The following is a 999,181-nucleotide window of genomic DNA, read 5'->3' on the forward strand; positions in this document are numbered from 1 at the left end:
CTTTCACTCATCCATTTATCCTTTCACTCCTTCTCTCATCTATTCATCCTTCTGTCCACCTACCCTCCCTTTCACTCACTCATCCATCCTTACATCCACCCTTTCACTCATCCGTCCATCCATTTACCCTTGCACTTATCAATCCATCCATCATTTCACTCATCCATCCACTCACTCATCATCCACCTTTTTATTCATCCATCCTTTCACTCATCCATCCACCCTTTTACCCATCCAGCTACCCTTCCACCCATACATCCAGCTATTTACCTTTTGACTCATCCATCCTTCCACTCACTCATCAATCCATCCATCCTCTCTCATTATCCATCTATTCAATCTTTCATTCATCCATTCACCCTTTCACTAATTCATCCAGCCATCCCTTCACTTACTCACTCGCTCACCTTTTCATATTATTTTTGAGCTGAGCCTTTTTGAGAAGAGGCCCATCAAGAACTTCACCCTCGCTGCCGGAGCCATGCCAGGACTGGGACAGAAGCCACCCAGGGCGGAGACAGGATCCACCATAGGGGGAAGGGGGGCCAGGAGCCATCACAGGCGGGGGGAAGGGGGGCACAGGAGCCACCACATGGGGGGACAGAAGCCATCACCTGGGGGGGGAGGGGGCAGGAGCCATCACATGAGGGGGAACAGGATCCACCAGGGTGGGCATGCAGTATTCTAGTATCATTTTGGTCTCTTCCAGGGTGGGGGAGGGCTCCTCACCCCCTCCTGGACAAGACAAGGAGAGGACAGGCCCTCTTTCTAAAATGTTAGTTTTGCCATCCCCCACTGTTATGTAGAGTATTTAAAGGAGATTCTCCAAGAGAACTGATTTAACTGATTGGCCTCCATACTTTGTTAATCAGCGTGGGTGTGATTGTGCCATTTCTTTATTTTTATTACATTATAGACTGCATGTTTGAAGAACCAAGGTTTGTTTACAAGTTTAGTGACAGTAATTAAGCTCTGTGAAGAGAACCAGGTGCTGCCTCGGGGTAATCAGGGCCGGTTCTAGGATGTTTGGGGCCCTGGGCAGAAAAAGAATGTGTGAGGCCCCTCTAAATTGCAGACATGACGCATTCAGGGCTGTTTGCATCTGAATAGATGCCCCCCTCCCCCCCCCTCCTGACGCTGCAGCCCCTCCCTCTCAGTCACCTTCAAGCACCTCTTAACAGCTCATCAAGCGCTGAAGGTGGGAGGGTTGCCATCCCGCTGTGCCTCTCCAATGCTGCTGGGTATCTGAGCTTTGGTACTGCATCGGAGTCTGTTACACCCAACCTCAACAGCATCAGAGTCAAGCAGGCAGGTGGGTGGAAGCTGTGCCGGCTTTAGGGTGATGCGACCGGTGCCTGGTTAAAATTACGGACAAATGGCGTCCGTTAAAGAATCCTTCACGGACAAAGGACAGACGGCCGAAATTACGGACTGTCCGTGAAATTTACGGACGGTTGGTCACCCTAAGTACCGCTGAATTGGTTAGCAATAAATATCTGTTATTTAGCACCAGGGTACCCTTCTGGGTGAATAAATCCTTTACAAATACTCGTTGTGTTATATTTTCTATCGTCCTCACACTCTCCTTGATGTAATGTAAGTGCAGCAAACATCCATACTACTCTCAGCATCCCTGTGGGCCTCACCTGCAACGTTGCATTCCTCCTATCTAGTCTACTCTTCAGCCACTCTGTCTGCAACTGAATCAGACAAGACAGTCTCCAGGATGGGAGTCAGCGTTTAGTAATTAACGGCGCTGCACCCTTATGACCACCCGTAAGTGAACCCTACCTGTGTACTGCATAGCAGAATATGAATAAACTTGTGACCGTTTTCTCACAACAAAAGAAAAGGTGTTGGTCGGTTTTGTTGATGATGCAACTGTATTTTGTTACAAAAGTATGTGCATTGACATGTCAGATAGCAGAGGGCCAGGGGTGGAATTGCTAAGACAAGATAGTCTCCATCCTTCATTCATTCGGTGATGGCAGGAAGGCTCCGGCCTGCAACCGACCACACAAGGAAAGAGGGATGTGAGACCACACTGTGGTAGAAGCGCGCTACGCCAGAGAGATAACAAAACATGATATAGTATGTAGAAGTGCGCTACGTAAGTAAGATAAGAAAACATACCATAACATAACATGTCATCGTGTGTAAATGGAGGCGTGCTATCAAACAGATTGGGCTTTGATGGTAGCAGAGCTGTGCTCTTGAGTTTGCGTGTCAAGCGAAAACCAGTCAGTGAACTGTGACAGAAACGACCTAAACGCATTGCAAGTTCCATGATCAATTGCTGGGCCTAGTATTATAAACACCGAATGTGAAACATGCTCTTTCGGAGCTTTTTGTTTTGTTTAACCCTTCCAAACGACTGTCATTCTCTTCCCCTTCGGAGGTTACTGTTGCCCTGTTATGTCTGGCTGCGTCGGTATCCGTGGCCTAAAAACAGCCGGAGCAGACTCGCAGTGGTTTGTGGCGCCCTACAAATCAGCAGATAACAATAAGAGAGGCACCAGCCGTGCCCTCTATCACTAAATCACCGTCGTCGTGTGCCCCCTGCAGCGCTGCCAGTATTCTTTTCATTGTGCGCTCGCTCCACAGCATCTTCACTTATCTGCAGCTCATCTCCGCAGATGAACCTCGCGGGGATGTCTCTGGTAGAAGTGACATTCCTAGACTAGATTCCAGTGACACGGAGACATAACTTATGTACAGAGGAACGTTTGTAAGGCTTCATGTTTTGTTTCAAACACCCCAGAGCTACCTTACAGGCAACCATTTACTCTTCAGCTCTAGACTTTAACATAAACTAATTACGTCACTGAGTGAGCATTTATTAGAAACATTTACTTTCGAGTGACTCATTTCACTGCTGGGCTCTACGTTCCGCCTGCCGGTACAGTTTCTCTCTGGGTCGATCAGGCATGGTGCGCTTTGCCATCCAGTACATGTCAGGTCCACAGTTCTTCATTGCCTTCGCCTGCCTGTAATGGACTGCTCCATCAAATGCTGTGTACTCAGGGGTGGCCGGCCTTGGCCCCAGAGAATCACTGCACAGCAGCTGTCTTTTATTGTTGTGGCAGCAGGTGTCCCAGATTGAATTCAGACTGCCTTCTAACTTGCATGTGACATCCAACATATTGCATAACAAGCTATTGCAATGCAATAGGTCTCGCATTTGTGAGACTTAGAGCTATTGGCGTAGTAAATGACAATGGCTTTTACCCATGTGTTTTGGTTTGGAGTGGATGTGTGTGGTGTGGAATTATGTGGGTTGGCTTGGGATTGTTAGTTGTGGAATTGTGTGGGGTTGGAATTGTGTGGTGTGTAATGGAATTATGTTCTATGGTGAATAGATGGGGAGCTGTACAGGATAGAAAGGAAGATAGAGAAGGATAGGTAGTCTGTGCACAAAGTGTTGAATGAACTCCATACATAGAAGCAGAAAGAGTGTATGAGAAAGAAGGGGAGAGCAGGCCACAGACGCATAAAGAGGGAGTGTCTGTGTACGCAGGAGACACCCTAAGAAGAGGAGGAGAGCGTGGCTCTGAGGGACGGAAACTTTGAAAAAGCACGGGAAAGAAACTGTGCTCAAAGACTTGAAGTGAACCACATGAGAGAGGCGAGAAGAATGTGTGAGAGGGGTGAGAGAGTACGAGAGGGATGAGCAGGAGGGCTCCCCAGAGGTGGACCACTGCACAGTGCGGGGAGGTAAAGGAAGGTAGCATGTGTGAGCTGGCAGTATTAAGAGAGGAGACAGGGAGTGTGAGGCAGGAATGAGAGGGGGCAGTGGGACTGTAAATTGAGAAGTGGCAGTGGCAGTGCTGTGTTAGGGAGAGATGATATGGCTGGGGGAAATGTGACGGAGAGATGGGTTGTATTGGAATTGTTTGTTGTGGAATTGTGTGGTGTAGAGTTGTGTAGTGGAAATGTGGTACGGTGTGCTGTGGAATTATGTGGATAGTAATTAAATGGTATTAAGTGCACTGGAATTATGTAGAGTGAGATTGTGTGTTATGGAGCTCTGTCTAGTGGCATGTTGTGGAGTTGAATTATGTGGTGCATGGTTAAATGTTTTGGCATGATGTGGAATTATGTGGTGTGCTGTGGAATTATGTTGTGTAGTTGAAATATGTTGTTTGATGTGGAATTTTGTGGAGTGTATCGGAAATGTGTGGATTTGAATTGTGTGGCCTGGACTTGTGTGGCATTGTGTGTAATTATGCTTATTGGAATTATGTGTCATGGTGTGGAGGGCATTTATATGGGTTGCTCGTATGTGGCATAGAGTGCATTTATGCGGATGTATTAGATTGTATGGAGTAGAATGTAATTATGTGGAGTGTAATTATGTGGCGCTGAGTGGTAATATGTGGAGTGTAATTATGTTGTGTGGTGCAGAATTGAGTGGCATTCAAACGTGTGGTGTGTGAAATTATGTGGGATGGTTTGGAGTAGTATTATGTGGTATGTGTGAAGTAGTATTATATGGTGTGGAATTATGTGGCATGTTGCGGAAACTGAATTTATTTTGTTCACTGCTAATAGGTTTTGCATTTGGGAGAGTTAGAGCTATTGGCGTTGTAAATGACAATGCAATTTACCTATGTGTTATAGAGTGAAGTGGATGTATGTGGTGTGGAGTGGAATTATGTGGTTTGGATTAGAATTGTTAGTTGTGGAATTGTGTGGCATGGAAATGTGTGGGGTGGAATTATGTGGCATGGTGTGCAGTGAAATTATGTGGATAGTAATTGTGTGCTTTGAGTGTACTGGAATTATGTGGTGTGGGATTGTGTGTTGGAAAGACTGGAAGAGCTGGGGCAGTGTTAGTGAAATGGCTAACCCTGCTTGATGTACAACTCACTGCCACTGTAAAAGGCGAAAGCTATGGTGCGTTTTAGCAAAAGTAAAAAATTCCATGTTACTGCGTTGGGTATACTGTAAAGGCTGGGACTGCATCAGTGGCACTGGAAGTCCTGCTTAAATTGTACGCTGTAAGGTCAAAAACAAGCTTAGTATTTGTACAGCTGACATCATGCAGTCACATATTTGAAGGTGCTCCCTTCTGTGACAGTGAACAAAAAGACGGCTCGGTAAACTAAAGGATCATCCCCTCCTAGAGACTTTTGTGACTTTACTTGCTCTTTCTCCTGTTTGTGTTTGCGAGCTCAGATGCCAGCTGCCCAGGCCTCCTAAGCCTCTGAGCAAATATCTCAGTGTACAATAGCACCGTGTTATGTCTGCCTGTGTTGGTGTGTGCATGAGATGCAGTGGCTCCTCTCTGATCTCACTCGCTCTCACAAGGATTGCGGCATTTCCCCTAGAAGGCAAACAAAGCCCTGCCGTGTCAGTGTCACTGGGTTCTACATGGTAAGGACTATAGAGATCCTCCCTGGCCACCTATGGTCAGGGTTGACCTGGCATTCCATGGACGAGGGGGGCTGGATACACTGCATGTATCTGTCCAGCACACGAGTTTACATTCCATCTGTCCATGGGGCTGTGTGCTTCATTCAGCCCGTGTGGAGCCCTTCACCTCCATATGGGTCCTCGTTTAACCTCGCCTTCGGTCTGCCCTCCCACTCACCAATCCTATTTAAAGTGCAGTTTTAGCACATTGCACCGGCGACGCACGCACAGGTGTCTCAGTCCCACATGCCACTCTGACTGTCAACGCGCCCTGAAGCGTGTGAAAGGGGGCATTTCGGCACAATGCAAAGCACGTGACGTACAAAAATAAATAACCATAAAACACTAAGTCAAAAAGAGGCTATTTACGCACAGAGAGAACATACAACTTGTAAATAACATGGACTAACACAAAGTGCAAACAGGTGACAACATGCGTCTCGAGACAAAACACAAAATGTAAATAGAGTTTCTAACCTTATGTGCAGTTGAGCACAAACGCCCAGTGTAATAAAGAATGTAAATAGACGAAAAGTATACATAAAACCAAAAAGGTGTCATTGTACATACAGCCATAAAGCACACTATATAGAGTCAGCGTCTGTGCTAAAGTATTTTGGTAACTAAAACGAGAAAGGTGAAGATTTAAAAAATGTGGGTGTGCTCAATGCAGAATCAAAACCCAATGTGTTAAGGTAATAACAAAAATATGTCCAGTGTACCCAAAGAAAGGCAGGAACGCGAATCTGAAGAAAGAAGGTAAAACGTGCGATCCTGCGGTTGAAAAACAAACACAAAACGAAGACAAGTTTGAAATAAGTACAAAAAGTGAAACAGGGCTAAAGGGAGCAAAAGTTGAGACAACAAAGGCTGTCAGTTACATGTGGACTGGAGGGGTTTATTCTGAAAGCTGTGACCGGTCATTGGACTTACCCTTCATGCTGGTGTCCTGCAGCAGGGGGTGCCCTCTTTGGTACCTGGCGGGCAGACGCCCTCGCTCCTGCGCCCTCTGCTGAGGCGGCAGCCTCATGAGCAGGCTGTGCACCTGGGAGAAGGTGGGCTTTAGGGGGACCCTCCTCCAACTCTCCTCCCGTCTCCTCCTCCTCCAGCGCCGCTTCCATGTCCTCAGCCTTCGGCCAGCCCCCGGTGTCCGCGCTGCGGAGAGGCTCAGCTGCCCCGGGGCGAGGGGCTTTAGCTAGTCTCCTGTGGAGGCGCTGTCCTGCGCTCTTCAGGGCTCTGCGTCTCGGTTCCCTTCTTTTCACTTTGTGCCGCAGATGCTCACGAAGGAGAGTAGAGGGTGTCCTGCGTGAAACCAGTCAACGCAATATCGCCGAAGCCCCTCTCAGCACATGTTTCATGTATGCGTACAGTGTGCGCGTGCAGAAGTGACAAGCAGCCGTCCCGAGAGGTGCGTGTGGTGCCTTGGGCCTTAGGCCCACATACTGCACAAATGACAACACAGACACGCAGTAGTTAGGTGCTGGAACTGGCCCAGGGCACGTGCGCCCGGCCCCTTTTATTAACAGGGTCACCTGACTGGTGACGCCTGTGGTGGGTGGGTGTACAGTGTCTTACATCAGCAGTGGAACACTAGAATGTGTCCAGCTGGATGCTACATCCCTCCCAAACTTTAATGAAAAACCAAACAGGAGTCCAACCTGTAATAAAACACAGAAATAACACAAAAGCACCAAGTGAGTCTATACAGGCCGTCAGCCAGTCAGCGCTTGAGCCTCAGACCGCACGGTCGGGATGCCTTCAGTCGCTTTGGCGATGTTCTTTAGACCGGCCTGGTCTCGCGGTGTTGAAGTCTATATATAAAAGTTCAGTGTTGATGCATCTGGAGCTGTGGTGAAATCCACTTTGGTGTTGGAGCCGATCTCTGTGAGTGAGGCCTTCCTGTTGGGATTACGTGCTCGGTGACCCTCCTTACTCCTGACTGCTGAGCGACGCTCGATTTGCCTCCCTCGCCTGGACTCCTCTGCCACTGGAGCCTCTTGGATGGCTTTTCTTGCTGGCTGTCATGGGACCGTGTGGACCGTGCGGGGCTTCGTGTGAGCCGCGCAAAGGCGTCGCTGAGGAACTGCCGACGGATTCACAGCCAAGTCGCTCATGTAGTCTCCGAGGGTGGTGTCGTTGTCTGGGCATCCTCGCAGTCTGGACGAGGGTCCTGCGCCCTCCTCTGGCGATCTTGTGGGTGACCAGTCTTCAGCCGTGACCTTCGTGTTTCCTGCACCTGACGTGGAGCTGTGGCCGACACATCTCTCCTACTCGGACTCCCTTCGCACGGGAACTCCGTCGAGGCCCTTGTCCCCTGGACTGCCACTTGACCGCGTGGGCTGTGCGGGCCGTTGCGTAGGCCACACTTAGGGGATGCTGCAGAACTCCCAACAGGGCCACGGCCAGGTCTTGTGTAGTCCACAAGGGCGGATCTTCCAATGGCCGGGTGTGCTCGACTTCGGCAGGCTGTAGGTTGACTGGGGTGCACAGACTGTTCCTGGATGATTCGCCTCGTTGCGCTCCGGTTGTTTGGGGCGTGTGTGGATTCACACGGGTGGTGCGATGCTCCTTGTTGATGATGCACCTGGGAGGTGGTAACAGGATGTTAGTTTTCTTCAGTGGGCAGACAGGTGGTGATTTTCCGTCGGGGTGACCTTAGGGAGTGAGAAGGACTTGATGGACTTCGTGGCACCTCTCCGTTGACTTCAGGCAGGTGCATTGCGAGGTGTGGTGCTATCGATACCAAGCAGTCGGTGACAGGTGAGAGGACGGTTGAACTGCGAAGCGTGGGGCCAGGACGCAGATTGCGCTTGCTAGCGGCTTACGGTAGGTCCTCCAGCGAAGCTGTCTCCAGTGACGTCTCTGCACCCCGGTGGCTGGCTTGTGTGGATGAGAACCTTCCTCAGTGCTGGTGCGAGTCCTTGGTCCTGTTGCCCTTCTCTGTTCCATCTTGCGTGCCTGTGGTGGTTGTCTGCCCTGTGGCGTCATGACAGTATTCTGCCTCCTTTGCGGAGTGGCGTCGTGCAACTCTCTTCTTCTTCCGACCAGGCTTTCACGTGGCTGTGGCGACCTGTCTCATGTTTGCTTCACATGGACATCTCACTGGACGCGTTGTTCTTGTGACGGTCTTTCCTTTTCTTTTGCGGATCTTTTGCAGGCCTGTCCTCTCAGTAGGACTTGCATGTACCTCTTGGGGACTTCCAGTGGCACCATCCCCTCCTCAGGGGTTTCACGGTGTCTGTAGGAGAGTAGGGTCTGCAATCCTATGATCACCCAGATTTTTGCTTTTGCTTCATTGGTTTACGACTTTCCCTGGCTGTGGGCCTGCCAATCAGACCCACAGCCTAGTTGTTCTCTCTCGAAATTAACACACATGTACGTTAGGTGCATCCACTAATTGGAACTGGGCCGCCTTGTCAGTCCCTGTCTCAGCATACCACAGGTATCCAGGGCATCGGTGTACCCAGGGCCTACCAGGGGCTGCAGCATGTATTATGCCACCCTTGGATGGCCGTCCAAATCTGACACAACTGGCTGCACGACAGCTGGGGCAAAGTGGTGTAATCACCCGTTGCTGTAGGTGTAGTATTCCTACACCTAACCCTAAAATGGGCACATGGATTCCTATCAGTCACTCCTATGGCAGGCCTTATCAATCCTGAAGGCAGAGTGCTGGGAATCATGTGGGACGGTGCTCTGGCGCGAGCTGAGCCCGTCGACGGCTTGCGGAACCAAGTCCTAATAGCCGTTCCATGGTGACGCGGGCCAACTACTTTAACATGCATTATAATCCTTGCGGTTATTTGCTAACTTTGGCATCGCATCACCCACACATGTCGAGTAAGGTGTCATACGAATTGGGATACGAACCCCTCGCCAATTCTGGCGACGAGGTTAGCATTCCCCCCTTTTAGAGGGGCACGACATGGAAGTAACCTTGAACCCCGGTTAGAAGTTGACTCAAGCCTCAGCATCACAAAATGGATGCTGCCACCAGACACAAGTCTGACCTCCTGCTGCTGGGGGACCTTCCAGCGGAGGGAGTTTGGACAAAGGGTTTCTGTTATATCCTACTTAATTGATTATCATTTTAGTCCAGCCCTGCTGCCACTAGCTGCTCAGCCAGAGCGTGAGATGGTCATAGAATGTTGGTGTGCCTGTGATGCATGGAATGCCTGGGTGTCTGAGTGGATGAGTGTTGGCAGTTGAAGATGGGCTGAGCAGCTAGGGAGGCTGCTCCTGGTGGGGCTGGTACCACACTAGGCTGGCTGGAGTAGAGACAGATGTAACCTGAACTGGAGACTGAATAAAGATGGCTTAAGAATACCTCCTGGCTCCAGGTGTCTTTCTACAGAGATCACAACATTTATTTTGGCGACGAGGATGGGATTGGACCCTAGAGACTCTTGGTACAGCACAGAAACAAAGGAACTACAAAGAAACTTAAAGAGAGACCAAGAGATCTAACAAGCAACTACATCTACAAAGAAAGAATTCCCAGGGAAGCCAGCGCCAGCCCCACCAGTGTCCTTTCCATTGGACAGCCCAAAGAGAAGTGTCATCAAAAGGACACTACAGCTTGGGAAATACTACAAACATTTAAAGAAATTACAGTGAGTTGGAGGAGTAGCTAAGCTACAGCCGCATCTGGTGTTCCAGCCACAACGTTTGCCACAAAAGGATTATAGTGAGTTGGAGGAGTTGTCAAACTACTACTGAATATGGTGTTCCAGCCACAGAAAGAAGAAAAAGACATTTTAGGATCTGTCATCATAAAGACATAAGAACGTGAAGTGTGCAGTGGTTGCACAGATGAATAACTTTGGTGTTTTGGTACAGTGGCAAGTTTTTTTTTTGAGATTTAAAGCAACGTTTGGACCTTGGGCGTAAAGGTTCTATTTCACAACGATTTCTGTGCAGCAGTACCAAAGATGGACAATGTTTGATTCCTGACAAGTATTTAATACCAAAGAGCTACGATGCAACTCTCTGCTAAAAAGAAACTACGGTCTTGCCCTGAATTTGCAAATCTTTGGATGTATACTCTAGAGGCGAGGTGCGTGATCGGTGTCTTGGGCACGACTTTGCAGGTTCGGTATTGCCAGCGTGTTGAAGTTGCCGCACAGTTGTGGCAGAATATGGAGTGTGCACACTGCCCAGCGGTGACATATCACGATAACCACAGTGAGCAGTGCAGGTGCGCTGCTCGTTGAGTTGTGTCCTGGAGTTATGGTGTCGATTGTGTGGATTCCTGTTTGCACTGCAGAAGATATTTTTGTGTCATGCGAGAGAAGGGCGATTTCGGTGAGTTCCAGGCACAGGGTGAAGTGGTGACATTTTCTACGTTTTTCATTTGGAGCCGTGTGGTAACGCAACATTCTCTGGTCACCCCCTGTATATGTGTGAACATTGTGGTAAGCCAATTTTTATTGTTTTTAAGTTTTGGGCTGCCCCTTGGACACTTGGCAGTTCAACCGCAGCTCTCACTTTTGAATCTAGCCATGTCACGAGACAAGCTATGCACGCGCTTACCTTTGTCCCGCAACTGGGTCGCGTGCAGCCCTCTGGCGAAGTTCTCTTTGTTCCTCCACCTTCGGTGTGACGTACACGGCTGCCTCGACTCCGTCTTCTGTCTCTTGTGGCTGTTGTCTTTTCTCCTTGTGGTGTTCCTGTTTGCGGCAGACTTGCAGACTTTGTGCCTTCGTTAGTGCCAACCACGACGTTAACGTTTCTTTTCAATAAAGTTTTCTGCAAGTCGGCATGAGGGTCAGGGTCTACGCGGTGTCTGCATGACTTTTACTTCTCCATCCTCCTTCCAGGTGTCTTTCTACAGAGATCACAACATTTTCCTGTCGAGGGCGGTGTTAGCACCATCCCAGACAGGGTTTGTGTATCCCAGGTAGGCAGGGCTGAAAGGAAGGTGATTGCAAGTGGCACCCCGGTGCTCACTGTGCATAGCCCGGCTCAAACCAGTTTCGGGGGCAACCCTGCCCCTGAGCTGGGGCGAAGCCGGACAAAGGATAGGGGTGTAACCACCCCCCTCCTGGCCCCACCCATAGGTAGGACCTAGTCACGGGCCAGCCCCTTTTCTTAGAATAAAGGTAGGAGCGAGTCCCCTTCCCAAATTGGATAATTCTGAATCTTGAACTACTTTCCACGAAAGGAACTCTTGACTATTTCTGAAGACTCTCCCTTGTGGCTAAGGAGTAGCCACCCTGCACCAGCAGGCACCACCTAAGCGCTTGCGGTTTGCTGTACGTCTCTCCTACGGATCAAGACTGCCCAGCTCGACGAGACCCGAGTCCCTGCCATCTCTGACCTCTACCTACATCATCAGCCCAGCTGAGATTCGTAGGTGTGACGAGACCTGCGGGACCGGCCATCTTCAGAACCTGCACGACGCTTATCTAGCACGCCCACCGAGGGACCCTCGAGTGAGTGCACCTAGGGTTTGAGAAGCCCTAACCCTGAGCAGCTCCAGCACCGAAGTCTGTCTCCCCAGCATCCACAGGATCTGCGTGGGGGCCCTTCTGCTCCTTACTGCTCACCGCGTTGTCCGACCACCCGCCGACCGGCTTGTGGCCCTCTTCACGACGCACCACGACAGACTTTCATCGCTGGTCTGGTTGCTCCAGACTGGCTCTTGCTCCCCCTTCAACAGAGGAGTACCCCGGACCCTCCTGGTCCACTCCAGACGTCATCTTGACTCCCCCACGTGGGCTTGCCACTGCCAAGACCTGCTGCCCCATTCCTGGGCCCAGCATCATCGACAGCAGACACCTTCGTGGGACAGCTCGCCCTCCCTCCGGGTCGCCGCCGCGCCTCCTGGTCCAAGGAACAGCCGAGTCCGACGTCATCCACCCACCTGGTCGAGGTGACTTCAGCCGGTAGCTTCCTGGTACCCACACGATCGCTGGCTAGCGGTTGAGAACTGAGTCCCCTCTGCTTTCAGGTTTTCCTTCATCCCCGATCCAGGCTTGGATCTCGCTGAACATCGACACTGGTCGCCTGCCAGCAACTTCTTCTTTCAGGCTCCTGAGACTACAACGAGGACTCCCGACATCTTGCCGAACTTCACGCAGCCGCAGCCTCTGGGCTAGGTAACTCGAGCATTTCGGTGCTCCATCGCAGGTTCGCTCAACAAGTGTCCAGTTCCTTTTTCGTTTAGTCCCACTGATCGGATTCCTCCGGAATCAGTAACTTTAAACTATCCAACCTTTCCCATTCCACTTGCAGTGTAAATGGTTTCGTGCCCTTCGGGCCCTTGTGTGAATTGTGCAACCAGAAGTATTTTCATAAGAGTTTTGTAGTGTGCTTAGCTCCCTGACTCATAAAGAGCCAGGGTAGTCTTGTTATAAATAAATATCCTTTATTTTCATAACAACTTGTGTGGTGTCCTTTCACTTGGTATTCAAGGGGTATATGTGATGGTAAACAGCTGGCTTAACACGCCCTCTAGAGTTTAGCCTAAAGACTGCTCGTATCCACGCTACTAGGATAGCTGGTCTATAAGGTTGACTTACAACCAATCATCAATAGGGGTCGTTTGGAATGATACACAGTGATCACTAGAATAGTGAGCACTACATATCAGGCCAACTTCTCACATTGGTGAGCAGCGGGTGGGATTTGAGCTTGCTGTTGTTTTACCACACACGTATCCTAAGAATATCGAAGTGAAAGATCACATAAGTACCCAGGTACATATAACTTAACTTAGAATACTCTGAGTTCTACTGAACCAGCTGTTGTAGTGTAACAGGGCTTAGCACACCCTGACTACAACTCTTAGCAAGGGATCAGTAGGTAAACAACTAGTGTAGGTAGGTGCGTCACTTACACCTCACTAGAAGCATGTCGGTCCACGGAGAGTCTGCGGAGACTCCCTTAGTGGTCAGTGACCCTCCACAGGTCGTGTCACGATATGCAGCTCTTAGCTTCAAGGAGATGAGACAACTGTGTGCCTCCAGGAAGCTAAACCAGGGTTCTAACCCTACCATCGCATTTCTGATAGGTCTCTTAGAGACGTACGATGCTAGGAGGTCCTCTAACACAGGTCCCCCCAATGCTGATGGGAACATGCATCCCTTAGAGGGAACCCTTGGTGACCCAGACCTCGACCTCCATACAGAGGAGGAAGACGAGGAGGAGTTATCAGGAGACGAGGCAAACAAAGGTCCAGTGGTAGTCGGCAGGCTTACGAGGACCAACTTAAGCAGGCATGAGAATGGAACCGGGGGAGCCCCGGCCCCACGCTCAAGCAGGCCTAACATTGGGAACGGACGAGCTAGGTCTCTCTCCAGAGGCTCTAACAGATCTGTTCGTACACATGTCTCTCAGGCATCTTCTCAGAGAGGAATGACGTCCCCTCAGAGAAGGGAGCATGAAGCGAAGATGAGGGAAGTCAATCTAAGGATCGAGCGGGAAGAACTTGCCCTCGCCAAAGAAAGACTTGCCTTAGCCCGAGAGCAGAAATTAAGTGGGTTAGATCCCACTGGTGGCAGCATTCTCATTAGAGAGAAAGACAGGGGTATAGATACTAGACACCTGAGTAAAATAGTGCCCCCCTTTAAACAAGGGGACGACATCCACAAGTGGATAACTGCCTTGGAGAGGGCCTGCACTGTCCAGTGCGTCCCCCCAAGTCAGTGGGCAGATATACTGTGGCTCTCCTTTGAAGGTAAAGGGCGAGACAAGCTCCTCACTACTAGAGCTGAGGATGCGAACAACTACCAAGTCCTGAAGAACACACTGATTGATGGGTTCGGCTTAACCACGGAACAGTACAGGTTGCTGTTCCGGGACACCCAGAAAATTCAGTCTCAGGATTGGACTGACTTTGTCGATTGTGCCACTAAGGCTTTGGAAGGCTGGTTGCTGGGTAGCAAGGTTACTGATTACACAGGATTGTACAATCTTATCATGAGAGAACAGATTTTAAACAACTGTCAGAACCAATTGTTGCATCAGCACCTTGTCGACTCGGATCTGACCTCTCCCCAAGTATTGGGAAAGAAGGCAGACAGATGGGTCAGAACAAGGGTCAAGCAGAACCAGAATCAGAACCAGGGTGGTCAGAAGAAAGCAGACCAAAAGGGTAGTAACAAGAACGAACAAAATGACCAGAAGTCTTCGACAGGTCCCCAACAAACCAAAGAGGGTGGGGGTCAGGCTTCACAGAAGAAGAAGACTCAAGAAGGCCAGTCAAAAAGGTGGTGCCAATACTGTAAAAGTAAGACTCACTGGTTTAGTGAGTGCACCAAGAAAGGAGGGCAAACTCCTGCCACTGCAGCCCCTAAGGCACCTGCACCCCCTAGTACAGTCAGCAGTGGTAGTGCGCCTCCCAAGGCTTTAGTTGGGTTAACCTTGGGAACCGAGGGGAGTGACGACTTAGTCAGCGCGCTCACTCAGGCCGTCCTTGTCTGTACAGGGGATATGGATATGTCCCCTGATGCCAGTCCCAATACTTTGGGCAAATACAGACAGACACCTTTGATCAATGGAAAAGTGGCTCAGGCCTACAGGGACACTTGTGCCAGTGTCACCATGGTGACGCCTAACTTTGTGGACCCTGGACAGATCATGCTAGGTACCGATTACCTAGTGACCAATGCCAGCAACGTCACTACCAATCACAGTATGGCAGTTGTTGATTTCTCCTGGGGAGGGGTAAGTGGCCCGAAAAAGGTTGTGGTTAGTTCAGACCTCCCCGTAGAATGTCTGTTGGGCAATGATTTGGAAACGTCACAATGGTCTGAAGTGGAGCAGAGGACTCACATGGAAATGTTAGGCTTGCCAGCACATGTCCTTGCTGTGACTAGGTCACAGGCCAAAAGATGCCCCACTGAACAGGTGCTGGATCCTGGAAGAACGGACCAGACACCTTCCAAGAAAAGGAGCAGTAAGGTTAAGGCTTCGCATTCCCCCTTGCCCCAGGTCGTGGATCAAGTCTCTGAGGAGGCTGACCTTAAAAAACTGAGGGAAACTGAGCCGAAAGAGCTTGAACCTGGTCAGGTTGAGTTTCTGGGCTCAGAGGGACCCTCCAGGGAAGACCTGGGGAAGGCACAGTTAGACTGCCCCTCACTTGAACCCCTCAGACAGCAGGCTGCTGCTGAGGCTGCAGGGAATGCCACAGGTACCCACAAAGTGTACTGGGACGATGGACTCCTGTACTCCGAGGCAAGAGACCCCAAACCTGGCGCGACCAGGAGGCTGGTCATCCCCTTGTCTCTGAGAGGTTTCCTTCTTACCTTGGCCCACGAGAGTCCCCTTGCAGGTCACTTAGGCCAGAATAAGACTTGGGACAGAATTGTTCCACACTTTCACTGGCCCCACATGTCCGAAGATACGAAGGAGTTTTGCCGCTCCTGTGTCACTTGCCAAGCCAGTGGTAAGTCAGGTGGCACGACAAAGGCCCCCCTCATACCACTACCGGTGGTGGGGGTACCCTTTGAACGGGTGGGGATCGACATTGTCGGACCAATGGAACCCCAGACAGCATCAGGGCACAAGTTTATACTGGTGGTGGTGGACCACGCCACCAGGTATCCTGAAGCTATTCCCCTTAGGACCACTACAGCACCTGTGGTGGCTCGGGCCCTAGTTGGAGTGTTCTCCAGAGTGGGCTTCCCTAAGGAGGTCGTCTCAGACAGAGGTGCAAACTTTATGTCGGGATATCTGACTGCAATGTGGAAGGAGTGTGGTGTCAACTACAAGTTCACCACACCCTATCACCCACAATGCAATGGGCTTGTTGAGAGATTCAACAGGACCCTAAAAGGGATGATTCACGGACTACCTGAAAAGCTTCGGCGGAGATGGGATGTCCTGATACCCTGCCTCTTGTTCGCCTACAGAGAAGTCCCGCAGAAGGGGGTTGGCTACAGCCCTTTTGAGCTTCTGTTCGGACATCCTGTAAGGGGACCCCTTTGTTTGGTAAAGGAAGGATGGGAGAGACCTCTCAGAAAGCCGGCATCAAACATTGTGGACTATGTGCTCGGTCTCCGCTCGCGGATGGCGGAGTACATGGAAAAGGCATCTAAAAACCTTGAGGCGAGCCAAGAATTACAAAAAGCTTGGCACGACCAAAAGGCTGTCCTGACTGTGTACCAGCCTGGACAGAAGGTGTGGGTGCTGGAGCCAGTGGCCCCAGCAGCACTCAAAGACAAATGGTCTGGGCCCCACACGATCATTGAGCAAAAGGGAGAGGTCACCTACCTGGTAGACCTGGGAACTCCCCGGAGCCCCCACCGGGTGCTCCATGTAAACAGGCTCAAGGCATATGTCGACAGGGAGGGCATGGGCTTGCTCATGGCCACAGATGAGGGACAGGAGGAGGAGAGTGACCCTCTCCCAGACCTGCTCTCTCAGAACCCTGACGATGGGTCAGTAGATGGTGTTGTCTTTTGTGGCAGCCTCTCTGGACATCAGCAAAAGGATTGTAAACAGGTTCTTCAATCCTTTCGACATATGTTCTCTCTGACACCCAGTCAGACCAATTGGTGTACCCATGAGGTCGACACTGGGGACAGTCTGCCCGTAAAGAGTAAAATCTATCGACAGCCTGATCATGTCAGAGACTGCATCAAGACAGAGGTGCAGAAAATGTTGGAGCTGGGAGTCATTGAACCCTCGGACAGCCCCTGGGCTAGTCCCGTAGTTCTCGTGCCGAAACCTCACACCCAGGGCGGTAAGAAAGAGATGAGGTTTTGCGTGGACTACAGAGGTCTCAATGCAGTCACTAAGACTGACGCCCACCCGATACCAAGAGCAGACGAACTTATCGACCGGTTGGCTTCGGCCAACTACTTAAGTACGTTTGACCTGACAGCTGGTTATTGGCTGCTCCTTCCTGTTTTTCCGGTGTGCTCGTCCGGACTGTTCACTCTGCATGAAGGGCTCCTTGCTTGCTGTGCGCTGTGACGTCTGGTCACGTGTCGCTGTGCTGTAGGAGTGTCCGTTGCCGTGGCGGCCTGCCACGTGTGGTGTGCGACTCCTCTCTTGCCGTCTTGGCTCTCTGCCGACTCCGTGTTGAGGCAGTGCGAGGGAGGACACTGTGTTTCCTTCGGCCCACTGTGGGGCTTCACTGGGCGGTGGAGATGTAGGGGATCTCCCTACAGCAGTGCTTCTTCCTTGTGGCCGCCTGGCGGGTCAGCTTCTTCGTTGCAACCGTTTGGCCGGTCGGCTTCACTTTTGGCGCGTATCCGACTGCGCTCTTCATTTGCTTCACAGGACGCGCTGGCTGTGCATTCTCTTCGGTCTGTCCTTCCTGGAACAGTAGCAGATGTCCCTGTGCTGCTGTGCACTTGCTTAGTGCTGTGTTCTCTTCTTCAACCTCGGTGCAGTAGAGATGTGGTCGCTCTCTGTACTGCGTTCAGCAGTGCTTCTCTGTGGAGAGGTCTCTCTCTCCTGGGCACCTGCCCGTGCTGTCAAATTCGCCAGTGCAGCCTTCTGGGGGTTAACAATCTCTCCCCTCAATGACAGGCAGCCAATAGGGTGTGTGGCACTCACTTCGAACAGTCTTTTGCGGTGGCTGCTTAGAGCGCAGTCTCTAGAGTACTTTTAGTCTCTCTTGCTGGAATATACAGTCTGCTGCTATTTCCTCCTCACAGGACGTGCACACTGTCTCTTGTTAATTCAGTAGGCCCCTCTCACCTCATTTCCTTGCAGCACACACTTCTCACTCTGAAGCTGCGACAGCCCTGCTAATACCACTGCAAGCTTTTCGGGGTGTTTAGCTGGAACCTGATGTGGCAGCCCGGCCAAGACTTTGATGGGCCTGATCTACAGACCAATCTCGCTTTCGGACTCCCTGCCAACAGGTGGTTGTACATTTGCTCACCACTGTAGGGGGGCAGCAGCAAGTCTCTTTTACATATGCTAGCCTTGTAAGAGGGGCTGCTCCGGCAGGTCACTACTGCTGGGTGTGCTGTGGCACTGGGGCCACCAGGTGACACCGTGCGTGGTTGCAGAGAGGCCACTATAGCTTTCCTCGTGCTGCAGGGCAGTTAGGCACTCTCTCTTGTGCTGCTAGGCTGTTTGTTTGCTGGATGGGGCAGTGTTCAGGTAAGTGGAGGGCTCTTTACTGGCATTTGGTGCTCTTTGGCTATCAGAGTATACAAAAAAGACATAAAGAGCGCACAATCTTTATATTACGCACACAAAATTGCAGAGGCCAGCTCCAGCTCTAAGGAGATCTATAAGATTGTAAAAAGTCTTATTAACCTCCCAACGCCTCCACTCAAAGACGAAAATCCTCGGCTCCGCTGTGAAGATTTGGCCAATTTCTTCTTCCAGAAAATAAATCTCATTTACTCTTCCTTTCCATCCTCAGAGCAGACTACTTTGAAGGAGTCACCTTTATGTCCCCTACAAGAAAACATATCCAACTGCCTTCCAGTATTGGCGGAATTTCCCCAGATGGATGCAGACCATCTCACCTCCCTCATGCCTCAGGTGAAATCAGGGTCCCCTAGGGACTCAGCACCCCCACACATTCTACTCTCTGCCACTCAGACCATTCTTCCTACACTGCTAGCTGTATTAAACACCTCGATCTCTACCAGCACAGTCCCAGTGGCCTGGAAACAGGCCATTGTGAGGGCCCTTGTTAAAAAACCCAATCTGGACACCAAGAATCTTAACAACTTTCGTCCGATCTCCTTGCTGCCTTGGGCAGCTAAAATCTTGGAGAAATATATAAACGGCCTATTAACAACTTTTCTCGAACAAAACCAGCTGCTCAATCCCTCCCAGACAGGCTTCCGCCCCAAGCATGGGACCGAGACTGCACTATTGGCCGTGACAGAGGAGTCCAGGAGGATCTTAGATCGGGGAGGATCGGTGGCAGTCATCCTCCTCGATCTGAGCGCTGCATTTGATACCGTCAATCACGATATCCTCGTGCAGCGTCTCCTGGACACCGGAATATCTGACAGGGCCTTGGAGTGGCTCAGGTCCTACCTGAATGACAGATCTTTCCAGGTATATGAGGGCAATGTCACCTCCATCAGTAAGACTCTGGGTTGTGGAGTCCCGCAGGGATCATCGTTGAGCCCGACGTTATTTAACGTCTACATGAGGCCACTAGCTGAGATCATCCATCCGTATGGTATTAAGATCGTTACCTACGCGGACGATACTCAGCTGGTGGTTTCTCTGGCACAGGAAGGGGGATCCTCAGCATGCGCGGATCTAGCAGGCTGTCTGGAGATGGTTAAGAGCTGGATGACCAAGTCTTGTCTCAAACTCAACGGAGACAAGACTGAGCTTATGCTCTTAGGTCGTCTCGTACCTTCTTCCATCGATACTCTCTGGCCATCCAGTTTGGGACCTGCCCCGGTGCCTAAAGATACCATTAAGAGCCTTGGTGTCTGGCTGGACAGGTCCCTGTCATTTGACCAGCAGGCAATAAGACTATCTGCTATCTGTTTCGGCATCCTCAGAGTCATCAGGAAGGTCCTTCCCCTACTCCCCTTCGAAGCAAGAAAGACCGTGGTTCTGGGCCTGATCCAATCACGGTTGGATTTCGGGAATGCTTTATACCTGGGAGCTCCCGACTCCACTCTACGCAAACTGCAGTTGATACAGAACTGCGCCGCACAGACTCTCTTACAAATCCCCCGCAGATCATCAGTAAAGTCCGGCCTAAGGAGACTGCACTGGCTTCCCGTTAGGGAAAGAGTCCATTTCAAATCACTTTGTATTGCACATCAAGCCTTTTGGTCCTCAGGCCCAGCAATTAATTTCCCCCTTATTACACCCTATCAGCCCGTTAGACATCTGCGTTCAACCTTTGCCAATTTGGCCATTGTGCCGAAAATAAAGAAGTCAAGATCGGGAGGCCGCTCCTTTTCCTTTAATGTGGCCAAGCTGTGGAATGCTCTTCCCCAACATCTAAGGTCCAACCCCGACCTCAGTTCCTTCCGCAAACAGCTGAAAACGCTTTTGTTCATTAATCAGTAGTAGGTTAGATATTCTTCCTAAGCAACCTTAGCCCAGTCGGTTTTCTCAGCGCTTGGACGCCCCAGGGCAGCTACGTGCGCTTTATAAAACCCAATTCATCATTTGGCAGTTCCCTCCTCCGGTCGGGGTGCCGATTTTCACCACTGGGTGAGCAGCTCCTTTTCACCATACGGTAGTTTTTTTTGTTGTTTTTTTTTGCTGAGAAAGGTCGGTTCAGAGCAGTCTCTCCATGCAGGCACTGAGCTTGTGTCATTCATTCATTGTGAGCCACTGCGTGGGGCCGACTTGTGTGCCAAGTAACTTCCTTTTCTTTTTGATCATGCCCAAGGTGCAGTGTGGTGAAACGGCCACTGGGTGGCACTGCGGAAGAAAACAGAGCGGCTAGGCAGCTCTTCCCGATTGCTGCAGGCCTCGCTCGTCTCTCTCCGGCGCTGCAGGCATTGCGGGAGGCCGTGACAACTTGCATCACGCTGCGGGCCTCAGGGTGTACTGGAAATGCTGGTGTTCCTCACTGTGGGTGCCTCTAGCCAGCTCAAACCTCTCCGTGACAGATGGCAGCAGGTAGGGCAGAGAGGATGGACGGTGGGTGCGGCCAGTCAGCTTTCCAGGGCATCGCGGGCCTCACTTTTCAGGGCGGTAAATACTTGGGCGGGGAAAAGTATTCCGCGATGGCATGGTTCATTGGTTGTAGTCAAGTGACGCTGCGGCAGTTTCCTATTCTAAGCCGTTTTCATTGCCTCTCTGCGAGGCGCAGCTTCTGGTGGGGGACGCACAGCAAGCTGTCTCTTCTGGCCGGCTTAACATTGCTTCACCGTCTGGCCACCCCGTAACTACCACTCCTGGGTGCGGTACGAGAATGCTCGGTCGCGCGGCAGCCCTCACGCGCCACAGCAGCCTAACCTAACGCTGCGGGCTTTACGACCTTGTGCTTGTAGCGGTGCTCTCAGGCGGGGGTCCACATGTGGTCGGCCGCATCTCACCTACGGACATGGCAGCAACAGTTGCGGACTTCCGGCGCAGGAGGTGCGGCTCCAGGCCGAGGTCGCTGTCAATGGCCGGACCAGCTTGCCTCTTTCTTGCCTCGCAGGTGGGTGGGACGGCGCACAGTCACCAACACCAGTGGAGGCTAGGTCGCAGGGTAACGTTTTATTGAGCACAGTAACCTGATGGGTTCGCTGAGTGGCCGTAGACGTACTCTGCCCAGGCTGGTTTGCCTTTGTGTCGTCAGGAGATGCGGGGATGCATTACGATCTGCTCACTCTTCCCCTCTGACCAACCATGAAACGGTCGGCGGCATGTACGCGGGAATCGACCCGCTCGTCGCCATTGTGGTGCCTTGGGCCTTAGGCCCACATACTGCACAAATGACAACACAGACACGTAGTAGTTAAGTGCTGGAACTGGCCCAGGGCACGTGCGCCCGGCCCCTTTTATTAACAGGGTCACCTGACTGGTGACGCCTGTGGTGGGTGGGTGTACAGTGTCTTACATCAGCAGTGGAACACTAGAATGTGTCCAGCTGGATGTACAGTGCGCAGTATGCACGATTATTTTTGTATAAAGCGGGTGCCAAGCTAAAATATAAAGCACGGCTCTTATGCACATTTAAGTCGTTAGCATGGCGTGATAACGAAACAAAACAAGCTGTTGCCATTGCGCGAATAAAAAAAAGTGCTTACACACTAATTGAAGGAGACAGTATAACGCCGCAAGTAAACTATCCAGTCCTGATCGGCGGTCCCAAAAGAAGACAGGGCGGTAACAAGGAGGGACTAAGAAGCCTCATTTTCAATCGGAAGCCAGCGTTTACCATGAACGATGACACCAGCTAATGAAAAATAGGGGCGGGGCTTCCACCCCACTTCTAAAATATACTCTAATACAGCATGCCTCGCAACGCTACCCGAGACCTAAAAAACAACACCAGGAAACAACATCTGGAATTGAGGGTTGGGACTGCGTCAGCCATAAAGCTTGGTGTGAAAAGAAGGGCCCAGTTCCCGCACGTTAGGGTTAAAAAAAGTGTCACATGTCACCAACATTTCATACCACTACTCCTGGGGAGGAAGTAATGTGAAGACCGTCCCTTTCCCCAAAGAACCATAGATAGAGAACAGTATTGGTCACCACCACAATGGTTGCTGACCCCAAGCTGAGAGGTTGGGGGTCACACAATTCCCCAGGATAAGCTAGAACTTTCCACACAAATACTAATGTAGATATTGTACATTTCACTGCTACATGAGCTCGGAAGGTTTCACTTACTCTAGTACACAACTACAATCATTTAACAACTCTTGTGTAAAAAGATGTGATAACTGTCGAACCTCCGCCCTAATACATAAAAGTGCAAGAGGTTTCTCTGGTTTGCTCCTCGGAAATGTCTGGCCGGTGGAACATTCTATAATATTTAGAAGCAACTCCAAATCTGGCCAATAATCGACATCTCATTCTCTTGTCTAGCACAATGGAATAAAGATATGCTCACCCATGAAAAGAGATTTTTCACAATGCAGTGACTGACTATGCACAGGCCAGATCCTTATTTTTCTGTAGGCCGTATTTTCTCAGGTCTACCGTTTCATGTTTGGATTATTTTCATATTAATAATCAATCGCCTATTTCTTCCAATTTTTCATGTTCATTCGCTGTTTTGCATTATCGATCACTGTGCACCTTTGCAGCTCTCGATCTGACATTTCTCTTATATCAAGCATAGTACCACTATGCACACTTGTAGCTCTAGATCAGTTCCTTCCCGTGCTGCAGACAGGCGTGCAGTCTTTATCCCGCAGGAAGTTACCACTTGGGTTCCTTAGGTGCAATTTCTAAAAGGGCCTGATGTAATGAATATGTATCAAAAAAGGCACCACGAAGAGGTAGAGGAAATGTAATGAGTGATAATTTCATAGAGAACGGAGTTACCAACGTTCATAGACACCTCCAATGCAAGTTGTACCCAACAATAACAATTAGCCAGTAGCTCCATTCTAGTACAGGCATTTGTAAAATATTTAACTTCTTGATAAATGTATGGAAACAAGGAATCAGAACATAATAGGCCATATAAATAAGCAACGTATTTCAAATAAAAGTTGAAATATTGAGGCCATAGAAATACAAATATAAACATAGACACGACTGCACATCACAATCCATAAAGAACAGCCAGTACACCATCACTAATTGCAGAAGTGTAAACTGGTTGTATTCCTCTAGTGTTTTATCTCTTCATAATTGGCCTTCACCTCTGACATTATTTGAGTTTTTCGCTACATTTTGCTTCTGCCTTTGCAGCGTCTTACACTTCTATTTATTCATGGGCTAAAGAAATATTTTTGGGGAATGTATGGAATGGCAGGTTTTCTGTTGTAGGCACATGCTGCGTATGCACCTAAAGCCTGTAAAAATAATCATTGCATTCACGTTAATATGATTCACTCTGCGTCTTCAGTTTCTACCATACACAGCTATTATAATGTGTCCAGATGGTTTCAGATCCAGCACTGCAGATCTTTTTCTATAAACCTTTTGATCTTTTGTGAGCCTTATAAATTCAAACACTTTTCTCACATAGCCGGTACGTTTCAATAGCTGTTCCTCTCCCAGGTTTGTTTCATTCTGGAAGAATTTTATTTATGCAGATCTTGCAGTTCATTCGTGCTCCAATACCAAATTTGAGTATCCTTGAAATGACATTATCTCGCAGCTCTCGGACCACTCTTGCTTCAGCCACAGATTGCTGTACGGTCTGCACTGATATCATGCATATCGTAGAACATTTTGTTCTTGAGTTTTCACTTTCATCATCATCATCCATAATTGCATGTATTTCCTGAGCCTTTAACCTTAGTTTATCTAATTCCTCCTCAGTGCAAAATAACATTTCCTTTTGCATTTAATAGAGATCAGTTTTATTGTGGGCCTGTTGAGTTTTACTCCAGTATTGGAGCTTTCATGGATTCACATGCTTGAATCAGTCGAAGTGGGAGTCCAGAGGTGCCATTAGAAAGCAGTGTAATGTTAAACATAGCCTGGGAAGGCCATAAAACCTTCACTTTCATAACACAACTTTGTCATTTTAAAAAAGAGACTAAAGGTTTAAGCGTCGACCAATCAGGTTGACCACTCCTCTCAGAGGCTTCTGTCTCTCAGATTTTCTACTGCACGTCATTTGAGCAAGTGTTCCCTGAGCTCTGCTCATGTCAACTATTTCCAGTATTCATAGAAGAACAGGTGGGGTGTGGTGCAGCGGCCAGGGCACCCGACTCCAGACCACAGGGTCTCACGGTTCAATCCCAGGCGCCGGCGGCAGGTAAGCCCAGCACCATGTGACTCTGGGCAATAGCTTGCTTAATCTTCCCAACGGCCCCCAGCGCCGGGACACCTCTGCGGAGGTAGCTGAGCACTTTACAAATGCTGGATTTCATTTCTTTTCATAGAGAGTTATTTCCATCTACCTTATACTACTAATTACCAACTGCTTCAGATCTGACTCTACTATGTCAGAGTAAGCAAAGAAAGGTCTTTTAGACCACGTGGGACTTGTAGCAAGGAAAGGCTTCATTCAGAAGATCAGCACAAAGATTGCATTTACTGCCTCTACTTATCCCACAAAGTGGAGGATTGTATGGTATGTTGAACTTTCTCTTCCAAAACCCTGAGGGACAGAGAGGGGAAGTTACTGGCTCCAAAAGCTTAAGGATAACAAGGACGTTGACAGTGAGATATTACTCCAAGTATTGGATCTTTCATAGATTCACATGCTTGAATCATTCCCCATCGTCTGATCCCATGGTACCATCAGAAAGCAGTGAAATGTTACACGTAGCCTGGGAAGGCCATAAAACCTTCACTTTAGTAACACATCTTTGTCATTTTAAAAAATGTTGCCAAGATTCAGAACGGGTCTAATTGTGTTGGCCAATATCACCATGGGTCTAACGTGAATACACAGAATAGGTATGAAGTGCTATCCGGGCTAGAGATGTGCGATTGACATAAAGCACCTAAGGTCCAGGTTTCTGAAGTTATAGGCGACTCAGCACCCGCCACAAACCTACAGGGTAAAGCATCGACCAGTAACGTTGTCTCGTGGAATATCACAGGACTGGCCGCTAAGATGGCGGATGCTAACTGGGTTAATTACATTAAACAATTCAAGATAATCTGCCTACAAGAGACCTGGTCGGTAGAGTGCGACCTCTTCTTAGAAGGTTATAAGGCCTTTTTTGTGCCAGCTACACCATCATTTAGAGGCAGAGCAAAGGGGGGACTGGTGACCTTTGTCTCTATTACACTCCCGTGCAATACTCGTAGAATTGCATCACATCATTCTGGAATAATGGGGCTTGTTTTAACTGGTGAAAACTGCTCGGCGGGTTTGGTGAATTTTTATAACACCCCAAATGCTAGCTCAATGTCAAGTTCAATAACTGCACTACACGTCTTTATTATTACCTCTATGAAGGACTTCACTCATAACCTTATGATCATGGGTGATTTTAATGTGCACTCGTGTGGTGACCCTCTGAGCAAATGTTTAACAGATCTGCAGTGTGAGCGCCTGGGTGGTTTACATCTGGAACATACGTTAGATGGGGAATTTTGTAACGATTTATTAAACAACGTAGATCTTGTCTTGGCAATGACACTTAGGGATCCTTCAAAATGTTTTGACATCCCTACTTTTAAAGGGCATGGCAGGGGCACCTTCATTGATTATATACTTCTGTCAGTACCTATGCAGACCTTTTTGGATTCGTTCAAAATAGTTCACAGTGAATTCAGTGATCATAACCCACTGACAATCCGCCTTAAGGGCCCCTGGATTAATACGGAAAAACAGAATTATAGTTCAGGTAGGCTGGTTACAACGGACGGGAGGAGGCGACTCAAGTGGTTAATGGTCACACAATATAAAAATATCATAGATAAATGCACTGAGGACATTAAGATCTGTACATACGAGGGGGGAGACCCAAGACAGGTTCTTAATGCATATCATAACCTGACGGAGAAGGTGTCTAAGATGCTGTTGGTCCCCGCTAATAATATGGAGAAAGGTGGCCCAAGATGGTTTAACCATGATTGCTCCAAAGCTGCTCGCAATCTTAGGAGCGCCCTGGCAGTCAAACCGAGAAACCAGGAGGATGTAAAACTATGCAGGAAAGAATACAAATCTGTTATTGGATCTCATAAAGAGACCTTAAGAGATGAGGCTTGGAGCGAGATTTTAGACCCCGCCATCCTAAAAAGTAGTTCCAGATTCTGGGCCCTAGTTAAAAAACCTTTTTTGGTAGAAGACCCAGGCGATGGTTTAGTTTGCTGCATAACCAAAGAGGAGTGGGAACATCATTTTAAACAATTGTATTATTCAGCTCTCCCTGTAATAAATAATTCACAATTGAGTGTAAGGGGAGATACCATCAAGTTCAATAGAAGTGAGGTCATGGAGGCCATAGAGGGATTGACAGCTAGGAAAGCTCCAGGACCTGACGGGATCCCTCCAGACCTGTATAAGTCTGATCCGAGTTTCTGGGGCCAAATCCTGGCTGTAGTCTTTAATGCAGCCTCTAAACTGGGCTGTCCTCTGGCATGGGGGTTATCAACGATTGTCCCTGTGTTTAAGAAAGGAGATAAGGGCAGCCCTCTTTGCTATCGACCAATCTCATTGATCGACTCCATGGTTAAAATCATGGGGAGAGTCTTGTTACAGAGATTGTCATGTTGGGCGGAGGATAACGATATTATATCAATCTCTCAATACGGTTTCTGCAGTGGACGCTCTACCATAACCCAGTGCCTCAATCTCTTTCTGGTACTGAGTAAATATACGGCGGTTCAGAAGGGGACTGTTCACCTCGCCTTCATGGATCTGTCATCAGCCTTCGACTGTGTTAACAGGGGAAGGCTGTGGCAGACCATGAGGGAGAAGGGGGTGGATAGGGGGATTGTTGATTTTCTGGTGGATTTGCATAGTAATACCAGTGCAAATGTTAGGTATTCTGCAAATGGGGACACCACTGGTAATTTCGACATTAAGAAGGGAGTACGGCAGGGCTGCATTCTCGCCCCATTTCTTTTTAACTTTTATATTAACGATTTAGATGTTGTCCTGCAGGAGGTACAGGCTGACTGCCCTAGAGTTGGCAGGCGGAGTATTCCAGTTCTTTTATATGCAGATGATGCGGTTTTAATCTCCAGAACGGAGAAGGGACTCCAGGCTCTCCTAAACGCTTTTAACAATTTTATGCCTGTTAGAGACTTAATGGTCAATAATGCCAAATCATACATTATGCATGTTGGCCGTCAACCAAAAAAGAAGTTTGTTTCTAAATTAGATGACGTTTTAATCGCCACTTCACAATCATTCACGTATCTTGGTGTTTTATTTGACTCCAAGCTTAGCTGGGGTCCCCATCTGGCCAAAAAAAAGGGGGAAATGTTAAGGGCAAATGCCTCTATTTTTAATTTCGCAACAAAACTGGGGAAGAAGCCAACTAATGCAATGATTAAACTTTATAATGCTAAATCAGTAGCTAGCGCTGTTTATGGCAGCGAACTATGGGGCTATGTAAAGGGAGAACATTTACAGGTCGCGGAAAATAATTTTCTTAAACGTCTACTCTGTGTTCCCGGTAGTACACCGACTATGGCAGTTCATGAAGAACTGGGGACAAAATATTTATGTGATATATTTGCCCTAAGGCCACTGCTCTGCTGGGTAAAGCTGTGGCTAAATAAAGATATACCGCTCACCCATCTAATTGTGAAAGATCTTGTATCCCAGGACAACTCAATGTGCGTCCCCTGGTTGAAATATTTGAAAGCTTGCTTCTTCAGGCTGGGTCGTTTGAATCTGTTTGAACACCCAGACATGATTGTAAAGGGGGACGTGGTAGCAATTAAACAAGCTTTTCTTTTGGATAGGGTGACCCAAAGAGAAGGGGTGGAGCTTATGAAACCTAGTATCGGAAAATACGTGATCCTTAAAACTTGCGATACAATGGAGCCGTATTTAACGGGCAGTTTTACTTCGCACGAAAAATTTTTACTGACAAGGTTTAGGCTCAATATTTTTCATCACCTTTTAATCAGACCCAAACTAGACAATTTTAATAAAACTGCTGCTCCCTGTGGCTGCGACGGAATGTCTCCACAGGATATGCTGCATTTTATTTTTTTATGTAAATTTTATGAATATCCACGCAGACGTTACCTGGTTGCCCTGTTGAAAAAACTTAATTTTAATCAAATTAGACCAGCCCTTGTGTATCTTCAGCTCCTGTATAGTGATAGTGTTTTACATGTACTAGAATTTTTAAAATTAACTGTTAAAATGAGGAACTGCCTGGATCAATGATGCTGCATTGTTTAACTCATGATTAGTTTAACCAATGGAATACCTTTTAACACTTACTAAACCTGATATTATTTGCACTTTATTTTAAACTTGCTATCTGCCTCATGTACTATGGATGTTTTTAACTATGATTAATGTAAATAATATGTGTTGTACATGTGTACTTTTATGGTGTGAAATAATACCGAAATAAAGTCTGGGAAAAAAAAAAAAAAAAAAGAGACTAAACTTTTATGCTTCAACCAATCAGATTGCACCACCCTCTGGAACACTCCTCTCAGAGGCTTCTGTCTCTCAGATTTTCTACTGCACGTCGTTTGAAAAAGTCTTCCCTGAGCTCTGCTTATGTCAACTATTTCCAGTATTCAGAGAGTTATTTTCATCTATCTATTACTGCTAATTGCCAGCTGCTTCAGATCTGACTTTACAATGTCAGAGTAAACAAATAAAGATCTTTTAGGCTTTGTGGGACCTGTGGCATGAAAAGAATTCATTCAGAAGATCAGCACAAAGATTGCATATACTGTCTCTACCCATCTCACAAAGTGAAGGATTATAAGGGATGTCTTACCTTTTCTTCTAAAACCCTAAAGGACAGAGAGGGGAGATGACTGCTGTGGGCCATAAAGCTTAAGGCTATGAAGAACCCTGTTTCAGAGGATGACAGTGAGGATTTGTCCTCATCCTCCAGGAAAGTTCATAAAAGGGAGAGAGAGAGAGGTCAAAAGGTCGTTCTCTTCACGAGACTCCCAGTAAATCAATAAAAAAGATCCACCGAGGTTCACTCAAGGAGCGTAGTACTTCAGAAAAATCTCATAGGGAACATAGCCCCTCAGAAAAAAACATTCTACAACACATAAAGAGCAGCTTTTCTTTTAAAAAAAGCATAAGAAACCAACGTCTAAGCCTCCTACACAGCCAGCTCAGATTTTCCAAAAATGCAGAAAACCGCTGTCAGCAACATCTACAGAGAGATCGTCGGTGAGCCCATCACGGTTGATGAGGATGTCGTCTACTATGCCGTCGAGAAGAAAACAACTACTGCGGCATCTACATTGAACACGACGAAGGTGGCAACAGTGATTGTGATCGGATTACCGTCAAGGGCAAACACACCGCTGATGGTACAATCCACAGCGCCCATCCCATTGACGGTCAAACAAATCTTTGCCTCATCGGCGACGACATCATCGACGTCAAAATCAATCCCATCGGCAGTGCCAGGAAAACTGCACAAAGGGGCCTACTTGTTCCTTGGAGTATTCACTCTCAGGATTGACAAGGATTGACCAAACACATTCATGAACAAAGGAGCCGTGAATTATAAAAGTCAGTATTCTGAAGGGCATGAGACAATGGAGCACAATATTCATACAGTGAATTCAAACTTTTAAGAGGAGAACGGGAACTAATGCATTTCCTAGTAAGCCCTAATTACCAAATGTCAAGCTGATAAAGATACAGACTTAACTAAGCTAAAAAAAAATTTAAAAAAATTCAAATATGTCTTCTCATCAACCTATTCGGATAGCTTGACCTATTTCCTGATGGGGTAGGTCATATCACTGATTTGTCTCATCTGTGGTAGTAAAGTAGTCCTGAACATCAAAGCTTTTCAATGTCAACCTTTCCTGCAAAGATACCATGATAATTTTAAGTATGTTCTAAATTTCACAACTTATGCTCACCATTAGTTTGTCAAGGCTACATTCTGGTAATATGGTGCTTGCTGGATTCTTGAAAGCATCACTGACCTCTCTCAAGGCAGAGCCACAGGGTGCGTATCATGTAGACGCTAATGTTGGTTGGTATGACTACACCGCCCAGATCATCAAGGGTCTCTTTTAACTTCTGATTGAAACTAAAAATCCTTGTAAAATTGATTCCCTGGACACACCAATATAATTGATACAGAAACGAAATATATTTGTTTGGTTATCTAGAACTAGGCATGCCTCCCACTTGAGTCTAGAGACTGCCACATCTATGTTTTCAAGCTGGAAAGTGATATATTATTGGTGGCTCCAATTCGAATAAATATGGTTTATGTGTGTTTCCAGATTGGTACTAAGCCAACTATTGTGCTGAAGAAAATCACATGAAATAAAGGTACAATCCCCTGGACAAGAGGTGCACATGGGTCTTTCGAAGTACTGCCCATCAAAGGACTATCTGTCCCCTCAGCTCTTCACACGGGGGAGCCTGAGGCCTTGGCTTAGAAGCAAGTGGTATCTCTACGGAGCACGAGCCTCCAAAACACCGGGAGACAGGATTCAAAGCATGCTGTGGAGGTTTGCTGCAGTGATTATGCAGAGAAACCGCACAAAGACAGTGATGCTCCCTACCCCTGCAGAGGATTCGTGCTGTATAGTAAGAGATTTTGTTTCACATTAGGTGTTTATACTACTTGGAAGTGGAGAGGTACTGATTCGTCAGTCTGTTTCTGCAGCGTCGAGAGAGTGTTCTCCGGGTCAGAAATAGTTGATGCAAGAACTGAAAAAATACACAGAAGGTATATTTTTGGTGAATGTATGAAATGGCGACCTCACTCTTCTAGGCAAATGCTGCGTATGCACCTAAGGCCCGTGAAAACACTGAGTTCATGCTTAATAGGATTCACACTGCGTCGTCGCTTTCTACCATCCACAGCTATTATACTCTGTCCAGATGGTTTCAGACCCACCACTGCAGATTATTTTATCTCTGTTTTTATAAACCGTTTGATCTCTGTTGTGAGCGCCATCATTTTTCGCATTGCACCTTCGTTTCAGTAGCTCCCAGATTTCTTTCGTTCAGGAAGAATTTACATTAGACATTTCTTGCAGTTCGGTCGTGCTTCGTCTCCCAACTCCCTGCCAGAGAGAAAACAAAGTGATGAGTAGCTCAACAAAACTCGCGTTTTCCTGGCAAACAGAAAAGTGTTAATGAATAAAATATATATTTTCTACCCAGCAGATTACATGTTACCTTATAGGAGACAGAATACTTCCATAATGGCCCCAACAGCAATTTGCCTTAGGAAGCTGCACTGATACTCAGAATTATTTTTAAACATTTTGTGAACAGTGTGGCGCCCCTAGAAGATTTCATAGTCAAAGGGTAATTTATTTAAGTGAAAACGATAGTGACTGACCCAGGTTTATGAATAATTGTGCATAATACTAATAGGCAAGGCCTGAGGAAATAGAAAGTAAATGTAAATAAACTAGCCGGGAGGATAGCTACATTGACTCAAAACCAACTGAAAACTGAAGAAGGGGCGGCAAGGAGTAGACTGGTTTGATGGGGATGTAGGAAATATGAGGAAGGATGTTGTAGGAAGGATAACAGCACTAGGAGATGGTGGGTTTGGTAATTGTTCAGAAGCTTTCTTGCTATTGTAAACAAGCATTGGCATAGCCAATAGGTCTCGCCTTTGGGACCTTATAAGTGTTTAGCCATGCAACAGTTGCATAACTAAATACTTATAAGGTCACAAAAGTGAGACCTATTGGCTATGCCGATGCTTGTTTCTGTTTATTACTGCTCTGTAGTAATGGCGGCACCCGTGCTTTAGCTTAAACATCTTAAGCTAAAGTCGGGTGCCGAGATTGCTTCAAAAGTAAAGAATTGTCTATTTCTTTACTTTTGAAGCAATCTCAGCACCCGACTTTAGCCTAAGATGTTTAAGCTGAAGCACGGGTGCCACCATTGCTACATAGAAGTAATAAACAGAAAAAAACAAGCATTGGCTCACGGAGAACATCAAAGCGGCCGTGCGGCCACGAAAGTGAAAGTGATCGCGATCAAGCGCGGTGCGCGTGCCCGCACACATGCACTGTAGCTCTAGGCTGGCCATGATAGCACTTTTTTGAGCCCTCACAAAAAGTCTTGCCAAACCAGCGCATGCGCTGGGTCAGGCGAGACCTAAAAAGAGGAATAGACGTTTAAAAATTAGGTAATCATGACAAGAGGAGCTAAGAAACCGTGTCAAGGGTAGTCTCTCTCTGGTGTGGGAATTTGAAAGATTTTGCTAAAACGGAGTTTGATATGAATAACGAAGATGCCGTAAAATGATGCATGTTAGCAAAGGATCCGAAGTACTATAATGTGTTTGACATAAAAGCTTTTTGTAAAAATTACACCAAGAACATTCTGTCATAAAAATGAGGTGTTCCTTTTATAAATGTCTGCTTTCTAGAGTCTAAGCCTGATGGTATTCGCAAAATTGAAAATCAACAAATTTTCGCCTGTACCTGAATAACATATGACCGTTTTGTGGGAAATGGTTTTGAGCAGACTCTCATACTAATGGTTCAGGAGGTGTGTTAGATACATGGAAGAAAGAAAGGCGTTTTCGGCATTTTTGCAAAGTTAAAATCAGGTGCATATACTTTGCTGTATGTTACTGCCCTGTTGTGGATCTCCAAGGACTTTGAACCCCAAAGAGCATGTCATCAATATCTGGAGCCCCTAAATAGGTGTGGGTTTTAACCAGGAAACGTAGCTGATGCTGCTACTGTATGTAGACCCATTGGTATAGTGGAGGTCTTCCGCTTATTCACAAGAATGCAATATGAATAAATCTAAGACCCAGACTCCAAGTGGGTAGTTGAATGTACCATAAATTGATCCTTGGTCTTTAACAAGATTTGAAGAGAAGTCCGATGAACAGCAGAGACTCTGGGCCATGATTACTAAATTATTATTGGAAGGAAGGACAGCGAATGTCCCAAAATGATAAGGAATCTTTTGCTGTACATGCTGTGGAAGAGAGTATGTAGAGGTTGCCGCCATCTAAACTCATCCTCAGTGTCCTGGGAAACTCACTTTTTTGTCTGAAGATTCATTATTTGCCATACCTTCTTAACATATTACAAGTGCAATCTTGTATTGCATTTCATGAAGCAGATCACTTCTTCAGAAGATTTGACTTGCCCAGCCTAAGCAGCTGTACACAACCAGTATGCCTTGTGCTAAGATGGAGCTCTTTTTAATCAAGTTTCCAGTTGGACTTTCTAGAGATGAGCAACCCACCTTATCATATGTAGTGAGTGACTGCTATTTACATATAGGAAGTTTTCCTTACCTCTCTGAAGTAAAGTGATGTATCTCCCAGAAATATAGTGAAGAGTCCTTGTACTGTCTTATGCATTTAATTTGGAACAATTTAAAAGCAAATCCTCAGCTGCACCAACATCTCTTTATCACCTATACACTGACGGCAGCTAGCTGTAATTGAAAGCATCTCCCCCTGAGGACAATGTACTCCTGACCAAGATTTAGTGGATATGCAAATCTGGAGGACAGGACACATCTCAATCTGAACCCTCTTTAAACAGGATGTCTCCTAATTGTATTCCCCCGTGCTCTATTCCTGTTCAACCTTGGCTGGACTCACTGAGTACCTAAGACTACAAATCCTGCTTTCATTGAGTGTACAAATTCCCTAGGCATTACAGTGAACACAAATCTCAGCTTGCAAGTCCACAGTAGCACCTAGCCAAAAAAGTGTGCAACATCAGCCAAATTTATGAAAGGTGTTAAATCCTACATCAATAATCTGACTTCAAATCTGTAGTCCCCTGGGATTTCCTTACTATCCGAAATTCCATAGACCTACCTTGTTTAAAATGGCCTAGATGCTGTAGATCGGCTACTCTCGTGCACCAAGTACTTTGTAACTTTCAGATCTGTTTTCATTGCTTTTAACTGTTTACCCAGTGATGCAATGATCACCTTCAGTTTAAGTTGTACTGTACATGAAACCCTTCATGCAGACATACCCTAATACCAAGCTAGAATCCAACACCCTCTGGAGCTTTCTCCTCACTCCTAAGAACTGAATCCTTACTTCTAGAAATATCACCCTACAAGGAGTGCTGCGAAGTCCATTCCACCTGAAATTCTATCATCCTGCGATACATTTAAGAAAGTCATGAAAAGCCTTCTATTCCAGTGGCATTTCCAAATCTGAACCATCAAGGTCTTGTTCATCCCCATTTGGTTAAGTGTTCTCCAAATCTCAGATGTATTTTTTAGAATGCCAAGCGTCTGTTCTTTTGTTTAATTTGAATACTTTATTGTGGTCTGGGAATGTATGCTTTACTCTTATCATTTTAAAACTGAAACTCATTTACTCTGTGAAGTGCCCGGACACACTTTTGGCGTCGTCCATGCAATATAAAGCTGCTATTAAAGTAAAAAAAAACAACAATTGGGGCTATTCCTAAAACGTCTTCTTTCTGTCCAATGATTTCATTTACATATTGTTGGAAATTGTTGCAGAATGATAACAATGCCCAGTGCTCGGGTTAATAAATATTTTAGTGTTCTAAACCATTAACAAAATATACATAGTATTATAGGGCGTTAATGCAGTAGTTCTGCATGGTGTGCTGTGTTACAATGGTATCTCCTAGTAATCCAGGACATTGTATTGTATTATATTACAGTTGTATTTCTATTTTCCCTCCTTTCCATTGCGAGGTTCTGAATTGAATTTATGGATGGGTAGTATCCTACTCTGTGAGGGTACTATGGATGGGAGAATATATTTGTCATGTAGCCCATATGAGTAGTATTTTAATGTCATAAATGTGGACCGGAACTGTGCTAACATGGTATTTTGTCTCTGGGCTTGTGTATAAATTTGATGTGAAAAGAGTGAGCGATAGCACATTTAAGCATTAAGAAACAAATGCATGATGGATTGAATTTATAAATGTGCTGTGGAACGAGGAAAAAGTATTTTGGTGTCATGATGTATAGCATATAGCAGTGATTCCCAAACTTTTTAGAACCACAACCCACTTTTTTAGAGCAATACACTTTCACGACCCACCTACCTTCAATGGACATGAGGCAGGATGATTTTTTAATGTAACTAAGGCACTGTGTGGTAGCACATTGTTATTTACAGGCAGCACAATTTCCATTTAAATGGCCACTAAAGTTTGACAGATATATAGTTTTACTGATAAAACTATACAGCACACAAATGTTAGTGTATGTAAATTGATTTTTTATGTATATATTTATCATTTGTGCATCAGCAAGTGTCTTGATCTGTTTTGATCCTATTAAAATGTCAGTTTTCAGCACACTGCAGAATTACAAAAAAGTGCTTAATTTTTGCTTTCCTAACTCCTGGATGCATGCAGTTCATTTACAGGTATTTACATTTTGCTGTATATTGCAAAAACGAACATCCTACGTTGTCACATAATTCACTTTAAAACTCCTCTCACTTTTCAGTCAGAAAAAAAAGTAAATACCAATCCACATGTTAAAAGAATAAAGCATCTTGACATTTGAACTCTTGTCTTTGAATCATTGTAAAGCCGGGTCTGTGGCGCAGTGGACAAATGCATCCACTGTAGGGGCCTGTGTTTGATCTCATGGTCACAGGTTCTAATCCCAGCGGGTCCATTCAGCCTTTCATCCATCTGAGGTCGATAAAATGAGTACCATTGAGTTGGGTAACAATATACATCTGTTATTCAGCGCCTTGAGACTTTTGGGTGATACGTGCGCTATACAAAAGTACATGTTATGTGAAAAGTTAAGACCAGAATGTTAAGGCACCTTTATTTATTGCTCTGACTTTCGCGACCCACCTGATCCACAGTTTGAGATCACTGGTTTAAAGTGAAGGACAGTATCAACCCTATCAATTTCCACCCATAAGAAGTTATGCTAATGCATTTTAATGCTGGTGTCCGCTTCACCGCACTAAAATGCATTAATCACGCATTATGGTGCCACTGAGACCATACGGCACAATATGGTCAGGATGCGTGACTGCATTTCACAAAAGCAGCCATTGTGCTTTTGGCTTGTAGTGCTGAGTGAGTTTCTGGCTGCAGTGCCGTGAGACACTGGCCTACAGCCGAGCCTCTCTGACAAATTTTGTCACATTTGAGCCCGGCCCAGCTGGGAGAGGTGAGTGCTGGTGTGTTCTTGTTTTTTTTTGTTACAGGGCAATGTAAATTCCTGATAAGCGTAAGCCCACAGCCTAGCCTTTGAAGCTCTCGGGCACCACGTGGTCAGTGATATGTGATGATAACACCCAGATTTGGATGTGGCGTATTGTCTGTATTGTGCAGCCCCCACGTAGATCCAGCTGTACCTTGACTTCCGTTACGGCAAGGCACGTTGACCAGCACTGGCCCCAAGACATTTGTTACCATGCAGAGAGAAGCAGATGAATTCAGGCAGCTTTGTTTTGTTGCAGTGTGGTGGCCCTCTCCAGACAAGTGGTGCTGCCTGCACACAACCCTTACTGAATTCTTTGTGTGTAAAGGAGGCTCATGATGGCTTACAGCGGGCATGGCATTTAGGATGTTTTCTCATCTCCGTCTTGAGTCCAGCCAGTCCCCCAGACGTAATTTTGGCCACCCAGACCATATACACATACATTTGTTGTAAAAGTCAACAACTAGCCCTCACCCGCTCTCTCTGGTCATGTGTGTTGTTGGAAGGAGGAGAATACATAGGGTGTCTGTATTTTGAAGGTGGTGGCTAGGTTTACTCATTAAAAGCAGAAGCCAACTAGCCTCTGCTCTGTCAACATAAGTTAGCTGCTAGGAGAAGGACTCTTGTTTTCAGATACAAGAAGCCTGAGAGCCTGCCTGCCAGCGCGATGACGCCAGCAGCAGCCAGCACCAGCAAGCAGGAAGCCATTCAAATAATAGAGCTAACATATGAGAGAATTAGATTAGTTCTTGACAGTGCTGCTAGAGTGACAATCCAAGGTCAAGAGGAAGTTTGCCTGGCATAATTTGGAGCTTGTCATCAGGGCAGGACTGGCCGTAGCGGGCACCAGGTATTTCCCCAGTGGGCCGCCAGGGTTGGTCCTGTTATGGGCCCCTGGGGGGCCATTTTTGTTACAGGGCTGTTTTTGCAGCATAAGTACACAAAAACTATGAATGTGTTACAGATAAGCAATCTAAAAACCTGGCTGTTATATAGTATGTGATACTGTTCAAACTATGTCACAGTAAGCGTGTTGCCGAGCATGCACTTTGGTGTGAGTGAAAAGTTTGAGAATAGTCTTGGTGACACATGCAGCTATTTTTATTCTTTGCAGCAGTCTGTATCATACAGTGTAAACTACATTGAATATAGAGTCTAAGCAAACAAATTCCCCAGCAATAAGTGTGCTCCTCCTAGGGCACAATCTTCCATCAGCAATAATGTATGATCTTCAGAGGAGCAACCCATTGGAATGGCCATAATGCACACAGCCACTGTATATGTGCTGAGGATCCACCAAGGGGCGGCAGGGAGCAGCCTATGGGAATCGTAAATTATACACCCAGCCATACTGTAGTTTACACAGGGGCAATAGGGTGTAACCTTTAGTCATAATAAGGACTTTGATGAGTCCACTGCGGCGCAATAATGGCACGACTGTATGACTGGGCATGGTATATATATATATATATATATATATATATATATATATATATATATATATATATATATATATATATATATATATATATATATAGATATATATGGTTGAGCTCACCACGGTTTGGCAAGTAGCAACCAATAGTATTGGTCATTATACTCCCAGCAATAGTATATGCTCTGGGACTTCATCCAGCAGTGGAAGAGAGCAACCCATAGGAATGGCCAATATACAGCTAGTCATTGTAAATGCTCTTTTGAGTCCTCCAAGAAACAACCCTTACATGAGCAGTCATAATTAATGCTCGAATGAGTGAGTCTTCCATGGGTGCCAGTTTGGCAATCCTGAAAAGATCGTAATACCTGTAGGCGACTTGGTGGATTCTTTGTCTCATGAAAGAGTATAAGAATAAAGGGATTTCCTGCGAACTCGTATTTCTTCAAGGGACGGTGCAGCTGCATCTGTCTGTTCCCGCTGAGTAAATCAGGTATGTTGGGAACAGGCACCCATGGAAGACTTACTGATTTGTTTTTAACTCGCCAAGTATGCTTGAGCCAACGACTGATTCTTACTGAATTAGTATCCCATGCAGTTCACTGACATGGAAGGAACAGAGTGTAAATGACACTCAGACAGACCAATGGTAGATCAGAGCTGATCCAAATGTTCCCTATGCATCTCTAAGGATGTATATTTATCCTAATAGGTGTATGTATTATTTAATTTTGTTTATTACAATATCCAGGCAGACAGCTAAGAAGCTATATTAGCAATAATTATTACAGTGCAAATCTTCTCCAATGGTTTGTCAGAGGCGGCAGCAATCAACAGCAGAATCCTTCTCCATAAATGTGATCTCTGACATTTCATGTAACAAAATACCTATCTGTAGGCATTAATACAGAGAAATAAGAATCACCCCAAAGAAAATTCCTATTGACATTAACATATGCTTTTTACAATCACTATGTCTTACCTACTGCGTTTATGTTAAAATACTTGTAAAGGTTATGTATACCCTAGGGTGTCTTGGCGCTAGATGAACAGAGAGCAGAGGGGGACAGATGGAGGGCTAAAGAGTGAAAAGCCAGGTTTTCAGTAGCCTGTATAGAGGGTGCCGATCGTATGTGCATTGGCAGAAGATTCCATTCCTTGGTTGCTCCCACCAGGATGCTGCTTCCACCCCATTTGGTTTTCTCAAATCTAAAGGTGGTAACTTTGATGGATCCGCTTGATCTCAGGTCCCTGTTGGGAACGTACCAAGAAATTGACTTTCTCAGAAAGTCTGGTCCTGGGGCATGCAGAGCTTTGAAAGTGAGGCAGGGTGCCTTAAATTTTATATGAGTCTTAGCCATTAGCCAATGGAGATCTTTGATTTCTTGATAAACAGAGTGTTTATGATGGTCAATAAGTAATCTAGCTGCACCGTTTTGTAATACCTGGAGCTTCTTGAGATATTTTGCCTGAAGATTAATGTAAAGTCCATTACAATATTTTAGATAGGATTAGAGAGGATATAACTGTTTTTCTAGAATTGTTGGGAAAAAAGTGTATAATTTTTCTTATGATTCTAAGAGTGTTATAGGAGGAGGATAGAACTGAGTTGACTTGTTCACAAAAGTTAAGCTTATCATGAAGCATTACCCTGCCGCTTTTAGCCCTTGTGGTGGGTTGGGGTAGAGCACCCAGTTGCAATGGCCAGCAAGCGGTAGACCAGAGATGAGGGTTGTTTCCCAGAAGAAACACACGTTTTTATCTGAACTAAGTTTGAGACAGTGCTTACTCATCCATCTGCCAATCTCTCCTATGCAATTATGAAGCTGATAACTGGTGGAACTGATGTCATTGACTGCAGATAGAACGATCTGTGCTCCATCTGCGTATAAAGTAAGAGAGAAGCCAAAGGATTGGACCGAGGGGACAAGCTCTCTTACATAGAGATTAAATAGAATGGGACTAAGTGATGATCCTTGTGGCACCCGGCAAGGTAGAAAGACGGTACTGGAGCTAAAATTGTCCAGTTTCACTCTGTTTTCCCTGTTCTTTAGAAAGGATTTAAGTGATTCTAAAGTTATGTCTTTTATGCCTAGATCCTCCAAGCGGGAGAGCAGGATTGGATGTTCTACGGTATCAAAGGTCGCAGATCCAATAGTATCAGCGCAGCTGTTCCTCCTTCATCTAGGATGGATTTTATTTCATCCTTTGCTTAAATAAGGGCTGTCTCCGTGCTATTTTCTGATCTAAATCCAAATTGTGTGGTATCTAGTTGATTGTTCTCTAAAATGAATTGATTTAGTTGATTGTTCATGATTTTTCCAATTATTTTTGCTGGAAATGGAAGTTTGGAAATAGTCTGGTAGTTAGATGGATCTTCCAGATCGAAAATATATATATTTTTTTAAAGAGGGAGGATGGAAGCCCTTTTCCAGGGAGTAGGAAAGATCCTTGTGCTAAACATAGAATTAACATTATTTGTAAGTACTTTGGCTATGATATCTGGAATTAATTTTAGCACAGGTGGATGACCGGGATCTTCTGGAGACCATGGTTTAGTGGTCTGAATGAGATTCAAAGTTTGTGTCACTGTGTTGGGGAAAAATTAGTTAGAGCAGGCTCATAACCTTTCTTAATAAACAGACCAGACCAATGGCATCAGAAATATTTTTTCCTAGTGAACTGATCAGACCTCTAGCTGTTATCATTCGCTTGTCACCACAACCAGCTTAGGTCTTTTGTACTGAGCTTAACTTTATCCACAAGAGCAACGATCAAGCATAATCATAAAATTACATAGTGTACAAAATTACAGTTTGAAAATCAAAATACTGTCTCTCTTAAGAGGGCGTAATGAGAATTCTGACAGCAAATCTTCTACATCCACGGTTTGACACACGGAATAATCAGAACCAAAACCTTTGCTTGGTACGGTAATCTGTGAGATTCAATGTAACAAAATACTCATCTCTAGGCTTTCGTGTAGAGCAATAACAATTCACACTTGAGTACCTATTGACTTTAACATATGCTTTTTACAATAAATACGCCAGGCCTAATGCCTTTATCATAACATCTTAATAAACAGATGAGGTTTGCAGCCATGATCATTGGCATGCCACCATAACCAACTCATTCCTGTGAGATCGAGTATAAACTTTCTCACAACCCGCAAAGTGCAATACAAGCAGTATAATTCATCCCAATCAAATGCTATAGTCAGGGGAACCACCATGCACAGAAACAGCCATCCTACACATAGTCGATGATGCCCTTCAAGCTCTTGACCGCAACAAAACCTGACTGTTAGTCCTACTCGACCTCTCCTCAGCCTTCGATACGGTCAATCAGGACAAATTACTAAGAAGACTAGAAAACAGGATGGGTTTATCGGGTAAAGTCCTTCAATGGTTCAAATCCTTCCTGGAAAACAGAACGCAATCGTACATGATCAACAACAATCTCTCCGTTTCCTCCCCTAACCTTCTGGGAGTTCCTCAGGGCTCCCATGTAATTCAACCTATACGTCGAACCACTCACCGAGCTACTACAGCAGGAGAACATCTCCTTCCACATGTACACGGATGACACCCAACTGTACATCAAGATCTCCTCTATCGAAGAGATAAAGACAATGAACCTAGCTCTCGAAAAGACAGTCCAATGGCTATCGACCAACTTCCTCAAGCTTAACTCTCAAAAAACAGAGTTTCTCCTAATCTTCCCCCCTAAGAACTCCACTGAGACAAAGGAATGGATCAAAATTATCACTTCGTTGAATTGCACGCCAACTGTAGTAGACTCCTCCTTATCACTAGGTATCACTCTGGATAAGAACCTCAACATGCAACATCACATCAACTTATTGACTAAAAATGCCCGCTTCCACCTCAGTTATCTCAGGAAAACGAAACCTTTTCTCGAAAATCTCAACCGCCCCTCTAAAAGCCTGTCTCAATGCCACAGCAAGACTCATAACAGGGTCTAGGAAATTTGACCACATATCACTACATCTGAAAGCACTCAACTGGCTACCCTACGAAGCCCGAATCCACCTAAAAATGGCTTGCATCACACACAAGGCGTTACACCACAACACCCCTCAGTACCTAGCCTAAAAACTCACCTTATCTGGAGGAAACAGAAATTCAAGGAGCTCAAACAATCTACTTCTGAAACCCTCACGTTTCAAAAAGTCTAAAACTTCCAACAGAGCATTCTCCGGGGCAGCGCCAAGGATATGGAACTCTCTTCCACCATGCATCAGAAAAATCTCAGCTACGCCTCTTTTAAAAAAACGAAGCAAAATTATACCTGATGAGCAAATTCTTACTTTAAATCCGCACAACCACGACCTCTGAACTTCAACCCCTAACTACCTCTACTCTTGGGTTACCTGACCGTGAATTGAAGACCTACACAAACTTGAACTGTCTTGCAATGCTCAGAGCATTTCTTCCCAATGCTGCCACGTGAAGTGAAAACCGACACGAACTTTGAATGGTTTTACTGCTTAGAACTAGTCCTCTCAATGCTGTTACTCCTTGTTACTTTCAGAGTATGTCTGTTTATATGCAATGTTCCCCTTTTAAATGTGTTCACCGTATGCCTTGTCTAAAGCGCTCTGATACCCTAGCTTGGGTCTGGTTCGCGCTCTATAAAACTCTAAAAATAAATATGTGTGGAGCCTAAACACCTCTCTTAGTAGGACTCTGAAAGCTCTTTTTTGTTGATCACATAACGTCAGCTAACAGTTGCACTGCCCAGCCAGACCTAAAAATCCATGTAGGTTAGGGTAGCTCTGGGTTCTCAAACGCAAAACTGCACTCTGAAGTCTAAAAGTAATGACTGCCCTCCTCCCATCTGTGCTGGTGCCAGAGAAAAACAAATACCATAAATTATCTGGTTATATTAGATACTTTAAAAGCATTGTAATGGTGTTTGTGCCCATGAAAGTTGAAGCTTAGGCTGCTGGATAAATAAACAAAATGATCAAGACTTCAGGATATATAAACAAAATGATCACAGCTGCCTAGATGGCAAGCACTTATTTTTGCGGAAGCACACAACTTCTGGTTTGTGTAGGTGTGTGGTCAATACAGTGAGTATGTCATTTTTATTTATTTACATATTTCCTCACATGTTATGAGTTGCTGCAACAGTCACAAAGCCCTTGCATTGCAATGTTAAAGAGTGATAGGCGCAATTTGTATGCATATCTTATTCGCTTGGTCTTGAGTCTTGTAAAAATAGCTGTCTTCAGAATCATGACTAAGGATGATGTTTAATATCTAGTTGTTTCAGTAATTTCTTTGTCTTGTGAAGCTATAGACTGTAACAAAGCTTCTTTATTGCACTGCAGATATAGACGGAGATGTATGACACAACATTGTGTCATAAAATATTATCCTATCATAACTATTGGTCTAAAATATTGACCACCACTAAATTGTGAAGGCGAAAAGGTAAATATATATAGGTAAATATAGGTACTATTAACTCTACATCTACATTTCTGAAAGAAATACTAGGATATATATATATTTGCAAACAAAAGGTTGCCCCTCGTGGGATTCATGCCTTCAGGTAAGTATCAGCTCATGTTGGAGGCAGTAAACACAGGCATTATTTCGTTTTTCCATTCAATTAAGATCACCAGTCCTACGCGTTTCAGGCCACCGCCCTTCATCATGGACTGCATAGAAGAAAGACACGACAAGCACACTTACTGGCGTTTTCCCTTTATATTTTCAAATGGTCACGTGTCATTCAAAGACCATTGCATTCTGTAGTAGTGTTAATATTCAATCCCATGTGGGACGCTGTAGTGAATTTCAATAAAACATATATTTTCCAGGAAACTGAATGTCTCTAATTATTGCTCACCCGTGAAAGAGCTCTTCCTGCTCCATACAAAATCCGCTACTGTGAGCAGACTCGGACCAGCACTTGATGCGGTGGCGATCATCCCGTGGCCAGGGCCGGCTACTAAACATCCAAACAAAAGGTTGCCCCTCGTGGGATTCATGCCTTCAGGTAAGTTTCAGCTCATGTTGGAGGCAGTAAACACAGGCATTATTTCGTTTTTCCATTCAATTAATATTATATATATATAAACTACTGTGGATGCCCAACACTACAACGTGTCACATCTAACAGTGGGAGCGGTGCCTAGTGTAAGCAAAGTCCCTGAACAGGTGTTCTAAGGAACCACGGGCACTCAGGACCAACAGTGCAAATGGTGGAAGTTTATTTTTAAACTTTGACTGTTTGCACCATTAATCCTGAGTGTTCGTGGTTCCTTTGAACACTGTTTGTAGACTTTTATTTATATATATATACATATATGAAAGTAACGTTCTAGTTTGGTGAAAATATCAGTTTAAATGTATTATTTTTTTTTAAATCAAAGAAACACTGAAATTCAACAATTACATTTCTGCTTCAATGTAAAGTCACACAGAACAGGTCTCACAACTATTTGTTTCCATGTATAAAATATTTGTAATTTATAATGTGTGAGGCAGTAAACAGTGTTTTTCTTATGTCACTGTACTGTGGTAATAAACTGGAATTTTTACCTTCGCACTGTAGTAATAAGTGTGTGAAAGGGCAATTATTAGTAGAATTGCTCTAAAGAACGTTTTTTAGCTATATATATATATATATATATATATATATATATATATATATATATATATATATATATATATATATATATATTACCTACTGGCGGTCGCCAGTCTGTAGTTATAGTTAGGACCACGTTTCCATAGGAAATCCGCAACATTCTATTTTGAATAACTTTGGCGCCGGTCGACGAATCCTCGCGAATTTTTCAAAATAGGTGGGGCGCTACGCTCCGCTCCTACCCTGAAAGTCTCGGGGGGATTCGTCAAGCAGGGGCTGAGATAAAAGGGGGGTCCCAAAACACGTTTTTCCCATGCATTTTTCCATAGGACCTTTAGACAGGGCTACAGCCCGAACGGCTGAACAGAATTACTAGAAATTTGGCAGAGAGGTAGTCCTCAGGTCAAGGAAGTGCCTTTTGTAGGTTTGGTGTAAATCTGTTCAGTACATTCTGAGAAAATAGCCTTTAAATCAATATATATATCTGAGCCAGCTTACGGTGCGCTTACGGTACGCTTACCGTATGCGTACGGTGGCGTGCGCGAGCGCGATTCTGATTGGCTCTTAGATCTAAGTAAACATTCGAATCGGCCGAAACCAGGAAGCGGCGGCCGCCATTTTCTCTCTCGCACTGAGAGTGATTTTTAAAATATAAAGCCCAAAAACATGTAAAGGGGCTGTTTAGACAGCTCCCACACACATAGCCATGTTGAGGGAGTCCCCAAAGATCCCCCAAGGCCAAAAACGGAATTTTTATTTTTTCGGTAATTTCGCCGATTACGCTTACCGTACGCGTACGGTAAAAAATAAAAAAAAAATAAAAATGATCCACACTCTCTCCACCCCGTGTGCAAATGGTGCCAGAAGTGCACCATTTGTGCATGGCTTATAAAATATACGAAAAATTAAAATATTACCTTTCAAAACGAAGTGCATCATATGTCCTCCATGTGCGCACGGTGCGCGAAGCGCATCGTGCGTACATTGCCCATCTAGCGTAACGTGGGCACGCGGTGCGCGTAGCGCACCGCGTGCCCACCGTGCGTGCACGGCACTAAATGCGTAAAGTGGGCGCGCGGTGCGCAAAGCGCACCGCGTGCTCACTGTGCGCGCACGGTGCGCGAAGCGCACCGTGCGCGCACGGAACGAACTGCTTTAAGTGGGCGCGCACGCCACGAATGGCGTAAAGTAACTTAGCATTTAAAAAAACGTACAAATTCACTGAAAAAACCATAGGTTTCACACACGTTATAGTTAGGAATTAGCATTTAAAAAACCTTGCAAATTCACTGAAAAAACCATAGGTTTCACACATGTTATAGTTAGCGGAAATTTTACTGATAAAAAACCAATGAAATTCCCCCGTTATAGTTAGTGCAGGCAACTATAACTCACGCGACCGCAATCTTCTGCTGATGACATATGTGTCTTTATGGAAAAAAAATATTTGTAATATATGTATAGCTAAAAATGTATGGAAGAAGACATGGGCAAATAAGTGTCTAAATACAGTATTAGCATCAGCAGAGGATTGCGGTCGCGTGAGTTATAGTTGCCTGCACTAACTATAACGGGGGAATTTCATTGGTTTTTTATCAGTAAAATTTCCGCTAACTATAACATGTGTGAAACCTATGGTTTTTTCAGTGAATATATATATATGGTTTTTTCAGTGAATATATATATATATATATATTCACTGAAAAAACCATAGGTTTCACACATGTTATAGTTAGCGGAAATTTTACTGATAAAAAACCAATGAAATTCCCCCGTTATAGTTAGTGCAGGCAACTATAACTCACGCGACCGCAATCCTCTGCTGATGCTAATACTGTATTTAGACACTTATTTGCCCATGTCTTCTTCCATACATTTTTAGCTATACATATATTACAAATATTTTTTTTCCATAAAGACACATATGTCATCAGCAGAAGATTGCGGTCGCGTGAGTTATAGTTGCCTGCACTAACTATAACGGGGGAATTTCATTGGTTTTTTTATCAGTAAAATTTCCGCTAACTATAACATGTGTGAAACCTATGGTTTTTTCAGTGAATTTGCAAGGTTTTTTAAATGCTAATTCCTAACTATAACGTGTGTGAAACCTATGGTTTTTTCAGTGAATTTGTACGTTTTTTTAAATGCTAAGTTACTTTACGCCATTCTTGGCGTGCGCGCCCACTTAACGCAGTTCGTTCGTTCGTTTTTTTTTAATTATTTTTTTTTAAAATATTTTAGTTTAACTCATCTGTAATAAGCCATGCTCAATTGGTGCCCTTCGGGCACCAATTGCACACGGGGTGGGGAGAGTGTGGATAATTTCTTTTTTTTTTATAATTTTTTACCGTACGGTAAGCGTAATCGGCGAAATTAGCGAAAAAATTAAAATTCCGTTTTTGGCCTTGGGGGATCTTTGGGGACTCCCTCAACATTGCTATGTGTGTGGGAGCTGTCTAAACAGCCCCTTTACATGTTTTTGTGCTTTATATTTTAAACATCACTCTCAGTGCGAGAGAGAAAATGGTGGCCGCCGCTTCCTGGTTTCGGCCGATTCGAATGTTTACTAAGATCTAAGAGCCAATCAGAATCGCGCTCGCGCACGCCACCGTACGCGTACAGTAAGCGTACCGTAAGCGCACCGTAAGCTGGCTCAGATATATATATTGATTTAAAGGCTATTTTCTCAGAATCTACTGAACAGATTTACACCAAACCTACAAAAGGCACTTCCTTGACCTGAGGACTACCTCTCTGCCAAATTTCTAGTAATTCTGTTCAGCCGTTCGGGCTGTAGCCCTGTCTAAAGGTCCTATGGAAAAATGCATGGGAAAAACGCGTTTTGGGACCCCCCTTTTATCTCAGCCCCCGCTTGACGAATCCCCCCGAGACTTTCAGGGTAGGAGCGGAGCGTAGCGCCCCACCTATTTTGAAAAATTCGCGAGGATTCGTCGACCGGCGCCAAAGTAATTCAAAATAGAATGCTGCGGATTTCCTATGGAAACGTGGTCCTAACTATAACTACCTACTGGCGACCGCCAGTAGGTAATATATATATATATATATATATATTTGATGCCCTGCAATGAGGACGCACTGCAACAAAGGACGGTAAACAAAACCATTTATTTTAAGAACTGCCAGTTTTCTCCCGAACATTTCATCTGCCTGACGCATTTCGGAGCTACAAGCTCCTTATTCAGAGGCCATTTACTGAGTCCACAGCAGTATCAGCTCCAAGCATACTCAGCATGATTTCCATATTTATGGGCTTCCGGTGTGCCCGCTCGGGTAAGTATTTTATTCCGATGCATGCTGGAACATGTTGTTGATTTACGAATGATTTCTATCCTCTAGTGGATTCCGTGCAACTTCAGTGTAATTTTCAAATGTTCATGGTTGCTTTAAACAACAGCCCTCCAGTGGGCTTCTGGAGATGAAACGAACAGTTTCCAATTAATTTGTCCTCTGTGCCAACCGGGTCAGAACAGTTCAGTGACCCTGCGGACCCGTATACAATTCTCCAGGCGGTGCAAATCCTCCACGGCTGGACCTGCAGCGTATTTATGTTTCCATTTGATGCCCTGCAATGAGGACGCACTCCAACAAAGGACGGTTAACAAAACCATTTATTTTAAGAACTGGCAGTTTCCTCCCGAACATTTCATCTGCCTGACGCGTTTCGGAGCTACAAGCTCCTTATTCATAGTCCATTTACTGAGTCCACAGCAGTATCAGCTCCCAGCATACTCTGCATGATTTCCATATTTATGGGCTTCTGGTGTGCCCGCTCGGGTGAGTATTTTATTCCGATGCATGCTGGAACATGTTGTTGATTTACGAATGATTTCTATCCTCTAGTGGAATCCATGCAACTTCAGTGGAATTTTCAAATGTTCATGGTTGCTTTAAACAACAGCCCTCCAGTGGGCTTCGGGAGATGAAACAAACAGTTTCCAATTAATTTATCCTCTGTGCCGACCGGGTCAGAACAGTTCAGTGACCCTGCGGACCCGTATACAATTCTCCAGGCGGTGCGAATCCTCCACGGCTGGACCTGCCGTGTATTTATGTTTCCATTTGATGCCCTGCAATGAGGACGCACTCCAACAAAGGACGGTTAACAAAACCATTTATTTTAAGAACTGGCAGTTTCCTCCCGAACATTTCATCAGCCTGACGCGTTTCGGAGTTACAGTTCCTTATTCATAGGCCATTTACTGAGTCCACAGCAGTATCAGCTCCCAGCATACTCTCCATGATTTCCATATTTATGGGCTTCCGGTGTGCCCGCTCGGGTGAGTATTTTATTCCGATGCATGCTGGAACATGTTGTTGATTTACGAATGATTTCTATCCTCTAGTGGATTCCGTGCAACTTCAGTGTAATTTTCAAATGTTCATGGTTAATTTAAACAACAGCCCTCCAGTGGGCTTCGGGAGATGAAACGAACAGTTTCCAATTAATTTGTCCTCTGTGCCGACCGGGTCAGAACAGTTCAGTGACCCTGCGGACCCGTATACAATTCTCCAGGCGGTGCGAATCCTCCACGGCTGGACCTTCTGTGTATTTATGTTTCCATTTGATGCCCTGCAATGAGGACGCACTCCAACAAAGGACGGTTAACAAAACCATTTATTTTAAGAACTGGCAATTTCCTCCCGAACATTTCATCTGCCTGACGCGTTTCGGAGCTACAAGCTCCTAATTCATAGGCCATTTACTGAGTCCACAGCAGTATCAGCTCCCAGCATACTCTGCATGATTTCCATATTTATGGGCTTCCGGTGTGCAGGGCATCAAATGGAAATATATATATATATATGTATATATATATATGTGTGTGTGTGTGTGTGGATAAAAAACGTTCTTTAGAGCAATTCTATAGATATATATATCTATAGAATATATATGTATGTAGAATATATATATATATGTGATCAAGGGCACTCTGCTGCCCGAAACGCGTCATTGCGGTGGTGCAGGGCGTTTAATTACAAATAAACCACAAGATTGCACCGAATTCGGGTCTGCGATCGCCATTTGGTACAACAGTGATACTAGACGAAGAAACAAGCATATATATATGTATATATATATATCTCGAAGCAAAACAGTCCCCTGTGCAGTCCCGCACAAATGTGGACACGGACAACGTATATAGCTGGTGCCAAAATGCAAAGATTTATTTCATAGCTGGTACTGTCTCTGACGCGTTTCGACCACAGACGGTGGCCTTGATCACATAACTTGCGCTAGTCAGGAACAGGAATTTAAAGGGAAAGGGGAGCTTCAGATGATGTAAGTCGGCACTAACAACCATAGTAAAAATACTTATGCACATCTGTAATGAGACCTTAGTACGAGCGTATATGTACACAATATTAATATTGCAAATCTACAAATACCATTTTGCATGCCATAATGGTTGCCTATATATATTTACAGTATAGTGTCACTACAGCGCTCCTTAATAATCGTCACAGTGTGCAAAATTATAACATATCTATCACTTAACCCCTTCCCTGCTCATGACGGAACCACTCCGTCATGAGCCACGGTCGCGCTGTGCTCATGACGGAGTGGTTCCGTCATGCCGCGGCCGTTGGCTGTCGCTCCGCCCACGCGGCGCCTTTTCCCCGCCTGTGCGGGCGTCTAACGTAAGTGGGCGGCGCCGTGACGGAACCACTCCGTCATGAGCACAGCTCACCCGTGACTCATGACGGCGTGGTTCCGTCATGAGCATGGCGGCGCCGCGCACACTTAAAACACCCCCAGCGCTGCGGCGGAATTTGCGCCGCAGCGAAGGGGTTAAAGTGAATAGTGCTGTACCATGAATGCCGAGGCATACACCTATATCATTAGTGGCATAGAACAAATATATATAATTCATTTCTGTGAAACATATACTTGAAAAACATTACAAAAGGCATACTTTTTATATATCTGAAAGACGACACATCGTGGGATACTAAAATGCGTAATACACCCTAATGTCAATTATTGTGACACGTGTTCATATATAAAGTGCATAATGCATACAGTACTGTCAAATATTAAAATCATATAAAATAGAACAAAAATACTTCTGTGTATGAAATATTACTACACTATCCCAACATTTAAGCGATGTGTAGTAATTCATGCAAAGGTGCTATCAGAAGCTAATGTCGAGCATATACTACATAAAGTGCATAGTGCAATTTGATGTTCAACATCACATCAAAAATAGAAAAAGTTAAATGCTTACTACTATTTCAATATTAAAAGTCATACTAACACATCTTCATTTGTAGAAACCTGTGCAAACTTAGCTATATATCTGTTAAACATGTTCATACACCACAATACCTAATTTTCATTGGTTCCTATGTATACAGTTCTATGAAACATAAAAACTAGCGGGTGCTGCAAAACTATATACCCTACATACTGATGTTAATGATATGTCAAAGTGCCAGTGCCTATATACTGAAGCGTGTAAATTGCAAAGGGAAGATATATTGTGCAAAAGTACAAAAAAAGGATTTATTAAAAATGAATTCCTTTAAATAGATAAGCTAGCGGCCTCTAGTAGTGGGCCAAATTGGCTCTTAGGTTAATCTAGATGTAATGCATGAACTGCAAAGTACAAATACTGGTATGCATATGCTCATCCCCTAAATCAATACCTGTACCCAGGGAGCCCCCTGGAACTAGCCATTAATTATGTCCTTATTTTAAAATGTGGTAATAACACAGAAGTTACGAGAACATCTGGATAGCAGATAGGGTCAAACAGAAACCCCCTATCTTTACAGAGATCTTCACACTGCCTAACTCAAAATGGAAACTGTGTCAGTAGCAGAGCCAAACTAGTAATCCTGGCACCTTGTTTATAAGAAATTGTGCAGATCGTCCCCGATATTAAGACCTGATAGGGACTTCGTATCCAACTCGACTAAATAGCTATTTTCGAGTTGGCGTAACCTCTTTTCATGGTTATCATCCCGTTTATTTGGCTGCACTGCATCTATGACAAAATATGGTAAACAGTTGAGGTTGTTGCCATGGATTGCTTTAAAATGTCTTGCAATAGGATAAGCAAGAGCATTATTAACAATCGCACGTACATGTTGCAAAATGCGAACCGATATACAACAGACCACAGCTGCATCGTAAAACTTAACCGCGTGGTCTGTTCTGCATGTGTAATGATCTCGTAATTCAATGAGTTTTTCTGAAAAGCGGTCTTGTATGTGGTGGCATTTATGCCAAATTTGCAGGCTCTGCACGAGCAGCATTTTTCGGAGTAAGCTAGCTGCCTTTACTGATGGTTTCTGGACTATTCCTCACCAATTCATTTCTCATGGCATGAGCTTTACGGAAAGAAATGGTCGGCTTATTGGGAAGAACATTTTTAAGCGTGGCATTCGTAAGGATAATGGGCCACTGCTTATTCACTATGGCTCTTGTCTGCTTACTAAATGTAGTGATCAGTCTGATCTCTGCACTTTCGTCTATCAGACTGCTGGCTGTAGCCACAACTTCCCTCATTTCATGCCGTTTGAGACTGAGTAGATCTACTGATTTTTCTTGTTGGCTTTCTTCGTAGCTATGTCATATTTCCTGATGCTATACCCCCTGGCTATGAGTCTCTTCTTTGCTTCCCCTTGGTGGTGTTAACAGGCCTCTGGTGTACTACATGCCTTATGAATGCAAAGAAACTCATCATATGGAATGCTGGTGATTGTGTGTTGCGGATGGAAACTACCGGCATGCAGAACTGTGTTCCCTGACGTAGGTTTTCTAAACAGGCATGTCTCCAATTTGCCCTGTTGCACATACACTGTAATATCCAAGAAATTAGCAATTGTTGCATCAACATGGGCCGTGAATTGTAATTTAAGATTATTGACATTAATCTTAACAAATTTTTCGACTTGCTCTTTGGTCGCCTCTCCATTTGACAAAAATATCGTCAATATAGCGCCACCATTTGATTATATGTGACGACCATTCATGGGAATACTGCATCCTGAGGATATGCTCCTCCCACCAGCCCACGTGAAGGCAGGCGTCGCTGGGTGAGAAGCATGCCCCCATCGCAACTCCACGCAGCTGCTGGAATAGATATTCTTCAGACCACGTTTGTTGACTTAGTTTAAATAAAAAGTCTGTGGTGTCCTTAATATACGTTGGAAGATTGACCACAAAATCTTGGAGGTAAAAATAAACTTATTTTGACGTGTTCTCAAAGGTACTTTTAAGGCAGAAATTATAGGTCTGCCAGGCACTGGTAGTTAATTCTTATGTACCTTGGAAATAAAGTATATATTGGGTAACACAGGATGATCATTATTTAGGAACATAAATTCATTTTTTGAAATTAATCCTTCCCTTCTCCACATTGTCAGTTCATCTTTATAATTCTAGAACAAGATATCGTTCCCGAGCACAGACAAATGAATATTCAAATCAGTAATATCAGTCTCTCAAAAGAAAGTTCAGTCCATATAATCAGAGAACAGTCTTCTTTATTTTCTTATTTCCCAAAGTCTCTCCTTGAGGCCATTGCATGAAAATTCACAATACCAGGTGAGCACAAAGGTTGCAGCTAACACGTGTTTCGTCTTGGGTTAAAGGCCCAACGACTTCCTCAGGGCTACAAAAATGATAAAAGTTCTATTCAGACAATATATCGTTATAACACATACAACAATATATATATCCAGCATAAAGAATTTTTTTAGGGAAAAATCCAGAAAAATACCGAATAAAACGAAATACACCCAGTGAACAGTGCTAGCAAAAGTAAAAAGGATCAGATAATAAAGAAACAAAATAGACGTGAAGCAGAAGACCAATGAAAGATTAATGAGATAGGGCCAAAATCAAGCTCTACATCTGAGATGTCTGATATAAATATTCAGACCCAGTTAGACCATCCTATGTAACAGATATGTAAACACCAAAGACGCAAGCAACTATTGTTAAGTAGTAAAGAACCGAAAGGTCAAGAAATGCACCTGTGTTCATCAGGTAGTAATAGTCATATAGTGGAACTACAGACTTATAAATATAAAGAGTCTGTATTTTATCTATCTGAACGATATTAATATCACTCACCAAATCTCATATTATACAGGTAATTCAGTAGGTAAGACCTATACTCGATTCCATATGGTTTATGTCTGGGATCACTCGTGTTCGTCCAAATTTCAACGATAAAGCATATGTAACTATTTAGAAAAGACACAAATAGGCATATAGCCAATATTATAAAATCAAGATGTCACAAAGCCACACTAAGAACAATGTACAAAACATATTATAAGGCTAGGTAACATCGCACTCAACCCAGTAAAAGGTACTTTTGTCAACAGGGATAACTAAACGCTAACCGCGTACTAAATGAACACTCACAAAGTGGGATGATAACAGTCTTCATTTCAAAACAGTGTGTCTCAAGTATCTACTAACATGCATGGTTCTGTGCATCACGAATACAGATGTTACATTGATCAAAATATATTATAAAGTTACCTGGTTAAGAACTATCGGTCAATTGTTTCAAAAACCATCTCAAGAATAAAAGGATTGTGTATCTATAGCCGAAAAAGAAGAAAAAGGGAAATAGATTTGAGATACAGTAGAGCATTAACTAATTTGTATTATGTCATAAAGCATAAATCCGACTTTTAGATCAGAACCTCACTCCAATTATAGTGAGTATAAATCCAAAACCAATACGTATTAACCATCTCTCGGTTATACTAGCTACGTACTAGCTAAATTTTCAAGAACAGGAGAAACGGTATTTTAAACCGGAAAAAAGTCAGGCAGCATCCTTGTTAAAATACTCGCCACCGAACGGCTATATGTAAAGTATCAAAGCCATATTAAAAAACATAATCTTACCGAAAATGAGAGTACTCCATTCATTATCGTATGGGATTCGTGTAAACCCCGGCACCATACATTTCCACTATTTATACAAATCGCGCGTGAGGTGCCATTCACGTCGCTTAATAGTAATAGAAAAGGGACTAACAAGCCCGATGTACAAGTTTTTTGGCCGCCATCTTTGAACAATAGAATTGTATTAAGTATATATATATAACAAAATTAAGCAAAAAGAAAAAGGTAAAAAAGGATCCCTTTTTTTCCCTGCCAACCACAGTTATACTTAGGAACAGATGTAGTACCGATCAGTCCCAAATAAGTGTCTATAAGAATATACACTAGGCAATTAAAACAACCGCGAAGAAAGAAAACATTAATTGTCGACGTTCAGAAGAGACATAAATATTTCAGTGAATAGATAAAATAGCAGAACTATTCCATTAATTCTTTCGTATAAACGAGCATCACCTTCTCAAGACGACACACTAGAGATTTAGAAATTGTGATAAGCAGAAAAAGAAAGAGTGGTCATTTCATCAAAGAGTGTCATAGTAGAAGAACCAAGTCACCCAAAGAGTGTTGGGAGGTTAACCTTAGATTAGTAAGGTGATTAACTTGGATTTTTAGTAAACAGATATCAAAATTGAGACAAAACAAAACAAATACCCCAAATAGCAGGCATTAGTATAGAAACCAGATCATAAAAGGCACAGCACATAGAATCACGGCAAGCAAGTTTTCATCATGGAGCTAAAACAAAAGGAGCATTAGTTCTGCTCCAGAATATACAAAATAGCTTTGCAGATTAATTTCCATAATATTCAACACATTGAGTCAGTCCAGTTGTGTATTGGAATTATATATACTTCACAGATAAATCTCACACCTATATGAAAAGATAGAGAACATAAGTACAATCAGAAAAGCATGATACTTATTTAACATCCAGAAAGTAATGTAATTCATGATCAACATTGATTCCAAATTCCATAGCCCGTAATTTAGAAATCCATCGTGCCTCACACTGACGTAGTCTTAGCTCTCCATCCCCACCCCTGGGATCAATTTTAACAACTTCAATACCGTGGAAATGGAAACCAAGTGGAGTTCCCTGGTTCGGACAGATTGTAGCATGATTGCCTATTGGATATCTAATATCCAGATTCTTCAGGGCACGAAAGTGTTCAGCTATTCGTTCTTTGAGTGGGCGAATCGTCCTGCCCACATAGATTTTCTTGCATTTGCACTGAATCACATAAACTATAAATTTCGTCAAGCAATCCATGTGGTCGTGGATCTGGAATCTGCGTGAACCATTGTACTCAAAGTCTTTGATCCCTTTCCTCGCTAGCCTACACATACTACAATTGCCACATGCATAAAATCCAATGTTCAGTTGTCGAAGACACATTGTTTTAGTTTGTAACTGTTGTGGATAGCTTGGGCTGATAATACTCTGGATTGTTTTCCCCCTCCTGTATGTGATACTCGGGGACTTAGAAATAGAATGTTCTAATGCTTTGTCCACAGTTAATAGTGACCAATTGTCTTTGAGTATCCCATAAAGTTTATGGGACCAAGGATGGTAATTTATCACCAATCTTATCTGATTACTTTTTACTTTATGCTTAGGGGTATTTTTCAAAGTATCACAACGTTTTAGTCGCATGGCTCTCTCTTTTGCCTTACTGATCATTTCTTGTGAGTAACCCCTAGTAAGGAACCTGATTTCAATATCTCTCAGATTTTTAGTGAAATCATCATCTCTACTACAGTTCCTACGGGCCCTCAACATTTCACCAAATGGTATAGCATTTATCTGACTTTTCGGGTGTGCACTGCTTGCATGCAATAAGGAATTGCACGCCATAGTTTTACGGTATATTTTACTCTGTATCTTCCCTCCATGATGAAACAGTTCAAGATCAAGGAAGATAATACTCTCCAAGTCCGATGTCATAGTGAATGTCATATTATAAAGATTGGTACTCATATGTTCAAAAAAATCTACCAGATCTTCATGGCTGCCTGTCCATATAAGCAAGCAGTCGTCAATATATCGACCATAATACAAAATATATTCATGCCACTTAGCCCCCGACGGGCCCCAGATGTGCTCCGCCTTGAACCATCCCATAAAAAGACATGCCAGAGACGGAGCAAATCTGGAACTCATCGCAACACCACTAATCTGTAAATACCATTCATCGTTAAAGATAAAGAGGATTATTGGACGTCGGTGGCCGTTTCCCTTTCTGTTCCCTTGAGCAATCTTTTTCTACGTTTCATATACAAGCATTGGTTGTGCGCAAGAATAACCCAGCCACTTTTCTATGTTTGTCATCTTTATAATTCTTCTGCACCTTCTTAGCTTGTGCCATGTTGGATTTACAATAACAAGCTGGATCATTTAAATGTCTATATGCCTCTTTGATGTAATCCTGTTTGTTTCACGTAACGACATTCCCCCCCTTGTCTGATTTGTTGACAACAATAGCGTTGTTATTGCTTAATTTATTCATCAGATCAAGGTATTTTCTTGTATGATACTTGGGGGGAGTCCATAACGCTTGTGTTTTATTTTGTCATTTTTTCAGTTCCTCAGTGATGCGATCGCGAAAAATATCTATTGCATCACAAGGCATAGTGGGAACAAATGTAGAGACTGGCTTGAAGGGACTATTCCCTGACTTGACAATGTTGATGCCTTCTGCATCTGCAACCTCCTGTGTACTTGCAGACATATCGTTGATGTTGTCAGTGGCATCACTGAATGTGTGCAGAGTTTGAGTGAGGGACTTATCGGTTACTTGGAGTCCCATGCTGGAAGTTAGGCTCTTAGTGCATCCTTCTTTTTCTTTTTTTGCTTCTTCAAGGTGTTTTTTGATAGTGAAATATTTCCTTAGCTTGATCTTCCTGATAAATGTATACACACCAATACGTGTATTGCAATATTCAAAGTTACTTTCCGGGCAAAAGGAAAGGCCTAAGGCAAGGAGTTGTTTTTCTGCCTGGTTTAATTGGATGTCAGTAAGGTTTATAACGGTGTTCTAATCGGCTACTGGCGTTTCTTCCAGCGATGATTCTTTTGCTGATTCTGTTGCCCCCGTCCTCTTGTTCCTGAGGCATTTTCTCCGTTGTCGCCTTCTTGCGTTCCTCCTTTGTTTGTTGAGGCGTTTCGATTGCGGGGTCGTAACGACTGCATACTTTCTTTTATTTAAAAAATCCATTTCTTTTGCTGGGGTTAGTTGACCCATATCGCCCTGTTCTGCTCCTGACCATCCGCAGATTATATATATATATATATATATATATATATATATATATATATATATATATATATATATATATATATATATATATATATATATATATATATATATATATATATATATATATATATATTATCTACTGGCAGTCGCCAGTAGATAGGTATAGTTAGGACCGTGTTTCCATAGGAAATCTGAAAATTCTATTTTGAATAACTTTGGCGCCGGTTGACGAATCCTCGCGAAATTTTCAAAACTAATGGGGCGCTCCGCTCAGCTCCTACCCTGAAAGTCTCGGGGTGATTCGTCAAGGGGGGCCGAGAAAAAAGGGGGGTCCCAAAACACGTTTTCCCCATGCATTTTTCCATAGGACCTTTAGTCGAAGGTACAGCCCGAACGGCTGAACAGAATTAGTTGAAATTTGGCAGAGAGGTAGTCCTCAGGTCAGGGAAGTGCCTTTTGCAGGTCTGGTGTCAATCTGTTCAGTTTTTCCTGAGAAAATAGCATTTAAAAGCATATAAATATCTAGCGTTTGTCAGGGGGTCACAGAAGGTACCCCAAGGGTGATTTTTTTTTTTATTATTTATGACAAAAATTGCGGGGTGCGCGCAGGCTGCGCGCACGGTGAAAAACCTTGAAAAAAATAATAATCATAAATACATAACTTAGCATTTAAAAAACCGTACAAATTCACTTAAAAAACCATAGGTTTCACACACGTTATAGTTAGGAATTAGCATTTAAAAAACCTTGCAAATTCACTTAAAAAACCATAGGTTTCACACAGGTTATAGTTAGATGGACATTTCACTCGTAAAAAAACAATGAAATTCCCCCGTTATAGTTAGTTCAGATAACTATAACTCGCGCGACCGCCACTCTATCACAAGGATGATGTCATCAGTGATGTCATGAGTGATGCCATTGACCATGTCATGAGTGATGTAATGTGTGACGTCATGAGCAGTGGATTGCGGGCGTGCGAGTTATAGTTATCTGAACTAACTATAACTGGGGAATTTCATTGGTTTTTTACGAGTGAAATGTCCACCTAACTATAACCTCTGTGAAACCTATGGTTTTTTAAGTGAATATATATATATATATCTATATATATCTATATATATCTCTCTATATATATATATATATATATTTTTTTTTTCTTTCAAACACCAGTTTTCTTCACAAAACTGGACACCGACACCGCAAATCCAGTTGATTTTAGATTTGTATTCGAAAAATAATTGTGCTATATATATATATATTCACGGCACATAGATGTTGAATGAAGAAGAGTAAATCTATACTCATCAATCTATACTTATAATATTGTGGTCGTCACTTTTCTGGAAACACTATTATGGCAAGACAATATTTAATACAAAATATTGTGCTACAACACTATAGAAAATGGAAAGAAAAATGTGGCCCACTTAATCTCGTGGTTTGATTACCTTTTATGCAACGATAATTTTGTGGATTTAGACAAAAGACAAATACAGTGTCAGAAAACCCTTATTGTTTTGTATTTAGTATCAGCATTGCAAGCTGCAGACGCTTGCATCATGATTCTGAATGCAAATGTGGAGCTTTTGGCTAAATCCTGGCTGTGAAAATTCCCTTGTTTTGTCATCAATTTTAAGAATCAAAGCTTTATGCTTTGCAGTTACAAATCGTATGTAGATCAGGCTGGCCTCGCAGGGACTCACTAATTCTTCACAAGGTCAAACATTTCATGGTCACATTTTTCATCCCATCTAATCTCTGATTGCTCGCTAAAAATGGGGACTCCCAACCCCTGCTATAAAAAGGCAAAACATTGAAAAACATACTTAAAAATGCTGATAGAAGAGTCATTTCCATTAATCCATATTTCATCTTTAAAAGCGGATTAGGGCAGCTAACAGTTACAAATAAAAAGCCTCCTGTAACACCCTTTGGTCAGGCCTCGGGTTGTCACGAAAGCTGCTGTAGGATGTTTGAATAAAGTGGAGGCTTACCTCTGCTCAAGCAGCTAGCAATGGGAGAAATCTTTTTGGGGGTGGGGGCCTGCCATGAATACGAGGAATAGAGGCCTAAAAAAGAGAAATTAGGTGCCTACCATAGTCTCTACTTTGGGATTCCTGCTTCACCTGTGCAGTTCTGAACTGGGGCAAAAGAGTTGCATTAAGGCCGGATTCTTGCCTACCTGTTTATCTCCAAGAATCCTCACAGGTCGCCAGGATCTTTTTATTTGCCAGATAGCGTGGATGGGATGAACACAATTATCAATATATATCTACCACAATTGGAAAGGACCACTGACTCCGAATCTAAAATATGTAAGATTTTATTACAACCAAATATAACTGAACATACAAACACCTCAAAACCAGGTGTAAAAGATAAATGGGCACTAATACAAAAGCTAGCCTACGTAAGATTCTCATCTGACTCAAAACGAAAAGAATGACAGATTCTAAAATCATCAAAAAGGCGATGGTAAGACCAATGTCTAAATTGGGAATCATTAGTCAAAAAGAAGAACGTTAGTCTGTCCCTACTCTACCTCTAAGGTGACATCCCTACTTAGCATTCTCATCCCAGGCAAGAGAATCGCGGAAAAGGTGTCAGAAGTGAAGACTCCTTTAAGAAGTACCTTCACTTAGTCAGAGCTCGTTCTAAGATGCTCCTTCTAGCTTCCCGTCTAAACCTCATCTGCTCAACCCACGGGGCACTGTCCCTAATACAAATCCCCAAAATCATAGAACACGCCTTTCGGCACACCTCTTCGGCCAGGTCTTCTCTCTGTAGTTTTCCACAAAGTTGTCTTGCATCCAACGACGGTTAGCTTGACCTTGGTTCCCAGGCACCTTGCGCAGTAAATGTATCTATCTCACATTCCAAAGCACTCCCCTGTTGGCTTCTCACAGCATCCTAACTCCTGAAATAAAGATCTATTCTCTCTAACGAGCTAAATGTCCTTGCACCTGCAACAGAAACATGGGAACAAGAAAAGCCATTTCACATCTTTAAGATTTTACATTTTCCCTGCAACCCAAAGCCTTTTCCAAGGGAATCATTTTCGGCCTACAACAATTGCTAACATAAGGAATGAACAGGCCTTCTCTTTAGCATATAGGTGATCAGGCCTTTACACATTAAGCACTATTAAACCACACTCTAAGCATTAGTTCACTATTTTCATATACGTGAATAAGCAACCTATGCGTAAACTTTAACATGGCACACGTTTAGCCTAATACATTGCATCATATGAAAACTAATGATTATTCATTTTGTTGAATACATTCACAATAACTTGCAACATTGATCCTCACAAAAGCATTATTACATTTATAATTACCTCTTAAGATAAACGATTGCACCAATACATTTCTATGACACTTCTAAACATTCATTGATTAATATGCGGGTGCTGACTAACGGGGAATATGATGCACCCCTACAAATTTCAGAATCTTGTGATGCTCTATCAGTTGCATGCCACTAACATTGAAGTGCGCCAACATTCCTTTGTAAATTCTGTTATGCTGCAACTGTAGTATCACTGTCCTGGTAATCCAACAGCGCCTATGTAAAGGACCTTGGACACTTGAAAGAAGCGACTTCGCCATTTAATACCTCTTCCTCGCCCCAGTTCTCATTAATAAAACGAATTTCGTTGCTTGTACTGCATCGCATTTGGGGATGCAGTGCGCGCAACGATATTCATTTTATTAATTTATATGTTTACTTACCTGTAAACCTCCGTAATCCATAGTCTACTACCCCCCACCCTGCCCCTCCCCCTCCGCACGTCACCGCCCAGCGGCTACTCCCACTACCGACCGCGGCTGGCTAAGAGATGGTCCAGGCAGAGGGTGGGAACTCGTTGCATACAGATGACTTAGGGAAGGTTAGTGAGATCCATTATGCCATATTTTCCCCCCTCAGGAATCTGTTCTTGGTTGAATGTTGGGCATTGCCCAAGAGAGAGAAAATACCCCCCCTGATATTCTAAATCTTGCAGATCTGCAGAGCGAGCCCTCACCGCTGTTATTAAATGTTGGAATAGGAGCCAGATACAAGCAGCTAGGTCCTGCTATAAAACTGTTATAAAGCAAGCCAAGAGAAACTGGGTGCTTGCCAACTGGAGGCCATGTTGAATGCTGTCAGAGTTCCTTTTGGAGAATACTAGCAAACAGTCCCCCCAGTACTAACACACTTACTAATACCACTATATCTGCATCTGCACGGGTAGACCATTTTTCCAAACTTTAGTCTACTGACACTAGTATGGATTCGCCTTTGTGTGAAGATGGCGGTACACTTTTGGCCAGTGGGCGCATCTGTACTGCTAGTGGTTGTTCAGTCATTACTACTGATGCTTCTGGAGCCTAGGCAATTACAGTCAACAAAGTTAACAAAGCAGTCAATTGGATTTCACCGAATTAAGCTCCCGGGGATATTTTGAAGACCGAAAAGTTTTTCTGGAGCCCATATCTTGTCTTGCTTTTAAATTCCATAATGAGTGGTTCCCCCACGCCTCCATCATGGGCTGGGCAGAGATTATTACAGTTTTTAATTAGGGGTTAAGAGATCTTCCCTCCAACTACAGGCCCATCAGCCTGATTGACAGCTCACAGAAAGTTTTTAGTCGGATTAAACTCGAGAGGCTACAGAACTTGATGGTAGATGTGGATTTGCTGAACTCATTGCAAGCTGGGTTTAGGGATGGCATTAGAACCATAGATCAGGTGTTTTGCCTTCAGCTGATTTACTGGAAACAGGTAATCTTGGGGAGAGGGTGACTTTATGTGGTTTTCGCGGATCTGCTTTTGACCTGGTACCTAGGGCTTCCCTTTGGAGAGTCTTGGCAGATTTGGGCGTCCCGAAATACTTCCTTGATATCATCATCAGGTTACACTCTAATAACTTTACCCAGGTTAGATGTGGATCTCGGGGCGCACTAGCATCACCTATATCAGTTACGAAGGATGTGAGGCAAGGGTGTGTGCTTGCTCTCACCCTATTTCCTTTATACATCAATGATTTAGTATGCCAACTGGAGTTGTGTGAAAATGACACCCTGCATCTTGCCGGTAGGAAGGTCCCGGCCCTTTAATTTGCAGATGACAAATATCCAATGGGGATCCAGAGGCTGTTGAGACAATTTGGAACATTCTTCAAACAGAGAGGCCTGGAGGTCAATCTCAGTAAGACTAAGTATAGGGTCTTTAGCCCGTGCCCATCTGTTCACTCCCTTCAATCTTTTAAAGATGCCCCAAGATGAGTGAGTTTACATATTCGAATATTTAGAGATCACGATCACTGAACATTTTGACTGGATACAACACATACACAAGTGTAGACTCAAGATGGAGCAAAGCATAGGGATTATCTGAAGGTCCCAACAAGGTTCTCCTTTTTGTCCAAAATCCCCCCCACTCCCAATTTTTAACCTTCAAACACTATTGTCTAGTCTTTATGGTGGGGAACTGTGGGGTAACACGGACATTGGAAGCTTGGAAAAAGTAGTAAATAGGTTCCTGCGACTCCTCTCCAGTCTCCTGGCTCGCACCCCCTTATTACCTTTGCAGTTTGATGTGGGTCTCAGACCTCTCTCTAATAAAGTGGGCCTATGACTAATACTAAATTGGCGCACAATGTGGGCTTCCACAGCACTGATGCTATATCAACAGGGCCTAGAGGATGTTTTGAGGCTGCCCGGGGCTTCCAGGATTTCCTGGTTTAGATATGTCTTACTGCAGTTGAGTGAGATGGGGTGTGGGAACCTGCGGCTTACCCACAAGGAAGCTCTAGGGATATCGAAAAAAAAAGCGTAAGCACCTATATTGGCAGTACGTTGACAATTTAACATTGGGCTCTGATAGCATGGGTTCCCTCAGCACTGCCTTCCTAGAGCATAAAGATAGCTACTGTGCAAAGGGATATACTGACGAGATCAAGCCCCCTCAAGCCAAGACACTTTACGTGAAATTTCTGTTTGGGACCCTGCCTCTAGGGTTAGTCATGGCCAAATGGATGCATGCATCCAATATAACAGACAGGAACTGTCCCTTTTGGCTTGAGGTATCAGAAACCATTGTTAATGTTCTTATATGTTGCCCGTCTTATGTTAGGTTTAGAAGGAGATGGATTTTACCACTCTGTCATAATCCAGAGATTAGAAGCTGTGGTACAGTAATCCGGGGCCTTGGAAGTGATGTAAGACAATCTATCGTCTTTGCCGTCGCTCGATTTTGACTGAATATGTGGTGTCTCTGGAGCAAAAGGCTTGCCTCATGAATGCTTTATTATTATAATTTTTTTTTTTACAAATCTCTTTATTTTGTATATGCTAAGTACATACAGATGTCAAAACTGTAACTTCAGTCACATAAAACAGAGCCACCACCGACCGAATCCCAACTTTCCCGGTGTACCATGTTGAAGATAATAAATACTGTTGACGTTCCCTGTAACCTGCCCTCCCCTCAGAGTCCAGAAACAAGGATAACATGATATATTCTCTACTGGGTAGATCCCTGCACTCAACAGTGTTGACGTCACCTGCAGAGAGTGGTGTGAGGTCATGTGCAGCGTTCCAGAGATCTATTCTATAGTGCCGTCTCCATGGGCCCCAGAATTTATGGAATGTTCTGGGACAGCACCTGCTCAGGTACGTAGTACGTTCAGTAGCCATATAGAGGTCCAGCCCTTTTGTCCATTCCTGTATCATAGGATTCTCCACCACACCCCATCGTCTGATCACGTCATGCTTGGCTACCGCCAGACCCAGAGAGGCAAAGAGTAATTGGGCCCTGTTAATGTCAACCTCGCTCGGTATGCTCAGGAGGACAAATCCAGGGGCGAACAGCAGTATCGTCCCCAACACACTTATAGTAGGTATGAATAGCAGGACAAGCCAATATTGTGTGAAAAAAATTACCCTTAACATCTCTGCAAGTAAGGCAGTATGGTGTCTCCAACCTGCCCATCTTAATGTAGTTTCTCCCTTTCATAGTACATTCTGTGTAGTATTTTATGTTGGACAATGCACAGCCTTGATTTTATGTCAATCTCTCTGGAGTGCCTTAGGACCCCTTCCCAGTCTGTATCCTCTAAGGGCCCAACGTCTTTCTTCCAGCTCGATCGTAGCCCCCCTAATCTGTCTGGCATGTTATTTTTTATGGTTTTGTACGTGAGGGAGACTGTCTTCTCTACTAATTTTCCCTGTAGAAGTCTCCCTCCTAGTGGAGTATATTTGGGTAGGTCCATGCACTGTATGTCTTCTGCCTGCAACTCATGACGCAACTGTGCATACTTAATAAATTGGGATCCGTGTAAGTCACATTTCCGACTAATTTTGGGCCAAGGTTTAAGTGCACCCCTTTCCAGGATATCTCCAATCATAGAGATGCCCAAGAAATCCAAGGCTTTGAAGCCCTTTAAATTGCGCATTTCCTTGAGCCTCCCCCTTCCTAGAGCAGCGTGACCTTTGTAGCCCGATTTGTCCTTCCTATTGCTTTCGTTGTGTTCTCACCCATGCCTTCAGGGTAGCTTGTGTTGCTGGCAACAGTTGGAATGTTCCTCTCCCACCATAGAGGTAGTATAGATGCGTATAGGGCACCTCTCATGCCCGGTGTAACCATTCAATTATAGGAACAAGATGTGCGGCCCAGTAATTGGCCTCCACATCTGATAATGCAATCCCACCATTGTAGGGATTAAACTGTAGCGTTTTTATGGCAATTCTGGGGTGGCCTTCCTGCCACAGTAGGCATCTTAGTTCGCTCTCCAACCCGGTGAACACTGTACGGGGAGTGGGTGATATGTATTTTGGACAGCGTATAGCAGTTGGGGCAGGGTGATTATTTTAAACATGGTCACTGTCCCGAGCAAAGAGAGGGTGAAGATCTCTACACCTTTCTGCATCTTGTTTAAAGTGTTGTAAGACTTGATAGCTTTATTATTGAGTATGGATGAGCCTTAAATCTACTATTGGCCTCATAACTACGGAATTAACATCACAGGGTGCAGATTTTTTTTTTTAATGAAGGGCCCCTATATTATTTTATGCTTTTTATGTGGTTCATGGACGGATTGATTTTAATGGTTATTTATCTTGTTATTTTATTCGTGTTTTTCGTTTCTATTTTTATAATGGTGATGCTGCTGGAATATTTTTGTGATCACATTTTGTATGGTCATGCTTTGATAATCTCAGGATGCTGATTTATGCATCTTAATTGTTTTGCGATTTTTGCACGCACATCACGAACTGTACAGGCCACTCTGTACTGTCAAACTGATCATTGGATTGTTTATATCAGGTATATTTTAATTTCCTGTCTACTAGTACTGTATTTATATGTGTTGTGTTCTTTATGGATTTTGATTCCGTATAAAGACTTTGGATGATTAGGAGTAAAGAACATGTCACTTTTCACAAATGCAAAGTCAAAAAAGCACTCAGCATTAATTATTCAGTGACTTATTATTGCACTTGTGCATTGATTTCCATGAGAGACTTTTGTCTTTATATATCTATAAGAGAAAAAATTGACAAGCCTTTGTAACCTAAAAAAACAAGAACTCTTAAATTACGAGTTTCTGAAAGTATTGACTTATTGTTTGTGAGATTGTTCGGAAATATTATTGTTGAGTAAGCGTCAACAGCACTTTAGACCAATGACAGTTTGGTCAAAGTAATAAATACATCAGCTGCATTGTAAAGCCACTCTATGTACAGATCACTAACGATGGGAGGGTTGATAGATATGTGTGTAGAGATATGTTAAGATCTCTAAGAGATGACAAATCGATAAGGTGCAAATATGCATCCAAGTCGCAATTCCAACTGACAATAGATTGTGCTGTACTTTTGGTACTTATTAGCTGTATAAACAGCAGTGACATAACAAAAGCCCCAGCAGCCCCTGTGGTGCAGGGGAGCCCCCCCTCCCCCTAGTTCCAGGGGCCCCCTCCGGCACTGGCAGATCCCTGGCCTGAGAGCTCCGGACTGGGTCCGGAGCGTGTGGGGGCCCCTGCTTGTACTTTGCAGTGGGGACCCCTCAAGTTTCGTTTCGCCCCCAACAGTAGCCTAAGTATTTGGTGAAGCTAAGCAAATAAATGCACAAGATTTCAATGAGTGGCCTAGTTTATTATTTTCCCTGGCAAGACTCAGTTGATGCCCTGCAAGGCCTTGCTGCAATCTACGAAAGCGCATTGACGTGTTAAAGTATTGCTCTGCAAAGGGTCACGACATATGAAGATACTGAATAGCAAGGCCAATCCTATCCTTTCCCCTTAAAGGTTAACCCACCTTTTGTTTACAGAGTGCAGGAGAGGGACATGAACCTACAGCCAGGGGTAAAGAGAGTGGAGAAAAGAGAGAGAGACAGGAGAGAGAGAGAGAGAGAGAATTTATATCCAGTGTCACACATACTATACCAAATTATCTGAATTACCTTGAATGGAAGGTGAAAAGTATGACATCAGATTAAAAGGATATTCATAACTATACTGATACAAGACGCAAATGCTTATAGGGTGGCCTGCAGGTTGTGACTGTAATTTCCCCCCCTGGCATAGTGAGAAACTTGCCCAACAACCGAAGAACAAACTCCACAGAAGCTGGCCAGCTGAACTACGCAGGATTAAAAAACGGGATAACAAGAGCGAAGACAAAGGTAAAACAGGCACTGGAGATAACACTGGAAGAACCACAAAATCACAGTGAATGAACACAAAGTAACAGAAAAGTAGGCCTGGGCGGTGAACTTCGCTCCGTTCATGGAGTGAGCAGAGTTTTCTGCACTTTGCACTCCGCGGAGTTTGCCGAGTGCAGAAAACTCTGCTTCGCAATGTGCAACTGAGTTTTTTCCCTGCTCGCGGTCGTGAACAGTAAGTTCGCAAGCGCGAGCTGCTGCTCGGGTAGAATTTCTACCCGAGCGGTCGGAATACCAGCACAAACCGCAGTTCGCACTGCACTCCGCCACTCGCGGACTTCGCTGAGGTTTTTGTAACTACGCGGAGTTTCGTGTAGCAAAACTACGCAAACTACGCCCAGGCCTGCAGAAAAGACTGCAGAAACCGACAAGGTAAAAACAATAAATGTGTGTGAACGATGTTGTCAGACACCACCTCCCAGTTCAAACAGATTCCTTACAGGGCTCTACCCATTCTGCCTTGAAAGTGCCTCTTATCTCTATCGGCCCTGTAGCCACTTGTCAACGTGCATTTAGTAACGACCCGGAAGTGCCTGTCCTGCATGACTGTGGTTTCCATCTTCCATCTTCTTTCATCTCCTCCATATGTGAAGCTTGTTGGGCCTCTTTTGCAATCTTTCTCTGAGAGATCTTATGCAAAGCTAAATGGCCTGCAATACCTACGCCATACAGTTACCTGCCCTAAAACAGTGTGTGTCAAAGTCAGAAAGTAATCTTTCAAATATTTTGGCAGGAGTGCAAATCATGGGCGATAATCTATAGGATCCAAGTTAGCCATTTTTTAGCACAAGAACAATTGTTTCTTCTTGCCAGAATTATTTTATCTTGCCCTTTGCCAAAATATTTTGGAACCAGTTTGACAATAATGAAGCTCACCCCTCATTAGATTTCTTTAGAAGGTTAGTGGACTCTGCGGCTGAAGGTTTACTTTGTTCAATAAAGTCAGCTATCATATGTTTTAAGGAAACATTTATTAAAGAAAATTAAAACATAACTGGTTGCTCAAAGAATGACTGGAAGTTTATAGTATTTCCAAGAAATTAATATAACCTATGATATTCAAAATGTGACTTTTTTTGTTTACAACTTCCAGATATGAATATATTTTTATTAAGTAGAGCATGTCATTTGCGCTGTTTCAATCGGCTGTACTTGCCAAACTTGGACTACTATCTTGGACTTTGACAAGAGCACTATTACTACCATAATAATTTTAAACGGTTCTAGACATATCTAACAATAAATCATCTATAACATTGCTGTAAATGGTGTAGGATATTCCACATATACAGCATAATTTCACTGGTTTTGATGTTCTGCGATAGAAAAAAATCCTAACCAAAGTTGTAGCTTCTCTGGTTGATGTCCAGATGATATGTTGTTGAGGAGGCCCAACAATTGTTCAAAGATTTGTCGGAGACAAAAGTTAGGTGAAGTAGTAAGTGACAACGACCAGTAATATGAGGGAAACAAATTGCTCTGTCTTGTGCAATGGGGCTGTTAAAAAGTTGCATATTTAGATATTCGCTGAAATTAGGTAAATGTACTCCTCTTTTGTCACTTTGACCCACCAGTAATAAGAACTCATGCCCATTGTGCAGCATTGCAAAGTATACATGGGTTGTTGTTGCTACCATAAATCTTTCCGGATCAAACTGGGCAGGTTTTGCAATATGCAAATATTGTTTTTTCTTTTTCAGAGATCCCACTTGAATTTCTGATCCAGGGAATTATTCAGTTATTCATTTGAAGGTTTCCTGGTCTTTTCCAATAGAAGTTAAACTTTTACTTACAACATGATAGGTGAAAAAACAATGATTTATACAACACAATATTAGGCTTCAGGAGCTCTGTTAATGTGGCAGTAGAGAAACCATTGTATGCAGCAGATTCAATTGTCCTGGTGAAAATAATGTGAAATTGTAGAATTTGGGACGTATCTAGTATATCTAACCCGCTAACACAAGAGGTACAGAGGAAATATTAATGGCGTTAATTAGAAACATGCCACATGATAGGGAATTCTGATCGCTAACCCTTGATGCTCTGGAAGGATGAGCAGGAGTCTAGTAGTGACTTCATTTTTTTGCCTATTGACCTGTGATGTTCAGGAAAGCCTGCAAGCATGTTGTTTCATGCTGACTGCCAGTGGCAAGACTGTGGATTTTTTTCCTGAGGCAATTAAGTAATCTGACTAAAATAGATACATAGTGCAAGGAAAGAGGATGTTAGATGCTTGTCTGCAGAGGGCAGTGGCTATTGAAAGGACATCAGTGCACGTGGATTGGCAGTCATATGGTCTAAATTAAAAAATATGTTTCAATTATTGTAGCCAACTGATTTCATATTCTGGTTGATGAGAAGCGTATATTGTATATGTCTTTCTGAAAACAAAATAAGAAGAAAGGCTGTAGAAGCACGGATGTTGCCATGCCTGTGCATTCTCAGTACATTTGTTATTCTACTGCCCCTGTAATCAAGCAGCAGTGATGCTATATCGCTCTAACCCAGCAACACCTGGCAGCGGTATAGAACACTAGCCTTTACCTGCTGTATCTGTAAATGTGGCATATTTAAGCCTCTGGCTCTGTCTTAAATTATGCGTTTACATGTCTTTGTGTGTAGATGAATGTTTCTAGATTTGTGTTTATTGGTATGCGTGTGTCTATTTACCTGCCCCTGTAGATAGTATGTATGTAGGTAAATATAGCTGTGTATCTTCTTGAGCGTACATTTTTGGAAGTTCTGTGTTAGGCTATGGACCTTGTGAAAACTGTGGGGCCCCCACCTGCAATAAAGAAGCAAGCACGCAAAACTACTTCAGAAGTGTTTGGGTCATGTTAATTAACAATGGCTGTGATTACTTCAAGTATTCCAGCTGTTACTTTTGGTTTTCATTTTGCTAAGAAATCAAGGAAATCGTGAGTCGTGACACAGTACACACACCCACGCAATCTTATATGAAAAAAGTTAGAAAATCAAATGCATTCAATACAAATTTTAAAGTAAGTGTAGCACAGACATTGAAACCATATGAGATAATAACATTCCAGTAGACACCTAGGGGCCTATTAGGATGGCGGGCGGTCTTTCGTCCGCCCGCCAACCTAGCGGTGCTGGGACCGGCCGCCAGTGGTGCGGCGGTCCCGCGGCAATTAGGATGCCACCGCCACGGTGCTCTACTCGTAGCACTGTGGTGGGCGGTGCTGTGAGCACCGCCCGCCACAATGCTGGGAATGCACGTCATGCCTTGGCATGCAGAAGGTGACATGCACCACGCGGTGCCTGCCACTTTGTCCATGCCAAGGCAGGGGGTACATGTGCCCCCCCCCCAACCCCCACAACATCCTGGGGCCCCCAACTGAAGAAACCACATGCCTTTCCGTGGCGGCAACGCCGCCACGGAAAGGCTACTTCCTGCTGCCATCATAATATGGATGGCGGTGTTTAGCAGATACCACCCCCATATCAGGCCCCTTGTCTGCCTGGTCACCTGTGTGACCTGTGGAAAACCGGCGGATGGTCTTTCCGTCCGCCGGGGTCGCCCCGCCATACTAATATGGCGGGGGAAATGGCATGCGGGCAACATTCTAATAGACTCCCTAGTCAATTTTAAACTTGCAAGAAAGGAAAATTCATTTTTATTCTTGTGCCCACACCTACCTCAGGTACCCATATTCGGATAACTGTATATTAGTAGTCCCTGCCAGGATGACCACCCACAATCTACAGACCTCCAGTTTCATTTACAGATGGTCAGGGGCATATGCTCCATGCCAAAAATAGGCAACAACATCCCTTGTCCACAGTCACACCTGGGATAATAGTTCTCATACAAATTATGAATTGTATGATATTGCAAGATGCAAGGGACTGAAGGCAATATTAAATGGCACAGCCAATTTCCACACCACAATGGCGAACGTGGCCGCCATTATTTAAAAAAATGACAATATGTAGAAAATGAAAAACGTCTGTGCTCTGTCCAGGTTGGTGAGCCTTGTCAAGCAGCAGCATCGCTTTACCCCTAATCGTCAAGATTTGCTAACTGCACAAACATTCTTCTTACAAACATATTTAATGACTTCCTGCAAAGTCAGCCATCTCAACACCATCTTGGTATCATGTGAAACCACACAACCAAATCACGAGGGAACAAACTAGCAAACCAGGCATATTTAGTAACAATGGATTACAACAGTGCCCTTCTGAAGCAACCTACCATGCCGTTGCTACCTTGGTGAAGTGTGATCAAAATAGGAGGGACTTCCTAAGCCTTTCATGATGCAACTCCTTGAAGAAACCTTGGATGCCAATACAATGTACACACATGTATACCCACTATATGCCTTCAGCACACGCTAGGATTTCCCAGCCATGCTGCTGCACAACCACCATGCACAAACCACCTCTATATTCTTCACCCTCATACCTAACTGAGAAATGCCATACGAATCTGGAACTCACTCCCTCAGAGACTCGCATGAGCTCATGTTACTTCGCCTTCAAAAGGACCCACTAAGCTCTCCTATTTGAACGACACTTGTGTTAACTTTCAAAATGTCCACGCCACCTTCAGATGGACCTCAGCCTTCCCAGCACTGTTCATTGATGACCCTTACTTGATACAGTGTCCCATTGGTTGATAATAACTGTTCTTCATTCTATGTTGGTGCTAAGTGTATGTTCATTTCTTCCACGTGACGGGTGCCGCGTCGCTCTCTCTTCTAAGGGTAATCATTTGTTTTATCAATTGGTTACTGATCTTTGTTGAATCTATTGTGAAGTGCTCTGATGCCTCCGGGCCGACTCTGTGCTATAAAAACACAAATGAATAAATACATAAACATCCAAAGGATCTGCATATCTGTGGTACTAACAAACATTTGCAAAGCCAATAGGGCTAACCTTAGCAAAGTGGCACAATAGTCACAATTCTTTTTTGTTCTATTGGAAGCATATGCCACAAAAATATGTGAAAAAACGAAATTATGCTGTTGCTTAATATGGTGGACATACTCTTGCAATAAAAATGTGCATATAAAGGTAAATTAACCCTTGCTCATAATTTTAATAGAACAATATGAGTACTTCCTAGCAGGTAGGAGTATGTAGAACTGATATAGAAACCCTTTAAAAGTTGAATACACATCACAGGAAAATATGATTTGCATAGGTGAAAGGAAAAGCTGCTATCGGCTTGCTTTACTGTAACCTTAAAACGTAGCTTTTACAAAAATAAGATAACCAAAACAATTAAAAAGAGATTATTTAGATTATTTATTGAACAGTTTTATTTAGTACCAGCCATCGAGAGGCATGAGAGCGCGATACAAGAAACGGCACTAGTCTTACATGTAACCCAATTTAAGAGATGAAAGTTACACGGATAACATAACGGAGGCAAGAGTTGATTCCGGAGTATGAAATAGTTACGATCCGATGAGCAGCTGATGGTGAGGAGTGGGGCAGGCAGGGAGCATGGAAATGGTAAGTATATCAGTTTGTATTATTTTACTCAGTGCAGAACCAAAAGTGTTGTACTGCATTTCGTGAGGTGGAGAGAGCACAGTGCCACTGCTGCTCCCATCCCAAGCGCTGTGGCACAATTTGGTTGCCTTGTGCCACGCTCCCAGTCTAGCACAGGTTTTGTACTGCAACAGTACCCTTTCCGTAACTAAATTCTATGGCTAGAATTACTTTAAAGTCTTTCACTCTTTGTAAGTTTCCAGTCCAGTACATCACACATGCAAAGTTAGAAACGTTTGAAGAAAATAACGCGTTTTTACTACTTTGGGCATGCCATAAGGAGGTATATTTGTGGCGCAAGCTCTGAATAGAGCTTTGTATCAAAAAACAATGGGTAGTTGCATGACAACATCCATGTAACACCTATGGGCTTGCCCCTTGAAGCAAAGTAGCGCATAGTGGTTCCTTGTGTTACTTTTAGACAGCTTTCCAGTGCACAGGTATTGCGCTGGAAAGCAAATCTCAGATCTACATTTTGTACTGGTTTGCACCACCTTTGGTGACTTTGCACTGGTGTAAATGCTGATAAATCTGGTTCCAAGACAGGGTAATTGGGGGAGGAAGAAGTGCGAGTGGGAAGGATTGAATTGTAGAAGAGGGAGGGGCGTTAGAGCTGTAGAAAAGTAGAGTAAAAAAGGGTTGGTTAGAAGGAGGTAAAAGGAAGAAGGGAAGAAAGATGGGAGGAGAGAGAGAGATTGGATGGAGAGGGAGAGCTAAAAAGAACGTAATGAAGAAGAGGACGTAAAAGAATTAGCATAGGGGAAGGAGAGAAAGAGGGAGGGAGAGATGGTGAGTGGCAAGTGGAAGCGAGGAAGATGCGAGTATGTGGGAGAAGACAGGAGGGCAAGAAAGGAGGTCAAGAAGCATACAGTCGGGGGAGTGGTAAGAGGTGGAGGAAGAAAGCTGATCAGAGGAGAGAGAGATAGAGAAAGTAGAAAGAAACAGAAAGGAAAGGAAAGGAGGAGAGGCTGAGAGAGCAGTAGAAAAATGGGGCAGTGAGAGGAGATGATGGGAGCAAACAGACTGAAGGGAGAATCAGAACGTTTCTGAAGGGACAGAAGGGGATCAGCAAGGAGCAAGAAGCAATTCGGAGGAGTGGGAGGAGATGAAAGGAGGGGTCAAATGAGAGAAAGAGGGAATGCAGCATGGAAAACGAGCCAATGGACAGAGGGATGATCCACGTGTAAAAGCTACCAGGTACCAAAAGTGCAGAAGTGGCACTGAAGTCGAAGTCTAACACAGCAAGTATCGTTTTGAAAAGAGTTTTAGGTGCTTCCGAAGTACATCAGAGTAGGTTTCTTACGTCTGCCGGGAGAGAGTTCTACGTAAGGAAAGTAGCTTCTGAGAAGGAATAATGTTGAGCCTGACTTGAAGGACGGTTGTTTGAGAAGATTATTTAGCTATTTGAAGCAACAAAGCATTGGCAAAGTAAAGTATTGACACACAACCGTGGCGCTGAAATATATTTCTTTGTATATGGATATACATATATATTCAGAAAAATTTCCATCACTCACAAAACAAAAGAGCCCGTGGCTGAAGTGGGTTGTAACATTGCACCGTGGTATGCTGCCGTAGGCAGAACCAAAACGTAAATATTTGTTGAACATAGTAATGGACAAAAAAGGCAGACCGAAAGTCCCTCTGTGTATCTATGTATTTTTTATTTATGAATTTTTATAATTGCACAAAGCTGGCAAGACAGCGAGAGCCATCTCTAGGCCAGAGCTCAAACTGAGGAACTCATAAAAGTTAGAAAATATTCCTAAACTTTCATAGATCAAAGAAATGCAGGACACTCCCATCACTTGTAACATTAAGGTGCCTATCACCCTAATTCATCAGGCCTTACTTGGCACTAGAACCCTGCTACTGAAGCTTCATCTTGTATACTTAATCATTGGGGAACAAACTGTATTGCATTAAACAAGAAAAAAGTTTGTATTTGGTAGGGACGTGTGATGATTCCTCTCGCTGTGGTCTTCAAAGGGTAATAGACCAATGGCCCTCTTTTGTTTTGCATCTTGTAGCGCTCTTGACACCTCTGCTTGCCAGGTATTGTATGTAAAGTGATGTTACAGTGGGCATTTGGTGCATGAATCACTAATAATATCCTATGTTGCAACATTGCCTAGTAGTGAGTCTTCTGCGAGCATCTGATCACTTAGACAGGCAGGCCAGATTTGGAGATAGCCACCATTCCCAGCATAGCCACGCTGCTCTGCGTACTTGATGATAAATTCATCTCTATGTGTTTATCTGTATTTGTACATTTTTTTATTTTTTTTACGGAGTTTTATATAGCGCAAACTTGACCCGGTATCAAGTATCAGAGTGCTTTACATAGCACCAGTTGCGTTACATGACGACACATTCATTTTTGTTAAGCACAAGGAGATTAAGTGATTTGTCCAGAATCACAGGATGTTCAGCGTCATCACGGAGACTCGAACCCAGTTCCCCAGATTCGAGGTTGATGCTCTAGCCATCAGGCCAACTCCTCTTCCCACTCTCTCTTTCTACACTAGTGCTTCTTGTAAGCTGAATAATGTCCCAACACTTGGGATAGTTTAGGTGGAAGATTCTATGGCTGTGAGAAGTAATTGTTGGTTTCATTTATGAGAATGCCATTAGGACTGGTGGCTCTATTGGAACTCATGAGCCCTGGAAGGAGTTTGCAGCAACCAGAGGACAGCCTTTATAGCAAGAAGCAGTGATACCTTTTTATGAAAGCTAAAACTGTTCAGCTTTGGTGTAGCTATAAGCTATGCCTGTACATGTGGGTTCATGTATTTGGCTATCATGTTCTAAATGACATGGTATCTGCGGATGCACAGTCAGTGGCATAGCAAGGGTGTCAAGGACCTTAATGCAAGCCAAGAACATGGACCTCCCTGGCCCATCTTTGGATACTAAAAAGATAACCATAATTGGGTGGAGTGGGCCACTCACATCCCTGAGTCCTGTTTCCACAGCATCTGCAGCACCACTTATATGTACAGCCTTGTGGAGTTGTCTGTCTTTGGGCTTATATCTACATACTATGTGTGTTTTTCTGTATGCGTTTGTTAGGGTGAAAGCCTCTCACTTTTTTGTGACATTCTATCCTGGGCATTTTCCTTTTGTCCTTACTTCCCATGCAGGTGATCCTCTTTTGACAGAGTTTGTGAGCCCCCTAATCACATGGACCCCTAAGAAGTGCAGAGCTGGTGCTCTTTGTGGACACACTTATTGCTCCGTAAGGTTATGGACATCCTCAATTCGTTTTCCAGTTTAGTCGAGGGTGGAAAAGTTCCTCTAGATCCTGACTGTGAAGTTACCGTCACTTGTGACAGGTGGGCCACTTTGTGCGTGTTTTGTATGATTTATGACAATATATGCAAACACGTGTTATTTGTATGTGGTTTACAATAAATACCTCATAAACTAAAACATAGGAGATTAGAGCTTGGGCATAATACTGTTGGCGCATGTCATTTAGGGTGTCCTCAGATGATAGCAAACATATGTTAATGTAAAAGGTTGGGTACAAGATGGAGTATGTAAGCTGCCTACAGAGAAGCAACAAGGACAGGGCCATCCTCAACTTCTTCCCTTTTCTGTCTTGCCTGAGGTTGGTACATATGGATTCTTAACAGCACATGGCCCCAGAGATTGTATCTGGTAGGTGTTGCATAGACATAAAATTGCAAATTCTGAGAAAAAGCCAGGAAACTCCCATCATGAAAAACCCTCAGAGTTTTAAAACTGTGCCCCAATGTGGTGGGTTGTGATTTCAAAGCAAAATCATGCACAGAACTTTAAGTGAAAAGGGCCGGCTGCAACTCAAATGACAGGGACTGGACATACAAGCTGGATTTCTGCTCCAGCTGGAAAAAACACAGACCTGTGAAGACGCTTCTGTGATTCTTCCAGAACGTAAAGTTAAGTTATACCATTTCCTAAATGCTAGGAACAACCCTGCAGCCCCTGTCAGAGCTCTGCGGGCCACCCCTTCTGTTGCTGCTGACCTTCAGACTTTGTGGAATCCCTAGCCAACCCACTTAGTGCAGAGAGGTGGGTGCAGTGTCTATAAGCCTTCTCTTCCCCGCACAAGAAACCACAAGAGATTTTACATCAAAATATAAGTACAGATGAGCTGAATAGGGACTCTAGTGAGAGCACACTTTCCCTTAGACTAAATGTAGTATTTCTGTTACTCTGAACCTGTCCTAGCGTTTTAGTCAGAGACTGGCTTGCCTGTCAGTTCTGTCTAGAGACTGAGAAGAAACTGAGTGGTCTCAGTCTGTGTACTTATGCCTATGAACTTGCATACCCCTGGTTCAGACAATTGTTGTTTGTTCCGTGCCCTCCCCCAGCCCCACTAATAAGGTTGGCTTTTCCGGAGTGTGCAGGCCCTGCCCCACTAATAGGGTTGGCCTTTCTGGAGTGTGCCGGCGTTTTCGCAGAGGCCAGAATTTGGTGAATAAGTGGAGCGGCAGCCCAATTCTAGGGCGACACGATCCAGCGGACACAGCAGGAAGCACAGGGCATTTGGTCCAGGCCCTCGCAGAGCAGAAAGAAGGCCAGAAGCGCTTCATGGAACTCCGCAAGGGGCTGGGGATAGCCCGATCTGAGGTTGACATGATCCTGCAGCAGAAAAACACAAAGCACAAGCCCTCACAGTCGGTTGGCACAGCCACTGCAGAGCAGAAGCATGTCGAACCAGAACACAGGTGACCAACCAGGGGAACTGGGAGAGCTGTTGCAACAGATTAGGGCGGCATCCGAGATGCATGGCATGAGTTGGCTGCAGCTACATCTGGGCGAGGATGCAGGCGAAGGGCCAAGCGGTCAGCATAAGTGTGGCGCAACGAGTACCAACAGTCTACCAGCGACCAGGAAGCAACAGAGACCTCCAGGAAAAGCACCAAAGAGGGCGGAGGTGAAAAAGGGCACAAGATGATGGACCCGCTGCCTGTAGCCACCCCGGCGATGGTGGGTTCCAGCGGCGCAACCAGCAGCACAACAGCAAGTGGTGAGCATATCGGCGCAATAGTACACGAATGTTTAAAGTTAATCGCCCTCTTATTGTTCAATGGCTTAAGCACACGGGGTCAGCGCATAGCGGACACGCGGGACCACAGGGGGAGGTATCTGGGCTTCCGTGGCACCTGGTGGATCTAGGGTGCTCACGGCTGAGCAATTGCAAGTCGGCAGATCAAGGCAGTTAAAAGGACAGACTACAGGGCAGGGCACACGTAGTGGACTAGTGCCCCACCCCCTCCCCCCGTGGCGGCTTGGAGCAACACAAGCAGGGCAGGCAACCCGGCACGGGTGGGACAAGCTGCAGAGGCATATGCAAGGCTATCACCAGGACACCCATCAATGATCACTAGAGAGACCGGTGTGGCACGCCTCATCCCGCTAGCAGTATAGGAAAGGATATGGAGGAAAGAATTGATTGAGATTTTTTTCACTATTGGAAATACAGTCAGATGGGTTGGACTTAACTGTGTGCGATAAAAAAGAAGAAGACAGGAGGTAGAGGCGAAGGGAGATAAAGGAAAGAAATTTTAACAATTGGTTGGATGCATTCAGAATTATGGCATGCATTATTGTAGACAAGTTTCCACACTGTGCAGCGGACCTCTGGTTGTATGAAACCAACACCCACGAGGCACATAGGCAATTCCCAGGGGATGCCTGGTTAGAATACTATAAAGGTTTTGGAATGAAAATACTAACAAGATTTGGATTGAAAATGCAAACACACCCTGAAATGGAGTGGAATGAGGAGGATGTGTCAGGGTTCATTTACAAAATGCTGGTAGAAAAGGAGTTTCAGGATTTGGGCAGGGAAGGGTGAACAGTACTTTCGGAACACCACCCATAAGGGGAGGCACAAGTCATCCCATAGACCTAAATCGCACAACAACTGGAAACCCCCACCCCCCTGCGGGTCAGCAGCTATCTGTTGGAAATATGAAACCAATAAATGCACTTGGGGCATTTACACGGAGCTGCTATTAACACTGGTTGTAGGAAGTTAGGATCCTTCTGCATGGCTACCCCCACATTTTGCCTGGTGTTGCTATGTTTTTCTGACTTGTCTGACTGGGATTCTGCTAATCAGGATCCCAGTCTGGGTGCTTCTTCTCTATATTGGACATGGTGAGTACTTAGGTGCACCCCAAATTGGCTACTGATGTAACTTTGTAAGTCCCTAGTATATGGTAATAAGATACAGATGGCATAGGTACACAAGGGGTCCCTAATGGCCTGAAGAATGTGTTCTGCCACCCATGGGAGACCACTCAAATTGTGACTACAGGCCTGCCATTCCAGCCTGTGGAAGCTGGTGCTAGGGCCACTTACAACACATATAAGTTTCCTTATATCCGAGGTCACTACATTTAAAACTGATGTCACCCTTAAGGCAGGCCTTTCAACCCTGAAGGCAGAGTGCTTGATTATGAATGGGAGAGTGCCCCTGCAGGAGCAGGATATCCCTACACCCTTGGAAGTACATTATCCCGGGTTGTAAGTACATCAGCCATTACGATATATAGAGTGCCCATGTGTCATTATGCAATGGTTATCTCTAAACTGGCTGTAACAAACCCAGTCGTGTTTGATATCAAATATATTGGAATCATACCCCAACACCATAAGCGGTGTTGGAGGTATGATTCCATGTACTGTAAAGCTCCTCTGGGAGGCCCTCAGTGCTCCCAGTACCAGTCTTCTAGACCCAGAGAGCAAACTATCGCTGCTGCGGACCAGAGGCTCGATTCTGCACGCCTCGAGCTGCTGAGGCAAGCTCGAGCAGGGGAAGGCAGGACAATAGGTTTCCTGTCACAGGGAGATCTGACCACCTCCCAGACAGGACTCAGTGCAATGGGACAGGGTGAGGGCGCTTGCTAGTGCCACTAGACTGCTTTGAAGGGCAGATTTGGTGCCCTCCTTGCATACTCTACCCGTTCAGGGAGCCGTTGGCTCCCACTCTGGTGTTAAACTGGACAAAGGACATAGGAGTAAACTCCCACTGTCCAGCCCCTCCTCTGGGAGGGACCCTTGAATCCTCCCAACCATTTCCTTATGGTACTTAAGGGATTACCTGCGGGTGGGTCCCTAGATTCATCGTGGGAAAAGACTTAGATCCAAAACCCCTTCAACTTCAAATGTCTGGGCACTTTGGGCTTCGCTGGGCTTCACTTTGGAAACCGAGCCTGCAACTGGGAAGAATCCTGCTGCTCCTTGTCTCATCGTCCTGCCAATCTTCAGCAATGTCTGTGCCTGTGCTACATACAGGCTGTTCACAAGGCCTGTGTACATACAAGACACTCGAAGGAATCTCCCTTAGAGTGAAGGAGTCACTCCCATGCATCTGCAGGCATCGCAATGAAGCTGACTGGTCTGCTGTTCCTGAGTTCCGACGGACTCTGAAAGGTTCAGCAACACAGGTGGTGGTTCTGCAACCCACTCGAGGCCTGCATTGTCTTCACAGCAAGTTTAAAGCCGGTATCCCTCGTCAGAACTGCTGGTGCAGTACCCCTGTGCACTGCGTCGACTTACTGTTGGCATGGCTTGGTGACTGGCTCCTCCAGAGATCTTATGGCTCCCTGAAGTTCCAGCCATAAGCATCTCCGGCAGCCAAGATCTTTGCTTGGACCGCATCCATTGCACCGTTGGCCTTCATCCTTTGGTGAGCTGCTCAAGGACCTTTTGCAATTCCTTTGCGTTAAGCCTGTGGGTCCTCTCAAGGGTTTTCTTTAGCTCCAGTGGGCTCCCCTGCTTGCTTGGGGCCTGCTCTGACTTACCTGCTCGTGGTGAGTCACTTGGACCTTGCTAGTCCCAAGACTGCACTTTCTCCAACGACTATGTTATTTGCCATTGCCAAGGCTTGTTGGTGCCCCAGCCAGACACTGACCCCTTGGCTCTTGACATCCGACGTGGAACAGCTTGTAAACGGCTCCTGGTCTCCTGCAACGTCATCTGGTCCGCACAGCTGCAACTTCAAGGCCACTGTCAACTCTCCTGGATCTCCGACATCGGTGGGCATTTGTCTTCTTTGCCGCTGGGTCACTCCAGAGTGGCAGAGACTCTGTCCCCACAGTTTGCAGGTACCTCTCATCTTGAATCCACCTTTGGGTTCCACCGGACTCTATCACCTTCTTCGCCAGTGGCATCTTTTCAGAATTCCTCCATTGTGGTCTACCGAGCTTTCCGATGTCAATTCGCAGCTATGCATCCGGCTACCCTGGTGTAGGTATCCTGGTTCCTGGGTTATCCACCTGTGGGGTGACTCTCCAATCTTCAACCTTCCATGGGGTTTCTACAGGGAGGGGTCCTTTTTCTTTAAAACGGCAACCGCGACTTACCCATTGACTTATATTAAGCACGCGTTGTGTTCCCACTATGCACACGACCTCCTTGGGGTTCCTAGATACTCACCTTGGGTGGTTCTTTGGGTCCCCGGCTCTTCTACGTCTTCTGGGTCCATTATCGACTTAGGTCGTGGTTTGCATTCCACTATTTTAGTATATGGTTTGGTCTTCCACTGGAGACCACTCTGTATTTGTGCTACTTACGTGTTCTATTTCCAAAGTATTTGTGCGTATTGTGTTTATATCTCCAGGTAGGAGATGTGTTAGTGAGTGTTTATAATAAATACATATTTTTATAACTACACTGTGTGGTTCTTTTTCACCTAACCTATACTATAAGATGAAGTACTGTTAAAACAAGCTGGACTAAGCCTGAATGCTGCTCTCCACAGCTAAGACTTAGAGAGCTTTCTAAGGTTGGCTAAGACCACTAAAATCACCATAAGGGTTGTCTGGGTTAGTGCAGGGTGCTACACTTACATAAGTGAACACTATATACTAAGCCAGCCACCTACACTGGTCACAAGATTTGAAGGAGCCGACAACCACTGCACCTCAACTAGGAGATATGCAATCATTGAACTCCAAGACACTTGGGGCCAGATTTAGATTTCGTCTGATGGGTTACTCCATTACAAGGCTGACGGATATCCCATCCACCGAAATCCTAATTCCATTCTTTTCTATGTGATTTAGATTTCGATGGACGGGACATCCCCGTTGTGACGGAGTAACCCGTCCGCTGAAATCAAAATAAGACCATTTGTTTTCATTATTATGAGATACAATATTGCGACTTCCTAGTTGCCCACTGTATTGCTATTGCTTCTGTAAAACTCTGTTGTTGATAAAAAGTTTCTAACCTGCTATACAAAGTAATTTAGAGCACGATGTTCACATTCAGTTAGTGATTGCGACTATTATGCTTATGAACCTTTTTTATTGTGTTAAAGTACCTGCCATTCTGAAAGCGTAGCTCCATGGGGAATCTTTGTATATATTTTTAGAACACAGTGTTTCCGATCATATAGTGATTATGAATAGTATTTTGATTGTGTTGTTTCTTCTGACCATTTTTCTATACATATATGTATCTGTCCTAAACAAACTAAAGTTGAAACAGGATCTAAGATGATGAATATGTTTGGAGTGACTTCTCCTTAAAAACAGAAATTCCCCAATTTAGGTCCCATCTTAATTTCTGGGCCCAGCTGCACTGTGCTAAGGTAATTTTTGTTTTGTTTTGTTTTTCAAATGATATTTTATAAAAAAAAGTACTCTCACATTAAGCCACTACTAAGGGCAGGCGATTTTGTTTTTATTATCACAGTAAGCGGTTGCTTAACTCTGGGTAGTTTTTCCCCATATTAAAAAAAATGCAGAAGTGTATCGCCTTGCAGCACTAGTACTACTCATTCTTTGCAGTGAGGATTGTGAGGAGCGAAGAATACTTGTGTGCTCCAGCACTATTTGGAGCCAGGCAATATAATTACATTAATGGTAGTTGCACTAACTTGATTACACTGCCTATCACATGCCAGTGCATGAAGCAAGTTCCATAGCGGGAGATGCCGTGTTTGGCACCTGGCTGCTGAAGTACCAGGAGGACCCTGCTGGCAGACGCCACACACAGGCTTCTCTGTCCCCCCCAAAAAAGCCAAAAGCCTTACACAGTTGCTTTCAAGAGCACTCTCTGTCAGGGGTCCGGCAATGTATTTACTTTCATGCAATTAGCATTAGGTAATTACATTGCCTGTCCTTCACAGTACTCGTAAAAGCAAGTGTTTTGAAATTCATCCAAAACTTTCACTCACCCCAGTCACAATCCCACTGTACTAAGTCAACCTTAACTCCCACTACTGTTATTACTTGAGAAAATTTTAAATGAGATGTGCTAGAGGTCTCATTGATTATGTTGTTAAGACCAAATAATGAAACATTATGGTGTACTAAATTCTCGAAGCAACATGGCAGAGCTGCTTGTGTGGGTACATGATGGTCAGTAAGCTTGCATATGATGGGATTGTGTGGGTATATAATGCTGGATGTCTGTGTGTGTGCGCACACATTTGGTGGTTATTTGGATGCACTATTGCTGGAATACTGTCGTATGAATGTGACTGTGTGATTGTCTGTTGGTGTTGTGAGAGTGTATACTTTTGGTCTGGCATAGTGTAGTGCAGTGTGTGCAGTGGTTGAGGTTGCTATAGACTTGTGTATAAGCATGTGGCTGTGTGACTCTCTGATGGCCTTGTGTGAGATGTACATTTTTGATAATGTGGATGTATAAAAGTGGGTATGCAGTACATGTAATAGTGGGTGTGTGATTTGTATATGATATTGGTTGGGTAGTCGTATGATGGTAGCTGTGTTTTGCCATATGATGGCAATGTATTGGCATATGATCGTTGGTGTTGGGCTATGACGTTGATTGTGTGGATGTATGATAGTGGGTGTGTTAGCATATGGTATGATGTTGGTTATGTGTGATGGTTGGTGTCTTGGCATATGATCACTTGGACACATGATGGATTTGTTGGTGAAGGATGGTGGGTGTGTTGAGATATAATGGGTTGTGTTGATCGATGATGTTGGTTGTGTTGGAGTATGATGGTTTGTTGACATGTGATATCGCTTATATGAATGTATGAAGGAGGGTGCTTTGGCATGTAATGGTAAGTGTATTGGTATATGAGGCTGAATATACTAGCATTTGAGTGGACATTTGATAGTTGGTATCTTGCCATTTCGTGGTGGCTGTGTTGGCATACACTGTTGTTTTTATGGACATATGATGTTGGATGTGTTTTGTGTATGTTGTTGTTTGTGTTTGAGATGTGGTGTGGTTTGATGATCTCTATATTGGAGTATGATATCGGGTATGTTGGTGTAGGATGATGGCATCGTTGGCATATATTGTTGGTTGTGTGTGAATATGGTTGTTGGTGTTGGTGTATGATATTGGTTTTGTGGACGAATGGTGGTGGAAGCTTTGATGTATGACAATGCATTTGTTGGCATATGACAGTTGTGTGATAATAAAGTACAAGGTCCAGATGATAGAACACACGTCCTTTATTCAAAGCATCTTAGTCACAGCCTGCAAGACACCTCTGCGTATGTCCATCTGACAACTGGTGGAATGTACAGCCAGATGAACACAAGGATGGAACCTCGTACAGACAACAATCCACTTAGAGCATAAGGTAGAAAGAAATGCCACACATTTCCCCCCAAACATTTTGAACTACAATAATTAAAACAGAAAAGACAAACAAAGGAACGATAAACAGTAGATTCAATGAGAAAAAAGTAGTAGCTGGAAATGAAAGATACAGGAGTTCAACGAAAATTACCCATTAAAGGCACCACTAAGTTGAGATTCCATATTCTCCAACCCTCAACCTTCCCTGCATTGAAAAGCAATTTTAGAACTTTGTATGGTCCTGAAAGCTTGGAAAATCCTTGTGAACCTGTAAGAACAGTGATCAGAACTGCATCTCTAACTTCTATATCATGATATTCAGCAGCCTTTGCGAAAGTCTAAATTCTTCTTGCAATTAGACAATCATTTTCCTCCATAACATTTCCATTGTCTGTTTCCCAACAAACACTGCTTTCTTTTCCCCACCACACAGTCAACCAAGAGAAATCTTTCTATATTTCCTTTCCTCCCTCTGAACAATTAAAAAGACACCTTCCCAGTTATGGAATGCAGAGTAAAGCTGTATACATTCAGAGATTTCATCCAATTGTATGCATTCTTTTATTGTCCTGTTGAATCTCTTCACAGTGCTATTTCCCTCTGGATGATAAAAAGTGAATTTCCTGAGTTTAACACCTTTTAGAATTAAAATCTGTTCCATCTTGATTGATACCAATTGAGACTCATTGTCGTAAGAATAAAGTTGAGAATTCCTTCTCTACTAAAGTTTATACTTACAAAATATGTGATTTATTTGATTTTGATGCTACCTACAATCCTAACCCCAACCCAATGACAAAAGTAATCAAACAAAAATAAAAGTTGGTGGCAAAAGACCTACTATATCCAATGAAACATTTCCCATGGTTTACCTGGCATATTCCTATACTCCTTGGGTCGGGTTCTCACTTTGTAGACTTCTTCACTATTCATGTAGTCAAAACACCATCTTACCACTCTCTATTTGGACATTTATTCCAAGCCATCAGTAATTAACTTTGATTCTCTCCTTGGTTTTACTCATGTCACAGTCTCCTTCGTGAGTGAAGCTGGACCATCTAACCTGGTTCCTCTTAATAACCCCCCTGTCTCTAGATGGTCCATGTCTCACTTTCAAAAACACTTCAAACTCCTGAAATTTCTGCTCTTGTCCCCATCCTTTGTGTATGCCTTCTCTTACTTTTTGTAGTAGTGCATCAATCTGTTCTTAAAGCCATTCTTCTTGTGAAACAGCTCCTTTGGTTATACTGCACACCTTCACTTGTTCATCAGCATCAGCTTCATCCTCCTTCAACTTCACAGAATGTGGTCAAAAAAACAATCTGCAATGGTGTTTCTATACCCAGGTATGTAGTGGATATTATAACTATACTCTCACAGTCCACTATCCATCTGCTAATTCTTATATCAACACAGCATCCAGCCCCTTCTTAGTTAACATGCCTAATAAAGACTTATGGTCAGTCCAAACTGTGAACTTCTTCCCCATACACAAAGTTTTTCAACTTCCTAATAGCCCAGAAGACATTCAAGGCTCCTCTTTTATTAGTCAAGTAAATAGGTTCTGCGCCACACAAGGACCTCGAAATATGAGTTATAACTCTACACTCTTCGTCACCTTAACCTTTCTGCAACATACTACACCCTACCCCACTGTGCTGGCATACATCATAATGTAACAGTCCTGGGCTCGGTCAAAGTACTACAGGTTCTCCGCATCTTTCAAATCTTTTTTCACAATGATGCATTTATTCTCACATTTATCTAACCACACAAATTCCTTCCCTTTCTTGTGTAAGCCTCTCATATTAACAGTTGTCAAAGCTAAATTGGGAGTAAACATTTCATGGAACTCCAACAGAGTCAAAAAAGATAACAACTCTTCTTTATTTGATGGACTCCGTAGATACCCAATGTTAGAAACTCGATCTATGTTAGGGCTAATTCCCTTATTTCTGATACAGTGTCCCAAATACTCAATTTCTCAATTTCTTCTCTTGCAAACTTACAACTTGCTGAGCTTAAAAGTCAACCTCTTCTTGCTTAATATCTCCAGAATCTGCCTGACTTTCATATCATGAATTTTCGGCGTCCCACAGAATCAAAGAATATTAAGATGTCATCTTGAAAGTACCTTTTATCCTCAATTTCTAAGACATTTCATATGTCATTCTCTGGAAGACAGCCGCAACTGAAACAGACCAAATAGCATTCTCTCAAAACGGTAAGTGTCAAATGGTGCTATGCTGGACTTGCCCTTTCTGTAGGTTCCTCCCCAAACTTTTTGGCTTCACTCCTTCATTTACGCTTAATCCGTTTTTGTTGGCCTTAGGACCCTGTACACTTTACCACTGTTAACCAGTGGTAAAATGCTTGGCTCTCCCCTGCAAACATGGTAAAATTGGCTTCTAACCAATTGGCATATTTAATTTACTTGTACGTTTCTAATACAGTGGCACTACATGTGCCCACGGCCTGTAAGTTAAACGCGACTAGTTGGCCTGCAGAACTGATTGTGTCACCTACTTAAGTAGCCCTTTTGACATGTCTCAGTCCTGCCACTGCAGCCTCTGTGTGCAATTTGAACTCCTATCTCGACCTGGTAAAATAAACCTTTTGCCAGACCCAAATCTTCCTTATTAATACATATAAGTCACCCCAAGGATAGGTCCTATACAGTCCCGAGGGCAGGGTGCAGTATATTAAAAAAAGTTGGACATTTACATTTAAGGTTTGCATGTCCCGGTAGTGAAAAACTCTTAAACTCATTTTTCACTACTGCAAGGCCTACCTCTCTCATAGGATAACATTGGAGTTACCTTATTACAGTTAATGAGCTGTAAATTCCAATAGAGACCAGGTAGACAGTTCGAGATTGGTATCTAAAGGATTGTAATTAAAAGCCCTATTTATAGTAAAATCTGATTTTTAATATCAGTTCTGAAAATGCCACCTTTAGAAAGGTGGCATTTCTTTTGTCCTATTTGTTGCCTACAGTCTGAGTCTGGGTCACTTGACTAGATGTAGCTGGCAGCTGCTTTTGTATATTGCGCCCAGAAAGTGAGACAAAGGGCAGAGAGGTGTTGGCCGGGTTGGCCACTGAGTAAGCAAGGGGGAAGAGCTGTCATCATCTACCACACTTGCTCATCACAAAGGCTCTGCCTGAGCACTTTCACAAAGAGCTGGTCAACCCAGTCTATTGTGACCCCAGACAAGCTGGGGCCAGGACAGGGAGGAAATGGATGTTTGACACCTCAGGGGGGTGGAAACCCCTTAAAGCTTCTCTAACTTCAAAGTATGCACTGTGTATAACTATTAGACCTCAGGCCCCAACTCTTCAGTGCACTTCTGAAACTGTGGATACTCTTCCAGGAAGACGGACTGCTGTGCTGCTGAAAGAACTGCCACTCTGCTGGACTGCTGCTCTGAAAAAGTGCTGCCCTGCTGTGTTGATCTGCCGCCTGCTTTCCTCTTGCCTGTGTGAGAAGGACTGAACTTGAATCTGTTGAACCCAGGGCTAGTTAGTACCTGGTCTTCTGACTTGAGCCTTAGAGACAGAAGGCTCCAACAACCTCTACCCCAGCACCTGGACTCTGCCATCTGTGAGTCTACCCTGTCAAGTGGTGCCATCCCAGTCCTGGACCCTTGAAGTGGGCCTAAGGTGGTATGCCAGCCTCTGTGGATCCAGCGAAACCAACACGTCTTTACTGCTGCGCAGCGCATCCCCGAGCAGAACTGACACATTGTCACCGCTGCGTAGTTCTACCCCTGTCTCAAAGATCCGCAGTGCAGCCTGCCACCTCACTGGAACCACCACTGTGCGAAGCATCCTCAGTGCAGGCCCTCGCATCCCTTGTCAGCGGCAGCCTCAACAATGACGTCGGACTCAGTATTGCATCCTCGCAGCTCCTCAGAATTGATGCATCGCCCTGACTGTGACGCATCCACGACACCAGACTAAGCATCGCAAGCCCTCATTGAAGGGATCCTTGACGATGATGCAGGATCTTGCATCGCAGCCTCACCGCATCTCGGAACCGACACATCGTTTTGGCTGTGTGATGGATCTCAGACTATCGCAATGCTCTGCAAACCAGGATTTGAGGAACTTTGTTCAACGGGCCTAACTGGGCCACTGTAGCCGTCCTGTGCTCCATCGCGTTTGTCCTGAACTAGTGACTTTGTCTCAGTCTAGTGCAACAAGATTTCCATAGTTGGCTCTTTGAGCTTTTTGGAGCTATTTTTACTGAAATCTTTAATCTTGCAGATCTACGGTTCTACTGATTGAATTTTTGTCATTTTTGTCTTGTTTTATTTATTAAAAACACCTCTATTTTTCTAACCCGGTATGGGATCCTTTTTGTGTGGGTGTTTTTCACTTTATTACTGTTTGAAGTGTTGCCTAAATACTTTACATATTGCCTTCAAGTTAAGCCGGACTGCTCTGTGTCAAGCTAGCAGAGGGTTGAGCTCTGGTCAATTTAGTGTTGTCTTGTGCCTCACCTCAAGAAGGATTGTGGTAGCTGTCTGACTAGGGCTCAAACCACAGTCAACCAACAGTGCAATTTCTTACACATTATGAATGTGGTATGGTCTTTAGAATCAGGATGTAGTTTTACCTGATGGCAGGGGCGTAGCAAAGCACCCGCTATTCAAGCTCCGGCAGGGCTGCTGTGAACAGATTAAATTGCTTTCTAGCCTCTTTTAACTTTGATTAGTGACTTTGTCGTCCCAAGACAGAAACAGAAGTTAATAAATAACACTTTAAGTAAAAAGATAGCATTTGGCATGTAGGTTGAGGCCATGTAGTGACATAAAATCAACAAACATATTAATATAGATTAAGGAAAATCATAACAATTACATAGAAAAATGAGCAAGAGACAAATGAAATGTGAACTTGAAAGTAAGAAAAATGTGAAAAAAGAAAAAAATATGTAGAAAAATAGAAAACTGGAAGGAAAGAAAGCAAGATGAAAAGAAGGATGGGAAGAGCAAAAACAGAATTCAAAGGAACAGAAAGATGCAATGGAGAGAAACAAAAGATGGAAGAAGGAAAGAAACTTTGCTTTTGAGACCTTCCTATAAAGGACTGTGATTGCCTCTTTGTACACTCACCTACTCCCATAGTGTTAAAAATGGGTGTATTTGTTTATAGCCACTTCCTTGCCTGATGGTATGCTACTGTGAGTTTTAAAGTGGAAAACAGTTTGGCTTCACACAGCATCACTACAATTTCTGTTATATTTGGCATTAAAACATGGTCAACCACCACACATTTGTTAAGTGCCATAATATCTAGCTGCAGCCAGATTTTACTGGACTGCATCATGACCACAACTATTACAGCTAACAATTCTGCACACTCAATAGGCTCAATTATACCCTCCTGACACATTAGTTCCAATTCTTTCTCCACTCTCATTGAAACAGGAACACTCTTGGTCTTACTAACTACAGGTTTTGAGAGACCTTCTTTAACCTTTTTTGATGCACATACCCTTTGAGACAAACATTTTGACAACAAACTCTTTAGGGAATTCAGTAAATTCTGTACAACAGCATCTTGGAAGTCTTTGATATTGTCTGATCCAAGTCTGACTGGAGGATCAGCATTAGGATCTCATGGAAGTCTGAGAACCTTTTAATGTGGTTAGCATAAAACCTTATCTCCTTTTAGAGAGATATAAATTTTGCCTGATGTGGTCATCGAAAGTAGCTCCAAACTTATAGGATGATGCCAACTTCCTTAAAGGAGTGACATATTTTTCTACTCTTTCATCATACCTTTTATCCCTCATATCACAAAGGTATCTTTCAAGTACTGTGCTAACCTCAGGAAATAGTGTGGCTCGAGTTTTTTAGAATAGATCTCAAAATCGTAATCTTTCTCTTCTTCATTTGGAAAATTCTCAAATATTACTTCACATTTACTTCATACAAAATGCATTGTAGTGATGTATTTATTTCTTCAGTCAGGTTTGGATCCACACACTTTGCATAGTGTCCAAACATCTCTTTTCCATTTGGACAATTTAATGGGTGGTGCGCCTGGTGATGTCAGAAAGAATGTTGGAGCTAATATGTCTGAATGTCTGTTGTAGAATAATATCTTATGCAGTAAAAGAAATGTTATTGTAACTGAATGTACCTTTATTAATAGTAAGTCTAACAGTGTGCAAAAACACTTGCATGTCGATAATAGTGGATAAGTACATGTTTGATAATCAGAACGTTCCAGAATTGTAAAAACAGCGGGTCCCAGTAGACAGCAGTTAGCAGTCTAGTTTCCTCAGCAGCTTGCGGTGACGATGCTCCGGTATAAGCGTGAAGATCACATGGAGATGCAATCAGTATTCGTGTGAGATTCCAGAAGGAGATGAAGCTAGCAGTCTAGTGTTACCTGTAATGTGTAATGCATGCAACATGCATAGGGAATTCCTCATGTGACCAAGAAGCAGCGCTGTCATGCTGGAGATCTCACACTGGAACTCCTGCTGTGTAAACACAGACCCTGATGAGCACCAAGCACAAGCGTGCAATATGCTCCGACAGTAAGAGTTCAACCAGATGTGAGAGGGTAAATAAAGTTGTCCAAATAAATTAGATGTTATGTGTTGTGGATAATGAGATGGCATGCTGCTTCTAAGTAAGTCTATGCAGTTGTTGTTGACAAAGTCACATTTGAAATAGAGCCACTCACCTCAAATGTTGACGGTTGGTGAGAGTAATGACATACAGGATTTGTCAAATCAATACAGCGTGTTGAGGTGTACATTGCTCACTCTTTGCCTGTATGTTTGATGGTGATTGTGTAAATGTATGATGGAAGTGTTGTGTGATGTTTGTGTGGAAATATTTTAGAGGGTAAGTTGGTGTATGATGTGGTGTTTGGGTGGAGAATGGTGCATATCACGTCCCCAACGTCCTATAGTGTTGCTGTGTGGTGCCTTGCGATACTTCTGCAGCCTCTGTATATGGTCCCCACATCTTCAGCACTTTTTAGTGTGCTTTCCCTACCTTACATGACCTTTATGTGCCCATGACTCTCTGAAGATCTGCTGTATACCCCTGCCCTATTGCATTTCTTGTGACCCACCCCTGGTTACCCTCTGTAGTCTCACTTAAACCTCACTTTACTTTACTTTAGAAGCAATCCTGGCACCCGCACTTTACCTTAAGGTGTTTAAATCTAAAGCGTGGAGCTGATATTGTAACAAAAGTAAATAAATAGAAAAAAGTGCGCAACCACCATTTTTTCCTATCTGCTTACTTTTCTTACAATCGCAGCACTCATGCTTTAGCTTTAAATATCTTAAGGTAAAGCGCGAGTGCCACGATTGCTTCAAAAGTTAAGAGATATATCTCTTTACTTTTGAAGCAATCGCGGCACCTACACTTTAGCTTAAGATGTTTAAAGCTAAAAAGCGGGTGCAGCGATTCATTTGCAATGTAATAGCTCTCACATTAATGAAAGTTTGAGCTATTGGCTTTGCATTATTATTAGCAACTCCAACAACTAAAACTTTCAGTAATGCTAGACCTATTGCATTGCAAATGCTTGTTTTCTTTTCTTTTTTAAATCTCCCTCTGTCTCCTTAAACAGGCCAGGTAAAGTAATTCACACATGTGTAGTGGAGGCAGAGCTACAGGTACATCCATTGCTATGTTAGCATAAGCGTCTTAGACTTAAAACGCCATCTTGCCACTTTTGCTGCCTTTGCACACGACACTGCAGGTAGATGTTATTATAAGAAAACTGCTTGCTTGGTTTTTTCACATGAGAACGGTCTGTTGTTCACATCCCTATACGCGCACCTCAACCTTGGTCTGTACACTGTGTGCAGAAGCAGTCAGGGCTAAAAAACAATGTATGCTTTTGAATTCATGTTGATCGGCCCACGCTCTAGCCATAACACGCACACAGCTGCAAATATCTGAAACTCGAGTGCCTTTAATATTGCATTTTGCATGCATGATTCAGACACTTTGGTGAAGACCTTTTCCAGACACAGTGGAAAGCTGATCCTGTGATGTGATTCACCTAAGCTGATCTTTACGGTATGGGGTTCTCCATTCAAACCTAGAGACCTTCTAATAGTTTAATAATACTATCTTTCTTATGAAGGGATGGTGACTATAATACACTATCATTTATAACATGATTTCTCCCTTCATTTTATATGGTATTGTAACAATGCTGATGGTTTTATTTTTAATCATTTGTCTGCTTATGTTAGCCAAAGTACTGCACCTTAGGGCACGTAGTTAAAAATAAACGTTTTAAACTATATTGTGTCTCTGATTACTCTTGTTGCGGACTGATATGAGAATAATAATGAAAAGGTGTTTCTAATTCCCACCATTCCTGAGAGTACTCTAAGTCGCTTGTTCTGGGTTGTCTAATCATTGGTAGCTTCGAGATGATACGGAGAACGAATGAGACACTGATGCTAGTCGTATAGGGGTTCTGGGTACTGAGGTGAGTTTTTTGGTACACCCCAATTCACTGAGGTCCTGGTTTCCTTTGCATAGTTCTGTGCATGAGCAGAATGCCTGCAACACATGGGTGGGATTACCTGCCCACTAATGAATATTGCAGCATTGGATCTCCCGCACTGCTGCTTTTTTTCTTTTTGTTTCTTCCATTTTCTTCCGGGTGTCTGCATACATTGGAGAAAAACATGTGAGTATCCAGTCACATGTTCAAAGTGTTGTGCATGAGTACTGGGGTTCTATTATCCGTACATGCGTAGTTCAGCGTTCTCAAACATACATACACCCATACATAGATAAATTCCTTATCACGCACATTTAGCTTCATATCTCCACAATATCTGAACACGTATCACGAAACCAAAGAAAATCCTCAAATTACTGTAAGGCTGCTGTCCCATAGACATGTGGTGGCCATCTGTTCAGTGCTTTTGAAGTTGTGCAAGGAGAAAAATCTATCGGAAATCCCATTTTAAAGGCAAGTGAAAGCAGTTTTAGAAACTTAGAACTTTTATATTGTTGATTGATCTGCATCAAATTTGCAATGTTGTAAGTTATCTTTAAATCCATTATTTTCTTCAGATTTGGTTCATTTTATTCAAAGGTTGAATAAGTTATTAAGGATGCAAAAATCAGATTTCCTAAGGAGTGAGGCATTTATGCCTCTCCACCTCTGTATTATTACTAAGGTTGTGTTAAGTCGTCCATGTGACTGCAGTGTTGAGGAAAAATCCTTACAGTGCCTCTGAAAGAGCCTAGAGGTGAGTCCAGTAATACATTTTCATTATATAAATCTTCTGGCTCAGTATTTAAATGTATCAATGTGACCTTTGTATTTCTCTGAATTTAACTGCCTATTGTCCTCCATGTTTCTATCCATTACAACTGTAGCTAATTTGGGCTATCCTGTTTTGTACTTGAGTGAGGGTGTGCTAAATAGTACTAACAGAAGCCTTGGATTGTTGTGATCAAATAATTGCCCTCCACTCTCACACCCAAGAAAACAAGCAATCCAATTGGCTCATATGTTAATGAAACATTTCATTATATTTCTGGCGGAGATAGCAGTGTGTTCTGCAATGTAAGTAACAGAACATCAGGTCTTTGTTTCCATTTGAAAACCCTTAGTAGATCCAACCATTTTGCCCAATCTCAGGCCTATCTCTCTGCTGCCCCTACTGACCAAAATATTAGAGATATATGTGAACCAGCAACTCACTACTTTTTGGGAAAGCTTCAACTCCCTCCATGTCTGCCAATTGGGCTTTAGGCCTTCACATTCGTCGAGTCAGCCATACTTGAGATCACAGAGACCATTAAAAAGATCCTGGATGCTGAGAATGATGCGGTACTAATACTGTTGGACCTTTCAGCAGCATTCAATACCATTTCACATGACATACTTCTCCAGCGAATTTAAGATGTACGGATCTCACCCAAAGACCTATCCTGGCTTAGATCATTTCTAACCGATAGGAGACAAACAGTTGTCCTAGGGGAATTTTCCTACGAAGAAAAACTGATTACTATGGGGTACCAAAAGGTTCATCCATTAGCCCTGCTCTTTTTAATATGTATATTTCCCCTCTTATTTCTCTAATTGACTCATATGGAATTGCAACTACATCCTACACGGATGACACCCAGTTGATCCTTTCTTTAGATAAGGGGTCAACTGGCCCAGAATTTAATTTAAAAAAATACCACTCTCATGTGATTTCACGGATGCAAAACAATCATCTAAATGCAATTTTGAGAACACTAAAATTCTCCTCTTTGGAATATCTCATCTCTTTTCTCCTACTTACTGGTGGCCAAACTCAGTCCCCCCTCCACCAGATACGGTTAAAGTAGCCAAGAATTTGGGGGTCAAATTCAACATAGAACTATCCTTTCAACCTCAAGCGGCTGCAGTAGCTGGGATGTGTTTCAACCTGATTAAATACCTTAAGAAATGTCTTCACTTTCTTTCCCTTAATGCCAGGAAGACTGTAGCATTTGCACTTATTACGTCGAGATTAGAATAATGTAACAGCTTGTATGTGGGGTGTGCAAACAGCTAAATACATAAACTTCAGATGGTCCAACACGCCCCAGCCAGAATGGTGCTACAGCTTCCTAAATGGCATTTGGCATTAGCCACATTAAAAAGACTTCACTGGGTACCTATACATAAAAGAATTTTGTTTAGAACACTGCTGCTAGTCTTTAGGGCCTTTAAGGCCACAGACCCGAAATACCTCAGTGCCAGATTCAGCCACTATAGGACCCTGAGAACACTGAGATCCTCAAATACAAGTATGCTGTAGTCCCCCCTCTGTGAGATTAGAAACTCGAGGCGGAAAATCCCTCATGGTAATAGGCACCAAGGCATGGAATCAATTGCCAATGCATCTCCGATTTATAAATATGGAAGATGCTTTTAAAAAGACCCTGAAGATGTGGCTGTTTCAAGCCTCTAACATACTTTGTCATTCCGTCATTTAAACCGCCCCTTTAAGGCTATTGAAAAGGTTTACACTGCTGTTTAGTATCAGCGCCAGGATGCTAATTTGTTTTGCGTGACAGTGCGCTTTATAAATACCCATTCATTCATTCAGACAAGAGAGTCCATCTCTGTGGCTGTTGTGACTTTGCACTTCTGTTTTTAAGACTTATAGTGAGAGGTTTCTAAACAAAGAGGATCAAGGATGTGATTAATTTTTGGAGAGGTGGTATAGTTGCAACTATCCTATTTTATCCACAGGCATGCACAGGAGATTGGCACTTTTCCCCAGGCATGTTGTGTGCTGGTGTATTTGCTGAAGATCTTTTACATGCCTTCTGGTTTGAAGGTATTCAGCTCAGACCTCACAGTGGACGTTTAATCATTCTCTCGTTGGGATCAAAGCAACAGTTCATCATATCAATAGAAGTGCCACACAAATATCACCTAATAGTGTAGCAAATCTAAAGCAGTGCCACACCAACATCACACAGTAGTGTACCAAGTCCACAGTGGTGCAATGCTAATATCACTCATTATAAATTAGATAGCTGTACACTATCTCAATCTTGCACATGAATTGACTCTTAGCCAGTCATTATCAACGCAGGAGGTTTATATATCATATCTCAGCAAGCCTCATTACAGTATCAACCTACATTTCACTACACCGTCCTTCCATAACAGCAGCCGGTGAAGATGTGTCCCTGAGAACGGTTCTCATTACTGCTGCTACCAGTTCTGAAATAAATGAGTGCCTGAAACATTAATTTCCATGTACTTGCATTACATATTTAAGTGCTGTACTGAAAATTGTGCATTCCATGAGAGTTATCACTGTATTTTAAAATAGTTTCCTCATTATTCTGTCTGATTTGCAGTGTTGCTTATTTTAAGACATGTTTTACTTAATTACCTTTGACTTTAGTCATGTATAACTTGTACCGAAATACTTTTTATACATAATAAATATATATTTTTTAATGTGCTTACTATTACCTTACATTTAACTCGTACTAAAAGCGATTTTGAAGCCACAGCACATTCATGCAGGGATTTGCAACTGCGAGTAAAAAGGAAGTGGGATAAGTAATAAAAAAAAAACAAGTGTCCAAATAACAACTCTGTTGGAAGGTCCCTCTACCAATAGGATCAAAAATGTGTTCATTTTATGTGATATTTTTACAGAAAGCTTTCTGCACTACTAAACAATCTACTCCTATGTATTTAAAGGGAATATTTTAAAAATAAACATTCAGTGTCTACCAAATTGTTACTGTTTAAGGTTAAGGTGGTATTAAGCAACTAAGAGGATGAATAGTTTGAGGAAACAGACGTGGAACTAGGCTGCTGTACTTTCCTCCCAGTTAAAGATTTGTATCACTTTAAAAAATATATAAAGCATAAATGACTAAACACTACGGATGGCTTAAGTGCTGGTGGCGCCTGGTGCAGCAGCCTTTTTTGGTGCCACATACCCATGACCTCCTTCTCCATGAATTCCCTCACTACCACTCTCCAATAGTGCACCTCATCTCTCCATAGCTTCTCTCTGACATACATTTAATTTTTTTGTAGCGCTACTCATAGGTCACGCAAACTCAGTTCTGTGATCTGCATGGTGCACGTTCTTTACAGCAGGCACATTAACCCTCCACGCATGAGTCAAAACTGCCACTAGGCAAAATTCCAATCTTTCACCAGTAGGAATATTAATCACCAGAGTTATCTTGCCATTTTTATTGTTGCCTGAAAACTGCTTGATGCACAAGGAAGTTCACAAGTTTTTAAGCCAATAATTGTTTTTTCACAAACCGTCGCCCACCAAAGTCACCGCCAGGTGCAGCTGCACTGGTTGCCACACCCTAAATCCAGCCCTGCAAAACACTAATAGTTTCCTACACACTTTTATTGAACAGTTAGTTTCATTTCTGTATTAACCCCTCAATGCTCGTTTACTTCATCTGCGCCATAGAAGTCAATCATTTCAACAGCTTGTATTCCAGCAACAAGTTGTTCCTCAAGTGCTCTCATTTTGCCATGAATATAAAATGTAAGCACTCTAGTTGTTCATTAGAACTCTGAGGTAAAGTTACAGTAGAAAACTGATAAATCAGCTGACAGACTGCTGCTAATGTTGAAAGTACATTTCACTCGGCATGCCAGACTTTTATTTTACTTGGACCAGGAAAATATTGGATAATTTGCAGAAAATGTGTCCACAATTTTGCTTTCTGATGCAATAACCATAATTGCAATGCAAGGTTAACCCCCTCATTTTGTTTATTTGCTGCAGTCTCCTCAATACTAAAGGCTTTCAATTCTACAGCTTCTTTTCAGCAACAGGGGGTTCCCATGATGCTCAGGTTTGTTCCATAAATACATTGTTAGAATATTTGTTCATCAGAACTCTGGTGAAGCTGCAGTAGAACAATGAGGAATCCCCTGACAGATTCCTGCTGTTATTGGAAGTGCTTGTTTTACTCAGCATGCTAGTACTTTTTCTCCCATGGTTAAAGAAGATATTTGTGAATGTACAGAAAATGTATCCTCATTTTAGCATTCGCAGCACTACACATAAATTTCATGAGAAAAAATCATGAGGGAGAAAGGGTTTTCTCTCGAAGATAGTTAATCAAATCCCAGCATAGGAAGGGCTCTTTTCACACAGTGAAATAATCTTACAACTTATAAAAGGTCCTAAAATGAGTATGGCACCACTAGTAAATGCATTATAATTATGGCTCCCTGTGAGAAGTTGGCCTGGTATATGATGTTCACTAGTTAAAGTGACCACCTTGTACCATGCCAAGCAACCCTTATGGTGTGGTTGTAAGTCAACCTTTTCGGACTAGCTGCCCTAGTGGTAGCGTAGGCTAAGCAGTCTTTGAGGCTAAACTCGTGAAGCGTGTTAAGCAGGCTGTTTTACCAAATGTAACCCCCCCTTTCTACCAATGAAAGGACACCACACTGATATATATTGAAAATATATACGTATTTATTTCTCAAAGTATCCCCTAGACTCTTCATGAGCACAGGAGCACAAATCGTTAAACAAGAATACGTTAGAATACACAGAAGTTACACTTTATATGGATAGGCCCTGGTGGCCACTCGAACCATATACTAAAATAGTGGTATAAGTACCACGAACAGAAAAGGGGAAAGGCCTAGGGCCTCTAGAATCGCTGGGCCTACAAGGAGCTAACTTTGGTTAGTGACCAGGAGGTCCACGGGTTGCGTGTGCAGAGCAAACAGTCACACGTGGGCTCCCATAGGTTTTCAATGGGTGCGTAAAAGTTATAAAGTTACTGCAAAAAGATTCTTCCGGATGGACTATGAACTCAAGATTGGAAACACAGACACTAGAGATGATACTCTACACTTGGGCACCGGAGTGCCAGCTTTACCTCACCCACAGGAAGCGGGTGCATAGGCCTCGAAGTGCGTCGGGTTTCTTCTATCTGTTAAATGGAGCCTGAAGACAAAGATGCTGCAGGTGGTCGGTCCGGAAAAGATGCGGTGGATCCAAGAGTGGATCGGAGTTGTAGAAGACCTGTAAGCAGAGGGGACAGTGTTCACAGTCACTAGCCAGTGACCAGCGTGGCACCAGGTGGGTACCAGGCGATGTCGGGTGCAAACAGGAGGAAAGGTGCAGCTTGTCTCTGCAGCCACGTGGTCCCTGAAGGTCGACGACGTCCAGGAGTCTGTTCACGAGCTGTCCCACGCAGGCTCTCGCTGTCGGCGGTGTCGGCGACTTGATCGAAGCAAACAAGCCTTGGCAACAGCAATTGTTGTGGAAAACGAAATAAGCTGATGGTTCTGACCAGCAAGGTCAGAGGGACTGCTCCTTTGGAGGGGAGCAAGGGCCAGTCTGGAGCAACCAGGCCAGCGGTGTAGTTCTTGAAGGTCGTCGTCAAGATGGCCACTAGCCAGCGGGCCAGCAACCGGTTAGGCACGTCGAGTGGCAAAATGCAGAGGGGCCCCACGCAGATCGTGGAGATGCTGGAGGGCTCACCTTTGGTGCAGATGCTGCTCGGGGGCTGGGCTTCTCAGGACCCAAAGCACAACTTGGAGGGAGCCTCGGTTGTCGCGCTTGCAGCTTGTCGTGGTCTTTTCAAGATGGCTGGCTCCACGTGTCTCGGTGCCTCCACGGGTTCCTTCTTTTCAGGGACTGTGGATCGGGCGGTGAGAGGTCTGGAGGTCCAGGTCTTGTCAGTCTCTGGGCTCGGGCTCTGGCGGGAGGCGGCGGCAAAGCAGACGTTGATTCGCTGGATGGTGCTTGCGTTAGCAAGGTGGTCACTCCCTGACCACAAGGGAGATTTGCTTCAGTCCTCTGTGCAGCAGAGCGTCGAAGTTCCCGTCTTCTTCTTGTAGTTAAGTTGATTCCAGGATGTCTAAAGTCTTAGGACACAGCTCCTACCTTTATTCGGATTCTAGGGGCCGGACTACCTGCTAGGTCCCTCCCTAAGGGTGGGACCAGGAAGGGGGGTGGTTACACCCCCAATCCTTTGTCCAGCTTGCCCCAGGTCCAGGGCTGGTGTGCCCCAGGACCGGTTTGAACTGGCATATGCACCGAGGCTCCTTGTGAGCCTCAGGCATGTCTGGTTTCTTTCAAGCCCTACCTGACCAATACACAAAATCCTGTCTGGGGTGGTGCACGCACCTCCCCTGGCAGGAAACCCTTTGTCCACACCTCCCAAGCTGGAAGGACTCCCAGCAGCAGGAGGGCAGACTTGTGTCTGTGGTGGCAGCATCCATTTTTTGGAGCTGAGGCTATGTCTGATTTTACCCGGGTTTCAGGTACTGTACATGTCGTGGCCCTCTAGAAGGGTGGAATGCTAACCCCGTCGCCAGAATTGGCGAGGGGTTAGTATTCCAATTCGTATGACACCTTACTCGACATGTTTTGATAAAGCCAAACCAAAGATAGCATTTAACCGCGAGGTTCATAATGCACTTAAGAGTATATGGTATGACGATACCTGGAAACAGTAGAAGGAAGTGGTTCCGACCACTGCAGACAGGCTCAGCTCATGCCAGAGCACCATCTCACATGGAACCAAGCACTCTGCCTTCAGGATTGTCAAGGCCTGCCATAGGAGTGACTTATAGGTTAACATGTGTCCCTTTTAAGGTTAGGTGTAGGTATACTACACCTAAGTAAGAGGTGGTTACACCAACTTACCCCTGCTGAGTGATCAGCCAGTTGTGTCAAATTTGTTAGGCCAGGCCAGGGGTGGCACAATACATGCTTCAGCCCCTGGTAGGCCTTAGATACACCAATGCCCTGGGTACCTAGTGTACACTGGTACAGGGGCTCACAGGGTGATCCACTTCCAATTGGTTATGCACCTAGGGTGCATAGTGTAAATTTAGTAGAGAGAACAGCAGGCTGGGGGTCTGATTGGCAGGCCCACAGCCTCAATATGTCAAAAACCAGTGAAGCAAAAAGCAAAAATTTGGGGTGACCATAGGATAGCAGACCCTACTCTCCTACATAACCCCCCCCCAAACGCAGGGACATTAAACTAGCCTTGACCAGTCTCGTCTTCATGTCCTAAGTGGAAGTACCTGGAGAGACCATCTGCATTCCCATGGTCTGTACCTGGCCGGTGCTCCACTGTAAAGTCCATACCCTGTAGGGAAATGGACCACCTAAGCAGTTTGGGGTTTTCACCCTTCATCTGATTTAGCCACAAGAGGGGCTTATGGTCGGTCTGAATCTTGAAGTGAGTGCCAAACAAGTATGGCCTCAGCTTCTTCAGGGCCCACACCACAGCAAAGGCCTCCCTCTCAATAGCTGACCAATTCTTCTCTCTGGGGGTCAACCTTCTGCTAATAAAAGCAATGGGTTGGTCTTGACCATCTACATTAAGTTGTGACAGCACAGCTCCCACACCCAACTCAGAAGCATCTGTTTGGACAATAAGCTCTTTGGAGTAGTCAGGACTTTTCAGGATAGGTGCAGAGCACATGGCCTTCTTCAGGTCATCAAATGCCTTTTGACAGCTTACTGTCCACTGAACCTTTTTGGGCATCTTCTTGGATGTCAGATCATTAAGAGGAGTCACAATGGACCCATAGTTCTTAACAAACTTCCTGTAGTACCCAGTCAAGCCCAAGAAAGCTCGAACTTGAGTCTGGGTGGTTGGAGGAGACCAGTCCTTGATGGATTGTATCTTACTCTCCAGTGGTTGAACTGTGGAAATGTGGATTTTCCTGATCAGTTATGTCCCCTATCTTGGACCCCAACGGTTCTATATGCATGTTACAAGTACATGTATGTTCCCTCCAGTTCCAGTTTCTAAGACGCAAACATATGTGTGTCTACCGTCAACATGTTCTCTGTCAGATCCGCCATCTATGGGCTGGATATTCGATTCCTAAGTATGAAAGGCCACCGACTTTATATGGCTAAGTTACTCCATTTTTACAGTTCAGGCAAGTAGGCCCGATTCTGTCCTCAAGCCTTTCCCTGCTCTCTGCCTCTGACAGCTTCAGCTTGAGCTCGCATCTGTATCCATGAACTTTGTCCTACTCCCTGTGCAGCTAACGGTGCCTGCCTCGGCCAGTTTTCGCCTGCCTGCCAAGAAGCTGTATTTCACCTTCGAATTATCTATTTTGCTCTTCAGCCGATGCATTCCTGTCTAGTGATTTAGGTAAACATTTCCTCTAGCTCACAAGCAAAGGACTCAGCCTTTCCGTCCTCCTGCAAGTGATTCATAGCCCTGCTGCCATGGAAAGTTTTCTGCCCCTCGCATCTCATATAGACACTTAGACGCTTGTACACGCACACACAGTTAGTATAGAATAGATTCTGTCCGAGAGTCCTTCCTTGTGGATAACATAGTTCTCTAAACATAGGATGTTAGATATGATTTGGGATTAGGTTGACTTGACCCCTCAGACTTTTCGTCTCCATATGTAGAGTTAATGTCAAGTCCCCTTCACCCCCTAGTTGCACGTCAATTACACGTCATACTGCTGCGCGCGCATCTATGCCAAGTATTATCTTATAGATCCACCTATGTCTGATAATCCTAACCAATCATGTTTCTTTTATTCCTTATTACGCCTAGTTTCGATTACGCACCTGTCATGTCACTTTTCTTATCAAATGTTACGCCTTCTACATTCGTTTCATTGTAATGTGCTTATTATAAAAATGCATGTCTGTCAATAAAGTATTGTACTTCACTTCCTGAACCCTCGTGGTGACGGAACCTGAAGGCCGTGACTCGAGTCGGCCATTTTGAATGGAATAAAGCCCATTTAGAAAACCTCTTATACCACGGATTCTGCCTCTTGTTATTTTGAGCTATTTTACTTTATTTTAAGATTCCGTATGAAATTCAGTCCGGTATTTTATTTACCACATAATGGCGCCCGAACAGGGACACTTTCTCATCTCACGCGCCGGCGGTGCGTTGCAGGCCCGGTCTCCTGCCACAGCTGGACGGACCATAAACGCGTACCAGCAGGATTTCCTGTAAGCTCCTTCCGGTCAAGCGGGGGCGACTGAGGCTGCGATCAACCCAGACGAGGCGGTGAGAAGTGCGAAGTATCCCGACCAGAGCCTAGCTGAGAGAGCAAGATCCGAGGTATACAGAGGCCCACCAGGTTTTCGAAATCCCGATGTCCAGAGGGTCCGATGTCCGCAGTCATCGAGTCCTGTCCATTCTCTGAGGCCTTCCGTTTCAAGGAGCTACTCGGTGAGTACCATCGCCGGGGAGGCGTGTTGACGCGCACATAGGGTGTGCCGGTCAAGACGGATTTGGGTACACAAATCCGGTCTGCACTGTTTAGCAGTGTATATGTACTGTTTAGCAGTATATCAAGTATTCCGAAGTATTTCAGTTATTGTCAAGAATTCAGCGTGGTGATTAGTTAGGCAGACTATCATCATTGTCGGTCGTTGTTAAAATGTTTAATGTTTAATGTTTAAAGTATTTAGAAATGTCTTGCATATTGTGGTATGAATGATTGTTCATTGTTCACTGTTCATTATTGTGGTTTTTCGTATTAAGTAAGTTCAAGAGTAAGTATCAGATCAGTTGTCAATATGCCGCTCTTCTCGAAGTTAAGACAGATTACTACCAGAAAAGGGGTGCTTGAAGAAGCAGTTCCTATTCCTCCTAGGGACACTCCAGGACATTTTATGTACCATAAGCATGGCTTAGATGCCATATTGTTTCTTGATCTATGGGTAGATTATACCAAAGGATTACCAGAAAGTCAAAAGTGGCCCGCAGCGGGAACCTGGGATGCAGAGTGCATCATGAAAGTGGAGGAAGAGTTATGGAAAAGAAAGGTCAGACAGTCACAGAAAGACGCTGTTGAGTTATGGCGTAAAGAATCTCATAGACGAACAGAAAAAGCACGTAGACAAGAAGAGAGGAGTAAAGAAAGTTCAAATAAAGTTCAAGAAAATCTATTAATTGAGGAAGGTATCCGAGTGAAATCAGAACAAGTAAATAGACAAAGAAATGCTCTTATGAATGGTATGTATCCCCTTCTAGCCGAAGGACTACCTAAGGCTGCTCCAGAGATGCCAAAAGACTTGCCACCCCCATTATTTCCAATTAAGGTACATCCAAAAGGGCATCCCAGAACCGCAGAAGATGTCTTTCTTTCCTCATATCTAGACGACGCAGCTCCCGAGTATGCTAACGCCGCACCACATAGACCGTCTGGCGGAAGGGTTCAACGTCAGGATCAGGTATCTGTTCCCGTGCAACAGCAAGTCCCGACACAAGCTTCGGCAAGCACATCTGTTTCCGCATCTGTCTCCACAGTCGACTCTACGGAGGTATCGACACCCATAGTTGCTGTGTCACGTTCAACGAACCCATTCACACCCGACGCCCCAGATGGGGCCACGGGAGGTGCTAGCAGTACCTTTACACCACCTAGAATAAATAAACTTGTCTTTCAAGAGTCAGCACATTCACGTACACCAAAATTCGTAAGTGAACGTACGCTTAAGGAACTCCTTGTTAATTGTAGATATGACCCGGTGGTTGGTAAAGAGGACGAGATGGTCCTGGCATCATTACGTATCAGGCGAGCCGCAGAGTATTTAGCAAGGTTACCAGGAATGACTACGCATCTAGATAACATATATCATTTTGTTCAAACAGGACGAGATCCAGGATGTATTAACAGAGCTATGGAATTCCAGAAAGTAGAAATACAGGGGGAACTGTTACGTTTCCTCATAAACTGTGTAATCAGAAATCAAGATCGTCCGGGGGTAGACCCGAATGCAATGCTTATTCTTACAAGATGGAGTCAGAATATATCAGAAGGGAGACACGATAAACAAAATTGTATAATAGCCATGTGCCGAAAAATCCGTAAAGAAATAGAGCGTATTCATGAAGAAAGATTGGGAACAGACGAGTTTGAGCAAGACGAAGTGTCCGAATCAGGGAATTCCGCAAGACAGTCAGAGACCATAGCCTATGTAGGCAGAGGAAGATCCTGTGAAAATACTAGATGTTTTTCTGATCCAATACACTCTGTATGCCCAAATAATAGTAGAACGTATCCGACGCCTATAATAAATCTGAAGTCTCCTGAACATTTGTTTCAAGCCGCAGATAAATTATTACGAGAACGAAGGGGTTACCACCTCCTCGATTCCATGGATGAGCAAGAATTAGCCAGATCAGCCGTTCACTGGATTGACAGTCCTGAAAAATACGGTGATGAGACCGTAGCACACACATTTTTTAATCTCAGTACAGATGAACAACGTTTAGCTGGAATCTATATGATTCAGCAACTCCTTATATTATATAAAAGCCAACATGCTGACCCTGGTCCTTTACCTGATATATTAACGGAACTGCTCACGAACAGATGGAGAGGTTCTAGTAACAAGCTAATTAAAGAGATATTAGTGTCACGTAAGCAGTATGTCCTTTTTGTAAGTCCGGATTCTCTCTCGCTGCCCCGCAGAGAAAGAGCGCCGTACTATATGGATAGACAAAATCCTTTACGAGAAGTGCACCCAATAAAAGGCGAAGACAATGAGTTTCACCGTGTATTTGTTTACACACCCATATCAAAAATGGAATTATTAGAAATGAAGAAAGTAGTACCTAGTCATGACAAAGACCCAGCGGGTTTCCACCGAGAAATTAAAGATATGTTACTGATGGGAGAGTACACCTTTCCTGATATTATGACGATATTAAAGGTGCTTTTGCCTGCTGGCATTTATGAAAAACTGAAAGAAAAAGAGTGGGAAGTGGGAGACCAAAAGATAGACTGGACAGCATTAGCAGAGGAAGAAAGGGGCCGAACTGCAGGTTCAGGGCTCGGGGATAAAGTTAAACTGTTACCAGGTTTACTAGTACAGGTACTGCCACGTTTATTAACTACAAAAAAGGAAGATTGGGGTGCAATCACAGCCTGCAAACAAAAGCAAGATGAAGATACAAGCGATTATTATGCTCGATTTGAAAAATGTTTTGGTATAAATAGTGGTATAAAAGCAAGTAGTGACTCATATCCACATTTATTTGTGACAAAATTAGTGGAAAATGCATTGCCTCCAGTAAAGAATAGAATATTGAAATTCGAGAGTACCTGGCAAAGTAACACTCCGTCGCAAATGCTACAAATGTTACAGTATCATCACAATAGAATTAGGGATGAACAAGAACACGAGCATAGACGCATGAAGGATACAAAAATGAAAATGCTAGTTTCTCAGACAGTACCAGCAGATGGTCACAAAAAGGGTGTGACACATTCTGGTGATTCTGCAGCTCCTGTAAAGGGAACTTGCAATTACTGTAAACAACTGGGCCATTATGTACACGATTGTCCTGTCCTGAAACGTAATATAGCTACAGGTATTGCAAAAGAGAGACCACGATTAGTTAGACAAGATCAGAATGAACAAGGAGCTATGCAGCATGGACAGTCCATGCCAGTTCAGCAACAGTCCATGCCAGCCTCACAGCAACCCATACAGTTTGTGCCAGCTGCACCACCGTTGCCTGCTACTGCCACACAAACCACAACACGACAAATGTATCAGACTGCACAGTATGAATACCCTGAGTATCAGCGTTACGCATGAACCAGCCTAGAGAGGGAAGTTGACTTACCGCTTATCGAGATTCCTGTAGATCAAGAAGGACCTTATGTGCATAGTGAATTATTAGGTCAAGATAGAAAATTCTTACTCGATACAGGGGCAAGTCGAACAACCATAAAACGTAGTGAAGTTCCAGGGGCACCCCTCTCAGGCTCTCAAAATGTTTCCCTTGGTTTTTCAGGAAAACCTATTGTTAATGAAGTATCACAGCCTCTACCACTTACGATAGGACCTTTGACACGAACTACAGATTTATTGCTTACTAAATCATGCCCAGAAAATCTGTTAGGAATTAAAACTCTGAAAGCACTAGGAGCCATAATATGTTGTTCTCCGGAAGGCGTAAGGTTGTTTTTACGTGATTTTAAAGGTCACTATGTGTCTAGAGACATGGATCCCCGACTACAGACTTTACCAGTACATCTATGGGCACAAGGCCCTACGGATGTTGGCTGCATGAACATTACACCCTATCGAGTCACACTGAAAGCAGGAGTGGTACTACCACGAATGCGACAATACAAGTTACCGCATGATGCTGTAGTGGCTTTGCTGAAAATCATTGATGAGCTGATTGTCCAGGGAGTAGTTGTAGAAACAGACTCCAATGTATGTAATTCACCGATAATTCCGATTCTTAAACGAACTGATCCTACTGCCCCACCAGTGTACCGATTGGTTATTGATTTGCGTGAACTAAATAAGTGCATTGTACCACAATTTCCTGTGGTCCCTGATATATCATCATTGTTGACAGCAATTGATCCCGAAGCAACATTCTTTACTGTAATCGATCTCAAGAATGCCTTTTTCAGCGTCCCAATAGATCCGGAAAGCCAATACTTGTTCGGATTCAGTTTAAATGGGCGCAGCTTTAAATTCTCACGCGCTCCCCAAGGATTCACAGAAAGCCCCAGCATCTACAGCCAAGCACTGAAACGAGAACTTGACAGTATCCACATGCCAGTCAATACTGCACTGCTTCAATATGTCGATGATCTGCTGATCACCGCGAGAAGCGAGCCAGAATGTGAAAAAGCTTCTCTGACAGTTTTACATTTCCTAGCCGACAAGGGGCACAAGGTGTCCCCTTCTAAGCTGCAATTCTGTGTTCAGCGAGTTATTTATCTTGGTCACTCGCTGTCCAAGGAGGGAAGGCAGCTTACACCAGATCGCATCCAGTTAATTGCTAACATGTCAATACCCCAGACACAAAAGGAGGTGCGAGCTTTCATAGGCCTCACTTCATATTGTAGGCAGTGGATCCCTCAGTACGCATTTCTAGCAAAATCACTCATTCAGTTAACCACACAGGAGGCAGCCACATCGACTGTTCTCCCTTGGACTCAGGAACATACACAAGCTTTTGAAAGCTTAAAGAAAGCTTTATGTCAAGCACCTGTTTTAGCAACACCATGTTATAGCAAACATTTTACACTCTTTGTTACAGAACGCGAAGGTACTGCCTTGTCAGTACTCACTCAGGATCAAGCAGGATCACGCAAGCCATGTGCTTATTTTTCCAGTACATTAGATCCCGTAGCTCAGGCTTTGCCTGCATGTCTGAAATCAGTGGCAGCGACAGCTTTAGCAATCAGACAAAGCGATGCCATAGTATTAGGACACCCATTGACAGTACAAGTACCACATGCAGTAGAGGTTCTTGTGAACCGAACACAAACACAACACTTGACCATAGCAAGACTTACCGGTTATGAACTGACATTGTTTCAACCACACATAGAGATCCGACGGTGTAATACATTGAATCCTGCTACACTATTACCTGTAATTGGAACAGACCCACTAGCTCATGATTGTGTTGAAATCATTGAAATAAAGACGAAACCTAGACAAGACTTGACAGACGTTCCATTGTTAGATCCAGACCTGACGTTGTATGTAGACGGATCGTGCATGAGAACAAGTACAGGAGATTTAGTGGCCGCGTATGCAGTCACAACAGACACTGAAGTTATTGAGACAAATTGTATAGATACTTTGTCAGCCCAAGCAGCAGAACTTATTGCTCTAACACAAGCCTGTATTCAAGCCACTAATAAGAAAGTTAATGTATACACTGACTCACGTTATGCATTCGGAGTTGTACACGACTTCGGCGTGCTGTGGCGAGAGAGAGGTTATTTAACCTCCCATGGTGCCCACATTCAGCACGGACCCCTCATTCATGCTTTGTTAGACGCAATACATCTACCCACTGCTATATCGATTATGAAATGTAAAGCACACACGAAGGTTACTGATACCATTTCTCAAGGCAATGATTTAGCTGACAGAACAGCTAAACAGACTGCTCAGAATCGCACATTAGACATGACAAAGCCAATAGTTCAGACACCAACACAGTGTATGACAATTAAGGATCCCGCACTTGACGTAATTGACATACAGACACATGCCACAGCAGAAGAAATGAAGAAGTGGACTGAACTAGGAGGGATCCAGACAGATCAAGGGTGGATGACGAAGGAGAAATCTGTATGGTTTCTCCCTGATTCCATGGTTCAAGCCATTATAGCTACAGTTCACAGTCCAGCACATTTAGGAGAGAAGGCTATGCTAGACAGCATTCAGCACATTTGGTTCAACAAACATTTACGAGCAGCAGCTAAACAAAAAGTTCGTACCTGTATGATATGTTGTCAGTTTAATCCAGGAAAGAGTGTTCCCGTAGAGCAGGGTGGATTTCAGCCTCCTGACCATCCTTTTGAAGTCCTCCAGATGGATTATATTCAGATGGAACGTTGTCGAGGATTCAAATATGTTCTCGTAGTTGTCTGCGCTCTCTCCCGTTGGACAGAGGCGTATCCCGTATCAGATTACACTGCCCCGACTACTGCCAAGCAGCTAGTTCGAGAATTCTTCCCACGGTACGGTTTACCACGTGTTGTATATTCAGATAACGGCCAGCCTTTCTCATCCGAATTAATGAAACATGTCTCACTTTTGTTGGGATATCAGTGGAAATTCCACTGTGTCCGACACCCCGAGGCAGCAGGTCTCGTGGAACGACATAATCAACTTTTAAAAATCAGATTGTCTAAAATATGTCAGGAAAAAGGTGTGGACTGGATAGTAGCTTTACCAGTTGCGCTATTTTACATGAGGATGGTAGCACACTCTCGAACAGGGCTATCACCTTATGAGGTGATCTTTGGTAGACCACCGAATATGTGGGGGACGCCTATACCCCGTAAAATAACTGATGTTGACTGTAATATGCTGACAGATTACCTGGCTTCTTTGATGTCTGCACTACAATCTTGTCGTTCACAGGTAGTCGCAGCTTTTCCCGACAACACCGAAGTGAAACCTCATGACGTAATTCCCGGTGATTATGTTCTCGTCAGGAATTTTGATCGGAAAACCCAACTGGAGCCAAGGTGGAGGCTTCCTAAGTTGGTCCTGCTAACGACCAGAACAGCTGTGAAGATCGAAGGGAGGAAAGGCTGGGTGCATTCCAGCCATATCAAGAAATTTCATGGACTTCCTCCTGACACAGACAATACTCCCCGTGTGTTTTCCCCCATTGACTCAAAGCTAACCTTGGCTGAGGCCAGTAGCACCGAACTCTATAAGCAGAAACTCAGGTCCAGATCCAAGCTGTCGGACGATTTGATTGTTTAAGTCCTCTCCAAGGTGAAGCGGTTGAATCTGTCCCGACATGTACCCCTTAGGTCTGAATCACGTAGAGTCCAGAATCATAATGAAACGACATGCTTATTGTAAATTACTGTGTAACCACTGTATTGTGACTTTATTAATTTTGTTTTCCTTGAGTTTTTTAATAGTTACTGCAAGTATATTGTTGCATATGTACTATCCTGTTTCCAAACATGTTTTCAATATAACTGGTGAACATTCTTTTAGTGACCTACCCCCACATGAGTTGTCCTATAGACTTGCGCTGCGCAATAACACCTTCATTAGTATGTTACATCATTCCCATCAGACTAGTAATGCCACCAATTGTTGGGTGTGTGGCCGACTTCCTCCCTATCAGAATACCAAAGGAGTTCTGCCTTTCTTTCCACATCCGTTCACACACAATGGCTCCTGTGGAGCATGGTTTAGTTTATTAAATTCCATAGACCCAGACACAGCAGTTTATCAACAACATTGGATATGGGGAAATCTGAATCTAGTTTTATTCAAAGTCTGTCACCCTAATAAGGAGGGTCACCCCAGTAGAACAGGAACTGATTTAGAAAATGAAGTGTATAAATTAGGTAATTTTACGCCTAATCTTATGATTTTGAATGTCAAATCCGAAGTTGAACTAATTCTGCCCACTATGTCAGTATTTCCAGTCAAGGGTGAATTATGTGTAAGAAAAGTTGGTTCCATACATATGGGCCATAGCCAATGCGTTACTACAGTAGAACATAGTGATCAAGGCAAATCTTCATTTAGAGCTTTTCGCCATTCTTACTTTATATGTGGTCAGACGGCATATATGCGTCTGCCTCTAGATTGGGATGGTACCTGTTACATAGCATTCCTTTTGCCACCTGTTTTCCTAGCTCCCCCTGATTATTATCGAAATGTTCATTTAGTACACAAAAAAGAGCGTAGAGATCTCCCGGTTGTCGATTATACTGAAACGGCATGGGACAAGTATGTAGATTTCAATAAAGGTATCTTTCCCTATATAGGTACAATATCAAATAGTAAGCTGATACGCAGACTAACCAAGACTCTTGAAGCTGTAGTAAACGAGACTATAGCCGCCCTAGGCAATCTGACAGAGGAACAATCAGTGATGAGAATTGTTGTTCTCCAGAATCGTCTTGTCCTTGACGTCATCCTGGCCGATAGGGGCGGAGCTTGCAGGATCATCGGATCCAGCTGCTGCATATTCATACCAGAAAATTCGCCATCTGTATATAAAGCTATAACACGCCTTCATAAGATTGTAAGCCAGATACACGAGAATCCAGGCACTTGGACGTGGTCCGGGTGGTTTTGGAGTGTGATATCAGCCTGGGGATGGAGAGTTCTATCCTTCCTAGGTATTGGCCTTCTTATGCTCTTCAGTTGTTGTTTATGCCTGCAATGTGGACCAGCGATTTGTGGTCTGTGTGCCACATCATGCATTCCATATCAAAGTTCTCGTTCAAAATGCCGGAAGAAGAAGGAAAAAGAAATGATGCTCCATGAGCAAATCGATGGAATGATGAAGATTGATATCTCTTGAAGGGCAAGTAGGGGACAAGGAGGGAATGTGGAAATGTGGATTTTCCTGATCAGTTATGTCCCCTATCTTGGACCCCAACGGTTCTATATGCATGTTACAAGTACATGTATGTTCCCTCCAGTTCCAGTTTCTAAGACGCAAACATATGTGTGTCTACCGTCAACATGTTCTCTGTCAGATCCGCCATCTATGGGCTGGATATTCGATTCCTAAGTATGAAAGGCCACCGACTTTATATGGCTAAGTTACTCCATTTTTACAGTTCAGGCAAGTAGGCCCGATTCTGTCCTCAAGCCTTTCCCTGCTCTCTGCCTCTGACAGCTTCAGCTTGAGCTCGCATCTGTATCCATGAACTTTGTCCTACTCCCTGTGCAGCTAACGGTGCCTGCCTCGGCCAGTTTTCGCCTGCCTGCCAAGAAGCTGTATTTCACCTTCGAATTATCTATTTTGCTCTTCAGCCGATGCATTCCTGTCTAGTGATTTAGGTAAACATTTCCTCTAGCTCACAAGCAAAGGACTCAGCCTTTCCGTCCTCCTGCAAGTGATTCATAGCCCTGCTGCCATGGAAAGTTTTCTGCCCCTCGCATCTCATATAGACACTTAGACGCTTGTACACGCACACACAGTTAGTATAGAATAGATTCTGTCCGAGAGTCCTTCCTTGTGGATAACATAGTTCTCTAAACATAGGATGTTAGATATGATTTGGGATTAGGTTGACTTGACCCCTCAGACTTTTCGTCTCCATATGTAGAGTTAATGTCAAGTCCCCTTCACCCCCTAGTTGCACGTCAATTACACGTCATACTGCTGCGCGCGCATCTATGCCAAGTATTATCTTATAGATCCACCTATGTCTGATAATCCTAACCAATCATGTTTCTTTTATTCCTTATTACGCCTAGTTTCGATTACGCACCTGTCATGTCACTTTTCTTATCAAATGTTACGCCTTCTACATTCGTTTCATTGTAATGTGCTTATTATAAAAATGCATGTCTGTCAATAAAGTATTGTACTTCACTTCCTGAACCCTCGTGGTGACGGAACCTGAAGGCCGTGACTCGAGTCGGCCATTTTGAATGGAATAAAGCCCATTTAGAAAACCTCTTATACCACGGATTCTGCCTCTTGTTATTTTGAGCTATTTTACTTTATTTTAAGATTCCGTATGAAATTCAGTCCGGTATTTTATTTACCACATAATGGCGCCCGAACAGGGACACTTTCTCATCTCACGCGCCGGCGGTGCGTTGCAGGCCCGGTCTCCTGCCACAGCTGGACGGACCATAAACGCGTACCAGCAGGATTTCCTGTAAGCTCCTTCCGGTCAAGCGGGGGCGACTGAGGCTGCGATCAACCCAGACGAGGCGGTGAGAAGTGCGAAGTATCCCGACCAGAGCCTAGCTGAGAGAGCAAGATCCGAGGTATACAGAGGCCCACCAGGTTTTCGAAATCCCGATGTCCAGAGGGTCCGATGTCCGCAGTCATCGAGTCCTGTCCATTCTCTGAGGCCTTCCGTTTCAAGGAGCTACTCGGTGAGTACCATCGCCGGGGAGGCGTGTTGACGCGCACATAGGGTGTGCCGGTCAAGACGGATTTGGGTACACAAATCCGGTCTGCACTGTTTAGCAGTGTATATGTACTGTTTAGCAGTATATCAAGTATTCCGAAGTATTTCAGTTATTGTCAAGAATTCAGTCCGGTATTTTATTTACCACAGAACTTGGCCTCCACCTACAAGGTGGCCCAAATACACAACCTTACTCTGCCCTATCTGGCACTTAGTAGCCTTGATAGTGAGGCCTGCCCTTTGCAGGGCCTCAAGAGCCTTCTTCAGGTGGATCAGGTGATCCTCCCAGGTGGAGCTAAAGACAGCAATGTCATCAAGATATGCTGCACAAAAGTCATCCAACCCAGTAAGGACTTGATTCACCAACCTTTGGAAGGTGGCAGGTGCATTCTTCAGACCAAAGGGCATCACCACAAATTGGTAGTGCCCACCTGGGGTTGAGAATGCTGTTTTGGCCTTAGACTCCTATGCTAATCTGATTTGCCAATAGCCAGCTGTCAAGTCAAATGTGCTCAAAAACTTAGCAGAAGCTAGTTTGTCTATGAGCTCATCTGCCCTTGGAATAGGATGTGCATCTGTCCTGGTGACAGCATTGAGTCCTCTGTAATCCACACAGAACCTCATCTCTCTCTTGCCATCTTTGGTGTGAGGTTTGCGGACCAGAACCACTGGGCTAGCCCAGGGGCTCTCTGAGGGTTCAATGACACCTAATTCCAGCATTTTGTGTACCTCAGCCTTCATACAGTCCCTGACGTGGTCAGGTTGTCTGTAAAGCTTGTTCTTCACGGGCAGACTGTCACCAGTGTCCACCACATGGGTACACCAGTCAGTTTGGCTAGGTATCAAGGAAAACATGTGTTGAAATGATTGTAGAACCTGTCTACACTCAATCTGTTGATGATCAGTGAGGTTGCCTCCAAGGGTCACTCCTTCAACTGAGCCATCCTCAGGGTTCTGAGACAACAGGTCTGGGAGAGGGTCACTCTCTTCCTCCTGTCCCTCATCTGTAGCCATGAGCAAGCCCATGTCTGCCCTGTCAACATATGCTTTTAACCTGTTAACATGGAGTACCCTGTGGGGACTCCTGGGAGTTCCTAGGTCCACCAAGTAGGTGACCTCTCCCTTCTTTTCCAGGATTGTATGGGGTCCAGACCATTTGTCTTGGAGTGCTGCTGGGGCCACTGGCTCCAACACCCATACCTTCTGTCCTGGCTGAAACTCAACCAAGACAGGCTTTTGGTCATGCCAAGCTTTCTGTAAGGCCTGGCTTGCCTCAAGGTTTTTGGATGCCTTCTCCATATACTCAGCCATCCTGGAGCGGAGACCAAGTACATAGTCCACTATGTCTTGTTTAGGCTTTTTGAGAGGTAACTCCCATCCTTCCTTCACTAAACACAGTGGGCCTCTTACAGGGTTCCCAAACAACAATTCAAAGGGGCTGTAGCCAACCCCCTTTTGTGGGACCTCTCTGTAAGCAAACAGAAGGCAGGGTAGAAGGATGTCCCATCTTCGCCTGAGCTTTTCAGGTAATCTTTTGATCATACCCTTTAGGGTCTTGTTGAATCTCTCAACAAGCCCATTGCATTGTGGGTGATAAGGGGTGGTGAACTTGTAGTTGACACCACATTCCTTCCACATAGCTGTCAAGTATCCTGACATGAAGTTAGTACCTCTGGCAGAAACCACCTCCTTAGGAAACCCCACTCTGGAGAATACTCCCAGCAGGGCCCTGGCCACAACAGGAGCTGTAGTGGTCCTAAGGGGAATTGCCTCTGGATACCTGGTGGCATGATCCACTACCACCAGTATAAATCTGTGCCCAGATGCAGTGGGAGGATCCATGGGACCCACTATATCTATTCCCACTCTTTCAAAGGGGACCCCCACCACAGGTAGTGGTATCAGGGGGGCCTTTGTTGTGCCACCTGATTTGCCACTGGCTTGGCAGGTCACACAGGAGCGACAAAACTCCTTGGTATCTTCATTCATGTGAGGCCAGTGAAAGTGAGGGACAAGCCTGTCCCAAGTCTTGTTCTGGCCTAAGTGTCCTGCTAAAGGAATATCATGGGCCAAGGTAAGAAGGAAGCCCCTAAATTGCAGAGGTATAACCAACCTCCTGGTTGCACCAGGCTTGGGGTCTCTAGCCTCTGAATAAAGGAGCCCTTCATCCCAATACACTTTATGGGTACCTTGAGCATTCCCAGCAGCCTCAGCAGCAGCCAGCTGTCTGAGGGGTTCAAGAGAGGGACAGGATAACTGAGCCTGCCTCAAGTCAGCCCTTGAAGGTCCCCCTGTCCCCAGAAACTCAACCTGATCAGGTTCAAGCTCTTCAGGGACAGTTCCTTCAGGGTTCTCTAGATCAGCTTCCTGGGAAGGTTGATCATCACTCTGAGGCAGGGGGGAAGGCACAGCCTTGACCCTCCTGTTCTTCTTCTTGGTAGGTGCTTGGTCCATTGTTCCAGGATCCAATACCTGAGGTTCAGTAAGGCACTTTTTGGCCTGTGACCTGGTCACAGCAAGGACATGTGGTGATATACCTAACATCTCTGCGTGTGTCCTGTACTCCACTTCAGACCATAGACAACTCTCTAGGTCATTGCCCAACAAACATTCTACTGGGAGGTCTGCACTAACCACAACCCTTTTGAGGCCAGTTACCCCTCCCCATGAGAAGTTAACAACTGCCACACTATGTGAAGTAGTGGCATTGCTGGCATTGGTCACCAGGTAGTTCTCACCTGGTATGTACTGTCCAGGGTCCACAAAGCCTGGTGTCACCATGGTGACACTGGCACATGTGTCCCTGTAGGCTTGAGCCACTTTTTCATTAATTAAAGGAGTCTGTCTGTACTTGTCCAGGTTACTGGGGCTCACAGTCAGGGACAAATCTATGTCCCCATCACAGATCAGGACTGCCTGTGTCAGGGTTCTGTCTAAGTCAGAATCTCCTTCAGTTCCCATAGTGATTCCCACTACACCCTTTGTCTGGGGACTAACACTGCTAACAGTAGTACTGGGAGCAGGTGCCTTAGGGGCAACAGTGTTGGGGGCTCCACCCTTTTTACAATCACTAGTCCAGTGAGTTGTATTCTTGCAAGAGTTGCACCAGGGTTTCTTTTGACCTTCTTTCTTCTTCCCTTTAGGCTGGGACTCACCCCCATTAGTACTAGTTTGGGGCCCTGTTGAAGACTTCTGGTCTTTAGATTTCTGATCTCCACCCTTTTGGTCTGTTTTCTTCTGATCACCCCCTTGGCCCTGGTTCTGGTTCTTTTGCTTAACCCTGGTTCTGACCCATTTGTCTGCCTTCTTTCCCAATTCTTGGGGAGAGGTCAGATCTGAGTCAACCAAGTGTTGATGCAGTTGCTGGTTCTGACAGGTATTTAAAATCTGTTCTCTCATCATCAAATGGTACAATCCTGTATAATCAGATACCTTACTTCCCAGCAACCAACCCTCCAAAGCCTTAGTGGCACATTCAATGCATTCAGACCAGTCCTGAGTCTGTGTCTTCTGGGTGTCTCTGAACATTAACCTGTACTGTTCAGTGGTTAAGCCTAACCCATCAACTAGGACACTCTTCAGGACTCTGTAATTTCTGACATCCTCCTCTCTAACAGTGAGGAGTCTATCTCTGCCTCTTCCTTCAAAGGAGAGCCATAATATTGCTGCCCACTGGTCTTCAGGAACCTGCTGCACTTTGCAGGCTCTCTCAAGAGCAGTCATCCATTTGTGGATGTCATCCCCACTTTTGTAGGGGGGCACAACCTTGGACAGGTTCCTATTATCAAAGACCCTATCTTTGTCCTTAGGGACAATGCTGCCACCAGTGGGTATAGACCCACTCTCTTTAGGTCGCCTAGCCTTACTCAGTTTCTCTTCCATCAGAGCTACTTCTAGCTCCTGTTTCCTGATTCTCAGCTGAGCTTCCTGCATTTTGGCCTCATGTTCCCTCCTCTGAGGGGTGGTCATCCTTCTCCTGGAGTGACCTTGAGAGCCTCTAGAGGCATGAGAAGCATTAGATTCACCTGAGTGATTCCTTTGCCTCCCAAGCCCCTGGTTAAGTCCACTAGGGCGATCCAATGGGGTGATCCCATTGTCAGTCCCCATTAGCCTTAAGTTAGCTGGCCCACAAATAACACTTGGCACTGGGCTAGTTCTCCCTTCATCCTCACTACCTTCTGTATCAGTACCCTTCTCACTTTCATCCTCTGTAGTATGAATCTCATCTAAGGGGTGACTATTGGAAAGGGGTACCTCAGTAGCATCTTCAGAAGGGGGGCCTCCTGTTCCAGTCCCTAAGGGGCCTAACTGGGAGGCTTTCCTGAGAGCTTTCTGATCTTCATCAGCCTGTAAAAGCTCTCTGAGTTCAGCAGAAGTAGGATTCTTGGGCTGTTTAAGGCCCCTGATATTTGCCAACTGCCTGAGCTCATTTTGGTTTAGGGTAGCAAAGATGGATGGTGCCCTCTGGGGGTCACTCTCAACAGAGATGGGTACATTGGACCCCTCTGCCCCAGCCATTGCTCTTAAGTGTGGGTGGATGTGTTGCAATCTACCTACACTTGGGTTTTCCTACTAAACCTATCTAGTAGTTGTAGTCAGGGTGTGCTACTCCATTTGCTCTACAACAACTAAGTTCAGTAGAACTTAAGTATATCTATTCTTGTTTTATATGTACCTAAAGGTACCTATGTGATCTTTCAATTGGTAACCAAGAGATTACAATGGTAAAACACAGCAAGCTCAAATCCAACCGCTGCTCACCAATGTGAGAAGGTGGCCTGGTATATGATGTTCACTAGTTAAATTGACCACCTTGTACCATGCCAAGCAACCCTTATGGTGTGGTTGTAAGTCAACCTTTTCGGACTAGCTGCCCTAGTGGTAGCGTAGGCTAAGCAGTCTTTGAGGCTAAACTCGTGAAGCGTGTTAAGCAGGCTGTTTTACCAAATGTAACCCCCCCTTTCTACCAATGAAAGGACACCACACAGATATATATTGAAATTATATATGTATTTATTTCTCAAAGTATCCCCTAGACTCTTTATGAGCACAGGAGCACAAATCGTTAAACAAGAATACGTTAGAATACACAGAAGTTACACTTTATATGGATAGGCCCTGGTGGCCACTCGAACCATATACTAAAATAGTGGTATAAGTACCACGAACAGAAAAGGGGAAAGGCCTAGGGCCTCTAGAATCGCTGGGCCTACAAGGAGCTAACTTTGGTTAGTGACCAGGAGGTCCACGGGTTGCGTGTGCAGAGCAAACAGTCACACACGGGCTCCCATAGGTTTTCAATGGGTGCGTAAAAGTTATAAAGTTACTGCAAAAAGGATCTTCCGGATGGACTATGAACTCAAGATTGGAAACACAGACACTAGAGATGATACTCTACACTTGGGCACCGGAGTGCCAGCTTTACCTCACCCACAGGAAGCGGGTGCATAGGCCTCGAAGTGCGTCGGGTTTCTTCTATCTGTTCAATGGAGCCTGAAGACAAAGATGCTGCAGGTGGTCGGTCCGGAAGAGATGCGGTGGATCCAAGAGTGGATCGAAGTTGTAGAAGACCTGTAAGCAGAGGGGACAGTGTTCACAGTCACTAGCCAGTGACCAGCGTGGCACCAGGTGGGTACCAGGCGATGTCGGGTGCAAACAGGAGGAAAGGTGCAGCTTGTCTCTGCAGCCACGTGGTCCCTGAAGGTCGACGACGTCCAGGAGTCGGTTCACGAGCTGTCCCACGCAGGCTCTCACTGTCGGCGGTGTCGGCGACTTGATCGAAGCAAACAAGCCTTGGCAAAAGCAATTGTTGTGGAAAACGAAATAAGCTGATGGTTCTGACCAGCAAGGTCAGAGGGACTGCTCCTTTGGAGGGGAGCAAGGGCCAGTCTGGAGCCACCAGGCCAGCGGTGTAGTTCTTGAAGGTCGTCGCCAAGATGGCCACTAGCCAGCGGGCCAGCAACCGGTTAGGCGCGTCGAGTGGCAAAATGCAGAGGGGCCCCACGCAGATCGTGGAGATGCTGGAGGGCTCACCTTTGGTGCAGATGCTGCTCGGGGGTTGGGCTTCTCAGGACCCAAAGCACAACTTGGAGGGAGCCTCGGTTGTGGCGCTTGCAGCTTGTCGTGGTCTTTTCAAGATGGCTGACTCCACGTGTCTCGGTGCCTCCACGGGTTCCTTCTTTTTAGGGACTGTGGATCGGGCGGTGAGAGGTCTGGAGGTCCAGGTCTTGTCAGTCTCTGGGCTCGGGCTCTGGCGGGAGGCGGCGGCAAAGCAGACGTTGATTCGCTGGATGGTGCTTGCGTTAGCAAGGTGGTCACTCCCTGACCACAGGGGAGATTTGCTTCAGTCCTCTGTGCAGCAGAGCGTCGAAGTTCCCGTCTTCTTCTTGTAGTTAAGTTGATTCCAGGATGTCTAAAGTCTTAGGACACAGCTCCTACCTTTATTCGGATTCTAGGGGCCGGACTACCTGCTAGGTCCCTCCCTAAGGGTGGGACCAGGAAGGGGGGTGGTTACACCCCCAATCCTTTGTCCAGCTTGCCCCAGGTCCAGGGCTGGTGTGCCCCAGGACCGGTTTGAACTGGCATATGCACCGAGGCTCCTTGTGAGCCTCAGGCATGTCTGGTTTCTTTCAAGCCCTACCTGACCAATACACAAAATCCTGTCTGGGGTGGTGCACGCACCTCCCCTGGCAGGAAACCCTTTGTCCACACCTCCCAAGCTGGAAGGACTCCCAGCAGCAGACTTGTGTCTGTGGTGGCAGCATCCATTTTGTGGAGCTGAGGCTATGTCTGATTTTACCCGGGTTTCAGGTACTGTACATGTCGTGTCCCTCTAGAAGGGTGGAACGCTAACCCCGTCGCCAGAATTGGCGAGGGGTTAGTATTCCAATTCGTATGACACCTTACTCGACATGTTTTGATAAAGCCAAACCAAAGATAGCGTTTAACCGCGAGGTTCATAATGCACTTAAGAGTATATGGTATTACGATACCTGGAAACAGTAGAAGGAAGTGGTTCCGACCACTGCAGACAGGCTCAGCTCATGCCAGAGCACCATCTCACATGGAACCAAGCACTCTGCCTTCAGGATTGTCAAGGCCTGCCATAGGAGTGACTTATAGGTTAACATGTGTCCCTGTTAAGGTTAGGTGTAGGTATACTACACCTAAGTAAGAGGTGGTTACACCAACTTACCCCAGCTGAGTGATCAGCCAGTTGTGTCAAATTTGTTAGGCCAGGCCAGGGGTGGCACAATACATGCTTCAGCCCCTGGTAGGCCTTAGATACACCAATGCCCTGGGTACCTAGTGTACACTGGTACAGGGGCTCACAGGGTGATCCACTTCCAATTGGTTATGCACCTAGGGTGCATAGTGTAAATTTAGTAGAGAGAACAGCAGGCTGGGGGTCTGATTGGCAGGCCCACAGCCTCAATATGTCAAAAACCAGTGAAGCAAAAAGCAAAAATTTGGGGTGACCATAGGATAGCAGACCCTACTCTCCTACACTCCCTGTTCTCCGTTTTTACGTATTTTTACAGATAAATACAGACAGAAAACAATGTGTTTTCTGTCTGCATTCATTTTTCAAAGTGGATAAATACAGAAAATTCTGCTTCTTTTAAGTGACGCCGTGCTGTCTTTCATGAATTATAACCCAACAGCTGAGCAGATGGACAGCATGGGAAATTAAACTAGCATTTACAATGCAATCGGTCTCGCCTTTGGGACCTTATATGTATTTAGCTGTGCAGCACATTAGCCTGGGTGGTGAAACATCTACTGCTCTTTAACATGGAGGGAAACCAAACTGCATGACACGCTAGGTATGGGAACACATGGAGAGAAATATTGCCTTTCAGCGGGAAAGGATATAGTCCCAAGCTCTTTTTAATATAAAATCAGGGTCTTCGGTGGTCATATCACCGAAAATACAAGATTTGATAAAAATATTGCCTATGGGTGCTCATGGAAGACAATTTCTATGGACTTGAATCTGGAGAATGCTACAGTGATTCTGGTATTTTACTAACCTCTGCTGGTCGTTTTCTACCAAGAAAGTTAAATAGAGGCAGATGCCAGAAAAATTAAAAACAAAGTCCCTCAGCAGAAAGCAATTATTGTATTTTACTGACCTCTACTGGTCGTTTTCTATCAAGACAGTTCAATAGAGGCAGTTGAACAAACAGAAAGCAATTTTGGTATTTTATTGACCTCTACTGGTCGTTTTCTATCAAGACAGTTAAATAGAGGCAGTTGAACAGAAAAAAAAGTCCCTAAGCGGAAGCAGACAAGTCCTAGGGCTGATCTCCAGAGCCCACAAAGTACATACACATATAACTATATACTAAAGTATATACAAGAAGTCTTGAATGCTCAAACTAAAAACAGGATGACATTTCTTTAAATAATGGCATGTGTCAATATGCATTTGTGGTATAATGCTGGTATTAACCAGTGGATGTATTGTTATGTCATATTTGGTAGCTTAAATATCTAAAACATGACAGACACCATAGTATGAGTGAGCGTCTATCAGTTAAATAAATATGGAAATGTACTGTTTTACAACTTCATTTATATGCAAAACACAATAAATAAACATGGTTAAATACAGATAAAATGGCAAAAAAATATGGATAAATATAGACAGAAATGCTTACAAAATAAATCCCATAAAACCGGGAGCCCTAATTATGATGTTACTAAAATTTCATATCACCGTTTCTAAATATCTTTTTTTATGGCCTTCAGAACCAGCTATTCACAGAGTGTTTCAGTAGGACAAACATAGCAGAGCCTTTGCACCAAAAATGTATGTTTTTTGAAACTTTCTGCCTAAATAGTGCCCTGGAAAATATACCATCCAACAAACATTTTTTGAAATTTCACCTCAGATTTTAGTCTTCTGATTTACCATAGCAATTTTATTCACGCTTTGGGGGACATACAGTAAATTATCAACCGAGCTGGAGTAGGCCTCTAGCCCTCTGACTACACCCGTCCGTAACTACCTGGCAATGTCCAATACCTTGGATAAATTGCTTCATAGAGTACCAGAGTAACAGCAGTGACACACCGGTATGTCACAGTAGTGTGGCACATCCAGAGCACTATCACAACAGTACCACACAATAGTGTATCAAATCCTCGGCCCCTCCAATATCACACAAAAATGTACTATATCTACAGCAGTGTCAGTCCAATATAACACATTGGTGGACCACATTCAATGCAGTGCCACACCAATACCACACGATGGTGTAGCAAATCCAAAGCGCTGGTGCACTGATAATACACGAGAATGTACTAAACTCAGATCAGCATCCTACCAATGCCACTCACTATTGAACCAAATACATAGGGGTGGCCCAATAATATCACACTAACGTATCCGAAATACACAGGAGTGTTAAAATAACGAAGCCTTTCACACATAAAAACGTATCTTTTTTGTACCAAATCCTCAAAATTGTGTGTGCCATTTGAACAGCAGTACCTCACAGCTGTGTCACTGCAGTTCCTGTCGTATCGTGGCCTAAGGCCTAGGAATAACAGGGGACGCCACACGTGTACTCTTGTAGTGGCTAGTACAATGCTTGCCACGCCCAGCACTCCGGGCCCTTTATTCACTTTATCACGTGCATCCGGTGTGGACGTCAGGCATGTCCACGGAGTGCACGCACACAGGGGGAAACTCCTTTCGCTACTGCCAGGGACCCCCGTGACAGTGGTCGGGTCCACTTGGCAAGCACTACATTCCTCCTTTACCCACAAATGCAAGAACTAAACAAACGTAAAACCTAACGGCAACACATCATTAAAGTCTCAAACTCAGTCTCTGCAGGTTTCCTGAACAAACAAAAAGAACAGTCGTACTTGGTCTTAGCAGAGGTGTCGCTCACTTCCACATCGGGAGTTGACAGCGGGCCACAAAGTCTCGGTACCTCTGGGACGGCTGCGGACATGGGCGTAGGTGGTACCTGCTCTGGCTGCGCGCTTCTGGAGGGGTTGGAAACATGTCCTCCGAACAGTCCGTACCCGCCGCGCTGGGGCGGCTCTGTGTCCCTTGCGACTCCCGGTCTCCTTGGGCTTTTGTGGTTGCGGCGTTCTCCGCGTTTTCAGTTCTGCGTGAAGTCTCTCCTTCCGCGGCTGTCTCTTCTTCCGTGCCTCTCGGGGACCCGGGGTTGCTGCTGGCCGGTAGCCTTCTGGCTCGGGAAACTCCTCCTCTCCTTCATCTGGGACTTTCTTAAAGAAGGACACATTTCTTGTGACCTCTTCTCCATTCCTGACTGCCGTGATCAGTGTTCCATTGATCGTCGTGACCGTCCAGGGGTCTAGCTCGAAGGGCAGGCGGAACTTTCCCCCTGGGTGGCGGTCTTTCACAAGCACTCGGTCTCCCACTTGGATGGGGCTGTCAGCAGCTCTCCTCTTCCGGGATGCTTCGCGGTTGGTTTTTGTCCTGTGTTCCATGGACCGGTTGGGCGGGGTCGGTGCTGACGCCCACCTGGGATGGTGTGGGATAGTGTCGGTGACTGTTCTGCCAAAACAGAGGCGGCTTGGGGGGACCCCCGTGGTGCAGTGGGGCGTCAACCTGTACTCACGTAGAAATTGATAGAGGGCTAACTCTATGCCCTGGCCGTCCGCCAGTGTGATCTGAATGTCTTGTTTAGGGTTCTCATTAGCCTCTCGACTTCCCCGTTAGCTTGAGGCCACCTCGGGGTTATGCGTCGGTGCTTGATACGGTGGGACTGCAGGTACTCTGCTAGCTCGGCGCCATTGAACGGGGGACCATTGTCCGTGCGCTGCTCCCCAATGAAGCCGTGGGTGGTGATTATCTTTTCCAACTTGGGAACTACCTCAGATGCTGCTGTCGAGGACAGGAATTCCACTTCGGGGTATCGCGAGAAGTCGTCCACTACTACCAGCATGTACTTTCCCCCGGGGAGACTGCCGAAGTCTGCGCTGGCTCGCACCCATGGAGACGTTGGTCCTTCCTCGGTGACTATTGGCGCTGGAGGGTTGGGTAGGCTGGTCGCTAAACACACTGGACATCGCTGGACAATTGTTTCCACCATTTTGTCGAGGGCAGGGAACCAGAGCTTGCTCCAAAGGCGGCTTTTTGACTTTACGATGCCTTGGTGCGCGCCATGTGCCAGGAGGGCTGCCTGTTGGGTGAGGCAGTCAGGTAGTACCAGACGGGGCACTCTCAGGAGGCATCCTTCCGGAGATACGGACAGTTCGTTCCGGACTTGATGGAGTGCCTTAAGCGTTGCCTGGGCACCAGGTGTGTGGAATGACGATGAGCTTTGGAGTGGTTTCCAGTTGCCTGACGTGACGGCTTGGATGGCGATCTGTAGGCAGTCGTCATCTTTGGTGGCTCGCGCCACTTCCTCCAAAGAGATCGGTAGCGGCCGTGACCTTTCCACGATCATCCTGACATACTCCTCTGTGGCCGTGGCTTCTGCGGCTTCCGAGTCAGTGGCAGGAAGTGCGTGCCTCGACAAAAAGTCGGCAGGGTTCCGGGTACCCGGCCGATACTCCACCGTGAGCTGGAATTCCTGGAGCTGGAGCACCCATTTTTCGATCTGAGGAGGAGGACGTGTGGAGGAACCCTGGAACAATGGGACTAGAGGTTTGTGATCTGTGATGACCACAAAAGGGTTTCCGTACAGGTAAATGTGGAAGTGCCGGCACCCCCACAGGATGGCGATGGCCTCTCGTTCAATCTGCGAGTACCGCAGTTCCGTTGGTGTGAGGGTTCTGCTCGCATATGCGATGGGGGCCCATTCTCCGCACGTTTGTTGTTGGGTTAGCACGGCCCCAAGGCCTGTCGGGCTGGCATCCACCACAAGTTGTGATTTGTTGCGGGGATCGAAGTAAGCCAAAGTTGTGTCAGCGGAGAGTGCCGCTTTGGTCCTTTGGAATGCCTCTTGCTGTGCCGGACCCCACTCCCAGGTGGCAGCCGCTTTTGTGAGGTCCCGGAGGGGGCCGGTGAGGTCAGACAGATCTTTGATGAACCTCCCGCAGTAGGTGACCATCCTGAGGAAGCTGCGGACTACTATCACCGATGTGGGGGCGGGGGCCGCGTGAATATCCTTGACCTTTTCTGGGTCCGGGCCGACTCCTTGGTCCGAAAACCTGTAGCAAAAAAAAATGATGTCCCTGCGTAGGAAATCGCATTTTTCTCGGTGGAGGGTCTGCCCTTGCTCTTGAAGCCGGGTGAACTCTGCCTGGAGGCGTTGAATGTGCTCGTCCAAGGTTGGTGCGTGGACCAAAATGTCATCACTGACATTTAGAACTCCCTCGAGCCCTTGTAGTACGTTCTGGATGATATTTTGAAACACCTCCGCAGCACTCGATATTCCGAAATTGAGCCGGGTGTAACGCCAGAGGCCCGCATGCGTGGAGAAAGTGGTAATCGGGCGCGAATCAGGGTGTAGGGGAATCTGGTGGTATCCAGACCTCATGTCCATCTTTGAGAACCACTTTGAGCCAGACATCTCTCCGACAATTTCGTCTATGGTTGGTGTCAGGTGGCGCTCGCGCTTGATAGCGAGGTTGGGAATGCGCATGTCCACACAGATTCGCACGGCATTCGGCTGTTTCGGCTTCTTGGCCACCACGATGGGTGACACCCACGGGGTAGGCCCGCTTACTCTCTCGATGATTCCAGCTTGCTTGAGTACCCTCAGCTCTGCTTCAACTTTGGGTCGGAGGTGGAACGCAATACGTCGGTGACGGAGGGCTACCGGGGCGACCGACTTGTCTATGTGGAGGTGGATGGCGGGTCCCTTCAAGCAGCCGATCCATTCGAACAGAGATGTGTGTTTTAGAACCAGATGGTCGAGGCTGCGGGCTTGGACTGTGAGCGCGAAATGGATCAGCCCGAGGTCTTGGGCTGTTCGGCAACCAAGCAGGAATCCCAATCCCTCTTGCGACACATAGACCTTGGTTTGCAGGCGAGTGGTGTCGTGGGACAGATCCGTCCGGAACATCCCGCACAGGCGGAGTGGGCGGCTGGTGCCGTAGGCGTATACTTGTACCCTCGTGGGATGGAGTGCCGGGGCATTTTCTAGCGTCCGGTACACGCTGGCGGCCATCAGGTTGATTGACGCGCCTGCATCGATCAAGGCCACCACTGCTTGGTCTCGCACGTTGACCGTGCACATTGGTTCTGCGGATGGCGTAGCTGCCAGGGTGTGAAGCACTCTCACGACATGGACGGAGGCCACATCCGCTTCATCATCATCCATGTCGCTGCTGGTGGCTGTACTGGGTAGCGGCTCTACCTGTCTTACCCTCCTGGGTGGGCCACTCTGTTTCTTCCTGGGTGCCGACAGACATACACTTGCGAAGTGGTTGGCTTTTCCACACGCGCTGCATATTTTGCCTTGTGCCGGGCACGCTCCTCTGTGGGGTGTCACTCCTCCACACCACGCGCAGGTGCGGCTGGGGGGGGCTTGCGCCTGTCTCGGGTTTCTCCGCCGGGGTTGCTTCGTGAGGTTCTTGGCGGCGGCGGTCTTGAGGGCGCACACTCGCTCTGTCTTGATTGCGACCACCGGCTTTGGCTCCATGTGCGCGGCTCTGGCCTTAGACAACTCCTTTGACCGCCCCAGTACGAGGATGTTGCGCATGGGCATGTTGTCGCTTCCAACACTCTCTCTCGCAACTTCGAAGACGCACAGCCCTGGATGAATTGGGCACGGATTTCGTCGTCCACGTCGGGGAGGGTGCACGTGCTGGCTAGCTTCTTTAGCCTTGCGTAAAAGACATCTACTGACTCCTCCGGGATTGGCGGGCTTGGCGGAGTAGGAATCTCTCATAGTCGGCGCTAGTAAAAGGTTCAAAGTACGCTGTGATGGGGTCGCGCAGCGTGGCATACGTCCTGGGCGGGCCAGCCTCGGTTACGTCCTTCGATATGTCGTGGACGGCTTCTCCTCCCAAGTGTAGAAGCATGGCACGCCGCCGCTCGGCCGCGATTTCTGCTGCCACAAAATAGTTCTCGAGCCGTTCCACCCACTTCTTCCACCGTGCAGCTTGCGACGGGGGGGTGCCGGTGACCACAAACGGCTCCAAAGGGGGTACGTTGGCAATGGCCGTTGGGAATGGGCGCAGCAGCAGGGGGTGGGCTCACCTTCACCCTTCCGGGGGCGGTGCACTAGTCCTCCTGGCGTTGAGCGCTGGTCTCTAGGGTCGCTTCGGTGTCCAGGGGCATCCAGGGAAGCCGGACGGGCGACCTGGGGCCTCAGAAAGGTCGAATTCGGATCTCACGCGAGATGCGTGAGAAACGGCAGGTCCGGACCTCGTGTTGCACGCAAGATGCGTGAGAGATGGCAGGCGGGTCACGTTGTTCCGCGGGTGCAGGCTCCGCAGGCACAGAAGCTTCCCGGGCAGGACGGAGGCAGTCGCTGGGGGCCGGGGGGCTGCAGTGGGCCTGGCCAGGTGGGGGATGTCAGCAGCACGGCTGGGCAAGAGGCAGGCAGCCTGGAGACGGCTGGGGGCCACACAGGGGCGGTGCACGGCCTCTGGAGGAGGGGAATCGATCCGCTCCTTGGGCAAGAGCGGGAGGCGGCAGTGCACGCGATGGGGTGGCTAGACCACCTCGTCGCCAGTGTTGTATCGTGGCCTAAGGCCTAGGAATAACAGGGGACGCCACACGTGTACTCTTGTAGTGGCTAGTACAATGCTTGCCACGCCCAGCACTCCGGTCCCTTTATTCACTTTATCACGTGCCTCCGGTGTGGACGTCAGGCACGTCCACGGAGTGCACGCACACAGGGGGAAACTCCTTTCGCTATTGCCAGGGACCCCCGTGACAGTGGTCGGGTCCACTTGGCAAACACTACAGTTCCCAAATCAAACTGCATTATATTAATAATATCACATTGCTCTACCGTTAGCTTCCTGGTGACACCACTTAAAAGTTGAGAATAACGTTTATTACTTTGTAGGTAAGCGTGCTGAAATCATTTCTGTGATATGGAAAAAAGAACAGAAATGTTTTACTTAATGTCACTTGAAATTATGTTTGTCACAATAAAGTATGTGTTGCAATTCGATAGCTTTCATCCCCATGAGGCAGTACCACGCTGAAGCTAAACAAGCAACTGGATGAAGCTAATGGAGGCCGGCAGAGTTGGACTGTTTATTATATTTCTAGTTCAGAGCTCCTGAAGGGCACATGTGGGTGTCAGTGAAGTGTGGGTTGGGTCTTACATAGCACTGCGTGTCTCATAAAGCCTTCTGGGTTTAGACAGCCTTACCTTTCGGAAGAGAAATAAAGATTTTATGTCGAGAGAGGAGGATAGCATTATGCATTAATTTGTATTTACTCCTTCAGAGCAGCAAACTATTAAACGCTTCCAAATATAACTTTAAAACCATTGAAATGAACAATAAAATGTTCAGTCCCATATTTGCTAGTTGACCTCCATCTAGCTCCTCTTTTGTTTGCTGCTTCCGAGCAGATAAGTACATCAACATTTTATTTTTGATTTGTTGAACATGAAGATCGACTTTATCGGAAGGTTTTGTTGTAAGGGTAGACTGTTTACATTACCAAATTTATGGGTATAATATTTAACCCCTTGAGTGCCCCGCCCTTTCCACGCCCTGTGCCGGGCGTTTCATTAGCGGGCGGGGTTCATGACGAGATAGTCTCGTCATGGGCACAGCGCAACCGCGCTCCATGACGAGACTATCTCGTCATGGGCACTGAAGGGGTTAATAAAATCTTTTCCCCCAATTTTAATTTGGTTAGAGCCTATTTGTTACGTTTCACATATAGAGTATCAAATGTTTATGTTATTCTATTGTTTGCTAAAGTACTGAGAATACATCTGAGCTATATGTTTTTTAACCGGATTAAGTAGGCTTTTAGGAAGAAAAACAGATGTTTTACATTTGGTTGCGAGAGCGAGGAAATGTTTTTTCCCATCATTGTGCTCGAGGCCATTGAGGAGAGGCTGTTTTTGCAGACGTGTGAAGTGTCTGACGCATTTAAGCCTCTCAAGCAGAGGGGACGTGCAGACAGTGAGCGCGAGCATTCTCAGGCGCAGGCGCGCGACTTCCTATTTCATCAGGAGATTGGGCGCATTACTAAAGCATTGGCCCAGGTTGCCTTGTTAAACAACTTTCGGGCAGATTTTTAGAGGAATTAGGTGTGCGAGTTCCATCGCCTAGCAACGGTAGGCTCGAGACCTTTAGGATCGTCAAAAATCAGCAGTTCTTGCTGTGTTTGGTACCATTTTAGGCAACACTGAGTTTAAGAAGGTGGTTTTTGACAGAAATAATATTTAAATTACAAAGTTATAAATTTGAAAAGGTTATTTGAAATTTTTATAACTTCTGTGGGCCAAGATGTGAGAAGTAGGCATGGAGTCACAAGATAGTGAGGTAAATCAGGACAGCATTTTAGGAAAGTCAATTGCTCAGGTTTTGGGCAGTGCTCTGCAGCAAACATTTAAAAAACCATTACAAAAAAAGAAAAATACAGTCCATGTGGAGGATGATGAGTATTTTTCAGTCTCAGAGGAGGATGAGATGCATAGAGGGCCAGGAGGTAAATGCACCAGTTAGAATAAGGCGTAGTTCATCATGAACTGAGTTTTTAATGAGGGTAGTTTTTCTGGGTGGGCTTGAAGGAAAAGGCAACCTTTCAGCTGCGCCAATTATAAGACCCACTACTATGATTAGCAAGTGAATGGTGGTTATGGATCCGAGGAAGTCAAGGAAGTTTCTATCCCCAAAGGGGAAGAGGATGAAGATATAGATCATCTAGAGGTCGAAGGCAAACCTTTAATATAGGACAAGGTGAGTATGAATATTTGTATTAGTTCTATCCCCATGAAGGTGGGAGGAAGACTAAGGTTGTTCCACAATCAGTGGAGTCAAATAACAAAAGATGTGTGGGTGTTTAAGTCTATTACAGGATATGAATAGAGTTTGTAATTCAGCTTTATCAGGTAAGAGAGCCAAACAAGTTAGTAATCAACAAAGAGTTGGAGGATATAGTGATGGGGGAGAGTAAACAGATGTTAGCAAAGAAAGTAATAGCAGAGGTAGCAGAAGAAGAAAAAGGTTTTGAAAAGTATGCTTTTTCTTGTGAAGAAAAAGGACAAGGGCTGGAGGTTATAAATCTAAGAAATTTAAATCAGTATGTAATGTAAAGGCATTTCAAAATGGAAGGGGTGCACATGTTGCAAGACATGTTGCAGGAGCATGACTAGATGGTGAAGTTTGATCTCAAGGACGCCTACTTCACAATTCCAGTAGGAAAGGAGAGCAGGAAATGTCTGCAATTCAGGGAGAAAGGTGTTTTATACCAATTTCAATGCCTGTTGTTTGGTTTATTGGCAGCCCCATGGTGGTTTACGAAAGTGTTGAAGCCAGTAGTTAGATATTGGGATTTGTAGTGGACACAGTGTCTTTTCAACTACAGTTACCGGAAACGAAAGTCAGGGAAATTACACAGGAAGTGAAAACTTTGTTGAAGAAAGACGAGGTAATATTCATGCAATTTTTCCAGGTCCATTGCATTATCAAGCTTTACAACGATTGAAGACGTCCGGTTTATCCAGAGGTCTGTGGGATGGAGACAGAATGGTTTTGAGTCAGGATGCAAAGATAGAGTTCCAGTGATGGAAATATATATATATATATATTTTATAGTATTTTTATTATTTTGTGATAAAACATTAAACAACTCAGGAGGTATATCACAATGAATGTCCATTAGTTACAACTGACAAGCTTTGCAGTTAATAAGGAAACAGAGTTTACGGCATTATGAATTTCGTCCATGACCCCTATGATGCCGCCCACCCCTCGTGTTAGACACCCTGCAGGTCCCTTAGCTAGGTGTGGGCCTAGAGTGGCGAATACTGCGCGCCATTAGGTGCCTTCCAATACGTCTGTCTCCTCATCTTCCATCTCAATGTTGTAGCAGCTCAGCCATGGCTGCCATACTTTCCTAAACTTTCTCAGGCAACCCCTCGCTCTATAGACTGCCTTCTCGGCTCCCATGTACATGTCCATGCCCTTCTGCCACTCTTTCAGGGTGGGAAGTTCTGGTCTCCCCCAGTATTTGGCTATGTCACATTTTGCAACTAAGAGGCCTAGGTTGCACAACAGAAGCTGATACCTGGGAATGTCGATGTCTGTGTGTATGCCCAATAAGACGTACTTAGGGTCCATCGGGATTTGGGTCTGCAGTATGTTACTAAGTTCCTACACTATCCGTGTCCAGTAACTATGTATTGAACCTCATTCCCATAGGGTGTGGACGAAGGATCTACATTCTGTTCTTCTAGTATACCCTATGTAAGATTATAAACTGAACCAGCCGTAGCCGAAGCTTGATCGCCACCTCCCTAGGGTGCATTACGTCCCCAATCTATGTCCTCTAGCGTACCTACGAGGTCCTCCCATTTTCCCCAGAGTGCCAATAGGTTATCAGGTATATTGTTTATTAGGGTTTTGTATGTCCAGGAGACTGCTTTCTTCAGTATCTCTTCTAGTAGCAGCCGGCCTTCTAATGGGGCATACTCCGGGAGATCTGCGATGTCAGGTTTTTGCGCCTGCCACGCATGTCGGAGTTGATTATATTTATAATACTGCTGGTCTGTCAGACTATATTCCGTTTGTAGCTCTGCAAACGTTAACAGGGCGCCTTGTCGTGTTATGTCCCCAAGAGTAGTAATCCCAATGGCGTCTCATCCTTTGAACCCCTGTAATTTTCCCAGTTCAAGCAGCCGTTTGCCTTCCAACAGTGGCGTGGACCTAGTTAGTCTTTTTTTCCCGTTTCATCACACGTTCGGTGTCCCTCCATGCCTCAATGCCCTCTGCGTTGCTGGCAGCAGACTTGTCCCACCCTGGCCCCCGTATATGTAGTGGAGGTGAGGACGTTTTTGAAATTGGAGTCTCTCAAGGCCCTACGAGGGGTGGTCTTGCGGGGCGTGCCCCCATTCATTAATAACTACAAGGTGTGCTGCTCTATAATATGCCTGAACATCCGGTAGGGCTATTCCCCCATTACATTGGCTGTGCTCCAGTGTTTGCAGTGCAACTCGGAGGTGGCCCCCATCCCACAGCAAGGTTCGTAGTTCATTATTGATTGCCCTAGAGAGTACCCCCGGTATTCTACAAGGCGTGTTTTGGAAAATGTATAACAGCTTAGGTAACATGAGCATTTTGAACATGGCAGCCCTTCCCATGAGTTTCAGGGGGAGACGCTGCCACCTAGCCGCATCTTCCCAGAAATCCGCTAGAACGCAATGTATATTATGAGTGAGGCAGTTTGTCATGTTTTCAGAAATGAAGAGTCCTAGATATTTGAAGCCTTCTTTAGCTATGGGAAAGCGCACCGGGATGGAGCACATGTCTGTCAATGCATCCCCCTATTGGGTATATAGTTCACTTCCCCCAGTTGATCTCGTACCCTGCCTGTTTACCATAATTTTCGACTTCTTCAAAAATTATCGGAAGTGTCCTATCCGGGTTAGTTATAGATAATAAGATGTCATCTGCGTAAAGCGAGATTCGCTCATCCAACAGGTGTCCCTTGGAATCTTGGAACCCTGTTAAATCAGGGTGCGCTCTAATCAGACATGCTAGGGGTTCCAGAACAAGTGCAAAGAGCAAGGGGGACAGTGGACAGCCCTGTCTGGTCCCCCGCTGGATGGGAAACTCAGCTGATTTAACACCATTCACTCTTACTCTAGCCCTGGGATTCGTGTATAAAATATCGACCCACGTCTGGATGTTATGTCCAAAGCCCAATTTTACAAGGACCCGCCTCATAAAAGGCCAATGTACCATATCAAATGCCTTTTTGGCGTTGAGCGAGAGAAGCAGATGGGGACTCTCCCTCACTTAGGCCGTGTCCAGCCAGTTTGCCAGCCTATGACGGTGGAGGCGTGTGGCCTGCTTGGGCATAAAGCCTGACTGGTCTTTGTGTACCAAGGACGTAATAACTGTCAGTAATCGTGTGGCAAGTACGGAGTCCAGGATCTTGGTTTCGACATTGAGGAGCGAAATTGGGCGATAGGAGCCACAGTTTTCTGGGGACTTGCCCAATTTCGGTATGACCACCACTGTGGCCTGACAGAGGTCCCGGGGAGCGTGCCTTCTATTTTTGATGCTAAAACATATTTAATAAACGTGCAGCTAAAAAATTACTGTTCAATTTGAAAAATTCCCCTGGCAGTCCATTAGGTCCTGGGGTTTTCCCCGACTTCTGCTTGGCAATGGCCGCAGAGACTTCTTCTAAAGTGATCTCAGCTTCTAAGGTCACTGCGTCATCCACGTGCAAGACGGGCATGTCTATTGCTTTAAGATAGTCATCTATACTATCATCGTCAGTCATCCGCTGTACCGCTTATAAGTTAGTGTAGTAATCAGCGAATGCCATCGCGGGTGCCGTTATATGTCGTGTCCCCGCCTCTTTCTTACTGGCTTAGCCAGGCTAGCAACTTCCCCATGACTCGTATAGTCTGTGTTGAGTGGTCTGAATTTGGATGCGAGTCTTGCCCTCCACTAAGGCTCGGAGTTCCCTCCGTGTGACCTCTAATAGCCGAAGCACCCGTTCCTCTGTATTTGGGGACAATTTCTTTTCAAGTTCTAGCAATTTGTCTTCCAGGTCTTGTATGTGTAACGTTTCTTCTCTACGTTTTTAGCCGATTATGTCTTGGAGTTGCCCTCTAAGGACCGCTTTGTACGCCGCCCAAAGGGTAGCCTCCGAGGTTACGGAGACCCTCGTTATCTTGGAAAAATAGTTTGGTCTCAATGGCGATGGTGTCCGCTACTGTCTTGTCATGTAGCTTCCAGGCATTAAGCCTCCAGTCCGCCCTGGGCTTACGGTCCCTGCCCCCTACCTTTAACTTCAGTGGCAAATGATCCGAGATGCCCCAGGCCAGATATTCTATGTCCTCAATAACTTGGATCTCTCCTTCCGGGGCAAAGAGGTAGTCCATTCGGGAAAGGGTCTTATGTGCCCCTGAAAAAAAGGGGTAGCTATGGGTGAGTGGGTGGTGTTGGCGCCAGAGGTCAGTCAGTTCTAGCGATCTCGCAAATTCCGCCAGTGGGGTGGGTGTCTGAGTGCCCGTTGCCGCACGGGATCTATCCAAGCGTGGGTTTATCACATCATTGAAGCCGCCCCCTATTATATGGCTTGGAGAGTCAGAGTCTAAGAATATCTAGGTCACTCGCGGCGGGGCATAAACTCTGGCCAGGGTAAGCTCCCTCCGTCCCCATCGTGCCCCCAGCGTCAACCCAGGACTAGGTTACCTGTAAGGGTTACGTTTGTTTTAATGAGTACGGCCACTCTACGGGCTCCAGGGGAAAATCCGGCGTGAGTCAGTGTGTCATAGGCCCCTCTTCCAATAAATGCGCATCTTTTACCCCGAAGGTGGGTCTCTTGCAGGAGGACAACATCAGGCTTAGTCTGTTTAATATATCTGTTCACTAGGACCCTCTTAATCTTGCTGCCCAATCTATTGACATTCCACGTCAACACGGTATATGGTGTGTCATGCATTATGTTTGTGTTTCATGCGATTCGTACGAGGAGTGTTCCTTAACCTGCCAACCCCTATCATGCTGTACCCAACTCTCCAATGTAGGCCATCCTGCTGAAACTAAGAACAAAAACCTGTTAAAACAAAAAAAACTCCCTCCCCTTCCCTTGCCCGGACCCCCACCCCGCACTCTCTCTCACCCTACGACTAAGCCTTCAACTGTCAACATGACAACAGGCGTATCTGTCCACTAAGGAGTCTGTAGAACCCTCCCCTTCCCACCCCATTATCCCCAAAGAAAGACTAAAGCTACAAAGGATATGATCCCAGTTCAGGAGAGTAGGGCACACAGTCTCTCCCTGGCGTGAACAAGTCTAGGAGGGGGGTCTCCTTGCAATCACTGTTTTGCCGACCTGTTCTTTGCTCGTGCCCTTTGTTCACGTTTCTTCGCCACTTTTGTTCATTAGCCGTTGGTGTTCGGTGCCATTCCTGGAGCCGTCGCCCCAGATCCTTACACATTGTGAATGGCTTTGAGCAGGGGATGGTCACCGTCAGAGTCCTCCCGGGACTCTTGATCAGAAAGATCATCATGAGTGCTGTCCCCTTGAGTCGAGTCTCCCCTCTCCGCCGATATGGATTCCCAGGCTGCGTGGTCCCCGGGCGCTTTGGATTCCTTGAAGTGAGACGCCTCTTCGGCCTTGTTCTTTGCGGTCTAGGTTTGAATCATGGTTGCGAGTCCCCAGAACGTGACGCGTTGCTACCCATCTCTAGTCTGGGCCTCGGGCGTTCCTCTATCCATGCCCAGGCTTCTTCGGGTGTTTGAAAAAACTGGGTTGAGTCTTGAAAAATGACCTTGAGTATGGCTGGAAAGTGAAGCATATATTGGATGTGGAGAGCCCGGAGTTTAACTTTTACGCAGTTGAAGGACCTCCGCATCTTCTGCACTTCCCTAGAATAATTGGGAAAGATCATAATTCTGGTATTAGCCAATTTGAGTTCTCCCAGTTTTCGCGATTCTCTTAGAATTACGTCCAGATCTTGATAGTTCAGAAATCGCGCAATTATGGGGCGTGGAGGGGCATCGTCGACCTTCCGCATCACCTCTCGTATGCTGGCCTGGAGCTCCTTGATGTCTCCCTTGGATGTATTTGTCGTGTCCTTTACCTCTGATATGCGAGCCTCTGTTTGCGTAACGCGATCTGTGATGTTGCGTACGTCCTGCCGAAGGCGGGACACCTCCGTTCGTATCCCCTCCATTTTGCCTTCAATTGCCTCTCACAAGGCATGGATTGCTTGAAGGATTGCTGCATTGTCTCGTGCACTGGCGTTCTCCCCTTCTGATTCTGTGGGCGCGGGAAGCACCTTAGTGTACGTATCCATTTTACCCTGCTTTTGCGTCTTGAGCTCCTTATCTTTGGCCATTGTCAGATATAGCAGTTGCGAACTGTCGTCTGCGCATCCAGAGGCCGGCAATACCAGTGCAAAGCACACAAGCTCGCTGCGGGGAGGCTAGTATGTTGAGCAGTATCTGTGAGGTGTGACCTTCACACATCCCCTGCTTGCGGTTTTAACTGAAGGGCTATTAGCAGACGACCTTTTCCTTCACCACAGCGCCGTGACGCCCTTCAATAGCTAGGCCAGTATATGATGGTTCCCCTGATGCGTGCTACATGTCCGTCCATAGGGGCCTCTCACTAGAATTCACCAGTTACTCATTCCCCTGTGGTGTTTCTCCTGGGCCTTCGCTGCAGTTCTCCTCAGATATTCTGGCCCGTGTAGTCTCGCAGGGCCAGCCAGTACCATAGGCCCCGTCTCAGGCGTGCATCTACAGCGTCCCAGCCCACGTCGACGTCTGGCGCAGTGAAACCCCAGAGTCATCTCTTACTTGGAGAGAGAGGGACCAATTATATATACGTATGGCCGGGTCATTCACCCCAGAGAGTCCACAGGTGGGTGGTCCGTGAACGGTCATGCAGCAGACCCAGCGGGCACTGAAGAACCCCACCGCTATATGGCTTCAAGTAAGTGTCTCTGTGTCAGGGGGGCGGGAGGGCTCAGGCAACACACGTTGCCCCCAGGACATCCCTCACATCCGGTGCCACTCCCCCCTGGCCCTCGGGGTCCCGCTGTCTCCTAGCAGCCTCTCCGGACCGTCCGGGTAGTGGCTGCAGCCCGTCTTTCAAAGAGGCCGGATGCGTGGTTGGGCACCGGGAAGATCGCAGCACCAGGGCCAGCCCAGCCACAGCTTATTACTCCACTGAGTCTCTGCGGGCGGCGTCTTTCACAGCGGGCCGGGGGGAAAGAAGAAGCGGAAACGCCAAACTCACCGCGCAGGAGGCCGGCTGCCCCGTGGCTTTGCTGTCCAGAAAACGGCCACACTCGCGTCAGCGCCGCTCCCTCCCCTTCTTTTACCACCAGCAGCTATTTACTGCCTCCAGGCGTGTCTGCAACTCACTCGCAGCCCTCACCACGTCCGGGTCATGGGCCCGAGTTCACACGGAACCGCTGCGCCGAGACGAGCCCACTTCCAGCTCGCTTCACGGCAGGATCGTGGCACAGCTCCTCGTCCTGTGACGGGTCGAAGGGGGAGGGAAAGGGTACCCCCTCTCATCAGGCAGCAAGAGATCTCACCACGGCTGCCCAGATGGGGGAAGCCCTCTGCTCCAGCACCGTGGGGTCTGCAGGACTCTGTCTCGTCAGTATCCAGCTCTCCGCTAGCTGATAAAGTAGGTGTTTCGCCGGTGGGCAAGCACTGCAGGTGTCACAATACGGCATGTGAGGACTCCCTCTAACGGTGCCGTGAGGAGTCACGGGGCACTACCATGTAGTTATCGGGTCCGGTCGGCCATCTTGGTAGCCGAGTCTCGTCGTCATGCAGAGCGCGTTTCTGCCCCAGATTGTGCCACAGCAACCCCGGAGGCGACTTCCTCTGCAGGGCTGGGACTCGACGCACACTCGGCTTGAAGGTGAGTGTGTAATTCGTGGCTGAAAGACAGGATTTCGGCCAGGATTAGTGTCAGCCGACCGGAGCCTCAGCAAAAGCGGCTACTCAGCCATGCCTCTGGCCACGCCCCCCGGAAATAGATTTTTGACTCATGGAATGGAAATGCGATATTTGGAGTAAAACCGGATTTCATTTTGGAATTAGATGCAAGCAAATTAAGATGGGGAACTTGTTGCTCAGGTCAGAAAACAGGAGGTATTTGGAATGTGTTGTCTAAGGAGATTTATATAAATTGTTTGGAGATGAAGAAAGATTTTTGCCTTACAGAGTTTCAAAAAGGCAGTTAGAGGTCTATTCTGTTCTTTTGAGGATGGACAACATATCAGCTTCGATGTTTATCAACAAATTGGGAGGAACAAGGTCAAAGAGTTTGGCGGATTTGACATAGGAGATGTAGGAATTTTGTTTGGAGCGCATAATAGCTTTGAAGGCTGGGTATTTACCTGGTGTATACAATGTTATAGCAGATTGAAATTCAATGAATGTGACAGATTTCAGCACTTGGAGGCTAAGGAGGGATTTGTTTCTGAAAATTCAGGAGTGTTTAGGACCTTTTCGGATGGATCTTTTTGTGTCCAAGTTCACAGCTCAGTTACAGGATTATGTGAGTTGGAGATCGAATCCAGAAGCGATGGTGGTGGATGCAATCAATCAGAATTGGAAGGGGATGGAATGCTATACTTTTCCTCCATTCGCAATAATACAGAGGGTGTTGGTTCAGATGAGGAAACAGAGGTGTCAGGTGGTGTTATTGACCCTATTTTGGAAAACAGAGGTTTGGTTTCCAATTTTGCTGGAAATGTCAGTTGAGATTCAATTTTTGATTCAGTCATATAAAGGGCTTTCGCATTAGAGCAAGAGGAACATCCTTTGGTATCAGCAGGTTTGCTCAGACTTCTAGTTTGGAAGGTGTCAGGAATTCATGAAGATTCTCTGGCTTTTTGGAAGCAGCTTTTGAATTGATCCATGAGTCATGGGCACCTGATACAAAGAAAAAATACAGAGGAGGTTGGAGAGTTTGGTTTTGTTGGTGCTTAGAAAGGGATATGGATCCTGTACAAGTGGATGAGGTCGAAGAGCATTATTTGGTGCAAGCTATTTCTATTGGTAGAAGACCCTTGGTGTGCAGAGTGATGAAAGAGGTTCAGTTAAAAAGACTGCAGAGAGCCAAGTATCAGACATTATGGGATGTGGATTTAGTACTCAAATTATTTGAGAATTGGCCAGGAATCAATTATTTGGGAGTGCGTGAATTGTCGTGGAAGTAGGCAACTTTATTATGTTTGATTTCTTTCAGGATTGTGTCTGACATTAGGTCTTTGGACCTATCTAGTAGATTTTACCAGCCCAATGGTGTGTTTTTTGAAGTGTAGAGGAGAACTAAGACTATGTCTTGTTCAATTCTTTTACCCAGGTTTTGATTATGTTACAAATTTGTGTGTGGTGGGATGCTAAAGGGAATATGAATGTTGAGTGATGGAGAAAAGATGTGATGGGGAAGATCAGTTGTTTATTATGTGAAACCATTCAAGGCTGCATCAAATGCTACCATTGCAAGATGGGTGTAAGCGGATTGAAATTAAGCAGGTGTGGATTTATCAAAGTTTACAGTTCATTCGGAAAGAGAGGCTATGGCGAGCAAGGTGTGTATGTCAGGACGGTTGAAAGATGTTTTAAAACTGGTAGAATGGACTAACGCAGATATGTTAGGAAGTATTACTCTAAAGCTGTGGAGCTGTTTCAGTTTATGCCATGAAAAGCTTAAAACATGCATAATGCTAGCCTCCTGTCTTGACATAAAATGACAATACTTATACGTTGACTGAACAAAGAATCACAATTTCTTTAAAGACTAAGGAGGCTAGCATTATCCCACCCACCCCTCCCTATGTGGGGGGGATTTGGGGTGAGGAGTGATACGTGTAATGGTGATCTTTGTAACTACAAAGCTGAATTAGTTACAGGCTAATGTTATTTTCTGAAGTTTATATCAGTAGGTTTAATTTTGTGATTTTTCCACAAATAACCAGACATGGGTAGGTTCTTGGCTGGAGTTTGATTCAGGAGTGGTTAAGAAGAAAATGAAACAAAAGAGGAGGAAGATGGAGGTCAACCAGCATATATGGGACTGAACTTTCTATTATTCATTGTGTTGTTTATAAAGTTCTATTTGGAAGCTTTTAATGATTTGCTGCTCAGAAGGAGTAAATAAAAGTTAATGCCTAATGCTAGCCTCTTTAGTCTTTAATAAAATTGAGATTTTTTTATTCAGTCAACCTATAAGAATCGTCTTTGAACGCTATTGCAGAAAAATGCACAATAGGCCTGGTGTACAAAGAATGCATTTGGTAAAAGGGGTGGTAATTTACACTCTGACTTTAGCAAAATGCATTCGTATTTTGCGTACTGAGCTATGAAAATTAATGAGGTGTTTGCAAATTGTGACCCATTATGATTCACTGTCATCACAGGTATGGTGGCCTCTTTGGGGTCAGCAGTCCACCATGTCTGTGATAGATTTTAAATAATGAAATCAAACGGGATGTGTTTTAAAAAAAAATAAGTTACAGAAACTTTTTGGGGAGTAACCAGTGGTCCAAGGTACCACTGCCTGTTCCTGAGAATATTGTTATTCAAATTCACAAAATTCCCGATTGGAAATTGGGTTCCACGTCCCAATAGGTCATCAACAGAATACCATAGTGGGTCACTATTCCACCTACAGCTTCAATATTCATGTGGTAGTTCATAAATTGTGATTCGTTAATCTTTTCCAAATCATTAAATGAGCCTAGTACATTTGAAAAATAATTTTAGAGTTTGCAAACCTTCTGATTTACTGAATCAGAGGGTTTGAGAATGTGAAAACCCTTTGTACATCTGGTCCAATGTTATTCTGCTTTGTAGTGTGTGCTCTGATCTTTGAAGAGTTTTGGGTATCTGTTTTGGTATGATAGGTGTACAGTGGGTATGAAACAGAGAGAACGAATGGTCTGCGTCAGGCCTTAACCATCATGCTGTCAATAAGGTTCACATCTAATGTTACTGATGTTCATTTTTTTCACCTACCTCAAACGCTATCCTCTTCTTATGAACAATACTTCCTTGTGTCTCATCTTTAGTTCCATGATCCTTTGTCATAGAACTGTGTTAACCATTCATTATGCTGCTTTTGTGTTTCTATTGTTGATGGTTTCACTGTCACTTCCTCAGATAGATATTGTAGCCTACCCTGTGCATATTCTGTCAGTAACTCTTGCACAATACTCTCTAATACACTAAAATGGTTTGGCAGATTATGATTCAAATGTCTAATCCGGGCATATTGATAAAAGTCCCATATTCTCCACCTAGAGGGTATGTGCGTGCACCGACAGAACTAGATTGCACATGGTTTTGCTTTTTTCCCTAACTAGCTTCAGGAAGATGGCCGCAGCATTGTTGTTATGTTGTCTCACATACTTGATCTCTGTCGGGTTGGAGATTTGCTGTAACAACCACTTGGGTATTGAGGCATGCTCCGCTCCACAGGGCATCCCCCGTTTATGTTCTGCTCTGTTGTTCACTATCCTGCCGATTTGCTGGTTTTGACTTGAGCCGAGGGCTGCTCACACAACCCTGCAATGCGGAACTGGGTGCTATTTCCAGATAGCGCACTGATTGGTGTAGACCTGCTAAGCCTACAGCGTTCATATCCGTCAATAAACCAAAGGTACTGCACACCTCTTCAGCCAGGTACGAGCTCTATTCGGTCAGTAGGCGTCTTATTGGCAGGCCACACCACTGGGTGCCTACAACATTCTGTATAGTAGAGCCCCTTTATTAACAAGATGCTGTGCGCTCCACTGCAGGCCAGCTTGTCTACACACTAGAAAGGACAGCCAACTCCATACATCCAACGGATTCCTTGCACTCTCTTGAGCCCCAGAGCCTCCCCAGGCAGCCACAGGTCATCTTTAAACTCCTGCATGAGATCTTGAGGATAAACAGAGGATGGGATTGCTGGAGAGCTGCAGGTAGACATGTTTTAGTCGGTTCTAGTTGGAACAGTCTCAAAGCATCCGAATTTCAAATAGGCTGAGCTGCAGTGTTTTCAAATGTAGAGCACAAATCCAATAATACCAGGATTGTGACAACAGCATCTGGAGGGGTCAGAACAAACTCTCCATGAGCCCGTCAGCGCGTTTCTGTTGTCCTTCCTAGGGTACAGCCCAGACTGGAATGTACCGTTATGTTGTTCAGATGGGAGGGTATCCTGGTGCTCAGCAGGTGTGAGTCTATCCAAACCTATTGCCTATGGGACTTCTCGAAAGCCCAGGTCTTCAGGAATATACCTGCTCTCGCCATCTCATCCACTAGGGACCGGGAAGTTCTTTTTAATAGTATTTTTCTTTAAAATGGTACATTAGAAATGGGCCTATCAAGACATGCGTCTTGACAGGCGTAGGGTTGGTTGGCTCATTATCTTTAGAGTGTTTTGAATGAGACAGTTACCCATAAGGTGAGTTAAACGATAAAGGTGGGTTCCATGAAGAGCCGCTGTGACATGATCCCCAGCGTGTCCTTGCAGAATGCTGCCCACCCTTACTGGCCGGGGGGTTGTGATTGCATGGGCTTTAAACCAGCAAAGCCTGCCTCTGCCGTGCTCAGACCTTGGTGCCCTCAGCGCTGGCTGCAGTCGTCTGTCCATAATGAGTGTATTGTTCACTTTGCCATTTATGTCTGGGTCGAGGCTGCTGGAAACGATTTTTAGATTGGAGATGCGCTCTGTTCCAGGGTTTATCAGGTGGCCCAGATAGGCTAAGAGCTGACGGCAGCGCTAAAAGCCTGGCCTCTGCCCTGTGGTTGGAATTCCCCTGCACAAAACAAAGTGTCAAAAGACAACAAACGGAACTCGGAGATAATGGGGAACCGATACCTTATTAGGAGCGGCGTCCAGCAGCCTGCACACATTTGGCACTTTATGAAAATCAGAATGAAGAGCAGGAGCGTCCAGCGCTGGATTGTCCTTCCCTGCGCACTGCATTCTGGCACCCGTAGTCTTGTTGCTTTAATGGGCAGTGCAGGAGCGCAAACAATGGTGTGAATTAGATCAAAGCTTTGAAACGCCTAAGCTTTTCGAGACTATTCGCAATTGTCTAAACCACAAGAACAGAGCAAGGTCCTAATTTAGAGGTGGGAGGCAACAGGACAGCTGCCAAAAATTGACTGTGGTCCTATCAATCTATTATTGTATCTTTTGCGTCATTTAGAGTGCGAGGATGATAGGTTTCCTGAGGGCAGCACCGCTGCTGGGTCCACTGTTCGGAAACCACCTCATCTTACTCAATGCCTTCGAGAGAGCAGCACTTCTGAAACCATTCTCGCCCATGTACTTCCTTTCTGGGCCCAGCCTGTCAACCATGGCGGTGCAAGATGGTAGAAGTTCGTAAATGTCTTCCGGTGCTGAGAGGAAACCTCCTCTGCCTGGGAGGGCTTTAGTTATTAATTACTGTGTTAGGAAAAAGAATAAGTGTCAGCCGGCAGGCCATACCATCCCATCACAGACCTTCCTTCTTAGTGCTTTGTTTCAAAGCTGCTCCTGCCATGAAGGTGGGAGCTGCTTTTGGGGAAAGAGGCCTCTGAGATGATGGGCAACTCAAAATAACGTAGCCTCACCCAGGGCTTTTAAGTGGGATGAAAAATCTGGGGGGTCTCTCAAAGAGGCGTGGGCGACGTAATTAAGGACGTGGCTTAAAAACACGTAGGCTAAAAGTCTTTGCCTATATCAGGAATATTGGCTTTGTCAATGGCTGTTATTTGCATAAGATAAATAAGCAGCAACTATGGCTTGTATATTATTGAAAAAGCTCCCAATTAATGCCCTGGTGACACCACGACAATGTTGCTGCTCCCGAGTTTCAAAAAGAGAAGGGCACTCCAGAGAGAAAATTACTTTCTTTAAAAGATTTCCCTTCCCCTACAATTCTCACCTGGCATGACGTCATGCCGTAACTTCTCCACTACTGAGAACTGTGAGCACGTGTACATCGATCTGCCTGCTGTCACTGCAGTCCAGAAATAATCGGACCGCCTGTGCCAGGGCACACAACAGAGCCCGATAGAGACCCGTTTCGAGGCCTCCTTTAAAAAACTGCTGGTGCTCAGCACCGGTGAGACCTGGCCCACTTAAAGCCCTGCATTCACCTCACCATTCACACAGCAGGTGGCTGGCTCACTTGGGGCTAAATGGTGGTGTAAAGGCCTAATCGATAGGTGACCACCAACGGCACATCTGCCAAAAATTGGCAGAGGTTCCGCCACCCACCACTCGGTTTCCCTTCCTCATTTAGAGATTTACACAGTGGCCCAGCTGTCATGATCCCATGGGATAAACCCCTGGGTGGACCTTTTTCCAGTGATAATACCATCAGAGAGGCTGCCCTGAGACCCATTTTAAAACAAACCTTCCTTTCCATTGTCAATCCCACTGGCATTGCTCCTATCCAGGGCAGCTCTTTCAACAATGGCGGTCCTGGACAGGTAAAATCTTAAATGCCTCACACTCTGGGAGAAATGTATAGAATGTGGAGGAAATTAGACTCCACATTGAGGGTGCGTGCCTGGTGACAAATAAAATTTGGCTAGGCAGTCGTGACTTAGGTGACGGAGAGAGAACCTGCATCACTTGAGCCGTACTGCAACGACGTGTAGAATATTAAATGAGATTACAATCCAGCAAGACTTGGGTATGACTCGAAACCTAAAACTGCCTGAGACAAAAGCTGACCGACACCCAGAGAGATTTTTTATCTATTCAGTGTGTGAGACATGGAACGACTGGGACAAGATTTATTTGTTTTGCTGTTTAATCCATGAAACAGAGAAACACTAAAGTATACAAAAACGTGATGAATGTAATACTTGAATTAATCTCAGCCACTGCCTGGTAATTACTCAGCTGCATCACAGTCCATTGTTATTTTACGCCCCATGCCACCTCAATTTAGACCCAAACATATGCAAATCAGTCTCCACCGACCTCTAAAAGGGACAGTCCCACCAAAACTACCAGGCCAGGTCCTCCCGAGCCGTAACACAAGCAACACACAGCCTGCGTAGGGCTCTACAGTCAGCTGGGTTTAATTTGAGATGGCATGGTGGGCAAAAGTACTATGGCCCCGATTACGATGCCGGTCGGACGGGCGTCTGACCAACATCGTTTTGGAAATGAAATCAACCGACTAGTAGTCATCTGACAAATTAGGATGCAACCGCCCCTGAGGCGGTCGGAAACATTCATTTTCCTTTTGCAACTTTTGCAGTGGCCGGAAAAAGGCCGCAACACAACCCGCATTGGATGAACGGATGTTTGCAAACATCCATACACCGCATGCCAGGCACCATGTGGCGCCTGGCACAGGGGGTGTGGATGTTTGGGGGAGCACTTCAGGTGTCATCCAGGCTTCATAGTGGAGGCCATGAAGGGACGGGTTCCATTCTACGGGCCCCCAAAATCCATTTCCGAAAGCCTTACAATGTCAGTCAGACCGCCACTGAAAGGCTGTATGAAAGGGACATTATAATCCCTATGGCGGTGCCTGAGTAGGCACCGTCCTATTGTAGGGGATTATATTGCAACTGACGGTTGGACAGGCTTCTTGATCCAGTTAGAAGCGTCAGTCGATCTCTCTGCCTGCTGCCTCTGACCGCCGTGCATCATAATGTAGCAGTCGGCCTGTGGCCCCAGATGTGGGTCAGACCTCAACCAACAGCCTGTCGGTTGCGATCCGACCAACTTCATAATGAGGCCCTATATGTTGTAGTGCTCCCCTAGGGATGAGCAGTGGTTAGACTTATTGAAGGCAGTTCTCCTGTCATCTTGTGTGTGTTTAAAACAGAGAAACTGACTTGTCTCAAGGCAGGCGTTTGTGTCTCATGGTTCCTGAGACTGCAACACAGTCAGGGCAGGTCACTTCATTGTCTAACACAGGGGCAAACTAAGCCCTAAACAGACATGTAAGTACATGAAAAAAGGAGTGGCTGATGGCATGAATGCCTTGGAATCTCAGTGTCTGAAACAGGAACAGACCTATGCCAGTCAGATTTCAGACACTTTCTGAGTGTCTGGAACACTAATGCTGGTGCAGATTCAGGGGTTTTTCATTTTGTAAAACAGGAGTAGTTTGTCACCACATATATTTAGAATTTTTTTCTTGTCTGAGAGAGGGTTAAACTGACCTTAGACAAATTTAGGACGCCTTAATGTTGGAAATTATAATCAATACATAACCTAGTTATGGGCTTGAAACAGAGTCAGATTGCTGCCAGGGAGACGTGAAAATCTCTCTTAGTCTGAGAACGAAAAAGGCAGACCCACCCAGAAACTTGTGAAACTCTGTCTCAGGCAAAGAAGCAGACTGAGCCCAAAACATATTTTTGAAAATGTTTGTGTGTGGGTCTGGAATAGGCTGACCCACGGAAAGGCATGTGAACCTTTCAGTGCCCGACGCAGAAGCTTACTTATGATGGACATGTGAAGCACATAACGAGTGAGGCAGGAACCCAGACTGATATCCAAACAATCTTTTTAGCCTTGTAATCTTCGAGACAGAGGCACTGAAAGTCCTAAGAAAATTATGTTTCAACCTCTCATGATAAGACAGAGGAACAGGCTGACCTAAGACAGACAGACAGTACCTTTCGCTACTTCTAAAAGGGCAACAGGCTAAGTAAGAGCTGATAAACACTGACGTCTTTATCTGAGAAAGAGACAAAGTGACCTAGCAGACGTGCAGGTCCATCACGTTAATGCAAAGAAAAATCTGAGCTCCTAGAAATGTGAATCCACTCATACCTGAGGCAGCGAGATGGGCTATACTCTCAGAAATACGAAGATGTCTTGCTGCACGTGATCACGATTCAGGCGTGTGAACCGTGTGCTCCTTAAGGAGGGCAGAACAACCTGACTTCAGGCCCTGAAATAGAAAGAGACTAGCACCAGAAGACATGTAAAATGATAGCTACCTGAGGTTCAGAGTCACTGCACGATTTAATAATTGCCCGGATGAATAGACCAGAGGGAATCCTGCTATCCGCGAATAGTAATCATTCATGCTTCAATTTGCACAATCTTAAATGGGATGTCAGAGCTTCATGGTGCTATTGATACACCCCCCACTTAGAACTGGTCTTCGTTTTATATACTGCCGAATGTAAGAATGAGAGCTGAATTCCTTCTGGAGTATGACATCCTTTTATTTCTCTTTAAAGCAATTGGATATTAGGCATTGACTTGTGTCAGTCTCCATTTCAAGAAATGAAAGGTTGATCATTTACCTTTCTGTTGTATCTTTAATTCCAGAATAAGTGTGTGGTGTTAATGCCTCATTGTTTCCACCTATACATGATGAAATTCTGTGTCAGCCATTCGTGGTTCGGGCATGGGTCCATGGGTTGTACTAACTGTAGTTCATGCATTCCAGTTGGCTAAGCTTGTGTTCAAATTTCTGTAATGCCAAACAGTGAACCTGCAAGTAAAGCGGTCACTGCATCGAGGATAAACCAAAACTGTTCAGAAGTGGCCTTGAAGTCCTGACGTTAATGGGAACTCTAGGCTACACCCATGATAGCATGGGCCACAGACAATAGAGCAACAGCTCACATTACACAAACCTTATAGATTCATGCTTTAGACCTTCAACCAAAGGCTCGGTTTACACAGATGCAAGAAGATTATTTTCCAGAGAGCCAGCCATTCCCTTGGCTTACATACCTTTTGTTCTGTATGTTCATGAAAAGCAGTTATGGGTTCATGCTTTAGACACTTTAAGACACCTACGCCAACCGCTGACTTACTGAGAAATTACAAAGGTATGCCTCACACAGCAGAGCCATCCTTCATCTAACAGATCCACTATAGGTCTTTACTATAACTCTAACTTTAGTCTAGAATCATCGACCAACAGCTATCAGAAACTAGATGGCTCTCCGCTGCTAATGCTCAACCCCCTCCACGAATCTACTCCCAATCATCCATCGCCCCACAATTCGGACTTCGTGTCTTTTCCTCCAGGCATGCTCACACTATGAAGATTTTGCCTGTTTCATTTTTATTTGTGTTTATCTGTTGAATAGTTAATTGATGATGTGTTGTAAGTAATAAAATACCTCAAAACGAACTTTAGGGGGCTATTGCAAGTCCCTTTAGAGTTCCATGACCTTAGAAGACCACTCAGTTAGATGGACATGGAACTCTTTAATGGTTAGCAATATTTTGATAATGTAAATTTGAGAAGAATTGAAACCATATTGATTTCTGAAAGTATCTGTCATGTTATATGTAATATAGTGTTGTTGCGCTGTCTTATTTATCATTATTCACCTCCGCCATTATATTGATTTGTTACTAGATACAATATCTCAGAAAAAATACTGTACTAAAAAAATGAGTACAATAAATGAAGACAGCAGATCTTCAAGATGTAGAGCCTTTAACAAACCAAAGTCTTCAGCAGCAGCACTGTTTCACAGGTTTCAGATCCATTACAGGTTTATGGGTTGGAAAGTAAAGCTATCTCTGACGTACAAGTGCCTTTCCAGAGCTGTGTCTCAAGCAGCAGAGATTTCCCTCATTTTGCGGATCCTTCGCAGAAACGCGTATGTTTGAAATACGTAAGTTGTCCATTGCTTTTGACAGCAGAGCTATACCTCAGGGTACAGTACCTTTTGTAGATTAAGCGTCTGACACCAGACTATCTCTGAGGTTAGAGAGTCTCTGTAGACCTTTAGCTCTGACAGCAGCACTAACCTTAGATATTCAACTCTATTGCCGGTCTGAAATATTACAGTGCCTTTACAATCCTGGTCTCAGACTGTTACAGAGTCTACAGGTCTAACAACCAACAGTAGCCCTAGCCCACATGCTTTAGTTATAGGGAAGATTTATGGCTTTGTAATCAGAGCTGTCCCCGAGGTCACATTTCATTTATTGTGTTTGTCTGAAGTAGCAGGGCTACTGCTTAGGTTGCAGTGCATTTGCAGACCTAGGACTTGCACAGCAGAGTCAGCCTTTTGGTTTCAGAGCATTTTCCGGTCCATGACTTACAGAGGGGGGCTATCCCTAAGGCCGCAGTGCTTTCTTATAAGGCTGCAGAGGTGACCCTCTAGTTTTAGAACTAGTACTAGCTCATACCATAGACAACAGAGTAACTGGTTTGTTTGAATTGATACCTCCGAATAGGTTGTTAAAATAATTATGTGTGACTGTGCGCTTGTAGGAAGGTTTTGGACAACAGGGGTATCCTTCAGGATTCAGACGCATACTATTGGCATCAGAGTTCCACTCGTGCCCCCGTTATTCTCACTGCACAGGAAGGTTAGAATTTTTTTGACATTTATATGCCCAATCGCACTGTAGTGTTACTGCTCCCATTGGCTGGTTGTTGACATGCATGGTCTCTATTGTGCTGCCTCCAGCCTGCACCTTGAATAAGAGCTGGCTGTAATGGGACTCCGCTATCAGTCGTGTTATCATTCCGGTGACTGTCCAGAGAGCCATCCCAAATGCTGACACCTCCTCGCTAATGCCACATCCATGCTCTATCTGCACCAGAGACACGATGTGTCCCGCTTGGAGGCCGAGCGACTGAGTCATGCACCTCTGCTCAGCCTCATCTCGCACCAACAGGCTCTTGCCACACCCACCTGTCATGGCAGAAGCTATAATAAGCTATGGGAGAAAATCGGAAACTTACCATTGATGAAGTTTAAACTTCCTGCGCCCTCCCGGACACCCAGAGCTCTTATGATATATATATATATATATATATTTGTTTTACCTTTATCTGCTTTTGGTAAGAACGGTAGGCATCTAAGTCTGACGTGGTTTCCTTTACACTTGAAATAATATTATAGAGGCCTTCCAGCAAAAGGAAAAACCTTATTCTTTTAACTGACGTTACATCATCAATAATCACCAACAATAAAGGTTCTAGAAGGACACTTTGTTTGATGTTATCTAGTTGGGTTTTAAAACTAATTGTGAAATCATTAAGTATATCACCTCTTTAAAGGACCAGGCCAAAAACCATGCACCATAATGTCAACATCAGTTTGTAAAGGTTCGAAGACTTATGCTAAGGCGGTACAATTCTGGGCAGCCGCCCACGGCACTTCTAGGAAAGGGGCACAATAAAGTCACTTGAAGCACCATAGCTGGCTCCATTCCCAGAGAATGTCACTTCTCAAAGGGCACCAAAAATCCCTCCCCTGAGGTGAGCGGTAGTAAGATTCACCCTATGAAACTGCTGACACTGTGTCACCAAGGCTTGGAATAAAACACCCAGGTGCTTCCTAGAGAGAGATGAGACCCATTAAGTGCTAAAGATTGTAGACTCTGCAGAGTGTGACACACATGAACACAATGTTGAGAAAAAGTGAGGCTTGTGGAGTGGCAATGTTTGGAGGCTGTGGCACCAAGAATAGAGTGTGGCATACATGGACTATGTTGTTGAGGCTTATGGAATGCCAATGAGTGCAGTCTGTGCCACTAAGGGTGGAGTGAGACACACACATGCACTATAGAGAGTGAATAAACATATGGTGTGTCCATGCAAGGAAGAGAGTTTCCTTGCATGAAGGAACAAGATTAATAATGTGCCACTGGAGGAAGGAGCTAGGCCCATTGTTTTCACCTTGAAAGGAGGATTTGTGAGAACCATAAAGTGTCTCTGACAGGAGAAGTGGGACTGCAAAAAAAGCACATCGCCGTGGAGTAGGGTGGAAGTAGGTGAGAAAAATAGTATACCATTGCAGTGAAGAATGAGACCCATGGGGCCCATGACTTACAAGTGAAGTAAGACGTTAGGCCCAAGTTAAGTTGTTGTAGCAAGGAGGAAGATCTGGTCACTGCCATTGTAGAGAAAGAGTGGCCTACAATGAAGAAGCGGGGCATACAATATGTCAGTGAAGGGAAGAGCAAGGCCCACAAGATACCACCGTGGGAGGAGTGGGATGCTTGATGTGCTTCTGCAGAGAAGCGAGCATCCGTGGTATGCCTCTGTGGGGAGCATTGGGATCCAAGGTGTTGTCAGTGCAGATTGATTTAAGTCTATCAAAGTGCTATCAATGCTAAGCCCACAACATGGCACTGGAAGGAGCAGTACAATCCACAAAAATGCCATGACAGAGAGGAGTGAAGCTTATAATACACTACTACACGGTGCGTGAAGTCCACTTTGTGCCAATGCAGTGAGCTCTAAAAGCTATATAATCTCACTAAAAGGAGTGAAATCTATGATGTGCTACTACAGAGGAGTGATAACCATTGTGTGCTACTGAAGATACATATGAAAATCAGAGAATACCATAGCAGGGGGAATGAGAACTCTAATGTGCCAGCAGAGCTGATGTAGATCTGCTCCACGTGAAGAACCAGACTCCCTGAGCAACTAAACTGACTTCCTGATGTGAATTAAGGCATTCTGGGCCTCACGTACAAAAAGTAAATTTTCCTGCTTTACCTTTGTGAATGGCTTACAATCTTCTTTGATTTGGTGTTTAAATATTAATATTTTACAACCGGTTTTCGGTCCCAAAATATTAATACATATGATGAGGAATCGATATTTGGAAGGGGGCTCTTAGACACGCCCTTTCCAAATACCGATTCCTTATTATTTCCTCAACCCAAAATCTATTCTGAATCATTAATTGGATTAAGAGAATTCATTGTATAAATTCTCTTGGAAAATTATTTGGGACCCTCAACAGCTATTTTTGGTCAATGGTATGTTTTGCTACAGACATACCATTAGCGTCATCATCTGGTCTTTACCGCCACCAGGATGTTGTTTTACAAGACAAAGAGACAATATGGGATCCGTCTCAAGTGAATGTGATCTAAAATTACCTCCTAACCCAAGACCACTGGAAGTTATTTAAAATGTGGTTAGGGGTAAGATTAAGAACAATGTAAAGATGTGTCCAAGTAAATATAAGGTGTTTCTCACATCAGATTTTTTTTTTCATCTCATTGCTTAACAGGTCAACATATTTCAGCCATACTTATCACTGACCGAAAATAGCTGTTGAGGTTCACAAAGGGTTTTCCAAGAGAATATACACAGTGAATTTTCCAGAGAGACCCTTGCATGACAACATCTGATCCCACTTTTTTTGGGGGGTGAGGGGTTACCTTTGGGAAGCGGAGTGGTAGACAGATATTCCTGCTTCCCTCTCCTCCCTTGATATTTCTTGAGCAGAGCGATGGGTCAGTAATTCTTCGGTTCAACTGGGTCAGTGGATTTATTTTTCAGTAGGGCCTTACTTCAGCGTGTTAAGGAGCCTGCAGTGATGGAGGGGTTCAGGACCTTCCTATGCTCTATGCCGATCATCTTGCTTCAGTTGCATTTGCTGGAGTGTAGTTCCTCGGTGAACCAGCTTGCTCTTTTGTTTGGTCCTTTGAACTTGGCTGTCTTGGTGGGGTCAATGGTGCCAGCGCATTTTGTGATCCACAGGGAGAAGCTTTTGGATGATTGCTCAGGGTTGTGTTTGGCAAGAGTGCGGAACATTATTCCATTGGTCTTCTGATACCTTTTTCCAGTCTCTGCGCATGGATGTGGGGGGCATGTTACTGGTGTGGGTGCATCTTGAGATGTTGAAGTGGATGCTGTAGTGAACTGACCAGCTAAGTTTGTGTGGTTGTACCTGGCTCTGTCGCTGGATGTGAAGATTAGGTCGAGTGTGTGTCTTTTGATGTCGATGGGAACAGTGACAAGCTGCTCAAGGCCAATGTTACTCATGCTCTCCAGGAGGTCTGAGGTGTTGGGGTTGTTGAAGTGGTAGTTGAGGTCCCCTAGAAAGCTGTAGTGCTCGGAGTTGATTGTGAACGGGGTGATAAAGTCTGGGATGGTGTTGCAAAAGCTGGGGTGTGGTTCTGGTAGTCTGTAGGCAAGGGTGCCTCTGTTTGTGCTTTTCCCGTCTTTGTGGAGTTGGAAGTTGAAGTGTTCAATTATCAAGGTTGGGTCATCTAGGGAAGCCATGCAGTGGATGGTGTTCCTGTAGATGATGAGGATTCCACCTCCGTGTTTGTTGTTTTGGTCCCGGTGTGTTATTTTTTAGCCTTCGGGGAAGGCGATGTCTGGTGCAGATGCGAGGATTAGCCATGTTTATGTCACAGAGGCCAAGCAGTGACATCCATAAATAGTCCTGGGAGGTGAGTGGGGCAGGCAGGGAGGCGGAAGGGCGGGGAGCGGAAACTGGCGTGAGAATCGGCAGCAACTACCAACACTCGGGAAGACTCCCGACACTGAGCTACTAAAAGTAAATACAAGCCACTAACAGGTACAATAGCAGTAATTTAAATGGGTAAAAAAATGAGTAAAAAGCTAAGGTGGAAAAAGCATGTAATGCAAGGTCCCTAAAATGGGCGCAAACCGGAGGGCTTGGGGCTGCAGAGCGATGAAAGAAGCTAACGGAAATTGAGGACTGTTCCCAGGGGTCGAATGTTATCAGTTGATAAGATACATGCTATTAACAGTAGCGGCTGGCTTTAGGACAGAGTTGTGTAGCAGGGGCAGGGGGGGCGAGAAAGAAAGAAGAAAAGAAAAAGAACTTGCTCGCAACCCACTGCATTGCCAGTCTTCTGCTCTTCTCGTGGCTCCTCTGCAGACAGAGGCTCCCAGCCTCCCCTGCGGCTGAGTGCAGTAGATTTGCACTTCCAGGAGACTGAGAGACTCTGCCTGCTGTCTCCAACCCAAAAATGAAGCTGGGTTGGAGAAAGCTCAGTGCGCATGTGGGTTTGGCTGGCCGTCTCAGGCTGGCCACACTCACATGTGCACTGATAGCAGTGATGTCCACCACTCTCTCTCCTGACTGCCTCTGCGATGGCCCCACCCCCAGGACGCAGCATGTAGAAGTTTAAAAATAAAACAATAATAAACACGTTTTATTATCGTTTTATTTTTCAACTTTTGAAGCTGGTGGCAGGGGTTGAGGCAACGCTCCTCCGCCATAGCTGAGCCGTCTCTGGCTATTAAAAATGTCATTTAAACCTCTATACCTCCTCTTCATGAATCTACAAAACTATTTTTAAATATTTTGAACTGTGCATTTTCTCTAAAAGGCCGGTGTGGATAGTTTTATCTGACATGTAGATAACAGGGAGTTAAGACACATTATGCTCTTTATAAGTATTGAGCTTTAGTTATTAATTTGCTTATAAAATAAATTGTTAATTCACACGATTGACTTTTGTTTGTTTTGCTCTGTAAAAAGCAAGTTCTCCTGTAGATTTTGCACAGAATGACACTATGTGGGGAAACATTGGTCAGGAGCCAAATTAGTCTAAATTTTGAAGTTTATTTGTATTCATTATGATAAAAGCTCCCAGCTTTCTATTTTCAATGATTTTTTACACACAAATACAGACACAAAAAATGGTCTTGGCTGTATTTATTTGTAAATTCACATAAATTGAAATTATTTCAACTTTTGATTCACCCTCATACTCTCTCTCTACTGATTGTAACTGCCAACGCAATAGCTGTTCTCATTGGCAACTCTGGGAGTGATAACAAGGCGTGAATTTGCCTAATGAAGGTCTATGCCTAGGTTTCTGTGTACCGCAATGCTGAAGTTTCCGTTGAGTGCATTGCCTTTATATGACTAATTGCAATATTAAAACAGGTGTCCAGGTGTGATTGCACCTTGATCGAGTGCATACATGTGAAAATATACCGCACAACAGAACAAACACTAAGGTGTCGATTCCGATCCTGTAAAACCTGGGTACGAACCGTCGGACGGAGCGTTTTCTCCGTCCGACTCGTACCCGGGAAAAACACCTTACAAACCCGCAAGTACGATTTGTACAGAAACACCATTTCCGTACGAATCGTAAAAAACACCGACCGGCTAAAACATACCCACAATTCCGATCCGGGACACCGTGTACGCGACATTTGCACGGAGTCAGGCAGCGTTTTACGGACCAGCAAGTACGATTCGTACCCACAGGACTTCGCACGGCAATATTTTTATGGGACCCAAAAAGTGCCGGAAAAGCTAAGTATGCCACGATGCACGGCGAAAAGGGGGCCCGGTACGCACTGTACCCCCATCCCTACATGTCCGTGCCGTACCCCAGCACCCCCTCATGTCCGCGCCATACCCCAGCACCCCCCCATGTCTGCGCCGTACCCCAGCACCCCCCCATGTCGGCGCCGTACGCCCACCCCCGTAGGTACGGAGCGTACCCCCACCCCACCCCCGTAGGTACAGAGCATACCCACCCCCATAGGTATGGAGCGTACCCCCACCCCACCCCCGTAGGTACGGAGCGTACCCACCCCTCCGTAGGTACGGAGCGTACCCACACCCCCATAGGTACGGAGCGTACCCCCACCCCCGTAGGTACGGAGCATACCCCCACCCCCGTAGGTACGGTGTGGACCCCCACCCCACCCCCGTAGGTACGGAGCGTACCTCCACCCCCATAGGTACGGTGCGGACCCCCACCCCACCCCCATAGGTACGGAGCGTACCCCTACCCCGTAGGTACAGAGCGTACCCCCAACCCCATAGGGTACCTACGCGGGTGGGGGTACGCTCCGTACCTACGGGGGGGGGTACGCTCTGTACCTACGGGGGTGGGTTACGCTCCGTACCTACGGGGGTGGGGGTACGCTCCGTACCTACGGGGGTGTTGGTACGCTCTGTACTTACGGGGGTGGGGGTACGCTCCGTACCTACGGGGGTGGGGGTACGCTCCGTACCTACGGGGGTGTGGGTACGCTCCTTACCTACGGGGGTGGGGGTACGCTCCGTACCTACGGGGGTGTGGGTACGCTCCGTACCTACGGGGGTGGGGGTACGCTCCGTACCTACGGGGGTGTGGGTAGGCTCCGTACCTACGGTGTGTGGGTACGCTCCGTACCTACGGGGGTGTGGGTATGCTCCATACCTACGGGGGTGGGGGTACACTCCATACCTACAGGGGTGGGGGTACGCTCCGTACCTACGGGGATGGGGTGGGGGTACGCTCCGTACCTACGGGGGTAGGCTGGGGGTACGGCGCGTACATGGGGGGGCTGGGGGTACGGCGCGTACTTGGGCGTGGGGCTGGGGATACGGCGCGTACGTGGGGGGGTGGGCTGGGGGAGTGTTCAGCGCGTATGCGGGCACGTGTTTGGACATCTCCATGGTTGCCATGGGAGTTCGCTCCGTACGGTGTTTTTTCCATACGGTTGTGCATTCGGTTGGACGGGACGGATCGTACTTGCGCGCTTGGACTTCAGTTCAACGATTCGTACGTAAAACTGTCCGGGGACGTGTCGGACACTGTTTCCGACCCGAGGACGTGTCGGGGAATTTTCCCAGTGCGACTCGTATGGATTTTTTAACATACAAATCGTACTTGCCAGTTTGTACGGGACTTGTACGATTCGTACGGAAAAAAATCCGGATACGATTCGTACGGGGAATATTTTTAACGGATCGGAATCGGCCCCTAAATATGGATAAACACTAATAAGTTCGGCAAAAATAAATCTGGATTAATACTTATGGAAATGTCCAAAAAGGAAATACCATAAAGCCCAGGGCTGTAAATATACATTGTTTTGGGGTTTGAATAAGGGCACTGATTAAAAGACAGTAAATCTTTTAACTAGTGAGGGTGCATGTGCTCTCGTGCCTGAGCAAGAAGCTGCACAAAAGGGATTGATTTCCCGCCAGGTGTTGGTGTCCGGGAATCGGGACACCACCGAATAATTACAAACAGATGAGTCACAAACGTGGATCGAGGAACACGGGCACATTTTTCTAAGAATAAAAATAAAAGCTAGGTAGCGGTGCACTGTTGATGAAAAGGGTTCAGCTCGGCGCCAACAAGGCAAGTGGCCACGAGCGGGGATTTTGCAGACAGCCTCGCGCAGCTGCTGTCAGCCTCGCTCTGCCAGTTTCACAGAACGCAGGGCTGCCCCTTGTTCTCTGCCAGGCTTTAAAATGGCATGGCTGTCAGGTTTCCAGGAAAGGGAAGCATGAATGAATATAGTCCGTTTTTTCACCAAATTTTGTTTTGTCCCTCTAGATGTCAACCACAATTTGCTTAAGTACAGCAAAGATCGCAGGACAGGTCATTGCTTCTGAAAGATTATTTTTGGCTGTGGCAGAATTGATCATATGGTAGAGGGGCAAATTTCCCTTTGCCCCACATCTGTTGACATTTCGGGAAATCCCTCTAATGGCATATATGTCTCTGCACAGCAAAAAGCCCTGCTGTGTCAAAGCCCCAGGCACTGGCAGCACCTTCTTAGCATTCCCTGGTACAATCACAGTCTTCATAACAAACGATATTTCTAGTCTGCCTTTGACACATGGATGTAGATTCACCAAAATGCCTGCCATAGTTGAAGTGACAAGAAGCACACTTTCACCCAGAAGCCATCACAGGGTTAAACTCTTAACCCATCCTTCACCCCTCAATGGTTTCAAGTTTGCCTCTTTGGGGCTAGAGTCAGGTCGGTGAATGAAAACTACAAGAAATACACATGGCTCTTGTAACCTGCCTTGCTTTTAGTTCCTGCATTGTCCCCATGATGCCTGAGACCAGGGGTAGCAAGGGCCATGCCAGGTGTACCAAACAGCAAGCTAAGGATCGCGGCTACTACCATGTGATGCCACTAAATGAAGCTGATGACAAGAAGGATGGCTGCAAATCTGAAATTAGACTTTAGTGGAGGTTCACATTTCAGAATTGCTATTTTTTTTGGAATACCATGCTGCGTTCTTACAGATGTGTGCCTTTAGATTATGAATTCTTATGTCCTGGAGATCTTTTCTGTGTGACACTTACATGCACGTGCTTCGTAATTTTGAGGTGGATCATCTATTAACCAGGGCACAAGTCCTAAAAAAAAAAGTGGGCGGACTAACCTAGTTAATCAGAATGCAAGTGGCATCACGGCGCGTGACATCATGGTGCGTGACATCATGGCACGTGACATCACGGTGTTTGACATCACGGCACGTGACATCACAGCACGTGACATCTTGGCACGTAACATCGCAGGAAGTGGCATCTCAAGAAGTGACATCAGATCTTAAGCCCTCACATATATGTTTAACATGTCTATCATGAGTACATTGGAGCATATTTCGAGTATACAGAGAAACCCTCCTGATTTAGGCAGAAGATTTACACTTTTGTAAGCTACACATAAAACAGTGTTGCTTTTTGTCAGCGTAAACTTTCTCTACCCATAGTGCTTTACAAAAAAAAATAGTGGTACTTTAATTATTTCAACGCCTCTTCCGGTGTAGTAAGCTCTATATAAATGCTATTTATTTTGTGTAAATACAGGGAAAGATCAACGCATTTGACATTCTTTCACTGCATGCAAATCTTGTAAACAGGGACTGAACAAACTGAAAAGCTGCCTCTCTTGTATGGGTAAAGTGCTAACAAGGTGTGAGCCTTTGTTTCCACTCTGCTGCTTCTGCATCAGGTGTGAGTCTCCTGACTGCTCCCAGCCAGAAGACTCATACAAAAGGAGGCCTGATGACCCTCAAATTGGGCCCTTGGTATAGGCCCAGCAGGAGTCTAAAATAAAGAAGCTCCATCCCGTCCCCGCCTGCACGTTGTTGTGGATCTGAAGCAGACGACATGCAGGCACTGCTGAAAGTGTCCCGGTGTTCGCAAATTACACGGGGACCAGTTCAGCACATTTTTCAGTGGGGCCCAACTTCTTGGCCCTGTGAAAATAGTGGGCGGACGCCGTCCACCTGCGTGTACCCCCGACTCCTTTCCTATTCTTAACACCTTAATTCAGTGCTGGAGTTGGCATCTCCAGCCGTGCTACCTGTATATTGCATGTCACTGGAGGGGCTCTGATTTTTGGTCACATAGTCACTACAAACGTCTTCCTGCGGGTTAAGTGTCCGTGTGTTCCTGGACAATGGAGAAACCCTCTTCAGCTATTCATATAAAATATATGGTAGGAACCCTCTGCGAGCAGATCATGTTATTTCAGAAAGGGGGAGGGAGAAATGCCTTGAAAAAAAGCGAGGTCACGGAAAGACCTAACTCTTCCAAAGAGAAACACCTTTGATTAATGTTCTGAGAGGTTCTCACTTGATAACTGGGTGCAAATCCGAGGCTGAATATTCCTCCTGCTGATGGGCATTTTTAGAATTAGGCAGTGGCGTAACGAAACTTGAGGAGGCCCCCCTGCAAAGTACATAGATTGGCCCCTCTCCAGACTCACTTAGGAACTCTCAGGCCAGGGACCTGTGCGGAGTCGGCCCCCTGGTGCTCAGGGGCCCCCTGCAATGCGGGGGCTGTGGGTGCCTTTGTTACGCCACTGAAATTAGGATACATGAGATCTGATCCTTCCTTTTACATCATGTGCTGCACTTCATGTCCAATGAACCTCGTCAGTCTTCTCCGGTTACATAGGTGTGCTTCCCCATGCTGTGAGGTATGTAAGCAGTCATAATTTCGATGCTGTTGCCCCTGGATTTTGCTGTTACCTCATGAAAAATCGGTCAACTCGTCTAGTTCAGGGACACCTCTTCTGATGCCGGGTGTCATCCTGATTATATTATCTCGCATATCATGTCACCTTTTCATGACTACTGAGTAATCTGGCATACGCTGTAATCACCTAATAGTTACTGAGTCTTCTACAGTAGCTTATGGACTCACTCCATATTGAGTATGGTGTCATATGGAGTATGACTTTACCTCAGTGGAAATCTGCTTCTCAGTTTGGTTATGGTATAACCCATCAAGAAAATTGTGTCATCTGGAGTGAGGTGTCACCTCCTCATGGCTACTTTGTCATCTAGCAGATGATGTTAACCCATCGCGAGTATCTTAGCATCCGGACTATGCTGTCACCTGATGATGATTACTCATTTTTATCTAGCGTTTGTTGTAACTCCATTATTTCATCTCATCAAGAACACTGAGCCATCTTGTCTACAATTATGAGTACTGTGTTATGGAGCGTATGGAGTTTTTGTGAAACTTTGTGAGGTAGCTCCTCACTCTGATGATTTAGTTCTTTATGCTATCTCTATCATGACTAGTGCTATCTAGAGTATGCTGTGTTGACAAAAATACTCATGATGAGTATGTTTCCCTTTAGAGTATGATATTATCCTATCACTGGGATTGTGTCATCTAGATTACAGAATCATGCCATCACGAGGATTGTGCCATCTAGATTACAGAGTCATGCTATCATGAGGATTGTGCCATCTAGATTACAGTCATGCCATTACAGAATCATGCCATCACAAGGATTGTGCCATCAAAATTACCGAGTCATGCTAATATAGAATCATGCCATCACGAGGATTGTGTCATCTAGATTACAGAATCATGCCATCACGAGGATTGTACCATCTAGATTACAAGGTCATGTCATTACAGAATCATGCCATCACAAGGATTGTGCCATCTAGATTACAGAGGCATGCCATTACAGAATCATGCCATCACGAGGATTGTGTCGTCTAGATTACAGAGTCATGCCATCAGGAGGATTGTGTCATAGAGATTACAGAATCATGCCATCACGAGGATTGTACCATCTAGATTACAAGGTCATGCCATTACAGAATCATGCCATCACAAGGATTGTACCATCTAGATTACAGAGTCATACCATCAGGAGGATTGTGTCATCTAGATTACAGAATCATGCCATCACGAGGATTGTGCCATCTACATTACAGAGTCATGCCATCATGAGGATTGTGCCATCTAGATTACAGTCATGCCATTACAGAATCATGCCATCACAAGGATTGTGCCATCAAAATTACCGAGTCATGCTAATATAGAATCATGCCATCACGAGGATTGTGTCATCTAGATTACAGAATCATGCCATCACGAGGATTGTACCATCTAGATTACAAGGTCATGTCATTACAGAATCATGCCATCACAAGGATTGTGCCATCTAGATTACAGAGGCATGCCATTACAGAATCATGCCATCACGAGGATTGTGTCATCTAGATTACAGAGTCATGCCATCAGGAGGATTGTGTCATAGAGATTACAGAATCATGCCATCACGAGGATTGTACCATCTAGATTACAAGGTCATGCCATTACAGAATCATGCCATCACAAGGATTGTACCATCTAGATTACAGAGTCATACCATCAGGAGGATTGTGTCATAGAGATTACAGAATCATGCCATCACGAGGATTGTGTCATCTAGATTACAGAATCATGCCATCACGAGGATTGTACCATCTAGATTACAAGGTCATGCCATTACAGAATCATGCCATCACAAGGATTGTGCCATCTAGATTACAGAGGCATGCCATTACAGAATCATGCCATCACGATTATTGTGTCATCTAGATTACAGAGTCATGCCATCAGGAGGATTGTGTCATAGAGATTACAAAATCATGCCATCACGAGGATTGTACCATCTAGATTACAGAGGCATGCCATTACAGAATCATGCCATCACGAGGATTGTACCATCTAGATTACAGAGTCATGCCATCAGGAGGATTGTGTCATAGAGATTACAGAATCATGCCATCACGAGGATTGTGTCATCTAGATTACAGAATCATGCCATCACGTATTGTGTCATCTATTGTATCATCTAGATTACAGAATCATACCATCACCAGTATTGTGTAGATTACAGAATCATACCATCACGAGTATTGTGTAATCTAGATTACAGAATCATGCTGTCACGAGGATTGTATCATCTATATTACAGAGTCATGCCATTACAGAATCATGCCATTACAAGGATTGCACCATCTAGATTACAGTCTTGCCATTACAGAATCATGCCATCACGAGGATTGTGCCATATCGATTACAGAGTCAGGGCATTACAGAATCATGCCATCATGAGGATTGTGCCAACTAGATTACAGAGTCATTCCATTACAGAATCATGCCATCACAAGGATTGTGTCATCTAGATTACAGAATCATGCCATCACGATCTAGATTACAGAATCATGCCATCACATGTATTGTGTAATCTAGATCACAGAATCATGCCATCACGAGGATTGTGCCATCTAGATCACAGAATCATGCCGTCACGAGGATTGTGTCATCTAGATTACTGAATCATGCCGTCATGAGGATTGTGTCATCTAGATTATAGAATCATGCCGTAATGAGGATTGTGTAATCTAGATTACAGAATCATGCCGTCACGAGTATTGTGTTATCTAGATTATAGAATCATGTCGTAATGAGGATTGTGTCATCTAGATTACCAAATCATGCCATCACGAGAATTGTGTCATTTAAAATCACAGAATCATGCCGTAATGGGGATTGTATCATCTAGATTACAGAATCATGCCGTCACGAGGATTGTATCATCTAGATTACAGAATCATGCAGTAATGAGGATTGTGTCATCTAGATTACAGAATCATGCAGTAATGAGGATTGTATCATTAAGATTACAGAATCATGCCGTCACGAGGATTGTATCATCTAGATTACAGAATCATGCAGTAATGAGGATTGTGTCATCTAGATTACAGAATCATGCAGTAATGAGGATTGTGCCATCTAGATCACAGAATCATGCCGTCACGAGGATTGTGTCATCTAGATTACTGAATCATGCCGTCACGAGGATTGTGTCATCTAGATTATAGAATCATGCCGTAATGAGGATTGTGTAATCTAGATTACAGAATCATGCCGTCACGAGTATTGTGTTATCTAGATTATAGAATCATGCCGTAATGAGGATTGTGTCATCTAGATTACAAAATCATGCCATCACGAGAATTGTGTCATTTAAAATCACAGAATCATGCCGTAATGGGGATTGTATCATCTAGATTACAGAATCATGCCGTCACGAGGATTGTATCATCTAGATTACAGAATCATGCAGTAATGAGGATTGTGTCATCTAGATTACAGAATCATGCAGTAATGAGGATTGTGTCATCTAGATTACAGAATCATGCAGTAATGAGGATTGTGTCATCTAGATTACAGAATCATGCCGTCATGAGGATTGTGTCATCTAGATTACAGAATCATGCATTCACGAGGATTGTGTCATCTAGATCACAGAAGCATGCCATTATGAGAATTGTGTCATTTAGATCACAGAATCATGCCATCACGAGGATTGTGTAATCTAGATTACAGAATCATGCCGTCATGAGGATTGTGTTATCTAGATTACAGAATCATGCATTCACGAGGATTGTGTCCTCTAGATCACAGAAGCATGCCATCACGAGAATTGTCATCTAGATTACTGAATCATGCCGTCACGAGGATTGTGTCATCTAGATTACAGAATCATGCCGTCATGAGGATTGTGTCATCTAGATTACAGAATCATGCCATAATGAGGATTGTGTCATCTAGATTACAAAATCATGCCATCACGAGAATTGTGTCATTTAAGATCACAGACCCATGCCGTAATGAGGATTGTGTCATCTAGATTACAGAACCATGCCGTCACGAGGATTGTATCATCTAGATTACAGAATCATGCAGTAATGAGGATTGTGTCATCTAGATTACAGAATCATGCAGTAATGAGGATTGTGTCATCTAGATTACAGAATCATGCCGTCATGAGGATTGTGTCATCTAGATTACAGAATCATGCCGTCACGAGGATTGTATCATCTAGATTACAGAATCATGCAGTAATGAGGATTGTGTCATCTAGATTACAGAATCATGCAGTAATGAGAATTGTGTCATCTAGATTACAGAATCATGCCGTCATGAGGATTGTGTCATCTAGATTACAGAATCATGCATTCACGAGGATTGTGTCATCTAGATCACAGAAGCATGCCATCATGAGAATTGTGTCATTTAGATCACAGAATCATGCCATCACGAGGATTGTGTAATCTAGATTACAGAATCATGCCGTCATGAGGATTGTGTTATCTAGATTACAGAATCATGCATTCACGAGGATTGTGTCCTCTAGATCACAGAAGCATGCCATCACGAGAATTGTCATCTAGATTACTGAATCATGCCGTCACGAGGATTGTGTCATCTAGATTACAGAATCATGCCGTCATGAGGATTGTGTCATCTAGATTACAGAATCATGCCATAATGAGGATTGTGTCATCTAGATTACAAAATCATGCCATCACGAGAATTGTGTCATTTAAGATCACAGACCCATGCCGTAATGAGGATTGTGTCATCTAGATTACAGAACCATGCCGTCACGAGGATTGTATCATCTAGATTACAGAATCATGCAGTAATGAGGATTGTGTCATCTAGATTACAGAATCATGCAGTAATGAGGATTGTGTCATCTAGATTACAGAATCATGCCGTCATGAGGATTGTGTCATCTAGATTACAGAATCATGCATTCACGAGGATTGTGTCATCTAGAGCACAGAAGCATGCCATCATGAGAATTGTGTCATTTAGATCACAGAATCATGCCATCACGAGGATTGTGTCATCTAGATTACAGAATCATGCCATCACAAGGATTGTGTCATCTAGATCACAGAATCATGCCATCACGAGGATTGTGCCATATAGATCACAGAAAAATGCCTGCATCTGGGACAAGACACTTTCAAGTGCCCAAGGAGAAAGCTTACAAATAATTGTTCTCCTGTGACTAACTCTTAAAATTATAGGTCCCAGAGCTGCACACATAGGCAGAAGACATCCTACATTTAAGGTCTGCACACTTCAGACATTCTCCGCCCCAGTGTGATTGCTTAGCTTTTAGTGTAGGACTGGTGTCTTACGCTTTGTTTATCAATGTGTACTTATTATTTTCTGTATCACTCATGGATGTTTAATGTATGTATTTATGTAACAAACCGTTCAAAATTTGTTGGAATTGTGGTTTGTTCTTTTTGATGACATGACTTAAATGCATCTAAAATATTTTCTCTAAAAGTTAAAAAGAAAAGTGAAATAAATCACACGAGCTTGTGGATTAGCAACATTGGCTCGTCATTTGTTTAACTGTTTAATGGATTTATGCAACTAGATATTTGTTTGTATATAAAATATTAGTGGTCCTATCTAGTGTGCGCATGGACCCAAGCCTTCCGTAGGTTTCAATCATGAGGATTGTGTCATCTGGGCCCTGATATCCCTTGATGAGAGTTATGCTAACTGCTCTAAAGTATAGCCTCGTGTCATTGGGAGGATTGTACAGTATTAATTAAAGCATGGTGTCGCCCCACTATGAGCTCTGTGCTATCTCACCTGGATTATGTTGTCGCCACACCGTGGTTTAGAATCATCTAATCATGATATCACCCTCATGTGTAATATGGTGTCACTTCAACTCTCTATAATAGACAACTGTATTATTAAGGCTATTTATTCTCGGTTATATGTTTATGAAAGCAATTTGTAAACCATCACATTTGGAGCAAAAGCTTTAGTACCTCTTTCAGGGCTTCGAAGCAGCTTCTGGTAAAGTGTATTTTTTTATCATAAACAAATAAATAAATGCATACATATTTTTTTAAGGTATCCGCGATAATGGCTTTTAAGTAAAAATCAAGACATTAACTTGAGGTGACTAGTCTAGTGATGACCTACCCTACATTCTTAATTTCAGAATCACATGCACTGAATACTGTCAATTCTGCTAGGGGCTACTCGAAAGCATTTTCCCTCCAGAATGTATCCTTAGAATTAATGGCGATGACCCCACTCTACTCATTCTCTAATACTTGAGCATTGTTTACCTGCCCTCAGTGTGAGCTTTGTCAAATCCTCAGATGAGTTCCTCAGCAGTAACAAAGCAGAGAGGCTTTGGAACTGAGAAGAGCCTACACAATCACACCTTCCTGGCATCACTTAAAACTATTCAAGGGTCCACTTAGTTGACGTTTTATCGTATTAATGGAGGAGTGTACGAATAATAGATTCTTTTTGAAGGTCTTGGATTTAAAAGCATCCACTAAATGCACATATTTATTACAATTTAGTCTATACAGTTACTGACAAATGCTTAACATTAACTCGTTTTTGTTCAGCGGTCCCTAAAGGACTTCGACCTTTTCTAAGTGCTGTAAATAACAACTGTCACTCTTACCCAATATAGTGCTCGCCCTCAGGGAAGGGTTGGATGTTCAAGCTGGGCAGCTTGAACATCACGTTTGCCAACTCTGAGCATTCACATCACTGAGCCTTTTTCCCAGCTACTTAGATTGGTTACAGAATCTCACTACTGAGGAACAAATCTAGGGAAAGGTGGGCTGGTGAATTCCAGAGCAGAAAGCACCTCACAGATCTCGGTGCATTGGTTATAACATAGTCCTTACACCATGCATCCAGGCCAGGCGCTACATAGATATGCAGCCGTAACTCTTGCTGTAGAATCCCAGGATATCATGGCTCACTTATATAAATAATTACTAATACTCCAACTGGCTGTGTAATGGCTGCGAATAGAGTGCATTTCCTTCCCTCCCTATTCTTCACTCTTGTCGGGGTGTTGGTTTCAGTGCCCGAGCAGTTCAGACTTCACTCTCACTGAACATAGATTATTAAAGCAAAGTGCTTAAAGAGCCATCGCCTTTTACATGGGTAGATATTTAGCAGCAGCGCGTGGCTCTCTGTTATGCATGCTTAACTTTGTTAGCACAACCTGGATCGTTCGACAACAGGACAAAAAAATGCAGAATGCAGGGCAGCTTCTTGACAGACTATACAAGATGGAGAACAAACAGTGCTGAAATACCACGACCTTCAATGGATCAGGCAATAGTATTTGGACAGCATCCTCTGACGGTCAATGGCCGTGCATGCATGTTCTGATGGAAGAGGCTCTCATTCCTAGAATGGGAGTGGGAAGAGAGTAACAGGCTCCACCTGGTAATGTTAAAATACCAAATGGAGTTCGAATGCTCCCCATTTCCTCGTTGTAATTATGGTCTGTAAGACTCGGGGGGGGCTACTCAAATGCTGATTGCCATATGCCACCCTCGAGAGCCTGTTGCAAGTGGTATGCTGGCTTCTTTTCTTTTGTGACACCAAGCACTACAGGCTAATGGACCTCCAGAGAAATTTGGTGTACATCCTACCCACATACTCAAGCCATTTACTGTGCATTGTGGTCAGTCTGGCTTGCAAGCTTAATTCCAGAGAGGAAGTACTGGTTTGTGCAGAACCCAAATCAGGTCCAAGCACTCTTTATAGATGGTTTCTCTCTCAAGTTCTCTTTGCAGTGATTTGTTGGTAATAGGATATTCATCATTCTAGGCCTACCTACATTATTACGACTCATATGTTTTGATCAGTGACATATCAACATATGATGTACAAGTGCTCTTTTTTGGTACTCCATAAGTTAGTGACAGCATGTTTGCGTCACACAACTAAAGCAACTGTTTGTTTATTTTCTCCATCTTGTCTGTTCAGGTACTTGCCACGTTCATCCTGGGCAAACATGTTTTTGCCTGGTCTTCTCTAGAAACTTCTCCACTGGCTCAGTCATCCTTCCGTAGCCTCCACTTTGGTTCCTGTCGGCCTCCACTGGCCTCCACTTATAATATCTGAAACCATCTCAAGTACTCGGCGTCATCTGGCACGAATTGATTTTCTTTTGCCCTGCCTGCCGGACAGAGGTCTGGATTTTGACCAGCACATCGCTCAGATGCTTTCGTATCCAGTATTATCCGCATTCATACCTCGCTGGTAATATCGTGAAAACCTCTTGTGCCCCAACATAAGAGCAAGCCCAGCCATTCTGTTCAATCCTTACAAAGGAGATAAACTGGTCAAATGACAGTGGCCTTTTACAATTGTGCATTTGCCTTTTTCAAGGTAGCCACATCCATAACACTGGTTCGGATAACACTGGTTCTTTGAGTCTCAAATCAATGAAATAAAATTAAATAGAATGTAGGGCAGCCCTCTAAAACTAACATCTACACGCGTTTGCTCAGCCCAGCCCTCCAGACAGTATTTTCGCAACACTCCATAGTGTTCTTCCATTGCACACAGTGGCAATCATGCACACAGGTAAACATATCTGCCACCCGCCCTTATATTCCAAACCGATCAGTCTGTCAGACCTCCATATTCAGGAAGGGTGGAGAAAGAATGACAGGCCTGACTTATTAGGGTTAATTAAAATAATGTAAAAAGCAGATGGGATTCTAAGCACCCTATCTTTACTACTTTTTCAAAGATCGCTGTCAGGTAGATTGGATGAGACTAGCCAGCTAAAGCTAATTTTCTTGTCTTTGTTGTCTTCCTAGCTGGTTAAGGGATCGATCTCGAGCATATTACTAATTTATTACCTTTAATTTAATTACTAGAAGGCGTTGCTCGTGTTGATTATCTTACATAGGATGATATGTTTTCTTTAAAAAAGCAGAGCGGCTGCCATTATTTGGCAGTATAGAATATTTAAGAAGGGACAGTGCTCACACAGAGAACTGCAGTGAGTATTTCGCCTTCCATTGAAACACGACTCCGCCATTTTTGATGTTGTCCTTGGCATGTCCTCTCCGCCTTTCAGAGTAAATTAGTTTTAGTTCATTCAATTAGTTCAATTTGTCTTCCTTTGCCTCGTTGTTTTTCCGCAGAGAAAATTGTATGGTCCGTTGTAGTTTATTGTCATTGTATTCCAATGAACCTGCCTTGCTTTGTGTGCAATTTACACAGCAGATGGTTTTCAATTGTCCCAGCACACAGCCACAAATGAAAATTTTAAATAAAGACTGGAGACGAAATGCGATGGTGGGGGAAGGCAGAGAAATGAAAGCATTGAAAATTAAAATTCAACCAGAGAGAAATGCAGCAGCGAGAGGAGCGCATGATTGCAAAGGCCTGTGTTTTGAAGTGGCAGTGGGGGTTGATGCTGCTGCCTTCTCTGTACTGCATCCCCGATGCTCACTTAATTATTATGTTTAGAGCTTTCTTTAAGCACCGGCTTCCCTCAACACCACATGCTAGCTCCTAGTTTCTTTTGACTAGCAAACATTTCTATGCTTGGACGGAGATTATGTGATTAGATGTCAGAAAGGAGATTATGGGGTGAATGTGGCAAAAGGAGATTATATGTCGGAAAGACGAATCTGCATTCAATGTGTTAAAGCACAAATTATGCCGTCAGGACCAAGAAATATTTAACTTCCAGTGGCCATAATGGTATGTATTTTTTGTTTTAACCTAAAAGGTAATTTAAATCCGCCCCTCCCACAGCAGCCCAGGCCATGACCATTCTGCATCTGGATGGTCATTTTGACTCTGCATGCGAGGGCTCTAAAATGTCTTCCTTTTGAGTTCCGAAGGGCAGATAATGCCTCAGAGGGTCCCAAATGTCCTTCGAACGAAAATTGGCTTACATGTCCATGTTATCTTTGCAGAATGCCAGGTCTGCCAGTCCCTGTTTAATCGCTGGGGCACCTCTGCTCCCCACACTAAAGAAACTCTCATTTTATCTACTAGCGGTGCTAGATAAGTATCTATTTTTTTATTGGCCACCATCTCCCAAACTCACCCCAGCCGCACCTTTAGCAGTGATGGTATCAGAGTGAGAGCTACCATTTCACTAAGCTGCTTGAATACTTACCCCATTAGCTCCCAATATTCGGGAAGTACCACATCAGATGCACAGAGTGTGTCCATTTCGTCCACATCTGCAGCACTTACTTCGTCTCCGATCTCCAGCCTGTGCAGTAGTGCAGTTGTATGATGTATCTGATGCAGATATATAATGTGCAAGAACCGATGGTTGCTGTTAGCGTACACGTTTGGCCTGTGAGCAACAGAACAGTTACTGCCTGTCAGTTTTATCACAGTTTATATCTCTCTCCCATGTGCTGCGTGGATGATACGGAATGGGGTTCACAGCTATAAAAATATCTCTATACAGAAAGAGACCAATTTCTTCCAGTCCTCGCTTCACTGTTGGGCAGCTCGTTGAATGGCTTGCGTACAGCAGGCTACCATTTCACTTCTGGTTTAAGAGCCTCTAGCATCCGTAAATATAGAAAACATATCATGGCAGGGACCTCACCAGTGTTGTTCATTTCACGAATGCCAGAAAATGCCCCCCCTTGAAATAACTGTCCCATTGATGTAAGGCCCAGTTTGGCCAATTGAGCTTGAGCCTTAGTTTCAAATGTTGTAAGTATCAGGGCCGCCAGCAGTCTAGTTGGGACAGTTTTGTGTCTTGCGCACAGCAAGTGTCTTCCAGGTCCAGGCCAGACACTCTCCTCTAAGCCATGTCTGTCCTGTTGGTTTTCTTATCAACCCTCGCCTTTGGATGGTCCATTCTGAGGGAGAACATGTCACTTGTGTTGTCTATAGCAGCCAATAAGCTCTCCATTGAACAGCAAATGTTTCATGTCGCCGTCAGAGCCTCCCTCTTGGGAGGCGGTATGGCCTGAGCTGTCTATTGTTTGTTCTTCTTTCCAGGTTTTACTTGTTTTCTTGGACTCGAAGGCCAACTTGCTTTGTTGATATCCCTTTTGCCTATTTCGCTCTTTAGCCATGCTAGTCGTCGCAATAGGACACAGCCAAAAAACTGTTAAACACCCAGCAGTTTACAGACCAGTGGTGCTTCCTCCACTGGGATGTATGCTAGGCGCTAATTCCCACTCAGGTATCACTCACATTCTAGCACATACCCAGAGTTGCATTACCCAGGTTGCCTTGTGTGGAACAGTCCATGTATGTACACTGTTACAATCCCTAATGCAGTGGACCAATGTCTTCTCTCTTCCCGATGAAGAAACACAATATGCCATCCACTGATTGTGTCTGATGTCAGCGCTCAACCCCCTGCTTATTTCTACAGGTTTCAGTGTGATCAGGCATGTACATGCACATCAAACAATATCTGACCCATCTACTTATCGTGGCAACAACAGTCATCCCTGTGCCCTAGTACTCTTTACAGTCACGTCTGTTTCACAAGGAGACAAAATGGCACTGTAATGATGGTTTCTCTGCTGGGGTAGCATGTTGTCAGTTCCTGGATGATCCAGAGGGTGTCGGATGGGTAGAGTAGTGCAGTAGCCTTGCCGAGACGTGGCAGAAGCACAAGCCTACCCTTAGGGCCCTTTGGCTGGCCAGCAGCCCTTGTTGGTTCTGAGTGCGGCACTGTCACTTTCAGCCTTACCCTACCCCCCACCACGGTTGCAGTAACCTTCCCTCGGTGCATTCTTTGCGGTCCGCCCCTGGGCATTCCTGTTCCGATAGATATGGTTTTAACTTTCACACAATCCCAGGACCACATCATTTGGCATCAAGTTAGCCACAGGGCACACAGCTCCGTACTCAGGCAGCCATGGTATGGATGTGCAGGCCACCCTCAGACGTTCACCACTTCCTCACGGAGTAGAATTGATTTCTCTAAGCCGAGGTCAGTAATTAAAAGGTTATTACACTACACTACACTTCTTTGTCACTCCCTTCATAGAATAGAGCTAAATAATAAGAGGACATTGGGCTTGAATTTCCCATCTTCTCAGAGAAATTCCTATCTGCCAGTTCCTTATACTCTTGACCAGGACCTGCCCTAGGGTTTGTGGGACCCCGAGCAGAACAGGAACATGCAAGTCCCCTATAAGATGTGACATCATAGGAAGGGGCATCAATTAAACATTAATGTTCTGGAATTGTTGAAGCAGCTTTGCAAGAAACTATATTACCTAGTGTGGATATTACTAAAATGGCTACAAATATAAATAATAATCCTAATAAAATAAGTATATATATTTTAAATTTGTATTACGCGGAAATACATCACATTAATCAACCTGGCTAAGAAAGCTAGTCTAGGTCTCTCTGAAACTGATATAACTGCTACAATGTTCACTAATGGTTTCCAAATTAGGACATGATTCAAATCCCAAGTTAGATTGTCCCAGAACCATACAGAGGGACTTCAAGTAACTTCCCAGCCCTCGCTTTACACTAGTAAAGTTCAAGATAAGTCCTTTAGTTTTCAGCAGCCATGGGGATCAACACAAACAGATACATACTAGACCCGGTGAATGACATAAAAGAGCTACAACAAACAACAGAAAGCACAGGTTCCAAAAAACAAGATGAGGAGACCGCACAAATGTCATACACAGTTTGGTTGGCTAATATATTGGCAGACAGAAGCACCAAAGGTTGGCTCACACCTACACACTGAGCACTTACACATAACAATTAATCTAAAACTCCGTTTTTAAAAGATGCAAAGAGATGACCGTTCAAAGATATACAGAAGAGATTGCTAAAAGGGAAAACAGTTTGTGGCCAGACTGTCAATCAATCAATCAATCAATCATGGTATTTGTAAAGCGCACTACATACCCGCGAGGGTCTCAAGGCACTAGGGGGAGCGGGGGGAGCTGCTACTATTCGAAGTGCCAGGTCTTGAGAAGTCTTCTGAAGGTCAGAAGGTCTTCGGTCTGCCGTAGGCGGATGGCGAGATTGATCCATGTCTTGGCGGCGAGGTGGGAGAATGATCTGCCGCCGGCGGTCACTCTTCGGATGCAGGGGACGGTGGCGAGGGGGTGGTCTGCCGAGCGGAGCTGGCGGGTGGGGGTGTAGAGGCTGAGTCGGCTGTTGAGGAACGTTGGTCCGGTGTTGTGGAGTGCTTTGTGTGCGTGGGTGAGGAGTTTGAAGGTTATCCTCTTGTTGACAGGGAGCCAGTGCAGGTCTCTCAGGTGGGGGGGGGGGGGGGGGTGATGTGGCTGCGGCGAGGGATGTCGAGGATCTGGCGTGCAGAGGCGTTCTGGATGCGTTGAAGCCTTTTCAGGAGTTTGGCCGGGGCTCCTGCGTAGAGTGCGTTTCTGTAGTCTATAACTATACTAGGAGCTGGGCCGGCCTTTAGCCAGGCCACTAATTTCCTGAGGGCCACATGGAGCTGTGTGCATTAAGGTCATGCCAGCGGCAGTACCCATCTCATCTTGCTCCAGCCTTGTTCTTGTCCCTGCCTTTTCGTTTCTGTCTGATTTGCCAGTTTAAAGTGGTTTTAGTCCTTCATTATCATATGGCGGGTGATGTTTTTAACACAACTTTAGCCCTCTTCATTGCCCTCCCTTCACTCTCTGGGGTGCTATCTGAGCCAAGGCTGGCTCTGACTCAGAGTCAGCCACTAAAGATATACATTAAAGCAACACAGTCGGACTTATTATAGTAGATTGTGTGCAGATTAAAGCTAAATGGAAAGTAAATATAGCAATGTGGAATAGGTAGGTTGGGGGAGGTGTTGCATGACTTGCAAAATAATGTGAAAGTAATACCAGAGGCTTATAGTTTAAAACAAATTAAGTCACACGGCCTTAATATCTGAGAAGACACTTGCCAAATTGTCAAGGAACCAGAACAGTGCGTCTCAACTCATTTAGTTTAAAGTAGAAATAACCAAATTGGGCCTGCCCTCAGGTAAATCATTTGGATCTTGGTTAAAGAAATAATTGGATGCAAGACGATTTCTGTCATCCACAACTCACTCCAGTCACTCCCCAGTATCTAACCAAATGCTTTGTGTCTTCCAACTTCCAATGCAAGATCTTCTTCCCTTAACATACTGGCTACCTACTTGCACAGGCTCAAAGTTTGGCAGATCACTTCATGTGCAATGAAGTACTCTATGGAATGCCCGCTTGCTTTTCAGCTGCCATTCTCTCCCACAGCCCCCATCTCCTATACACTCCCCCTTCTTCTCACCTCCCACAGGAGGTCAATGATAACCAGGATTCTGAAAAGCAGCCATTTCCCCAGGACTTGCTGTCACTCCCTGAGGTTTGGGATTATTTGTTGTGGTAGGAGGCGACATCATTCTGTGCTTGCCCAGTCCGGTCCATTGTTATTCTACACATGATAATGAGCAGGTTGGCTTTGTGAGCACGGTCAGATTGACTCTGTGCACACCAACACTAACTATGGAGTATTCTTTTGGGTTGTACACCAGCGGCCAAGCCACCCAAGCAAGGACCTCAGTTTATCTACAGTGAAAAAACATAATTTCACCAAGTGGCACGACCATATACCTGTCAGTTAAATGCAAATTCTCAGTGTTTCCTACTTGAATCTAGCCCCTTCCTTGAGCCTCGCAGCAGTTAAGTCTTGCAAGGTGTACTACTGTCCATTATCACTTTGCAGGACACTTTGCACACACAGAAATATTGTAAGTTTTGTGTTGGGTACTGGGAGACTAGTTCTCACAGAACATGTTGTTTCATTCCATTACCACCTGATCTAAATCAGTCTCTTTTAAAAGAATTAGCTAGGCTGGCTGGATAAGGTGCTTATTGGTTATGATTAAAGTGGCATACTGTATTTGACTTCCAATACCTTTATCATCTCTGAGAGTCAGCTTTGACTGCTCGTTATTGCCACTGTTAGAGAGACAAGATTCTGAAAGGAATATCTCTTAAACAAATTAAATGAAATAGTCAGTTCTCAAACAGCAATCATAAACAAAGGTATCCTCCACCAATGCTGCCAATTAATCACCTGTTGCCCCTGACCCAAATAAAATATCTCACAATATAATTCGGCTTGTTTCCTTTTACAGAAAAATGTTGTTGGATAATTGAGAAAAAGGCAGCAAAGAGATGTAACAAGATGTGGAGGCGTTTTGAGCCTGCTGGAGGTTTTTGTTTAGCAGAGAAACAACCTCAGCTTGTTTATTTTTTTACATTTGTAGGAACGTATAAGGAGGTAAGCAAGCTATTGCAAAGGGAGACCAGGAGAGGAGCTATGAAATCCAGTCAGTACATGGGCAGTAAAGGGTCCCACTGGGAGTGAGATTTAATAGAAAGGTCAAAAGGCGTAATAGAGTACACAGAGAGTAGGCTGAAATTCAGTAGAAAAGAGGACTGTTCAAGAGTAGAAAAGAGGACTGTTCAAGATCACAACCCTTTGTGAAGGATGACACATGCATCTCAAAACTAAGACAATATTTATTTACATTTTTTAATAGGAAAATAAAGAGATAGGGAATTGCAAACTTTGGCAGTTTGCTTAACAGACTTAGCAGCACATACTGGTTCAACAACATTTTTATCTCTTCTCCAGCCTCTTACTTTTTTATGCTGATTCTGCCCTCTTATATTCACCTCTCCCCTCATGCTCTGCTTTTCGCATTATCTCTTTTCCAGCCTATTACCTACTTTTGCTGGTTCGGCATCCTAATATCCACTTTACCCTGCATTATCTTCTGTTCACTTATCTCTCCTCAAGCATCTCACCTTCTCTCTTTGAGTCTGCCACTCTTAAATCCATCTTTCCCCTCAATGCTCTACTCCTTTCCTCTCATTATTCCACACAGCCTCTCACCTTCCCTTACCTAAATAACCTTTTTGCTGGTTCTGCCCCCTTTACGTCACCCCCCCCCCTTTCCCCAGCATCATCATGCTGGTTCTCCCCTTCTTACATCCACATCTCCTCTCCATATGCTGCACTTTACCACTCTTCTATGCCTAGCCTCTAGCCTTATTTCAGCTGTTCTCTTCCTTTACATCCATCTCTGCCCTTCCAGACTTACACTCTCAGACCATTCTGCCCCAACTAACATTATTCTTTTTTTATGCTATTGTATGTGAGCAAGCCACCGAAACTTGAGCCGGAGGCCTGGCTCTGCTGAGCTGAAGATCTTCTTGGAACCTCAAGCCCAAAATGCGCTGAGCTTTCACAGCAGGTGACATTGTCTAGTGGCTATAGCTGCCCTCCATGCATCAAGGATAGCCAGGCTTCAATACAGATCTTTGCTCAGCATCCTGTGAATCAAGACAAATCTCCATGCTGGGAAAAAATGACTATAGTTAGTGTCTGTTGTGAAACTCTATATGTCCATGGTCAACGTTTGTGCTGCGTAAAACTGCCAAAAATAAAATGTGGACACTGTCGTCCAGACTCTAGTCTCATGCTCCAAGAATTAAAGATGAAGCATTAAACTTTAAGCCATAATGAGACACCCATGTAGTGGCCATATTGCACAGTGATAAACTGGAAAATCTAGGATCAATCCCGGCTTCCCTGCTTCATCAAATTGTGCGATCCAAGGCAAATGCTTTATTTGACCAACCTCCATTTTGTTCATTATCACACATCAGAGCACATTCAAATATGTGCAATCAGGGTGTGTGCTGTACAACACCTCTACGTTTGACGTAGTAGACTATAAGGGCCCTGCCCTCCCCTGTTTACCTGAACCTGCTTTTGTGCTCTCAGACTGTACGTGTGTGTGGGCTCTGACTTTGTGTGTGTGATAGAGTAGGAATGTGTATGGTGGGCTGTAAGTGCATCTGAATGTGTGTATGAACCTATGAGTGTTAGTTTGTGTGCTTGGGTACCTGTATGTCTGGTGGTTTGTGCTCATTGATTGTGGCTTTTATATAGGAGTGGCTTCAGCTTTGTGTGCATATATTACAGTATTTCTGTGGGTGCAGCTAGGTATGGTGGGCTGTCTTCAGCTTTGTTGGTTTTATTTGTGTATGGATGCCCGTTAGTGTGTTGCTTTTCCACATATGCACATGTATGTGTACATTGCTGTTGCGGGCTCTGTATCCATGCACTGCACGGCATGCAATATGTTGCTGTCTGTAGGCATGTGGTAGGTAAATCTGCAGCAGCTGGAAAGTCCTGCAGTCAGATGTGCGTATCTCTGCTTTGGGCCATCCATCTCCCCTACTACTGCTCGTTTGACTGCGTACTTAATCTGTTCTCATCTGAGCAGTTCAAGATGTACATGTTCACTCTAGGTAGAACAACTATAATTTCCTGTTTCTGTGATAGAGGATGGAGCCTTGTAATATAACCTTGATGGAGACTTCTAGCAAAAAAAGATGTCCTTGTACAGGGGTACAACTAGACCGAACCTTTTGGGGGGGGGCTGATACACCACGCAATGGAGGCGGAGCTCATACTTCAAACAATTGGGAGCGGACATATCCTCAGAGCCAAGACAATAAAACACTGACAAACTGTGAACTTTAAACATATTGGACAAACCCAATACTATTGGAACAAACATGATAGTGTGGATTTGACGTTTATAGTAGGATGACACACGCATCTCTAAACGAAGACAATTCTTTTTACATTTTTTAGCAGGAAAATAAAGAGATAGGGAATTGCAAACTTTTGCAGAAGGCTCAGCAGACTTCGCAGCACATACTGGTTCAACAACATTTTTATCTCTTCTCCAGCCTTTTACTTTTTTGCTGATTCTGCCCACTTACATCCACCTCTCCCCTCCATGCTCTACTTTTCACCTAGTTTTTATAGACTACATACGCAGAACTTTAAAGAAGGTGTTGAGAGAAATTAAGTAACAAGCAGGTTGAACAGAATTCAGTACAAAGCACATTAAACAAGTTTTTGTAGTTATTTTAAGGTTGGCCCTTTTTGCCAATTCTTGGACTATTTCTTCCTGGAAGGTTCACGTGCTCATTATGTATTTAATATTGCATATATAGAAAGGTGCTCTTTCCCTATTGTTGGCCGAAGGTATGTTTACAGTCTGCTCATCAGGATGTTGCAACATATGCTTGTTAGAGGCTGCACTCATGGACTGAGCTTAGTGGGTTACCACACCTGGTTGGGTGTATGACTAGCAAGTGACCGGTTTGATTCCTGATTCATCGGTCATTCCTCCTGAAATAAACTGAATACCACTCACTTAGCAATATTATAACGTTATTTGCCCTGCCATTAATCTGCACTATCCTAAACATTACATAATTGTTGTTAGTACCCCACATTGGGCAGTTATCATATGTAATGCATGATTGAGCTTCATCTGTGCAGTAAGCCACCAAGCTGGTACTTTGCCCTGTGTCTACATCACTTACAAAAGTAGTGCCTCGTAATAACATATATTATAACAACCAGCTTTCAATTCTCTTTTAAGACCCACTGTACATACGGTATCAAAACCACTAAAATATATTAGTGGTAAATCTTGAAAGGGAATTTTGCTTGATAAAATGCGTAATTTGTTACTAAGTTCTTCAGAACTCCTTCTGGAAGAATGAATACAGTCTCTGTAAAGATGTTTTTTAATTGTCTTGTAGTAATTACAGGAATAAGTGTGATGTACACATTAAAACATTGAAACGCGCTGCGCACAAAGAAGTGTGTTTTCCTTGTGTAATGCTTTTGTATTGGTGACCTATTATGCTCAAAGTTATGCTGCATTTGACAGCCTGGTTTAATTTGACAGCAGAGTTCACAAGTATTTTGCTGCCACACTACAGTCGTTAGAAAGGCACAACACAGTGATTCAATACCTATACAAGGTAAGTGTTGCTGTTACACTGTCCTGCCTCTTGATAGACACCCATCCAGCAATTTCTACATCTGTTCGCATTATGAGAAACTGATCATAGTGGTTATTGCTTTAGGCAGCAGAAGTGTGCTTCAGGTTGCACATAAATTGGATATATATAATTCACATAGCCAAGTTATCTCTCAGTATAGCCAGAGGTTCTGCTAAAAAAAACCTGAGCTATCCCTTATAGGACAATGCTTCTTCATTAAAAGACAAGAGCCACAAAACACTATTAATGCTTGATTTATTCCAAAATTCCCAACTGCTCTGTATTTAGCGCCTGTAGGCAACCACTAAACTCAATGAAAACATATGCATGCCACGTATCACCACAAAGGACCATAGCACAGAAAAAGCTTCATTACCGCCACAGATGACATACGTATGACAGAGGAGACATGGTGGGCCTCATTCTCCTGGATGCCTCTGCAGGATTTGCTATGATTTGCCATCCCATCCTTATTTGATGCGTGCAGGAAATTGGCATCCTAGGACCCGCTCTCCACTAAATCTGCCCCTTCCTGGTAGGCAGAACATAAGTTATCAGCCTGGCTCCATACTCGTCAGAAACTTACAAACTTGCCTGTGGGGTGCCACAAGTCTTATCCCTCAGCCCTACCCTCTTCAATGCTTACATGCTCCCTCTAGCCAGGGTCATCCACGACCAAAACATCAACATCCTCTCCTATGCCGATGACATGCAACTCAAAAACTCAAAATCTCCCACAATGCATGGAAAAAGGTCCCAGCCTTAATGACAAAAGTCACCAACTGGTTGCTAAACACCGAAAAGACAAAAGTAGTGATTTTCAGCAAGAATACTTTACCATGGGACTCCACTTGGTGGCTGGCCAACCTTAGAGCAACACCCACGCCAGGTAACTCAGAATCATCATTGACATTACACTGGACATAACTGCATAAGTCACGCCACCACTGCATCCTACTTCCATACCCTCAACATACTAAGTAAAATCTTCAAATGGCTCCCAAGCAACAACCGAAAGACCATCACACATGCCATAATCACCATCAAACTGGACAACAAGAACACCCTCTATGCAGGAACTAGCAAGCAACTCACCTGAGGACTTCAAAATAACCAGAACTTGGCAGATAGATTCACCCTAAACCTCCCAGGCAGCACCCACATCACACCACACTTCTTAGACCTCCACTGGCTCCTGATACCGTAGTCCTTACTTACTCTTTCAAGGCACTACACATCACCTGCCCCACCTACCTAGACAGACGCATCTCCTTCCACAAACCATCCAGACACCTCTGCTCAGCTGTACACCCACTCGCATACATCCCATCTAGAGGTCAGGCATTCTCCTAGAGCCTCAGTGTGTTTTTGAGTTTCTCAAGAAGCTGAAGACCTGGCTCTTCAAATAGCCCTGACCACCATAAGTGGGGCTATACTCTTACACTGTTGATAATGTGCTCTAAAAATCCACATAATATAAAACAACAAAGGAGAAACAGGAGAACACAGATGTGTGTTGGCCTTTACTACAGATATACTGTAGTGTTAGGGGGGACTATAGGGTAGTGTCATCATTTTAACAATCTTCAAAACATCCATTTCTGCACAGTCTTCAAGGCACTAAATCAGGGCTAGGGGCATCTGTTACTTTCCAATCAACTTCTCAGAGTTTGCCAAATATAACATGTATGGTTTGGTAATATTTCCTCAGAGTCTAGGAACTCCAGTATTCTGCTGCCAACCTATACTAGTGCATATCCCAGAGATATCGTCAACAACATATAGGAACTTCAAGGCTGCACTAGTGCTCAATTTTCATCTGAAGTGATCCCCCTATGCTGCATACAGTGGGTGCCAATGGACGCCATAAAACCAGTGAAAAATAATAAATTCCAATTATTGCCACAATTAGGAAGTGTAAGAGAATCAACCACCTCCATTGACCTGTTCTCTTTTGAGAGACCTAGAACATACATGCCACCTTTTTCTAAATCAACATTTCATAGAGTTTGAATATGACAATTACATTAACTGATGCACTAAATCCGCCCAACCACACTATTTGTGAAGTAACATGTTCGCACATAGTAGCAATGCAGAGTCTGATCAAATAGAGGTCTAGATTAACATCCTTACCTCCATTTTCTCCACCCCTAATGCACACTCACAGTTTGGTCCATTTATGTCATACATGAAGTGACAGTCTGTTCCTCTCCAACACACAGGGTTCAATGTAGTAATAGCCTATGCCTTTTCTTAAAACAAATAAACTGAGTGCTCTGTGAGGGTGGGCATCTAAGTGCTCCATCCTAGATAGGTATTGAACCAATGGATTCTAATCTTACAAAATTACCTATTTGTCTATGCCTAGGTGTGTGTAATGTTCTCTAAACATCTTCTGTCATAGTTTGTGAAACTAGTACATAATGTTAGCATATTTATGTGTGTTAAAAAAACCCGTAAACAAGGGGTTACATTTGCGCTGTAAGGTAAAATCACAATGAAGAAGTTGCTTGACCATAGGAAAGTTGTTTCCAAGTGTAAAGTGTTTGTAGTATGAAATCTGCTCCAGCGCTCATGAGTTTTTAATTTTTAAAAGAAAAACCTCTATCTGTTGGTGTTTGACATGGCACGTTTCATGCTGGTTCGTCAACTGAGGATAAAACAAATGGGGCGGGGTCCCAAAAAAATGATGTTTCTTATTTTAATTCTTACAGGAAGCTGTTGACGGAGATAAAAACAGCTGAATGGAATTACACCAAACTTGATATGAAAGTAGAACTTTACTTAAGGAAGTACCTTTGCTTAGTTTGGTGTAAATCTTTCTAGACGTTTTTGAGAAATTAGAATTAGAGAAGTGGTTTTATAGGCCTCAAATTGACCCAGCATGTCATGCATGCTTTTGAAGGTAGACTTATCTGGACCATTGATTCATGAATGATCTATGAACCTGTTGTCGCAAAACATCTGAAAGATCCAAATTAAAAAATAATAATAATCAAATCCAATTAAACAAACAGCTTTTTCTCCCATTGTCCATTTTGATTTCGTATCATATCGTAAATCTTTATTCGGCTACAAAAAACAGCCTTAATAGTACACAGGTAATAGCACATATAAGTATAATATATTAAAATACATTATACCATCTCAATATCTGGTTCCAAAAAGCTCCATATTGTACAATACATAAAAACATAATATTATGGTACAATTCCTACACTGTTGCGTAATGCTTACCCTCGCATTAATCTCATATTCAGAATAAAAAGGGGAAACACAAAACATACAGAAGGTTCACATAATGTCACCGTAAATTTCAGAACTGCTTTATATAATCTACTCTTCTGTGCTGTGGTAAATATTTAATTACCTGTACTATTTTTTATGCGGTAAAGTCTAGTAAGAATAACTCAGTAAAAATAAGAGGCAGAATCCGTGGTATTAGAGGTTCTGAAAGGCTTTATTCCTTACAAGGAATTATGGTTCGAACCATAGGCATCTTATTCCATCACCACGAAGGTTCAGGAAGGGAAGGCTTACATTATTGACAAGTAAAGATATTTATAAGAAAAGCATTATATTAAGACAGATGCAGGAGGCGTAACAGCTGATAATACAGATAAGAATACACATACGTAATGAAAATAGGCGTAAATACAGGCATATACTAGAAACGTCATTTAAAATGATGTCACAAGTGGGTGGATCCATAAGAGAATCCTGCAGTGTCAGCAGAAATATTTGGCAGAGATGCGCGCGCAGCCGCATGACGTGTGATTGACGTGCAACTAGAGGGTGAAGGGGAATTGACATTTAGCTCTACATGTGGAGACAAAAGTCTGGGGGGTCAGGTCAACCTAATCCCAAATCATATCTAATGTCTTATGTTTAAAGAACTGTATTATCCAAAAGGAAAGGTCTCTCGGACGGAATCTATTCTATACTGACTGTTAGTGCGTGTACAAGCGTCTAAGTGTCTACATGAGATGCGAGGGGGCAGGAATCTTCCATGGTAACAGGGGCTATGAATTACTTGCATGAGGACAGTGAGGCCTGGCCCTTTGCTCGGTAGCTGGAAGAATGTTTACCTAAACTATTAGACAGGAATGCATTGGATGAGGAGCGGAGCAGATAATCTTGAAGGTGAAATACAGTTTTTGGCAGGCAACAGGCCGAATCAGGCACCGTTAGCCGCGCAGGGAGTAGGACAAAGTTCATGGATACAGATACGGGCTCAGACTGGAGCTTTCAGAGGCAGAAGGCAGGAAAAGGCTTGATGGCAGAATTCAGGGCCTACTCGCCTGAACTGTAAAACGTGGAAAGTGAACCACATAAAGTCGGTGGCCTTTCATACTTAGGAATGGAATATCCGACCCATTCATGGCGGATCTGAAAGAGGGCATGTTGACGTTGGACGCACATGTATTTGCGTCTTCATAGCTGGAACTGGAGGGAACATACATGTACTTATAGCATGTACATGGAGCCGTTGGGGTCTAAGATAGGGGACATAACTGATCATAAAAATTCATATTTCCTCAGTGCAACCAACATAGTTTTAAATAAAAACACCTGAGATGCAGATAAAATTTTCAGAACAGTAAAAGTACATTGTGCTTTTACTTACTTTAGCTATTACTTAATGCTTTTCCCCACATTAATGGCATTCAGAATAAAAAGGGCAAAATTATAAGTATTATAACGCACAGAAGGTTCACTTAATGCCATCAAGAATTTCATAGCTGCTTTATATGATCTGATATTTTGAGCAATAAACACAGGTTTCAGATAAAACGACCTAGAGTTCTGGTAAAAGTTACAAAACTTTAAATAGTGCAATGTGCTTTGCTTACTTTGGCCATCACAGGGACAAAAAACCTTGTTTGAAGGTCAAGACTTCAGGTGGAAAGCATCTAGGTGGTGCACAATGCCACAACTCAATCGTACCAGCACAAAACAATGCAACATATTTGTCACATATAGTAAGTATTTATTTCTCCTCTCCTCCAGTTCCAGGGACTTATACAAGACTACTGATGATTTTTTACTATAGTCTACTGCTCGCTTCTCTAATCTATACTGTAATAAGGTGTCCTTAATCCTCCTTTTAGTTAGTGATATTACCTGGGCGGAGTATGACCATATAGATAGATTAAACAGCCTCCCAAGAGAAATATTTCTATAGGAAAGCCAAGGAATAATTAGGGCATTATCAAAAGCTAAACAATCTAAAACTATAGTTCTGGTGAAACTGGTTTCTTCTTTTGCCCATAAAGAAGCCCATAATAACAAAGATCTCACCAGAAGGAGATCATCAAGAAACTGCAGGCCGTAATCGTATTTAGAACAGAAGAAGTTAAACAGAAAAACTATTTTCTTCTATTTGCAGTGCAGTACTATTTGCATAACCACAAAGGCCTGCCCCATATGAAGCTGTAGGATGATTTGCATATTTCAACTATTTCCATAATAGGTTGATTACCCAATTTGGAGGAAAACTTAAAAATCCCCTGTGAGACCCTTCTCATTTTGGCTCTAATATTTGTTATAGGTTGTCTGCATTAACCATTACCCGCAAATAAAATACCCAAATAACAAAAAGAATTCACTAACATATTTGGCGTATTATAAATAAAAAAGGTTCTACAGGGCTTCCGCTTGATGCCACAGACCATGGTAAATGTTTTAGATTTGTTAATTACCATTTTCTTAGACGTCATAAATTCACCAAAAGCACTCATCAATCTCTGCAGGCCAACCAGTGTTCTCAGTATGATACAGTGTCATCAGCATATAGTAATCCTGGAATAGGGTGCCCCGACCTTGGGACGTCTGCCTGCAGAGTCTGTAGGTAGCTATCCACCCCATTGATAAAAAGGGAAAATAACAGTGGTGATAGCACACAGCCTTGTCGGATTCCACGCCCCACTTTAAATTTGATCTTACATTGCCCTTGGGGCCCAAATGGACTTGGATAGATACATTTTCGTAGAGGTGGGAAAGGAGCCCAATGATTGGCCTTGGTGCACCTAGGGAGATCAATTTTGACCAAAGTAAATTATGGTCAACCAAATCGAAGGCACTAGTGAAATCGGCGAAACATAAATATAGGGCGCCCATCTAAGCCCTAGTATATTTTCTGAATATTAACTCCTAATTAACACATTGTCCGGCAGTCCCCAGCTTCTTCCTAAAACCAAACTGTACCTGAGACAAAATAGATTTCTCTTGTGCCCAATCCTCCAACCTTATCAATAGAACTCAACACATTACTTTCATTGAAGAGTCCAGCAGAGAGATAGGACGATCGTTTTTAGGATTGATCTCCTTTTGTCTATATGGGTACAATAGTAGATATTCCCCAGGAGGGTGGAATTGCATCGACCATAGCTACATTAAATACCCTAGTCAGGATGGGCCCCAAGAGTACTGAAGCCAATTTAAAAACATCTACCGGTACCCCATCTGTTCCAGGGGCCCGACCCCCAGCACTAGCCTTTATACCCAGCATGATTTCTTCATTAGTAATATCCAGCGTAAAGAGCCCCCAGTCACGCATGGACCCCCAAGAACCCCCTGAGATATCCCCTCTACTCTGTTTAAAAATTCCAGAAAATGTGTCACCCAGCTATTACAGCAAATAAGAGAGCACAGCACAAGAATATCGTCATTTAAAAAAAAGGTGCGTTCACTGTATCCTAGTACAACTTGGTGTTCTTGTTCTCAGCAGCAAAGGCTAGATTTTCCCATGCTTCAACCTGGAGTGTTTTTTTCCATGTGACCAGGCTCTGTTTATATTGAATGCGCAGGGACTTAATAACCAAAGTGTACCATGGGGAAGTACACAGAGCATATTTAAGGGACCAAAAAGCTTTGGTTCAAGCATTATCAAACCATCCCCTTCTGTTGGTCCGTGGTGTAGTTTGGTAATGGGTCAGGAGTGATTTATGGCTGTGATAATATGATTACAATTATTAACCACCATATTTGGTGTGACAACTTCGTAGAGACAATAATTAATTTCCGTGAAATTAGTCACTACTATTTTCCTTAACATATTACTAACATCAAAACCCGTCCACTTAATTCTTACACTATTTGTCCTATTTGGGGTAATGCTGTTCACTATAGAAAATGAATTGCACCTCTTACCCCAGAAACAAAATGGTAATGAGATTAACTTATGGTCACTTAAAACTGAGGGTACAATACTGGGACTGCCACACATAGCATTAGCTGAGATGGATACTAGTATATGGTCAATAGTTGTGCACACATTTCTCCCAGTAAATGATGGACTGATCACCCCATTAGTATCACAACTACACCTCGGTAGCTGTAAATTATATTTAGAAATAATCAAGTTCTGAGCTTCTCCATACTTGTTGTGCAAAAAGTGATCATTTCCCACCCCATCCTGATCAATGTGGCCGCATGCCTGGGTAGCAGATAGTGTACAAGCCTGGATATTGAAATGACCTGCTGATAATAATACAAAATTTGTGTAGATAGAACCTAGAAAGACTTCCAAAGAATGATCGAGTGCCGGTGCCAGCCGGCTATGTGTGAAATCAAAAACATTATTATAAAAGTTCACTATAAACAGATCTTTCACTCCCTTTTTCTTCAGCCACAGTAATTGGGAGTGTGGGCCCACTGATGAGGTCTTCTTAATTTTCTATAGAGATAAGAGGTGTGGTGCAGCGGCCCGGGTGCCTGACTCCAGAGTATGGGGTTCACGGTTTGATCCCCTGTGCCAGCGGCAGGTTATCCCAGCACCATGTGACTCTGGGCTAACCTTGGTTGGTTCCGCGCCCTCTTGTATCTCCTATTTAGGATTCTCTCGGGGTATCCTCGATTCTTCAATCTGGATGTAAGATCTGCTGATTGACCACGGAAATCCGCAAGTTTACTGCAATTCCTCCTGAGTCGTAGGTATTGCCCGTATGGTAAGTTCTCTCGGAGGGGCCTGGGGTGGAAGCTGGAAAATTCCAATAGGTTGTTCTTCACAGTTGGTTTATAATGCGTCTTAGTGGTAAGGACCCCTTCTCCTTTGGAGATGACCACGTCCAGGAAGACCACCTCCTGGTGGCTACGGGTGTGGGTCAACTTCAGATTTTGGTCCAGAGTATTGATCCAAAGGAGAAAAGTGGTCAAGCTGTCTTCGGGTCCTTTCCATATCATGAGGACGTCGTCCGTATACCTCTTCCAAAGAGCTATGGAGGAGGTATATGGGTTGCTCGCAGACAGAATGTGTCTGCGTTCGAAATCATGGACGTAGAGGCCTACCACACTCGGGGCAAAAGTGCTGCCCATCGAAGTTCCAGTTGTTTGGAGGAAAAGGGTGCCTTTGTATTCAAAATAATTACGTTTGAGTGCCAAGGTAGCGCACTTCAAATTGAAATCTTTGGAAGTCTGGTATTCCCAGACCGTCTCATCCAGTGCCTCACCCAGGACCTTGATGTATCGACCTGGGGAATGCTGGTGTAAAGGCTCTCTATATCAAGGGTTACCAATATAGTAGGGGTCTCATCGATGGTCACTTCTTGTAAAAGGTGAAAAAGAGACTTGGTATCCTTGAGGTACGTTGATGTTTGCTGTATGAGTGGTTTCAGAAAGAAGTCGCAGAAACGTGACAGTGGCTCAAGAATGGAAACGATCCCCGAGACGATCGGGCATCCTGGTGGGGGTGTCCTGCCCTTATGTGTTTTTGGCAAAGTGTAAAAGTATGGTGTCACATCATCTCCTTCACTGAGAAAGGCTGCCTCATTCCTGGTAATCAAGCCGTCCTCTTCTGCCTCTTTGACCATGTTTTTAATTTCAGTCCTCAATTCTGGTGAGGGGTCACTTGTAAGAGGGGTGTAGTTTTTTCTGTCGTCAAGAAGACGTTGGCATTCCAAATCATAGTCCTTGGTATTTTGGATCACCACTCCTCCACCTTTATCAGCTGGTTTAATGGTGATTGCAGTATTAGACTGAAGTCCTTGGAGTGCTAGGAATTCTTGTTTGGTCAGATTCTTGTATGTGTTACCCTCTTCAAATGTTCGAATCGCATGAAAGACAGCCTGTTCGAAAGCTGTTATTTCTGCTGGAACCCATTAAGGGGGAGGGGTGAAAGGCGACTTCAACCTGTGTCCTGTGTTGGCTGGACCATCAAGTGATTCACTAGTCTCTTTTCCCTCAAAGTAAGCTTCAGTTTGAGCTTCCTAAAAAAATCCGCTGGCTCGCAGTGCAGTTTAAACTTATCTAGGCGTGCAGAGGGAACACAACCTAGGCCGTTCTCAAGTACCTGTTTCTCTACAGGAGACAAGGTTACATCAGAGAGATTGATTATTAAACTCTCCTGGTGCTCGTGCCTGCCTGTTGGTCCTGAGACTTGCTGCGTGTATGGTTGCCCACTGGGTCCTCTTGTTCCCACCAAACCTGGTTCTGCCCTCTCTTCCTTCCTCTGCCTCTGCGGCCTTTCTCTGAAAAAGGAGGGCGGTAGGAGTTCTGATGGGGGGGCTGTGCTGGCATAAAGGGCGGGTTCCAGAATGGAAAAGTAGGTTGTTGAAAATGCATAGGGTGCAAATTGAGTCCTGGTGTAGGGAAATGTGGCCACATTGGTTGGGCATAGTTATGTCTCGGTGTACCCCTAGACCCACCCCTTTGTCTATTTCTGAAGCTCCCATTACTGGACCCACTGTTAGTAGACCCACTATCGTCAGAGAGGTCAGAGTTAGGGTTGTTTTTAATAGGAGGTGTGTAAGCGGGGTCGGCGTGGGGATAGACTTTGTTGAAGGCAAATCTCTTCAAGTCTTTCTGGAATTTAGTCACTTGGATTGGGTGAGGCCGTCTTTGTATTCCCCTATGTCTTTAATTATTTCTTCTAGTTTCTTCTTATAACCTGTCATGGTGGTCTTGAAATGGTTTTCAGTTTGTTGGATCTCGACCATCAAGGCTTCGGATAGTCTCATGGCCGTCTTAATGATTAGAACGAGCCAATCGCGTGTGCAATGCCATGCGATCATGGCCCACTCTTTTCTGAATACTGCGTCCTCTAAAAAAATATGAGGCGCATTTGTTACCAAGAGCCCTCTGGGTGCTGTATTTGTGCGTAGGTACTCAGTAAGAATGGTCCCATGCAAAATCGTTCTGATTCTGTTACGTTTCTGATCTGATAATTTTTCCCATTCACTGGTGTGTGTGATATGCAAAAATGGATGGACCGGCTAGGATGGCGTCTACCTCTGAATCTGTATAGGAGAGACCCAGGTTTTCCATTGTTGGAGTCTTACATCCAGATTGAAGAATCGAGGATACCCTGAGAGAATCCTGAATAGGAGCTACAAGAGGGCACGGAACCAACCAAGGGAGGCCCTCCTCGAAGAAAACCTCAAAGAAAAGAAGAAAATCCCCCTCACCTGTGTCACGACATATAGCACTGCATCCACCACGGTGAAGAAAGTGATAAATAAGCACTGGAGAATCCTGACCAGCAGCAACAGGGCGTGGGAAAAAACACTTTTTTCATTTAGAAAGGGCCGGAGTCTCAGAGACTCCCTTGTTCACACACGACCAAGAGTCTGGGAATCCTTGGGGGCCCTGTCCGTGACTGCAGCATGGTGTCTACCGAGAGTAGTAGGCCACTACCCTTGCACTAACTGCAGCGTATGCCACATGACAACACACGCAAAAACCCTTGAACTGGAACCTGGAAAAACCTGGGCGCAACTTTCCCACACTAATTGCAACTCGATAAACGTGGTTTACCTGATCACGTGTCCTTGCGGGTTGCACTATGTAGGGATGACTACACGAAAGGTGAAACAACACGTGTGCGAACACAGGAGTAACATTAGGTGCAGGAGAATCACAACCAAACTAAGTGAGCACTATATACAACTGAACGACACCACAGACGACTTAAAATGGACCATCATAGAACAGGTGAACACAGGCCGTAACATCCAACAGTCCCTGTTTGAGAAAGAACAGAGGTGGGTTTATCGCCTGGGTACAGACAAGGTTGGGCTTAATGATAATATCCCATGGAGCACTGTACTAAAAAGATAGCCACACGCCCTTGCCCCTATCTTAACACATGAATGTACACTGAGATTGCCCAGGGCCATCTTAAATACAACCTTGAGTTACCCACATGCAATCTGCTATACAACGTCATTACCAGCAGTATCTAGACTTCAGCAGTATCTCGAGGACCTCGACTTTATTGTCACTGTATAAACACAGATATCTTCCTGGTCTGTGCGATATTTCTTTTTCTTTTTCCCATTCACTGTAGAATATTTTTCTCTGTGTGTCGCCCCCATTTTTCTTTCCCCCTCCGTATGCATCCCTTAACCGCGATACTCAGCTAAGCAAAAGTTGTTAATAAAGTTTCATTGAATGAGGGATAAAAAGACAACGACAATCAGCGCTATAGTGTTACGCTGACTCCCGCAGTCACATGAGCATAGTACCTCGCGGGGATTGACCATTTTGATGACGCACACATAATGACGTAGACAAGGGACGCTGACGCCCTCGCCTCGATGCCCTGCCCGGACGCTAGAGAGCTCCTGAATGGCTGGTACAGCCTTTTTAAAACCCTTGAGACACAGGCTACCGCATCGATGGGGTCCGGTTATTGAGGGTCCGACCAGGTACTCAGCGGATGCCTGGCTTTGCTGGCGTGAGTAGAATCAAACGAACCACGCAACGAAAGAGATAAGTAATTTACCGGATGGGGGAATTGTTCCTTTGACTCACCGCGTTTCTTTCCCTTTCCTTACATGGTGTGCCTATTAGCCATCACCCCCCCTTCCGAGACCCATGGTGTGATTAGTGATCACGCTATATGAAAGCATTTGTGTCAGTATTATAATCTCAGTGATTCTAGCCACCCGCCACATTGCAACAGACGGGTTGGTGAGAGTCACGTTAGATTGTGTGTGTTACTGACTCACCCAGACCACTCGACGCCCGAGTAGGCATGCAGGTGTAATAGCGCTATAATCATAAGGTACCTTCACATTAAGTGTGGACCCCATCACCACCACTCACGTTACTGTGAACATTAGATGCACGTCCATATCTCACTATACTGCACCATAGCTCCGTGAGATATCCCTACAATGCACATTGAGAGGAGCACAAAAGCATGATCATTTTTGGAATAGCAGACGCTCCTTGATTTTATCTAAATTGATCGTTTTTATCTATATATGTTTGTTTGTGTCTGCTTTTCCTTTCAGGTAACTGCTGGGTTCCGAAAAGGTTCAGGTACTCCTCCAACAGCATTTTTTTCCTGTTTTTTCACACTTGACCTCCAGGTTAGGGTGATTCTTAGCGCGCTCATACCACCGGGGTCTTCACATTGGTCCTGATGAATGCCTAGCTAATTGCATCCAGACAGGCAGAAACATGTTGACCGCTCACAGTGCGACATAGCTGAACCATCTATCCAGCTTTCACACCGCTCACTTCGTCTTTTAACCGTGCTGGGTTGGCCGACGAATAAAATTATTTTCGGCCACAACCTTGACACTTTTAACCAACTTCACATTTCACTTGCACTAGTTTATCAAACAAACAAGAAATAACCAGCTCCGCCTTAATTCTGGTGTTGAAGCACACTGAGGGGGTATTAGACCTTCCTGGTGAGGCCCGATGATGAAGCATGTCACCAACTAGGTTGGTGAGTGAGGGCTTTCTAAAGAATCTAGCGTGATTCTTCTTGCTTGCTCTTCTTGTAAGAAAAGTGCACTCTTTTGTTGTATTGACTATATTTTTCAGGGGGACCAAGAGTGCTCCTTCACGTAAAAAAAACCCTCTCTCTCCTGTTGTTTAAAGACGTTTTTAAATAAACCATTTTTTTTTTAAAAGCAGTCAATTTTCCTTAAAAGAAAAGAAAACAGGATGCGTTTAAAAAGAAAAAAAGAAAACTTTGAAGTTTTATTTTTTAAGAGTAGGGAGGGGTCAGTGGGACCACTGTCTGCTCTTGAAAATATATTTTCATTACTCTCAAACCAGAAGGGGACCCATAGGACCCATTCCCATTTGCGAATGGGTTACCACTACTTTTAAAAGGGTGATAAAGTGTTACTGTTTTGTGTCTGGAATTTGGTCACATAACAATAATACATACTGTTGCAAAGTCATCCTGTGACCTGGGCACCCCTCAACTTTTTGCTGAATGGTACTGGTGGTAACAGACTCTGACTGACCCTGGGCTCTGCCTAACCAGGCCCAAGGCCAGTGCTATGCTGAAAGAGACAGATTTAGAATACAGTGAAAACACCTACCTACACTAGGATACACTAGGGTATGGGGTACCCCTGTGATTGGCATGACCTACCCTATCAGACCCCATTAAATAATAGGGCATGGGGATTACAACTATCTAGAAGTCCCTAGTCCACACAAGGGAATGGCAGTTTAGAGGCCAGTAGCTTTTTCTGCACTTGAATGTGTGCACTGCTGAAGCCAAAGGTCAGTTTAAAAGTAGCCCTGGGTGGCAGGACTGCTTTAAAAAAGTAAATTGTGCCCAAACTCCACTTTGGTGTTTGGGGCACTTAAAATGGGATAACCTACAATGTTTTGGCATATTAGGAACCCCCAGGGTCTCTCCTGGGTGTCCCAGGGGTGGGGGGGGGGGAGGTGGGGGGGGGGGGAGGTGGGGGTCAGGTATTTATAAGGTAGACCCTTATAGAATGAGTTTTATATGCCCTGGGTTAAGTAAAATTTCACATTTCACTCCCCACATTGTGATAAAGTGCTGCCCAAATTCGACTTTCATGCTAGGAGCACTGTGGCGGGAGGATCTGCAATATGTCTACAGATTCAGAGCCCCTAAAGTCTCCCCTAGTTGTCCCATGGGGTGGGGATCCTGTAGATATAAGAAAAGTACTTATAAAATATGTTTTTATAAGCCCTAGTGCTGGAAAAATGGCCCAAGTCATTTTTCCAATTATAAATCCCATGCCACATAGGTTAGCGTGGCAAGAAGTTATTAACTAATAACTCCTGATAGGAGAATGATAGAACTTCCATTCAAAGACTTCCCAGAATGGTAGTGATGAATCCAACAATATCATATTGTTGAATTTCTCCTAAAATGTACAGACAAGAAGTTATAGGACTTTCTTGTTTGTAAGTCCAGATTCAGCCTTCCAGTGGTCTGTCCTAATTGGTCAGAGTTAAGTGGATTAGCCAGGTTGCATTGAAAAGGCGATAAAGAGCCCCTGGGGTTAACCAGCTCTGCTTTGAGGGCAGTGTGCTGCTACACAGGAATGCCAGAGCAGGGGGAGGAGTCGTAAACCAAGGTCTTCAAAGGGAAGGGGGCCTCAGTGTCATTTACAACTCTGTTCTCTTGACCCAAAGCCAGAGCTAGGATTAAAGAAAGAATGAGCAGATGCAAGGGGGAGAGGCTATGGAAAGTAGCCATCCTAGGGGTGTGTTTAGACAGCTCTTACCTCCCTGCTGGAAAATCACCCATTATGAATCTGGAAGATTTGGTGCACTCTGGGACAAAATAATGCCACACTCTACAGGATGTGGTCATATCCTTGTGGAGTTGCCCTGCTCTCATTGGTCAGGAGTGACCTCCTGCTTGACCCAGTGAAATTGGAATAAGTATCTGAGAGGGGTAGAGTCTCTCAGATCTGCTGCTTGCAGTGTAAGAAAGCAAGACGTTGCCATGCTGAGAAGTTGGGGTGCAAGCTCTAAGGTCTGCCCTCTGAAGTCTGCACCAGCTGAAACTACAGCCCTGTGGATTACCTGGCTGTACAAGAATTAAAGAGTGGACTCCCTGCAAGCTACAGGTTAACAGAGCTCACCTCGACCATCACCACCAAGGATCCTCAACCTGGAGAACTTCCAGTGGATTTGTAAGTGTTTTGTCCAAGTGGTTTGTGGGAACTGAATTCCTCGACTTTCAAGGACATCTTGGAGCTTCCAGACCCTTGGAGTGAGTTTGAGACACTTTGGGACCCTTTGGGGAACTTCAGGAAGAAGTTCCAGAACTTTGGAAAACTTTGGAGCAGCTTTGGAAAAAAGCTCCACAGGGGGACCGACTCAACCTGGCCAGCCAAGCCCCCTGCCTTCAACCGCGAGCCGGCCAAGCCATCCAGTCTCGTCCCGCTGAAAGCACCGTAGGTCCGACTTCCAGAGTTCAACCAGGAGTAGAAGATATCTGAGTTCGGCGAACCCTCACCGAATCCGGCCTGGTGAAGAGCATCGAGGGACCCCGCGAGAAAAAGCTCCATAACAGTTTCTAAGTCCGAAGCTAAAAACTGTGACCGGGACCCACCGCGAGGGGTAGCCGCTCAGACCTCCATCGCAGTCAGCCTGAAATTTTTACTTTGAGCCGGTCTTACACAACCAGATATCCCAATAGGGTGCTATAGGTTTCTAAGTGCTATACGGTGATACATCTTTAAACATTCATATCTCCAGTTCCCTACATTGGATTTTTTTCTTGTTTTGGTGTCATTTTAAAGATAAAAATATTTCCTGTTTTTATAATTTGGTGTTGGATTTTTATTATGTGTTGTGTCTTAATTATTTACTGAATTGGTGTTTTTAAATGCTTTATGTACCTGTCTTTGAAGTTAAGCCTGCCTGCTCGCAGCCAAGCTACCAAGGGTTGAGCATGAGAATAATTTTCTAAGACCTATTCTGAGCCCTATACTGTGTTAATGGCCTTATTGCCAGTGGCAGACCTACATTTGCCCCTACCAATAATCCACTTTCCAACATTTGGTGCTCAGCGGTGTTTAAAAATTACACCTGTAAGTAAAGTAAATTTTAGATGATAAAAATCCTCTAAATTGCCTTAGAACAAAACTTTTGAGTTTGATTTTTAGAATTTGGCCTAAACTGTTTTTAATCCATTGTTTTGATTTTTCCAAATTGTTCTAAGTCTGTTGTGCCTAGTTGTTGTGACCCTAAACTAGGGAACCATGGAGCTGGGCCTGGCTAAATTCTCCCAGTTCAGGATGGCTGATCTTAGGGTACAGTGTAGGCTTAGGGGGCTGCCTGCTTCCAACAAAATTAGGAAGGCAGGGTTGCTTAAGTCCCTACAGGCCTGGGCTGGGGTAGCTGAGGAGATTCAAGGGGGGATGGAGGGTGTTCCCCCCAACCTCACCCAAGAGGATGGTGAGGATGGTGTCTCTTCCATTATCTCTAATGTTAGCTCTATGATTCCAGATGGGAGTGGGGAAGGGTCCCTTACTCAGGAACCACAACTGTCCCTTTCAGAGAGACAGCTTGAGGCTCAATTAGCTTTGATTGCCCTGGAGAAGGAAAAAATTGAATTGGCTAAGAAGAGATGGGAGAGGGAGGAGGCATTCAAAAGAAATGGTGTCAGTGAAAGTGATGAAGATTGTGAAATGTCCATGGGTGGTGCATTTGATCCTAAACTTCCCAGGGGTATAGTGCCCAAGTACACAGAGGGGGATGACATTGAAAGGTGGCTAGCAGCTTTTGAGAGGGCCCTTGGAATGAGGAAGATCCACTCTCGGTATTGGGGTGCACTCCTGTGTGGGAGTTGATTCCAGTAGCTGGGAGGGCTAGGCTCCTGACCCTGAAGGGAGAGGATGCAGAATCATAACAGCAGAGGAAGGCATGCTTAGTCAAGAGATTTGGTCTGACTCCAGAGCAGTACAGGGTGAAGTTTAGAGGCACCCAGAAATTGAGTTCAAAGTCGTGGCTAGACTTTGTGCACATTTCAGTGAAGGCACTGGAAGGCTGGATTTTTGGTAACAAAGTTGACACATATGGATTGTATAGTTTGTTTTTGAAAGAACGTATTTTGATTCATTGTGCAGAAGAGAAGTTACGCCTGTATCTAGTGGACTCTAAGCTGACAGACATCAGAGAGCTGTAGGAAGCAGCTGATGAGTGGGTAAGAACCTGGGTTTCCATTTAGCACCAGGGGAGTGACCAGAGGAAAGTAGGACAGGTCCCTCCCCAAGGGAAAGCCCAAGTGAAAGAAGGTCAAAACCAGAAGGAGTCCTCCAAAGACCCACAAAAACCTGCACAAGGAGGGGGGGCCCCAAGCCAACCCAAATTCAAAGGGAGGTGGAATCGGGGAAAGAATGGTAGGTTCTTTGATCCCCCAAAAGTGGGTAACTACTTTGACTGTAACCAGCCAGGGCACAAACAGAGAGATGCTGTCTGCGCCAAGAAGCTCCCCCCTAAGGGGCCATCCACAGGGATTGCCAGTGTAAGTGTAGGGGTGGAGAGTGGTACCCCAGAGAGGGGTAGTCAGGTGGTGGAAACAACCTTAGTGTCCCTGGTTGGGGTGAATATTGCAATCCTTGCAGCCTTACCTGCAAGCATAAACAAGTACAGGCAGAGGCCTAACGTGAATGGGACTAGGGTTGAAGCTATCAGAGACACTTGGGCCAGTGTAACTATGGTCCTGGATGAGCTGGTGCCTCAAGGAAGTTTGCTACCTGGTGAGTTTCACCAGGTGACTTATGCAGACAGCAATACCAAACTCCATCCTATGGCTGTGGTGGATGTGGAATGGGGAGGTATGACAGGCCCTATGAAGGTAGCTGTGTCTAATGTGCTCCCAGTCCAGTGTTTACTGGGCAATGATCTTGCAGCCTCTGTGTGGTCAGAGGTGGAAAGAGGGCTCCATATGAAAATATTGGAGCTCCCTGAGTTGGTATGTGCTGTGACTAGGTCACAGACTAGCCAGAAGGGAGGAGCTGGACACTTGGACCCTGGAATAAACGGCCAAGCATCCAAGGACAAGGGTACTGGGCCTGGTGGGCCAGCCCAGGGAACTCCAGAGCAGCAGGAAGAATCTAACCCTGATGGGGAAGAGCTGGCCTCTGAGGGAGGTACTCCATCCCTGCCAGAGCTGTCACCACCCCCTATCACCCACAAGCAAATGGTCTTGTTGAGAGATTCAACAAAACCCTGAAGGGCATGATAAATGGGTTGTCAGAGAAACTCATGGGGAGATGGGATGTTCTCCTCCCATGCTTACTGTTTGCCTACTGGGAGGTGCTACATAAAGGGGTTGGATACAGTCCCTTTGAGTTGTTGTTTGGACACCCTGTGAGGGGGCCATTGAGCCTGCTGAGAGAGTCTTTGAAGAAGCCTCTTAAAGAAGCAAAGGACAATGTGCTTGACTATGTGCTAGGCCTGAGAACTAGAATGGCAGAGTACATGTACAAGGCAAACAGGAAACTGGAGGCAAGCCAGGAGCTCATGAAGCACTGGTATGATCAAAAGGCTACTATGCCTGAGTATACTCCAGGTCAATTGGTGTGGGTGTTGGAGCCTGTGGCTCTCAGGGCTCTCCATGACAAGGGGAGTGGGCCCTATCCAATCTTATAAACGAAGGGTGAGGTTACCTATTTGGTTGACCTAGGCACCCCAGGAACCCTCATAGGGTCCTGCATGAGAATAGATTAAAACCCCACCATGATAGGGCAGACATGACCATGTTACTGGTCACTGATAAGAGTGTGGAGGAGGAAACTGAGCCTGTGCCCGACCACCTACTTTCCACCAATGTGCAAGATGGGTCAGTGGAGGGATTTGTACTCTCTCCCAAGTTGACAGACCAGCAGCACGGAGACTGTAATCTAGTGCTGGAGCAGTTTGCCGGCCTGTTCTCTTCGACTCCAGGCATCACTGAGTGGTGTGTGCACCACATTGACACTGTTGCCAGCCTACCTGTCAAAAATAAACTGTACAGGTTGTCTGACCATGTCAGAGCCAGCCTTAAAGCTGAGGTTGCTAATATGTTGAAATTGCGGGTAATTGAACTGTTTGAGAGTCCATGGGCCAGTACAGTGGTGCTGGTACCTAAACGTACTCCTCAGGGGTGACCCAAGAAGTTATGGTTCTTTGTGGACTACAGAGGATTGAATGCAGTCACAAAGACTGACGCTCACCCTGTACCTAGAGCTGATGATCTCATTGATAGTTTAGGGGCTTTCAAGTACCTGAGTACTTTTGATTTGACTTCAGGTTACTGGCAGATTGCCCTCACTGATGGAGCAAAGGAGAGGTCCGCATTCTCCACACCAGAGGGACATTATCAGTTCAAGGTAATGCCCTTTGGCTTAAAGAATGCACCTGCCACCTTCCAAATGTTGGTGAACAGGGTCTTGTCTGGGTCGGAACAGTTCAGTGCAGCTTACCTGGATGATATAGCTGTATACAGTTCTACCTGTGGGGATCACTTAAGCCACCTAACGGAAGTGCTTCAGGCCATGCCGTAGGCAAGCCTGACTATTAAGGCAAGTAAGTGTCAAATAGAGCAGAGTTCAGTGGTGTACGTGGGCCACCTGGTAGGTGGGGGCATGTACAGCCTCTTCAAGCTAAAATCCAAAGTAACCCACAATGTTTTGGCATATTAGGAACCCCCAGGGTCTCCCCTAGGTGTCCCGGGGTGGGGGGGTCAGGTATTTATAAGGTAGACCCTTATAAAATGAGTTTCATAAGCCCCGGGTTAAGTGAAATTTCACATGTCACTCCCCACATTGTGATAAAGTGCTGCCCAAATTTAACTTTGATGCTAGGAGCACTGTGGAGGGAGGATCTGCAATATTTCTACAGGTTCAGAGCTCCTAAAATCTCCCCTAGTTGTCCCATGGGGTGGGGGTCCTGTAGATATAAGCAAAGTACTTATAAAATGTGTTTTTATAAGCACTAGTGCTGGAAAAATGGCCCAAGTCACTTTTCCGATTGCAAATCCAATGTGGATAGGTTAACATGGCATGAAGTTATTAACTAATAACTCCTGATAGGAGAATGATAGAACTTCCATTCAAAGACTTCCCAGAGTGGTAGTGATGAATCCAACAATATCATATTGTTAAATGTCTCCTAAAATGTAAAGAATTAACAAATTAATCAGCATTGAGCATGGAAAGTCAGCAGAAACACAGGGCATGGGCCCACAGAGTGATGCCTCTGAAGAAAAAGAAATAGTGTTTCCTTTGTGGATTCTCATTTCCACATGAAGGTAAATGTCCCAACATCAGACAAATTATGTAGTACCCATGCGTCTTATAGTTATGGACGGTTGCCTCTCTGATTTGTTCCAACGACGCAGGATGGGAGAAACGCTCAGTTTTCCAAAAGTACTCATAGCTGCAAGAGCGGAGGAACGTGCTGATCGACAAGCTGCTGATATGGAAGCTGTAACAACTCAAAATTAATCAGCATTGAGCATGGAAAGTCAGCAGAAACACAGGGCATGGGCCCACAGAGTGATGCCTCTGAAGAAAAAGAAATAGTGTTTCCTTTGTGAATTCTCCTTTCCACATGAAGGTAAATGTCCCAATATCAGACAAATATGCAAAAGCTGTGGCAAGGAAAACCATTTCATAACGGTATGAAAAGCGAAAGAGAAACTCAGTGTATCACGGAGAGACGAGAATACGGATGCCAGAAGGTTCCAGAAACACTCTAGCGTCCCCCACAAGCCCAAAAGGCAACATTGAATAAGGCAAGAGGAAATGAAACAAAGTTTATTGTTATCAGATTCATCTTCCAAAGGCTTGTTAATGGCACCATCGAGTGACCGTGAGGAAGATGGATGTGCGATGGTGATGTCAATCACAGACCGTTTTGCGCATGTAGGATTGGCTGCTTGCAAAGAAGAACACAAATCTAAAAAAAAATTAACAGCAGTCATTTGGACATTCTGCCAAAATCACTCTCAAGGTGAATGGTTGCCCTACAACTTTTATTAGATACAGCGATGTGCTGATAAACATCATGCTGTCAGAAAAGTACAAAGAACTGTCCCCGATACCATGTCTCATCCCGTCGAGAACAAAGGTGTACACCTGGGCAGCTTCTTTACCCTTATAGAGTAAAGGGTCCTTTGTAGCAACCATTTGGCTCATGAAAACAACGAGCGCTAATTCATGTCCTCCCAGGTATGTTGTCAAGTGCATGCTTACTACGTTTCCATACTGCTGCTGACCGATCTCTATTAACTACAACTTGAATGCCCATTCTGAAATAGTGAGTCAATTCCCGACTTTGTTTCATGGACTTGGGAAACTTAAGACAATGAAGGTGTAGCTTCACATAAAAGAAGATATGTGCCCTCTTGCACAGCAATACCATCAAATTGCTTTTCACTTACAGGACATAGTTGAGAAAAAATTAGAAACACTGTTAAAGCATGACACCTTTGAGCTCTGTAATGGTCCGACACAGTCGGTTTCACCCATTGATTTGGTGCCAAAAAAGGACAGTGAAGGTTCAGTGCGCATTTGTGTTGGTGTGCGAAAGGCCAGCAAAGCAGTTGAAAGAGAAAGACATCCAGGTACATACTGCGGTCATGATCATGCAGCTGAATGGTGCCAAAGTGTTCTTCCGCCTTGATTGGAATAAAGGCTGCCATAAACTTGAACTGGAAGAAAACTGTAGGTATGTTACTACTTTTTCAACTTATGCTGGTTTATTCAGATATAAAAAGCTCAGTTTTGGTGTGTTGTCAGCTGCAGAAATCTTTCAAGATGTAATTCGTTGAATAATTCATCCTGCCTCATATGCATTTATCTACAGCGATGATATACTGGTGTTTGGGGCTACACAAAAGGAACATAATAAAGCACTCACACAAGTATGCCATCTGCTTGCTGATGCAGGTCTCACACTAAATGCAGAGTAGTGTGAGTTTCACAAACATAGACTTAAATTCTTTGGGCATATTTTCTCTGAAAAGGGAATGACTCTTAACCCCCCAAAGTACAATCTTTGTTGTTTGCTTGCCCCCCAGAAGATGCAACCAAGCTGTGATCCTTCTTAGACATGACTGGCTACTGCTCCAGGTACATCCAGGATTTTGCCACTATGAGTGCCCCTCTAAGAGAACTAAAAAGGCGAGATGTTCAGTTTGAATGCTCATCTGAGTGTGACCGAAGTTTTTAGAAAATAAAACACGCAATTGAAAATGTAACTGAAATGGCTTAATATGATCCAAAGTCGAATACATAGATTGTGGTGGATGCCAGCACAGTGGGATTGGGCTCGATCCTTGCCCAACACAATGGACAGCCCAATGCTCAGAGAAACATTGTAGCCAATGCTGGCCGGTGCCTATCTTAGACTGTATATGGTTATTCTCACTCTAAGAAAGCTTAACTGAGCTTGTGAACACTACTTTGTGTTTCTGTACGGAAAGCATTTCAACCTTGTCACCAATCATCAAGTGTTGCTCACCATCTTTGGAAACCCAAAAGCTATGATGACCCCTAGCATTGAGAGGTGGGGGTTGCGTCTGTTGAAGTATGATTACACTATCGTGCATAAACCGGGGTAGGATCAAAACCCCGCAGACTACTTTTCACGAGTGCTGCTACAGTGTCATAGTTCATGGTCCAAATCGGCTGGGGCCTACATCAATTTCATAGTAAAGTCAAGTGTGCCTGCAGCTCCTTTTTATTGAACGGAGTCTGACAGCTGCTAATAGTGACAAAGATATGCTTCAGCTCAAATAAATCATTACAACGCTATCATCAAAGAAACATACACAACCTCTTACAGATAATGTTAAGTACCAGAAATTCAAGAATGAGTGGGAAGAACTTTTTGTCACACATAATGGCTTCATACTAAGAGAGGCAAGAATAGTTACCCTGAAAGCCTGAGGCAACAAGTAATTGTACTGGCACATGAAGGACATCGTGGCATTGCAGCAACTGAAAGAGCCCACAGGGATTAAAGTGTGGGTCCTGCGCCTTGATGAATGAGTTGAAAGGGAGCTTAAAGCTTGTCATCTGTACAACTTCCTGCTGAACATGTCTGTTCTTCCCAAGCGTAGGAGAGGATTGTAGTTAACTACTTTGGACCCCTCAATAATGTACATCATCTCATGGTAGATGTCGATGAGTAGTCACGTTTTCCTCTAGTGGAATACTTATCATCAACCACACATGACAGTCATCGAGAGGCTGGATGACATTTTCACAACATGGGGTGTTCCATCCATTCTCAAATCTGACAAGGACCCCCACCCCCCCTTCAATAGAAGCAAGTTCAGAGTCTTTCTTAATTTCTTGAACATCAAACATCATAAAAATACACCTCTGGCCACAGGCAAATGGCATTGTTGAATTGATTTAGGAGTACTTTGAAAAGAGTGGTTATGCGTGCTGCGCTGAAAGGCATCAAACTCGTCACCTTTATGCCCAGCCCTCCATGCCTACCATTTCACTCCTCATTTCAGGACAAGAGAAAGTCTTGCCACCTTGCTGTTCAGGAGAGCTCTTGGAATGAAGATACCACAATGGACCACCAATCGGTCAGCAGACCCTGACGGGATTTATGTTACCGACACCTCTCACAAATGCAAAATAAAGTCTTAGGCCGACAAGCGCCACTGTGCTCAAGATATGATCTTCGAAAAAGGAGAATGAGTTCTTATCAAGCAAAAGTGGACACGCAAGACTTACACTCTGTTTGATGCTTAACCGTTAAGAGTTGTGGCGAGTAAAGGATATATACTAACTCCCAAGCGACATGGAAAATCCGTAAATAGAGACACATCACACTTTAAGCCTTTGCTTCGATGTTCGTCAGCTCCAGACCTCATGAGTGAGGTAAATCCACCTGAGTGCCCAAGTCAAACATCCAACTCTTCTCCAGAGATGACAGATGAAGGCGCCCCTCCTCTATCTCGAGCAACTTAATTCTGGAAGACTGGTGTAGTGAAAGCACCTCGATGGCTCTTTGAGGAGTTATAATGTGCATCTGTGTGTATATATATAAATTTTTTTTTTTATTTAACAAAGGGGGAGATGTTGTTTCCTGTGTTTGTGTGTATAAGGCTTCTAGTGGTCCGCGGCAGACTCTTTACAAGCATTACGTAATCTGGTGGGTGTGATTGAGTGTGGTTAATTAAGTTTGTGATGCAGCGCATTCAGTTAACGGTTGCATGGTGAAGAATATAGACATGCAAACCAGAGCTGTGTGTGATGTGGTCTGTTACATGCCCCCGGGCTGGGGAGGACACTGCAGTGCCTAGCCCTAGATGGAGTAGAGGACTTGACCATTCCTGCAGTGCCTTTCATTGGTTTTTGCTATGATCAATGTTTAGGCTGACACCCAGGCCCACCAGTGGTGGGAGTATGTGGGAGGTTAGTACACAGGGTAATGAACAGTGGTGAGCAGGTTAGATCTGGCATGTCTTGCAGGGTCAGCAAGGTGAACCTGGTGATTGCTGTGGGGACTACATGGAGCCAAGAAAACATGCTGCGAAGCCCAGGCAGCTGAGCTCTATTGAAGATCAGGTCTTGCCATAGAGGCAGACGGAATGGTATGAAAAGACGTCAGCTGGGGCTTAGGATAGTGCCTGGGAACAGGCAGGTTCTCTGATGCAAGCCTCAGCATTTTGGCAAGGGGTGCGCCCGCCATCTATGTGCCCATAGTTTCTTCTACTATATAACCCAAGCACCAGACGTACTGAGGATATGCAAAATGTGGCTGTGAAGAGACGCTTGGGCTTCTTGCCCCAAGCTGGACCCTTACCTGCTGGAGTTCATCTAAGCAGGTTCCCAAAAGTGCTTCCCACCCCAAAGTGGCAGAGTATAAACTGCAACCTTTGGCATGGGCCAAGGCCTCTGCAGCATACCGAAGGGTCCTCCCAAACTTGGGATTTAGTAATTAGTTGACTCAACAGGCGCAAGAATTCGGTGAACGAGCTAAGCATCCCTGAGATACCACATCCACGCTGCCACCTATCTCTCCCTCTCCTGGAGTGGAGAAATTTGTCCGAGACCAGCTTCGCAGAAGGAAATTTAGAGAGACCCCACACATGATGCTGCCTAAGGTCTCTCAAAGGGTCGAGTCAAGCCTAAGCGCACCCCTCCCCACTAACCCCCATCCCCCCGTGTGCCTACTAGCAATAGACCCACCCTCAGCCCCACCCCAACTACATCCATGGGTCAGCCTGCTCTAAACCCAGGCTTCACAGGAGGAAGCTTCTTCTTTAGGTGTAAGCAAGTAAACGCTAATAAAAACGGACAGCATTTCAAGAAAACAGTTCTGGTTTGTATCACACAGTACAAGCCTCCCTCAGGCAATTGACCTAGCTTCCAATCCTCAAAAGCACACGTCTGGTTTTAACTCCAATAACTTGCTTTCAAAACTTACTTTTATCTTCAAGAAGAACATGAAAAATGTACGCTTTATACACGTAGAATTTTAAAAAGTTATTCCATAAGGACACATTTGTTGCAGAAAAAAAGAGTATTTTCGTGTGCTCCCTCTGATATCTGGCTTGTTCATAGAAGAAAAACTAGAAATATCATGTGGCTACATAACGCTTGAATTACAAGTTGTGTTTCAAGCCTACTGTTCATCTGTAGGAAGCACCGAGAACCTCGGGGTGAAATCTAATGGGAAACTGAGAGAATACATGGAATCCAGACAGGAGCGGGAAACGTTGTGCTACTCGAGCCCAACAGTGTATTAGAATCAGAAAGCGGTTACATAAAAATATCTGGGGCTACCAGAGACCTGGAGCAAAGGCAGCACCTGTCTGTCGCTCCCACAGCAGTTTGCCGGACAGCCTGTTCATCTACCCATATTTTCATTCATCCCCACTTCAAATACCCGATGTCTTCTGCCATCTTCTTTTGCTGCTGTCAAGAAGGCTGGTCTTTGCTGCCCTGCATGCCCCTACAAAATCCATGTAGAAGTTAATAGGCTGAAGTGCCCTCACCTTGTGCTGTTACATCTCTTACTGCCGCCTTTTTCCACAATTCCAACACTGATGCAACACCCAGGGTCGGCGCTGGGCATGGGCAGTATGGGCCACTGCCCAGGGCCCCGCAGTCAGCCCTTCAACTTGGGGCCTCGCACCAATGCGACACAGTAAGGCCACAGCATGAAAGGTGCCAACTTGCAAGTGTGCCAACTTAGGGGGCCCCCCTCCCCTGGCCTCACTGCTATGGTGTAGTGAGGTGAACCCAGGAGTGGGGGGCAGTTCCAGGTGCAAGTAGACACATTCCTCAGTTTTGACCTGCAATCAGGCCTCCTTCCCCCACCCATGCAGAGGCACAGCGGAAGGACTATTGCCTGGCTGTTTAGCTCCCTGGCAGTCTTAACCCTCTCTGGTGATAAGCAACCCTCACACCTTCAGCCCTTTATGAGCTGTTAAGAGGTGCTTGGTGTGGCTGAGATGAAGGGGCTGCAGCCTCAGGAGCAGGGGCATCTTTTGAGATGCAGATGGCCCTGAATAGGTCGTCTATGCAAATGAGAGGGGCCTCACACATTCCCCTTCTGCCCAGGGCCCTAAAAATCCTAGAACCGTCCCTGGTAACACCCACAATACCCTCCTTGTTCATCCGTACAATTAAAGTTATTTTCCCTCCTGGTACTTTTCTGCTCAAACACCCTTCACCTCAACATAAGATGTTACATTTTTTTAGTACTATAAATTGTCCTCCAACACTACCTTTTTTGCACCCGCATGTCCCTAGCTTGCTCTGGACAGCTTCCTTCAGTCTTGTCTCTTTATGAGAAAAAAGTTCCTACTTCAACTCAGATCCCTCTCACTAACACCTCATTGTCTTATCGGCATTTGACCTTGCTCTCATAGTGCATTACCCGTGTCACTAATTTTTCTATAGCTGAACAGAGACATCAGTGTGACACTGTTATAAGCTCCATATTTGAATATTTTGGAGTGATGTTGGCTAGCAAGAAGCTCTGCTGGTTACCATTGCCACTAAATACCTACCTGTGGTGCATATAGAAAAATTCTAACCCTGATTTGAAGATCACCAGTGTGCTGACATTACTGAATCACTGAGCGCTACTTAATCAATTCCTGAAATATAATGTATACGTTTTCCCATAACTGCAGTAATCATGCTATAATGACTCGCTCACCACCTTCTTTCCTTAATACTGTTTTCTATGTTTGAGTTCACCTGCGACTTCGTAAATACCTTTATGTGTAACTAGTGTATGGCATCTTTTTGGGAAGCTCAGCTGATTAATGTCTAAATACACAAATAAAAATACCTAATCGTTCAAATAAATTAAGTGAGTATAAAATTAAGATCACAGTAACAGAGCATCAGCTCCTTGGAATACTAAAGAGATCTAGTAGTCGTTTTCCATGTAGGTGTACCTCCCTACCTACTGAATTGGCGGATGGTTGTTTATCACTAGGGCACAGGAGTGAAGGGTATTTTTAATAAATTGAAAGTATTTTGCATGCATATCTCTTTTGGTAGTAGTATTGCACATGGCCTTATGAGACCTGCATGGCACCACAGTCTTTTGATCCCAGAGCAGGTTGCTGGATGACATGTTGATGATTTGCTCTTGAAAGTCTTGGAACAGTTCACAATGGGAACTGTTTGGGAAGGGGACCCCTTCACAACACGGGTCACTCCTGGCTTTGCTCTGGAAAGTCTTGGTGCAGGTAATGATGGGGGCCGCTCAAGAGACAGCGGGACACCTTGCAACATGGGTCGCTCTGGACAGTATCTCCTTCTGCTCAGCCAGGACTCTCCCTCCATTACTCAGCAGGCATGTATACAGACCCTCAGTTCCTCTAGTAAGAAGTGCAGGTTTCAGGTGAAGTCCTCACCTCTGGGAGATGGATGGCATGCAGAAATCAGCTCTGATCACACTGCAGTCCTTCGAGTACCCTGCGGAGCCCCTCCTTCCTTCATCAGGAAGAACTTGAAACTGTAACAGAGAAGGGTAGATTTGTACCAACTTGTACAGTCATTTTCCAGAAATGGGATGTCAGTATGCTGTGTATGGTTCTGGTACTGGTTTGGGTTGGTTTTCTTTCAAAAGTCCTTTTCAGGCTGTTTCTCAGACATGCATTTTGTAAGCCAATGCCTCTCACAGCAGGTAACAATGATGCTGACTCAAGTAGAGTATCCATAGCAAGGGCACAATGAAGTGTGACATCTCTGCACCTGGCTGTCATCAGCCTTTCTGAAGCAGTAGTCAGGGCGGACAAAAGGGCTTAGTAGCTTCCTCACCTTGAAGAACAGATACTGCAGTTATACCCTTCAGCCCTACCATCCACCAAATGGCAGAACTCAGGAAGAACAAATCAGCAACCTTACAAAGACCTCTTTGAATTTCTAAGGAAAGCATTGTCTCCATTGGGTCTCTACCCTCCAACCACAGGAATGCAATCAATACACATCCACTGTCTGGGGAGGCTGTATCCACCCTCTTTCTTGTGCCATCTAAAATTGATCTCACTTGGCCCAGTACTCAGACTGTTACTACACACATAGTCCTCTTGCCACACATGTCTTCCATCTGTATAGCATCTATGCACTCTGATCAAACAGAACGTCAGTGCAAGGGTCTGGGGTTTACATTAAAATTAGACCTCTTGATGACAGATGTCCATAGACCACATTCTTCTTTGACACAGGAAAAAGCTTGTGTCGGACTAATGAATCACAGTGCCTCCAACACTTTGGAGCCGATTCCGATCCTGGTCGGAAAGCACTCCGTAGTGTTTTCCGACCGAGCCGGAGTCCTGCAGTCCAACCCAGCGAGTAAGATGCGGCCGTATGCTGCCTGACTCGGTTTGGTCGGACTCCCATAGAAGTCAATGGGAGCCGGTCGTACGGCGCGTACATGGGCTCCCATTGACTGAATGGCGTTGTCGCGGACAAGTGTGCCCCATAAAGTGGGTACGCGTCGGTGCCATCCGCACCGTACATGCCTGTGTTGGGGAGACGCATGGGTCTCCTCCTGTGTCCGAGTCGTAGGGCTGTGGGTGACAGGGGGTCCAATGCAAACCTCCAAAGGCAACCACCCGGACAATTTGCGAGCCGGACATTCCGGCTCGCACAGGCCGTCCGACACGTGCATCGTACTGGCTCGGTCATAAATCGCATCCATTGCACGCCACGGTTAGCTTACGACCGAGACGTACGGAGCGGTTCAGACCCGGAAACGACTCGGTCGGTGAATTTCATGTAGCTCGCATTGTACTTGCTCGCTCGTACAGCTGTACGAGTCGGCTGGAAAACACGCGTACGGCTCGTAGTTTTTCCGGCTGGATCGCGTTCGGTGCCCTTCCGACCTGGATCGGAATCGGCCCCTTTCTGTGAAGGTTGTCCTATGCCTGTTATCAAGGCATGCTAAGTATATTCTTCCAGGTCACAAAGTGGTTCTGGACCTTGTGTTACTGTGGACAGGCCTAGATCTGTGCACACATGCTAGATGACCATGTTGATAGGACCAAGCAAAGTCAGAATACCTGTATCGCAAGGAGTTCGGTACTCAGGGAAGGGCATACACCTGTTTACATACCTCATATGGCTTCAGATCACTGTTCTCTACACATTGTTATGTATTGGCCAGTAGTTTTTCAGCTGAACCATGAGCAGGCTGTAATTCCAGGGCAAAAGATATCCCATGAGGTCATCTTCCTTTACAGGGAGTGGGACAGAGCTTTGCTTTCTGAAAGCTCAGTAATGAGAGGTCCTCCAGTAAATGTTGGAAGATAACCCCACCCATAACATAATCCACATAGTTCTGCCTTCGACATAATACAACCCAACATTCAGGCATCAAGATTGTGGCTACAAAGATCACTGTGAAAATAAGATCTCTAAGATCAATGTCCTTCCATAATGCACTGTATTCAACATTCCTGCTCTTAGATTTACATTGTGATGGTCAGAAAATTAGGCCTATTGGTGCTGCTATCCTTCACACAGAAGGACAAAGACCATATTATGAACATATTCAGTAATCATTTACTAGTCCAGAAGGGGTCTACGTGCTGGGAATGCTGAAAATGTGCTACCAGCAGTGCATACATTAACTCTGAAACTCTGCAAGTTAGTAACGGAACTGCAAATAGTGGTGTGCATACTTAATATCGAAGTCAGAATATCAATGGCAAAAATGATTGAAACCAGAATATTGTGAGTATAATTATATCAAGATAAGTATTATAAATGGTAAGTATATAATTTTTATATTTTATTCAATAATACTGACATTTTAAATATCTAAAACATAAATATTGTTGTAGAATAATATTGTTTTTAAGTGGTTTTCAATGTGTTATTTAATTGTCCTTTTTTATAATATTTATTTGAATGTTAAATATGTTTGTATATTTTTAAATGTGTTTGTTATAGTTTAAGTATTGGTATACACATATCTATGCATACATACATATACATATACATGTATACAAACACATACTATATATGTTAAGGGTGGACGTAGCAGGCGTAGTGCCTCTACGCGTATTTCCACTGAGTTTGGAGAAAAAAAACTCAGTGGAAATACGCTACACTCTCCCCCCCAACCCAAATTTATTTTTAAAAAAAGGCACTTACCTGCATGGCTGCCTCCTCCTCTGCTGGCCTCTCTCCTTCCTTCTCCTCGCCGTCCTTGCCGTCCTTCTCCTATCAAAAAACACTACGTTGTGCGTTGTGCTTTCTGTTGTTTACATACATTATGAATATTTATTTTGATAAGAAATGTATTTTTTATTTTAGGGTGTTGGGTATTTTAGGTGATTAGGGAGCATAGTATATTAAATTGTATTACCTTTATTGCTATTTTTTTTAAAATATTAGATTTTTTTAGTGCAACAAGGTAGCATTGGTGATAGCTGCACGGCTTGCACATCCACAATACAGGGCAAGTAGGAACACAAAGCAAGTAACGTGTGCTCAAATGGATTTAAAAAAAAATATTTTCTGTTTTTTTTCATTATACAAATTAAGTTATTTATTTGTTTGGGTTTTTCAGTCTTATAAGGGGCTATGGGTTGGTAGTATATTAAACTGTATTAATTTTTTTATATTTTTTACAGAAATGTGAATTTTTTCTAGTTAAATTAATTGTATCATAATTACGGTTCTTAATTTTTGGGGTTGTTGGTTATGTTGGGTGTGTAATTAATTAAATTATCTTTTTTAAATAATATATATATTTTTAAAATGTCATATTTTTTAAATTGTTAAAATAAATTATGCGGTTTTATAAGTCAGGGTACTGGGTTTTCTAAGAGTATGGGTGGATATTGTATTAAAAGTTTTATATAATTTATATTTTTTATTTTTGTTTCTGTAGTTCTACATTGTTAACATGTTAGTTATGTTTTTTTTCTGCTTTGGGTGGTTGGGTTTAGAGGGTTTTTGATGGGTATTGTTTTAATTGTATTTTGTTTTAGTTAGAACCCCTATTTTTATTTGTTTCCGTTGTTTGATATTTTGAGGTTTTATTTGGTTGGGTAATTAAATTGTGTTCATTTAATTTGAATTTAGGAGATTTAATTTGTTTATTTTTATAACATTATATATTGTTATAATTTTTGGGTTTTATAGTGGTTGTTTGGGTAGTTACTAAAGTACATTACTTAAAAATGTAAATCTTTTTTATTTTTAAAATGTAAATATGTTATTTATTGTTCTGTTTATTAGGTTTCATTGGAAATTAGGCATGTTTATAATTCGTTTTTGGGGGGCAATAATGGGTTTTGCCCCAGGTTAATGATTTGCTTTTAGGCTTGTACCAATTACTAATTATTTTTCAGGGTGCAGTTATGGGTGTTGCCCTGAGTTAGCGATTCGTTTTTAGGACACGGAGGTGGGTATTGCACCAGATTACTAACTAGTTTTTAGGGCGCGTGGATGGTTGTTGTACCAGGATGATGATTTTTTTGTAGGGTGAAGGGTTGGGTATTGTATGGTGGTAGCAAGGAGTTAGAAGATAGTGGTAGCAAGGGGTTTTTAGGGTTCAGGGATGAGTATTATTTTAGAGTTCAGTGATATCTGTGGGGTGAAAATCACTGAAATAGAAAAAGATCTCTCTCTCTCTCTCTCTCTCTCTCTCTCTCTCTCTCTATATATATATATATATATATATATATATATGTATATATATATATATATATATTACCTACTGGCGGTCGCCAGTAGGTAGTTATAGTTAGGACCCTGTTTCCATAGGAAATCCGAAACATTCTATTTTGAATAACTTTGGCGCCGGTTGACGAATCCTCGCGGAATTTTCAAAACTAATGGGGCGCTACGCTCTGCTCCTACCCTGAAAGTCTCGGGGTGATTCGTCAAGCGGGGGCTGAGAAAAAAGGGGGGTCCCAAAACGCGTTTTCCCCATGCATTTTTCCATAGGACCTTTAGACACAGCTACAGCCCGAACGGCTGAACAGAATTACTTGTAATTTGGCAGAGAGGTAGCCATAAGGTCAAGGAAGTGCCTTTTGTAGGTCTGGTGTAAATCTGTTCAGTAGTTCCTGAGAAAATAGCATTTAAATCAATATATATATATCTGTGGCAGCGCTCCGTGCGCTTACCGTGCGCTTACAGTAAGCTTACCGTACGCGTACGGTGCCGTGCGCGAGCGCGTTTCTGATTGGTTGTTAGATCAAAGTAAACATTCGAATCGGTCGAAACCAGGAAGTGTCGGCCGCCATTTTCTCTCTCGCACTCTGAGGGGGGGAGGAAAAACAAAGTTGGATAACATGAAAAGGGGCAGGCTAGACAGCTCCTAACCACCTAGCCTTGGTTAGGGTGTCCCAGAAGGACCCCCAAGGCCAAAAATTATTATTTTTTTTTTTTTTTAAAAACGCCGAATGCGCTTACCGTATGCGTACGGCAAAAATATTAATTAAAAAAAAAATCCACATATTCCCCCCCCCATGTGCACAAGGTGCCTGCAGGGCACCTTTTGTGCATTGCATATTTAATATGTGAACATTTAATAGATAACCTTTCACAACGAAGCGCATAATATGTCCTCCGTGTGCGGACGGTGCGCGAAGCGCATCGTGCGTACATGGCCCATCCAGCGTAACGTGGGCACGCGGTGCGCGTAGCCCACGTGGGCACGCCCACCGTGCGTGCCCACCGTGCGTGCCTACCGTGCGTGGGCACTGCGTAAAGTGGGCGCACCTCGCGATTTTTAACAAAAAATAAATGGTTTTTTCTCCCTTGGGGGTCCTTCTGTGACCCCCTGACCAAGGCTAGGGGGTCAGGAACTGTCCACTCTGCCCCCTTTTCAAGTTCACCACCTTTTTTTTCACCCCCTCAGACTGCGAGAGACAAAATGGCGGACGACACTTCCTGGTTTCGACCGATTCGAATGTTTACCGACATCTAACAACCAATCAGAATTGCGCTCGCGCACGGCAGGGTGCGCGCACGGTGCACGCGTATAGATATTGATATGCTTTTAAATGCTATTTTCTCAGGAAATACTGAACAGATTTACACCAGACCTGCAAAAGGCACTTCCTTGACCTTATGGCTACCTCTCTGCCAAATTTCACGTAATTCTGTTCAGCCGTTCGGGCTGTAGCTGCGACTAAAGGTCCTATGGAAAAATGCATGGGGAAAACGTGTTTTGGGACCCCCCCTTTTTCTCGGCCCCCGCTTGACGAATCACCCCGAGAATTCCAGGGTAGGAGCTGAACAAAGCGCCCCATTAGTTTTGAAATTTTCGCGGAGATTCGTCAACCGGCGCCAAAGTTATTCAAAATAGAATTTTGAGATTTCCTATGAAAACACGGTCCTAACTATAACTATCTACTGGCGACCGCCAGTAGATAATATCTATATATATATATATAGAGAGAGAGAGAGACTGACAATACCACCTAATGTACTGCATATCTAAACATTTCTCAAGACTGCATTGATTCCACATTGTAAATGTACTCTTCACTAATGATGCTTTTTGAAAATACAGCAGGGTCAGCTGTGCAGCCACTTAACAAACACTCTTGTACTAACTGAGAAAGGTGGGAATCTAAACATTGTGGTAGAAATATATGTATGTTCTTTGGTGAGTCCAACTGTTTGAGTCACTTCTTTCTTAGATATTTCACTTCTTTGTGACTCATTGCATCCTAAACAGATTTTGCCATGGTTGGCTATTGTTTATTGTTTTCTTGTGATCCTTCATCTTCTAATATATATATATAAATATATATATGAACGTCATGTGATCAAGGCCTTCCGGGGTGAAAATGCGTTATGCTTGCTGTTTGAGAAGAGCGCAATAAAATTACTTATCTGCTTCTACTTAAAGCAACGAGTGCAAAGCGGAGTATTTCGATATATATATACATATATATATATATATATATTACCTACTGGCAGTCGCCAGTAGGTAGTTATAGTTAGGACCCTCTTTCCATAGGAAAACCGTAACATTCTATTTGGAATAACTTTGGCGCCGGTCGACGAATCCTCGCGAAATTTTCAAAACTAATGGGGCGCTACGCTGTGCTCCTACCCTGAAAGTCTCGGGGGGATTCGTCAAGAGGGGGCTGAGATAAAAGGGGGGTCCCAAAACGCGTTTTTCCCATGCATTTTTCCATAGGACCTTTAGTCCGAGCTGCAGCCGGAACGGCTGAACTGAATTACTTGAAATTTGGCAGAGAGGTAGTCCTCAGGTCAAGGAAGTGCCTTTTGTAGGTTTGGTGTAAATCTGTTCAGTAGATTCTGAGAAAATAGTCTTTAAATCAATATATATATCTGAGCCAGCGTACGGTGCGCTTACGGTGCGCTTACCGTACGCGTACGGTGGCATGCGCGAGCGCGATTCTGATTGGCCCTTAGATCTTAGTAAACATTCGAATCGGTCGAAACCAGGAAGCGGCGGCCGCCATTTTCTCTCTCGCACTCTGACAGGGGGTTGAAAAACAAAGTGCAAATCATGTAAAGGGGCTGTTTACACAGCTCCCAAGCACCTAGCCATGTCGAGGGAGTCCCCAACGATCCCCCAAGTGAAAAAAGGCAATTTTAATTTTTTCGAAAATTTCGCCGATTACGCTTACCGTACGCGTACGGTAAGAAATAATAAAAAAATAAAAAAAATATCCACATTCTCCCCACCCCGTGTGCAAAAGGTGCCCCAAGGGCACCTTTTGTGCATGGCTCATCAGATATAAACAAAACATATATTTTACCTGTCACAACGATGCTCATCATATGACCTCCATGTGCGCACGGTGCGCAAAGCGCATCGTGCGTCCATGGCCCATCTAGCGTAACGTGGGCACGCGGTGCGCGAAGCGCACCGTGCGCGCACGGAACGAACTGCGTTAAGTGGGCGCGCACGCCACAAATGGCGTAAAGTAACTTAGCATTTAAAAAAACGTACAAATTCACTGAAAAAACCATAGGTTTCACACACGTTATAGTTAGGAATTAGCATTTAAAAAACCTTGCAAATTCACTGAAAAAACCATAGGTTTCACACATGTTATAGTTAGCTGTACATTTCACTCGTAAAAAACCAATGAAATTCCCCCGTTATAGTTAGTGCAGGCAACTATAACTCACGCGACCGCAATCCTCTGCTGATGCTAATACTGTATTTAGACACTTATTTGCCCATGTCTTCTTCCATTAAATTTTAGCTATACATATATTACAAATATTTTTTTTTCATAAAGACACATATGTCATCAGCAGAAGATTGCGGTCGCGTGAGTTATAGTTGCCTGCACTAACTATAACGGGGGAATTTCATTGGTTTTTTACGAGTGAAATGTACAGCTAACTATAACATGTGTGAAACCTATGGTTTTTTCAGTGAATATATATATATATATATATATATATATATATATATATATATATATATATATATATATATATAGACAGAAAAAGTTACCCTCGTGGCCGGCACTCTCAGGTAGGAAAGTTCATATGCCCTGCAAGGCTGTGGAGATCACCAGCTGTGCCCCCACCACCACGCTGATCCGACGCATTTCGGGTGTTAACCCTTCATCGTGGATCTTTCAGGGAACAAACCGGCATACAAATGGTCTACTCAAAATGCTCTCTTTTATTTCAGTGGTACAGGAAGTGAACCCCACTGCATCATGCGGCAGGTAGTCCGAAAAATTAAATCCCAAGTGGGACGCACGCCGATAATGCGCCTTGAGGAAAAGTTGTTTTTGGGAAGGAGGAGCCTGCAAACACCACCCCGCCATCAACAAGGCAGCCTCAAAGCCACCCGCACCGCCATGCTGCCACGTGGAAAACAGGGGCGGATCTTCAAGGATATTGAAGCGGTGCCATGCCGTGGCCGGGTCAGCCACATATTTGTAAGGTACTTTGCGGCAGGCATCCCACTTGGGAGGAATTTTCTGAACTACAGGTCCCATGATGCAACAGGGCTTATTCAAGCTCAGCAGACTTCCTGTTTTATCAAAATAAAAGATGGACTGTATGTAGCCCAGTTGTCTGCCGCATTGCTTTCCTGTGATCCATGATTAAGGGATTTCCATCCTAAAACGCGTCGGATCAACGCTGTGAAGGGGGCGCATATGCTGATCTCTGCTTACCTGGCAAGGCCCTAAATCCTATCTGCCCGGGAGTGCCGGCCACGTGGGTGTTTCCTTTTTTGAGTAAATATGTGGCTTTAACCCGGCCACGGCAGGCACCGCTGCTGGACCCTTGCGGATCCGCCCCTGTTTCCACATGACAGGATCGCGGCACGGATGGCCTGGAGGCTGCCTTGCAGATGGTGAAATAGTGGCGATCATGGGCTCCTTTCATCCCTTTTTTAAGAACTTTGTTTGTAAGGTACTTTGCTGCAGGCATCCCACTTGGGAGGAATTTTCTGAACTACAGGTCCCATGATGCAACGGGGCTTATTCAAGCTCAGCAGACTTCCTGTTTTATCAAAATAAAAGATGGACTGTATGTAACCCAGTTGTCTGCCGCATTGCTTTCCTGTGATCCATGATTAAGGGATTTCTATCCTGAAACGCGTCGGATCAACGCTGTGAAGGGGGCGCATATGCTGATCTCTGCTTACCTGGCAAGGCCCTAAATCCTATCTGCCCGGGAGTGCCGGCCACGTGGGTGTTTCCTTTTTTGAGTAAATATGTGGCTTTAACCCGGCCACGGCAGGCACCGCTGCTGGACCCTTGCGGATCCGCCCCTGTTTCCACATGACAGGATCGCGGCACGGGTGGCCTGGAGGCTGCCTTGCAGATGGTGAAATAGTGGCGATCATGGGCTCCTTTCATCCCTTTTTTAAGAACTTTGTTTGTAAGGTACTTTGCTGCAGGCATCCCACTTGGGAGGAATTTTCTGAACTACAGGTCCCATGATGCAACGGGGCTTATTCAAGCTCAGCAGACTTCCTGTTTTATCAAAATAAAAGATGGACTGTATGTAACCCAGTTGTCTGCCGCATTGCTTTCCTGTGATCCATGATTAAGGGATTTCTATCCTGAAACGCGTCGGATCAACGCTGTGAAGGGAGCGAATATGCTGATCTCTGCTTACCTGGCAAGGCCCTAAATCCTATCTGCCTGGGAGTGCCGGCCTTGTGGGTGTTTCCTTTTTTGAGTAAATATGTGACTTTAACCCGGCCACGGCAGGCACCGCTGCTGTACCATTGCGGATCCGCCCCTCTTTCCACATGGCAGGATCGTGGAACGGGTGGCCTGGAGGCTACCTTGCAGATGGTGAAATAGCGGCGATCATGGGCTCCTTTCATCCCTTTTTTAAGAACTTTGTTTGTAAGGTACTTTGCGGCAGGCATCCCACTTGGGAGGAATTTTCTGAACTACAGGTCCCATGATGCAACGGGACTTATTCAAGCTCAGCAGACTTCCTGTTTTATCAAAATAAAAGATGGACTGTATGTAGCCCAGTTGTCTGCTGCATTGCTTTCCTGTGATCCATGATTAATGGATTTCTAGCCCAAAACGCGTCGGATCAACGCTGTGAAGGGGGCGCATATGCTGATCTCTGCTTACCTGGCAAGGCCCTAAATCCTATCTGCCCGGGAGTGCCGACCACGTGGGTGTTTCCTTTTTTGAGTAAATATGTGGCTTTAACCCGGCCACGGCAGGCATTGCTGCTGGACCCTTGCGGATCCGCCCCTGTTTCCACATGGCAGGATCGCGGAACGGGTGGCCTGGAGGCTGCCTTGCAGATGGTGAAATAGCGGCGATGATGGGCTCCTTTCATCCCTTTTTTAAGAACTTTGTAAGATACTTTGTGGCAGGCATCCCACTTGGGAGGAATTTTCTGAACTACAGGTCCCATGATGCAACGGGGCTTAGTCAAGCTCAGCAGACTTCCTGTTTTATCAAAATAAAAGATGGACTGTAGGTAGCCCAGTTGTCTGCCGCATTGCTTTGCTGTGATCCATGATTAAGGGATTTCTATCTCGAAACGCGTCGGATCAACGCTGTGAAGGGGAGGCATATGCTGATCTCTGCTTACCTGGCAAGGCCCTAAATCCTATCTGCCCGGGAGTGCCGGCCATGTGGGTGTTTCCTTTTTTGAATGTATATATATATATATATACTTTGTATAATTATATCATGTCGGCCGACAACATGAACGAACGCGAGGAAGCTGCATCAAAAATGTTTTTGGACAGTCCCCAATCACTATCAAACACACGGGACAAGAGCAGCAGCGAACCTGTGACAAGAAACAGCACAATCAAAGACAAAATTAAAATACTTGAAAAAAAGTTACGCAATGAACAAAGCAAGTGGTGGGAAGCGAAATCCCTACAAAGTTACCTGGATGTAAATCGGATACCTAGAGGATTACGCATTTTGACAGCACCGAATTACGAGAGCCCCAACCCAGAGATGATGAAGGAATGGGCGGATAGTAATCTTGAAGCGTCACGGCGTCTGGTACAGATTTTGGTTAAGTACGCGGAAATCGACAGGGCACAATTATTAAAAGACATTGCCATATTACAAGATGAGTTGGAAACCATGGAGGAAAACGATGAAAAAAAGAAACTAATGGAGGAGATGAGAGAAAGGCTGAGAAAAGAACAATTGAAGATAATGGACAGAAAAGCCTATAAACTCCAAAGAGACCGGAAAGATTATGAACTGGGTCAAATATTTACCTTCTCTAAGAAGTATGATTCCTATCGGGGATCAAAGAACAAAACTCAAAACATACCAAAGGCTACAATAAGTAGCAAGGAACAAGTTGACTCAACCAGTTCGGACATTAGCACTTACACCAGCAGTGAATCGGAATCGGAACAACGTACGGAGGTTCCAAATATCGCAGCTAAACCACATCCGGGGGAAGAGATACATTTTTTATGCCAAGAGAGGATACAATCTCTACGACCCCGTGCTCAAAAGAATTACGGAGAAAACGCGCCAACTACAAGCGCAGGCAGAGGTACAGGACGAGGAGGCGGCACCTATTACAGGAAGAGGGGCAGAGGCCAGTGGAAAACAAAGAACTAAGAAATTCAATTGCAGACGATACCACCATTACCAACTTAACAAACATCATACTTACGCAAGATGAGGAAGATATTCTCAAACTTGGCCTCTCCTACGCTGCACAATCTGACTTCAATTATATCGAACCAGATTTGATACCTACAAAGCCATCCGCAAATTGAAGCTTCGTAAATTCCATGCGATAAGAAATATACGAATCAGCAAAATCCTGCAACAACTGAGACAACTGACATAGGGTCGGTATTGGAATCCCAATTACCTAGAGAAATTCTCGATTTGTGGTGCAATGATGGAAATGGTTCCTTGGACAGTACACTGGAACAAGGTGATGGTAACACTGACCAGCCATCAACCAGGAAACAAATCTCTCCAGTCACACCATTCAAACCAATCTCTACGTTTGTTCCCATATTGTTACGGGACTCCATAGACATCTATAATGAAAATGTAACAACTCAGATCAAAGATCTACACAGAAAAATAAGCAATAAGAAACACCGTTTTGATGCTAAGAACGCCAAATACTATGCACTTACCCGCAAACTGAACAAAGACAAAAATATTATCATACGTGGCAGTGACAAAGGTGGTAACATTGTGCTCATGACCAGATCTATTTATGACAAAGAGGCACACTCCCAGCTCAATAATAGACAACACTATGAACGCAGCAATATGTCTGCACTAAAAACTCTGCAAGCTGAATATCATAAGAAATAGCTCAAATGGAAAAATAAATCTATGCTGACTAATGACGAATATTCATTTCTGAAAACGGATTATCCCAAAGTTCCATTCATCTATTTTATCCCGAAAGTCCACAAGGATATGGCAAATCCTCCTGGCAGGCTGATTATTTCTGCCAGAGGGGGCCTTCTGGAGAAGACGTCTGTCTATATTGATTATTTTTTGCAGGGATCTGTGAAAGCACGAGAATCATATATTCAAGACACTGGTGATTTCCTATTGAAACTACAAAGGATTGAATGGAAGGCAGGTTATTGGATGCTTGCACTTGATGTATCTTCATTATACACCAGTATAGTACACAAAGATGGCATGGCAGCGGTAGAATATTATCTATCGAAAAGAGAAGATCAATTTAAAGATCACACAACCATGCTTATGGAAATGCTAAGAATATGCCTCTACAATAATGTATTTATGTACAACAATTTGGTGTATCGTCAGTTGCAGGGAGTGGCCATGGGGGCCAGCTTCTCTCCAAGCTATGCATGCATGCACATGGGAGCTTGGGAGGAGCTGGTCCTCAGAACTGAGTATAGGGATACAATGGATTTGCATGTAATTGCATGGTACCGTTATATAGATGATTTTTTTGTAGTATGGGGTGGCAGCAGAGAGGCTGCTGAGGATTTTGTCAGGTCCATCAATACGAACAATCTCAATCTTAGCTTTACAGTTAACATGACTCAGACCAATGTTACATTTTTGCACACGGAGGTATATATCTCTAATGGGGCCATGGAAACCAAACTATTTAGAAAGGAGACAGCTGGGAACGCTATTCTACATGCGGCAAGTGCCCATCCTCAGCATCTTTTCACTAGTATACCTTATGGTGAGATGGTGAGGCTGCGCAGAGTATGCAGCAATGAGATTGAATTGGATGTGGCCCAAGCAACCAGTAAAAGCAGATTTTTACAACGGGGCTACTCCGAAAAGATTATTGACAGGGCCATCAGCAAATCTCGAACTAAATCCAGACAGGATTTACTTAAAAAGTACGATAACATGATGAATAGCAACACAGTAACCCAAACAATCTCTGAACCACAGAAAGTATTCAGAATTATTACGGGGTACAACAAACAACACTCTGAAATTTATCGTATTTTTAATCGCAACTGGCCCATTCTCCTAAGTGACCCCATTTTAGGTCCAACACTGCCACGCAGAGCAACTGTAACGTTCAGTCGAGCTCTTACTATGAAAGATCATATAGTTGACACTAATCCTGAAATCATGGAAAAGACCAGTTGGCTCCAAATGAATGGGGTTTTTTTTAAGTGCAAAACATGCAAGGCATGCACTCATGGGGTCAATACTAAACATTACAAAGATGGCTTCAGTGATAGAAAACATAAAATTGAGAAGGTCTTAACATGCAAAACGTAATATGCTGTGTATGTGCTCCAATGTCCATGTGCACTCAGGTATGTAGGCAGTACCAAATTAGAAGTACATAAACGTATCCTACAGCACCTGAGGGCAATAGCAAACCAAGACAACACCTACCCAGTGGCCCGACATTTTAAGGACAACCATCGCAGCAATAACAAGGATTTGTCTTTCTTTGTCATTGATTCAGTACCATCTAGTAGACGCGGGGGCAATAGGGAAGCCAGGCTAAGACAGTTGGAAACAAAATACATACTCCAACTTGATTCTAAATCTCCGGGTGGGCTCAACGTCACGGAGGACCTTCATACTATTCTGCATTAGGGACATACCTCTTAATTCACATATGTATACTATTGAACTCAGTACGTGAGATTTATTCATATCTAGTACTGATGTACTTATTACTTTCTAGCCTTTTATATAATGGATTTTATCAACGGTATTTTATTATTGTGGGAGAATAATTTTTAACCAAAATGCACTCTATTTATTGTTTTAACATCAACAATATTTATGAATCACCAAGGAAGATGGCACCATCTTGATGATTTGTAAAAGAGCTAGATTTTTATTTGTCATATCCATACTAGTACTGATAGAAGAGGTCATCTAATTGTAAATTTTGACAGTACCTTACGGTTACGTAATATGAAAGTAGTTGGACCAAATAATCTCACGTGGTACCCAAATAACCCTTTGAGAGCAATGATTCTGAGTATTTAGAAACTCTTAGTATGCCTTATCCTATTACTTCTATTTTCTTGTAAGTCACAGTCAAACTTGGTACAACGTCAAAAGTAATCTATAAAGTTTTATCAGTGCAGTTGTTAGGACGGAAGAGTTTAATGTCAAAACAATTGTTATTTATGACTGGGATCAGTCAGAGGTTCTTCATGGTAACTTGCACATATCTTGCACTTTCAAAGTTTAACTTCGTTTTTGCTGTTTACATATTTATATATTTTTATAATTGTTTTATGGGAATAGCTATTTATGTAAATGAATTATTGTTAAATTACATGATAAAATGTTAATTTATTAGCACATTTTGCACTTAGTACATTTCCTCGCACACGTGTACAATTGCAGGGATCTGCAGCCTATAATGGGTTAAGAGTAACGAAACATGGATTTGATGGGGATTTATCCCGTTATTTTTAAAAAAATGTGCAGACATCAGAAGGGTGCTACATAGTCACAGGAATGTCTTGGCCACACAAATCTCCTGTTGAAAGTTGTTCATGAACTGAAATATTCCTTTATATACAATGTATCGCGAGTAGGATGCAGCGTAAATGGAGACGGCTATTTCTGACTATAATATTTATATAAGCACTAAGTTCATTAGTATTTTTGTGCTTGAATTCCTGTTTGAATTATATTAATATGCTTGGTATAACATTGAATGTCAAAAGTAAGGGATCAAACAAGACATTTGAATGTACAAAAACGATGTCTTGGATCTTGATATGCATCTCTTCAAGTCAGCTTTCCATGACTATGTGTAACCTTATCACGTGCAGAGTATCTGTCTTCCTATTTAAGGAAGTGTTTGTGATCTACATGTTGTCATGTGAACAAGGCTCTAGGGGAGCCGAAACGTTATGGCGACAATCGTGCAAATTAGCGAATAAATTATTGCACAAAAAACACGGTCCGTGTTTGTGTTTTCTGGAGCGGAGGCTACGCGGAGGCAGCCTTACCTGGGGAGCCACATAGTTTGATATATATATATATTCACTGAAAAAACCATAGGTTTCACACACGTTATAGTTAGGAATTAGCATTTAAAAAACCTTGCAAATTCACTGAAAAAACCATAGGTTTCACACATGTTATAGTTAGCGGAAATTTTACTGATAAAAAACCAATGAAATTCCCCCGTTATAGTTAGTGCAGGCAACTACAACTCACGCGACCGCAATCCTCTGCTGATGCTAATACTGTATTTAGACACTTATTTGCCCATGTCTTCTTCCATACATTTTTAGCTATACATATATTACAAATATTTTTTTTTCATAAAGACACATATGTCATCAGCAGAAGATTGCGGTCGCGTGAGTTATAGTTGCCTGCACTAACTATAACGGGGGAATTTCATTGGTTTTTTATCAGTAAAATTTCCGCTAACTATAACATGTGTGAAACCTATGGTTTTTTCAGTGAATTTGCAAGGTTTTTTAAATGCTAATTCCTAACTATAACGTGTGTGAAACCTATGGTTTTTTCAGTGAATTTGTACGGTTTTTTAAATGCTAAGTTACTTTACGCCATTCGTGGCGTGCGCGCCCACTTAACGCAGTTCGTTCCGTGCGCGCACGGTGCGCGAGCACGCGGTGCGCTTCGCGCACCGCGCGCCCACTTTACGCAGTTAGTGCCGTGCACGCACGGTGGGCACGCGGTGCGCTACGCGCACCGCGTGCCCACGTTACGCTAGATGGGCCATGTACGCACGATGCGCTTCGCGCACCGTGCGCACATGGAGGACATATGATGCACTTCGTTTTGAAAGGTAATATTTTAATTTTTCGTATATGTTATAAGCCATGCACAAATGGTGCCCTTCGGGCACCATTTGCACACGGGGTGGAGAGAGTGTGGATAATTTTTTTTTTTTTTATAATTTTTTACCGTACGCGTACGGTAAGCGTAATCGGCGAAATTAGCGAAAAAATAAAAATTCCGTTTTTGGCCTTGGGGGATCTTTGGGGACTCCCTCAACATTGCTATGTGTGTGGGAGCTGTCTAAACAGCCCCTTTACATGTTTTTGTGCTTTAGATTTTAAACATCACTCTCAGTGCGAGAGAGAAAATGGCGGCCGCCGCTTCCTGGTTTCGGCCGATTCGAATGTTTACTAAGATCTAAGAGCCAATCAGAATCGCGCTCGCGCACGCCACCGTACGCGTACGGTAAGCGTACCGTAAGCGCACCGTAAGCTGGCTCAGATATATATATTGATTTAAAGGCTATTTTCTCAGAATCTACTGAACAGATTTACACCAAACCTACAAAAGGCACTTCCTTGACCTGAGGACTACCTCTCTGCCAAATTTCTAGTAATTCTGTTCAGCCGTTCGGGCTGTAGCCCTGTCTAAAGGTCCTATGGAAAAATGCATGGGAAAAACGCGTTTTGGGACCCCCCTTTTATCTCAGCCCCCGCTTGACGAATCCCCCTGAGACTTTCAGGGAAGGAGCGGAGCGTAGCGCCCCACCTATTTTGAAAAATTCGCGAGGATTCGTCGACCGGCGCCAAAGTTATTCAAAATAGAATGTTGCGGATTTCCTATGGAAACGTGGTCCTAACTATAACTACCTACTGGCGACCGCCAGTAGGTAATATATATATATATATATATTCACTCTCCAAAATCTCCTTGTACTGAGAAAATACTCGGACTCCAAAGTCGAATGCAAAGAAGATTTAATCACAAGTGCAGAACGACGCGTTTCGCCATTACGGCTTGTTCACGCTCAAACTCGTAATACACTACTCCATGTTTAAATTACATAAATTAGAAGATGGACTTAACACACCGAAGTACAGAATGTGTATGTGAAGGTGGCGGCCATATTGTAACAGTGAAATACCGATAAACAATAAGAAAATCAGTTCAGCCTGCACATTATACATGAATATGTGGTATAGAGCAGCTCGTCGTTTGGTTATAATGATGCGCAGGATGTCTTATAGCACATATAAACCCCAAAATCGGTAAACCTGTAATGGAATAAACAAATAATTGACATTATAGCCCAAGTGGGCCGAGGTTAAAATAAACCATATGGTGACCAGGTTGTGCGTGTTCAGGGTATAATAAAGTTATCAATTACCCGTGAAAATGAGGAATAACTCAATTTATCAAATCGGCAACGCACGAGAGAGCCTACGTTCATAATCTCGTGTGAGGTGCACAAGATTCGTAAAATAAATTAATCACACTCCTCAACAACCATCTAGCCCAAGTGGGCTTAGGTACATAAACACACCTGGAAAACCCAACTCTACATGGGTTCTGTCCTGCTTGCAATAACCAACAGTAACATATGCTGTCACAAATGCAGGTATTCGATGTATAATAAAGTTACCGGTTTCCATGATGCAAAAACAATGTTCATGCCAAAATTCTCAACATCAATATAGGATGAAAACATATATTCATAGTCACGTATGAATTACACATCAATCTGGAAATTCTGTCCTGATTAAAATACCTACAGGTAACGTCTGATAACACGTGTATGCACGTATAAGCACTGTATATGCTCAGAATGAAATAAAATTAGTGGAGGTGCAGCCCCAGTGGGCAGAGTACAATAGCAACCACAGATAGAAAACATTGCATCCTCTGCAGCCAAACATGCAAACATTATTTACATTTTTTACAGTAAAAATCAGCAACAGAACCATATCCAAATGGAAAATTCATTTGTTGACAATGATGGCAATACATATCTAATCAAATGCTTCCTTCTTCATATGTGAAATTCGTATGACACCCGGTGTGACTCCATCTAGAATAAAATACAATACAAAATTTTAAAATCTACTAAACAACACTGCTGACAAACCCTTCTGTTAACATCAATGCAGATGCACTGCAAGTTCCTCACTCATATTTAGACCCTTAGGGGCTACACTTTCGAAATCCACTATATACCGGGATTCTAGTTTCCTCAGGGAAAGTTCCCTATTGCCCCCTCGTAGTCCCAAATCTACTGAATCAATCACAACCATCCTGCGCTTAGTCTCATCCTGGAGGTGTTGATCAAAAAAGTGCCTCGCAATGGGATATGTTCTGTTGTTGTTTTTGATGGCACGGAGATGTTCCATCACCCTTTTCTTGGCTGTGTGTTTAGTGCTGCCAACGTACCATTTCTCACAAGGACAAATAAGGACATAAACGCAGTATGTGGTGTTACACGTGAGTTTCTTCCTTATGGTGAATTCTCTTTTGGAATTCGGTACTTCCAGCTTGTCACAATCTTTGCTGTGTCTACAAGCTTTACATTTGTGGCAACATCTAAATCCCCCATTGTCTGTAGGCATAAGGGCCCCCATCTCTGTGATGTAATTATGACTGAGTTCGTCTTTCAGGGAACGTCCTTTTCTGAATGTTATCTGGGGGTTGCTCCCAAGAGCATCTTTAAGATGTTCATCGGTAAGGAGTACATGCCAGTGTTTCTTAAATATACTGCGTATCTCCTGAGCTTGTTCTGAGAAGGTAGTGATGAATCTAATATTGTCTTGTTTCTCCTCTTTGGGTTTAGGGAAGATAAGATCACTCCGGGATTTAGTCCCAACTCTCAATTTGGCTTCATTTACAATTTTGGCACTATATCCTCTCTCTTTAAACCTCCCACACATGATTGCCTCCTCTTTTTCGTATGCTTCTGTTGTGCTACAGTTTCTTTTGGCACGGAGCAACTCCCCATAAGGGATGCTCCGCACCAAATTCCGTGGGTGTCCGCTGTTTGCATTTAAAATGCTGTTACCCGCAGTTTCTTTGCGGAATAACTTAGTGGTTAGTTGATTGTTTATGACTTCCACACGAACATCCAAAAAATCGATTGAGTTTTTACTGATATTTTCAGAAAACTGTAGGTTATACTTGTTCATGTTCAATTTCTCAATGAACATTCTAACTGATTCTTCATCTCCACACCAAATGAAGAAAATATCATCGATATACCTCAGCCACAGGGCAACATTGTTAAATTCCAGCATGTTAGTGGCCACCTGCTCCTCCCACCAGCCCATGAACAAGTTTGCGTAGCTGGGGGCGAAGCAGGTTCCCATGGCAGTGCCCTGTGACTGACGGTATATGATGTCATTGAAGATGAAGAAATTATTTTTGAGACAAATCTCAATCATCTCATGTATCATTTGGGAATGATGTAAGAGTGAGATGGATCTACTCTTGAGGAAATGAAGAACAGAGTTAAGTCCCAGATCGTGCTGGATGCTGCTGGTATACAGACTACTGACGTCTAGGGAAACCAAGATGAAATCAGTCTCCCAATGTATACCATCAATTATCGTGAGAAAATGGGTCGTGTCTCTTAGATAAGAGGGCAATGCCACTACATAGGGCCTCAGGAAGTAGTCTATAAATCTAGATGTATTCTCATAAAGAGACCCTATGGATGATACTATGGGTCGACCTGGCGGGTTTTGCATGCTTTTGTGTACTTTTGGGAGTAAATACAGAATAGGCAGCCTGGGATGTGCGCAGTATAGGTAATTAAATTCTTCCTGTTCCAGTAGGCCTTTATCCATCCACCCAATCAGTTTCTCTCTATACATGATTTTGGATTTACATACCTCTGCCATATCTGTTATCTCGTAACAGGTTCGGTGACTCAGTTGTCTCAGTCCTTCTGATAAATATTTACGTTTATCAAGAACGACAACATTCCCCCCCTTGTCTGATTGCCGTATGACGATGTTATGGTCTGATTTGAGATTCTCTATAGCTATAATTTGTTCCATGGTGAGGTTTTTCTTATTCCACGGTGTCTTATTATATCTCATTTTCTTTAAGTCATATAGGCCACCTTTTTCAAAGATCTCAATGGCTTCACTCTGGACATTAGGGAGAAACACAGATTTGGGTTTAAACTTGCTCCCTGGATTGATATCAACCTCAATATAAGACACCGTGGAATAAGAAAAACCTCACCATGGAACAAATTATAGCTATAGAGAATCTCAAATCAGACCATAACATCGTCATACGGCAATCAGACAAGGGGGGGAATGTTGTCGTTCTTGATAAACGTAAATATTTATCAGAAGGACTGAGACAACTGAGTCACCGAACCTGTTACGAGATAACAGATATGGCAGAGGTATGTAAATCCAAAATCATGTATAGAGAGAAACTGATTGGGTGGATGGATAAAGGCCTACTGGAACAGGAAGAATTTAATTACCTATACTGCGCACATCCCAGGCTGCCTATTCTGTATTTACTCCCAAAAGTACACAAAAGCATGCAAAACCCGCCAGGTCGACCCATAGTATCATCCATAGGGTCTCTTTATGAGAATACATCTAGATTTATAGACTACTTCCTGAGGCCCTATGTAGTGGCATTGCCCTCTTATCTAAGAGACACGACCCATTTTCTCACGATAATTGATGGTATACATTGGGAGACTGATTTCATCTTGGTTTCCCTAGACGTCAGTAGTCTGTATACCAGCATCCAGCACGATCTGGGACTTAACTCTGTTCTTCATTTCCTCAAGAGTAGATCCATCTCACTCTTACATCATTCCCAAATGATACATGAGATGATTGAGATTTGTCTCAAAAATAATTTCTTCATCTTCAATGACATCATATACCGTCAGTCACAGGGCACTGCCATGGGAACCTGCTTCGCCCCCAGCTACGCAAACTTGTTCATGGGCTGGTGGGAGGAGCAGGTGGCCACTAACATGCTGGAATTTAACAATGTTGCCCTGTGGCTGAGGTATATCGATGATATTTTCTTCATTTGGTGTGGAGATGAAGAATCAGTTAGAATGTTCATTGAGAAATTGAACATGAACAAGTATAACCTACAGTTTTCTGAAAATATCAGTAAAAACTCAATCGATTTTTTGGATGTTCGTGTGGAAGTCATAAACAATCAACTAACCACTAAGTTATTCCGCAAAGAAACTGCGGGTAACAGCATTTTAAATGCAAACAGCGGACACCCACGGAATTTGGTGCGGAGCATCCCTTATGGGGAGTTGCTCCGTGCCAAAAGAAACTGTAGCACAACAGAAGCATACGAAAAAGAGGAGGCAATCATGTGTGGGAGGTTTAAAGAGAGAGGATATAGTGCCAAAATTGTAAATGAAGCCAAATTGAGAGTTGGGACTAAATCCCGGAGTGATCTTATCTTCCCTAAACCCAAAGAGGAGAAACAAGACAATATTAGATTCATCACTACCTTCTCAGAACAAGCTCAGGAGATACGCAGTATATTTAAGAAACACTGGCATGTACTCCTTACCGATGAACATCTTAAAGATGCTCTTGGGAGCAACCCCCAGATAACATTCAGAAAAGGACGTTCCCTGAAAGATGAACTCAGTCATAATTACATCACAGAGATGGGGGCCCTTATGCCTACAGACAATGGGGGATTTAGATGTTGCCACAAATGTAAAGCTTGTAGACACAGTAAAGATTGTGACAAGCTGGAAGTACCGAATTCCAAAAGAGAATTCCCCATAAGGAAGAAACTCACGTGTAACACCACATACTGCGTTTATGTCCTTATTTGTCCTTGTGAGAAATGGTACGTTGGCAGCACTAAACACACAGCCAAGAAAAGGGTGATGGAACATCTCCGTGCCATCAAAAACAACAACAGAACATATCCCATTGCGAGGCACTTTTTTGATCAACACCTCGAGGATGAGACTAAGGCCAGGATGGTTGTGATTGATTCAGTAGATTTGGGACTAAGAGGGGGCAATAGGGAACTTTCCCTGAGGAAACTAGAATCCCGGTATATAGTGGATTTCGAAAGTGTAGCCCCTAAGGGTCTAAATATGAGTGAGGAACTTGCAGTACATCTGCATTGATGTTAACAGAAGGGTTTGTCAGCAGTGTTGTTTAGTAGATTTTAAAATTTTGTATTGTATTTTATTCTAGATGGAGTCACACCGGGTGTCATACGAATTTCACATATGAAGAAGGAAGCATTTGATTAGATATGTATTGCCATCATTGTCAACAAATGAATTTTCCATTTGGATATGGTTCTGTTGCTGATTTTTACTGTAAAAAATGTAAATAATGTTTACATGTTTGGCTGCAGAGGATGCAATGTTTTCTATCTGTGGTTGCTATTGTACTCTGCCCACTGGGGCTGCACCTCCACTAATTTTATTTCATTCTGAGCATATACAGTGCTTATACGTGCATACACGTGTTATCAGACGTTACCTGTAGGTATTTTAATCAGGACAGAATTTCCAGATTGATGTGTAATTCATACGTGACTATGAATATATGTTTTCATCCTATATTGATGTTGAGAATTTTGGCATGAACATTGTTTTTGCATCATTGAAACCGGTAACTTTATTATACATCGAATACCTGCATTTGTGACAGCATATGTTACTGTTGGTTATTGCAAGCAGGACAGAACCCATGTAGAGTTGGGTTTTCCAGGTGTGTTTATGTACCTAAGCCCACTTGGGCTAGATGGTTGTTGAGGAGTGTGATTAATTTATTTTACGAATCTTGTGCACCTCACACGAGACTATGAACGTAGGCTCTCTCGTGCGTTGCCGATTTGATAAATTGAGTTATTCCTCATTTTCACGGGTAATTGATAACTTTATTATACCCTGAACACGCACAACCTGGTCACCATATGGTTTATTTTAACCTCGGCCCACTTGGGCTATAATGTCAATTATTTGTTTATTCCATTACAGGTTTACCGATTTGGGGTTTATATGTGCTATAAGACATCCTGCGCATCATTATAACCAAACGACGAGCTGCTCTATACCACATATTCATGTATAATGTGCAGGCTTAACTGATTTTCTTATTGTTTATCGGTATTTCACTGTTACAATATGGCCGCCACCTTCACATACACTTTCTGTACTTCGGTGTGTTAAGTCCATCTTCTAATTTATGTAATTTAAACATGGAGTAGTGTATTACGAGTTTGAGCGTGAGCAAGACGTAATGGCGAAACGCGTCGTTCTGCACTTGTGATTAAATCTTCTTTGCATTCGACTTTGGAGTCCGAGTATTTTCTCAGTACAAGGAGATTTTGGGGAGTGAATTAATTACGGAATTCCGGTTCCGGACTCGGACCGCCGCTGACAGACCGTAACTCGTTGGACCGGTACTTGTGGACTTTATATATATATATATATATATATATATATATATATATATATATATATATATATATATATATATATATAAAGATTCATCAAAAGCGGACAAAGTTATTAGCAACACAAAAATCACATTTTCCGGCGGAAACACAAACCTAACTACTGCCCCCTAAGCCACATGGGTGGGACCCAGAGGGACCCGGGCCAAAATGAAAAGAAATGGCCAAATTGTGCCGCGTTCTCGCTGTAGTCCCACAGGATCATGGCGGGGGAAAAAAGGGCAGCCACCATCATTTATTAGGAATTACTAAATTATTAATAATAATAACAGGTTGAGAGGGAGAAACAAATGCGTTTTGTATGTCTAAGCATGCATGTGTGTTTTTGAATGTATTACACAATGGCATCACTTATCGTGACCAAGGCTTTTGGAGGAAGCCAAAACGCGCTGATTGTTCTACCATTGTTCCTGTAATGAATGTGGAACATTAGAGGATGACAGTGCCAGCTCTTTCTTGTATGAGGAACCAGAGACTTGGACAATTGGACTTGGACAATTGCAGTCAGGCATGGTGGCCGCACCAGCAGCCAGGCACCGATGACGTTTAGGAGCCTGCCAGCAACTGCCAATAACAAGGAGGAATGGATATATAACCAAACAATGATGGTCATCAGGTCGGCCTGCCAGAACAAGTAAATGCAGCTACTATGTGCACCTCCACCCCTTCCATTTAAATATACATCAAGCCGTCTCCCTTAAAGGAAGCATAGGCGCATTTTCCAAGCTGGATTAGAAAACGCAGCTTTTTAAAGACTAGTCTAGTCTCGTGCCTGCTTATTTATATTGTGCACAGTGGGAGATGGCTACTTGCAGTGATCAAGGCCAGTAGTAGCCGAAATACATAGAGGAACATGTGCCACAATAAAGCCAAAGTTTTGAATTCATTGAATGCACCCTTGCTTCCCGTATTGGGGTTCATTATATGTATAGTCTGTTTTATCACACAGCATTTGTTGCCTGTTCAAAGACAAAGGTCAAAAGTCAGGCCAAATCGCCTCACAAACAGGTTCTTATTGTCGCACCGCTGCCCTGACGGGCTGTCGGAAAAACAGCTGTCGGTCCGACCACCCGATGCCTCCAACCGCCGGATACTGGCAGTCGGACCTCTTCTGTTGATGGTGGGCCGGCCACTTCCGGCCTGTTTGTAGCAGACCCACTGTCATTAGAATAAGGCCCATAGCCTCGAGGTGCCTAAAAATGAATGTGAACTTTTGTAGTATAACTTGAGTTCATGTAGATCACTCCAATACTTTCGGGTCAGGTTTGCGCTATATAAAACTGTAAAAAAAATACTTGCGGTATGCCATAGAAGTAAACACCTTTGAGAATATTTTGTTATTTGGCCATGGGGTCCCATGGCCAAATAACAAACATGACTGTTTATCAATTTTCCAAAAATGTTTGTTCTTGCTTTTTTGATATTTTTCAAGCTTCAAATAGCTGCGCAGAGACGTGAAGCACACAGACTATAAAAAATAGACAGTGGAGGACAGCAAAGCAAACACAAGCTGAGGCTGAGTAGCCCCTCTTAAGATTATGAGGCGCGGGACCCCCTCCCCCATCCTGCACTGCCTGCGGGGGAGTCGTTATGCTCCTGATGGCAGCACCTGTTGTGTGGTCCCACACTTAGCTAAAGGCCTATCACTGAAAGCTTAATAATTGCACATCCACACGGTAAGCTGGTGTGGGCCGGAAAGTATACAAAGTATGGAAGCCCTTCCGGGCTCACGTTCGGGTCCAGCTTGCGCAGTATCTAGACCGCTACATCCCTTTCCAAGTTAGTGTTCAATCAAAAGAAACATTTTAAGACACAAAGTCTTTGAGTCTTTGGCTGGGTCTGGGGTTGGGTCTCAAGTTGTACTTCTGCTGGCGGTACCCTTGACTCTCTGCTGGGTTGCGAGGTGGCGAAGCACTTCCAGTAGTGTTCATCTCAGATTCATCGGTCGGGGATTGCGATGAATTTGCAGCAGTCGGCTCTCCGTCAGTGTGTTTGGAATGTTTGCAGCCGCCGTCCCCTCGCGCTCTGCATGTCTGGGACCACTCCGATGAGGACCTGAGCATTGTATTTCCTTGAACCAGGATATGTTCCTGCTGATTAACTCCTCTCTTTGTCGGGCTGTTTGGGCGGTACCATTGTGTTTAAAAACGGTCCACGGCCCAGGCTAATATGCTGTTCTGAACTTCCCTCTGCTGCGACCGTTCCGGACCAGGACATTGCTCCCTGGGGTAATGACGCGGGTCTAGCTCTCCTTTTCCCACTGGCTCGCTCGTTATTTTCTGTTCACCGTGTTTGAGTGACGGCAGGGTCATATGGCCTGGGACCCAATTGTCAGCTACTGGGATTGTGTCTTGGCGATGTCCGGATAGAATCAGGGACCAGGGTGGTCTCTGTGTCGTACAGTGCGGGGTGCTGCGATACTCTCGTCAGAATCTTTGAAGCGTTGTCTCAGGGTAGGACTGCTCGGCCACCGCTATTCAGAGAATCTTATTGAGCGTCTGCATGAAACATTCTGCTTCACCATTGTGGGGTGATTCGACAATGGTGAATTCTGAGTAGAGCAAGTAGGTTTTTGAACTCTCCTCCTTGGAATGGGAGACCATTGTCTGTCTTTATTTCATGGTGCAGCCCAAAGAGCGCAAACACCTTCTCGAGGACTGGCTGGAGGTGTGCGAATGAAGTGGACACAATCACTTTGACTGCGGGGTATTTTGAATAGCTGTCTTCCAGCACAGCTGTCACCCGTCCGTCTGGAAAACTCCAAAGTGACCATGGGGATGTCGCCGTTTTCATTGGTGCGGATGGTTCTTGGCTACTGATGAGCTGGCAGGGCCTGCAACTTCTTACTAGGGTATCCACGGCGGCCTCAAGTCCGGTGAACCCCACTTTTTCCCTCATTCGTGATTTCATCCGCACGGTCCCTTGGTGTCCTTCGTGAGCCAAGGTGGTAGCTCGTTCCTGGAGGCTCACGGGGATGACAATCTAGGATCCTCTCAATGTTACCCCATTTACTGCAGCACTGAATTCGTCCCGTACCTTCCAGAATTTTCCCAGCCGGTCTTGGTCAGATACGTTCCACCCATTGGCACCGCAAAGGAATTCTTCCCATAAGCCTTTTTGTAGGGAGTTCATCACCCTCATGAGCACAGAGTCTTTGCCGGTCTCTGCTTTGATCTCATCACTGGTGAGGGCTCGTGGACATGCCCATTGAGATATCATGTCTACGTATTCTTCTGTTCTTTGCTCTTGATCGCAACTTTCCTTCGCCAGATCCGTGGCTTGAGACTTTCGCAGGTCTACCCTAACCCCTTCCTGGCTGAAGACATAGCCAAATAATTCAATTGACGTTTGAAAGAACGAGCACTTTTCTCGGTGGAGGGTCACCCCATGCTTGGCAAGACGTCAGAGGGTAGCCCTGAGATGGCGCTGGTGGTCTTTTATGGTTGCTGAGTGTATTAAGATGTCGTCACCGACATTTAATACTCCTTGAAGTCCTGAGAGTATTTCTCAGACGGCATTCTGAAATATCCCTGCCACTGAAGAAATCCCAAAGTTCAGCCACTTGTAGCCGCGTAGGCCTATATGGGTTGAAAAGGTTGTGATATACCGGCTAAAGGTTGTGATATACCAGCTCTCTTCTGCTAGCCTCAACTGATGATACCCTTCGTTGAGGTCCAGCTTGGAGAACCAGCGGGACCCGTTTAGGTCGGCTAGGATGTCGTCAACAGTTGGTTTCAAATGCTTTTCGCGTTTGATTGCCTGATTGGGCAGGGGCATGTCTATGCACAGTCTGATTTTGTCTGGTTGCTTTGGCTTTTCAGCTATTACCATTGTTGATACCCATGGGGTTCGTCCCATGACCCTCTCAATCACCCCTTGTTGTTCCAGGTCGTGGAGTTGTTGCTCAACTAGTGGCCGAAGGTGAAAGGGTATGCGTCTGTGTCGCAAGGCAACTGGTTTCACTGCCTTTTCTATGTGCAGCTTGATCGGTGGACGTTTCATGCTGCCAAGTCCTTTGAAATGTTGCGGGAATAGTTCCAGAACATCCTCTGTCTGTAGGGCCTTGATTGCATTGGCAAATGTGACGAGGCCGAGGTCTTCGGCTGTGTGACTCCCTACAAAGATGTCGGTCTCCCTGTCCACCACGTGGAACGTTGTGGTGATCTTGTGGTTTTCTGACTTCACCTGCACCGTCATCTTGCCTTTGAAGGGTAAAGGTGTTTGACTGCCATATGTGAGGATTCTAACATGCGACTGGGCCAACGTGGGTCTTAGATTCTATCCCTTGTATTGTTGACAGCCCATCACATTTACTGACGCTCCTGTGTCGATTAGCACGGTGACCTGGGATCCAGCAATTTCGAAATCACATGTAGGCTGTGGACGCCGCTTCCGTTTGAGGCCGCTAGCGAATGAAATTAGGTAGCATTCACCCTCATCGTCCGTGGATGAGTCCTCTAGGTACTTCCTCTGTCATACTGATGTCCTAGACACCTTCAAGTTTTTGGGCTCTTCGATCGATAGATGCTTTACCACCTTGGAGAGTGGTCTTTTTCCGAGGGCTCCTCTATTCCTTGGGCCTCCTCTGCATGCAACAGCAAAATGGTTGGGGATGCCACATTTCGTGCATGTCCGTCTTTGCGTGGGGCATTCTTCCTGGGGCTGTTCTTCTCCTCCGCAATATCCACAGTGCGACCCCTGTGCACTCTTATTTGGCCAATGTCCTCGGGTCCCTCTGTTTTGCGTGCACACTGCCTTCGCCCATTCGGTCTTGATCGTCGCGGGTCTCTCTGCTTGTTGGGTGATGGCGATTTCCATCGCTGTCTCCCGGGCATCTGATAGGTCGTGCGATCGTGCAATAATAAGAATGTCTTCGAGGGTGACCACTGGCTGTCGCAAGATGAGGGTCCGGAGACTTTTGTTTTGGCATCCTGGATAACTTGTGCTCTGACCTCTTTGTTTTGGTCATCGGCCGTGCATGTGCTGGCCAGTTCTCTTAGCCGCGCGTGGAATGCATCCATTGATTCCCCTTCCCTCTGGCGTGCTTGGCGGAGTTTGAATCTTTCATAATCGGGGTTCAGTTAAAGGTCGAAGTGCACATTCAGAGCCCTGACCGCTGCATAATAATCATTGGGTGCTCCCGTGTTTGATTGCAAACAACTTGCAAATCTCTTCTCCCGCAAAGTGTAATAGTAAAGATCTTTTGACTGCACCATCCATTTCTTGTGTCGCCGTGAAGTAGTTGTCTAGGCGGCTGATCCAGATTGTCCATCTTTGGGATACTATCAGCTCACTGAACCGAGGTAGTGCATTGATTTGGGCATGCTGCGTGGTGGGCTGAATGGCTTGGTGCCCTGCCTGCTGTGCTGGAGGTAGGTGTTGTGGTGCTGCTTGCGCTGCTTGATCCGTCATGGCTTTCGGTGCTGTAGCTAGTTTGTGGTACAAGCTTTGTGTCCAGCTGCACCTCCAGATGGGTGTGTAAGGTCTTTATGTCTCCTTTGGTAGTCTCCTGATGTGTTTTGTGTTATTCTTTTTTTTCCTCTCTTTATTTATTGTTTTGTTTGTTTTATTTGGCCTTTATCTCAATCAGGCTTTTCACCCTCTCCTCTAATGGTGCTGTGTCCCTGCTCTTCCTTTCAACTGGCAGCTTGCTGCAGGCTCGCCCAGCTAAATTTGAGTGAGTGAGCAGATCCGTAGGGAAGCGCGTGGAGGTGTTGCTGTATTGGAGCCTCTTCCTTGAGCTTTTGTTTGGGTGGCTCCATAGGGCCGGATCAGCGGGGGGCGATCTGCGCATGCGCGCAACGCAGCAGCGCGCTAGGGGTCATGCCGGTCAGGCCGCCGGAATACTGCGGAGTCTATGCTGCGTCGATCTGAAGCAGCGAAGGAACGGGACCCAGGTAGGAGGTGGGAAGCAGATGAAGCGTCAGTACCTCCCACGTTGCAGACCGAGCTGGCTGCGTTCTGCAGGCATGTCTGTCTGTACTGATCTCGTGCTGTGGCCAGATACTCCTTCTTGCTGCAAGCTACCTCCGGTGCTTGGTGTCGGTCGGGAGGTGAGGGCATAATCGTGCAGGGTGCCGTGCTGTGATTGACGCCCACCCTCGTCTCCAGAGTCGTGTGGTTCCACACTTCGCTAAAGGCCAATCATTGGGAGCTTATTTATTGCACATCCACACAGTGAGCTGGTGGGGGCCGGAAGACCCGTGAGACCTCCGCCCATTTATTTAAGCTCTCTGGCCATGCCTTGTCAGAGAGTGATACAAAGTATGGAAGCCCTTCCGGGCTCACGTTCAGGTCCAGCTTGTTCAGTATCAAGACCGCTACAGCACCCTAACTCTGAAAAGTGTTTCAACTCCAGTATATTGAGCTACAACATCACCCATCATTGCACATTCTGGAAAAGGGGGTAAGACTGCCAAGAGGAGTTTTTATGATGGGAAGTGAGAGCGGCAGGGAGGTGAGGGAAATAGAGAAGTAATAAAAAGTTAACTGCAAGAGCAAATTCAAGGGAAATGGACTGAGAAGGGAATAATAAAGAGAAAGGGAAGGAAGATTTGATAACAGGAATGAATGAGGAAAGGAAGGAACTAAAGATCATGTCCATGCCTTTTTTCCCCAGAGCAAAACATTATAAACAGTGATAACCACTGATTTTTAAATGTTTTAATACATTGGTAAACACAAAACAACACTGGAAATCACAACCAATAGAAACTGAAGTTAGTTCAGTTATTGTCAGGTTTGGTGCCAGAAGAGGTGACCCTCTACTACTTTCATGAGGTTCTGAGGGAGCGCAGGGCAGTATGTTTTAACATAATCTGAGTCTGGTACAGTCACATTTCGCAGATGGATGTAGGTATTACTTCTGCTTCAGTGAATTCTCTGCGTGGTCTGCTTGCTGGAATGTCATCCTGGTTACATACTAGCTCCTGATGTCGAGTTCATCAACTGTTGATCATTATTGGCTGATGCTGTTCACAGATTCCTGCTTTTGTCAACATATTGTGGAGAAACAGGGACGTGGCCTTTATGGCTAAATGATGATTGAAGGATAGCAGTAGGCTCATTAATTATCGGTACTTTTTATTAATCTATGCCACATCAGTTTCAATTTGAAAATCACACTCAAGCTACTGGAATTAGGCTAGAATGGCTAACCAAATTATGAGATGAGGCTGAGTACATTGTGCTGGAAAGAATATTTTTACTTACCAACTTTTAGAATTTCGCTCTTTCTCTGTGTTTACATGTTGTAGCAGTACTGGTACTTTATATGTAAATTATATTTGGCATTGATTCTCAGTTTTGCAGAGAAGCAGTTTAAACTGCAGTATTGCACTCAGGAGGCGCTACAATATTCTACGCTGATCTCTTTGTTTGTAATGGATTACTGCTCTTGATTTTATGGGTTTATTAATTAAGTCATTATTTTAGATGCTCTGCTATCATTTAATTGAATCTTTTTTCATTTTAAGGACATCTGCGGTGTCAATGCCTTCTTTTTTTTTACTCTTCGGATATGTTTTTTTGTCTTGCTTCGCCAACCCTGCTGCTTATTTACTTCCATCCACAACAAACGTGGAGACAGCAAACCTTTGTGAGGGCAGGAGGGGAGGAGCTTGGGCGTCCTGCAAGCAGGCTGATTGGTTGACAAAGTTAAAACAACATGGCACAGCGCGGATAGTCCGACGTGAAACTGAACAGTGCCAATGTGTATAAGAAACAAGGAGTGAGTCTGCTGTTTTGAACCCTTGGCACTGCCCTTGCTGGTCCTGGTATCTGTGGTTTGAAGGCAGCGTTAGGAAGAGAAAGTAAACCCTTTCTGCAGTTTTCATTCATTACCGTAGCTCTCAGCAGATACGCAAATAGGAGGTCCAGGCTGGTGGGGAGCTACAGTTTGGACAGTGGGTCATTCCTGTGATGTTAAGAGGAGTTAAAGTGTGTGCAAGATCACTTCAGCCAGGCAATAGCTTCACACATGTGCCTCATTCCCACCCACCAACCCTCTAATTTGGCTGCCTTTTCATTAACAATTGCAATTGGTTATAGCTATCTCAACAGCAGTAATTTTTGATGATGCAAACCGTCACCTGGATACACTAAGTTAGCTCAGTGTGGGTGTAGCCTGTAAGTGACTTCAAAGTGAGAAAAGGGTGGTGTGGGAGCAAATAGTGGCTCGTGCTAGTGCACATTGAGGTATAACAGTGATTTTAGCAGAATGTTCTCATTTAGTTAAGCACTGAAGTGGTAGCACACATATTCCAGCCCTATGTAACTCCACCTAATAAGTTGTATCTTTATTTTGCGATTGTTTGGGAAGCGGTTTGCCAATGTCTGCCCTCCAAAGCCTGCTTTTGCTCGCATATTAGGAAATCAAGGCTGATACTATGGGGAGTGTCTGTAAAAATAATTTTAAAGATTTGGGTGGCACGTCTGTTGCATCGCCACTTACTAGTGCCCGTGCTATCTAGGTAAGATTGCAAGATCCATCTTTGATCTGAGTTATATTTTTCTTGTAACCAGTGCTGTAAGCAGGATGGAAAAGGTGTGTGGGTTCTTCAAAATGGGCATGGCCATTGCAACAGGACTAAGAATCCTTCCCAGGAGGCATTGTCTATGCCGTCAAGATCGTGGCTTAAACCATGAGCACTAAAATCCCCAGCTTCACAAAGTGTGCCACCTGACCAGCATCTAAGTGCTTCTCTGTGAGTTTTGTGTTATTGCACCCAGATGTGTAATATACCAACGCACATATATCTACTAGGAACCAGACCTATTGGCTATGTCGATACTTGTTGGAAGTATCGGAAAAATGAGCAACCACACTAATCATATTGTGAATAATTAAAACTTAAAATGTTTCCATTCTGAAAATATGAGATTGAAAATTAAACATTGCTAAGGTCTGTGGAAGGGGTAGCGGTTTTAGGAGTGTCGCAATCACTCCTGTTCTCCCATTACAACATTCTGCTCTGCAGTCACTAAGGGCCAGATGTACGATGGGATTTGGCATGCGCAAACAGGTTTGTGACCTGTTTGTGCATGCACATATCCTGTGGGCCATGTACCAACACTATTTTGCAAGTCGCAAATAAATCGCGACCCGCAAAATAGTGTTTATCAACTCGCTATTAGAAAGGGGTGTTCCCTTCCCAATAGCAACCCCACAAGTCATGTAGGAATGTTTTGCAACCGCAACCAAGGCAGGAACACTGGTGCCACATTTCTACTACTTCACGGAATTCTGCTGGGGGAGACTACAGTCTACGGACCTTGTGACGGCCAGGCGGGACTGTGAGGACCAGCCTGCCTAGCGCATTGCTGATCCCGAGCGCAGCTGGTGCCTCTTCCCTCCCACCACTTCCAGCACTGCAATTACGTCTCGCGGCCCCCGCTTCACGGGCGCCGCTCGCCGCATTTAAAAACCGGACCAAGGCAGGAACACTGGTGCCACATTTCTACTACTTCACGGAATTCTGCTGGGGGAGACTACAGTCTACGGACCTTGTGACGGCCGGGCGGGACTGCGAGGACCAGCCTGCCTAGCGCATTGCTGATCCCGAGCGCAGCTGGTGCCTCTTCCCTCCCACTCACTTGTATTTAAGGGACGCACGCTCCTTCCGCGTCAGCGGAACGCGAGCGGGACGAAAACCCGGGGCGAAGACCGGGCAGCGAGCGGGCCCTCTGTGGCCCTCAGAGGCACGAGGAGACCGGAGCGGGGCAATCCATTAACTTTACCAATCATTGGAGGCCATCGTGAGTACTGATACATTCTACTGCTTTGTTAATTATGGCCGAGACTTTGTTTAAAAATCCACCCACAACTGTAGGAGGTATAAACAAGGGTACATTGGGTGACTACTTCTCCAGGGCTGCTGTGGCTAATGGGAAGGAGACAGTACTAGCTGAACGTAGGGCTGAGCGACGTTGTTCCATAGAATGTATGAAAAATAGATTGCCCACGGACATTTTGCTTTATACTACTCCTTCCGAGCCAAGTCCTCTCACTATTACTCAGGAGTCATTAGCCATTGATAATGTTCCCATATTGCTTCGAGACACCCCCTCTTCACCCGATAAACCTAATAATTCGCATGTCTCCATCAATTTATCTTCCTCTAGTACTTCTATCAAGGAAACTGATATGATCACGGTTTCCTTTCAACCAGAGGTTAAGGCTACTAAAAAGAAGGTTGGGAGGGTAGTTGTGTCCAAGTCCAAAGACCCCCTCCTACTAAAAGAAGAAAGAGGCTAGGTGACCTTCAAAGGAATAAGATTAATCACTCTGACTTTGGCAAGGGACCAAGGTCTACTCTAGATATTGTATCTATGCCAAAGTCTAGTGCACCACCTATTTCATCTACAGCGGCCCTCATGGACACAAGCTCTAACACTCCAATGGCATCCCCCTCCCCTGACCTAATTAGCTCCCCATATTGTTCGACAAATGAAGGTTTGCACGTTGCCCCTCTTGAGAGTATCGAACGACTATTAAGGTCATTCGTTCTACCTATAATGGAAAGATTAAAAAAGATGGAGCAACGCCTGGGGGACCTAGAATTGGCTATCACTGAACACGTGGGGGCATTTAAAGATCTTGCACATTTAGTGTTGCCTCCCCCTGTTGTATCAGTGTCATCCTCCATTCCCATTAGGAAAAATGGTAAGGTTATCCCCGGCAGTCAACCTATGGTTATATCTCCCAATACTGCCCAACACCAACCAGTACAAAATGATTTGGGTGAAGCAACAAGGGGAGCGTTAGAATCTACTTCAGGAAATATCCAAAATGTGAGGGGAGGTACTCTTTTAGCCAAGGCAGTGGACCACTTAAGGCATCAAGTTGATTTACCCCCAGAAGCGGTCCCTTACGTGGTAGTGCTTACGAGAGTTCCGTTACTGGAAAAGAGCAAAAAGGAAGGGTTTTTTTAGCTCAAAAATAAAACTATGCACTGGCTTACCCTAAATAGGCCTCTTCCCTTTAATGTTAATGGGGAGATATTGCACGTTCGGCGACTCCCCTGGTTGGGACGTAGAGCTAAGGATATTGAGGGGGATCTAATTATTATTAACTTTAGAGATCCCAGAGCTGTTACTCATATCCTTAGCTATACTTTGGGCAAAAGTAGCGGGTCCATTATGCCTCGCGAATTGACATATTTCTATCCAAGATCCTCAGTCTCCCATAGGACTTACCCCAGGGGTCCGGCTCGAATGCAGACACATCAATCAGTATTATCCATACCCTCTGATAACCAGCACTTTATTTATGCGCCCATCCCTGTGGCTTGTGAAAGTGTATCCGATTGGGCCACTGTGCCTTTTGGGAGCCACCGAAATGGTTTTAGGAGGATAGACTATTGGCCACCATTTACCCCGCTGGAAGTCGCAAATAGATTCGATGCCCTCTCAGGCTTCGATGATTGCGATTGACAGGGGGGATCTCTAACTAGTAGGCCTATTATTATGGAGCAACAGGCTGAGAACATCGAGCCAACTTCCCTACCGCAGACCTTCTCCCTGCAACAACCTACTCTCTCTGGAACAGTTTCACCTTCTCCCGACCAATATGCATTGCCTCATGAGCATGTCTCTGCACCAGAAGAGGGATCTGATATGATTAATGACCCTTGTGGTTCTCTGCCCCATGACCAAGTTAACCAAGATCTATTGACTGGCCATGTAAAAATTCTTTCTTGGAACGTGGCGGGCCTTAAGAGCAAATTGCCCATTCCTGAATGGGGCTCTTTTATGGCCCTCCATGATATTTGTATGCTACAAGAAACCTGGGCATTAAAAAGTAGTCAAGCTCAGGGATTTGCTACATTTGATATCGTGGCCAGCAAGGGTGAGAGGGGTAGACCTGCAGGGGGTCTGTCTATATGGGTTGGTACGCACTTGGGAGTAACTGCATCACAAATAAGTACTAATTCGCAGGACGTTCAGTGTGTACTGTTGACCACACTAAATGGGCCAAATATCGCCCTGTTTAATGTATACTCAAGGCCAGTTAGGCGGGGTCTTGTTTCAGAGGACATTGATATTCTGTTGACCCTTACCCAGACAATGGACCCCTCTACTGTGTTAATCGTGGGCGGTGATTTCAACTGTCATTTTGAGCCACTCATGGACTCGACCATGGGTGGCCCAGATGACGTTGATTCACTGTGGGCGATTCCCCATCCATTGACCCCTTGGGTCAAGGTTTGGACCCCGTTAGTTCTACAACTGCAGTCATTTGTGCTCACAACCTCACTACGAGCCTGCAACGGGAGGGTGGAACCTGACAGACCGGGTAATGCAACATTTAATCGGCATAACCAGTCCTCGATAATTGACTACATCTTTTTAGAGGCTAGGCACTGGGACAAGGCGCATGAATTTAGAGTTATTGAAAGAACTGATAGTGACCATAATGCCCTGGTACTCTCACTTAGGATAGGGAGCTTTGGGCTCAAATGCCAAACTTTGGCTGAACACTCTGCCACTGTGCCTTTAATTATATCAAACTGTAGACGAAGAGTTAAATGGCTAGACTTCCAGATGTCCGATCCTAAGCTAGCTGCCTTATATAAGATCATTATCCCTTTTATTGAAGAAATGGGAAAAGTTGGACATTTAGGCAGGGCATCAGAAATCCATGTCAACTTGGTAGCAGCAATTAAGGATATTCTTTGCCCTGAGAGAAGGACCAATCGCCCACGGACTTCGTCCCCTCAGTGGTACAATGCTTTCTGTCGGGCCACCAGGAAGGCTCTCTTTAGAGCCTTAAAAACTAGTAATAGGGAAGCCATTAAGCTACATCGTTCTGCGTATAAGAAGGCGCTTAGTGACGCCAAAAAGGATTGGGAAGTTGCTAAGTGGGAGAATCTGGGCTCTGCACTTGGTAACAATAACTCTAAACTATTTTGGACTATAGTAGCTTCTGGACTTAGTGGCCATAGTCTGGCCCCTGCCCCTAACATTGCCCCCTCCGTTTGGGAAAGCCATTTCTGTGCCCTTTATGGCACTTCTGAATGTGGTGATATGGTTATCAATGCCACTGAACCTCAGCAACTCCATAGTGCTAATGTACTTGAAGAATCTGCCCGGTCAACTGTTGTTAGCCAACGCCCCTTACTAGATGAATTAATCACTTTGCGTGAGGTTGAGATCGCTTTAGGAAATCTGCTCCCAGAAAAAGCTCCCGGTCTGGATAAACTGCCTGGGGACCTCTTTGGGACACAACCAAAAATCTGGGCTCCTTATCTAGTCACCCTATTTAACGGCATTTTGCTGGGCGACGACCTGCCGCCTACTTGGTTAGGAGCCGAAATTGTGCCGATTCTTAAAAAGGGTTGCCCTTTAATCCCCTCAAATTACAGACCCATCAGCCTAATTGATACATCACAAAAACTGATGGGGAGGGTTATTTTGGATAGGATCCTCGGGTGGATCGAGGAAAAGGGGATACTATCTACGCTCCAGGCAGGATTCAGGTCTGGTATTTCTACCTTAGACCAGATATTCCACCTGCAGGTCCTGTACTGGAAAACAGCTAAGGTGGAGGGTGGCAGCCTCTACCTTGTATTTGTGGACCTGCGGGCGGCTTTTGACCTGGTCCCACGTGGGAAACTCTGGAAAGTCCTTGCGGAGATGGGTCTGCCGCCCTATTTGTTAGCCATTCTCTCGAGGCTACACCTAAACAATTTTGCACAGGTTAGGTCTGGAAGGAACGGAGAACTCACAGACCAATTTCCAGTTTTGAAAGGAGTTCGCCAAGGGTGCGTCTTGGCACCTACCCTTTTTAGCCTTTATATTAATGGCCTTATTGAATATTTGAATGGTGTACCAAACATTGATGCCCCTAGATTGGCCACAGGTAGAGTGCCCGCTCTGATGTTCGCGGACGACACACTCTTGTTGTCTAGAACATCATCGGGCATTCAAAAAACCCTTGATGGTTTTGTAGAGTTTTGCCATCTCCGGGGGTTGGAAATCAATATAGGAAAAACAAAGTTTATGATTTTCAACCCCCCAAAGGGTGGAGCAGTCTTTTGTCAGAAACTTAATTGGTCTACCGCCTAGTACACCGCTGATCCCTCTTAGATTCGATCTTGAGTTAACCCCAATAGAGGAGATAATAGGCGCTAGACCAATTATGTACTGGAAGAGGCTGTGGTCTGTCCCTGAATTGGCCGACTATAGAGCTGAATTCTTTGAGATTTGGCCTATCCTTAGATCCAAAGTGATCCCTTGGCTTAGGCATATTAGTGCAGTTTGTACTCGGCTTGGTTTCCCTGGATTATGGGACACGCCGGAGACCAATTGTGCTGGGATATCTAGGAAGATACTCCTCTCTCACATCCACACGTTAAACCATCAGACGTTAATGAGTTCATCTTCCTTGGGTAGGTTATCATCTGAGTTCCTTCAAATAAAAACAGACCCTAGGGCTGAGGATTTCATGGACTTAATTGAACCCCCAGCTGCCCGTAAGCTGTATATTCAGCTGCGCTATGGCACTCTTCCCATAAGATCTTTTACCTCTAAGTGGACTAAATCAAACACTCTAGTTTGCCCTGCATGCACCTACCATACTGAGAATATTTCTCATGTTTTGTTTTTTTGTCCTGCCTATTCTGTATCCAGAAAACGCTGGTTGATTCCTATTTGTTGGAATCTGGGATTTTTGCACTACACACAGGCTTGCAGGATATTGACATATGACACTCATCCTCCCATTGTGTTTGCTGTTTCTCGCTATTTGTTGTATATGTGGCGCATTAGGCAGAACTTTTTAACCTAATTATTTTAAATGTCTGTTTGTTGTTTCTTTTTATTCTTCTGTACTTTTTATGGTCTGTTGACCGAAATAAAGTTACTACAACAACAACAGCAACCGCAATTGTAGTCGCAAAACACTCTCATTTTACCACCCTCAATTTACTAACCTCTGACACTGTTGTATATGTCATTTGGCGAGTCGCAAATTGCGACTCGCAATTGAGCGCAATTTGCTACTCGCAAAATGACATGGTCTTACATCTGGGCCTAACTCTGTTAGACACTTGCACTCTTTTTCTCCCCACAACATCCTAAAATCTTCCATCTGGATATCTGACATGGCATCTCTTTCCCTCTTCCACATGGCCTTCTCACTCTCTTCGTCTGCATGTAATGCCAGTAATCTACACAGTGGTCGAAATGGGGAAAAAAGGGAGGGGAACTGTGAGCAGGAAATCAGAGTGCGGTAACATCCCAATTTTTTATTTTTTGGCATTTCATTGACCAGTTACAGCTTATTATGATATTTAACTGAACCAATGCATACACTTAATTATTTAAGGTTTAATATGAGTTATTGACCTTAAAATACATTCACAAAGTGGGATATGTTTCCAATCACAAAATGTCCCAAATATGCTTAAAGTGGAAGCACAAACCATTTGTTTCCGAGCCATGCAGTTTCTTTCATCAGCACTTCTCCTCCCTTTTTCCACAAGAGCACTTCAAACATGCACGGCAAAATATCTGAGTTTGCAAATGTTTTCTATATAATTATGGCATATTTGCCACATACTACAACATCTGCTGCATAATCTGACAATTTTAACTAATAAATTGTTTATAGCTCAAATGGATCAAAAGTTACTACAAAATGTGACTTGTTTTGCTGCGAAGTGTACGGCCCTTTGCAAACATTGACTGATCACCTTTATCACTGCTGCATTTGTTTGATAAACTGGTACTAATAAGGCAAAATCTTTCCAGAGACTGTTAGCATGTGTACAAATTTCAAAATAATAAAGTATCAGAAAATATACTACATTGCACCGGACCCTTTTTCGGTGCATAATTTAGTCAACACTGCAGAATAATTTTGTCCTCATTTGTTGCATAATTTCATTGGCCACAAAAACATGCAGCACATGTTAAAAGTGATTATGCATGAAGCAGAGAGATTGTCAAGTTTGCGAACTTAGTTTGGTGTGCGTGTAAATCCTGCATTGCCGTTTACTGGTGAGTTGCAGCTCCTATTGTTGAGGCAAGGCCAATGAAGGTACCAATGGGTGAGGCAGACTGGCTTCAAGGACAGGTAGCGCCTTGTGCAATAATGTTTGTTGGTGCCTCACAATTACCACCTCTACCACAGATTCCCTCACTACCAACCTTTAACAGTGCCCCTCAAGTCTCCATAACCACACTCTTTCATAGATGCATTTAATTTGATTTACGTTACAACAAACAAATGATGGACGGAATGCTGACAATGCAGACATTCAAACAACTGGGGTGGCGTAGTGGGCAAAAGAACGATGGATTTAACCCAGATCTCTTGACTGGGGGAGAATGTCTGCATTGTCAGCATTCTGTCCGCATTGTCAGCATTCTGTCCATCATTTGTTTGTTGTAACGCTTTTCGCCCTAAGTGGGATGGGTATTCCCAGACGTGGGACCCGTGCTCACTACGCCACTGGAGTCAAGCTATCCTGGCTGATGACGGCTGATAGCCAGAAACCGGTCCTAGGATGCTTGATTCCGGTCCAGGGAAGACATGGCTTGGCAGTTCGGGCTGGACTGTTCCCATGAGGCACAGGGTCAAGACTGATTTGCATATGGCCATGTCTGAACTGGGGTGGCGTAGTGGGCAAAAGAACGATGGATTTAACCCAGATCTCTTGACTGGGGGAGAATGTCTGCATTGTCAGGATTCCGTCCATCATTTGTTTGTTGTAACGCTTTTCGCCCTAAGTGGGATGGGTATTCCCAGACGTGGGACCCGTGCTCACTACGCCACTGGAGTCAAGCTATCCTGGCTGATGACGGCTGATAGCCAGAAACCGGTCCTAGGATGCTTGATTCCGGTCCAGGGAAGACATGGCTTGGCAGTTCGGGCTGGACTGTTCCCATGAGGCACAGGGTCAAGACTGATTTGCATATGGCCATGTCTGAACTGGGGTGGCGTAGTGGGCAAAAGAACGATGGATTTAACCCAGATCTCTTGACTGGGGGAGAATGTCTGCATTGTCAGCATTCCGTCCATCATTTGTTTGTTGTAACGCTTTTCGCCCTAAGTGGGATGGGTATTCCCAGACGTGGGACCCGTGCTCACTACGCCACTGGAGTCAAGCTATCCTGGCTGATGACGGCTGATAGCCAGAAACCGGTCCTAGGATGCTTGATTCCGGTCCAGGGAAGACATGGCTTGGCAGTTCGGGCTGGACTGTTCCCATGAGGCACAGGATCAAGACTGATTTGCATATGGCCATGTCTGAACTGGGGTGGCGTAGTGGGCAAAAGAACGATGGATTTAACCCAGATCTCTTGACTGGGGGAGAATGTCTGCATTGTCAGCATTCCGTCCATCATTTGTTTGTTGTAACGCTTTAATTTGATTTACAGCGCCACTCATATCAGTGTAGGGTGTCAGACCACTTTACATCACACACATTACACAGAGTCAATCAATTATACATGTGTAAATCATTGTATAGGAAATGTTACATAAGACAAAGGACTACAAGGTGTAGGAGTCACATGACAACCATACTAGTAGGCAGTATAGTTTAATAGTGATTGGTCTGGAGAAACACAAACTCAGAATTTAAAACAGAATACGATGGTTGAGGGTTCTCTTTAATAATCAGAATTGATTTCTATCCAAATGGACACTTTTTGCAACATCAGGATAAACAAAGACTGGGGGGGGAAACAATAACACTCTAATTTATACCTTGCAGTTTGCTTGCAGCTCATTGATAACAGCTAATTGCTCACTGTTCTATATTAGGATTTTAACTTAGAAACTCTGCCCCTACCCAAAGTTAGCATCCAGTGTGAGCCAGCCCTTCTTAAGGGTCTTGTGACCTCAGTGACAGAGTCACTGTTGCTCTAAATTGTGCTGCTTCATAGGCCTGCCGGCAAGACTGGAGGTGAACTTCAGTATGGATTATGGTGGACAGGCCTTTAAGGTTAATTCACACTTGCCATCGGTAGGGTCCACCTGCTGGTGCTAAGACACCAGGACTTCTGAGGTCTTGCAGGGCCTTCTAAAGTCTAGCATGGAAATGTTCCCTCAAGAGAGTAGTCTGAGGGACTGGTCAAGCAGGCTGCACCACATTCCCCAGATCCTAATTCGGCAGCTCTGATCGTAGTGCCACATCTTCTCTCCCACTGAAACCCATACTGTTCCACTGAGAGAAACTCGCACTGCCTACAACTACAACCCAATTGTGCCCCTCTATAAACATGTGGATGCGACCCAATTCAAATTATGCACTAGACAAGAGCAACATGCTGCCAAAAAAAAGGTACCAACATCCTGGAAAAAGCAAACACTCATAGGGAATGCAAGATTAAGTAAAGCATGTGAGATGTATGCAGGAACAACATGGTTACCATAACGATTTTACACTCACTATTAAAAAATCAGTGAGTGCTTTTGCCTGAAAAGTCAAGGACCTGACTACAGGGCCCGAAAGGGACCCATTTCAATGTCCATTACTTATATCCTTACAAAACGTAAGCAGTATGGTTTAAAAAGACCATATCCGTGAACACAGAGACGCGGTACTCAGTTTGTTTTCCAGTCTACCCATCAATCAGGCCGTGCAGTACCTCCAGGATTGGTGCACTTCCCCACCTGGGGAAAACAATGCTGTTCAAAGAAAGACAAAATAGCATGGAAGAGCCGTGTTTTGCAGAAAAAAGTAATATATATATATATGGGTTAATTCAGGGGTATTTCTAGTCAATTTTCACAATTCAAGCATCCTTTTTTCCTACAAAGTTAAGGAAAGGAATATAGGGCCCGATAGGGACCATTTCAAAGTTCGTTTTTAATTATTGCGGGGTTAGAGTCACAGCCGAAGCCTACCCACTTAAACCCCTGATTTTACCCAAAACGCTGCAAAAGTTACCGAATCTTCAATACATTTCAAGCCCATTTGAAATGTACATAATTATTAGGTCCTCGTTATGAGTTAGGGGCTAATTCAGATCCACGTGGGAGCACATGTTTGCGCAGTTATCAAAATTACGAGTTTTGTGATAAATATCACTCTCTTGTAATTAATCAAGGGAAATTGCCTTGAAAAAAGGCAAACGATGCAAATTCAGTGTTTTAAATTCCGATTCTGCATGTTATGTCACATTTTCCTTTTAACAATGTGATAAAGACCCCCAATCATGTTCCGACAAACTCTTAATGAGGATCTTAGTGTATGCAAAATGTGCTACACATTGGTTGCCTTGTAGTATGTATAGTAGTACTGCAATAGTACTACTCATGTACTACAAAATGTTATCCAGAAAAATATATATGGAGACCCCTGCCGCTTATCTTTTCTATGCAGAGCTCTCACATAAGCCTATGATTTAGGTGTCATTGCGGAAGGAACTAGGGAGAAAGACTGGAATATGTGGGATACTTCCTACTAAATGGTAGGGATTTAGTGAGGACCAACAAGGGTTTTAGTGAGGGCTTAGAGGGGGCTTGGAGAGGGCTATGCTACTACAAGCACCCACCCACAAAAGAATAAGACCATTAATAATCACAGTTTACACTTATCAAGTTATTATAGCCCAAGAAGTGAGAAAACAGTAGTAAATTGACTGCAGCCCAGCCTTGGAGTAAGTCTTGCCACTGATTAAATAATTTTAAACATATTAAATTATTTCAACTTTTAAATCAAATATATACATCATTGTTTTTACTGTTTACAAGTTAGCTTAAATTAAAAGTTATACATGTTATCATTTTAAAAATTAATAACTAACTTATTTAAAAAAACTAATGGAATTAAATATTTAATTACAAAAATATATTTATTAAGATTAATACAAACCACACAACCTATTTTTAATTTAAAGCAAAGTTGCTGTCTTTATTAATAATGTAATTACATGACCATACAGATAGGTGGTACCAGATGCCATAGCTGCCATGTTTCCACTTTCTGCAAGGGTGTTTTTTATACTTAAAATCATGTATTTATGGCCTCTACCAAAACAAATGAAGTGTCCAGTGAGTCCTGCAGCAAGTGGTTTTGCTTGAGCCCCTCTAAAATGCCTTACCAGACCATAAACAATGTTCCTGGACCTGAACCCAAGGCAAAAAACTCAGGCCTTCATGCTTGTCTCTTCCCCAGCCACACCGTGTGGCTAAGATGAAATAATTGACAAGCATTGGCATAGCCAATAGGTCTCGCCTTTGGGACCTTATAAGTATTTAATTATGCAGCACAATATCATTGATGCAACATCAACTGTTGCATGGCTAAACACTTATAAATTCACAAAGGCGAGACCTATTGGCTATGCCGATGCTTGTTGCTGCCTGCTGCTGTTAAAGTGATACTAACGAGGTGCAGGCCCTGCACAGGCAGCGTTAATATTGTAAAAACAACAAAATAAAACATTGATACAACAACAATGTGCTGCATTATGAGGCACAGTTTCCCTTTTCTTCCTTCATAATTTTTTCCTCTCCTGCCATTCTGCCACATAATTCCAGCAGACCCTTTCTATAATCACTAGCCTCAAAGACAAGGTCCCACGTCATCATCAAGTATCTGACGAATAGCAAATAGCTTTAATGAGCCCTCTTAACATGCCCTGGTGCCTTTCCACACCAAAGGTACAATGAATAGAAGAGATGGTTAGAGTACCAGGCATTGTGGTGGGACTGAGACCAGATACTGAGAAGTTCATGGCCGCAAAACAAGTCACTACCTGCACTGTACAACTATGTGACTCTGCGAACAGCAATAGCATCATGTGCAGGCTAGGCAGTGCGAGTTTCTACAGCACCAGTCTGCTCATTTTTGGGCTGTGTGGCTCGACAGTAAAACGGGACAGTGCAAGTGACCTGCTGCATGCCACAGGCATTACAATTGAACAGTATCTGCTGTCAAGAAAAAGTATTGCTGGAATCGGATAGTAAAATGTCACGATGGTTCATGTATTTGTTGCGGCAAAGTTCACATAACCTGCAGGTTACACATTCCAATCCTCATAATAGCCCAGTAACTTATGTGCCCGTTGCAACAAGTACATTTATCCAGAAGGGGGAAAGTGTGAACCCTTGCCGGTTATAACTTCTACATCTATAAAGCATTTACCCAAACAAAAATGACTCAGCAGTCAATATGAAAAGTATTACAAAATAATCCAAATAGGTCAAGTCAAGAAGTTAATTAAACAGGTCACATTATGCACAGACTCAAAAGGTTTCTTCTTCAAAAGATCATTTATTTATTCATGATCTTCTTTTACTTTGAAAGCATCTTAAGATAATGTAGCCAACGCAATTCGTCCAATCCGGGACTACTTCAGGCCTTATGTCAATGTTCCTACTGTGTATCCAAATGGCAGCACATATCATTCAAAACAGACAGAGTGCCTCGAGATTTCAATCAATCAAGTTCATTTCTTGAGAAGCTCCTATTTCAAAGTCTTCCTTCCATGCGGGTTAAACCTTTAAAGGTCCAGCGAGTAAGACCGCTCCCGTTGGGCACCTCATACCAAGAACACTTGGTATGAGGTGCCACGTGGGAGTTATCTTACTCTCTGGACCTTAAAAGGTTTGCATTTACTTCTTGACTTGACCTCACTGTTCAGTGGAGTATTTTGGAATACTTTTCACATTGAGTGCAGTGCCATTTGTTTGGATAATAGTTATGTAATTTCTCCTATGAGGAGGATTAAGAGACTGGTCTTCCAGACTCTTGCACCTCAAAGTATAATTGTAAGGTTTATCCACTCAGGTGATAGATGAGATATTTCTATAAAGTGGTACGTTGAGTGAAATAAAAGTGATTTACCTTAAGAGTGTGCACAGACCTGTTAATTATGAGTGCCGATATGAATGTGATCCGGATAGTCCTTAAGCCAGAAGTTCGATCCTCTAAGCATTTCTGCCACCAAATGTCCTGTGTAGGATTTAGGAAGTATAATTTCAAAATTAAAGACATGCTTTGATAAGTAACAGGTCTCTGCTCTAAAAAGTCGAGCTAATGGCTTTGCCAACGCTTGTTACCAATCGCATGCATGCCCTTCAAGACACATCTGCACACATGGCCAGCAACCTACCAATTAGTTCGATTTAAGGCAAGTCCATTCCAACATAACTAGAAGTGCTTTCATTTGTTGTGAGACGTGCGTGCATCACTCACAGTGGCCATTTTTTATTTCCTATTCTTAAATAGCTGACAGCTGAGTAACAATGCTAAATTAAAATCTAAAAGAAAAATAACTCAAAAAGAAGTGATTACAATAAAAGAGGGGAAACTGCCTAGCATCGCTTTACCACTGACCTGCCAACATAAAATGTAAAAAAAAAAGAACATTTACATTTGGGGTGAAGAGTGCAGAGGTGAGGATTAAGAGTTAAAGAGGAAGAAAACAAGGACGCACATGCACTCCTATAGAGTAGTTAACGCCAACAAAAAAGAAATATGCCTGGGAGGAACAAGCACAAAATTAGGGAAGAAATACACTGAATCAAGAGTAGACTACTGAGATGGACAAAAAAGTAATCCTTTCATGAGCCAAGTGCTGGCCCAAAGTCCAACTCAAGTATATATTGTGGACTGAAAACATCAGGTCTACGTGCAAACAACTAAAGCTTTCTCTAGCTGAGCCCTTTAAAAAATCCACACCTCCCAACCCAGGCAGGGAAGTTTATAGGTCCCATGGAGAGGTATGCTACCAACTCCAGAGCACTGCTTTAAATGGGCCGGCACTCACTGGTACTGGGTACAAGCACGTCTCAATTGGTTCCACTGGAGTCCTGGAACATCTCTTTCGGCAAAAAGAGTACTGGTACTCTTAGGGGAAGACAGGCAGGCGTAGGGGTATTGATATGTTCAGCGCAAGTGCTGACGACAAGCTTTACAGAATGCTGGGTATGTGTGCCCCGTGATGATAGTGAATAGCCAGGGTACCCCCAGCGCTGGGTAGCAGCTGCACTGTTCATTCCGACTGACAGCACAGGTGCCAACTAGCCACTGCACACAGGACACAGACTGACCCTGCCGTGTCTCACGAGGTGCACAAAATCCAAATAGACCTGTTGCTAGTGGGTGCACTGTATCCAGGCTGAGTCAGGAGGCAAAAAGCTAACTGCAGCTTGAGTTGAGGAGGAGCGGATAGATGCCAGACCCTGCACATGTGTATAAAAAAAAAGATATATATATATTTATATATATATATTCACTTAAAAAACCATAGGTTTCACACATCTTATAGTTAACTGGACATTTCACTCGTAAAAAAACAATGAAATTCCCCCGTTATAGTTAGTTCAGATAACTATAACTCGCACGCCCGCAATCCACTGCTCATGACGTCACATATTACATCACTCATGACATGGTCAGTGGCATCACTCATGACATCACTGATGACATCATCCTTGTGATAGAGTGGCGGTCACGCGAGTTATAGTTATCTGAACTAACTATAACGGGGGAATTTCATTGGTTTTTTACGAGTGAAATGTCCAGCTAACTATAACATGTGTGAAACCTATGGTTTTTTAAGTGAATTTGCAAGGTTTTTTAAATGCTAATTCCTAACTATAACGTGTGTGAAACCTATGGTTTTTTAAGTGAATTTGTAAGGTTTTTTAAATGCTAAGTTATGTATGTTTTATTATATTTTTATACATTTTTTTTACAATAAGCTACCTATGTATATAGTTATAGATTGACTGTATCCTGTAATATGGAATGGCTCGTTTAAAATGTTTTATTTTTTTTAAGGTTTTTCACCGTATGCGCACCCCGCGAATATTTAAAAAAAAAATGTTTTTTTCACCCTTCGGGGTCCTTCAGGGACCCCCTGACAAAGGCTAGGGGGTCAGGAACTCTCTACCCTGCCCCCTTTTCACGTTCTCCACCTTTCTTTTTCACTGTCACACACCAAACACACAAAATGGCGGCCGACACTTCCTGATTTCGACCGATTCGAATGTGGACTGACATGTAACCACCAATCAGAATTGCGCTCGCGCACGTTAGGGTGCGCGCACGGTGCGCGACTATAGATATTTATGTACTTTTAAATGCAATTTTCTCAGGAACTACTGAACAGATTGACACCATATATGCAAAAGGCACATCCCTGACCTGAGGACTACCTCTTTGCCAAATTTCAAGTAATTCTGTTCAGCCGTTCGGGCTGTACCTTCGACTAAAGGTCCTATGGGAAAATGCATAGGGAAAACGTGTTTTGGGACCCCCCTTTTTTCTCAGCCCCCGCTTGACGAATCACACCGAGACTTTCAGGGTAGGAGCTGAGCGGAGCGCCCCATTAGTTTTTTAAATTTCGCGAGGATTCGTCAACCGGCGCCAAAGTTATTCAAAATAGAATTTTCAGATTTCCTATGGAAACACGGTCCTAACTATAACTATCTACTGGCGACCGCCAGTAGATAATATATATATATATATATATATATATATATATATATGTTGCAAATGTCGATCCGAATGTTGAATGTGTGCAGTAGCACACCTGGAGGAACAAGGTGTCGGAATCCCTTTGGCGCACTTTCACAAACCCTGGACGCCCTTGCTTTGCTGCCATGGTGTGCTTACAGTGACCTCAAGCCCCAGCTCAAACTTCCATTGTGATTGATACCGCGGATGTAATTTCTTCACAGTCAATCCCACCATTAGACTTCACAGACCTCAGAGTCTCCTTACCCTCTTTGCTCTAGTCTAGGTGGACACACCTTTGCTGGCAGGTGTGAAGGACTAAGGCAGGATCGCAATGAGGTTCCAAAGTCTATTTACGTACATGCTCAGGAAAATCACTTTCCAATATTAGGGGGAAGGAAGGGCAGATAATTCGTACATCTGCTGCAGAAATCTATTTTCATCCAAGGATTTGGTATCCTGGTAGGGTAGAGTCAGCCTTTAATTTATCCGATTCCGATAAAAACCTTACCATTGAGATTGCTTTTAGTGAACTTTAGCTCTCACTAGCACAGCTACGAAACTGGAAGAACTTTGCAAAAAGTGCTACATTAAAAACGAGTGTGTTTAATACCCTGGGTGACTCAGATAATCTACATAGTGTAGATTGCTTCAACTAAGGAACATGATTTTTCTTAAGAATAAATCTATAATATGCAAATAAAAATTGGCAGTGTCTGACTAATCACATTGGCGTACGAGCGGCTCTGCACAGCATATACAGCATTTTGTATAAAATTAGATATTTTAAGCCCTTTGATAAACAGATAGTTACCAATATACACAGCCCATGTACTGTCCCATCCGATAGTGCCAGAATGCCAGGCCGCCGCCGAAATATTAGTCCAGCATTGAAGACCATTAAAGAGCAATAGTTCATATACCTTTTAACCCATCATTTACCAGGCTCTATTCCTAGTGTGGTGGTACTGGCAAACTGCACTTGAGTGTAGTAAAATCAGACTGATATGCGCTATTGACCACATGGCACTTATTAGTATAGTCAGGCTATTGCCTTCCACTGTCAGTAGAGGTAGAATAGAAACTGGAAAAGTGCGAGATAAGCTAATTTGGCTAAAAAAACCACACGATTGGAGTAGTTATGCAATCAAGATTAGTGGGGCTCCTGGTACATAGTTTTCATTTTATCCTCTAGACTATATTCCCACCGCAATACTACATCTTTAATATGCTGTTGTGCTATAAGATCTCTGCATGATGCCCTTTCAAAATCTACAGCAATTTTTGTAAATTTACAGAAACATTGTGCTGTAACATGTAGGTTTTTGGTCAGAGCTCAACTGCAACTGATGGACGTCAAGACAATGCACCTCACTTAATCTGGGGGGTACCAGCACTACTAATTTTCCATTTAAAGCACTGCCCCAGAGGTCTGCACAGTCCTGTCCTAAGATTTTGGTTTATCTGTGAGGATACAGCGTACTTGAAAGCTTAGGTGCCCCTCAATTAATCTTAAAAGAACGAGAATTATACCACTGAAGATGGATTATCAGCAAACATGGAGAGAGGAGATAAACACTATGCCCCATGCCTGAGCACCCATGCCAGGAACGTGCACTCAGTGTGATGCATAAGTAGTAGACCGGAAGCAATCACCCCCAAGAACGAAACAACTGTTCTTTCCATCAATGAGAGTAATTCCACCTGAAGTCTTCAATTATTAGAATAGACAGCCTCCCTTTGGTTTACCTATTTGAGTGAACACTAAACATGTTAAGGAGTCCTTTATTCTTTTGCAGGATTTTGTCTTACACAAAGCGAGTCCTTATGCAAATACATTACCTGGGGATGACAAATCGTTTGCTTATATGACTTTTCTGTGGAATTCTGTTAAATAGCTAAGCTAAACTCAGAAGACTTGCATAAACAGCCGGGACAGGCTCAGAGATTGTTATCAGCAAATGCCTAACACATACGCATTCTTGTAGAGCCTGGCAGGAGCTTTCTTACAAAGTCATTAGAAACGGTATTAAAACAGAAACAAAATAGATAAATACAAACCTCTCCAGTAGACAACGAAATGGGTGAGGAAAACTTAAAATAAATAAAACAGTCGGTTCTGGGTAATATGAGAATAGCAAGCAAGGGCAGATTTGTGTCTGCTCTGCTCCCCACGTCCCGCAGGAGGGTACTACAGAAGCTAAAAAGCAAACGCCCTAGCACTCCAAGCGCTGCTGGCTCAAGTAAACTTCCACACCCGTAGCAAAACCAGTAGAACGAATGTCTACAGCGCTTCTACGACTAATCCAGAAATAAACTCTCTGGAAATCAGCTATCACGTGGGTTGCGTGGCGTCTTTCAAAGCAACAGCACCAGACTAGAGGAAATGGAGAGGGTGAAGGGGCCTTTCCGGACACCAATATAAACATGTAATGGTTCAAAAGAATATCTCAAGGTACACTGGCAGACTATGGCAAATAGTTACTGCAGTACAATGAAAAACTGAATAATATCGGTCAGGTCTACGAGAACGATAATGGCGTGAGTGCCAAGTCAACAAGCATTGGCCGTGCACGCGCCTCGCGCTCAGTATAGAGAGGCGGGGGGAGTGGAGGCCAGCAGAGTGACGCGATCTGTGGTGGGGGAGGGAATTGAAGCACGGAGAGAGGCACGCAAGGCTTAATGAGCCTTGACAGAAACCCACATGGCGGCTGCGTGCGTGCACGCGCACGTGCACGCAAGCTTGAGGCCAGGAAAAGCCTCTGGTAGCACTTTTAAAAGCCTGTTTACTAAATTTCTCACAGAGCAGCGCTTGCGCTGGCTCAGCGAGACCTAAAAAATGGCATGGGCTTTAAGTCCCTCTGATTCGGCAGGGGTCAGGGTGGTTTAAAGAAAAATGCTTGCAGGCCGGCTACAGCTTATTTTCTCCTGCTCTGGTCCTGTGACCTTAGACCAATGTCATAGGGTCTGCGCCTCACACACTTACACTGACATACAGTATACACTGTCATACATTATATACTGACATACAGTATGCACTTTTTTTACACACACTAGCATACACTAAAACTATGCACTACTACTGAGACACACGCATATGCTCACATTCAGAAACGTATGCTCAATGTGAACGCGAATGAGCCCAGCAAACAGTGAGAGAATGTATAGACGTACTCAGCAATGCATGATGCTTCTGGGAAATGTTCTAAAATCTTGACATATTGCAATATTGCACAAGTTTCTCTTAAAAATTTCAGCGAAACCTACGGCGTTTTAAACAATATATTTAAAAATTGTGCTATAAATTAAAACAAATTGTTTGGTCCTAGTTTATAAAGAAATGTTTTGGGGGTGACAGTGCCCCGTTAATCTTCCACGAGAGGCTCGGGCTTCTTCGGTGCAGAGAAGCGGGTGGTAGTAAAGCACTTGCCAGATGACAAAGTTCAGCCGACCCACACTTGCTCCTTCGGCGAGGAGTCTTTACAGGACTCGAATAACGTGAACGTGCGACCTGTTTATATCGGGTTAGGTCAGGTGTCACCACGTGAATAATTTATCGCGGAATCCTCACCTGTGTGAAAGAAAAGGAAAGGTGAGATAGGCGGACGTCTCCTGATACATGAGAAACGAGCTATTTAGCTATTTGGCAGGCATCCCTCCACAGAGAACTGTTGATTGCTTGGATAGGCAGTGGGCGTGCCCTGCCAGGGAGGTAGAATGTCAGACAACTGCACACAACAAAACCTATTAGGAAGTCAAGTCATGGCTAAGCCTGAGAGGGATAAGAAGCAGCACTGGAGACTACATGTGATGTAACCAGAGCCACAGTCTTTGTATCAGAAGGAATTCCCTTCTGACAGGGGCAGCTCCTCTGTTGGGGCGAAGGAGCGTCGCTGCACATAAACTACCCCTAGTGATGAAAAATAAAATGGTACTTCATTACCATTGTATTTTTCATCCTCCTGTCCTGGACTGAGCATCAGGACGGAGGCGGGGCCGCTGCTGAATGACAGCAGCAGGGAGGAGGGCGGGCTGTTTGAGCACCTTTCAAAGTGCACATGTCCCTTTGGCCGGCCACCGTGCGAACATGTACAGACCTGCCAACCCTGTCATACAATATCGACTTCCTTCACACGATCACCCGGTGAGGAGCCGATATCACATGCTGGGAGAGAAAACAGCTGCACCGAGTGGGCTTCTAGTTGTTTTTGGAAAAACTAAAACTGAGCTGCTGATGTCAATTAGGGGGGGGGGGGTGAAAACAACCCAGGACAACAGGTCCAACAGCCTCAACAAGCAATTGCTCTTTTTTTGTTTGTTTTTGTGAAAGGGGGAACTTGTGGGGTAGTGGGCAGAAGTAAACGTCTCTGCATGCAGCCCCACCCCCTTCCGAGGGGTCTGCATGTAGACTGAAAAATGTATCTGGATCTCTGGAATATATAGGGTATCTGTACATTTGTGTGACGGAAACAGCCAACACATGATATCAACCTGTCAGCAAGCACACACATTCTCTCCCTCAGTTCATCACTGTGCTGGGTGACCAAGGCTCAAGAGTCCCTTATGGGGAAACCACATGCTTATATTCAGGGCACAAGTTAGGTACATGCTGGTGGACGGCGTACACCCTCTGTTTTCACAGTGCGGGCTCCGTTCCCCTTTGCCAAGAAGTTAGGCCCCAATGAAATGCTAAATTTGTCCTAGTGTGATTTGCATTCACTGGAACTCATTCAGCAGCACTTGCACGTTGTCTTCTTTCTATTCGAGCAGCAACGTGCAGGGTGTGAAGGGGATTTCCTGTTTAAGATTTTAGTTGAGCCCAATACAAAGGCTGAATTTAAGGGGCCTTCACTCCTCCTTTTGTTCCAGTATGATCTTAGCTGGCAGACATCTAGATGGCAATGCAATGGGCGGGAAACAAAGACACACAGCTTGTTATCACTCCATGAGTACTAAAGAGAAACTGTGATTTGGAGGCAATCATTGACTTTGTTCAGTCCCTGTATGTAAGACATAGGCTTGCCCTGTGAGAATGTCATATGTATACAAATAACGATTTAAATAACACACATTTTTGTTAATTATTTTATAGCGGTACTCATCCCCATTTAGGGTGTCAGAGCACTTTACATCATACGCACACATTATAAATTGACAATAAATCATAAACGTATGTTAATAAATTTACAGAATGTGTTACATAAGATAATGCAGGTTACGAGGTGTAGGAGTCACTTAACTTTTTTCATTGATCACTGTGCTATATTAGGAGGATTGCAATTTATGAACTACAAGTAACAACAAAATCTCTGTGTTAAAATCAGTAACCCACTTACATATGCATATAAAGTGAAAATCTATTATCTGCATGTTACAAGTTGTGCTTTGCAGGAGGCACATTAACATTAACAATGCGACTTTGAGTCTAAACTATGAATAGACAAAACACAGATCTCTTCGGCAAGTGCATCAAGCATCAGAGTTATGTTACTATTATTATTCCCTGAGATTTTGTGGGCACACAAAGATCTCAGCAGCAGGTGCCTTGACCACCCCATAAGATATTTTAAAATGCAGCCTATGTGGCCAGTTAAGCCAGAACAGGTTGACAACAACATTGCTCCTTGTTGCCAATTTCATTGTGACACAGTTGTAAATAAATTATTGTGTAAGTCGACTGCCAGACTGCTTTTCATGACTCTGCCTCCTGTGACTCCAATTCTTTTTCATTGCAACACCTTCACCCCCCATCTATGGGTTCCAAAAGTAAATTATTTCCAATTCTAGGAACTGTTGTAAGGATTGCCCACAGGTTAATAGCAAGGCTGGAAACGCGTGTCAAGCTGGCCTCTCATTCGCCCTAAGGGATGTGGCTCTAGGGTGGATCGGCCATCTGCAGCAGTTGTGGTATCAAATTACTGTTGCTGCAGACTGGTTAGTGATGAGCATGCCACTATATTAACTGGAAGAGGTGGACCAAGGGTTCGGCTTGGCTCTAAGAGCCCCAAACAAGCAGAGGTATGAGAATATAAGCCATATAAATAAAGCATGCAACAAACATGTAAAAATATGATAAAGTCACTTCAGAATTTTAAACAAGTGTGTTTCTGAACATGTGAAAGCATTTTAACTTAGCGCTCCACATTATATCACTACATTTATTAAAAGTGATACCTGCCCCATCCTGATGACAATGCCACTAGCAGTGGCGGCTGGTAGGGAACAGGGGTGGCGGGGCAGGGGGATGGGGATGTGGGTGGTAGAAAATATTAAAAAGGAAAACGTACCTTTTCTGCCGCCTCTCCGTCTCCGTTTCTGTTCTCCAGGACCTGGCTTGGCAGTTCGGGCTGGACTGTTTTCACAAGGAACAGGATCAAGACTGATTTGCATATGGCTGGGTCCAAACTGGGGTGGTGTGGTGAGCAAAAGAATGGTGGATTTAACACAGATTCTTGTGACTGGGGGTGAATGTTTGCATTGTCCAGCATTACATCCATCAATTGTTTCTTTTGCATATGTCGCCCTAAGTGGTAAGGGTATGCCCAGACCTGGGTCCCGTGCTCACTACACCACTGGACTCAAGCTAGCCTGGCTGATGAAAGGTGATGCCCTGAAACCGGTCCCAGGATGCATGTTTCCGGTCTAGGGAGGCCCTGGCTTGGCAGTTTGGGCTGGACTGTTCCCACAAGGAACAGAGTCAAGACTGATTTGCATATGGCGGGGTCCAAACTGGGATGGTGTGGTGAGCAAAAGAATGATGGATTTAACCCAGATCCTTGTGACTGGGGGTGAATGTTTGCTTTGTCCAGCATTCCATCCATCTATTATTTCCTTTGCATATGTCGCCCTAAGTGGGAAGGGTATGCCCAGACATGCGTCCCGTGCTCACTACACCACTGAACTCAAGATAGTCCGCTGATGAAGGGTGATGCCCTGAGACCATTCCCAGGATGCTGGTTTCTGGTCCAAGGAGGACCTGGTTTGGCAGTTTGGGCTGACTAATTGTCAGTGAAATTGCTGTCCCACCCTCGCAGCTCCACCATTGAGTGATGCCCTTCCCAAGCCCCGGCACTCTTGAGTGTTGCTGGTGTTCGAGGCCCTCCTTCACCCGTAGGATCACTTGTGCCTCCTCCCTGGTGGTCCAGTGGACCCCTGTTCTCCTTTGCCTCGCTCCGCTCTCCTCTCCATTTTTTTCACTTGTTGTTTGCTTCTCCCTCTGTCTTTTCTGTTCTGCACTTTTTCTGCCTTTTCTCATTTTTCCACTTATTTCCTTATTTCCTTAGCCTCCCTGGTGGCCCAGCGGACCTCTATTCTCCTTTGTCTCGCTCCGCTGTCCGCTCTGTTTTTCACTTGTTTTTCACCCTTTTTTAGATCGGTTCTGCACTTTTCTGCTTTCTGTGCTTTTCCTGCTTTCTGCCTTAGTTCACTCTTTTTCTCCTTTTTTCCCCCCTTATTCCTCCTTTCCCGCCCATTTTTCCCCGCCGCTGCTGCCCTCGCGGCCCCTCCCCCCAACACGACCAGCGCGACCAATTCTGCCCCCCTCCCTGCTCCCGCCTCCCAGCTGTCCAGTCCTCCCCGACCCCTACTTAATGGCGGCCGCTGCGGGGACAGGCGAGCAAGACCACTGAATAATTGTCAGTGAAATTGCTCTCCTACCCTCGTAGCTCCACCATTGAGTGATACCCTCCCCAAGCCCCGGCACTCTTGAGTGTTGCTGGTGTTCGAGGCCCTCCTTCACCTGCAGGATCACCTGTGCCTCATACCTGGTGGTCCAGTGGACCCCTCTTCTCCTTTGCCTCGCTCCGCTCTCCTCCCCGTTTTTTTCACTCGTTGTTTGCTTCTCCCTCTGTCTTTTCTGTTCTGCACTTTTTCTGCCTTTTCTCATTTTTCCACTTATTTCCTTAGACTCCCTGGTGGTCCAGTGGACCTCTATTCTCCTTTGTCTCGCTCCGCTGTCCGCTCTGTTTTTCACTCGTTTTTCACCCTTTTTTAGATCGGTTCTGCACTTTTCTGCTTTCTGTGCTTTTCCTGCTTTCTGCCTTATTTCACTCTTTTTCTCCTTTTTTCCCCCCTTATTCCTCCTTTCCCGCCCATTTTGCACCGCCGCTGCTGCCCCGCGGCCCCTTCCCCCCAGCACGACCATCGCGACCAATCCTGTTCCCCTCCCGCCTCCCAGCTGTCCAGCCTTCCCGACCCCACCTTAATGGCTGTCGCTGTGCGCCCACGCCGCTGGCGCGACAAAGGCAAGCCCGTCTGCGCCCGACCGCGACCAGCGCCATGAACCATGGATCTCCGCACCGCCAACGCTACGACCCGGTGACACTCCACGCACTCAACCCAGGCCACAACAACAGCTGCAAGCTAGCGTCACCGGCCGACACCCACGGACCTTTCAGCTGTCACCGCTGCGGGCACACCAGCAGCACCACCAAGGCCACAGACCCAGCGCAACACACCCGCAAGAACACAACCGAATGGAAGACCCTGCAATGCATCCTCCTCAATGTCCGATCCCTTCATAAACATGCCACCGAAATCTGAGACCTCCTCGACAGCATCACCCCGGACGTAGCGTTCCTCACCGAAACATGGACCAACACCTCCTCGGGACCGGACATCGCCATCGCCATCCCCCAAGAATACAAGATATCCAGGAAGGACCGCACCACCCACCCGGGAGGAGGAATCGCCATCATCCACAAAACCACCCCTCCGCCTGAGCACACTCCCCGACGAGCCCACAGACCTAATGGAACACCTTCACTTCAAGATACTGGCCAGCCCCACCACCACTTTCCGAGGAACCGTCATCTACCGACCCCATGGACTCCACGGACCTTTTGCCGAAACCATCACGGACAGCATCTCCCCCAGGCCATCGCATCCACCAACTACACCCTGCTGGGAGACCTCGGCAACCAACTGGACCCCAGCAACACATCTCTCCTGGACAACCGCCACAACATTGGACTCCGCCAGATCGTGACCGAACCCATGCACTCAGCATGACACACCCTAGACCCCCTCTTCACAACAGGAAACTCCATCACCTTCAGCCACACCACCGAACTCCCATGGACCGACCATCGATGTGTCCACTTCACCTTCAGAACTCCCACCATCCACAGACACCAGCACCTACTCCCACGAAGAAACTGGACCAGAATCACCAACGACCAGCTAACCTCATCACTCAGCAACTCCACCCCTACCATCACGGATAAGGACGACCCCAACACTATAGCCCGAACCCTGCACAGATGGATTACCGACAGTGCCAACACCTTAGCCCCCCTCAAGAAAAACAACAACACCAACGCCAAGAAAGCTAGATGGTTTACCACCGAACCTCGAGAGTCCAGACGCACTGGCCGCCGCCTCGAAAAGGACTGGAGGAACACCAGATCCACAGAAGCCCACAACAACTTCAGAGCCACCACCAAAGTCCACCACCAACTCATCAGAAAAACGAGGAAAAAAGCAATCGAAGACAGAATCTCCACCCACGCACACAACAGCAAAGAACTCTTCAACATCATCAAGGAGTTCGCCCAACCTACCAGCGAGTCACCGACATCCCCCTCACAATACCTCTGCGACGAACTCAGCACCTTTTTCCACCACAAAATCAAGAGCATCTATGACAACTTCGACGAAGACAACCAACACACTGAACCCTCACCAACCACCCGACACCATGAAGCCAGCGATCGACAACTGGACAGCCCTCACCACCGAAGCCACACTGAAGATTATGAATTTAATCCACTCCGGGGCCCCCCACAGACCCCTGCCCCCACCACATTTTCAACAAAGCCGACAAAACCATCGCATCCATGCTCCACCACACCATCAACCGCTCCCTTGCAACCGCATCGTTCCCCGACGACTGGAAACACGGAGAGATCAACCCCCTCCTCAAGAAACCCTCGGCGGACCCCACCGACCTAAAAAACTACCGACCCATCTCCCTGCTCCCCTTCCCTGCGAAAGTCATCGAGAAAGCCATCAACAGCCAACTCGCCACATTCATCGAAGAGCACAACATCCTCGACTCCTCCCAATTCGGCTTCACAAAAAACCACAGCATGGAAACCGCCCTCCTCGCCGCAACAGGCGACATCCGCACCCTACTGAACAAATAAGAAATTGCAGCCCTCATGCTCCTCGACCACTCAGCGGCGTTCAACACAGTCTCTCACATCTCACCATACCCTAAGACTCCACGATGCAGGAATTCAAGACAAGGCCCTCGACTGGAACTGCTCCTTCCTCTCCGGCAGAACGCAGGTGGTCAGACTCCCCCCTTTCCTCTCGGACCCTACACCAACCACCTGCAGAGTCCCCCAGCGGTCATCCCTCAGCCCTACTCTCTTCAACGTCTACTTGGCTCCGCTCACCCCCATCGTCAGAACCTATGGACTCAACATTGTGTCATACGCAGACGACACCCAACTCATCCTCTCCCTATCCAACAAACCCAACACCGCCGGACACAGCTTTCGAGAAGGCATGGAAGCCGTCACCAAATGGATGAAAAATAGCTGCCTCCAACTAAACACCAACAAACCAGAAGTAGTCATCATGGGCTCACACTCCGACGCCTGGAACGACACCTGGTGGCCCCCCACTCCCGGAAGTCCACCCACCCCCATGGACCACGCACGCAACCTGGAAATCATCCTGGACTCCGAACTCAAAATGGACCGCCAGATCAATGCCGTCTCGTCCTCCTGCTTCGACACCCTCTGCCTCCTATGTAAGACCTTCAAATGGATCCCCCTCGAACACAGAAAGACCGTCACTCACGCCCTGGTTACCAGAAGACTCGACTACGGCAACGCACTCTACGCCGTAATAAACAAAAACCTCACACGCAAGCTACAGAACATCCAGAACGCCACCACAAGACTGGTCCTCAACCTGCCAAGACACTGCCACATCTCCCAGCACCTGCGCACACTCCACTGGCTCCCCATCGAAGCTAGAGTCACCTTCAAGATGCTCACCCACGCTCACAAGGCCCTCCACGACACCTGAGCAGCATACCTGAACAGCCGACTCAAATTCCACGCACCCGAAAGGACCCTACGATCAGCCCAGCTCTCCTACGCCATGGTGCCCCGCACCAGAAAGACCAGATCAGGCTCCTTCTCCTTCCTCCCGGCCAGAGCCTGGAACACCCTCCTGCTCCACCTCAGACAGACAACATCTCTCCCCATCTTCACAAGAAACCTCAAAACCTGGTTCTTCGACAGACCTCCTCCTTGATGGACTGGAACCTTAAAACCCCCCTCCCCCAGAGCCTAGAGACCCTTACGGGTGAGTAGTAGCGCTTAACAAACGCGTGATTGATTGATTGATTGACAAGGAACAGTATCAAGACTGATTTGCATATGGCTGGGTCCAGACTGGGGTGCTGTGGTGATCAAAAGAATGATAGATTTAACCCAAACCCTTGTGACTGGGTGTGAATGTTTGCATTGTCCAGGATTCCGTCCATCAATTGTTTCTTTTGCATATGTCGCCCTAAGTGTGAAGGGTATGCCCAGATGTGGGTTCCGTGTTCACTACACCACTGGACTCAAGCTAGCCTGGCTGATGAAGGGTGATGCCCTGAAACCGGTCCCAGGATGGATGTTTCCCATCCAGGGAGGACCTGGCTTGGCAGTTCGGGATGAACTGTTTTCACAAGGAAGAGGGTCAAGACTGATTTGCATATGGCTGGGTCCAAACTAGGGTGGTGTGGTGAGCAAAAGAGTGATGGATTTAACCCAGCCAGATACTTGTGACTGGGGGTGAATGTTTGCTTTCTCCAGCATTCCGTCCATCAATTGTTTCTTTTGCATATGTCGCCCTAAGTGGGAAGGGTATGCCCAGACGTGGGTCCCATGCTCACTATACCACTGCACTGAAGCTAGCCTGGCTGATGAAGGGTGATGGCCTGAAATCGTTCCCAGGATGTTTGTTTCTAGTCCAGGGAGGACCTGGTTTGGCAGTTTGGGCTGGACTGTTTTCACAAGGAAGAGGGTCAAGACTGATTTGCATATGGCTGGGTCCAAACTAGGGTGGCGTGGTGAGCAAAAGAATGAAGGATTTAACCCAGCTCCTTGTGACTGGGGGTGAATGTTTGCATTGTCCAGCTGTCAGAACCTGCTGTCATTCAGTCATGGACAAGAACTCAGTGAATGTATTTATTCATAAAATCCCTCGAAGTGTAAGACAAATGGGGCTAGGTAGTGCAAGGAGAAATTCCAAGATGGCTGCACTCAGGAAAGGTCAGCAGTCTAGTGCATCTCCCTGCCCCCAGGTGCATCCATCGGAATGTCCCAGAACGTTGCATCTGGAATCTCGCACTTCACCTGAGAATCCAGAGGATTAGGCAGCATATCTTGAAGCGGCGTGAAAGTTAGACAGGGTAGAGGCGTGAATGAATGAATGAATGAAATGAATCTTATCGTGCGCAAACTTTGCCCAATGGGCGTCAAGGTGCCTAATTCAAATAATACAGCTCGGCAATCGAAACCAGCATTCTCTTATTGGTAGGCTTTGGTAAAGTACCAAGTTTTAAGGGCCTTTTTAAACAAATCCAAAGAAGGAAGGGTTTTGACCTCAATTGGAAGAGAGTTCCAAAGCTTAGGAGCGGCAACAGAAAAAGCTCTCGCTCCCCATCTAGCTAGTCTTGTACGGGGGACTACCAATTGAAATAATCCAGCAGATCGAAGAGATCTGGATGGGATGTAGCGGGTAAGCAAGGACCCAAGTGCATTGTCCGTGCTGGGCACAAGAGCTCTGTAAGTAAGGCATAGAATCTTAAAAAAGACTCTATGTTGAACAGGGAGCCAATGAAGATCTCTCCTAGCAATCGTAGCTGAAGATGACAAGGGAAGAGCCAGAACACAACGTGCAGCAGCATTCTGCACGATTTGCAGTCTATGGATAAGGCCCTTGTTGGACTCAGCATATAGGGAGTTACAATAATCGAGCCTGGAGCCAACAAGAGCGACTGCAATCTGCTTGCGAGCCTGGAGAGAGAGATAGTTACGAATCCTATTTAGGATCCTAATAACACCCCAACATGTAGCCACGGTCCTATTTGCTTGGAGCGTCATAGAAAGTGAGGTGTCAAAAACCACGCCGAGATTTCTGGCTGATAGGGAGGGGGTGGGGCAGATGCCAAGAGATATAGGCCACCACTCGCTCGACCAAACATCTTGGTCTTTCCCAAAGACCAAGACCTCTGTCTTATCGCCATTTAACTTTAGGGAGTTGATGATCATCCAATCTGCAACATGCTGCATGCATGACCTAAAGCTAATGGCAGATGTATGGACAGAGGAATGATATATATATACTGCAATTCAACAAGGGTACCCCTAATTTAGTTTCCTATCTCAGGGTTTTAAAGCAAATATTTGTGAACAAAAATATAGGAAACAGTTTATAAAAGACCAGGTAATGTACAAGTGATTATTATGCCTGCCCCCATTGATCAAACAGGACTATTGAAAAGACCACATTTTCATTGAACTTCTTTATTTCTTACTATTTAAATATTTTTTGATTTATACAATAGAGAATCATTTCATTTTTCTCATTTCTTTGGGTCTTTCTATATAGACATTTCTTATCCTCAATGCTGTATCATTTCATATTCAGTTGGACAATCGTATTTACATTCCATATATACATACAACAGAGATAGAGAGCAAATATCAATTATGGCTTTTGTTAAATCTACGCGCGTTTCGGCGTTCAGCCTTCCTCAGGTGGCCATAATTTCTTAAATCCTATGGTAAAAGAAACATAAACTATAATCATTTGCACATACCAGATAGATCAAGTGCACATTTATGATTATTAACAAACTTTTTTGGACATATACTCATATACATGTGTAACTTCTATTCATCTATACATTTCTATTTACATCTATATATCTATACATATTATTTACAAAAACAAACAAACATAATCCATCTCCAATCTGTTCTATATACATAGACCTATGTGCCTCATTATGAAATCTGTAGGGGAAAACTTTAGAGAGCATGATTTGAGTCTAGGGAAATGATATCAATTGAGTTCACAGATGTAGACAATAATGTCATCTCCTATCTGCCATATCGCTTTTATTTACACATAATTTAGGTTGTAACTAAAGTAATGTTGCATACATAGGTAATAACTCATCATTGTTATTTCCAGCATGTGGAGAAATCAGCCCGTTATGTTGACTAAACCTAAATTTGGTATTAAATCAAGTCAAGCAACTATCTACACAAATGGGATAATTTTGTTATCTATTTCCTCGTTTTCTATGTAGCCATATTAACGTGCTACTAATGTTACCTTGATTTTCAGATTCCAAATTCCAAGAAGGGATGAATTAAAACCTTCCCTATTTCTTTTCTTTACGATATCTAGTCATCTATTTTCATGGGTGGCTATCTCCGTAATGGGCTGTACTCCGACTCGGCTTACTGGAGAACACGGACAATTTTGGTGAATCTAAGGCAAACAACAATTAAAGGCGGAAATTATAGAGACTACCTGCCAGTATTGAAGAGCTGTCATGCTTACTGATTAGGTTGCTTATCTAGCTGAGGTGCTTGTATACTTACTCGTGGGCTCCTGCGTCTTTATCATACGCCCTTTACCAGCTTGACTGTTGAGAGACTTCTAAAAGCGTAGGTCAGTATGATTCTAAAGCAATAGAAAAATAAACATAGCCAATGTTTTTTCTTTCACCCTTTCTAGGTTTGAGGCCCATGATAAATCTCTGGGTGGATACAATGTTATTCTCAACTTACTCGCAAGTGTGTGCGTGATTCGTAAAATCGTGGGTTCCGAATTCCCCCAGACTACGGGTGTGCAGTCTCGAGCTCACTTTTTTCACAGTGCAGCTTGACTTTTGAGGAATCTTTTTCCCGGTTGGTCAGTACATTTCTGAATTAATGGGAAATGAAGCAGCAATGATTTTTTGATCTTCCTCCTTTGTAAGTTTATATCCCATAATATCTCTCTAAGTCGATGTAATATTTTTAAACATATTCTAACTTATTCATAAATACTCGCATGGTTCAGATCACCATGGGTTCACAATTACTTCAAACTGCGGGTGCGCAGATGTGAACTCACTTTTTTCAGAAATGCAGACAACACATCTAAAGGCCTATCCTTTATGACATTCTCAGCCTAACTAGGCTTTAGTGACTCTCACTTTATGTACTACTTTTTTACTCACTGAAAAATGCTAGCGCAGTTCGAACGTCCGTTGGTTGACCTTTCTCGCCAGTATTAAAGCATGTGACCGAAGCGCTTGTTTCCCCAGAATGTCGTCATGCTATCTGAAAGAGAGTGTGTGTAGTTGCTACTTTTAGCTGCAGCAGAGTCAAGAGAGATTTCCTACTGTATTAGCTTAATCATATAATGCGCCCCTACTCACCCGGTCCTGTTCATTTTTCTTCCTTCTAGGTTAGAATTCTGGCATCGAAGAACAAACAAGGCTGGCCATTGGAGAGCCTAATATATCCTCTAAGCCCTTCCTTTATTGGTCAGATTTTGTCCACCTGATTTTACCAGAGGGTTGAGGGGCTAGTTCTCTTGTGTTTTAAAGGTATATACACTGCCCTACCTGTTGTCTAACCTTTTCGTATTTAAAGGTGTACTTGATATTTGCATCCAAAGAGGCAAAGGACAGAAACACTGCCACTAGTGTCCTGGTGGTTGGAAAGATATTGTTAAAATTCCAACCCTGCACATGAATGCCAAATGCTCATCCATGTTGCACTAATGTGTGCGTAAAAAAAAAAAGAAGGGAACACGTGTGTCCAGCAATACCTTATGACACATCATTTCAAAGTTTATGTGCTTGACAGTACATGCCCTTTTTGTGAATCCTAGTTTAGCTATTTAATATTAGATTCAATTTACCGATTTTAAGGGGGGTAATGGAACCCTGACATAAAGCAAGGTAAGAAGATTATACTTTTTACTTTTCAGTGTCAAGAGAAAATGTCAAGTGTTATAGCGAATGGCTTGGCTCCACGGAATCTCGTTGTTCAAACCCTTCTTGTATGTGTCCAGAGAGAATATCCAATACACCTCTCTCCTCTTGCGGATCTCCATTCCTTGAGGTCCGCAAATATTGACTTTCTCTAAGATCAACCATCGGATATCCTCAATGGTATGATTGAAATCAATAAAGTGTTGCACTAGGGGCGCTTGTACTTTTCTTGTTTTGATTGCAGATCTGTGTTCTGTTAGGCGAGTTGCCATGGACCTGGACGTCCCGCCCACATAACTTTTGTTGCAGGGACATAGCACTGCGTAAACTATATTGGTGGTTTTGCAGTTCGTCAAACTTTGCAGTTCTATCTTGACTCCATTTATGGAGTATTGTTTTACCTCTAATGCAGAATTACAAGCAAGGCACGACATACATCTAAAGTTCCCTTTGATGGCAGATGGACAGAGGAATGAGCCAGTGACACCATGATCTGGGTGTCGTCGGCGTAGGACACCACCTCCATCCCCTGCGATCTTACTAGTCTAGCAAGGGGAGCCACATAGATGTTAAACAGGGTTGGACTAAGGGCCGACCCCTGTGGCACCCCACATTGTAATGACTTGGCAGGGGAGAGGAAATTTCCAAGCTTTACTCTCTGTTCTCTACCAAGGAGAAAGGAGTTAAGAAGATTCAGGGCCGGTCCAGTAACCCCTGCCTCACTAAGCCGGGATGTTAGAATGGCAGGAGACAGGGTGTCGAACGCGGCTGTGAGGTCTAATAGGACCAGTATTGTAGTTTGGCCACTATCTACTTTGCGTCGGATGTTATCAACTACAACAGTGAGTGCGGATTCAGTACTGTGATGTTTTCTGAATCCGTGCTGTGTGTTATCAAGATACTCACTGGTCTCAAGAAAAGTGGAGAGATGAGAGTTGAGGTGTGCCTCCAATATTTTTGCAGGAGCAGGAAGCAGAGAAATTGGTCTGAAGTTTTTAAGAAGGCCAGGGTCCAAAGATGGTTTCTTAAGGAGAGGCTTTACAATAGCCTTCTTCCATACTGATGGAAAAGAACCCTGGACAATAGACTTGTTCATGACTTCCAACATAGGCGGCAGAATGCTGTTTCTGCACTCCTTCAAGGTTTTTAGAGGTAGAGGATCCATAGGAGAGGAAGATTTAGTCCTATCAAGTAGGAGATTCAGTCCTTCCAAAGACAATAAGGGAAATTCCCTCAGTAGCTAGGAAGGCTCTTTACCCAAAGTGTCTAACCTGGCTATAGCAGATGGAATATCCTTATCCAGGGATTGGCAATGGGCTTCTAGGGCTAGGTGAATATCCAAGATTTTATTGTGGAAGAAGTCCGAGATGTTATCACAAAGGTCCTGGGAGCTCACTACAGGATCAGGAAGTTGAAGAGAGCATAGTGAATCAGCAATTTTGAAAAGCTCCCTAGATGAAGTTAGGGAACCTGTGAGATTGGAGAAATACTCCTGCTTTTCCACTACAACTCTCTGTTTATAGTCCCGTAAAGCGGACTTGTGAGCCACTCGATCTTTCGGATCCCAGGCTTTCCTCCATCTTCTCTCGCTATTCCTGCACCCCTGCCTTAGAAGTCTCAGATGCTCAGAAAACCAGGGGGCAGTGGGTTTCTGACGAGCTACATATCGCAAGGAAGCGGGGGCAAGCTCTTCCACAGCACTGGTAATAGAGTGCATAAGTTCTTGAGCTGCATCATCCGCAGTCTTCAAGGAGAAAGATTCCGAGATCCGGATATGAGAGGCAATAGTATCATCGGTAATGTTTCTAAAATTTCTCCTAAGAGTAAATGAAGTGGCGACATGATTAACTAAGGGCAGGGCGGGAAGGGCAAATTCAAGAGGTATTGCAAAATGATCTGTCCAGACCAACGGCAAAGGCGAGCCCGTAGATAACCTGGAATCACTAGAGAATACCCCATCAAGGATATGGCCAGCCTTGTGTGTTGGGCTGCTCACCAACTGAACCAGGTCACAGGCTCCGAGTGACTCAATTAATGTCAGGGTATCCTTTGAGTTGATATCATCAAGGTGAAAATTAAAATCACCCAAGATGGAAAGATAAGGCGTCGAGGCTTCGTCGTTTCTGAAATGTAGTATGTCGTGTGAAATTCCTGAATTCAAGTCCCTGAGAGTCTTCTGACTAAAGTAAGACTGTTCCTTGATTTATTGTTAGCGCTTGCGAGTTTAGAGGTTTGATTACGCACAAGGGAAGTCTTGTGAGGAACCTTATATTGTGAGCACGAGAGAATTGGCACATTTTGTTTAAAAACACATGTTATTTTATGGAGCTTCTGAGTGAAGTTAAAAGCGCAGGGTTTATTATTTAGTTTTTACAAGGTGAAAATTCTGTGTATGCATCCGAAGAGTGGTATCGAGTTACCAGCAGTTGCTTTAGCTTTCCTTTGACTGAACAGGTATATTTAGAGGTTTAATTACGCACACAATGTATTAGCAAGTTCGACAGACAAGAGGTCAAAGTTATTGCTTGAATTATTAGTTAACGTTACTGGATCACAAGAATACTTATCCACAACTTAGTTTATTTCTGAAGTTGTAGTGAAGCCCGAGTTTCATTAGTGTTGTACAAGAAAACAAATTCAAACGTCAGAGAAAAGAATTACAATTAGAGGTTTATATAAATACAAGGAAAAAAGGAGAGTTGCTTGAGGTAAGAATAGGAGCCAAAAAGTTAAAAGAATTCGAAACAAGGGATTAACAGAGATAATAATGGGCTCATTTTTTTTTCTAATTGCAGAGAAAATTAAAATACGTAGCAGTTTTAATAGAAGAAAAGCAAACTCCTTTTAGAAGAGAAGCTGTAGCCAAGTGAAAGCGAAGTGTGTAGTACTAATATAAAGAACTAGAGCTTAATAATTAGGAATGGTAAGAGTAATGTATATTTAACACCTGTATTACAGCTTCACCCAAAAAATCAAAAAGAAGACTGAGAGAGCAGGACGAGAGTCCGAAGAGGGAGAAAAACCTGGTGAAGGCTTGGCAGTCTCTTCTCTGTCCCATACCCCTTTCCCCCCTGAGGGTTTCTTGCTGAGCAAGTATATAATTTGGCGGCGGGAAAGTCTTGGAGAGGCATTGGGATCCTACGTCATTCTATTCCCTTGCAAGTGTCCTAAAGGTGCTCTGACACCAGCATTCCGTCCATCAATTGTTTCTTTTTCTTGCAAAGAATCTCACAATCACTGCAATACATATACCATGACTGCAAAACGAACAGGCAGATGCACTAAGTCATAAAATACTAGAGAAACTTAATTGCATTCTAAACCACGATATCCTGCAAGAGGTATTCGACGAATGGCGATATCCAGAATAGACCTTTAAGCCGACAAACACAACATATAAATGCCCAAACTTCACCTCCAGATTTTATCAGCAAGGATCCATGGGTAATGCCCTTTTAATCAACTGGTCAGGGAGACTTCTATCTTTTTTTCCTCACATCTCACTGATTCCCACAGTGTTGATAAAACTGCAACTTTCCAAGACCAGAATGTCCGTAATAGCTCTGGAATGGCCTCGACAAGGTGGTTCACTGATCTTCTTCACCTATCAGAGAGACCATACAGGAAATTGCTGTGCAGTTCAGATGAAATGAAATGAAAAGAGGAATTTAATAAAGCGCACTGCGGCCAAAGCGGCTTCCTGGCGCTGGGGGCTCATACATACTCACAGAAAAAACCCAGAAGGACTAGCCAGGAAAAGCCTGAGAAAAAAGAAAAGTTTTAAGGGCCTTGCGGAAGTGAAGGTAGATGGGGATGGAGCGGATAGCAAGAGGGAGGCTGTTCCAAAGCCGAGGGGCCAAAACCGAGAAGCGGGTGCCCCCGGGTACGAGATTTACGAAAGCGGGGAATGTGAAGCAAAGACAGTGATGAAGAACGAAGAGTGCGAGCAGGGGCATGAGAAGTGATAAGGGAATTAATGAACTGTGGGGCGGAACGATGGTGAGCCAGGAAGGCCAGGCAGGCGAGTTTAAAAAAGATCTGAAATGTACAGGGAGCCAGTGAAGAGACCTGAGAGCAGGAGTGATGTGAGAACATTTGGGTAAACAAAGAATAAGTCGGGCCGCCTGATTTTGGATGGCCTGAAGACGGCGGGTTTCTTAGATCTTCTCTATGAATTCCGGGGTCAGATCCTACACCCCAACTTAACGGTTTGGGGCCTGAATGTTTGCATATAGGCACCTAAATCTTCCACAAGATTGCAGGAAAGAAGTAAAGAGACCATCCACTAGAACATCACATTTTCTTAAGTGGAAGAGATTTTGCATATGGTTCATTCAGAATAACCATAATCCCATTTCATCCCAAGAGGAGACAAGGAAAATCTGGTCTTTCATTTTCTTCTATAAAAGTTCATCTGGCAGCTAGGAAATCTCATTCTGAAACCTCTTTCTTTAAATTTCCAGTAATAAAGGGTTTCTGACAAGGGATTGGAATTGTTTTCCCTCCTACTAGGTCCCATGGAGTCTCCTCCCCTCCATGGGAGCTTATATAGTCCTTTCAAAATTCATGGGCCATCCAATTCTACCCATTCACTGGCCTGCTTTACAGTATTTGTCAACGATAACGGCTTTCCTTATGATTATTACTTCTTTTGGCAGAGTAAGCGTGATCAAGCTCTATGCGCAAAGAGCCTTATACTGTGTTTCACAGAAATAAGGTTGTAATGAGAACCCTTTACCACTTTCTTCCAAAAGTGGTTTCAGATTTCCACGTCAATCAGACAATTTCCCTACCAACATTCTTCCCAAATGCCTCCTGTCCAGCAAAAAGATACCTTCACTCATTGGATGAGAAAGGGGTATTACAATTCTATTTGGATTTAAAAAAAAAGAAATAAGGCAATCTGATCACCTATTTGTGAACTATGGCCCTCTTAGAACAGGATTGTCTACTTATAAACAAACAATTTCTAGATGGATTGTCTCTTGCCTAGAGTAAAGGCAGCAACTATGACTCTTTCAAGAAATATTGCTGCAAAGCTGCTACATGGAAATCAATACATACCTTTACCAGGCATTATTGTCTGGATTCAGATAGAGGGTGGATGCACTAGTAGATCAAGCCTCTTTGAGGAATCTATTTGCAAAATAAGTGGAATTGTTCTGTATTTCACCTTTTTATCCACAAAATTTAGTGGTGGGCTGCTCCAGGATCCCATGTGTGGGCGGAACAATTCAGTGCTTATGACTTTGATGTGGATTCTCCTAGAAGGGAACCAGGATTACATGTAAAGTATTTTAACTTGCTCCTCCATGAGCCAAATCTTTCAGATTTGTGTAGACATATCAAAATCCATCACACCGCACCACCCCATAAAATGATTTACAAACATTTGAAATGATATGCTTTATTTACCAGTTCCAATCGCTACACGTTGAAGAGCTGTTTTCCGTGAAAGGAAGACAAGTTGCTTTTTTATAGCTCTGGAAATCCAACTGCACTGGATATGGTTGCATTAAAGTTTGCCAAGTTGTTACCCTTCCTGGGCATGACTGGCCTTGTTCTTTGCACTTTTCACCCCTCCCTACTACTGCAATGCTGCAAAGTTTGTGATGTACTGTATCATAACACAATAACACACATAGCTTTGCTATTACGATGCACTTAGGTCTGACAGGCTGATTCAGAGTTATGCTATAAATGAGATGAAAGATCATGTGTTCTTACATAGGGCTGGCGCCTTCAGGGCGGGGTTATAGTATTATTGAATAGGCAAGCCCACAGATTAGTGTAACTGTAAACAAGTATGTCTTCTCTTATAGTGGCAGGATAAGCAAAGTTCTTATAGTCTAATATTGCTTCTAATTACTTGCCATAGCTTGTAGTGTCACTCAGTGGAGGAGTGTGGCTCAATGGTTAGAGCAGCAGACCCTGAAGCAGAGTTCTGGCCAGGGACCAGGGTTCAATTCCCGCCTCGGCGGGGCTCGGGCTCAATTTCCTCGGACCTGTCTATTCTTGCCTCGGGGCCTATTCTAATCATGGGCCCCACGCTGCAACTCTGGGCAATAGCTTGCTTAGCCTCCACACCGGCCCCAGCAGCGCTAAGGATGCCTGGGGGCGCCCAGGAGTGGACACTTCACAGGGAAAGCCAGGAGGGGTTCCACAGCGGTATGAGTATCAGCGCCAGGAAACCGCAAAGGCGACACCGCAAGGTGGCCGTCTGGTGACAGTGCGCTCTATAAGTACCTTGACATTTACATTTTTTACATTTACTCACATTTCCCACATTTTCACAATGCAAAGTAGCAATATTTTCTTGCGAAGGCCAATATTTTCTGAAAGTACCAGTTGGCAGAACAATAAAAATGATATATCTTGGTAATGCACGAGAGAGAGAGATCTTGCATGCTTGGTTAACAGTTTCAGAGCTGTTTTACTGTGGAGGGTAAAATGATTGCAAATAATGAAATACTGTCTAGTGCAGCAAGTTGATGATTTGTTTCTCTTTTTAACTTGCTTTATCTGAGGATTCAATCCGCTACTGCACTGCTTACAGACTTTACTGAACTTTTGTCTAAAAATACCTATGTATATTACTCAGAAACAAAATGACCTGGGTGTGTTTTAGGGCCGCTCTCTCCCCCCTCATGTTTAATTTTTACAAACCCATTAATAGTTTCGGAAGTCTGTTGAAGTGGTAACATATACTAGACTATTGTATCAACTTCCTTAGGTTGAGATTTTGCATGGAGTCACATTCTTTGGGCCTCATTTATGTGTTTTTGCCATATGGCAGTGCAGCAGGCCTTGCTGCTGCTCTGCCCTTTGGCAAAAGAAAAGGACAGGAATGCGCCATATCTATTAAAGACGGCGCATTCCTGTCCTTTTCCCATGTGTGGCGGACAATGGGCTGCCGTGCGCCAACGCAGGTACCTTTGGACCATGGTGCAAGGGTGCCTGCGTTGAGGGGATGATTATGTTTGTGCAGGAAGGGAAACCTTAGTATGTGAGACAGTGAGAGAGAGAGAGAGAGAGAGAGAGAGAGACATCTAGTCCACAGATGAGTGTGTGTGCTTTAAACAGTGTCAATAGGGAGTTTGGCATGGGCTGGGAACTTAGGGGCTACTTTTTAGGTCTCGCCTTGCCATCGCGTAAGCAATCGCAAAGCAAGACTATTCTAAGGGGCATTTAAAAGTGCTCCGAAAAGCGGATTGCATGACGAGCACGCGCACAATCACGCGCATCGTGCCGCCATGCAATCCGTTTGGCATCCCACTTCAAAGGGTCCGCTCCCCCGCCAAGCGCGCGCACCACGCTCCGCCGGGCTTGTTTTGTTGTTTTCCTTTGCGGGCTCACTTCCTTCCTCGGTCCAGCCCCTCCTCCCTTCACTCAATTGGTGCTAGTCACACGCCGACACGGCTATGAACAGTCGGCTTAAACACATGCCCTCCAGCCCTTTTCTGCTGCCTCAAAGACCCATTTACAAATTTTATCTTTCGCACCATCTTGCCACATGGAATCCTGTTCGGCCTTCACTCGCTTTATCTCCCCCCCCCCGTGTAGTCCCTCGTTTACATTTCTTCTACTGCTGTTCTAAAGGTCGTATGGGTATAAACACACGCTGTAGTAGTTTTAAACCGCTGACTCAAAAATGAGTATTACCCCAAGAGTATCACTAACCACATTTCATCCGCTTCTGCACCTATGATTTTGCCCTTATTAAAAGATTTTGCCCTCCATACTATGCACAGGCCCCACACATGCCATAAAGCGCTTTGCCTACCTTACACGTTAATTTGTAGTGTTCATACACAGACTCCCTTCGTCCCCTCACTCCCTACCTCCCTCCCCCGTCACGCTTCTCCTCCTTCTATTAGATGTTGCTGGTGGTTAGAGCCCGCATAACTATAAACCTACGCTATACAACTTAAAAGCTTGTACCACAACAATACAATAATGTTTATACCACACACTCTGTCCCTGTATAAGCAAGCATGTACAATATAGCCGCAGCTACACAATTTTCCCCAAACAGGCCACTACCCTCCAAAGTACCATATCCCCGATTTGCTCACAAAGTACTGCACCTTAATTTCTGCCCTTAATATATTATTTCGTTACGCACACTTTTCACAGCACACACCCATGCCTTTTAGCACTTTTCTTTTGCACCACAAACTCATTTGTGGCCGCCTTACCACACGTTTGCCCGTTTGCCTCCTGCTTGCTTTCTCCCTGCCCTGCCGGACCCATCTGCTCTACATTATATACTGGTACTAGCCACACAATATTTTAGCCCTCTGTACTCTTTTCTCCCCTTCTCACTTCCCCTCCCTGCTACTATTTATATTTATGCCCTTCACCCTCTGCTGCTTCTATGCTTCCACCGTCCATATATACTCCCCGTCCGCACACTCCCCTTTGCCTATTTAATTTACAACTGCAGCCTGTCTATGCATTTTAATATAATTTGGAGGACCTTAAGCCACAAACTTTGATTGCCCTTTGCACACTCACTTTGTCTTCTCGCCCCAGCCCTTCCTCCCTCCAGTTTATTCACACACCAACACGGCTAGTAACGATCAGCTTACTCACATACCCTCCAGCCCTTTTCTGCTGCTTCAAACGCTCATTTCCAAATGTTATCTTTCGCACCATCTTGTTTGCCTTACCAAATGGACCCCGTTCTCCTTCCCTGGTTTCATACCCAGCCCCCCTCCCCCCTCTCAACTCTCCTTTAACCTTCTCTGATGGTGCTGGTCAAAACAGCGTATGGGTGTACACAACGATGTGCTAGTTTTAGCCCCGGATTCAAACTAGCCATGACCCCCCACATATTATCACCAATCACATTTTATTACGTTTCTGCACCTTTGATTTTGCGCTTAACAAACTATTTTGCCCTCCATACTTTGTAATAGGTCTCACATTTGGGAGAGTTTAAGCTTGTGGCATGGAAATGACAATGCCTGTTATTTATCTGTTTTAAAAGCAACAAAAATAAAAGGCAATTCATTTACAATACCAATAGCCAAAACTCTCGTAAATGCGAGACCTATTGTATTGCAAATGCTTGGGTCTGTTTCGTACAAGTTGCAGAGCGGGGGGGGGGGGGGCTGGTGGGGTGGTGTCAGGGCTCTTATCAACTCCCCGCCGCAGATGTCACAGGGCATGGGCCGTCGCTAGTTTTGTGAGTCACAGAAGAAAGTATCTGCAATACAGTTATTCTAGCACCAGGCTACATCCGCTGAAGATTTAATTTACAGTCCTAACTGAAAAAACAAATGTATTTGTTCAGAAAACGCTTACCATGTTACATGCTCTATTTTTAGGTCTCGTCTGAGACAGCGCTTTAGCGCTGTCCTGGCGAGACTTATAGTAAGCGAGTTTTGGAAGTGCAAACAGTGGCTTTTCAGGCCTCCAAATACAGTGCATGTGCGCCCTCAGGGCGCGCGCACCATTTGGAGGCCTGAAAGCACTCGTTTGCTTTCACTTTCGTGGCCCCTTTGATGTCCTCAGTGAGCCTCGCGGCCACTGAGGACATCAAAGTGCACACCATTTGCCACCCCCTTCCTGCTTGTTAATCCTGTCGCTGTCAATATTTTTCAGTCTGTCTATACTCGCCTAACACTCCTTTCATTTTCTTGTGATCTGTACGTGGCCTTTTCTCTTATTTATGTCAATACCTCCTTCCCACTCCCCCACCCTCCCCCACCTCTTGACACATACACACACACACTGCACCCCCCTCCTCCGCACCATTCTCTATCGTCCTCCCCGCCGTCTGCAAACACCATTCAGGCTGCACTCTCATGTATACAGAGTGAAACTCCAAGCATTCTGGTTCCCAGCTACCCCCTCTCACCACAAAAGGGATGAAGGGGAGGGGCTGGGTCTTCTGTATGGAGGGAGGGGGGTGTCACTGCACAGCTGAGCGCACCCTTCTGCACCCCAGCCGTCACAAAAGCTGCAGCACTTCACGAAAGCCACAAGTGCCCTAAACAGACACACACTTTCCATATGTAAAGACGGGGCGCGCCGAGGGCTGCCTGGGTGGCAGACAGAGCCCCTGTCAGCCTCTGCGCGCCCCCAGAGTCTGAGAGCTCTATTTATGTTGCCCCCTCACCAGGCAGGGGTGGGCGGTGGGGAAGTAGGCGAGAGGGTTGGATATAAACTGTGCTATGTAAAATGACCTCTCTCGCTCAGCATCTCATGCACGTATTTTACGCCTCTAAGAATCTGATACAAATATTGCACATTTCTCCCTAAATTGAGATTCGGTCAATGCTGGAAATCAAATGGTGTAAAAATGGTGGCCAGGGAGTGTACAATATACCATATTGCCCCTGCCTCCTTCCCATCTTCGCTGAACTCATCCCGCGAGACACTGCAGGAGTCAGAGCCCACCCACCCTCTGATTCGCTGCTCCATCTGAACATTCTATACAGTTCACCATTGACGTCACGAATCTTCCATAATGTTAGCATCCGGTATAGACTTTTGGGAGCTGAACAGCCAATCAGAATCCTTCCTACCATTGTAGTCCCTCGGCAGCAGGCTATATATATGACTCAGGCGCGCCACACCCATTGGGCTGAACGGGCTTCAGCCCCCCTCCCCCCCCCCCCCGTCGTCATCTTCAGCCCGGGCTGCCAAGGTTCAGATGACAGCACAACACACTTTCTTGATTTGCAGTGATCTAAAGTAATGAAGGAATGAAAACCTTTCCCCCACTTTCATTTGTATTTAGCCTCCACTTTTGTTCTCGGATGCTTTAGAATCCGAGAATGTGATTTTAATGACCCCTTCTGAGAGGCCCAGAACCAGCCGGAGGCAGCCAGCCTCTGAAGGTTTCAGCATCCCTCCCTGCCCCCCACCTTTTGTTTTCTTTGGGAGGGGTGCCACCGAGGTGATATCCTTGCCTGAAGCAGGGATTTCACGTAAGTACGTTTGATGTGCTGTGCGGCATGAAGTGTGAAGTGTGAAGATGTGCACAGCAGGGGATGTGACGCCAGCAGGATTTCCTTTACAAAGGAAAAGCGTCACCTGCACTGGCCATCCCTTTACCCCTGCTGTGCACATCTTCCCACTCCCTGCACCGAGTGTCCTGTTGTGTGAGCTTGAGTTTCATGACTGACCTCTCCAGTGATGCCCCGCCTGCCCTGGGCATTTCGGACACAGCTTTCGAAGAACACCTCAACTGATTTCTTTCTCAGGAGCGGTCCTTCCTTGTATCCAGTCTGTACTTGGAGCGGTGTTTTACTGGATGTTTTGGTGCATGAAGTTTCTTGGAAGTGGTTTCCTTGTTCGTAAAATGCACTCGTGTCCTGCGTTTCGTGTGGAATTTCCCCAGTCTGATATAAATAATGTCTCGTAGCGGTATCTGTTGTCTGCGGTGTCATCCAGTACAAGATCCTGTACTTTCGGGTCGTAATGTGTAGATGCGCTGAAGATAATGCAACAGGTGTGACTTTTCAGTCACACAACAATCTCCAAACTGCAGCCAGGATTGAAAGCCACCTCACACTGCAGAGTTCAAACATTCATCATACTAACGCAAACTACAGCGTGCTCTTCCTCACACTGCACAGGTGCAAATGTCACACTCATGGAAGCTGCAGGGGTCTCAGTCTCACACTCAGCCCAAAATGTAGGTGGCATCAACATTCACCCAACACTGCATGAAGGACTCAAGTTCACTGCACACTGAAGAGCGCAAACCATGATAGTACACTTATGGAGGAAACTGCAGGGGTCTCATCCTCACACTCAGCTCAAACAGCAGCTGGGACCAACCCTCCCCCGAAACTGCTGCCAGGACTCAAGCTCACCTCGCACTGCAGAGTCTAAACATTAATTACACTCAAGCACACTACGGAGGGCTCATCCTCAAAGGCAGCTGAGACCAACCTTCACCCCACACTTCATGGAAGACTCAACTTTAGTGCAGAGCGCAGGGGCCAAAATATTGCCCTTATGCAAACTACAGAGGTCACATTCCAGGGCTGGCTTTAGGGAAATGCAACCAGTGTGGCTGCACTGGGCGCTGACCTGGAGGGGGACGCTGACCTGATGGGGCGTGCTGTGTTTAGCCTAATTTAATATTTAAAAGCACCTGCCGCAGAGTTTCTTGGGTGTCCACGTTTCAGGCAGCAACAAAAATGTCAAGATAACTCTTGTGATTAATGATCCTGCTAGACAGAGAGAGAGAGATGGAAGTTTTGTTTAGTGGTACTTTTTACTTGCTTTAAAGTAGCGTAGATGGTTAACATGCCTGCTGCAAAGAACAGGTCTGTCTTTTATGTGGATAGCTGAGTGGATTAGTAAAGCCAGCCTTTACCAGCGCTTTAAACAAATTACATGGATGTGAGAAAGGGGCTATGGAGAGATGAGGGGCATTGTTGCCTGATGGTGGTGTTTTCACTGTTTTCTTTCATCTTAACCTTTTTATTTATTTCCGCCTTTATCTTTCTCATAGTGCCCTTTCCCCCTTCTTCTTCTCTTCTGCCCCCCTTTCTTATTTATTTATTCTTCCTCTTGACTCTTTTAATCTCCTTCTCTTGTTCCTGCCATTACTGGCTCGTCAGTTTTTTTTAATTTTCTCATCCTCTGTTCTTTTCTTGCTCTGTTCTTATTTATCTTAGCGTTCTGTCCTTCCTTCTTTCCCCCACTCTTTATTTTCCCTTTTCATGTTTTCGTGTTCAATGGTGATAACGGTGCTCTATTGTTGGATACAAAGAGGAGGGTGGGGTCTATAAAAGAGTAAAGAATGGGGTAAAAGTGTACTGCTGGCTAAGTTATTCACTTTTTGCGTAAGGACTGCCTCTTGCTATAGCTCCATAGTACCCTCAAAATCTGGCATCTGTTAATTCTCCCCTAATATCCGTCCGTTACTCAAATTATAATTCACCTACCGTGTCCCAATCTCTACTCTCCTGTTATTTATATCTGCCCCCACTCAAAAAAAAACTATAATAAACATTAGAACAGTTATGAAAAAGTTGCCAACACTAAACATTTTTTTATATACATTTTTATTTTAATAAGGCCATTTAATTAGACATAATCTCATCTTAATTGTAGAGAAGGTAACAAAAAAATGCTTATAACACTTTAATTATAACTTTCCAACATGCTGCACAGCAGCCACACTGCTCAACACTAAAGCTTAAACACATAAGCCAAAACCAATAGCTCTGACTAAACACTTATAAGGTCCCAAAGGCGAGACCTATTGGCTTTGCCAATGCTTGTTTGTATGTGCTATTGCCACAGAGATTGTTTCAGCTGAGCTAAATGTTTGATGCGTATAGTGCTATAAGGTCGTATAAAAGGTAGACATTCACTGTTCGACTGCTAATAACATAAAGCTGTTGTGTATTTATGTTATTGTAAATCTCACGCAGTATACCTGTGCACGCAGTGAACCCTTCACCAGTAAGGAAAATGTTCAGTATTATGTGCCACACGTGTGTAATTTATCAATAAGTACCTACACCCAGAATTCCTAACTTGTTTCTCTATAGACTTGAGTGGCTAAACCTTTATAAAAATAAGATGGGAGGGGTAGTTCACGAGGCAAACGCGCGCGACACCCCAGTGACAGAGTGATGATGTGAACCAGTAGTTTGGAGTGGAAGACGTCATCCTTTCCCATCTGATGACCAGCATTGCGCTTCTAGAACATTTCCAAATCTCTACTGTAATATTTCTTTCCTAAGTTCATCAATACAAAGTGACAAGAGCCGCAGCGCCTCATGGGAAGAGAGGGGTCAGGACATCCAGTGCTAGAACAATATGAAAAACCATAAACTGGGGCTCCGTGTGGCAGAGAAAAGGCTGTGGATTCTCGCGGGGCAGACTGATTAAAATCAGGGTCTGACAGTCAACATATACATTCATTTAAAAGAAAATAAATTGGGAGCAAGGGCAAAGGTGCAGTAAATCTATTCCAGCCATTCTCCCCCAGGGGCCAGTATACTTGGCCACAACCCCAGTGCATGACTGGACATCTCACAGAGTACGGATTTTAGCTTCACAGTATATGAAGATTCATCAGTCAGTTCTCATAAAGTATTATTCTAGTACACAAATGTTTGTTTTACAATGCAATAGATCTCACATTTACGCGAGTTTCAGCTGTTGGCTTTGTAAATGACAATGCCGTTTATGTTATGGTATTTAAAACATAAATAAACGGCATTGTCATTTACAATGCCAATAGCTTAAAGTCGCGTAAATGCGAGACCTATTGCATTGCAAATGCTTGTTAGTGTTACTGATGTGTCATTCTACGGAAACCTCTCCCTCTTCATCCCTTTTGTTCTACATCTATTTATTATAGGTTAGGCAGAAAGGTTGAACTGGAAAAAAGTCACAGCCCCTAGGAATTTTCCCTCCCTTTCTGTTTCTCAGTTCCCTGGCTACCCCCTGCTACCAACACACTCTATTTAGGGAGAACAGCATCCATCCCATTGTTCGGGACTGAATGCCTAGTGGACTTTTCCACGCTAGAGAATTTTTTTTTATCATGACATTGACACTTTTCTCTTATATGGAAAGAATATTGAAAGGACTTGCAATTAAAGCAAAACAAAAAAGAACAAAGAACATACAATACCCCCCGCCCCCACCCCATCGCCACGCTGGAGAATTTTGGGCTCAAAACTTGTCCTAGTCTTGCAGATACTAATGTCCTTTTGCAGCGGATTTGAGCCACTACAAATAAATCGCTGCGATATAAATGTACTTCCATTGTTCGAGGTGCGCTAGCACAGTAAAACTGAGCTGCAGAAATATTACCTGTGATATATTCCTCAGAAATGAGCTACATGGCGACCTACATTGATCTGTGTTTTTACTTCATCTAAGCACACATTCAATTTTAAAGTGAAAAGAGATATACAGGTTTGCCACTTATGCAATCAATAACACACAATTGTGGTCTATCAGGAGATGCAGTGTGGATTGTGTTAGTATGCAGATAGTTTGCAACTAATCTTCCTGCTCAAGAAACCCACCTCACTTGGCTGTCTGCCCAAAAAACACAAGTCAAAAAGACTCCACACTTACATCTCTTTGTTCATACCGAATGATTTAAACATCCAGTGGAGAAAACGCAAGCAGAGTCCAACAGCCATCAAAGGCCCATCTTCATTATTTTTAACCATCTTTATTGAGATTTTAGGCATTACAGTACTATAGGCGTCATCTCCAAACAAATGTACGACCAGCGTGGCCGTGGTGTAATGTGACTCAGTACATACAAACACTTGTACATCATGTCATGGTAGTTCAAATCTAAAGAACAGAACAGATAAACTAGCTATGTTGCGTAGTGGTGACATGTTGTCCACCTGCTGCCTCTCCACGGTATCGGGGAGGTACAACGCCGCAGTGCATGTAACGTGGCAGTGCTGTACAAGACTCGTACCTGTGAATTAGGGGATGGTATTGGCAAAGCAGGAGAGCGGGGGAATAAAATAGGGAGAGGAGCCTGGCCTAAAGGGAAGGTAGAGCCACCGGCAGTACGGATATTCCCAATAGCCAATTGTGCAATTTGTCTTGTTAATTTGAGGCAGTGACACTATCTGGCTTGCCCTGAAAGGCGGACAGCAGGTCGTCCCATGCAATTTCAAAAGGGCGCATCCACATCCAACGAGCTTCCTTATGGTGGTGCGCGGTGGCCTCAGCCTCCAAGGTGGTGTGCCCTGGCCTCAGCCCTGCACCATTGCTTGGGAATGCACTGGCCTTCCTGTGCACTGCAATCATATGTTGTGTCATTAGTAATCCTCAATCAATGAAGCGGGAGGAGGTGCCACCAGCTTTCTGGTGCTTATACAGGACTAGTAGACAGCTGGTAGTAGCGGCTGCTATCTGACAAAAGTGGTAGGTCTTCTGCTGCTAGTGCACTGGCCCCCAGGCTCCCCCACACCAATCCAGACGCTGACCTTATGCTGGTAATACTATTAAACAGTATGAGAGAAGCACCGCAATTGGTCTAAGCGGGCTGGTTTTGCACTCCCACTTGGACTGGGAGCCTGTGCCTAGTGTTCGCTAAAAATACTATTACAGAAAAAACTTAATAATCTAGAAGCACGTTTGATCGAAAGATATCAGACCTCTAGTAGTAGGGGGCTCAATGACCGTGATGAGGTTTGGTCCTTGATTGGAAATTAATACTGTCTAGATTAGACTTGAGTTGCCCCTAGGTAATTACCGATAGGATGTGCCATATATTTTTTAAGGGGGCTTCTAATTTTGTAAGGTTCTGTACGCAATTATATTCTCTGTTAATGTTACAAACAGACTGTTGAATGTCTATGATGTACCATCCGGGTGAGCCATCTGTAGGGTTCTCCTCTTCATTGTGGCTATGTACATATTCAATGTAAATATATTTGTTTAGTGTAATTGTATATAATGTATAGAATTATTGTGCGTTAGGGAGTAGTGGGGTTCCCTTGGTGTGTTGACCGTGCTGTGCTCACAATGCCCACCCTGAACTTTCATTTTTTCCTTATTTTCTAGAGGGACTGATTCAGTAGCTATACAGGTTGAGCCGGAGGATTTAGTTCCGTTTTTAATGTTTTTGTTTTTTAATGTTTTTGTTTGATTTCATGGCTTTTTAGTGTGGATCTTTATAAATCTTTTTCCTTTGTTAAGTATAGCCAGGGGTGCTTGTTACCCGTTCATTATTTTGGGAACTCCAAGACCCGATAGCGAGACGAGCCTGAGGCGACTTTCAGTCCTCTGTCTATGTTTTTGTTTTTGCTGGCAGAGGGAGGGCCCTATGGAGAGCGTTAGCTTTTAGTTCCGGGCAGGACGCGTCATGTTCCGTTGCTTCGGCCCCCGTTTTGGTTTGGAATAGCGTGCTAATGAGGATTCCAGCATAGAGACTGCCCGAGTTTGACCGAGTAAGTGCTATCTTTTTCTCGGTTCAGACAGCTTTAGATAGGCATAGAGTTACGGAGTATATATAATAGTTGTCTCCATTATTTTCGTAGAAACTGTGTGGAGAACCGGTGTTTTGATCGCTATTGAAGGAACAGTATAGAAGCGCGAGTAGCATTTACTAGGTAGGTGCATACCTACGTGTGTGTCGAAAGTATTCACTGTGTATATTGAGTTTCCACCTCAGCAGCCCCGGTGACACGTTGTTGCTCTGTTTCCTTGTCATTAACAGAACGTTTTCCTCGATATCTAGTGAGCAACTTTTGAATTTGGAGGATACATGTAAGTGTATCAGGATTGTAGGTGTAGGGATATAAGGTTTCTAGTTTGGCACATATATATAGCACATTAGGACGGTGGTCCAATGAGAGATTTCATCAGAAGGTTCCGCTTCCCTTTAATTAGTTATTTTTCACACTAGGGTTGTACGGCACATTTCTATCTACTCTCTTCCTTTATAAATCACTTCGGGACGTAGGGTATATTTGGTCTCTTTCTGGGCAATTGGATTTGTGTGCACGGCTTGGTCATCACCCTTAGTCTTAGGTCCATGTAGATTTTATTAATGGTTGTCCCCCCTCCCCCTTATTGTTTTAGTTGTCCTTTAACCCCTGTCCTGAAGAGGCCTCAAATTTTCTTTGGCTGAAACGTGGTCACGTCGACAGATATTGGATGGAGGAGTCACTTGAGTTTCAGTGATTCACAGACTGTCGCTGGGACACCTGAAATAACGTTTGGGTCATAGTCGCCCTCATTGCTTGTGTTCCCCACTGTTTAGTTTGACTACCTCCGAGTGGTCCGCCTGATACTTTGAAAGGGGACACTGATGAAAAATGTTTGTGTTTGGGTTAATTGTTGTTTGTTATACATTGAATTGATGGTATGTGATATATGTGTTTGTATCTTTCTTTGTATAAACGCCTGTTTTCTTGTGATATACTGTAAATGATGCAAGATGTATTCTATTTGATTATTTGATATTTTTGAAGGGGTAATTAAATGTGCTCTTTCTATGAACAATTGTAGATATTTTTTCCGTGATACTCTTCTTTTTATATATATATATTGTCCCTTATACCCAGGTATCACAGGGTGATTTGGGTATAACCCTGTTGTTTTTGACTAGTGTTCGCTACCCAGCATTGAAGCTTGTGTTGAAGTAATCACAGTGCGCATGGCAATTTAACCACCCAAGACCAAACCGACATGCGCACTTGCAGCAGTGCCCACCACTCCTCCTCCACGCTTCCTTCACATCTGTCGTCATGATGGCCCAGCTGTAACGTCAGACCCTTCCCAATTAGCACATGGGACAATGTTATGATTAAGGAGTACTTCTTTATTGGAGAGGGAGGCGTGTACCACCTACGCCGTGCCACGTTATTAACTGCGCCTAATCGCGCACCCTTCCCGCCAGGCACTGTGTGGTGTCACATGGGTGCCTGACTACTAGACCGCAACACCCCATATCTCCCCTCTTATAACAACACTAGGAAGAATACATAACAATGCAATGGTTTGCGTGAATACTAACAGTGTGAACAAAACATCTGTGGAAGGCTAATACTGTGGTGCCTCAGCAGGGCGAAAACATGAGGAGGGAGAGACTGAAAGAAGGAAAGAGAAACAGAGGGGAAGCAAGAAAGAGAAAGGAGGTGAGGAAGTGCTGAGGCTATCCCTGGTGAGGGATGAATGAGGTAGTCCCAGCGGGGAGGTTTACATTTCAAATTTGCTATATCTACTGGACTGCACAACTAACCTACCTGTGCGGGTGCGTGTGTGGGAGGCCTGCTCCCCGTGTGTCCCCTGTGCCCAAGGCATAGACTGTGTGTTGGTCTGTGCTTGACTTTCATTGTGTGCATTCGGTGCGTTCTGCCTCGTACTTGGGTTGCCTGCGTCATTGGTATCCTGGGGTGGTGTGTGCTGTGTGGCATTCCCGTTGGTGCTTGGCTCTGTGTCACCCCCTGTCTCCCTCGGAGTGCAGGAGCCTCTGGAGTTCTCAGGTGGAGGGACAACAGCAGCCTCTGCATCTTTGCCATCGTAGCCTGCTGTGTTGGTACTGCCATCCGTTGCCCACTGGAGGACTTTGTTGCACTTCGCCATTCAACTCTGCGACCACACTTTTCCATCACTTAGGAGAACGGAGCAGGTGTAAAGTTCTTTGATTTGTAGTGGTTTGCTGAATTTACTGTCACCTTTCTTGCAGAGATGGCCCAGCTTCACCCTGACCCAGTCTCCTGTCTCCAGGGGTATTTCTCGTACCCCATGTTTCCTGTCGTAGTTTGCTTTGTAGATTTTCTGCGCCTTCTCAATATTGTGTCTGACAACTGCCAGAGACCACTTGCTTTGTAGTGTCATGTTCATCCAAACGAGATTGGCCTTTGTAAATGGTTCTCTGCCTCGTAGGATCTTGAATGGGCTGTAACCTGTCAGTGTGCGCGTTATGCGGTATGCCCAGATCGTGTTTCTGAGTTCAGTCTCCCCAATTCTTGCCAGCGTTTATGGCAGCTTGGACTGAACCCATGATGACGTGGTTGAAGCTTTCTGCTAGACCGTTGCCGACAGGGTGATACACCGGGGTGTGTTTTGTCTTGATCCCGTTCCGTTGAGTGAGGGCTGTCCATTTGTCGGAGGTAAACTAGAGTCCATTATCGCAAGTGATGATTCACGGGTTGCCTTCCCTTAAGAACGGGCTAGTGAGAAACGCGATGACTGCATCAGTGTCCACCTTCACACAGACCTCCACTTCCGGCCATTTCGAGTACCTGTCGACTAGAACAATTACGTATTTAGGCACGCCCCATTCATCTAGGATGGGACCCAATATGTCGACTGACAATTCTTCCCAGGGGTTGTTAGGGGTGGCAAATTCACCCATCGGAGGCCGCAGCAGTGTCAGCGATTTGTCCGCAAAGTTGCAGTGCCGACATGCCCGTACAAATCTTTCCACGTGGGCATCGATGGCCGGCCACCAATATGACTGCTTCAACCTCCTCTTGGACTTCACGATCCCTAAGTGGCCCTCATGCACTATGCAAAGGATGCGGTCCTGTAACGACTGCGGGGGTACCCGGAGTAGGAATATGGTGTCATCGCTGAGGGATAATACACCCCGCACCTCCCAATACTTCTGAGCATCCTCTGACACGTGCTTCCTCTCGGGCCATCCCAGCGTGCCAAAGGTTTTCACTCGCGCTAGGGTTTGGTCGTTGTCGTTGGCGGATGTCCAGTCTGGTGCACTGATGATAAACAAAACACTGTGATCCAGCACTCCACATAGTCATTGTAAAATACAATATTACCCGACGAAAAAATATTATTTCATTCAGCAGGTCTGGTTTCAAGTTTCTTTATTCAACCTCTTCTTTAAAACCAACATAGCCAACGTGTTTCATCCCTAAGGACTTCTTCAGGGCAAGATTGAAATATAAGGGGCTTTTTCTTGTAATCCTTCAGTGCTGAAGTCTATGGCAAATGCTCCCTTTTAGAAACAGCCGTATTTGTTTTCACGGATTTAGTGTGATGCTCTTGGTACGTTTTTACCCTGTAGGGGTCTTTGAAATGGTCTATCATGATTTGTATTCAAGGAACGGTCCTTCCATCGTGTGGTCCAAGCACATGGAGGGCCCTGAAGAAGTCCTTTGGGACGAAACGTGCTGGCTACGTTGGTTTTAAAGAAGAAGTTGAATAAAGAAACTTGAAACCAGACCTGCTGAATGGAATAATATTTTTTCGTCAGGCAATATTGTATTTTACAATGACTATGTGGAGTACTGGATCACAGTGTTTTGTTTATGATTTATAGGATCTTAGATCCTAGGAGGTTAAGAGGTATTGAACCTCAGATTCTTGGCACCCAAAAAAGTAGGACCGACTATAACCCCACTGAATGATAGGTGCAGTCACCATTGCCTCATACCTCGTTCTCTTTGTGCATGGTCTTGTACACTGATGATGTTCTCATGGTCGTCGGTGAATGCTTCCTGGTACTCATCCCATTCGCAGGGTTTGGGTGCCGCTTCCATGGCGGCAGTACGGCTGAGGAAATCAGCGACTTTGTTCTTCTGGCCCGGTAAGTATTCCACGTCATAGATGAAGTCCAGGAGTTTGAGGGACATTTTCGCGATGCGTGGGGTGGCAGTCGCGTGGCCACTGGATGTCAAGACCTTTATCAGCAGTTTGTGATCTGTTCTGAGGCTGAAACGGGAACCCCAGAGGTAGTGCCGGAACTTGTCCATGGCCCAGGTGGCGGCTAGCATCTCTTTTTCGATGACGCTGAATTTTTCCTCGTTGGGGGCGAGCGAGCGGGAGGCGAAGCCTATCGTGGTTTCTGTTCCATCGGCGGATCTTTGTGACAAAACTGCTCCCAGCCCCTTCTCGCTGGCATCAGTGGTCAAAATTCTTGGGGCGGAACTGTCGAAACCCTGGAGAGGAACAGCCCTGCAAATATCCTTTTTTATGGTTTCAAACTCTCGAGTAGAATCTGGTGTCCAAAAGAAACTGTTCTTCTCCTTCAGGAGTTGACGCATGGAATGGGTCTTCGTGGCAAAATTTCTGACAAATTTACTGTAGAATTCCGCTAAGCCTAGAAAGGATCGGACTTCATCTCTAGTTTTCGGTTGGGGTGCAGCCTTGATTGCCTCCACGTTAGCTTGTTTGGGGAATATGCCGTGTTCACTTATCTCGTGCCCCAGGTACGTGACCTTGCTCAACCCAAACTTGCATTTCTCCAGTTCCGCCGTGAGGCAGTTGACTGACCGTGTCCGTAACACTTCTCGGAGAGTGGCATCGTGTTCTTCTTTGGTCTTCCCCATGATAAGTATGTCATCCAGAAAGTAAAGGACATTTTTACTGTGTTGAAATAATTTGTGTATGAGTTTTTGAAATACTGCTGCAGCTGATGCCAGGCCAAACGGTATGCAGCGGAATCTATAGCAACCAAATGGGGGATATATGAGGTAAGCTTCCTACAGGCGGGGTGGAGCAGGAATTGGTGGTACGCTGCCTTGAAGTCTATAGTCGAGAACCACTTAATTCCTTTGGTCTGAGCCAACAGTTCATTAATGTGTGGTAGTGGGAATTTGTCCACCAAGATGTTTTTGTTCAGTTCTCGAAGGTCGATGCATAACCGCACCTTCCCATTGGGTTTCTGTGCCACGACCAGGGGCGCCAGCCACTCGGCGCTTTCTATGGGTTCTATTATGTTGCCTTCCTCAAGGCGTTGCAATTCCAGTTGTACTGCTTCCCTACAGTTGAACGGAATATTGCGCACTTTGTGGCTGACCGGTACAGCACCTTCCTTTAGGACGATCTTGTGAATGAATTTTGATAGTTGGCCGATGGTGCCCCCTAAGACGCTCGGGAAGTCCTTCTTCGATTTTGCGAGGTCCGGTTCATGGGAATCATCTGCCATAAGGACTTGAATATCTCCACTGGGGTTGAATTGTATGCCTAGTGCTCCTTGGTCAGCCCATCCACGTACTGAGGGGCCCTTTTCTGCTACGTACAGTTTGCCTGTCATCACTCGACCTTTAAATTCGAATGTGAGTGGCCTGAACCCAACCATGGGGATCTTTTCCCCTAGTAAGTGACTGAGTGTACGTCTGTGGGGTGTAGTTGGCTCCCTACAGTGTTTGCAAAATCTCTGTCCCAAATCTCCCTTTGAATGATAGTGAATGGGGAGCCCGAGTCTGCTACCATTGAAATCTGGACCCCCCCTATTGTCAACAAACAAGATGGTTTCTTTTTGGTCTGACAATCTACGCCCAACACCTGTTCATCAATGTACAGAATGCAATCGTTATCTCCATCCCCTCCCCCGTTTTGGGTTCTGAGTCATACATGACACACTTCACCGAAGCGTTGCTGGGTCTCTGCCTGCAGACTTTGCCAAAATGTCCCACAACACCACAGAAGGAACATTTGATCCGGTAAGCGGGGACGTGTTTATCATTGGTCATGTGCGTGTGGCTACCACACCTGTAGCAGGAACCCTTCCTGTCTGGAGGCAGTTTGGCGGGTCCAGATGGGGTCAATGTGGACCGTCTGCTGTTCCTGGATCCTGTGGGGGCAGCTTCCCTGTCGCTGGGAACTTTGGTGTCACTCACTTTGCAGACAGTGGCTTTTGCCTCTGTGTCCTTCTTGGCTGCCACTGCACACCGTTTGGACAGTGCCGCTTTCTTGACAAATGCAATGATCTCGTGTAGGGGCGCGTCTCCACTCACCCACAATTTTTCTTGAAGTCTGGTGTTGACTGAGTGCATTATGATTTGGTCCCACACCAAGTCATCATGTAGGTGTCCAAGCTCCGCGCTCTACGAGTGTATGGTATGCCTACATGTGGACTCTGGGTGGTGGACTTCTAAGGGATACTCCGCAAGGTTGCTGGGGTGGCACCGAATTACCCCATATACTGTGGACTCATAATTGGGAAGTTAATGCGATGGGAGTTGTATATTGGCATGCCCAGGCAAGCGTTAGATGTTGATTGTACTGCTTTTTGAGTGATGTCATTGCAAATAAACATATTTACCCAAAAAAATCATGTAGGTGTCCAAATTTGCAATTGATAGCTAATCTCTTGAGTGCCGCAACGTAGTCTTCAACTGTCTCCGTCTCACTTTGTTTCCACTGGAAGAAATTGTATCTATCTATGGCCGTACATATGACTGGTTGGTAGTGACTGTCCAAGTCTTCCAACGCATGTTGGAACACATCCTCGTCCGTCGCGGCTCTCGGTTTCTTAACCATGTTGTCGTAGACCCTTAACCCTTCAGGCCCTAGGTTGTGCAGCAATATTTTCTTCCTGCGCTTGCTGGAGAATTCTTCTTCGCCCTCATCCTCAAGGGCAGACTAGTAGTTGAGGAAGTATCCCTTCCAATCAGCCCACTTCATGGCCGGCTCCCCTGGTTTAGGAAGAAAGGGCACTGGATTTGTGAGGGAGAAGGTCTGGGCACACATCGTGGCGAAAGGAGCTCGCCCTTGAGAAGGTAAGGGCACTTGAATGCCACCTCCAGTTTACGGCGGAATCGACTGCCCTGCTAGTGGCGCAGAGTGGTCTATAGGTGCTGCGCTGGTCAGACTAGCACCAAGGAACGTCCTTGGGATGCTTTGCGCAGCTACTTGTGATGCTGCGATGCACCCTGGTTGGCGTCTTGCAGGGCTCTGAAGAGGGCGATCGCATGCACTTATACTGCTTTGCCAGTCTCAACAGTCAGGTGCAGGGCAGGAAATCGAGGGGCAGAGTAAATGGTGGCGATGGAGAGGCACTGCTGTAGCAGGGGTCCCTATGCCTGCATTTAGCCCGTGGTAAGGCTCAGTACTGCAGGTGCTGGCAGGACGTCATATTGTGCACCTGTACTTCAGCTGGGGAGGTCTTGAGGCCACGAAGTGACAGGAGGAGCATGGAGCTGCTGGGCAGAGGGGTGCTCACCTCATATGCGCTGGGCATAGGGCCGCCGACTTCCAGAGAAATGCCAGGTACCTGCTGGACTGGAAAAGCCCAAATGCTGCTCTGCCTCTCCAAAGCGCCGTGCAGCCGGCGCGCTTCCTGACTTGAAATGTGATCGGGACCATGAGGAGTGTCGGGCAGTCGTCGCTGCGGGAGTCGTATTCCCGTCATCGCCAGTTTCTAATGTCAGTCCCTTCCCAATTAGCACACGGGACAACGTTATGGTTAAGGAGTACTTTATTGGAGAGGGAGGCTCGTCCCACCTCCGCCGTGCCGTGTTATCAACTGTGCCTAATCGCGCACCCTTCCCATTAGGCACCGTGTGGGGTCACCTGGGTGCCTGACTACACCACACCAGCCCATAAGACTCGGCTCATTAAGGAAAATAAAATGATAATAAAATTGTTTTATTATCATTTTGTTTTTCATGTTTGCATCTGCTGGCAGGGAGGCGATGCTCCTCCACCATAACGGTGAACTCGCCGCTGACAGCTGCTTAAATAGTTCAGGTCCATGCGCCCTGTGACTCTGGCGAGGGTGTCGGTGACCTCTTTCCAGAGTTCGCTGGTGGTAAGCAGTCCCAAAACATGTATAGCATGTCCGCCTCAGGAATGCAGCAGCATGGGCAGTCGGGTGATGACACAGGGTAGATTTTGTTTAATTTGGCTGGGGAAAGATATGACATGTGGAAAATGGTATGCTGTATATATTGAGAGTGGACATTGTGGGATACCTTAGGCAGGTTTCAGCAGCGGCTCCTCCGCTAGGGAGGAGGAGCGGCACCCCACAAGAAAAATAAAATTATAATAACACCATTTTATTATCATTTTATTTTTCACCATCAGCTCTGTAGGTGTGGGGTGGGTGAGGCAGGCAGGGTAGGGCTGGGCTGCCCACAGAGCAGGGGAGGGGTGGTAGACACTCCCCAAGGGCGCATGACGGTTTGGCCGGCCATCTAGGGCTGGCCAAATAGTCATGCGCACTTTGCATGTTTTCCACCGGTTGTAATGGCCAGCCTGGGTGGAGAACATGCACAGGGCTCAGTCCCTATCTGAGCGCCGAACGACGGTCTTCAGACCAATCACGACGTGTGATTGGCTAAGGGAGCCTGGTAGACTCTGTGCTTCCTGTTTCCTGCATCGTGGCAAGAAGGATGGAGTAGAGGTGGCCGCCGGTAAGGTAAGTTTCATTTTCTTATTTTTCTTTTTTTTTTTAAACCACCCCCATCCTGCCTCACCACTGCTGATGCTCCTTTTGGGCCAAATGCCCATCTTTATTAACCATCAACTGAGAATATATTGTAATGCAATTTTAGGGAAGCTCTTGGTTCAATGAATAATCTACATCACATGTACATCAGATTGGAGGCACGTTCATTTTCCTTTCTTGCGGCTAAGATTTGGAATTCCCTTCCGGCACCAATAAGAACCGAACCTTCGGAGACTCGGTTTAGGAAGTTGTTAAAAAACAGATTCTTTAGTTCCGCATAATCACCTGGGCTTTGGTGTCGCTTCTGCTGGGTTTGGCAACCTAGTCTTGGTGTTAGCGTGGGGACATACCGGTGTGGCATAACCAAGCGCTCTATAAATGTACATATTATTATATTATTATTATCCAACATTATTGCGTTGTGAGCGGTGGCACAATTAGTGGATTGCCCATGAGCTATTTTACATTGGGGAATTATGGTCATTGTACCATGGGACTGTTGGAGCCAAATTCACCCCAACAGTTTGTCCCTGTAAATAATATTGCCCTTATTATTAGCAGAGATATCAGGGTTCTGGAATCTTTGTATTCGGATAGTATCCCTGCATCTAAATCCGGTTGTTGTGAGCTTTTGTTCTGAGAATGGAAAATAACCACTCACATCCAGGATTACCAGGTCATTTTCCACTGGTTTTCCACGATTCCACACCTGTTCTGAGTGGGGGAGGTATGAGGATAATTGGCAGGGTGTCCGCCCATGCCCAGTTGACATACGATTTTGCTGGACCCAAGAATTTCAGGTGCTGGTACACCATCCCTCTTCTCCCAGGGATACCTCTTCCCCCCGTCACCCTCCCAGAGATACCGCTCCACTAAACTTATAGTGAAGATTGCATACTCTGAAATAATTTTCTCACTACTAAGGGGCATATTCACAAGGAGCTATCGCCGAATTAACGGCACTTTATCGCAGCCAAAGTCGTGATACATTTACCTCCCCATTCACAAGCTGGTGCTAACAGCCCACAGTACCAGTAAATCCGCGATAGCAGCCGCAAAAAACATCGCCACAGACGACCCGCGCAACTTTAGCTAATGAGATGCAAAGTGGGTGTTCCCGTGCCAAAAGCCGTGACAACATCACACTTCAACATTCTCAATGACCAGTGAGATCTGCGATAAAAACACAAAACAGGCGATAAGGCACGTTAGCACCAGGAAATCTACACCTGCTCTGACCTGGTGTAAAGTCGGACGGCAGCCTGCACCACAATAAGGAGCACAGCCCAGGGCCATATCGGAAGGGCAACAGATGCCATGGAGCCACCCATCATGCGGCCTGGACACCCAAGAGGGCAACAACACCCACCGACACCACCCCAGGACCACAACCCACACCCGGAACACCCTCCCCCAGACCACCACAGATGCAGCGCAGACAAAGACAGCGGACCCCCAGGAAGCGTACCAGCCACACAGACCCAACCTCTGACAATGTCATCGTCCACCACAGACTGAAAGGGACAACCATCCCACGCATCCCGACCATCATCGCCTAACAGGCCTACGGCACCAACACAGCGGGCAAACAACATCCCACCCCACACCAAGCTGCTGACTTGGCTGCACCCGTTGGCCCCTGGCACCCCCAACCAACACCCACCAGAGTCGGAGGAGTCTCACTACCAGCCACATCCAAGTCCCTCACACCTGTCCTGGACATCACCATCACCCTGGTACCCCAGTCCCCATACGTCCAACACAATGCGCAGGTCACGCTGGAGACCAAACAAGGACCATACGCCATAGCAGGATGCACGCACGTGTTGGTGGCAACCCACAGCACACATGTCCTACCTGTGCCCCCTGATAACACAGCACACAATCACCGCAACAGAAAGCACACGTCCCACCCCAATGTGCAGGCAACAACAGAACACCGTGGAACCTCCAACAATGTCACCTTCAAATACACAGCCAGTGTGCATGATTCCTTCATCCTCCGACCGTCCATCATCAACCAGCGTACCCAGGATGGCAACAAGGGAAATGCACCGCCTCTCACCCTGCCACGAGGCCGACGCCATCCTCTTGAGCGGAGTTGCCTGCGACGCTGTGCGCCTGCTGGACCCCGAAACGCTGGACCACAAAACCGTCAGGCCCGCCCCTGCGCAGCCAGGCCTCACTGATCACCTGCCAACACCGGTATGTGTCAAGGAGGGCCCACCACGTTCCGGCACAAACTCCAGGCCTGAGTCCCGCGACAATGGCAGCCTCCTCAGACCATCACAGCCTCCACGACACAGGCTCGCCTTACTCCTTTTTCGTTGACGTACTCTACTGCCGCCTCAGGCCTACTCTTTGGCCCAGTAGGTCCCATATGTGAAACTGTGTCCTGAGTCATGAATGGCAGTGAGCCCAAATCCGGGCCAGCGGCAACACCACCAGGCCTCACCGATCAGTGAGGCATAGTTCCGTATGGGCTTCTTGCGACACGTGGTGCCACTAACCCTGTTCAACGCCAGCCGGCGACACGTGGTGCCACTAACCCTGTGTAACGCCAGCCGGCGATTCGTGGATGAGGGACCAGGACTACCCTGCGGACCAGTAGGTCCCACATCGAGCACCTGGGTGCAAATCATGAATGGCAGAGTCCACACCAGTGGTGTCACGGTGAAGAGTAAGAGGAAGATGCTGCTCAGGCTGGACGAAACCCAGGTCACATACATGGAGGAGTACGAACACGTGGTGCCACCGGCCTGAACTACGCAGGCCAGTGGGGCCATCCAACCTATGCCGGCGACACTCGGTGAATGGGCCGTGCTGACCTCTGCCTCAGGCCTACACCACTGTCAGGTAGGTCACACATTTGGAACTGAGTCTTGATTACACCATGGCAGTGAACACCATTTAAGGCATAGGACAAGTCACTATACCCCCTTCGATGTGGTGCCAACAAGTCTGTGCATGGCATCACAGCCACACGTGTCTGTGGGCCTACGCGGACTACTGCCCTCGGCCTACTCTGCGCACAAGTGGGTCACAGATTTGGAACTAAACATCGGTTATTCAAAGGCAGAATACATGTCAACGCATGCACGGAGAGGCGTAAGAGGATGACGTGTTGCAGTCCGGAGGGAACAGGATCATCGTTACGGAGGTGATCGAACACTACCGACAACTGCCCTGGTGTCACTAACGCTGTGCCTCGCCAGCCAATGACACATGGCTGTGTGCCACTGCTGACCGCTGCCTCCGGCCTACAATGCAGTCCAGTAGGTCACAGTCTTGATTTGGCAATGGTGGAGTTCATGTCAGTGTACCAGCATCATCGCAGACTGCATCCCCGCTCAGCACCTGTGCCACTAAGTCTGTTACCCAACATTCATGGACACTCTCTGGTCGTACATTGGTGGCGTCTGAGTCTATGGACTAGGGGCTGTTTTCATCCTCATGTAGCTGATACCAAATTGGTGGTGAAAACGAGGCTGGTGCTTTCCACTCCTCCATTTGCTGCTGCCTGATGACATCAGTACAAAAGGGGTGGTGATGGACGGAGCATCAGAACCAATCAAACACTCACACCCAGTCAACAGATCTGGGTTTGATCCATCACCGTTCTTTAGCCCACTCTGCCACCCCAGTTCAGACATGGCCATATGCAAATCAGTCTGACCCTGTGCCTCATGGGAACAGTCCAGCCCGAACTGCCAAGCCATGCCTTCTCTGGACCGGAAACAAGCTTCCTAGGACCGGTTTCTGGCAGTTGGCAGGGTATGCTCAGACGTGAGTCCCTTGCTCACTTTGCCACTGGATTCAAGCAAGCCTGGCTGAAGACGGCTGAAATGCCAGAAACCGGTCCTAGGAAGCTTGTTTCGGTCCAGTGAAGGCATGGCTTGGCAGTTCGGGCTGGACTGTTCCCATGAGGCACAGGGTCAGACTGATTTGCATATGGCCATGTCTGAACTGGGGTGGTAGAGTGGGCTAAAGAACGGTGATGGATCAAACCCAGATCTGTTGACTGGGTGTGAGTATTTGATTGGTTCTGATGCTCCGTCCATCACCACCCCCTTTTGTACCACTCTGTTTGCCATAAGTTGGCAGGGTATGCTCAGACGTGAGTCCCTTGCTCACTTTGCCACTGGATTCAAGCAAGCCTGGCTGAAGACGGCTGAAATGCCAGAAACCGGTCCTAGGAAGCTTGTTTCGGTCCAGTGAAGGCATGGCTTGGCAGTTCGGGCTGGACTGTTCCCATGAGGCACAGGGTCAGACTGATTTGCATATGGCCATGTCTGAACTGGGGTGGTAGAGTGGGCTAAAGAACGGTGATGGATCAAACCCAGATCTGTTGACTGGGTGTGAGTGTTTGATTGGTTCGGATGCTCCGTCCATCACCACCCCCTTTTGTACCGCTCTGTTTGCCATAAGTTGGCAGGGTATGCTCAGACGTGAGTCCCTTGCTCACTTTGCCACTGGATTCAAGCAAGCCTGGCTGAAGACGGCTGAAATGCCAGAAACTGGTCCTAGGAAGCTTGTTTCGGTCCAGTGAAGGCATGGCTTGGCAGTTCGGGCTGGACTGTTCCCATGAGGCACAGGGTCAGACTGATTTGCATATGGCCATGTCTGAACTGGGGTGGTAGAGTGGGCTAAAGAACGGTGATGGATCAAACCCAGATCTGTTGACTGGGTGTGAGTGTTTGATTGGTTCTGATGCTCCGTCCATCACCACCCCCTTTTGTACCGCTCTGTTTGCCATAAGTTGGCAGGGTATGCTCAGACGTGAGTCCCTTGCTCACTTTGCCACTGGATTCAAGCAAGCCTGGCTGAAGACGGCTGAAATGCCAGAAACCGGTCCTAGGAAGCTTGTTTCGGTCCAGTGAAGGCATGGCTTGGCAGTTCGGGCTGGACTGTTCCCATGAGGCACAGGGTCAGACTGATTTGCATATGGCCATGTCTGAACTGGGGTGGTAGAGTGGGCTAAAGAACGGTGATGGATCAAACCCAGATCTGTTGACTGGGTGTGAGTGTTTGAATGGTTCTGATGCTCCGTCCATCACCACCCCCTTTTGTACCGCTCTGTTTGCCATAAGTTGGCAGGGTATGCTCAGACGTGAGTCCCTTGCTCACTTTGCCACTGGATTCAAGCAAGCCTGGCTGAAGACGGCTGAAATGCCAGAAACCAGTCCTAGGAAGCTTGTTTCGGTCCAGTGAAGGCATGGCTTGGCAGTTCGGGCTGGACTGTTCCCATGAGGCACAGGGTCAGACTGATTTGCATATGGCCATGTCTGAATTGGGGTGGTAGAGTGGGCTAAAGAACGGTGATGGATCAAACCCAGATCTGTTGACTGGGTGTGAGTGTTTGATTGGTTCTGATGCTCCGTCCATCACCACCCCCTTTTGTACCGCTCTGTTTGCCATAAGTTGGCAGGGTATGCTCAGACGTGAGTCCCTTGCTCACTTTGCCACTGGATTCAAGCAAGCCTGGCTGAAGACGTCTGAAATGCCAGAAACCGGTCCTAGGAAGCTTGTTTCGGTCCAGTGAAGGCATGGCTTGGCAGTTCGGGCTGGACTGTTCCCATGAGGCACAGGGTCAGACTGATTTGCATATGGCCATGTCTGAACTGGGGTGGTAGAGTGGGCTAAAGAACGGTGATGGATCAAACCCAGATCTGTTGACTGGGTGTGAGTGTTTGATTGGTTCTGATGCTCCATCCATCACCACCCCCTTTTGTACCGCCTGATGACATCAGACATTCCTCATGATGCCCTGGAGGACACCTTCCTCTGTCCCCCGCAAGCCTATGCCACATTCACCTTGGACATCGATGAGGACATGCCCACTGCGCGAGGACGTACCTCAGTGAACCGCAAATCCCGTCCAATGGCAGGGTGCTTGTGCTGGCGGCAGTGTATCCGCTGCCACTAACTCTGTGCTGCTCAGGTCTGGGACCCCTTCTTCTGATATATTGGATGACCTCTGTGACGGTGGTCTTGGGGTCATCAACGCCATGTGTCTGTGGTCCTACGCTGTCCGCAGCCTCCGGCCTCAACTGCGGGCCACCAGGGCCCACACATAGATTCAGGTCCTGACCGGCCCGGACGTTGCATCACCGCAGCAGGCACACGCCACCACCGCAAGAACCACCTCCAACTGCCATCTGTCGGAGTTGATACAGTGCTCCTGATAGACCTACGCAGTTGCTCAGACCTATCGTGGATGCCATCATCGGCCTGATACCCTGCTCAGCACTCCAGGTGCTAGTGACTCAGTGCACCACAAGCCATTGTCCGTTAGTGATTGAGTTTTGTGCTGTGGAGATGTTGCGCAGCTATGTCACCTCATGCAGTGGGGAAGACCTGGGACTATGATGGGGAAGATGTGTCAAGTGTGCGTACGGGAGATGGCACAGACAATGGGAGGGTAGGAGGCAACATCCCCAAGGCAAGAATGCAGACTGGAGGTGGTAGTCAAACTACACACCTGGAACCATTACTGGGTATTGCGCTGTGGACTGCGGACGCAACTGTCACCTCAGGCAGTGTGGGAGACCTGGAACGTTGATGAGGAAGTTGATGCAGGTGTAACACACCCCACTGCATCTGCATCAGGACTAACCCAAAGGGACACAATCCTAACAATTCCTTCACATGAGCGCGCTCATCTTTAGTGCTCCTACCTCAGTGCACTGCAACTCACGGAACCTCCTGACTGAATATTGGGTGACCTCTGTCCTTACTCCGGCTCCCTCCATGTTGCTGTACAGTTGACTCAGTTATGCATGTGATTTCTCTTTCCGTTACACTAGTGTCCAATGTTCAAGTTGTTGCCAGCACCAAGCATTCCGTGCGGACTGGCTTACACTCAACCCACACACATCCATCACAGGTGTCACTGTACATGTGGCCCTGCCAATAAAGGGGCCGGGCACACGTGCCCGTAGCCAGTTCGACATGATATCTACGTGTGTCCCTGTGGTCTTGTTGTATGCATGAGGGCCTGGGCCATAGGAAATTACAGTGTGCTGTATACATTGGATGCAGACATGTCACCGCAGGCAGCGGGTTGGAGCTTGGACATGTAGCTTTGTCGTCACCCACTCAATTCGTAAGGGGAGTGACCAGGGCCGTCATACGCCGCACCAACGTGGGTGTGTGACTGCTATTTGCGCGCCCCTGGGCGTGGTTCTGTACTGTGAATGTGCATCTGCATGTGTCTCTATGGCAGTGTGGGTCTCCTTTGTGTGGTGTGGGTGGTCCCTGAGGGTGATAGACACCAACGTATGTGTTCTAACTCGCCTTCCATGGGTTCGGCACCCACCCTGTTGGGCCACCTCCTTTTGGTGTGATGACACATGGCATTGGGGTGCCATGTGTGATTGGGTGAAGTGTCGTGTGCCAGCTGTGCTTTGTGTGCTTCCTGCTGTGTGGTCTGTTGCAGGGGCTGTGTTCTCCTCTGAGTAGCTTGTCTGCCCTGGTCCTGGGGGTGGTTTGTGAGGGATATCCATGGGCTGTTGTAGGGTGTCGGTGTCGACGGTGTGGTGGTCCTCTCCGGCATCACAGATGTGTTGTCTTCTGTGCTCTGTTGGAGGAGTTGTGTGCCCCTCTGCAATGTGAAGGGGAGATGCATGTTGACAGTGTGTTGACATGTATGTTGGCGCATTGTTCTGGTTTACATGCAGACTGTTTGGCAATGTACATTGTGACTGTTTGTGAGGTGCTGGATTCTTCTGCGGGACAGTGTAGATTTGGACTACATGACGGATGTGAGGTCGTACGCGTACATATCTATTTCACAGTTTCCTGCTCTGTCAGATGTGGTAGCCATGTTTCTGTGCATTTGCGGAGCCAGTTGTGTCCTCTGTTCTGCAGTGTCGGCTATGCGCATTGTACCACGCTGTTGTCGATGTGGGTGTGCTGTTCTTGCTATGTGTGTGTGCTGCAGTGTGCCAAGGGGATGTGGGACATGATCCTGGGTAATTGTGGGTGCGCAGTGTGCTACGCCTCGTTGTACATGTGTGTCATTGTACCCATCTCCCCCCGTCCACCCAGTCCCTGTCCGTTGTTTTCCCTGTTGATGTTGTCAGGTCCTCTCGAGCTGTGTCCGTACTCCCTACTCCTTGCACCGTCTCCACACTGATAACTGTGGCCTGGGTTTCCTCCAGCTCCTCCTGTGGCGCTGGACAGCCACCTCCTGTCGCCGTTGCTGCCTTCCTGTTGGCATCGGGTTTGTACCTGGTTTAGGTTGTCACGTCCTGCCGGCACCTCTTGGCCTCCTCCGTTGGCCTCCTCGTCACTCCGGCTGCATTCACGGTAGTCTGCTAGTGGGTCAGTTGCTGGTAGTGTTCTGTCACCTCCGTGACGCTGGTTTTGTTTTTCTGTCTTCCTCTCACTTTTCTCCTTGGCCTTCCCCGAGCCCGTTGTTCCTTGCTGGTGGTCTGTGGGAGTTGTGGGGTTCGCATTGTCCTCTGCGCTGGGTCAGGGTGCATCCATGTTGCTCCATGCCTAGGCTTGTTTCTGGTGTGTTGTTTCTGTGATTTTTATGGTGCATTTTCCTGCAAGACGCGTGGGATTTGCAGGCCTGTGGCTGGTTTTCACTACTTTTTGTACCGCGATTTGCCTCATCGCATGAATTTTCGCGTCCTCGTTTCGCATTTTTGCGGTGTGGCATTGATTGTAATGCTGACATTTGGCACGTTATCTGGTGTCTATCGCATGCTACCGCCTTGTTGTGAATTCCATGTTGACACGGGGTTATTTTCATGCGATGGGCTGCGATATTGATAGCTGCGTTAAGCTACTCTTGCTGTAGTTATCGCACGTTCTTGTGAATATACCCATAAGACTATTGGTAATCATTTTTAATCTCGCCTGCATTCCTTGTACATTTTCATCATCTAATGTCCTGATATGTTTATTATTGTGCCGATGATTTCGCTTAATAAATTACTGGGGTTTCCACATCTGATTAGACAGAGAGATGTATATTTTATTTCGTAACTGATTAAATTGTGCAATATGTTCACCCATTCCAAGCCATGGCTCCTGAAGAGAAGCTCTTAGCTGTTGCTCAAAAGAGAGAAGGAACAACCTTAAAAAGCCCTTCTTCTCGGTTTGTGCATGATTCTCAGCCCCTAAATTGGCTCAATGCTGCAGTCTGGTGCCTATCTCTGCCGTAACCTGTCCATCATCTGACTTAAGTTAAAGAGAAATGTTCACAGAGAGAGTGGAGGGTGCACCTCTGAACTAGGCCCCCCGTTACCTTTCAGTACTGAAGGTTGGTCGTAGTGGTCTCATAAAGGAGTGCTTCCATCAACAGATAGACCGGTGGTGGCTGAAGGTTACGTGCTTCCGAATGCAGCTTCTGTGGTCACCAGGGAGTGGAGGGCACAGGTGAGGAGAGACTGCTCTATTTCAGCAGGAAGCTTTTCTCCTTCTGGTAAGTTCTTCTGACCCTGCACTATTTTTAGCCAAAGAATCGTTCAAGCTGGAACACGAGAATCCACTCAAAGGAGGCTAGAAGCACTTCTCTTTGCCCTCACGTTTTTGTTCGTCTGAACAAGGGTTCAGGATGTAATTAGATAGAGTTCAATACCTATCCTTACCTCGCAAGGATGCGTTTCTTACCTGTGGTTCATCTCGGACAAAAATACACAATCTTACTGACGTCTGCGAGCGAGGACTGGGAAGCTTGGTTCAACTTCAGCCAATACAGGTTTGGGGCAGAAAAGAAAACACAGTGTTGGGATCCGTTTTATAGACATTTTAACACATTACTCTGTAAATGTAGTGAAAGGGTATTTAAAAAGGTACAGCATTCGCACGCAAACCTGAAAGTAGTCCTTGCAATAGGACTTCAGTTGAGTGCATCTCACCCTTTGTCATTGAGGAGTTCTGTGCCTTGCATATTCAATGTGAGAGCATTGATCCGGTGACCTTACTCCCTGCATGACCTGCTTAGCATGACCTCCTGACAGCTTCAGAAGGAGACGGGGCCAGGATGACAAGGCTGCGGCTGCTCCTCGCCTGCGGCTGCGCGCCTGACCCGGCCGCCGAGAAGGGGCTGCAAACGCTTGTGTGTGATTAAGAAACACAAACCGAATTCCTAGAAACCCATTACCGCGCATCCCTTCCCCTATACTATCACTGGGGGGTTTCAGTGTTTTAAAATTCACACTTCCAAAGGGGTTCACCCTGAACCTCATTCGTCTACCCCACCCTTTCCATATTCCTTCTACATTTCTCGTCCACTCTCTTTGCCTATTTTGTTTTTCTTTGGGGGTTAGGGGAGATACCTTTCACCCATTTTTGAAATTCCTTTATTTTCTGGCTCTCCCATGCTTCTCTTTTTTTGTTGTCCTTTTTCCTGGCCGGGATTCGTTAAGTGGTACAACAAACCTGTATTTTTATTAATGCATGTTTCCGCTGGATGGGTTTCTCATTAATGGGTTTCTATTATTTTGCTAACTACATACTACAATGCAGGAAGGAGAAGGTCTTTGTTTTGCAAAGGCATTCCCTCTACAAAAACAGCTATCGCTGGTTCCTGATTGAATCGAGTAAAGTTTAAAGCTTTATATATTAGAAATACATATCTGTATGGTACTGTCCCAGGGTTCCTCAGCTCTAGGGTTTTGAGATATACTCTGTGATGAACAATTCTTTTGGCTCATCTTTAGCTTCTCACAGTACCTCGTTCTCGTAAATCCATCCACAGAGAACACTCGTTTTTTGTCTTCACAGCCCAGTTATGGAACAATCCTCTTAATCTGAAGTCAATCTCCTCAGAAATTGACTTCAGGAAAAAAAAAACCTTCTTATAGCCAAAGTAACCAACAACAAAAGAGTCGTTCTGTACCTTTCCATTTCTCAGCTCCAAGAGACCCCCTTGTGAATGAGAACTCTATAATAGTTCATTAACATTGATATTCTAGCCATGATGGTTCAATGTCTTAAAATTTCAATGAAGCAGCAGTAGAAAGCATAGAATCAAGGACAGCAACACTTAAACCAGGTATGTAAGGAGGGCCAGGTGCTGCCCTTCTGGCAGCAGCAGCTCTAAGACTATTCCAGCCAGTTGTGTCAGAATATTGTATGCAGAAATATCCTCCTAAAGATGTATAGCATCCTAAATATTGTTTACAAAAATATCATTGATCATTGACTGCAGAGAATTGTGTGTAGCTTTCGAGCCACATGATCTGATCAAAGTAAGAAACCTCAGTGATCTTGGGCCACATGTACGAAATTTTAAATTTGCGACTCGTAAATAGCGATTCTGTAGAAATCTCTATTTGCGAGTCACAAATATGTATGTACGAAAGATGCAATTTCCTAAAAGTGATTTATAAAGAGTCTCAATCACTATCAGAAAATCGGTATTTAAGAAATCAGTAAATAGCGATTTCTTAATAAGAAATCGTAATTTAAGAAATGGAGGCCAAAATGCTGCTGGAAGCAATTTGATAATGTCAGAGCCCAGGTGGAGACTAATTACAGGGTGTAGCTACCAGGCAGAGGCCTAACATACCTACTGGAAGGAGGGAGTGCTCCAAAAACATTGCTGCCAGCACAGGGAAACCTTACCACACACATCATGGCTGCAGAGGATGCAAAGGAAGGTAGGAGCAGCAGAAAGAGAAAGCTGACGTTTTCTGAGAGGAAGCTGGATGTCCTCTCAGAGGAGTGTGTTAGAAGTATGGATCAGCTGTTTGGGAAGGCCTCCTTCTCAGTCCCAGAGGCACAGAAGAGCAGCATCTGGAAGGGGATACTGGAGAAAGAAAATTCCCTGGGGGTTACACAGAGGACCATCCCTGAAATTAGGAAGTGGTGGTTTGACCTACACTTCCGAACCAAGAACAAGTTGGCCACCAGGAAGGCTGAGGGACAAAGGACTGGAGGCGGACCATCAAGACCCCCGACTGCCATGGAGACGTTGATCGAGGGGACCCTCGACCTGGAGATTGTCAATGGGGTTAGGGGTCATTGATACTTTGATCCCATCAGGCACCAGCCGGCATAAATCATCTATCTTCATGTCATATCACGGCCATGTTTTTAGGCAAACCTCATTACATACAACACAACTAAAAATACTCCATTGTGGTGCTCGGCCCACCTAGGCAATGCATCTTGGGAGTTGAAATACAATTCATTAGCGTGCTATAGTGAGTGCTGATGACTACACCAAATACACATGCACATCAGTAACATGTCATGTCCACATGCAACAAAGTCACAACATTATAGTGCCAAAAATGTATAACATTTATTTAAAAAAAAAAAAAAAAATGTCCCACAGATCAAACCCCGGGTGTCTCTGCACCTGTGCCAAATGAATGGGGTGTAAGGATTGACATCCATCAAGAACCTCCGCACCACCATCACAACCACCCTGCACATCTACACCAAATAGCAGGAGAGCTCGCACCTCCCCACTGACCACTTTTACTGATAGCGAAGGTGAACAATCCAATGTGAGGGACCTCACCACAACAGACATGAGGCCTGTGAGGAGCCATTCGGAAACCATGACAGGATTGGCCGAAACACTGTCCATCTATGATGGCTTGGAATGGTCCATCCTAAGGACACAATGCCTGCAAAACAAAATAATAAGTGGGGTCATTAGAGAGCTGCAGCGCATGACCAGGGCAGTTGATAATGGGCAGGAGCACAGTCAAACTGCTATGGAGCATGAGCACAGGACACAGCGTATGTGCCACAGGCAGTACATTGGACGAAGGTCCTACTGCTTCCAGGACGTTGCCTGTGGGCTGGTGCAGGTCACAACAGCACTCCCCTGAGGGCTACTGCACCCTGCTAGAGGGGTGACTTACCTAGGCCTCAGGCAGTGGGGTGTAGGCATACAGGGATGTGTGCCATGTTGACTCTTCACTTTTCTATGCACCAAAACACGCAGCTTGCAATCGCAGTGTGTGGGTGTTAAGGTACAGGGCCACTAAATGTAGCACAAAGGTCATGCAGCCCTTAGAGGCCTTCTCTGGTCACAGTGCCCTTGATATCCATGGCAGCTTTTAAAAGAGGCTTACCTGTGGCCAGAGATGACAATTGTGGGTACAAATGTACAGTTTTAGGAAAGAATATAGGCCTTGGGTACCTGATTGGCAAAAGGTGGGGGGTTACCATGCAAAAAGGGGCACTTTCCCACAGTTATGTTTTCGCTTACCTCAGTAATAGTTATTTTTCATCTCTGTGCCTCGTGTACGTCCCTCAGCCGCATGGATTCCATCTTTCTGCCTCTGTAGTAGCTATTGGTCATCATCAGAGTCAGGCTCGATGGTGACATTGCGCAGTCCCCTCCTCACTGCATTGTTGTGCAGGGTGGCACAGGTTGCTATGATTTTGCAGCATGTGTGTGGCCCGTATAGAAGTGCCCCGCCGGTTTTGTGGATGATGTGGAAGCGGGACTCAATGATTGAGCGCGTTGAATTGTGTGTTCTGTTGTATTTTCTCTCACTTGGTGTTCTTAGGGTCAGGTAAGGTGTGAGGATCCAGGGTCGTAATGCATAGGCTCTGTCACCTTAGGAGCATGTGGGGAAACCATTAGGTCACATCACACATACACTCCTGGCCAGTGCATGCATTGCTTTGGTGAACATCTTACCTAGCAGGAGCCCACCACCAAAACCGCCCTGTGCCAGCTGGGTGTGTATTTCACTGTGGCGGAACATGAAGGAGTCATGGGTGCTGCCTGGGTTCCTAGCCACAAGGTAAGTTATGACACACAAGGCATCATACACCACATTCAGTGAGTGTGTGCTCTTCCTGTTTGTTAGACCTGGCACCTTGGCGTGAGTTTCCCTTCCACTTTTTTGATGGTGTGCCTCGATTGTTTTGCTAGTGTTGTCCGCTCAGGGCACTGCGCCACGGCTAATCCGTGCCGCAGTGCAAGTGCTCCCTAGGTAAAGTGTACCTGTAATTGATGTCCATGATTGGTTTATTGGATTCACTGTCAGTCCCCAGTAGAGTGCACCAGGGGTGCCAGGGCTTGTGAATGCCAATGCTGCTGGTGGGCTTGCAGCGCTGGTTGCGCCACCCACAGAAAGCGGCCTTGTAAAATGTGTCTAGGGTCTGCCACCGTAGACCCTGTGCGCGGTCCGGGACCGTCGCGCTGACTGTGCAAGTGCCCCCACTTGCCAGTCCCTAAACCTTCCCTTACCTACATATTAGCCACCCCTCTGGTAGGCCCAAGGGCAGGGTGCATTGTAGGCATAAGGTAGGACATGCCCTGATGTGTGTGGCATGTCTTAGTAGTGAATTACAGCCCTTTCCGTTTTTCACTATTGAAGGCTACCTGCTCTCCATAGGCCAGAATGGGCTGCTGGGATCACGCCAACGCTGTGACCCCAGTGGACTCAGAGAGCATGGTAGAGTGTCAAGTTTAGTATGCCTGAACTCAGAATAATAAAATACTTCTTGTAGTCAAGTTTATTTTAATATCCTGGGTTTGTAAATACTACTTTTTAGAAACATAGTATTTACTGACCTGACCATCTCAGTCCGCCTCTGCGGTGTGTGTGTGTTCTGCCTAGCAACCGTAAGGAGCAGGGTGGGGGGATCCCCAGAGACAGGTTGGCTGCCAGGTGGTGGGTAGGGAGATGACACCAGGATGGGTGGGAGGAGTACACCTTGACTCTTGAATAGACCTGTGCTCAGCCGGCGCCGACCCCTGTGGGGCGGCTGATGTCTCTGCCCTGCTGCTGAAAGGAAAGAGCAGAGTCACCATAACAAAGTGCTCCAGAACTGGACTGAGCCAGGCCTAGGCCCCCTGGCGCTAAAGAACAAATGAATCATGGTATAAAAGTAGGAGCCTGGCTCCTAAGAAATCAGAATCCTGTTTTACCACAAAGAACCTCTGCCCGACTAGAAGGAGAAGGAGACGCTGGAGGAGCTGGCCTGCTGCTTGCCTTGCTGAGAAAGGAGAGGAAGAGACTACTGAAAAGACTTTGCTGCTTTGTGCTTGAAACATTCTCCAAGGGCTTGATCTGAGCTTGCCCCCTGAACTGAACCCCAGGACCAGTGGGTTCTCTGTGCTTTTGCTCGTCCTCCGGTTCGAGCCGTGTGTGCATCCCGCTGGAAAAGAGACTGCGCCCCTCATCGCCCCTCCTAGGGCCGTGACACTCAGGAGCTCGCCTGCCGCAACCCCGTGAGAGCCCCGCTCCGTCCGGAGCCGCTCTCTGTCCCCGGGCTAGGCCGCCTGCACCCCTGTCACCGCCTGCCACTGGAGCGCGCTGAACGCGCTATCACCCCTCCCGCCGGAAGCCGTCCGACGACTGTGATCTACGCCGGGTCATCCAGCTGCACTGACTGTGCCCTGTGACCCCGCTTCGCTATCCCCGGACATCTCAGGCCGCGCCGCCCCCGCTGTGGAGACCCCCCTGCACCGCCGTGCTGAGGGTCGCTGGCCGCGCCTGCCTACCTGCCCACACCCGCTGATCGAGGACCCAAGACCACTTCTTAAGCTGAGAGTCGCGCCGACCTGTGCCGACTCTCCACATCACAAAAGAAGTTCCAGTATCGGGCTCGGGGCCCGCAACGCCTTATTTCCCCGTTCGCAGGAGCCGATCTCTGTGAGTACTGGAACCACAAGTAACATTTGCAAGAGACTGCAAAGTATCTATTTGAGACTACGAACAAAGAACATTTGCCTGCTTTACAACCTGGTGGCCTAGCGAAAACGTTATTGGTCTTGTGATAAGTCTGCTGAGATATATATACCTATTTTTACATAAAGAAGCGTATTTTTATATATATCCAAGTCTGGTGTCCGTTTCTGGGGGGATTGATGTATTTACTGTGTGTATGATTGTAAGTGCTTAACCAACAACGCCTGAGGAATCGCCTTGGCTGCTCACGCCACGCACCTAGAGGGTGAGCAAGGGTCATTCGCGAGGGGTTATCCTGCGCCCTGACGTGGAGGAGAGGGTTCCTGCTTGACACAAGGGCAACCTTGCGCCAACCAGAGATCCCCGACTCTAACATTGTTGGCAGCGGGTGGGATTTCGGATTTGCACTTGTAATTTGCATACAGTGAATTATTAATCACCAGATAGTGAGAGCAGACCAAATAACGCAGCCACAGGTTTTCATTTTTGGAACTTTGTTGAGACATCTGCCATTACTGCAACCATGCCTAGCTCACTCTCCGCTGGAAGAGCACTCTCTGTGATTTCTGGAATAGATGAGGTGGATTGGGAGAGACTGGAAGGCTACACGATGGAGCAATTGAAAGGCTACAGTGTAAAATTCAGAGTCCCCCATGCTGGATTCAAGAGGAAGACCCAGTACACCAAGGCGTTGAGAGCCTGGAAGGAGTCAAGAGACCCACGGAATGCGGGGGACATCGTTCCACCCGACAACCTTGAGGAGCCCAGCAGAGTCCGGTCGCCAGAGGAGCTGGCAGACAGGGCAGCAGACAGGGCGCATGCAATGGAGATGGCAAAGTTGGCAGGACAAATGGAAATGGAAAAGCAGAAGTTGGTCCTGGAGGCACAACAACGCCAAATGGATCATGATATAAGATTGAAGGAGTTGGAGCTGAAGGCGAAAAGTTTGGACACCGCTCCTTCTGGTGGCAGCACTCCACCAGTGCAGGTAGAGTCCAAGGTGTACATCCCCAAAGATGTAGTAAAGGAGTATTTTAGAAAGGATGACATAGGGCAGTGGTTTAGAGCCTACGAGGTGGCCATGTCTTCACACCGGGTCCCTGAGAAAGACTGGGGAGCGGGGTTGTGGGGAAGGTTCCTTGCTGAAGGGCGTGACACGCTGTTAGATTTACCCTTAGATCTCCAAGCCTCATACCCCCATATGAAGGAAGCTTTAATGAACAGGTATGGGTTAACTCCGGAGCTATATAGACAGCGGTTCAGGGAGACTAAGAAGATCCCCGAGAGTACGTATGTGGAGTATGTAACCTTTTTCTGCAGAGCACTGGATGGTTGGGTGAAGGGTAGCAAAGTGAATGATTATCAAGGGCTGCTTGATTTAATTGCATGGGAGCACTTGTCCAGTCAATGTTTTCCTGAGCTACGCCAGCACCTGATTGATAGCAAGCTGTCCAACCCGAGGAAGCTTGCTGAGGAGGCGGACCGCTGGCTCAGCACCAGGGTCCACAAGGGTCAAGTGGGAGACTCCGCCAAAGGTGGGCAGGGTCCCCAGCAGAAGAGTGGGGGGGACAGGGGTAAACAGAAAGGGTTCCAAAAAGGCCCCCAAAGTAATCCCCAAGGGAACCAGCAGAAGGGTTCTCAGCCTCCCCCACCCCCGCAGCAGAACGGGGCCCCGACCGGTAGACCTGTTCCAAAGGGGCCCTTCAATTGTTATAGGTGTGGTGACCCGGGTCACATTGCCTCTGATCCTAAGTGTCGCCTGTTTGGTAAGACCGCACCCACTGGTGCTCCACCCCGGCAAGTAGCTAGTGTTAACTTTGGGGAGGAGGTAGCAGTCCAGGAGGGTGGGGGTCCCGGGCAGATGACCCTAGTCTCGCTAGGAGACAGTGAGATGGTCCCCGAAACTTACTTGCCCTCTAACACTAAGAAATATGGGCAAGTAGTGACCATCAATGGAAAGAAGGTTGAGGCTCTTAGAGATACAGGAGCCAGCGTGACCTCGGTGAGGCAACACCTGGTGTCTCAAGAGCAGATTGTACCCAATGCCTACTGTAGGGTTGTCAATGCTGACAACATAGAGAGTCGTTGTCCAATGGCTCAAGTTCCCTTTGAGTGGGGGGAGGTCTCTGGTACTCTACAAGTCGCTGTGAGAACTGACATGCCTGTAGACTGTCTGCTAGGGAACGACCTGGAGAGCTCCCCTTGGGAAAAGGTGGAGAAGACCACGCATCTGAGGATGGTGGGTCTACCCGACTGGGCGTGCGTGACCACCCGGTCCATGTGAGGAAATATGAATTTTGTGATCAAGTTATGTCCCCTATCGTAGACCCCAACGGCTCCATGTGCATGCTATAAGTACATGTATGTTCCCTCCAGTTCCAGTTTTGAAGACGCAAATACATGTGCGTCCACCGTCAACATGTCCTCTTTCAGATCCGCCATGAATGGGTCAGATATTCCATTCCTAAGTATGAAAGGCCACCGACTTTATGTGGTTCCCTTTCCACATTTTACAGATTCAGGCGAGTAGGCCCAGAATTCTGTCATCAAGTCTTTTCCTGCCTTCTGCCTCTGAAAGCTCCAGTCTGAGCCTACATCTGTATCCATGAACTTTGTCCTACTCCCTGCGCGGCTAACGGTGCCTGATCCAGCCTGTTGCCTGCCAAAAACTGTATTTCACCTTCAAGATTATCTGTTTCGCTCCTCATCCGATGCATTCCTGTCTAGTAGTTTAGGTAAACATTCCTCCAGCTACCGTGCAAAGGGCCAGGCCTCGCTGTCCACATGCAAGTAATTCATAGCCCTGTTACCATGGAATATTCCTAACCCCTCGCATCTCATGTAGACATTTAGACGCTTGTACACGCACTAACCGTCAGTATAGAATAGATTCTATCCTAGAGACCTTTCCTTTTGGATAACACAGTTCTTTAAACATAGGATATTAGATATGATTTGGGATTAGGTTGACATAACCCCCAGACTTCTGTCTCCACATGTAGAGTTAAATGTCAAGTCCCCTTCACCCTCTAGTTGCACGTCAATCACACGTCATACGGCTGCGCGCGCATCTCTGTCAAATATTTCTGCTGACATTGCAGGATTCTCTTATGGATCCACCCACTTGTGACATCATGTATAATGACGTTTTATAAGTTACGCCTAAATATCCGCCTTTTTTAGTTACGTATGCCTATTTTATCTGTATTATCAGCTGTTACGCCTCTTGCATCTATCTCAATGTAATGCTTTCCATATAAATACGATTACCTGTCAATAATGTATGCCCTTCCTTCCTGAACTTTCGTGGTGATGGAACAGAAGCCTACAATTCGAATTGTATTCCTTTGTATAGGAATAAAGCCTTTTAGAACCTCTAATACCACGGATTCTGCCTCTTATATTTACTGAGTTATTCTTACTAGACTTTACCGCATAAAAAATAGTACCGGTAATGAAATATTTACCACATAAATTGGCGCCCGAATAGGGACACTTTCTCATCTCACGCGCCGGCGGTGCGTTGCAGGCCCGGTCTCCTGCTACAGCTGAACGGACAAAAACGCGTACCCGCAGGATTTCCTGTATCTCCCTCCGGCCAAGCGGGGGCGACTGAGGCTGCGATCAACACCCAGACGAGGCGGTGAGAAGTGCGAAGTATCCCGACCAGAGCCTAGCTGAGAGAGCAAGATCCGAGGTATACAGAGGCCCACCAGGTTCCGAAGCTCCGAGTCCAGTCGAGTCGAGTCCAGTCCGGTCCAGTTTCAGTTCCGTTCCGAGGCCTTCCGTTCCGAGCTACCCGGTGAGTACCATTACCGGGGAGGCATTTAACGTGCACATAGTCTGTGCCGGTCAAGACGGGTTTGGGTACACAAATCCGGTCTGCACTGTTTCAGCAGTGTATCTGTACTGTTTAGCAGTATATATAGTATGTCTTGCATATAAACAGGTATTATCTAGTGTCAGTATTATGTCAGTAACTAGTTTTCTATTAGTTATCATCATTCGTAAAACTGTTAAGTGTTAAATGTTTTAATACGTTTTGTACATATTGTAGTGTGAATGACTGTTCATTATTGTGTTTATTGTATAAAGTGTGTTCTAGTAACCGTCTAAAAATGCCGCTCTTTTCGAAATTAAGACAGATCAAAACCAGAAAAGGGGTACTCGAAGAAGCTGTTCCCATTCCACCTAGGGACACTCCAGGGTACTTTATGTATCATAAGCATGGCCTAGATGCCGTATTATTTCTTGATTTATGGGTGGACTACACCAAGGATTTGCCAGAAAGTCAGAGGTGGCCCGCAACGGGGACCTGGGATGCAGATTGCATCATGAGAGTAGAAGAAGAATTATGGAAAAAGAAAGCCAGACAGTCACAGAAAGATGCCATTGAATTATGGCGTAAAGAATCATATAGACGTACGGAAAAAGCGCTCAGACAGGAAGAGAAAAGTAGAGAGAATTCAAATAAAACCCGAGAAAATCTATTAATTGAGGAAGGTACCCGAGTAAAATCAGAACAAGTAGATAGACAAAGAAATACTCTTATGAATGGTATGTATCCTCTTCTGGCCGAAGGGTTACCTAAGGCTACCCCGGAAATACCAAAAGACTTAACTCCTCCATTGCTCCCGATAAAAGCACATCCCAAAACACATCCCAAAACAGCAAAGGACGTTTTCCTTTCCTCCTATTTAGATGACGTAGCTCCCGAGTATGCTAATGCCATACCACACATACCGCTTGCCGATGGTGTTCAACACCAAGAGCATCCGTCTGTATCCCCGCAACTACAAACTCCTACACAAGTTCCCACAGGTCCGTCCGTTTCTACAGTTTTTCCCGCATCTACGATTTCTATCTTACGTCCAACGAATCCTTTCTTGCCCAGCACTTCAGATGGTGCTACAGGAGGTACGACAGACATGTTTGCCACACCGCCGCGAAATAAACAGACCCTTAGAGATTTAGCACTCCAGCGTACACCCCAACTAGCGACATCCGACATGTTTAAAGAACAGCTTGTGGATTGTAGATACGACCCAGTACCAGGTAGACAGGACAAATTGCTCATATCATCACTACGTATACGACGAGCTACATTGTATTTAATGACGATACCAGGAATGGTTGAACACCTAGACAATATATATCGCTTCGTCCAAACAGGGCGAGGTCCAGAAAGTATTAACGAAGCTATGGAATACCAGAAAGTGGATGTACAAAGACAACTACTACGCTTTTTCATAAATTGCGTAATTAGGAACCAAGACAGGCCTGGGGCAGATCATGATACCATGCAAAAACTTGCCAAATGGGGTCAGAACATATCAGAAGAGAAACATGATAAACAGTCATGCATAGTAGTTATGTGTCGAAAGATCCGCAAGGAAATAGAACGAATACATAAAGAAAGACGAGACGCAGACAGAATTGAATCAGAGTAAGAGGAGGAGCAAGAATCAGAGCAATTAGAAACAATAGCTTACGTAGGTAGAGGAAGACCCCATAATAATACTAGAGGCTTTAATGATCCGATACGTCCGATGCGTCCGGAATGTAATAGACATTTTACAAACCCTATGTTAAATACAAGATCCCCTGAACACCTATTCCAAGCCGCTGATAAACTACTCCGAGATCGAAGGGGGTACCATATGCTTGATTCCATGGAAGAACAAGAATTAGCCAGGTCAGCAGTACAATGGGCTGACAGTCCCAGCGAATACAATGATGATGCACTAGCACACACGTTTCTGAACCTTGACCCCTACGAACAGCATTTAGCCAGTATATACATGATTCAACACCTCCTTATATTATATAAAAGCCAACATTCCGATCCAGGACCCTTACCTGACATATTGACAGAACTACTCACGAATAAATGGAGAGGGTCAGGTACTGATTTAATTAATGAAATTCTAGAATTTCGAAACCAGTATATAGCTTTCGTATGCCCAGAACACGTTCCAGTTCCCATTATGGGAAGAAAAATGTATCACATAGATAGACAGAACCCGTTACGCGAAGTACACCCAATCAGAGGTGACGGTAATAACTTTACACGCGTGTTTGTGTACACGCCTATAACTAAACTGGAATTATTAGAAATGAAGAAAGTAGTACCCAGTCATGACAAGGACCCAGCAGGTTTCCATCGCGAGATAAAAGACATGTTACTCATGGGAGAGTATACCTACCCCGACATTATGAAAATATTAAAAGTCCTATTACCCGCCGGTGTTTACGAGAAACTCAAAGAAAAGGAATGGGAGGTGGGAGACCAAAAGATAGATTGGACAGCATTAGAAAACGAAGAAAGGGCCCGAGCTGCAGGAGCAGGACTTGGGGAAAAGACTACAGCACTAGCAGGACTACTAGTACAGGTACTGCCACGTTTATTAACTACGAAAAAGGAAGACTGGGGTGCAATCTCAGCCTGTAAACAAAAGCCAGATGAAGACACTAGTGATTTCTATTCCCGATTTGAAAAATGTTTTGGTATAAATAGTGGCATAAAAGCCAGTAGTGAGTCATATCCACATCTGTTTGTGACAAAATTAGTTGAAAATTCTCTGCTGCAAGTCAAGAATAGAGTATTGAAATTCGAAAGTACCTGGCAAGGTAATACCCCATCACAGATGTTACAGATGTTACAATATCACCACAATAGAATTAGAGAAGAACAAGAACACGAACAAAGACGTATGAAAGATACAAAAATGAAAATGCTTGTTGCTCAGTCAGTTCCAGCTGATGGTCATCAAAAGGGTGATTCCGCAGGTCCTACGAAAGGGACATGCAACTATTGTAAACAACTAGGTCATTATATACACGATTGTCCAGTCCTGAAACATAACATTGCCACAGGTAGAACCCAGGAAAGACCACGTCCACCTAGACAGGATCAGAATCAACAACAAATCCCTCAGCATGCACAACCCAGGTTAGCTCCGCAACAACTAGCTACGCAACAGGCAGCTCCTCAACAGACCGTAGCACCACCGCAAACGCAGCCTATTGCTGCAACACAAGCGACAACACAACAGATGTATCAGTATGCACAAGCAGATTATCCCGATTATCAGCGATATACATGAAATAGCCTAGAGAGGGAAGTTGGCTTACCCCTTATTGAGGTTCCTGTAGACCAGGAGGGACCTTATGTACATAGTGAACTATTAGGGGAAGACAGAAAGTTTTTACTTGATACAGGGGCAAGCAGAACAACTATAAGACGCAGTGAAGTTCCAGGGGCACCCCTCTCAGGCTCACAGAATATTTCCCTTGGATTCTCAGGAAAACCCATAATTAATGACGTAACACAACCTCTTCCACTTACGATTGGTCCATTGACACGTACTACAGATTTATTGCTTACTAAATCATGTCCAGAAAACTTGTTAGGTATAAAAACATTGAAAGCTCTAGGAGCTATAATATGTTGTTCTCCGGAAGGAGTACGACTATTTCTACGTGACTTCAAAGGTCACTACGTGTCAAGAGATATGGATCACCGATTACAGAATTTACCTACACATTTATGGGCACAAGGCCCCACTGATGTTGGTTGCATGAACATTACACCATATCGAGTTACACTAAAAACAGGAGTAGTACTACCACGAATGCGACAATACAAGTTACCACCAGATGCTGTTGTGGCTTTGCTGCAAATCATTGACGAGCTCATTGCACAAGGAGTGGTTGTCGAAACCGACTCCAATGTATGTAATTCCCCGATAATTCCGATTCTTAAAAGAACGGATCCAAAAGCACCACCAGTATATCGATTGGTTATTGATCTGCGCGAATTAAATAAATGTATTGTACCACAATACCCTGTGGTCCCAGATATCTCTTCATTACTAACAGCTATTGACTCAGAAGCAACGTTCTTCACTGTAATTGATCTCAAGAATGCTTTCTTTAGCATCCCAATAGATCCGGAAAGTCAATATCTGTTCGGATTCAGTTTAAATGGACGAAGTTTTAAATTCACACGCGCACCTCAAGGGTTTACAGAAAGCCCCAGCATCTATAGCCAAGCACTGAAACGAGAACTTGACAGTATCCACATGCCCGTTAACACTGCCTTGCTTCAATATGTCGATGATCTGCTGATCACCGCCCGAAGTGAACATGAATGTGAAAAAGCGTCACTGACGGTTTTGGAATTTCTGGCCGACAAGGGGCACAAGGTGTCCCCTTCTAAGCTGCAATTCTGTGTCCCGCGAGTTGTCTACCTTGGGCACTCGCTGTCCAAGGAGGGAAGGCAGCTTACACCCGACCGCATCCAGTTAATCGCTAGCATGCCACCACCCAAGACACAAAAGGAGGTGCGGGCTTTTATAGGCCTCACCTCGTACTGTAGGCAGTGGATCCCTCAATATGCATTTCTAGCAAAACCACTCATCCAGTTGACAACACAGGAGGCAGCCACATCGACTGTCCTCCCTTGGACTCAAGAACATACACACGCCTTTGAAAGCTTAAAGAAAGCTTTATGCCGAGCACCTGTTTTAGCAACACCATGTTACAGTAAACAGTTTACACTCTTTGTTACAGAACGCGAAGGTACTGCCTTGTCAGTACTCACTCAGGAACAAGCAGGATCACACAAACCATGTGCTTATTTCTCTAGTACATTAGATCCAGTAGCTCAGGCTCTTCCAGCGTGCCTGAAATCGGTGGCAGCAACAGCTTTAGCAATCAGACAAAGCGATGCCATAGTGTTAGGACACCAATTGACAGTACAAGTACCACACGCAGTAGAGGTTCTCTTGAACCGCACACAAACACAACACTTAACTATAGCGAGACTTACCGGTTACGAATTGACATTATTTCAGCCACACATAGAAATCAGACGTTGTAATACGTTGAATCCTGCCACACTGTTACCAGTGGGCGGAACAGATCCATTGGCACATGATTGTGTCGAAGTCATTACTATCACGACGAAACCCAGACAAGACTTGACAGATATCCCTTTGTCAGATCCAGACTTGACATTGTATGTAGATGGGTCATGTATGAGAACAAGTACAGGAGAGTTAGTGGCCGCTTACGCAGTCACAACAGACACTGAAGTCATTGAAACAAATTGTATTAACACTTTGTCAGCTCAAGCAGCAGAGCTCATCGCTCTGACACAAGCCTGTATTCAAGCCAAAGATAAGAAAGTCAACATATACACAGATTCACGTTATGCATTCGGAGTCGTCCATGACTTCGGCGTACTGTGGCGAGAGAGAGGTTATTTAACTTCTCACGGTGCCCACATCCAACACGGACCCCTCATTCAAGCCCTATTGGACGCGATTCATTTACCTACTGCAATATCGATTATGAAATGCAAAGCTCACACAAAAGTTACCGATATCATTTCTCAGGGTAATGACCTAGCTGACAGAACAGCTAAACAGACTGCTCAGAATCAGACTCACACAACTGACACGACAAAGACAATAGTTCCGACACCAACACATTGCATGACAGTTAAGGATCCCGCCCTTGATGTAATTGACATACAGACACATGCTACACCAGAAGAAATAAAGAAATGGACTGAATTAGGAGGGATCCAAACGGATCAAGGATGGATGACGAAGGAAAAATCTATATGGTTTCTTCCCGACTCCATGGTTCAAGTCATCATTAACACAATACATAGTCCAGCGCACCTAGGAGAAAAAGCTATGCTAGACAGCATTCAACACATTTGGTTCAACAAACATCTACGAGCCGCAGCTAAACAAAACGTTCGTACCTGTGTGATATGTTGTCAGTTTAATCCAGGTAAAAGCATCCCCTTAGAGCAGGGTGGATTTCAACCTCCCGATCATGCTTTTGAAGTCCTCCAGATGGATTATATCCAGATGGAACGATGTCGAGGATTCAAATATGTTCTCGTAGTTGTCTGTGCTCTTTCCCGTTGGACGGAAGCCTACCCGGTTTCAGATTACACTGCCCCGACTACTGCCAAACAGTTAGTTCGAGAATTCTTCCCACGGTACGGTTTACCACGTGTTGTCTACTCAGATAACGGCCAGCCGTTCTCATCCGAACTAATGAAACACGTTTCCCTTTTGTTAGGCTACCAATGGAAATTTCACTGTGTCCGACATCCCGAGGCAGCAGGTCTCGTGGAACGCCATAATCAAACTCTGAAAATTAGATTGTCCAAAATATGTAGAGAAAAAGGTATCGATTGGATAGTAGCCTTACCAGTTGCGCTCTTTTACATGAGAATGGTAGCACATTCTCGAATAGGGCTATCCCCGTACGAGGTGATCTTCGGTAGACCACCAAATATGTGGGGGACGCCTATACCTCGCAAAATCACTGATGTTGACTGTAATATGCTGACAGATTACCTGGCTTCCTTGATGTCTGCACTACAATCTTGTCGTTCACAGGTAGCCGCAGCTTTCCCCGATAATACTGAGGGGAAGCCCCATGACGTGGTTCCTGGTGACCTGGTTCTGGTCCGGAATTTCGACCGGAAGACCCAACTGGAGCCTAGGTGGAAGTCGCCGAAGCTAGTTCTACTAACTACAAGGACAGCCGTAAAGATCGAGGGACGAAAAGGGTGGTTGCATTCGAGTCATATCAAGAAATTTTATGGACTACCATCCAGTGTGAATACTCAATCTTGTATTCCCTCACAGACAGACTCAAAGCTCCCCTTGGTTGAGCAGTCAAAACCAGAACTTTACAAACTAAAATTAAGGTCTAGCAAGTCAGACAATTTGATTGTTTAAGTCCTCTCCAAGGTGAATCGGTTGAATTTGTCTCTGACATGTATCCTCTAGACCGGAATAGAAAAAGAAATCAACAGATGCAGCTTAAAAAGCATGCGTATTGTAAATCACTTCGTAGTCACTGTACAGTAACATTATTAATTTTGTTTTTTCTAAGTCTTCTGATCATCTTTTCCAGCATACTATTGCACATGTATTACCCTATTCTTAAGCATGCTTACAATGTAACTGCAGAACATTCTTTTAGCGAATTACCTCCGCATGAGTTGTCCTATAGATTTGTGCTGCGCAACAACACATTCATTAGTATGTTACATCATTCCCACCAGACCAGCAATGCCACAAATTGTTGGATATGTGGCCGACTCCCTCCCTATCAGAACTATAAGGGAGTTTTGCCCCTCTTTCCCTATCCGTTCACACACAATGGCTCCTGTGGAGCATGGTTTAGTTTGATTAATTCCCTAGATTCAAATTCCGCAGTTTATCAAGACAACTGGGTATGGGGAAACCTGAACCTAGTTTTGCTTAAAGTCTGCCACCCTAACAAGGAGGGACTTCCCAAGAGAACAGGAACTGATCTAGAAAATGAAGTATATGGATTAGGTAATTTTACACTTAACCTCATGATCCTGAACGTTGAATCCGAAGCTACACCAATCTTGCCCGCCATGTCAGTATTCCCAGTAAAAGGGGAGTTATGTGTAAGAAAGAATGGTTCCATACACATGGGCCATAGTAAATGCACCACTGTAATAAAATTCAGTGATCAAGGCAAGTCTACATTTAGAGCTTCCCATCATTCCTACTTCATATGTGGCCAGACCGCATATATATGTCTACCTTTAGATTGGGATGGTACCTGTTACATAGCATTCCTTCTACCACCTGTTTTCCTAGCTCCTCCTGATTATCACAGAAATACCCATTTAGTACACAATAGACAACAGAGAGATCTCCCAATTGTCGATTACACTGAAACAGCATGGGAAAAATACACAGATTTCAATAAAGGGTTCTTTCCCTATATAGGTACAGTCACTAATAGTAAGCTGATACGTAGATTAACCAGAACCCTTGAAGCAGTAGTGAACGAGACTATTTCCGCCTTAGGCAATTTAACAGAAGAGCAGTCTGCTATGCGGATTGTTGTGCTTCAGAATCGTCTTGTCCTTGACGTCATCCTGGCCGATAGGGGCGGAGCTTGTAGGGTCATCGGATCAAGTTGCTGCATTTTCATACCAGAAAATTCGCCGTCAGTATATAAAGCCATAACCCGCCTTCATAAGATTATAAGCCAGATACACCAGAGTCCAGGCACCTGGACTTGGTCCGGTTGGTTCTGGGGCGTGTTGTCAGCCTGGGGATGGAGGATCCTATCCTTCCTAGGTATTGGCTTCCTCATACTATTCAGTTGTTGCTTATGTCTACAATGTGGGCCAGCGATTTGTGGTCTGTGTGCCACATCGTGTATCCCACATCCAAGTTTTCGTTCAAGATCCCGGAAGAAGAAAGAAGAACAAATGATACTATATGAACAGATCGATGGATTAATGAAGATCGATATCTCCTGAGGGTCCGTAGGGGACAAGGAGGGAATGAGGAAATATGAATTTTGTGATCAAGTTATGTCCCCTATCGTAGACCCCAACGGCTCCATGTGCATGCTATAAGTACATGTATGTTCCCTCCAGTTCCAGTTTTGAAGACGCAAATACATGTGCGTCCACCGTCAACATGTCCTCTTTCAGATCCGCCATGAATGGGTCAGATATTCCATTCCTAAGTATGAAAGGCCACCGACTTTATGTGGTTCCCTTTCCACATTTTACAGATTCAGGCGAGTAGGCCCAGAATTCTGTCATCAAGTCTTTTCCTGCCTTCTGCCTCTGAAAGCTCCAGTCTGAGCCTACATCTGTATCCATGAACTTTGTCCTACTCCCTGCGCGGCTAACGGTGCCTGATCCAGCCTGTTGCCTGCCAAAAACTGTATTTCACCTTCAAGATTATCTGTTTCGCTCCTCATCCGATGCATTCCTGTCTAGTAGTTTAGGTAAACATTCCTCCAGCTACCGTGCAAAGGGCCAGGCCTCGCTGTCCACATGCAAGTAATTCATAGCCCTGTTACCATGGAATATTCCTACCCCCTCGCATCTCATGTAGACATTTAGACGCTTGTACACGCACTAACCGTCAGTATAGAATAGATTCTATCCTAGAGACCTTTCCTTTTGGATAACACAGTTCTTTAAACATAGGATATTAGATATGATTTGGGATTAGGTTGACATAACCCCCAGACTTCTGTCTCCACATGTAGAGTTAAATGTCAAGTCCCCTTCACCCTCTAGTTGCACGTCAATCACACGTCATACGGCTGCGCGCGCATCTCTGTCAAATATTTCTGCTGACATTGCAGGATTCTCTTATGGATCCACCCACTTGTGACATCATGTATAATGACGTTTTATAAGTTACGCCTAAATATCCGCCTTTTTTAGTTACGTATGCCTATTTTATCTGTATTATCAGCTGTTACGCCTCTTGCATCTATCTCAATGTAATGCTTTCCATATAAATACGATTACCTGTCAATAATGTATGCCCTTCCTTCCTGAACTTTCGTGGTGATGGAACAGAAGCCTACAATTCGAATTGTATTCCTTTGTATAGGAATAAAGCCTTTTAGAACCTCTAATACTACGGATTCTGCCTCTTATATTTACTGAGTTATTCTTACTAGACTTTACCGCATAAAAAATAGTACCGGTAATGAAATATTTACCACACATGGCAGCCAGTAGGGGTGTTGAGAGGGTCCTGGAGCCTGAGGGAGAGGTCCACTAACCGGCCTTAGGGAGAAGGCGCAGGAGGCGCGGGAAACCGGCCCCCGAAGTTCCCACGGCCCAGGAGGAAGTAGACCCTGAGGGGGATGCTCTGGAGCCTACCGGGGAACAGATTGCCGAACTGGGGGACCTGCCTGAGCTGACCCATTGGCAGCAAGAAGGAGGTCCCTCCAGGGAGGAATTCTGCAGGGAGCAGAAAGAATGCCCTTCTCTCGTGGGTATGCGGCAGCAGGCTGCAGACCAGGCCAATGGTGTTCAGGCCAAAACACACTACGTGTACTGGGAGAGTGACCTCCTGTATTCCGAGCCTAAGGCTGCTGAACCTGGGTCAGCCCGTGTGCTGGTGGTACCCCAGAAGTTCAGAACCTTCCTACTGGGGCTGGCTCACGATGTGCCGTTAGCAGGACATTTGGGGATGGACAAGACCTATGACAGGCTTGTCACCCACTTTTACTGGCCCCAAATGCACAAGAATTCAGATTCCTACTGCCGAACCTGTCAGACTTGCCAGGCAAGTGGTAAGAGCGGAGGGAAGCACAAGGCTCCTCTGCAACCTTTCCCTGTGGTCGGTACGCCATTCCAACGAGTGGGTATTGATATTGTGGGGCCTCTGGACCCCAAGACAGCCCTGGGCAACAGGTTCATCCTGGTCTTGGTGGACCATGCCACCCGGTACCCTGAAGCCATCCCTCTGAGGACAGTGACGGCCCCCGTGGTGGGACGGGCACTGATGGGAATTTTCTCCCGAGTGGGATTCCCTCTAGAGGTGGTGAGCGACAGGGGGACCAATTTCATATCCACGTATATGAAATCCCTGTGGAAGGAGTGTGGGGTAACTTACAAGTTCACCACTCCTTACCACCCCCAAGGAAATGGGTTGGTTGAGAGATTCAACCGAACCCTCAAAGGCATGATCATGGGCCTGGACGGTCCAATGAGGCGTAAGTGGGACGTCCTCTTGCCATGCCTGCTCTTCGCTTACCGAGAGGTGCCACAGAACTCTCTAGGGTTCAGCCCCTTTGAGCTTCTGTATGGTCACCCGGTAAGAGGACCTCTGAGTTTGGTAAAGGAAGGCTGGGAGCAATCTCCCAGGAAACCTCCCCAGAATGTATATCGTTACATGCTGGCCTTCCGAAACCAGACTAGGCGTTTCAGGCAACTTGCTGAGGCAAATCTGGAAGCCAGCCAGGAGGAGATGAAGCGGTGGTACGACCGGAATGCCACTCTGGTAGAGCTTCAACCTGGACAAACGGTGTGGGTCTTGGCCCCAGTGGAGCCTTGTGCACTTCAGGATAAGTGGACATGTCCATTTGAGGTTGTGGAGCGCAAAAGTCCTATCACCTACTTGGTGGACATGCGGTCTCCCAGGAACCCTTTGAGGGTCCTACATGTTAACCGCCTTAAGCCCCACTTAGAGAGGACCGTAGTGGGCATGCTGCTGGCCACTGATGATGGAATGGAAGAGGAGACCGAGCCTCTTCCTGACCTCTTAGTGGCCTCTGAGAAAGATGGGTCAGTGGATGGAGTTAACCTCTCACCCACCCTGACGCCCGAACAACAGGAAGATTGCCGCCACTTGCTGGGGCAGTTTCCAGATAGATTCTCCCTGGTTCCTGGTGTCACAGATTGGTGCGTCCATGATGTGGACACAGGAGACAGCTTACCTGTGAAGCACAAGGCTTACAGGGTAACTGACAGGGTCAGAGCTTGCATCAAGGAGGAGGTCTCCAAGATGCTTGCGCTAGGGGTGGTTGAGTCCTCCAGCAGTCCTTGGTCCAGCCCCGTGGTCTTGGTCCCCAAAGCTGCTGCGCCGGGAGCCACACCTGAACTCCGGTTCTGTGTGGACTACAGAGGACTCAATTCAGTAACGAAGACTGACGCGCACCCCATCCCCAGAGCTGATGAGCTCATTGATCGGCTGGGGGCTGCCCGGTTCCTCAGCACGTTTGATTTAACGTCTGGGTACTGGCAGATCGCCTTGACTGATGGGGCCAAAGAGAGGTCAGCATTCTCTACTCCAGATGGGCACTTCCAGTTCCGAGTCATGCCATTTGGAATGAAGAATGCCCCTGCCACCTTTCAGAGGTTGGTCAACCAGGTACTGGTTGGGCTGGATGCGTTCAGTGCCGCCTACCTGGATGACATCGCAGTGTTCAGTGCCACCTGGCCCGAACACCTGCGCCACCTCTGGGAAGTGTTGATGGCTCTGCGCCGAGCAGGCCTCACGATCAAGGCAAGCAAGTGCCAGATCGGGCAGGGTTCCGTGGTGTACTTGGGACACCAAGTGGGGAGTGGCAAGGTGGCACCCTTGCAACCCAAAATTGAGACCATCCTGGCTTGGGAACCCCCCAAGACGCAGACCGCAGTGAGGGCCTTCTTGGGGCTCACTGGGTACTACAGGAGGTTTGTCAAGGGCTATGGAACGATTGTTGCCCCCTTGACAGAGCTGACTTCCAAGAAGCAGCCCAGGAACGTGATTTGGACTGACACCTGTCAGAAAGCTTTCGACACCCTGAAGACTGCCATGTGCACGGCGCCCGTGCTCTTGGCCCCTGACTTCTCCAAGGAATTCCTAGTGCAGACAGACGCTTCAGAGCATGGTGTAGGGGCTGTTCTCTCACAGATGACTGAGGAGGGCTGGGACCAACCCGTAGCCTTCATCAGTAGGAGGTTACTTCCACGGGAAAGTAGGTGGAGTGCAATTGAGCGAGAAGCATTTGCTGTGGTCTGGGCGCTGAAGAAGCTAAGACCCTACTTGGTTGGGTCTCACTTCCGGGTTCAGACGGACCACAGGCCCCTCAGATGGTTGATGCAAATGAGGGGTGAGAACCCGAAGCTGTTGAGGTGGTCCATCTCCCTACAGGGTATGGACTTTACGGTGGAACACCGTCCTGGTACAGATCACGCCAACGCTGACGGTCTGTCCAGGTATTTCCGCCTTAGTGACGAGGAACCCCCTGGGCAAGGGTAGTTCTCCCCACATTTCAGCTGGAGGGGACACGTGTTAGACCTGGCACCTTGGCGTGAGTTTCCCTTCCACTTTTTTGATGGTGTGCCTCGATTGTTTTGCTGGTGTTGTCCGCTCAGGGCACTGCGCCACGGCTAATCCGTGCCGCAGTGCAAGTGCTCCCTAGGTAAAGTGTACCTGTAATTGATGTCCATGATTGGTTTATTGGATTCACTGTCAGTCCCCAGTAGAGTGCACCAGGGGTGCCAGGGCTTGTGAATGCCAATGCTGCTGGTGGGCTTGCAGCGCTGGTTGCGCCACCCACAGAAAGCGGCCTTGTAAAATGTGTCTAGGGTCTGCCACCGCAGACCCTGTGCGCGGTCCGGGACCGTCGCGCTGACTGTGCAAGTGCCCCCACTTGCCAGTCCCTAAACCTTCCCTTACCTACATATTAGCCACCCCTCTGGTAGGCCCAAGGGCAGGGTGCATTGTAGGCATAAGGTAGGACATGCCCTGATGTGTGTGGCATGTCTTCGTAGTGAATTACAGCCCTTTCCGTTTTTCACTATTGAAGGCTACCTGCTCTCCATAGGCCAGAATGGGCTGCTGGGATCACGCCAACGCTGTGACCCCAGTGGACTCAGAGAGCATGGTAGAGTGTCAAGTTTAGTATGCCTGAACTCAGAATAATAAAATACTTCTTGTAGTCAAGTTTATTTTAATATCCTGGGTTTGTAAATACTACTTTTTAGAAAGTTAGTATTTACTGACCTGACCATCTCAGTCCGCCTCTGCGGTGTGTGTGTGTGTTCTGCCTAGCAACCGTAAGGAGCAGGGTGGGGGGATCCCCAGAGACAGGTTGGCTGCCAGGAGGTGGGTAGGGAGATGACCAGGATGGGTGGGAGGAGTACACCTTGACTCTTGAATAGACCTGTGCTCTGCCACCACAAAGCCGGCGCCGCCCCCTGTGGGGCGGCTGATGTCTCTGCCCTGCTGCTGAAAGGAAAGAGCAGAGTCACCATAACAAAGTGCTCCAGAACTGGACTGAGCCAGGCCTAGGCCCCCTGGCGCTAAAGAACAAATGAATCATGGTATAAAAGTAGGAGCCTGGCTCCTAAGAAATCAGAATCCTGTTTTACCACAAAGAACCTCTGCCCGACTAGAAGGAGAAGGAGACGCTGGAGGAGCTGGCCTGCTGCTTGCCTTGCTGAGAAAGGAGAGGAAGAGACTACTGAAAAGACTTTGCTGCTTTGTGCTTGAAACATTCTCCAAGGGCTTGATCTGAGCTTGCCCCCTGAACTGAACCCCAGGACCAGTGGGTTCTCTGTGCTTTTGCTCGTCCTCCGGTTCGAGCCGTGTGTGCATCCCGCTGGAAAAGAGACTGCGCCCCTCATCGCCCCTCCTAGGGCCGTGACACTCAGGAGCTCGCCTGCCGCAACCCCGTGAGAGCCCCGCTCCGTCCGGAGCCGCTCTCTGTCCCCGGGCTAGGCCGCCTGCACCCCTGTCACCGCCTGCCACTGGAGCGCGCTGAACGCGCTATCACCCCTCCCGCCGGAAGCCGTCCGACGACTGTGATCTACGCCGGGTCATCCAGCTGCACTGACTGTGCCCTGTGACCCCGCTTCGCTATCCCCGGACATCTCAGGCCGCGCCGCCCCCGCTGTGGAGACCCCCCTGCACCGCCGTGCTGAGGGTCGCTGGCCGCGCCTGCCTACCTGCCCACACCCGCTGATCGAGGACCCAAGACCACTTCTTAAGCTGAGAGTCGCGCCGACCTGTGCCGACTCTCCACATCACGAAAGAAGTTCCAGTATCGGGCTCGGGGCCCGCAACGCCTTATTTCCCCGTTCGCAGGAGCCGATCTCTGTGAGTACTGGAACCACAAGTAACATTTGCAAGAGACTGCAAAGTATCTATTTGAGACTACGAACAAAGAACATTTGCCTGCTTTACAACCTGGTGGCCTAGCGAAAACGTTATTGGTCTTGTGATAAGTCTGCTGAGATATATATACCTATTTTTACATAAAGAAGCGTATTTTTATATATATCCAAGTCTGGTGTCCGTTTCTGGGGGGATTGATGTATTTACTGTGTGTATGATTGTAAGTGCTTAACCAACAACGCCTGAGGAATCGCCTTGGCTGCTCACGCCACGCACCTAGAGGGTGAGCAAGGGTCATTCGCGAGGGGTTATCCTGCGCCCTGACGTGGAGGAGAGGGTTCCTGCTTGACACAAGGGCAACCTTGCGCCAACCAGAGATCCCCGACTCTAACACTGTTCCTGTAGATGTATTCTGTGGCTGCGGGGGCATATGGCTATATGTGAGTGATCAACACAGTCAAGTACATTGGGGAACTGTGCTACTCTGTAGAAATTCAGTTTTGTATGCTGCATTGATTGGGGTGTAACTGGGAAATATGTATTCTTAATAAGAAATCGTAATTTAAGAAATGGAGGCCAAAATGCTGCTGGAAGCAATTTGATAATGTCAGAGCCCAGGTGGAGACTAATTACAGGGTGTAGCTACCAGGCAGAGGCCTAACATACCTACTGGAAGGAGGGAGTGCTCCAAAAACATTGCTGCCAGCACAGGGAAACCTTACCACACACATCATGGCTGCAGAGGATGCAAAGGAAGGTAGGAGCAGCAGAAAGAGAAAGCTGGATGTCCTCTCAGAGGAGTGTGTTAGAAGTATGGATCAGCTGTTTGGGAAGGCCTCCTTCTCAGTCCCAGAGGCACAGAAGAGCAGCATCTGGAAGGGGATACTGGAGAAAGTAAATTCCCTGGGGGTTACACAGAGGACCATCCCTGAAATTAGGAAGTGGTGGTTTGACCTACACTCCCGAACCAAGAACAAGTTGGCCACCAGGAAGGTAGAGGGACAAAGGACTGGACGCGGACCATCAAGACCCCCGACTGCCATGGAGACGTTGATCAAGGTGACCCTCGACCTGGAGATTGTCAATGGGGTTAGGGGTCATTGATACTTTGATCCCATCAGGCACCAGCCGGCATAAATCATCTATCTTCATGTCATATCACGGCTATGTTTTTAGGCAAACCTCATTACATACAAAACAACTAATTATTGGGGTAGCTTTCCAACCATAATATGAAGGAAGTTGTGGAAGAACCTTGAAAACTCATTTTGTGACACCCCCCACCACTGCTGTGACTGTCTGGTAACTCCCTGATGCTAGGAGGTGTAGGCAACACAATACCTGCACATGGGGAGGCATAGTGTCATTCCTAAGTGTTGGTGCTAGTAGCTGGGGTTGTAAATCAGCTATCCGATGTAGTATGACCTGACTACTCAGTCTATACCTGTCTATGATCTCTTCCTCTGTCAGGTAAACAGGGTGACCCTCACCCTAAATATCCTCTTCCTGTCTTCTCCTTCTCATCCTGTCCCTCACAGCCAGAATCCTCATTCACCTCACTGGGATGTATAATGCCGCCATTGTGAAAGAGCCAGATGCATTTTGGGCCTCTTTTTATAGTTTGCACATGGTTACCATCTTGTCAGGATTAGTGGATATTGCATTTCTTAAAGGCACATTTTTGACTAGTCACAATTAGGTAATCCTTAGTAAATGCGGTTGCTATTTGCAAATAGGAAATTGCTATTTCCGATTCCATATTTGACCAATTTGCAAATTGCGATTCCTACATAGTAGGAATTGCAATTTGCAACCGCCTTCTGGGCATTTGTACATACCGAACGCCGGTTTTCAATTCCTTAATGGCTTGAAATAGCGATTTGGTCAGTTAAAAAATGCAAACTTGTTTTTGTATACATGTCGGCGTATGCGCATTAGCTGAAGGTCTTCTTCCAGCCAGGGGCTTGATGCAGAGGAGGGGACCAAACATCCAGGGACCTGCCAATGCTTGAAGGGGGCCACTTCTGGTCAAGGTAAGTTAATATCTGTGAGATATGAGAGACTCAAGGGCCCCTCATCATATTCTCCAGGAAGGCCTCATCAATTTGTGTTATGCCACTGATTCCAGCCCAAGAAATATGAACTGACAGTGGGCTGAGAGTATGTTGCAGAGACATGTGCAGAGCCTCCAGTCCGAATAAAACTGCCTATTTTGTCACTGTGCACATTGCAAAGATTCATTAATGCACCTCGGGTAATATTCTCACCCAATTAAGAAATGAGAGCTGGCTGAAGGCAGTGACCTGGGCAAAAACTTGCAGATCTTGTGTTGCAATCTGAATAATGTAGTTCAGCGGGTTGGTGCTTCCACAGCAAGGTTTTTTGTGTAAAGTGTAGGAAGTATTCTTATCTCTTTATGATATTTCAGTGGGTTGTGTGCCTTCTGTGTTTCATATGTTATAATGTATTTATTTATTTATTTAAACTTCTAACGCGCACAGCTACCCACAATGGGTTTCCTGGCGCTCAAGGAACGGACTGAAGAGGGAAAAAAATAGCACGCTGATTTTACTAGGCTATAAATTACTGCTGAAAGAGCCAAGTTTTTAGTCCCTTGCGAAAAAAAGAGGTTAGTTTCTGTCTTTAGGGTCACAGGAAGAGCATTCCAAAACTTAGGACCCAAATAGGCAAAAGAACGACCTCCCATTTTTGCCAGCCTAAATCTGGGGACAGAAAAATCACCGTATACTGATGATCTAAGAGTTCGACTGGGTTTGTAGGCCTGGATAAGGCCCTGAAGATATTTTGGGGCTGAGCCGTGTTTGATTTTAAAGACGTGACACAGGGCTTTAAATTTAATTCTGTTTGGGATTTTGAGCCAGTGAAGGTCACGAAGTGCTGTGGAAGCAGATGTTCTCCTAGGAACATTGCAGAGCAGTCGGGCAGCAGCATTCTGCACAACCTGAAGTTTTTTTATGGTTGTTAGGTCGGCTCCAAGATATAGGACGTTACCATAGTCCAGGCGGGAAACAACCAACGCCTGGACTACCGTTCTTTGAGTGGAAGGAGGTAACATCCACAAAATCTTCTGAAGCCATCTCAGGGTGGCAAAACAAATGGAGGCCACCTTTACAGCCTGCTGTCTCATTGTAAGTTTCTCATCAATGAGAAACCCGAGATTGCGAACTGCAGTTACAGGTTGCGGGGTGGGTCCCATATCATTGGGCCAATGGTGGGGACCCCAGAGATCCTTGTTCTTGCCTAGTATCACAACCTCGGTTTTGTCACCGTTAAGTTTCAAAAAGTTACTCTTCATCCATTTTGAAACACGAGTCAGACCTTCTTTCAGAGCAGAAGTGTTGTTGCACTCTTTGTTAGAGAGAGAAAAAATGATCTGTGAGTCGTCGGCGTAGGAGTACAGTGTAAGACCAGCTTCCTACACAATAGTAGCTAGGGGTCTTACATAAATGTTAAATAATAAGGGACTGAGTATCGAACCTTGGGGAACACCATACGCCGAGGGATAAGTTGTAGAAGAAGCAGAAGCAGAGAACACCTGGAAAGTGCGATCTTTTAAAAAAGAGGCTATCCAGCCTAGAGCTGCACCCTCTACTCCCAGGGACCGAAGAGTCGCGAGAAGGATGGAATGAGACACAGTGTCGAAAGCCGCACTAAGATCAAGCAGGATCAAGGCTGATGTTTCTCCGCGATCGACACTGTGTCGCAGACTCTCGGTAACTCCTAGGAGTGTGGTTTCGGTCGAATGATGCGCTCTAAAGCCTGATTGGGACGGATGTAAAAAGCCAGAGCTCTCCACAAGATGTGTCAACTGTGTATTAATGTGCCTTTCCAGGATCTTTGATAGAATAGGGAGCAATGAAATAGGTCTGAAGTTGGACAGATTGGTAATGTCCGCTCCAGCCTTTTTTAATAAAGGAATTATCATTGCATGCTTCCACTCCTGTGGAACATATGACTCAAGTAATGAGGAGTTGAGAAGTTGCATTAGCACTTGACGTGGACTAAGTTCAAGTAGTTTTAAAATCTTGGCGGGTACCGGATCCCGTGGGGAACCAGATTTAATGCTATTTAGGCAATGGGAAAAAGAAGCATCAACAAAGGGTAACCAATTTGCAAGTTTCATCCTAGTAAGGAGTGAAACATCTGGAGTCAGGGTAGGTTCTGGCAGAGATGTATCATTAGATGACAAAGGACTTAATGAGTCATAGATACGCTCTACTTTAGATATAAAAAAAATTGCCACATAATTGCATTGAGCCTCTTCCAGAGCGGAAGGGGCTGGTACCGTGTCATCCAGTTAGTTTCTTCACAACCGAAAAGAGAGTGCGAGGACAATTTTGGGTATTGATTACTGTGTTCGAAACATAGGCAGCTCTGACCATTTTGCAATGATGATGGTAGTCCTTAAGGGCTTCCTTATAGACTGTTTTTCGGGAGGCAGAGTAAGAACGTCTCCATTTCCTCTTAAAAGTCTTACAGCTAGATTTCATACGTTTTAGATCATCAGAAAACCAAGGTGCAGGAGGTCGATGAGATGAAGAGTTTTTGAGTGTTAAGGGAAGAAGTTCATCAATGGCAGAATTCAGCCATTTGAATACTTCGGAGTTTAGTACAGATGTGGGTGTGTTGGTATTAGGAAGAGTATTTGATAAACGTGCGTTAAGATCAGTGATATTAAGTTTATGCCAATGACGTATAAGCATATCCTTATTGCTGGTGTTATTGTTTTGAAATTCTGTCTGAGATAAGGCAAAGTGTACAGCATAATGGTCCGACCATTCCAAAGGACGGGCAAGAAAAGAACATTCAAAAGAAAGATTTGAAAGGACAGGGTCCAATAAGTGCCCAGCAGAATGCGTAGGCCCAGAATTGCGTAATAGGATATTTAAGGCTTCCAATTCGGATAAAAATAATTTGCTGACATTACATTGACCATCTTCTAGATGGAGATTCAGGTCGCCAAGAATGGAAAAATTGGCCGCTTTCAGAGAAAGAGGGGCAATAGTGTCTGCATAGGAAGTTATCCAGGTGTTAGCGTTGACGGGGGGACGATAAATCAGGAGACCAGACAGAGTAGACTGAGGGCTAATAGCAAGCTTAAAAAGTCCGGCTTCGCATCCAAACATGGGAAAAGCATCAAGAGTACATGAATAATTTGACTTAAAAATTATCGCAATGCCACCTCCTTTACCAGTGTCTCTGTCTATTTTTACCAGTTTATAACCGTCGGGAATCGCTATGGCAATATCAGGCCCTGAACTAACCTGAAGCCAGGTTTCTGTGAGGAACATGGCATCTGGATTTTCGTCTACTATAAAGTCGTGAATGTTAATCTTATGTTTTGGAAGGGATCTACAGTTCACACTCTAAAAATGCAGTTTTATAAGGGGGGAGGAAGTTTTAGCAGTCCTTGTTCCACCCCTCGGTTTACCCCGTTTATGTAATGCTTTCAGTTGGTTACACCTTGACATTCGGCCCATGATGAAGCCGCAATGGGTGCATTTAAAGTTATGAACTGGCAATACACATGTAGTGCACTGTGCGGGGGGGTGGTGATTAAGTCGCTTTAACTCCTCACCTGTGTAGATGTTATTAGCACCATGAAGGACATGGATTGCAGGAAACGGAACCGGGTCCAATGTCCCTAGGCCCGTCCTGGCGGGGACGGGCGTAGATGGGCCTGACTCTGGCGCGACTCCGGCGCGAGTCAGGCGCACCCGCTGTGCGCGTTCGCTGCGTGAAGACATGGACGTCCCCTTTTATGCGCAACTAGAGCGCTGACAATCCCACCCACACCCAAGATGGCCGCCGCTGTTCCGTGCCCGGGACCGGCTCCACAGCGTCAATGCCCGGCTGGGAGTGGCCCTGGGCAACGGGAAAGAGGGGGCGCGAAGTGGATGATTAAAGCTTGAAAATCAAGCTAGATTGCACCGAGTTGGAATGAAGTGTATCATAGCTCTAGGGGTCAACACCCTGCCTGGAGAAATCAGTCTGTAAGGTTCGCCAAAATCGGTGCACCCCCTGAATATTGTTTAGACCAGCAACACTCTTTGAAAGGCCTGGGGGCTGCAAGAGGCCTGTCTGACCTTTACTTGTGGTCCCCCGGTGAACAATCTGGGCTGCTGTTTACTTGACTGAGCACTGATATTCGTAAATTCTTCAGTTTAGAACCCCAGATTATGTCTCTGCATTGAGTGACATTTATTAGAAATGACGTTCTCAGCCATGAACTTAGAAACATTTATGCCCTCCCCCCATCCCTGACGACAGTGACAGCAGTTAGTGAATATAGAGGCAAGTAAGCTGTCATGTGTGACCAAGGTTGTTGTTATACACATAACAACATTATAGTCTTTTAAATAAAAAACAAGAGAAGTTTTTGTACGGAGCATATCCTAAGCTCATGTATTTCAAGGATTTTTCATATGTGATTAGGAAGAAAAGGGAAGTAAGGCAAAAAAAACTAAGGGGCAAATTTACAAGCGCCTTGCGCTGCCAGTACTTCACTTTTTGTGACGCACTGGCAGCGCATTTCTCTGCCCCATATTTACAAGGAAAGGAAAAGCCACCCTGCGTGGCTTTTCCTGTCCTTGTAAATCTGGCTCCTTTACACACAGGACTTTGTGTGAAAGGAGCATTCCATGGGTGTTGATGTGGTTGTTCCCACGCGACTCCCATGGAACTAGACATTTCCAGATTTACGAGGAATCGTAAACCTGGAAATGCGTCAGTTTGCTACACCACGCGAGGTGCAACGAGGAGAAATGTTTTCATTTCTCCTAGTTTTCTTCCTCTTTCAATGCGTGCTGCATTCTACAGCATGCATTCAAAGAGGAAAATGCCTGTAGTGATTATTTTTGTGCAGGAAGGTGCCTCTTCCTGTACAAAAACAATCTACCCATGACGCAGGCATCCTTGCACCATGGCAGCTGTTTGTGCACAAGCGCAGAGGAGAGCACAGGAATGCAACTTGTCATTGTAAATACGTCGCATTCCTGTGCTCTGAAAGTGCCTCAGCCTGGTGCAGCCAATGGGATTGCTGTGCTGCGCTGCGGCACTTACTTGTAGATCTGCCCCTAGATACCTAGGATCCCACAATTTGGTCCAGCAAAGAAGTTGGAATTGATCACAGGTTTTCTGGTTTCACTTTGTGCAATTCAGCCTTGGTTATATCTGTGAATCAAAAGATATGGCTTTGTCTTTCAATTCTTGGCGCATGAGGGTAGGTGGGGGTGGCAGAAAGAGGCCATCTGAAGACTCTGTTCATTGTGGTCTCATTGAACCGGAGCCTGGCATCTGGCTTGAGCTTTCAGTGGCTCACCTCCCTCTATCACATAATGACAATTAAGAGGACGTAGACGTAGGAAGGACATGGTTTGACTGTAATCAAAGAACTTGGTAAAGCAGGAGTTCCAACACCACAGTGCAGGACTCCTTTGTTTTAAGGTCCATAACTTTGTCACTACACCACCTTTTAGTACTATGAGACCGGATGTTCTCTTCCCAATGGCTTCAATCCAATGATGGTGGGGGATACAGTCCTGTCTTTTTATCACATACTAACAGTGTTTAGTTTGATTAAATTCGCCCTATTTCCCTGAAAAAGACTTGGCGACTTATCATTCTAAAGAGATGTTGAGGAATCTGCCCAGGCTTTCAATACAGCTTTGCCAGCCAGCATACTTTGGCAAAGAGGTTATGCCAGGATTAAACTGCAAGTCTCCTGGTGCCATGGATAAAACGTTGCCACTGTGCCACGTCTAGCAATGGAGGTTGGGTGTTTATGTCTGCTAAGCTCAGTGAATTGCGCACCTTTATATAGGGTATTTGTCACTGATTTTTATAGCAGTGACTACCTTAACTGAGCTTTTTCCTAAGCTCTCCTAAAATTTACAGATAAGAGACTAAAGGCATAAGGAGATTAGGAGGCCAAAGAGTCGATTTGATTCCAATTCAGTAATTGTATTAGTTCCTTTGTACACTTGACTTCGCAAAGGTAGCGATAGCAAAGAGAGGCGGCTAACTCCAGGAGTGGTACGAGGATAGCATCTCAGATACAACCTAATACACATAGTCAAACCTGTGTCTCATCTATAGGCTAGGAGCTTAATTTAGAGAGCAGTATGAAATCAAACGTTCAGGGCTCACGGCTCGCTCCCCTAGTTTCACATTATAACCCCCGAACCATCAGGGCATCAGTGCAGCCCTCGGTCACAGCACAAACCAAAACTTTTGGCACCTGGGAAAATGTTTGTGAGTACTGATGACTTAGGCGAACTTATCACTGTGGCAGCTTGCACACCAGTTCAAACCGAAAAAAGCAGAAAATTGGCTCTGGACGTCTTTAACCAGTGTTGTTCACAACTCTGGTAGATGCAGGAAAATGCAGGTGAAGTTTCATATACCTGCTCTCCAGCAGCAGCAGAACATACTCACATGCTAAGTGTCTCTCTGTTTGACCCCTGAACCACTGTAACATCGGCAAGCTTCTATGGATGAGAAACGCTTGCCATCTACAAGACTGCAGACACTGAAGCATGCATCACTTTAATAAGGGCCTTTTCCAGTCAGAACCCATGATACCTATGCACGTCCGAAAAAAACAATGCTACAATTCCCGCATTTATTTATTTAAGGGACATACCATCAAGTGTAGCAAATGTCAGCTGCGCTTTTTTTCTCTTTCGGGCATCAATATGCCACCACAAGAGGGGTTTCTTTCTTATAAAAGGAACAATCTCGGTTTATTCACTGTTATAGGATTTGATGCCTGCTAAAATTTCCAGTCATAAATGTATGTAAAAAAACACCACTGAAAGAAAATATGCATATTTAAAATCTATTATACGCTTTACAATGATTTAGGTCATTGTTCTTTGTTATATCACACAGTGTTTTGCAAAAACCCTTCAGGGCCTGTGTTAGGTTTGCATCCACACATACAGCAGTGTGCGCTTTTCAGTCCCCGGGCCAATTTACGCCTTTCAGTCCCCAGACAATAGCCCTGAGACCAGTAACTTTTTTTTTTGTGTAGCTCTAGCATATGTCATAAACCGAATTGTCTTCAATTCTGCCTTGAATGACTGGTGTTAATATTTCCCAACAAAAAGGCACTCTTTTAATCAACCTCGGAAGGATGCAAGTTCGGCTCACCTTGCTGGGGTTTAAACATCTGACATGGGGAATCTGGATGGATGCCCCCTCGCCCAACGGAGCGGTATTCCACCAAGGGAGTGCATGCTTTACTAGTGCATTGTTTGAGGTGTCATGGCAAAGGATTCTTCGCCTGAGATAGGTGGACTCTGGCACAGCAGTGTTAGTTTCCGTTAGATTTAAACCGGAGCAGTGGCGCTGGAACAATTTTCTGAGTGTGGCCATGAGTGCCATCAATGTTACGTCACTGAAGTAATAGGGGTTGTGAAAGATCAAAACATTACAAAAAGAACAAGTTTAGCAAATGAGATATGCCTATTTAGCAAGAAGATCGAGTGAGAGCAGTGTGTGCCTAATGATGTATTTTGCAGCACATTGTTCCAAATATATCACCATAGCATGGTGTGGTCTGGTACTGACATTTACAGAGATCATATTTTGCATTGAAATGGCCTCTTGAAATGACCTATAAATTTGCATGAGGTGTGCAATTTTACAGCACAAAATATGTGGCACACAAACTATAATATATAGAAAATGGATGTCTGCGCTTATAAATCATTTGCGAATCACACAAGTAAAGTGACTTGGTTGGTTTTGATCCTATTAAAATCTTTATTTCCATCATGTCAGAATTACAAAAAACTAAGGGGGTGAGCCCGCCTCCCTCGCGGTGCTGGGGCTGGCCGCCAGATGTGCAGCGGTCCTTTGTGAATGCTATGGGTAGCCTGTGTAATATTTATTAGGCGACTCCCTGTGACTATTAGTACATAGGTCGCAGCAGAAAAATAGACTGGTCCTAAAAATTTGATGTGCAATCATGCACCACTTTTGTGATCAATCTTTTAGTGCAACAGGCCTGACTTATCTGAGACAATAACTGATCTTTCAGATTGCCCATCAATCCAATGCTTCGTTGTGTTTCTAACTATAAAAATATTTCACTACTTGATTTGTAAAATTGTTATTCTGGGATGATATATCCACCGTTATGAAACCAGAGTTCTCTTCTGTATAAGAAGCCGACCTTCAAAGCCAGATTCAAATTTTGTTTTTCATTTTTATTAGCAAATGGTGTGATTTAAAGCAAATCACTGTGTCTCCACTAGCTCAAACTGTATATATGTGTGATGTAAATATGTATAAAAACAAGTACAGATTGTGCCTAGTATTGCCCTAAATACATGTTCCCACCACCATCACATTTTGTTTTCTGTAAAGCGGCCTCAAGCAGACCCATGTACAGAGTACTGTTTTATGATCATCACCCCAGATTTTTAATGTAAGTACTGCCATAATATGTTAATTACAAAGTGTTATATCAAATATTTCTACCAGTCTATAATGCCGCAACTGGACTGGTGAGTGCAGTTTCAATGTTCCTGCTGCAGGTGCTTAGCTCCTGTTTTTAGGTCTGGTTTCACAGTTTGGCTGTGACTAAAGACCTTAAGTGATCAACAGAAAAAGAGCTATAAGAAGCACTTCTGAGAAAGGGGCTCTGCACAAATATTGGTTCTTTTTGAGTTCAGATTTTGATTGGACAGAAATTGTGTGCTTCCCAGAGAAAAAGAGCTTGTAGTGCAGTGTGTGCATTGTGAGGAAGGTATACACAACACAGAAGGATTAAGGTGGTTATGGCGATGGTGGAAAGACATTGATCAAGGCTATAGAACTGCCATGTTTATTATAAAAAGTTACACGAAAGACAGTAGGCCTGATAGAAAGGTCTGTCGGAGTACCAATGGTAAGCAAGATGGCCGAGAAAATGATGTATCACTAGTCCTTTCGTTTTCAATTTTTTCTTTTGGAAGTCGACCTCTCATTTTTTTCCACCCCTATTTCTAACTTGAGTCTACCAGACAGCACAATGTACCTCGCTGTGAAAGACCTGTTGTGGGCTTACCAAGCCCACTCATTCAAAATCACGGGTTTGCTTTATTGTAACTCTCATTTGCTTGCTACTTATTCAAAGGCTTTTCTTGTCCATCTTGTGTTTGTCCATCCCCTGGAGTATATTCTCTTTACCATCTCTCTGATTGGCTGGTTTCTATCCTTCCACTGCTTACTTTTAGCGTACTATGTTTTTCTTTTTTGCTTAAGCACTCCATGACACTGCCTGTGTTTTCCAGTTCTCTCCCTTGTTTGCTTCTCCTCTTTCTGGCAAATTTTCGCGCTCTGTGTTGCTGTCTCCTAGGGTTGCAAGCTCTTGGGTGTTTCTCCACCGCTTCTCTGTCTTTCCCACATTCCGTGTTTTGCTTTCTCGCATGTGTGCTTCTCCTCCCATCCCTGTGCTGCTGTCCAATGTATTTTGCTTTTACTCTCCCCTGCCAACTCCCCATTACTTACGCTTGACCTACTACTCTTTTGCCCCCCAAACCCACTGTGTTTTTTAAAACATTTTTTGGGGGGTAGAGGACCAGTCCCTCCGCCTTAGAAAAAAACATTTTTGCTCTACGTCTTTTTAATTTACCAATCCATCTGGAACCGATAAGTTAAACCAAAATAGTGCCCTCATCATGATAACACATGCGCAATCCTTACAAAATGTTGTTGCTTCAGCCACATCATCACACTTTTTTTTGTTGCTTTGGGCCATCCTGAACAGCATCTTCCTAATGCTGTACAGCATCTCCAGATTGCACTGGCATACAGTTTCCCCAGACAATCCTTCTGGGCCATTCCCTTGCCCCTTATTTCATCTGCATTGTGCTGCATCTTGTGTAGCCACTATTTCTAAACTTGACAGCGTTCTGGCAATGGTGTTGTCTACAGTTTATTCTTGTTTTTCTGTTCCAAGAAGGCCGCCATGTTTACAAGCATTGTGTTGGCCATCTTGGCTTAGTGCATCAGTGGGGCACAGTATACTGGCGTTCATAGTTGGGGTGTCTATTTCGGTATTTACTGAGGAGCTGTGTTGGAACGATATTATGCATAGTGTATAATTGTTTTTATTGTTCCAAGGCAGTCAACTAATTGTGTCTAAGTATGGCATCTATGTTTTAACTTTACAAAAATGCAATACAGCCACCAGTGCAGTGAATAATTTTATTTTTGTATTTCTACTATATGCCTGCCAAGTTTTGGCCAGGTCTAAACTGGGGTGGCATGGTGCAAAAGAATTATGGATTTAACCCAGGTCTCTTGACTGGGGGTGAATGTTTTGATTTGTTCTGCATTCCGTCCATCAATTGTGTGTCTTTTGCTTTCTCGCCCTAAGTGCGCCGGGTATGCCCAGACGTGGGTCCCGGGCTCACTGTGCCACTGGAATCAAGCTATCCTGGCTGATGAGGGGTGAAACCCCGAAACCGGTCCTAGGATGCTTGTTTCCGGTCCAGGGAGGACCTGATTTGGCAGTTCGGGCTGGACAGTTCCCATGAGGCACAGGGTCAAGACTGATTTGCATATGGCCTGGTGTAAACTGGGGTGGCATGGTGAGCAAAAGAATGATGGATTTAACCCAGATCTCTTGACTGGGGGTGAATGTTTTGATTTGTTCTGCATTCCGTCCATCAATTGTGTGTCTTTTGCTTTCTCGCCCTAGGTGCGCTGGGTATGCCCATACGTGGGTCCTGGGCTCACTGTGCCACTGGAATCAAGCTATCCTGGCTGATGAGGGGTGAAACCCCGAAACCAGTCCTAAGATGCTTGTATCCGGTCCAGGTAGGACCTGGCTTGGCAGTTCGGACTTGTCTGTTCCCATGAGGCACAGGGTCAAAACTGATTTGCATGTGGACAGGTCTAAACTGGGTTGGCAAGGTGAGCAAAAGAATGATGGATTTAACCCAGATCTCTTGACTGGGGGGTGAATGTTTTGATTTGTTCTGCATTCCCTCCATCAATTGTGTGTCTTTTGCTTTCTCACCCTAAGTGCGCCGGGTATGCCCAGACTTGGGTCCCGGGCTCACTGTGCCAATGGAATCAAGCTATCTTGGCTGATGAGGGGTAAAACCACGAAACCGGTCTTAGGATGCTTGTTTCTGGTTCAGGGAGGACCTGGCTTGGCAATTCGGGCTGGACTGTTCCCATGAGGCACAGGGTCAAGACTGATATGCATATGGCCAGGTGTAAACTGGGGTGGCATGGTGAGCAAAGAAAATGATGGATTTAACCCAGATCTCTTGACTGGGGGTGAATGTTTTGATTTGTTCTGCATTCCGTCCATTAATTGTGTATCTTTTGATTTCTAGCCCTAAGTGCGCTGGATATGCCCAGACGTGGGTCCCGGGCTCACTGTGCCACTGGAATCAAGCTATCCTGGCTGTTGAGGAGTGACATCCCGAAACCGGTCCTAGAATGCTTTTTTCCGGTGCAGGGAGGACCTGGCTTGGCAGTTTGGGCTGGACTGTTCCCATGAGGCACAGGGTCAAGACTGATTTGCATATGGCCAGGTCTAAACTGGGTGGCATGGTGAGCAAAAGAATGATGGATTTAACCCAGATCTCTTGACTGGGGGTGAATGTTTTGATTTGTTCTGCATTCCGTCCATCAATTGTGTCTCTTTTGCTTTCTCGCCCTAAGTGAGCCTGCTATGCCCAGACTTGGGTCCCGGGCTTACTGTGCCACTGGAATCAAGCTATCCTGGCTGATGAGTGGTGAAACCCCGAAACCAGTCCTAGGATGCTTGTTTCCAGTCCAAGGTGGACCTGGCTTGGCAGTTCGGGCTGGACTGTTTCCATAAGTCACAGGGTCAAGACTGATTTGCATATGGCCAGGTCTAAACTGGGGTGGTATGGTGAGCAAAAGGATGATGGATTTAACCCATATCTCTTGACTGGGGGTGAATGTTTTGATTTGTTCTGCATTCCGTCCATCAATTGTGTGTCTTTTGCTTTCTCGCCCTATGTGCCCTGGATTTGTCCATACGTGGGTCCTGGGCTCACTGTGCCACTGGAATCAAGCTATCCTGGCTGATGAGGGGTGAAACCCCGAAACCAGTCCTAGGATGCTTGTATCCGGTCCAGGGAGGACCTTGCTTGGCAGTTCGGGCTTGTCTGTTCCCATAAGGCACAGGGTCAAGACTGATTTGCATATGGCGAGGTCTAAACTGGGGTGGCATGGTGAGCAAAAGAATGATGGATTTAACCAAGGTCTCTTGACTGGGAGTGAATGTTTTGATTTGTTCTGAATTCCGTCCATCAATTGTGTGTCTTTTGCTTTCTCGTCCTAAGTGTGCCGTGTATGCCCAGACTTGAGTCCCGGGCTCACTGTGCCACTGGAATCAAGCTATCCTGGCTGATGAGGGGTGAAACCACGAAAGTGGTCCTAGAATGCTTGTTTTTGGTTCAGGGAGGACCTGGCTTGGCAGTTCGGGCTGGACTGTTCCCATGAGGCACAGGGTCAAGATTGATTTGCATATGGCCAGGTGTAAGCTGGGGTGGCATGGTGAGCAAAAGAATGATGGATTTAACCCATATCTCTTGACTGGGAGTGAATGTTTTGATTTGTTCTGCATTCCGTCCATCAATTGTGTATCTTTTGCTTTCTAGCCCTAAGTGCACTGGGTATGCCCAGACGTGGGCCCCGGGCTCACTGTGCCACTGGAATCAAGCTATCCTGGCTGTTGAGGGGTGAAACCCCGTAACCGGTCCTAGGATGCTTGTTTCCGGTCCAGGGAGGACCTGGCTTGACAGTTCAGGCTGAACTGTTCCCATGAGGCACAGGGTGAAGGCTGATTTGTATATGGCCAAGTCTAAACTGGGTGGCATGGTGAGCAAAAGAATAATGGATTTAACCCAGATCTCTTGACTGGGGGTGAATGTTTTGATTTGTTCTGCATTCCATCCATCAATTGTGTCGTTTTTTGATTGAGGTGTGAAACCCCGAAACCGGTCCTAGGATGCTTGTTTCCGGTCCAGGGAGGACCTGGCTTGGCAGTTCGGGCTGGAACCCCTCTCCAAAATTCTGAACCACTCAAACATACAATATCACATGTACGCTGATGGCACTCAATTGTACATGAGCATGGCTTAATCGTGTGACATCAAAACTCTTAACTGTGCGCTTCTGAAAACTGAACAATGGTTAACTCACAATCACCTTATGCTAGATACACTCAAGACAGAATTCCTCCTAATTTCCCCCACAAAGATTCTGCACTCATTCAAGATTGGCTCAAACAACTAACGGCTCTCACCTGTGCTCTACATGTTGTTGAATCCACAAGATCTTTAGGCATAATTCTGCGAAAATACCTGAATCTGCTAGACCACATCAGTGCCACAACTAGGGGAGCCAAAACCCATCTCAACATATTAAGGAAAATCAAGCCGGACCTGCCTCCTGAGGACATGCAGTTAGCAGTCTAATCCCTACTTACCTCCCGTTTGGACTATAGAATTGTGACCCTGGCATGCTTACCCAAAGCTAGACTGCCCCCTTGAAGGGCGACTCTGAACTCTGCTGCCAGACTCATCACAGGATCAAGAAAATGTGATCATATCACTCCAGATCTAATTCAACTCAATTGGCTATCGCTCAAAGCAAGGATTTGGTTCAAGATAGCATGCTTGATGCACAAAGCTCTGCATTATAACACTCACATTTACCTGGCAAAAAAACTCAAACTACCTGGTATGAATTGGGCCCTAAAAAGCTCCAACACTCTGCTGCTGAAACCTCATAAGTTCAAAAAGAAAAGAACCTATAACCGTGTCTTCTCTGGTCTTGCTTCAAGAATATGGAACACTCTTCCGCCAGAAATCAGATCTAACCCTTTAACCTCCCCATTCAAAAAACAAGACCAATGGTTACTCCTGAGTAGCCACTTGTAAAAATAGTCCTGAAGCCAAAATTGGTCTCCCAAGGTTTCAAGTTTCAAGTTTATTTGTTAATGCTTCACTAATTAAAGCCATTGCAAACTCATAAAACATATAACAAGACTGATAGGTGTAGTGCCAGACACGTCATGGCATGCAGTGCAGTAATATTATAAAATTGTTATTACAAATAGATATCACGTATGAAATGATGTGATTTTAGTAAAAAAGTGTCAGACACTGCTGTAGCACCAGTTGTAGAGTCATTTAAAATGTCAATACATCATTATTAAAAAGTAATTCATTGTACACAATATCAAGATATTGCCCAAGTATTCTTTGTGATATTAGTATGTAATGCTGGTTTAAGACATTATATTTAATATGCGGGTTAAAAGAAATGCGTGTTTAATTAAAATCTGTCACTGCTGTGGCACCGGTGTGGTGTAACTTAAAGTGTCAGTGCGTTGTTATGAATAAATACGTTCCATGATGGCAAACTTTTGCCCAGGTCCTCCTTGAGATGTTAGCATAAAGTGCTGGTGTCTAGCTCCTAACATTCAGATGGTAGTGTGAGCTTTGGTGAACTTGTGTGTTTAATTACCAGCGGATTGGTGCTTCTTGCATTTATACTTAATCAAAGGTACAAATGAGAGATGATAGTTTGCATGTAGTTAAAAGAGAGAAGCATGTAGAAAAGAGCGTGGTGAGAAACCGTTTATGCACCATAAGTAACAGGTGGAGTATGGCTCTTAGTATTTTAGCTGCTTTGCTCTGGAATTTGTCCAGGCCACAGATAGCTTGAGGATGAGAATCGTTGAGCAGGAAGTCTACGGCTGCTTGAATTGTTTGGGACCCTTGTCTAATCTATGCTTGACAAAGGAATTTACTGCAATCATCTGTTAGGGCTGGGCAGATGCAGAGAAGATGAGATAAGCTCTCCTGAGGTTGAACATATGACCAAAACTCGTTGGACACTGGGTTCGTCGACCATGGTAGTAAAAGATCCAGTGATGTGAAGTTTCCCATCCTAATGAAGAAATACTTTATTTGTAATGCAGAGAAAAAGTGTTTGTAAGCTATTTTTGGATCTCTCTTTTATTATAGCTTCTCCATATAAGATTTGCATGCTTTCGGGCAATGAGGGTCCAGCGATCTTGAACAAACAATTCTTTTTGAATTGCTTGGTTTAACAACATTGGTCTCCCATTTAAAGATGCAATTTTTGTTACTTTATGGTTGGTTGCTCTTTTTTCACATTGGTACATGTTAACTTCTTATATATTTAGTATTTATGCCTTTACCTGCTTATTGTATCTGCTTCTATGTACAGCGCTCTGATACCCTCATGTGTCATGTTCACCCTATATAACACTTTTCAAAAAAATATATATATATTTACATATTCATATGGCAGGATGCTGCATCTGGGCACTCAGGTTTTTGAGAAGCTAGAGCAGGTTCAATATACTAGACAGTAGATAATGATGTGCCAAACCTTATGCTGTGGTGTTTTGTAATATGTATTAGGTTTATTCATTTACACTATGATGGAAGATACTCATTGTACGGCTAGCGGGTTGCATGTGTCCTGCACCATTTATCTTTAGGGACACATTCATGTTTAAAGATATGGTGCAACAAACATGTAAAATATGATAAAGCTTCCTCAAAATTAATACAAGTGTATTTCTCTAATATGTGGAAGTGTTTCACCTTAGTACATCAGATTAAATCACTGCATTGTGTGCCATTTATTGAAAATGATAGTTTTCAAACATGAACTTAGAAACATTCATGGCCTCCCCTCATCTTTGAAGACAATTCCATTAGTGATCCAAGAGGCAAGTTAGTTGCCATGTGCACGCTCTATGTAGCTTAGGGTGTTTTACATTAAAACATTATAGTCTATTAAATCAAACACAGTCGTTGTTGTACGGTGCACAATCTGAACTCATCTACTTCAAGGTGCTCTCATATGTTATCATGAAGAAAAAGGAAACAAAGTGAAATAAAATTGCATAGGATCACGCAGTTTGGTCAAGTAGGGATGCTGGGATTGATCTCATTTTTTCTTGTTTAATGTTATGCAATTCAAACACTAGATGAGTATATGTCTCTCTTTCTCATTTTACATGAAAAGTTAATGCTTTTCTTTAATTCATGGTGTATTGGGTTAGAGTGTGAATGGCAGACAGAAGCTACATGAAGGCTTGGCTCATTTTAGACTGGAGGATGTAAGAGAACCTTGAGCTGTGCCAGAACCAGGCAACTGACTTGAACTTGACTCGTGCCTTCAATGGCTTTCCCATCTCTATAACAAAATGGCAATTAAGAGGACAGAGGCATAGGAAGAACATGAATTGACCATGATCATACAATTTGGTGAAGCAAGAGTACCAACAAACAGTGCAGAGCTCCTTGTTTCACATTGAGTGAAATCAAATTAATATTGTTGGGTTATCAGCCTGTTTTTTTATCACATACCTACTATGAGTGTTTGGTTTGATTTAAGTTCTTTGTATATCTGAAGGAGTGCGCTGTTACACCATGTCATTTTCAAGTACGAGTAGCTCTGAAACAGTAAACGTGGGGTAGGGGTGAAGTTACATGACAGCGTGAGACTCATGGAATCATAGTGTCAGGGGAGGGGTTGTGGCGGAGGGGAGGGCATCAAAGGATGTGTCGTAGCAGGGATCTTGGCTCATGGTGATATTGAATAAGAAGTGGCATCAGGGGCCATGCATAGGGTATTTTAATGGGGATTACTCAGCATGTTCAGGGAGCTGTCTATCTATATAGTGTATCAGTCAACACTGACTATCAATCGTGTAGGCGCGGGTATCAGCCACCAGCATCTCCTTGTGAAACTGTGTGAGCATGGTATCCCATGCTTCCACTGTGAGCCATGTGTCGGTGCCTCGGGCCTCTTTGTGATGCAGATGTGTGCTTTTGGCAACTCCCCCCCGGAAATGGGCATTTTGCCACTTTATTGGAAGTGGTGGTTGTGAAACCCTTCAGAACCCTTCAGCGTAGAGTAATAACTCTCTTGGCAAGTAGTAGCATCAAATTTTCTAAGCAAACCCGAACTTTGTGTTTTGGCTCTCTCTTGTAGATCCCTAGAGCCACTGCCTTCCACATACTTTGGTGTGTGAACTCAGTAACAGATGTCAGGGCGTCATGATCTGCTTCCCAATATGTGGCGAGTGTGGGACCCTCCCACAACATATGTTGGAGATCTGCAGTATCAGAGTGGCATCTGGGGCATGTGAGGTTAGTAGTGGGGAATATGCGGTTAAGTTGTTCCGGGTTAGTTAGGACCTGTGTAAGACTACGTACTCAATGCACTTAAATCACGCTTTATTGAAATGACGCGAGTGCGTTGAGCACTGTGCCCACTCTAAATTATGTAAGGGTCGCTAAATGTCACCCCCCCATTTTTGCAACAGGGGCTCCAGCGAGACCCCGGTGTGGTCTCTGATTGCCTAATGGAACCAGGTGATCAGATGATGCCCGGGTGAAAGACATGCATATCCATGCAGAAATAAACTTGTGCACGTGTGGAACTTCCTCTACTACTAAAGAAAAGGTTATGTAATCTAAATTTACAAATGCATGTTAAAGGTATATTTAGGTGAGTTGTTTTAAAATGGAATGTTTTCATGCATGGATTCAAAATGGGAGAGTCAATTGAGTGTCAAAGGATTGTCAACACAAAATAAACATCTCTTCATGTGTACATGACTGAGAAAGACAACATCTGACACATTTATTCAAATCTCTGCCTGTTATATCTTACACCAGTGTTTCCCTAGTGTATATGTAAGAGTAACCAGACCGCAGGCAAGTGGCGTGGCAAGGTAGCATCTCCTACATCAAGAACATGTTTCAAAGACTGCATGCACTGTTGTAAATTACACACAATACAATGCACGTGTGCACTGTAGAAGACTGATTACGAAGAGGGAATGCATGTATTGTAATAAAAAAGGCTATTCTTTCCAAAAACCTTTGCAGGGTGCTGCTGCAGGAAAGCTGAGCCAGTCACTGACCTGCCATGCTGTTTCCCCGAGGAAAGCCTTGTTTCTTGTCCCTACCTATCTAGGGAAAGCTACGAATTCCTCAGCAAGACCAGCCACATCTCACATCCCAGGAGCCCGTGCGTTGCTGCACCTGTGCTTCTCCCCGCCCTCTCGCCACAGAAAACAGTGAAAAACCTCGCGGAACCCGCTGGCGCGGGTCCCGCATCGTCCTAACTCTCACCTGGTTTTCGCCGGCTGGTTGCCTTGTTGTCGCCCCAGGAGGGCTTTCGCCTGCTGTTTTGTTGCTGCGCCTGGTGACACCATCGTGGGGAGAAGGCACTACACGGGACTCCGGATCCCAGGAGCCCGTGCGTTGCTGCACCTGTGCTTCTCCCCGCCCTCTCGCCACAGAAAACAGTGAAAAACCTCGCGAAACCCGCTGGCGCGGGTCCCGCATCGTCCTAACTCTCACCTGGTTTTCGCCGGCTGGTTGCCTTGTCGTTGCCCCAGGAGGGCTTTCGCCTGCTGTTTTGTTGCTGCGCCTGGTGACACCATCGTGGGGAGAAGGCATTACACGGGACTCCGGCTCCCAGGAGCCCGTGCGTTGCTGCACCTGTGCTTCTCCCCGCCCTCTCGCCACAGAAAACAGTGAAAAACCTCGCGGAACCCGCTGGCGCGGGTCCCGCATCGTCCTAACTCTCACCTGGTTTTTGCCGGCTGGTTGCCTTGTCGTCGCCCCAGGAGGGCTTTCGCCTGCTGTTTTGTTGCTGCGCCTGGTGACACCATCGTGGGGAGAAGGCACTACACGGGACTCCGGATCCCAGGAGCCCGTGCGTTGCTGCACCTGTGCTTCTCCCCGCCCTCTCGCCACAGAAAACAGTGAAAAACCTTGCGGAACCCGCTGGCGCGAGTCCCGCATCGTCCTAACTCTCACCTGGTTTTCGCCGGCTGGTTGCCTTGTCGTCGCCCCAGGAGGGCTTTCGCCTGCTGTTTTGTTGCTGCGCCTGGTGACACCATCGTGCGGAGAAGGCACTACACGGGACTCCGGATCCCAGGAGCCCGTGCGTTGCTGCACCTGTGCTTCTCCCCGCCCTCTCGCCACAGAAAACAGTAAAAAACCTCGCGGAACCCGCTGGCGCGGGTCCCGCATCGTCCTAACTCTCACCTGGTTTTCGCCGGCTGGTTGCCTTGTCGTCACCCCAGGAGGGCTTTCGCCTGCTGTTTTGTTGCTGCGCCTGGTGACACCATCGTGGGGAGAAGGCACTACACGGGACTCCGGATCCCAGGAGCCCGTGCGTTGCTGCACCTGTGCTTCTCCCCGCCCTCTCGCCACAGTCCCGTGACGCCCCATTAAAGACGTGACGGCACCCGCTACGCGGTACGTGAGCGGGACGCGCCGGACGAAGCCCGGACAAAGGGCGGGCCGTCTGTGGCCGTCCGGGGCTGGCCAAGGCTGGGCTGGGCAATCCCTTTTCCAGTGAGTGTCTGAAGTAAGTCGGCGGCGGAGGTGTCAATTGAACGTTGTCGCCTGTGTTGTTCAGCTAATCCTATTATACATTGGGACGCTACTATTATCGTGTCATATGGCTGGGAAGGGGAAGCGCTTTACGGCCCCAACAACAGTGTCTGGCACCATGGACCAATTTATCACCAGAGCAGTCTCGGTATTAGAACATGAAATCGCCATCACCGAGAGGCGCCTTTCTATAGACCCTATGCTTGCAAGACGCTCCTCATTAGGCTTACTGGCTTTGTCTAAATCGCCAAATAAACCAAGGGAGCTGATTCGGGGGGACGCACCCTCGCCCGCCGACACCGAAATGCCTTTCAATGTGTCAACATCCCTAGAGAGGCTGCCCGAAGGCTCTGACATGAATGATGATGTATCCGCAGTGGCAGAAATGGCCCCATTAAACACCAAAGCTATTCGCCCTCAGACAAGGGCTGCCACCAAACCTTCTAGACCTGTTAATTCGAAAAGGAAAAGGGGAGGGGCTGTCGATGGTGTCAGGCAGGCGAAAATGCCCAAAACATCTAGAAATATTGCATTTCCTGACACTTTGAGTCCCCAGGATTGTTCAATTGTGGAGGATGTTAGTATAAGTACTTCCCCTCTGCTAAATAGTAGTGCTATGATTTCCCAGTTAGAACAGGCTGTTCGTTCTCTAATTTTACCACTCCTAGAAAGGGTCAAAATAGTCACCGAAAAAGTCGATCGCCTGGAACAAACCATTCTGGACAATTTTTGCTCATTAAAGAATGTTGTCAAATTGTCCACTAGAGACATTGTTAAAACCAACTGCCCCCACACTGCAAACTCTTCGACTTTTGCACCGCCCCCAATTGATAAATTTTCTACATTAACTAATACAGGTCTAGGCACTGGTTCACTAAATTCTGTGTCAAACACCCACCAGTCGCTAGGGCAGGCGGGAGGGATAAGCAATGAATCCATGGGTAATAATACAAAGGTAATTGCGGACGAGAGTGAAATTTTTAATCTTGCTATTCCCGTTAATCCTTTAAGATCACCCTTAGTTCAAATCCACTTACCACCTGAATCCCTCCCTTACGTTGTAGTTTTAACTGGTGTTCCCGAACTACCTGGTAGTAAAACTGAATCTTTCCAGGAACTAAAAAATAAAGTGAGCCACTGGCTAAATACGAACAGGCCAATTCCTAATAACCTGAACGGGAGGATTTTATTTGTAAGAAGAGTAAATTGGGTAGGCTCAAGACCCAAAAATATTTCGGGCGATTGCATTATTGTCAATTTTGAAGATACACGAATCCCGAGGTTTATCACTGATCATACACCCTATGGGCTTAGGTCAGGGATAGAGGTGCACAATCTACACCATTTTTACAATTTAGGTTCTCGGTATTGACATTTGCACTGTAAGCCAAACATCGTATTATTCAAAGCTGTGAGGGCAACTGAAAGTGATCTCCCTTGTGGGCGTGATGTAGTCCTCCCGGTCCCAATAGGGGCACCTGCTTCACCCAGGGTTTCATTGCAAAGCCAGCGTAGGATGAGTGTGAGGTTAAGTGCGCCAAGTCAGGCCGTTGCTCACCATGATACATTGTTGGGCAACAGGTTAGGTACTTTGCTATCCTGGAATTTAGCTGGCATCAAGACTAAACTAGACTCCCCTGAATGGGTCGGCTTTGTTAATAAATATGATGTTTGCCTTCTGCAGGAAACATGGACTAGTGAGGCCCAGTTTCTCCTGGGTTACTTGAACTTCCATGGGTGGATTAACTATCTGGGCCCAACAGGACTTATTTTCTAGGGCTGTTGCGATAGACACGGGTTCCCCGGATATCCAATTAGTGAGACTAACTTTTGGTCTAACGGATACATTAGATATTTACAATCTATATCTTCGTGGGACAAAAGGGAAAAGGTCACGGGTATTGGATATTTTGACCAGTCTAATAGAAACCAATTCGAGTAACAGGGATTTGATTGTTGCGGGTGACTTTAATGTTACGTTCGAACCCCTTCTAGATCCGGACTCTGAATGGGGCCTTGACCCCGAAGAGGACCGGCTGTGGGGTATACCCGCCCTGCCGCTTGCTCAAATCCAAAGATGGTCTGCAGTAGCAGTCCAGGTAAATGCATTTTGCTATGAGAAAGGTCTAAGAGCCCTGAACGGAAGGACTTTAGGGGATAAGAAGGGTGCATCCACCTTTGATAATGGCCGCTCAACCAGCAGGATTGACTATGTTCTTTGTTGCATGAGGTTATGGCAGCATATTACCGACATGGTGGTGGAATTAAGAGTCGAGAGCGACCACAACCCCATTTGTGTCAGTCACTGCTGGTGGGGGGACCGTAGTATGGCGGGAGAGGATCCAAAATTGCTCCCCCCTGATTGTGTCCCTACTAACGACATGCGGAGACTCAAGTGGTCGCAGGTCAAGACTAATGCCAACGTTATTGCTAGCATTGACATTGAGCTTGCCCAAACCATTGTGAAATTGGAAGACGTTCTGGTGACTAAAGAAAGTAGCGAACAAGTCACTAGATTACATGAGTCCTTCTTTGAGGGACTACGTGGGTTCTTTCACAAGCCAATAAGTAAGGGCAACAAACCTCTCCTTAAGCGATTAAGGTGGTATGATGGGGAGTGCAGAAGAGCCCGAGGCAACTTGACACGAGCCCTTTCTAGTGGGAGCAAGACAAGTATTCAATTAGCCAGACATTCTTATAAGAAGTGCATTGCCCAAGCGAAAAAAAGATGGGATGATTTGTACTGGCTAGATTTGAAGGAGGCATGTTACGCTAGGGACACTAGACTGTTCTGGAATGTGATTAAGTGGAACAGAGGCGGTACGCCAGACAGTCCATCAAACTACGTTACTCAAGAGGAGTGGTTAGGGCATTTTAAACCTCAATATGCACGTAACTTATTATACAAATGCCCGGGGCTGACATCGCACGTCTTTTACACGCACGGTCCCTTTAGTCCCAAGGACGTTTTAGCTGCCTTGGCTTGTGTAGCTGCTGGGCGGGCACCGGGTTTGGATGGGGTCCCATCTGATCTCTTCCTTAATAATAAGCCTTGTTGGAGTAAGTATATTGCATTAGTGGCTAATGCTGTGGCCGAAGGCGCCCCAGTGCCTAAATCTTGGGGGGGTGCTATCATAATCCCTATCTTCAAAAAGGGAGACAAAACCCTCCCAGGAAATTATAGACCTATTAGTCTAATAGACACACTCCAAAAGGTCATCGGGAGGATGGTCCTGAACGAGTTATTGGTTTGGATTGAAGACAATAGGATTCTTTCCAGTTTTCAAGCTGGTTTTCGTAAATTTACCAGCACTGTGGACCAGGTGTTCCGCTTTGTCCAACTGCACTGGAAGGTAGTAACGTTAGGTAAAGGCAGTCTCTACGTCGCTTTTTTGGACCTAAGAGCTGCCTTTGACCTTGTTCCTCGAGAGCAGTTGTGGAGGGTCCTTGAAAAGCTGGGGCTTTCCTTGGAACTTTTGACTCTAATCAGGCGACTCCATGAGCCCAATTTTGCAAAAATTCAGTGGGGAGGCTCGGGTGATATTACCCCTGAGTTTCCGGTAGAGCGAGGTGTGCGCCAAGGCTGTGCCATGGCACCCACGCTCTTCTCCCTGTACATCAATGGAATAGTAGATTATATGCTACGAGTGAACACCGACGCTCCCAAGTTGGCTGGAGTGATTACTCCAATATTGATGTTTGCTGACGATACTCTTATCGTATCCAAAACTCCGAGCGGCCTGCAAAGGGCACTGTCAGTTTTCGAAGATTTTTGCAGGAATTATGGCCTAGAGGTTAATGTGACCAAGACTAAACTCATGGCCTTTAACCCGCATTCAAGTTACAGACCAGGAAAGCTTTTTATGAATGGGCAAACACTCGAGGAGGTTAAAAACTTTGTTTATTTGGGCATGCATGTGACACATGACAATAAGTGGAATAGACATATGGAAATGTCTACACTGAAATTTAGGCAGATAACGGGAGCTCTGATCAGTGAGCATAAAAAATCTTACACTAAGCCCATTAAACCCGTGCTTCAAGTATATGAGGCAAAGGCTTTAAGCTCAGTGTTGTATGGGGCCGAGCTATGGGGTTTCGACGCATTGACATCTTTAACAGTCGTTGAAAACAAATTTTTTCGCAGCATAGCTGGTCTCCCACAGAGCACGCCCTTGGTACCACTACGGTATGATCTAGGTAGAAAGGCTATCAAGGATCTAGCCAAACTCCGCCCGGTCCTATATTGGAGGAGACTCTGGACCACCCCGGAGCTTCATTCATACGCAATGGGCCTTATGTTATGTTATGTTAAAATTTGGTAGAGCGCAAAACAGCTGCCCCAGCAAAGGGGCGTCCCGGCGCTAAAGAACCACAGAATCTTCACAAAAAACAGAAAACCAGGAGTCAGAAACCGAAAGGGGAGGAAATAGATGGGGTTTGACAGCTCTCCAGAAAGCAGACAGATTTTCCATTGAGCGGATGTTCACCGGCAGATTGTTCCAAAGTTTGGCTCCTAGTACTCTAAAGGAGCGCCCACCTATGCGAGCTAACTTTGTGAGGGGAACTGTCAATAAATGTTGGCCAAGAGAGCGCAGATTGCGCTGTGGCACGTAAGGTATAAGGAGAGGGCGGAGAAGTTTTGGGCGTCCAGTTTTGAGAATTTTAAAGATCATAACGAGAGCTTTAAACTGGATACGGGACTCAATCGGCAGCCAATGCAGCTTTCGTATAGTGGCTCTAACCGAGCACCTACGGGGAAGTCCGACCAAGGTTCTTGCCGCAGTGTTCTGTACACGCTGTAGACGCGCAATCTCAGCTTTATTAGCGCCCAGGAGTAAGACGTTAGCGTAGTCTAGGCGGGACAGAATTGTGGCTTGTATAATTGTTTGGTGAACCTTGGAGTCGAAGAAGCCGAGTATGGGATTAAGGCTCCTCATCAGGCCCACACAAGTGGCCGCTACTCTTTTTGTGTGGGTCTGGAAATTGAGTGATGAGTCCATCCAAACGCCCAGGTTTTTAACCAGGGATTTGGGGGGAGGGATGGTACCTAGTGACAAAGGCCACCAGTGTTGGTTCCAGTAGCTGGTATTCTTTCCAAGAAACAGTACCTCCGTCTTGCCTGCATTGAGCTGCAGGCAATTATCCGTCATCCATTGGGCTACGGCAGCCAGCCCATCCCTGAACCTCGCTGCAGAAATAGAGGGACCCTCAATAAGAGTGATTACTAGCTGCGTGTCATCAGCGTAGGACACCAGCGAGAGGTCCCATTCTCTAGCTACAGCCGCAAGCGGGTGTACATATAGGTTAAAAAGGGATGGGCTGAGTGCGGAGCCCTGAGGTACTCCCTGTCCGATGGAGTGGGACTGGGAGAGGAAAGGAGGGGCTGACACCCGAAAAGACCTGTCCTCCAAAAAGGAGCGGAACCAGTCCAATGCACGGTCCGAGATACCTGCCATGTTCAGACGATACAGTAGAATGTTATGTGATACCGTGTCAAAGGCCGCGCTGAGATCTAATAAGATCAGCGCAGCACTTTGGCCGGCATCAAGTATCGTCCGAAGATGTTCTGACGTGGCTAGGAGGGCAGATTCAGTGCTATGGCGTGGTCTAAACCCATTTTGGGATGGATCTAAGATGTTATGTAGATCCATGTATTTGGTCAGGATGTTGTTAACGTGAGCTTCTGCGAGTTTGGAAATCCATGGAAGCAGCGAAATGGGTCTATAATTCTCCGGTTTGGAGGGGTCAAGGGTCGGTTTTTTAATGATAGGAGAGACCCATGCTTGCTTCCAGACAGTCGGGACAGTGGCCGAGAAAAAGGACAAATTTAATATGGATGCTAGAGAGGGTAAAAAGAAATCCAGGGATTTTAAGAAGTGGGCCGGTCTCATGGGGTCTGCTGGGGAATGGACGTAATACAGGCGGATACGTTCCATAAGATTGGGTGGCTGAGGAACCTCCGGGAAACTTTGATAGACCTGGGTCTGGAGGGGCTATGGAGTGACCCAGTGGCTGCCGGGTTCCCTCCGAAGAGACTCCTGAAAATGCTCTATTGGGAATGGGTAAATAATCGGGTTTGGAGTGATTCTAATTCCCCTACGATGACTAGCCGATATTTGGAGTCGAAGGTTATCCCAGCTTTTGAACCTTATTGGGATCTGATCACCCAACCCAGAGATAGGAAACTTTACTTCCAATTCAGACCTGGTACTCTTCCACTCAGGGCCCTAACTAGTGGGTGGTTTGGTGCAGGCGTAGGAACATGTCCCGCCTGTGGTCTTCACGAGGAATCAACTGCCCATTTTCTGTTTGTTTGTCCTGCATACGCCAACCCTAGACGAACATGGCTGTCTCCTATGTGTAAAACCTTGGCCACAAGGAGTTCCGCTGTTGCTCTAAGACTTTTATGCACAAGCACTCTTCCAGTTGTTTCAATCGCCCTAGCTAAATACTTGGGTTGGGCTTGGTCCTTAAGGCACAAGGCTCTTAGGGAAATTGTGGGAGTATCCCCCTAGGGCTTGGTGTTTTTGGGATGCTGGTTGAAAATTTTCTTGTATTAATTGAAGTTTTATTTTTGTTTCTTGTTTTGTATTTTAAAACATGTTTCCATCTTTAGTCTGTTGACATGTTTAATTCTTTTTTTTAAAAAATTGCAATTTTTAGGTATTTATTGGATGATTTTATGTATTTTATAGGGTATGTGATTAGCGATAACTTTGTGTGTTGTACATGTTTGTGTCTTGTATGAATTTTTTTTAAATTCGAATAAAGACTATGATGATGACATCAAGACTGCATCCTCTCTCGGACTCCCCATCCCTGTGGTGGTCCCATATGCTCAGCTGCATTCACAGGGTATCATTGCACCACTGACTGCCACCTGCAGGTTCTTCTGTGGTGACAACTCTTAGCTAGAATGTGTAATGGTGTTGTGCAGATGTGTTCTGTTCAGCGGGTAAACGTTTTCTTATTTTTTATTTTATTTTTACAGGTACTTTTAGGGTACATATACAAAGGTCACTATTTCGGAATTGTTTGGGGCGCATTGGTAATCACTTTGGCCGTTTAGGGCAGAAAGAACCATGAAGCAATTTCTACCCCTGAAAATACTTACAGCCTGAATCTCGGTAATGAGGCATTCCTTGTAATTCTCACCCGAAAACATTGTCTTGGACGAAATGCAAATTACACTGAATTGATAGGGGCGGGCTTAGGGTTACCGCTAGTTCTTGCAGTTCCAAGGTCCGTTTTTAGCACTCTTTGCATGCTGTAGTACCTTTTGCTTGTAAAAGCCTATATGTCGTTTTAACTTGGTGAAGGGCAAACATGTACCGTTTATTAATAAGAAAGTTGCAGATGTATTTTGAGCTAGATTTGAATTACTGTAGGTTAATCAGAATTCAGTAAAGAAATAATCATGTTAAGAGAGCAATCTACTAAACATATCAAACTTTTATGTAATCAATGAACAATTTTTAACGCACAGGTATTTTTGGTAGTTCATTCTGTTTACTGTAAACAAACCATGTAATGAGCGCATAGTTAATAGTAAACACAACATTTAATATAAAGTGCTTGAACTTTTGTAAGCATAAGTGCCAGCACTGAGTAAGCAGAAAGAGGGAGATTTGTAAAAAAAAGAATTCGGCGAGGAGCGAGATTTATATTTCCCATTCACTTACATAGAAAGTGGCGCAATTACAGACGGAAGAAAGATACATTAAAGCCATTTTTGTCTTTATAGAGCGGAAGAAAGCTAAATTGAAGCCTTTTTTGTCTTTATAGAGCGGCCTGCTTTGGGTCTGTTGGCATGTATGTGTAAGTGAGAAGAATTCTTTTTTTCACTCTGTTAATTTGAGAGGTTTATAAAATGTAATCAACCAAAGCATAATGAGTGGTCCTTCACTCCCCCAATATTTCCTTGCATATAAAAACCTAGTCTGTCCCCCCACCTGCACAGTCCTCTTCATCCATTTGCAGACACTCTGCCCTTTCCAAGCAGACGGGAACAGTGAGCCTGATTCACTAAGGAAAGCAGTAAATCCACACATATGTGGACACTCCTACGCAGCTCTTACACAAGGGTGTAGATTTACGAGTTTGGGTCATTTAAAAAACTTCCCAGGCTGGAAATCTGGTGAAGGCATATTTTTTTGGTGTAGGCATTTCACAATGTGGCTTTTCACCAATGTGGAATTTTACACACAGTAAAATTCCCTATTCGGATATTGGGAGAAGGCACCTCCATTGTCGAATATTGCATTGTATCTTTTTGTTTTGGTTCACCATTGGGAGATCATTGAGGAAAGGCCCATTTCTTTACACTCTCAAGAATTTTGTGGCTTTTCTGTTCCTCTTCCGGCACTGGAAGAGAATTTACCTCAGCCCTTGACTGGTGTAAATATGCAACCATCTCTACGATAGGAACGGTTAAGAGAAGAATTTGTGAATGTTTACAACAAAACATGTTTGTGGCGTGCACATACTTATATGGCGTACATTTCCTTAATCCACCCACTCCTCAGCTCTTCTATGGGAACCAACAAGTTTAGGTTATAAAAGCTTTCAACCGAAAATGGCTTTGTGAATCCTGCCCAACATCTCTTCTGGTTTCACGGTTTCACTCCTTTGGTACATAACACACTCATCCTTTAGTTTCATCTTTCCTTCAGCTCCTACCTTGGTCAAACATCCATCTCATTCCTTCAGTAGTCAGTGGTTTTACAAACTTGAGCTATTGAACAATGTTCTTACCACAGCAGTTGTCACATTTAGAGAAGGCCTTTTGCTAATCCATATACACCATTCATTTTTTGACTATTTTATCGCATCGATTCCTATTTTATGAGAACTGTGTCTCTCAACGGCAACTCTTGATGTGAACATATACAAAATCATTTGGGCCCATATTACATACAGAGCTCCTAGGGTGCAACAGGTGTATGCTCCTATTTGCTGCACCCCCAGGACACTGTAATATTACAGAAGGGGCTGCTGATGCTTTTTATGTCCTTTTGGTAATACTGATAGTGATGGTGCGCATATAATGCTGGTGTTATCCTAGGGAGGCATTCCCTAATTATCATGTAAGCGTGGCCTCATGCTAAAGAGTGAAATATCTTTGCCCTACGTAATATAATGGACGTGGGTGCAGGGGCAAGGAGACTGTCAGTAGGCACACTGACTGTGCCCACAAAGAGGTGGCGCACAGTCAGTGTGCTTCTGCCTGACCCTCATGAGTACCCTCTGAAGGGGTGTGAAAAGGCCCTGTGTGCCCCCACTAGACTTCCTTTGCAGGCGATTGCAGTCACTAGCTGCACCCGCCTGCAGGGGGTCTCTGTCCCCCTTGAAAGTACAGGCCAGGTGCTCGTGCACTGTGAAACCTGAACTAGCGTCTTCAGTCAGTTGGATCATTTTTCACTAAGGCACTCCCCCCAGGGAAGTACAAATTTGCAGCTGCCCTGAAACCACCACATTATAGGTGATAATGTAATAGGGCTTACTGTACCCATTTGTGCCTGGTGCACCTAGTTAAAGGTGCGCCACAGTACAAACAGGGACATTTCTCCCTTACTGTAATGCAGCTCTAGGTAGGCATCAATCGCCCTTTTTTTCATTAACCCTACCATATCTCATGGTCTAGCCTGGCATATGCAAAAAGATGCATATGTGGCCCTAAGTGGGAAGGGTATGCCCAGACGTGGGTCCCGCGCTCACTACACCACTGGATTCAAGCTAGACTGGCTGATGAAGAGTGATTCCCTTTAACCGGCCCTGGAATGCTTGTTTCCGATCCAGAGAGGACCTGCTTGGCAGTTCGGGCTGGACCGTTCCCTCAAGGAACAGGGTCAAGACTGATTTGCATATGGCTGGGGCCAAACTGGGGTGGTGTGGTGAACAAAAGAATGATGGATCTAACCCAGATCCTTGTGACTGGGGGTGAATGCTTGCATTGGCCAGCATTCCATCCATCGATTGTTTCTTTTGCTAGCCTGGCATATTGCAGACATAAAAATTGTGTGCATTCTATATGAAGCATGTGTACAAATCTGCACTTACCAGCAAGGATTAATTAGGGGCCATTCTTATAGCTTATTCTTATAGCTGCATGTGCACTGGCGCATAGGTAGAATGTGTCATGACTCCTTTGCAGATTTCAAATACGGTGTGTCCTATTCCAAAACAAACTGCAAATAAATGTTCAAATGAATCTAATGGCATGCTACAGAAAATGTGAGTTGTACACATAGATCAGTCTGTACAAACATTTCTGAATATGGACTAAGCATGGCTCGTGAACGTGCTAAGCCCCTCATGTGCCACTAGGCCTTTCAATGTCTGGACAGTTCATTTGCCCATGTTACCAGAACTCATTTCATGTGCCAACTCCAAGTGGCAGGAAATTTAGGGAAAAACATTGGTGATAATCTGAACTGTACACTCTTACCTAGGTATTACGCGTATCATTAGATGTCTCTCTCGGAGGCCGTTCTGTACGTTTGACTTGTAAGGTGCTTATACCACCCATGCAATAGATAAATAAAGTATTGTATACTTACTTTAAGGGGTCAGCCTCCTTTAGCCACTGGCTTCTTTTTCTCAAATACCCCCCAACCCTTGGGTTGAGACATCGTCAATCACAGGTTGGTTTAGTCCACGGGAGCGCTTCACTTCTCACCATTCTTCTATTGAGTGTTAGGGATGCTGTAGAAAAGAAAGCAGCCCTTTATTCTGTACCTTACATGTCAATGATGCTTTTGTCTGCTCCTCGGTACACATGTCAAACCTAAACAAGTGGAAGGACACATCCAAGGCATCGTTCAAAGGGTGGCTCAACTGGGTAACATACCTTAGAGGGGCAGACGCAATGTCCCTACGAGACTCACCGTGGAGACAGCCCAACAGAGGGATGTGGACATCTATGGATAAGTACCTAGGCCCAGATGAACCCCCATGAAAAAGGCGAGACTGACACCTGCCGCCTAGGTTTTAGAACAAATCCACCAAGCTCTCTCTCTCTCTATCTATGCTCCTATACCCTTACCGCAGCTCAGGCACCTTTGCCCCTCCTACATACCCGAGACCCCTTACTAGAACAGAGGGGAAGGGCAGACTATAAAGGAAACAGAGGGAAGCGGAAGGTACCGTAGATCGTAGAAACCACAGACTTTGGGCATGTTTTATGTTTCTGTATGACTAAATGTTTAGTTTGTGTGCTTATGTTTTGTGTTCTTTTCTATGCAAAAAATCTCAATAAAAATCATATTGAAAAAAAAAAAAAAGGGAAACACTCCTTGAGCTGGAGGTGCTGTGCCAGGATCCGTATGAAAGTTGTGGTCCGTTTCACAAACTCGGATGTCACAAATGGACTTCTTACTGTGCACGAGGATCATTCACTTTGTCGTGGAACATCTTCATCGATTGCGTGTTCTCTGCACAGAGCTTAGACATAAGCAAAAAAAAATACAGTTGATGGGGAGATGGTTATGTAAATAGGACAGGTCACAGTGCTATTAGAATGTGCATTTTCTACTTGCCATTCTCCATATAGTTCAATTTCCAGAACAATGCAAGATGCTCGTAGAGTACAGCGGCATGGAGGGGCTGGCTAGGGAGCCCCCGCCCCCGTTAGAAGCCCATAATCCGGGCTCTACCGAACGCCTGCAATCAGTGCTCGGCAGCCTCTGCGCTCCCTCGGCAGCAGACGAGCACGAGGCGAGGGCCAGGCAGCGGGCGAGCTCCCGCTAATGTATTCTTCATAATTGTCAGCCGCGCTGATTCTAGCAGGCAAAAGATTCCCTTTTCAGCGTAGGGCGACTTAATCAAGGGGTGAATGATTACAGAATAATTAAAGCAGAGTGAATATAAAAAGGAAGTTCCCAAAATCCCACTGCACTGGAAATCACGTGACTCTAATTCAATTAAGCAATTAATTAAACGTCAATCCACTTGTCAAATAACCTTAAAGATATATTATTCGGATACCATAGTAGCAGTGACTGCAATAGTTTTAAAATACACTCTGTTATTTTATAAGTCACTGAATATAAAACCCAAATTCAGATAAGGGGAATAAGCCATCATATAAAAATGCAATAGGATGCAGCAAGCCAAGGATATAATTAACTAATTATTATGCATCTCTTGCTCTGAGAAAACTTGATAACTTCTGGTTCGAGTCATTTTCTTCTCGGTGATTCTGCCATTTTGAATGTCTCACCTTTGCTGCCTGACTCCTCCATCTTTACCTCGTCGTTCTACAGGGATTATCATTCCTGTGCCCTTTCTCTAACAAACCCCAAGCTTGTCAGAGGAAAGCCTCAAACCTTCTACATCTGGCTGCCTTCTGCCTGCATCAACGTTTACCTTGGCTCCTTTCAGCCGTTTCCCTTAGCCCTTCCATTATCCATGGCCACCTCCTTTCACCTTCTGGTTTTTCACCACCCTCCCCATCTTATTCTTTTCCAGCTAAATGCCTATCCAGATTTCCTTCCCACCCCTCTGAATCACTGCTCTTTTTTACATACCCCCCCAGTGCCTCTATGGCCTGTAACCAGTGCTTAATTTATCCAGACAGTCTCCCAGATGTTTGCAGCGTGGGGCAGAAAGGGGGTCCTTCAAATATACAAAGAAATAATCATAACGACAGTGCATGACCAAACTACTACCACTTTTGAAGGCACAAAGCTGTGTCTTTTTTAGGACCTATGCCCTGTAACACTGCAACGACAAAGGTCATTCCGCTCAGCCATAATGTTACTGAGGGAGAGGGGTATCCAATACAAATGGGGGCACCCCATCTGTCTCATTTTTGTGTGGAATAAGAAGATCCACGTTGTCTGCACCATGGAAGAGGCACAATCCGTTCTGAGCTTTGAGATCCCCCAGGATAAGGGCTCCTCTCAATCCAGGTTGTGTAGCCCCTCTCGCTCCTCCTCTAAACTGCAGCGGCTACCTTAGTCAATGAAAAAAACATTGAAACCGAAAGCCTCAAGAAACGAACAGCTCTGCTGCGCCAATTGCAAAGACGAGACAGCATGTTGGATCCAGAGAATAACTCGCACCAGCCTCAACAAACACATTTCTTCACACCCCAACCCTTACCCAAAGTGGAACTTCTCACCTGCCAGGTCCTAGCCACCTTGGCTGTCTCGCTACAGCCCAGCTGTCATATGTGGGCTGTGTGATGGAGCTCCATCTTCCAACCTACCTGACTGCGGGATGCACGACCGACGTGTACATGGACTCCTATAACTTGGTTCGACAGATTCTCCGAAGAGGAAACGTCTCAGTTATGTTGTTGTGTATTGTTTTCTCACACCCTTGAGTCAACAAATCAGGGTTTATCTAACTTCACAGCAAGAGATGTGATGCAGAAGGACCGGCAAGGGGACCTATACTGGAGGCAACCCACTGTCCTAATACACAGCTCAATCTGCCTCCCTTGTTATGGTGCATAATAACATGATTATAGTACTTAGTCTGAATGTTCGAGGTCTTAAAGCACAGATGGAACGTCTGGTACTCCTCTCCATGGTCAATGAATCCAAATGTGAAATGTGACTTCTCCAGGAGACCCACCTCCTGAAGAAGGATTGGCAGGGCCTCTGTTCTTGGTGGTTCGATCGCCAGCGCTGCTCATCTAGTCTTCAGAAACGAGCTGGAGTGGAGATCCAGCTAGCCATGCATTTTCCAAGCCAAGTGCTCCATACGCAGTGGGAAACCCAGGTAGACTGCAATCACTCCGAATATAAAAATGTATACATTTTCCATAGCTACTATTTATGCACCCAATGATCATGAAGAAATCTTCCTGTTGGAAGCTATGGATCGGGGATGACCACTCCTGATTCTAACACTCTACTGGAAGGAGACTTTAATATGGTACTGGATGCCCATATGGACAGGTAAGCATAAAGGACAGGGCAGACCGGGCCTTTCACTACAGCCGGCCTTCAATGGCTGCGGGACATGGGATTGGTGGACATAAGGCGCTTGCGCCACCCAACAGTAAAAGATTACACATTCTACTCTGCAGCCTACCAAACCTAAACCCAGAATAGATCTCTATCTTGCCTCACCGCGGCTGGCGGCTGCAGTCATGGGGTGGAAATAGGTGCTGCTGCCCTCTCTGACTATTCACCCCTGTCTGTAACATTATGCATCCCCCACATATTGCTCCAGTCTGGTTCATTGTGACTCAACTACAGACTGTTAGCACATGGCTCCATTACAGCTGAAATTGCTGGCGCAATAACCACATTCCTCAACGCTAACAACACTCTTGACACTCCCATTGCCTTACTATGGGACACCCTGAAGGCAGTTGTGAGGGGCACCTTTATAGGCATCTCCACTAGAATCAACATATAAAGGATAAGAGGCTTTCGTTGGAGGGGTGGATTTAGGGAACTAGAGGAAGCTCAAACACTCTGGCTCTCATAAAGTGCATCATCAACTTACACTGGCTCGCAAAGAACGCAAAGCTTTAAATATTAACAAGGCAAATTATATGTTCTCCTTCGCACCAAACAGAAGTTTTATGCGGGTACACATTAGCGCACAAGTTATGCACCCAGGCTCTCAGAAATAGGGTCACTGAGATAGAGAGGCCACAGGGAGACAGGGTACATCAGGACACATAAATTGCATGGGAATTAGAACACTTCCATTCCACACTAGACTCAGCAGAGGCACTGAACTTGGAGGATGCTACAGCATACCTACAAATGCAAATGGAACGCATCCCACATGATGATGCCACTCAAATGGACAGGGATATTCATCCCACAGAAGTACTTGCAGCTATAGCCGGCTGGCTATCAGGCAAAGCATCTGGACAAGACTGTCATACCTCTGACTTCTATAAAGCATTCGCTGATGCCATTGCCCCCGTACTGGCCCGCCTATACAATTCTTTTAGTGCCACTGGTACCCTATGGAACACTATGAGAAATGCCATTATTACAGTGTTCCCTAAACCAGGAAAGTACCCAGTGTACTGCAAGTCCTACCCCTCCACATCTCTGCTGAATGTTGATGCCAATATTTTCATGAGTGTACTGGTAGCCCATCTAGCCTCATACATGCAGAGCCTGGAACCTGTATCAGGCCAGGTTCATTCCCAAATTAGGTTGTGAGCAATAACACCAAGCACCTCTGCCACCTCATAGATAAAGCCCAGCGTTCCCACACACTTGCGCTTTTGCTCTCGGTCGTTGCAGAGAAGGCTTCCGAAAGGGAGCATTGGCCTTATCTCCAGATGCTACTGACCAGAACAGGCCTCGGTGAGCGATTTCAAAAACGAATATGGTGTAGCCAATCCAACCCCACAGCACAAGTCAGGGCACTTGGAGTTCAGTCCCACCCTTTCAATATAGAGCGCGGCACCCGACAGGGCTGTCCTCTGTCCCCACTCCTTTTTGCTATTTACATGGAACCCTTAACCGAAAGAATTTGTTATAACCCTCAGATCGCAGGCGTCACTATGTGGGAAGATAAATTAACCATGTATGCAGACGATGTTATGATAGCAGTCTTACGCCCACTCACGTCTCTTTCCCCACTGATGCTAGAATTGGAGGCTTTTGGAAAAGCATTGGGATCTACTGTTAACAATCAAAAATTACAGGTGCTAGGCCTCACTATCGCCCGGACAGACTGCCTTCAACTAGAACATCTCTTCCCTTTCACGTGTGCTACTAAGGAAGTCACATATTTAGGCTGACAAATCCACCTTACACTTGTGCGCACAGTAGACCTCAATTATGCAACACTCTTGGCCATGGCTAGGTCAGATTTACATTATTGGAAGACGGTTTCATGTCCTGGTTGGGAAGACTGGCAGTGGTGAAGATGACCTTGCTACCTAATATGCTATATTTGATGCAGACGCTACCGCTCCAGCACCCCCATATGTCATTGATAAGCTACAACATTTGATTGACGACTGCATGTGGGAAGGTAAAAGGGCATGTATGGCTAAGGGGCAAGCATACTGGTTTGTGCCATAGGACGGGCTGGGAGTCCCTCACTTGCTGCGTTATTGCCAAGCAGCATAACTTAGATGTATAGTTGAATGGCCTAGGCCCAAAACATAGAAACACTAGTGTTTCATTGATAAAGTAATAGCTTGCGTTCACATTTGGAAAATACCCTGGCTTCCCAAACAACACCATCCACCAGGGATTTCTGTTTCCCCTATGCTCAGGGCGATGTTGGGCACCTAGGACAAGGTACAGCTAACAAAGAAACTTTCATCCCGAATATCACCGTAGACACCGATTCATGGGAATCCCACCAGCTCATCAGGGAACAGAGTTCTTACAGTGGCAGAACGCCAATTGCAAAAGGTGGGGGGCCTATTTGATCAGGATGGCCTATTGGACTTAGTGCAAGTCCAGTCGAATTATGACATTCCCTTTAATGCACATTGGCAATATATCGCCATTAGACACTAAGCCACACAACCACACATAAAACCGCACGCTAGCCGACCTCTCAAGTCCTTTGAAAAGTGGCTCCTCACCCGTAACACAGACAAGTGCCTCCTCTCTGATGCATTCCTTAACACTCTGTCAACCACTACTAAATCCTCTGCGCAACGGAGATGGGAACTGGAGTGCAAGCACCGCTTCACAGTCAAGGAATGGACAGACATTCTACACCATCCGTACTTCCGCTGGTAGCACATCCAGTAGAGAAACCTTATTGAAAATCATACATTGCTGGTACTATACACATGCATGACTGGCTAAATGGAAACTGGGTGAGGAGGGAAGCTGTTGGAGGCAGTGCGGTCACCTTGACACACTAACCCACATCCTCTGGCATTGCCCCAAGCTGCAACAATATTGGTCAGCTACATAATGATGGACTACCCCAATGCTCTAGCATACCCTTGGAGATCTGTGCGGGGACAAGCCATCACTCTTGCCTTTTGTGCAGATCATATTAGCTAATTGGAGGGACCAACACTATTCGGACAAGATTAGACTGGCAACATAAACTTTGAAGTCTCATAAGCATGGAGAAATTAACAGCAGTGGTAGAATGCAAGCTGCCGTACGAATTCAGAGAACTTACCTGACCTGCCTACTTACGAGCGATCCGGCTTACACAGACGGAACAGGGTGCTAATAAAGGAGCAAAGGAGAAATCCTAATTTGGACACCACACCCATGGGCCTCGACGCATTACTCCTCTCTGCACTAAGAGTTGTCGCTCACATCCCTACTATTGTTCTCCAAATGTTTCCCCCTCCTCTCTATTGCTACACTCTGGTTACAATACTCCATCTGTACCCGTTTCCTGCTTTTTCTCTGCCTATATTAAGCCTCACCGGCCTCCGGATGTAGGTGTTGGTGGACTTGTATCGTTGGTATTTCTCTTTGAAGATTTATAAAAACCGATTTAAACCTAAAAATCAGGCTTATATATGATATTATTTGTATCTTCCAATATTTACAACTCAATATTTTTGTCTAAATACCCACTTGAACTCTTCCCCTTAGGAGTCATTTCCAATGCTAAAGCTGTGACTGTAGGTTAAGTTGTGTGAAATGATTTGCGTCATACATTATCTACATTTCTAAATCCTCAAATCCCTCTTAAAATACGCATTAACTGCACAACTTATTACTCTCTGAGCATCAAGGGGACAATGGCAATATATTGTTTTTCCAATTAGTGAGTATCAATATCTGAGAACCTAGAAGACTAGTGGTAAATGACAGTACCCTCCATGCATACTGCCTAGTAGCAGCTGAATCGAAGATTTTGGCGACAGCCAGTACGTACATTGAGGGTATAGCTTTTCACTTTGTGATCTTTACAGAAATTTACCATTTATCTAGGTTTCTATTCCTGCTAAACCTTCTGAGGCAGTGAATAGTTGATCCCAGTGGCCTGAAACATGCAGGTAAAACTGCATGAGTTTAAACAGAGGCACTGGACTCGGAGCAGGTTTATTTCTGGTTGAAGACATATATGATATGTATTATTCTGGCACTCTTTCTCCTGTAGTCCTGGCCCATGTCTTGCTTGGCTGAAGGTTTGCTGCTTATTGTCAGGTTGAGCCTGCTGGAGAAGACAAGAAGAAGTTATTGATTGTTAGACCCGGTGGGCACAGAATTATGCAGTTTTATACATTAAAAACATGGCTCAGATTACATTGCACAAGGTCAGATTCACATTCTTTGAAGGACGGAAGACGAAGAGTCTGATTACGATGACGGCGAGATGTGTCCACCGTTGCGTTCCCGCTGCCTCCTCGGTGATCCGACCGCCCGATTACGATCTGTGCGGTGACACCACTACAAGACTGCTGCCACCCACCGCCGACATTTCTGCTACCGCGGTGAGAGAGTCAGGGGCGGCTAATGGAGTAGACCCGCCAAGCTTCCAGCTGGCCCAATAAGGACCTGCCTTTTCGCCGACCTGTTCCTGGCAGGGACACCCCCATGTGAGAGTTGGTGGAAAGGCCCGTAATGAGGTGAATAACTGACTTGAGGGCGAATGTGCTCTTATGAAATGTGACTGGAGCTCATGTTTTGCCCTCCAGTGCCTTTGAGTCAGGTGTGCGCACTGTTTCTCTTGCACAGTGTAATACAAGAAAGCAGGGCACCCGACTGGTTGGAGGCACTGTAGCATGGCCGGCAATGGCTTGCGGCTCATTACCAGAGTTGAAGTGTGCCAACGCCATGACTCCGCTACCCACACACTGCCAGCCCCGCGGGAAACTCATGATAGGGTGACTGGAATCTCCAGCTCATATTCACCTGTGGGCAATCAGGGAAGCATAGTGTCAGTACCACAGGAGAGTTGTCCGAGTAAGTGTGTTGCAAGTATTCTATCCACTGCATGCATCTCACCACATCTCAGGGACCTACCCAATAGTCCATCCTAGATGATGTCCCGTGTCCAGCTGAGGGCCTTTCTCATCCCCATTTGTTGTCTGTCCATCACATTTGGGCTGCTGTCCAGTGTGCCATTATAGTCACTGCCTCATATTAGTGTTTGGGGGTTCAGTTTGCTACACTGCCCCCTCCCCCCACAGTTTGGAAGAACTGAGAGTCATCATAATTTGGGCTATACACTTTCACTATAGTGACATAAGTGTGATTAAGCACTCCCTGGATAATCAAGTATCTACCGTCTGGGTCTGCTATGGCAGTAATGTGCTGATAGGGGACCCCCTTAAGAATTACTATTGATACCCCCTCGACTGAGCAGAATAGTCTGCGAAGTACCAATCTGTACTCCAAGTGTGTGCCACCCAATTTGATTTTGCTAGACCAATGTGGCCCCCAACCACACTGAGTCCCAAATACCCAGCGAGCTAACCAATCCACGTACCAAAACATACTCAACAACAGTCTCCACCTCCCCCAAAACCATCTGCGATAGAGCGATATCCACCATGGGGCAGCCTAAAACTACACATGGGCTGTCCATTCCGCCATATAACAATATCCATTTCTCTTAGACTCGGAGTATATCTGCAGTGTCAGAGCAGCATGTGGATGACCTATTCAAAGCATATGACAAAGCTGAACAGTCAAGCAATAGTAGTTACGCTTATGTTCAGGCAACAGCACCTCTCTCTGGTGTCGGTACGACACTCTGTCCATGGGAGCAGTTCACTACTAGTGGACCCACAATTGCTTTGACCATCTTTCTACCTTTCCAGACAACTCACGTGCTTGGGACGGGCATACAATGTTGTAGTTGTGGGTCATAGTGACCATCTTCGAAGAGTAATTTATTCCACATCACTTAGGTTCTGTTCTGAGGTATATTACGCATTTCTGTGGGGCCTAGTGCGCCATTTGGTGTACTTGTTCAGGAATGTCCGAGCCACCTGGTGATCCGTAAAGAAATGGGTGAGTCAAAGTCTCACCGGTTACAGCATGGCATAGCCAATGTCTATGTCTTGCAATAGTTTTTTAAGTGGTGCAAATTTCTGGTGAGCTTCCTTCACCCTTTATGTCAAGTCAGGGTCGAACGATATCCGAGATCTCTCATAGGTAATATACTTTCGCTCACTTGCCATGGCAATAATAGCATCACAGTCTCAATAGCTCAGTAATTTGCCCTCCATGGGTTGCAGGAGCGCTCCCAGCACAGGTGTGGGGCCCAGGGTACGATTTTCTTTCTTCACCACACATGCTTCTGTTTTACCTATTGCTGTGGAATCTTGCAGCCCCCGATGCGTATATTGGTTCTGTGGGATCTGGCTTTGAGGTCCTCATTCTTTCTCTTCACCACTGCAAGTTCCGCCAGCATGTCCTTCTGCTTTTGGTTCACGCCTATCAAGGCATCATCTGCATAGAGATCCGCTGTTCTGCCACATCCAATAGCTGCCCATGTGTCTCCACCTTCTCCCTTATCGCATACAGTCTCAGGGTCAACACATTGATCTTCCCATCTATTGTAGTCAAGTTTTTATTCATAGTCTCTAGGAGTGCCGTCACCCCCCCTCCCCCCCACCTCCTTTGGACCACACCCTCCAGATGAGCCATGTTGACCCACATCAGTATCCACAACCATGGTACAGGAGTTTTTTCTAGGTACAAATGGTGGGTGTCCCCCTCGCCCATCGCAGGATTTGTGCTAGGTCACAGAACCTGCATCAATCTGGAGAACAAGTGGCTATAGACACTAATGCGCTCTTCTAGTTGCTTCAGATCCCCAGTGGCTGCAATATAGAGTGTAGGCGGTACAGCAAGCATGTGGGCTATTTCACTCCTGGAGTGTCTGCAGTGTGCTTAATGTGTTTCCCAGAATGCTGAATTAGTCATACTCACAGGGATTGCCAGGCCTGGCAATATCATGGCGGTCAACCAAGGCAGCTTGCACCTCTCTGAGATTTGGGGTCAGCAGTTGCGGGGGCACCAGCCCAGGTAGCGCCTCTACTCATGGCTCTCAGCCGTCCCTGCTGGCAAAGGATATGGGCCTGACATCACTCACTGTTGTGCCGCAACAGGGGCACTCCGCATTGGCCGGCTAGCGTCACTTCGTCATTCAAGCGGGCCCAAGCCGCACCTGTCGGAATCCTTCCTCAGGGGATTCGCGACCTTCCCCCTTGTGCCGCTGCCTCGCTGAAGCCCACAGCTACATCTAGGGGGCCATCCACGCTAGCCCCTCGATCATCGCCTGGTAAGGTTGCTGGATGGGTGCAGATAACGGAAGATTACTCCATCGGCCACCGGAGATCTAACAAAGGCCAGCCATCTTGCTGGGCTTCTAGGCAATGCTTCCCTAACCACTAATTTTATTTCCTATACTGTGCATCTATGAGATAAATAATTTTATGTATGATGATTTACTATACTTTTGAAATGTAAAAGAGACCCTCATACATAGCTATACAAGCACTCTAGAGGAGGATGAATGATACACCAAAAAGCCAACAGCGTGAGATGAATGAGAAATACTCCTCTGGGTGGGGCCAAAACCCATTCTATTTATCTTGCAATTAATTGGTAACAATAGGTCTTGCAGACAGCTGTACTATCACGCCAGAACTAAATTATATGCACTAAAGAGGTTTGTGATAGATATGGCCAGCAGGATACACTCCCACTGGTTGTAGTGGATTGGAGAACCAGCTTTTCATAAGCATTAACGTTTTTGCAACCTACTGGTCTTGTGAACCATTGTGTTTAGTCGATATTGATCTGGCCACTTACCCCCACATCGAAAGACTTAATTTGGTTGCTTATTTTCTTAATTACTGATTTGGGTAAAACCCTTGTTTGCTTGTGTGTGTGTATGATTGTGTGGCACAGTAACGATTTTATCATTTGGTCCTTCGTGGTTCCCTTTTACCTGACGAAAGCCTTCATTACGAGTGGCACTGTAACATTCCCATTATTTCCTGCCACTTTATTTACTATTACCAAGGTCTTAGTATTTTGGAAGGAGGAAAATAACAGGAATTGTAAGTTTTTGTTGCATAACAAGGAAATGGGACTTACCAGGGCCGTCTTTAGCGCTGGTGGCGCTCGGTGCGACAATCACTTTTCACGTCCCCACGTCTTATGACCTTCTCCTTGGCTTCTCTTCCTACCATCTACAAAAGTGGCCCTCATCTCTCCTAACATAAGATATTGCTAAACACTGAGCCCCCCTGAGGTCACAGCGCCCCTCCACAGGTCAGTGCCCAGTGTGGCTGCACCAGTCGCACTGCCCTAAAGACGGCCTTGGGACTTACTTTGCAGAGATGCATGTTTTCCTTGGTATTACAATTGGAAACGTTGTCTGATTCCATCATGTGAACTCTCTAGGTGAAATACCTTTGATCAGCAGTGTTCCCACTAATCTCATAATTCTGAGTGAATTAAATGGCCACTTTTACACTTTTAATGAGGGCTAGAATCATATTTTGTCTTCAGTCATTCTCTGTACAATTGTCTTGGTAAGGTATTCTTAAATCATATAACATTTGAATAAAAAGTATAACTTTTTCCAACTGGAACAAGACTAGTGCATTATGTTTGGAGCACATTGGCGTGCCCACTCATGATGGTTCTCAGTTGAACCTATGCTGCTATGTCCTCACACCTAGATCGGATGTACATGGGTACCTGAAGAGTGCTCAAAGAATCTACTTACCCACTGAGTAGCATGAATCAGATTTTATCAGTGCCGGCTTTTTTTAGGGCCTACTGGCACATTCTGGGGAGAGGGCTCACGCTGGTAAAGAACAGGTCTCCTGTTCCTTCAGAAAGTTAAATGGAAATAAAGATGCCCTTAAATCTTGTTTTAATCTTGTCACATTGGCTGTGTGTTCAAAAAGAGATGTCAAATGTCAGCTTATGTCTTGTTACAAACTGCTGCTTATTTTATCCTGGAGATTTTCACTTTTCTTTCTTTGACTGCTAAGTTAGAGGATGTTGTAAAGTGAATGGTCTGACAGTTGTGCTGGGGTACAGGAAGTATATTTTTCTTACACAAAATTTAAATAGTTTGTAAATGAACTGTACAAATATTTAAAAATATATCAGCAGTTAGAAAAGCAAATATTTTTGAAATTCTGAAATGTTATTGAACCAAAGTTTTTAATAGGATCAAAACAAATCAGAATACACCACTTCCTAATGATAAAATGTGCTGAAACCTGATTCACAACCATTATCATTTGTACGATATATAGTTTTATCAATGAAACTGCAAGTCAGCGAGAAGGTTTGTGGCCTTTTCAATGGAAAATGCGCTGTCTGTAAATCACAATGAGCTACCACATCATGCTCAAATGATATATTTATTAAAAGAGAGAGGTTTCAAACATGAACTGAGAAATATTCCTGTGCCCGTGCTGATGATAATGCTATTAGTGAACTAAGTAGCGGTGATGTGTACCCTATATATGGTCTACTTCCTTATACATTGAGTAAACATTTAGGGCCTCATTTATGAGAAGTGACGCATCGCTGCGTGAAAGCAGAGATGCATTACTTCTCAGTGCGCCCTCCTTGCGACATGATGGATGAGTTATATTTACAGTATGACGCATCATGTCGCAAGGAGTTACAGATACGTCAGTATTTCTGACGTATCTGTAGGCGCAAAAATGACGCATTGCTGGAGTGTGTCCTAAAAATGACGCAACTCCAGCAATGTGTCCTTTCACATGAGGCAAGCCCCATATGAAAGTGCCTGCGTCAGTCTTACGCCTGCTGTGAGGCAGGCGTAAGATATTGACGCATTTACACCTTAGAAGTGGCGCAGTGAAATCTCATAGATTTCACTGCGTCACTTCTACGATGCTTACTTACGTTGTAACGCCCACCCTGCATACATTATACCTGGCGCAGGTATAATGCCTGGCGCAGGTATATTGTAGTGCAGGGGTTTACAAAGTGACGCATCTACCTAGATGTGTCACATTGTAAATATGGTGCAACAAGGTCCAATTTTTACGCCGTTGGTGCGTCACAAAAAGTGACGTACCAGCAGCGTAAAAGTGACGCAAGAACTCATCAATGAGCCCCTTAGTCTATTAAAGCAATCAAATTAGTTTTCTATACATCAGACATGCTGAACTGACATATTTGAAGATGCTCTCTGTTGGACCCGGCCTCGTGGCGTGGTCCTTACCCCCGTGGATTGTGCCCGTTCCCCGCCCCGGCCTTCACGGGCCACCCTTCCGGACTGCACCGAGACCCCTCATTCCGAGCCGCACGAGGTCGCATACCCCTCGGGGCTCCGCCATCTTGTTGGCATCCACGTGACTCTGTGCGCCAGCCGGCGCGACCCCGCTCAACCCGGCCTCGGCCCCAGCGAAGCCCCGACATCGAGGCACCAAGAACTGGCCAGGGGGTGCCACATGGACCATTCACCACCCCCGGCGGAGGACAGTATCGATGAGACCCCCAACTGTCCTCCCATCCCTAGGTGTGATCGCCCTGCAACTCTCTTGGGCCGGGCGCCTCTCCTGCTGGGCGTCTGGCCACCTCCACCCGGCCTCTCCGCCCCCCCCCCGGGCGCCAGGGTCCGGACATCAAAGGGCTCCAGACCTATATCTGGGGCGACCCCGCCACAGATCGGCAGTTGTATCCAGGAGTCGAGAGCCCTGCTGATTGAATCGCGGCCGACCCTACGGATAAGAACTCTTGCTTGAACTATCACGAGCCCTGCAGACTGCGTCGCGGCTCCTTCTTGTGAACACCTTGAAGCCCCCCGGAACATCGGGGCCCTGCTGACGCTGTCGCGGCCCAACCTCGCTGAAACCTCCCTCGGAGCCCTGCTGACGACGTCGCGGCTCGAGCTGAGCAGAAACCATCTTGAGAGCCCTGCTGACCTGATCGCGGCTCCCCACGAACTGAACGCCAGAGCCCTGCTGACGCCGTCGCGGCTCGACCCCTCCGAGATCCGGGGGTCCTCCAGCTTGAGGATAAGAACTGGGCCCCAGGTACCCTCGTACCGAGCTCCTGCCAAAGACTGTCCCGCTACCCCTACCCTTCCAAAGAGACACTGAGACTTTTGGTGGATCCCTCGATCCCTTTCGTGTAAATATTGATCTCGTAAACCTTTAAATGCTGATAAAGAATTGCTCGTCTTGAGACAACCTCCTTGAGTCCTGTGTGGTGGTGTTACTGTGCTAGTACGTGATAGGAGAAGGATCTCTCAGGAGGCTTCTCGACGGCGCTCGGCTACTTCGTGCAAGTGAGGGCCCCCCCCTTGGTGGTCTCACTGACTCCTCGGGGTCCGCCTTCCAACATTTGGTGGCCAGCGACGGGATCCGAGCCGAACGCAGTACGTACCAGCCAGTACCCACTAGCTACCCATCCAGTCAAACAGTAATCATGAGCAGCCAGGAAAATAACGTGACCATGGAGTTCCAGCCCGAACGGTTGGAGGAATATACGCACAAAGAACTAAAACAGTTCTGCAAGGACAAAGGCATTGCAACCACCAGCCTAGGTACCAAAGAGGAGATGCAGAAAGCTCTGAGGACCTGGCTGGAGGCCGAGGCAGGCCACTCCCAAGAAGAAGGTCCCTTGCCCCTGACTGAGGCCACATCAACCGCACTGACTCCGGCAACCGGAGGAAGAAAGAGCCTAGAAACCGGCCTCTCCGAAGAAGAAATACGAGAGCGGGAGAAGGTCCGGAACCACGAACTAGAGCTCGCACGACTGCGGCTGGACGGCGAACTCCAGCTGGCGGAAAAGAAACTGGCCCTAGAGCAGCTACGGCTTCAAGAGGAGATAGAAGAGAAGAGACGGCACCGAGAGTTGGAGGAAAAGAAAATGACCCTGGAGCACGAGCGAAGTCTCAAAGAGCTCGAAATCAAGGCCAAGAACGGGGGGACCAACACCCCCAGTACTAGAGACACCCTACCGCCTGCCGAGGCCAAGGTACATATCCCGAAAGAGGTCGTCAAGGAGTACTATAAGAATGACGACATCCAACAATGGTTCAAGGCCTACGAGGTGGCCATGACCTCTCATCGGGTGCCCCGAAAGGACTGGGGCACCGGCCTGTGGGGGCGGTTCCTGAGTGAGGGTCGAGACACACTGCTCCAGCTGCCGGAGGAGGTGATGACCTCCTACGATCACATGAAGGAGGCCCTGCTCACCCGCTACGGGCTAACCGCGGAAATGTACCGCCAGCGGTTCAGAGACTGCAAAAAGATCCCGGGTACCACCTGGGTGGAATATGTGGACTTTTTCAGCCGGGCCCTAGAAGGATGGATCAAGGGTAGCAAAGTCACCACCTACGGGCAGCTGGTCGACCTCATCGTGTGGGAACATCTCTCCAACAATTGCTTCGTGGAACTGAGGCAACACCTCCTCGACAGCAAAATGTCCGACCCACGAAAACTCGCCGTCGAGGCCGATCGGTGGGTCAACTCCCGGGTCCCCCGGAACTCAATGGGGGAGTACCAGAGGAACCCCGCCGGACCCCCCCGCCAACGCGGTGGAGGGGGAGGGCCGAACAGGAACCGGGACCCCCTCGCCGGGGCCCCCAGGAGCCCCCCTCGAGGGCCACCGCAGGAACAACTCTCCCCGAGCCTAGCCCGAAGGGGGGCGACCGCGGCCAGACCCGGACCACGGCCACCAGTAACATGCTACGGCTGCCAACAAACCGGACACTATGCCAGCGACCCGGTCTGCCCCCTGAACCGAAGAAGCGGGGCCGGCGGGCCCCCGCCCCGACAGCTGGCGGCCGCCGCCCTGGGAGAGGGAAAAGAGGAAGAAGAACCCCTCGACCGAGGGACCACCGAATGGGAGCCGGCAGCCATGTCCCTGGTCTGCCTGGGTAGCCGAGAAATGGTGCCCCGCACCCCCATCCCAAGCAACACCCAGAAGTACAGGCAGCAGGTCACCGTCAATGGACAACGGGCCGAAGCCCTTCGTGACACCGGCGCCAGTGTCACCGCTGTCCGCTGCCACCTGGTGACCCCCGAACAGATCCTACCCAATGTACTGTGCCCCGTCCGGACGGCCGACAACAGCGAAAGCCTGTGCCAGATGGCCCTGGTCCCCTTCGAGTGGGGAGGGGTGACCGGCCTGCTAAAGGTCACGGTCCGCGATGACGCACCCGTAGACTGCCTCCTGGGGAACGACTTGGAGAGTTCCCCCTGGGCTCAAGTAGAGCGACGAGAGCACCTCCGAATGCTGGGACTATCCGAATGGGCCTGCGCCAGCACCCGGTCCATGACCGCCCGGGCCCCCCGCCCGTCCTCGGCCCCCGGTGCCGCCCAGCCCGAGGGGCTCGCACCACCCCCCGCCGGCGGCGAAGGGGAGGCGGACACCGACCCTGGACCTAGTGAATCCTCCCCCGAGGGGATTGCTTCCCCGTGCGCCCTACCAGAACTGGCCCAATGGCGACACGAAGGGGGCCCCACCCGGGAGCAGTTCCAGCAAGAGCAGCAGTCCTGTCCCTCTCTCGAAGGGGTCCGACAACAAGCGTCCGCACAAACCAACGGGGACCAGACCGGCACCCACTGGGTCTACTGGGCCGAGGGCCTGTTGTACAGTGAGCAAAAAGTGGCAGAACTCGGGGCCAGCCGCGTGTTGGTGGTCCCCCTCCGCTTCCGGGAGTTCCTGCTCAACCTGGCACATGACGTGCCCCTCGCCGGACACTTGGGGCAAGACAAAACTTACAGCCGTCAGGTGACCCACTTCTACTGGCCCCGGATGCGGAGAGACGTGGACAACCACTGCCGGTCCTGCCAGACCTGTCAAGCCAGCGGGAAGACGGGGGGTCGGGTCAAGGCCCCCCTCCAGCCCTTTCCAGCCGTCAGCACCCCGTTCGAACGGGTCGGAATCGATATCGTGGGGCCCCTGGACCCCCAGACCGCCCTGGGCCACCGCTTCATCCTGGTCCTCGTGGACCACGCCACCAGGTACCCGGAGGCGGTCCCGCTAAGAACTATAACGGCCCCCGTGGTAGGCCGGGCCTTGATGGGGATCTTCTCCCGAGTGGGATTTCCCCGCAAAGTGGTGAGCGACAGGGGCACGAACTTTATTTCCAAATACATGCGGTCCCTGTGGCAGCAATGCGGGGTCACGTACAAATTCACAACCCCCTATCACCCTCAGGGGAACGGACTGGTTGAGCGGTTCAACAGAACCTTAAAGGGAATGATCCAGGGCCTGGAAGAGCCCCTCAGGCGGAGATGGGATGTCCTGCTGCCGTGCCTCCTGTTTGCCTATCGGGAGGTCCCGCAGAAGTCCCTGGGGTTCAGCCCGTTTGAACTATTGTACGGACATCCGGTCCGCGGACCGCTCAGCCTGGTCAAGGAGGGCTGGGAGACGAAGCTCCAAGGCGCCCCTCCTGACGTCTACCGATAACTCCTGACCCTCCGAAACCAGACCCGCAAGTTCCGAGCCATGGCCGAAGCCAACCTCGAGGCCAGCCAGGAGGACATGAAGCGGTGGTACGATCGGAACTCCTCTACCATCGAATTCGAGCCAGGCCAGAGAGTCTGGGTCATGGCCCCGGTTGAACCCGGCGCCCTCCAGGACAAGTGGACCGGGCCCTTCAAGGTAGTGGAGAAGAAAAGCCCCGTCACCTACCTAGTCGACCTGGCGTCCCCCCGGAACCCCCTCCGGGTTCTACATGCTAACAGGCTCAAACCCCACTTTGCCCGGACCGAACTGAGCCTGCTACTGGCGACCGACGAGGGGGGCGAGGACGACTCCGAGCCCCTGCCCGACCTCTTGCAGTCCAACGTCCATGACGGATCCATCAAAGGTGTCCAACTCGCCTCTTCCCTGACCCCGGAACAGCGTGACGACTGTCAACAACTGCTGCAGGTCTACGCAGCCCTCTTCTCCCTCACCCCGGGGGTGACCCACTGGTGCGTCCACGACGTCGACACCGGGGAGAGCCCCCCCGTGCGACACCGAGCCTACAGGGTACCCGACCGAGTGCGGGCATGCATCCAGGCCGAAGTAGCAAAGATGCTGGCCCTGGGGGTCATCGAACCCTCCGACAGCCCGTGGGCCAGTCCTGTCGTCCTGGTACCAAAGGCCGCAGCCCCCGGCCACTCCCCGGAGTTACGATTCTGCGTAGACTACCGAGCCCTGAATGCGGTGACCAAGACGGACGCCCATCCTATACCCCGGGCCGACGAACTCATCGACCGCTTAGGGGCCGCCCGCTACCTGAGCACGCTGGACCTCACCGCCGGGTACTGGCAGATCCAGCTCACCCCCGGCGCCCAAGAAAGATCCGCCTTTTCTACCCCGGATGGGCATTACCACTTTCGGGTGATGCCCTTCGGGATGAAGAACGCCCCGGCCACTTTCCAAAGACTTGTAAACAAGGTTTTGGCCGGGCTCGAGGCCTTCAGCGCGGCCTACCTAGATGACGTTGCCGTGTACAGCACCCACTGGGCGGAGCACCTCCTTCACCTCAAAGCCGTCCTGGCCGCCCTCCAGCGGGCCGGGCTCACGATCAAGGCCAGCAAATGCCAGATCGGCCACGGATCCGTGACCTACCTGGGCCATCAAGTGGGAAGCGGGCAGGTGGCCCCTCTCCAGCCAAAAATCGATGCCATTCAGGCCTGGGAACCCCCTACTACCCAGACAGCTGTCCGGGCCTTCCTGTGCCTCACCGGTTACTACCGGCGGTTCATCCGGGACTATGGGAGCATTATTGGCCCCCTCACAGAGCTCACGTCCAAGAAGCAGCCCAAGAAGGTGCACTGGACACCCCGCTGCCAAGCAGCCTTCGAAACCCTCAAGACAGCGATGTGTACTGCCCCTGTGCTGCAGGCCCCCGACTACAGTAAGGAGTTCGTGGTGCAGACGGACGCCTCCGAGTACGGGATCGGGGCCGTCCTGTCCCAGGCCGATGAAAAGGGGCTCGACCGACCAGTGGCCTTCATCAGCCGACGGCTACTGCCCCGGGAGCAGCGATGGAGCACCATCGAGCGTGAAGCCTTCGCTGTAGTGTGGGCCCTTAAGAAGCTCCGGCCCTATCTCTTCGGTACCCACTTCCGGGTCCAGACCGACCACCGGCCCCTGCGGTGGTTAATGCAAATGCGGGGCGAGAACCCCAAGCTGCTGCGGTGGTCCATCTCGCTGCAAGGGATGGACTTTGATGTTGAACACCGGCCCGGCAATGACCACGCCAACGCCGACGGCCTGTCCCGCTTCTTCCGCCTTGACGAGGAAAATCCCCAAGGAGATGGGTGACTCTCCATGCCTTCGGCTGGGGGGGACGCCTGTTGGACCCGGCCTCGTGGCGTGGTCCTTACCCCCGTGGATTGTGCCCGTTCCCCGCCCCGGCCTTCACGGGCCACCCTTCCGAACTGCACCGAGACCCCTCATTCCGAGCCGCACGAGGTCACATACCCCTCGGGGCTCCGCCATCTTGTTGGCATCCACGTGACTCTGTGCACCAGCCGGCGCGACCCCGCTCAACCCGGCCTCGGCCCCAGCGAAGCCCCGACATCGAGGCACCAAGAACTGGCCAGGGGGTGCCACATGGACCATTCACCGCCCCCGGCGGAGGACAGTATCGATGAGACCCCCAACTGTCCTCCCATCCCTAGGTGTGATCATCCTGCAACTCTCTTGGGCCGGGCGCCTCTCCTGCTGGGCGTCTGGCCACCTCCACCCGGCCTCTCCGCCCCCCCCGGGCGCCAGGGTCCGGACATCAAAGGGCTCCAGACCTATATCTGGGGCGACCCCGCCACAGATCGGCAGTTGTATCCAGGAGTCGAGAGCCCTGCTGATTGAATCGCGGCCGACCCTACGGAGAAGAACTCTTGCTTGAACTATCACGAGCCCTGCAGACTGCGTCGCGGCTCCTTCTTGTGAACACCTTGAAGCCCCCCGGAACATCGGGGCCCTGCTGACGCTGTCGCGGCCCAACCTCGCTGAAACCTCCCTCGGAGCCCTGCTGACGACGTCGCGGCTCGAGCTGAGCAGAAACCATCTTGAGAGCCCTGCTGACCTGATCGCGGCTCCCCACGAACTGAACGGCAGAGCCCTGCTGACGCCGTCGCGGCTCGACCCCCTCCGAGATCCGGAGGTCCTCCAGCTTGAGGATAAGAACTGGGCCCCAGGTACCCTCGTACCGAGCTCCTGCCAAAGACTGTCCCGCTACCCCTACCCTTCCAAAGAGACACTGAGACTTTTGGTGGATCCCTCGATCCCTTTCGTGTAAATATTGATCTCGTAAACCTTTAAATGCTGATAAAGAATTGCTCGTCTTGAGACAACCTCCTTGAGTCCTGTGTGGTGGTGTTACTGTGCTAGTACGTGATAGGAGAAGGATCTCTCAGGAGGCTTCTCGACGGCGCTCGGCTACTTCGTGCAAGTGAGGGCCCCCCCCTTGGTGGTCTCACCGACTCCTCGGGGTCCGCCTTCCAACACTCTCATATGTAATAATGAAGGGAAACGCATCAGTGAAATAAAATATCTGCCTAAGATCACACAAATTGAGACCAATTTGACATTACAGTTAGCTGGAGTAGATTATTCAAGTCATTTGATCTGCAAGTCTGGTAAAGTTTCTAGAATTTTTTGACATCTCAACACAGTATAGCTAGAGATTTTAAAGTGCTGTTACTCTTGCAGGCATGTTTTGAAATCGCCACTGCGCTGATTCTGTATTTCGAGTAATAAGCATTTATATTACCGGGAAGAAGTAAAATACTGAGCCAATGCGCTAGCCCCAGCAAACCATAACCTGATAGCATGCTGTGCATCATTCGCACCATCACGCCAGACTTTCTAGACCAAAAAGAACATGATAAAAACAAATCATGCCTTAGGTGGAGCTGGTCTAAGAATGTCATTACATTGAGTAACTCTGGTGTATTTGGTTGCTATAGTAACTTGGTGTTGTAATCAAAAAGTGATTCATTTTTATCTATATCTTATTGCCAATGCAAGGAGGAAGTGAGCAACTGAAAAGGAAACCTCTTGGCATAAATATCTAAAGCGTCAAGTTAAATGGAGGAGAACGGTTATTTCGTAATTTCTCTCAAGTAAGTATAGCTTCCATAGGCTCTTGTGAATGTCAGAAGCTAGGTGTGCAGTTATTCTGGTATCTCCTGCAACGTTCCACCGTAGCACTACATGGCACAATTAACTGCACCTGCCAAGGTAAAACGATGTTAAATCCATCACCATTCCAGGCGTGAGATTACTATTCATAAAGCTTCCCTTGGGACACCTCCAGATGTGGTTGTTTGCTCTCAGCCTGGTGGTGCCACCTGTCATGGGAACAGATTGCTCCTTCTAGTGCTAGCTGGATACTAAGATGACGACTGCTCAAGATTACCTTGTCAGTTCCCGTTCAGAGCGTATAAGTATGATGTGCACCAAAATATGCTCTAATGCATTCATTCTGGAGTGGGCAAAAGACACACAATTGATGGACGGAATGCAGAACAAATCCAAACATTCACCCCCAGTCAAGAGATCTGGGTTAAATCCATCATTCTTTTGCTCACCATGCCACCACAGTTTAGACCTGGCTATATGCAAATCAGTCTTGACCCTGTGCTTCATGGGAACAGTCCAGCCCGAACTGCCAAGCCAGGTCCTCCCTGGACCGGAAACAAGCATCCTAGGACCGGTTTCGGGGTTTCACCCCTCTTCAGCCAGATTAGCTTGACTCCAGTGGCATAGTGAGCCCAGGACTCACGTCTGAGCATACCTGGCGCGCTTAGGGCGAGAAAGCAAAAGACACACAATTGATGGACGGAATGCAGAACAAATCAAAACATTCACCCCCAGTCAAGGGATCTGGGTTAAATCCATCATTCTTTTGCTCACCATGCCACCCCAGTTTAGACCTGGCTATATGCAAATCAGTCTTGACCCTGTGCCTCATGGGAACAGTCCAGCCCAAAGTGCCAACCCAAGTCCTTCCTGGACCGGAAACTAGCATCCTAGGACCGGTTTCGGGGTTTCACCCCTCTTCAGCCAGATTAGCTTGATTCCAGTGGCACAGTGAGCCCAGTACTCACGTCTGAGCATACCTGGCGCAATTAGGGCGAGAAAGCAAAAGACACACAATTGATGGAGGGAATGCAGAACAAATCAAAACATTCACCCCCAGTCAAGAGATCTGGGTTAAATCCATCATTCTTTTGCTCACCATGCCACCCCAGTTTAGACCTGGCTATATGCAAATCAGTCTTGACCCTGTGCCTCATGGGAACAGTCCAGCCCGAACTGCCAAGCCAGGTCCTCTCTGGACCGGAAACAAGCATCCTAGGATCGGTTTTGGGGTTTCACCCCTCTTCAGCCAGATTAGCTTTCATTCTGGAGTGGGGAGCAGGTGTACATCGTGCTTGTCACCTTCATGTACACCTTCTTCGTCATCAGAAAAGAAACACTGTAGCTTTGGTTGGGTTTGATTAGATTTAGAGGGGGGATTTGGCGTAAATTAGAGACAGAGAAATAAGACCCCAGAAGGCCAGATCGCTAGAATTAAGAAGTCTTTAATATTAAAATCACAAAGTACTAAGGATACATACCTTTTTCTCTGGGTGAAAGATTTACTGTAAGAATCCAAGTTAAGCAACTTGAGCAAGAGATTAAATCCTAGAAACGGGATATTGTATTGAATCTTGAGGCCATAATAGGGACAGCACTTGTGTAAACCATCCTGACTCATGCCCGAAAATAGGTAAATGTATGTGTAATTATCACATAGCTAAGAACGGCTTAAGAAGCAGAAGGACGTCAAATAGCATGAGACACATGGAAATCCGCAGGTAGAATTACTTTGTTTTACACGTATCGATACATTCAAATTTGGGTCTCTTTGGGAAGCAATCACACAGTTTTAGAATTGTTATCTCAAGGACAAGCACGACATTTATGCAATAATTCGTCCAGAGGCTATTTTCTGTTGCAAGGAGTGAGAATGAATCCGGAAATATACACAGGTTTACCTTTTAGGTGTGTGAATCTGAGGAAATAAACCAGCAGAGAAATAATCTGAGGAAATAAACTAGCAGAGAAATAATCTGAGGAAATAAACGAGCAGAGAAATAGTTCATCATTCATAGCTCTGCTAAAGATACAAAGATTAACAGTATACCTCTGAATGATTAACTTAAATATAATACTCGTTTTTATTATTTTTAAATGTGTCTCAAAATTGTATAATTCCATAATTTGTAGGTATGATCTTTGAGACAGCTTTAGTTTTCTTGCCCCACGATTGTTTTTCGAAAAAATAAAATCATACATAATGTACTGGCAGAGGGAGGCTTTTGGTTAGCCTGGTTAGCGGGCTTCATCCGTTGGCCTTTTTAATTGTCATTTACACTTTGCCTCCGATCACCAGTACATGCAGCTTGGGGCAGTGGGTCAGTACACTTTAGCTATTGGCTCCCTTTACTTTGAGTGACTGCACAAACCCAATGTCGAGTGTTCACTTCCGCTTAAAAGCAGTTCCTTTAATTACGGTGACTACCCCGGATCAGAGGGTGCTTATTTATTTGTATTTTTTATATTAGCTTAAATACCAGCCATTAATTTTGCATATACTCCTTTTTAAAGTTTATGGTAATACCTGTTTTAGTGACATTGCAAAGTTATAGCAGCCTGCAATTTGAGTGCTTGTTAGTTGATGATTTGTTCTTGACTTCTTCAAAACGAGTAATAAAATGCAGGATGCAAATGAAAGGCTTGTTGCTTAAAAAGTGTCATTCGCAAAACAGCCACACCAATGAATGCTTTTCCAATTCAAATGTTCTCATTGCAAGCATTCCCTGGCTATGTTTACATATGCACACAAAAAAGAAAAATAAACAATTAACCAAAGCACCAGGCTGGCAAGGCCAGATCTTTTGGCTTTGCCAATAGTTGTTGCTGTTATGCTCCATTTACTTTAATGGTAAAAAAGAAAAGTCATAAGAAAAAAAAATGATTAACACCTAGCACTAGATTAGAATCTTCAAGAAAGAGCCCTTGGGGAAGCCTTAGAGAATATGATAGCATGTCCAAGGGTTCTTCTTCTTCTCGAGTCTCGGACACCCCCAGATTGCACATTGTCCTATTGGTAAGAAACGTCCTGCCAGATCTTCCTGCATTCTGAGCAATGGTTTTACAGGGCAATAGATGATATTCGGATTGCTCATTCTCATTCTCAAAGTCACATAAAGATGTATTCTGTAATTTCGGTTCCACCATAAACTAGAGGCAGGCGAACCAACAAAAAACCAGCGAGAGCCGAGCCAAGAATCTGGCTCAGATGTTGGAGCCGAGCCCTGAAAATGATTCCTATGTGAATCATAGACCAAACATCACGTACAATTTGATAAAGTCTCCTCAAAATTCCATGAAGTTTATTTCTTTAGCATGTGGAAGCTTTGACATTAATAGGTCACATTATAGCCCTGCACTGAGAAGTACTTCACTAAAAGTGATAATTTTGAAACATGAACCCTTTAGTTAAGAGGCAAGACAAATGTCATGTATTTCCTGTTCTGGCTCAGATTATTATAGACTTACATTGCTTATGTTAAGGCTATGATTCTACCTCGTTGAAAAGGCTTTGTTTTTACCTCTTTGCTAAGGCTTTCAACAGTTTTTTTCAATCACGCGAACTCGTCCTTAAGTTATTGAATCGCTTTACATGAGCTCCTTCCTCTTACATTACACAACGCCGCCATTCATTGTTTATAGGAATGGGAAAATGAAGTGATTTGGCCAGAATCACAGGTTGGTGAGCCAATGTCGAGATTCATTCGGGTTCCCCCAGGTCCAAAATTACCAGCCTTGGCCCTAACGCCACATCCAGGATGTAGGGATCGAGGCAGAGAGAAGCCACATGAAAGCTCGACCGTTATGGGTTTTCGAGCTGAGCCATAGCCAGGCTTCAGAGACTCAAGCCTGGCTGAAGCTTTCAGTGGCTCGCCCACCTCTACCATAAAAACTGGGATATGAATATGTAGAGTTAAAAAATGTCTTACAGTAATATCTAAAATGCCCTTTCCCATTCTTGTCGTCAGATGTAACGTGGGTGGAATGGAAATAAATGGAAGCTGAAGCAAGCAGTTACTTTTTCTTTCCTGGTTTATTCAATAAGATGCAGGAGTCCATGGGAGTGTCTCCTCGCCCAGTGTCTTCAAGTCTACAACTTCCGTGTAGTAGTTTTCGGAACACACTCGACGAGCACACAGTCTCAGGCCATAAGTCAAACATAAACAAGTAAATTGCATGCACAACCGTCAGTACAAATCATAACAACTCCAGAACATATCAAAGAGAGGGAGGTGGGAGGAACAAAGGAAGGACAAACAAAGCATTGTCCCATCATTTCTTATTTTTTTAAACAACATTTTTAATGAGTATACTTAACAGCATGGCACGAGTTATACATGCATAGAGAATCAACGAAGCAATTTCCCATCATGACAGACATGCCCTGTGTTCTGACTCCCCTCTTACCAGGTTAATCCAGCACTGCTTTAAAATATGAGGAAAGAACACCATTATCCTTGGGTGGTCTCATTCTTTGCTAAAAATACTCACAACTGTTCTTTTAATTGCTAGTGAAAAAGTATGCTAGGATCGTTTTACTCTTATAGTATTTTTTAATTTTATAGTATTTTATAATAGAAAATATTAAAAAGGATATGTTTTTTCTTAAAATTTTTGTTTTATTAACTCTAAGCTGCTGCTACTCCTCTTTGGGATGTAATGTTATTGAAATGAAAGGTATGTACCACTGCAGTTTTTTACTTAGCTGTATCTTTTTCTTCCACTATTAAACATGTGCCGTTTGGTTTTGTTAGATCGAGTTTCTGTAGAAGAACTCAATAAAGATGGTGTTATTAATTTAAGCTAGAGCTGAAAAAATGCGTTGATAAGTAGAAATGTAGCCAAGGTTATAAGAATGCCCAATTAAAATTCCCATGACTTAACATTTACTACATAGAATTTCTTTAGGATAGCTCATCATTAATTTAAAACGTCCCAAATGAAGGGGTTGAGTGGGGCAGTGGAACCAAAAATAAAAGAGAAAGGTGTGGTGGAATTGCATTTAACAGTAACATGATTGGGACAGAGAAATGCACGTGCTGGATTCATTCAGTTAACTGTATGACATCCAGAAATTGAGGGGTATATTAACAAGGGCCGGCGATAAATATCGCAAAGTGCGCTTAGCGCTTGCACATTTATCGCCGGCTATCTTTGGAATTTATCGCCCGGTTAGCGCTTTATCAACAACTGTGATATCCTAGATGATAGGGCCTGTGATCTTAGCCACAGAATCCACCCCCCATGTTAAGTATGCCTTAGTCAGGAATTTTACATATGTTAAATTCCTGCGTTAAGGCATACTTAACGCGATTTAAAAAATCGCTACCCTTACTTGTTCATATCGCGAAGCTGCCTTCGCGATATTTTCCCTGGTTGGTTTCACAGCCACGCCGACTTTGCATCTCATTAGTGATGCAGTTAGGCGTGCTGGAAACGGGCGCTAAGTCAGCAAAACACGTGATAGCGTGTCTTTGCTGATAAGGCGATTAAATTATCGCAGCTTTTCGCCCGAAAACGGACACAAAAGCGGCGATAATTTCATAGCGCAGCCTGATGCCGTCAGCGTTGATTGGTTGAAGAGCAGGAATATGACATGCCTCTTTGTGGGTTTTCAGCCACTGTGAGATGCGCTTTCTGGACCCGGGGAGCTCACATTGCATGCATATGGTGACTTTCAGGATGTTCAGGCAGTGCAGGTGAAAAAAACTGAATGTGAGGTGATGGTGACCGCAGGCAGGGGACATTCAACAAAGTGCAGCCAGCACAGCGCCATCTTTTTCTGTGCAGCGACGGGACACTGCCTTGGCTCGTTTCCCCTTGGATTTGCTGCAAGAGCTTTCCTTGTGTGGTACAAAGCTGCGCCTGTACGCCCGCAGTGATCCTATACAACCCGTCACAAAGAGAGCGATGGAGAGCGGCAGACGCGCGCTGCTCCCACGTGGCCCCAAACGTGGACGGCTTTTCTGTCTGCTGGAGCCTTCGTCCTCTCTTTTGTATCCACCGTCTCATTGAAAACGGCTGTGTGCCGGGCTCGAATTCCATGTCTTCTTTTCTTCTTTCGAAGGTCGCGTGGGCCTTGTCCTGGGGGTGCGTAAGTACAGCCTGTGCTCAGGACAGAATGTGTTTGCATCTGACGCTGTTTTCCCCCTTGGTTGTGCCAAGTGGCCTTAGGGCGGGCTGGTTCGTAGCGCCTGCCACAAGTATCACTTGAGGCACACGGTGGAAAGCGTTAAGCTGCTTTGACGCTCGATTATGTGATCACGGATTTAATTAGTGGATAATCAGTGGTGTGCAGTGGTTTTCCTCGCAGTAAACGGCAGGCGGGTTCAGTAAACACGAGGCGCAGCTGAGGTCTGTGTGTGACCGTCTACAATTCATTGTCAGTAAACTGCCGCACACCATTCATTATCCTTATTATGCATCGACGTTGGTAATTTTTGTTTTCAGAGAGAGATGCAGTGAAAAAAGCATCGTTTTCTGAAAACAGCGATTCGCTATGCCAGCCTTGCTTCCTTCGGCCCCAACCGCAGGCAGTTAGGGGGCTTTTTGCCTTTTGGACCAACAATAACTGCAGTTTGAGTTGGGGGTTCTGCCGTACAAGACCGTCAAGGGCCGCATATAAAAATATTATGGCACAATCCTATTGCTTGTTCCCTGCCTTTAATTGGTCTTTTGCCCTACCCATAAGGCAATAACATTGTGCGTGGTCAGGCCTGGCCCTTGTGTGTCGATGCCATTTTGTAAATACAGCCAACAGGAGTGGCAGTAGAGAGGACAGATGATTTCCCACCTACCTCATCTCTCTTTCATAATACAGTGAGCGAAAGGAAGCTTTTGATAACCTGCCTGTGAGGTGGATAAAGATGATAAAACAGTGACAGAGGGAGAAAGCAGGGATGACAAATAACCTGGATGATCGAAATAAAGAAACAGGCAGTTGTGGTGGAAGAAAGAGTCATGAGGTGAGTGAAAATGGTTCCTAACTATTGTCTAGGAAAATTTCAATTCTATTAAGGACTCGGAGGAGAAGACTATCCTTTTACTTCCTTCGTTGTTATTAAAGCAGCCATTTTATTAACTTTCAATAGCAAAAAAGCGTAAAACTACCAGTCCCAAGAAGCTCTGGGACTGGTTCAAACAGCAATAACCAATCAAGTAACTACAATCTCAGATGCTGTCCAATCAATTGTGCCCACTCAAAAGGTAGTCCATCATTCATCTCATGACCTCCCCTTCATTGTGCGAGTCAAGCATCAGCACTGTCCCCACAGATCCTGTTTAGTAACCTCCAATCCTATGAAAAGAGAGAGTCATCAATGCCGATCTCTCAACATTATAAGGAGCTGTACCAGAAAAATGTAATTTTCATTCTGTGTTGGGACCGGAGGTGAGGAATATTCTTGTTTAAAGCATGCTCACCACCCAAATGAGCCATATCCAGCACACCTTGAAGTAAAACCTCTTGATGGTAGAATCCGAGAACCAATCTGCCTAATTGAAGATGTCCTACAAGCGTGCACCATGGGTAAAGGCCTTAGAAGCCATAGCCCCTCTAGCAGAGTGAGCTCTGAAAGATTGCCAGCTTCCTGTATCACCCAACCCACCCACCGGGCAATGGTGTAGGAAGAAACCGCCCTATCTGGCTTACGCAGTGCAATAAGGAGTTGTCTCTCTTCGGGAGGTCTGAGCTCTGCCAAAATGTCCTCAATTTAGGGACACCTCTGAAGGGGAATAAATTCTACCCGTTATATCCAGGGCTTGAACATCAGAAATCCACCTGCAGGATACCAGGCTTACAACATTGCCAGTTTTGCTGAAAACTTCTTACGAGATAGAAACCTGTTTTGTTGCCAAGACAAAATTAGATTCAGCACTTGATTGAAGTCCCATAGCACCGAATAGTGTGATGCCGGTGGAAGAGACGGATGAATTCCTCGAAGAAGATGACACATAAAAGGGTATTTCTCCACCAAGGAACCCACCACCGGGACATGGCCCACCAAGATGGTGGAGCAGAAAGTGTTGATAGAACGATAGGCCAAACGTTCTGTTGCCAAACTAGCCAGGAAATTGAGAACCTGAACATCTGCGATCACGGAATCAACACTGCATCGCAGACATCAATGTGTCCATTGAGCCCAGGCCGACTTGCACTGCTTGATGGTACTGTCTGCCCATGCTTTGTATAAGAGGTCCTCAGCCTGTCTCAAAAGGCTTGGGACCAACCCCATCCCCTGTAAACCCAGCCTTATCTTCTGAAGTCAGACTCTATGACAAGGTCTGGGGCAGAGCCAAAAATCACTCTCCCATTACATGCTTTCATGCGAAAAAGCCACCAGGAGATCTCATCCCTCGTTTCATCTGAGCGGGATACCATCTGGTTGTATGTGAGCCCCTTCCTAAGATGAGAGGCTTTGAGCCGCTAAAGAGTCTGGTAGTGTAGAGGACCAGAAAAGATGGCTTGGATGAAGGAGAAAGGAGCCCAACTAGGGGCCCTGTTACGATATAAATCGGAAAGCCTCTGACCGCAGGTCGGAGGCTTTCCTACTTACATCATTGATTTCAAATCCAACAGCCTTAATATGATGAAGACTGTCAGATTTGAAACCAGCTGGTCGGACTGACTGACTTCCAGTGGGCTCAAGGAGCCCGTCAGCCAGTCGGAGGCCGCTCATTATTCCCTATGTAGGGCGTTTACTCTGTGGGGATTATGATGTCAGTTTCCAAAAGGCTTTTCATGCCTGGCTTTCCAACATGAAAAGCCTGTCGGAAAGCGACTTGCCACAGCGGGTTCCGGTTGGAGGCCTGGGGGGCACCATAATATGGTTCCCCCTTGTTAATCCCTGCGCAGCTTGACGGTGCCTGCTACGCGGTGCAGGGATTACCAAAAACACCCATTTCTCTATGGGAGCTTGTGCTACAGCCAGTTATGGCCGTGGCACAAGCTCCCATAGAGAAATGGGAGTGTGTGACCGCACCATATGCTGTGCCATCCTAATAATGCAGTTGGGACCAAGTCCCGGAGATCGGTCGGTCCTGATTCCGCAATGGTGTCGGGCGGACAGAAGTCTGCCCGACATCTTAATGAGGGCCTAGGTGTACAATCTTCCTTAATGAAGTGTGTATCTTCACCAGGGTACTCCTAAGTTTGTGTCTAATTTTCGTAATTTTTCGAGACAGAAAACACAGAGAGAAAGTGGTTGAGTTAATCATGAACCCCAAAAGGGTCACTTTCTGGGAAGGAACGATGAGGGACTATGCCCCGTTGACCACAAACCCCAAGCTTTCCAGAATCTCAACCACAGTTTGTAGTTGCCTCGACAGCTGATGAGGGCACTGAGCCATGAGGAGCATGTTGTCCAGGTATATAATGAGGCGCATCCCCTTCTTCAGAAGGTGCTCCACCACTGGTCTGAGAACCTTGGTGAAGCACCAAGGGGTGGAGGAGAGCCCGAATGATAGACTGGAATCTTGAAACTGGAGGAACCTTGAGTGAGGCGGGACGATTGAGGGAATCGACAGATCGGCATCCTAGGGGTCGAAGCGGACCATCCAATCGGATGAACTCAACATGTCCCACAGGAGGTGGATGCCCTCAATTTTGAAATCACAAGGAGATGATGGACGGAGCGCTGAAACTTTTCAGACACTCACCCCCTGTCACAGATCTGGGTTGAATTCATCATCATTCTTTAGCTCACTTCGCCACCTCAGTTCAGAACCCGCTATATGCAAACCAGTTTTGACCCTGTGCCTCATGGAAACAGTCCAGCCCGTACGGCCAAGCCATGTCTTCCCTGAACCGGAAACAAGAATCCTGGGACCGGTTTCTGGGTAACACCTTTCATCTGCCAGGCTAGCTTGAATCCAGTGGCAAAGTGAGCAAGGGACCCACGTCTCGACATACCCTGCCAACTTAGGGCGAACAAAGCAAACACAAGGAGATGATGGATGGAGTGCTGAAACATTTCAGACACTCACCCCCAGTCACAGATCTGGGTTGAATCCATCATCATTCTTTAGCTCACTTTGCCACCTCAGCTCAGACCCCGCTATATACAATCAGTCTTGACCCTGTGCCTCATGGGAACAGTCCAGCCCGAACTCCCAAGCCAGGTCTTTCCTGAACCGGAAACAAACATCCTGGGACCGGTTTCTGGGTAACACACTTCATCAGTCAGGCTAGTTTGAATCCAGTGGCAAAGTGAGCAAGGGACCCACGTTCTGGCATACCCTGCCAACTTAGTGCGAACAAAGCAAACACAAGGAGATGATGGGCGGAGCAATGAAACTTTCCAGACACTCACCCCCTGTCACAGATCTGGGTTGACTCCATCATCATTCCTTAGCTCACTTCGCCATCCCAGATCAGACCCCGTTATATGCAAATCAGTCTTGACCCTGTGCCTCATGGGAACAGTCCAGCCCGAACTGCCAAGCCAGGTCTTTCTTGAACCGGAAACAATCATCCTGGGACCGGTTTCTGGGTAACACCCTTCATCAGCCAGGCTAGCTTGACTCCAGTGGCAAAGTGAGCAAGGGACCCACGTCTGGGTATACCCTGCCAAGTTAGGGCGAACAAAGCAAACACAAGGAGATGATGAATGGAGCGCTGAAACTTTTCAGACACTCACCCTCAGTCACAGATCTGGGTTGAATCTATCATCATTCTTTAGCTCACTTCGCCATTTCAGTTCAGACCACGCTATATGCAAATCAGTCTTGACCCTGTGCCTCATGGGAACAGTCCAGCCCGAACTGCAAAAAAACGATGGATTTAGGCCCAGATCTCTATACTGCGGTGAATGTATGACATTGTTCACCATTCTGTCCATCAATTGTTCTGTTTGCATTTGTCACCCCGAGTGGGATGGGTATGCCCAGACGTGAGTCCCGTGCTCTCCATGCCACTAGAGTCCAGCTATCCTGGCTGATGAGGTGTGAAATCCCGAAACCGGTTCTAGGATGCTTGTTTCCAGTCCAAGGAGGACCTGGCCTGGCATTTCGAGCTGGACTGTTCCCATTGGGTGCAGGGTCAAGACTAATTTGCAAATGGCTGGGTTCAAACTGGAATGGCATGGTGAGCAAAAAATGCAATGGATTTCGGCCCAGATCTCTGTACTGGGGTGAATGTATGACATTGTTCTGCATTCTGTCCATCAATTGTTCTTTTTGCATTTGTCACCCCGAGTGGGACAGGTATGCCCAGACTTGGGTCTCATGCTCTCCATGCCACTGGAGTCTAGCTATCCTGGATGATGTGGGGTGAAATCCTGAAACCGGTCCTAGGATGCTTGTTTCCAGTCCAGGGAGGACCTGGCCTGGCAGTTCAGGCTTGGACTGTTCCCATGGGGTGCAGGGTCAAGACTGATTTGCATATGGCTGGGTTCAAACTGGAATGGCATGGTGAGCAAAAAAACAAAGGATTTAGGCCCAGATCTCTGTACTGGGGTGAATGTATGACATTGTTCTGCATTCTGTCCATCAATTGTTCTTTTTGCACTCAATTTTGAAATGGCGGTACATCAGCCATTCGTTGAACTCTCATAGGTTGATGATGGGGTGCTGGCCCCCATCTCTATTGTGCACCAGAAAAAGATTGCTAATAAACCCGTGAGGGGGATGGTTGGTCGAATAGCGCATTTTGCTAAGAGTGAGTAGATCTCCACATCCATAGGCGTGGCCTTCTGAGAAGAAAAGTATATTGGTCATGGGCCGGTGGCCTAAAACTTGGTACCATAAATCTCTATCTGGAAACCTACACCATTTGCAGAATCCACTTGTCTGACGTGATAATCCTCTACAGTTGGAGAAACAATTTTGTAGACCCAGCCTCATTGTCTGAGTGCGAATTGTCATCTTGAGGATAAGTGGGGAGTGTAAGTTGGGGCTCCAGCGTCCCAGCTGAGTCTAAAGTTGGAATGGTAGGGAGATTCTGAGCCATGAGGACCTGTGTAGGCGGGCAAAGGCATCATGGTCTATGCCGTCCTCACCATGTTTCGCCGACCCAGCGTCCTAGTCAAGCAGAGCTGGGGGAGCTATGAATGGTGCGCAAGTTTCCTGCATCACTTGGGGTATTTTGGTGCATTCACGTGTAATTAGTTGTGCAAGGCGCTGCTCTAAGGGACACATGGCCTCCTTATCCGGCCTATAGATGGAGGTGTCCACTGCCTCATAATACTCATCATCCCAGGGCAATTAAGCTAAGGGATCCTCCTCCATGTGCACATTAGCGGAGGCTTCCATGAGGGAAATGAAGTGCCATCTACAGAATATGTAAGGCTCAGCACAGCACTAAGGCCAATCGAGGCAGGCAAGGTACTGCATGAAGGCAAACTTTACCATACTTTAATAAGCGTAATGGGTGCTAGACAGCTCTCACACCACCAATGTGGCCTGCCAGAGGCCTGTAGATTATGGACTGTGGGTCCAGTCAAGGCTTTTTATGTGGGAAGAGCTGCACTATTAATTGGCAGAGCCTGGTAACACTATCCCTTTGGTGTAAAAGTATATATGTAGTTTATTAAAGCCTGGGAGCGTGTCCACCCTGCGAAGCCTGCTTGGCCACACCAAAAGTTCAGACCCCGAAGGGCGTTCTGATGCATAGAATACTGACGCTGAGCAGAGCGTCAAACATAGATCATAAAAGAAGGCCGTAAAAACCCTACTAGCAATGGGACTCCATCTCCAACTGAGGAGAAATTGACGAAGTCGTGTATCGCGTGCCGTGCACGACACACAGAAGTGTAACACCTAGCGGGTGGAGAACCACGGCGTCGAGCCTCACCAAGAAGACAGCTGCTGAGGAGCACGGAATGCATTCCCGCTGCCATAGACAAATGCAAGTACACACATGCTCAAACTCATCAAATGAAGGCGAAGAATAATTCTGGCACCACAACACAGGGATTAAGGTTTCTGTTTAATTTGAACACAAGTTGGTCGCACACTGCTCGTCACACCAGCAAGTTGCCCCAAAGGACTGTGGTGAATGTAGTGGCGACGGCGGGTACGCCTATGCCACGATGTGTAAAAAGAAAAAAGTATGTGTTGCATTTAGCCATCCCTGGACACGTGTTTCGAGGTAGTTGCCTCTCGTCAGCAGGGAGCAGGACAATGTAAAGGGGTGCCGAGTGGACTGCTAAAATGTAATTAAAACAGGTCAAATACCTCTCATGGCGCGCAGGTGCAGAACCAGGGCTCGTCAGCCCGATAGCTCGCGGGAGCCGTAATAATTTGAACACAAGTTGGTCGCACACTGCTCGTCACACCAGCAAGTTGCCCCAAAGGACTGTGGTGAATGTAGTCGCGACGGCGGGTACGCCTATGCCACGATGTGTAAAAAGAAAAAAGTATGTGTTGCATTTAGCCATCCCTGGACACGTGTTTCGAGGTAGTTGCCTCTCGTCAGCAGGGAGCAGGACAATGTAAAGGGGTGCCGAGTGGACTGCCAAAATGTAATTAAAACAGGTCAAATACCTCTCATGGCGCGCAGGTGCAGAACCAGGGCTCGTCAGCCCGATAGCTCGCGGGAGCCGTAATAATTTGAACACAAGTTGGTCGCACACTGCTCGTCACACCAGCAAGTTGCCCCAAAGGACTGTGGTGAATGTAGTGGCGACGGCGGGTACAGGTTTCTGTTTAAGTGAAGTGAGCGAGCTAGTCAAGCATTTCTGATTTACAGGTGGGGTTACGGGAGTCAGCGGTCTAGATGCTCTCCCAGCCCTTATATAAGGCGCATGTCACTGCTGACGCATGCAGCGGATGCGCCACCGCCGTGCCAAAGGCAAGCCCGTCTGTGCCCATCCATGCCAAGCCGTCAACAGGAGCCTGCATCTTTCACCGTAGAAGTCCCTAGCACACTAAAACTCTCATACTCAGCGTAGGAACTCACAGGTATCATACTTCAAGGCAGGGTCCCACGCTACTATAATTTATGTGACAAAGCAAGCTCTCCTCTCACTCCTGAAGGTCCTTTCTTATGTATACACTGTCATTGCCAAAGCCTTACACCGAAGCAGGAGGGAGATCACCTCCTATTCCTTATAGGGAGGCCCTGAATTCAGATAATGACACATTCCTACTCACCCCTAACAACACTTTCCTTAAACCCGCACCAGCCTGGAAGGGCTTGTTAGTCAATGTCAGATCATTGCTCAAGCATGCCTTTGAAATATTGGACATGTTAACCGTTGAATCACCAGGTCTAGGTTTCCTTACTGAGATATCGCTGAAACTTTGCTCCACGCCCTCTATCACTCTGGCACTTCCTGAGAATTTATGTCTACTAAGAACAGATAGAGAGGGTGGAGTGGGAAGAGAAATAGCCATTATTTACAAAGAATCCTAGAAAGTATCCCTAATTAAAACCCATTCAGAGGATGAGATAGATATATGTGTTTATAGAATAGAATTCTCGTCCCAAGACTGCTAGAAAGGAGCCCTTGTGTATCGTCCCCCGGCACCCCTATGAGACTTTAATCTGAAGTTGATGGAACTGAATGCCACCCACATCCTTTCGCAAAACACTTTGTTTTGCTGGGAGACTTCAACATACACAGTGAAGACCCCTCCAATATGGAGTCAGTGCAACTCCTTACAGACCTGGCCACATTAGGCCTGAAGTGTTCAACGCAGGTCCCACCCATACGCCGGGACACACGCTGGACCTAATTCTTACTAATTCTCCTTAGACTTCCACTAAGGCCCCTCGTCCTCTACTTTGGACAGACCACACTCTGATTGAATTTTGGATTACTGTTACTCATACCCCCAAATAATCCAACTCTCTGCCTGAGGGGACAATGGCATAAAACCACCCCGGATGCCTTTATCAAGGAGTTTATTGCTCCAATGAGATGGCAGACTGGGGTTGTTAACTTAAGGTTAGCAGACTATAATGAAGACCTTAAAAAAGCCATTGACAACTTAGCCCAGTTAAAATAGCAATAAGAAGGCAAATAAGGACGGCATGCTCCCTGGTATTCGTCTGAATTGCGCAAAGAGAAAGCACATTGTAAAAAACTAGAGAAACACTAGCATCAGTCCTTCAGCCCCAAAGATAAAGAAATCTATAAATCAACCATAGTGCTAAAACATAAGAATACTTAAAAAGCACATAAATCACACAGTGCTCTACAGTTTAGCCAAGTGGGAACTCCCCCAAAGAACTATATAAAGTTCTTAAATCCTTTACTTATCGATTGTTGCACTAATGACACCCCTCCTTCGCAAGCACTATGTGATGCCATTGCAAACCATTTCGAAGATAAAATCAATCTAATTAATGATAAATTCACTGGGGCAAATACACTTCTGAGAGTAGTTCCTCTCTGCACTTTATCCAACCCGTATATTGTGTAGTCCCTAGAGAGCTTAATACCCCTTAGGGCTGACTACGTCGGTGAAATGATGAAAACCACTAAATCTAGTTCACCTTTAGCTATAGTACCAGCCAAGATTTCATCTTTGCTAGCTAAGCAACTTGCTTCTTCCATTTGTCCTATATTAAACCTGTCGATGAGTGAAGTACAGCTTCCACTAGATTGGAAGGCTGCACAGGTGATTCTCATTTGCAAGAAGGATAAACTCCAGGCGTTGTATCTGTCAAATTACTGTCCAGTGTCTCTTCTCCCCCTGATGAGCAAACTTTTAGAAGGTCACATTAATAATCAACTCACTGAGTACATAGAGTCCTTTGGATGCCTGGACCCCTTGCAATCTGGCTTCAGACATATGTACAGCACTAAATCAGCCCTAATAGTGGTAACGGACTATATCAGAAACTCGCTAGATGACAACCAGGCTGCTCTGCTGGTGTTGTTGGATCCGTCGGTAGCCTAGACTGCTACAAAGACTAGAAGGAGATAAGTATCCGGGACCTAGCTCTGCAATGGTTTTTGAGTTTTTTAACACATCGTACACAGACCATCAATCTTGGACCATTCAGATCCCGCACCATTGAGTCCAACAAGGGTATGCCGCAGGGCTCTTGCCTTAGTCCCACATTGTTTAACAAATATGTGCTTCCTTGCCAAAACCATCAGAAAGTATGGATTTCCCCTCATCTCATATGTGGATGGCACCCAACTTCTCTTATCCTTTAAAAAAGATATAACAAACACTATAGCTCGTTTCTCTGAGGGCAGGAAAGCCATCTCATTTTGATGACGGAAAACTTTATCCAACTGAATGCTTGCAAGATGTTAATTATGCTTTTCGGTAAAGCACAAGTGCTCTGGTCTCTGGAGTGGTGGCCTACAGACTTGGGCGCAGCACCGGTACCCAAGACTGTGGTTAAAAATCTGGGTGGTAGCCTGGACCAAACTCTTAATATGAAAGATCAGGTAGTGGCTACCACTGGCACTCACTTCCATATGATGACTCTCCTGTGTAGAGTTTTCCCACTCCTCCCACTCTCAGTGCAAAAAACCCTGGTTCAGGCACTGGTATTCAGTCGCTTGGACTACTGTAATGCCCTTTTAGCTGCCACTAGTGAGTCTGTACTCAACAAACTCCAGGTAGTCCAGAACAGGGGCAGCCCACCTAGTCTAGAAAATGCCAGCCAGAACTACTTTCCTCCCCCACTTGCGCTCACTCCATTCACTCCCTATGGGCAAGAGAATCACTTTTAAGATCTGTTGTATGGTGCACAAATCAATGAATGGCAGAGGACCAAGTTATCTGAGAAAAAACGAATACCGTACCGCTGAGGAGATCTTTGCGATCTTGGGAGAAATCTCTCCTCATTTTACCTCATTTTAGGAAAACTCGCTCTGGGGCAAAGCCGTCTCCTACCTGGCCCACCTTTACAGGAAACATCTACCCTCTCACCTTCGGAAGTGCTCTGATCAACTTCGCTTTAGAAGGCTTCTCAACTTCACTTTAGAAGGCTTCTCAAAAGAGAGCTTTTCAGAAACCAATACTACCTGCCTGTATTTCCACACTAGCACAGTGATACCCCTTCGTGGGTGATTCAGGCAGTGTTGGCTGGTGACTTTTGAAAGTGGTAGGGCGTAAACTTTCTGTCCGTGGTGAGCGAGCGCAGCGAGCGAGGCCGAACATCTTAAGAGGGGTTTGGGGGGGGTTCTCCCCTCGAGAAAATTTTGAAAAAAGAAGGGGTAAATGGAGCATTTTCAAGCAAATTTGAGACGCAAGAAGGTTAATAAAGCAATTGTGAAAGTGCAGTTATTACATTAATAAAGGGATGTTATATAACAACATGTAGATAGAAATGTTTCTGAAGCTAGACCCTGCCAGTGCCACGCACCTCTGAGCAATGTACACGCTGTGTGCCAGCAGGGCTTAGCGTCAGAAACATTTCTATTGTTATGTTTTCAAAGCTAGGCCCAGTGCTGGCACTCAGTGGGGTTCAAAAATTTGAGCACCGCAGAGTTCCCTGCATGGGTTGATTATCAGATGTGAGATATATTGCAGCCCTGCGATTTTTTCCCACAGGAATTGTGTCTGGTCAAACTTGCAATAAATTTCTTGGTAAAACTACCCAGTATTTAAAGTCATACGGATTTTAAGGTGGTAGGCACCAAATAATGCATGTTATGCACCATTTCCATTTGAAAACTCTGAGGCCTTTGAAATTAGTTATGGTATTCGATCAGAAGTGTTAATCCTGGGTAGGATACTGCTCCAGGCCCCGGCAGGGAGCCCAGTGATGATAACTCAGGGTCCAAAGATGCCAGGCCCGGTTTCAGAGGTGCAGATCCGCACCCAGTGACACTGCTGTAGGGGCAGAGGCCAGAAACAAGAGCACAGCCCACCCAACCCCTGCAGCTTCACGACGTCAGAGGGGAGAATATGGCATCTTCTGACCCCATCTCCCTGCTACCTACTCCTGAACACCACTGACATCTTACGCCTGGTCTGCTAGAAAACGTCAGAGGATGTGTCCATAGTATGGGGTGGGAGGGGGAGAATACATAACAAAGGACCTGGCGTTCCTGAAATGGAATGGTTATTTCCCCATTCTGGAAATAAAACCCATAATTGCTAAATTTCTGTGCCACAAAGCCTCACCCCCTATGTCCCAATAGCACCAAAATGCAGCAAACGGAGGGCCTGAATAGGAGGTATTACCCTAAACTTGTAAATACCTCACTCAGCAGTATTGCGGTTTATTCGGCCTGTAGATATCTGAGCCCTATCCATTACAATCATAATAAGGACCTTAGGGGCACATGCATCAACCATTTTTGCGAGCGCAAACGGTGCGATTCGCAAAAATCGCCCGTTGGCGCCTGCAAAAAGGGCATTTGCGATGCATGAAGGGTCAAGGCACTCGCAATTTGAGAATTCGCAATTAATTGCGAGTTCTCAAATTGCGATTGCATTTAAGGAATCGCAAATTGAGATTCCTTAAATTCAATGCATTAAAGTAAAATAATTAGCGATTTCGCTGATAGGGGGCGCAAATTACCATGAAGTTGAACTTCATGGTAATTTGCAAAAAACTTAGAAAAATGCACGAAAGTGCATTTTTCAAAGTGGTAGGTTACACACACACATGTCCTTTGGACATGTGTGTGCGCAACATTTGTACACAGATCGATTTCAGGGGGTGCAACAGGGTGTCGTTTTGACACCCTTGCACCCTTGAAATTGCATTCCCAATTTGCGATTCTCTAATTGAGAATAGCAAGTTGAGAACGTCCTCCCATTCATTCCTATGGGCCTCTAGGCCCATAGGAATGAATGGAGAGTTATTCCTTAATTGCGACTCGCAATTTTCGACTCGCAATTAAGAAATATTTAGAAATCGCTATTTTGTAAGCGATTTCTACATGCATAGGCTTTTGCGATTCCTTATTAGCGAATCCTTATTTTTCGCTAATAAGGAATCGCAAATGGCATTTTTGATGCATGTGCTAGTTAGTCCATGGCCTCTCTGCTAAGACCGCGAGTAAAGGGGACCAGTTATTGACAACTGTGGTGATGATTTTGTCAACAAGTTGACGGCAGGACAACAAACCCACTGGCAGGTATCATTCTTCAATGAGCTGTACGCACTGTTGTAGGGACCCCCGTTTAGCCTGGTCTTGACTGTCTGAAATCCCGCCCGCCTTGTCCCCAATAATCGTTCTACATTTAAACAGGAAGTCGGATAGATGGGCTACAGTTATTCAGATCATAAACAGCATATGTATATCGCACATAAAAGTGAATACAAGTACAACACAGAACAGCCGCAGCTAAACATACGAAGCGACTAGTGAGGGAAGGAGGGAGGGCCTCCTAACGCGGCCACATCTACTTAGCTGCGTGCAGCGAGGTTGCTACGGGAAATGAATAGGTATGGAGTTAGCACAGGGAATGGTTTGGTAACAAGGCCAGGTGGACCCAGAAGTTCGCGAGGTCGTTAGGGAGACTGCTTAAGGGAGAGAGTCTCTTGGCGTGGGAAACTTTGATTCCTGGTGCCCCGGGAGTCAGTTTAAGCTGGCGACACCACTGGCACTGTCGCAGATCTCATAATTTTGCCTAATACCTGCCATGCCCACCTTTGGGAGCCCAGGCTGCAGCGCGACGCAGTTTAGAAAGCCAAAGGTCAGCAGAAAGGCCTGCAAAGCAGGGGCACCGAGTAATTGTACTCCTCATGAATTGCAAAGCAGTTGTTGCCCCTGGAGTTGGGTTGCGTCGCCGGCCGCTTTGAGGATTAATGCCATCTTTGCATAATGTATCCCTGCGTAATTACACGCCGGCCTCAATAAGTGTTTGTACAAGTCTGGAGGTAATGAAGCTTCGCGCAGGGAAGTGGATAAAGCCACACATCCCGCTCATCAGCTCCAGCCCCAGCTCCAGATGGATGTCCCACGTCGGCAGACCTGGCACCAGTTTCAAATAGATCCCCTACCGTGGCTGGCCTGGTACCAACTTCAGATAGAAGTCCCACCACAGCAGGGTTGGCACCAGATGGATGCCCCAGCAGTAGCGTCACAGATGGCAAGAAGGTGCAGCAGTCGCGGCTCACGAGGGGAGGAGGGGGGTTTAAAAGAAATAAAAAAAATCCTACCTGAGCAGGTCCGCGCCGCCTCGGGTCCATTGGTGCCTTAAGAAACGGAACAGCCGCAACACTGCTGGCAAGTGGGTGGCAACCCCTCTCAGCCAATCCTGGCGCGCCAGCAGCGCCAGGATTGGCTTAGGGCACGGTTACTACTCGCCCGCCTGCCCATTAGGAGACCAAGGTTTGAGCCTTTGCTCAACCCTCCCTCTCCTAATGGGCATGCGCCAGCCTGTGCAGACACTAGTGCGCATGACTGAGCACGGCGGAAAAATTTGCCGACCTTCCCCAGTTATGCGCACTTGTGGTGCTGCCTGCTGCCCCTGGTCTGACAATCATGTCAGTCAACATGACGTTGGACCGCCCACCCCCTTCAGACTCTGAAGGGGGTGGGCGGTCCGACGTCATGCTGACTGGCATGATTGTCAGTTCTCCCTCGGTGTCTCTGAACTTAAGTAAACTGAGAGATTACTTAAATTCAGAGACGCCGAGGGAGCTGCGGGGGCAACGCCCCAGCGCCCTAATGGACGCACGGCGCCTGGATTCAGGTGCTTTATAAATTACATTAACATAACATAAAATAAGGTAAAAACGTGACTTATCTGGCTGCAAGCAGCTAAGAAAGAGGAGGTCACGAGATGAATGTTGGCATATCTTGAGACTAGACACACCTGATTGGACAGTGCCTGAGACTGTAGTTACTTTATTGCTTATTGTTGTTTGAACCATTCCCAGAGCTTCTTGGCACTGGTTGTTTTTCACTTTCTTTTGCATTGGAATTTTATAAAACGGCTGCTGTAATAAAAGCGAAGGAAGTTAACTCATAATCCTCGCCTACGGTCCCGACATAAAATTAAGACCACACAGCCTTTATATTTGATAACCCCAGCATTTGGCAGCATCACTAGCGGAGTCCTACAGAAATTATGGGCCACTGCTTATAGTGTCCATGAATAATATTAAAGTATGAAAGTAATATGCACTAAGAGTGGAAAGAAGTTGAACATTGTGGGGAAGGGTTATGGAACACAGACTGTTCATGTTACCTTAACATCACGACCTGGATGGTTTTAACCAGGAGTCCTCAGTGACCATCTCCTGTTTCACTCATTTTCTGATGTCACTTGGGATCTCATAACGGCCGGGGTACATTCCAGATGCTAGACTGCATGGACTTTCACATATTCCCACAAAATAGTTTAATTGCAGGTTTCACCCCGAATGAAGCATCTCCTTTTCGATTCAAATTTGTTGGTGCGAGTGTGGGTTTACACTTTTGGCATTGTTGGCAAAGAAGCAGAAAGAGAAGTCATCACTTAGTCATGGTTCAAAACTATAAGTGTAACATCTGGCGATAGGAGAGACCCTGCTGACTTATGGTGCAGTTTACCAAACCTAGCCTCAGAACTGAGGACCAGACACGATACATTTGGAGAATAGGGCTAAAAGAATAGGGAGATTGAGGCACTACATTTTGAGTGAAGTAAACTCAACTCCTTGAAAGGCCAGTAGATTGTGAGAAGCAAACTCAGCACCCTGGGAGAAACAAAACACACTTTGGGAGAGTCAGAGCCTTCAGATGATCAATGGCTAACCTGTGGGTTCCAGCTGCAGTTCATAGCCAGATGCACCCCCGTTGGATAATATGAAAGCCCGGTCTGGTGATTTAGTTGATTAATGCATCCACTGTAGTCTGTAGGGGCCTGTGTTTGAGCTCATGGCCACAGGTTCATATCCCGACAGGTCCACTCAGCCTTTGATCCTACCGAGGTTGATAAAATGTGTACCATAGAGTTGTGTAACAATAAACATCTGTTATTCAGCGCCAAGATACCCTTCTGGGTCAACATGCGCTTTACAGAAACATCACCCTGTGGTAATTAGATTTAGAACCTTGTGTTTATGAGATGCCGCACCCTGGGATAGATGCAGCTACCTGGGAACATCAGATCCAGTACCCTAAGATAACGAGATACATCACCCCGAGATAGTCATGTGCAGCACCTCAGTAATATCAGATACATCACCCTGGGTTGATCAGATGCAAAACCCTGATGCTTTAAGATTCAACAACCTATGATTATCAGGTGCAGCACGTTAGGATGATCAAATGTAGCATCTCAGGATAATCAAATGCTGCACCCTAGGATGAATAGATGCGCCATTGTAGGATAATTAAATGTATTACACTGAGATTATCAGACACAGCACCCTATTATTACCAAATACAGCATCCAAGAAGTGTCCGATGCAGCACCCGGGGATAATCAAATGTAGAAGCCTGTGGATATGAGATGCAGTACTGTAGGATTACCAGATGTAGCACACTGGGATTATCATATGCAGCAGCGTAAAATAATTAGATGCAGCTCCCCAGGATAATGAGATGAAGCACAGAGACAATCAGATGCATCACCCTGGGATAACTGGATTCTGAACTCTGAGATTATCAGATGCAGCGCCTTCCGATTATCAGATGTGTCACATTGGTATTCTCAGATGCAGCACTCAAAAATGGTCAAGTGTAGAAATTGTCAGATACAGCACTATGGGATAAACAGCTACAGACCCGCAAGGTTATGAGATGCAGCACTCTAGGATTCCCAGATATAGCTACTTGGGTTCATCAAATGCCGCACCCTGGGGTAATCAAATGCAAAACCCTGAGGTTGAGAGACGCAGCATACTAGGACAATTATACGGAGCACCCCTGGATATGCAGATGAAACGCACATAGATAATAAGATCATTGGACGCAGGTCTCTGGTGTTGTGGAATGCAGCAGTGAAGTGGTGCTGGTGCCGACGAATTATTGCAAGCGGAAGGCTGAAGAGTCCTCTGTTTGTATACAGGAGCCAAGTCCTGCCGTTCCTCTCACCACAGGTTCCCAACCCCAACTGCAGGAGTTAGAAATGGCAACCATGGAGAAGGAACACAGAACCTGGAGCACATTACAATGGTGCACAGTGCGTGCATGCTTTGCTGATTCATGCCAGTCAGTCAACTTTATGTCGGTTCGACGAATCATAATAGTGCACAGTACAAAGATATGTTCAATACATAAAAATTCATAGATATACCACGCATCCCAATGGCAGTATAACATATTAAAAAGAGGACTCCAGTCATAATACATCAATTAAGAATATGCTGCCCCAAAAACTAAGATAGAAACCAGCGGTACAAAAACCTCAACAAAAGAAAACTTGAAAAGGTGCTCCTGAGAGTCCGCTTTTCACTCAGACTTTCTATATTATTTTCTATTGAGGGCAGCTCAGTGACTCTATGGGATGTCTAAAATAAAATTATGCTCCTTCGGTCTTTATACAGTACAGATAAATGTTTTGTACTATAGAACTTTAGACTGTTGAATATCTCCAATCGATTCCAATCATCATAAAAACGTTTTGGTAAAATCTTCTGACAATGAGGGTCCTCGTGAAAGAGTTTTAAAACCAGAATTCAAACCATTCATGTACCTGGGAATATAAAAGGGAGATACAACCCTAAGAGGGTTGTATAGAACGACCCTAGTTGTAGACCTTGTTCAAACATTGTGCAACAGTGGTTTAGAAAATCTTACTCTTCTTTGGTAAAGTGCACAAAATAACGTAAAGTGCAAAGTGCTTTGTTTGGACAAGTTGCCCCAGGGACATGGAATGAGTTGATCTGACAAGCCTCCTTGACATGGAAATGCTGCCAAATAGTGCCTCGTGCCTAACCGAAACCTTGTCAGGTAAAATCTTTATTGTGAGTTAGTACTAAAAACTAAGTAAAATTGTAAAAGATTAGTCATAGGACTATCCCCCACGGGACACATCATTCGAAAATGTTCCTGCGACTGCCGGTGACGATTGTAAGCCCTGGTAGAAAAGGCCATTTTAATGCTGTCTTTGGCTTTTGAGGTCATATTCTGGGGGTTTTCATAAAAGTCCCTTGAGCCAAAATCGAGCAGTGTACATTTTAGGTATTATGTCATGCAATAATCCTTAAATCTAATGGGTAAAGATACCTTGGGCATAGTTCTCGATCATGAGTTGACACATCAAATTTATCGGTAATAAATACTCCAGAATCATATGACATCACTGCACCGACCATTTTATCAGTCAACTCCCTTTGAAAAGACCCATCATGAACATTTTCTGCTGGCCCGTCAGAAGACACTTGACTAGTATCACTCTCCTGTGTCAGATTCACTGGACGAGAATGGCTGTTGGATGAAAACTCAGACACATTGGTAAACCAAAGCTCATCGATGCTCTGGCTAGAACCATGCTTCTCTCGACATTTGCTTATAGCATTGGCTTGTTCCTGAGTATGTTTCACTGCTGCCCTTTTACTCCACTAACCTCTTCCATCAATTTGAAGAGAACGTTTAGGAACTTTTATTATCCTTGTTGCAAAAATGAAGTGGTGCTGGTGCCGATGAATTATTGAAAGCGTAAGGCTGAGGAGTACAAAGCAGGAAATCTTCTCTGTTTGTATACAGGAGCCCAGGTCCTGCCTTTCCTCTCTCCGCAGGTTCCCAACCCCAACTGCAGGAGTTAGAAATGGCAACCATGGAGAAGGAACACAGAACCTGGAGCACATTACAATGGTACACAGTGCGTGCATGCCTTTGTGATTAACAGTCAGCAAGCGTGTTGCAGAATTAAATTGTAAATTGATACTTGTATAGCGCACTACTCACCCGCAAGGGTCTCAAGGCGCTTGTACGAATACCGCTGTGGAACCCATCCTGGCTGTCCCTGTGAGGCGTCCACTCCTGGGAACCCCCAAGGTGGAGGCCAGGCATCCTTAGCGTTGTGGGGGCCGTTGTGGAGATTAAGCAAGCTATTGCCCAGAGTTGCAGAGTGGGACTCCATGATTGGAATAGGCACCGAGGCAAGAATTATCAGGTCCGTGGAATATTTGAGCTCAAGACCCGCCGAGGCGGGGAATTGAACCCTGGTCCCGGGCTAGACCTCTGCATCAGGGTCTGCCACTCTAATCATTGAGCCACACTTCTCCACTTTTATATACATATATAATTATAAACATGTGCATATTCTATCACTACATGCAGCCTGGGATTATCAGATGCAGCAGCCCCTTATTATCAAATGTGTCACACCGGTATTATATGCAGCATTTAGGAATTGTCAAATGCAGCATCCTGGGGTACAGTGCAGAACCATTTGGATATGAGTTGCAGCAGCCTCGGATTATCATATGTACTACCCAGAAATTATCAGACGCAGCACCCTGGACCAATCCGTTGCAGAACCCTGGAGTAATAATAAGAAGCGCCCTGGCATTTATAAATGCAGAGGTTTTGTATGATAGAATGTAGCACTCTGGGATTACCAAGTGCAGCACCCAGGGATAATCAGATGCGGAACCCTGGGGTATGAGATGCAGCAGATGGGATCATTACATTCAGTACAGTAGGATAATGATATGTAGGACTCTGGAATGATCAAATACAGTGTCATGGGATGCAGCATCCTGGAAGAGTCAGATGCAGATTCCTAGGGTTACAAAACGAAGCAGCCTGTGGTTATTAGATGTCGCACCATAGGATTATCAAGTGTCGCACAATGGGATTAGCAAATGCTGCGCCCTATGATTATTAGATCCAGTGCCCTTGAACGGTGAGTTACAGCACTCTTGGTTAGTCAGATGCAGAACCCTGCTGTTATGAGATGCAGCAACCCAGAGGTATGAGCTGCAACACCCTAAAATGATCAGACCTCGCCTATGGAGGTTATCAAGTAGATCACTACAGGATTATTAGATCCAGTGCCCTTGAACTGTTAGTTGCAGCTCTCTTGGTTAGTCAGATGCAGAATCCTGCTGTTATGAGATACAGCAGCCCAGAGTTATCAGCTGTAACACCCTAAAATGATCAGACCTCACCTATAGAGATCATTAACTAGATCACTACAGGATTATTAGATCCAGTGCCCTTGAACTGTGAGTTGCAGCTCTCTTGGTTAGTCAGATGCAGAATCCTGCTGTTATGAGATACAGCAGCCCAGAGTTATCAGCTGCAACACCCTAAAATGATCAGACCTCACCTATGGAGATCATTAACTAGATCACTACAGGATTATTAGATCCAGTGCCCTTGAACGGTGAGTTGCAGCTCTCTTGGTTAGTCAGATGCAGAATCCTGCTGTTATGAGATACAGCAGCCCAGAGTTATCAGCTGCAACACCCTAAAATGATCAGACCTCGCCTATGGAGGTTATCAAGTAGATCACTACAGGATTATTAGATCCAGTGCCCTTGAACGGTGAGTTGCAGCTCTCTTGGTTAGTCAGATGCAGAACCCTGCTGTTATGAGATGCAGCAGCCCAGAGGTATCAGCTGCAACACCCTAAAATGATCAGACCTCGCCTATGGAGATTATCAACTAGATCACTACAGGATTATTTGATGCAGTACCTGGGATTATGACATGCAACACCCGTGGTTAGTCAGAGGCACACCCCGAGGTCATGAGGTATAGCTCCCTAGTATTATTAGTTGCAGCGCCCTTGGATTTGTCACATGTAGCATATTGTTCCGACCTGCTAAATAAAACGCCTTTGTGGAATTTTTCCCATGAATGCACCCGCCTTTCTTACCTGTGGCGACCCAGGTGCCTGGCATATAGAAAATCAATTTTTATAGGCCATCAATTGTGTAAAAAGATAGTTGACATACATGTCATTACAGACAATCATACTTATTCAGAGTACATTAAGAACTCCCTAGCATATGGCACAAGCCATCTCATTGTATACCAAAGATATGTTGTAGGCTCGAGTGTCAATACATGCACAATTTATTTTCATTCGTAGTTATTTACAGACAAGGCAAAATTGTTGTTTTGAAATCAATTATAACCTTCCTAGACACATGCGGGGACATTTCTGGACATATTCTTTATTTTTTGTCAACTTCATTAAGACAAACAATAATTTAAAACTGAGTATTCTTATGAGAGAAGTAGTTGCAGCTATCGAAGGGATTCAGACACAACACTTAAAATAAACTTCTGTGTTAGCTTCAGGCAGGAGAGTGTCTTTTCAAAAGAGATTTGTGCTAACACGTCTTTGTGCGATTGCATCTCTTGGCTTTCTTTGACATTCTTTGTATTCAAAAGTTTTCCTTGCCAGTCGTGGCCCGTGCATGTAAGAGCGGTGAGGCGTAGGGGCCGGGTTGGGGGGGAGGGCGTTCGACAGACAACGACGACGGAAACTGAATTATTTATTTAATTTCCCCAGGTGGACGTCTATCGAAACCCCCCCCCCCCCAACCCAGCCCCACCCCCCAACCCAGCCCCACCCCTCTTACCTGCAAGGCTTTGAAGTTGGTACACTGGTGTGTAATGGGTATGACCTGTAGCACTATTGTCATGAGAACTATTACGTGATCTAGGCTATATTAGACTTCTATAGAATGAATATGTTCTAGTGGTGCCAATCTAGCATTAGTGTTGTAGCTTGCTTTAGACCTATGACAAAGGAGTGAAGTTGATTGTGGAAAACCACTCATTCCATTCCCTGTTTGAATATTACTGTGGTTTAACACGATTCCATCTGAGTCTCAACTTGAATCATGCCATGACAGAGGCTGCAGAAAACAAATGTTTCTTGAGCTTTTTTTAAAATAGTATGTAATTAACAGTTCCAATATATAAAAACTGCTCAAACCTTGTATGTTAACTGAACTCAACATGACAAAACACACCACAATACAACATAACAAATAGCTTTGATATTTAATACACTGTTAAACCCTCCAGATTGCATTTGCTCTCACCTCTGGTGAACCCACTGACCTTTCTCCCTCAGTTGTCCTTGCCTTCCTCCTTGCATTCATTCCTTTCCTCTTTCCTACCTCCTCGCTCCTTGCCATCTCTCCACTTCTGGATAGTTCATTCTCTGTTTTCATTTTGCTAACCCTAGATCTTTGTGTGTGATTGGTTGCAGGTTTTACTGGGACCTCACCATGCTGCTCCTCATGGTCGGAAATCTGATCATCATCCCTGTGGGCATCACTTTCTTCAAGGATGAGAACACCACACCATGGATTGTCTTCAATGTGGTCTCAGATACTTTCTTTCTCATTGACTTGGTCCTGAACTTCCGCACCGGAATTGTGGTGGAGGACAATACGGAGATAATCCTGGACCCTCAGAGAATTAAAATGAAGTACCTCAAGAGCTGGTTTGTTGTGGATTTTATTTCCTCCATCCCTGTGGACTACATCTTCCTCATTGTGGAAACTCGTATTGACTCTGAGGTATATAAGACAGCCCGGGCCCTTAGGATTGTGCGGTTCACCAAGATTCTCAGCCTGCTGCGCCTGCTACGACTCTCGCGACTCATCCGGTATATCCACCAGTGGGAAGAGGTAAGCATGAGACTTATTATCACTGATGTCTTTGATGAATTGACTGAATCTACTTGTTTACCTTTATAGTGTATCCTAGGTCGCCTCACTTTTGGGTGGGTGTCTCTGCAGCCATTCACGTCTTATAGTTTTTCACATATTGGGCTGTAGTTCCTTCCCAGTCCTGCTGCATTCATGGGGATTCTAGGGACTTCAATGTGTCGTGTTTTAGGAGAGACCGCTTTCTCCAGAGTTTTCTTTCGTTTCTAGGGAATGAAGCTATGCCATCAATTGATTCTTTGAGGTAATCAAATTTGTAAAGTGTTTGTGAGTTTAAAATGTTAAGCATTTCATTTGTTCTGTCTGTACCTTGTGCAACTGTCAAATGGCTTGATTCCACACCCTCCCTTTAGTGAGGCACATGGCGCATCTCTCTTTTCTCCTCTAGGCTTTCTTCAAGCAGTTAATGGTAGGGTGCCACTAGTTCCCAGGCATAGTAAAGATCCCCTTCAGCCCCTGGGTGTATTGTTGAATACAAGAAGTATGTTTTAATCTTCAGAAAGCTCTTCTGTAGGACAGTTGCTCTGAGCAGACCGAGAATAGGACGTCACCTTAGCCCAGATTTTAATGAGAACTTCCAGTAACAATTTGCTCAATCACAGATACACTTTGTACAGGGGCAAGTTATTGATGGTCACTAGAACATTATGCATGTGTGCTTTATGTAAGCTGTGTTTGGGTTGATGTTATACATATTGATCGTTCTTAGTCAAAACACATTGATTGATACGTTCCTTTCTGCACAAATTATAAGAAGGGTGAGACACTCCAGTAACAGGATTCTTGATTTTGTTTGGCTATATGCATAGAAAAGGTATAGAGGACGTCTGCCCCTGACTCACTTCCTGCCTTGTTTTTTCTCCACATGACAGCAATCAGTCAATAGGTGAACATTCTGTGAATTCCTATTATCCAGAGTTCCAAGTATTAGGTCGGAGACTTGAAGTTATTGTCACTGGGCCTCCTGGACTCTCTCTCATAAATATGGCCAAGCAGCAAAGGTCTAGCTTAAGGCATATGGCACAGGGGACGAATCTAAGTTTAGTACAACATAAATATCACCGATGCAGTAAAAATGTCAATGGTCAACCAGAGTTGTTTCCACAGCATTGTAATCATAAATCAAGAATGTATACATATATTTACAGTATAAATGGTAAGTAAAACCAAAGAAAGTACACAACACAAAATACTCTACACAATGCACAATGAAACAATGGAATAAACAATACAGAGGTAAAACCAGGGTCAGGGGCCATGCACACTATATAAAGTTAGCGCCCATCATCATATTCATACAATGAAAAGCACAGTACCACAAATAGTGGAAACATAAAAAGATTTAAAAAATTGCAGCAATGGATGATTCCTTTTTGTGAGTATTGCCGTGATCAGTACTGTCCTAAAAGGAGGATCCACAAACCCTCCCACCAAAATGCTTATGTATGCAATCCCAATGCTTCTAAGTTATCCTAAGGAATAACTTAGAAACAGGTATAGACAAGAAAGTCTCTACCATACATTACACCCATAATAACATAACATACACCACCCAACACGTGCTGCTGGTTAAAGGACCATTGCTATGTGCACTGCACTCGTTCCCATCACAGCAAAGACATTTTGACATTATATGTGTGAGCCTCCAATTACTAACCAGAAAATCGTGCAAATGTCTTCTTTAACATAGAAACATTGGGTTCTAACATGAAAGTCTTTCCTGCCCCAGATCCTCAGAGAGGCACCAGGTCTCAGTGAGTGTTGATCATTTTGCTGCTGAGTCTGGTAGGGAGGGAGGAGTTGGGAAATAACCCCTCACAGTACCATTGTCACGTGTGTCTGTGCTTCCACTGCTGTGGAAGCCTGTGGGTCATACTAATTACAGGTGCACTGTCTTAACCCCGTTCTTGTCCAAAAGCTAAACAGATGTATACAAGGAAGTGTCTGATATACCACAATCACTGGACTCTATTTACACCTGGGGCCAGTAGGCATCACCACAGGGTGCAGCTACTAAATGCCAAAAATGACACATTGCTGTCACCAGCCAGCACATGAGCAAAGGGTCCAAAGGGGTTACCTCCTGGAGAGCACAGAAGATCAATTTGAGATCTACCTAATCCTAAAGCACTCCACTGATGTGTCAAAATAGCACACAACTGCGGGTTGGGGTTCACTTGGGATTGTACCTAAAAAAGAAGTAAAAATGCAGAAACCAGCAGGGCAAAGGAGCAATGGGAGAGGATGGATCAGCTGCGCAGATGCCAGTCTATCCATGGTCTAAAGATCTGTAAAGTGGGCAACTCCACAAAGTGCACTGTTATCCACTTTGCAAAAGTTTGTGAAACAACTTTAAACCTTGGCTGCCATTAGACAAACACTGGGGCATATTATCAAGCCAGGCGATAAAATTACCGCCGCTTTAGCGGCAGAAAACTGCCGCTAAAACGGCGATAATGGACTTGATAATATGCTCCATGGAATTCCAATTGAAGCCCATGTTAGATGTGAAGGACATCTAACATGGGCTTCAATTGGAATTCCATAGAGCATATTATCAAGCCCATTATCGCCGTTTTAGCGGCAGTTTTCTGCCGCTAAAGCGGCGGTAATTTTATCGCCTGGCTTGATAATATGCCCCACTGTTTCCAACTGTTTTGTTCATCAGGGGATTTTTATAACTTTTGCAGCATAAGTCTGCAAGCCAAACACGCCACAAATGTTTGCCCTTTAACCTTGCACATGGATTTTTGAAACCGTATTAACCCTGGACTGAAATATTGTTTTTAAAAGGTTAGCTATGATGATGTTTTCAGTTATATGCTTGCTTGAGAGATTTTACCGAAAGTGTTTAAATAAAGAACTGCGTTACGCTGAAAAAATCCAGTAACATCCGTGACATTTTTTCTGTTCGCTTGAATGGGCTCGCTAGAGTCACCTGCAGGGCATCGAGCAGTGTCTCGGAAACAGCAACTCCCCAACTGCAGGCAAGCACGCTAGGAGAGGCCATGGGTGATGAACACACACCCTGCAGGCAAACCGTCCAGAGGCACCTAATGGAATAATTAGCACTAATGAGGTAGCTCCATCACTCAAGTCATTACCCTCATTATCAATAGGGTACCAATAATTAAAAATTTAACCCAAAGCACTTTAGTTTAAAAAAAAAAAAGGCGGAAAGAGGCAGGACATGGGTAGGTGCTTTTTTGTGACCTTTTATGATAATTTCCTGATTAGCATCAGGGATTTCCTACATAAGAGTGGCATTTATAATAATTTGATGGATGAGGACTGCAAAGTCTGTACAGTCTGGTCATATCCTTCCACTGACACATACAGGTTCATTTGTTTAGAGAGGTCGGCCTGTTTTGGGGTGAAACTAATCCAGCTGGTCATGGAGAGCACGGTTTCAGTGATAAAAAAAACACACTTGCCAGTCTGAAGTGCTATTGTAGCATGGTCAGGACGGTCTGTAGTTTATTGTTTTCCAAATACAAACTTCCAAAGTGGGGGTTAATTTTGAGAAACAACCGATCAATGTCCATGAAATGTGGCTCTATTGCACGGTGCCAGGTCCTGCGGCGCCATCTTCCACAGGAAATGCCATCGAGAGGGTGTCTCTGATGAAGGACAGGCATTGGCTTCATCGTCAGAAACACAACGCTTCTACCAGCTCTAAATGAGGCGGGGGGGATCAGGGGGTGGGTGAGCGGGACATCCAGCATTTGCCCATCAGCTCCTAATGATCCCCATAGACCCTACATGAGTGTGCACACTGTCAGCCCACCGCGAGGCAAGGGGCATGGGCATCCCACTTAGGGATGGGGTGGGGAAGAGGCACACATCACTTCGACAAGGCAAGACATGACATGATGACTGGAGATGATGATATGGCTGGAACAGTTATACTTTACACAGCGATTTCAAATAAGGTGACACAGAAATAGTACATGTCCAGGAGACGTCTCTACTTTACCCTAATATCTCAACATATCATAGGATAACTATATGATGTTAATACTTTCAAACAAGAGAACCAGTCCAGTGTACCTCGTAGTAGCCAGTAAAACAACACAGGTGTAGGGTTGAGACAGGCCTTATTCAGCATTCAGCTTTAACAAATAAAAGCGCAGGGGGTCCCAAACGTCTCGTGGTTGAGCAGCCGGTGGTAATATTGCAGCATACGTCCCTGACCAGTCCTCACATAAAGACGCATAGCCAGTCCCAAAATTTCGGAGCATGTCTACTCCTCCACTATATGGCTACCTGTCGTTTACTCAAAAGCAGTCCTGTGGCAGTGAATTTGCAGAATTGTTTGGGCACCTCTTTGACATACCCCAGCAAAACCATGGTGGGAGTGAGTTGAAAGTTGAGAGGTCTGTCATATCAAGCAGCGCTTCAAGTATCTGACTCCAAAACATGGCCGCCGCCAGGCAGGACCATGCTAGATGGAGCAAATCCACCCCCCAAACACCACATCGCTTACATTTGGCATCATCATTGTGGTAATAGCGAGCAAGGTCTACAGCGGAGAGATACCCCCTATGTAAGCATTATAGTGAATTAATCAATATCTACCATTACTTCACTGGTTTGTAGACAACAGAATTGCCGTCGCTCACCCTCCCATGCCAAGCGAGCCCTGGACAATTCCATAAACATGCAGTCCACCACCGCATTGTATAATCTTGTGAAAAGTTTAAATGGTTGCAGGTTACAGAGCAAGATCACCAACACTGAGCACTCCAAGGGAGCCTCTGGAAACATAGCAAAGAGGTGGCGAACCTCATGGGTGAACTTAAGACGGGTAATAACATCCAGCATGATGGCAGGGGAGTCGCCCAGATATTCACAGTACGTTTTTAGGTCGAGCCTAGAACAGCGCATGCGCTGTTGCTCGAATTTTTGTAAGGGGGATTTTCAAAGTGCTGCAGCCACTGGCCTAAAGCCTGCATGCATGTGCGTGTGAACGCGCGCAGCCGCCATATGTCTCCGTCATATAACGGCCCTACTGCAACATTACTCTTGGGGCAACGGAGGAATAAGGCTCTTACTGTCGCTTAAATGCCAATCTCTTTGTTTACATTTTTACTGGAAACTCTTAAAAGACAAGTAATGCATTCTGAATTGCTCGACCGTTCGTTCGTTCATCTGCAGCCATAAAATGGACTTTCGACCAGTGTCCGGACTCAAAAGAATGCCCCTCCCGCCGAAGAATATGTTTATGAACCCACGAAACTCCCATATTTCACAGATATATAGTCATAGTTTTGTGACTGAATGGGACCCTCCTGAAGTGTAGGGCCCCTTACACCGCTGCCTCTGATGTAAAATAAACCACCACCCAGTAGAGGTGTTTTTAACAACTGGGGCACAGAGGCACAGTTTTGCATTGTTGGGTACTCTTAATGGGAGTGCCCACTGCAAACCAGAGGTCCTTCGTGAACGTGTTGCACTCAGCGCATACATTTACTCGGAATTTCTCACAACTAGTGCAAAAGCGGAAAACCGTATACATTGGATACGAAACAATGGTTTCATTCAGAGCTGCGCTGTGCAACTCATGCACTAACTCGGAGAATACTAAATGAACGTGCTTTAGACAGTGCACTGCCTAATAGCATTGTCCCACACACATTCGAAAGAAAAAGAAATTATAAAATGGGTACAGTATCGCATTCTAGAAAGTACCTTAGATGTGCAGGTCTGGCAGTGATAAGGTGTGCCTCATTTAATGAGTACGTTCTAAAAGTTGCCTTCGATTTTGAGTTTAACCCGTGTTTACACTGCAGAGCCTGTGTGTGCAAAGTTTTAATTAAGAAACAGCCCCACATAACCGTATTTTAAGTTGCACATGTATTATGGCATTGGAAATATTGGACTTTAAGACTGAAGATTTAAGAACTGAAAAGGAGATATAATGTGTTTGGGAAGTCTGAGCGCCTTTTTAGGTCGAGCCTAGAACAGCGCATGCGCTGTTGCTCGAATTTTTGTAAGGGGGATTTTCAAAGTGCTGCAGCCGCTGGCCTAAAGCCTGCGTGCATGTGCGCGTGAGCGCGCGCAGCCGCCATCTGTCTCCGTCACGGGTACTGTACTTCATGAAGGCGCTTTTGCTATAATCGGGCACCGGCGCTTTACTTTTAGTGTTAAAAACAATGCGCCGGTACCGCGATTATAGCAAAAGTAAAGAAATAGATGCTTGTTTCTATTTCCATACCTTTGGTATCATCGCGGCTCCGGTGCTTTACTTTTAATGTTAAAAATAAAGCGCCGGTGCCACGATTATAGCAAAAGTAAAGAAATAGATGCTTGTTTCTATTTCTTTACCTTTGGTATAATCGGGGCACCGGCGCTTTACTTTTAATGTTAAAAATAAAGCGCCGGTGCCGCGATTATAGCAAAAGTAAAGAAATAGATGCTTGTTTCTATTCCTTTACCTTTGGTATAATCGCGACTTTGGCGCTTTACTTTTAATGTTAAAAATAAAGCGCCGGTGCCGCGATTATAGCAAAAGTAAAGAAATAGATGCTTGTTTCTATTTCTTTACAAAGAACAAGCATTGGCATAGCCAATAGGTCTCGCTTTTGGGACCTTATAAGTATTTATTTATGCAGCACAATTTCTTTGGTGCAACAACAACTGTTGCATGGCTAAACACTTACAAGGTCCCAAAGGCGAGACCTATTGGCTATGCCAATGCTTGTTTGATCTTATTTCCTGTGAATAAGTCACCCAGTGTTTTAATGTGTCTCTTCTCAAGCGACATCAGCAGTTCCGGGGCACAGTCGAGTTGTAGCACCTGGTGATATTTAATGGGTATTTACTCAGAGTATGGTACTGGAACATTACATAAAGAGGTCAACCTATTCCAGGCCCATACAGTGCACTGGACTGTATGGATTTCTTGTGATGGTCTAGGGAGTGGCACATAGGGGATGTAGGGAGTAGCGTGGGGAAAACCAGGCCTCGTTCGACAACAACATGGGGGGGCTGTCTACTGTTATGGAACCAGTGGTGGAGGAATTGCACCTGTGCCACCAGATAATACACCTCGAAATGAGGGGCTGTTAAACCCCCTTGTTATATGGGAGCCTCAATATATGCCACCCAATCCGTGGTTGTCGACATGCCCATGCTAGCTTAATCATACGAGAGCGTAGTTGAATAAAAAGGTTCTTATTTAAAGGAATTGAAATATTTTTAAAGAAATATAGTAACTTGGGCAGAACAATAGTTTTTATCAAAGCCACCCTGCCTGTCAGGAATAGCGGCAAGATGATCCAACTGTCAACTTGAGATTGCAGGGTCTCTATATAGCTCCCGAATTCTCACGGAGAATCGTGGGGATGTCTTTATGGTAGATAATACCCAGATATCTAATTAGTTTAGTTTACAATTGCAACTGATACGGTGTGTCTGATCTAGTGACAGCTTTTGTCAGGGGGGCCATAATAAATTTAGACTAATTAATCCGGAGACCAAACCAACACCCAAACTCAACAATTAAAAAAAATTATTGCATTTTAGTTAACTTCAGGGTTTTTAACTGCTAGCATCGCTTCGTTGGCGTAGATGAAAAGCAGTGTATAACGAAAACCCATATTCACCCCCGTCTACATGAGCTCAACAGTGAGAGCAATAAAAAGAGGCGACAGGGGGCATCCCTGCCGCGTCCCCTGTCCAATTATAAAAGTCTTAGACAGACCTTCATTTAAGCGTAGTCTAGTCGAAAGGTCAGTTTACTGCAACTTAATCCATTTAACAAATGCCCCACCTAGCTCTAATCTGGACAGTACTGTAAGGAAGAAAGATCTTTCAAGGGTGTTGAATGCCTTTGAGGCATCTAAAAATGTATCGATAAACTGGTAGATCAGGGTTTAGCTGGTAAGTAAATGCGAAGAATGAGCAAAGATTATCCGCTGTGGAGTGGCCTGGAATAAAGCTGGGCTGGTCCAGGCGGATCAGTTTCAGCATCAATGGGAGTAACCTGTTGACCAGTAGCTTGTCAACATTGATGAGAGAGAGGGGCCAATAGGACTCACATTCATTCGGAGGCTTCTCTGGTTTGAGGAGTGTGATTATGATGGACTCTGTCATTGTCAAAGTCAGCCGTCCTAACTGAAAAGCCTCTTCATAGACAGCCTATGGAATAGGTGTCAGCTCCTCAGCATACATCTTATAAAATTCAACAGGTAGGCCGCCACTTCCTGTATTTCAACTGTTTTATAACCTGTTTAATCTCTGCAGTGGATAGGGTTTGGCAGAGGATTCTGCCTGATCCAGCCATGTCAAAATCAGTCTATTTAGGTAAGCCTCAACATCTGCAGAGGTCGCCAGAGATTGTGAGTGTACAACCGCTGGTGAAAAGTAACGAATTCCTTCAGTATATCCACCGGGTCATACACTGATTGCTCATCAGATGTATCCACACCATGAAGGTGCTTAGCAGCCCATTTAGGTTTAAGCACTACTGCTCGAGTATGCCCTGACCTTACCCCCTCCCCATACTTTCTAGCCTGGGAGTGTTTGCTCAGAAACTTCACTTCCCTGTCAGCCTCATCTTGGAATTCCAGTAGGAGGGACTTCATGGGATCTGATAGGCTATCATTCCTCGTTTCCTGATGTCCAAGCTCCAAGGCACAAAGATCACGCTCTAACTTGGCGAGTTTACCTCTTATAGACTTAAGGATACTATACCCTTTAGCTATATATTCACCATGTATGAAAACCTTTCAGGCCTCCCAGAAAGTGGCCACCAAATCTACAGAACCCTTATTGAGCCTAACATAATCTGCAATGGCGGCTACAGTTGCTTCCTGAAATACAGTATTGAGCAAGTTTTTGTGCTAGAGTCGCCACAGTGGTGTGCGTGTCCATTTATTGGGCAAAGTTATGTTCAATACCACCGGGGAATGGTCAGACAGAGTTCTTGGTAAATGCTGGATGCTCTTCGTACAACCCACCATATACCACAATCTCACCCAGAAGTCCAGTCAAGAGGGTGTGTTGTGAACAGATGAGGGGAAGGTGTATATTAATGTGCCACACCATGTAGCGATCTCCAAAGGTTGATCAGGTCAACTGCACCATGGCATCCAGGAAAGCTGCGCGAGCCTTGGTGAGACATCTCTTATGGAGATGCGAACAGTCTAGTGCAATGTCTAGGACAAGGTTATGGTCCACCCCCCAAATAATTGTATGAGGGTCAACGTCTAGGCAGTGCTTGATCACGGATTGGAAAAAACAGGGCTATCCACGGGCCATATGTGTTTACTAATGTAACATGTGTATGAACAATGAGGGTCAATGAGCGTTGTGAGGTGCTGTAAAGGTACTTGTTTCCTAACAATGATAGCAACCCCTCTAGAGTAGGTGGAGTAAGAGACAAAGTACTGGTATGGGCCCCTTGTAGTAAATAGCGTTGATTCCCCTCCAGGCAATAAATGCGTCTCCTGCAAAAAGATAATATCTACCTTACGGTGGGTGAAATAAGCACTAGCCTGTTGGCATTTCTGATGATTGTGAAGACTTCGGACATTCCAAGTTACACAGGTTAATGAAATGAATGTCAACAATGATCATGAGTGTGCACCATTAAGTGTAAATAGTTCCAGACTGATAGGATAGTGTGTGTGATCATCCAATCCCATGCCACAGTGCTGTGTAGGTGTGCTATATGTCGAACAACCTCTTCACCACCCACCCAACCCTCCCACACCAGTACCAAAACTCCTAGTGATATCCCCAAACATGGTAAACAGTCAGATCGGACAGAAAAGGACAAAAGATAACAAGAATCATATACCTTAGTGTAGAACAAGGCCTAAATCTGGGGGCCGCTTGAGCACTGGTAAGGAAACAACCATCAGCCACATAGTTGCGTAAGCACATAGTATTATTAGTAGTACTCAGTGGAAATACACATACATTAGACAGGACAAGCTCGGTCAGTAAGGCATTTTAGCTATATCCAACAACTCTAGTATAACATCTGGCATATTAGCAAATCCATACTATAATTAGATAGCATGCAGGTGAGTAGCTATCCAGGCACAAGCAACACATAAGGGAACATATGACTAACCTAGTCAATCATCCCACCCCATCAAGGGGTGAATTACCATCCGTGTTGTCATGAGATGGGGATGTTCCCTGTGATGGAGGGTGTTCTGTAGGAAGGCCAGTACTACTGCAGACTCAGTAAAAATATTCGGCCTTCCCCTCCAGGAAAAGTACTATTTGGCCAAGTAGAGCATTGAATAATTGATGCCACGCTCCTGCAATTTCTTTTTAACTAGGAAAAACGTTCTAGGGGCATCCTGCACAGTTTGCGTGAAATCAGGGGAAAATGTAAGGCGCATTCCCTCATTCATGGACGGCAAACTTCCCATGCATCATATGTGCCTGCTCAGTTGCAAAGGACTGGGAAAAGCAATCTGCGCCAAAGTGAGGAGTAGTTTTTACATAGTCTTCTGTGCGCCTTATCGCTGTGGATTCAGGGATGCAGAGGATACGCACAATATTTCTCCTAGACCTAGCTTCGATGTTTTCATTTTTTAGCACTTTGTGCAGCACCACTTTCACCTCCTCTAACGTTTTGGCCTGCTGCGACTGCACATCCACAACCTTTCGAGATACGCTGCTCTGCATCAGCCTGTCTTGTGTGTTGCTTATCCATATGATATTTCATGTCATCCATGCGTCTGGTGAGTTAGTCTAGTTTATAGGCAATGGTAGTGAGACTTGTTTTCATTTCCAGCAGAAGCGATTTAATGTCATTGGCAGGGTGGGGGGGGGGGGGGGTCATTCCCCACCTCTCACTCACCAGGAAGCAAATGATCGTTGGATGCCGTAAGCAGTCACTACTGCCTCCGAGCTTCTACGGTGAGGTGCTGTTGTTTAGCATGTATGCAGAGCGTCGCACAGCCAGCATCATCAGGTCCAGGGAGTGGGGGTAGGCTGAAGTCCCCCCCTCCGCCCCCTCAGGTATGGAACAGTACTGAGCGACAGAATCACCACACTTACTTGGCTGGGGAGGAGAGGAAGAAGAACAGCATTCAGGATCCCTCCATGGAGGGTGCTCCTCACTCCGACGTCGGTAGGGCCTGTATTGAACTGGCTGCAAAACTTAGTGGGTATAGGCCGCGGCTAGGCCTCAGTCCCACATGGACGTGGACAGCCACAAGCTGCCCCACCCAATCCAGCATCCCCAACTGCCCCTGACAACGACCTACCCAACGGCCTCCGCCTAGATTAGAACAATGCAGCACTACCCCCGCAGTCAAGGGCATAGGCAGGCGTCACACCACGGAAGCCGGGTATCACAGGAGGTGACCCGGCGATGCAAGTTTCTTCCTCCGGCGCACGCTCGTCAGGCGCAGTGGTAAGTCCTGGTTGCATCCGCCAATTGCTGGGTAGCTGGTGGACAATTCATGTCCCCAGGGCACAATTCCTAAATTAAGAAGTGGGGGGACTAACCTAGTTAGGCAGTATGCAAGTGACATCACGGCGTGACATCACAGCGCGTGACATCACGGCTCATGACATCACACATGGCATCACAGGAAGTGGCATCATAGAAAGTGGCATCCCAAGCCACGACTTTACAGGAAATGGGATCACAAAAAATGACATCAGGTCTAAGCCCTCACATATATGTTTAGCAGGTCTATAAGGCGTACGTTTGAGTGCATTGCGAGGATAATAGCACAGTGAGCTATGGAAGATGATATGTGAATTCTACACCTTGCAATCACTCATTTTTATGTAACACATCCTGTACATTCATTTACAAACATATATAATTTATTGTACATATGCACGTGTTGATGTAAAGCACTCTGACACCCTGAACAGGGACTCAACAAAGTGAGAAGCTGCCTCTCTTAAGTATGTCTGAAGTGCTAACAAGGTGTGAGCCTTTGTTTCCCCTCAACTTCATTTGCATCAGGTGTGAGGCTCCTGACTACTCCCAGTGAAGAGAGTCGAACAAAAGGAGTCCTGATGACCCCTCAAATTTGGCCTTTGTTCTGGGCCCAGCAGAAGTCTAAAATAAGAAAACCCGTCCTCGCGTGCACGTTATTGCTTGTTGCAGATGGAAAGCAGACAACGTGCAGGCGCTGCTGAAAGTGTCCCGGTGTTTGGAAATTACACCGGGACGAGTTCAGAACATTATTTAGTGGGCCCCACATTCTTGGCACGGTGGACGGCGTTCACCCTGCGAAAATAGTGGGTGGACACCGTCCACCCACGTGTACCCCCGACAAGTGCCCTGCATGTCCCAATGCCGACAGATAATGAGCCGCAGAGCGGGATTCACTGCAGATTACTCACTCTGGCCGGCTGAGCTGAATTAAAGCGCCCCCATCTCAGAGCAGTGCCAAGCCATGCCCTCCAGATATGAACTTTTAGGTTATATTTCAATTCTCAAGATTGTAGTACAGCAGTGTCCTCTACAATTAAATTAGAAAACTCAGGGTGCTAATGAAGAATCTGGCAAAGAAAATGCAGATTCCCTTTCAGACTTGTACCTTGTACCATGGAAAAGCAACATTAATAGTATACTTCCGGTGCTGACATCTGGTGCCCCTACTGCAGATTCCCTTAGGAGTTTTATGCTATTTTTCTTATGACATTCTTTTTTTTTTTTAACTAACCTGGTGCGGCCAATAACTTTCTTTTTTTCTCAACTGTAGCACTGTTTAGATAAGGTGCTGAGTGTGTATCACCTGCCTTTCTCTGTGTAAAGTCTTACTGCTTGAGCCAAGCTACCAAGGGTACGCCAGGAAATCCTTACATAAACTAGTGATATTTTTTAGGCATAAGATTGTGTGAACCTTGTGGAAACTAAATTGCAGTTTACATGAACACTGCGGCTTTTATGCTCTTTTTATTTCACAACAGATTTTATTGTTGACAGGTAAAATGAGCCCGGGAAGGTCCAGGGCAATACATCATATACAAAATAAGGCATTGGAAAAGATGTCAACTTTTTAAATAGGTTCGTTGAGAAAGTGAGGATACATAGGACTGAATCAAATGGAAAAAACCTCCAAAAAACCACATTATAAACAAAGAACAGCGGTGTCACAACGTACATGTAAGGAATATAGGATAATTACTCCAATTGCGATAAATCAGTATAAGTACAATGGATCACAGTGCGCATACCTAAATGCGGATCATCAAGGCAGATCATCGATACAGAATGCTGAGGGGATAGGTTCGGGATATAGACCATGATAGTCAGCCCATCGCTTACATATTTTCGGATGTTTCTGAGGGGTTTTATGCTCTTTAGCTGTACTTTATTTTCACTTTTTTGTAACCATATTTTATTGGCTTTTAAACAATATCAACATACATGCTCATTCGGAGGCTTGTATCTAGCGTCCAGTGTACATGACATGCCATTTACATTCTCTGGTGCATTTTCTTCAACATTCCCTTTGAAATAAAACTACACCCTCGACCCCTTGAGTTGCGTTTAGGTAAACAGGTGAGTGTGTCTATGTGCTACCGGGTTCTCGTGTGTCAGTCTCTCAGATTCCGTGCATTACAGTGCTATACCTTCTGATGTCGTTAGGCTGAATTTCCCTCCTGTCTATCCTCTCGTTCTGCCTCTGCCACCCTCAGAGTGCTCGCTCCACTATAGTTGTCCTGCTCATTCGTCACCAACTTACTCACTAGGGTTTTCCAGGCTCTAGCCCTCTCCATTTTGTCTATTCCCCGGCTGGCCTCTCTGAGTAACAATCTGCCTTCCGCTCCTGCCCACCTCTCAAGCTCTTTTTTCCATGTGGTAATCTGCGGCCCTCCAGGCGCTTTCCAATTCCTGGCTATCTCCCTCTTGGCCAGGACATAGGCAAGGTCCTGAAACTTTCCTTGCTTTATTTTCACTTTTAACACAAATTCATGTTTAAGAGTCTATTAGCTCAGCTTCAGTTATTTATTTAAAAGAATAACAAATATCTTGCATTTGTTTTAAAGGTCTCATGTTGTGACTCTAAAAAAGGACCTCTTAGTGAGTCAGAAGGGTATTACATTTTAAATATACAGTATTGTTATGCAGAACTGTTTCTTAAAGTCCAGAGGTGTGTCATAATTGCTAAATAGCTCACTTTTCTTCCCAAATAATGTAGTCAACCATGGTACATAATTTGACCTTCCACATGCGTGCAATTTATGTGACCATCCCTATAGATTTGCAATCTGTTCTGTTACCGGCAGTGGCGTAGCTAGGGAGGGGCGGTGTGGGCGGTCCGCCCCAGGCAGCACTCTTTTGGGGGCGGACAAAGGCATTCAGATAAGGCTCGGCTTGCTTTCGTGGACGTTAGGGGACGGGCAGGGAAGGAATAGGACTCGGGCAATGTCCTCTTCTTTTCTGTGCTTGCGGGGGGACAGCTGCCAGCACAGATTCCCCCTATTTCTGTCTTGCTCCTCACTTACTGAAAACCGTAACTTGAAGAAACGGTTCACAACCTCTCTTTCCTTCTTTCATTTAGTTGCTTCCCTGTGAAATGGATCCAAAAAAGAAAAACACTCTTGCGGGAAATGCCCTTTTTCTGACATTTTTCTATTCCAAAGTGCAGCAGGATGGAGAGAAATAGAAGGCTTTAAATCTGAAAAATAAATACATAACTAAATAAAGCAAGACAGAGTGGTTGCAAAGTGGCCAGATTGGTTTTATTCACATCCAAACACATCAGCCTCACTTTACAGACTTTGCAGTGAAGCGCTACTTTTGTTTTCTCGTCTTTCTTTGAACAGCATTGTTGTCCCCAGGTGGGGAAGTGCACCATTCCTGGAGGTACTGCAATACCTGGTTGATGGGTGGATTGGAAAACAAAATGCGTACCATGGCCCTGTTTATGGATGTGGTCTTTTAAACCATACTGCTTACGTTTATTAAGGATATAAGCAATGGACATTGAAACGGTTCCCTTCAGGGCCCTGTAGTCATGTCCTTAACTTTTCAGGTAAAACCACTTGCTGATTTCTGAATAGTGAGTGAGAGATCGTTAAGGTAATCATGTTGTTTCTGCTTTTCACATGCTTTACTTAATCTTGCATTCCCTATGAGTGTTTGCTTTTACTTTTTTTTTAGGCAGCATATTACTCTTATCAAGTGCATAATTTGAATTGAGCCACATCCAAGTGTTTATAGCGGGCACAATTAGGTTGTAGCTGAAGGCAGTGAGAGTTTCTCTCAGTGGGGCAGTATGGTGTTCAGTGGGGGAGAGGATGTGGCACTATGGCCAGAGCTGTCGATTTTGGAACTGGGGAACTGGGTTCAGCCTTCATGACCAGTCCACCAGACCACTCTACTGAGGGAGCATATTCCCATGCTAGACCTTACAAGGCCCCACTGGACCTTAGAAGGCTTTATGTCTTAGCACAAGCAGGTGTACCCTAGTGGTGTCAATTGTGAGTTAACCTTGAAGGCCTGTCCACCACAATCCATACTGAAGTTTATCTCCAGTCTTGTGGGCAGGCCTACGAAGCAGCACACCCTAGAGCAACAGTGATCCAGTCACTGGGACACATGAACCTTGAGCAGCTTAGGGCGGTGCGAACGGTGTGACTGCACTGGGTACCTATTTCGGGTGGGTGCGTAGTGTTTGCAAGTATATTATGGTTTTAAAAAAACTTGCTGCCTTCTTCCTGGCCTCCAGCAATTTTCAGAAACAATAAAAATGTCATGATAACTTTGGTGATTTATGTTCTTCCTAGAGAGAGATCTGAGTTTTGTCTAGTGGAAGGGTTGACTTCTGGAAAGGTAGCACAGAGGGTTAATGTGCCTGCTGCAAAGAACATGTACCATGCAGATCACAAAGTGCACTGCTTTAATGGGGGGACCATGATGAATGGTCATTTAATGTCAGCTGTAGATGATGGATCCCTGAACAGTGTCATGTATGTACATGTTTGCATTGTGCTGAGGGGATTACCAGGTAATTGTTCACGCAGCTCTCTAATGGATGTCACATGCGGTTTTTCTGAGTCCCCAGATAGATCATGCAGTCTGTGTGCCAGTCACTGCCAGTCACCGGTGTATTCAACTGTGTAGCCTTGGACAGTATCATGTATGTGAATGTAACTTGCATGATCGACGTAACTATTAGCGGCGATACTACGTGTCTCTCGGTCCTCTTTCAAGTGCTTGCCGTCCTTTTAACCCAGCAACCCCCCCACCCCCAGGGGCGGCAATCTGAGGGAACAGCCCCGGGAGCCACAAGCTCTAGCTACGCCTCTGGTTACCGGGCACCGGGCGTCTTCGCGGTGGGCGAGCAGGGTGGGGCCAGTTTCATTGCCAGGGGGAGGGGTGGTTTTGTTACTGAGTATAGAGGCTGGCATTTGGGTGGTAGCTGACTCCTGAAGGGTCACCATGAGCAGTGCTGACCTTCAGGGCTTTTGGAAGGACATGGGGTGGGGGGAGTGATGCGGGGGGGGTGGATGAGGTATCTGCAGTGTATATCTTTATAATGTGATGTTTGCAATACATTTCAGTTTAGTATATTAAATAGTAGCATTTAAATGAGTGGCAATTGTTTGAAGTGACAGATTCTATTCACACTTCAAAATATTCATGCCCCTCACCCCCACCACCACCACCCTGACGACGAAGTTGTAGTGAAAAAAAAGAGAAAGGTCAGCCGTCTTTTGTCTCTATACGTGGCCTAGCGTGTCACCACGGGTACAGTGACATCGCTTTTGTTTTAGTGCAGCGCGACCCCAAACTGATCTATTCCAAGGTGCTCTTGTCACAATGAAGGTAAAGGATGCACTGTGAAAAACTTAATTGCATTGGATCACACAATGTGGTCTAGTGGAAGCCAGGATTGATGCAAGGTTTCTTAGTTTCACATGGTTCAATTCAGACGCTACTTGTTTATCTCATGGTCTCTCCCATTTGAGATCAAAGCCTCATGCTTTGCGTTTAATTCTTTGAGGTGCTAAATCAGTGCACTGTGTTAATACATCCAGGCAATGTATGTTTCATATGGATTAGTAGTGGCAGTGTTTGGGGAGGGTGACGTTTTTACGCAGCAGCTAAAATAGAAAACAGAGCACTCACCCACCATTGGTCAGTGCATTGAGACCATTTGCTCCATGTAGCTAAAAGTCTTTATTAAATGTCATCCATTCTTGAATTCATCCACCCACTCCTCACCGTCCAACTATTCACTCACTGAGCCATGCAGCTCTGTCACCAGTCTTCATCTATATATTCCATGATTGGACAACACCATATTTGTAAGTAATTTCATAAATTTCTTGAAGGCGAATCCCTCCAACCCACCTTAGCCGTGGTGAGGCTTGCCCACTCCGTACATGCAATATGGGGCATAGGCACTGAAAGTGGAGGTGCGGGGGGAGGGGTGCTGTAGCACTCCCAAAATAACCGTGCTGGAGTACTAAAGGAGAATGAGCATTAAAGATACCTTTAAAGTTTGTTTCTATCTTGTCACATTTGCTGTGCGTTTAAAGACAGAGGTCAGATGTCAAGCAATGTCTTCTGACAAACTGCTGCCTATATTTTGAACATGGAGGGTGGTGTTGACTTTTCTTTCTTTGACTGCAAAGTGAGAGGATTTTGTAAAGTGAAACTTTGTGATAATGTTGCTTGTGTGAAAGAAAAGGCTGTAGAATGGCCTTTTTTTCTAACACACAGCAAAATTTAATTCCTATAAATAAACAGTACAAATATTTCAAAACATATCAGCAGTCAAGAAGGCACAAATGAAACACTTTTTTGGTAACTGAAGTTTGATGGAAACAAGATTTTAGTAGGATCAAAATAAATCAAGACACTTTACTTGGTGTTGCGCAAATGATAAATGATTACGTCAAAATATCTTTATTCGCTCGTTAGATAAAAATCATAAAAGCGCACAATACAATTCATCACAAAAATTTGATAAAACACATAATGGAACTTTAAAACATTGATACATGTTCAAATAAAAACATGTTCAAATAAAAAACAAAGCTCCATACAGTAAGGGATGCTGCAATAGAGTGTATTAGCTTAGCAATGAGCTACCACCACTGCATTTATTCCTCCATTGATTTCCTATTTCTTACAGACATTTTAGGGAAACAACAAACACTGTAACAGACATCAGGATTAACTAACATCTGGAGATATGTTAAGGCATCCCTACATTTCTTTAAGGCAAGTCGTTTCAGAATATGCTTAAGACAGTATTGAAAAAAACAACGATAACATTTGCAGAAACACATAAAATGCAAAAAGGAATGCTCAGCCGACCAGTCACAAGGACATGCCGGGATACTACTGTCTCAAGCCTTTGCTCCATCAAAAAAGCACATAAGATGACACCTAGTGCCTGCCCTAAATCTAAATAGAAGAGAACTCTCCCAACATCAGAGTTCCAGAGTTAAATAAAATGCTAGCTCTACAATTGCTCATGAAATAAATTAGTTATGAGCAGAGTGTTTATGAAAAACCTTATCCATTCTTTGGGAGGGACTGAACTCTTCATGGCGGGACTTCAGCAGCCTCTTATCAAATTTGCTTATAGTGGCCAGGGCGGTAAACATTTCGGAGGGATCCATATCAGCAAAAGACTTGCTAACATATTTCATCCAGGGGATTGAGAGATCCTTGTCTAAACTAAGGGAGTCTAAAATACATTTCTGTTAAAACTTGCTTCAGTATTAGACCAAACGCTCACCCCAAGCAGGAACGGGCCACATTAACTCTACCTGAAGCATATTCCAGAACAAATTCAGAATGTAAAATAAAATGGGAGCTAGTTGGCGGGAGATTCATAACCAGCCTACAAATCCTGTTTTCTTCCACCTGAATGGGGGAAACATTATGGTACCCCGATACCCATGCGTCATATGTAGCTGTGGGATTGCACTGCAGGTTGTAGATCTTGATATAAGGGGAAATAAGACCTTCCCTCAGAATGAGATAGAATAGAGACAAAGCTTCCCTACCTAGTTTTGTGCTTGCTGCATTAACCTGGGGTTGCCAAGAATTGAAAGAATCAAAGGTAACACCTTTGTAACTGAAATTCTGCGCAGAGCTCAGAGAATTGTTTTGCAGCCCACAGGCGATTATGTGTTATTTCCCATAGCTAGTTACCATATATAAACTTCCCATTAATGAGAAAAATTACTCTACCAGAATATGTAAGGTGCTAGATGTCCTACCCATTAAAACAACATTGTTGGCGTATAATAACGAAGAGACGAATAAGTTGCCAATTTTTGGTATGGCTCTGGTTGAAGTAGACAAGAGGGTACTTAATTCATTAATATAGATGATGAAAAGAGAGGTGCCAAGATGCACCACTTAGGCACCCCAATAGCTTGAGGAAAAACATTGGAGATTTCTCCTGCTCAGCCATATTGCACCCCGGCTTCTAAATTCTCATGTAATGAGTACAAAAAATGTACCAGGGAAACTTCCACCCCCAAATCTGCCAAATCATCCATAAATTGGCCCTAATCACGCAATCGAATGCAGAAGATAAATCCATAAAGGCGGGTACAGCGGGCAGCGCCTGGAGATGGGATATTTACACACAATCGAGTGCAGGTTCAGGCACTGCTTCACTGTACTTAGCCCTAGGAGAAAGCGGCGCTGATATGGGGACAAGATGTTGTTGTCACCAGCCCAAATCTGCAGACGACTAAAAATTACCCTCCCTAGGATCTTCACTGTACTATCAATGAAGGATATCGGGCTGTAATATTTGCGGGACCCTCTGTCCCCTTTTTTGAAAATTGGAAATATCATTGAAAGGGCCCAGGAATTCCGGACCCTGCTACACAAACAATTATTAAACAAATTAGTGAGTGACATCTAAATTACACTTGAGTAAGTCTATGGGGATCCCGTCTTACCTCAGGCTTTATCGCTTGAGCTCTGTCTGATGGCTTTTACCACTTTCTGAGGGGAGGGGGGGGAATTATCCAAGTGCGCAAGTAATCTGTCATTACACAGCTTGTCCTAGGGCAGCTGGTAAATAGAGGTGAAATGCTTAACCCACGCTGATCCAGATATGTTCCAGACTAGGAGTTGGTTGGGAGGAGCATCCTGTTGGCAAATCCTGTTGACAATATACCAGAATACTTTACTGTTGTTCTGGGCAGCTGTTAATTCCAACTTTTCCGAATCTCTTTCATTGAGAGAGTTCTTCATGTTTTTAACAGACCATTTGTAGTCACTCCTGGCCTCCCGAACATCCCTTGGGCACCCAGACAGAGCCTTCTTCAGATGGCGGTTAGCTACTGAACAGTTTGCCTGAAACCAGGGTGAGTAGTCTACGGAAGGACAATGGATTTTCAGCAAGTGATTCTTATTGCAGGAGCATAGGAGTTGGTAACAAGTAGATAAAACTTCCCCCAAAATCCTCTGTTAAGCACCCCATAAACAACAACAGATGGGTTTCAAGACGAAGATCAAGTGTAAAGCTAGGATCTTTCAAAAACCAAACCAATTAGAGCCCATCTCTTGAATGCTGATTAATTTCGGTACATACTGTGGGCGGTTTGTCCCTGTCCAAGGGAAAGACCCCTTCCATCGACAGTGCATTGTGATCCCTCCATTGGGTGTCAATGATGGAACTGTTATAGCACCACTGCAGAAAGTGCTTGGGAGAAAATATATAAAAGACACCTGCCCCCTATAGGTGGATTTACTTGGCCCTTCGACTTGAAAGATGTTAATTACATCTACAAGATCACGTGAGACTACAGATTATTTTAGCCCTCTCCCTCTTATATCCAGAAATGCTGCTTCTGCTACTGAATCTGTGAAACCCAACTCTTTGGACAGGTCCCCAAGTTTGGTATTAGCATCACCACACAGTAGAAATTAGGGTTGAAGTGTGGTATCGTACACAATAAGTTTCAAGCTCATTATAAAACAAAACAGCTCCTCTTATAAAAGCTCAAAGAATTGGTGAAGTTGTTATTTTAAAAATGTACTAAATAAAAATAACCCTGACTATCCTTGATAAGCAGAGCTTGGTATGCAGGGCTACCTTAGTCAATAATTGATACTTCTAGCTAAATTCTTATTTTCAGTGTGGTTAATTAGAAGACGCTTAATATCACGATAAGGTATATTTCTGTACTATTTCCTTTTAAACATAGTGATGAATTTGCTGTTCTGGCCCAAGTGTATGCTTACATGCCTTTTTATCCACACTTTTAATGTTGTATCTTTTATTGTATTTATTGTTTTAAAGTATTGTGATGTATGAACTTTTATGGCTGACAGCCGAAATAACGTTTTCTGACTGACTGACTGACTGATACTTCTACTCTAAGATTTAATTTTACCCATATTGAGAGGTCATCCCTAGCTCAACCTTGTGTAGATGTTATAGCAGGACAAGAGTAACAGGAAAATCCCCTGCGTGAAATCGATGTAATAACCCAGGTTTCCTGCATAACAACAATATCAAATTTATCAATAAAATCTGGGAAATCTGGGTTTAGGATCTTATCATTTAACCCTGCCACCTTCCAGCTCGCAAGTGAGAAAGAATAACTAGACCTTGCCAGGCTTCCATTAAACCCCTTCTCTGTGATTACAGTCAGTTAGAAATTGGGGTCTGTAGTTGGCAGAGGTAGATAACTTTGTCCAAATAGGGACCCATGCTTCTAGTGAGGGTAAGGGAGATACACACTTTAGGTAACCCCTGTTCACCACCTGGGTAGCTTGACAGACTTATCCCAAAGGCAATCTGTAAAGTATTTGTACTCAAAACACACAGTAATACAGTGATAACACCACAAATGGACACTACACCAGTTTAGAAAATAAAGTATCTTTATCTAAATTCAAGAAGACCAAAACACCAGAAATCCAACATACATGTAATAAGAATATGACTTTAAAATGGTTTCAAACAACTTGGCCCATAGAAAATGATGGATGCGTGATTTCTCACAAAGTAGATGCATCAAAATTCACACGGCCAAACAGCCGCAGAGATGGGAAGCATCAAGAAATAAATAGATGTGTCAGTTCCTGAGACCATGGGGAGGCGATGCAACAGTTCTGCTGAACACAGGAGAAGTGATGCGTTGAATTCCGTCTGTAGGGGGAATTCATGCGTCAACACTAAAACAGTTCTTGTCCGCGGGTGATGCGTTGGGAAAACTTGCTGCACAGGTACGATGCATGGAAATCTAGGATGTGTCTGTGATCGATGCGGTGGCGCCGAGCGGCACTGCATCGGTTCTTGCAGCGGCAACAGGCGCTGCGTCGGTTTCGGCAGCAGTGCTGCGATGCATGGAGATTCTATTCGGACAGTGGCCCTGAGTCTGAAAAACAGCCACAAGAAGAGCGATGCGTTGATTTTCTTAGTTATTCAGGTTTCTTCCAGCTCCCAGCTGCAAGCGCAACCTCCAGAACTGGAACAGGCACCTCTTGGCAGGTCATAACTCCCAGCAGCAGAGTTCAGGGGAGCTGGGGTGAAGTCTTTGTGTCCTTGAGACCTCAGAACAAGAGTCCAGCACACACAGGCCCTTGGAGATCTTCTTCAAGCAGGTTCGAAGTAAAGTTCCAGTCTTTGTCCTTTCCTTGGCCGAAACAGCAGGCCAACCCCACACAGCACACAGCAAAGGGGCAGTACTCCTCCTCACAGCTCTTCAGCTCTTTTCCTTGGCAAAGTTTTCTCTGAGCCCAGAAGTAATCTAAAGTTCAGGGGTTTCAGGTGTAATACTTATACCCCAAAATGTCTTTGTTCTCTTTGTGCAAGGGTCTCTGAGCCCAGTCCACACCAGTTCTGTCCTCACTGGTGCAGTATGACCACAGATGGCAGAGACAGCATTGTGCAAGGGAGACAGGCCCAATTCAGGTGCAAAGAAATCTCCTCCGCCTGACGCCACTCACCTGGTTTCACGCCGCCGCCGCCTCCTGCCTCCTGCCTGTCGCTTCCTGCCGCTGCTGCCCCTCCTCGCCCGCTGACCTCCGACGCTGCCCCGGTGACTTCTGCTCCGTTTTTCCCGCCGTTTCCGCCACCGCTGACCCGCTCTCCTCCTTCCTGCTCCCGCCTGCAGTCCCGCCTCCCCCCACTGCCCATTGGACAACCCGCTCCCGCCTCCCAGCTGACCCTCCCTCCCGGCTCCTTATTTAAAGGGACAGTAGCGAGCTGGTCAGTGTGACCCCTGTGCCCCCACAGCCGGTCGCTCCTCTTCACTGCTCTGCCTACCTGTCGCTGCCTGGCACCTGCCCACCCTGTAACCTCCGCCTGACGCCACTCACCTGGTTTCACGCCGCCGCCGCCTCCTGCCTGTCGCTTCCTGCCGCTGCTGCCCCTCCTCGCCCGCTGACCTCCGACGCTGCCCCGGTGACTTCTGCTCCGTTTTTCCCGCCGTTTCCGCCACCGCTGACCCGCTCTCCTCCTTCCTGCTCCCGCCTGCAGTCCCGCCTCCCCCCACTGCCCATTGGACAACCCGCTCCCGCCTCCCAGCTGACCCTCCCTCCCGGCTCCTTATTTAAAGGGACAGTAGCGGGCTGGTCAGTGTGACCCCTGTGCCCCCACAGCCGGTCGCTCCTCTTCACTGCTCTGCCTACCTGTCGCTGCCTGGCACCTGCCCACCCTGTAACCTCCGCCTGACGCCACTCACCTGGTTTCACGCCGCCGCCGCCTCCTGCCTCCTGCCTCCTGCCTCCTGCCTCCTGCCTGTCGCTTCCTGCCACTGCTGCCCCTCCTCGCCCGCTGACCTCCGACGCTGCCCCGGTGACTTCTGCTCCGTTTTTCCCGCCGTTTCCGCCACCGCTGACCCGCTCTCCTCCTTCCTGCTCCCGCCTGCAGTCCCGCCTCCCCCCACTGCCCATTGGACAACCCGCTCCCGCCTCCCAGCTGACCCTCCCTCCCGGCTCCTTATTTATGACGCCCCCTGAGCGACCGCGCAGCGGACGCGCGCAGTGGGAGCGCCGACTGAGCGCCGAAGGTGCGCCAAAGGTAAGCCCGTCTGCGCCCGTCCACGCCTGGACCGCGCCCAGCGCCAGACCCCCTGGCCCCCGCGCCCGCCAGCCCCCCCGCAGGACCTACGACTTCGCTACGCTCATCGCACTCAAAACCGCCCGAGCCCCCGGGTGCTACCGAGCGTCCCCGCTACACACCCATGGACCCTTCGTCTGCCGATCCTGCAACTTCTCCTGCCTCCAAACAAGCACCACGCCCACCAAGACGGACAACAGCAACCACCTCAAGTGCATCCTGATCAACACCCGCTCCGTCCACAGACACGCCGTGGAACTCTGGAACCTCCTCGACACCGCATCTCCAGACGTCGCCTTCCTCACGGAAACCTGGATGAACGCCTCCTCAGCCCCCGATATCGCCATAGCCATCCCGGACGGCTACAAGATCATCAGGAGGGATCGCGTCAACCAGACCGGAGGAGGGATCGCCATCGTACACAAAGACACCATTCGCATCTCGACTGACTCCACCGACGCATTCAACACCGCCGAATACCTGCACTTCCAGATCCACACCGACCCCAAGACTACCCTCAGAGGCACCCTCATCTACAGACCCCCGGGACCACGCGCACAGTTCTGCGAAGACATCACGGACTTCATCAGCCCTCACGCCCTCCCCTCCGCCGACTACATCCTCCTCGGGGACCTCAACTTCCACCTGGAGAACAACAACGACCGCAACACGACCACCCTGCTGGACAACCTCGCCAACCTCGGACTCCAGCAACTGGTCAACACCCCCACCCACTACGCCGGCCACACGCTCGACCCCCTCTTCTCATCCAGCAAGCACGTCACCTTCAGCCACTGCACCGGACTCCACTGGACTGACCACAGCTGCGTCCACTTCAGCTTCAAGAAGAACACGGTCCACCACCACCCGAAGCAGGTTCCCCACAGAAACTGGAGCAAGATCACCGTCGACCAGCTCACCACCTCCCTCAGCCAGAACCCACCGGTCAGGACAACGGACCCTAACACAGCAGCCCTCGACCTCACGCAATGGCTGACCTCCTGTGCCAACGACCTCGCCCCACTGAAGAACCCACTCACCAGGCCCAGAAGCAAGAAGGCCCCCTGGTTCACCGACGAACTCAAGGACTCCAAGAAGGCCTGCCGCACCCTCGAGAAGGCCTGGCGCCTCGACAAGACCACCGACAACATGACCGCCCTCAAACTCGCCACCCGCAGACATCATCAGCTCATCCGCACCACCAAGAAGAAATCTTTGAAGGAACGACTGGACAAGAACGCCCATGACAGCAAGGAGCTCTTCAACATCGTTAAGGAGTTCTCCAACCCCAGCACCGGCAACAACGACATCACTCCCTCGCAGGACCTCTGCGACTCCCTCGCCTCGCACTTCCACCGCAAGATCGCCGACATCCACAACAGTTTCGGCGCTCCACCCCCGCACCCATCGACCGAACCTACACACCCCGCCGCTATCCTCCAGACATGGACCAAAGTGACCCCCGAAGACACGACACGCATGATGAACACCATCCACTCCGGATCTCCGACCGACCCATGCCCCCACCATGTCTTCAACAAGGCCGCCTCTACCATCGCACCTCACCTCCGAGACATCATCAACGCCTCCTTCGACACAGCCACCTTCCCGGAGAGCTGGAAGCACGCCGAGCTCAGCGCACTACTGAAAAAACCAACAGCGGACCCGACCGACCTCAAGAACTTCCGCCCAATCTCGCTCCTTCCATTCCCTGCCAAAGTCATCGAGAAGGTCGTCAACAAGCAGCTGGCCGCCTTCCTCGAGACGAACGGATCCCTCGACCCATCGCAATCCGGATTCAGAGCCAACCACAGCACCGAGACCGCCCTCATCGCAGCCACCGACGACATCCGAGCCCTGCTCGACAAAGGTGAAACAGCGGCACTCATCCTCCTTGACCTCTCCGCAGCATTTGACACTGTCTGCCACCGCACCCTAGTCCAACGCCTCAACGACACCGGCATCCATGGGATTGCTCTGGAATGGATCATCTCATTCCTCTCCGGCAGAACACAGAGAGTACGCCTCCCTCCGTTCCGCTCTGAGGCCACCGAAGTCATCTGCGGCGTCCCGCAAGGATCGTCGCTCAGCCCCACTCTCTTCAACATCTACATGAAACCCCTCGCTGCCATCGCACGCCAACACAACCTCAACATCATTTCCTACGCCGATGACACCCAGCTGATTCTCTCCCTCACCAGAGACCCCGACACCGCCAAAGCCGACCTACACGAAGGGATGAAAGATGTCGCCGAATGGATGAACATCAGCCGCCTGAAGTTGAACACGGACAAGACAGAAGTCCTCATCCTGGGACCGTCGCCCTCCGCATGGGACGACTCCTGGTGGCCCCCGGCCCTGGGCACCGCACCCAAGCCAACGGACCACGCACGCAACCTGGGCGTCATCCTGGACTCCTCCCTATCGATGACCAGACAAGTCAACGCTGTCTCCTCATCTTGCTTCCACAATCTCCGCATGCTCCGCAAGATCTTCAGATGGATCCCGACCGAGACCAGGAAGACTGTCACCCAGGCCCTCGTCACCAGCAGACTAGACTACGGAAACACCCTCTACGCCGGTACAACAGCCAAGCTTCTGAAAAGACTTCAGCGTATCCAGAACGCCTCCGCCCGTCTCATCCTGGACGCCCCCCGACGCAGCCACATCTCGAGCCACCTGAGAGACCTGCACTGGCTCCCTGTCAACAAGAGGATCACGTTCAGACTCCTCACCCACGCACACAAATCCCTCCACGACCTGGACCCAAGGTACCTCAACGACCGCCTGACCTTCTACACGCCCACCCGACAGCTACGATCCGCAAACCTCGCCCTCGCCGTCGTCCCTCGCATCCAGAGAGCCACCGCCGGAGGAAGATCCGTCTCCTACCTAGCGGCCAAGACATGGAACTCCCTGCCCGTCCACCTGCGGCTGACCCAGGACCACTTCGCCTTCAGGAAACAGCTCAAGACCTGGCTGTTCGAGCAGTAGCAGACCCCCTCCCCCAAGCGCCTTGAGACCCTTCCGGGTGAGTAGTGCGCGATATAAATTCCATGATTGATTGATTGATTGATTGGCTCCCACTATAAATTCAGCCAAGGTCTATTCAGCTCAGCTCTGAGTCAACCCCCACAGTGGCTGTCTACAGGGAATGAACATCCCCAGCCCCTGTCACTCCAAAACCAGTCAGTACACAAACAGGCAGAGGCACACAGAATGTTAAACAAGAAAATGCCTACTTTCTAAAAGTGGAATTTCCAAACACACAATTTAAAAACCATCTTTGCTAAAAGATGTGTTATTAAATTTGGAATTCAGAGAGCCTAAACTTTATTTCTCTATCTTGTACCAATGGTAAGTTATGCTTGTAATATGTTACAAAGTATTTCCCGTTCTATCCTATAGGGCAGATAGCCTTTCCATAGAGAAAAACGAAATTGGCAGTATTTCACTATCAGGACTTGTCACACACACCAGTACATGTCCTACATTTCCCATACACTGCACCATGCCCAGGGGGGTACCTTGGGCCTACCATAGGAGTGCCTTACATGTAAGAAAAGGGAAGAATTGGGCCTGGCAAGTGGGTGCACTTACCAGGTCGATATGGCAGGTAACAAACTGCGCACAGACACTGTAGTGGCAGGTCTGAGATACCTTTTCAGGGCTACTCATGTGGGTGACACAATCAGTGCTGCAGGCCCGCTAGTAGCATTTGATTTACAGGCCCTGCCACACTTCAGTGCCCTTTACTAGGGACTTACCAGTAAGTCAATTATGCAAATCAGTGAGAACCAATTGTAATAACAATTTAAACAGGGAGCACTTGCACTTGGCACTAATCAGCAGTGGCAAAGTGCTTAAGTATTTAAGCCAGCAAAAACAAAATCCAGCAGAGCATAAAAAAACAGGAGGTAGAGACAAAAAGTCAGGGAAAACCACGCCAAAGATGCCAAGTCTAACACAGCCCCTATAGGTACATCCATAATCAGGCTTCTGTAGGGAGGTTGTGGCAGTCAATCGACTTCTAATAAAATATCAAACTGATTCTCTAAAGGAACATTAAAGCAAACATTAGGGGGAATAGAGGAAATGGCAGAGGTACTGGGCAGTACAGAGACTTGTGTTGCCTCCAAGGGACCCTCCGGCACATGGCCAGAGACGGAGATTTCTGGAAAGGTGTTCATAAAATGTGTGGTTTGTAGAAAAATCCAGGAAGGACAGGGACTATAGAGCTCGCAGGGATGGATCTACCCGTGTTCCCACCCAGTACAGCCCGAGCCACAGGCGGGGATCTAATATTAATGATAACACAGTCCCTTTTTAGAAGTAATCAGGCCAGGATCAATCCAGCCGATCCTTCTGGCGAACAGGATTTTATCAGACAGAGCAAAGGGAAAGTCCTTGTGACTACTAACCAATCCAGTACCTTGTTTCGCAGCTCTCTAAATAACTCCACACAATGTTTCCATAAGGAGGATACAGTGGCCAAAACCACAACATAGGGACACACAGCTGGGGGTAGTTTTATAGTAGTCTGATTAGGAAGCAAATCGGAATTAACTACTTTAACTGCGGAATCCACCGTCATAGGGATGGTCACTCTCTCTCTCTCTCTCTCCCTTATCCCTCTCCCTCTCTCTCTCTCTCGTTCCCTCTCCCTCTCTTCTATAACGGCCCCCTGTGCACAACACAGGCTTACAGTAAGATATTGAAATATTTACAAACGTTTCTAACTACCCATCTAGGTATCTAGTTAACCCATGAAAATAGTACTGCCCATCAGAGCCCCTTTACCAATGCTGCCAACCTTTCATTGCATGCAGATTACCTCACTTGCTTCATGACTGTGGAGCGTTTTTGAGCTTAGCACCTTCGTCATTCAATTTAATCATATGCTGAGGTGTAAGTGGTGCTGTCCAACATTCACAGAGCTATTTTTGGAGGTAGAATTATATGTTATTGGCTTTCAGGCTTAGTCACTTGATACACATTATGATCTCAGCCAATTCACTCTCTCTGTGCTTATACTCTCCCCGTCATACCTTGTGTTAGTATTTTTAGTATTACTGAAATACAAATCCACTTGAGTTCTGTAGAGATGAGCTTTGTGCAGTGAGCACAAGAGGTGAAGACAACAGTCAGCCCTTCAGCTGGTGAACACCCAAAGTCTGGCTGTATATTGGGGCCTCAGTAATGTTTCATACGCCAACTCCATCTGCGCGATCAGCAGACGCTTGTAGCAGGAACCGTGCGAGGCGTTAGATTAACCAATTTTGCTTACAAAGGGTTCAGCATGCACTGAAAAAAGCCAATTTTTCTGGCTTTTTTCAGATATGTGACACCATCACTTGGTTATACCTGAAAGCTGCTGCCATATCCCCTAATGGAAGTACCTTTTCTGGGTGGCTGTGGCCCAGAGCCCCAGAATTCCTCACTTGGACAGTACCTAATGTATAACAAAAAAGAAATAACAAAAACGATAAGTTCATTGGTGTTGCAGGGTCACCCCCTAAATTGTTGCCTTTACTCTCCATTTTTTGCTGAATTTGTTAATGTTGGCCTCAGGACTCTGTGCACTTTACCACTGCTAACCAGTGCCAAAGCGCTTGCGCTCTCTCCTTTAAACATGATGACATTGACTTATACCCAAATGACATATTTATTTGACTTATAAGTCCCTTGTACAGTGGTATACCATATACCCAGGGCCTGTAAATTAAATGCTATCAGTGGGTCTGCAGCATCTACTGTGCCACCCACTTAAGCAGCACTTTAAAACATGCCTTGGCCTGCCATTGCAGCCTGAATGCAGTTTTGAATTCCTTGTCGACGTGGCATTCAAACCCACTTGCCAAGTCCTAAACTCCCCTTTTATTACCTATAAGTCACCCCCATGGTAGGCCCGAAGCAGCCCATAGGGCAGGGTGCTGTTTAATTAAAAGGTCGGCCATGTACTTTTAACTTGTACATGTCTCTCCCATCTTGTCCCATGTATGGAACCAGGGTATAAAAAGGGGACCTCGGACACCAGTTCTTCGGTGCACTTCTGGAGCTGTGGATACTCTGCCCGGAAGAAGGACTGCTGTGCTGCTGGAAGGACTGCCACACTGCTGGATTGATGCTCTACAAGACTGCTGACCTGCTGGATTGCTGCCCTGTTTGTCCTCCTACTCTGCAACATTCTGCCTGGGGACAAGGACTGGATGTGCAACTGTCCCGAGACCTCCAGAGTGACTCACAAGGGCTAATTTGCGGGGCTCCTGTTCAGAGCAACAGCAACACAAAATGCTTCCTCCATCTTGACAAGCGCCTTCTTCCACTACGTTCTTTTCCGCAGCAGCAGATCCATTCCAGTGGTTCTTCGCCAAAAGAGTATCCTACCTCGTGGAATTATCTTTCAGCTACAGCCCTCTGCCTTGTCCCGCTGGAGATTTTCGACTTCCATTTCAATGTCTTAGTCTGATCGTAGAAATCTTCACCTAGGCTTAGACCCAAGGCTATCCAGCAATGACGTCCCTCTTTAGACACCTCCTGCAGCCTTGCCCCACCGAACAATACCTTCTCAGCAAAAAAAACATAAAGACTTTTTTTAAGTCCAAAGGTAAGCACTGACTGGGCCCAATGCACTTCTTGTATCCGAACTGTGCTCCATTACGGTCGGACATATTTTTCGACTTTGACCCAATCTCATGCAACTAGATGTCCACGGTTGGCGCTTTGATCTTTTAGGCACTAGTTTTTACTAAAAGCTTTTAAAATTCATAACTTTGGTACTACTGATTGTTTTTTGTTGTTTTGGTGTTGAATAGTTTATTATAATTTGATCGATTTTTCTAAAATTCTTTGGGCTTTTTCTTTTGTTGTATTTTCACTTTATTATTTTGTGTGTATTGTATAAATACTTTACACATTGCCTCTAGGTTAAGCCTGACTACGTTTTGTGCTAAGCTATCCAAGGTAAAGCGCAGGTTAATTTTGTGACTTATGTGTGGTTCGCCCTGGTTCACCCTTCAATAGACTGCAGCCGTTGCTTGACATGGGCTCACACCCCAGTCAACCAGCAACCCAATTTCTAACAGTTTGTCTAAGGATTTTCTTAGGAGTCTGCTCTCCATGCAGCTGAATGCTGGGGCTTTCGATTCTCAAGACTTGATTCCATCTCTTCCATACTACACTTCTGTATTCTTTCATTCCAAGTTTCTCCCTTTGTCCCACTTTTCCTATCTTCCTCCTTTCCCCCCAAAAACATAAGTGCCAGTTCCCAAAACATGAGCACCGGTGCCCACCACCTGCAACCACTGTCACTCAGGGCCGGACTGGCCGTAGCGGGCACCGGGCAATTCCCCGGTGCGCTGCAGAGGTGGGGGCCGGTTTTGGGCCCCTGTGGGCCGTTTTTGTTACAGGGCCGTTTTTGCAGCATAGCTGCAAAATCGGCCCTGTAACAAAATCGGCCGAAAACCGGCCCAGGCAAGAGCTCGGCGGCACCCCCAACCCCCGCGGGAGGGGGGGGGGGCCAAGCACTTTGCCAGGGCCGGTTTTGGTTCCCAGTCCGGCCCTGCTGTCACTGCAGGCAATTCATCAGTTAAACTTTGAACGGCTGCTCTGAAGGTATCCCTTCTGTTGCCCACCCTATGGCTGTTCGCTCCACTATTAACAGCTCCCCCCACCCCCTCTTTTCTACATTGGGATTTTCTCCCCTATGCTTGTTTCCAGGCACGGGACCAGGTTCTCATAAGGAAGCCGCAAATACTGTCTCAATGAAAAGCCAAGTGAATCAGTCCAGAAGCTGCAGTAATGCATCTACTCCAGAACCGGAGATTGGCTTTTATTAACTCATGGAAAATGTACATTACCTTCTCTCATTGGCACTTCCGGGCAGGAGTGGCTTGTCATATGTATTGTTCTTCAGCCAGGCTAAGGTAACATTGGACCAACGCCTATTTTAGGTTTCTGGTCATATCAGTCACAATCCACGGGGATTTCACAGAGCAAAGAGGTTTTGGCTTCATCAGGCATGGTCTTATACACGCCAAGTCCACAGGGTGCCTGGAGGGAGATGGGGTGCACCTCTCTAGTTTAGGCATGGATCCTACTGGACCTAGGGGAAGCTTTGGCTGCAGCAGGTTGTAAGGAAATAAGGCTACCTTGGTGGGGGGCCCTGGTAGTAACGGTGGCCACTCCCAAGGCTGTGGAGGAGTTACAGGGCGATCCAGAGTCTGCAGATACCAAGGGGTACTTCATGCAGCAGCACAGCGTGGTGCTAAGCCAGGATACCCAGGGATGTCTAGAGTTGTCCCCTGGAAGAACTACGGCGCCCCGTTAGTCCTACGGGCGGTTGTGGGTCTGAGCAACCGGGGGCTGCCAGCATATGCTCCGCCCACCTCTTTCGGGGGGGGCATGAGTAAGCACGTGGACTGGTGGTCCACTGATAGGAGGGGGTGGCCCCTCCCAAGGTTTGGTATGCACCAATTGGCGACTGCCACAGTGTAATTTAGGCTTATCAGACGGGCAGGCGGCATAGGGGTTCGCCTGCCCAGGTATCGGATCGCCCGTAAGATAACCCACCATATTTGCATATTGGTTATGCTAATAAACCTGCAGCAATATTTCTCCACTTACAAAAGTGTTGTGTGGTTTATTTATGTACTTACTGTGTGTTATGTGACAACAGTTGCCGATATTGGCACTATGCAAGGCTGCCTGGGGGGGTTGCGCAGCAGCCCCCCTAACAGGGCGGCCGCCTTAGTGCCGCATGAAGGCACTGGGGGCACCCGGTCTGGTCCCTGGGCTCAGCCAGGGAAGACGTCCGGCAAATGGTTACTTCCGGCGGAGGGGGGAGGGGGCAGGGGTATTTAGGCTGTCCCCGCCCCTTCCTCGCCCTCTTGTCCCTCTCGTCTCACCTTGCCTGCCCCTCCGCTTACCCAGCAGACGGAGGTACAAGGGGGGGGGTTAGGCTTTCTAACATGTTACTTTGTGTTGCAGGAGGAGTTACAGGGCGATCCAGAGTCTGCAGATACCAAGGGGTACTTCATGCAGCAGCACAGCGTGGTACTAAGCCAGGATACCCAGGGATGTCTAGAGTTGTCCCCTGGAAGAACTACGGCGCCCCGTTAGTCCTACGGGCGGTTGTGGGTCTGAGCAACCGGGGGCTGCCAGCATACGCTCCGCCCACCTCTTTCGGGGGGGGGCCATGAGTAAGCACGTGGACTGGTGGTCCACTGATGGGAGGGGGTGGCCCCTCCCAAGGTTTGGTATGCACCAATTGACGACTGCCACGGTGTAATTTAGGCTTATCAGACGGGCAGGCGGCATAGGGGTTCGCCTGCCCAGTTATCGGATCGCCCGTAAGATAACCCACCATGTTTGCATATTGGTTATGCTAATAAACCTGCAGCAATATTTCTCCACTTACAAAAGTGTTGTGTGGTTTATTTATGTACTTACTATGTGTTATGTGACAACAGTTGCCGATATTGGCACTATGCTTGTTTCCAGGCACGGGACCAGGTTCTCATAAGGAAGCCGCAAATACTGTCTCAATGAAAAGCCGAGTGAATGAGTCCAGAAGCCGCAGTAATGCATCTACTCCTGACCTTATCAGAACCGGAGATTGGCTTTTATTAACACATGGAAAATGTACATTACCTTCTCTACAAAAAGCGTTGTGCTTGCACTGCTGGGACACCCGGTAAGGTCTGCTATGGGATAAAACGCAACCCACGCAGGATTCCGAGATCTATTTCTGCAAGTGCAGGGAATTATCTGCATTTCATCGAAACGCTGAGCGGCCTAGTGAATTACAATAGCTTTCGGTTCCTTACACTTATAAATGCAATTATACACACAGGCTGTAACAAAACAGTCCGGTGCAGCCCTCTGGGAACAGTGTGTGCCCACATAGAATTAACTAATTGAAGAAATAAGATATCGACATGCTGTGTTTCATCAGCAAATGAACATGACCACCAATAACAGCACAAGGTTGTGAGGCACTGATCTTCATTATTTAACAAGCATTGGCAATGCCAATAGGTCTGGCTTTAAAGGAATGTTATACGGTAATGTGAAGTATTACCAGTAAATAGCTTGGGAATGGATATGTATTTGTGTGTAAGCAGATAACTGAATTATAATATTGATGTAGGTTAACATTTGCACTGTCAGGCCAGACCTAAAAAATAATGTCAGTTAATGACCACCTTCCTCCCATCTATGCTGACAGAGAAAAACACTACAAATTAATAAATTATCTAGGACACTTTATTAGCAGTACAATGCCATGTGTGTGCCCCTGAAATCTCAAGTTCAGACAGCTTGATAAATAAACAAAATGATTACAGCTGTGTGGAGGGCAAGCACGTGTGTAAGCACACACATTCTGCCCAATCAAAACAAGTCTTCCTGGCTCCCAATATGCAAGCATTTATCTCTGTGCTAGAGCTCATCTCTAGTAATGCTCACATACTTGTCTGGTGATAGCTGAATTGTCAACCCAGACCATAAAAAGCATAGTTCCCGGATTCATTTAAAAAACTGCTGTTTTAAGGGAGAGTCAATGGAAAGGTAGCCGACTTCACTCATTACCCTGAGGAGGGGCATAATGGGATGATCAGAGGGTAGGTGAGAGATTATTTTTGGTTTTAGCTAGAGATGGAACCGCCTAATCTTTTATGGAGGTAAGTACTGGCACCACCATCAACACACCTATACTTACCTGCACTTACCTTCAGCACTCAGAGAGTCTGAACGCCACGCTGAACCACCAGAGGAGAGCAAAATGAGGGACCTGTCATGAAAACCCAAGATGGATTAAAGAGTGGATGTGGGGGGCGGTAGAAATATATACTATAAAAAAATATAAATACATTGTATGCTGGGGGATAAGGGTAGAGCTGGAGACCTTAAAAGAACACAATACCAACCTTCGGGGCAGGGGGTGGGAAGGAACCACAGCAGAGCCAATCCCTTTATAAGAGGAACATGTAATCATTAAAGAGGCCAGAGCAAGTGGTCCTGCCCCATAGACATAGCTGCATGAGTTCATCTGCCACAGGAGAACATTGAATACACATTCGGAAATTAGTATGAGACATAACAATTCAACAACAAGGCATTTAAAAGGGTAATCACCACTCGTGCATAGAGCTAGATTCAGGACCAGATGTGCATGAAAAAACACTGTTATGTTATGTGGATTTGTAGAGCGCACTATCGGTATCCTGGCACTGAGAAGATGAGTGTCTAGGCACACATAGGGCCAAGTGGGACTACTGAAAAAGCCAAGTCTTCAGCTTCGGATGGAAATTAAGAAATGAGGAGGAGACACTAAGTGTAGGCGCAGGTTGTTCCATGCTTTTGGAGCAATATAGGAGAAAGCTCGACCACCGTGTCTTTTCGTGGTTTTCTGTATGAGTGGGATTTCTGCAAGTGGGAGTCCAGATGAGAGGAGGTGTTTGGTAAGTTTATGAAGACAGATGAGATTGTTGAGGTATCCTGGGTCAGTATTAGGTATTGCCTTGAAATTGTGGGTGAGGAGTTTGAATTTGCTTATTTGTGAATGGGTAACCAGCAGACCTCCTTCAGGTGTGGAGTGATGTAGCTGCGGCGTGGGAGTTCTGAATGCTCCACAGCCATCTAGTGAGCTTAATGGATATGAGACAGGGCCGGGCTGGCCGTAGCGGGCATCGGGCAGCCAGGGTGCGGGCCGGATTTGGCCCAGGGGACCGTTTTTGTTACCGGGGCCGGCAATACCAGCCCCCTGTACCAAAATTGTCTGAAACCGGCTCTAGCAAACAGTTAGGCCGCACCGGCCCCCCTCCCCCAGGGGGGCCGGCCGAGCAGTTTTCCAGAGCCATTTTCAGTTCCTAGTTCGGCCTTGATATGAGAGTGACAACAAAAAATGAAACCACATTAAAATACTGTGCAGTTAACACACTAATCATATATTCCCGTTAACAGCGAAACATAATCATGAAAATGCACCGTGCGCCAAATTAAGCTGTCACTCCATCTCACATCTGCTAAAACTATTGTAGCGCACTTTGTATGAAACTTCACTTGCGCCCTGCCTTCTAACTACTTAACCCAGAAGTTTCACAACCCAACAACGCTGTATTTCAGAATTTAGTATACCAAGACTATTGGGATCAAGCAAATCAGAGTTAAAGTGAACCCATAGAAAAGGCCTCACAATCTCTTCCTTCTGTAGCCAAATTCTCACGAAGTGATTCTTGCTTCAACAGCCACCACTTTGCACTTGGAAAACCGTTTATCACATTCATACCCAATCTCCCTCACTGATATCAGCTGACTTCACGCCATAACATCTCTAGAAGGTAGCTTTCTACTTCATTCACTGTTTTACAACATCAGCTGATTCAGACAAATGCATTTCTTCAGACACATCTAACTAAAGGTGGGTGAGCAGAGAATCTCTGGGAAGAGCTGAGTCAGTGATCAAGGGTGGCTCTAAGAGCAAAAACACGTGCCAAGCCAGCAGAAAACATTGATTGGTGAATGTTTTCGTACTTCCCTGCATTCTCCCTCCATTTCACTATGCAATTTGTCTCTTTCTCTCTCTTTCCTTTCTATACCTCTTCCCTGTCTTTCCCTCACTCTCTCCTCTGTTTCTTCCTGGTTCCACTTTTTCTCTCTCTTTTCTCTCCTGCTTTCTCCCTTCTCTCCCTCGCTTTCTGCTTCCACCGTCCCTCACTTTATCGCTTTCTCTTCTGCTTTCTAACATTCTTTTGCTCTCTGTCCCCTATCTCACAATCGCTCTACTATGTTTTTCCATCTGTCTTTTGTGTTCCTACTTTCTATCTCCCTCCTATCATCTCTGTTAGCATCCCCCATGGACGTCATTTAGGGGTTGCCAGAGGTCGCAGCTGTGACCCGTGGCTTGCCCCTTACAACCCTTGCCACTGCATTTGCTACACCTGGCCTCAGAGGTCTCAAAATTAGTATCAGGAACACAGGGGCAGCTCATCCTTATGAACATCAGTTGGGGCTCTAATCTCCTAGTTTTTCATCATTTTTTTAAATTATACTAATAGTGAAAAATAATATATTATTCACTATTAGTGTAATATAAAGTACAATAAGCTGGAATATGACCCTCCTTAGCAGCAGAGGTAAGTAAAAATGCTTTTAAATGTATGTTGTGTTCATGCGTGCAGGTGAGTGTGTGAGAGAGAGACCGTGTGTATGTGTGATTGTTAGATCTGGGGGTCTCTAGTTGGCAGGGTAGGTACCACTGCCCAAGTAGGGACCCTTGCTTCTAGTCAGGGAAAGGGGGATACACTGTTAAGATAACCCCTGCTCACCCTCTAGGTAGCTTGGCCTGAGCAGTCTAGGCTATCAAAGGCAATGTGTAAAGTATTTGTACCAACACTCACAGTAACACAGTGAAAACACCACAGATTTACTCCACACCAGTTTTAGAAAAATAAGGTATCTTTACTAAAAACTTCACAAGACCAGATACTACAGACAAACCAACATATAATTCAAAAAGGTTACTTTAAAGATAGTTCAAGAGTTTGCAGAAAGTACTCCAGGATGTAAAAGTCAGTGTCTTGCACAATGCGACTCTCAATGCACAAAATGCGACACTTTCGTGCCCAACAGTACCTGTAGCTGCGATAAGGTTCCCAAAAGCTATAACAAGGAAGCTTGCAAAGGCGATGCGATACTCCTGAGATCCTGGGGAGGCTTTGCAGCAGCCCTGCTTCACGCAGCAGAGGTGGATGCGCCGGCTCCGATCTGTAAGGGGAGGATGCGATGACTTTGGCCTTCGTTGCGTAGGTTTCTTAGGGGGAAGCTTCACGCACAGGTTCGATGCAACACTCTTCGATGGGGTGCGATGCGTGGCGCAGCGTTGCCTTCCGGCGCCGCAACTCTCGATGCGCCACGGAACGGGACTCTGCGTCGACGCACCCGATGACTGGAGACTTTTCACGCACTGGCAGTGGTGCGGCTCGCAAACTGGTTCTGCGATAACCCTCGCAATGGCCGGAATCTTCACGCTTCGGGACGATGCTCGACGCACTCGGCGATGCGGGGACCCTGCGTGTTGCGATGGTGCCGCGATGAAATTTTCCTCGCACTCTCGTCTTGCGACACGCAATCGGATGATGCGTTGGGTACCAGTCACTCTTGTTCACGCTTCTGCTTCCCAGCTCCCAAACACAGCAAAACGACCTCCTGAGGCCCCAAGACTGGGCAAGCACTCCAAGGCAGGTCAGAACTCTCTCAGCAGAGTTCCAGGGGAGCTGGTGGTGAAGTCCTTTTGTTCCTGGGACTTCTTAACAGGGAGCCAGCTCTTCTCAGGCCCTTGGAGATCAGAATCAAAAGAAGGGGACACAGCAAAGTCCTTCCCCTCTCCTTGGCAGCAAAGCAAAACAGCAAGCAGGCAGTATTCTCCTCTTCAGTCCTTTTCAGCTTTCTCCTTGGCAGAGGTTTCTTCTTAGTTCCAAAGTGATCTAAAGTTTAGGTGTCTGGGGTCCTCTTCTTATACCCCTCCAAGTCTTTGTCTCTCTTTGTTCCAGTGGGGGGATTCCCCTGCTCAAACCGGTTCCTGGGTGTGCTCTGCTCTGGAGCACCTGGTTCCTTTCAGATTGAGGGGCAGGGTCGTTAGACGCTCAGCAGGAGGTGGAGCCTTCTTTGTGCCAGCAGAGGCAGAGTCCTCAGCCTGGCCAGCAGGGGGTGGAGCCAGCTTTGTGTTTGTCAGGGGCAGCCCTATTCAAACCCAGGGACTACTCCTCCCACCCATCTAAAGCAGATCTCCCTATTCACCCTGCTGCTGACTCATCCAGGCTCCTGGAGCCACCTAGCCCATCACATGACACCAGTCAGCCAACCAACACACAGGCACACAGGAAGGTTAAACAGGAGAATAGCTACTTTCTAAAAAGTGCTATTCTCACACAGTGAATTTAAAAACCATCTTGCTAAAAAGATGTATAATTAAATTCAGAACACAGAGATACCAAACTTGGATTTTCTATCTTGCCCTTATGGGAAGATAGGCATGTAAACAGCCTTCCCCATTCTATCCTATGGGCAAGATAGCCTCTCAGCAGTGAAAAACGAAAATGGCTGTAATTCACTACCAGGGCATGTTACACACCTCAGTACATGCCCTACCTTTCAGATACACTGCACCCAGCCCAGGGGGGTACCTAGGGCCACCATAGGGATGCCTGACATGTACAGAAAGGGAAGGATAAGGCCTGGTCAGTGGGTACACTGGCCAGGTCGACATGGCAGTCCTGCACTGCACATAGGCACTGCAAGCAGGCCTAAGACATCATTTTAGCGCTACTCCTGTCGGTGGCACAATCAGTGCTGCAGCCCACTAGTAGCATTTGAATCACCAGCCCTGGCACACGCAGTGCACTTTACTAGGGGCTAACAGGTGAAACAAATATACCAATCATGGATAACCAATCAATACAACAATCTACCAAGGGAGCACTTGCACTTTGACACTGATCAGCAGTGGCAAAGAGCCCAAAGCATCTAAACCAGCAAAAACGAAATCCAGCATAGCATCAAAAAACACAGGAGGTAGAGGCAAAAAGTCAGGGTTAACCACGCCAAAGATGCCAGGTCTAACAGTGATTCTGTGTGTATGCGTATGCATGTGTGTGTGAGTGAACATAAAGGTCAGATGGCATGTGATGTCACTTCCCCCACCCCAGGCCTTTTGATGAATTGACTTTCATAACCCCCCTCCACCAAGTCCTTCCTTTCTGCCTATTCTCCAAGCCCCTCACTCCGGCCCAGGTGCTGCCAGTGTAGTAGGCGCTTTGCTTTTTCATTGAGGAAATGAAAATAGCAATTAACGCTGACCAGCCTCGCCACTGCTGGACCCACCAGGGTTTGGAAAATGAAGTTATAGTGTGCAGAAGGGTGCAGAATAGGCAGGCAGATGCTACGCTGTCTTGGCTCACTCTTGTCTGAGCACTCCTCAGGCCAAGTGAAATACTGACATCTGGCTGGAGCCAGGCTCGAGCCGCCGTGGCTCGCCCACCTCTCATTCTAACCATTATACTTCGTGAGATACCTCTGATTATGTTCTGAGACCAACATATGTTTTTATCTCAGCGAGAATCCTGTTGTACTACACAAAACGCAACAGCATGCTAAAAGCATCACTCTTAAATACTCATCAGTTTCAAATCCACCTGGAAGTCCATTTTGTAACATACAGAAATTATATTATTACATCTCTCAACCAGACCATTCATTTGTGGACAGTGAAAGGGAACCTTATTTGGCTAAAGCAGGTTTGTATTAGAAAATTCATACTAAATTGCACTCCCTTGTCAGTTGTTAGTGACAAAGTAATCTTCTTTAGAAAAAACAATTCAGCAAAAAATTCAAAAACCTACAGCCTTACCTACCACATCGTCGACTAGCACTATATAGTAGTTCTATGACGCGAATGGAATGGACCCAAAAGTCCATAGTCACATGCTCTCATAGACCGTTCATAAAAGGAACAGGTGTTCAGAAACAGTACTGCAATTCCAGCACCTGTCTGACAAGTCACAATCTGAGCATCAACTCAATAAAATCTTCACACTTGTGATCCATACTTTTTTATTGTTTGTTTTATATAGCACGAACTAGACTCGAAGCTATCGGGTATCAGAGCGTTTTACATAGCACCAGTTTCCTCACACAAGGACACATTCATTCTTGGTTAGCAAAAGGTACTTCTCACTAACTGCTTCCGGCCTAAGGCAGCGAACTGACCGAGATCTGCCTCCTTACCAGTGCTCATATGTGCATCGGCAGGTGTTATAAACCTGCCCCTTCTGACAATAAATAAGCATCCGAAGAAAGCGCTTCTTCCACCTTCCCAAATAGAGTGTAATTTGTTTCAAACTGTTACCTTCAAACATAGAGGTTTTCCATGTTTTCTCTGTGCTTGTGCTTTCCACTGTCTAACAAGCATCCACAATGATTGCAACAACAGGCTTGTCAATCTCATTTGTTTTGCTTGAAAAGGTATTCAACGCTGGTAACTTTGATAATGAAATCCGCCCTATTGTTGTTATCTCTTGGCATGTACACCCAGGGGCGGATCCTCCACTAATGCGGAGGAGCGTCACCCCACTGCTTTTCGGCAGTGTATGGAAAAATAAAATGATAATAAATCAATGTCATAATCATTTTATTTTTTCCTGTTGCGGCAGCTTTGCTGGCGGGGCGGGGCGGGGCTGCTCTGCTGAAAGAGCAGCGGAGGATTGGTTTACACTCTATAAGTGTGTCTCTGGCCGGCCAAACTTTCATGCGCACTTTGCATGTTCTCCACCCAGGCTGCATTACCCTTCATGTTACCCTGCCTTCTGTCAGGAAAAAGAAGGGTTTATGATCTATCTTGATTACTATTGAGCATTCTCAGAAATGTCTTCTAATGCGTTAGAACCCTGAAGTCAAATAATGTCTCCCTTTCTGTGGCAGAGAGATGCCTTTCATCAGGCTCTAGCACATGGAACCTGAGAGCCATCATGTTTTCTGTCCCCTTCTCAAAATGCAACATGACCACACCTGTGCAAACCCCCTTGGCATACACCATAGGCACTCACTCCACTTATTTGCTGAAGGATTTCGATTCTTTAGCTTCAGTGATGGCTTATTTGATATTTGTAAAAACACCCTGGTGTTGCTCATTCCCTTGGTAAGCATCATTCCAAGAGACTCTATTAAAATTGAAATCTCAGACCCAAACCACAAGTTTTACATAAAGCCAAGAAAATTCATTGATCCTTGGACTCGAGATGAGATGCTTTTTCTGCGGATCTAATCAAACTTCCTTTAGGTTTTAGTTCCTCGCCTTTCAGTTTCTGATAAAAGCACTCAACTTCATTGGTTAAAAACATATATTTATATAGATGTGTTGTCATACATTTATCATGCAGTATTCTCTGCAAGGACAAAAATATCATCCTGAAATGCAGTCACGCAGACCCTATCCCAAAACATAGTATAGATACATTTCTGGAAAACAACAATAGTTAATGAATTGTAAGATTTATACAGCGCGCAGCTCCTATGAGAGTGTCCTGGTGCTAGGATATCTGCCTGTGACATCTAGTCCTGGAATAGGTACGTTTTTATTTGTTTCCGGAATCGTTTTTTATCTGCAATACACTTGAGGGGGAGTGGTAACTTGTTCTAGTGTGTAGCCGCCAGTACTGAGCAGGCGGAGCCACCCCATTTGTTTTAATTTTTTGTAGCAGGAATAACCAGCAGACATGCTGATTTTGAGTGACAGGATCTTTGAGGGCAGTAGTTGAAAAGTCTCTTTTGGAGAAAGAGGGGGCCGGTTTTGTAGAAGACAGCCTGGGCTATTGTTAATGCTTTAAAATGATTTTTTTTTTCATTGGTAACCAGTGTAAATGTTTGCGATACAGAGTCAAAGAAGTATGCTTTAGAAGGTTTAATAGCAGTCGTATTGCCATATTTTGTATTTTTTGCAATCTCTGCATCACTTAACTTGGAATGCCTATGTACAGGGCATTCAAATAGTTCAATCTGGACAGGATCAGTGCCTGTACCACTGTCTTCTGAGCATTCCTTGGGAGGAGTTTCAGACATTTTCTTAGCATTCTCAGGATACAGCATGAGTTTTTTATTACTGCTGCTATCTGTGGTTTGAATGAGAGCTGGGTATCTATCAGTACCCCAAGGTTTCTGGCTATTTCTGTGGTGGGGATGAGGGGCTCATTGCCGGAAGGCCAGGCCCCTAACCAACCTGCCAGAGGGCCCTTTCTGAAGAGCAGGATCTCGGTTTTGTTGGGATTGCATTGCAACGAGTTAGAGTTAAACCAGCCCATGACTGCTCTGATACATGCTGAATATTTAGCTTTGGGCTTATCTTCAGTCTTGTTATATGTCAATAGCAGTTGGGTATCATCCGTGTAGAAGACTATTTGAACATCAAAAGATTTAATCAGATATGCCAAAGGGTTCATATAGACATTAAATAGAGTGGGGCTCAGGGCAGAGCCCTGAGGCACTCCGACTTTGATGGTTTTGGCTTCTGAGAGGAATGGCTTTAACCACACCGTTTGTTCCCTATGTTCAAGGAAAGATTTTAGCTAGGATGGGGCTTGTACTTCGATACCAATGTAAGCAAGCCTCTGTATTAGAATTTCCTGGGAGATCGTATTGAACGATGCTGACAGGTCCAAAAGGATTATGGCGGCATTGTTGCCTTGATCTAAAGCAAATTTGATTGAATCTGTGATTTCCATCAGAGATGGCTCTATGCTATGAAGGGCTCTGGACCCATAATCAAAACAAAAAGATCCACCTTGAAGGGGGGGGGAGTTTTTCTTGATAAAGTGTCTTCCTGTGTCAAGGAAGTGTGTTTCCTATCCTGGATTGGATGCACACAATGTTTGCTTAAATACCTTTCACACACCAAAAGAGCCCTTGGTGTCATGCTTCATCATAGGGGTCTTCCCGTCCCGCTGTGGGACGGGCATGCTACGACCTGCGACTACGCGGGAGCACTGATCTTACAGTACTATGTGTTGTGTAGGGGTCGTGAGAGGAAGGGTCTGGAGTGAATGTAAAAGGTGAATTTAAAAAGGACCTGGCCTCATGGACTTAAGAAACTTTAATAGGTCATTGAGGCTGGAACTGTTAAAATGGTGGTTCGGAGATGTCCTGCGTATAATGTGCGGATACTCCTGGTAAGTCAACATGTTTCGAAGCATCAAGGCTTCTTCATCAGGACTGATAGATCACTTCAGTACTCACTATGTTGCAATCAAATGTGAAAGTGCGCTATATACAGAAGTGAAAAAAGTGCAGAAGTCTCATGCACTTCATACGATACCCAATGGTACTCCTAAAATGTTAATTATGTAATGTTGGAGACAATACTCCATGAGCCTCTGTAAAGGGTGGGAAGGGTGTTGCCACTAAATTCTAGTTGTCAACACTGCCTCGTCCAAATAACGCCAACCCGCGGCTCCGTTGGGCTCTGAACCCAGACTGAGAGGGGTGAAGAAGGTTGGAAGATTCCAGAAAGGACATCAGTTGTGGGATGACTGTTTTTTCAGTTATTTTTAAGGTACCTGGTAATAGTGATATTCGAGAGAGTCTCTGGATCAGCATTTAGTTTTTAGAGCAGTAGCAGGACACTCGACTTTTTCCATTCAGACGGCACAATACCGTAACGTGGGGAAGAAATGAAGAGCTCTTGATAGATGGGTGCGATAGTAGCTCCTATTGATCTCAAGATTTGAGGTGGCAAGGGATCTTGTGGAGATCCCGATCTGATTATAGAGAAAGCATTTACTAGTTCTGGGTTGGTGAGGGCTTTAAATAGACTTAGTGGGGGCTTTAATAGACTTAATTTGGTATGTACCCGGGGAGGGAGGGGGGCAGGTAATAGTCCAAGGCAAAGTTGTGTGTTTTGATATTAGAGTGCCCTGTATTTTTTGTATTTTGTCTTCAAAAAAGTACTTAAATGCTTATAGAGAGTAGCGTTATTCACCGGAGGGGGAGCAAAATGTTTGGGGTCTGTAAAATTCGAGACAAAACGAAATATTTCCTTTGCGTTATTATTAGCTTTTTCAATAGAGCTGGTGTAGAAAGTGCGTCGTACGGCTTTCAGTTTGCCATGGTATATATTAATGGCCCTTCTGTAGTGGCTCTTATCAGCCTCATTATAGTATTTTCTCCTAATGCGCTCCAATTTTTTACAACCTTTCCTGGGCAGACTAGAACTGTTTGGTAGCCCTGGGTATAGCCATTGGGGCTACTCTGGTGGCTGCCTGTGAAAGCCAGTCCTTTACCAAAACCTCATCTGTTGAAATGATACTTGAAAATGTGGGCTTAGGGGCTGCAAAGGTTCCCTTCAGGCGAGATATAGCTAATTACCGTTAGAGAGAATAGAAGTCAGAAATACTGACAGGCCTTCATAAAATGCCTACGCTCTGGTGTAAGCCCTACCTAGTGATATGCTGCATGGAGCTCGGGAATTGAAAAGTATGTGGTATTTCTAATTTTAATTAAGTTTCGTAAAATCCCAAACCATACTCCGTTTTAAGCATGTTAAGTTAGCCTGTCTGCCTTTGGTCCACATTTAGCATGTCAGTATCCTTTGCAGAACTCGTGAAAGTGTCAATTCACCCAAACAATGACTTTGCTTACATATAAGGTGGCACAAGTCTGCTACAAGTTACAAGATATCTGCGTTTCAAGGTCTGATAGTAGATATGTAAAATAAATCTGTAGTCCGAGCTGACAAAGTTTCATCATGGTTGCTCAGACCGGTTATATCGTGGGTTATCGGAGGCTAAAAGTCAGTGGTCAACCCTATATTAACCCATGAATTGACCACTACATTCAAGAGTCCTTCGCATCAAGTTATCACAATAGGTCCTGGCAGATTGCATCAGCCTCCACTCTTTTGCTGAGAGTCGATACAGAGAGAAGAGCTGAGCCCAGCTGATTGTTTGTCTTCCATTTGGGGAACACTCTCCCCTGGCCGAAGCCTGATAATCACAGCTGATCTGCTTTGAACAGGTATGCGGTGCGCTAGCCCCAGGAAACTTTAGAGGCAAGCTAGCTACTCCATGCTCTCATAGTGTAGCGCATAGAAGTAGTCTTTAGTGTGATAGGCTTCTAGGAAAATTCTAATTACGTTTGATCTGTCCATTTTTTTTCCAGCAATTAGCAACATGTATAAGTGCTGTTTTAATTATATTCTGCATGGTTATCACTCGTGTATTAAGCAACAGAAAGAGACTGTTAAAATAAAACACTTATACTGTCTTTTCCTTTTTTTTTTACAACAAACTTTATTGGCATTTATAAGGACACCGGGGAGCTCGTCCCCATACACGGTACCAATATGGATAGAAGAACAGTGAGAATTGGCATCCTTGTTCAACCCCCCCCTGGTCTGCAAAACATCAGACCCCCAAACCCTCCCCCCCGCCCGCACATCACACCAGTCCAGAGTCCAACACAAATATGCAACATTTCCTAACAGCATGTGCTCCATATTCTGATTACTCTCCCTCAATTCCTAGGGCCTATACTGTCTTTTCTTAGTGTAGTACTTGAGTGTGCTTTTCTAAAGAACAACATTGGGTTTGAATTATTACTGTGCCTTTGAACCCTAACCTGGACTGGTAATAACCTAGAAAGCACAGGCACTACACCAGCGGGTATGCTCAGTGGGTTGTGTGGGGCTCCAATAACGTGGACTCCCCAGCTCAAACAATGATGAAATGAGCTCAGTTCCAGCACCTGTGGGTAGAGAAGCCAAACCTTGTAGACCGGGTCAGAGTCCTAGGATGCCCAACGTGGGGCCCAATGCAGGACATTCAGAATTTTTGGGCCTATTTATTGTATGTTAGTCATGCTTGACTCTTAAAAGGTTATTTCCAATCTGTGTTTTTTTATGTTTTTAAACCTCATGTTTCACTGAATTGGTTCAATTAAAATGGAGGCTCCTCCTGTCATGATCGGAGTAAATTACTGAGAGGCAGTTACACAACATCTCAAGTATAGAGGTGTCCCTGTTGCGGGGGAGCAGTTATATTTGTAATAGCTGCAGATGCATCATATGCCTTTGAAACATTTTACCCATTGGTGGAGTTTGAGGTTATACACGCTTCCTCTGGGCATGTTCATGCATATAAACCAGCAGCGCTACCTACACCTAATAGAGCACTTGGACATCCCTTTGACTTACCAACAACAGCAGAATTGGTTTTCTGGTGAGTGTTCAAATGCACATAGGAATGTTAGATTGGGTCCCTTGAGTAACGAAAGGGCAACATGGCCTGTATTGGCTAGATATACACCATTTCCATATCGCGAGAACCTACCAATTGCTGACGTTGTTGGGCATACAAGTACTTGGACATCCCTTTGACTTACCAAGAACAGCAGAATTGGTTTTCTGGTGAGTGTCCACATATACATAGGAATGTTAGAATGGGTCCCCTGAGTAATGAAGGGGCAACATGGCCTGTATTAGCTAGATATACACCATTTCCATATCGCGAGAACCTACCAATCGCTGACGTTGTAGAAATCTTATATTATACAATGTCCTTATACAGGAAACTCATACATTATGTGCTACAAACTATGAATTCTAGGCTAGCTCTAGGAGGACCAGCAGTGTAGGGGCAGGTTGCGGTACAAGCAATCAAACCACATACATGACGCGTTTTGACACAATGAATAAACTTGTTGCGGTTTACTACAAAAGGAGGTCCCGAAGACTTACAGACTGCCAGAACTGTTTCCAAAATACAGAGTCATTTACAAATATAATACTCCACTCATTTTGTGGACTTGGTACAAATGATCTCCAACCTGTCTAATACAACTGGTACTGTGAACTTTTTCAAGAACATCAGATTTAGTCTGATGGCTGGATTTGAAGTTGAGTCTGGATTGGTTTCCTCGTTTTTGTCACTCCTTGTTTTCAATTCTTTTGGAGGATTCCCCACCATTCTTTCGATAATCTTTTGTGGTATTGTCATCTTCCTCCTGATCAAACATGGTTATTAAACACCATGATAATATGGAGTACACGTATCCAGCTCAGAAAAAGTGTCAAAAACCCTAGTGCACTAGCTGGGATATAATTGGCTTTCTGGACTAAGTAAGAGCTGGGTCTTGTCTTTTCCTCAAATGAATGCTCTACAAGTGAGACCATTCTTTTGGTGTATTTACTGCATGACCTAAATCATCTTGGAACTGAATTGTGAACAGCCTCCAGTGGTTTTCTTGGACGTGGAAATGCTCCTGCAACTACTGCAGTTACTATAGAAGGATTGTCGAGCAATGCACCTGCTCATGCTGCAAAATGCTCGCTATGATGGACAGGCTTCAACCTCTGAAAAGGCTCCTAAGGATTAGCTCGCACCACTGATGTCACTTGAGCCATAAATCAAGGTTCTCTCACCAACTTCAAGTGCTCTGGAACCACAAAATTGCTCTAGTCCATCCACCTCGCAAGCAGCGGACTCCATGCCCATGGTGCCAATTAATCTCAACGATCTTTCATATTCTACCTGTGATCCTGCTGTTATGGAAACATCTTCAAATGACAACCAGGAGTGGGTCTTCCCAAAAATTGACAGAATTCGGTATCGAGTGAAAAAGACTGACACAAATCCCCCTGGAAAAAAAAGAGCTATCATCGGACTAATTTTTCCCTTTTTCTCTTCCATTTTTCACCAAGCTGAATTATTCGTTCAATTCAGCATATTTCAATATTCCATGCCCGGTCTATTTAATTATGAAAACGCATCTCTTCCTTTTTGATGTCCCAATATGATAATGCCTTTTAACATGTTAAATGTTTTTATATTACTATTTGAAAGATTCAAGGCTTGAAAGAAATGTAATCATGCAAAGCCTTATGCGTTATTTGAGGGCATTTTACATATATCCGTTTATGCCTCTGATGTTATTAGTTGAATTATTAGATTATTATTGAATTATTTTAAGGATGGATTTTATTTAGTTTTATTTAGAATCATACAAAATATAATCACTAAAATACCACCACCAATATGTATTTAATTGCATTATACTCAGTCATACAAACATGTGATGTTGTAAAATCCCAAAGCCAGACTCCATTTTGAGCATGTTTAGTTAGCCTGTCTAGTTTTGGTTCACAGTCAGCAAGTCATTATCTTTTGCAGAACTTTGCACATTGTCAATACATATATACAATGACTTTTCTAACACATTAAGTGACACATGTCGACTACAAGTTATATCTGCGCTTCAAGGTCTGACAATAGACGTTTAAAATAAACATGTAGTTCGAGGTGACCTACTGTCATCATACTGATTCATACCGGTTATACCCTGGATTTTTGGAAAGTCCTGGAACGTAGGCTAAAAGTCAGTGGTCAACCCCATATAAACCCAGTGGCCAGGCTCCATGGTGTACTCCGGTGCATGCAGAACTAAAGAATGAGGCTAAAAAAACAGGAAAGAATCTGGAGGAAATTGTATGACAGTCTTAACATAGACATTTACAGATAAGCTACAAAAAGGTATAATAACGCTAGAATCTCCCATTTCATTATAAAAATAGAAAATGCCAACAATTCCTTTAAGGAATTGTTCAGGATAATAAATAGCCTAATGAAGATATCTACCTGTACGACAGGACCCCTCCTTCTGCAAACCGGTGTGACATGTTTTCAAATGACTAATAAAGTAAAACATATCTTAAAATCCCTGCCAAAAATGGCAGCACCAAGTCTCACAGATTAAAGAGACTCAGTGACCATAGCCTAATTAAATTAATTTCCCGTCTTAAACAATGAAGATATAGAAGGGATTCTAGCCTCTATGAAGTCAGGCTCGCCACTAGATCCTGCTCCAACAGATATTTTGATAAATGGTGGTAACACTATCCTACCAATCATAATGGGCATCCTTAGCAAGTTTTTGATCAGTTGCAATGTTCCTCCTACATGAAAAGATGCCATAGTGAAACTCTTACTGAAGAATCCTTCTGCCAATCCACTTCTGACAGAAAACTATAGACTGATCTCCCTACGCACCATAGCAAATAAAGTATTGGAGAAACACGTCAATAAACACCTTTCCAGCTTTTTAGAAAAGCATTCAATCTTCTATCCCACACAAACGGGATTCAGACCAGGAAGCAGCACTGAGACTGCTCTGCTAATAGCCACAGAGGAACTCAGGGCCATTTTGGACCGAGGGGGCTCAGCAGCCATGATAATGCTAGATCTCAGTGCAGCTTTCAACACTGTCTCACACACTATTCTCAATTAAAAGGATGAAGGAAGCCAAAATTACAGGCATTGCCCAAACTTGGCTTGCAGCTTTTCTGGAAAAGAGAAGCTTCCAGGTCTGTGAAGAATCCTTCCTTTCTGCCTCTCACCCCATCGGCTGCGGCGTCCCATAAGGTTCTTCCCTAAGCCCCACACTTTTTAATTTCGATGTGCTCCCCCTGATCAAAGATAGTACAGCAACATGGCCTTGCACTTGTATCATATGCTGACGACACCAAGCTTAACATAGCTCTCTCTCCAGAAACAGGGCAGGCATCCTTACAATTAAATTCATCTCTAAAGCAGGTCACAGAATGGATGTCAGAGAGTAGCCTTAAGCTCAATGGTGGTAGAAACAGAGGTGTTGGTTGTTGGTAATAACCTATCAAGGTGGAATGAACTATGGAGGGCATCCACAACCCTCCAAGGCAGTAGGGCTGGACAACAAATTGTCAATGGAAACTCAAGCCAAGAAATTGAAACATGCTTCAGACTGTTGAGAACTCTAAGGAAAGTTATTCAGTGGCTCCCACCAATATCGAGGAGAGTGGTCATACAGGGACTGATCAACTCTTGTCTCAACTATGGAAACTCCCTCTTTCTGGGAAGTCCCAAGTATGTTGTAAGACGACTACAAAAGGCTACTAAAGACACCATAATGCCGGCTTAAATTTTCACCATACTGACGTGACCAATCAGGACGTTTACACGCAGACGGAGCCGCTATCAGCACATTGAAACTCTTTACCCCAACTAAGTCGGTTAACGTTGTAGGAGTTCGTGTTAGCATTATCATGAGGTTGTGGCTAAGGGGGCATTTCATTACTTATTGTAAATGGATACCGGAAGCACAAATGTTTTGTAAAAAAAAGTTTTCAATACCACCGGTATCTTTAGTGAAGCTCCTGCTATCTCCCCACATAATTTTTAATCACTATTTATGAGAATAGACACCTCAGTTAGTCCGCCCATTTTTTAACCAACGTGATCCAGTGTCTTAAAATTCACTAAATTTCCGTTCGTTCTTGGATATACGATTCCACCACCATGAACCCGTATAGCTATACAAAGTGAATAGGGTGCTATGTGTTTGGCTGAGATTTAGGCTTAACAATTAATTTTCTGATATATTGTTGACAGCAGATAGAATAAGGGATGATTTATCGCTTTAACTATATTCGAATTGAATAAATCTCATTCGAATCGTGTGAACACAGTTGGAACAAGAAACTACGTTAACTCCAGGTATAACTAGCTATCTATAAAAAGTCATTTTCTACTTTTAGTTAAAACACTCATTAATGCCGTAGGTTTAAACCACTAATAACTGTTTATTTTATTCAGATTTTGAAAGAATAATCCACGTGCTACGTCACTACTAATACGTGACAATTTCGATTAAGGATTTATCAGAGCCTTGCAAGAGATTATCTAGGGTAAATTGCCTTCCTCTATCAACCTATTAAATACGAACAAAATTTTAAGAAGTTATATTAAGAAATAACCGAGTACTATTTTTTGAATCATCCTAGAGTGTACTCACTGACCCAGACGGCGAATAAATAAACATTGGACCATAAATCTGAAATACCGTTTGACAATTTTAGTAAGCATTCATCTTTTAGGTTATTGAATCTCTTCTTTTGCCCTCACAACATCATCAGGGGGACCTAAGGCTCTCTACTTTTCTCACCTGGTACTAGCCACACTTTATTCCTCTTTTCTTTATTTCTGGAGATGATACACCCGAAATCCCTCACAGTTCTTATAATACGCACATTATAGGTGATGGTCAATTCACTCTGCTATGTATCAGGAACTGCAGTGTAACTCTCAAATTATGTTTTAGTATATGTGTGGCCTTTCCTGACGAAGACGCAGTCTGCGTCGATGCGCGCGTCGAAGACAATTACTTTTTCTGCCACGAGTTGAATTTCTCTATTTAATGTAATTGTTTTTTACGATTAAACATATGTATGTACATGTCAATTAGATATATAGGACTTGATACGTGTCAAAAACTGAATTTTAAACTTGTAATAAATGAATGTTTTTAATTAGATTAAACTGCTATTGTATTTTTTTGGTTGATTGTTACACTGAGTTCAGAAATAAGATGTACTGATAAGACAAATATATCTACAGATTTACAACAGTCATAAAGTTATAATTGCCTAGGGATGTACAATACACGGTGTTAGTGCCCTGCCCTAGGAATTGCTGTATCAATTCGACAGGGGGTCCTTGTTATTTTTCAATAGATAAGACGACTACAGGTCATCCAGAATGCTACGGCGCAAACTCTTCATACACTTCCAAGACTCCATTCAGCTGTCCCAGCATTACCTTCCCTGCACTGGCTTCCAGTGCAAAAATGAAACTATTTCAAAGCTCGGTGCATGGCCCATCGGTCAATACACGGAAAAGTTCCTCCCCTCATTCGACAAAATGTTATTCCCGTCAATCCCAGGAGGCCCAAAAGGCCTTTATGATCTGGGAACTTAAAGTTGCAGACAGTACCCAAGGTCAGAAAGGCAAGATGTGGTGAACGATCCTTTGCACATCTGGTCCCGAAGATATGGAATAATCTCCCTATCAACCTTAGATTGGATCAACCAGAAACCACCTTCAGGAAGCCCTTGAAGACACATATCTTCTAATTTGTGTCCTGTCATATCCCATAAATAAATTAAGGAACTGGCAGGTGTGTCTGGCCCAAACAGGTAGCTATGTGCTATAAAAAACACACCTAAACTAAACTGAAGTTATCACAAGAGGTCCTGCCAGGCTGCCGCAGCATGCACTCTTATGCTGAGAGTTGATAAAGAGTGGAGAGGCGCTGAGCCCGGCTGATCTTGTGTTTTCCTTTTGATGCCACATTCTCTTCCAGCTGAGGCCTGAATACCACTGCTAATTCGCTGTGAATAGGTATGCAGTGTGTTGGGTCCCAAGTAACTCTGGCGGCAAGTTAGCTACTCCGTACTCTAATGGTGTAGTGCATAGAAGTAGTCTTTAGTGTGATAGGCTGATAGGAACATTCTAATTTATGTTAGAAGTGTTCATGTTATTCTCGCTGCTAGCAACATCGATAAGTGCTGTTTTAAATATTTACTGTGTTGTTATTACTCATGTACTAACCAAGAGGATGAGGTGGTTGAAATAAAACAATTTTATATAGTGTCTTTTCTTAGTGCAGTACTTGTGTGTGCTCTTCTAAAGAGCGAAATACAGTCTGAATTACCATTGCGTCCCTGAATGACTAATACCCCAAAACCACGGACATCATGCCAGCAGGTATGCAGAGAAGGTTGTGTGGGGTTACAATACCCTGGACTCCGCTGTTCAAGCGATGGTGCACTGAACTCAGTCCAGGCACCCGTGGGTAGGAATGCCAAACCTTGTAGACCTGGGCCAGAGTCCCCGGATGTGCAGCAAAACAACTCTAGAATTATTGTCAATCTTCCAAGAATTGTTTTCTTATGAGAGCTCAGGTCATCACATAATCCTAAATCCACAGATTCATTTTTCAGAATAATTATTGAGGATGCCCACGACGAGGAATCTACCATATATTTAACCTTTTCTTCCAACAATTGTGTGAACAAAGTAGCAGAATCCTCCTGTGCAGTCAGTGGTATGAACATCACTTTGCATTTAAAAGGAATAGTTTGTTTCATTAGCCTCATTTCATTTGCAAACCTTTAGACCTTATCTAAATTCTCACAGAAGGCCTCCTTGGACTTTGATAACATCCCTTGAAATCTATGGTAAACCAGATCTGCAGTTCAGCAGAAGGATGCAGTTTTATGTTCAGATTACCTTGCGTCAGCAATTTAGAACGTATTCTTTTTATGCCACATAAACGTTCTCAAATATTTTTCTTTCCATGGTCGGTCTGCTAACATATCAGGTGACCCACCACCAGGAAAACTTCGTTTAAAATCATTAGCTACAAATTTCCTGCAGTGGTAATTTTTAAGGACCAACTAATCTGAAATCATGGTGAAAGAAACCCTAAATCAGCTAACGCTTGCAGCAGTACCCCATCAATTAACACCTTATAGTCCATCGTTAACTCACATGTCAGTGTACTTATTACACAGACACAGAGTGAATAAAAATCACAGTGTCTGTAACCTACACATTTTGAACCAAGCACAATATGTGTTTGTGTTGTCGCACGGCTTGGCAAAGTGACCACTTTTATTGCAAATGTTTTTCTCCTGGCTGAAAATGGCACACATCTTACTTTTTGATGTGTGATAGCTCAAACAATACTTCCTCCACCCAATTACATGCACCACAGGCATATTTTTGGCTGAACTCCGCTTCCCATTCACTGAATATACATGATTATTACTAAGGATTTCATTGTTCAACTTGTCTATGGATCTGATGGTCTCTCGATTTGTTTAGGTGTGCCTATGGGGTCTCCAACCAAGGGAGTCTTATGCCTAAGTAGTTAGCAAATGCACAACCCCTGGATCCCTAATGCATTGTTCAGCGATTTCCTCAAATTCACAATTGGCTGAGTGTACTCTCAGTTCTGACACTAGCCAGTCTGTTCCTGAGGATTTTTGACATCTATTCTAAAACGTGCTAGTGTTCGTGTGCACCTTGTAACCTCATGACAGCTCCTGATGGCAGTCCATACCGTGATAAATGAAGGAATACTCTTTGTAGTGGGCTGGGTCCTGCCGATACTGAGCACCGACAGTTCTTAAAAGCAGGTGCCAAGACGGGTCTCTATCGGGCTGTCTATTTTTACCTACAGGGCGGAGGCAAAAAACAACTCTGCATCCCTCACTGCTTTCGCTGAAACTTCAAAGAGACTCATCTTTCAGTTTTATATAGGATACACTTGGGGCAAACACGAGCACCAGTTACATTACACAAGGACATGTTCATGTTTCGAATCACAGGATGTTGAGCCAATGTGAGGGTCAAATCTGCTTACTCAGCCTGAAAATCGACAGTCTAGCCTTATTCCACAACTTCGAACACAAGAGCACGTAGCATTTTCAATATTATATACAATGAAGCAGGCGCGCAACACCCATAGGGCTCAAAGGGTTTCAGTGGGGTAGCAAACGATGCTAAGTACAGATTTTTAGCTTGTGTTTTAAGCCATGCCCTTAATTACATCGGCCACGCCCCTATGAGAGACACCCCCAACCCCCCTGTTGTGTCCTGCTGGACCCGTTCTAGTGTCTCAGCAGACACTGAGTTTGTTAACCACTCACTTGGGGGAGTGGACACACATGCACCCCACACCCATCCACCACAGGTGTCGCGGGTGACGTGAGCCTGTTAATAAAAGGGCCCGGGTGCACGTGCTTGTGGCCAGTTCCAGTAACCCACTATCGTGTCTGTGTGGTCTTTGTCCCAGCATGTGGGCCTAGGGCTCAGGACACAACAATGGCGATGAGGGGGTCAAAACCCACGTCTGTGCTGTCGGCCTTTCTGTGGTTCGTCTTAGGAGGTGAGATGGCCTGAGTCTGCGGCACCCTGAACATACTGCAATACACTGGGTTTCTCTTTCTCTCTTTCTGTTTATGGGGACAGCAAAGTTTCTGTTCGAATTCCTTTTTCTTTGTCTGCCCACCCTTCCTTCACTGGACACTAGTTTTCTTATCTTTGTGAGTTGGCAACCAATGATGATAAAACGTGGGCATACCAGTGAGAACCAGCTGGCAGCCTTCCTGGTGTTGCGTACGTGAGGTGCTTTCTCACTATTCACTTTTCACTTCTCACATCTATTTCTCTGATTACTTTTGTGAGTTATGGTGATCTACTTTGTGTAAAAAATATTGTTATGTAATGAAGGGCAGTGTTGCAGGTCGTTTTAACTGAAATTTAAGAGGCCCAGGACCTCACTAATTTGGACGTGTTGTCAGAGGTTGGGAAATAGTTATTCCCAATAGTTGTAGAGGTCCTTGAATTTAAAAGTGATTCCTCTTGATGCCAAGCCATTATTGGTGTTGATAGATGTTGAGTGGAGGGCGGCTTGGCAGTTTCCCTCTATAGCTCCTAGTTGAAAAGAGTTATTGAACGGCGGATCAGCCGTGAAAGCTTAAAATTGAAATTTCTTTTCTTTTTATAGAAAAGTAGTTGGACCAACCATTTGAATGGAGTATTGAACTATTAAAAGACACTGGTATTTTGAGTGTACACTTGTGGAATTGTTGGTAATTGCCACTTTCTCTGACAGTGATGGATAGGAATTGCCTTGCGGTTTCTGATGATCAGATTGCCGCTATTCTAGCAGGCCCGTCTCTTTTTCCAGACTCCTCTCTGACTAATGTGAACACAGCCAGGGAAGAGTGGGATAAGCTAAGTAATACCAAGAAGCGCCAGGTGAGAGTAGCCCTTCATGGGGCTTTGATGACAGAGTATCTCCGTGCTGGAGCCGCTCCTGCAAGTTTATTAGTAAGAATTGAACCCCGTATTTTTTTAGAGGATAAAAAGTTCAGACTCGATTGGAGTTACATCGCCAATTAATGCACAAGAGACTGGTTGATTTTGATCATAAATACTGCAAAGAGACTGAGTGATGAGTTGTTAGTGGAGATTTTGGAGCTAGAAGAAACTTTGAAGAAAGACACAACCATTACTGATACAAAAGAACAATTACAGCGGATTCAGGTGGATTTAGCAGATTATAAGCATTATATGGTGAATCAAAAAATTAAAGGCCTAAAGAGGAATCTCGAGAGATACACCCATGAATGGGCCTTCCCCTATGTAGATGATAAATATTACCAACAGGGAAACAAAGGGGCACCACAGCTTAGTCACCGGGGGGAGGGGAGGTAGACAACAACAGAGAAGGACTCCCCTGAATTGGACTTTTGAGAACACCTCTAGTGAAGAGGAAGAGAGTGCCCAACCATCTAATCAGGGTGGAGTTAGGTTTGATTCACAGTACAAATCCAACGAAGATCTGGGGGCTTTGTTTCGCTCTTTTTTAGGACACACCAACAGGGGCAACAGAGGGGGTGGACAAAGGGGCAGAGGCAAGGCACGACAAGTTCACAATCAAGGACAGCAATGGCGCATGTTCTCCCCTCGGATAACTCGCAGTCGGGGCAGGACCCCAACTTGAGTAGCATAGTGATGAATTTGTCTGACTATGCATTAACTACTGGTGAACTACGTGTTCTTAACAAAGGGCTAGGATATGTCCCTACCCCACGACATGATGCTTTTAAATGTAGGACTGAATTTTTTGAGACCATGAGAAAAATCAAAGGTAAAATTTTTTTTGCAAATAAAGAATTAGAACCACAGTCGCTTTTTTCAACAAACTTACGACGTCCTTCCCAGTTCTGTCCTCTGGGCTCAACTATGGGTCCAGAAGTTACGGTGTTTGAACAAAAGATGTTGGAGGAGATCTCTAATTTGGAACAACCTGACCAGCAGGGGCACCCTTTCAATAACATGAGCCGTGAAGATTGGGGGGCTTTGAAGACCCTCCAGAACAATGCTGAAATCACTAAAAAGAGCGCAGATAAGGGCGGGGCCATAGTGGTGATGAATACCTCAGATTACGATCATGAGGTGCTAAGACTGCTAGGTGAGCGGAAAAATTACCATCCCCTCCCTAGAGATCCTGTTCATGAATTACAGGAGGTGATTACGAAGATGGTGACGGAAGCTAGGAGTAAGAACTGGATTACGAGTAAGGAGGCAGAGTTTTTAGTTAACAACAAACCGAGAACCCCAGCCGTCTATATACTCCCGAAGGTACATAAAGTACAACGGCCTCCCCCTGGGTGCCCGATAGTCTCGGGAATTTCCTCTATTCTCGAGCCACTTTCTCAATTTGCGGACTTTTTCTTAAGAGAATCTGTCCTGAGACAACAATCATATGTCCAGGACACGACAGATATCTTGAATATTCTTAATGAGTTGGAGTTTGATTAATCGCAGCAGTTTTTGCTCACTATCGACATTGAGTCACTTTATACCAGTATCCCCCAGGAGGCCACGCTGGTGGCAGCAGCGAAGGCCCTGGGGGATCAGGATTGGTTTTATGACACGCCCCAATCATTTGTGCTCCAATGTATTGAGCTCGCCCTTACACGTAACTATTTTGGTTATAAGGATGACCTGAATTTACAGGTGTCCGGAACCTCGATGGGCGCAACTTTTGCGCCCAGTCTGGCCTGCATTTATGTAGGCCAGTTTGAGAAACACTTTCTGTATCATACATTGAACCCCTTCCAGAGACATATTTGCCTCTGGAAGAGGTATATTGACGATGTGTTGTGCATTTGGAAAGGGAATAAGAACATCCTCCTGGAATTTTTGAATTGGCTCAATAGTCTCGACCCGTGTCTAAAATTCACTTGGACATTCAGCAATGAATGTGCGGTATATTTAGATCTTGACATTAAGGTACATGGTAATGCCTTGAACACAATGGTTCATCAAAAGGGGTCAGATAGGAACTCACTCCTACACTATCATTCATATCATCCGAGAGCCTTACGTGACAACTTGCCGGTAGGCCAATTTTTTAGGTATCGACGCTATTGCTCCACTGTGGAGACTTTTGCTCAACAAGCAGATGAGCTCTCTAGCAAATTGACACAAAGAGCATACCCCAAAAAAATCATTAATAGAGCGTGTAAAAGAGCACGTAATACACCACGGGAGGCACTCTTAGAAAGGAATAAAAGAGAGACAAGTGATTGCCTTACGGTGGTTATGACTTTTGACCCTTTGGCCTATAAGATTAGGCAACTGATGAGAAAACACTGGTCATTGCTGTCCACTGCAGACTTCAAAATGCCACAACCTAGATTTGCATTTAGGCGTGCAACGAATTTAAAGGACAAGCTAGTGCACACGCGACCACAAGTTAAACAAAGATCTTCATCAATGCCGGCTGAGCATTACCCCTGTGGTGGGTGTTCAGTTTGTAAGCTGACGGAGAAGACAAACTGTGTTAATCTTAACAGTGGTAAAAAATGGCATCTGAACACATTTTCAAATTGTAATACAACGAATGTGATTTATAGACTTACCTGTCAGTGTGGGCTACAGTACATAGGTCTAACTACCAGAAAAATAAAGATACGGATTCAAGAGCATTTGAGTACCATCAAAGCCGGCAAACTCACCACACGCCTGGTACAACACTTTTGTGAATTCAAACATGATCTACAAGCCTTGAAATGGGTTGTCCTGGAGAGGGTGTTAGCTAGCAATGAAAGTATAGAGAAAGCGCTGGCAACCAGAGAAGCTCGTTGGATTTTTACTGAGAAGGCGGATCTAATAGGCCTGAGTGATCATATTGAGTGGAATAAAGTTAGCAGATAGTAACATCACACCATTGATCCCATGGGGTATATGTATGACCTGACGGGAGATGTTTAAAGAAATGACTACGAGAAGCACAGCAGTGTAAGATGGAAATTGCTGAATTCCCACTTCAAATGAGTGTAGGTTTTGTGGGAAATAAATGATTGATGTCCGTCGAGTATTTGTAGGAACTCGGTGTCTATTGTGGAGGGAGAGTCCCTTGTAAAAAAGACACAAACTGATCCAGTTCCAAATTATCAGTTTACACGTTTTTGTGGAGTATGTATGTGAATCCTGTGTATTCCCTTTAAATTGTTTTGTTGTGTTGGATTATTAAACAACTGAACATCTGAATTAGAGCATCTCGTGAGCGATAGTGGCCGTTCCAATATGGCAACCGCTGTCGTTGTAGATTGATGTCAGTCGAGTATTTGCAGGAATTCAGTGCCTATTGTGAAGGGAGAGTCCCTTGTAATAATGACACAAACTGATTCAGTTCCAAATTATCTGTTTACACGGGTTTGAGGAACATGTATGTGAATCTGTATTCCCTTTAAATTGTTTTGTTGTGCTGGATTACTAAACAACTGAATATCTGACTTAGAGCTTCTCGTGAGCGATAGTGGTTGTTCCAAGATGGCCGCCGCTGTCGTTGTAGATTCGAGTCATTCCCAACACTGGCCCCTTAATACGTGAAGCGTAAGTAGGGGGGCGTGGCACAGAGAGATAACATTAGAGGCTGTGAAGCGGATTTGAATTGAGGCGGTGACGAGATACGGATCGCTCCGATACTGGTTGCGGTGAGATTTCTTAAACTCCGGTACAAAGGTTGCGAAACGCTGTGGGGGCATTATGGTGTGCCGGGCATTGTCAAGTGTAATTGCGGTGAATCTTTGCGCTGCCGTAATGAGTCCAAGTCGGGTCCATGTTGAGCAACCCTGTGCTGATTAAAATTGATGTGTGACCAAAACACTGCCGGTATGAATATAGCGGTTTTTTGAGACATGTAAAACGAGTTTTGAGGATATGTAGTGAGTACATGCTTGTGGAAATTACTAATTAGAATATGCATTGGTACTTGATGAGAAGTTGCAAACCTCTTTTCCACAGGTGGAATACGCGCTAGTTTCAGCGCACTTCCGAAAATCGGGGAAAAGAATATTTAATACAACCCCGGTTAGCATTGTGAAGGCTGGTATGAGTGCCCTAGGCCTTTACATGGTAAATACACTCATTGGAATGAATATTTGGTGTAGACTTGATTAAAAGCATAAATGGTTGGTCCATATTTTTATTGAAGATTGAATAGAAAATTGCCATTCTATTTCTCTTCTTTGCTGCTTTTTTATATAGCCCTTCTGCAACACAAAAGTGTATGTCCAGTGAGGCGAGTGATTGAAACCCTATGCCCTGATGAAATTGCTACAATAAGGATTAATGGCAATGAAACATGTTGGCCTTCCTTATAAAGGTTAGCGACATATAGTGCTTTTATTTTGAGTGAAATCACTGGTTTTGAATAAAGAGGGTGACCTATAGTGAGTTTTCAACTCAATTTTAATATTGCTCGGAACACTTGTTCTCTGCAATACACTGGGTTTCTCTTTCTCTCTTTCTGTTTATGGGGACAGTAAAGTTTCTGTTAGAATTCCTTTTTCTTTGTCTGCCCACCCTTCCTTCACTGGACACTAGTTTCCTTATCTTTGTGAGTTGGCAACCAATGATGATAAAACGTGGGCATACCAGTGAGAACCAGCTGGCAGCCTTCCTGGTGTTGCGTACGTGAGGTGCCTTCTCACTATTCACTTTTCACTTCTCACATCTATTTCTCTGATTACTTTTGTGAGTTGTGGTGATCTACTTTGTGTAAAAAATATTGTTAGGTAATGAAGGGCAGTGTTGCAGAACGTTTTAACTGAAATTTAAGAGGCCCAGGACCTCACTAATTTGGACGTGTTGTCAGAGGTTGGGAAATAGTTATTCCCAATAGTAGTAGAGGTCCTTGAATTTAAAAGTGATTCCTCTTGATGCCAAGCCATTATTGGTGTTGAGGGACGAAGTACTGGCGCCCAACAGCAGTGCCCTGCAGCGCCTGCTTACATGCGCCGCAGACCCTGCTGTAGTGGCCAGGGGGCAGAACGACGGAGTCTACGCCGTGCTGGTGGCACGTGACCCGCCAGACGGTGACCACAGGAGACAGCCCCAACCCAAAGCGCATGGGCGAGTCACGGCGCCTACACTGAAGTGCCCGCCGTACATGAAGGTGAGAAAAGGAGAGCATTGGCTCTGCACCGGCCCCCGACCCTCCCGCAAGCAAACTGCGCACTAGCTCAACACAGAGCCAGCCCCGTCCTGGCATCCACAACAAAGCCGGCAATCACACTCAACAGCCCAATGAGGTTGAGAGCAATCCCTGTCCGCAAATTGCCTGAGAGGAGGCGGCAGGCATAACCAGAGGGGTACAGGCCAAAGCGGTGCTGCAGCAGGAGAAGCCCGAAAGCAAAAAGGTCGTCTATCCGACTCCCAGCATCCTGAATAGCCGGCAGCGCTCCCTCGAACATGCCAAAGCAGTAACACCAAAGAAAAAAGGGAACACTTACGTTCACAACCACACCTTACCTCGCGCCTACATCTGTTTCCACAGTGCCCATGGCACAGCAAGGCCTGCAGCATGAGGACGGCTGCCGTGGCCGTGTGAGAAGTGTCTGCGCCATCTGGTGGTCAATCGGAGCGCCGCATCATGAGCTGAGAGGAAAAGTGGCTGGCGAGTGCAACTGTGAGAGGGATGGGCGAAAGGAAAAACGAGGAGGCCGAATTCGGGGATCAATTGTGATTGGGTTTTGTTAAAGATAACAAAAGAAGTCATCCAGCAAGCGAGTTTGAAGATTGGTGCAGGGGGTTCTCTCCTAGGGTAATCGCAGTCTTCCTCCTAGTTGTCTTGTAATCTGTGATGTGGATGGGCACCCCAGTAGGCTCAAGAAAAGAAAGAGAGAAAAGGCGGTAAGTTCCTCTGTTACCACTATCCTACTGGATGAGAACCCTTCACTGTGTTCACAAGCTACACTCAGTTTGCTGAACAAAGGACTGGCCTGCTGTGGCTGGACGTTCAGGAGGTTACAACAGAAAGGGTAGAAAACCGCCAGCGGTAGAAATAAAAGGAAACACCTGCTTTTCCGGGGTTTCTCTTGAGGAGGCGCTAGGCAAGGCATTTTAGAAAAAGGAGCACTCAGGCACCAGTCTTCCTTGTCGACAGATGTCTCCGGCACTACTTTAGATAGATAGGGGTAGTCAGACCCTAGGACTAAGGGCTCAGGTAGACGAGGTATCAGTCCTACCCTCAGGGGAACTGTTGCATAAGCTGGACCGTGTTGGATCTGTACATCGGTGGTGGGATACCGCTTGTTGTCCCCATGTACACACTGTATGTTTACTGTCCCGGTGGTCTGTGTAATTCCTCCCGGAATTGCCGAGGGTAGTATCACGCTCTGCAAACATTCTGTGTCCATCAGTATTTCCCCGTTGACCCTCACGGTGTGATAGTAGGGTGGTCTTTTCGCTGCCGGATTGCAATAGTAAGAGCGGGTGAGACCTATCTCCATGGACTGTTCTTTTTGGGGGCATACCCTGGTTATGTGAACAAAACCCCAGCAGGAAAAACACTGGGGTCCAGGGCGGGGTGAGGGTCGAATGGGAACAGGTAAGGGACCAGGTAGTAGGGTAACCGTGTCCTGTTTTTGGGGAGCGGGTGGTTTGGTTGTTTTGGAAGGTCCCTCACTAGGTTGTTTCCATGAATGTTACTCCCCACCCCGTTGGAGCTCTTATGCTCGGTTGTACGCCCCTGCGATCTCCACAGCCCTGTCAAAGGTCAGGCTGCTATGTTGTCGCAACCACTTCTGTACAGGTGGGTGTAAGGAGGACAAGAACTGCTCTAGATATATTTTCTCCATGATGTCCTCCTTAGTGGCGGTTAGGGGTTTCAACCACCGGTCGGTAAGATCTCGTATCCGATAGGAGAGGGTTCTGGGGATCTCCTGGGTCCCTTCTTTCACCTGGCAGAGACATATCCTGTAGGTCTCATCGTCTATCCCTAGTCTTTCCAACATTGTTTTCTTTACGTCATCATATGGGGTAAGACATAGGGGATTAGCAGCCTGATAAGCAGCCTGCAGGTCACCTGTTAGCAGGTGACCTGCAGGAGCACAAGATCATTAGTCAAAAGCCCCCCATTTCATCTCACAGTGGCACTGGGTAGGTGAATCTCAGTGGTAAATGGCTCCAAAAACCACCCGTACAACGGAAGGCCCCCACTCTCGGGTAGTCCGCCTCCCCGTTGTCAGAACTCCAAGGTCACCCGTTAGCTCGCTGTTAGGTGGAAGGGTGTAGCAGTTTGTCGTGTGGCGAGTTCCACCTGTCAGAACCCCACCTTGTAAGGGCGTTCTGTCACAGGATTCAGACTTAGCCCGCAATCTGTTTGTACTCACCCATCCGCTGAGGGAGTTGGCTGAGTCACCTACCCCTCTCTGCCAGCACCGGAAAAGTGACAAGCGGCCTAGTGCTCGAGCTAAAGTACTTTCTGGCGTCTCGTATGGGGAGGGGGCGGTTCCCGGGTCGCGTTAGGACCACGTGACCGGATCCGGGTAGGATAGTTCATTAACTTGTGGTAAAACCAGTGACCATCTTGCAGTGTGGTTCGAGGCACCCACTCTTAATACAGGACTGTTTATGAGCCTTCTTGCATCCACAAAACGGACTAGTTTTTCGTGAATATGGATGTAGAAGCCCTGGTTTGGTGTTGATGTAAAGGCCATAGGGTCCGCATTGTAATATAGCCCAAAACCCCTTTCCAATGTCGGAGCTGGTGTCATGTGATCAATAGTATTACAGGGTTCCGATCATACATCTCGGATTGCGTGTAATGTGGAGTCACCCCAGTGTCTAACGTACAAATTGCCAATCACATCATGCGGGGCAGGTCTAGTCACAGAGGTGCATATGTCCACAAGCCCATCAACTCATACTGGTGAAAGGGCCTTGGAATTGCTTCAGGATACCTGACCAGGGTAGTTTTATCTGTCCGCTAGGGATGCCCAAGGTATGTCATCATTGAGGCCATGTTGTGCCGTGGACAGACCGTGCACCCAGCGTTGCTCTATTCTAAATAGTGCCTGTTGTGTGATTTTAGGATGGGCTTCAAGAACCAGCCAGTGTAAGGATTCTGGACTGTGCTTTAGTTCTTTATAGTGGGTGTACATCTTTGTAGTTACTCTCTGACATCTTATGTTACTCTTATTTTCAGTAATGCGTCTTTTAACTGCTCTCATGGGCATCCCTACATACTTTTTATTGCAGGGGCTCACCACCATGTATATGCAATGGGATGTTTTGCAGTTAGTATGTCATTTCAAAATCCAAGTGAATGTGTCTGAGAGTGTAATCTCTCTCGTGACTCTTTGTTTGTTCACAAACCGCAGAGGTACCACATGGATAGTGCCCAGTGACTGGAGGAAGTCCCCAAAGAGTTCTTTAGACCATGTTGTTCTCAGTCTTGGGTCTTGTGTGTATTAGGATATCTTTCAAGTTTTTAGTTCGTTTGAAGGCGAACATGGGTGTGGGTATGTCCAGGTCTCCAGTATTCAAGATACCCCAATGCTTCTTGATAATCCCTTTAATACGGGTGGAATCTTGTGTGAACGATGTGACGCATATCAAGGTGTCGGTATGTTCTTTTGGTGTTGTTTGTAATAGTGAATCCCGGGGGTTATTCATTGCCCTTTTAAAGGAGTTTCTGACCTGATGTTCAGGGTAGCCCCTCTGTCTTAGATTATTTTCCAATCCTTTGGCCTTGGCTTTGTAGTCCGTGAGGCTACTGCAGTTTCTTCTAATGTGGAGGAACTGCCCGAATGGTAGGTTATCTTTGAGAGCCCTGGGGTAGTGACTACTATACAGTAGCAGACTATGCCTGTCTGTTGGTTTTTTGTATAGGGTTGTACTCAGACCTGTGTGTTCAAGTCTCACCCTCAGGTCTAAGAAGGGTATGTTCGTATATGAGATTGTATGTGTGAATTTCAGAAATTCATTTTGTGTGTTCACCCACTGGCAGAATTCCTCACAAGTGGCAAGATCCCCTGTCCAGAAAATTAAAATGTCATCAATAAACCTTTTCCACAAGGTTAGGTTACTGATGTAGGGGTTACTTGGGTGCAAGATTATTTTTTCTTCAAAAGTAGCCATGTAGAGGCAGGCCACACTCGGGGCGAATGTACTCCCCATGGAAGTAACTTGGGACTGATGGAACAGTTGTTTCTTGTACTCAAAGACATTTTCAGTTAGTGCCAGTGTGACACATCCCATGATGAAAGAAACCGAAGTTGGTGAAGTCCAGTTTTCTTTCATGAGCGAAGATTTAATTGCAGTTAAGGTGGCACGTTGAGGAATGTTCGTGTATAACGCTTCTACGTCAAGTGTGACTAGAAGGTTGATCTCGTCAGGGCCCTGTATTTCCTCTATGATCCGTAGGATGTCAGTTGTGTCACGTATATAGGAAGGGATTTTTTTCACTAAAGGTTGTAAGAAATGATCACAAAATGTAGACAGGGGTTCGAGAATTGTGCCTATCCCTGAGACTATAGGCCTCCTTGGGACTGGTGTTGTACCCTTATGAATCTTTGGGAGTGTGTAAAAGTAAGGCACTCTCAGATCCTTTGTTATCAGGAAATCCGCCTCTTTTTTTAGAAATCCAGCCATTAGTTTCAGCCTCAAACACTATACAAGCAATTTCTGATGCGAGTCTGGCAGTGGGATATTCAGAAACGGGAGTATAGTGACTGGTATTGCAAAGCTGGCGTTTGCACTCAAGATCATAGTCAATAGTGGACTGGATCACCATGGCCCCTCCCTTGTCGACTTGCTTTATGGTGATGGTAGTGTCTTCGGCTAAGGATCGTGCTGCTGTCAATTCGGCATTGGACAGGTTATGGAAAGGGTTGCCTCTCGGGATCATTGCCACCTCCTTCAATACTGTTCTTTCAAAAGTTAGTATTTCAGGGGGAATCATGCAGTTGTTTGGGGTGAAAGTGGAAGGGTTTCGTAGACCAGAGGCTCCTGTGTCGGTCTGGGGTATATCTTGGAAATATGCTTTCAGATGAATTTTTCTGAAGAATTACTGAATCTCACAATTGTCTCTGAACCTATCAGATCCAGGAGTTGGTACCTCCTGAAGTATTGAAGGAGTTGGCAATGATCCCGAGAGGCAACTCTTTCCATAACCTGTCCAATGCCGAATTGACAGCAGCACCATCCTTAGCCGAAGGCACTACTATCACCATAAAGCAAGCCGACAAGGGAGGGGCCACGGTGATCCAGTCCACTACTGACCATGACCTTGAGTGCAAATGCCAGCTTGGCAATACCAGTAACTATACTCCCATTTCTGAAGATCCCACTGCCAGACTCGCATCAGAAATTGCTTGTATGGTGTTTGAGACAGAAACTAATGGTTGGATTTCTAAAAAGAGGCGGATTTCCGGATAACAAAGGATCCGAGAGTGCATTACTTTTACACACTCCCAAAGATTCATAAGAGTACAACACCAGTCCCAAGGAGGCCTGTAGTCATAGGGATAGGCTCATTTCTCGAACCCCTGTCTAGATTTTGTGATCACTTCTTACAATCTTTAGTGAAAAAAATCCCTTCCTATGTACGTGACACAACCGACATCCTACAGATCATAGAGGAAATACAAGGCCCTGACGAGATCAACCTTCTAGTCACACTTGACGCAGAAGCGTTATACAGGAACATTCCTCAACGTGCCACCTTAACTGCAATTGAATCTTCGCTCATGAAAGAAAACTGGACTTCACCAACTCCGGTTTCTTTCATCATGTGATGTGCCACACTTGGCACTAACTGAAAATGTCTTTGAGTACAAGAAACAACTGTTCCATCAGCCCCAAGGTACTTCCATGGGGAGTACCTTCGCTCCGAGTGTGGCCTGCCTCTACATGGCTACTTTTTAAGAAAAAGTCATCTTGCACTCAAGTATCCCCTACATCAGTAACCTAACCTTGTGGAAAAGGGTTATTGATGACATTTTAATCTTCTGGAAAGGGGATCTTGCCACTTGTGAGAAATTCTGCCAGTGAGTGAACACACAAAATGAATTTCTGAAATTCACACATACAATCTCAGATACGAACATACTTTTCTTAGACCTGAGGGTGAGACTTGAATACACAGGTCTGAGTACAACCCTATACAAAAAAACAACAGACAGGAATAGTCTGCTACTGTACAGTAGTCGCCACCCCAGGGCTCTCAAAGATAACCTACCATTTGGGCAGTTCCTCCGCATTAGGAGAAACTGCAGTACCCTCACGGACTACAAAGCCGATGCCAAAGGATTGGAATATAATCTAAAACAGAGGGGCTACCCTGAACGTCAGGTCAGAAACTCCTTTAAAAGGGCAATGAATAACCCCCGGGAGTCACTATTACAAACAACACCAAAAGAACATACCGACATCTTGACATGTGTCACATCGTTCACACCAGATTCCACACGTATTAAAGGGATTATCAAAAAGCATTGGGGTATCTTGAATACTGGAGACCTGGACATACCCACACCCAGGTTCGCCTTCAAACGAACTAAAAACTTGAAAGATATCCTAATACACACAAGACCCAAGACTGAGAACAACATGGTCCAAAGAACTCTATGGGGACTTCCTCCAGTCACTGGGCACTATCCATGTGGTACCTGTGCGGTTTGTGAACCAACAAGAGTCACGAGAGAGATTACACTCTCAGACAGATTCACTTGGATTTTGAAACGACATACTAACTGCAATACATCCCATTGCATATACATGGTGGTGTGCCCCTGCAATAAAAAATATGACCATGAGAGCAGTTAAAACACACATTGCTGAACATAAGAGTAACATAAGATGTCAGAGAGTAACTACAAAGATGTACACCCACTATAAAGAACTAAAGTACAGTCCAGAATCCTTACAATGGCTGGTTCTTGAAGCCCATCCTAAAATCACACAACAGGCACTATTTAGAATCGAGCAATGCTGGGTGCACCGTCTGTCCACGACACAACATGGCCTCAATGATGACATACCTTGGGCATCCCTAGCGGACAGATAAAACGACCCTGGTCAGGAACTCTTGAAGCAATTCCAAGGCCCTTTCACCAATATGAGTTGATGGGCTTGTGGACATATGCACCTCTGTGACTAGACCTGCCCCGCATAATGTGATTGGCAATTTGTACGTTAGACACTGGGTTGACACCACATTGCGTGCAATCCCAGATGTATGTTCGGAACCCTGTAAGACTATCGATCACATGACACCAGCTCCCACATTGGAACGGGAGTTTGGGCTATATTACAATGCGGACCCTATGGCCTTTACATCAACACCAGTAACCAGGGCTTCTATATCCATATACACGAAAAACTAGTCCGTTTTGTGAATGCAAGAAGGCTCATAAACAGTCCTGTATTAAGAGTAGGTGATCACTTGCAACTGGTGCATGCCTCGAACCACACTGCAAGATGGCTGCTGGTTTTACCACAAATTAATGAACTATCCTACCTGGATCCGGTCACGTGGTCCTAACGCGACCCGGGAACCGCCCCCTCCCCACATAAGATGCCGGAAAGTACTTTAGCTCCAGCACAAGGCAGCTTGCCACTTTTCCGGAGAGGGGTAGGTGACTCAGCCAACTCCCTCAGTGGATGGTTGAGTACAAACAGATTGCAGGCTGAATCCTGTGACAGAACGTCCTTACAAGGTTGGGTTTTGACAGGTGGAAGTTGCCACACTACAAACCGCTACACCCTTGCACCTAACAGCGAACTAATGGGCGACCTTGGAGTTTTTGGTTGTTGAGACACATTCTGACAACGGGGAGGCAGACTACTCGAGAGTGGGGGCCTTCCGTTGCACGGGTGGTTATTTTTGGAGCCATTTACCACTGAGATTCACCTGCCCAGTGCCACTGTGAGATGAAATGGGGGGCTTTTGACTAATGAGCTTGCTCTCCGTCAGCTGACACTGGGCCATGCAATTTGCGCGGGGGTAAAAATTACAACATTGCCCTTGCTTTCCTGTTTTTCTCACTGGTTTGCCTTCCACTCCTTTAGGACACCATGATACAGGTGTCTTGATACTCAACCGGACACCGATGAAGTGATACTTTCACTAAGGATAGGTGAGTGGTTTGACAGCATCCACCCACACTATATGTGTGGCTTGAATGAGTAATTCTCTGAATTAGGAGTAATCCATGTATACTTTGGCATGACACCAATTGATTACAGTCTTCTGTTTTTAACTAGTTTACCTACTATTGTTTGGGTGGGTGATTAATTAGCACTTACTGAATTTTACGTGCCACTGACATCACTTCGCACTATCATATGCTCACATGCAAGGTAGGACAAGTAGAGGGAGTTGTGGATATACTGTGACCGTGATATCATTGATACAGTTGTAATCCCATTCTGTATCCCCTTCTCTTAGGTCACTTCATGACACTGCAGGAAAATTACTCGTAGTGATAACACGTGGTAGGTAGAACCCACCCCCACCGCTTGTGTGTAGATAGATTCGCTTACTAGGTCCTGAAGAATTGCCTTGGATCATACTGACCAGCAGGCATGAAACATGTTGACCGTTTAGAGTCTAGCATAGCTTAACTGCACCATCACGCCAGAAAGCTGCCACTCTTCTTGTTTTTAATGAGGTGCATAGCCAGCCTGAATAAAAGTCTTATTTGGACTATCCTACCTATTTTAGTCACTTTTTTATTACATCTACACCTTCTATAGTCTTGAGCCCTCACACCCACTGCACCATACGTCGAGGAACAAAAGATCTCTGTTAAAGAGCCCCTTTGTGGGTGCCCGTCGGGTATTGCACCGATGACCCGATGAGGAGCAGGTCCATATGATGAAGCATGACACCTAGCTGGCTGGGTGTGTGAGGACCCTAGTTCTGACAGGAAGGATTCCTTCCCCCTCCTTCTCTAAGCCACCCTGCTTGCACACAAGAGCAGGGGCTCCCTGACCTTGATCTCATTGGCACTAAGATTAGAGGAACTGCATATCTTTAGGTGATAGTACCCACCACATACCATCCTCTATGTCAGAAGGGGAGTCAACTCAGACTAAAAGACATGTTTCCACCGGCATGGTACGCGAGTGCAACTGACATCTCCAAGCCAGCGTTCGTGTCCTGAACCACTCAGATTAAATTATGAATGTCCGCCGAGATCCTCCTGCTGCAGTCAGTCACCAGCCCCTGTCTGCTGTCTTCCCACTACCCGACTTGTGAGGCTGATGAACCCTGTGGTGTTTAGTTGTATGTTATTTACCCCTACAGGTTGGACTATTGATTGTTTTGTTTTCATTGAAATTTGGGAGGAATGTTGTGTCCTGCTGGACACGTTCTAGTGTCTCAGCAGACACTGAGTTTGTTAACCACTCCCTTGGGGGAGTGGACACACATGCACCCCACACCCATCCACCACAGGCGTCACAGGTGACGTGAGCCTGTTAATAAAAGGGCTCGAGTGCAGGTGCTCGTGGCCAGGTCCAGTAACCCACTATCGTGTCCGTGTGGTCTTTGTCCCAGCATGTGGGCCTAGGGCCCAGGACACAACACCCCCTTCAGTTTTTTCATCCCACTTTAAGCCCTGCTTAAAAGATTCCGACAACTGCTTTTCCACTTTCAGCCATAGTGTTCGTTATCAACAGCAATCATGCCAGCCGCCCTGCCCCACCTCATTCACAGTTCACCAAGAAATTGTAGAAATAATGGTACTGGGTTGATGTTGAGTGCGAGGAAGGCGCTCACATGTTACAAAACAAACCATCGACTAACGCTCTATCATGCAGGGGGAACCAAAGAATGCTGGTGTTTGTGGTGGTGATGTATTGCGTGCAGGACTGGCGTGGCACACGCAGCGCCCTTCCGCTTCCTGCAGGAGTACCCATCGTGTGTTGTATGGTGTGCAGGACTGGCCTGGCTCACGCAGCGCCCTTCCGCTTACTGCAGGAGTACCCCTCGTGTGTTGTATGGTGTGCAGGACTGGCCTGGTGCACGCAGTGCCCATCCCCTTACTGCAGGAGTTCCCGTCGCGTGGAGTATGGTGTGCAGAACTGACCAGGCGCACACAGCGCCCTTCCACTTACTGCAGGAGTTCCCGTCGCGTGGGGTATGGCCTGCAGGACAGGCCTGGCGCACGCAGCGCCCTTCCGCTTACTGCAGGAGTACCCATCGTGTGTTGTATGGCATGCAGGGCTGGACTGGTGCATGCAGCGCCCATCCCTTTACTGCAGGAGTTCCCGTCGCGAGGTGTATGGCGTGCAGGACCGACCTGGCGTACACAGCACCCTTCTGCTTACTGCAGGAGTTACCGTCGCGTGGAGGTATGGCGTGCAGGACTGGCCTGGCGCAGGCAGCGTTCCTCCCCTTACTGCAGGAGTTCCCGTCACGTAGTGTATGGTGTGCAGGACTGGCCTGGCGCATGTAGCGTCTTTCCCCTTACTGCAGGATTTCCCGTGCAGGACTGGCTTGGTGCACACAGCGCCCTTCCCCTTATTGCAGGTGTTCCTGTCGCGTGGTGTATGGCATGCAGGACTGGCCTGGCGCACGCAGCGCCCTTCCCCTTACTGCAGGAGTTCCCGTCGCGTGGTGTATGGGGTGCAGGACTGGCCTGGCGCACTCAGCATCCTTCCCCTTACTGCAGGAGTTCCCGTCGCGTGGTGTATGGCGTGCAGGACTGGCCTGACGTACACAGCGCCCTTCCGCTTACTGCAGGAGTTCCCGTCGTGTGGAGGTATAGCGTGCAGGACTGGCCTGGCGCAGGCAGCGCCCTTCCCCTTACTGCAGGAGTTCCCGTCGCGTGGTGTATGGTGTGCAGGACTGGCCTGTCGCACGCAGTGCTCTTCCCCTTACTGCAGGCGTTCCCGTGCAGGACTGGCTTGGCGCACGCAGTGCCCTTCCCCTTACTGCAGGAGTTCCCGTCGCGTGGTGTATGGCGTGCAGGACTGGCCTGGCGCACGCAGCGCCCTTCCCCTTACTGCAGGAGTTCCCGTCACGTGGTGTATGGCATGCAGGACTGGCCTGGCACACGCAGCGCCCTTCCCCTTACTGCAGAAGTTCCCGTCGTGTGGTGTATGGGGTGCAGGACTGGCCTGGCGCACGCAGCGCCCATCCTCTTACTGCAGGAGTTCCCATCGCGTGGTGTATGGTTTGCAGGACCGACCTGGCGCGCACAGCACCCTTCCACTTACTGCAGGAGTTCCCGTCGCGTGGGGTATGGCGTGCAGGACCGGCCTGGCCCACGCAGCGCCCTTCCCCTCACTGCAGGAGTTCCCATGGCGTGGTGTATGGCATGCAGGACTGGCCTGGCACACGCAGCGCCCTTCCCCTCACTGCAGGAGTTCCCATGGCGTGGTGCATGGGGTGCAGGACTGGCCTGGCGCACGCAGCGCCCCTCCCCTTACTGCAGGAGTTCCCATCGCAGGGTGTATGGCGTGCAGGACTGGCCTGGCGCACGCAGCGTCCTTCCCCTCACTGCAGGAGTTCCCATCGCCTGTGGTGCGGTGTGCAGGACTGGCCTGGTGCACGCAGCGCCCTTTCCCTTACTGCAGGAGTTCCCATCGCCTGTGGTATGGCATGCAGGACTGGCCTGGCGCACGCAGCGCCCTTCCCCTTGCTGCAGGAGTTCTTTCGCGTGGTGTATGGCGTGCAGGACTGGCCTGGTGCACACAGCACCCTCCCACTTACTGCAGGAGTTCCCGTCGCATGGGGTATGGCATGCAGGACTGGCCTGGCGCAGACAGCGCCCTTCCACTCACTGCAGGAGTTCCCATTGCGTGGTGTATTGCGTGTAGACTGGCCTGGCGCACGCAGCGCCCTTCCACTCACTGCAGGAGTTCCCATCGCGTGGTGTATGGCGTGCAGACTGACCTGGCGCACGCAGCGCCCTTCCACTCACTGCAGGAGTTCCCATCGCGTGGTGTATGGCGTGCAGGACTGGCCTGGCGCACGCAGCGCCCTTCCCCTTACTGCCGGAGTTCCCATCGCGGCGAGCTGCGCTGCTGCTGCTACATGTCTCCCCGAGTGACAGCCCAACAGACGCTTCCTGTCACTCCGTGTGACTGTCCACAGTTGTTGGACACTGATCTACCCCTCGCCCCTCGCCCGTCCACTGCAGTTCAGCCGTACAGAGCACAGGCAACGACACACACTGATCGGCCCCTAGCCCTGAGCATGTCCACTGCAGGTCAGCCCGCCGTGCAGTGCACAGGCAGGGACACAAGGAGGGCTGCTGCGCCAAGCCCCTGGCCTATAACTTGGCACAAGGTGGCCGCTCTGTAGGCAGGAGGCAGCAGAACGCGCACAAGGCTGGAGAATGGACTCTGTGCTGAAATTAATTCATCGCCAAATTAATAATGAAGAAAGGCGATTGAAAGTGAAAAGCTTTTAATGGTTAAAAAGCCGCAGGAGGTCTTCTTGTCTCAAAGACAGAGCTGGGTTCAACTGCTGCAGGAGAGCTTTGCACCCACACTCGACAATCAGTGTGAGCGTGAAACATTGAAGTAGGCATAACTCTCGTGCTTAGAGCAAGTGTCCGTCAGTATAAGTCTCGTCACAAGTTGTGTATGAAAACTGGTCGATTTACTCAGAATCTAGTTACAATCACTGAAATAAGATACAGTGAAATACGGTCAAATTATTAGACCGGTCTTTGTTTCCTCGACTCCCTCCTTCAATGACCTGCATGAACTGCGTCTGTCAGAGTCTGCCATTTATCTGTCTATGCAAGAAGAACAGGTGATGCACAGAATGCTGAACAAATCCAACATTCACCACCAGTCACCAGGGCCGGACTGGGAACCAAAACCGGCCCTGGCAAAGTGCTCGGACGCCCCCCCCCCCCCCACTCCTTGTGGGGGCCACCGAGCTCTTTGCCAGGGCCGGTTTTCGGCCGATTTTGTTACAGGGACGATTTTGCAGCTACGCTGCAAAAACGGCCATGTAACAAAAAAGGCCCCCAGGGGCCCAACACCGGCCCCCACCCGTGCGGCGCATCGGGGGATTGCCCGGTGCCCGCTACGGCCAGTCGGGCTCTGCCAGTCACAGATATGGCATAAGTCCATCGTCTTTTTTTCCCGCGGTGCCATTCCAGTTCAGACCCAGTCATATGCAAATAGTTTTCAGGGCACGCTAAAAAAAAGTGGCCTTCATTTGCATATTGCCTTTCCACAAAACACTGCTTCGACGAAATTTACTAACAAGCATTGGCATAGCCAATAGGTCTCGCCTTTGGGACCTTATAAGTGCTTAGCTATGTAGCATATAATCCTAGGTAGTCTGCCACCAGGGATTGAATAGCTATACAATTACTATTTTTGCCATTCACAAAGCCAGTTTAGAAAGTAGGATTTTCCTTGCAACACCCTTTAAGAAGCACATCTTTATGGAAAGGTAACAATATATTTTATAGATTTTGTAGAACACGGCCTAGAATTTGGTTTTCTAGACCTCCTGGCACTAAGGACTTAGCCAATGTGCTGCTCTGAGTTAAAGAACGGCTTGGACTGTAACCACCCCACAACCGAGTAAGCAATATTTGAGAAATCACAGGGATATGAAGATGGAACTCAAGAATGCTACATTAATATTTTAAAGATTTGTTTTTAAATAATAATCCTATCCTAGTGCACACGATAGGACTGCAATGTGAACAGAAGGAATATTCTGTCATACTGGCAGTATATTTAATAGCATTCCCACTTTCATGTCCTTTCATACTAAGCCAATCTTAGTTTCAAAGGAAGGCCTAATTGGAGCTTCAGATGGTTCACACCAACATACCTGTTTGAACTATGTAAGTCTTTATTCAGTTAAGTAAGTGAGGCCTGCTATTCTCGTCTGCGCTCGCAGCTGGGCTTAGAAACTCAGCAAGTGAAGTCTGTCATTCTTCAGAAAGGACCGGTGATGCGTTTCAGCAGGGCCTGTCTCTTTTGTGTCGCTTGGTACAGCATCCCCACTCTAACCCTTCCTACTTTGTGATAAGATTGTGTAACATTATTTAGTAATAAACAATTAGCAGAAAAAAGCTTAGTGCTTTTACTTATTTTCATTCTACCAGACTGTTTGTTTCACATTTGTAAAAAAAAAAAAAATAATTCTTATTCACTTTCCACTGAACGTCGTTCAAAATGTAATCGTTTTGAACAAAATAGCAAGCTTTGCTTAATTACTGTGAATATATCCGAGCAGCTTTGATCATTACGTTGCAAAGAAAAAGTGACGTAAGATAAATACGCATTTCTTAATAATATCCCATTTTAAATGATTGCCAAGGGGGATACCTAGAGGAGAACAATGCACAATTAACAGGATAGGGGGGCTGTGGGATGCAGTGCACTGCTTTTGTGGCCCACACACAACCTAAACACAGGCAACTGCTCAGGAGCGACTCTTGCAAGGGCAAAACTATAGAAACACACCATCCTGGAAAAGGCAAATACCCTTAGGGAATGGAATAGTAAGTAATTTGCGAAATGTAAACAGGAACAACATTGCTGTTCCCAGGAAGAGAGGGCAGTATGCGTTTTGCTGGCTGTCACAAGTGGCGGGGCACAAGGGTGGGAGCACGGGGAGGGGGAGGACATTTACAGATGGATCACTGGTCCAACCAGCACCGCATCGCAACTCTGCCCACCAAAGCAACTGCTAGAGACTGGATGCCCTCTAGGAGTGATGTATTTTATTTTCAGTTTAATTAGCTCGAGATCCAAATATCTTGCGGTGATTACATTGGAATAATAGAATCAGAAGTTTTAAACAAGTGGTCTTCAAAAAAGAGAGGGCGGAGCGAGTGGGTTTATTTTAAATGTCTCTTTGCCGTCTCTACGGGAGGACGAGGTGTACTTCAGTGGAAAATCAACAAAGAAACGCATATAGGAAAAGAAAGGTGAATCTGGGTCATTATAGTCACTCTTTTGTGCTACTTGTTCTAGTGACGGTTTCTTTCAGTTCACTTGCCCAGTTGTAGCATTAATTTACAAGTTTGTGTGATGTAGAAAATATGCTTGAAACAATAACTCGTCTTAAGCTGTGGATGGTTTGTAGCATGGAACAGACTTTGCTGTAATGGGCAATATGTCTCTCTCAGGCAGAATCCGAACTTCAGATCATACAGTCTGGACGCGGTACTCGTGTGAATGGCGAAAGGGCGCATTGCACCGTATTACTCCATTCGCGTCACCAGACGGCACTCAAGCGATTCATGAAAAGTGAAGAGCTGCGTTGGAAGTCTTCTCAGTGCTCAGCATTCTGTACATGGAAGGCTGGGGGCAACACAAATTCAAGGCATCATGAAATAGGATCGGGGTTCTCTTTTTACTATGTCAATAGAAGTGCTATTAGGCGCAGTGAGACAACTCTGAAGGCTTTGAGAGAACTACGTAAATAACCGTCTATTGCCTAAAGCTGATAATTGGAGGGCGATAATTGCTAATTTTTTCTTTTCCCTGTCAGGGCTCTCTGCGCGTGGCACACAGGCAGAGCTGCCGAGCCGGTGCTTTATTGTTCAGGAAACAATGACAACAAGCGGTCTTCAAAAAGGAGAGGGCGGAGCGAGTGGGCGTGCGGCAGCAAAAGTGAAAGCAGCTGCAGCGTCCACATGCTTTCTGTGTGCCTGCGAGCGATGCGCTGAGCGCATGACAAGAGAGGTAAGCCAGATGGCGCCTCTGCTCGTGCATGTGCGCGTAACCGTACGCTCGAGGCCATACAGAAAGCTTTGGTAGCACTTTTAAAACCCACTTACTAAAACTCTCGCCAGGGCACTGCATGCGCTGGCTCAGGCGAGACCTAAAAAGGGGGGTGGGGTTAAAAACAATGCACGGATTTGTTTACACTGGTGAAACACACCTGAAAACAAATGAGGCCACTTTTACTCAGACTCCCTCCCCCGCTCAACATGTGTATATATATATATATATATTCACTTAAAAAACCATAGGTTTCACACATGTTATAGTTAGCTGGACATTTCACTCGTAAAAAACCAATGAAATTCCCCCGTTATAGTTACTGTAGGCAACTATAACTCACGCGACCGCAATCCTCTGCTGATGACGTCAGATATTACATCACTGTATTTAGACACTTATTTACCCATGTCTTCTTCCATTAATCTTTAGCTATACATATATTACAAATATTTATTTTTCAGAAAGACACATATGTCATCAGTGATGTAATATCTGACGTCATCAGCAGAGGATTGCGGTCGCGTGAGTTATAGTTGCCTGCAGTAACTATAACGGGGGAATTTCATTGTTTTTTTACGAGTGAAATGTCCAGCTAACTATACCATGTGTGAAACCTATGGTTTTTTAAGTGAATTTGCAAGGTTTTTTAAATGCTAATTCGTAACTACAACGTGTGTGAAACCTATGGTTTTTTCAGTGAATTTGTACGGTTTTTTAAAATGCTAAGTTATGTATTTATTATTTTTTTTTTTCAGGTTTTACAACGTGCGCGCACCGTGTGTGCGGGGTGCGCTTAGCTCACCGTGCGCGCAGGGTGCGCGCACCTCGCGATTTAAAAAAAAACAAAAAATTGTTTTTTTTTCTCCCTTGGGGGTCCTTCTGTGACCCCCTGACCAAGGCTAGGGGGTCAGGAACTGTCCACTCTGCCCCTTTTTCACGTTCTCCACCTTTGTTTTTCACCCCCTCAGACTGCAAGAAACAAAATGGCGGCCGACACTTCCTGGTTTCGACCGATTCGAATGTTTACCGACATCTAACAACCAATCAGAATTGCGCTCGCGCACGGCAGGGTGCGCGCACGGTGCGCGCGTATAGATATTGATATGCTTTTAAATGCTATTTTCTCAGAAAATACTGAACAGATTTACACCAGACCTGCAAAAGGCCCTTCCTTGACCTTATGGCTACCTCTCTGCCAAATTCCACGTAATTCTGTTCAGCCGTTCGGGCTGTAGCTGCGACTAAAGGTCCTTTGGAAAAATGCATTGGGAAAACGCGTTTTGGGACCCCCCCTTTTTCTCGGCGCCCGCTTGACGAATCACCCCGAGACTTTCAGGGTAGGAGCTGAACGGAGCGCCCCATTAGTTTTGAAAAATTCGCGAGGATTCGTCAACCGGCGCCAAAGTTATTCAAAATAGAATTTTGAGATTTCCTATGAAAACTAGGTTGTAACTATAACTATCTACTGGCGACCGCCAGTAGATAATATATCTATATATAGATAGATATATATATATATATATATATATATATATATATATATATATGAAACAGGAGTTCCCAAAGGAAATTGGAACGCACTCCACAGCAGCTGTTCAGAAGAGCTTTTAATCGGAGGATGACACAACTTGTGGGCACAGTATGAACACGCCGACCGGTTTCGGAGCCTCCCGCTCCTTCTTCATGGGCGTTGCCTGAAACGTTGTAGCCTCACAGTAGCACTAAGCATGCATTTAAAACCTGTAACCTGATTGGTCATTTTTTGATAGGTAGTTTCCCTCTGGTGGGTTGCATGCTGGGTAAGGTAGTGCACTGTTAAAATTTTAACCCTCTGGTGGGTGCTGCACAGTTTCAACCAAAATAATTGCTTAAAATCCCTCTGGTGGGCCCCATGTCCACGAAGTTGGTGCACAATTCAAGAGTTGCTGTGCTGTTCTGGGCTGAAAGTTCGTGCCCGTCCAGTCACGTCATTTGTAGGTAGACGGCGGTGCAGTTCCTCGCGGCTTTGGGACCGCGAATTACATGAAACAGGAGTTCCCAAAGGAAATTGGAACGCACTCCACAGCAGCTGTTCAGAAGAGCTTTTAATCGGAGGATGACACAACTTGTGGGCACAGTATGAACACGCCGACCGGTTTCGGAGCCTCCCGCTCCTTCTTCATGGGCGTTGCCTGAAACGTTGTAGCCTCACAGTAGCACTAAGCATGCATTTAAAACCTGTAACCTGATTGGTCATTTTTTGATAGGTAGTTTCCCTCTGGTGGGTTGCATGCTGGGTAAGGTAGTGCACTGTTAAAATTTTAACCCTCTGCTGGGTGCTGCACAGTTTCAACCAAAATAATTGCTTAAAATCCCTCTGGTGGGCCCCATGTCCACGAAGTTGGTGCACAATTCAAGAGTTGCTGTGCTGTTCTGGGCTGAAAGTTCGTGCCCGTCCAGTCACGTCATTTGTAGGTAGACGGCGGTGCAGTTCCTCGCGGCTTTGGGACCGCGAATTACATGAAACAGGAGTTCCCAAAGGAAATTGGAACGCACTCCACAGCAGCTGTTCAGAAGAGCTTTTAATCGGAGGATGACACAACTTGTGGGCACAGTATGAACACGCCGACCGGTTTCGGAGCCTCCCGCTCCTTCTTCATGGGCGTTGCCTGAAACGTTGTAGCCTCACAGTAGCACTAAGCATGCATTTAAAACCTGTAACCTGATTGGTCATTTTTTGATAGGTAGTTTCCCTCTGGTGGGTTGCATGCTGGGTAAGGTAGTGCACTGTTAAAATTTTAACCCTCTGGTGGGTGCTGCACAGTTTCAACCAAAATAATTGCTTAAAATCCCTCTGGTGGGCCCCATGTCCACGAAGTTGGTGCACAATTCAAGAGTTGCTGTGCTGTTCTGGGCTGAAAGTTCGTGCCCGTCCAGTCACGTCATTTGTAGGTAGACGGCGGTGCAGTTCCTCGCGGCTTTGGGACCGCGAATTACATGAAACAGGAGTTCCCAAAGGAAATTGGAACGCACTCCACAGCAGCTGTTCAGAAGAGCTTTTAATCGGAGGATGACACAACTTGTGGGCACAGTATGAACACGCCGACCGGTTTCGGAGCCTCCCGCTCCTTCTTCATGGGCGTTGCCTGAAACGTTGTAGCCTCACAGTAGCACTAAGCATGCATTTAAAACCTGTAACCTGATTGGTCATTTTTTGATAGGTAGTTTCCCTCTGGTGGGTTGCATGCTGGGTAAGGTAGTGCACTGTTAAAATTTTAACCCTCTGGTGGGTGCTGCACAGTTTCAACCAAAATAATTGCTTAAAATCCCTCTGGTGGGCCCCATGTCCACGAAGTTGGTGCACAATTCAAGAGTTGCTGTGCTGTTCTGGGCTGAAAGTTCGTGCCCGTCCAGTCACGTCATTTGTAGGTAGACGGCGGTGCAGTTCCTCGCGGCTTTGGGACCGCGAATTACATGAAACAGGAGTTCCCAAAGGAAATTGGAACGCACTCCACAGCAGCTGTTCAGAAGAGCTTTTAATCGGAGGATGACACAACTTGTGGGCACAGTATGAACACGCCGACCGGTTTCGGAGCCTCCCGCTCCTTCTTCATGGGCGTTGCCTGAAACGTTGTAGCCTCACAGTAGCACTAAGCATGCATTTAAAACCTGTAACCTGATTGGTCATTTTTTGATAGGTAGTTTCCCTCTGGTGGGTTGCATGCTGGGTAAGGTAGTGCACTGTTAAAATTTTAACCCTCTGGTGGGTGCTGCACAGTTTCAACCAAAATAATTGCTTAAAATCCCTCTGGTGGGCCCCATGTCCACGAAGTTGGTGCACAATTCAAGAGTTGCTGTGCTGTTCTGGGCTGAAAGTTCGTGCCCGTCCAGTCACGTCATTTGTAGGTAGACGGCGGTGCAGTTCCTCGCGGCTTTGGGACCGCGAATTACATGAAACAGGAGTTCCCAAAGGAAATTGGAACGCACTCCACAGCAGCTGTTCAGAAGAGCTTTTAATCGGAGGATGACACAACTTGTGGGCACAGTATGAACACGCCGACCGGTTTCGGAGCCTCCCGCTCCTTCTTCATGGGCGTTGCCTGAAACGTTGTAGCCTCACAGTAGCACTAAGCATGCATTTAAAACCTGTAACCTGATTGGTCATTTTTTGATAGGTAGTTTCCCTCTGGTGGGTTGCATGCTGGGTAAGGTAGTGCACTGTTAAAATTTTAACCCTCTGGTGGGTGCTGCACAGTTTCAACCAAAATAATTGCTTAAAATCCCTCTGGTGGGCCCCATGTCCACGAAGTTGGTGCACAATTCAAGAGTTGCTGTGCTGTTCTGGGCTGAAAGTTCGTGCCCGTCCAGTCACGTCATTTGTAGGTAGACGGCGGTGCAGTTCCTCGCGGCTTTGGGACCGCGAATTACATGAAACAGGAGTTCCCAAAGGAAATTGGAACGCACTCCACAGCAGCTGTTCAGAAGAGCTTTTAATCGGAGGTTGACACAACTTGTGGGCACAGTATGAACACGCCGACCGGTTTCGGAGCCTCCCGCTCCTTCTTCATGGGCGTTGCCTGAAACGTTGTAGCCTCACAGTAGCACTAAGCATGCATTTAAAACCTGTAACCTGATTGGTCATTTTTTGATAGGTAGTTTCCCTCTGGTGGGTTGCATGCTGGGTAAGGTAGTGCACTGTTAAAATTTTAACCCTCTGGTGGGTGCTGCACAGTTTCAACCAAAATAATTGCTTAAAATCCCTCTGGTGGGCCCCATGTCCACGAAGTTGGTGCACAATTCAAGAGTTGCTGTGCTGTTCTGGGCTGAAAGTTCGTGCCCGTCCAGTCACGTCATTTGTAGGTAGACGGCGGTGCAGTTCCTCGCGGCTTTGGGACCGCGAATTACATGAAACAGGAGTTCCCAAAGGAAATTGGAACGCACTCCACAGCAGCTGTTCAGAAGAGCTTTTAATCGGAGGATGACACAACTTGTGGGCACAGTATGAACACGCCGACCGGTTTCGGAGCCTCCCGCTCCTTCTTCATGGGCGTTGCCTGAAACGTTGTAGCCTCACAGTAGCACTAAGCATGCATTTAAAACCTGTAACCTGATTGGTCATTTTTTGATAGGTAGTTTCCCTCTGGTGGGTTGCATGCTGGGTAAGGTAGTGCACTGTTAAAATTTTAACCCTCTGGTGGGTGCTGCACAGTTTCAACCAAAATAATTGCTTAAAATCCCTCTGGTGGGCCCCATGTCCACGAAGTTGGTGCACAATTCAAGAGTTGCTGTGCTGTTCTGGGCTGAAAGTTCGTGCCCGTCCAGTCACGTCATTTGTAGGTAGACGGCGGTGCAGTTCCTCGCGGCTTTGGGACCGCGAATTACATGAAACAGGAGTTCCCAAAGGAAATTGGAACGCACTCCACAGCAGCTGTTCAGAAGAGCTTTTAATCGGAGGATGACACAACTTGTGGGCACAGTATGAACACGCCGACCGGTTTCGGAGCCTCCCGCTCCTTCTTCATGGGCGTTGCCTGAAACGTTGTAGCCTCACAGTAGCACTAAGCATGCATTTAAAACCTGTAACCTGATTGGTCATTTTTTGATAGGTAGTTTCCCTCTGGTGGGTTGCATGCTGGGTAAGGTAGTGCACTGTTAAAATTTTAACCCTCTGGTGGGTGCTGCACAGTTTCAACCAAAATAATTGCTTAAAATCCCTCTGGTGGGCCCCATGTCCACGAAGTTGGTGCACAATTCAAGAGTTGCTGTGCTGTTCTGGGCTGAAAGTTCGTGCCCGTCCAGTCACGTCATTTGTAGGTAGACGGCGGTGCAGTTCCTCGCGGCTTTGGGACCGCGAATTACATGAAACAGGAGTTCCCAAAGGAAATTGGAACGCACTCCACAGCAGCTGTTCAGAAGAGCTTTTAATCGGAGGATGACACAACTTGTGGGCACAGTATGAACACGCCGACCGGTTTCGGAGCCTCCCGCTCCTTCTTCATGGGCGTTGCCTGAAACGTTGTAGCCTCACAGTAGCACTAAGCATGCATTTAAAACCTGTAACCTGATTGGTCATTTTTTGATAGGTAGTTTCCCTCTGGTGGGTTGCATGCTGGGTAAGGTAGTGCACTGTTAAAATTTTAACCCTCTGGTGGGTGCTGCACAGTTTCAACCAAAATAATTGCTTAAAATCCCTCTGGTGGGCCCCATGTCCACGAAGTTGGTGCACAATTCAAGAGTTGCTGTGCTGTTCTGGGCTGAAAGTTCGTGCCCGTCCAGTCACGTCATTTGTAGGTAGACGGCGGTGCAGTTCCTCGCGGCTTTGGGACCGCGAATTACATGAAACAGGAGTTCCCAAAGGAAATTGGAACGCACTCCACAGCAGCTGTTCAGAAGAGCTTTTAATCGGAGGATGACACAACTTGTGGGCACAGTATGAACACGCCGACCGGTTTCGGAGCCTCCCGCTCCTTCTTCATGGGCGTTGCCTGAAACGTTGTAGCCTCACAGTAGCACTAAGCATGCATTTAAAACCTGTAACCTGATTGGTCATTTTTTGATAGGTAGTTTCCCTCTGGTGGGTTGCATGCTGGGTAAGGTAGTGCACTGTTAAAATTTTAACCCTCTGGTGGGTGCTGCACAGTTTCAACCAAAATAATTGCTTAAAATCCCTCTGGTGGGCCCCATGTCCACGAAGTTGGTGCACAATTCAAGAGTTGCTGTGCTGTTCTGGGCTGAAAGTTCGTGCCCGTCCAGTCACGTCATTTGTAGGTAGACGGCGGTGCAGTTCCTCGCGGCTTTGGGACCGCGAATTACATGAAACAGGAGTTCCCAAAGGAAATTGGAACGCACTCCACAGCAGCTGTTCAGAAGAGCTTTTAATCGGAGGATGACACAACTTGTGGGCACAGTATGAACACGCCGACCGGTTTCGGAGCCTCCCGCTCCTTCTTCATGGGCGTTGCCTGAAACGTTGTAGCCTCACAGTAGCACTAAGCATGCATTTAAAACCTGTAACCTGATTGGTCATTTTTTGATAGGTAGTTTCCCTCTGGTGGGTTGCATGCTGGGTAAGGTAGTGCACTGTTAAAATTTTAACCCTCTGGTGGGTGCTGCACAGTTTCAACCAAAATAATTGCTTAAAATCCCTCTGGTGGGCCCCATGTCCACGAAGTTGGTGCACAATTCAAGAGTTGCTGTGCTGTTCTGGGCTGAAAGTTCGTGCCCGTCCAGTCACGTCATTTGTAGGTAGACGGCGGTGCAGTTCCTCGCGGCTTTGGGACCGCGAATTACATGAAACAGGAGTTCCCAAAGGAAATTGGAACGCACTCCACAGCAGCTGTTCAGAAGAGCTTTTAATCGGAGGATGACACAACTTGTGGGCACAGTATGAACACGCCGACCGGTTTCGGAGCCTCCCGCTCCTTCTTCATGGGCGTTGCCTGAAACGTTGTAGCCTCACAGTAGCACTAAGCATGCATTTAAAACCTGTAACCTGATTGGTCATTTTTTGATAGGTAGTTTCCCTCTGGTGGGTTGCATGCTGGGTAAGGTAGTGCACTGTTAAAATTTTAACCCTCTGGTGGGTGCTGCACAGTTTCAACCAAAATAATTGCTTAAAATCCCTCTGATGGGCCCCATGTCCACGAAGTTGGTGCACAATTCAAGAGTTGCTGTGCTGTTCTGGGCTGAAAGTTCGTGCCCGTCCAGTCACGTCATTTGTAGGTAGACGGCGGTGCAGTTCCTCGCGGCTTTGGGACCGCGAATTACATGAAACAGGAGTTCCCAAAGGAAATTGGAACGCACTCCACAGCAGCTGTTCAGAAGAGCTTTTAATCGGAGGATGACACAACTTGTGGGCACAGTATGAACACGCCGACCGGTTTCGGAGCCTCCCGCTCCTTCTTCATGGGCGTTGCCTGAAACGTTGTAGCCTCACAGTAGCACTAAGCATGCATTTAAAACCTGTAACCTGATTGGTCATTTTTTGATAGGTAGTTTCCCTCTGGTGGGTTGCATGCTGGGTAAGGTAGTGCACTGTTAAAATTTTAACCCTCTGGTGGGTGCTGCACAGTTTCAACCAAAATAATTGCTTAAAATCCCTCTGGTGGGCCCCATGTCCACGAAGTTGGTGCACAATTCAAGAGTTGCTGTGCTGTTCTGGGCTGAAAGTTCGTGCCCGTCCAGTCACGTCATTTGTAGGTAGACGGCGGTGCAGTTCCTCGCGGCTTTGGGACCGCGAATTACATGAAACAGGAGTTCCCAAAGGAAATTGGAACGCACTCCACAGCAGCTGTTCAGAAGAGCTTTTAATCGGAGGATGACACAACTTGTGGGCACAGTATGAACACGCCGACCGGTTTCGGAGCCTCCCGCTCCTTCTTCATGGGCGTTGCCTGAAACGTTGTAGCCTCACAGTAGCACTAAGCATGCATTTAAAACCTGTAACCTGATTGGTCATTTTTTGATAGGTAGTTTCCCTCTGGTGGGTTGCATGCTGGGTAAGGTAGTGCACTGTTAAAATTTTAACCCTCTGGTGGGTGCTGCACAGTTTCAACCAAAATAATTGCTTAAAATCCCTCTGGTGGGCCCCATGTCCACGAAGTTGGTGCACAATTCAAGAGTTGCTGTGCTGTTCTGGGCTGAAAGTTCGTGCCCGTCCAGTCACGTCATTTGTAGGTAGACGGCGGTGCAGTTCCTCGCGGCTTTGGGACCGCGAATTACATGAAACAGGAGTTCCCAAAGGAAATTGGAACGCACTCCACAGCAGCTGTTCAGAAGAGCTTTTAATCGGAGGATGACACAACTTGTGGGCACAGTATGAACACGCCGACCGGTTTCGGAGCCTCCCGCTCCTTCTTCATGGGCGTTGCCTGAAACGTTGTAGCCTCACAGTAGCACTAAGCATGCATTTAAAACCTGTAACCTGATTGGTCATTTTTTGATAGGTAGTTTCCCTCTGGTGGGTTGCATGCTGGGTAAGGTAGTGCACTGTTAAAATTTTAACCCTCTGGTGGGTGCTGCACAGTTTCAACCAAAATAATTGCTTAAAATCCCTCTGGTGGGCCCCATGTCCACGAAGTTGGTGCACAATTCAAGAGTTGCTGTGCTGTTCTGGGCTGAAAGTTCCTGCCCGTCCAGTCACGTCATTTGTAGGTAGACGGCGGTGCAGTTCCTCGCGGCTTTGGGACCGCGAATTACATGAAACAGGAGTTCCCAAAGGAAATTGGAACGCACTCCACAGCAGCTGTTCAGAAGAGCTTTTAATCGGAGGATGACACAACTTGTGGGCACAGTATGAACACGCCGACCGGTTTCGGAGCCTCCCGCTCCTTCTTCATGGGCGTTGCCTGAAACGTTGTAGCCTCACAGTAGCACTAAGCATGCATTTAAAACCTGTAACCTGATTGGTCATTTTTTGATAGGTAGTTTCCCTCTGGTGGGTTGCATGCTGGGTAAGGTAGTGCACTGTTAAAATTTTAACCCTCTGGTGGGTGCTGCACAGTTTCAACCAAAATAATTGCTTAAAATCCCTCTGGTGGGCCCCATGTCCACGAAGTTGGTGCACAATTCAAGAGTTGCTGTGCTGTTCTGGGCTGAAAGTTCGTGCCCGTCCAGTCACGTCATTTGTAGGTAGACGGCGGTGCAGTTCCTCGCGGCTTTGGGACCGCGAATTACATGAAACAGGAGTTCCCAAAGGAAATTGGAACGCACTCCACAGCAGCTGTTCAGAAGAGCTTTTAATCGGAGGATGACACAACTTGTGGGCACAGTATGAACACGCCGACCGGTTTCGGAGCCTCCCGCTCCTTCTTCATGGGCGTTGCCTGAAACGTTGTAGCCTCACAGTAGCACTAAGCATGCATTTAAAACCTGTAACCTGATTGGTCATTTTTTGATAGGTAGTTTCCCTCTGGTGGGTTGCATGCTGGGGAAGGTAGTGCACTGTTAAAATTTTAACCCTCTGGTGGGTGCTGCACAGTTTCAACCAAAATAATTGCTTAAAATCCCTCTGGTGGGCCCCATGTCCACGAAGTTGGTGCACAATTCAAGAGTTGCTGTGCTGTTCTGGGCTGAAAGTTCGTGCCCGTCCAGTCACGTCATTTGTAGGTAGACGGCGGTGCAGTTCCTCGCGGCTTTGGGACCGCGAATTACATGAAACAGGAGTTCCCAAAGGAAATTGGAACGCACTCCACAGCAGCTGTTCAGAAGAGCTTTTAATCGGAGGATGACACAACTTGTGGGCACAGTATGAACACGCCGACCGGTTTCGGAGCCTCCCGCTCCTTCTTCATGGGCGTTGCCTGAAACGTTGTAGCCTCACAGTAGCACTAAGCATGCATTTAAAACCTGTAACCTGATTGGTCATTTTTTGATAGGTAGTTTCCCTCTGGTGGGTTGCATGCTGGGTAAGGTAGTGCACTGTTAAAATTTTAACCCTCTGGTGGGTGCTGCACAGTTTCAACCAAAATAATTGCTTAAAATCCCTCTGGTGGGCCCCATGTCCACGAAGTTGGTGCACAATTCAAGAGTTGCTGTGCTGTTCTGGGCTGAAAGTTCGTGCCCGTCCAGTCACGTCATTTGTAGGTAGACGGCGGTGCAGTTCCTCGCGGCTTTGGGACCGCGAATTACATGAAACAGGAGTTCCCAAAGGAAATTGGAACGCACTCCACAGCAGCTGTTCAGAAGAGCTTTTAATCGGAGGATGACACAACTTGTGGGCACAGTATGAACACGCCGACCGGTTTCGGAGCCTCCCGCTCCTTCTTCATGGGCGTTGCCTGAAACGTTGTAGCCTCACAGTAGCACTAAGCATGCATTTAAAACCTGTAACCTGATTGGTCATTTTTTGATAGGTAGTTTCCCTCTGGTGGGTTGCATGCTGGGTAAGGTAGTGCACTGTTAAAATTTTAACCCTCTGGTGGGTGCTGCACAGTTTCAACCAAAATAATTGCTTAAAATCCCTCTGGTGGGCCCCATGTCCACGAAGTTGGTGCACAATTCAAGAGTTGCTGTGCTGTTCTGGGCTGAAAGTTCGTGCCCGTCCAGTCACGTCATTTGTAGGTAGACGGCGGTGCAGTTCCTCGCGGCTTTGGGACCGCGAATTACATGAAACAGGAGTTCCCAAAGGAAATTGGAACGCACTCCACAGCAGCTGTTCAGAAGAGCTTTTAATCGGAGGATGACACAACTTGTGGGCACAGTATGAACACGCCGACCGGTTTCGGAGCCTCCCGCTCCTTCTTCATGGGCGTTGCCTGAAACGTTGTAGCCTCACAGTAGCACTAAGCATGCATTTAAAACCTGTAACCTGATTGGTCATTTTTTGATAGGTAGTTTCCCTCTGGTGGGTTGCATGCTGGGTAAGGTAGTGCACTGTTAAAATTTTAACCCTCTGGTGGGTGCTGCACAGTTTCAACCAAAATAATTGCTTAAAATCCCTCTGATGGGCCCCATGTCCACGAAGTTGGTGCACAATTCAAGAGTTGCTGTGCTGTTCTGGGCTGAAAGTTCGTGCCCGTCCAGTCACGTCATTTGTAGGTAGACGGCGGTGCAGTTCCTCGCGGCTTTGGGACCGCGAATTACATGAAACAGGAGTTCCCAAAGGAAATTGGAACGCACTCCACAGCAGCTGTTCAGAAGAGCTTTTAATCGGAGGATGACACAACTTGTGGGCACAGTATGAACACGCCGACCGGTTTCGGAGCCTCCCGCTCCTTCTTCATGGGCGTTGCCTGAAACGTTGTAGCCTCACAGTAGCACTAAGCATGCATTTAAAACCTGTAACCTGATTGGTCATTTTTTGATAGGTAGTTTCCCTCTGGTGGGTTGCATGCTGGGTAAGGTAGTGCACTGTTAAAATTTTAACCCTCTGGTGGGTGCTGCACAGTTTCAACCAAAATAATTGCTTAAAATCCCTCTGGTGGGCCCCATGTCCACGAAGTTGGTGCACAATTCAAGAGTTGCTGTGCTGTTCTGGGCTGAAAGTTCGTGCCCGTCCAGTCACGTCATTTGTAGGTAGACGGCGGTGCAGTTCCTCGCGGCTTTGGGACCGCGAATTACATGAAACAGGAGTTCCCAAAGGAAATTGGAACGCACTCCACAGCAGCTGTTCAGAAGAGCTTTTAATCGGAGGATGACACAACTTGTGGGCACAGTATGAACACGCCGACCGGTTTCGGAGCCTCCCGCTCCTTCTTCATGGGCGTTGCCTGAAACGTTGTAGCCTCACAGTAGCACTAAGCATGCATTTAAAACCTGTAACCTGATTGGTCATTTTTTGATAGGTAGTTTCCCTCTGGTGGGTTGCATGCTGGGTAAGGTAGTGCACTGTTAAAATTTTAACCCTCTGGTGGGTGCTGCACAGTTTCAACCAAAATAATTGCTTAAAATCCCTCTGGTGGGCCCCATGTCCACGAAGTTGGTGCACAATTCAAGAGTTGCTGTGCTGTTCTGGGCTGAAAGTTCGTGCCCGTCCAGTCACGTCATTTGTAGGTAGACGGCGGTGCAGTTCCTCGCGGCTTTGGGACCGCGAATTACATGAAACAGGAGTTCCCAAAGGAAATTGGAACGCACTCCACAGCAGCTGTTCAGAAGAGCTTTTAATCGGAGGATGACACAACTTGTGGGCACAGTATGAACACGCCGACCGGTTTCGGAGCCTCCCGCTCCTTCTTCATGGGCGTTGCCTGAAACGTTGTAGCCTCACAGTAGCACTAAGCATGCATTTAAAACCTGTAACCTGATTGGTCATTTTTTGATAGGTAGTTTCCCTCTGGTGGGTTGCATGCTGGGTAAGGTAGTGCACTGTTAAAATTTTAACCCTCTGGTGGGTGCTGCACAGTTTCAACCAAAATAATTGCTTAAAATCCCTCTGGTGGGCCCCATGTCCACGAAGTTGGTGCACAATTCAAGAGTTGCTGTGCTGTTCTGGGCTGAAAGTTCCTGCCCGTCCAGTCACGTCATTTGTAGGTAGACGGCGGTGCAGTTCCTCGCGGCTTTGGGACCGCGAATTACATGAAACAGGAGTTCCCAAAGGAAATTGGAACGCACTCCACAGCAGCTGTTCAGAAGAGCTTTTAATCGGAGGATGACACAACTTGTGGGCACAGTATGAACACGCCGACCGGTTTCGGAGCCTCCCGCTCCTTCTTCATGGGCGTTGCCTGAAACGTTGTAGCCTCACAGTAGCACTAAGCATGCATTTAAAACCTGTAACCTGATTGGTCATTTTTTGATAGGTAGTTTCCCTCTGGTGGGTTGCATGCTGGGTAAGGTAGTGCACTGTTAAAATTTTAACCCTCTGGTGGGTGCTGCACAGTTTCAACCAAAATAATTGCTTAAAATCCCTCTGGTGGGCCCCATGTCCACGAAGTTGGTGCACAATTCAAGAGTTGCTGTGCTGTTCTGGGCTGAAAGTTCGTGCCCGTCCAGTCACGTCATTTGTAGGTAGACGGCGGTGCAGTTCCTCGCGGCTTTGGGACCGCGAATTACATGAAACAGGAGTTCCCAAAGGAAATTGGAACGCACTCCACAGCAGCTGTTCAGAAGAGCTTTTAATCGGAGGATGACACAACTTGTGGGCACAGTATGAACACGCCGACCGGTTTCGGAGCCTCCCGCTCCTTCTTCATGGGCGTTGCCTGAAACGTTGTAGCCTCACAGTAGCACTAAGCATGCATTTAAAACCTGTAACCTGATTGGTCATTTTTTGATAGGTAGTTTCCCTCTGGTGGGTTGCATGCTGGGGAAGGTAGTGCACTGTTAAAATTTTAACCCTCTGGTGGGTGCTGCACAGTTTCAACCAAAATAATTGCTTAAAATCCCTCTGGTGGGCCCCATGTCCACGAAGTTGGTGCACAATTCAAGAGTTGCTGTGCTGTTCTGGGCTGAAAGTTCGTGCCCGTCCAGTCACGTCATTTGTAGGTAGACGGCGGTGCAGTTCCTCGCGGCTTTGGGACCGCGAATTACATGAAACAGGAGTTCCCAAAGGAAATTGGAACGCACTCCACAGCAGCTGTTCAGAAGAGCTTTTAATCGGAGGATGACACAACTTGTGGGCACAGTATGAACACGCCGACCGGTTTCGGAGCCTCCCGCTCCTTCTTCATGGGCGTTGCCTGAAACGTTGTAGCCTCACAGTAGCACTAAGCATGCATTTAAAACCTGTAACCTGATTGGTCATTTTTTGATAGGTAGTTTCATGCATGCTTAGTGCTACTGTGAGGCTACAACGTTTCAGGCAACGCCCATGAAGAAGGAGCGGGAGGCTCCGAAACCGGTCGGCGTGTTCATACTGTGCCCACAAGTTGTGTCATCCTCCGATTAAAAGCTCTTCTGAACAGCTGCTGTGGAGTGCGTTCCAATTTCCTTTGGGAACTCCTGTTTCATATATATATATATATATATATATATATATATATATATATATATATATATATATATATATATATATATATATATATATATATATATATATATATATATATATATATATATGTATGTATATGTTTAAATATATATATATGTATATATATGTGTGAACAATCTCCCTCCGGTTAGAGGATCACTCGAAAACAGACTCAGTGCAGGCTACCAGCGTTCAAAGTTCAGAGCTTCATTTCTCAGCCTAACGCGTTTCGGAGTTTTTAACTCCTTGTTCACAGGCATTACATCAGCTGCACTGTGTCTATCAGGAGGCATATGTCCCAGTCTGCCTTTTATTTCGTTTGCCCTCCAGTGGGCTCCTCATTTGGGTAAGTATCATTGCATTCTGGGATGTGTAGTACAGGGTCTCTGCTGTGCTCGACAATGTCTCCTAAAATTAATTTTGCCCTTAGTAGGTTCCGTGCAGCAGTGTAAGAAAGGGAGTGCCACCTCTGCCGTTGATAAAAGGGAGGTAATGAATGCCCATCTACCTCCAGAAAGGCCACTCAGGCACTCACTGGGCCGCTGGCGGCATCGAACAATGCAGAAACCGCCCAAATCGGCCCCCAAGCTGCTAAAAAAAGCAGCCCACAGCTGGGACAAGGATACCGGCCCCTCGGGCTTTGCCCGAGTGCACTACCAATCCGACGCTGTCAGTTTTGACCCTGCTCCATGGGAACAGTCCAACCTGAACTGCCAAGCCAAGTCCTCCCTGTACTGAAAACAATCATCCTGGGACAGCCAATACCTTGGTTCTAAAAGTGGCGTCCAGGCGGAGCTTTAGAACACCAGTAGTAAATAGACACCTGCTCGTACTCATTTAGTTCTGTTATTCGAAGGATATGACCTCTGTGTTTAGATGCCAGCATCTTTTCTTTTTTACTTGTATTTTAATTCATCTTACATATGTTGTTGAGTTTGTTTGCGCAAGTGAACGAGCCCTTTCACTGTTCACGCCCCTTGATGTCTGATGTTTGTATTGCTGAATCATCAATGTACAAAGTGTCTATTAACAATTCAAGGCAGAAAACCTAAGCAGCAAAGATGCATGCTAATCAGCCTATTAATAGGCTTTTCCCAAGAGACCAGTTTTAAAGCTCTGTGGTGGGGACAAATATCCGTACTTACAGATTTTGGGGCAGAGAGAGAGTGAGAGAGAGAGAGAGTGAGACTGCTAAAAGATCTCTGTATTGTTGAACAACTAAACTGTGGGATTTTTCCTTCTTTGCGGCGAATTATTGTCGTTCACCCTCAGGAAGGAGCCAGGTATGCTTTTCCTGCCAGATACTGAACTGATTATAGAGCACTTTGCTGATGATTGTCAGTAATTGGATTGATATTTCCATCTGACTTGCCGCCAGTGTAGTGAATAATGCTTTCCTGTATTTTCTGTGGTCTAACCACTGATGAGCCAGGCAGCGGCTTTCTGTAGAAAAGGATGCAGCAGTGGTCTTAAAAAAGAGATACTCTCAGACACTGGTGTAACAGCCCAAGCATGATCCCAGCAGATTATGTACTACTGTTCGGCCAACAACGTTTTGAAAATAAAATCTCTTATTTCACTTGTAGATTCAGTATTTAAATTCCTATTGACACAACTGCATTCACCTAGGGTTCAAGGCATACAAATGCTATGACGTGAAAGACCCTGCTTTTTCATTTTTATAGATAAGTTCAACTGTGGCCCAGTCTGTGGGGATCCCTGAGAGATGTAAAATTGTCTGGTGTTGTTGGGAGGCAGTTACTAGAAACACCGTTTCTAATGTAATTGAACCAAATTCATTTGTATTGACCCAATGTTAGATAGTTTCCAGAGTTGCTGTCACTTGAGCCCTCCTATGTAGGTTGTCATATAAAAGTCAGTGGCACTGAGTATCAACAGCTTATCAATGAACAATATAAATTGTCAGACCGTTAGATTTGTTGAAAGCGAACATGATTGTGGATCGGGGGGAGGGGGTGAAATTAAGAGCATTGGTAAAATCCTCAAGTCAGTCCTGAGAAGAAACGCAGAGGGGCTCCTTGGTCCTGAAGAGCCGAGAGTGAGCTTAGTTCGTTGTGCTGAAGCACAAAATTTGCACAGAGGAATTCCTTGATATGACCGAATTCGCCTCCTTCCATTCCCTTACAAGAGTGCTAACCATCAGAGTGAACTGCAAACACAGCGGTGGCCTGTGCAAACCATATACTCCTTGCTACTCCTATTGCCATCAGTTGCCATGGAATGATGTGCCTGTAAGTTCTTGAGAGACTCTCAAGCAGGTCGGGCGAGATCTGCAAAGACAGTCATAAGCGCCACTTGTTTGGGCACTTGCAATATGTTCCTACCCAAACAAGTGTAATTTACGACTCCTAGAAAGAAAAGACTTACATTCATAGTATTTATAGACTACACGTTTACTTCCATTTTCTGAACACCAGATTGGCATATTTTATGCACTGCTTAATATTCGCTTGTGCAAAAAAAACGATAGTTGACATTTTTTTTATATTAAACTGAAATTCTTTTTTTCAGCGACATGAAGCACTCTTCCTCAATTTAGGGGCATATCATCAAGGACCGGCGATAATTATCGCTAAACGCACTTAGTGCTAGGATAATTGTCGCCGGGTAACGTGGAATTTTATCGCTGAGATAGCGTGCTATTAGCAACGCTTATCTCAAAAGCGATAAAATTCCAAGCGCTAACTGCCAAATGTGAGATTATCGCTGGAAATCCAGCGATAATCTTACAAAGTTTGGCGATAGCTTGTCGATAGGGCAGGGCAGACTTAGCCATGATATCCACCTTACATTGGATATAATGGCTAAGTCAAACTAAAAGCAGGCGTAAGGATAGTAGCGATAACCAAGGTTAGCGCTACTTTTCTTATCGCTATGCCTTTTAGCGTGCCCATTGATAATGGGAGAAATGTCAGTTAGCGACATTTCTCCAGTAATTTTGGGCGGAATGCCCACTTTGCATCTCATTAGAGCTGCAAAGATGGGCGTTAGGTGCAAGGATTCACGCGATAGCGTGACCTTTCTGATAAGGCGATAAAATTATCGCCTCTTTTCGTCCGAAAACGGACGCGAAAGCGGCGATAATTTTATATCGCCTCCTTGATGATATGCCCCTTACTATCTTCCTTTAACCCCATTTTCCTTGGAAAAATCGGTAACTGCTGCACTTCTCTACGTCAATTGTGGAGCACTTACAAAAGGAGCTATCAGGTGTAATTTGGAGATGCTAAAATGTGTGCAACTTCAATGCTATTGAATACACTAAACTATATTTGAGTGAATGTTTATCACATCTGCATATACTTTCCCTGGACACTCCTCTGAGAGTTGAGGGTAGAGAAAGCTTGTTTGGAGTCGCCTTTGTGCTTAAAGTGTGAGCTTTATGAACTGCCAACACATGAGATATATCATGTACTGAATACACTTCATATTACATCCCATTTTCAACTCTTTAATCAAAATGAGTGTATTTCTCGAGGCGTGATATATTGTAATTTGTTGGTATTTAGAGCATTTTTTATATTGATGGATTTATTTTATACTGCTAATGAACTGAATCTATTATATTCTCAAAAATAAACTTTTGAATCACATAGTGTGTTTTTTTTTTAATAATAACGGTGTTCTCTCTGCGCGTCCAGTCGTACATTATTTCTCATAGGATAATTAAATTTTGCGATCTCTTCTAATATTTTGTCTTCTTGACAAATAACAATCAGGTTTAAATATATAACCGTTCCACACAGCTTAAAAATACATGCAGGCTTCATACACCTGACATCGCTGTGAATAAATTGAGAACCAATCTAGGTCCAGTCTGAAACTACTTCAGAGTTCATCACTTTCACTTTCTCAGTAGTGCTACAGTGACCTCCAAGATGTGACTTCCACCATGTTATATGTGGTAAATCGCAAGAAGGCTGAGGGAGTTTGTGGTTTGCTGCTGTTTTCTTTGTTTACCTACACATCACAAGCCTCGATGAAGTAAGTATGTGTATATATGTATGTCTCTGCTATCTGTATTGAGCAAACCTAGTCAAAAGGCAGCCGAGGGCTGTATAGGGTTAAAGATAAAGGTACAGACAACACATGAATGCAGAGGTCGCTCAGTTGGTCATTGGAGCAGAATTCGGCTGTTTCATAATGTAGTATTCTTCAGAGTTGTGTCTTCAGCTCTTTCCCAAATTGAAGCAGGGTTGGGGCGGCCCTGATGGATACTCAGGCTACGGGTGCACAGATGGAGAAGGGCTGTTGCCTTTTTTTCTTTTTTAGAAGTCTTTGCCTCCAGTATGATGACATTCTGGCTGTGGGTTTGCAGAGAGTCACCAGAGTTTGTGAGCTTGTCAGCCAGATAGGCGAGGGTGCTGGAAGAGACAGCTTCCTAAATGATAACATTTTGTACTGGTGATATAGTATTAGTAACATTTGCTGTATGCAGTGCCGCAAACTGTATTCTCAATTGCTTTATAAAAAATGTATTATTATATTTGGCTACTAACCTTTTGAACAGATATGCTGTATGATGGAAAGTTTAATGATAATGCACTGCAAAATTCTTTTTATTAACATCATATAAATCATGTATTTAAGATTAAATAGCGTTACAATTAACAATTCCAAAATCCCAACATATTTAAAAATAATTGTCCACACAATCACTACATTAGTTTTCTTTTAGATTGGTTCTCACTGACTTTCAGTTTGATCAATGTAAACCTGTATTTTTGATGATGGTAATTCTAGAAGGAATTCCAATAGTCAGCTGCACGGCAAGGACTTTCAACTTGGCCTGTTTTGGCTCAAGAAAGTTCACATGCAGTGGCCTTCTCCAGGACATATGTGGATTTCCAACTCGACAATAAACAAAGTACATCAGGTAGCAAAGCAAAAAGCTCACTAATTTTAAAGGAAAGGCCTAATACATATATTGTGTCACAGTGATTGCTGCAGCCTAATTTGAACAGTTGCGGCTGAAGAATCCAGAGAATTTCAATTTAGGTTTTTGTAGAATGTCAGTCTCTCTATTCTTCATTAAAACAAGCACTGAAAAGATTTTTTTTTCAAGTCCACAGGGCCAGATCTCTGGTTCTGACTGAGTTGTGCGACCCAAAGGATGTGAGAAATCTTCTTTCTTTTGCTAATTTTGATGAAGAATAGAGAGAGTGATTTCGAATTACTCAATTTGTATGTTTTATAGAACATTTAAATTCTATTTTTAGTAAACTATAGTGCCCTTATTTTTAATTATCTACTTAGGAGGCTTCCATATATTCATTGTTTATTACAGATAAATGGCTCATGAGACCAAGGAATGTAATCCATTATGGAATAAAATGGAATATTTCTCCAACTAAGAGTAAGCGCCACATGTATCAAACAATTTTGCATTCACAAACGGTGTGAATTGGTAATTTGCCCGCTTGCGAATGCGTAATAGCCGTTCAAGATGTATGAATGTGGAAATTTAGCTCGCAAACTGAACATTATCTGCGCCATCTTGCCCCTCCCCAGCACCGCGCACAAGCGAACGCACGGCCGCCATTTTAGGCACCCCACTCTCTCCCCGCTCACTCTCGACCGCCAGCGCTTTCCCCTGGCGCTGCAAGCATCCCCCGCGCGCTGGCCACCCCCGCTCTCTCATACAGGCCATAAAACCCTCTCCTTCTGCGCGACCCTGCTACGGAACCACTTCCGACCGACAACCCATACATGGTCATGCCTCTCCTTTGATAACCCCCTTCCTCTGCGCCCCATTGTCTGAACTGGTCCCAGGCCATCACCTAGCCCTGCGGATGCAGTTTATTGCCCCTACTGTAAGGGAAACACCCCACATCAAAGGGATTACAGTAGCATCAAAGCCCCTACCCCCTGAGACCCGGCCGGTTGCACGCACCCCCGGGAATTAGCGGAATTCCCTGCTGCGCGATAGCCATCTCCCACTGCGGGTAGGGTGGGAACCTCTACTGTAACCATGTGTGGGATCGGATCTGAGCCGGGGCTTCAGGGGATATTTCCCCGCACATCAAGGGAATCTCAAGAATGTACTATGTGTAATAAAGCAATAAACCAGTGTATAAGAGACCAGGTCTCAGAGATGCAGTTAGAGCACCTCGTGACGATACCTTGCTGTCTGATCTGATGTGTTCTGCTCCGACGGAATAAAACCTTGTTTCCTGCCTTCCAGTCTCCAGCGCCTGCCTCTTTTATTGGTAAATTATCGAGTGGTATGAGAGGCAATTACCGCCGGGCAAATACTTGAAAGGATACCGACTGAAACTGCCGCTACCATTTAACAATTGGCGTCCCAAACGTGGGGCCCATCAGCGACACGTGGATCCAGTGGGAGAGGTGCCGACGACAGAGTGAACGACTGCAACGATCGGGAGAGCTCCTGCCCAATAGACCCTCGTCTGGCAGCCGATCATCCGAACTTCACTGGTTCCGAGCAGACCTCTCTCGAGTGATCTACGGTCCTGACTGGGAACCATCAGGAGTGCCGCGGCAAATACGGAGAGTAGAGGACGATCGGGCGCTGGAGGCGGAAGACGAGAAACTGTCCACGCGGTCCGGGTAAGGTCGTGATACACGACAAATTGAGAAATAATTGATTGATTGTTTGACGCTTTTGAAATACTAGTATTGCTCATTGATTGTGCTCATTGATTGTTCTCTTTGAGATATTCGCTGTCTACAAACGGGGAGGAGTAGAAATACTCTCTCTCTCTCCCTTTGCAGATAGTGAAGGGTAGGTAACGCAGACTTTTGTCCCCGTTGAAACCCGTCGTGCCTATCTTTATCTCCCCATTGATTGATTGTCCGAACATTGATTGTTTTGAAGAATAGTGCTTTTTGAGATATTCTCTGTTTGCAAATAACGTAGAATAGGAATATTCTGTCTAGTCTTTGTAAATAGTGAAGGGTAGGTAACGCAGACTTTTGTCCCCGTTGAAACCCGTCGTGCCTATCTTTATCTCCCCATTGATTGATTGATTGATTGTCCGAACACTAGTTGTTCGATATTGGTTCTTTGGAGGTATTCTCTGCTTACAAATAACGAAGAATAGAGATATTCTGTCTAGTCTTTGCAAGCAGTGAAAAGATAGGTAGTGCTGACTTTTGTCCCCGTTGAAACCCGTCATGCCTATCTTCTCCCCACTGATTGGTAGTTGGTTCTGCCCGGACCGCTTATTAGAGGTGAACCACCCGGCTCCACTGGAAGGCACCCCTAATAAGGACATGTTCACTAAATATGGACTAGTCGCCGTAGCTTATAGCAAGCTGTGGCATAAATATACCAAGAAGGACCCCGAAAGTCAGTGGCCACTGATGGGATCCTTCGACGACCGCAAGATAGAAGCGCTAGAAGTAGCTCTGCGTAGCAATAAGACGACGCCTACTATGCTTGACAGTATTGGCATGTGGCGCAAAGAAGCGACGCAACGGAAAAAGAGGGAAGAAGTAAAAGCAGAAAAGGAATTACGAAAGGCAGCTCACCTTGCCGCTAAAAAGTTAGAAGAAGACATAAAGGAGAGAAGGGAAACTAAACTAAGACAGGAGCCCGAAACCTCAGGCCAGTACGCTGTTAGGACCCCTTCTTTGCTCTACCCTGAGTTGTCCTCCAAGCAGCGAACGAATGACGAATTACTGTTAGGTCCCCCGATCATTTACATGCCCCCTCCGTATGCACCCTCCCAATCAGTAGTGCAACACCCACAACCCCCGAACACGAGCGAAAGCAGTACAGGGGCCTCGGCCCTCACGGCTTCCGCGCCGGCTGAGCCTCTCGTACTGAACCCAATGTCGACTACAACGCTAGATGACCATGAGATGGGAAAGAAAGAGTCCACCAGAATGAATCGATTAACTAAGGATGAACGAACAGGAATCGACAAGATAGTAAAGGCACTGGTAGGATCCTTTTTGACCTTACAAAAACTAAAATAACGCTAGGAGTTAGCCCTTTGTGGGACATATGAAACCAAGGGAAGGAGTCAAGCTCACGGTCGAGACGACCACGAGGTAGCCCGACTCCATTACTCTCGCTACCTAAACATGTCTGCCCTACTGCCCACCCCGCCCAATAAGCATGACAAAATCCCGCACAAACGGAAGCCTGCTGACACCCACCATCGACGTCACCAAACTAGGGCTAGATCGCGCACAATTGGGCTATGTTATTTTTCCGCTTGCACAGTAACCTTCTTGTGCTCGTCATCAGACTACAAATATGTACAAACACTCCAACGAAGCAATGTAGTTATAACATTTTAATAACTTATAGGATACAACAAACACACCAACAGGGTAAAACAGGTTAAAACACGTTTTAAAACAACTATTTACATGACAGTCTGCTGCAACCTCCATCCCAAAGCCTTAACGTCCACGTGACACCGTCCTCGCCTCTCCTTCCTCGAAATTGCAACATTGGCCTGTTTTGGGCGGTCCCTCTTAGTTGACTTTGGGCTATAAAAGCCATGCAAAAATCCATTGACATCAGTGGCGAGCGATTGTGCGAATAGGCCGGAGGCTATACGAAGCGCCGAAGTTCTGGCAACACCAAGGCGGAGCCCGCCACGCTGTGCGGGCCTTTCCGCTTTCTCTTCTTCTTTCTTTAATGAGGGCTGGTGCCCTGGCGGGGGGAAGCGACGCGGACGGGCCTCCCCCACCTCCCCAGGTGGAGGCTTGCCGGGCACCCCAACCGTCTTTGACTCTCCGGCCAGCTAAGCTGCACCCAACCGTCTTTCACTCACCGGCCAGCTAAGCTGCACCCAACCGTCTTTCACTCACCGGCCAGCTAAGCTGCACCCAGCCATCTTTTTCATTGGCCTGCTGAATTTCACCCTGGCACGCTGTGCGGGTCTTCCCAGTCACTTCTTCCTTCAATAAACGGAGGGTGCCCTGGCGGGGGGAGGCGACGCGGACGAGCCTCCCCCACCTCCCCAGGTGGAGGCTCGCCAGCAGATGAGGGCACCCCAAACCGCATCTTTCACACGTCAGCCAGCTGAGTTGCACCTTGCCACTTCATTCGCCGTTCGGCTGAGCCGGCACCCCTGCACGCGGCCGCCAGGCAACCACCCAAGCACCGGGTTCACCAGGACTGCCGCTAGCACCCGACGTGAGGAGTGGGCCCCCGCAGCAAGGTAATCGGGGACCCACCCCGGTGGTGATACCATCCAAACTGCTGTCGTCACTGCTACTGGAATCTCCCCGGTGGCAGTACCATCCGAACTGCCGCTGTTACTGCTGCTGGCTCCTCTCCGGTGACTGTACCGAAGAGCTGCTGCTACTGCTGCCCTTGAACTCCGGCGGTTGACCCCTCCGGTTCCAGGCCTGGCCCACCGTGAGACAATTCTGGACTCGAAAGCTTGTTTGCTAGGGCATGGGCCCCACCCTTGACAGAACGCTCCCCTCAGCCTTGCAGAATTGGTTGGAGTCATTTGACGTTCGACTCCTGCGGACTTCCGGTAAGGACAAAACCACCACCATTGCTCTTTTTGCCCCCGGGCGGCAGCCACCTTGCCTCCGCTTGATACAGTGAGACAGTAAAGCGTCGGCGGAAGAACCCGCCTGCTGCCCCGCCCTAAGAACAAACCGTGGCATTGCTACAAGGTTGCAGTGACGCCATGCTGACGCAAAGTTGACGCTAACGAAAGTTCTCGAACTACCGAAAGGGATTCTGGTTCAACTGCTAATTCATGGAAAGACTTAGACTGTGCACTGGCCCGACCCCGCCCTAAGATGGCGCTGATGTAGGAGTGGCCTACAACTCCTTGTGGCGTTCCAGTCACGTGACATTCGTGTTAAAAAGAGATATATATACATGTATGCGATGCTTTCACACATGACGATGGGGGAGAGGAGGGAACCGATTTTTATGTTAATCTAGTGTTGCTCATGTTGCTCGACGCCTCTCACACCGTGGCCGGTCTATGGCGGCTGTAGGCCCGTACTTCCATACTGACATTGTTTTAAATAAAGGGCTTCTAAAAAAAAAGAATTACGGAATCAGTGTCATGACTAATCATCTAGGTTGTTGAAGGTTTTTCTTTTAAATAAATGATTGTTACTCCTAAGCGAAAGCATACAGATAATACAGACACAATTTGCCTAAAAATCTTTTTGTTTAACGAAATTTGTACCCATCATGCCTGCCCTTTTTCCAAGAATTGTCAAGTCAATAATGAACTATAACTTAAGGTATATGTCGCACGCAAGGTATGGTATCCTGCACCATAATACACGACCAATTGAGAAATACATGCACGACCAGGGAACGCGAATTTAGGAGATGAATGAACTAGAGCATCTTTGCCTCGAACTAAAGAATAATAGGTCCATGATATTACCCACCCCTGCGGCTAGCCTGGTACATGGTAGGTAGAACTTTTCGTGTCTGCGCGCGCTGGGGTATTTTGAATACTGCACCTCCCCTCCCCTCCCCTCTTATTTCCCCTCTATAGGTCACGACGAAGTTCCGACTGAAGAGTGGAGTGGACATGGACCGCACCAAGTTCAATATCAGGGAAAACATAGACAAACGTTGTGAGATAGTGCGTAAAATTACAGACCACCATTGGGAACATGAAAAACTGTATGATATGATTGTGCGTGTGTACTACGATTATACGATATGAATGTGTATGCATTTCATGTTCGGATCACTTGAAGAGAGCGTCATTGTATGATTGAAGTGCGCGTCCACCGATCAAAGGGAGGAGAATAAAGGGTCAGACAACCCATAAGATGAACTAAAAAATACTGAAGGTACGCAGCATGCATAGGAATAGAGGACAGGAAAGGAGAGGTCCCCGTGCTCGACGCAGCCCTGAGTCTCCGTCTTGATGCATGTACTGTCACACCCTATCCGGCATTTGTGTGTACGTGATCACCGAATTTATGTCTTTTCCCCGCTTGTGTTTTCTTACATGGAACAGACCCATGCTACTCCATGTTGTGTGTGCACCAAGTGGCCTATTATCCTACCCATCTCTCTCTCTCTCTCGTTTTGTGTCGTATGTATGCCAAAATAGCCTACTTGATGCACACGTCTCTCTCTCTCTCTCTCTCTCTCTCTCTCTCTCTCCCTCTCTCTCTCTCTCTCTCTCTCTCTCTCTCTCTCTCTCTCTCTCTCTCTCTCTCTCTCCCTCTCTCTCTCTCTCTCTCTCTCTCTCTCTCTCTCTCTCTCTCTCTCTCTCTCTCTCTCTCCCCCTCCCTCGCAAAAGGCTCTCTCTTGCCCTCTTTTCTTCTTGAATAAATTAACGACATACACCCCTTTGGTAAGTGTATAATTGGCCTGAACACAGTGGTGTTCGAACAAATTGACAGAAACGAAAACGACCATACTTTACCACGTTACTACCTCTCCTTTTTACAAACATTAAGCCTAATCGGCTGAGAAGGAAAGGACAGGTAAGACGACTGATGTCTCCCAATCTGACCCTCAACACGGGGACTATATGTCAGTGGTTTTTGTTCTTAAAGGACACCATCTCCACCACCCAGAATTACCCCTGACCAATTAGCCCGAAATAGAATGTCTAAAGCACCCTGTTCTCCCAGAGATAACTCCAGCCCTATACTAAGCCGTCTCAGAGTATCCCGAACGAAACATCTGATGGCCCTGTTTTAAACTGATAAAGGGTCACCTACTGTATGAAAAGGATACTCGTGAACGCATGACCATAGCACCTCGCACTTACGGGTATTACCAAACCTTGTATTATAAGGCGCAGAAACCGACACCTAGAAGGCCAGACGATGGACAGGGACACCCACAGAACCCTGCACCACAGCAGTAATTAATAGATTAGTAACACGCACATTAACATCAGAGTTAATAGGCACCAATCATGTAGTAACAGATAAGAGCATTTCCGCAACTACTCAGTGGTTGGGAGAGAGAATGAAGTATGTAAATGTCTTCCCTGCCAAGATCTCTAAGACTTTCGTTTCTTATAACCTATTCAAGGATAACCTGCAGCCATCGGAAGAGAGGGGTCGGACGTGACGCACAGTCTGGCTGCGGATCATAAAACATCTATGACATCGACCAAGGGGGAAGCGACGAAGCAACAAGGGTGTGAGACGAGACACCGTTATCAGAACGATGAGCGCGAAGGGCTACATCGAGGCACCTGCTCACTGACCAGCGTGCCTGAAGTCTCAACCCGTCGGGCCCGATTGATGGGCCCAGTGCTGAAAGATTCTGCTCTCCTTGGTCCGCATTTTTGATCCGATCCCATGCCACCCCATTCTCTCTTCCTCCTTCATTTGGACTATGACTTTGACCTACTACCGAGGAACAAAAGGCCGGCACCCTGTCTCAAAAGTACCTGTGGTGAACTGTGTTAAGGAACAGGACTGTGATCAAAGAACAGTGAGTGGTCACACCCTGCAACGTGAAGAAATCGGATTTGAGCTGGACCTTAGTTCCACCGCCGGTGCTCAACAGTGCCAACGAAAGAAGAACAACAATGAGAGCTTACCAGTGATAGCTCTTTATAAAACAAAGACACTGGAAAGAAGAACCCATGTCAAAGTTGAAAATCCTCTCCCAACCACCTTATTATATTAACCATCTTCTTATCAAGTTTTTATGATGTTGCATCAATCACTTCCGACTGTACACTGAGAAGTTAAGAAAATGTAACTTTGTATAGTAACATTCATACAACACCAGCCATGTACACGACTATACTGCAACTTTGAATGTACTTCCTCCTCGCCTACTTTATCAAACTGTATGAGACAATGTACAAATGTGTCAGATTACTCCTGCCTACCCTAAACGACTCTGTATCTTTAAAATGTGTGACGAACATTGACGATACTGTAACTGAAAGGCTAACAAAGGCGAATATTGGCCGGACAAGCTGGCGAGATATGTTAAAAGGGAGGACTGTGGAAATTTAGCTCGCAAACTGAACATTATCTGCGCCATCTTGCCCCTCCCCAGCACCGCGCACAAGCGAACGCACGGCCGCCATTTTAGGCACCCCACTCTCTCCCCGCTCACTCTCGACCGCCAGCGCTTTCCCCTGGCGCTGCAAGCATCCCCCGCGCGCTGGCCACCCCCGCTCTCTCATACAGGCCATAAAACCCTCTCCTTCTGCGCGACCCTGCTACGGAACCACTTCCGACCGACAACCCATACATGGTCATGCCTCTCCTTTGATAACCCCCTTCCTCTGCGCCCCATTGTCTGAACTGGTCCCAGGCCATCACCTAGCCCTGCGGATGCAGTTTATTGCCCCTACTGTAAGGGAAACACCCCACATCAAAGGGATTACAGTAGCATCAAAGCCCCTACCCCCTGAGACCCGGCCGGTTGCACGCACCCCCGGGAATTAGCGGAATTCCCTGCTGCGCGATAGCCATCTCCCACTGCGGGTAGGGTGGGAACCTCTACTGTAACCATGTGTGGGATCGGATCTGAGCCGGGGCTTCAGGGGATATTTCCCCGCACATCAAGGGAATCTCAAGAATGTACTATGTGTAATAAAGCAATAAACCAGTGTATAAGAGACCAGGTCTCAGAGATGCAGTTAGAGCACCTCGTGACGATACCTTGCTGTCTGATCTGATGTGTTCTGCTCCGACGGAATAAAACCTTGTTTCCTGCCTTCCAGTCTCCAGCGCCTGCCTCTTTTATTGGTAAATTATCGAGTGGTATGAGAGGCGATTACCGCCGGGCAAATACTTGAAAGGATACCGACTGAAACTGCCGCTACCATTTAACATGAAAGGCTTTATAGTCACAATTTTAGGTAATCGCAAAAATTGTAATCACATAAAATAACGACTACAAATAGGGAATCGCAATTTGAAATTCCCTTAGAACATGTACCAAGCATTTTCTAAATGCAAACTGTGCATTTAGGAAATGCTATTATCAACGACTCCAAGTCGATGGTAACCATGTGCAAATTTGGAAAACTGAACAAAAATGCATTTTTCAATGTACATGTTTACATTTTGGGGGGTGTGCTTCACGGAGGCCTTAGGCCACGCGCACCCTTGGTATTGTATTACCTAATTAGGTAATGCAAATCATTTGCACCTATGGGCCAATTAGGAACAGTGGAGTACCTAATAGCAATTAGCTAATTGCGATTGTGAATCTTTAGAAATCGCCATTAAGTAATCGCAATTTCCTTATATACCATTTTGCATTCCTTAACTAGCGAGTACCTAAAATTCACTATTTAATGAATGCAAAATGGATTTGATACATGTGGCCTTAACGTTTTAAAAAACGTGCTTACTTTCTGTGTGAGGTAGAGTTACTTTCTTCAGTTTTATACTGTTATTACTCCGTCACTTTGCACTGCCCATCTGCGGTCTTCACTTTTTTGCACTTTTTGGTATAGAATATCAATGTTGTATAAACAAGATTTGTTCGGTCTTTTTTGGAAAGAGCATATTCGAATCCTTGGAAGGGTTAGAACATTAATATGTTGCTTTTGTTGAAAAGTTACACATAAGGAGCCATTTTGGCCACATTGTTTCCATAAACAACAGACTCCTTTTTTAGGTCTCGCGAGCCAAAGGCTCGAAGAGACATTTTATATGTGGGCTCCCAAAAGTGCTACCAGGCCAGCCTAGAGCTACAGTGCATGTGTTAGGTCTCGCGAGCCAAAGGCTCGAAGAGACATTTTATATGTGGGCTCCCAAAAGTGCTACCAGGCCAGCCTAGAGCTACAGTGCATGTGCGCGGGCGCGCGCACCGCGTTTACTTTCACATTCACGGCCGCTTTGATCGCGATCACTTTCACTTTCGCGCGGCCGCTTAGCTGCGTAGATCCAGCCTCCTCTGCCGGCACACCCACTATTTGGCTCGTATGAGCATACAATTATTCATTTTAGCGCAGTATAATTTTCAATTACATTAAAGAACCATTATGAATGCGACATGTTTATTCTATGAATGTTAACATGATTCCATGATTAGTATTTGCAGAGGCTTTAGTCCTATTTCTATCTGTACTTCTAACCTTCCTTACGTTCATGTACGCTTGACGTGATGAATCGGAGACATCCTGGTACTTTAAATATGCCCCGTGGAAGTTTTACACCCGGGTTCTTAGAAGATTGTGAGACACCTTTAGTACGCCAATTTGGTAAGTTTATTTTGTCACGGTCTTGCAGAAAATACACTGCAGTAGACAATGTTCTTATGCACGTTTCCTCTTTTCAGTATGCAACGTGATTCACAAGGAGACAAGATGTCAAGTTACGGTCTTACGTACTATTAAGCGTTCTCTGGCCAACTTACATTTTCGGTAAGCCTTGAGTTATATTTTTTGCACACATCGGATCATTTTTATTGATTATGGTTATGGTACAGACGGGACTCATGAGCGTTTTCTCCTTGTCCTTTTCAGTATAACGGTCAGCAGGCAAACAGGGGAACGGCCATTAATTTTCACTAGTACTTTGGGTTTACTAGTGCCTACCTAGATTCTGCATACCACTAATTAATTGGTAAGCTTTACATAGTATTTACTCTTGGTTTGTGTTTAAGCAATGGCATGGCGGTAGCTAGTGTGCTTATGAACGTTGTATATTCTTTGTATTATATAGGGTTCCTTGGTTGTACCAGTCGCTCCGAGTTACGGGGCAGTTAACATATGCGCACGGGCAGTGGACCCGACTAGAGTTTTTTCGTACATTGCAGTGGAGGTACAGAGTTTAGTCGTTTCCTGGGGATTTACTAATTGCATTTTTAGGTCTCGCTGCTTAGATCCAGCCTCCTCTGCCGGCACACCCACTATTTTCATTGAATCACCTTCAACGCCACTTGTTGCTTCTTACTTTCCTGCCCTTTCTCCTCTACCTTCCTCTCTTTTTAATCTGCCTTCACCGTATATTCTTTGCTCTCCTCCCTTCCTTCTTTACAACCTTCCTTACTTTTTTCATCCTTCCTTCATCCGCTTTCTCGTCTATGCCTTCCATTCTTAACCTTCCTTATTTTCCCTACTTACCTACTTTACTTCATTCCTTTTTATAACTTACGTATCGACCCTGCCTGCATTTTTTTCTGTGCCATGCTCCTTTTCTTACCTCTTGTCCATGCTGACAAAGTTCCTATGTCTTCTCATTCTCTCTTCTCCCCATTAGTTTCTTAAGCTCTCCTTCCTTCATGCCAATTTATCGTCCTTACTTGCTCCTGTGGTATTTGTTTCTCTATCATTGCCTTTCGTGATCCTCTCTTCCTCGCTTCCTTCCTCCTGTACCCTTTGTGCTTTGTTCTGATTGGGTAAGTTGTGTCCTCTACTACTCCCTGATGCTCCCGGGACTGTTTCTCACCTCACTCCCATTTAGTTATTTAATTATTTGTGCAGCAGGAATGTGCTTTTGGGCAGCTTGAGTCATTGTTTGTGCTTCATGCACTATTATTTTTTTATTTATTGTAATTTCATTTAACCATTCTAATATGGGCATCTGCTCGGTTAGAAATGCAAACTAAAACCGGCCGTTTGCATCGAGACCCATGCACAGGTATTTGCACACTAATGAACACACATCATGAGACACTGACTGCCATCTTGGAATGGGGTTTATTTAATAAAAAACACAATTCCAAGATTGCCAGCCGGGCGTGAGCATGCTTCTTGATGCAGGCAAATAGCGAGCGAACCTATCACGGAGGGAAACACGAATGTTAATCAGAAGCCCCGCAAATGTCACTGTCGTGTTTTCTCATCGTGTAATAAAGAAACGCCAAGAAGAGCCGTAGGGATGAGCAATGTGAGTCTTTGACGATATCTGGCGATGCAAACTGGGGCGAACGTTGAAATATTATCCTTAAAAGGATTGGCTTTAATGTTATGAGATATGATTCACTGCAGACGTTCACGCATATAAAAAGTGATATTTTCAGGCAGCTTATATCAGCGCCGAAATGTCAAGTCAGAGCTTCTTTTGTGTACCTCCTCTGGATCTTTTATGCTCCTATATTTAAATTACTCACTCCTGCGCTCTCTCTTTCTGTTGTCTTTTTTCTCATCTAGCCAGTCCTCCTCTTCACTAGGTTTCCTACTTATGTTCCACTTTCATTTTCATTGACCGCCATTGTCTCTGTGCCACAAAATGACTACTCCCCCATGTTTTCCCACTGCTCCTCTACATATTGTTCTGTTTTGCTCCTGAAGCAGGCATACACCAAGGCTTCTTGGCGCTAAGGGATATTTAACAGTACAACAGACTTTACTCACCCCCTCTAAACATTACTAAAAAGCCAGATTTTCAGAGTGTGCTCACTTCTGCCCGGAATTCCTAATTTCACAGCGGAAACTCAGGGTTTCGTTTTTAATCTTCAGCAACTCCACACCTATCGAGTTACTGGTACACCTGGCACTATCATGGGTGGGGTGGGGAGGGTCAAAGTTACCAGTTATATATATGGGCACTAGTAATGAGAAGACTGCCACCCTATAAGATTTTAGTTTACCGAACTTAAGACCAGGGATGGAAAACATCACCTCATTTTAAAAGGCTAAACTATGGGTTATTCCATATTTAAACCTGTGGCATGTATAACTCTGTGTGCCAAGTTCATGGCTTTCAGGCACACGTATTTTATGAATGGATGCCAGAGGAATTTACGAAGCAAGGCTAATATATTGTCATCGTTTTCAGGCCCACAATCAGGTCGATTGCTGCATCTTTGAACCAACTGTAGTTTTCTTTTAGATCTCGCTCAGACGAAGCCAAGTACATGTTATTTCCATAATCTAACTGTGACTAAACTCAGGCCCTTACGGCCACAGTATGAAATGCAGGTTAAGGCAGGACAGGATTATTTCAAACATTTAGAGATAGAAAAAAATGTGCTTTTAACATTAATTACCAGCACATCAAAGGAAAATGTATGAAAATATGAACAGCCAGATTTTGTACAGATTTAGATGGAGTTTTTGCTTTTTTACATTGACGCGGGTCAAATAGTGATGCATCCTGGTGAATATTCCAGGATAGTCAAGAGAATTTGGTGTGATTTCATTTTCCTGTGTCAAAAATCACCATGCACCACAGAATCAAAGCGACTTCGGGGCAGGTGGGTCATTAAATACAGATCGCGCCACTTGTCCTCATAGCCGCCTACGGCAGCAGCATACCTAAACAAGCATTTGCAATGCAATAGTTCTCGCATTTGCAAAAGTTTAAGCTATTGGCATTGTTCATGACACTGCCTTTTTTATCTATTTTATAAAACAAACACATAAATAAATGCCATTATCATTTACAATGCCAATAGCTAGTGTTGCATTATTATTAGCAATGCGAACTGCTCACACTTTTATAATGCGAGACCTATTGCATTGCAAATGCTTGTGGTTCATTGGAACCAGCCCTGTTTTGTTTCTTCTCGTGGATGTGTGAGTAAAGCACCGTGGGCCTACGGGGAGGAACGCCCTCCACGCGACCTTCCAATACGTTCTGCCTGGGTAGCGGGTTGACAGCTCTTCTCTTCCAGACCATGGACCACCTGTTTATTTCACTCTGACGCCGCAACTTAACGGAAGAGTCAATTTAATAGTGACAGCCGCCTCCTTCCTGGCCCAGCGGGAATTCCTCTTTAAATGAGAGCATAATTAGCTCAGGGAGATGGCAACTTCCTGGATTTGAATGAATTCATTTATATTTGAAAGACGGATCTAAACAACATGGCTGCAAAGCGCTTTGTCGCTTTCCTGGCCTATCAGCGAAGGATGCTTTCCCTTTCACGGAGGGTCAAAGGGTGCAGGAGGACAAGTAGCTCCGTCCTGGACCTACAACATGCGAATGCGCCAGGATCTAATCAGTTAAGTGATCACTCGACAAGTAATTGAGGTGGCAAGGAGTGACATGAGAGGTGGTAACATCCCCATCCTGCTAGACATTTAAGAATGCAGATGGATATATCATTTTTTAGGTCTCGCATGGCGAGGGCCTTTTGGAATCAATACGATTCCGATGTGCACGTGGTGGGACAAAAGGGACAAGATGTGCACGCGCAGACTGGAGGCTTCACTGGCGGCGTCACACTAGGCACTTTTTTGGGGGACTGTTTTTGTGGGGAGAAAGCACGGCGTTTCTTGTTCTGTTTCTGTTTTCCTTTGGTTTGTTTATGTCGCTTAGTTTTAGTGGGCACTAAGAAAACAGACTCTGGCGCTTTATGGTATGTTTTCGTGCGAGTTTCGTTTTTCTTTATTTAACCTTTTTAACACTTTGTTGCTGCATTGGTGCACTGAAACTACACAAGCACGCTGATGGCATTGACACTTTATTTGAAATATGTATTTTTCGTTTTTCTTTATTAAAACTTAGTTTTACATTGAAACTATACACGCACGATGAAGGCATTTACACTTCACTGCATCCAAACAAAGCCCATATGTTGTGTGGAAGAACGATAGCGATCTTTATAGCAATGCTTTCAGTTCTTAACCAGAGCCCATTCAGTTCTCCTCAGTTACCCCTCCCTCCTTGTGGTACCCTCTTCACTGCCTAGAAAACAAGGTGTCAGCACTTACCAAACAGCTAGCATTCTGGCAGCCAGTCTCTTTTCACTGAATGAGACAATTACAATATACATACACAGCAACAAAATCACAAGCACGCTCTCCATAATATGCCGCATAAGAAGCAAAACACAAAGCAAATGTGCATTTTTTCAAGCGCACATAATCCTATACCAAACTCAAAGTCACAATAAAGAGATACAGATACTGCCCTGTTAACAGCACGTCAAACGAGTGCTGCACCTGGGATGCATTACTTATCAGGTGTATGTTTTAAAGACTACTTCTCTGCTCCGAAAGCAAAGCATGTATTTAATAACGTAACCACATGCAAACTCTACACCATACAAATGCATAAATAATTACTATGCCATCTTAATTTTAGTAATTAGCACATAAGGTGCATTAAAACAGTCTGCCCTTACTCTCACTATTAGCACACAAACTGCACGCACACCATTTTGTCACCCTAACCTGCCACGTTTAAAAAAAAAACAATTCAGACATTGTGTGCATATAATATTCCCATGTTTTTTCAAACCTATTGAATTATGACTTTATTAGCCTTTTGCATTGTATAATCTTTACATATTTTAGGGCTATTGCTTTGCAAAGGGAGGGAGGTGAACGTAAATGCCAGAAAATATTTGTAACCTTATTACCCACGCAATCCAAGTAGCTGCTGTCTGGGAATTCCGTGTATGGCATGTACTTCCAAAAGGCTTCCCAAACACAAACACGTAAAGTAGATGCCAGCAGAGGGCGTTTAATCAGTCACCATCTTTTTATGTCTCCTTATGGCATTTGCGATACCAGGGCATTTTTGGGGGATATCTGATTTTTCACATTATGGCAGGTTGTGGATGCTTGTGACATTTCTGAAAGCAGGACATCTCTAAGTACAGTGCACAGTGGGGCCTGAGACCTGTCTGACTGCAGTGCACTGGTTGTACATGTGAGATCTCCAAGTGAAGTGCGTGGTGGCACCTGCAACACCTCTGACTGAAGTGCGCTGGTGGTACATGTGAAATCTCAGAGTGCATTGCACTGGCGAATGGTGAATGTGTCAATAACTGTTTCCTGAGGCAAGCTTGTATTCCTGAATCGGACTACATAATCCAGTGTGTAGCAATTGTACAGCTCTTCAGTCCCTGGTTGCACAGCAGCCAGGATAATGTGCTTCATAGCTAAACACTTATAAGGTCTCAAAGGCGAGACCTAATGGCTATGCCAATGCTTGTTTAGTACTGCGTCTTCAGCACTAAAACCCATTCCAATGATTAATTTTATCAGAAACTAAGAAAAGAGTGTTTTTTATTTATTCAGGTCTATAATGAAATGTATTGTGTAATCTTTTAGGCATGTTGAAAGAACGTACATGAACGTATATGATTGATTAGGTGACCTATGAGTAACAAATGAGGTGATCACTTAAATGACTCCCACAGGACAGTTGTTTGATTATTCATGTTTACTCTAGTTCCCGTGGGTATATAGGGCGCGCCTCGTTTTGTAAACATAACCAGGGTATAATATGGCCACAATTAGACTTGCTATTAGATCAGTGATTGTGTGTGCTTGTAAATTATATAGCCATGGTATTTGCCCATTATGAACTTCAAATGGAATCAGGAGAACTGAGTATTATTGCCTCAGATGGAATCTTGTACATCATGAGGATGGGTTGTTTCAGCCTCAGATGTACAAACAAATTTGCTTCTCTAAGGTAATTCAGTTACAGCTGTCTACATTATTCAAGAATAAGATGCAAGACTATCCTTATTTCAATAAAGCCAATTTGGCAAAATCAATGAGGCTTAATAAAATGTTTCGAAATTATGAGTGATTTATTAAAAAGTGGCACGCCCAAAATTGTGCCATCAAATATATATAAAAATTCAACAAGTATCCTTGCTGTGGTCATTAAAGCGCTTGCGAAGTGGATTCAGTGAGACACGCAACTGTGTGTGTTCCGCTGTCCTGATGGTAGTGAGGACAGAGTGTCGTTATATGCCAATGGCCTCTTTAATTTACAATAGTGACCGTGAGATCTTCTTTGCCGACGCTTATCTATGTTGCAAATTTACACAGACTCTTCCGGTCTTATTGTGAAATAGACCAACTATTTATATCCCCTTAGCCAATTAATAAGAGGACAGACATCAGGACCGCCTTCCCAATACAGTGGGCTACCAAACATTTCAAATACCTAGGGATGCACATCGCATTCACCCAGCAGCGGATCTGGGACCTAAATATTACACCCCTAATAACTCAGGAACGGAGAGACTTGGATCACTAGGGAAGTCTTCCGCTAAACATAGCAGGCAGAGAAGCGGTGTTTAAGATAATAGCACTTCCCTGACTCCTCTACTCGTTACAGAATTACCCACACAATATACTCCCTGCCTTTTTCCACGCCCTACTGTGGTGGTGAAATACCTCTGGGCAGGAGGCCTACCGCGTATCTCCTATTTAAAATGCATACTGAACCCCTATGACGGGGTCTGGGGATTGCAGATATACGACTATACTACTGGGCTGGTCATCTTGTACCAAAAAATGACTAGCTTTTCGCAAATTGGCTGACTCCTCTATAGCACTTTAACTCCACACCCTCAATATACACAGTGTACTCAACCTCCTTTGTGGTACCAACACACCCATAGTCCTTCCACCTGCAGCACAAACTTTTTTAACCTGCTGGCACCAGACTCTGCGGTGGACCAGGTGGCGTGGAGTACAGACAGAAGAAATGCCACTGTGGGCCAGGAGCTGGCTCAAGCCTACAGTCATGCTAGAGGGTTTCAGGGCATAGGATAAAATTGGTACATCCAAGTTAGGGGATGTCTGGGAGGGCACTGCCATGTGCATATTTCAATATCTCATAGACACCGATAGAAGGCAAAAGATAACATTTTATTGATATCTACAACTGCATCATGCACCTGAGGCCTCCCTCGATCCCACTCTAAACGTCCCATAACGCAACCCCCTGGGAACACATATTACGGAATCACAAATGGGCAGACAAATCATTTAAACTCTATGCCGCACCCTAGTGAATAATACCCGGACCATATGGGAGAGTTAAGGGAGCCTGACTTGGGGCCCCTGGAAGAGGAGGATTGGGTGGGTGGTCAGAATGGCCCTTGGTGATCTTTATTGCGATTAATCTAACTTAAATATTTGCACTGTGTATACTTTAGCCCTTCAAGGCTTAATGGTGGGGTGGGTGAGGGGCTGTGGGGAAGGTGGGAGATTGAAGGAGAGAATGTTGGCTAGTGAGGGATGCATTACATATAATCTCCCCGTGCATGTAGAAACACAACCCCCTTATAATTGCACAGTGCAAAACATCATGTGATATTTCCATTACAATCCCATATCATGTAATTTAAGGAAAACTAGACATTTTACATAGCTTGCCTTTTTAGGAGCATCCTAGGCAGTGCATGCGCTGTCTCTTTGAGACTTGCTGTATTCACTCTCTGGGCTTGCAGCCCTCCAATTGCTTTTCATCCGTTTGTTTCAGTGCCCTTTACAAATCTTTGCTTCCAATTGGGTACATGTTCCCATTTGTCCCTCTTTTTCAATGTTTGTTACCTCCCATGGAGCAAGCCCCCAGGACTTGTATCCTTCCACTTTTAGTATTTTAGTTACTGCCCAAGGAATAATTTAAAAAAGAATCAGAAACAGCACTTCACACAAGTGTTCATGTGTTTCTTTTGATCAGTGTGACTCCCTCTTCAGTAAATCTGCACTTCAGTATGGGTCTGCTTTAGGAAGCTGCGTCCCTTTCTATTTGTTGCATGCTTGTTACATTTTGCTGATGGTCAGCGCAGCGCCAGTTTCATGGCCGCCGCGCTTCATCTTTCGCAAGGCCCATTTCTTTAATTCTGCATGCTGGCCTGTTTCCCGGTCTTGTTTAGGCAAATATGGCTGTAAGGAGTCTGTGAGGGTATAGTGTTTAGCCTAGATCTTCTTTGGTACCCCAAGGGCATCTTTGAGGTAACCTGCGTTTACTGAGCTTCTAGAAGTACTCCCGGGGTATTATTAAGAGTTTAACAGACTGACAGTGAGCTCAATCTGCGCATTTGCTCTTCACAGCCTTCAGCAGGGTGGAGAGTAGCAATGCATCACCGGGAGGGATAGATGAGCAGACAGGATTTCTAGCTCCAGAGGCCACACCACAGCTCCGCTGTACATGCACGCTCCAGGTCTCATCAGGTAATGATTAGTTCTGCGCTGGGCACACATGCTCCTTGTTTACCTTTTGCATCCTGAGTCCATCCACTTTTAATGCCAACATCCCGCCTCCTCCTGCCTGTCTCACCCCGCTGCCAATGTCCATTCCAGCTACCCCCACTTTGGAACATCGGTGGTAGGGTGGACTCAAGGCACATGCAAAGGCTGTGCAGCAGCTCATTCAACACCTGCAGCCCCCCATTGTTAAAAATGCCCAGTACTCACCACTGCCCGTGCTTGACTAATGATATTATATTAGTTTCTACCCAAGCCAGTGCCAGCCTCTGCATTGTCAGGTCTTCCTGTACAGTCATCCCTCATTTTCCTGCTCAAAGAACGTCTAGGCCATTTTGCATGGTCAGACTGACCAGCCCCATCTCAGATCCAGCTGCCCCTGTAGGCCATCTTTAACAGCCAATAGGTCTGTCACCGCAGGCCTCTCATAATGTGGTAGACCCCCATATTTGCTACTGGCTACAAATCATGTCCCAGGCTCATGTTGTGCGTAAATTAGAACACACTGGTCCACACTCTGTCTGCAAGTGCCATTGACAGCTCTGACATTATGTGAGGCCCATTACCTTGGAATTAGCGACAGACGATGTAGGACATTTGCAGTAAGCTCACCAGGCTTTGCTTTACCTGGTAATGTCCTTAAAATGAATTGTGTTGATTAGAATGGCAACATAGTATATTTGAATTAGCCCTAAGTCTGCCTGATCCACACGCTTACCTCCGCAGATCCTTATAATGTCAGGCATTCTGCCGCAGACAGACTTCGTACATTACTGGTCTTCCAATCCACCTATTGTTGACTTCCTTTGTCGTGCATATGCCCTAGCACTACCCATATCATCCCATACTATCCACGGGCATGGCGTATGCCAGTTTGTCTTTGTTTATGAAGCAAAGCTTCTACCCTGTGTTGTATCTTTGAGAGCAGAAAATCAGTAACTAACATCTCATGTGACTGGCATTGTAGCCCAGGTCCTGCTCTGCTGATTCCTACTGACAACAGAACCTCTGTGATGGCAGAACTTTCTGATAAAAATTCTTCACTCTAAATCAGCACCCCCTGGATGCATGTAGATCCATAAACCTTCAGAGTCACATGTCCTGCTTATTCAGAGCTACGTGTGTGCTGCCCCTTTGTTTGCATACCTATACTTTCTTTTCTGTCACCTCGTGGATGCTCTGCAGGGAAGGGTATAGTCAACCCAATGCATACCACCTCTGTTCAAAAGATGATCCTTCTTTGATTACTGCCTTTCACCATGTCTGGCCCCATGATACTTTTGGAGCTACCTCTAATTGGCATTTAGGATAGAATGCACCAAACACAATATTCATATTAATTATGGGGGTATTTTGAAGGTATATTTTCAATCCATTCCTTCAGATTACTGGGGCATACAGACATATTTTAGACATATTTAGGTAAATATGACAAATAAGTTTGAGGCTAAGAGAGGCATAAATAAGGAGAATATATTAGCCAGTATGTCAATGTAGAAATACCTGTCAGCTATCTCAGCCTCACAGATCTGTCTCCACAAGCTGTACTTCCAGTAAATGACTGACAAAAGAGCACAACATTTAAGTATTGAAACTGATCTATTGCTATCTTAAGACCATATTGTTCTCAACTCTTCTCAGTACTCCACTGAGCATGTTTTGGGCCAGCGGAGCCTAGACCCAATGGCCCACATCCTTTGGATATCCAGCTCAAATTGCGGATTTTGTGTTGAGTGCTGACCATGCAAATGATTGCAGCATTCTTGAGGGACTAAGTGTGATTTAGCATCCATTTTGATTTTAAACAGTTTATGGTTTTAAGAAATTTGACTGCTTTTTACTTCACAGAAATGCTAGAAAATCCCATTAAATGGCAGCCGGTAACTGATGCAGGCTGATTTTCAAGTGTCTTCCAACAGATGATTTCATAATTCATCAATAATGGGTTACACATTTTGATGCCCTCAACACATGCATGTTCCCACATCAGAGACATATATTGGTCATGCTTACCATATCAATGGAAGAACAGCACTTGATGACATGGTCCATGTTTCCCTATGTAAAGTGACTGCAAAAAAGGTGAAAAAATCTACCAAAACACAGTTCAATCAACAAGAAAGAAAAAAGTTTCAAAAAATGGTTGAAGATAGATATGAACAAGTTTAAAACTCCCCATGGATACAAAAGTTGGCAGTTAGGGGGATTAGGGTTTTGGGCAAATTAGTTGAATTACGTACCTCCTGTAAGGTAATAGTTTGTGTTGCAATATCTACACCTGTCTCACTGTTTTGGATTACTACTCCTTTCTAATTGGGATCTACTTTTTAGGTCGAGCCTAGGCAGCACATGTGCTGTCTCTTTGAGACATGCTGTATTCACCCTGTGCTATTTGCTGTCTCAGTTGTCGCTATTCATTCTTCCGATTTGTTTATTGCATGCATTTGTCATGCCTCCTTTAGTGTTTATCCCTCCCCGGGAGCAGCAATCAAATACAGTATCGCTCCACGAGTTACCATTGTAGCATGTGTTGGTCGAACTACTTTTTTCTTTTGTCTTGGCTCGTGTTTTAGGATTGTTGTGTTTTTTGGCTTTCCGAATGCGCTCAGCCGATGGCTGTAAATCATGTCCTTATCTTGGTTCTTCTCCCATCCCCCATCACCCTGCTCCCGCTTGGTCGAGGCTGCTTTCCCTGTTCTACTCCAACCATCGCAGACCGCTAAAAATCTCATTTTATGCAAGACATTACAGCTCTTTACAACACAAGGTGCTTAGGGCCATATGTAGGTAATTTCTATTTACCGATTCCTAAATACTGAATTTTACCGATTCGGTATTTAAGAATCGGTAAATAGAATGTAGGTAAAAAATCGGTAAATTTTACCGATTCGGTAATATTCGTTATTACCGATTCGGTATTTACCGAATCGGTAATAAGGCATACCTTCCCATTCATTCCTATGGGCCTGGAAGCCATTCACTATTACCGATTCGGTAAATACCAAATCGGTAATATGGGGAGCATATTCGAGGGTGGCAGGGTGTCACATTGACACCCTGTTGCACCCCTGAATCGTGCATGTGTGCACATGTGGCGCACATACATGCCCTAAGGGCATGTATGTCTGCCACATGGCACTTTTAAAAATGCACAAAATTGCTTTTGAAAAGGTATTCGGTATTTACCATCAACTTGTAGTTGGTGGTAAATAACGAATCCTTAAACCAAAAATGCACTCACTTGAGTGCTCCCTACATAGGATTTAAGGATTCGGTAAGTTACAGATTCGGTATTTTTCCGATTTCTTAAAATACCGAATCGGTAAATTTCCGAATCCTTCAATCCAGCCTCCTACATCTCAAAGGGCTAAATACCGGTCGGTAATGGAAAATTTACCGATTTTCGGCCGTTACCGACCGGTATTAGCCCACCTACATATGGCCCTAAGTGTCTGCTCAAAGAGCCCTCTCTCTTGAAGTCTGCTGTGCTGCCCCGCACCCTGCCTTGCTCAGAGCAACCACCTCTGGCCGGCTCTTCCCTGCGAGAATCCGCCTCCTCCTAATACAAAACATATTTCCCCAGCATCTGGAGGGTTACCCGCCTCGGCTGACCATGCCTCATCTGATAGCGCTCTGCTTTTACAGCGCCATATCCACAAAGATGTGCTTGCAACACCACTGCATACTAAACCAAACAATTACTACTCATTGCAGCAAAAACAATGCTGATCGTTGGGCAGTGGCTTTCGTAAGTACAATCCAACACTCTCCCAAGGAAAAGAGTCAGAAAGGCCAAAATATACATTTTTGACATTATTGAAGGGCTGCTAGTAACCCGTCGGTAACTTTAAACCGCTAAATGTATTTTATATGTGTGCACATCTCTCCCCACATTGACACGGCTCACAAAGAAACAGTTTCTTTAGAGTTAGGAAAGGTATTTTTGGAGGGTATGGGGGAAAGGAGTGGGGTTTTATAGAGGGATCTCTTTCCAATAAAGAAATTATTTACAATAAAACTATAACACCGGGTGCACACATGTATAAGGGGTTTTAAAACCCCCTTCAACAGTACAACGTCCCTTTCTGACACGTTTGATCAGAGCTCCATGTGATCTCATGCACACAGAGTGTGCTGAGTTGGTAAATAAATGCTGGCTATTGCAAGTTTTCGGTACTCGCCTGTAAATGCACTCTGATTTTTTTTGTATTCCACCCAGAATCACCCAATTACATTACACATGTTCAGATTCCTTTTTTAAGGAACTGAGCGATTAACTGATTTGTCATAATCATAGAATGTTGAGTTAGTACCAGGGCTCAAACTGCTTCCGCAGTTCCAAATGCGGCTGCTCTGGCATTACTCCTTTGTGGCACGACCACTGCGAACTTGGCGAATTGGGTCTCTGTTGGCACGTTTATCCACTTTACATGTAATTAATTGTGTTTAATTGGTAAAAAAACCCTTTAAAATGCAAAATAAATGCAAGATTGTTGCTGCTTGCTCCTTGGCTCAGTGGCAGTAAACACACTACATTTTCCCAGTGTGAATTAGGTCGTTCAAAGCTTGGGGCTTGTTTTATGTGCATTATACGCTCTGTATGAGCATTTAAAAGCCTTGGAATGTGTCCATAAATGCTTCCTGAGGCAAGCATGTATTCCTAAATCAGACTGCATGACCCAGTGTGTAGTAATTGTATAGCTCTTCAATCCATGGTGGCACAGCACCCAGGATAATGTGCTGCATGGCTAAACACTTCAAAGGTCCAAAGGACGAGACCTATTGGCTGTGCCAATGCTTGTTTCATTTATCATTGCTTTGGAGTTTGTCCCGAAGAATCCACACAGATACAACTGCCTTGCCTTTACACTACAGTGCAATAATCCTTAGTGTCGCACTAAACTACCGTTTTCTATTTTTTTTGCACAAGCGCCTTCGATGATATAATTGGGACACAAGTTTGCAGCTTTGGCGCTGCTCGTTTCTTACTCATTAGTACAACTCTGCACTGCAAATATTTCTACACACTCCTCCTCTAGCAAGGCGCATGGTAGAGGGGCAAAACCTGAACGGGCCTGAAGAAAAGAATTCATCTCCATTTGTGGGGATTGGCAGCTCTCTAAAGAGGGAGTCCAGGCATCAGCCAGCACTGGGTCTGGTGTCCACAGGAAGGATAAAAGGTGATCATGCGAAAGCCTCAGGATTTAACATCTCTGGTGATAATGTCTGTGTGGCAGAGTGCAGTTCTTACAGATTAGGTGGTTAAGCAGATCCATGAGAATGTGGAATCTGCTTATTAGAGTCAGGCAGGACATATCCTGTGAAATGCGATGGACCTAAAATAGAATTCTAATTCTAACAGCTCTGAAGCATTCGTTCATGTATTGTGTTTATAGCTACTGCAAACCCATATATGTATTTACACCGCCTTATATTTTTATACTTTGGCTCACATGTTGTATTTCGGAACTGGGTATGGAAATATTTCTGCTATTGAATGTGTGTGACATTTAGAGAAACGCCTAATTTACAGCACCCCAACGTACATAGTAATCGTCCAAAAAACATTACTAGGCTGTCAGAATCATGTTTATAAAATACAGAAAATGCACTATAGTATTGAGAGATAAGGTAACGTTAAAATTACTATAAATCACAAGCAAGTGTACCAGAACACCAGGGAATCTCAAAATCATAATACAAACTAAAAAGCAGGAGGATGTCAACTCATGCATAAGCAGGGTGGCAATGGGAGGAGCACGTGTTGCTGCTAGATATCTCTGTTTTGCATGGAGTGCACAGTAGACGTTGGTGAATTTAGGAACGGTTGAGGGGAAAAATCCATGCCGCAATTCAAGGGGGATCAAAGAGAGTTTGCATATAGCCCTGCCTCCTCTTCCAAGGTAGTTTTTTGGTGAGGGTTCTCACCACAAACATTTTGAATATTTGCAGCAAAATGGTGCATTTTGCAGCACGATTTTAGTTGGACTAGTCTTGTTGATTGGGTGAATATAAGGAACAGCATTACGGTGGGAAGAATCGCTTGAATTACCCCCCTCACATCCCACCATACTATTAATACCTCCCTCCTTAACTTCCCTACCCCCCACACCCAATCACTAGCCTATATTCCTGGGAGTGCTGTCACTCCTCAATCACCCGGATAGACTAGTGCTCCAAAGCAGGATATCATGGTACAATCAACAAGGCCTGAGGCTCTTAGGATCAAGGACAGGTGAGGTTCTTGTGGTCCTTGTTCAGGTAAGCCTGTTCCATAATCTGTTAAATTGACAGGACATTTCTGCCAAATCATATGCAGGTTTGTCATGTCCCGACAGTACCAAAAGCTTGTGCAGCCAAAGCTAATATGATAATGTGGTAGTCTGCCCCTAAAGTAATAACATGTTTACTTTGGCCATTAACAGGAGGCGGAATATGTCATTGCCTGCCGAGGAGTGTAAAGGGCATACCACCTCCACTGGGCTTTGCAGCAATGCAAATTCAGGTAGGTTGCCTATGGTCTGGCCATGAATTTGCCAGATGGCTAATAGGATATTGTCCCAAAAATCCTCCAACCGTGGGCACTACCACAAGATATGAAGCAGAGAACCCTCTTTTCCACACACCCTGCAGGCGTTGGTTGATTGCTTGATCAGTAGTGTGAAGCCACGCAAGTGTAAGATGCCAGCAGAACAAGATGCTGTCTCTTTATCCTTGGTGTGGCAGGTGAAGGCATTGATTCAAAGGGATATTTTGTGCCATTGTTTTGACTCTAGGGAAATGCTGGGATCTTTTTCCTATTGTATATGAAAAGGGAGCGTGTGTGTGTTTATTGGGGAATTGAGAAGTGCATATATTTTAGATAACAGGCGTTTAGTGAATGATAGGTGTTGGAGGAACTTCTCAAAGTATGTTCACTCTCTAGTGGCGCCTTCTTTAACTCCCGTCTGAGCTACCAAATGTCTAATTTGTAGGTAATGACAGCACTCCATCGCATATTCTTGCTTAACTTCTTTGCATAATGCCTTCAGAGTAGAAGTCTCGCAACCTGAAGCACCCCTTCCAGCTCCAGATTTAGAACTCACGCCTCTCCATCCCTGGCAAAAAATCTGAATTTCCAATTATTGGTGTGAGAGGTGATGGGAATTTGGTAAGACTCTTCCTACATGCGGTGGAGTCCTAGGACCCTAGTATGGCCCCCAGTAACTGGAGAGACATAGACAAGTCGATCTCTCAAGCTTGGGAGCAAGGGCATCTTATCCAGCAGCCTAGCCATCGGGTTCTGGTCAATGAGGCAACACTGCTTATCTGTTTCCCCTTTGCCATTCAATCATAGATATAGGCCATGTGAGCTGCCTGTAGTCGTGCAGCATCTTCCCCCGTCAGACCTGGAAGACAGACACAATCTGTCACAGTATTTTAATTTTCAGTGCCGCTGTTCATCCCATCCAATAGAGAGTGTAGTTTTTCTAGGCCACCAGGATTGAAATAGTCATTCAGAATCCGTTCTGGTACAGGCCAGCCGTTCAAATGCCAGCTGGAATGCCTAAATGCTTGGTTCATATGTGGTGCATGGTTCAGGTTCGCAGCATGAGTACCCCTTTTTGTCATATTGATTTGGAGGCAGGCCACCTGCCGCTATACCTCAAGCAGTGAAATGAGAGCCAGGGGTGACAGCATAGGTTCAGTGAGGGTAATGAGTATGTCTTACACCAAGGTGGAAATCTTAAATGTATCCTAGAAGCAGGAAAAGCGCCTGAGCAGGGGATACCCTTTAATTTTCTGGAAGAGGGTCTACAGCATTGTTAATCAAAGTGTGGCCCTCCCGACCTTTACATGCAGCCCCCTGGTCAACAGCAGCTGTGAGCTGCTCTTTACTCATCTCAGCACTAACAATAAAAGGATGACAAATAAACAGTCAAGCATCTATTTAAATGTTAGTGTGTGTTGAAGGAAGGAATTAACTAGGAAGTTCCGCACTGCTCAACTTTAGGAACATCTTCGTAGCAAAAGACATAGTGCAGCAAAAGAGTGAAAATATGATAGTCTCTCCAAAATTCAAAAAGTGTATTTAACATGCAGAACCTTTTCACTTTTATAGATCAGATTATATCTCACATTATATTATATTGAGAAGCGTTATTATAAAAGTGATAGTTTTCAAACACGAATTTAGGAACATTAATTCTTCCCTCTGGTCCTCATATTTGTGATAATGAAGAAAAAGGAGGAAAAGAGAAATAAAACAATTGCCTAGGATCACACAATTTGATAAAGTGGGGAAGCCAAGATTGATCCAAGGTTTTCTGATTTCCTATTGTGCAACTCAGCCACTAGAAGTACATACTTTGCTTTCTCGACACCCACCTTACTGCCAACTCCCTCCACTCGTCCGCCACCCCGCTGGCATCAATACGGCCCCTGGTCACATCACAGACCAAAGTTATTGGCTTGGGGTAAAATGTTTGTGACTACCCATGGTCTAGAGGAAGAGATCGAAGAGAAGGGGGAGAGAGGACACCCCTATCTGATTCCCCTGCATATGTACAAATGTGTCGAAGACTGTCCATTGACATTGACGCTCCTTTGAACATTGAAGTATAGGGCCCGAATTCAACCATGGGATATAACCCTCCAGGACATAAAACAACATTCCCTTGGCTAACCTGTCAGATGCTTTTCCAGGGTAGAGAGACAGGAGGATTGCCTCCCTCCCTTTCTTCCTACCAATGTCTGTGAGATATAAGGTGTTCTTAGTGTTATCGCCTGCTGTTCCGTTAAGTATGAAGCCACCATGCTCTGTGTGGATTATAACTCAAATCAGTTTGTGTAGTCAAATGGCTAAAATTATAAGTGAAAATATTAATGTTCAAGTAAAGCAGTGAGATGAGCCAATAGAATGGACCCAACATTGGATCCTTCCCTGGTTTGGAGAGCAGCGTAATTTTAGCCTGAGCCATCCATACGGAGGCTCCTTTATCTACATTTCAGTCATTCCATATTGCAGGTAATTTGGGTAGGAGCTTGGGTGCAAAGCGCTGGTTGAAGTGTGTGGTAAATCCACCTGGAAAGTTTTAGTTGCCCAATGGACCTCAACACCTCAGCGGTGGTGATAGGCTCATCTAATGTGTTAGAGGACTTTGATGGCAGTTCAGGGATTGAAGTTGTGTCTAGATAGTCTATCTGCGCTATATGGTAAGTCTGGTTGGCAGTGTATAGAGACTGGTATCACACATGAAACGCCTGACGTTTGCCCTCAGTCATGTTGTGTGTGGTGCTAGCTTCATCCTTAATCTCACCAATGTGTCTGTGGGCCTGATAAGCTTGCACCTTATGTGCCAGCAGAATGCCGGGCTTATACCCTCATTTGTGAAAACAGCCCCCGGCTTAGCAAGTTCTAGGGTGCAAAACTGACCCTGTATGGCAAACATCTTCCTCCAGATCTTGCTGAATGGTGTCCTTTAGTAATGTTTTTCTAAATCTTTGAGATCCATAACTAGGGTCACTGTGGTTAATTTACGCATACGCCTAAATTTCACTACTTATTGGGTAAAGAGCCCCCTAATAATTGCCTTAAGCACATCCCAAACCACTTCTTATCCAAGTCTCCAGTGTCATTAAACATCAAGTATTCCATAACTTTCATTTGGACTTCAGACAACAGTACTGGATCTCTTAATAGTGAATCAGTCAAATGCCAAGAGCCCCTCCTCTGCCATTTTAATGAAACTTCCACACGACCATTGTGGGAGAGTGTTTGGAGAAGTTCAAGGAGTGCTCTAATCTCTAATCTAGAAATCTAGTTCTGGCGCATGCGCAGTATGCTGTTGAATAGTGGGAGTGGTGTTTTTAAAGGGTATCAAGTGCAACCAGTGTCAATTAAACACAATGATGTTGTTGGGATCTATCTTGAGTCACATTCAAGTCTCCCATGATTACCAGGGGACCGGTGTCAAAGTCAATAATAAGTCAGAGTACCTTTTAGAACCTTTCCTGTTCTAAATGTGGAAGATAAATCAATGCCAACTAACTGGACTGCATTCCATGGTTGCTGGCTTTGTAATCTCTCTCAATGAACGGTCTGAGGAATATTGCCATTCATACTCTCTTGGATGGGGTGGTTACATGGCACTGAAGAGGGAGGAATGAGGGCCTTAAACTGACCCTGTCTTCCCAGAGGAGGTGTGTTGGAACTGTTATGTTCTGGTTGGCTGAGACGAGGCACTAGCCAGGCAAAACGGCCTCCCGTCAAGGGTGGGTGATTGCGCTCACCCTTTGGGTAGCTTGGCACTGAGCAGTCAGGCTTATCACAGAGGCAATGTGTAAAGCGCTGGCACAGCACTCTCGCACAATAAATACAATGAGCGCCACAAATGAGACTTCACAAGGGGTGTATGTAAATTAAGTTTGTATTCAACACACACATTAATCAACACAACATGAAAATCATGTATTTCTGGGCATACATCACATTTGGAAATATCTTTAGCAGTACTAGGCCCAACTGTGTTAAAATGAAATCAATAAGATCCTACTTTACCCGCCAGCACCCTTATACTGTGTGAAACGTTGCCAAACGAGGCCCACCTTGGCAAATATTATAATTCAATACCACACAGTTATAGGGTGTACCCCAGATCACAACAATATCAGAAATGTGTGAACACAGATGCCTACAACACTTCTAAACAGCACCGTGGGTCAAGGCCGCATGGGTAAAAAACAATGTCAAAAGTAGTATTATGTTGGCAAGGAATCAATGTGTAAACCAATACCACCGTGCAATGTAATTAATAAATAACAGGCAGTCACTCCTACACACTCACTCAGCACTGATATGCTGTGCCACGGATATCATGCAGGTCCAAATGGACCCCACTCGCACACACATGCACACAGCACCATAATGCAGTGCAACTGATATCCGGCAAGTCAGTTGATACCGCACATGCAGATCCCGTGGCCCAAGCACTCCTCCACCATTCAGCTAACCCCGACTACCCTACACTCATGGGCTGGGCTGGAGATAAAGAAAACCTTCCCTCTAATACTAGGCAGATGGTTGCCAGAGTCACACTTACTCAGGGTCCCAGGGAAGAAGGTGGGAGCAGGTAGCAGGGCTAATTAGGCAGCATTCAACACATGGGGGGTTGGCCACTACCCAGGAAGGTCATCCACAGTATGTGGAGCAGACGTGGGCTGAGGGTGATAGTCATTCAATTTACGGATTTCAAACTGTGCCTTCTGGAACTAGCCCAGTTCTGCGAAGCACAAGAGGGGGTAATGCAGTCTCTTCACCTACTTCCGATCGCCCTCGGAAGCGTTCCTTAGCTCATTGAATTACTGTCTCCACCCAGGCCCATCTGCCACCCGGTCCTGTGGGCATTCAGCATCTTCTAGCCACGTGTGGCTTGGTCTTCCTCTTCTTATTCTGGTGGTAGGCCCAAGATCCTTTTGGCCTCACTGAGAAAGCTTATGACTCAGGAACTATCCCCTTCATGAGACCATATTATGGAAGGGATGGCCCTATTTACATTACATTCTGTTTAGATAAGTAAATCTGTGGTGGGTTTAGTTGATTTCCTCTTTGCCAGCAGTGTTGCTGAGAGGTCTTGGAAGAGAAGAAGTTGTGAACCACTGAAGTCAACCCCCATCATGCTTTGGACATGATGGTCTTCTTATCCAAGTTTTGGTAAATGCGAACCATGACATGAAGAATTTGCTGCACAGCTTTACTTAGAGGGAACACTCTATTGGATCACCTTCCGATTTTTCTAGAATTGCATCAAAAAGATCTGTGAGGTATTTCTGCAAGTCAACATCTAGAACACTGTTAGGGATGCCTTGGCTGTTGGTGCTGTTGCAGTGAGACCTGTTTTTAAGAACTTTAAAGTTTTCCTGAAGCAGGATGGTACTGGTCCCAGAGCTGAAGAATCCGCTGCTGTAGGACTTTGCTCTCCTCGGAATACTTGTCAGTGGACTTCTTGGCTTAGGGAGCCCTCTCTCCTAGGTCATGTATGTTGCACTGAATGGTTCATAGATCATACTGGAGATCCATTTGACCCCTTTGATTTCCTCTATGATTCTTGGAATTCCTGAAGTAGGAGATCTTTGGAGATTGCATGTGCTTTGTCCTCGTGGGCCTCTACAATTCCTCATCCTGCTTTCTCTGAGGCACCATCATCTTACAGTTGGAGGCCTGTTGGAGAAAGACCCTTATATTAGAGTTCTCCTTGTAACAGCCCACCATCATGGTCACATAGGAGGCGAGATTCTTGCCACAGATTTATGGACTGCATAATGCGACTAGTGTGGTGGTATCCATTACAGAGGTGTGTCAATGGACATCATGGTTAGCTGCAGAGTGTGTAGGGAGGACAGGGGTGCTTCCTCAGTGAGTTCATAGCCAGAAAGCCAAACCTTCACAAGGCATGAGTGTGAAGCTGTCTCTTAACAGGAATAGCTATTATGTAATCGCTCTGGATGATTTAAGTTAAAGGTTGGTGAACAACTGCAGCCCAGTAAGTCTAAGGATGAAAGAGAGGGCCATCCCTCACACCACTGACCATTTTGGGTTTTCTCATCGAGTTTGGGGTTCTGGAGGATTTGATGCCTCCTCAGTCTTGTCCAGCTCTGCTTGTGTCCCCACCCCCCCCAACCACCGGCCCACCGGATAGTTCGGTCTGGTCACATTGCACAATTTACTCCCTTTACTTATTTCCTGGATATGTTTCTTATGCCTCAGTGAATACATGGTGCTGCCAGGTCGCATGCTACTGGAAGGGTGGCACTAGTGGTGAGGTGTGGCTCACTGGTTAGAGGCGGCAGATCCGCAAGCAGAGAATCGGCCAGGGACCAGGGTTCAATTCCCGACGCGGCAGGGTTGTGGACCAGGGTCAAAACGGACTCGATAATTCTCGCCTCGGTACCTACTCTAACCAGGAACACACTCGGCAACTCTGGGCATTAGCTTGCCTCATCTCCACAACGGCCCCCCACATTCGCCGGGGATGCCTGGTTTCACCTTGGAGATACCCAGGAGGGACCATCTCACAGGGATAGCCAGGACGGGTTCCCCAGCGGTCTACAGCGCCACGACGCCTCAGGGCAGCAGTGCGCTTTACAAGACACATACATACATTTACAAGGGTGCACAGGTGAGCAAACAACCCTCCCTCAGGTCAGTTGGACAAGGCCTATTAGGCTGATGCTTTGTAGTGAAGAACAGAGTTCTGCTTGCACACATTGCTATGTTACCATAAGCGTATTAGAAGTTTAAATGCCGTTTTGCCACTTGGCCGCTTTTACACACGACACTAGGTGTATCTGTTATGTAAGTTAAACTGCTTGCTTTTCTTCACATGAGAACGGTCTGTTTTTTTACAACCCCTAGACTTACACCGCGACCTTAGTCTGTACACTGTGTGCCGAAGTCTTCAATAACAACAATGAATGCTGTTGATTCAGGTTGATCAGTCCATGCTCTAGACACAACATGCACACAGCTGCAAATAACTGAAACTCGGGTGCCTTTAATATTGCATTGCATGCATGATGCTGGCACTTGGAGAAAACCTTTCCATCTACAGAGAGCGTTGCTGATCCTGTGATGTGATTCTCCTCAGCTGAACTTGGAGGTATGGGGTTCCGCATTCAAACCTAGAGACCTTCTATTATTATAAAACTAGCTTCTAGCCAGGGGAGGGTGGTACACAAGGCACTATAAGACCTGTTTCCACTATCATTATAACATGATTTCTCCCTTTGTGTTTTATGGAATTGTAACAATGCTGATTGTTTTATTTCTGATCATTTGCCTGCTTATGTTAGCCAAAATACTGCATCTTAGAGCACGTAGTTAAAAATAAACATTTTAAATCTTTTCCGTGTCTCTGATTACTCACATTGTGGACTTGTATGAGAATAAAAACGAAAGAGTGTTCTTGATTCCCACCATTCCTGAGAGTACCCTAAGTCGCTTGTTCTGGGTTGTCTAATCATTGGTAGCTTCGCTGTCGTACGGAGAACGAATGAGACACTGATGCTAGTCGGATAGGGGTTCTGGGTACTGAGGTGAGTTTTTTTGGTACACCACAATTCACTGAGGTCCTGGTTTCCTGTGCATAGTTCTGTGCATGAACAGAATCCCCGCAACAGCTTGAGTGTCCTCACTGCTATGCACCACATGAACCCAGAGCTGTCCGTTGGGCCTCTTTGTCAGCTGGACCCCACCTCACCCAGGAGAACTCCTGCGCCATGGTCGCTGCCAGCACTCTCCCTTTCAACGGCAGGGCCTTGGTTCAGTAGCAATAAGACATTTTGTGTGGTGGGAGTCTTTCTGCACTCAGGTCCTCTCACCTGGTCACCAAGCTATGTGCTCCTCTGCCTCACCCCGGAGGCATTGCTCCTGGCAGTCAAAGATCGCCCAGGGTCTGGTCTGACTTTGGAACCTCTGAACCTTCTGCAACCTGCCGGTGATAAGCCGTGCTCCCAGGGCAGCTGGAGTCTATGTCAGTGGCCGCCATCTTAAGGGAAGCTGTTGGGGCAATTATCATTGGGCCCCAGACCTAGCGCATCCTCCGCAATTCAGATTCTAATCCTCAAAATGGGCTCTGTCACTTCTTCTCTTTTGGCTGGGTCAGTGTCCCTAGGAACTGACTCGGTCCAGCAACAGCAGCCTCCTGTTAGGGGCCGCGCTCCTAGTGGCGGTCTCAGCCCACAGCTACCATCTTACGGAGCTTCAGGACAGCCACAGTAGTGTCCTGGGTGCAGATTCTTCTCTACAGCTCAAGCACCAGTGTTTGAGGAGGGCTCTGCCACCGCTCTTCACCCAACTGGATTGATATGGCTGGTGAATGTCGCAGACCAGCAGTGCCAGTATGGTGGGGATTTGTCGGAGCCTGTCTGGGAATGCGGAACTCATGCTCCTCGCCATTTACAGGGCTTGGCCATGCCCCCCTACAGCACAATTCTATACGGACATTTGTAAATGCATTCATAGGTTTTGTAGGCATATAGGAAGGGGCACTCATTAAATATTCTACTACTTCACTAAGAAAGAAATAGTTACATCAGTCACTCAGGTTAAACAGATCTTACAGATTCTGGCACCAGAGTTACTACTCGGTTTACAGGGATTTTACAAGTTCAAACTGCAAATATCGCTTCCAAGTTACACTGATCGTAGAAGTTGAAACAGCAAACTACTGTTTTTTAATATAGTGATGATAAGGTCTTGATAGCTAGCAATATGGACCATGGACTTTTTGTGTGAGTTATAAAATAACTAATATAGCAGCAAGAAGTGTTCACTTGCACCCGAAGAATTGTGTTACTACATCAGAAATAAGTGTCTCAAAATTATCATGAATTAACTCGGAAATATCATCTTGAAATATTTTAGCTAAACCCCCTTTTTTGTCCCTAAATATCAGTCTGAGGTTTTCAATAAATATACTAATTTTGTCTTCAAGTTTCAACTTCTGTTCTACAAAAAAACACCGATTTTCATCCTCACACATCAATTTATTGTTTTCTGAAAAATATACTGTTCCCCTAGTACCAGGCTTTCATTTTCTGTAAATAAGCTCAGTTTGTCTTAATATTTTGTGAAAGTATATACATTTGATTTACAAATATAATCTAGTAATTGTAATTAAATTGTTCTTTACTACTGCTCCGTAACATCAGATTCCTACGTACAGCATTGTTTGGCTAATAATCCCTTGCATCACTCCTATGCCAGGAACAACTATGTCCAGGTTCAGCATCACATGTTCAGTTCAACCATCATATCACCAATACCACCTCACATTCCTCAAAAGTCAAAGTACAGCCTTGTGTATCCATGAACTTTCTCATATAACCCAGTACAACCGTCATGCACATTAGCAGAGTCATATGCCAAGGACCAGCATCACCTCAGATGCAGTCTTATTTGCCAGTAGGAGCTACACATGTACATGTACAGCCTCGTATGACCAGGCTGAAGCATCATCTGCCTGGCAGCCCCTTCAGATGCTCAGTACTTCTCTCATTCCTTGGACAGCTTTGGATGCCCATGTAAAGCCTCCTATGGCCAGTCTCAGCTATCATATTTCCATCTTCAACCAATATAATTCATACCAATGCACAATTATCATACTCAGTTGCAACCTGATAAGCACACGTACTGCCTCCTGTGTCCCAGGTAGTACTTAATTTTGCATGCTCAGTAACAAGTGACCAGATTCAGCTTTACATGTTTAAGTACAAGCACGCAAGTAGGCAGAAACATGCAGAGGCAGCATCAAGGTAAAAGGTCATAGAAAATGTATATACAGCTCAGGCAGCCGCTCTGCAAACTTCCCTCACACTGCTCCCAATTTGATCTTCCCTTCTACATATGTTTGTTGCAAACAGGGCAGGTCAAGCTTCCCTTGAGAGCAAGCTTCCCTCCCACTCACAGAACACTCAAAGACCATGTGCATCATATTAATTTGCAATGTAACCATCCCTCGCTCTTAGAACATGTACAGCGGGTGCATGAGCAGTGCAAACATCACTCACATCTATATCAGCACCAATGGACACTCCTCTCTTAGAAGATAATCTAAAACACAGTTACCAGCAGTACTATTGGGAGTTGCACAAAATACAGCTGTACATGAGCGGCAGCAGAGTAAGCAACCCCACACTGCCCCTGATCTGCCATGGTAATTTCCAGATGTGACATCATCGTGACAGCTGGAGGCACCTGGGGGTAAAAACAACGACTACTGTGCCATTAAAGCATACAAAAGATGGATTTACCTACTCTCATGTAACAGAAGAGTTTCTACCACCACACTGTCAGTTGTGTGGTCCAGTTGGCGAACCCTAAATCAGGCACCTACACTCTCATTGACCCAGGATTCAAACCTGGTGTCATCATCAAGTTAATACAAAGGGGGGCACAGAGGAACTGCAATTCACTGCCTTGAGGTGCATTTTTTTCTTTAGTTTTATATAGCGCAAACTAGACCCGAGACATCGGGTATCAGAGCGCTTTACTTGAGCACCAGTTGCGTTACAGATGGACACATTCATTTTTGTTGGGCACCGGGAGATTAAGTGATGTGCCCAGAATCACAGGATGTTGAGTGTAGTTGCCGAGATTCGAACCCAGTTCCCTAGCTTCGTGGTCGACCGCTCTAGCGGTAAGGCTACATCCTCTTCCAAGTACGTGAAAAGACTCTGATTAAAGACTCACTGAGCATGGCCGGTGTGAGGTCACCAGGTTTTTAATATACATAAGGCAGGGTTGCTTGTGCCACCATATGTAAATTTAGTAATCTCTACTTTTCTCTGAATTAAAGCTAGAAAACACGATTCAGTCAAGGGCAACACAATGTCACAGTATAATTATTTATGATAAAATAATCCTTTGTGAGATTATTAGGCAAACGGTGCTTCCTTTTGCAACCATGTTTTTGCATTGTCATGGTCCAAGAGAATTCATAAATACGATGGCTCGAAATGTTATTGAAGCAACTCAAGCTTTTCATTTTTGTAGATGACATACTTCAAACTTTTGATAGGATAATTTAGGAACCGAGAGATTCTGTATGCCTCAAATGTGTCTGATTGGGATCACCAGTTACTACTTTGAGTGGAATAACTTGCCTCACCCTGCAGGTCTGTACTTCAGATCTAAAAATGTGGCTTTATAAAGCCCTCAATGCTACTGATATTCGAGTTGTTAAATTGTGGACATTTCACCATATGTAAAAAAAAAAAAAAAACACCTTTCTAGCTTCTTAGTTTAGTGTATCAGGACCCCCATAGCTAGGGCCACCGGAATTATGCGGGAAGGGAGCACCACATTATACAGCAGAGTCGACGAAAGTATGCAACAAGAAAAGGCAACATATGTGACATAATGTGGCACGTTTTATTACTTCATTATATTGTCATTAGTACTGTCTGGGTAAATATTTCACCGCATTAGTACCAGTTTAACACCAGAAACAGAATTAAGCAACTGAAAGATGACCAGATAACCTTTACTAAGGGTCTTCCACAACATAGGAACATATGCCGTCATGTTTTTAGTAACTTTTGATCTGTTTGAACTAGAAGCATTTTTTTCTTAAACTCTGCAGATTATTAAGCAGATGATTATGTGGAAAACGCTGCAAATCCATAATCATGAGAAGAAGTTGTGGTCACAGAATTGCATAATTCCAGTGGGCTGTTCCTAGCACGCCGACCCAAATTTTATTTGGTCACAGTAAAGACACATCGATACCTAAAAGGACCCTGGGCACATCCCAAATCTGGTTTTAATATCCCCAGGTATATTTTAATAACTCAAACTTGGAACAAGCATGAAAATAAATAAGGATTAACGTGCGCATCTTGTAATGTAACCCCATCCATCTTGGTCGAAATGATTCTCCACGCTAAGTAGCAGGCTTGGTCATTCTTTGCAGAAACTTATTTATGGACACAATATATATGAACATTGCAAGACGTTTTTGAGGTGATAGCAACAATTTCCAAATTTATGCGCAAATGTTAGTGGGGAAGTTTCTGGAAATCGTTCAGAATATTTTTCGTCTGTTTCAAATAAATAATTCAACCATCAGTGCCAATCCTAACCTCACAATTTTTAGCTATTTCACAGAGATCTGGGATAATTTCAGCAATTTCGGGACATTGGGGTCATTTAAAATAATTTTTAGGGATCTCGTATGCAAATTATTTCATTATCATGCAAATGTTTTATTTTTAAAAATGAGTAGCAAGAAGACAATTAACTGCAAGGGAACCGTCTACAAAGTTAGAGACAGTTTTGACTTGCCCTATATTCAGCATTTCTAAACACGCAAATCTAAAGATACTTGTCCGGCGAATGGTCTTCTATAAAGTAATGTGGTTGCTACTTACATGCAGTAGTGGCTGCTTCCGTATGGGGGAGGTGGGGCGATGGAGGGAATGAGAAAAAAATGAATAAATTGACTTTCCTCGAACGGCTGGCCACCGGCTTGCCTCCATCCTCATCATCTTCCTTCTTCCTGTCTCCAGTCCTGGCCGACAGCAGGAAGCCTCTGGGCACACAGGCTCCCATGAGCCTGCATTGCAGCGTTGTGATTGGTCTGAGCACTGTGGTTCGGCGCTCAGACTGGGTCAGGGATCCTGTGCTTGTACTTCACCAGGCTGTGTAATGCAGGCTGGTGGGGAACATGCAAAGTGTACATGACTGTATGGCCGGCCCAAGAGTCACGAGCACTTAGGGGGTGCAAACCACTCCTAACCCCAGCTCTGACCAGCCCCGCCCCGCTACTTACTGCAATAAGAAAAATAAAATGATAGTAACGTTACGTTATAATCATTTTATTTTTCCTTTTGCACAGTGGGGCAATGCTCCTCCACCTTAGCAGGGGAGCCACCACTGCTTACCTGTATGTGATTACCACTCTTCACAGTCCTATCATGTTTGACAACTTTTAGTAATGCAACACTTTTTATCTCACTCCAGTTTTGTATTATTTGAGGGAAACTGTTTATTACAAAGCATACTATTTTCCCAATGGACCCCAATCCAGACAATGACTAAGCAGCATTATCTAACTCTTGATAGCCTCGGAAAAAGAGAATGGGGCTGATTAAGAGTTCGGCAGTCAGGTTACCAGGTGCGGCTCATCCACTAAGGCGGAGGAGCGTTGCCCTACTACTTTAAAGCAGTGCAAACGAAAAATAAAATGATAACAAAAAGATTTTGTCATTTTAGTTTTAGTATTGCAGTTGCACTGCAGCCAGCCAGGTTGTTCGGGCGAGGCGGGGCCAAGCTCTCCTGACGTTGAGGGAGGAGGAGTGGTGGCTGAACCTTAAATGTGCATGACGGTTTAGCGGGCCGTCTCGGGCCAGCCAAACCGTCATGCGCACTGTGCATGTTCTCCACAGGCTGTATTATACAGCCTGGGTGGAGAACATACACAGCCTCCAAACCCCTGTCTAAGAGCCGAACCACAGTGCTCAGACCAGTCACAACGCTGCTGTAAGGAAGTTTTGTGATTGGTCAGGGGATTCTGCGAAGCTGTATTCTTCCTGGTACCTGCAATGAGGGAGAGACGGAGGCTGGCGACAGCGACCCCAGGTAAGTTTTATCTTCTTTTTTTCTTTCCTAACCACCCCAACTTCCCCTGCCCCCCGCCAACATTTCCTACCATACGCCACTGCGGGTTACTCCGTCACAAACGAGACGCTGCATCACAATCACATTATATACAGTGGCACTTGTAATATAGCAGATGAGATATCCATCATGTTTGTGACGGTGTAACCCGTCCGTCGAACTCAGGCCCAATGTTTCCAACTTGCCATGTCCTGCTGTCAAAGCAACGTTTCACATGCCTGAGCATCTAGTGCTAAGTTCACAAAGTCTAAGGAAAACAAAATCGATATTAGCAAATTCTTCGGGCACTCATCGGCTACACAAGCCGTTGAGTTTCATGCGTAGTTAAATACATAAACATTTATGCACAGGCAAATGTAATAGGTGTACTTTTGTGTGTGTGAAAATATAACACAAAATGCATTTGATATGTTTTTTCTTCCCCTACATCCCATAAATTATAGGGATGTTCTTTCTTTTACAGGAGTACAAGATCATAACTGAAGCAACATGTGAATACCAGACTCTTGAGGCATAAACCCTGTCGATACCTAATTAACTATTAGTAGTAAACTGGCTAGAAGACACCAGCATAGCATGCAGTCTTAACCCAATCGCCTCCATAACATGTTATACCATCCCTTCAAGATTCATCGCAATCTAAGCAGTCAAGGTCCAGAAACTTTTAAAAAGGAAAAACTGGCCCCATATATTTCAATGCAGTTTCTGTACATGTACATATTACAAGGATTCCAATAGCTCAACCTCCTTAACTCTATGTATTATAGCACCCGAATATAGTTTGTGGCTTTCCACCTGTGAACACCGGGTAATATTGGTCACCATCAAATGGGGCGTTCTAAAGCAAACTGAATCAAGATTTCAATAAGTCAACATGTTCAGAATGTAATACCAATTAAGTGGTATTTTATTGGGATGGAAAGAAGATGGTTAAATGTTCTACTCAAAGGATATTCGGTAACATTAGTGGCCCTTGGTGCTTTTCAAACCAGGTTGAGCTAGTTACATTGAGCATAAACTCCTAGGATTCAAAGGCTATGTAATGAGGGGGGGGGTGGTTAGTTCTGTCTTGTAGTATAAAAAATTCAGACCCTCCCTGCCAGTTTCGGGTAGGACATTACCAACAGTAAGCATCCATCCGCAAAGTCCAGAAAGCACATCATACACAGTTTCTATGAAGCAGATGTTCCCACTGTCCAGTCAGAACATCAATCCGCAGCGTGCGGTCATCCCCTGTTTCCAGCTCTAAGTCATCCTGTGTTCAATAAGCAGACTAGCTAAAGTTTTCAGAAATCCCAGTATCCGCAGTGTCCAGTTATCAATTCATTTCTAGCTCCAATAAGCACAACAGTGTGCTAGAGTACAGTAAGCATTACCTTGCTCTGGCATCCACTAAGCATCTCATCTCCACTGACCAGTAAATATAGCATGTCCTGTGTCATGTAAGCATGTCATCCTGCATTAAGTAAGGGCATTATCTACAGTTTTCAGAAAGCGCCGGTGTCCTGTTAGCATATCCTTACCAGCCTCCTACAAGCACACCAAAGGCCTATTGTCCACTATGCATTACTCCAGGATCCATTATGCATCCAGTCCCATTGACCAGCAAGCACATCACCCAGAGTGCCCAGTAAGCACATCATTCACACAAAAGGTGATAGGAGGAATGCAGCTTAACCACTAGCACTTGTTTGGATTAACATTCCAGTCCACCTTGTTTCGTCCACTGTGACACATCTGGACAAGAGCCCACCTTATATAAATCAGTACTGACCCTGCTCCTCATGGGTGCATCCATCCCACATAGTACACGACTGGCAAACTCCAATCAGGGCGGATCCAGTCTTGTGTTGTTTGAGTTTCGGGTCATGGAGGACCTTGCCTGGCTGTTTGGGCTTGACTGTTCCTATTGGAGCAGGGTCAAGACTGATTTGCATATGACTGGGTCCAAACTGAGGTGGCATGACGCGCAAAATAATGATGGAGTAGGATGCCACTCGAGTAATTACCAGCTGAGATTAATTCAATAATTCCATCTATCACCTTTTTCTACACTTCAGCAAGCACATCATCCCAGTGTCTAGTAGGTATATCATTGATGTATGTCTAGTAAAAACGTTATCTGTAGTATCCAGTGAGGCAATTAGTGGCCCATTATCCAGTTAAACCATCATTCCACAATCCACCTGTCGCAAAACTACATCACCCTGGTTGCCACCTAAGCGCAAATATAGGCATGCATATGGATACTGCCTTAAAAGACCTCACATTATTTTGGCAAAATTCACTACCACCGGATTTTGATGGATTTTATTTATCTGTACACACTATTCAAGTTCTAGCGATACCAACTTTCCTTCATATTCGGGTGTTGCACTGAAATGGTTCCCCTGTACCGCACAAGCTCCTTCTTATGAGGCCACACAATTTACACAAAATTAATAGTTCACGAATCCACATTTAATTATTTAAATATTTTACACTTATGCATATATACCTCGCTCTCTAAATATTACCCAAACTGCAGTGAAAATCTCAAGTTAACAAAGCTATGATGGATTGACCAGTGAATAAGTCGCTAACTACATAGTCTGTCGGAGATCCAAGTCTTAGTCAGAAATCAGCTGAAGGTAGTAGGCGCAAAAGATGGTGTTGGGTAGTACAAATATTCAGATCATTTTAGAGGTCCATCAAGAAATGAGATCGCCCAGTACCCCTTTTTTGTCTCTAAAGAAGTATTAGCAAGCTAATTTGGTTGAGATTAAACCAAAATTAGGTTTAGGGAAGAACATGTGTGTCAGTAAAACAAAAGTACTACTCAATAATCGTGAATTAAAATATTTTGAAATTGCATTTATATAGCGCTTCTTTATGTCTCTGATAAAGGGCCACATTGCTTTTAGTGGATAGTCAGCAAGCTTCTCAGTAGGTTTTTGACCATTAGTATATGCTCAATGGGAGAAATTTGAAGTGTATCTCTGCTCAAGTAGATAAACCATTCCACTGCAAAACCTCCTTACTCAGTCATACGGGGATCCATGGCTGAGATATCCAGCCAGCTCACTCTGACCACTGGGATGGCAGAAGAGGCCATGGGTTTGGCAGAAGAGGCCGTAGATTCTAAAGATTTATGGGCAATAGCATTTAGAACCACATTTATATCCCATACAGGGTGAAAATGTACAAAAACGTGTTTTACCTACCGATGCACAAAATCTAAATCACAGTGGCAATTAAATTCTACTGGTGGAACTGCGCCTAAATTCATGATGTTGAAAGACTTGTCTATTATCCACAATTTCATTAACAGACTAAGGGCCTGATTTAAACTTGTGTGTCGGCCTTTCCTCCGCAGGGCCGACAAAATAATTCACTTTGCCGCCCTGGCGAAGATGCTGATGGACAAATTTAGAAATGTCCTTCGGCCGGACTGACATTTCACCTATCTATTTAGGTGGATGAACATATAGCCAAACCCCCAATGACCCTTACTCCGACTGGCCGTTGGAGGAGTTTGACCACTATGGAGACAGAGTAGTCTCTGCCGTTGTCAAACTATAGTTCGCCTTCATTTGAAATGGGTGGGCGGGTTGACCATAGTCTTTTTTTTTTTTTTAATTATTGAGAGAATAAACACAGAATTAAAGCAGTGCATAACTGGAAAGAGATGTAAGAAATAACAGAAACATCAAAGATTAATAACATCTTTTGGAACAAGAATAATGCACAATAACATTGGCAAAGATGATTTAAAAAAAAGAAAAAAAAATATTGTAAGAAGAAAAAAGTAATGAATGTAAAGAGTTACATCAATAAAATAAAAGAATGTGTTCCATTAGAAAAATGAAGAATGTTCTGTTAGTGTGTTTTATAATATGAAGTGACCGAGGAAAGAAAAGAGCAGAAGAAAGGAAAAAACAAAGAGGGGGGAAGTGAGAAAGAAGAAAGAGGGGGTAAATGAATAGAATAGAAATGGGTGTTGTAAGAAAGATGAGTGTGAGGATAGAAATGTAGTAAAGGGCAACCATAATAAATCAGATTTAATCTTTGGAAAAATAGAGGAATGGGAAACAGAGGCAATTCTGTGTTCATCACAAATCAAATTCCACCAAAGCAAAAAGGATAGTTTAGAATTATCTTTCCAACATGTTAATATAACTTTAAAAGCGATGGCAATAAAAAGGTCAAATAAAATAATTTTGGAGAGTAGGTGGTAAAAGTCAGCAGATATGGTACCAAAACATATATTGTGAATAGCAAAGGGGATATCACAAGAAAAAATCAATAGACATTTCGACCATATAGCTTTCCAAAAGTCATATACCTTGGGACAATAATAAAGTAGGTGCATCAGCGAGCCTTCAGAAGAGAGACAGGACCAACATAAGGGAGAAATAGAGAGGAGTAATAACTACTCTTTTATAAATAAAATATAGGGAGTGCGTAATATTGGAAGCTTTAGAGGTTTTGAAAATCTTTTGCCACATTGATGCACAGAAAGTGATTGAGATAAGTCTTGTTCCCAAAGTAATTCAATAGGAGATTTACTCTGAGTATTAATAGGTGAGGATAATGTTTCATATATAAAAGAGGCACTTGGAGTAGGGTCAAGGGGAACTTGAAATAAGGGTTAACAGGAGTAAATGAAATAGGAGCAGGGTTGGAATTAAAATATTGTAAAAAGGTTTGGAGGACGGGGATAATGTATTATATTGATGAACACAGGGGTCAGGAAGGTTACATTTCTCTTGTAATTGGGGAAAGGGTAAAATCGAGTTGTTAACTATCAACTGATGTACATAAGAAATGCCCTTCTCTTTCCAGTGTTTGTAGTATAAAGACTTGTGGTGAAATTTCATAAATGTATTAAGCCATATAGAAGAAGACAAAAAGGATTGATAAGAGTCAAATCCTTGGGAAAAGGGTATGTAATAGATGGTGAGAGTATTTTAAGATAGGGTATTTGGAAGTACAACTGGTCATAAACATAATATATTGAAAAGAAAAATCAATTAACAATGAGTGTTCAAAAGTAACACTTGTTGGCATAGAGGATTCTTTCGACATGGCAAAAAATTGATGAATCAAAAATACAGTATGATATAATTTAAAATCAGGAAAGCGGACACCACCTTCTGATTTTTATACGTTTGTTATTCCACAAAAATTTTGTACAAATAGAAATAATCTGAGAGAAATAGTAATTAGGAATTTTAAAGGGCAACATTGAGAGCGTGAAAAACACCTGGGGAACAATCTTCATTTTAATCGTGTCAAGCCTGCCTCACCAAGATAAAACTAATGGGGACCAGGAAGATATTAAATTAGTGAGCTTGAGTTTGAAGGAAGAAAAATTACTGGCTAAAGTATCCGGAATATTTGAGGAAAACCATGTTCCTAAGTATTTAATCTTTTGGGGGCACCAAGTGAAGTTAGTTGTATCAAACATGTAGCGATAACATGAAGCATTCAAAGGTAAAATTTCAGTTTTGGAAAAATTAAGTTTGTAACCAGAAACCGTTGAAAATAAAGCAATCTCTTGTACAAAATGGGGAAGGGAGTTGCAGGGATTGGACATGTAAATAAGGATATCATCTGCATATTCAGAAAGTTTAATTTCATGGGAATTAAGATTAAAACCAGTAATATCAGGGTCATGCCTAATACGTTCAAGAAAGGGTTCTAAACAGAGGAGAAAAAGTAATGGGGAAAGAGGGCAGCCCGGACGGGTGCCTCTTTGTAAGTGGAAGAATGAAGAAAAAAGACCATTAACAAACACACAAGCGCGTGGGGCAGTATATAATAATTTGATATAAGAAATAAAACTTTGACCAAAACCAAACCATTTAAGAGTATAGAGCATGCTTTTGCCAATTTATGCGGTCAAAAGCTTTTTCAGCATCAAGTGAGAGGGCAGCTGAGGGGGAAGAGTACTTTTTTCCAAGGTCAAGAATATTTGAAAACATTCTAGCATTATCAGAGGCAAAAAGGCCTTTCACAAATCCAGCTTAATCTGGTTAGATGAGGTGTGGGATAATGTTCTCTAAGCGGGAAGCAAAAATCTTTGCAAAGATTTTACAATCATAATTAATCAGTGAGATGGGTCGATAATTTTTACAGAAGGAAGAGTCTTTGTCCGGTTTGGGAATGACTATAATAAGAGCTTCTTAAAAAGAACCGCATGCTTTAGAATTGGAGAGGAATGAGTTTAAAAGGTCCAATCGGTTTGGAGTTAAAATCATGAAAAAAGTTGAGAGTAATTCAAATGAGAAACCATCCGGTCCCGGGGCTTTGACCTTTTTTAAAGATTTAAGAGCATTGGTTATCTCCTGAAGTGAGATGTCATTTTCAAGAGGTAAAAAAGTATCAGAAATGGAGGGGGGTTTAGGGATACCTTGGGGAAAAGTCTCAAAATCTATTTCAGAAGGAGTTGTATCTTCCGTATATAAAAGTTCATAATAGGATTGGAATGTATCTACAATGTCTGAGTCAGAGAAAAGAAGTTTGTTAGTTGTTTCTGAATGAATAGGCCCAATATTTTTACGTTCTGATTTGATTTTTAAATAATTGGCTAACATTTTCTCCGCCTTATTTTGGCCTCCATGATATTTAGATTTAAACTAAAAGAGAATGTTACAAGCATCAACAGTGGCAATTTTATTCAAGGTAGATTTGGCTTTAATCAATCAAGAAAAGTAATTGTGTTCCTGAGTCTTAATCTTTTGAAGAGTTTCATGATATTTAGCGTTGAGTAATTTCCTTTTCCTTGCAGAGTGAGAAATAGTAAAGGCTCTAAAGGAGGATTTAACAGCATTCCAAATATTATGAACTGAGGTGTCCGAAGACTGGTTAAGTTGAAAAAATTCATTAGTAAAAGAGGTCACTTCTGAAATTAAGGTTTGATCAGAGAGTAAATGATTGTTAAAACGCCAACGGCCTTGTTTACATGTGTTGAGGGACATATCAAAAGAGGCAGACATAGGGGCATGATCAGAAATAAAAATAGAACCAATTTGGAATGGGTACAAGGGAGCAATGACTTAGAAACCTGAATATAATCAATATGGGACATAGTATGATGAACAGGTGAAAAGAAAGTAAATTCGCAAATATCTGGGTTGCATGTTTTGCAACATACAGAGGGCGAGAGGCAATGGCAGATTGAAATAATTTGTGGGTCTTATCAGGTTTGAATTTGCATTTAGATTTTCTATCAGAAAAGGGATCTAGCCTATTGTTAAAATCACCTCCAAGGATTATATTGGGGTTAGAGATAGAGGATAATTTGATTAACCCATTAATGATTGAGTTTAAGAGATTCCACAACATTACAATGTGTCTCCTGTAAAAAGGCAACATGAGCATTAAGTTTGGATAAATGAGACAATACCTTTTGACGTTTGACAGGATGACCTAGACCACGAACATTCCACGAGACAACGGTAAACATGTTGAAGGGTGAGGAGAAACATATGGAAACAGGAACAATAAACTGCAGGACTAATGAAAAAGAAAGAGAAACAACAATTATCAAAAGTTAAACAATAAAAACAAAAAGTAACAAAATTGGAGAAGAAATAGGGATAAAGAAAGACACTCATATAGGCAGAAAGATAATAATAAGAGAAACCCGTAAAGAGAAATAGCCAAGATACAAAAAGAAAGGGGAAGAGAGAGGGAGAAAAAAGAGGAAAAATAGATAAACAGAATAAGTAAACAGGTCAAGGAAAAGGATCCAAACCTGAAGAGAAATAAGCAACAGAGGAGCATGGTAACACCGAAGACAAGGACGGCGGTAGGAATGAATAGGCAATGAAATGCCTCTGGAGAAGTAGGGAAATAACAAATGCTAGAAAATAAAGAATGAAGGAAGATAGTGAAAGGACAGAAATAATTTAAATAAAATGAAACATAAGAAGAATAAAAGGTGGAAGAGCACTAGACAAATAGGAAGGAAGAACGAGTAAGAGAAAAAAAATATATATATATATTTAGAAGAGCAATATCAACCAATTAATTGATAAAAAATTAAGCATTAGTTTCAATGCTACGAGAAGAAATGCTGTTTAGAAAATGATTCAGTTTATCAGGATCGTCGAAAAAACGTGAGCTTCCTTCATGAGTGATTTTGCAAAGACAATGATGGAGAATGCCATATTGAATGTTCAAATTTCTCATCTGGGGGCGAAGAGCCAGAAACTCTTTACGACGAGCATTCGTTGCATTGGAGACATCCTGTGAAATGAAGATAATATGTCCCGACCAAGTGAGATGTCGTTTTAGTTTAACAACCTTCAAAACCTGCATGAGTTCAGTAAATTCCAGAAAGAGCACGTGGCTTATTTGAGTTAGGGTTGAGACGACCCAAGCGATGCGCACGTTGTATGTTGAGCGGTGAGGAGGATTGAAGGTCTAGCAGATCCGGGAGGAACTTCTTCAAGAAGGATAACATATCCGGGCCTTCAATATTTTCCGGAAGACCATAAAGACGAAGGCTGTTCCTTCGGTTGTGATTTTCAAGGTCTTTGGTGTGGAGTTTAAGCTTGTATATCTCTTGCTCTAATAGAGGACTTTTTGTAGAAATATCTTTAAGGTCTCCAACACGGTGCTCGAGCTCCAACACCTTTCCCTCCATGACAATCCAGTGGTCTATAACTTTTTATTGGTAGCGGACATAAAAGGTTCAAGACCGTGTACTTCCTCAAGAATAGAGTCAAGAGCAGGATTTTGTGAGGAGAGAATGAAAGAAGGTGTATCATTCTTGTGTCTTTTGGGCCTGGCACCTGACGATGATGGTTTAAAAGAGGTGTGAGTATCACTTGCAAACTTGAATGTTGAAGAGAGCGGTGTGTAATAATAAGATAAGGGCGAATCCGGCCCGTACATCAAAAGAGAAGAGGGCAGGAACTGTGACCTCAGTGTGTATAGGAGACGCCGCCACAGAAAATGAATAAATGCCTGCGAAAGTTGTAATGAAATTCACCAACCAGGTTATAGAGAGGAAAATGCGCATTCAGCGCGCAACAGTAAGGTTGAAGCACTCTGCAATATGTGTATAACTCATTCATTCAAGTAGCGAACAGGATTAAGGTATTGAAGAGGAGGTATCATCATAACTTGCAGCTCACATGAACAGAGATTATGAAAATAATGAGAGTTTAACATGAAAGAAGTGAGCGCTGATGCGTTAACAAGTTTAGAGGTGGAACTCTCACTTTAGAACGTTGAGGCACTCCCCACCTGCGTGCTGCTAGGTGCAGCTTAGAAGCTGGGCGCATGTAAAACACAAGTTACTCATGTGTGCAGTCTATTCTTATCTCTACGATGTGCTCACATGGAATGCCTCTTCCCTTGAATATTTAGTGTCCCTTCTCTGATAAATGGCTAAAAAGTACCTCACCAACTGTTTTCTCCTTATGATGTTGAGTTCCCGTTGTAACTGCCTTCCCTTCAGCTTGCTCCGAAGACTCGTCCCGATAATGTTTCTCCTCACGCCCCCTTCAGAGGCACCTCAAACACAAATGTGTAGCGTTACTTTCTGTTGGTACATTGACGGCTCAGACTTCCTGAAAAGACTGATGGAAAGGGTTTAAAATGCTCCCTCTGAGGTACTTCACACATGCAAGCATCACCCTACTTCCTGCTGGGTCATTGATGAGCCGGACTTCCATACTACCTCTGCTGTCTTTTCAATGCAAAAGGCTCAGATGACAGGGGGAAAAAACTGAACGTGAGCGCTGCAATTCAAAATGGCGGACGATTGCAATTCAATGAGAAAATCACAGCTGTAGTTCCCGGGCTCCAGAATAGTGCTGTTTTAGAAACAAAGCGGCACAAACACTCACCGCCGCTTCATATACTCAAGGCTGCAGACGGAGTTCCGAAACTGCTTCTCAAGAGGCACTTAAATAAAGGAAAGGCTCTACGTCCGGACGGAGCTCACAGTATGGCCGCCATCTTGTCTCGGCGTAGAAGCCACCAGGTTGACCATAGTCTTACCAGGGAGGGAAATCAATCAATGTTGCCAAAAACAAAATCTGACCCTAAATTTCCTGCAAAAGCCATATTTATGCAAAGCCAATATTTGTTTATATCGCTCTCACTTTGATTTTTTACTTTTGGTTTGCTGCTGGTGAAACGGCTACCACTATATATATTCAACAGTGGGTGATTGGTACAGAATACAAAAGGCACTTTTCCTCATCATTGCCAATAAAAACAATTTACCATGCACAGCATTCGCTTCCTGTGTGAGATTGCTTTGCCAGCACTGCACCATGATGCCATCTGGCAGGAATAATTGGCGCTAGAGCTCCACGAACGTCAGCGGGGGTGGAGGTGGCGGCATCACTGAACGGGACAGGTATGAGCCCTCCCTCCACGGTAGATGATAAAGGAGTGAAAGACACTGACTCTGACTGAGTTCCAGTCACTACAGAGGACTTGGAGGAATACCTGCCCAGGGTTACATCCCTGGCTATGAACTCCTATGAACAGGTCTGATTGACGTTTGACTGAATGCAGACAGGGTGGGAATATACTGTATGAATGGGTGCTATTCACAGTAACTTTGCACTTAGAGTGGAGGGATAAAGGGTATGGGGAGACGTTTCCTTCTTGTCCTTGGGATGGGGAGCTGGTTGTGTTGCTGTTGCTTTTGATGAGTTGACTGCTGCTACATTTTCCGAGAACTATGGTCATGGATATATAAAACTGGGAAGGGAGTGGGGAAAGGGGATCCCCTACTGGATGGTTGTGCGCTATGCTTTACATTCCCATATGGCATACCCCTATAACTTATAAGTTCATATCCTGGAACATCCTGGGCCTTAATAACATGCCCTGGTGGTACAAGGTATACGCTTACCTTAAGAGGAGGGGGGTACACATCACCCTCCTGAAGGAAACCCATCTCACCGTGGCCGATGCTATTGTGTACTCAGCTTTTGCCAGAGGGGTTTTGGTGTGGTATCAACCAGGGTTCCCTTTCCAAAAGACAAGGAAACTGGTGGATCCTTCTGGCAGATATGCAGTGGTCACGGGCAGACTAACTGGTCAAGACCTAGCTGTGGTCGGATTTTATGCCCCATAATATAGACGAGACGGGGTTCCTTGATGAGTTGTCTAGGGTCCTGGCACCATACATGGTGCAGGCTGTAGTGCTGTAGACTTTAATAGGTCCTATCTGCCTTTGGGTGATTCCCCAGCGCTGAGCTTAGCTTGAAAGTTCTCCAGCTGGCAACTACAATGGGGACTGATGGACTATTAGAGGTGTATTCACCCCTTAGTGAGAGATTACTCGTTTTACTCTGGTAAGCATGAGTTGCACATCCATCTCTACAAGTTCCTTGGCTCACCTGGGTTCCATGGAACTGTGCACAATGTGGAGTATATGGCTAGAATTGTCTCTGAACACAATCTGGTATTGCTCTCCCTAAATAGGAAGGGGCATGCCCCCGCACCTCGGATTGACAGCTGAGAATTGAGGCGCTGGAAGAGCCAGTATTCCTTCAAACCGTTGGCAAAAAAGTGAGGCACTACTTTAAGGATAACATGGCCACGGCTGAATCGCCACTGAGTGTGAGGCTTTTACAGCTGTAATCAGGGGGCGCTACATTGCATAAGTGGTAGGAGTTTGGTACACACTGGTGAGGGAAGTTGAGGACCAGGAGAAGGCACTGAGAGATGTTAAAAAGACTAGACCAGAAAACACAGCTCTACAGTGATCGCTGCTAGAAGCTAAAGAGATGCTATCTGCACAGGTAGAAACGCTCTGTTGCTTCGATCATCTGGAATATGTGATTTGAGCCCACACAGAGTAGGGTAAGACAGGAACCTTACTAGTGTGGCTCGCCAATCCTACCAAAAAGGGCTTCATGATTCTGAAAATAGAGACTGAGGAAGGGAAGAGCCCGTATTGGCAGGAAAGCATTAACAAAAGTTTTGGAGAGTATTATATCTTGCTATATATAAAATCAACAACTCAGAGTCCCCATGAGAGTAACGCTTTTTAAGACCTGGTGAGCCTCCCAACAATCACCCAAGCGGAAGCTGAGGTGCTAGGAGGTGATATTACCTGTACTTTTAAGTTTTACATGTCCTGGTAGTGAACAACTCCTAAAGTAATTTTTCACTACTGCAAGGCCTACATTCCTCAAGGTAACATTGGAGCTACCTTTTTACATTTAATAAGCTGTAAGTTCCAAATGGGACCATGTAGACAAGTCGAGTTTGGTGCTTAAAGAATCACAATTAAAAGCCCTCTTTAATGGTAAAGTTGGATTTTAAATCACATGTCTGAAAACGCCACTTTTAGGAAGTTGGCATTTTCTTGTCCTAACCATTTGATGCCTGCAGCCTGATCCTGGTCCCATGACTAGGTGCAGCTGGCAGTAGGTCTTTGTGCCTTGCTCCCAGATTCTGAGACAAAGGAAGATAGGTGTTGACAGGATGGGGCATTCTGACTTAATGAGGTGGAAGAGCTGTCACCTACCACATTTGCAAATCACAAAGGTTCTGCCTGAGCACTCTCAGAAAAGGTTTGTCACTAGTCTATTGTGACCTCTGACAAGCAGGGCCAGGGCAGGGAGGAAGGGGATACCTGACACCTCAGGGGGGTGGAAACCTCTAGAAGCTGCCTCCACTTCGAAGAAAGGCTCAGGATAAAATATTGGACCCCAGACATCAACTCTTCAGTACACTTCTGGACCTGTGGATACTCTGCCAGAAGGAAGGACTGCTGTGCTGCTGAAAGGACTGCCACTCTGCTGTACTGCTGTCCTCAAGGACTGCTGCCCTGCTGTGCTGACCTGCTGCCCTCTTGCCTGGGAAGGAAGGACTGGACCTGCATCTGTTGAACCCAGGACCCCAAAGTGACTACAAGGGTTAGTTGGCGGACCTCCAGACTAGAGCCTCAGGGACAGAAGGCTGCAACAACCTTGAATCCAGCACCCGGACTCTGCCAAGTGGTGCCACCCTAATCCTGGAGCCTTGGAAGTGTGCCTGAAGGTACTCTACCAGCCCATTTGTGGATCTAGAAGAACTGACAAACCTCCTCTGCAGCGGTGTCCCGAGCGGAACCTATGTATCGTCTCTGCTGCAAGGCTCGTCCCAGCACAAGGACTCCACATCGTCCTTGCAGATCGCATAGGAACAGCAGGCTCTCACATCAATAATCTCTTGTCTTTGGCAGCCTTGACGTCTATTCAGTTTCTTGCATCGCAACCTTACAACTCTTCGGAACCGATGCTTTACCTTGACTGCTGAATGAATCCTTGATGCCGCAATTTGCATCGAAGCCCTTGTCGACGTGATTCTCGATAACGATGCAGGAACTTGCATTGCAGAATTGCAACCAGGGTTTTGCCCCGGTTGCGCTATGTATCCTCAACGTGTGACCTCTCAAAACTCCGCAACCAGAGTTTAATGTACTCTTGGTCAGCGGGCCTAACTGGGCCCATGTAGCCAGCCCACACTGCATCGCAGTTGGCCTGAACTAGTCACTTTGTTCCAGTCCAGAGTGTCCAGATATCCATAGTTGCGGCTTTGTGCTTTTTGGGTCTATTTTTACTGAAAACTTTAAACATGCATATCTACGGTTCTACTGATTGGATTTTTGCCGTTATGGTCTTGTTTTATTTATCCAAAAAAAATCTAGTCTTCTAAATTTGTGTGGGAATTTCTTTGTGTTGTGTTTTCACTTTATTACTGTTTGAAGTGCTACATAAATACTTCATTGCCGCTAAGTTAAGCCTGACTGCACTGTGCCAAGCTACCCGACAGTTGCTCACAGGTTAATTTGGATTTTGGTTGTGCCTCACCCTGACAAGTAGTGTGGTTGCAGTTTCAGTAGGTTTTTACTCCCCTCAACCAGTAACCCAATTTCTTACAGGGGCCCAATGAATCCATATTTATGCTGTATTATATAATTCAAACAGCAGTCAGGAGTGTCATTTCCTTCCTTGCACTAGGACCCATGACACGTTGGCTGTGCTACTGGTAAAGAGGAGACAAAAAACTTCTAAAGAAGCTCTGTGGCCAGTGGCGTCTATTCTCAGGGGCTTTCAATCTGATGGGGGAGTAAAGAACAATAATTATTTAGCACTGAATTCAGCCCTGCTGCAAAGGTCAGTGAAATTATGATTAGTTTATTTTTGTATCAGTACAGTTTGGTGTGCACAATGAAATTAGACTAGTGGGTGGTGCAGCAAGTCAGTAATGAGGCACATTGGCAGAGCTGGATATGGAACCCACATAAATACTAACCCTGGAAAATCCACTGAAAGAAGGTATAAGCATCTTGTAGTTTTCCCCAGGGGTATCATAGAGGAAGATGTGTTACAGGTCGATTCATAATTGTGCCAGAGGAACATCCACCCAAATCACATGGTCCTGCCCATGTAACCCCCGCCTACTGGGGGTTCAAATTCTGAATTTCACTGGCAGCCTCAAGTGCACACTCATTGGGTAAATATGCCATGTTCAAACTCTAACCAAAGCCGAATGTGTTTGTAGATGTTTTATAGAGATAATACATCTTTTATTTGTATCATTTTGTTTTTGCATTTTATTTATTCTTTTCTGCCTCCTCTACTTGCGTCCCTTGTGCCCTTCTCTCCATTCCTGTGGCTGTACACTCCTAGCCGTCCCCATCCTTCGTGCATCCTCCACCCTCCTGTAGCTCCCAAACTCCCACTGTGCCGTAGATCATTCTTAAAGTAACCCCCCCCCCACACACACACACACGCACTGTGCTCTGTTGCTTTGTAGTTGGGTTCATGCTATAAAAATTCCACATATGTTTCTACATGCCAACATATTTGGATAGAAAACTGGGAGATTGGGTAGAAAAGAAATCAGGAGAATGTATATCCTCCATTGATTTCCACTGGAGCAGAGGCAATTTTAGGAGGGAGACAGCTAAAAGTAAGTCGGGAGTCGGTCTATTGGTATGGTATGCATACGTTTAAACATATATTGGCTGTAAACTGCCCCTCCTTTTTACAGGATTTCCACATTACTGCCGGGCAGCGAAGAGACCATTTCTCCTTTAAATTGTCCTCTAACAGATGGGGATTTTGCTTTTCCGTGCTGAGAATCCAACAACATCCATCAGCACTAAAATCACAATTAAAATGTTAAAACAAACACAACCACTGCAGATTAAGCGCCTGAGCCCAGCTCAGCAGGTTATATAACATTACCCAGGGAGCTTTGCATCGTGCCTCGGCGATTTAAATCCATTGCTTATTGATTCCGCCTGACCTACGGGTTAGGAGTCTGTTTTTATTAAAACAAATCCATTGTGTATGTCCTCGCGGCGGGAGAATCCCTCATCGCCTGTAGACCGCTGACTGCTTGTGCTGGTGGTGGGCCGAGGCATAATCACATCTGATTCAAAAGTAATGAAAGAAGCGCGAAGGTGACGTGAAGGGAGGTGCCATCTTTGTGGCCGAGTTTACGTGGCTTCCCATCCCAGAAGTCTCCTCTCCTGTCAGCGGATTGTCAATATGACACTAAGATCCAGACGATTCCTGCACTCTATCTATCTGCATATTATTACAGTGTGGGGTCAAGGGCGGCTCTTCCGCTAAGGCGGAGGAACGACGCCCCACTGCTTTATGAGCATTGCAGAGGAAAAATATAATGATAATAACGAAACGTTATTAGTATTTAAATTTTCTGTTCCTAGCTGTGGTGAAGGCCATGGCTGGCCAGAGCAGGGGGAGGAGTGGTGAGCACACCCAAAGTCAGGCGCGCAACACCCATTGGACTCACAGGGCTTCAGCCCCCCCCGTCGTGTGTGGCAGCCCGGGATGAGACACCTTCCCGGGCAAAAAAGCAGCCGCACCCGAGCACTTCACAGGTCTTTAAAAGACCATCTGCATGTTAATGAGGCCTCGCTGTTGTTTCACCCCTTTTAAGAGCCCCTGCAGCTCCACTCTGCCTATTGCTTAAAGTTCAGCCCCCCCCGAAATTTTTGCTCAGCCCCCCCCGAAATTTGGCTCTAGTTGCGCCTCTGCCCAAAGTACACATGAATGTTTGACCGGCCGTCTTGGGCTGGTCAAACATTCGTGCGCACATTGCATGTTCCCCCGCCAGGCTGCATTACACAGCCTGGGTGGGGTCAGGAGGGGGACATGCAGAAGCTCTCATTACCCATCTGAGCACCGAACCACGGTGCTCAGACTAGATTGACTTCGGGGGAACTTAGGGGAACCAATCACAATGCTGCAACAGCGTTATCATTGCCTTAGGGAGCCTGGGAGCCCGGGTGCCTCCTGCGACAAGGAGAGGCGGCGGAGAGGCAGCGACTGGTGACGCGACCAGCAGGTAAGTTTACTTAATTTTTTTATTTTCTACCCCCTCCATCTCTCCTGCCCCCGCCATCGTTCCCTACCAGCCGCCACTGTGTGGGAAGCTGTCTAACAACAAAAGTAAGATTTATAAACTATATCAGTAGACTAAAATGGTAAAGTGTAGTTTACCAGTGGGACGAGCAAGAGCCTTGTCCTAGAACAGCAGAATGGGGGGACACATTCCATTGCTTCTTCTGACAATACTTCTATTGCCATATCCACGTCAATTTTACTTTGTCTTCTCATTACCTCGTCAGTCTATAATTATCATTACCTTTATCGGAACCTTGGTACCCTCTGATTGTTATGAATAGTATCACTAGTGCTAATACAAACCCAATCTCTTACAGCTAGTTATGTTTGTTTTTTTACCATTGGTGAAATTATTTTCATAAAACTTAAAATTAAAATTAGTTACCCTACCCTGTTGTTAACCCTAAATCTAATATAATTGTATTTTTATTTTTCCTTCATTAAATTCATCTAAATTAGATTAATTATTGTACCCTTACACTAACCCTGATGCTGATTATAGCCATCACATTAATCATTTAGTTTACAGAAAACAGTTAAGGAAAAGTTATTTAACACCCAAATATTTCTTCAATCTATTCCCTACTATAGTGCACCGCCTGCGTGGATCAGTTACAACACTCCCTGTTACAAACATCTTTCAGCATGCTAATATATGTCCAATAATATGTGACGGATGCACTCAAGAATGGGGACGCGCATATCCTTTACTCGCTGTTACTTACCTGAGGCTGTTGGTCCTGTCCTGCCGTGAGGGGAACGGCGTTTTGGAACCGAATCTTGCCTGGAGGGCTGCTCCTGTCTCGTACAGCCGTGAAGGAAACGGCCGACAAAAACACCATTTCCCAGAAACCCCTGCCCCGGGCGCCTGTTAATCGCATCATCAGGCTGCGCCGGGGGGGATTTAAGTCCGTCATTAATCCCGCAGCGCGGGACACGCATATCCTTTACTTGCTGTTACTTACCTGAGGCTGTTGGTCCTGTCCTGCCGTGTGGGGAACGGCGTTTTGGAACCGAATCTTGCCTGGAGGGCTGTTCCTGTCTCGTACAGCCGTGAGGGAAACGGCCGACAAAAACACAATTTCCCAGAAACCCCTGCCCCGGGCGCCTGTTAATCTCATCATCAGGCTGCGCCGGGGGGGATTTAAGGCCGTCATTAATCCCGCAGCGCGGGACGCGCGCGGGCTGCGCCCGGGCCAAGGGCGGGCCCGTCCTTGCCCGTCACTGACCGGAGCTGACGGGGCGGGGCAATCCCTCTAAAATCTGCTACACCATCATTGGTCATCCCAAGGTACTGTGGTCTTTGCTTTTTAACGGGCTGTTTGCACTATTTCTGGTTGTTAACCCAGCTTTCCCTACTGATTATTTGTTGAGTACTGCGGCGTTTGGCCTTCCTTTGCTAAACTGGTTTCCTGACTCTTGCTATGCCACCTAAAGATCGTAATAGCAGAGCGGCCAATGAACATTTCTCGGGAACGATGGACCAATTTGTCACCAAGGTCAACTGTGTCATCGATAAAGAAATTATGCTCCTGGAACGCCGCGTCTCGCAGGACCTCGCAGCGGCTAGGAGGTCCTCTTTGGGCTATCTTGCCAACGTCCGCTCCCCTGTCCAGCATAATCCTGACCTTGCTTCCACTACTCGATCCGATGTGGATTCTATCACCCAGGGCTTGCCACCTAGCGGATCAGTTGCTACCACCTCCATGGAGGAACAATCCTCGCCCCTTGACTCTTTGTTGGCTTCTCCTCGACTGTTACCGTCTCCTACCAGTATTGTCCCACAGCCCGGTGTCAGGCAGTTGCGTACACAAAATCCTGGGGCAATTTCCAAAACTAAACCTGGGTGTACATCCTCCAAGGGTGGGAAGGGTAAGATTACAAAAAATGCCCAAAAAACAACAAATCATCATGGGCCTTCGAAAAAGACTTTATTCGTCCCTGACCCGCCCTCACAGTTGGCTTCGCTGGACAAGTCTACTCCCCAACCATACTCCTCACTTATTATACCATCGTGTCAGGATGTTATGGGGGGGCCAAGCGAAGCAGACAAGAGAGGGACCCCAGGTTTACTAAATATACATGAAATTGTTGAGGCCATCAGGCTTTTGCTTCATCCTGTGGAGAACAGAATACTTAAAATTGAGCAGCAGCTCTCCAGGATTGAATGCAGCCTTGGGTCCCTGTCCAATACTCAAAATAATAGTCTCAGATCAGGGGCATTGAATGTCCCGGTCAATACTAGAGTCGATAAAGATATGGTGGCCCCCCAAAATTATCCATTAGTCTCTGAACAATGTCAATTAGTACTTCCAACCATAGAGTCTACTTCGGTCATGGCCCATAGGAATTCTAGATACCCTAGTACTCCCCAGCAAAAAAAGGCTCCTAGGACCTCAAAACTTATGTCTCCAAGCAGGGCAAATATCCCCAACCTACCACCCGAAACTGCCCCATATGTTGTCATTTTGGCAGGGGTTCCAGAACAGGGCGAAAATGAATCCGAGTCTCCCATAACCCTCAGGAATAGGGTGATACATTGGCTTAACAAAAATAGACCTTTGCCAATGTACAAAAGTAGTACATTAGCCTTAGAATTTGGTCTAAGAGCTGCGAACGGGCGCACAGCCTCTGATCTGGGGGGTGCTAACACCTTCAATAGAGTTGCCTGTCAAAGCAGAATTGATTATATTCTGATTGACAGAAGATGCTGGAAATTTGTTGCTGATATGTTAATAACCCCCTCTACCAGCAGCGACCATAACCCGTTATCACTTAGCATGAGAGAGCTTTGCCTTAGCCATTATCAAACTTCTTCTCATGGATTGCAGATGCTTACTAAGATACTCCACCCCTCAAACTGTAATAGATTCCTCAGGTGGTCTAAATTTGTCCTGTCCAACACAAAACTTGCAGCCCTGGAAAGTATCCTTGCTGAATATACTGCCAGGCTCTCCATGGCATCGAATGATTTGCCTGGCTGCACCAAAACCTTCGAGGATACCATGGCCTCGATTGGCACCTTGTTTCTTGACCATAGGAAAAAAACAACTCCAAAATTCAAGTCAGAAAACAAATGGTTTAACAAGGATTGTAGACTAAAAAAAAATACCCTGATCCTTGCAATCAAAACTAATATTCCAGGTGTGGTCAGGGAAGCAAGGCAGCTTTATAGACGGGCACTTGCTACTGCAAGGAAAGACTGGGACGAGCAGCGTTGTGATGCTTTAAAATCTGCAAGCCATTCTAAAAATGGCGAGCTCTTCTGGTCTATCTTGAGAAAATCTTCCATGTATGACCAGGACAAAATCCCCAACCACATTACGGACAGGGAATGGTTTGACCACTTTACGAATCTCTATGTGGGGATGGGGCCTGAGGAGGATCACGGTACCTTTTTGAGATCCATAGTCACTCCCACTGAACAATCCTCATTTGATAAGATCGAGAAGAAAGAGGTAGAGACTGCCATCAATAAAATCGTTTCTGGAAAGGCCCCGGGGCCAGATGGCATCCCGGGTGACCTTTATAAAGCAAATGCTGACGGATGGGCAACGTACTTTGCAATTTTCATTAATAACCTCCTGGATGGCTCCCCGGTGCCTGATTCTTGGAGGGGAGCAGAAGTAATTCCCATCTTTAAAAAGGGCTTAAGGGGTGACCCAGCGAACTATCGCCCGATTAGTCTAATAGACGCTGGTCAGAAATTGGTCGGCAGGGTCCTCCTGGAGAGAATTCACTCCTGGGTAGATGAAAATGGCATCATGACAAAGTTCCAGGCAGGCTTCAGGGCCTGCACTAGCACAATCGATCAAGCATTTAGGCTGGTGCTACTGTATTGGAAGGTGGTCATTATTGGCAAGGGCGCCTTATATTTGGCGTTCATAGATCTTAAGACCGCCTTTGACCTGGTTCCTCGTGATCGCCTGTGGTTGATTTTGGAGGAGCTGGGGATCCCCCCTTATATCCTGAATCTTCTCATCCGGATGCATACTAACAACTTTGCCCGCATCAGATGGGGAACTCAGGACCAAAAAACCGATAAAATCCCGGTTAATAGAGGGGTCCGCCAAGGTTGTGTGTTGGCACCTACGCTCTTCACCCTTTTTGTGAATGGTGTAGTATCCTACCTGCTCGAAATTGAAGCTGACGTCCCCACATTGGCGGGTGACAAAGTCCCTGCCCTTCTTTTTTGCGGACGACACTCTTCTAATTTCAAAAACACCAGCAGGACTACAGAAGCTTTTAGATCGCTTCTTTTTGTTCTGTGAGCTGAGAGGCCTTGTCATCAACACCTCCAAAACTAAACTCCTTTACTTCAACCCTACTAGATCCTTTCGGTCCACCCTGACCTTAGATGGAAAACCACTTGAGCGTGTTAAGGAGTTTGACTATTTGGGGATTAGAGTCACTGATAGGCTCAAGTGGCAGCCCCATATTGACAAAATGACACTTAACTATAGGCGGGCCATAGGTAGCCTGGGAAAGGAATTTCGCGCCTCTATCACTAAACCCATCGCCCCAGCTTTGGATATCTATGCTGCAAAGGCGGTAGGCAGCGCCCTATATGGCGCAGAATTATGGGGCTTCTGCTGCGTTGATACCCTAGTTACCAACGAGAACAAGTTTTTTAGAGACCTTCTATCACTCCCGAGGGGCACACCGACCGGTCCTCTATTGAGCGACCTTGGTAGGCGCTCTATTAGAGACCTAGTCACTCTTCGTCCTTTGTTACACTGGGCACGGTTGTGGCGTACCCCTGAGCTCTCTAATTATGCTGATGGCCTCAGGGAGGTCATGAATTTACCTGGAGCCCACAAGATCGAGTGGTTGACAAAAATTAAAAAACTCTTGGTCGCAACAGGTCTCGCATTTGACCGGGATCTGGGGACACCGATGTCTAAGGATGCAATTAAAAGAGCATATTGGGCATGGGTTGATGCCCGGACCCATAGTGACCCCAATCATGGCAGGCTCACCGAGGCATTTTACCAACACAAGCTCGTCCCTTTCTTAGAACCATACCTGGACTTCATTTCTAAGCCCAGAGACAGAACGCTTTTTATCCAGTTCAGATTTGGGACTCTTCCTCTCCGCGATAGCACCTGCAAGTGGAATCCCCCGCATAAGACCCTCCCTGATTGCCCTACTTGTTTAGGTGTTGCTGAAAAATGTCTCACTTCCTCTTTGTCTGCCCAGCCTATGCGTCCCCAAGAACGAAATGGCTCAGGCCTGCTTGCCTGCAGCTTGGGACAAGGGACAGTCTCACTGCCCTGAGAATCCTCAATTCAACAACAAACACTACTATAATATGTGGAGTGGCCAAATTTTTAGGATGGGCATGGCTGATTAGGCAGACGTCGATTTGCTCTAGTTAATCTTTTTATATTCAAAGCTGTTAAGTTTAATTCTTTTTTAATTATTTATTGTGTATTATGTATTCAGATCCTTTTTACGACATGTTTTTAAATGTATTGTTTTTATGTAATTGTGTTTTTTGCAGTATTGTGCTTTTATGACATTACATGTCGAAATAAAGCTTGATTGATTGATTGATTGAATGGTAAAGTGAAAGAAAGTACTCCACAATATGTGTTTATTCTGGACTTCAAGAATATAGCCTTATAGCCCACCGTAGCGTGCTATACTGGCTATTAAAGGCTCGCTACAGCGTTAAAGGCCCGAGCCGAAGGCAAGGGCCTTTAACAAGGGAGCGGGACATTGATAGCCGGTAAAGCTCAGCTACGAAGGGCTACAAGACTATTAGAACATTCTACCACTAGAGGGCAGAATGTTCTAACAAATAAAACAAAGGCCCCTCGAGCCCGAGGAGATTGAAATCCCATAGGGCTCCGAGAGGCCTTTGTTTAACCAACATTGGAATGTTGCTCTGCGGGCCTTTACCGGCCCATAGAAGCACAGGGCAATCAATTGTCTGCAATGGAGTGCTCCACATTCCAATGTTCTAATATTAGTTACTGTTTTACAGATTAGTATAAATGTGTGTAATAAGGACCTATTGCGGAGTACTGTACTGTCATTGTACCATATTGAGCGCATCTCATCACATATGATCAGATTAACACTGTAATTGTATATTATGGAATTGTAGTAATTGATTAAGGTATATTAAATTCAGCTGTTTAATTGTATTTTTTTTTTTAATTGTTAAAATAAACAAGTCCTTTAATCGTAATGCTGTCTCTTTCCCAAATTCCCATAATTGGTAAATATTTTTTTTTAATTTTACATCAATGTAATGTAACTAATGATCGTTATTTTAATTCATATTAAATTATTTAAAGTAAAATATATTTTACCACTAAACTAAATTTACTAATTCTAAACCAAACCCCAAAAATTGCAAGCATTTTATTATATTGTTGCGAACACATGTTTTTGTGACTCTTACTACTTTTATCGAAGGTGCTGTTCTATGAAGGATTCATAAATAATATTTTTCAAATGCACAGGCTTGTTATGATGTTTGTGCATGACAGCCACTTGTCCACAAGATATTAATCAGTGTATTCGACAAACCCAATAATAGTATAAAGCAGCTATATGTAAATCTCATAGGGATGAGTTTAAAGTACAATACACAAGATGATTCATTGAAAAAAAAAACTGATCAACTTAAATATTTCAGTAAATCAAAGCCTTGAAAATAAAGCACGTTTTGAAACCTTTTATTGGAAGCTGATGACAAATTTATTAGAAATACAAATGGTCTTGAAATATAGTTTAAGATGCTTCAGTATTTGTGAATAGCGTGTTTGAACTAGCACCACTGTGCTAACTTTGGCACATGCACAGTTGCTGTTCAGAACACCTGTCTTGTATGCCTTTCCTACCAGAGGATCACTGGTTGAAAGACATTCTGGGGCATTGCACTCCAGTGCTAGCACTGGCCCACATAGACTCCAGCCCTGGCTTTGCAGCTAGTGGAGATAGTCCCTTTCACAAATCTCAAACTCCTATGCTGCATTAGGAGTTGGGAGGTGGAAGTCTAGTTATGAGGTCAATAATACTCCTGCAGTGTATCTGTGGTTCGGATCTCAGACAGGGACCTGGAGCCTGTGCATGTTCTCCACCCAGGCTGTGCAATACTGCCTGGTGGAGAACATACTAAGTGTGCATGACTGGTTGGCCGGCCCAAGGTAGCTGGCCAAATGCTCATGCGCACTAAGAGTGCCCAACACTCCTCCCCCTGCTCTGTGAGCAGAGCAGCCCAGACCCGCCTGTAAAACTGCCTCAGCAGGCAAAAAAATTAAATGATAATAACATCATATTATTCTTATTTTCTTTACTACACTGCTGAAAAGCAGTGGGGTAACGCTCCTCCGCCTTAGCGGAGGAGCCGCCACTGCAGGGAGGTAAAGCCTAGCACATACAGCCTCAGTGCACAGAGGCTGGCAAGCTTGCACAATTGAGGAAGATTTATGCTGATGTGGTGGGAGTGAGAAGTCTGAGCATCTCAAGTAGACTTTTTTAAAGAGGTAGAGACTGGCTGAGAGCTCAGAGAGACTCCCACAGAGCACATAGAGCAAGCACCACATCAGGTTTTACGCTCCACTAAGTCCTTTAGTAGCAGGAACAATGGACCATTATCCTGTACCCGCCCAACCTTCAGCCATGGCATATACCCGGCCAGACTACAGTCTTCCTGCCCTCTCCCACCCTCCCCACTATCCTCCTTTCTCTCCCTGCGATTACTTTCCTGCTAATATTTACCACCCGCTCATAGCAGCTAGTAAATGTGAGCAATAATCCCCACAAAATACTTTGTGGAATTCCGCCTGGGAAAGCCGGATCCATTAGGATATTCCCTATTCCATGGGTATCAACTCATGATTGTCCAGTATTGGCTGGGTTAAACAGTTTTTTATGGGCACAGATTTACAACCAGTACAGTGCAATTCATAATCGCAACCAAAGAATGCTACAGTTCATAGTTGCAGGAAGCCTAGCACACTGCATCCACAGAGGGTGAAAGAGTTTAGAACAGAGTTCTGGTAGACTCTCGCACTGTATCCCCAGAGGGAGGCAGAACTCAGAAAGATCTAAGGAGGAATTCTGCACTGTACCCACAAACAGAGGAAGTAAGCAACTAGAATAATAGATCTCAGGAAGATTCCTGCACTCTATCCATTAACAGATGAAAGTAGAATCTAGACCAGAGCTCAGGAAGATTGCCACACCATACCCATAGACCGAAGAAGGCAGAATGGAGAACAGAGGTCAGTAAGAATCCCACACTGTATTCACAGAGAGAGGGAGGGAGAGTCTTGAACAGATTTACGGAAGTTTCCTTCACTGTTTTCACAGAGAGAGAAAATTGAAGTCTAGAGCAGAACTCAGGAAGATTCCCACAATGTATTCACAGAGAGGGGTAGAAAAGATCCCATGAAGAATCTCCCTCTGTATCTGCAGAGAGAGGGAGGTAGAGTCTAGAATACATCTTAGGAAGATTCCCGACCATATCCATAGGCCGAGGAAGGCAGAATGGAGAACAGGGGTCAGTAAGAATCCCACACTGTATCCACAGAGAGAGGGAGGGAGAGTCTAGAATAGATTTCAGGACGTTTACCGCACTCTGTCCACTGACAGCGGGAAGTAGAGTCTAGAGCAGAGCTCAAAAAGAATTCTGCACTGTATCCACAAAGAGAAGAAGTAGAGTGTAGACAAGATCTCAGGAGCTGTCCTTCACTGTAGCTACTGAGAGAGGGAATTGAAATCTAGAGTAGAACTCAGAAATATTCTCACACTGTATTCACAGAGAGGGGAAGGTAAACAGTAGAAAAGATCCCATGAAGAATCCCACACTGTATCCTGCAGAGAGAGGTAAGTAGAGTCTAGAACACATCTCGGGAAAATTCCCATACTGTATCCATAGACAGAAGGTGGTAGGGGTAGAGCAGAGCTTATAAAAAATTCTGCAGTGTATCCATAAAGTGAGGAAGACAGAGTGTAGAACAAAACTCAAGAAGAATCCTGGCCGTAACCACAGAGGGAGGCAGAGCTGAGGACAGATGTCAGGCAGAATGAAAAATGTCCTAGCTATCGTAACAGAAAGTTTCAAGTCTATGGCATGGAGGCGAGGATAACACTGTTTTTTCTTCATTTTATTGATATAGCAGCCATTTACAAGAACAATAACAGACTTCATTTCCCATAACTCTAAGGGAAAAAGTCACTGTTCAACAAATAACAACATTTAATCAGACGAGGTCAGAACTCCTGCATAGTCTCACGTCGCTGTTCCTCTCGCTTTCTTTCTGCAACTGCAGACGAAGAGTAGCAACCTTAGTCTTGTTTCAACCCTTCCGATCCTAGAGGCAAATGAACAAATATGCATGAAAGTTGAATCCAGAAAATTCTGCACAAAACAAAAGCCAGCAATTGTGCACCAAGCCACCTCAAATAATGAACACTATGAACGTGCAGATTTGAGGAATTTAACATACTCACCCTAACGTAAACGTTTCCTATTCAAGGGAGGGAAGACATTTGGGTGGGTTAATCCTCACCTCCGTGTCCTTAATAGAATTGAAACTTTCCATTATGATAGCTACGGCCTTTTTTATTCTATGTCAGGACCAGAGGTGAAGATTATGCTGATTTAATGCTTATCTACAACCAGAAAAACAATATTAGGGACTGGTTTAAAGTAAAACCTCTTAAATGTGTCTGAAGACCAATTTGCAGCATTGAGAATATCCTTCAGGTGAGCCCAGAGGGAGAACACTTTTGAAGCCACAGCCGCTCTGGCTGCATGGCCCTAGACATCTTGGTATCAATGCCATCTTCCTGCATGGCTCAACTGACCCATTTGGCAATTGCTGGGGGAGAGACCCCTCTGAGTGGCTTTCGCAGGGCTATCAGTAGTTGCCTCTCTCCTTGGGGATGATGTCTGCCGTCATTGCCTCATAACACTTTATACATCTCACAACACATAGTTTTGGAGAATCTGGAAAGGAAGGATAATTAACCAGATGAGAGTTACACTTGGTATTTCTTGAAATATGGAAAAAGAACCTCTCTGGGGTAAATACTCTACCCATTATGTCCAGTGTTCTGACATCCGAGAACGTTGGCATGAGATTAGACAAAGGAGAGTGGCTAATTTGGCAGATATTTCTTTCTATGAAAGGGTATCGATTTGATGGCCAAGACAGGAATAAATTGAGTACCTTGTTAACATCCCACAGAACATAGTATCTGGGTTCCGGAGGAAGACAAAAGTTTACACGCTAATGAGTATTCCCCTACAGGGTGATCGCCTACCATTGAAAGAGTAGCCGAAATCGTTGATCTGAAGCTATTGATAAGTCCATATTCCAGATCCTCTGAAGCCAAGGAAGCAAGGAAATTGAGGATATAGCCAATCTCTGCCTCCATGGGATCCAGATGTAGTGTATGACACCAGCCCACCCATCTAATCCATGCTGATTGATAACGCTTGACCGTGCCGTCTGCATGTTTTGGAGGGGAGGAACACAGCCTGTCTCGAAAGACCCTGGACTTTCCAGCGTTCCCTGCAATCCTCCACGCCATAAGAGTCAGAGACCGCTCCAACACTAGAGGATGGGGATTTCCTTCCGGGTCTCCGAGTTGATCTAGAAATAGGGTTAGAGCATTGGAAAATCCCAAAAGAGCTCCAGAAGAACCGTATACCTAACTTGCGTTCTCCATGTCAGGTTCATTAGAACGATGTCTGCCTCTTAACGTCTGACCTGAGCTGAGTGGCACATGGTCATCACAAATGATGGTAAGGCATTGCCCTGTTACAGCTGCCAATTTTGGAGAAACGTGTCCTTGGCCGCAAGCCTGGGCGCCAACTGAAGTATCTCAGGATTTGGTGGTCCAGACGAGACGCAAAGAGGTCCACCGTGAATGGGCCTAACTTGTCTCGTAGAGATTTGGAACATTGGTGGATGCAGACACCAGAGGCTCGTGTCTTGGAGATGACGCAAGTGCCCATCAGCTACATAGTTGGCCGTTACAGAAAAATCTGATTCTGCAGACAGTAGTCCCAAAAGCTGCAGCCTAGATCCAAGTGATTCTTGGAGTGAGTACCTCTGAGATGGTTTATGTAGCGAACGGCCGCCACGTTGTATATCTGGAGGAGTACACAACACTGCGCTCGATCCTTGGTCCAACAGTGGACCGCGAAAGAACCCGCCAGGAGTTCGAGGCAGTTGATGTGCATGGATTTTTCTTGTGGCGACCATCTTCCTCCTGTGGAGAAATCCCAACATCTTGCACCCCAGCCCCTGCCACTGGCGGTGGACTCTATAACCAGGTCCAGAAGGGAGCTGTATATCGCTCAACTATTCCAAGCCTTCATCTGAGCCAGCCACTACTGAATCTCCTCCTAAGCATCCTCTGATAAGGGAACTATCTGAGAGTACATCAGACCCTTCCTGAGATGGGAGGCCTTCAATCTTTGCAGATGCCCCGGGAATATGGCCTGTATCGAGGACGATAGGAGCCCCACCACCCTTGCTATCTAGTGTAGGAAGGTGGAAGACCTGGCTACCAGGTGGCGCAGCCTGTGTTTGATCTTGGTCATCTTTCAAGGAGAAAGGCTGAAGTTGGCCCGGATTGGACCAAACCCCAAGTACACCAGCTACTGAGAGGGGGTAAGAGCCGACTTCTGCTGGTTTATTATGAATCCGAGAGATTCCAAGAGCAAGATTCTCATCTGCAGATGCCGCAAAACGTTTTGCGGGCATTGATCCATAAGGAGAATGTCATCCAGATAGATAACGAGGCGAGGGCCCAGACTCCGAAGAACTCTACTACCGATCGCATCACTTTGGTGAAGCACCACGGAGCAGATGACAGACCAAAAGGAAGGGTGGTGAATTCCAAGGTCTACCCCCGCCATTGGAACTGGAGGAAGTGGAGATGAGGAGGGAAATCCGGGATTGTTAGGTAGGCGCCCTTGATAAGGAGAGCCATAAAACTCTATGTGGAAACCTTGTACAGTTTGAAGGACCCATGCATCAGAGGTGAGGGTTTTCCACTTGTGGAAGAAATCCCAAAGCCTGTCCCCCAGGCGTTGCTGAGGAAAGGTATGTGCCCTCAACTGAATTAGTTCCCTGGTTACTGCCCCTTCGGTGTCCTCCTCTCGCGCCTTGGTGATGGGAGTAACCTTGAGTGGGGTAGAAGTTTCCAAACTTGGATGTGTCCTGGTACTGTCCCATTCTGCCGTCGTGTCCACTAGCGGAGGCTGGGTGTTGAGCACAGCCATCCGAACGCCCCCTACCTTGGCCAGCTCTGGTGGAAAACACGAGACGTAAAGATGCGTTTTATGGATACCTGTCCCTTGTCTACGGAATTAATGATTTGGACAAATGTACCCAAATTCCGTATGAATAGATCCCCGAACAAACTGCCTTGGGTAATGGGGCCTGCCGTAGAGGTGGCCAGGGGGCATATGTATCAACATCACCATTTGCGATTCTCAAATAGCGATTTTTAAAGAATCGCTATTTGAGAATTGCAAAACGGGATGCATTAAAAAAATTGCAAACTTTTTGCGATTTCTTAAAATTCCTTAATTGCGATTAGCAAATTGCGAAATCGCAATTAAGGAATACCTGCCCATTCATTTCTATGGGCCAGGAGACCCATAGGAATGAATGGGAAGTAATTCTCAAATAGCGATTCGCAATTTGCTAATCGCAATTTGAGAATAATTTCAAAGGTGCAAAGGTGTCATGATGACACCCTGATGCACCCCTGAAATGAGCATGTGTGTGCATATGGCGCACATACATGCCCTAAGGGCATGTATGAGCGCCACGTGGCACTTGTTAAATTTCAAAAAAGTGCTTTTTGAAAGGAAATCGCAAATTACCACCAACTGGAAGTTGGTGGTAATTTGCGATTTCTTAAGGATAATTCGCACAACTTGGGTGCTTTTTACATATCATTTAAGAAATCGCAATTTGCGATTTCTTAAATGCTTACGCAAAATTAAGAAATCGCTAAATTAGCAATTCCTTAATTTTGCGATGGGATGTGGCTCATACATCCCGATTACCGATTTTTTAATCGCAAACGCTGTTATTTTGCGAATCGCAGCGTTTGCGATTAAAAAATCGTTTGATACATATGCCCCCAGGTCTCCAATTTGGGGAGGGAACGGCGCCTCTCTGTAGAGATAGTGTAACTGGCATTCCCCAGGAGAATGATGTCCCGTTGGGCCCATCCAGATAAGACCTATGGGGAGATCAGGCTCCCTGATTCCTTGGCATCCTCAGCCATATCTAATTATATGGGTTAAGGGGCCTGCCAGGTCCAAGAACTTGTCTTGGTAAGCTTGCTACAACCGATTGATCCCCTTCTAGAGATCTCTCATATACTTCCCTATGAAGGTGGAGATGCGTTCATCTATATCAGGAGTGAGGCTCACTTTTTCCCCCAGGGATGGGTGCTGGCACTCCACCCTAAGTCAGTTGCTGACTTCTCTATCGAGCAGTTTATGAAGCCACCCAGCGACATAGGCTGCGACATTATCTGCTGGAGCCCATTCAGAGGGGCGGGGGTGCAAAAGGCTTCCTTGGTCCAGCATATGGAAGGTAGCCTGGATGGGATTTCCTCTGGCATCTCCTGCGTGTGATAGGGTGAGGGACTGCACACTAACCTAAGTAATAGGATAGACTGTGTAACCACCTATACTCCTGTATCAAATCGGATCCAAAACATCATCAGGAAAAAATGGTCTATTCTGAATAGCTCTGATCAAAAGTGGGAAACCCCACTGTTTGCATTTAAGCGCAGCAGGAGCCTACGGGATGATCTGGTCCAACCACAAACACATCAGAATGTAACCATAGACCAAGGTACACTCTGGGGCCAGTCGAAACCCTATGGACATTTCCCATGTGGGAATTGCGTAGCATGTCACCAGACATACACAACGAAAAAAGTGGATATTGGGACTGGGAACCCCTGGAGGCTAAAGAATTTTAGCAACTGCAACACCGAGGGGGTGGTCTACCTGTTGACATGCCCATGTAACCTTAGATATGTGAGCATGACTACTAGAAAAACAAGCATTTGCAATGCAATAGGTCTCGCATTTACGCGAGTTTGAGCTATTGACATTGCAAATGATAATACCTTTTATTTTTGTTTTCGTTTTTTAAACATAAATAAAAGGCATTGTCATTTATAATGCCAATAGCTTAAACTCTCGTAAATAGGAGACCTATTGCATTGCAAATGCTTGTTCTTTTGAGGCACTGGTATATTAAATAATCTGCCCCAAATCACAGAAAATTGAGCCGAACCCGGGACATGAACCTGGCTCCCCAGTTCCAAAGCCAACAGCTCTGGCCCTTAAGCCACATCTCCTCTCACTCGTTTTTGAAAAATGCTATAAGAAGGAATTTATTTGTGAATGAAAGGCTCAAGAAAAATATGCTTACATTTAATAAATAGCACAGGATCAGTCAAGAACAAGAAACGATTATTAAATTAAGTTGAAAATAAGCATCCTTGAATGCACCCCTTTAACTGTAGTGCACGTGCACAGTCTAGCACATTCCCACAGCAAACATTCGAAAGAGTCAAACTTGTATTTTTTCAATTAAGGCAAATTTTTTTCTGAGTAAATGGAGCTTCCAGATAGCTGGTTTAATAAATACCTTTATGTCCCAACCAAAACACAAGCATAACAGTGGCACTGCAGCCCCAGGAAATATGTTGCACGTGATTGATTCAATCACGTGCAATATGTTGCACGTGATTGATTTAACGGAAGAGGTGGATAGCGCATGGGAAAACGCACTAAATAAATCGTGTATGCGAAAGACAGGATGGACTAAGGAAGTCCATATTTAAAAAAAAAAAATTCGGAAAAAAGGCAAACGAACGACAGTAATATTTTCAAGTCTGCAATATCCAAGCAAGCGGACTTCTGCATAGGGGCAAGTGTGCGGAGTTAGACAAGCTGGCGCACAACGGGTTTTGCACAAATTGCAAGCACTCACATGGGTGTGTTGTGGGATTACTCCTGTGTTGAGCGTTCTAACACTAGCTTCTAAAAAGCACCTCCTTGCATCCATCGACGATGCACAGGACAGGTGAGGCCTGGAAGGGCCTTTTTGCGAGTGAGGCCACAATACATCTTAAGACCCCAGCAGACATCAAAAAAGGTAACATCCTATAGTGCCTCCTGTTGGCGATTGTGAGAGACGCAGGACTGTGGAAGATAGTTGTTTTATCTCCACACGGGATGGCCCCTTTACAGACTCACCCAGCTCTCATGCATTCTGTAATGGAGAAAAAGACACAACGCACACAGTCACACACCAGTTATTAATGTCGGTACAGTGGCACTAGAAACAAGCACAAGCTAATTAAAACAAGTAGCAGGCGGCAGTGAAAGTGATTTTGCGATCGCTATTGTTGGTACTGGGGAGCCAGGGACGAATCTCGGCGTCAGCTCAAAAGCCTGTGATTGTGGGCGAATCCCTTAATCTCCCAATGCCTAGAAATAACAAGCACGCGAAAACAAAAAGTGAAAGTGATCGCGTTCACGCGAAAAGAAACAAGCCCGGCGGAGCATGGCGCGCGCGCTTGGCGGGGCGGGGGAGCGCATTCCAGGCGGGGGAGCGGACCCTTTGAAGTGCTCCCAAAAGCGGGAAAACGCACTAAATAAATCGTGTGTGCGAAAGACAGGATGGACTAAGGAAGTGCATATTTTAAAAAAAAAAAAATAGAAAAAAAGGCAAACGAACGACAGTAATATTTTCAAGTCTGCAATATCCAAGCAAGCGGACTTCCGCATAGGGGCAAGTGTGCGGAGTTCAGAGATCGAAGTGGGCGGGATCGGCAGGGCACGGCGTGCCCCTACTTCTTTAAATCCAAAGATACCGTTCCCCTAGTTTGTTTTATATTCAACATGCATTCCAGGACAGCATGAATAGCCAAGGCCTACAGATATGGCACGGCGTTTGTGACTGTTAGGTGATGGCCAGACGGCAGAGAAGGAAAAGGACTCTGTCTTTTCCTTCTTTGCCCAGAAAAGACCAGGACAGTGTCCCTTCAGCTGCCCCCTCCTCTCTTTCCTCCTCTTATTCCCTCTCTTTCTGCCATGCTCCTCCTCACTTTCTGAAAACCGTGACTTCAAGAAACGGTTTTCATCCTCTCTGTTCTCCTTTTTTTTTTATTTGTTCTCCTTTCTTTTTTATTTGTTCCCTTGTGAAATGGATCCATAAAATGAAAAAAACACTTGTGCTGGAAATGTCGTCTTTTTTCATATTTTTCTATTCCTGAGAGCAGCCTAGAGAATACAAGGTTCAAAATATGGAAAATAAATAACTAAATAACGCAAGAAGGAGTGGTTGCAAAATGTCCAGATTTGTTTTCTTTTCTCCCAATCACATTTGCGCCACTTCACAGAGTTTGCCAGTGAAGCGCCTAATTGATGGGCGGATCGGAAAACAAAATGTGTACCGCGGCTTTGTGCTCATGGATGTGGTGTTTTTCAACCATAGTGCTTACGTTTTGCAGACATGCCAACCCTCCCGATTCAGGCGGGAGACTACCGATTTCAAGGCTAGTCTCCTGCCTCCCGATTCCTACAAGCAAAAACCCGATTCCTAATTCTTCCAGCAATAGTCAGAGTGGCGATTCAGGGGCTCTAGAAGGGGTGAAAAACCAAAAAAGCCCCATTAACAAGCGAATGGTCTATTAAAGACCTGTGAAGTACTTGGGGAGGCTGTGTGTGTGCCTGGGCTGCCACACGAGTGTGGGGGGAGGGGGGGGGGGCTTGTATATGAACTGCCAGCAACCTGCCAGGCCAGTGAGTGCAGAACACTTGCATCACCCTCTCTCTGCCTGCCATTGCGCTCCATGCTTCTGAAAGGTAAGAAAAAACGTGCATTTGCGTTTCAAATGTCAGATCCTGCAGCAGGACACTTCCAAAGCCCATACATGACAGTAACCCGATTCAAGGCCCCATTCTCCCGATTTGTTTTTTCAAGAATCTCCCACTTTGCTCTTCTGAAATGTTGGCATGTATGGTTTTGTCACAATATAAGCACTGGACTGGACATTGAAATGGGTCCCTTCAGGGCCCTGTAGTTATGTCCTTAACTTTTCAGGCAAAACCTTACACTGATTTCAGAATAGTGAGTGTAAAAGCGTTAAGGTAGCCATGTTGATCCAGCATACATTTACATGCTTTACATAATTCCCTATGGGTGTTCGGTATTTCCAGGATGTTGTTACTTTTTGTTTTACGCAGCATTTTACTCTCGTCTAATGCGTAATTTGAATTGAGTCGCATCCAATTGTTTATAGTGGGGCACAATTGGGTTGTAGTTGAAGGCAGTGCAAGTTTCTCTTAGTGGAGCAGTATGGTGTTCAGTGGGGGAGAGTATGTGGCACTATGGTCAGAGCTGCCGAATTTGGAACTGGGGAACTGGGTTCAGCCTTCATGACCAGTCCCCCAGACCACTCTCCTGAGGGAGCACATTCCCATGCTAGACCTTAGAACGCCCCGCAACACCTTAGAAGCCCTGGTATATTAGCACCAGGAGGTGGACCCTAGTGGGGGCAAGTATGGGATAACCTTGAAGGCCTGTCCACCACAAATCCATAATGAAGTTCACCTCCATTCTTGCGGGAAGGCCTATGAACCAGCACACCCTAGAGTGACAGTGACTCTGTCACTGAGGTGACAAGACCCTTGAGAAGGGCCGGCTTTAGGGCAGTGCGATCATTGTGACTGCACTGGGCGCTGACTTTGGGTGGGGGCACCAGCAACATTAAAAATGTCAAAATAACTCCAGTGATTAATGTTCTTCCTAGAGAAAGATCTAAGTTTTGTCTAGTGGAAGTTTTGGCTCATAGAAAGGTAGCGCAGAGGGTTGATGTGCCTGCTGCAAAGAACATCTACCATGCCAATCACAAAGTGCACATATTGTAAATAGGTCTGTGGATTACTGCTTTTGTAAGAGAGATCCTTTTGTTTCTTGCAGTTTATAAGTCAATATCCTAACATAGCACAGTGAGCTATTAACTGTCATCTTAGAGTTGCACGCAAACTGCAAGGTATAAATTAGAGCGTTGTGTTTTTTTCCCCAGTCTTAGATTATCCTAATGTTGCAAAAAGTGTTAATTTGGAAAGAAATCAATTCTGATTATTAAAGAGAACCCCCAACCATGGTATTATGTTTTAAATTCTGAGTTTGTGTTTCTCCAGATCAGTCACTATTAAACTATACTGCCTACTAGTTGTCATGTGACTCCTACACCCTGTAGCCCTTAGTCTTATGTAACCTTTCCTAATAGTGATTTACACATGTATAATTGATTATCTCAATGTATTGTGTGGCGGCTCCTCTGCTAAGGGGGAGGAGCGTCGCCCCACTGCCTTTCAACACGGCAACAAAGGAAAATTAAAATGATAATAACACAATGTTATTAACATTTTATTTTTCTGTGTTGGCCAGTTTTGTGGGGCAGTCTCTGGAAAGATTTTGCCTCATTAGTACCAGTGTAACATACAAATGCAGCAGTGAGAAAAGGGATCAGTCAACCTTTGCAAAGAGCCCTCCACTTCACAGCAACAAATGTCACATGTTTTAGTAACTTTTGACCCGTTTGAGCTACAAATAGTTTATTAGATAAAATTGTCAGATTATGTAGCATGTGTATCCATTGGTTGAATTAAATAACATAATAAGCTGTAACTGAGCAGTGAAATGCTAAACAAATACTAAAAATTTATATGTTTTGTGCATTCTGGTCACACCTCTGACTCCGCCCACTGATTCCATCCTCTGGTTAGTCCCGCCCTCTTAGTCTCCACCCACAGTTCCCCTACTTTTTTTTCCCCACTTCGACCACTGGCGGAGTTAGACAAGCTGGCGCACAACCGGTTTTGCACAAATTGCAAGCACTCACATGGGTGTCTTGTGGGATTACTCCTGTGTTAAGCGTTCTAACACTAGCTTCTAAAAAGCACCCCCTTGCATCCATCGACGATGCACAGGACAGGTGAGGCCTGGAAGGGCCTTTCTGCGAGTGAGGCCACAATACATCTTAAGACCCCAGCAGACATCGAAAAAGGTAACATCCTAGAGTGCCTCCTGTTGGCGATTGTGAGAGACGCAGGACTGGGGAAGACAGCTGTTTTATCTCCACACGGGATGGCCCCTTTACAGACTCACCCAGCTTTCATGCATTCTGTAATGGAGAAAAAGACACAACACACACAGTCACACACCAGTTATTAATGTCGGTACAATGGCACTAGAAACAAGCACAAGCTAATAAAAACAAGTAGCAGGCGGCAGTGAAAGCGATTTTGCGATCGCTATTGTTGGTGCTGGGTAGCCAGGGACGAATCTCGGCGTCAGCTCAAAAGCCTGTGATTCTGGGCGAATCCCTTAATCTCCCAATGCCTAGAAATAACAATATTTAAAAAAAAAAAAACGAAAAAAAGGCAAACGAACGACAGTAATATTTTCAAGTCTGCAATATCCAAGCAAGCGGACTTCTGCATAGGGGCAAGTGTGCGGAGTTAGACAAGCTGGCGCACAACGGGTTTTGCACAAATTGCAAGCACTCACAAGGGTGTGTTGTGGGATTACTCCTGTGTTAAGCGTTCTAACACTAGCTTCTAAAAAGCACCCCCTTGCATCCATCGACGATGCACAGGACAGGTGAGCAGACATCGAAAAAAGTAACATCCTAGAGTGCCTCCTGTTGGCGATTGTGAGAGCCGCAGGACTGGGGAAGACAGCTGTTTTATCTCCACACGGGATGGCCCCTTTACAGACTCACCCAGCTCTCATGCATTCTGTAATGGAGAAAAAGACACAACGATTCTGCGATCGCTATTGTTGGTACTGGGGAGCCAGGGACGAATCTCAGCGTCAGCTCAAAAGCCTGTGATTCTGGGCGAATCCCTTAATCTCCCAATGCCTAGAAATAACAAGCATGCGAAAAGAAAAAGTGAAAGTGATCGCGATCATGCAAAAACAAACAAGCCCGGCGGAGCGTGGCGCGCGCGCTTGGGGGCGGGGGAGCGCATTCCAGGCGGGGGAGCGAACCCTTTGAAGTGCTCCCAAAAAGCGGAGTGCATGGCGGCACCAAGCGCGTGATTGTGCGCGTGCTAGCAATGCAATCCGCTTTTTGGGAGCACTTTGAAATGCCCTTTTACAATAGTCTCGCTTTGCGATCGCTTACGCGATAGCAAGGCGAGACCTAATAAAGACTAGAGTCAACGAACACCGTAGTACTATCCGGTGTGGCAGATCCAATACCAAACTGACTAAACATTTCCTCGAGGCAAACCATAAAGACACCGATATAAGATGGGTGGTTCTGGAGGTTATGCAAAAAAGAAAAACTGACATAACCCAAGCCCTCTTTCAGAGGGAACAACGCTGGGTGTTCCGCTTACGCACGTGGGACATTGGCTTGAACGACGAAATCCCTTGGCTTCAAGTGGGGAGGTAATAATCTAACACAGCAAGAAGGGAACAAATATTAATTAGGACATCTGTTCCACATATCCTTTCCAATATGAATTAGATACACCATAGTGGTGTTCTCAACTGATGGATGGTCTGCATACTCTTTTTGTCAGGGTGGCATCTTTATATCATGATTGTATTAGCCTCACCTGGACATAGAGTGTCAGCTCAGGTTTTGTGAGCAGTTTACATGTAGACATTGAGGATTTTTTTATCTCACTCTATGTGTGTTTCAAGCCATGGCATATACGGGTTCTCCGTATACACTCTCCATTGAGATCAACACAGTATCTACATCACCGATCTCTCCTTGGTATACGAGCCTAGTTCAGTACAAGGCTCACTTCGAGCATGTTGCCTGACTTCCGTCCCCTCCGATTTTTGGGACGTAGTCTTCCGGTGTTGGCCCCTCCCCTTTGGTAACGGTAGTGTCTTCAGCATACACGGTAGGTGCCGTTCTCTTTTGAAACACGCATCTATTCAACTCGGATTCCAGACATCAGGGATCGCGTCTGGGATTATGTGCACGGTATCTATAGTCTTGGTACCGAGACTTCAGTAATGTTATACACTGATCCGCATCGGTATCCGTCATTACGGATTCCCCGGAAGTCAGGCTGAGACAGGCAGCATTAGCGCTGGGAGCGACTGGGACACCGGAATACACATTCAGGTTCCGCAGTCACGTTACGACCAGGCTCCTCCCATCACTTTATCAATTAAGGCCGCTATTTAACAGAGATCTCTACCCTCACTTACTCGTCACCGGGGAGGAGTGCGGTACGAAGCTAGGTGATCCCGTGGAGAACCCACCTTGATGAAGTAAGACGCTGTGGTCTGGATGTATGACAGTGGGATGCTTGTGTAGTAGGATATGGTTTACACCATTATGCCCCCATCTCAGTTTCACGCATTTTGGCTTAAGTATACTGCCTAAATAAATTCTTTTTTACCTGCTTGCCTCTTCAGAGTTTGACTACAGGGGTTCTCCTTTACTCCCCTCACATGGAGTATATGGGGTTTAGGCTGTAGGTAAGAAGTGGGGAGTAATTTTCCCTGTGTTTTTTACTCACTTGTGTATGCACGTAGGCTCCTCACGTGTTATACACTTGCACCATGCACACATTAGATTGTATATAGTTGCGCCTGTTTGATTCTTTATGAATGACCCCCTTAACCTATTGGTTGCTGAGTATGTGTTATATTACATTTTTTTCCTTTTTTTCTCACAGGGTACTTTTCTGACCCATACATACAGCAGAGAGTGACCACGGTCTCTCCACCGCTGATTCCCTTTAACCATAATTTTGGTAAGAATGGAGCCCGTTATTTGGTTAAACACTATGGTCCTGATGAATGCCGAGTACCTCTGTTGACATAAGGCAGAAACATGTCGACCCATTTTCAGACCAATGATTACACGGCGAGGGGATAATAATTTTCCCAATTGCGCCGTACACTTGTTTTTATAAACCATATAGTCTCCTAAACCATTAAATAGAAAATGAGGCTACTATAATGGCTTTTAATTTCACTTATTCACTTTGGGCCCCACTTAGTTAGAAGTGCATCCCTGTCGTCAGGTGTATGCCCGCCCTCTATCAAACCAAGTTTTTAGAGGGCGAGGACTGGCCGATGATGAAGCATGACACCAGTTGGTGTGTGAGGCCTGTCCGTAAATTTTAGTGAGATGTCTACACTCACAGTCATATAACACTACTCAGTTTTCTTTAGATCATTCTAAATAGGAGTGGCCCCATTTGTGTGTATCATAGGGTGAGGGACGCCAGGGGCGGGACTACAACTCCTGCCTCTTCGCTCAGCCAGAGGTTGAATCTGGGCCCCTGTGGAGGCATGGATGGGAAAGGTAGGCTGGGGGCTACTGAGGGTTGCAACCACCTAGGGGTCGTTGGACAAAGACTGAGTACGGTCCATAAAGGCCCACTTCAGCATGTCAAATGCGCCCAAATCAACGCCAGACACAGGGTCTCTCTTGCATTTAGCGAGCGGTGGGGGTTGGTTGGGCCCTATTTGAGGTAAAAGGGGCATAAGCCCTAGATTGACTTCCCTCCCAGGGAGGGGTTTGAAGCAGCGCTCTGCATACTGCGAGAATGTCTTCTCCAGGGGGGCTACCGCCAGCGCCGCTGCTTTCGCAGTGACCTCACAAAAATGGTCGTTAATGTGGAGGTAGGTCATACTATCCTCCTCCAGGTAAGTCTCCTCAATATCGCTCATAATGATCAATTAGCATGCAACAGAAATGGGGTGGGTTCCCAACCAAAATGAGCCCAGGGTCAGCACAGGCCAATAGCAAGAGTAATTATGCAGTTTTTTTCCAGCTGATTTCCTGAGGGATTATAGTGTGAAGGTCTCCCAAGTGATTATGCAAGCCCAAAGGGCCAATAACAGGGCCAGACCCTACATGACACCGAGCACTCACTGAAAATACCCAAGGCAAATGGACTTTCCTGGGCAGGTGTCCTTGACCAGAATATGAAGAGGACACTAAGCACCGATAGTACAGACCCTGGGGGCATAGAAGCTCCAGGCGTGAGGGGCACTAATGAGCAGAGTGCAAGCACCCGGCCAGGTGAGCTGCCAGTTTCAATTGATTGAATGTGTACGCTGGGTCAGGGTAACTACTAACTAGACGCACTGACCGCAAGTGATTATACGGCTCCCCCTAGTGGCCGTAGGCCAATATCGCAATTGCCTCAGACACCACAGCGTGTCAACCTAACTGACAGCGTCCGCAGAGGAGCAACAAGTATTCCCACAGCCGTGCAATGTAAAGATAAAAACACACACCATAAACATCAAATAATGACAGAAATACGGAGGCCAAGTGGTTGGAGGCACTTAACTCGGCTGCTGGAGCAGCGAAGAAAAAGGAGGCAGTAACAGCGACGTGCGACTGAGGAGGGTTCCTGGCCTCATCTGACTGGATGTTGTTATTTGTTGAACTGTGACTTTTTCCCTTAGGGTTATGGGAAATGCCGTTTGTTTTTTTTTTTTTTTTTTTTTTTTTTTTTTTTTTGAAGAAGTTTTTATTGAACAGTAATTCGGTTACAAGAATGGGCCTACAACCACCCGGGCCGGCCGCTAGGTACATAAGGAAATATACACATATCAAGGCTACAGTCAGTTCCCAGGGCACTGCCCCGCAGTGGCTCAAGATAGTTCTCGAAGAACAGCAAGCGTGAGTCCAACAATAACAGAAACAAAATGAAAAACAATAAAAACAATAAAAACAAAAGGCGAGTTATGAGGGATACCAGTGCGGCTCAGGCTCCCCCCGGGAACTCCAGTCAGAACCTTTGAGCAATCCGCTAAAGAGAGGAGTACCGGGAGGCCGGGGACGGAGGGGGGGGGGGGAAGGGGGTCAAGGGAGATGAACGTCCATATGTAGTTGTTACAAAAAGCGCCAGGAGCCGCCAAGGGTCAGGGGGACATGGCGATATCAGTGTCCACCAGGGGGGGCGTACAGATGCCTCCGCGATACGCATTCCATTGACCCCAAATTCTACCCCATGCCCCCGGCTTGCCACGGGCCACATACACTGTCTTCTCCCGAAACATACACCAGTCCATATTCTCCTTCCATACTGACACGGTGGGCGGCCGTTGAGCGCCCCAAAGTTGCGCTATATCCCTCTTGGCAATCATGTTCCCTAGGGCCGCCCACCGAGTCTGAGCCGCGTTGTAGTCATTGGGCTCCCACACATTCAGGACACAGCGACGCACCTCCGGCAGCAGCACAACCCCGGTGACCTGTCCCATAACCGTGTGGACCCGGCGCCAGTAGTCCGCCACCTCGCGGCACTCCCAAAGGATATGAAGAAAGGTGGCGCCGAGCCCACAGCCTCGCTTACAGAGCCCGTCGTCGGAAAATCCCATCGTGACCAAGCGCGGACCCGTGACATACACCCGGTGGAGAATCTTGAGCTGTACCAACCGGAGACGAGCCGGAATGGCAACCTCCTTGGGGGACGACAGTGCAGACTGCCAGTCTTCGTCGTCCAATTCGACCCCATCCCCAGTCCAAGCCTCCCGAAGGCGCACCAGGAGATCCGCCCGGTGATTAATCAATTTTTTATAAATTAAAGAAATAGTACTATCAGGGACATGTCCGTCAAGTATGCGGTCCTCGAGGGGCGAGGAGACAGGGATCTTGGTCCCCTCCCCGAAGACCGAGAGCAGGGCGTGTCGAACCTGGGCGTAGCGGAAGAACTCCCTGTCGGTCAGCTCGTATTCGGCCTGGAGCACCGCGAAAGTCTTGACCGCGCCCTTGTGCCACAGGTCTCCCACTTTGCTGATACCAATCGTGTCCCACTGGTCAAACCCCTTGGTGGTCCACAAGCTGCCCAGGCGGTCGGAGGCAAACAAGGGAGTAGCACATGTCATTCGCTCACTCCAGCCCATGGCCGCAGTGGCAGCCCTCCAGGTCCGCACAGCAATCTTAGTAGGACCCGTAAGGGTCCGGTCTGCCAGGTGGGAATAAAGTGCCCTGTTGTAGTTCCCGCCGGGAAGTAGGAACTTGTCCATCTCATACGCCGGATTCAAGCCGGGCGCATACGTGGCGTGGTTAATGGCAGATAGCTGCGAGGCCCAATAGTACCTGCGAATGTCAGGAAGCGCGATGCCCCCGTCATACCAGGGGAGAGTGAGCTTGGCAAGAGCAATACGCGCCCGGCCGTTCCACACCAGTCTCCTCTGCAGGCTCTCCACCTCCCGAAAGTAGGCCACTGGGATAACGTCAAAGGAGTTCTGGAGTGCATAGAGGAACCTGGGAAGGGACATCATTTTAAACAGCGCGGCCCGACCCAGCGGGGACAGGGGCAGCCTGCACCACCGGGCCGTGTCCTCACGCAGTCGCCGAAGTGGACGCAGGAGATTCTGCTCATAGCGAGCCACCGGGTCCAGCGAAACGTATATCCCCAGGTACTTAAAGCCGCTCAGAGATATTTGAATCGGGAGCCGAGGCGGCAGGAGAGGAGGACCACCAGAGATGGGATAAACGCAGGATTTAGACCAATTGATCGTGAGACCCGAATTGTTCCCAAAGGAGGTCAGAACGTCAAAGAGGACGCTGAGTGACTGCCGCGGTGAGGTGAGATACAGGAGAATGTCGTCCGCATACAGCGAGACCCGATCTTCGAAGCCCGGGCCCCACCGGATCCCTCTAAGCGAGGGCTCCCAACGGAGCCAGGCAGCGAGTGGCTCCAGGGCGAGAGCAAAAAGCAACGGGGACAACGGGCACCCCTGCCTCGTGCCCCTGCCGAGGGCAAAGGGCCGAGAGACCCGCCCATTCACCACCACTTGAGCCATGGGTCCCGTGTAAAGGAGCCTCACCCAGCCAATAAATCCCTCTCCAAAGCCGAATTTATCCAAGACGGCCCAGAGGAATGGCCACTCAATAGTGTCAAATGCCATCGTGGCATCCAAAGAAACCAGCACGGCCGGTTCGGTGAGGAACTCCGCCCTGGCGAGGACCCCGTGCAGACGACGCAAGTTAAGAGCGGTGTTGCGGTGCGGGATAAAGCCGCATTGGTCCGGATGAATAAGGTCGCACACGACACTCAACAATCGATTGGCCAGGACTTTCGCCAGGATTTTAGGCTCCGCATTGAGCAGTGAAATAGGCCGGTAAGAGGTACAGCGGTCACGCGGCTTGCCCTCCTTGGGGATAACGACTATAGAGGCCAAGCGCTGGTCGGCCGGAAGGGAACCCGCCGCAAGAGAGTCGCGGAACATGCGGCTGAGGAAGGGCGCAAGCTTATCAGGACGCAATTTGTATAGTTCAATGGGCAGACCGTTAGGACCCATAGCCTTGCCCGAGCGAAGGGAACGAATCGCGGTCGCTATTTCATCCGACGATAGGGGGGCGTCCAGCCGCTCCCGGTCCTCAACGGACAGGCCGGGCAGAGCGATATCTCTCAGTAGGAGGCGAGAGTCATCCTCGTCCCTGTCAGTCACCGGGGAGTACACCGCCCGGAGGTGGTCAGCGAAGCATTCCACAATCTCATCCGGCTCAGTCACACACACACCATCCGCAGCACGCAACTCGGGGACCACACGATTCACTCTCTCCTTTTTGTCCAGCCACGCAATCAACTTTCCCGCTTTGTCCCCCGCGTCATACAATCGGCCCTGCAGCTCCCTATACATAGTTTTGGCCGCGTCAGTGACCAGGGACCTATATTCGAACTGTTTCAGGCTAAGGGCATGTAGCCCGTCCGGAGTAACATTCGCCCCCAAGGCAGACTCCAGCCCCGAGATGTCAGTCTCCAGCTTCACCACCGCCTCGCTCCTGACCTTCTTGGCCACCACTATCTGGGCGAGGGCGTGTCCGCGTATAACAGTTTTAAAGGCTTCCCAAAGGGACAGCGCAGACGACACCGACCCCTCGTTTTCACTGAAGTATTGGTCCATGGCCTTAACCAGGCTGTCACGAGTCACAGGGTCCCGCAGGTACCAGGGGTTAATGGGAGCTATCCGCCCTGGGGACCGCGACCCGGTGTCAAAGAGAAGCCACAGCGGAGAATGGTCGGAGATACCACGCGCCAGGTGTCTGACCTCTCGAATCCGACCAGTCTGCGCCGCGGGCGTAAGGAAGTAGTCTAACCTGGAGAGACTCCCATGCGCCCCCGAATGAAAGGTGAACTGGCACTGGGTCGGATGCATTAGTCTCCAACTATCCACCAAGCCGAAGGTCTCCAACATCCCGCCCAGCCATGACTGGGCAGCGGGGAGGGTCCTCGGTGGGTGACGATCCAGTTCACCCGAGACCACAGAATTAAAGTCCCCGCCCATGAGCAGGAGGCCGTCCGGGAGGTCAAGCAGCATTCGACCCAAATCAGTAAAGGTGGAGTTCTGGAGGCCCGGGGGGACGTAGACTGAAACCAGGGTAAGGGGCTGCCCCTCCCACCTCCCAATCAAACACACATAGCGCCCTCTGTCATCCGAGACTATCCTCGTGATCTCCACCGGAAGGGAGGTTCGCAGGAGAATGCCCACCCCCCTGGAGCCAGTTGTGAAACCAGAATGGGCTACGAGGCGGTATCCCCCCCTGTTCATCGCATGGCAGACATTGCCGACCAAATGCGTTTCCTGGAGAAACACCACATCAGGAGTCAAACGACGCAAATATTGCAGTACAACACCCCGCTTAATACGGTCCCCCAACCCATTGACGTTCCATGACATAAGCCTCAACCCGTCTCCCCCCATCCCCTCCAATAGATCAAGAGGCCCCCAGCCCGCAGCACCGCTCCCAAATATGGATAAAAATCAATACCTCGCCCTGTAAACAAAAAACACACAACTAAACAACCCCTCTTCCCCCCCAACCCCACCCCAAGTCCAACGCCCCCCACCCTGCACCCCTGCGGGCCAAAGACCCCCCCCAACTTGCAGTGTGCCTGTCGCCCCACTAACCCCATTCTACAAAAAGACCCCGGAGGAGGAAAGGGACCCGAACCCGCCCGCACCCCTCACGGGTCCTGGCAAAACACAGTATGCAAAAGAAGTAAGACCCAACTGTACAGTGCAAAACCACAAAAGCAAGGACCAAAGGTCAGTCTAAGGGGACCCGTCACCTGCGGTGCCCCCAGAGGGCCCGGGCCGGCCACCCATGTCCGGCAGCGAGTCCAGCCAGCCACTTGCGGCCACAGGAGAGTCAAAAAAGACTGTCCGTTCTCCATGCTCCACTCGAAGTTTCGCCGGGTAGATCATCGAATACTTCAGGCCTAGCTCGCGGAGACGGCGCTTCACCCCTTGGAATCCCATCCGCTGTTTCTGGACCAGTTGCGTGAAGTCCGGGTAAAAGTTGATGGTCGAGTTCTCGTAGCGGACCGGGCCACGGGTCCGCGAAGCCTGCAGAATAGCATCGCGGTCCCTGTAGTGGAACAGTTTAGCCACGATAGGCCTCGGGGGGGCCCCCGGCCGCGGCCGGCCGCCCGGAACTCGATGGGCCCGCTCCACAGCGAAGAATTTGCTTAGGCCAACCGGGGACAGCTGTTGCAGGATAAGTTCCTCGACCACGAGGTCCACCGGGCGGCTGTCGGAGGACTCCGGTACCCCAATGATGCGGATATTGTTGCGTCGGGCCCGTCCCTCGAAGTCCTCAAGCCGCCGGGCCATATGGTCGTTGACCAATCTAATGTCCCCAAGCGCGGCCCGCAGATCCGACACCTCCGCACCCAGGGTGGAGGTCCGTGTATCAAGGGCCTGGACCTTCTCGTTGGTTTTAGAGAGGTCGGCCCGGATCAGGGTGACGTCGATCGCGACAGTATCGATCTTACGGGCCAGGGCCTCATATTGCGTCGCGATAGTTTCCCTGATGCCCTCGATGGCGCCCATAATATCTTGTAGGGAAGGTTCCGCAGAGACGGTCGTGCCTCCCCCTGCAGCATCCGGGGAGAGGCCAGCAGCGCCAGGGGACCCCCTGCCCTGGGTATAGCGGTCCATGTTGTTGCTCTGGACCGCTCCCCCGCGCAGTGAAGCCTTGGTCTTGCGCCCCTCCGGACCCCCTTTGCCCGCCATGTGAGCGCAGTCTCTCAATGGGACCTCCGATCAAGGGGAAAGGACCAAAAACTGTCGGTGTAGGAGGCGTTAGGCCCGCCAGTAGCAGATGGAAGCAAGCCTCGGGCAGAGGCCCAGGAGGCACCTCGCCACCTTGAGCACGCACGCCAGATGATCTCCTGAAGGCCAAAACCGAAACCGAAAGTGCTGAATCGGTAACTGGCACCGCGCTGAGGCCGCTGTTGTTCAATTGCAGCCCGGCCCCACGGGTCACCTTCACCCCGGCCACCTCCGTCGGGTGGGTCCCAAAAGTTCCGACGACGACAACTCAGGATTCCCAGGTCCGATTAGAGTTTTGAAAAGAGATATATGATCAGCTGGTCTTCATCTCCCAGATTCCATACACCAAATCAGGATAGTCTCAGGATATATTCCGAGGAGCAGAAAGGGTCCGGGGAGCCCTGTGCTCACGCGACCATCTTGGATGCGCGCTAGGCTCCTCCGGGAAATGCCGTTTGTTATTGTTTTTGTAAATGGCTGCTGTATCAATAAAACTAAGAAACATCAGAGTAACCCTCGCCTCTGGTTCTGACATAGAATACCAAACTAATCCTCATCTCCGGTTCTGACATAGAATCCTGCACAATATCCACAGATAGAACAGCCCAGGAATACTCCCACACTATATCTACCAACATAAGGAGAAAGTAGCATCATGAGGTCCCTACTCTATCAATGGTTGCTACTAGCCCGAAAGGGCTGTCAAGGTGGATGAGATGCTTTCTATGGGCCAATGCTGTTAATGTCTGCAAAATATGACTCATACATAACACTCAAAGAGAATACAATGGCTGAATTGATGGTTGGCAGTTTAGGGCTGCTGGAAAGAGACACAGAAAGAGAAACGTCCAAAATAGAGGGGAAAGGGCAGAAAGAAAGGCAAATAGAAAGAGTGAGCAAGAGAGACAAAAGTAAGAAGGAAAAATAGAGGGCAGAAAGAGAAAGATGGGGAGAAAAAGGAGTGAAAGGAAGAAATGACGAAAATAAGAAAGATTAAAAAAAGCAAGTAAAAAAGAAAGACAAATAGGAACATATCAATCAGGCATTTGTTAAGCGCGACTACTCACCCGTAAGGGTCTCAAGGGGGTGGGTGTGCAGGTTCCAGTCCATCAAGGAGGAGGGTCTGTCGAAGAGCCAGGTTTTGAGTTTTCTTGCGAAGATGGTAAGCGATGTTGTCTGAGGTGGAGTGGAAGGGCGTTCCAGGCTCTGGCCGCGAGGAAGGAGAAGGAGCGGCCTCCCGATCTGGTCTTTTTGGTGCGGGGGACCACGACGTAGAAGAACTGGGCTGATCGTAGGGTCCTTTGGGGTGCGTGGAATTTGAGTCTGCTGTTCAGGTTTGCTAGTCCGGTGTCTTGGAGGGCCTTGTGTGCGTGGGTGAGCATCTTGAAGGTGACTCTAGCCTTGATGGGGAGCAAGTGGAGTGTGCGCAGGTGCTGGGAAATGTGGCAGTGTCTTGGCAGGTTGAGGACCAGTCTTGCGGTGGAGTTCTGGATATTCTGTAGCTTGCGGGTGAGGTTTTTGTTTATTCCGGCGTAGAATGTGTTGCCGTAATCGAGTCTTCTGGTGACGAGGGCATGAGTGACGGTCTTTCTGTGTTCGAGGAGGATCCATTTGAAAGTCTTTCGTAGGAGGTGGAGGGTGTGGAAGCCGGAGGATGAGCCCAAGTTGATCTGGAGGTCCATTTTGAGCTCAGAGTCCAGGATGATCCCCAGGTTGCGTGCATGGTCCGTGGGGGTGGGCGGGCTTCCGAGGGCAGGGGGCCACCAGGTGTCGTTCCAGGCATCGGGGTTTAGGCCCATGGTGAGTACTTCTGTTTTGTTGGTGTTTAGTTGTAGGCAACTGTTTTTCATCCATTTGGCGACAGCTTCCATGCCTTCTCGAAAGTTGTGTCTGGCGGTGTTGGGTTCGTTGGATAGGGAGAGGATGAGTTGGGTGTCGTCTGCGTATGACACAATGTTGAGTCCGTAGGTTCTGACAATGGGAGCGAGCGGAGTCATGAGGACATTGAAGAGCGTAGGCCTGAGAGAAGACCCCAGGGGGACTCCGCAGGTGGTTGGTGTAGGGTCCGAGAGGAAAGGGGGGAGTCTGACCCGCTGCATTCTGCCGGAGAGGAAGGAGTGGATCCAGTCGAGGGCCTTGTCCCTAATTCCTGCGTCGTGGAGTCTGTGTATTTGGGTGCGGTGAGAGACTGTGTCGAATGCCACTGAGAGGTCGAGGAGGATGAGGGCTACTGTTCCTCCTTTGTCCAGTAGGGTGCGGATGTTGTCTGTTGCAGCGAGGAGTGCGGTTTCCGTACTGTGGTTTTTTCTGAAGCCGGATTTCGGAGGAGTCGAGGATGTTGTGCTCTTCGATGAATGTGGTGAGTTGGCTGTTGATGGCTTTCTCGATGACTTTCGCTGGGAATGGAAGCAGGGAGATGGGAAAGAGTGGCAGAAAGAAGGATAAAGGGAAGGAACGGTGAATGGATAGATGGGTGAAGGATACATGAAAGAATGGATAGCAAGATGAATGGATGAAAGGAACGATGGGTGGTTGGAATAGTATAAGGATGACTGGAAAAGTAAAAGAACAGGTGAATGGATGAAGAGATGGATGGGTGAAAAGGTGGATGAAAAGGTGAAAGATGGAAAGACGAATAGATAAATGGCTGTAGGAGTGAAAGGATATATAGGAGAATGGATGCCTGAATGAAAGGGTGAATGATAGATGGGTGAAAGGATGGATCGGTAAAAAGATGGATGGAAGAATGTGAGAATGGCTTGATGAAAGGATGGAAGAAATCTGGATTAATGTTTTGAGGAAGGTTCTATGGAAGGCCGAAAAGATGGTTGGGTGGCGAGCTCACGTTGATAGGCTAGATAGATTAATGGGAGGGCAGGTGGGTTCATAGAAAGGTAAAAGGATGAATGGATGGATGGATGGCAGGGTGAACGGATGGATTGGAGGAAAGTCAGAAGGATGGTTGGGTGAGTAAAAGTAAGAATGGATGGATGTGTCCATGGTTGAAAGAAGCTCTTGTAGGGAGGGTTGGGCTCTGCTTGTGCGATGCCATGAAAAGTATGGGTCAAAACCTGTGCTTTGTTTCGATATTCTGTCTACTTCTTTGGATGGAGGCGGAGTCTAGAATCCATATTCAGAAGGAGGCATAATCTATCAGAGAGCTCAGGTCAGACTGCTGCACCCCTGGCGGCTTTGCCATGGCAGCACATGTGCTGCCAGGGTTCTGCTTGTGCTAAGTATAAGGACAATCGGTCTTGACTATTGAAATAGCTTACGATGCACTGAATTGGTTTTTGATATTTAATATTGCTGGCAACTTGGAAAGAGCAAAAAGACTGAGTGCAACCCTGCAAGTCTTTAATTCTATCTCTGAGCGAGTGTGTGTCCACTTACCAATTTCACTATGTTACCAAAGAGACTGTCTGGGATTTGAACATGACTTACAATTTGCATGCAGTGGTCGGAAGGAGGGATGTAAACCCCGAGGTTATTTTACGATGATTCAAACCTGTGATCAGTAGATTACACACAGATATCTGCAATAAGTACATTAACTACCTGAGCTACCATACCAGGAGTGTACGTGAAACTAGCTGGGTATGGATAGATCTAGGCAATGAGTGCTTTGCACCTTAAGTTATCTCAAAATGTGCTCTGTTTATGACCCATGCGGTCAGCAGGAACAACAATTGTGGTACTGTCATATGCAGGATCTCAGTTATATTTGTGGACTGCACAACTACATTTACTAGGTGTTAAATAGTGTAGGTATTAGTTTGAACACCTTTTACTAAACATCATGAAAGTGGGTTTCAGGCAGCAGCATTGGAAGGCAAGAGTGTTTGTGCATGTTTACCCAAACGGACTTCAATTTTGATGGAGGTACAATACAATGACACACAATTGATAGACGGAATGCAGAACAAAACAAAACATTCACCCCAGTCAAGAGATCTGGGTTAAATCCATCATTGTTTTGCTCACCATGCCACCCCAGTTTAGACCTGGCCATATGCAAATCAGTCTTGACCCTGTGCCTCATGGGAACAGTCTAGCCCGAACTGCCAAGTCAGGTCCTCTCTGGACCGGAAACAAGCATCCTAGGAACGGTTTCAGGGTTTCACCCTTCTTCAGCCAGGATAGCTTGATTCCAGTGGCACAGTGAGCCCAGGACCCACGTCTCGGCATACTTGGCGCACTTAGGGCGAGAAAGCAAAAGACACACAATTGATGGATGGAATGCACAACAAATCAAAACATTCACCCCCAGTCAAGAGATCTGGGTTAAATCCATCATTCTTTTGCTCACCATGCCACCCCAGTTTAGACCTGGCCATATGCAAATCAGTCTTGACCCTGTGCCTCATGGGAACAGTCCAGCCCGAACTGCCAAGCCAGGTCCTCCCTGGACCAGAAACAAGCATCCTAGGACCGGTTTCGGGGATTCACCCCTCTTCAGCCAGAATTATCATGATTCCCGTGGCACAGTGAGCCCAGGACCCATGTTTGGGCATACCTGGTGCACTTAGGGCGAGAAAGCAAAAGACACACAATTGATGGAAGGAATGCAGAACAAATCAAAACATTCACCCACAGTCAAGAGATCTGGATTAAATCCATCATTCTTTTGCTCACCATGCCACCCCAGTTTAGACCTGGCCATATGCAAATCAATCTTGACCCTGTGCCTCATGGGAACAGTCCAGCCTGAACAGCCAAGCCAGGTCCTTCCTGGACCGGAAACAAGCATCCTCAGACCAGTTTCGGGGTTTCACCCCTCTTCAGCCAGGATAGCTTGATTCCAGTGACACAGTGAGCCAATACAATACAATACAATGAAACATTCACATTCCATCAAAACAACATCACATTAGCAAAACCATAATACAACAACACAACGAAATAACAAGAACTCTTACAACACAACAACAAAACAAAAACTCAACAGAAGACATCCCTTTAAAAAGACAACACCACAGCACCAACATACAAACAAGGAGCACAACTCATCATTGCAACACAAAAGACAACACATAAACATAACACACCAACACAGGCAAACGTCAACACAGCCACACAACTAGAACCCATGAAAACAAAACAAAACTCGGCAACATAACCCCTTCGCCGCGGCGCAAATTCCGCCGCGGTGCTGGGGGGGTGCGGGGTGAGCGCGGCGCCACCATGCTCGTGACGGAACCATGGCGTCATGAGTCACGGGCGAGCTGTGCTTGTGACGGCGTGGTTCCGTCACGACTCCGCCCACACTTCATTGCGCCCGCACAGGCGAATCAGTGCAGCGTGGGCGGAGCGGCCACAGCATGACGGAACCACGCCGTCATGAGCACACGCCGCCCGTGGCTCATGACGGCGTGGTTCCGTCATGCGCACGCAAGGGGATAAAGTCACATAATAAAAATACTACACCAAAGGGGAGATGAATTGAGGGCTTGCAGCGTGAAGAACTTTATCCCCCATAAGGCACCTGGCTGAAGGAGGCGATGCTTTACCCCTAGGTGCAGTGTGGGTGCATATATTCTGGAGCCTCAGTCCACGTCGTAGGAAATGAATTGAGGACTTGCAGGGTAAGCACTTTAAACCCCACAAGGCACCTGGCTGTAGGAGCGGTATGTGTACTTCGAAGCGCCGTGCAGGCGCTTACATTCCAGGACCTCAGACCGCGGCATCCGTCTGCAGCCGGACAAGGCTGGGCTCGGCCCCGTCTTTTGGGCGGTCTGAAGAAATACCGAATTAATCTCGACTTTGCTGTGGATTTTTATAGTTATCAGTACTTACCCGTCATTAAGTATGGGGAAGAGGAAATGTAACTTTCCACCGGAAAGCGCAAACAAGAAAACTACTGCAACTAGGTCCATTAAAACTATGTGACCTCGTGAGGGGGTAAATGACACTGAAGAAGGGCGTGTGGAGGCAAGGCTAGATGCCACTGCACCAATCACTGACTGTGGTGGATACACAGTCAAAAGTCAGGCAGTTGCGGCCGGTGGAGGTAAACACTGTGGGGCGAGGAGCTGGACGGGGTGGGGGGTGGAAGTTGACAGACGACGGAATAGGTTTTATTTATTTATTTCATTTGAGCTATTTTGTCGTCTGTCGACTTAATCCTCTCCCGCCCGCTGCGCTTAGCCGCACCTAGCCGCGCCGGTTAAGGTTGAGGCCTCCCATTAACCAAGCGGTTGCTACCGGGGCACAAGACTCTATCTATAGATTTGACCCCCCCCTTTAGTGACTCAAGGTGACAAATTTGCTGAGACTCAAATTTTCACCCCAGTCCTTGCCTACTAACAATCCATGAGTATCTCAAGATCCCCAAAGCGATATTGGAGTACTGTCATATTTTTGTACACCCTCAGGCAAAAAGAAAAGAAAAGACAATCCAGGGCTAAGAGGGAGAGGATATAGTGGAAACCTGAAATGAGCCCAAGCCTACCTCTAAAAATCATCGTGTAAAGAGAGGCAGTGCAGGTAGTGGCAGTGGTACAAGCATTTCCCAGGGCTTACTAGAGTTTGAGGCCAGACTTAAGAATCACTGTGATAATTGCCTCAGCAAACTAGAAAATTACAGGAAACACTCGGAGATTTCTGCACTTCAGTCTTCGTTCAAATCAAGGGCCGAGATGGAAGGTTGACAATATTCCAGGCCAGGGTATAAATAGGCTTCCTGGGCGCCCTTTGAACAGACACTGTTGCTAGAGTGTGATGCTCATTCTGTCCCCTCTAACTGGACTAGCCAACAAAGTGGCATGAAAAAGACCTAACTCTACCCTGCAGCTACCATGGTGGAACCCAGAGTGTCCAGCTGTTATCGGCTCATGGTGCAGACATGCGTCCTGTTAAGCCACCACGCCTTGCAGCGAGTCACAAACATCCCCAAATCCTCCCAGAATGTAGCCCATAACTCATTGTTTTGGAGAATGTCTCTATTCTGGTGAATCCTTTTAAGGATCATCACGCATCACTCGTTGGCTTATTTCCTCGATACATATGTTGTTGACTTTCTCAGTGGACCTCTGTGTTCGTATCGAATCTTTCCTTGTATGAAGTTGTGTTTAATCTGACAAATACTTGCATTACGATGTATGGCCAGTTGCTTTAGGTTCTGCTTTTTACTGTTGAACAAAATTGGTTGTACTCCTTAACATTCCGCTTCTGTGGAGATGTAACAACTATGCACATATATTATGTACTGTTGTGTGAACGACTAAAAAACCAACAAACAGATTCAACTAAAAAAGCCACTAGTAAATATGATTGTCCACTTGGTCAGGAAGCACTCTGGATGGACTCGCGATTTTCATGCCCACATGTCCCTAGTAAGCGCAGCTGCCTGGGCTGGGACTCGAGTGAAGGATGCCTCTGGGGACTGTGTGTTTGTCAATAAAAAAAAAAAGGAAAAACCTCTTTCACTGGTGCATTACTGTACTGTTTAGGCTCATTAATCTGCGAGCCCGAATCCATCAAGGCTCAACACTTCGGATATGTTCACGGACCACCAGATGCACCTGCTGATTTTCATGAACTCAGCAATAGGATTGGCGATCTGAACTCGAAGCCTGTGTATAATGTATCAACCTGTAGTAGATTCAAGGCCCCGGCCATTTCGAATCAGATACCACTGATAATGACTCTGGGCCACAAGGGCATAAGAGCAAGGAACTTATGGTAGATCTTCTTAGTTCTATTACCCTAGATACTTATTCAAATGTTAGGGTCATCTCCTGGAACGTGGCAGGGCTGTGATCCAATACTGCAAACTCAGATTGGCTGAAATTAGTAAATTGCTGTGATGTTATACGCTGCCAAGAGTCCTCGCTAGCGAATATTGTTTTATAAATAGTTGTTCATTCTAAACCCCTGTTATCCCATCACCAGCAGGAAGACGAAAAGGAGGTCCAGCGACTCTGATTTCAGTCAAACTTACCAAATTGGCCATTGAGCAGCTGAAATGTTCCCTCTTTTATCAGTCATTACTTTTCGAATTGCAGGGATGATTTATTACTGATTCATTTCAATTACAAAGTTTCTGACGATTCTAAACCCAATGTGATTGATGCCCTTGAGGCACACATCAGACTTCCAGGAAAAACCTAATACGGAGGTTTTGATCTTGTGGATGGCGAGTTTCATATGTGAATCTGTCACCAAGCACATCCTCGACCTGCGTTTACAGGACACAGAGATGACACGTATCAGACCTGTGCCACACGGGATGCTCTAAATAGCTCATTATGTCCCAAAATGTGGTTTTTGCTCATGAATTCAAGTTGCCACAAACACTTCTACCTCCAACCTGCGCGGGAAGTGGAAACTACAGTGATATGGATTTCATATTGCTGTCACTGGATCTTGCCATGCTTTGCATAGAGTACAAGGGGGCAGTTGTACGAGGTGTCACGCAGTGCAGCGCAGCGAGTCATCTTGCTGCGCTGCACTGCATGACAGCGAAAGGGCAGGGTTGCGCCGTATTTAGAAGACTATGGCGCATTCTTGCCATTCCCCCTGCGCTGGCACCCTTTTGGCAGCCTAGCGCGACTCAGTCATGCAGGATTGTTTTTGTGCAGGAATGATCACCTTCCTGCATAAAAACAATCCTGAGAGGCATATTCCTCTGTGTGCTGCAGAAGGCAGGTGTATTGAATTGTATTGTTTTTGGGTTGTGTTGTTATTCTTTTGTCTTGTATTTGGTTACTCCTTTCGTTCTGATGTATAGCTGTTTTATAGATGTCTAGCTATCTGGTCCTGGCTGTGGTGCTGCCTCTGTTCAACATGTTGCCAGTCACTACGGTCCCACGCTCTGTCTGAACAGACAGAGACAGGTAGAAACTCCTACACTCAATGCACAGACTGAGACAGGAAGAGACTCTCCTGTACTGTATGCGCGGACAGAGGCAGGTTGAGATTCTTCAGTCTGACAGGTGGAGACTCTCCCGCCTTAAAGGGACATACAGAGACAGAGGGAGAATCCCACACTGTATGCATAGACATAGACAGGCAGAGACCCCCGCAGTCTGTGCAAAGACGCAGACAGATAGAGGCTCCCCTGCACTGTATGCACAGACAGAGGCAGGTAGAGACTCTCCTGCACTGTATGCATAGACATAGACAGGTAGAGACTCCCGCACTCTGTGCAAAGACGCAGACAGATAGAGGCTCTCCTGTACTATATGCACAGACAGAGACAGGTTGAGATTCGTCAGTCTGACAGGTGGAGACTCTCCGCCTTAAAGGCACATACAGGGACAGAAGGAGAATCCCACACTGTATGCATAAACATAGATAGGTAGAGACCCCCGCACTCTGTGCAAAGACGCAGACAGATAGAAGCTTTCCTGCACTATATGCACATACAGAGATAGGTAGAGACTCTCCTGTACTGTATGCACAGACAAAAACACCTCCATACTGTATGCACGGACAGGAAGAGACACACTTGCACGGTATGCACAGACACTGATAGAGACACTCCACTGTTTGCACACAGAGAGACAGGCGAGACTATGTAGAGTCCTGCAGTGTATACACCAACAGAGGCAAGTAGAAACTTTCCTGCACAATATTCACAGACCGAGACAGGTAGAGACTCCCGCACTGTGTGCACAGACAATGACTCCTCCATTCTGTATGCACAGACAGGAAGAGACACACTTGCACTGTATTCACAGACACCAATAGAGACAGTCGCACTGTTTGTATGCACCGAGACAGGCAGAGACTCTATAAAGAGTCCTGCAGTGTATACACTGACAGAGACAGGTAGAAACTTACCTGCATTATATGCACAGACAGGGAGCAGCAGACACTCCTGCACTATATGCGCCGCCCAAGAGAGGCAGAGACTCCTCCACTGTATGCACAGAAAGAGACAGACAGTGAGTCTCCCACACTGTAGTCACAGGCAGAGACCAGCAGGGCATCCCGTGTTGTATGTACTGACTCAGACAGGTAGAGACACAGACAGACAAGTAGAAACTCTCCTACACTGTATGCATAGACAGATACAGGTAAAGACTCCTGCACTGTATGGACCAACTGTGTGCATAGGCAGAGATAGGTAGATACGCTAGCACTGTTTGCACAGATAGAGATAGAGATGCTTCTGCAATCTGATCATGGAAAGAGACAGTAGAGACTCTCCCACACTGTATCCACAGACAGAGACAGATGGAGAATCCCTCACTGTATGAATAGTCACAGACCGGTAGTGACTATCCTCCACTGTATGCACAGACAGAAACAGTTATAGGCTCCAGCACTGCATGCACAGACGGAGGAAGGTAGAGACTCCGGCACTGCATGCACAGACAGAGACAGTTATAGGCTCCAGTACTGTATGCACAGATGGAGAAGGTAGAGACTCCAGCACTGTATACACAGACAGAGACAGTTATAGGCTCCAGCACTGTATGCACAGACAGAGACAGTTATAGGCTCCAGTACTGTATAATAATAATAATAATAATAATAATAATAAAGGAGCTTGTAAAGCGCATGGTGACGCCATCTCGGCGTGTCCCCGCACTGTGGAGAAAAGTCAGAGCCATGAGATGGCAGTTTAAGAAGAAAACAGAAAGGTTTTTAAAAGTTTCCTAAATAAGGGCTCTGAATCCGCTTGCCTGATATTCATGGGGAGGGAGTTCCATTCTTTAGCAGCCACAACACGAAAAGAACATCCACCCATTCTGGCTTTCTTGACGCGGGGAATTTTAAGCAATCCAGTTCCCCCAGAGCGGAGAGTTCTTTTAGGCTCGTATGGGATAGCCAGATCTGTCATATAAAGGGGAGCTTTGTGTGAGATAATCCTATAGCACATTAAAAGAGCTTTAAATAGGACTCTCTTTTTTATGGGGAGCCAGTGCAGAGTGGCTAGGGCAGGCATAGAGGCTGACCTTTTCGGAAGTCTAAGGACTAGGCGTGCTGCTGTGTTTTGGAGTACTTGAAGTCTCCTGAAGTTTTTTTGTGTGGTTCCAAGCAAGAGCACATTGCCATAGTCTATCCTTGAGGTCACTAGAGCATGGGTCATAGTGCGCCTGGCTTCCAGAGGGAGAAGGTCTAGGGTACGATTCAAGGTCTTCATTACCCCGAAACATTTCCCCACCACTTTATGTACATGGTTATCATAAGAGAGTCTGGGATCAACCCAGATCCCCAGATTCTTAGCTGCTTTACAGGGAGTGGGTAGCGGTCCCAAGCATGATGGCCACCACTCCTTGGTCCAGCTCGCATCCCTTCCTCCAATTACCAGAACCTCCGTTTTTGAGCCATTAAGCTTCAGGCAGTGCTGGGTCATCCAGCCTGCCAGAGCCTGCATGCAGGTTTTAAAATTGTTAGCATCAATGGAGGGTGCTTGAGACAGGGAAAGGAGGAGTTGGGTATCGTCGGCATATGAGACTAATTCAATGCCGTACGATTCAACCACTTTCGCCAAGGGGGCCATGTAGAGATTGAACAGGGTGGGGCTCAGGGCGGAGCCCTGAGGTACCCCCTGTTCTAAAGCTATGCTATTAGAGCGATGCATGCCTCTCTGAACCTGGAAGCAGCGGTTGGTGAGAAAAGCTTTAAGCCAGCCCAGTGCTTCTTGGGTGACCCCGGCTTTGTTCAGACACTGCAGCAGGATGGAGTGTGCCACAGTGTCGAACGCGGCACTAAGGTCAAGCATAATCAAAGCCATAGTCTGGCCCTCATCCGCACCTGCACGTAAGGTTTCGGTCGCTCTCAGAAGGGCGGTTTCCGTAGAATACCCTGCCCTGAACCCAGATTGAGAGCTGTGGAAGGCCTTATTAGACTCTAGATGGGCCATGAGTTGACTGTTAGCTATTTTTTCGGCCACCTTCGCCAGATAAGGTAGCAGCGAGATAGGCCGTAAGTTTTCAAGGATATCCTGACTTAAGTTAGGTTTTTTCTTTATTGGAAGTACAATGGCTTGCTTCCACTCCACAGGGAGAATGGCCGTAGAAAAGGAGAGTTGGAGAATATGTCTGAAGTGTTGTTCTAAGACTTTAAGGCTAGCTGCTAAGATCTTGGGAGGAGCAGGATCTCGAGGGGACCCTGATTTAATGCTTTTACAGATGTTAATTAAGGTATTAGTACAAGGAACAGTAAAGCAATAAAGGCATGCCTTATCATGAGTGATCTCCAAATTCTCAGTGAAAGCAGAGCCCGAGGGCAGATCCTTTGAGAAATTAGCATAGATGTTAGTAATTTTGCTAGCAAAATATCTAGCAATATCATTACATGATTCAACAGAGTCATTCTGGGCATTGCTCTCATTAGATACTACCGAGATTTCTTTAAAAATTTTAAAGAGCTCCTTTGAGGAGTTCTCAGCCTCTCCAATGCGGGTCTTGTAATACATTGCTTTAGAGGAACGAATCAGTTTATAATATCCTGCTTGCGCTATTTTATATTGAATTTTGGCTTTGGGGCAAAAGTTAATGCGCCATTCTCGTTCCAGTTTTTTACATGCAGACTTTGCCACCTGAAGTTCAGAAGTAAACCACGGGGAAGGTTTTCTAGTTTTCCTGGTAATTACTGATCTACGGATAGGAGCAGTATTATCTAGGGCAGTTAGGACACAGTTCTTCAGGCATGAATAGGCAGCCTCACAATCTGACCCTCCAGGAGGTCCAGCCGCTTCAAGATTGTCGATAAAGGTATCTAAGTTGAAGTTTTTCCACTTTCGACATTGGTAAATCTGCGTACTATCACTCCTGGTTTCAGGCTCGGACACCCAAATTCGTAAGGGAATGACAAAATGGTCAGACCAAGGAACGGGTATTGGAGGAAGCGTTTCTACTCCATTCCAATTACCAAATATGGGGTCGATCAGATGACCTTGTCTGTGAGTAGGCTCTTGGTTCTTAAGAGTAAGCTGCAGGGAGAGTAATTCATCTTTTATACAAGAGGCATCCTTGTCTTGGGCATCATCAAAATGAATGTTCATGTCGCCAAGTACCAGGAGTTTGGATTTCCTCAAGGCGAGATGTGCTGTCGCCTCTACTAGACTAGCTGTAAAATCAAATAGTCTACCTGGGGGTCTATATATAAGAATACCTGATAGGGAGTGTTGAGGTCCCAATGAGATACTAAACGAAGCAGCTTCACAGTGGTCAATTGTTAGGGGGAGTAAGGAGCATTCCAATGGGGCTCTAACAGCAATAGCTATTCCACCACCCCTACCATCCTGCCTGTCAAGCCTGGCGAGAGAATATCCTGGAGGCAACGCCTCTATGATGTCTGGGTCAGAGTGTTCGCCAAGCCAGGTCTCAGTTAATAGCAGTATATCCAGTGCCTCATCCTCAAGTAGATTGTAGACCTGAATGCAGTGCTTACTGAGAGATCTACAGTTAAGCAGTGCAGCTTTTATCAATTTTTTTGGGTGGACTGTTATGGAGCCCATTTCAGGAGTAAAAGGGCACATGGAACAATTATGTAGTGATAAGGCCTGCATAGAGTGTGAGCATGGTAATGTTATGGCTGGGCGGAGATGCAGCAACGTTTGTTTATCGTACCGTAAGTGGAGGGGGATAGGTAGGCCAGGGTGTATGGCCCCGTGCCCCGTCCGGCCGCAGATGGGCTTGACTTTGGCTCGACTTCGGCGCGCTTCCGGCGCGCCCGCTGCAGGCGTCCGCTGCGCGGTCGCTGGCCAACACACATTTATAGGCAGTAGGGGCCACTAGAGCGCTAACCTGGCCGCTCGAGCCCGGAAGTGCTGGCTCCTCCTCACCCTCCGCATCAATCGCCCAGAATGGACGCGGCGGACCGGGGCGGGAGTTTACAAGGAAGTGGGTGTCAAGAACACAGGTAAACACACAATGTTTTTTTAAAAAGTAGCCTACTTGCACAGTTTTAAAATATCACGCTGTGAAGCAGCGTTAGCATTGTGACACTCACAAATTAGAAAGCAACACAGCACGAGCGGATAGAGCCTGCCACTGCCACCGGCAAGACTCTTCTCCACAACGCGACTGCGAGAGGCAGCGAGTTAAGTACACTTCCCCTACAGAGCCACTAGAGCGCTAACCTGGCCGCTCGAGCCCGGAAGTGCTGGCTCCTCCTCACCCTCCGCATCAATCGCCCAGAATGGACGCGGCGGACCGGGGCGGGAGTTTACAAGGAAGTGGGTGTCAAGAACACAGGTAAACACACAATGTTTTTTTAAAAAGTAGCCTACTTGCACAGTTTTAAAATATCACGCTGTGAAGCAGCGTTAGCATTGTGACACTCACAAATTAGAAAGCAACACAGCACGAGCGGATAGAGCCTGCCACTGCCACCGGCAAGACTCTTCTCCACCATATATACACAGACGGAGGAAGGTAGAGACTCCAGCACTGTATGCACAGACAGAGGAAGGTAGAGACTCCAGCACTGTATACACAGACAGAGACAGTTATAGGCTCCAGCACTGTATGCACAGACAGAGACAGTTATAGGTTCCAGCACTGCTTGCACAGACAGAGGAAGGTAGAGACTTCAGCACTGTATAGGCTTCAGCATTGCATGCACACACAAAGAAAGTCATAGGCTTCAGCATTGTTTGCACAGACAGAGAAAGTTATAGGCTCCAGCACTGCATGCACAGACGGAGGAAGGTAGAGACTCCGGCACTGCATGCACAGACAGAGACAGTTATAGGCTCCAGTACTGTATGCACAGATGGAGAAGGTAGAGACTCCAGCACTGTATACACAGACAGAGACAGTTATAGGCTCCAGTACTGCATGCACAGATGGAGAAGGTAGAGACTCCAGCACTGTATACACAGACAGAGACAGTTATAGGCTCCAGCACTGTATGCACAGACAGAGACAGTTATAGGCTCCAGTACTGTATGCACAGACGGAGGAAGGTAAAGACTTCAGCACTGTATGCACAGACAGAGGAAGGTAGAGACTCCAGCACTGTATACACAGACAGAGACAGTTATAGGCTCCAGCACTGTATGCACAGACAGAGACAGTTATAGGCTCGAGCACTGCATGCACAGACAGTGAAAGGTAGAGACTCCTGCACTGCATTCCCAGACAGAGACAGTTAGAAACTCCATCACTGTATGCACAGACAGAGAGAGTTATAGGCTCAAGCACTGCATGCACAGACAGTGGAAGATAGAGACTCTGGCACTGCATGCACAGACAGAGACTCTCCAGTATGCAAAGAAGAGAAAGTTTGAGACTCTTCCACAGTGTTTGCTAAAACAGAGAGTTCTAAACTGTATGCACACATTTAAAGACTCTCCTGCACTGTATGCAAAGACAATCAATCAGGGGATTGTAAGCGCACTACTCACCTGTGAGGGTCTCAAGGTGCGGGGGGGGGGGTTGGGGGCGGTCCGCAGATCTGTTAGCCGAAGAACCAGGTCTTGAAGGTCTTCCTGAAGGTGTTCAGGGAGGGGGCGCTTCTGATGTCTGCCTGTAGCTTATTCCAGGTCTTGGCTGCAATGTGAGGGAAGGATCTTCCACCTGCTCTGGCTCTGTGGATGCGCGGGGTTTCGGCCAGTGCGAGGTTGGAAGATCGGAGGTTTCTTTTGGGTACTTGGAAGTTGATTCTGTCGTTGAGGTATTTGGGTCCATTGTTATGTAGGCATTTGTAGGCGTGAGTGAGGATTTTGAAAGTGACTCTTTTCTCCACGGGGAGCCAGTGGAGACTTCGTAGGTGTTGACTGATGTGTTTGTGTTGGGGGATGCCGAGGACGAGTCTGGCGGCGGTGGTCTGTATTGTCTGGAGTTTGCGGAGTAGGGGCTAGTTGATGCCAGCATAGAGTGCGTTTCCATAGTCCAGTCTGCTGGTGATGAGTGCGTGGGTGACTGTCTTCCTTGATTCAGGGGGGATCCACTTGAAGGTCTTGCAGTGGACGCGGAGGGTGGAGGTGATGGCATTGACCTGTCAGTTCATGGTGAGTGATGAGTCGAGTACGATGCCGAGGTTCTTGGTGTGGTCTGAGGGGGTAGATGGGCTTCCGAGGGCGGTCAGCCACCAGGTGCTGTCCCATGCAGAAGGGGTGGTACCGAGGACGAGGACTTCTGTCTTCGCGGCGTTGAGCTTCAGGCAGCTGTTGGTCAAAACAGAGTCAGGCTCCAACACTGCTTGCACAGACAGAGGAAGGTAGAGACTCTAGCACTATATGCACAGACAGAGACAGTTATAGGCTCCAGCACAGCATGCTCAGACAGAGATAGTTATAGGTTCCAGCTCTACATGCACAGACGGAGGAAGGTAGAGACTCCAGCAATATATGTACATACAGAGACAGTTATAGGCTCCAGCACTGAATGCACAGACAGAGACAGTTATAGTCTCCAGCACTGCATGCACAGACAGAGGAAGGTAGAGACACCAGCACTGCATGCACAGAAGGAGGAAGGTAGAGACTCCAGCACTGTATGCGCAGACAGAGACAGTTAGTTATAGGGTCCAGCACTGTATGCACAGACAGAGACAGTTCTCCAGTATTGTATCTTTTATAGATTTACATGCTTCAATTTTCCCCGTCATCATGGTGGGAGTCCCACGGTAACAGTAAAATAGCAGTATAAAAGCTGAAAGGACAATCTCCCTTGAGAATCAATATTATTTAGTAACCAGTTAGCCTCATTAAAGAACATCCAAACTCCAGCCAATCACATGGCAGACCCGTGAGTATCAATCCCCTGTGGGCCACCATACCACAGATTTCTTATCGCACGTCGTGTGTTAGGGAGTCTCCCTGAGCTCTGCTCAGTCACAGTGTTTCTACATTGAACGTTTCAACTTTGTGCTAGCAGTTCCTTTTCCTCAACCTTCTCTTCAACTGAGGTTCTGCTAGAAAGTGAGTTTACTCCTTTATTTCTGCATTTGCTGCAGAATGTCAGAGTCTAAAAAAGGCTGCTTAGGCCCTGCAAGACTTGTGGAAAGTCCAGGCTTTTCTCAGAAGACACTCATAAAAAGTGCTTATACTGCCTTTACCCAGATCACAAACCTAAAGACTGTAAGCACTGCCAGACTTTTTAATCAAAATCCCTCAAAGATCGTGAGGGAAGACTTCTCATTTGGCTTCAGAAAATCTGTGAGAGAAACTGACTCTGAGAGTGAGGAGAGGCCCCATACCTCCTCTAAAAAAAGGAAGGAAGAGGATCCTTCTTCTGTTCAGAGAGATCCAAAGAAATCAAGATCTCAGAGCAAGAAGTCTTTGGTGGAAAAAAGGGCATAAAAGGAGCAACCTGGCTTGTCTAATGCCCGAAAAAGATCTGGTTCTGCTCCTCCCTCTGCGCCACATACTCCCTCACAAAAAATCCAGCCGTTAATAAGGCATTCTCTGCCTACGACCATCGAAACAAAGACTCGGTCGACGGTTTCCTCAGCAACATCGACGACGTCGATGGTCAAGGCGACGATAGCTGTCTCGCCGACGAATACGCAAGTGGGGATGCCGTCGACGGCTTCGGTAAGAAGTTCGTCGTCGTCGAGAGCTTCGCCGTCGACAGTTCAGTTGGGTGCTGCGCCGTCGACGAGCTTCTCCGCCCCGTCAACAGATATTTCCACGTCGTCGGTACAGTCTCTAGTGACGATTCCGTCAAGGATCCTGTTGACAATCCCATCAACAAAGAAAATGGATATTTCAGTCTCCAAAACAATTCCTTAATAATACAGGACTTTTCCAAAATCTCTCCTCTGCCTCCTTCTGCCATCCTGGATTTTCAGGAATTGGAGGATGAAGGTCCTTATGGCCCTGCTTACAGCCCCTCTCAACTGAGAGTAAAGCACCAGAAATCTGAAAAAGATGATCAACCAGATGATGCTTCTAAGTACTCGGAAGGTGATTATTCCTTTTCGTATAGATGCTGAGGTATGCAGCTCTTGGACACCTTTCAAGAACATTACCCTTACTATGAGCAGGAAGAGGAGGACCGTCAACAAGAACCCTCCATTAACGTTCTGATGTCACTGGTTACAGACTTACATATGATCTAAGTGACTATTATAAACGGTTCCCTGAGGCTAAGGTGGCCCAGAAGCCAGTTTCTCGACAGGAGGAGCCTGCCATTACTCCATATCAAGCAACCCCACCTGCTCCGCTAAAACAAAAGTCCTTACCTCCCCTGCAGATTTCTACTAGAGCATCAGACAGTGGTGACCAACAATTGGAAGAAGGAGAGATACAAGTGGACCCTGAAGTCCATGATGAGTGGATAGATTATGTGGCAGATACACCGCCTTCTCCCACGTTGCCAGTGGTTGACTCTCCTCCAGCAGTCATCAGCTGCTTCCATGACCTTCTTGAAAGAGTGTCAAAACGCTTTGACCTAGCCATGCCCGTCAAGCAAGCGGAATGCTTCTTGTACGACTTCAAGGCTACCCCGCAGCGTTCTCTTAGGGCAATCCCTATTGTCAACTTCTTGTGGCAGGAAGGCATTAAGTTAATGAAAAATCCAGCTTCTCTGCCAGCAGTTATTCCAAAACTGGACAATAAGCACCGAGCACCAGGAGACTCTACGGCATGTCTCATCGGCCATTTATTTTATTTAAGGGATTTGTAGAGCGCATAGCTGCCTGTGGGCTTCCCAGCGCTAAAAGAGAATTCTACCAGTGAAATGCTGAGCCACCGCATAATTAGCGGAGAAATAGCCAGGTTTTCAGCTTTCTTCTGAAAGAGGTTTTGTTAGATGCAGCTCGGATTTCAAGACAGAGACAGTCATAGGCTCTGGCACTGCATGCACAGACAGAGGAAGGTAGAGACTCCAGCACTGTATGCACTGACAGAAAAAGTTATAGACTCCAGCACTGCATGCACAGACTGAGACAGTTATAGGCACTAGCACTGCATGCAGAGACACAGACAGTTATAGGGTCCACACTGCATGCACAGAAAGAGACAGTTATAGGCTCCAGGCACTGCATGCTGGGACAGAAGAAGGTAGAGATTCCAGCACTGTATATATAGACAGCGACAGGTAGAGACTCTCCTGCACTGTATTCACGGTGAGAGACAGTAGAAACTCCTGCACACCGTATCCACAGACAGATTGAGACTCCACCACCTTACCTGCACAAAGACAGATGAAGAATCTCACACTGTGAACATAGGAACAGACAGGTAGAGACTCTTCCGCACTGTATGCACAGACAGAGACTCTCGAGTATGCAAAGACAGAGACACTTAGAGACTCTTCTGAATTCAAAGACAGAGACACTTAGAGACTCTTCTGTATGCAATGACAGAAACACTTAGAGACTCTTCTGTATGCAAAGACAGTCACTTAGAGACTCTTCTGTATGCAAAGACAGTCACTTAGAGACTCTTCTGTATGCAAAGACAGTCACTTAGTGACTATTCTGTTTGCAATGACAGAGTAACTTGGAGACTCTCCTGCACTGTATGAACATAGACAGGTTAAGACTCTTTAGAGACTGTGTCACTGTATACCCAGACAACGGTAGAGAGGCTCCCGCACTGAATGTATGGAGGGGAGAGAGACTCCTGCATGGTATGAACAGACAGATAGAGGCTGTCCCGTACTATATGCACAGAGACAGGTAGAGACTCAGATAATGTATCACAGCAAGAGATAGGCACAGCTATTCTCCCGCACTATTTTCACAGAGACAGGTAGAGACTCCCACAAAGTGTGCACAGCAAGAGACAGGTACAGGTAATCTCTTGCACCGTTTTCACAGAGACAGGTAGAGACTCCCACAAAGTGTGCACAGCAAGAGACAGGCACAGGTATTCTTCCGCACTGTATACACAGAGACATGTGAAGACTCTAACATGCATGGGAAAAGACGGGTAGAGACTGTTGCACTATATGAACACACAGATACCGGTAGAATATCCCGCACTATATGTACAGAGACAGGTAGAGACTCCCACACTGTATGCACAGAAAGAGACAGGCAGATCCTCTCCCACACTCCAGGCACAGACAGAGACAGGCAAAGACTCCCTCACTATATGAACAGCAAGAGACAGGCTGATCCTCCCCGCACCCTATGCACAGACAGAGACAGGTAGAGACTCTCACACTGTACGCACAGAGAGAGACAGGAAGATCCTCTTCCGTACCCCAGGCACAGACAGAGACAGGTAGACTCTCACACTGGACGCACAGCAAGAGACAGGCTGATCCTCCCCCGCACCCCAGGCACAGACAGAGACAGATAGAGACTCCCACACTGTATGCACGGCAAGAGACAGGCAGATCCTCCCCGCACCCTGTGCACAGACAGGGACAGGTAGAGACTCTCACACTGTATGCACAGCAAGAGACAGAAAGATCCTCTCCCGCGCCCCAGGCACAGACAGAGACAGGTTGAGACTCTCACACTGTATGCACAGCAAGAGACAGACAGATCTTCTCCCGCACCCTATGCACAGACAGAGACAGGTAGAGACCCTCACACTGTATACACAGCAACAGACAGACTGACCCTCCCCCGCACCCCAGGCACAGACAGAGACAGGTGGAAACTCCCACACTGCATTCACAGCAAGAGACAGGCAGATATTCCCCCGCACCCTGAGACAGGTTGAGACTTTCACACTGTATGCAGACCAAGAGACAGGAAGATCCTCTTCCGTACCCCAGGCACAGACAGAGACAGGTAGACTCTCACACTGGACGCACAGCAAGAGACAGGCTGATCCTCCCCCGCACCCCAGGCACAGACAGAGACAGATAGAGACTCCCACACTGTATGCACGGCAAGAGACAGGCAGATCCTCCCCGCACCCTGTGCACAGACAGGGACAGGTAGAGACTCTCACACTGTATGCACAGCAAGAGACAGAAAGATCCTCTCCCGCGCCCCAGGCACAGACAGAGACAGGTTGAGACTCTCACACTGTATGCACAGCAAGAGACAGACAGATCTTCTCCCGCACCCTATGCACAGACAGAGACAGGTAGAGACCCTCACACTGTATACACAGCAACAGACAGACTGACCCTCCCCCGCACCCCAGGCACAGACAGAGACAGGTGGAAACTCCCACACTGCATGCACAGCAAGAGACAGCAGATATTCCCCCGCACCCTGAGACAGGTTGAGACTTTCACACTGTATGCAGACCAAGAGACAGGAAGATCCTCTCCCGCACCCCAGGCACAGTCAGAGACAGGTAGAGACTCCCACACTGTATGCACAGCAACAGACAGGCAGATCTTCCCCCGCACCCTGAGCCAGGTAGAGACTTGTCTTTCACGCTGTATGCACAGCAAGAGACAGGCAGATCTTCCCCCACACCCTGAGACAGGTAGAGACTTGTCTTTCACACTGTATGCACAGCAAGAGACAGGCTGATCCTCCCCGCACCCAATGCACAGACAGAGACAGGTAGAGACTCTCACACTGTATGCACAGCAAGAGACAGTTAGATCCTCTCCCGCACCCCTGGCACAGTCAGAGACGTGTAGTGACACCCACACTGTATGCACAGCAAGAGACAGGCAGATCCTCCCCCGCACCCCAGACACAGGCAGAGACAGGCAAAGACTCCCTCACTATATGAACAGCAAGAGACAGGCTGATCCTCCCCGCACCCTATGCACAGACAGAGACAGGCAGAGACTCTCACACTGTACGCACAGAGGGAGACAGGAAGATCCTCTCCCGTACCCCAGGCACAGACAGAGACAGGTAGACTCTCACACTGTGCGCACAGCAAGAGACAGGCTGATCCTCCCCCACCCCCAGGCACAGACAGAGACAGATAGAGACTCCCACACTGTATGCACGGCAAGAGCAGGCGCGTAGCTAGGGGGGGGCGGTGGGGGCGGTCCGCCCCAGGCGGCACTATTGTTGGGGCGGCAGCCGCGCGGCACTGGTGGCCCGTTGCGGCGGCCTTTATAATTTATTTGGGGACACTGACACTACTGTTACAGTAGTGTCAGTCAGTGTCCCCAAATAAATTATAAAGGCCGCCGCAACGGGCCACCAGTGCCGCGCCGCGCGCGCGGCCCTGTTTGAAATGCAAGCGCATGCGCACCGTCACCACCCAGCATAGGCCCGTGACGTCGCAGGACACGAGCTTTTGCAAGGTTGACAGCGATCCGGGCGGAGGTAGTGGCAGGCCGACGGAGCTGCAAGCAGAGAGGAGATACAGAACGCCGGGCGCAAGTAAGTGATGTTAGATTAAGGGTAGAGGATGTGGTCCGTCGGCCGGCCTAAACTGCCGCCTTTGGTGTTCGAGCCTCGAGGTCACCACACCGGGTGCTGGCTTCCTGGGGGCGCCGTGTTTGAGTCGAGTTTTATTATGCTTTTGAAGCACCTGCTGCAGCATTTCTTCTCCCCACCCCCGCAATTACCAGGCCTCACATAAATGTCAAGATAACTCGTGTGATTAATTACCTTCCTGGCGAGAGATCCGCATTTTGTATAGTTGAGGTTTTGATTTAGGTGAAGTTAGTGCAGATGGTTAGTATTCCTGCTGCAAAGAACGTGTACCAAGTAGATTACAGAGTACGTATGATGTAAACAGATCAGCAGGTTACTGCTTTCAAAAGAGACATCCTTTTGTTACTTGCAATTTATAACTTAAAGTCCTAATATATAGTATAGTGAGCTATTAACTTTCATCCTGGAACTGCATACAGACTGCAAAGTATACATTATTAGAACATTAATTAATGTTGCAAAAAGGGTTAATTTGGCTTGAAATCGATTCTTATTATTAAAGAAAACTCCCAACTATGCGGTTTCATTTTCGCCTCGGAGTTTGTGCTTTTCCACACCAAGCACTCTTAAACTATACTGCCTATCATTATGGATGACATGTGACTCCTACACTTTTAGTCCTTTGGCTTATGTAACATTTCCTACACACTGATCTACACGCGTATGATTGATTGTCTCTGTGTAATGTGTGTGTGATGTAAAGTGCTCGGACACCCTACACTGGTATGAGTGGCGCTATAACTAATTCAGTGCATCTGAGAGAGTGTGGTTATGGAGACTTGGTCACTGTTAAAGGGTGCTAGCGAGAGATACCTGTGGTGGTGGAGGTGGTCATTGGGGGGGGGCGCCAACAAACATTGTCGCACAGGGCGCCACCAGCACTTAAGCCGGCCCTGGCTCTAATACCTTCGGGTCGAGTTTGCGCTATATAAATATGCAAAAAAAAAAAATGTCAAAGTACACAAGTTTTGTGAGTTCTGCTATAAGCACAGTTGCTCCAATGTGCTTCCGTGTTCACACTCCACTGAGTGGGGGTGAAGGAAGGTGTGTTTGTGATATGTTTATAGCTTCTTTAGTTTCTTGAATTAAACTTGCCATGGGTTTATGGTGAGCCTGTGTGTCAGTGTTGAGCTGTGATATCTAGCAACCATATGCATGACGTTACAAATTCTGCAGTAAACATGTGGTAGGTGCATAACATCTTGAAATAGTTTTTCACGTGTGATGCACTGGACAGTCCATGAACTGATTGGCTACAGACCGCCACTGTTTCACAGCCTAGCTAATGCATGCAGTAGATGACCCGAGGCCTGGTGATTGCGTGCGAGTGAGCAGGTGATTGTGTGCGAGCAGGTGATTGCTTGGAAGTGAGATCACAGAGAGCCATCACTGGGTCAGATCTGTGGAAGTTCTGCATGCTTTCACAGATACACAGCACCAAGTGACAATGGCTGTCTCTTCAAAGCACCAGCCATAGTCTGTGCCTACCTGCTCCACAGGGTTGTATGTGATTTCATAGAAAAACGGTTAAATGCCACATAAACTGACTGTTGGAAACTTTCGGGATGAATTGCATTTACCATTTCATAGAAACCGATGAATAGATTTAGCATGCTTATTGTTTAAGGTGTAAATCAAACCCTTCAGGATGTCATGATTGCAAAAAAAATCACAATATCAACACTTTTGTAAAAATGCCTCGCATTTTACAAAAGTGCCTGTGAAATTTTGATAGCAGTTGTCTAGGCGCATCCAGGTCTGTGTCCACTAAGGTTATGAACCTTTTGAAATGCGTAAGGGATCTGATGAAGGGCTTTATTCCCGGATGTCTGTGAGTAGAGCGATACCAGTAGTAGCAAGCTACCACTGTCCAATGATTAAGCCGTGGACATTTTGAAACACACATGCGTAAAAGCACACATAACTTACTTCATATCCGGACTTCTTTTAAGTGGTTATTTTTCTCCAGACCTTGGTTCTGCCATGCCTACATTCGGGTCTGGGAGGCAGCTGAAGACGTGTGTTACAGGGACGTGTGTTACACAGCCTTGGCGTTCCATACTAGACACGTTATTATGATTTTACTGTTTTTGCGGACTTTTAACACTGTTGGTTACCATGAAAGTAATGTGAAAACAAAATTGCAGAAAAATGTAATGTTTCTTGTTTCTTCTGATTATTCACGGAGTCCCTGGATAGGGTTGAACATATTCCCATGGCCCCTACAGCTGTGTTTAAGGATTGTGATGACAATGTGTCTCCACTCCCTATATTTTAGCTTTGGGCCCCCTGGGTAGGCTGTGCACCATGTGTGTGCTGAGGCTGCTCTTAAGGAGAGATGCACTATTACAAGCTGGCTTTGGGTCCCAGGGAGTTGGTTGCTGCTGCTTAGAAGTAATGACAGGGCGTGATCCCTGGTTGTTGCCATTGGGCCACCAGAGAGGGCTTTGTATCTGGTCTGTGTTGGCAAGGTTGTGGAGCTGACTGACCCCTTTGTGCTGCGTTTAGTTCTAAGGGCACACAGTGAGTCATTACCTGTGAATAATTAATTTGCTGTTTTTGAAAGATAAAGAATTACAGGCTTCGACTAGGCCTGGGCGAAGCACTACGCTACGCTCGCGTAGTTTGCGAAGTTCGCGCTACTTCGCGCTACGCGAACTGCACGTAGCACAGTGCGAACACGCGTAGCGTAGTGTTGCGAAGTGCTGCGGTCATTTTTTGCTTGCTCGCGGTCCTCAACGTCAAGTTGGCGACCGCGAGCAAGCAAAATGACATCCTGGCGAGACTTTTTCCTTGTTCGCGATCGCGAGCATGGAAAATAAACCTCCCGGCGAGATTCCCAACGCGAGAAGGTCAGGTTTCTCATTGCGAGGGGTCGCGTATGCTCGCGACCGCTCGCGATGAGAAACTACCAGTTTGCGTTGAGAAAGCTGCAGCTCGAGGAAAAATCTACTCGAGCAGCAGAAAACTACAGCTCGCACTGTGCAAGATGCCATTTTCAATGATTGCACAGTGCCGGTTGCTTGTCCGCACTGTGCAATCATTGAAAACAACATCTTGCACAGTGCGAACATGTTACTTCGCAGTTCGCGAAGTGCTACGCGTAGCTCGCGTAGTGCGAACTTCACTTTGCGTAGCTTCGCGAAGTGCTACTTCGCGAACTACGCCCACCCTTAGCTTCGACACTGTTAAGTTGGCTCTGGGTCCTTAGAGCACATCACGTTTGTGCACGTCCCCACTGCTTTAATGGGGGGGACCATGATATTTGGTCATTTATTGTCAGCTGTAAATGACGGATCCCCGAACAGTGTCATGTATGTGCATGTTTACATTGTGCTGAGGTGATAACCAGGTAATCGTTCACGCAGCTTTCTGATAGATGTCGTACGTGGTTTTTCTGAGTCCCCAGATAGATCATGCAGTCTGTGTGTCCTCCTTTGTACTGCCGGTCACTGGTGTATTCAACTGTGTAGCCTTGGACCGTGTCATGTATGTGCATGTAACTTGCATGATCGAGGTAACTATTAGCGGCGATGCTACGTGTCTCTCGGACCTCTTTCAAGTGCGTGCTGTCCTTTCTCCTCCCCCCCCCCCGCACCGGGGCGGCAATCTGAGGGATAGCCCCGGGCGCCACAAGCTCTAGCTACGCCACTGGGCAAGAGACAGGAAGATCCTCTCCCGCACCCCAGGCACAGACAAGTAGAGACTCCCACACTGCATGCACAGCAAGAGACAGGCAGATCTTCCCCCGCACCCTGAGACAGGTAGAGACTCTAACATTGCTTTGAAAGTGACAAGCTGCCTGCACCTCGCCTACCCGGCATAATGAAGAAAGTATGAGGCTAATGTATTTGAAGCTGAATGGCGTGCCTGCTCTCAGAGGGTCCCTGGAGGCGGATAAAAGGCATTTTGAACATGGCAGCTGTGTTTGTTTTGTGCAGGAAGCTGCTGAGTGTTAATTCATCCTGACTGTCTCCCTATCAGCGGGCCCCAGCTTTGGGCCGCCGCCATCCGAGAGGGAAGCCTTCAAATCCCCCCTTCCTTCATAGAACCTGATTTCATCTTCCGCTAACAATGCCGCAGCCTCTCCTTGTGGCTCACAAAGAAGGCATCAACTGTGGGCATTTAATTAGATCAAACCCCAAGCAACCGCAGACGCTGGTGGCGCTTAAAAGCGGAGAAGCTTTTTTATCCACTGTAAGGGGATTCCTTACTCTCCCCCCCCCCCCCCCTTCAAGGGAGGGTGTCTGCGTGCCATAGTGTGTGCGCTAGAGGGCCAGGGCGAGCGCTGTAGCCTACTATCTGCATGCTACGATATTGTAATGTGCTATAATTGGGCTTATATAGCGCTTACTACCCCATACGAGACGTTGAAACGCTTTACACCCTGCAGCATGCTTCTCCGGAACCCAAGGTTAGTGGTTAGTCTAGTGCAGTGGTCGAAGTGGGGGGAACTGTTGGCGGAGATCAGGGGGCGGGAACAACCCGAGGATTGGGTCAGTGGGCGGAGTCAGAGGTGTGGCAAGAAAGAGCAAATCATTCAAATTTTTAGTATTTGGCATTTTACTACCCAGCTGCAGCTTATTACGTTATTTAATTCAGCCAATGGATACACGTTTATTTAAGGTTTAATATGAGTTATTGACATTAAAATACATTCACAAAGTGGGATTTGTTTCCAATCACAGAATGTCCCAAATATGCTTAAAAGTGGTGTTAGAAGGTGGTTCTGACACTATGGGCCGCCCGGATGTTTTGCTTTTTGAGCACCTAATTGTTGATCTTTTACTGTGGGGGAGCCTCAAAAGTTGGGACTCACCCACAGTGAACTCAGGATGTAAGAGACTGCATGGGGATTTTACTGGTGTTCCCCTGGCTTGACCAGGCCACTGTTCAGCAGCTGGAGTAAGGGACACCGGCCTGGTTACATACAGACACTTATGCAGTATTGGGTGGTGTCATGGAATAGGCTTTATACACTGGAAAGAACCATGCCAGAGAAAGTCAGTGTGTCTTACTGTTTTTTCACTTCATTATTCCCCTATGGGAATGTGGAGCCAGGGGCTAGATTAACTTCCATTAGGCCTACAGATTCCAGACACGCACTTAAGTCCAATGTACCAAATGTGAAAAGTATTCTGCAGAGTCCAAAGTCATATTTGTACTGCTTTTGGGTCATCCAGAACTGTCATATTTCTCTGAGCCAGCCATGACCAGACCCAGGCTGAGGGCTGACCTCAGCTGGATGGATTGATAACTTTTCTTCCACAAGCTAGGGCCTCCGCTCCACGAAGAGAAGATGGGTGGGGCTGCAGGCCAATCCATCAACTGCTGTCGCTGGGTGCCAGGCACCAGGCTGCACCAAGGAGGGAAGGCAGCGTGGGCGGAAGGGGCTTCAGACATGTGGCCAGAGACACTGGACAACGCCATTTTGAACAAACCCAGAGGCTGGACAAGAAGGAGGAAGCAGAGGCAGGGACGTGATGTGTCGCTGTTTGATAGGACCAACAGCGACTTCCTGCCAGCCCCCTACTCAACTTTTAAAAAGTGCTTGCACAGGAAGAGAAGCTCTCTCTGGGGTGTGGTCTGCTGAGGCTGAAGGTGCTGGAGCCTGGCGCAATGGGCAGTTGGAAGGAGAGACCCCCTGACTGCCCCCAGGACCCTATCAGCACCAGAAGAAGAGCCCAGGACTGGTGCACAGAAGCAGGGGCCTCTGCGTGGGGAGAAGAGAGGCCCCGAAAGAGAGCCAGGCCAAAGGCTGGCACAGGGAGCCAGTGAAGACAGCACACTGCTGAATCTACCCTCTCAGAGACCCAGAGGGCAGAGGAGAGTGTTCCCAGTGGCTGGGGCTGGTAAAAAGGAGCATGAAGCGCCCCCTAATGCCTCGCCAGGCATTTGGAAATCTGCCGTTTTGGTGCTTTGTGGCCCCCCAGAGAAGAGGGGTCACCCTCACTTGTGAAAAGGTGCTGGGGGGAGCTGCTGGAGAAGCACAGTCTTTCCCCCTCCCCCCCCAGCACGAAGAAATCTGCCGTTTTGGTGCTTTGTGGCCCCCAGAGGAGGGGGGTCACCCTCACTTGTGAAAACGTGCTGGGGGAGCTGCTGGAGAAGCGCAGTCTTCCCCCCCAGCACGAAGAAAATTCCCACCCTCAGTGTCATGGGGACCTAAAGGAAACAAGGGCTCAGCTAGCATTTAAACACATTCTAGGCTGGAACTTTTGTTCTACAGCTAAGGGTGCGTGTAGAAGTGCATCATGAAGTGAAGGGCTTAGTTGGGGATGTGTGAAGAAGTGCATCCCCTGAAGGTGAAGTGGTGTAATTGCACCGAAATGCATTTACTATTGGTTATTTCTTTTTAGATGGATTGAAAGTCACGTGTGTAAAGTGAAGTACCTGTGTAAGGTGATGTTAAGCTAAATGGAGTTATGTTGCTGGACCTTCCTGCTAGGGGGTCTGGCTGTATTTACGTAATCCCATGCTTTTACCTGTGATTCCTTTTAAAGTGAAGAGGCGCACTGCAGGAGAAGTGTAGTTGCCAGGAGTACTTCTTTTGAAGGGACTGTAAGTCACATGTGTAAGGAGATGTCATAAGCCAAGTGGGGTTATGTTGTCAGACAGTCCTGCTAGGGTGTCTGGCTGTATATGCGCAATCCTGTGATTTCATCTGTGATGCCTTTAGGGGCTGTAATTGCAATGCATTCAAATGATCAACCAAGGTGATGAGTACTGTCATTCTAAAGTGTGCGTAAACATGGATTCTTGCTGCTGCGCTTAGGTGAATACCCCAGACTGCTAGCCCTTAAGATATAGAGGTGCATACTTTATGGTCAGTAGGAGATGCTCAGTCAGGGTCATGTGTCACCAAGGCAGGTTTACCCCTTTTTAATGCTTGTTGAGGTAATGGGGTGGGTCGCCACTGGGATGGTGCCAGTGCGCAGGGCCCTCGCTCCAGGTTATGTTCAACTAGCTGCATTGGGGGCAAGTTGATGTGCATAAATGGGAGTGGTGGTACTAGACCCCACCCCCCCGCGGGAGGGGTGGAGATGTTATGCAATGTCACAAAGTAATTCCAACAGCTTATGTATATTTTTAAATTGGTGCATAGTATTGAGTGGTGTGTGTATTTAATAAATGTACTCTTACTTTTATAAAGCAAAGTACAGACTGGACAATCAATTATTGAGTGTTATTTTTGTGCACCTGCAAATGGCGATTACTAGCCCACACCACCTCCCTTGAGTAAGCCTCAGACTGCTCTGCAACGCTGCCCTCTGAGAGTCATGCGCTACAATTGGGTGTTTGGTTCCCAGTGAAGGACAAATGTAGTCATGTTATTTGTGCAGGCCTCACAGATGCTGCCTCCTTTTCCAACATTGGTGTCTAGTGGCGGGAAACATAGTATCCCACTCTTGTGCGCATTTATAGCATTTGATAAGTCCAGTTTTGCCACACATTACCTATGCAGCAATGAGCAAATGGAAGAGCGCAAGGCTCTGAGAAAGGTTCAAAGTTTTGGTTATGTGAACTAAAGGTATGGGAAAGGAAAGCCCCGCGCTCATATGTGTCATGTGAAGTTATTATGGTTTAAATGTAAGCTGTATTGATATGACCGCTCTATGTTGATTATAATGTGCTAGCGGGATGGTGCTTTCCAGGAAATTATTACATGCACATGTTCTAAGCCATATTGTACACCTTTGAACCCTAACACTACATACACTACACCTGTATGAGGAGGGTTTCTCATCAAGAGATAGGGACAGCAACTGATACCTACATCACAGGTGGGGGTGTAGGGGTGGATTGACCTTAAAGGGGGACAGGAGAAGTAGGGGTCCTGGGAGGTTCCCGCGCTTTTTAAGGGCAGGGAGGGTTTCCACAGGAGGGGCCCCAGATATCCTTCCCCCACTGGAAGTTTCTTGCTAATGGCGCAGGCCAAAGCCACTGGAGGGGTGGGGCAGGAGGTTTCTTTACCCCGGGTAGAAGCGCCCCAGGGGTTCCCATGGTGGGGGGACCCCAAGACACTTTTCCCACGATGGGAGGAGGGTGTGGTAGAGTTGAGTGTCCGGCAGGTCCCCAGGTTAACGGGTGGGGAGGTGAGCAACCCAGGGGTGGCCCCTGGTAGTGGGTGGCCCCCAAGGAGGGTAGTTCTTGAGTGATGGTGTGTAGTGGTAGCCCCTAGGTATCCTAGGTGGGCTAGGTAACTGACCCAGTGGTGATCTGAGTGGGTGCGATGTTCTCCCTAGTTTCCAGGGAAAGGGTTAGTGATGGACCCTGAGGTGTCGGGGTCGGGTGGCCGGTGACCAGTCCGGTAGATCCGGTGGGACTTGAAGACCAGGAGCTGGTGGAGGGAACCTGAAGTGGTGGCTGGGGCGATGCCTAGCCGGTAACCAGTCAGGTAGGTCCTGTGGGACTTGGACCCAAGGACCAGCAGCATGGGAGTGGTTCCCTAGTTCGAGGCAGGAAGTGGACCCTGAACACAGGTGGGGCCTATCTTAAGTGAAGGGACCCTGTGTTTCATGAAGGGGTGGTGCAGGCCTAACCGGGATCTTTAGGGTCCCTGGCTGAGGGTGGTAGTACTACCCTAAAGGCAGGTGGGGCCTAGCTTAAGTGAAGGGACCCTGCTCTTCATAAGGGGTGGTGCAGGCCATCCAGGGACCATATAGGTCCCTAGGCAGTCTCCCAAGGCGCTGCAGGGAGACCGGGGAGAGCCCTGAGAGGTGGGCCTGGGTCTAGCTAACTCGGGACCCACAGGCTCTGCAAGGGTACTCCGGGAGGAGAGCGCACCTCTTGGAGGGAAGGGTACATAGGCCCTGTTCTCGCAGCGGAGAACAAGGAAGGGGTCTAGGTTCCCGGGGTAGTTTCTGGGTGGAGCTACTGACGGGGGGGAATGAGCTGTAGGATGTCTGATGAGGCACCCTCAGTGTTCCTCCCTGGCACTGCCAGTGTGGTGGTGAGGCCGGTCTGAGGTCCTATCAGGGAGCCAGGCCAGTGGCCAAAACGGTGCTTTTCTGTGTGGGGAAGCACAAGTGGCTGTGCTTTCTTTAGGGAAGCCAGTCATCCCGAAAGGGTGGTGGCAGCAGAATGACCTCAGCAGCAGGCTGAGGTTGAGGGTCCAGAGAGGTTGCATCTTTGGGGTGCAAGGACCAAACAGAGAAAGGGTACTGGTTGGAACAAACTCTGGAAGGGAGACCAGCTAGTGACCCAGGGGATGGGATTTAGACCTATCCCAGAAGCCTGCATCTGTGCTGAGGCACTGTACCCTTGTCCAGAGAAGTGGTAGGCATAGTGTTGCATGCCCATGGGCAAAGGTGGGCCTAGTTAGGCTGAGTCCATGTAGACCATGAGTGACCTAGAGGTATCTAACCTAGAGCCCGGAGGGTTCTTAGGGTAGTCTGGGATCCCTGTCATGGGTGGAGATTTCATGGATGGGAGGAGTAGGTGGTCTGAGCGGATAACTGGTCAGTAAAGGGGGTCTGGTCAGAACCCCTTATAACTAGTTATCGCTGACTATGCAAAGTGTACCCATGTAGAGTGGCTACTTCTTGCCTGTGGGAATCAGCTGGGCACGGCGTGTGTTAGAAGGTGGTTCTGACACTATGGGCTTTTTGAGCACCTAATTGTCGAGCTTTTACTGTGGGGGAGCCTCGTAAGTTGGAACTCACCCACAGTGAACTCAGGATGTAAGAGACTGCATGGGGATTTTACTGGTGTTCCCCTGGCTTGACCAGGCCACTGTTCAGCAGCTGGAGTAAGGGACACCGGGCTGGTTACATGCAGACACATGTGTACATGCGTGTGCACACGTGTACGGGCTGCGCAGGGGAGATTCCTAGCGTGCGCAGTCCAGGAGCAGCTACAAAGTGAATGGTGTGGCAGGACTTATGCAGTATTGGGTGGTGACATGGAATAGGCTTTATGCACTGGAAAGAAACATGCCAGGGAAAGTCAGTGTGCCTTACTGTTTTTTCACTTCATTATTCCCCTATGGGAATGTGGAGCCAGGGGCTAGATTAACTTCCATTAGGCCTACAGATTCCAGACACGCACTTAAGTCCAATGTAGGAAATGTGAAATGAAGTATTCTGCAGAGTCCAAAGTCATATTTGTACTGCTTTTGGGTTATCCAGAACTGTCATATTCCTCTGAGCCTGCCATGACCAGACCCAGGCTAAGGGCTGACATCAGCTGGATGGATTGATAACCTTTCTTCCACAAGCTAGGGCCTCCTCTCCACGATGAGAAGATGGGTGGGGCTGCAGGCCAATCCATCAACTGCTGTCGCTGGGTGCCAGGCACCAGGCTGCACCAAGGTGGGAAGGCAGCGTGGGCGGAAGGGGCTTCAGACATGTGGCCAGAGACACTGGACGATGCCATTTTGAACAAACCCAGAGGCTGGACAAGAAGGAGGGAGCAGGGGCAGGGACGTGATGTGTCGCTGTTTGATAGGACCAACAGAGACTTCCTGCCAGCCCCCTACTCAACTTTTAAAAAGTGCTTGCACAAGAAGAGAAGCTCTCTCTGGGGTGTGGTCTGCTGAGCCTGAAGGTGCTGGAGCCTGGCGCAATGGGCTGTTGGAAGGAGAGACCCCCTGAATGCCCCCAGGACCCTATCAGCACCAGAAGAAGAGCCCAGGACTGGTGCACAGAAGCAGGGGCCTCTGCGTAGGGAGAAGAGAGGCCCAGAAAGAGAGCCAGGCGAAAGGCTGGCACATGGAGCCAGTGAAGACAGCACACTGCTGATTCTACCCTCTCAGAGACCCAGAGGGCGGAGGAGATTGTTCCCAGTGGCTGGGGCTGGTAAAGAGGAGAATGAAGCGCCCCATAATGCCTCACCAGGCATTTGGAAATCTGCTGTTTTGGTGCTTTGTGGCCCCCAGAGGAGGGGGGTCACCCTCACTTGTGAAAAGGTGCTGGGGGGAGCTGCTGGAGAAGCGCAGCCTTTCTCCCCCCCAGCACGAAGAAATCTGTCGTTTTGGTGCTTTGTAGCCCCCAGAGGAGGGGGGTCACCCTCACTTGTGAAAAGGTGCTGGGGGAGCTGCTGGAGAAGCGCAGTCTTCCCCCCCCAGCACGAAGAAAAGTCCCACCCTCAGTGTCATGGGGACCTAAAGGAAATTACCCCTCAAGGGCTCAGCTAGCATTTAAACATATTCTAGGCTGGAACGTTTGTTCTACAGCTGAGGGTGTGTGGAGAAGTGCATTTTGAAGTGAAGGGCTGAGTTGGGGATGTGTGAAGAAGTGCATCCCCTGGAGGTGAAGTGGTATAATTGCACCGAAATGCATTTACTATTGGTTATTTCTTTTTAGGTGGACTGAAAGTCACATGTGTAAAGTGAAGTACCGGTGTAAGGTGATGTTAAGATAAATGGAGCTATGTTGCTGGACCTTCCTGCTAGGGGGTCTGGCTGTATTTGCGTAATCCCATGCTTTTACCTGTGATTCCTTTTAAAGTGAAGAGGCGCACTGCAGGAGAATTGTAGTTGCCAGGAGTACTTCTTTTGAAGGGACTGTAAGTCACATGTGTAAGGAGATGTCATAAGCCAAGTGGGGTTATGTTGCCAGACAGTCCTGCTAGGGTGTCTGGCTGCATATGCGCAATCCTGTGATTTCATCTGTGATGCCTTTAGGGGCTGTAATTGCAATGCATTCAAATGATCAACCAAGGTGATGAGTACTGTCATTCTAAAGTGTGCGTAAACATGGATTCTTGCTGCTGCGCTTAGGTGAATACCCCAGACTGCTAGCCCTTAAGATATAGAGGTGCATACTTTATGGTCAGTAGGAGATGCTCAGTCAGGGTCATGTGTCACCGAGGCAGGTTTACCCCTTTTTAATGCTTGTTGAGGTAATGGGGTGGGTCGCCACTGGGATGGTGCCAGTGCGCAGGGCCCTCGCTCCAGGTTATGTTCAACTAGCTGCATTGGGGGCAAGTTGATGTGCATAAATGGGAGCGGTGGTACTAGACCCCACCCCCCCCCCCCGCGGGAGGGGTGGAGATGTTATGCAATGTCACAAAGTAATTCCAACAGCCTATGTATATTTGGAAATTGGTGCATAGTAGTGAGTGGTGTGTGTGTTTAATAAATGTACTCTTACTTTTATAAAGCAAAGTACAGACTGGACAATCAATTATTGAGTGTTATTTTTGCGCACCTGCAAATAGCGATTACTAGCCCACACCACCTCCCTTGAGTAAGCCTCAGACTGCTCTGCAACGCTACCCTATGAGAGTCATGCGCTACAATTGGGTGTTTGGTTCCCAGTGAAGGACAAATGTAGTCATGGACAGATGCTGCCCCGTTTTCCAACAAGTGGAATCACAAGCCATTTGTCTCCGAGCCATGGAGTTCCTGTCATCAGCACTTCCCCATTTTTTCACAAGAGCAGTTCAAACATGAATGGCAAAATATCCTAGTTTGTAAATGTTTTCTGTACAATTATGGCTCTGCAATATTTGCCACATAATGCATCACCTGCTGCATAATTTAACGATTTTAACTAATAAATTGTTTGTAGCTCAAACGGATCAAAAGTTACAAACAAACGTGACTTGTGTTTCTGTGAAGTGGACAGCCCTTTGCAAAGGTTGACTGATCACGCTTCTCACTGCTGCATTTGTATGATGCACTGCTACTAATAAGGCAAAATCTTTGCAGACTATTAGCATGTGTAAAAATGTAAAAATAATAAACTATCAGAAAATATACAGCATTACGCTGCAGCTTTTTTTTGCTGCATTATCTAGTCAACACTGCAGAATAATTTGTCCTGCATTGCTACGTAATTCCACTGGTCCCAAAGCAGGCAGCACATGTTAGAAGTGCTTGTGCATGAAGCAGAGAGGCCGTGAAGTTTGTGAACTAAGTTTGGTGTGCGTGCAAATCCTGCATCGCCGACCCCTGGTGAGTTGCATCTACTACTGCTGAAACAAGGCCAATGGAGGTACCAATGGCTGCAGCGGATTGGTCTCAAGGGCAAGGCCGGCTTTAACGCTGGTGGAGGCCTGTGCGACAAGGTTTGATGGTGCCCCCAATGACTCCCTCCGCCATGGATTCCCTCAATAGCACCCTTCAACAGTGCCCCTCTAGTCTCCATAACCAATGTCTCGTTCAGATGCATTTGATTTGATTTACAGCGCCACTGATACCAGTGTAGGGTGTCAGAGCACTTTACATCACCCATTACAGAGAGACAATCAATCATACGTGTGTAAATCACTCTATAGGAAATACATAAGAAAAAGTACTACAAGGTGGGAGTCACATGACACTATACTAGTAAGCAGTATAGTTTAATAGTGATTGGTCTGAAGAAACACAAACTCTGAATTTAGTACGTAATACCATGGTTTGGGCTTCTCTTTAATAATCAGAATTGATTTTATCCATATGAACACCCTTTGCAACATTAGGATAATCAAAGACTGGGGGAAAAAACATAACTCTATAATTTATACCTTGCAGTTTGATTGCAGGTCTTAGATGACAGTTAATAGCTCATTATTATAAGTTAGGATTTTGACTTATAAACTGCAAGTAAGAAAAGGATCTCTCTGACAAAAGCAGTAACCCACTGACCTGTTTACATTATATGCAATGTGTGATCTGCATGGAACATGTTCTTTGCAGCAGGCACATTAACCCTCTGCGCTACCTTTCCACGAGTCAAAACTTCCCCTTGACAAAACGTCATCTCTCTAGGAACGACATTAATCACCAGAGTTGTCATTACATTTTTATTGTTTCCGAAATTGCTGGAGGCCTGGAAGGAGGCAGCAAGTGATTTTAGAAACATAATATACTTGCAAACATAACGCACCCAAACCGAGTCAGTACCTCCAGGAATGGTGTCCTTCCCCACCCATGGAAAACAATGTTGTTCAAAGAAAGATGAGAAAACAAGTAGCGCTTCACTGGCAAATTTAGTAAAGTGGTGCTAATATGTTTTGGTGAATAAAATCAATCTGGTCATTTTGAGACCACTCTATCTTTTATTGTATTGTAATTTCATTTTTTATAGCGAGTACTACCCCTGACGAGGCGTCTAAGCACTTTTTCTGCGAGTAACACAGCAGTTCGGGACACATAAAGGATTAGCGGTGAATTAGTATAGTGAAATCTGAAAGTAATTTGAGTGGTGGATATGTTAGTCAGTTATTTGGGTTAAGAAGGACAGTGTAAGGATAGAAGAGGGAAAAAGGTTTGCATTTATATGGTGCTTGCTACCCCTGAATGGGGTGTTGAAGCGCTTTTTCGGCGACTAGCGCGCTACTCCGGAACCCATGAAAGATTAGTGGTGAATTAGTATAGTGAAATATTAAATTAATTTGAGTGGTGGATATGTTAGTCTGTTACACAAACGGGAGTGGGTGGGCATTCAGTGATCTGACTGAAAGGAGCAGACATGTTTCTGAGGCTGAGTCTAGCTGGTGGCCCCACACTGCACAGCCCTGGGAAGGGTGTATATCCAACTTACTCCCTCTCGCCACCATAGGCAGATCTACCCATTCTCCTGCTCGACAAAAGGGAGTAGTGCAGAGGCGTAGCTAGAGCTTTTGGCGCCCGGGGCTATCCCTCAGATTGCCGCCCATGGCAGGTAGCGGGTGGGGGAGGTGCTGGGGAAAAAGGACGGCGAGCAGAGGTCCGAGAGACACGTAGTATCGCCGCTAATAGTTACCGCGATCATGCAAGTTACATGCACATACAGGACACGGTCCAAGGCTACACAGTAGGTAGGAAGGCACATCTTTTATACCTTTAACTAGCGGTTTCACAGATATCAGGCAGGTCCGTATGGAGTGCACTCGCATGCACACAGCACTGTAATGCTTTGCAATTGATATCCAGCAGGTCAGTTGATGATGTACATGCAGACCCTCTGACCCAAGCCCTCCTACACCATTTAGCTAATCCCGACTACCCTACACCCACGGGGTGGAGATAAAGAAAACCTTCCCCCTGATACTAGGCTGATCATGGTTGTAGCCACACTTAGTCAGGGTCCTAGGGAAGAATGTGGGGGTAGGTAGCAGGGCTAATTTGGTGGCAGTCAACAAATGGGGGTTTGACCAGTACTTGGGACATTCACCCACGGTATGCAGAGCGGAGCAGGCTGAGGGCGATAGTCTTATCATCAAAGAATTCCACACTGTGTCTTTCAGCACCAGTCAAAATCTGCCAAAGAACAGGGAGGTCATGAAGTCTCTTGACCCACTTACGATTGTTCTTAGAAGTGTTCCTTAGCCCAGCCAATTACTCACACCACCCAGACCCAATCTGGGAATTATTACCAGGCGACACAAAGTCATGGGGGCCAGTGAGGAGAAGGCAGTTGGTCCGCCACACTGAGTACAGAAAAGGTACAATTGATGAATGGGGGAGGAAGCAGGGGAGCCACCCGGAATACGGATTTTTGCAAACAAAAACAAGGGACACCCTATTCACTAGGAACCTGGGTAGAGTGTATGTAACAGAAACAGTGGTTTCTGCAGAAAAGTACTTTTCTATATTGATAATTCTATGCACAAACGCAATGATTACGGGTCACCAGGATGTCAGAAAGAAAGGAGACCAAGAACACATCCGTATATGTTTCTGATAGTTTTTTTATAGATCTTTAAAGGATATATAAACATATAAAAAAAGCATGAAAAATACAATAGTGCTTAATGTCCCCCAGTGTAAATGGAACCAAAAAGACAAAAACTAGTGAATTTGTGACATATAAACTTGGTTTCCACAATTTTCAAAGACGACCATCAATCATTTTACAAGTCACAGCCACTGTGTACAGTAGTCAGAGCTGATCAGATGGTTCGCTTTAGATAGTTGTTGACGACGTTTCGACCCTTCAAAAGATATAGGGTCTCTTCAGGACCTATAGATGTAGGGACATCTAAGATTCAAAGAAAGACAATGTCACCAAAGATGTTGGGAGTGACTATATCACTTGTAAGGACTCGAAAGGGCCATACGGTACCTGAAACAATGATTGCGCAGCCACGTGTAAAGTGTGAGACACCGGTCAGGTGAAAAGAGAAAACAGTGAATACTCACACGGGACCCAGCCAGGTACTACACGGGTGAGAAGGAAAAAAGAGGGTAAAGTTAAAAAGGAGAAGCAGTGATATGCTGTATCAAGGGCACCTATATCTAAGGTCTCTTACCCCATTGTGAGGGATGGGGTGGCGAGCTGGCAACCACAGGTATGAACAGTAGGGCGAATGCCTCTATGTAGAACGCAAAAACTTTTATGTGCGGAAGTCTCTATAAATAATAATAATATTAACTGTCTTCAGTAATAAAAGAACTGGAATGATATAAAACCATACATGGTGAATACCTCCAGGGTAAAAGGACTTACCAAGGTCAATGCCAAGGGCCCAGGTGGGGCGGTTGCTCCAGCTTGTGCTTTAATGATGTTCCCGCGGGTACTCGATTGTCCCTTCGCGTCAAAATACACTCTGTAATGTGCAAATCACAGAGGACTATGAGGCGTGTGTACCTGGCATTCTGCACAGCGTAAATCTTGAACAGTGGTGTCCTGGGGAGCCAGTAAATGTTGCGGAATAAAGAAATATTCAGATCACGAAGTAAACATCCGGGGAAGGAATCAAGGGGCATATCAGCAACAGACGGCGCTAAATATCACAAAGCGTGATTAGCACTTTTATATATTAATCGCCGTCTATCGCTGGAATTTATCGCCCGGTTAGTGCGTTATTAACAATGCGTTACTCCAGGGCGATAATATTCCGGCGATATCCAGGGAAATGGGCCAACATCGCTAGAAAACCAGCGATGTTGAGCTCAAAACGGCGATAGCCTTGGTGATACGACCTTGTGGTCGTATCACCATAATCCACCTCCCATGTTAGGTATGCCTTAGTCAGGAATTTAATAGACGTTAAATTCCTGCCTTAAAGCATAGTTAACGCAATGATTATTATCCCATGTAGTTTTCCCAGCCACGCCTACTTTGCATCTCATTAGCGATGTTTATCGCTGAGATGCCAGGCGTTGGGAATTCGGCAGCTAACATGCGCTAATGCATGTTAGCGCTGCCTTGTTGATAGGGCGTTAAAATTATCGCCGCTTTAGTGGCAAAAAGTGCTGCTAAAGGGGCGATAATGCCCTTGATGATATGCCCCCAATTGAGCAGGAACCAATTGGAAGTCGAGTCAAGAGGTCAAATGATCGTATAGACTTCGTCGTGAAGACTTCAGGAAACACGATGAAAATACAGACGCGCAGGCTCAGTCTGGCCGAGATCGTCGCCAAAATCCGTGTGGTGAAGATGCAGACACACGTGATATGTAAATGAAGATCTATTGAGCACTTCGACCAGACAATGTCAACGATCTGCCTTCAGGAACAGGAACAACTGGCAACTGCCCCAGGCAAGTACAAATATTCAAAACATGCACATTCTTAACCCAACAGATTCCCTGAACTTCCTTCGTGAGGGTTCTCGTGAGAATCCTTTCGAGGGAAAGAAAGAAAGAAAACACTACAATATGGTTCTGAGATTCTCATTGTTGGGCTTTAAAAAATGAGATTTGTTTTATTTGTGTTTCATTGGTGGTGATCTGGAGATAGTAATAGTTCAGCCTAATTGATTGTGTCCGATCCTGTCTGGGATCTTTGTACCTTGATGATATATATATATCTTCTGGTTCCTTGGATGGTAGTTAAGAATAGTAAATCTATGTAACATGAAGTAAAAAAGAAGAATTCTGTACTTGAAAGTATAGTGATATTCAACATTCTGCCTCGGATATATGTGTAGGTTGATATTTGTAACATCAATATTTTGACCTACCAATAATATGTGCGTGGAAGGACTTCACAGTTTATTTCATTGTGCTAGGATGCACATAGATTTGGTCTTGAATTTGATCCAATGTTTGTTTTTTAAAATGTCTGAAAATATTGCCAGAAAATTGGAACATACATACCATACGGATGTGTGGTTTGTGGGACTATTCTGTGAAACAGAAGTCTTGTGGGAATTCGATTAGCCTAGAAAAAAGACGGGCCCCAGGCTTGATGTGAATTGTGACTGAAATCATAAAAGCCTCCACAAATCTGACCCCTATAAGTTAAACTGCACTATGTGCGGAATCCTTGACACAGCATTGGTATCTTTGCTCAAGCAACAAGGCTTTCCTCAGAGATATGCATATGGCCCATGTGCATCAAGTAACCTGAACAAACAAAACAGTTAACAAAATAAAGAATATGAAAGGTCCAAATGAAGTTAGTTAATAATACAAGAATGTAATTATACAATTCCACAAAAAGTAAGGTAATTCGATTCAGGAATCAAAGATTATACCAAAAATAAATTGTAATACCCTTTGGTAAACATCAGCTGTAAATTAAAAGTTAATAAATCGTTTTCAAAATACCTCCTGGGGTTTGTATTGCTTTAGTTTTTGCCACTGAAAGGAATAAATGCCCTAAAACTATTGAACTGAAAATGAAAATTAAATTAATTTTTGTTGTGAAGTACCTTCATAAATTCTCAAACTACACTGGATTGGATCCTCGGGCACTAGCCTATTGTTTACTTAGATTAGACCCATTAGCTGAATTTGATTCAGGGAGTAGGGATAATTTCATATGTTTAATGGAGGTTTGTGTCGATTGTATGCATCAATTTCAATTTCAGGAGATATAGGTTCAAATTTAGTATGAGCTATATTGTTTACTTATTAGAGAGATTCGTCACAATCGGAGAGATATAAACTACCTGACAATCTAAGGTTAAACCAACTTATTTCCTATGTTTCATTGTATGCATATTTGTTTTACCAGAATATTATGAGTAGACTATCATGATAAACAATTATTGAGGCCTAAATATTAAATGCAAAAATATAGTTAAGGTAAGTATATATAGTATACTATAGGTTCAATACATATAACTTGACCATATATATATTTCTTGTAGAGATAGGAATAGTAAATCTGTACCATAAGTATATCTTTTTTTATTCATTGAGAAGCCCAAAGGTGAAAGTGATGTTATAGTTAGGTGAAAAAGTCAATTTAAACGTAACAGTTTAAACAAAAAAACTGTGAAATTAACTCAAGTAACTCGTGCCACCGACATACACTGTGATGTCATCAATGATTTAATTTCATATGTCATCAGTGAGGTTATCAATTATGTTATATAACATGTCATGAGTGAAGTATTATGTGAGGCCACAATCAGGGCATGGAAAGGGTGTGAGTTATAGTTATTTTAGTTAACTTTAACTGGTGAATTTCAGTATTTTTCTAGTATTTTCTAGTTTAAATGTTACATTTAAACTGACATTTCTGCTTAACTACACCGTCACTTTTTGTTTTTTTTCAGTGAATTTCTAATTTCCTTTTACTAGGAAGTAAGATTTGAATACCATAGAAACCAATGCCAATGCTCCACTGCACATGATAAAGGCTGTGTGCATCATAGGGTTAGCTGCTGGACCTCGACTGCCGGCGGCTCCTACGCCCACCCCCTGCTGGTGCACAAACCCTCTTCTGTGCGCAGCCTTGAGCAGCCTTCAGCTGTGTGTGGCATTGGATTGGCCTGCAGCCTTGGCCTGTGCCCTCCTAAAGTGCACGCCACGCAGAGCCTTTAGCTGTGTGCGGCCTGGTGAGGGCCTGGTGATGGCTGAGGGGCCTAGCCTGCAGCCAGGCCAACACACCACAGCCGGCCAATCCCCTGCCACGCATAACCTTCCGCCATGCGTAGAATCCCCCACAGGGCCTGGCCTGACCCATGGGATACCCACCACGTTGTTTTTTAAAACTGTTTTTCGATCCTGCGGGACTTTCTTGGAAGTAAGAGGGTTGCACTCATCCAATGTCCTGTAATGGCGGCCACAATATTTATTTTCTCTTTATGCCATTCTGACCATGAGCTCTCAATGGAGTTGTGGGATTGAGGTGGCCGACAGGGGAAAAAAAACACTTTTCAAATCAAGTTGCTTTATTACTTGAAGTTGTGTGCCTGCGGGACTTCCGCTAGAGTCCCACAAAACCAACCCTTCCGTTATCTATAAATTTTGATCCTTAATTTCCCGAAAAACTACTGAACAGATTAACACCAAATCACAAATGCTTACTATCTGGGAGAGGATCGATCTTTGTGCCAAATTTAGTTAATTCCTTTTAGCAGTTTTCACTGTAACGCTTTAAAAAGATTCCAATGGAAATTGCAGGGAAAAATGGTGTTTTGGGACCCCCATTTTTCTTGCCACCTGCTTGATGGATCACCCCGAAGAATTACAGAAAGAAGCTGAGGTGGAGGACTATGTTTTTGTACGGATTCATGAAGATTCGTCAAATGGTGCCAAAGTTATTAGCAAAGCAAAAAATCAATTTTCTTTGGTAACTAGGTGGTAACTATAACTTCAAAGTGGCAAACAACACTGTGTAATATATATTGTATTCAGGACCTGGGAGATCTTTTTCATTCCTGTGACCATTAAGGCTGCTGCATTGAGAGTGGTTCTGATGGGTGCAAAATGGGATTTTGCAGAGCATACGAGGGTTGCATTCCCATAGTCCAATCTAGACAGCACAGCACCAGATTTGAGATCTTCCTGCAGTAGTTAGGGTTTGATTTTGTTCAGAAGTTTCAGGTTGTAGAAGACACTCTTCGCACTATTCTTAATATAATCTTTCGTGATCAGTTTGGAGTCCAGAGTGATCCCTAGAGATTTGACAGAGTCGGCTAGTGAAAGAGAGCAGTTGAGAGCGTAAATGGAGTTTGACCCTTCCAGCATCTGGGTGGGCTGCTCCGTCTTTGATATGAGTAGAATTTCTGTCTTATTTTTGTTGAGTTTTAGGGGGTTGCGAGATAGCCAGTGTTGGACTTCTTTGAGGGTGGCATATAATCTGTGACTATCTTGTAGCGAGGAGATTTCCAGGTAGAGCTCAGTGTTATCCACATATCAATGGAAGGGGATATTTGCTTGGTTGAGGATGGCAGTGAGAGGTTCCATGTAGATATTGAATAGTGTGGGCGAGAGGACCGAGCCTTGGGGGACCGCTGGTCTGATTGTCGTATTCGAGGTCTGATTGTCTATTTTTATTTTTAGAGCGCGGTAGAAAGGATGCAAACCAGCGTAGGACAAACCTATCCACACCAATTCTTTTTTTAAGGGAATCCAAGAGAAGCTTGTGGTCATCTGTGTCGAAGGGCACCGATGAGTAAGCAGACTTAGTCTGTATCCAGGGACTTGTGTAAGTCATCTATTATGTTCAGAATGGCTGTTTCCGTGCTGCATCCTTTTCTGAAGCCTGATTGGTGGAGGTCCAGGAGACTGTTTTTTGGATTTGTTGGTCAAGTTGTGCGAGAACAAATGTTTAGAGGTTTGGCTCGAAAGGTGAGATTGGAAGCTGGTCTGAAGTTATTGAGGGTCTGCTCCCGGTTTTTTAATTATGGGTATGACTTGATCAGGTTTGAGACAGTCTGGCATCACTCCTGTTTTCAGGGATCAGTTTATTATCTTGGTCCAGAGGGATGTTAGGGTGTGGTTTAGTTTTTTGCCAGGGTGGCTGGGAGGGGGTCCTCAAAGTGGGAGTAGGGTTTAGATGTAGCCAACAGAGAAGATAAGTCAGCCTCAATGAGTAGGTTAAAAACCTTCAAGCTTCTCTGGCTTATGTGGGACCCTGTGGTTTGAATGCACTCGATGTTGTCCAGTGTGGTGATTGTTGCTGAGGAGGGCGTGGAGTGAAAAGGGAGGTTGTTATCTTCATTTCAAGGAGGGGGGTCCCCATTGGAGGGCTGGTTGTGATCGAGGGAGAGCGTAATCTTGAGGATTTTATCATTGAAGAAGGTGGCACATTTTTCACATCGTTCTTTGGCTATCTGCGGGTTTTTTAGGGCTGGCTTGGAGTTTTGTTGATTGATGATGCTGAAGAGCTCTTTGGGTGGTTTGTGGCCTTATCTAGAGCATTGCAGAAGAAGAAGGCTTTTTGGTTCATGATGTGCTTTTCGTAATTCCTGCGTTCCCTCCTAAGTTGGTCCAGGTGGGCTGTGGATGGATTTGTTCATCAGAGTCTTTCAGCTGCTCTGAGCTGTCTTCTTTCAGTGTTGATGTCTTTATTGAACCAAGATCTGGAGGGAGTGTTTCCCACCTTTCTCAGTTTCAGACGGGCTACTTGGTCCAGAATGGAGGACATTGTTGAATTGTAGTGGGGGATGAGTTCAGTTGTTGTGAAGTTCTCTGATGAGGGGGTTAGTAGAGACACCATTCTATCTTCAAGGTCTTGTAGAAGAAAATTGTCTAATGTTTCTCTTCCATTGGAGGGTTTTTGCATACGAGTTGGGAGGGGAGATACTTTGTTGATCTGTAATAAGATGATGTGGTGATCCGACCAGTCGACTGGGAGGATACTGTCAATGGTTAGAGTTTCTTCCTGAGCTATGGTGGTGTCCAGGGTTATGCATTTAATGTGGATTTGACCTTTGTAATGCTGAGAGAGGCTGTTGCTGAGTAATAGGTCATTGAGGGATTGGATTGGGGTGTTGCTTTTATCATTCCAGTGAAGGTTAAGGTCACCTAGGATGATGATGTGGGAGTGTTAGAGCGAGCACTGTGGTATCATATTCCACGTACCCAAAAGAAACCTTCGATCTTCAAACCTTGCACTGGCCAAAACCCCGCGCACCCACAGAGCCAGAGCAGGCGGAAGATCCTTCTCTCACATTACAGCCAAGACCTGGAACGAGCAGACATCAGACGCGCCCCCTCCCTGAACACCTTCAGGAAAACCCTCGAGACCTGGATCTTCTGCTAAACAGATCTGCGGAACCCCCCCCCCCCCAGTGCCTTGGGACCCTTGAGATTGATTGATATCTGGTAGGTGTTCATTATAGGATAGTGCGTTAACCAGTGGGTGGTAGAGAAGGCAACAGTTCATTGTTGTATTGACTTTCATCCTTATGGTGATACTAATATGTTCAAATGTATTGTAGGAACAGGTGTCTGTTTTGCCCACATTGATGTTGTTGCTATGGATAATGGTGATGCCTCCACTGTGGTGGTCCTTCCTGTTTTTCCTAATGATAGAGAATTCCAGAGGTTCTAGTGTGTCCATGATCGGATAGGATGAAACTTTTAGCCATGTTTCTATAATGAATGCGATAGCAATATTATGATTTAAGATTATGTCTGCTACTTCTGTTGCATGTTTGGTTGCCGATCCGCAGTTTATGAGCATACATATGGTCTCTGAGGTTAATAAGACCTTTGGGCAAGGAAGTCAGGGGAATATTGACGAGGTGAGCTGGTGGTCTGGTCATTGACCTTGTTGTGGTGTTTCTCCCTGGTCCCGTGATTACCTGGATTTTTGATGAGAGGTTGTGCCTATTATAGGCCGAGCTTTAGGATTTGGCTAGCTCTGCCGCTTTGCTCAATGACATCATTGGGGTCGTTCTTCTAGGCCTCTGAGCTTTGTTGTTGAGGAGTGCAGTGGTCCAGCAACATTGTCATCCTAGGAGTTGTGTGCTGTTGCGTGTAGGAGGGAGTGAGAGTGCTGGGTAGGATTTAAATCTAAGTTTAGGTTTTTGTGATGATGTTGAGACCCTGTAGAAGTTTATCTAGTTTTTTCTGTATGCACATTAGTTGCTCATTTAGTTTGGGCATTAGAATTTGCTTTTGTGAGGAGGGAGTGTGGGTGGATTGCTTCATGTTGTGCGAGGAGAGGCTGTCTATAGTCAGAGTAACTGAATTGGTGAGTCGCTTCATGTTATGTGGGGTGGGGTTGATCAGAGTCCTATAGTACATGCCTGTGTGAGCTGGAGTCAGGGAGTCAGTGGGGGAGTAGTTGGAGGTGTCACTTAGTTGTTTGTTAATGACGGTGGGACTGCGAGTGAGTCGAGTTGGTCCCTTTGAGATGATGTCCTCAGTGCATTGGTGAGCACATAGGGTAGGGAGTGGTGGTTGGGGTTATGAGCAGCTTTCTTGACATCCTAAGAGTTCTGGGAGGGAGGGGAAGTGAGTGTGGATTGTGAGGGAGGAGGATGATGGAAGAGTTGTAGGTCTGAGGGGTGGGATTCATGGAGGTGATCTGACCTAAGCTGGTGTTTTGATATGGGCTTGTGAGTGTGTTGGTTGGTGGGTCCACCATATTTTACGCTCTAGGGGTACTAGTGTGGATCAGTGACCTTCCCATTATATTGGGTTCTGTCCCAGCTGGAGTGGGGGTAGGGTGCGATGGGAGGGAGTGAGTTGAGTTTATGGTGTGACTCATGAGTGTTTCAGTGAGAGTAGGGTGAGTGGTAAGGGAGGGAGTGGAGTTAGTGGTGTGAATTGAGAGACTTTTAATTTGTTTAGTGTTCTTTGGGGGAGAGCGGCTACAAGGGTAATAGATTTTCAGCAGTAATATGGTGTTTTTAGCATGGGGAATATGGATTCAAAAGTGCGGATGTTGGCATCATTGGCTTCTATCGTGATGGTCCTGTTTTTGAAGATGGTTGTGGTGGCATTACCTTTGAACGTGGGTGAGCCAGAGTTTATTAGTTTGCGGCCATGCAGAATGTTAGTGGCTTCAGTAATGTGAAGGTATTTTGCTAGGATTGCATTCCATTTCGCAGAACGGGTAGTGAAAAAGATGAGATTCAGTCTCTTTTTGCACCTTTTGAAGCGTTGTTGTAGAAGTCCACAAATGAGTACTTCAAGGTGTTGTTGAATCAATTTATGTTTTATATTTTTGGCTGCTGTGGTAGAAAGGTTGGGGGGAGGGGGGTGGAGAAAGAGTTCTGATCAGGAGGATTCAGGAGGATTCAGGAGGGAAGGAGGTGAAGGGAGGTGCAGCGCAACAGTGTTGTGTAGTAAGGCATATGAGCTTCGTCGGGGGATGTAATGCAGTGGCGTTGAGTTGTAGAGCATCAAAGCTTGGTCGGGAGGGTGTCAGGGCACAATATGGTAAGTTAGGTTAGTCGTTTACCGCAGGCATACAGGGCTTTGGGAAATTGTGACATATGTTTGTAAACTGGCTTAGTAGGTGTGATGGGGGTAAGGAGAATGTGGTTCCAACCTGTAATAATTATGGTAGAGAGGACTCCGTGAAGTAAAGACGAGTGAGGGAGGTTTTGCTTAGATACTACTCAAATCATTGCAAAATAGCTGCTTCATTCGATGCTTGGATGATCCAACTTTAAGATTGAGCACAGAGTTCATCTTTTCTTTCATTAAAACTTTATCGTCCTACATCAGTTTCAGTTCTAGCACCATCTTATGAGAGAGCCCTTGAGTCAGCGAAAGGAGAGAGGTAGCTCAAAAGCTGAAATCTCCTTAGGTACGAGTGCCCTAACCACAGCGGAGCGACATTTGCTTATGCTGCTGAGAGAAGCAACTTGTTTGTTAGCAATGTGGGTGTGGCCGAAGGTGCGACAGTGAAGCGTCCGGTGCTGGAGGCTGCCCCAGAACGACGTCCCAGAGGTGCAGGCTGGCTCCCATTCCTATGCATACAAGGCCCAGCGCCACTTTGGGGGCGGTGACGCTACTATGTATGCGGCTGGTGGTGCAGCAGTGACAGTTCCGGTGTGGTGAGTAGGGCACTAGCCGTCTCCCGCTGCAATTCACAGGAACGGGGTAAGGTAGTGGTACGGTGATCAGCGTGCAGCCAGCGCAGAGCTTAGAGAGGTGCACTCACCCCGTTTCCTCATTCTCACTGTGACATGTTGGCTACAGCCATATCCAGTCCGCTGTCTGGCAGTAAGCGTGTGTAGCAAGCTGGACAGCCACTGGGTTTGGTACCAGTTGTCGGGTTACAGCCAGTGCGGGGCCTCAATAGGATCATTTATCTCCATCCCTTGCTCAGCATGCTGGGTACATTCATGGACAGTCCTCAGGCCGGCAGCAGGTGTGTGCAGCGGGTGGGACTATAGATTGTTTTGATATCAATGTATTTGCTGCAGATGTCTTGGAGTCATTTGGGGTCTCAGGCCTCTATCCTTGGCATCGGCGAGAGGCATGCATCAGCTTCACATTCTAGCGACAAGAGTAGATAACGGCTACTGGACATCATTATTGTCTGCGTGATGCCAGATATATCTGTCTTCCCGAAGTGAGTGTAGTATGAGAGTTTTTACCATTGAAACAAATCCGTTAAACAAACCAGTTTCGTTTGTAGGAGAGCAGGAGTTTTCCTTGTTGCAAAGGTGGTTTTTGGGGGAGGATGGCAGGTTATAAGAAGAGATAGACACCGATTGGTGATCCACAACCCAGGAGCTTCCTCCTCGGCAGCCATCTTCACATATTTTCCTGGAGAGTTCACCTTTTAAAAGCAGCTTTGCGGGACTCACTTTTAAAGCTGTACAGAATTTATTTCCAGAGCAGTCCTGCCTTGTTCACCCACATAGCCATGGGGTGCTCATCAATATAGCGCTGCAGAACTCAAGTTTCTAGAATAGACCCAAAGAGTCTACACATATAATCCTGCAGGGCACATGTCTCCAGTTTGGCCCTGCTTCGCTCACCTGGCCATAGTGGCCCTCCACACCTCGCATCTTGACTCTGACTCATAGCTCTTGCATAACGTATATGTGTGACGCTCACCTTTGTAGTCTTGGGAAGATCATCACTTTAGTATATCCCCATAGAGCTCATCTCTATTGTGCTGCAAGGATCATCACTCTCGAGTAGTCTTGGAGGGGTTAACTCTATCGTCCAGAGGAGCTCACTTCAAGAACCCTGCAGAGCTGGCTTTGATGTATTGCTGAGCCCGCCTTTCCAGAATAGCTTGTCAAAGCTCACCTTTCTAGAGTAACCTTGCAGAGCCACCGTTATCACCCTCCATAGTTCACCTGAGTGGCAGTTGAGAGCTCACCTCCATGCGGCCCACCTCCCTGAGCCTTTTCCGGCCCCAATGACCTCGTCTCCCAGGGCCTGCATTATTAAAGTTGGGTGCCATTGTGGGCACCCAAGGCACCCATACACTTGTGGGGGGCCGCGGGTAGAGCCACAGGGCCCCCGTGACCCTGGCCATGTCCCCGCATGCAGCGGGAGCTGGCATTACTCCCACATGCAAGGAGCAGCTACTAATGCTGCTCCCTCTGAGTAGGAGCAATATTTGTATCTGTTTACCTGCCTGCATCAGTGCGGGCTGGGAAACAGATCAAATGTCTGCTCACAAGTTGTTTGGAGCATTTCTAAAGCTCCCGCTCACTGGGAGCTGACTTTGTTTGCGGGTGTTGCATTTGTGTTTGTGGCGGCGTGTGGCCCACTCCCCTTTTTGGCAAATTTCAGTCCGGGGGATGGGCTCCCTGAGGCCTGTGATGGCTTGGGGAGGTGGGCTGCGCAGCTCCCCTCCCCATTTTGAATAATTTTGGTCCTGGGTGTGTGCTCCCTGGGGCTAGTGATGGCCTGGGAAGGGGGGCCATGTGTTATGTTATGTTATGTAGGAGCCATTTATTCAGCACACAGCTACTCAGTAGAGTGTCCCGGTACTCAGACTAACGGCATCAGACCTAGATACCTAGACTGACTTTATAAAAAGCCATGTCTTCAATTTCTTCTTGAAAACAGAGAGCTCACTGACCAGACGGAGGTCTTTCTGGAGATTGTACCAGGTGAGCGGCCCTAGATAGGAGAAGGATCCACCACCCACTCCAAGTCAGTTAATAAAGGGCATCCTTGCCAGATGAGCGGAGGGGGATCACAGAGTACGCTCTGAGGTATACAGCACCAGAGTCGGTTAAAGGCCTTATACATTAAAACCATGGCCTTAAAAAGTATCCTCTTTTTTATAGGGAGCCAGTGGAGGGTCTTCAGGTGGAAACGACAAGGGTCCTTTGGGAGAGATACCTGTTGGTCGATTTAAACATTGTTAAGGAAATTGGTCTGGATGGTCATGAGCTTTTCATGAAAGAAAGAGTCTAATTCATTGCGCCACTCAGCAGATGGTTTACATTCTCTAGATATTACTTCGGGAGGCAGAAAGTAATTGACAATTTTAAAGATTTCCTTGGATTTGGGAGCTTATAGGTTGCTTTATCTTCTGGCTGAAAAGTGTGTCTCCATACCCTTTCAAGGTGTTTACCCAGTTTCCTGCATGATCTGAGCTCATCATTAAACCAGAGGGCCGATGGTTTTATCCTGGATTGGGACCGCTTTATAATTGGGGCTAATACATTAACGGTCCCCCGCATCCAGCTGCCCAAGCATGTGCTGTCCTCTTCCACACAGCCGGACAAAGCTGAAGTGTTTAGTGTTAGAGCTAGACACAAGTCGTCTTGCTGTATTTTGTGGTAGGCTCAGTTGGAGGTCAAGGTAATTTCCTTAGGAAGTGGCCTATTACTAGCCTTCGGCCTAGCGAATGGAATAAAGTAGTGATCTGACCATGGAAGAGGGGAGGGTTGAGACACCACCAGGTTCACATTAGAAAAAACCCTGTCTAGAATATGGCCAGCTTGGTGAGTGGGACCAGAGACCTGTTGTTTAAGAGAGATAGTGCTCATGATCTCTAGGAGTGCAGAAGCCTCATGCCCCGAAGAGTTGTCCAGGTAGCACCCTCCAATTAGTTAAAGAAAGCATCCCATTCCACCATTTTTTATCCCAATTGAATCCCGCGGGATCACGGCAGAAACTGCTGATTTGTTTTTATTATGTTGCCCCCAGGTGGGACCCTTTTGGGTCCCCCCCTTGGGGTCTAGAGGAGCAGTGTATCCCTACCCTGCCTCCTTATATGTTTTTTGGGGACATGTTCATTTGTATCATTTTGGTGGCAGCCAGAGTCTCGCACACAGGCACACACTCACCTGTACAGCTACACAAACATCCATTGGTTCTCTATTGCAGCCACTCACACACCCACTTACTCACCCACACAGCCTCTAAACACAGCCACTCATTCACCTTTACACCCACTTACACACTCACTGACACACCCACACAACATCTTACATACTCATTCATACATCCATACATCCACTCACACCGACACTAAGTCTCCAATACAGCCACTAACACACCAACTCAGTTAACCAAGCACGCACTCAAACAGCCACTCCCTCACCCATACAGGCACTTACACACCCAGTCACTCACTCCTACAACCACTCAGTCACCTATACAGACTTTCACACTCAGTACCTCTCTCATACAGCCACCCATTCGCTCGTCCATACAGCCACACACCTACCTATACAGCCACTGACACACGTACTCACTCACCAATACAGACACTCACACAGCCACTCACTCACCCATACAGCCACTCACACATCCACTTAACACCCATAGAGATACTCATACACCTACTCACACAAGGAAATACACAGTGACACAGCCACTCACATAATATATGTTACAAACAGAATCACTCATTAGTAGTACACAAACTATACTAATTTACTCTTTGTGGTGTTTTAGTATAGATTGTTAACACTCATAAACCTTTAGAAAAAAATCACAATCACTGGACGATGTTATCAGTGAATTCATCAGTGATGTAATTTGAGATGTTATGAGTGATTTCACTGACCATGTCATGATTATTTTAATATGTGAGGTTATAAGCACTGCATTGCGGGTACCTAAGTTATAGTTAGCTTAGGTAACTCTCACTGCTGAATTTCACTGGTTTTGTAAGAGTGAAATCTGAGCCTAACTATAACGCCCCTGTAACCTATGGTTTTTAGGTTAAGCCTAGAGCAGCGCGCATGCGGTGCTCTAGGAGAGGGCTTCTTGGAATCACTCTAGCTTTTCAGAAAACTCGTGCATGTGGCTTTCGATTTTACTCACATTGTATTGGCCTTTGTGTGTGGCTTTCAAAAATGAAAGCACGCAATTGGCCAAAGGCGGGTGCATGTCCCACCTTTTCCAGTAAATGTTTCCTCCCACGGCCTCCAGCTTGCGGGAGCGAGCAGTGGAACACAAGGTGCCATCTGTTCTGGATCATGTTACTGTCGCTTTCACTTTCGCTGCCGCGCTCGTTTCCCATGGAGTTCATTGTGTGCCGAAATGGACTTGAGGAGTGAAATGGTGCAACACCAGAAAGAGTTCAGGAAGAACATTTGGTGGTGGCACGATGGGCGAGCTCCTTATTGACGTAAATTAGGCTCAGCGCCTGGGTTAAGGACTGCCTGTAACCTCAAGTACTCCTTTGACTTAGTCTTGTAGCTTCATGGCGCTGTCTCATCTGCGCCGCAACCCATCTCATTTTCAAATTGTTATCTACCTAGCGGGATAAAGACTGAGCAACCAGAGACCAGATGTCGATACCTGCACACTGGTACCTTATTTTGTGTACATCTAGGCTTACACATATTTTACGTTTCTCTTGATGTTTTGTAACCATTGCTGGAAACAACTTGCCAACGTAATGCAATGCCTAAGTCATTTTGCTGCATTCACGTGGAAATGCCTATTTCAAAGATAAGTACTGCATTTTCCTGGCATTTTCGTTTTGCCAATGCTCTGTTTACAATGAGAAACTTGTGCATTCGCTGTCATTCTCCGCCCATTGCTGTTGACTTGTAGAAGGAGGAAGGCAGCAGAATCGTATTTTGACAGTGGCGGGCGAGGCAGAGCTAGCGAGGCCTCTGCTCACACCCACCTCCCCCTCCTTCCAGCCAAGAGCTTTCAAGTGGATCTTGGAGTCCCTCCTCGGCCCCCAGCCCCAGCTGCTCTGTAGGCAGAGAGGCAGACTGCCCAGGCTGCACGTTCACACTCACAAACGGGTCCCCAGCAACACGTCCAGCTGCCAGCAGGAGTCCCAGCAAGGACCTGGGCAGCCTAGTGTGCACCATCGGAGTTACGAGGGCACCCCCACAACACAATGCACACAAATACGCTGCAGCCGCCCGCCTCACAAGGTACAAAATACATTGCAGCGCCTTACCCAAAATGCACAGAACATGCAAAGGACCCCACGCAACACACCGCAAGGTACAGCTATCAAAACAGGCAAACGTGCTCCACACAATGTAAATAAACAACCAGCGGGCAGTCGCCCATTAATCCACAAACACCGCAACGTGCCCCCGCCAAACACAAAATACACTAGTTTACCCTACTAAGTACACAACATGCTGTTGTACATAAGAAAAGGGTCTCAATGCGACACATTGCAAGCTGCAGATGCCATATGCAGACGTCCGCACACATTTCCATTGCAACCCCTTCTAACGCATGCTTCCCCTCCCACACCACGAGCAATCAACAAAGAGCGCCCACTCCGGAACCAACACCCCAGCTCCTTAAAACATAAGACATAAAAGATCTACACACCAATCTTCTTGTAGATCCTCTCTGTGCCTCCATATTCAGAGAGCTTCAATTATATTCGGCCGTGTGTCCTGCATTTTATAATGGGGTTGTTTTAATAGTGTTTTGTTTCTTTGCAATATCCAGTCTGTTTAAAGTTACGCGGAGGAGAGGGAGGGGGAGAAAGCACTTTTGCCTTACCCCGTTTCTACAAAGTGCTGGGCACCATGTTCGTGCAGGGAGGTGGCGCGGACTATGCCGGCTGCCAGGGGTTCACGAAGGAGACCACTAAGAGGGCGGCCGCCTTAGTTCCACAATAGGCACAGGAGGCAGCCTCCCAGTGGTTAGGACCCTCATGGGTCTGGCGTGCTGCGTCACTTCTGGGTAGAGGGGGTGGGGGGTGAGGTACATATACCCTCTTTGCCCTCTACCCTGATGCCGTTTTAACACTGATGGGTTTATTCTATGCTGGGTGGTATTTAGACAGCACCTCTAGGCGCTAGCGGTTGTGTCAGAGCAGCTATTTGGTAAGAACAGTACACTGCCGGTTGCAGTACTGGTTAGGCGTGAGCTTGTGCTTTGACCCCCGGGGAGTGTGTGGTTGGGAAGGTTAGATGGCACAACCCCCCACGGTGTTGGCTTTTTTCAAGCAGCCCTGTGGTTGAGTAATGTTTCCGACATTTGAACGCACTGCCAGGTATTTTAGCGGTTGGAATTGGCTGCAGTGGCCGAGATTATGTCAAGCATTCCATCCAGAACTTTTGCACTCTTGTAGTAAATGCTGCTGCTCTACTGTAAGAGCCTTCACTAGTTGACCTATTATGCGGTCATGCTCAAAGCTCTACACCAGCCGATGGGAATTATAGCAGCACTGTTGAGAAGGGCCACGCCTGCACAACTGAAAGTATCGTAGCAAAGAGCCAGGGACTTTCCACAAACAATTGGCAGTTTGGTCAAAAATGCGTACATATCGCTTTTACAGAACCAGGGGGACGGTGGGTATGCCCCGCAACCCTGCTGTAAGTAAGTCACAGAAGTCTTAATAGGGTCTCAGCGACCTTGCACAGTGGCTGACAGGCAACCTTTTCTGGGCTGGGAACCTCACAACCCGTATAATGACTGTCAGCTAAGGTTCTAAGACAGTAAAGGTTCACAGACAGGTTGAAGTGCTGCCTCTGGGAGGTCTCCACTCTGGCAACCACCTGGGGCATTGTGGGTGTTCGTCGTGTATATTATATTTCTCGAATACAGGCTAGTGGCCCGCATTTATTTTCACTGTTGGAGCACAAATAAGGATACTAGAACAACACCAATATCCTGGTTTACCCAGGCGGTCCCTGCTTAACCCCAGCTTAGAAGGCTCTAGTGTGAAGACAAAAAACCAAAACAAAAAAAATATTTCTTGAGAATGTCTACACCACATAGGTCATTTACTGATAGATTGTTGGTTAACTTGTGGGGCAGTCAAATTTCCAGAGCTTCTCACTCAGGGGATGTCCGTGCAAGGTATGTAAGGAAGAGAAACACGAAGGAAAGGCCAGGATAGGCCCCAACAATCCAGGGTAGGTAAAGGGGTAAATGCAACCTTGGTCTCCTGCACCTGATTTGGCTTTACAGGGGAATGTACAAGGATGACTATTTCATTATTTATCTACAGATCAGTAGGAGTAAAATACAATTGGTTTGGTATACTGCAGGGCGAGGGACTCAAGAATTTTCACCCTGCCAATATAAAGCATAGTGAGACACACTTTCCAGATTGGGCATTCAGTCTAACACTAGGCAGCTCTTTGGCATAGGCATGCATAGTGTTAGATATAGGGTCACAGCAAAGCTGGTGCAGAGCTTATCAACCGAAACCAGTAAAGGAATCCAGCAACTGGGATGCTGCAAGAGTTCCCTTTTGACCAGGGACGTGGCTCTTGGAGAGTCCTTGGAGGACTACGGAGGAATGGCCAGAGAAAGAGGAACTTCCATGGAATGCTCACTGGGAGTGACTCACAATTTTCTCCCCTGCCAGTGATCCACACTTTTAACAGTTGCACCAGGCTTTATATATACAGCCTCCCTGAGTTAGAACATCAATGGAGAATGTCACCCCAGAAATTTTACAGTGCTACAATTGTCCACTCTGCTATAATATAGTACCTAGTTACCTGTGCAGTAAATTTGTCAGCACGGCAGGGGCAACGTGGGGTGCGAACGAAAGGGGCCACCTGCAGCCAGCCCCCCAGGTATACTAATCAAGCATGTGACGTTTGGAATCTGTGGGGCTGTGGGCACAGCTGGGCTGCGCGTAGGTCAACCATAGGGGGGTATGTCGCAAGTCCTCTCCTGCTCAGGTCTCAAAACAAGGGGGAGTTACTTGGGCATGCTCCTTGCTGTATTCAGCGCACAAATCTAATGCATGTGTATGTAAGGGCATGGTATATCACAAGAACTGCAAATTACATACATCCTCCAGTACCTCCAAGATATAGGCATGCACATTCCCACACACTTCCGGTGGAAGGCTAGCAATTCCGGGGGATACGAATTGAACCAGGGCATGGTTGGTTCAGCACCAAGGGTCACTGTTGGTCAGCAGGTAGGGTTACCTGGGATAGTACTACAGCAAGTAAGCAGGATGGGCTGGGTATGAGTCACCTCACAGGGGGTGCAGTGACTGCCATATTGGCCACATTATGAACCTTCCATCATTACATATTGGCTCCATTCATGAGCCATGTTACAGGATGCTTTAATTAGACAACGTTCCCTGCCCGGACAACCATAGATACGTGGGGGAGGAAGTTGGCTTCTAGCAGGAGGGCTGCTGTCCCACAATGGGGGAAACAAGGTGTTTAGAGCACTAATGGCTACAAAGTTTGAAGAAATGGTGACAGGGCCATTATTCAAGCGAAGCTAGGTAGCTGGAATTATAGTGCCCCCCTGTCCCCACCTACTTTGTGCATGATTTGCACGAGGAAGGGATATCAGCCTGGAATCACAGCAGTTGTATTTTCAGGCAGAAGGTAAGGAGGTAGCACACATTATGGTCATGTTATGTAGCCGGTCTACGGGTATTTTATCTATAGGTCTCAGGTGTGAATACTGGTAAATTTCTCAAGGTGTACTTGCATTTGGCATAGAGATCGCGGTGTAATCCCCAGGTCAAAGATCCTTTCCAAACAAGATAGCCCACTAGGGTATGTGCCGGCTGATAACCCCGTTTTCAATGGGTAGTGCATCAGTAGTGCATCAGTAGCTAGCTCTTCTTTCACTCTTGGAGTGTGATAAAATTAGTAACAGTTAGTTACATTGCAATTTACAGCTTTTATTAAATAGCAAGTAATATTACGATTGTACCGAGTGTGCTATGCACATTTATTAGTGTAAGGATTCCACTACACCGGCACATCACATATATTGGGCATCCAGGACACATGATAGATGTTCCGCCTATACCCTAATGGGAGGTTAACTCACATTGTCAGCTATGTTGACAGGACACCTGCAACAGGGAGTGCCCCATGCGGCAAGGAGTTGAAAGGAAGATAGGACTGGCAGGTCCGGCTTGCCACTTACAAACAAGGAGCTTTCTAAGGGCATAGGAGGGGTCAAGCTAAAGAACCTGGAACGCTTCATCTGCTGGGTGTGGTGGTGGTTTTCAACAGCAGGGTTACAGGTTCTACCCACGGGGACCTATCATCCTCAAGTATGAGGTCACTGTTAGATTTTAACAGGCAATGAGCAGGGCACTATGGACTTGGTGTGGCACAAACGACAATGCCCCAAGGGTACGGGACTATAACACAACTTGGGCAAGCTGGTTTTCAATAGTTATGGGGAGGTGCATAATTAGTGGCCAGCCAACGAGAATGTCCCTCAGCACAACCGGTGGGTACCACAGGACCGTCATCAGTAGAAAGGATAAGCGGGCGCCACGCAGCTGGCAGAAGGTGTGAGGCTAGCGTGCGATCGCCATGTTAGGAAGTGGCCATTTAACGGGGATGCCCCTCAACAGAAGCAGTAGGTCCCACAGGACGCTTCACTTATGGTTGAGACTGCCTGCCCCATAGCTGGCCCAGCCAGATGGGTAGGAGCGGGACCTTAGAGGAGGGCAAGGTCCTCAGGGTGTGGGGTACACTTGTGGGTGAACTCTGGATGATAAAGTGTATTAGTGCTCCTACTTTTCCTCTCCTGCATCGAAAAGAAAGGGCAGGCAAGTTATTTGGGTGATTTACTACAGGGCTTCACAAGCCACAAGCCAATTGGTTCTCTTGGGGAAGAAGGATCTGTTGCAAGAGATGAAGACCTCCATGTGTAAGTTAGACTACAATTGGGGGCATGTGAGTTTGGCTTGCCAGTCCACAGGGTGTTTTGAAGAAGATGGGTTTACACCTGCTTAAGTGTTTGCTGGACCGGGGTGAGGCCGGGGTATCAGCTGGATGTAGGTAAAGATGCCTACCCTTGTACAGAGGGGGCATGGACATGTTTGCTGGACCTGGAGCGGGGCCAAAGCAAGCAGGATGTAGGTTAATAGGCTTAGGTGCAAACTGGAGTGTATAGAAAGGTGTGCAGTGCTCAATTAAGGGTGTTGAGCAACCCAGTATTTCTTTATTTTGCCAGGATCAGTGGTTGGGTATATGGCCTTTCGGGCGTCTGCAGGATGGCACGAGGGACATGTGAGTTAAAGGGGTCAAGGACAACCCCTTGCTTAGTGAAGCAAGGAGCCCGGTCAAGGGAGACCAGGAGGCCTCGTGCAAAAGAGTTAACGCATCATGCTTAAATTCTCTGGTCAAAGTAGACTTTAGTTGGCGAGGATACCCAGGCATGCGCTGGACCGGCTTGATGAAGAAGCCACAACAGAGACTTGGGGGTGGGGGGGAGGATTTCTCCTCCTAATGTGCGGGTCATACACCGGGGCGAGAATAATCTGGCATCCCTGGGGAGAAGGGCACTGCTTCAAGCATTGACGATCACCATGTGTAAGTTGAGCAACCGGCTGGGGACCTGTGAGATATGGTGGTCTGAGAGAACGCCCCGGCAGGCTGGCGGGGCGCACAATCAAAGTAAGCCAGGGAGGTCTCTTGCAGGAAGGCAACAGCGCCATGAGGAAATTCTCTGAGCTAAGGGGGGTTGACTTCATCCGTCATGGGTTACTGCACAATAAGACCACAAGGTTCTTTGATGAAGATGGGGTACACCTGTCCAGAGTGGGTATGGACCTGTTCTGACTTGTTCTGGGGGAGGCCTCAGACAGCTGGGTGTAATTAAGGAAGCCTGTCTTGGTAGGGGGCTCTGGGATGACGGTGGCCACACCCAGAGCTGTGGCGGAGTTACAGGGCGATCCAGAGGCTGTAAGGTACAGAAGGGTACCATCTGCACGAGCACAGTAAGGGTGCTAAAGCCAAATATCCACAGGGAGGTCCTTGCGTTGGACCCTGGAGGAGCGACGGTGCCCCGGTAGTCCTACGGGCAGTTGTGGATCTGAGCAACCGGGGGTTGCCTGGAAGGCTCCGCCCCCCTCTGGGGCGTGAGCAAGGGAGTGGACTGGTAATCCACCGGTGGGAGGGGTCGCCCCTTCCCCAAATCTGACTGACACCGATTGGATTGGCCACAGTGTAATTTGGCTCATCAGGTGGCAGGCGGCGAGGGGCTGCCTGCCTTGGGATCGCCCGTAAGCTAACCCACCAATCTTGGCATTGTGTAATGCTAATAAACCTGCAGCAATTTTCTCCACAAAGAAGGTGTCTTGTCTGGTTATTTCGCTGAGAGATTGCTGTATGGGGGATGGTGAGTGTTGCCGATATTGGCACTATGACGTCACCCAGGACAGAACGACCAGAGGGTTCCAGTACGCAGAACTTTGGAGGCTCAGCAGAGGCTGCGGAGCAACAACCATTATTCTTTCAGAATCCGGACAGCCTTTTATTATTTGTGTTACGGCAGGTCACAAGGCGACAACAAGGCTCTGCGCGCAGCCACGGTGGCTTTTACCCCCTGCTGAATAGTTGTTATGGGCTACAGTTCCTGTGTGCTCTTTACCAGAGGCAGGCAGCAGCAATGTCTGCAGGACACCTGTTCTCATCCGCCTTTGAGGGATCCAAACTTTTAAGTTCAGGGCTCGTCGTGCAGGAGAGATGCGTTATTCAACGTGTTTGATGCTTGCATTTTATGCGCGAATGCACGCAGTAACGCAGATAATGATTTGATCCGATGTACTTGATTCTGAAATGGCATTATACAGGCAAAGCGTTAATTCATCGCTCATATGTCCACGTTTGACCAGTCAACAGGAAATTTTGTCAAAACGCCTATATAGGTTTTTGTCCGATTTTGAGCAGCTAGCTCAGGCCAGGGCAGAGTGACGGGTAATGGAAGTGTATGGCACGTCCTGGTGCATACAAATATTTCAGAATGCCAGTTAGAGCAATTATTACTCAATATAGTTATACCAAACTGTGCGTGAGATTCGTGTCTGTTTATCATATCATTCTCCTGGGGTTTTGGTGCAAAAATGCACAGTAGGTTTTAATATATAACCATTTAGAATACTTAATAATATCGGAATGGAAACTGTAATTTTAACTCGGTTTCAGTCCTCCACATGTCATAAACTCTGAGATTAGAGATTTGGTGTTTTAACTGGAACGCTATCCTCCTTTATTTATAACATCAGTAACGCACCTCGGGCCAGACCACCCCTGCCAAGTGTACAGGGGTCCCCACACTGCAGTTTTAGTTTGGAGGCAACCAAATACCTAACATTCCTTCAAAACTTACGAATGACTATGCAATAGTGCAAACGACACAATAAATATAGTCACAAACGCGTCAACAGACTCCACCCTGAATTTCTCCACAGTATGGTACTGGGGGCTGCAGATTTGTGGACTGCCGGCAGCTAGACCACAATAAGAAACAATAACTGCCTGATCTAGTTTGATATGTAATCAAGCAGCCACACTGCTCTACTACAACTTAGCCTAAACACATTGGCAAAGCCAATAGCTCTGGCAAAACGCTGATAAGGTCCCTAAGGCGAGACCTATTGGCCAAGCCAATGCTTGTTTTATATATATATATATATATATATATATATATATATATATATATATATATATATATATATATATATATATATATATATATATATATAATTATAATTATTATATATATAATATATATATATATATATATATATATATATATATACACACATACATACACACACACATATATAATATATTTATATACCAGGGCTTCGTAGCTGACAGCTACTGCCCGATTTATAGGCGTAGCCAATGCTTGTTTGGATATGTAGATGGCATTGCGGTTCCCAGTCTCTGCCTCTACGGCACAAACACTATGCACCACACCGAAGCTCTGAAGGGCCGGCTCCCGGTAGTCGCCAAGTTAACGGGAGGGTGGGAGAGGGAGTTAGAAACACTGAAGGTCGTGACTTTAGAAGCCAAAGAGTCTCTCCTGGGTGCGTGACGTGTGCTGCATCTCATTTGCACCTTGGGGCCGTTTCTCATTCCAGTCAGCAGTGTCGGGCTAAGAATAAACTTGTTGGCACAGTTGGCAGCGGAATCTGATGGGTAAGCTCTGCTTCCACCTTCTGTCTGGCTGTGAAGGCAGATGTTATTCTAAGATGTGGGTCCCTAGAACATTCAGTCACATTGTCTTTTATAGGATGCTGCAATGCCCCCTCCCCCTTCGAACCCATCTCCCAGTGCTCCTTTCATTCCTCCTTCAGACAGGCACATTTGGTGCCCTTCACACTCACACACCAGACACATCATCACGTGAATGCATTCTCATTGAATCAAAATACTGTTAATATCTTCTGCAAATATAGCGCCTTGGTGCCACAGTCTTACAGCTTTCGAGTGATGCGAAGCACAGATGCTTATATTACCAAATATGAGCATTGCAGGCAAGTATTTGCGGCCGAGAGCTCGCCCCTGTCAATTGACGTCTGGTCCCAGACAAGCCCCCTGTCGCCCTTGACTGACTAACGGCTCTTGCTCGAAGTAAGTGGGAGGCTCCGAAGTTACAGCGCCTCTTCTACCGAGCCTAAAGTCGGAGGGGCTTATTTACAAGCCTCTTGCGCCACCTTTGCGTCATTTTTAACATTGGAAAAGTGACGTACTGGTGGCGCAAAGGGCTTTTAAATCTGGCCCGGAATGTTTAATCGAATGCATGGGGCGTGACTCCCATCACAGGCAGACGATAGATCAGTCGCCTCCACAAAGAAAGGGAAAGGTTTTCCGATGCAGCACAGAAATCGGGTATTTCTTCAACCTTGTTCGATACCACCATTCCTTTATGTGTGTTTTGTATTGCGCCACGCGCCACCTACATTGGTCCCCTCAGAGTACAAGTGCATCGATTATAAAGTTGCTGGAGGTGCGTGGGTGGCTACACGCCCTATATCAAGTTTAGTATAGCCAAGGGCGCGTCCCTGTTATTTGCATGGTTCTCTGGAGCACATAGCAGGCCTGGAAAGAGTTTTGGCCCCCGACACCCAAGATCTATGTGTTTTAATCTGGAAACATCCTTTACTCCGCATGCGTTACAACGCATGTCATTATCCCGCATTTTTTACCCCGCAAAAACTTTTACAATGCAGGGCTTTATACACAGTGCTTAATTTGAGCCGGGGCTTTCCGGTGCTCAGCACCGGCACTTAATTGGTGCTCGCACCTACACCTAATTGTCAACACCATACTTAGAACAGTCCACCACATGGTGACAGTGCTCATCTCATTTAGAGATGGAGCAGAACAACGTTAATTTAGGACTATAATATACACAAAAATTGCTAATACCTGCCTCCCCAGCCATTCCTTTAGCTTTGGGAACCTGGAATAATCTGAACTGTCACATTTACATGCAAGAGAGATGGTTAGTAGTTGTTTTGGCAGCGGTGACAAGGGCGTTGGGTGGTGCAAGCTGCATTGGCCTCCTGGTCAGAGCCCTGGCACTTAATATTTTACAAATTTAGCACTGTTTACACCACAAACCATTACAAGGCATTTCCCATTACAACGCCGGGGTGGAGCTAGAATAGTAAATTGCATTGTAATGGACAATGCGTTGTAATGGATTGCATTGTAAAGCCCTGCGTTGTAAACGTTTTTGCGGAGTAAAAAACGCAGGGTACGCGTAGTAAATGCGTGCGGAGTAAAGTGTCCTATTCCTCTAGCATGAGTTGCAGTAAAGAATAGAAGGCAGGCCACCACAACCTTTTTTTCGCCTCGGCACAGCCACCCTTTTAAAATATTTTTTAATAGGATAACAATCCCTACTATTTAGAAATTGTAAGCGCTCTGCTAACAGTGTAAATGGGCATTTGATGCTAGCTCTAGTACTTTTTTTTGTGACCCTAATTGCTTTACTCTTTTATCCAGCTTTCCTAGTCATGGATTTATGCCTTTGTCAAGCTATAGCATCCAACTTGGTATTCACCAAGTTTGAAGTTCGTCAGCATAACTTCACCAGAAGTGATTAAAATCCTTCAATCCACCCCCAAAAAATGTCCATGAGGAACAGGCTGATGGCTGGCAGGTCTTCTGCAGAATACCCTCAAGCTATTAGCCCCTTTCAATGTACTTAAAAAGTAACTGCGTAAATCTTACATATCACACACTCTAATCTGGAACATAAAGGCATCACTAAGACAACATTTGGAGGCACAGCATATCTCCTTAAAGTCTCATTAACAACACAACACAAAACTAAAAAATATGCATGTATCCACACTTATTATAAGAAACACTACAATCCTCCATACACATTACATCAGGCATAAAAGTCTTCAAGGTAGAGAATAAACAAAATCTCTTTTCTAGAATGGCCTTCTTTTAACATGAGTGGACCTTCTCTTTCTTGCATCTTGTTGATTCTAAGCACATTCTGTAGTCTTGAATAAACTCTATCCATTCTCATTTACTTTCTTGTTTACATCAATCTTATCACAAATTCTCACATCTGCTCTTAGCTTGACTTTGGCTACACTCATTATTTTACCATTTACCAAATATAATACTGGCATAGAAACTTTTCTAACTCTCTCTCTTACCCCTCTGGACCATAAAATAGGTCCTCATTTAAAAGTAAGTTGGAGTTGCAGTACCCCTGCCATATCAACATCTTCGTATTCAGCTATTTCCCACATGCATACTAGCATACAGTTCCTTACTTTTGATTTTCTTCTGACTCCACATGCTCTTTCGTCGTCACAATTGCACTCTTTTAAGATTCCAGTTTCCCCTTTTCGATGCTAGCCAGCTTTTTTCAATATAGTCTCACTTTTTTGCATCTCAGAGTTAGATTACACCTTTGTGTTAGAACATAGCATATTCCTGTAAATTACAAAGATTCCTCTCAAACACTCCTCGACACTCACTTTATTAACAATTGACATAATTAACCTCCTCCTGCTAACTATTAGCAGACTCAGTGAATAAAGAGTGGTTCAAACTGTATAAGCTGGTTGTTGTGTGTTCAATTCCATACCTCTCGATCAACCTTTTTGTTAGAAATGGGGGTCTCTAGCTGGCAGAGGTGGGTATCTTTGTCCAAGTAGGGTCTCTTACTTCAGTGTAAGGGGGATACACTCCAGCGCTCACAGCTTCGGTGCATGTTGCGGCGTCTCTCGCCGCCGTCAGTGTTGCAATTTCTTTCCATAGCAGCTGAAACAGTAGTTCCAGATGCAGAGGCAAAAGGGGTGAAGTCTTTGTGTTCCTGAGAATTCAGAACAGAAGGCAAGCTCAGTTTCAAGCCCTTGGAGATCTTTTCTTCAAGCAGGTGACAAAGCAAACAGCAAAGTCCCTTTTCTCCTTTCCTTGGCAGCAAGCAGCCACTGCAGGCCAACCCCAGACAGCAAACAGCACAGAGGCAGTATTCCTCCTCAGCTTCTCCGGCTCTTCTCCTTGCCAAAGGTTTCCTCTTGATTTCCCAGAAGTGATCTAAAGTTCTGGGGTCTGGGCCCCAATATTTACCTTTGTTCTCTGAAGGCAGAGAGTGTCTGTACCCAGCCAAAACCAGTTCTGTCTTCACTGGTGCAGCTTTCTGGCAGGAGGTGGAGACAGCATTGTTGAAGGCAGACCAGGCCCATTCAGGTGAAAAGGAAATCTCCTTCCCCTACTCTAAATGCAGCCCAGGTCTATTCATCCCAGCCCCGACTCATCAGACTTCTGGAGCCACTGCCCTACTCCAGCCCCTGCCTTCCAAAAGCCAAACGTGCAATACACAAACCTAGCAGAGGCACACTGGATGGTTAGGCAAGAAAATACCCACTTTCTGAAAGTGGTATTTTCAAACAGGGTCAGTTATGTTTATAAGATGATATAAACAAACTCTCCATTTTGGCCTATGGGAACAGATAGCCTTACATTAGTGAAAAACGAAATTGGCACTATTTCCCTATCAGGACATGCCACACACATCAGGGCATGTCCTACTTTTCACATACAATGCATCCTGCCCACAGGGGTACCTTGGGCCTACCTTAGGGGTGACTAACATGCAGAAAAGGGAAGGTTTGGGGACTGGCGAGTGTGTGCACTTGCCAAGTCGCCATGGCAGTCCCAGGCTGCACATAGGTTCTGCAATGGCAGTCCAGAGTCACATTTTATAGGCTGCTTCTGTGTGTGGCACAATCAGTGCAGCAAGCCCACCAGCAGCATTTGATTTACAGGCCCTGGGCACACATAAGGCACTGTACAAGGGTCTGACAAGTAAATCAAATAAGCCAATTATGGAATCACTAATCCATAACAATATTTTACTAAGGGAGCACTTGCACTTTGGCACTGAACAGCAGTGGCAAAGTGCCCAAAGCATTCAGACCAACAAAAATGGAGTCCAACACACAACAAAACACAGGAAGTAAAGGCAAAAAATGGAAGGGAGACCCACGCCAATGGTGCAAGTCTAACACTTTTCATTTTCCCCGAAACAAAATACACTCCATTATCTGTAACCAACACTCCAGATACCCATGAGCATGAAAACAGTTCTTGTCTGAGTTTAATGAGAGTTTTCCTGTTGGTTCTACAATAAACTCTGCCTCAATCCACATAAACAATAATCATTCACAACCAATGCTTACTTTTTCTTCCTCTGAAATCTTATAAATGTTCCCAAAAGCAATCCATAATTTGACCCAAGAGCTGCAATAAGCACTTGGGATAAAGACTGCAAAAAGAAAGGATTACCTCCTTTCACTCATCATTCACCTCAGCGGCCGTGCACTTAGACATTAATAGATGGAGGAAGGAGGTAGTCGGATAATCTCTGAGGCCAAATGGTGTAAAATGCATAAGCGGACGCATAAGACTGTGAGGTGCACAAGAGGCAGAGACATCTAAGGCAAAATTGAATTGTACTAGTACAGCATTCCAGAGAAATGTCACAAATAGAATTGCTCGAAATCGAAAAGGTGCTGGAGGGGTTGTGATGCCACTAGCTCCCTCATACACTTACTATAACATGGATCTAAGCTTGCCAAATATTTGGAATACTCATAAATCTATTGAAGATATTTTTGACATACAAGTAACTAGAGACCCAGCAACTGTATTACTGGGCCATCCTACCCAGGAGCTTATTCTGTCAGATTTTGTAAGCGAAAACAGCTCTCAATCATAATATGTGCAGCCTTACAGTCCATAATAAATGGGGGCAAGGGAATGGCCTGATGTGGAATAATTGAAGCTGTAAGATCTATAATCTGTTGCCCATGGAAAGGATTACCATAAAACCGAATGGATGCCCAGCAACATTTGATAACTATTGATATCCTTTCTTGAGCTACCTGTCTATATAGTTTCAAGAGATAACCTGTCTACTGTACCTCAAGGTACTTCGCATTGCCCCAGTAAAGATGTCGCAATTGCCCAACAGTGATACTGAAATATCGAACTGATGAGGATCACCTGGATCCCAATAGGGAAGCAGGAATCAAACAATATGTATATTGAAGCCAGCACGGGAACCAGTGGGGTTGGAGATGGGGTGGGGGTAGTGCAGTTCCAAGATATTGTTCTTTTCTTTTTTCATTGTGTATCATTTATATTTCTCCTTGCTGGCCGCCCTGAGGATTTAGACAATGGTATGTGTTGTAACAAAATGAATGAAAAAAGGTATTGGACCCAAGAACGTCTCTGTGTCTCTCCACAGCTTCACGATTCTTCCTTTTCATCGACCCTGGTGTTGTTCAATGCCACAACATTCAAAGTTCCATCGTTCTCATACTCTACCATTATTTGTATTTCCCTTCTAGATCTCAAAATTATATCTAATTGATTGTTGATATTCTAATCCTAAAATGTCTTGCCCTTTGACTGCTACACACAAAGTGTATAAAAATTGACTTGCCTTTGAACTCTACCCAAGCTTCGAAATACCTTTCAGATCTATTTAAATCCCTTCAAATGCAGACGATGTGACATTGGGCACTAGTAAAACTCTTCTCCTCCCAAATTTCTTGAATGTCTGTGTTGATAAGCTCATTTTCCTCACCCGAATCAGCCATAAGGTCTAAAGTAATGACATCGACAAATAAATCTGGCAACAGGAACCCAGCATGCTTTGAGCACGTCCAAAGATTGTTCTCAGTCGCCACTAAATTTTCAATGGTCAGCGTGGGGTTGGAAACACTAGCCACCAATATTATAAATTGACCAGGATTTCAGTAGTGATCTAAGTTCTTTTATCCAAATCCACAAAAAAAGTCTAGGAGGAACAGGCAGCCAGGTGACAGGCCTTCAAATAAATGCTTTCAACTGCGTAGCATGCTCTAGTGCACTCAACACGAACATTCTAATCCTAATATATAAAACGCCCTAATCTGTAAAATAAAGACATTACTTACAGACATAATGATAGCATCCTCCAACATGGGTCCTTTAAGGCTGGCTTGACGTGATTGATTTTCTTCCAGTAAAGGGCATCTGTTGGAACAGTACATCATTTTTGTATTTGTTGAAGCCTGCCAGTGATGTTTCAGGTAGCCTTGGCGATGCCACATTACAAAAGCCCAGTGGCAGAAAAGAAACCGGGAAGAAAGACATTACTGAGAATGAAGGCACTTCAAGGTAAAGCAGAGAAAAATGGTGTATATTCATTCTATTAGTCCAATATCTGTTGCCAGAAGGTTATTGAAGTCTGTGGTATTTTCTTGTTGATGACCAGTAGCTAGGCCTCCACTTTTTGAAGAGGACAGCATACACTAAGTCATCTTTAGGTCAGACGTTAGCCAAGACCTCTTGATTATACTTACATTATTTGTATAATCTACTTCATTTATAGTGTCTACAGGCATGCCCCTTCATTCACTTGTCTGCTATTGTGTCATTCATATTTTTCTTCCACTCACTGCAGCATACAGCATGGGTCAGAGGGTTAGCCCACTTCATCCATTTGCTAACTTCACTGTGGGTGACTGCATTCTGCCCTTTCATATGGACCACATTCACATATAAAGTAGTTCCCCTAAGTGCCAGGAACTACTTTGGCAATGTATGTCTTTTGAGACAAAAATATATTGTTGGTTCTCGCCCAGGTTTCTTTTTTTTAGATTTATGGGGGCCGGCAACACCTCCAACAAAAATGTTTTACAAAAGCCTGTATCAAAAAAAGCATTGACAAAGCCAAAATGCTGGTGGCTAAAGCTAGACCCACTGACTATACCAATGATTGTTGTTCATATTCTTTGGCGTCAGCAAGCTAGGAATTTTTAGAAATTAGTCCATCATCTTCCCATCAGTAAGAGTTATGAGTGACATTCAGGGGTGGATTTAGAAACATTTTCCACTGGGTTAACATCACAAAAGTGATGCTAACCAGCATAAAATGTTTTTTCCTAATTTTTCCTAATTTACTTTCCAGCGCAAAACTTGTTTTGCACTGGAAAGTACCCTGAAGGTAACCCAAAGCAGTGTGAAGCATTGCTTTGCATTACTTAGCGCCATGGGGGCGTTACATGGGTGGTACCTGGGCGTGCCCATGCTATCACTCTTGCCTATTGATGCAAAACCCTATATACAATCAATAGTAGAGAGGGTTTAGTGCACAAAGTTAACGACATTTGAAAGGAGGCATTAAGAGGGGAAATGTTTTTAATTCTCCTTTCTTTTCTGAGTTTGCATGTGTGTTGCTCTGTGTAGCACACATACAAAGTAGGAAACTTTGTAAAGTGTGTCTAAGCATAGTATGTGGTACCCTTCCAGTACAAAACCTATGGTAGACTCAGGCACACAGCAAAGGTGTATACCTGGTGCATGGCAGCTGAAATCTGTGCCTGCTCTAGGGAGAGGTGAGGCAAGAGCCATATCTCTGTAGATATAGTGCTCTCCTGCTCCCTCCCAGTCACGCAACACAGCATTTTTGGCTACTGCACTGCGTTCTGCGAAATTTTTGAAAATCTGGGCCTCAGTGTCCAAATATCAGATTAGAAGGAGTTCAAACTTGTGAGATCTCCATGAGAACACATACTTGATCCTAGTGTCTCCTTATACCCAAGATATGTCTGCAAAAGCAGTAGATAGAGAATGCTCCTCTCTAGGAATGTCACTTCAGCCCATACGCCCCAGTATTTGATACATCTTTGACCCCAAAGACCTGTTTACCTTTATCCCTGACTCCAGTGTAGTGAGTTTGCCCAGAATCGGTTAATGATGTACAGCGTTACGCATGATCAAGATAAAGTACACAGAGGGAGCGCTGCAGAGAAGCACAGACACAGTCTTGCTGTGTCCGATGATCTTTCCCTAATCCGTGGTGTGAATAGTAGGTAATGAAGGGACTAATTGCACTGCTCTGCATGCCTATTAAAGAACCATATGAGGGATCAGGATTCGAATGCCTCCATATAAAAGTCGCTGCAGGAATGAAGAAAATTAGAATTTGTGCATTGGTTGAGTCATGTAATATTTTATATGCATTCACAACATCGCCCGTGCAAAGGTTTATTAATCTGGGCTAGATTAAATTTAAATGTGCTTTTTAGATCCCCAAAGATAGTGTTAGAACTTCTCAGGAGTGGGTACATATGAGAGGGAGCGATAAATAGCATTAAAGTCCAATTGCTGGGACTAGCGATTAGGCACCAGTCGATTATTCTACATCATTCGATAACCATTGGGCAGTCGCTGTCAAATAGGACCCCACTTAGGTGACAGAGCCTTGAAGGAGTAAGAACCCCTAGGGGTGAAGAAGCGGGCAGTTTTAGACGTCTCACTGGACTGCGATAATGGGAAGAGTTAGAGTTAAGGATACATTTAGGGCAAGGATCTGAAAGAGACACGTTAGTAATTGATTCCTTACCTTAGAATATCCCCAGGCCTCAGGCTGGATCTAGAAAGTTTTGCTAGCAGTACCCCTGCGCGTCAGTAGGTGGCGTCATGCGGCTCCGCATTTGTCGCTGGCGTTGTAAGTGCCGAGATGACGTCACGGAGACTACTTAGGCGCCACCCATGCGCGCTGAAGTCAGTTCTTTCTTTTGCCGTGCCAGAAAGCGCAGCTCCGGTTAGAGCACGTACCTTAGTCACTTTTTGACTACCCTTTTTGAGACTTTTGTCTCGTGTATAATTTTGGTTTCCTTGGTGCACGTAGGGATGCCTGGATTTAAGTCTTGTGTGGCCTGCCGTCACAATATGTCGGTGGCGGACCCCCACGATGTCTGCCTGTACTGCCTGGAGACCGACCACGACTCCCGGTCCTGTCTGGACTGTCAGCCCATGGCCCTGAAGGCCTTGAGGGAGCGGCACCGGAAGCTGCTGGAGGTCCGGCACTCGTCCCAGCGCCGTTCCCGGTCCAGGAGCCGTTCCAGGGAACGCTCGTGGGGCCACAGTCGTCGCTCCTCGGGCTCCAAGTCTTCACCCTCGGATTCGGGTAAGAGACGACACAAAAAGAAGTCAAAGAAGCGTGTTCGCTCTCTGACATCCCCCCGTCGGTCCTCCGATGCAGACGGGGGGAACGGGGGCTTTGCCCCTGCGGCTCCTTTGGAGCTCGAGAGTCCCACGGCCTACCCACCTTACCCGGGTCCGTCAGCGACTCCTGCACAGGTGCAAACATTTCTTGCTACCATGGACAGCCTTTTTAGGCCTCGGGCTCTCGCCGGCGCGCCCTCAGGCCCTGCGGTCCTGTGTCAGGATCCTGTTGAGCCACCGGCACCGCCGGAGGATCCAGCTTCAGCGCCACAGGATCCTGCGCCGTTAGCTCCGGCCACGGCACCACAAGGTCCATCACTGCCGGCGCAGTGGGTGCCATTTTTCCCGCCCTTGCCCAGGTTTCAGGACCATTTTGTTCCTACCTGGGATCCGCATTGGGACACGGCTCTGGCTCGGCCCTGGCAGGCGCTGTTCCCGGTGCCGTTCTCGGCCCCGTTCCCGACACTGTTCGTTCCTTCTCCGGCTCCTGCTCTGGCGCCGCGGTCTGTACCACATGCGGCGGAGGTGGAGGACGACTGGGAGGCGTCCGAGGACCCTCTTGCCCGTCAGTGTGACTCTGAGCAGGACTGGGTGGACGACTTGGAGGATGCCGACCTCGGCGTTTGCCTCTTCCCCTCCTACCATGGTTTAGGGTGCCTCCTACATGATGGTGCTCCGTCGGGCAGCTGAGGTCCTCAACCTTGATCTCCCTACGGTGGCCCTCAAAATTAATCTCCTCACTGAAGTGCTCCAGACGGCGTCCACTTCATCGAAGCCACTCCTACCATTTAATGACGCCCTCACTGACGTCTTGCTGGGCACTTGGTCGCGGCCAGCCACAGGGGCCCCTGTGGATAAGAATTTCACCGGGCGTCATCGCCTGGGGCCTGGTGACCCCGCTTTTCTGACCACTCATCCTACCCCTGAGAGCCTGGTCATCCAAGCCTCGACGTCACAGAGTGCCTTTCCCACGGCTCCGCCGGATAAGGACTCTAAGAAGCTGGAGCAGTTCGGTAAGTGGTTGTTCTCTTCGGCCAGCTTGGGGCTGCGGTCGGTGAACACCGCATACCTCTTGGGCCGCTATTCCCACGCGTGTGGGATACAGTTGCACAGGTGTTGCCTCAGTGTCCTGAAGAGACCCATGCTGTGCTGTCCCAAGCTGTTGCTGAGGGTAAGGATGTGGCTAAGTTCGCCATTCGGTGTGGTTTGGACACCACGGACTCACTAGGTAGAGCGATTTCTACGACTGTGGCTCTTCGTCGCCACGCCTGGTTGAGATCTACCGGGTTCTCGCCAGATGCCCAAAGCTCACTCATGGACATGCTCTTTGATGGCACTCGCCTGTTTGGCGATAAGGCCGACAGAGCACTAGAGCGTTTTAAGTGCTCGTGGGCCACGGCAAAGTCCTTAGGTCTCTCCACGAAGAAAACAGCCACTCCTGGTTTTCGTTCCTTTCGTGGCCACGGCAGAGGCGCCCAGGCACGTTCCTTCAGCAAGCCTGTGCAGAACCATCCTCAGTGCGGCCGCGTACACGGCTTCCGCAGGGGCGGGTCTGGGAATCAGCGTGGGGTTCAGTCCACCTCCACCCCCGCTGCTTCTACCTCCAAACCTTCCTAATCCGAGCTTTGTGGAGCACCCCACACCAGTGGGTGGCAGGATCTGCCATCACCTCCCCCACTGGCACGCTATCACATCGGACAAGTGGGTGTTGCAGATCATCCGCAGGTGTTACTCCCTTCCCTTTCAGTCCACCCCTCCAGCCATGCCACCTCGGTACCACCGCATGTCGGGGGAACAATTGGCAACTCTCCAGCAGGAAGTTACGGCCCTCTTGGCCAAGGAGGCCATCGAGTGCGTTCCTGGGCCGGAAGTAGGGAGTGGTTGTTAATCCCACTACTTTCTGGTCCCCAAGAAGGACAAAGGGGTCTGCATCCCATCTTGGATCTCCGGAACGTCAACCGCTTCCACCGGAAGGAGAAGTTCCAAATGCTGACTCTGGCTCAGGTCTTGGCTGCCCTCGACCCTGGAGACTGGATGGTAGCGTTGGACTTGCGGGACGCATATTTTTACATCCCCGTCCTATCGGCCCATCAGCGTTACCTGGGGTTCACGGTAGGCCAGTAGCATTTTTCAGTTTGACGTGCTCCCCTTTGGCCTTACCAGCACCCCTCGGGTGTTCACGAAGGTGATGGCGGTGGTTGCAGCTCACCTGCGCAGGTCAGGGGTGTCAGTCTTCCCTTACCTCGACGACTGGTTGCTGAAGGCGGGCTCGCCCCAGGCAGTCGTCAAACACCTTCAGACTACGGCCGACCTCCCGCATTTGCTGGGGTTCTCCATCAACGTGCCGAAGTCGCACCTGAGTCCCTCTCAGAAGGTCCCCTTCATCAGAGCGGTTCTGGATTCAACGCTGTTTCGGGTTTCTCCTCCCGAGCAGCGAGTCCAGGATATTCAGTCTATGATTACGATTTTTCAGCCTCTATCCCGGGTTTCAGTCAGGATGACCCTCCGGCTCCTGGGCCTGATGGCCTCCTGTATCCTGCTGGTGCCACATGCCAGATGGCATATGCGGGCTCTGCAGTGGGACCTGAAGTTCCAGTGGACGCAGCATCAGAGCAACCTGTCCAGATCTCAGAGGGCACTGCACGACAATTGCAGTGGTGGCTCACGAATCGCGATTGGGTCAATGGCAGATCCCTCTCCCTTCCCCAACCGGAGCACACAGTGGTGACGGATGCGTCCCTCCTGGGATGGGGTGGCCACATGGGAGGGGCGGAGATCAGAGGCCTCTGGTCTTTGGCAGAGTCCCGACTCCATATCAACCTTTTGGAGCTTCGGGCGATCCGACTTGCACTGAAGGCATTCCTTCCCTCTGTCCGGGGAAGTGTGGTGCAGGTGTTCACGGACAACACCACCGCCATGTGGTATTGCAACAAACAGGGCGGGGTGGGGTACTGGACCCTATGTTAGGAGGCTCTGCGCCTCTGGACATGGCCGAAACATCACGGCATCACCTTTGTGGTTCAACACCTGGCAGGTTCTTTGAACGCCAGGGCGGACGAACTCAGCCGCCGGTGCTTGATGGATCACGAATGGTCTGAACTCAGATGTGGTGCAAGGTCTCTTTCAGCAGTGGGGAGAGCCTTGGTTAGATCTATTCGCCATCGAAGAGAACGCGCAATGTCATCAGTTCTGCACGTTGGAATTTCCAAGGCCGCACTCGCTCGGCGACGCTTTTCGTCGCGAGTGGAGTTGCGGTCTGTTGTACGCCTTTCCGCCTAAACCACTTCTGCCCAGAGTGGTGAAGAAGTTTCGACGCGATCGGGCCCAAGTCTTCCTTGTGGCTCCGGATTGGGCACGAAGATACTGGTATCCCAAGCTACTCAGCATGGCGATCGATCCCCCGATCCGACTGCCTCTTCAGGAGGATTTTCTGTCGCAACAGCAGGGGACGGTCCTCCACCCGAACCTGTCCAGCCTCCACCTCCATGCGTGGAGATTGAGCGGCGACAGTTGACAGCTTTTGATCTTCCTCCTGAAGTCTGTGATGTCATTCTGGCAGCCAGGCGTCCCTCCACTAACATGGTATACGCCTGCAGGTGGGACAAGTTTGTGGCATGGTGCACAGCTAGGGCTGTGGATCCCCTTTCTGTCCCTCTTTCCAAAGTCCTCCTATTCCTCTTTCTTTGGCCCGGCAGGGCTCTGCTCTGGGCACTATCAAAGGTTATCTTTCGGCCATCTCCGCCTTTTTATGACTTCCAGATCAGCCTTCTTTTTTTAAGTCCCCGATTGTTAACCATTTCCTAAAAGGCATTACGCACACGTTTCCTCCCGTGCCGTTCATAATGCCTCAATGAGACTTCAACCTTGTCTTGACATATCTGATGTGCGCTCCCTTCGAGCCCCTTCATACCTGTCCTTTGCGTCTTCTCACTCTCAAGATGGCTTTCCTGGTAGCTATCACCCACGCCAGAAGAGTGAGTGAGCTCCAAGCTCTTTCTTCCAAACATCCTTACCTTTCTGTTCATCCAGACAAGGTGGTTTTACGGACCCGTCCCTCTTTTTTGCCAAAGGTTGTCACGCCCTTCCACATCGGGCAGACCATCACTTTGCCCACATTCTTTCCGCCTCCGCATCCTTCGAAAGAGGGAGAGAGGCTCCACCGTCTGGACCCAAAATGGGCGCTCTCGTTCTACCTGCAGCGATCATGACAGTTCCGGGTGGATGACCAGCTCTTAGTTGGCTACGTGGGCGCCAAAAGAGGTTGGGCTGTGCACAAGCGGACCATCTCTCGGTGGGTCGTTCTTTGCATCAAGGCCTGTTACTCGTTGGCTAAGAAGGAGCCTCCTGTGTGGCTGCGTGCCCATTCTACTAGGGCGACGGCAGCCACTACTGCCTTGGGACGCGGCGTCCCCTTGCAGGGCATTTGTCAGGCAGCTACGTAGGCCTCGCTGCACACGTTTACCAAGCATTACTACCTTGACAGTCAGGTCTGGAGAGACGGCTTCTTTGGCCGTTCTGTTCTCCGTGACTTTCAGGTGTAATCTATTCGCAGACCCACCACCGGGGTTGGTATTGCTGGGGTATCTATTCTAAGGTAAGGAATCTATCACTAACGTGTCTCTTTAAGATGCACAAGTTATTACTTGTGTAACGATATATCTGTAAGAGACATTAGTTAGTGATAGATTCCTTACCGCCCCACCCATCCTCCCAGTTCTGCGAACCTATTTCGAGGGTTAAGGTCATCCCTTTCAGGGCCCTAGTTTCTTGGCCTCAGTGGTCAGTTTCTTGCATGGCTCTGCGTTCCTGGCGCGGAAAGTCGTGTACAGAACTGATGTCAGAGCGCATGGGTGGCACCTAAGTAGTCTCCGTGACATCATCTCGGCGATTACGACGCCAGCGACGGACGCGGAGCCGCACGACGCCACCTACTGACGCGCAGGGGTACTGCTAGCAAAACTTTCCGGATCCAGTCTGACGCCTGGGGATATTCTAAGGTAAGGAATCTATCACTAACTAATGTCTCTTACAGATATATTGTTACACAAGTAGTAACTTGTGCGTTAGGTATAGGAATGAAGTCAAAGTAATGGAGCTGAGGTTTACATTAGGCTAAAGGATAAGCTTAGAGATAGACGTAGGGTTTGCAACAGGGTAAGGATGAATCGTTAAACGAGATTAAGGGGTAGTTTGAAGTCCAGGATTGTGTAGGGCTAGAGGTTAGGATTAGTAGGTTTATGGTTAGGATCAGATGCACTCACTTTGAGGTTACATTTACGAGTTAGTGGAAAGCAATGTAGTTACATTTAGGATTCGAATTGAGGTTTTACAGTTTATTGGAGGAGAACATATTGGGATGCTTAAATGTGCACAAGAATTCTCAGTAATTGATTTCTTCACATCTCTCCATTTCCCATTTGAAGTATGGATTTTCCAATTAGACGTTTCTCGCTGTTATTTCTCATTTGAAGTTTTTTTCACTTTCTTTTCCCCTCACTTTCATGCTGGATGCGTCTATTGCCAACATTATAAATCTGTTGTATCACAGAACACATCGGGCGACTCCCTGGTGCCTATTTTTTATTAATAATTTTATTTTTCCTGTTGACCTGGTTATAAAGCGAGAGTTGCCGCATAGGTAGTGTGTGAACATCAGCGGTACTGTGTGCCCTGTCACTCTGTCCAAGCAGACGGAGCTACACTCATAACTGCTGGTCCCATCATTTTGGAGTGAGAGCCCTGTAGACGTGTTGACTGATGCCTGTGTAGGGAAATTAATTTCTTATTGCTCAGAAGGAAAATGCTGGCGAGCCTTCTTTGGAAGGAAGCAATGAAGTGATCTTGGGGGACGGTATGTGACTTTACTTGCGGTAATTTGTGGGGAAACATAAAATATTTTAAGAGAGTTTTTAGCTCCACGGATGGCAGCTCTTAATCTTTGGAACCACTCATCGAGGAATTGAATAATAACTATGCAACCTCGCCAGCGGAAATCTCAGAGGAAGCCCCGTTTCTAACACAGCCAGGTGAAGCCATTACATGTTATGTTGTGGGTTAAAGTAAAATGCAAACTGCTCCCAGTTAAGAAGCCCATGCCACCACAGCGCTGCGAGATGAGCTTCAATGCGGTCTTTGAAATGCAATGATAGTAAAAGGCTTCTTTGCTGAAGAGTACCTAATGTTTCTGAAAGCAACGACAAAAGCAGCGGCTAAGCAGTTGGCAGCCACAACAAGAGAGGAGTGCTTGGAACAAACCCAAGGTACATACAAACACTGTAAGGGAGATGTTCCTGCTATGCAGACATAAAAATGCCCCCAACGTTTCCATGTGTAGTGGTATTGGATCTGAGGCTTAGTGGCCAGCAGGTCTCATTTCTCCTAATTAACTGATCGGGACACTATGCCAAACATGTAACGTGACTTCCGTGTTTATGTGTGGAATATCCAAAGCATGACTTCCTGCCAGGCCTCCCTCTTACAGGAGTATGTTTGTGGGACAGTTGACGAGAGAACCAAGGCTAGACATCATATCTGCATGTAAGCCGTCTTCTTCATATATTCATTTGCTCTGCATACTTTATAGCTTTGAGTTTATTTATTTTAGGAAGCTACCAAAGATCTGTAATCGAAAGCAATGAATCTGAAAATATTTAGATTTTGCCCGCTTTGAGGGAACATAAGGATGATTTTCGCACATCTCTCCTCCTGACTGACTAGCTGGGGCTCAGGGGAAAAGGTGTCTCTGTTTTTTCATATTTGTCTGGGTCTCTAAAATGTAGACTTTTTATCCATGTTTTATTTGGCATAGGTATACTAGTTTGTTTAACGGCGTTATAGATAGGATGCATACCCTATTATGCATAAGACAATAATCAAATACGAACTTATTTTATGCCTGTCACTAACTCTACATCAGTCTATTTGAGTGTCAGGATCTATTTGTGTCTGTGGTATGGATCGTGAATGTGGGCATGTGAAGGTGTATGTATGTGAAAGATATTTGGTTTCTGACTGCGAGGTGGTGAAATACTTCTCAAGCAGGAACCACAGTCCTTGTCAGAGTGAAGTCACAATCAAACCTAAATTAACCTGTGGTGTGATGTATATTGCCGACCATAATTACTAGGCGCCTTTGTTGATATCTCAAAAAGCAGGCTATTATATGTCTAGGAATCTGCCATCTGTTGTTATCTCGTGCTCCTAACACTGTGTGTTCTTCAAAACCTAAGTGGTGGGTGGAACAATAGTTTCATGAGTTTTGGGATGGAGGTAGTGAGAAACACTATCATATCTTCTGCATCCAGTGTCTCACTTATGCCTGAAAATCGGTCTCCTCGTTGTTTGTCCTCCAGCTCCGTCATCTTCCTGGGTAGGTTCCATGAATCTTGTTCCCAATCAGTAAACTGTGCCAGTTTCTGTCCAGCCATAGCCAACCTGCCATCCACAGCCCTTAGCCTCATACTGAAGGAAGCAATGTCAGATCTCATTGAATTGATTTCAGATACTGGTTTTATTGTGGTCTCTTCCGCTGTTCCAATGGACGGCTTGATCACTGAGAACTCTTTCATTACAGTTTCAACCATCATCTCTGTTACCTTGTGTAGTGCTTGATCCAGAGCTGTCTTCTGTGGTTTGCTCACAACAACTTCAGCAAATAATAGTTGCCATACCGATTTTGATTTAGACAGTTGCTAAGGGGTCTAGATCATGCTGTCGCCCAAAGCTGAGTGGTCTTTGCACCAGATCAATCTAAGCATGGCTTATGTCAGACCCTAGGGTTCATGCACAGTGCGTTTTCCTGACCGGCTCTATTGGATGCCCCCGGATGCTGAACAAGGATTGCTAGCATGCGGTAAGTAAGTGTCCTCACCTACGAGCAGGAGCAGTTCTGGCTTGTTTGTTGTTTCCAGTGTCATTACTTGTGGAGCGGCATTCACAGATTAAGGCCGGGTAAGAGAGTGTTCATGCTTTTATTTTTCAGTCCTCTTTCTTTGTGTGGGCTAGAAGATAGGTAACATCACTCTCATTTTCAAAACCGTTCCTGGAAATATATATATAAAACAGGGGTTTCCAACCTTTTGTGTAATAAGAGCTACTCGTGTTCATTGAAACTCACTGCGACTACTAATATTTTTATTGTTGTAATAGTGACCAAATAGAACAATTTTATGTTACTGGCCAGTTTATGTAAATTGACTAGCAGTGATCACCTCAGCGCATCAGAAAGGGTTACAACAGTAACTTAAAAAGACTGTCGATTTGGAGTGCCTCGTCATGGGTAGTACAAAACAGCCACAACTGCAATGCCCTTGGCACAAAAGTAATGATAATGGTAATAACTTTCCCCAATACAACTAATCACTTGCAAACCAGCTTTGTATATATTTGAGAGATTCAACCACTTTTCTCCAAATGCCACCTCATCAGTTCTGAAAATACACACGTCTTGAATACACAATTTTATCATTCATACATTAATTCAACCAAGAAAAAGGTTCTTATTTAGAAGGCTGGTTAACACATAGGGGAGCTACCAGTGTCTCACAAACCACTCATGGGAGAAGTCTGATATAAAACAAGCATTGGCAAAGCCAATAGGTCTCGGCAATCCGTTTTATATATTTTTAGGTGAGCAGGTTGAGAAGAACCTAAATATATACTATATTTTACATTATTTTATATGTCTATGTAATGTATTAATTGGTAATTATGTATATTGTTTAATGTAAGTTAAAAAAAAATAATGTATTTAATTTACATGTAGTAATTGAAATTAAATCAATAAGCAATGCTTTCATAATGTTTTATTTTTTTGACAGCTAGGGAAGTTGATATTATTATGTCATTTTTTTCATTCTGCTTTAATTTATATATTAAAACTTTTTTATTTGTTAAAACCTATATATTTTGTATACTGTACTTTAGTGATGTTTTATATTAAGTGTTCAAACATTTTTACCAAATTATTAGCACCTGTATTCATATATGCAATCATTTTGAATTCACTTTCCCTACTGCTGCTTAAAATGGAGTGGTGATAGTAATTTTAACCCCTTCGAAGTCCAACACTTTCCCAACTGTTGCTTAGACTGGAGTTGGAATAGTAAATGTAATCCCGTCAAAGTCCAACCCTTTCCAAACTATTGCTGATACTCGAGCGGAAATAGTAAATCTCAACTCTTCCAAATCCAACACTTTGCCTACTGTGGCTTAGACAGGAGTGGGAATAGTAAATGTAACCTGTTTGAAGTTGAAGACTTTCCTTACTGTTGATTAGACTTGAGTAGGAATAGTAAATCTAACTCCTCTGAGGTCCAACACTGCCCTTACTATTATTTAGACTGGAGAGGAAATAGTAACTCTAACTCCTCCAAGGCCCAACACTGTCCCTACTGTTGTTTAGATTGGAGTAGGAACATTACATGTATTTCTTCCAGGTCCAACAGTTTCCCTACTGTTGCTGAAACTGGAGTGAGAATAGTATATGTAAGGTTTCTGGAGTCCAACACTTTTCCTAATATTGGCGAAATCGAATTTCTATTATTTGTTTATTTTTTTATATTTATTATTGTATGTTTTTATGTTTGAATTTTTTAAAGTTTAAATTCTTTTTAGTAAATGTGTTTTTGAGGGTGTTAATATTTTACTATTTAATAAATTGGTGAAATGAACTAATATAGTTTGTTATTGAATTGTTTTCCATTGTTATGTTTTTTATTTGTGTATGTGTAGTATTAAATAATTAGTGGAATTTATTTACTTTACATTATATCAATTTTATATACTATAATATTTCAGATTTTATACTTTAAACTGTATATATTTTTTTTAAATATATTTTTGCATGTTTTTGAACAGTAATACTGTCCACAATATTTTAGTTTCGATATTGATATCATTTTCATTCAAGTTAAGGGACACAATATTGTTGTAAATGAGATCTGTGAACTATATTTTTGTCAATTATATTGTTTTTCACTATATTGTGTCACCTAACCCTATGGCAGATGGTGAGGAGTAGAAGGTGTAGAATATAAGGGCAACGGGACAGCAATTCCTTGGTGATGTTATTTTAAGTGGTGTACCCATAGCATATATAACGGAACAGAACACAGTCAAATCTAATGATAAGAACAGTTTAGTTTAGGCATTTTTCAGAATTTCTTCCAGTAGTTTGCACTTTTTTAAAAAACCCAGCTTATTTAGATTGTTTTAGAAAGAATCTGCTCACAGGGCAGATAAAGCACATTTTAAAATGGGGTAATGAATCATTCATGCCACTCTGCCCTCTTCCGTCCCCATCCAATCGTCCCTGCTCCGACAGAACGCGCAGTCATTTGTTGGAGAAATACTGCTGCATTTAATGAAAAAATGAACAAACATGCCCACCCATAGGCGGTCTACTTGCCAAGCTTTCACACTTAATCAGCATCAGTCTATTGATTTCCGACTGGGGAACACTTTTCCGCAGGTTTGAGGCTTAACCTTGCTTGCTACCAATTGACCTCATAGGAGCCTGTTTTCCTGTGGACCAGGCTTTATATGTTGTGCCTGTCCCGTGCATTCCTCCCTCTGTTTGTCCGCCCCACCCCACAACCCCCACCGATGGACCCAGCTGTCTGCATCCCAAGGCCCACTGGGTCAGAGAGTACCCTCTCTTTTACTCTCAAGGTGTTTTGCTCCTGTCAGTCTGACCCTCTGCTAAGGTGCCCTGGGGCTACCGCTCACAGGAAACTCCTGTTTTCCAAGTAATAGTCAAACACTTGCATGTTGATTAGGCCATGGCTAATGAACTCCCAGCCCATACTCTTGCAGAACGTCTTCGTTGCAATGTTAAGTTTTCTCCAAGACCTCTCTTTCACACCATGGTCCTTGGCTCCCTCCCATTGAAATCTAGGTATTAGCTCTGACCGAATATTGCTAGTAGGCCTCAGCATCCTATTTTATGTCTTTGGATCCTTCTTCATTGCCATTAGCTGCTCTTCCCCTGCCTATAGATGTCAGTTTGCTCTCCTCCAGGTGTATCACCAGAATGTCTGGCCTATGATGGCTCTTTAATATGGAGGTGACAGCCTGCACCAGCTGCTCCCATTTCATCCCGGGTCTAATAAGCCATAATATGCAGGTGTTTGACTTCTGCCTTTAGTCCACCCACGTCTGGGCTTGTAATATGTAAGAATGTCCTATTAAACACAGCATCTTCCCTCAACTGATTCGCCTGTTAAAAATGAGGGTTGCTGGCCTAGTGTAGACCTAACACAACTTTGGTTTGCATTTGAGTCCCATCTTCCCACTCTCTCTATATCATTGCTGTGGAAGCCATGCTGCACTGCTGTCATTGATGCCCCAATCCTCAATGAATGTGTCCCAAAGTCTGCGGTTGGTAAACCTGCCCCGTATTTATGCATTACCATGGTAAACTGAAATTTGCTTAGGAAGCTATCATTTCAAGTTAAAGAATTTGCCTCTACCATGCTGATCTCTCTTAGAACTCCTAAGCTTAGCTGCCACTGGCTTGTCATTTATGTGTACATTTTGTAGCTCCAAGCATGCACCCCACTGCTGCTGTTCGAGATGGCCCTACCAGCTTGTTTATCCTCATGGCCTAAAAAATGCCAAATCGAAAGCTGCCATGAACATAGCTGCCACAAGCGGAAGGTTCCTTGTTCTGCGAGTATCCTGATAAGTTTCTCAAAGTCAAGGGGCAGCCTGGCACCCTTTTGGAAGGTCCGTAGGAACCCCCATTCTCTCATGGCGACCATACAGTAGTGACTGTGCATTGGATGCCTGCCTGTCTCTAATATTGTGCAATATGCCACAGTTGCAAGATGTAACTAATCCCAAGTTTTGCTCCTCCCGTCCAGTGGATAAAGTTCTCTGCATCTAGATGTGCCTACTCGCCATGCCCTCATTGACTCAGACCTTCTTCATGCCGAAACGTCGCCAAGCTACCTTTGGAGACAGCGCAGTCAGCGTGCTCAGATCTGATTTACTCTTTCACCACAACTCCAGCACAAACAGCGTCACCTGGCTGTCGGCATATGGGATCAGTTCCGTACATTTTTCCATCTGAAAGTGAGAGAGATCATCATCATCTAATACACCCTGACACATGTTTTGCCTTGAAATCCACATATACCCTGAGCTGTCATTTCACTAGCTAGCCGAGTAATGAAAGCACCCGAGGGCAGCCCGCGTTGCCATTATTTATGAGCTGAACCATGGCATGGTTGCCTAAGCCACAGTGCGAGTTCCTATTGCTTAGCTTCTCCTACCACAAATGCAATGCCACTACTATGGGAAAAAGTTCCAACATTGAGAAGCTCTTTGTGAGTCCTGCACTTTCCAGCTATCAGGATGTCTCATTCCACACAGCGCTGTGCCTAATATAGCTCCAAATCCTTTGCTGCCTGCTGCATTAGTGAACAGCTGCATCTTCCTTGGACGACACCCATGGCTCTCTTTAGATCAACATGCAGGGCTGGACTGGGAACCAAAACCAGCCCTGGCAAAGTGCTCGGCCGGCCCCCGGGTCTTGGGGGTGCCGCCGAGCTCTTTGCCAGGGCCAGTTTTCGGTCGATTTTGTTACAGGGCCGAATTTGCAGCTATGCTGCAAAAACGGCCCTGTAACAAAAACGCCCCCCAGGGGCCCAAAACCGGCCCCACCCGTGCAGCGCACCGGGGAATTGCCCGGTGCCCGCTACGGCCAGTCCGGGCCTGTCAACATGCAATTGAATTCTGCCAGGGACTTGTTCCACATCTGAAAGTTATGTTGACTCCATGTTGTTTGTCTGAAAGGGCAAGGTGGTCTGAAGGAAAAGGGTTTCTTGGTGACCCCAGCTGTGAGTTTGGCTAGTGCGTCACAATGCTCTGCCTTTTGTCAAGATTATCCCTGCAAACCTGAGTCTGCCCAGAATCTCCTGCACCTCTTTAAGGTCTGGTTAGTCATCCTGTTTATCATGTTCTGCAGAGCCTCCAATTTCTCCTGCATATCCCTTGCTCGGAGTCTAGTACTATATCTAGGAAGGTCAATATGATTGTTGGGCCTACAGTCTTGTACTGCAACAATGGTCCCCCTCACAACCTTGGCCAATTCATGGAAGGCCTCCATCAGTGAACTGCATTGACTGCTGCATGCACATCACCAAGAGAAAATCATCCAGATAGTACTAAACACTTTGAAGTATGAGCATTACATCTAGCTCTACATTTATAGACATTTGTTATAATAGATCTGACCATCAAAAGGGAGTCCAAATAAATTGAATACACTGAAGTTGTTCAGGTGCACTGGCCACAGGCAGCAAGTTGAATCTGTTTCTACCTGCCATCAGCACATCCTTGTCTGCTACCCGTACAAGGTCAACCGCATTGTCAAAGGAAGTTCTGACTAAACTTCTGGATTGGACACATGGAACATTAGCCTGAACCTCCCAGGGTCCTTCTTGGGAACCACCCAGAGCAGTGATCTTTTGAAGTAAGGTACTCAGGCTTCCTGAAATGGGCCCTCTTTTATACCCATGCATAATTCCTTTAAAGCTTTGTCCTTTATCACCTCTAGATTCTCCGACACTGTCTTCAAATTTCTGATGGTTCTCGCTATTTGTCCTCATAAGAAATTGGAAATCCATTTTCTAAACCAGTCATCAGTTGCAGTGCCTCATCCACCTTATGATAACCGTTCGACAGCCCTATCGATACCACTTTCTATATGAGGTTTGGTGGCAGCTGCAGGCCTGTAATACTAGCTGCTTTTGCTTTCCTTTTTTCTACGCTGGGTGTGAACCAACCACTATTGGCTTTCCCCTACTTGTCTCTTCGGTTGCACCTTGCATTCACGATCACTTGCTGGCTACAAGGCACGTTGGTTCATGTTCAGTTTAGTCACAAAGAAAACCCCCTTGGATAAATTCACACTTCACACACCATTTATACACAAGCAGCCTCACACCAGTAGAGTGAGAATGGACAGAAAAGTATATGATCAAAAAACAATATAATTTTTTTTTTCAAGTTTATTCACAAATCACAGGTACCACATAAATCACAGAGCATACACACTTTCATAAAAAGTCTAACAGTCTCAGGAGCTTGTGCAAAGAGGTTTAAAAACATCAAAGAAACATACAAGACATTAAAACCAAGCACATTGGTACACAATGCAATTCAAAATACTAACAAATTGGGAACACAAAGAGGAAGAATAGATTCTATTGGCAGAGAGGAAACCACTAAATCAAGACTTGATCAATTGTGACCACAATGGGTATTTATCCAAGTGCATTAATCAGAAACAATTGTCATCACAGATTTTACGCAGTTTCCTCTTCAATGAGCATCGACGCGTTTCGGTGGGCACTAATACACAGCCATCACCTTCTTCAGGAAATTTACATAAAGTCCCAATCACAATGTTAACAATCTGTTTATCCAGTGCAGACACATGTCTCCGGCCCAGAGCTGCCACCTCGAGATCGAGACAACGTGCACCTTAAACAAGTACGATACGCAATATATCAACTGCACGATAGGCTGTCAATCTATTCAAGTAAGGTCCTCCCAAATACTGAACTCGAACAAATATGTGCCTTAAGCAGGTATTGTATTCAGATCCCTGCTATACATAGGGCCGTCACTACAATTAAAAATGATCCTCCAGGGATAATAGATGGAATACCATCTTAAATATTGAGATATCTTCCATAAAGCGGTCCGATACCAGCAAAGTAGAATTAAAAACAGTCCCAAAAACCGAGATCTATAGAATAGCAGAAAAAAAGAAGACGACAGTTATATCTGCCATAAGTATATTCTACCAACTGTAACGGTGCTCACCAAGCCCCAAGGTGATGCGCACACACGTGCCTGTAGCCAGCTTAAGGTAACCCGCGGGGTATCTTCCTCCGATCGGTTTGTCATGTTCAGTTTAGACATCGCTCCTCTCCCGCCTGTCATGGCTGCTGGTCTTATGTTGCTTTCTGTTCAGCCTCAATATTGATGGAGGCCAGATGCTCTATCTTGTTGTGTGGTTCCCTGGTTCTGATTGGCTTGTTCAAAGGGCACCTTTCAAATTAGTGTGTGATCTCCTCACACCCTTACATCGAATTTTCCACAATTGCAGGCCGTTTGGTGCCAACCTCAAGCGCCAATGGCCTTCAAGGCGCGGTTACACAGGTGCTGGTCCTGAGGCAGAGTTACCGCTCCTGATCCCTCGGGCTGCCTATGTCTTCGCTAAAGAGAACTAGAGACATTTTTTGAGCAGTATTGAAAATTCAGCATTTGGTAAGGTGTTTTATTAAATTTTAATATTACAAACAAGCGCCTACAACTGGAATTTTCACTGAACAGTGGTCTGGATACTCAGCCATGCCCAGGGCCATCTTAATAACATTATGGGCCCCAGGGCAAAGCAGTGCACCGGGCCCTGCCTACACGACCACTCACAGGAATAACATTGTTTGATGGAGAATTTGTGTTACTCGTGGGGCCCCCTTCCCTTGCCCTCTGAGCAGCAGCCTCCTGTGCAGGTAAGAGAGGTGGGCGGTGGGGCCAGGTGGGGGTGGGATGGGATTTTGACAGACGACGACAAGAGAAAATTAATTATTATATTTAATTTTGCCTCGTGGTTGTCTGTCGAATCTCCCGCCAACCTGGCCCCACTGCTCCAAAGCTTTTACCTGCATGGGTCGCTGCTGCCCCCTTGTTGGCACCTCTACCCCTGCAACCTACAGGCTCCAACCTACAGGCACCACTGATATAAGGCATCTGTCTGCCCCAGTGTAGTGCTTGTTGCTAGCCATTGAAAACGGGGCACTATTGACTCAAACTTCTGGCACTATTGCTGATCTCCATATGGCTAGTCTATCCCCAGGGGCCATTTAACCAGGGGGCTCCCTGTACCCTCTCTCAGCCCCAGTAACGGTTCAGCCGCCCTCTAAAACGTGTCCAGCACATCTGTAATGAGCAATCTTCTAGTGCCTCCAATTGTCTCCACTGCAGACGTCAAACAGAAAAGCCAACAATGTAAGAATGGGGAAGTAAAACGGAAACAACCTTTAACTGGTCAGGGTAACAATTGCCAGTTACTGTCTTGGATTCAACAGCGATCAATCTGTCACATAACCAACCACACAAGACTCCGACAGTCAGACTTGTGACTCTTTATTGGGATACTTTATACTTGAAAATTGGTAATATCATTAAGAGCAAACTCAAACCTCTGGTAGATCATCTGGACAGAACCAAGAGTCTTTGGGGTGCCACCTCCAGAAATGTGCAACCTGAATGCTTGAGTAATGCCGTTAATGTTGTCAGTGGTGAAAATGCTAACTCAGCATGGTTGGGTACAAGCAAAGTACCATTGCCTGCTGACCAACTGGTAGATGCCAATGGCTCCAATCCTAATGCTGTGTCCAAGGGTTTGTGTAAAAATAATACTCATGGTAAAGGCCTTCAGCCCACCCCTGCATGCTGTCCCACACCTTCTCGTTCTGTGCCTCTAACTTGCCCAATATTTCCAACATTTGGTAGCTCCAATGGTATTCCTGGTGGCACTCCTGCCTTGGCCCCCTGCCATTGCATTTTGAGTCTTCCCCTGTTGCCTGACCATATGTTTTAATCTTGGCAGGGGTCCCACCTCTTAGAGCTGGCCAAGAGGAGTCCTGGGACCAGCTTCGCAATAAGGTGGGCCACTGGTTGTTCAAATATAAACATCTTAATACTTGGGGCTCGAATGAGTTTTTAATGATGAGAAAAGTGGGTTGGGTAGGCCGCTCTAAGAGAAACATCTCAGGAGACTGTATTGTTATTAATCTTAAAAGGCCTAGTAGTGGGCGCAACATTCTGTCTAACGATGAATACCATCATAGCTTGACTGTGACCAATGTTTCTACACTGCCCCTTGGGAATTTTTATCGCCCTTCAGGTCTCTCTCAGGACGCCCACGCACAGTCAAGTTTCTAGAGCAATGAGTTCCTCAGAATACCCAGCACCAGATCCCCTCTATTGTGTACATTTATTTCCAATCTAACAGAGACTCTAGCATCCACTGGTCAAATGTTGTATTTGTACCTTGCTGGAGATTTCAGTGTTTGGCTCCCAAAATATCTAGGGGCTACTGCTTTAATGTCCTGACCCATTAATGAAGCTGACAATGATCTACACATCTGCAAACCTATTGCTCTTCTGGTTTAATGACTCCTCTCATACTCTGTTTGATCTTCTGGTACCCACTGACTACTCTATCCTCAGAAATGACAGATCAGACAAAATTGGGGGCGGTGTCGCTGTCATCTTCAGGAATTCTCTTCAAATGAAAGCCTTCCCAACCACCCTTTTCCGTACATTCGAATGCCTATCCCTATAACTTCAAATTCATCATGGCTCACCGTTTAGATTCCATGCCATCTACCACCCGCCCGGTAACTGCGCTTCCTTTGTGGAGGAACTCACTGACTTCATCAGTGACCAATTTTCTCAAAGTGACAAACAGATCTTCCTGGGTGACTTTAATCTCCATTGGGGCTCTTTGGAAGACTCGGCTGCCAACAAGCTTGCCACCTTTCTCTCAGCCAACGATCTCTTCCAAAATTGCTCGGAAACCACTCATTCCAAGGGCTCAATTCTGGATCTTGTTATATCCAAAGCAGACCTGCTGACTACTGCTCCCCCCATCCATGTAGACTGGTCTGACCACTACCTCGTTCCCTTCCGTTTTCATCTTTCGCACGTTATAACTCTCGGCCAACCTAAAAGAGCTACTACCTGGTTCCGCAACACTAAAAACATTGACTTTGACACTTTTTGTGACTCTGCTATGCGGTCACTTCCTAGACTTGACCCTAACGTGGATGTCAACGCTCTCACCACTCAGTGCCTCTCAGTCCTAGCAATTGAAATGGACAATGTCGCTCCACTCCAAAGCAAAAGGAAAAGACACACCCCCTCAGCACCTTGGTTCAATAAAGCTCTCTACAATTAAAGGAAAAACCTTAGAATCCTGGAGAAACATTGGAGAAAATCTCCTTCTACCTTCAATCTCTTTCTGCTACGTTCAGAAAGATCCAAATACCACAACCACATCTTCCATGAAAAAGCATCCCATTTCAGATCCCTCCTTGACTCAGCCAAAAACAGACCCAAAAAACTCTTTGACCTCATCAAAAACCCAAACTGTTCTCCCCTAACTACTAAGCCCGAGGACTCCACAAAGAAAGCAGCCGACTTCGCCATTTTCTTTGATTAAAAGGTCAAAGCACTGGTGGATCAAGTCGCCCACCCCACCTCCTTTGAGGAGCGGAAATCCTTAGTCACCTGGCAATACTTTGACGTCATCTCGGAAGATGACCTCCTCAAATGCATCCTTGAAACCAAACCATCCAACCACTCCTCTGAGCCCATCCCTAGCATCATTGCCATCGATTTCTACACCCATACTCTCTCTTACTGGACCGGGCTAATTAATCTCTTCCCCAGTCAAGGGTCCCTCCCTGTTGCCCTTAAATCAGGACAGGTTACCCCTCTTCTAAAAAAAACCTCCGCTGATGCAAACGACCTCAACAACTTCCGCCCTATCACCAACCTCCCTTTTCTTTCGAAAATCACTGAAAAATGTTTTGCGAAACAACTTTCCATAATTATATTATGGACAATAATCTCCTCGATGTTTTCCAATCTGGCTTCATCCAAAATTACAGCACTGAAACAGCCCTGCTGCAAGTGATTGATGATGCGTTGCATATACTCGACTCCGGGGAATCCTGTCTTCTGATTCTTCTTGACCTCTCTGCAGTCTTTGACACTGTTAATCACAACACCCTCCTCAATACTCTTCAACAGAGAATGGGATTGGATGCCCAGTGCTTAAATTGTTTGCCTCTTTCCTCTCAGACAGATCCCAAATGATTAAGATAGCGAACAGTCTTTCATCTCCATTGGCTGTAGGTCAAGGTGTCCCTCAAGGCTCTATCCTGGCACCCACTCTGTTTAATCTCTACCTGGAACCATTAGGGAACCTCCTAAGAAAATCTGGGATCCATTACCATCTTTATGCGGATGACACTCAAATCTTCCTCAAGGTGTCTTCCGCACACGATCTCTCTTTACTCGACTCTACTCTCAACTCCATCCACAACTGGATGTTAGCTCACCAACTCATTCTTAATCCCACCAAAACTGAATTCCTCCTCCTTTCGACCTCTCTCTCACCTCCTCCTGTTCAATCGTGGATGGATCAGCTGAACCTGCTCAACAACAAACCCATCATTGTCGACAGCGCTAAATCTCTAGGTGTCATTCTTGACAAAAGACTCAACTTAATCTCCCACATCAACTCTATTGCCAAGAACGCACGGTACCAGTTGCACCTTCTATGAGGGATCCGTCGGTTCTTCCCGGAGAATGACTTTGGTACAATCATTGGTTCTCTCAAGACTGGATTATTGCAATTCTCTTCTGACGGGCCTACCCAAATCCCACCTCTCCCCTCTCAAATCCATCCTCCATTCAGCAGCTCGCTTCATTTCAGGGTCTATACGAAGCGACCACATCACTCCTATCCTGTCCTCTCTTCGATGGCTTCCGATTGAGGCAAGATCTATTTACAAAACTGCCTGCATCACACACAAAGCCTTGCACACGTCCTCCCCTCGTTACCTGGCAAATAAATTGAAACTGTCCGGAGGCTCTCTACCCTCTCGGAATGTGGAAAAGCTTTTGCTTGAGCCCCCCGGCTTCAAAAGGGAAAGATCAATGGCGCAATCCTTCTAAGGCAATGCAGTGAGAATATGGAACTCACTTCCCCCATTGCTCCGTGCCACCTCCTCGTCCCGGATTTTCAAAGCTGAACTCAAAACTCTTCTCTTCCAAAGACACTTTCAGAACTAATACTTTCATACTCCGGCCCCTCTTGGAAGTTCGCTCTTCATTGTAAATTTGTATTTTTTCCTGTGCATCCCTCACCCCTGCGTGCTGTGTTGGATTTTGTGTTTGTGCACCCTTTATTCTCAGGCCCCTCTTGGAAGTTTGCTCTACGTTGTAAATTTGTATTTTTTCCTGTACATTCCTCACCCCTGTGTGCTGTGTTGGACTTTGCGTTTGTGTACCCTTCATTTTTAGTCTGTGTAAAGTTATATTCTGTACCACTTTTCTCTTGTAACGTAACTAGCTCTATTGTACAGCGGTCTGACACCTTTGGGTAATGTCCGCGCTTTATAAAAATGCACTAAATAAATAAATATGAGCCTTTGAGTGGCTGGACGGGACCCTGTCCTTCATGGGTCTTGGGGATACCAAACAACGCCAGCTCACCTTCGAGATGGCCAGGACCCCGAGGCGGGAGTCTGGAGATGGACAAGCACAAGGAGACCCGCCAGACCGTGCTGACCTGCCGGCCTCCCAGCCTCCTGTACTAGACGGTGCCGCTGCGATAGTGGCAGAATTACGGGCAGGTTTCAAATCTATAGACACGCGCTTTGATGATCTTGGCCCGTGTATGGACACTGTGCATGGCCGACTGGAGCAGCATGAAGCCTGGATGGACACTGCAGTGCAGCGCATCTCCGATGTTGAAGATGCTCAGATGGCAGGCCAAATGCCTGGAGCGTACGGAGCGCCTTCTAAAGACGACAGTAGCGAAGGCGGAGAATTTAGAGGCACGATTGAGCCGCAACAATCTTCGGATAGCGGGAATTGCCGAGACAACCAACACAGGCCCTGGGGAGGGGTACGTGGAGCGATTATTGATTGAACTGTTTGGCTGAGACTGCTTCTCCCCTACATTTTCTGTGGAACACGCTCACGGATCCTTGGCCCCCAGACCATCCCTGGGGGCCCCCTTGCGCATTATCATAGCACGTGTGCTCAACTATCGTGATTGGGACGTGGCCTTGAATCTGGCCAGGGAGATGGGAAGTCTACAATTTCAGGGAATGTCGCGCTCCCTTTACCCAGATTTGACACTAGTTGTGCTGGAGGCGCATCACAAGTTCCAAGATATCAAACGTGTTTTGAAAGAGGCAAATGTTTGCTATGCCATGCTGTAGCCGGCGCGCATTCGCATCCAGCTCAACGGAAAGGCCTCCGTCTTTGACACACCTGTGGGGGCAGCTGACTTGTAGAAACGTCATAAGTCGGACAGAGGCTCCTCCCCTGGGAAGGGAACACCTGCTATTTCGGGCTATTTATTTGCCAGACAAATGGACTTCTGTACCCGACATGGTCGTACCAGAAGCTGATCCATGACTACTGTTAAGGACATGGCGACAAGTGCTCTTTTCTTTTTTCTCTACCCTCTCTTTTCCCTGATGGATGGTGAAATACCCATCCTCCTAATCCTCTTCAAATGCAGTTTCACACAGGTGTACAAATTGTTGTTTTTCTTTTCAGTGGCCTGCACCGCGAGTTGCTGCCCCTCTAGGAGATCTCCTAATTGTTTTAAACTTACATTTTGGTTTCTTGCTTTAGTTAACATGTATTGGGATTCACCGGATACAGATCGGGTGGCTATCCGATGTGGGTGGAGAAGGGGGTATTTCAGTTGTTAAAGGTTAACCTAGTTAGGATGTTGCGGAGCACAACTTTGTGCGTCAGCATATTACACGGCATATACCATAACACACTGGGCCACATACCGACCCGATCGCTGTAAGGGGTTCGGGTGGGCGAGGAAGGGGGCTTGAGCTCCGATGCATGACATGGAATGTAAGAGGGATTTCGAATCCTCGTAAGGGGCGTCAAGTATTGACCTATTTAGCTAGACACAAAATTCAGATTACCCTGCTGCAGGAGACCCATTATCCCCCCAAATCGGATAACCGTTTTGTTGCTAGTTGTGGTAGCAACAGATTCTTTGCTAGCTATAGCACCTACTCTCACGGAGTATGTGTACTGATCCGTAAACCACTCCCTTTTACAGCGCAGAAGGAGGTGGGGGATCCTGAGGGACGATATTTGCTGGTGGCAGGGAGCTTGTGCACAAAGCAAATACTTATGAACGTCTATGCCCCTAATGTGGACACCCAGGGTTTCTCTGCCGGGATCTCTAAACACATCTATGATGTACCGTTCGACTCTGTCATGCTTGGGGGGGACTTTCATCTTACGTTACAGCCGGACGCGGATACCTTGGGGCGAGCCCCATCACAAAGCCCTCCTCCACAGCGGAACTCAGGTCTCTATTGAGCGCACACGTAATGGCGGATGTGTGGAGACATTTGCACTCAGCGGACAGGGGGTTCTCGTTCTTCTCGGCGCCACATGGTACTTGGTCCCGTATAGACAGGTGGTACATAACCCCAGATTTGTTAGTCTCGCTACAAGAAGTTGATCATTTGCCCCGCACGCTGTCTGATCACTCACCAGTACTGTTGGCATTAAGTCTGCCGTACATTGCACGTCCCTCTAGATCCTAGAGCTTCCCCACTGAGGCACTTTTAGACACGGTTTTTGTAAGTGAGGTGAAGGATGCAATCGTAGAGTATTTCCATGTTAATACCGGCTCGGTCCCATGGTATGCCACCCTATGGAAGGCTTTTAAAGTCTATATCAGGGGCGTCTGTATAGCCAAGCAGGTGGTGTCTTGCAAACTAGTCGCCGAGATCTTGATCTTGATGCCACTGAGCGAGAGTCGCGGGATTTGGATGCCGGAGTATTGGCTGGGGCACCCCCCACCCCCCTTTGCATCAACGTGCAAAGTTATTGAGTGATTTTCAGGAACTTGCATTTCCCGAGACTGCTTATCTGAGGAAATATGCGCGTGCTTGTGTATATGGGGAGGGTGAGAGGCAGGGACGCACACTGGCCCGGTTTCTTACTCACGGGCAGCATGACCCGTATATCACCCACCTCCAGACAGCGGACGGTGCCTGTGTTACCCGGGGCATGGACATCCTCTCAACTTTTTGGGCCTATTATACACGATTATACACCACCTGTTCTCCCCCGACGGGCACCACTCTATCTGACTATTTGAACAAAATAACGATGGTATAGGTTGAGAAGGGACAGCAACAGTTTTTGGTGCTGACGAAATTATAGAGGCGATAGATAGCCTGGATGGTTCTGGTGACACTGGCACGGACGGCCTCACTGGATTGTTTTACAAAACCCATAGACGTGGCTGGTTCCACATTTGTAGGAGGTCTATGCAGAGGCGCTGAAATCGGACAAACTGCCCCCCCACCATGAGAGAGGCAATAGTAACTTTGCTTTTTAAGCCAGGCAAGTCGCTCGAGAGCTGTGCCTCATACCATCCCCTTTCACTTCTAAATCAGGGTAACAAGATTTTGGCAAAGGTTCTGGCTACGCGTATATCACTCATAATCGGCCAGATTACCTTCCCCCTTCAGTCGGGATCCGTACCAAACCGTTCCACATCTGTGAATCTACGCACGTTTTTTGCGGTCATTAATCACATAAGTCCTACTCTCCCAACCGCGGCGATATTGTTAGATGCTGAGAAGGCATTTGACTCCCTGGAGTGGGAATTCCTTCAGGCAGCTCTTTGTAAACTCGGCTTCCCGCAAAATTCCAGCTCCTTGGTTCATCTTCTTTACGCTAATCCTGTCACACAGATAAAAATAAATGGAGTATTCTCGGCTAAATTGTACTTGTCACTCGGCACCAGACAGGGATGTCCGCTGTCGCCCCTGTTGTTTATCATAGCGATGGACCCGCTGGTGCGGCACCTGCAGGAGTGACATCTTCAGCGTGGGATTAGGTTTCACCGGGGTCCTCCTCTAGCATCCTTATATGCAGATGATATTCTTCTATTCGTCCGAGAACCGGCTTCAAACCGTTTCCCTCTAATACGAGAGGTGGTGCGGTTTGGTGTATTCTCCGGTCTGGTGATCAACTGGGCCAAGTCAGAGGTCTTTCCCTTGATAGATGCCACTCTCCCAATAATGCTTGACTTCCCCCTGCGCTGGTGCGTAGACCCCCTGGATATCTTGGGGTGCTCTTACACCGCACGGCCTCTGAGGTCATCCGTCTCAACTATGGTCCTGGCATAGATCGTCTAGCGGGACAGATAGACCATTGGTTAATGTTTCCTCATTCCGTGGCTGGTCGGAATGCGATCATTAAGATGGTGGTGCTTCCGAGGTTTTTATATTTGTTCTTAAATATCACGATCTTGCTTGCGGTAGCCTTCTTTGACAGTCTTCGGAGCATGCTAACGAGACTGGTTTGGGCGGGCAGGCGCGATTGAGTTGGCAGACACGCACTCAGCCATTTGCACGTGGGAGCTTTGGTGTGCCCGATTTCTTATTTATATTATTTGGTTGCATAAATACACTACGCTTACTTTTGGTATCATCCAGATGCGCAATTGCAATTCCGAGATTCACACCTTGCAGACTACATGCTGGGCATGGAGACGCCTTTGCCGGTATTTGAAGGTTGACCGCTTGTACTCCCCCCACTTGCCACTCTTGAATAATCCATGGCTACCCCCCACCATTGAAACTTTGGTAAAGCGCGTGCTTACCAGCTGCTGGCTCCTGACCATGGGCCACATGTTCAGGGACGGACATGACGGAGGGCCACGACACATCCACCCTGGATCGTTTCTTGATACACAGAACATGAGTGTCGTTGGCTGCTGCGATTCGCCCTTTGCCTGTGGAACCCCCAGAGTTTTCTCTACTTACCGTCATAATTACATCACCTGACAGCACACACCTTGTTTCCCGACTGTATTATTCAGCACTGGCACTTAGGCCGGCAGTGGGCGGAAGGGCACGTGCGGCATGGGAGGACAACCTGGCACATTCTTTGACTGATAAAATGTGGACCTATTGTTGCGAGCAAACACGTTATATTTCTAATAACTATAAACACAAGCTTTTACATTTTAAATACATACATAGGATTTATGTCACTCCTGTATTACTTGCCAGGATGGACTGCAGTAAGTCCGATGCCTGTCAGAGATGAGCTGCAGCACACGCTTATTTTATACACCTGGCATGGAACTGCCCTGGGGTTTTGGCATTCTAGGAAGCGGATTTTAAACATCTAGAACTCATGTTTGAAGCTGAGCTAGTGCTCTCACCATTGCTGGCCCTGCTGCGGTATATTCTTCCGCCGGGCGCGGGAATCAGATGCTTTACTGCAATCGAATACAATGAAACATTCCCGAGCAAGAACAGGTCAATATTCAAATTGAAAATATCAATATTTCAAAGACAAGGTCCATTCCATATATATAAGAGAATGTTCTTCTTTATTGGCTTCAGTTGTCAGGATCTCCCCTTATAGATTTGACATAGTAGATCATGTTTGCAAGAAGACAAAGATGTTTGCAGCCAACACGTGTTTCGTCTTAGGGTAAATGGCCCAAACGACTTCCTCAGGGCTACAAAATAATCATACAAGATTCTATTCAAACAATATATTATAGCCAATAACATATATTCCAAATTAGCCCTAGCACCAAATAGGTCGAACATTAAATCATTATAAAGAAACGACCCAGATTAACTGCAGTAAATCCGATGCCTGTCAGAGATGAGCTGCAGCACACGCTTATTTTATACACCTGGCATGGAACTGCTCTGGGGTTTTGGCATTCTAGGAAGCGGATTTTAAACATCTAGAACTCATGTTTGAAGCTGAGCTAGTGCTCTCACCATTGCTGGCCCTGCTGCGGTATATTCTTCCGCTGGGGGCGGGAATCAAATGCTTTACTGCAATCGCTTTGCTACTGGCCAAGAGGCAGGTCACCTTGCATTGGGGCACTACTACACCGCCGCCGGTGAAGGCCTGGTTGTGGGACCTGATGTATTGTGACACCACCAGCGATGTCTATGCTTCTTTACTCCCCCCTGCCTCCCGTCCTAAAAACATATGGCAGCCACTCTGCTCCTATTTGCTGCTCCATCCTGAACTCACAGATTGATGTGCTCTCTATAGCAGAATTTACCACTATGCCGGTCAGCCGATTGTATAGTATACGCTCTTCATGATTCATTACAGTGTGCACCTGCAACATTGCTCAATGTTGTGGCTTTTGTTAGACTTTTATTGTACGTTACTGTTGTTTTACACATGCTTCATATGGTAGCACCTGATTTGCAACCAGTTGCATATTGTAAATGTGGTGACTGTAAATTACTCATTTGAAAAACCCAAGCACAAGGTTTTTTTTTTAAGTTGCAAAAACACTACGTGCGAAAGTATTGTTATTCCCAGTCTTTTGTAAATGTTCCTACGGATATTTGTGGAGCACGCACCTAGCAAAAAAGCAGCAGAGCACTGAAGAGGAGGATGCTCTGAACAGCATAGCCCCTCTTAAAGTCAGACACGAGGTTAGATCTTACCCTCAGTACACTTGGCACCTCACTCTACTTTAAAATAATATATAAAGGCGCCATCCATCAAGCATGTTCCTCCTTTTACATTAAAAAAGTTTAAGAGGTTCACAACTCTTCTAGAGGGTTATCTGAGGTTTAAACTTTCAGCGCCCTCTAATCTGTTCCACTCTGCAGGATTACAAAACGCCTACTGTCAGGAGTTCTCTCCCCTATCCCCAGAGAGCATCATTAGAACAGCCAAATCCATGAAATGCGGTTCTCCATTTGTGCCCGGCATCAATCTTCCATATGGCACTCAGCTCCTTAGCACCGGCGTTGGCTAGCATATGCAATTATTCTTTTTCTGCAGCCAATATTGTGTTACAGTTGAAAAAACCTCTGATTGTCCCACTGGTGAAGCAGCAGAATTTGATCTTTAGCAAGGAAGAGAAAAACACAAAAAGTGTAAAGAAGGAAAAAGATGGAAAGAAGAAAACCTGCAAGAGTGAGATAAAGAGACAGGGGGTGTCTAGTGATGTTGACAATACTAAAAAACACTCTTGTTCCTCCGTTGAAACAGTCACTTCAGTTTAATCTTGAGATCCTTAGCCAACACTTGTTTTGTCGCGCTTAATTGATGTGCGCAGCGACTTCTTCAAGGCTAAGAAACAAACAAGTGTATAGAAGTTGGGAGTAAAAGATATGTATCACTAATATCAGATGTCTGTTACCCTTTGTGACAGTATGTTTATCGCAGAGAGCGGCTCAAGTATAGTCCTCGAGCCTGTGGAAACCCATGCTGTTTTACTAAAACATATCACCATTGCTGTCTCAGGACAGATTTGTGCAGTTAAAAGATGATACAGAAAAACTGTCAGAGTATGTTGACATACATCTACAACCTTTGGTAGCCAATCTACCGTCCTTCATCCGAGACACGAAACACATTCTCAGCACGCTGAATGACATCACCTGGGACGATACAATGACACTGGTCACACTGGACGTCACTGCTCTCTACACGAGCGTTCAACATGACTTGGGTTTACAGGCATTAAGACTCACGCTCAACTCTCGCCCGGCTAGCTTCTGGAAACACACGGGCATGTTACTGGCAATGACACAAATAATTTTGGAAAACAATGTGTTTCTTTTCAAAGGGTCATGGTACAGATAGATACGTGGAATGGCCATGGGCTCTAAATTTTCCCCATCATATGCTAATCTGTTCATGGGATGGCTGGAGGAGAACTGGATATGGGGCGCTGTGGGCAGTGAATGGAATGACTCTATCCTGTTCTGGGGCAGGTACATTGACAATTGCTTACTTATCTGGACAGGCGACAATAATAAACTGACCAGATTTGTGACACTTTTCAACAGCAATGATGCCAACATTAGGTTCACCTGCACCCATAGCAAAACCTCCCTCACTTTTTTGGATGTGTAACTTTTTGTTTCCAATAACAAAATTGAAAGCAGACTATACAGGAAGACTACGGCATGCAATAGTGTGTTACATGCCACTAGCGAGCATCCCAAACAGATCAATGCTACCCCCTATGGGGAATTTATACGAGCTCAACTTAATTGCACCATTGATAGTGACTTTGTGAGTTGCCTCAAAAACATGAGGGACAGATTTGTGCGCAGGGGTTGCAGCCAAAGAAGTATACATAATGCACTGAGCAGGATTTCACGAGTAGAAAGACAACAAACACTTCAAGATAGAGGCAAACAAGGGGATCCTATACTTATTCGAATTGTCACAGATTACAATGCACTCAATATGACACTCACCAAGAGCATGCGAAAACACTGACACCTATTGTGTGCTGACAAGACATTGGAGGCTTTTATCTCTTCTAGACCAGAGGCGACATTTCGTAAGGTTAAGAGCCTCAGGAATCTACTGAGTCCCAGCTACCCGAAAGCGGGTACTCAGAGAAATTGGCTATTGTCACAGGGTCTGGGTTTCTACAAGTGTGGACGCTGCTTCACGTGTAGATGGGCCTCAGATAAAAGAAAGAGTTTTCTGGCCCCAATCACTGCACTTACAAGATAAACACTAACCTCAACTGTCAGACCAACTGTGATTTACGCAATCATTTGCATATGCCAACGAAAGTATATTGGCAGTACTATTAGGGCTCTGAAGGACCGCATTGTAGAGCACGTCAGGGCGGTCAAACAGGCGGACACTAGATACCCTGTGGCAATGCACATAATGGATTGTCCAGCTCAGGACAGCCACAAATCCTTCTCTTTTTTGGATTTGACACTGTACCCAGACACGTGAGGGGTGGTAATAGAGTTTTTAAGGAGGAGTGAAGCAACTTCGATTATGCGATTGAGAAGTGTTGAGATGGGCTTGATTACAGACCATGAATTACATTACTTTTTGGGGGACTAGCACTCGTGGTCCATTCTTGTTCATCATTTCACCAGGACATAGTATGTCTACGCTACTGCATACGACACTACTCATGTGGGCGTGTCACTGCCTTCGTTATATCCCCGTCTCCAACATGGCTCTCCTATGCTGACCGACCTTTTTTTCTACTCACTTTCAACCTTTCACCGTTGTAAATGCAAGAAGTAATACATTTTCAACCTGCTCTCTTGCTTACACGTGTAGACCGTTATAAGAAATTACGAACTATTGAATTATGTTATACCTGTTACAACCCTATTATTACTTCTAAACCTTCTCTTCTATGTTGACTGATATTTCTTTACTCTCACAATGTCAATAGTTGATCGGCTACCTGCTTTTCGAATCAAATGTGTAGACCTTCCTTAACAAACTTTCGTATTGTATGAATATTTTATGTATGTGGAGAGGTGTGGCTCACTGGTTAGAGGCGGCAGATCCGTAAGCAGAGAATCGGCCAGGGACCAGGGTTCAATTCCCGACGCGGCAGGGTCGTGGACCAGGGTCAAAACGGACTCGATAATTCTCGCCTCGGTACCTACTCTAACCAGGAACACACTCGGCAACTCTGGGCATTAGCTTGCCTCATCTCCACAACGGCCCCCCACATTCGCCGGGGATGCCTGGTTTCACCTTGGAGATACCCTGGAGGGACCATCTCACAGGGATAGCCAGGACGGGTTCCCCAGCGGTCTACAGCGCCAGGACGCCTCAGGGCAGCAGTGCGCTTTACAAGACACATACATTTACATTTACATTTACATGTTCCAACACTTTGCTTTTATTCAGGCATTGATTTATATATTACAAGTCTCAAAAAGTACGTCCTCAAGATTATTCACAGAACTGTGTCTGTAGGTTCTGTGAGTGTCTAATACCGTCCTATGATTACTCCTGCTTGCACGTCTTGTCCTAGAGCGTTTTGGACACAATTTCACAAGATTTGGAATGTATTCCCTCGACTCTGCTTCAATGTTGCCATAGTTTAGCACAAGTTTCGACCTCAATAAAACTTTTTATTACTCATTCATTCAATACTACATAGGGTTTAACTTAGATTATGGAGCTTCACTGCTCCAAGATGGCAGACAGTTTTCTTCATATTATTATGAATCTTTTTAATCACTTATAAATTGGATGTTAGACAGAATAGCCCCTCACATATATTTGTGACCATGCAGATACCCCAGTACGTTGGTATTTGATCCTTGATACACTTTGGGTTCAGGACTGCACCATCCACTTAGCTTTTTGGAGGAGTGGTACTTTCAAACATTAACTTTACTCCATTTCTTTGATTTGTTAGAGTACGCGGGTGTAGTCCTATGACTATGTCTGCGGTCTCTCCAGTATTTAGGAGGAAACCAAACTCTTCTGTGGACACGCCGGAGGCAGCCCTGCTACTGAACAGAGGTAAGCGCCCGTATTAGGATATCCGGTAGCACTCAGCGGTGGTATACTTTACACTCATAGGACGCACACCCTCAACTTGGGGTATGCTACTTAATAGTATTACATGGGGAGGACATATATAGTGATTGTAACAAAATCCCCATCTTCTCTTTATTGTATATAGAATTTGCGTTAACGCCAGCAATGACTTGGTTGCTGGCAAGAGGGACTCTTTTAGCCCCCAAAGAGTGGTTTTACTATACCACAATGTCATTCTTCATGATGGATTTATGACCTCTACACACAAGATCCACACTTAAGGTACGTGAAACTTCCTGTTGTCAGCTACGAATGGGACAATACCAAACCCTTACTTGAGTGGGGTGTACTCACAATTTTTAACTGGGACTTTTCTGTCTGCCTTTACTCGTTTATCCCCAGAAAAGAATTCTGGAATACACTAAATATTGGACACAGTAATCACAGTTGCCCTTTACTGTGCAAATACCACTGGAGTACAAGAACCCATTCCGGGTTAGAAATACAACTGGAACTGAGGTTGGTTTCCCTACAAAATCTTACTACAATTATCACTATTCACCAGTCGTAGTGGATTCGTTATTTTAACACCACATTATTTTCTTCCCTTATACCTTTTCTCCATATAGGATCCATACAAAGAGATTAGAGGTACTTCTTAGATTATAAATATACTTAAATATACTTTTTCTTAATCTGAGGCAACATTGAGGGGGTGCTGTGTCTCCTAAATCACTTTAGAAGAGTTACTACTAAATGATTGGAGATTGGATGTCACTAAATAAGTCACTAGAAACGGGTTTATTTTCATTTGCTGACAATTTTTGTTTAGAATAGCGATCATCTTATAACTGCACAAATCTGTCCAGAGACAGCAATGGTGATATGTTTTAGTAAAACAGCATGGGTTTCCACAGGCTCGAGGACTATACTTGAGCCGCTCTCTGCGATAACCATACGGTCACAAAGGGTAACGGACATCTGATGTTAGTGATGGATATCTTTTAGTCCTAACTTCTATTCACTTGTTTGTTTCTTAGCCCTGAAGAAGTCCCTGCGCACATCAATTAAGCTCAACAAAACATGTGTTGGCTAAGGATCCCGAGAATAAACTGAAGTTATTGTTTCAACTGAGGAACAAGAGTGTTTTTTATATTTGTCAATGATATATAATATATACTGTCGGAGCGTGCAAGGGACTGTTGTTTTGGTTTATCAGTGGTTATCCACACATTGGGGAAGAGGGTGGCTCTCCCCACCCTTATGCACCGCAATCATAATTGTACACTTGTACATACTCACTGTGTATTTCCCAGGAGGGCCATTACCCTACACAATCCACCGACCAAGAAGTCCCACTGAGTGTATTGTGGTGGGTTTAAGAGGCATCAAGTGGAATCAAGACTAAGCAGCAGCACTGCGACCTTCAATAGTGCCTGCCGCGAGCTTAAGAGGGAACCTTTTGGCTCCGGCACTTATTCTACTACAAATTAAGCACTTCTTGCTGGCAATCACTGAGGATCTCGGCTTAATCTTAGATCAAGGTAACAGAGCTGCGCACATTCTATTAGACTTGAGGAACACATTTGGCCTGTTGCACATAATACTCTATCCGCTTGGCTGAACCTGCTTGGTATCCGAGAAGCTGAACCGCTCTGCTTTAGTTCTTTCTAACTGAGCTTACCTACGGTGTTCCCCAGGGCTGCTCCATAGTCCTTACCCCACTTATTGCTTTGGTCAAATGTTTTGCGTTGTGTATCACGTCCTATGCAGATAACACTAGTAGTTTCAATCAAGGATAATGGTTTACAGGGGGTCTCTGCAAACTTTCGAAGTTGCATGTCTAAAGTGAATGTCATCCAAATCCCTGAAATTAAACACCAATAAGACTGAGATGGGCCTTTTCATGGTGACTGGTATGCAGAGTTGGGTTCCCTGCTTTCCCCCCAGCGATTTAAGCACATAATGAAGGAATTATTTTAGATATTTTTTGGATTTTACCAGTCACATTGCTAGATCGACCTCCACTTGTGTTTTTTTATCCTCTTAGACTTTTGTGGAAAATAATTCCTCTCCATTACACCTCTGCCAATTTTCTCTTGTTACCCAGATTTAGAAGATCCTTTTCTATATTAGCAGCTAAGCAATTGAATGCCCTTCCTCTTGAAATGTGCACCATCGCAGATCATACAAGCTTCAGAACAAAAAATGAAGATTTGGTTGTTCTCTAGAAGATAACCTGAATGGTTTTAACTTTCAAGCTCTTAGACGCTTCTTTCTGGGTGTCAGTGCACTCTATACGTATTCATTTATTCATTTATGCATTCATACATAGATATGTTTCAAGATTGAGCATAATTCATAGAGAGGTTGAATATATATGGGTGGTGCTTCTGATTCATGGGAAACACCGTTCAAAAACTTTGCCAAGAAATAGGTAGATTTCATTTTCCACCTACTAGGGCTCAGACATAGGGCTCCACTATGCAACAGTCATCGCAGTCCCTAATCCACTAAATTGAAATCCACGGATCTATTTTTCTGCATTAGTGTGTTTTCTTTCTTCACGTTTTCCGTTTGTAGGCTCAGGGTTTCACCTCCTACCAGGCCTGTTCTCTGGTGGAACCCCACCATAGGCCCCTTCTTGGATCAATTCCATATTCTTTCATCTCATATCCTACCCTTCGTGTACTGGGCAGGTAGTATCACTGTAGCGATCATCTCAGTATACCGCAGGTACTTCCTCTAGAAGCTGCCTTCTGTAATTACAGGGTGTGAGGTCAGCCTCACATTCACAGGATGGACCTTTCATGGACCGAGCGGTGTCCCCAATATCTTTGCATGGGTAGATTTATAATGATTACACCGAGCTGACTCATGAAATAATTGATAAATGCTCTATACGGCCTTAGTTTAGTTACGGTTTTGATCAACGTTCACCTGGGACCTGCTTTTCAGAATCCCTCCCCTTTCCTTCCTCTAGCAAGAGAGGCCTATACTTGTGAAGGAAATGCCATTGTTTGTTTCTGATGATGTCATTACAGCATCAGTATGAGGTTGTCTTAAGCTCTGCTTCGTAGACCGGTGCAAACATTCTGCCCATAAACAGCGAATGTGCACCTGCTTTTTATTTATTTATTTATTGGAGAGACTACATACAGAAAACACACTTCGAAAGCTATTTGACCTCACAGATTTGGAACAGCAATACACCTAGTAGAGAGGTAATTGAAGTGGGTAAAGTCCCAGGTTGCATTGTTCCAAAGATGATAGTAATCCATTAAAGATTCATATCTGTATTGAGGCTCAGCAGGTACCACGTGAGCTCCGCCAGAGGTGTAATGAACACATATGTCACAGAACAGTGCAGGGTCCACTGAAAGACGTATCAGCATCACATTGCGCCTTACTAGTGCTTTACGCCTATGTCCCCACTTGAAAGGAAACCTACCTTCCACATCTTTAAGTTTCTCATTAATTGGACATTGTTGAAGAGGAGAGCGCTCACATAGTTCAACGATGCTGAATGTAAAGTATCTCAATCCCAGGCCTGCAGGTTTTCCTTTGCATTTTCTAGTGCGTGGACCGCAGGGAGCTCATTTATGGTATTTACTTTGTGGACCTTTCATACCTGATTCATGTATTTCCCTCTGAATCCCTAAAGATCTCATTAGCAGTATCTCCTGGCCTGGCCCCACAAGATGGAGTGTGGCTTCCTTGGTGTATGATTGAGCTGAGATTCAGGAGGCCGACCGCCAAGTGGCAGGGCCTGCGATGGGCGCTGTTCTGTCCAAGCTGAGCTATCGTCATTCTTTTTTCATTTGCACGGGTGCATGGTTCTGCTGCAAACCGCCAGAAAAGGGAAGACATTGACTTCTCATCACGGAGAATGGCTAATATATGGGCTGTGTGTGTTTGTGGGAAGGTAGCGGACGCAGTATGTCAAAAATGTGTGCAAATGTATTTGCATCTACTACCTAAGCGCCATCTTCCCTTGGGAACCTGCCATGGGCTTGGGAGGAGAACACCCCTACTTACTCTTCTGACAGGCATCTCTCATCGGACCTATTCGTCATTGATTCACCTATCTGCAGGTGCAGCCGTTGTCCATTTTTTTATTAAACCTACCTCCTTTTTGAGGAGTCACGTGATTGGTACTGTTCCGGATAGCAGGGGATGACTTTACAGGTCATTGCGGTTGTAGGTGTAATGTAGTGCTCTAGGAATGTTCATCAGTGGCACATGGGAGACACTACTCCCCTGAGCATGAGTAACTGGAGCAGGAGATCCCAGAGGGGTACCACAGGAGATCCAACTCGAGACACAACCCAAGAGGGGGATGAAATAATGGTTGCAGATACCACAATCTCAGCCTCTTGCTTTCCGGTATTTGGAAAGAGCAGAGGGATTTTTTGTATTGTGCTGATGTACTGAACTATCCACCACCCCATAACTGCACTTATAGTCCTAAATAAAAACGTAGATTATAAGTACAACATGACATTCAGCGACTACCGTTCAACAAACGTTCTGCAGGCTTAATGTGTGTCTGATGGTGGGCAGAATGGTATGTCGGTTGCATCTATGTTTAGGATTAGAGTTAGCAATGTTATAATAATCTTCCTTATAAACATCTAGGTCTTCCTGTGTGTGTGGATACCATAGGAGTTTTTTCCCCTTAAAAGGAGTTTATTCTACTCATATAAGAACATATCACTTTTTCGTCTTCCTTTACTGTTATGACCCACAAGAGTCGTATAGGGGCTTTAGATGCTAATCCACACTCTCCACCAAATAAGAATTCAATCAACTCAAACCTGCAGGTTCTTGTGAGGGTCAAATGAGGATACTGAGTAGAAGAAAGGCTCACTAGAGGTTGGAGGTTTCTCCCTTGAACTTCCGGGTTTGCACACGCATCTCTCTTGCTCAGGGAGTGTAGGAGAGCGTTGGTGATGCACAAGCCAGAAATATAGCAAGTCTGGCTAAAATGATATGCGCACATAACTTAAATACGGAAATAGATGCACATATATAATAATAATAAACAAGCTCAAACTCCATATGTTTTACCTGATGCTCCAATACTAGTGCTGTGAGGAACCCAGGAAGAACCCGGAGAGCTTTCCTGAGCTCAAGAGCACCAGGAGACGCCGCTGGTTACGACTTCCGATTTAGTTGAGGTGTCAAAGGATTACCAATGACATAGGTGCCTTCTTCTCAGAGGATTGAGGTAAGAATTTAAAAAAATGAAAGAATGTTAGGGAAACTTAACAAAAGTGCAGGGATGCCAAATACAGTGAGGGAACTGAGCGTAGGGGAAGCATACAACCAAGTCGGTGTGAGGCAAGTTATCCTGGATGCTGTCCTTGTGCTGCTCTGATTGGTCTTTCCTCCCAGACTACCTGAAAGACCCACCCTGTCCATCTCAGCCAGGACAGCCACTGTCCAGTATTCCGCTGTCTCTGGGTCTCTGTTCTTGATTTTTTTTGTATATCCATGTTGTTGTCATTTCTTGGCTGGTTTTATGTTTCGTGGGATGTCCTAAACCTTGTTGAGTAATGGGTCTTTTTGCCTGCAGCTTGGTAGGCGAGATCAAAAAAGGCTGAAGACTCATTTTGTAAAGAAACTCAATCCCCCACACAAAAGGTAGGTACGTCACCTCCCTCTCTCTAAATGACTTTGATTCATACCCTTGGCCTCTGGACCATTACTCAGAATAACTAGCTGGGTTCAGGCTATAGAAATATACTTCCTTTGCAACATGCTACTTGATTTTGCAATCGTGGTAAAGTTCCTTGACCAGAAAAAGGATTATAGCGTGAAATGTAGAGGTCGCGGTGCAGTCGCTCACTCTGTTGGATGGGGCGGATGGATCAAAGATGGATGGAGAGACAGATCGTTCGATTGGTCACTTTTGTTACTGGGAAATGAATAACCTATTTCTACTGCATCGGCGTGCTTTTTAGCACTTGGTCAGTGTTCCTGATAATGTAAGATGGCCCTCTAAGGTCGCCCCCACCTAGGTGTTTGCTCCATTGTGTACTGGTACTTACCGCATAGCTGACGGTGCTTTGAACCGGATTGCAACTATACAGAACATACTTCATCGGTGCCCAACTCCTCTGTATCATTACTATGCAAATAATTTCATCTTTATGTAAATTGCTCTTGTATGTAAATGAGACTCATACATATGCATAACGGATCTCCTGAAAATGTGACCTGTACGTGACCTGTAACATTTCTGGGAGAGTGGCGGGGAGCCGGGGAGATTCTGAGCGCCGAGCGCTGCACCGCTGGGCCGCGGGAAGCCTGACAACAGCTGCGTCAGAAATGCCTTCTTATTTCAGCAGGGAGGCTTAATGGCGCGGAAGCAGTTCAGTGCAGTACGGATAGCGAGAGGCGTCCGGGCAGAGTCTTTGATAATTAGAGTTATGTTTTGTGATGTCACACTTCACGGAGGTAGTGCTTTGTGGTGTCATGCACGTTATGGTAGCTCCGTGATGTAGGGTGACCAACTGGCATGGGTGCAAATTCAGGACAGTGAGTGTAAAAATTCAGGACTAAGGGTCAAAATTCAGGACAAAAATTCAGGACAGGAGGTCAAAATTCAGGACAAAACTTCAGGACAAATGTTAAGTTTTACAGACACATCAGAGGAAGTCGCGCAATAGTATATAAGTAAGCCCATCCAAGTTCAAACATATTCAACCATTTGCAAACCTATACCTCATGTATCCTTCCATCCATCATTTCACTCATCTATTCCTCCATCTACCCTTTCACTCATCCATCCATTATCCATCCATCCACCCTTTTACCCTATCCATCCGTACACTCATCCATCCACTCTTCCACCCATCCATTCACTCATCCATCCAGCCATTTACCCATCCAGCCATCCTTTCACGTACTCATCCATCCACCCAGTCACTCATCCTTCCACCCATTGACCCTTTCCGTCATCCATCCATCCTCCCTTTCTCTCTCCACCAACCCTTTCACTTAGTCACTCTTTCTTCCATCCATCCACCCGCCCTGCCATCTACTCATCCACTCATGAATCCATCCATTGACCCTATCACTCATCCATCCTTTCTCTCACCAATCCACCCTTTCACTCCTTCACTCATCTATCCATCCTTTTGTTCATCTACCCTCCCTTTCACTCACTCATCCTTACATCCACCCTTTCACTCATCCATCCATCCATTCACCCTTTCACCTATCAATTCATCCACCCTTTTACTCATCCATCCACCCTTTTACCCACCCATCTACTCTTCCACACATACATCCATCTATTTACCTTTTCTCTCATCCATCCATCCACTCACTCACTCATCCCTCCATCCTTTCTCTCATCCATCCATTCACCTTTCATTCATCCATTCACGCTTTCAGTAATCCATCCAGCAATCCGTTCACTTACTCACTTGCCCACCTTTTCATATTAATTATGAGCTGAGCCTTTGTCTGCAGAGTTATAGACAGGAGAGGTCAATCAAGAATTTCACCCTTGCTGTAGTTCCTAAAGCAAAGGGTGGGGTGGGGAGGGTTTACTATGCCCCTGCACATAGGCAATCTGAAAAAGTTTAAATCATGAGTCATGCATGATGCACAGTGCCAGGCCTTCAGGTGACTGTGACATGGTGTTGTTTCCGGGCTTTAAGTGGGATGAAAAAACTGGGGGGTCTCTCCAAAGGGGGTGTTTGATGTAATTAAGTAATTAAGTCCGTGGCTTAAAACACCTAAGCCAAAACTATGTGCTTAGTAAAGTGTACCGCCCAACTGGTATTTTGCCTCTTCTGTCATTGTATCCAGATATATAACACAACAAGAAACATTACACCTACAACAAGCAAGAACTATTGGCTTTGTCAATGGCCGTTAGTTGCATAAAATAAAAAAGTAGCAACCATGGCATCGTTGAATATAGTACTGAAAAAGCATCAGTTCTAAAATGATGAGACTGTGAAAGAACTCTATCCCCTTCTTTTTAACTTCTTTCACCCGCTTCTTTTCTTGAACTGGATTCTCATGTAGCAGCACTGACGTTTTTGCATATTTCCTCCATCTGACAGAATGCGCTGCCCTAGACGGAGGCTGGGGGGGCCCACCACATGCTTTGCAGCCCAGACTGGCACATCATACAGAATGACCAAGGGCAGGGTGAGGCTGCTCTTCTGCTCCGAGGAGGAGTGCTTTGCAATGCCCAAAATTACGGACAAACGGTGTTTGTAAAAGGGATCATCACGGACAACGGACGTGAGATCCAAATTACGGACGATCCGTGAAATTTATGGATGGTTGGTCACCCTACGGGGAATACTAAACATCTAGCGATTGTTTCACGCATGCCAACAGCCACAATTTAGGCAGGAGACTCCCGATTTTCTCAGAAAACAATTCTTTATTTTAGCAGTCTCCTGTCTAAATTGCCTTTTCTTCAAGTCAATGGGGGGGACATGAAAACTCCAGATTTTTTATTCAAAATTTCCCTCTTTCTAGTGTCAAAATGTTGACCTGTGTTGTTTGTTATTTGGTGAAAGGGAGGCCATGTGGCAGAGTGAACAAAGCAGCCCTTTGTAACTGGGGACCATGATCCTGGGCAAATTAATTTATTTCCCTGACCCTAAAAAAAAATGATGTGTCCTCGTGTAATTTAATCTGGTGGTCATGTAAAGTGCTGCCGTGTCGTGTTTGCACTATATAAAACTGCAAAAGGAATAAAAGAAAGCATTTCTGTCAAAAGTAACCGTGTTTTTGTGGTATTTTGCATTATGAGGGCTTCAACAGCATATCAATGCCTAATACTTAAACCTTCATTTAGAGTGTTTTTAAGGCCCACACGTGAGTTTTTTTGAATTGCTGCATATTAGCGTGTTCTAATTAGAGGAGTACATTTGCTGATAAAAATTTACTGAAATGTGACAAAACTACATTATATTATTTAATAAAACATGAAGCTTGTCATGCTCGTGCAAAAGGTTTCTGTAACTTCTTTGTGCCTTAATCTGTAAATCTATTGTCAAGGCATCCCTCCTATTTAGTCATTTATGGGCCATACAGCCTACATTTAATAATACCCCATATTATGCGGTCCATTGTATAGCTATTGAGAGATATATATCCCAACTACAGTAATGTAACTGCTTTCTTGCGCTATTACTCTTGATTTCGTACTAATTTCTGATGAGAGCCTTAGAGTAAGAACGCCTCTCAAATATAAACTTAATGTATGTGGAGCAATAAACATTGTGTGTGTGTGTGTGTGTGTGTGTGTGTGTGCGTGTGTGGTATCAACATGTGAAACGTTTCTAAGCCATTCTTTGGCTTTGACATTATTACTAAAACAAGCACTGTCAAAGGCAATAGATTTGGCTTTTATGGGCTGCAATCTCTCAGGTACACCATTCATCCTCCTCTCGTAAAGACACACCACCCACCCAATAGGTTGTTTACCCTTCACTAACAGAGACACACTACCTACCCAGAACTCACAAGGGTGCACCATCCCGCTAGACTGAAATAACACGCAGTGCACCATGAACTCACAAGCACTGCTCTTATCCTGTACTAACACATACACCACCTTACCCTGAACCCACACCAGTACAGGCCTCACTCGGCACACCCAGTGCACACGGGTCTCTCTGCACACGTACAGGGAAGGCATGCAACTCAAGCACTTTGGTCACGATGCACTCACACTCGTCCAGATGTACAGTGGCTGGGTACCCATAGCAGTAAATCTGTTCTGCTTAATTGGTTGGAATGTCTGTATTTTAAGAAATCTTATGGGGTTAAGACACGCGCTGCAAAGATCTTTGTGTGCCAGTTAAATCTCAGGGAGTAATAATAATGGTAAAATACCTCTGGAGGCTAACGCATTTGCTTCAGAGATCTGTGTTTTGCCTAGTCCTAGTTTTTAATCAAAGCAGGATAGAGTTAATATGTCTCCTGCAAAAGCACATTGTGTCACAGGCAGGTGACTGATTTTTATTTCATGTAAATTGTAACTGCTTTTAAGACCGAGATCCTTTTGTTACTTGCAGTTCATAAGTTGTAATCCTTCTAATATAGCACAAGGAGATATGAAGGGCATGTGGATCCTACACCTAGCAACCCTCACTGTCTTACGTAACACATCCTGTACATTGATGCACACACATATGATTTATTGTCAGTGTATAATCTGTACATGTGATGTAAGCGCTCTGACTCTCTGCATTGAGATGAGTAGTGCTAAAGATCTATAAAATAAATTTTTAAAAATAGTGGTATTTAAATTGTTATTTGTGTAAATACTGGGGCGACCAACACATCTGACATTTTTATAGGTTATACATATATCTTGTAAACAGGGACTGAACAAAGTTAAAAGCATTTCTCTCTTAAGTACCTGTGAAATGAACAGATGTGAGCCCTTGTTTCACCTCTATTGCATCTAGGTGTGAGGCTCTGGATAGTTACCAGCCAGGATACTACAACAAAAAGAGGCTAATGGCCCTTAACTCCGACTTTTGTTATGGGCGAAGCTGGAATCTGATAAGCCCCTTCCTCACCTGCACGTTGATGCTCGGAATAAAAGCCGAAAATGTGCAGGTGCTGCTGAAAGTGTCCTGGTGTCAGAAAATTACAACGGGAACGAGTTTAGCATATTTCTATGAATTCTGGGAGAAGTGGGTAAGGAACGAGGCACTCTGCGGAAAGTGGCCAGCTTTGCAGTAGGGTAGATGGTGACTACCTTCTGAAAATAGTGGGTAGGCAGCATCTGTCTGCATCTACCCTCAACTCGCGCCCTGCTAGCGGTAGTCTGTGATTTCACATCAGGGACAACATACTCCTCAAGTTTGTACTGTGATGTGAGACACACAGGTTTTTCCATTGACCTCCTTATAGAGGTTTAGGGTCTTAAACACCACAGGACAGTACTCAGTGATGCCAGACATCGCTGAATAGTGATCTGTGAAGTCTGACACTTCAGACTAGTGATCAGTGGTGTCAGACACCACAGGGTAGTGATTTGTGTGTGGTGACTCACTAGTAAGCACCCTCATCTCACCCAGATGGAGCCTGCATGCAGTGGCCTGCAAAAGGTACATTAATGGGAAGTCAACAGGGCTCTGGTTAGATTTTGGGCCTGCAGCTCTTGTGTCACTAGTCACTGTCATTGCTGAGCAATAACAGAGCTATGCTGGATCGCTAAGCCTCGGCTTCCAGGTTTCTCCAGGTTCTTCCGGACTACATTGTTCAACGTGATTTGGCCTATGAGTGGGTGATAACATCCTATTTTGGTTCACCTTCAAAGTAACTGTTTTGAGAAGGAACCTAGGGAAACATTGCAGCATGTTTCATTTACAGGGGCATAGCTTGGTTAATAAGACTGGGGGTGGGGGGAAGGTGAGCTTCAGATTTCCCAACAGTCACACTGGTGTATCTTGTTAAACCACACTGCATGAGAAGCAGGACATGAGGGGGCTAAAGGGGAAGTGGAATGATAGGGGGGAGCGGATTATTAGGGGAACTTAAAACACCACATATTTCAAAATAATCCATATTCATAAAGGCCTTTAAAACAGAGACGAGAGAGAGTGTGGTTTTTTTTTCAGTGTGGGCATGTACAAACCCCAGGTGAAATCTGACAGACATTGCATCATACTCTACTGAAAGCCATTGTACCTAACTACTTACTGTTAGAACCGGGATTCCCTAGTTGGCGGATCTAGGTACCTTAGGCCAAGTAGGGACCCTTGCTTCCACGTCAGGGAAAGGAAGGATACCTTCTCAGATAGCCCCTGCTCACCCCCTCGGTAGCTTGGCACGAGCAGCCTGTCTTATCTTCAAGGCAAATGTGTAAAGTATTTGCATTCACGCTCTCAGTGACCCAATGATGACACCACAAAAGGACTCCACACGAGTTTCATAGAAAAAACAAGTATAAGTTTATATAAAAAAATATACAATGAGGCCACACGATATAAATCCAACATATGCGTATTTGCAATATTCCTCCTGGCCGGTAATTAGGCCAGCCAGCCCTTGTAGGTTCTGGCGGTAATAATGAGCAATTCCTTGATGATCCAATGCAGTCCTAATGCAATGCTATGCAGTTTGTAATGCAAGAATAAGGCACTTTGCAATGTAAAAATAATGCAGTTCGTTATGCAACAATCAAGCAATTCGTAATGCCATAATAATGCAATCCGTAATGCAACAATCAGGTAATTCGTTATGCAAACTAATGCAATGCGTAATGCAACAATCAGGCAGTTCGTAATGCAGAAACAATGCAATGCGCAAGGCACTTTGGCACCGATCACTCTGTCACTCGGGCTGACTCGCTGTTAGCCTCCGCCAACATATGCCCCCAACAAGGGTATGGTGTAAACCACAGTGCAACTCCACACTCCGGCCCCGGTACTGCCACTCCTTGGCATGTACGGGCCGCGATACAAGCTGGAACAGAGGCTCGCACTGCAAGAAGGGGAGAGGCCAAGAGCATCTCTCTCCAAGCCCGCACCCTGCCCCAGGCGGCGACACATGTTACCTGGGGTTGCAACCTCGCTCTCCTCTCCGCCTCTCATGGCTTGGGCCTCCGATGCGACTTGGTTGCTTCCGGGCCGATGGCGATAACGAAGATCTCAGGCTGCAACAAGACACACGCATACAGCATCGCTGAGACTCCCTTAAGCTGCGGCTGTGCATGGTCACAGGGCAATCCTCACGAAGGTCTCAGGCTGCAAGAAGCACACGCATACAGCGTCGCTGAGACTCACTTGAGTTCCGGGTGCACACAATCATAGGGCAATCCTTACGAAGGTCTCAGGCTGCACGAAGCACCCGCACACAGCGTCGCTGAGACTCACTTGAGTTCCGGGTGCACACGACCACAGGGCAATCCTCACAAAGGTCTCAGGCTGCACGAAGCACACACACACAGCGTCACTGAGACACACTTGAACTTCTGGTGCCCGCGATCACAGGGCAATTCTTACGAGGGTCTCAGACAGCAAAAAGCACACACACACACACACACACAGCGTTGCTGAGACACACTTGACTTCTGGTGTGCACGGTCACAGGGCAATCCTCACGAAGGTCCCAGGCTGCAAAAAGCACACGCACACAGGGTAGCTGAGACACTTCTGGAAACTTTTGTGTTCCTGAGTTCCCACAACAGGGAGCGAGCTCTCCTCGGGCCCTTGGGGTTTAGTTACTTCAGGACACAGCAAAGTCCTTTCAAGCAGGGGGACACAGCACACAGCAAAGTCCCTTTAGCCTCTCTTTGGTTAAAGCAGCAAACAGCAGGCCAGCCCCAGAACACACAGCAAGGGTCAGTCCTTTTCTTCAGTCCATTCAGCAGTTTCTTCCTTGGCAGAGGTTCCTCTTGACTACAAAGTGGTTTCAATCCTTTTCAGTCTTGATCAATCCAATTCCAAAGTCCAGGAGTTTCAGCTTTCATTGTTAAACCCCTAAATGTCTTTGAAGCCTTTGTGTTCGGGGGGGGGGGGGCACTGACCCCCGTCTTAACCAGTTCTGGGTGTCTCCCTGCCAGTGACACCTTATTTCTTTGATAGTGGGGGTCTGGATCCTTAATCACTCAGCAGGGGATGGAGCCATTGTTTTATGGCGGCAGCCAAGGCCTCTTCACCTCCAGGTGCTACCCCTCCCCCTACACTCCAGATGCAGGTCAGCCTGTTGCTGTCTCACCTCCTCCTCTGGGTCAAGACATTCCCCAGAGCCTATAACTTTCAGATCCAGACAGTCAATCCACAACCAGGCAGAGACACACACAGAAATGTTAGTGCACAAAAACTCAGCCACTTCTAAAAGAGTGGTTTCTAAACACACAATGGAAAATCCACCTTCACAAAAAGATGTGTTATTGAATTGTGAGTTCAGGCACACTAAACTTCACCTCTCCATCCTAAGCCTTTGGGAAGATAGGCTGGAAACATATCACACAGCCTCCCCATTCTGTCCTATTGGCAAGATGGCCTTTCAACAGTGAAAAACGAAATGGAGAGTATTTCAGTGTCAGGACATGGTACACACCTCAGTACATGTCCTACCTTTCGCATACACTGCACCCTGCCCAGGGGGTACCTTGGACCTACCGTAGGGGTGTCTGATGTGCATAGAAAGGGAAGGGTAAGGCCTGGCAAGTGGGTGCACTTGTTAGGACAACATGGCAATTTAACAAACTGCGTGCAGGCACTGCAGTGGCAGGCCTGAGTTCTCTCTTTAAGGCTACTTGTGTGGGAGGTACAATTAGTGCTTCAGGCCCACTAGTAGCATTTGCATTACTAGCCCTGGCACACATAGTGCTCCTTACTACAAACATACCAGTCACGGACAAACAATTACCATTACACTTTATACAGGGAGCACTTGCACTTTGATACTGATCAGCAGTGGCAAAGTGCCCAAAGCATCTAAGTCAGTCAAACGAAATCCATCACTGCATCAACAAGCATTTGTAATGCAATAGGTCTCGTATTTATACAAGTTTGAGCTATTGTAAATGACAATGCCTTTTATTTAAGTTTTGTTTTTTAAAACTTAAATAAAAGGCATTGTCATTTACAATGCCAATAGCTCAAACTCGTATAAATGCGAGACCTATTGCATTGCAAATGCTTGTTAATTTAAAGGTTAAACATAACTGTACTGTTTAAATAAGACTAAACATTTAAAAATTGTAAATGTAATAGATTAAGTGTGAAAAATTCTGGGTGCCCCCCAATGATTTGTGTTTTTTTTAATGCTGGGGGGATAAGGGGGCACGGCATTAAAAAGTGTGAACACCACTGGCCTACAGAAATGCCTGCAAGAACTTGCTCCATGGGGTGCCCTTCCTCTCTAGTCACCCCATCAACTCCAAGGGTCCCTGTCTCACCAGGTACCTCACAGCAAGACTGCATACACCCTCTTTTACTCTGCCACCTGACCCGCCACCACGCCCACACGTGTCCTCTACACCCGAGCGCGTGCTCGGAGACTTTTGCAGTGTGCATAGATAAATAACTCACCACATTGTGCAAGTATATAGTGCAGAGGCACGCCCAACACAAACAAACATGCATGGAATCCAACATGGTTCAGAATTTGTTTTAAGGCGAGGGGGAATGGGAATTATGCTGGAAAACCATTTCACAGCAATGATGCTGAAAATTTGGAAATATATCAACAACTTTAAGGACGCGAATCTCGGATCCTGGCAGGGCAGCCCTAGTGGTGCGGCGGCGCCATAAATTACAGCTTCTCTGTACTCAAAATTGTGAGGCTCTGTGGATAAAAATAAAATGCAAATATATATAGATAGGATAGGATAGGATATATGTTTTTAAAGCGCTTGAATGCCGTGGCGTCTTGGCGCTGGTGTGAGTAAAAATGTTACAGCCTCTATCACCGGCCTATGTTACGGCAAACAGCCAGGTCTTTAATTCTTTCCTAAATGCTTGTCTATTTAATTGAAATCGCATGGCTGTTGGCAGTTTATTCCACAGCTTCGCTGCGCAGTAAGAGAAGGCTCTTCCACCCCATCTCACTCTCCTAATCCTATCGATATGGAGAAGACCCAACGTGCTGGATCTTAATGAACGAACCGGAGTGTAGGGTCTGAACATTTTTTGAATAGCCTTGGCTCCCCCACCATAGAATGCTTTGTGGACCAGGCACAAAGCCATAAAGTCCACCCGCTGTTGAATGGGAAGCCAGTGAAGGGCTCTGATTCCAGCGGAAGTTGTTTGGCCTCTTGGTATATTTAGGAGTAATCTTACGGCGGCATTCTGCAGTGACTGTAACCTACTCATCTGGAGTTTATTGATCCCCAGTAGCAGGTCATTACAGTAATCTAACTTAGATAGCAGAAGAGCCACTACCACTGTCTTTTGTAATTCCTTCCCAATGAAGGGAAAAATCTTTTTCAGAGTTTTGATTAAAAAGAAACAGGAAGAGGTAAGATTGTTTACCTGAGCGGAGACATTTAATTGACAACCAAATATAACTCCCAGGTTTCTAACCTTAGAGGCCGGACTAGGGCATTCTCCTGCTCTCATTGGCCACCAAGAGACATTCCACTGGGGTTGCTCCTGGCCAAACTCAATGAACTCCGTCTTATCCGTGTTGATTTTTAGGAAGCTATGGTTAATCCAGGTTATGATCTCCTCAAGACAGGTATAAAACCTGATAGCTGTATCTTCAGGCTGTTTGGCTATCGAGATCATGAGCTGGGAGTCATCTGCATATGGCACTAAAGCAAAACCATGCTTCCTAATGAGTCTGGCCAGGGGCAGCACATAGATATTGAACATCGTTGGTGACAATGCTGATCCCTGGGGAACCCCACAGGGCAGATAAAAGCTGTCTGACTGCATGCCCTCCCAGTACAGGCTCTGCTCTCTCCCCTCCAAAAATGAGGATAGGAGGGACAAAACCGGACCCCCAATCCCTACCTCCCGCAGCCGCTGCACTAACACCGTGTGATTCACGGTGTCGAAGGCTGTCGACAAATCAAGTAATACAAGAACTGCTTTATCACCACTATCAACTGTTCTCCGAATCTACTCAGCTGCTACAATTAAGGCCGATTCGGTCGAATGGTTGGATCGAAAACCGTGCTGAGTCGGGTCCAGTAAATCATTAGTGTCCAGATATTCTGTCAGTATCTTATTCATTGATTTCTCTAAGATTTTGGCCGCTATAGGCAGACCGGCAATCGGTCGATAGTTCTTAGGCTCCATAGGATCTAAGGTGGGCTTTTTAAGAATAGGTCTAATCGTAGCATTCTTCCAGCAGACTGGATAGCTACCTGACTCCAAGACTTGATTTATTAGCGGAGTCAGTTCGTCGCCGATTCTGCTATCGGCCAGATGCATCACCGTGGCAGGGCAAGGGTCTTTAGGTGATCCAGATTTTATAGAGAGGAGGAGTTTACAAACCTCATCTTTAGTGATTGCTGGAAAACTAGCTAACTCCACATCTAGTAGATCTGCCTCCATTTGTGGTAGATCTAACTTGTCTGGGCCCATTCGAACTTTAAGAAGGTTATCATAAATAAATTGGACTTTATTCTGGAAAAATGTAGCTAATTTATTACACATAGTTTGATTCGGATGGAAGATGCTTGCCTGCTGTGATTTAGAAAGCAGATTAACCGTTCTAAAAAGCTCCCTAGAGGAATTACCAGCTTCCTCAATTTAAGTGGTATAAAATGATTTTTTTGCGGCAATAATTGCCTCTTTATACTGTTGGAGAGCAAGATTATAGTTTTTTTTCTTGTCATTACCGTAATCTTGCCTCCACTGACGCTCAGCAGCTCGACACTTTACTTTTAAACCCTTCAATTGTGGGTTATACCAAGGAGACGAAGGCTTAAGTCTCCTGACTGTTGACTATTTTTCTGGGGCCACATGGTCAGCCGCTGTCCGGAGCCATTTATTGAACTCAGAGGCTGCCTCATTATTATTTTTAGTCAGCGACAGGGGGACTTGGCCAAGGGCTGCTATCAGATCTTCAGCTTGAACTTTGTTCCAGCGTCTGGTCTTTACCTTGGTTGGTTTTGCTTGTGATTGCTGAATTAACAGTGAAACCCTAATATTGAAGTAGATCGCCTGGTGGTCCGTCCACGGAAGGGGTATGACTCTTGACATGAGCGTCTCAGTATTATTAGAAAAGACGCCATCTAAAATATGACCGGCCTGATGGGTGGGTTCTAAAACTAACTGGGTAAAACCAAAAGTTGCCAGGTTATCTAATAGTCTGCCGGTGTCTAAGTTATCAGTGAGTTCCAGGTGATAGTTAAAGTCACCGAGAATGATAAAAGGATGGGAATCTATATAGGATTCTAGATGGGTCATTAAAGTCTGTGAAAATAAGGCCTTAGGTCCAGGAGGACGATAAATTAAAAGTCCCTGGAGATTCAGAGTGTTACTTATGTTAATGGTGAAATGTAAGGCTTCTGCCGGAAGATCCCTAATGGTATCTACCCGCAGTTTTAAGTGCTCCCTATGAATGATCGCTATGCCCCCTCCTCTACCCTCCTCCCTGTCCTGAGAAGTAACTGCGTAGCCCTTTGGCAGGACTATGTTCCAGTCTGGGCTCGAGGCGTTGTCTGACCATGTCTTGGTGAGAAAAATTAAATCCGTATTCGTACTTTGAATCAAGTCTTCTATCTGGTATTTATGTTTTCCCAAAGATCGTACGTTTACCAAGACACATTGCAAATATTGTTCCTGAACTGATTTGGGATTGTAGATAGTTAGATGTAGATAGATGTAGTGAAGAGAGATTTACTTAGGCTACGTTGAAATGTGTTTCCATTACAAGCTCCTGGATACTTCTCTGTTGCTTTTTGAAGCCGGAATTACATTGCCAGAGATACAGAGACGCACCACATCATGTGAATAGCTCACGCCAGTTGCATTGTGGGACTTGCAGTTTTAAGCATTAAAGTTTCAGTTCACCAGTTGCAAAGGATGTCTAGTGCGTGGAGCTGCGGCAGCTGGGCGCACCAAAGCAAGGCAGCAATGGATTAAGCTACGTAACAGTGGAGGTGAAAAACACTTAAAAAAAAGGGAACTATACTTGGCCCATAGTCGTGGCGACAGAACCCCGTAAACGACCTAATTCAACGAATTATTAAAATTATTAACATTAATTTCACTTTTAAGAAAGTGCCACTCACCTGCTGCCACTTGGGGATCCGAACAGACACAAAAAGATCATAATTTCAGCAGCAGCATGTTACCATGGGGGCTCTAACCCGCCCTGCTGCTGCCAGTCCATCTGCAGAAATAATTAACACCCGGGGGTAGAATTTCGGCTTCGCCGGCCGCCGTCCACCCCTGTGCCTCTGCTACGTCCACTGACGTTCACAGTATCCCGATCTGGTCACCTCTGCAAGCAATACGTGCCCTTTGACCCCAGGCTGCAGAAGGCACCATGTTCCCCTCACCTGCTGTATTCACAGGCATAAAAGGGGGAGTGAAAAAGAACTGTGGGGTCGGGGGCTAGCAGCCTCCCAATGCCATGCTCTTCGATCCAGCCCAGAGGAAGTCCGGGAAAATAAACAAGGTTACGGCTGCTGCGTTACATAAAAAAAGTACTTTGTATTTTTTAGAAATACTTCAGCCTAAGATTTATTAAGCCAACAGGTTTTTGATGTCTGGAAAGGCGACTTGGTGAGTTTGACCCTCGCAACTGAAAACTGGAGTGGTGTTATGTGAGCCGCTAGTTTGAAACACATTGAGAGACAGTTTTTGCAGTACGTAATAGGTAAACCGATTATTTATGTATGCAAAGCTGTGGAGAAATAGTGCTCATAATTTTGGTTGCTACCTTTCAAGACTATAGAGAGAGGAGGTTGCACCCTTTGCAGAAAAAATATGAATCCCAAAATGTAAGGTTTTCAAATTCTAACAGTGTTAGGAGTCGGTACTTGAAAAGACCATTTAATTCATTTCATATTAATTTCGTAGCCTGGCAATTCAGCCCCCGTTTGCCTTAGTCATTTACGAATGGTGTAAAAAGTTGTGAAAAACTTTTGGAAATATTTCTTTGCGTATTAGCTGTCTCAATTTTAAGTTTAAAAGAAGGGAAATAATACATTTAGCTGATCGTGGTAAAATGCCAGTAGAAAACGAGTGATGCGCGCGCGCCACAGCGAGCCATGTGGTTTAAATTATCGCGCCCGTGTCTGGGCACGATAATTGAAACCACATGTTGGTGGTGCGGGTAACCGACACCAATTGGCCACGCAAAGGCCAATAGCATGGCTCAAAAGGAAAAGCACACGCACAAGCGTGTGCGATTCCTAGGTCTGTTTCCGAACCGCCTCCAAGAGGTCCGGTGCTGCACGAGCAGTGCTGCGCACTGCAACGCTAAGCGCAAGACCTAGAAATGGAGGCGGTCGAGGCAAAAAGTCAGGGGTTATCACGCCAAGAAATTCCAGGTCTAACACTTATAAAGAATAATTGTTTTAGGTGCGTGTAACACTCCAAACACAAACCCTGAAGCTGCGCCCCGCCCATTTATTGAGACTTAATCATCGAGATTTAAAGGGGGTATCTGTGGAAGGGAGCTGCCAGAGGAATACTGCAGAGTCAACACATTGTTTGACTAGTGTAAGTTAAGAATGTTTGCATGGCCTAAATAGTGCATTTAGTGTTAAATACTGAAGATTCTACTGAATTTCAATAATTGTGATGGTGTCCTCTGAGATCGTAAACACAATAAATGTAGACAGCATCTGTGATCTGTGTATAGATTTTTAAGCCATTAGGTACACAGCACCGGTTATTGGCATATATCTGTTTATTTTGGGTCCTCAGTCATTTGATTGCTCCAAATATGCATATAGATTGATGACCAAAATACGCAGGCTCCAAATACCTCTTCTTTCTGTATCCAACCCTTTTCACAAGGGAAATATAGAATTTTATATTGTGTGTATTGACATTATTTTCACAAATATAAAATCTATGATAGCCTCGCGGATTCAATGGCATAATGAAGCTTGAGGGGGCCCCCCCTGCAAAATACATAGAGGGCCCCTAAGCTCCGACCCCATTCAGGAACTCTCAGGCCAGAGGCCTGCCGCCTGTGCCCAGTGCCGGAGGGGGCCCGCCGCAGTACGTGGGATGCGGGGGCTCGTTACACCACTGCGCGGATTTGTACTATAGATTGAGGCTAGTTATACTGCATGTTAATTATAAAAGTATCTTGAACTATTTATTAATCCTCGTGAAAGTTACAATCCGTCTATCTTCCTGTGAGCGTGCTGGTTATTGTGGGGGTGAGTTTGCCTCCATCTTCCTATTGGTGCTCCGGGTTTTGTGTGTAGTAAGCCCGTCTCTATAATCTTGTGGGGGATCTGGTTTTGGGTAGTGGTGTAAACTCCATCTTCCTGTCGGCAGTCTGGGTATCATGGATGTTTATTTTAAATCAAAATTCCTATCAGCAGACCATATTTGGCATATGTGGTGTGTGACAAGGTAGCCTCTAACTTCCTATTTGCAGCCTGGCTTTTGTGGGTGAAGAGGTATATTCTATCTTTCTACCAACTGGTGAGTTATTGTGAGGGTGCGGTAGCCTTTATCTTTCTAACAGAGGACCTTTTTAGATCAGCCTCTAGGCAGCACATGCAATGTCTGTTGCAAGGCGTATTGTGACTTACCAACAACATAGAGGGGCTCGGAACCAGCCCTTGCTTGCTATTGGTTTGCTTTCCTTGGCACTTGGATTTCCTTGCTTCTTATTTATGTCCCACCTATTCAATATTGTGTTTGTCCCTCCCTTGGAGCATAGCCTGTTTACCATTGCCTTGCTTGGCCGGCTTTGCTGCTTTCACTGTGTGCTTTTCAAGCACTGCTACTTTTTTTGTGTGTGAAGCACTCCATGAGAGTGTATGACTTTTTGAACTGTCACCCTTGTGTACTTATTTCCCTGTGTTGCTCTCTGTCGCCTGAATGCTTCTTCCCACCACTCTCCATGTTGTGTTCGCCATTGGGCTTCTTCCCCGATGCCTCCCTGCTCCCTTCATGTTGCTTTGCTCAACTGGCACACTCTGTGTTGCTTACCTGTTCCTCCTGCCATTTCCCATGTTACTTCAGCCACCTCCCCTGTGCTTCCTTCACCCCTTTTCCCCCTGTGTTACGTTTGCATTCCCAAACACCTCCTGCTCTCCCCGTGCTGCTTTGGCTGACTGCCCCATCCCCTGTGTTGCTTTGGATGAACCTACCCACTTGCTTTAAAAAAACACTTTGTGCATTTTATTTTTTATATTTAGTTACTCATCCAACTCTGATTGCTAACTAAAAAGGGAGAAAAGTCAGTGCATCATGTTGTTGGTGCATGCATCTATTTCTTTTATTTTCACACTTTAACTATTCTATTGGAGATGCTGTGCATTATGGCTAAAACTGACTGGCATATCCAGTAGGTCACAAAGGCAAGACCTATTGACTTTGCCAATACTTGTTTGTGGGTGCTGATGTAGACTATCACTTGTTTAGATGTTGGTTGTTGCAGTGGTGTGGCCTAGATTAATTGGCATTTTTGGGGTTTTAAATGAAATATTACGGGGGTGACCAGTTGCATCACCTCAGCCTCAGTTGTAGATGTTGTAGGAAGCAGGCTTTCTATAAAGTCTACCAAAATGAGGCACACTATGCAGAAAGTCCAGGCAACCCTTATTGGTTTACAGGGCTTAAATTAATAATCCCACGTGCTCTATTTGTGGTAGTGTAGATGAGCAGTTTAGGCTTATCAAAGTGTAGTGCTGAGCATTTGTTGTACACGCATAGTCAATAAATGAGACACCCACTAAAGATGGACTTCAAGACCAATTTAGTAAAATAACATAAATTTCTATATAATTTTAAACATCGGGATCATTGGAATCAGCAAAGTACTTTAGATGTTATCGATTTTTATAGGAAAAACAGTAGAAAATCACAGCTGTCAGATTTGAGGCATGAACTTCGAACGCGGTAATGTTATCCTATGGGAGAAACATTTACTGCATATGTACACTTGCAAACAATTCTGAGGGTTACTCTCCTGGGCTTAAGGGGCCAAGGTCCAAAGAACCACCAGCATTTAGGATTTACCTGCTTGATGTGTCCGGGTGCAGAGGTTAGGATTTACCTGCCCTGGTGTGTTCTGGTGCAGAGGTGCTGGTCGCGATGAGCATCGCAAACGTGACCCCGTTAAGTATATAGAGGAGTACCTGTGAGAAGAAAGGCTGCAAGCGGGAACTTGGGGACAAGCCTGGCAGAACCCAAAAGGGGGCTCGGCTCTTGAGGGTCTCCGGAGCACAGGAACATCATTGGTGTTGGCGTCAGTGGTGCCCAGATTGGACATGCAACAAGAGTTGGTAGTTGCAAGGGCTCTGGTACACCAGGTATTGATGCAGGGGGGCTCAGAGAAGGCTACACGTCTCAAGACTTGGTGAAGCAAGGGGCTGACCTTCTGGACTCTCTGTGACTTCTTCCTGTTGAGTTGCTCCCTCGGTGGATTCAGGGGTCAGCAAAACAGGGAACTGGAGCAGTACAGTCGGTACCTGCAGGTGCAGGGGAGTGGCTTCTCCACCCCAATGGGGATATTTGCTGGTTGTGGAGATGCTGAACAGCCCTACAAGGATTTGGGGAGTATGTGCAGCATTTGGACTAGTAAGTCTCTGAGATTGTTGAGGGGCAAGCAGCCTGGCAGGGTTTGGCGGCAATCTTTGGTGCAGGTCCTCTGCTCTCGCTCTGTCGGTCCTACTTTGTCCATCCTCGGTTCCCAGAAGTCAAATATGAGGTCCTGGTGTCAGGGATCAACAAAATACTGAATTTAGTGTACTGCATTTAATGTAAGGAAGTAGTCAGGGGCGGTTTCTCCATTAGGGCTCAGGGGCTGCGCCACTCTGAAATTCCTACACATTTACATCATATCTCTAAATAAATGTATGTATTTAAGTCTGGGCTGTCTGTTTCAGGCTGCCTGCTCCGCCTTGCTCTGAAGCAGGAGACGAAAGCTAGGTAGGAAATCAACTTTCTTAACTGTGATGCACAACGCAGGGCTTTCTGTTTTAAAGCCCTTCATTGTCATTGAGGTCTAGCATTGTATGCACTCTGCAGACCAGTGACGCAATAAGCGTCACCGTTTCGGGCGTCGGAGACTTCAATCCTGCATGGTTTCAGACTTCGTCATTCAAAGACGTAGATCGCACCCTTTCCTCATACATGGGAGGGGATACAAGCACGTCTGATCTGGTACCTTGTTCTCGGTAATGGTAAGTGTTTGCAAGCTAATGTGTTATGTAGGCCCGTATATTGTGCAGAGACCCCTCATCATGCTAACCTCCCCCACTGTGACACCCCATGTTCTCGCTGCAGATCGCTTGCTCCTTTAGAAGTGGTGCTGCAACATTTCTTCCCCCGCAAATGGATCCAAATATCCGAGTCAAGTCCACAGCAAGAGATATGTGCTTACTGTGAAACATGTGCTTACAGTGCCCAGTTCTCTGATGTATGACATTATAACTGGCCCTGTCTTCTGCCCCAAAGAGAACCCTAATGCCAAAAATATGGATTGACTTGCAAACAATAAATGTTAAAAACGTCAAGGTAATGCAATTCAGCGATTTATTTCCTCTCTTATTTTACATCCTTCCCCAAGAGTTAGCTATTTTATAATGTTGTTGTCTATCTGTATATTTTTTAGGTGCATACTTTGAGGCTTGAGCCATGTCAGGTATTTATGTGGGGCTTTGATTGAGCGCGCAGGCACTAAGGCCTAAGCCAAACAAAGTGCCTGTTAGTGGCTTGGCCTCTCTGCAGAGCACACAGAACAATGTTTATGTATTCCATTTGCAACTGAAATTCTGCGAATATGTGTGTGAAAGGGGTACACGGATGTCAAAATATTTGCAAGGCAAAAGTAAGAGAAATTAAAGTGCCTAAATTGTAGGTAGTGCAGTGCATCTTGGGGGCAGTGAAGCGACAGAGATGCGAAGAAGTGCATTTGGGGAAGAGTGAAAAAGTGACAGAGATGCGAGTAAGTGCATTCGGGGAAAAGTAAAAATGAAGATGCTGAAGAGGAAAGAGAGGGGGTTTAAGATGTGCAGATGGACAAGATATGCATATCTAATATAAAGCACACATAACTGAAGGACAAAACTCCTTCCACAGGCCTCAATGCTATTTAATTCACAGACTCACTATTTCGGAATTTAAATATTTCCAGTGTTAATTATTTATAATAAATCATTGTTGTTACTCATTTACCTTAAGCTGCTAACACCCAGTGACAAAGCTAATCATACTAACAGACTGTAGGTGTATGTCAGTTGTTGTGTAATTTATCTGGACAAAATTACATCTCAAGGAGAAACCAAAATACTGGTCAGGTGACACAGTATGGGAATCACAGAAATGTATTTGACATGTTCCTTTATAGAGAGCCCCCACTTTTTTCATCTCACTTAAAGACCTGTCTCCATATATTTCTATATGACTGGTTACAGCCAGCATCTGTGGGTGCTTCTCGAAGTCTGGTTAGATAATATTTTTCCAAAGTTAATGATGCAGGCAGTGCAAGACACTGGGCAAGCATACATTTTAAAGGGCTAAAGTTTTCATGCTGTACAATTTACACAATACAGTGACTAATGAACATATTTATGCAGGAAGATATGGGGCAGTTTTTAATGGTTATAATATTTCAAGACGATACGTTCCAACTGCTTGAAAAGCCTTACTTTATCACTAGATTCATTTGCTTTAAAGTGCACCATTTGTCAATCTTTTTATCAGTTCTTTCTCGGGAGAGGGAATCACCCTGGACCCCAGGTTTGTCCATTGAACTTGTTCACATCGCTTGCTAGATAAAAGTCATGCCCTACATTTAGGCCTCACTACTTTCAAATGTCACCAGCCGCCACTGGTAGTAGTCAATGGGCTACCTACCCTAGGGGTGTCTACACCCCCTATATGACCATTTCCTGTGGAGAATGGGTATAAATCTGACCCGGAATTCCGAGTTCCATTGAAAAGAAGATGGTGTAACCCTTTCGTTGTTCACTTCAGGTAGCCCACCTAAGGGGTGTGACTAGCCTGAGTGAACGCTCCTTCTGACTAGTTAATTTTCCCACCTGTCTTGGTGCCAAATGTGCCTCAGAGTAGTATGTGGCATCTCTCAGGTCTGGGGGAAGCCGGGGTCACATAGCAAAGGCAGTAGCGGCTTTGAAGCCTCTGGGCCCGATATGCTAAATCACTAGTCATCCTGCTGGAGGAAGTGTGATCACCTTCTGCAGGAGCAGGCTTGTTCCTGACCTCTGAGAGCACAGGCTCTCACCTACAGTGGGTCAGAAACTCGTCTCTGGTGGCATGCTGGGTGATACCAGTCAGCCAGAACACTAGAGAACTAGTAGGTTTTCAGGGGGCACATCAAAAGTGCTCTATGGGTGCATATCACAAAAAATCTACTACTGGCAACGGTACAGATTTATTAAGACAAGGTGTTTGATACCAAAACTATTATTTTCAGTGAAGCCATTGTGTAGCTGGGTATCTCTTAATGACCCGTGCCCAGTACATATGTTTAGGATGCCTTCCTGAACACTTGCAATGTTGTGGCAACGGAACCAGACATCACAGGGGCATATCTGCTCATGCAGTTATGCCTTCACAAAAAAAATATACTGCACCCTGCTTTAGGGCTTTAAGACCTGCTGTAGGGCTGAATACATATAGAATATGCAGTGTGCATGGGCATGGCACTCAGGAAGTGTGCCATGCCGTGTTTTCAAAATGGTCTGCACCATTTCATGCAGCCGTTGGTACCTTAGTGTGGCATAATATATGCTGCAGCCCTTAGTACCAGGGGTATCACTTACTAGGGACACACTGAGGTGCTACAGGCTTTGCCAATTGTGGAACAATTAGACATTTACTCTGTTTTAAGGTAAAGAGCACTGGCACTTGGGCCTGGTTAGAAGAGAGCCAGTGCGCTTTCAGTCGAAAAGCATCAGTACTAGGGCAAAAAGTGAGGGGAGCCGTATATTCCTTCTGATCATGCACTTTCCTGTGTGTTTAGCTTCGTTTTGCACTTAGTTTTGTGATATGTTTGTCTTTTAGTTACTTTTTGAGAGCATCGCATTAGAAAAGCAATCCATGGTGAATTATTTAGAAGTTAAATTGGTTTGATAGCACGCGAATGGGTGAGGGCATAAAGCTAACACTACGCAAAGGAAAAAACACTTGCAAACTGGAAGGCTTCTCAGACAGACGTAATCTTTCTTGAAGATATGCATTTAGAACAGCCTGAGGCCAGTTTACAGTTCAAAGGCACTTCTGTTAGATTTCCATCACTGGCATTTATGATGGAGCAGTACCCATTTCCCATTTCTCTCAGGCGGTGTAGACTGTTCTTTTACTCCAGAAGAAACAGCCATTAACAGTAAGAACATAGGAAAAGAAAAAGGGTTATTCTGATGGTGTTTTAATATTTCTTTCAGCCATTTGCAATGTACAAGGTCTCTTTCATGCAGCGGGCGAGCGCGTAATTGCACTTCTTATCTAGAGCTGCAATCAGAATGCTTCAGCCCCTTCTCAGTTCTCAGTCCAGGCTCTCTGGGAGCGGTTTGGAGCCAGCCACAGAGGAGGAGGAACAGTCGCAGAGGACTTGAAGTGCGAAAAATGTGTTATTGCTGCCCTTTTTGGCCGCCTCTGCCCTGAGGCCAAGGTCTTTTCCACACATCCATAACTGTCTTTTGAGAGAATGCTGCTTTCCTTACACCCACGCGTAGGCTGCCCAGATTTTCAGAACAAACAAGCGGTGGCAAAGCCAATAGGTCTAGCATGTTCTTTACAGTCCTGGCTAAAATATTTTTGAAAACCTGCTGCAGTGAAAAACAAAGCAGCCAAAGCCCACTCTGTGTGCTTATTCAAGACTCGGGAATAATAGGTTTCGAAGGCAACTGCACTGCCATGCAAGACTAAACAATCATTGTCAAAACCAATAGATCTCGACTTTGCGACATATTGGCTTTGCCAATAGTAGTAGCCATGCGGTACAGCATCCCTGTCTTTCGAAACAGAAAAAAAGCATAGAAAATGACGCGATTTAATTTTATTTTTATTGTTCTGAGTTGGAATAGTTTTTTAAAAATGTACTACAGGCGCGAGAAGCAGCACAGAGGAGGGAGAAGCAACTAGAGGGAGTAAGAGAATAAACGGGTGCAGGGTAGGGGAAGCTACATGAGGGAAACAACACAGAAGGGGAAGTAAAGGGAGTGAAGCACAAAGGTGAAAAAATAACGCAAGGTTGGGAGAGGCCCCGAGGACAGGGGGAAGCACATGGACGAAAAAGCAATGTGTGGGTGGGTAAGCACACATGGGCAGAGTAGAAGCATATGGGCAGCGAGCATGGCAGGCGTACTCAAAGGTGACAGCAGGAAGTAAATAGAAAAAAGTAGCACCTGAAAACAACAGTGGAAGGACACAAATAATGCGTCCATGCTCCAGCAGAGGGACAAAGCCAAGAACAGACAGTGAAGCCCACACGCGCTAACGAATTAGAAGCAAGTAAATGAGAGTGTCAACAAATGGTAATTAAGGGACAGGTTCTAAGCCTAGGGTAAGGTAACAAAATGTCTTGCAACAGACAGCACATACGCTGGGTGAGGTGAGACCTAAAAACCAGGACCAGCTACAGACATAGAAGTAGGACTACAATATGCCAGTACTAGCATACACCCACACTGTGAGACCGGCCTCGTGGCGTGGGCCCTCCCGACCAGCAAGCTACCCTGCAACCACGCCGAACCTCGTTGATACAGCCTTCCGGCCCCCGTGGGCCAACATCCCGAGGGCCGGCCAGATCCCCAACACGCATGCCCGGCCGAGGGAGAGCAAAACCCCCCCAAACCAGACCGAGAGGCGCCGATCCTGTCACACCTCTGGTCTCTTCCCCGAGGGAGGTTTCGATCGACCACCAGGGTCCCGGGGAACAGGCGCCTCGCCCGCTGGGTGTCTGGAGTCCCTCCCGGACCCACCTGAACAGATCAAAGGGCCGAGCGACAGGAAACCCCGACACACCGCCCCCCAGGCACCAGACCCCTCTCCGCGAGGACTCCGGACTTCAAAGAGGAGGGAGAGTATAACAAGGGGTGCTGAAGGGACGAGAGCAGAGAAGACCTGGACTGACGAGAGCCTGCTGACTTGGTCGCGGCTCGATCGCTCCCCGAACCGAAGAACTCTGAACCATCTGAGCCCTGCTGACTCTGTCGCGGCTCCCCGAACTCTGAACCATCTGAGCCCTGCTGACGCTGTCGCGGCTCCCCGAACTCTGAACCATCTGAGCCCTGCTGACGCTGTCGCGGCTCCCCGAACTCTGAACCATCTGAGTCCTGCTGACGCTGTCGCGGCTCCCCGAACTCTGAACCATCGGAACCCTGCTGACGCCGTCGCGGCTCCCCGAACTACGAACCTCCGGTGCCTGCTGAGTGCCTCGCGGCCCGCTCCTCCAAGAGAAACGGCAGAGATTGCCGAGAGAAGCAACATCCCCCCAGCTCGAGGATTGAGAGCTGTGCGCCGGATACTCCGCAGAGACACTGATTCAAAGACTGTCCCGCTACCCCTTTCCCCTCATCACGAGATCGCTGCCGCTTGTGGCATCAATTCTGCACCTGCCTTCCGGATCATAAAGATCCCTGACAACTAACGATAAAAGTCTATTTTCTTACAACGAATTACTGTGTGGTGTCCCTCTATCCGAAGAGAGTAAGCGCAGCGTGTGCGATCCTAGGTACGAGACCCTTCCAGGAAGGGCCTCCCCGCTCATGCTCGGCCTAACTCTGGGAAAGGTGGGCCTCCGGGTGGTCAGGAACGCATTCTGTAGCCTCCCCGGGGAAGCCTTCCAACATTTGGTGGCGGGCGACGGGATTCGAGCCAACAGCTAGAGATCGTGCAGTAGACGGCTGACGCACTACCAAGAAGAAATGGAAGGAGAAACTTCCCTAGGTGCCGCAGGCACCAACCCGAGCACGACATTCCAAGAGGACCAGTTAGAATCTTATACGCACCGAGAACTGAAACAATTTTGCAAAGACCTTGGAATCGCTACCACCGGACTAAGCACGAAAGAGGACTTCCAGGGAGCATTAAAAACCTGGGTCGAGGCGGGAACTCCCCGGACACAAACAGAAGGGGAGCCTCCTAACGAACCACGAAGCACCCCGGGGAGGAACGGCGCCCCCGAGGGGGGCCTATCCCCAGAGGAACTAGCGGACCGAGAAAGAGGTCGCAACCACGAACTAGAACTAACAAAATTAAAAATCGAAGGAGAGCTAAAACTGGCCGAAAAAAAGCTGGCGGTGGAACAGTTACGCCTACAAGGAGAACTCGAGGAAAAGAAACGACAAAGAGAACACGAAGAAAGAAAACTCCAACTGGAGCACGAACGTAGCCTGAAAGAGATCGAGCTCAAGGCTAAGAATGCGGAGGCCAGACCCTCGGAAACCCAACCCCTCTCCTCCACTGTGGAACCAAAGGTCCACATCTCCAAAGATGTGGTGAAAGAATACTATAAGAACGACGACATCCAGCAATGGTTCAAAGCATACGAAGTCGCCATGACCTCCCACCGAGTCCCACAGAAAGACTGGGGGGCTGGGCTGTGGGGCCGGTTCCTGAGCGAGGGGAGAGATACCCTGCTGGACCTGTCCTCCACGGTGATGAACTCCTACAGTCACATGAAAGAGGCCCTAGTAGCCAGATATGGGCTCACCCCTGAAATGTACCGGCAACGGTTTAGAGACTGCAAGAAGATACCCGGTACCACCTGGGTGGAGTACGTGAACTTTTACAGCCGGGCATTGGACGGGTGGATCAAGGGCAGCAAGGTCTCCACCTTTGAGGAACTGTTCGACCTAATCGCATGGGAACACTTGTCCGCTAATTGCTTTGTAGAGCTGCGCCAGCACCTCCTGGATAGCAAACTCACAGACCCTCGAAAACTGGCCGTCGAGGCTGACCGGTGGGTAAACACCCGGGCCTCCCGGGGCCCCGTGGGAGACTACGGTCGCCACAGTCAGGGACCCCCCCGCCAGAGGGGCGGAGGGAATCAAGGCCGGCCAAGGGAACTCCCGGGGGGACCCCCGCTCAGCCCCCCCAGAGGACAACCTCCGCCCTTTCCAGCTCCACCTCCGGCCAGCACCGGGCCACCGGGGAGGCCGGGGCCCGAGTGAGGATCACCTGTTTCCGCTGCCAACAGACCGGACACTATGCCAGCCACCCTCAATGTCCCATGTACCAGCGAACCGCCACAACAACCCCGCCGGCTCGACAAATGGCCTCCGTAGCCCTGGGGGAAGAGATGGAAGACTCCGAAGAATGGGAACCAGCCGCCATGGCCTTGGTCTCCCTAGGGGACCGGGAGATGGTCCCCGGAACGTCCCTGCCCGCCAACACGAAGAAGTACCGACAGCAGGTAACGGTCAACGGTCACCGCGTCGAGGGCCTCCGGGACACGGGGGCGAGTGTCACGGCGGTTCATTGTCACCTGGTCTCCGAAAATCATATCCTGCCAGGCGCCTTTTGTCCCGTCATATCATCAGACAATTCCGAGAGCCTCTGCCGGATGGCCCTAGTCCCCTTCGAATGGGGGGGAGTCACCGGCAAGTTAAAGGTGGCGGTCCGAACCTCCCAGCCCGTGGACTGCCTCCTGGGCAACGACCTTGAGAATTCCCCGTGGGGACAAGTGGAACGAAGAGCCCATCTCGAGATGATGGGCCTACCCGAATGGGTATGCACCACCACGCGCTCGATGACTCTCAGAGTGCCTTCCTCCGAGGGGGGAGAGGCCATGCCGCTAAGCACCGCCACCATCCCCGAGGTCCAGAATACGCCACCAGGGGCCAACGACCCCCTTCCGGACGAAACGACCGTTCCCGACGAGGGGTCCGTGCCTTCTGACCCCGAACCCCTGACCGAACTCGGGGACCTGCCAGAAATGGCCCAGTGGCACTGCGAAGGAGGGCCCTCCCGTGAAGAATTCTGCCAAGAACAATCCACCTGCCCGTCCCTCATTGGACCCCGACAACAGGCCGAGGCCCAAGCAGCAGGCGACCAGACCGGCACCCACTGGGTATACTGGGAAAACGGCCTCCTGTACAGTGAACAGAAGTCGGCCGAGTTGGGATCGGCCCGAGTACTAGTGGTACCCCTGCGCTTCCGAAGTCTCCTCCTGGGCCTGGCCCATGATGTACCCCTGGCCGGACACTTAGGCCAAGATAAGACCTACCAGCGACTCGTCACCCACTTCTATTGGCCCAAGATGCGAGCAAATGTGGAGGCCCACTGCAAGTCCTGCCCCACGTGCCAGGCCAGCGGAAAGAGTTGGGGGAAGCGCAAGGCTCCGCTACAACCCTTCCCAGTCGTCAGTACCCCTTTTGAGCGGGTAGGAATCGACATCGTGAAACCACTGGACCACAAGACCGCCCAGGGCCACCGGTTCATCCTCGTCCTGGTGGATCATGCCACCCGTTACCCCGAAGCCATCCCTCTCCGCACCGTGACGGCCCCCGTGGTAGGCCGGACCTTGATGGGGATCTTCTCCCGCGTGGGGTTCCCCCGCGAAGTCGTGAGTGACCGGGGTACGAACTTTATCTCCAGATACATGAGGTCCCTCTGGCAGTAGAGCGGAGTATCGTACAAGTTCACCACCCCGTACCACCCCCAAGGGAACAGCCTAGTCGAGCGCTTTAAAACACTGAAAGGAATGATCATGGGCCTCGAGGAACCCCTACGCCGGAGGTGGGACGTCCTCCTTCCATGCCTCCTGTTCGCCTACCGGGAGGTTCCACAAAAATCCCTGGGGTGCAGCCCATTCGAACTGCTATATGGACACCCCGTCCGGGGACCCCTGAGCCTGGTCAAGGAGGGTTGGGAAACGGCTCCCCGGGGGACCCCTCCGGATGTGTTCCGATACATCTTGGCGCTCCGCAACCAGACCCGGAAATTCCGAGAACTCGCAGAGGCGAACCTCGAGGCTAGCCAGGAAGAGATGAAGCGCTGGTATGACCAGAATGCTACGCTGGTCGAGTTTCAGCCGGGCCAACAAGTCTGGGTCATGGCCCCGGTGAAACTCTGCGCCCTCCAAGATAAATGGACTGGACCCTTCAAGGTGGTCGAGCGGAAGATCCAAGTCACCTATCTCGTCGATGTGCAGTCCCCGCGGAACCCCCTCCGGGTTCTCCACGTGAACCGCCTCAAACCCCACTTTGTAAGGACGGAATTGAGTTTACTCCTGGCCACCGACGATGGGGCCGAAGAAGACACCGAGCCCCTTCCAGACCCCCTGGGGGCGAAAGAGACCGATGGTTCCGTGGAGGGGGTGAGACTATCAACCACCCTCACAGCCCAACAGTCCGACGACTGCCGCCAGCTGCTAAGGCAGTTCGCGGACCTCTTCTCCCTAACCCCTGGGGTCACCAACTGGTGTGTCCACGACGTGAACACCGGCGACAGCCCGCCAGTGAGACACCGGGCCTACCGGGTCCCTGATCGGGTCCGAACCTGCATCCAGACTGAGGTAGCGAAGATGCTGGACCTCGGGGTGATTGAACCCTCCGACAGCCCCTGGGCCAGCCCGGTAGTCCTGGTTCCGAAAGCGGCTACCCCGGGTGTCGCCCCCGAGCTGAGGTTTTGCGTGGACTACCGAGGACTCAATGCGGTCACCCGAGCGGACGCTCACCCTATCCCCCGTGCCGACGAGCTTATTGACCGCCTCGGGCCGCTCGCTACCTCAGCACCTTCGACCTAACCTGTGGATACTGGCAGATTGTCCTCACCGAGGGAGCCAAGGAGCGCTCCGCCTTCTCCACCCCGGATGGGCACTACCGCTTTAGGGTGATGCCGTTTGGAATGAAGAATGCCCCGGCCACCTTCCAGCGGCTGGTGAACAGGGTCCTGTCCGGACTAGAGGGGTTCAGCGCAGCATACCTCGACGATATAGCGGTATTCAGCTCCCAATGGACCGAGCACCTCCAGCACCTCTGACAAGTCCTGCTGGCTCTGCGCCGGGCCGGCCTCACCATCAAAGCCAGCAAATGTCAAATTGGGCACGGCTCCGTAACCTATCTGGGGCACCATGTGGGGAGCGGGCAGGTCGCCCCCTCCAGCCGAAGATCGACGCCATCTTGTCCTGGGAACCCCCCACGACCCAAACGGAAGTCCGGGCCTTCCTGGGCCTCACCGGTTACTACCGGAGGTTTATTAAGAACTATGGCAGCATCGCAGGCCCCCTCACAGAACTAACCTCCAAAAAACACCCCAAGAAAGTACACTGGACTCTCTCCTGCCAGAAGGCGTTCAACACCCTAAAAGCCGCCATGTGTGCGGCTCTGGTGCTCAAAGCACCCGACTACGCCCAGGAGTTTGTGGTCCAGACGGACGCCTCGGAACACGGCCTCGGGGCAGTCCTTTCCCAGTTCGACGACAAAGGCATAGATCGGCCCATAGCCTTCATCAGCCGAAGGTTGCTGCCCCGAGAACAGCGGTGGAGCACAATTGAAAGAGAGACCTTCGCAGTAGTCGGGGCCCTCAAAAAGCTACGGCCCTACCTGTTCGGAACACACTTCCGAGTACAAACGGATCACCGACCCTTGCGGTGGTTGATGCAGATGCGAGGGGAAAACCCCAAGCTGCTACGCTGGTCCATCTCCCTCCAGGGGATGGATTTCACGGTGGAACATCGCCCCAGGACGGACCACGCCAACGCGGACGGCCTGTCCCGATTCTTCCGCTTCAGCGAGGAGAACCCCCAAGTAGATGGGTAGTTCTCCCCGCCTTTCAGCTGGGGGGGGGTACGTGTGAGACCGGCCTTGTGGCGTGGGCCCTCCCGACCAGCAAGCTACCCTGCAACCACGCCGAACCTCATTGATACAGCCTTCCGGCCCCCGTGGGCCAACATCCCGAGGGCCGGCCAGATCCCCAACACGCATGCCCGGCCGAGGGAGAGCGAAACCCCCCCCAAACCAGACCGAGAGGCGCCGATCCTGTCACACCTCTGGTCTCTTCCCCGAGGGAGGTTTCGATCGACCACCAGGCTCCCGGGGAGCAGGCGCCTCGCCCGCTGGGTGTCTGGAGTCCCTCCTGGACCCACCTGAACAGATCAAAGGGCCGAGCGACAGGAAACCCCGACACACCGCCCCCCAGGCACCAGACCCCTCTCCGCGAGGACTCCGGACTTCAAAGAGGAGGGGGAGTATAACAAGGGGTGCTGAAGGGACGAGAGCAGAGAAGACCTGGACTGACGAGAGCCTGCTGACTTGGTCGCGGCTCGATCGCTCCCCGAACCGAAGAACTCTGAGCCATCTGAGCCCTGCTGACGCTGTCGCGGCTCCCCGAACTCTGAACCATCTGAGCCCTGCTGACGCTGTCGCGGCTCCCCGAACTCTGAACCATCTGAGCCCTGCTGACGCTGTCGCGGCTCCCCGAACTCTGAACCATCTGAGCCCTGCTGACGCTGTCGCGGCTCCCCGAACTCTGAACCATCGGAGCCCTGCTGACGCCGTCGCGGCTCCCCGAACTACGAACCTCCGGTGCCTGCTGAGTGACTCGCGGCCCGCTCCTCCAAGAGAAACGGCAGAGATTGCCGAGAGAAGCAACATCCCCCCAGCTCGAGGATTGAGAGCTGTGCGCCGGATACTCCGCAGAGACACTGATTCAAAGACTGTCCCGCTACCCCTTTCCCCTCATCACGAGATCGCTGCCGCTTGTGGCATCAATTCTGCACCTGCCTTCCGGATCATAAAGATCCCTGACAACTAACGATAAAAGTCTATTGTCTTACAACGAATTACTGTGTGGTGTCCCTCTATCCGAAGAGAGTAAGCGCAGCGTGTGCGATCCTAGGTACGAGACCCTTCCAGGAAGGGCCTCCCCGCTCTTGCTCGGCCTAACTCTGGGAAAGGTGGGCCTCCGGATGGTCAGGAACGCATTCCGTAGCCTCCCCGGGGAACGCCTTCCAACACACACTAATAACACCAACATCAGACTGATGAAATGCTGCTTCAGTTAAATTGCTATATATATGTCACTTTTAAAACTAAAAACAATGGGCCTGATTAGGATGGTGGTCAGACTTAGGTCCGACCGCCATCTCTTTGTAAATGAGACCACTCGACTACAAGTCGGCTGTCCCGCCATCCGAATCAGGATGCGACCACCACCAGGGCGGTCGCAATGCGTATAGTTTGTATTGCGGCGAGTGCTGCGGTCTGCAGCACACAACCCAGTACAAAATGTGGACATCACACATATCCCTGCACTACGTGACAGGCACCACATGATGCAGGTATAAGTTGGGGGGGGGCACCATAGGTTCTCCCCAGGGCCCATGTCGGAGGGCCAGGGGGCAAAGGAGGCCCGCTAGGGGCCCCTAAAGTCACTTTCTGCCACCATTGTAGGCATTACAGACCAACAGTTCAACTGGCTCCTTGAGCCCATCGGATTAGTGTTTAAAAGTCTTTCCGCCCCCTGACCATCCACCCACCATCCTAATGTGGCGGACGTAAAACATTATTACGATGACGGTTGGACCGCCACCGACGGGCTGTCGGTGGCAGTCCCACCGTCATTGTAATCAGGCACAATGTAGCCATCTCAGAATCAGATATATAGATTTTTGTGATCTGTTGAACTTGGTCCTTTCTGCAGGGTCACCCTTAAACATTTTTTCTTCTTTCTCCTATTTTCTGACCCTGCTTTTGTTGGTTTTTAGAACTCTGTGCACTTTACCACTGCTAACCAGTATCAACGTGCTTGTTGTGCTCGCATCTTTAAACATGGTGAAACTGACTTACAACCAATTGGCACATTTAATTTACTTATATGTCCCTAGTAAAGTGGTACAGTATTACTATTTGAAGTGCTGCTTTAATACTATATACATTTTCTCTAAGTTAAGCCTGACTGCTTGAGTGCAAAGGTACCAGAGGTTTAAGTACAGGTTAATTTTGGGTTTCCTTTTGCTCCACCCTGACAAGGATTGTGGCTGCTGCTTGAGTAGGGTTTAAACACCCTCAACCAGTAACCCAATTTCTTACATAATCCAATTTTCCTTTGTATATTTTGGCAAAGGCAGGGCAGCACTTTATTGATTGATGACAGTGTTAGGTTTATAACCCTCGGCCATTGGGCTTTGCTAAGCCTATGGTTGTATTTGATATGTTCTATTGCATACATACTACTAGCCCTTTTTTCAGAAATGTGACACCTGCTTAACATGTAGCAACACAAAACCATCTTCGCAAAGTTCCTTAAAATGGCACAGGGCAGAATAGTTTGGTAAGCTACAATATACCGTGCCAAATGTCCAGCTCAGTTGATGCCAGTTTCTGTGAAGGCAGCTGTGCTGGTAAATAAGTGACAGCCTTCTTACTTCACTATTTGGCAGAGAAGGTCAGATACAGCACCATTTACTTGCATAGCCTATGCTGAACTGAGCCGGGGTGCGGACCTATAAGCAGCCCTGGCAAAATGCTCATACCAGTCCCACTCCCACATCTGCTCGCAAAGTCTCTCTCTTTAGATTGGTCTATCCATCCACTCTCCCTCTCTCCTCTCTTATCCCTCTCTGATCGGTTTCTCTCTCCCTTCCCCCCTCTCTTTCTCTCTCTCTTGAAGTTTCCCTTGCCTGCTATAATTACCCTTGGGGAACTCGGAAAGGTTATAGAGGCACCAGGAGCGGCCCGTGCCCTCAAAACCAGCCTCCAGGTACTCCAGGGAATGCCCGACCCTGATTTCACCTTGATAAAAGTGTTGGGACACCAAGACAAATATTAAGAAACTGGAACTATTCAGGGAAAACGGGAACAGTCTAGGCACCCTGCCTATGCTGTATCTACATTGTACCTACTTTTAAACTGCTTTTTGAGTGAAATGGTGCTGCCTTCTACCTACATTGCACCTCACTGTGAGCCACAGTGTTGAGTGATAGTTGCCCACCTTCAACATACATTGAAGGTGTTCATACAATGCCGGTGGTTTGCGCCATAACTCATTTTTACGTTCCAGGACTTATTTTTCATCATTAGACTTACGTCAGAGCATGATGTGATACATCCATCACAGATGCTAAGATCACTCCCAAGCTATGGCCGGACCTGTGTGGATACTATGTTTATAGTTCCATTTCAGGGCTTTCTTTATTATTGGTTGGTCTGCCGGGGTGCCCACAGTGTTTTCCTACAGGAGACGCACCTCTCTGGGGAAGAGGGGGCCAAATGGAAGGGACAGTTGTATTACACTACCTATTTGGCATATGCTGGGGGGTGCAGGGAATTTGTTAACACTGGGCGTGACCCTTCAAATGGAGGAGGTACGGCCTGACCCCTCCAAGGCCATAATGTACTGCTTGAGGGACGCTCGATGACCACCACTAAATTATCCAGCAGTGTGAAATGTTAAGGCGCTGTGTGCTTGGCTGCATGAATAATTTTTGACAGACTCCTGGAGCTGTAGGAATGCAGGAAAGAGAGAATATTCATTGTATTCCTCCCCGCATAGATTGCATGTTCTCTTGGAGCATATTGTTTGCTCCTATTACCTACTGATATCAATATATCATCCAACCTACTTAGATAAAACATTATTAGATCCCAACTCACTGGAGGTCGACTATACTTGGGGAAAAATACCCACTCCGATCCCCACCTGGAAACCCCAACCCTTACGGTTGGAAGACCCTTCATTATGGAGGAATTAATGGAAGCAATTGTGGATGGAAACACTGCACCTTTACCCCTTAAAGAGTGGGAGGCTTTTAAAGTGGTGGTGCGGGTAACATGAATTCATACTATGCTGGGGGCACATGGGATGCTTAAATCCCATGTGCACCCAGCATAGCATGCCTAACTAGGAGCTTAAAAAACGTACAAGATTTCCTCTTAGAAATCAAAACAGGCGGTTGTTGCGGACTCTGCATTTGCGGGTACTCAGTGTGTCCAGAGAGGAATATGCCGGTTTATCGGAGCACCTTAGGTGCTTGGATTGAGCAGCATATACTAAAAAGGCACATTCTGAGGGTTACAGTACAGGAATACTCTTAGCGTGGCTTATCAAACCACCGAACCTGCAAACACCCATACTATGTATTAGAACCCAGGAGGGGCACGATGTACATACCCACCCAGGCGGTCATCAATCAGTCATTCAGGGACTTCTATGCCACACCTTATACTAGCCATTTCTTTTCCACAAATGCACCTATAAATAGTTTCCTACATGATGTAGTCTTCCCTCAGGTGCCAAGAGGTGCCCCTGAAAAGCGGACAGCTCCTATTTCTAAGCAAGAAGTACAGTAAGAGAGCAGGTCTCTTGCGAGGGGCAAAACTCCAAGCACAGATGACCTACCCGTAGAGTTTTATCCTATGTTTGAATCTCTCTTGGTGCTGCAGCTTTTTAAGTTATGTCAATATGGAAATCGATGTGTTCATCGATAAAAATGAAATATTGTACTTATTAAAAGAATCACTTGTTCTGAACTCCACATCAACCTCAACTGGCAAATATGTAGTCAAGCAGGCCCTGATAACTGATTGATCGGTCACAGGTAGGAGGGTGCGTAGCTGGGAGGCAAACATTCAAGCAGGAAACTCTTGATCAGTCCCACAGAGAGGCACAGCAACATTACAATGATCAGAACAAATTGCCCCAATAAAGCACACATGGCCGAGGAGGTACGGCGCTGCTAAAAACACCATAAACTGTCAGATGCAACAAGATTTAGGAACACATAGCCAATCAGGAACTAGTAGACATAGTGATCACACACTCCCCATGCCGGACATCTGAACATATTATCCACTGGCCACAATGTGTCCACGCAAGCTCAAGACCCACCTGTAGTAACCATTAGACCATTAATTTGTGACCCTGAAGGCAGCAACCAACATTCCTCACCATATATGGTACACCGGAAACTTTTATTACTTGCCGTGTTTTAATATAAAAGAAGGACATGTAACGATTATAAATTGAGACAGTCCCCAGACCTCGTGCCTGTAACCATTCTCCTGGCCATAATGTTTAATTAAACAAACTGTTCCTGTTTTGCTGAACGCCACTTGTCTTCTGTTTTTTAAAGGATTTTTAATTCAGGCAACAGTTATATCAGGCCGCAAAAAGACCATGGATGCCTCCCCTGCCACTACGAATTAGGATGTGGTAACCACTATCCCCAAATCTGTACGGGATTCACTGTTGTTATCATCATAGAGGCCTATCTCCATTTTAAACAGGGCATATAAAATACTGAGAAAAGTCATAGCAGACCTGTTACTCCCTCTCCTGCCTGAACTTGTTTATGCTGACCAAAATGGTTTTATTCCTCAACGCAGTACCTTCCTTAACATATGTTGGTTCTACCACCTACTTGAGATGGCCCCTGAAATCTGGCCTAATTCCACATATCTAGCATTAGATCTCGAACAGGGCTTTTGTACTGCAGGCTGGGCATACTTGATGAGGTTTCTGCCAGGGTATGGCATCCCTAATTACCTGACCGATTGGATTAGGCTCCTTTATTCCACACCTAAGGCCAGAGTCAAGACTGGCAGTAACAATTCTGATCCCTTTGAAAAGTCCAAGGGGACTAAACAGGAGTGTTTACTTTCTCTGATATTATTTGCTCTCGTAATAGAACCCCTGGCAATAAAGTTCTGTGTATAAGGTCAGTCTTGGGGTATTCCACTGAATGGGGGGGTGCATGTTGACTCCCTTTATGCAAATAATATGCTGCTTTACGATTGAGATGTCACTGCTGACTTTCCTCGTTTATCTCGCACCCTTCAAGCCTTTCATAATGCCTCTGACATGTGAATTAACCACAATAAATCTTTTGTCTTCCCCATTCGACAGGCCTAGGTACAATGTCCAATTACACTGGGTGCTAGGAAATAGATCTACTGCAGGGTATCCTGGGGAGAACTATACTTATTTCCGATTGTTGGATACTCTGCTGGTGGATTTATTGTAGTGAACTGTGCGGCATAAAGTGAGCCTAGCTAAACTAAATTTACCTTCTGATAAGGTAGGAATGGGAGCTCTCGATCTCCGAAGTTACTACCTTGCTGTGCAGCTCCAGTGACCAGCTTACTGGCTATTGGGCCATCATCTGGGGGAAGCAGGTATAGGTGAGGATCAGCTCCGAGAAAGAGAGTTGCAAACTTCTATTCCCTGGTGCTAAACCTTCCAAAGACCTCCCTCTATTGGTCTTGATGGTAATATACTCAAATTCCATGAATTGATACATGTTGAGATCCATACATTGGGAGACCTATATGAGTAAGGAGTTTTCCAGGGATACCCGTGTTTACAGGATGGGCAATTATTGGAATATGGCTGGATCGCACATGTGTTTCAACAGTTATGGAGAGCTAACATAGAAGTTAGAACCCCAGGAGAGCCTGACAATGATTCCTCCTGATCAAGGGTGCTATATTCTACTTGAGTGTTTTCATGTAGTCTCTCAGGTGAGATCCCACAGGTTGATGAAACCTTGTAAAAAACAAGGTGTAAATCAATCAATCAATCAATCATCTCATTTGTAAAGCGCGCTACTTACCCGTGAGAGTCTCAAGGCGCTAGGGGGTGGGGAATGCTGCTACTGCTCGAAAAGCCAGGTCTTGAGGAGTCTTCTGAAGGTCAGTAGGTCTTGGGTCTGTCGTAGGTGGCTGGGGAGGGTGTTCCAGGTCTTGGCAGCGATGTGGGAGAACGATCTGCCACCAGAGGTCGCTCTTCGGATGTGGGGGACTGTAGCGAGGGCGAGGTCGGCGGAGCGGAGCTGGTGGGTGGGAGTGTAGAAGCTGAGTCATCTGTTGAGGTATGTTGGTCCGGTGTTGTGGAGTGCCTTGTGTGCCTGGGTGAGGAGCTTGAAAGTTATCCTCTTGTTGACCGGGAGCCAGTGCAGGTCTCAAAGGAGGGGAGTGATGTGGCTGTGGCGAGGGATGTCGAGGATCAGGCGTGCAGAGGCGTTCTGGATGCGTTGCAGCCGTCTCAGGAGTTTGGCCCGGGCTCCTGCGTAGAGGGCGTTTCCGTAGTCCAATCTGCTGCTGACAAGGGCCTGGGTGACCGTTCTTCTCGTTTCGGTGGGGATCCACTTGTAGATCCTGCGGAGCATGCGAAGGGTGTTGAAGCAGGAGGAAGAGACGGCGTTGACCTGCTTAGTCATGGAGAGAGTGGAGTCAAGGATGACCCCTAGGTTGCATGCTTGGTCAGTGAGTGTTGGAGCTGTTCCCAGTGCGGTCGGCCACCAGGAGTCGTCCCAGGCAGAGGGGGTGGATCCGAGTATGAGGACCTCCGTCTTGTCCGAGTTCAGCTTCAGCCGGCTGTTCCTCATCCATTCGGCAACGGCCTTCATTCCTTTGTGGAGGTTGATTTGGCGGTGTGGGGGTCCTTGGTGAGGGAGAGGATCAGCTGGGTGTCATCGACATAGGAGATGATGATGAGGTCATGCAGTCGGGTGACGTGGGCGAGAGGTGCCATGTAGATGTTAAACAGCGTTGGGCTGAGGGATGAGCCCTGGGGTACGCCGCAGATGATCTCGGGGGCTTCGGCGCGGAAGGGGGGAAGGCGGATGCTCTGTGTTCTGACGGAGAGGAAGGAGGTGGTCCAGTCCAGGGCCTTCTCTTGGATACCCGCGTCGTGGAGGCGTGTTCGTAGTGTGCGGTGGCAGACCGTGTTGAAGGCGGCTGACAGGTCCAGAAAGATGAGGGACGCTGTTTCTCTGTTATCTAGCAGGGTCCTGATGGCGGCGATGAGGGCAGTTTCAATGCTGTGGTTGCTGCGGAACCCGGACTGGAAGGGTCCAGGATGCTGTTCTCCTCAAGGTTGCGGGTCAGTTGTTTGTTGACGGTCTTCTCGATGACCTTCACCCAGAACGGGAGCAGGGAGATGGACCGGAAGTTCTTGAGGTCCTTGGGGTCCGCCTTGGGTTTCTTGAGTAGGGCGTTAATCTCGGCGTGCTTCCAGCTCTCTGGGAAGGTTGCTGTCTCGAAGGAGATGTTGATGACTATACGGAGATGGGGTGCGATGGCTGTGCTGGCTTTGTTGAAGATGTAGTGTGGGCATGGGTCGGACGGGGATCCGGAGTGGATGGTGTTCATGATCTTGATGGTGTAGTCGTCGGTGATGTTGGTTCAGGAGAGCAGACGGTTGGTGCGGATGGTGGTCGTGGGGGCGGAGGTCTTGGTGGTTGTCAGGGCGGTCATGGCGTTGAAGCTGTCGTGGATGTCTGCGATTTTGCGGTGGAAGAATGTGGCCAGCGAGTCGCACAGGTCTTGCGAAGGTGGGACGTCGTTGGTGTTGGAGCTGGGGTTGGAGAGTTCCTTCATCTCTTCTTGGTTTTACGTGAGTCCCTTTTATATATGACACCATATATGAATGAGGTTCACAGGGGAGTCTTAACTTGCCCCGTGAATGCTTGGTCTTTTTCACAAGCACTTTCGGCCAGATCTACTAACCTTTCATGCAATGCAGTGTAGCAAGGCAACTTGCTGTGCCGCGTTGCCTCAAAGGGAAAGAGCAGAAATGCGGCATATCTGCTTCAGTCAGCTTAGCACCTATGCAGGCAAGGGTGCATGCGTCGCAAGGAGAATTGTTGTTGTGGAGGAAGGCGTACCTCCCTGCACAAACACAATCCCTCTAGGCATTTTCCTCTTTCTTTTTGTGCTGCAGATTGCAGCACGCATAGAAAGAGGTAGTGACAAGGAGAAACATTTTTTTTTCCTGGTTACCTGATCCTCTGGGAGGCGTAGTGATTTCACACAATCTCAGGTTTACAAATCTTTCTATATCTGAGATTGTGTGAAATTCATGGATGTATACACGGGAATGTTCATGTGCCACCCAAGGAACACCCCCCAGAAGGAAATGAGACACAATGCAGCTCAAGCTACTGCATTGTGTTACATTTATTTAACAAAGCCTCACATGGCAGTGGAAATCGGCCCTTGTAAATATCGACCAGCATTTTGTTTCATGGATGTGCCAAACACGTAGTGCAACCATGACCCAAAATGTTAGTAAATCTGGAACTTTATCTCCTGCATCCATATAAGATATACCAGCTTGATGACTAATCCAGGTGCAGTCTTTGTTGTTTTGACATCATCGGTTTAGTCTTCAGGTGAAGTGAGAAGCTAGTGGGGGTGGTGTGGTATGCTGTTGGTGACTATCTTTCGAAGTAGAGCTGGGCCAGAGGGTGGGGGTGCTTCAATGTTCCATCAGGAATTAGCAGTGCCAGTTCTGCAGTATGCTCTGCCTCACAAGCTAAGTAAATGCCTTTATTTATGGTACGCATGAATCTTCTAGCTTTGCTACTGACTTGGGGCTACAGAGGAGCAACCCTGATGTGTCACATCTTTGATACTCTGCCGGCTCTTGCCTTTTGAACTGAGGTCCACTGCTTCTTCGTAGCTCTTTCAGCATCCCAGGGGCAACAAGAATTTCTCTGTTCACGAATGACTTATTCCGCAGTCAGTGCTTCCTCCTGTTAGAGAAACTAAGGCTATTCAGCAATGACAAATAGGAACTGCCGTTCAACAGGAAGACAACAAAATGGCACTGGCTTGGATCCAAGGGTGAGGTGGAATAGTTTCAGCGATGACAGGATCCTGTGGATCTGGTGGTTCAGCTGTTTGACATTCTTTTATCATGGTCGCCACTATGTGCTCTAGTTGGGGGACCCAGACTTTACTCCTCAGCCTGGCTTTGCTCTTCACTACACCCTGGAGACCAGCATGGTCCAGTTGGAGGACTCAATTATTGAAAGATGATGGGATAACAAGGTGGTTGTATTACAAAGAGACAAACACACTGGAGAATATAAATATCTTTATTGCAAGAAATAGTTACTCCACTCCCTCTACCAACCAATATCCAACTGTCCTCTTTCATCCAGGACCCACCCAACAGGTGAGGTTCCAGATTGAGTTCCATAGTATTTGATATTTCACATGGTGACAACAAACATTATAGTTAATAACAGAGTGCAAATGGAAATACTGAGCTTGAAAGGAAGATATAATAGGTTGTTTGTCAAGAGCGGTTCCTCAGGGGTTATTGCTAACTAATTCCTGACATGGTGCAATAATGTCAGAACCTGGGAAGCATCCACCGTACAGTATGGCTGATCATGTGTGTCAGTTTTATAGGTTCCTGGGTGGGTTGCTTGATTTGCCAACTGATGATTGCCATCAGTTGTGGTAGCTGCTTGAATGCGACCAGGGTGACGGCAGTGATCCCTCTAATCCCAGGAAGGTGTATTCCTCTGTTCTTCTGCCGTCTCGGCCTCTACATCAGTTGCAGCCCAAAGGAGTGGAGACAGGTATTCTGATGGGTTTTGACACCCAAGGTGGTAGGTGATTATTAGAAATGGGGTTTCTGGTTGGTTAGGTTATGCACCTAAGCCAGGCAGAACCCACCACTCTAGTCTGGGTAAGGGAGTTACACACTGAAGATAACCCCTGCTCACACCCTTGGTAGCTCGGCAGAGCAGTCAGGCTTATTCCAGAGGTAATGTGTAAAGCGTTTACACAAAAACACAGACCCACATCAGTGACACACTGGGCACCCCACAAAAAGAGACTCCACACAAGGTTATATAAAAAATAAAAAATGTATTATTCATAGAAACACATTAGACCACATCACATAAACCACTGCGCCACTAGGCGCTTGTCATGACATCACATAGATCATAAATATATTGGACTATGGACAATTGTCATAACAACATCATAAGTTTGTGAAATCAAGTAGGTTGCGTATATTGTAAACATATCATGCCAACCTAAGGCCTAACACCATCACTGTACACCTATAAGACAAACCCTGACATGGTAAGGCATAAAACAACCTATACCAGGGAATACGAAATGCAGCATGTAAGGGAACATGAACATAAATCACTACTACAGTCCATGCGCACCATTTGAGCTTCTATTACAGGTTGTATGAAACCCAAAACGTAGGGGCCAGGAGCACCCACGCACCTACAATCGTTAAAACGATAATAGACACTGTCCTCCATGACCCTACTCCTCCATGGGCTGTGGAGGATATGCTTGTCACCAAGCTATGCCCCAAACGCACTGGGAACGGCCACTTGCTCCTATCGTCGGAAGTACGGTGACCCCTTGTGGCACACTCCACTGCAGGTAGGTGTCATAGCAGGGGGGAGGGGCAGACTACCTCCCATGGCGGGCAACCCCTCAGGATCCCCCACATGTATCCAGAACTGCTTGACCTGTTCAGGGCAGCTGCCCGCTTCCACACAGGACAGGTGCTGCCCCATACAAATGGAGCTGGGCTGCCTCAGCTACTCCTTTCACTGCCGCCCGAGACAGCGGGGAGATTGCAGACGTCCTCACCCCGCAGGCCCAACGTGTTCCAGGGAGGCCTCAGGGCGCTCGTGTTCACAAGATCTGGCTCCCGGTGACATGCGGCCCTCCCTTTGCAGATGCCTGGCTCCAACTATGTCATGGGTTGGCCTGGCAACCAGAAGGCGGGCCAGTCTCCTTTGCGGCTTCCTTGTCACTATGGTGATCTGCTGGTGCCGCGCTGCCTCCGACGTCCACCTCTTCACGGTAAGGGCAGCAGGGGTGGGACTCAGCCCACAACTTGGAAGACTGCAGCAGTGCAGGCTGGTTGCTTTTCCAGCATTCCCCTACCGCTGTAGGACAGTGCAGCGAGGCACGCGCTACAGGGCAAGTGTAAGTGCTCCTTAAGCCCTTAAAAAATAAATCACTTGAAGGCACAGCGCTCACAAAGTATTTTCCCTCAATCACGAAAGAAAGCAATACTGCGCTCAACAAGCGCTTCTTGCAGGTCAGCCAAAAGCACTCACCATGCACTCTAGTTGCAGGGCCCAGGGGAAGCCACGAGCACTCCTCCTGTGCCGAGCCTCCTGGCAGAACACTGGCAGCACCAAACGCAGGGCACAAGCAGGCCAGCACAAAGGTTTCTGTAGTAGGAGTTGCAGTCCTTCTCTCAGCCCAACAGGCGGCAGGACAGTACTCCCAGCAATAAAGTCCAATGGCGGTTCCTCCTGGCAATCCTCTGGGAAGGTGCAGTCGGTAGAGCTAGCAGCCGCTGGGTACAAGTCCACCTAGTTTCTTCTCATTTTCATAGGGTCACAGCCCCTGTACTTATAGTGCCAAAGTCTTTGTTCTGGGGGAACTTCAGACACATTGGAGAAGTGCACAACACCCCATATTCACCTTGTAAGCCCTGGCCCCAAACACACCACAAGGGGGCAGAGACAGCATTGCGGAAGGCTGGCAAAGCCCTATTCAGGTGCAACTCCTCCCACCACTCCAAATGCAGACTAGGCCTATTCAGCCAAGGTCTATTCAGCCTAGCGCTGAATCACCCAGGAAAGGCAAGACACACCTCAACTCCCCTTGTGACTGTCTACAGTAAATGCACATACTCTCTCTCCCATCAGTCAAAACCAGATGGTCAATACACATCCAGGCAGGGTACAAAGACTCATAAGCATACAGAAATGCCCACTTCTAAAAGTGGCATTTCTAAAATAGTAATAATTAATCTGATTTCACCAATGAGTAGGATTTATCACTACTATTCTAAACATACTTTTAGACCTGGCACTATTGGAGTGGGTCTCCCTTCCATTTTTTGCTGTCGTCTCCTGTGTTTTTGCTATATGTTTTGCTGATCTAGATGCTTTAGGCACTGTGCCACTGCTATTCAGTGCCACAGTGCAAGTGCTCCCTATTGTAAAGTTTTGTATTGGATTAGTGACTCCATGATTGGTTTATTTGATTTACTTGTCAGACCCTAGTACTGTGCACCATGTGTGCCCAGGGCATGTAAATCAAATGCTGCTGGTGGGATTGCAGCACTGGTTGTGCCACCCACAGAAGCAGCTTGTAAAGTGTGCCTCAGGCCTGCTATTGCAGAGCCTGTGTGCAGTCTGTGACTGCTATGTCGACTTGGCAAGTGCACCCACTTGCCAGTCCCTAAACTTTCCCTTTTCTACATATTAGTCCGCCCTAAGGTAGGCCCAAGGGCAGGGTGCATTGTATGTAAAAGGTAGGACATGCCCTGATGTGTGTGACATGTCCTGATAGTGAATTACAGCCAATTTAGTTTTTCACTATTGCAAGGCTACCTTTTCCCATAGGCCAGAATGTTCTGTTTGATTATAACATCTTATAATCCTAACTGACACAGGGAACTAGGTAGGAATTCGAGTTTAGTATGCCTGAACTCAGACTGATAAAATACATTTTTTAGTGAAGTTGGTTTTAACATTCTGTGTTCGAAAATACCACTTTTAGAAAGTAGGTATTTTCTTACCTAACCATCAAACCTGCCTCTGCTAGCTTGTGTATTGAGGAAAAAAGGAGACTGTGCAATGAACCGATAGCGACACTTTGGGAAGTATGGGGAAGATGATGACTGTCCACCTTGTTTCCCCCATCCCAGAACCCTATCCCCTTAGATCAGTGATACTCAAAGTATGAGGCTGCATGCGGCCCTCCTGAGCTTTACAAGCAGCCCAGCTGAACGACCCCAATGGGCTGCTAAGAGCACTAACATGCATAAAGATATTAATTAAACGGGCAAGCGTTTATTTATACTAACAAAAATTAATGTGTTCTTAAAGTTAAATGGTGCAGGGCACTTTATTTGCTTCTTTTCTTTGATTTTAAAGATAACTTTCAAGAAACATGTAAAAATAAAGTATTTGCAAAATTGTAAAAGTGTATTTCATTAACATTGATATCACCTAAGTACATCAGATTATATCAGTGCTTGAGATGTCATTTTTTTTAAATTACAGTTTTCAAAATAAACATAGAAACAGTAATGTCTCCTCCCAACAAAGCCAATACTGAACTGAGGCAAGTCAGTTATTACAAAGCACCCTCTGGGTGGTCTGGGTGGTCTGGGTTGTTATTTTAGATGGACAACATTATATGTCAATAAATCAAACACAAGAGAAACTTTTATTCAGGATATATATTGCCCACATGTATTTCAAGGTGCTCCAATATATCAAAATGAAGAAAAAGGAGGAAAACTGAAATTGGACAATTGCCTAGGATCCTACAATTTGGTCAAGTCATGATTAATACCAGGTTTTATTGTTTAACTTTTTTCAGTTATATTTAATTATTAATCAATAATTAAGTTACTACCTTTTTACACTTGACTCTCGCAAGGGAGTGAAGGCAAGCAGAGATGGACAACCTAAGGTGCGGCAGAGGGATTGCGACTCAGATACAACATTACAAAAACCCCACTGCACTGTGCTGGCATCAGTGTGGCCCTATGGCACCACAGACTTTACTATGTGGTCCCTGGGAAAATGTTTGTGAGTACCTATGCCTTAGATACTTCCACATGGTTACTCATTTACCATCACAAGATTGTAGCACTGACACGCATTTCCTCCTCCAACACCTATAATGGAGAGAGAGGGAGTTGTAATCCAGACTGATTTTCATAGGTTACGGACTAGAAATATGATAAATCAGTTGTTTGATCTAAACAGGGTAGGCCACTTTGTAACTGGTAATGCATTTTATGGATGACCCACAAATGGTTATATACATGACTATTGTAGCAAATTGAAGCTATGGATGATTCATCTATTAATCTGCTATGTAGCTGTAAAACCATTAAAATAATTTTAAAAGTTTTGAATAAAAAGTCGTCTATTCAAAATAAAATATTGGGCACCAAATAACCCCTGATAATTTGCTTACAATCATTGAAAATGGTGCTTAAATACCATAGGATTTTACGTGGATACAGAAAGTTAAAATATTTTTGGAAAGTCAAAAAAACATTTGAAGCTTGGGCAAAGAACTAAAGTCTTTTTGGGAAAAATTCAAGTATACAACCACCGAGATATTCATACAGAGTCTCTACGTTATTTTGAGTTACATCTGAATAGTTATCATATTGCATAAGAGTGGAAATTCTATCCAATTCATGTTCCAAGCACACAGCGGTATTAATGCATATGAGATACCCCGAAGTGCCATGTTAGGCAGTGACTTGTGAAATTATGTACACGTCCTGTGAAAGAGAGTGACTTAATTGGAATATGGAGATTCTGTACGAGAGAGTGGTTTAAGAAATGGGGCTCTGAGAGACTGATTCAATAAATATTGTACAGCTATGCCTTAGTAACTAGTGGTTTAAGAAGTGGTGTGTCTTATACAGCATATAAATAAGAACATGAGTAGATGGTAGTCTGATGCTCCAAGTGCCCAGTACACACGCTGAAGCCCTTTATTTAAACAGCACAATCGCGCCATTAAAAGAATAGAAGACACCAACAGCAGAACACCGCAGATGTTTTCACATGACTAGTGGTGCATGAGTAGCAATCTGGGCTTTCTATGTTCATTGTATAAAGTCATGGTACATTAGAGAAGGCACAGGATTGGTCCTCAGGCAGCGTCGGATTGGTAACGCGGGCACTCGGGAAATGCCTCGAGGGACCGGTGTCCAGTTCCAGCTGTGGGCTGCTTTTTTTTAGCAGCCTGGGTGGCCGATTTGGTTGGTTTCTGCGTTTTTCAATGCAGCCAGCGGCCCAGTGGGTGTCTGAGCGGCCTTTCTGGAGGTACATGGGCATCCATTACTTCCCTTTTATCAACGGCAGAGGTGTCACTCCCTTTCTCTCGCTGGCCCATTAATATATGCATATTGAGCGGGGGAAGGGGGGCTGAGCAAAAGTGGCCTCACTTGTTTTCAGGTGTTTCACCAGTGTAAACTAATCCGTGCATTTCTTTTAAACCTCCATCCCCCCCTTTTTGTAAAATAAAATGTCACTGAAGCAGTGTTTTGTGGAAAGGCAATGTGCAAATGTGGGCCACTTTTGTTTAGCGGGCCCGGGCCAATTTTTAATCCCAGTCCAACCCTGTCCTCAGGTCATATCTAACTTAGCTAGAACGAACAGGAGTAGGATGGGTCACGCAGGCCCTAAGGAGAGCTTAATGGTAGACGAGTAGCAGGATTCTGCACATTTACCTTAGAACCCCAGGAGAGCCTGACAATGAGGGTAATTCCTCCTGATCAAGGGTGCTATATTCTACTTGAGTGTTTTTATCTAGTCTCTCAGGTGAGATCCCACAGGTTGATGAAACCTTTTGTAAAACAAGGTGTAAACATCTTCATCTCGTCTTGGTGTTACGTGAGTCCCTTTTATATATGACACCATATTTGAATGAGGTTCACAGGGGAGTCTTAACTTGCCCCGTGAATGCTTGGTCTTTTTCACAAGCACTTTGGGCCAGATTTACTAACCTTTCATGCAATGCAGTGTAGTAAGGCAACTTGCTGTGCTGCGTTGCTTCAAAGGGAAAGAGCAGAAATGCGCCATATCTGCTTCAGTCAGCTTGGCAGCTATGCAGGCACCCTTACACCACGGTGCAAGGGTGCTTGCTTCGCAAGGAGAATTGTTTTTTGTGCAGTAAGGCGTACCTTCCTGCACAAACACAATCCCTCGAGGCATTTTCCTCGTTCTTTTTGAGCTGCAGTTTGCAGCACGCATAGAAAGAGGTAGTAACAAGGAGAAAAAATATTTTTTTCCTGGTTACCTGATCCTCTGGGAGGCGTAGTGATTTCACACAATCACAGGTTTACAAATCTTTGTATATCTGAGATTGCGTGAAATTCATGGATATATACACGGGAATGGTCATGTGCCACCTAAGGAACACCCCCCAGAATGGAATGAGACAGAATGCAGCTCAAGCTACTGCATTGTGTTACATTTATTTTACAAAGCCTCACATGGCAGTGGAAATCGGCCCTTGTAAATATCGACCAGCATTTTGTTTCATGGGTGTGCCAAAGACGTGTTGCAACCATGACGCAAAATGTTAGTAAATCTGGTCCTTTATCTCCTGCATCCCTATCAGATGTACCAGCTTGATGACTAATCCAGGTGCAGTCTTTGTTGTTTTGACATCATCGTAAAGTGGTTTAGTCTTCAGGTGAAGTGAGAAGCCAGTGGGGGGGGGGGTGTGGTATGCTGTTGGTGACTATCTTGTGAAGTAGAGCTGGGCAGGAGGGTGGGGGTGCTTCAATATTCCATCAGGAATTAGCAGTGCCAGCTCTGCAGTATGCTCTGCCTCACAAGCTAAGCAAAGGCCTTTATTTATGGTACACATGAATCTTTCAGCTTTGCTACTGACTTGGGGCCACAGAGGAGCAACCCTGATGTGTCACATCTTTGATACTTTGCCGGCTCTTGCCTTTTGAAATGAGGTCCACTGCTTCTTCATAGCTCTTTCAGCATCCCAGGGGCAGCAAGAATTTCTCTGTTCAGGAATGACTTATTCCACAGTCAGTGCTTCCCCCTGTTAGAGAAACTAAGGCTATTCAGCAATGACAAATAGGAACTGCCGTTCAACAGGAAGACAACAAAATGGCACTGGCTTGGATCCAAGGGTGAGGTGGAATATTTTCAGCGATGACAGGATCCAGTGGATCTGGTGGTTCAGCTGTTTGACATTCTTTTATCATGGTCGCCACTATGTGTTCTAGTTGGGGGACCCAGACTTTACTCCTCAGCCTGGCTTTGCTCTTCACTACATCCTGGTGACCAGCATGGTCCAGTTGGAAGACTCAATTATTGAGAGATGATAGGATAACAAGGTGGTTGTATTACAAAGAGACAAACACACTGGAGAATATAAATGTCTTTATTGCAGCCCATCAAGAAATAGTTACTCCACTCCCTCTACCAACCAATATCCAACTGTCCTCTTTCATCCAGGACCCACCCAACAGGTGAGGTTCCAGATTGAGTTCCATAGTATTTGATATTTCACATGGTGACAACAAACATTATAGTTAATAACAGAGTGCAAAGGGAAATACTGAGCTTGAAAGGAAGATATAATAGGTTGTTTCTCAAGAGCGGTTCCTCAGGGGTTATTGCTAACTAATTCCTGACATGGTGCAATGTCAGAACCTGGGAAGCATCCACTGTTCAGTATGGCTGATCATGTGTGTCAGTTTTATAGGATCCTGGGTGGGTTGCTTGATTTGCCAACTGATGGTTGTCATCAGTTGTGGTAGCTGCTTGAATGCAACCATGGTGACAGCAGTGATCCCTCTAATCCCAGGAAGGTGTATTCCTCTGTTCTTCTGCAGTCTCGGCCTCTACATCAGTTGCAGCCCAAAGGAGTCGAGACAGGTATTCTGATGGGTTTGGACACCCAAGCTGGTAGGTGATTATTAGAAATGGGGTTTCTGGTTGGCTAGGGTATGCACCTAAGACAGGCAGAACCCGCCACTCTAGTCTGGGTAAGGGACTTACACACTGAAGATAACCCCTGCTCACACCCTTGGTAGCTTGGCAGAGCAGTCAGGCTTATTCCAGAGGTAATGTGTAAAGCGTTTACACAAAAACACAGACCCACATCTGTGACACACTGGGTACACCACAAAAAGAGACTCCACATAAGGTTATATAAAAAATAACCTTTTTAATATTCATAGAAACACATTAGATCACATCACATAAACCACTGCGCCACTAGGCGCTTGTCATGACATCATATAGATCATAAATAAATTGGACAATGGACAATTGTCATAACAACATCATAAGGTTGTGAAATCAAGTAAATACAGGTAGGTTGCGTATATTGTAAACATATCATGCCAACCTTAGGCCTAACACCATCACTGTACACCTATAAGGCAAACCCTGAGATGGTAAGACATAAAACAACCTATACCAGGGAATACGAAATGCAGCATGTAAGGGAACATGAACATGAATCACTACTACAGTCCATGTGCACCATTTGAGCTTCTATTACAGGTTGTATGAAACCCAAAACGTAGGGCCCAGGAGCACCCACGCACCTTCAATCATTAAAACGATAATAGACACTGTCCTCCATGACCCTACTCCTCCGTGGGCTGTAGAGGATATGCTTGTCACCAAGCTATGCCCCAAATGCACTGGGAGCGGCCACTTGCTCCTGTCGTCGGAAGTACGGTGACCCCTTGTGGCACACTCCACTGGAGGTAGGTGTCATAGCAGGGGGGAGGGGCAGACTACCTCCCATGGCGGGGCAACCCCTCAGGATCCCCCACATGTATCCAGAACTGCTTGGCATGTTCAGGGCATCTGCCTGCTTCCACACAGGACAGGTGCTGCCCCATGCAAATGGAGCTGGGCTGCCTCAGCTACTCCTTTCACTGCCGCCAGAGACAGCGGGGAGATTGCAGGCGTCCTCACCAGGCCCAATGTGTTCCAGGGAAGCCTCAGGGCGCTTGTGTTCACAAGATCCAGCTCCCGGTGACATGCGGCCCTCTCTTTGCAGACGCCTGGCCTCAACTATGTCATTGGTTGCCTTGGCAACCAGAGGGCGGGCCAGTCTCCTTTGCGGCTTCCTTGTCACTATGGTGACCTGCTGGTGCCGCGCTGCCTCCGACGTCCACCTCTTCACGGTAAGGGCAGCAGGGGTGGGGCTCAGCCCACAACTTGGAAGACTACAGCAGTGTAGGCAGGTTGCTTTTCCAGCATTCCCCTACCGCCGTAGGACAGTGCAGCGAGGCACGCGCTTCAGGGCAAGTGAAAGTGCTCCTTAAGCCCTTAAAAAATAAATCACTGAAAGGCACAGCGCTCACAAAGGATTTCCCTTCAAACACGAAAGAAAGCAATACCGCGCTCAACAAGCGCTTCTTGCAGGTCAGCCAAAAGCGCTCACCATGCACTCTAGTTGCAGGGACCAGGGGAAGCCACCAGCACTCCTCCTGTGCCGAGCCTCCTGGCAGAACACTGGCAGCACCAAACGCAGGGCACAAGCAGGCCAGCACAAAGGTTTCTGTAGTAGGAGTTGCAGTCCTTCTCTCAGCCCAACAGGCAGCAGGACAGTACTCCCAGCAATAAAGTCCAATGGCGGTTCCTCCTGGCAATCCTCTGGGAAGGTGTAGTCTGTAGAGCCAGCAGCCGCTGGGTACAAGTCCACCTAGTTTCTTCTCATTTTCATAGGGTCACAGCCCTTGTACTTATAGTGCCAAAGTCTTTGTTCTAGGGGAACTTCAGACACATTGTAGAAGTGCACAACACCCCATATTCACCTTGTAAGCCCTGGACCCAGACACACCACAATGGGGCAGAGACAGCATTGCAGAAGGCAGGCACAGCCCTATTAAGGTGCAACTCCTCCCACCACTCCAAATGAAGACTAGGCCTATTCAGCCAAGGTCTATTCAGCCTAGCGCTGAATCACCCAGGAAAGGCAGGACACACCTCAACCCTCCTTGTGACTGTCTACAGGAAATGCACATTCCCTCTCTCCCGTCAGTCAAAACCAGATGGTCAATACACATCCAGGCAGGGTACAAATAATCTGCTTTCACCAATGAGTAGGATTTATCACTACTATTCTAAACATACTGTTAGAGCTGGCACCATTGGAGTGGGAAATGAACATAGATTGCCTATGCACACGCTTACAAGTAATACTGTATTAATTACAATCAGTAATGGAGAGAACATAAATAAGTAAAAAGCAGTAGAGGATTCAAGTAGATCGTGTCTTTCTCGTTTCTAATAAGGATCCGTTACCCAGCCAACACGTGTTTCGTCTGGGTATATACCCACGACTTCTTCAGGGCTCAGGGGCTGACGGGGAAAGAACAATATATTTCTCCACCGGTTGTAATTCCGTCCCGGCTGTACGGGAAATTAAATAGTGCCACTCTTGTAGGTAAAATATGGTAAATACACCTTCGATAATAGACCTCAGGGCGTGTAAGCCATCAGAGCGAGTGCGCTCTCAATCTCTCAACCGTCCGTAGTGATTTTCTGAGCAGACCGTGTCTTTCCCCGTCAGCCCCTGAGCCCTGAATAAGTCATGGGTTTATACCCAGACGAAACACGTGTTGGCTGGGCAACGGATCCTTATTAAAAACGAGAAAGACACGATCTACTTGAATCATCGACTGCTTTTTACTTATTTGTGTTCTCTCCATTACTGATTGTAATTAATACAGTATTACATGTAAGCGTGTGCATAGGCAATCTATGTTAATTTGTCACAGACCATGGTCTATTGAGGGGGTTCTGGGTTTTTTCCCCTTGCCTGTTGCACCGTTGGATATCTGATTATCTGTACTCCTACGCACACATTAGTGGGCGCCATCGCATACCGCAATTTTTAAACCCTTTTCTGTTATTCATGTTGTTAACCATTGGAGTGGGTCTCCCTTCCATTCTTTGCTGTCACCTCCTGTGCTTTTGCTATATGTTTTGCTGGTCTAGATGCTTTAGGCACTGGGCCACTGCTATTCAGTGCCACAGTGCAAGTGCTCTCTATTGTAAAGTTTTGTATTGTATTAGTGACTCCATGATTGGTTTATTTTTACTTATCAGACCCTAGTACAGTGCACCGTGTGTGCCCAGGGCATGTAAATCAAATGCTGCTGGTGGGATTGCAGCACTGGTTGTGCCACCCACAGAAGCAGCTTGTAAAGTGTGTCTCAGGCTTGCCATTGCAGAGCCTGTGTGCAGTCTGTGACTGCCATGTCGACTTGGCAAGTGCATCCACTTGCCAGTCCCTAAACCTTCCCTTTTCTACATATTAGTCACCCTTAAGGTAGGCCCAAGGGCAGGGTGCATTGTATGTAAAAGGTAGGACATGCCCTGATGTGTGTGATATGTCCTGATAGTGAATTACAGCCAATTTCGTTTTTCACTATTGCAAGGCTACCTGTTCCCATAGGCCAGAATGGGCAGTTTGATTATAACATTTTATAATCCTAACTGACTCAGGGAACTAGGTAGGAATTCGAGTTTAGTATGCCTGAACTCAGAATGATAAAATACATATTTTAGTGAAGTTGGTTTTAACATTCTGTGTTTGAAAATACCACTTTTAGAAAGTAGGTATTTTCTTACCTATCCACCCAGCCTGCCTCTGCTAGCTTGTGTATTGTGTGTCTAGTTTTGTGAGTGACAGCGGCTGGGGGATTCCAGGAGACAGGGTGAGTCAGCAAAGGGCTGAATAGACCTATCTGCATGTAGAGTGGTGGGAGGAGCTGCACCTGGGTCTGAATATGGCTGTGCCTGCCTTCCACAATGCTGACTCCACCTCCTGTGGTGCGTCTGATGTCCCTGGCCCACACTGTCAAAGGAAAGAAGGAGTCCTGTAAACAAAGTGCTCCAGGACTGTACAGAACTGGTTTGGACTAGGTACAGGCCCCTCTGCATTCAGAGGACAAAGGATTTAGTAGTATAACTATGGGGACCCAGACCCCAAGACTTTAGATCACTTCTGGGAATCAAGACGACCCCTTTGCCAAGGAGAAGAACCAAGGAAGCTGAAGGAGGAGACTGCCCCTGTGCTGTTGGGGTTGGCCTGCAGTGGTTACTTTATTTTCCAAGGAAAGGAGAAAAGGAAATTTGTGTGTACTTTTGCAATCTTGATGAAGAATCAAGACTTGAACTGTGCTTGCTTCCTACCTGAAGTCTCAGGGATACAAGACTTCACCACCAGCTCTCCTGAATTCCCTTGCTGTGGAATCCTGCCTGCAGAGAGGTGCCTACTGTTGTTTGGGCCCTCTAAGAAGACTGCGAGTCACTGGGAGCTGGAAGCGCGACGCAACGAGGAGAAGCGTGTTGCCGCTGCAACAGTTGCCATCGCATCGCCGTAGAAGCGTGCCACCGCTGCAGCTGTTTGCCGTCGCATCATCGACGAAGCGCGTCGCATCACCGGAGAAGTGTGTCACATCACCGGAGAAGCGTGTCGCCACCACAGTGGTCACCACCGCATCACCGGAAAAGCGTGTCGCAGGGCCTGTCGCGGCTCAGAAGTTACCGAGTTCGTCGCACGGCAGTCGGGCGTGCACGCATCACATCCAACGTTGTCGCATCGCATCAAGATGCCATTTTCTCTCATCACACCGCATCATCGCAACGCATCAAGGTGCCATCTTGTCGCATCGCCCTGATCACAGTAAGAAACCGACGCATCACCTCCTCTCCGGTAAGGAACCGACGCATCACCTCCCCTGCGCTGCAGTAGGGAACCAAAGCATCACCTCCCCCGAAGCAAGGAACCGACGCATCACCTTCCCTGCGACCCTTTGGTTTGTATTGCGTGACGCATGCAAGGTACTTTGAGAGTAAAGTGTCGCATTTACCATCCACATTGAACTTAGCTATTTTCTACCCTTTTAGAGACTATTTTTGAGTACAGTATTGTGAATTTTTGTCGTTTGGTATTGTGTTAAGTCTAGTAAAGATTACTTATTTTTCTAAACTGGTGTAGTGTCCATTTGTAGTGTTTTCACTGTATTACGGTATGTGTTCACAAATTCTTTACACACTGCCTCTGAGATAAGCCTGTCTACTCGTGCCAAGCTACCAAGGGGGTGAGCAGGGGTTATTTTAGGAGAGTACCCCCTTACCCTGACTAGAAGCAAGGATCCCTATTTGGTCAAAGGTACCTACCTCTGCCAACGAGAGACCCCCAGTTCTAACACATACCAAACATGGTCACGCTACCCCTCTCCAATCAGAAATTACCACTTAAGCACATATCAGGGAATCCCCAATGCAACCCTGTGAGAGGGCAGCCTCACGACTGTGAGAAACCAAATAGGCTGTTTGTCACTACCAGGACATGCCACACAGTTAAGGCACATGTCCTACCTTTTACCTACACAGCACCCTGCCTACAGGGCTAGCTAGGGCCTACCTTAGGGGTGACATATGTAGTAAAAGGGAAGTTGTAGACGTGGCAACCACTTGCATTGTCATGTCAATGCGGCAGTAAACTGCACGCACAGGCCCTTCATTGGCAGAGGCCTGAGACACATTTGAAAGGCTACTTTGGTGGGTGGCACAAAGAGCTCTGCAAGCCCACTAGTAGCATTTAATTTACAGGCCCTGGGTATATGGGATACCACTGTACAAAGGACCTACAGGTAAATTAAATAAGTCAAACAGGTGTAGACCAATCTTACCATGTTTACAAGAGAGAGTAAATGCACGTTAGCACTGATCAGCAGTGGCAAAGTGCCCAGAGTCAGAAAACCACCACCAACAGATCAGAAAAAATACAGGAGGAAGGTAAAAAGTTCTGGGATAAAAAGGGCCAAGTCCACAGTGATGATGAAGGAATACTCCTGAAGTTGCTGTATCTAATTCTTGATGTGTGATGGGGTTTACATGATGGCCATTGAAAGAGAGGCACCAGTGGTTTGTGGTCAGTCGACAATCAGAAGGTGTGGCTGTATAGGTAGAGTTGGAAATGCCTGCACCCCCAGTCAACAGCAATGACTTATTTATTGACTTGTGAATCTCTTTGTAGTGTAGATGTTAGCACCCACTTAGGCTAATAGGGCCCATTTCCTATGGGTTTGCTTTTCGATAAGAGCAGCCCATAGTCACACGAGGTTGGTTTCTTTAGTGGTGTCAAAGTACTGTATGTAGTATCAGCTGAAAGGGCATCTTTAGTTGCCTGAAAAGCTTGTTGTTACTCACATATCCATTCCCAGGCTGAGATCGGTTTAAGAAGCCCTTTAAGTGATTCAGTGTGTGAGGTAAAGTTTTTAAATGAACATTATTTGATCATGTCCAGAAAATTGCATGCTTAGGATACTGAGTATGGTTGGAAAGCAGATTTGATGTCTTGTACTTTAGACAGGTCTGTGGTAGTAACTAAAAAATTATATGTTTAGTTTATGGAATGTAGACGTCTTTTTGTTCACTGTGATGACTTATCATTCAGAGGACCTTACTGAAAAGGAACTAGAACACCTCAGCATCACTGGAAATGCCAAACCAAGGTTCAATCTCTTATATCTTTGAAGTCCAACATGTGTCTAGAACAGTGCTTCCCAGATGTGTTTTTTTAACCAAAACCTAATTTTTAGGTATTGCCTGCACAGCGCTTGCACTGTGCTTGTGAAATCTCTTGTAGTTGATATATATTAAAAGGAGGCTTCCATAGCCGAATTAGTGTGTCCATGCACTGTTGTGTGGAACTTTTTTTTTTAGTTTCATTGGCAGCACGCATTGAAACAGCTGTGTTACATTCCTGATCTTTTCATCGTGACGCCACAGAGGAGTATTTATTTGCTCTCACTCTACATTTTATGTGGGCTGATCTTGAACTCGATTTTATGACTTTGTTTTGGGCAGTTATATTAGTGTACCTGTACAAGCCATGTGAAGATCTCAAGTCACTCTCTCCCCATATTGGAAGAACTGGACAACACTGCCATCTACTGGTTATTTTTTTATTGAATATAAAAATGTATCCTGCATACATTTTCTCTTCAGGTTTCTCAGGTACTGAACGGAGTACCAGTAGTCAACTCAGATATCAAGTCAGATATCTTTGTTTTTAGGTTTCGCCTGCACAAACAGCTTCTTATTAATCACATAGGGGAAACCTAATGCATTTACTAATGCTTGTTAACATGGCAATTTTTTGCAACCCACATAGCTTTAATGGACATGAGGCAGGCGATTTTTTCATGTAACTACAGCATTGTGCTGTAGAGCACTGTCATTTACAAACAGCACATTTTCTATTGAAATGGCCACTAAATTCGCAGACATACATACCGCTAAAACTACATTTCACTGTATTGTACACAAATGATAATGTATGAAAATCAGGTTTTATTGAATATATATCATTTGTGCATCACCAACTAAAGTGTCTTGATTTTCTATTATCCTATTAAAATCTTTGTTTCCATCACACTTCAGAATTGCCAAAACAATGTGCTTCATTTTTGCTTTCCTAACTGCTAAATGTGCATAGTTCATTTACAGTTATTTACATTTTGTGTGTTACAAAAAAGGACATCCTACAGCCTTTCCTTTCACACTTGCTGTATACGGGCAAGATTGTCACCATTCACTTTACTTTTCTTTCTCGGGCTGCAAAGTCTGTCACGACCTACAGTTTGGGAAACCCCAGTCTAGAAGGTGGTATTCAGGGTCAAGAAGTTCGCAATACCCAGTGCTGACGTCCGTGTTTGAGACTCTCAGAGGAAACCCTATACCGGGGTTTCCCTCTCTAACAACATGCACATTTGTAGAATATCGACAGATTTTACTGCCCTATACAGTGGAGATGAGTTAAAAACTATATTTTAGCAACATTGGATCGGTGCAGTGAGAAGTGACAAAGTGGGTGATAGTGTGGTAGATACCGTGAAATAACAAGGCAGCCATTACTGCGTAGAAATATTCACAATACTGTTTTCAAAACTGTCAAGTTTCAAGTTTCAAAAGACCTTTATTCGAATTTGTTAAAATTCATAAAAGTACCGACACATCAAAGAACATATACATACACATAATACAAAACAGTTAAATAATTTACATTTCATAGTAACAAAGCAATTCATACAGAGGTTAGACAGTAAATTCCATTAACTTATAAGGTTTTAGCAGTAGTATTTTTTGACTAAATCTGATTACAAGGACTTTCCATAGTCTTGCGTGCACGTATGGCTAGTCTTAGAAAAGTGCTAGTGCGAAATGTCAGTTCATCATTGTCCAGGGTGAGCAGCAGCATGTAGGATTCCTGAAGTGTAAGAGGTCTGAGCTTTCTAAAATATGGGGTTAAAAGCCATTTGGTATATCTCACATAATATTTACAGAAAAACAGAAAGTGCAAATCATCTTGAGTGCTTGTACCGTCACAGGGGCAGGGGGTAAGGACAGTATGGTGTTGATACCCCAGAGGAAAAGAGAGCAGAAATTTAACAGTTCCTGCCCTTAGACGAAACAGTAAAGATCGTTCCCAATTTGACATAGGCAGTGATAGGTAGGGTGGCATGATTTGCATACAGAGACCATTACCAATGTATTTTTTGACCCCTGATTTCTGTAGTTCAATTCCAAGCCGTTCATTACGATAAAGTGCATAGAGTGCCTTTTGAACCTCATGTTTATCCTTTGGTTCAATAGCCGTTGGCTCAGTAAACAAAATACCTCTTCCAATTTCATTAAATATTTTAAAAACTTCTTTAAACCAGGGGATCTGTATGCCATTATCACTATTGAGGCAGTCCCTAATGATGTTTTGCGTAAGGGCGGCAGCCTCATTCCTCCAGATTCTGATCCAGAAGAGTGCTGGTCTTGCTTTAATAAAGTCGTTTATGAATGGGAGGTTAAGTTCGTTATGACAGATGAAATTGGAAGAGGAAATTGGTGCTCCCAGCAGTTTCCTGCAAAAACGGTTTTCCTCTCTTTGAATACCAATGCTGCTGGCCGATCCCCAAACTTCGGCTCCATACGTAGCAACAGGGGAACACTGTAATTTAAAAATTTGAACAATAGCTTTAGTGGCGCCGATTTTCTTAGGGCGTGGGAGACTCAGGACGGAGTTGTTGGCTTTCGAGAACTTGCTCGTGGCGTGGGCCACATGCCCACTCCAGGAGCCGTTCGCAGCGAAAACCAACCCCAGATAAGGGAACTTATGGACAGATTCGAGTTTATCTGTTCCAATTTGAATAGTGCCGAGTTTCCTTTTGCCCGGCCCACAAGGCATAATAAAAGACTTTTTAAAATTAACTTTCAAATCCAGTCCCTCCATAAAATTTACAAAGCTATGTACAAGCAGACGTAAGGCGTTTGGTGTACGTGCCAAAAGGACAGCGTCGTCTGCATATAAAAGTACGGGCAAGGGATTTCCTAAAATGATTGGGACATCGGGGGTAGCTTTCTTTAAACAGTTGGACAGGCCATTAATATAAATGATAAACAGCAGGGGTGCTAAAACGCACCCCTGTCTCACCCCCCTCCCTATCTTAATGGCTCCCGATACCTCTCCGCCCATACCAATACGTACCCGAGCTTTCAAGTCAGTATGGAGATAGGCTAAAAATCTAACAAGAGTGGCATCGAGACCATTTGACAGGAGAGATAACCATAGCTTGGATCTATTCACAAGATCGAATGCGGATGAAAGATCCATAAAAGCTAGGTAAACGGGGGATGAGCGAGCAATGCAGTATTTATCTATTATCAATTTTAAGTTTAGGCATTGCTCGACTGTTCCTACCCCACTCCTAAACCCCATCTGGCAGGGGTCTAAAAAGTCAGAATCAGACGCCCATACCAGTACCCTATTATAAATTATTCGTCCTAGTATTTTTAAAGTATTGTCCAGGAGGGAGATGGGACGATAGTTTACTGGATCAGATCTGTCTCCCTTTTTGTAAATGGGGACAATAATACTAGTAGCCCAGGTGGCAGGCATGGCTACATGTGGAAGACTATTAAAAATATTTAAAAGTATTGGTGTCCAAAGATCAACGTTAAATTTAAGGATATCTATAGGGAGGCCGTCTGGCCCGGGCGCCTTGTTGCCTAGGCTCTCTTTGATAGCTTTCCTGACTTCTAAGTCCGAAATCTCTAAGCCTGCTGTTTGGTTCAGGTTAGGGAGAGGTTGCTCATCAGAGGGGGCAGCATAAATATTAGAAAAATGGGTCTCCCAGGCTGTACTGGTTATGTTGCAACTAATTTTAGTAAGCTCTTTGCCCATTTCCCTCGTTCTCCTAACTGCCGTCCAAAATGGGCCGCTGCCACCCAGATTGGCGCTGATAACCAGCTTATCCCAGTGATCGGAGAGCAAATTTGCCTTCCTTTTCGATGTTTTATCTTTATAGTTTTTCCTGGCGGCTCGAACAGCGTCCTTACACCTGGGATTGGCAGAGAGGGCCTTTCTTAACTCTCTATTGGCCACGGAGCAAGATGTATCAAACCACCGTGGCTCTTTATGGTCAGTAGAGAGTGGGACTGACAGGAGAGTTTTTATATTGGTGCATAAAGCTTCAAAATCAGTAATCAGTTCTTCATTATTTGTACTAGGGGAGGAGAGACATTTCAATAGATCCGGATATGCCTCCTGAATCGTATCTATAATGGCCCCACAATCAATTCCTCTCCATTTAAGGCGAAGGCCATCAATTGAGGGTGTGATATCCCTAGCTCCATTTAAATTCATAAAAATCGGACTGGGTGCGAGGTTAAAAATAGCAAACAAAGGATTATGATCGCTGAAGGACGTTTGCACCACAGAAGATTTGATTAAACAGTCCGTTAACACAGGTGATGCAAAAATGTAATCGATAATTGAACCGTTATCCCTGCCCTTAAACGTAGGGGCATAGGGAAAATTCATATCATACCCTACACTCATTACATCAACAAGATTAAAATCAGAGAGTATGCTAATCAGTTCCAAACCCCTGCGGTCATTACAGTGATCAAAGTTAGTGGATCCATAGTTATCTATAAGTTTCACATTAAAATCTCCCCCGATCAGAATACTAGTCTTAATATCTACTGACATGGAACAATCAATTATATTTAAAACCTTAGATAAAGCAACAAAATTTTTGTTCGGTACACCATTAAAATCATTATTGTAAAAATTGATTAAATAAATTGTGGTCTTTGATTTCAATTTATATTCCAAAATTTGAATGTTGGAATTAGCAAGGTTATCTGACTTCAAAACATTAGTTGTACCGCCTGCCAAAATTCTAATCCCCGTAAAGAGTCCACCCACCGCTCGGCCAAAACTAGGTTTTAGAGATGTCAGGCTGAAACAGTGGTAGCCTTCGATATACAGGTTATCAACAGCCCAAGTCTCTTGGAACATGAGTATGTCTATGTCCTTAATTAGTTCGGTCCAGGCAGGGTCAGAGAGCTTGGATTCTAAACCTGCGACATTCCAGCTTAGGATTGATAGGCCGTGTTTGAACCCCTGGTTAATAAATGTGCACCTAGTATTCCCATTATCATAGATAGTTGATTCGTTTGAAATGGCCGGAGTGCTATCCGACAATATGATTTCTGGAACTACTGTTTTAGCATGGAGTGATGCAAGTGAATTTATGATTGTGGCATCCTCTTGGTTACAGGCTTTTGCATTCTTGCATGATTCATTATTAAGGGGTATGCTCAGTCAATCCTGTTCGTCTAATGATGATAGATAGTCGAACCGATTGAAAGTTGGGATATTGTACATTGGCCTGACTTGTGTCGTCTGTGCAAACTGGAATGGGTTAGGGATTGGGTAAGACCTATCCCTGTGATTGCTCTGACGCATGGTTGGGGCTTGAAAATGTTGTGGATGGTTGGGGGTAAGAATTGGCATTAGAGGTTGTGGATGCCAATTGAGTTGTTGGAAAAGGCGGCATTTAGGTTCTGGTTTTGGGCAAAAAAGGGTGATTTGACCCTTGCACCAAAATTCATCTCTTGGTATGAGTTAATGGGGAAATTGTTGGGAGGGTTAACCGTGGCTTGTTCTGGAGGTATCAGGTGTCGATAAAAATATCCTAAGGGAAGGAGCGTGGTGTTAAATTCCCATGGCGATGGTAAAGGGGCGTTGGCTAGTGTTTTCTCTGCCCAATGTGGTTTTCTAAAACTAATAATGACACAGTCGCCCTCAAATTTTTTCCTAAGGGGTCCAATCCAACCCACCCGCTGTGTGTTAATAATCTCCCTTGCACCATCAATCGGGTAATTGCAGTTAGTAATTAGCCAGTGCAGGGTTTTATTTTTGAGTGATATGGGATTTTCATCCTGATCCTCTCTTAGTTTAGTAACGTTTACTAACACTAATACATATGCACCGCATTCCGGAGGAAGATTGATGCGGGCCGGAACTTGTCTGGGCGGTTTTGGGATGGGTTGGGTCAAGATAGGATTGCTTGTAGAAATTGAAGGGTGACCTGTGGTGCTCGCAGTTGAGAGTGTGGTATTCGCGGTGGTATTGATGCCAGGATCCTTTCTTTTATCTGTGGATTTGCTATTAGTGTGTGGTGTTGCTGTTTTTTGTTTAGTAATTGGGCCATTGGCCAGCGCAACAGGTACAACTTTATCTGCATTATTTGGGGCGACTGGGGGTACTTGTAAGATAGTTGTTTTGGGGCCTACTATATTGGTGGGGTTACTATTTTTTTTTTTTTTGTACTGGTTGCAGGACCTCCCTTTAGGAAAATCTTAAGAGGGTTGCTCAATTCATCTAGCTGTTTTTCTAATCGAGCAAGCCTATTTTCGATTGGGGATAGATAAATGCTTAATAAATCCCCCAGTCTTTCCAACAGGGGGTCATATGCCTTGTCTATATTTCCGTTAGTGTTCGTTGTTCTGCCCTGCTGAACAGTTTCACTATCATCCCTCTGGGGTATTACCGTAACCTTAGTCGCGTTATGATTATTGTCAGGGACAAAGTTGGTATTTTTCCCAGGTTTCCTTTGTGCCCGGCCATATTTCCTGATCGTAGTTACCCGGGGCTTGGGTACGTGTAACTTCAGTTTTTGAACTGCCCCCTCACGCCTACCTCTAGCATGCCTGGTGTTATCAGCAGATTGTACTTTGGGAGAGGGGTTAATAAGTAAGTCAGGCGTTTTTTCCAGGTCTGTGCTAGTGTCGGTATCTGTGTCTAACAGGGGAATTGAGGCTGAGAGGTTAACCTCGCTAGGAATGGTGTGTATGTCAGCACAAACATCAAGTAGGGGTCTGATGTTATTAGGCATAATTTGTGCAGGTGTAGTGGCGGTAGCAATGAGGCCAAGCGAAGAACGTTTGGCATGCGCCAAATCTTGTGATACCCTGCGTTCTAGTAGGTTTATGCCCTGGTTGATGGCATCATTGGCCTTAGAAATAAAAAGGTCAATGGGGCCAGTCACAGCGGCAGCAGTTTTGCTGCGGGTGCCTCTTGGGGCCATGCTGACAAATAATAACCCCTGTTCTGCGGTTTGGGTTGTTACGCAGGACTACAGATACAAGTATCAATGACACATAGCAAACATTATAGTTATAAGGCAGATAGTCCCGGAAATGATAGCAGTACCCACAGTTCCCAAATGAGGAATGGCCAGTGGACCAATAAACAGTACCTTCAAGTTGTAACGAATAGGTGAATAAAAGGAGGTGGCCCCGTCCCGTCCTCCTCGTGCCTCTGAGGGCCTCAGAGGGCCCTCCCTTGTCCCGGGCTTCTCCCGGCGCTGCCCGCGCGCGTCCCGCGTCGCGCACAGTGTTGGGAGTTTATTATTAGGAGGAGGAGGGGCTAACTGGCCACAGGTGCTCCTGGCTCACCGATTAGCGCTGGGCTGCTGGGAGTGGTAGTCCGTGTTCTTCCAGGTACACGGAGGGTGGCGGGGAACAGGTTGGCTTTTCTTCCCGTTTTCGACCCCCAGAAGTACGCCCTCAGTCCACGGGCAGCACAGGTTCCCCACTGCAAGCAGGACAGGAAAGGAAAAGCGCCGGCAAGAAAGCCTCACGCAGCGGCACCCGCGCCAGCGGGTGCGGCAAGTTGTGATGTACTGCGAGGCTAACTGGCCACAGGTGCTCCTGGCTCACCGATTAGCGCTGGGCTGCTGGGAGTGGTAGTCCGTGTTCTTCCAGGTACACGGAGGGTGGCGGGGAACAGGTTGGCTTTTCTTCCCGTTTTCGACCCCCAGAAGTACGCCCTCAGTCCACGGGCAGCACAGGTTCCCCACTGCAGGCAGGACAGGAAAGGAAAAGCGCCGGCAAGAAAGCCTCACGCAGCGGCACCAACATGTGTCTAGAACAGTGCTTCCCAGATGTGTTTTTTTAACCAAAACCTAATTTTTAGGTATTGCCTGCACAGCGCTTGCACTGTGCTTGTGAAATCTCTTGTAGTTGATATATATTAAAAGGAGGCTTCCATAGCCGAATTAGTGTGTCCATGCACTGTTGTGTGGAACTTTTTTTTTTAGTTTCATTGGCAGCACGCATTGAAACAGCTGTGTTACATTCCTGATCTTTTCATCGTGACGCCACAGAGGAGTATTTATTTGCTCTCACTCTACATTTTATGTGGGCTGATGTTCTTGAACTCGATTTTATGACTTTGTTTTGGGCAGTTATATTAGTGTACCTGTACAAGCCATGTGAAGATCTCAAGTCACTCTCTCCCCATATTGGAAGAACTGGACAACACTGCCATCTACTGGTTATTTTTTTATTGAATATAAAAATGTATCCTGCATACATTTTCTCTTCAGGTTTCTCAGGTACTGAACGGAGTACCAGTAGTCAACTCAGATATCAAGTCAGATATCTTTGTTTTTAGGTTTCGCCTGCACAAACAGCTTCTTATTAATCACATAGGGGAAACCTAATGCATTTACTAATGCTTGTTAACATGGCAATTTTTTGCAACCCACATAGCTTTAATGGACATGAGGCAGGCGATTTTTTCATGTAACTACAGCATTGTGCTGTAGAGCACTGTCATTTACAAACAGCACATTTTCTATTGAAATGGCCACTAAATTCGCAGACATACATACCGCTAAAACTACATTTCACTGTATTGTACACAAATGATAATGTATGAAAATCAGGTTTTATTGAATATATATCATTTGTGCATCACCAACTAAAGTGTCTTGATTTTCTATTATCCTATTAAAATCTTTGTTTCCATCACACTTCAGAATTGCCAAAACAATGTGCTTCATTTTTGCTTTCCTAACTGCTAAATGTGCATAGTTCATTTACAGTTATTTACATTTTGTGTGTTACAAAAAAGGACATCCTACAGCCTTTCCTTTCACACTTGCTGTATACGGGCAAGATTGTCACCATTCACTTTACTTTTCTTTCTCGGGCTGCAAAGTCTGTCACGACCTACAGTTTGGGAAACCCCAGTCTAGAAGGTGGTATTCAGGGTCAAGAAGTTCGCAATACCCAGTGCTGACGTCCGTGTTTGAGACTCTCAGAGGAAACCCTATACCGGGGTTTCCCTCTCTAACAACATGCACATTTGTAGAATATCGACAGATTTTACTGCCCTATACAGTGGAGATGAGTTAAAAACTATATTTTAGCAACATTGGATCGGTGCAGTGAGAAGTGACAAAGTGGGTGATAGTGTGCTAGATACCGTGAAATAACAAGGCAGCCATTACTGCGTAGAAATATTCACAATACTGTTTTCAAAACTGTCTTCAATATATGGCAGAGTGGGTGCGAATAACAACCAACGTTGATCTACATACCGAAATGGTTACGTTTCAACCCCTAGAAATTACTTGGGAGGAGGGGGTCATCATCAGGACATAAAGGAAACGCCCACAACAGGGGAACTTGTATGCCAAAGCTTTGAAATGTCTGTAGAAATCTCAGGGATCCTTGCGCAGGAGGAGTACTGCCAAACAATGCATCGGTCAGTGACACCGTCCATAGATCACTGTTAGAATTTGTATGGACATGGGCTGGAGATTGAATCCCAGACCTTCTTTGTTCTTGCAGCTGCAGACCTCGTCCGATTTCTTGGATTTTCGGGCTGCTGTCATCATTGTGACTTATGCAGTGTGTCTTTGACTTTTCTGATGATCCCTGATTCTTCTAATTGTGCCAGTTGTGCCTCAACTTTAGTTTAGGCTGCAGGTGATATGCGATATGCAGATGACAAAAAGCTACAGGCTGCGCTGTGTGATCAATGCGTAGTCACACTATTTTGTCTTTCAAGCACCTTGTGCATTTGGAAAGTGCTCACAAGGAATCAAGAATGTTGGTTAGTTGCAGGTCCTAACACTCTGAGCAAACTGGACGGGGTGCAACAGCCTCGATAAAAAGCACCCCCTGCACCTCCACAGCATTTTCACTCTGGCAGAGAGAGTATGGAAGTGTCATCTTGAACTTTGTGAGTCAGAGCAGTAGTCTGTCGTCATGTGGGCATCTGGGCACTTGACCTACAGCTATTTGTGTAGGGATTCCTATTTCCTTCAGGCTGAGCCCTTCTTCCCATGTGCAGGACGTTGTTAGCAGTGGGGGTAGAAGCCACCACAGTGGACACAAGTAGACCTCTTGGTAGAAGGAGTGGTGGGCCCCCTTTCAGCAAAGATTCAATGTGACAAGCTCTAAGATTGTCCCAGTGTGGTCATGTTAGGGAGCAGCATTTCTGATTATCTGAGAATGAGGCCTCACTGCTGAGCTTTGCACATCTATTGCTGATTTAACCTCAAAGCTCTTCTTCCTCACTATGCAGTATACACGTGCTTGCAGTCTATTAGGCCCACGTGAAAATTGTCAATGGACTTTTCTGCACCTTACCTGGTCTGACATAGCAGAAAGTGATCATCATTAGAGTTGGCCATTGGCACAAAATGGGTGTTTAGAGCAGCAATGGCGGTGATATATGTTTAGGATTGGCCATTCTTTGATGGGGCACTTGATATTTTCCCCACCAAATGAAGGAGTGTCGGTGTTTTCGCGTCATCTCCAACTATTGTGCCTGAAAATTACATCTCTAAACTATATACACATTGCAAGCACTTTTGTGTGTTCCACTTGCCATTATTGTTTTGACAGCGCCACACCATGTCTCTGCTCTGTGCAGTGCCATGAGAACGCCTCTCCTCCCTTTCGCCACACCTATGTGTGCTGATGAGCAGGAGAGCGTTATCATATCCAGTGCAGAGAGACCAGGAGAAGCAGGCCCAGCAGTGAGGCAGAGAGGAGCTGGGATAGGCAGGAACAGAGTCCTAGAGGTGATAGTGTGCCACAGGAGGAAGACACCAACAATGAAAATTAGTGAGCAATGGATGAGTTAAAAGGGTGCCTGTACCACATCGCCAATGTTATGTTCTTGATTGCAGGCATATGTCGCTCGAATGAAAACATGAGGAGACACCATACTAGTTTGGTGTACATGTGCCAAGTGATCATCAGGCATAGGTGCTGGAAGAAGGGGTGCGGGTGCTGCAGCAACCCCCAGAACTAACCATGCTGGAGTTCAGAAGGTGAATGAGCAATAAAGATGGCTTGAAATGTTGGGCCCGATTCACAAAGGGCCTCTGCACTCATGACAGAGGTCCCGCAGTCGTGGTTGGACATCTGTACTGCAGTTACCCATCGCGAGGCCACCGCCACGAGTGCGGCCACGCCACAAGTGCGGACCTCGGCCAGTCTTCATCTTGTTACATTTGATGTGCGCTCACAGCCAGATGTCAAATGTCAGGCTATGTGGTCTAACAAATTGCTGCCTATTTGGTTTACTTTTCCTTTTCTGGCTCCATAGTGAACCATGTGGCAATGTTGCTGGAATAGAAGAAGTGCGAAAGAAAAGACTGCTGGATGTCAAATCACATTAAACTTTAAATATAGGTAAATGTATTGTACAAATATCGCATGATATACCAGCAATTAAGAAAGCTCAAAATAAAGCACTGTTTTTGTAGTTCTGAAGTGTGATGGAAGCAAAGACTTTTAATAGGAACAAAACAAATCAAGACACTTTACTTAGTGATGTGTAAATGATAATAAGTCACTGGACCTGATTTCCAAAAATTGGGCCTCATTTACTTGGTTTTGGCGCAGGGCCGTGCCGTAAGGAATTTTGTTGCGCTGCCTTGGGTCAAAAAAACAGGGATGGAATGCGCCTTATCTATGAGATATGGCGCATTCCTGTCCCTTTCCCCTGCGCTGGCGCACATGGGGCTGCCATGAGCCAATGCAGGCAGGCAGCCTTGCGCTATTGTGCAAGGATGTCAGGTTGTAGGGGTGATTGTCATTGTGCAGGAAGGTGCACCTTCCTGCACAAAACCAATCACAAGAGCTGTTTTCCTCTTTCTGTGCGTGCTGCAGAATGTAGCAGCACACATAGAAAGAGGAAAAACAAGGACAAATGAGGATATTTGTACTCCGCCACCCCCTGTGGCTTTAGAATCTGACATATTCCCAGGTTTATGATTCCTCATAAATCTGGAATGCTTCAGATTCCATGGGTGTTGCATGGGAACACCACCGGCAACCCCCATGGAACGGCCCTTTCATGCTGTGTTCCACATGAACGGGGCACATATTTACAAGCCCATGGGAAGCCACACAAAGTGGCTTTGTAAATATGCTGCAGCACATTGAGCCATTGGAGCATCACAAAAGTGATGCTCCAGTGGCGCAAAAGTGACACAAGAGGCCCGTATATGAGGCCCATTATTGTTTGTGCGCTATATAGGTTTATCAGTAAAACTACGTGTCTGTGAAAACGTAGTGGCCATTTCAATGGAATGTGTGCTACCTACAATTGACAGTGCACTACCATACCACCCTATTAATATATTTGTGACAGCATGCTCCAAAATCCTCCATCGGTACATACCACACCCTAACTACTCTGCTGATGAAATACGTGGCTTACTTACTACATGTTTTTTGTGTACTTGTTTTTGATACACCGTAGTGCTTAAATACATTGCATTCCAGCCCTTTCACTTTGGCGTGGGACCACGCAGCAAGATGCCTTTCAGCGCTTCCCTGCGCCAAAATGCCATAAATAAGGCCCGATCTTGAAAAAGGCCAATTTTAGGCAAGTGCGACCTGCCATTATGTTTTTACAAACGCTCACAGGTAGCATTGTTTTTATGTGCTTATTTGTTTTGTAGTCTGCTGTCAGGCTCAGGTCTAGCTGCGACTAACCTGTTTCCCGCATATCATTGATGGCACGTCGCACTTTGCATTGTTTGGCTCTCCTGTTTGACCATCAGTGTTTTTATTAGATGTGATTACCTGTGTTAACTAGAGCGAGTCTTTCACCTGGTACTGTCTGTGTGGTATTGCAGCCTCTGCATCCCTGATTTTATTTTTAGCTTAGGTTATTATCCCATCTGGTATGTTCACGTGCGGATTGATTTAATATATTTTATCGTGTGCTTTCATGGGTTTACAATTTGAAACCGAATAAAGATTATCTTTACTTGAGGCCCTAAGTGCTGCTGACTAATCTGCGTCAGTCACCATTATTGGTCCCTTTAATGCTGCATAATCCTGCCTGGGCAGCTCCACTGATCAATAATGGGAAGGAAATTCGAACATAATGTGACATCTATATTATGTAACTCAAAATCCCAAACATGCTGCCTCCTCTCACCTCTATGTCCTGATCCCTAATCTTATCATCTCTTCTTTGTCTTCCTTGCTGGGTGCGTTTGCTAAAATGGTAGATTGTATTTAAAACATTGCATCAGCAGTGATCAGTGGGTCATGTTTTGGATATGAAAGGCCAGGGCCACCAACTCCCCTCATAATGAATGGGCCAGAGGCTGCTGTGGTATCTGTAATCAAAGAAATCACCTCCAGAAAAGTAAACATGGTCATCTGAGCCACACAATAATGTCGAAGTATGTGAACGATGATTACCCGTCAGTGGATTGTTTCGACCCAACAGGAAATTGTGAAATGTTATGACAAGCTAATGCTTGTAAAAATGCAGATAACGCTGTGGTGTATCAGCCACGTATGACATAGGACTGACACTGCTTACACATTTTCAGCCTTCCAAGCACACTCCACTATTTGAAAATCTACTAATACCTGTAAGGGTCCTTTCACCGTTAATATGATCTCACCATTTTCTCCATTTATAGAGCTGTTTTCATCTACTTTGGAGAATGTGACAATTTTGAGCGATATTGTCATCTTTTCAATCCTCCTGTCTTCCTGTCGCTCTTTGCAGATCTTCCACATGACGTATGATCTGGCGAGTGCTGTGGTGCGGATCGTGAACCTCATCGGCATGATGCTGCTGCTCTGCCACTGGGACGGTTGTCTGCAGTTCCTGGTCCCAATGCTGCAAGACTTCCCGGGTGACTGCTGGGTCTCCCTTAACCACATGGTGGTAAGTGGTCCACAGGGTTTCCACAGCTCAATGGATGGGAATCATCCTGTTCTTCCATGTGCCAGGGATCCATGTCAAAAGAGAGAGTCATTGCAGGAGCAACTTTTTTTTTTCTCAGAGTTTTATATAGCGCAAACTTGACCCGAAGGTATCAGAGCGCTTTACATGAGCACTAGTTGCCGTACAAACATACACATTAGTTTTTGTTGGGCCCGGGAAGATTAAGTGATTTGCCCAGAATCACAGGATGTTGAGCGTCCCTGCCGAGACACAACCCCGGATCCCCAGCTTCGAGGCCAACCGCTCTAGCTGTAAGGCCACATCCTCTCCCCAGACTTCCACTAGTGTGGAATTGGAGCACCTGTGTTGGAAAACGAGGCAGTATCTGTGAGGCCTTCACAAATAACATGACTACATTTGTCCTTCACTGGGAACCAAACACCCCATTGTAGCGCTTGACGCTCAGAGGGTAGTGTTGCAGAGCAACCTAAGGCTTACTCAAGAGAGGTGGTGTGGGCTAGTAATTGCCATTTACCAGTACGCAATAACACTGAGTAACTGATTGTCCAGTTTGTACTTTGCTTTATAAGAGGAAGAGTACATTTATTAAACACACACACTACTCAATACTACGCAACAATTTACAAATATACATAAGCTGTTGGAATTACTTTGTGACATTGCGTAACATTCCGACCCCTCTCGCATGGGGGGGTGGGGCCTAGTACCACCACTCCCATGTATGCACATCATCTTGCCCCCAATGTAGTAGGTTGACCATAACCTGGAGCGAGGGCCTTGCCCTCTGGCACCATCCCAGTGGCGACCCACCCCCTTTATCACAACAAGTATTTAAAATGGGCACAACTGCCATGGTGACACATAACCCTGACTGAGCATGTGGTCCCCTTCTTCATAGGAAAATAATGGAGTGTTCATTCAGTGAAAACAGTAAAGCACACTTTCCCTTACATGTGTCTTCCCATAGTATAAAACCTATTCCATGTCACCACCCAACTCTGCATAATTCCTGCCACACCATTTTATCTGTACCTTCTCCTGGGCTGCGCACGCCAGGAATCTCCCCCACTCAGCCCCTACACGGGTGCATACGCATGTACACACGTGTCTGAATGTAACCAGTCCAGTGCCCATTACTCCGGCTGCAGCACAGCAGCCTACTCTCACCAGGGGGACACAGATAAAATCCACATGCAGTCTATTTTATCATGAGTTCACTGTGGGTGAGTTCCAACTTATGAGGCTCTCCCACAGTAAAAGCTCAACAATTAGGTGTTCAAAAAGCAAAAAATCCGGGTGGCTAAGATGGTCAGAAGCACCTTCTAACAACTTGTGACAAGAACAAAACACTTGTGAAAGGGTGCTAGATTAGCCACGTGGAGGACGTCATCAATTTACTAATCAAGTGATTCAGTGCACCTCATGCCCTGAGGCACGGGGCAAAAGCAGAATGGTACAAGACTCTTTAAGATTCATGGTAGCTACACAGACTATAAAAACATCCATGCATGGCACATTTTCCACATACAAAAGCATGTTTAAAACTATCTGGAATCTAAGGCCATGGGCCCTAGTGGCCTTCCAATCGAACTTTACAAAACTAACGCTCCCACAATTGCCCCATTCCTCATGCGCATGTATGAAGAGAGCGTGATGAAAGGTGTATTGCCTGAGACACAGCGTCTTGCGACTATCGCAGTCATTTATAAGAAGGGTAAACCCCCTGAGCAATACAGTTCATACAGACCCATTTCCCTCCTGGACCCTGAGGTCAAAATATTAGCTAAACTCCTGGCCCGGCGCCTCTCGCCTTACCTACACAAGCTGATACATCCGGACCAATCCGGCTTTATGCCAGCTAGAAACACTGCGCTAAATCTCCGTCGCCTATACTGAGTTCTGGGGCAGGCCTCCACTATAAAGGAGGACTCCGTAATTATGTCACTAGACACCAAAATGGCGTTTGACATGATCGAATCGCCCTTTTTGTTTGCTACACTCAAAAGATACGGGTTCGGTTATCGTTTTTTGTCTTGGGTACGCCTTCTTTACTCAAAGCCCCTAGCTCGGGTCGCAGTGAATGGAGGCTGGTCGGCAGCCTTTATATTGGAAAAAAGGCACACACACTCAATATACAGTGTTGCTTCACGGTAAATGACCTCACTGCCCACTACTCAAAAAAGGCCCGCAAGAGCAAGGCATTTCACTTCTAACACATCACAGTCCCAGCTTCCCTCATTTTTGAAACAGTAGGCCTTCCTTTTACCCAACCTTCTAGATCTACCTTCATACAAACTCTAAAGTAAAACTTACACAATACTCAAACTAGCCCACCCCATCTCTACCACCTCTGGCCTATTTCCCAAGCAAATGTTTTAACCATTTACTTCCTCATTCACACGTCCAACTCAATTATTTAGCCCCTCACTCCTTTCCATAATCTGAATCCCACTATTACTTCTTCCAAGGGATTTATTTGTCAACAGGGGTTACCAACAAGGCTCTCCTGGCAATTTTTAGTACACTTTTCGTCATAGGACCTCAATTAGCGTTTGGTGAAGCAGGTGGTATCCTGCAACTGGCAGACCCCCCGTCCAGCAATCCTGCAGCTCCTGTGCTCTATTTAGAGTGGGGAAAACATTTGGGTTGCCACATGCAGAGCCTCCGCTTGATGTCCCGAAGCTAAACCAAGGCCCAGACATCCGTCCACCACAGGATCGCTTAGTCACAGTGACGATCATCCCGCTCTTTTGAGAGTGAGACGACCATTGCTTATTTTTCCTGCCATGTCCAAATGGGTATATGGGCATATTGAAGAACACCAACCAAGCATCACTCCAACCAAAAGTATTCAGTCCCCATGTCCACTACACCCAACACCATCCTTACTTTCCTCCAGCTGCAACTCTGTTGTTCATTGGAACAAAGAAATGCAATCATCCACCCTTGTCGCTATGACTGACACCGCCACATGCTGCAACACGCATAACAGCCGTAAAGTTCACACTGGTCAATAACCTTGTCATCAAAAAACTGATCTACTGCATCAGCCTTCAGTTAGCCTGAGCCTTCCATCCCGCAGAAAGGTTCTAGATGTTATAATTTGCACTGTCTTTAAATTCAGTAAATCCAACCGACTAGTCAACCATCCTCAATCCTGGTGACTTGCAACATACAGTGCAAGTTCCTAACCATAGCGTAAAGGTCCATAAATAGCCACGCTCCCACTGATCCAGCGTTAAACCATCCTCAGATACTCTAATACCTCATACTGACCTTGGGCCCATAAACACACGCATTCACACAGGCCAGTTTAATCCACTGGGGTCAATTTTATAATTGTTCGTCTGAGATTTAGTCATCTAACATTTCTAACTAAATCTTTCACAGATCAAAAAGTTATTTTCTCTGGTCAATGGACCATTAATTGAACTAGTTGATGGTGAAATGAAATGAATAAATCTACTATCTTTGCTACAAAATAACCACAGACTCGGGAGAATTTTAAATGTTTATCTAAATGAAATTCATGTGAGCCAAAATCAAAGTACAGAACTGACTCCATTAGCCATGGAAGGAGGAATAATACAGATTAAATAAGACTTTCAATGACGGTATAGAAAGGAGAGGATAGAGAGAGCAGTACAAATAAAACTCTACAGAACATCATAGTTACCTAGAATGATGTGAAAACCGACCCCTTAGCCAAGGAGTTGGGAAAGGTCCCCCGGGAAAAGGACAGGAGACAAAGGCTTCAGGATTCCGGTCAAGATAAGATGACCTCTTCTAGATTCGACACCTGCATCGCATCCCTCCCTGACACTATCTTCCTCCTCGATTCTTCCGCGATCGTCTTCTAATTATTTGGCTTAAATTCTAAGTCTGCAATAAGATTCTTCTTCAGCATTTACTCGATACTCCGACAGCATCCCGAGCTCTGCAGCATTCCGGTCTCTCTGCTCTAACTAATTAACTAAACTACCTCAATTATACCCTTCTAAAGTCATGTACCACCCCTTAATGTTTCAATTTCACAAACTCCTAATTCTGGTTAGACAGACAAAGGGGATGATTATCACACCATGTCAGGTTTCTTTTAGTTCATTGTTTAATGATTCCGCCCCTTAATTTTCTATTCAAATCTTTATTGCTACCCGTATTCACAATTTTTATCATCACAAAGTACACATTTGGTATTATTTTTCTTTCTTTCACAGGACTTCACGTTGGTTCCCAGGGTGTGTTTCTGTTTCCTTTCTTGGATGGCATTCAAGGATGTCAGTGTGGCTTCTGGCTCACTTAGACTGCGCATGTGCGATGATCACATGGGGTATAGCCTTTGGACTTCGACAAAGGCCCGAATACGAACTAATAAGAAAGTCAGAAAGAAAGACATTAATTCCAAAATAAAATGATTTCACTGTATACCACCTAATTCTACTCTAATCCCATTTACTTTAATATGCTCTCCCCCGCATTAGCAATTAGTGAAATAGTGTCATTTAGTTTCAGCAAAGCAGATGCTTAGCATGTGAGTTTCAAAGCGGCCATTTTGGAGGTGTCTGCGCAAGTGCAGAAATTTCCCTCCAAGCAAAATTCGTCATAACTACGTAGACGTAGTTGACGCATGCGCAAAGCAATTTCCAGTGTTTACGGCCATTTTATATTTCACTCGAGATACTGGTTAATAAGACACATATGCAAGCTTCTCTTATTTTTGATATTTGAAATGTGGTGCATATTAATTACACAATACATTAATTAGTATGACGTTACGAGTTATATGAGAGGATTGCCTTCGAGCAAGTCTCTTTTCTACGAGTCCTTGCTCCATCAATCCCCTCTATGATGGCATCTTTGGCCATCACAAAATTACCCATCACCAACCAGATGCCAACTTTAGCACATCTCAATTCCTTTTCCTTTCCCTTCATTTCCTTCTTCATTTTCCTTTTTATAGTTTTTCATTTTCTGGTATAGTTTGCCTTTCATTTCTACTAACTGTATTTCTTCATACTTTCTTTTCTTTACCTTTCCACTTATCTCATATCTTTTTCTATTTTTACAACATTTGCACCATATCATCATTACTAAGACTAATACTGTTATAGCAATTATTGGTAGTATTATTTGACCCATAAAACTCTTCCCTACATTAGCAAACCAAGGGCCAGATGTATCAAAGGGTTTTACCCATTCTGTGTCTATGAGAAAATGTGTTCATACATATGGCCCCAAGTCCCTATTGAAGTAATACTATTTGTTAGTTTCTTCCACACACTATCAACTTCCAGTGGTTTCAATTCTTCTTCCAGTTTCAAAATATTTTTGATGTATCCTCCAATTTCTACACTTTTGTCCGGTATATAAGTGCAACAATGTTGCGCCTTCAGCATTTTGCAGACTCCGCCCTCTTTTGCTAGTAATATATCAAGCGCAAGTCGATTTTGTAAAACCATTGATCTAATTGCAAACATTTCTGTATTGATCATTAAGAAACCCCCAGCAGTATCAGTCGATAGACTATCAACTACTGTGGACAATTGACAAATTTTACGTGAATTCAGAATGACTCCCACTAAAGGTATCAATGCACTAAATATATCACCTACTATTTCTGAAAAACGAGCTCTCTTTCTTCGTGTTAGTTCTTTTGTGTTTTCATTGCTTCAAGTGATTATCTTTACATGATAAACTTTAGGGAATACTTTTCCAAAATAGCAACTCCCGTACCAGCGTGCAGGTAGCTTAAAGTAAGCTTTATTCCCACACACATAATAGACTCCAGGAAAGACTGGATTTGTACCCCTTTTAGTCTCCAACCTCCAAGAATTAAGAAATTATCTTCACATTCAATGGATTCAATAAATACATTGTTATAGTCAGTTTTTAATCTATGGAGGCAAGTCTTCCCTTTCTTTTCAAAATCTAGGGACATTGCTGCATGAGTCTTGCCAGCTGTATAAAATCCCTCTTTCTCAGTCCATTGAGGAATCTAAGGTTTATTTTTTGGAAGCTTTTCTTTGGAAGTCCTGTCTCCTTTCCTCTACTAAATTCAAAAATATATTTTCTTCTTCATGTAATGAACATGTTAAATTGTTTTTGTGTGCTTCTGCTATATCTATTGTCTTCTGTGTCAAGAAAAATTCCCCCATAAACTGTGCAGCTTGATTACTAAGTACTGGATTCAAACTCTTTCCAATAGGAATCTCTGAAAATATCACATCTAATTTTGAATAATAATATTGTAACTTTCCTGTCCTATAAAATAAGCTGGTTAATATACTACATGAAATGCCATATGTTAATGGTAAATGGTGATATGTAACACCCTCTGCTACTGTAGCTGGCAATTTCATACATACATAACAATCACTAATCTCCATGGTGTCTACATACTGAAACAATAACTTTGTAAATACATTTAAAGCAGTGTCATTATCTATCACAGTGTGATGTAAATCTAAATCATCTGGTGCTTCTATTCTACTCTATCTACTTTTATGTTAGCTAACTTTCCATTTGTGACAGTATTATTTTTCTTTTCTGTTATCATTAAGTGAGAAACTGCTATTGTTAATAATAGCCAAACTATGATTACTAATAATATGCTGCATAGACAGATTCTACAGCACTTCTTTATACAATTACATTTTGGTCTTCCAGCAACTCTATCCTCAGCCATTTTTGTCTAAGAAGATTTCTCTTCTTTTGTTTATTTTGCTTTACTAATTATTATTTATCTTTGTTACTTCAAGGAGGTCTCACTTCTCCTTCGTCAATCTGATCTGCAATTATTTATTCGTCACTCTCTTCATTTAAGTCTAGATTTTCAAGTTCTTCAAGTATCACATAGGTCCACTCAGGGCCTTTGAACTTATTGTTCAAGATTCTCAGTCTTTGGCTTCTTCGTCGGACTTTCTCAATGGACTGTCCAGACTGACTAGGGACTTCATTCACTTGTTCAGGTTCCCCACTTATTGCCTTTAAGAGATATTTGACCTTTTGACACCACCTGGCCATTTATCACCCTTTCTGACCTTTTTGGCTTGCACTGCACTTTCACCTTCCTCATCTCTTTCAAGAACCCTTTTATTTTCGTTATGTTGTAGCACAATTTGATTATATTCGTCTTCAGAGTCCCTCTCTATCTGTCCTTGTTCAGGGCTTATTATTGTGGCTTCATCTGCCTGAACATGTTCTTCTTCCTCTATCTGGTCCTGTTCAGGTCTTATTTCGATTTGTTCTTCTTCTTCCTGAACTTGTTCTTCATTTCCTAACTGGTCCTATTCAGGTCTTACTGCACTTTGCTTTTCTGCAGCCTGAACGTTTTCTTCTACACCTGTCTGTCCCTGCTCGAGTTCAATAAATTTGTTGTCTGTCTGAGTACTGATTTCTTTCCCTGTCTGGTCATGCTCAGGGTCTCCAACAGTTTCATTCACCTTTTCCTGAGCTTGTTCTTCTACACCTGACTGATCCTTTCTAGTTTCCTGTCTTTCTAATCTAGTTCTGCTTCTGGTTTTAACAATCACCTCGGGTATGACAACCACTGGTATCCAATCGTCCTGACTTGTGCTCGGTTGTTCTCTGTCAGCTTCTTCAGAATCTGTTGTTCTAGATTCTTCAGCTGCACAACCTTCAGCGGCTTCAACTGCTTGTGTCAGTTGTGATTCCTGTTCCTCAGGTGCTGGAACCCTTTTGGTATGACTAGCATGTACCCAGTTAGGCAAACCTGCACATTTCACTGCTGTTGTTGTGACCAGTATGACCTGTCTTGGATCATCCTACCTGGGTGCTAGGCACGACTCTCGGGTGTGATTCTTCACTACCACCCAGTCTCCAGGATTCAAATGATGTGCTTGATCCGGCTGCCTGGCAACTGCGTCTTCTACAACCTGGTGAGAGACAGAACGCACAAGTTCAGCCAATCCTTTACAGTAGTCCAATACCAGATCATCAGTTATATTCAACAGTTTGTGTCCTGGTATAAATGCTTGTCTCATTGCTCTTCTCATGAGAATTTCATAGGGGCTCAGCCATGTATTTCTGTCAAGAATGCTTCTGAGTCCCATCAGAACAAGAGGTAATGCATCTGGCCAACAGAGTGATGTGGATGCACACACTTTTGCCAGTCTTGACTTGATTGTGCCATTCATTTTTTCCACCACTCCAGAGGCCTCTGGGCGGTATGCATAGTGCAGTTTTTGTTCAATTTTAAATGCTTCACAGATTAACCGAATTATTTCATTATTAAAGTGAGATCCTCTATCTGATTCCAAAGTTACTGGAAAACCAAACCGCGGAATCAACTCCCTCAATAGCAATCTGGCAACTGTTATACTGTCATTTCTTCTAGTAGGGTATGCCTTCACCCACCGTGAAAACAAACATACTATAACAAGGATGTACTTTAGTCCCCTACACGGTGGTAATTGTATGAAGTCTATCTGCAACCTTACAAATGGTCCTTTTGCTTTTCCAATTTTTCCCCAGCTGACCACTTTTTTTCTGCCTTGATTTATCTGTTGGCAAGTTAGACATCGCTGGCAAAGGCTCTCTGCGACTGCCCTAAATCTTGGATTGTACCAATCCTGTCTGAAAAGTCTGATCATGGTGTTCCTGCCTATTTGTGTGTTTCCATGATATATTCTAGCCAGTTGTGAGAGCAAACAATCTGGCATGACTGGTCTGCCATCTGGATAAATCCACACGTCATCTTCTTCTCTCCTTTGACACCCTATTTTTATCCAACCTTCCTTTTCACTCACTTCTACCTCATCCTGCAATTGTCTCACCTCATCCCATGTCTCCAAAGCTGAAAATAGCATAAGTTGGCAGCTGATTCCACATGTTTCAATTTTCTTGTTTATTGCCATTTTATTTCTGGCACAGTATTGACCAACCTGGTCAGCACATCTATTACCTGCCACCACATAGTCATTTCTTGACTAATGAGCAGCACATTTGACCACTGCTATTTCTTTTGGCAATTGTATTGCTTCCAATAGTTCCTTTACACATTTTCCATTTTTAACAGGGGATCCCGAAGAAGTCATGAAATCCCTCTGCAGCCACAGCTGGCCGAAGTCATGCACAACCCCATAACCATACTGGCTATAAGTAAAAATGGTTACTTTCCAATTCTTCCTAATTTTGCACTCTTTAATTAAAGCTATCAATTCGGCTACTTGTGCAGACTTGACTCCTGGTAAATAGGATGCTTCAACTACTCCAGATATTGTGCATACAGCATAGGCTGCACTTAATCCTCCTTCCTCATGTCTCATACACGAGCCATCTACAAATAGCTCATGTTCAGATTCTTTCTGGGGTTTTTCATGTATGTCTGGACGGGGCTTGGTGCATAACTCAGTTACAACCAGACAATCATGCTCAACTTCATCTCTTACTTCTTCTCCATGTACATCTGGCAATAAAGTGGCAGGGTTTAACATGGTACACCTAATCACTGTTACATTTTCGGCTCCCAAAATGATTCTTTCATACTTAGTCATTCAAATAGGTGTGAGGTACTGTGTTCGAGTTCTAGTCAAAAGAATTCCCACTGAATGGGGAACATACACTATCATAGGATGTCCCATCTCAATTGACTCGCTTTGTTCCAGACTCATGCAAGTAGCAGCTACTGCTTTTAAGCAACCAGGTAATGCTGATGCTACAGGGTCCAAGGTAGCAGAGAAGCATGCTACTGGACGTCGGCTCAAACCATGTCTTTGGGTTAAAGCTGAAAGTGCACAGCTTTCTCTTTCACAACAGAATAATGCAAATTCTTTTGTATAGTCTGGCATACCTAAAGCAGGGGCTTCACATAAAAAAAGTTCGTAATTTTACAAAGGCTCCACACTTTCATCATCCCAAACTACTGGGTCTTTTGCTCTTTTCTTTGTCATCTGAATTAATGGCTTCGCTAACAAAGAGAAACCTACAATCCACTGCCTTAAGTACCCCACTACACCAAGAAACATCCTGATCTCTCTCTGAGTTTGTGGCAACTGCATCTGGTTTATTATTTTTATTCTCTCAGGGGTTACTTTTCTCACTCCTCTTTCTATTTGGTGTCTTAAATATTTAACTCCAGTTCGACAAAATTGTAATTTCTCTGGAGATACCTTATGCCGACCATCAGCCAAATCATTTAACAATACAATCGAATCAGTGACACAATCATCTCGCGACCTTGATGCTATAAGTAGGTCGTCTATGTACTGGACTAGGACTGAATTGTTAGGCATAAATAGCGTTTCCAGATGCTTTTTCAAAATCTGATAAAAAATTGATGGACTTTCTGTATACCCTTGAGGAACACGATTCCATACTAAAATACGGTCTTCAAATTTAAAAGAGAAAAGATACTGGCTGTCTGGGTGTAAAGGTATGGAGACAAAGGCGTGACATAAATCAAATATGGTAAACCATCCTGCATTCCAGGGTATCTAATACAGAATCACTGCTGGATATGGGACCACAGGACAGCAAGGTACCACAATCTTATTGATCTTTCCTAAATCTTGCACTATTTTCCTCTAGGTTTCTTAATACCAATTATAGGTGAATTACAAGGGCTGCTCATTATTTGTTCCAAATGTCCTGTTTAATCATTCGATCAATTTCTGATGCAACACCTGCTTTAACTTCAGGGCTCATTTTGTATTGGCTGGAATTTGGGTAAACTGCACCATCCTTCACAGTCACCTCCACTGGATCTACATTTACCATCAACACCACTTCTTTTCCAGTGAAATCCCACACTTCTGGATTCACAGTCGTTTTTAATTCTTCTGGTAAATCATCTTCTGTCTTTAATGAATACATCTTGTCTACCTCTGTGTCTTGTTTTGCCAGCATTATTTTGTAAACACTATCTTCATTAGGGGTCTGAATCGCAACACCGTCTGGCGTGCAATAAATTGTGCAGTTCATCTTACACAATAAATCTCTTCCTAGCAAGTTTACTGGGCTAGAGTCGTACACCACAAATTTGTGCATTTCTCTGAAATTGCCAATACGCACCTCCATGGGTTCTGTAATTGGGGTTCTAATATGCTTATTTGACACGCCTACAACTTGGATGTTTTCTCCCGAGAGGGGTAGGTTTGGATGTTTGCTGTTCTTACAGTAGAACGGGTAGCACCAGTGTCCAACATAAAAGTGATATCTTTTCCTTCTACTTTCCCATCAATAAATGGACCTGACTGATCTACCGGCAAGGATGCGCCAAGTACGCACTCCTCGTCCTCCCCCCTCAGGCACCGTCATTATTCATCTTCGTTGATGCAACTAGTTTGCAAAAGAAATTAGGAAGTTACAGAATTTTTCTTACCACTTCCTCCTGGAAATCCGGCATCCGTACTGTACTTTGCTCTGTTCACAACATTTTGCATAGGGGAAGATGACACCTGACTCTGCTGATTAACAACCTGCTGCGGTTGACTCATTATCACCTCATTCTGCGTCTGTGGATTTACATTTTGATATGGGCCATTATTATTCTGAATATACTTATACTCGTTTTTCCAATGTCCCAATTTTCCACACCCATGACAAGGACATTTCTTCTTTGCTTGTTCTCTACTCATTCGTCCTCTTGGTTTTCCCCCATTTGCTACATTATCATTCTGTCCTTTCAATTGATCATAAGTCTGACTATTTAATTTAAGCTCTTGATGTTCTGCCAATTTCACTTGAGCCCACATCACTTTCTCCTCTAACTTTTTACGTCTGTTCTCAATATCATCTCCGCAATACTTGGCATACTTTAGTATTTAGTCTATGGGTTTTCCTTGCCAGCACAACATGTGCTGCTGAATCATCTGACAAATTTCTGGTATTAAACCATACACAAAACAATACACAAAATGACCCATGTCCTTATCTCCAATGTTTTCAAATCCGCTATACTGCTTGAACACCTGCAATAGGCGTTCATAATAAACATGTACAGACTCATTTGGTTCTTGGGTTGTTCTATCTATTTTTACCCAATCTGTTTCTTTTGGTGGGATTTTCCCTTTCAAGAAAGTAATCACCTAGTGATACTTCTTCATTACCTCATCTGAAGGGGCTCCTGTTTTTGGTCTCTTGGGTACTCGTCACTGGGCCAATCAACTGTGATTTTACATTATTTCCATAAATCAACAGGCACCACTATGTCAAACAGAGCATCCAAATCCTTCAACAAAACCTTAGAAACCTTCGCAAACCTTTCAACCTGCGTGTACCATTCAACTGATTTTTCTCTGAATTTAGGAAAATCATTAGTAAATGACAAAATATCTTGTCGACTCCATGGAATATGCACATCCCCCCCCTCACCCCCCCCCGGGAACTTCTCTCATCTGGCACAATCTCTCGGTTTTCCCTGTTTCTTTTAGTAAATATTCAGATGCGGTCCGATTTGCCTGTGCTTCCTCTTTCTTCTTTGTCCACCTAGTCTTCCACCTGTCTAAGTCTCCCCATTTCTGTAAAATGGTTATTAACTCCTTAATCTGCAATTTTCTTCCAGACACATTCATGTTTTCCAAATCCTAATCAGTAAATTCTGCTCTGTATGGCTTCTGTAGTAATTTCCATCTCCCTATTTCAATCCCCATTTCGGAGGCAAGCTCTGTCAATTTTTCATGAAATATCTTAGCATTTCTTTTGCTTCTACATATGAACAGCAACTCTTCTTCACTGTAAGTGTTTAGCCTATCTATGCCCACATTTCCAGCTATCCTTTCTTCTAATTCCACTTTCAATTTAAAAATGTCCAATATTTTTGGGGTTGAACTTTGTTTTTCTATTCCCTGTGCCCATCTCCACAGTTCCTCTGGAGTCACTGCTGTAGCACTTCTGACTCTGCAGGATGTCACTGATCTTGCTTCTTTTGAACAACTAGGTATAACTTTTCTCGGGGTTTCATTGGTTTGTTCCCTTATTGGCAAGTCCATTAAAGATATTACTGAATCACATTCACTTATTTGGTCATCAGTTGTTACAATTTCTTTTCGAGGTATACATTCAATTGCGTTATTTTCTGTATTAATTCTTCTCTATTCTTATTTAAAGCATCCCTTTCGCTATCCTGAAGTACCCTATTAACTGTGGTATCATGTAGAATTTGTGGAACCAAAGGTGTTCCAAAAACTGGTGCACTAGGAGTAGTACTTCTCGGTTTTTCCTGATATGGTGGTGGGTTTCTAGTTAAAATGTCCTCCATAAACTCGTCTTCTGATTCTCCAAAACCTGTCATTGTCAAGTGTTTAGTCTTCTCCTTACATTTTCCTCCTGCCTGTCCATCAACTTTTAATACTGGATATAATGCTTCTGATACCATTGCTTTTCTCTATTGCTTCATCTGACCCTCACGTGACTCACGCAAATACCTTGGAAAATGACTCAGATATCTCCCACTTCTTTTCTTCTCTCTCTTATATGATTCAGTTTCCCACTCTTCTAGTGCCTTATACTGTGTCATTCTAGGTCTCGGATCTAAATCATTCATTCGCGTTCTCAAATTCTGCAAACTTCTTCTATTAAATGTGCCATGTTCTGGAAAAGCCAAAACACCCTCGCCTTTCATGTACTCTATCCAATTTTCCATCCATACACACGTATGATATCCTCTTTCCATCATCATAAATTAAGCAGGCGTTTTAGAAGGAGAAATAGAAATCCCCTCTCTGGTCTATACTGGCTTGTCTATCTTAAAGAAATTCTTAATTCTCTTCACAAGTGACATTTTTCTCTTTTCTCCATACATTCTGTACTGTGAATACATAAAACAATAGTCTGCAAAACCTCAAGTTTCCTGTCAGTTTGACTTGTACCAAATGACCAATAGAAATCAACCATATAATTTTCCACCTACCAATCCAAAATCAGCTTTTATTCAAACTTCCAATCGAAATCCAGCACACGCTCGTAATTTTGTCCAATGTCAGCGCAGCCTTTTTGTGACGTCAGTATAACTCCTCACCACTGACCCCTCCTTTACAATCTGCTCTTGTCTTACACCTACAATTTCCACCAATCCCAGCGCGGCATTCTATGACATCAGTAGTACTCCTTCCAACTGACCCCTCCTTTACAATTTCCTTTCTCGACACACACCCGCCTCTTTAACCAATCCCAGCGCGGCTCCCAGTGACGTCTGTACAACTCTGCCGAATGGCCCTCTTTTCACAAGGTAATACGAAATCTTATTTTCTTTTGAAAATTCGCATTAAGTTCTCATTAATAACAACATAAAAACATTCGCTACTCTGTCTGTTCCACTAGAACCAAAAGGATAGATTATAATTATTTTGCTACTAGTAAAACCTTCTGCTTACTCTTCATATACTGCGAGTAAAACCTTCCGCTTACTCTTCATCCAAGCTTAGAAGAACCTGCTACTCCTTCGATGTTACCCTTTCTAGGTGATTTAACACTAAAGTTTCACCAGCGAACCCTTTGCTATTAGTCACTCTTGCTTTCATACAGCAAAATAGTCCCTAATTTAGCACTGGTAGCCCTGCATAGTTTATCAGTACTTTCTAACAGACGAGTAACCTCACTGCAGTGTGGCTTCCATTCACCACCCGCTATTCATTTCCCGGGAATTTTCCAGACAACATAAAACAAGACTTTTAACAGGTTTGTTAAAACATAAATCAATAAAAAATCAATGTTTATCACCAAACTAGTCAATAATAACCATCCTCTGCTACCAGAAAAACTGATCCAGCGTTTAACCAGCCTCAGATACTCTAATACCTCACACTCACCTTGGGCCCATAAACACACACATTCACACAGGCCAGTTTAATCCACTGGGGTCAATTTTATAATTGTCCGTCTGAGATTTAGTAATCTAACATTTTTAACTAAATCTTTCACAGATAAAAAAGTTATTTCCTCTGGTCAATGGACCATTAGTTGAAATAGTTGATGGTGAAATTACATGAATAAATCTACTTTCTTTGCTACAAAATAACCACAGACTCGAGAGAATTTTAAATGTTAATCTAAATCAAATTCATGTGAGCCAAAATCAAAGTACAGACCGGACTCCGTCACCCATGGAATGAAGAATAATACAGATTAAATAAGACTTTCAATGACGGTATAGAAGGAGAGGATAGAGAGAGAAGTACACATAAAACTCTACAGAACATTATAGTTACCTAGAATGATGTGAAAACCCACCCCTTAGCCAAGGAGTTGGGAAAGGTCCCCCGGGAAAAAAGGACAGGAGACAAAGGCTTCAGGATTCAGGACAGGATAAGGTGACCTCTTCTAGATCCGACGCCTGCGTCGCACCCCTCTATGAAACTATCTTCCTCCTCGATTCTTCCGCGATCTTCTTCTAATTATTTGGCTTAAATTCTAAGTCTGCAAAAAGATTCTTCTTCAGCATTCGCTCGATACTCCGACAGCATCCCGAGCTCTGCAGCATTCCAGTCTCTCTGCTCTAACTAATTAACTAAACTACCTCAATTATACCCTTCTAAAGTCATATACCACCCCTTAATGTTTCAATTTCACAAACTCCTAATTCTGGTTAGGCAGACAAAGAGGATGATCATCACACCATGTCAGGTTTTCAATCATTTCTTTTAGTTCATTGTTTAATGATCCCGCCCCTTAATTTTCTATTCAAATCTTTATTCCTACCCGTATTCACAATTTTTATCATCACAAAGTATACATTTAGTATTATTTTTCTTTCTTTCACAGGACTTCATGTTGGGTCCCAGGGTGTGTTTCTGTTTCTTTTCTTGGATGGCTTTCAAGGATGTCAGTGTGGCTTCTGGCTCACTTAGACTGCGCATGTGCGACGATCACATGGGGTATAGACTTTGGACTTCGACAAAGGCCCGAATACGAACTAATAAGAAAGTCAGAAAGAAATACATTAATTCCAAAATAAAATGATTTCACTGTATACCACCTAATTCTACTCTAATTCCATTTACTATAATATGCTCTCCCCACATTAGCAATTAGTAAAACAGTGTCATTTAGTTTCAGCAAAGCAGATGCTTAGCATGTGAGTTTCAAAGCGGCCATTTTGGAGGTGTCTGCGCAAGTGCAGAAATTTCCCTCCAAGCAAAAGTTTGTCATAACTACGTAGACGTAGTTGACACATGGGCAATGCAATTTCCCGCGTTAATGGCCATTTTAGATTTCACTCAAGTTACTGGTTAATAAGACACATATGCAAGCTTCTCTTATTCTTGATATTTGAAATGTAGTGCATATTAATTACACAATACATTAATTAGTATGACCTTACGAGTTATATGAGAGCATTGCCTTCGAGCAAGTCTCTTTTCTACAAGTCCTTGCTCCATCACCACTCCCTTGTGTAGCCCAGCTCTTTGTTCAGTCCTGTTTTCCTAAGTGATCAGAAACCTATGGCCACCCTACCACATCCCAAGCCCCGCCTCTCAAGGCATCTTTTAAGGATCAGGCCCTTTTCTCGCTCCATGTCACCTATCAGTACCAAGTCTTGTCTGTCATGACCAATCACAAGTATGTGTCCCTTAGAGGGTTTAATAAAGATTTCATTGAGATTGTTAGCTTCCTGATATTGATAGCTAACCTAGGCATAAGTAACAAATATAATTTCTATAGTAAATCAAATTAAAATAAAATATAGTATACACATAAACAGTTTTAAAGCTAAAACACCGAACGATGGCAATAGCATATATATTTGTTAAAGGTGTTTAATTTTGTTGAAACATGGTAATTGAAAGCAAAAAAATATTAATGTGCTAAAGATAATATTTAAAAATATACATAAAATATGAAAACAGTCGTGAATCTCTAGGTCATGCCTGGACACCTGCAGCCGACAGATTTCAAGGCGTAATAATAAAAATATTGTGCGCACTTCTACTATGTTGCCATAACGAAAGTATTATACTGGTCAAACTGTAACCATTTCAAGTTCTCACTATTCATATTTTGTTGAACGTAACATCAGTGTGGCACATGGAGTGAAATTCAGTGTTTGTTAAAGTTGGGCGTAATTGCTCACCACCATTTTGCACTCTTCAAACCCCCACCAAGTATCTGTCCTCACTGCATACCACTGACATTTCTCACACTGCTTATGCCTGCCAGCTTTCCTCACTGCTCACTAATGCCAACACGTTATAGTGCCCCACTCTTCACACTGCTGAGAGCCAGCTGCTGCTGTTGCCCAGTAGTACCAGCTATTTGTGTACCCATCGGCCCATCTTTGCTCACTGCCCTCCAGGGTACTACCTCCCAAGACACACTCCTCTCTCCGCTGACCAGTCCCTGACAGTACTAGCTTCTCACTCTGCCCACCAGCACTTTCTCCCCAAACTTTCCACCAGACCTATATACTCACACGCCCCCTCAGAGCAGCTATCTACGTCACCCGCCAGTTTCCACGTGTTTCACTGCAAACCAGTGGCAGCTCCTCTAACTGCCAACAAGCGCAGGCTCCTCATGTAAACAGCCAGCGCAGGCTTATCAGACTGTGTATGCTGCCTGCTCCTCACCCTGCCTGTCAGTGCCAGCTCCTCACCCTACCTATGAATGCCTGCACCGTATGGTGCCCACCTGTACAGTTCCACATATCGACCAGAATTATAGTGTCTCAAGCTTCTACTAGCGCTAGCCCACACACTGCACATGAGTGCTTCCTCCTGAAAGGGCTCACCGGTGCCCTTCTGACCTCTTACAACCTCAAGGTGCTCACTCTGCCCATCAATGACATCTCAACAAGGCGAATTTCCCACATTGCTCAGCAGTGCGTGCTCTCTTTCATATGGCAATGGTGGCAAAGCCCTACTGTAAACAATGAAAGAGGCCCTCAGCGCCCTTTTGAGTAGTACGAGACAGCCATAGTCGTGATGAAGTGGTCCTGTCAGGCCTCTGTGCCCCTGTGGTGCAATACCTTTTGTTGTAATGATGGCTACAACAATGCAGACTCCTCACGGTGTCGCTCCCTAATGTACACCCATTTCAGCAATTCACAATGTGCACTAGTTGCAACAACTCACGCTGCTCCTATGTACCTGATAGTCTCACTGCCAAGATTTGTACTTCAAGAGCACTCTGGAGGCTGATAAGTGATCTAGACTCCACGGTCAGCCACTCCTCTGCCTCTCGACTGAGGTGACCGTTATTCGGTTGAGTGTGTTTTTCTTTCTAAGTCAAAGCCAATTCATGTTCCTCTTTTCTTCTACCTTCTACTCCTAATTTTTTCATCCAATAACTTTATCCTTCTCATCCTCTTCTTCCTGCTCCTCCCTTTCTTTCTGTCTCACTCTCTCTTTCCCTTTTATACTATCACTCCTCCTCTCAATGCACTTTTCTGTTTGCTCCTGGTTCATCTTGTTTTACTTACCTTCCTTCTTGTTCACTAGCTATTTGCTTCTTCTCTCTCTTCTGTTATCTCCTATCCCCATGACTCCCTGACCCTCAAGTATCAGTTAAATAGCATTATAGTCTTACCTCCCTCCCCTTGCTACATCCTGTCCCTGTCTCAGGTTGACACACTGACTAAGTCCTTGATGTCAGGAGATCTAGAAACCCCAAAAATTCCGAACACTTTTAAACATGGCTCTCTGTACTGCTCTGCAACACTCAGAGCAGCAGCTATTGGCTAAGGGTCTGATTTAGACCTCGATAGACAGGTTACTCCGTCATAACTGTGACGAATATTCAGTCTGCTGAAATATAAATCCCATAGGATATCATGGGATTTGTATTCGGCGTACGAGATATCCATCATCACTGTGACAGAATAACCCGTCCGCCGAGATCTAAATCATGCCCCAAGTCTTTAATGCCAGAGAGTCTTGAATGCTCATTTCCGGGCCATCCTGGGAAAAAAAAAAAAGTTTAAATGTGGCTGTCTGTACTGCTTGGTAACACTCAGGGCAGCAGCCAGAGTAAAGTATGAGACTGTCTTAAGGAGTGATACTCATTACCAACATATTTTTAATTATGCCTCTCAAATTACTGTCATTTAAGGTTGAACCTCATTTTACCCACAATAATTCTTAGAAAACGATCACTTGCTTACTAAACATTAATTTAGCTAAACCATTCTATGTCAGATGGAACTTCAAGCTCAAGCAAGATTTCCTTAGCAAGGATCGCACAACATTCACTGGTTTACAGCCATTGTCCCAGAGAACCTAGACACTAAATACAAATTGTCTATGGACCCCAACATAGGCTTCGCTATTTCAAAAACGTTTCACTATAAGAAAAGTCTAAACTATTGAGTTTTTGCAAGTGACAAATACATTGAGTGTTCGCTGTTAATAACACTAGATTAATGGTGCCCATATTGGAAGTGGGCCTGCCTGCACTGTTTACTCTGGCTGAGGCTAATTCAAGGACCTCACCCATCACTATGTACTCTTTTTCTGAGAGACACTCCAATGACCATAATGTATTTGAGTTGTCCACCCCTCATTGCTTGCTCTCTTATATTGTTACCAGTGGCTCAGATTGACTTAAGCATTCCATCCATTAACCGTTCATCTGCCACTTTCCTATTACCAGGTATAGGCAGATCTACAAGTTATTCTTAATCTCTATTTGTGCACAATTTACCCTTTTCTAACACATCTATGGTTCTTTCAGCAACAAAAGAAATTATAATAAACCAGCGCCTGCTCAGCACCTGGTATAAATCACCAATGCAAACTAAATGTGTCACCTCACAAGTAAAATAACATCTCCACTTTACAACCCTTAGATACTGTTGCAACCATGTCATTTCCACACAGAAATATCAGAAGCCAAAAATCACAGTCCTTTGAGTTGGTCAAGAAAGAGTCACCATCAGTAATACAACTACATCATTAGCATCTAAAGCAATGGAACCACCATGGTTCAGGCCAACAGCCATAATTTCTTCCCTTTCAAGGAGATCTTCCAGTAGCTCAAAAACTCCAAATCAATTGACATCAAAACCATTGACACCCTTCCCATACCACAGGCTGATTCACATTTAACCCCTTCGGTGCTCATGACGGAACGGTTCCGTCATGAGCCACGGTTGAGCTGTGCTCATGACGGAACGGTTCCGTCATGAGCCACGGTTGAGCTGTGCTCATGACGGAACCGTTCCGTCATGACCACGCCCGCGCAAGATTCCGTCAGCACAGCGGCGGAATTTGCGCAGCATGGAAGGGGTTAATACCCACTAAATATTATTGTCAATACCGTCACTTCCGCCATGCCACCAAACCCAGGCCCCTCCCCCACATTCAGAAGAAAGACATCTCACCTGAGAGCACTGTAATTGAACTGACATCCGTGGTTCCTCCGTCCCATTTCTAAAAATGGGGCTCAATAATACCCGCTCAGTCTTCAAACCTGCATTAGACACCCATGACCTCTTATCTGACTCAAATGGACGGTCTCATAGTTGGCCTCAATAATACATAGGTTGGAGAAGGCTCTCTCGATGACGTTTTTTCTCCCCCCTAAGTCTTCCTAAAGAACTCAGGGACAGATTTACAAGCCCCTTGCACCACTTTTGCGTCATTTTTAACATGGGAAAAGTGACGCAAAAGTGGCGCTAGGGGCTTGTAAATCTGCCCCAAAGAGGATAAAAGTAGGGGCGAGGTATCTTTAGCCCATGCCTCAGATCTGACCTGCGCTGAATTCTGAGAGAATGTTTTCCCTTTTAATCACACCGCTTTCTTAATCACGACTGCTCTCTTGTTATAGCATTACCCTACCGCCCCCTAGCGCCCAGCCACAACACTAATATCATGGAATTGAACTGACAACACCTAGTGGACACGGGGTGAACCATATGCAAATGATGCCACTTTCGATGCCTTTTCTCATCTTGATTACCTGGTGCCCATGCCTCCTTCGAGCTGTGCGAGATAGACTCTTCATGTGGGTGCGGAAGGCGGTGGGGCGGTAACGCTGCTGTTGTCTGTCCCTTGCAGAACGACTCGTGGGGCAAGCAGTACTCGTACGCCCTCTTCAAGGCCATGAGCCACATGCTATGCATTGGCTACGGGCAGCAGGCTCCCGTCGGCATGTCAGACGTCTGGCTCACCATGCTCAGCATGATCGTCGGCGCCACGTGCTACGCCATGTTCATCGGCCACGCCACCGCCCTCATCCAGTCCCTGGACTCCTCCCGGAGGCAGTACCAAGAGAAGGTGAGGATACGCGTGACACGGTCCGTGCTGGCCGTGCCGCTGATTGGACAGACTGTGCTGTCAGTGTCAGGTGTACGGGGGATTATGGGTAAATTAAATGTGTGTGTTTGTTAACGTGGTTCGTTTCATGCAGAGATGATCGTAGGCAGTCGAAGTAAGAAACTGTTTAGCAGTGAACGCAAATAAAAGGTGCATGTCTCTCCCGAAAACGGGGGAAAAGTTTGTGATTTCAGGGGCTAAAAAATGTTTGTCAAGTCATTATTGCCCATAGTAGCCTGAATGGGTTTCCTTCTGCCAATCAAAAGATTCTAGCCAAAGAGATACGTTCTGATTGATTTGTAGGTTGTTAATCCTACTGGGAATTGTTATGAATCACAGCGTGATACCGCAGTCTGTGTGTTTGTGTTTTATCAGTGCACAGTATGTGGAAGCAGATCCTGGAAAAGGCGGATTTAACCTAGAAATCGGTTTCCTTATCTAAAACGAACAAACTATAGTTGCCCTGCCCAAGTAGTAATGTTGAGGCAATCCTGTGGGTGCCCGCTCCCATAATTCTTTTTTTTTTAGTTTAAAGAGCTTTATTGAAACTAGTAAGAACATAGGTACAACAATAAAGCAAAAATTATAGAAAAATAGCAAAATCTAGCAGACAAAATATATAATAAGGAAGGATGAAAAAGTGAGGGGAACAACAATGCCAAGGGAATAAAACTGGAAAATGAAAGCGTTAGTGAAAAATTGTACTGTAAAAGAAATAGCAATTTTTACAATTTTGAATGAGGAGAAAAACAGAAAGGAAAGGAAAAAAAAAAAGGAGGAGCGGAGGAAAGAAAAAGGAGGAAAAAGAAAGAAAAAGAGAAGAAGAGAAAAGAAAGAAAGAGAGAAAAAGATAACATCCTAATATGGAAAACATAAGTAAAAACTGGTAAAATACACTCAATAAATTATATGCAAACAGAGTAAACATCAAACATTGAAAGTAAAACTCATATATAAGAAATCACAGAGTGCTCATGGGGGTTGAAAGACGAAGGAACTGTCTTTGTTGCGTAATGCAGATAGATAGTTGGTGAGTGGAGACCAGAAGGCTTCTTTCCGGATAAGTTGCTTAGATGTAATGGCAGAAGCTCTATCCATTCTGTGATGATAGCAGAGAAGGTTCCACAATGCAGAAAAAGAGAACTTGGTGGCATCCTTCCAATTGGGTGTAATTATCTGAAAGGCAATAGCAATTAACAAATCCACAAAGAAGCCCACCCTGCGAGAACCAATCCACCAAGCAGAATTACTGCCTAGAAAAATGGACTAAATATCAAAGGGAAAAGTAATGGAGCAGATAGAGGAGATTGATTTGCACACCTTAATCCAGAACAAAGTGATACTGGGACAGAGAAAAAAGGAGTGTAAAAAAGAGCCAGGGGTATTATCACAAGACCAGCAATTTGGGGTGAGGTCCAAACTATACTTGGAAAGAGATAGTGGGGTTAAAAATAATCTTTGATAGAAGTAATAATGGGTCTGGGTGGTGTTAGCAGTACAGGAGGTATGCACGCCCATATGGAATTCCATGTGTGAATAGAGAGGATACGTAGCAAATCGGATTCCCACACAAGTTCAACTTAACTCTTGGGGCGGTTAGAAGAAGAAAAATAAAGATATTTGTAAATATGGGAGGCACGAATGTAAGAGGAGGTGAACAGAGGCTCAAAAATGGGATCTGAAACAGAGGGAGGAGAACCGGTGAGTAAAGAAAGTTGAGTAGTTAAATGCAATCGTAAGGAGTCATATCTAAGGACTGAGGAGCCAGGGAGGCCGAACTTGGAAAGAATTTCCTGGGAAGAGAGAAAATGTGATCCGTGTAAGAGATGTTTAACCTGGAAGATCCCCTTAGTGGCCCACGTTTTCCAGAAGATGGTACGATTGGACTGTTTAATAGACTTATTGTACCATAAAGGAGAATCTAAAAACAATTGAAGGAGAGTATAAGATTTGCGCTTGACCGGATGAAAGGTGGAAATAAAATAGGAAATGGTCGGAGCATTAAAAGAGCGAGGAGGATGGAAAAAATTAGCTAACGAGGAAAAAGGAAAAGTGTGGATCAGAGATTCCTCCAATCTATGCCAAACAGGAGAAGGAAGATCTGTCGAAGTGGACAGATAAGGTAACACTTGACGGATTAAAAAGGAGGAGTGGTATTGTCGGAAATTAGGAAAGTGAACACCTCCCCGATCCTTAGGGGCAGACAAGAGAGATAAAGACCATTCCAAAGAAATTTTCTCAGAGCACCATTGAGGGTTTTAAAGAATTTTAGAGGAAGTTTGACCGAGAGCATGGACAAATAAAAGTTGATAATAGGGAGCATCATAATTTTGAGAGTGTCCAGTCTACCTCACCATGACAAAAAGAGGGTAGACCATTGTCCTGCCATGGTATTAATTTTCAATTAAAAGTCTTCCAAATTAAGCTGAACAGTTCCGGCAATAGAAGAAGTATACTTAATACCCAAGCAAGTGATGTTATTAGTATTCCATTTGAAATCGGTCCCATCAAACATACTTTTCAAACAATATGTGTTTAATGGGAGCACCTCAGATTTAAAAAAATTAACTTGTAGTCGAACAGGGCGGTGTAAGAGGAGAGTAGATCGGTGAAGGCTGGCAAGGAGGTAGAGGGATCAGATATATAAAGCATAATATCATCGTCATAGGCAGTAAATTAGATTTTGATTGCCTTGTGAAGAAAACCGCGAACAGTTGAGGAAGAACGCAGAGAATGAAGAAAAGGTTCAAGAGAGAGGATGAAAAGCAAGGGGGAAGGGGGACAACCCTGATGGGTGCCTCGTTGTAAAGGAAAATAGGATGATTGAGATCCATTAACAAAAACCGAAGTAGTAGGAGAGGAATATAACAGATTAATTAGGGACAGGATGGATGGGCCAAAGCCATGCCACCTAAGGGCACGCATCATAAAAAGCTAGTGTATACGGTCAAAAGCTTTCTACGCGTCAAGGGTTATGGCCGCAACAGGGAGGAACTCTTGGAAGCTAGACAAATAACATTAAGAAAAGTTCTAGAATTGTCAGCTTAAGTCCGACCCTTAACAAAACCTGGCTGTTCAGAACCAATCAGTTCTGGAAGCACATGATTAATGCGTAGGGCCAATACTTTAGCGAAAATCTAACAATCTAAATTAATCAAAGAAGTGGGGCGATAATTAGCACAAAAGGAGGGATCTTTATCTTTCTTTGGAATCAAACAAATCATGGCCTCAAGAAAGGAGCCACAAGCCTTTTTTGTGAGAAACAAATTATTGAAAAAGAGACAAAACATGAGGTAAAAGTACTGGAGAAAAACAAGAATAAAATTCGGCGGTAAGGCCATCCGGCCAAGAAGCCTTATCCTTGGGTAGCTTAAACAAGGCCAATTTGATTTCAGGCAGGGAGATATCTGCTTCTAACAGAGAACAATCAGGAGGAGGGGAAGAACGGGGGGGTAATGAATTGAATAAAGAATCCAAAGCAGCATCAGATGGAGAAGATTGAAGACTGTATAATACTTTGTAAAATTCCATGAAGCAAGACAGTATCTCGTCATCTTTAAAGTGATGGACATCATTTTCGTCAGTGTTTTTAACTATTCTAGAACGGTGAGACTTGATCTTTAAATAGTTTGCCAACAATTTACCGGCTTGATTGCGCCCACCGTAAAATTTGGAGTTAATTTTGAGTAACGTCCCGGAAACAGCCTCAGTGGATTTTCAATTAAAAGTCAATTTTGTCTGGACCAGATTATTAAGTGTAGCTTCGTTATTGGAAGAAAAATATGCATGCTCCAATTGTTTGATGGAAGATAGAATAGAAGCAGACTCTTTAAGACATTGTTTCTTTTTGGTGGCCACATATTCAATAATAAAGCATCTGGCTGTCACCTTAAAGGCATCCTAAATGCTCGAAAAGGGCATATCAGGGCTAGTATTAAAAAGAAAGAATTGTGAAGCAAACTTTTTAAAGCGTTCAGTAAAGGTGGGGTCTTTGAGGACATAGTTATTGAAGCGACAGCAGTGGGATTTAGAAGGTGGAGAGGGGAGATCTACAGTAATGAAAACGGGAGCAAGATTGGAGATGAGAATGGAACCAATCTCAGCGTGTTATTAACGAGGGAGACGGTATGGGCTTAAAAAAATATAGTCAATTCTAGAGGTGGAGTTATGGGTGGGAGAGTAAAAGTGAATTCCAGACAGTCAGGATTAGATATTCTCCAGGCATCAACCAGGCCCCTAGAATGCATTGTATTGGCTAAGGTTGTTTGCATTTTATTGGGGATGTACCTAGAGGACGATTTCCTACCTATAAAAGGGTCTAGGACCTGATTGTAATCCCCGCCCACTATGAGGTTAGAGTCAGAACAGGAGTGAAAGGTGTGTGACATAGACAACCAAAATTGGGGATCAATGCCAGTGGGGCCATAAATGTTGAGGAAGGAAAAACGGGATCCATTTATATGGGTGTGAAGAAGAAGCCATCATCCATCTGTATCCTTGTCTTCGCACTCAATAGTAAGGGAAAGGGACTTATGAAAAAGTATAACCACTCCATTTTTCTGGTCTTTAGCTGGGGAATTACAAATATGGCCAACCCATTGTTTTTTAAGAGAGTTAACATCTTGATCATTAAGATGTGTTTCTGGTAACATAGCAATCTTACATTGTAATTTGGCGAGATGCATAAGAACTCTTTGCTTTTCAACAGGGTTTCGTAAGCCTTTAACATTCCAATAAATAATTCTAACATTGTCAGTCATCGGAAGGGGGAAAAGCATCAAACATCGTCATGAGTATTATAAATTTGAGAGAAAGGGATGAAAATCCAATAGAGTCAAGAGGCTGATATAAAGACAAATTAGAGGAAAGGATATGAAAGAGAGGAAAAAGAAAGATTACAAAAAAGTAAAAAGCAGTAGAAGATGATAGAAGTGAGAATAAAAATAAAAAAGGGATCAGAGGTCAGTGAAGAAAAGACAGAAAAAGGAAAACGAGAGAAGATAGAGAAAGGAAAAGGAAGAAGGTAAAGAAAGAAGATGGTAAAGAAAATAGAGGTTGACATGAAGCCGGAAGGCTTCAATCAAGAATGACGGAAAGTAAATCCGGAGGAAAAAGAGTATCGTGTGGAGGCAGGGAGCCGCACAAGAAGGACAGATGGCAGAGCCAGCGAAGACATTGGGAAACGACAGGAACCATTGAATAAATAAGAATATACAGAGAACAGGAAGCCTAGAGAGAAATAATATAGGAGAAGAGAGTGACAACATAGAATAGAAAAACCATGGAAGGAGATGAATAAAACAAGCAAACAACTTCAACTAGGGTATCAGATGGAAGAATTAACACCTACCAAACAGTGAAGGCAACTGTAAACAGTTAAAAAAACAGGGTAGGAGGGCAGAAAGGGAAGAAGCATCAGGGGAATGAAGCTGAATGAGAGGGGAAAAAGCTGTGGAAAAACACCAAAGCAGAGATAATCAGTAGCATAACGAATAACCTCATAATAGTAGACTAGGGGAGGGAAACACAGAAACATTTATCACAAAACAGGAGGCAACAAAGAGAGCAAATAAAGATAAATAACAAGCAGACAACAGTAACAAAGGTATATAGTGAGCGAGTTAACACTTACCAAACATTGGGAGTGATTATGAACATTAGCAGTGGGAAGGGAAGTCGGGAAGAGAGGAGACATCAGGGAAGTGGGTCTGTACATGAAGAAAGACATCTGTGGAGAAAAACCAAAGAGAGGATAAGAAATAGCCTCTGTGGAAGGCAGACAGATAGCAACAATTGTCAATAGCACAAAAAGCCATAACCAACAACAAAAGACAAAAGTCTTCAGAACATTGGAATGAGAGATGAAAACTCAAAACACATGAAATAAGACATGAGGAGACATCGCTCATGCCCCGCCAAAATCCATCTCATCTCCTTTATGACAGGAAATGAATTGTCTTAGATCTTCAGGACGATCAAAGGAGTAGGACCTTGAAGAAACACGGATGTACCAGGCCATATCTGGCGTTCATGGAGCAGAGGGTCGGACGAAGAGAAAGGAATTCCTTGCAACGAGCAGCAGTGGCACGGGTCACATCCTGGGAAAAGAAGACTCTGCGGCCAGACCAATAGCATCTGCTTTCTTAGCTTTGCTGCCAAGAGAACCATTAACAGCTCTGTGTACTCCAGGAGCAGAACGATTATCTAGTTGGCTGACTAGGTAGAAGAAGAACCTCTGGATTTAGGGCCGATGCGATTAGCACGTTGCAGGTTGAGAGTGGTGCGGTTCTTGAGACCAACAATTTTAGGGATGTGTGTTTTTAAAAAGGCAAGCATGTTGGACCCCTTCTCTCCCTCAGGAATACCGTAAATACGAAGATTGTTGCGCCTATTGCGATTCTCTAAGTCCTCCGTTTGCATTTTACGGAGAGAAATCTCTTTAGACATAGCAGCAACCTGAGGGATCACGTCTTGGGTATCGCTGATTTTCTGTTCCACAGCAGACACTCTTGAGTCTAAGGTAGACCATTTCTCCTACATCCTCTGAATAGTAACATTGGTGTCAAGAACAAATGGTTTAATGAGCCTTATCTCTTACATGAGGTCTTCGATTGTTATAGGGAGAGGAGATTTGGTAGGAGAGGTTGGTTCCTTTTTTTGGCATTTAGAGGAGGCAGCAGTGATAGTCCTTGAGGAGGGAAGACATACCGGCAGGGGTACTCTTCTGACCCAGAGAGTAGGTAGGCTCCATATGAAAAGATGGATCAAGATGGTGAAAAACAAGGCAAAGCCGTAACTTGTAAGTTCACTGTGACAACGTGCAGAGTGGTGTAGAGGTCGCCAAAAAACAAATTAGTTTAAGAGGTTATGAGGTCAGCTCAAAAGAATCCAAAACAGCAAAAACATGACCTGGGGACATTATTGGCAAGCTGCTGACAGGGTTGAAACAGAGCAAAATTCAAGCAGATGAACACTTCAAAGAATTTTGTAGCTAGCCACAGGTGACAGAATATAAGTTGCTGCTGGAGCTAAAAAGGAGCAAACTCAATGCAGAACAACCAGACACATTTGCTGCCACAACAACAGGAGAAAGTCCAGTGCTTAGAGAAATAAATTCATATAGAGGAGGCCACCCTGTAGAGCCCCATGTTATTCCAGCATTTAAAAAGAAGTTGCAGGCATGTCAGGTAGTTCAGGAGAGTAAACAGCGCTGAAAGGGAAATGTCTCCTCAAAAAATTGCAGAAGGGAGAAAGCAATTGAATCTTCAGAAAAAATGCCAAAAAACCAGAAGCTCTGAGAAGAAGTAATCAGCGTTGCCTGCAATACGAATTAAATGAGCCAAAAATAAAAGCAGCGTCCCGCCGCAGGCAAAATGGCGAGGCGCGGAGGAAAACAGGCAAAAACAGCTATGAATTGGAGAAAAAAGATAGCTACCTGTGCATCTGCTCCTCCAGGAAAACTATAAAATGGTTTGAAAAGACTGAGATGAGGAACAGTCCCGCTCGAAACACGGAGCCTCAGCCGGATGCGGCCATCTTGTAACTGCTCAAGCCACACACCCCTGCCCGCTCCCATAATGATGCTGAGATCTGACTGAACCCAGACAGATAATATATTTGTGAGGATCCAGCGAATTTGAACATAAACACCATGCATGTGCTTCTGTGCTGACTCGAATAATCGTCCTTAAAAATAGTGTGTATGTGTGTCTGTTTTACTGCGTATGAACATCTATTTCGAATATTAAATGCCTGAGAATGATGTGCGTGTGTGAGAAGATTGTTAATGTGTGTGTCTGTGATGTGAACTCCAGTATGTTTTAAGAGCGTGTACTCTGTGCAACAGTTGTATTTCGCTATTTTGGCCTTCGTGTGGCCCATGTTTTGTGCTGGTCTTGCAAAGCAGCTCATTGTCTTCTACTGCTTACATGTGGAGGGAGGGGAATGTGTGTACATTCAGGGTGTGCGTGTTTTTATTTATCTGCATGGCCTGTGTGTGAAGTCAATATATGTGCCCGTGTTCAGTGTGTGCGAGTATGTGCCCTATCTCTTGGGTTATGTGGGTTTTAATTGTGTTTGAAATGTCTTCGTGTGTATGTCTGTGTACACGTTTTAGCCAGGGTTCGTGTAGCCGCCCTCTAGTGTGTGTCGCATCTATGCAGGTTATCGTTCCTGTCTGTCTTTCTGTCTGTCTCTGGCTAGGAATTCTCTCCCCCCCCCCCCCTCTCATTCAGAGTACTGAGATTCCCTTGTCATTAGCAATTCATTAGAGCTCAGCAGGGGATTTCGAACTTCATTATCATTTCTCGAATTCATATTTGCACTTGAGTGGTAAGAAATGCTAACAAGAATCCTCCCTGCTGAGCCTCCAGAGGCAGCAGCAGGCTGGGAGGGGGGTGCAGGCCTAACAAGACCCTCTCCTCTTTAGCTTCCGTCCAGGCGGTGCATCTAGGTCTGTCTGTTGCAATGTATTGCACTGTAGCATTTCTGTGCTGCATTTATGCCCCTTGGTGTCTCCTTGAAGCACATTGCAGTTTAAGTCAAAGCTGCATTTGTTGCATAAGGTTGAAAGAAGGTTTCATTTTCATCTATAAGTGGAATCTTTTGATATTATATATGAGAGTTGTTCCCCAGACATGATGCAGTGGCATGTGGCCGTGTCCTTTGCATGGAGCAGTGTATGAAAGGTGTGTGAGGGATAGCTTTACGTGCTGTACATACACACCAACTGACTTGTAGTCCATGAGGTTGTTGACAATTGATTTTGGGAAGGACTTCCTTGTCTTCCTGGATTTCAGATGGCTGTTGCTGATCCCTGTTCTCCTTGGCAGCTTCTTCGGGACTTGAACATCTGAACAGAGAAGGTGCCTCCTCTAAAGCATGGTTTTAGAAGGGGTAATGATCAGGAGTGGTGGTACTTGGGGTCTTAGGTTTCTGTTTTGAATTTACAGTCTCCGCTGTAGGAAGACGGGGCCTGTTCCGTGGGATCACCTGGTGCCCAGTGCATAGAGCATTGATGGCAATTCATTGTGCCGTTGGAAAACAGTGCATGGCTTCAAAGAAGGGTTATGAGTTCTCGTATCGAGGTGTCTGAGTGAGTTTAGACTGTGGGTGGGTGTTCATGACAGGGCGCAACTGTGAGCGATGGAGTTAATGCTGGAGCAGTCTGAATTTTGCATTTTCCACATTTTTATTTCTAATTATTCACAAAATTATTTTTGTTACTCATTTAGCTGACACTGCTAACAAGCCTTGGCAAAGCCATTAGGTCTGGCTTATTTTAGATACAGGTTTGTTTTGTGTGATATGTTTGGATGTAGTAACAGAAAACACATGGAGAGGCTTCCACGTACTGCTAAAATAGCACCTTGTGTGAAGCGCGGGATGTTAGGTGATTTGTTTTAGGCTGTGCCCTTAATTACATATATAGGGCTACTTTGAAAGGATTTCTAGTTATTTGTCTTTGACCACATCACATTATAGACCCCCACCTTCTTCATCCCACTTAAAAGTGGCTCACATACACCATGTCCATCGAATAGGCTTGTCACTTTAATCTTCAGTTTGCAGGCCACTCTAACCATCAGTAAATATATCTCTCTCTCCCTTCTTCAAACAGTACAAACAAGTGGAGCAGTATATGTCATTCCATAAGCTCCCTGCAGACATGCGCCAGCGTATCCACGACTATTATGAGCACCGATACCAGGGCAAAATGTTTGATGAAGAGAGCATTCTGGGGGAGCTGAGTGAGCCACTTCGAGAGGTAAGGAATCCATGCTCACTTATCCATACACCAGCTCGTGGAGGTTAAGCTAGCTACTCTGAGGTAAGGAATCCATGCACACCTGTCCTTACACTGTCCTTGCACTGTGAGCTTGAGTCAGCCACTCTAAGAGGTAAGGAATGCATGCACATTAGTCCTTACACAAGCACGGCGAAACTGTCAAAGCCAGTCCGAGAGGTAAATAATGCATACACACCTCTATTCATGACCACTCGGGGAGGTTGAATGAGCCACTCCAAGGTGTAAGGAATGTCTAGATTACTTACCGGTTATGTACTCTTAGTCGTGCTCTTCATCGTCTTGGTCATACCAATATGAGATGGGCTCACCTCTCACACAGAATGATCCCGCAGCCAAACAAAAGAAATGCTGAAAAGCAAGCCCCTCCCGTCAACGCCGTGTCAGAAGGGATCAGCAGTGCCAGAATCCTCCTGAACATATCCAGCTTCATAAATGGCAGGACATATTAAGGTATGACTTGGACGAGGAAGAGTAAGACTAGGAATAATGACGAGTACTGGTAAGTAATCCAGACATTACTTCCACATCCCTGTTACTTGTCACGGTCTTAACAACATGAGGTATATGAAAGTCATAACTGTCGATCGATGAAACATAAATAGAAAAATATCAAAACAAAAAGCTATACTGCGGCACCCAGTGATTTTCCAGAGGTGTCTTTTGTTTGAGTTTACAGGCATAAGAAATGAAATCATGAAAAGATAGATTATACTACCACAAATCAACATTTATCACACTCGAAATTAGACCCATGCAAATAATATTTTAAAACAAAAGTATGTTGGGATGCATAAGTGACAGCTCTACAAATGTCTGAAAGAGGGACTCCTGAATCTCTGCCCAGGAGGCTGCTATACCCCTAGTAGATCTACCCTAAATTCCATCTGGAAGGGGAACCTTCACGAAGAAATAGTTGATCCAAGTCCAATGATTTATAGACATTCCAGAGGCTTTTTGTCTCTGACCTGTTACAAATAGATGATCGGACTTCTAAATGGCTTTGTTCGGTGGAGATAAAGTAAATGAGGTATGTGCGCATTACATAGCTATTCTTTTTCTTAAGTAAGAGAGGGAAAGAAAGAACGCAAAATTACCTCTTAAACACAAAGGAAAACATAACTTTCAGTAGAAAGGAATTATCCAATCTTAGAGCAATTTAGTCTGTGAGAACAGATATAAAGGGTTCTCTGTACAAAATAATTCTAATTCCCCAATACTCATGGCTGACATGATATCCCCAAGCGAAATGACCTTCATGGTATGGTCCTGTAGGTCATCTGAACCCTGGGATGTGAAATGATTGCCCTGCAGTGCAGCACCGAGGAGTCTTCAGAGCATAAAGGTACGCATCCAACTTGTCTAATGTTGTCCTCCAGTCTCCTGGAGGGAATAGAAGGATTATGCGTTGGAGTGTCAACAGCTTGAATGATATGCGTTCCACAAATGTGTTCAAGTGTTTGAGGTCTATCACTAGATGAAATCCCTCTTCTGTTTTGAACACCAAAAGCACTATGGAGCACACCTCTTGTTCCCTCTGAGATCAAGGACCTGTAATAATTGCATTCTTGTCCTGTAGAGTCTGAATGTGGTCTTATCACAGCTCCTGAATGTTGTGGAATGGTGGAAAACTCAATATTGAACACACTTACGACTACACTCACAACCTATGAGTCTGAAATACATGCCTCTCATTTTTTAAATTCTGCCTCCCAACGGCCAAAGGCAGCCAAGGTCATCATAGATGGGGTCGATTCTGCTTTGAGGGGGAGTCCTGATGTTCTCAAAGGATTGACTTGATCTGTTTTTACTGTTAAGTCTGAAAAATAGAGAACGCGTTGTGGATGCGAGGGCTGCTTGAATGAATGGTGCTGAGCCAAAGAATATGATGATTTTGATCCTATCCTGAAAGTTAAGGAGTACACCTGGTCTGTGAAAATGCAATGGATTTTATCATGTAGTTCTGTTCCAAAAATGTAGGTACGCAGAAAGGGCACTTTTAAAACTGCAGTTTTCTGGGCAGAGTTGGCACGGCACGCAGATTGCAACATGCTGCAATGAAAGCAGCACGACGAGTGCTCTTATTCCAGCAATAGATATCTCACAGAATAGTCCCACTCGTCTTTCCATTCCTGCGAGGAAGGCTGAACATTCAGAGCCCTCTTCTGCTTTTCTGAAAAAATCTTTAAAATCTTTGTAGAAACATTTTTTAGAGACTTATTTATCGTTTATAAGAGCAACAGTAATAACTGATGGTGGCAGTCATTTGTTTCCCACATCAATGAACCATAGACTCAGAAATGATACAATTCTATTTCTGGTTATAGCATCATTACCAACATGTTCACATTCCACGGTACAGATTAGGAATCTGCAGAGTCTAGATTACTCTTCAGAACGCTACAGGCAGAGGTCAGTCCCACATTGTTAGCATTATATTCAACATCTCTTGACCCATGTGGGATAGAGCTGTGTGAAGAGTGTCAGAAATGACTGGGACCCTTATCTCCTTGGGACTGGAGGTAGCCAGCTTGATTCTAGCACACAGTACTCTATTATCATTCAAATATATTACATCTTTATACCATGCAGTTATGATTGGGCATTGTGCCACTCTTCACTTTGCCAGTCCAGGGCTAATGATGTATGTCAGCGTATTGGTTTTGGGATTTCGTAAGGGTAACCCTGCAGAGCAATCAAGGGATTGTGAAGAATCTCCATACTCAGCAACTAAGACAAACCTTGAAACACTTGATCCAAGATCACTGCTATTTGTGGACACGTCCAAGCTGAGTGAAAAAAATCAGCCACTGGTGCCATGCTTCGTTTGAATAGGCTTTTAGTTGTGTGATATATCCTGCGAAGGTATTCGTAATTATTTGCTTTGTGCCTGCCATTAAGGGAGATGTCTTTAGTTTGGAAACAGTTGAAGGTCCATTGTGCATCCATTGATAGAGTGCACAGTTCAGTGTCCCATTTAAGTTGCGTTGTAGCATGCTTTGGGGACTCTTCAGCCAGGATCTTTTATATAATTTTGAGGCAAGTTGCTTTGAGCCCCCAAGAGGAGGTCGAAGAAACTCCACATTCGGTGAAATGATTATGTATGAGAGCTGTATCAGTTCCTGCAGGAACTCGTCACATCTGCCCCACATAGTTGTCTTTAGCCTACAATCCAAAAACATTTCTAAAGAGGCTGTCAACAAAGACTCACCTGCACACACACCAAACAGCCGCTCTTAAATCCAGAAGGATACCAGAATATATCTTTCTTTGGGGCGAATCCACAATCATGCATCATCTACCACTGAAAATCTACCCATCATTCTTGTAATTAAAGAATCAGTTGGCACAGGGTCATGGAACTACAAATCACTCTCTATGAGGGATTAAAAGTGTGTCATAAACCTAGGAAGGTTTATCTTTTCAGCGTCTTTACAGTCTTTCAAAATAACATCTGTAATATACCGATGTATTGGAAGGCCATGTTGGGTTTTTGCTGAAATTGCCATGAGCGGAGGTACCACAAAGCTCTAGTCTAGATCAGGAAATGCCATGTTTTCCGGACTATAGATAATACCTATGCAGGGACTCCTTTCCAATGTATTTATCGTGTTTAACAGGAGTACTCTTCCCAGCATCACTAGACACCTCTGCTGTTTCTGCCTCAGAAGTAAATTAATAAGATATGTCTGCCAATCTTTTTTTTAAGAGGCACCGAAGCCAGACTCAGTGTAGTAATCGTCCTGATTTTTGCTCCATAGGAGAATCAACCTTCTCCCTTTCCTTGCACTTACGAGAAGATGGGAAAACGGAAGATGATGAAGGACAATATAAGGAGTTCCTCATGTGTTTATCTGTAGTCACAGAATAACAATCCACAATCAGATTGTCAAAGCAACACTTACCCGAGTCTCAATCCATGAACAGATGCTCTAAGTCAAGAAGCAACCGTTAGCTCTTGCGCATTACATGCTACAATGCTTCAGGGGGGAAAAACAACTAGACCGTGCACGGAGAATCCTGCCATATTCCATGAATGGAGACCTCCTCTTACCTAACGTACGAATTAGCATGAATCTCAACGAGTTTTTGACACAGTCTCATGTGGCTGGGATAATTTTAAAAAAAAGCATTATCTAAAATGAAAAAGGTCAAAGCCCAGCAGAGATCTTTCCGCTCCAGAATCTATCCTGAAGAAGACACTGAAAAAAACCGGAGTATTCTGGGAGTGTCAAGCCCTTATAAAACCCAGTTGATGGACGGATTTCCTTTTCATCATTTCATTTTTTTTGGCTCTGGGCTCATGCTGTGTGAGAGGTGAAATGATGAGGACGAGGAAGAGGGACGTGGAGGTAATGCTTATATACCTGTCATTACACAAGTGCAAGGAGGCTGAGTGTACTACTGCGAGTAGGAAGGAGTGTATACACATCTGTCATTGTCACATAAATGAGTATCCACCCCACCCGATACCCATATCCTGTAGCTGCCAAAGAGTAACATCCTGGGGCTGCACACTAGTCCATATACACCTAAGAATAGTGGCATGAGAAAGTGACCGGGAAGTCCAAATGTTAAGGTATCCATACTGCTATCCTAACATACTTGTGGATAGGATCCTAGGGAAGTGATGGGACGTACATCTCACTGGTCACTCCCTCTGCCTAGATTAGCATATCTATAAATTAATTTAGCTCCCCAGTCTTCAGGGAGAGGAGTTGGCCTAACAGCTAGGGCGCTCGAACTCGGACCTGGGGAAATGGGGTCGGGTCTCGGTAATGACGCTGAACATCCTGTGATTCTGGGCAAATCACTTAATCTCCCTGTGCCTAACAAAGAATAAATGTGTGTCCTAATGTAACGTAACTGGAGCTATGTAAAGCGCTCTGATACCTGATTGGATTCGGGTCAAGTTCGCGCTATATACTCAGCAAAAAAAAATTAAAATTCAGACCTCAGAATTAAAAGAAAATGCTAATTAGCAGGAATCTGTCTGGCACCTCACCATAATATTTACTTCAGTTTTTTGATTTTGCAAATAATTTATTTTCAAAGCTTTAGACATGAGAGTACTGAGATTTCCAAGAACACAGAAATTTAAGACATGCAATTTTCTACAGTATTTTGTCTTTCATAGATTGACATGCTTGAATCATTCCCATTCATCGAAGTGCTAGTCCCATGGCACCATATTAAAGCAGTACGTATCAGTATCACAGGCTATAATAACAATGCAAAGTCAGTTTAATAGCTTATCTCTGTTCTTTTTTTAAAAAGATCAAACGTAAACTATAACCAGTCGACAGCACCATCTAGAACACATTCCAACAGAGGGCTGAATCCCTTTGATTTTCTACCGCACATCGTGGAAGGGAGTCTCCCTGAGCTCTGCTCAGTTTTTTCCTTTACATTTGAAGATTTATATACAACTACTATGTCTGAGACTTCCTGCAAGAACTGTGGAAAGAAAAGGCTACATGTGGATGACCCACACAGAGACTGTCTTTACCCTGCCTCTACGTTAAAGAACAGGGAGGGAAGGCTACTTCTGTGGCTAAAAAATTCCAAATTTCAGAAATCCATCACTTCTGAGGAGGACAGTGATACATCTGCGAAAACCCACAACATGTCAAGATAACCTGACCAAGGGGCTTCTGAGGAGAGCAGAAAGGCTTTAAAAATGTATCATAAAGACCCTCTGAGAAAGGAGAAGCTAAATCTCATCTCCACAGAGGCAGCCTCCTGTCATGCTTCTACTCCATCTATGGAGACATGGGGGCATAAGCGTTCTTCTTCCTCTGAACCATCGAAGTCGAGGTCAAAATATCTTCTCAAAACCCCGTCGACAACGACATCACCATCGACACCGCTATCAACGGCAACGGTCATCACCGTCTCGTCTACGAGTCCATTGTCATCAAGAACTTCGATGACAGCCATCGATGCACCCATCTCATTGACAAGGGTGATATCACACGTTAAGACCCCGGCAACGGCGGTGTTACCCTCGATGACACCATAGAGGAAAATACTGCCATAGTGACACTGCCGACAAACACCCTCAACGACAGCACCGTCGTCGGCGGCATCAACGACGGCGTTCCCACCATCGTGCCTAAGTTTACAACTCCCATTGTCAATGATGATAAAAATCACCAAAATAACAAAAACAGCTTTAAGACCTAATTTGACATCCCCCAGCAAGGTCTCACCTTTGCCACCAAGTCTCTTGTTGGACAGCCCATCAGAGCTCCAGGTAAAATACCATGAGGAAGAGCATTATTATCATCAATATTATGCCCCTCCCTAGCGGCATTATGAACATCACCAATACCATCCTCAATCCTCAGCCCAACTATGAGGAAGTGCAACTGCCTAAATCACTAGTCCAGGATTTGCAGGCCGTGCTGCAGGATTATAGAAGAAGATTTCCTGACCCTACACAGGGGCAGCCAGTAACACCATCTCAGCCTGCTTCTTCTGCTACGCCAAGGCATATTCCTCTGTCTATAATGCCAAGAATGACACCTGCCTCAAACATAGCGGTGCCACCAAGAGAGGATGAAAGGGAGCAAGGCGAAATCCCTGAGGCCCAACATCCATGAGATGAGTGGGATGACTACCTTGTCCCTACTCCATCGCTTCCACCACCACACCCTACAGACTCTCCCTCAGATGACATAGTTTTTTTTTTAAAATAACCTGACAGACTGGGCTGCAACACAATTTCAGCTCCCAACCTCTGTTAAGCAGTCCGACTGTTTTCTTTATGATTTCAAGGAGCAAGCAAAGAAGTCTGTGAGGGCCATCCCCATCATTGACAATATTTGGAAAGAGAGGATTAAGTTAATGAAGTACCTGGTTACAGTAGCGGCAGTACCACCTCGCTTAGACAAGAAGTACAAAGCTACAGAGCATTCCCCTGCTTTCCTCACACGTCACCCCAATCCTGACTCCTTGATCTCACAAGTAGTGCAAAGACGCTCCAAAAATCCTTCTGCTCCGATCTCCGTGCTACCAGACAAAGAAGGCAGGACAACATACGGAAGAGATTCTTCCTCATGTCTGCCATCACCATTTGAGCGGCCAACTCGCTAGCGATCCTGGCTTGCTATGACCGACAAATGTGGCCCGATGTCAGCAGTCTAGTCGACTTGGTGCTAGAATACAAAAAGGTGGAAGCAAGAAAGATCCTCCAGGAGAGTGAGTGCACCTCCTCGGAGATTACAGATTGCACTCAGCCAATTACCCGGAGCAGTGGTCTTGAGACGCTAGGCATGGCTTAAAACTACGTCCTTTAGGCTGGAAATCTAATCAAAGATCTTGGACATGGCCTACGAAGGAGGAACTTTGTTCAGAAAACATATAGATGATGCATTACTGGCAATAAAGATGGACACTGACACCGCTAAGTCTCTAGGCACCCTTCAGTTTAAGAAGCTGCCCTTTCGGGGGGCTATAGGAAGAGGTATCTCTACCTGTAAAGCGGGTTATCAATGATCTCAGCAATACCAACCCTTTCACTCACAATATAGACCCTCATACCAACATCAGGCGTACCGTCAACAGTCACGGCCGGCACAGGTAAGAGTGGTGAGGCGGGGTGGGGTGGGGGTCGGGGAAGTTGACATACGACGGGGTGAGTTAAATTACATAAAAGAATATAAAGCAGCTTACCTTCAAATTAAATTTAAGTTATCGGGTCGTATGTCGACTTCCCAGATCCCCCACCCTGCCCTGCCTCACTGCTCTTACCTGTGCCGGCCGCCACTGACCATCAACCACCCTCGGCAGCCTATATCAAAGGAGGCCCACACCAGAAGTAACTCCTCCAGGGTCGAGATGCAGGTCGTAAACAGTGGCCTACACCAGGTACCAGCTTCATCCACTCTTTCCCTTCATGTGGGTGTGAATATTACACCAGGTACGAGCTTCATCCACTCTTTCCCTTCATGTGGGTGTGAATATTTCCAACTACCTACCTCAAAGAGAAGAGATAACGTCACACAAATGGGTATTAGATTTGGTAATCAATGGACATACCCTGGAGTTTCTGCAGAGACCATCAGTCAATCCTTCAAAGGGGGCACACCCCTCTCGTCTTCACTTATTGAGGAAAGAAGCCCTAACAATGCTGCCAATGGTATAATAGAAAAGGTCCTTTGTTCTCAAAAGGGCATGGGATACTACTATAGTTTTTTCCTTGTACGAAAGAAAACAGAGGAATGCAGACCCATCCTAGACCTCAGGGAATCCAACAAATTCCTATGCCAACTATTTCTATATGAATACTCTCTCCGACATTCTGAAACTGTTAAACAACAGAGATTACATGGCCTCTTTAGATTTGCAAGATGCTTATTTCCACATTCCCATACTTCTCAAGCATCGCAAATATCTCTACTTCACCATAGCCGGTACCCATTACCAGTTTAGAGTCCTCTCACTCGGCCTCAAGTCAGCTCCTTGGATATTCACCAAATATTTCACCCAAGTAGCAGCCACACTCAGAAAACAAGGTCATCAGGTATTCCCCTACTTAGGCGACTGGCTGCAAAGGCCTCAACACTGCAGCAATCTGCCAAAGCTACAAAGGCTTGCCTCTCACAGACTGGGCCTTACAGTGAATTATCCAAAATCCTCGACTAGTCCACGTCCAATAATAATGTTTTTGGAAGTCAACCTCAATATAATCAACAACAAAGCTTATCAATCGCAAGACGGGCTGCGAAGGTTTCTCTAAAGAGTTCCAAAAGAAAGTCAGTTTCAGTGAAGCTGAACAAGTCTCTACTGGGCAGGACCACTTCCACAATAAACCTGGTCCCCCTGGCATGACTGAAGATGAGGCCACTGCAAGAGGAGCTCTGAATGCAATGGATCCAATTGGAAGGCTCCTTCGAAGACTTGATCATTACCCCAAGGATGCTAGAAACATTAACATGGTGGTCTAAAATACCTCATCCGTCACAAGGCCTCGCATTCATGATCAGTTCCAGTTTATAATGTGCATGCAATAAAATCAATAAAATCTGTTATTTAAAAAAAAATCCAAGGGAAATGGTCATTACTTCAGAAATCAATGCACATCAATCACCTGGAGCTCAAAGCATTATCTCTCACTTTACAAGCTTTTCTGATACAAATAGCAGGAGCATCCATCCCTGTCCGTACAGACAATATAATAAGCATGTATTACATCAACAAGCAAGGGGGTACAAGGTCGCTAACTCTATCTCAGGAACTGGCTAAAAGCCCACAAAATATCTATGAAGGCTGAGCACGTGTCAGGAATAAACAACACCTTAGCGGACGCTCTCAGCAGAACCAGAGACAGTTGCCATGAGTGGGTACTGGATCAGGTGGAGCTGGACAAAATATTCTCATGGTGGGGCAAACCAGCATTGGATCTCTTTGTGACAGACAAGAACTCCAAATGCCAGTTCTGCCCCAGGCAACACCCACTCCCAGGGGCATGGGGGAATGCCCTTTCAATGAGAGGGTCCAGAATTAATACATACGCTTTTCCCCCTTTCCATCTCATACCGAGGATTCTCAGCAAGATGAAAATGGAGCACTGTCGCCTCATTCTAACAGCTCATAAATGGCCTAGACAGCATTAGTTTACGGAGCTTCTGCTGCTGCCGGAGTCCAATCCCATCCGCCTACCAAAGATTGAAACACTCTTGACGTGGAACAACAGCCAGATCCTAAACCCGGAACCAGCCTCTCTCCAATTGCATGCATGGCTCCTGAATTCAACGAGTTCTGAAAATTAGACATCCCTCAAGATTGTAGGGAGAATTTATCCAAGGCAATAGCGGAAGCTGCATACAAGATGTATAAATTAAAATGGAAGCAATTCTGTTCATGGTGTCAGCAATCAAGCCTGCATCCTTTGGAAGCTTCACCTGAACAGATTCTACTCTACTTACTATTGCTAGCCAAAACAGGATTGGTACATACATCTGTGATGGTTCACCTAGCCTCAATTTCAAGGTACAGATGCCCCGCACATTCTCTCAAACAATTAATGTAGGGGTTGTTTAGAGCTTCCCCCAATTATGAGCTTCTCCCTCACAATGGCATCTCAATGTGGTTCTCTCGCTGCTTATGAAGCCTCCATTCAAGCCTATTCACAAGGCAGATCTGAAATTTCTCATGTGGAAGTTCACTTTGCTGTTGGCCGTCACTTCAGCTAGAAGAGTCAGCGAAATACCGGTCTTTACAGCACAGGAACCATTCCTGGATTTCACTGATGATTATGAGCTTCTTAGAACAAACCCAAGGTTCATCCCCAAGGTTCCATCCCAATTTCATCCTAACGAACCTACTACACTTTGTATGTTTTTTCCAGAATCCAGCATCTGCCGATGAAAGGTCTCTCCACATCTTGGACATTAAACATTGTCTAAATTCTATCTCCATTGTACCAAACAACTCCGAAAAAAATGATCAGCTGGTGACCTCTTACGGACTTTCTCGTTAAGGTACGGCAGTTACAAAAGCAATCCTCGCAAGATGAATTTCTGCCACCATACAGTTTGGCCACACCAAGGCTGGCAAGCCACTCTCAACAAGAATGAAGGCGCACTCAACAAGGGCAGTGTCTACCTTGGCCGCTTTGTTTGCAGGCATTCCGCTGGAGAAAATATGTCATGCTGTGATGTGTTCACGCAGCACTACTGCCTAGAATCAGTGCAGAAAAGTGATGCAGCAGTAGGGCAGGTGGGTTTACATCATCTATTTCAATAGGTGAGCTTCTGTAAGTGTAGGTGATGTTAATGTCTTTACAAAGGTATATGATAGCGTTGTATATGTCATAATTGTCTTTTCATATGTGGACTATAGATATATATATATATATATATATATATATATATATATATAGAGAGAGAGAGAGAGAGTGATAATATATATATATATATATATATATATATATATATATATATATATATATATATATATATATATATATATATATATATATATATATAATAAATATCTAAGGATATGTGTTAGACTGTTACCCACCATCGTCAAGGGTACTTCTATTACTATACATTTACCTACAAAAACTGCTTGCTATTCTGATTCAAGAATGTGAATCTATGAAAGATCTAATACTGGCGAAGAAAATACATTTCTTACCTGTAACTGCCATTCTACAGTATTGGTATCTTTCATAGATTCACATGCAACTCACCCTCCTCCTCCTCTTAGAGGCTCCCTTCATAGATCGGGATTATTAATTCCAACATATGTTCGAAAATCTGAGAGATTCGGCCTCTTTTGAGCGTGTTCTAGAGGATACTATCCCCTGATTGATTGTAGTTCAAGTTTGGTCCTTTTAAAAAAAAGACATAGATAGGCTATTAATCTGACTTTGCATTGACATTATATCCTATGGCACTTATACAAACTGCTTTACGATGGTACCATGAGACTCGCACTTCGCCAACAGGTTATCATTCAAGCATGTGAATCTATGAAAGATACCAATACTGGAGAACTGCATTTACAGGTAAGTAACTTATTGTCTTATGACTACTGATCTTTGTAAATCCGTGCAAGCTGACGCCGGTTCAGTAAACAAACGTTTGCGTATTAACTTTTGTCTCCTCCAGCATAAGCCACCATCAGGTGTGGCCTTTGACTGGTAACTGTTGGTTTCTGCGGTGGTAATCCATTTCAGGCTATGTTGTTATATACATAACAGCAACCAAAGAACCAAGTTCAAATGACGCCACGGTAGAAGCTGTGCCGCCATGGACCTGGAAAGTTTAAAAGAAACTGAAGTTCTGATGTGCTATTTTATTTTATAGCTATGTAGAATGCTTTATTGCCAAAAGCTTTCTGATGCTATAACTAACAGAAAAAAGATGGCAAAGGTGCCCCAACGAACGCCTTGAATCTGGATTGATGAGTTTCGTCTGCGGGGACTGTCTTGTCAGATTTCCTTGTTGAGTGCATTTTCAGCAACTCATGCTCCCAGTGCTCCCCATTTCTTTCGTGCCTGAGGGTGTAGTGGTGTCAGGAGCCACTCCTCCGTGATTCTCAGCGTGATTTGTACCAAGTGGGTGGGTGGAAGTTCTGGTGTTCAGAAGCCACTCCTAGCTCTGGTGTGTTGAGTGAGCAATTTTGGACCTGCTCCGGTGCTTTGTCGGCATCCAGACTCCTCGCTGCTCTGTTTGGGGAATGCCAACCTGTAGGTTGAGACCAATATGGGATGGGGCAAAATAATGTTTAGCTCATTACTTAGAGAACAGGTACATATTCAGTTGTTTCTGAAACAGCAGATAGTTCTCAGCAGTAGCCCGTGCAGGTGAGCGCTGGGGGTGGGGGAAGGATTTTGACAGACGACGACGAGAGAAAATGAATTATTTATTTAATTTCCCCTCGTGGTCGTCTGTTGAATCCCCCCCAACCCAGCCCCACCGCTCTTACCTACACGGCCGCTGCTGATAGTTACATTACAGTCATAGATGAAGGGTGAGAGTTTCCTGTGTTGAAAAGGCATGGCCATCACTGCAGATTTGTAAGAACGCCTTCATCAGCCGAATATAACAAGCACTTAAGGATGTACCAATTAAATCTTCAAGAAAGTTGAAAGGTTGGGCCAGTGGAGCAAAGGCACTCATGAACTATGTGCAAAACCTGAAATTAGATATATTTGTTACCAGAAACCAGTGCAACTGTGCCAAATATTTAGCAATATGTTTGTGACAACACAACCTACTGTTGCATTCGTTGCCAGTGTCAAGCCGGAACCAGCATTTTGAAACTACGATAAACATTTGATCAAATATTGAAAGAGGCCCAGGCACAGACCATTAAAATAATCCAAATACCACAGAGAATACAACAATAAGTGGTGGCTACCGGCAGCAACAATAACACCCTAGGCAGGGGCCCGTGCTGATGGAAGCAGGGTACGCAAACTGGTTTTATTCGGTCATCCAACTCAATTCCAAGTTTCTGTACCCATCTAACAAGTATGGGGGCAAGAACCTATGTCATCTGACCAGTATTCAGGGATGTGAAGATGGCGGCTTCTTCAGCAGGTCAGGGCTCCTTTTGTTCTATCACATTGAGAAAGTGTGTTTGCATCCAAGGATGAATTGCTGAAAGACATGGATGGTCCAGAGGATGCTATGGAGGTTCTGTCATGAATTCTACACAGTGTCTGTATGTCATTATCAGACATAAAAAGTGGTGTCCAAAATCTGTGTTTAGTTTAGTGATTCCTGTCATATCTGTAGGTGCAAAAGTGGCGCATTGCTGGGGTGTGTCTGAAAACAGATGCAACTCCAACAATGTGTCCTTTGAAAGGACCTGGGTCAGTCTTACGCCTGCCTCAAGCAGTGGCTTCCTAGAAGTGTTGCAGTGAAATCTCAGAGATTTCACTGCAACACTTCTACGAGCCGTTGCTGCGGTGGAACGCCTACCCTGCATACATTATACCCGATGCAGCTATAATGTAGATCAGGGCTTTGAAAAGAGACACATCTGCTTGGATGCGTCACTTTGTAATTATGGCACAGCATCGCAAAAACTGACGCAACAGCGGCACAAAGGGCTCATAAATAGGCCCCTCAATTTGTTTTAAATATCTTATACCTCAAAGGAAAAGTGAAATCCCGTGCTAATTCAGTCCAAAAGTTGTTATCATGCACAATTTGATCAGTCCTAAAATGGAATAATGAGAACACATTATGTCTGGAAAGACGCTACAAGCACAGGAAGAACCACACGATACTAGTTTTTGTTGGCTATGGCATCTCGATTAGTCTTATGGAAAAAGATCTTAAGCAGTGATCTGTCCAGATTGATGGGACTGAAGCCAAGACCTTGATATTTTGAGTAAAACAAAATAGGAGCTCTGTGGTTTGACCAAGTGATGAATGGGAACAAAAACGGGCCATCTAAGGCCCAACGCAGACAAAATCTAGGGGTGTGCAAAGTTTTAATTATGCAAGCGAGGCTCACTCACATCATGATTATTTTCCTATCTGAAATTCACAGTTTCCTGCTTTTTTACTTTGTCTATGCCCTAGTGCAGTTTTTGCCCAGCAACCTGCCAATATTTCCTTATGGGGGCTACTTATTGCTGAAAAGACACATGCTGTTTTCTCAAGTTAATTTTAAAACCACTTTCCTTGCGTGTTTGAAACTGAATGGATGTCAGTTATCTTGGTTTTCTCAAAACAACTGAAAAAGGTTGTGAAAGTCTTCATTTTTTATGCGAATACCCAATTTCAGGAAACCTTTACAGAATTTGGGTTACAATCAAAGTATTGAGGACAATCACAGGAAGTCCACAGAAATACTTTGCAAATTTGCATTTTGTAGTAATGAGCCCGCCAAAACTTTATTTGCAGGGCAAGAAGCAAGTTCCCTTCAGCTGTTAACATTGCCCAGCAGTACCCTAGTTGAGATGAACAGGGCAGAACATTACCCTAACATGTCCTGAAGCAGCAATAACCAAAAAGATATCGAGTATCTCCTCAAATTAAGACACAAATATTGGAAGAACCAATAGGTCTCGATTAATGTTCTAACCGTCGCTTATACTGGAGTATGCACAGGCTACTTGTGCGCCTGCCTTTTGCTGCGCAACCTCTGTGCACTGTATTTACTCCCTGCTGCTGCCGTTTATTTCCCCGAGGCTGTGGTGTTTGGTGCCAGGCAGCCTCGGATTTGGAAATACGTCCCTGTGAAGGTCTGGAGTGTTGAGCGCCCAGGCTCATGGCTAGAGTGGGAGCCTCACTGCCTCCAGTTATCAGTTTCACAATCTCCATTTCGCTCTGCGTTAATCTGCATGTTATTGTTTTACCTGTTGACGAAAAGTCCAGGGATGCCACCGTAACTAGTAAACAGACCACACGAGTCCAAATGAATGAATAAAGGAGTGATGATGAGATGAACCTCAGTTGTGGAGCCTCGAGAACGCCATAACCTCTGGTGTTGTTCAAAGAGAAGGGATGGAGTCCATGTGGGAGGGGGAGGGGGAGGGGGAGGGGTTATGAGTGATGCATTGCTTCCTCTATCACTTCTAAACTAAGAACTTTCAGGTGATGGGGCGGTGCAGAACCAGAATGTGGTATTCAGAGAATCGTCTTACATAAATATCTCTTCCTAAAAATCGTTTGCAGAAGTATTGCTCATTTAGAAGTAATAATAGAAAATCTACACCCAGTGTGATGATATTTTGGAAGCAATGTTTATGTTAGACAGTATTTCTATATATAACTTTCTGACAAATAACTCGTAGAAGAACTTCACCAAATATCGGTATATTAAACGAATGGCGCATCTAGGGCCTCATTTACTGTATTTTGACACACGCCAGTGCAGCAAGCCTTCCTGCTGCGCTGCCACAGTGCAGCAAGCCTTCCTGCTGCGCTGCCCCAGTGCAGCAAGCCTTCCTGCTGCGCTGCCACAGTGCAGCAAGCCTTCCTGCTGCGCTGCTACAGTGCAGCAAGCCTTCCTGCTGCGCTGCCCCAGTGCAGCAAGCCTTCCTGCTGCGCTGCCACAGTGCAGCAAGCCTTCCTGCTGCGCTGCTACAGTGCAGCAAGCCTTCCTGCTGCGCTGCCGGGCTTCAAAATAAAAGGGCAGGAATGCAGTGCATCTGCAAGATACAGCGCATTGCTGTCCGCCTCCCCTGCGAGGGCGCACAAACAGCAGCTCTTGGTCGACGCAGACACCCTTTCATCATGCTGCAAGGGTGCCTGTGTTTCAGGGATGTTTGTTTTTTTGTAGGAAGAGACACCTTTTTAGCACAAAAACAATAGTTGATGGCATTGTCTTTTTTCTATGTGTACTGCGGAATGCAGCACGCATAAAGAGGAGAAAACGTGGAGAAATGAAAGTATTTCTCCTAGTTGTGCCACTCCTACGCCTCCTCTGGGGAGGCGTGGGATTCTGACGCATTTCCAGCTTTACAAAACATTGTAAATCTGGAAATGTGTCAGGTTCCAAGGATGTTGCTTGGGAACACCCAAAGTAACACCCATGGAACGCCCCTTTCACACAGAGTAATCATGATTGGGCCCATATATACGAGGCCATGAAAAGTCACACAGGGTGACTTTACGTGGCCTTGTAAATAAGGGCAAGCCCATTGTGCTGCTGGTGCATCAATAAAAGTGACGCACCGGAGGCGCAATGGGCTTGTAAATGAGGCCCACAATGTATAACTGAAAAGTGCCCACTACCAACTTTAACCCTGTGATTGGTCTAAACAGTGTTTAAAGAATGAGTGACACACTCTCCTTCTTGTGCTGAATAAATCCATTCTCTACATATACTCACAACTCCACCCCTCTGCCCCAATGCATTTAGGGGTAACCCTTCATCAGCGGACTATTTTTCACATTTCTTACTTCTTCGGTTGCTTCTAAAAGGCAACCTTCCATGTCTCCGATAGAATGGCATTTTTGTGCTTCATTTAATTTATTCAAGGGATTAAAACACACACATAATCTCGAAGGCACCCCAGTGCCACAGTGCATCAGTGGGTGAACCCTTCATCAGAGGCCTAGTGTTTACATTTCTTGGTTCAGTTGCAACAGTATCAATCCTTCAAAAACCAATAGCATTTTTCAAATGGTGTCAGTACATTGTAGAACTTGTTGAGGCCCCTCGGCAGCAGTCAGAGAAATCAAAGCAAAGTTAACAGTCGTAGGGATGTAAAATAAACTGCACTTGATGTAGGAGGTTCACTGAAATTGAAATGCAAGCACAGAACTTTATTACAACATGCCCTAATTTACAATGGCTATTTCATGTGTCAGACCCTGTTCTGGAGACCACAGAGCACACAGGTTCTACATGACCTCAACAGTGATGGTTGTGTAAGCCCCGTAGCCCTGGGGGTCGGTTCTGTCCTACTAGTGGTCTGCAAAGAGGGGTAAGTACACCCTTTCCGCACTTGAATCTTGAGGTAGGAAGGATGAGCAGTCAAAGGCTTCCTGGAAGGAAGCTTGTGGGGGGCGGGGAACAAGAGCTCATAAGCCAACAAACAGCAGACGCAATAATGTACTGTCCGGCCCAGGACTTATCTTTTAATTAGTACTTTCATCATACAGAAAACTAAATACTACACACTCTAAAGCTTGTTCAGGTACATATTTGCAACCTCATAACAAGGCTTAGTGCAGGTGTCTCCAGTCAGTCGATGGCGCGCTAGAAACCTTCAGAGTAGCTCCCGGCCTTGAGTTCATTCTTAACAAAGAACTGCAATAAATACGTGTTGCCTTTTCCTTTGAAACTTAAGGACAGACTATTTTTATTTTGCATTATTATCAGGCTGCAGATAGTAGAGCCTGATAATGAGCAGTGCTCCACTCAGATTTATGACCCATGTGGGTCACAGATGTTCAGACCTGAAGCACAGAAACTCTAAATAAAAGTCGTTCTCAACTCAATATTGGAGCATGAGAACAAAATGATATTTCTGAAAGCTTTTAAATGAGAGGATATTTTAATCAAAGTGTGAGCTTAATAATTCAGTTAAGTCTTCATTTTAATTTTCTCCCTTTTCAAAGTATCACATTTACAATCAGCAGCCATCTTGCTCCAAGTGGCTGGTAGACACAGTGCCATATTTTAACTGAAAAATACAGTAATTTTCTTTTAAATGGGAAAAATTTAAAGTGAAGAAAAATGTTTCTATGAAACATTGTCTTAATGTTTTTCTCTACTTTAAATTAGCCAATTAAGTTCTAATGTTTTATGAAGCATGTTTCTTCACTTTAAATTCCTCATGTTTAAACAAATGACTGTGTTTTCCTGTTATAAATATGGCACTATGTCTACAGGCCACCTGGCATAATATGCCTGTTGTTTCTAAAGACACTTTGACATGGGAGAACATTAAAATGAGTTTAATGTAATGCATAAAAACATAAAGTTAACTTTTCAGTAAACTTTTCTCCACTTTCAAAGTGTCACATTTACACACAGCTAGCATCTTGCTCCCAGGGGCTGGTAGACACGCTGCCATATTTATAACAGAATAATACAGCAATTATTTTAAAAATAGTAGCAATGTAAAGTGCAGAAAATGTTTCATCAAGTGGAGAAAGATGTTCCATATTGGGAACATTTCTGAAGAACATTTGTCTGCACTTTTTAATTTCTCCCATTTAAAAAATGTTTGTGTTGTACATGTAACGGTGCCACATATGGTATAAGTTATGTCCAATGCCACAGGTACATATGACACAGGCTCTCAGTCGCCCATACACATGTATCCCATTCATTCACATACATGTTTATACATCCCCATATACCATGCTCTAACTGATGCACATGACAGTCCTTATACTACCCAAAGTCACAATATTTTGTTTAAACCATAGTATCAGGCTCCATGGACAATAGGTTTAAAGTCATTGAAGCTAAGCAAGGGAGTGTCTGGTAACTGTGTGAGTTGCTTAGCCGTCAGTAGCTCACGACAATTTTCACTGTTCAGAAGGAGCTCTCATTACAGAATAAAGGTTGGAGACCCCTGGTCTAGTGGAAGTTGAAACCCTCTATGGTGCCTGCTTCCCTTCTCTTTTGGTCTCAGGGAAATTCCTCCTGCCTGGGATAACTTGGACATAGATGTAGAGTAGGTAAATGCTCAAATAAGTACTAATTCCCCCCCCAAATCATATCTCATAGATCAATGCAATAGTCTTTGGGTCCATCAAGTTTGTATTGGCAAAGGTTCACGTTCTACCAGAAATGTACTCATGACTCATATAAGGAACAGCTTCTCGGTTAGTCAGAACACAGTCCCGCTTTACTCGCTCCAACAGCATGTTGAATCAGCACTGTGTGCCAGGGCAGTCAGTGACCTCGCACTGTCAGGCTTCCGATTCAGTGATGTGAGACCACAGCCTCACTGGACCACTAGAATTGAAAAAAGCATTTGGCTGGCTCATCTAGAGTCGCAGCCTACAAGCCAATGTATGCTGTTATTCAGCAGTTACAGTCTCGGTCGATGCAGATGAGCACTCATCTTTCGCGGTCGCAGCCTTCAGGCTGATATAGGCTGGCACTCGTTTTAGGCAGCTGGGGTTTCCAGACTGATGCAGCTGCCTTTGGGATCAGCAACAGATTTTCTTGGCAGAACAGAGATAGTTCGGTGCGCAACTTGTTTTGCAGCTCAGCAGAAACTGCATTGGGAGACCAAGGGACCCATTAGAGTTTGGGTGAATTACTACCTAGGTTTCTGAGTACACTCTAGAATAGTATGGCACTAGGGTAAAAAAAAGTCTGGATATCAGTCTCACATGGAGTAGGGCACCCAGGGAAGAGGTACATGCCTGTTCACCATGCACAGACATTGCTGCCACAGCAGCATGTATTCAGATATACGAAATTTGGAGACAATAACCCCAGAGAGGCAGTAAAGTGAGACACAAAATACTGAGGATGGACAACCACGGATTGAGGATGAGAGAGTTCTTTCAGAAGCTAAGCGGGAATAGTTCTGCAAAACTGCTGAAGCAATATTAGATGTGATAATTTAAATCAGAATAGCAGAAAGTTTATACAAAAACTAGAAACACTGTAAACACAAACCCACAAAGAAGCAGGTGCACTAACACAATATTCTAGTTTATGTGTACCAGGCATTGAGTTGAGATAAATGGATTTAACTGATCAAGGCTCTGGATTAACTCAGAGGTGAAAACAAAGGCAAAAGAACAACAGGGGAAGCATAAAAATCCATCTTCATTTAAAATCATGATTTAGTGTCAAACGGCAATAATATCAGTACTGCAAATATAAGGGGACATGAATAACATGTATAATAATTCAAGAAGCGCTAAAAAAAAAGCCTCTAACTAGACTGGACAGAAAAGTTAGATATCTGATTAAATCCAGCCATTGAGATATCTACATACACCGGCGTATAACTTCCATTTTTCATTAGACACCACTGGAGAGACAGCATTTTTTTTTTTTAACTGAGTTTTATATAGCGCAAACTTGACCCAGTTTTGGGTATCAGAGCGCTTTTCATAGCACCAGTTGCGTTACATGAGGACACATTTATTTTTAAAAAAAAATTGTTAGGCACAGGGATATTAAGTGATTTGCCCAGAATCACAGGATGTTCAGCGTCATTGCCGAGACGCGAACCCGGTTCCCCAGATTCGAGGTCGACCGCCCTAACCGTTAGGCCAACTCCTTAATTGTGAGCAGACAATTGAATAAGGTTTACGTTGTGATGTGTCCACTAAAGTGAGCTCTTAAATGTCATCGGAAACCCAAGAAGAGATCTCACTTGACTATAGAAACTTCCTCACAAAATGAGGAACACTTTCACATTTTATGAGGTTCGGATACTTTTGCTCATTTGTCATCAGAAAGTTTTCAGAGACAACACGTTTTACCTCAGACACTTAAGTAGACCCCTCAACGATCCTTAGACAGAAGACATTAGAATCCATAGGAGTGCTCTCAAACACCCAAGAAAAAGTCTCAGTTTCCTCAGACGTCCAAGGAGAAACAACTCTAACTTGTTTCTTAGGCATCCAAGAAGGCCAAGGAGTAATGTATCCAGTGTCCTGAAACACATATTGGATCCCTCCCGTCATGCATCTGAGAGGAGTCCTTACGTGTCTATTAACAGCCAATGAGAAGTCACCCTTGTCCATGTACACAACACAGATTATCTCCCAGTTTGTTCTCAGGTAGAGAGTGTCCCCATGTGTCATGAGAACCAAAGCATACCCTCACTTTCTCTCAGATACCGTTAGAGAGATCTCACCTTCCTCAGGCATCCGAGTTCTTACATGTCCATAGATACCTGAGGAGACCAGTCGTTTCTCTAAGACATAAAGATAGCATCTTCCCACTCCCTTGCATTCCTGTATTATATGCAGAATTTGCGTTATCCACTCTTAATATTTGACAATTGAAATGGATGTTTTGTGTAAGAAAGAGGGAAAGACTCTAACCACCTGAAATGCACAGAGCAATTCAATTCAATTCAATTTTTATTTATTTATTCAGACCGCAACAGAAATCAATAATTTGAAATAAATACATAAACCATATAATTTATATAAAATGTTCAACTATAATATATGAAGAACATAAGGGAGTTGCAGAGAGGAAACAAAGAACAAAAACATATGTACACAATGGTTTGTTCTAGTTTCAACATCAGGACTCACTTGATTAAAAATGTTTATATTGGTATTGTGTTATTACTACATAATCCTCTTTTCAATAATAACTTTGTTCATGTTTTTATTACATCTGAAATTATGCTTTCCTCCCTGTTAAACCTCTTTACATATTTTTTCGTTTTTTATAACTTGCTCGTCTATATAATCCTTTTTCTTTTTTCGATTGAACTCTCCCCAAAACCTTTTACATCCATTTTCTAATCTTTCTATTGCTTCCTTAACTGTTTTGCGTTCCTTTCTCTTCACCACAGGAAATAGTCAACTTTAACTGCAGGAAGCTGGTGGCATCCATGCCTCTTTTCGCTAATGCGGACCCCAACTTCGTTACCTCCATGCTAACTAAGCTGAGGTTTGAAGTCTTCCAGCCAGGGGACTACATCATCCGCGAAGGGACGATTGGACGAAAGATGTACTTCATCCAGCACGGCGTTGTCAGCGTCCTCACCAAAGGAAACAAGGAGACCAAATTGGCCGATGGCTCTTACTTTGGAGGTGAGCCACCTTTGGGAGTTTCAGTGCAGTGGGCAGTAAGATCAAACATCAAGCTACAAAAACCAAATCCTACATGATTAGTGCACTTACAAACTTGACGTCTTTGTCATAATAAGTGAATCATGCACTATGCACCCAGGTCGTGATGTAGCATTGTTACCCCTATACTTTGGTATATGGGCTAGGTCAAAGTGTGACTTCCTTTTGACGTTGGAAATCCACTCTAATGCCCCATATATGGGTTAGGCTCAGGTGTGAGGCCCTTACCTATGACTTCCTGTAGGCCATGTATGTCTAGTCTGCCTCTGATACCCGTACATGTGCTAGGGTCATGTATGATGTAATAGAAAAAACTTAGCAGGTACCATGCATTGTTGTCCTCTAATGACACCTAGACATTTACAAACTACTGTGCCTTTGTCCTCTAGTGGGCTTATTTGCATTTGTGGGATGGAATATTCCATCACAAACATGACAGGAAATCTCATCCACTGTTTTACAAGCGCATTATATCCTGTGTTCATGTTTGCCATGGAGTATCCCATCCAGCCAACTCTAGATCAGGCCCTTTGTCTATAATCAACTCACCAGAATTATTCAATAGCCTTAGATAATAATACAGGTTTACCCATAAGTACAGAATACATACCATTACTATACCTGCCAGTACTTCTGCTATCAATACTGAAAAACAATTAACTCATTAGCCTACTTTTAACATTAAAATGATCATTACCTTGACACTTATGTCTTCACCTCTACCTCATCATTAATGCCGAACACTACCCATAACCCACCGCTTACCAATAACAATATAATAGTTTTAGTTAAATTATTTAACTCATCCCTTTAAGTATCATAAACATCAAATTATTTGTATTTCATTATATTTAATTCATTATAATTTACTTCAACGTAATTTAATTTTCTTGCCCCTGACCTTTACCCTGATGCTATTCTTTATCAATAATTGTGAATTAAGTTACATACAATTAAATAATCCTTACACTAACACTAATTCTAACCTTAGCCTAAATGTTGAAAAACGTTAAATAAATACTAAATTACGATAGATTACATAAAATGTCTTTTTTAAATTAAAACTATTACCTCCTTTTCCTTACTCTAATTTAATGTTACACTTTTCAAAGGTAAATACTTAAAATGATTATCTGAATTAAATTAAATCAGATTTCATTAATCGGATTTTTCATAATTTACCCTAACCCTGTCAATAATTCTAAACTAAACTAAACTTCAACACTTGGCCTTATCTCAGTATATGGTAGGCATGTTTTAAAAATGTTATTTACTCAATTTCAGATTAATTTATCTTTCAAAAACAATTGTAGAATGTTACGCATAACAATAACGTCAAATAGTGGTTAGTATATCATTATATTATTCCAAATTAATGAAAAATTTGCAGTTTAACCCTATTAAAAGGAAATAGTAAATATTTCGTAGATGTCTTTATGTTGAGGTAATGGTAAAGGTAATTTGGAAAAGGTAGCGGAATGTCCCTATTTATACAAGTAATATTAAAAAAATAAATGAAAAAATCTAGCCACAATAAAAAGAACTTCAATCTCAAAGACTGGAAATAATTTATGGGTAGAATGTCTTTCCAGTGAATTATAATGTCAAACGAGGAAGTTCTAAAAAAACAAATTGTTTACATGTGATACAAACTATATCCATTGGATAACATGTATTATTGTCATAGACTACTATGTAGGTGATGATTAGAGTGCTATTTACAAATCGCTTGACACCTAGTCTTGTTGTTTGCCCTAATGGCACCGGGACCCCTCGATGGCATTAGGGCAAGGTGTTTAATTTGGCTTAGTTGCTTCACAGCACTGTGTTGGCACATCATATGCAATGTGACCTTTCCATTTATTTGTGTTTTGCTGCAAGCAGTTGCAGAAATTTTGCTTTAGCAATATTCACAAGAAAACTGTTTGCAGACTGTTCCTAATGCAAAAATGGAGGCCTAAAAATAACATCTGATTTCCTTCACCGCATTTACTTTTACTGTTGTGCTGGCACAGGTGTGCATGTACCTCAAAGGGCTTGGTGCCACAATATCAGAAAAGGTATAGCAGATTGCAAAAAGAAAACCAGGACAGGCACCTCCCTCCCCTCACAACCCTCCCAATATGCCCTCAAGCACAGTCTTATCTTCCCAACTGGGAAGGGAAATCAAAACACGTTCGATGTTTTTCCACTTCGGAAATAGTTGCAAACCACGGAACATTTTCCTTGTAAACATTTGAATGAATAAATGAAAAATATATAGAGTGCGTATATGCTCAAGGGCGTCCTGGCATTAGCGAACTATCTGATCACAGGAACTGTTCATTTGTTAACCAAGTTTTGAGCCATTTACTGAAGTTAGTAAATTTAGACTTAGATTTTAAATGCAGAGGCAGCCTATTCCACACCTTTCCAGTGGACGAGATAAAACATCTCGCGTCCCAAAGTGTCTTTTTAAATTAGGGAATCACTATGTCTTGGAGAAGGTAGATTGTAACATTCTCCTAAGGACATGTTGATTTCAGGTATTCTGGGCCCGAGTCATGCTGTGCTTTATGAGCAAATGACACACAATTGATGGACGGAATGCAGAACAAATCAAAACTTTCACCCCCAGTCAAGAGATCTGGGTTAAATCCATCATTCTTTTGCTCACCATGCCACCCCAGTTTAGTCCGGGCTATATGCAAATAAGTCTTGACCCTGTGCCTCATGGGAACAGTCCAGCCCGAACTGCCAAGCCAGGTCCTCCCTAGACCGGAAACAAGTATCCTAGGACTGGTTTCGGGGTTTCACCCCTCTTCAGCCAGGATAGCTTGATTCCAGTGGCACAGTGAGCCCAGGACTCACGTCTGAGCATACCCAGCGCACTTAGGGCGAGAAAGCAAAAGACACACAATTAATGGACGGAATGCAGAACAAATCAAAACATTTACCCCCAGTCAAGAGATCTGTGTTAAATCCATCATTCTTTTGCTCACCATGCCACCCCAGTTTAGTCCTGGCTATATGCAAATCAGTCTTGACCCTGTGCCTCATGGGAACAGTCCAGCCCGAACTGCCGAGCCAGGTCCTCCCTGGACCGGAAACAAGCATCCTAGGACCGGTTTCGGGGTTTCACCCCTCTTCAGCCAGGATAGCTTGATTCCAGTGTCACAGTGAGCCCAGGATTCACTTCTCAGCATATCTGGCGCACTTAGGGCGAGAAAGCAAAAGACACACTTTATGAGCAATGCAGTGAGATTTAAGAAGGACGGGGCATATAATCCATAGACGGCGATAAATTTCGCAAAGTGCGGTTAGCGCTTTTTTATTTATCGCCGTCCATCTCTGGAATTTATCGCCCGGTAAGCGCTTTATTAATAACGCGTATCACCGAGGCGATAAAAATTCCAGCGATAGCGGGGATATCGCAGTTTTCCATGGAACAACGCTGGTTTTCCAGAGATATTCCGTGGAAAACGGCGATATGGTTGATGATAGGGCTCTGTGGTCTTAGCCCCACAATCCACCTCCCATGTTAGGTATGCCTTAGTCAGGAATTTAACAGACGTTAAATTCCTGCGTTAAGGCATAGTTAACGCGATTTCAAATATCGCTACCCCTTGTTGATGATATCAGGGAGCTGGGTTACCGATATTTTCCCATGGAGTTTTGTCAGGCATGCCTCCTTTGCATATCATTAACGATGCAATGCGAGGCGTGCTGATAAAGTGCGCTAAGGCAAGGAAACACGCGCTAGCGTGTCCTTGTTGATAATGCGATAAAATTATCGCCGCTTTTCGCGTGAAAACGGACGCTAAAGCGGCGATAATGTTATCGCCAGCCCTTGATAATATGCCCCTGTGCGTTTTTAGGGTGGAGCCTGAGAGTGCATGCGCCTGCGTATGTGTCTCACGTGCAAGACTCTTTTGTTTACAGAAAGGGTTTGGAGCCCACCAATTACTTTCCATTTGTGTGCCTCAGCGTCACTCTTCTATGCAGCATCCCCAATTGGCTACTTGAGCCTAAACGTCATTTCTGATGCGTGCTTTGGAGCACAGATGAAGCACAGATTAATTTAGCTTAATCAGTGCCCATCCGCTGCTGCTGACGTGATTCAGGTACTATTTACCCCCTCTCCCATTACCTGCTGATCCCTCCATAGTTCTTTTTTTATTCTTGTTTGTTTCTGTTATCTTGTTTCATTTTTAGATTTTGCAGCTTTTATGTTCGCTGCTGTGCGCTCTTGTGTCTACAAGTGCCCATCATATAGTCCCTGATTTTTTTTATAGCTGCTTATTACGTTAAAAATGTTTATTTTTAGCAACATGGATGAAAAACCATGGCTACTATTTGTCCTGTTCTTTCACTCTGCAGAACAATCAAAACGGTTTGATGTGTGATTGTTTGCATTTGCCAAAGTGTGTCCCATACAATATATCTTGGTAATGGAATACAAAGGAAATGGGCCAAGCCTTTAGTGCAACGATGTTAAAATATGCACCTGGTGTTAAAGCACAGGTCTGTCTCAGAAACTTTATACGCAGAGGTAATTTATTTCTGAAAGCACAGCCAATAAAATCAAGTAAAGGGTATCTTGCAGCAGGGGCAGGCAGAGGGGAGTCTTTGTTTGCGTGGGGGCGTAAGTGCCAGGGCTGCTGACTTTGGAGCTGGGGGACCAGGTTCGAGTCTCGACTCAACATCCTGTGATTCTGGGCAAATCAGTTAGAGCCTTTTTATTACTTTTGGGGTTCTACAGTGGACAGTGCAACGTGCCATCCGCTGTCAGACTGCCAAAGCTGTGGTGTGAGCGCCTGCCAGATTAGGAGTCAAATCCTCGGTCTGGCGGGTGGCCCTGCTGGCAGTCTGACGGCGGTGGTTTGTGAGGCTCATCAGAGGGCATCACATGCAGACAGCCTCTGCCAGAGCACTGACAGCATCTTCCTGCACAGTATGGCATCCATCATTAAAAATAATGACAAATTGAAACTTCTATGTGTACTGCACAATGTAGCACACATAGGAGTTTCAAATCGGCATTCTGGATTGTTTATATGCAGGAAGGGACACCTTCCAGCTCATACACAATCATTCCACCCAATGCAAACATCCTGACACTATGTTGCAAGGGTGTCTGCGCTGGGGGTAGGCAGCTAGATTTAGGGCCAGTTCTCGGGGAAAGACAGGGGTGCACCGCATTCTTGTGAATATGGCGCATCCCTGTGTTTTCAGAATGGCAAAGCGAGGTGTTTGCTAATTTTTGCTTAATGCCACGCTTCGCCATTCTGTTGTAAATTTGCCCCTATGTTTTCTCGTACTCCATCTCCCGCACCACCCTTTCAAGCTCAGTGTCATCAATCAATTTCCCAGGATGCATTTCGTCGCGTCCCTTTCCTTATTTGATCCTTCATTCACTTTTCGTGCTCAACTAGGGCACTCCAGTGTGCATGCAGATGTTACTGGATCTCCCGCCGCTCATCTGAGGCACCTCATCCTATCGTCAACCATTCACTTCTTCATCCCTCTGTGATTTCTCTGCTACCTGCCTTCACTGATTGTCTGTCCTCCCCGGTGGGATTCAAATGTTGGTTCTTTTCAGCATCCTTGCCCTATCTCCCAGATTTTCCTGCCTGCTATGAGGCATTGGCCTTGTGTGGGTTGCTGAGGCTTTTCATTCCCCCTCTCCTTTCCACCTACTCTTCATCCACGCTCTGGACTTTGTATTTACCAGATCATTTTTAACCCCTTCCCCGCTCATGACGGAACCACTCCGTCATGAGCCACGGGTGCGCTGTGCTCATGACGGAGTGGTTCCGTCTTGCTGCGGCCGTTGGCGGCCGCTCCGCCCATGCGGCGCTAATTCCCCGCCTGTGCGGGCGATTAGCGCAGTGGGCGGAGACGTGACGGAACCACTCCGTCATGAGCACAGCTCACCCGTGACTCGTGACAGAGTGGTTCCGTCACGAGCACAGCGCCACCGCAACTGCCCCCAAACCCCCCCAGCGCCGCGGCGGAATTCCTGCCGCGGCGAAGGGGTTAACGAGGGTGTAATTTCCAACTGATTTATTTACTACTGTTTTCTTTATGATGCTATGATTGGCTCTCAGGGTGGCAGAGCGCTCTACAGATTGTAAAAATCAGTTTACAGTCCAGTGATGAGGCAAGGCTGGGTCTTTCCCCAACCCACCTACCCACCTGCTATTATCCGTGCTCTTCCCTATCCTCATCCACCCATCCTCTGTGTGCTTCCGTATCAGCTTCCGCCCATCCTCTGTGTGCTTCCCTATCCCCTTATGCCCAGCCTCCATTGTTGGTATGCTTTCCTATAAGTTGCCCATGTACTTCCCTAGCCCTACCCACCCGCAATTGTCCCTGTGCTTCTCTAGTCCCTCCTGCCCACTCTCCGTTGTCCTTGTACTTCCCCATTCCCTCCAGCCCACTTCCCAATGCCTGTGTGCTTCCCTATCCCCTCTACCCACTCACTTTGTCCATGTGCTTCCCTATCCCTCCCACCCACCCACAGCTATCCGTATGACCTCCATTGTTAACTTTCTGCTCCAGCCCATCCCATCCACCCTTTTGGCAGCTTGCTGCCCAAGCCCTTCCCTCCTGCCCTCATTGTCCGTGTGTTTTCCCAATCCCATTCCACCCCACTTGTTGTCAACTTGCTACGCCAGCACCCGCCTCACTTCTACGATCTGTGTTTTTTCCCATTCCCTCTTGCCCACTCTTGTCTGTGTGCTTCCAGTAGCGGCTGGTGTCAGAGGAGAGTGGCGAGGAAGGGGGGGCGACATACGGCAACAAAAATATGAACAAAAAACAATTTAAAAAAGAACTTGCCTGCCACTCGTTGCATAGCCGCTCTTCTGCTTCTCTCTGGCTTCAGTCCACTACAGGGACAGGCTCCACTGTGGCCAATCCTGACACTTTTGTCAGGAATGAGAGCAGCATCAGGACTGACCTGAGCGCCCTGGATTTGCACTGCAAGAGAGACTGGGAACCTGTGCCCAAGACTCGGCCCAGGAAAGAAAAAGAAAATGATAATAAACCTGTTTTAGTATCGTTTAGTTTTTTGAAGTTTTCAAGCTCCTGGCTGGGGAGGCGACGCTCCTCCGCCATAGTGGAAGAGAGCTGCTGTGTGCTTCCCCATTCCCTCCCCCTCACCCTCCGTTGTCAGCTTGTTTCTCCTGCCACCCCAGCTCATCTTCCCTTTGTTGTCAGCATTCTGCCCCATCCCCTCCTACCCATTCCCCGCTATCAACTTGCTGTCCCAGCCCCTCTGGCCACCTTCGTTGTCAGCTTGCTTGTCCATCTCCTCCGACTGCCCGCCCGCCGGTTAGTCTGTCCTCCGTTCTATGTTTGCTGTCCCAGCCCATCCCGCTCTCCCTCAGTTATCAGCTAACTGCTCCATCTCCTCCAACCGACCTTCCACTGTATGTTTGCTTCTGCTGAAACTGTCGCCCACCCACTGTGGTCTGTGTGCTTTTGCATTGTGTCTCACGTGCCTTCTCCCCCACAGCGTGTTCTTCCTCCATGTTGCCTCGTAACCATGTGTTTATTTTAATTTTTTTTAAATCAAACAGTGCATTCACTGCGGGTGCCACCTCTGAGCCAATCACTGGCAACAAAATTGCAGATATTATCTTGGAGGCGATCCCAGTGCAACAAAATAGCTCTGGGAATGCTTTTGGTAATATAAACACTCTCGGGCTCACGCAAAAGTCTATTTCTGAACAGCTGAAGGGGACTGATAATGCCGTAAATACTGCAACACATATAGGCGAACCAATGCCAGTGCATATGTTAGCACCAGAGCTAACAGGCCCTCTGTCAGCGAGCAATCCTACGGAGGGTGTTGTACAAATTGAACTCAATGATCCTTGCAGTACATCCAGTAGATATAGCAGAGAAAGTTCAGTATCTGATGATGTGCTAAGTGTGTAGCAGAATCAAGGGGTAATGGTTGCCTCTTAGTCACAACTTCGGCTATAATCCCTGCTTCAGACCCTTCCAGATCGAACTCTGATATGGATATGGATAACAATTTGCAATTTACACCTTGGATACTGTCTGATGATAGTGAGCCACTAGATGGAGATGCTTTACTTGAGCTGCAGGAGTTCCAACAGGCTTCTGTTGAATCTCTGAAGCTAAAAAACAAAAAACGCAAAATCCAAAATTATTAAAAGTGGAAAGAAAAATCATAATGGGCTGGACCAGCAACATACTGCTCCTTTACGGATTAAAAATACTTCAGCTGATTGCCCCCTACGTCGCTGGGTTCAAGCAAAGGGCGCGGTTAAGACAGAAATATCTCGGCTATCAGGTACTAGCCCAACAGATGATGGTACTGGTAATATGGGGGCTACAGAAGTAGTGGCAGATAACTTTGAGCCATGACCTGCGACATTCTCTGGCCAATCACCCACCCTTAACTCGGCTGTTTTGCCACCGGTATCTGGTGCTCCTCAAGCGCAGCAACAGGGAGTGATGGAACAACAAATGGGGAAGACTCAGGATTACGCTGAGCCGACACTCTCCTTGATTCTTCAGGCATTAAAGGATCAGAGACTAGAAGCGCAGGAGCATTATGCTCAGGCTAGAGCCGACAACTACAGCATTCAGCAGTCATTGAAGGAGGTATCACTAAAGGTCGGGACACTGGTGAATGATGTTATGGAATTACAGCATAGAGTAGTAAACACCGAGGAGACTACCTCACAAACGGCTTATTCGCTTCAGATTCACGATTCCCATATCACAGCGATGCAGCTCAAGATAGAGGACCTGGAGAACCGCCAGCGGCGGCATAACCTAAGATTGTTCGTAATTCCAGAGGGGAAGGAGGGGTCAAATCCCAGAGCATTTATAGTCCAGCTTTTGCAGAAGGCTTTCCCGGATCTGGGGTATCAGGACTGGGACTGCCAGCTGCAAAGGGCTCATAGACTTCCTCTTGTACAGCATAAGCAGAGGTCTTGCTACTCAACACCATTTTCTTTTTTTTTGGGAAACTTCCTGCTTCGGCAGGCGGTATTTCTGAAGGCTCGTCCTAGCTCCCTGGTTAAGGTTGACTCTTTCACTATTTTCGTGCGCTCAGATCTCTGTAAAGTGTCAATGGACAGACGTGGCAGTTACGTCAATTGATTGGCCCGCTAAAAGCTACTTAGGCACAAGTATTTTCACAGGAGCCTGCACGCCTGAAAGTTCTGCGGGGGGTGGGGGCAAATGTATTTCTTTTTGACTGAAAAAGATGCAAAAGAAGCTATCGGACGATGGCAAACAAAGGTGTAGGATAAAGCTTGAGGGCAAGAAAAGGTCAACATGAGGGTATATAGGAAACTCAGAAGCAAGTTTGTAAATAGAGATAATGAAAAGGGAATGAGTAAAGGAATAAGGATGTATATAGAGCTGGTAGTAACAAGCTGGAAGTGAATAATCTGTGCAATTTATTGGATTAAGTGCTTAGTTTGGAATGTTGCAGGTCTTAATAGCAAAATTAAGCAGCAACTAGTCTGTGAAGAGCTAAAAATGTACAATCCCCAGTTAGTCTTGCTAACAGAGACGCATCTCTCATTTATGGATCGGAGTCTTTTTAAATACTTGGGGTATGAAACTGTAGTATGTACGTCACAAGGTTCCTCAACGAGGGGGGTTGCAATACTAAAGCATAAACGCTTTTTATGTATGACACATAAGACACTTGCTGATCAGTGAGGTAGATGGGCAATGCCACAGCTGGAAATAAGGGGGAAGAAATATGTTTTTTGCTCATTGTATGGTCCTAACATTGATGACTCTTCGGTTATTGATTTGTTGAATATGGAAATGTTGAATTGGGAGGAGGAGCAAGATTTTAACTGTGTTATGGATTATAGTATAGATACAACCAGACGTGGGGCCACCCATAGAATGCGGAAGACATGGGCAGCAATTGTAGAATTAGGGCGTCTACAGCTAATTAGGGATGCATGGAGATATTTGTATCCAGCTATCCCCGGGTATACGTATTATTCTGCCCCACACGATTCTATTCTAGAATCGATATGGCATGGGTGTCGGACCAAATAATGCTGTCATCAGATATGGTAGTATGCCTGCGTGTTATGTCGGATCATAATCCTATACTATTATCATTCAGGACCATAGCTGGAATTAAGACACTCAGACCTTTTTTTCCTAGATATCTACTTTCAGATAGGGTGTATCTGGCTAACATTAGGAAACAGCTTGAATTATTTTTTAAAGAGAATATTGGGTCAGCCTCTCCGTTTATGGTTTGGGATACTTGGAAAGCAGTTACTAGAGGCATAACCCACCAATATGTATGGCAACAGAATGAAGCACATAAAATCGCAAGTAAGGAGGCTATTCAAGCTATTCATAGAGTGGAAGAACAACATGCAGAGGCAGTCCTGTCGGGTACTAACAATCACCGACAATTGCTTCTCTCCTTAATAGAGCTTAGACTAGCTACAAAGAAGATATTTAGGGAGAGAATTGCAGCAAGATTCAATAAATATCGTTTTACACAATATGAATATGGTGAGCAAATAGGCAGGATCCTGGCTCATAAGGTCGCAGAGGATTGGGCTGAAACTTATATTAGAGCTGTAAATGGGGCAAATTGAATAGCCTACTCACAGCCACAGGAGATTTTAGAACAATTTTCCATTTATTACCAAGAGCTATATACCCCAACTATTGCACTGAAAGACGAAGATATACAACGGTATCTTCAGGGTAGACATTTACCAACTTTGAACGAGGAGACATCAGCTTGATTAGAAAAAGATTAGACTTGGCAATATCCACCCTGCCATCGGGTAAGGCGGCTGGGAAAGAGTCTATATCCATTGAATTCTACAAGCTTTTTAAAGATGTTTTGACTCTGCCGTTTAGTTTGGTTATACAGTGTATTAGCACGAGTGTAAATATACCCGAGTCATGGATCATGACTCAGATAGTCCTCTTCCTGGAAAAAAGACAAACCCCCTGACGAGTGCGGCTCATATCGGCCAATCTCCCTTATCAATGTTGATGCGAAGGTTTTCGCAAAAATACTCGCGAATCATCTTGCCCCAGCTATGCCGGGCCTAGTATCTCCTCATCAACATGGTTTCATCCAAGTTAACATGGCGGTCGGGGCTTTCGATATGGCAGGGAAGATGCCAACCCCTCTCGGTACTCTTAGAAGTCGAAAAGGCTTTCAATAGGGTGGGGTGGGATTTCCTGTGGGCTATACTTACAGTGTTTGGTGTTAAGGGACACTATAAACAATGGATTCAAGCTCTATATAACAAACCCCAAGCTAAACAAGTTTATTCAGGCTTACAGTCATTAACTTTTCCGATCCTCTGCGGTACTAGGCAGGGCTGTCTTCTCTCACCTTTGGTATTTGCTTTATATATTGAACCATTTATTTATGCTTTGCAGTTTAACTCACAAATTATGCCACTAGTGTCAGATGTAACCTTGCTTAAGGTTATCGCCTATGCAGACGACATTGCGGTTTTTACAATGGAACCATCTAGATCGATCAAGGTAATTGAGGATGAAGCAGCCAAGTTTGGTTCTATCTCAGGGTATAAATTAAATGTAAAAAAAACACAAGTACTTCTTTATTTTGACCTGGGAAAATCAATTTATGGGGTTGGCTCGGTAGCTACTTATTTCTGGGTTAAGCTCTCTGCACAGATAGATAGGATATTTTCTTTAAACTATGAATTTTTACTTAAAGATACAGCTAGATCATTAAATAATTGGCCTAAATTGCCTATAGGTATCATTGGGCGTTCTAATATTATTAAAATGAAGATATTACCCAAATGTTTGCATCTATTCCAATCCATTCCTTTGTGGGTTCCCAATTCTTTTATTAAGAGATTAGAGGGTGTTCTGAGCAGCTATAGAAAAGCCCGGCGAGCAATAGACTTGTTAAAGCTTTCATATAAGCAGGGAGGGCTTGATTTTCCTGATTTTAAAATTCATTTTTGGTCTGCTATTGCCGGGCGTTTTCACAGCCTCCTAAACTCTGCACATACGTTTTTTTTTCATCAATTCATGCTGGGGGAGGATAGTATTATGTACCAATATAGAATCAACGACCCAAATTAATTCAAAAGAGTCAAGTTTAAGACTACACGAGATAGTATATGTATATATGGTGTGCCATATCTTCTAGCTGTAATATATAATTTTATTATGATTAACTTCCTCTATGAGGCAATCTGCTTTTTCCAGAGGTGTTCCAAGTTGCCGTTAGGGGTTGGGGTTAATTTTGATCATAATGGTCTTGTATCCTTTAAGAACTTGCAGTTGCAGTTTAAGCTACCTGATCATATGTTTTCAATTATCTCCAAATTAGGGATTACTTTGTGAGACATTTAACCCTGACAAAAACATCTAATTCTGAGAATTGGGATGCCTTGCATAGGGAGAAGACAAAATCTTTGATAAGCTAAATGTATAAATTCTTCAATAATTATAGATATTGCGATTGTGAAAGATTGACGGAGCGCTGGAGTAAGACTCTGGGGACAGGGGTTACATCACTTGCCATAGAAAAAGCATTAAGTATTATCAATTACTCAGTTCATTCTATTAATCTGCAGCTACAGCAATTTCGAACTATATGCTTGTTGTACTACACGCCAGAAATAATTGCTAAATGGGCTCTGCCTGGTTCAGTCAGTGATCGGACGAAATGTCCTAAATGTGATCTGTATGCGGCTAGTATAACGCATATATTCAGAACATGTCCAGAATTGACGAGCAAGGGCGTTTTGTAGGATCTGAAGTTTATTTAGTAATCATTGTTGACATATAAAGCGCAGCAATAGTCGATTCTTTTTTCAAGCAGTCATAATGTTGATTTTGTGGGGCATGTACAGGAAACGTTTGGCACCTCTCAAAGTCGGCACTGAGTAGAATGTCAGCCTTTGCGACCTACCAGACCACATCCAGTGGGCCCTAGTAATCTTATGTCAAAGGATCTTATAGTTCTGGCGCACAAAGGGTACCCACTCTCAGCGTTTAGGCAGCTTTGGATTCAATAAACGTGCACTTGTGTGGAGTGCAAAGAGGCCTGGACTTAATAAGGGCTTCTTTACCAGCCACTGTCGTCTGTTCCACCGTCAGATGTGGTCACAACTGCCTTTTATGTCACCTTTAGTTTTCGGTGAAGAACAGGTGGAATGAGCGGAATAACATAATTGAGTACTGAAGACTCAGCCTTCTGAGAAGAGATAGAAAGAATTCACAGCTGTTCATTGATAGGATTCCTGTCTACTTCTTCTCTTAGTGTAAGCAGTGTTCTTCACCCAAACTGTTCTTCAGTGAAGTTAGAAAGACCAGGAGCAAGTTCTCACTTTTGAGAAACATTCTTAAAATGGCAGTGTTCATGAAACAGGTAGTAATTACATGGGTAGAGCAAAGTGGTACTGAGGAGAGATGCTGCTAAAAGCAAAATGCAGTTCATAATGTGATGGGTTGCAAGCGTTGGCAGGTGGAAGGTGTAGTTGGTAGTGAGGCACGGTATTTTTTAACAGGGAATGTTTTAAACACAGTCGGCACTTGCACTTCCTTAGAGGGGAACAGGGTGGGAGTGTTGAAGATTATCGCCAGGACGCCCCTTTGCTGGGGCAGCTGTGCGCGGTATAAAAACCATTAACATAACATAACATAACATATACAAGTGAACACAGGAAGGTATTAACTCCGGCATTGAGACAGTGGTTTGTATTTGAAATGTATTGTTTGAGCTCGGTGTGCTGATAGTGTCTGACCTTGTTCATTCCTCTTTAATGTTGCCATAGAGATCTGCCTGCTGACCCGTGGACGCCGCACTGCGAGTGTTCGTGCAGACACCTACTGCCGGCTGTATTCTCTCTCAGTGGACCACTTCAATGAAGTGCTGGAGGAGTACCCTATGATGCGCCGGGCCTTCGAGAGTGTGGCACTGGACCGACTGGACAGGATAGGTGAGGAAGTCATTGAGCAATAACAGCTGTAAGCACCAGGCTCAAGTTCCCAAAATAAGACAGGGTTAGTGGAGCTGAACTAACCAATGGTTAAAGAGTCAGTCTAAATTGTGGTGAAATCATGTCAGTCAGTCATCAAACACCATCCACAACCAGAGGCAGAGTGGTCTAAAGGATAGATCAGTCCCTCTTAACAGTGGCAAGATTTAGGGAGAGTCAATCATGAGTTGGACTTGCCTTAAATGTCAACAAATATTGCCAAACCCAATAGTTCTTGGCTTACTGTGCTAAAGCATGCAGTGTTAACACATCAGAATGAGACACATGGGAGGGAGCCAGCAGGAGTGGGCTTAGAAGAGTATAGTTGTAAAGTAGTCCCACATGCAGTTCAATGCAAGCACGTGAGTGCAGGCAGAAGGATAAACTCAACCAGTCAATAGCATTAGGTGAGTGATAGTACCCCAATGGGTTGAGTTTACATTCTAGAATAGACATAAGTGAGAAGCCTCAAACCAATGGCTTAAGAGACTGGTCAAAGAAAGCTACTGGTTGAAAGGGGTGGATCAAAAGCTCGCTTTCTATATATTGGTAGCAGCTGGCCTGTGTGACAGCTGCACTGTCCCAACTCAGACCTTAAACTGCCTTTCATTCACATGCACAAAACAATAGTTGTACAAAGTTCACTTGCCAAGCAACTGCTCTACAATGCACACAGCTGTTGTTTTAAAGCATTCCTATGAGATTAATGTAATTAAAGTCACACATAGAGATGTAATCGCATGTAGTATGTGAACTATGTTATTCTGCCCATAAAAGCAGTCATGGAGAATAGCACTATTGGCCCCCACCAGCAGATAGAATGCCAGGGAATGGAATCACACCTCAATGAAATGGTAGCACCCCCTAATATGTACAGATACATGGTAATTCAAAGCAAAAGAAATCTTGGATATATGCCTGCTTCCACAAAAAGCTAGAACTTAGTGAAACTGAATAACTTTGCAATCACGTTAAAATTGAAATCTAAAAAAAATAAATCATATATGTGGACTCTTATTGTTCCATGCCATATAGATAGAATCCTAGACATTGTCATACCCATTGCACTGGACCCACACCAACAAATAAATAATTTGCAGTCAAATGCCACTTACAGAAAACCCAGCAAAGAGTAAAATAGCTCACCCAGCCAGTTCCTCTCGACAATACATCCAACCGCCGAGATGATCAGGCAATGAGACACCTATCTAATCAAATCCTTTTAAATGGGATCCACACCAACAGGTTCTAATACAGAGAATCGAATGGCCCATGCAGATGTTCTCCAACGAACAGTATTACCCTACCAATGATTGAAACTCTACGGGCGTGAACTTTCAAGTCAGTGACTCCCGCTGACAGATCAAACCCCCAGAGATTGAATGACCAATGCAACCAGACCTCTACCAACAGGTATAACCTTAGAGGTTGTAATAGCCTTTGCAATAAGAACCCCAATAGAAGATAATACATACCACAGTGATTTGGAAGACGACTCATATAGTTGAACCTAACAGATCGAGCCCTAGAGACTGGAAAAAACTTGGTAAACTGACACTGCAATGGACCAAAAACCAATGCAGTCTGGCTTTCACTAACAAGTTAACTTCTAGAGAATGGACTATCCTTGTGCAGCCTGACCCAAGCAAACAGACAGCCATCAAGGGACTGGAATACCCAGGGGCAGATTTGCAAACCCCTTGCAACACTTTAGCACCGATGTTGGGTCACCTTGTTGACGCAGCGGCAGAGTAAAAAATGCGTCCAATTTACAACGTGACGCATCTATGGAGATGCGTCACGTTGTAAAACCCTGCATCACATTATACCTGCGTATAATGTATGCAGGGTGGGCGTTCCCACGCAGGAAAGCTTCATAGAAGTGACGCTGTGAAATCTACAAGATTTCACTGCGTCACTTCTAGGACGCCACTGCGTCAAAACCTTACGCCTGCTAAGGAGTGACGCAGTGTAGTGGGAATAGGCCTCAAAATGCATTGTTGGATTGCGTCGTGCTTGCGACACAACTTCAGCAATGCGTGACTTTTACCCCAACAGATGCGTCAGAATTTCTGACACATCTGTCAATTCTTGCGCCATTGTGCGTTGTATCGTAAATATGACACATCCATGGTGGCGTAAGGGTTTCTCAGGGTGGCGCAGGGAAAGTGACATATCTCTACAGATGTGTCACTTTCTTGTAAATGTGCCCCCCAGTGTTGCTAGACTGCCACTGTCAGATAGGACCCAGAAACCCAGTTCAATTTCTAAACATTTTATTTGCACTGATCCATCCTAGACCTAAGAAAAAGGTCATTTCCATTTATGGGAATTTTGATTGCACCTGGTACTCAACCAGGTCAGGGGGCTGATTTGTCAAAAGCGACACAACCCTTAAGTTGGATTTATCAAGCCACTCAAAGCCACCTTGTGTGGCCCCAAGTGGCTTGATAAATCCACAGTATCACAACGCAGGGCAAATCACTGCATTGTGTTTCTCTGCCCTGGCGTTCCATGGGTGGAGCGTGGATGTTCCCATGCATCCACCCATGGATACTGAAGCATTCCCAGATTTACCAAAACTGGTAAATCTGGGAATGCATCAGAATGCTACGCTTCCCCATGGGAGGCGTAATGAGGAGAAATATCTTTATTTATCCTCGTTAAGTCCTCTTTCTATGTGTGCTGCATTATGCATTACACATAGAAAGAGGAAAATGCCTCAGGGGATTGTTTTTGTGCAGGAAGGCTTCCCTTCCTGCACAAAAACAATCCTGCTTGCAACGCAGGCACCATGGTGCAAGGGTGCACTATGTTGGCTCTAGGCAACACATTGTGTGCTAGCGCTGGGAAAAAAACTGCGATGTGCCCGAATTTTGTTAAATACGGCACATTCCTGCCCTTTTCCTGTTGTGCAGCACAGCAAGGTGACTTGCTGCACAGCGTGAATTTTTGTTAAATATGCACCCAGAGCAAATCTGGGGTCCACATTGTAGCCCAAAATAAATATAGCCCCAACAATCGTAGCCATAAAATCATAGATATCACAATTAAAAAGGCAAATGTAAAATCAAGAAAAAGAAGTAATACGTTCCTATTTTAGTACGAGTTTGAAGATCTAACAGATGAACAATGGAATTCTGTAATTATTTCTTACAATTCCAATGGCACATTGCAGTTCAACTGGTAAGATGATTAACATGTGCGGATCTTTTTGCTCTAGATATGTGTAAATTTATGCTGCACCAGTGGGCTTTTTCAGAAAACTCTACCACTAACTAATCACCATTGCCCTTCTTAAAATGTGTTCCTTAGTTAATGCACACAACTCTTTCAGGAAAGAGCTTGTGACTCAAGAAAGAAATGAAGGTCAACTAATGCAATTGCTTTATGGTCAGAGTACTGAACTTCTAGCTTATATTCCCAATCATGATCAAGGTGTCTAGGCAGAGGTGCATAGAGCTGGAACACACAGGAAAGTGCAGTTAGGAATAGAGGGACATCGATAGAGTTGTATGATACTGCGAGGCTTGGTACTATTGCAGGTCAGCTAAAGATTTGCAGGTATTGGTACCGAACAGTAGTTGGAAGCTTGGAGCTGCTGTATCAGTGCCTCGTGTATTTCAGTACCAGAATACAGCAGCAGCGATTTTGAAATAAGGTACATTAAATAGAGTTTTTTAATGTCCAGGTATTAGGCTAGCAAGGTATAGGGTCAGTTGGAGCATCAGAAGAAGTGTGTGTATGTCTCAGAGAAAGACTTTTAAGTGATAGTGCAGGTTAATATTGATGAGGTTTAGAAGGGCAGTATACGTCTTAAGTACTAGAACCGGAAGTAGTGCATTGGGTTAGGATATCGGACGCAGTGCTCGAACAGTAGGAGTAAACATCTCCAGAGAGGATCCACAGGTCTGCAATTCTGAGGAGTCTCAATCCCAAATCGGGAGAGCTGAAGCATAGATGACAAAATAAGTGTACCCTGAAAAGTGAAGCTAAGATAGTGAATCTCACCAAAGTAGACGTCACATTGGTGCCTTGGTTAATCTTTTGTTTTGCTTTCCAGGCAAGAAAAATTCCATCCTCCTCCACAAAGTTCAGCATGACCTCAGCTCTGGAGTCCTGAATTACCAGGAGAGTGAGATTATCCAGCAGATAGTGCAGCATGACCGTGAGATGGCCCACTGCGCTCACACCATACAGGCTGCAGCTGCTGAGGTATCTACCCCCACGCCTGTAATCTGGACTCCTCTGATCCAAGCACCACTGCAGGCTGCTGCTGCCACCACATCAGTTGCTATCGCTCTTACTCACCATCCTCGGCTTCCAGCTGCCATTTTTCGTCCTCCCATGTCAGTTTATGGCTCTTTTGGGCAACAGCCTGGTCAGACACCAAGGCAGCTTAAAAGGCTTCAGTCTTTGATATCTAGTGCTGGCCCTTCTTCTGTGGGATCATCTGCAAGCACATCATCCCAGCTGCATACCCCAGGACCTGAGACACCCGCTTCATCTTCCTTCCACATTCATCAGTTGGCAGGCTACTCCGCCTCTGTCGGCTTAACCCAGTGGCAAAAAACTTCAACTGGTTCCCCTTGCGCCAGCTCAAGCCAACAAAGGTTAAGTGGTATGCCCTCCTTGGGATTAAGCCAGTCACCACAAGTTGCCTCCGGGTCTCCTTTGGGCAGAGGACCACCACAGTCAATTGCAAACAGCATGCTCGGCCACTTTGAGCCAGTCACGAACAACTCTCCATCAGCTTCCTTCAACCAACTCTCCTCCAGTTCACCTGGAAGCCATCTCAACCAGCTTCAGCCATTACTAAAACCGACAAAGGTTGGACCATTTCAGCAGCAGTCCTTGGCCACAGGACATTTGGGGCAGCAGCTCCCGTTTCAGACGTCTCCTCTTTCTGTTTCTCCAACCTCCAGCTTAAACCAGCTGGCGCAGGCAGCAGGAGGATCTCCTTCAAGTTTGTGTCAAATACAGCCAAGCACAGTAGGACCATTCTCCGCAACCATAGCCCAAATGCACCAAGACAGGTCATCGTTTGCCTTGACTCCGCCTTTACAGCAGCCTGGCTCCCCAGCACCTGGTTACACATCATCAGGTATTAGCCCACCTCTGCAGAGTCCAATTTCAGCACGAACTTTTCATTCCAGCCCTCCTGGATCCACAAGCTCCCATGGGTCACTGCTCACTCCACAGACAGCTAGTCCCCCACTACAGTTTCTTCAGCCTAAGAGCTCACCGCCTTTACCAGCTGGTCGCTTGACCCAAGATATCAAACTAATTTCTGCTTCCCAGCCATCTCTACAGCCACAGGATAGGAGTCAAGTTATGAGTCAGAACTCTCTACAGTCCTCCAGAGAATCCCTCACAGGCTTCTCTGCATTTTCTGGTGGGCCGGGAATTCCAGGTAGACCTTGTAGTGCTCTGCCAGAGAGAATGACTTTGCCACAGCAAACATCCTCTGCATCTCTCTTTGGAGTGACGGTAGCTCCGCCTTCTGTGCCGGGCGGCCCACACAAAGACTCCTTAGCTTTCACAGAAGAACGAGAACCTTTCAGATCCAAGTTGACTTCAAATTTGTGAAGACCTAAATTCACTTCCATTACAGGCACTGTATCTCCTGTGGTCTGTCTCCTTGGCAGACCCCATAAACTCCTCCCTTCTGCCCTTAACCCATCATTATTCAGGTTTAACTGTGATATTAGAACTAATAAGAATTAACAATCAAATTAAAAAGAGAAAAAGGTAAGCAAATATTAGTAGATCTATAGTTTTTTGGTCACAGGATTTTATAGAAGATTTTCATATTTGAACACGAGATAGAAAACTTAATATGTGAGGTAGAACCTGTACATTAACTCTCCCCAGGATGAGTCTGGCCATGTAAGATCAGCTGTTCAGCCAACGAAGGAAAGAAGGAGTAACTCCTAACCATCTAAATTGCCAAGAAGAAGCACTTCCAGGTGAGGTGCCTGGCCTGAGCTCGAGCAGGTGCAACTTTGGAGATACCAATGTTCATTACCAGCCTACAGGGGTAGAAGTCCAGGGACAACCTCTTCTATATTTGCTCTGATGCACAGGTTATGTTATGTTGTTTGAATTTATGCACTCTAGCAGCACCATTTTATGGGATCATGGGAAAGGAAATTATGCTACTGAAATTAAAGTCTCTACTTCCTGTGGGATTTTACACACATCACTGTCCATCGTTATTCGGGGGCAGCTTTTGCTGTGGTTTCTAAGACAGGGAACTATAATACTTGTGTGTTTTCCCGTTGAACGCCAGTGTCTCTCACACTCACTGGGTTCATGGGGGCTTCTGACACAGGACGTTGTGTAGTTGAAATTAAACCTTACGCTGTATGTGGAACTTCCTGCAGAAGCATCTCTGCCATTTGTTCATAAAGCTTTTGCTGCGGTTTCACACTAAAAGCATGGAGATGACCTTTTTGAATAATGTTAACTATCTCATCCCTGTGGCTGCATTTGAGTGACGTCCTCGGAAGAACTTCATGTATCTTACTATAGGATGTGCCGCTACATACCGATATGGTTAACATTTCTCATTGGACAATTCCCCAGCTCTCGCAACAGCAGCCATATTGAGTTAACATTGTTGTATTGTTTTTTATGACTTTTCAAACCTCACTACTATCCACTATTTAGGAAAGATTGCAATAATAATAGTAACGATCTAGAAAAACAGAGGCCAAAGTGAATATTGGGTGCAATAGCTCTGTCTTCTCACTTTGTTCTTTCTTTTTTGCTTATTTCCATCCGCTATTGCATCTCCTGTCTTTTCGCATTGCCTTTTTCCTTGTCCTCTTTTTGAATAGTATGTTTCTCTCTTTTAAAGACTCCCCACTTTCTGTGGTTGCTGTGTTTCACCCACTCAGTCTGTTAATGCAGAGAAGGGTAGCACCATTAGTTCCAACCTTACCAAATTAACAGGGACGTTGCCAGACAGTTTCTAAGAGGCACCTCAAGTGTTTGATTGTTCCAGAGTTCCAGACCAGTAGGAAGCCACTGGGCAAGATGAAGATTGAGACAGCAATATATGAGGGATGATGTGACCGAGGGGAACTAGTTATTCAGTACCTAACAGTACATTGACACAGGACCCCATGTGACCCCATTCCTGTGGTTCAACACAAATGTGATCATTTCTAAACACATGCCCTTCTAATCATCTCAGAGTCCCTCTTAGAAATGTCCTCCTAGCTTTTCATTTTGCCTGGGACTTTGTTTTGTTTTTCATCTCAACTCCCACAGAACAAAGGAACATCTCTCTGAGCATCAGGACGGATGGTAAACATATAACATCAAGCACAGTGCAATGTAGCCAAAGTCACAGACTAGGACAAAACAAACCAGAGAGCAAGAAAAGTGAAGTCAAGATGCGTCTGTGATAGTCTGTGTAGGAGGGCATTCATTGGGACAACACCAAGCTAAGCACTGTACATTTGGGGTCACACACTGGAGAGATGTTCACATGATAGTGATATCCAGTGACTAAAGCAGAATCAAGTATCTGCGTTACAAGTAGACGGCTATATTTACTCTGATTGGCGCAGCTCAGATGTACAGTGCTGTCCAGCAAGGTCTGTAGACTGGAACAAATCCAAATGGTCAATTCAAGACCTAAAGTCTATTACTGTAATAATTCAGTTTTGAGCATTGCCCAGCTGAGGTAACTGACCAGTGTTACTTGAACTGAATATGTACTTCCATCTGTATAGATCCTGCTTCTCTTAGCCCTCCACCCTTCATTTCGCCAAGGAGCGGTGTGGAATCAATGAAATTTCTGGAAGATGTTGTCTTTGCTCCACAAAGCTGTGAGAATGTAGGGGTGTCCTAATCAAGCAGGAGAAGACCCACTGAAATGGATGAGTGTATCCCTTGGTAAAGAAGTGTTTCCTAACAAGCACCTTCCCTCGCGTGTGATCTCTAAGAGATTCTTAGCAGCCGGGGTGATTAACATCCCGTTCATTTCCTGAAACACGAGCTTTACTAAAAACTCATCACTAAGCTGAATCAAATGTCACACTTAATAGAAAACATGTTATTTTTTCCATGTTTTATGCAAGACAGTGAAACTGTCATATTTCAAGCATTTTTGCTATGTTTGTTACAATAAAGAAACAGCAATACCACAAAATTGCCAAATGTCTATTTTCCACATGGACGTCTTTAGTGTTTCTACAAAAGTAACATTGCTTCCTCTTGTGTTGTACTTTCAGTTGCGTTTCCAATAGGATGTATCATTCCTAGAACAGCTACTTTGATACTTTTCCATGGTATGCACAGGGCAGGGGTGGGGAGGGTGGTTGACTGTAAAGGTATTGTCCTGTTATTGTATTGTTATTGTATTGTATTGTATATTTTAAGAGCGCATAGTTACCTGCAGGCTTCCCAGCGCTGCGAGAGTTATAGCGTGCATCCATGATCATCTGTGGTGATACATGGTTGGGGCTAGCTAAGTTTTAACCATTTTTCTAAATGTGGTCTCTTTGGGTTCGTTTCTAAACTCAGTCGGCATGAATTCCATAGTTTAGGGGTCAAGTGAGAGAATGATCTCCCCCCAGTCTGGTCGTTTGAATTCATGAGACCATCAGGAGTCTTGCATTTGAGGACATCAAAGTCCTACTGTGGGTGTAGTGTGACAAAAGGGCCCTAAGTAAAGGAGGTCCCTTGTGGTTTGTTCCCCTGTGTACCATACACAGTCCCTTAAATGTCATTCTTTCCTCCACTGGAAGCCAGTGCCTGGTGGCCAAGGTGCTTTTTGCTGAAGTGGAGAAGTCTTGTCTCTTGTTAGGTAAATGTAATCACTCACCAACATTTCTCACCACCTTCTGGAGCTTCTTCATGATAACAGAGTCATCACCGTATCACTTCCTTTCGCAAATTTTCCAAACAAATGTTTTTTCTATCTCACAATTGATTTAACAGGGTTTTTTTGTAAGTGACATTAACTACATCAGATTTGACTTCAATAATTCCAACAAAAAAAACGACATATTGTCACACAGCTTCGCGTACCTGAACCTAAACAAATAACATATTTGTCTACCACACTTTAATGTACTCTCACCCATATTACACATTTCTAAATACGTCTTTGATGATGAGGATGAACAGCTACTTCTAAAATGTAAACGAATTAAACGCTGTGTTGGCCTGAGCAAACATTAAGTGGCTTTAGGTTGAAAGTTACGCACACATATTTTCAAGCTCTTATGAAATATGCAGTTGCCACTCAGACACTTCTCCTGATGAAGCTGTTCCAGACTGAGATGCTAACATTGAAAATGTGCGACCCCCCCCTTTCCATTGACTTCTGCAGCATGTGGTCACAACACAGTACAATGAGGCTAATGAGAGCATTGGATAGAGCATATAGTTTTGCAGCGTGAATAATTTTCTGGATTCACATGCTGTGCATCATTCCGCCATCTAGTGGTTGGGTCCAGAATTGTATATTTTTTTTTTCCTATTGTTTTGGTTGCTGTCAACCACCATTTGGTGTCAGGTACATCCCCTGTATGACGTCAGACGGCATCCTGGATGTCGACGTGCGTGGTGGCCATCTTCAGATTCTTTTTTCTGCCGTTGGGTCTGGAAGCAAGACGGGAAGCTCAGAAGAAAAGATTGTTTTTCCCCGAAAAAACTTCAAGAAAAGAAGATCGTCGTCGATAGGATCAACAAGAAGAGACCGATCATTGACGCAGAGTTGTAGTCAGAAGCACAGTGGCCCGGATTTTTACTACACCAGAGAACCACCCTGGGCCACAAATGGCGAGGAAGGGGCCATGGAGAAAACCCCCTTTAAATTCTGCCCTATGTGCCATCACAAATACGCACAGCGGGATCCACACACCGTGTGCAACCTCTGCCAGCCGCAACCAAAAGAAACCCACGGCACCCACCCAAGGGTTGCCGAAGAGGGGAAGTCACACAAGGCTCCTAAGCCAAGGGTCGACGACACCGAACCCGCTAAAAAGGGATCGACGCCGAAGAATAACGTCGACTTTGAAAATAAAAGGAAGACCCCGGTATCCTACGTCGAAAGGGCCCTCACAGTCGCAAAGAAAAAAACAAGACTCGAGGAAGAAATGGCTACGCTTTTGCAAAGGAAAAAGGAGTTAGACGAATCAGTAAAGGAGTATCGAATCCCTAAGGCTCCAGGAGTCGAACCAGAAGCCGTTGACGCCGAAGAGGCAGAAGATGCCGAAGAGGAGGAAGATGGTATCCTCCAATCCTCACCAACGCCGGAACCTCGAGGTGAAGACCCCGAGGAATACAATAATGTACTGGAGGAGGAGGAAAACGAAGAAAACTTCGAGGACGAATGGAACGACTTCAACACCGAAAGTCCGGAGGAAGAGATCTGCAACTATCCCTCGAAGGCATCTCCCCCAGATAACATTGCCTCCTACAATGAAATTGTTAAAAGGGCTGCAAACCAGTTTGGGGTGCCCCTAGAGGAATAAAAGGGGGATACGTGTTTTCTGCTAGAAACCCTGGCACCTGCAACTAAAGGAACACAATATCTTCCCATGTTGCCAAGTATTCTGGACCAAGGCAAGGAAGCCTTCAAGGAGCCAGCATTTAACAGAGGGGTAACTCCTAGAGTGGAGAAAAAATATAAACCCTCCTCAAAGGACCCAAAATATATACCGGGCAACGTTACACCAGATTCCATCATCGTAACTACAGCCAGAAGGAGAGCTAACACAGTCTCCAATACAGAACCTGCACCAGAAAAGGAGAGTAAAAGGATGGACTTAGTGGGCAGAAGAATGGAGAAAGAAGCAGCAACGCAATGGCGCATTTCCAACTCAAATGCCCTGCTGAACAGATACAGCCACCAACAGTGGGACGAAATGGAGGAGTTTATGAACAAACTCCCAGAGGAGGACAAGAAAAGAGCAAGAGCGGTGGTCCAAGAAGGAAAAAATGTAGCCAAAACCTGCCTAAAATCTGCACTAGTTGCAGCGGACACCGCAAACAGGCAAATGTGCACAGGAACTATACTCCGAAGAGTCCAGAAATCTATTATCAACAGACCTCTTAACCGACAGGAGTTATTTGGCAAGGAAGTAGATGAATCCCTTTAGCAGATCAAGAAGGATAATGAAACAGCCAGGGCTATGGGGCCCTACAACAAAGAGGATCTTTCAAGAGAGGAGGCTTCTCTAACAGAAAGACGCAGCTTCGGCCAAAACCAACAGATGCCACAACAATCCCAGGGGCAAAACACAAGCCAACAAATGGGTCAACAATCTGGTTACCAGGGCTGGCAACAACAGAAGCAGCCCTTTCGAGTTGAGGAAACGGCAAAGGAAGAGGCCAAACCCCAGAGGGAGGGGTAATACCTCTAACTGACTTCCACACAAAAAAGAATCCACACAAAACACCAGTGGGGGGAAGAATATCCTACTTCCTCAACCAGTGGGAAAGGATTACAACGGACAAATGGATATTAAATTTGGTACAACACAGATATTGCATAGAACTAACGAAGACTCCACCTGCAAATCCACCTGCAAATAAGAAAATTATCAAAAACAGAACAAACACTGCTAAACGCAGAAATCAAGGAACTGTGTCTAAAACAACAATAGAAACAGTACCAAAACAAGAACGGCACAAATGAAACTAATCACCATACTTCCTTGTACCAAAACAAGACTTAACCCTGAGACCAATCTTGGACTTAAGATTTATAAACAAGTTCATACGGACACAACACTTCAAAATGTGTACCCTTCAAGAAATAATCCCACAAATCCAAGAAGGAGATTTCCTAGCAACAATAGACCTCAAAGTTGCCTATTTACATATTCCAATGAACAGGACACACAGAAAGTACCTAAGATTCCTACACAATGGAACACACTAACAATTCAAAGTACTCCCGTTCGGAATAAAATCAGCTCCACGGGTGTTCACAAAGTGTCTGGCCCCAGTGGCCGCCTACCTAAGAAGAGAAAAGATTGGTTAATAAGGGGACGCACAAGACAAATAAGCCACAAGCAGGTTCAGAAAACAATCCAAACACTTCAAGGCCTAGGTTTCTCCATAAACCACAAAAATCATCAACAATCCCACAAAGGGAAAAGATCTTTCTGAGGGTAAGACTAAATACAAGGAACGCAATGGCATATCCCACACAAAACAGGATACAAGCTATGTACAAGGAAACAGCCCTCTACCAGAAGGGACAGTCTCTGACAGTGAGGAAGGTAATGAAACTTATGGGCATGATGGCATCATGCATCTTACTCATCCCTCACGCTCGCCTACACATGCAGCCATTCCAAGAATGAAACACCAGCAGCTGGTCACAAGCCACAGGGAGTTGGGTAGATCTAGTGGTTGTTACACAAAGGATACAGACAGAGACACAATGGTGGGCATCCAACAACATAGCACAGGGGAGACCTTTCAAAAACACAACTCCATCTGTGACAATACCCGCAGATGCTTCCCTCAACGGTTGGGGAGCACATCTGAACCAACTACAGATTCATGGGCAATGGAGCAAGGAAGACTCCATAAAACACATCAACTTCTTAGAAATGAAAACTGTTCTTCTGTCACTCAAAGCATTCCAGAAACCGATTCAGGGGAAAACCATCATGATACAAACAGACAACATAACGACAATGTTTAACCTAAACAAACAGGGTGGAACAAAATCATTCCCCCTAAGCAAACTGGCGCAAGAAAATTGGCTATGGGCAATACCACAGCAAATCAATCTGAAAACAGTACATCTCCTAGGGGTAGACAACATCACAGCAGACCGGCTAAGCAGACAGAACAGTTGCTCACACAAATTGGAGCTAAAGCAAACAACAGTACAATACCTGTTCAACATCTAGGGAACACCAGTGTTGGAACTCTTTGCAACAATGCAGAACAATAAATGCCGGAACCTTGCATCCAGGTTTCCACACCACCTGTCAAAGGGAAATGCACTTTCACTCAATTAGTCTCAGACATTTGCCTACGCCTTTTCACCAATTCCCCTGATGCAAAGAGTACTACAAAAAGCAAGCGAACCAGGAACAAACATGATTCTGATTGCCCCCCGTCGGCCAAGACAGACATGGTACTTAACTCTCCTAGAACTCTCCAAAGGAGAGATGATCAGGATCAAAGCAGACCGGGACCTGCTAACAATGCAACAGGGCCAAATCTCTCACCCAGAACAAGCAACGCTACAATTAGCATCCTTGCACCTGAATACATAGAATTTGGGCATCTCAAACTGCCGTCCAGAAGCATGGAGATTCTGAAGGAGGCAAGAAAGCAGTCAACAAGGAAATGCTATACATCTAAATGGAAGCGATATACCACATGGTGCACCGCTAATAACAAAACTACTACAATAAATACACAGGGAACAGCAGTAGTCACGTGTCTTACCTACCTTTTAGACAGAAACATCAAGTTTTCCAGCCTAAAAGTACACCTCACGGCTATAGTGGCATACACAAGAGGAAAAGCATGCAAAAGATTCTTTACTAGACCACTCATCAAAAGATTTTAAAGGAGCAAAAAGAGTGGCTCCCCCTAGAACTGCTCCTGTACCAACTTGGAGTTTAAAAACAGTGCTGTCCCAGTTAATGGGAAAACCGTTTGAACCCATGCATACAGTGGATATCAAACATATCACTCTTAAGACAGCATTTCTCATTGCAATAACATCACTACGGAGAGTAAGTGAACTACAAGCATTAACTGTACAAGAGCCATATTTACAAATCCACAAGGATAAGGTAATCTTAAAGACTAACCCACAGTTTTTACCAAAGGTGGTAACTAATTATCACTATATCATTATCATTATACGCACCTATACCTGCCTACGTTAAGATTACCATGGTTGCTGATTAAGTACAGTTCACTTTGTTTCTGACCGGTAACGTAACCCGTACCAGTCCTACCTCTATCACCATGTCGTCACTAAGAGTTCCACTGATCTCATCCGTCAATCTCAATACCTCATTGTGTCCAGCACAAAGAATTTTAAAGAATATGCGGAACTTGCATCTATATTAATCACGTGTGTGCATGCACCCACTGATACACCACATGTGCGCCTTGCACAGGTGTACTCGTGCACGTACATCAAGCACATCTATAAGTCAGTACTACTCTACAGATGTATTAAGATTTTCGTTTCTTTCTTCTTTCCCCCCCCCTTTTATGTCTCCTCTAGGCTGAGAACAGGGTACACGCATAACCACGTGTCCCAACAACAGTATTTGTTTATTAGAACCTATAAGAAGGACACATGGGAATATAGGGCGTCTTTTCCCTCACTCCCATATCTACTCTCTCTCACTGGTCCTGATGAAGTGCTCTAGGATCCACTAGGGACCAATACATAGCGCGAAACATGTCGACCCCGTCTTACACTTAACACCTCAGATACTCACCACACGGGTTGAGAGCAGCGGGATCTTATTTGCTTGGTTTCCCCTCTCATTGTAGCATTATCTTGCGTCTCCATCCCCGTGATATTTTTATCCTGATCCAGAGGACCTCCCAATAAACTGTCTAGGTACCCTGGGTCATTTTACCTTGCACTCACTATCACTTTCCGACCCACACACCCTCATGCACAAATGCGGCAACTCCTAGAAGATCTCCGCGAGAGAGCCCCTTAAAAGGGCCCATGAGGGACTGCAGCACCACCCCCATGAGGAGCACTTGCCCAATGATGATGCTATACACTCGCAAGGGTGTGTGAGGGCACCAAGAGTTACATATAGGAGTACTCTCTCTCCTCTCTGCACACTCAAATCTACCTGGAGACACCTTACATCGCCTACAGCTCACTTGGCTGCTGTATACTTTCCCCTTGCGTTTTTAGGAACTGAAATAACCTACATTGTTTAGGTAACTAATTATCACCTGAACCAAAACATCATCTTACCAGTTTTCTTCAAGGAACCAAAAACTAAGGCAGAAAGAAGCCTCCATAACCTGGATGTAAGAAGGGCTCTACTATACTATCTGCAAAAAACTGAACAAGTAAGGAAAACAAAACAGTTGTTTGTGGCTTACTCACACACCAATTTCAAGATCAGCTGTCACTAAAGCAACCATTGCAAGATGGATAGTACAAGCTATACAACTAAGCTATGCCAATGCCAAAAAAGAACTACCAATACAGCCAACAGCTCAATAGGAAGAAAGGAGCGACGCTGGCTTTCATGGCAAATGTACCCATCAATGCCATCTGCGTAGCAGCAACATGGGCATCACCACACACATTCACAAATCATTATTGTGTGGGCATATAAATAAGGAAACTCAAATCGGACAAAGGGTGCTTCAACACCTGTTTGCTAAGTCTTCCTCTCACCACAGCCTCCCAAACACGGGAGAAACCGCTACATAATCTGATGCACAGCATGTGAATCCAGAAAAGGATTCCCGCTGCAAAACAAAATGGTTACTTACCAGTGGGAGTAGTTTTGCAGTTTACAGAGTTTTCTGGATTTACATGCGACCCACCTAGCCATTCCCTAGAAGGAACACAAACAGGTGGGGAAGCAAGGTACAACGTTAAGGACTATATATAAGGACCATCACAAGGATTAAACAGCATGAAGACAGAAAAAAGAATCAGAAGATGGCCACCACGCAGGTCGAACTCCAGGATGTCGTCTGACGTCATACAGGGGACGTACCTGACACCAAATGGTGGTCAACAGCGACCAAAACAAGAAGAAAAAAAACAAAGGACAATTCCGGATCAAACCACTAGATAGCGGAATGATGCACAGCATGTGAATCCAGAAAACTCTTCAAGCTGCAAAACTACTCCTACTGGTAAGTAACCATTTTGTTTAAGTTTATGCATCATGAACTGAGGATGTGAACACAGAGAATCTTAGAATTCTTTTTTTGCCACTGGAAGCGAGTAAAGGTGAGGTAAGAGGGAAGAGGCAGAGACACACCTTGAACCCCCCAGCCACTCATCCCCTCAACCTCCAGATGGCAAGCTAAAGTGAAGTGGTCTATCTGAAGGTTAGCCAGAAAGAACATTGCAAGCCCATTAGAAGTGAATGCCATTTCTCATAGCTTTAATGGATGGAGACGCGTGATTTTATTAACGACCAGGGGCTGATTCACAGAACGAATCTGAGACAAAATCCTAAACTTACTACTTTTGGTATTCACAGAAGGCATTTATTAGTAGTAAAGTTAGGATTTTGTCTTAAGTTTGACTTAAGACAGACTTAAGACAGATTTAAGACAAACTTAAGACAGACTTAAGACAAACTTAAGACAAACTTAGGACAGACTTAAGACAGACTTAAGATAGACTTATGACAAAATCCTAACTTTACTACTACTAAATGCCTTCTGTGAATACCAAAAGTAGTCAGTTTAGGATTTTGTCTCAGATTACTTCTGTGAATCGGGCCCCAGGAGGCTATCATTCTGCATTAACTTTTATTTACTACTTCCAAGCAGAAAACACTTCAAAGATGCAATTTAGAACATTGTGTGACTCATAACATGTAAACCAGAACATTCAGTCTATATAATCCATTGAAATTCCATCTTCTCCCTCTTTTGGCACTGCTCTCTGTTTATTCAGTCCTCCTCATCTTCCCTTTAATCCAAAACTGTTCCTTAAGAGTGTGCCACAAAACAAATCAACTAATAAAAGAGGCATGGCCGCCCAGCTTCAGTGGTTGGACCATTTGCTAGATGGTAGAGACGTTGAACTGTTGGGCCCTATTGGATTGGCTGACAACCAGGTACTCTTTCTGGTGAAGCTCCTTAACTCAAAGATTGTTATGCCCACTCCAGGAATATTACTGAAGGTGCACTACAATGCTGGAAGAGGCGTGTATGGTGCATGCTTTTAGCACCTCTTTATGCTCCAGTCTTGCCACTGGTTGGACTGACACATTTACGAGCAAACAGCTGGCTGACAGGACAATGGCCAGTCTCCAAACAGTGAGTGATGGCTTCCAACTTGGGGAACTTCTTCCACTGAATGACCTCATAGATCAGTGTGGCCTGCCTCCGGGCCAGTTTTTGACATACAATGCCATGTTCAGGACATATAGGGATCTATGGCCCGGGAGTAGATAGCCCTGGCGTACTACAAGCACTGGTGACTCTACACTCGACACAACACCTTGTAAAGTGGCTCTACAGAGCACAACTTGAAATGATCATGAAACCGCTGACCGGGACCCGGCAAAGGTGGGCGCTGCTACTGGGCAGGGACCAGGCAGACGCAGAGTGGAATAAGTCCATGGAGAGCCCTAGGCGTGTTTCCAGAAATGCCAGCTTCATATATATCCAATTCAACTACCTACATATGACATACCTGGGCCACCTTCGATTACAGTTATGTATGGAGGTGCACCACAGGCATGTCTGAGATGCGAGGAACTGGACGCCAGGTTTACGCATATGACGTGGGACTGCCCAAAGTTACAGGATTTTTGGGTGGCTGGAATTGCCATGCTCAATGGGGTACTGGAGTGCTCTCTCCCTTGTGCGGCAGAGGTTTGCCTACTGGGATTATTCCTCAGACCCAAAGCACATAGAGTGGGCACTAAATTCATGAATCTTGCATTGATCCTAGCGAAATGGCGCACAGCTCTGAAATGGATGACCAGGGTGGGCCCCGTAGCCAACGCTTGGGAAAGGGATGTCAATACATGGTCCAGAGCAGAGGTGAGCGCCCTACTTACGGAGGATGCCTGGGGAATAAGGTGCCGTCCGCTGGCCCTTTGGGCGGTGGTGCTCTGAGCCTGGGACAACCATCATGATGCCACCACAGACAATGTGATAACTAACACAAAATTTACCGCACTGTAGAGTTCCCTAGATGAGTAGTCTCTGCTAGATAGGAGGCGGCCTCCTTGAGCCGACAAAATGTAATAACACCTCCCACAAACTCCTCCCCCAGCAAGGCACTACACACACTTGTTAGACCTCTTGCCACAATCTACCTCATAGCTAACTCCACTATGCCCACCGGGTGATCCTGTGTTTTTTTTCTATTTTCGTTCTGTTATAATTGCTTACATGTTTAAATACTAAGATTGCTATCAACAGCATTTTTGTATCTACTATCATTACTAACCAGAATTCTATGGAGCAGCTAAGGATATTGATGTACAAATATGTTCCCTTACGGACTGAATCCGGTAGGATGTATTATCCCATGTAATCAGAAGTTCACTATAACCCAAAGTTCTACTAAATGAATGTATAATGAACCTTGGGTCCTTGACTAACTTAGTTGGCAACTAACTGGCCGGATACCGGTACTGCGCTTATAGTAGTAAGGCTAAAATCCTAAGAAGTAAACCACTGTGTAATTGGGGTGGAAGCTCCTGCTCTTTCACGTATAATTACAGTGTAATAACTAAATGCCAATAAAAACAGATTATGAAAAAAACGATAAAAAATGCAAACATGTCTCATCCAAATATTGCATCAACACTTTCAAAAATACTCTAAATACTCTAATTCTACCATATTTTGACAGCATTTCAATGGAATCTTCTAACTACTTCTCTTAAGTTTACAAATTCCAGTTACTCCCTTCCAATTGTTTCTCATATTCTTGGAAAGGGAGGGAGGGATAATGCTAGCCTCCTTGTCTTTAATAAAATAAGGATTCTCCATCCACCAAAGCTATGAGGAATCAGCTTTTTTGGCAAGACAGGAGGCTAGCATTATGCATTTCAGAGTCTCTATATTCATAACTTGAAACATGCTACACAGGTTTAAAATAGAATTTATGAAAAAATCTGAGCATTTGCCCAATCTGCGGCTTTCATCACCTCTTTCAAACATCCTTCTACTGTAAAAACTATGAAAGCCATAGTGCCGCTCACTGAACTTGATTTAAATCTTTCAACATTCACACCAGATTCCTTCATAACTTCCTTTACCTTTCAATTGTAGCTAGAGGTATAAGGTTTTACATATGATATTAACAATTGACTTACACCATCCTTTCTGCATTCCTGCACTCATGACTCATACTCCTTCAAAGTTTACCACACAAAAGGATGGAGAACTCTAAAATTTTGGACAGATTATTGATTCTGACATAGTCTTTGTCCTTCTCCACACCTAAAAAAATATTCCTTCCAGCTGGTAAAACTTACTGGAAATATCTAATGCCTGAACATCAGATACTCTCCTAAAAGAAACTAAACAAGACCAAGTTGCTAACTTCCATGTTAGTTATCTTAAACCTAAATATCTATTCAATGGCCAAGACTCAAACATTCTTAAAACTACATTAACATCCCACTTTCATAGTGAGTCATAGGTGGCAAATTCCTTTTAAATTATGCGGATCAAAAGACTTTTCCCAATAGATGAATCATGCACCAAAGAATGCCCTACTGCAATAGCTGACCTGTAAAAATTAACAGTCCTTTGGAAATCCAATTGAAAACCACCCCTGCAAAACACGTGCTACTCTACCTCTTCAGCCTCCACAGGAACCAAATCCCTTTCCATGCACCAATGTACCCAAAAATGACATGCCCCCTTATATCTCTTCTTTGTTCCTGGTGTCAATGACTCATTGAGCAGTTCTGAAGCCTCTCCAGAAAGCCCTTCAAATTTTCTTGATCGCCTGATATCTTCCACACTAGAAGGTTGAGCAAATCCGACTCCACTAGAGCATTTTCCTTGCCTTCTATTATCATCTTTTGCATGACTGAATCAAAAGAGGCACGTCTACCACCAGCTCCAACACTGATAGAAACCAAACTTGCTTTACCCAAAAGGGTGTCACCTATATTATCCGACACTTCTGTGTCCTCAACTGGACCAACACCCTCTGTATCATAGCAAAAGGTAGAAAAGCATAACCTTTCAGATCTACCCAACTTTGAGTAAACGCATCCTCCACAATTGCTTCTGGATGTGGACACCAGCTTAAATATTTCTTCTTTTCATATGTTAATCAGGAAGCAAACAAATCCACCTCTATAGTTCCTAGACATGACTTTATCTTTTGAAAAATTCTGTCCTCATCATCCACTCATTACAATCTTTCAGACTCCTCGAGTTCCAATCTGCCACTATATTATCCTTCCTTGGTTAGTACTGAGCGAACACATGTATCTTCTTCAGACAAAAATCCCATATCTCTTTCGCAATCTCTGATAGTTTCTTTGAACTGCTTCCTCTTAACTTGTTTATGTAGGTTACTACTGTTACATTGTCTATTTTTAATAAAACTGACCTTCCTTTTAACTTGTCCTTGAAACTGTGAAGAGCAAACTGTCCTGCAGTCATTTCAAAGGAGTTTATATGTTCTTTCCTCTCCTTCCCCCAACATCTCGCTCCAGTTTCCTGAGTCATACACATTGCTTCCCATCCGGAACTGCTCGCATCCGATTCCAATACAAAATTTGGACTTGTTCCAATAAATGTTCCACCATTCCATGCATCCACGTTTCTAACCAACATGTCAACTTCCTCCACCATCTGTACCTTGTCAGCATCTCACAGATACTATGGTAAACCCGCTTTCTGACCTGGAAATACAGCTTACATTGAAGAAGAAAGAAGACCAGGGACAATTTCAAGATCTCTTAGGGTCACCTCCTTCATTTTCCTCAGTTGTCTTACTTTATGTCTTATCATACTTATCTTCCTTTCTAGCAACTGCAATTGGACTTGCACTGTGTCTATAACAAATTCTAAAAACTCCACTGTTTGTGAAGAGTGAAGATTTGATTTCTTCTGATTGACAATGAAACCCAATATTTTCAAAAGGTCCTTCACTAAGGACAAACGCGCTTATAAAATCTCCACATTCTGACTCATGATAAGAATGTAATCCAAATATATAATCATTCTTACACCCCATTCCTGTAAGAATCCTACACCATGGTGCTGACGAAAGTCCAAACAGCAGACACTGGAAATGGTACAACTGACCTTCCCGCCTGAGCTGAAGATAACACTGACCTCTGCTGTTGATAAGTACTGAAAAATAACCATCTTTCAGATCCAATCCAGTATCTGCAAAACAACTCTCAACATATGCACACCCTCTATTTTGGAATGTTTGTAAGATACAAAACGATTCAGAACCCTGAGATGTATTACTGGTCTCCAACCTTTGTCTTTTTTCTCCACCAAAAAAAGGTACTCCCAAAACTCTTTTCTTCTTCAATTATCTTTATAACAGCCTCTTTCTCAAATACTAGACCAAGGGCCAGATTATGAGTTTGACCATCCCGCCGCGGACAGTGCAATGCGCCGTCCGCTGGGGGACCACCATATCCGTGGTGTGACCGTCCACCAGATCAGGAGTTTTATCTTGGTCTGACGGGCAGTCATGTGGCAGTCTGAGAGCTGTGGTCTGTTAGGCTCATAAAACAGCCTATCAGGCAGACCGCCGCTCTCAGAGCGCAGACTGCACCTTCCTGCACGACACACTGGGGGGCACTACATGTGTCCCCCTACATGGCAGTTGGGCCCCCTTTGTTGCCTCACCGCAACCATTTTCATGGCGGTTGCACCGCCATGAAAGTGGTGGTGGTGAGGCAACTTGGAATATGCTTGGCGGTGCATATTCCCGCCAGATAAAGACTGCCGGCCCAGCGTGATCTTTGATACCGGCAGTGTCAGCATCTTGTGGCCGTCCGACCGCCATAGTTTTAATACTGCAGGCAGTCCAACAGTGCTGCGATCGTCGAACCACTACCACAGGTTCAGCGGTCCCAGGACTGCCGAACTCGTAACCAGGCCCTTATTTCTTTCTCTACAATCTGTTTCCGTTCTTGATTAAATACTTTTAAGATTTAATTCTTTGTTCTCCTGCTTGAAAGGGCTCCTTTTCGAACTCTGTTACATATCTTTTTATCGCTGCAATCACCCTTGGATCTTGAGAAATTAACTCCCATTCCTTTGTGAAATGTCTCAACCTTCCGCCGACCTTTTCTTGGAAAGAACCAGTAATATTCCTCATACTCACCTTGTGGTGCAGTAGTTTGTTGACCTCTCCCTCTAGACATAATTGTTATTCCGCCTCTACTTCTTTGCAGATAAAATCCTCCACCGAATTGGTAACCCCTATAAACTCCTCTTCCTTGATTATACTGGGCCCTAAAATTCCCTTGGCGGAAAGTTTGCAGTCTCCTTCCAGCCCTCCCATATAAATGATTTCCACTGTGAATCTTCTTCATAAATGTTTTAGCTTTATCCAAAGCAGGAAAAGCGGAGACAAATTTACCTAGGGATTTTACCAACCCTTCTCCAAACAATCAACCTTTAGCCTCCTGAGAGGATTCTTTTCACGCTAAATCACTCCATTTTGGACTTATGAGCATTAAACTACTTCTCTTCTTTTTACAATCAGACTGGCGTTTGTATTCCCTAGAGAGAAAATTGGCCTCTGACTTCAACCTCTCAGGAGCTCAATATTCATGTCACTCCCATTGGCATAGGCCTCGTCTCACAAACTAAAAATACGTGCCAACGGACTCATCACATCCAGCAACTTATCCTTGCATTGCTTTAAAGCACTCGCTAAACCTTTCCTTGGATACCTTCCAAGTTTGAATGAATATATAATTAATTCAGCATCCAAATTAGGAGTCATGGTCTCTTTTTCTCCTATACCAGGTCTTGAGCATTCTGCCCTCATCACTTTTCTTTCTTCTTGCTCTAAAGGTCTTCTAATCCTCTGTTTAATATAATCTGCCACATGTTTCATTGGCCCCAATCCAAACTTTTTGGATGTCTCACATCCTTTGAATCACATTTTTTTTGCCCTAATGGGTCATTGACTGGCTTCCCTGTGTCAGCCTTAACATCATCAAAATCCACAAACTCATTCTCTCATAAATTCTCTGTGTCCAAATCATCCTAATCTCCAGTCGTTTCCGCTATATTGGTATGCTCCAGTACTCCATCATTTGCAGAGAAGTCCTGCCATCTCACCATGCTGTCAAGGACACTTTTTCTCTGTAAGTGGCTTAGGACTCCTCTTCTAATGACATGTGTCTCTTTTTCTTAAGACTTTTACCCCGTGGACCTTTATTAATGTAATCCTCCTCATCAGAAAGAGACCAAAACTCTTCCTCTTCATTTCCTATTATTTTTCTTTTCTTACTGCCTTGAAGTATACATTTCATAATTTCTTGCATAGAGTCCTTTATTTCCTGCCTCACAATCTCCCGTAGGCTTTCCTCCCCATTTGTCCTCTGTTCTTCAGCCATGCTGATTGGCCGGAGGCTCTGGAGTCGCGAGAGGACCTCAAGCAGCTCACCAAAAGATGCAGACCATGGTGCACAACAATGCGGTGTGGCTGAAGATTCTGGTCTCTGGAGATGCCTGATGTCAGGGCTACTTGGAACCCGAAGATTGTCTTGGAAGGAAGCCAACAAGCCTTTGCAACTGCAAGTTGATGCGGTGCACAGGGGTTTGATTATTGCATCCCCCACGAGGGATACTGGCCTCAAACTTTGTGAGAGGGCAGGGCAGGTCTTGGGAGCTGTCGAAGACCACCACCTGTGTTGCAGAACCTTACGGAGCCTGGAGGCGCTCAGGATCAGCAGACTGGTTGACTTAGTTGTGGTGCCTGCGAATGCAGGGGAGTGACTCCTTTACTCCAAGGGATATTCCTGCAGATCCTTGTGATGCCCACAGGCCTTGGAAGGTTCCTGTATGGTGCACAGGTATAGACAATGCAGCAGACTGGAAGGAAGACAAAGTCAAGCCCAAACGAAGTCCTGCGAAGTCAAGAGTGCCCAGACGGTAGAAGAAGTGGTGTCTGATCTGAATCCTATCCCACGACGAATCTAGGGTCCTACACCAAGGTAAGTCCTTAAGTTCCCTAGGGAAAGGTTTGGATGATTCAGGGGACCCTCCCAGGGGAGGGTCTGGACAGAGAGGAGGTTATTCCCATGTTCTTTGTCCAGTTTCCCGCCAGAGCAGGAGCCAACTGCTCCCAGGACTGGTTTCAACTGGACTATGCATGGGGACACAAAATGTGCCCCTCATGCAGACTGAGTGATGCCGGCAAGTGCACCCACCCTGCCCCAATACACTAAATCCTGTCTGTGAGGTGGTCACACCTCCCTGTGACAAGATGCCTATAGTGTGCCTTTTCCTGCTTGAGCTTGGCTCTACAGCAGGAGGGCAGAATCGTGTCTCTGGTCGGCAGCAACAATTTTGTGCTGTCCAGGTCAAGAAGGCTGGTACCGGGAACACTGAGAGCCTAACAGAGGGCTCTTCCAGTGCTTGGAATCATTCCTCCCATTCCATTTACAGTGTGGGCATATGATTCCAACATGTTTGATATCAAACATGATAGGATTTGTTGAAGCCGTTTTCAAGATGGTCATTGCGTAATTACGCGGTGCCCCTCTATTTAGTATATGGCTGCTTCACTGACAACCCAGTAGAAGGGACTCTGTAGGCTGTAGGGGTGTCCTGCTCATGCAGGAGCACCCTCTCACTTATAACCAAGCCCCCTGCCTTCAGGATTGCAAAGGCCTGCTATAGGGGTGACTTATAGGTTTTAAGTGCAGTGACCCTAGATATAGGAAACCTATTTCTTTAGTTGGTGGTGGTAGCACCAGCAAACACAGGCATGTAGTTCCATTTTGAATGGTCTATCATGGGTGGCATAATGCATGCTTGAGCCCATGGGGGCCCTTTGGGGTATCTATGCCCTGGGTACCTTAATACCATATACTAGGGACTGATAAGGGTGCCCCAGTATCCAATCTGGGATGTGCCTGAGTCCTAAACACAACAATTTAGGGAGAAAGCTGATAGACTGGGGTCCTGATTATCAGGATCCCAGTCAGAATAGTCAAATATAGCTTAGCACTAGGCAAAAGTGGGGGTAACCATAGAAGCAGATCCTACTTTCCTACACAACCCCCAAACGTAAGGAGATGAGACTAACCTTGCCCAGTTGAGTCTTCATTTTCTAAGTGGAAATATCCGGAGAGTCCATCTGCATTGGCATGGTTTCTCCCAGGTCTATGTTCTACTGTATAGTCCATCCATTGCAGGGAAATAGACCTCCTCAAAAGTTTGGGGTTTTCACCCTTCATCTGTTTACGCCATAAGAGGGGCTTATGGTCTGTCTGAACAATGAATGAGTGCCAAACAAGTATGGCCTCAGCTTCTTCAGGGCCCAGACCACAGCAAAGGGCTCCCTCTCAATAGCTGACCAATGTTTCTCTCTGGGGGGTCATCCTTCTGCTGATAAAAGCTACTGATTGATCCTACCCCCAACTCAGATGCATCTGTTTGGCCAATTAATGTTTTATAGTAGTCAGAACTTTGCAGAATGGGAGCAGTGCCCTTGGCCTGCTTAAGGTCATCAAATGCCTTCTGACAGCTAACTGTCCACTGAACATTCTTGGGAATTTTCTATAATGTAAGATCATTCAAGGGAGTCACTATGGACCCATATCCTATTACAAATCTTCTGTAGTACCCAGCCAGGCCCAAGAAACCTCTGACCTCAGTCTGGGTAGTTGGTGGAACCCATTCCATTATGGCCTGGAGTGGTTGAACTTGGCCATCTTGACTTTCTTGGCTGTTTGTGACTCTCTCCAAGATGCAGGTGTTTGGGGGCCTTTTTGAAACTTTCTTTTATCTTTGCCCTTGTCTCCACCCTTATCTTGAGTTTTAGAAGAATCATGTGTCTTCTGGTCACCACCATTGCCCTGATTTTTCTACTTACCTCTGTTTCTTACCCATTTATCTGCCTTCTTTCCCAATTCTTGTGGAGAAGTCAGATCTGAGTCCACCAGGTACTGATGCAAAAGCTGGTTCTGACAATTGAACTGTACTACACAAGGGGACACCAAATGTCCCCCTGATGCAGACTGAGTGGTGTTGGCAAGCGCATCCACCCTGCCCCAATACACTAAATTCCTTCTGGAAGGTGGTGGCAATATTGTTCTGACCTAGCCCTGCTCAAGCTTGGCTCAGCAGCAGGTGGGCAGAATCGTGTCTCTGGTTGGCAGCAACCGTTTTGTGCTGTCCGGGTTAAGAAGGCTGGTACCCGGAACAGTGAGAGCTTCACTGAGGGCTCTTCCAGTTCTTGGAATCATACCTTCCACACCGTTTACGGTGTGGGGGTATGACTCCAACATGTTTGATACCAAACATCATAGCATTTGTTGCAGCCCTTTTCGAGATGGTGATTGCGTAATTACACGGTGCCCCTCTGTATAGTATATGGCTGCTTCACTGACAACCTGGGAGCATGGACTCTGTAGGCTGCAGGGGTGTCCAGCTCATGCAGGAGCACCCTCTCACTTAGAACTAAGCACCCTGACTTCAGGATTGCAAATGTCTGCTATAGGGGTGACTTATAGGTTTTAAGTGCTGGGGCCCTAGATATAGGAAACCTATATTTTTAGTAAGTGGTGCTAGCATCAGCTTACACAGGCTGCAATGGCAGGCCTGTAGTTCCATTTTGAATGGTCTCTCATGGGTGGCATATACATGCTTCAGCCCATGGGAGACCTCTGGGGTACCTATGCCCTGGGGAACTTAGTACCATATACTAGGGACTTATAAGTGTACCCCAGTATCCAATCTGGGATGTACCTAAGTACTGAACACAATAATATGGGAGAAAGCAGATAGACTGGGGTGAAGATTAGCAGGATCCCAGTGAGACTAGTCAAATACAGCTTAGCACAAGGCAAAAAGTGGGGGTAACCTCAGAAGCAGATCCTATTTTCCTACACTTAGGGGCATATTATCAAGCACGGCGTTAAAATTATCGCCGCTTTAGCGGCAGAAAACTGCCGCTAAAGCGGCGATAATGGGCTTGATAATATGCCCTTGAGAATTCCAATAGAAGCCCATGTTCTGGTGTCAACACGGGCTTCTATTGGAATTCTCTGCTGCATATTATCAATCCTATTATCGCTGCTTTAGCGGCAGTTTCCTGCCGCTAAAGCGGCGATAATTTTAATGCCGTTTCTTGATAATATGCCCCTTAGTTCTTTCAATTAATACCTCACTCAAATTATCTTTATATTTACTTCTCAACCTTTACTTCCTCCTTAATATTCAGCCTCCAACTGTCCTCACTGTGTTAATATATGATCCCCAGTGCATACTTCATGAATCTGTAATGATTTTTCCCAATTGTTAAGCCATCTTTAGGTCTTTCCTCTAACGTTCTAACCCTTTAAAAACAAGGCTTAATTCCTTTTAAAAATAACCTGAAAGTGGAGCATGCCTTTACTAAAGATTGCTGTCGGCTCTCTAGTTCCTATTGAAGCCAGCATGGGCAGACTTACCCTCACTTCATCGCGCATAGCAGAGTCAGAGGGCGACGCACCTTTCAAATAATCCTGCCACACAACGGTATTGTTGTTCATTTAGTAAATATCTCAGGGATTTAAAGCGTAGTTTATCTTAAAACTCAAGTAATAAACATTTTACTCACATAACTTGTCTATTATCCATATTAACCTTGATAATTATATGAAACAACCTTTTTTATTAAACCATTTCCTAAATGAAGTAACTTAACATTAATCACTAATTAAATTCACACATTCTCTTAAAATCCATAAATTGAATTACCCTTTTTTACAAACTCACAATCTATACCACTCTCAACCTGAGTCATTTATAAGTGAATGTACCTATCTGCTCAGAAGCAGCAAACAAAAGAGGGAGAAGATGTATTATTAAGGGGTTATATAGACTGAATGTTCTGGTTTTCTTGTTCTGAGTCATACAGTGTTCTAAATTGGATCTTTGAAGTGTTTGTTGCTTGGATGTAGTAAACAAAAGAGAATGCATATTGCTAGCCTCCGGTCATACCATAAAATCCCTGTAGTCGAAACAGGACAGAATTGCATTGCATTGTCCTGCAGCATTCGTAAGGCTGCAAAGGGCTTCCGTTTGCATTAGGTTACTAGGCAAACATTCAGAGTGTATGATTAGAAGGGTTTTGGATGATGTGTGTCCTGTACCGGGGCAGACCTTGGAGCCTCCTATAAGCAAATTAGGGCCTCCAAGCAGAACATATGGAGTCACTGCTATGCCACCTGGAACTGATACATTGGCCACTCAGGAGTGATATGAGCACATGCCCTGTGAGGTACTGGCAAGCCCACAAATAAGTACTATATTGGTTCACCTGGAATGCCGGCGTTGGGTATCATCCTAATATCATTAGGACAGCCACACTGTATCAGTGACATAGAGAGGAGGACTGCCAACCTGGAAGCCACCTAGACAAATGGAAGTCTGTACGAATTTCTCATAACTGAGAGAGGGCTAGACTCTAAGAGTTTAGAAACAGCTTTGGGAGGAGACAAGGTGCTATATGGTTATGGTATGAGAGATGAAAATATTACTTTTTAGGCAGAGGAGGACACAAATGCTCTCATATTGGTACCTCAATTGGGAGGGTTTCATAATATATGTTGAGGCAGAGGCATCAATATGACTAAGAGTTTAAATATTTCAACCAGTCATGGGTCCAGAGGAGAACCTGGATTAAGGTTCCTAATAGGGCAACAAAACAGATGTAGAGTGACAGGAACAAAGTGGGCAAGGTGAGTAATGTGCATAATTCTAGGTAAATTGGGGGCATATTAGCAAGGGCTGGCGATATAATTATCACCGCTTTAGCGTCCGTTTTTGGGCGAAATGCGGCGATAATTATATCGCAATATCATCAAGGACACGCTAGCCCGTGTTTCCTTGATGTAGAGCCCGTTTTTTCACAGCCTCGCCCCGCATCGCTAATGAGATGCAAAGAAGGCGTGGCTGGAAAAACAACACATGTTAATATCGTGAAGGCAGCTTCGCGATATTAACAAGGAGTTACAGTGATTAAAAAAATCGCGCTTCCTCAGCCTTAACTCAGGAATTTAACGTCTGTTAAATTCCTGACTAAGGCATTCTTTTAATGGGAGATGGATTATGCTGATAGGACCACAGGGTCCTATCAGCAATGTTATCGCTGTTTTCAATGGAACATCGCTGGAAAACCAGCGATGTTCCATTGAAAACACCGCTATCGCTGAAATATTATCGCCATAGCGCTATGCGTTGTAAATATAGCGTTATCATGGCGATAATATTCAGCGATAGCCGGCGATAATATTTCTATCGCTATGTACGGCCAGCGATAATTATCGCTGGCCGTTGATAATATGACCCTTGGTAAGTTAGAAAAGCAAATGATCCAGTTAATTGATTTATTAACTACACTGCTTGTCCAAAACCATAGAGGTTTAATTATAACTCGAGTGGCTGAGGTACACTTGTTGAGAGTGCAACGAGTCAAGACAATTATTCAGAGATTTTCTTTTTCTCTATTTTGTACTGCTAGAGAGCCTATCAGAATATTAGTTGGTTCTTGTCAAACAGAAAGGTCACACATATGAGCAAAGATTTATTTTACAGAGCTCCCTGACTGGACTATGGAATGGCTTTATCTATATTCGACTTCATCCATGGACGTTTTATAGATCACAAGATGAGAATTACAATATAGAGCAGATTTGCTACAAGAAGAGACAACTTTTTGGCAACACTTCTTCGAAGTAGCATTTGACATCCATGTTGTAAAATAAGAACAAACTGAGTTTAGAAGAAAAGATTTATCATTAGGACGGTTTGTTAAAACTTCTGGGTCAGTCTTGGATCAGTGTAGAGCAAGGAACTCTTGGATGCCACAATCAAGAAGGAGACGGTAAAAGAAGGTCAAAGTGAAAAGTGACTTGGTAAGACCAGGTCAGCTGCATGAAATCATTCTGCTCCCCTGCAGCCTCAAGAGCAAAAATAAGGCCCGGTGCATTTTAAGACTGCACCAAGCCATGGGCAAGGTGAAGAGGCCGATTTTCTTCCAGGTTGAAGTTAATCAGGAATATAATTCTGATGCATGCTAGCAGGAGAGTAAAAACATATTGGGCAACTTTGAAGCAAACTAGTCCTTGTTACCAGGGACCTGATGGTAAACCACAATAAGAAAAACACTGTAGTTTGGTGTAAAATAGCATTGTGTTAGCAAGAGCAGAGCAGAAATTGAGTAAAAAAGGGTGCAAGAAGTCTGAAACTATCTCTAAAGTTCATGGGCTTCACGTGCAGGAGAAGATCGGGAATGAGGGCCAGAGAGGAGGAAAAAGGGGAAATGAAGAAGAGTAATAAATAAGACATCCCTTGCCAAGAGGCAATATATCAGGGTATAAAAAATGAAACTAATAAGATCAGCGGAATAGTGTGTATGTGTACGACAGTGTGCATGTGTGAAGATGCAGATGTGTGTGTGCATGTGAGCGGGAATAGATGTGTGGGTGTGCATGACTGTCTAGCTACAATCTATGCATGCTTTCTGGAGTGTGTTTTAGTTTCTGAGCAGCTGCTGCTAATGCTGATACAATGGTGTAATTAAAGGTGTGTGAATCCAGCATTCCTGACAGTGGAGAAATTACAGTCACTTCCATGAAGAAGGATGGATGGTGGAGAGGGCAGGAGGTTTCCCAGCTCAGGAAAAGTGCAAGCACACACAACAGCATTTAGCCATCTCAGAGTGTCGGGAGAGGAGAATACATGAAGGGACAGGGAAATATTGGTGGAGTGATGAAATGTTGGAGGCGAAGGTATTGTGGAAGGAAAGGGTAAAAGAATGAAAGGATGGAGTTGGAAGTGGGCAAGCACATGTCTGGAGGGAGGTTGGGTGCTTCAAGTGATCCATACACGAACTGCTAAAGACAGTAATGTTGTCACGTGAGACCATACAGAAAGTTCCAGGCCAAACAACACATAGTTGACCAGGTCCTTGAAAGTGGCAGGAGTATCCTTTACTCCAGAGGGCATACCTCCCTATGGAGTGGAGAATGTTATCTTCTCCCTGGCACCAGGTGCAAGAGCAATTTGTTAGTAGCCTGGGGTCCAATCAAATGTTCTCAGGTACATGGCTGTGCTCAGGCTGTCCAGCTGCTCATCAGCATAGGGGCTAAGAGGGCCATCCATTTTTAGGTTGAGCCTAGTGAGCGCGCATGCGCTGATCGCTCTGCGAGACTGCTGTAGTAGAGTATGGGAGAGAAGCCGCACCCACTCTCCTCCCCTGTTTTTCATTGGCTTGTATCATTGTCTTTCGTAAATGCTGCCTTCGGATTCGTTAATAGGCTTATTAGTCCCTCCTTAGTACAGCCTGGTCTTCATTTTTAACCTCCCATGGCTACTGGTCCCTTTACTTCGGTTGTAAGCACTATTTAATTATTTGAGTTTCCCTTACTGCAGGCCGGACATGCGCTGCTTCAGCTGAAACCACTTGTGTTTTTTTAAGCAACAGGGCCGCCCGTAACAGGGGCGCTTGCTTTCAATCACTTTAACCCTGCATTATCTTGTGTCTGTTTCAACCCCCCCCCCCCCCCCGCCAAAGTAAAAAGAATTTAGAAATGATTAGCAAATGAAATCATGTGAATTCCAGGTAACACATAATCGTGTGCTAATGGGCTGAAGCTGACAACAGCACATCTGTGTTACATGTCATCTGCACTAAGCCACCTGACGGGTTGTTTTCAAAAGCCTGTTTTATTAAAAACAACACCACCACCACCAACACCACCAATACCACCACCACCAATACCACCACCAATACCACAACCACCAATACCACCACTTATACCACCACCACCAATACCACAACCACCAATACCACCACCAGTACCACCACCAATACCCCACCAATACCACCACCAATACCACCACCAATACCACCACCAATACCCCACCACCAATACCACCACTAATACCACCACCAATATCAATACCACCACCAATACCAGTACCACCACCACCAATACCATCACCACCACCACCACTACCAAGACAAGCACCACCAGTACCGATACCACCACCACCAATACCACCACCACCAATATCACCACTGCGAATACCACCACCTCAGCACCTCTGACTCACTAGTAATAGCAGGGGCACTGTACAAGGCCGTAGGTGCAGCCGAGACCATCCCTCCCTCCCTCCATGCCTGCCCTAAGGCACAGCCTGCCCTACTACAGCTGGAGTGTTTTTTATTAGGCCAATGATAGCAATGACATTACGCAATGCCACACTGCACACTCAAATCACGGAGAGGGCTGGAAATAGCCCCCCACCCGCTCTAGCCGCAACAGTGTAATCACAGAGCAAAAGGTGTTGGAGCACTTTGTTAGTGTTTATAGCTCAGATCATATGTAACTCTCACTTTACACTTTGTGTCTGTGTAATTTACAACACTCACACATCTTCTTCACTGCAATATTTATCACTACTTTGAAGATGTCGCAGGCCGGTCTCTCTCTCAGATATTTACAATCTAACAAGTGGTCGAGAAGGTCCTTTATTGCAATAGGTCTTAGTATTGTAAATTACAATGCCTTTTTTATGTTTTATGTTTTGAAACCCGAAACATAAATAAAAGGCATTGTCATTTACAATGCCAGTAGCTCAAACTTGCGTAAATGCGAGACCTATTGCATTGCAAATGCTTGTTATAATGGTATTGAGAACTCAATATTATAGCCGAAATCAGAGGTTCAGTAATCTTAAGCTTAGGGAGCAGTACCACAGTACTGGCCCCTGGACTGTGGGAACACTCAGTGACTCCCACATCCATCATCTTGGTCATCTTAGCTTTTATGCTGTGCTGAACCTGGCCTTACATTCTGTAAAGTTCGGTTTTCACTGGCCACTGCCCACAGTTTCTACGTCATACACACATACTGGAGTTAATCATGGGATGAGGAAAAAGGGTTTGCCAACAAAATATCAGAAGAAAAGCTGACCATAATATTGTGGTAAAATATAGTGACTTCAAACATATTGTGGACCTAAATGTTGAAGGTAAGTTTAAAATATCCTTTACTTGTTTATATTATGGTGTTTTATTGTATTAAATACTTTTTTAGTTTAAGAGATAATATATATCATATAAACATATATATATATTAATTATTATCATTAATTTTTTCAGGTTGAAGTGTTTATTGAGTGATTGTGTATTTTTGTTTTAATTTATATAGCAAATGTAAATTTTTGTGGGGGTGTTAAATCTTTTAATTTTTCCTCATTTGTTTAAATATTTAACATATTTTTTAATTATATATGGAATATTAATTTCAGGTTGATGGGTTTATTGGGGCTGGGTGAGTAGTGTTTGTTTTTACTTTGATTTAAATTAATATTGATTGTTTTAATTATGTTATATATTTTAATTGTTAGTTCTTTTTTCATTTGCTTAATATTATGTATTAAAAGTTAATTTAGGGTTATAGGATTTATAAGGGTATCGGGAGGAAGTGTTTTTTAAAATACATATTAATTAATATTGATTTATTTTTTCTTTAAAACAAACTACATTTAAATACTTATTATAGATTAATCTAAATTGTAGAGAGTTTTGTAGGTTTTTGTATTATGGAGTTTAGGGTACAAAAAATTATTTGTTTATTTTTTAACTACCATTTCAATTAAATTACATTTTTGTACAGTTATGGTATTTTTATAAATGTGTCAGAAGTTTTTAAAGTCTGTTTAATGGATAATTCATTTATAAGTGTCATGAATGTGACCATCACAAATATATGCACTTTCCTCTGGATTTAGAATTCTAATTATTCCTCATCCTCCATCCCCAATGCACACAAATCCCTCAACCTTTGCTAAATTGGAGTTAGAATTGTAAATGTAACCCCTCACCCTCAATATTAATACTCTTGCAATGTTTGTTAGACTTGCTTTAGAATAGTAAATCTTCACCCGTCCTAATAAATGATCTATCCCCAATGTTTGTAAGATTTAAGATAGAATAGTAAATCTCACCCCCTCAATGTTTACACTTTCCCCAAGGTGAGTTAATATTGATTTGAAACAGCAAATATTCACACCATCCCCCCCTCATACCCTCCACCTTCACTGCATACACTTTCTCTTACATTTGTTAGACCAGAGTTAGAATAGTAACTCTCACTGCCAGTGGCGGCTGGTAAGTTTAGGAGGAAGGGGGCGGACGGCACACAACACGCACACATGCACACTCATGGCCATGCACTCACACACGTGCACACACAAAACCATCCATTCACAACTCATTACCAAACATTCATACATACACGCACGCACCAAACATTAATTTAAATAAAACACACACATACCTGCAGCTCTGCCTCGGAGGTCCCAGGAGGGTTGGGACTTCTGCTTTCCTTATTGGCTGACCATAGGACCTTAAGGCAGCAGTACCAATGTCATCACAGAGTGGGATGGGGTCAGTAAGACTGCTGACCCCACCTCACTCTGTGATGAAGAGTCACTGATTGACACTCGACCCTGGGCCCTTCAGGGCTTAAAACTGAAGTGCTCAGGTGCGAGGCAATCAGTGACGCTACCCATCGTCATTGAGGGGATGGCTTCAGGGACCTTTGCAGAGCTGAGGAGGTCACACCCACAGGAACTGTGACTTCCTGAGCCCAGCAAAGTTCAGCTCAGGCAGCCAAGAGCTTGCGCACTTAGCGCATGTCTGGCTCCTGGCTTTCGGACCTAAAAATAAACCGTGTCTGTCAGGCTGACCTATGTTCAGCCTGACAGACACTGTTCATGAGGGGCAAAAGGTGGGGCGGTGTGGCCCCTCAGGCCCGATGGACCGCCCCTCTAATGTTTGCAATTTTCTTAATGTTTGATGGACTGGAGTTAGAATAGTATATTTGATCAGCCCGACATGTATGTATTTTCACTAACTGTTATTAGATTGGGCTTGGAGACTCTATGGGGCATATTTATGAGAGCCTTGAAACACTTTTGCACCATGTAAGGTGATACATGCATGATACAGGGCTCTTAATCAGATTTATGAAGCCACTCAAAGCCACCCTGAATGGCTTTGAGTGGCCTCATAAATCTTGAGTAAGACAACACAGCGCAAAACGTTTGGTTGCCTTACTCTGCGCCCGGGATTCGTTCCATGGGCGTTGAGGTGGGTGTTTCCACCCAACACCCATTGATTTTGACGTTGCCCCAGAAAACATCGTGAAACATGGAGATGCGCCAATTCCTTATGCATCCCAATGTGAGGCATACAGAGGAGAAGGTTGTTTATTCTAGTTGTTCCCTCTTTCTATGTGTGCTGGATTGTGAAACACACAAAGAATACGCCTCTAAGGATTAATTCTGTGTAGGAAGGTGCCCCTTTCTGCACAAAAACAATCCTGCATGCAACAGAGGCATCCTTGTACCATGATGCAAGGGGGCCTACACTCGCTCTAGGCTGCCGATACGGCACCAGCGCAGGGAGAAAGGACAGGAATGCACTGTATTAAATAAATATGGTGGATTCCTGCCCTTTCACTTTTTTTAGGGCAGCGCAGCAAGGTTAATGTTTTTACATTGGAGTTAGCTATTGTTTTGTTTTTAATTCCGGATTTCAGCACAATTTTATTTAAAAGTATATCTTTTTAAAATAATTTCAATTTTATTGTGTTTTAATTTAAAATTATATTTTATATATTTTGTTGTGTGTTTTAGTATTTGATAAATGTTTAGCTTTAGCACTATGGGCTTGATTACGAGTCTGACTTTCTTTGGACCACCAGACTTGCGCAGGCAGTCCACCATCTGCCGAATTACGACTGTTAAAGTCGTAGGGGTGGTGGACCGCCCCAATATGCTGAGCGGAGACTCGCACAGACCCACGCAGCATATGACGAGTTCCTGGACCGCCAGCCTTTTCATGGCAGACCCCGGCGATGAAATGGCTGGCAGGGCAGGAACAAAGGCCACCATACTCCCTGCCATTGGGATACATTCAGAGGGGCACCACACATGCCCCCTGTCTGTATTCCCCCAAAGTTCCAGCACAGAATGGACATTTCCTTCCATGCCGTGCTGGAATCTTTTTGCCAGTTCCCATTGCGGTGCCTATTTTCCAGACACCGCCATAGAAAAGGCGATGGACCACGACCGTATCACGAGTTGAACTTGTGTAACACGAGTTCAACTCGTGATACGGTCAGTGGTCCTTGCGCATGTTTGGGGCAGCTGGGCCGGTGGAGAGCCTGGCACACCTGCACCAAACTCGTAATCAGGCCCTATATTTTAAAAATATTTCTTTAATGGTTTAATAAACATGTAATATGTTTCTAATTTGTTTTAATTAATATATATTATATATTTCATATTATTTATGTTCAATTAATAACAAAATATTGTTCATATAAGAATAATTACTATTAATACATTCATCCAAATTTAGAATTTAATACTACACTTGTATATATTATTTGTTAAAGTTACATCTTTTTGTTATTTGTATTTTTATAATTTATTTATTTTTGTTTTAATGTTATATATTTATTACAAATGTATTACGTTTCTTTAAGTTACCATAATGTTAATTACAACTATATATAAATACTTACCTCTATAATTTTTGTAGTCAATATCCTGGTATTTCATATTACATATATGTAATGTTGTAATATTGGACCTCAATATTTTTTCGTTCATATTTTTGTATTTTGGGGGTCAACAGTCTGTCAAATAACCAGAGAAAAGATGTGGGCCAATCACCCCAATTCAGCTGTACACTCCTTCTACTGCTCTAGAGTCAGCTCAGGGGCGAGTTTCACCCTATCTCCTGAGGCATTTTTTTCAATCACTCTTCAAAAGCTCTGGAAGCTACTCACTCACTTCCATGGCCTCTTCTTCCATTGCCAAGATGCAGACTTTGAGTCTCTGCTGAGGCATGGCTTAAGCCGGTTCACGCGGAACGCCCTCTGGGGCTGCTGAGTGGCACCAGGGTCAACCAGGTAGCTAACATCAGAGATCTTCTCAACTTCCTTATGGGGGAGGGCCACTTATTTTTTACTCCTACCCCGGTGGCTGGCTTATGTTGATTGATACCCTCTATGGTTCTGGCACAAGCCCTCAGTCCTAGCACTCTTCTCCCTTTTCTCTTGCGCATCTGTGGTGGTGGTTCACCATTTGGCATCATGCCACTCTTTTCTTCTCCTTCGCCATGTGGCGTCCTGTCACACTCTTCCCTACTTCCGACCAGGTTCCTCAATCTGATGTGGCATCATGCCACATGTCTCATGTTCATGCCACATGGACATCTCGCTGGTCAAGTCTGGTTCTTAGGACTGTGTCTTTTCTTTGTTGCAGACCTCTCACATGTCTGTCCTGTCGGTGGGACATGCTTCTCTTCCTTGTGGACCTCTTGCAGGTCCCATCTCTTCCCAAGGCATCTTCGTGGTGCTATTCTACCTGGATAAAGAGTTACCTTCTTTCCATCTTCTGTGCTCGAGGGCGTAGTGCTTGCTCCACAAGCCTGCGCTGTTGTGGTGTTTGCTCCTGCCTCTGTTCAGGCATGCGTGGCAGGGTAGGTCACTTTGTCTGAGGTGCTCAACATTGGACGGACGCAGGCCATTCTGTGTCACGGGCGGCTGACTGGAGCAGTCTCTTCCTGTTTCAGCATTGCTTCTTCTCTTCAGAGAGGACTCTCTCTCCCAGCCTCCTGCCTGTGCTGTCAGGCTCCCTGATGCAGCCTTCTGCACACTTCTGACCTCGTGCGCTTAGTCTTTTTCACAGGCGTCTGCTTCTGGCACTTGGCGATCCCATTTTCTAGCTTGGAGTGATGTCCATTCACCACTGAGGGCGTGGCACAATTTCCTTGCTTGTGGTGGTGCCAAACAGCTACTGGGGGTTGCACATGCAGTGCACATTCTACCTGCGCCTTTATGGGGCTTGGCTGTTTTGCTGCTTGGCATCACTGGACTCTTGGCCGCTTCCTTGGCTGGGTAGCTTTGAGCTTCATGGGCTTCCGTCACTGGACTGTACAGCCTCTCTGTACTGGAGTACACAGTTTCTTCCCACTAAAACACTCTGCCGCGCACATGGGTTCTGTGTCACTCTTCTTGGCAGCCTGTATTGTGTTGGTCAAGCATTAGTGGCCAGTTGGCAATAGGGGGGCTTGCACTTCTCTCCCTCTTCCCCGATAGCACAATAATACAGGGCAAAGTGGCAGCAAACTCAGATACTTCTACAGTTCTGCTGCTGCAGGCAGTGCAGGATGAGCAGCCAGGCATTTCTCTTCCTTGCTGACTGGGCTGTTGCTGGCAGTGTCAGCGGGTGGTCACCGGGGAACGTGCTGTGCCACTCAGGTTCATCCTTGCTGGCAGTGCAGTGTCGGAGACCAGAGACGGCCTCCAGACGTGCCTTGCTCCCTCCTTCAGTTATAGCCTCATTACCTTACAGCTACAGCATAGGGTGCTAGGAAGGATGCTGCTCCAGCTGCTGTAGGTATAGAGATGAAGTACATGGTGGCACTCTGGGCTCTTCATCTATGCCGGGCAATGTGACTTTTGTAAACAGTGTTGGCCCCATCGAGCTGTTTCCTCCGCAGTCATGTACTTGGCTCTGGGCGGGGTAACGATCATACTGCCAGGTGGCACTGCTGATGCTTTGCTGCTGTGTGCCCTTTGTTCTCTCTGGGCATTGCTGGCTCGTTTTTATCCCCAGGCAGTTTGTCTTTTGCGCCTTCTGAGTCACGTTGGAGCCACCTCAATTCCTTTGCAGGCTGGTGCAGCGTGGCGAGCGGCTGCTAGGTGGTACTGTAGTCACTTTATAGGTCACGGCAGGAGTGTTGCCCATGCAGGCTTTGCTTCAGGTGTGGGTTTGCAGAATGCAGGGGGTGGCATTGTAGCAGCGCGTGTGCATACTGGGACTGCTACTCAGTCAGGAGTGTGGTGCGTCGGATAATCAGTATGTACCTCTTGCTGGGCTCCAATGTAGGAAAGTAGCTCTGTATATACTGTTCCCAAATAGTCCACAGTCCCCAGAGGTTTGACAGAGGCTAAAGTTAGATATAATCTTACTCTCTAAAGTGGTACCTTGGTTGAGCAGTAAGGCAGTATCAGAGGACAGTGTAAACCATTTGTTGTACCCACTCAGTCAGCAAATGGTCTCACACACTCAAGAACTGAACTCTAGGCCAATGGTTTATGTATAAAAATAGGTAGTTGTTTTATTTTAAAACCAACAATAGGTATCAAAATATACTTTCTCAGATTGAGAGGCTTTAGATAAATACTTTTCAATAGACTTTGGATGTAATAGATACAGTTGTTGAAATAGGCAACACAATTTCAAACACAATTATACATTGAGCTCAATGGGAATTTCTAGGAAAATGCAATAAATTACTTTTTGGATTACTTTTCTTACCACAAGACTGGATCCTAGATTCAGTCCTGGGACAGTTTCTATAAGCAGTTGCGTAAAAGCGTTTTGGTTACAGTAGTGATGTTTAAGCAATAGTTTGGTATTCTAAAAGGTGCCACTTAAAAAAAAATTCTCATAGAATCACCAATGTTATCCTATGGGAAGAATTTCACTTAGCAGGTAAGTGGGGTTATTGTTACTTTTTCTAACTCAGTGTTGGATCCTGGATCCAGCACTGGGGCACCGCCTGTAAACAGTTCAAAGAATGTGTTTTGGTTATACAGGCGATTTTTAACGAATATTTGTAAGTTTGCAAAATCAACACTTTTTCAGCAACAACCAGGCAATGTTATCCTATGGAAGGAAATTCAAGTTGCAGGTAAAGTATGTTCTCGTTATTTTTGGAATCCACTGCTAGACTCCTAGGTTCAGCTGTGGGACATCTATCTAAAACAGGTAAGTAATTACGTTTTCACAGTTGGTGCGATTTTTAAAGAATATTTGTAGATCCAGCACTGGGATCTCTCCTGATAGCAGGTGAGTAATTTCGTTTCCGTTACTTGGTTGATTTTAGGTGAATATTTTAAAGTTTAATAACTCCACACTTAGATGAATTTCCAAGTGAAACCAGTCAATGTTACCCTATGGAAGAAAAGAGAGTTATCGGCTTTTGGTAAGTACTTGACTGGCAGAGTTAAGGTTCTGGGCATAGACTCAGGGGTCTCCCAGGGTCAGGTCAGTACAGTTGTTACACCCTCAACGGCACAAGGACAGCCGAGTGCAGAGTGAGTTATGCCCAATGTTATCTTATGGGAGGCAAGGGGCCCTTGGTTGGTGGCTTCTGGCTAGCAGGCCACGCGGCTATGGAAGCTGGGCTCCTGGTCAGTTGCTCAGGGCAAATGGGGAAGTAGAGTAGAGTAGAGATCGCACTGCCAGGGGCACTCGGGCGGCTGGGTGCAGGGTGCTTTTGAGCCTTCGGGCGCTCAATGGATTGCAATGGAGAAGCTCAAAAACGAACAAAGGCTGCAAGCTCGGGGACGAAGATTCTTCAGGTGTGACCACCACTTCGAGGGGTAAGTAGGGTAGTTGGAGGATAGGTAGGCCCCCAAGAGTTGGGCACAGGGGGCCGCAGGGCGCCAGGTGCAGGGGTGCCTTTTGGTGTCGGGAAATCTTACCCTCGGCTGGTCGCGGTTGGAGGGGTCCCTGGTTCTGAGGCTAAGGTGGGTCCTTGGGTGCTGGATTTGGGGTCACAGTCGCCGGGGGGACGTCCTCTGGGTCTTTGTCCACTCCACCACAGGCCAGGCTTGGCAGGTGCAAAGTGTGCAGGGTTCGCGGTTCCTGGCTGCTGCCAGGGGTCAGTTACTTGCTTTGAGCAGTACCTCTGCTCGTGGGAGTCCCAAATGCTTAGAGTCACAAGGTAGCCAGGTCCTCTGGGGTTTGTGAGGTTGCTGGCCACGGGAGATGCCTGGATTTAGCAGGAGCAGGTTCGAGGGTCGACAGGCCGGTAGGGCTGGGGCCAAAGCAGTTGGTGTCTTCCTCTTGTTAGCAGCTGCACGGCAGATCTTCTTGTTTCTTGAACTTCTTTGCTGTTTCGGAATCTGGATCTAAGGAAGGTTCGGGGTGCCCCTAAATACTAAATTTAGGGGTGTTACAGTTAGGTAAAGGGCAGGGACCACTGGGTGCCTGCCCTGGGGTGGGTACACTCCCTATCCTGCCACTCTCCTGTGGGAGGGGGGCAGTGGCCTAGTCCTGATTAGGCAGGGCTCCCCATCTTCAAGATGGCGAGAGCCCGGAGATGTGTTTCACCTCGCCTCCCCCACCTGGGTACTGGGGTTGGCAGAGGCTGGCACACCCCCTGTCCTTCCTTGGGGTTTACGGCCAGTCTTCCCGCCAGAATACGGGTTTAGAACTGGTAGGGGCCAGTTGCTGAGTACAGCAAGTGGCCTGGAGAAGCTCACAAAGGCGACATGCCTTTGAAGCTTCCCCTGCCCATCCTGGGGGAGGAGACCTAGCACCTCGCCCAGGATGTGCATTGTTGCAGGCCCAGGAGAGCGGATGGCTCTCTAGCCAGGGGTCCAGCAACATGTCTGCTGTGTGGCAGCCTAGGCAGCCCCTCAGACAAGACGTGGATTGTAGGTTAGGTTCAGGGGGCATGTCTAAGATGCCCTCTGTCGTGCATTGTACATTAAATCCTGCACTGACATCAGTGCGGGTTTAATGTGCTGAGAAGTTTGATACCAAACTTCTCTGTCTTCAGTGGAGCCATCATGGTGCTGTGGAGTTCGTGTTGACGATCTCCCAACACCATATACTCTTAAATGGCAGCACTGCACTTACAGTGCCCAGGAATGGACCTGGGTACTGTAGGGGCACAGGGCTCATGCTCCTGTACCCACACCACTGGCATTGGGCACCCAGCTAGAGGGGTGGCTGATGTATGCCGGGCAGTGTGTGTTGTGGGCATGGCACACAGGGATGTGTGCCATGTCGACTCTGTTTTGTTCTATACCCAGACACTCAGCCTGCAAGGGCAGTGTGTTTGTGTCAGGGTACATGGCCTCTAAGGGTGGCACAATAAGTGCTGCAGCCCTTAGGGGCCTTCCCTGGTCACAAGGCCCTGGGTACCTAGTGTACCATTTACCAGGGGCTGACATGTGGCCAGGATTTGCCAATTTGGGTTTTGGTTTCAGCACAGTTTTTAGGGAAGGAACATAGGCCCTGAGCACCTAATTGGCAGGAGCCCAGGGCACACTCAGTCAAAGTACATTCAGCAAATCAGCAAAAAGTGGGGGCACACCATGCAAGAAAGATGACACTTTCTCACACCCAACACTTCTTCACACCCGCAGATCCCTCTACAAGTAAAGGTGATTGGTAGTGAGCATAGAAATGTTTGTGGCAATGCTGACTTGACCGGGGAAACGTCCATTACAACGCAGGCATAACATCGCAATGCCTTTACAACGCAACTTTTACATCACAAGTGCCTTTACATTGCATGCCATTACAACGCATGCCATTAAAACGCATGTCATTACAACACATGCCATTACAATGCATGTCATTACAACGCATTTCATCACAACGCATTATAAGGTTAGTAATGGAGAATTTTACGTTATAGGGTGGGTATGGGTTTTGGGGTAGTTGGGAATAGTACATTTTACCCCTACGCTATCCAACACTTTCCCTACTGCTGCACTCACTGGAGTGGGAATAGTAATTTTTACCCTTACGCTATCCAACACTTTCCCTACTGTTGCACTCACTGGAGGGGGAATAGTATTTTTCACCCCTACACTATCCAACACTTACCCTACTGTTGCCCTAAAAGTATTATGCGTTGTAATGGTATGCGTTGTAATGGAATGTGTTGTAATGGCATGTGTTGTATAGTAGTTTAAAAAAATGCATTGTAATGGTATACGTTGTAAAATCATGCGATGTAATGGTAGTTGCGTTGTAAAAACTGTGATGTAAAAGCAGCATGCATTATAACATCATATATTCCTTTGACTGTCACCTCTCTGGTAAGCCTTGCTCCTACTATGACAGGCAACTGCAGCTTTTCTCATGCTGCGGGCCATGCCTTCACTGCAGGGCACTGCCAGAACATATCTTGGTCCTTGCATGCAGAGGGGCATCAAGGGATGCTCTTGTCCTACATGGTGATTCCTATCCACAATGTCGGCCCCCATTCGAGCTACTGCCTACCAGCTGCACGGTGCCGCCACTTACGATACGGGCTATGACAGTCCATAGATGCTGGTGCGGACTCAGGCATGTTGCACCATGTCGGGAAGGCTTTCCTCTTCTCCCTCACACTGGGACAGACGGCGGCAGGCGGGGCAGCTTGAGGGCGTATCGGCAAGTCACTGCATGAACATGCACCGTTCCTTCCTTACTTTGAGGGTCCTTTCTTGTCGGCTCTGTCCCCTCTTGCTGCTGTTCCTGCTAGCACTGCCTTCTCTTATTCTCAACCCGCTCTGGCCCGGGTCGGATCCTCCTACTGGCTTTCTGTAGGCAGGGGCTGCAAAGGTTATATCTCCCCCAGGAAACACGACAAACTGCCGCGGCGCACACGTGGGGTCAGACCCACTCGTCGCCATTGTAAAATAGTGGGCGCTAGGCCCACATACTTGTGGAATAATGCACGCACACAGAGTAGTAGGGTACTGATAACTGGCCTCGGGCACGTGCTCCCGGCCCCATTTATTATCAGGGTCAGCTGACCGGTGACGGCTGTGATGGGCGGGTGTTAAGTGTGGGTACAGCACAAGGCTGAACACGAGAACGTGTCCAGCAGGACACTACACCAGAGTCGCTTGCCTCACTCGTGGACTGTGCCATTCTGGATATGGTTCAAATCGGGGGATGCTTTATGTTTCTAGCTACTTCCTTACTGAGGGCTAAAGTAAAACCACAGGTTGTAGCATGGAGATCAAAAGCGTAGATTATCTGAAATTTACCCTCCGAGTATGTCTGGGCCAAGTTGTCAGGCGCATATCAATGCTTTCAATACAGGCGCTTCCAATGGAAGAGTACGAGTTCATTTAAAGTACTGGTTCAGTATGATTTATTCCATACACGCCCAGTGCCTCCTCCTTCGTTCAACTGATCAATTTAACGATACAACCGTGCCATGAATTGGAACGTATTTGTCTAAAGATTGTACAAGTGCGCCATCTACAGGCTATTCTATATTAACACGTCTTCACAATGCATGATCTCGATTAGCAACATCACTAAAGTTGGACTATCATACATATGCATTTCTATTCTTGGATATACTCTTCCCCATCTAGTTCATTCTCACAAAAGTACAGTCAGTTTTTAGGTTTCATTATGAGAAAAAAACGACACTTAGCTTGCTTTGTGAGTATGCTTCACTCCAATTGGCAGGCGCGCAACACCCATTGGGCTCACCGGGCTTCAGCCCCCCCCCCCCCCCCCCCCCCCCCCGTCGTGTGTGTCAGCCCGGCTGAGACAGCGTCGCGGGCTGGCGTCCGTCTAATTGCAGCCGCACCCGAGTACTTCACAGGTCTTTAAAAGACCATTTACTCGTTAATGAGGCTTTTGTTGTGGTTTCACCCCTTCTTACAGCCACTCTGCCCATGGCTCGAAGACTTAGCCCCCCCCCCCCGAAATCTTTTTCAGCCCCCCCCCCCCCCCCCCCCCCCCCCGAAATTTGGCTCTAGTTGCCCGCCTGCCAATTGGTGTAGTAGTTTCTCGACATCACCCCCTGGGATATGAGGCTGCACATACATACACTATCAAATATCAGTTCAGTGTCATGGAATGAACAGTGTTTATCTGCTGATTTTATCTTCTTTTAATTCCAGCCAGGATATGCCCACGAACCACAAGGTGGCGTTAGTACAATCATAATTGTGGGCGGCTGGCACATAGTTACATTAATCAATAAGTAAATTCCTGGTTTGGTTGCAATTTGTACGCTTCTTTTTATTCACTTCTTGATTAAATGGCCAGCCTTGGCTTTATTTGAAAAAACCCTTTTTAGGTTGTGGGAAAATCCAAGTTTATTATGCTTTATTTTCCAATTAAAATGCTCGACAATAGTTTTTTTTTAAGTGGTCATTTTGTCATGTGTTCAGAAGACGTTCGACCATTATTTTTTCAGTGCATTTGCAACCACTTCCTTGTTCATAGCAGAGAATGGGAGCACTGAGATCTGCAATGCACGCCAGACCCCTGTGGCAGCGTTCACTTGTGCAATGTGTCTGCATTGTGATCCCGAACCGCTTAATCGGGCAGGTGGCACATCAAAAAGGGAGGCTGAGGGGAGCAAAGAGCAATCCAGGGGCGCCACTGTGTGCTTCCTTCCAAGGCAAGGAGCTTGTGCTCTCACGGTGGAAGGCTGCAATTTGCAAGTGCTTGCTGCACGCCTTCACTTTCTACTATGCATTTGCAACGACAGCTGCACAGGCATTGCAGATGCTAAGTAGTGTCAGCAGGCAAACCTTTCTGGCCATGTCAAAAGCACGCCAACGGCGAGGACCGGGAGCGGTGTAGTCCCGATACACTTGAGGTCACATTTAGTAATCAGGACTGTAACATCCTCAATGAGAATGGCAGATACCAGTTGTAGTTTGAAAATGTAAATAAGGAATTATCAGGCAAAATACACCAAATATGCCATCAGTAAGTTTAGCAATGCAGCTTACAGATCATTTGTACAAAGAATGCAGTAAAGTTCTATATGAAACCCGGCATAGATTCACCTTCTAAGGGTGAGGAGCAAGGGTGACTCAGGATACAGAAAAGCAAGGCCTTTTATAGGGCTTTAGACAATGGTTTTCATGCATTAACACACAAGTCTGTGGTTCTTAAGACGTGCACCAATGAGGAACAAGAAAAAGGAAACATTTTACTACAGAATACATTTAAAGATTAGTAGTATTGCATTGGATTTAATTGTTCTCACAGTTTATTCAAGCATACTAACTGATACATGTCCGGACCTGGATGTAGTGACCTGGGGCAGGGCACTAGGACCCTGCAGTGGACCGTGGGGACCCCAAGGGAACCGGACACCACATCCGGTCAAGGGTGTGGGAGGGGGAGTGCGAGGGGACGAGAGAACGTGGGCAGATGTGTCTGTGGGCAGCTCAGCACACCAACGAAATAAAGAAGCTTTGATCCGTTACCTGTCTCCTGAGTATCTGTGGGGGCTCGGGAAACGACAACTGGCGAACGAAGGAGGGATAAAAAGCAGAAGTGGATCGGATCGTCGTTCCCTGGAAACAGCGTGATGAACCAGGAGCCCACCCTGGTCAGCTGGCCAACAGGAGAAACATCGCGGCGATCAGCGTGACGGTGGAGAAGAAGCTGGGAGCCCACACTGGTCCGAGTCGAGCAGCCAAAGATGCAGTGACGTGAGAGCCCACCCCGGCCACGAAGAAGCGGTAAGAGCACTGAGGCTGCATGCAAATTAAGCGTCTGCCGGCGAGGCGAGGAGCAGGAAAGTGTCAGCACCGGAGAGTGTCTGAAGAGAATTAAAGGATAAAGACCACGCGTATTTCAAACTAACTGTCGTGAGCGCGGCGGCCGTTTTGAGGACAGGCGGATCGGGCCAATCAGGAGCAAGAAACAAGCGGCGGCCATCTTAAGAGGTCAGGCAAAGCGAGAGACACAAAGAAACCTCGCGAGACTATGGCGGCCATTTTGAAGTCAGGCACACTAAGCCAATGAGAGCAAAGAACAGCGCGACAGACATTTTGAAGTTAGGCAGCCATTAAAATAGATAGGAAAACAGTGAAAATAAAGCAGGATACAGTGAAAACAAAGGGACAAAAACAGAATTAAAGGAAAAGAAGAAGAAAACAGTGAAAATAAAGAAGGATACACTAAAAAAAAATGGACAAAGACAGGATTAAAAAGGGGTAAAAGAGTGCCAAAGAAAGAAAATGAGTGTTGATGAGAAGCAGAGCACGCAAGCAGTCTTCTGCAGGCCATTACCATTCAGCCTATCGGAGCCGCAAGCAGGCATCCGGTGGGAAAGATGGATCAGAAAATTTGAGCGTTACATGAGTGCCACAGACGTCCCGGATAGCAAGCAACTGCACCTGCTTCTGAATCTCGCAGGGGATGAAATAGAAGATCTGTTATTAACATTCCCTGCTGATCAAACAGCGGATTACAAGGGAGTGATCCACTGTCTCACACAGAAATTTGACCCCCAAAGAAACGTGATTTTGAAAGATACACATTTAACGCGGCATGCCAGCAAGGAGAAGAGAGCCTAGACGATTTTGCAACAAGACTTAGAAAACTGGTCACATACTGTGAGTTTGACAAATTTGACAATGAGCAAACAATAAGACTGCGCATCATCGAAGGTTGTCAATCAGTGGAATTCCAAGCATGTATTCTGAAGGAACCAACAACGCTGGAAAAGATATTGACAATGGCTCGCACAGAAGCACGGGCCACAGAGCACGCCAAGCAGATGGAGATGGGAAAGGAGAAGAGAGTGGCGCAAGCACATCCCGTCACTGGGAACTTCAAAAAGAAAGAATTCCAGGCGCCGGTCCTACCAAAGAAGGGCGAACAAACATGTTACCGACGTGGCCTCGAATTCCCGCACGTCGGTGCCTGCCCAGCAATGGGCCAGAAGTGCAGGAAGTGCAACAGGGACAATCACTTTTCAAGCACGTGCATGACCAGACAATTTAGAAATGAGAGAGGCAGAACAATGAGACCAAGGATAACCAGCAAAAGGTACGCCCGACACATGGAAACGGCTAATCGCAGCTCCTCCGACGAAGCAGAAGAAACGGCAGCACCTGTGAGGGAGGCGAGACTATATCTAATGTCAGATACACCCAGAGAAGCCAATGGGACAGAGCACGTTCATCTAGTGGAGAAGCAACAAATAAAGAAAACAGCCACTGTGGACATTGGAGTAGGGGACCACCAAGCTAAATTCGTGCTTGAAAGTGGAGCAACATGCATCATCATGTGCATGTCAGAATACAAGAAAATGAGAGTGAAACCACAGCTATCACCGTCGACCGTGGATGTGTTCACATGGGGCTCCAAAAGCCCGGTAGAAAATATGGGAAAGTTTACAGAAACTTTAACGTACAAAGGCAGGTCCAGCAAGAAGAAATACATGTGCTCAAGGGTGACATCCTAGCGCCATGCCTGCTAAGCAATGTGACGGCACAGGTGATGAGGCTACTAGCAATGACATACCATATGTCGGAAACGGAGAACATCCTACAAGAATACCCAGCTATATTGAAAGGTCTTGGTAAACTGAAAGGAAAACAGATAACATTACACATCAATGAAGCAATCAAGCCGGCGGCCCAATATCATAGACGAGTACCAATTCACCTACAACCACAACTTGAAGAGGAAATGACTAGCTTACTGGCACAAGATATAATTGATCCTGCCGAAGGGCCAACGCCTTGGGTGTCTCCAATTGTGGCAGTTCCAAAGAAGAACACCTCAAAAATCCGCATCTGCGTGGACATGAGGATTCCAAACACCGCAATTGCAAGAGAACGTCACCCGGGGCCACACCTAAATGACATGATCAGCTGCCTAACTGGGGCCTGCCGATTCTCGAAGCTGGACTTATGCAAGGGGTACCATCAATTAGAATTGAACCACCAGTCCAGGTACATCACAACATTCTCCACACACCTGGGTCTGTTTAGATACAAGCTACTGAGTTTCGGAATCTCATCAGCTGCGGAGATATTCCAGGAAACAATATGGCAAGTGATAAGGCTGGTACATAACAGTCTAAACTATAGTGATGACATTCTGGTATTTGGGAAACCAGACAAAGAACATGACACAGCTTTGCGTCAAGTGTGCACACAACTGGAGCGTGCGGGCCTAACACTGAATGGAGAAAATGCGAGCTGGGGAGAAGGGAACTAGTGTTCTTCGGAAACATTTTCTCCAAACAAGGAATGAGGCCACACCCCAGCAAAATTGAAACACTGAAGAACGCAAATCCCCGACGGATGTTGCAGAAGTAAGATAATTTCTGGGACTCGCCAGCTACTCATACAAGACTTCGCCACAGTGAGCACACCACTACGAGAACTGACCAAACAAGGACAGAGTTCATCTGGTCTCAGGAATGCAACAAGGCATTCAAGGAAATAAGAGAAGCAGTGGTGACTGTGGAACATCTGGCCTACTTTGACCCCCTGCTCTGCACTGAACTGACTGTCGATGCCAGCCCAGTAGGACTAGGAGCGATACTAGCGCAGCATCTGCCAGGGAGAGATTCACAGCGAAAAATTGTCGCGTATGCAAGCAAAAGCTTAACAGACATTGAAAAGGCATACTCGCAACCAGAAAAGGAGAGCCTAGCAGTGGTATGGGCGTGTGAACACTACCACATGTTTATCTACGGGAAGTCGTTCACCATTATAACTGATCACCAGCCACTAGTGACGATCTATGGCAGCCCGTCAGCCAAAATGCCACCCAGGATTGAACGCTGGGGCATAAGGTTAATGGTCTATGACTTCACCATTGTGCACAAGCCGTGGAAAGAACACAACCCGGCAAACTACATGTCAAGACACCCATTACCACAGGCCCACGAAACGACATCGATGGCAGAGGAGTACCTCAACTTTGTACTAAAACAAAACACCCCAGCACCGATAACACTCGCGGAGCTAGCAAGAGAGACCAAGGAAGATGCCAGACTGCAAATGGCCATGGAGGTAACGAGAAGGCAGAAATGGAGGCACATTAACAATAATCGCACCTGGGGAGCAGGAGTATGCAAGGAAGAAGTGCTAGCTCTAAAGAAGGTACACGAAGAACTGTCGGAGACATACACAGGAATACTGATGAGAGGGACACGAACAGTGATACCAAACTCACTCAGAGGGCAACTGATAAATCTGTCTCATGAGTCACACCGAGGTGTAGTAGCAACGAAGAAAATGCTAAGAGAGAAAGTATCATTCCCTGGCCTAGATCGCATGGTAGAAGACACCATAACGACATGCCACCTCTGTCAAGTGACAGGACCACCGGTTAGGCACGAACCACTAAAAATGTCAGAACTTCCAAGAGCAGTGTGGACGACACTAGCAGCTGATTTCTTTGGGCCACTAGAACCAGGCAACTACCTGCTTGTGGTCATCAATGAATATTCACGATTTCTAATAGTGCGACACGTCCCATCGACATCGGCAACAGCAACATTACCGATACTAGATGACATATTTGCAGCATGGGGTTCACCAGAAACACTAAAAACAGACAATGGTCCTCCATTCGCAGAGCATCATAATGGAATTACATCCAGAAAACACAGTCCTGAATATTCATCTGACAAAATGTATCTATCCTGCATACAGCAGGTTCAGGTACCCCTACAGTCACTCAGGAAGTTTAGTCCTTAAAAAATAAATTTTAATAACAACACACCAACACTCAAGCACAGCATCTCTTAAAAAGACCTGTTACACTCAAACACATTACAGTTAGTTTTATCATACTTAGTTCAACTATAATATGGACAGTCTACTTGGAGGACTATTTGCAAAACCTTTTTCACTCCCCAATCTCTCTCTTCTGTAACAACAATTTAGTTTGCACTCAGAGGCATTAGAAATCTATTAGATGTTTGTGTATTCATTCATAACTTTCTTTTAATTTAATTTACTCTGTTTTTAGCCCATATTGTAAAGTTTTTCATATTAACCATATACAGTAAACATATACATTTTGAAATGATACATTATATATTGAAAGCTTGGCAGAGTTTGAATGTCCTTGGTTAGGCACAGTGCTGGAAGAAGTATCTGGAAACGCTCTCTATATATTAGAGTACACATGTACTTCTTTATTTAGAACATGAAACAACAATAATAGTCTTCACGTGGTATATTAAGACAGTGATTCAAGATGGAGAACAGTTGTAAACACAGTTTATGTTAGCATAAGCCCAGTGTATTTAATTTCTAGTCTAGTGTATTTAAAGTGAGAAAAGAAAAACAGCTCTCACAGTAGTTTTGTAACATTAGCCCAAAATCTTTGGTGTTGCCCTTGGCAACAAACAGATTGGAAATGTATACAATTATTTAGTGTTGGGATCAACAAGTCCCTTGTGTGGTGATGGACCTGACCTGAGTGCCCCAACTGCTCTGACTTCTGTATCCCTGGTGCTGATTTTTTTGTTCTCATGGGCAAACAAAGATCATGTGTGTGTCATGACATAGGCCTGACTCACGGACGGCAGGTTCTTTGGTCCGGGAGAGTTGCCCAAATTGCTACACTCCTAGTGCTGAAAGGCTACTTACTGACTTTTCCAGGAGTTAGGCAGCACACACGCAGTGGTGGCAGCATACAGTGTAGTGATTAGTAGGAGTGAACAGGCCTTTATACCTGTGCCGCTGGAGTCAGCCTGCAGGCTCTCTCATTTAAAGTTCCTCTGCTGTGTGCTTACCTCACTCTTGGTCTACATCATATTTAATGTATACTGCTGAGCAGTGTGTGTATGTGTTATATACATGTCCTGGGTGTATCTGTGAATGGGATAATGCAGTGATGATACAGTGCACATGTGTTTTATACAGGTGTTGGGTGTATGTGTGCCTGTGTGCAGAGTGGATTTTTCTTGATTTCATTAAAGACATTGAAGACAATATTATGTTTTCCAATCTTTCTACTTTCGTAACAACAGCCACTTAGTAACAATGAAAAACTACATCTCCCATGATCCCTTTATCACAACATACAGGTTTTATGGAGGACACCGATCAGCTTCAAGCCTAGGCCATATGAGGGAACCCCAACCGTACTTGGCCTCCTTTCTTGATGCAAAATCAAATTAAAGTTCAAGAAGAAAATGAAACAACACGCCAACAATAGAAATCCCATTACGAACAATGGAGCTTCATCTCTGCAATTTCAGAACAGCGCAATGGATTTGTTTGAAAACAATTGTATCTGTAACCATTTCCCAGTGTCATTGATGTACTTCATAGGATGGACCTGCCAGTGTGACAGCAGAGACTAAAGAAAGGAAAAGTGAAAACTTTATTCTGTCATCAGAGAAACCAGGAGGCAGTAATATAATTTCACAATTACATATAAATGATAGAAGGATAATATTTGAGTCTGTGTCTTTAATAAAAAGACTTTCCTTTACTAATATAGCAAGGAATATCTGCATTTTATGACAAGACCAGAGGCTCCATTATGTATTTTAAAGCAGATTTACTGCCGCCAAAGAGGTGTGAGCCACCGGTTTCCAATTAAATGTCATCAAATTAGAGACTCTGTACCAACGAGCAGATCTTACAATGTCCCCCAAACTTGCACTAACCCTATATGCTTTGAAAGGCATTACACCTTTACTAGCACCAAAACTATTTGTATGAACTCCAGCCAAAGCCATAACCGACTTAACTCACCTGGCTAAAGTAGGGGAAGAAACTTGGACATAAGGATTCCAAAAAGATGCAACCAACTAAGAGCCTCATTATGATACCAAGCAAAAGACACATAATTGATGGACGGAATGCAGAACAAATCAAAACATTTACCCCCAGTCAAGAGATCTGGGTTAAATCCGTCATTCTTTTGCTCACCATGCTACCCCAGTGTAGACCTGGCTATATGCAAATCGATCTTGACCCTGTGCCTCATGGGAACAGTCCAGCCCGAACTGCCAAGCCAGGTCCTCCCTGGACCGGAAACAAGCATCCTAGGACCAGTTTCAGGGTTTCACCCCTCTTCATCCAGGATAGCTTGAGTCCAGTGGCACAGTGAGCCCAGGACCCACGTCTGGGCATACCTGGCGCACTTAGATCTAGAAAGCAAAAGACACACAAAAGATGGACGGAATGCAGAACAAATCAAAACATTCACCCCCATTCAAGAGATCTGGGTTAAATCCATCATTCTTTTGCTCACCATGCCACCCCAGTGTAGACCTGGCCATATGCAAATCAGCCTTGACCCTGTGCCTCATCAGAACAGTCCAGCCTGAACTGCCAAGCCAGGTCCTCCCTGGTCCGGAAACAAGCATCCTAGGACCGGTTTTGGGGTTTCACCCCTCTTCAGCCAGGATAGCTTGATTCCAGTGGCACAGTGAGCCCAGGACCCACGTCTGGGTCCAAACTGGAATGGCATGGTGAGCAAAAAAACGATGGATTTTGGCCCTGATCTCTGTACTGGGGTGAACGTATGACATTGTTCTGCATTTTGTCCATCAACTGTTGTTTTTTCATTATGATACCAGGCGGAAAGCCATCCGACAGCTCGTCTGAGGCTTTCCGCCCGAAGCAGAGGTTTTCGTCCTACCACTGTATTACGATACTGGCGGTCAGAGGGGAATACCGCTCCGCTTCTAATGGGCTCACAAGCTTGTCGGGTGGTGGTCAGAAATGTAATCCACAAATGACAGTGGAGCCAGCCTCGGCTCCGCCGTCGGGATAACAATTTCGCTCTCCGCCTGCCATAAAAAGGCAGACAGAAAGTGACTTTGGTGGCCCCTACTACGGCCCCTTCCCATTTGGCCCTCCACTATGGAGCCTGGGGGCACCTGGGGTGCCCACCTTTACATCCCGGCATGGTGTGGCAAGCACCGCCTTTCACAATGTGCAGGGATGTTCAGACTGCTTTTTTCCCATTGCGGCTTGTGCTTCGAGCAGCATCACGAGCCGCAATGGAAAAAATACAGGATCCAACTGCCAACACGGTGGTCAGATCATAATCTGGGAAGCGGGACCTCTGACTCCTTGTTGGTCAGACCCTCTTCTGCTACGATGCAGGTCGGATGCGTGTCTGACCGGCATCGTAATCAGCCCCTATGTAGGACATATTCTTAGATCAGCATTCATATTCCCTAAGTTATCGCACAATACATAATTTTTGGTTTGTGAAGGAAAATTTGAAAACTCAACCAACATAGAGGCATTTTTTGTATGTCTTCTGATTGATAATAATATCTCGGTAAAGATGTCCAGAACCCTAACATTAGACATTATTTTGAAGGATATCAAACTGAGTAAAGGATTCAGTTTTCCTATCACCATTTTAAGTGACAGAGACTTATTATCCAACCATATCTGGAAAACCTGGAGAGCTAAATTAACATTCCATAATGAGGAATAGTGGGGCTCAGGAGGACTAGAGTTTCTAGTCCCTTTAATAATCTGCAAATCAACGGATATGTCCCAATTGGTTTATTGCCTTCTCTGCACCTCCCATTTAAAATGCAGATCTGTAACCATTAATAGTCCTAAACGTCTTTTCCTGGGATGCTAAAAAAAGATAAAAAATTAAGAACAGCATTGACATTAGCCGAATCAGGATCAATACTCATTTTCATGTGCCAACTACACCACTATCTCCAAACTGTCTTGTAAGCCTTAGACATTTTCTGGGCCCAAGATGATTTTATGAGGCTAGAAGCCAAAACAGAAAATCCTAGGAAAGCCATGGTTGCCATGAAAGCTTCCATTATATCATATAAAGCTTGCGGCCACATCCAGGTCGTGGCTGGTCACACAAGAATTCAGTAACAATTGAGGATAATATGAAAGGAGCACTGGAATGTCTAAGAACCGTTCTAGACTGGAAGGACATTAGGCTGAGTTCTGCCTAAATTTGAGTTAGGCACCTGAAGATCACTGTAAAGGGAGGAACGGCATAGAGATAACCTGCAAATTGGCATCTGAGGTTAGAGCTAGCAGACACGGTCTCCAACTGTAAGACTGGTTCAACTGAGAAGCAAAGCAATCTGTGGAGAAAGAACCCCAAAGTCAGTTCAATTGCATTGAATACTTGTGGAAGAAGTTGCCAATCACTGCCTTGTTTTTAGCTGTCAGGAATACCAGTCTGCCACTGTACTGTGAATACCTGGAACATATTTCACACTTTCGGATATTTTGTTTTTGAGGCAAAATTCCAGAAAGCTTTCAACAATTCTGCTAATGGTTTGGACCTGTTACCTCCAAGTGATTTATACATTAGACCATTGAATAATTGTCCATTTGCAACAGAGGCACACAGCTTGCTCTGTGACTTGTGAAATTGTTGAATGCAAAGATGCCTGCATGAACCTCTAAACAATCTGTTGATGATTCTTTCCTTGACCGTGTTTTACCAGTTAAGTACTGGCCACCTCAAACCTGCCATCCCCATCAGCAGACATCTGACTCTTAAGACAATATCTGGGGATGTAGTGAAAGTGATTTGACTTTTCTATGCAATCTGATGGTCTGACCATCATGTGGTTTCTTCCCAGGTACTGTTTTCTAATGGGACTTCATATGAGAACCATACTCAAATGTTTAATTTTTAGCAGTTGAAGGGCATAATAGTGAAAATGACTTGGAGACACGGTATCAATGGGAAGAAGTCAATAGCACCTCCAGATCTGGCCAGCTACCACAGATATATGATTGAGATGGAGTTTAAATGCCTCAATCCCCCTTGATAAGGTTTATCTTGGGGTCCAGAAGTTGTAACATTTACAATTGGAAATCTACCGTGGTACTCGTTAACTACATTTGTTAAGTAAGAATTTACTACAATCCCCAGATCCTTAATGAGCTTAACTACAATCTGGAGTTGCTTCTCTAGTGATATGCAATCTTAGATAATAAAAAGTCTATTGTCTAGATAAATCAACTTGCGAAGAACCCTGCGCTCCAAGAGTCACTACCAAAGGTTTGAGAAGTTTGGTGAAGCACCATAAAGCAGAGGACAACCAAAGAGAAAGGAGATTAACTGGCAAACCCAAGACTGCCAAAGAAATTGAAGGAGCCTTCTGTGATTGTTTTAAATTGCAAGAGAAAGATATCTTTCAAGGTTAGTCTCACCGTTCAGCCTCACAGTAGGAAGATATCCCTGAAATGTACAGTGGTTTCAATTTTGAAATGAAATTACAGAATTAATTGACTGAATTCCTTTAAATTTATAACAGAATGATATTCCTTGTTTTCTCTTCTTGACCAAAAATTGATTGGTTCCTATGTCTACTTGCCTTGGCAAAAAACATTCTACTAAATATCCTTAAGCATGAGAATTGTGCTTTATTAAGAGAGGAAAATGCATGGACACATTTCCTCATTTCTTTATTAACGTAGTCAGTAATAGAGAAGGCCTTGCACTGCTGGCCAAGGCTATCATCTAGCAAGGTCACCTGCTTTTTGAATCTATCTTGATTAGTGACCGGTTACATCTCTTTAAGGAGATAGCCAAATAGCCAAGTTGGCATTCCCAAGAAAATAAAAAGCCCTTTAAGCCCTATCAAACATGACATCAGGGTCAATTGGATCTCCCGTACACACAAAAGGTGATGGGAGGAATGCTTGCAAATAGTCAAACGACTGGCAATTGCTCAGGCAGCATTCAGCCCATTGTTTTTTTACCCACCATGCCACCTCAGACTAGACCTAGCCATAGATAGACTAGCCTTGGTCATGCTACAATAGGGACAGTCAAGTCCAAACTGCCTAGTTCTGGTATCAGTTGGATCCTCCATCATTTTGGCTTGCTTTGTCAACCCTAGAATTGTAATAAGCCAGTCAACCATATGTAGACGTTTGTCCTGGAAGGATACCTTCCGGGCATATTTACAAGCCCCTAATACCACCGAAGCGTCACTTTTTCTGACGCTCCGGTGGCATTGTGCTATTCCCCATATTTACAAGGTGGCACTAAGCCACTTGAAGTGGCTTAACTCCACCTTGTAAATATGCCCCTTTCGGTCGCAGGTTTCTGCGGCAATGGTGCGGACAATGGGTGTTGCTGTGGGCGTTCCACAGGAACCAAGCTATATCTGGTGGATGAGCCCTAAGTAGGGCAAAACCTGTCTGGTTTGCTTGTGTTCCTGTTCAGGAAGGACCTGACCTGACAATTCGGGCTGGACTATTCCCACTGTAGTAAGGTAAACACTGATTTGCATATGGCTGGGTCTAAAGTGAGGTGGCATGGTGTGCAAAATAACGATGCGTCCCTAAGTAATTACCAGTGACTGAGATTAATTCAGGCATTCCATCCATCACTTTTTTTTATACTCTAGGATAAGAGATGAGTCAAACATAAGCAACAAATATAACCACAAGTACATCAAAAGGGTTATTAAATATTAAAATAGATGGGGGGCGTGGCTAGCAGCCGGAGATGGCGGACGTCTGTTAGACGAGCTCCGGGCCGGGGGCTCCATTATCCTGCAATTCGCTAACTTTCCATGGGCTGGGGCAGTGTCTGACTCCCGGGCGCTGCTTCTGGAGGCCGGTGGGCTGCTCCGGTGTTCCCGTGGATGCTGCGCGGGTCGCCGCTGCCGGCTGTGGTGCTGTAACTGACTTCGCGCCAATCCGGGCCTGGCGCAGTGGAGGCGAGCTGCGGCCGCGGAACTGGAGTGTGGTGGCGGCCCCCTGACGTGAGGCGGCATGCGGCAGGAGATCGCACTTGACCTCCCGGACTGCGGCCTGGTGGAGGGCGGCTGGCGATTGGACCTGGGCGACCCGGGCCCCCCTGCAGAGTGCCTCTGCTGCGCCCACCTATTGATCCGCTGCTGCACCTCTGGGGTGCTTCCCTGGGTACCGGCTGGGGTGTCCGGTGTGCCCGCGCCCGCCCTGGGGACTCAGCCTGCGGCGACGTGACATTCAGCCTGTCCTGCCCGTCTGGACCGAGGTGCCCACGAGCGCGCTGAGTACCCTGATAGCGTGCTGAGATGACCCTGGTGGCGTACTGATCCTGGGACCCCATCGCGCCACAGGTTGGTGGCGGAGGGCCGGAGGCCCTGGGTAGACTCGTGGTGGCTGGGGGCTACCAGCGGAGGCCTGCTGTGTCTGGGTGACCCGCCGGGGCTCCCCCCCCCGGGCTCCGCTGCTTGCCCGCAGGGGGGTGCGACTGCTGGGTGCCCCCTGGTGGTAATGGAGATCTCCGGGGCGAGACACCTGCCGGGTGACGACTGGCTGCGTTGGGGACTGCCGTAGCGGCCCTGGAACCCGTGGGTAGACACCCGCTTGGAGAACTATGATGGTCTGAGTACTTGAGCGGGGCTGCTGTGGAAAGGAACGCGTGGGGACGGCACTGGCGGCAGCAGGCCTCGAGCCAACGGCTTTCTTCGCGCCACGTGCCGGTTGCGGACCGGCGGACCGGTACTGGTGAGTTGGTGGCTGGGGCGGTTATCTGTGGTTGCTGCCTGGAACCCTGCCAGCAGGAGAGCAGTGTCGGTGGTGCCATAGTGGAGCCCTAATACCAGTAAGACTTTGGGGACCCTGGATGGACTAGCTTTATGCTGAGAGGCCCCTTCCTTACATTTCCTTACGTGCCAGATACCGTGTCTTCTTGGTAGCCTGCTCGACTTACGGGGACTTGTGCCTAATCCGGGGGCGGATACGGAGGTGCGCATCGGGGCCCGGAGTGTTGCTCTTCCCTCTGCCTATTGCGGGGCATAGTTCCTGGGGCGGGAATCCTCACGAATACGCCCGGCCTTCCCGGATTGTTGCCTCCCTTTCACCTTGGTGCCGAAATGGGTAAGGGCAGGCCCAGGGTACCTGTGCAGCCGTCTGGTGAGGACACTATGTCACAACCCCCGGACCGTACGGATGGACGCCCGGGCCCATCAGCAGGAGTGGGGTCACCGACTCCGTCCCCAGATAAACTGGATGTGATCCTTAAAGAGATCAGAAACACTCGATCGGCATTGGAAGGCCAGCTGGGAGTGATCTCGGTAGACCTAAACCTCCTGAAGGATGATCACAGGAAGCTGGCAGACAAGGTGCGGCACACGGGCCAGACGGTGGAGCCTTTGGTATCCCAGGTGGCAACTCATACCGAACAGCTTACCCTCATGCGCCAGCAGATCGATGCCCTACAGGCGCGGGCTGACGATGCGGAAGGGCGCGCACGCCTCAACAATCTCCGGATAGTGGGATACCCGGAGGGTGTGGAGGGCCCGAACACCCACGACTCACATTGAAAACTGGCTGCGAATGGTGGTGGCCCCTACTGGTCTATCCCCCCACTTTACTGTGGAAAGGGCGCACCGCGTCCCTGCGAGACGACCTCCGCCGGGAGCCAACCCCGCCCTATTTTAGCACAAATTCTCAATTATAGGGATCGTGATCACCTACTTCAAGCTGCCCGTGACAGTGGTCCACTACTTGTGGACAACGCCACCGTCCTCATCTTCCCGGACTATACGCAGGCAGTCCAGCGAAAGCGCTTCTCCTTCATGGAGGTGAAGGCACGGGTCCGAGCTGCGGGCCTCCCCTTTGCGCTGCTTTTCCCGGCCAAATTGAGGGTGGTACATCAAAACCGGGCTATTTTTTTCGACACGCCAGACAGTGCATGGGACTGGCTGGACAGACACTTCCCAGAGGTCCTCCCGGCTAGGCGGCTGGATTCTTGACAGCCGCAATCGCAGCGAATCCCACGTAGGCGGAAAAAGACTATGCTGACGCAGAGCACGACCTCCAGCGTTCCGCGGCAGCAACAAATCTGAGAGGGCCAACGTGAGGCACTGTGCTCGGCCTCATCCTTTCGCTCCACCCGGCCACCGATCAGCACTAGTCCATCCGTAGGACATTCCTTAGACTCGGACACGGTTGGAAGCGTGGCACTATTCCCGTCGGATTCCACTCACCTGAGCGAGGACCCCCTGGAGAGCCTCCTGGACTGACATTCAAACTTCTTCTCTGTATTGCGGGGTTTGCTCTCCGGAGGTGCGCTTGGGAGTGAACACCCCCTCCCTGTTTGTTTGAGGCAACTCATATGCATTTTGCTCACCTCAGTGGGCCATTAGACTATGTTGTATAATCCGGGCATGTATGGGTAGTACCCCGGCCTGCCCTGTCTTGGGCACTTCCACGATTTGTACACGCTTCTGATAACTCAGCGTGAAGTTTACCTTCTCCCCCACTAGGGTGATAGCACTGGTTCAGGTTCTGTAGTTATGGTTCGTTTACAGTTTGGTCGGACGCGGTTGGGTCGTTGGACCCAGTATTGGGTAACAAAGGTTTTTGTTTATAGGTTTGCCGCACAGTCTGGGGGGAGGGGGGTGGGGATGGGTCAGGGGGAGGGGGGTGAGGCAGGGGGGGGTGAGGGGTTGGGGGGGGATTTTCTCCAGATACGATGACAGTCCCAAGGTCGTATGTCCTCATCTCCTGGAATGTAAGGGGAATGGGCTCCATTCAGAAACGCCGCCGGGTAGTTGCCCAGTTGCACCGCCGTAAGGCTCAGATAGTATGTTTTCAAGAAACTCACCTGATCACTGCCTAGTCCCTGAAATTGCAAAAACGTTGGAGGGGTCAATTCTATGCCACTTCATACTCCGCCTTTTCTAGAGGGGCTGCAATATGGCTCCGGGCAGGAGTCCCCTTTTCCTTGTTAGAGAGCCGGATTGATGATCTGGGTAGGTATGTGTTGTTGTGGGGCCTATTGGATGGCTCGCCCGTAGTGCTGGGCTCTTTGTACGCCCCTAATGTAGATCATGTCCAATTCCTCTACCGGGTTTCCGTAGCCTTGTCTGACTGGAGTGATTGTCCATGTTTGCTTGGTGGAGATTTGAATGCTGTTTTTGATGTTGAGCTAGATCGATCTCACCCTCCACTGGCTGGTACTGCTGCGAGAACCCGTGCCGCGGCCCTGGGTCAATGGGCACGGGGTTGGAATTTTCTAGATCTTTGGAGAGCACAACACCCGACTGCTAGGGAGTACTCCTTTTATTCTTATCCTCATCACTTGCATACACGCCTGGATTACTTCTTGGGCTCGCCGACTTTGTCCTTTGCGGTCTCCCACTGCACTTACTTGGGCAAACCCTGTCCAGTCACAACCCTATCGAATTGTGCCTTCAGTGGGGCCGGTCCCCGGCACCGATACCGACTTGGAGGATGCAACCCCTTCAATTAGAAGACCAGGTCTTCCTTGATACCTTACAAAAGGCGATCACCACATACTTTACTGTTAACGAGGGCACTGCCTCGACACGTTCCATAGAATGGGAAGCCTTTAAGGTCTCTATACGAGGGGTGTCACTGAGCTCCTTGGTGGGGGCCCGTAGGGAGGTGATCCGGGACCTGGCGGAACTGGAGGCAACGCTGCAGGAACAGGAAGTAGCGGCCCAACTGGACGAACAGGCAGAGGAATCCTTACAGACGGCCAGAGTTAAGTATGCGGAGGCTCTAGAGCGTCTTCGCTTAGTAGATTACAGGGCTTACACTCAGCGTACGCACTCGGAGGCTGACAGAGCGGGCACGTTATTAGCGCGGCTAATTGCCCCCCCCAGTCTGCCCTAGTCCCATCCTGGTTATTAACACCGCACAACACGGACAAGTCCAGACCCAATTGGGGATAAACTTGGCGTTTTGGACCCATTACGGGACACTCTATGGGGCGCATCCAGCGCCAGGTGCAGACGCTGTGACTGAGTTTTTGGCGCAGGCGAACTTACCAGTGTTATCCGCAGCAGAAATCCACGACTTAAAAGCGCCGATTACTCCGGCTGAGATCAGAGTAGCTATTAAGTCTTTAGCCCGTGGGAAGACCCCTGGCTCTGACGGGCTACCCATCGAATTTTACTCCACTTTCTCTCCTCTATTAATCCCCAAACTACTTCAACTCTATATGACATCACTCGCAGAGGGGAGACTGCCCCCTACCACTAGGGAGGCGATCGTCACATCCCTCTTAAAGCCAGATAAAGATCCCTTAGATATGTCATCCTACCGGCCTCTATCAATCCTGAATACAGAATATAAGATTCTTAGTAAACTCCTTGCTAACCACCTTCTCTCGCTTCTTTCGCGGCTGATCCATACAGACCAATGCGGCTTTGTCCCACGGCGGAGTACGTCGCTGAATCTTCGGCGCTTTCACGCCATCCTGCATGCCTCCGGGCTCCGTCCAGCAGGGGCAGAGTGTCTATCCTTGGACATATCGCAGGCATTCGACACGCTAAGTTGGTCCCAGTGTTGGCTAAAATGGGCGTTCCCCCAGAACTATGTGCCTGGATTCGGCTGCTCTACACCGCCCCCACGGCTAGGGTGAAGACAGGTTCGAAATCTCCTTAGCCTACCCTATTTTTTGGGGTACGCACCAGGGCTGCCCATTATCGCCTATATTGTTTGTTTTGGCGCTTGAGCCTTTGGCCCAGAACCTTAGGCGGGCCATGATCCCCCATGGCATTCTGATGGAGGGTGTCCTGCATTCAGTCTCGCTTTACACAGACGACATGCTGCTGTATTTTTGTGACCTTCAGGCCGACATGAGGGAAGTGGCGGATTTTTTTCTTCTCTTCGGGGAGGTTTCCGGATTGCACCTCAATGCTTCTAAGTCCGTAGCCTATTCCTTCAGTGGCACGCTCATGGCTCCGGAGCTCCGTTTTGGGCCCTTGTCCTTCAGGGTGGCACCAGTCACTTTTAAGTACTTGGGGATTAATATCTTTCGGTCAGTGCCGGATGTCATAGCAGGTAATCTGGTACGCACAATCTCTTCCATACGTTCCCAAATTACATTTTGGAATACATTGCCTCTTACCATCGGGGGATGAGTAGCGATATCTAAGATGGTGATGCTGCCTCGCCTGCTTTACCATTTCGTCAACATCCCGGTGGTATACCCCACTTGGATCTTTCGAGAGTTGGATGTACTGCTGACCTCGCTGGTCTGGGGTCCAGGGAGGCGCAGGGTGGCATTAGCTAAACTGCGGCTCCCGAGCGGCGCTGGTGGTGTGGGAGCACCCGACTTTAGGGCATATTGCATTGCTGGTCAGCTGCAGTGGTTGGCCTACTGGCTGGCCGGGAAAAACCTGTTTGAAATCGGCTACACCTCGACCCAACTAGCGCGTGGTACCTTGCAGTCACTGTTGTGCCCCAGTGCCCCTAGGCCATCGGATCCCCCGGCCCTACTGAAGGTAGCGCTTCACTATTGGACAAGGGCATGTAAGTATGCTAAAATCCAAAATCCATATTCTTCCAATATGCCGCTGTGTGGCCTCCCCACGAGGCAGGGAATTCTGAGTGCCAGGCGATTACGGAATTGGACACAACAGGGGGTGGAGACAATAGGAGCCTTTTTTCAGGAAGGCAGTTTGATGCCACACGTGGACTTTGTGTAAATGGGGTACCCGATACCCAGTTTCTGCTCCATGCGGCGATCTCCCGGTATATCCGGGCGCAGTGGCAGGTGACACCTGTAGAACCCTCAACATTCCACCTCCTGCGCTCCCTTCACATAATGGGCCATGGGCGTTTCCTGGTTCGTTGCCTGTACCGAGGCCTCCGGGAACACACACAGATCTCCTTGGCTCCTCTCAGGTTGCGGTGGGAAACAGATTTGTCCCGGGGAATGCTCTACGGCCCTCAGAATTTTTGTGGCATGGCTTGGTATGGTGGGTGGGTTCAGGGTGGGATTGGGAGTTGGGGGATTATTGGGCGGGCACCGCTCCCCGTGGGTAAAGTATCTTGAAGGATGGGTATGCAATACATAGCAATGTACATGGTTGGAGGACTTCAGGCCGTCCTGAGGCATTTTAGGAATGTATTGACGAATGTTCTACATTATTTACAGGTTTGCACAAGATGCCTGCATTGTCTCCTCTGCCCTATATATACTTAATGTGATTCATGCAATTTGTAACTCATTGCTCCTTCTCATGGGAAAACTTAATAAAGTGTATTTTAAAATATATATATATATATATTAAAATAGGTGGAATAGACAACCTCTGTCTTGTAGGTATATCTACCCACCATGAAGAATTAGAATCATTTATCATATCATTCTCTGAACCAGTGGCATCACCAAAACATCATCATTAGAATTGTTTGTGCCTTTTCTAACATAATACTAGATCTTTTGCATCCCTTATTTCCTACCTCCACGCAAAAGAGTTGCAACTTTGCCTGTGAATCAATCTTTGCGGGAGTCATTAATCACTATACTAACTTGCATTATGTCGGAGACTCATTTTTTAAACTTTTTTTGAACATTTACCTGCTGATTGCTACCCCTCGACCTGCAATTTGTGACATCGGGATCGTGGGAGATGTCGTTTTCTGTTTTTACCATGTGGCTGATTAAACTAAAATAGTAAGATTAACAAGCACAATCAGCCTTGTCCTAAAATTAAAAGATACACTTTTTTTACACCTCGTTCTTGATGTCTAGTTATTTGGCACATTTGTCACTGATTTTGTTTGAATCATTTCATATGGCTAGATATTCTGTGCATACCTTTAAATACCTTCACCCACTTTCTATATTTTTAAGTGGTCACCTATGATTCTGACCTACATGTCACTTATTGGTTCAGTGATTGTTCCCTGATAGAAATGTTGGTCAAACTAAGCAAAGATGGTGCAGAGAAGTTGTTGATGCTGAGCTAGTGGAAGGGATAGCAGGAGGTGAGAGTGGTCTTGTGAGATGGATTAAGCCACGCCCTATTTACAACACTAAGTTAGCATAACCGAGATCATGGTTAACAAGCAAGCTTGTCGTTTCTGCTGCGCTGCACACGACACTGTTGTTATTCATTTTAGAAATGCTGACTCGACTTTGCCTTACAGGATAACAAACTGTTGTTTCACATTCTTAACCGTGAAATGTGCCCTTGGTCTGTACATCATGCAAAGAACGCGTCTGGGTCACTAGAAGGTACAGAGTGTTGTGTTTAGATTGATCGTACCACTTGTTAGACATATCATGCATACAGCTGCCAATATCTGAAGGACAAGCGTCTTTAATATTGCAGAACAGTTTGGTTTTACATTCATTCGAACAGAAGAGCTGATGCATGCTGTGTGAGCTGATCCTTTGATGTGATTCTACTAAGCTGATCTATACGGTATGGGGTCCCCCCTGTTAGCCTAAGAGACCTTCTAATAGTCTAATAATAATAATGTATTAGATTATTGTGAAAGGAGTGTGGCCGTACACCACTGTCATTAATAGTATGATTGCTCCTTTCATTCTATATGGTATTGTAATAATGCTTATGGTTCTGATCTGTACTGTTAGTCTGCTAGTGTTAGCCAAAGTACTGCATCTTAGGACGCGAGGTTTATAAAATAAACTCTTTAAACTTTACCGTGTCTGTATTATTATGTTGTGGACTAACAAATAAGTACGAACAGGTATTTTGGATTCCCACCAAGTCGCTTGTTCTGGTTTGTCTATACATTGGGACCGCCTAGCTAGATCTAGGCTAACGAATGGGATACTAAGCTAGTCGGATAAGGGGTTCTGGATTCTGAGGGGAATTTTCTGGTACACCACAATTCTCTGAGGTCCTGGTCTCCTGCGCATAGTTCTGTGCAAAAGCAGAATCCCTGCAACATGGAGCACCTAACGTTTGGTCTTAACATCTGAGACGCTTTAGTAGTACTAGTTTTAGTCCACAACAACCCTCACTCTCGTTTCCGGAAAACTTGAGTGACGGTTTAACCTACCTAGGTTTAGACTAAAGGTTCTATCAAGCTTGAAAATTAAAAAGGTTATAATTTTTGAGCCCAAGTGCTACTGTGAATATCGTTGTTACCCTTTAAGGAGTCCTTATGGCGGTTAATATTCCCGCTCATAGTAGGGTTCCTCTGCGCGCTCATTTGAGGGCGTATGGGGTACCTGATGACGGGATGTCCGTAGTCTTTGTGGTCAGTGCTGATACCACCTACCCGTATGAGTTGTTTTACTCATGGGTGACCTTTGCGGAGGTGGATACGGACGATAATTTGTTCCACGAATATACAGCCTCGGCTGTTCCTGCGGCTTATGCCCCATATCGGATTCTGGAAATTCCTATTTCTGCCTGGCAGCATACAATTTGGTTTAATGGCGCCCTCCCCCATGAGGTCGTATCGGCGAGAATGGGCCCGTTGTCAATTGCAGGGGCTACATGGCCGGTACTGGCCGGATCTACTCCACACCCACGCTACCTGACGGTGGGAGTGGGTGATTTAAGAACACTACACACAGCCCTGATTACGGTCCATAGGGCTTTAGTGCAGTATGTGTCACGCACAGTTCAGGTGGGAGCACCTGCGGTTGCTGGACACGGGGCGGATCACCATCACGCGGTGGTGATTAGCCCTGTTATGGTTAACGCGGTTGTCAGCAAGCGCCCCCTCAGCAAGGATGAATTTCCTTACTGGCTTGCGGAAAATTTTTATCAATTAGAAGCCGTGTTTCCAAACACTACACCTGTGGATAAACACAGGATACTCACCATTACTTTGCCGAAAGACCTGGTCCCTGAACTTGTTGATTGTGACAATTGGGGCAAGGTCTTTGCTGCGACATATTCGAAGTGCTACGGCACTCCGTCTATGGCTGTACTACCCTCCGTCATCAAGAAAGTTCAAGAAAGTCATGGTGCGGAGGCAGCTATTGAGTTGGGATCAAGGCTTGTCGACAGTTTCGATGTGATTTGTTCCATGGTAATGGGCAACCTCAAAGGAGATGCCATGCAGTTCCAAGTTGGTAATATGCTGGAAATTGTGGCTGATGCCGATAAGCCTAGGGAGTTCGCAAAAATTATTGTGAAAGCCTATAGGATGGTTGGACGTAGTGCCTTAGGTGTGAAACCCACCATCAAAATTTCCGATGTAGTGCAACAAACTAAGGTGAGTTCGTCTACAAAAGACGAAAAGCACAACTTTCCTAAACAAAGTTGGCGAGCCAAAAAACAAGAGAAGCAGCAACAGAAACAGGTTTCTCGTCCTGCCTCACCAGTTCAGTCGTATAGTGAACGCACTTATGATTTGCGCGATCGTACTCGTATTAAGTCACCTGATAGGTTTCAGGTGTCTGAACAACGCTCTCCTCGTTCTTCACAGGAAACATCGACTTCGCACTCTGGTGGTGGAGAACGTGGAAGAGGACGGGGCACTCAAGGTCGAGACCAGCCCCGCCAGACTGACGGTAAAGGCAAGCAGGAAGACGCTGCCAGACCAGGTCCACCGTTTCAGAAAAAGAAAGTTGCTGCTATCTCAGCGAGATATGCCTCAGATGGTCAGGACACAGCTTCGGAACCTGACATGGGCACTAACGCTGCTAGATAGCGCGGCGGAAGTTACAGTAGTGCGGGAAGCATTGCGTCCATTTCTGGAGGCGACAGCAACTGACATTTATGTGACAGTTGAAACTGCTGATACTCGCGTAACCCCCCCGGAAAGATTATTTGAAATAGTCCTTAATATTGAGGGTGACATACAACGCAAAATTAAAGTGGTTTTTTGGGATAATCTTACCACCACATATGATATTCTTTTGGCGGAGAAAGATTGGCCTCCGGCTTTCATTTTGGACGTCCCTAGGGGAGAGGAAGTTGTACTTCCTTCCTTTGGGCACGCAGTGCCCACTGAGGAGTCTACTAGGTTGGCCGGGGAGTGGGCGCAGGTGCTTGCGCCTGCGTTATATCGTAATCAGGTTGGCTGGGATAAATGTTCTCCCAATCACGAGATTCAATTGCGATCCGATCCCCAGCCTCAACCCCAATATCCCATGCGTCGCGAGGCTAGACCTCACGTCGAGTCAATCCATGAACAATTGGAATATCAAGGAGTGATTGAGACATGTGTGTCACCCATGAATAATCATTTATTCAATGTAACGAAGCCTGACGGGTCGTACCGCCTAGTTTTGGATTACCGGCATTTAAACTCTCATTGCCGGACGTGTGCGGTACAAAATACTCATGGTTCGGCTCTCGTAGATAGTCTTGTGAGAAAACGTTTCAAAACTACGCTCGACTTATCCAATGGTTTTTATTGCCATAATCTGGCCCCTCTTAGTTATGAGTGGACAGCATTCACCTCGGGTGGCAAACAAAAATTGTTCAAGAGGCTCCCGATGGGCTATAAAAACAGCCCTGGAGTTTTTGCCGCCCGCGTGGTCTCTCTCTTGGAGATGGTAGACCCGGAAGCATACTCGTATGTCGACGACATCTATCTGACAGACGACGAGTTGCTTCCACACCTTGCTCGTGTGGATAACATAGTGACTATGTTTGCAGACTTCGGTTACAAGTTTAACTTTAAGAAGTCGCACATTGCTGAATTTACAGTGTTGTTCTTGGGGTACGAACTCAATAATGAAGGTCGAGGCTTGGCACCGCAGTTCCTTGAGAAATGCACAAACCTTCGTATCCCTACGACACTGAAAAAACTACAATCCTTGCTGGGTTTTCTGAATTTCGGTCGATCCTACATTCATGATTATGCCCAGCGTATCAAGACACTTTATGCCTTGATACAACCAACTTATACCAGATCTTGCTGGCTGCCAGAGCACTCGTTGGCATTATATACTTTGCAAACTGATCTTTTTACAGCTAAATATCTAAAAACTTGTGACAACCACACCAACCTGGTCATTAGAATTGTTCCAGGCGCGGAAGGTTTCACGTACTTAACGTTCAATGAGGGTGACACAGTCCCCATTGCATACAAATCTCATCTGTACACTTCGGCTGAGCTGCGACTTTCCACTGTTGAAAAAGTCTTGACAGCAGTTCAGATGGCGATCCTGAAAGAACGAGCGCTATCACAAGGAAAACGCATGCTGGTGGTAACACCGTTTCCTGTTCTTGAAGCAGTCACTAAAGCTAGTGTACCAAATTCTAAGGCTTTGCATCCAAGGTGGATACAATGGGCGACCTCCTTAGCTTCGCCTGACGTCGAATACATCTTTGACGCGGCGTTGCAGACTCAGGAGAGTTTGGAGTATGAATTTGTTCATCCTGCTCTGCAGTCATTGCGCCCCATCGAGGAATACCATTGTGTCATATACACTGACGGGTCGGCGCAACCCGCAACTGGATCAAGGCACGCTTATTCAGCGGCTTGCGCAATTGTAGTCGGTACTTTCGTGAATGGAGAGTTCAAATCTGATGCAGTGCATACGCAGTCATTGGGTGATTGTACCGCGCAACTGGCGGAGCTTCGTGCTCTGGTGCTTGCACTTGAGTTTGCTGATCACAGAGTCACTACTCTTATAGTGAGTGACTCTTACTATTGTGTTCAATCTCACAACGACAATATACTTTTTTGGATTATGAATGGTTTTCGTGATTCCAAAGGTAGCGCAGTGAAGCATAAAACGCTTTGGGCTCGAGTGTCGGAAATCAAAGGGAGTCTGCCACTTGTGGATATAATTCACACTCTTGGTCACCAACGAGTTGGTGTCCATGCTGTCGGTAACAGTTTGGCTGACGAGGCAGCTAAAACAGCAGTGGCGACATATTTAGTAGCAGCAGTTACAAGATCAAAATCTAAGATAGATGCAGACATCTTAGCAGCTATAGCTGCTTCTGAGACAGGGACAAACTTCCCTAGAGGTTTCCCTTCTAGATACCATTATCACTTAAGTCCTGACAACGTCCCATTAGTGAGGATTAACAACGTTGGTGATAGATTGATTCCCAACGCGGACTGCAGACCAAATCTGATAACAGCTGCACACGAAGGTGTTGCGTCTGCGCATGCTGGAGTGTCAGCAACTGTGTCTCTTTTGCAGCAGCGTTACTGGTGGTACGGTTTGTATAAACAAGCGCGGGCGTATGTACTTAATTGTGACATTTGCCAGCAGATCAAACCTTCTTCTGTTGCGCGTCCACCTCCAACGCAGCTGCATATATCTAATCAACCACTAGCGTGTGTTTATTTAGATCACTGCGGTCCTTTTACCTCTGATACTGCGTACAAGTACATCTAGGTTGCAGTGGATTCGTGCACACGTTTTCTGTGGGTGTGGCCACAAAGGAGTGCTGATGCTAGGACTGTCATCAAAGCATTGCGTGTCTTTATAGGGAGTTTTGCGTGTGGTACCCTTCACTCTGATCAGGGCCCGGCGTTCGCCTCTAAGGCTTACAAAGAGGCAATGAGAAGTTTGGGGGTCCAAGTCAAATTTTCGTCTCCATACCGGCCTGAGGGCAATAGTGTTGTGGAACGGATGAACCGTGACCTAAAGCAATCGTTGACAGCCAAGGTGTTAGGTACAGGCCGGAACTGGCTTGCCCACTTGTATGACGTCCAACGTGCACTTAATATTCTCCCTAGAAGGTCTCTGGGTGGGCGGACCCCGTACATGATGCTCTTTGGAGTGAGAATGTTTGTTCCGGACCTTGATGGTCTAGATGTGGTGGCAGCTGCTGCGCCTTTTGACCTCGATGACCGCTGTGCTGTACTGCAGAGTCTACAGGAGGCAGGAGGCACTCTAGCGGGGGAGCACGTGCCCTCTACATCTGAAGAAGCGCTCCTGATTCCGGTGGTCGGCTGGCTGCCTCGGGTTGGTGATCTGGTCCGTGAGAAGATGGAGAACGAGAAGGAGTTTGGCCCCTCTTATCGTGCACCAGTCCCGGTGCTTGGAGTATTGGGTACACGTACAGTTGTTTTGCCACCACTTCCTGGTCGCAAGGAGAACGGGTACATTTCAATTGAAAATGTCGGGCTACACAGGGTGGCCGATTCTCCATGGTATGACGCCTTCGGTTTCCTGCCCTTCGATGCTGAGAGGTTCTGTTGTGTTGCCACCCTCTATCATCGTGCCTGGGGTTTCCGTTGAGATGATTACAGTTACAGATCCGCCACCTACTGCTGGTGGTTTGCCCGCTGATCCTGAGTGTGCTTGTCCTGCAGAAGTCGCTTTGCCCCTATTAAATACAACAGCACTTACCCAGTCACATTCTTCCTATGAAACTGAATCATTGACTTCCACTGTCCCTTCCAAAATCTCTATATTTTTTGCCTGGTTCAAGAGACATTTTTTGGTTGCACCTTGGACTTGCATCTGGTTGGTGCTGGTTTGTATTTTTTTATTCATGACAATTGGCTTTGTGGTAGTGTTTTTTGGACTTATCAATGGACACTACCTGAATGAGCGTTCTACAATTCAATTAATTGATGGAACTTTGGCCCCCCATTCCTCGTCGCACATCATGAGGGGAGACCAGACGTTTGTGGGCGTCACCGCCTGGCCTGTACGTGATGGGATTGCTTGGGATGCAGTGGACTTTCGGATTCATGGTCCCACCGAAGTTATTGGTGTGCCGACTGTTTTTCGTGTTTCTATGGGTGATGTGGTTAAACGGGGCATCCGCTCAGATGATTGGGATGTACAAGCAGTGGAAGCACTGTTTTCTGATTTGGAATGTTGTGCTGCATTTGATGCTGAAGATCTGTGTTTAAATACTGCAAACTATGATGAGCAATTCTTTTTTCCTACACAGAGCGAATACTTTTCGAAATTTTGTTAATTTCACTCAATGGGAACATTGTCCTGTCCCTATGCCCGGCAGCTCTGCCACTTTATTGAAAAAATTCACATACTTTTCGGATTTTAGTGTGTCAAACCCTGAGTCTTTTTATTTTAAGGTAGCGGTAGAACCCACTTCTAAGGTCAGACTGACACACACAAAATTATTATATTCCAAATCCTTTATGGAGGAATTGGCTATTGGAGGTTATGACGTATGGAAAGCTACTGTCGATCTTAAATCGGTTTGGGGAACTGGGCCATGGCAGGTGCAGGGAACAGAGGCTTTGCGTCGTGCCTGTCTTATCCCAAACCATATCTTGTTTTTGAATTCATCTATTTTTCAGACCACCTGTTTTGGATTGGCTATATCTAAAAAATTAATTACCCCCTCGATCCCTGATCTGGGTGCTTATCCTGGTTGGGAAAATCACTCAGATCTGTCCCTTACTATGTTGCAGTCGCTTGTTTCCAATGGCACCTTCAATATTTCGACATTGAATCCAGAGGGTTGGTTGATATGGCAGGCGGGCTCAGATTCCTGTCAACGTCGGTTTCTGGATTTGGCTCCAGGATATACACAACTTAGGGTTGACCCTCGTTTTACATCTTCACACACAGTGACTACCTACTCTGTAGGTAAGTTGTGTCAGTCATGGCTGCAACATTCCACGTTGACTTCAGTTAAGCTTCATTTATCACGCTTAAATGACAAAGTAGATTTGAATGATTTTGTTGGGGGTCCTGCAAATGGCAGGTCTAAACGATGGGCTTACGCTATTTACAATGAAATCTGGAAGTTGTCGCAAATTGAAGCTGCTTCTAGATTGCGTGCTGTTGACCGTGCCAATATGGAAGGAGTATTGGCTGTGATAGATAATAGTATTGATACGTTGTCTTCTAGAGTTTATACATTGGATGGTATTGTTTCTTCTGTCGTGGACATTGTGCAGGATGATGTGTCTGTGTTGGATGTATGATGTTACAACGCACACTTTTACAACGCATGCACTTACAACGCATTTTTTACAACGCATAATCCATTACAACGCATGACATTACAACGCATGACACTACAACGCATTTTTAAAAAATACCTTTACAACGCATTACCATTACAACGCATACTACCTTTACAACGCATACCATTACAACGCATAATATTAAATTACATTTAAGGTAAGTATTAGATAGTATAGGGGTAAAAATTACTATTCTAACTCCAGGGGGTGCAACAGTAGCGTAAGTGTTGGATAGTATAGGGGTAAAAATTACTATTCTAACTCCAGGGGGTGCAACAGTAGGCTAAGTGTTGGATAGTGTAGGGGTAAAAATTACTATTCTAACTCCAGGGGGTGCAACAGTAGGGTAAGTGTTGGATAGTGTAGGGGTAAAAATTACTATTCTAACTCCAGGGGGTGCATCAGTAGGGTAAGTGTTGGATAGTATAGGGGTAAAAATTACTATTCTAACTCCAGGGGGTGCATCAGTAGGGTAAGTGTTGGATAGTATAGGGGTAAAAATTACTATTCTAACTCCAGGGGGTGCATCAGTAGGGTAAGTGTTGGATAGTATAGTGTAATATTATGCGTTGTAATGGTATGCGTTGTAATGGTAGTATGCGTTGTAATGGAATGCGTTGTAAAGGTAGTTTTTAAAAATGCGTTGTAGTGTCATGCGTTGTAATGTCATGCGTTGTAATGGATTATGCGTTGTAAAAAATGCGTTGTAATGGTAGTGCGTTGTAAAAGTTGCGTTGTAAAGGTTGTTCCCCGTCTGTGTTGTGTCGTGGTCGGAATCGGTTGCGTTCGATTGTGCGGTTTGCATGGACGTTGCAAACGTTGAGGGCGGGGAAGGTCCCTTGGGATTGCATGAATGTTTCATCATTGTTCCTTCCGTTTAGTTTGACTGAAAAACGGCAGTTCATGTCCATGAAGGATGCAGCTTATGCATTGCTGCACGTTGAGAAGTTGGAACCTTTGCCTTTTTCTGTGGCTGAGTTGAATTCAGCCGTGTGGTTAATTCACGGATTAGTAACTTTACCGTTCAGTTTGTTCAAGTTTAGTTCGTGCATGAAACACTATGCTATCGGCAGATATGAACAACTTGGTGATGCGTTTCTGCATGAAGTTTGGTCGCTTCCGTTCCCTTACAGATGCGTGAGGGATGGCGAGGAAGTTTGCTTGAAGGGTGAAGAGTGCAATTCCGCTCCTGATCGCTCTGTTGTTTGCAGACATATACAATTACATGGCGCTTGCAATATACACGCTCCTAATTTAGCTTGTGTCCTAGAGGGGATTCCAATGCCAGTTATAACGTCTTCTTTTAAGCTGCTTGCCAACGGTAGTTATTTGCTTTTAAATAGTGAAGCTTGCTGTGGGATGCTAGTGGGTCTTCCTTACATAGTGACTGTTTCACAAAAAGTAGTTTGCTGTAATAACGTCCTTTTCCCGCCCCCGCAAGGCCGACTCGACATATCCATCTGGCCAGCGATTCCAACCTTGAACGCAGAGTTCAATAGGATGAGCAGAATAAGGGCTCTTTTGTCTAAAAAAGAGGTTGCGTTGACTTCATCCCGTGAAACATTTCTTCTTAATGTTGCAAACACACGCACTGAGGTACAAGCTCTTTTAAATACCGACCTCCCCCTCCATTTTGGAACCTTGATTCAAACTATCTTTAATGCTTCGTCTACGACTGGCCTTGCTCATTTTTTTAAAATTGTGGGCTCCGGCCTCGTGACATCTTTCCAGACTGTTTTTGGTGTGATCCCCGCATTTTTACATTCTATTTTTTCAAGTGTCTTCGGAGGGTTCCCCTTGCTCCTCGCTTTGGTGGCTGGGATCCTCTTGTTGATTTGCGCACTTCGTTATGGCTGCACACCGGGAGTTGCAAGACAGAATGCTGCACATGCTCCATCTTCGTAGCCGGATGCTTGATTTCTACGGCACCTTACCACTGGCGGTATTAAGCGTCAAGTATGGATTGTCTTTCCGGTTTCCCTTTTTTACGTGTGTGCAACCTGTTTTTCATTGCCTAGATTGTCCCTTCCAATGGGCACTGGACTTGTGCCTGTCAAACTTGGCGTCATCTGACCCGGATTTTGATGAACTAATGTGTCCCTTAGTGGCTCATGAATTCGACTGTTCTGGTGTCGGGTTTATGGCTTTGGGTGCTGCACACGGAGTCCTTGGAAACTGGGATATCGGAGAGGCAGCTACTGATTTCCTTGAACGGAGTTATATTGAGGAGACTGACAGTTGTCCTATCATGGTGCTGGATGCTCTGATAATTGATGAACATGTATGTTCCTTTCCCTTGCTCAACTGGATGGCAGATACTTTTGCGGAACGCTCCAATGATTTCCTCCTGGAAGCAGTCGCAACTTACGGTGCATATACCTTCATGGATTGACTGATTGACATTGTCAATGCAGCTTACATCCAGAATTGTTAATTTTCTACGAAAGTTTTGCTTATTTTTTTACCACATCATTTTTCATTTTCTAAACGAACATTTTTTTTCTCGGACTTTACACTTACCTTATATGCCCTTGGTTCCGTTCGAAATCACTTGAACTCTGCGTTCTTGATAAGTGTATCCCTATTGGTTAGTGCTCCGATCATGGGGGTGTGTGAGATGGATTAAGCCACGCCCTATTTACAACACTAAGTTAGCATAACCGAGATCATGGTTAACAAGCAAGCTTGTCGTTTCTGCTGCGCTGCACACAACACTGTTGTTATGTGTTATTCATTTTAGAAATGCTGACTCGACTTTGCCTTACAGGATAACAAACTGTTGTTTCACATTCTTAACCGTGAAATGTGCCCTTGGTCTGTACATCATGCAAAGAACGCGTCTGGGTCACTAGAAGGTACAGAGTGTTGTGTTTAGATTGATCGTATCACTTGTTAGACATATCATGCATACAGCTGCCAATATCTGAAGGACAAGCGTCTTTAATATTGCAGAACAGTTTGGTTTTACATTCATTCGAACAGAAGAGCTGATGCATGCTGTGTGAGCTGATCCTTTGATGTGATTCTACTAAGCTGATCTATACGGTATGGGGTCCCCCCTGTTAGCCTAAGAGACCTTCTAATAGTCTAATAATAATAATGTATTAGATTATTGTGAAAGGAGTGTGGCCGTACACCACTGTCATTAATAGTATGATTGCTCCTTTCATTCTATATGGTATTGTAATAATGCTTATGGTTCTGATCTGTACTGTTAGTCTGCTAGTGTTAGCCAAAGTACTGCATCTTAGGACGCGAGGTTTATAAAATAAACTCTTTAAACTTTACCGTGTCTGTATTATTATGTTGTGGACTAACAAATAAGTACGAACAGGTATTTCGGATTCCCACCACTCATGAGAAATATCTAAGTCGCTTGTTCTGGTTTGTCTATACATTGGGACCGCCTAGCTAGATCTAGGCTAACGAATGGGATACTAAGCTAGTCGAATAAGGGGAGTGTTCTGGTACACCACAATTCTCTGAGGTCCTGGTCTCCTGCGCATAGTTCTGTACAAAAGCAGAATCCCTGCAACAGTCTGGGGTAGGATGAAGTGGGCTGAGTGGTGTAGTTGGGAACCCTGTTGAGGGAAATGAAGAAGCACTGTAGAAGGCGAACTAGGAGGCAGAGTTTCCTGAGGACTGGAGTGCTTACTAGTGTTTTGTCCAAGAGGAAGAATTGTGGTTTGAACCTGTGAATGCTGAGGAGGTGAACATGAATGGATGGAGCTGTAGAGGCAATGAAAGAAAGCAACCTCATGGCGCTACTAGATTGGAGTCCGATGTTCCTAGTAGAGGATAAGAAGATGGAGGCATAGGGGTAGCCAGAGAAGTATTTATGTGGGAGCGGTTGAAGAGGAAGTAGATAATCTCTGGAGTTCAACCTAAGAGGACAGATGATGAAGGCTGTAAGGAAAACTGTGAATTTGTCATAAATGTGTGGCGTGAAGAAGTGAAAAGGTAAGATGATTTGAGAGTCATCTCCAAATTGATGGTAGGAGCTCTCCACATGGTTTTATTGTATTATGATAGGCTGTGTATTGTATTATAGTAGCGTAGCATTTATATAGCATGTCATATGCTTGATGAGGTCACAATGCTCTGCTATATATGGATTTGTTTCTTGGGTGTCCTTTCGCAGCCTATACTAGTGTCCCAGCCAATCAAAATGCTGGCATGGCAGCGTTGTGATTAGCTTAGGGGAGGGGAGGGAGGCTGCCTGCTTGGCTGCTTCTTGTGTGGAGAGGACGCAGGATGACGTGGGACCAGACCGGAGCGGGCTGAGAAGGTAAGATATATTTTTTAAAAATGTATTTAAAATTAACCTCCCCCGTGCGACTCCCTCCCTGCGCCCCCCACCCACCCGCGAGTCATGCCGGCCGCGACTACTTGAAAGAGCACCTTTAATTTGACTGGAAAGAGGAGCATGTAGCGCAGGTCCTTTTTCTTAACTGGATAAATTAGAATTTTTGAAGAGTCAAAGGGAATGTCGCGCTTAAGGCACGCCTAATGTAGGACCAGGTTACAATCTCTGTAATTTAGAAATCTGGCAATAATGGCCATTAGAGGGTCAAATAACACACACAGGCTGTGGACTATTGCCACAGGGAGGAGGAAGATGCAGTGACTCAGACCATGGCATCTGCAAGGCAGTTGGATTGACAGGGCCCAATGCACAAATTTAAAACAAAATCTAAATTCAATTAGAGCCATTTTGTCTGCACCTAATAATGTACCAGGGATAGGCATCGAGGCATAGCTGCAGCAGTGGTAGATTTCAAATGTTGTTTAGAATAAGATGAAGCTGGGTATAATTTGCATAAATGTGGTAACTGATCCAGAGGGTGCCTAGAATGGTGGAAAGCAGTCATGTAGGCACTGACAAATATTGATTACAAGACTCAGCTTTGAGATACTCCACATCAGTAGTGTATTAACAATCTATTAAATATTGAACATCTGGGGGCGTGGCTTGGAGCGTGAAGATGGCGGTCACACTCTAAGAGTGCTCTGGACCCCTCCGTCATCAGCACCAAGATCTGCCACCATCGGCAGCCATCCATCCCTCTAACCTGTCGCCAACATTTCGCCACAACATATATTGCACGTCCATGACGAGGAACACCGCAACATCGGGTGCAGTGCCTGGCTGTCGCCCGAGTCGCCGAATCGCCCCAACCCCAAAATGGCGGCGCCCGCTCTCTGGACCCCGGAGCCCTGATCTGTGCCTGATGCCGTGCCATCCCGCCTGCGAGCTGGGAACCCCGCACTGTGACTTGCGGACCCTGTGGCTCACCTGGCGGCAGGGGGAAGGGGAGCTGTGAGGCCGTGGGTTGCTCCTGCTTCCCGGTGATATGGAGTGAGGCGCCCTGCTGCGTAGCCCAGGGTGAGGCCTCTTTCCCTCGGCCGAATCCCTGAGGTCGCTGTGAGAGCCTGTGCTGTGAAAGCTGCAGCCAACGGTAGTGTTGATCGAAGACTGGGGGATCGGCCGCCACATCGGGCGACGGGGACTCATCGGCTGCGCCGCCCCCCCTGAGTGCTGTGATCCTGCAGGCGGGAGGCGGCCCGGGCCTCGGCTGGTACCGCCGGGCCCGGGTGCGGTGGTGACTGCTGCAAGTGCCCTTCGGATCATTGGGCAAGCTTCAAGCGAACCGGACAGTGGGTTAGCAGTTCCCCTCAACTATCCCAGTGAGTGTGGGGGGCAGCAACGCGGCAGATGTGGATGCCTGTCCTGGGCGGATTTCCCGGCCTGGTATAGTCACGGTCACGGGGCCCTCATGGGATGGATCGGCTGCATTGATCAGACAGCGAGGGCTTCGAGAGAGGCCACCCGACCTTCCTCCCCTCCACTCGCACATCTGCTCACCCGGGCGGACTTGACTCCGTGGAGCTGCGGCCCTGACCGCCTTGACGCTTGGCTAGGCTCTGCTTTGGGACATCCCCACCGTTCATTGCTGTGGAAGTGACGCAGGCCCGGTTCGCGGCCTGAATCTGAGGCCCCTGATCTCGTTGATGGTTGTCCTGCTGACCGAACCCCAGGGAGGCCTTACAAGAAACCTAGGAGGTACCTGCACACAAAAGGCAGACACTGAAGCCGTGCGGGGTTTGCCCCTGGACCACACTGCCCTGACCCATTGGATCCCACGAGTACGCACAGCCCCTGGCTGGCCCTTGGACACAAAAGCACACAGGGCCCAAGCAGACCCCCAGAACTGACCTCCCAAGGTCCCATTTCATGCAAAGTGGTGCGACGCGAGAGTGGCCTTCCGGGTGGGGCTGGGGCATGCCCGTCTGCCACTGAGATGTCCCAGGGGTGTGATGTACGGTGTCTGGCACTTGGGTAATCGGCTGCGATGTCGCGCAGCGGTGGGCTCCTGGGGAGCCCCCTGCCCTACCTGATACGTTCTATTTGCCCACTGCTTCACAGGGAGAAAAAGCGATTGCCCCCAGGTGAGCCGCTGTCCTGCCACACTGGGACCAGCACCCGGATGTCCGACAACTACTAGACGCGGTCACCTCTCTCCCTGACCGAACTATGGCAGCGCGTCAGTGGGACGCCTCTCCACTCCCGGCGACTTCACCTGATGACCACTACAATCCCTTCACGATAAACGATCACCAGTCACCCACAGAGGTTCTACATCACCCGCGTGGGCCAGCCAATACCTCCCCCACTGAGAGCGTCTATCTAATAGCAACACCAATATCTATCATCAGCCCTCCTTGATTCTCTCAGCCATGGGGAGAGACCGGGGACCAAAGACACCTGCGACTCAGACCACAATGAACCAATACACAGTTACTAACCAGGAGACCCGGTCCGAAGATGCGGAAGGTCATGCTCCAACTAGCAGAGACCTCAGCACGATCCTACAAGCCATCTCCACCTCGCAAGCCTCGGTCGAAAATAAGATTGGTGAAGTCCGAGTCGACATGGCCCTGATCAGGGAAGACCTTTGCAACGCAACGGCCAGAATCACCAAAACGGAATCTCGTATCTCCTCAGTCGAAGATGATGTGACCAGTCTAAAAGATCAGATGACTCGCCTGCAGACCCAAGCCAAAGAACTTCACAGGAGGGCTGAAGATCCAGAAAACCGATCCAGGTGCAATAACTTGTGTCTAGTGGGATTCCCTGAAGGGTTTGAACACAGACCGATGGAATCCTTCGTCGAAACTTGGATTAACGCCTGGATGTCCAATGCCACTCTCTCCACTTGGTTTGCCGTTAAACAAGCGCACCGCTCCCTGGCTCAAAAACCTCCCCCGGGTGCCCCGCATCGACCCATCATAGCATGGATCCTCAACGTTAGGGACAGGGATCTGATCCTGCAGCAAGCCCATGTCCGGAAATCCGTAACCTACCAAAATCATACCATCATAATATTTCCGGATTACACCAGGGAAGTTCAAACACAGAGGCGCTCCTACACAGAAACAGAAACTCTGCACCCTCAATCTGTGGTACAGGCTCCTCTTTCCAGCAAGACTACGCGTGGTCTTCCAGGACAAAACAAACTTCTTCGATAGTCCCGAAGCTGCCTCGACCTGGTTGACAGAGGAACGCCCCCTTTGACTCAAATCCATGTCCACGGCCCTAGGGACTTAGGCTGGTGATACCCACAACTCTGCCCAGTGGGAAAGACGCATGCAGTCTCGCAGAGGCCAGAAGATGGGCAGGGCAGGATCAAACTCTCCAATTGCTGTGTCCCCAGAGTCCCAGTGCCGGGCCCTGTCGCCAAGACCCCATGCTCCACATGATGCCAACTCCTGTGATCGTTCACCTACAGGGAGCATTTCATCCAAGATTATGACCGTAGACTCTGCTGACTCTGATCTCTCCCGTAGTATGACTATATCCAACTGAAGTTCCACTGGGGGCTATGACCAAAATTCCTCACAATAGAATGCACTCATCTGAACAATGGCGAAATCCAGATCAGTCAGATACTCCTGCCGATGTAAACCTTGATCCTCCAGCAAGAGGGGTCCACTACGTTCCATTGACTCTAAACGTTATAGTTTAGTTCAACTCAACAGTTATGGGGCGACAGATGCTTCCGTTCCTGAAGTATAGGGTAGGGAGTGGGGGGGGGTTTGGGGCCGTTGTCCTGAGTTATTATCTGTTTAGCCATTCAAAGTTCACAGCAGTTCAGCTCCACACTAACGCAACACATCCTTGCAAAGGCACACCAACAGGTGAAACACAAGGCAAATGCATCTCAGCTTCTAAGACATCCACCACACAGCAGGCCCCCGCAGCACTGCAGGTCTCTCTTGTTGATCACGGCACAATGACTTACAGAGGAAACTCTCTCCGTATCATGTCGTGGAACGCTAATGGCCTACTAGATAGGATCAAACGAACCGCAGTCTGCGACACGCCCAAAGACATGCCCCCGACATGCTCTTGTTCCAGGAAACCCATCTCCTGGGTAATCTCTGTCCCTTCCTTGCAAGATACGGCTTTGATAGATCCTGGCACTTAGGCTTCACACGGGGTTCTCGTGGGGTCGCCATTCTCTTAAAGGGCAATCTACCTTTTGAACCTACTCAAATTACCAGGGACCCCAACGGGCGCTTTGTCGCCCTCTCCGGATCCCTAGGCGAGGAAACCCTTAATGTCCTCTACATTTACATTCCAGGCACCACCCACGCACAGACCCCTAAGCTGTGTAGGTGATGTATTCTCCTCCCTACCTCCCGGAACAACGGTTTTAGGGGGGGATATTAACACTTTCATGCAACCCACGCTCAACGCCACAGGGACTCCCACTCTCACAAGCACCTCCCACACCAAACAGCTTACGGACTGGGCCGAAGCCATGGATATTTGCGATGTATGGCGAATATGGAATCCACGGGAAACCCACTAGACCCTCACCTTAGCAGCACACCACAGCCACTCCCACATTGACATGATGTTTATGCCTTCCCCGAATGTAGTAAAGTCAGAGAAATAAGTACCCTCCCTCGGGGCATTTCAGACCACTCACTACTACTTTTGACTCTGGGTGGCCCACTCGCTGCTCTCCGCCCAATGTGGAGGATGAGCGCTTGGTTCCTCCAAGACTGCAAGTTTAAGGAAACAATCAAAGCTGAAATCGAACAATATTTCCTTACAAATCAGGCTTCCGTCTCATCACCGGGCACCCTGTGGGAGGTGGGTAAGGCCACGAGCCGCGGGGTTGCCAAGAGCCACCTCAAAACCCAACGAACAGCAAGAGACCGTAGGCTCACATTCCTTGAATCCCAAACGATCCAGCTAGAGAGAGTCACCACCGGCACGTCGGATGACACACAGTCGCGTCACCTGGCGTTAGTGTGGGAGGAAATCTGGCAGATTTCGTTGGACTCCTCAAAACTCCTATGGAGGTCCTCGATTGCCCGAGTATACAGGTGAGGGGATAAGAATGGGAAAATATTGCATAGACTAATGTCCTATCCCCTTGCAAATCAGATAATTCCAAAGATCCACGACTCAGTGGGACATGCCCATCGCTCTCCTTAAGCGATAGCCCAAACCTTCGCAGACTACTACTCGGACCTATACTCTACTCGGAAGTCAGAACCTTAATTGATGGAGCTGATTGCCTTAGAGGACTTCCACCTCCCTGAGCTCACTACAGTTGAGTCTGATGGAATGGAAGGTCCGATCACATGTGAAGAAATACAGGGGCCCCTCTCACTAGTCGCGGCCGGTAAAACTCCAGGCCCAGACGGCTACCCACAGGAATACTATTCTGCCTACCGAAACATGCTCACACCTCACCTGGCAACCCTATACGGCGAAACCATAGGAAAAGGCTCTTCCCTCCAGAGACAGATATGGCTAGCATAACTGTTATTCCCAAAACGCAAACACCTTCACCAGTGTGTGCAGACTACTGCCCCATCTCTTTGATTAACACAGAGATCAAAATATATGCCATGGTCGTAGCTCAGCATCTTGAACCGTACCTGGACAAATTGGTCCACCTTGACCAATGTGGATTCATGCCGGCGCGGAGTACTCTGCACTGCCTACGGCATCTCCACATGGTCCTAGCCAACCATCAGTCACTAACCCCCTACTTGGCACTCCTCCTCGTCAACTCTGAGAAAGCATTCGATTCGGTTGACTGGGGTAACCTGGGAGATGTCCTACTGGTCATGGGCCTGGGCACCAAGTTTCGCCACATGGTCCAATCCCTATACTCTAAGCCAACTGCATGGGTACAAGTCAACGGTGTGCTCTCCAACATTTTCACAATCGGAAGAGGGACGAGGCAGGGGTGCCCCCTCTCACCCCTTCTCTTCACCTTAGCCATGGAACCCCTGGCCAACCTCATCCGTTCTGATAACCAGATTCAGGGCTGGCATTGTGGGGATCACATGAAGACAAAGTTGTGTTATATACGGACGATATCTTGATGTTTCTTGAAGACCCGGTCCAATCCAGCCCCCGAGGTTTACGCATATTGCAATCCTTTGAACGGGTCTCTGGACTGCATCTGAACTCAGCCGAGTCGACTCTGGTCCCCCATCACCTCTCCAGGGATTGCTTCGACTGGCAATCCTCTATCCCTATCAGACGACAATCTTTCAAGTATTTAGGTATATGGGTTACCCTGTTGCCCTACTTAGCCTGGGCTCTTAAAGTGACCCCCTTAGTCACTAAAACCAAGCAGGACCTACAGAAGTGCCAAAAACTACCACTTACCCCATTAGGGAGGATAGCGTTATTCAAAATGATGATCCTTCCCCGGTTCCTTTACATCATTCAGAACATTCTGCTCCATATCCCCCGAGCCTGGTTCAAAAGGATAGACAGCCTAATCGTAAAATTTCTCTGGAATGGCCGGCGGCTGCGTATGGCACTCCGACACTGCCAGATTCCATCCTTTGATGGAGGCATGGACTTACCGAACCTCTACCTGTACTATCTTGCAACCCGCCTCCTGGTAATACACGATTGGTTTAATGGGGGGTGGTCTGATCCGGTCTATAAGACCAAACTCAAAGACGTGGGCCTCTCCCAAATTCAAGCTTTGCTATACGGATCTCCCATTTTCAGGGAGCTCCCCTACAGTGACCCGTACAGTCCTTCTGGCCTCGCGCGTCTCCTTACAACGCACTCAATTGCAGTACAAACTGACCCAGCAAGCACCCCTTTGGCAGAGCACATGGTTACAGGAGGTGGGGTCATGGACGGTTTCAGGGGTTGGGACCTCATTGGCATCTCGCAGCTTGGAGACGTGTGGGTCAGTGATCATATTGGTTCCTTTGCCGACCTGCAGACTCGATATTTACTTCACCTATCCCAGTTCTACAGATATTCACAAGTCCACCACGCCTTAGACACACATAAAAGACCTGGCACTTCACTGCCAGAGCACAGTCCCCTTGAAGCCCAGGTCATGATGGGTAACCTCGGGAAGGGTGGGGTCTCGCGCATATACCGTTCCTTAACAAATAATGGTCCTACTTCCCTCGACCAATTGAGAAATAGATGGGAGAAATGGCTGGGTCCATTGGAAGATAAAGATTGGAGAGACACATTGATGGCAGCTAAAACTATCACTGTCTCAGCTAAACCTCGCCTGGTCAGCTCTATTACCTGCACGCCTCCTATCTTGCCCCAGCTGCCTACACAGAGCAGGCCTAATTCCATATCCAACATACACAAGATGCAGTACCGAACCTGCAGATTTCTTTCACATGGTATGGTCAGGCTCCATCATAACCCCTTACTGGGCCGCATTAGAAGCAGAGCTCACAGAGGTGCTGGGATGGGAGGTCCCACACAACCCCCTGAATATATTATTGGGTATCACTGACGGGCTAGATAGATCCAGGGCAGATAAGGTGTTCCTGGGTACCGCTCTGGTAGGCAAACACAACATTGTGACAACAGGGAAAAACCCCACCCCGCTCACTATAACTACGTGGCTTCGAGGAGTGGACTGGTGCGCTACACAGGTACTACCATTATATGAAGCCAGAGGTTGCCCGGCCAAACACCAGAAATTTGGGGCAAATTGTTGGGAATGTTAGATTGATTGAATCCCTTGCTTCCCTGTGCCTAGTTCTATATGCCCCCTGGAGGAGGGGGAATAATAATGTATTTTGCTGCAATTGTATTATTCACCGAAAGCCTCATGATGTGGTGCTACTTACCATGCTGTGCTGTTTGTATTCAAGTTTTTATCACTCTCTTTGTAAATTCAATAAAGTTGATTATCAAAACAAATATTGAACATCTGAGCACAAAAAATTGTCAGAATAGGCTCAACTCTACTGACTGAAGAACCTGCATAACTTAGAAGATAGGGGAAGGCAGGGCTTCCTTTCGATGTTTCTTCCTTCAAGTGACAAAGCCAAGACATTTGTAGTGAAAAGAGGAGAGGACTGATCTCTGGTTGGCTATTAAAGGTAGAGGTACGAATAGAGCATTAGAAGACCACCATCTAACCTACAAGTGAGATAGGCATGTGCTGAACCAGTGATACACGTGTATAAACTAGTTGTAAGCAGTGTGGAGTGGTGGACTGTATAAAAGGTGGCAGAAAAAGTGATGAAGAATGAGAACAAATGACAGGAGGCAAGTGTTTGCTGTCGTTATAAAGTTTGAACCCCGGATGAAATGTGTTTATGTGCTTCAGGAAACATGACTTAAGAAGATTGACTTTGCTGCAGTGGGTAGTAAGGGCAGAATCAGTAGACAAACACTTACTTTAGGGTTCTGAGGAAGAAGGAGGCAAACAAGACTGCCCCACAGTTGAAAAATGTTGTTGGCCAGTTATATATGTTGGAAATTCTAATTGTCTGCTGCAACGGACAACCTCATAATCCTACCACCTACAAATATCTGTGTAATGGTGTGAAGGTAGAAACAATGTGGTCTAAACATAGTGGTCTAAATAAGTATCCAAAAATAGAAACGTTATTACATAAATAGAGTTTCATCACTTTTAAAGTGCTCCTGTAAGCTCGTCGCACAGTACGCAAAAAATAACAGAACTCTTAAAGACCATTTTAAGGTTCACTGCTTGCAAAATAATTGTGTGTGGTGAACAGTAGCAAGAAGATCAACTTGTTGAGGAGTCACTGGAAGGACATTTATTTTCATGAATGAAGGTTTGACTTTCTTTGTTTTTCTCAATTTCGAAAGGAGTCTGAGTCCACAGCACACCTAACCTCTCTTTCCCTCAATTGTTCTTGGGTATAATTAAATACTGCATTTGGAATACTTACTTCATTCAAGAAGCGGTGACCATAATGCTGAAAACAGAACATATCATCATAATTTGTCGTGCCTTTGTACATTTCCTCAAAATAAAAAAACGTAGAATGCTCAAAAACTTCTAGCTTTAATGCACTGTGTCTATATCCCAATCATCAGAGACAGGACTTTGGATGATAATGTCATTTAGAGAAATACAGAATTTGCAAGAGTTCGGTAGGGCCAAATACATCATGCAATACCCTATCCCAAACAATTCCATTAGGAACCGGAACATCTGAAATGTTCACCCGGGAAAGGTCTCTTTGCATTTAGTTTGATGAAGAATGTGGTGTTAGACCCAAATTCAGCAGTTGTACAGCACAGCATTCTGGCAGGTAGTGTCCGTTCAGAAGCAAAAAAAAACTGTCACAAAACCAATCCAAGAGACCAGGAAAAGTAACAAAATTGTAATCCAAAGGTATAGCCATAGAGGAACAAAGTACATTTTTTTCAGCCAAAGATAGAAAGCATGGAATCTCAGGTGGAAAGGTAGAGGTGGGGGTACAGGCGCATCCGATGAATTAGAAGAGAAGTAATTGAAGACGATTAAGTAACCAGAGGCGGTCCAATCTATTTTTGGCACTTCTGTAAGTTGTGTAGAACTGGAGATGCTTTGATCTGTGGTACATTGATGTAAACAGATTTCGTGTCTGTAAGAAAGTACCCGTTTATGGAGGGTTACCGCCACTTTATACCTGATATCTGCATTGATGTGCCCTGGGTCCCTGCCAATCAGGCTCCCGGGGCCTGTGCTGTTCACAAAACGGTACCTTTGTACCAACAATTGGCACATGTCTGTCCACAGGTAAGCCCCTGGAAAAAGGTGCCATGGGTACCAGGGGCACTGTGACCAGCATCAGCCTCTAAGGGCAGCACCACCTATTATGCCACCCTTAGTGGCCCTGTACCGTAACACGCACACACTGCCATTGCAGGCTGCATGTTCTGGTGCAGAGAAAAGTGAAGAGTCGGCATGGTACACATATATGAGGCATAGGTAAGTCACCCCTCCAGCAGGGTGCACTGGCTCTCAGATGAGGGTACAATGGCAGGAGCCCTGTACCCCTACAGTGTCTAAGCCCATTTGTAGACATCGTAAGTCTAGTAAAGCCATAAAGAGTATGTGGTCTTGGAGCTGGTCATTACGAACTCCACAGCTCCATAAAGGCTTTGCTAAAAACTGGGAAGTTTGGTAGCAAACTTCTCAGCACATTAAACCCACACTGATGCCAGTGTGAGATTTAATGTAAAATGTACTCAGAGGGCATCTTAGAGAAAAACGATCAGTCCTGGTGCGGGTCATGAATGGCTGCACGCTATTTGCTACCACCAGACTGGTTTATGGACCACCTTGGTAGAGAGCCTCCACTCTCAAGGTCCAGAAACAAAGCCCATCCTGGGCAGAGGTGGGCTCTGTCCACGAAGGGGAAGCTTCAAAGGCCTGCTGCTTTTAGAAGCTGTCCCTGCCTTTTGCAGCCCCCAGCAACTGGCTCCCACCGGTTCTGCCCCCCACTTTTGGCAGGAGAATTGGCGGGAAAGCCAAGCTAGGAATAGAGGTGTTCGTAATGACCATCTCCCAGACCATATACTTTTTATGGCTTTACTACCCTGGTGTGGTATCTAGGCATACCATCCCAAGAAGTCAATGTAATCTGAAAGTAATCAAAAAGTATCCCAAAAGTAATTACTGTATAATTTGAACTGCTTTATGAACCAATACCAATCTGTAATAATTGCAAATACATTCCCAATTGCATTTCTGTGTAAAGTCTTACAATTGCAAGTACATTTTACCTACCTGTACTAAGTCCTGCTTGGTTCTAGAAATAAAAAATAAGTATGCATTTCTTTATACTTACCGAATTAATAATAAGTCCTTGATTGAGTGACTACAATAAATGCTTAACACACCCTAGGATAAGCCTAACTGCTCGCTCACACTACTACAAAGAGAGCTGTTAGTATTTAGCTAATTTAGCTTCTGCCATACCTCTGGTGACCTGCTGGACTCTGTGCACACTATACAGATTCCACTTCCTACAATGTCAGGATTCCGAATCGAAATCTGTGTTACTGTACAAGTCGATTGAATAGTAGATGTTGTAATAATAGGTATAAGGAATGCTTCATTGTTGTTTACTGTCCCCAGCCTAAGAGTGTAAGCATCATCACTGAGCTCAGCTTCCATGAGGATTTTCTGTACAGTAGTGATAAAAGGCAGGTTACTACCCAAGACCCACTGTGGAAAATCGGCCACATAATGCAATTTGATTAGATCAATCACGACAAATCTCTTGTTCTTGCAACCAGTGAGGGGCAGGAGAAGTACCGTTCTGGTACCTTCAACAGCCAGGACAGGCAGGATGGCCCAAATTCTTTCTGGTCCAAGGTTTTTTCCCTGACGAGGTACCCGATTCTGGGAATCCAACCAGCAGCCACTGGTGCTGCCTTCATTTTACCAGTGACGGTGCGTTTTATTTGGACGTTGCTTTGGGCGTCCCGGACACTGTTCAGTTCCTGTAAAACAGCCAAACGTTCATTTATATCAAATGGTGTTTCCACCACCACTATGCTGGGACTGTCAAGGTCTGAGACCCATATCTTAACCCAAAACAGGATCCTATAGGGAGTCCGACCACCCAGCGATTTTCTAGGCACATTATGCAATATCCTCTGGACCCCACATAGGTGAGGGACCCAACTGCAACCTCAGCCTAGTACCTTTGCTGTTAAAGACTGCTTTAGGTTCTAGTTTTTCGTCTCAACCACTGACTTTCCCTCGGGATGGTATGGTGAGGAATACCGCAGGGTCACATCCAAACTTCCCATGGTATCTTTATATGTCCTGTAGGCAAACGCCAGACTGTTGTCGGAATGGAATGTGGCAACTGTGTATGTCCCGATAAAGACTTGCAGATCTTTTATAACAGTTCAGGCGTCAACCGACCGCTGTGGCCGGACCCCTAGGAATTGAGTCTAGGAATCCACTGCCCCCAAGATGTACTCGTAAGTCCCTTCTAATGTGAAGGTGCCACAGAGATCCAAATAGGCACAAGCGAATGGCTTGTTTGAAATGAGTAGAGATGTCTGTGCTGGTCGTGCTACAGTGGAACCCTTAATCTGCTGGCAGTTGTCACATTTAGGAACAACGTTTTTGGTCTGTTTATAGAGACCTGGCAACCAACAGTGTTGCTGCAATAGTGAAATTGTAGCTGTCACTCCTGTGTGAGCAGATGCAAGACCCTCATGTGATGCCAGTTTTAAACCTAACCTGCAGTCTGAATTTGGTATTACTCTATCTCCCATTCCGGGAATATGAGCAAACGGTTTGTTTTACGCAATTAGGGCCATAGTCTCAAGGAGCTATCGCCAAGTTAACATCACTTTAGCGCAGCCTAAGTCGCGATACATATATCACCCCATTCACAAGCTGGTGCTAACAGCCCATAGCACCAGTTTACTGCGATTGCAGCCGCAAAAAACATCGCCACAGATGACCCCGGCAACTATCGCTAATGAGATGCAGAGTAGGCGTTCCCGTGCAAAAAGCAGCAACAACACCACTCCACAACATTCTCAACAACCAGCCACATCGGCGATAAGATCACGAAACATGCGATAAGGCGCGTTAGCAGAAGGAAATTAACACCTGCTCTGACCTGGTGCAAAGTCGGACAACGACCAGCAACAGATAAGGGAGCACAGCTCAGAGCCAAACATGAAGAACAACAGATGCACCCGGGCAACTGAACATGCAGCCCGGAGCCCCAATAGAGCGGTACAAAAGGGGGTGGTCCATCACCACCCCCTTTTGTACCGCGGAGCCCCAATAGGGCAACAACACCCACCACCACCACCACCACCCCCACCCCCAGGAGCCCCCCCATCCCCCTGCCAGGACCAACACTGAGGCAGGGCAGACAAAGACACTGACTTGCTGAAAATGCACCAACCTCACAGACCCAACACCTGGGAACGTCATTGCCCACCACAGGCTCAGAGGACAACCATCCTACACATCCTGACCACCATTGCCCACAGGCCAACGGTACCAACACAGCGGACAACCAACATCTCTCCGCAGGCAAAGCTGCTGGCTGTGCCGCACCTGTTGGCCTCTGGGACCTGCCAACCAACAACCACCAGAGTCCGAGGAGTCTCACAGCCAGCCACATCCAAGCCCCCCAAACTGTCTTGGATGCCATCATCGGCTTGGTACCACACTACTCATCCTTCCCCCACACTGCACACGAGCAGCTGGAGACCAAGCAAGGCTTCAAAGCCATAACTGGATTCCCTCACTTGTCAGGGGGCAATTGAATGCACACATGTCCTACTTGTGCCCCCTGGTGACACTGCACACAATATCCGCAACCGAAAGCACACGTATACCATCACTGTGCAGGTAATAGTGGACCACCTGGGAATCTCCAGCAACCTCGACGCCAACCACCCATTCCGAGTGCATGAGTCCTACATCTTCCGACAGCCCATCATCACACGGCACTTCCTGGCTGGCACCTACGTAAATGCGCTGCTCGTTGGCAAGAACCAAATGAACACACCACACACCTCAAATCCACAATCATGCAACTCACAACACTGGGAATGCACACGTCAGAAACTCACATACAACATGCCTACCCACCAGACACAACAGCACAACTCACTCTGGCAACCTGGGCCAGCCATGCACATAAGCCATCAACGGCATGGCACCTCAGCCACACAATAGCAGATTGTGGGAGCAGCTGGGGAACAGGCATGTGTGAAGGAAGCAACTGACCGATGAATGACAATGTACACAATGCCAAGTGTGGTGTCAAAGCGATGGCCAGACTGCAGTATGCAGACCACACACATATCCATGTCGACATGCACCGCTGGTGTATGGAGTGCAGTGGACAGTGGACGCAACCATGTCACCCCAGCCAGTGGGGAAGATCCTGGAAATGTAGCTTGTGACATCCCACCCTTTAAGCGTGAGCGGAGTGGGCACGCGTAGGGGTGTGAATAAAAAGCATGTCGCTCTGGGCATGGTCCTCTTCCAGAATGCCCAACGACTCTGCCAGGGTGGTGTCTCTCACCCCGCCATGAGGCCGACGCCGTCGCCATGAGCGGTGTTGCCTGTGATCCTGTGCGCCTACTGCACCCCGGGCCACAGGGCTCCATACCAGTCCTGCCAGGCCCAGTGCACCCAGGCCTCAATGCATACCTGCCAACACCAGCATGTGTCGATGAGGGCCCCCAGGTGCCGGTGCACGCTCCAAGCCAGAGTGCCACGAACCTGACAGCCTCCTCAGACCATCACGGCCTCTGTGACACCGGCCCGCTGTACTCCATTCTCGTTGAGGTACTCCAGCTGCATGCACAGCGGAAAAGTAGGTCACACATTTGGAACTGAATCTTGAGTACACTATGGCAGAGAACATCAATTATGGCAGATTTTATCTCACTATACTCCCATCGATGTGATGCCACCAAGTCTGTGCATAGCAGTCCATCCACAGGTGTCCGTGGGCCCACGTGGGCTCCTGCCCTCGGGCCACGCTGCGTTCGATTCATTCGCACATGTGGGACTGAGTCTCGATTTGTCAATGGCAGAGTACATATCATTGCACACAAGGAGAGGTGTAAGAGGATGCCGCGTTTCAGTCCAGAGGGTAAAAGGATCATCGTTATGGAGGTGATCGAACACTACCCACAAATGCCCTGGTGTCACTAATTCTGTGCATCGCGAGCCAACGACACGTGGCTGTGGGCCACTGCTGACAGCTGCCTCCGGCCTACACTGAGGTCGAGTAGGTCACACAGTTGGAACTAAGTCTTGATCACACTATGGCCGAGAACATCAAGTATGGCAGATTTAACTCACTATACTCCCTTCGATGTGGTGACACCAAGTCTGTGCCTGGCATCCCAACCACACTGTGTCTGTGGGCCCTTGATGACTACGCCGTTGGACTACACTGCGGTCCAGCAGGCCTCACGTCAATCCAATCCAGTCTGTACCAGGCAGAACACGTCATCATCGCTGACTGAACACCCGCTCGGCTCTGGTGCATTTGCCTCCGTCAACCACAAGTCACCCCCAAATGTCATGTCAACGTCGTGTGTTAGAGTTCCCGGAAGAGCTCGCTGAACTGCGCTGACCGCTGCCTCAGGCCTCCACTGTGTCGAGTAGGTCACACACTATTCGAATTCAGTCTTGATTTATGTATGGCTGACTTGATGTCATAGTACAGGCATCAACGCATACTGCCTCCCCTTTCAGCGCCGGTGCCACTAAGTCTGTTCCCCGAGACCCATGGACACTTTCTGGTTGAACTTTGGTGGCGACTGAGTCCATGGACTCGGGGTTGTCGTCGCCATCATGTTGGTGATACTGACTTGGTGGCTAAAACAATACCGTGGCATTCCACTCCTCCATTTGCTGCTACCGGGCAGCTTCCACCCTCTGCATCATGCCCTGGAGGACACGTTCCACTGTCCCCCGCAACCCTCTGCCACATACACCTCGAAAATTGATGAGGACCCGCTCAGCTTGCGTGGCCCATCTGACTGCACCGCAAGTCACAGTCCCGTGGCGGGCTGCCAGTGCCGGCCGCAGTGCATCCTGGGCCACTAACTCTGTGCTGGTCAGGTCCGGGACCCCTTCTTCTGAGATGTTGGATGGCAACTGAGGAGATGGTCTTGGGGTCATCAATGCCATGTGTCTGTGGCCATGCGCTGTCCGCTGCCTCCGGCCTCAAATGCTGCCCACCAGGGCTCACACATCAAATCGAGTCCTGACCGGCCTGGATGTCACATAACCGCAGGAGGCATATGCCACCACCGCCAGGACCAACTCCAACCGCCAACTGTCAGCGTCGAAACGGTCGTACTGGCAGACTGACCGAGTTGCCCGCACCTGTCGTGGATGCCATCTTCTTCCTGATCCCCTGCTCAGCACTCCAGGTGCCACGAGCTCTGTGCAACATGAATCATCGTCAATTATTTGTTATGTAATGTGAACAGCTCACGCAGCAATGTCACCTCAGGCAGTGTGTGAGACCTAGGACGGCGATGAGGAAGATGATGCAGGTGTGAAACCCCCCCACCCCCACTGCAGCTGCATTAGGAATGTCCAAAAGGGACACAATCCTAGACATTTTCTTCACATGAGCACGCTCAGCTCTGGGGAGCCAACCGCAGCGCACTGAAACTCACGGACACTTCTGTTTGTATGTTGGGTGACCTCTGTATTTGCTCCGGCTCCCTCCTTGTTGCTCAGCAGTTGACTCTGTTATGCAGGTGTTTTCTGTTTCCATTGCACTGGTGTCCACTGTTCAAGTTGTTGCCAGCACCAAGCACTTCGTGCGGGCTGCCTTATACACACCCCACACACATCCAGCACAGGCGTCACTGTACAAATGTTCATGTGGCCCTGCCAATAAAGGGGCCGGGCGCACGTGCCTTTAGCCAGTTCAACATGATATCTGCATGTGTCCCTGTGGTCTTGTTGTATGCATGAGGGCCCTGGGCCCTACGACATTACATTGTGCTGTGTACAGCGGATGCAGACATGTCACTGCAGGCAGCGGGTCAGAGCTTGGACATGTAGCTTTGTCGTCACCCACGCAATTTGTAAGGTGTGGTGGTCCTCTCTGGCATCACTGATGTGTGGTATTCTGTGCTCTGCTGGAGGTTATGTGTGTCCCTCTGCAATGTGGAGGGGAGATGCATGTAGACATTGTGTTGACGTGTGTTGGTGCATTGTTCTTGTTTACATGCAGACTGTACGACAATTTACATTGTGACTGTTTTGGAGGTGCAGGATTCAGATGCGCGACAGTGTACATTTGGACTACATGACGGGTGTGAGGTTTTATACGTACATTTCCATTTCACAGTTTTCAGCTCTGTCAGATGTAGTGGGCCTGTTTCCGCACGTGTGCGGAGCCAGTTGTGTCCTCTGTTCTGCAGTGTCAGGGTTGCATATTGTAACACATTGTCGTCAATGTGGATGTGCTGTTATTGCTATGTGTGTGTGCTGCAGTGTGCCACGGGGATGAGGGACATGATCCAGGGTCATTATGGGTGTGCAGTGTGCTCTGCTTATTTGTGCATGTGTGCCATTGTGCCTATCTCGCCCCGTCCCCCCAGTGCCTGGTCTTTACTCACCCTGTTGATGTTGTGTCAGGTCCTCCCAAGCTGTGTCCGCACTCCTGACTCCTTGCACCATCTCTGCACTGTTGACTGTGGCCTCCGTTTCCTCCAGCTCCTTCTGTAATGCAGGACTCCCACCTTCTGTCGCCGTTGCTGCCTTCCTGTTGCTCACTTTGCCACTGGATTCAAGCAAGCCTGGCTGAAGACGGCTGAAATGCCAGAAACCGGTCCTAGGAAGCATGTTTCCGGTCCAGGGAAGACATGGCTTGGCAGTTCGGGCTGGACTGTTCCCATGAGGCACAGGTTCAGACTGATTTGCATATGGCCATGTGTGAACTGGGGTGGCAGAGTGGGCTAAAGAACGGTGATGGATTAAACCCAGATCAGTTGACTGGGGGTGAGTGCTTGCAATGTTCAACACTCCGTCCATCCTTTCCTTTGGTTTTTGCTTTGTTCACCATAAGTTGGCAGGGTATGCTCAGACGTGAGTCCCTTGCTCACTTTGCCACTGGATTCAAGCAAGCCTGGCTGACGACGGCTGAAATGCCAGAAACCGGTCCTAGGAAGCTTGTTTCCAGTCCAGGGAAGACATGGCTTGGCAGTTCGGGCTGGACTGTTCCCATGAGGCACAGGGTCAGACTGATTTGCATATGGCCATGTCTGAACTGGGGTGGCAGAGTGGGCTAAAGAACGGTGATGGATTAAACCCAGATCAGTTGACTGGGGGTGAGTGCTTGCAATGTTCAACACTCCGTCCATCATTTCCTTTGGTTTTTGCTTTGTTCGCCATAAGTTGGCAGGGTATGCTCAGACGTGAGTCCCTTGCTCACTTTGCCACTGGATTCAAGCAAGCCTGGCTGAAGACGGCTGAAATGCCAGAAACCGGTCCTAGGAAGCTTGTTTCCGGTCCAGGGAAGACATGGCTTGGCAGTTCGGGCTGGACTGTTCCCATGAGGCACAGGGTCAGATTGATTTGCATATGGCCATGTCTGAACTGGGGTGGCAGAGTGGGCTAAAGAACGGTGATGGATTAAACCCAGATCAGTTGACTGGGGGTGAGTGCTTGCAATGTTCAACACTCCGTCCATCATTTCCTTTGGTTTTTGCTTTGTTCGCCATAAGTTGGCAGGGTATGCTCAGACGTGAGTCCCTTGCTCACTTTGCCACTGGATTCAAGCAAGCCTGGCTGAAGACGGCTGAAATGCCAGAAACCGGTCCTAGGAAGCTTGTTTCCGGTCCAGGGAAGACATGGCTTGGCAGTTCGGGCTGGACTGTTCCCATGAGGCACAGGGTCAGACTGATTTGCATATGGCCATGTCTGAACTGGGGTGGCAGAGTGGGCTAAAGAACGGTGATGGATTAAACCCAGATCAGTTGACTGGGGGTGAGTGATTGCAATGTTCAACACTCCGTCCATCATTTCCTTTGGTTTTTGCCTTCCTGTTGGCGGCATCTTTATGCCTGGTTTAGGTTTTCACGTCATGCCAGCGCCTCTTGGCCTTCTCCATTGGCCTCCTAGACACTCCGGCTGCATTCAAAGTAGTCTGATTGTGGGTCAGCTGCTGGTTGTGTTCTGTGTTCCTCTCCCTCTTCTCCTTGGTCTTCCCCGACCCCGTTGTTCCTTGCTGGTGGTCTGTGGGGCTTGTGGGGTTCGCGTTGGCCTCTGCGCTCGGTCAGGGTGCATCCATGTTGCTACGCATTTTGGCTTCTTTCTGGTGTGTTGTTTTTGTTGCTTTTATGGTGCATTTTCCCGCCAGACGTGTGGGATTTGCAGGCCTGCCGCTGGTTTTCGCTGCTTTTTGTATCGTGATTGGCCTCATCGCACCTTTTTTTGCGTTTGCATTTTGGCGGCGTGGGGTTGATTTTAACGCAGTCAGTTGACGCGTTATCTGGTGACTATCGCATGGTACCGCCGTGTTGTGAATACCTGGTTAACACGGCGTAAATTTCCCGCAATAGACTGCGATGTTGTAGGTTGCGTTAAGTTACTTTTGCTTTGGTTATCACACGTTATTCAGAATATGCTCCTTAACTTGCAGGAGTACATGAGTGGAAAGCCTTTTGTCATTGCGAGCAGCACTGAAAGCCACCATGATGTTGCTATCTATTTTCATATTTGAACATGTTATTGCAAGAACAGCAGCAGTTTGCACTGTTGCTTCATCAGCCATAGAATTCCCTCCAATGTGTACTCCTACAAATTGGTGACTCAATGTATGTATCACATAAGTCCATGGAATGCACTCTTTCAGCTTTGCCACTTGTCCCCAAAGTATCTTGTGCTTTGATTGTACATCATTTAGAGTCTCTAAATCCATTCTGGCTCCAATAGTGTAAGTACATCATAAAACTGGACACAATAATACGAATCACACAAAATTAGTGTGGGGAATCCAGGATCTGTATTCTCAAGTGCCTGATTAAAGCTCTCAGTTCAGTCAACTGCACAGTGCAGTCACCAAGTGGCTTCCTTTAGGTTTTTTCAGGGTGGAATTCTCTATCCTTCATGCAACCTTTTATGGCAGCACACACTGACGAGTATTGAAGCTTAGTCCCTACGGCAGGCTGGGTAGAACCATCAGTCTAGATAACATAATCATGTTGATCTAGAGGCATGACTTCATTAGGAAGAGGATATTTATGTTTGTATTGCAGAAAAGCCTTTGTTTGTAGTGTAGAGTCAAAACTGTAGTTTACAACTGTTGCTGTAAGGAAGTTGGCCCACTGTATCCATCGTGGATGTAATACTCTAGCTTGTTAGAGAGGTGTGACTGTCTCTAAGGTCATCACCAGGGTCACGACAATTATTCATTTTCCCTGAGCCATGGCTCTCTTCCTCCCCACGGCAAACACAAGGAGATGATGGACAGAGCACTGAACCTTTTCAGACACTCACCACCAGTCACAGATATGGGTTGAGTCCATCATCGTTCTTTAGCTCACTTCGCCACCTCAGTTCAGACAAAGCCATATGCAAATCAGTCTTGAGCCTGATCCTCATGGAAACAGTCCAGCCCAAACTGCCAAGACAGGTATTCCCTTGAATGGAAACAAGCATCCTCAAACAGGTTTCGGGGTAACACCCTTAATCGGCCAGGCTAGCTTGAACCCAGTGGCAAAGTGAGCAAGGGACCCATGCCTGGGCAAACCCTGCCAACGTAGGGCGAACAAAGCAAACACAAGGAGACGATGGACGGAGCGCTGAACCTTTTCAGACACTCATCCCCAAGCTGACTTTTTTTGTGTCAATTCAGAATAAAATTTCCTCCTGTCTGATGGGAATTTTACCCATGACTGCATTGATTGTTTGTGGGCTTATGCCCAGTATAGCCAATTGTAGTTGTGCAGCTTGAGCAGCCCTCGCAGTATTTAATGTTAATGTTTGCATAACAAACTGTATAAAACACCTATACAAGGTTCCTAAACTGTTGCACAATCTGCATATCTGTGGTGCTGCCATTTTTCCTATATTAGGATGTGGTGTGTAACCGGCTAAGACTGGTTATGTTGCTCCCTCATTGCTAAGGAGACCCAGCCTAACATAATTCATTGTGTGTGGTAGAGTTCCTAAAAAACTATTTCTAGGTTTTATTTGTATGTTATTGGCATTGCTATTTCGGATTATGGTATGGAGTTATTTTGAACTTCAGCTGCAGTGCAATTGTGAAACAGCCTAGTTGTGTTGTCTGCTGCTGGGAATGTAACCCATGAATAGAATATTCTGTCCTACTTGCTTGGTGAGCCTCAACCATGAAGGTAACATCCCCACCCCTAAGTGTGAGTCCATGTTGTAGCAGCTTCTGAGTAAAGATATGTCTGCAGTTCTCAGCTATATTTACTGCTGCATCGTCAGCCATGAGAATATGTGAAATTAGAGAGGGTATCACAAAGGGATAATCCTTTGAAAAGTTCACGCTTGAACAACATGCAGCCAATACATAGAGCTTACCTACTCAGCTGAGGAGGATATTCCATATCACCATGCACATCTCCGGTTAAGAGGTGAGTACGGGTCTTTGGGTATACAAAAGAGAACTACTCAGGCGATCCATTAAATAAGAACAGAAACTACCAAAGCTGCCAGCTGTGCCATATCATACGGCTTATTCTTTCTCAGGAAGAAATGTGAGTTTGTTGGACAACATAAACGTTGCGATGGTGCCAGGCTGATTCTATGCACCCCCTCAGAATATGTTGGTCTATAGTCCTGCTAGCTCACAGTTTAACCATAAGTACCCCTGAACCCAGGAAGGTGAAAAATAAATTGAGCAAACTCAGAACATTAAATCCCTGACCCCCCAAATAATTATGGTAACAGATTTAGAACCCTTTCACTCAGTCACTCGTGCATACCCAAAGAAATACACAAGTAGGTGTTTTAATATTTATTGAAGCATTGCCATTCTTGTATAAAATATGTGCTGCAACGATTGATAGACAGAAACAAATTAGAGTTATTAGCATCACGAGAACAGTGAAAAGGATAAACAATTCTACCATTGGGCTACATCAGTGTATATATGCTGGCATAATAGTACTTTGTATAGTTTACACCTACTACGCTCTCCCCAACCTAGTTGCCTAGAGCGGGTGATCGGCCAAAATACCCTACTGGATGATCTGACTCCCCATTACCTGAAGGTAATTGTCTTCAGGGGCCTGTCTTGGTTACAAGTTGGACATGCCTCCTCGCAGAGGGTAACAGGAACAGCTGGGTGGGATTTCTGACAAGAACAAAAAAGGGTACAAAGTTCCTCTGGTACATAGAAGAGTTGGTTCAGAAAGAAAATGCCATCAGAAACGGCCTAGTGATAACTTGGGGAATTCCCTTAGTTTGAACTAGAGCTCTCACACACCCAGCAAGCTGGGTGTCATGCTTCATCATATGAGCTCTGCCCCTCGTCAAGGCGGCGCTGCAATCCTTGACGGGCACCCGAACCGGGGCTCTTTATCGGGGATCTTCTGTTCCTGCCGGTTGGTGCATGGGGGTAAGGGGGCCTGAAATGTGTAGATGTGTGAGATAGTGAGGTTAAAAAGGGTCAGTTAGTCCTTGTCAATAATTTATTCGGAAGGTAAACTACCCGGTTAAAAAAGGTGTAGAGTGGCTGGTGTATTAGAAAAAGTGTCTAATCATGAAGCTCTACTCTATAGATCGACATGTTTCGTGCCTCGTGTGTCAGGAGGATCTTGGCACTTCTTCAGGATCATGAGCGACTATCTACACTACGTGGAGATGTGTGTGCTACCTACCACGTCTTCAGGTGCATTGCCTGCGGACACGGGTGAGAAAAAATAATAATAATATTCCAGATGACACTCTGAACAGTTCTCTTCTAATTAACCACAAGGGTAATCACAAAGTTGAAAACCACCGATTTAAGGTTTGTAAATATAAGCATATAACAATTTATTAATCATATTACCAGTTGGTGTATATTAACACCCAATGTATAGTGCACAAAAGGATTATGCAATAGAAATATTGAGGTTTAAAAACAATTAAAAATACTCATGGACAAGGGATTGTAGCTGCGGACTCACCTAGTAGGCTGCTAGAATATGCTAGCAACAGTCCTGGCGGTGACTAGAGGACACCGATTGGGTCCTATGGGAATGGGCAGCGTCAAGAAAGCGAGATGGGGACAAGACACAGGAGAGACAGGCAATCAGTCAACCTCAATAATAATAAGTTAATCAAACAAAGATGACAGGGTAGTCAGTGGCACTGACAGGGTGCCGAGTGGTCACTCAACCGCGTATGGCGCGATCCCTTGGTACCAGAAGAGAACCGCACGGTGGAAAGTATATTAGGCGGTCTGATCGGAGCCGAGGATTCGGCCGGATTACAAGCGGAGGAGAGGCTCACCATGCGAGCCCAGAGCAGCTCACGAGAGCAATGGAAATAGTCAAGAGTACGGAGTACAAGGGTTACTCACCCGCGTCGAATCACGCTATGCTGTGGACCTACCCAAACCGCCAGGAACCGGGGTGGTAGGTGTGAGTGGGAAACCCGGAAAGATATACTTGCGGTTTCTGCTGCCTGACGTCAGCGGGGGTGTGATGTGGGCGTGACGCGTTACCGTGGTAATCACGCAAGACGTTAGGTCACATGGTATCGTCAACTACTATGGCGGACATGTTGGATAGGGAGGAATATTCTTCTTTGTGTGCCGAATGTTAGGCAACCAAGATAGATAGAGTGATTGTACAATTATCGTAAAGTATGCCTTTACAGTGGGTGAATAGTGTCAGGGATTAAAAAGTGACAACACTTGTTAAAGGTTAGTTGTAGGGTCGGTACTCAGATTAAAAAACAACGTAGGCTATAAGGAACATGGCGGACATGTTGGACAGGGAAGAATATTATTCTATGTGTGTCGACTATTAGGCAACCAAGGTGGATAGAGTCATGTGTGGACACGTTGTTGTACAATTAACGTAAATTGTGCCTTAACGGTGGGTGAGTAGTGTCAAGGATTAACAAGTAAAACCACTTGGTTAAGGTTAGTTGTAGGATCGGTACTCAGATAGAAAAACAACGCAGGCTAGGAGGAGTACCCCAATGTCGCAATGTCGCCAATGGTTGGGCAAATATTAGCATTAAATCAAAGAGGGAAAGAGAAAGGGCAGTGCCAAGATTGTAATGCCAACCTGTGAGCCAACTATATGATGGAATTAATGACTAAGATGATTAAGAGATGGAGCTCCATGGGATATCATCATTCAAACCCTCGGTGTGGCTTGCTAATCTGTGTACCCATCTCTGTTCAATCCTAAATAAAGATTGTTTGGAAATATGTTGGTGTGCTTCCAGTACAATCCAATGTAATGAATCTGGGGAATGTTGAGTCTCTGTGAAGTGTCTGTATATCCTCGTGGTGGCGCGTTGGCAACGGATGTTGCTTCTATGTTCGGTAATGCGAACTTTGACTGGACGCATGGTCATCCCTATATATTGTAGACCACACGGACAGGTGATCAGATAGATACACTGTCTAGTGTTGCAGTTGGTGTGTGTCTGGATGCACCACTTAAAGTTAGGTCGTAATGTCACTTCTTTAGTTGGTGATGTGTACTTGCAAGCTGTGCAAGTGCCGCAGGGATAATGTCCCTTAACAGGTGGTAAACCCCATAGAGTGGTTTGTGTCTTATCAGTGGGGCTCCTGGGTCTTGTATTGATCAAAATGTCTCGTAGATTACGGGTTCTGGTGTAGGCAAATCTGGGTTTGGATATCCTTAGGTCTCCTGTGTTCAAGATGTTCCAATGTTTCAAAATGACCCTCTTAGTTGGAGCTGAGGTAGCTGTGTAGGAGGTGACACAGGTGATCGAGTCTACTGGTGGTTTGGAGTGGACTTCTAATAGTGCTTCCCTAGGGTTATTTCTGGCTCTCTTCATAGAGTCTTTAATCACTCTGGTAGGGTAACCTCTAGTCATAAGATTAGTAGCTAGAATGGTAGACTCTTTCTTGTAGTCAGTGGTGGATGTACAGTTGCGTCTGATACGCAAGAACTTTGTACCCTTTTTTGTTCTTGATTACTGGGGCTTGTACACTGGACCTCATTAAAGAAGCCCATCTGCCTTGTCCCTCTCCTTGCATTACTGTACTAGCACGGGTTCTCACCCGCGGGACATTGATCTATAGGTTACCAGCGGATTTTAATTAATCCAGACTGGACCGTCTATCCTATCTTCTGGTCCGACCTACTGACCACTTATCTTTATTCTCATGGATACCCAGGGGCTTAGCTTCGGCGACGATGCCATCTCAGATATACTTGAGAGAACACCGTCCCTCCTATTAAATGATGGCAACACGGCCTCTGGCTCACAATATATAGGGATGACCATGCGTCCAGTCAAAGTTCGCATTACCGAACATAGAAGCAACATCCGTTGCCAACGCGCCACCACGAGGATATACAGACACTTCACAGAGACTCAACATTCCCCAGATTCATTACATTGGATTGTACTGGAAGCACACCAACATATTTCCAAACAATCTTTATTTAGGATTGAACAGAGATGGGTACACAGATTAGCAAGCCACACCGAGGGTTTGAATGATGATATCCCATGGAGCTCCATCTCTTAATCATCTTAGTCATTAATTCCATCATATAGTTGGCTCACAGGTTGGCATTACAATCTTGGCACTGCCCTTTCTCTTTCCCTCTTTGATTTAATGCTAATATTTGCCCAACCATTGGCGACATTGCGACATTGGGGTACTCCTCCTAGCCTGCGTTGTTTTTCTATCTGAGTACCGATCCTACAACTAACCTTAACCAAGTGGTTTTACTTGTTAATCCTTGACACTACTCACCCACCGTTAAGGCACAATTTACGTTAATTGTACAACAACGTGTCCACACATGACTCTATCCACCTTGGTTGCCTAATAGTCGACACACATAGAATAATATTCTTCCCTGTCCAACATGTCCGCCATGTTCCTTATAGCCTACGTTGTTTTTTAATCTGAGTACCGACCCTACAACTAACCTTTAACAAGTGTTGTCACTTTTTAATCCCTGACACTATTCACCCACTGTAAAGGCATACTTTACGATAATTGTACAATCACTCTATCTATCTTGGTTGCCTAACATTCGGCACACAAAGAAGAATATTCCTCCCTATCCAACATGTCCGCCATAGTAGTTGACGATACCATGTGACCTAACGTCTTGCGTGATTACCACGGTAACGCGTCACGCCCACATCACACCCCCGCTGACGTCAGGCAGCAGAAACCGCAAGTATATCTTTCCGGGTTTCCCACTCACACCTACCACCCCGGTTCCTGGCGGTTTGGGTAGGTCCACAGCATAGCGTGATTCGACGCGGGTGAGTAACCCTTGTACTCCGTACTCTTGACTATTTCCATTGCTCTCGTGAGCTGCTCTGGGCTCGCATGGTGAGCCTCTCCTCCGCTTGTAATCCGGCCGAATCCTCGGCTCCGATCAGACCGCCTAATATACTTTCCACCGTGCGGTTCTCTTCTGGTACCAAGGGATCGCGCCATACGCGGTTGAGTGACCACTCGGCACCCTGTCAGTGCCACTGACTACCCTGTCATCTTTGTTTGATTAACTTATTATTATTGAGGTTGACTGATTGCCTGTCTCTCCTGTGTCTTGTCCCCATCTCGCTTTCTTGACGCTGCCCATTCCCATAGGACCCAATCGGTGTCCTCTAGTCACCGCCAGGACTGTTGCTAGCATATTCTAGCAGCCTACTAGGTGAGTCCGCAGCTACAATCCCTTGTCCATGAGTATTTTTAATTGTTTTTAAACCTCAATATTTCTATTGCATAATCCTTTTGTGCACTATACATTGGGTGTTAATATACACCAACTGGTAATATGATTAATAAATTGTTATATGCTTATATTTACAAACCTTAAATCGGTGGTTTTCAACTTTGTGATTACCCTTGTGGTTAATTAGAAGAGAACTGTTCAGAGTGTCATCTGGAATATTATTATTATTTTTTCTCACCCGTGTCCGCAGGCAATGCACCTGAAGACGTGGTAGGTAGCACACACATCTCCACGTAGTGTAGATAGTCGCTCATGATCCTGAAGAAGTGCCAAGATCCTCCTGACACACGAGGCACGAAACATGTCGATCTATAGAGTAGAGCTTCATGATTAGACACTTTTTCTAATACACCAGCCACTCTACACCTTTTTTAACCGGGTAGTTTACCTTCCGAATAAATTATTGACAAGGACTAACTGACCCTTTTTAACCTCACTATCTCACACATCTACACATTTCAGGCCCCCTTACCCCCATGCACCAACCGGCAGGAACAGAAGATCCCCGATAAAGAGCCCCGGTTCGGGTGCCCGTCAAGGATTGCAGCGCCGCCTTGACGAGGGGCAGAGCTCATATGATGAAGCATGACACCCAGCTTGCTGGGTGTGTGAGAGCTCTAGTTCAAACTAAGGGAATTCCCCAAGTTATCACTAGGCCGTTTCTGATGGCATTTTCTTTCTGAACCAACTCTTCTATGTACCAGAGGAACTTTGTACCCTTTTTTGTTCTTGATTACTGGGGCTTGTACACTGGACCTCATTAAAGAAGCCCATCTGCCTTGTCCCTCTCCTTGCATTACTGGGATTTCTGACAACCAGCGACCTTGAAGTGATGGCAGAGTGCTTCTCTGATTTGAACATCGAAATGCTCATGTTTATATAAGAAAACAGGTGTATGTTAATGTTTCGAGACCTCACATCGACTGTTGTTGTTCATCCTCTCATAATAATTATGTCGCCTACCGAATGATCAACAAACAACAACATTTGCAAGTGAACTTTATCCCTTGTACTAAATGTTCAAGGCATCGTGATAATGTGCCTATGAAGTTGAAATGTAAGCAAATGTGGTTTTTAAGAGCCATATCCTGCACTGTCATGCAAGGAAATGTGTGTCAAAAGTCAACATATAGAAAAGAAAGCAACTTAAGAAAGTTGTGCATGTAAAATGGCAGTGTTTCACTCTGGGCCTAAACCAGCTACTTGACAGGCCTCTACCAAACTACAGCCAGGACATTGCTAAGAAACATAAAAGACTGGCTTCCGCTCCCTGAGTCTGGAACAACATTCCCGTAAACATTGGGATTGCTCCCGCCCTTCTTCAATTAATAAAGTGTCTAAAGGCTCCCCTATTCATAGAATACATTTGAAAAAATAGGAAACATCACCTAGAAATATTCTGCCTCTAGTAAATGATCCTGAATTGTATACCTTGGCTCAGGCCCTTGTTCAGTGCTACATTGTTCTTTAATTAGGTTTGCATTACAAACATACCCTGCCATAAATACATTTATAAGTGCAAGAGGCATTGTGATGTTGTGCCCAGGCTAATTTAAGGTCCAGTCCGTCCCTGAACTCCAAAATCCCGAAAATAGTTGTTAATATGTACTTAATTCACCACATTGTATCAAAATACTTGTTAAAAATCATTGCATGTAGTGAGATAAAATTTGATGCAGGTTAAGCTGTATATGTATAGGACAAACCACTAATATAAGCACTCTCTCTCACACAATCAAGGCAGCATAACTGTAGTCACTTACAAACTACCAACAGAATGATAGAGGGAATATAACAAGCTGTTGCTAGTTCAGGCTTTGGCTGAATATCAGGATCCTAAGGTGGGCTACATTTTCCCATTTAAGAAGTGTGCAGTCATTACTTTGTTGCCAATCCCAAATAATTGATTTGCTAATGCAGATCATACAGACCCATCACATCACTAAGTTATTTTAGATAATTGTACTATTATTGTGGCGGACAAGTGCTCACCTCAAAAGATAAGGGTACCACCTGCTATTATACACAAAGGAAATAAAATAAACCTGTGCACAACCTCTGGTACCGTGGCACAAAACAGTCAAAGCTAATGTGTAAAGTATTTAAGCAGTGCATACACAGTAGAAAAAGGCATACAAAATACAATAAAATTCTAATTGTAAAATAAAGAGAACAATTTTATGAGCAGAAAAAGGCCCAAAAGACAAAAATCCAATAACCAGAGATATGGGTTTTTAAAGATTTAAATGAAAAAAATGCCAAGAAGCACACAGCACTAATGATAGTCTATCGACACGGTAGGCCAGGACCTAGGCTTGATTTGAGGCTGACTGCGAAGGAGTTCTGGTCGAATACACCAAGTAGACTGGTGGTCCCAGTAAAAGCCTGGAAGGCAGAAAGTTTGAAAATGTTTCAAAGTTCTAATCCAAAAAGGGACCTTTTGATGTTTAAAAAAAATAAACTGTTGTCTCCCCGTGGGGAAAAATATGAAATTGTAGCCACAGCCATAGAACTGGTGGTTGGATACCTGCTGCTGGGTAGTCCCAATAAGGCTCTTGGGCTGCTGAAGTTTCTGCTTGATAAAGTTTTGAAGTCACAAAATCAAAAGGGACTTTATTCTTTTTTCAGAGATGCTGGAGCCTTTCAGGTGGATGAATCTGAAATTCAATCCAACACTGGGACTTCTGGTCATGTACATTTCGGGATAGGTCCCCTTGGCTCTGGCGCAAACATTTCCAAACTTTTCTGGTGCCCAAGAAGCTACAGTAATAGACGTCTAAATACCCCACACCTCAGGGGAGGCACATAGAGACTCTCAGGGTGCCAGATAGAGGCCACCAGCAAAGTGCAGTCCAAGGTTCAGTTGCCAATGGTTGGCTAGGTACTCCCGGAAAAGACCCCATACCTTTTCTTGTGTTCCTATACCCACACATGTGTCAGCCAACTAACCCTTTGAGTACACCAATTTGGCCTAGGTACAAGAGGGAGCAGGCACATTCCTTCAGCGCTCCTCTCTCGTCATAACAGGTCCAGTCCTCCTCTCACCTTTCGAAGGTCCAGAAAGTGTTGGCAGGAAGGCTGAGTGAGGGACCAGCTTTGCAGGATTTACCAGCCTGTGGGTGGCAAAGACTCCTCCGCACTCCCTAAGCAATGGGGTCAAGTTTTCCGGGGGAACCCTACCCACTTTATTAGCACTTCCTGTTCGCCCTACTGCAAACAGTCCACATTGTTCCCAGCTGCGGCCCATGCAGGTAAGATCGGTGGGGCCGGGTTGGAGGGGATTTGACAGACAACCACGAGGGAAAATTAATTAAATAATTATTTTTCCCTTGTCTGTGTCGGAATCCCCCCACTTCCCCCCAACCCGACCCCACTGCCCAAACACTCTTACCTGCAAGGGCCGCCCTGCGGCTGATAGTTTCTGACTCTCAAACTCAAGATGGGGAACCCCTTCTCTCCTGATGCATTGCCTGTGTTCCCACCTAGAGGTGTGACCAGGGTAAGGAGCAGGCCTCTCCTCTGTTCACTCAAAACTGGTTCTGGGGTAGCTTTCCTCCCATGGGGAATGGTGCCCATTTGATTGCTGGGACAAAAGCTGGGCCTTCCCAAGTGTCACCTAACATTTGCTTGGGGCAGGGGAGGACCCTCTGAAATTAATTCGGTTCCTTCTTCCTTCGGTTCTTGTCAGAGGAATAAACACCTTCAAGGACATGGTCTTTGGTCTCGGTGCAGTTTTCACACTCTGTCACACTTAAATTCAGATCAAGCACAACTGGGCAGCTTATGGAAAGCTAATGCAAATTAGTCTAAATGAGTTTCAGGGAGGGTACATTTAACATTCGAAAAACGAAATTTACCACAAATTTAATAATTTGACTCTACCATTAGATTGGATTTTTATTAAATATAAAAATCAGTCTTTGAATAATGTCTGTAGCTGGTACAGGTCAAAGGTTATAATTAAAGTGTATAATGTATATTTTGACTTTTCCTATGTGCCAGCTACAGTCCGACTTCTGGCAATTTTGTTTAGGGCCTAGTCAGTGGGGAAACATTCAATTTTTAATATCGCACATGTTCCACTTTTTAAATATTATGCAACCTACCTTGTGATCAGCAGGGCTCTTTTGGGGGTAACTTATTTATTATTTAAAATCAGGTTTTCCTACCTGTCAAAAATGTGATTTTGACAGGTCAAGGCAGCAGGGTTCTAGCTGCCGCTGTCAGACTACATAGGGTAGGCCTGGAGTCATAGTACACTGACACTGTAGTAGATAGTACAATAGGTGCTGCAGGCCACGAGTAACATTTAACTTTCCATGCCAAGGGCGTATTTCTGCACCATTACGCTATAACCTTTAAGGAGAGTTAAATGTGCCAATCAGGTTTTACACCAATTTGAACATGCTTTAGGGATCAGGGCACATACACTGAGCACTGGCTAGCAGTGTCCCAGTGCAAAAGTTCAAGATTATCAGCACGTGAGCCCCCCACAAAAAAAGAAAAACTAGGAGCGACCAAACAAAAAGGAGTCACTTTACAACAGTCATGGTGCCTCAGTACTAGACATGATGACAATTGTGACGATTTTGAGGCATATGCCAATTCTGATGCAGACATCTTCCCTGCTGCTCATCATCTTTGACCTGCTGAGAGGGATTTGTGCATCTTGAAACCCCCAGAGAGGAAGGATCGAGCAGCAACATGTCAATATCATCAGAAAACATGGTGGAAAAATGAAACCATTGCACCCTTTATAATCTATTTTCCCCATTACAATGAACATAAGAGTAGCCAAAAGGTTGCAGAAGTCACAAAAGACATGAATGTCACATGACTCACCACTCACCACTCAGACTTTGAAGACTGGGCACAACACCCATGTGTCTTGACAAAATATTACACCCATGAGCATTGATTCAATCTCCCCACAAATAAGCCTTTCCACACAAGTTACTTCATCAAGGAGGTACTATGAGACTAAAAGAAAACATCCAACTTCACATCAAGTGAGGCACCCAAGTACGCAAGCCAAAGATGTGATCTCAAGCACCCACCGAGTAACTATCTTCAAAGTGGTCAGAGTCTGCTGAAAAGAGCCAAGGGACTCTTTACAAATGCCAAATAAATTAAGTATCCAGAGCCATAATTATGATTCTGCATCTACTAAGGATTATGGCACTTTTCGGCGTTAACAGCAAGAGTAAGTGGATGAGATGCAAAACTATCTTTTACATGATTCCCCCAAAGGGTTTCCCAAGCTTAGCGTCCAGATTTGAGAAGACACATACTCTTCATATTAGTAGTTTTATTCACTACTTTATTCCCTTAAAAGACAAATACAGAGTTGGACATAAGTTTGCAGACGGCTCCATGTAATTGATTGTTGCACTCAAATGGTATATTTTCACTCTTTCCCCTTATGCCTCTGAAAAGTATTTTGCCTGACTTAAGGGAGTGATAGGGAGATGAAGGCAGGACTGTTGTTGACAAGGCACGATGGCACATCACATTGCTTTACTGCCCTTGTGTTTCCTTGTAAGACACGGTCACTTGCACATTCATGAATTTCATGCTGGTGCTAGAGGGTTACTTGAGGAAGAACAGGTGCACCCTGAAAGACTGAATTCTCTTTAAGCCTTACTCATGAAAATGCTAACTCCATGGCCAGACCTGGAAGTGCCTGGGTCTTGACCTAGGCTTAATACTGTCCTTACTTGACTTCAGAATGTGACAAATGTTGGAATGAGGTTTAATCACCTGACAATCTGACATTTGCCTAGGTTACTCACTGGTGCAATATAAAGTTAGAAAATAACAGTTTATAGTGTAACCTGACACTTATAAGATGGTTGACGTGGCTCGGGTGGATGATTCGGCTTTTTGTGTCATTTGCGCTTGCGGCTGTATTTACTGCTCTATTGCCAAACATTATACCTACAATGTCTTTATTTCCTCTTATAGTCTGTACTAAGGGTTCCATAACCAGTAGAAAAGGTACAGATTAAAATGAGCAACCTTGACTGATGCCTTGCTTTAAGTCAGAATAGTCTGACAGCATACCATTCAGTCTAACCTTAGCTCTTGGGTAAATATTTAAAGCCATGAACATCCTAATGAAGTATTTTCCTAAGTTCAATGTATGAAGAGCAGCTCTCAAGACCGGTCAAGCTACAGGATCAAAAAGCCTTTTCAGTGTCGAGGGCTACTGCAACTGTTGAGGAATCCGTCAAGTGAGCTCCCTCTATAATGTGGCAGAATAACTTGGTATTGTCACATGAAAGTCTGTTTTAAACCAAACCTACTTGGGTAGGATTAATAAGTTTGGGAATTAATTTCTCCAAATGAGTGGCAAGGACTTTAGCAGAGATTTGGCAATCCATGTTAATTAAGGCTTGGCATTTTTTAGGCACGATAAATCTTTCCCCACTTTCGTTGTGACTGCTATCACTGCCTCTGTGGGGGTGCCACTGATTACACCGGTAGAGGAGTCGCGATGATATAAGATCATGAGTGGGGACTCTAATTCAGGCCAGTAGAGCTTGTATATGAAGCTGTATTTCAATCTGGACCAGGGGATTTGTTAGATGTTAACTTTTTTATTACTACACCAACTTCTTTGGTCGTATTATGGGCGGCGAAAGGCATGCTTTCTTCACTAGAAATGATAGGGAGGTCTAGACTATCAAGGAAATCTCTGCATTTGTCAGGGTCATTATGTTTATTATTGTCATAGAGAACTACATAGAAATCCCTAAAAGCTGGAGCTATCCTTTCGGGGTTTAGTTGTACGTTGCCATCTGTATCTTTTAACCCCTTGCATGCTCATGACGAAACCACTCCGTCATGAGCCACGGGCGCCGTGTGCTCATGACGGAGTGGTTCCGTCATGCTGCGGCCGTTGGCGGCCACTCCGCCCACGCGGCACTGTTTCCCCGCCTGTGCGGGCGATCAGCGCAAGTGGGTGGAGTCATGACGGAACCACGCCGTCATGAGCACAGCTCGCCCGTGACTCATGACGGCGTGGTTCCGTCATGAGCATGGCGGCGCCGCGCTCACCCCAAACCCCCCCAGCGCTGCGGCGGAATTCGCGCCGCAGCGAAGGGGTTAAACTACTGTTAAAACCTTTATTTTGTTCACATTTTAAATATGATGCTAAATCTTCCCTGCCTTATTGGCTTCAGAGTCAAATACTTGTTTATTTTTGGATCCAGACACTTGCTCTCGTACTTAGTATTCTATTGTCTTTAAATTTTTTACTATTTAGTTTAGCTAGCCAGCAATTGTTATTGTTAGATTGTCTGTGTTGACATTCAAGTGTCTTGACTTCTTTCTCCAACCTTTTCTATAGTGAGAGCTACTTCAGATCAGTGAAAATCACTGTGAGCTACTGAAGGCTAATCAACTCGCGCACTGACAGTCCCATGCCCAGCTTCACTGACTTAAGCCTTATGTCCATAGAGACAGATTCTATGGTTTGAACAAAATACTTTGACTAGGGGCACTATGAAAGGACTGTATATATAACACAAACATACAATGATTTTATTTTAAATGGGGGAAATTTAAAGTGCCCAAAAACTTTCTTCAAAAATGTTCATAATATGGAACATTTTTCTTCAATTTAAATGTTGCTGTATTTTTCAGTTATACTTATGGCAGAGTGTCTTAGGGCCACTGGGAGAAAGAGGCCTGCTGTTAGTAAATGCAACACTTTAAAATGGGAAAAAAATTAAAATGAAGAGTTATCTAAACTTTTCATTTTAACTTTCTGTCATTTAAAAATATTTAGAAACATCATTTTGCTCACAGCTCCAATATTGAGTTGACAAGAAATTGTATTTAAGACTTAAATACTTCAGTGCTTTGTCTGTACATCTCTGTGCCTCAGCCTGGGTTATAAACCTGATTACGCACTTCTCATTATCAGGCCCTGCTATCGACAGGCTGATGATAATAATGTAAAATAAACACAACCTTTCCTTAAATTTAAAAGAAAAATATGACCTTGTGCTTATTTAAAAATGAACTCAAGGCTGTGAGCTACTCTGAAGCTGTCTGGGAGCTACTGGTAGCCCGCGATCGACTGTTGGGAGACACCTGGTCTTGTGATTCGTCTGTCATTTTGTTCATATACGATCTGATGCTGATAATGGATCCTCTAATGGTGGTTTTAAGTACACCCCATCTAGGGACATGCATTGTAACATAATAAGATTGTTGTCAAGGAAATGGCGGATTTGAATCCGTATTTTATTTCAGTATTCAGTATTATTTAGACTCCTAAGTTTAAGTTTGTTAACAGAACACCCCAGATAAGGGATAAAGTGATACAGGAGTGATCAGAAATACATCTAGGTTCTATACTGGTTGTATCAATGTCTTGTATATGACTACCGGAGATCATTAGGTAGTACATCCTAGAATAGGAAATATGTGGTAGAGAAAAAATGTACAATCAGTAATGTCAGGGTGTTGTAGGTCCTAGGCATCTTTTAAATTGCACTTTAAGCAAATATTCTACATGAGTTTGTGTGATCTAGGAGGACGGTATTTACACGAACCGGGCCTATCCATAGTACAGCCAATCAGAAGGCTGAAGTCACCCCCTAATAGTAACAATGCATCATCTGGGATGGAGCGCATATTTGTAGTTAACTCCTTTCTAAATTATTATTGATCCCTATTTGGTGGATAATTATTAACTGCATAGAATGTTTCCCCCTTTTGTATTCATTTCTGAAATTGCCCATCTGCCTCATTTATCTAGCCTATGGAGGCTATAGAGATGTTTACTTTCTTGGCAAGTAGAGTTAGTACTCCATTTTTCCCCCCACTGCTGGAGAGCAAACCACTTCACCGATCTACCTATTTATGAAGCAGGCACTTCTTTTCCCCCAATCTTGCTTTCTTGGATTAAGATGATGTTCCCTTTCAATTTACAGAGATAGTCTGGGACAGATTTACAAGCCTCCTGCGCCACCAGTACCTCACTTTTTGTGACGTAGTGGTGGCATTTTTTCCTGCTCCATATTTACAAGGACAGGAAAAACCACCCTGAATGGCTTTTCCTGTCCTTGTAAATATGGCCTCTTTATACGCAGCACTTTGTGTGAAAGGGGCGTTCCATGGGTGTTGCTGTGTGTGTTCCCACTCAACACCCATGCAACCAGACACATTTCCAGATTTACTAGGAATCGTAAATCTTGAAATGCGTGTGAATGCTACGCCTCCCCAGGGGAGGCGTAAGGAGGCGCAACGAGGAGAAATGTTTTCATTTCTCCTTGTTTATTCCTCTTTCAATGCGTGCTGCATCCTACAGCACGTATTGAAAGAGGAAAATGCCTGTAGTGATTGTTTTCGTACAGGAAGATGTCCCTTCCTGCACGAAAACAATCTCCCCATGATGCAAGGGAACCTGCACCGGTGCATGGCAGATGTTTGTGCACCAGCGCAGGGGAGAGCACAGAAATATGACATACCATTGTAAATATCTCGCCTTCCTGTGCTCTGAAAGTGACTCAGGGCGGCGCAGCCAAATTGTTTGCTGAATGCGCTGAGTCACTTTCTCGTAAATCTGCCCCTCAGTGTTTTTTAATCTCTTAACTGGGTGGATTAACCCATTTGTATTGAGTGAGATTATATCCAAATTATTTTTATTCTGAGCCATGGTTTAGGTCAATGGACACGATTTGTAAATACATCTAACGGAGGAGCTGTATGATAAATGGAAATATACAATTTAAGTGACTAGTAATTTCGCTGGGAAAGATATGGGATTTAGCGCGGAGAAACAATAGTTTTACAATCGGAACAGTGACTATATATAAAGGAGATAGATGGGAAGTAGAGCAAAAGGAAAGGGCAGAGTGCGTAGAGTAGAGTTATCTTCTCAAAGCAAGGAGGTTTCCAGAGAATCATGCATTGCAGGGAAGCGACAACAGTGTAAAAGAAATTAGGCAATATTTCAAGTCCCAAGAACCATAACCACCAACCCACCCTCTGCAACATTGGCCGTAAAGGTGGGGAAGAGGTCAGGCTACTCTCCGAGTAGAAGGAAAGTAAGAGATACAAAATATTTCCCATGCCCGGCATTATACTAAATCGAGCACATGATAGCATTGTGAGCAGAGCTATTAAAGAAGATAAGGAGAACATGCTTCCAAGTAACTATGAAGTAGAGAAATAGTCCAGTACGAAAGTCTTTACTTTCAATAATGCTCAAATGAAATACATAACCATATATACGTTTTTGTAGGAATACAATGAGTATATGCAACCCTGCTAGCAACAAGGATCTATGCAGGTGGGCATTGTGCATCACATATGAACAAGAGAGACCAAGTTTGGACAAAGAGGTAAAGGGTAGACTCATGAATAATAAACAAGATCTATAGGTTCAACATAGTGTAGATACCGTTTATAGATATGCATCTCCCTTTGGTGCCTGCATTGAGAGTTGAGCTAGATTTTATAAGAGATGTTTCCATTTCGGATTTGTCGAGTTTATCCCAAAATGTCTTCGATTCTTTGTCAGACCGAAAACCGTAATGAACCGTTGAGGGGGACCCGTAACCTCGACGGGGCTACACAGGGGAATTACTGCATCCATGGAATGACGATCCCGTTGTGTAAACATCAGTTTGGTTAGGAGTATTTACCGTACCCTCTGCTATTGTTATTTACTGTGTGTGTACATTGCTGCATGTGGAAAATATTGCATCACAGGAATAGATATTTAACATATGCGATATTTGCCGCGTGTGCAAAACATCTCATGAATTTAGTTATGCACTTTCTCTAAAATCCAGGAAGTAGCAATTTCACGAGTCATGGAGCTAAGGACAAATTCCCTATGATAAATAACTGTCCATAACAATCAAAATCGACCAGGCACAGATGTGTACTGCATCTGGAGGATGCAGAAACACTCACCACTGACTGCAGAGTCAACAGTGGAAGGAGGCAGCCATTTTGTGTACCCACGAATAACAAAAGACGGTTTGCAATCCATATCCATGTCTCCAGAGGAATCATCAGTGGAGCAAACAAAGTACAAAACTGAAGACGATGGACGGCAGCAGGCAACGTAAATATAAAATGTCAAAGCCAGAGCTTGAAGCACTTGCTGATGATGTAGTTAAGCACCACAATTGAATGTTGGGCCACCTGATGCTAAAAACACCAACCAAAGTCCGTACCAGCATCTGGGAAGAATGTAAATAAATGCCCTCTCATCATTTCCATGGGTATAATTCGGTAGATTGGACTATGCATTAGTTACTCTCCCATGAAAAAGGACTGTGTTAGGGTGATATATGATCAGAAAGTGCTCAATATTACAAGAGTCTAGACTTTGATCAAAATATAAGTCAAAAGTATAACCTACTGACCAGATGTTTTTCCTTTTTGGTAGGATTATATAGCCCATAGGAACCCAAAGACCATCGAGCTTTCACTTTCTTGTTTGTTATATTGGTCTATTCATGGTTTAATCACCCTTAGACAAGCGCTTCTTTAGGATAACATATGGTCCAGCACAACTAACTGTCCAGTGTGTCACTTGTGTAGAGCAATCAACTCATTCATGTTGGTTTCACAGTGCCACGCTCTCTCTTCCCCCGATCACCCAGTGTGTGGATGGTAGAGTTGCTTCTCAGATTTGGAGAGCAGCGGTGCTCCACAGTTCCTTTAGAGTCAGCTCATTGTGTTCTCTGTACATTCCAATATCTTAATCCCAATACAGGTATTCTTGAGAGGGTGTCACACCGCTCACATATATCATATTTCTTCCACTGGAGTGGAGCTGCTAAACTAGGTGGCTATTTTCTCCTGTGTCTCGCTGACCCCACTACCCCCAATCCATTTCTCTTGATCTTTTAATTAATTATACACCCACCAATGACAACAAAATCACATAAAACACTTCTCTTGATCATATTTCGTTCTATAAACGAGTTGAAAATAAATATCCAATACCAACATTGTAACACTTTTAAACACAGCAAACACCCTAAGTGATTGGAGCACACAAATGAAGGAATACTGGGGCATATTCTCAAGGAGCTATCGCCGAGTTATCGGCACTTTATCGCAGCCAAAGTCGTGATGAATTTACCGCCCCATTCACAAGCCGGTGCTAACAGTCCATATCACCAGTTTTCCGGCTATAGCATCCTCAAAAAAACATCGCCACGGATGACCTCGGCAACTATCGCTAATGAGATGCAGAGTAGGCGTTTCGGAGCAAAAAATCTCGACAACACCACTCCACAACATTCTCAACCACCAGCCAGATCGGCGATAAGGCGCGGTAGCAGCAGGAAACTAACACCTGCTCTGACCTGGTGTAAAGTCGGACAGCAACCTGCAGCAGCCAAGGGAGCACAGCCCATAGCCAAACATGAAGAACAACAGGTGCCCCCGAGCAACTGAACATGCAGCCCGGAGCCCCAATAAGGCAATAACACCCACCGCCACCACCCCCAGGACCCCACCGCCACCACCCCCAGGACCCCACCGCCACCACCCCCAGGACCCACCCCCCCTCCCTTTGGACAAAGAGAATGCACATCAACACCACGAAACCATGAACCAAACAAATCGCCTGAAGTCGCACAATCACAAAACCTAACATACAGGTGCGGCCATGGAAATCATACATTCAAATCATATAATCCAAATAAAAACTTTATTACAGATAAAATAGAAAACAACAATCTTGAAGAGGCACGGCGGGTCTTCTCTGGGCATTCTGTAAGTCACAGCCTGCAAGACAGAAATACAGATAAGAAGGTGTGTCATGCACCCATCAAAGTACAGAACAGAGAGAGCGAAAGAGAGGGGGAGAGGGGGAGAGAGAGGGAGAGAGAAAAGGAGGGAGAGAGAAAGAGAGGGAGAGAAAGAGAGGGAGAGAAAGAGAGGGAGGGAGAGGGAGAGAAAGAGAGAGAGAGAAAGCGAGGGAGAGAAAGAGAGAAAGCGAGGGAGAGAGAAAGAGAGGGAGAGAGAAAGTGAGGGAGAGAGAAAGAGAGGGAGAGAGAAAGAGAAAGAGGCAGAGAGAAAGCGAGGGAGAGAAAGAGAGAGAGAGAAAGCAAGGGAGAGAGAAAGCGAGAGAGAGAGAAAGCGAGGGAGGGAGAGAGAAAGAGAGAGAGAAAAAGAGAGGGAGAGAGAAAGAGAGGGAGGGAGAAAGAGAGAAATAAGAGAGGGAGAGAAAGTGAGGGAGAGAGAAAGAGAGAGAGAAAGCGAGGGAGAGAGAAAGAGAGGGAGAGAGAGAGAAAGAGGGAGAGAGAAAGAGAAAGAGAGGGAGAGAGAAAGAGAGGGAGAGAAAGAGAGAGATAGAGGGAGAGAGAAAGAGAGGGAGAGAAAGAGAGGGAGAGAAAGCGAGGGAGAGAAAGAGAGCGAGATAGAAAGAGAGCGAGAGAAAGCGAGGGAGAGAGAAAGAGAGGGAGAGAGAGAGAAAGAGAGGGAGAGAGAGAGAAAAAGAGGGAGAGATAAAGAGAGGGAGAGAAAGAGAGGGAGAGAAAGAGAGGGAGAGAGAAAGAGAGAGAGAGGTAAAGAGAAAGAGAGGGAGAGAGAAAGAGAAAGAGAGGGATAGAGAGTACCGACACTTCAGACCCAGGCCTCACTGCTCACCTGCAGCCACCGGTGTGTCTCCAACCACGTGCCGGTACACACTGCAGTCCCCGAGGTCCCTCATCTGAAACAGTTCCAGAGACATGAATGGCAGAGTCCATACAGTAGCACATGCCATCTGCGCTTGCCCGCCCCTGCGCACACAGGCTGCTGCACCCTAGCCCCTCCCGCCGCCCAGCAGTGATTGCCCGCCCCCGCGCAACCAGGCTCCCTGCTAACCTTCCGCCACCAGCGTGTCTCCAAGAGGGCCCACCACGTGCCGCTGGGAGCACCAAGCCCGAGGTCCGCATCATGCAGACCCGCACTGCGGGCCACCAGGTCACACACTTGATTCTGGGTCTTGATTTCGCTATGGCAGAGGACATATCAGTGCACATCGCAGGCTGCACACCCGCTCAGCTATAGAGGTGCCGCTGGCTCAGGCCTACACTGCGGTCCAGCACGGCTCACACTAATACCACCATTCCCGACCGCCTGGACAGCGCATCATCGCTGGCTGCACAACCGCTTAGCACTTATGGTGCCCCTACCTCAGTGCACCAAAAGACACCATCCCGTGGCGGTGTGCCTGTGCCTGCCGTAGTGTATCCGGTGCCACCAAGTCTGTGCACCGCAAGCCATGGACCCTTTATGATTGAGTCCTGTGGTGCGGACGCCATCATGTCACCCCCGGGACCGGGCAATGGGCTGTGCCCGGGCCTTAGGCCCTCAGGTAGAAATGATACCCACACGGAGAAACCCAGTGACAGAGTGGAAATGGTGTCCAGCACGTGCACCAGGCCCTTTTTATTGGCAGGGTCACATGTCCTGTGACGCCGGTGCTGGATGGGTGTGGTGTGGGTGTGAACCAGCTGTGAGGGAGTGGCTGTAACATGCTGCCAACTAGACCTGTGAGCAGCAGATCCCTACAGGAAAGTCTTGGGACATGTAGCGTTGTCGTCCTCCCCTGTGAGCGTAAGCGGAGTGGGCTAGCCTGGCGTATGCCAGTCTAGTGTAAGGGTGTGAACAATGACCCCGAGGCACTGGGCGTACTTCCGTTCTGGGCTGGACAGGGAAGTGACTAATGCGTGTATCTCCGTTCTAGTGTCGGCGGCACCGGAACGCAATTGGCAATGTGTCACCCTGTGACCCAAGTCCCACAACATGAGCAACATGGATGTAAGGGGGAATAGTTGACCCTACATTCATCCATACCTCCACACTTGCAAGATCATAGACATGACACATCGGTGTGACAATGAATGTTTAATGCACATTCAATTGAGTGTCGTAGCTGGAGCAGTAGAGGGCCATGCAAACCCCACGTTACATTGATAGCCCGTGGAGGGCCAGCCAGAGTCCTTCAGGGAATGACAAGTACATCAGAAGAGGTGGAGTCCAGTCCGCAGTCTGATAGCTGTGTCATTGGTGACCAAACAGAATATGGCAGTCCATGTCGAGGTCCAAGGTGAGTGTCGCAGACTGCATTTGGGGACAGTGGAAGGTGATGATGCAGACGGCAGAACCAAGCAGAAACAGGCCATATGGGGGAGATGAATGCTACCGCTTCCTTCTGACCACGAGTGCAGGTTCATCCGCATCTTCGTCCTCTGCTATTTTAGGTCCCTCACATGTGGGTGGTGATGTTCTGTCTCCAGCACTGTGTGGCACTAACACATCAGGGGCCGGGCATGTGGATGGAGTGGTAGCAGCAGCAGCATGCATCAGCGCCAGGCCTTGTGGCAGCAATGCCATGAGGAGGGTCTTTATGGCATTGAGTGACCCAGCTACCTCTCGCTCGTGTGCAGCTGTGGCAGCCGATATTTCCGCCCGCGTCCGCTCCATGTTCTCCATGAGCCTCTGCATGAGTCCCAACTCCCGGGTGAGCTCGCTGGAGCCATTCTGACTAGACAGTCGTTCTTTTCGCAGAGTCAGGACTCTGGTGATGTCAGCCATGGTTCGCTGGAGGGCATGGAGTAGGCTGTCGGTGTCCGATAGGGACTGTGAGTGCTCCCTGATGGGACTTAGACACCCAAGTATGGCGTCTAATTGGGCAGTCATGCGGTCAAACGCCACCCGCACTTGTTCAGCCAGCTTCTCCTGGCACCCCGACACACAGTGTTGGAAGGCCATGTGTTCGTTGTGGGGTTCCTGGGAGGCAGCCATGGTGGTGGGTGCTGCCTACTGTGTGTTCTGTGCAGAGGGTGGGTTCTCCTCGTAGCAGCTGGGCTGCCCTGCTCCTGGATGTGGGCTAGGGAGGCTGTCCACAAGCTGTTGGAGGGCGTCGGAGTCAAAGGAGTCATGGTCCTCTTCGTCATCAGAGAAGAGAGGTTGGGACTGCTCTGCAGGAGTTTTTGAATTTCCCTCTGCAATGTGAAGGGGTGATGCAGTCTAACATTGTGTTCACATGTATTTTGTTGCATTGTACATATTTACATTCAGACTGCATGACAGTGAACATTGTGACTGTTTGTTGGGAGCTGCCTATATGGTGCGGGACAGTGGACATTCCGACAACATCACGGATGTGTGTTTGTTCTTGTATATTGTCAACTCACATTTCCCTTCTATGCCACATGTGATTGGCCAGTTTCTGCACACAAGCTACACCAGTCATGTCCTCTGTTCTGTGGTGGACGTGTTGCGGATTGTGCAATATCGTTGTCAATGTTGATGTGCTCTGCAAGTGATGTGTGTGTGCCGCATTTTGGGGGTCGCCCCTGCAGCTCTGATTTGGCTGCCCCTTATCCCTTACATGCGATGTGCCTCTGACTTCTGTGCTTATACAGTGCTGAGATGTTGCATACTTGGGTGCATTGGTCTCTTGGTGGGAGTTGTGGGTCTGGGGCATGGTTTGTCCACAGATGTGCTATGCTTACTTGTGCATGTGTGCCACTGTGCCCATCTCCCCCCGTCCCCACAGTCCCTGTTTGTTACTCACCCCGTTTCTGTTGTGTCCGTTCATGTTAAGCAGTGTCTGGTCCCCCAACTCCTGCCACCGTCTCCCCACTGATGACTGTGGACACCATTTCCTCCATCTCGTCCAGCTCCTCCTGTGCGCTGGGCTCCCACCTGCAGTCTCTGCATTGCTGCCTTCCGGTTGTTTGCAAGTTTCTGCTTGGTTTTACGCTTGACATCATTCCAGTGTGTTGGACTTGGCCCTTTTTGCAGGGTCATCCCTGAAATTTTTACCTTCCTCCTGTATTTTTTCTGACCTGTTGTTGGCTGTTCTATGACTCTGGGCACTTTACCACTGCTGTTCAGTGCTAAAGTGCATATGCTCTCCCTACTGTAAAATGTATATGTTGGTTGGATTCCATGATTGGCTTATTTGGTTTACTGTCAGACCCCAGTAAAGTGCACCAGGAGTGCCCAGGGCTTGTAAATACAAATGCTGCTGGTGGGCTTGCAGCACTGGTTGTGCCACCCACAGAAGCGGCCTGGTAAAATGTGTCTAAGGTCTGCCATTGCAGAACCTGCGTGAAGTCTGGTACTGTCATGCTGACTGGGCAAGTGCACCCACTTCCCACTTCCCAGTCCCTAAACCTTCCCTTAACTTCATATTAGTCACCCCTATGGTAGGCCCAAGGGCAGGGTGCATTGTAAGCATAAGGTAGGACAAGCCCTGATGTGTGTGGCATGTCCTAATAGTGAATTACAGCCATTTTCGTTTTTCACTATTGCAAGGCTACCTGTTCCCATAGGCCAGAATGGGCTGTCAGAATTGTTACATCCTATGATCCTAACAGACCCAGGGAACATGGTAGAAATTCAAGTTTAGTATGCCTGAACTCAGAATAATAAAATACATCTTTTAGTAAAGTTTATTTTAATATTCTGTGTTTGCAAATACCACTTTTAGAAAGTTGGTATTTGCTTGCCTAACCATTTCAGCCCGCCTCTGCTATGATGTGTATCTGCCTGTCTGGTTTGTGGGAGTGACAGGGCTGGGGAAACCCAGAGGGGCAGGGCTAGGCAGCTTGGTGGTGAATAGAGAGATTGACATCCAGATGGGTGGGAAGAGTGCACCTGAACTCTGAATAGGGCTGTGCTCTGCCACCACAATGCTGGCTCCACCTCCTGTGGAGCGGCTGATGCCTCTGCCCTGCACCCTGAATAGAAAGTCAGAGTCATGTCAACAAAGTGCTCAGGAACTGGTTTGGACTGGGCAAAGGCCCCTCTACCCCAGACGAACAAAGGAATTAGGGGTATAAGTATTGGGACCCTGCTCCCAGGAAATTAGATCCTGCTTGACAAGAAGAACCTCTGCCTGAGGAGAAGGAACTGGGAAAGCTGTAAGGAGGAGTACTGTCCCTGACCTGGGGGATTGGCCTGCAGTGGTTGCCGTTCTGCTGAAGGAGAGGAGAAAGAATACAAAGACTTTATTTCAACTTGTGCTTAAAAAGATCTCCAAGGGCTTGGAATAGAGCTTGCCTCCTGCTGAAGTCTCAGGAACAACAGACTTCACCCCCCAGCTCCCCAGAGTTCTGTGGAAGTGCCTGCTGCTGTTGTTGGGCCTTCTGAGGGACTGCGTATCGCAAGGAGCTGGAAGCGCAACTCAAGGAGGAGAAGCGTGCCGCCGTCGAAGCTGCTGTCGTCGCATCTCATAAAGTGTGTCGCCGCTGCAGCATCGCATCGAGCGGAAGCGTTTCGCATCATCCAAGAAGTGTCTCGCAATGCCGAAGAAGCGTGTCGCCATCGCAGCCATCGTAGCTGACGCATCGCACCGCATCGAGAGAAGAGTCTCGCATCGAGGACGAAGCGTGTCACCATCGCAGCCATCGTAGCTGTCGCATTGCACCGCATCAAGAAAAGCGCCTCGCATCCACGGAGAAGCGTGCCGCCGTCGGAGCTGCTGTTGTCGCATCGCGTAAAGGGGTGTTGCCGCTGCAACATCGCATCGAGCGGAAGCGTCTCGCAAACGTCGGAGAAGAGTGCCGCTGCCAAGGCCGCTGTCGTCGCATCGCGTAAAGGGTGACGCCGCTGCAGCTGACGCATCGAGTCGGGTCTTCTCGCAACTTCGGAGAAGCGTAACGCATCTGGAAGATCTTCACGTCTTTATTTCTTTGCACCAAAAACTTAATCGCATCAACATCGTTGCAACACTTTCGTTGCCCTGCGTGTCGCATCAAAAAGGTACATTGACTTACAGTGTCGCATTTAAGAACTTAAGAGAACTAAGCAAACTTCTACCATCTAAAGTAACAGTATAGTGTATTTTTGTCGTTTAATGGTCTTGTGGTAACTCTATATAAAGAATCCTTATTTTTAATATAAAAACCTGTGTGGTGTCCATTTGTAGTGTTGTCACTGGGTTACTGTATGTGTTCACAAATACTTAACCTATAACGCTCTGAGATGAGCCTTGTCTGCTCGTGCCAAGCTACCTAGAGGGTGAGCAGGGGTTATTTTAGGAGTGTAACCCCTTACCCTGACTAGAGGAAAGGTTCCCTGCTTGTCACAAGTACCTACCTGTGCCAACCAGAGAACCCGGATTCTAACACAGTGTCTCTTGACCTCTTCCATTGTCCTCTTCAGCACTCCGACTGCATTCACCTTGTCCACGATGGTCTGCCATATTCCATTTTTAGTTGCCAGTGACACAGTGGAGGTGACGAACAGTAGTTGATGGTGCTCTATCACCTCAGTTATCAAGATCCTGTTTTCCTGCGAAATGAACCTTTTCTTCCTACTCTTCTTCTCCTTGCCCTTCCCTGACCCTGAGGTCCCAGGCTGGTACTCCGGGGGGCTTGTGGGGTTCTGGTTGTCCTCCGCACTTGCTCCGGCTGACTCCATTGTGCTTAGCTGTTGTTTGGCTTTTGTAGTGCACTTTCCCGCATGTCGCCTGGGGTTTGCAGGCCTATGGCTGGTTTTCGCCGATTTCTATATCGCGATTTGCGCCATCGCCGCTTTTTTCGCGTTGGTGTTTTGCATTTTTGAAGCGTCGCGTTGATTTTAATGCGTTCATTTGTCACGTTGTGGTGGGTCTATTGCATGGAGTCGCCATGTTGGGAATACCACGTTAAAAAAGTGTTATTTTCCCGCAATACACTGCGATGTGAAGAGTTGCGTTAAGCTACTTTTGCGGTAGTTATCACACGTTCTTGAGAATATCCCCCACAATCTATTAAACAACACAAACATACGGAAAATCAACCTAAGAAGGAGAAATAGTCGAGATATTTCTTCCTTCAGAATAAGTTACTTACCTGTAAAGGTTATTCCCTAGTGTTGGTATCGTTTAAGGGTTCACTAACTATTTGAATGTACCAACACACCTGTGAATCCTTTGTAAGAAACTGGAACATATCATGCCTTTACATAAAAGTGCGGTAAAATATCTATATAGTGTACTTTCAGTTGACCTTTCTTACCAAGAGTGATTCCTCCCCAAGCAAATGTGGCCAGCTTCTGGGCTCATTATAACAGCTAATTGATATAACTCACCAGGGTTGGGACACGTGAATCCATAAAAGATGTTTCACCAAGTCAAACATATGCTTGACTGAGAAGGTGTGCAACAATCTCCACATGAATGTCTTGTAGGTCACATCCAGCAATGTGTTGGACATGAACGCACCAGTCACAACTCTTCCTATTGAGTTGGTTGCCACTTAGTCTGGCATCTATTATTGCTATTATTTGTTAAACACAGCGTTCACTTGAAGAGCATAATGACGCTAAACATTGATAAATACTACAACCGTAAATGAAACAGCATGGACTTCAAAGACTTTCTGAATGCTACATGCTCTTTGATCGTATGAAAGTTCTTAGGACCCAAATTGTGGAATGTTTTCTGCAGTGTAAGCCAATTTCATTTGAGAGACAATAAGAACAAGTTACTTACCTTCTGTAACGCTCTTTTTGGTGGATCCTGTATCTGCACATTCTTCACCATGTGAATACCCCCACACGCCAGCCAGACTGGATCTGGAGTTTTCTCTCAGGATTTGTCCCACATGCCAGCAGTAGCGTTGTGCAGCTCCATGGCACTTTTTAATACCGTGGTAGTGATCATAGAGTCACATATAGATGCCACCAGTGCTGTATGGTTAGATAGACTATCTAAGTGTTACCGACAATAAGTAACCTGTTCTTCTGAAGGATACTTATAACTGCAGGTTTCTTCCCCAGTGCATAAATACCAAAAAAGTACCTCCCAAAATGGTGGGTCTGCAGAATGGATCAAACCAGAAAGTCCTGCAGGACTGAATGGGCAAAAATCCCTTCTCGCCAGACCTGGCTGTCAAGACAGGAGTGCTTCATAAAGGTATGGGTTGATGTCCACATCGAGACCTGGCAAATCATTCCTCCTTCTTCTCCTTCCTCCCCTCCATTGGGAATGACCTCGAGAAAGGAAAATGCATCCTCGATTTCAAAAGCCACTTATTCGCCTTCAACTGTTCAGTGATGTAGAGCTTGGCTTCACAGTTCCAGTTCGCCTTGCAATTCATCCAGTGGCAATCTCCACAGGACTTGGAGTCATGCAAGGACCCTGAGACATAGCTGGTACGGATATGTAGGAGGCATCTGCTTGTGGCAGTGCCTACAAGGTGTAAAGCCTGTGGTCTCTGGAAGGGACAACTCCCTTGAACACTGTAGGGAAATTTTGCGGAAGAAATTATCAAAAAGATGAGTGGGGGAGTTGAGGGAGAGAGCTCTGGATCCACGTTCAAAGGAGCAGAGAGAAAGGAACTGATGTCATCATGCAGGGATGGTGCATAGATCTGGCTGTGACATTACTTTCGGGTGTCCAGATCCAGTCTGGCAACTGAGGGTTTTCAGAAGAGGAGGAATCTGTGGTTAAAACAGCCATGGCCACTGTAGGTAAGAGGGGTGAGGCCGGCTGTGGGGGGGATTTCGAGAGACAACTACAAGGGAAAATTAAACAAATAATTAATCTTCCCTTTTGGTCGTCTCTCGAAATTCCCACCCCCCATCAGAACAGTAATGCAGTGTCTGAGCTCAGGACCCTACTAGCCTAGAGCTTGCTAAATCTTTCTTTGAAACAGGATTTGTCGAGTTCATAGAAAACCTTTCATTCGTGCTTTCTAATAAAATATGTTGCCTTACTAAAGCCAATGGAGACTCTCACCTGGGTGAAATGATCTAATCTTCTCAGTACCTTGGCCTACTTAACCACAAACGTTTAAATTAGTTGAAATTTGGTTATGGTACTTTCTGGTAGACCAAGATAGAGACTGCAGTAATCAATTTCAGAAAGCACACACACTGACATGACTCTGGGTATAAAGGGTAGAATTTTACCTTAATGGTATAAGGTGTAGGAGGAGTAGGTGATCTGATGTGAGAAAGTGCATTATTAGTCGGTGTGGCTGGCACTTCACCACAAGTAATAATGGCACAATCCTTGTTAGGTCCAGCAAAGTTTTCGGTAAACTAAACCTGAGCTCAATTCCTAGTAGCTATGACACAGACCTGCCAGGTTTAACAAAAGAAAACATGCAAAGCATTCAGAAATACCCAAAGAGTTGAAAAATGTAAAATATAACAAAATAAAAAACCCACTACAATGTATAATCTTCAGGAGGGCAAGCCTGCTGCTCAGTTTGGTGCCACACACTGGATTGCCATCAGATTAAGTCCTGGTGAAGCCACTAACTTTTGGCAGGTAAGTTCAGAGCAGGAGAAAGTCACAATGTGCACCTCATGAAGGTCCCTGGCAGCCAGATACTTTTGGAGCCTTCACCTGAAGGTGAAGATTTCTACCTTTGGACTAAGCCACTTTTTTGGAGCTGCAAGCTGTAGGGGAACAGGGCTCCACACGGCCTGAACCCCTCACTGTAATCCAGCTGAAACAGATTTGCTGCTGTGGAAAAACTCCAAGCTAGAGCAACCTGCATCTTTGGCCCAGCGACAACGCACCTTCGTCGGATTGACTTGGCAGGTTCACCCCAATTTTCTGTCACTTTGCCAGGCATAAATCCTTAAAGGTTTCCGAGTCCCAGCTTTTATGGTTAGGCAGGAGGAGTACACTCAAACGCTTATTTAAGGGGCCTGAGGACTTAGGGACACCGCTTATAGGTCAGGACTCACTCCAGCAGGTTTCAGGGCAGGTCCAGTTGGAACTATTTAGTTGGGCTATCAGGAAAGTAACCTCTTTGCAGCTTTTGTGTCCCTGTAGCTTAACAGGTCAGCCAAATGACCCTTGGAGGCCACTTCTTAGTCCTTGGTACAAGTGGGAGATAGTCCAGGCCTTGGGGGGTTTCCTCGCAGTCCCGACAGCAGGCGAAGTCCTACTTTTGTTTTCCAGAGGTACAGAGGTTTTCTGAAGAGGTACTGGGGGAGCCATATTTATGCCCAGTGCCAGCCTGTAGGTGGGGGGGGACTCGTGACCACTCCCTAATTAATGGGGTAAGAGTTCCCAGAGTTGACCCTTCCCACTTTTGTAGCAATTCCGGTGCCTTATACTGTAAACTATCCCACAGCACGCCACTCTATCTAAAACCAACCAGGTCGAACCTTTGTTCCCTTGTGCAGCACTTCCTGTGCTCACGCAGAGGTGTGGCTATGACGATGGGCAAACTCTCCCTTCTTGTCACTTCAAACCAATTCTGGGATACCTCCCCATCCCAGTGAGTTTGGAGACAGGGAGGAGGATAAAGAAGGCAGGTATAGGAGGAACCAACCTATGTCAGTGAGAGGGTAGGCTTTCCTGAAACTCCGGACGGGGCTGTGCACAGCCTCCCAGGCCATCCTCCTCAAGGAGAAAAACATATCACCACACACAAGCCTTTGGTCCACTGTCTGCGAGAAGTCCATATCTCACCACAGGAGCGTCATGAACATTCAGGGGACAATGAACACTGCAGAAAGGCAGCCTTAGCTCTATTAAAATGAGTCATTGAATATTTTTTCTAGCTATTCCCAAACTGATGTTATACATTATAAGGTGTTATAATGTAACCCAATACTTATCTTTGGGAGCGCCAGCCTTACCAAAGTGAAAAACTATTTTGAAGATTTTTCACTTTCCAGAAATGTAAAACAGAAGTGCACATGTCCAAGGCTTTAAATGTCATGCCTTATGGGCATGTAGGGCCTACTTTATGGGTTATGTATAAGTATTACAAAGGACGGTTTAGGTCTGACAAATGGTTTATTTAGCCAAGTCAAATTGGTAGTTTTAAAACAGTTTACCCAGGCTGTAGGAACAGGTCTGGAGACATGCTTTGCATGGTTAATTGTGTGCTGCAGTGCACTAGTCACATTTAATTTACATGCCCCGGGTACACTCTCGTACCATACACTAGGGACCTACAGGCAAGTAAAACATGACAATCAGAAGTGTGCTTTTTTTGCAACATGCTTCAGGGGTGAGAGAACATGCACTGGGCCCTGGTTAGCTGTACCCAAATGTGCAGGGTCAGAAAGCCAGCAATGTGCAGGCAGAAAGTCAGCAACATCAGTCCAGAAAAGATGGGGGACCATACAAAAAGAGGCATTTTCCAAAATCTGAATTTTGGAGTGAAAAAACAGTCCTATCAATTTGAACACCTAACACTGGCTGCGGGTACAAGTGGAGCATCAATTGAGAGGGGCCAAATAGATTCTGTCAATCATTACTTGTGTTTTAATACCAGGAGCAAACTCATGTTTTTTAGCATTGTCTTTCTGTCATTTAAGTTAATGCAATCTACCACCTAAATCAAAATAGCTGATATAACAGCCCCATGACCATGTCTGATCTTTACAAATATTATTATCTAAGTAATCAATCTAAAGAATTTAATCCATGTAATAGCATACGGCCCTTTCATGCCCAGCACTTGCAACACACTCTCACCATCTAATTCAAATGGAAATCAGACATCACCGTCTGGTGAGCCCTGGATGTGTCCATCAGCAGCACACAGGCCATGAAAGCGTCAACTATTGCTCTACCGCTGCTGTTTTAGCAGTTACCTGCCCTGGCATCTGTCTGTTGTCTTTCTACTATCCGAGTTTAATGCAGCCTTCTATTCATTTGAGAACAGTTTGTTTACATGTTGCTTATCTTTGTCTAAATGCTAAGAACATCTAATTAGACAACCTAAAGAACGTTCTTTTTTTTTTAAGTAGTGACGCAAGACAGTTTCTATGTCCAGCATAAGTAATTGCCACATAGAAACTTGAAAAAGACTGGCAGTCACCATTGAATTCAAATGTAAATCCGACATCACCTAAGATGTGTGCATAACATTAGCCAACCCTCATGGAACTTGATAAACAAGTTACTTACCTTCAGTAATGTTTTATCTGGTAAAGACTATCTAGCTGCAGATTCTTTACCTTAGAAAAATCCCCGGGTGTCAGACAGGATCCGGAATTTATGAGCAGTACCCATGTGCGCCAGCAGGTGGCATCGTTCAACTGCACGTTGGGTGCACCAGACATGACGTGCACAGAACTGATATAGCCACCACCCTGGCATGCGAATGTCAGTTACTTTCATGACTTTGCACGTTAGAAGTGCGGAGCCATGATGAGAAGTGACCGCTGGTGTGTAAAACTGACGCCATGAGAAGGGTGTCCCTTACATTGCTCAGATTGCAGAGTGAGGAGGTTGAGAGGATCATAGACTGATTTTCCCAGACTTGCCGCTCAAAAGGATAAGCCCAAAATTGCACCGTGTCTAGAACAGTTCCAATGAAAGGGAGCATCTGAGAGGATGTCAGGTGTGACTTCGGCATGTTGAAAGTGAACCTCAGCGAGTACATTAGGTTTGACATAGTCTGGATTTGGGAGACGACACCTTCAACAGCTGTAGGAAGCTGACTATGTAATAAATCAAAAATCTGATATACAGTGTAAAGAGTCCAGGGGTTTCTGTTATGAGTGGACAGGGACTTGCAATGCAATCCCAAAGTGCTCTGTTAGGGGGGCTAGTGGGGTCGAGCACCGTTAGGCTTAACACAGAGGAGTGCAAGACACTTGCAAATACACACAATGATCAATAAATGACACACACGACTCAAGGAGATCCACAATAATTTATAAGAATAGCATGTATCTTTATATATGTTTAGTCATCAGTGAAGAATCGTTCAAGTAAGTACGTTTTCAAATAAGAATACTTTTCAGGTCAAAAAGTGGACACATTGCAATTTTTTAGTTCTGCAGTGTTATCTTATGGAAGGCAGAAAACGTCTGCAAACAGGTACAGTGCTGCAACTTATGGGACCAATCTCCAGGAGGTAAGGTGTGGTGAGCAAGGTCCAAGGCAGCACCTGCAGGACACCATCAGAGGCATGGGGACGGCCAGGTGCAGGGTGCAAAACAGCATCAGAAACTCAATCGGTTCCTATGGAAATCAGTCACTGTGAATAGAGGGATGAACCAACCGGGAGGTTCAAGTCTTGCGATGCTTCTCCACGGCCCAGAGGCGACAGATGCATTGATTACTTTAGGCATCGGGTTTTCTTACCTGGAGCGGTCAATGGGGCATGCGTGCAGAGGCTGTAGGCATTGTCGGGGAGTACACGAAGGGTGGGGGGGGGGGGGGGGGGGAAGACCACGATAGACTCGAGCTCTGGAACGCAGTGGGACCTTGTTGACACCGTTGGCCCACATCAATTCGGTTGATTCAGGTGTCGGATTTTGGCCATTCCAGAGGCCTCAGAGTCTTTGCTTCAGAGTTCCTGCAGGGTGCAGCAGAACAGGTCCCCTATTCAGAGGAGGTCTGGGGTCTTTATCGAAAGCAAGCAGTCCTGCCAGTCTTTGTAGTCTACAGCAGCAGGATGAGTCGACTATGGTGAAGTTTTCCACAAGTTAAGCAGACAGGCCTTCAGGGTTGGTACCAGGTCAGCTGCTTCTTCTCTCCTCTGCTTTTGCAGCTCTTCGGAGTCCTCTCTCTTCTTAGGTCGTCAGGATCCCATTCTCTGGTGCCAGGGATTGCCTAAATACTGAATTTAGGGGTGTTTGTAGAGTAGTAGCCAAGGGGATACTGACCCTAGAAGTCACTATGCCACCTATATGACCACTTCCTGTGGGAAGTAGGCATAACCCTGTCCCACAACCCCTAAGTATGCCATCACAAAGATGGCTATTTCTGAAAAATCGTGTTCACCTCAGTTTAGCCAACCTTAGGGGTGGTACTAGCCTAGGAGTGGTACGTCTACCTGACTAGCTAATTTCCCTGCCTGTCCAGGTGCCAACGGGGGCTTGGGACAAGAAGATCTGCTTCATCTCTTGTAAGGGGGAGCCAGATTGACACTTCAAAGGCAGCAGGTCTTTGAAGCTTTTTGGCCTAGGAAGGCTTATAAGCTGGTCATCCTGTGGGAGGGGGTGTTACACCCTCTAATCGCACAGGTGTTTGTTTTGAGTCTTCTGAAAGCAGAGGCTCTCACCCTAGGAGGTCAGAACAGTGTCTCAGGCTGTAGGCTGGCAGAAACCAGTCAGGGAGCACACAAGAGGCTGGTAGGGTTTCAGAAGGCACATCTAAGGTGTCCTCTGGGTGCATGTATTGGTAAATCCATCACTGGAATCAGTGTGGGTTTACCAGTATGAGATGTTTGATACCAAACATCCCTATCTTCAGTGAAGCAATAATGTAGATGGGGAACTCGTTTTCTCCAAAGTCCAACACATGTTTTAAAAAGGCTTTCCCAGTCACTTGTACTGGCAGTAATTGGACTGACAGGGGGATATCTGCTCATGCTTGTTGCAGGTCCTACTCAGCCTTACATCCTCTTGTCCAGGGTATTACCTCTAGGGAGATGACCTACCTCAACAGTGAGGACCCAATTTTAAAATGCACTTTGTCTGCTTCTTTAGTTTACTCACCAATCCTCTTTGCCTTGGGGTCAGGTGTCTATCTCTGCTAACCTGATCTCAGCTAGGGCAACCACCAGCTTACACAAAAAGGTTACCCACAACTTGAGTAACCCCACCATGAGCAACAGGATCAAGAGGGCCTAGCTTGCTTTTTGACATGGGGTCAAACCACCATGCCATAAACAGTGCAGCCATAAAGGCTAACACCCAACAGAGGCCACTGACGGCTGTCAGTGTCCAGAACCACATCTTTACCTCTTTGCTGACGGATGAAGGTGCTAATTCACAGGCTTATTTGGGTTCAGGTTGCCTGTCTCCTGGTTTAGAGAGATGGGTCACTACATCATGTAGCAAACTCCCTCATTCCAGCCTCTCTTCTGTTAACTGAGGAACCACCATCTCAGGTGTAACACTTGCCTGACTAGTCAGGATGCCTTGTGGGTCAGGTGGCGCTGCACCAGTGCCAAGTGTGGAGTTCTCGCCTACTGGTGTAGAATCTCCTTGGCTCACTAGAACCTTGGCTAAAAGTTGCCCACCTGTCCAACACTGTTTCTTTTTCCTGTTTTTCCGGGCTTACTTGCAATAGCTGCAGGATCATCTCCCCCCGAAATCCTTGGGTGAGGACTGGCACTGGACCAGTACCTCTTTTTGGAACAGACCAACTTCTGGGTGGTCATTTCCAAGGCCACAATCAATGGGGAGGTCTGTACTGACTACCACCCTTCTCCAACTAAGGGACCCAGCTATTTCTAGGGGTACTAAAGCCATAGGCCTAACAGTAACCTCCCCTGGAACAGCCCTTACTCCTCTAGTCTCACCGGGGATATACTGTATAGCCTCTTCATGTTAGGTTTCTAGTGTTCCCCTTTACCTTGTAACTAGCTGCTCAGCCAGTGTGAGTGTCCTGTGTGGAATGTTGACATGCGTGGAATGCTTGGGTGCCTGGTGTGAGTGGGACAGTTGGAAGATGGGCCGAGCAGCTAGCAGGCTGCTCCTGGTGGAGCTGTTACTATGGATGTTATGAACTTAATAAATATCAAAAAGACATCTCTCGGCTACGTTGCTGTGTCACCTCTATGCATGGAACCAGCTTATTACATACTGGTTTAAGAGTACCAACCTGTCAGGCACAACAGAGTGACTGGAAGATGCATCTCTCAGGGCAGTCGCTGGGATTCCATTTACCAGCAGATGGGGGAAGTGTTTGCTTTACTCTGTAATCTTCAGCTCACCATTGTGTCCCACTTTCCAGTTGAACGCTAGAAGGACTTTCTCATCTGAGCAATCCCCCTTAAAGGCTACACTGGCAGTCCCTGGAGGTACATTAGTGTTTTTTTCTTTAGAACAGGAAGGGTCCTTGGCTAAGTGACCTGTCTCTTTACAGTTAAGGCACCAAGCCTTTTTGGGGCCCATGCTCCTGGACAGGTTTTTGGGGGCCTAGAGAGGACTCCTTTTCTTTGTCTTTAGAGTGATTTGCCTTTTTATGTTGGGAGGGGCTTAACAACCCCTTTTTTTTAGTCACCCCCCCTCCATGAGTTTTGGACAATGCTGAGCCTTCTTCCCCAACTCTTGGGGAGAGACTGGCACCAGGTCCACCAGGTTTTGATGCAACTTTTAAGAAACACAATTACTTAACATATACTCTTCCATAAGCAAGTTCTAAAGCCCATCATAATATTGCACATGAGTTACCTTTTAGCACCCAAGTTCCCTTTTACCAACCACCTAGTGTTTTCACTTAAAAATCTACAAAATCGGCCCAGGACTGACAGAGTTTTCAGAGTCTCTCTGAACCTGTATTCCTCAGTAGTGAATCCTCCAAATCCCTCAATCAGGGTATCCTTCATGAGGTCATAGGACTCAGCATTTGTCTCATTCAGTGTGGTGAGCCTACCCTATACCTTCCTGAAAACACATCCCATAAAAGGGAGCCCCAATACTTCGTATTGAGCTGTCTCAATTTACAAGCCCTCTCAAAGGTGATGATATCACCCTCTGAGTATTTAGGGACAATCCATTTGGGGATTTTAGGGTCAAAAACGACTTCTTTATCCCCATTTAACTTGTTGCTGCCACCAGGGATGGGTCCTAGGCCCATCTCAGCTCTTTCCTTTTCGATAGCCAGGAGGAGTTTAGCCTCTAATGCTATCCTCTTGCTAGGTTTTGAAGATCTACATCTTTAGTCTCTATTTCTTCTGGGGTACCATCTGTAGGACTCCCAGTGGTATTGCTTTCTCTAGGAGTAGTAGTGGAGTCAGTGTCAACATCACCCACCTCTGGGTTCTCATCTTCCCCAGTGGGGGGGAACTGTTACTTGCAAAGGCCTTGTCGTTTTCTACCAGCACCTGCTGTAGACGAGCTTTTGGGGGTCTAGGTCACAGCTCCTTAAGTTTGAGCAACCTAAAGTGCTGTTACGGTGATAGATCTTCCAAAATTAGGGTCTAGAAGAAAAGAAAATAGACCAGTATTTATGTGGACGGATGCATGATTATAAGTGTGTTTTTTTGTGGGCTTGCACCCTGATGAAGCCTTTGTAGGTGAAACATGCTGGCTGCACTGTTTTTGGAAACATACAATAAAAAGAAAAGAATCTACTAATGACCAAGTTCCACAAGCTTTTGTTCTATTCTAGTGTAACCTGTGTCGTTGCCTCTCTTTTTTGTTGTACAACATTGTATCTAATGTGGTTAATGTGCAGTTGGCCATTGAGGTGGGCATTGGTTTTCCATCTAATTTAGTGACTACTCCAGGTGCTGCGGCTGGAAGCACCTAGGTAGGCTTTTCTTTTGTTCAGTATCAGAGAAAAATAGTTAAGGTAAGTACACATTTAAATATGAATTCTTTTCAATTCAAAAAGTGGACACAGTACACTTCTTGAGTCCTGCAATGTTATCCTATGAAAAATAGGAAAAAGCTCTGCAAACAGGTACGGTACAGTGACTCACGGTACCAATCTCTAGGAATTTAGAAGAGTGGTGGGCAATGTCCAAAGCAGCACCAGCAGTAGACCATCAGCGGCATTGAAGCAGCCGGATGCAGGATGCAAAACAGTGTTGGGAGACCGATAGGTTTCTATGGAGACCTGTCACTACGAAGAGAGGCTGCAGGCTCTGGCTAGAACGCCAGTCAGGTTGAACCAACAGTGGGGGGGTTCAATTCTTGCAATGCTCAGGGACTTAGGGACACCTGGGGTCCTCTTCTCTATGGCAACGGATGCAGAGGTGACTTTAGGCGTCTAGTTTTCTTACCAGGAGCAGTCGTGGTCTAGAGGGTCTGCGTGCAGAGGCTCCAGGCGACATCGGGGAATCCAGGAGGGGTGAAACTATAATGACTTGAGCTCTGGAGGGCTGGGGGACCTTGTTGACACCATTGGCCCACTTCAACTTGCGACAAGTGCAGTGGCTGCTTCAGGTGTTGGGTTTTGGCCATTCCAGAGTCTTTGCTTCGGAGTTCCTGCAGGGTGCAGGAGAACAGGGCTGCTATTCACAGGAGGTCTGGGGTCTTTATCAAAAGCAGGCAGTCCTCCCAAGTTTCTGGGTTCAACAGCTGCAGGACGAGCTGACTTTGGTGCAGATTTCGATCAGGGATGCAGGCAGGCCGGCAGGGTTGGTACGAGGTTATCTGCTTATTCTCTCCTCTCTGCTTTTGCAGCTCCTCAGTGTCCTTCTTCATAGGTCATCATAATCTGATTCTCTGGTGCCAGAGACTCCCCTAAATACTGAATTTAGAGCAGTTAGGGGAGTGTATGGTAGTAGTCAATAGGCTAATGGTCCTTAGAATCACTACGCCTCCTATATGAACGCTTCCTGTGAGAAGAGGGCATAACCACGTCCCAGAATTCCTATGTATGCCATCACAAAGATGGCTACTTCTGAAAAATCATGTTCCTCAGTTTAGCCTACCTTAGTGGTGGTACGCCTACCTGACTAGCTAATTTTCCCTCCTATTCAGGTGCCAAAGGGGGCTAGGGACAAGGGGGTCGGATTCCTCTCCTGTAAACGGGAGCCAGATTTGCATTACAAAGGCAGCAGCTCTTTGTAGCTGTCCAGCCTAGGAATGCTAATCAGCAGGCCATCCTGTGGGAGTGGGTAATACATCCCAGTGGCGTCACTAGGGGGGTGCGGACCGCACCGCGTGACACCAAAATGCAAAATATTACTGTCTGTCTATGATTCTATGTCACTCTATGAAATTATTCTTATGCATTGTTTCAGCCCAGCGACAGAAATGTATTATTGAAATATAAAAATATCTCTGTTCTGTTAGTTATAAACACAAAAACAACGTGTTATAGTGTTGTTTTGTGTCAACCCTTGTGACGCCGCTGCTGAGCCTGTGCTTTAAATCGCTACATAAATCAGGAGGAACCCGTTACCCGGCCGCCGGGCAAGATTATTGTCCAATTAGCTCTACGACATCGGCGTCCGGACGTCGACGACGTTCGAAACGTCACTCACATGGCTCCCAGACCCGCGGTTTTCATCAGCCCACTGCCCACTGCCCACACCCACTACACGTGCTTAAAAACACGCTTTGCACTGGCGGACTCGGAGGAGGTCCATCATGGGGTAAGTCATGAGGGGGTGACACCATGAGTTACGGCACTGGGTGACACCAACCCTAGCGACGCCACTGATACATCCTCTCCCTGGACCTGCTTTTGTTCTGGGCCTGCTGAGAGCATAGGGTGTCACCCTAGGAGGTCAGAATGGTGTCTTGGGTAGCAGGCTGACAGAAAGCAGTCAGGGAGCACACTAGAGGCTCGTTTGCAGGGGGGGCACCTCTAAATTGCCCTCTGGGTGCATGTATTGGCAAATCCATCACTTGAATCAGTGTGGGTTTATCAATACGAGATGTTTGATGCCAAACATCCCTAACTTCAGTAAAGCCATCATGTAGCTGGGGAACTCGTTTTCACCAGTGTCCAGCAAGTTTTAAAATGACTTCCCTGGTCCCTTGTTCTGGCAGTAATAGGACTGACCAGCACAGTGGGATATCTGCTCATGCTGGTATGCACTCACATGTAATATTCAGCACCCTGCCTTAGGGCTGTGAGGCCAGCTGTAGGGGTGACCTACAAATATTACACAGTGTTAGGGGACATGGCAAAAGGGATGTGTGACATGTGTTTTCACTTCTGTCTGCCGCATGCAGCCTGCAATGGCAGCCCTGCATGTGCTTGGGGAGCCCCTTAGGGGGGCAAAACGTGTGCTGCTGCCCTTGGTGACCCTCTTTAGTACCTCGGGCCCTAGGTACCATTAACAAGGAACTATCAGAGGGTGCTAAAGGTTTAGCCAATTGGGGGAAAAATTGCACAGTTTTAGGGAAAAGCACACTGCTGCTGGGGAACCTGGATAGCAGAAACCCAGTACACTTCAGTCAAAGTCACATTAAACAAAAAGTGGGGGATACTGCAACAGGAACCCAGCTCCCTAACCAATTGTTTATTTAGGAGAAAACTGGAACCCCTGATATCCGCAGATGTGCTGCAACCACAGCCATCACCTTGGTGAACACCCGAGGGGCAATGTAATGCCGAAGGGGAGTAAGGAAAATTGAAAGTGCTCTTGGCCCACCATGAAGCACAGGTAACATCTGTGGGCATGCAGGATGGGGATGTGGAAAATGTCATGTAAGTCTAATGCTACCAGCCAGTCTCCCGGGTCTAGGGCAGATAGGACTTGAGTGAGTGTGAGCATAATGAATTTCTCCTTTTCAGGAAGAGATGGAGAAGGCCCAGGTATAGGATAGGACAAAGGGCTCCTTCCTTGGGCACCAGAAAGTAGCAGGAATAGCAACCAAGACTTACTTCTGATGCCGGCATCTCAGCACTTCCTGATGGTTTGTGGAACCCATGTAATCAGCCACAAAAAGTCTGGTAAGTCTGTTGGCTGTGGAGGCTGGGAGAGAATGGACACTGTTTCAGGCCCCTTCCGTGGCCGTAAAAGGAGCAGAAAGTGGACTGGTGGTGGCGGGGGGGCATAGACAACCCCAAGTACCTGGCCATAGCTCTGCTGTCTTTAACATGCTCCAGCGTCTCTCCAAAATTAAGAGCCATCAGAGGGCATGTCCATGAGAGAGGCTTGACATCCCCTGAAAAGCCAGTGGCTCTCAGCCAGGCGTGGTTCTGCAAACCCACTAACTATTTAATCGCTATGCCCAATCAGTCTCATGTCCAGTCCACATTGTATGGTGAACTTTCCTGCGTCCCTCCTGTCCACTAAAGATTGGGGGGGGGGAGTCTGGCTAGGGAATACTCCAAGACCAGAAGCAACCCTTGTGCAACTGAATCCCAGACCTTATAGGAGTATTGGCCCAAAAGGCACGCGATGTTCACTGACCGCAGTGCAAGGCTGGCTGAAGAGAACATTCTCTTGCATAAGGCAGGCCTAATGGGTTTTTCATGGTGTAAAAACATTCATAAAACTATAAACATACCATACCAGATGAATGCAATACTACTAATGGCTGTACCACCTTATAAAGGTATTCAGCACTTTTAGCAAAGAGATGATCATTAAAATATTCCCTTGAGCTTAATAAGACACACAAAGCATTTTATGAATTACACATAACTACTCAGCAACTCTAGCCATTAGAACACATTAACGGACCTTATTCAAAGGTGATCTTTCGGTTCTGGTGTCCAGCTCTAGCCACCAGAACAAGTCTCTTTGGGTCTCCTGCCCCCCCCCCGCCGTGGCCCTGGTCCCTTTTGTGTCTTCTCATTCTTTTTTTAGGAGTCCTGTAATGGCTGACACCTTTTCTCTATGTTATGTTCAGGCAGTCAGATTCCTCCCATCCACTTTGAAAGGGCAAGGGGGAGCATCTTTGGCACTGGTGATTCTGATAAAATTTTACCATCATTAACCCCGCTGTGTCTCTTTCCTCTCCCATCTACCGACGCCTATGTCGCCTCACTGGCCCCTCCCCTAGTTGACCTCCCTTGATTCCCCTTCACCCCGCTCTTCTTCTACAGTCACCGCGACACCGGGATGTTTTGTTTGCTGGTCTTCAACCGGTTTGTTTGACTTTCACTTTAATTCTTTTTGGCTCCCCTGAAGCTTTCTCCCTTGCCGGGCTGCCTGTCCCGATCTTCTTTTCCAACCCCTTCTTACTTTTCCCCCTTCGGACGTGTGTATACGCTATGCCATGCTCTATTAACTCATGTTTACCGTGTAACACTGTCTTTTTCCTATGTTATACTATGCTCCTGAAACTGATGTAATTTTGCAACTCGCTAATCCTCATGTTAAGCGCTCTGATACCTCCGGATCTAGCCAGTGCTATATTAAACTCTGCCAATAAATAAGGTATGCAGCCTCTTGAATTCTCTATCCAGTAGAGTGGTAGAGAATGCACCAGTGTTGATCCTAGCGGGGGAGGCTTGGACCACCAAGCTCTTTGGAGTGGGGTGCTGGGTAAGGAAACTGAGGCACAGAGGAGTGGGGTGGTGGCCAATTGTCCTATGCACAGGAGCCCCTGTGCAGGGATTGGACCAGGCCCCAAGTAGGACATGAGTTTTAATGCAGTAAGGGCTGCATTAAAAGGGAGTAAGGGTTCGGAAGGGGTGACTTCCAGCTGAAGGATCTCCATCAAGATGTTCTTCTTGATTGTCACTGTGGGTAGTTGAAGGTCCAATACCTCAGCCTACACACCACCATAGCAAAAGAGGCTCTCTCCTTTGCAGCCACGGTAGGAGAGACAAGGCACATATCAGGTGAGGTGTCTAGCCCACTGGCCTCCACCAGTTCCTCATAGCAGTTGTCCTCATTCTCATCTAGGGGATTCTGGTATCCATAATGGTCATCAGAACCTTTAATTTGTTTCCCTCTCCATGCCTGTCAAATGTAAAAGCCAGTGGCTCCAATCTGCAGAGCATTGTTCCGCTATGCTTCAGATGATGCCCATTTGGCTCCGTATCAGAGTCTGGAATTATGATGGTGGTGGCGCTGCTCTAGGGCATCGACACAGGAGTGGATGCGGAGTATACTCTCGGTCTCGCGGGCAGCTCCAAAACAAGCATTGGAATAGCCAATAGGTCTCGCTTTTGGGAACTTATATGTGTTTAGCCATGCAACAGTTGATGTTGTTGCACCAAGGATATTGTACTGCATAACTAAATACTTATAAGGTCCCTAAAGCTAGACCTATTGGCTATGCCAATGCTCGTTGTCATTGAAATGGAGCTACGCAAACTGCCCAATCTACATCAATAGGCAATCCTTTTCATTTTACTGAGTTTACCAGTGATGGTTGAGAAGTGGAAAAACCCAGGCTAAATGTGTGAACAGTTGTTTTTGGAACTATAAATTCAATTTTTGTATTTTACGAAAGTTAGTATTAATGCATCAAGAATCCGTGGGACATATCTACAAGGAATTGACGCAGGGCAGCGTCGCAAATCATTTTGCTGCACTGTCCTATGCCAATTTGAAAGGACAGGAATGCACTGTATTTGCAAGATACAGTGTATTCCTGTCCTTTCAGCCAGTACCCGCTCACATTTTGCAGCTGTTCGCCAAGACAGGCATCCTTGCAACATGGTGCAAGGGTGCCTGTGTTATTGGCACAATTCTTTTTGTGCAGGAAGGGGTATCTTCCTGCATAAAAGCAATCACGAGAGGCGTTTTCCTCTTTGTATGTGTGCTACAGAATTCAGCACATGTAGAATGAAGAAAGAACGAGGAGAAATGTAAACATTTTTCCTCGTTATGCCTGCTCTACGGAGGCACAAGAATTTGGTGCTGCCCCAGGTTTAACTAATATTGTAAATCTGGGGCATCATCAAATTCCATGAGTGTTGAGTGGGAACACCCACAGCAACGCCCATGGAACACCTCTTTCATGCAAAGTAAGGCATGCCGGACGACTCGCGCTGCCTCACCTTACTCCATATCGACAAGGCCATGAAAAGCCAGACAGGGTGGCTTTGCATGGCCTTGTAGATATGGCTACGCCCTGTGCGCTACCCGTGGCACACAGGGCTTGTAAATATGCCCCTATGTGTATTACAAGCAAAATGCTGGTGCTATCAGGATACCATTCAATAAAGAGAACAATGCGGAAAAAGTAATTTTGCATTTTACTCTCTATTTAATGTGCAAAGTTATGATTATCTGTTATAGTGAGTACAGTTTTTTGGATTGTTGAACTAGCAGGAAGGCCCAACTCTAAATGAGGCTCTTAATGCCTAGCAGTCAAACATGCCAATCGGCTGTGATCCTCAAACCTAGTATGCATCAGACTTTGAAAATCTAGACAGAAATTAGAATGTAGTCTAAAATGTGGAAGGGCACAAAAGGAGTGTATGGAAAATGCCTCTAAAGCGTTGCTATTGTTTAAGGGATTCGGATATGAAGTAACTTGTCTGTGTAGATGTCTCCAGGTGGGACAACAAGCTGAGGTTGAGGTCTGAGATCGCTCCCCGGCTGCCCTCATTAGTTAACAACCTGGCTCCAACAACTCCCAACTCGCCGGCAATGATTGAAAACCATCCTGGCAACGTGTCACTATTATTTTAGCCTGCCATCATGAACTGTTGGACAGCAGTACCTTACGCAACTGTGTCGTGAGGGTTTTGTGACCCAAATATAGGTGACTTTTTCTTCTGAGCTTTTCTTCACTACGTAAAAGAACACATAGAATTTAACAAATGTTTTTTTACTTTTCATAAAGGTAAGGACAAATCAGGTAAATTAAGAGGGAGGAGGCAAGAAAATTTGAATTTCAGCCTTAAAAGCATTGTCCGAAAATAACTAGCAAAGAGATCTAATTCTGGGGCACCCTAGTTAGAGGGAATTGAAGTTTTAATTTGGAATAACAATTAGCATGACAACCTCCCCCGCTTTCCAGAACAGTTTCAGGAAGCAGAATACGCAGTCAGACAAAATAGAAAGCAACGTTAGTTCTGCCGCATCCACGTTTCCCCACTTTGTTGACTGATTGAAGCATAGCACTGTTTCCGCTAAACAAATGTATGTGTAGCCACATCAAGGGCGCCATGCAAACAAAGCAGTGCAAATACGTTTCTACTGTTTTAAGGGATTACATTGCACATTTTAATAAGAGACGGAGCCTGAAAGCATCTTGAAACTGATACACAAAACACTTTGCATTAGCAAATCCAGAGCAGCTTATCGGATGCCCATAGACACAGAAAACAGACCATACGATCTGCTCTACTATGTCCAAAGGAACACTGCAAGCGTTCTGAACAAAGATGCCAACCTAAACTGATAAAGTGCAACCATCTGACAACAAAAAAACTTGGCTTTCCTAAATATTCAAACCTAGGTCATGTGAACCCCTAACAAAGTAAACAAGCATAGGCCGCGCGAGCGGCCGCGAGACGTGATCTGTGGGGGGTATGGGGGGAGAAGCGGGACTTCTGTGTGCACACTTGGTCCCTTCTCTAATTGTCCTATCTGCTGCCATGTGGATAAGAAAACTGGTGTGAAATAGCAGGGAAGGGGGCGGAGAGGAGGCTCTGAGGGAGAGCGACGTAAAGCCATATGGCTGCTTTGCGCGCACACCTCGTGCACCGTAGCTCTATGCCAGCGGTAGCACTTTGAAAACTCCCTTATTAAATGTCTCGCTAGCAGAGCATGCGCGCTGGCTCAGCGAGACCTAAAAAGGACTGAGGGTAGCTCTTATTGCCAGATTAGCGTTATCTGGCGTAGAAAGGAAAGAACTGACATCAGAGAAACGAGCTGGCACCTATATAAGTACCGCACATGTCACTTCCGGCATAGACAACGCTGAACCGTACGACGCCACATACTGGGGGTACAGGGGTTCTGCTCAAAAATATCCAGCCCAGATCTCAAAGGTTCAGTAAGGAATATGTGTCTAGGTAGTGTCTCTACCAGATAAGGCCTTACCAAATGTAAATAACTTATTCATCCGATACTTCTAGCCTCAGAAATTCTTTATCTTAGAATAGTGCAATGAGGTGGGTTTGCAAACTGGTTCAGACCAAGAATTCTTGCGGGACCAAAAGGCATAAGTGCCCGTCAATGATGCCCACGTAGCAGCCTGAAATGTCCAGAACGGTGATTCTGTGAGCTAATGTAGTGGCCGCAGGTTTGGCTGTGGTGAAATGAGCCCACAAGCACTCGGGGTTGCTGCTTGGCCAATGTATAGCCGATCTTATTGCAGAGTACAATCCATCTGGAGATGGTCTGGTTCTGCACTGCTTTACCCTTCTTCGCTCCAGTGAACCTAATAATAGAGCTGATCGTCCACCTAGTATTCTTTGGTGCGAACGATGTAGGACAACTCTCTTTTCGGATTCAAGCGGTGGTGTCTCTCCTCCTTCTAGGAGGGGTGAGGCAGAGCAAGGAAGAGCGCCAGTGTATAGCTTTGGGCTAAGTGTAAAGGTGTTACCACCTTTGGCAAAAAAAGAGGTATGGGTGCGGAGAACCAGTTTGTCTGGGAAGAAGATGGCATACAAAGGGTTAACACAAAGCATCTCCCGCTCACTGACCCTCCTAACCAATGTGATTGCCACCAAGATGACGGTCTTAATCATCAGAAGTGTTAGGGGGGCAACTATGCATGGGTTCAAAGAGTAAACACATTAAGAAAATTATAACCATTTTAAGGGCCCTCTGGGGCATAACAAAAGGTTGGGGGGGGGGGGGGGGGAACATATATTGAAGACATTTCAGAAAACGTATCACCACAGGTGACAAACCGGGACGGTTGATCCAGCAGCCGCAAAAAAGCTGAGATGGCCGGAAGATACCTTTTAGCTGTGCCCAGATCAAGGCCTTGCCGGGCTAAAGACAAAACAAACAGCAACACTTCGGACAAGGGTGTAGAAAGAGGGTCAACGCGTGTTTCAGTAGATCAAGCCACAAACTTGTTCCGACAGTAGACTTAGTCTTTGTGGAGGGAAGCCTGGCTGTCAAGATGACCTCAGACTTCGGGAAGAAGATCGAAGACTCTCAACTGATGCAGTTTAAGCTCCATGCATGAAGGTGGTCTATGTGCAGGTTCAGGTCCAAAACCCTACCCTCTTGCTGTGACAGGAGATCTTCCGGAAGAAGTAGCCTGGTTGGAGGACTCATACTCAGGAGATCGGTATACCATACTGTGAGAAAGTGCCATCTTTCTTGCATGGTATGCCCCCACTTTTTGCAAAATTGCTGAATGTACTTTGATTGAGTGTACCCTGGGTTCCTGCCAATCAGGTGCCCAGGGCCTATGTTCCTTCCTTAAACCACACAAACTCCAAATTGGCAAACCCTAGCCACATGTCAGCCCCTAGTAAATGGTACCCTAGGTACCCAGGGCCTTGTGGCCAGGGAAGGCCTCTAAGGGCTGCAGCACTCATTGTGCCACCCTCAGAGGCCCTGTACCCTTACACACACACTGCCCTTGCAGGCTGAGTGTCTGGGTGCAGGACAAAACAAAGAGTCGACATGGCACACATCACTGTGTACCATGCCCATCACCTACACTGCCAAGGCATATGTCAGCCACCCCTCTAGCTGGGTGCATTACGCCTATGGTGTGGGCACAGGAGCAGGAGCCCTGTGCCCCTACAGTACCCGGGTCCATTCCTGGGCACTGTAAGTGCAGTGCTGTCATTTAAGAGTACATGGTGCTGAGAGCTTGTCAAACACGAGCTCCACAGCACCATATTGGCAACACTGAAGCCTGGGAAGTTTGGTATCAAACTTCTCAGCACATTGAACCCACACTGATGCCAGTGTAGGATTTAATGTACTAAGCACCCCAGAGGGCATCTTAGAGATGCCCCCTTACAGCTAACTTACAATCCACGTCTGCTCTGAGGCTGCCCAGGCTGCCACACAGCAGACACGTTGCTGGACCCCTGGGTGGGAGAGCCCCTGCTCTCCCGGGCCTGCAACAATGCACATCCTGGGTGAGGTGAGAAATCTCCTCCCCCAGGATGAGCAAAGGGAAGCTTCAAAGGCAGGCCGCCATTTGGAGTTTCCCCAGGCCACTGCAACCCCCCACTCTGGCGGGAAGCTTGGCCGGAAACCCCATACAAGGACAGGGGATGTGCCAGCCTGCCCACCCAACCCTCAGGTGGGGGAGGCGAGGTGAAGCACATCTCCGGGCTCTCGCCATCTTGAAGATGGGAGGCCCTACCCTATCAGGATTAGGCTACTGCCCCCTCCCACAGGAGAGAGGCAGGATAGGGGGTGTACCCACCCCAGGACAAGGACCCATTGGTCCCTGGCCTTCACCTACCTGTAACGCCCCTAAATCTAGTATTTAGGGGCCCCCTGAACCTTCCTTCCGGAGATTCCAGATAGAAAATTACAAGAAGAGCAAGAAGAACAAAGACCTGCCCTGCAGCTGCTAAAAAGAGAAGACGACACCAACTGCTTAGGCCCCAGCCCTACCGGCCTGTCGACTCTCGAACTTGCACCAGCGCGGCATCTCTCGAGGCCAGCAACCTCACCAACCCCGGAGGACCTGGCTACCTTTTGGCTCTAAGCCCCTGGGACTCCCATGAGTAGAGGCTCTACTCAAGAAACCTATTTTTAACCCCTGGCAGCAGCCCGGAACCGCGGACCCAACACACTCTGCACCAGCCAAGCCTGGCCAGTGCCGGAGTGGACAAAGCCCCTGAGGACGACCCCACGGCGACTGTGACCCCGAGTCCGGCACCCAAGGACCCCCCTCGACATCCCGGAGGAAGCCTGCAGCCTCAGAACCAAGTGCCACCCCAACCGCGATCAACCAGAGGGTAAGATTCCCGACGTCAAAAGGCACCCCTGCACCCGGCGCCCTGCGGCCCCCTGTGCCCAATCCCGGGGTACCCACCTAACCTACAACTACCCAACTTACCTCTCGAAGTGGTGGTGGCACCTGAAACATTCTCGTCCCCGAGCCTGCAGCCTTTTTCCAAACCGGAACATTCCCATTGATTTCCATTGAGCGCCCGAAGGCTCAAAAGCACCCTGCACCCAGCCGCCCGAGTGGCCCTGGCAGTGCCCTCTCTACACTAACCTACTTCTCCACTTGCCCTGAGTAAGTGACCAGGAGCCCAGCTCCCACAGCCGCGTGGCTTGCCAGACAGCAGCCACCAACCAAGGCCCCCCTATCCCTCATAGGATAACATTGGGCCTAACTCTCTCTGCACCCGGCCGTCCTGAAACCGCTGAGGGTGAACCAACTGTACCTACCTAACACTGGGGGACCCCTGAGTCCATGCCCGGAATTTCAACTCTGCCAGTCGAGTACTTACCCTTAAACCGCTAACTTCATTTTCCTCATAGGGTAACATTGACTGGCTTTTTCTTCAAAAATCTTCTAAGTGTGAACTTTTCAAAACTGCAAAAATTCACCAAAAATCAGCCAAGTGACAAAAACGAATTTACTCACCTGCTCCTAGGTGAGCTCCCAGTGCTGGATCTTGGTGCCCAGCCCTGACCCTGAAAAGTGTTCACAACTATACTTACCTCTAACTCATTTTTCTCCCATAGGAAACCATTGTCTGCTTTTCTGTGAAATTTCTTCTAAGTGTCTATTTTTGCAAATTTAAAATATTCTTTTAAAATCGTACCATTTCTGCAAACGAAATTACTTACCTGCTTTTGATAAGGACCCCAGTCCTGGGTCTAGGTACCCAGTCCTGGATTACTAAAGTAACGATAAAGTACTCTACCTGCAATTTGAATTTCTTGCCATAGAGATCCATTGAATGTTTTCTTTGAAATATTTTCTAAGTGCTAACTTTTGAAATAGCTAAATATTATTTAAAAATCATTACAGTTATTAAGTCGACTTTCATCACTTGATTCTGAATACTGACGCCAGGCTGGTTCTAGGAGCCAGACCTGGAATTCCAAAAGTAATCTGAAAAGTAATTTATTACAAATAACCTAAATTTACCATTGAGCTCAATGCATTGTTATGTTTAGGAAATAGGATTGTTTATTGCAACCAACTGTGACTGTTTACACAAATGTATTGCTTAACCCCTTCCATGCTCATGACGGAACGGTTCCGTCATGAGCCACGGTTGAGCTGTGCTCATGACGGAACCGTTCCGTCATGAGCCCGCCCGCGCTCGAACCCTTCAGCACCGCGGCGGAATTCGCCCAGCGCTGAAGGGGTTAAGACAAAAGTATTTATATTCAACCTCTCATTCTGAGAAAGTATATTTGTACCCCCTTTGTGGTTCTAAAAATAAAACAAGCATATATTTTATATATATAAACCATTGGCCTAGAGTTCAGTTATTGAGTGTGTGAAACCATTTGCTGACTGAGTGTGTACAATAAATGCTTTACACTGTCCTCTGGTACTGCCTTACTGCTCGACCAAGCTACCACTTTTGAGAGTAAGGTCATACCTAACTTTGACCTCTATCAGCCTCTGGGGGACTGTGGACTCTGTACACCCTGTACCTATTAGGGAACAGTATATACAGAGCCACTTTCTCACATTGGTGGATCAGCGGTGGGATACAAACTTGCATTTGTTGGACTACTTGGTTACCATCTGATCACACGACAGAACTCTTAAAAATTGCCTTTAGAATTCTGATTGGTTTTTCCAAAATTACTAAAAGTCTTGCTAGGGCCTTGCTTAAGTCCCATTAGAATTTTAGAAAAATAAAAGTCACTATAGTCAGGGTAGAGGGTTAGAACTGTCAGGTTAGAATGTCTCAAATAAACCCAGCTATTAGTGATAATAATAACATGGACCTGGTGGAGGAGCTCGACCTCACACCTTACTTACACTTGTCTTTCAAGGAATTGAGGTCCTTATGTAAACTCAAAAATTTACAAATGGGTCTGCATCCAACCAAACAAGGGCTCCAGGAGCTCCTGGCTGAGTATGCTAAAGACCACCCATCTGAACATGGTGATGGCCAGTCAGATGAGGAAAGGGAAACAGGGGAGGTGGACAGCAACCTCCCCATACTATTCCCTAGGGAGGAGATGGCACCCATACCCTCCAACTCAAGACATAGCATCTGGGCACCTAGAGACCACACAGGTGGCTCTGGTCCCAGAGACAACACTGGGGGACCCCCCAGTGAAGAGGACAGCCTTGTGAGGCTGGCCAAAAGAATAGATCTAGAGTCCAGACTCCTGGCCCTAGAAAAGGAAAGGAGAGAGATGGGTTTAGCACCCATCAATGGTGGCAGCAATAATAAAAACAAGGATAGGGAGGAAACTTCTGACCCTAAAATCCCCAAAGGGATTGTCCCTAAATTTGAGGAAGGTGATGATATCACCAAATGGTTCACAGCCTTTGAGAGGGCTTGTGATATCAGGAAAGTAAAGAAACCTCTCTGGGGGGCACTCCTGTGGGAACTGTTCTCTGGTAACTGCAGGGACAGGCTTCTGACACTCTCTGGGCCAGAAGCAGGATCCTATGACCGCATGAAGAAAACTCTGATTGAGGGATTTGGATTCACCACTGAGGAGTATAGAATTAGATTCAGGGGGGCTCACAAAACCCAGACCCAGTCCTGGATTGATTTTGTAGATTACTCAGTGAAGACACTGGATGGTTGGTTAGCTGGACATGGTGTGCAGGATTTTACTGGATTGTACAATTTATTCATGAAGGAACATATTATGAGTAACTGCACAAATGAAAAGTTTCATCAGCATTTGGTAGACCTAGGTCTAATTTCTCCCCAAGAATTGGGAAAGAAGGCGGACCACTGGGTCAAGACTAGGGTGACCAAGACAACCACTGGGGGTGACCAAAAGAAGGTGGTCACAAAACCTCCCCAGGGGAAAGGTGGTGAGAATCCCCAAGATAAAAAGTCTGAGTCTTCCAAAGGGCCCCAAAAACCTGTTCAGGTGGGTGGGACCCAAACTACTCCCTATGTGCCCCAACCATATAGGGGGAAGAACTTTGATCCCTTAAAGGCCTGGTGTAATACCTGTAAAAAGCAGGGACACCTAACTGTATCTTGCCCCCAAAACAAAGCCCCTAAGGCACCCAGTACAGCCACTCCTGGGGCAGCAAGTATACAAATGGGATCAGAGGTGTACCCTGAGCAAATCTGGGAACACACTGAAGCAAGTTTAGTCTCCTTGGGAGAAGTGGAGTTTGCCACTGTGGCTGCGTGGCCCCCCAACTTAAAGAAATACTTACAGTACCCCTGGGTAAATGGAACTAGGGTAGAAGCTCTGAGGGATACAGGTGCCAGTGTCACTATGGTGAAAGACACACTGGTTTCCCCTGAGCAATACTTGATTGGGAAGTCTTACCCAGTCACCAACGCTGACAGTGTCACCACTAGTCATCCCATGGCCATGGTAACATTAGGCTGGGGGGGGGGGGGGGGGGGGGGGTTACTGGCCTGAAACAGGTAGTGGTCTCTTCAAAGTTGCCAGCTGCATGCCTGCTTGGAAATGATCTGGAAACCTCACTCTAGGGCCCAGGGGTACCCTCTAGGGAAGAGCTGTGCCAGGGTCAGCGAGACTGTCCCACTCTTGAAAGCCTGAGACAACAAGCTGCTTCAGAAGCCAGGGGAGATGTCAGTGGTACCCACAGAGCTTATTGGGAAGAGGGATTACTGTATGCTGAGGCAAGAGACCCCACTCCTGGAGCCACCAGGAGGGTGGTAGTGCCACAGAAGTACAGGGAGTTCCTCCTAACTTTGGCTCATGACATCCCCCTAGCTGGACATCTGGGGCAATCCAAAACTTGGGAAAGGTTAGTGAGTCACTTTTACTGGCCCCAGATGCACCAAAAGGTGAAGGAGTTTGTCAGCTCCTGTGTTACCTGTCAGGCCAGTGGCAAGACAGGTGGCCACCCAAAGGCCCCCCTCATTTATCTACCAGTGGTGGGGGTCCCCTTTGAAAGGGTAGGTGTGGACATTGTGGGTCCACTTGAACCTCCCACAGCCTCAGGGAACAAATTCATTCTAGTAGTAGTGGATCATGCTACTAGGTACCCTGAAGCAATTCCACTTAGGACTACTACAGCTCCTGCAGTAGCCAAGGCCCTCCTGGGTGTCTTCACCAGGGTGGGTTTTCCTAAGGAGGTGGTTTCAGACAGAGGTTCCAACTTCATGTCTGCTTACCTAACACACATGTGGAAAGAGTGTGGAGTGCAGTACAAGTTTACTACACCCTACCACCCACAAACCAATGGCCTTGTTGAGAGGTTCAACAAGACATTGAAAGGTATGATCATGGGACTCCCTGAGAAACTCAAAAGGAGGTGGGATGTCCTGTTACCATGCTTGCTTTTTGCTTACAGGGAAGTGCCACAGAAGGGAGTAGGTTTCTCACCCTTTGAACTTCTGTTTGGTCATCCTGTAAGGGGACCACTGTGTCTTGTAAAAGAGGGCTGGGAGAGGCCTCTTCAAGAACCCAAACAGGACATAGTGGACTATGTGCTTGGCCTAAGGTCCAGAATGGCTGAGTATATGGAAAAGGCATCCAAGAACCTTGAGGCCAGCCAGGAGCTCCAGAAGCACTGGTATGACCAAAAAGCTGCACTGGTTGAATTTCAACCAGGGCAACAGGTGTGGGTTTTGGAGCCAGTGGCACCAAGGGCTCTCCAAGACAAATGGAGTGGCCCTTACCCTATCCTAGAGAGAAAGAGTGAGGTCACCTATCTAGTTGACCTGGGCACTAGCAGGACACCCAAAAGGGTCATCCATGTGAACCGCCTTAAACTCTACAATGATAGGGCTGACATCACCATGCTGATGGTGACTGATGAAGAACAGGAAGCAGAGAGTGAGCCACTCCCTGACCTCCTATCCTACAGCCCAAAAGATGGGTCAGTAGATGGTGTGATTTTTTCAGACACCCTCTCTGTCCAACAGCAGACTGACTGCAAGCAAGTCTTGCAACAATATGCTAGCCTCTTTTCCCTGACCCCTGGTCTGACAAGCTGGTGTACCCATGATGTGGGCACTGGTGACAGTGCACCTGTCAAGAACAAAATCTATCGACAGTCAGATCAAGTCAAGGAAAGCATCAAAGCTGAGGTCAGCAAGATGCTGGAGTTAGGGGTCATTGAGCCTTCAGAGAGCCCCTGGGCTAGCCCAGTGGTTCTGGTCCCCAAACCTCATCAACAGGGTGAAAAGAGAGAGATGAGGTTCTGTGTGGACTATAGAGGGCTCAACTCTGTCACCAAGACAGATGCTCACCCTATCCCAAGAGCAGATGAACTGATAGACAAATTGGGGGCTGCCAAATTTCTCAGTACCTTTGACTTAACTGCAGGGTACTGGCAGATTGGCATGGCCCCAGGAGCAAAATAAAAGACAGCATTCTCCACCCCTGATGGGCATTACCAGTTTACTGTGATGCCCTTTGGGTTAAAGAATGCCCCTGCCACCTTCCAGAGGTTGGTGAACTATGCCCTGGCTGGGTTGGAGTCCTTTAGTGCAGCTTATCTTGATGATATTGCTGTCTTTAGCTCCACCTGGCAGGATACCTGATCCACCTTGGGAAGGTTTTAGAGGCTCTGCAGAGTGCAGGTCTCATTATCAAGGCGTCCAAATGCCAGATAGGGCAGGGCACTGTGGTGTACTTGGGCCACCTTGTAGGTGGAGGCCAGGTACAGCCCTTACAACCCAAAATCTAGGCCATTATGGACTGGATAGCTCCAACAACCCAGACCCAAGTCAGGGCATTCCTTGGCTTGACTGGGTACTACAGGAGGTTTGTGAAGGGGTATGGGTCCATTGTGACCCCCCTCACAGAAATCACCTCCAAGAAAATGCCCAAGAAAGTTAACTGGACAGTTAGTTGTCAAAAGGCTTTTGACACCCTAAAAGAAGCAATGTGCTCAGCACCAATTCTAAAAGCTCCAGATTATGCCAAGCAGTTCATAGTGCAGACTGATGCCTCTGAACTAGGGATAGGAGCGGTCCTATCCCAGACCAATGATGAAGGCCAAGACCAACCTGTTGCTTTTATAAGCAGAAGACTACTCCCTAGAGAGCAGCGTTGGAGTGCCATTGAGAGGGAGGCCTTTGCTGTGGTTTGGTCCCTGAAGAAGCTGAGGCCATACTTGTTTGGCACTCACTTCCTAGTTCAAACTGACCACAGACCTCTCAGATGGCTAATGCAGATGAAAGGGGAAAATCCAAAACTACTGAGGTGGTCCATCTCCCTACAGGGAATGGACTTTGAAGTGGAACACAGACAAGGGACTGCCCATGCCAATGCAGATGGACTTTCCAGGTTCTTCCACTTAGACAATGAAGACTCCATAGGACAAGGTTAGTCTCATCACCTTTCGTTTGGGGGGGGGGGGGGGGGGGAACATATATTGAAGACATTTCAGAAAACGTATCACCACAGGTGACAAACCGGGACGGTTGATCCAGCAGCCGCAAAAAAGCTGAGATGGCCAGAAGATACCTTTTAGCTGTGCCCAGATCAAGGCCTTGCCGGGCTAAAGACAAAACAAACAGCAACACTTCTGACAAGGGTGTAGAAAGAGGGTCAATGCGTGTTTCAGTGGATCAAGCCACAAACTTGTTTCGACAGTAGACTTAGTCTTTGTGGAGGGAAGCCTGGCTGTCAAGATGACCTCAGACTTCGGGAAGAAGATCGAAGACTCTCAACTGATGCAGTTTAAGCTCCATGCATGAAGGTGGTCTATGTGCAGGTTCAGGTCCAAAACCCTACCCTCTTGCTGTGACAGGAGATCTTCCGGAAGAAGTAGCCTGGTTGGAGGACTCATACTCAGGAGATCGGTATACCATACTGTGAGAAAGTGCCATCTTTCTTGCATGGTATGCCCCCACTTTTTGCTAAATTGCTGAATGTACTTCGATTGAGTGTACCCTGGGTTCCTGCCAATCAGGTGCCCAGGGCCTATGTTCCTTCCTTAAACCACACAAACTCCAAATTGGCAAACCCTAGCCACATGTCAGCCCCTAGTAAATGGTACCCTAGGTACCCAGGGCCTTGTGGCCAGGGAAGGCCTCTAAGGGCTGCAGCACTCATTGTGCCACCCTCAGAGGCCCTGTACCCTTACACACACACTGCCCTTGCAGGCTGAGTGTCTGGGTGCAGGACAAAACAAAGAGTCGACATGGCACACATCACTGTGTACCATGCCCATCACCTACACTGCCAAGGCATATGTCAGCCACCCCTCTAGCTGGGTGCATTACGCCTATGGAGTGGGCACAGGAGCAGGAGCCCTGTGCCCCTACAGTACCCGGGTCCATTCCTGGGCACTGTAAGTGCAGTGCTGTCATTTAAGAGTACATGGTGCTGAGAGCTTGTCAAACACGAGCTCCACAGCACCATATTGGCAACACTGAAGCCTGGGAAGTTTGGTATCAAACTTCTCAGCACATTGAACCCACACTGATGCCAGTGTAGGATTTAATGTACTAAGCACCCCAGAGGGCATCTTAGAGATGCCCCCTTACAGCTAACTTACAATCCACGTCTGCTCTGAGGCTGCCCAGGCTGCCACACAGCAGACACGTTGCTGGACCCCTGGGCGGGAGAGCCCCTGCTCTCCCGGGCCTGCAACAATGCACATCCTGGGTGAGGTGAGAAATCTCCTCCCCCAGGATGAGCAAAGGGAAGCTTCAAAGGCAGGCCGCCATTTGGAGTTTCCCCAGGCCACTGCAACCCCCCACTCTGGCGGGAAGCTTGGCCGGAAACCCCATACAAGGACAGGGGATGTGCCAGCCTGCCCACCCCACCCCTCAGGTGGGGGAGGCGAGGTGAAGCACATCTCCGGGCTCTCGCCATCTTGAAGATGGGAGGCCCTACCCTATCAGGATTAGGCTACTGCCCCCTCCCACAGGAGAGAGGCAGGATAGGGGGTGTACCCACCCCAGGACAAGGACCCATTGGTCCCTGGCCTTCACCTACCTGTAACGCCCCTAAATCTAGTATTTAGGGGCCCCCTGAACCTTCCTTCCGGAGATTCCAGATAGAAAATTACAAGAAGAGCAAGAAGAACAAAGACCTGCCCTGCAGCTGCTAAAAAGAGAAGAAGACACCAACTGCTTAGGCCCCAGCCCTACCGGCCTGTCGACTCTCGAACTTGCACCAGCGCGGCATCTCTCGTGGCCAGCAACCTCACCAACCCCGGAGGACCTGGCTACCTTTTGGCTCTAAGCCCCTGGGACTCCCATGAGTAGAGGCTCTACTCAAGAAACCTATTTTTAACCCCTGGCAGCAGCCCGGAACCGCGGACCCAACACACTCTGCACCAGCCAAGCCTGGCCAGTGCCGAAGTGGACAAAGACCCTGAGGACGACCCCACGGCGACTGTGACCCCGAGTCCGGCACCCAAGGACCCCCCTCGACATCCCGGAGGAAGCCTGCAGCCTCAGAACCAAGTGCCACCCCAACTGCGATCAACCAGAGGGTAAGATTCCCGACGTCAAAAGGCACCCCGGCGCCCTGCGACCCCCTGTGCCCAATCCCGGGGTACCCACCTAACCTACAACTACCCAACTTACCTCTCGAAGTGGTGGTGGCACCTGAAACATCCTCGTCCCCGAGCCTGCAGCCTTTTTCCAAACCGGAACATTCCCATTGATTTCCATTGAGCGCCCGAAGGCTCAAAAGCACCCTGCACCCAGCCGCCCGAGTGGCCCTGGCAGTGCCCTCTCTACACTAACCTACTTCCCCACTTGCCCTGAGTAAGTGACCAGGAGCCCAGCTCCCACAGCCGCGTGGCTTGCCAGACAGCAGCCACCAACCAAGGCCCCCCTATCCCTCATAGGATAACATTGGGCCTAACTCTCTCTGCACCCGGCCGTCCTGAAACCGCTGAGGGTGAACCAACTGTACCTACCTAACACTGGGGGACCCCTGAGTCCATGCCCGGAATTTCAACTCTGCCAGTCGAGTACTTACCCTTAAACCGCTAACTTCATTTTCCTCATAGGGTAACATTGACTGGCTTTTTCTTCAAAAATCTTCTAAGTGTGAACTTTTCAAAACTGCAAAAATTCACCAAAAATCAGCCAAGTGACAAAAACGAATTTACTCACCTGCTCCTAGGTGAGCTCCCAGTGCTGGATCTTGGTGCCCAGCCCTGACCCTGAAAAGTGTTCACAACTATACTTACCTCTAACTCATTTTTCTCCCATAGGAAACCATTGTCTGCTTTTCTGTGAAATTTCTTCTAAGTGTCTATTTTTGCAAATTTAAAATATTCTTTTAAAATCGTACCATTTCTGCAAACGAAATTACTTACCTGCTTTTGATAAGGACCCCAGTCCTGGGTCTAGGTACCCAGTCCTGGATTACTAAAGTAACGATAAAGTACTCTACCTGCAATTTGAATTTCTTGCCATAGAGATCCATTGAATGTTTTCTTTGAAATATTTTCTAAGTGCTAACTTTTGAAATAGCTAAATATTATTTAAAAATCATTACAGTTATTAAGTCGACTTTCATCACTTGATTCTGAATACTGACCCCAGGCTGGTTCTAGGAGCCAGACCTGGAATTCCAAAAGTAATCTGAAAAGTAATTTATTACAAATAACCTGAATTTACCATTGAGCTCAATGCATTGTTATGTTTAGGAAATAGGATTGTTTATTGCAACCAACTGTGACTGTTTACACAAATTTATTGCTTAAGACAAAAGTATTTATATTCAACCTCTCATTCTGAGAAAGTATATTTGTACCCCCTTTGTGGTTCTAAAAATAAAACAAGCATATATTTTATATATATAAACCATTGGCCTAGAGTTCAGTTATTGAGTGTGTGAAACCATTTGCTGACTGAGTGTGTACAATAAATGCTTTACACTGTCCTCTGGTACTGCCTTACTGCTCGACCAAGCTACCACTTTTGAGAGTAAGGTCATACCTAACTTTGACCTCTATCAGCCTCTGGGGGACTGTGGACTCTGTACACCCTGTACCTATTAGGGAACAGTATATACAGAGCCACTTTCTCACACATACTCTCCGTACCCAATCCAGAGCCACAAGGATGACTAGAGCCCGGTCTGTTCTGATCTTCAGAACTTGGGGTAGGAGTGGTATAGGCGGGAAGGCGTACAGGTGTTTTGAGTCTTACTCCAGACCAAATGAGTCTTAGAGCGAGAGTCACCTTGGAAACTACAATGCGCAGAAGTGCTGACATGACGTGTTCTCGGCAGAGGTGAATAGATATAAACAAGGTTCCCCCAAGTAGTGGAATAGACCTTGCACCACCTTCGGATGTAGACGCCATTCGTGATCCATGAGGCATTGATGGCTCTGTTTGCCCTGGCTTTCAGAGACCCCAACAGGTGTTGCATGACCAGATAAATGACTTGATGTTCCAGCCATGTCCAGAGATGCAGAAACTCCTGGTGTAGGGTCCACGACCCAACCTCATCCTTTTTGTTGGATTGCCACCTTGCAATGGTGTAGTCTGTGAGCACCTGAACCAGCCTTCCCTTGATGGAAGGGAGGAATGCTTTCAATGCCAAGTGAAACACTCAACTTCAACAAGTTGATATGCAGCAGATACTCTGCCAGAGACCAAAGTCCTCTGATCACCACCTCTCCCAGATGACCGCCCCAACCCAGGAGTGACGCACCACAGTTCATGAGCCACCAATGCAAGTCTTTTGCATTTACCTCTAATATCTGGAACAAGTAGGAGAGGTTCCCCTGATGCTGCACCCATTGGGACTTCAGGTCCTTGCAGGCATGCTTTACCAAATGGATACAGGAAGCCAGAAGACTCAGTAACCTCAGAGTCAGTATCACCAAAATCCAGGATAGAGGCTGAAACATTGGTATTGTAGCCTGAATATCCTGGACTCACTGCTCTGGAGGATAGGTGCAGAATTGCTCTGTGTTCAGAAAGGCTCCGATAAAAAGGAGTGCCTGCGAGGGAGTCAGGTGTGACTTTTGTGTGTTGATAATGAACCCTAGGGAATACAGGAGGTCCGCCATAATCTGGAGGCGGTAAACGACTGCTTGGGGCAAGCCGGCCTTCAACAACCAATCGTCGAGGTAGAGGAAGACTGGAACCCTGACCTCCGCAGACTAGCTGCGACCACTGCCATCACTATCATGAACACCCAAGGTGCACTGGTAAGGTCAAAGGGGGGCACAGCGAACAAAGTGCTTTTGGCCCACCTTGAACTGCAAGTAACGTCTTTGGGACGACAGGACGGGTATATGGAAATATACCCCAAGCATATCCATCTACTGTCTCGGACCCGGAGGATCTTGGTCTGGAGCCTACACCGGACTATGTTGGTCCAGCTCAGTATCCGAGTTGGGAATTACAATGGGGTCTTTGCTCCCGAGTGGGGATGGCAGTGTCAGGAACAGCGCCACTGGACTGCAGTCCGGTGGAGGTCGTGGTTTTGTGAACGGCGCCGGTCCAGATTCATAGGCCCCCAATGGTGCTGAGGGTGAACAAGCCTGCAGGAATCAAGTCAGGGCACCTTCCAAACTCATGGTGGGACCCGAAGGCACTCGAGAGGGGTCATCTCACCCAAAAATGATGTGCGTAGCCTCACAGAATTCTTTCCATTTGGCAGAGGTTCGCTCTGGCTCATCCTGGGAGGTACGGAACAGACCCAGGCTTAGCGGAGGAAGTGTGGTAGCAGGGCCTAGAGTTCTGGCATCGTTCCTGCACCTCATCCAATGACTTGAACTGGTGTGGCAAAGTTCTTTGTGGCCTTTTTGTTGAACTATCCCCATGAAGAGTTTTACCTAGTGGGCCCTGGACCCAGAACGGTGGGGAGAAATCCAATACGGAACGGCCGGGAGCTTGAATGCATGCTTCCCTACCGTTTTGGGGTTCATCGCATTGCAGGCGTTGTAGTCGTGGTCTGGCTCAATGCACCATAAGCAAACCAAGTAGGGGTCTGTCACAGACCTTTGCATGTAGCAGGCTCTATAAATTTTATAATCCACAGGTTTCTTAGGTGATGTCTGTAAGGCACACTGGGAGCAAAAAATGTAGTCAAAAAATGACTAAGGTAGCTCTTTAAAATCTGTGCTGAAGGCACAAAAAGAACTAAATGTCAGTGCACTGGTGTGGCATCTGTATAGTCACCGTGCAAGTCACATGGCATGAACAACACCAATGACGCCGAGTTGATCTGCAAGCAGGGGTACTGCTCAAGATTTTCAGGATCCAGTCTGACGTCTGGGGAATATTCCAAGGTAAGGATTCTGTAGCTTGAAGTCTGTATCAGAAATAAATGTCTACCAGTGGTATATTTCCCAGAAAAGCCATTGCGGCCACCTTTCTGAAATTAGAATATGCTCAAGCACAGTCTGAATAGCACATTTGGCTTTGCCGTAGCTTACCTAATTGTACTTGACTATCAAGCTTGCAATGCCCAACTTACAGACTGGATTTCCAAAGTGTGGTTTTGAAAATGCAACAGAGCTGCTTTATCTTTTGAATAGATTTGGTACAGTCAATGTAATACATTAGAGACCTCTCACATCTAATGTGTGCAATTCTCTTTATGCTACTGTTTGAGACTGTGTAAAGAACATAGGTGAGTCACTGGTTTGAGTGACGTAGAATAGGGAGACAATTTGGCAAGAAACATGGATTCATCTTTAAGACAACCAGACTTTAATGAGCCTACATTAAAGACTTCTCCAACGCCTGTAATTCACTATCCCTATGCAAGTGATTACTGCTAAAAATGCTGCATCCGACAAGTATGTAAGGGCTGAAAACAAAGGTTTTATGAGAATGACATACAGGTCCCACATAGGGACCAGTGGTCTCCTGGGGGAATAACTCTTAAATCCTTCCACGAATACTTTCACTACTGAATCTTAAATGAAGAGGTGTGCTGTTTTGCATGCAAGCCGCTAACACTGACTAAATAAAGCCTAACAGATGTGTATGCCTACCTAGATGTCAGTTAAAACAGAAAGTAACACAATATCCTGCCTGAAGAGCTGGTAGCAGAGTTTCTGCATGTGTCATTGTGTAATCATGGAAAATTGTTTTCATTTGGCAGCATAGCACGCAAAGTTACAGATGAACAAGCAACATACTTTCTGTAACTAGATTTGTGATGAAGACTCCATCTAACAGGTCCACAAATTCATTGTCCACCTCCGGCACATACTCTGCTAAAGAGCAGTACTTGGTGACGAATGCCCCAGTGCCACACTGATTGTGCCAATGCTGACACCGAGGTGACAGTAGTGCCTCTTGGCTGCTTGGTGTAGTACATAATAGTCACGTTGTCTGTTTTTACTAGTACTATCTTGTGAATTAATGTGCAAAATACTCCGAATTTGGCTGCTTTCAACTTTATGAGATTGCTATGAATTTTCTGCAGCTGTTTCCAGGTAGCCTGAACAGTAAGGTTGTCTAGATGCGCCACTCACCCTGCGAGTGAGCTGTAGGTGGCAATAGTCACCTGCTTTTTAGCATCCACAAACTATCTGCCCAGTAACAAGCTCCTGTTCCACCAGTTGAAACTGTGCTAAACTCCAGGCTCTAATAATAATATTTCGTCCCCCTGACCCATCGCCTGTAAACATTGCCTGGACAGACATACCTGTAGTGCAAGTATATGTAGCGGAGAATGCCTTACTATCACCATGCACGAGCCCATCATCCCCAACAATCTCATTCTGTTCTCACTGATGGAGGACATGAAGTCTTCTACAGAGAGCAGCCCTGGTAATGCCTGCACCTTCTCCAGGTTGAGCTTTGCGTGTCACGGTGTTCCATAATGTCCTTTAAACAGTTGCATCGGCTGTGGGAAGAAATCTGACGTTTTGGCAACGACTTTGAAATCTATCCTGTGAAGAATGCTAGGCACTGCTGATGGCTGCTGCTATCAGGCACCACGTCAGATACAAAAAGACATGACTGGTGCTGCAGCACAGATGTGCCATTAGCACTACCAGACATTTCATGAACACCCTTGCAGTTGTTGTGACCCCTGAAGGGCAACACTTTGAATTGCTAGTGTTGTCCACTCACTACGAATATGAAGTAGCAATTATGTGCTAGATGGATGGGGACGTGATTGTATGTGTCTTTGAGATAGTTGCCAGATGATCTCCTGTGCACAGCAGCAGAATGAGGGTGCACAGACTGAAATGCTTTGACAGTAACAATTTAACAGCATGCCGTTGAGGATAGACCACAGCTTGCTATCTTTACTTAGGATGAGGAAGTGTATGGAGTATACCCTTTGATGCAGAGGAACAGGTTCTATAGCACCATTGCTGAGAAGTGCTTGCACCTCTTGCAGCAGTCTTTAATGTTCTTGTTAGATTGCAAGATGGTGAGATGGGATGTTTGGTGTTGTGGTATGCAACTTTAAGCAGTGTACCTGTTGGACAATTGATAGGACCCACATATCAGAGGTGATCTCCTCCAACTGTGGAAGGACTAACCTGATCCTTCTCTTCTACACCTGTTTTTTGCTATTAGAGGGGTTGTTAGGAAAGTCTCTGCTTGGAGGCAGAGGTACCCTCTCCTCAGCGGCATCCACCCCTTCCTCTGCCACCATCTCTAAAGCTTCTTATGGTGTCGGTCTTTTGAGGATGTCCCAAGTGAAATGGGTGATGATGCTTAAAGTCAGAAGGCTGAGGTGTTGCAGCAGCTTTAGTACTCCCTTTCGCCAATTGGTGCCGAAAACCAGTTGTACCAGTTTGTGAATTGAGTGACCCAATGGCTTTAGCTAGTCTCTGTCCTTTTTTACCCTTCATTATAGTGTCTATTTGTGGTCCTAATAAATGTTCACCATCAAAAGGGACACCAATGATATGGACGAAATGAGGACACCCAGAAACAAGCATGTCTTCGCAGGATGACAATGGTATTCATTTCCCTAGAGGCAGTATCTGCCACATCATATGATTTTCCCCCAGTAGCAAAGTTTGCAGTATGCCTTATGCAGAAGTGTGACCAACTGCTCCATGCACTAGGTCGCTGCTCCCATAGCAACTCGCTATCTTGCTGCATTAATTTTGCAGCTCTCTTTTTTTCTTGAGGCAGAGCCTCTTTGGTTCTCCGGGCACAGACCGTCTTCCTAGCAGTGTCCATCACTATGAAGTGGGTAGGTACATAACACCTGATGTAAAGTCATCAGGTTGCAATTTGTATTTCATTTATCTCCTTGCTGTGACCACCCTAAATTTGACTGGCTCCAATTGGCTTAAAAGTTCTCTGCTCTTAAGCATGGGCAGGAATTATGCAGAACAATCTGCTTTTGAGGAAGTCGCCTCAAGGGAGTTATCTTCCTCGTGTAACTTCACCTTTTGGGGATCTGCTGCTCTCTTAATAACCATGTGAAATGGCGGCAAAGCCTTCGCAGAGTGGGGCCTGAATTTGGTATCATCCAGGGTAGGGCCACACTTTTATCCACTCATGTATCCCCAGTCATCTGCCAGGACAATTCACAATATGGTTCCTGTTGGTCAAACTCAACGTCATGATCAAAGTTGGTATATGTTGGGTGCTGCAGTGAAGGTGAAAGCCATGGTAATTGAAGGAGGTGAGGGAACCGGGCTGGTGGCCCACTGCATGGAAGATATGCAGCGCCTCTTCAACTGTTAGTTTCCTTTTATTGAGAAGAGTTGGGTCTGCCTATTGTTGTGGAGTGCGAAACAGAATCTTCCCAGATTGAGGATGGATGTAAACCTTCCTCTTTTTGTCAAGCTGCTCTGGCAGCTCAATGACTGGGATTGTGTCACTCAGCATCGAGGCCGTATCGAAAATGGTCTAGGTGCAGACTTCAGCTGACCGGATAGGGGCCAAAAAGGTGTGGTCGGCGGACTTCAAGGCTCATTGTCCTTTGCATGAGACCTGCCTTGAGCAGAGAATAGTTGTCTGTGCCGGGTAGGCTTGGGAACAGGGGCTGGAGCAGAATCGATACCCCTTTGGCATAGTCTTTGGGCTTGAAGCCCGACTCCCTTGAGATGGGTGCTTACCCTGCCTTTGAGACTTTAGTTAAGGTCAGACTCAAGAGAAATATCATCGGGTGGTATCTGACGTATCAGTATCTTCGGTGCAGTCTGTATCCTGGATTTATGTTTCACTGGGACCCCTGAAGTCTGTTTCTCTTCATAATCAGAGCCCTCTTAAGAGAGGGTTTATGGACTTTTATCTGGTTAGTCCATAGGAAACCAGATATTCGCCTTCTGATGTTCTCTCGATTTCAGCAGGTCTGAAGACTGCCAAAGTTCCAGCAGGGTCCTAGCACTCTATTTTGTAATGCACCCACTGACATTCCCTTATATATTTATTTATTTGTCTTTTTGTTTTTAAAGGACTGACAGACTGGAAAGCTTGAATCTTTGTGGTCTCTTGGCACACAAAGATAACAAACCTAGTGATGGTCAGACTACAGAAACGCACTGTTGCCTGTGAAGCAAACCTACAAGGGCATGTTCTTCATCACCCCCATGCGTCACTTCCATACAAGCTATTGCTGAGAGAAAAAAACTATGATCCAGGTGAAATTCGAGTCATATTGCGCCGAAGATGGTCTTCTGAAGTTGTTGGCAGAGGTTCCGATCACTGTAGTCGAACAAATGTTCTCGGCAGCAAAAAGTTCTTGGAGCTGGTAAAAAAACCAATCTGGAGGTGAAGTTTTTGTCCTTGTGCCTTTGTGTTTCGGGAAGAGATCACGAGTTATCATGGAACTTATACTAATTAAAGTAGAACTTGTGGCATGAGTACCAAACACTAGATGGCAGGAGTATGCAAAGTGATGTACAGCTACACATGCAAAAAACCATTTTTTAATGTCGATTAAAAAAAATATATAAAATTGAAGTTGCATGTGTACTTTTATTCTATTTGGTAGGAGTGGAGCTGAAACAGTAAAAAAAAAAAAATGGAATTGGTAATGAAGGTTTGGATATCAAATGTGGTAGCTCCTAGTTTGCTTGTAAATTAAGGTGCACATTAGGAGAGCACAATTGAATAGCAAACGTCAAGTCCATGGACGCATAAACACATTTTGGCTCATTATGTTGATACAAGTCGAAACTAGCATTGCTTTTATCTGGCTAGGTAGCAATGAGAGAAAGTCTTCACTTTTTCTGAAAATGCAATAACACCTCGCATGTCCTAATACTAATATTTTCGTTTGACGGTGGGTAAGATATTAACGCACAAGTTACTACTTGCATATCTGTAAGAGACATTAGTTAGTGATATATTCCTTACCTTAGAATATCCCCAGGCATCAGACTGGATCCGGAAAGCTTTCTGTAGCAGTACCCCTGCACGTCGGTAGGTGGCGTCCTGAGGCTCCGCGTCCGTCACTGGCGTCGTAAGCACCGAGATGACGTCACGGAGACTACTTAGGCGCCACCCATGATCGCGGATGTCAGTTCTTTACACGACTTTCCGCGCCAGGAACGCAGAGCCATGCAAGAAACTGACCACTGGTGCCATGGAACTAGGGCCCTGAAAGGGATGACCTTAACCCTAGAATCAATTTGCAGAACGGGGGAGGATGGGCGGGGCAGTAAGGACTCTATCACTAACTGTCTCTTACAGATATATCGTTACACAAGTAGTAACTTGTGCATCTGAAAGAGACACGTTAGTGATAGATTCCTTACCTTAGAATAGATACCCCAGCAATACCAACCCCGGTGGTGGGTCTGCGAATAGATTACACCAGAAAGTCACAGAGAACAGAACGGACAAAGAAGCCGTCTCTCCGGACCTGACTGTCAAGGCAGTAATGCTTGGTAAACGTGTGCAGCGAGGCCCACGTAGCTGCCTGACAAATGTCCTGCAAGGGGATGCCACGTCCCTAGGCAGTAGTGGCTGCAGTTGCCCTGGAAGAATGGGCACGCAGCACCACAGGAGGCTCCTTCTTAGCCAAGGAGTAACATGCGTTGATGCACAGAATGACCCACCGAGAGATGGTCCGTTTGTGCACAGCCCGACCTTTTTTGGCGCCCACGTAGCCAACAAAAAGCTGGACATCCACCCGGAACTGCGTTGTACGCTTCAGATAGAATGCAAGCGCACGTTTTGGGTCCAGGCGGTGGAGCCTCTCTTCCTCCCTTGAAGGATGCGGAGGCGGAAAGAAGATAGGCAAAGTGATGGTCTGCCCGTTGTGGAAGGGCGTGACCACCTTCGGCAAAAAAGGACAGGTCCTTAACACCACCGTGTCTGGATGAACAGAAAGGAAAGGAGGTTTGGAAGAAAGATCCTGGAGCTCACTCTTCTGGCAGAGGTGATAGCGACCAGGAAAGCAGTCTTAAGAGTAAGAAGACGCAAAGGACAGGTATGAAGGGGCTCGAAAGGAGCGCACATCAAATAGGTCAAAACGAGATTCATGTCCCATTGAGGCATGATGAACGGCACGGGAGGAAACGTGTGCGTAATGCCTTTAAGAAAACGGCCCGGTCGCGCCGGATCTTCTTCAGCACTCTGGGCAGAAGTGGTATAGGCGGAAAGGCATACAATAGACCGCAACTCCGCTCGCGACTAAAAGCGTCGTCGAGCGAGTGCCACCTTGGAAATTCCAACGCGCAGAACTGATGGCATTGCGCATTCTCTTCGGTGGCGAATAGATCTAACCAAGGCTCTCCCCACTGCAGAAAGAGACCTTGCACCACGTCTGAGTTCAGACGCCATTCGTGATCCATCAAGCACCGGTGGCTGAGTTTGTCCGCCCTGGGGTTCAGAGAACCTGCCAGGTGTTGAACCACCAAGGTGATGCCTTGATGTTCCAGCCATGTCCAGAGGCGCAGAGCCTCCTGACATAGGGTCCAGGACGCCACCAGCCCTGTTTGTTGCAATACCACATGGCGGTGGTGTTGTGCATGAACACCTGCACCACACTTCCCCAGACAGAGGGAAGGAATGCCTTCAGTGCAAGTCGGATCGCCCGAAGCTCCAACAGATTGATATGGAGCCGGGACTTTGCCGGAGACCAGAGGCCTCTGATCTCCGCCTCTCCCAAGTGGCCTCCCCATCCCAGGAGGGACACATCCGTCACCACTGTGTGCTCCGGTTGGGGAAGGGAGAGGGATCTGCCATTGACCCATTGACGGAGAACCCCAGCAAATGCAGGAGGTCGGCCGTAGTCTGGAGGTGGTTGACGACTGCCTGGGGCGAGCCCGCCTTCAACAACTAGTCGTCAAGGTAGGGGAAGACTGACACCCCTGACCTGCGCAGATGAGCTGCGACCACCGCCATCACTTTCGTAAACATCCGAGGGGCGCTGGTAAGGCCGAAGGGGAGCACAGCAAACTGAAAATGCTCCGGGCCTACCATGAACCGCAGGGAACACCAGTGGGACGGCAGGACGGGGGTGGGGTGGGGATGGGGGTGGTGAAAATATGCGTTCTGCAAGTCCAACGCTAGCATCCAGTCTCCAGGGTCGAGGGCAGCCAAGACCTGAGCCAGAGTCAGCATTTTGAACTTCTCCTTCCGGAGGAAGCGATTGACGTTCCAGAGGTCCAAGATGAGGCGCAGACCCCTTTTGTCCTTTTTGGGGACAAGAAAGTAGTGGGAATAACACCCACTCCCTACTTCCGGCCCAGGAACGCACTCGATGGCCCTCTTGGCCAAGAGGGCCGTGACTTCCTGCTGGAGAAGTAGCAAGTGATCCCCCGACATGCGGTGGCACCGAGGTGGCATGGCTGGAGGGGAGGACTGAAAGGGAAGGGAGTAACCCCTGCGGATGATCTACAACACCCACTTGTCCGATGTGATATCGTGCCAGTGGTGGAGGTGGTGGCGGATCCTGCCACCCACTTGCATGGGGTGCTTCACAAAGCTCGGATTAGGAAGGTTTGGAGATAGAAGCAGCGGGGGCGGGGGTGGACTGACCCCCACGCTGATTCCCAGAGCCGTTCCTGCGGAAACCGCATCCGCGCTGAGGCTGGTTCTGCACAGGCTTGCTGAAGGAACGTGCCTAGGCGCCCCTACCTTGGCCACGAAAGGAACGAAAACCAGGAGTGGCTGGGCTCTTCGTGGAAAGACCCAAGGACTTGGCCGTGGCTCGTGAGTCCTTAAAACGCTCCAGTGCAGTCAGCCTTCTTGCCAAACAGGCGAGTGCCATCAAAGGGCATATCCATGAGCGAGCTCTGGACATCGGGCGAGAACCCAGTAGATCGCAACCAGGTGTGGCGACGCAGCGCCACAGTCGTCGAAATCGCCCTGCCTAACGAGTCAGCTGTGTCCAAACCACACCGTATGGCGCACTTAGCCACATCCTTACCCCAGCAACCGCCTGGGAAAGGACAGCCAGGACACTGAGGCAACACCTGAGCAACGGTATCCCACACCGCGTGGGAATAGCGGCCCAACAATCAGACGGTGTTCACCGACCACAGCCCCAAGCTGGCCGAAGAAAACAACCGCTTACCGAACTGTTGCAGCTTCTTAGAGTCATTATCCGCTGAGTCGTAGGAAAAGCACTCTGCGACGTCGAGGCCTGGATGACCAGACTCTCAGGCGTGGGATGAGTGGTCAGAAACGCGGGGTCACCAGAAGCTGGGCGGTGACACCTGGCAAAATTCTGTCTACAGGGGCCCCCGTGGCCGGTTGTGACCAAGTGCCCAACAGGATGTCGGTGAGGGCGTCATTGAAGGGAAGCAATGGCTCAGACGAAATAGACGACGTCTGGAGCACATCGGTGAGGTTAGATTTGAGGGCCACCGTAGGAAGATCGAGGTTGAGGACCTCAGCAGCCCGACGGAGCACCATCGTGTAGGAAGCGCCCTCCTCCATCGTAGGTGGGGGAGAGGCTAACCCGGGGTCAGAAGAGACATCGAGTTCGCCGGCGTCCTCCAGATCATCCACCCAGTCCTGCTCTGAGTCACATTGACGGGCAAGAGGGTCATCGGACCCCTCCCAGTCATCCTCCACCTCCGTTGCCGAAGGAACCGGTCGTGGTGGCAGAGCCGGAGAAGAGACATACGGCGCCGGAAAGGGCTGGAGCCAACGGCGTAGGATCCTGTGGCGCCGAAGCTGGATCCGGCGGCGGTGCCGACGGGCCATCAGGATCTGGACACGGGACCACGGGGCCCGAAAGCGCGCCGGCGGGTGCTTGAGGCCTAAAAAGGCGGTCCATGGTGGCAAGAAATTCTTGCACCTGTTCGGGAGTCGCCGATGGACCCGGGTAGGCCGCGCGACTCCCAGGGAGCCGCAGGGGCAGAACCCCTGTCCCCCTCATCCGCATCTGAGGACCAACGGGGGGACGTCGGAGAGCGAACACGCTTCTTTGACTTCTTTTTATGACGTCGCTTACCAGAATGGGAGGGCGAAGACTTGGAGCCAGAGGAGCGACGACTGTGGCCCCGCATGCGGTCCTGGGAACGGTCCTTGAACCTGGAGCGGCGTTGGGACGAATACCGGACCTCCAGCAGCTTGCGGCGTCGCTCCCTCAAGGCCTTCGGGGCCATGGCTCGAAAGTCCCTGCAGGACCGGGAGTCATGGTCGGTCTCTAGGCAGTAGAGGCAAACATCATGGGGGTCCGCCACCGACATGTTGCGATGGCAGGCCCCACAAGACTTAAAGCCAGGCATCCCTACGTGCATCAGGAGAACGAATGGGAGACAAAAAGTCTCAAAAGAGTAGTCAAAAAGTCTGCGCTTGCTGGCGCGGAAAAGGAAAGAACTGACGTCAGCACGCATGGGTGGCGCCTAAGTAGTCTCTATGACGTCATCTCGGCGCTTACAATGCCAGTGACAGACGCAGAGCTGCACAACGCCACCCACGGACGTGCAGGGGTACTGCTACAGAAAGCTTTCCAGATCCAGTCTGATGCCTGGAGATATTCTAAGGTAAGTTATCTATCACTAACGTGTCTCTTTCAGATTTAAATTTTATAAACCCATCTATAAATTTCAGAATAATTAACAAGAATATCTCCAAAGTCTGCAGCAGATTGCATGTGACCTACTTGACTCTACCCCGCTTATGAAAGTAGAAATGAAAATGTGTTTTCTTGCAAAACTGAAGGCCAATCTAAAAGCTTAATATTAGCCATTTGGCTGGTTATAAAAATAGCTAAGAGTTGAATATTAAGCAGAATTCCTTTTCTAAACAATCTGACCAAAGAATTCTGCTAAAAACTATTCTTAGGGCAACCAGTTACAGGTCATTTGAACCATTTGTATTACACGTTTTGTCCGTCATCTTGTCATATAGGAGGGGTAATATCTACTAGCTTCTGGGACATACCAGT

At 45.8% G+C, this 999,181-nt stretch overlaps 1 protein-coding gene across 1 annotated transcript; it reads left to right on the forward strand.

The window, feature by feature from the left end:
* Window positions 1-20,760: 20,760 nt before the first annotated feature.
* Window positions 20,761-841,085, forward strand: HCN4 (hyperpolarization activated cyclic nucleotide gated potassium channel 4). Its single transcript, XM_085643909.1, has 8 exons — window positions 20,761-20,940; window positions 411,280-411,703; window positions 766,025-766,186; window positions 787,156-787,374; window positions 797,033-797,179; window positions 818,661-818,901; window positions 832,737-832,901; window positions 837,004-841,085. Exons 2-8 carry the CDS (start codon window positions 411,299-411,301, stop codon window positions 838,527-838,529), a joined length of 2,865 nt encoding a protein of 954 aa, XP_085500035.1. The 5' UTR covers window positions 20,761-20,940; window positions 411,280-411,298; the 3' UTR covers window positions 838,530-841,085.
* The last annotated feature ends 158,096 nt before the right edge of the window (window positions 841,086-999,181 follow it).

Source organism: Triturus cristatus, chromosome 3_1 (assembly GCF_964204655.1).
Source record: "Triturus cristatus chromosome 3_1, aTriCri1.1, whole genome shotgun sequence".
Taxonomy (NCBI): Eukaryota; Metazoa; Chordata; class Amphibia; order Caudata; family Salamandridae; genus Triturus; species Triturus cristatus.

What these genes read in the sequence shown, in the direction of transcription:
- HCN4 (XM_085643909.1), top strand. Translation starts at nt 411,299, where the DNA reads ATGCTGCTCCTCATGGTCGGAAATCTGATCATCATCCCTGTGGGCATC. An exon ending in GGAGGCAGTACCAAGAGAAG is followed by an intron (nt 787,375 to 797,032) that starts GTGAGGATACGC and finishes TTCTTCAAACAG; the next exon opens with TACAAACAAGTGGAGCAGTA. An exon ending in TGAGTGAGCCACTTCGAGAG is followed by an intron (nt 797,180 to 818,660) that starts GTAAGGAATCCA and finishes TCTTCACCACAG; the next exon opens with GAAATAGTCAACTTTAACTG.